The sequence below is a fragment of the Gopherus evgoodei genome, chromosome 7 (genome assembly GCF_007399415.2).
Source record: "Gopherus evgoodei ecotype Sinaloan lineage chromosome 7, rGopEvg1_v1.p, whole genome shotgun sequence".
NCBI classification, from domain to species: Eukaryota; Metazoa; Chordata; order Testudines; family Testudinidae; genus Gopherus; species Gopherus evgoodei.
This window is the reverse complement of record NC_044328.1, coordinates 43167959-44164874: the sequence shown is the minus strand read 5'-3', so window position 1 is coordinate 44164874 and position 996916 is coordinate 43167959. Positions and strand designations below refer to the sequence as shown.

General features: G+C 44.9%; 8 protein-coding genes and 1 long non-coding RNA gene across 20 annotated transcripts; 5 read left to right on the top strand and 4 right to left on the bottom strand.

Annotated features, from left to right (window-relative positions):
• Positions 1-43534: 43534 nt before the first annotated feature.
• On the bottom strand, positions 43535-90556 carry CHST3 (carbohydrate sulfotransferase 3). 2 transcript variants are annotated; one of them, XM_030570502.1, is made up of 3 exons: positions 90495-90556; positions 55818-56108; positions 43535-54583 (listed from the first exon to the last, which is right to left on the bottom strand). In XM_030570502.1, exons 2-3 carry the CDS (start codon positions 55952-55954, stop codon positions 53341-53343), a joined length of 1380 nt encoding a protein of 459 aa, XP_030426362.1. In that variant the 5' UTR covers positions 55955-56108; positions 90495-90556; the 3' UTR covers positions 43535-53340. The 2 variants fall into 2 exon arrangements, with proteins under 2 accessions (XP_030426362.1, XP_030426363.1); XM_030570503.1 differs by lacking the exon at positions 90495-90556 and adding an exon at positions 89617-89686.
• A 51867-nt stretch (positions 90557-142423) lies between these two features.
• Positions 142424-178261, top strand: LOC115654777 (prosaposin-like). 5 transcript variants are annotated; one of them, XM_030569541.1, is made up of 15 exons: positions 142424-142531; positions 157514-157647; positions 159031-159105; positions 159431-159556; positions 160115-160309; positions 161631-161774; positions 162401-162457; positions 163794-163802; positions 166785-166901; positions 168484-168585; positions 168892-169075; positions 169293-169456; positions 173393-173473; positions 174141-174248; positions 174963-178261. In XM_030569541.1, exons 1-15 carry the CDS (start codon positions 142495-142497, stop codon positions 174996-174998), a joined length of 1569 nt encoding a protein of 522 aa, XP_030425401.1. In that variant the 5' UTR covers positions 142424-142494; the 3' UTR covers positions 174999-178261. The 5 variants fall into 5 exon arrangements, with proteins under 5 accessions (XP_030425401.1, XP_030425402.1, XP_030425400.1 ...); XM_030569542.1 differs by having other exon boundaries at positions 142427-142531; positions 157511-157647; positions 163797-163802; XM_030569540.1 differs by having other exon boundaries at positions 142427-142531; positions 157511-157647.
• Positions 178262-178341: 80 nt separating this feature from the next.
• On the top strand, positions 178342-224270 carry LOC115654776 (prosaposin-like). 3 transcript variants are annotated; one of them, XM_030569538.1, is made up of 14 exons: positions 178342-179277; positions 201438-201571; positions 204986-205060; positions 206242-206367; positions 208039-208233; positions 209943-210086; positions 211419-211475; positions 215355-215471; positions 217348-217443; positions 217974-218157; positions 218397-218566; positions 220445-220525; positions 221123-221230; positions 222717-224270. In XM_030569538.1, exons 1-14 carry the CDS (start codon positions 179217-179219, stop codon positions 222750-222752), a joined length of 1584 nt encoding a protein of 527 aa, XP_030425398.1. In that variant the 5' UTR covers positions 178342-179216; the 3' UTR covers positions 222753-224270. The 3 variants fall into 3 exon arrangements, with proteins under 3 accessions (XP_030425398.1, XP_030425397.1, XP_030425399.1); XM_030569537.1 differs by having other exon boundaries at positions 217345-217443; XM_030569539.1 differs by lacking the exon at positions 215355-215471 and having other exon boundaries at positions 217345-217443.
• Positions 224271-238721: 14451 nt separating this feature from the next.
• CDH23 (cadherin related 23) lies at positions 238722-775519 on the bottom strand. Its single transcript, XM_030571362.1, has 69 exons — positions 775420-775519; positions 747991-748062; positions 736337-736414; positions 655454-655596; positions 640732-640779; positions 640066-640158; positions 554068-554262; positions 550712-550840; positions 538865-538943; positions 511059-511171; positions 507376-507564; positions 488463-488612; positions 486056-486214; positions 444054-444118; positions 442296-442533; positions 439784-439889; positions 438774-438901; positions 423029-423101; positions 418246-418362; positions 415970-416082; positions 411914-412021; positions 407913-408102; positions 406045-406190; positions 404921-405140; positions 395483-395635; positions 390581-390694; positions 388940-389088; positions 370233-370293; positions 369100-369248; positions 367552-367687; positions 366510-366898; positions 366310-366411; positions 364442-364444; positions 361669-361818; positions 359775-359903; positions 358580-358708; positions 356364-356591; positions 287788-288009; positions 287568-287687; positions 282807-282987; positions 280278-280411; positions 278685-278894; positions 275733-275840; positions 274166-274268; positions 270818-270943; positions 270421-270624; positions 268552-269010; positions 267240-267356; positions 264668-264892; positions 263904-264073; positions 262864-263001; positions 262417-262536; positions 258013-258190; positions 256808-257019; positions 255689-255883; positions 253539-253649; positions 252736-252865; positions 250280-250543; positions 249423-249584; positions 248622-248878; positions 247202-247299; positions 246372-246492; positions 245519-245598; positions 244887-244927; positions 244398-244458; positions 243568-243697; positions 242888-243010; positions 242249-242362; positions 238722-239961 (listed from the first exon to the last, which is right to left on the bottom strand). Exons 2-69 carry the CDS (start codon positions 748055-748057, stop codon positions 239638-239640), a joined length of 10077 nt encoding a protein of 3358 aa, XP_030427222.1. The 5' UTR covers positions 748058-748062; positions 775420-775519; the 3' UTR covers positions 238722-239637.
• Positions 300610-343289, top strand: VSIR (V-set immunoregulatory receptor). Its single transcript, XM_030571363.1, has 7 exons — positions 300610-300820; positions 315782-316237; positions 317708-317764; positions 322337-322444; positions 332678-332705; positions 336934-337121; positions 338658-343289. The coding sequence occupies exons 1-7, from the start codon at positions 300736-300738 to the stop codon at positions 338693-338695; spliced, it is 960 nt and encodes a 319-aa protein (XP_030427223.1). The 5' UTR covers positions 300610-300735; the 3' UTR covers positions 338696-343289.
• On the top strand, positions 375508-386490 carry C7H10orf105 (chromosome 7 C10orf105 homolog). 3 transcript variants are annotated; one of them, XM_030571366.1, is made up of 2 exons: positions 375508-375527; positions 382786-386490. In XM_030571366.1, the coding sequence occupies exon 2, from the start codon at positions 382791-382793 to the stop codon at positions 383208-383210; it is 420 nt and encodes a 139-aa protein (XP_030427226.1). In that variant the 5' UTR covers positions 375508-375527; positions 382786-382790; the 3' UTR covers positions 383211-386490. The 3 variants fall into 3 exon arrangements, with proteins under 3 accessions (XP_030427226.1, XP_030427225.1, XP_030427224.1); XM_030571365.1 differs by lacking the exon at positions 375508-375527 and adding an exon at positions 375732-376049; XM_030571364.1 differs by lacking the exon at positions 375508-375527 and adding an exon at positions 376659-376728.
• Positions 775520-797641: 22122 nt separating the features above from the next.
• SLC29A3 (solute carrier family 29 member 3) lies at positions 797642-825155 on the bottom strand. The gene is made up of 6 exons (XM_030570107.1): positions 825037-825155; positions 822327-822628; positions 812560-812642; positions 807692-807918; positions 805766-805928; positions 797642-802870 (listed from the first exon to the last, which is right to left on the bottom strand). Coding segments are annotated over exons 1-6 (1455 nt in total). The 5' UTR covers positions 825038-825155; the 3' UTR covers positions 797642-802191.
• Positions 825156-840532: 15377 nt separating this feature from the next.
• On the bottom strand, positions 840533-991302 carry UNC5B (unc-5 netrin receptor B). 3 transcript variants are annotated; one of them, XM_030570332.1, is made up of 17 exons: positions 990859-991302; positions 883631-883852; positions 876610-876753; positions 872201-872304; positions 868286-868466; positions 867066-867233; positions 866199-866363; positions 861590-861622; positions 858792-858986; positions 855844-856233; positions 854949-855036; positions 853630-853798; positions 853004-853237; positions 850257-850406; positions 848834-848998; positions 847530-847708; positions 840533-846099 (listed from the first exon to the last, which is right to left on the bottom strand). In XM_030570332.1, exons 1-17 carry the CDS (start codon positions 990947-990949, stop codon positions 845934-845936), a joined length of 2844 nt encoding a protein of 947 aa, XP_030426192.1. In that variant the 5' UTR covers positions 990950-991302; the 3' UTR covers positions 840533-845933. The 3 variants fall into 3 exon arrangements, with proteins under 3 accessions (XP_030426192.1, XP_030426193.1, XP_030426195.1); XM_030570333.1 differs by having other exon boundaries at positions 866199-866360; XM_030570335.1 differs by lacking the exon at positions 861590-861622.
• Positions 904357-922875, top strand: LOC115655153. Its single transcript, XR_004001340.1, has 3 exons — positions 904357-904369; positions 908774-908776; positions 922702-922875. It is a non-coding gene; the product is annotated as an uncharacterized LOC115655153 (long non-coding RNA).
• Positions 991303-996916: the final 5614 nt, after the last annotated feature.

The window sequence follows — 996916 nt, the reverse complement described above, 5'->3', positions numbered from 1 at the left end:
ATCCTGAGGAGCAAAACAATAAGGCAGGCAGAGGATGGGGCTAGGTTTGCAACGGACAAGCAAAGCAATCAGGTTATGATAGGGTTTTTTTAATCTTGGGGTTGGCTCCCCCCCGCCCATAATTCAGTTCTCATCTTTCTCTCACACTAATTCCCTACTTCAGCCTCCTTCCTCCACACAGAGGAACAGTTCACTTCAGATTGGAACAAGCCTCCAGTTCTTTATCTACTTCCCATTGACTTCAATGAGAGTTGGATCAGAGTAGTTCCTTGCAGGCATCCTGGAAGAACTGGGGCATCAAGAGGGATTTAAACGAGGAGAAGATAGAGCCTTTGTGGACCAGCTCAGGAAAGGCCTGTCAAGCACAGAAGAGTTAGGGAAGAAAGCAGAGAGAGGGTTGTGGAAGAAACTAGCTGTCATAAACATACAGCTAAGGGTAGCATAAAATCCCTCCTTTACCTGTAAAAGATTAAGAAACTCAAATAACCTGGTTGGTACCTGACCAAGAGGACCAATAAGGGAAGAAGATACTTTCAAATATGTGGGGGGAGGTTTCGTTTGCACTCACTTTGTTGTTCTCTCCAGGACAGAGAGGGACCAGGGAAGGAAAAACCATCTCCTAAAACTCTACCCGAAATAAGCATCCAGGATTACAAAAATTATAAGTATTAGCAATGAAATGCGTTAGCTTATCTTTTGTTTTAGCTTGTGACTTTTCCCTATGCTAAGAGGGAGGTTTATTCCTGTTTTTTATAACTTTGAAGTTTTGCCTAGAGGGGAATCCTCTGTGTTTTAAATCTTATTACCCTGTAAAATTACCTTCCATCCTGATTTTACAGAAGTGCTTCTTTTACTGTTTTTTTCTTTATAATAAAGTTCTGTTTTTAAGAACCTGATTGTTTTTTAGTGTCCTAAAGAATCTGGTCTGTGCTCACCTTGTTTACCTATTTGGTTGATATATTATTCTCAAGCCTCCCCAGAAAGGGAGTGAAGGGGTGTGGGGAAATATTTTGGGGAAACAGAACTCCAAGTGGTCCTTTTCCTGAATCTTTGTGTAACTCACTTGGTGGTGGCAGTGATACTGTCCAAGGACAAGGAAGAATTTGTGCCTTGGGGAAGTTTTTAACCTAAGCTGGTAGAAATAAGCTTAGGGGGTCTTTCATGCAGGTCCCCACATCTGTACTCCAGAGTTCAGAGTGGGGAGGGAACTCTGACATTGGCAAACAGGGCAGTGAGGCTGGCATCACTGACAGAATGGAGGGGATGTGGTTTTACAATAAGAAACAAGGGTGGATAAGGAGGAAAGGCCAGAGTTCGGCAGGGCCTTGAAGGCATTTAGTGTTGACAGGGGACTCAGTCCTCTGGAGAGGAGATGGCAGGAGTGGAGAGAGAAATTTACAATAAAGGGGTACAATCCGATCCTGAAGTGGTAAATGTAGGTCTGTGATATTGTTCTGCAGCACAGAAATTATCCCTAAGAGATCCAGGTCCTGTGGCATTCCAGATAAATATAGCCAGTCGCTTGGATAAACAGCTTTCCTCTACACTGCAGTCATTGTGGGCTGATAATTCTAAATATGAATCACTCTACAGAGGCACTCTCTCTCTCCAATTTCTAAGGGCCAAGTTCTGCTCTTACACCTTGTGCAAACCCACTAATCTTGGGCCAAACCCTGGTCACCATTGAGGCAACAGCAAAATTCCCATAGATTACAATGGGGCTAGGATTTGACCCATTATCTTTAAGAAGGCTGCACAAAGTCTAAGTCAGTACAGAATTTGGCTCTTCCTCGTGCTCCCATTTCTCCTCTTTTCTGACCCCATCCTCCTCATTTGTGCTAGAGAAGAGTGGGAGTGGATTGATAAGCCCCTCGGAACAGAAGTTCTTTTGCCACAGAGAAGGGACTATGTGGAAGATGCTTCCTAATTTTATGCCTCAACCCTGTTGTTAGGGGACCCCTTTTAGCCAGAGGGCAGTTTGTTTTCTGGGCTTATGATCTAAGAAGTCTGGAATCAAAAGTCAGCTGGTGAAACTGTGGATCCTGACTTGCTCCTTTCCTTCTGGAAAAGTGATAGGAGGAATGTCTTTCTTTAGGTTCCTGCATTCCCTTACTTGGGCTGCACCTGTATAAAGGGCTGGCAACTGAGCTTGCCCCTCATTCTGTCAGGGGATAGGGTTGACCCTGCATCCTTGATGCAACAGAGTTCACTTCCCTCATTCCCCAAACCACAAGATCCCCATGGGAATTGGGGGAATATATTGGAGGCAAAGGCAAGTTACATGGAGGCCCAGTGCCTCTGCACAAGGTCATAGCCACATATGGCCTCTTGGGAGTTCTGCAGACCTCTTCTGACAATTACTGCTCATGGAGAAGTGAGTTTTACTGCACAGAGGAGGAACCTGAGTATCACAAGAGTCCCTAGGAGTTGGGGGAGGGGAAGGAAGAACAAGAGAAAATGCCAGACACAATACAGGGAGGCTTGTGCTGTCAGGAGAGCTGTAGGAGCATGGCCACCAGGGGGCATAAGGGACCCACCTGCAGCAGAGTTATCACACTCTTGGCAGGTTCAGACTGGGAAGGAGAGTTGAGGGCAGCTCAGGTCTCTGTTTGTCAGTCAAAAATCAAAATCTGGTGTATACCTGGTGGCTAGGCTCAGTGGAGGGTTTTTGTTTGTTTTTTTAAAATACTAAAGATGGAGAATTGGAGGCAATGCCTATGTTAGAACTTCAGAGCAAGTGAAAGCCTTTGAATTCAACTTCCCAAATCTCCTTGTTAGCCACTGAGTGAGCAAGGCACCTCATGCCCTCTCCTCTCCCCACTTTCCCTCTCATCTTTCCCCCATATTCCACGACCCCCCTCCCACACACACACTTTGTAAGTACATGATCTTGGTTCATCATTGACACTCCTGAGCCACCAAGAGCAGGCTTTATAGGAACAGGGTTCCTCCCTCTCTTCACAAAGCCCTTGGGGCAGCATGTTCCCATAGGGGAGGGAGATGGGTTGTGCTTTCTGTAAGCAAGGGTATTTGCATGAGTGGATCGAGCTGTGTCTCAGAGGGGAGTCACTTCTGGTGAGAGCTCCTAGGTATAGCACCATGGCCATTCAGCGAGTGCTCCTCATGGCTAGGGGTCACATCACAGGTACCCTGCCCCTGTTAGCCCACTCTTGGAGGCCCCTTAAGCACTCCATACAGTCTTCCTTCTTCCTCACAGCACTCCATGCTGGGGATGGTTTAATATCAAATAAAGCTCTGACCTTGGAGTCCTGAATCACAAAATTATCCAACCAATCCTCAATAGCATAAAGTCCAAAATCATAATCCTACAGTTCAGAGCTAGCTCCAGTTCTTCAGCCACAACTAGAGCTCTTTCTCCATCAGTCTGCTCCGTCTGAAGCAGCCCTTTCTGGCTAGAGAACTCAGCTGTCTGACCTTGCTTCCTTCTCCTGCATCTTTTAATTCCTGAGCGTCTCTCAACCACACCCTCCCCATAGTTTTCTGCAGCCTTTTATATTTGAATTACCTTATTCAAGGGGGGCTCACAGTGTAATCAAGGTTGGCTTAGCCTCAAGCCTTGGGGCATACCACCCTGCTACAATTGCCAATAACAAATTCATCCTAGAATTTCCCCTGAGTGCAAAAGGGATTTGACATGACCAGGAAAACACCACTACAAATACCTCTATTATCTGTCTGTCTGTCTGTTTAGAGTGATCTATGATTTATGTGAAGGGAGGCTTTTGAAGTAGTCTTAAAAAAAACTGGTGTACAACAAAGTGTCAAGGAGCACTGAAAGCAAAGATTTGACTCTGATTTTTACTGAATAATTGAAAAAAAAACACTATTTTTGAAGCATTTCCGAGCTTTGAATGAGTAGCTTAACATCTTATGCATGACGTAATCATTTCCTGCAAAGATAATAAATACGTTTGTTTTTCCACGCTGTGTTTTTTAACCCATCACCTTTAACAATAGGTTTGTGCTTTACCCTCAACACTCATCTAACATTTCACCCTGCTGTATCTTTCCAGGCTGGGGAAACTGGTTAGGTCATGACATCCTAAGCCTTGGTCAGTAAGGATGACAGGGTTTGGGAAGAAGCTGCAGTTTCTTGACAGTTAACTATTCCCCTTATCCTAATACTCCTGTGCACAAGTGCATAGCACTTGTCATTATGTCCATCCTCCTGGCAGGAACACCAAAGTGTTTACTGTTCAGAATTCTGCTAATGGCTCTCCTGCTCAAGAAGGGCACTTTCAAATTGAGATATGCCAACTCACTGGCTACTTTAAAGACTTTAATCTTAATATTTATATAGCTCCATGCATGGCATGGCACTTTACAGGGCAGATCCTCAGCTGGTTTCAATTGTCATAGCTCCATATGAGAAAGTACACTAGCTAAGAGGATCTGACTTTACATGAAGATATAATCCCTGCCCCACAGAGTTTTCAAATCTAATTCAATTGTATCCCTGTAATCCTATTAACTAAACTCATGGCAGACTTCTCCAACCTGGGAAGACTTATGTAAGCCAATAATCAACTCTCAGAAAGGCAAAAAACATGTGCTTGTGTATTGACAATGCTTTTTTCTTAACCTGCCTTTAAAGTCAATATAATGTAAGTGAAAATAAATAGATCCTTAGAACGCAGAAGGCATTTCTCCAACTAGATAATAAATATTTTTAAGGTAGATCAAATTTTAAACCAAAACTACTCAACAGTGCCCCTTTCAGCACTTGGCAAAGATCAACTTTTGCTGCCTCAAAACAACCTTATGAAACTTGCGTGTTGTAAGTCTGGAGCACAACCAACATGGGAGACGGGGCCAATGTCAAAAAATGAGCCCAAACACAACAGCTGATGTAAAAAAAGAGTCTTTATGAAAGGAATAGGAACCCCAGGTTCTGAGGCAAAGCATCAAATTACAGGCAAATGGTAAAAAACTCAGAATGCAGAAAACAGTGTGGTTGGATTGAAGACTTATGTGCACTCTGCAGGTGTGTTTCCATGCTTTTTCAAATATTGTTGCATACCTCCTTGTTTTGATGTTATTTTTCCTACAGTCAGCAAACAAGACACCTTAAGTAATGGCCAGTCTGCTTCAGAGAGAGATTTGTCTTATTTCAGTGGTCTGTAGTACTGCAAAAATACATTTTTGGACTTCAAGTGAGATCAGCAACAGTCTGAGAGAAATGGGTAGCCATCTATTTTTGACTCATATTTGCTGTGCTCAGAATCCCAGACTGGTCACACCCATAAAATAAAATACAGGGCTCCCTGCTTCCTCTCCCCTCTGCTCCACCTGCTCCTCACTGCACTGATCTGAATCAGAGATAAAGAGCGGGGCAAAGGGAAGGGCTATATCTGGAGCACTCCTGTCCCCTTCCTTGTTGACATTGAGAGCACTGGTGCAACAGGCTGCATAGCACTTCTGCTTCCATGCTGAACTCAGGTGAAAGGAGGAAGAACGTTGTGCCACTCCACTCTCTTCCTCTCTGCTTCAAGCTGTGTGATGCAGACTGCTGTGAGTACATGCGTGTGACATATGCTGGAGTGTGAACCCTATCATAGAATCATAGACTATTAGGGTTAGAAGGGACCTCAGGAGGTCATCTAGTCCAACCCCCTGCTCCAAGCAGGACCATCCCCAGATTTTTACCTCAGTTCCCTTAATGGCCCCCTCAGGGATTGAACTCACAACCCTGGGTTTAGTAGGCCAATGCTCAAACCCCTGAGCTATCCCTCCCCCCCATGAGACCATGAGCTGGCCCCAACCCTTAACTTAACCTGGGACAGTGAACTGGCCCCAGCCTCAACCCTCCTGAGTGATAACCCTGAACACTGGATGGGATCCCCAGCCAGGCCCAATGCTAACACTTGCCCAGGCCCACAAATGGGTGCCAACTCTAACCACAGCCAATGCCCACAAACTGGTTCAAATCCAAGCCTGGAGGCACAAATTGACCCCACCAGCACCCTCGCCTGAGTCCACGAGCGGGATCCAGTCCTAAAAGTCACCTAAGCTAACAATCTGATCCCAATTCTATACCTCACCCTGACTTGCAAATTGGCCCAACCCCTATCTTTGCCTGACCCGACAAGATGGTCTCAATCTTCACCCTACCTTGGGCTTTCACACTAGCTCCAACTTCAGTTCTAGCCAGACCCAGAATCCTGTCCCCACTCTGCGATTAGATCTGGCCCTCAAACTAGCCCAAGCACTAATCCTGCTCCAGGTTCTCAAGACAGCTCCAGTTTAACCATAGCCTGAATTTATGAACTGGCACCAAACCAGTAGAAATGCAAATGATGCCCATGTTGTGAGCTTGATGCTGAAATTGCTGGGTGAGTTTCTGTATATAGCCTGTGATATACAAAAGTTCAGGTTAAATTATTTTAATGGTCTCTTCCGTCTTTATAATCTACAAATCAATGAAAATATCTGACTAGCAATCTAATAAAATACCAAATTCAGCAGCAAGCAGTGTCTGCTTCATTATCTTTACAAGGTTCAGCCCCGGTGATGTATAAACATGCGCACACACGAATACACTGTAATGTATAGTAGGATGGTTACCTCACTTGTGCCCCTTCCCATCCTTGTTTTCATTCTGGTTGCTAAATGCCATATTTTCCTTATCTGCTCATTGTTAGATAAACATATTTCTCTCTATTTCTTTTACACAAATTCCATCTGTAAAATGGGGAAAATGATGCTGAATTCCTTTGTATAGCTCCAGGGCCGGCTCTAGGTTTTTTGCCACCCGAAGTAAAAAACATTTTTGCTGCCCTCCACCCCAGCCCTGGACTCTCTCTCCCCCCACCAGTGCCCTTCCCCACCCACACCCCCTGCCACCCCACCCCAGCCCTGGGCTCCCAGTCTGGCACTGGCAGGGTCAGAGTAAGCAGTGGGGCTCCTGGGCTGTATCTCAGCCCAGGGTCCCTCCATCCAGGGCTCTCCGCCTCCAGGACTGGCCAGGACCCAGGAGGGCAGATCTGGGGGACTGCCCCGGCAGGGGGCTGAGGAGCCGGGGCAGGACAGCCCCAGAGGGAGCGGAGCCCCGGAAAGCGGGATGCAGGCCCTGTGCAGAAGCGCCCCACCCTCTATGGCACCTCTGCTGCTTCTGGCCACCCTGCCACAGTCCCTGGGCGGCTCGGCCCACTTCGCCCAGCCCCAGCTTCAGTGCTCGGGGGCGACCGCCCTGTGGCACCTGCCATGTGCCCTATGGGGCAGCCCTCAGCCCGAGTGTCCCCCTCTCAGAGCCTGCCTGGATCAGCCACAAGGTGCGGGCACTGCTCCCCCGTGGCACAAACCGCAGTGGCCCCAGGGCACCCCCCGCGAATGACATGCTGCTACTGCCAGGGCCAGCTCTGGGCTTTTGCTGTATGAAGCAAGAAATAATAATAATAAAAAAAAAGGTGTCTGGAATGCTGCCCCTGAAAATGTGCTGCCCCAAGCACGTGCTTGGTTTGCTGGTGCCTAGAGCTGGCCCTGTATAGCTCATTGAGATCTACTGGTGAAAAGTGCTCTATGAAAGCTAAGTGTTACTATTATTAATAATTGTTATTATTAACAATGGCAGCATAGTACCTACCTTTTAAAAATGGGGAACAAAGACCACCTGGGGGATTATAGACCCATCATCCTGACTTCGATACCTGAAAAGATACTGGAACAAATTATTAAACAATCAATTTGTAAGCACCTAGAGGATAATAGGGTGATAAGGAATAGTTGACATAGATTTGTCAAGAACAAATCATGCCAAACCAACCTAATTTCCTTCTTTCATAAGGTTACTGGCCTAATGGATATAGGGAATCAGTAGATGTAATATCTTGATTTTAATAAAGCTTTTGACACAGTTGCAGATGACAGTCTCATAAGCAAACTAGGGAAATGAGGTCTAAATGTAGTGACAATAAAGTAGGGGCACAACTAGTTGTAAAACCATACTCAGAGTAGTTGTCAATGATTTTCTGTCAAACTGGAACGATGTATCTTGTGAGATCCCACAGGGCTCTGTCCTGGGTCTAGTACTAGTCAATATTTTCATAAATGACTGGGATAAAGGAGTGGAGAGTATCCTTATAAAATCTATGGATGAAAGCAAGCTGAGTGGGTTGCAAGCACTTCGGAGGACAGGATTAGAATTCAAAATGACCTTGATAAAATGGAGAATTGGTCTGAAATCAGCAAGATGAAATTCAATAATGAGAACTGCAAAGTACTACATTTAGGAAGGAAAAATATGCACAACTACAGAATAGGGAATAACTGGCTACACAGTAGTTCTTCAGAAAAGGATCTGGATCACAAATTGTGTATCAGTCAACAATGTAATGCAATTGTGAAAAAGGCTAATAGGCTGGAATGTATTTACAAAAGTGTTACATGGGAGATACTTGTTCTACTCTACTCAGCACTGGTGAGGCCTCAGCTGGAGCACCATGTCCAGTTTTGGGCACCACACTTTAGGAAAGATGGGGACAAAATGGTGAGAGTTCAGAGGAGAATAAAAATGATAAAAGGTTTAGAAAACTTGACTGACAAGGAAAGGTTTTTATTAAAAAAATGGGTATGTTTAGTTTTGAGAAGACTGAGTGGGGACCTCAGTCTTCAAATATGTTAAGGGCTGTTACAAAGAGGATGATGATCAAATGTTCTTCATTTAGATATTAGGAAAATATTTCTAAATACTGGAATAGGTTACCTAGGGAGATTGTGGAATCCTCATCACTGGAGGGCTTTAAGAACGTTTTGGACAAATACCTGTCAGGGATAGTCTCGAGGTTTATTTGGTCCTGCCTCAGCTCAGGGGAAAAGACTTGATGGCTTCTCAAGGTCCCTTCCAGCCCTATGTTTCTATGATTCTTTTCCTAGTGTTGAAATGAGCTACCACTTTTGTATGGCCTTGTTAATAATGTTCAAGGGATTGGGCTCCCTCACAGCCTGCATCCCTATAATGCCATGTTCTAGGATTGGCTAAGACTGAAACATCACAGTCCTTGCTTGGTGGCCTATAGACCTCACTGCAACAAAAACAAAAGGATCTTCTTTAAATGGACATCATCATTTCCTGTCTCGAAGAAGGAAAGGAAAAAAGCCCACTCACCAGTATAGCGTACAAATGTTTGACCTGTTTCTAGTGATCAATTTGTTAATGAACTGCAATGTCAGGTTCATCAGCACAACAGGGAACTGTATGAAAATCTAGCTATGCATTTTGTGGCATGTAGATTTCTTTGAGAAAATGGAGCAAGGAGTGTGTGTGTGTTTGGGGATGGAGATCAACCAAGTAACGATTAATTTTGTTTGACCAATTGCATTGTGTTTTCTTGGCCTGTTGCTGTGATCACAGATACTGTTTCATACAGCTGTTAGGAGACTATATCATACTTTTGCATGAGAATAGCAAATATAGATCACCATATCTATCTCTGGCATCTGTGCCCATATTCTGCAGGATCGAATCAGGTTAAAGCAGGACAGAAAAGTCTCTGGAAAAAAACAAGTTCAGCCTAGTTTCTGATTGTTCTCTCAAAATCAACACTGCCTATTTTTGCTTTATAAATAAATCCCACTTTTAACAACAAACTTCATTTATTTATTCTTTTTCCAAACAACTCACTTCTCATTTCCATTTTTTCCTGTGACATCAGCCAGAGAGACCTAGTCATAAGCTCATTTCCACATCCCACACTCCTAGGCCAAAATAGTCCTATGTTTGTTGGGTGAGGTTAAGAACAGTACATCTATTTATAGACTGCATGTGTATCTGTGAGAGATCATACAGGGTTGCAGAAATCCCACTGGAAAAGGGATTCTGACACAGAAAAACCCAAGGGGTGAATCAAGCCTCTTCTAAAATATTGAATTAATCTTTGTGTCTAATATGCAGAGAAAAAAATGGCCTGGGTTATTTGTCAACAGGAGGGGCTAGTTTGTCCTCAGTTTTACCACGAGACTACTCTCCCTGTTCCAGTGCTATGGAAAAGGCTTTGTGCAGCAGGATGGACCTAGGAAGGAGCTCACACTGTACGCTCTGTGGCTGGCCTAGACTGCTGAGACAGAAGGGCTCTTAAGAAGTCCCTCCACTCTCCCTGTCTCTCTCCCCCCTTCTCTCCACACTCTATGTGCAAAACACATGTTATAAAATCAAACACCCCTGCCTACCTTGGACCTTCAGCTCCTATTTTCTGTTTCCCCTATATAAAACAGGAGAGCTGATAGCTCTTTTATGGGTATTAGCTTTCCTTGTGCTGTGACTGAGCATCTGAGTTTCAATCCAACCCACTGTTACAAATGTGATGAGTTTTCCAAACTCAGCTGAACCCTGCCTGTGGCCATCTGCATTAGAAACAGAATAGGACTGCCCTCTTTGGTTTATATCCCGATACTATGCTGAATCAAATCAGATGCCTACTAGTCCTTCCCAGTCACCAAAGAAATGCTGGTGTTTCTGAAAAGAGCGGAAAAAGTGAGGAAGTTGAAGATGGAACGAACATGGAGATTGGAGAGGGAAACCCATTTCACTCCAGCAAGAACTGGTTTCTCCATGTCAAGACTGGCATTTGTTGAAGTATCATGCTAAGAAAACCCAGAGGTATAAAACCATGGAGTAGAATTTCCCTCCCATGTATGAGAAGGGCACATCCTCTGTAGGAACATTCCCAGAGCTTACTGCAGCAGCATGTGATTTCACAGAATCATAAAAACATAGGGCTGCAAAGGTACCTTGAGAAATCCTCAAGCCCAGGCCCTGCACTGAGGCAGGACCACATAAACCTAGGTGACCCCTGACTGATGTTTGTCCAACTTGTTGCTAGAAACCTCCAGTGACGGGGATTCTACAACCTCCCCGGAAGCCTAGTTCAGAGCTTAACTACCCTTAGAGTAAGGAAAAACTTCCTAATATCTAACCTAAATTCCCTTGCTGCAGATGAAGCCCAGTACTTATTGTGGCCCTACACTGCATGGTATGGAGGGAAGGAAATAAGTTCAAGGGCCTGCAAAATGTGAATAGGTCATATGTACCCACACGAGTGGTGCTGCTCAACTTGTATACAAGTTGATGAGCCTGCTACAGCTTTGCAAACAGAGACTGGGTCTTTTAGTTCAGGCGGGAGCAGCTCATGCTTTAAGATGGAGAAGGACATAGCATAATGCATGCAGATGGAGAGCACAAAGGAGGGGAACAGGGCCAATGTACTGCGTGTGCACACACACACAATCCTACAGAAGCTCCTTTACCCAAATACTATGATTTTCAGAAGTGCTGATCCCCTGGAGTTGCCATTGACTTCAAATGGAGTTTTGGTGCTTGACATGGCTGAATGTCAGGCCCCATATGATTGGGATACGTAGGGAGGTGAGCTAATTTTGCTTATGGGGTTAAGGACTAGAAGTAGGGTTAAGTGTGGGGGTGAGAAGAAATTCTGACCATGGTTCTACTTAAGGAGTGAAGAACTAGAAGGTATACTAGTTAGCTGATGTTTAAGGGACAGAACCGACCGGGGGGTGCAAGATAATATCAGCTATTAATTATCCTTAAGAAGTAGAAAGCTAGAAGGAGTGTTGGGGGTTGCTTTTCATTAAGGAGTAGAGAAGTGGGATGAGGGAGGACTGGGGTACCTGCTGCACTCTCTTCTCCACATGCGGAAAGTTTCCAATGAGAGCACTCCCCTGTTAAGAGATCTCTTCTCCTCCTTCCCCCTGCCCACAGCATTTCATTCCAGTGAAAACAGGGCATATAATAAAACTGTGCACTTTAAAAAAAAAAAAAAAAAAAAGCAGCCTTACAGATGTCCTTTGTGTGAAAGTGTAATTACAGGATAAATATGGGATGCTGACCAAGAAACATGGCCTGGTGAGTCATGCAGTCTCTTTAAATAGATAAATTTGCCATTCAATTTTGGCATAATCCTGTGTGCTGCAGCCACTAGTCTCTCTTTGGGCCAAAGGTACTATCTCTGGCCCACAGGAGGAAGCAAAAGTCCAGTGAGGTAGGTGTTACTATATAAATAAATGAACTCTAGTTGGGATAATGCACATTTAAAGTGTTTTTGCCTGGGAATGCCTACTTATTCACAAGAGTGAGTGAAGCAGTTTATGCTCCTCTTTTCAGACATTGCTTAGCATGCTCTTTATGTTTCTAAACCAAAAGAAATAGAAAATATAGCTTGGTAGAGCAGTGTAGGTTCCAAGTGTCAACATGCAATGATGGCTCTCCTTCCTAGCATGGGTAGTGGGAAAAGGTGATTTGTCCATGGACTGGATGGGAAACAAAGATACTCCAGCCCAGGTAGACCTTAACTTCTTAACTAGGAACAGTTGGCATTGAAGTTGGGCTAACAGTTTTCTTTCTTGTCACATGGTGTTCAATATCTCTTATTTCTTGTGCCTCCAAGGTCACTTCCTGTATGTGGCAGCCCAAGCAGGATGAGTGTTGGAAATGAAAAGGCTCAGGCTAAACCTCCATCTTCCCCTGGCCTCATGCTGGCACTTGAGTGGAGGTCCTCAGGACTGGATTTGTATTATGGATCTGACATGTCTGATGTTTCAGGCAGATGCTAATAAATAAATTGCTTCTCAAAAGTGTTTATCAAACTGCCTGATATAGAAACCCACCTTGATAATGTTGAGAGGGACCTAGAATTAAACTAGGCCATCCTTCTTAATCAAATGGGAGAGAGGGGGTGGAGGTGCTTCTTTCTCTGAATGCTTATCTCATAGAAGTTTGGTAAAATCTCCCACTTGTCCAGATCAGCCTCTTTTTGAGTTTCTAGTATGTCAAACACAAATTTAATTTAATAATTGGAGGTATCCTATCTCCTAGAACTGGAAGGAATCTTGAAAAGTCAAGAAGTCCAGCCCCCTGCCTTCACTAGCAGGACCAAGTACTAATTTTTGCCCCACATCCCTAAGTGGCCCCCTCAAGGGCTATACTTGTAACCCTGTGTTTAGCAAGCCAATGCTCAAACCACTAAGCTATCCCTCCCCCATCCAAACTCAAACACTTAATTGTAAAAATTCATCATTTAAAAGTTAAAAAACTTTACCACACCTTCAATGAAATAATCATCTTCGGTATTTGCCATGCATCTTTGTATATCATCAGCACACGCAATCACTGTTGTATTTACATACTCCTCCATGCTGTGGTGAATAATATTAAATCCAGCACAAATCCCTATGAACCATGACAGCTCCCTTTTCTGAAGTGATACCATTAATAATCTAGTATAACCGAGTCAATGAGCTGTTTTGACCCATTGTCCAGACAATATTTCTCTATGCCTAGAACAGTCCATGTAGGCACCTTCTAATGTTTTTTTTCCCCTATGTATTTGCATAACTCCTTTATGCACAGTTGTTGCTTTTGGCAGAATGCTTCCCACACATTAATTGCCCTCTGTCTAAAGCAGCTTCTCCTGAACTCTTTTCCTGATCAAGGATTACTTAGCTTTCACCTAAACTGTTTTGGTTATGACCCTGTTCCCCTTTCACACTATTGTTCATCATCCACCTTCCCTATACAGCTCAGAATCTCCTAACTGCTCTTTTCAGTTCCTCTAGTCTAAAAGACAGAAAAGCCGGTTTCCCCCCCCCTAACTTTTCATCATGACTATAACCCCCAAGCTCCTGAATCACCCTATCATCAACTGTACCTTTCAGTTCTCCAATATCCTCCCCTCAATAAGAATCCCCAAACTGTGCACAATATGCCTGTCTTCACCTTTTTCCCCCCCTTTCTGTCCATTTACTAGTATGTATTTGTATTCTGTATTTTTCTATGCACCTAGACAGTTGTCTGGCTGACTTGCTGTTAGCTAGCCCTTCGTCCCTGTGCCTGCTGATCTCCCTACCTTGTACTTACTTTACCTGCATGTGTAGACTAGAGTCCTGGCTCATCTTATTCATTTCAGACCCTTATAGGAAAGGGATTCAAACAATAAATAACATGAGTGAAAGAAATATCGTCCTAGTTTAAAGCCAAGAGGAAACTGGACTTGGATTTGAAAGGAAAGGAAAATGCTAATGTTCTCCAAGCTGCTTGGTCTTGTTAAATCATTTAATAAGGTGGGGTTTTTTTAAATGGCTATTGGTATTTTTCCTGCAGGTGAAGGATCCTTGGAATTTTCTCCAGAACCTGCAGCTGAAGCCAACTTAAACAAGAATAGTCCATTTTATGGCAAACCTAGCAATACCAGGACAGCTCCGGAACAAACCCTGAGTGTCTTAGAGAGAAGGAGGGAGGGAAAAGGCAGGGCATATTTGCTGGTCGAGTGTCAAGTTTGAATTAGACCGGTAAGGGGAAAAACACCAGACAGAAAGGTTACATTTAGGCTGGAACAAGGGTATAAGTGAGCTCCCTTCCGCTAGCAATCGTACACCATCTCTCACAATGGCTTCTGGAAAGGGATGGCACTGGAATAATTGTGAACACCATCACTCCTATTACATAGACTCCAGTTAAGAGACATTAGGACTTGTGCAGCTGCATACAACCCCCTAAATCTTCTACAGCTACATCACAGCCACTGCTCTTATACACACACACACACACACCCTACTCACAGGGCTGATAAAGGGAACATTGTTCTCTAGTTTTGTACTGTCATGTTGAAGGACTGGCTGAAGCACTCATTAATTCTCATTCACCCACCCCAAAATATTTTTTAGATTGCACCTATGCCGACTCCTTCCCCACTGCTAATGCTCATGTACCATCCTACACAACTGCTCCACAAATTGGGACTCCTGTACTATTCTTGACATTTCCCCCAGTGATTCTATACCGTCCTGTACAGCCCCTGCTCTTAAATTAGTCCCTACAGCTCCCCATAACCATTGCTCCTATACCATCATGTATAGCTTCCCCAGTGCTCCTATACCTTTCTGTATAGCTTCCCCACAGTCAGCACTTCTGCATTATTCCTAACAGTAAAAAAAACTAACTTAGACAAATAGTTTCCTTTATTAAGCAAAACATTCTGTGTGTGGAACAGTGAGGTAAATGATATCATGGAGATATACTATTTGCATTCAGATGTTTGGAGAATCTGTGTCCATTGCCTTAACTATCTGCTTCTATCTTACAGCCTAACTAGATGTGTTTCTAACATGTGTTTGTCTCTTTCTGTGCCTGTTGTGGGGCCTGTATACTCTGTCACCCTTTGGGGTCAGGGGGGAGGGCATTCGGGCCCCATAATCGCATCACTAGGGCTGCCTTTAGCTGAAGGCTGCAGGGCCTAGTGACTGGAGTCAAGATAACAGCCCTTTGCCTCAGGGATGCGGGCCTAGTGGCCGGAGGCAATGAGGCTTTGGTGGGCTGCCGCCACAAACAGTTGTGGGCCAGGGTGGAAGAGACCCCAGCCTGTAGTCTGGGCAGAACCATAATCCCTCGAGGGAGATCAGTTCTCTGGTGGGGAAGAATGCAAACTGTCTGCCATCCTATCTCTGAGGGATGGCAGACCAATGCAGGCATCTCAGCCTCAGATGGGGGAACTACCAATCCAGGGGTGGGGTGGCAAGGGATAGGGGAACACGGGCCCATCCAACTCCACCGACTCCCAGCTCAGGGCCCTGACAGTGGTGAATGGGTTCTCTACTGAGTTGATGTGGGTGGGTCCAACCAAAACACAGCAGTTCCTCAGGGGACAATACCTAGTCCCCTGATGGCTACTTCCTACTATGAGAGTCCTAGCATCGTGATTTGGGTGTCAGTGTCTCTGGGCTCAGCAGGCTGCACTGCTCCTGGCAGCTGCAACCTCCCTGGGGCAGCTGCTGACACTTGGGCATCAGTCTGGGGCACAGCCCCTCTGGCTCTTGAAGTCCAGGCTTTCCAGTGCTCCTCAGCTGGACTCAGCAAGGTGCATCCTTCCTCCTCTGCAGTCAGCCCTGACTGGGCTTCTCCCTTTTACACTGCTAGAGAAAAGTTTGCACATTCTCAGCAGGGATAAGGGGGCATAGCGTCCTCTGTTAAAAGTGCTGCCTTAACCCCTTCATCTCGAGTGCAGGGCCTGTATACCCCATCACAGTATCATTAAACCACAACAGATGGCAGGATGGGTGATTTACTTCCCAGCATACACCAACACTTCCATTTCAATCTCTTCTGCACTGTCTGGCATTCCTTGCCGTAGCAATGAATAGATAGCATATAGAGTAATGATTTTCTGAGTGAGACTAAGCCTAACATAAGGGGACAAAAGATTTTCTGGTTTAAGCACAGGCCTAGGAGTCAGGAGATCTGGCATCCTGTGTGACCTTGGACAAGTCACTCAGCCTTTGTTTCATCCTCTTTCGGGTTGATACTGTTCTGCCCTACTGGTGGTATTGTAAGGCTTAATCCATTAGTGTATGTAAAATGCGTGAAGTTCCTCAGCTAGGTTCTGATTCTGCTCCATTGAAGTGACGTAGGGTCAGGCCTATGAAAGGTGCTCTATAAGTGCAAAGTATTTCCTTAACCCTGGATACCACGGTGGACTCTGTCAAATTCTCTGTCGAAGGATGTATCTCACTTTGAGAGCAGCTGTTTTATCATTTTCATGGGTGTTTTTTCTTTTTGCCACAGTCAAAATAAATAGCAAGTGTCCTTAGAAGCACTAATCACACGTTATTATAGAAACTACTCATCTAAACTAAGACCAGCAGTTTGGAGGAGACTAAACATCCGTGTCCCTTCTTCATCCTGGGATCGCTGCCTCTTGCTGTGGCTTTTGTAATTCACCATATGAAAGCAGCCCTCTGTTGCTCCTCTCCAGGTAACAGATATAATCATTGTTGATGTTGGATAGAATCTTCATCCTCCAAACATGTATGCTTGGGCAGGTTGCAGCCAGCCCAGAAAAACAAGCTACTGCTTCTTATTCATGTACATGACAGTGAAGATTGTGTTACTAAATATTATTGCTGCTCAGTACTATAGTCTTAAAATGTCTTAAGCTTTCTTTTAAGGGCGTGGCTACATTTGAAGCTGTAGAGTGCTGGGAGTTAAACCAGCCTTCGGAGACAGCAGCAGGGAAAATGCTACCGTGTGTTTACACTCAGCTGAAAGCGCACTGCTATGGCCACATTAGCAGCTCTTGCAACGCCACAGAGCAGTGCATTGTGGTAGCTACCCCAGCATGCAAGTGGCTGCAGTATGCTTTTCAAATGCAGGAGGTGGGGTGAAGTGTGACAGGGAGTGTGTTGTGTGTATGTGGAGGGAGAGTGGGTGGGTTTTGGGGGCGCTGAGAGCGTGTCAGCATGCTGTCTTGTAAGTTCAGATAGCAGCAGACCTCTCTCCCTCCCCTGCCTTTCTCTCTCTCACTCAAAACAAGCAGCATTCGTCAGTAATGGTTCCTTTGTCCTAGAGCAGATAAGCAGCCAGCTGTCAGAAAGAGCTTTGAAAGGGCATATCTTCATTCCTACAGTGAGTTTAAAACAATGACAAGAGTGGCCACTTGGCTTAAGGGGATTGAGATGTTTCTGGAGGCTGATCACAGTGCAGTAATGCAATACATCATTCACACTGGCATCGCAGTGCTCCAGTGGGGATGCAGCAAACGTTATTCCACTCATGGAGGTGGAGTATCAGCGGTACTGTAGCCATGGAGTCAGAGCGCTCTACATGCCTTGCCAGTGTGGACGGGGAGTGAGCTTCCAACTTCCTTTTAAATTCCTAGTGCAAATCACTAAGCCTGAATTGTAATGAAGGCTATTTTTTTTGGTTTTGACACCTGTTGTATCCCTTTCTAATGCATAAAAGCCATAAGAATGCTGAATAAAGCTTCACTCTATTAGCCATGAGATCAGGCACATACCACTGCTGCTCTCACTATGGGACACTGCCAGCTGGAATTCACTTTTGACGGCTCATTACACATCCATTAGCAACTTCTGTTCTGTTCAGTGAGAATCGACCTTGGAAGCCTTTAGTGATTGTACCACACACTGGCGATTTACCTTTTGATTGCTTCACAGAAAACCCTCAGCTTCTGCTAATCTCTCTCCCTCCCTCCTCCCCCACCCCCCATAATATGCAGAAGCTGCAGTTTCTGTTTCATTCTGAAATAACAAAAGAACACAAGAATGACCATACAGGGTCAGACCAATGGTCCAGCTAGCTCAATATCCTGTCTTTCACCACTGGCCTGTGCCAGATGCTTTGAATGGAATCAATAGAGCAGGGCAATTATCAAATGATTCATTCCCTGTTGTCCAGTCCCAGCATCTGGCATTCAGAGGCCTAGGAAAACAGAGCATGGGGCTGCATCCCTGATTATCTTGACTAACAGCATAGGTTACCTGTGGGGGGACATGCAGTGAGTGTCACATGTCCCACCAGACTTGCTGCTTAGCTTGTATTGAGCATGCTAACATGGACTGAGCATGCTCAGTAACACGGATGCAGTTGGGTACCCTCACTCTGTCCCCCCACTATTGACAGTCATGGGGTGTCACTAGGTAGTCATTGTTAGACATATCCTTCGGGAACTTATAATTTGGTTCAAAAAAGAATTAGATAACTTAGCATTCACAACATCCCCAGCAATGAGTTCCACAGATTGCATGATGTACAATCAAAGAGTACTTCCTTATGTTTGTTTTAACCTGTTGTCTATTAATTTCATTGGGTGATCCCCTGATTCTTGTGTTGTGTGATGTGGTAAATAATTACTTGCTCTACATTATTCATGATTTTATAGACCTCTAGTATATCCCCCCCTTAGTCATCTCTGAATGGTCCGAGTCTTTTTAATCTGTGTTTATATGGAAGTTGTTCCATACCCTTATTTTGTTGCCCTTCTCTGTACTTTTTCCATTTCTAAAATCTCATTTTTGGATGGGATGACCAGAATTGCACACAGTATTCCAGGTGTGGTGTATCAGATTTATATAAAGGCATTATGATATTTACTGTCGTATTATCTATCCCTTTCTTAGGTTCCTAACATTGTTAGCTTTTTTGACTGCTGCTGCACATAGAGTGGATGTTTTCAGATAACTATTCACAAGGACTCAGATCTTTTTCTTGAATGAGAACAGCTAATTTAAATCTTATTTTATATGTATAGTTGCAATTGTTTTCAAATGTGTACTACTTTGCATTTATCAACATTGAATTTCATCTGCCATTTTGTTGACCAGGCACCCAGTTTTGTGAGATCCAGAGGTGAGAGTAAGCCGGTACGGTACGGCGTAGCAGCAAGAGCCAGTACACCGTGCTGGACCGCATCGACTTCTGCGGCAGGGATTTAAAGGGCTCTGTGGGGAGCCCTGAGCTCTTGAAATCCCAGCCCGCAGCCGGGCTGGGGCTGGCATTTAAAGCACTCCTCCAAGCTTCCTACTGTGGCGGAGAGCCCGGAGAAGGCCTTTAAATCCCAGCCCCGGTCTGCTATGGTGGCAGGAAACTTGGAGAAGTCCTTTAAATCCTGGCCCCGGCCCGCAGCCAGCTAGGGCTGGCATTTAAAGGGCCCAGAGCTCCACGGCGGCTGGAGTCTCGGGCCCTTTAGTTCGCCCCGGGGGCTACCAGCCACCTCTGCAGCTAGGAGCCCCCCGGGTGATTTAAAGGTCTTGGGACTCTCAGCCACAGCTGGTGCCCCAGGGCTTTTAAATATTGAGGCCACGCCTCTTCCGGATGGGACCACGCCCCCTCACCCCCCTGACTCCAGCCGTACCTGTAAGTCCTGTGAGTTACTTTCACCCCTGGTGAGATCCCTTTGTAACACTTCACAGTCTATTTTGGACTTAACTATCTTGAGTAATTTTGTATTATCTGCAAACTTTGCTGCCTCTGTGTTTACCCCTTTTTTCCTGATCATTTGTGAATATGGTGAACAGCAGCACAGGACCCAGTACAGATCACTGGGGGGATGCTGCTATTTACCTCTCCATACTGAAAACTGATAATGTATTCCTACCCTTTGCTTCCTGTATTTTAACCAGTTATTGATCCATGAGAAGACCTTCCCTCTCATTCCATGACTGCTTAGTTTGCTTAAGAGCCTTTGGTGAGGGACCTTGTCAAAGGTTTTCTGAAAGTCCAAGTATACTATGCCCATGGGATCACTCTTGTTCACTGTCGTGAAGCAGAGAAACTGCTTGCCAGCACACTAACAGTTAAAGAGAGCCTGTGGGCCCAGCTAGCCCCACCTTATTATATTTGCAGCAATGCCAGATCTGGAGGGGAGAGAAAAGTATGGAGCCTGGCTCAGTATGAAGCTGACTTGTGAAGAGGCATGCGCTAGCTGCCTCCCTACCTGAGGGATGGATCACCAGCCTAGGCAAGGAAGCCACCAGGAAATAAGCAGTGTCTTCCTGGCCAAAGGAGACTGAGAAAGATTCCTAGGAGCACCCGGCCTAAGAGGAACCTGGGTGATAGAAGCGTAGAGACCTTGTAGGGGTTCCAACCCCATCAAACTTATTGCTGCCCAACCTGGAGGAATCTGGGACCGCAGCAGGATGCTACCCAGGGCCCACCAGGGGGCACTACTAGAGACAGCAACTTGGACTATAGTGGCCATGCTCCAAACTGAAGGGACAGCACTAGGAAGTAGCCCAGGGCAGTGGGTATAGACTTGCTGCTGGGAGGTCCCCTACCCTCCCTGCCTTAAAGGCTGAGGTATCTGAAAAAGGGGCTGGAAGTGAAGTACTCCAACCACTAGGTCACCTGGCCTTCTAAGCCTCCAGTTATATCCACATGTTGTTTGGCCCCCTCGAAGAATTAAGAGATTGGTGAGGCATGATTGCCCTTTAAAAAGGGCATGTTGACTCTTCTGCAACAAGTCATGTTCACTTATGTATCTGATAATTATGTTCCTTACTACAGTGTCAACCAATTTGCCTGGTACTGAAGTTAGGCTTACCGGCCTGTAATTGCCAGGATTGCCTATGAAGCCTTTTTTAAAAATTAGCATCACATTAGCTATCCTCTAGTCATCTGTTGCAGAAATGGATTTAAATGATAGGTTACATACCACAGGTATTAGTTCTGCTATTTCATATTGGAATTCCTTCAGAACTCTTGGGTGAATGCCATCTGGTACTGGTGACTTATTACTGTTTAATTTATCAATTTGTTCCCAACATTGTCCTACTGACACCCCAATAGGGGCAGTTCCTTAGATTTGTCAACTAAAAAGAATGGCTCAAGTGTAGGGAAGCTCCCTCATATCCTCTGTAGTGAAGGTCAATGCAAAGAATTAATTTAGGTTCTCCACAATGACCTTCTCAATTGTCCATGGCCCCACTGATTGTTTGGCAGGCTTCCTGCTTCTGATGCACTTAAAACATTTTTTGCTGTTAGTTTGAGTCTTTTGCTAGTTGCTCTTCAAATTCTTTTACACTTGAATTGCCAGAGTTTATGTTCCTTTCTATTTTCTTGAGTTGCCTCTAACTTCCAGTTTTTTAAAGGAAGTGTTTTTACCTCTTATTGTCTGTTTAACTCTATTGTTTACCCATGGTGGCATTTTTTTGCTACTGTAACTTTTTTTTTTTTAAATATTTGGCATATATATTTAATTTGAGTCTCTTTTATGGTGTTGTTAAAATGTTTCCATGCAGCTTACAGGCATTTAACTCTTGTAACAAAGTGACCAATGTTGGTATGATGGGTTCCATGCTTTTTTTTTTTTGGGTGGGGGGGGTAGGGAGCCTGGGTTAGGACACCACCCCTTGCTCCTGCTCTTGAGGCACCAAGGGCCCTGCTAGTGGCCTGGGTAGGTGGTAGAGAAAGGAAGCACTCTGGGTTTGCTCCTCGCTCTGAGCCCCAGCCCCTTTCAATCCCTGCAGGTTTCTTACCCTCATTACCCTCTCTCCTTGAGGCTGCAGCAGGGTCTCACATCCCTCAGTTCTCTGGTCTTTCAATTGTCCATAAGCTCCAGTCCTCTCTCCTTCCTCACTCCACCCTGTCTGCCTGAACCAAGGTGGGGTTTATCAGGTTCCTGACAGGGCCTTAATTGGCTACAGGTGCTCCAATTAACCAGTAGTAACCTTCCCTAGTCTACAGGGAACCATGCCTTATTTAGCCTAGGGTTTATATATCTCCCCTCTCCCACTGCTCCCTGGCTCTGCTGTATCACAGGCTGTTTCTTTTAATTTCTGTTTAACTAGATTCCTCATTTTTGTGCAGTTCCCCTTTTAGATATTAAATGCTACTGTGTTGGGCTTCTTTGATATTCCCCTTCTCCTCCAACACAAGGATGTTAGATTTAATTACATTATGGTCACCAGTACCAAGTGGTTTAGTTATATTCACCTCTTGGACCAGATTCTGTGATTCACTTAGGACTAAATCAAGAATTGCCTCTTCCCTTGTGGGTTCTAGGACTAGCTGCTCCAAGTAGCATCATTAATGGTGTCTAGAAACTTTACCTCCGCATCCTGTCCTGAGGTGACATGCACCCAGTCAATATGGGGATAGTTGAAATCCACCATTATTATGGAGTTTTCTATTTTTATAGCTTCTGTAATCTCTCTGAGCATTTCACAATGGCCATATCCATCCTGGCCAGGTGGTTGGTAGTGTATTTTCTATTGCCACACTCTTATTATTCAAGTATGGAATTTCTATCCATATTGGTGCTATGGTACAGTTTGATGATTTAAGATTTTTACTATATTTGACTCTCTGCTTTCTTTTACATATAGTGCCACTCCCCCGCCAGCATGACCGAAGTTAAACTAAAGTGATGCCACTGATCTGTGTCTCCTGGTCAGCAAAATATTAGGTCTTCCTTTAATAGTGTTACTATTATTTCCAGTGCCCAAAGATCTGATAGGTACCTTGTAGAACACATATTTAGACATGCTCCTTATACCAAAGATCTGACTGTCTCAGATTGGAAATTCCAAGCAAGGGAGAGAACAGAAAGCGAAGGGATTGGACAAGGTTACATAAATATGATCATGCAGTCTGTTGTAACACAAGTTTGTTTTTATACAGCACACATGTTAGGATCTCATTGTGCTTTGCAAACATCAATTTAATGCAAGCTGTAAACAGCCCCTGTGAGATAAGGGAAGTGTCACTCTCTTCAAGTGGTGAAATGACTTGCTCGAAACCACACACCCAGTGGGGAGCAGAGCCAAGAGCAGAACCCAGGTGTCCTGCTACTCTGAGACCTTCCCCATTCTTCCTCCCCAGAAAGCAGTCAAGATTTGAGCCTGCTCATACTGGAAAACAATGGGAGTTTTGCCATTGACTTCAATGTGAGATTACGCCCAAAATGTGTTATTGGATGATAAAAGGAAATTAATTATAGCCCAGAGATGTATTGTTCTCCCTTCAGAAACAGCAGTACATTAGTACATGTATAAATGGAGTAGGGCAGTATCATACTAACACTGGCTAGTCGTAGTGTATACTATACTCAGAAGCTAGATTCCCCCAGGCAGAGAAGGTCACAAGGTTCCTGAGGAGGTCAGTTATACGACTTTAATTATGTCTATAGGGTGAAATTATCATGCCCCTTCTTTGTCCATTTTGCCCCTCCTGCTTAGCCTTTCTCAGCCAGAGTCTGGGGCAGCAAGGACTGTAGGGTCTACTCACCCAATACTCCCTGCTGTGGGCAGGTTCACAGGGACATGGTGGGAGAGGGCAGGGAAATTGGATGGCCTGGCAGTACTTCCTCCTTCCCCCTTCGCCATCTACCAGCCACAGAAGCTGACTTGTCACATGAGGGAATAAGCTGCTCCACAAAAAACAGGGCTATAACTTAGTTCTCCCTGAAAGACAGGTGACTTGGAGAGTCAGAATGCCTTCTCTAGTCTGGGGCCCAAACAGGTCCTGTGTCAGTGCAGCTGTGCACTGCCCCTTACCCAGGACAGGTTGTAAAGCTACAGTCTAGCCCACAAAGACTAACTCCAGAGCCTTCCACTCCGGCAGAAGAAAGATTTTGCCACTCTCCATATTCAATAGGCCGAGAGAGCAGATGCAAATGAAATAAAAATGCAGACCTAGCTCTGTGATAAGGCTCCACTCTGGAATTTAAAAAAATGTTGCCTTTAAGGAACATATATTAGTTTGCAGTCCTTTTGTGATATCATTTATATTATTTAAAAAAAATCTGTTAGTGAGCAACATCCAGATGGGCTGTGGTTTATTATCACAATGTGACTAAAGCACGGGAAAAAATGCATTTAATGGAAAAGCTGCAGCACAGTTCCAGACCACAAGGTGTCACTTTGTAAGAGCTGAAGTGCTGCATTATCAGAAAAGGGGGGTAATGGTATGAAACTCTGTGCTAAATGCTTCCAAAAAGGTGGATGTAAGGAACATGGCCCAGAATTAACGCCTGGTTTGCTATGTCTTGGGGAAATTAGAACAATAGACTCACTTACCAAGCTCCACACTGTAAAAGATTAAAAATAAAGCGTTTTCTGTACTCCAGTGGCTCTCAACCTTTCCAGACTACTCTACCGCTTTCAGGAGCCTGATTTGTCTTGCACACTCCCAAGTTTCATCTCACTTAAAAACTACTTGCTTACAAAAATTAGACATAAAAATACAAAATTGATGCTGCACACTAGTACAGAAAAATTGCTGACTTTCTCATTTTTACCATATAATTATAAAATAAATCAACTGGAATATAAATATTGTATTTACATTTCAGTGTATAGTATATAGAGCAGTATAAACAAGTCATTGTATGAAATTTTAGTTTGTACTGACTTCGCTAGTGCTTTTTACGTAGACTGTTGTAAAACTAGACAAATATCTAGATGAGTAGATTTCTGGGTACCCCCAAGCATACACATACCCCTGGCTGAGAACCATTGCTATATGCTGGTCAGAGTTGCTTTTCACAGTGAAGTTCTATAGCCTGGTGCACAGAGAAGGTTGATCAAGATGTCAGTCGATATGTTTTGCTTTGCTAATTGACCAGAGCTACCAATATAGAAATAGGTCACAGTAACGATTCAAACCACAACAGCCCACAAAAGTGTGTAAGTGTCATTACAGTGTTTGAGGCCATTGCTATAAATACTACGTGTAGTGGCAGCTGTAACAGCACCAAGGATTACAATACTTAATTTATTAAAGGAAGTAGTGTCTGATGCGTAAAGTGCAGGACTGGGAATCAGATGATCTGGGTTTGTTCTTGGGCAAGTCAGTGAGCCTGTCTGTGCCTCAATTTCTTCATGTGTAAGGTTGGGAAAATGATACTTCCCATTTTCAGAAAGGGGTTGTGAGGCTCAGTTCATTAGTATGTGTAAAGTGCTTGAAGGTCTGTGGACAGAAGGAGCTCTGGAAGTGTACACAGTATTGTTGCATTATCACATTTCACAAATGTTAGAGCACCTGCGAGAATTTTCCCTTATTTGAAAAGCAGTTGCAAGTGATGTCTGCAATGTGGACCCCAGGTATGTGTGGGCTCCCTGTGTCTCAGTGTAGAGTAGGCATCTTGGGTGAGACGTGGCTGTGGATGTGCCTACCCCTGCGATTGGGGGCAAAGCAAATCATTCCCTTCATGGAAGGGAGAGTAGCTGACACCATCCATTTCCCCGTGGATGTGGCAGAGGGGGTTAAGGGCAGCAGTGGCTGTAGGGTGACCAGATGTCCCGATTTTATAGGGACAGTCCCGATTTTGGGGTCTTTTTCTTATATAGGCTCCTATTTACCCCCCACCCCCATTCTAATTTTTCATATCTGCTGTCTGGTCACCCTAAGTGGCTGTGAAGTGGCTCTAATGGTACAGCCTGGGATTCCTTCCCCTTTTGTTCCCCATCAGACTCTTCACTGTTTCATGTCTTTGACTCTTAGAACAATAAAGAATATGTCGAAACCTCATGGGTCCAACTGAGTCCCAAATAACTGTGTTTCCTAAATGTACATAAATACACAAGGCCTAGCCACATATATATTGCTGCTCCAACTAGTTTCTAGTGGCTTCTAAAACACAGTCAGCACTCTAGAGGGCTCACAAACTATTTAAAGAGATGCTACCCTGTACCTATACACTACAGTTACATAGCCTGGTCAATGCCACCTCTCACGGAGATGGAGTAATTATGCCGATGGGAGAGCTCCCTCCCATCGGCATAGAGCATCTTCACCAGATGTGCTACAGCAGCACAACTGCGTTGGTGCAGCTGCCCCATTGTAGTGCTTCTAGTGTGGACTAGCCCTCAGTTTCAGGCTACATCTTTAGGGACAGTAGGACACACTGTCAATGTCCAGCATTTTGAACAGGGTGACAAAGCAGCACTTGGCTTTTCAGTAAAGAGCGCCAGTGGAATTGGAATCACTGGCATAGTTAGCAAGTCTTATGGGAAATATCCAAGGGGTGAATTTCACATAATGCCAGCAGTCACATCTTCCACAACTTCAAAGTGAGTTTTCCCCCACTTATGCGGCAGTAGAGTCATAGGATACATTCTTCAGTGGGTATAAAATGCTGCCATTTCTTTTGGTTGGATTTTGTCCTTATTTTGCACAGGTGTAAATGGTGCAAGGCAGTGGCATGTCAGACCCAGAATCTCCACGTTGCAAGAATCATGGCAGAGAGCAGAACTTTGCTTAAGTATTTAGTCTCCAGAAATGTTAGATACGCCTCCATATCAAACTAGACAAGTTACAATTTTATTCTATCCTTGGTTCATCACATGACTGGAATTAGTCCCAACACCCTCGGGAAGATAAGGAAGCTTTAAAAAGGTCTCAGAAGTGATCCACTATTGAATTTGGCTGCACTGTTGAGGAAGGGAGTTGTGTTCTTGACATACATTTTATTAATCCAAGCGCTGATCTGTCTAAGCTGGTTTCCAAGAGAAATTATAGTTCATTTATTTGTCTTGCTGCATCATGTGCAGAGAAGAATTTCCAAGATAGTGATACTGTCTCTTGCAAACACTACATAACCGAAAGTGTTCTCATGATCTACATGTACACAGTCACCCCAACCCAGGAACAAATATATATTACCTTAACATATAACTCTATATAACATCAGAGGGGTAGCCCTGTTAGCCTGGATCTGTAAAAACAGCAAAGATGCCTGTGGCACCTTACAGACTAACAGACATATTGGAGCATGAGCTTTCGTGGGTGAATACCCAATTCGCTGGATGCATGTAGTGGAAATTTCCAGAGGCAGGTATAAATATGCAAGCAGGAATCAAGCTAGAGATAACAAGGTTAGTTCAATCAGGGAAGATGAGGCCCTCTTCTAGCAGTTGAGGTGTAAAAGTATAAATGGACACAAGTCAGCTATTAGGAATGGCAATATACAAAAACCTGTAGGAGAACACTTCAAATCTCCCTGGACACACAATAGCAGATTAAAAGATAACCATTCTGCAGCAAAAAAACTTCAGGACCAGACTTCAAAGAGAAACTGCTGAGCTTCAGTTCATTTGCAAATTTGACACCATCAGCTCAGGATTAAACAAAGACTGTGAATGGCTAGTCAACTACAAAAGCAGTTTCTGCTCCCTTGGTGTTCACACCTCAACTGCTGGAAGAGGGCCTCATCCTCCCTGATTGAACTAACCTCGTAATCTCTAGCCTGATTCTTGCCTGCATATTTATACCTGCCTCTGGAAATTTCCACTACATGCATCTGATGAAGTGGGTGTTCACCCATGAAAGCTCATGCTCCAAAACGTGTGTTAGTCTATAACAGGGGTCAACATTTCAGAAGTGCTGTGCCGAGTCTTCATTTATTCACTCTAATTTAAGGTTTCGTGTGCCAGTCATATATTTTAGCATTTTTAGAAGGTCTCTTTCTACAAGTCTATAATATATAACTAAACTATTGTTGTATGTAAAGTAAATAAGGTTTTTAAAAGGTTTAAGAAGCTTCATTTAAAATTAAATTAAAATGTAGAGCCCCGAGGACCAGTGGCCAAGATCTGGGCAGTGTGGGTGCCACTGAAAATCAGCTTGAGGGCCGCCTTCGGCACGCATGCCATAGGTTGCCTACCCCTGGTCTATAAAGGGCCACAGGACTCTTTGCTTGCTCTGTATAACATATAACTGAGCTGTTTTTGTGGGCCCTAGAGTGCATAGCCACGAAATGATTAGTTCTGCTTCTGGATTTGGAGCTATCCATAGGCTGACCAGAGGTCCCATTTTTAATGGGACAGTCCTGTTTTGGGGGATTTTTTCTTATATGGGCGCCTATTGCCCCCCACCTGCTGTCCTGTTTTTCACTGTTGTTATCTGGTCACGCTAGCTATCCAGAAATCATAGCAAGGAGAACAACTGAACTGTAAAGGCAGCAGCACATGGGGATCCAGCCACACAGCTCTTGGCTGGGCCCTGCATTAGCCATTAAGGTAAGGAAGGGATGTCAGACAAGGAAAGGTCCCCCAAACCCACCTGTCGCAATCTGCTTTCCTAGGCACTTGCGTAACTCAGATTCTGGCTCTGCTTCAGGGTGACCAGACAGCAAGTGTGAAAAATTGGGACAGGGGTGGGGGGTAATAGGAGCCTATATAAGAAAAAGCCCCAAATATCGGGACTGTCCCTATAAAATCGGGACATCTGGTCACCCTACTCTACTTCTGCATCCTCCCTCAGCCCATGTGAAGCGGACAGTACATGTCCCCTAAACCTCACAAAGCCTCTTACAACATCCAGCTCCAGACCAGTGCAGGCTGCTGGAATAGCTGCCTTCCAACAGATTTAAGTTAAAGACTTTGGCCAAGGCAGACTAATTAGGGTTGAATTTCAGCAGAATTCAAAGCTAAATGCTGGTACAGCATGCAAAGCTGACTGAACTCTTCTAAAGGGAGAGAGACCCAGACAGGGAAACACTTCATGACAAATGCAGTTTACAGTTGTGTAAACCAATGATAACGTGATGCAGTTCTCCAATTTACACACACATCTTGAATGCATGTTTCCAGACCACATTGACAGGTGCACGGCCTACACTGAGCAATGCAAAGCACTCCTTCCTCAGCAAACAAAGACGTGCAGCTTGGGTTAATATCAGATTTATATTAATGTTTAATTTAATCTTCCCGTTTGCTTGTTTAACATCATACAAACCAAAATAGCAAAGAATCCTGTGGCACCTTATAGACTAACAGATGTTTTGGAGCATGAGCTTTGACGAAGTGCATCTGATGAAGTGGGTATTCACCCATGAAAGCTCATGTTCCAATACGTCTGTTAGTTTATAAGGTGCGACAGGATTCTTTGCTGCTTTTACAGATCCAGACTAACACGGCTACCCCTCTGATACAAACCAAAATAGGAATTCCTGAGTGAGACACACTAGCATGGAGAAGGCGGGTGTTCTTCAGCCTAAACATCCTTTCCCTCATGTTTACTTCTGGACATAATGCAATAGTAGCAATGGACAAAGAATTAAGGTACTGTATTTATATGTTGAGTATTTGTTACCATTCAACAGCATAATGAGGCACAAGCCTTAAGGCTTAAACCACTGAATCTTCAATGTCAAGAACATCCATAATAGAGGTCATCTGGGCTGTTGGGTGGTTTGTTTAGTCTTTTATGTCAATGGCCTAACTATATTGATCAGCTAAAGCACCTAATCCTTCATCTTCCTGCCCACCACCCATTTCAAATTAGCTGGAAAATACAGGGTCCTTCTCCCTAATCTCCATATGAGGAGAGAGATCTTCAGAATGATCCATTACTTTGAAAAGCAAAGAAGTCAGTGAGCTTTCTGGGAAAGAGGAATTCTAAAGATAGTCACACTTTTTAACTGTTCTAATTGGACTGTTCCCACGCCCAGCTGTAAATGTAATAGTATCGTGTAATTGCCCACGGAAAAAGCCTGTCTTGAGAAGCAAAGGAAATAATTCCCCTTTCTCTTGACTGAAAGTGAAATGGAGTCATGTATTGGAATTCTTAAGTCAGATCCCAGGGAATGTAGTCTTTCTTGGAACAGACCAAAGTGCAGTGAAAGCTCCTAGATATGAAATGTTTCCTCTTTAATAGGGCACAAGTGCTTTAGAACAGCGTTTCTCAGCCTTTCTGATACCAGACAGCAGCCTGCTGCCTTCCTAAATGGTGTAGCTTATCAAAAGATCTATTTAATATAAGCCTGTTTACATGAATGCTAACGTGTCCTCTAGTAAGTTAAAGTTCGCAGCAATGCAAATGGGCCTTTTATAACTTAGTATCAAATAATATGTCGTACCACAGTCCCCCATGAGGTCATCGCTAATATTTGCATCTGCGTTTCATTACTCTAAGCATTCCCAGGTCCCTTTCCTATCCCTACAGCCAAAAAGGAGCTTCACCTCTGCAGTTCTCCGCATGAAAAACAAAACCCAGGTTTCCTGTGTTCGTTGCTTTTGTGACAGACTCTATTGCACATAGAAGATAAAAGGCTAGCCAAGCTGCACTGATGGATAATGTCCGTGATCTATTCCACGCAGAGTAGTCCAACATTGTCTATAAGTCCTACATTGTGTGGTCTGGGTCTGTCATTTTAATTTTACAGGATCAGTCTCTTTTTACACATAGAAGAGGAATTTGGTCTTCAGGCCTTTTCAAAACTGACCCAATTCTGTATCTTGAATATGACCTGGAAGTTCTCCTAGGATGAGAGGATAATTTATTCTCAATACTATTCTAGGTCTCCAATGCTGCTGCCATCAACTCTCAGTCACAAAACACTGCTCCTTTTATTCATCCCAAGTGTCACATGTAGGGCAAGCTTCTTCTCATGTTGAGATTGAGTTATGGAGGTTTTTAAGCAGAGGAGGGGCATTCAGATATGTTTTTCCTTGAATCTACATGCTGTGTTAACATAAAGCATGTGTTTGTGTGTTTCTGGTCTGCTCTTAAGCAGGGGCATCATTTGCTATGGGGTAAGGGGGACAGTGCCCTCCCAACCTTGGACCTCCCTGAATTTTCATAAGTCTCTATGCTCCACTTCTTGCACCCCGCCTTCTTTCCCTCCTCCCCCAACTTTGCAGGACATAATATAATCACATATAACGTTCTATACGCTGACACAACTTTGCGTCCCCCAAGAATTTTTCTGAAATGATGCCCCTGCCCTGAAAGTAAGAATAACAGATACCTTTGAAAGGACCTGGGCTTGTTTAACATTCACCCTCATGCAAATACTCAAGCTGAAAGCAGCCTTTTAGTTACAAAGGTGTGCTTTGATACCAGTCAGCTCTGTGTTTTTGGGGAACCAGGGTGCAGTATTCAGCCTGATTCATGAAAGACACCCCTTCCCTCCCCCAGCCTCTGCTTAAACCAAAACCCATCAGAGGAAAAAACTTGCAGAGAGCAGTGAAGGGTGTTAGGAGACACACCTAGACCCCCTCTTGAAAAAGGTGAAAAAATTAAGACATCTCCATTATCATAGAGAATGAAGAACAGAGACAATTTCCCTGCATGAAACATGGGACAGGGAGCTATCTCAATTTGCATGCAGAATGGAGAACAGAGAACTGCACTGCACTCTGGGACCAGAAAAAGCAGGGAAATACTGCATCATGGGAATCTCTGCTCCAGATGCTAATGAACCTACACCTTCACACACCCAGCTCAGCAGTTATCAGACCAATTCTAGTAATGAATCCTTGATTGATATCCAAAATACTGAAGCAGCCTAGTTGCATTGTGAGCTCCCCGGAAGAAAACACCACCCATAGCCAAGAGTGATCAGCTCCCATTGTCTAGCCTAAAGAAAACCCTTGAGTCATTAGTTTACCCATAAACAAGTCTAGTGTTCTCCCTTGAACCATTGTATTTTCTCTACAAAAATCCCTATTCATCCTCCAGTCAGGGTTCTGATGCTTAGATCCAAACTATGCATCAGTTCCCACTGGGACTCTATTCTCCTGACTGATCGTGTTGGGGGCTCTACCTGTCTCCTGCCCTCATCTACCACCCTGAACTACCACCATCACCTGGGAACCCTGACCAGTTCAAGCTTCAGGGAGCAGCGAGATCCCCTTCTCTTTCTCTCTCTCTCTGTGCTTTCCTTTCTACCCTAGGCATTACCCTTTAATAATGTAGGTTATGTTGGTTTCGCCTCCTTGTGTAGTTATCACTATGATTCAATAAATAACTTTTATGGTTAAGTTGGTTGCTTCTCTCTCTCTTGCTGAACTTTACTCTTTTGTGTTTTTAGCTTCTCCCTTTCACTCTGCAGCAACACTTGTTTTACCCAAGCTAAAGATCCCTGTAGTGCCCATAATACTGTGGGATTTGCTCATCAAATAGGTTACTACCACTACAATTGTGATGTGAGAGTGGGGATAGGGACATGCTGAATCTAGGATGCATAAGGATGTCAGCTTGAAAGTGCTGCTTGACCCAGTCCATGGAGCCCAGGGGCATAAGGAGAGGGAGCTTGAAAGTGCTGCTTCCTCTAGCTCAGTGGGTCCAAAGATATATAAGGGGTCAGCTTGACAGTGCTGATTGACCCGATCCACTCAGACTTGCTCTGTTAATGTATGGGCAGGTGCGTGGGTGGGTGTTCATCCAGTTCTGGGGCTGGAGAAACCCAGCCCTAAGGAACCTAGGTCCTGCAGGATAGCTCCATTGGGAGGGGACTTGCAGAAGGAAGAGGTAGAGCTCCATATGAAAACACAAGTGAGACAAGCAGTACATTGACAGAATTACAGAACACCGCCCTCCCCACCCCAGAAGAGTAACCCAAATAAATGAGCATACCCCAAAGTAATGGGCAAACCTAGTAACAGCTTCTAGGAGAACAATTAATCCTGTGAGCCTAAAATTCACAGGCAGCTTCAGCATCTCTAGCCAGTCCCATCAAGTTGTGCTCAGTCACAGCAAAGGCATAACACCAGCTGTCAAGGCTGAATTCCCACTCTGGCACTTTGAGTGCAGAAGGTAGGGGCCCACAGGGATTTTAAAAATTAATACTGGCCACTCCAGGCTTGTATTAAACTCCCAAGGTTACAGTTTTTCTCTGACCGTGGCTTGGTAAATGCTGCCACCACCCAAGTGCAAAAAACCCTTTGAACCCAGGAAGGGAACTCCTTCCTGTGGGGTGCCCTCAAGCCCTTTCACTTCCCTTTCCTCCTCCCCCAGGGAAGATCTGAGAAGGAAAACAAAGGAAATTAGCTGTTGCTACCAGCTAATCAAACAACATGAACAAACTTCTGAGGACACCAAAAATTCAATTCTGTTCTTAAAAAAGGTAATTTTTATTAAAAATAAAAAAGAAAGAAAATACATCTGGAACTTAGGCTTTTGCTAGATTTTAAAAGAGCAACTCCAAAAATTAAGCACCCAAAATAGCTTTCTTGGGAGTTGTCATAAACAGATAGTTAAGGGTTAATGTCTCTTTTACCTGTAAAGGGTTAACAAACAGGGAAACAAACACCTGACCAGGGGACCAATCAGGAGACAAGATACTTTCAAATCTCGATGGAGGGAAGCCTTTGTTTGTGTTTTTTGGGGTTTGCTTTGTTCTCTCTGGGCTCTGAGATTGACCACATGTACCTACAGGCTCTCTAATCTTCTATTCCAATTTAGTAAGTACAAAAGGTAGAAAGGCAGTTTAGTCTTTTTGATTGTTTTTGCTTTATTTGCAAATGTGTATCTGGCTGGTAGGGGTCTAATGTGTATTTGGCTAAAAGTATTTTAAATTGTATTTCTGCCGGAGGAGGTTTTTTTCTCCAGTTTCTATAAGCTGACAGACCCTGTAATATTCCATCTTGAATTTAGAGTGATTTTCTTTATTCTTTTTTCTTTTATTAAAAGTTTTGCTTTTAAGACCTGTCTGATTTTTCCCCTTGTTGAGGCTCAAGGGAATTGAGTCTGTACTTAACAGGGAAGGAGAAGGGAGGGGGAGAGAAAGGGAGGGGAACCCACCTGATTTCTCTGTGTTGTGATTCAAGGAGTTTGAATCACGGTGATCTCCTAGTGCACCCAGGGTGGGAAAGATCTGGGAGGAAGAAAGGAGAAGGGGGAATCCCTTTGTTTAGATTCACTGAGCTTGAATCTGTATATCTCTCCAGGAGCCCAGGGAGGGAACACCTGGAGGGGAGGAGGGGGAAGGGAAATGGTTTATTCCCCTTTGTTGTAAGACTCAAGGAATTTGAGTCTTGGGGGTCCCCAGGAAGGTTTTGGGGGAGACCAGAGTTTATCAGGCACTCTACTCTAAGTCCTGATTGGTGGCAGCACTACAGGATCTAAGCTGGTAATTAAGCTTAGGGGAATTCATGCTAGTAACCATATTTTGGACGCTAAGGTTCAGAATTGGGAATTATTCTATGACAGGAAGAACACCCAGAAAACACCATCCTAGCCACCATGGATGTAGAGGCTCTCTACACAAACATCCCACACACAGATGGAATACAAGCTGTCAGGAACACTATCCCTGATGATGCCACAGCACAACTGGCTGCTGAGCTCTGTGCCTTTATACTTACACACAACTATTTCAAATTTGATGACAATATATATCTCCAGATCAGTGGCACTGCTATGGGCACCCGCATGGCCCCACAATATGCCAATATCTTCATGGCCGACCTGGAACAACGCTTCCTCAGCTCTCGTCCACTCACACCCCTTCTCTATCTACGCTACATTGATGACATCTTCATCATCTGGACCCATGGGAAGGAGACTCTGGAAAAATTCCACCATGATTTCAACAGCTTCCACCCCACCATCAACCTCAGCCTGGACCAATCTACACGGGAGGTCCACTTTCTTGACACCACGGTGCAAATAAGTGATGGTCACATTAACACCACCCTATATCGAAAACCCACCGACCGCTATGCCTACCTTCATGCCTCCAGCTTCCATCCCGGGCACATCACACGATCCATTGTCTACAGCCAAGCACTGAGGTACAACCGCATCTGCTCTAACCCCTCAGACAGAGACCAACACCTACAAAATCTCCACCAAGCATTCTCAAAACTACAATACCCACATGAGGAAATAAGGAAACAGATCAACAGAGCCAGACGTGTACCCAGAAGCCTCCTACTGCAAGACAAACCCAAGAGAGAAACCAACAGGACTCCACTGGCCATCACATACAGCCCCCAGCTAAAACCCCTCCAACGCATCATCAAGGATCTACAACCCATCCTGGACAATGATCCCACACTTTCACAGGCCTTGGGTGGCAGGCCAATCCTTGCCCACAGACAACCTGCCAACCTGAAACATATTCTCACCAGTAACTGCACACCACACCATAATAACTCTAGCTCAGGAACCAATCCATGCAACAAACCTCGATGCCAACTCTGCCCACATATCTACACCAGCGACACCATCACAGGACCTAACCAGATCAGCCACACCATCACTGGTTCATTCACCTGTACATCCACCAATGTAATATACGCCATCATATGCCAGCAATGCCCCTCTGCTATGTACATCGGCCAAACTGGACAGTCTCTACGGAAAAGGATAAATGGACACAAATCAGACATTAGGAATGGCAATATACAAAAACCTGTAGGAGAGCACTTCAACCTCCCTGGCCACACTATAGCAGACCTTAAGGTGGCCATCCTGCAGCAAAAAAACTTCAGGACCAGACTTCAAAGAGAAACTGCTGAGATTCAGTTCATCTGCAAATTTGACACCATCAGCTCAGGATTGAACAAAGACTGTGAATGGCTTGCCAATTACAGAACCAGTTTCTCCTCTCTTGGTTTTCACACCTCAACTGCTAGAACAGGGCCTCATCCTCCCTGATTGAACTGACCTCGTTATCTCTAGCTTGCTTGCTAGCACACATATATATACCTGCCCCTGGATATTTCCATTACATGCATCTGAGGAAGTGGGTATTCACCCATGAAAGCTCATGCTCCAAAACGTCTGTTAGTCTATAAGGTGCCACAGGATTCTTTGCTGCTTTTACAGATCCAGACTAACACGGCTACCCTCTGATACTATGACAGGAGTTCATCGCAAACAAAAGCATCTGAGGTTAGCACAGAGGAGTCCATTAGCCATAAGAAATAAACAGAAATAGCCCTAATTGCATCTTTCTAAACATTCCTGATCTACTTACACATTTGGAAGTTCCAGATAAGTAGTTCTAGGTATGATATGATGATTTATGATCATACCTGGCTTAAAGCAGCTTACAACATTGGTGCTCTGTGTCTCTGCTCTCCAGAGAACAACCACAGACACAAAGGGAAAGCTTCTTTCACAATTTTAAAAAGTTCTAGCCTTCCCATTGGCTCTTTTGGTCAGGTGCCCTTTTCTTTACCTAAGGGACTTTATTAACTCTTTATAGGTAAAGCAAGCAGAGAACAACCACCAAGAGGGATTTTATAGCTAACTGGATATCCATAAAAGGGAGCTCCCCCCCTCCTTCAATTATCACACCATCCCACAACTGTCAGAGGTCACAAATCACAAGGTGATAGAATAAGTCTAAAAAACTGTAGAACAAACTCAGGGATGGGGGAGGAGAGACACAACAAAGGAAGCCACTGTTTTTTGAAACCTGAGGGGTGTGTGAACATTTGCTACTGTCAAAGGTTGCAAATGCTCTCGATTTGTGAAACTCTCCCTGCAAGTAATGGGTTGTCTGGCTCTGAAACCAATTGTCCTTAATTTATTCCCTGGCTATTATGCAAGGGTCTGGCTGTATTTCTACAATATTAGGAGGTCAGAATTAAACCAAACAAAAAAAACCAGTATCCCACCCCTTGAAAAGAGCCACCTCCAAAGGGCTGGAATGCTGCTCCTTGAGAAGTGCTGCCCCAAGCACATGCTCGGAACGCTGGTGCCTAGATCCAGCCCTGGTTGCACCAGGTGTGCTCAAGCCTGGTCAAGACACAAGGTGCAAAGGTTAAGTGTCTGTTTAATGGTCACTGAAGTTTGTATAGTGCAAATGCTTTGGTCCCATGCATTTACCTGCTTGTCAGCTCAGGACTCTTACCTTAACTCTGCCAGGCTAAGGATAAAGGGTCCTTTTGCTTGATGGCTCCAGCTTCTCCTGCTGACCCCACCAAGTGGTGGAGACCCACAAGGCTCTACAACATCTGGCACATCTACAGTACTTGTCTTGGAGGTGTGTGGTGGGGTTGTCACTGCCAGCAGTGTTGCACCACAGTTCACATATCGTCGGGCCTGTTCTGAACAAGGAGGAGTTTGGTCACCGCTTCTACCTCAGGGTTTGGGAATGTATTCCTCTTCTTTCCATTGCTCTTGAACTGGTATTTACATTTCTGTACTGGGGGTTTCAGGCACCTGTAATCAGGTCTGCTCTAAGTTCAACCCACAAGGGCAATTCTGGTGGCCGGAGTTTGACAGAGAGCAGGAATACCCTGACTATGCCTTGTATGCCTGGAAGAGCTGCCCTGGAATCTTCTGAGGACCAGTAAAACTGGCCTTCCATCTTCTTGCTCTGCAGCTGGAGCGCAGGGGAAAATCGGTGCCTTTGTTGTTATGCGATTTGTTTATACAAATCCTTTACCACTGGAGGATTTAGCCACATTTTTTAGGCATTGTTTGGAGAAGTTATGCTGCCAATTTTTAGTCTTGAGATGTAGAACCCTATTTCTATTCTGGGATCTATATCTGTTTTTTGTCTCTGGGGTGTCCCTCTTTTTTTTTTTTTCATTCTTTGTATGTGATTCATATCCTGTATTTTCTACAAGTATTGTTCTGGGGTTAACAGTGTTTTCCCCCTCATGATAGCTAAAGAGATTTCAAATGACATATTTACAAATTCTTCCCATCCCTGAACACATCTGTGGGATATCCAGCTGAATTCAATGACATTTCCGCTTCCCTAGTAGGATAGTTAAAAACAAAAACTTGAGAAGCAAGCTGTGCTTTGGAATGGCTGCTTGTCTTTTCAGGACAAAGTCAAGGCTGCGTGTGTGAGTGCAGAAGAGTTATTGTGCAAACAAAATAAATAATGAAATCAAACAACAAAAGCAGTTAACTTTAACAATCCAAGACCATGGTACAAGAGATATCTATTTATCTATCCATTGTTACTGCCCTCATCAGAGTGGTATCTGAGCTCTTTCACGATTCTAAAAATAAATATTTCTACAGATTCCAAGACCTAGAGCCTAAATCAACACAGATCAATTCAGGGATATTATGCTGATTGACATCAGCTGAGGAGCTGCTGTAGTCTTCCAGAAGAGTGAGCAGGGGAAGGATGAGCCAGTGACCGGAGCGTTACCTTAGAGTAATGTTTCCCAACCTGTGGCCCATGGGCCACTTGCGGCCCAATCAGCAAACAGCTGTGGCCCATGTGACATACTGAGGGCCATACAGGTAGTATTGGATGCGGCCCACAATGGTAAATAGGTTGATAACCACTTAAGAGTGTAGGAGGTGTGATTTCAGTTCCCTGCTCTTTTACAGACTTCTATGTGATGCTGGCTGAGTCATTTAGCCTCCCAGTGTCCCAGCTCCCCATCTGTAATATTAGAATAATAACAGGGGTATTGTGAGGCTAAATATATTAATGATTGTTCGGTGCTCAGATACTGTGATAATAGAAACAATGTAAGTACCTAAGATAGAAACCTAGACAGACAAGATGTTAACTCTCACACAGTTAAATACAAAGAGAAACCTCTGTCTGTGATATCTTCCAAACCTTCCAGAATAAAGATGAAGTCTTGAATTTATTAAAATCAGTCACATATTGAGAACAGATGCTCCACAACAAATGAGGTGGTCATGGTTAAAAATGGGGAGGAGAAAAATCGAACAGGCATGACAGGATAGCCTTCTATATATTTTGGTTTGCTTTTCCCACCCAGCTCTCCCTGCAGCCCTTCAGTACCTCTTCTAGTCTTCCTGCTTACCCGTTCAATCCCACTTTGCTAAAATACATTTTTGCATCTGAGGAAGTGAGTATTCACCCACGAAAGCTCATGCTCCAAAACATCTGTTAGTCTATAAGGTGCCACAGGATTCTTTGCTGCTTTTACATTTTTGTTTAAACTTCCAGGTCTCACTCAAACCCCCGCTCACTATAGAAGCCCATGCTGTGAGAACACATTGCGTTTCCTTAGAGTGGATATGGAGTATTCAGAAAATATGGGATGTGGAGTGTGTACAAATTTTGTATTTAATGACCCTTTCTCCAGAAATTTGAAACTGAGCTGTTTGCATCTTGGAGTGAAAAACACCATTGAGCAGTGACCTCAAGTGCGAGTCTTACAGCTGCATGGCAGGAAGAGTGGGCAAGGACTGGAAGGAAGGTGCTAAAAATGTAGTTGCTTAAAGACGCCTTGTAGAAAACTGAAATATAGAGAAACAACCCTTCACAATATTGAAATTCATTATTTGTCCCACAGTAGTGCTCAAAGGTCCCACTCAGGACTGGGGCCTCGTTATACTGGGTGTTGTACAAACATGCAATAAAAAACAATCCCTGTCTCAAGAAGTTTGCAATCAAAAGCCAGGAGCCTAGAAAGTTTTATGCCCAGGGCTAATTTAAAGCATGTGAATAGTCTCACTGAAGTCCTTAAAGTGAAGCATGTGTGCAAGCGTTTGCAAGATCAGGGCCTAAATACAGTCAAGAGACAACGAGAGGAGTAGAATACAATGGACGGAGAAAGAGGGGAGACAAAGGTGAGTGCAAGAGGAACATAAGCTTGACTATGTTCTTAGCTAAGCGTGCAAATTGGAGGCATAAACGTTTGTTTTTTATAAGTTAGGTGGAAAAGATATGAATGAATCACTAACTGGCCACCTGCCAAGTCAGCGTCATTAAGCAGTTTACTATAGACAGCATGAAAGAGGGGGTCCTAGGAAGGGCAGTGATTTGGACAGGGTGTTCATATATAGAGCATATTAGATTTTTCTCTTCTTTCATCCGTCAGTGTAAATAGACAGTCTGCTCTTGAAAGTTCAACTTTTCCTGTGGCTTTCGTTAACTAAAGCCTTTGTCACAATTAGCTTCTAAGGAAATATTCACGAAGTCACAAAGAGGGGATTATCTGAGGTGTGGAATAAACAGCAAGAGCCAATGAGCTCTGAAGAAATAAAGGCCAAGAGGTTCAAACCTGGATGCCTAAAACTGCCTCCTAAATCCATGTCTAGTCACCTGACAGGAAGTGTCCTGATTTTCAAAGATATCCAGCACCTGTAGTTCCCAGAGGTTGTTGGAGTTGTTCAGCACCTCTGCTAAAGGGAAGCGTGAGTTTCTTGATTGGCGTGAAAGAAGACACAAGTGGGGGACCTATCTATGGTGTTTCCAGGGCCAGATAGCCAAGAAAGCTCAGCATGAAAATCTAGACTTCATTTAGGTGTCTCATTGGTAGTTGAGCCCTTTAGAAAATCTGACCCTGATTAGATCAGCTCTTCCATTGCATTGTTCTCTCCTCCCCTTCTCTGCTCCTTCTTTCAGTCTCTTGATTTGTTTTGCACTCTGCCCATTTGCTGATCTGTTTTTCACCCTGTTTTTTCATTGGATTAGTTTTCTCTGTCACCTCTCTGCTCCTTTTTTCATAGTTTCTCTAAGGTGAAATGGGACCCTAATAATAACTAAGTGTCAATTAAATTTTCAAATCTGTAATATTGGAGGAGTCTTGATGCTAGACAAACAGAGTTATTAGGTGTATTTTCAAAATGAACCATTAAGGAGCTGATCCTGCAAAACCTTCTCATACAATTATTTCAAGGGGACTTAGTAAGTAAAGATCTGCAGGAGTGGGCCCTAGAAGGCAAAACAGCAGCCAACCAGTCAGTACCTTGCACTCTGGCAGGAACAGCAGCCAACCAGCAAATGCCTTGTGCTCTGGCACACTATTATGCACTTTAATGCCTCTTTAATGTGCTGTGTTTTCATAGATAGGGACCCAGAAAACTCCCGGGACTCTGTGCTGGATCAAGATCAATATCTCCTTGTTGGTATTCCACGACCTGCACAGAAAGCCTCAGCAGCTGTTCCTGGCTTGCAGCTGAGATGGCAAGTTCCAGTTACTTCCAGTCATTCCTTGCAGGTTTCTACTGAAATTTGCATCCTGCTGGTAGATCTTATGGCGGTCAAAGATGCTTTTTTCCATGAGTAGACAGTCTCCCCTGCTCTGAGCAATCTGTGCTATTGAATCACATGGTTTGGTCTGGCATTTTCTAACCTCTAGAGCATCAAAACAAAACGTCCACTCATAGTCACAGTCACTCTAATGTGATATGTGTATGTTAAAGGGATTCTCTTTGATGGGCAGAAAAATGGAGGATGACTGAATGTAATCATTCATGCCTATGACGCTGTATAAATGAGGAGTTCAGTTCTGCTGAAACACGCTGGATTTTCAGCCCTGGAAAATGAAGCTCCCTCTTGGTTCACAGGGGAGCATGAAAGGATCCCTGCGCCTTTCTGCTCATGCTCCTCAGCTGTAACCTGAAAGGATCATCTCTGTGCTTGAGGTAGATCAGCCTGGATAAACTAAAGTAAGGGGAGCTGGCAAATATTTAGTAGTCTCAAATAAAGAGATTTGCGGATACAGACTAACACGGTTGCTACCTCTGAAAAAAGTTGGGTGTTTTTTATTTACCTTCTGGGTTTTGAATTTGTAGTGTGCACTCAGCTCACATTTTCCAGCTTTGTTCTGCAACTGTGAGGAGTTCTCTACTAGGAACTTTGGGGGTTTATTTTCAATGAAAGCTGAGATTTTGACTCATTCACATGGATCCAGAAGGTAGGGCTTTAAGAAAAACACCACATCTTGTGAGACTCTCTATAAAATTGCAAGAGTTGGCAGCCCTGCATTTTTATAACAATCATCTAAAAGTCACCTGACTGCAGCCAAGACCTATCCAGCATCTGAGACTGAGGACACTCAGCTTATTTAGAAAATTGCCCTTGTAAAAATGTTTCAAACTCTGCTGGCAACACTCCATGTGGGCCAGGTTCATTTCTGAAAATCTCAGCCCCCGTGTCTATAACATCTACAATTTCAGCATTCAGAAAATAACATGGAGTTCCCTGGGAGGGATTCAGACTGGCTAGCGGGGAATACAATCAATGCAGGAGCTCTGTCTTACACGAGGGAAAGAGCAGCACGTGAGTGGTTAAAACCCAGGCCCGATTCCCAGTCATGTACTCTCACACTTTTTGGTAATAGTGTTATTCTTGCCCCTTGCTCCTCCTCAGCCTCTTCTCTTGGCTGCTTATGTTAACCCTCCATTACGCAGTCAGCAAAGCCTCTCTCACTAATGGACGTTAATGTGTTTCCTTAACCCCTCAGAGTCAATGGCTTCTCGTTCTCTTTCTGAGGTCCCTTTGCAGTATGGAGGGCTTTGCAGGCAACCCAGTGGAAACCCAACCCCCGTTCTGCTGCCCTGGCTCCATCTTTCAGGCTGCCTGACTGTCGCCAGATGCCCCACTGGTGGCTGTTCCTACTTTTAGATACTGTGTTTCGGGACAAACAGTGGAAGGGATTCAGAGGGACTTTTGGATCAGACTGGACTTGATTAGGGGGCCACAAGGCTGAACTGCTCAAGGATGGGTCTCATTGTTATTAGGAAGGAATGGTGGTCAGCCTTGGCACAGGTGCCAGTGCGGGCTTTGGAAGAATTCCCTGGTCCTTGTTTAAGGTATTGGTTTTATTTGTGGCACTGTTCTGATCTCCTTTCAATGTGGCCTGACCTTTTTAAAAAGCAAGGCAGCCACACTGGGTTTGCTATCTTGGCCTTCCAGCGCTATATGCCCAGTAAGTCCCCTCCCTGCCAACCCCTACACCCTCTCTAGTGGTGCCTGACAGACACAAACATGCATGCACCTGAACAAACCTGAACAAACTCTTTCAAGGAGTGCAGTCATACACAGCCATCCCTTGTCCACCTGTCCCAGTGAATGAGACCTGCTCGTCCTTTCTTCTCCAAGCCATGAGCACTTGGGTAAACCTTGTCCTGCTGAGCTTTTACTACCTGCCTGTTCTCTCAATAAACTGCAGGGCTGCATTTAGCAAGTCTTTTACTAGCTATTAAAAGATTACACCTCCAGAGGATCCATTTACTATTTGGAGCCTGTGTCCAGCCATTTTGAAATGTATACCCTTTACAAGCATTTGTATACAAGCTCCTTAATAGATCTGTGTGAAATTCACAATTGTTGTTTCATAAAGTTTGGCACAAACACTTTCACTGGTGTCTCATTGTGGCTGAATTTTATTGATAATGTTTGTAAAGTGGCTATGTTAGCAATGAAAAGACAGGAACGCATGAATTTTCTCATTCCCTGGACAAAAAAATTACCCTTTCTCTAAAAAAAACTAGTCCATTTCTGTTGTGTTTGCTGTTGCATTTGTGAGATGAGGCCAAAATACTCTGGAGGAAAGAGCTCGTGTTACCCTTTCTGCTGAGCCCTAATTCATTTTGGGAAATCTGCCTGTGACCTTGGTAAACCAACTGCCAAGGCCATAGGCGTTAGCGAAGAACTAACAAACTCATAGTTGGAAAACAAACCAGCTCTCTGTATGTTAGTTTTGTAAGAATGTATTTAGTGTTTAGATTCTATGAAATGCTCGTAGGTTGCTGCATGCATTAATCTCACTTGTAAGTCTGTGATAGAACAACAAATTTAAGTTTTGCTTTATAACTTTGAAAATGTTTGCACTGAACTTGTGAACCCAGGCATGTGAATCATTTCTTCCCCCCTTCCCCACCCATTAAGGAGGCCTATCAAGTTTAAACAGGCCATAAAGATACATAGGATTGGTGAATGGCCCCACCAGACCTTGGAAATGCTACATGCAAAGAAGCTCATCTCATAGGTATGTCTACACTGGAAACATAAGTCGACTTATATTAGGTCGATTTATAGCCACTGCAGTAATTACTGTGGTGATGCACATCCATATTACCCTCCTTGGATCAGTACTGCGAGCCCTCACCAGGAGCGCTTCCATCGATCTAAGAGGGGCAATGTGGGGAATTGAAAGTCTGGTCTCTCAGCTCTGCTGGCAGTTCCCTACCAGCTGTCACATAGGCACCCAGTGGACTGTCCTCCCCACTGCTCCCTATTCCCCGCTGGGAGCTGGGGAGGCTGCACAGGGCTTCTCACCTTCCCATTCTCCACTGGGAGTGGGGAGGAAGCTGCCCAGGGCTTCTCGCCTCCCTGGTCCCTGCTGGGAGTGGGGGGAAGCTGCCTGGGTTTTCTTGCCCCAGGGAGCGGGGTCTAGTTGCCCTGGCTTCTCACCCTCCGGCCCACCCGCTCCCAGCTGGGAGCCAGGCAGCTGTGAAATTGACAAGACAGCTAATGTTCCCAGCTGGGAGTCGGGGGGTGGGACGGTAATACCACCTAGGCTTCTCACCCCTGCTCCCAGCCAGGATCAAGGGCCATTCTCTCCCTGGCTCTCCAGGGGAGCCGGGGGCAGCTGGACTCTTGCTAACCAGATTTCTTGTCTCGCCCCGCTCTTAGGTTGACCTGACTGTGTAATGCACACCAGCCCATAGACTGGAAGGTTACATGTAAAAGATAAAACAGAATCATAAGAAATGTTTTCCTTTCTTTGCTGTTTGAACTTTCACAGGGCCAGAGATGCTAAATTAAGGCAGAGATCCCCAGGGGTTACCCCTGGGTCCACCCTGAAAGACATTTCAAATTGACAGATTACTACATCTGTCATCTTTAGGAGCCATAGAGGGTAATGCATTTAGGCAGAGATCCCCAGGGGTTACCCCTGGGTCCACCCTGAAAGACATTTCAAATTGACAGATTACTACATCTGTCATCTTTAGGAGCCATAGAGGGTAATGCATTTATGTGTATATGCTTGCTTGCTTTAACCTGTAAATAACTGTCTCATTTCTTTTCCCTAGTTAATAAACCTTTAATTAACTTATTAGAGGGTTGGCTACAGGCATTGTCTTTGGTGTGAGAACTAAGATACAAGTTGATCTGGGGTAAGCGACTGGTCTCTTGGAACTGGGAGAAACCTGAATATTTTGTGATTCTTGGTGTAAGTGACCATTTATCAGTTAGTCCATCTTGCCTGGGTGGCAAGGTAGACTGGAGAGCATGAAGGGACTGTCTAACTCTGAAGTAAGATACAGCGATCCAGTTCACATTTGTTCTTGGGCTGGTGAAATTTAATTACAGAACATACCACTAGCTAGGGGTGTCTGCCCTGGTTTTACCTGTCAGCCCTGAGGTCAGCACTCCTGCTCGTGAGCCACTCCAGGCAGTGTGACAAGATTTGCAGCTGAAAGATGCCTAAAGCTAAGGCCCCATGACCCAAAGAAGCCTCTTTTCTTTCCACCCTGGAGCCTGGCAGGACAAAGGGGGCAGTGTCCTCAGACTCTAGCCTGCACAATTTTAGCAGTAAAACACTTGTACCTGAAATCAAGGCAGCAACATCCCAGAACATAGCTATTTCACAAATGACTGGATACTTGGGCAGGACATTTTGGAGCTAAGAGAAACAGCCTCATTAAAAATCCAGAATTAATGGTGTTCCTCCAGCTAGATGCTTGCTGGGGATGGGTAGGTTCCAACACTTCACTGCAGCATCTTCCTACACCAGCTCCAGGGCTGGCTATAGGTATGCAAGACCGTGAGAAAAAGTGAGACTGAACCAGTGGCTGTCTCCATCCCATCATTTACCCAGAATAGCCCGGGCTGCCTTCCTCCCACTGCCTCTGAGCTGCAGTGAGCCTCACCATGGATGCCTGATTATGGGTGAGGAAAAGAAACAGGGTGGAGCCCAATGCTTCTCTGTGGTTTGTTAAGTCCTCTTAGGTTCCTGAAGATGATATTTCCCACATTGATTTTAGCCTTTTCTTTTCCCGTTGATGGGTGGTAACATTCCGCTCTGTATTTCTGATGGATTTGAAACCAACTTTTTTCTCCATCTCTGTGGTATTGGAGATAGCACCAGCCCTTGTGCACACCACTCTGCTACCAAGGTTTGCTAAACAGCGGCTGCACAGCTCTCCTGATTGGAAATGAGCACCTGCAAATTCCATTAGAGCGAATGGAAGTTGAGTGCTCAGCAACACGGGGGTAGGGGAGGGCAATTAGCTCGTTTAAATTCTTGTCAGCACAGTGGTTTCCTTTTTCATCCCCAGATCTTATTTTCCTGAGCGTCTTCCAATGTGTTGACTGAGCGCCGTTGCTGCTGCTACACGGATAAGGAGAGCAAGTCACTGCCCCGGGGGAGCATGTTACACAAAGACTCTTACCAGCTGCTGCATCTGCTGCTGTTAATGTCTACACTTCTCCTGCTGCCAAAAATAACAAGTGAATAAATGCTAGAGAGACAGGAGATGCCTTTTTGGATTCTGCTCCATTGTGTTTTTAATTAAATAAGTCAAGTCAACCATCTTCTAACTGGTTACAAGGTTCACATTCATTTCTGTGCATGGAAGATTCAAACTAGAGTACTGAGTACTCTCCTCAGAGGATGTGTCTGTCAGCACTTCCAGGGGGCTGGCAGACCACAGTGGCTCCGGGAATGTAAAAAACCCTGTGTAACATCACTGCTATGCAGCCAGGCAGGCCTTTAAGCCAAACCCTTAACACAGGGCCAGTAAGAAAATATCTGGACATTAGTTTAGCTGTTAATTTAGTTTTGTAAAAAACTCCTAGGTGGCAGCAGAGAGTTCTCCCCATCCAGATAAATAAACGAGGGATGCTGGACTCCCTTAGGTGCACACTTCCAGCTGCCCAAGGGACCAGTGCATTTCCCTTTGAAGCTTGCCTGATGCCGGGGCCGACCCTCCCTTGCCTCCTGTCCCCTTGGATTTTCCCCGACAATGCGGAGAGCCCCTGCAGCTGAACTTACATCTGCTTTCCTGGAGGCAGGTGCTCTGATTTTAAACTCCTGGGCTGTGTGATGTCAGCCACTGAAGAGGGCCAGATGCCTGAGATTCCTCCCTTTGAGCTGACAAGCAAAGATGGATCAGAGGAGGAAGAAGGGAAGGAAGAAAACAGCTGAAGTAATAAAGCAGCTCTCCATTTTACAGCCTTAGAAGCACAGATGGCAGTTGTGAGCCTTCCTCTCTCTGCCCTGCCGGGGTGACATGCAGCATAGCTGCAAGTCAAAGGCTCCATTCAGACCCTGCTGCCAGCTCCTTCTCTTTCTTCACACTTCTCCCCACCCGAAAGATTAGTGAGTGAAAGGCCCACCCCCACGAACTAGCCTGATAGCTGGAGGTTACTATGCTGCAGTACCACAAGGGAGTTCGGGTTCAGGAGAGCACGACAGGCTGAGTGCATGCACTGCTTTCTTCTAGCACCTAAGCCTGGTCCCTGTCCTATAGGACAGAGAAGGGAGAGAGAATGTGTAGCTCTATCGAACACACCAGAGAAAGAATGTGATGTTAGAAATTTGCCTCATGTCTAATAACTGGAACACAGAGGAATAGTCCTTTTATGTGCCAAGGTCAGAGACTGTCTCTCTCCCCCAGCCTGAAGATACGTTCAGGGAGAGAGAAAAAACCTTTAAATAAACAAATAACTGGTGAATGACTCTCTTGTGCTTGGGAAGGTCAAGTGACTGGCTGAGCAGAGAACTGACTCCCTCTGTCTATCCCAGGGCTATGTACAGAGAAGGTAGCCATCCAGTATGACTCCCAGGAGCTGCTAATGAATTCAGCCCTGCCCTGAGGGACTGCTCCAGCAATGAGACAGAATTCCAGCCTCTAGGCCAAATCCTAGCCTGATTTAAGACCCACTGAAGTCATGTGTGATTGCAAAAGGTGTAAATCATGGCAGGATTTGGCCTTCCATATTTAATCACATATCCCACGTTCATCTACCAAATAACCTCAGCTCTGAGTATTGCAACTTTTCTCTCCATCTCTTGGGATGAGGGGACCTGGTATCAGCTCCCACCTGGGGGCTGGGATTGAAACCCCCATATTAACTTCTTATTATGCACAGGTCTGATTCCAGATGGGCTCCCTAGAGGCAACAGCCATTCTTTTATGCCACTGCGGTATGTACCCTTTCACTTCCTGTGCATTTCTGTGTTTTCCCAGGCCATAAAATTATATCCAAAGCCTTTGTCCTGTCTGGGATTTATTGTGTGTCTCAGGGCTAGGCTACACGAGAATGCTACAGCAGCTGTGCCACTGTAGCATGTCTGGTGAAGATGCTCTCTCGTCAACACGATAAAACCCCCTTTACAAGGGATGGCGCTTAGGTCATTATAAGTTACGTGCAGGGGGTGGCTTATTCACACCCCTGAGCAAGATAACTTCTACCACCATAACACAGTGTCAACAAGCTCGCAGCTTGTGAAATGGGCCATTTGAAAGGCTGTCATTTTAAAAGTGCTACAAAGAGTTTCATGTCCTACACAGCCTGAGTTCGCCAATTTTAGAGATTTTTTTCAACCATGCGTCCCTTAAAAAATTAAAAGGGTATTTTCCTCCTTCCTGTTGCTGTGCAAAGCCCCCTGACTCTCCCAATAACAGGGAACAGTGAACCTAATCTGGTTCAGTTATAGAGTGTGGAGGTGTTACTTGTAACAACAGCAGTTAGCAGTTTCGAGACAGAAGTGTGATTTTTGTTTGTTTCTGGGTGTTAAGAAAAATAGACTTCTCAAAACAACAGCATTTTGTTTGAAATCATATCTGTGCCGCTCTGAGTTTAATTGTTTATCTTTTTTCCATTTCTTGGGATATTTATTGTCTGCCTGGTTTTGGGTGTAGCTCAGACTCCCTGCTAATAAAATATTTCCCCTCTTTTTCATATAATAAATAAATAAATTCCCCTTGCAGTTTACAATATTAAACCCTCCATTCTCTGAACGGTTCCACATGTTGCAGGAAGTGGCAGCCTCTTTCCTGCCGGACTGCAGCCCTTGTAGACAAAAAATAAAAATAAAAATAAACTTTTGAAAAGCACAAACAAAACAAACAATAGCAATAATAACGCCTCACTTCTCAGAACCAAAGTGCTGGTTGGAGCTCCAGGTAAACACACTCTCCCCTACTGACTGCACCAGAATTGTTTCCACTGGGGGCTCCCTGCTGGAGCTGGCAAAGTAAGTTTGATTAAAGAGCAGTATGGATCTGATTCATGGTTATCCTGCACCTTGGTGCTGATCCAAAATCTGTCAAAGTCAGTGGGAGTCTTTCCATTGATTTAAATGGGCCTTGGCTCAGGTTCACTGGGTGGTCATATTGTGTAAACCATTTCTGTTTTGTTTTGGGGACCATTTACGGCCACTTTATACTGATGCAAATGATGACACAAGGTAGAAGTCAACTGGAAATAGGGCCCCTCATGCTGTACCTATAGCTCTTTTTGTCCTGAGTATATTGAAGAAATGCTGCAGTATGCATTAAGGCCCTTATTCTGGAAAGCACCTCTGTTCAGGACAGCTTTTATGCATATGCTTAACATTAAGGTGTGCTTAAAGTTATGCCATGCTTAAGTGCTTTCCTGAATTGAGGCCTAAGTCTGCTCCAAAGGTAAACAAATTATAATATAGGATGAGGCAGTTAGAGGACAGAATGTGAATATTAAAGAAAGAGAGGTCAAAAATTATTGTTTGCACCAGAGGGTCTGTGATCTTGAAGGAGGAGGCTGTTGTATATTTGCCCTTTATAGTTTATATACCTAAAGGTAGTAGTTTAAAATGTGCTCTTCAGTGGGTACAGAGTTTGAGTTTCACAAACAACTCCACACGTGAGTTGCAAAGGTCATACATAGAAAAGCCCCCTTTGAAGCATATATTTGTTAATTTCTTTTCACTTTTCTTTTCACCAGGGGTCCCCAACGCGGTGCCCGTAGGCGCCGGGCATATAAATGCGCTCGCGTCCTGGCAGGCAGTCAAGCATCCGCCGAAATCGGCGGCATTTTGGCAGTAAGGCCTCTCAATGACGCCGCTTGCCACCGACAAGCGACTTCATCAAGAGGCGGCAACACTGAAATGCCGCCGAAATTCGGCAGCATTTTGGCGGATGCTCGACCGCTACAGTCCTTCGTCTGGCGCCTGCAAGACGAAAAGGTTGAGGACCACTTATTTAGACATAAGTAATTCCTTGAAAAACTGTAAAGATAGTTTAGGCCCAAAATTTAGGGATAGAAAAATAAATGTTTTTGTTTTGTTTTGTTTTTACAAAACCTGCTATTAGTCAATCTTTTCATGATTATTTTTAAGCTCAACTGGAAACAGTTTCCACCTTTTTGCATCAACATTCTCTTAGCAATATCTGCAACCCAAACACTGCAGAAAGAATTGTGCTAGTACAAGGGAGCTGAAAAGTCAAACTGCCTGGCATAAGTGCTAGAACTGGGGGTGCTGCTGTACTCACTGGCTTGAAGAGGTTTCCATCATTTACAGTTTGGTTCAATGGCTTTCAGCAGCCCCACTAAAAAAATTGTTCCAGCACCCCTGCCGCCTGGTCTGTTTTCATTGGTTACTTTCTGCATCTCAGTTTGGACAAACTGTATAACAGGAGTAAAATAAATTCATATATTTAAAAAACTATTTCAGTTTAACAATATAAGGTGTTGTTAGTAACCCTGGGAGGGAGATGTGGATTGTTGCTCTTTTTTAAAAAGAGAATGGTGATGGGGTATGTACTCCACACAGGCCCTGAAAGGATTAATGTGGGCCCAAGGGACCAGTTAGGGTACCTGGCTGTACCTGGAGGGAAAGCCAGGCTTAATTGAACAAGAGACTCAGCTGGGCTGGAGCAGGCTGGATTATAAAGCCAGAAGTTTGCTGGAGAAGGGGACTGCAGGGAGACTCTGAGGTTGCTCTCTGGGAGCACAGAGGAGGGGAGATAAAAACCCAAGAGGGAGAATAAGCACCAGGATTCTAACCCTAGAACAAGGGTCAACCCCAGAGGAGTTGTGGGGAAAGGAAGCCTGAGAGAGCTAGGTGGGAAGAAGCCCAGGGAAAACAGCAGCAAGGGGTAGGATGGACCATGCACACCTTGGCTGCTTGTTACAGGGTTTCTGGGCTGGAACCCAGTGGAGAGTGCAGGCCTGGGTTCTCCTATCAACCTCATTGAGAAGTGGCACAGAAGCCCTAGAGAGGAGCTCTGGACAGCTGGATTGGAGATTTATTTTGTTATCCTGGAAGGGGAGGACTATAGTGACGTCGCCAGAGGGCCAAACCGCAAAAACAGAGCCCCTTGAGTCACAGAGAGTCAGAGACAGCAGAGCATGCAGTGAGCAGCGGAAGGGGACACCCGAGTTGGACAGAGCTGTTCCCCAGAGCGACCAGGAAGAGGTGCCACCTAGCTCTCCCTGTGACAGGGACACTGTCAATTTTTTCTTTTTTTTACATGGGTGTAGGTTGGGGGCATATACTTTGTTAAAGTGCACCAAGGCTGAGAATTTCAGCCATTATCCTGCATTTATTTTTGTGTTTCTCTTTCCGTTGCTCAAACGGGTGTGCTCCGGCACAACAATGGCCATAAACAGGATGTGCCTGGATCCCCCTCCTGCATTAGCGTGTCCCCTATGCTGATCACCCATGTCAGCAACAGTTTACTCTGTCTACCTGCTGTCCAGCTCCAGTTTACCAGTGCTCCCAGGCCATGTCCATGGATCCATAGGAGATTAGGGGGACTGCTCCCCTGTCCAGCTGTGCCTGCCCCCACCCTTGTGCATGAGAATTCTGATATTCTCTCATGCTAGGGCATGAGATTAGGAAGTGAATCCAACCATGGATGAAACTGACTGCCTAAAGTACTGATAAATGCACAAAGTAAACACACAGAAAAACAGAGAAATGTCTCTTGCCATCTCTCTAAATTTGAATAATCTGTGACAACAGGAAGTAAAGATACGTTTCAGAGAGAAATTTGCTGTGTTGACAGCATCCCTTTAAATATGATTTAAAACAAAAACCTGATGCTGCCCCTTCAAAAATTACTAAAAAACAAAACAAAACAAAAAAACACACCCAGCTCAGATCTTGTTCCATGTTTCTTCCCTGAGGATGTATTTAAGGGTGAAGGGGACTCAGTGGGTATCTCAGAATAATGATGGGGCTGAAAAGGAGTCTGAAGACCTCTTCTGGAGTAGCCTCTGGGTTGCCCCAGGAAGAGATCAAACTCCAGGAAGCAAAAACCTAACCTAACTGTGGACTGGACAAGGGGCAGCACAGGCTAGGAATTTGTCTGTTGCAATCTGAGACCATCTCTTTCTGTTATGGAAACGATTCCTATTGCCTAATTTTGGATGAGTTCCCACTTGCCTGCATCCCAGTCTCTCTCCTCCCCCCTCTCCTGCCACAAAAAGCTAATTGGTACAAACTACTCCCTTTTGCTTTGGGCAGGAGAATTGCTGGCAGCCTCCAACCAGCACTTCCAAAGATATACAAACAATAGCAAGGACAAAATATAAATACTATTACAGAAACACCCTGCCACCACCAGCCAAGAAAGCTTTCAGTATCGATCTCTAGACCAGCAAATGATCACTGAGGAATCCAGCCTCCATGGTGGTGGAAGACAAAACAACTGATGGCACCTTGGAAGGAGACCAGTTGAATCCCCAGAGACAGAGAGCATTGCTTTCACTTTCTCTAAGTCTCTCTCTCTCTCTCTTAAATAGTGTTTTCATTGTCTCCAGGACATCTCTTAGCTGCGGCTTTGGTGCACTTGATAACAAGCAGCTGAGGTGGAAAATGCTGCACCAGTGCCAGAGATCATGGTGTGGCTGTTTGCTGGTTCTGCTACATGTTTTCCCGATGTCCTGGCATTTTGCTCTTCCAAGAGCATGGTCTGAGGGAGTGTGCTCACCCTTGTAGGACTCAGTCACAAAGTGTCTGACATGAGTCTTTGTCAGCATAAGGCAGAAGCAGTCAGGATGGGAGGAGAGAGTCTCCCAGATCCTCTCACTGGGGATTTACTAAGAGGTTTCTTGGCAACAAACCCCAACCAAGTCCCTTTCTGACAGTTCCGTCAACCCAACCAAATACAGTTTAGCGAAGTCTTTAAGTTTGCCCAAGGCGATATCAGTGCAACCCTTGGCTCCTCTCACCTCCTCGCTCATGCTCGGCGAGATGAGGGATTTTAAAGTGTACGAAGATTTTTAAAACATACAATTCTCTCTTTGGAGGTTTAGTGCAGAAATGTCCTTTGAAAGAAGGGTGGCGCTTGTGCAGAGAAGAAAGCTAAGAGGTGAGGTATGGAAGCTAGTACCTACTGCTTTGGTTCTCCCCACTGCCAGCTTCTGAGCTCCATTTAGTTTCAAAGGGTGGCCACATTATAATCCATCTAGATGAGCCAGAGCTCCTGGCTGTTACTGCATTCCCCCTGCTGTGCACTGGAGATTCAGAAAGCACCTCGCTAGGATGAGGAGCGCATGGCAAACACAAGCCTTATAAACGAGGGTGTGATGCGTGTCAGCAGGGGACAGTGGCCCCTTTCCACTTGCCCCTTTCCTGCTTCCCCAGCTGTTCTTGTGCTCAGGTTTTTCTTTTTTCAGTCTAACCGTATGTTTCCATACAGAAACCCAACAATGAGAGCTCTTACGTGATCCAGAAGGCTCTTCTTTCCTCTAGCAAACTGATGGATCTGTTTGTGAGGGTCTCTTGGTCGCTGGCCAGTTTGTAGCCAAACAGACTCATGGCTGGGCCGCAGACGCTCTGCACCACCCGAGCCAACTTGAAGGGGATGCTGAAGCGCCACTTCTCGAACTGCTCCGAGGAGTTCTTTTGGGTGGAGTAGATGCCATTGCTGTCCTGAGGTGCCTGGGTGTTCTTCTGGATCCATTCCTCCACCTGTGGGGTGAGGCTGATGCCAGCAAACCTGTACATCTCCTTGGCATTTTGGAGGGGTGACCTGGCAATATCCTCATAGCGGATCAGCATGTAGCGGCCCCGCAGCCAGGCTGGCTGTCTCAGGCCAAGTTCAGCCGAGAGGCGGATGCTCTCACAGTTCCCCCGCAGCCTCTGCACCTCATCCTCATTGAGGGGAGCTGCTCCTTCTGAAGCCCATTTCTTCCAGGTTTCATACTTGCCTGAGAAGGCCACAATGCGAGACGCCAGCACTGCCCGGGGGTCCCGCACCAGCTGGATGATCCTCATGTCTAGGCGAGGGTCTTCAACCAAGGGTCGTAAGAACTCCAGCTGCCGAATTCGCACTGTCTTGAGTGCCATGTGATTCTTGTGCAAGCAGGCTTCTGCAGCGAGGGTAATGTTGAGGGGGCCACAGCGGCGGTTCTTGCAGTGGTACTTCTCAAAGACCTTCTTGACAAAAGGGGTGCAAACAGGGTCCTCACACAGGGAGCGGCTTGAGCCCCGCCGGAACATATACGGGGTCAGGTGTTCCTCAGGGAATGGGGTGATGAAGTTCTCCAGGATGTAGAGGTCACAGAGTAACAGCTGCTTCAAGACATCTCGGTAGACGAGGGCCGATCCCACCGCGTTTGCTCCGCCTGGCTCGAATGACACTGTCCTCTCGATGTGCCACAATGGCTCAAAGAGATAGAAAATGTTGCCCTGTTGGTTGAAGAACTCTCCCACAAAGGAGGAACCTGTGCGGGTGGTGGCCATCAGGAGCACATGTCTCCGGGGTCCCTGTGCCACAGTAGGCTCCCTGGTCCCTCCCAGCTGCAAGGTGACATTCTGAAGCCGGCTCTTGAGCTGAGAAAAGGCAGAGTCCAGCTCGCTGAGGGACAAGAGGGACCCATTTTCTGACAGCACTAGGCCAGGGTCTGTGCTGTTGACCTCCATCAGAGGTTGTGGGGCTTGCTTCAGCTTGTCTGATACCCTGCAAATAAAGAGAACAAAACCACAAATGAGGCAGTGGTTAAAAAGGGGGACATTTAGATTTTCACCTCTAAGCACCTGAGTTCATCTTATTTCACCTGAGGCCTAACAAGTTCAGTAGTTTCAATTTACTCCCTTGTGCCCCTCTGTCCATACTGCAAAGCCAACACAGACTGGCACAACTGGCAGTCTCTTCAGGAGAGGTCCAGTTTTGGAGTAGCAGTAAACTGCAGGTGGGGATTAATGGGCAGTGGCGGGGCTGTAAGGGAACCCAGGAGTAGAACAGCAGGACATGCTGCAGGTCAGGACTGAGGTGCTTTTGGCGTAACTGCTTAAGGGACATTTGCACAGAATATGTCCACTCTATTCATCCTTCATTTTCTCAACTGCTAACATTTATCAGCTTTTAAAAAAGAAAAGCCCTAAGGCAGGTCTACACTGGAAACTTACATAGGCATAGCAACATCTCTCCGGGGTGGGAAAAATCCACATCTCTGAGAGAAATAGTTAAGCTGACCTAACCCAATATAGACAGCACTGTGGCCAGAAAAAGTCTTCCGTGGACCTAGCCACTGCCTCTCAGGGAAGTGAATTAACTACAGTGAAGGGAAAACTCTCCTGTCACTATAGTGAGTGTTTGCACTGAAACGCTGCTGCAGCTGCACCAGTGCGGGTGTGCCACAGTAGCACTTTAAGTGTAGACATGGCCTAAATAAAAACCCTCTTCATTCCCTCAGTATGGGCAAGTAGGCAGCTTCAGCTAGACACTTTGGCATCTACTCACTTGTCATAGTCTACCTAGCTATGATCTTCTATGATGCCCATCTCCAGTGTATTTGTCTTGCGCATTCTCAAAGCATGAGACTTACATATTAATCCAACTATGCTGGGGCTCACTGGAGATAACCAGGAAACTAAGGCATAAAAAAATTTGGTTGATTGGGCAGGCTGTTTACTGAAAGTGGGGAAAGAACTGGAAGAACCAGTGCTAAGAACTGCTGAGAACAAGGCCTTTCACTGTAGCCAGTTGTAGTGACTGACTGGGATTGTAATGGAAAGAAGGTGATAGGCATTAATGGGTTTCACAATCCACGAGGGAGAAATGTATCTAGTTGTACATGGTTGGAAGGCTGGCTGCAGAAAGGTGAGGTGAAGGCTACATCAAGAATGAAGAGAAATCATCCCCAATCTCCAATCCCCAATATAGCAAGAGCTTGCTCTCTCTTTTTTCCTACCTCGATATGATATTGTTTTCCTTCTCGATAATGACAAGAGCTACAACAAACACCAGGAGAATGGCATACTTGCTCTTCATTCTCAGGCAGTGCCGCAGGTCCCGGATATCCTGGGGTAAAGCGTGTCCTTTATCCATGGGGAGAGACTGGGGAGTCCAACGTTTTGCCTCAAAGTCTCTCCCCGGCGAAGAAGAATAAAGGAGCACCTTCCCCCGCTCCTTGTGCTCTTCAGCTATCTAGAAGGCATTGTCCAGTTTTAATACTTCTTGATCAGACAGGTGACACCCTTGCCTGCACAGAGAGAGAAAAGGGGAAGTGTTAGTGCTGGGAATGAGAAGATAGGCTGCCTAGAATAAACCAATTTAAGAACTTAACTATCGCAGGGTCAGCATCTTTCATATGGTGGATGCTTTACATAGATTTCAAGAGTTACACAAAATGCTGACCCAGGGAAATCTCCATCGAGATTGACCCCCCACCCAATCAGTGTGATATTTTCTCCAGTATCTGCTCAGAGGCTTTAACAGCACTGCACCACACAAACAGAAAGCACTTTTCCTCCCTCTCACCCGCTGCTGACTCGGACAGTCAATAAAGCATCTCTTTACCCTCTCAGGAATTAAAGAGCGAGAGAGCAGGGCTCTACATCAAGGGCCTGGTCATAATCCCACTGCACTGTAAGAATAGGATTTCAAGTAACACTGATTATAAATGGCAATTCTCAATTTAAATAAAAACTCACTCCTGTCAAGCCCACAAATGCTACCCACTGCAGTCAAAAATAGTCCCTCGCCCCTTCCCAAGGCAGTAAAACATCCCTAATGTGTCTGTCTCTGTTTACAGTAGACTGTGTGCTTCTCAGGACTGCAACTGTGGGCTTAATTTTGGTCTCACACTTGTGTAAATCAGGAGCAATTCCATTGAAATCTCTGACTTCACACCAGTTTCACCCAGTTAATTATCAGGCCAATATGTCATCTTCTGTGTCTTGCAGAGCCGTGAGTGACCAGTCAGTGCTTGTGAATAATGATAACATGTAATACATTTTAGATAGTCAAGAGGGGCACAGGATTCATATTCACTTCTCTAGAATCTTTCCCTGGCATCAAGCCGTCAATTCAAAGATACGGCCTTTAGCTATTAGAGTTCTTGTCCTCACTTTCATCTCTCCTGCCCTGACTGTTTCTCAGTAGTTTTAAATAGAAATAGGACTAGCTGGCTCAGGTGACTGAGGATCACCTGGGGGCAAATTTGGATCAGGTTAGTAATGTCAGAAATCACTGCACCAACACAGCTGCTTAGCTTTTCTGGATAACAACTGGCAGTCTCCCATCAGTGAGCAGGGGGTCTGCATCAAAAACCCACCAACACAACTTGTACTAAGTAGCACCCTTCCAGACAGTCTCAGCATAGGAGTCAAGGATTCTGAATAATTCACTCCCCATAGCCACTCCCTCAGCCCTGAACACAGGCCTTTCAGGTCAGGTTTGCAGGACATTGTCCAACCCATGTGTGACAGCTTGCACTACTGTGACTATGCAGTGCCTCTCGCTATGACACCTTTCCTGAGAAACATCAAGTCCTTCCAGTGCAACTGTAATGCTTGTTCCAGTGGATTTACTTTACTTTTGCAGTTTGGCATTTATCAAATGCAGCCGTAGGGGATCTTCATCTTTTCCCTATAAGGACTGGCCTTTCTCTAAACACAGACCTTAAATGCAAGGGGCCAAATTACCCCCTGCTGTATCTTCACTGAATTTTAGGGATGGATTGGCTGAAGTACTCTACACATCTAAACTGGCTATCAGGAAGTTTAGACTTGAAATTAGACAAACGTTTCTAACCATCAGAGGAGTGAAGTTCTGGAACAGCCTTCCAAGGGGCCAAAAGACAAATCTGGCTTCAAGACTAAGCTTGATAAGTTTATGGAGGGGATGGTATGATGGGATAGCCTAATTTTGGCAATTAATTCGTCTTTGACTACTAGTGGTAAATATGCCCAATGGTCTGTGATGGGATGTTAGATGGGGTGGGATCTGAGTTACTACAGAGAATTCTTTCCTGGGTGTCTGGCTGGTGAGTCTTGCCCACATGCTCAGGGTTTAGCTGATCGCCATATTTGGGGTCGGGAAGGAATTTTCCTCCAGGGTAGACTGGCAGAAACCCTGTTTTTTTTTTGTTTTTTTTTTTTGCCTTCCTCTGCAGCGTGGGGCATGTGTCATTTGCTGGAAGATTCTCTGCACCTTGAAGTCTTTAATCCATGATTTGAGGACTTTAATGGCTCAGACACAGGTTTGATACAGGAGTGGGTAGGTGAGATTCTGTGGCCTGCATTGTGCAGGAGGTCAGACTAGATGAAAAGCATCTCTGGGCCTCAAATCTGGGGAAGCAGAGACAGCATTGCAGTGCACCGATAATGCTACCTGTCACCTGAGGATGACTGTCATACTGCAGTAGAGAGGAAGGTGGGAAGGGGGATTCCCTAGTTATAAGTGAATCAAAAATGTCAGGACTTGATGTTTTGGAAACATACTCCTCCGTTTAGTCCCTGGAGGGAACTGCTCCAACAACCAGGAAAACATCTGCTGCTCTCAACATCTGGAGAGCTGGTGTTAAGGGCCTGTAAACAATTTCCTTCTCCTAGATGAACAAAATTATAACTAACAATGAGAGCAATAAAAATGCAAAGGGCCTCCTTCTCTTTATAACCTCCATCCTGCTTGGGAGGAACAGCTGTTGAGAGCATCCACCAATCTCTGCCCCTCATATCTCCGTTCCCAAAATAAATCTTGTGAGACCCCTTGCTGCACTTCCCCTCTGGCAGAATCCCTCCCCTGCCCCCATCAGAGTCTCAGTTCCCAGAACTGAATACAACCACCTACATTTTACAAGCACAGCTTTCCACCCCACCAACTGTTCAATTGCTGTGCCCTACAGGCTTCCTTGTGAACCACTAATGAAGGGCTGGAGAAGGGGGGCAGGATGACACAAAAGGGGAATCCCAGAATGAAACAGGCAAAGGGAGGCAGCTCTATTCTCCTTCATCCTGCCAATGGACAACAGCCATTGCTCATTCTGATTTGTTGGAACAGTTCCAGATCCAACACATTCTGTGTTCAAGTAAAGGCCCTGTTCGCTTCACACTTGCCTGCCAGGACTAGCCCTGGGAAAGAGAGAGCACCTGAAAGTGCCATCTTTTGACAGGTTTGGTGGAAATGGAATTCCTTTCACATTAGTCACCATTCCAGCCTGATGCTGTTTTATGCTCAGGACCCAGCATGGGGGCAATATATTTTTGGAAAGGAGTTTTACAGATTTCCAGCTATTAAAAGGAAACAATGTGGAGAATCGAAATTTTCTGTTCTATCCTTCTCTCTTGATTTCCTAGAACACAAACAGCATTCTCACTTCCCAAGAAATTTCACCAGTTCTTTGCCTGTTGTATAGACAAGTTCCTTTTGGGGTTTTATTTTTTCTAAGTGATAATTTAAAAATGCTTTTTTGCTAATTTAGAACTCAGTACCTGTACAGGGGTCGTAATTCGTACACATGTCCAAACTGAAACTGCTTTGACTGGAGCTGTGTATGACTTCTCTCTGTTGCCAAGACTTCAGATACCTTTTCTATGGCTTCAGTTCAACAGAACTCTGCCTAGGCTCACCAAGAGGTTTGTGAGATGCAGCAAACTTTTCAGTGAATGCTGGCCCAAGTACTGGTTTAGTAATGAAACCCCCACTCTTGGCAGATTTGGCTTGGGTTTGTGTTTCAGTACAAATGTGTGCACAGCTCCAGTTGTGATTCCAGGCTACAGATCCATATGATCACAAGTATGAAGTTACACGGTAAATGGTTCCTGCTTTGGATTAAAAGAATTTCTTAAAAAGTTATACACAAATGCTGTGGACACAGCATGTTCATCTACTGGGAACAAGGCATACTGTAGGGTAGGCCTAACACATGTGTTTATCTTGCAGGTCATAGCCATGTGCTTAGCAGATTTAAAGGAGACTTTTTCTTAACTAACAGCAGCTTCTTGTTTTGGTGGTATTAATATAAAAATTATAATAGTGTTTTTCCATTTTACTTATGTGGAAGCCATCTAATATTTTCTTATGCCCGAGATTATTCTGTTCCCCAAATGTTCCTAATGGTATTGTCACATTTAAAAAAGGCAAATATCCAGGCAAGCTGTGAACTGTCCAGTCTCTCATATAGCTTAGTCAACTCCCATTTAAGTCAATGGGAGTCTTGCCATTGACATGAATAGCAGTTAAATCTTTGCAGTGCACTGTTGTCCTTCGCTCAGGCCATTTGACAGGGACCAGGAACTTCTCCATATTAATCTTGGCTCTAATAATTATTCCATTTGTTGCCATGGGCAAGTCACTTAATCTTGCTGCCTGTTTTCTCAACTGCAAAATGGGGATAATAATTCTTAACTATTACAAAGGTGAGTTTAGATTGCACTATATTTGTAAACCATTCTGAAGATGAAAGGCACTACATGATGTAAGTGCAAAGTATCCTTATTATGAGAAGGTGAGGAAGGAGTAAAGATAGTCTTGTGATTAAGGCACGGGACTGCAATGCAGGAGATCAAAATTCAGTTCCTTGCTTTCCCACAGATTTCCTATGTGACCTGGGTAAGTCACATAATCACTCTATGCCTCAGTTCATGAGTAAAAGGGGATAATACCTCCCTGTCTTATAATGTAACATCCCAATTCGTTGATGTCTGTGAGGTGCTGCTCAGATACTACAGGGATGAGGGCAATGTAAGTTCCTATATGGATAGTTAAGGGCAATTACCATTTATAGACATGACCCTCCTGCATCAATAAAACAGACTGCTCCTCTCTTTAGAACTGGCACCTTAGGCCTGGTCTACACGGGGAAAGGGATCAACCTAAGATATGCAACTTCAGCTATGAGAATAGCGTCGCTGAAGTCGACGTATCTTAGGTCAAGTTACCTCGTGTCCTCACGGCGCGGGGTCGACCGCTGCCGCTCCCCTGTCGACTCTGCTTCCGCCTCTCACTGCGGTGGCGTACAGGAGTCGACGGCAGAGCAATCAGGGATTGATTTATCATGTCTGTACTAGATGAGATAAATCAATCCCGGATAGATTGATCACTACCCACCCATCTGGCGCACCCTAAGTTACAGGTTTCTTTGCAGTTCCCCGATGTGTTCTTTCAGATTTAATCCACCCTCCTTTTGTCTTTGCTTGTACATTGTCTGTCAGTGTGAATACAGGGCAGTTAGGGTGAGCATCTCAGTCATCAAACCAACCTACAGCAGCCTGGGGCATTTTTTCCTTGGCTTTTGTTTGCATAAAAGTGTTTCGGGGTGTCCGATTTGTTTTTTGCACTCAGTCTCTCTCCATTAGGTGAGAGCAGGAGAGACTCATGAAGAGCACAGCCCAGAAATGTGCATTTGTGTCACTGTCCCTACAAATGCGAATATGAAACTGATACCTGGGAAGATCACACACACTGCTTTGTAGAGACTCTGCTTTGTCCTGCTACACAACTGCACAGACCAGGGAGCCACCTGCAATTATAGTGTCACAAAGACTTTTGTTTTGCTGTTGGACTCTGAAAATCATTTAGTTTCTTTTCTTTTTTTATATATGGGTGTCTGTCTCCACAGTACAAACTGTCTGCCAGCAACACACTTTCAATTTCCCACTAGTTAGAGCACAGCTGCTTCCCCCCTCCCCCCAGCCTATAGATTTCTGTCAGTTTTTCATATTGCGCAGCTATGATGATACACCTCAGTCACAGGAAATGTTTCTATTTGGGTAGTGCCTAAGAGCAAAGGCACTTAGTTTTATGCAGTAGCTTTGGTTGTGGTGGAGGAGGGGTATAGACAAATTAAAATCTCTCAGTACATTTTATTTGATACTGTTTTTCACACAGTATTTTTATTCCCCTTTTCTACTCCATAAACAAATAATTAATAAAATAATTATTGACAGTACATGGAAAAAACATTTGCCCCTCTATGTACTGGGGGTAAACGTCACCTAGATTTATTTATTTATTTAGGCTTGATTCTCCATTGCCCTGTTCACACCAGTGCAGCATAAATGAAAAGTGGATATAAACTGCTGCCAAATTGGAATGGTTGGTATTTTGCATCTACCTATGCACCATGCCTACACAGAGCAACTGAGAATCACACCCTCAGTGTTTAAAACTAAAAGAAATGGAGTAAGTGTGTCAGGGACAAAGAGTGGAACAGTTTGCCTAAGAGAGTCAATCACTAGCCATCTTTAAATAAAAGTTAGATATATTTGTTGGAGAAAATGACACAGAGACTCATAGACTTTAAGATCAGAAGATTCATGATCATCTAGTCTGATCTCCTGCATGTCGCCAGCCACAGAACCTCAGCCAGCCACTCCTGTAATAGACCCACAACCTCTGAGTTACTGAAGTCCTTAAATCATGGTTTAAAGACCTGAAGTTACAGTGAATCCACCATGTACACTTGTTTAAACCTGCAAGTGACCCCGCCCCATGCTACAGAGGAAGGCAAAAAACCTTACATATGTTCTGAGGCAGGGGGTTGCAGCAGATAATAAAAGAAATTCCTTCTGACCATTCCAGTTATGATTCTATGAGGTTCAAATAATTTCATTTCAATTATCTTTTCAAATGAACTATATATTCATTAAAATGGCAAGGAGGCTGGGTTATAATGGTAGCACATTTTCTATAATGAAGACATTTTTCAGTCCGTTTGGATTCTGTAAACTGCTGCAAACTGTTTTTGATAAAACTTGTCTGGAATTTATTCCCAAACCTACAGAAAGTTTATCACTCTCTATTAATCTGATAGAATTTAACAGAGAATTACATCTCTGCTATAAAATTACATAGGATGGTTAAAAAAACCTATGGGAAGGATATTGTTCTTTATTAAAGTCTATATTGCATTATTGATTTTTATGCCTGTTAAATTCTAAAGCCCTTTTCAGTAAGGACTGAACGTGAGCTGAGACAGGGCCAAGACTGGTTTACTTAAAAGCTGAAGGGTCTGGTTGTAAAGACTGAAATTCTGGCGTAAGGCACCTGATTACTAATGCACAGTTATTTCTGCTACAGTTAGTAAGTGAATGATATACTTGCTATTACAGCATCTCAGGAGCTGCGCTCTAGTTATGAGTGCACTTCCATTCTAAATCCTATCTTTCCAATCACCTACAACTTTCTCAGAAATTTATCTTTAGGCTGAAATTGCTAATGGTTAAAGCAGCCTTGTCTGCCTCTTCCCACACCGGACCCAGATTGCCTTTCCCCTCCTGGATGCTACTCTGATTTCCTGGCCCAGCTATAATCAGAACTGCACAATTCCAGCCTCTGCCTCAACCATCAAGCAGAGATAGGGCTGGGAAACTCATTTTCAAACTAAAATAACGGTATTGATTTAAAAAACAAAGAAACGAACAACAAATCAACAACCAGGGTGTTAGCCTTGAGGCCATATTCTGCTAAGCATGACTTTCAATGAGAACCAACTTTTAGCCTTCCAATTAGTCACCCGGCCTGTGACAATGACATAACCAACTCCAGTAGTGAAAAAGTCTGTTGTACAGAACATAAGCAAGGATACAGAGTTCTAATTGCTGTGAAAACCATGGCTCTGACTACTCTGGCTACTGTGCTACTAAGGGTACGTCTACACTACCCGCTGGATCAACGGGTATCGATCGATCTATTGGGGATCAATTTATCGCGTCTAGTGTAAATGCAATAAATCTATTCCCAATCTCTCTACCCTCGACTCATGTACTCCACTGCAGTGAGAGGAGGAAGCAGATGGGAGAGCAGTGGCAGTCGACCCCGCGCCATGAGGACGTGAGGTAAGTCGACGTAAGATACGTCGACTTCAGCTACGCTATTCTTATAGCTGAAGTTGCGCATCTTAGGCCGATCCCCCCCACTAGTGTAGATCAGGCCTAAGATCTCAACCTTAAGGTTGCACTAACAGTTTTGTGCATGCACTTGAAATGAATTCCAGGTGTTCCTGATAGCCTGAGGAAAAGACAAAACAAACCGCGGTGAAATCCACAATGAAGTCAAAACCCACTATTTGGAATCACAAGCATAATGGGTATAATTTCATCTCTAAAATAGGGACTTTTGCACAAGAAAATAAAACCCTTAAGAGGATGTGTCAAACATCATGAACTGTTTATACTGAACACCACAAATGCAATTTTCACCCATATAATATGTGTAGCCTCTCCTTACTAATTATGCTCACACATCTTGTCCTGTACATTGTGTTTTTACTCTCTCTCCCCAGGCTGAGCTTTTGCTGTTGATAACATGACATAGCCTGGCCCTAGAACAAACATCTAGAAAGTAGCACAGAGACATCAAATTCAGTAGTCTCTTTTGGCAACTTGCTTGGCTTTGCACTATCTAGTGTCTCAGAGACAATGTTACACACAATAGCCATGAATACAAAGTCATTTAAAAAGCAAAGAGAGAGACTGAAATGTTAAGTTTCTTATTTCAGATTTTCACTCGTACAACACACTCTGTGTTGCCCTGTGTTCTGCTCTTTATCATAGAAAAATAGAGAGCAAGTTTCCTTGGTGCCCCAGCTCTCTCTCTCACATGCACACACGCCCCCTTTTCAATACTCTCCAGGTTCACTCAAAATATCTAATGAATCAATAAAAATATTGTCCTTCCTTAATCCTAACACGGACCTGGTAAACCTGCAAGAGATCAACCAAAAAGACTAGAAAAGTGTGACAGTCACTCTTTGCTTTGACTACATTGATTTTCAGAGGGAAGTGTTTTGTGTCAGAGAGAGGTGGGGAAAGGCTCAGAGGACAGTGGCTTGTAGATTCAATTGTACACTTGTAGTATGAGAAATTCAGAGATATGATAGCATAAAGATTAAATCCCCACCAGCAGGGGCTGGAGAGAACACTAGAACTGAATGAACATGGAGCCTCAATTTCCCTCTAATGCAGGGAGAGGGGCTAGTTAACATCCCATGTGTCAGGGTTGAAATGAGGACAAATTTAAGGTGAGACAGGTTGTTCATGGTGAGTTTGATTTTAATTAACTCTGGCCTTCTGCTTTGCTTCAGAGAACAGCTCTAAGGATGGAACAAAAAACAAATCAGCAAGAATGTTTTGCTTCTTTCCATTCAGTCTTGCCAGAACATGTCTAACATGGGTAGCATATAAGAAGTCTAACCCAGGTAACATATAAAAAGTGCCATGGCTAGAAGATGAATTCCAAACTCAGGCCTCCTTCTAAATCAGAATGATAAATATCTTACTCAGCTTGGGAAAGCAATAGCTGTGGTTGGCTGGGAAGTTTGCAAGTCAAAAGTGAAGTACTGAGCTCTAGAGAGTAGAGAACATATCATGAGGAAATTAGCTACCCCTCACCTTGCCAAAGCTTTTAAACTGGACTCGCCTCTTTCCCCCCCATCCTTCTGGCCTGGTCTGTTGTTTCAGGACAGGGTTTCACAGAAAAGCAGCCTCTCTGACCTCCGTCTCACCACAGGCCTCCTTTTAAAAGTCATATTTCTGTTTATGAGTTTTACTATGGATCGTTAAAAGTCTGCAGTGGCTCATAAAGCAACATGATCTGCAGTTTAATTTGAGGCTCTGCTTGAGGATGTGCCTCCAAACAGCTTTTCTCCTAGGAAAAAGAGGAAGTCAAGGGCAAGTGACCAGAAAGAACCTTCCCTAGGCCGTTGTTCCTCTGACCATATTTTAAAATATTTGGACACAGAGGAGTGGCAGCTGAACAAAATTCCCAGTTTTGTCAGCAGTTCTGTGTCCAGAAATAGGCAAATTCCAGCACTGACTCTGAGAATCTCACATGTCTTTTTGTTGTACTAGCCAAGGATCCCACAATTCAATAGCTATCCTCTGCTGTGGTCAGAGGAGATTCATTCTCCATGTTCATGCTGCTCTGCTCATGTTGCTCCTCCAATGGCCCTGAGCTATAATTGTTCCTTTCTGGGAGGAGTCTGCACACAGATTCTCCAGTTCCTTTTCACAGCTCCACCAATGTATCACCACCAACATGCTCAGAAGGAGATACTGTATCTCTGCACTCTCCTGATTAACTATGCTTCTCTGTATCACAATCTGACCCTTTTGAAGAGATGCAGATAAAATGCCAGGATACAGCAGCTGCCAGGAGGGACAAAGCTAAGTCTCCGCTAACAATCAAGACAATCTGTGAAGCAAAATAGCAATTGTTGCAAAAGAATGAAGAATTGATTTATCAGGCAGGACTTCAGCAATACAGAATAAAGTCATACAGTGTGTCAATCTAACACATATCCAAGAAGTTATTTACAGAGTCCAGTTTCTATGACTACAAAACCTCATGAAATCTATATCTATAAAAGCAGATTTGAGTGACACGCTTGCAGTTTGTAAAAGCAACAAATTGTTACAGAAAAGGATGTCATAATTAACACATCATGTAGTTCTAAACAGTATTCTACCTGAGGATGAGAAATTCTAGAAATGGGAAAGACCATCTATTTCATCCCTTTCCAAGGCAGGATTTCTCCCTAATGTACTTCTTGTGCTCTGTTCAGTCTAGTTTCAGATGCCCCAAGCAACAAGTATTTCCTAAGGCTATTAATAGTTTCTAATTTCAGTCACTCTGCTGTAGCAAAATATCCCCTCCCACCTCAGAGACACATGGAGTTCAGTGAGGCTTTTTCTGGTTGGTAAAGTGCTTTGGCATCCCTGATATTAAAAGTGCTACATATGTGTGCAGTGTTAGTTTTTATAAAACATCTTCAAATATCTCCAGATTTAGCACTTTTTCTCAAGAGGGAGAGGGCAGATTGGGGGGAAGGAAAGGGAAGGGAAAGATGTGTAGATGAGCAAAGAAACATAAATACACTAAGATACCATATTATATAACTGGTGTGATTTTCTAGTCCTCCTAACTCCCTTAACTCCCAATGATTTGTAATGGGACTTGCACTCCCATTACATGTTTGAAAATCTTCCCTTAACTTCTCTAAATAAAAAAACAAATTGCATTTTTCTTTCTCTGTGTTTTGTTTACACAAAATATTATAAATAAGGTTACACATACAAAATGAATAGAACATGTGGCTTCAATTTCATCTCAAGGTTCTAATGATTTGAGCTTTACCCTTGTGGTTTATATTGTCATCACTTATGAAATAGTGCAACTGGATATAAGTTATTTCCATTATCTAGCAGAGGAAGGACCAAGCCTGTATTATAGTTATTGTTTGACTGTGTCCTGCAGCAGAATGTGAACTAAAAAACTCTACTAGACATTGCATCAGGCCAGAAAACACTTGTACTTGGTCTTAAAGCCAAAAAAATACATTTCTGGCATTGTATATCAGCTGTCACTCACTATATACCCTTTCTGCTGTCAAGGAGAAACAACAGAGAAAGAAAATAATGTAGAGAACAAAGAGCAAAGGGTCAGATGGAGAGGAATGTAAGAAGAGAGTTAAGACTGACTCAGGCCTTGTCTACACTGCCACTTTACGGAGCTGAAACTTTCTCGCTCAGCGGTTTGAACCCCCCAGAGCACTGCAAGTTTCAGAGCTGTAAAGCTCTCTGGCATGACTCCCAGCACTGGTGAGCTACTCCCTTCTTGGGAATTGTTTTTCACCAGCTCTCCCAGAGCTGGTGCTGTGACTACACAGCTACGTTAAAGCGCTGACATTGGTAGTGAATATATACCCTTAGGTAAGGGACAGTGCAAAAGAGCTATTCCTAGAAGACAGCAATATTTTTTTAAGGTCACAAAAAAGGCAACACAAAGACAGATATATTTTGAGCTGCTGCAGAAAGAACAAAGGTTCATTCACCAATTGCAATTCTCCAGAACAACGGAGATTCCTTGTTCTCTACAGAAGAACCTTCAAAGACAGACATGAGGATTTACTGTGTTAGAGGCTTGGTTCACCATGAGTGAAGTCAATGGGAGATTTCCCACTGAACTGAATAGAAAGCATGAGCAGGTCCCTACTCAGTAATGAAGAAGTAAACAGCAAACTGAGGATGGCAAGCAGAACAAAACAAAAACACAGACACTTTCCTCTCAAAATAAAGTCAGTGGTGGAAAGCCCGTTGTAACATAAGAAAATTCATATAATAATCAGTTTGTATTTTAATCAAAAGAAAAAGATTTGCATAGCAAATGAGATTAGAAGTTCTCCCTTCTGGGAGGCAACTTTTCTCAAACCAGATGTGTGATGCCTGGTAAAGTATTTGTTTTCCATTGTGCAAAAGGACTGTCTACTAAATAACTTTGGGGAATGCAAATAACTATTTTTGTGGACATTTTTTCCCCCGGTCCAACAAGTTTCACCCCATCCTTTTCCCATCACTGTTCAGTTTTATGCACAAGGCATAATATCCTGTGTAAGCAGAGCCAAGTAACTTGTCTTTCTACCCAGATCCAAAACCATTCTCTTCTTGTGCTAGTATAAAACCGGCATACTCGACCAAAGTCACTGGTGCAGGTGAAAGGAGAATTGAGCCCTTTGATTCCCAACCCATTCCTTTCTTTCAGTTTCTTTTTAAATAGCTGTCACTTGTGACTGAAAGGCACAAAATCAATCAACGAATCTGTGTCATTATGAACTGATGCTCTAATGCCATGGGAAGTCTGGCTGTTCCAAAGAAAGGAGTAGTGCACACAATGTATTTTGGGAAAATTGCCTGATGGGTATTCTGTAACTACCAGAACTGCACAGATTGTTGTTACTGGGTTTAAAGTTTATATTTACATACAGCCTTTTGAATATCAATTGGCTCAGAGGAAGTTGCTTTCTTATATTATGCTACGAGTAGTGCAAAAACAAACCTGCTATAAATGAAGGATCTGTGTACTGCAATTGTAGTTTTACACATTGCAATGTATGGGAACAATTCCGGATTTTTGCTGTGCATCAGAGCTATAACTGGGTTTATAAAGCAGTCTATTGAGCAGCTCAGTGCATGTCTGCCACTTGGTTTCTGAAATTTTGGTTGCTTTACCTTTGTGGTGACTCGCAGTGAAAGAATCATGCATCAGTTTGTATATTTAAAGCTTTTGTTAGTTTAATTTGTCAGCAAACCATTTAGAGGGAATGTGTGTTTGGGACAGCTGCCTTTTGGTTTACTAGACTCTAAGGTTGCCACCAGTCAGTTTCAGCCAGACAGTAAAACTTTCAATGTTCTGCTCAGTGTCTAAGTGATGACAGAACTTGACAGAATATTTGAGCAACTGAAAAAGGAATAAAATATACAAAACCTCTCTCAATAACCCCTTAACTCTATTTCTGCCCCTAAATTTAGTAAGGCTTAAAAATCTCTTCTGAGCCTCTGATTTCTTTGTTGTGAGAGAAATTTTGTTTTCCCTTCCATTAGGTTATTAAAAATAAAAATAGCTCATTGTGGAATTAAGGAGCCCAATGCAGTCAAGAAGACAGGGCAAAAGTACACTGTGCTTTATTCCTTCTATCTTCTCAGGTAGGGTTAGGTGGGCAGGCCAAAGGGCAGCATGGGGAGCATCACATCAGTTGAGCTGAGCAAATACAAAAGCATTTTTTGCAAATAGTTGCTCAAATAATCAAATTTGCTGTGACTGTGTTTATGGTATTTTTTTGTTTGCTGTGGAGGATATTGCTGAAAATGCATTTATTGGCAGATAATTCACTGTTTTTGTGGGCATTCTAAGTGTATATGGGAGAGTATTTAAATAAAATGAATTTCAAACCCATAATCACAGATATCTGCACCAGAAACTTGATTCTAAGTGTCAAACTCATCCACTCAGGGAACTGAACATTACTATAAATCCTGGTTGCACAGTCAAAACTAATTAACGATGCTTCAACTTCTGATACTCACAGCAAACTCCTTGCAAATAAGGCACAGCCAAAAATTATTCACTGAAATTATTCAGTGAACTATTTCAAATAATGACTATGTTTGGGAAAACTGATGTATTCACAGACAAGTCACAAACTGAAAAGAGGCAACAATAATTAAATTATTTGCTACAAAATATGCACCCAGTCTATCCATCAGGAGGAAGATTATGCTGATACCCCAAGAAAGGAATGAGGAGTCAGGTATTGTGGGAGAGAAAAGTTATGTAGACTATTGCCCCCTCGCTTTAACTGTACAGAGAAATTTGAGATAGTTGATGATCCAGAGAGAACAGGAAGCAGTGCTGTGCCTCAGGACCAATGTTACTTCACTCTAGAATGGAACTGCTGACCCTCTCATTTTCTGTATATGGAGCAGAAGAATTTTTGAAACTGGAGCCATTCCAGACACACATAGAGCTTGTTTTCAGGAAGAAATCTCCACTCTCAATCCCTCAGTTACACAGCTGTCCAAGTGCATTATGGTTTGTGCCATGAAACATCAGATGCCCACCACTTCTGGAGACAGGCTACAAGCTTGGATGGGCCAATGATCTAGTAAAGCAGAGTATATAGTTACTGGTAGCATTGTGTGTGTGTGTGTGTGTGCGTGTGTGTGATGGAGAGCATTGTATACTTTGTGTGCGCTAAATTTCAGAAAACATTAAGTGACAGTTGAGACACTTTCTTCCAGATGAGATATAAAAAGGAAGAGTCATGACTTCTGGTATTCTTTTAGCACCCATGTCATCTCTGCCAGGAGTAGGGATTGTGACACTTATTAAAACTGCTTCTCGGCTCTATGAGCTAAGATGTGAAAAAATTATCTAAGTTACATCTTTGGGGACCATACTGTATATAGCTTATGAATGGTTTATGTATGATTGTGTTCTACTCTATGGGGGAGGGCTACCACAGCTCCTATAGGAATTAAAACTCTGTATGGGGCAGGGGAGCAGTGATTAATGTGAATCATTCTTAGGTTTCACACAGGTGGTTCAAACTGGTCTGTCCAGAGACCAAGAGATAAAGAGCTTTTAGCACAAACAGGCTGTGTTCTTTCTGATCCAGCATGTCACATTAGCCTTTTTGGCCACAGCATTGTATTGGGAGCTCATGTTCAGCTGACTGTCCACCATAACCCCCGAATCTTCTTCAGAATCATTACTTCCCAGGACAGAGTGCCCCATCATGTAAGTATGACTTATAGTCTTTGTTTCTAGATGTACACATTTACATTTAGTCATACTAAAAGCATGTATTTGGTTGACCCCCGCATACCAAGTGGTCTAATTGCTCTGTATCAGTGATCTGTTCTCTTCATTATTTACCATGCCCTTACTTTTTGTGTCATCTGCAAACTTTATCAGTGATGATCTTATGTTTTCTTCCAGATCATTAATACCAATGTTAAATAGCAAAAGGCCAAGAACTGATGCTGTGGCATCTCACTAGAAACATACCCATTAGATGATAATTCCCCATTTGCAATGACATTGTGAGACCAAACAGTTAGCCAGCTTTTACTACACTGTGTGTATGACACGTTAATTTTATCTTTTGAGTTTTTCAGTCAAAATATCCTACAGCACCAAGTCACACCTTACATAAGTCTATTATGTTGACATTATTGCCTATTATCAATCAAATTTGTAACTTCATCAAAAAAAGATCTCAAGATAGTTTGACAAGATCTATTTCCATTAATCCATGTCGACTGGCATTAATTATATTACCATCCTCTAATTTGTTATTGAGTCCCGTATCAGTTTTTCCATTATCTTGCCCAGGATTGATGTCAGACTGACAGGTCTATAATGACCCAGGTCAACACATTTACCCTTTAAAAAATATTAATACAACATTAGCTTTCTTCCCGTCTTCTGGAAATTCCCCAGTGTTCCAAGACTTAATGAAAATCAACATTAACAGTCGAGTGAGCTCCACAGCCACCTCTTTAAAAACTCTTGGATGCAAGTTATCTGGACCTGCTGATTTTTAAAATGTCTAATGTTAGTAGTGGGTGGAGGGATAGTTCAGTGGTTTGAGCACAGGCCTGCTAAACCCAGGGTTGTGCGTTCCATCCTTGAGAGGGCCACTTAGGGAACTGGGGCAAAATCAGTACTTGGTCCTGCTAGTGAAGGGGGCTGGACCTTTCAGGCTCCCTTCCCGTTCTATGAGATAGGTGTATCTCCATATATTTATATTTTATTTAGTCACCGTTTAACATCATTCTGAGACACTAGTGGAATGCAAAGAGTGGTATCGTATAATATGACTACGTCATCACCTATTTCTAGGACACTGAAAACTGTATGTCAAAATATATGAGATGTGAGCCCCAAAGCACCACAAGTCTGCACTGACAGCCACAGCCACAAGGCACCAAGAGGTCAGCCCTCTATTGCCACAGTGATGATCATTCACAGACTGGGCTTTGCTGTTCCTGTGATTGCAGGAGAGAGACAGAAGAGTAACAATTTACTCTCCTGCTCTTCTCCCCTACTCGGCATAGCAAAAATACCTATGTAGATAGTATGCAAAGGGGAGACAAAGGAGAGTGAAATTCTGATTGGGCAACATATGAGTATGTAGTCTGGGGGGAAAAACTGGTGAAAAGAAGATTGTGCTCATTACTGGCATACTGGGGCCTCATTACAGAACAGAGGACCTGGGGACAAGAGAAAAGTCTAGGTACAAGGGACAGATGGTCTTCCTAACAGTCATCCTCAGTAAAGAATGCAAGGCCCAACTCTGTCCCTCCAACTTTTTATTTCCTCTTCTTCAGTACTGGAAGTAAATCCTGAGCATGTGTGCCTGCCTGCCGGCTGGGTGACGAAACAGAATGAAGTCATAAATGGCCCATTGTTAGCTGAAACAGAGAGGGTCTCTGTGCACATTTAACACTTCCCTCTTGGATAAGTTACTCCAGCTGACTTTCAACCTCCTAACTCAGTTTTATCCACAAGACTCAAGTTTTCTGGGTGGAGGAGGATTGTGTTTTCTTGCAAATCAAAGTTAGTTCGTGTTGCTGATGAAGGTTTTGGATTTGGTACTTCAGGAGTGGGGGCGGCAGCCTTGGTAGCTTAATCAGATTGGAGGTGCAATGCAACAGATTTGTGAATCTGTAAAAACCCAGAGGCTGGCTAGTCTGGGATCACAGGAAAAGGAAAATGATGGGCACCCGCATGGCTGTATCTAACCTGATTAAATGCTTCTAACCCAAATCCGTCTGAGAGATATCAAACTGCACCCAAAAGGGGATAATAAATGGGATGAATTGTGCTTTTCTTCTCTTTCAAAGTATAAACTAATCTCAGGGTACCCAATTTCTAAACTATTTTCATCACCTTCCAAGAGGTGTGACTCTACTTCTATTTGTGCCTATATTAAAAATATATGAAAAATTGCTATTATCTGCTTGCACGGAAACGAGAGGCCACCGATATTTTGTTTCTTGCCATTTTTAATACTACCTTGGGCTCACTGGATATCCTGGCAAATGGAAAGATGAACTGATTCCAGCAAACACATTCGTTTATTCACCTTGTATTTGGCCCTGTCACCATTGAGAGCAGAAAGATTTCAAAAGCCCTAGGCAACAAACTACACATGGACTCTGTATTCTGTATTAGCAGATGACAGGAATTTTTCATGTTTTGAAAATAGAAGTAAATGTATATTCACACTACTGGAAGGTAACAGAAATAACTAGCATCATCTACCCCTGTTAAATGCTTCTGCCACATCAACTACACCCTTGGACAGTCTTTGTTTCAACAGCTCAAATATCCAGCCATTGTTAGCTTTCCTCAGCCACATACCATGTTATTCGAGGTGTCTCAGAGCAAACAAAAGGACCGTACACCATTAGAAATAGAAAGAAAACCCCTAACACTAAGTACAGGTGGGTTGGTGAGCTTTCCCCTGCTTGTGATGGTCCTGTGCTTGACCCATCTACTGACTGCTGCTCTCTCCACAGCTAGAGCTGGAAATATTATTCAGTTACGGCCCAGGTTCTTACAATTGACATTGACAAGAAGGTCAAGACTTGATAAATGTACAGATAAAAAGGGGCTAATAAATCCTAGTCAAAGGAATGCCATTCTTACAAGCAAACCTGCAGATAGGGACACACACAGCTATACATCCCCAGGCAAAAAAGGGCAGGCTGGTACAGTGTCATTGTGGAAAATTACTGACACTCGCTACTAAAGATATAACAAAATCATCACAAAAGCCCATGGAATGGGTTACTAGGAGTTGGCGTGAGAAGGGTTACATCAGGCACCAGAACATACGATCTTTCATAGGTCTCTGGGGGTTAGAAAGCTGTCAGCCAGAGTTGACACTGAACATAATACTGATGATAGTAAGAAACAGATGTAACTGGTTTTAGCCACATCTGGGGGGAAAAAAAGAATGTTAGAACGAAACCATTTTTTCCCCCCTAGATCACCTTTTATACCTCCAAATATGTTACAAAGGACACTGGGCATACAGCGATTATACAGGCACAACCAGTGCCCATTATTATGTGCTCAGTGATGGCTCACATGCTGCCTTGAATACTAAAACTAGTTTATGGGACTGATCCTGAGAGGTGCCTAGAGATTCTTAGCTGTGCAGGCCCTTAACAAGAGAGAATTTTGGCCAGGCTGCCCACAAAGACGATGCTTCTACTTTCTGAAAAGTGCTGGGAATTCTTCAGCTTCCACCTGCACAGCAGCTAGAGCCAATGTCTTGAAAAAACGTTTGCCAAACATCTGATCTGAATGACCACACCTCCAATTTGTCCAGATCCCACCCTTACACTTCACTGCAGTGTCTACACTAGGAATAAGTTGAATTCCTGATATGGGAACATGAAGCCAAAAGCCAAAATGGTACCAGCTGAGAATTCCTGCCACCATATTCGGGGAAACTTCCTTCAGAGAGAATGGCATCTGCATGATAGGGCATCTAAGGCTATGTCTACACTGTGTTTTAAAACCCACGGCAGTGAGTTTCAAAGTGCAGATCTACAGACTTGTGTTTGTGGGGCTCACGCTATGGTGCTAAAACTGTGTATACATTCAAGCTTGGGCTAGAGCTTGGCTTCTGAAGCCTGGGCGAGGGGGTTCATAGCTCGAGCTCCAGCCCTAACTCCAATGTCCACTGAATCCACATGGCTGAGAAGAGTTTAGTTTTGCAGACAGGCCTACAGAACTGTTCTGAGCAGCCTACACAGCGTAATGATTTGTAGAGATTCTTTTTTTGTCTGCTTTTTATTTATTTTAAAATAGCTAAGCCATGCCATTCCTAAGCCTGAATAAAAGAGAAGGGTTCTGCAGTTGGGTTTGCAACACGCTCAGGTAAAACCATACTGCAACCGAAACTTGAGGATGGTAGGTGCTGATGGAGCACAAAACCAAGTATCCTGGCAACCAAATCTGTGACAAGAGTAGGCACACGGAATGTATGCATGTTGTACAGTACATGAAAGCCAGCACAGATTACACAAGAAATGAAAAAATACCATCTGAATATACTTGGTGTCAGTGAAACAAAATGGGCAGGGAGTGGCATGATGATGTCTGATTTTGTTACAATCTTATACACAGGTGGAACAATGCACGAAAGAAATGAAGGAATTATACTGGATAACTTCACAATCAAAACCCTGCTGGCTTAGGAGCCAATGAACAACAGAATCATAAGTCATGCTGCAAACAAGACATGACAAGTGTACAATAATTCAAGTATATGCACCAACAAATGCAGCAGGTGACAGTGAAAAGGATACATTCTATGAGCAGGTGCAGGTTAGGATGACATGCCTAACCAGGTGTCTTCAATACACATATTGGCAAAAATTCTACTAGCTGGGAAGGAGTCATGGGCACAGTAGTGGAAGGCATCCAAGCTGATAATGGCAAACAGCTCTTGAATCTCTGTGGCACAAACCCCCCGGAGACAGGAGACAGGCTCTTCCAGCACAAGCGGACTCACAAGCTCACATGGAGATCACCAGACAACGTGACTGTTAACAAGACAAGTATACACGCAGACTAAAAGATGCGCATCTTCTTTGAGAGACATCAGTCAGAAGAGGAGTAGATGTTGCCTCCGATCATTTTATTTTAGTGGCCATGCTACAGTTTAAACTTAATCACGAAGACAGACAAAAGGAGTGTTTACAGCAATAGAGAAGTTCAAGGACAAAGAAATGCAGATCAGATTCCAGACTGAACTTAGCAACCATTCCAGTGGTTTACAGAGCCAGGCTGATTAAAGTCTAGAAGACAGCAGGTCAAACTAAAAGAAAACAATAGATGAGTGGAAAACTCTGAAGGGAAAAAAGGAACAGTGCATGATGAAGGCAGAACAATTAGAGATGGCTGGAAGATACAGAGAAAAGGACAAAGAAATAAAGAAGGGATGCAGGCCAGATAGAAATGCCTGAGTTCAAGAAAAGGCTGCAAAGGCAGAAGCAGCAGAACAGAGGGGAGATTACAAGCAATCCTACAGAATAGTGAAAGACCCCTCAGGAAGAGCCTGACTGTCACAGGTGATCCTCATCAGGGACTCTCACAAACAGATGTTGAAACACATGAAGAACAAGCCAATTAAAAGAACATTTCCATTCCACATTAAACTGTCTAGAGCTGAGGCTTATGTACTAGCTTGAGAGAAATGACAACGCTAAGATGGAAACAGAAGGACCAACAACACCAGTGAAATGTAATCAGCCATCAGAGACCTTAAACAAGGGATAACCTCTTTGGGTTGACAGAATTCAAGCAGAAGTACTAAATGCGGGTGGCAAAATTGTAACTGAGCGGCTAACAAAACTCTGTAAAAAAAAATATGAGTGAAAGAACAAGTGTCACAAGACTGGAAAGATGGTATCATCCTGGCATTGCCAAAAAAGGGTGACATCATCTGTGCGTTAACTATACTGCTATCAATCCCAGGCAAAGTATTGGCTATGGTTATACTGAATAGAAAGAAGGTGGCAGTGGATGGAATACTACGAAAAGAACTGGATGGGTTCTGTCCAGGTAGATCACATTGCGGACAGATGTTCACTCTTTAACAGATCGTTGAAATAGCTACTGCTTGGCAAAATCCCATCTTAATCAACTTTATTGACTTCATGAAAGCATTTGATAATATCCACAGACACATACTGTGGAATACTGCTAGACACCAACAAGCTGATCAACAAAATGAGGAGTACATGATGGAAACAGATGCACAGTAAGAACAGATACAGCCCTGAGTGAGTGGTTCAATATGGGGGCTGGAGTTAGACACGGGTGTGTGTTACCACTAATCCTTTTTGGATTAGCAATAGACAGGGTGATGAAGCAGGCAACAAAAGGTATAACGGACAGTGTAAAATGGCAGGTTTCAGAGTAGCAGCCATGTTAGTCTGTATACGCAAAAAGAACAGGAGTACTTGTGGCACTTTAGAGAATGGGTTAGTGGAGACAAATTACACAAGATTGACTTTGCTGATGTAACCGCTTTTCTAAGTATGACCTGAAAGAGAATGACTGCTCTTACATGGGAGAACAGGACGCAGCAAAAATTGGATTGAAACTAAATGCAAAGAAACCCAAGATTATGTAGGAAATTGGACAACCGATGCAACCGTATACATGGATGGAAAATAAATGAAACAGGTAGAAGTGTGCTGCTCTGTGTGTGTGATGACATTTGAAGGTGGCTGTCATAGATATTCATACAAGATAAGGGAAAGTAAACACCATGTTTGGAAGGATGAAAAAATAGAGGTCTCCACATCAAACTAAAGGTCAGACTATATCATGTGATTATAGTGAGTAGGCTACTGTATAGAGCAGAGACTTGACCAATGACAGTGGCTAATAAAAAGAGATTGGAGGCTGCCTGTGACAGATGGCTGAGGAAGATACTAAACATTTAATGGAAGGACAATAAGAAATGTGAAAATAAAGGAACAGATAGAGCAGGAGATGTTGGACAATATCATCAAAAAAAGAAGACTCAGGTGGCTGGGACATGTACACCCTGTGGAAGATGGGAGATTTGCTAAGCAAGCACTGACTGGATACTCAAAGGAGGAAAAAGAAAGTGAGGAAGGCCAAGGAAGAACTGGCAGAAGAGTGATAGAGGATACTGAATGTACTGGCATCGCCTGGGATGCACCACATTTCAGTAAGAAGTGAAAATGAGTCCCCAGTGCACAGCTGTCCCATCACAGAAGGTGGCAAATGATTTTGTACAACTCAGGAGGGACACAGGACTGCAGGGCATGCCGCAAGTCAAGACTGAGGTGCATTGGCACAGTTGAGCAACAGAGGCTAGAACTGGAACAGTGGCATGTGACAAAGGACTGAGGCCTGTGGAGTGTCCTGGCTGGGAATGGCAGGGCTCCAGGAGAGGATTCTCTGCCTTCTCTCTCCCAGTCATGCATGAATTCACACACCTCACTTACTACTCTGCAGCTGCACACTCACTGTCACATACTCCACCTACCCCAGCTGATGGACCCTGGAACAGCATGGTCTGCTCCTTCAGGGGTCTGGGGCCAACCAGCCCTGCTGGAGTGTCAGACCCCACTTTGAAGGAGTCAGGTGATGCCCATAAATGGCTGAGAGAGTTGAGGAGGAAGGTTGGCCCCTGTGAGAAAGGGGAGCTGAATGAAAGGATCCTGTAATCTGTGCCAGTCAGGGGAATAGTTTTGGTTTGGGTTCCTTTGCTAGTTTTGTGTGTGAATTAATAAACTGTGCCCTGAGGGATGGGCCTGAAAGACACTGGTGTGGTTAATCCTTCCTGGGCTGGGGAAACAGGCCAGCAGCACTACTGACCCTGTCTGTGCAACCATCAGTGTCATCTCACTCGTAACCTCCCCTGTGCTGAGTGTCTCCGGGGGTCAAGGGATGGGAGAAGTACAACAGTAAATAAAAAGTCCCCAAACCAAGTAGAGTTGAAGAAGTTTGGTGAGTTCTCCCTGCTCTTTTGATGGTTCAAAGCAGCACTTTACAGCAAAGCCCATCTGCTGTTCTTCCTACAGCCAGAACAGCAAATGGTTGCACCAATGGTATAATTACAGCCCTGAGGAATTCATTTATTCTTCCCTGAAGCTGTCTGCTGGCACCACCTCATCTAATTGAGCACAATTATATACTAGCATCACTTGCAATTCTCTGTAAGCACAAAATGCACAGCTGGAACTGCTGTCATATAGGGAAAAGGAGGGAAATAAAGGTGTCAAGGAGAAAAGTATGGAATGAGAGACTGGATGGGCCAGCCATCTGCCGAAGTCAGTCAAAGGCAGTTTGCTCATCCATCCATTCCTCCGTGTTGCAGACTATGGGCAGTAATAAATGGGAGACATCACACAGGAATGGAAATAAATGTAAAGTTCAGATTACTAGGGCAAACCAGTGGAAGGTGTGAATAAATGGAATCACATTTCCCCAAATGACTCAATGGTCAGTGAAAGAGCTCCTGGAGTGTGAACTATGAGCCTCTAGGTCCCACCCCGTTCTTTATGGGATTCCTTTATTCATTCATCCTTTCTTTCACCTCCAACCCCTGCTTTTATGACTGTAGTCGGAGACAAATTCAAACTCAATAGAAATGAATGTGTAGCACTAATTACTCCTCTCCAATGCTCTGGTGCAATTCCTTTGAACTTGACTGTGGTACCAGCTGGTTAATGCTGCCGTAGAGTATTAATGTTCTAGAATCAGAGTACTCCAGTGTCAGACAGGGCGAAGGCTCCCCTTGTCTTGGAGTAATGGAATCTGCTTTGGTGTCAGTTGGGCCGAGGATTATCTTAGTATGGGAATACATCTAGCATAAAAAATCTTGAACAGGTTTCTATTTGTTCATTTTGCATAGACTCCGCATCTCCTCTGCTGTGCACTTCTCCATCCTTCCATTCTCCATCTCCACCACTCCTCTCATATACTCTCTCCAGGGATAAGCAGCACTCAGGGGCTAAATAGTCAATGATGTTTTATTGCTTGATTAGTGCAGGGTAGAGATATTTCTTCAAACCACAGCTGAACTGGCTGACTACAGACTACATTAGCCAAATTCAGACCCATGTAAGACAGGGAACTGCAGCCTGCTTGAACCAAGTCTGAATTTCATCCCATCAGTCAAACTGGAACTGCGGCTACAGCTCCTGGAAATATTTACATTATATATAAGTTCAGAGACAGCCTCAAGCGACTGCAAGAGCATAGTTCACTTGACAGGCTCTCCTGATGCCATAAATGGCAAAAAAGCAGACCATTTAATGGATGGATTGACTATTTATAGTTGTGTGGACTGCATGTGATTCATTTCCTGGAACAAAGACCTGAGGCAAGAATACCCTTGAATAGGAGTATACTGGAGGGCTTATTAGGACACATACCCAGTCACAAAGGGAACTGCTGCCCCAACCCAAAGGTCTTGCCTTCAGCATGTAGTTTTTGAGGGGACTCTTCCAGGACTTAGTAGCAGCCAGAGCCAGGCAGAATGCAATAACTCCCACGTAGCTCAATCTTTTTTTCAGCATTCCTCCTATTTTCATGCTTGGGCCTCCACCAAACAGACCACCAGACTGATGTATAGTGCTAAACTGGATGGTTGTTTTGTGCTGTGAGCAAACATTCGCTGAAATCAGCAAACATTTAATTTGTAAGCCTAAATAGGATTTAAACCTTGCACACCAACAGGAAAGTCTTGCACACTAAGCGCATTGCTACTTATTCCCACTTCAGAGAATCATATCGAACAGAATACATAGACTAGGATATTCCTGCCAAGTGGGAGTTGCTTTGTTTCTAATTCCTGGCTGTACATTATAAGTGCTGCAGGTAGCACTGCAATAGTTAAGGCTGGCCAACTCCTTCCACTATAATACTCTGTTTTCAGTTGCTTATAATATATATATATTTCATCTTTTTACTTTATCAGATTAAAAAAATAACAAGAGCTAATGAGGAAAAAACACTGTGAAAATAGTGTGATAAGAAGTGTAGTCTTAGTTGTGGTTTCTAGTGTTACTTTTGTTCACAGTCTGAGGAAAATCTTGTAGCCTACAAGTTGCTTCTAACCTGACTGCCTCTTCAGACTGTATTGTATTAACCACTTTAGTGGTAGTTCAAACTCCTACGCTCGCTTCGGAAACACGACAAATTTTTCCCGCTCCCTTTCTCTAAGTGAAACTTTGATGCTGCCTCTAGACTTTCTCAAGTTATGATGTTACTGATGTAAAAATAAAATAAAGTCTGGGTGGATTGTACAGCTTGTTTTCAAAACACATCCTCAGAAATATCAGCTTGACTTAGGGATTCTAAGCATGTAAATGTGGCGACATGCCCCCAAAATAGGAACACTAGATAGAGACAGTGGTGTGTGTGAATTTATATTCACTTTAAGCCATTCTTACAGTTAGGCAGACAATCTACTCTGTAGCCATCATCTTACCAGGTAAGCTGCAAACAGCCATGCAAAATAGGAAATGCATAACATGAAGCAGCATGAACGTGGGACGAGCGTCGTTTGGTCACAGGATGAAAGCCGTGGGCTGCATTTGACTGACACAACCATTTTGTTTTTTTAAGATGATGGCCAAGCAGAATTTTATTTAAAAATTAAAATCAAAGAGTATGTATGTGAATAAAAGAAAGTTGTCTCACTGTACATTTTTAAAGCTTCCTGAAATAGGACCAGCTCCCATCTAAATTAAGTAGACAGTGTTCCCCTGGAAAGCCTCAGTCAGAGCAGAAAAGTTGGAGCTAGTGAGTGTACAAATAACTGCTGCCCCACTCCTCAGACTGACTTTCAGGGATTTTCAAGGTGACATCCCTGGAAAACTCCCAGGACTCTGTAACTTTAGGTTAAGAGCATTTTCACTCTCTCTCCTACTTGGTTCTGACGCAGTCTCTTGATACAGGGAGAGAAACTGGACGGATTTATATCATCTCTCCTCTGAGCAAAAGAATTCTGGCGTATCTCTGTATAGGCCAGTGCAAGCAAACAAGACACACACACCCATACCACACACCCACAACTTCCAAACATCATTTACAGCATTGATTCCAGTAAGCAAAGAGTCAGAGGATCCAGTCTGAGTAAGTCCTCAGACTCTCAATGACTCCTCTGTTTTGACCCAGCTTTGAGATGAGTTGAACTTGGATCTCCCTAGCTGCCAGCCATCTAGAGGGCTGGATGGTAATATGTATGTATAGGAGAGTAATATAGAGAAGGAGTACATAGGTGGGCATATATGTGGATGGGATGAATTGAGTGGGAATGTACAAGTTGTCTGGATGCTGCCACACAGCAGTGGCCTTGCATAAAGGATGATCAAAGGCAATCTTGTTAGTAGAGATAGAATATCAGGGTTGGAAGGGACCTCAGGAGGTCATCTAGTCCAACTCCCTGCTCAAAGCAGGACCAATCCTCAGACAGACTTTTGCTCTAAATGGACCTCTCAAGGATTGAACTCACAACTCTGGGTTTAGCAGGCCAATGCACAAAACACTAAGCTATCCCCCCTCAATATATGAGTGACAGCATATGTGCACCCAGGGTTGAGAGCACAGCAGATGTCTGATACGGGCAGACTTTTGTCACTTTTAAATTGCTATTAGCAAGCTCAGAAAAAGAAACTGAACCTTTAAAACTCCTTCTTCCCTCCCTATCTTCCCCGCACCAGTCTGACTTCCTCTTTCTATGCTGCTAATTTTCTTAAAGCTTAACAATTCTCGTGAGTTCTAGGTTCTCTGTCATCTGGGGAAGTTCAGGTTTTTTGTTTCTTTCATTGTTTTTGGCTTTGTTTTCAAATAAAAGTAGTTCATGCAAGGCCACAAAAGAGAAGAATGGACCATTGCTTCCTCTTTGTTCTCTGCAGTACTCTGAAGGGCAGAAGCAAACTATTGAGAGAATATTAACTGCTCTACAAGTCACTCATGTTGCAGTCTATTTATTTATACATTTTGTAACGAGATTTTTTTAAAAGCTACTAATTCCTTGATATTGCTTGCCTTGTTCTTCTCATCTGCTCATTTTCCTATCATCCACTACAGGCTAACAGCTGTTTCCCTCTCTTTTAATATTTGTTCCATTATTTTGCTAGGGTAAATATATCAAATATTATTATTTGCATTATGGTAACAGCTAGAGGCCCCTGTTGAGATCAGAGCCCCGCTGTGCTAGAACCATATGTGTACACAACAAAAGACAGTCTATGCCCCACAGACCTTACACGTTGTGTAAGGATAGATGAGACAGGAAGACTACTTTGAATAGGTTTTCCACAGCCCTGGACACTGCAGCAGCCATTGTTAAAAGAAAAATTCAAGTGAGAGAAGAGGGCGTGTTCTGGCTTTTATTTCACAGATGGCTGTTGAGGCCCAGAGAGATTGGGATTTATTCAAAGTCAGGCAGGAAGTCTGGGGCAGAGCTTGGGATCGAATCCTGATCTCCTGAGGCCCAGTCCAATATCCATGTCTTTTCTTCTATCAATGTACAATAATTAGCTGCTTTAAAACTCCATGGTAGCGGTTTTCACATCCTGTACCTTGGTACACGGTCTGTGCAATTGTCAGCAGACAATTTCTGTTGAAACTTAAGATGATTTGAGCAATTAGTTTTTGAGATCCATAACTCAGACAATCAATTTTTAATCCTGTTTTTAAAAATGTCTAACCTTTCTTTTTTTCTGGGCCACATCTTATCTCAGAAATAGCTTCTCCTAGAAACTTCAGATGAAGTTTACTCAGAAGCTTTGGGCAAGGTCTAGTGTGCAGGACCAAATCTGACACAGGGAAAGACATATTTGTCAGCTATTCACTGGCAAAGTAAGGACTGTCAGCATGAGGTGTCAGGCTCCAACAGAATGTAAAGGCCTATCAGTTGACTGGTGCAGACTTCAGCTTTCTTTGTTGTTTTTCAATAAGTTTCTAACCCTTCTCCTTGTGGAGAGAGCCTTCCAAGTGGAAATTCTTTGCTTGGGAGTTCTGTAATGAATTCCTCTGAAACAGCAGAGATGGCCATGGCAGGAGATGAGACACTGGATGGGGTGGGTCAATGCTTTGAGGTGGTACTGAGCATTCTCCCTCTCTCAGGCGCTTGGCTGGCTGGCTGGCCGGTTCTTGGTCACATGCTCAGGGTCTAACTTGATCGCCTTATGTGGGGTCAAAAAGAAATCCACCCCACCCCACCCCCGGTCAGACTGGCAGAGACCTTGGGCTCTTTTCACCAGACTCTGCAGCATGTTACTTGCCAAGATTATCTGGGTATATCTTGATTGTTTCCCTGCCATTTTGAAAGCCTCAGGCACTGATGCACCTTGGTCCACCCTATTCTCTGCCTATGGGACATAATTGTCTATTCTCCTGGTGGCAGTAATACTTTGATCTAATATCAGTTGCTGGGTTAGTGTGTGGCTGCTGAGTGGGGTTGGCGGCCTGTGCTATACAGGAGGTCAGACTAGAGGATCTAATGGTCCTTTCAGGCATTAAACTCTATGATGGTAAAAGAACAGAAAAATTCTGGCTCACTCCTTCTTGTTAGCTATGGTCTTGCCCAGGCTCCTCACTCACTCATTACTGACATCTTCTCCTTCCAGGTGCACCCCATGCCAGGCCAAAGATGACAGGCACCATCAGAGTCTTTATTACCCACCCACTCCTCTCTGATAGCTGCTCTTTTCTTTAGTGGTTATGCTAGCAGTACTACCAGGAGAAACTGTCCACTGCTCTCTCCTACTTCACTACATGAGCAGACCAGCCCCTCCCTTGTCCTTACAAAGACTGCAGACTTCTTAAAGGCCTATGGAAAAAGCTGACAAAAGAACATTACAAGTCCCACTCTCAGCAGCTTTAAATTTGCAGTGGAAATCCCCTCCCAACAGGATTGAAGAAGGTCTTAGAGACATGTCAGGAAAGAAAAATTAAATAGTTTCCTGTCTTGGTTAAGCTCCCAAATCCTATCAACTGCTGTTTGAAGAGAAAGTTGAGATTACCCTGCAGAGAGAAAGAGGGAGCACACATCGCAAGGTTCCTCAGAACTAAAATAATCCAATTATACCTTTCATACCGCAAGAAATGAAGCTCACAAATAAAACCATGAACCAACCATATTCCATAATAGCATCTGACTCTTTGCAGCTTTCCCAGAAAATTGCATGGGCACTCTGTGGCTCACTCCTTAGCCCACCTCCTCCCTTCCTCCTGGAGGTAAAATCCCATTGACTTCAGTGCCTAAGTAAGGACTCCAGAATTTCTCTGGGGGTGTGTGTGTGTAAAGAGAGAGAGAATGCACAAGGGTTATACTTAATTTTAAAATAGATGCCAGTGGTTTTCTTCTTAGCCTGTTTACTCACTGGGGTTCGTGGGAGGTCAAGCTGGGGACTTGCTTATTTATTTTCCTCACTTTGCCCCCCCGTCCTCCTCCAGATCACTCTGGACAGGTTTTCCACTGCCCTGTTAAACTGACTAAGTGTGCTGGGTACAGGAGCATCCACGCAGAAAAGAAAAGCAAGTGAGATGAGCATTTGTAAGAAAAGAGGCTGCATTCTAGCTCCCAACACAGCACAGACTGGGGAAACAGGGAAAAGTGCTGGTAGATGCCAGCAGATCTGTACTGGCATTTTTATAACAATCTTTTTATGTATTTACTTGAAAATATAGCATACAGATGGACTTTCTAGGCCCATTATTTATTATTGTGTCTGCCTTGAAATAGGAACTGATTGCTTTGATAACCAGAATGAGATTTGTTTTTCTATCATGCCTTTTACACTCATGGAATCCCAAAAGGCTTTACTAAGCAATGACTTAGACGTGAGGGACTTCATTAATAACGGTAGTGGTGCCATGACTCTGTAGTTCAGATGGATCACTCTGTGTTCTCTTTCCTCTACAGCAGAAGTACGCCAGTCTGATAAGGTGCTGTGCTATGGCAGGATGCTGGCCCTTTCTCAGTTGATAACAGACCTGGGCTACCAGGGCTCGCACTAACACTCTAAAACAAGCTGTGTAGACAGCGCTGTGAAGTTGCAACTGGGGCTGGAGCTGGGACTCTGAAGACTAAGGAAGGGGATGGGTTTCCAAGCCCTGCCTCCAGCCCAAGACACAAGTTCAAAGTGCTGTCTATATAGCTATTTTTAGAGCACTAGTGCGAGCCCCACTAAGTCTGTCAACCTGGGCTGGCAGGCTTGCTCCAAAATGCCGTGCTGACATACCTAGGGTGCACAGCTGAGATGGGGAACTGTCTCTCCTTTCTTTCTCTAGCAGTTTTGCTTTCTCTAGCAAATCTGTTTGGCTTGTCATCTGCCCCCCGTTTATGGTTGCCTCCACTGGGCTTTTTGCCAAAAAAAGTCTGTTGAAATGAAGCAGAACCCTGTTATAGTTTGCTGGATCTGACTATAAGTGAAATGTGCCTCACTGGATATTTTTGCTGCTTCCAAAAATACTCCCTTGACTCAACCACAGCTAAATGAAGATGGACTTTTCAGGGAACGACATCAACACTAGACAGAGGGCTTGTTCCAGGTCGCATTTTGATAGCTGCTCTCCAATCGTCCATCCTGCTCATGGCTCCGTAAATACCTTCCAACTGGTGTAAAGGAGGCAGCCCTTAGCAGATTGCACTTCGGTTATATCTTCATCAGCATTACCAATTAACTCAAGTTAGCAAACACATTTGTGCATGTCAGCCTGGAAACCACAGATGTTTGTGGTTTATCCTAGAACAAATGTTTGTGTCCTGGAACAAAGGTTTAGGGAGCGTCCAGACTGTTAGCTAATTTAAGCTAACTGATATAATCAACCAATTGGAGTTAAAAATCCTCTGGTGTAGACACACACTATGTTATAACCCTGGTATAAAGTGGAACCAAAAATGTAGTGACCAAGTACTTCACGTTCAGGAAGCTCTGACAAAGAACTGCAATTGTGGAAGAGATCACGTCTCAAATCCACTCCAGAACAAAGGAAACACTAAAACACAGTGTGCCCTACCAGCTCATTATATGCATTGCCCATGTCATTTCATGTTATAACATTACAAGTCCAGGGAATGTAATTATGCCCTCAGAAACCCTTTACTCAGAAGGAATAGGAGTAAGGGGAGCTGGGAAACAATTTTAACAGGAGAAAAATTGATGAGGGAGACTGAGAGTTAAGGGCTTTGGTTTCCCGTGGTTTTACAAATATGAAAAGCTAGACCCTACCTCACCCCTTCAGTGCTCTGGACACAATCAATCTAAGGGTTCTGCAATCAGATAGCTTTTAAGCAGGAGAAATGAAAACCACACAAGTAACAGAGAATGTAACTCCCTGCAACTGTGAGGTCTTTGTGGGGCAGACGGAGCAGCAGGGATGGACTGGGAATGAGATGGCGAGTTGTTTGGGAGTCTTGATGAACATTTCAATTTCTACTCTTCTATCTAGTAGAAAGCAAGGGTAGCAGGAGGCTGCCTCTCCTGACCACCTCTTGGGCCATATACCCCTGAAGAAATAATCCAGGTATGTGATTTCTCTAAAAGGGCATGATACAGGAAATGGTTTGGAAAGGGGAAAGAGCGATTTAGTATATAATTTACTAGTTATTCTGTAGACTACTTAGTAAGAGAGATCATCTTCTGGACCCATCTCTGCTCCCAGCCCAACCAAGAAGGGTTAAGGGGGGCACTGCTACACCATGAGCAGGCCTGAGAACTACTGGCTTACACCCCAGCATATGTGCAGGTAAAGAGGGAATGAGTTGTGCCTGGCTGCTGCTGTTTCTCTATAGCACAAGATATAACGTTGACTGGTGTGTGTACACTCTTCCCGCTCTGTCCCAGAACACATTTAGAACAAATATATGTCTTTGTCTCAGTAAGTTCTTTCTCAAGGATATGTATTCTATGTATTGCTTTCAAACTCTCCCACAACTCAGGTTCCCTCTCTCCCACTCTGGGAAAATGCCCTTCTAGACAATCGCCCAGCTTCTATAGGAATGGAATGTCCTTTTCTATTTCTCATAATCCCCCTGACCCATTCCTGCATTGAGCAAACATAGAAACTGCTGAGCACTGTGCCTGTTCAACAGGCTAATCTGAAACCTGCATTTGCTCCAGTTTTATTGTGTAAACAAAGCAGTATGTTACCCTGATCCCACTATCCAAGCTCCTGCAGATAGGATAGGAAGCAAGAAGCAGTGTTAAGAAACAGAGAATTTCAGCTAGTAAATAAATCTGTTGTTGTGCTCCTGGGGAATTGGAATGAATATCCCAGAATGCAGCTGTGTGCATATAGCACATTTTCAGGAAACATAGTGTCCCCCCAAAGCAACAAGTCAGGTGTGTATGTTACTGACTAACATCATTATCTCTTCATCACCCTGCTCTGGACCCATAAATCACTCCAGTTCCTAGTGGAAAAGGACAAGTAATGCAAAAAGGGACTTAGATCCCTTGGGGAAATGAGGTAAGTCAAGATGAAATCCTGTGGTTTATACATATAGGGATCTATTCTCCCACTGATGAATGAGGGATTTATGTGGATAAGACCTCTGACTAGTAACAGGAATTATCCACAGAAAGCCTCACGTGCTCTGACAGAAGAATACACCTATGTGTCTGTTTCTCCATCTTGGAGTTTGGCTACAGCAATCAGTTAAGTCAACAGGAGTCAGTGCTTCCGATCACCATGGCTGAAGTCTAAAATGGAGGAATTAGCATAATTTGCGGTGGACCTGCCAATGCCAACTCTGCATCAGAACTCTCTGGATGGAACTTTCAGACATGGACTGGTGCTCAGCCCCAGTCTGCACCAGCGAGAAAGAGAAGTAAGTGAGGAGAATTTTCCATAGCTCTGAGCAAGAAAACAGGGTTGACAAGAAAAATGATGCAATTCCAAGATACTTATGAGTAAATCCCCTTTTCTAGAGCCAGACACATTGCTCTTTTTGGACAGAAACTCACAGTTAGAGCTGGACTGTCTGTCCTTAATTTTTAACAAAGTAACCAAAAGAACTACATCAGTGTTTTTCAAACTTTTGTATGGTGACCCCTTTCATACAGCAAACTCATGAGTGCAACCCCCCTTATAAATTAAAAACACTTTTTTTTGTATTTAACACTATTATAAATGCTGGAGGCAAAGCGGGGTTTGGAGGTGGAGGCTGACAGCTTGCAACCCCCCCATGTAATAACCTTGCGACCCCTCTGAGGGGTCACTACCCCCAGTTTGAGAACCCCTGAACTACATTGTGTGGGAGGTTCTTGGGCTAACAAGATCTTCTCTTGTGAAGAACTGCATTCAGATCTAGCTAACTCCAATAGTGAAATGGAAATCCCCAGTGGACATTTGTCTACAAAACCAAGATGTGGTTTAGGGCAGCTTACATTCTATGCCCATGAGAAGTCCAGGAATTATCAGAGGGTGCTGCATGCCCTACCTGAGGTGGATTGTCTGAGGCAGACTGTCAAAGCTGTCTATAGTAGCCAGGACCAGGAAAGATGCAACTAAAGACTGAAGTGAATTGGCAGAGGTGGGTGAGCCCATGGTAGAAACTGAAGAAAGTAAAGAGTTAAGCGGGAAAATACAATGTTTTAGCTATCAATATTAAATAGGAATCGCATCTGCAGCTACCCTAGCTACGATATAGTTACAAAGATCACCAATTTTTCTGCTGAGATTAGGAAGAAATCCCTTCTCCCTCTCCCTGTATAACACTATATGATGCATTAAGGAGGTTTTACACCTTCCTCTAAAGCATCTGCCCATTGCCAAAAAAAGGATATTACACTACTGTAGCTGAATGGACTGCTAGGTTAGTGATCTAGCTGCACTTCCTTGTTCTTCATGTCATGGAAAAAGAAACCATACTTAGCACCGGTCTCTTTGTTTCCACCTACCTGGATGTGTGGATCTTCCTTAATTCCTTAACTGGCCAGATCCTCAGCTGGTGTAACTAGCATAGCTCTGTGCTGACCCAGCATATTTAAGACAAGCATTTTAGCCTGGGCTCTGAACTGCCTTTCACTCCCAGCAATGCTGCTTCATTTTAAATCTGCTGGCAATTTACATTCTGGAAGGAGGTTCCATGAATCATTCCCTAAAACTTCCATCTGAACAGGCCGCGTTGCACAGCACACACACAAGTTTTCCCGGATAGTATCCCAAAGTTGGAAGGACAATTAATGCAATGACTCTTGCCCGGCGCGGGTTGCAACCACTGCTCCTGGCTTTGCAGGAGAGCCTGACCCTCCAAATCGCAGCCTGGCTTTGGGGTGAACGGCTATTTATCTTCTCCTCTTTCTGTTTCATGCAGCTTATTCCTTTTTGCAGCGTGGCCTTTGCAAAGCCAAAATCCGGCTAGTTGCTCCCCGGACCCACCGTGTCTAGCTTGCTCTTGGGCTCTGTCCTCTCCCTTCCTTCTGGCCGTCTGGTCCGTCCCTAGGGGGACGCTAGGAGCACGCGGAGCGCCGCGGGACTTACAGACAGAGCAGGGGCCGCGCGCCCCCCGGATTGCCCCCAGCCGGCGCAGCCCGGCTCTCCCCGGCCCACCGCGCCCGGCCTGTGCTCGCTCTTGTCAAGACCCTTGGGCGTGTCTGGAGGGGGGGTGCAAGGGGCCCAGCCGCGCTCCTCGGGACACGTTTCCTGCCCTGCTCAGGGCGCAGGGTACCGGCTGGGGCTGAGCGCGCCGCGGGCATCAACGCACGGAGGGTCCCCCCGCCCCGCCAAGGAACAAAAGCGGCGGCGCCGGGACCGTGCACGCGACCGGTTGCCTTACCCGGCTCGCTCCTCCGGGGATGGCCGCAGGGAGCTCTGCCCCGCGGGACGGGCTGCGGCCAGGGCACCATCCGCGCTCGCTCCTGCAGCGGCGCAGCGCCTGCTCCGGGGAAAGCGCCGCCGCTCCCCGTGCCAGGCTGGGGTTCGCTGCCCCCGCAGCCGGCGGCCGGGCTCTCGCCCCTGGCAGGCACTGGGCTGGGGACCGGGCGGCTGCAATGGACGGGGGGGTCGGGCCGGTTTCAGAGCAGCCCCCGGGGGCGGAGGGGTGAGCTGGCCTCCCCCCGGCACCGGCACACGCGCCTCACGCCGCCGCCTGCACCCCGGCCGCTCGGAAAGTCGCTGCTGGGCCGGAGGTAGCGGGCGAGCCCGCGACGAGCGGCGCAGGAGAGTTCTCAAGTGAGCCAAAGTCACCAGCGGGTCCCCCTGCGGCGGGCTAGGGGAGGAGACGGGGGAAGGGAGCGCCGCCTGCCCCGCCCCCTCGCCTCGCCGCTCCGCTCCGCTCCGCTCCCCCCCTCCTGGGAGCAGCCCGCTAACAAGGACCCTTCTGTTGGCTTTGTTCGAGACACTCCGCGCAACGCCGCCCTTCGCGTCTCCGCCGCTTGCCGGCTCTCGGGGAGGTCCTGCGCTTGGTGCTTGCCAGGCGGAAAGCTGCGCTCCGCGCTGGCAGAGGTGGCCGAGTGCGCGTCTGGCCAGACAGGCAGGGGGTGCAGTGGCTGCAGGAAAGGAAACGTGGGGGGAGGAGGGGACGACAAGGGGGGTGGGGAGGATGGAGCGAAAGGACAGGACAGACTCCATCTGGGTTATCTCCGCACTTCTGATTTCATTATCCCTCCCCTCTGCAAGCGAGGAAATAATTTAGGAGGAAATCGCACGTCGATGAGAGCCAAATCTCTGAAGTCACTCGGATCGTGACTTCCCACTGTAGCAGAACAGATTTCAAGCTCCTTTTCAATCTGAATATTCCAAGGCCGTTGTCTACCCCATTTGTTGCAATTGTATCAATGGTAATTTTGCGCACAGGTTATGGGTGGGATTTGACGCCCTTCTCTCTGTAGCATGCACAAAGGGAAAGAGGTTACATAGAAGTAAAAGGGGGAAATTGTCGTCTCTCTTTTTTTAAGGAAAGTGCATTTGTGACTAAACAGTTTCCATATTAGTGTGGCTGGGTTTTATTTCGTATTTTCATTATTGTGTATTTTCTGTTGCTCCAGGGCTCTTTTGATTATAGATGATGGACTGAATTGTAGCCCTTCTTGCTCAACTTTTGGCAATTCATGGTAATAATGCTTCCACTGTTTCCATTCCAGAGCAAGAGGATCAGATACAGTACTGTGAAAGTTCTTTTTTTCCAGTGGAGTGCAGGGTGTTAGATCAGCAACTGCTCTTGGAAGAGGACACTTCCTTGCACTCAGGTGTGGTTTTAGTCTAATACCTGGATGGAGCAGATGCAGGATGCAGATCTGAATTTCAGACATCCCGGAGTTGATGGACATTTAGAGACAGAGTTTAGATTCAGGGCCATTTTTAGTTGTTACTGATGTGGTGACCCAAATCCTGTAGTTATTAAAAATATCTTGCATTGTCACATTATACTCCTAGCACTATAAGGTATATTCACCCCATTTATTGAAAGACTTAAGGGGATAACACTAATAGGTATATAACCATGTATGCACAACTTTAATTCCACTTGAGCATTCAGATTACATTATAAACCACAAAGCAGCATTCAGATCACCAGTACCTGTGTGAGATGGAATTTGTTTGTGTGACACTGCAGCAAGTCAGTTATTCTGGAACAGCTGGGTGTATGCCAAAGATTCAGCAAACACATGAGCCTCAGATCCTTGTATTTTTTTGTAAAAACCCTCCAGAGATTGTAAACTTGCTGCCACTCTCCCCTCCTTTTACTGTAAACTCAGTCTGCAAGCTCACAATGAGGTGAGATCCTCACATAAATAAATAAATAAACCACATGGAAAACTGCTCCACCAGGAGGTCAGGAAATTCAATTTATCTCCCTAGCTCCTATTTAAATTGGCTTCTGGCTCCAAATGCAGAAGCTAAGCAAGCTGCTGAAACATATTGTATGGTAATGTTTTTTCTGAAATCGCTGCATCAGTTTCTCACTGTAAATGAGATTGTATGAGACTTTATGTGGGTGTTAATTCATATGCAGCTTTATATGCGTACACTGCTTTGTATATGTTCACAGTTATGCACATGGAATGTGTGTGTATGTGTGAGCATATCTTTTTGGGGGAGGTGTATACATAAACGAGTTTGTAACTGCATATGTATGTGTGCACGAGTAGTATGCAAGTGTGTGTATTTGTGCAAGTGTGTATGTGAATGTGTGGTTTTGGTTTTGGTATATATATATGTGTGATAAATAGCACAGACATGATACATTTTAGTTATCATTCACTTAGGGCTGCATTACCTGCCGTCTGCCCACTAATCTATCTTCCCCAGGACTTATTCTAACATCCAACCCCTTGAACAGTTGCTAATAACTTCTTTTTTTTTTAAATCCATGTGCCACAAGAATGTTCTCTGCTTCCTCCACGCAAAGTACTCCAGCCTGAGGCCTAGGACAGGCTACATTAAGTCCTGAGCCAGTGACAGCTTTTCTGTACATAAAAATGTTGCAGCCCCACAGGGAGAAAGAGAGATTCCCAGCTTACTAATGGGGGTACAGCACTCATTTCTAGCCTTGCAGAGCCACAAAGTATCAGACTTTAAAGCTGCAATGTTTTTCTGTATAAAAAAGGCATTTTTAGATCTTGTTTAACGAGCTCCCTCTGAACCCTGTATGATTGGACCCATGGTAAATAAGGCATCTGGCTTTATAGAGAGAGGGATACAACATATAGTCCCAGTAAAAAATTTAAGCACTCTTTAACATTCCTAAAATATTTTTTCTGTAACACACATGGCATATGCAGAATGCATGTACCTAATAGCGTGGTGCGGAATGAAGGTTTTACTGGCATTCATTTGGGATGAACAGCATAATTTACTAGTGGCTTTGCTACTCCTGGGTAGGGCACCCATCCCAAACTCAGGCTGATAAAATCTATGTTTGTGTGTATGTGTGTTTAATGTAAGCATGTGTGCCTTTAGGAACAGTGTGCACTATGAAGGTGTCTTTAGGTATGTGTTTAGGTTTGTGTGTTTCTACATGGAGGTATACACGGATGTCTGCATAGATGGTTGGTGAGTGCATACATATGAATGTGCGAGTGTGTATATGACAAGCCTCAGCATACTGCGTGTCAGGTTACAGTCTCCACCTATCAGTGCTAGTTGGTTATTAGCAGCTCACTAGCCTTGTCTTCCACAAAAAAGGCTGTTTAATGGATTCAGGTAATGGGGAGCATGTTAGGGAAATGGTTTGTTGTATTAGATGGAAAGCATCAAGATATTTCCACATCCTCTAACAACCACCTGCTTCTTAGCTTGGCTTCTTTACCCTTCCAGTCTACATTACAGCCAGTGCTGTTTTCTTAGACCCTGCCTCTTCATTCATGTCACACCCACCTTGTTGGACCAGTGAACCTACTACTGGTTGTATTATTTTGCTTTCTTCATCTTCAGTTCAAACCAAGGAGCCAAAATGTTCGTATTGAATGACATTGCAGTTAGATATGGTGCACAAATAAAATTCTGGTACTGTAATGGTGTGGTTGGACACTATGCAGTCATCAGAGTCTTGTACAGACTGCTGGTGGGGAGGGTGAGAGAGACGGACTATATCTTTGTACGTTTATATTTAAAGAATGAAAGACATATGTGGTCTGATCTTGTAAGCCTTTTATGTATAGTGTTCCCATTGAAGCAAGTGGGAATTATACAGAAGGCTTGCAGGATTGGGTCTACGTAAATAATGAAATTAGATATATGTTAAAAATGATGGTTATCTGGATTGACTGCACACCATTGGAATTTATATGTGATTTCTAGACATAGTTAAACTTGCAGGATTTTTGAACTTCTCTCTTATTGTTTCCATTGTAACAAGGGGGGTATGTCGTATATGTTGTGGTTAAAGATTCTAATCAAAATATATATTTTTAAATTATTATAAATTTTAAATGAATGCAGAAGGAAGAGGGTCTGTAATTGGCCACGCATGTTATCTGAGAGTGATGGCCTGTGTAGGCTTTTAGTAGACTATCAACAGTAGTAGCAGTATATGTGGGGAGTTGAAGGAGAGCCAAAATCTTTTGGAGCTCAGGTTCTGTAAGGTCAGAATGCGTGCCCTTGCTTTATTTCACTTTTAAATCTGCATGATTCTTGCCAGATTTCAACTCACTTAATATGGAAATACTGAGAGCAAGCCTCTTCTCAATGTATTTTCAGTCACAAAAATAACAATTATCTTCCCATTTATAGAACCCTCCTTCTGAGGATCTTATAGTACTTTACAAACATGTATTAAGTCTAGTAATCCCTCCTGTGACATAACTTCCCCCATTTTACTGATGAGTAAACTGAAGCCCAGGAGGCTTAAGTGATTTTTCCAAAAAGTAGATTAGGGCTAGCACTGAGAAAAGAGCACAGGAGTTTGGATTTCTACTGTCCTATTCTAGCCACTACATCATACTCCTTTCCTAAACTACTCAGCCTTCAAATGAGAACAACAGCTCTCCACTCTGCTGGACAAGCCTTCAGTGTCCCTGACAAAGTGATCATCTTTCAGTTCCTGCAGGAACTCCGTTCTTGGAGTCTGGATTCAAACATAAAATCTCCCCAAAGCCCAGAAAGCAGGTTTACGGGCTTTATTTCCAGGCATCACACCTCCTTATCCCAGCTACGGTCCCTACTACATTCCAAAGCAATGCCCTCCAAGAATTACATCAGAAGAGAGGCAGGGGGAACAAGTTGTTACAGAAACCGGAATGCTTGGGTCTTGTGTGGGAAGGGACCCCAGCTGATTCCAATTATCTAGCTGGAGCTCTGGATACCTGCACTTGGTCCAAGCTGATGATGTGTCTGCAACATCACTCAGTTTTATTTTTAAAAGTGCTGGCTGTTTTTAAATTAACCCTTACCCAACTGGTATTTAATCCTATCCAAGCTACTGCATGAATTTGTCCAGATACAGGAACCTGTATTCCATACCGACTGCATAGGATAGCAGAACAGTTTATATACATCCGAATAGTCCTCACTCTGTACTTTCCTTAAAAGGCTTTTTGATGTTACATGATAGTACAGGGTTAATATACTGCATTTATAAATATTGTATACATAAAAATGCAGTATAGATTAAATTCAGTTCTTTCCTACTTTTTCATTCACTTTAAAGTCATAAGAACGGCCACACTGGGTCAGACCAATGGTCCATCTAGTCCAGTATCCTGTCTCTGACAGTGGTGAATGCCAGAACTTCAGGGTAGTGTACAGAACAGGGCAGTTGGAGTAATCCACCCAGCTTCCCTCCTGGCTTCTGTCACAGAAGTTTATGGTTGTCCTGAGCATGTGGTCACTTCTGGCTTTTATATTTATGGTGGATGGTAGTCTGGCTGTGGAGATAGTCACTTGGAAAAAGTCAGGCCAGATAGCTGGCATTTGGTAAGGAGCTATAGGACCTGTCACTAGTCCAAACTCAGCCCAAATCAGTAGTGACAGCAAATCATTTAGCATTTCATGCTGCTCAGTGGCTTGTTTATAATTAGTTGGTGATCTCCGTTCTTCTGCTAGTGGAGAGCTGTCCATATCACAGCTGTCTGCCTTATTGGCAGTTTCATCAAAGAGCTCAAAAAGTGAATGAAGACAGGAGGGAACTATTTTCTTGTCTTTAGGGGAGTTCTGTCCAGATCCGGAGTGAAGCAGGTTTGAAAACTTGCAGAGTAGGGTCATGCTCCATGGTTGCTCCCTGTAGTATACATTTTGGTGGGTAAATAGAGGATTTCAGAGCTGCCAGTTGAGTACTTTATGTTTTCAAGATATTCACTGCAAATTCATTGAATTTTTTTACTCCGTATCTGCTCCCTTGGTTTGCATCAATGGTTGACAGTTTAACAGCTCATCAGGAACATTGGAAAGCCATGTGACACAGAAGCAAACCCACCATGGCTGTGAGTCAGTCTGTGGGGAAAATTTAGCTAGGCTCAAAATTACATGGTTGAAAACAACCTGATGATTTAGGTGAGTAAAAATAACACTAACCCTGTGTTTCTTGAAAATTAATTTTGTAAGCAAGGTTTGCTTGTGTTTTCCATACACAACAGAATTTTTGGCATTCACACAGAAGGAAGTATAAGACTTATATATCATAGGCTCACAGCAGTTCAGAAGGATGGCTACCACACCAACCAAACATAGACGCATACAAAGTTCAGATGAAACAGTTCAGTGTTCCTCATGATGGACAAATGCAGCAAACATTTCAGAGTGGTGTATCAGAGTTTAGGACATGTTGGTGATGGAAAAAATAACTGGGACTAAATGATACAAATATGTCAATTTTCTTCTGAGTTATAGCCTTTCATAACATGCACTGAAAATTGAAATTCATTAGTGGCTTAACCAAGACATATCAGCTATACTGGATTTTCACAAGTTCAGCAGCAAAGAACTGATTACCACAAATCCATGTGCAAATGACCAGTTAGATACCTAACTCACCATTTGTGTGCATAACTGTGATAGTGGCAGGAACAAACTAGACAAGCACATTTTTGTGCAAAGCCCATGATAGCTATCTTTTGAATGCTGATCAGTTCTCAGTAATATGATGAAGACTTGTCTTTCTGTGTATGGTGTAGAAGCTTATGGATATGGAAATGATAGACATCCAATTTCAGTTCTGGTCAGAATGAAGAAAAAGAAGAACTTAATATGTTTAAGTTTAAAGTGCAGTTCTGCTCTGAAAAGCGACTCATTGAAAGTACCATCATGGGTTCCAGGTTTACTGTCTCTCAATAATTTCCATATCAAATGTTCTCAGTTTGCAATAAAATACATTTCCTTGTCTAATTGCCAACCCTACAAACTCACCCTGGGATCTGAGAATCAAACCGTTTCTTTTCTTCTTATATATCATCACCAGTAATAAAGATTTTGGAGGCCAAATGGTATCTATGTAACCCCATTATCTTTAGATTATACCTTCACAGACAACTGTGCAATCTCTGTTTGCCTTCTTTGGGGCTGCACCGGGGTAACTGTTTATATCTATCACTGGAATTTAGCAGCCAGTTTTGTTGATGATGCAGAAGATGGAACAGAATTCAGTTCACTCCTTCTTAGCTTTCTTTGCTCTGCAGGGCTAACTAAAGGTACTAAAAATGTACATTTGACTCTAGAATCAGCATATGTGACTCTGAATTAACACACAAAGAGCATGTCCAGTAAATAAAGAGATACCATTTTCATTCAGATGTTTTTCAGAGTAAAGTCATGTGTATAATTTGAGGATTCTTCACACGCCACAGGAAGGGTAGTGTATCAGTTGTTGGGGCACCCAGGACTGTGATTCACCTTGTTACCCCTCTATCTCCAATGAGAGTGAGTCTTTCTTGTGGTATCTGGGTGTCATCTCCCTCACACTGCCAGTGCTTTGGCCAGTCAAGCACCCTCTTCTGGGCTTATGCCAGCCCTTTCTTTGCCAGAGAGGTTAACACTAGGTGCATGCCAATCCTTGAGTCCCTTTGAGTTCCCTGTGATATGCAGCCCCTGACATTGACTTCTCAGAACCTCTATACCCAAACATGCAGCATACCCCAGTTCACCAGTTTTACCTTAAATCCCCACTCCTGTAAACCACACGGCACTTGTGAGCACTTAAAATTAAACAAAAGAAGGTTTATTTAAGAAAGAATAAAAATTAATGAGAGAGCAGTGGAAACAAGTGGTTACAATACAAACCAAAAACATAAAACGTGAACCTGGGTCTACAGTTATCAATAGTTATCTTTCCTGCCTATAAAGTAGATCCCCCCCCCCCAAGTTCAATCTGTTGCAGAGCTGGCTGGTTTCTCAGAACAAGGAGTCAAATATTCAGGAAAGCACCCGTTCAACTGGGGGTTTCCTCAGTGAATGCATCCAGAATGCCTTTCCCTATGCTCTGTTATACTGAAAACAGTTTTTTGTGTCTATTCACAGACAGGGAGAACCCCTGCCTTGTAGAGTTTCACTCCTACCTTTAAGTGGTTGGGATTGTTTCACATTTTCTCTGATGGTTTTCCCTTAGCTGTGGCAAGAGTAGACAATAGAATCTTGCATTACCTGTCCAGCTGATTTGGGAGGGGTGGCAATGGACTTTTGCTTGAATGGGTCATCACAGAGGCATATCACATATTAGTGCAGGGGTGGGCAAACTTTTTGGCCCAAGGGCCACATCAGGGTTGTGAAATGGTATGGAGGGCCAGTTAGGGAAGGCTGTGCTCCTCCCCCTAACAGCCTGCCTCCAGCCCCCTATCTGCCCCCTCCCACTTCCTGCCCCGATTGTCCCCCTCAGAACCCCCAACCCATCCAACTCCCCTGCTCCTTGTCCCCTGACTGCCCCCTCCTGGGATCCCTGCCCCTAACCGCCCCCTTGGACCCCACCCCCTATCCAACCCTCCGCTCCCTGTCCCCTGATCGCCCCCTCCCAGGACCCCCTGCCCCTAATCGCCCCCCAGGACCCCGCCCCCTATCCAACCCCCCCTCCCTGTCCTCTGACTGCCCATTCTGGGACCCCCATCCCTAACTGCCTTCCCCTTTGGGACCTCACCAGCTACTCACCCCCCTCCCCAGCCCCTTTCAGAATGTGGCCCTGTGAACATGGGCAGAGGACTCAGGAGGAGCAAGGGTGGAGAGAAGCAATGGGTTCCCCTTCAAAGTGCTGCTTCTCTCCTGCCGGCTGCACGGCTGCCTGGTGCTCCTCCTGACTCCTCTGCCCACGTTCCCCGTGCTCCCATCACTCGCACTGCCCGCCTGCTCCCCTCCCTGTGCAGCGCAGCCCCTCCCACCGCAGGGGGTTCATTGGTGCTGAGCTGCCTGAGTGCCCAACCTGGGTCCCCCTGTTGTTGGGGGGCCCGTGTCAGGGCACCCTGTTTTCACTTGTAAATCTGCCCCTGAACCACGCCACTCAGCTGGACCCAGCCACGCCGCTGTGCTGCTAGCATGACCAGCTGAGGCTGTGGGAGAAGGTGGACAGCAGGGGAGGGGCAGGGGCCAGCCAGGAGCTCAGGGGCCGGGCAGGGCGGTCCTGCGAGCCACAGTTTGCCCACCTCTGTACTAGTGACTAATTTCTACTCCAAGTCCATAAAGCATGCTTTTAATATAAATACATTATTCCTTAAATATTATCCATCCATCCATCTCGCAATGATTATGAGTCTTGAAAAGTTCTGAGCTTTCTATAGATACCTTATGTGTTACTCTTTATGGATAAGTATCTTGTAAGACGTGTTTGGTATAGTGAGTATGCCAGATCTGAGATGAGAGCTGTGTGCAAGGAACAGGGAACCCTTTGCCAAGGGGTCTCTGTTTCATAAATAGTCTTGCAGGGTGAGCTTTTTGGAACTATCCTTTCAGTATAGACAAACTGAGTGCCACTCACTTTACTGTGAGAGGTTCTTTGGGGTGAGACTCTTAAGACTCAGGTCCGGTCTGCTATATGTGGCTATTAAAGATCCCACATCTCTTTTTATGAGAGTAGAAGTTTGTCCAGGTGTTTTTGCCTAAATTGTCTTCTTTCTTTGCTGTTGTGCGTTATACTATTGTCTAATACCTTCCACCCCAGAGATAGCTGCATTTCAGTGGTACTGGATGTTCACCATCCAATATTTCAGACCTGAGTTCCTAAACTTAGGTTTCAGTTGGATCTGTGAATGCTCAAGCCCTGAAAATCAGACCTGTCACTTAAGTACTTCCCTATGGATTTAGGTGCCAAACCTTAGGCCTCGACCTCTGAAAATGTTTGCCATAGTTTGTAAAGCAATTTGGAAATCTTTAAGATGAAATGTATTATAGACAAGAAAGTATTGTTATTAGATTCAGTTTCTTTGCTTTTTTTCTAAAGAAAGTTAGTATCATCCATTTAGTCCTTATGTGTACACAGCTTCCATTGAAGTCACAGCAGTTTTGCATTTAAAAAATCTAACAGATCAGTTGTTATTTTTACTTAGTTTAATATATACTAGTATATTAGAAGGTCTGCCTCATGTATGTATGGCTAAAGTATATATTTTCAAGCTAAATTAAGACGAACAATAGTCATATAGTTAAGGCCCTGGACTGGAGACTTGAGAAATCTGGATTTGGTTCCTAACTATGCCAAAATTTCTGTATGACTTCAGGCAAGTCCCTTAATCTTGCTCAGTTTTACATTGGCAAAATGGTGTTAATCCTCCTTTCTCCTGCCCTTTGTCTGTCTTGTCCATTTAGTTTTGAAGACCGTTGAGGCAGAGCTGTCTCTTGCAGTTTGTCCACTGTGCCTAGCGCAATGGGGCTTTGATCTCAGCTGGGGCTCTAGCTGCTATTATACTACTAATATTATACATTTATTTTTAAATCGCTACTAAATCCTAATACTTGCTGTGGAAATATATTTTTGCCTCAAGGTCCCAGAGACATAGACGAAGTTTTCATCTTGAGGCCAAAAGACCAAAAACATCAAGACACTTGATCACGGCCTTGGATAGGCCAAGAGACTACTTACACTTGATCTTAGCTCATAGATCTTATACTTGATCTTACACTTTGCCCAGACATTTATATTCAGCATATGAAAATACACTTTTCATACATATTCTTAAATACACACTTTAAATGTATGTATTTTCAAATATTTAATGTGTGTGTATATATATAGTCATAGATAGAGCTCTATATATAAGTGCTGGGGTATTAAGTAAAAACCTGGCTAACCCCCATAGGGAGGAAGGCACAGTCAGGCACTATCCCTTTGCTTGATAAAGTTGCCACCCTTTTCCCTCCCCTTCTGCTTGTTAAGGATAGATAAGTGTTGCAGTTGCATAAGAAATGTGGTTGTCTGAAGGTTACCCTTTAAGAGAAGAAGTGTTATCTCCCCCCTCCCGTCCTTTCCCAGCTACATAAATGAGCTCAGGGTCATGGCCTCTTCCTCCCTCCCCTGTGAACTGCTGATTAAGGCAGAGGGGAAAGTAAGCCAGTACGGTCCGGTACTGCGTACTGGCAAGAGCCAGTATACCATGCTGGACCGCATCAACTTCCACGGCGGGGATTGAAAGAGCTTTGGGCTGCCTGCTGCTGTTTGCAGCCCAGAGCCCTTTAAATCCCGGCCGTGGCTCTGGCAGCTGGGCTGGGGCTGGGATTTAAAGGGCTCAGAGCTCCTCGCAGCTGTGGGCAGCCCAAAGCCCTTTGAATCCTGGCCACGGCCGGGATTCAAAGGGCTCTGGGTGGCCCGCAGCCACGGGGAGCTCTAAGCCCTTTAAAACTCAGCTGCAGCCAGGATTTAAAGGGCTCTGGGCTGCCCGCAATGGCGGGGAGCTCTGAGCCCTTTGAATCACTGCTGTGGCTCCTGCGGCCAGGCAGAGCTGGGATTTAAAGGGCTGAAAGCTCCCTGCCGCTGCGGGCAGCCCAGAGCCCTTTAAATCCTGGCCCGCAGCTGGGATTTAAAGGGCTCAGAGCTCCTCGCCGCTGCGGGCAGCCCAGAGCTCTTTGAATCCCGGCCACAGCTCTGGTGGCCGGGCTGGGGCCAGGACTTAAAGGACTCTGGGCTTCCCTCAGCGGCAGGAGCTCTGGGCGCTTTAAATCCCTGCCCCAGCCCCGCAAAGCTTGGGGTTCCCCCTGGTGGCCACAGCCCTGAGCTCTTTAATTTGCCCATGAGCGCTGGAGGGCTCCCAGCCACCTCTGCAGCTGGGAGTCCCTGGTTGATTTAAAGGCTCTGGCTCTCCCAGTCACAGCTGGTTCCCCAGGGCCTTTAAATCTTGAGATGAGGCCATGCCTCCTCAGGACTCCAGCAGTATTGGTAAGTCCTGTAAGTTACTTTCACCCCTGGATTAAGGGAACTTGTGGCTACAATTACTGCAAAGAAATGTATCTTCAAGTTAAACATGTCTGTATAATATGCTTAATACAGTAAACAGGGGCGGGTATAATTATATTCAATATATAGTTATTAATATTCATTATATGAGCATTTATATTACTAAATAAGGGTTTTGGGGGTGTTGTAGTAAATGTGGGTATTTACATATTAACTTAGATAAAAGAACGTGATGTGATTAACTCAGTGCTTACTCAACAACTGGGTCGAGGGAAACAAGTACCGTAATAAAGAAGCCCGTTTACTCAATCCTTGTCTGGGTCATTCTTCTCATCTCTAACAATAAGATGCCAACAATATGGCAAAATTAGAACCAATTTTGAAGCTGCTATGAGATGGTCAATAACTCCTATGCCATCCTTGATCTTTTCTGTCTCTAAGAGCATCAAGAATTCTCCATGAATAGCAAATATTTAAGAACATCAAAAGCGTATACATGCTATAAAAGGACATATATTTGTCCAGAATATCTCAGTAGAATTTTTCCAATCTCATCACCTCCACCACTAACCATACCTTCCTCCACCAGACTTTCTCTGTAGTGGAAGAGTTGTTTTCATATTGTGATTGATAGCATACTGACTCTAACTACCAGGAGGAAGTCATTAATACATTTTCTTAATGATCCAGAAAAGTTGGTTTGGATTATCTCACCAGAGACTAACGGAGAAACCTCTGATCGAAAAGATACTTTTCCAGCTAGTCCAGTCTTCTTCACTTGTCCAGAAGAAGGCAATTGTGGAAGTTTATGTAAGACAGTCGATGTGACTGACTCTATCTGGGGAATTATACAGCTGAGATAAAATCTGAAAATATCATTTTGTTAGGTTGCAGGCCACAATGCCATATTTCATACTTTATTCAGACATGAGCTCAGTTGTTCTTTCCCACATCATATGGTTGTTTTGCCTCATTGGCCAGTGGTAGTCTACTTGCCAGTCTAGTATAAAAATGTAAACTTAAACTTTTACAACAACTCATCAGGACCCTAAAATAGATCCATTATGTCACCACTTTAAAAATGCAAATCTCATGCATGGGCCTAGTCCTGGGGTCCAACAGAGCTATGCTTGGCATAACTGGTGGCAATGATGGTGCGGAACCGGATAGAGATGGCTGGATGCCACCTCTGTTCTCACTTGATCCCTGGAGTTTCTGGGGACCAATTTTTCATGCCCCGCCCCATGCAATTTAAAACAGCCTCGGGGTTGCTCTAAATTCTGCCACCTGATAATGTGCCTCAAGAGGTTATTACACCAGTGGGGAAATGCCAGAGCACAGCAGCACTCCAGCCACCCCTTGCTCCTGGTTGTGTCCCTTACACAGCGATGTGGCTAGAAGTGGGTGTATAATAGGATGGCATGGCCAATGAGCTGGAGACCCTGGGGCTAAGTGATTCCTGATTACAGGACAACCCACCTGGGTTGTATCAGGTGCTCCCAGGGTAAAAGGCAGCAGGAAGGTGCAGAGGAGGGGTGGGTGAGAGAAGCTCAGGAGATACTAACAGGAGAAGGAAGTAAGGCCAGAAGGCTGAACTCTCTAGCTAGAAAGGGTTGGTGATTTCAGGTGGATCAGACTGACAGAGAAGAGCTCTGGATGTGGCTGAAGAACTGGAGCTAGGTATGAACTGATGAACTGTGATTTTGAACTTTATGTTGAGGACTGTTTGGATTATTTTGTGATTTAAGGACTCTGAGGACTTTGTGAACTTTACTTGATATTAAACCAGCCCCCAAAAGAGGTGCTGTGAGCCACACCAGGGACTGTCTGGAGTGCTCAAGGGGCTGGCAAGAGACGGCTAATAGAAGTAAGGTGCCTGTAAAATGAGTTCAGTCTCTGTGGCCGGTTAGTCCATAGCCTCTCTGCAGAGCAGCAGTTATTTCCAGTCCAATTAAAGTTTCTAAATCATCTCACTCTCATGCAGAGACTAAGCATGGAAAACATCTGCTCCAAAGGGGAAACATTTTGGACATTAGGACCTACTGGAATATGGGATAAAAATGGAAATAGTCACAACCACTTCCCTCCACTATAATGTTGCCAAACTGGCCACTGTCAGATTAAATGGCCAAAACTTGCTTGCCTTTATCTGTATTGGGGGGTAGGAGGAGAGGGGAGGAGGGAAGGGGGTTTAAAATTCACTCCTGTGCTGCATGGTCCAACATAAGGTCTATGTACCAGCTACATCTCACAGATGATTTGAGGGACTCAAATGGTGCGTGGGCCTGGTACTGGACTCTGCATAGGGGTGAATTTCACCTGAGGAATAATAATTGCACTTAAATCAGTGGGACCATTTGCCTGAGTACTGTGAGCAGGATTTGTTCCAAAAGTAAGGTGTGTAGCAAGACACTTGAAACATGTCTCTTGAAATATATTTACCGTTTGATCTTATTTTGGCTTGAAATTAGCCAGCGATGTAACATTTTAAATATGAGCCGCTCATATAAAATAGGTCTTTATTTGCCCTGTGGGTATGTAACTGCACAAGGGTGGGGGTGATGTGAGGGTAAACACAAGTCAGATACTCCAAGCAGTGATGAGATTTTGCAAAACTAGAATTTTGTGTTTGCAAAACTCATAAGGGTGTCAGATACGGGTCTCATTTTATCTGGACCCCCTAAAGCTTGGGGAGTGAGGCGGGTAATGACTCTTGTTGACTTCCATCCATCCATCCAGGTGCCTGTCACAGTATCTGAGTGCCTACCAGAAGTTAAAAAATGAGGGCAATAACATTTTGGCATACAATGGTGTTTTGATCCATCTCTAACTCCGAGCTATGTGATTCAGTGACAAGGCAGATAATCATGTGATAAATGGCTCATCCTTGTATGCTGATCATTGGTGACTGCTCCCCTGACTCATTGCTTTGTCCTTCCACACATCAGCACTCTTACTCCTTTCTCCAGGGTTGTGACTCCACTACTGGAGACCCACTTCTTTAGGATCCATTTACTCTTTGGCTAGCCCTGCTGCTTCCAGGGCCAGGCGGTCATCAGACACCACGGAAAGTTGTGGTGTCTTCTGCGCTCTGCAAAAAGCTGCCATTTGTTGCTGAATGCAAGGAAACAATGCCTTGTGATTCTTTACAGTTACGCATTTTAAGCTGCTCTCTTGGCTGGGGTGGTAAAAATAAACATTGTGCCTTAGCTAAGATCTATCAGAGTACAATAGCTGAGAAGTTCCCGTAGCCAGCCTGGCTAGGTGATTGTCTAGGCTGACTCCTGCTGGGACTGCTGTTGCTCCTACATCTCAGAAGATTGACTTCTGATGTGACCAGTATGGAAAGACTGGAGAGCAAGTGTTTCTTCATCATCCTCCACAGTGGCTCCTGCTGGGGGAGAATGGGCAGCAATGGCCTCTGCCCTCGACCCCACCACAGTGCACAGCCCACTTCCTTCAGTGACTGCTACTGCGGGAGGCTGTTCTCTTCTTACAGGCTAAGGCCAGAGCCGGTACACCATTCTCTGGACTAGAACAACCATCTTTAATAATACCTTGCACTTACATAAGTGCTCTTCCTCTAAGGCTCTCCAAGTGCTTTACAGACAATGAATGAAGCCTCACAACACCCCTGTGAGACAGAGAAGTTGTATTATCCCGCAGCTGAGGCTCCAAGGTGTGGTGACTTGTACTGAATTGTGAGCTTGAACTATAGTATTGACATGGCAAGCTATGCAAATGTGAAAAGACAGGGGGAATGCTCAGGTGTATGTCAGAGATAGATACAATTTGCCCAGGAGAGGCTTTACGGGGTGCTTGGTTGGGGACTTATCCCCTATATCCATTTATTACTGTCATCCAGGCCTGATTTGGAGGCAGGTTCTACGCAGTGTGATGCTTTCTCACAGTCAGTTGGTAAATCTAAAATAGCAGCAGCCATGACACCCAATGCCATGTTTTAAACACTAGACTCCTGCTTCCTCCCTGCCCCCAGTAGAAAGATTTCTGATTAGGTTTGGGAACTGCAGTTCCATGCTGAGCATGAAATCAGTCCTGGACAGTTATCAAATAAAATTGTGCTCTGCTGCCTTCTGGTGGCTGATGCAGGCACCAGGAAATGATACGATTTTTGACTTATGATATAAATAAAGTGAAGCTGCCCAGGAGGTTTCAATATCCATCTTCTGGAACTGGGGCTGCCCTTGTTTTGTACACAAGCTTCTTCTCCATTCCTACCTCTGGACATCAGTTCAGAGGCTAACAGAAGAAATTACCCAGAGTGCTTTTGTCCATAATGGATTGGTCACCTAGAACATACTTATTGTATTTAAAAATTAATAAAATCATTCCAGTATGAATATAAAGTGCCTCTCCCGGGCTCTTGCAGTCTTTGCCAAAAGTTAACAGTATAATCTGAACAAGAGTAAAGACCAGCAGCTTCCAACATACCCCTCCCGGTATGCCTGGTTGGTTGGAAGAATCAGCAGGTGGGTTCTTAAGCCAAGCAGAAGTTCAGTGGCTGCTCAGAACACATGCCCATAGCTGTAATAACTCCTCTCTGTGTGTTCCCAGCCCTGTTCCTGCCTTACCTCACTCCAGATAGCCTAGCTCTGGCAGCCAGCCTCTGACTGTGGACTCCAATTCCTGGCTTCTGCTCTGACCACTTAGAATGACTGCCCACATCCTGGTCACTGACATTACCTCTGCTCATTTATAACTGTGACAGTAAATGGATGCACTGTGTTCAGTCTAGCTAGGGTGGGGGCAACCTCCCACATTTCAGGTTGGCTGGAAACAGCATAGCCACATTACCTCCCCTTTACCCCACCATGCTTTCTGAGAGTCATGTTGCACTGAATACCCTGTCAGTATCAACTGTGCCAAAACCAACCCAGTGGAACAATCCAGTCAGGTTTTATATGTGAGGTCCAGGGCCTTGCCCTTAAATAAATCTTGGGCAACTGGAACTTTATTAACCAATGATCTTACATTTAATAGTGTGAGCCCCAAACTGGGATCTTCTCAGGTAACACCCAAACTCCTGAGTTTACTTTACAGGCCAAAACCCGTGGTTGTGAGATTATGCAGCTCAGTTCTGATGTTATGCTTATAAGAAGCACATGGGATCTTTTTTCAGGGGAAAAGACAATAAGCCACATTTATTGAAGATACAACAATTAGCATATGCATTAAATTACACCACACACGTACACACACTGTCCTGCCAGTCGATGTTTTAGTTACCAGTTCAGAGTCCAGATCAATCTAGTGGCCAGCTAGGTTGATCACAGGTAGGGAGGAGCCAGGTTCCATCGGTCATGACACGATGCTCCGGGGAAGTCTTGGCAGGATGAACCGAAAGTTTCATGGCAAGACACCCTGTTTATATAGTGATTTTCCTTCATTGGGACCAATGAGTCTTGCACCATTGTGCTGTAATTAATTGTTGTTTGACAAGTGCTTGTTTTCTTAAATTGTCCTTCTCATCCTTTATCTTGTTCTTTTATTAAGTTCCGCAGGGAGTTATCCTGTGCTGGTTTTGATCACAGCTATTTTGTCCCCATTGATAGGTGCCTGTCTCATTTTTAGAGCTGTCAATCTGCCCTCCTCTGACATTTGAATTGGGGAGTGTTGCAGCTTTCTGGCACCCTTGCATCTGTTTTCAGTTCTTCCCTCATATAGCTGGTTCAGTGATGGCCTTCACGCTTATCTCTAAACACAAATTCCTCATTCAGACACAAAAGAGAATTAATTGACACAGAACATTTTGAACAGGAACATCAAATTGCAATGCAAATAAAACCAATCATGGCATTCTTTTAATGATTTTAAAATGCTAAACCTCCAACAAATTGTTGACCCTCAAAGGTCTGTTACTGCTCTGAAATCAGTCAAGACACAGATTCTGGCTGATGTGTCTCTACCTATTGGCCCATTCCTTTCTGTTATTAAAAAATGGTGGCTGCCAGGATATGATCAAATCATACAAAATACATTTAATACGTGCTACTTTATTATTTTTTATTCTAAATTATATAAAATACAGAAATAAAATCCTACTACTACACTGATTCGTGCCAAACCACTGACTTCCACCCACCTGTCTTCCGTGCCTGTTTCCAGAGGGACCAAGGAACACAAGTGCTCACAACTCTTCCCCCTACTGGGCCTCCACCATTTTGGGATACAGTGCCCAAAGCTAGGTGCTAGCCTGAGGATCCCCAGGACAAGATGCAAAAGCCTTCCATACAAAATGCCCCACTCCTAATCAGGAAGGGGAGCAGTCCTGGCTGTGTGGGGTGCAGTGGGCCATTCTTGAGCTGCACCAGTATTGTGGCCCCTAGACCGGGCTGCCTTGCTGCTGCTAATAGTCTGCAATGACTGAGAACTGGGGATACTACAGAGAGGATTCAGGCTGCATTTTTTTGTTTGTTTATTTTTTACTGTAGAGGCTGGAAAACTGTATCAAAAATACAATCTCTTGAGGCAGCCCTTTCTTCCAAGTGAACTTCCCCTCAGCTGTGTATGTATAGTACTTCATCCAGCCTCATGCAGTCTGGTTTAGTCCCATGACCCTGCTACAGCAAGATTCAAGTTCCTACAGCTTGACCTAGTCTAATATAACTTGTTACAGCCTGTATGCAATATGATATGAACTGGATCAGTATATTCAGCCCTGAGTGCTGGGAGTGAGGCTCACACCATTTCCAGTGAACCCTGCTGGTTGATTTAAGGGCTGGTACTGATGGTCTCCCAAAGGATTTCTCCCTGAAGTGTAGTAGAATCTTGTTTTGACTCCTTCTCTCCTCCCACATGCCCCACAAAATTCACATTTTTCTTGATTCTGAATGTTTCTGTGCTCTGACCCCTTCTCTCTTGATGTTACAAAGGTTCCAAGAGAGAAGTTAAAGCACACAGAATTTGCCTCATCTTTTTTCAATCTTGCTCTTTTTATTTTTAATCCCTAAATCTGAAACCTCCTGGATTCTGGCCATTATTGTCCTTTTGAGCATGTCACCACCTACTCTCTCTTGCTTCATTTTTTCCCATATAAAGTTCAGGAGTCCCTTCCTTATTTCCAAAACTGTTGCTAACACTGCCCATGCCTGAACCTTACTGTGGTTGAACCCTTTTGCAGAGCTTACCTGTGATAAGTGCTGTATGAATGCTTATCAATTAATAGAACGAGGTATGTATAATTGTGACTTCAACTAATCCTACAACACCTTTCTCTCTCTCTCTACATTCTGCCCAAGCATCTCCCCCAAGTACCTTCTTAGTTTCTTCTTTCCTCCTCCAGACCACGTGTTCCCTGTTGCGCTCCAGCTGTGACCATATAGCACTCTGCAATCTAATTTAACTGCATGAATTATGTTGTGTTGCACTGTCTGTGCAGGCCTTTTTTACCTAAGCCCTCTGAGAGCAAGGACATTGTCTAGCACATTTTAGCTATGGCAAAGCATTGCGGACCTTTATCTAGCACGACAAAAATACAGTAATAAAAGTGCCATCTTTGGGTACAAAGGGCTGGACAGGAACTTTCAGTCTGGCAACACTTCCCTGTTTCACTTCCTACTCTTAACTGCAGCAGCCCAGCCAGAAGTTGAAACTAGCAGAAGGATTAATCTCTAGCTGTCTGTAACTTCCTATTGCCGTGTAGTGAATGGCTGCTGTAGGGTAGCTGCTCAGAGCTGCTTCACTCATCAATCCAGCAGCACCTTCACAAGGAAAGAACATCTGGCTTCTAATTTCTCCATGCAAACTCAGGTTTTTGCTACAGTGTAAGTCCTGAGGGTAGAACTGCACCTGTTGGTTTAGGACCTGATCTAAGGTCAACAGGAGCCTTTCACCATACAGTATATTTAGTGGTAGACTTACCTCAGTAGGGAACAACAATACATTAAAGTTTACATTTTAAAACAAACAGAAATACAAAATGATAAATATGTGCAAAGCAGCTGAATTAATGTGGCAGACACCTTAACTTTTGGAATGACTTCACTTTTAACTGCTTGATATTTCAACTTAATGTTGTATTAATGCTAATGTGTTGCATTTAGTTTCTTTGTTTCTTTGCTTAAAGAAACAAGTGGGAGAGTGGTAGGAAAATCAAAATGGATGGCCGAGGAGATACCTGGAGCTTGTAAAATTTCTAAGCTAAATAATGGGCCCAGGTCTAGGGTGACCAGATAGCAACTGTGAAAAAATGGGATGGGGGTGGGGGGTAATAGGCGCCTATATAAGAAAAAGTCCCCCAAACACGGGACTATCCCTATAAAAATGGGACATCTGGTCACCCTATCCAGATCAAAGAATTTACAAGATCCTCCACATTCCACGGTGTGGCTTTTAATTCCTTGATTCTAAGTATCTGCTGAAGGATTCACTGACTTTCCTTCTTCTGGGTTACAAAAAGCCCTTTTTAAATTGTGAATTAAGTGATTCCTGTTTGCATGCACCCATGTTTGGCTACACTCACACTTTACAGCGCTGCAATTGGGGTGAGAAAAAACACCCCCCTGAGCGCTGCAAGATACAGCGCTGTAAAGCGTCAGTGTAATCAGGGCAGCAGCGCTGGGAGCGTGGCTCCCAGCGCTGCACGCTACACCCGTGAGGGATGTGGTTTACATGCAGCGCTGGGAGAGCTCTCTCCCAGCGCTGCCGCTCTGACTACACTCACATTTCAAAGCGCTGCCGCGGCAGCGCTTTGAAATTCCAAATGTAGCCATACCCTTATAAGTCTGTACAGAAGTTTAAGCCAGGAGAAGGAAAACTGTGTAGATGTGGAAATGTAGAAGGTATTCAGGGAAGAATGTAATTACCTAGTTTGGTCAGGACACTTATTATGAAGGGCATTGAAGGCGTTGAAGTACACCCTGCTGGCAGACATCCTGAGAGCCCAGGGCTACCAGGTCCAGATACATGCCCTGATCGTGGGAGCCCTGGGCTTGTGGGACCCCCACAACGAGCCGGTACTGAGAGCGTGCAAAGTTGGTCGATGCTATGCCCAGCTCACAAGACAGCTATACAGAGACATCTACACGGAGCACATCATGGGACACCGTCAATACAGTGTTGAATAATCAAGATCGCCAACTAGGGAAATAACCCACTTCCTTCCCTGACGAGTTAAGGAACACACCCCACCCATGTACTTATTCGTGACACTGATACTGATTTGGCATACCTGAGCCCACTTATCCACTGATACTTTAAAAATTCCCGCACTCCAATCTGGGTCTATGCTGATTATGTGATATGTATGTATCTCACGATCCTGATAACCAATATGTGCAATCCCTCATAACTCAAGCCTGACCCCAGATGTACAGTACCTTCCCTCTTAACTTGTGTATATATAATTTTAAACATTAACTTTAATAAAATTTTATGAATACTGTATGCTCTTCTCTTTGTTTGGTGGCTGTGAAGGGGTTGATTACAAAGGGGTTAATTCCAACAGGAGCACACAGCCCATATAGGAAAGCAGACAAATACCTCTGATAGCCCCCTACTTAACAATACTTAAAAGATAATGTAGAGAACAATGGCTGTGAAGTGTCTCCCCCAACCCCCAGCATTGCATAAACCAGTTTGAGAACGTGAGGTGATACAGGGAGATAAAGGAGTTTGGGAGTGGATATTAGGGGACATACTCCCTAGAGGAGATGGTCAGAGAGGGACATGGACTGTGGGCAAGCTGAATAAACCCCAAAAGGGGGAAGATCTAGATAGACCTGCCTAAGCTTTAGGTCAGACAGATGTGTTTAGACCAGGCTTGCCGATTAATCGTAGTTAACTCACACAATTAACTCAAAAAATTTAATTGTGATTAAAAAATTAATTGTGACTAATTGCACTGTTAAACAACAGAATGCCAATTTAAATTTAATGATCTGGAGGATGGCATGGCAAACCCTCAGCAAGTTTACAGATGACACTAAACTTGGAGGAGTGGTAGATACACTGGAGGGTAGGGATAAGATACAGAGAGACCTAGACAAATTAAAGGATTGGACCAAAAGAAATCTGATTAGGTTCAACAAGGACAAGTATAAAGTCCTGCACTTAGGAAGGAAGAATTCCATGCACTGCTACAGACTAGGGACCGAGTGGCTACGCAGCAGTTCTGCAGAAAAGGACCAAGGGGTTACAGTGGAAAAGAAGCTGGATATGAGTTGACACTGTGCCCTTGTTGCCAAGAAGGATAATGGCATTTTGGGCTGTATAAGTAGGGGCATTGCCAGCAGATCGAGGAACATGACCATTCCTCTCTATTCGACATTGGTGAGACCTCATCTGGAGTACTGTGTCCAGTTTTGGACCCCACACTACAAGAAGGATATGGAAAAATTGGGAAGAGTCCAAAGGAGGGCAACAAAAATGATTATGGGGCTGGAGCATATGACTTATGAGGAGAGGCTGAGGGAACTGCGATTGTTTAGTTTGCTGAAGAGAAGAATGAGGGGGGAATTTGATAGCTGCTTTCAACTACCTGAAAGGGGGTTCCAAAGAGGATAGATCTAGACTGTTCTCAGTGGTATCAGATGACAGAACAAGGAGTAATGGTCTCAAGTTGCAGTGGGGGAGGTTTAGGTTGGATATTAGGAAAAACTTTTTCACTGGAGGATGGTGAAGCACTGGAATGGGTTACCTAGGGAGGTGGTGGAATCTCCTTCCTTAGAGGTTTTTAAGGTCAGGCTTGACGAAGCCCTGGCTGGAATGATTTAGTTGGGGACTGGTCCTGGTTTGAGCAGGGGGTTGGACTAGATGACCTCCTGTGGTCCCTTCCAACCCTGATATTCTATTAAATATTTTGGACGCTTTTCTATAATTTTCATATATATTGTATTCTGTGTTCTAATTGAAATCAAAGTGTATGTTTTGATTACAAATATTTGCACTTTGAAAATGAAAAATAGAATTTTTCAATTCACCTCATACAAGTATTGTAGTGCAATCTCTTTGTTGTAAAAGTGCAATTTACAAATGTAGATTTTTTTCTGTTATATAACAGCTCTCAGAACCAAAACAATGTACAACTGCAGAGCCTACAAGTCCACTCAGTCTTATTTCTTGTTCAGTCAACAGCTAAGACAAACAAGTTTGTTTACATTTACAGGAGATAATGCTGCTCACTTCTTATTTACAATGTCATCAGAAAGTGAGAACAGGCATGTGATAAATGAAGGGAGAGGGGGATAGCTCCCTTTTAATAACAGCCAGCCAGGCAGTTATAAAGTCCTTCTTGGTGGCTCTCCTCTGCTTGCTTTACCTGTAAAGGGTTAAAAAGTCCCCCAGGTAAAGAAAAGGGAGTCAGCACCTGACCAAAAGAGCCAATGGGAAGGCTAGAACTTCTTAAAATGGGGGAAAAAACTTTCCCTTTGTGGCTGTTGTTGTTCTCTGGAGAAAGGGAACAGAGCAGGACAGGGCTGCAGTTATGCTATAAAAAGCTTTAAAACCAGCAATGAAAAAGCATCAAATCATACCTCAACCCTACTTATCTGAAACCCCAAATATGCAAGTAATCAGGGAATGTCCAGAAAAATGCAATTAGGGTTATTCCTTTTATTTCTCATTGGCTTGTGGACTCCTCTGTGCTAACCCTAGGTACTTTTGTTTTGCTTGTAACCTTTAAGATGAACCCCCAAGAAAGCTATTTTGGGTGCTTAATTTTTGGAATTGCTCTTTTAAAATCTAGCAGAAGCCTAAGTTCCAGAATGGGGAATCAGCCTTGACAAGGCATTTTCATGGAACTTTTGTAGCTGGCATTTCAAGGTATTTATGTGCCAGATAGACTAAACATTCGTATGCCCCTTCGTGCTTCGGCCACCATTCCAGAAGACATGCTTCCATGCTGATGACGCTCATTAAAAAAAATAAACATCAATTAAATTTGTGACTGAACTCCTCAGGGAGAATTGTATGTCCCCATCTCTGTTTTACCCGCATTCTGCCATATATTTCATGTTATAGCAGTCTTGGATGATGACCCAGCACAAAGTTGTTAATTTTAAGAATACTTTCACTGCAGATTTGACAACATGCAAAGAAGGTACCAATGTGAGATTTCTAAAGCTAGCTACAGCACTCAACCCAAAGTTTAAGAGTCTGAATTGCCTTCCAAAATCTGATCATGATAGGGTGTGGAAAGTACTTTCAAAAGTCTTAAAAGAAAAGTCTTAAAAGAGAAACTACAGAACCTGAACCACCAAAAAAGACAATCAACCTTCTGCTGGTGACATCTGACTCAGATAATGAAAATGAACATGCGTTGGTCTGCACTGCTTTGGATTGTTATTGAGCAGAACCCATCATCAGCATGGACGCACATCCCCTGGAATTGCGTTTGAAGCATGAATGGACATTGGAATCTTTAGCACATCTGGCACGTAAATATCTTGTGACGTCAGCTACAACAGTGCCATGCCAACGCCTGTTCTCACTTTCAGGTGACATTGTAAACAAATATCAGAGGGGTATCCGTATTCGTCTGTATCCACAGAAACAATGAGGAGTCTGGTGGCACCTTAAAGACTAACAGATTTGTTTGGGCATAAGCTTTGTGGGTAAAAAACCCACTTCTTCAGATGCATGGAGTGAAAATTACAGATTCAGGCATAAATATGTATTGACACATGAAGAGATGAAAGTTACCTTACAAGTGGAGAACCAATGTCAAAGGCCAATTTAGTCAGGATGGATATGGTCCACTCCCAATAATTAATGAGGAGGTGTCAATACCAAGAGAGGGAAAATTGCTTTTGTAGTGAGCCAGCCACTCCCAGTCCCTATTCAAGTCCAGATTGATCGTGTTATGTCTGCAAATTAATTGTAGTTCAGCAGTTTCTCCTTGAAGTCTGTTTTTGAAGTTTTTTTGGTTGAAGTGTGGCTACTTTTAAATCTGTTATTGAGTGTCTAGCAAGACTGAAGTTCTTCTCCTATTGGCTTTTGTATGTTACCATTCCTGATGTCTGATTTCTGTCCATTTATCCTTTTACAGTGAGACTGTTTAGCCAATGTACATGGCAGAGGGGCATTGCTGGCATATGATGGCATATATCACATTGGTAGATGTGCAAGTGAAAGAGCCTCTGATGGTGTGACTGGTGTGGTTGGGTCCTGTGACGGTGTCACTGAATAGATATGGGGACAGAAAAGGCAATGGGGTTTGTTGCAGGGATTGGTTCCTGGGTTAGTGTTTGTGTGGTGTGGTGTGTAGCTGCTGGTGAGTATTTGCTTCAGGTTGGGGGGCTGTCTGTAAGTGAGGATTGGCCTGCCTCCCAAGGCTTGTGAGAGTGGGGGATCATTTTCCAGGATAGATTGTAGATCGTTGATGATGCACTGGAGATGTTTTAGCTGGGGGCTGTAAGTGATGGCCAGTGGTGTTCTGTTTTTCCTTGATGGGCCTGTCCTATAATAGGTGATTTCTGGGTACCCGTCTCGCTGTCAATCTGTTTCCTCACTTCCCCAGGTGGATATTTGTAGTTTCAAAAAAGGCTTGATATAGATCTTGTAGGTGTTTGTCTGAGGGATTGGCCCAAATGCAATTGTATCTTAAGCCTTGGCTATAGTCTAGTAGGTCATGTGATGTGTCCTGGATGGAAGGTGGAGGTATGTAGATAAGTATAGTGGTCAGTAGGTTTCCAGTATAGGGTGGTATTTATGTAACTATCATTTATTTGCACTGTAGTGTCCAGGAAGTGGATCTCGTATGTGGATTGGTCCAGGCTGAGGTTGATGGTGGGGTGAAAATAGTTGAAATCCAAGTGGAATTCTTCAAGGGACTCCTTCCTGTGGGTCCATATGATGAAGATGTCATCAATGTAGCATAAGTAGAGGAGGGGCATTAGGGTGCAAGAGCTGAGGAAGCGTTGTTCTAAGTCAGCAATAAAAATGTTGGCATACTGTGGGGCCATGCAGGTACTCATAGCAGTGCTGCTGACGTGAAGGTATAGGTTGTCCCCAAATCTGAAATGGCTGTGGGTGAGGACAAAGTCACAAAGCTCAGCCATCAGGTGTGCCATGGTACACCAGGGATACTGTTCCTGACAGCTTGTAGTCCATCCTTGTGTGGAATATCGGTGTAAAGGGCTTCTACATCTATGGTGGGCAGGATGGTGTTTTTGGGAAGATCACCAATGCATTGTAGTATATCAGAGGGGTAGCAGTGTTAGTCTGGATCTGCAAAAGCAGCAAAGAGTCCTGTGGCACCTTGTAGACTAACAGACGTATTAGAGCATATGCTTTCGTGGGTGAATACCCACTTCGTCAGACACATGTGAATGCATTGTAGTTTCCTCAGGAAGTTGGTGGTATCCCGAAGATAGCTGGGAGTGCTGATAGCGTAGGGTCTGAGGAGAGAGTCCAAATAGCCAGATAATCCTGCTGTACGAGTGCCAATGCCTGAGATGATGGGGCGTTCAGGATTTCTAGGTTTATGGATCTTGGGTAGCAGATAGAATACCACTGATCGGGGATCTAGGGGTATACCTGTGTAGATTTGTTCCTATGCTGCAGCAGGGAGTTTTTTGAGCAGATGGGGTAGTTTCTTTTGGTACCCTTCAGTGGGATCGGAGGATAGTGGCCTCTGAATATGGTGTTGGAGAGTTGCCTGGCAGCCTCCTGTTCATAATCCGACCTGTTCATTATGACTACAGAACCTCCTTTGTCAGCCCTTTTGATTATAATATCAGAGTTGTTTCTGAGGCTGTGGGTGGTGTTGTGTTCTGTACAGCTGAGGTTATGGGGCAAGTGATGCTGCTTGTTCACAATTTCAGCCTGTGCATGTCTGCAGAAGCACCCTATGCAAAAGTCCAGTCTGTCATTTCGATTATTAGGAAGAGTCCATGCAGATTCTTCTTTTTGTAGTGTTGGTAGGAGGGTTCCTGTAGGTTAGTGCTCTGTTCAGTGGTGTGTTGAAAATATTCCTTGGGTTGGAGATGGCGAAAGTAGGCTTCCAGATCACTGCAGAACTGTATCATGTGTGTGGGGGTGGGGCAGAAGAAGAGTCCCCGAGATGTGGTTGGATAGATTAACAGTATTGTTGGGTGAGTTAAGGGTACCACGGTTGTAGCCTCCTGTGGCACGTAGGAGTTTAGATAGTTTACTGTCCTTTTCCCTCTGTAGAGAAGTAAAGTGTGCATTGTAAATGGCTTGTCTTGTGTTGTAAAGTCCAGCCACATGAAAGTTTGCGTGGAAGATTGAGCTCTCAAAACTGGAGACTCTCATACAAAACTATTCTTGATCTTCTCCTGTTTGCTGTACAGGATGCTGATCAGGTGGTTCCTCGGTTTCTTTGGGAGTGTGTGGTACAGTCTCTCACCATACTCAGTGTAGTATGTCAATTGCAATGGATTTTTTTACCTTCAGTCCATTTGGTATGATGTCCATCTGTTTGCACTTGGAGAGGAAGATGATATCTGTCTGTATCTGTGTGAGTTTTTCCATGAAGTTGATGGATTTCTCTTGGTATTGACACCTCCTCATCAATTATTGGGAGTGGACTTCTGTGACGCTGTACCCCATAATGCTTTATGGGAATATGACATCACTGGAATATGTTTTGTGCTGCCTGTGCCATGTAACATCTCTGTAAAGGTTATGGTTTACTATATCTATTCATCCTATTTGTACACATACATCATTTTGTACTTGAGGTTAAGAATATTGGCTGTATACTTGTGTGAAAGTAGAATGAATTATATAGTAAGAATAGAAAGGATTAAAAAAATGTTGTCTGTACCTTTAAGCAAAGTTGTTGGAATGTTGCAACCAGGTGTCAGGAATACAGACATTAACATAGAACAATTGCACCGTTTAAGGGCAATTGGTGAAGCATTAGCCTTAGATCGATAACAGTTAGTAAGGAAATAGGATATGCATGCTGTGCCCCAGGTGAATTTTACTGTTTTGATTTCTTTGTCCCTTTGTCTAAATTCCCGCTCTTTTATCTGTATAAATAAAACTGTTTGTGCCTTGCATAGCCACTCACATATTCTGAATGTTATTGGCGAAGCGCTGCGCTAATAAACAGAGTGGTCTGACAAATTGTGAGTCCTGATTCTAACTTTGACAATTTGGAGGTTCCACCGAGATGGCAACCGTCTTCACTGGGGCTGTGTGATTCCTGACTGTTTTTGTAGGATGACCGTGGCAGCCGGCACCTGGGCATTTGGCCCAAGCGGTCCCCCACTAGAGCGGAAAGGCGCACAGCCACAGTGAGGTCTACGCCATCGAACCTGTTGGTTCCCACTCTGTTCTGGTAGGGATCCTGGGATCTGACATCAGGAATCTGGTCAGGTAATTATTTCTGTGTTTTGTCCGGACTGAGGACTGTCCTGTGTCTGTGTCTATCTGTCCTCTTGTGGAGTGTTTGAGTCTGGGTGCCGTCTCTGTCTGGGGATTGGCCGACCAAGGGGTTCCTGTCCCCGCTGTCTGAGTGAGTGGAATCTGCACAATCACAGCCGCACCGCACTTTGGGTAAAACCCCTGGTGTGAAAGCAAGGGTGACTGAGGCAATAGTCTGTGGGCTCCTTTTGTGTGTTGCACTGGGCATCGCTCTGATGAACCCGAATTTCCTTCTTGTGTGATTGGTGTGTGAAGTCCTCCTGTATGGGTAACCAGACGTCTAAATTGGGACAGTTCCCTAAATGAACGCCGGCTCATTTTATGTATTTAGGATGGGTCCGGACTCCTGTAAAAAGGGTCCAGACTCCTGTAAATTTCTGGGAAAATGGTCTAGGCTAACTCAGGGGGATCCCAAAACTCAGTGGCCACTGTTAAAATCTTGGAACAAAGACTGAGTGGACGTCTTAAAGGACAAACTCAGCCAACCTAAAACTAAATTGGCTAAAGGAGAGGTTAATTGTTTCATGCAGTGGTGGGAAGAGGCAAATCAAAGGTGGACAAAATCAAAACTCACCTCTCAATTATTCAAATAATAAGTTAAAAGCTTTATTAAAATAATAAGTTAAAAGCTTTATTAAAAGCCTCCTCTCCCACCACCAGACTGAGCGCTCCCCTTTACCCCGTTCTCCAAACCCCAGATCGATCGAACCCCCTTCATACTCCCATCTCATTGTAAAAAGGACAAAAAGCTCCTTGTTCTGCTCCCCTTTGTCTGCCTTAGTGAGGCCTTGGCTACGCTCACACTTTACAGCGCTGCAACTGGGGTGTGAAAAACCATCCCCCTGAGCGCTGCAAGATACAGCGCTGTAAAGCGTCAGTGTAATCAGGGCAGCAGCGCTGCACGCTACACCCATAAGGGATGTGGTTTACATGCAGCGCTGGGAGAGCTCTCTCCCAGCGCTGCCGCTCTGACTACACTCACACTTCACAGCACTGCCGAGGCAGCGCTTTGAAATTCCAAATGTAGCCATACCCTCAGAAACTGATTCGTTAGTGTTCCACTACCAATTCAGCAAGAGGGGGGACTCCTCAACTAGCCCCCACCCTTCCTGGTCCCTTTCCTTGAACATTGCTATTCCAAACAGGTGACTATGATGTAAGAAAGACATGACAGGCACTGAAACCACCATGCCACAGGCACCGTACAAAAGCATAAGGCAACCCAAAGTTCCTACAAAATGAAAATACCCTCCACAAAAAAGCATAAGCTTGAAGCCAGACTGTCGCCTCCGAAGGACCTGTAGTATAATAAGGTAGAAGTGACTCCACCAGCAGTGTTATGGAGGAAAAGAGGACAAACAATAGCGATGACTTTTCTAGCATACTGATACCTTTAGAACATCCTATTGGATTCAAAGAAGCACCCGCTCCCTTTTTCTCAGTACTTTACCACACATTAAAAAGGCACCATGGAAATGTTATCTCCTGGTAGAAGAATAGAAGTGCTTTCAGGCTACTGGCTGAATGATGAGTATGTGGCTCATTACCTCTGAACATTGTCCTTGCTTAAAGATCATAGACAGAGATTACAAATTGGCACACAAACAGATTTAATTATATTAGGCCAATTTCCAAAAAAGCATGAGCTCTGAAAACTAAGTTTCAATGCTGGTCCATTATTGGTAACACGATGCTAACTACAGCCAAATCCAGCAAGATGGGCTGAAAGACCCCTCACTGCAAAGCAAGTGACGCTTATCCAGAAGAGGCCAGCAGAGAAAGAGTGTGACAGATTATTTTTTTTCCTCTCACTGCTGCCACAATGCCTTTTTCCCAACCAAGTTTAACTTTCACATCCATTCCTGAACTTTGGCCCTCCTTCCTCCCCATACTCGATGCCAGTAAGTTGAATCTCCAGCCTTCCAAATATCTGAATTTCTGATCTTAGTTCTCAAGATGGAGGTGACAAGTGAGAGGAGAAATGGCATGGCTGCTCCAGCTATATAAATATGGGAGCTTAATCTAGCGTCAATTCCAGATAGGTACAGAAATGCAGTTTCCGTTCATTTCTTCATGACCAGGAGAGAGCCCTCTCTCTAACACACACCATAAAATATTTTCAAATCTTGGGTGGAGGGAAGCCTTTGTTTTTTGTTTTTGTTCTCTCTGGGTCCTGGACGGGACTAGAAGTGCAACCAGGTTTCTGCCAATCTCCCTGCTACAGTCTCTTATCTATTCAGAATTGTGAGTAAGAAAAAAGGCAGTTATAGTCTTTTAATTTGTTTTCTTATTTGCATGTGTGTACTTGCTGGAAGTAGCTTAAATTGTGTTTCTGCTGGAGAAAGTTTCTTTCTATTGTTTATAAGTTGAAAGACCCTGTAACTTTTTACCATCTCAAGTGCAGAGATAAGCCTTTTACTGTTTTCTTTCTTTCTTTCTTTTTTTTTTTATTAAAGGTTTTGCTTTAAGACCTGCCTGATTTTTTTCTCCAAGTTAAGGCTCAAAGGATCTGAGTCTGTGCCCACCAGGGAACTGGTGGGGAGAAGGGAAAGAGAGCAGGGAGGGAAAGGTAAATTTCCTCTTTGTGTTACATTCATGGAACTTGAATCTGTATTGCCCCTGGGAGAAGAGGGAAGAAAAACCTGCTCTCGGCTTTTATCTGTGTAGCTCTCTCCAGGGAAGAAGGGAGGGGAAGTGGTGATTCAAGGATTTGAATCACAGTGGTCTCCTAGTGTAACCAGGGAGGAAGAAAGGAGGGGGGGAAGGGAAATGGCTTATTCCCCTTTGTTGTGAGACTCAAGGAATCTGGGTTTTGGGGTCCCCAGGGAAGGTTTTGGGGGGACCAGAGGGTATCAGGCCCTAGAAATTCCTGATTGGTGGCAGTGCTACAGAATCTAAGCTGGTAATTAAGCTTAGAGGACTTTATGCTAGTACCCATATCCTGGACGCTAAGGTCCAGATTTGGGAATTATACTATGATACACGCATGGACATGTAACTTGCCCAGGTGACTCTAGAACTCCATCTTGGAACTGGACTTTGCATAGGAGTGAGGAGGGGGTCTCCACCCACAAGAGACAGTCTATTTAAACCCCTGGGAGACCCCTCCATTTTGTCTTCATCTGGCTAAAGAGAGAGCCTCTCAACCCCTCCCCCAACCCCCTCCCCCGGTCCCCCTCCCCAATACTGAAAGAAACTGGAACAAAGGACAGAGACTTCAAGGTATGTGAGTGATTGCTGGACCCAGGCTAAAAGGAGATTAGTCTGTAAAAGGGAGCATTCTGGAACTGGTGAGATTATCTGTATTCAGTTTGATTAGACATAGATTTGCGCATTTTATTTTATTTTGCTTGGTGACTTACTTTGTTCTGTCTGTTACTACTTGGAACCACTTAAATCCTACTTTTTGTATTTAATAAAATCACTTTTTACTTATTGATTAACTCAGAGTACGTATTAATACGTACTAATACGTACCAATACGTATTAATGGGGGAGCAAACAACTGTGCATATCTCTCTATCAGTGTTATAGAGGGCGAACAATTTATGAGTTTACCCTGTATAAGCTTTATAGAGGGTAAAATGGATTTATCTGGGTTTAGACCTCATTAGGAGTTGGGCATCTCAGTGTTAAAGATAGGAACACTTCTGTTAGTTGCTTTCAGATAAATCTGCAGCTTTGGGGTAAATAATTCAGACCCTGGGTCTATGTTGGAGCAGACAGGAGTGTCTGGCTCAGCAAGACAGGGTGCTGGGGCCCTGAGCTGGCAGGGAAGGCAGGGGTAGAAATAGTCTTGGCACATCAAGTGGCAGCTCCCAAGAGGGTTTCTGTGATCCAACCCGTCACAACTACATCTACCCTGACTAAATTGGCCTTCAGCATTGGTTGTCCACTTGTAAGGTAACTCCCTTCTCTTCATGTGCCAATATATATTTATGCCTGTATCTGTAATTTTCATTCTATGCATCTGAAGAAGTGGGTTTTTGCCCATGAAAGCTTATGCCCAAATACATCTGTTAGTCTTCAAGGTGCCACCAGACTCTTCATTGTAAACAAGAAGTGGGAAGTAGTATCTCCTGCAAATGTAAACAAACCTGTTTGTCTGAGCAATTGGCTGAACAAGAAGTAGGACTGAGTGGATTTGCAGGCTCAAAAACGTTACATTGTTATATTTTTGAATGCAGTTTTTTTTGTATATAATTCCACATATGTAAGTTCAACTTTCATAATAAAGAGATTGCACTACAGTACTTGTATTAGGTGAACTGAAGAAAAATTTTTTACAGTGCAAATACTTGTAATAAAAAATAAAGTGAGCAATGCATACTTCGTATTCTGTATTGTAATTGAAATCAATATTTGAAAAAGTAGAAAACATCCAAAAATATTTAAAAATGGTAATTGACTATTGTTTAACAGTGCGATACATTTTTTTAATCGCGCTACAGCCCTAGTTTAGACTGTTTGTATTGAACCCCCTTTTTCTTGTTGTGCATTATTCCTACTTGTAAGACCAAATAATATTTTGTTTGTCTGTTTTTCTGTCATTGGTCATAGCTCCCAAAGACCTGAAGGGCAGCCCAATCTAGTTGGGCCTGCTGAGTAATCATGCTTAATATGGTTAGTACACAGAGTACTCTGGGACGCAGACTGAAGAGGGGAGAACTAGGGTTGCCAGGCATCTGGTTTGGGATCCTGGTGGCTCTGGTCAGCAACAGCGACTGGGCTGATAAGTCCTGTTGGCGCTCCCTGCCTACTCTGGCTCAGTGCAGCTCCTGGAAGTGACCAGCATGTTCCTGCAGCCCCTAGATGGCTGGGAACCATGGCCAATGAGAGCTGCAGGGGTGGCACTTGTGACAGAGCCACCTAGCTGTACCTCCACCTACGGGCCAGACATGCTAGCTGCTTCCAGGAGCAGCACAGAGCCAGGGCAGGCAGAGAGACTGCCTTATCCCCGTAACAGTGCCTTTTGTGGGTCACACAACTGAGAATGAAATTCAGGACAAACTGCTGAGAAATAGGGCAGACACACCCCAAACTAGTGGTTATTCCTCCATAAGATATACCAAACAAGCAACAAAAATAAACTTCTGTCTCACCACACTGGCTAACAAGTCATAAAAGCAGTTTCCTTAGGTGTTCCAGTCCTTGTATTACCCCCAAAACCACTGGATTTAAAGGTAAGTGGTTCTTTACAACCAGTCTCATCAAATAAAAGGTTGTTCTGATCCCAAAGAACCAACTACACACCCAGGTCATAACTATATAACTTAGATCATGGGTAGGCAACCTATAGCACGTGTGCCAAAGGCGGCACGCAAGCTGATTGTCAGTGGCACTCACACTGCCCGGGTCCTGACCACCGGTCTGGGGGGCTCTGCATTTTAATTTAATTTTAAATGAAGCTTCTTAAAACATTTTAAACCTTATTTACTTTACATACAACAATAGTTTAGTTATATATTTTAGACTTATAGAAAGAGCCTTCTAAAAACATTAAAATGTATTACCGGCACGCGAAACCTTAAATTAGAGTGAATAAACGAAGACTCGGCACACGGCTTCTGAAAGGTTGCCGACTGACTTAGATCTTACCCAAAAATCATGCTGATGCCAGTCCTTTAGTATCTAAAATCGAAAGGTTTAATTCATAAAAAGAAAGAAAGGTGAGAGACTGCACCCTCAACTAGAGCCCTCACCCCCTCCTGCATCCCAACCCCCTGTCCCAGGCCCGGTGAAAGTCAGTGAGGGTCGGGGAGAGAGTGACGGAGGGAGAGGGGCTGGGGTAAGTGGGGGTGGAAGTCTCAGAGAAGGGGTGGGGCAGGGGCAGGGTAAGGGTGTTTGGTTTTTTTTTTAATATACATTCTATGGTAGGATAGGTTCAATATGTGTGATCAACATTAACTGTGTCTCTAATGAACCTTACAAATTGTCTCCTAGCTGTACACACTCACGTGTACGCTCTTGAAATAACTCAGCAATAGAGTTTCTGTTCCGTTTTCATTTCTGCTTCTTTAAGGCTGCTGCAGGAAAATAAAGAAGTCACTGCACCACTTTTTCTTCTTTCACAATACACATTCCTCAAACCACAGCTGAGAAGAAAAATCTGAGAAGAAAAATCAGAAACTATGCAAGAACAGAAGGGCAAAGTCAGTGCCTCTTACACAATTTGCTTTTTCTCTGTGACCTTTCCCAGCTGTAGTCTTTTAACACAGAAAATATGAAGAACTGTATTTGTAAAGGTTAGGATAAATCAGTCTGGATAAAATGTCCCTCGATGCCATCTGGGTCAGTGGGCAAAGCTAGAAGAACCAAGATTTTTTTTGATATACTGACTGCATGTGCCCTCAGTTTGTCAAATACACAAATATCTTTTGATTCAGAAGATCTCCTCAGTGGAGTTGTGTGTGACCAGAGACCTGCTCCAGTTGTCGTTACCAACAGTGGAAGTTTTTCTATTTTCTTTAATGGGAGTTGGGCTGGCTGCCAGGAGAACAGTTCAGCAATACACAGTAAATAAGGATATTCTTTCTTGCTTTTCTGTTATGCTCCATTCCTCATATGGGGCAGAAGGGTGCCTAAAACATGGTGTCTATTTCAGTCATACAACTCATATAGTCCTAATGAGGCACATGGCTACTATCTTCAAGTCAAAGTCATAAACTATGAGTGCAGTTGTCTCTAGCACATTATGTCCAAAGCCCTGCAGACAAGGAAGCAAGCACTGCAGGACCCAAATGTTGCAGCAAGGTTCTTAGGTTTGCAACACTCCAGTGTTGGAAGGCAGGCACTGGCTTTAGATAACCCAATACTTAAAAGACAATGCCATTAAAGCATTATGTCAGGCAATGCTGGGCCAAGGTTCTTGCCTTGGGACAGGGGAGGTGGCCTGCAGGCAAGAAAACTGAAACAAATTTCTCACAGAAAAGAAACTCCACATTTTTTCATTGTTCCAGTTTGAACCTGCACCCCCCAACCAAAATGGAATGGCTGGCTGTCCGCAACTCCCCAGGGGCAGCTGAGGCAGTCTCTTAGAATTGGGGGCAACCCAGCTCCAATTGGGCCTCCCAGGGTTTCCAGGACTGCCAGGCTTTCTGCTCCCTGGCAAGGAGCTTGGAAGCTCTGGTGTCCAATCCCTGACCTTGCTGTATAAAGAGTCTGGGTTATCCTAGCTAAAAGGTACCAATTCCATCCTTATTGTCATGCACAAGCACCTATTTGGGGCAACCCAGACTTGCAAATTGGGAACAAATCTGTAATTTGGGAGAACTTGGTCCCTTTTCTAACAGCAAAGCAATGTTATGACCAGCCATCCTGAGCAGAGTAGCTGTACTTAACAACTAAGGCCATGTCTACATCTAAAATTTTGCAGCGCTGGTTGTTACAGCTGTATTAGTACAGCTGTATAGGGCCAGCGCTGCAGAGTGGCCACACTTACAGCAACCAGCGCTGCAAGTGGTGTTAGATGTGGCCACACTGCAGCGCTGTTGGGCGGCTTCAAGGGGGGTTCGGGGAACGCGAGAGCAAACCGGGAAAGGAGACCAGCTTCGCTGCGGTTTGCTCTCGCGTTCCCCGAACCACCCTGCAAACCACAGGGAAGGAGACTTGCTTGCTCGGGGGTTCGGGGAACGAGAGAGCAAACCGGGAAAGGAGACCAGCTTCGCCGCGGTTTGCTCTCGCATTCCCCGAACCACCCTGCAAACCGCAGGGAAGGAGACCTGCTTGCTCGGGGGTTCGGGGAACGAGAGAGCAAACCGGGAAAGGAGACCAGCTTCGCCGCGGTTTGCTCTCGCGTTCCCCGAACCACCCTGCAAACCGCAGGGAAGGAGACCTGCTTGCTCGGGGGTTCGGGGAACGAGAGAGCAAACCGGGAAAGGAGACCAGCTTTGCCGCAGTTTGCTCTCGCGTTCCCCGAACCACCCTGCAAACCGCAGGGAAGGAGACCTGCTTGCTCGGGGGTTCGGGGAACGAGAGAGCAAACCGGGAAAGGAGACCAGCTTCGCCGCGGTTTGCTCTCGCGTTCCCCGAACCACCCTGCAAACCGCAGGGAAGGAGACCTGCTTGCTCGGGGTTCGGGGAACGCGAGAGCAAGCCGGGGAAGGAGACCAGCTTGATTACCAGAGGCTTCCTCAGGTATGCTGGGATACCTGCTTATTCCACGGAGGTCAAGAAAAGCGCTGGTAAGTGTCTATACTTGATTACCAGCGCTGGATCCTCTACACCCGAGACAAAACGGGAGTACGGCCAGCGCTGCAAACAGGGAGTTGCAGCGCTGGTGGTGCCCTGCAGATGTGTACACCTCCTAAGTTGCAGCGCTGTAACTCCCTCACCAGCGCTGCAACTTTCTGATGTAGACAAGCCCTAAGACATTGCTAAGCTAACATATCAGTTTAGTCTGGATTCCCTAGGAATGCCAGAGGTCCCGGAACTATTGGTCACCTTAGAAATACTTTATAAACTCTGCAGGCCTATGTCCATTATGTATACTTTGCTAATGAAGAAGAGTACCATTAGTTTGGAGTTCATCACTATCCCTAATAGAATCCCAGTGGCAGGGTATATTCTGTAATGTTAAAAAATCTCAGGCTCTGCTTGATACACCAAAAGATTGTATTCAAAATGCATTGGATGCCACAGAGATTGCACAAAAGCTAGGCTTTATCCTCTGAAGTTTGTTGGTCTTGCAACAAAGAAAAAGGTACCCTGATATGTATGCTATGAGACTGGCCAATGGTCAGGCAGTAGTGGAAATAGGTGGGCACAAGAATTAAATGTGTTCAGCCTCAGCAGCCAAACATCAGCCAGAAATTATATTCTAGGTTATTTACTTCCTAAACTGAGTTTAACTCTGCGGCAAAGACTTTGGTTTTCGAGGGCTGCAATGATCACTAAGTGGTGGTGAGGGAAGCTTTTTTTTTTTTTTTTTTTTTTTTTTTTAAAAGATCACTAAGTGGTGCGGGGGGAAGGGTTGGTTTACCCCTGGAATAGAGAAGTGGTATTCAGACCTGTCTGTTGAGTTAGCAGCCAACGAAAGGCTAGCTTATTGCCTTAGAGAGCTATTAGGAGAAATTTAGTCCCCATTTCTAGATACACTTGGATACAAAATGTTGAGGTGGCTCAAACAATACCAGACTTCTATTCCACCTAACCCCTCCTCCTCTCCCTATTGGTTATCCTCACCCTAATATGTTATGGGTATGTAGTATTGTCTGGTCTTGCAGCTTTGACAAGTTGTAAAACTATAATTTTATTAGAGATGTATACAAGCTGTAAATTTACTTTTTACTGTCTTTATGAACATTAATCACAAACACAAAATAAATAAAATGGAGTAGGGGGAGGGGAATCTATAAATGTCTGTAGAATCTGATGCATTTAAAACTGGTGAAATATTCCAAGGAACTTTCTGACTGCAATACAGTGTCAGGAGAACCAAATCAGGGAAGAATACACTTGCAGTTTGAGGGTGCCCACTAAATAGGAGAGGCTAAGCCCAATAACATTTGTTTCTATGGAAAAGTGTTTCCCTAAATCGCTCATTAACCCACATCTGCAGATTTGGTAATGACAGGGGATCAAGACTCTGCTCACCTTATCTAATCAAGCATATGGAGAGAGAGAGAGCGCGCAAGCATTTGCCCCTGGACAATACAAGGTACCGACTGGGGGGAGATTTACAGAGTGGATTCAGTGCAAGAAACAGAGGTCAATGACGGAGGGTGCTCTGTTTTCCACTTTTTTGAAATACTGAGCCATTTTTATCTCGCTATAGTTGCATTAACAGTACCTTTGGCTTGATGCATCTAGATTATCAGATAGAAAAATGTGGTGTTTATTGCTATGATTGATATTTGTGATTCTTCAAGTGGCAACTTCTTGTGTTTATCTGTTTCTCTTTTAGGACTTTATCATGCAAAAGGCTTTGTTGGGGTGGGAGCATGGTGTCTGTAGCTGGCAGTTTGACTCTCTACACTTCTCTGCCCCTATATCAGGGATGGACAAATAGAGCTTTCAGGTTTCCTTTCTGATAATCTTTCCTGGTGGTTAATACTCAGTAAATATTAGGTATAAACTAATGGTGAATGATGAGTTTTCTCAGATCTGATTTTTATTTGTATTTATATAACTTAACCATAAATATTCTCTGCACACATTCACTTTTTGGGACAGTTTTTCCATCCTTTATCTCTTCACAGAACATCTTTTAGGAAAGTTACTACAACTATTGAAAAGAAGATCTTAGGATAGTATTGTCTCATCTCATCAGCCATAACACTTGCATTGCTGGCATGAATCTATACTGAGTCAGTATCAAGTCTGATGGTTTTAATATAAGAAGGTACCAGGTACCTCTCTTGGGTCACTGTCAGACTAAATGAAAAAAGACCCCTTTGAATTCTGCCAGCTGAATGCCAACATTGGTTAAATTTTAAATCTACATACTAAGGACTTGGCTTGCAGGATGTATATGACTTTCCTGCTATTGCACGTTCCGTTGCTGTATTTTTAGACATTCTCATATGAAATGCAAACAGAAGGGTATTGAATTATAACTGTCTGTCTGGCTTCCTTATTTGTGGTGCAACCGAGCAACTTTCTTCCTGATTTTAACTTTGTGTTTGCACTGCAGAATTGAAAATTGAAAACCAACCTGATGGCGTGTTTCTGTGTTGCCAATTTAGAGGGAAAACCCCCCAATGTTTTGTGGTGCTACTTGTTTTTAAAATGGATTTCCTTGAAGGTGAAAGCAGATAGACTTATTTGAGCTCTATCCCAATTCCAGAAGAATTTGGGGGTTGAGTTCTCTGGCCTAAAAGGCCAGATTCAGTTGTGACAATCTTGGCTTCTGACAAATCTGTATTTTTAGACTTTCCTACAGAAATGCTGAGCTTGACTTCTCAGATCCTTGAGGCATAGATCATGGCAGTGTGTGTTCTGTCATGTGACACAGTGAAATAATTATCAGCGAGAAAATATGTTAAAGTTTGCGGTGAGTATATAGACTCATCAGTTCTTCCATTTTACTCACGTAGCTTTGCTTCTTTCTGACTCATGTCAGAGTTTTGGTCATTAGAAATCAATTTATTCTCATAGGCTCCAGTGGACATTGTTATCTGGATCAAAGTCTTTGATTTACAATGTTTGAGTATGGTTGGATGGCGTGGCATTGCTTTTCAGAGTAACTTCTGCTTACATCTTTGCTTAACCCTGACCTAATTGACTGCAGATTTCACAACAGTCTAGGAGCCAAAAAGGAATTTGTTTGACCTCCCACTCCTTCATTGGGACCTCTTATTTTTAAAATCTCAGCTCACATGATTAACTTGTCCTATCCCTGAAAACCAGCTCAATTGTCTATACTTGTTTTGTGTTTTTGCTCTTTTGTTTTAGGGATACAGGGGAGTTGTTTAGTATAGACATAGCCTTCAAAATAAAACCAAGAGACTGTACAGCAGCACAGCTGTACCGATGCAGGTGTGTTGCTAAAAGGTCTCCCATGTAGGCACTCTACGCAGACGGGAGAGAGCTCTCCTGCGGGCATAATTAAACCACCCCCAAGGAGTCACAGTAGCTATGTCGGCAGAAGAAGCTCTCCTACTGACATAACACTGTGCCCACTACCACTTATGCTGGCAAAACTATGTCACTCAGGGTTCCCCCTCCCCCCCCGAGCAGCATAAGTTCTACTAACAAAAGTGTTAGTACAGATGTAGGAATTAGGCTCTGTCAGGTCACCTGGTTTGGATAGCAAGTGTGAAAAATAGGGATGGGGGTAGGGGGTAATAGGCACCGATATAAGAGAGAGCCCCAAATACAGTATCTGGACTGTCCCTGTGAAATCAGGACATCTGGTCACCCTAGGTTTGGATCATCCTTTTCATAGCAGAATTTTTTACCCATGGGGAAGCAGAAAGCAAAGGTTTGTGCTGGGGTGGCAAATCAAATGGATGAAGGGAGAGCAGTGTTAGCTTCTGTCCTTTATACAGTCTTGGTAAAGACAATACTGATCGTAGCTTTTTCCAGCAGTGTTGCCAACTCTTTTTGATTTTTATTGTAAATCTTCCAATATTTGTCATGGTATTTTTTGGTAAAGCCTCAGTACCTGGAGTCAGGTGAAAGTCTTTTCTAAACGTAACTTCATTCTCATTATTTTAAAAAGTGAGTTTCTAGCCTAAATGGTCAAGCTTTGAGACACTTGCGACAATGTAACCCCGAAAGACTCACACACCAGAAGGAAAATAAAAACCTAAAATATATTTTTAATTGAGGTAGGAGGCTGTGTCTGACTCTCAATTTTTGAAGGCTGGGGTTAGCAGTACTGATAGTGCAAAACAGTGCTGTGGCAGCTGATACATTGTCAAAAGCTGTAAATGAGGGCAGTGCCAGAGGAGGGCTGTAAAAAGTGACAGCAGCAGTAAGAATAAAAGAATAATAAAAACCTTGGATGTCTGATGCACTTTTACAAGAAGGAGGAGCAACAAAGGGGTGGAGAATATTGGGCTGGTGATTGTGGTTAATCCTCTGCTCTGTCACACAAAAATCCAAGATTCAGGCCATGTCTAGACTACCCGCCGTATCGGCGGGTTAAAATCGATTGCTCGGGGATCGATATATTGCGTCTCATCTAGACGCGATATATCGATCCCCGAGCACGCTTATATCTATTCTGGAACTTCACCAACCCCAATGGAGTTGCGGAATCGACAGGGGGAGCCGCAGACATCGATCCCACGTGGTCAGGACAGCTGAGTAATCCGATCTTTAGATATTTGACTTCAGCTACGTTAGTCACATAGCTGAAGTTGCGTATCTAAGATCGATTTCCCCCTGTAGTGTAGACCAGCCCTCAGTCTCTCATCCACTGGGTAGATAAAGCTGTGCAGATAAAGCAACTGGTTTTTAAAACTGATTTCATTCAAGGTGAAATACATTATTGGACAAATCCCCTGGAGGTTGGGAGTGCCTCAGATAAATTGCTCAGCACTGATCCAGGAGCATTATTAATTAGCTCTGAAGAGAGAACCTTGCAGCCCTACTCATCCAACGAATGACAACAAGGCCTTCAGGAAGAATTAAGTTCTCCTGCATAGAGAACTTTCCACTAGGTTTCCAGCAAAACAAACACATGCCACAGAAAAGGCTTTTAATTTCTCTTTTTGTTTGTTTCTTGCTGCCTTTCAGCTATGAATTCCCGCCCTGCCCCCTCCCCCGCCCCAAGATCAGAACAGTGTAGAGAAAGAAGTACATATACCCCCCCTCCACAACTTGGTCAGATCGTGCAGGCTTTACTCTCTTGAAATTCCCATGGGAATTAATAGGAAAGACTGCAGGACTGACTCTCTTTTTAATTTCATTTGTAAAACTTCTTTTTAAATACAAAAGACACATGTTCTGTTAGCCACAGTGTTCTCTGGGGTACATGTTAATACTCCATTAATACCTTTCTGGGGCGGTTACAAGCTCATTCAGTTTTGGCCCTGTGCCTCAAAACACAGCTGTGGTATACATTAAGGGCCCTTTAATGTACTCCATGTCCTGAGATATTGATTAAGTAATACAGTACTTCTTGCTATTGTTATCTTGCTATTGAACCCTCAGCAAATAATGATGAAAGACCAGGCTAAGCAGATATGTAACTAGCAGACAGCTCCTTTTGAAAGTGAAGGAGCCTTGCTAGACTGCAAAAACAGCCATTTGAAAAAAAATGACCTTTTAAAAAAAAAATAGATTTTATATACAGTTTCAGCTGACATGGCTGTGGTGCTTCTGTTCTTGGAGCCCATCTTGGATACAAAAGACACTGAGATAGCTTAAACCAAGGGCTTATCTACATTTAAAAGTTACATCAGCATAGCAACCTCTCTTAAGGATGTGAAAAAATCCACACTGCTGAGAGATGTAGCTAAACTGACCTGACCCCCCAGTGTAGACAGTGCTAGGTTGATGGAAGAATTCTTCTTTTGACCTAGGTACTGCTTCTTCGAGAGGTGAATTAACTCCAGTGATGAACACCTCATGTCACAAGAGGTAATGCCTACATTTAAAGGAACTGTGCCACTGTGGCATTTTAAGTGTAGACCTAGCCCAAATTACACCGTGTCTACAGAGATAATATGGCTGTAATAGAGGCATGTACTGAAAATCAGCTGTTTGTAGGAGCCTGGAATGCAGCAGTGCTGTTCCATTGTATGTTGGCCACTCCAGAAATTCAGACTGAGCTTCAATCTAACAGTGCTGACTGCTTTAAAAGTTGCTTGCAATGAGGAAAATTAGGCCCGTGCCATCTTCTGCTTTTTAAATGATCTACTGTGAAGGCCTGAAAGCTGGTGGGTTTTAAGGTTATTTTTTCTGCTTATATTTCACCTTAGGAATTTCAAGAATGATAAAGGGGAAGACTTGACAGAGGACTTGGATGACTAAGGGCTTGTCTCCCCTGGCAATTAACAGCGCTGCAACTTTCTGGCTCAGAGGTGTGAAAAAACCACCCTCCTGAGCGCAGCGAGTTGTAGCGCTGTAAAGCACCAGTGTAAACAGGGCTGCAGCGCCGGGAGCAACGCCCCTCGTTGAGGTGGGTTTTTTTAGAACGTTGGGAGAGCTCTTGCCCCGTGCTGCACCGCAACCACACAGGGCACGTTAAAGCACTGCCGCAGCAACGCTTTAGCGTTGCTAGTGTAGCCTAGCACTCAGTATGTACTGGGAGTTACCTTAACTCCTGACTGAAGAGATGGGAGTGCTGACTCCTTCAGGGAAAAGAATTTTTCTTCCAATTGTATGAACAAAACTAAGGATAATCAGTATTAATAAAAATCCCTTCCCTCAATTGCTTAGGCTTCACCTCTTTGGCACTGTGATGTCACAGTACCAGGGTCAGTGCAATCATTTAGGCGACCTAGGCAGTCACCTAGGGCGCTGGAATTTGGGGGGCACCATTTTCTTCGGCAGCAACCGCAGCGGCTGGATCTTCGGCCACCCCGGTCGCCACCGGCATTTAGGCGGAGGGAGCTGGGCCGAGGAGCTCGGGGAGGGCTGCCTGCAGCAAGTAAGGAGGGGAGAGCAGCACGCAGGGGAACTCTCCGCCCCAGCTCACCCCTGCCCCGCCTCCTCCCTGTGCACGCTGTGGCTGCTTCACTTCTCCCACATCCCAGGCTTGCAGCGCCAAGCAGCTTAGGTGCCACAAGCCTGGGAGGCGGGAGAAGTGAAGCAGCCAGGGCGTGTTCATGCGCAGAGCAGAGATGAGCTGAGGCGAGGGGGGCACCTCAGGGTAGGGGCGCAGGGGGTGGGAGGGTGCAAGGTGGAAGTTTCACCTAGGGTGTGAAACATCCTTGCACCAGCCCTGACAGTACCACCACCTGTCCAGTCATCCATAAGATCTCCCAGGATAAACAAATCTAAACTTGTAATGAAAAAAATGCAGTTGTCTTTATAGATCACAAATAGGCAATGACAAGCAGAAACATTTTTTTTTTCCTTTGCAGATCATCTTTAAGGATTGGTTAAGAGCCACTTATTGAGGCTTGTTCTCAAGAATTCTTTTCCTGGCAAACACAATCTGGTTGCTAAAATGCAGGATTCAAAAAAGGGAAAACTTTGTACTACATGCTCCTGAACCTGTCAAGGGTGTATTGGTTCCAGGCTATCTTCCTCTTGCTTATCCAGCAAATGTTTTGAGCTGGAATAGGATTCACCCAGTGCTTTGCTTACACTATTATTACCCTCTAGGTAACATGTAAAACTCAACTATTCTGACATCAGTTGTCAAATCTAAAGTCACTGGAGATGAAAATATTGCTAGTTTGGCATCTTTGCTTTGATATTGTTAACTCATGTTTGAAAGTTCAGTACTAGAATGGTTCTGCATTAATGGTGACCTTTCCAGTTGTTAAATCTTTATTTCTTGTTTGTGCATAATGTTAATTGGGAAGCAGTGTGCTCCAGTGGACAGGGCATTTGGCCCGGAGCTGAGGCCTCCATTCTGTTACAGGCTCTCCCATTGACTAGATACATGAGAGTGGGTAAGCCCCTTCATCTTATCTCTGTTTCCCCACCTGTAAAACGGGGAAATCATACTTTCCTTCTTAGAAAAAGCTTCAAATGCTTCTGAGGCATCAGCTTCTAGTTTTGCAGTTCTTTCATGCTCTCCCCCACTGGCTCAATGCAGTCACCACAGAACACTTAGTTGTTAGCGTTAAAGAAGCCAGTCTCCATTGCATTAAGTGAAGGTGCTTTTTAAAGTGCTTACAGCATAGAGCTTGTTCAGGCAGCCTGCAAAATCTGAGGCTGCAAGGGTCCTTGGATGGGTTCCCAGGGTTTCCAAATTGCTGTGTCATGCATGCTGCATATGCAAATATATGAGATCACCAGGAGGAGTTTGAGGAGGCAGCAAAGACAATTTGTGTGCCCTAGGCAGCACGTGAAGACTCAGCACAGAGCATACTCTCTTTATTTTCTCATGCCAGCTGGGATCTCTCGTATTGGACCTGTCAGTCTAGGTAGGAAATTATGTTAGAAGCTGTGCTGCTGAATTCATCCCATGAGAATGAGTCGTGTTCCAAACTGGGGACTCCCTTGACACTCATCCAGCAGCCTACAGCTGGAAAAAGAGCTTTGGATCAAAACAAGGGTTCTTCCTGTTTTGCTGCAAGGCTTTTGAGCCTGTGAGGTGTTGCACTTGCACCTCCTCTCTAAAGACTAGTTGAGAGTGTTATTTTGCTGCTTATTTGGAAGAGGAAATGTCGTGTGGACAGCGTCCCACCATCTGAAAGTCTGTCCTCAAGTCAGAGAGATCAAAGCATGCCCTTACATTTGAGGGATGTGAAAGAGAGGCCAGGAGGGGGAGAACTCTTTGTGGCTCAAGAGGGTAACTGATGCTTCAGAAGTGGGTTGCTGAACTTGTCCCTGCGAGGACAAGGCCTCAGGCTGTCCTTTGCTGTAGCAGTGACACAGGAAATCACTGTATGGCTAGTTTGATAAATTGGTAAGGGCTCATGTACCATACTTCAGTGATGGGTACAGAGGGCTTGTCTACATCAGAAAGTTGCAGCGCTGGTGAGGGAGTTACAGCGCTGCAACTTTGAAGGTGTACACATCTGCAGGGCACCACCAGCGCTGCAACTCCCTGTTTGCAGCGCTGGCCGTACTCCCGTTTTGTCTCGGGTGTAGAGGATCCAGCGCTGGTGATCCAGCGCTGGTAATCCAATGTAGACAGTTACCAGCGCTTTTCTTGACCTCCGTGGAAGGAGGAAGCCTCTGGTAATCAAGCTGGTTTCCTTTCCCGGTTTGCTCTCTCGGTCCCGGAGCCACCCAGCAAACCGCAGGGAAGGAGACCTGCTTGCTCGGGGTTCCGGGACCGAGAGAGCAAACCGGGAACGCCGCGGTTTGCTCTCTCGGTCCCGGAGCCACCCAGCAAACCGCAGGGAAGGAGACCTGCTTGCTCGGGGTTCCGGGACCGAGAGAGCAAACCGGGAAAGGAAACCAGCTTCGCCGCGGTTTGCTCTCTCGGTCCCGGAACCCCGAGCAAGCAGGTCTCCTTCCCTGCGGTTTGCTGGGTGGCTCCGGGACCGAGAGAGCAAACCGCGGCGTTCCCGGTTTGCTCTCTCGGTCCCGGAACCCCGAGCAAGCAGGTCTCCTTCCCTGCGGTTTGCTGGGTGGCTCCGGGACCGAGAGAGCAAACCGCGGCGTTCCCGGTTTGCTCTCTCGGTCCCGGAACCCCGAGCAAGCAGGTCTCCTTCCCTGCGGTTTGCTGGGTGGCTCCGGGACCGAGAGAGCAAACCGCGGCATTCCCGGTTTGCTCTCTCGGTCCCGGAACCCCGAGCAAGCAGGTCTCCTTCCCTGCGGTTTGCTGGGTGGCTCCGGGACCGAGAGAGCAAACCGCGGCGAAGCTGGTTTCCTTTCCCGGTTTGCTCTCTCGTCCCGGAACCCCCCTTGAAGCCGCCCAACAGCGCTGCAGTGTGGCCACATCTAACACCACTTGCAGCGCTGGTTGCTGTAAGTGTGGCCACTCTGCAGCGCTGGCCCTATACAGCTGTACTAATACAGCTGTAACAACCAGCGCTGCAAAATTTTAGATGTAGACATGGCCAGAGTAATTATCTAGATATCTGCTCCAAAACCTGTGTGTGTTGAGTCAAACCATATAGTCACTTTCATGAAGCATCATCTGACCAATCAACATAATTAAAGAAACTAAAGCACAAGTAGTTCCAAGTTGGAGAATGTCTGAAGAACATACTTTTGATCGGTGTGTGTGTTGTTTGTAAGGCTGGCTGGATACATGTTTGTGATTTTAGGTAACAGATGAGGCAACTTATATCATGGAACCTAATGATTGTTAATATTCCTGTAAGGGTGATAAAGGGACATTGCTAGGCTTTGGAAGACAGTTCTGGTTTTATTTTATTTTAAAATAAATAAAAAATAAAGCAAGTCCAGAATAGCTGCAAGATAGAGAAGGACAACAGCACAGATCTCTCCTGCTGACTTTTTTTTTTTTTTTTAAAAGGAATGCAGGAGGGGAAGAAATTTGCTCAGATTGGCACAGTTCAAAGTCATCTTCACTATCATTAGTTATGTCCTTCTTATTGTTGACCTTGGATTATGAAACTGTGGAACAGCACTGGGTAGCTCTGTCCTGATGTACAATGGGGAACAAAATATTCTTAGATTCCAAAAGCAGCAAGTATAGTAAACACCACATAAGCTTACCATACTGTTGGTTTTGTACCATTTCTCAGGTTGCCTGCTACTTCCTGTGTTCCAAGCACGGTCTTCCTTCAAATTCTTCCCCCAAACCTCTTTTTCTTCCCTGTTCTGTATTAGCTGGGGAAAATGGCTTTGTAACAAATTGCACGTTCAAGGTATTTTAATCAGCAACATCTGTATACCACATTGTGTCCACACACATCAGCTGTCTGCCTTTTAGAAGCATTGGCTGCTAGAGGGCTGTAATGCCAAAGTTGAGGTCTTTTGTTTAGTCCGGCTAAACCCCATGCAATCTGCAATGGTTTTGCCCCTTTGTAGACAAGAATTTACAAGTATGTGATTGCACATGTTCAGTGAGATCTAACTCACATTGCAGAAAGCATCTAAAAGCTCCTGCTCTACTGCAACACCTATTGAATTCCTGATGTCTGTTTCCAGCAACAGGTGAACACAATGGAAGATAATGTGCTTCTTCATTCTTTAACAATTGTAAGAGGAGTTGTATGTGGACACAGCAAAATGTTTTTGTCAAAACCAGAGTTGCTTTGTGGACTTGCTATATCTTGCAAAGACAAGCAAGGCAGCCACCTATTTCTGCAACTGATATCCCTGCAAGGATTTCCTTGATTAGAATAGACACTAGCTGAAGAGAACTTTCACAATGCAAACATATGTAGTGTTGACTTTGTGAGTCTGCTTCAGGGTGGATTGATTTTAAATCAGCAAGTGGAAAGCCTCAATTTAAATTGATTTTGAATCAACTTTTCCATATTAATTTACCCTATTTTCTAAGTAAAGGTGCTTTCTCATTGGTTGATACAAATATTAAAACATGTTGATTAACAAATAGAGCCTTTATATTAGATTTTGTACCTATCTTTTTTATATGTAGGAGGTACACTATAACTATATACATTTATCTAAGCAATTATATAGCTTAATATTTTCAGATTCTTAATTGTACACTTTTAGAAAGTTAGAAAATGGTGAATGATATATTGCTTAAATAGATAACATTTTGCTCATGAATTACTGTCAATCTGCATTAGGATAGTAACTGGAATTTAATTACGCACCACCATATAAAATATATTTTTGTTAAACAAAACAACCTTAAATGTTTTGGACACAAACTTCTTATCAAAACATGTTTCACATTTACAATTGTTTTATTAATCCCACAGTTCCTTTAACTGTAATTGTGAATTAAATTGATTATTTCAGGTCATCCTGGGAAAATGTTCAAATATGCCTAAGTGCAGGTGACTGGTGCTTAAGTTCTTACTCACCTTCGTCTCTTGAAAATGATACTCTCCTAAATTACTTAGGCTGATTTATTGTGCCATATTTATAAAGCTTGACCTCAAAAGTTAGAATCATGGGGAAAACATCTTTATATAGAAAAGCCAACTTTAACTCAAAGGTTTTGATAGAGGCTCATGGAGTCAGCATATTTTTTTGTACTTAAATGTTAGGAGTATAAGAAGTTTGGGCTTTAACATATTTTGGACTAAATTCAGATTTCATTTCAACAGAAAAAATGTAACAATCAAAATAAGATTTAAATAAAAAATGTATTTTTATCCACCCTGGTCTGCACTGTATCCAGACAAAATGAAACATAAATGGGAAATTTACTTTTGTTTGTCCCAAGGGTTAACTCTTGAAGTGTATTTTAAAATCACAACTTAAATAATATTGTTAACCATTTTTCTGCTTATCCTTGAATCAGGAATATCCAGCTAATAATCTAATGCAATGGTGACAAATATTATAATATTTTATTCATATGAAGGGAAAGTTATTGAAAATAAGTTCTTGACTACCAGATATTCTTTTGAGTGTTCAACAGAGGTGCTTAATGACATGGTACATACTTTTATCTCTGCTCATTAGCTGATAACAGTATATTATTGTGGTATGGGCTGGGGGTTTCCATAAATGTGGTTCAGAACCAGAGGTAATTCATCTGAACAAACTGACATATCTTGAAATGATCCTTGTGTCTTCAAATACTATGGAGTCGGGGAGGAAGAGATGGAACAGTTTGTGAGAGTGCAGAACTTTTAGTTTGAGGACATTAGGCATACATGTGTGCTTGTGTTGCTTTTTACTTTATACCTTTTGTTTTAGTTTTGTATACTTAAAACTCACACTGCTTACTCTGAAATTTCAGAGCAAAACACAGCAAAATTCAGCTGATTTGAGCAGGAAAATCCTTGCAGATTTTGCCAACATTTACAATTTGTATTCTATAGTATGTGAGCTCAAAAGATAGGCTCTAGCAAAACAAAACCCTTCAAACACATCCATTTAATACTGTGAATCAAAATAAGACTAACCTAGCTATCCTATTAATCTACAAACCTCCCCATGCAAAAGGCTTCCAAGAGGATCTAAGATGGTATCCATGATGATAAAATGTACATGGCTGATAGTCTAGACAGTAAAGTCTCCCAAGAAAATCAGTGCCTTTGCTTCAGCTACCTGAAAGCTTAGCTAATCTTTCCTCCTTTTTAGATTTTTCCTTAGAAGACTCTAGTCCCCCCACTGGGTTCTGGGATTGGACAAAACCCCCAAATTACTCCCTCTCCTACTCAGATCATGAACCATCACCCTGATTCACCCCACACAAATGGATTCAATCAAATTCCCAAATTGTGTGGGAGCAAACTCTATCAAACCAAGTAACCTAGGAGTGGAAGAACTAGTCAAGCAGAACCACCACCCCTTGACCACTTCTAAAATGAATGCAGCAGTGCTTAGGACACCATCCTATGATCCCACTGCCCTTGCAGGTGGTTGTGGCTCTCAGCTGTCCCTAATCTATGTGAAGCCCCTGCATAAATTGGTTAAATAGGCCAAGTTGTCAGCAATGTGCAGGTAATACACAGCTCTATATCTGATATAAAAGATGTAAATAACACCATTTTCTAATTCTAACATACAGAAAAGATCAGTGCCTGGCTGAGGAGCATGTGGTTGAAATCGAACCCAGACAAGAAAGGATTGATACTTGTGGGGAAAGGGAAGCAGTTTGAAAAACTTGCCTCCTCCATAGCTACTCCTTCAGGCATCTACCTATTCATTGTAATTTCATAGCCTCAGGCTCCTGAATGTGGAGGCCTAAACCCACTCACGTTCACTTACACTGGGCCAGAAGACTTAGAGCTAGCAACAATGATCCACAGTTTTGACCTCCATGCCCAATAACTGCAACTCCCATATCTGAGAATGAAGTCAGACAGCCTGACGAAGCATCAGCTGGTACAGCACCTGCTTGCTTGCTCAGCAACATGAACTGCTGTAAACATGTTGACCTTCTGCCTTGCATAATGGCTTCCCCTGGAACTACAGTACTACCACCTTTAGTGGTTATTTTGTATTGAAAGTAGTCTTTTTTTCCTTCTTAACCCTCTCCCCCTCAATGTGTTTAAATCTCAGGTTAGTTTTGTTTTAAAAAGTTGCAGAGTAAAGGTTGAAAACATAGCTCAGGCTCAAGAATGAGAAGACATATACAACCCATTTTTTTTAAACCTCTATTTTGAAGCCACTGTATTTGGGGATGGAGGTAAAAAAAAGAGGGCTGACATGATTTTGGATTCTGCTATGTTTTTCAAGGGTTCTGTTTAATATTCAGAGCCTCTACAAGATTGTCTGCCTGCCTATACTCTTATGGCAGTTATATGCTACTAACACAGTGAAACTGATGACTAATAGGCTGAGATTTTTAAGGACAAGAGGGAAGCAGAACTTTCAAAGGAGCCAGCCCATGAAAGAGGTAAGAATGAGCATGACCTCTGACTGTTCAGAACCAAATGTTCAGAACCAGAATTGATCTCTGATTTACTTTTCTCATAAGCAGCTCACTACTTGGTCTTGTGCATTTCTGGAACAAAACAACCTCTCCTCTTTGTTTCTTTCTTTCTTCATGGAGTGAAGAGAGAGGCTTATAGTTGTATATTTCTGGAGGAACTTAAGATACCAGCAAGGGTAGCCATATTAGTACACATTGAAACCTATAGTCAAGCATGATCAAGTCCAGTGACCCTGACAAAGAAGTCCTGATGGGTAGTAGTAGTCAAACGTAGAAAACTTCCTCTGAACCTTGCAATTAAAACCAGGGCTGGTTTCTGTCAGTTGACTGGGCTTATGGGGCTGTTTAATTGCAGAGTAGATGATGTGACTGAGCTTTAGGGAGGGTCCCAGAGTTCAGGCTCAGCTTGAGCCCTGATGTTGACACTGTAATTAAATAGCCCCTTAGCCGAGTCAGCTGCACGGGCGAGGTGCTTAGCGCAGCGCAGACACGGCCGGAGAGCCACGCTGGGGATGAACAGCATGTACTGGACCAAGGCCTGTTTTCCAGCTACTCCAGTCCTTCTTCAGGCCTGCTTCCCCGGGGCAGGACTGGCACAAGGGCCGTTGGGTGACGGCCTTGGGCGGCAGAGCAAGCCCGGGTCACGCGGCAGGGGTACCGCTCCTGCGCGGCTCGCTCCAGCCGGCGGCCGTTGCTCGCTGCAGGGCTAGGCGGCAACACGCCGCAGCCGTCCGGGGGCGGGCGCTCGCAGCCAACCTCCTGCAGGCGCCCCCGGGCACGTCCCTGCACAGCGATAACGGGGCGGTGCGGACTGAGCCAACGCCCCTGCCCGCGGCTTGCCCGTCACGTGGTGTCTGATCATCCCCCCCTTACAATCGCCCCACACCGCTCCCTCCTGCGCATGCGCCTTCTCCGCTAACCCACCCCGTCGCCCTTAGGGCAAAATGATTGAGCGTCAGAAGACCCGGAGGAAAGGAGCATGCGCAATGATGAAAAGCCTGCGGGGGGGGTCCGCTGTGGAATGATGAGCGCATGCGTACTGGTGGGCTGGAGGGGGTTTCCGCCCCACCCAGGTTGGGCAGAGCATGCGCAGTGATGGGGGCTCGGGCTGGCCTTATATAGGCTGCGATCAGCTGATCGGCTCCGCATTGCAGAGACGCAGATATGCAGCTGCTGGTTTTGCTGTGTCTGTTGGCTGCTGGTAAGCGGGGCCGGGCCGGGCCGCGCGCTGCTCACGGGGCGGCAGCAGCTGCGGGTAGACTCCGGGCTGGGGCGAACCCGCGTCCCTTGGTGCCCGGGCTGGCCGGGTCGGCGGGGCTCGACCATACGGGTGGAGGGAGCGGGGCGGTTGGATCTAGGGTGGAGGCCGGGCAGCGGCTCCAGCAGCGGGAGCTGCCCGGGGGCAGTGGGGCCGGTGTGTGTGTCTGTATAGGGGGCTGGGTAGAGCGCCCAGGCCTGGTGCCCGAAAGCGCTGGGCGGGGTCCCCTCCCCTCCGCTGAGGTGGGCATGGGAGTTAACCTTCCCGCCGCCGGGAGAGGGGCTCGGAGGTGGGTGATCCAGGCCAAAGTCTGCGCTGTCTCTTGGCTGCCGTGTGTAGTCGGTGCTACACAGAGAGACTAGGTAAATACCGTCCTCAGAGCTTCATCAGACTCAGCAAATACGGCCTGGGTCTTGACCGCGTAAACGCCAGAGATGGGCGCTAACTAATCAGACCTTCCGTGGAGTGAGAGCCGCGACTGGCACAATCAGTATCACCCATCTAACTGTGTGAGTATTGGCCTGAGCTCAGCAGCTCCGGGGGCTAGATGTTGTGTTAAACGACTGATCGCAGCCCTCCCAGTCTGAAGAAAATAGTTGTAACTCTTATAATATCTTTGCTCGTGTTGTTTACAATCAACTCCTTATTTTGTATAGGTGGCCAGGGCAATAGGTTGGTGTATTCTTACTAATTTTGATTTTTCAGATGTCAGTTGAATGCTAACAGTATTGACTCATAAAATTAATACACATTTATGATTTTCAGTACTTCCGGAATAAAACAAGCCTGCCAAATGATCATAACACCTTGAACTCCTTATGTCTAGCGAGCACTAGAATCTTTAGCTTTGTATCTTAAATGTTCAAAGGATTTTTTTGTCTACAAAAACTCTTTGTATCAGGGCACATTCTTCGGAAGATAATGCTGATTCTTGCTGTAAATGACAGCATTGTAAAACACTGTTGGCTGCCAAAACCCTGAAGGAAAAGGAAAAAGCCTTCAAGAGAATGTTGTGGGTGGAGAGTCAGCAGAAAATAAATCTTGCCTGGAGCCTTACTATTACTTTACTAATGACACTGCAGTACTCATCATGATGCAATTTAGTTTGATATTCAGTGCTTCTATAGTGCTACTATGGGTTTAGTATTTTACTTAGTAAATAACTAAATGTTTTGTGCCCCTGCACAGTCTGTATTAATAAAACAAAATATTGGGGGAGTTAACAGACAAGGTGATAAATGAAGAAAGGAATACACAAAATATTTAAGGGGGTTTCTTGCGGTGTAGCGTTCATCACATGACTTTGTAAAGGACCTATCTTAAATCTATCCAAAAAACCTCACAGATCTTGAAAAATTAACTTGATACCTAATTCAAAAACAAATTCTCTAAATAGAGGAGCACTGTCTGGGAACAAAGTGCAGATGAGGAGAGGCCAACCTCCACACCAGTTACTGAAAAATGGGATTGTGCTAAGACTTATAGCAGGATACTGTATCTCATCAGGGATTCAATGCTACTGGCTGAAGGCAGATATACTTGAAGTTTGGAAATCCTACCAACTCTTCTTTTACTGTAAAGGCAAAGAATCCTTCTTTGTTCTTCCACTTGCCAACCCAGGTGCCTGCTAATGTCTGTGTCCATTACTCTGTTCCTCTTGTCAGCCTCTTTGCTGCAGATGGTGATGATGAGGTGTTTCTAGTCTGCCCTGTGGCTTAGGTTTTTTTTTCCTCTCAGTGAATAACTCTGATGCCTCTGTTTGCTACTGTTCATAGCCTGGCAAAGTGTAGATCCACCTCTCATACTTCAACTGGGGTGGGGGAGTGTGTGTGGGGCAGGGCTCTGCCTGGTTCTGCTGCCTCTGCCTGAAACAATTGAGCGCAACAGAGGACTTTTGTTAGACTTGTTTATTCTATAAATACTGTTGGTCTGTGCTTGCTCACATGAGTCTTGCTATGGTCACTATATTTCTTTATGGAAGAATCATGCAGGTTCAAATCAGTTTCCTTACTGTTGAAAATGTTGCAGCATAGTTTGACTTCATGAGCTATTAAAGTCTAGCTTTGTCTGTCATGTCTCAAAGGAATTGTTTGGAAGCTCACTTTAATAATAGATTATTACAGTTGGACAGGACCTCAGGAGATCATCTAGTCCAACCTCCTGCTCAAAGCAGGACCAATCTCCAAATGGCCCCCTCAAGGATTGAACTCACAACCCTATGTTTAGCAGGCTAATGTTCAAACCACTGAGCTATCCCTCTCCCCTGTGGTGGCTGATGAATGTAAGAACTTAAGGCTGTTATTTGTACCCATGCATTCACCACCTTAATTTTAAAGAAGAGACTGTAGAAATAAGCAGGTCTTAAAAATCCTGTTGGATATTACAAAGTAAGTATACTTCTCAGATACAGGTGCCTTTTAAAATATACTTGCTAAAACTGAGTGCCCCACTAATCATTTTGGTCTTTTGTTGTGTAGCTCTGACAGCTGCTGCTTTTCTTCCTCAATCCTTGAGCAATCCCTTTCTGCTCTGTTTTTTGGATGTGGTTGGCAGGTATAATTTGGTGGTATGCAGTAAATGGAGTATGAGGTGGACCTATAGCTGAAAAGAGTCAGAAGACCGAGGCCAAGTCTATATTGGTATAATTATGTTGCTCAGGGCTGTGAAAAATGCACCCTCCTGAGCAATGTACAGTAACTCCTCACTTAACGTTGTAGTTATGTTCCTGAAAAATGCAACTTCAAGTGAAACAATGTTAAATGAATCCAATTTTCCCATAAGATTTAATGTAAATGCAGGGGCTAAGGTTCCAAGGAAATTTTTTGGGGGCAGACAAAAGGCATTATATACTGTACAGTACTGTACTGTGGTGGGGAGGTGCCCTGGCTTACTCCTGGGGCTCAGGGTGCAGAAGGGTGCTCAGGGTGGGGGTGTGGGAGGAGGGAGGAGGTGCAGAGCACTTACTTGGGGCAGCTCTTGTTTGGTGTAGGGGATGTGCATGTGGCTCTGCGCAGTGCGGCACCTTCCCCATGGCTGCAGTTCTGGGAGCTGCCCCTCCACCCCCAGCAGAGCCACCTGGAACGCAGGGGCTTTAGGGGCTGCAGGGCCCTGGTCTGCAGCTCTAATTCCCCTTTCAGAATGTGGCCCTGCAAGCACCGGCTGGAGGACTAAGGAGGAGCAGGGGCAGCCAGTGGTTGGAGAGAGGTGGTGTTTTCCCCGCTGGGGCATCTATGTGCACCCGTGTACTGGCTGGCAGACAAGCATCCATCAAAATGCTGCCAAAAAGTGGCATCATCAAGAGGCAATGCTGCCCAAAAGCGATATTACCAGGAGGCAACGCTGCCGAAATGCTGCTGATTTTTGGTGGCATTTCAGCAGCTATGCCTCTTGAGGTTGCCGCTTCTTGGCGGCATTTCGGCAGATGCTTGTCCACCGGTCATGGTCCTTGGTGACTAGTCATCCAGCGCCCGCCACCTGGAAAAGGTTGGGGACCACTGTCTTCCCCCAGTGCTTCCCCCACCGCTTAGAGGGGGGAGGAGATGGGGAAGAGGAACTTGTGCAATGCTCCCTTGTAAAGTCAGCCAAACGACTTATAAGGGAGTATTGCACAACTTTAAAAGAGCATGTTCCCTAATGTAGCAGCAATGTAACTTCGAAACAATGTTAAGCGGGAGGATGCTAAGTGAGGAGTTGCTGTAGTTATACCGACATAACCCAGGTGTAGTCAGCACTATGTTGAGGGAAAGCTTCTCTAGTTGACATAGGCCTGGTCTATGCTGAGGGGAAGCAGGGTCCGGGGGAGAGAACTGATTTAAGTTATACAACTTCAGCTATGTGAATAACAGCTGAAATCAATGTATTTAGATCTACTCACAGCGGTGTCTTCATTGTAGTAAGTCAGTGGCTGATGCTCTCCCATCAACTCCGCCTGTGCCTCTCACTCTGGTGGAGTACTAGAGTCGATGGGAGAGTGCTCAGCAGGCAATTTATTACATCTAAACTAGATGCCATAAATCGACCCCTGCTGGATCGATTACATTACCCACTGGATCGACAGGCAGCAGACAAGCCCATAGGGAGGTGGATTAACTATGTCTGCATAGTACTGTCTTTATTGAAGTGCTACAGTGCAGCTGAAGTGCTGTATGTCAAGACAAACCCTGAAGAACTGGGAATCTGGGGGCTTGTCTACATCAGAAAGTTGCAGCGCTGGTGAGGGAGTTACAGCGCTGCAACTTTGAAGGTGTACACATCTGCAGGGCACCACCAGCGCTGCAACTCCCTGTTTGCAGCGCTGGCCGTACTCCCGTTTTGTCTCGGGTGTAGAGGATCCAGCGCTGGTGATCCAGCGCTGGTAATCCAATGTAGACAGTTACCAGCGCTTTTCTTGACCTCCGTGGAAGGAGGAAGCCTCTGGTAATCAAGCTGGTTTCCTTTCCCGGTTTGCTCTCTCGGTCCCGGAGCCACCCAGCAAACCGCAGGGAAGGAGACCTGCTTGCTCGGGGTTCCGGGACCGAGAGAGCAAACCGGGAAAGGAGACCAGCTTCGCCGCGGTTTGCTCTCTCGGTCCCGGAGCCAGCCAGCAAACCGCAGGGAAGGAGACCTGCTTGCTCGGGGTTCCGGGACCGAGAGAGCAAACCGGGAACGCCGCGGTTTGCTCTCTCGGTCCCGGAGCCAGCCAGCAAACCGCAGGGAAGGAGACCTGCTTGCTCGGGGTTCCGGGACCGAGAGCAAACCGCGGCGAAGCTGGTTTCCTTTCCCGGTTTGCTCTCTCGGTCCCGGAACCCCGAGCAAGCAGGTCTCCTTCCCTGCGGTTTGCTGGCTGGCTCCGGGACCGAGAGAGCAAACCGCAGCGTTCCCGGTTTGCTCTCTCGGTCCCGGAACCCCGAGCAAGCAGGTCTCCTTCCCTGCGGTTTGCTGGCTGGCTCCGGGACCGAGAGAGCAAACCGCGGCGAAGCTGGTCTCCTTTCCCGGTTTGCTCTCTCGGTCCCGGAACCCCGAGCAAGCAGGTCTCCTTCCCTGCGGTTTGCTGGCTGGCTCCGGGACCGAGAGAGCAAACCGCGGCGAAGCTGGTCTCCTTTCCCGGTTTGCTCTCTCGGTCCCGGAACCCTGAGCAAGCAGGTCTCCTTCCCTGCGGTTTGCTGGGTGGCTCCGGGACCGAGAGAGCAAACCGCGGCGTTCCCGGTTTGCTCTCTCGGTCCCGGAACCCCGAGCAAGCAGGTCTCCTTCCCTGCGGTTTGCTGGGTGGCTCCGGGACCGAGAGAGCAAACCGCGGGGAAGCTGGTTTCCTTTCCCGGTTTGCTCTCTCGTCCCGGAACCCCCCTTGAAGCCGCCCAACAGCGCTGCAGTGTGGCCACATCTAACACCACTTGCAGCGCTGGTTGCTGTAAGTGTGGCCACTCTGCAGCGCTGGCCCTATACAGCTGTACTAATACAGCTGTAACAACCAGCGCTGCAAAATTTTAGATGTAGACATGGCCTGGGTGAGGCTTTTATGTTGCTTTACCTATAAAAGACTTAAGATAAAATGGCAGGTAATGTGGCGTGAAGAAGCTTTAAGAAGTCTAGACCAGATGTCAGCAAACTTTTTGGCCTGAGGGCTATATCTGGGTATGGCAATTGTATGGCAGGCCATGAATGTTCATGAAATTGGGATTGGGGTGCGGGAGGGGGCTTTGGGCTGGTGTGTGTGGGAGGGGAGGATGGCACTGGTTGGAGGTGCAGGCTCTGGGGTGGGGCTGGGGATGAGCGATTTGGGCTGTAGGAGGGTGCTCCAGGCTGGGGCTGAGGGGTTTGGAGGGGGATCAGGGCTGGGGCAGAGGGGATGGCTCCAGCTGGGGGTGCAGGTTCTGGGGTGGGGCTCAGTATGAGGGGTTTGGGGTGCTGGAAGGTGCTCTGGGCTGGGATTGAGGGGTTTGGAGAGCAAGAGGGGGAGCAGGGCTGGAGCAGGAGGCTGGGGCGCAGGAGGGGCTCAGAGGTGCAGGTTCCAGGCAGTGCTTATCTCAAGCAGTACCCTGAAGCAGCGGCATGCCCCCTCTCTGGCTCCTATGCGGAGGTGTGACCAGGCAGCTCTGCGCTGCCCTGCGTGCTTCCCTGTCTGCAGGTGCCACCCCTGCAGCTCCCAGATTGACCAGTGGGAGCACTTGGGGCTGAGGCAGTGTGTGGAGCCCCCTTGCTGCCCCTGCATGTAGGAGCTGCAGGGGGGTCATGCTGCTGCTTCTGGGAGCCATGGAATGCATGTGCAGAGTGGCCCCAGACCCAGCTTGAACTTGGGGACCAGATTAAATCAGCTGGTGGGCTGGATGTGGCCTGCAGGCTGTAGTTTGCCCACCCCTGGTCTAGACATATTGTACTTCCTCTAGTTTTGTATATTACATGAAACTATATCAAATGGCACAAGCGAATCATTTTTGGGAAGAAGGAAAGGGGCAATAGTTGAAGACAACATAATGGGTCTTGAGCATTCTTTTCAATGTAATAATTAGAACCCTACCAAATTCATGGTCCATTTTGGCCAATTTCATGGTCGTGATCATGATTTCAGCTGTCTAAATCTGAAATTTCACATGTTGTAATTGTAGGGGTCCTGACCCCAAAGGGGAGGGGGGGGGAGGAGACAAGGTTATTGTAGGTGTGGGGCACCTGCACCTGAAACTTTTACAATGTAGGAGCCCTTGTAAAGAGAACATCTAAAAGTGGATGACATCAAAAATAAATGAATATATACAAATTAAAAGGATACTATAGATAACTTAAAGGTTAATCTCATTGGGTTTATCCAGCAAGTACTAAAAGCTGTATGATTGTAATGGACAGCACTTTGTCCTCACTTCTCTCCTGGCCTGTCCAGTGCTGGCAACAAACCAAGTGCTATCACAGTGAGGATTTATGTCTCCTGTCATGTGAAAGAGGCTATTATAAAATAGGAACTTGAATAGGGCAACTCTTTTCAGGGCTATAAACTTTAAATTTCTCCCTGCTATCATCCCCAATTAAATAAATCTTAAAAGGAGCAGGAATCTTACTGTTGTGGATTTCCTTCTTGCATTTTATATACTAGTCAATTACAACACTAGACTTGCATAAAGGGAGAAAAATCCTGAAACTGGTAGCTGTAGAAACAGAAGAACAGTGGGCGAAACTTGTAGCTCATAGACCCAGCTTTTGCATTTATATTAGTCAGCAGTAATGCAAGGAACCTACAGGCCTGTATCCTGTAAGACATTGCCTTCAGCAGTTTGCATAAGGCTTGAGGCCTATGAACTTTGACACAGCTAAATGGTGTAATGGCCACTCCTGAGTTTTGGGGAATTGGGAATAGAATGTTTAAGTGGGAAGTTTGTCCATAATGACATCGGGCAACCAGTTGCCAACATCAGCTTTTGGACATCTTAGGATGGGAACATCCTCAGATGTCTTGACTTTGGAAAAGTGCCATGGCAACAAATTGACATGATGAATTCAAATTAATATACCAATCTAAAGGAGAAGGGCACCTCAACATTAATAGGATGAGGAATAAAAATTAAGAAGAGGGGAGAAACCCCCTACTGAATAGGCATTAGACATAGTGATGTCAGCAAAACATATTATAAAAGTTGTATCCCAGCTTATGGGCAGGAGGGGAAGAGAGATGTAGCTCTTGGGAGGTGCCAAGATGATGGCCACTAGTTATGAGGAAGGTAATAACCAACATTTCAGGTGGTTCTGTAAGGAGTGGTATGACCATATAGAATGTACAGAAATTCTGCAGATGGCTATTCTATAGTGTAGAGTTGGGGAATGTGCGTTTGGCTAGATGAAGTAGTCATTGCTACCAACTAAAGCAAGGATCTCAAACTCAGTTTACCTTAGGGCCAGTGCCAGTCCTCAAATCCTCCCAGTGGCCCAGGAAGGTGGTAAAGGAGGGAAGCAGAGGAGGGGTCTGGCATCACACCTTACTCTGAGCCCTTAACCCCTGTCAATCCCTGCGGGTTCTTACCCTCTCCCCCCTTGTGTGGGGTACCTTCAGCCCTTAGATACTGGGGGAGGAAGTCTCCCTCGGCAGCTGGGGCAGGGTTTCCCTTACTTCAGTTCTCTGATTTTTCACATCTCTCAGTACACCTCCACACTCCAGTCCTCTAGCCTTCCTCCTTCTCCCTGTCTGCCTGAAGCAGGGGGGTTTTATTAGGTTCCTGAGAGGGCCTTAATTGACTGCAGGTGCTCCAATTAACTTGTAGCCACCCTCCCTAGTTTACAGGGAACCACACCTTAATTAGCCTTGGGCTTATATATTTACCCTCAAATACTCTACCGCTGCTCCCTGGCTCTCCTGTATCACAAACTTTATACAACTCTTTGCTTGCCAGAGAGTTTTTAGTGTTTCCTGGACACCTGGCAAGGCTTCAGTTTTGTCAGTATGTTGATGTTTGGCCTCAGTGACTGAGTAGTTGAAACCTTCAGGACTGCAGCAAGGTATGCATCAGTTAGTTGCGTGGTATTTTGCCTTGGTTATATTCACTGGGGTGGGGGAGTGAAGCTGACTCTGCCTGGCGACTAGTGATGGTATCTCTGTCCCTCTCCCCCCAGCCAATGGGGGCTGTGGAGGCGGTGTCTGCAGTAGGCAGAGCCACTGCAACCCCTGAGCTAAAGGCTGATTGCTGTGCTAGAGTGAGATTGGAAGAACTATAATAAACCAATGATCTGTGCCCACAAATAACTCATTTGGTTAGTCATCATCCCTGTAGCCGCTATGGGTGACTGGTTCTTTAGTTCATATCTTCATTATTAATCTCGCCTTCCATCCTGTGTTTTCCTATATCTTTGTTCTTTACAACTGAAAGGATACTGTTAGTCAGCTGACTGTCCACCTGCCTCTTCCCCACATGAGCATCTTATTCATATTCTAAAGCTTGTGGCTTCTCCTGATACCTAACTGAGGATTGTTTTTCTGCAGGAAAGTTCTGTGTGCCATGATTGACTTGACTGGCACTTGAGTATAGCCCCTCTTGTGTTGCATTGCATTACTTTGCTGTTGCATTCAGGAGTGAAGAGCAGATACTGAACCAAGTTCACTTTTTTTTAAAGCTACTGGTGGAAAGATGTGTGGAGATGCTTTATTGTGACCTACAGGCTCAATTTGAGTGTTCAAACTATTGGTAAAAGCACTGCAGCAAACTCATCATCTGTGCAACTTCAGATAATGAGCTAAATGTATTTTTGGGTACTTTACCTACCAGTTTTTTACGATCATATTTCCAAGTTTTGGGGATTTTCCAAGCAAATGGGAACTTCCTAAAAAGGAAGTAGTGCTGTCAAATGCATAGGATACACTGAAAACCATATTTTGTATTATTGTAAATCTTCTGTTTTTACTTGCACCATAAAATAATTGGATGGTGTTCCTTTAAAAATCTTATTCCACCTGGGTCCTGCTCACTGTAAGAAGTACAAGACTTGCATCACGCTGTTAGTGTTCTCTGTACCAACCTGGTAACCTGAAAAAAGCATATTATTCCCACTCTTTCTAATCAAAAGATGCTCATTATTTGCATGCTTTGCTGAGAAATAGAGCAGTCCACACTGCTCCCATTTTATGAATCTCTGTCCAATATAGAGCCAAGGAGCAGAAATTTATATTAAAGGTATGCAGCTCAAAACTGATAACAATTAAAATGTGTGGTTAACAAATTTTTGTTTTGTCAAGAGTCTAGTGACCACAAACAACATAGGGACAAAAAGAATAGGACTGATGGTTAACCTTCTTGCAGAAAGAAGTTTGTGAAACAGCTCTGGTGGACTTCTTTCTAGATAAGAACTAAAGTACAACTCAAACACAATTATCCTGGTTTAACAAAAGGTGGCTTTTAAAACCAAACAAATCTGTTAAACCTGTGCAAACCCCTCTGACTTTTTTTTGGTTTAAAGCAGGCTCATTTCACTTTAGTTTAAAAAAAAAATATCTAATTGATATAAGCTAAACCATAGCAAGCCTGGTTTTAAATATAAAAGTCTGCACAGAAGTTTGCACTGACATAACACAACAGGTTTAATACTGCCCCTTATCTAGGACTCTTATTCACTGTATTGCCATCATCCCTGTCTAGTTAAACTGATCCAATACTGCATTTGTGCTTTTCAAAAAACTTCTGAATTCATTACTTCAAATGTTGTTTTAGTAGTATGGACCAGTAGACGGCCTTGTTCGTCTCCTGGCTTCTGCCTGAACTGAGTTTTTCCTGCCATGAAAGGATTCCCAAATACAAGTTGTACTTCAGTTTCATAGGATATGGGGAGCCTTTTAGCAATGTCTGTGGCTGAGGCTTGGTAAATTCAATAATGGTTAGAGCTAACTAAAGTTTAGGGAATCAGGATTGTGAGGTGGGGAGGGGGGAAAGAGAGAGATGAATAAGAACATAAGAATAGCCGTACTGGGTCAGACCAAAGGTCCATCTTCTGACAGTGGCCAAGGCCAGGTGTCCCAGAGGAAATGAACAGAACAGGTAATCTTCGAGTGATCCATTCCCTGTTGCCCATTCCCAGCTTCTGGTAAACAGAGGGTAGGGACACCATTCCTGTGCATCCTGGTTGTTAACTATTGATGGACCTATCCTCCATGAATTTATCTAGTAATAAACTTTATAATATCTCATTAAAATGTAATGCCATTAAACTAACATGCCATCTAATAGTTCCTGAAGCTACTCTAAAGGGTGCTAGTCTCCTTCATACTTCCCTCCTCATATTATCCGCTCAAAACCTACATCCATCATAATGAAGAATTAGTAAAATATCTGTAACCAATATCACTTGTCTTGTCTTGCTCCCTAGCAGCAGTTGCTATACTTTCTCTTATGCTAAGACTCTGACTTTCCCAAAAAACATAGGAACAGCACAAGTAAAGAAGAGGGATGTCATAATTAACCATTCTGTTGCAATATATTCACATCCAGGAGCTGATGCCTCTACCAAAGCAGCTGCCAAATCAAAGGTTTTGCTAAACAAATGGGAGAAAATCTACAGCGAGGCATTTCTATCATCCTATAAGCCACCTGAGATGGACTCCCAAGGAAACTTACACCCAGTAGAAGTATACTGCAGTTTAAATGATTTTTTTTTTCAAGTCAGCCAGTAAAGTTCAATCAGTTTCATTAGACATGTGAATTGGACACAATATGCTAAACCTGACTCTCATAATAAATGAAGGAAGGAAGGTCAGACTATTCATAAAAACATTACAAGGAAAACTAATCAAGTCTGTGTCAAAGAAAAGGCTGTAGCTTTAGCAGTGGGTTGTATCTATTTGAAAAAGTATAATTGGCCCAGATGGGAGCAATCTGGGGCCTGAGTTTTAAGAGCCCATTTGACTAAAAGGCCAATAGAAATTCAACAGGTAGTATTCTGCAAACAAATATACACAGGGGCTTCAGCAACAGCAACTGCAGAGCAAAGTGAGGACAGCTCCCCTAACTAATCAGTGGGCAGAAAAGAACATTCACCTTCTGATATCTCTTCTATAGAAGTCAGTAACTATCCACCAGTGACTCAGAGTAAAGTCCAACCAAAAGCTTAATCCACTCTTATTATTCCCAAATCTCAGCAGTATGAATCTCGTGACCAGTGGAGCAAGCAGTTTCACAAGACTTTCTTAGTAAGTCTTGTGAATATCTTATTGGTCTTAAAGATTCTGATCCAAATGGTCTGCTTATAAGCAAGAGCTTGCATAGTGCTATGAACTGCTGCAGAATCATACTCCTGAACATAAGTTTTTGTTTTTCCAAAAACTTGTTTTTTAGATTTTATGGTTGTAAACATAATCTCCCAAACAGTCACTGGTGTAAAGTTATTTAAAATTGTTTTTGAGTCTGTAGACAGCCTCAAGCTATAGTTGATAGGTGTGAACTGTTCCTCATTCTACTCAGGGGAATGTCCATTCTGAAACCTAATGTAAACATTGCTTTAAAAAAAAATCACAGTTGCGATAACTACAAATTTGTAACTATAATAGCTGACTGATTATATATTAGGTCATTGAGTAGCTGTTAGCTGGATTGGAAATTTAACTTAAAAAAAACAAAAATCCAGCCCACTCCTGTCCTAGCCTCAAGGAGAAGGGAAAGAAGAGTGTCATCCCTTCCTCTTTGCCAAAACCTCAGATGGCCTCTGTGTAGCTACAAAGCCTTCTTGGCCCCAGCCCTGAATGGCTTTTGTACAGTTGTGTGTTTTCAGTGCAAACTGATGTGCAGAAAATCTGGATGTGCAGAAAATCTGGAAGAATTAAAAAAGAAAAAATGAAATCTGTACAAATAAAGGATGATATACAAATTTTTTTTAAAGGTTTTTATTTAGTATAATCTGAAGCTGCTACATAGTTTCTGGTGTTTCACCAGGTGCTGCAGAATTTGGGTTGAGATCACTTTATAGTTCAGGCTGTAGCCAGGGCTATATGTCTCTAGAAGGAGGTGTATGTGAGCACATGCACATAGCTCTGGTCCCTCAGATGAAAATCCTGCTTCTTCTGGGATTAGAGTTTTGTAATCCAGGGCACGTAGGCTAAATGCTTGTATTGCTGTCTACTCTCAAACTGGATGGATTTGGAGAGAGTGGACTTGGTGTGCTGTAATGTTGAGAATTGCCACTGCTCTCTACCAGTGTTTACAGCTGGCTTTTCAGTAAGTACCTTTTTAGTATTCTAATCTGTAGAGTAAAATTGATCAGGAAGACTGTCTCTCTATGGTCTCTCATAACTTTTCCCATGACGGGCCATTGGTAAAGGCAACAGTTCCATTACATCTGTAATACAGATGTTTAACAGATTCAGGTAAAAGATGTCAGCATTCTCTTGGTATTAGATAGCGGAAGCCCTGAAACCATTCTCAAAGAAGGTGTTGCAATGCAGCTCCACAGGCCTAGAGGTGCTGTAAAGTACATGAGATGGAAGTTAGATGTGGTGTGTGAAAATGACTTGTAGTAGGAGCCTTAGCAAATGTTGGGAAAGCTACAGTTCTCACAAGGGGGCACTGTCAATCCACCCAACCTTTTTGGGTTCATTGCCATCAGGATGCGTATTATGCCTTTAGCCTAGCCTGTCTCCTATCTTTCAGTGTCCTGTGAGGGGAAAACACATTGTGAGGAGATACCTCAACATGTTCTTGGATGTTACAGGTAGGGGTGTCCCTTTAAAATGATTAAGCAGTCTGAAATTCCAGATTCTTGATCAGCACTCTGCACTTTTGTAAATACTGGATTAATAATTCCTGATGAAGTCTCTCCAGTACTTCACAACTAACCTCTTAAGAGATCTTGCTCATGAATGAATAGCATGTTTAGCTAGCATTGTGTGCTGTGATGGTGGCTGGGGTTTAACTGAAGAGAACCTTGAAGCTAAAGTATGGCTTTTCCTTAATCTGTTTCGTTCTGTAAAGACTATGCAACTGAGCTAGCGCAAACAAGAGTGTTATGGAGAGGGTGCAGGAGAGAAGGTGGTAGTAACTAGGTGAAAAAGTATTGCAAAATATAATTTACACATCATACTGAAAATAGCAGGCACAGTGACAGGTTTGAGTGTTATCCGTGTTAGTCTGTATCAGCAAAAATCCAGGAGTAGTTGTGGCACCTTGCAGACTAACAAATTTATTTGAGCATAAGCTTTTGTGGGCTAAAACCCACTGCATTGGATGCATGGAGTGGAAAATACGGTAGGAAGATATATATACACATGCACAGAGAACGTGGGAGAAAAAATGAGTGTTTCCATACCAACTGTAAGGAGAGTAATTAAGGTGGACTGTTTAAAAAACACAAAAACAAAAAAAAACCACTTTGTGGTGATAATCAGGATGGCCCATTACCAACAGTTGACAAGCAGGCATGAGTAACAATGGGGGAAGAGGGGGAGCAGGAAGAATTAGCATGTCAGTTTTTACTTTGTATAATGACCAATCCACTCCAGATCTTTATTCAAGCCTAATTTAATGGTGTCTAGTTTGCAAATGAATTCCGGTTCCACAGTTTGTCCTTGGAGTCTGATTTTGGCATTTGCGGGGGGGGGGGAGAGGGGGGAGAATGGGAATCGGGGGTGGGTGGGTTGGATGGTGGTGGGGTCCCAGGGGACCTGTCAGAGGGCAGGGGTTTGGATGGGGTCAGGGCAGTCAGGGCACTGGGCGCAGAGGGGTTGGATAGGGGGTGGGATCCCGGGGGTTGGTTAGGGGCGGTGGTCCTGGAAGGGGGGGTGGATGGGTCAGAGATTCTGAGGGGGGCAGTCGGGGTGGGTAGGGGGTGGGGGCCAGGCTGTTTTGGGGAAGCACAGCCTGCCCTACCAGCCCCTTCATCCAGTTTTACAACCCCAATGTGGCCCTTGGGCCAAAAAGTTTGCCCACCTCTGCCTTAGTATGAAACTAGCTTGTTTGCATTGGTGTCATGGTCTCCTTTATGAGAAGACTATAGATCACACGGGTTAAGTACTGGGGCCGCTTCCCAAATAGTGATACTGCCCCTGACTGGTTCAGTGTTCAAAAGGATCATTTCTATTCCATACCAGTTTTCCAAGTCTAATTTGCTTTGAGGAAAGGTGGGGGAGTAGGGGAAATAAAACAGCCCAGTTGGAGCATTGTGATTCTTCAGAAACCCACACTTTAGAAAGCTCGTTAAAGAAGTGCTTAGTTGATCTGATGGTGCATTAGATTTTCAGAAATATGTATGCATTAGAACTCAGCATGTTTGGAAGTATGGATAGGGACTGGTAGTAAGTGGGAATGGGGGGTGATGTGTATAAACGTGACTACAATCTGCGTAAGTTCCTACCCTAAAATGTAAGGGCATCAATGTCTTAGATCTATTTTAAAAAGCTAATTGAACTTCTCTAGAAGTTCATGTGGAGTAACTGTTTACTTAGGGTCTGAGAGACCTTCAGATGTGCAATTTTGAAAATTTACTTCTCTTCAGCAGCTGTGGCAAGCCCCCTCTTGTGGGAGAGAGACTGCGTGAAGGGTCCTGAGATATGGTGTCAGAATTTGCGGACTGCATCAGAATGTGGAGCTGTGAAACACTGTCAGCAAACTGTCTGGAACAAGCCTTCTGTGGTGAGTGTAATTGAGACTTGTTCCACTCTACCATTCTGCTCATCTGTATTGTCATCTGCTGCTTTACTGTTCCTAAAGTTTGTTTCTGACTTGGAGAAGGAAGGTGCCATTTGAATCCCTCTCTTTTCTAGATGTTCAGGCCATCCAAAAGTTTTTTGCATCAAAGACCTGGCTACAATGTGTTAATTCAGATCTTAAAAAGAAATAGGATTTTCTTATGCAAGCTATGGAGGGAAAGGAAGAACACTCTGCTAACTTCTGCCTGTGTCAGTCCAATCACCATTTTGTAAGGTGGCAAGAGAGGGAAGAATAACCTAGAGACCATCCTGGACAGAGATGGAATGAGCTATGTAAACTTATTCCTTTTATGCTTCCAGGAGTGAATCCTATAAACTTAATGCCTGGTGTCTAACATCCATTATGGCTGCAGAGATCTCATTAAGCCACACTAAATTTGAAGGTGTCACAATGGAAAAATAAATAAAATTGTAATTGTGTATATATGCCTGCAGTGCTTCCTAAAACTTACCATGTACTGCATTTTTCTGTGGAAACTTATATTGTGGCAATGACCTTCATACCCATAATGGTATAATCAGTGCGCCTTCCAAATCTGTGTGCTTGAGAAAACCATGTTAAAAATATACTAACATTTGTAATGCATAAATGTATCAGGAAATGCGTTGGATAGTACAAGACTGGCTAGTTCTACTAGGTAATCTGTTTCCACTTCCTACCCCCTTGTTTTACTCGTTTCGCTACAGACTGGACCAAAAATTGATTGAGTACCATGCCCCAAAGGCAATGTTTTAGCTTGATTTTAAAAAATTGGTTGTGGGAAGATTTGGCTGTATGACCCCCCACTCTTGCTAGTTTTGGACTACAGTTTTTTTGCATCACCCTGATCTTATTTCTATTATTCTCCTTCCTCAATGCAAAATCATATGGTGGCATGCTTTCCAACTAATTCCTAAACAGAGCAGTCAAAAACAATCTCTGGAGCCTTAATGTCTTGAAGGGGAAGGTGGAACAGGAAAGTCCCTCTAAGATAGGCGTATCAAAAGCAAATTTTTCACACAGTCATGTGTGAAAGAGAACATGTTGTATTTTTGATATTTCTTACTGTAGTAGATGTGCTATTGCTTTGCTTTCTTCCACCCACATATGTTGTTTTTGTATCTGACATCTGTCTATCCTAGACACTGGAACTTGACATATTCGAAATGGCCTTGACTTTGGGATCGAACAGGAAGAGAATTGGCCTGTTTTTGGAAGAGAGGAAATAAAGCACAAAAGGCTAGAAAAATGCAATGCACAAGGAAAGCTTAGTATATTTACTAACTTTTAGATCCCTCTGAAGTAACTTTTGTTTGTTTTCCTCAGAAAAGCATCCCATGTGACTTATGTAAAGAGGTTGTAACAGTGGCTGGGAATCTCTTGAAGGACAATAGCACAGAGGTAAGCTTAAAGGCACTATGTGACTTCACTGTAATAGTTGTGATTCCCCAGGGAGGGGGAGTGCTCTCCAAATGGGGCTTAAGGCTTTTAAAAACTAGTGTTGAAAGAAGTATTAGTGAGGTATTAGTGCAGTGAATATCAACACTGGTGGCTCTGGGAAGATCTGGTACTGGAGAGCAAAGACCTGTATCATCACACCCCACCCTACTTCAGAGTTCAAGTGTTTCCAGATTGCGTATAGTTATTATCTGAGAATGAAGAACTGGCACATCTCTGTGCAGCTGCATGCATGAACACAGCCAATAACCCTCCTCTCATCTCATAGGGTGAGATCCGTTCTTATATCGAGAAGATATGTGAGTTCCTTCCTGACCAAGGCCTGGTATCTGAATGCAAGGAGACCGTGGATGCTTACCTACCAGTTGTCATGGACCTGATCAAAGAAGAGTTAGTAAGTTGACTGACTGTAAATTATTTTTGAAAACCTATGCCATGTCTCTTTGTTTTGTTCCTTATAGGGTAAGTGTGGGTGGGTTTAATCCTTTAAGCAGATATGAATGAGATTACTGACTCCCCTAATGTGCAGACCGTTAAGTCATTACAATGAAAGAAAACAAATCTAAGTAGTGGTGTATGTCCAGATCATGTTTTTGTGAAACCTGGTTATCCAAAACTCCCTGTTCTTAAATTTTGTCCTCAATCTCTCATCATTTCACTGCTCCTGATAATATAAATGTTCCCGATGTCCTGAAATGTCTTTGATATAAATTGGGTTAATAAAATAATAGAAATTACAGCCAGAAAAGTTCTATTCACTTGCCTACACAATGTTGCATTATAAATCCAATGGAAATGTTTCCATTTCACGAAGTGCAGATTAGTTTCTTTGTAATCTCTAAACTGAATTCTAAAACCACTTTCTTGCAGTGAATCTTTGCTCAATTTTTGAGATTGAATATGGCATCAGACTAGTGCTTTGTTTTTTCTAATTTTTTTCTCTTATATTCAGGATAATCCTGAAATACTGTGCAGTGCCCTCTGCTTGTGCCAATCCCTTCAGAAGCATCTTGCTGCAATGAAACTTCAGAAACAGCTCCAGTCCAACAAGATACCTGAACTGGACTTCTCAGAACTGGCATCTCCCTTCATGGCTAATGTGCCTCTTCTCCTTTACCCTCAGGACAAGCCCAAGCAAGAGTCTCAGGTAAGGATGCAGCATGTCTCTGGGCCCAGGAGAAGTGAATGTGTGTTCCATTCAAGTTTCACAGTGGCCTTTATAACAGTTTATTGATGATTTGTGTTTTCAGGCAACTTTAGAAGTTTGGAAAGCCAACATGCATTTAACTAAGAGAATGTCACGCTACAAATAAATTGTGTTATCATATGAGAATGAAATTGCCATTTTGCTGGCTATGCAATATTTGTTGTGCTTTATCTTCTGCATTGTTATAGTCTAAGGTAATGATACTGCTTATCATTAGGATTGTCTGACACTTTCCATTATAGGATCCTGCCTTTTAGTTGCTTATAACTTTGCCAAACTTTAACTCTGGGATGAAACTCATCCAGGCCAGGTGTCAGCCTCTGGAAGAATTGTTCTCTTTGAAAACTTCAACCAAAAAAGTCCAGGTGTTTCAGAGAATGGGATGAGGGAAAATGTTTTGACCGCTTTAAAAAAAAAAAAAAAAAAAAAAAAAAAGAACCCCAAACAACTTTGTTTTTCAGTTAGGTTTTAGTACCTCTCCAGGCTTTCAAGCAAAGGCTTAAAATTTGTCAGAGAAGTGCTTTTTTGCTGTTGCAGTAAAACAAACAACAACAGCAAAAACATATCTGGCCAAGTTTTATAAGCCTTTGAAAAATCTTACGTTTGCAAGGCTCAATAGAAACTTGTTAGAGTTTAGCAACTACATTCGCTGAAGATTCTGTCTGTATTGAGCATGCTGCAACCCAGGGCTGCAGGAGCTGAGGAGAACTTTCCCTGCAACTGTTTCTCCTAGTGGCACTAGACCTGAAAGCAAGGAAATTACTGAGACCCCCAAGAAAGAATCTCCCTGCTGATACCTTGTGGAAGAGAAAGTAACCTGAGTCCAATGCTGAGGCAACAAGAACTGCCTTACAGGGAAGGAACAAGATGTGTTGTACAGGGAGTAGACCGAGAGCTGCAGAGGACAGACTGGAAGGGCCTGAGGCAGAATGGCCTGTGACTATCAGAACGTTCCCCTCCAGAGCCAGGAGTCTCAGTATTCCTGAGCTGTCAGCAAATAGCTATGATACCCACTGACAATGTGTATACCTCATCTCCCCTCCAATGGCTGGGGCACACATGGTGAGGGCAACAGACTATTCCTGTCAGTTACTCCATGAGCTCAAGTGTATTAGAACTTATGATTTTATAAAGTACTCTTTAGAAGAAGTGTTAAAGTTTGTATCACAGAAGTGGTAATTGATACCAGCAACACAAGTCTGGCAGATGTTCCCGCATAACAAGTGTTAAGATAGTATTTTCGCCTTTTCTCCCTTTTCAGGGGGCTGGGGACGTGTGCAAAGACTGTGTTCAGCTAGTCACTGATGTTCAGGAAGCTGTAAGGACCAACTCATCTTTTGTGACTTCCTTAATTGCTCATGCCAAGGAGGAGTGTGAACGCTTGGGACCTGCCGCAGCTGATGTGGTAACAAAATAACCTTCTGTTGATTGATTAAGGAAATTGTCCATAGTGGAGACATGAAATGACCTCTGTAAATGTCTGTTTTCAATGGGATTAATATTTGGTAGAAACAAGGTAGATAATGTTAGGTGCGGCTCTTGGATTTAATTTGCTGGCCCAGCACTTACAAACCATAAGCTTTCTGATCCAAAAAAGCTTTCTATTTCCTTCCTCTTCCCAAAATTAAATCCTCACTTTAAGGTGAGTGTCTTAATGTTTTTTGAAAAGCCTGGAGGATTGTGGCAAGTAATCTGAGAGCTAATAGCAGTTACTGAGTGAGGTAACGCTGCAATAGTTTTTAATATATTTTTCTTTCATTAAATAACAAAATGGGCTGATGGGGAACACATGATGTGCACAAGTCAAGACATTTTGTTTGACTGTGTCAAAGTGTCACATTCAAGAAACTGTAAGTACACAAAAATAACCGCATAGCATGTGGCAAAATACTACAGGGGACAAATTAATTGTTGTGGGAAACATTGCTTTGAATTTTCCAAGATGTATGTAATTTCACCGTGATGTGGCATTAACCGTTGCATGTATGGGTAAAATGGTTTTGTTTACTGGTCTGTATTTCTCTCCCACAGTGCAAGGACTACATCTCCCAGTATTCAGACTTGGCTATTCAAATGATGATGCACATGGTAAGATCATGAGACCTCAAATCTCCTCTTGGTATAACTTCTCTGTTTTGTGTAGCTTCCTCTTAACTTTATTCTGGAGAATGGTCATACTCTAAGCCTTAAAGGTCATCAGGACGCCTCCAGATTCATTTTGAAGTGTGTAAACTTCATAGCTGAGGTCTTGAGATCCTTAATCAAGTCATATTAGTATACTTGGCGACAAAAGTCTGAATTCATTCTTTAGCTGTTTCCCTTATGTATCTGTCACAGCCATTCTAAAAATACATAGATATCTTTTGTTCTTGCAGACCTCAGAGTGCATGTAATAAATGGCTTTTAAATCTTCCATTGTGTATACTCTCTCGAACGTGGCTACTTTTTCACCTCTATGCCAAAAATGCTTCTTACAGATACAGAGCTGGTCCGTCCCAGGGACCTGACTTGATAACGCAACTTGGTTGATGGAATGGATGTGTCACATCCCCACGGTAGTAAGCATTGTCAGAAGAGTGGGGTTTCAGATAGCTGAAGTTCTAATGCATCTGCGGTTGGGGTGTATGCAGTGGAGAATAAATTTGTTATTCCATTGATACGGGCATTGTGTACAAAAACACATAAATTTTGTTTGCAACCTCTTACAGAGCACTTTTTCGTCCAGGGATTGCAAAGCACTTTACAGAGACTGGTTAGCACTGTTATCTCTGTTTTAAAAATAGAGGAACTGAGATACTGGGATGTGTCCAAAGTGACATTCACTGGCAAGATAGATCTGTGAATAGAGCCCATGACTGACTTGAACACTTGTTTTAAGCAATAGACATGCTATCTTGCTTTAAATAACCTTACTTAAATTGTGTTCAGCGTGTCTCAAAGGCTTGAACTTGACAGTATATTGTGAGGCTCTTGTTTTGGAATTTGTCAGTTATAAATGACTTTCAGGAGTTAAGGGCACACTTTAATTGGAATAAACATTTAAATTTTCTCTTTTGCATAAAGTTGGCTTCAAATTTTCAATTGTAACTATTGCATCTTGACAGTACTTCAAAACTGGAACATGAACACGTTTAAAATTCTGGTTTGCTCCGAGCAGGTTCACATTTTATCTGGAGGTAATCTTTCACAGGGTGCCTCATCAATGTGATAGCTTAAAAAATGTGCTACGAGCTATTCTGGGGTGAGCAATTAACTAAATGAAGGGTTGTCCTTGCACTGCCTACCTCAGGCATAGAGATTGGGGCACTAGCAAGATTTTTGTAAAAACCATATGCACAGCTCAACTGCTTGAGGTTTTTTCCTTTAATCAAACTGTTTTTCATTTCTTATTTTTCTTTGTGTCTCCAATCTCCTCTATCAACAGCAGGACCAGGTATGTGAGTAAGTTGCCTGTGGTGGTGCCTTGCTTTTCAGCTACAGGGCTGTAGTTCACCTCTTGCTAATTAGTTGTATATGTGGTGTGGCTGCCCTCAGCTTTGACAGATACAAGGGATGTTTGGGGGTGGAGTGAAGAAGAGAGAGGGGAGAGAGATCTCCAATGAATAGGTCATGGTTCCTGCTCCTGACATCAGCTCTTCATTATGATTTCAACCTAATGGTGGAACCACCAGTGGAGCGGATTGCTTTTCCTGGGGTAGAGGTGAAGATGTAGGAAAATTTTGACACTGCCTCTAATCAGTTTCTGGTTTCATTCTTGAGTCCTTGAGCTCTAAGATGAAGTCCGTGCTGTGACTGGTTTTCTTCTAGGTTGACCTTTATAGGTCAGGGCAATAGTTGTAGACAGTCACAGTATGTGAATTGGGAAGAAGATATAGGGGGCCTTCAAATTTCCACTCTTCCAGTGCCTCTTAGTTTCCTGTTTAGGAAAGTCCTGGGGGAGACCTTGTGTCTGTCATGTTTCAATGAAAACATGTTGCATGTATGTGGTGCTGCTGTAGCATTAATACCTTGAAACGCTTATTATAGTGCATGAACTAGGGAACTCAACTAAAGGCAGTGCCTGGCTGACCTGAATCTATGTAGTCTGAAGTGGTGCTCTCTGTCTGAGATATTGCTTCTACCTGTGCATGGAAGTCTTACAGGCGAGGGGCATGATAGATAAAACTGTGTGGCATTGAAGCAGTAAACCTCCATTGTCTGAAGTGGTTTCCCTTGTTAGAGGATGGAGATGGAAAAACACTTCTCCCTTTCTATTACTATTTGATGGTCAGACTGTCCATGTAGTGGGGGAAGAGGGCAGTCTGAGTATGACCACATCTAATCTAGACTGCTTTTTCTGCTAGCCTCTGGTGCTGACAAGAATTTGCCAAAAACCTATTTGGAAACATAATCCTCTAACTTTGTACCCTATGCTGTTGTAAGTGCTGTCTGTTTTCACTGTGGTGGCATGAAGGGTCCTATTTGAACAATTGTTCCCTGTTTCACATGTCTGGCATTAGTGTGTGTGGTTGGGTTTTTTGTTTTTTTTTAAGTTAGTACCACCAGTTTCAAAGGACTTAGGACTTCTAGTTACATCTGTGTGTGTCAAACAGGAAATCAGCTTCTAAAAACTTCCCCTTCTGAAGGGGGAAAGTATTCTGGACATGTTTCTAACACACTTTTATGGCATCATAAAGTGCACTTACAGCTATGAGTGTTCTAGTACTGCAGGTCATAGGGTCCTGGCTTCTACTAAAGTTTAGATAGCACTTCCTCCTGGCCTTTCCCTAATCCTGTATTAACCATACACAGGATGGAGCAAACCGTAGTTAAACCTACCTTGGGAGAAGAGTGGGGCAGGAAGTGTCTTAGTTTAGAGAATAAACTAGCCTAAGAGGCCCAGCCATCCTTCTTCCCCTCTCATCTCACTGCTTCCTTCCCAAACCCTTCACAAACTCTTCTTTCTGGATTGTAGGTTTGTGGGAAATGTCCATGAAGGGAGTGGGTGGGAGAGAATGCAGTCCCTTTTACACAGTAAGCTCTTCAATTCTGGTGTCTATTTATAGCGCATTGCTTGTAGTGGGTAGAACTACAGATGCAGTAGCTCCAGTCTTGCTGACTCCTTTCTTCCCACCCCCCCCAGGTGGTCTGAACACAAATGTCACAATCAGCTAAACTGTGTTCAGTCACTTGGTTACTGTCATGTAGGTGCGAGTTCTTAAGGGAGCACCATCACTTTGAAATTTAGTCAGTCTAAAGAAAAATACTATCCTTTAGTGCTTTGTGAAGAATCAACACAAATGGGATGTTGGTAAGAGTTGTAAAATGCACAAACATAAACAGAAGAAATAATTGTTTTCATCTAATCTTTGTTATAGCAATAGTAAGTGTCCACTATAGTAGTAGTAGGGGAGTGACCTCTCTTTAAATTGTTGGTGTGCCCATTTGAACACCTTTGCTACCCTGTACTGCAGCAAGATTGGAGCAGATAGCTGTAATCCATTCACCATCATTGGGATTGCTGAGCTGAAATAGTGGCACTGTTGCAAAGAACTGTAGAGAATGGCTCTTGTACCGCAGGGCAGGGCTCAATACAAGAGCCTACATTTGCAGATCATGTTTGCTGATGATCAAAAGCTTTTGCTTCTATTTGATTTGCTCCTTCCTCTGTATGATTTGATTAGTAACTTGAGTATCTGCAAGATTTATACTATAAAACCCAAAGCCTTGTGTATAAATAACTGGTTTCTGCCTAGCTTTTTTGTTTTTTTTGCATTTCTTGAAAAATTAGGGAAGTATGGGCTAAGTTACTGCTACTGTAGGGATAGTATATTATAACTGCATGAAAGTGATCTTGTTGGAAGCATCGCTTCATGCCAACACTTTATTTACAGAATTAATCACATAACATGGCATCTAATGAAAGTAACATGCTTTTACAGAAAATAGTTAATTTTGTGGACATCAGTCAGTCTTGAACTTCCCAGCATTTCTTGGATCTTGCACAGACTCCATAGAGTCCAGATAAAATGTGTTCTTCACTCAAACCTTCATAAGATTAAAGGGGGAATAGCAGAATATCCTCTCTACTGTGATCTCATTGGCTACTGAAGAAGATGCATGTCTTTTAAGGGGTTGGTCATTTGCAAATACTTAAGAACTAGCCCTAAATCCCCACTAGTTTCAGATTAAAAATGACTAAACCTGATCAGTTTGTCTTGCCTATAACAGTAATGGCCAAAACTTTTGTTTCCTTCCACAGTAGTTGAATTTGAGAACAATCTTGCACTTTTAGAGCTCCTAATTGTATTACTGCTTTTTGAATTCTGGGCTATCTTTTCCCCCTTTTTATGAAGCCTGTGAGGTTAAATAGAATCTGTGCAGAATCTCTTAAATTCTGTCTTTAGCTGATGTGTGCGGATCCCTCTCTCTCCAGCAACCAAAGGATATCTGTGCCATGGTTGGATTCTGTCCTTCCCTGAAATCTGTGCCCCTCCTGACTCTAGTGCCCGCAAAAGTGATGCATGAAGTGAAGATGGAACCTGTGGAGGAGGTAAGATGGGGCTTTCAACACCACCTGCTGTCTTTTTTGTGAAATTACAAAGGCTACTTGAGCCGGATGATGAAGCAAAGCTATATAGATGTGTGCAGACTTTCAGACTTCCATTTCAGTGCACAGAATAATACGTCTCCTAGCATATTAAGCTATTGATCATCACTGGTTGGAGTTTTAGTTTACAAAGCTGCTTCCTTTTGGAGAGTTGCATTTTGGGGCAGGCACAGAGCAAAGCTGTGAGGTACCATTTTAACTTTTTAGTCAATTATGAATTGTAGTACAGTACTAGGCTATGTCCAGGATGTCTTTCAGTTGCTTATAGCTTGAATTTTGAAAAGCATTTTTTTTCAAGCATTATTAGAAGCACTAGGCCTTATTGAGGGCTAAGCCTTTGATAAAATTGAAGTTTAGCCTGTGTTTGGTGTTAGATGCTTTTGATGTTTATACCTTTTTAAAAAAGGCAGTATTCATACGTGTAACTCAATCAGCTCAATTTATATTTTGTTCAAACTTTCTGAAAATCAATTCCCTGTCACCTTTTGTCTGAAGTGAAGGATAAGAAACTTCAACCCAAAAGAGAAGTCTTTTTTTCAGATAGTTACAATGTACTAGAAATGAGGACTTTGAAAAGAATGTCTTTGACAGTATTCTCTCTGGTACAGGAAACTGGAGGAGGCTTGTGGCTCAAATTGATTTGGTCCTGAAGATCCAAGTGAGCTCTGTAGCTTTTTAAAAGTCAGTGCAGATAATAGAAACAAAGTAATTGGATTGGGGAAAAATCACCTGGATCAGTGTTTCTCAGACTGTGGGTCAGGACCCCAGAGTGGGTTGGGACCCTATTGTAATGGGGTCACCTGAACTGGCTTAGACTTGCTGCCCGGGGTTGAAGCTGAAGCCCGAAGTCCTCAGTCCAGGGTGGCAGGGCTCAGGTTACAGCCCCTGTGCTTGGGGCTGTAGTGTGCTGCCTGCTGTTCCCTCCCCTCCCCTCCCCTCCTCTCCCTCTGCCCCCGCCTCCGTTGAGCAGTGGGGCTCAGGCTTTGTCGGTCCCCCTCCCCCTCAAGGGCAGCGGGGCTTGGACAGGCCCAGGCTTCTGTCTCTTCCCTCTCCTTTCCTCTCCTTCCCCCCCCCCCCCCCCTTGTGTAATTTTTGTTATCAGAAGGGAGTCTTGGTGCAATGAAGTTTTGAGAACCCCTGGCCTAGATACACACATTCCCCTCCCTTTGCAGGTTTCAGTCCACTTCACAAACTTTTCATCCAATATTAAACCGGGCAAGAAGTTACCTTTCTTTTGAAGACCCTTTTGGAACTTACAAATAGACTTTTTTTTTTTTTTTTTTTTAAATTTCAGTTCACCTGTGGCTTTGTCCATACTGACTCATCGTATGCAACTCACTTTCAGCAATTTATCAGTGGTAATTAGTGTTTACTTTGTCATCTCATGAAAATCTAATATAGGAAACAAGCTGTCATGCTGCACCTGAACAAATTTCACATTTGGTTGGTGATAGTCTTTTCTGGATCATTTTTAACTTTATAGATGATTATGGCATTAATATTTTAAATATTACCTTATGCTCAGATGCAGAAAAACCTGGTGCAAACTGAAACATTCTCTATCTGCGATATATGTGAGACAATGGTGAAAGAGGTGACCAACCTGCTGGAGAACAACAGGACAGAGGTGTGGAGTTGGTGCAAAGGACAATTTTTATACTGTGATATTTTGAAATAGAACTTGTACTAAATACTTGCTGGAATGATGTGGCTCCTTGCTTGGAGCATGTACCACTGCAGTTATAGGGGTGTAAGGAGAGTTGGTATGTGGTAACTTGTGTTGCCCTAATAGTACATTCTGGGTTTCTCATGCTCCTGGAACAGTGAGATCTCTGTCCCTCTCCTCAGTGGGATCAAGGGCATAAATGGGTACTACTGGGATTGATTCCATGGGTTCTTCCTTCTCACCACATCTCCCACACTCTCATTCCAGGAGGAAATAGTGTTTGAAATGGAGAAGCTCTGCTCCGTGTTCCCTCAAAGTATCAAAGACCAGTGTAAGGACTTTGTGGAAATTTATGGCAAAGCTGTCATTGACATGTTGTTGGAGGCAACTAGTGCCGAAACTGTATGCATCATGCTGAAATGTTGCACAAGCCGCAAGCCTTCTCCTGAAGGTAAGCACTGGGTAACAACTACTGAGTATTTAAATAATGAGTGTGATCAGATTCCCCTGTAGGGACTCTTTTTTACTATACTGTTTACCTGGACCTTAATTGTTAGCCTCTTGGCTACTTTCCAGTCTAAGAACTAGACCAGCTTCAAGATAAGAGGTTTTCAATATAATCACTCTAACAAAAAATGCTAATAGTCAGTCTGTCTATTTTTGTTTAGTGAGAACTGCTTCAGAGCCATTGCAGGCTGGTGACTTCTGTGACGTGTGCAAGATGGTTGTACATTACTTAGAGAAGCAACTGGAGAAGAATGCTACAGGAGCTGAAATTGAGGCTGCACTTGAAAAAGTCTGTCACTTCCTACCAAAATCTATCAGTGAGGAGGTAAAGTACCTTATGTGGGGAGGGTAAATAGACATAAATGTGATAATTTAGCCATTATGAGGCTAGAGGATCTGAGGGCTAAAATCTATGCTCTGTCACCTATCGGAGTGCTTTTTCTCTACTCTGATCCTTTTCCCTTTAATAGATTATCCTTTCTAAAACCCAGCTGGGACCAAATTCTTGTGCACTGTGCCTGGATATTAATGTCCAAGTCTTCACAGTGACTTTTTCTGTGCTTGAGGTGGCTCACTGCCTCCATCTGTGGCAGGTGATATTTGAAATATTATGGAAGGGCTCATGTGCCACTGACTGCTTTGAAGCTAGTCACAGTACAGCTGAGACTCTGGAGTGTGTTTTGGTTTTAAATTGCCCCAAATTGGCAGCCTGATCCCTGTTGGAATTTCTCTGATGCTTGGTATCAAAGGGTATAAGCTTTCTGGCAGATCAGATGGCAGCACCTTCCTCTGGATATGTGGCAGCCTGCTTTACAATGAGAAAAGAGAGCAGTACAAATTGGATAAAGGTATAAAACCAACTAGCCCAGCAACACAGTAGAAAGGCAGAATCCACATGTTGACTTGTATGAAAATACTGCCAATTGTCATGCTAAAGCAATTAATGATGATCAGTCAATTGCAGTAAGTAGAATGGTTACAGTGAAGCACTTTGTCCCTTCTCTGGAGGATAAAGGAACTGGGAGTTGTCTGCTGTCCCATCCTGGTTAAAAAAAACACCTTATATTGAGATGCAAGTTGCTGGATTGTTTCTCTGTTAGCTTTCTTGGGAAACTTGTAATGACTACAATTTGTGATGCCCCTTATCTGAGGTGGAGGAGTTGGAACAGATCACCTATTAGGCTGCCTCAGCCTTTTGGTACAGTTTAGGGGATTAACAAAGTTGTGTCAGCAGTGTACTGGTTCATGAGTTAGCAAAAGACAATGTGTTAGTACACAGTTTAAGATATCTGATAAACCTTGATTGGATGGCTGAAGAGTGTTAATTGGATATAGTCTTTCATATAGACCCTGTAATGGATTTGGACTGGTAACCTGTGACTAAAAGCAGTTATAAGTTGGTGGTTGTCCAGTGACTCCTGTAAAGTGAGCTGGTAATCAGCTCATGTCACAATTGGCAACCTTGTTGGAATTCTCAGCAGAAATCCTGGACTTAATGGTCATGGAGACTGATCATCTTCTCACCTTTGAAGATGGTATCGGTGCAGTGGAGCTTGCCTTGCTGCTCCCTGGATTACCACCAGATAGGTTTGCTCAATGGTCTGCGGGGAGATGTTGGATGGCATGGGAACTGAGTTACTGCAGAGAATTCCTTCTTGGGTGCTGGCTGGTGACTCTTGCCCACATGCTCAGGGTTTAGCTGATCGCCATATTTGGGGTCGGGAAGGAATTTTCCTCCAGGGCGGATTGGCAGGGGCCCTGGAGGTTTTTTGCCTTCCCCTGCAGCGTGGGGCACGGGTCACTTGCTGGTGGTTTCTCTGCAGCTTGAGGTCTTCAAACCAATTTTGAAGATTTCAATAACTCGATCCTGGGATAGGGGTTGTTATAAAATTGGATGGGTGGGGTTCTGTGGCCTGCCTTGTGCAGGAGGTCAGACTAGATGATCAGATTGGTCCCTTCTGACCTATGAGTCTGTGTTCAACCTGTTGAGTTTCCATTTCAGATACTGGCATAATCTCATCAATCACACTAAAATTTGCTTTAAAAAAGTTGAGCAGACTTTTCTCTCCATAGTGCTGTGATTGTCCTTGGAATACTTTTTGTGCATACTCTTCCTCTCCTCCACCCTTCTCAGTTCTTTCGTGCTTGTGATTGTATTCTAAGCTACTACTCTGAGGTTTAGCTTCAGTGGCAGATCCAATTTGGTGCTCCTTCCAAATAACAGACTGATGGTAAAACGTATTGCATCAGTGAATGCTGTTTGGAGGAGGGGAAGGTGTGTGTTGTAAATTTTTTCAGTAAATCTCTTCACATGTCACAATCTAAGACAACAAATGTTAGTAAAAAAAAAAAAAAAAAGGTTGGGGAGGGGGAAGACTTTAAATTAGACCCTGAAAAAAGACTTCTTAATAGAACGTAAGTACTATGTTAAAATCACAATTAATAAACAAAAATCAAGCAGAAATCAATACACCAACATTGGTGTGTCGAAAATGAGGCCTGATTGGTGGACAGAATAACAAAAGGATGGGCTAGTCCTTAAACAAAAAGTTTTGGGGAAAAAATTGGCTACAAGTGCAAGCCTCACCATCCTGGTTGCCTCCCCCACCATCTTGGACCTCCAGCATTTGTTATTCCAATCCTGAGAGGTTACTTGACCAGTCATAGTGAGGGACCAGATCACATTGCTGCCTCCGCCAACTCTGGCTGAATCATGAACACTACCTGGGATGTGAAACTTTGGCTTTGTCTCAACTACACTGTTTTTTGTCAACAAAAGGCAGCTTACATTGACAAAAACAGTGGCAGTGTACACGCTAAATGCCAGTGTAACTCCCCTGCTATGCCAACATGCTAAAACAACCTCAATGTCAGGCGTAGGGCTTGTGTCTGTATAGTTAAGGCAATGCAGTGTCTGTGTAGACACATGTTCCCTACACTGGCTGTTGGTTATCATTTTTGTCAATTTCACAGTGAGCGGTGAAACCTGACAAGAAGGCCGGGCAGCTAGAGTCCAGCAACCCTCTGCTCCCAGTGGGGAGTCCTGGGGTTGCTGGATCCTGCTCCTAGTGGGGAATGTTCGTTGTTTTGTTAATTTTGTGGCTCTGGAGGGGCAGCCAAGCTCCTGGTAGGGAGCTGCCAGCAGGGCTGAGACCAGGCTCCCACGCTGCTCCTCTTAGGTCGGTGGAAGCACTCCTGGTGAGGACGCATGCTACTGACCTATGGAGGGTAGAGTGTACATGGGCCGCTGCAGTAATGCGGTGACTGTAAATTGACCTAAATAGGTCAACTTGCCTGTGTAATGTAGACATATCCTTTTCTCTTCTCACAGTCCCCACGTATCCTCTTCCTTCCCTGCCTTGTTTCTTCTGTTTCCTCTCTCTCCTTTTTCCTTCTGTCCAATAAGTCTGGCTTTAGGCCTCTAAACAAAAAAGCTAAAATGCAGTGCCCCAAACAGCCTGATGCCGGTGTGAGTTTGTCAGGTCTCAGGGTGACTGATAAGACTGTGCTATATGTGTGTGTCTTTCAGCAGTGAGGTTGAAAGTTAACATCAGAGAGACAAGCTGCATTTTCTTTCTGTTGTTTTCTCTTCTCTTGCTTCATCTTAAAGGAAGTGGGTTGGACTTCAGCAACAACAGCTCCAGCCAATCCCGAGTAATTTCTTCCCTTTTCCTCAAAAGGACAGTTATTGCCATCTTAGTACTGTCTGAATGACAGTTGAACAAGGGGAGATTTCCTTCTATAAACTCTCTCCAGCTGAAGGGAAAAGGAACAACCAGCAATGTTGTTACAATAAAAGCCTTACTTAATACTTTTGCATTTCAAATGCTTTAACCATTTTTCCTTTCCTTTTCTGTAACTTAAAAAGGAATTTACCATGGTACTAAACAGGCTAAAGCAGGGGTTCTCAAACTGGGAGATGGGACCCCTCAGCATTGTGAAGTTCTTACATGAGGGGTGGTCCTGAGCTGTCAGCCTCGATCCCAAACACCGCTTTGCCTCCAGCGTTTATAATGGTGTTTAAATATATTAAAAAGTGCTTTTAATTGATAAGCGGTGGTTGCGCTCAGAGGCTTGATGTGTGAAAGGGGTCACCAGTACAAAAGTTTTAAGAACCACTGAGCTTAAGTCTCTCTATATATCAAACCCAGATCTTGTTTAAGACAATTGAATGTTATAGTGACAGGGTCTTAACACCTTTAGCTCACTTATTCCATCTAAATTAATACAAAATGTCTCAACCATCTACATCTTGTTACAGTGTGTTCAGTTTGTGGATCAGTATGAGCCACTGCTTGTGACGCTCTTGACAGAGATCATGGACCCAACTTTTGTGTGCAGTGTAAGTAGTGCATGCAGCTAACAACTTCTGTGTAGAATAAGCTCTCCAAGGTAGGCACTGGGCTTCAACTTCCCGTGTGTGTGTAAATATATATATTACACACACGGAATGCCTGGCATGCACAGACTCTGCTGTAATACACCTAATAAGTATACCATTAGTAGGGTGCATTGGGCCTTGCAAGACTGTAGTCTCCTGGTCTTAGGCAAGGATGAAGGAGAGCAGGGGGTTTCAGTATCTTCCGTTTGCATAAGTGAAATGATCAGATCTGTGTTTCCAAAATCTAAGTACACGAATTTTACATTTAGTGAATAACTCAGACTCGCTCACTCCATATGAGGTCTCCTGCTTCTGGTAGGATCTTGTGTATTAAGTCGAGACCAGAAAACAGCATAGAAGCTGAAATGGTCTGTCTGAGACCTGGTGTCCTCTCAAGGGGCATCTCAGAAGTCTGTTCATTCAGCCACAGACTGAATTGTCAGTAGCAGTCTGGCACTGCGGGTGTGGAAGCTCCCGGCACTGCCTCTGCTTTGGCTAAATGTTCCAGCCCTTGTTGGCAACAGTCACAGCTGTACAGGAGGGACTGAATCATGGGAGAGGAAGTGAGATCGCTGAATGTAAATGGAAAGACACAACTCACCTTTCTCTCCCCTCTTTCACTACACAGAAACTAGGAGTCTGTGTGTCGACTAAACAGCGTCTCTTAGGATCAGAAGAATGTGTTTGGGGCCCAGGCTACTGGTGTAAGAACATGGAGACTGCAGCTCAGTGCAATGTAAGTTATTAGGGATTTCCTATTCAATATCCACTCTGAGAGGGTTCTGCAAAACTAATACGCAGAAAGTTGAAGAGAAATACAGCCACTTTTGTTAGAATCCCTACAAATACAATGTTCTGGTTTCTGTAACACATCCTTCAAATCCTAAATTCCAGTTTCAGAAAATAAACAAGTGGGTCCCATTAGACCAGAGTGTCCTGGGTTTAATTATAGGCTCTTTCTTACCTGTTGTTGAATTACAGCAGAAATGTGTCTTATCACCTTCCTTTCCCACCCCCAACCCTTCATATGGTACAAAACGAGCCTTGTATTTAGCCATGTATTCCTTTAGCCAAGGAGGATTTAACATGACTCCTTAATGGACGGATTCAACTGGCAACAAAAACAGGTGGGAGGTATTGCTGTTCATTGGTAGGGATGTTTCCTTTGGCGGCGTGCAATCTCTGGGCCCTGATGAGAAAATGACTGAAGAATCAGCAGCTGAAATCTAATTTTAGAGGCCTTTAATGTTTGAGTTCCTGTACCCCCAATCTTTCCTTGTGAAGCCCCCCCACAATTAATTGTATTCAATACAAAAGTCTTTGCCCCTGAAGTCCTGGGTGTTGTGGAGAGGCCCTGAGCTGTTCATGCAAGTTCATGGTGGGGGTGGTTCCATTTAAAGTTAGCAAGCTGTCTTCTGCACTACTTCTACTACCCCTTTCTCTCTCCTAGGCTGTCGAGCACTGCAAACGTCACGTGTGGAACTAGAAGAAATCTTTAATTCTGAAAAAGTCTGCGCAGGGTTTTTGTTTGTTTTTTAAATTGTGGGGTAAGGTTGGTGGAAGATCTGAGTCTTCCTCCACTCCTTGCCTTCTTAACTTCCCAAACCTGAAGCTCCTTTGTCATTCTTTTATAGTAGTGCTGTGGAAGGTTCTGATCTGCAATGTTGACTTAACAGAGGGTATTTCTGATCATACAGTTTAGTTGATTATATGCTAAAAGAGGATGCATTACACTGTGGATTTTGACCAGTAGGGTGGAGTATTTACAGTTCTGGGAGGAGTGGCATACAGTTAAAAGTAAAATGAAGACAAACCCTTGTGTCAGTTCTAAAAAGGATCAGGATAGTGTCTAAAATTTAAATGTGTTTTTTTAGTCACTGGTTGGGAAGACCTCCATATGCTCTTGAGTGCTCTACATAAACATCTGGCAAGAATATTAAATTATACACTAATTGTAAATTTCCTTGTGTAATCTTCAGAGGGAGCTGTTAAGGTAAATAAGTCCACAAATCCCTTGGGCTGGAATCTTCAAAGCTTTATAGTTATGTAAAGAATATGCACCTAGAAAATGTTCAGTAATAAGTGTGTGTAAGGTCTTTGTGTGGGATGGAGCTGCGTTTGTATTGAGTGCATGGCCAAGGTTTAAAGATGTGATCCAGTGTAAACAGATCATTGATTTCTGTAGACTTAGAGCCTGATCCAAACAAGTTGTGGGAGTGGGATGGGCCACCTAAAAGGCTTTATGCAGTGAAAAGTTCAGAAATCCCAGAACATGCCTGGGCAGTGGGTTCTCCTTGGACCTGGCCAGTGCTTCAGACTCTGGGGAATTTCAAATATATCTTATGATCTGTTGTGGGAGGAAGTGAGGGTTAATGTGAGACGACAAAAGCAAAGCTGTGTTCTGTGAAAGTGAGCTCTAGCTAAAAATGTGTGAGGGAAGAAAGAGGAGGGATTGAGGTTAGGTCTCCACACACAAATGCCCTGTGGATGAGCAGTGCTCATGTTTGCTTCCCTGGGTCCATGATGAGGGCCTTGGTGTCTTAAGCTCTCCTCATCTGCTGCCCAGACAGAGGTGTCTGCTCACCTCATGACGTCTGGAAATGGTAATGATCTGGGGCATTGTGGTATCATCACTGTCAAGAGGGGGACTTGCTGGACTACTCGGGAGTGCGTACGTGTCTGCCTCCTTTGTATATCCTCCAAGCTGCCTGATGGTGAAGTGCTGGACCCTATGTGAATGAAAGAACCAATCTGCATGAGCTTGGAGCATCCTAGCCATTTCCTCTGGACCTCATTCTAGAGGCTCCAGTCCAGAGTGTTCCATGCCACAGGCAGTAGGCAAACGTTTAAGGCATAGGTCATCCCACTCTCAATTGAAAGACTCTAAACTACTTCTTTGTTGTTGCTTCTTTTCACCAGCCGTATAGCACCCATATCTATGTACAAAATGGTCCCAGTAAGCTAAATCAGTGGATCTAGCACATTTTGCTAGAGGTAGCATATGAAAGAGGGATGAGAAAAGAGGGCAGTGATTAATCTAAAGTGCAGAAACAGAGTGGAAAGGTTTTATTTCAAAAGGGCACTGATCCTTGTTTTGAGGTTCACCCAGACAGCTGGCGTTGAGAGTGTTTTTTGGTGGTCCAGGACTCCAGAACAGCCACTAGGCTCCCTGGCTTTGCCCAGAGCTGCCACTCACTTTCATCCACCCCTCAATCTGTCAGCATCACCAATGCACCAGGAGAAGCCCTGCAGGACATCCATTAATATACAAAAGTGCTCTTGCCTGCAGAAGATGCGCTGAAAATAATAGGAGACACTTGTACTATAGATCTGTTTCTGGCAGCTCTGTTAGCCTGTAAGGAAAAAAACTTTTGTATTAATGCTGAGCCTACGCAGCAAACCACATCCCTGCCTGGATTCGTGCAACACAGCCTGGATAATCTAATAGTATCATATTAGAGCAGTGGTTCTTTGCACACCAAAGAAATGGGGCCCTTTCTATAGCCTGAGCATTAGAATAATGGGAAAGACATTTCAAGAATGTCAGGGTACATTAAACCCTAGCAAAATATGGTAATACATTCCTTTATTTGTAACGTTTCATGAGCATTTTTTCATATTCATTTCTTTAGAGCACATAAATCCACGGCATACATTCCCTTAGCATGCAGTAAGGAACAGGCAGGCACAGAACACCTCAGCCATCTGTTTTTCTAGAGAATAGACAACTGTCATAAACCATTGGAAAAATCCCACATATGTGGACATTGACTGGCTCCCCAAACACTTTGGCTTTGGACCACACAACTAATTACCAGATTTGAGTGCATAATTCTGAACAGAGTTTGTCAAAAAGAGGCACCTAAAATAAATGTTAAATCTTTCTAGAGAAGAGAAGATGTACAGCTGAGCACACAACTCTCAAAGTAGGCATAACTAGAACTTTGAAAATTCCAATTTCAGCTTATTCAGACAGCTGCCAGTAGGGGTCTGCTTCTGTTAGGGCATTCTTTTGGGGTGGGAGTGTGAAGTGGGGGGCAGTTCTAGCAGCACACTTCAGGAACAAGCAAACTAATGATTTGAATTAACTAAAAACCACTCATTTGCAGCTTTCCTGCAGCTTTACTTTCTCTAGTTGTACATCCTAGTTGACTGAGATCAGTGACTTAATGTATTTTTGTTTGAATCTATATAAACTCCAAAAGTTCTTGTTTATCAAAAAAATGCTGTAAAAATACTAAGCATTTGCAGTTTTTCTCCATGATTGTAGTTTTGTGCAGTGGCTACAGTGGTTTCTGTCTCATCTAGGGTCCCCCCCCCTAGAATTGGGGGGGAGAGATGTTTTCAGGAAACAGTGGGCTCTTCTTAACAGTAGCATCTCTGCCCTAGAATTATAAGAGGTGTGATACTGCAAACTTGCATCTTTTAAATTACATGGCATCCCTTTTATTGTGGCTGGGGGTAACATGCTAGTTTTCTACAGGTGACAAGGTTTTAATTGTCTTGCTTTTTTTGGGAAGCAAATGATTAACGTAGTCACACTTGGCACAAGGTGAATTGGGAGCTCTTCTGTGTAGTGTTTCAATTCTGGTGTTAAGAACCTTTAGTTTCTGTTTCTCCTGGAGAATAGTAGCATTGTCTTACTCTAGACTGGAGGAGAAAAACATGCAGTTGCTTTCTGTAGAACGTTGTCTTGATTTTTGCACTAAAGCTTCTGTAATTAACAATAAAGACTTCCTGAAAACCTGACATCTTTGTGCTTTTTTGCTTTTCTATAGTATAGTAGTTCCTGAAATCTCTTACTGGCTTTGATCTGTTGATGATCCAAACAATTGTGTATGATGTTCATCTGCTGGAAGTTCCCAGGAGGGCCTGAATTTCAAGACCATATGCCTCTAAGGGTTAGATGTCTTGCTAGAGCTCCCTTTGCATGAAGGGAAGTACATGCTGTAGCTTCACATGCAAACTGCTGGAATATTGAACAGCATTGACACTTTTTGATGGGGTTTCTATCCTTGTCGGAAGAAGGATACATATCAACCTATTTGAGTGGTGTCATGGTTTAGAGATCCAAGTTTTCTTGTGACTTTATCTGGAACACAAGGCCTGTGTCCTGGTCAGAGGGATGCTCTTAGTCTCAAACGTTTGAACTGACTGGGTTTTCATAGGTGCTGGAGGGCGGGAATGTCTTTAGTCATCTGGGAAGTAGCACGTTGGCTGCCTCTAAGCATAACATTTCACCACTAAGAATCTGCACCAACAACAAAAATAATATGGAGAGTGACCTATTGGTATGGGATGAGGCTGGGGAGGCTTGTGTGCTGCTGCATTCAGTATGAAATACCCAGTTGGTTTTAGCCACCACACCTCCACACCCCCACTGATTTGCAGGACCCATGACAGGAATAGGACAGTCTCCTTCCACCTGCAGGGAACAGGCCATTGTGCTGAACAGCATCATGGTTTTTCTTCAGCTCTCCCGGGGACGCACTCAGTTCTCACTCCTTCCTCCTCAGCATAATTTTGGTAATTATTACAATGATGTGCAGAGGAATGGGTGTGGCGATGATCTTGTGGGTGTCAGCTCACTCCTTGCTGCCTGTCTCAGGTTGCTCAGTGTTGGAGAGGCACAGCAGAGAGTAAAGCCCTGGAGAAGCTTTAGCTCTGATTCCAGCCACTGAAGGATTTTTAACCCAGAAACAGCATGGGCGGCATGTGGAAGGGCTGGGTGCTGCTAATCGCTCTCTACTTGGCTTCCTACCAAGGTAAGGTCAGGCTGATTTTTCTCTCCTCAAAAGAGAGCACCAAAAATACCTCCCCTCTCTTTGTATCTGCTATTGTCAGCTCTTAGAAAAAAGATGAGTGTTTGCTTTCTGGCCCCTTCCCCAGCCCTCCATATCATGCCCTGAGATACTGAGGATGTGCAGTATTCTATAGCTTCTGTTTGTGGGTTAACCCTGGCCCAGCTAGGAAGTGAGCACAGCACATTTTGCTCTGCATTCTATGGGAAGGATGTGCTTGGTTTGTTCCCAGTGCAGCAGAGCAGGGAGAGTGGCACCTGAGTTCATAGCAGACTTTCCTTGTGGTCTAGATTGCTGCTCAATTTGTCTCATTCTGCAGAGATGGTGTGTACGTAGGAATGTTAGGAGATTCACTTCTGATTGATTCTGTGAGTGGGTAGAACATCATTCAGAGCTGTCTTTGCATTGATCCATGAACGATCTGCTCCTAGGTGTTTTTTTTTTTTTTTTTTTTTAAATGCTGAACCATCAGCTCTGAAGCTTTTCTCCTGGTAAGGTTATGAATACTTGCATATAGGCTAATGCTGCCAAACTTCAGCGGCTGTTTGGGTGAGTTCTCGTTAAGGTTACTATCTCATGTGGCATCTCCAGAACTTCACTGACTATAGAGAAATCTCATAACCATGGCTTTGGATATTGGCTAGTAAAGTCATGGACTGAAAATTAAAGCTGTAACTTACCAGTAAATAGGCTTGGACTATGAGAGAACCCCAAATCCACCATACTCCTTGTAATACTAGGAAACTGATTGTGAGTTATGCTGATCTGAACATGTGATCCCTGCTGCAGCATTAGGGAGATGCAAAGAAACGCCAAATTCCCCAAGGGAATATCGCATCCAGTCCCAAAGCTGGCAATCTGCCTTACTCTGTGTAGGCAGAAATACTGGTTTAAAATGGAGATGAAAATCCTTTCCCAGCCCACCTCCAACTTCCTTGGTCCTGCCTGTCAGATTGCCACCCCCCCAAACAGCACACCCCAGATATCAGGCAATCTGCCAAAAAACTGACCTTTAGAGCAAGACAAATGCCAATAGCACCTCCTCTGGTCTGAGGAACAGGGAATAAAAATATCAAAAGTTGGGTCAGAAGCAGCTAGCAGGGAAATTCAGGAAAGTTTGTCAGCAGCTATCGTGTCAGTGCCTGCAAAGCCAACCACCAGAGCTAGAGTGCTTTTCAGCCTCCTGTGCTAGTCTGGCCAGTGAGGTCATACACACCCTGCCGCCTTGCAACACAACTAAGCAGGATACTCTGAGTCAGGAAGTGAGTTAAGCTAAACCAAATTAAGGCCATTCTAATTCTGAATGAGAGGACATACACACATGTTTAATGCAGTTTAACTAAGCCACTTTAAAATCGCTCCTTTTTAGTTAATTTGGATTACTGTTTTTGGTTGTCCATGTGTACAGTCCCATAAGTTTGCATAGGAAGCTGTTGCACAATAGTTATTGTGCTTAAGAGGTGAATTCAGTCTTGCTCGTGTGTGTGTGTGTGTGTGTGTGTTCGCATGCGTAGACAAGCCTTAGCTGGCACCTTTACAAATGCACAGGTAGATTAGGTTACCTGCATTTACAGCTCTGAGTGCCTACATAAAGAAGATTGGGGAGCTAGGCACTTGGTGCAGTGTAAATGCCAGACATGAAACTAAGGAAAGAGGGAGGTGTTTGATCCCCCTAGAACTCCTTGGGGATTTATCTGTGGTCTTGAGATCACACCTCTATATACTGAGTAAATGCCATACTATGGGGTAGTAGTAGGTCAAACAAGGTATTGGGTAGATCTTATGTTCGGGTACCTGGTGTCAGATCCTAAGCATCAGGTTTGTAACCCAAAGAAATCTCTGAGCTCACAGGTTTATTCAGTACTGTAGGGATTTGCACTGATCAGCCACTTAAGGTAATATAGATAAACCTCAAGTTCTCTGTAGCTTGAGGTCTGAGAGCCTGATCAGCTGCACCCACTCCCCTAGCTCTTGTAGTGGGGATTCAGGCTTACTCTTGTTAAAAAAAAATTCTTTACATTAAATTAATGGAGAGATCCTATCTCCTAGAACTGGAAGGGACCTTGAAAGGTCATAGAGTCCAGCCCCCTGCCTTCACTAGACCAAGTATTGATTTTGCCCCAGATCCCTAAGTGGCCCCCTCAGGGATTGAAATCACAACCCTGGGTTTAGCAGGCCAGTGCTCAAACCAGAGCTATTAAGTGAGAACCTAAATGTCCCATCTCTGCCTCCCAACATCACCCCCATATGGGGCTATTTGGGGATCATTTTTACAACCTATAGTTGGGATAACAGGAAGCATGGCTGTGTGTGTGTGGATTGAGTTGGGATGGTGGCTGTGTAGGGAGTTTATATAGATCCATCTGTGGGGTGTGTTCTGATTATCCATATTCATAGATTCTAAGGCCAGAAGGAACCGCTGAGATCATCTAGTCTGACTTGTGTAACACAGGCCATAGGACTTTTCTCTCCTCCCCCAAATAATTCCTAGAGCAGATCCTTTTTAATTCAAGCTTGATTTAAACGCTTCCTGTGATGGAGAATCCACCACAACCTGCAGTAAGTTGTTCCAAAGATTAATCATCCTCACTGTCAAAAATTTACACCTCATTGGGTCTAGCTTCAACTTCCGGCCATTAGATCATGTTATCTAGTATCCAATATTTGTTCACCATCTAGTTATATATAGACTGTAATTAAGCCACCCTGGAATATCTCTTTGAGAAGCTAAATATATTGAGCTCCTTGAGTCTATAAGACTGAAGATTCTGAACTGCATAAACCACACCACCACCTACACAAGATTGCATCATACATGCCCACAATGCTTTTGCAAGCTGAAGAGATGCGTCCTTGCCTCAAGGAACTTAGTATTATTCAGTCAAAAACAATACCAAACACGGAAGATCAAAAGAGTAGTGTTGAGATCTCCTTAATCAAAACTGCTCTCAAAGCATAATTATATGGATTGATGTAACTGCAGTGGTGTTCCAGGCACCCATGGTGAGTGGAGGAAGCATCTATTCAAGTCAGGTCTACACCACAGACTTCTGCCAGCATAGGCATGTGGGTCAAGGGTATGAAGGTGTGATCCCCAACCATCATAGCTGTGTTGGCAGAAGTTCCTAGTGTAGATGCAGCTATCCTAGCAAAACTGCACCTTTCCCAATGTAGCTTGCTCTGCTCGTGAGCTGAGGTTTTACTAGACCAGTACAAAGCATAGCTTTGCTGGTCTAGCTATGCCCCCGCTAGGGACACTTTGCTAGTATAGACTACTGGCATTCCTATCCTGATGTGGACACTGCCTTAGTCATGTCTGAATGCTACTCTGAGCTCCTGTTTTATTCAGGGAGCTGAATTTTGCCCTGTCTGCACTGATGAAAATAGCTTTGCCTTTTGTCATCCCTCTGAAATGCTTTATTTTGGATCCCTTAGTTTGAGGGTGGTTGTAGGTTGTATTAGTCACCTCAAATCTTTCATAGCAAATACTTTTTTTTTTTTTTTTTTTTTTTTGAAAGGCCAGATCCTTGGCTGATTTAAATTGACTTAGTGTCATTAATTTACTGACGAGAACATGCTGAATCACTGTTAGGACTGATGCAGGATTGTAAAACTGCTTTGGCTACCAAACACTAAGGGCTTGTCTAAGCAACTCTGGAAAGCTAAACTGCTTTAACTACTACTGTGGATGCAGTTATGCCTGCATCAGGAGTGGCAGGAAGCTCCCTAAAAGTGGGGGGTGTCAATGGCACCTGCACTGTGGCCCTGAACTCACATCATGCTACCTCTCCCCTAATCCAAGACCCTGCTCTCTGCCCCCACCTCCTGTCACTCACCCTTACTGCTGGTAAAATGTTAGGCCATCCTCCCTCTCTCCTTCCTTCCCCCTGATCCCATTCCGATGCCCCTGGCCAACATAAAGGTTCTAATACCAGTGTAGCTGTTCCCATATGAGAATAAGCTACACTAGCGTGTGGACGCAGTATGAAGATGACATTAGGACTTGTACCAATATAACTATTTTTGGTTTTTAAAAAAAAAATTACACCAATAAAACTATTGGTTACAGGGTAAGTCTTCCAAGTGCAGACTAGACCTAAGTGTCCTAGGTGTAGGGGAAGGGGAGGAAAAAAGTACCAATGAACCCACAGATTGGTGGGCAGGCCATGTGTTGAGGGGCAATACAAATTTCTGATGGCTGAGCATATTCTCCTCAATAATGTAGCTGATGGATCATGTAGCCTGACAAACTGGGCTGTGCTCCGTTCTTGGTGCAAGACCAATTTGTCCATGTTGGCTAATACCAAGGAGGCAGGGTGCTGCTTAAGGTGTCCCACTTAAATGCACAGTAATATCAGAGTAGGGGTGTGCTCAATTTATTTTAACTAGGGTGAGGAGGCTTGGGTTGCTCACCAATCACATGATTAAATCAGTAATAGCACACACCCAGTTGCTATTAACTACAGTTTCCACTGGATAAAATAGGGTGACCAGATAGCAAGGATGAAAAGTCAGGGTGGGGATGGGGAGTAATAGGCACCTATATAAGACAAAACCCTGAATATCAGGACTGTCCCTATAAAATCTGGACATCTGGTCACCCTAGGATAAAATAAATTACCAACTTGTTCATGGTGCTTTGAGGAGACAGTGGTTAAGGTTTTGTTGGATAATGCTACAGTAATTTCCTACCTCAACAGGCAAGGAGATATCATGGGCCTGACTTTCATAATTACTGAGTACCTATAACTCCACTGGAAGTGAATGGCAGCTATGGAAGATTGGCAAATCTGAAAGTCAGTGCCCAGAAATCTGGGAATGACTAAGAGGGTCAGCTGTCTTCCTAAATCCTCCTTGGCATGTAGTGTTAAATACCAGGGGGAAATGTTGTGAGGACAATTAGGCAAAGGAACAAACTGCCAGTGAAGACTGGACTCTCCACTATTAGAGGAAAGATAGACTTCTGCTAGGCACCATGTATTAGGCCTGGCTACGATAGGAACAGTGGATTAGATCTCCCCACAATATAGAGGGAGGAATGCAATGAAAGGCTTGGTGATCCTGGCGACCCAAATGAGTGGGGGCATGGGGAAGGAATGACTTCAGAGGAGTTTGGACCAATGGCCTAGTTAGTACTTGCTACTTCCTCTTTTTGACTACAGCCTATTGGCTTTATAACAGATCTATAGACAAGGCTTGGAAAATCCATTCACGAGTGGGAACTTTCCCTGGTGAGTGCAGGCCCTGAACTGTAGAACTGACTCACATTTTTTCTTTAAAAAAAAAAAAAAATGTAGGCTTTATGGCTGCACAAAGAACCTTTCCAATGGTAACTTCAGCATTATTTGTACTGGGCTGCTAAGTGGCAGGACCTCCTTGTGCTAAGTGCTATGCACCTAAATAATGGAAAAGTGGTGCCTGACCCTAAGAGCAGTATCTCTTGTTTGTGTGTAATAAAGTTACATGGAGAGACAACAGGGGGTTATGATAAACAGGGAGCATAAGGGAACAGGGAGAGCATTATGAGTAGTGTTATAAGCAGTGGACTTGGCGCACTTAGTATAGCGTCAGTTACGCAGCTACCTTCCCGTGGCTGGTGCAGGACCTAGCCATAGGGGAGAAAGTCCCAACAAATAGAGGTGAGGGGAGGGATAGAGCACTGGAGATTCCATTTTCACAGCCAGAAGGGGCAGAGTAGCAGAGACCTGTGAACTGTCAGGGGCTCTAGGTAAGGAAGTAAGAGTAAAGAGTGTGTGTGTGTGTGTGTGTGGTGTGTGTGTGAGAGAGAGAGAGATCAGTCCTCCTTTCTCGCAGCTTTGAAAAGAAGGGAAATCAAATGCGTCAGTCACCAGCAAAAGGCTGATATGCAAGATGTTAGCTCTTTAGTGGGTGTCAGGATCATCACCCAGGCAGGAGGCTGGATTAATTTGAATCAAAGCAGTTTAAATCAGCAAGCAGGAAACAGGGGCGGCTCTAGGCATTTTGCTGCCCCAAGCACAGCAGACAGGCTGCCTTCGGCGGCTTGCCTACGCAGGGTCCGCTGGTCCCACGGCTTCGGCGGACCTCCCGCAGCCTGGGAGGTCCGCCAAAGCCACGGGACCAGCGGACCCTCCGCAGGCAAGCCTCCGAAGGCAGCCAGCTTGCTGCCCTCAGGGCGACCGGCAGAGCGCCCCCAGTGGCTTGCCGCCCCAAGCACGCCTTGGCAGGAAACCTTGAGTAAAATCAGCAGTTTTAATTGTTTTGCATTCATACTTTCTCATTTTCCTAAAGAAAGGTTGATTCTTGTTGATTTGCCACTAAATATAATCTTTACACAAAATGTGGTGCTACTTTTTGCTAACCACAAGGATACACCATACCTGTAAGCATTTACTTAAGCAATTACATAGTTTTACATAATTTTTAGTTTTCTCTATTATGTGAGAAAATGGTGAATGATACACTTATGTACTAGATTATTAATTTTTACTTGTGATTTCTGTCAAGCTCTATTTGGGTAGAAATTCAAAATCAGTTAAAATGCACAAAACCAGCATTTTAATTTTATTAAAACTATCTTAAATGTGCTGGATACATAAGAAAAAAGTTTATCAAATAAAAACGAGTCCTTGTGGCACCTTAGAGACTAACACATTTATTTGGGCATAAGCTTTCCTAGGCTAGCTTATGCCCAAATAAATTTGTTAGTCTCGAAGGTGCCACAAGGACTCCTTGTTTTTGCTGATACAGACTATCACTCTGAAACATGTTTATCAAATAGTTCACCAAAACAGGTTCAGCATTTAAAATTAACTTATTTACTAGACAAAAGGAATATTATCTGTAGTTAGTGAATTGAACTGATTATTTCTGGTCACTGTCCTTAAAGATTTTAGAATGATCAGATCTCATTCTTTTACCTAATTTTTATTCCTAGACTGGAAGAGGAAAACCAAGCTTTGCTGCTTTTTTCAGCTCCCAGTTGGCATCTTACCATTGAATTAAGTAGTCGCTGAACTGAACTAGTTGAATACAATGAAATGAAGGAATTATTCTCTCTGCACCTACAGAAGAGGCTATTGCTGTCCAAAGCTTGGTTAGCACTTCAACAAACTGATTCCAGGTGCTTAGCCAGTGACTTCCACCAGTTCAGTGGTCTGAATTGCTTTAAAACTTGGTGCCAAACATGTTCTTCTCAGTATTTAGTTTTTGCATTTAGGGGATTTTAACAGATTGTAATAAGTTTAGACTTCAACGTAGGTTGTCATTTTGAATTTAATTTTAAATATTTTTATTTTAAAAAAGTTTAATTTAAATAAATACCCATTTACATAAAAAATCCACTTTTGTTTTTTAAATCAGAGATTTTTATCCACCCTACCTGGCAGGAATCGCAGCACCTTCGTCCTTCCCAGCAGCTGGAATTGGGTTGAGGGGCAGGTTTCTCATCAGGGAAATGTCCCTGAATTTCTATGGCTTGCGATAGGCTAGCATGTGATAGCTTGTTGCCAGGACAAGGCTTTGAAACTAGAACAAAGGCATCCATTTTAGAATGAGACTTGTATAGCTTCCCAAATGTAAGGTGCAATACATCCTGGCTTGTAATGTAGCAACATGAACAATTGCTTCATTGAGATAGTGGGTGTCCAGCACAAAATTCAAAGCCAAGGCTTCAAAAAGGGTATGACACCTACACATCTGAGAGGTAACCCCACTGAGACCAAGGTAAAAATGAGGAAAAGGCCCCACTAGTAATGCCCTGGTGCGAATCCCATCTCCACTACTTCCTCCATCTGCTGGAAGGTGAGGATACTGGCATTTCAGCAATGGTGCTGTCCTTATACCCAGACCAGATTCAATCTTTCATATCCGCCTCTGGCTGCTAGATATCTGATCGATGCAAGACCTCACTCTGTCTATTGTAAGAGACAAGGGGCTCTTAGTTCAGCAGCTACTCTGATCAACTTCGCTTTAGGGTCCATATGAGGTTGTATTTTTTTGTGTGTGGGGATTCTGTATTGCAAGTTCATATACTTTAAGAATCAGTCTAATGACACGTTACCACAGTTGAGCTTGTTGAAATTTCATCACACCTTCGCCACTCCCACCCATAATCAGTAAGAATTTGCATGATTTGGGTCAAACAAAATCAAAGCAGAAGAGTTCTAATACATGAAATGAACATATTGAAGTTTTGCAACATCAATCAATGATTTCTATTTTAAATAGGAGTATATGAGGAGGGTGGTTTGGGGTATAGCATGGACCTCAATTTTCATTTGATAGTGATCACTATTTTTAATGTGAAATAATTCAACAAATCATAAATATATGTATTCAACAAAGTTATAGTTATAATTTTTAACCAAATACCTCATTTTGGAATCATTATAAATGATTACTAATGTTTTTCCCCATTCAAAGTAAGTTGAGTGCCTTAATATATGAGTAATACGGGTTACTACTTGTCATTGCTATTTTCATCTGCAAATGCTAAAACTGATTTTGTCACATCATCATTGCAAGACATCGCACCTCAGCATGCATACAATATAGTGCATGGCAGTTTGGCACTCTTACATTCACAGCTCATAGATTTACAAGGTACATTGCTACTGTATCCCAGCCTGAGAGTCCAGGGGCAGCTAACAGTCCTGGTACAATGTTCCTGCGCTGCTCTGCAGCAGCGTGATGTCTGTTACAGCTCTCTCAGACTGAGGCTTTCATAAACACTAAAGATATTAGGCCATGTTCCAGATAATGGTGCAAGAGTAAGACGAATGTCAGTATCATCTGATAATACTGCTACTCCTACCGGTTTCTCTTTTGCAACCATCACCATTTACTGTATAAGGATGTTGGCTTGATCATGCAAGGTGGCCATATTTTTGATCACTACATCTCACAGGTTTATTTCAGCTGGGGTGTTGTCTGTGTGTGTAAAGTGCTTTAGTGTGTGTTGATAGGGAAACTTCTTGCTTGAATGAGTGCTGTACAAATGATGTCAATCAACTGTTTCTTATTTTCTGTAACTGTCAAGACAACTTTATGTGGAGGCAGCTGTGTACATATCTTCAACTGATGCACTCTGCTTGCCATTGTAGCTCTGCTAGATATTGTGGCATTCTTTGTGCTAAAGTCTTTGTACCTGTCTAAAACAAGGAATACATCATGTGCTGCTAACTTGTGTTCAGCACAGACTCTGAAATTGGTCACAAAGTTCTTGATGATACCATTTGTTAGCCTACGTGCTACACAAAGACAAGGGCGGCTCTAGACATTTCGCCACCCCAAGCACGGCGTCATGCCGCGGGGGGCGCTCTGCTGGTCCCGCAGCTCCGGTCGACCTCCCACAGGTGTGCTTGCGGAGGGTCCACTGGTCCCACGGCTTCGGTGGCGCCGCAGGACCAGTGGACCCTCCACAGGCACACCTGCGGGAGGTCCACCGGAGCCACGGGACCAGCGGACCCTCCACAGGCATGCCTGCGGGAGGTCCACCAGAGCCGCAGGACCAGCGGAGCACCCCCCGAGGCATGCCACCCCAGGCACGCGATTGACGTGCTGGGGGCCTGGAGCCACCTCTGCACAAAGAGGAACCATCCATGACTGTGCAGATGACTTTCTGTGAAGTATCTCTAGTTGATAACTCTGCAGCTGTTTGCCTTGGCAATCCTCATGTCACCAGAGTCAGTGAACACTGTGGCTGGTACAGGAGCCAATGTGTGACCAAATATTTTTGATGTCAACTTATCAAACTACCAGTATTCTTGATGTCAACCAAAATATTCTTGATGTCAAGATGCAGTGCTGTAGGAAGATGAAGTCAGAGATGACAGAACACCATTGCTTGTTTGGTGGGATGGTGCTCTTTTCTTGTCCCTGTCTTTTGAGGTGCCTCTCTACTTTTCAGGATGATATGTAAGTAGACACACTTTCTGTGACATTATATTGTGAGAGTGCTCTCTATCGGCATCAAGTCATGCTTGGAGTTGCTCACATATACTATCGCCAAAGTCCTTATGTTTGATGTTTGTCTTTATTTTCACTGCACTTTATTCTGGTTATCTTTATTCTCAGTCATGTTTTGTGGATCAGGCTGGCAGTTGAATATCCATTTGAAAAACCACTCTTCTATGTTTCTGAAAAAATCAATCACAAGATTTGAAAGATGAAAGTGCATCTCAGTACACTCTACCATATTTCTGTAAAAATATATCACAAAAACAGATTCAACATGCCCATATTATTCTAATCAAATTCTTGTCAAAGCCAAACCAAACACACATGCCGAATGAGGAGTAAACAAGTTGCAAACTGCAAGCAAGTAGTGATAGCTGGCATGGAAAGTAACCAATGAGAAGCATAAAAAGAAAACAAAAGATAAAAACACTGCTGCCTATGTATTTGGTTTATAATCTGTTACTGTCTATAATTATCCAATATTTGAAAATTAATTCTCATGAGTGAATATGTAAGAATTTGTCATAAGCATGCTATGAGAGTATAAGAAAAGTATCTTGTGTCTTGGTTTGGAAGAGGTGGAGGGGAAGACAAGAGAAGGATACTAGCAGGGTATACTGCTAATACAGACCTAACATATATACTTCCTAGCTAATTATGTTCCCTAACAAAATATTAGCATGAAGATTTCATTAAAATATAATTGAAATTCAATGAAATTGCTTTCACCGTCATTTCACTTAAAAATCTTAAGGGGGTTGGTAACTGGCACATATTTCAAAATATTCAGCAGTGACAAGGTGTCAAAAGGCAGTTTCTTAGAATTTATGGTCTTGACATTCAGAATCTACAAAAAGGAAAATGTGTGAATGCTAAAACAAGATATTGTTGAAAAGTTACATTTGGCCACTGGACTGTTTCTTTCTCTCTCTCTCTCTCTCTCTATTCTCATTGCCACTCCCCACCTCTGAGAGCTGGAGGAGGTTTGTGCTACTCCCCAGCCTCCATATTCTTGGACCCTGCTCTGCCGGGAAGTTGCCCCAATGTCTCTGCTGTGTAGCTCAGAGCCTTCCTGTGGGCACTAGATTGACAAGGATCATGTCAGTATCAGTTGCAAGCCATCTTTAAGCCTCTTGCAGAATATTAACTATAACTGGTCAAATTTTTTTGCACAAGATTTTTGTAGAAACCTGCCTTTTCCAATATAACTCTTTTTGTGCAAAAATTGTCAACACTATTGAAATATTTTTGGGGAATTCTTCTATCATTTTACTGCATTCATTCTCAACTTTTTGTTTGCCAACAGGTGCATTTTCTTACCAAAAACTGAGTTTCCAAGTAAAACAGAAATTTTAATTAATTAAATCAATCTCAGAAAATGTCATGGAAAATGGGTCCATTCCATAGCCTGTGAAACAGAAACTTGTTTCTAAAACTTTTCAGAAAAGTTCTCCTATACTTTGACTAGTTCTAACATTAACCAAATTTAAGTGAACAGTCTTGTGTCTTTAACAAACTGAATGGAAGTAACTGCCCCTTCCTGCAGACACTTCCTACTAAGTTTACTCAGGGTTGCCCCTGTGAGTAAGGAATTTCGAGGTCTAGGCCCTCTAACAGGTAGGAAGCACAACAATCAGTGCAGTGTTTGCAGCACAAAGCCCTAAACCATTAGAAGTCATAAAACGTACATAGTATGGGTGAAATTATAGCCCCTTTGAAGTCAGTGGGAGTTTTGCCAGTAACCTCAGTGGAACCAGGATATTACCCTACATATCTTAAAAATAACTCACTCCCACAAAGGCAGACATGGATACTCCATTGAAGTGTAACAAAAGCATGATCTAAGGCCAGATTCTGGCTGCTACTTTACTAGTGCAAAGATGGCTGGAAAAGTGCCCTAGAAGGGCAGGTTGAAGATTCCCCTGATGTGAGTTGCTATAAAGCCACCCCTCAGCTTCCTCCTGACCCCAACCCAAAGCAAAGGGGATGTGATGGTAGAGTGTAGTGCTCTGGTGATACTCAGCTGGCTTAAGGGCCTGTAGAGTTGTTCTAAATAACATTGAGGCTGAACTGGCCCTGGTGACCAAGAGAGCACAAAGGTGGCTTAAATTGCCCTTTGCTCAAACCTCTTCCCCCAGCTGTGCCAAGAGAGGCTCTGACATGGCTAAAGGTCTGTCCCTCCATCTGTAAAATTAATAAATCCTTGGTACTAATGCAGAGCTAGTTGTATTATCTGTTGTGGAACTGTCAAATGGCACAGGTACTTCCAAACAAAATGCAAGAGGAGATCCAGAGGTTAGGGGTCTATGACAAGAGTGAGTGGGTGAGGTTCTGATGGCCTGTGACATGCAGGAGGTCAGACTAGATGATCATGGTGGTCCATTCTGGCCTTAAAGTCTGCGTCTATGACCACAGGACTAGACCTGGGTTATTGTTTCCATCCTAGCTAGAAACCTTGGCTGTTCTAGGCAAAATGAGCCCTACTAAGAATACAAAGTGGGCAGGTGACTGAGTGCATTTTAAAAACATGGACTGCTTAGGTAAGCTAGGGCAGACTTGTGATTAGGCTTTAAGGAGGACAAGCTGATCATGGGACAGACTGCAGCACCCAGCTTGTAGGACTGGCTGGGTTGAAAACAAATGGGCAACAATGATTAGATACTTTGCCCTTCACTTGTATAACTGATGGAGAAAGAGATGAAATAGGGTGTCATCCTTGCAGATCAATATTTTTAACCAGACTGAACAGTGGTACGTACTACTACCTCTTCCAGAGTGAGACCTCAATTAAATTTAAAAAACAAACCATGTCTCCTCTTCTCCCCTCTCCTCCCTCCTGCTGTTTACTTTTTCTTTTCTTCCAGGTGTTCTGAAATCATTAACCTTTTCAAGTTCCTGTATATTTTTTCCCCCCAGCACCAGGGCCCTGGCAGAAAGCTCAGTTGATTACACTTAAATATGCCACTCATCAGAAAAGTGTGTGGGAGGTCTTCTGTGAGAAACCTGAATTGCTAATTCCAGCCTGGAGCCTTAATTCTACCACTGATGCTCCAGTATGAGCTATGATGCAATTCATTCTGATTTAAAATCTGCCAGACGCTGGAGAATAAAAATAGTGAAGAAACAACTTCCAACATGGGTGTTAAAGTTAGGTGCTTACAGGCCTGGTAAGTGGCTTGGGTTTTCAAAGGGGCTCACTGACTACAAATCTGACTTCTATAGGTCTTGTGGGCATTCAGTGCCTCTTAAAAATCAAGTCATAAATATAGATTCCTAAATATGGATTTAGGGCATCTCACTTTAGGCATCCGAAACCTGAACATTTTGGTTAGAATTTCTAGCTTGTGGTTTGTTAATATTATCAGAACTGTTTTAATTGTACTTACAGTAGTGTCTTGAGGCTTCATCTCAGAACCCAGGTCTCATGGTGCTAGGCACTGTTAAAACTGATCCACAGCCAATTTCCACAATGCAGCATTTTGAACATAAACACTGGGAAGGTTTTTAATTGCTATTTGGAAATTTTTCTTTCCCCACCCCACTCTTGACTTTTTCTGTTTGGGGGTTTTGTCTTCTGGTTTGTTTTTGAGACACTAAATAATACATTAAGAGCAGGAGAGAGCTATTTCTAAGGAAACTTTTATATCTTCTTGTGTGTGTGTGTAAAAATTATAGGTGGGATGAATATTTGAACTGGACTGTTGATGTAAGTTTTGCAAATACATTCATATCTCCCAAAAATACCTCTTAGCTTTTACCGTTTTTAGTAGGTTTTAGATATTGAAATATACAACTTGCAAATGTACCATAATTTGCAATTGAAAAGCAAACAGTAAGTCCCAGAAATTGATTTAAAGCTGCAGCTCTAATGCTTCAGTAGGGGAGTGGATAACTAAAATCTTGCAAAGACATAGAACTACTCCACCGAGGACTGGAGCAGATGATCTTTAAGAGACAGGCAATGTTCCTTTAGGAGCCATCCCACCTGATGTGCAACTAAGAGATGGCTGAGGAGTGTAGGGGGAGAGGGAATAATGATGAGGGCTCTTGGCATTGGCGGGGGGTTGGTACTACAAGGAACCGCCCATAGCAGCCTTTCTTTACTCTTGCAGACTAGCCCTGGCTAGTCTTATTGGATTTGAAAACTGTTCTTCCAAATCCTTACAACTTTAAATAATGGTCAGAAATTTGTTTTTGAGGGTTTCTGTCACTTTGCAGCCCTCGGGCAATGACCGATAAATCCATATTTGTATGGAGCCTCTTTGTAACTAGACCAGTGGCTGACTCAAAAAGCTCAGGGCGTATGCTCCCATCTAGGACATCAAGGGAGTCTTGTTGCTAAACCTGTTTTTCTCCTGTAATAGCATGTCAGTATCAGTCAGAGCTCTGGGCTAACACATGTGTGTCTTGCTGAAGCCATTAATTGCAATCTGCACCATCCTGCCCTGGATAGATCCATCCGGGTTTAGTTCAGTGTTGTAACAGCTAATAGGCAGTCCCTGCCAGTCTGCCTACTCCTGTGCATGGTGTTGGATGATGGCTTTTAAAAAATGGTGCACCTGCTACTTACTTGGAAGATTATTTAATGGCCCTGGTGGTGGAGTGTAAAGTAATTGGGTAGACTATTTGAACTACACATACGGCAACCCTTGGGTGCATACCAGCCATTTTAAAGAGAACCAAATAAAATTAGAGCAAGGCTTGAAATTCCTATTGCATGTCCCAGGGCAGGTCTGCAATGCAAATATAGGTGCTCTTAAAATATTATTGCTCAGTAGGGTACCTAACTCAGTACATCTGTCCTCTCTCACCTTGTGTACAGAATTACTCTAGCAACCCTGCTGAGATTGTTTCTTCTGCTCTCTCCCACTCCATGTCACTGGTAGGTTTCTCTTTGAAATATCCAAAAAGCAAAACAGATTGAGAGGTGATGGATCGGAGAGACAAGTGGAGGACACGCATGAAAATCGCAAGACAAGAAGGGGAGCCATGGGGGGATCATGGAAGAGAAGAGGGACATTCAGGAGAGAGAAACAATGGAAGAGGTTGCTGCTCCCTCAGTAAGAGACTGAGGGAGACTTATAGGAGTGAGCAAGAGATGAATTTACAGGCAGTGTCTGTAAATGAAACTCAGGTCCCAAAATGAATCAAACAGGCATTTCTGGCAAATTCCTGGCAACACTGGGGGGAGAGAGGAGGTGATGGCAGAATCTTAATGTTGCTTTACTGTGAAAAGTGACCATATAAAAACATGGCCATCTGACTCAATATATTTGCTATCAGCACACCTAATGCAGAGTGATCTGGACTTTTCTCCTCTTTATGTGTCATCAACAGAATTATTTACTAAGTTCCAGTTACAGGACCAACCTGTGCAAACCAAATGCAGGCAATAGGTTTGCATACGTGTAACTGAGGGTATTACTTGGTCTGCAGACCTTTTAAGTAATAGTGATAGATAAAATGTGAGAGAGAAAAATAACCCAGCTTGACCTTCAGAGCCCAGCATGAGTTGGCAAGACTGACAAACAGGGGGAATATATATATATAATATACATATGCTGCACATATCTTATAAGAAAACTATTGGGAGAGACATGGAGGCCTACGGTACCATTCCTACAGCATTCATTACTTTCAGCATGCTTTAATATTAAGACCTATGGAAGAATATTGTCTTTATTTCACAGCATTTTTGTTTCCAATTCTTGATTGGTCTGAGCCTAGTCTTTCTGAAGGGCTTATGGGGATTGCATCAATAACAGGCAATTCCCCACTTGATACTGAAGTCTCAGGAGCGTAAATGTTTCCCAGGAACAGGCTGATTGCTCTACAGTCACAGAAGAATGTGTTGTGTGCACAGCACAGCTGATTCCCTGAGATCTTTGTGAACAAGCTCACTGGCTTGTACAGCTTTGGATCAAGTTATAGCCAGTTCACAGCATCTGGTACACAACCGGCGATCTCTATAATGTCTTGGTGGGGAAATGAAGCTGTGAGTTGTATGCTGAGAGCCCCTAAAAGCCAAAGGTCACGGAGCAAATAACTCGTGAACAAAAAGAGCTTGTCACCCTGTGCACTGGCTTGGCCATCTTTTGCTGTTGTCACAATTACTAGGAACTTTACTGGAGCAATGGGAATGGCCCACGGGGGCTCCAGGGAAAAAGTTCATTTCACAGGAGTTTAAGATTTTTTTTCATATTTCAGTCATGAGAACAACATAAATCTTTTTCAAACTACACTGTAAACTGAAACCGCCTCTTGGCTTTGGCACCTTTAGTCAACTACTGCTTCATTAGACTTCACAGTAGCCTGGCATCACAATAGAGCCAGCTGGTGAGATTTGGTTGGGAATGTGACATGACCTTCTTAAAGGTCAGTTTACAGTCATTTGCTCAGTGCCATCTGCCTCTTGCTGTCAGACAGACAGAATTTAGCTCACAGCTATACTTACTATTTACTTACTTGTAATGCGGTAGCACCTAGGAGACCCAGCCAGGGACTGAGGCATCATTGTGTTAGGCAATGCACAAACACAGAGCAAAAAGATAGTTCCGGTCCCAACGAGCTTACCTACTAAGTACGAGACACAAGGCACTGAGTGGATACAGCCAGGCAGATGTGGGGAGCCAAAAGAAACAATGAGACATTACTGATCAGCATGATGGGCAGGGGTCTTGGCACATCAGCTGCCTTAACCACTGTCAATGCTTTTGTAGAGATCGCAGCAAAGGAGACAGCCTGGGACTCGCTCTGACCTGAATTCCTGACTCTCTTCTCCTGGCAAGGTGAAGACCTGGGTTCTGCAAAGAGTATTGGAGGCACTTTCCAAATGCTCTGTTACCTCTCTGCTCTGAGTTATCTTTTCAGTCAGTTGCTCATGTTGCTGGTGCCAGTGGAATAACTAAGGAGGCAGGTTAAATGTTGCAGGCCAGATTTATCCTTAATAGAAGCCCATCAGAGTCGGTAGAATGAAATCAGGGTTGAATTTGGCCTTATGAGGGTTATTTACATGACACACTCTTTCAAAATGGCATATGCAATCCCCCATCAGATCAGCACAAGTAGCAGTTAGCGGAAGCTTCAGCAGGCAGTAAAAAGTGAGGCCCAGCCTTGGTTCTAGACTCTGCCAAGTCCATTCCTGAAGACCCAGGAAGCAGTACCGGTTTCACCAAGTCTTCTTCAGGTTAAGATGCGGGGCTGGCTGTGTGCCCAGCCTTCACTCCAATTGCTACACAGCAGATTGGAAAACCGAGGTGGGGCAAATGACATAAACGTGTTCAGGCCTGTAATCTCTTTGCCAGCATTGCCATTGTGACAGGAAATGCTTACTATGGAGAATGAGTCACCAAAGAATGCCTCCTGTTGAGCAAAACACAGGATATGGAAAAGAGCCTGGAGGCCGTTACAGTTCCATGCAATAGCACATTGCAAGGGTCCTAACTAGGCTTGTGAGGTGACACCTTATTGAGGCTTTCAAGGTTCCTTCCCCACCTTGAACTGTAGGGTACAGATGTAGGGACCTGCATGAGAACCTCTAAGCATAATTACCAGCTTAGATCTGGTTTTACTGCCACCACCCAAATCCTTTAAGAGTTATTTCAGAAACTCTGTCTACCTTCCACCCAGACTATCTCCCTCCCAGTAGCCTTGAGAGACTTTTCCACCAAGTTTCTAGTGAACACAGATCCAACCCCCTGGATCTTAAAACAAGGAGAAATTAACCGTTCTCTCTCCTTTCCCCCCACCAATTCCTGGTGAGTGCAGATCCAACCCCCTTGGATCTTAAAACAAGGAAAAATCAATCCGGTTCTTAAAAAGAAGGTTTTTAATTAAAGAAAGGTAAAAATCATCTCTGTAAAATCAGGATGGAAAATAACTTTACAGGGTAATAAGATTCATAGAGCCCAGAGGAACCCCCTCTAACCTTAGGTTCAAAGTTACAGCAAACAGAGCTAAATCCTCTTAGCAAACAGGAGTTTACAAGTGGAGAAAACAAAGATAAAACTAACATGCCTTGCCTGGCTGTTACTTACAAGCTCGAAATATGAGAGACTGATTCAGAAAGATTTGGAGAGCCTGGATTGATGCCTAGACCCTCTTAGTCCCAAGAGCCAACAAGCCCAAAACAAAGATCACGAAACAAAAACCTTCCCCCCACCAAGATTTGAAAGAATCTTGTCCCCTTATTGGTCCTTTGGGTCAGCTGTGAGCCAGGTTACTTGAGCTTCTTAACCCTTTACAGGTAAAAGGATTTTGGTGTCTCTGGCCAGGAGGTATTTTATAGTATTGTACACACGAGGGCTGTTCCCTTCCCTTTATACTTATGACAGAGGCAAAGGACCTGCTGAGTGTAGGGAGTAGAACAGAGGCTTTTCCTTCTGCTCTGAAGATCAATATGGTTTTCTTGTAGGCTATGTTAGCAAGGTAATGGTTTAAACTGGAAAGGTGATCTCTAGAGTATCGGATTTTAATAAATGAGAATAGATTCTGTGGAAAAAAGCAAAAATTACTGCAGGCATTAAAATTGTGGGATTGATTGATTTATCTTTCCTACTACTTGCCTCCTGACTTTCCACTGCCTGTGATACTTATGCACATTGGGTGGATTTAATTAAAGCTAGATGCAGGAAATATGTTTTCTTCACATGGTACCTTTTTCTACGCTTGTTGGATTGTAAACTCTGAGGGCAGGGTCTTTGTCTCCTTCCCATTCTGTAGAGCACTGAGCACCCGTCAGCGCTTAACACAGTAACTACAAGGGGTGAAATTCTGGCCCCAGTGAAATCAATTCTTGGCCATTATGAAGTCAATGGCAAAATTCTCATTGACTTCAATGGGGCCAGGACTTCATGCCATGTTTTAAATTTCTGTCTTATGTGAATGTTGGTGGGACACAGAAGAATCCCCTAGGGATGGTGCTTAACTGGCAGCAATTCTAATGGGGTGAACCAGTGACTACTGCCCATTATCTACATTAAACACCACCTGCTTCCCATAGTTCTCTGTACCCAGGACCTGGTTGTGTTGGCTTGTGATATCAATTTGTTTCCTCTTAGTTTTACTCTTAATCTTCCTTCTGTACTTAATTTTTTGTCTTTGTCTCAACTTGCATTTTTAACTTTCTGACTGGGCCTAAATGAATTGGGCTATTTCTAGGCAGCAGTTAACACTCCCTTTGGCTTTTAAAGTAGATTCAGCATCCAGTCTCTAAGATAGAAAGCTAACCGGCAAACATCACTGGTACTTGGGCAGACAAACTAGTGAGGATGGAGTTGGTACAACTATTACACTTAAATCAGAAGTAACCAGCAGCACATTTTGGTGTGATATTCTAGCCCCATTGAAGTCACTGGGAGTTTTGCCCTTGACTTCAATGGGGCCAGGATTTTTAACTTGGTTCTCCACAGTCCACTTAATCTTGCTTTAGACAGCAATGCCCTTTGAACAGATTATTCAGTGATGTGCAAGGGAGTATCTAGTATGTTTGGCATGCCTGGATTGATCTGGGGAATGGGGACTCGTGCTACAGCCACTGTCACAGTAGGTCAAGAAGACTATCCATTAGATACCTACAAAATCTAGTACCTAAGGATTTGGGTCATTGTCCTGCACTCCTAAAATAAAGGACTAAAACAATAACTAAACTGTCATTCACTCTAGCCTAGAAGATTTATAGCTTGTCATACCCTCCATTTTGGAATAAACTCACAATTCTGTCCCTCCCATTACATCTAATAAAAGAAGGGGTAGTATTGTAGTTGTAATAATAATACCGAGCTCATCTAGAACTCACCTGTATGAATTACTGCTTGTGTCAGGGCTCAGTAACGTGTCAACAGATCTGACCTTCTTCGCTTTCCACAAGGAAATTGCGATGTGGACCAAACCCCAGTAATTGAGCTCTAGCATATATTTGAGTCAAGTGGAATTTTCTCCTTGACTTGTTGTCACTGTTGTGTTTAACATGGAATTTGCAATGTGCCAGTCCCACTCTGGCTTTAGCAAACCTCTTTGTATATTCTGGACTTACTTCCTGTTCTTAGCCAACAGCCTAGGTTGAGTTATAATATTAAAACAGGTCCTAAGTGTTGAGAGAGCCAGGGAAAACAAGATGTGACTAAGAGGAGGATCAAGCTAACTGAGTAGTTTATTTGACAATTATTTATAATACCACCCCAGAAGAGCCAAGAGGCAGGATGGGAGGAGTTTTCTGTCCTCCGTCACCTCCTCTCCTTGGAGTATGGGAGAGTCTTAAATTCCTCAATTTCCTGTAACTTCTGATTTTCCATTTCCTGTTCTTTGTCTGAGGCAGGAGCCTTCTAGATCAAAGCTTATGCTACTGACTTAGTACAGCTGAACTGAGCACTTACATGGTTCTATGCACATGTTCCATACAAATAAAGTATATTAAAAGAACATTTTTAAGGTTGGAAAGGCAATTACTCAAGTTAGGAATTGCCAGATTTGTGATTGCCTACATAACCTTAGTTCTCGCCCCTTCAGTAATGCATTATAAGAGAGTCTTCATGATCAGATAGTATTTTTATCTATAGGAGCCCTGCCTCATTTAGTGCTCAGAGAATGAGGTAGTTCAATATTTTCTTTTATCCTCATTCAATGAATGGCCCCATGTGTTACTTACTGGACACCATCCAGAGTATACACTGAATATGTAATTACTAATTTCTTCATGGGCTTTTCTGTGATGTTTGATCACCATTGTATAGGAATACTTCACAAACATTAATGGATTTATCTTCACAACACTCCTGCAAGCTAGGAGTTACGATTCTCACTTTACAGACTGGGACCTGAGGCACAGTGAGATTAAGGTACAAATTTGCAAAACTGGATGCAGTGAGGTCTTCCTGTGTCAGCAGAAGTCTGAACCAAGAGCTCTGAGAAGGTGATCACCCTGAAGCTTAAAGATGCCTATTTAAATGAATTTTTTTTACAGTTTCATTGCTCATCACTTATGTGAAACTTCCTGCTAATGTGCTTATCCGCAGTCCTGAACTGCTTCCCACTGCAAAACTTGATTTCAAGTCACCCTGAGGGAGTGGAAGTCTTATCTGCAGGGCTGGGTCCAGGCACCAGCGTAGGAAGGAGGTGCTTGGGGTGGCCAATTCAAAGGGGCGGCACGTCTGGGTCCTCGGCGGGAATTTACCGGCAGGTCCCTCATTCCCTCTCTTCCTCTTTGAGCTGCTGCTGAAATGCTGCCAAAGAGGAAGAGAGGGAGGGCCCCTTTCAGACTGCCGCAGAAGGACTGGCGCGATTGAGCTGCTGCCTAAATGCCGCTGCTTTTTTTTGGTCACTTGGGGCGGCAGAAAAGCTGGAGCCAGCCCTGCTTGTCTGGTAGGGTTTGGTTGCTAACGGGCTTTGGATAAACCCTGAAGAGGTTAAAGAGCTGTTTCTAAAGGCAAGAGCTCAAGTTTGTATCTTTTACAATGGCTGAGTTTTGCACACTGCTGTTCGGATGCTATCCACATGCAATGTGCACCCTTTGTCCTGAAATGACCTAGCCCGCGTTGGTTTCATTCCCTCCTTATGAGAAAATGATTAATTGCACAGGAAAATACCAGAGAAACTTCCGTAAGTTTCTCTAGTACTAGTACTCTAGTTAGCTAGTTCAGTGCTGAAATGCATACCAGCCAGGAATGTTAGCCCTTCAATAATAGCGAAAAGTCTTTAATACTATTCCTTTTCAAGGCATCCTTTATCTGAAGGAAGGCACTGGCAGGGAGTCCTGGGAGACTGAGATCTAATGGAGGAACTCTGGGGCTTAAGTTTCTGGAATTTTCTTTCTAAAGTTCACCCAATTTATCTCATTGATGCCTCCAGATTATTTTGGGCTGACTCTTACATGGTTTTTAGCATATTAGAACCAGGGGTTTCTTGTGTGCTGGAGGTATAATTTAATCCAGTAACTGAAGACGGAAACAAATCAGTGTTTGGGATTGGGGAGTTAATAGGACCTACAGAGCTACTTGGGGCAGCCTACATAGTATAGGCTGAATTGCCCTACACTTCCAACTCCTGTGGATAAAATGTAATACAGGTGTCTTAGAATGGAGACATATGGGCAAGGCCTCCATATGGAACAGTGTGTGATAACTCTTCTTCAAAGGTTGAATATCTGAATTGTGCAGTTTGAAAATGGACTCTCTCTCTCTCATTGGCAGCTGTGGCGAGCCCCCTCTCCTGGCAGAAAGAGTGCACAGAGGATCCTGAGAACTGGTGTCAGGATGTGCAGACGGCTTTGCGGTGTGGGGCTGTGGAGCACTGCCAGCAGACTGTTTGGAACAAGCTTCCTGTGGTGAGTGTGTAGTCTGAACAGACTTGTTCTCTTCTGTCAGAGCCCTTGTGTTCTCACGTGCAGCTCTGTAAAGTTCAGGCCCTACTTACAGGAATGAGCTGCCATCTGAATTGCACTTTTCTGTAACTGTTTGTGTCCTCCAAAAATTTTGTATCACGCCTTTCTTTGATACCAATAGGCCTGCACAATGTGAATTAACCAAAAGGAGAGAGGGACTGGCTGACTTCTCTCTTTCAGCCCCTTTGCTCTGGACAGTTCATACCCTTTCTACGACGAGAAGTCATTCTTCCGCTTTACTCTGCGCTGGTTAGGCCTCAACTGGAGTATTGTGTCCAGTTCTGGGCACCGCATTTCAAGAAAGATGTGGTGAAATTGGAGAGGGTCCAGAGAAGAGCAACAAGAATGATTAAAGGTCTTGAGAACATGACCTATGAAGGAAGGCTGAAGGAATTGGGTTTGTTTAGTTTGGAAAAGAGAAGACTGAGAGGGGACATGATAGCAGTTTTCAGGTATCTAAAAGGGTGTCATCAGGAGGAGGGAGAAAACTTGTTCACCTTAGCCTCCAATGATAGAACAAGAAGCAATGGGCTTAAACTGCAGCAAGGGAGATTTAGGTTGGACATTAGGAAAAAGTTCCTAACTGTCAGGGTAGTTAAACACTGGAATAGATTGCCTAGGGAAGTTGTGGAATTTCCATCGCTGGAGATATTTAAGAGTAGGTTAGATAAATGTCTATCAGGGATGGTCTAGACAGTATTTGGTCCTGCCATGAGGGCAGGGGACTGGACTCGATGACCTCTCGAGGTCCCTTCCAGTCCTAGAGTCTATGAGTCTATGAGACAGGCTGCCACCAATCTAACAGACAGCCCTATTTCTTTGATGTTTATAGGAATGAACATGTAACTCTTGCACCTGTTCGAAATAATGCATAATTCCAGAGGTCACATTAGGCCACTGTAAAACTTATGCTGGAGAATTTACAGGCCTTCCAATAAAAATAAAAAGCTTGTGAGTATGTACAGATGCCTATGCATTTTCCCAAGAGTTCCCATGTATGGAACTTTTCTGTAGAAACTGAAGATAATTGTTCGACTAGCCTAGATCTCTCTAACTACACAATTATCGCTGTGTGTACTGGAAAAATTGCAACTTGCTATGGCCAATAACATTTATTGGCTTCTGTGCATATAATGAGTGGGGGTCTGATTCTCAATTGCCCCATCCTTGCACTTGGGGCAGGAACAGAGTGGATGGGTAAGGCGTCTTTTAAGCTACCTGTATGTCCTCCATATTGTGGGGATGTTCAGGGCACTACTCAGTCTCTGGTGTAAGCTGGAATTAGTCTTGGGGCTGCTCTATGTTACACTCTGCTTCCCATGGCTCCTTTTCTCTGCCTTCCAAAGTTCAGATGAAAATCAGTACACTCCAGTCATGCCCCTGGCCTGCACTGACATGCCCCCAAAGTTCCCCTATATTAGGGGCTGGGAGCAGGGCTGGCAAAAAGTCATTAGACCAGTTCTATGTCAGTGAGGACCCTCGTCTGTCAGTCTCATGGCTCCTTTAACGTCTCTTTCTGCCACTAGACTAATGTCGAGAGGCCTTGGTGTAAGTGGGAATTGGGCCCTGTGTACGTCAGCTGGTTAAAGAGAAGGGGAACACCATCTGGCTAAGTGTGGGACACAGGCAACAAGTGTAAAGGTCACTTTGAACTATAAAAACTGGTTTGCAAAGAGTGATGACCCTCCCACACCAGTTGTTCTCTTCCTTAGCCTGGTGTGGGGAAAATCTGCTTTTCTATAACCTTATGACTCATCCCAACCTTGTGTTTAATTCCCTCCTTCCTTTTTCTATGCTGAATATCACATTGCACACCAGTCAGTCAGGCCAAGAGGCAGTTTCTTTTCCACCTCCTTCCTAAATGGGAAATGCACTAAAACCCCCAAACTCTCCTATAGAAGCAGTTATCACTGGCTGGAGGCCTTACCTGGTCACTGCTAGGCTTGTTAACGGTTGATACCGTTTTGGAGGGTTAGCATGCTTCTTTTGAGGTGCACTTTTGTCCTGTGCTCTTTTTAAATAATGAGCATTTTTGATTCAGAGTTTCTCTGTGGGTTATTGCTTTTTTTTTTTTTTTTTGTATTAGTGCCAGAAGTGCAAGCTAGGTTGGTGTATAAAGCCTGCAGGCAGGATCCCTGTTCTGACAGATTTCACAAGGCCCATCAGAGCTGGGCTCCCCCTTGCAGGTGTTAGCTAGTCCAGGGAAGTCATGTGGAGAGGAGTGGCGGTGGTGCAACACCTGGGTGGGGTTTGGCAGTGGTAGAAAGCTGGGGACATGGGGATGGCAGATGAGATGGGGAGTCTGTTATACATTCTGTAAAACTTAAGTGCTTGAAATTTTCTATAACTAAAATGTCTAGGAATTCAAAATGTTTAACAGGATAAGACTCCATCTTTCTGTCTCCTGCAGTCACCTAGGCCCACTCCATGCCACTTGTTTTCTGCCTCTGTTTCATGCTCCCTCTCCTAGCCCCTTCACCAGGTACCTTATATTTCCCCCCTTTCAGTCTTCTGTCCCCTTTCCATGAAGCTCCTCTTCCCTGCCCATACCCCATCTGAGACCGAGAAGTATGGCTCCACGTGCCACCCCCTCTATCTCCAGTCCCAATCTCCCCTTTCTGTGTCTCCACCTCTTTACCCCGCCCAATCTCCTGCCCCTTCTTATTTATTCCTCTCCCCACACCCACTTCTGCCAGCAGCAGGTCAGCGTGCTGTAAAGGGTTTTATATTTATAAATGTTCCATATATAACATTCATCTGTGTATGGAGATAAAACCAGTTCTTGCCATTCCCCCAACTGGACCCCTACTCCAAAGACCCCACTAACAGGCAAAGTAAACATGAGTTTGGAGAGGGGAAGACAAAAAGCTGTTAAGAAAACTTTCTTGGATTAAATAACAGGAATTTTTGGAAGCATGGTAGCTTTAAAACTCCTTTTCTGCCCCCCTCTCCTCAAAAACCTACAAAACAAACCTTCCCAGAAAAATTCTATCCTGGGATGAGCTAGGGCATGTGAGATTTCAGGGGAATGTGTTTTTGGATATTTTTTTTTTTTAGAAATTGGGAGAGCAGAGGTTGGAACTTGGGCTTATGTGAAGCTAGCTTCTTCCTTCATTATATGATAGAGACAAGATATAACGCTGTCCTTGGGAGCCAAAAAATCTTACCACATTATAGGTGAAACTGTGTTATATCAAACTTGTTTTGATCCACTGGAGCGCATAGCCTCAGCCTCCTGGAGCACTGCTTTACCGTGTTGTATCCAAATTTGTGTTATATCAGGTCGTGTTATATTGACGTAGAGGTGCACCAACATGCAGGCCCCTCTCAAGTAACTCTTCTCTTTTCTATCCCCAGAAAACCATCCCTTGCCATATGTGTAAATTGATGGTATCAATGGTTGGGAAGATCTTGCAGGACAATCGCACAGATGTAAGTAGCCTGAAGAACCCAGCAACCTTTTTGGCTTTGGGCACTAGATGCCTTTACAACTATAGTGGTGACCCAGGGAGGGGCAAGGAAGGGGAAGAATATCATGAATGGCTTTTGTTACTCGAGTTTCACAGAGGGAGGGAAAAGGAAAGCAACTGTAAGATCTTCTGTCCGGTGTTTGATCAGGATGGTCACAAAATCTGAGAATGACTTGGAGGTTGGAAGTAGATTAACCTTATTATTACCTACCATGCTAGTCAGGAATTTCCATGCAGACGTTGGTCAAGAGTATCATGTACGTAAAGTCCCCTTTATGCTGTGCTGTCTCTGGCAGTGCAAATGGTTACACTGCAGAGGAAAGGTGCCTAAAAAGGGAATTGGTGTAAGGTGACAATCATGGGATACAGGGAGGGGGGTTGGGCCTCAGCAACTCTAGTAAAGGGGATCCCTTTCCCTGTCTCTCCCGTGGGGAGATTTAGAAGTCCTGCTTACTTCTGATATGCCACTGACTTGCTGTAAAACACTGTCGTTTGAATGTTTTTACATTCTTCCCCTACCCCCTTGGAGCACTCATTTAGCTTTGGGTAGGATGGCGGGTTAGTGCAGTCTCTGAAGAAGCCACAAAGATCTGGTGTGTGATGTGGCAAGGGGATTTTGGAGCAGCTATGTGTCATTCTCTCCTCTTTGTCTTTGATGCAAGTACCATTCCATCTGGTCAGCAGACCATCCATGTAGTCGGGTTTTTTTAGCCTCCTTTCTTATCCCTAGTTGGAATTTGGGTGTTTATGAAACAGAGAGAACAGATAGTGGATCTTCTGGATTGTATTTTATAAGCTAGAGAGCTTGCTTCATATGAAGCCTTTAAATCTATAGGAATTCTGTCTCACAGTGACAGGTCTTGCAAGAAATCTTCCTCTTACCACAGTGTAGTAGGTGCCAACACCAGCATCCTTTCATCCCCCAGAAGATCTGGGATTGTCTGTTTTTAAATTTGAGACTGGAGAAATAAACATATTTCATCCATCCATGCTCCAGAAAGTCTGTCTTCCCCCAGTGTGGAGCTTAAGAATTTGCCCAGATTTTTCATAGTCTCTCCTAAGAATGTGAAGAATGTACACATCTTTTTGCCATGGTGTATGTGAACACAGCCCATAACATTCCCTTCTTCTCTTGTCTCCTAGGAAAGGATCCGTGCTTTCTTGGATAAGTCATGCCAGTACCTTCCTTTCCAGGACTGGTCAATCAAGTGCAAGAAGATGGTGGACACTGGCATGATAATAATCGTAGAGCTGAGCAAACAAGTATTGGTAATTGGTTGTGGGAAAAACAATGGTACAGATTTATGATGTAAAACTACTAGGTTGACTTTCTGCATTTTTTGTCCCTTTTAGGACAATAATAATAAATAATATGGTAATAGGCTTCTGAAACAGCATATAAGCAGATTCCAGTCCAATACATTAATTTCTGTAATAAAAAACCAAAAACTTTAGATAGCTGATGAACAAATTTTTCACGTACCTGCCAAGATTTGAATTCAGGGTCCTATTTGACCTGCAGCAATTGCTGACACCATTAAAACCTAAATTACTTAAGGACTAGAGCCTTAAAAGTTACCTCCAAAGGAAAATAAAACATAGGTTTGCTCCATTTTTGGCTTCTTAAGATGTATAAAGAGGTTCTGAAAAGGTTTTTACAAAACAAAATAACTTCTGCTTGTTTTTAACACTAGAAATATCAGGAGTGTCAAGGCGTTCTTTGATTTTGCAGTCATGTTGGAGGTCTCAGGAATGTAGATGTAGAACTTTCTATGGACCTTAGCTGGAGGGTAAAGGGGGGTGTTGAATTTTCCAAACTTCCTTCTCAAAGTAGTTCTCAGTCATTTAAGATTTTTAACAATCTGAAGAAACTCCCCCTCTCAGTTTATCAGGTTTCATGTCCTCGGTACTTGTGGTCACTATGTTCTCCAGCTACCATGGAGACTTCCAGGGTAGACAACACCAGCATTTCTAATATTAAAAAACAAATTTCCCAAGCCTCTTCATACATCACAATGAAGCAAAAAGGGGCACAAATGCCTCCTTTCCCTCATTGCAAGTTCCCTTTATGTGTTAGAGAGGTCACTTACCATTAGAGCAGGTCACAAAGTTTGGTGATGAAAAATGACCTTCTGTAGGAAATGGACATTTCTGATTTCTTCGACATCTTTAGTTTTTTTCCTCCAGTGAAACAAAAATGTTAATTTACTTTAATTTCAATTAGAAAATTTTCTTTTTTTATTTTCCAGCCTGCCCCACCCCCACAAGCCCCAGACAAAAATCCGTGAAACAAAAAAATTCAATTTTGTTTAGTTAAAAAAAAGCCACCAGAAAATTTAGTAAAATTTCAGATGACATTAATTTTTTGGTTCAAAAATTTTCATAGAAAATACTTGCTATATTTCTATCAGCCCACTGCAAGAGCAACACAGAGACCAGATGTCCTGACTCAAGTGAAAAGTCTTAAGTTAATTTTCCCTCTTTCTCCAGTGTTTATTTCTGCACAACAATTTGATGCCTGCACCAGCCTTTTCCCATTGTATGGTGTTTAAAAATTCATTTCCGTTCATCTTTAAAGCACTTAGCTTGGCTGGCTATATATCTTCTAGTTGTCACTTTTGATACAGAAGAAAGCCAGGGGGCTATATAGGACTGCCCCAGGACTACAAAGAAATAATGAAACAGGTTCCGATGTATGCAAGTGTGTGGGGGGGATTGCTAGGAGAAAATAAACCTTTCCATTCTGTAAACAATTTCCTTGCTGGGTATCTTAGCAACTGTTGCTTTGTTCACTTAAATTTTTGCTGCTCTGACTAAGTAGCAGGGATGGGTGCTGCTTTTTATTTGTATCTATCTCCTCACCCACGGTGCCAGGCTTACTTTGATTAGGACTGTGGATGTCCACGGAGTGATGACTTGGCCTTCCTTTGTTCTTTTTAGTCCAACCCTGACGTAGTATGCCGTGCCATCACCTTGTGCAAATCCATGGAGACTCATGAGGATGCTCTGAAGATTCAGAAGCCACAGCAGTCCACTGAGAAACTTGTGATAGACTTCCCTGAAATGGTGTCTCCCTTCCTTGCTAATGTCCCTCTTCTCCTTTACCCTCAGGACAAAATCCAGCAAGAGGCCTTGGTGAGGATGCAATATGGACAGATTAGCTTCCTCAGTTAATCAGCTGCACACAGAGGAAGCATGCTGTGTTCTTTTTCACTGTCACAATGCTTCTCAATAACACATACCAAACTGATTACACTTGGGAGCACAAATACATGGCTTTAGAATGCAAGAGAGCAGGAAGCCCACTCAGGTTTCAAGTTGCCAATTGGACTTCAGAAACATACTGGGCCAGTTCCTGAGCTGCTGTATATTGGCATAGCCTCACTGAAGGCAGTGGAGCCGCACTGATTGACGCTGGCTGAAATACTGTTCCAATTTTGGTTTAGAATGAACAGCAGCCCTCTGAATTAAAGGGATCTCTTCCCATCCCTTTGCAGTGGCCAGTGGTAGAGTATGAGACTCTCCACAAACAGACTTTAAAATGCACATTAGTGGGTATTTAAAAATAAATAAAATCAACAGCTAAGGTGGTGTCAATAATAGAGAAAATTAGCAACATTGCTGGTCATACAATAATTTGGATTGTTTAAGTAATGTTCTTTTGGGCAGAGATTGTCATTTACTATATGTTTATGCAGGGCCTAGCACAATGGTTGGTTTCTACATGCTGCCACCATACCAATGTTAAACAGTAACAATGTACTGATTAGCAAGTAACAAGTGACAGTTTGATTAGCTATGGGACCATTCCTGGCTTATGCTAATATTTTTTTACTCTTCCTCCTACACTGCTAGAACTTGTACCCTGCTTTCTGTCTCTGACTCTCTTATTCCCTCCCAATGTATAATTACACAGTACCTTTTACTAGCTCTTTTGTGTTGCACGTACCTCAATTTTTTATTATTCTGTTCACTCAAGTGTTATGCTCATTTGTGCTATCTAAAAATGATAGTCAGATACTAATTCTCAGTGCTCCCACTGGAATGAGGTGCAATATGCAGACAGCATGTGAAAGGTAAGATTCCACCCTATGCACAGAATGCTAGATGGAAGTCAGCAGTTTGTTAAAATCAGGAATGTCAGGGCTCAGCTGGCATGCCCCATATGTGCCCAGGCAAGGCAACAGTGGAATTTAAATTGGATAGGAGGGAAGCCTGGGAGAAGAGTCTATGTCTTACCTGAGTCTTCTGAGGGGGCTGTTTCTTGGAGAGAAACATGGGTTGAGCACAGGAGTGGAAGGTAGGAATGCTGAGTTTTAGAGTATGTCTACACTGCCACGTTACAGCGTGGCCATGGCAGTGCTGTGATGTGGGCAGTGTAGTCACGCTTTCCAGTGTAGTCAGAGCTCTCCTGGTGATTTAAAAAAAAAAATAAAATAACCACCCCAAAAGAGGGATGGTAGCTTTATTGCCGGGAGCATGGCTCCTGACGATAAAGCAGTGTCTATACTGGTGCTTTTCATTTGTCGCTCGGGGCATGTTTTTTCACACCCCGAATGACTAAAGTTTTAGCGCTGAAAGTGGCAGTGTAGACACAGCCTTAATGCTCTGACATGGCCTCTCTCTGTTTCCTGGACAAATGACTTAACCTCTCTGCCTTTCTTCACTTGTCAAATGGGATAATACCCACCTCCTTGTAGTGCTGTGAAGATTAGCTATGTTATAAAGAGCGTTGACAACAAAACTGCTGTGAATGCTTCCTCTGTTTGTAGTGAGGACATGGCCATGCACTAGTGGAGCTGCTGTGTGTTTTAATTTTTGGCTCTCCCCTTATCTTTCATCAGGAGGAAGGACATTTGTGTGGAGACTGTGTTCAGCTGGTTGCTGACATTCAGGAAAAAGCAAGAACCGGGCCTTTCTTCACTGAATCCTTAGTTGCTACTGCCAAGCAACTGTGTGAACACTTGGGACCTAACATGGCTGATGGGGTAACAGAATTTTGATTTCACTAAGATAATGGAACTGACTCCAGTAGTGGCCAGGGTGGTACTGAACAGCTGTTTGCTTGATAGAGGCCATGAGTGCTCTGCTCTGGAGTCTGTCTTCAGTCTGCATCCATTCCCATCCTGCTCTTCCATGTGGACAGAATGTGCGTGGCTAGATTTGTCCTTAATGAAAATGCTGAACAATGTCCCTGATGAAACATCTCTAAGGCCTCTGTCCTCTCCTCCTTCAAATCCTTCCTCCACCCATATCTGCCAAGATCCTGACAAGAAGTTAACCAATTAACATTAGCTAGGTTGAGGGCAAAACTGGGGAGATCTGAAAATGATTGGTTTTAAAAAAACTGTGTATACACTGACTGTGTGTTATCCCTCTCCACCATCCTGCCTGCTTGCTTATGTTCATAGATTGGGGCTCTCTGGGATAGAGGCTGTGCCTTCATGTGTAAGGACAGTGCCTTGCACAAGGTGCTACTGAAATACAAATAAATAATAATCCTGTTGAGAGTGATACCATGATACCATTTTATTTACTGAGCCAATTTATCAGACACAAGGCTTTGGGTTCTAAATGGTTAAGGCTGGGATCTTTAAAGGCATCTGAGGGAGCTAGTGCCCAACTTTTTTGGTCCTTAGTAAGAGATCAGTCAGTATTGGTGACTTGACTCCCATAGGCTCTGAAAGGTCTTGGATTCCTCTCCTTCTCCCTCCCCACTCTTAAAACATCGTCATTAGAATTATAGACTATCAGGGATGGAAGGGACCTCAGGAGGTCATCTAGTCCAAGCCCCTGCTCAAAACAGGGCCATTCCCCAGACAGATTTTTACCCCACGTCCCTAAATGGCCCCCTCAAGGATTGAACAATGTTCAAACCACTGAGCTCTCCCTCCCCCCCCATTTCATTGCTCTCCATGGAAAGCATCCAAAATGCTGGATATATTTTAGAGGGGAGTGGCAATTAATTCCAGAGCCAGATGAGGTAACGCTAGGGATTCTTTCAGAAGCTAGGCCCAAAATTGCAACATTACATGCTGAAGTTCAGCACTTCATTTCTGATCCCTCCTCCTTGTCCCCCTGCCCTGTGACTGTGTCTCTTCCACACTGTGCACTTCTGATAAGGTTTGAAAGGTAACACATAGAATAATCCAAAATACTACTCAAATTCAAAATGTACATTGAGGTCATGCTAGCTTCTGTGGGAACCATTGCTTTGAATTTTCCCACACTGTGTAATCTCCTTCCTAATGTGACATTAACAGTTATGTGTGGCAAGAATGGTTTGTTGGTATTTACTGGGATGTCTGTCTCTCCCACAGTGCAAGAGCTATGTTTCTGAATATTCAGAGTTTGCCATCCAGTTTATGATGCACATGGTAAGCTGAATATTATGTTAAATACATCTTCTTTAGATCTTTTCTATTCTTGGTGCTGGTTCTTCATCAGAGCTTGTTCTGGAAAAAGTTACCTTATTACCTTTAAACCTTCAGAATGAACCTTGGGGAATCCTAAGGCAGTGTGAAAACTACATGGTTAATGTCCTATGGATACTTTTAGGCCATGCAGGAATGCTAGTGGATTTTGGAAAGAATAACAGCTGAAAGTTTTTTATTTAGCAGGCTTAAAAAAAAAAAAATCTAGTTTTGCCACGGTCTCAATTCTAGGTAGCTCTGTCATTCTGGGTGCAGAAGGCACCCTCTTGTGTTGTCAGAGTTGCATCTAGTGTGGCTTTTAAATTTCCCCACTCTGTTGACTTCATCTCCTATGTTTTACACACTTTCAGCTCTCTAGGCCAATGGTAGGCACCCTATGGCACGGGTGCTGAAGGCGGCACGCAAGCTGATCTTCAGTGGCACTCACACTGCCCGGGTCCTGGCCACCGGTCCGAGGGGCTCTGCATTTTAATTTAATTTTAAATGAAGCTTCTTAAACATTTAAAAAACCTTATTTACTTTACATACAACAATAGTTTAGTTAGATATTATAGACTTATAGAAATAGACCTTCTAAAAATGTTAAAATGTATTACTGGCATGAGAAACCTTAAATCAGAGTGAATAAATGAAGATTTGGCACACCACTTCTGAAAGGTTGCCAACCCCTGCTCTAGGCAAACAGAGAGTTTCACACATGTACCTGAGTAAGTCCCTCCGAATAGAACAAATGATAAATGCAGCTGCTGTGGCACATCCCCCAAAATACTTCACAGCCTTGGAGGCTTTGAGGCAGCTGAAATCTGAATGTGGGTGATGTGGGTTGGATTGAAAGTTACGGAGAAAAGAAGAGAAACATGTCATGGCAGTGATGGTGAGGCCCTGCCGTCAGCTGCGAGATGAAAATTGTTGTTCAAAGTAACACTTTGCACTTGCACAGCATTTTCATCCAAGATCTCAAAGCACTCTAGAAAGGTGGGTAAGCATTATTATACCCATTGTAGAATTGGGGAAACTGAAGCATAGTGATTGACTTGCCCAGTGTCACTTTGAGTCAGTGGGGAACAGAACCCTACTTTGACTTTCATTCCAGCTCTAACTGCTAGACAGCAATGCTGCCTTTAAAGTAAAGAATGAATGAATGAATGAATAAATATATAATCCAGATTTTAAGTTTACTTGAACATAACCCTTTTCAAATTCAAAGGGATGTTATGAGGTCATTTGGGATTTGTTCTTTCAGTGCCATTTGGGGATGCGGAGACATTATTTTATATAGTAAGAAGAACATTCAAATATTTACATATTTGGTCCAATTAAATGTGGATTGTAACTAGTACTCAGGGGTAATATTTTAAGGTGAGGAAAAGAACACACTGAAAATCTTGGGTTTGCCCTCTGCAGTGCTCAGCTTCTGTCCTGAGTTAGTCTGACTGAGGGATGTCCTGTTTTAATTGCATGAACATTGGCTGTTCGCATGCTGGGAGCTAGTCTGGAATGGACAATGAAACCATTGCTTTACGTTTCTAATAAAGATGACTGGGATACAGGTGGACTGGTGGGGAGAGGTGGCTTCCTTAGCAGGTTCATTTTATTTGTGGAATTTCTATATGGATTTTGACCACTTGATTTATTTCTTCTGCATTTTAATTGTTGTTTCATCTTTTCTTTCAACAACCCTGCTTCTTCACTAGCAGAACAATAACTTATGTGTTAAACTTCCCTGCAGTGGTGCATTTCTTTTCGCTTTTCATCTAAAAGATTCATAGAAATGTAGGGTTGGAAGGGACCTTGAGAGGTCATGAAGTACAGCCTCCTGTGCTGAGACAGGACCAAAAGACTTAGACCATCCTTGACAGGGGTTTGTCCAACCTATTCTCAAACCCTCCAGTGACAGGGATTCCACAACCTCCCTACTCCAGAGCTTAACTCCCTCTTATAGTTGGACAGTTTTTTTCTAATATCTAACCTAAATTGCTCTTGCTGCAAAATAAGCCCGTTACTACTTGTCCTACCTTCAGCAGACAAGGAGAACAATTGATCCCTATTCTGTTTGTAACACCCCTTAACATATCTGAAGACTTATCAGGTCCTCCTCTGTCGTCTTTTCTCAAGACTAAACATGCCCAGTTTTTTAACCTTTCCTCACACATCAGGTTTTCTAAACCTTTTTTCAGTTTTGTTGTTCTCCTCTGGACTCTCACCAACTTGTCCACAGATTTCCGAAAGTGTGGCGCCAAGAATAGGACACAGTACTCCAGAGGAGGCCTCAGCAGTGCTGAGTAGAAGAGGACAGCTACCTACTGTGTCTTACATAGAACACTCCTGTTAATACACCCCAGAATGATATTAGCCTTTTTTGCAACTGCATCACATTGTTGACTCTCATTCAATTTATGATCCACTATAACCTTGGGATCCTCTCCAGCAGCACGACCACCTAGCCAGTTATTCCCCATTTTGTAGTTGTGCATTTGATTTTTCCTTCCTAAGTGTAGTTCAACTCTTGCTAATTAGTTGTAGGTGTGGTGTGACTGCAGTCAGGTTTGACAGATACAAGGGATGTTTGGAGGATTAGGGAGAGATCTCCTATGAGTAGGTCATGGTTCCTGCTCCTGGCACCTACTCCCACTCCCAGCCCAGTTGTCAGTTAAGATTTCAGCCTAACGATGAGAAGGCGAGCTGGGAAGCAGGTGTGAAGGCCTTCCTATGATAAAGGTGAGGACAGGGTAATCTCCCCGCTGGCTCCAATCAGTTCCTTGCTTTAACTCTGAAGTTAAGAAAGGCCCAGACTATAGCTGATTGAAATTTTCTGACTCTTTATTATTATTATTTTTTGGATGAAAAGTGCTGTTTTCCTGAAACGGAAATGTTTTGCTAAAACAGTTCCACTTCGACTTTTCAGTGAAAAATATTTGAAACGAATCAATTTTTTGTTTGGTTTGGAGTTGACATTTTTGTTTCACTTTTGTGTTTGAAAACGCTGACCAGCTCTCCTCTAGGGTAACTTTTGTAGGTCAGAGCAATAATATGGGTAGCATGAGAGTCTGAATTGAGAATTAAAAATGGGGCCTTTTTGTTTCATAACTAGTAATTTCCTGGGAGCCCTTGTGCTTGTTCTGCTCTCACTTACAAAGAAGAAATGAAGAATAACTCCATGGAACTTAATGGGGTTACACTGGGGCAAAACCAGGGTGAGAGTAGCATTATGCATCCGGTGTCTGTCATGGTGCAGCATGGGATCATGGTGCAGTGACATGGTGCTGCTGCTGCAGAATTAATTCTTGAAATGCTTATCCCAGTGTGTGACCCAGTGCTTAGCCATGTAGTCAGAAATTTGGCTACATCTTGGAGGTATTGCTTCTCTCTATGCTCAGTCTATGGAATCTGGGTAACTAGTCTATTATTTATCTGAGATTGCACAAGCTTCTCTATGACAAGGATGTCTTATACTTTGAGAAATAAGGTATTAATTGGGAGAATGCAGCAGGGATTGCACAGCTCTGCTGATGCACTGATGTGGGGTACTGAAAACAGACATTTTGCAAAGCTGCACATAGTACCTAAGAGCTAGCCTTAAATCCAGACTAGCTACAGATCCAGTGTCATCTTGAGGAAAGGAAATCTGATCAGATTGTTGGCCTGGTAACCTACCTTCAACCATCATTTCCTCCAAGAGTGTATAGAAACTACAGTTGCCAGGTGTATTTAAACCTTTATAAGACTGGTTTGGGTTGTCTCCTCCCTCTTTAGGGAATTCTTCATAGAGCCAATATAACCGCATAGAGCTTGTCCTTACTTGATTTGTGTGTCTCTCTCCAGCAACCAAAGGATATTTGTGGCATAGTTCGATTCTGTCCTTCCCTGAAATCTGGCCCCCTCCAGTCTCTGGGACCAGCTAAAGTGATGCATATGTCCAATATGAAGGAGCCTATGGAGGTAAAATGAGTCTTTAGCGCCCTCTACTGTTTTGCTGAAGAAAGAGCAAGGCTTGCGTATTACCCACATGAACTGGAGCAGGGGTTCTCAAGCTGGGGGGTCGTGAACCCTCAGGAGGCTGCGAGGTTATTATGTGGGGGTCACGATCTGTCAGCCTCCTCCCCCAAACCCTGCTTTAACTCCGGCTTTTGTAATAGTGTTAAATATAAAAAAGGTTTGCAGTGTGAAAGGGGTCACCAATACAAAAGGTTGAGAAGCACTAAACTGGAGGAAGGGTCATAGTCAGGCAATAAATACAGACTTCTATGTGTACTGAATCTGGTATAAAGTACCAATCTCACTGTTCTGGAGTTAGATTGCAAAACAGCTTCTCTTTGTAGAGGTGGTATGAAATGCAATACAGAACTAGGGCCTGATCAGGATTAGATCTGATCAAAACTTTCAAATTTTACAAATTTTGATCTTTGATTTGTTTTGCCAAAATGCTTTCACTTAACCCCCCCACACACACACACCTCCTTCCCCAGCTCTAGTCAGGACATCCCTTTCAGTTGCTTCAAACGTTATCTGTGATACACAATTCTACACCATCATCAGAGGAACTAGTCCCTAGTTAGGGCTAATCTCTTGTAAGGTTGAAATTTAGTCTGTCTGCAGTTGTCAGAACCCCAGAAGCACCTTTTTTTTAAATGTACAATGTTCACATGCACATAACTCAGTCAGATCAGCTTATATTTTAGAATCATAGAAAAGTAGGACTGGCAGGAACCTTGAGAAGTCATCTGGCCCAGCCCCCTGCACTGAAGCAGGACCAGGTAGCCTAAAACATCCCTGACATCCCAATGACGGACATTCCAGAGCCTCCTTTGGAATTCTCTTCCGGTACTTAACTATCCTTATAGCTAGAAAGTTTTCCCTAATATCTAACCTAAATCTCCTTTGCTGCAGATTAAGGCCATTACTACTTGTTCTACCCTCAGTGGACATGGAGAACAATTGATCACAGTCCTCTTTGTAACAGCCCTTAACATAATTAAAGACTGTTATCATGTCTCCTGAGCCTTCTCTTCTCTAGATTAAATGTACTCAGGTTTTTTAACCTTTCCTCATACACCAGGTTTTCTAAAGCTTTTATCATTTTTGTTGCTCTCCTCTGAACTCTCACCTATTTGTCCCCATCTTTCTTAAACTGTGGTGTCCAAAACTGGACACAGAACTCCCCCCGAGACCTCATTAGTGCTGAGCAGAGTGGGACAATTACCTCCCATGTCTTACAGATAACACTTCTGTTAACACACCCCGGTGTGCTATTAGCCTTTTTCACAACTGCATCGCATTGTTGAATCATATTCAGTTTGTGATCAACTATCATCCCCAGATCCATTTAAGCTGTATCGCCTACCCAGTTGTTCCCCATTTGTAGTGGTACATTTGATTTTCCCCTCCTATGTGTGGTACACCGGACCCCCGCTAGAATGTGGGTTTTGGATCCATGCACAGTCCCGCATTAACGCAGGAACTGCATTATAGTGGGGACCGCATTACTATGGATTCCAGTGATGATAATTAAATTTGGGATCTATGCGCAGTCCCGCCCTATAACCGAATTCGTGTTATATGGATGCATGTTCTAGCGAGGGTCCACTGTACTTTACACTTGTCTGTTTTGAATTTCATCCTGTTGATGCAAGATTAATTCTCCTATTTATCTTTAGAGAGATTTCAGTGCAAAAGCAGTGTCTTTCAGATCACTGGGGAATACACCATATAGAATTTAATAGGGATGAAAGCAATAAGATTCGCTAGAAATGACTGTATCTCCCACCCCATATCATTGTTGTTTTACGTGAACATTCTGTTGTGCTGTAATAAGCAGGAAAACCTGGGACCAGAAAATAAAACTCCCCTGTGCGGGATGTGTGAGATTGCGGTAAAGGCAGCAGAAAGCCTGCTGAACAACAACATGACAGAGGTATGTGGCCTTTTGTTCAGTGATGCAGAGCTTGCATAGACTATTTATGAGTGCAGCTCCCAGCTTGGAGCATGTCCTGCTGCTGCTAGGGGAGTGCAAATAGGATGACCAGTCAGCAAATGTGAAAAATCTGGACGAGATAAGAAAAAGACCCAAAAATCAGGACTGTTTCTATAAAATCGGGACATATGGTCACCCTAGGTGCAAGAAAGTTGCTATGTAGCCCTGGCAACAGCCCTAATTGTGCCCTGTATTCTTATTTCCATTGTTTAGGGGTTAGGGGGAGAGGGAATTCTGTGAATGGCTAAATGCTGCTTGCAAGCTCCTCCCAAGACTTGGTGTGGGACAGGCCTTGGCTTAGACACTTTTTAGGGTTAGTGGGTGAATCAACACAATAAAACACTTGTCTGCAGCAGAGGGAAGGATAGCACATAAGCTAGATCTCAATCTGCCCCCTACTGAGGTACTATAGAGGATAGATGGCATAGATTTATTCTCTTCTCCTGACACCTGCTGCTTTTGTTTTCCAGGAGCAAATAGTCCATGAAATGGAGAAAGTCTGCTACATGCTACCTCATGGTGTCTTAGGGCAGTGTAAGGACTTTGTGGATTCCTATGGCAAGGCTGTCATCGTCATGTTGTTGGAAGCAACTAATCCCGAAGTTGTATGCATCATGCTGAAATGCTGCCCCAAGAATAGCCCTTCACACACTGGTAAGCTCTGGGTGACCAGTATCCTGTCCAAAGCATGCTTGTTTCCTTGTGAAGAGTCCAATCTATGGATATATATATATATGGCACTAGTGCAGTATTCATCTGAGGCCCCTTGCTGGGGTTGGAGGAAAGGAACCTTTCACTGGTTCCTAGGTCTGAGACTAGAGCACACTAAGCAGCTGAGAACTCTCACTAGAAAGCTGGATATCTAACATTCTAATGTTCTGTGTGTCTCCTAGAGAGAAGTGCTCTGGAGCCGTTACTGGTAAATGCTGGCGAGTTCTGCAATGTGTGTCAGATTGTTGTGACTTATATTGACAACGAGCTGGAGGAGAACGAGACACAGGCTGAAATTGGGACTCTGCTTGTGAAGGGCTGTCATTTACTGCCAAAACCCTTGACAGACCAGGTAACTGCAAGTAGCTGCTGTGGAGATGGAAGATCAGATGTCCCCTACCCAGCTGGCTAAAACATACATCTTGTGCCCCAGTGGCTCTCAACCTTTCCAAACAGCTGTTCCCCTTTCAGGAGTCTGATTTGTCTTGCGTATCCTCTAGTTTCACCTCACTTAAAAACTACTTGCTTACAAAATCAGGCATAAAAATACAGAAGTGTCACAGTGTCACGTCTGTTAGTCTATAAGGTGCCACAGGATTCTTTGCTGCTTTTACAGAAGTGTCACAGCACACTATTACTGAAAAATTGCTCACTGTCTCATTTTTGCCATATAATTATGAAATAAATCAATTGGAATATAAATATTGTACTTTCATTTCAGTGTATAGAATATAGGGCAGTATAAACAAGTCATTGTCTGTATGAAATTTTAGTTTGTACTGACTTTGCTAGTGCCTTTTAGGTAGCCTGTTGTAAAAGTAGGCAAATATCTAGATGAGTTGATGTACCCCCTAGAAGACCTCTTCGTGCCCCCAGGGGTATTTGTACCGCTGGTTGAGAACCACTGTTGTACCCCATCCACAATGCCTGTCACATATCTGCTGCTTCTCCCCTCCTCCTTGATGCTTTACACCTATATATATTAGATTATATTTTCTAAAATCCAACTGGGAACAAATTCACATGCTCCGAGGCTGGGCATTAATATCTGAGTGTTCGCAGTGGCTTCTGTGTTTGAAATGGCTGACTGCCTCCATCTCCAGCAGATGATGTTTGGAGAATCATGAAAAGGTTCATGGGCTGGTGACTCTGCTTTGAAACTGGCCAGTGCAGCTGAGACTCTGGAATGTATATTAGTTCTTAGTCCCTGCTGGGATTTCTCTCCTCTTACTCAGCACCAAATAATATAGACTTTCTTTTTGTTCAAAATAAACTGCATGAGTACAGAGCAAGTTGATCTCTGGCAGATCAGATGGCGGCGCCTGTCCCTGGATATGTGGCAGCCTGTCTCCCACTCAGAATCAGAGCGTAATACAAAATGGACAAATGTATAAAGCCACCTAGTCCAGCATCACAGCAGAACTGTTCTAGAGATAGACTTCTCATGTGCTAACTCAGGTGTACGTCGTCATGCCCCAGAAATGTATCATATACTGTCCTGTATTGGCATCGCACCATATCTGAGCTGTTCAGTCATTTGCAATAACAGTCAGAGAGACGTGTGGAGGAGTTTCAAACCCTTCTCTTGAGGGTTAAAGGAGTTGGTGCCTGTCCCATCCTGAGCTGTCAGCAGTCTAAAAATCCACCTTTATGTAGCAATTCGAGTTTGTGGATCCTTTGGCTGTCTGCTGTCTGGGTAAAAGCTGTCATGGCTGCAATCTTGGTGCCGCACTGTTACGTCTGTGGGGGAAAAGTCATACCGGAACTACAGACTAGCTGCCTAAGAGCATTTGGCTGCCTCAATACTTTGGCACTGCTGCTGAGAGTAACTGACACATTCATAGCATGTGAGTGCAGGGCAGGGCAGAGCCACCTTTTGGCCAGCTCCTGCATAAGATTGCAAGTCTTTGTGTTTCAGCATAAGGTCATAGGAGCTTCCTCCCCTTCTCCTACCTGCCTCACTGCATACAGAGTGTGTGGTGGGGAAGGAGGGGAAGCAATAGCTTGTACATTTCCTGGGCAATTTTCCTGACCTGTAGTAATGCACTGCACATTTCTAAAGGACTGAACTACTCTCCCTAAGCACGTCCTCCCCAATCTCAATGGAAACATGTTCATCTATAAAGCACAAGACAATCTGGGGTTCCCCTGTTTGAATTAGGGTACTTTGTCTTCATCTCGTGGTGGTCTAGCAGAGCATTCAGCGTCATGTCATCTCTTCTTGTTATAGTGTGATGAGATTGTGCTGCAGTATGAACCAGAAGCCCTACGACTCCTGGTACAGATATTGGATCCTTCTTTTGTGTGCACTGTAAGTTGTTCCACTGGCATATGTGATGGAGGAAGTATACTATCAGTTTAGCTGTCCAACTGCATGGTCTCATGAAAGGGTAGCTGTTCATAGACTATTGGGTTTTTTGCCAGGAAAGAAGAAATAGATTTACAGTATTTACCTTTTGCAAAGATTAAACATGCAAATCAATATTCTCTTCCCTGCCTTGTGATTCAAATGCAGGAAATGTAACTGCCATGTAATGCAGTGTGAGGTGCGTGTCCCTGCTTCAAATGGGATCTTCAATATTAGATCCACAAATGTGTAGCCAGCTTAGAAGCTGAAATTGTCTAGAGTCTGAAATTTGGAGTCCCCTCAAGGGGCTTCTCACAAGTCTGTTCATTCAGCTACAGACCCAACTGTCTACAGCAGTCTAGCACTGTGGTGTTGGAAACTCCCAGCACTGCCTCTGCTTTGTCTACACACTCCAACTCCCACTGGAGATAGTCATTGCTGTGCAGGAGGCACAGAATCATGGGGGGAGGTCAGGTCAGGAAGAAGTGAGATCACTGATGTCAATGGTAATCAGGAAAACATAACTGTACCTTTTGTTCTCTCTCTCCTTTCACTGAACAGAAAATAGGAGCTTGTGTATCATCCAAAGAGGATCTCATGGGTGAAGATCCATGTGTGTGGGGCCCAAGCTACTGGTGTAAGAACATGGAGACTGCAACTCAATGCAATGTAAGTCACCAGAGATTCCTCTGGAGGAGAGAGTCTGAGATGCCATTAAATTAATGGGCAACAAACTAAAGTCCTTCAAAAATATTGAACCTGATTCTCCTTTTGCTTATGCTGGCCTAAATGAGGAGTAACTCCATTGAATGAAGTGGATTACCATCATTGTAATGTTGGTGTAAATGAGAGGAGAATCAGGCCACATTTGTGAGAAAGAACTACAAATGCCTGACCTCTGGTTTTTGGGAAAGGGAGGTTTACCTGCAGGGACAGCTCTAGCTTTTTTGCCGCCCCAAGCACGGCAGGCAGGCTGCCTTCGGGAGGCTTGCCTGCAGGAGGTCCGCCGGTCCTGCTGCTTTGGTGTACCCGCTGCCGAATTGCCACTGAAACCGTGGGACCGGCGGACCTCCCGCAGGCAAGCCACCGAAGGCTGCCTGACTGCCGCCCTCACAGAGACCAGCAGGGCACCTCCCATGGCTTGCCGCCCCAGGCGTGCGCTTGGAGTGCTGGTGCCTGGAGCTGCCACTGTTTACCTGGTGGGAATAGAAGCTCGTCAGCTCTTGCTTACCTCTCAGGTCCATTCAGAAGAAGTGTAACATGGCCAGCTTAATTGTAAGTGTTCTAACAGTGGCAAAGAATTAGATGTTCTACTGGAGTGACCATCCTGTGCTGGCAGTGAGATTCACCTAATGGGACTCTTCTGTCTCTAAAACCTGAGGCTTCACTGTTAACAATTCACTAGTGCAATTTTGAACAGCTGACTCTGAGCTGATAGGCTCAGAAGCTGTAACCAGCCTACTCGAATGCTTTTTAACCCCTTGGATGCCAGGAAACTAAAAGTATTTTGGAGAAATCCACAAATGCTAATGCAGAGGAGTTAGATTAGTTTTGACTATGAGACTAAAAATACATCCTAAAGGAATGAGATCAGCTGGGAAGAAGGTTGGTCACATCCATAGATGAAATAGAAGGAGCTAGATTAGCCCACGTCTGGCTTGGTCATTTCCTCTAGAACTTGAACTCTTACCTGTCTAAAGGACAGTCCATAATATAAAGCATTTTAATGACCTGTGACAATTATCTGGCTCTTCCCAGAAAAAAGCAAGGGTGGAGGTTTTATGGAGAAGAAAGTTTTGCCCTGCCCCAACCAGGGTCGGGAGTACTGGGTGAGGTAGCCTGACAAGTTAATGCTGCAGATCCACAAGCCTCTCTTCTTCACTGGCTAGGTAGAAAGTCTCACAGTTACTGAGTACTTGTGTGGTCAAGTCTCTACTCTTTTCCCATGGTCCACTCTCATATTGGATGACTGTTTCAGTCACAGAATGGTTGCTGGTGCATACAGATACCTATATAATCTGCTAATTTAATATCAGTTTGCCCTTAAATCCTGAATGGTGCTGGTGCTCCAAGCTGTTTGTGCAAATTGACGCCGGCTATGTTCTAATATGACAATACAGGCCTCTTTTTCACACCCCCTTCCTCTTTGTCCTAGGCTGTTGAGCACTGCAGACGTCATATATGGTATTAGAAGAAACCTTTCCAGCTGAAAATGTTTGCCATGGTTTTGATTAAGCATCCTGGATTTGTTTGGGTGGGGATGGGTGAGATGTCCAGGTCAGTTCAAGAACTGTCTCTCTCCTCTCCCTTCTGAAGGTCTTGTGCCTTCAGGTTTGTTCGCAGTGCTGCTGCCATTTAGGGAACTCCTCTACAATGCTGACTCAACAAAAGCCTTACAACTGTACCGTTCTTTGTGCATTTGGAGCAGAGGGGTTGTTGGGTGGGGAGTGGTGTAGCGTGGGGTTTGTTGTATTGTGAATTAACCGCCTTGTGTCTAATTGTAAAATAAATAAACCAGAATAGGCTAACTAAACTGAAATTTCATGGTCGGTTGGTTTTGACTTTCCTGCAGTGTTCTTGAGCACTCTGCCCTTACTTCGAGCAAGACAATAAAGGCTCAGATTTTTAAAGCAGTCTGAGAGATTTAGGGATTGCAAGTGAATGTGATCTGGGCCTCTCAATTCCTTGGGTTTATTTAAACATCCCACCCTAAATTTTACTGACTTGTAAGTGAAGAGTAGAACTGCCTTTTTGAAATGTTTCTTGTATAATCCAGAGAAGGAAGGCTTGGTGTTTGACTCCACTCGAAACTAGAAATAAGTTTTTTAAGAGCCAGATCCTCATCTGGTGTAAATTGGTATAGCTCAACTGAAGTCAGTGAACAATGCTGATTTTTACCAGTGGAGGATCTGGTCCTAAGTGCCTTGTCATCGTAGCAAAGAAAAGGGCAATATAAAAGCACAGCTTGTGTGGTAAGAGCTGCAGAAGCTGTCTCAATGTGGACATGTTCGTGTTTTGTTGGGGGTGCTTTTGGGTAGACATCTTAGGAAACTAACTTGATTAAATTTAACTGTAATTCTTACCTTTCCATTACTTTCTCTGGTGGTACAGCCTCGATATTGGGGTTTTTTAAAGTGGAATGAGATACAAAACCATGATGTATAGCTTTTCTGTTGGAATTAGTACAGGATCCGAAAGTACTTCGTGTTCAAAAAGCATAGAAAGATACAAAGCAGCTGCAGTTTTTCACTCCGTGTGATGAAAGTTTGTAGTGGCTACCAAAGCATCTGTTTTTCCCTGTGCATCAGGGGGGAGAACATCCAGCTCTCCTTAGCTGTCCTCATTATCTTTCCCCTAGCATTACTGGCTGCATGACATTCACCCTGATAGCGCAGCCTCATGTCTATTAAACTAGACCCCAGCCCCAATCCTGGTCTCACTGAAGTCAGTGAGGTTTTAAAATGTTCCTCCTTCTTGTGAGGAATGATTGGGCAAGGATGCTCCTTCAAGTCATTCAGAGTCTATTATGGCAAGCTCAGTATAAATACCTATATAGAGCTTATTTGTGAGAGGAGCCATTTTAACTCAGCAGGCAGAACTCTTGATCTTCCCTTCTGCCTGGCTATAGATGTGAGGGGAAAACGTGCAGCTGCTTTCAACAGAACATGGTCTTAATGGTGCATGAAAGCTTCTGTAATTAAAAATAAAGACTTCCTGTAAACCTGACATCTTTGTGCTTTTTCCCTTTGTACATAGTAGTTCTTGAAGTTTGTCACTGGCTTTCATGGGTGGGTGATCCATCCATTATACACCCTTCTGCTGTAAGTCCTCATTATCATCTGAATTTAGATAAAGGTCAGATCATCCCATAAACTCCTAAAGGCTGAATGTGTTTGTTATACAGGTGGCTTGAACATGAAGGGTGTGTGTTCTGCTGCTTGGCAGCAAATCTGCATGGACATAGGGTAGCACTGACCCCAGGGTGTTGCTCCAAAAAGGGTAGACTGTTGAATACATACAGTTGGCCAACAATCCAGTAAAGAAACATTTCTAACTTGGTTAGAGATCAAAACTAACTTTAACTTAACATGGTACCAGTACTTTTGAGTCAGGCGTTGTTCTCAACTTTCTAGAAAAACTGGTTTCATACCAAAGGCTAACTTGACTAGAAGTGATGGCATCTTGGCAATTAGGAAACAAAAAACTCATAACTAATTGCTATCAATCTTTGCAGACAACTTTCCTAACCAAGAAACATCCATACATGGCACACTGGAAAAATGTCCTCCAGGATAGACAAATTATCCCAGAGAAATTGGGTTTGATGTGGAAAAGAGGACCAATAACTGTTTCACTGGTGTCTCACAGCAGTCAAATTAAACATACAGTATATAAAGAGAGAGACTGAATGGGAATAAATGTTGGAGAAACTGTGGTGAAAAAGGAGATTTTGTGCATATATGGTAGACATGTTCAGTCATTAGAAAACATTGGATGCAATTTGTAACCAAATACCATAAATTGTTGGATAGTTATTACCAAATGACCCTTTGGTAATCCTCCTAGGAGTTCCTTGAGGAAATTGTCACACAAAATGAAATAAAGAATTAGTTCCTCATCTGGTAGTAGCTTCTTGATGGAAAAAGGAAAAATAATCCAGCTGTAGAGGAATGGTTAAACATCTGGGAGGTTATTGCTATGGAAAATAATAGCAAAATGGACAAAGGACAAATAAATACATAAATATTTGGTTACCTTTCAGTCAATACTCAAAATAAATTCACCTGATCATTTTTTTTTAAATATTAACATTTGATTGACATGTCTGGTCTTTTAAATGTGTAATCAGAGATTTCACTCAATTTAATAAGATCACAAGAAGTGACACACAACAGGTGTTATAATGATGCTAACTCTGTTAAAGGGTTACATCCTGTCAAATAGAGAGATCTAATGACTATATTCCTGTATAATGATTCTTTAAACCAGAGGTCTCAAACACAATTTACCTTAGGGTCAGTGCCAGTCCTCAAATCCTCCCAGTGGGCCAATAATGTCACTCATGGTGCCCAGAACCCACCCCCAAAACTCTATCCCACCCCAAACTCTGCCCCTCCCACCTAAGGCTCTGGGAGGGAGTTTGGATGGGGGAGGAGGTCTGGGGTGGATAATGGGGTGCAGGCTTTGGGAGAGAGTTTGGGATGGGAGGGGGTATGTGGGAAGGGGAGGGGTGAAGGTTCTGTGAGAGTTTGGGGGTGGGAGGGGATGTGTGGGAAGGGGGTGCAGGCTCTGGGAGGGAGGTTGGAGGCTATGGGAGTGTGGGGAGGGGATGCAGGCCCTGAAAGGGAGTTTGGGGTGGGAGGAGCTATGCAGAAAGGGGGAGCAGACTCTGTGAGGGAGTTTGGGGTGGGAGGGAGTATGTGGGGAGGGGATGCAGGCCCTGAGAGGGAGTTTGACAGGAGTGTGTGGGAAGGGGTGGGGATGCAGGCTCTGGGAGGGAGTTTGGGGGCAGGAAGTGGTGTGTGTAAAGGGAGAGGGGAGTGCAGGCTCTGGAGGGAGTTTGGGGTGGGTGGGGGTATGTGGGAAAGAGGAGGGGGTGCAGGCTCTGGGAGGGGGTCAGGGGGTGCGGCGCTTACCTGGGGATCCAAGGCAGGGCAGGCCGGGGGCCTCCATATGCTGCTGCCCCTAGGCACTGCTACCGCAGCTTCCTATTGGCTGCAGGGGTGCTCGGGATGGGGGCAGCACGTGGAAGCACAGCCCCACCCCAGGGCAGCAGGGAGGGGCTGGCAGCCACTGGAGCGAGCATGCAGGAAGCTGCTCAGCTCCACTGCGCTGCCGGTTGTGGGTGGGGCCCCAGACACGTAGGTTGGGGGAGCACCCAGAGGCAGCAGTGGAGCCAAGGGACAAACCCGGCCCCAAAATCGCTGAAGCCCCGCAGGTCACATTGGGGAGGTTCTCGGGCTGCAGATGGCCCGCGGGCTGGGAGTTTGAGACCTCTGCTCTAAACAGAAACCAAGTGTTGTAATGACTCTCTTTTCAATTCTGATATTTACTTGACAAGGATTTGTAACCCTGTTACTACTTCGTATTTAAATACATAATTAAACAAGCTAAACAGTAGCCCTAGCCTGTTTGCATGGAATTGCATTGTTCTGCTCTAATAAGGCAGCTTGGGATTGCCCTAAAGGAAGCCAGATACTCTGTGTTTTCCCATTGTACTGCCTGTATGCCTGAACCATATTTGCTTGGAACTTCTAGTCATAAGTGTGTAGGCACTAGTGGACTCTCCCGCACCCTTGCCTCCTATAACAGGCACAGATGAGGTTGGCAGATGAAATTCAGTGTTGACAAGTGTCATAACTTTAGTCCCAGATTTGGACCTTAGTGTCCAAAATATGGGGGTTAGCATGAAAACCTCCAAGCTTAGTTACCAGCTTGGACCTGGTACTTGCTGCCACCACCCAAAAAATTAGAGTGTTTTGGGGCACTCTGGTCCCCCTGAAAAACCTTCCCTGGGGACCCCAAGACCCAAATCCCTTGAGTCTCACAACAAAGGGAAATAATCCTTTTTCCCTTCCCCCCTCCAGGTGCTCCTGGAGAGATATACAGACACAAGCTCTGTGAATCCAAACAGAGTGACTCCCCCTCTCCGTTCCCAGTCCTGGAAACAAAAGCACTTTCCTCTTCACCCAGAGGGAATGCAAAATCAGGCTAGCAAATCCAACACACACAGATCTCCCCCTGATTTCTTCCTCCCACCAATTCCCTGGTGAGTGCAGACTCAATTTCCCTGAAGTAAAGAAAAACTCCACCAGGTCTTAAAAGAAAGCTTTATATAAAAAAGAAAGAAAAATACATACAAATGGTCTCTCTGTATTAAGGTGACAAAATACATGGTTAATTGCTTAAAAGAAATATGAATAAACAGCCTTATTCAAAAAGAATACAAATCAAAGCACTCCAGCACTTATATTCATGCAAATACCAAAGAAAAGAAACCATATAACTTACTATCTGATCTCTTTGTCCTTACACTTAGAAACAGAAGATTAGAAAACAGAAGCTACTTCGCCAAAGCTCAGAGAAAGCAGGCAGACAGACAACAAAGACCTCAGACACAAAATTCCCTCCACCCAAAGTTGAAAAAATCCGGTTTCCTAATTGGTCCTCTGGTCAGGTGCTTCAGGTGAAAGAGACATTAACCCTTAGCTATCTGTTTATGACAACAAGTGCAAAGTAATGCATATTGGAAAACATAATCCAGTCTATACATATAGGGTGACCAGACAGCAAGTGTGAAAAATCAGGACGGGGGTGAGGAGTAATAAGAGCCTATAAAAGAAAAAGACCCAAAAATCAGGACTGTCCCTATAAAATCAGGACATCTGGTCACCCTATATACATACCAAATGATGAGATCTAAATTAGCTGTTACCACTGAAGAAAAAAGCTCTTGGAGTCATCATCGGGGCAGCTTCAGGCCCCAGCATGCCAAGCGCGTGCTTGGAGCGGCATGCCACGGGGGGGGTGCTCTGCTGGGCGCCGGGAGGGCGGCAGGCAGGCAGCCTTCGGCGGCATGCCTGCGGAGGGTCCGCTGGTCCCCTGGCTCCGGTGGACTTCCCAGAGGCATGCCTATGGAGGGGGCTGCTGGTCCCACGGCTTCGGTGGAGCTGCGGGACCAGTGGACCCTCCTCCAGCGCTGTCATAAACAGATAGCTAAGGGTTAATGTCTCTTACACCTAGAAAGAAGTTCCTGAAACACCTGACCAGAGGACCAATCAGGAAACCAGACTTTTTCAGGTCTGGGTGGAGGGAAGTTTGTGTGTGAGTCCTTTGTTCTTGGGGCTTCTGTCTGTACTCTCTCGGCTATGAGGGGATTTCTATTTCCTGCTTTCTAATCTTCTGTTTCCAAGTTGTGAGTATAGAGATCATAAAAACAATAGGGGTTATTGTTTTTTTTCTTTTGTATTTACATGTCTATAGTTGCTGGAGTGCTTTGAATTGTATTCTTTTTGAATAAGGCTGTTTATTCAATATTCTTTTAAGCAAATGACCCTATATTTGTCACCTTAATACAGAGAGACCATTTTTATGTACTTTTTCTTTTTTTTATATATATAAAGCTTTCTTTTTAAGACCTGTTGGAGTTTTCTTTAGTGGGGGACTCCAGGGAATTGAGTCTGTGCTCACCAGGGAATTGGTGGGAGGAAGAAGTCAGGGGGAAATCTGTGTGTGTTAGATTTACTAGCCTGACTTTGCATTCCCTCTGGGTGGAGAGGGAAGTGCTTGTGTTTCCAGGACTGGAAATAGAGAGGGTGGACTCCCTCTGTTTAGATTCACGGAGTTTGCTTCTGTGTATCTCTCCAGGAACACCTGGAGGGGGGAAGGGAAAGGTTTATTTTCCTTTGTTGTGAGACTCAAGGGATTTGGGTCTTGGGGTCCCCAGGGAAGGTTTTTTGGGGGACCAGAGTGCCCCAAAACACTCTAATTTTTTGGGTGGTGGCAGCTTTACCAGGTCCAAGCTGGTAACTAAGCTTGGAGGTTTTCATGCTAACCCCCATATTTTGGATGCTAAGGTCCAAATCTGGGACTGGGTTTATGATATGGTGTGCAGCGTTGTGGGAAAGATACAATCCAGAAGCCAGTAGGAATATTATATTTTTCTTTTCTCTGCTAGGGGCTTTTTAGCAGAGAGAAACAGTTTGGTTTTAAAAGGGAACCAGAGAGAATTTTTTTTCTGCTCTCTCTGGCAGTTGTGGCTTGCATATTAAGCAAGAAACCATTAAGAGACTATTAAGGGTCTTTTGTCACACAATAGCACTCCCATTAGGAGGCAAATACCAGCACTATACACATGCAAATAAAGTGGTTTTTCTGATTTACTTTACATTGAAAAAATTAGCTAGAGGAAGAAAGGGAAAAAGGCACTGTTGCTAGGCAGACCCCAGGAGGCAACAGAGAACCTGCAGTTCAGAAGATAAACACCAGAGGGCACCCCAACACAAGAAAACAGGAACCATGCCTAACAAGACAAAAATGGAGGCCGAAGAACTAATCAAAGACGCCGAGCACAGGCGAGAGATGGAAAAAAACAAACAGGAACTAGAAATAAAACAAAAAGAAATGGAGATGAAAGAAAAGGAAGAAAGCATCAAACTGGCAGCCTACAAAAGAGAACAAGCAGCCAAAGAGGCAGCCCACAAAAGAAAACTAGAAGAAGAAGAGGTGGCCCACAGAAGGAAACAAGAAGACGACGACATGGCCCACTGCCGAGAAATGGAAAAACAACAAAAAAAAAAGTACATAAAAATGGTCTCTCTGTATTAAGGTGACAAATACAGAGTCATTTGCTTAAAAGAATATTGAATAAACAGCCTTATTAAAAAAGAATACAATTCAAAGCACTCTAGCAACTATAGACATGTAAATACAAAAGAAAAAAAACAATAACCCCTATTGTTTTTATGATCTCTGTACTCACAACTTGGAAACAGAAGATTATTTCCTGCTTTCTAGAAATCCCCTCATAGCCGAGAGAGTACAGGCAGAAGCCCCAAGAACAAAGGACTCACACACAAACTTCCCTCCACCCAGATCTGAAAAAGTCTGGTTTCCTGATTGGTCCTCTGGTCAGGTGTTTCAGGAACTTCTTTCTAGGTGTAAGAGACATTAACCCTTAGCTATCTGTTTATGACAGGCACGCCTTCGGGAGGTCCACCAGAGCCACGGGACCAGCGACTGGCAGAGCCCCCCCCTGCGGCATGCTTGGGGCAGCGAAATGTCTAGAGGCGTCCCTGGTCATCGTGAATAGTTTTCTGAACAGTCAACAATCAGCCTGAGGCTGTTGTGAAGGCCATATGTATAAATGTTTTTAAAAAAGAATTAAATACATTTATGGAGGATAGGTCCATCAATGGCTATTAGCCAACATGGTCAATGATGCAATCTCATTCTCTAGGGGTAGGCACGGCCAGTGCAAGGATGTTTCAAGCCCTAGGTGAAACTTCCACCTTGTGCCCCTTCCCCTGCCACCCTGAGGCACCCCCTCCCTTGTGGCAGCTCCCCACCCTTCACCCTGAGGCCCTTCCCCTGCAGCTCACCCCCTGCCCTGCCTCCTCCCCAAGCATGCCGTGGCCACTTCACTTCTCCTACCTCCCAGGCTTGCAGCACCAATCAGCTTAGGCACCGCAAACCTGGGAGGCAGGAGAAGTGAAGTGGCTCCGGCATGCTCAGGGAAGAGGCGGGGCAGAAGTGAACTGGGGCACGGCATTATCCAGCGTGCTGCCCCCCTCCTCTTACTTGCTGCAGGAGGCCTTCCCAGCACCCCCTGCCCAGCTCCCTCTGCCTAAATGCCAGCGGCGACCAGGGCAGCCGACGATCAGGCTGCTGTGGTCGCTGCCGAAGAAAATGGTACCCCCCCCCAAATGCCAGTGCCTTAGGCGACTGCCTAGGTTGCCTAAATGGTTGCACTGGCCCTGGGGATAGGGTATGTGTGTCCCTGCCTTCCAGAATTGCTGACTGCCAGAAGCTGGGAGTGGATAACAGGGAATGGATCACTCAATAATTGCCCTGGTCTGCTCATGCCCTATGAGGCATCTAGCACTGGCCACTGTTAGAGGACAGAATATGGGGCTAGATCGACCATTGATCTGCCCCAGTATGGCCATTCTCATGTTTAAAGAAACAGTGCAATGAAGAGATGAGGCTCACAGCCACTGCTTTAAAGGCCTCTATTAGGCTTGGGGAGCAGCGACATGGTCTAAGACAATGACTATGCCCATGGGACAGTAAAGCCAACAGGTGAAAGCTTGAAACATGGAGGTGTTCCATGGCTCTTTTCGTGAGCATTATTTTGGAAAAACAAAGAGTCCTCTCAGCCTCATTTTTCTCCATTTTGGAGAATGAGGGTGCATATTGCTGGTGAGGAGCATCAAGTCCCTGACACTGCAAGACCTAGATATAGATTTGCAACTTGAAAAGATTTTTGTTGTTGTTGTTGTTCCATTTCAAGGAGCTTCTGTGGGCCTGTTTGTGATAGGGAAGGGGCTGTCCTGTCTGCCTCATTACAGTGAAAACCTGCTGTTGGCCATTTCCTCTTGCAGCCTTTAGTCTGCTGACGCAGATTATTCCCCTTGAGTGGTGGCCTCGCTCCCACGTAAGGGCTGAGGTCCCAACAGGTTTATAGTCCGGGCTGTTTTTCGATGGAGAATTGAGGTTTCTGATTAATTTAAATTTTTCACAAAAATATCTGCTTTCCACGGAACAATTAAATTTTTGGCCAAAACCATGGCTGCTGCAGTTCCTTGAGAGGTGTGTTCAGTTATATTGTAGCTGCGTTTTCCTCTACGGGGTGGGGGGACCCTGATTGGAGTAGTTCTCCCATAACGCATCGTGTTGAGGGGCTCCCTTGATGAACTGCATCCCCTCACCAACAGAGGCAATCATGTTTTGTCATAGGAGATGACAAGACATAGTCCAGCTAGGGAGCCCTGCCTCCAGAAGAGGCTAGGATCTTGGAAAGGTTAGTGCTCCAAATCAAAGTAGTTTGCTTTTCAGCCTTAATATTTCTGAATTTGAATTTTTGCTGAAAATTGACCCTGTATGGGGAAGAGGAAGTCTCCATTTTTTTTGACGAGTTCTATTTATACTATAAATGACTTCAGGATCTTGGAGGCTGTAACAAGGGTCAGCTGTGGTTCACACAGCCATCCACATGGCTGAATCTTTCACCTTGGCACCCATGCCAGAAATGTTTAAACTGGATAATAACAGGCCATACCATATGCACCCATCATACATGTCACAAAGAAGCCTTATACAGGTGTTTCCTGTGTGTAGGGGAGTCAAGGGGTAAGAGAAGGAAGCTCTTTAACTAGAAGAGTGACTAGTGCCTCCCAGAGGTCATCTTAAATATGTCACCTCTGGCTTTAGCCAGGACTACCCACTCAAATCACGCTTTGTGGAACAATTTTATTCCAATGCTTAACATAGTATTTTCAGCTTCTCACACTCAGTCCTCCGAATGGCTTTTCCTCCTGACATCCCCACCATCTCTTTTACTGTCTAAGGCCCATCGCTGCTTTATCCATGAGGTGGCTGCAGTATTCACACCCAGCCTTCAGGAGACCATAACTCATGTTTCAATATTACAGTGTCCATTTTTAAAAGGTCTCTAATAAATATGTCTTAGCTCTACAGTGAACACTGAGACTGGAGGCATGTGCATGCTCATGTCATGCAGGAGGTGGTCAGTGCACCCCTAGATGGTTGAATCACATTTGAGGATGGGATTATTGTCCTTGCTGACACACCCAAAGGAGCGCAGCCAGCTGAAGTTCCTAACCTGGAGACAGAGACATGTGGGTGTCAGGCCTGTAAGAGCCTCATCAAGTAATGAGCAGTGCAGGCGACAAGTCTCTGTTTCTGCATTGTCTTCAGTAAAGGAGATGGATGGTGTGGCAAGTTCATAGGTTAGCCTTGGTTTACTTTGCTGGTCAAGTAGGAGAGGGTCAGTTGGGTTGCCTCAGAGCTTTGCGATGATCAGTAGCCTTGCTCTTGTGTGGGAACACTGCTGAAGACATCACTGATGACTCTTCTCTTCCCCAGATGCTGGCTGAGGCTATTTATAATGCTGCACTCTGAGCCAAACAATGAAAGCGCATGTGACCATTTGTGGAGCCTGCCACACACACCCACCCCCCCCCAGAAGGCAGGCTCCACATTATGGAGCGCTACAAAAAGCGGTGGCTCATCACCTCCCAAGGAGGCAGAGAATGAAGGATCAAACTCAGTTGCTCAAACTAGTTGCTATTGGGAGTGATACTAAGGCTCGAGCAACACCTGAAGCAAACAAAGGTTCTGAGGCTAAATGTAATAAGAAAAGCCAAAGAGGAGTTAGAAGAATGGCTAGCCAAAAACTCAAAAGGTAATAACAAAATGTTTAGGTACATCAGAAGCAGGAAGCCTGCTAAACAACCAGTGGGGCCCCTGGACAATTGTGATACAAAAGGAGCACTTAAAGATGATGAAGTCATTATGGAGAAACTAAATGAATTCTTTGCTTCATTCTTCATGGCTGAGGATGGTAGGGAGATTCCCAAACCTGAGCCATCCTTTGTAGGTGACAAATCTGAGGAACTGTCACAGATTGAAGTGTCATTAAAGGAGGTTTTGCAATTAATTGATAAATTTAACAGTAACAAGTCACCAGGACCAGATGGCATTCACCCAAGAGTTCTGAAAGAACTAAAATGTGAAACTGTGGAACTATCAACTATGGTTTGTAACCTGTCCTTTAAATCAGCTTCTGTACCCAATGACTGGAAGATAGTTAATGTAACACCAATATTTAAAAAGGGCTCTAGTGGTGATCCCAGCAATTACTGACTAGTAAGTCTAACATCAGTACCAGGCAAATTAGTTGAAACAATAGTTAAGAATAAAATTGTCAGACACATAGAAGAACATAAATTGTTGGGCAAAAGTCACCATGGTTTCTGTAAAGGAAAATCCTGTCTTACTAATCTATGAGAGTTCTTTGAAGGGAGTCAACAAATATGTGGACAAGGGGGATCCACTGGTCATAGTGTACTCAGATTTCCAGAAAGCCTTTGACAAGGTCCCTCACCAAAGGCTCTCACATAAATTAAGTTGTCATGGGGAACACCACTAGTTACCTCTCTCTCCATTCTGAAAATTTACCACGTATTCCTACCCTTTGTTCCCAGTCTTTTAACCAGTTCTCCATGAAAGGCACTTCCCTCTTACCCCAAGGGTCAGTCCTAGCCCCAATCCTATTCAACTTATTCCTAAATGATCTGGAGAAAGGGGTAAACAGTGAGGTGGCCAAGTTTGCAGATGATACTAAACTGCTCAAGATAGTTAAGACCAAAGCAGACTGAGAAGAACTTAAAAAAGACCTCACAAAACTAATTAATTGGGCAACAAAATGGCAAATGAAATTTAAAGTAATGTGAAGTCGCCAGGTGTGCGAAACCTGCACAAAAAAGAATGGCCTCTACCTAGTGTCCTTGGGCAAGCAGCCCATACTCTGTGGGCATACATGAAGGTGCTGACAAAGTCCACACAGGACACAAAAAAAGCCCAGTAGATGTGTACTCTCCTGAGGGGAAATGCAGTCCCTGAGTGGTCAAAAGGCTGGCTGGAAAATAGGACAATACCCTGAAGAGTGGGTGGCAAGGCCTCTAGGTGTGTACATAGAGAGGAACCCCACTGTGAGGCAAGGAGGAACCCATGAGGCCAGACAGCCAGACCTAGTGATAGCTACCTGTCCTACGTGGACAGAAAACCAAGGCTGATGCCACCTCTGCAACTATGTCCTGAGATGAAGCAGCTAATTGTCCCCAAGCTTGCAGACTCCCCAGTCCTTTTCTAAGGGTTTCACTGTGTTCCTGGCCTTACTTCACTTTATGCAGAGAAACAAAGCACATGCTGTCCCCATGCTTCCCAGGGTGAAAGTTAGTGGGCTCAGCCTCAGTCCCTTTAGGGATAACAATTCATCTCCTGCTTCCTGGCAGGAGGCCCTGTATTAGCGGAGGAGCACTATATGGCAATGCAGAATCAGTGTAAAAGAAAGAGAGGTTGGGCAGCTGTCACCAGTCCATGTCTGTAATCTCTAATAGCTTTTTTGTAAGGGCCCCCACAAATGCTAATTCAGGAGACTTTGGTTAAAAGCGTAGCCTAAAAGGATGAGCACCCATGCAATGCTGGCAATTCCAGGGCTTGGGGTATTGTGTGAGGCAGCTTGGCAAGCTAATGCTGCAGCTGCTTGAAGTCCACCTGCTCAGTGGCTAGCTAGAAAACTATGTCAGTTATTAATACTTGATTATGCACGTTTCTCTTTCATTCTATCAAGTGACAAATTCAGCCACAAAATGGCTAATGCTGCATAAACTTGGACAGCATGTGACTGAGCCTACTGAAAATGGGGCTTTTTCTGGTAAAGGCCATCAACCTTTGATTGCCCATGTTTGGGTTTTCCATGCCACCCCCACAACTACACCCTTGGCCCTCCCACCCCTAGTTCCGGCACCGCTGTTAGGGGCTCTTATAGTGCGCTGGGCGCCAGCTATTAGTCCTGTCCAGGTTGGGCTAGGACTTCCTCTTCTCCTGTAGGGGCCAGGGCACACTCACCTCCAAGAATCTCCTTGTACAGTGACACCTCTCCCCCGTGCCTGGGGCGTGATGCAGACAAGAAATGGAGCAGAAGGTGTGGAGCTTCCTGTGGCCAGGGGGAGGTTCCCGAGATGGGGCTGAGTTGGCCCCAGGAGCAGCTCCTGCAGGAGAAGTCATCCCGTTCCTCCCTGGCGTCACAGGGTTGACAGACGGAGCCCGGTGCCTGGTAGGCGTCCTGGGTGGAGTGCCCCCAGCCCTGCCCCTCCCTGACAGATTTCATGGGCCTGACCTAACCCATACATGAAACGAGGAAGTCTGGGTTCATGTGATTTGGCCATGTAAAGCACTGTCCTGAAGTGAGAGAGTCCAACAGCTCAAGACTGAAGGAAAAAGACAGAAAAGTGTGTGTGTGTGTGGGGGGGGGGAAAGCGGGTATCACACAGGAAGACGTGTTAGCATGTGGTGTGATAGAGAATCTGGCACTGAACAGAGAGCACTTTGGAGGGAGAGGATTCACAGAGCAAATCCCAGCTGAGGGGATTAATGCAACAAAGATTAGTCAATAATCAATTATATAACTATGCTAATGTATAACATGATACTGTGGGGAGGCCAATTTATCATAATTGCACTTTTGTTAAGGTATAAATCAGTCCAAAAGCCAACATGAATCAACCACAGGGCCTTCTTGGTATCACTAAATGCCATCCATTAATCAGCTGGAGAAAGTACTGTTCCCTCCTAGCCTGCCATGGTGGTGCAATCCTTTGGCAGCACTCCCAGTACCAACCAAAATGGAGACTTGGGGTTCAGGATCATAACTCAGACCAAGGTTCCTACATTTGTGTGTCCCTCTGTTCCAATATAGTCTTGTGAAGCACCAGCTGATGCTCATTAAAGGCCTGGTCCTACCCCACTGATGTCAATGAGAGCTTTGCTATTAACTTCAGTGAGCATGAGATTAGGGCACGAAATTAGACCAAGAGGTATCTCTGGATAATGGTATACTTTGGGCTGATTATCTGACATCGTGACTGCAATTGGCTCTCCCAATTGCTCATAGAAAGTCACAATGGATGCCATCTGACTTACTATAAAAGTCTCACTTCTACTTTCTCCTAGACTCTTAGCCTCTGGTCAAGTCACACGTAGAACTAGAAGAAAACCTTCTGACTGTGGATTTTATGAATATTCTGGCAATTTCAAGGTAGATTGCCTACATCAAAGAAGGGAATTATCTCTCCCCTGTCGTCTTCTCAAACATTCCTTTAGCTTAATTGCTGTTGCTGTGCTTGGAAGAGCTGGTCTGCAATGGTGACATAACAAAGCTCTTTTTGATTGGCAATTGAATTAAATGGTGGAGTCTGAGCATGAGCATGATATATCATTATGTAGGGGAAGTGGCAGTGAAATTGAAAAGGGCAAAATGTGTACTGTCTCCCTACTCACCTCTTCAATATGAACAAACAGCCTGGCATCTCATATTTAAAAAAAGGTAATTAAAAAGTTCAAAACTAAGAGGACATTTAAATATTTTCCTTAGGATAACTGGTGATGGTAGAGTGCTTTGCCTTAAACTTGGCAAGACGCTTACACCACAAATACCTTAATTATTAATTGCTTCACATTATAACCAAGATGCAGAGAATCTAAAGACACAGCTAATTCAGAATTAGTTGCTATTGACTGTTGTCTTGTGTATTTGTTTTTCTGGAGAATGTAATTTTCATTTATACAATTTAGCCATATGCAAACTCTTTATTCAGGTTAAGGCACAGCTTTCCTTAGTTTGTTACTTTTTCTATTTAGGTGATATTTACATTACTTTTTATATTGATTGGGACAGAAAATAGTGATTGTGTTCAAAGCAACTGCAGTTTTTTTCTGCACGTAATGCAGGATTGGGCAGAGACTGTATTGGCTGCCTCATGAGGGGTTTGCCTTTGCGGCATGGGGGAAAAGGTATAGAAAACATCCAGTTTTCCTTATCTGTCATCCAGTAACTTTAGTGTTGGTGTATGACATTTGTCTAGAAAGTAAATCTTATAGACTATAAGCTGAAACCTGGTGCCTTAAGCAAGTCAGTTTCACAATTGCCTTCAAAGGGATCCCCGCCCCCATGTCTTTTTTCCTTATGATTGGACAGAATCATACTGAGGGGAGGTTTCAATTTTCCTGCCTTCTTGTTACAGTTTGTGCCAGGGATACCGCACCAGTGACACACAGTGAGGTGCACCTGTGTAGATAAGGTGGATTCAGAACTTATTTGTGAGCTGGTGCACTTTCAAAAATCAGGGCCCTTAAAGATCAGCCATTTCCATTAGCTGCTGCCCAGCTTTAGATACGGGGGCCAGGAAGTGGGGAGGGAGATGCAGTTGCTTTCTACAGTCTCTTGATTTTACAAAACAAAACTTCTCTACCAATAAAAACTTCCTGCAAGTGGGACAAGCTTTGTGCTTCCCTCCCCCCAAGTCATATGCAGTAGTAGTCGAAGTTCTTTCTGGTTTGCATCTACTGTGATCACCATGTTCTTCTGCTAGATGTCCCCATTATGGCCTGACTTCAGCTAAAGCTGAATCTTACCGTGTGTCTTACAGATTAATGTGTTCAGAGATTCTGAAGGTCAAAAAGGACCATTATGATAATTGAGTCTGACCTCCTGCATAACATAGGCCATAGAACTTCACCAGGTGATTCCCAACATCAAAGCCAATGCCATGCTACACCGCTGGCTCCAGTATGTACCATGTGCATGCTACTGCTCAGCAGCATGCCTGCAGGACTGTGGAATAACACTGACTTTTTCCAAGAGATTATATTCCTTTGCTAGAAGTCTGTTAGAAAGGCGCCTCTTTGGGTAGTATTTGTAGGGTTCTGTGGGGGTAGAGATTAAAGTATTCTTGCCACTTCACGTAGGGTTGCAGATAGGGCATTTAGACACTGTAGAAATGTTGAGCAGAGGAACTGAGTGAGGCCACACACTTGTCTGTATTTAATTCACAAGAAAAATTCAGTCACAGTAGTTCTTTGCTGATATATAGCAGTGTATACACAGATGAGTGAGCACTGAGAGCTATGTAAATCCAACACCTTCCCCAGTGAAGTGCCCCTTGGTAGTGAGAAAAACAAGAATGGACAGGTTAACCAAATCCATATTGTATTTCTGGTTCATTTAACAGACCATTCCCAAAACTCTCAACAAGTTACTATTAGAAACGGAACAAACAAACAAACAAACAAACAAAAAAAGTTACACACGAACACTCTACATTCAAAACCCAAGTTAATGTCAGTCTGTTTCTGGTTGACGTCGTATATGATTTGGTAAGCCAGCAAAATGGGGAAATGTCTTCGGTTTGTTTTCTCTTCCTGTAAAGGTGATGACACAGATTAATGCCAAACAGATTCAGACTCCCTTTATAGGCTTCCTGGAATGCCACATCAGCCCCAGAACCTTCTTCCCCCACCCTGGTGTGATGTGCTCCTGTCCCATACACAGCAGGAGGATGCACTGATGCAGCCATTGGTGACTTGAGGAAATATGCAAGTCTTGAGTCTTTGTACCCACTTGGTGCAGGTTTTTTGCAACCCTAAACATTAGCAGTTCATGTCTCTATTCCACAGGGCTTCTCTTCTTCTGTTTTGAAATTTTTAATCTTTCATATTTTTTAAAAAAATAAAAAAATATGAATTTAATGATCAAATGATGTGCGCTTCTAGTAAAGCACAGTCCTGAGAGCCCTCCACCAAGGTAAGGCTCCCCAAGGCTGTTGTATCAAAACAAAACAGCTGGCTATCTCTGTAGGATTAGTTTTTGGGGCTGTGATTAGGCCACTAGGTTCTCGTCTACCCTCTTGCCCCGTGTCTGTTTTTTCTTTTTGCAGTGACTATCTGCTTGGCCACGCTTTCTTGGAATGCTAGACGAGTGATGCCACTTCTAGTCATAACTCTGTGATCTCCAGTGGGCTCTCCACAATCACCTCCCTCATCTTGTGCATGGGGGTGGATTTGGCAGACTCAGTGCGAGTGTTGCGGTCATTATAGCCTCCACAGTCTGTGTTCAGTGTCTCCAGGGACCGACCCAGCACTTTCTGGTCATCCTCCGGCAGGCTGTTGATATCAGAAGTTAGCAGAGTGCCTGTGCTGCCATGCACCACATGGATACCATCTGGGCCTTTGAGCTCTACAGGTTGCTTGTGCCGGAACCGAAGGCTCCCCTGGCTCGGGCTCTGCTCCTCCTCTTCATCCAGGTCATTCTGGATCAGCTGCAAGAAGCCCAAGCACAAATCAACAACATGGGTTCCAATACCTGTGTCTCTTTCCCTCCCCTGCCTCCCTTAGCATAATTGCCGGGTTACCAGTTGTCCCCTTGAAGGCCCTAGACAGCTTTTCCTGAAGCAGGGGTCAGCATGAGGGCAGGTTCCACTAGTTATATTTGTAGGCAGCTTCACAGCAGTGTTTTCTTTGCTTCAACTTAAAGCTGAACTGGAATCTGAGGTAGATCCTACACGGTCTATGAGCATTAACACAAAATCTGTAACTATGAACTCCTCTACTCCTCCTCAGCGGCACCCAGAGGCCTCAGCTGGGACCAGGCTAAGTTGTGCTAGAGGCTGTACAGAAATATAGACTGAGACAGTCCCTGCCCCCAAGGAGCTGCAATGTAAATTATGAAGTAATTATTTTTCATATTACAGTAAGATCATGGAATTGGTTTTTGAGCTGTGTTGGTCTTGGAGCAAAATACTGTGCAGTGGAGAGTGCAAATGGGGTGAGTTCAAGTGGGAGATTTCAACAGTAGATTTTCAGATACTCTTTTCTTCTAACTAGCCTGACAGAGACTCCACTAGTTTTAGAGTATCAGGGCTGGGGGCAGACAGAGGGAGCAAAGGCCAACGAAGGCAGGGGAGGCCAGGAGGAAAGAGCTTTTTGCACAGTCCAGGATTGGGTTGAAGAGAGCTGAGGGGACTTTGGGAATGGAGGAGGCTTAAGTGGGAGGGGTGGGTTTGCCAGCATGACTGAGGATAAGCGAGTGGGATTCTGAGGGAACATAAGTGAAGGGAAATGGTGCTGTGTGTGAATGAGGGTTCAGAGCTGTGGGGAAAGAGATTAAAGGGAGCTAGGAAAGTAAGAACTGGCTCTGAGCTGGGGGTCTGTGAGGAGGAAGAGGAGGAGGCTAACTCTTGTTGTCTCCCACCCTGCCCTGTACTGTAAGGTTTCTCAGATTTTCATTCTGAAAGGGAAAATGTGGTAGAAGAGGGGCCTCTTTTCCTCTCACCTCTCCATCAACTCCCATCCCCCAAACCCTTCCCCATAACCATGTCTCAACTCTTCCACTCTGAAAATCTGCTTAACCTACAATGGTGGAGGGAATGGTGAAGAGATAGAAAAAAGATCTGGAGTGGGCTTTGCTACCTGCAGCCCCATCATTAAGTGGAGGCACTAGCTGCCACTGCCAGGATAGAGGACTCTGGAGATCTGTTGTTGGCGGCCCATACCCCGACTGGGGTGACGGGCATGAGTGAGTGTGGCTAGCTGCCACTGGCCGTGGTTTAGCTGTGAGCACAAAGGAGGAAGGATGGATATTTGACAATATTCTACAGAACAAACACCAGGGATGAGTTGAAGTCTGGCCTGAAGGTGGAAAAAGAGGAGCTGAATGAGAGAGGTGGCCAGCCTGGCAGATGGGAGCACAGGGGGCATAGGAAATGAAATGGCCATGCACTGGGAGGATAAACAAAAATCTGTGATTTGGAGAGACAGTTTGAGATTTTGGCTGGGAGAGTGGGAGGAGATGTGAGATTGGACCCAGAGACAGGTAGGCCCGGGAATCCTTCACAGAGACAGAGCTAGAAACTGAGAAAGTGGAAGATGCTGCCACGATAGAAGGGGACACAATTCTGAGTCACACCAACATGAGTGGGGCCAAGAGGAGGAGAGTGACCAAATGAGATGCTGAATGAGCAGGCAGCAATGTCGGAGAATCAGGAGAACAGAGTGCTGCAGAAATGGAGAGGCTGATCAGCTAACTATTATTATTGGAACGATATATTCTAAAGGCTTGTTCCAAAGAGCAAATGGTCCAAGCAAACAGGATAAAGGGGGAACTGGTGAATGGTGGGATGTCACATTAACTGGGGGATGAAAAGAAGAGTCAGTGTGGACATTTAGAGAGTAAAGAAAGACACTATCTTGCTGTCAGACTCATCCTGGGGGAGACATACTCTGGTGAGTGGCATGCCATCAACTCCACTGTATTCCAGCACCGTTCCATTCTGCACCCTGGTGATGAGATGGCCAGGAATGTGGCTATGGCTAGAATCTCTTTTTGTGCCAAGTCAGAATGTTTTTGAGAGTATGGCCTCCAGTAAAAGGTGGAGGGAGACCCCTCCCCTGTGTCTGGTTAAACCGGCAGCCATGAGCTCACACAGCTTTAGGGGGCAAAAAGGTCACCCAGCAGAGTTTAGAGCAGGTCAAAGGCATGGAAACAGACACCCCATTCCAGAGGGCACAGCAAGCATTTCCTCTCATGTCCATGCACAAGCTTTCTACCTCGGTAACCGAGGACTGGTCCCCCTGACTGGTGGTGGCTTTATGCACCATCCTCTGGGCAAGCAGTTTTTTCAGCCGCATGTAATCGTCCAAGACCACCTTCAAGAGAGAGCCCTGGATGCAGGGGGCAACAGAAGAGATTATACAGGGGCTTCTCCCTGCCAGCCCCAAACTCAAACTACCTCGGTGAGGAATTCCAGGTGTGAACCTAATCCCATCCAAGAGGAACCAGGCAGGTACCTTCCCCTACACAAAAAATGATCTCAAACGAAACTATGTGCTTTCACGCCAATCCAGTGCCATCACATTTTAAACATGGGATTTGCCATAGTGCATTTGCTAAGGCTGTCCCAACAGTTAGATGCCAAGGCTGGTTTTCTGCTCAAAGATTGTGCTGTGTCTAGTTGGGTGAATTTCAGAGCTGTGTTCCTGTTAGGTTCCCAACAGGTTCACACAGCAAAGACTAGTCTGCACTGGCTTGTGTCAGGGCAATATTCTTCTCAGCTGTGGCAAATCTGGAGCTATTTGGAAACCTCACCTTCTCCTGCTCCTTTCATGAAGAAGGACAATGACTAAGATGGCATAGGACCAAAATGTGAACCCTATTAGACAAAAATGGAGGAAGCCAGCTTTACTCACCTTGATGGGCCCTTCCCGCATGATCTGACCTAGTTTGGCAATGTTGTCATATTCCTGGATGGCTGCTCGCAGGTAACGGTCGTCATCGGGTTTGGCAGCAGAGGGCTCTCTTCCAAATGTTCCCTACAACGGACGGGAGTTTCTGAAAACAAAACCTCAGCAAAAATGGGGCAGAACCATGGGTAGCGGATATCAAAGGCTGGGGGAGGCTGTGCCTCTCCAAATAGCCTTGTGTGGTCCACCCACGCTCTGCCCTCAGTCTCCCACCTGTTTCCCACTGGTGCTCTGCGGGGCTGCGGGCCGGCTCTTTCCCCTAGAGCTCTAGACTGTGGCCAGCGAGTCTGGGCGAGTCCGTGCTTGCGCTGCCCACCCGTCCTCCCTGAGCTCTGGGGCTGGGGTCCAGGCCGTGCACTCAGGGACCGGGGATGCTTGGGAGGCCTAGGGGTGTGTGCGCCCTCTGGGCTCTGGTGGGGGAAGAGGGGCGTGGACGGCAGGGGCTTGGGAAGAGGGGCGGGGCCTCGGGAAGAAAGGGCGGGCTGGGCGGGGGTAGCTCTATTGACTACAATGGAATTACTCCTGATTTTTACTGGAATAAGTGAGATGCTAACTCAGTCCATCTGAATCCTGACTGAACTGTCACTTCCCCCATTGAGAGTAAGAATAAGCTGGCAGTATCTCACGTGAGTCCTGGCTGGGCTGTTCCATAGGTCTGTGATTTCACTCAGGTTCTCAGGCAGGTCATCTTCATGCTCTGCCTGTGCTGCTAGCTCCATATTCCTGCAGAAAGGATCTAGCCACACAGGGTTAGCCCTACAGAAACACACAAAGGGCTGAGGTGAATGAAGGGAGACAGTAAGACAGGGCCCGCTATAGCTGCTTCTCTGAAAATAACACATTATTCTACTCTAGGGCTCTATGCATTGCAACCACTCATCTCAAAAACCAGACTCTGACAAGGTCATATCTCCTCCTTTCATCACAAACAAAATATGAATTTGCTTCAATCCTCCATGTGCCTTCAAGCTGTAGTTAAATTAAGAGGCATTTCTGTACGATTAATTCTAAAAGCCTGGATTAGGCATTTAAACAACAACTTCAAGCAAAAACCACCTGGCCCAGACCCCTTTCTGTAAGAATCTATAGGGGATAAACTGTAGAATTGTAACATCTGCCTGCAGGTGATTTTCAAAGTTCTGTTGTGTCTGCAGTTCATCAGTAGGTGCCACTAGTCTGCACTGCTTTGGTGCTGATGGTGCTGGATTAATACGAAGGGTGACTTGCAAGAGAGGTCCAGGTCTAACTAATGTTATGGTGTTTCCTGATACTACCAGGCTGTGGAATCCTAGCTTTCAGTGGCAAGTGGCTACAGAGATGATTTGTGTTGGAAGTGCTAGCAGAAGCCAGTGGTGGTGCTAAAACATTTGTTCTGCCCATGGAATATCAGAGATTCCTCCTGCTGTGTCACGTAGAGTGAACTGTGAAAAGCAAAAAAAAAGTATTGTGAACTCACCCATCAAAGGAATATTTATTTGTGTTTGGCATGTCCATGATGTCCATGAAGCCTCGGTTTCCTGTGGAAGGCAGCAGGTGTAGGTTAGACTGACATTTATATAAGCTAAGTAACAGACAACAGCATGGCACAAATCCACACTTCTATTTGGAGGGAGAGATAGGGAACGGACAGCCCAGCACCCTAGATCTTGAAAGAAACAACTGCAATGTCAATGGGGGAGATATTATGGGGCTGATAATGCAAAGCTCTGGCAACTAAAAAAAATTCTCCCAATGTCATATCTATGCATCTATTACCACTAACAAGGCAAACTCATTTCTAATTTATTGCCCACTAGCAGCCCAAAGTCTCTTTCAGCAGATTCCGGAGTTTCTCCTAACTGCCAATATCTGTATTTCACACTATTTTCCCCATATTTATTAGCCTGCATGTCTTCAAGAAGAATCTCATATTGTTATACAACAAAAAACCCCCAAGGTCTCCCACCTGTTGAGCCGGCCACGATAGCTTTTAATTTCCTTTTGTGTCTGGGGGGAAAAAATGAAAAACAATTAAGTCAATTGAAAGAAAGAGAGAAAAAGAAAGACTTAATGGAGAGATGTGTGAGGAACAATCATGTGAAATGGGACAGCGCTTGCAAATCTCTTCCCACATACAGTCATAGATCACTAGACAGCAAGGAGAAGACCTATGGTTTCAGAACATTCTCAAAAACAATCTATTAGCTCAGGTGGTGCCGCCTTCTCTTGGCTAGAGGTCTAACATTTGTAGTCTCTTGGTATATTATTTCAGTCACTGAAGAACGATCCTTTATGTCAGGACTACTCAAAGGATTGTGATTCTTGGGCTCTTAAGTAATATTTTCAGCATATGTGAGCTAGGAGCCTGAATTCCATTGAAGGACTAGGTGCATTTAAAATTGCATCATTTCATCCTGCAGTACTCAGGATCTTAGATTAGCCATTCTGGTCTATCGTTCCCAGGTTGCATGGGTTACTCATGATGTTCTGTCATTTCAGGTTATTGTTGTCATTTATTCTGCTCTATAATATCCAAAGAGTTAGGTTTATTCATATACTTGCATTGTCCTGCAGTCCCAGGTGCTAAGGGTTACTCACACTGTTCTGTAGTACCAGTTCATGAGGATGAAGAGCATGGCAGCCAGGAAGAGGAGAATAGCCAAGATGATAATTGCCATCTAGAAAAGATAACAAGTTATTTGTAACAGATGTGAGCAATTTTAAACCTGCAGATGGAGAGCAAACAAGCAGGATAGTAATACAAGAGGAAATGTTTCCAAGTTTTAGGCAAGCCTGGGCCCACAGGAAGAAAGTACATATTGTAGAGAAGGGACAGTCCATCACCTGCTAGTGGATACAGTAAAGCAACTTTGGCCTGGTCTACATGGGGGAGGAGGGGGAGGAATCGACCTAAATTATGCAACTTCAGCTACGTGAATAACATAGCTGAAGTCGATGTACTTAGACCTACTCACCGCGGTGTCTTCACTGCGGTGAGTCGACTGCTGCTGCTCCCCCATTGACTATGCCTGTGCTTCTCTCGACGGTGGAGTACAGGAGTTGACGGGAGAGCACTCGAGTGTCGATTTATCGCATCTAGACTAGACATGATAAATCGACTCCTGCTTGATCGATCACTGCCCGCCAATCCGGCGGATAGTGTAGACATACCCTTAGCCTCTAGGTTTAACATGTCCTGCTGTCAACTCACCCCACTCCACTGGGTGACAGTAGATTCCTGGAGAAATAATTCCTTCTGCTACATGTCAGCAGCTGTAAATACCACTTTCCTATTTTTTAAAAAGGCAATTTGGAGGCAATCATGCAAGAGACACTTTCCTTTAGTGTCACCCAGTGGGTAGGCTGGACAGCCATGCCAAGTGATTGTCAGGGAAGTGAAAGGGTTGATGGCACAGGCAGGTAGGGAATCAAAGATACCCCTCTCCTTTACCTGCAGTGCTGAGAGGTCATCTGGGGCCCTGGCAGTAATGGCAGGCTGCACATCCAACACGTTGTAGTTCCTGAAGAGATTCCTCAGCTGCTCCTTATTCTCATCAATCATCTGGATCACTCTAGGAAGAAAGAAAAGAGAGTGGATGTTTGAATAGGGGCTCCTCTCATTTCCTGACCACCAAAATACCTTTTAAAAGTTTAGCCCAGGAGATTCTGAACCCTCCTTCAGATAGCGCAGGGCACAATGGTATTGGGAGGCAGAAGTGCACGTTGCTTTGGGCAGCTTGGATGGTACCAGAAGAGACTTTGCAAATGACTTGATCAGCAAGTTCCTGGCTATGTAGCAAGCTAACCAGATTTCAAGGCTAGCAGATGTTTCTTTAAAATTCAGTATTGGAATGTGATAGCCACTTGTTCTGATGCTGGCAGCAAGCTCTGCTGGTGGAGCTAAGGCAGCAGTCATGAAGAGCTGGGGCAAAGTGGGGTTTGTGCAGGTGTTATTTCATTGTCCTCACTGCTCTAGAGACGGGGACAGGATGCCTAAGTTGGAAACAATGCCTAACATGACTTCACCTTGTTTACACCGACCAGTCATGATCAGACTTGGGTCCACTAATGCATGTTTAAACACAGTAAGATTTCCTTGGGAGGACAAGCCTATCCACACAGAAAGATGCATTAGATCCAGTGTTATTGGCATCAACCTTTCAGTGCATTGAAATGAAGTACACAGATATAAAACTTCCTTATCGATTCCAAAAGCTTGAATGCCCCTCCTCCTGCTTCCTTCCCTCTCCCATCTATGCATACAGAGAGACAGTAGCTTACCGCTCCACATCCAGAATCCTGTTGGTTTCTCTATTCACCACGTGGATCAGCAACTCTGTCTGGGCAGAGTTCACACGGCCCTTTTTGTCCACATGGAACTAAGAGAGAGAAAACAGATGCTGATGATACAGCCACAGGGAACATGTCACCTTCAAGGGCAGCCACCCCAGGTTCTAGCGCACCATAGGGCTTTGTGCGTACTATCAGGCCATGCCCATATCGGTTCTTTCATGGCACAGTTTGTCAGGAATTCAGAGAGGGCTGAAACCCCAGTTCAGAACACATCCCAGAAAAGATCTCACTAATAGGAGACTGTAAGCCAGGGCTTCTTGCAATGCTCTATTAGTCTTTTTAAAGTTTTCATTTTGGGCCCATCTCTGCAATTTGCTCGCCTACTGCTTTGGCCATTCACCTCAGTCAGGAGGTCCTACACCATAACTTAGCAAACTAAGGCCACTTTGGGTTTGAAATAGATGGCTGAGGCCCTCTTCCTTTATTCAACTGTTATGCCTCCTTTCCTGCTCCACAAAGACACAAACTGCTGTCCCAGAAAGGGCTGCTGTCCTTGCCCATGCATGCAGGGGCAGCACAGACATTTGGGTTGAGTAGGAAGCCAGGAGCTGTTGAGTTCTAATCCCATATCTTCCACTGACTCCTTGTGAGAGCTTGGACTAGTCACAACCCCTTTCCATATCAGTTTCTCCATGTGTAAAATGGGGACAATATTACTTACTTCCCATACAGCCATGCTAGGAGACTGAATCAGTCTGTAAGGCACTTTGAAGATGCCCATACTTTATATAACTGCTAAGAATTATTCATATAATAGACCAGCAGAGAAGGGTGGAGGTGGGGGGGGGCTTGGTACCTCTCACATAAGCACTCTTCTCTTTCCAGAACAATGATAAGCTGATATTTTTGTTAGCTCTATCCTGCAGTGTTCCCACTGAGCTGATACACAAATGATCAAGTGTTTCCAGTCTGGCTATATCCCAACATGCTAACTTTCTATACAGAGACATTAGATGTCAAAAGTGCTGCAGAAGATTGGATCCCTCTCTGCTGCCACTAGAGTTCATGATGGTGGGTGGTGGAAGGAACAGGGCACACATTCTGCTCCTGTTTCACGGGAGACCAGTTAAAAATAAAATAAGGGGGGTTCTTGAACCATCAGTGATAGATCAATCACTTTGTGGCTGGATTTCTGTTGTAAGTCATAAAAATGGCCACACGGCGTCAGACCAATGGTCCATCTAGTCCAGTATCCTGTCTTTCGACAGTGACCGGATTCTTCAGAGTGAATGAACAGAACAGGGCAATTTCAAGTGATCCATCCTCTACATCTAGTCCCAGATTCTAAGCAGCGTGAGCCATGTTATGGCACATCAGGGTATGTGCATGGCCCAGGAGCTGTTATTACCTGCACGTCATCTGTGTTGACAATGGCTCCTGTGATGTTGGACAACAGACTGATGAACTCTTCCTCAAACTGCCGCACCTTGTCTGGGATCTCGTTGATGATGATTTTCACCCGCTGGTCATCACGCAAGATGTAGATTCCGACAATGGCAGTGTCATTATGCCCTGCTAGGTCTGAAGCCATGATGTCCACCACAAAATAGCCAGGGTTGTAGGCTGTGAAAAGGTCAAAAGTTCGCAGGATTCCATCCAAGTTACCTTTGGGGAGAGCCAATCAAGAATTAGCCCAATAATTTTAGATGACCATCAGTAAATAAATAGACTCTCAGCTTCCTTTGTGCTGCTTGGGCTGGATGGGGATTTATCCATAGCATATAACCTGGCCCATAACATCATCTCCGGTGTGAACATTATTCCTCTCCTTGTGCCTTGGAGGCTGTTGCCTCCTCACGCAAACCCAGCGCGGGACTGTTGAAGCCATAGAAGAAGAAATGAGAAAAAGAAAAAGATGCTCCCTATCTGTGTGGTGGACAGCTCTGCGTACCCACTCTGAGCCACAGAAACAGTGCATCAATTTCAGCCACTGCTGTGGGAGGATCACACGTGAAACAAAAGAAATCTGAGATGGGAGGTCTGGCTGTAAACATATGGCACCTTTAAACTTCCCCACTCGGACTAGCTAACTGTCATTTCGGTCCCTGGTTATGTGTGGGAGGGAGAGGAATGAGAACCTTTGGATCTCTGTGCTGTCTAGTGAGAACATCTCTGCTTGAGGCTCCTGTGGTGACAAATGGGTACTTACCAATACTGAAGATGCTGCCCACCTCCTCCGAGTCATTGGAGTGCTGCTTGATGTAATGGATCCCCAGGATGTTGTACAAGACCAAGCTATTGTTCCCCACATCAGAGTCCAGTGCCACTACCCTGATCAGCTCTGAACCCACCTTGGCATCCGTCGCAACCCCTTTTGGGGGTGGGGGACAGGAAAGGAAGAGAAGAAAATGGAGTAGGGTATGTAAATGAATCTCGGGCCACACCCCCTGGAGTAAGGAGGTACTGTAAGGAAGAGTTTCCCCTGAAAATGCCAATTGCCATCATGGCAAAGAGGGATCCCTCAACCCTTCCACCCTCCAAATAACCTCTTGCCAAGAAGTTTCCTTATCAGTCCTATAGACAATATGCCCATTTGACCCCTGAACCTGTTCAGTTTTCCTGGCTTTGCCAGTAATCTTTCCCAAAGAGGGAAAGAAGCCAGGGCTATAATGGAGCTGCACAGACAGGCTCCTGTGTCAAACAGTCTTCATCAGCAAGTGAACCTCCCTGGGAAGCTTGCAGCTGACAGTATAATCGCCTGCTGCTGTCCAGGGCTTTGCTGGTAGATTGTAATTGGCTGTGCAGTATGGCAGGTTTTTGGGAATGGAGCTTAGCTTGGTGGGTTAATCCAGGTCCCCTCCACTATCTCCTTGGAGAAGTTTGGATTCCTCCTCTTGTACAGTTTTCCTTGCAATAGTTCTCATCCCAGGCCACAGTAATCTCAGCCCTCACCAGCCCAGGATGCTCAGGACCTGAGCTTGTATCCTTAAATGGCAGCCTCTGTTTTTACCCAGGGAAAACAGTCAACTAACCAGCTGGACATCTTCTCGTAACACCACCCCTTACCTGCTGTGTATTCTGACTTAGAGAATCGGGGAGGCTGATCATTAATATCATCCAGAAAGATCCGGACTTCTTGCAGAGTGGTATCTGTGCTGGGGTCCAAGGCCTGGATTCTGGCTGCCCTGTGACCCCTAGAAGGTGTCCAGTTCCTGTTACTGGAGGCTTTGACAATGATGGAATAATAGGGTTCTGTCTCTCGATCCAGGTCTCGTAGCACCTGCAGCTTCCCCTCCTGGCTTAACTTGAAATTGTTCTCCCTGTTACCAGCTAGGAAGGGTAAATGGAATGCAAGTCAGTCTTACCTGTGCCCTAAAACTTCCCTTTTGGATCTGGTACATAGATGAGGAGCACAGATGGGCACAGAAGTCCAGTTCAGACCATAAACCTGGCCTTTCCCCAGATTGCCCTCCCTTCCCACAGGATTACATTGGGTCCACTCCAGTCAGGCCCAGAAATGGTGTCCAGGTCTCCTTGTCCTCACAGGAAAACATTTCAAAATAATGTTTCTAGTTCCATACATTTACAGATCTTTTACAAACACCCAGTAAAATACATTCCCTTCCCAGCACAGCTCACTGAGTCTGCTTATGAATCCTGATTCTGGTTCTGCTAACACGAAGGAACCCTAAGGTCTAAAACATCACCAGTTCTTAGGAATTCATATGATATTTTAACACATAGCAGGATATAAATGGAACACTCTGGATCCATTTCTGTATCTCCTAGAATTAGCCCTACTGATGCCATGACAATGGCTCCTCGCGTTCTCCTTACTATGCTACCTCACATCCACTTCCCTCTTTGGATAGCCTCTTATGTATGAATAGTCCTCTGCATAAATACCTCTAAACCTGCTAGGAAAAGGCAGATGGGAGGGGTCAACAAGTCCCCCATGAGATGCATACATGAAGGCCACACAACTGATACCACAGCTCTCACCTGGGATGTTCCTGTGTGGCACGGAGGGTGCTAGGAAAGGTCTCACAAGCTGTGTGTGTGTGTGTGTGTTTGTGTCTACTCCATGAATATCAAGCCTATAAAGTGGACGTCTGTCTGTCTCTTTCTCCCACTCGACTTTCTCTGTCCCTTTCTTCTCCTTCCTCCCAGCTGAGCTGGCCTTTCAGTTTAATTGTTTCATTTTCTTTAATTCAACTCATGCGCTGAGTTTCTCATCGTCTGAAAGAGGTTTAAAAACTATCCCCCAAGAAATGTGCTCACCAGAATAGGCTGTCACTGTGTGAAACATCACTGAGTTCACGTAAGGACTCACATCTCCCTGCCAAAGGTTTAAACAGCTGTCAACGTGCACACACATGCCAGTTGCCTTATTATGGCACCCTGCTACAAGCAACTTTCCTGACATTCCCTTTTTTCAGCTCCTAATTAACCCATGAAACAGCAGGATAGTGTTTCTCTGGCTTAGTGATGCAGCTTCATGCCATATGCCTGGTAAGATGTGTTGGGGCCTTGGTATGGAGTGTCACATTGTCAGATGGAATGTGATACTGTGCCACTAGCAACCTGCTCTGTGTGACAGCTGCATTTTTCACAGGGTAAGGAGAGCAGGCACTGCCACTACTACATTTACAGAAGCAAAGTTGTGTTCGTGCCAGGGCAAAGCAATACCTTATGGATTTTATTTTAGGACCATGGATGCCCTCTGCCTCTGCAATAGCTAACATAACAGTACAGCCCCCCCAGGCAGGAAATGGCATCTGTGGGGCCCATCTGAAGAGATCTAGGTAGAAACCTGGACACACATCCTGTAAGTTTCTAAAGGCAGTGAGTTGACATGATTGTCCATCCACCTCGATTTTAAGCCATTTTAAATCACCCTTGGAATAGCAGCAGAGTTGCAAGTTAAGATCAAGGAGTATCTTCAGGGCTGTGTGATGGTCCAAGGGCTAGAATTGCAGCTTTGCTCCCAGCCGAGATTGCGATGCAATAGCAGAGTTTAGGGGTCATAAGGCTGGAATAGCTAGGGGCTGGTGAAGGTCAGGATGTAGGTGCTGGGACAGAGAGGCGTTGATGAAGCTTGCACAGCAGCTGTCATTATGCCTGGCTCTAGGTATTGCGCTCTGTCCTGCACCTTCACCAACACTGAGGCCCGGTCTGCACTAGAAAATTAGGTCAGTTTATCTATGTCGATCGGGGTGGACAAAATCCACACCCCTGAGCAGCCTTGTTAAACCGACCTAAGTCCCCGTGCAGGCAGTGCTAGGTCAACAGAACAATTCTTCCATTGACCTAGCTATTGCCTCTTGGGGAGATGGATTACCTGCGCCGATGGGAGAACCCTTCTATCGGCATAAGTAGCATCCACACTGAAGTGCTGCAGTGGTGCAGCTGTGCCACAATAGCGTTTTAAGTGTGTAAATAAGCCCTTAACTGATCCAAAATTAAAGCAGCAGCACAACATAAACAACCCGCAGAGAACCTAAGAAGGGAAGCAACTCTACCTGCTATGAAGTAATAGACGATGGCATTGGAGCCCTCATCTGCATCCACAGCACCAGTGACATTCCCCACAATGGTACCAGGGCGGGAATGTTCAGGAACAGACAGAGCTTGATACCAAGGGCTACTTCTCTGCCAGCGTGGGCCCAGGGAGAAGAGAAGGAGTGTTACAGGGGAAGGCAGTAGAGTAGTAAGAATAAACAACAATCACAATGTTATAGAGCTCACTCTGACCTCATGGATTGGAGACTTTCTCTCTCTTTGCCTTAAAATGCTAACAATAGACAAATCAGAACAAACTTAATTCAAGTAACACCAAAGGCTTCAGTTAATCCCTAGGGACCGCATTACTCATCACATATACTACACACTGCACCCCCCAGGCACCATAGGGAAGGCTCAGGATTGGCAGCTGGATTGAGACGAGAATTTTTGTTTTTGTGGCTAATGTTCATTTCACTTAGCACATTAACTGTTTGCTGTCTCACTAACTTCAGTGTGTCCTACGTCTACACAGAGATCAAAAACCCATGGCTGCCCTGGACTTGGACTTGCGGGGCTCGGGCTCCGGGAGTGAAAACCACTGTGCAGATGCTCGGGCTTGGGATGGAGCCCAAGCTCTGGGATCCTTGGAGGTGGCGGGTCTTAGAGCTCGGGCTCCAGCCCAATCCTGAATGTCTCTACAACCCGAGCCCAAGTCAGCTGATTCAGGCCAGCCATGGTCTTTTATCCTTGTGTAGACATACTCGGATAGTGCCTTCACCTAGAACTGTCCACTGCAAGGGGACAAGATAGCTCTGCTTACAGGTGGTCTCAGGAAGATGGGCTCATTGTCATCAATGTCATCCAGTGCCACCTGGAGAGGCTGCATGGTCTCATATGCGGGTTGGCCCTGGTCACATGCCACGATGATCAGCTGCAGGAGAAACACACATACAACTTTGGAAACACGCTTGCCTTTTAAGACTTTGCAAAACACTAGCAAATGAGGGGGCCCTACTGCAAGCCAAAAAGTTAGTGTGATGCTGTATGATTGAATATGAACATTTATCATTGATATTATCACTGTTAGACAATTGCAACAACTCTTGTACAAAGTATGTCATGTAAGGTGTCAATGGAAAAGTTATGGTTCACAAAGTATGATTATCCTATTTATATGCATGTATCATTTTTGTATCTGAAGTTATGAATATTGGCTATGTAGTGAAATCATACATGTGTGTTGCATTCCTGGGTAACACCCACCAGGTAAAATTTACATTAAGGCCAGAGAGTAATGTATTGATGGGCCATCAAAGACACTTGGCCCTCACAATGGGCCATAGAAAAGCCTCATTCTGCCCAGATAGATCTTCCAGTGGATGCCTCAGCAAGAATATGGGCAATGGCTACACCCTGTGAGTCATCAAGCCCTATAAGGACATGTGATATGCTCAGGGGACCCTGGACTCCATCTTGAGACAATAAATTTCCAGGCATGTGGTAGAGGATATAAAAGATCCCTGAGATATCTCCATTTTGCCCCTTCCTGCCCTGATTCTGTGGACTATGGACTTACAACTAAAAGGACCATTTTGAACTATGGACTGAGGACCTTCCAATCTTCTGGAAATTACCAGGGAGACTTACAAGTTAGCAGTTTATTCCATCACTGCTACAAACCTGATGTAAGGACTTTGCAACTATTTGTATGCATATGATCTGTTAGCCATTATGAACTCTCGTTTTAAACCTTTAGTTTTAGTTATTAAAAGGATTAGCATTAGCGTGATTGCAGACTAAGATCTGAGTTATATATTGACCCGTCTATGTGGCTGATCTCTTGGGATTAGAAGGACCCTCTATGTGATTAAACTACTTTTCAGTAACCGTCATCATAGAGTCCAGTGTCTGGGTGGTGAGATGAGGGCCGGTGCCTAAGGAGACTGCAGCTTTGGCTTCTTGCTAACCAATGCGGTGAGAGAGAAATTCACTTTTGTTACTGGCTTGGTATAACCTATTGATAGAATAGCCACCACTTTGGGGTGAGTCTGCCCTATTTCTCAGCACTTCGTCCTGAATTTGGCTCTCTCAGCTGTCACCCACTGAGGCACGGGGACAGTTAGGGACTGAGAAAAAGGTGAAGGCTGATAGAAGAGGTTTTTTCTGGGCTAGGTATAGCAAATGAAAGATAACAGTGACCCTATATCTTGGAGCAAACGGCGTGGAATCGGAGAATGTATTAATATCATGTTTCCCTCAGCTGTCAGGCTGGTAAATCTTTTGATACATTTGATAAACTAGGGAGGTTTGTGCTCAGCAGCCTGGGGTGAGCTGTAGACCTAAAATTACCACAAGCTGAAAAATGTACAGCTCCAACATTTAACCCCCTCTCTAAAGGCCTGAATGCGGCATGCGTAACACCCTAAATGTAGCTGGATTGCCAGATGATTTCTTTGGGGGGGAGTTGCAATGGCACACAGCAGCCCAAGGCCACAGTTGGACAGGGACAAGGGTTGGGAGGAATACACCAAAGTGTCAGAGAAACAGTTCATCATCAGGACTTGCAGTTTCTAAGTTACTGCTGCTTGCTATTTTTATTATTTGAGAGGTGAGATTTTAATTGTGAAAGTGGGAAATGCACAGAGAGAGAGCCTAACACAGTGAGATCAACCATTGTGCAGGACTCACCCATACCACTCGGGGGAAGGTTTCCATCCTGACCTGCTAACAACCCCAGCTATTGCAGTCCTGTGTCCACCCACAGATCTGCCAGTGTACCCCTGTCCTTTTCTGCTGCATGACCAGTCCTGAGCCTCCATACAACTCTCCCTCAATGATAATATGGTTCATTCCCTGTGATGCCAGGTCTGAGACAGAGAAGGACAAACTTGGTAACAGTTTTGTGATATGGACAAACAAGCATGTGGACTAAATCCATGTCCCAGCCACCACTCCTTTTCCCAGACTTACATTGTACACTGCTTGCTTCTCTCGGTCGAGCCTCCTTGTTGTCTGGATGAGTCCACTGCTGGAGTCGATGCTGAAGTACTCCCAGTCTTTATTCCCTGCTCCAGTTTTCAATAAATTGTACTGTACAGCTCCATTGAGACCCTCATCCTTGTCTGTGGCATAGACTTCATACACATTGGACCGGAGAGGTATTTCCTATTCACACACATGAGCAGAATATCAATCCATGTACAGGGGGAACACACGCCAATAAATCTCCCAACTCCCCTCTCTACAGACCATGACAAGAAGAGTGGCCTGCAAAGTACTTTATGGGGGCCCTGTCTGTTTCTGTGAACACCCACAAACATTTCAAGAGAGTCCCTGCTATGAACTGTAAGGTGATCCAGGACAAAATGCTGGCTTAAATCACACCAGTACAATTCATGCACATCTCCACTGTACATCTGCACTACCGACAATATCCCTAGCTCTCTCGTCTGTTTGCAATGCTTCTATCTGGTGGCCAAGGCAGTTGTTACAGCTTCAGACATGCAGGAGTATACAGGACAGCTTCCAAAGGAGTCCGGGAACACCAACAAAGGCATCATTTTCTACACCTGAAAAACAGCCTCATTGTCTATCTGGGTTCTGTATGAGCTAAGCAGAGCTTCACGTAGACAATAAACTATTTAAAATGTCAGTGTTCCAGTCCCCAGATTGAAGACCTCATTTATAAATACACTTGGCACACTCTGATCAGTGGTTTGTTTATTTTGCTTGTCTCCTGAAGTTTCAGTTCCCTAAAGCTCCCCTGACAGTTCCCAGTAATTTGCTCTCCTTGAACCCTTCATGAGACCCTCTGGTAGGTACAGGTTCTACAGGGACAGGTTCTAGCAGGCTACAGTGAGATATCTGATCAAAGAGTCAGTCAAAACTAGGATCACAATAGCTAATGGATTGCTCCTTTGGAAATCTGGCTTGTTACATGACATTGCTGTCTAAGTTAGTGGGGACACAGTTGCTTCTCCTGGTTTTGCATCTTCCAGTACAAGCCCCTCTGTTGTCATCTTAATGACACAGTTCCAGTAATCACCAGTTCAGACATCTACACCACTGCACCATGTTAGCAGAGTTTACCTCTTTAATATGCAGGATGGTGCCATTGGGTGGCCGGACAAACACTGGCCGGTTATCATTAATGTCAATGACCTCCACCTGGATCATGGTGGTTCCCCACAGAGGTGGTCTGCCTTTGTCTGTTGCCACCACTGTCAGATTGAACCTCTCATAAGACTGTAGGTGTCTTTGGGATGTGATGAGCCCGGAGTCTTTATCAATCTTGAAGGCCTCTGGGGACAGAAGAGACAAATCTATCACTCTGGGCTCTCTGCAGGAGTATTATAAATTATTGTATGGTATAAACTAGGAACCGGGCTGGGAGAATGAAGTAGTTTAGCCAGCTAAGGGATTCTGGCAGACAGCTGAATACACCATAGTTCACTGGTTGAAAATCATTGGCTGCAGCATCCTCAGTCATATCACCACACTAAATCTGAATCACTGCAGGCTTCAGGACCCTACAACCTTATCCCTGTTCCAGATACATATGCTCTGAAGTGCTGACATCCTAGTGGCATGTTGGCGTTTCAGAGAATCCCTTAAAGCCGCAGAGAGGCTGTGGCTGATCTCACTGAAAGATTTAAAGCTCATAGGTGTTCTCCTGTTATTTTCAGTTCCTCCTCTATTCCACTTGCAGCCCTCTTGATACTGCGGCAAATTGGGGATGAACACACAGGTTTCAGAAAAGTGGGGTTTTCCCTCCCTTTTCTATATACACATGCAGGCTCTGACCTTGTACCTACCACCCCCGAGTGATACTTAATACTCTGGAATCCTCTGTCAGCATCCACCTCAAAAAACAACCTGCCCTCCACCCTTTCCTGGTTTTTATTTATGTAAGATGATGTACAGCGGGCCCACTCCAAGAGCAGGAACTCGGGAAACAGTTTACATTTGTGTAACTAGGAAGTCTGGGAAGGGGAAGCCTTGGGTGTGGTAGACAAGAGAGAATCGGAGCCTGAGCAGAAGTGGAAAGGTCTGCAGGGCTGCACTGCATGACCTCGAAGGGAACAGAATATTCTGTGGTGCAGCCACTGTGTGTGCATATGGCCCCAATGATAACTTCTTAGCATGTGAAATGGGAAAAATGATTTGGTTGTTGTGTTCTCTTAGATCTCTCCAATTTTAATTCTGTGTTTCTGTATTTTCCATCTCTCTCTGGAAACATCCTTTGTGCCTCTCCCACCTCCTAAATGCCTAGTTTTGCTAGTGGGGCCACATACCCACTCCAGGACCCTCGATGCTGTAGGTCACCACTCCATTGTCACCCTCATCGAGGTCCGTGGCTGTCATAGTGATCACAGATGTCCCTGCTGGCTCATTTTCATACATGCTGGTGCTGAACTGTCGCTTGGCAAACTGGGGCCTGAAGTCATTGATGTCCAGAATCGTAATCAACACCTGAAGTGAAAGCAAACTGGTCATGTGGATAAAGGCACATAAAGGGGCAGAGAACCCACAGTGACCCTATCAGACAATAATATCTCCTCTTCCATAATACTTCTATCCTCCTTCTTGCTCTCTATTTCATTTTGTTACACAAAATGCTGACTGACTCTAGAAATAACAATGGCCATTGCCATGTCTCCAAGCACCACTAGGAATTACTTCCCAGACCAGAAAATAACAGTTGGGGATGTTCAAATGCCTGTAGTTATCCTGGGGGACCCAGCCTACCCCTTGATGCCATGGCTCATGAAGCCATACACAGGCAGCCTGGACAGTAGTCAGGAGTTGTTCAGCTACAGGCTGAGCAAGTGCAGGATGGTGGTAGAATGTGCATTTGGCCGTTTAAAGGCTCGCTGGCGCACATTACTGACTCACTCAGACCTCAGCCAAACCAATGTCCCCATTGTTATTGCTGCTTGCCGTGTGCTCCACAATCTCTGTGAGAGTAAAGGGGAGACCTTTATGGTGGAGTGGGAGGCTGAGAGAAAACACCAGGACGCTGATTACACGCAGTCAGACACCAGGGCGATTAGAAGAGCACACCAGGAAGCGTGTGCATTAGAGAAGCTTTGAAAACCAGTTTAATCACTGGCCAGGGTACGGTGTGACTGCTGTGTTTGTTTCTCCTTGATGAAACCCCCACCCCTTGATTGACTCATTTCCTGTAAGCCACACACCCTCCCCCTTTGATCACAGCTTGCTTTCTAAGGAAATAAAGCCACTCTTGTTTAAAAATCATGTATTCTTTATAGTTAATTATAAAAAGAGGGAGAAAACCGACAAGATAGCCCAGGTGGGATTTGGGGAGGAGGATAGGAGGGCAGGAAAAGGCCACTAAAAAAATTTCAAAATAATGACAGCCTTTTGGTTGGGCTGTCCACTGGGGTGGAATGGGCAGGTGCACGGAGCTTCCCCCCACGCGTTCTTAGTCGTCTGGTGGGTGGAGGCGGCTAAGGAACATGGTGAGCGGAGAGGGTGGTTATACAGGGGCTGCAGCAGCACTCTGTGATCCTGCTGCCATTCCTGAAGCTCCACCATACGCTGGAGCATGTCAGTTTGATCACGCAGCAGCCCCAGAGTTGCATCCCGCCACCGCTGATCTTCCTGCCGCCACCTGTCATCATCTCGAGCGTCTCTCCTCTCTTCACGTTCATCCCTCCTCTCCTCACGGTCACTGGCATCTTTCCTGTACTTTGATACCACATTCTTCCATTCATTCAAATAAGCTCTTTCATTGCAGGTCACTTCCATGATTTCTGAGAACATTTCATCTCGTATCTTTCTTTTCCACCGCCTTATCTGAGATAGCCTTCGGGAAGGAGGAGGAAGACTTGAAAAATTTGCAGCTGCAGGAGGGAGGGAAAAAAGGGAGAGAAGCATTTAAAAAGATACATTTTACAGAACAATGGTTATACTCTTTCACTGTGAACAACTCTATTCACCTTACATAGCACATGCTATTTCAGTACAAGGTCGCATTTTGCCTCATAATATTGAGTGCCTGCGGCTTTGGTGTTAGAGATCACACAGACGCAGGTCCGGGCAGCAAAATTCGGCTTGCATGAGGCCATGGTAAGCCATTGTCTTTCGGCTTCTGCAGCCTTCATATATCCAGCGCCCTCCTTTCCCAAATAGCAAGCAAAGCCTGTTGAGTGCTGCTTCTTTCCCGTTAACGTGCAGCACCAGGCCCCTCCCATCCAATTCTCTGGGATGATTGCTTTACCCCTCCCCCCACTGCGTGGCTGGTATCTTGGAAGATCGCTGTTAGCCCACCCCCCCACCACGTGGCTGGTATCATGGAAGATCGCTACTAGCCACTCCCCCATCTACCGCGTGGCTGGGAGCAGGGAATCCCTGTTAGCCAAAAGCAAAAAAGCTCAGCGCCAATAATCCCCTCCTCCTCCCCCTGCTTGGCTAACTGCAGGAAAGGATTTCTTTTAAGTCACAGGCAAACAGCCCAATAGGAATGGCCATCTCTGTCCCCTTAATTAAATTCCTGAATTTCAATCAGATTACCATGAACGATATCACTCTCCTGAGGATAACACAGCGAGATAAAGAACGGATGTTGCTTGAATGCCAGCAAACACCGGGACCATACACAGCGAGGCTTTGTCATGCAATGATACCAGATTACTTGCTAAATACATGGCGTGGTCAAGTGTCCTACCATGGAGGACGGAATAAGGCTGCCTGGCCCAGAAACCTTCTGCAAAGGCACCTCCAGGAGAGCTTCATGGAGATGTCCCTGGAAGATTTCTGCTCCATCCCCAGACATGTTAACAGACTTTTCCAGTAACTGTACTGACCGCAAATGCATCCCAAGTCCTCAGGGCAAATTAATCATTAAAAAACGCTAGCTTTTAAACCATGTTTTACATTTACAAGGTACACTCACCAGAGGTCCCTTCCACAGCTTCATTGTCTGGGATAGTGGCTTGAGAGGGCTGGGAGGGCACTTCTGACAGGCTGAGAAAAAGCTCCTGGCCATTGCGTAGAACGGAGGGCTGTGGGCTCTCTGCAAGCTCATCCTCCTCCTCCCTCTCCTCATCTTCCCCGTCCACAGAATCCTCAGGCACAGCTAAGATTACCCCCAACTCGGAATCCATGGACAGGGGTGGGGTACTGGTGGCGGAGCCCCCTAGAATTGCATGCAGCTCAGTGTAGAAGCGGCACGTCTGCGGCCCTGCCCCGGACCTTCTGTTTGCTTCTTTGGTTTTCTGGTAGGCTTGTCTGAGCTCCTTAACTTTCACATGGCACTGCACTGAGTCCCTGGTGCGGCCTTTCTCCATCATAGCCTTGGAAATTTTTTGAAATGCTTTTTCATTTCATCTTTTGGAACGGAGTTCTGTTAGCACGGAATCCTCTCCCCATATAGCGATCAGATCCAGTACCTCCCGTGCGGTCCATGCTGGAGCTCTTTTTTGATTCTCAGACTGCATAATTACCTGTGCTGGTGAGCTCTGCGTGGTCACCTGTGCTGATTAGCTTGCCATGCTGGGCAAACAGGAAATGAAATTCAACAGTTCGTGGGGCTTTTCCTTTCTACCGGGCCAGTGCATCCGACTCCAGATTGCTGTCCAGAGCGGTCACAATGGTGCACTGTGGGATAGCTCCCGGAGGCCAATACCGTCGAATTGCGGCCACACTAACCCTAATCCAAAGTAGCAATACCGATTTGAGCGCTACTCCCCTCGCCGGGGAGGAGTACAGATATCGATATTAAGAGCCCTTTATAATGAAATAAAGGGCTTCGTTGTGTGGACAGGTGCAGGGTTAATTTGGTTTAACGCTGCTAAATTCGGTATAAACGCGTAGTGTAGACCAGGCCATAGCCACTAAGTTTCTTTTCCACCATGCCTGACTTCCAAGAAGCTGCAGCCTGTAGCATGGTCAGCAGTCCCTTCCATGATCCAAGGTCAGGACTTAGAGAGAGTCTGTGCAATGACTCTAGGCAGCTCTGGCTGTATTCAGTTCTGGGAGCTAGAGATCCCGAGTGAACTACAGGGTCTGTCTGTGTCCAGTAGCCTCAAAAAAAAATCCTCTTTATATTCATTACAGCCGAGATCTGTATCTTACTATACTCACTACATAGCCCAGTGGGATCTGCATTCTGCAGGCTCCTATCTCTTGGCCACACTGTATCTTCTGGGGTTTAAAATAAAGACTGTGGTAAACTTGCAAAGTCATACTACTAGAGATTAGATGTGATACGATCACAGCTGCATCCATTTAGCACAACTGCACTGCTGGGCTTGTCTGGACACTGGCATGTAACCACTTCAAATGCTACATTGTCCCCTTGCAGTATAACATACCAATGACTCTGGCCCAAGGTAACACCAAGAGATCCCATCTTGAACTGCTGGCACTTTCTTGTGGGCGCTTCCTCTTTTATACTGTTTTTTCCCCCCCTCGGGCTTCTGTGCTATTTCCCTCATTCACTTGCTCTCTGATTTTTCTTTTGCCACTTCCTTCTTGGACTCATATGCTCTCTCTCTCTCTCGCTCTCTCCCTTTCTCTCTCTCACACACATACACTCTGCTGCTCTCTTCTCCCATATTCTGTACTCTGCAAAGGCCTTTCTACAGTTCAAAGAATGCACACAAACCCATGGAGTTTTACACCTATGGCATAAAGATGCATCTTAAACCCATCCCAGTGTTGTGGCGTGGTACCTGCACAGAGTTCTCTCGACGGTTACTGGAAATGTCCCCAGGGTTGTCCCTTGCTACAGCAGTCAGCGTGTAGTGATCCTTCTTCTCTCGGTCCAGGGCTGACAGGACATAGATATCACCCTGCAATACGCAGACCTTCAGAAAGCAAGTGGCTGTTTGCATGCCATTTCTGTGGTAAGTTGACTGCTGGTTAATACCAGGTGATTAGTTTAACAGAAATAGAAGAAGGACAGAAGGGAAGGGGAGAATTCCCTTCTTCAGGCTTGACTCCTTTTTCCTAAAAGGGGAGGGGGACTTTAAGAGTTCCTCCTCCCCCCAGTTTCCCAGGATATAATGAGATTTTGACCCCAGAGGGCATTCTGTCAGCAGCAGTTCCCTCCCATTTAAAGTGCTTCTGTCCCATATCCCTGTTGTTAGTGCAGTAAAGCTCCATTCTTCACCTCTTACCGTGTTGGGATTTATCCCAAACTTGCCCTCTCCATCTCCCAGGTTGTACTGGATGAGGGCAAAGCGCCCAGAGTCTGCATCAGTGGCCCTGACCCTCAGGATGACTGTACCCAGTGGGACATCCTCAAAGATTGGCTTCTGCAAGTGCAGAAAGAGGAGGAGGAGAGAGAGGACAGATGAGTGTAGGGTGACCAGATGTCCCGATTTTATAGGATAGTCTCTATTTTTGGGTCTTTTTCTTATATAGGCTCCTATTACCCCCCAGCCCCAGCCCGATTTTTCACATTTGCTGTCTGGTCACCCTAGGAGAGTGAGGGTTTGACCCACCCACACACCACTAAAAGCAGCAAAGCACTCAGAAAAATCAGTGTGTTTGGAGGATGAGTGAATGGCCTCTGCTCTTTTTATGCAGGGGAGGTACTGCTCTGGGGCTTGAGGGTGGGGTCTAAAACACTTTCTGAATTTTAACCATCAGATTCTGCAAATTTTAAGCTTTCATTTAAAATTTTAAGCTTTCATTTAAATGCTATGAACATTTCAACACTTCTGCATGGGAACAACCCCTCCAAAACTGAACTCAATTCAGCACCTATTAATCCTGAGTGCAGAGAAAGAGCCTGAAATAATGGCCCTGAGATAGGTGGGAAATAGAATACACACCTCACTAGGTGCTCACTCTGGAACCTACTGATGACAAGGTAAATATCAACATTATTATCTACCTCACTGCTTACCATTTTAGCAGAAGCATACGGTTAACATTCTGCCAATTGAATCTTAGCTAAACATTTAGGGCCTGATTGTCATTTGCACAAAGACCCCTGAAGAAGTGTCTAATCAGCAGCTTTGCCCTTGGTTTTATTAGTGTTTTGTTCTCCCTTGTGTATGGTTCTCGTGGGATTCTAACTAGCAAGCACTGTGTAGTACACAATATTCTGACCTGCAAACATCCAGCCCGCCACAATGGCCAGGTACGTGCCCCTCCCACTCCGTCGGCCCCCAGCAACACATACACAGTCTGACTGTTAAATCCCATTCACCTGGTAAGACGTTTGGCTGAAGATGGGATTATTGTCATTGATATCCACTATCTGGAGATACACTGGGATCTCAGCTGATCTCCGAGGAGAACCATTGTCTGAGGCCCGGACAGTGAAGTTCAGCCATTGCACCTCTTCATAGTCCACCGTGCTATTTGCAATAACCTTCCCTAGAGAGAGTAGACTCTGAAATGAGAACGCCTCTGAGCCCTTTCACTGCTGGCCTGGCCATACAAGACAGGCCGATAACTGTCATCTCATTTCTATAATGTCCATTATGGAGGGAGGGAGAGGAGGTTCCCATAGTTCTACATATGCATGGATCATGAACACTCTCATAGGATGGGTTCCACTGCTTGAGACAATCACTTCCTCACCGCCACTGAGATCGGGCTCAACAAGGCTGACCAAGACTTTCTGAACAGTGCCGCTGTGGGGGCCAAGGGTGGGGGAGAACAGGGAGAGTTGGTCTAAGAACATGTTAGCGGTTCAATGCTGGTGCTGACAGCTGTAAGGAGACAGCCTTGGTGATTAGTGTCATGCCTTCAGTGATCTCTTGGCATGTGAAATAAGGAACCATTCAATGTGAGTAAGGAGGGCTGTGATCTGGTCCTCTGTGAAATGGGCTGTGTCAGAATTGTACAAAGGTCACCAACAGATTAGTCCTCATCTCAGCATCTGCATTCATCCCCTCCCTGCTGTCCCCTTGATAAGATTTAGAGGGTCACAGGTGAGAAGAGGGACTCCTAAATTCCCCCACCTACCTGCTGAGAGGTCTTCAAGTCGGGCATAGCCTTCAGGTGAAAGGTTCAGCAACTCATAGGTGATCTGTCCATTGGCACCTTTGTCTGGGTCCACCGCAGACAAGGAAATCAGGGTGGTCCCCGGTGTGGCCCCTTCCACGATTCTCTCAGTGAAATAGGTGGCCCCAAAAGGACGGAATCGGGGAGTGTTGTCATTGACATCCAGCATGTTCACTGTCAGCTTAGCTGTGAGGACAAGGGAGGCAGAGATGGGGGGTGAGAGTAGATAGATGGGGACCAGATGAAAAAGAGACAGGATGAAAGAGAAGCAAGTGGAGAATGGGAGAGAGAGAAAGAAAGGAGGGAAGGTAAGTAAGAGGTGTGTCAGATCCTCTGCTGATGGAATTATGCAGCTCCACTAAAGTCAACGGAGCTCAGTTGATTTGAGGACCTGGCCAGAAAGTTTAAGTTTAATATTCATTCCTTCATGGACAGCTCTGGGCTTTTGCAGGAGCTGCTCTACCCACAGCCTGAAGCCCTTGCTTTGCCTGTTTTTGATGCCTAGCTCATTGCTGGGAAAAGGGAAGCGAAGTTCCACCAGCTGCTTCCAGAAATAAGATGGGCCTGACTTATTCAAAGACCCTACAGCAGACTTGAAAAATTCTAGTCATTCACATGCCCCAGGGCAAGTAATTTTCTCTGATAGGAAAGTAAAAGAGGAGTAGTTTTTCATCATCATGATCCTGGAAAAGGCACTTGGGCCTGGGCTGGTAAACTCTTGTAAGAATTTTGCAAGGCTGCCATCACTTATAGCTTTCTCAAAGAGCTGCTGTTAGATAGAACAATGGAGTCTTCCCAGGCCCACTGACAGCAATTGCAGGCCCCAGGGCAGAACAGTCAATGGGTCCCTCAGCATGCACAAGCCATGACCGCGCGGATGTGGTCCGCCTGATATTTGGGTGGTGCTGCACCTGTGCTGGCTGGTAGCCAGCGAGCTGCTGGCTACACTGCTTTTGCTCAGCTGGTAGAGTTGCCAACTGTCTAATTGTGAAAACCCAAAGACCCTACCTGGCCCCTGCCCTGAGGCCACACCCCTGTTCTGCCCCTTCTCCAAGGCCCCGCCTCTGTTCACTCCATCCCTCCTCCCTCTGTTCCTAGCTCTCCCCCACCCTCGTTCACTTTCACTAGGCTGGGGGGGGTTGGGGTGTGGGAGAGGATGCAGGTTCAGGAAGGGAGTTTGGGTGTGGGAGAGAGTGAGGGGTCGAACTCTGGGAGGGAGTTTGGGTGCAGGGTATGGGCTCTGGGATGGGGGTTCAGATGCAAGAGGGGGTGCGGAGTGCAGGCTCTAGGCTGGGGTGCAGGAAGGGGTCAGGAGGTTGGCACTTACCTTGGGTGGCTCCCGAAAGCGACTGGCACGCCCCTCTAGTAGCAGCTACTAGGGTGGGGAGGCCAGAGGGTCTCCGCACGCCGCTGCCTGCAGGCATCGCCCCTGCAGGTCCCATTGGCCACAATTTCTGGTCAATGGGAGCCGCAGAGTCGGCGCTTGTAGCAGGTGTAGCATGCAGAGACCCCCCCACCAGGGGCTGCAGGGACATGCTGTGCTGGCCGTTTCTGGGAGTGGTGCGGAGTGTGGGTGGGCAGGAAGCCTGCCTTAATGACACTGAGCTGCCAGCAGTGGCCAGGGGCCCCCGGGCTCTTTTAAATTGTCCAGGCCCCTGGGCAATTGACCCCTTTGCTGCTTCCCTGTTGGTGAGCCTGAGTCTTCCTACCCAAGAGGTAGTAGGTCATCAAGGCATCCAAGAACTCAGGACCAGTGACCTCAGGAATGGGTGTCACTAGGTGTGGTACATTTAAACAAAATTAAATACCAGTTCAGTCATACTCAAAATCTAAGAAAGCCATGGTTAAGGCAGTGCTAGAATGGATTGGGATATCCAGCCTGAACAATTATAAGCATGTATCTTACCAATAGCAGACCTCCCAGCAGCCTGTAGAAATAGAGATGCAATGAAGCATACCCTCGGATCACAATATACCCTCCTGGCTAACAGCACTTCGCTCACAGTCACAAAAAACCTATTGCTGTTACAGCACATGTGAGCTTTCTTTCGGCATGTGGCCTGCAATATAGCAGGGGGCTGTTTTGTAAGGGAAAAAAGTAGATTTCAAAAATAAACCCACGGGATCAGCAGGAGAAATAACGCAGCTATAAAATGGAGGAAGCACCCTCTGCTATTCCAGGTTTTGGTCCCCCAAATCCTGCTCTCCATCAGATCATTTCCCTCATGCAGCATTTATTGCTTTTCTAGTTCTGGGTCCCTGCTTTGCCCTGACCTGCACACCCGCTTTTACTCTATTCCTGGGATCTCCCTTAGCAGAGGCTGCAATCATGCCAAACTGCAGCATGGTTTGATAATGTGGAAATACAGACATTGGGGGCCTTGCCTGAGAATCCATCATTTCCTTCTGGCATAACCACCAACAGGGTTTGAAGCCAGGTCCTTAGCCAAAAATGCCATAGCCTGAATTGATCTGCGGCCCAACCCGACTCTCACACTGGAACGTGAGCTGTCTGCAGCAGGAGTTCTCTTACCATTTGGCACGCTGACGGAATGGTCAAGAACATCGCTGGCGTTATCATGGACAGAGATGGTGACTTCATACGTGGCCACAAGCTCTCTGTTTAGGGAGGACTTAACCTTCACAGCTCCTGCAAAGCAGAAAAGGAAAGAAAACCACCACTTACATAGATTGCAAACTCTAGCGGCCCTGCCTGATTCCTCTAGGCAGAGGGGCACACAGCACCAACCCCAGGAAGACCTCTATTACCCCACAAGCCTCTCTGCACCTGTGTGGTGGCCTCCTGCCTTTCCCTATGTCATTTATAGATTAAAAGGAAAAAAGTCAACAGGCAAAAATCCAGCTCTTTGCTAAAAGCACACCCAAACCACCCTGTCTCAGGATGGTGCTAAGTAGACATCAGTCTGTTTTAGCAACTGGGTGAGTTTGTGCTGGGGTCAGGAAGTCAATTCTGAACTTTGGAGTCAGCTCTTCAGCTGGTGTCAATTGCGTAGCTCCACTGAAGCCAAAAGAGCAACAGTGCTTCACACTGATGGGGATCTAGCCCTTTATTTCACCCAAAGCCCTTGTCATGGCCGTGGGGGAGAGACGTGCAGGTCTCATCTGCCTTTTTTATGAGTCAGCTTTCCACACCTGAGCTTGCACTACGTCAATCTTGTTGTTCCACAGCACAAGGCCCTGAGTCATGAAGAGACCGGAGGCGTGCGATCTGGGACTGTGGTCTCATCAGCAAGTGAGACGTCCCTTACACCCACCTCTCTATACACCAAAACATGGCAAGCAAGAGATCACTTACCCGAAAGATTCCCCCCACCCACCAGCGAGCCGCTGCTGAGTGGGTGTCTGCGTTCAGTCTGCGAAGGCTAAACAACAGCCAGCTGCGTATGTCAGGGCTGCTCCCTCACAGCGTGAGGCAGCCAAGCACCCAGCCAGTGATGAGAGTGATCATGGTTATGATTGAGATGGAAGGGAGACAATGGATGAAGCGAACAGAGGACTGACTGAGATTGACACACAAACAGAGAGATCAAACCTTCCAGGCTGGGAGCCATAAAGAAAAGAAAAGGCTTAGTTAGTTAGTTCGTTAGTTGGCAGTGCAGTGCTGTCGAAGTGCAGCTGAGAGAGAGGACAAGAAGAGTGAGAAAGACTTAAGAGAAAGGAAGAAAAAGACAGAGAAGGGTGGCAAGAGCAATAAAGGGCTAAAGAAAGACAGAGAGAGAAAGCATGACGGGGGGGTGAGCGAGAGAGAGCAGATAGGGATGGGAAGAAGTAGAAGAGGGAAGAGAGAGGCTCAGCCATACAAACAGTTTCTCTTGCTCTTGTACCTGTTTTAAAATCCACGGCAAATGCTCCTTGCTGACCCAGCACTAGAGCATTGGTGTCATCCTTGGCCAGAATCTCAATGATGTAATACTCTAGCCGGGGGTTGAGATCTCTGTCTATTGCTGTGACCTCGGCGATGATGGTGCCAGGCACTGCGGACTCAAGCACGCTGACCGTCTGGATTGGGTTGATGAACTCTGGCCGATAATCATTGACATCATCAACAAGGATGTTGACGGTGGCGGTGCCAGAGAGAGGAGGCATGCCTGAATCCACAGCCATCACTGTCAGCCTGTAGGTGTCTCTTTCTTCCCTATCTATGGTGATGTTGGCCACTTGGATTACTCCGGAGTTGGCATTGATCAGGAACTTATCCTGAGCTCCACCCTCAATCCGGTAGCTCAACTGCTGGTTGAGGCCACTGTCTGCATCTGTAGCCATTACCTGAAGGACAGAAAAACCTGGGGGGGAGGAAACCCATACTCTGACATTTGAGACTTTTTCATTCCTCTAGGTCATTTTCAGCAAGTGAACCACCAGGCTGGAACAATCCAGTGGTTCATCTAGTCCACCATCCTCTCGCTGCGAGTGGCCAATGTTGGAGGCTGCAAATGAAGCTCTAGTACCTCTGAAACTAGACTACTGTGTAACGCTTTACCACACAGGGAAATTTCCTCCTCCCTAAGCTATGCCCTAAGCATGGGAAGTGACAGCCCTTGCAAGCACACAGATAAAAACCAAGGGACAGCTGCAAGTAAAGCAAATAAAGGCACAGATAAAATCAAACTGGTGTCTGGCTTATTCATCAGGTTTCAGAGGAAAGTGCAGAGGGGAAATCATAGAAATCCCAGCTTGCTGGTGTAATATAAACAAGAAAAAAACCCGGACAACTTTGTAAAGATGATTGGCAAATTCTCCTTACTGGGTCCGACCCATGACATTGAGAAAACTGAGGAACATACAGGTATGTAAAAAGAATAGGAGTACTTGTGGCACCTTGGAGGCTAACAAATTTATTTGAGCATAAGCTTTCATGGGCTACTGCTCACTGTATCAGATGCATAGAATGGAACATACAGTGAGAAGATATATATACATACAGAGAACATGAAAAGGTGGCCACTTCCACCTTTTCACGTTCTCTGTATGTATAAATAACTTCTTACTGTATGTTCCATTCTATGCATCTGATGAAGTGGGCCGTAGCCCACAAAAGCTTATGCTCAAATAAATTTGTTAGCCTCCAAGGTGCCACAAGTACTCCTATTCTTTTTGTGGATACAGACTAACACAGCTGCTACTCTGATACATGTATGTAAACATTTGACATGCAGTACCAGAACTATCTGTACAAATCCACATTAGTCAGATGGCAACAGGAACATCATGTTCTCGGTGTCACTGGAAGTATGGAGAAGTGCCCTACTGTGCACAACCCCATTATGCCAATGGCGACATCAGTGGTCTGGAGTGTGCAATCAGACTGTGCACCATGCAAACACATCACACCTACATTATGAAAAGAGGAAACATGCAATTCTGTGAAAAAAATGAAACTGAGCTTCACTCTGGGTAGGACAGCTCCTTGATGGAGTTGAAGTCTTGTCTCCCATGATTATTACTATGGACAGAGGAGACTTTCTCCCCTCACCTGTAAGCTGTTATGCTACTGGCAGGACACTGCAAACATAGTCCCCAAGTCCCCAAACTCCCTTTATGCAAAATCCCTTCACCCTCACAGACTGAAACCCTGAATCCTCCCAGCCCTGATATCTTCTGTCCTTTTGATGTCCCCACGGCTGGTTTCTCCATCCCAGTCCCCATCTCCATCTCTGTCCCATTTCCTTCCCACACAGTGGTATCAGTCTGACCTGGGGGGCTGTTTTCCTGCAGTTGCACTGTCACCACTGCTGGGTTAAACGATGGCCTGTTGTCATTATCATCCAGTATGGTCACAGTGAGCCTAGCAGTGCTGTTCAGCTTGCCAACATCCTCTGCCACCAGTGTGAGCTCAAGGCGTGGGTTCAGGAAGGCTTCCCTGTCAATCACTCTGCCAGGTTTTACCAAGATGACACCTGGAGGATAGTAAAAGTCAGCCAGAAAAAAACCAACCACCAAGAGGCAACTTCAAGAGAGGGTGCAGACTGGACTCAAGTGCAATCCAACATCTGTGCCTCGGAACTGGCAATGTTACCCAGTAGCTCTCTATTTCAGACAGAGCCGGTTTTGCAGGGCACTTTATAACCAGGGTGTCTGTGGCTAGCTTACCTGTTCTGTTGTTGACAATGAAGAGATCCATTGGCATCCCCAGCAGCTGGTACCTCACCAGTGCATTGATGCCCTGATCACTGTCCAAAGCTAGAACTGGACCATTGAGCACTGTGATGGGAGTTCCTGGGTCAAACAAGAAGTGTTAGCAACTGGTGGGGAGCCCTTCATGGACACCTCCTCTCGCTCCCTCCTCCCCCACAGTGATTTGTGACTGATAGCAACAAATGAATGAGGCAGACAGAGTGAGGCGACATGAGACAGCGAAATAATGACTGTTGCAGCCTTGGCAGACTGACTCAAGAAGCCCATAGGGAGAGGTCTAACACCCTGCTAAAAAACAAACAAACAAAGCCATCAGACCTTTCGAACCGACCACAGTGACTTCAAAGGTACTTCCCAGCATGCTTTGCAGCAGAGTCTTGCTTACTTGATTTGTCCCTGAACTCAGCCTAATATACATGTGTGTGTGTCAGGGCCGGCTCTAGGCACTAGCGCTCCAAGCATGTGCTTGGGGTGGCATTTTCCAAAGGGCAGCACTCCAGCTCCCTTTTTTTTTTTTTTTGCTTGAGGCACAAAAAGCCGGGAGTCGGCCCCTGAGCAGAGGTGAGGTGCAGCAGTGGGGGGCATGGGGAGGGCCACAGGAAGTAACCCTGGGTGGGAGGCAGAGGAACTGCTCCCCGCCCCCAGCTCACCTCTGCTCCACTGCCGCCTGCTCCTCTCAGCGCACCGCCGCTCCACTTCTACCTCCTCCCTCCCAGGGCTTGTCTACATCACAAAGTTGCAGTGCTGGTGAGGGGGTTACAGCGCTGCAACTTAGGAGGTGTACACATCTGCAGGGCATCACCAGCGCTGCAACTCCCTGTTTGCAGCGCTGGCCGTACTCCCGTTTTGTCTCGGGTGTAGAGGATCCAGCGCTGGTGATCCAGCGCTGGTAATCAAGTGTAGACACTTACCAGCGCTTTTCTTGACCTCCGTGGAATAAGCAGGTATCCCAGCATACCTGAGGAAGCGTCTGGTAATCAAGCAGGTCTCCTTCCCCGGTTTGCAGGGGGGTTCGGGGAATGCGAGAGCAAACCGCGGTGAAGCTGGTCTCCTTTCCCGGTTTGCTCTCGCGTTCCCCGAACCCCTGTGCAAGCAGGTCTCCTTCCCTGCGGTTTGCAGGGGGGTTCGGGGAACGCGAGAGCAAACTGCGGCGAAGCTGGTCTCCTTCCCCGGTTTGCTCTCGCGTTCCCTGAACCCCCGTGCAAGCAGGTCTCCTTCCCTGCGGTTTGCAGGGGGTTCGGGGAAAGCGAGAGCAAACCGCGGCGAAGCTGGTCTCCTTCCCCGGTTTGCTCTCGCGTTCCCCGAACCTCCGTGCAACCAGGTCTCCTTCCCTGCGGTTTGCAGGGGGGTTCGGGGAACGCGAGAGCAAACCGCGGCGAAGCTGGTCTACTTCCCCGGTTTGCTCTCGCGTTCCCCGAACCTCCGTGCAAGCAGGTCTCCTTCCCTGCGGTTTGCTCTCGCGTTCCCCGAATCCCCGAGCAAGCAGGTCTCCTTCCCTGCGGTTTGCTCTCACGTTCCCCGAATCCCCGAGCAAGCAAGTCTCCTTCCCTGCGGTTTGCAGGGGGGTTCGGGGAACGCGAGAGCAAACCGCGGCGAAGCTGGTCTCCTTCCCCGGTTTGCTCTCGCGTTCCCCGAACCCCCCTTGAAGCCGCCCAACAGCGCTGCAGTGTGGCCACATCTAACACCACTTGCAGCGCTGGTTGCTGTAAGTGTGGCCACTCTGCAGCGCTGGCCCTATACAGCTGTACTAATACAGCTTTAACAACCAGCGCTGCAAAATTGTAGATGTAGACATACCCCCAGGCTTGCTGCACTAATCAGCTGTTTTGCAGCAAGGTTGGGAGGGATGGGGGAGAAGTGGAGCGGCAGTGGCGCACTGATGGGATCAGGTGGAGCAGAGGTGAGCTGCGGCAGTGGGGGGCGTGGGGAGGGCTGCAGGAAGTAACCCTGGAGGGGGCAGAGGAACTGCTCCCCCCCCCACCAGCTCACCTCCGCCTCCTCCTGCAAGCATGCCGTCGCTCTGCTTCTCATGGGGGAAATGCGCTGCGCCCAGGGGAGGAGGCGGGGCTGAGGATTTGGGGAAGGGGTTGGAATGGGGTGGGGAAGAGGCAGAGTGGGGGCAGGGCTGGGGGGGGCACGGGACAATTTTTTTGCTTGGGGCAGCAAAAAACTTGGAGCCAGCCCTGCTGTGTGTGAGCATGTGTGGCAGGGACATGGATTGGGGCTTGTTGGAGTTTGCTAGCTATTTTGGATGCATGTTAGTCTCAAAGAGTATTTTTGCAAGTGCACTGGTCAGCCCAGTTACCAGTGTACAAGAGCCTTTAAGGAGTTTATGCTCCAAGCCAAACAAAGACACTTGTGATCTCAGAGTGGGAGTTATTTTAAGGGGGAAAAGGGGGAATATTACTACCAACTGGGGGAGCTGAACAAAGTAGTTATCTGATATAAACTGCAGAAGCCAGACATTTTACTATACTACCTCTGAAAGCAAACACTGTTCCAGCAGCGAGGGTTACAGAAGGCTGTTCCCTACACTAATGAAACATAAAGCTGCTCAACTGCCTAACCGTCTATTGTCATGCTTTGCTGAAATATGGCAGCATTTTGTTCTTGTTATGTCAGATTAAACGAGTTCCCGTTTAGTCTGAAATAACAAGAACAAAATGTTGCCATATTTCAGCAAAGCATGACAATAGACGGTTAGGTAGTTCGGCTGTACTAGAGCAATTAGCTTCAGTTAAGAACACGGCAGGCTTTGCACCACAGTCTGTGACTTCAGGACATTGAGTTCATCGGCTAGATAACAGAATAGCACATTTGCCTAATGCCACCTAGATGTATGATTTGTAAAGGGATTATCTTGTTGTGGGACCAGAGCGTTACTTTGGTGGGAAAAATATCCACTTGCATAAAGTGACCCTGACAAAGACCTGGCTGGGATGATTTAGGTGGTTTTGGTTCTGCTCTGAGCAGAGGGTTGGACTAGATGACCTCATGAGGTCTCTTCCATCCCTAATCTTCTGTGATTCTATGACCCAGCTTTCTCTCCATGTTTATCTTCATTGTCCTGTAACAACATCCTAGCCCACATCAATACCCCCTCTGGCTAATCTAAAACGTTTCACTGCTCAGTGACATTGTCGATGTTCAGTTAACAATGTTATATAGGACAGCTCATGAAGGAGGGACTTTTTTCCCTAATGGCTATCCCCTTCATCTAGCTGGAGGTAACTGGGATGGGTTGGGAATCAAAGAAAATTCCTGTAAGTTGAGAATCATGTATTAAAGGGAGTACAAACGCACCTGCTGGAGAGTTCTCCATCACCTCTGCCTCATAAGAGCTCTGAGTGAAAAGTGGCTGGTTATCATTTTCATCTGCTATTGAAATCACCAGCAGGTCAAAATCCTAAGGGTGTATGAATAAAACAAAGAAGAAAAGGGGACAGTGACTATGATATCTGTTCCTCAACTCACTTTCTGCATTAGTGTCTGACACGTACCACCTCATCCAACTCAGCACCATGGAGAACCTAAGCCATGTGCAATCATGGAACTGCATCACCAGAACATACCATAGGATCTGTAATGCCTTTACCCAGGTACCTGGTCTTCATTCCCAATATCATATAGCAATATGAGGTCTGGGACGGCAGGGTAGGGGAATTACACATCCTATGGTATCATTCTGTAAATGCAGTTCCATGGCTGAACATGACCAGTCCAGATTCTGCATTACTATTATACCATGCCATTTGGAATGTAGGCTTTGCACCAGAGAATTTATGCTCTCGCCATGAAAGGGTTTAAACCATACACACAGAGTCTGTGGACTTAAAGAAAATATTGTCTCCTATGTCCTATTTTATTTCAGGCAGTTCAAGAGTTAATAATGGGGAAAGCATGACCTCCCAGCAACCGCCTACACACACTCAACTCTGCAGGCAGCAAACGGATGCCATCCGCAATCCTATCATACCACTCCATTTGATCTGACTTCATTACTGCTGCCATACTGCAGTACTGCGTAACGTCGTCTGCAATGCAAAGACATAGCCTTGCTACCTTCAGACAGATACTCTTTTGTAACAATACATTCCTCCACTTAAACAATAAGAGCAGAATTATACATTGTGCCCTTTTAAGGTAGGCTGGGAGATTGTGAGGTCAATCAGATGGAGGAATGTACTGCTTCCCGAGATGGCAGCAGGCCACTTGCATTTTCCACTCCTTCTATCTAGAAAGGAGAGGGGGCTGGCCCCCCCAGAAGCCTCCACCCTAAAGATACCTTCTACAGGAGAACCTGGACACAAAGGCCATACCACGTCTGTTCTGTTATGACACAACGGTGGGTCCAGTAAACCATGTTACTCAGCCACAATTGCAATACCCCCGGTATATTACAGCACAGAATCCTGGAACTACAGAGCTACATGCTAGTTTATCATCTGCACCATGTTCCAGAATGATGCCCAGGAATTCATAGCACAGAAATGCTGCATCATCTCTTCTAGTAATGTAGCACCTAGTTCTCTCTGGTACTGCCACTCTGCTGTATCTCACTGTATTTCAGAAAGGCCAGGTGAAGTGAGTTGTCGCAGGGACACCATTACTGAAGTAAAGGCTGGGTAAAGGTCTATTAAGAAAATTCTATGCTGCAAGAAAAAATGTTGGCCTGGTTTTCTGACCTAGGCGGGAAATCACAGAGAAATGCGTAGGCTTGGGCCATTTGCCTCTGGAATTCAGAAGTTAATTTGGAGGAGAAGGTTGTCATATAAGTGTTTTCAGTGAATAGTCCACCCATCCCCTGATAACATAAGAAGCCTTTTCCCCTGCTGCTTCAATGGAGAACCGCAGCATTGTCCATAATTACCCGCCTGGCATTGCGCGTGTTCTCAGGATTGTCCTTCACTGTGACAGTCAGTCTGTACTCAGCCACCTGCTCCCTGTCCAAGGGACGGCTTACATAGACAATGCCAGTCTGGTGACAAGAAAGAAAGGAGAAAGATCAAATAGAGATGGGCCTCCCCATGCCAAACTGATGAGAAGAACTAGCTATGGGTGAGGAGCAGAGAACCTGGAGCTCCACAGGCTCAGTACATGGGCCACATTGAGTCTCTAAGAGACTTGCCACATCGTAAGGCCACAGCAGTCAGTGGGACTCTCTGGAGGAATTCTGGCTGACTCAGCTGAAATTCTGCAAGAGGAGTGTACATCAGAGCTGGAGCTGTGTCACCTTTTGAAAAGACAAAATGCACGTTCCCCTTCATATCAGTCCAGCTGTGCTGGCCAGTGTGCACAGATGTTTGGTGTACCATGGCTTCACCATTGCCCCTCTCAGGAGCAGAAATCTACTGCCAGCAGTGGTGCTAGACAATCACACTGTCCTGCACCCTCTAGTGTGACTGGAACAGCAGCAAGAGATGGGGAAAACTGCTCTTTTCTCTGTCTACTCCCTGTTGCACAAGACTAGCTGGAATCTGGCCCATTGTAAATAATGCATATGCAAAAGTGGAACTGTATGTATGTGAATAATAACAAGGTCAACATTTTCATGAAACACTCGACTTTTGGGTCCCAAAAGAGCCTTATTTTCAGAGATACTGAACACTACCATTTGCACTGACTGAAGCTAGAATTGCGGGTGCTCGTTGCCTTGGGAAAACCATGCCTCAAGACCAACAACTGAGGTATCCTGAATGATGCACTGCTTGGAAAATTTGGCCCTAAATAGGGTTGCCAACACTGTATTTCAAAAATAAGGGATTTTCTTCTTAGCACCCCTGATCCACCCCTCCTCTTGATATTATTAATAATGAGCAGTATTCATCTGCATTCGCCAGGGGTATTTCTTGCTGCTTTTTGCAGCACTCAGCAACTCCCAAACTTTTTGTGCAGAGATGAAGAAATAAGGGACTGTTGGCAACTACACAGTAAGTTTCTCTGTGGTCAGGCCTGACCCTGATTGTATGTGTTGTTACTGTTAACGTGGTTGGTACATGCTTTTCTCTCCCCCCTTTGGGCATTTTCATACTGATGTTCTTTTGGGGAATTGTTCTGCAGGGAGGGCAGGGTGTGGTCTAGAGTAGTGGTCCTCAACCAGGGGGATGTGTACCCCTGGGGCACGCAGAGGTCTTCCAGGGGGTACATCCACTCATCCAGATATTTGCCTAGTTTTACAACAGGCACATAAAAAGCACTAGCGAAGTCAGTACAAATGAAGGCCACATCTACACTTACAAGCTCACAGCGGCACAACGGTACTGACACCGGAGAGAGCTCTCCCGTCAAGATAATAAAACCAGCTCAACGAGCGGTGGTTGCTATGTCAGCTGGAGAGTGTCGCCCACTGATATAGCACTGCATACTAGTGCTTATAGCAGGGGTGTGTTTTTTCACACCCCTGAATGACAGAAATTTTGCCAACATAAGTACTAGCGTAGACATGGCCTTACATTTCATACAGACAATGACCTGTTTATACTGTTCTATATACTATATCAGTGGTTCTCAAACCGTGATTTCGTTTTAATGGGGTCACCAGAGCCAGCTTTGGACTCGCTGGGGCCCAGGGCAGAAATCCATAGCCCAAGCCTTGCTGCACAGGACTGAAGCCAAAGTCTGAGTTTTTAAGCAAGGTGAAAACTGGGGTACACGAGGCAAATCAGACTCCTGAAAGGGGTACAGTAATCTGGAAAGGTTGAGAATCACTGATCTAGAGCAACAGTCAGTTCCCTATTTTGGAAGGCATTATTATGTGGTATGTCCCTTAAATATTCTTGTTATAAATAATTAAGAGATGGAGGGCTGTGTCAGAGAGTTGTCTCTCTCCAGCCACAGCATGTGATGACTGGCATGCAGTGCACACTATGCCTGCAATCTGTAACTTGTTAATATTTAAAACATGCCAATTCTTGTGCAGTGCAAAGCAGGAAGCACCAATTTGTTGTGCTCCAGTGCAAATTGGTGCAGATAACGTGCACAGTCCCCTGCACTGAGTGGAAGTCAGCCTCAAGCCTTTGCTCACCAACTCCCTTACTTTAAAGATGTCAAGGTAAAAAAGAAACGGGTGAGAGTATAACCCACACACCTTCTAGGTGTGGTATTCTGTCCCATCTAGTGGCACCAACACTACTTAAAGAGCAATTAATGTGTCTGCTCTACAACCTTAGCTAACAGCCAGTTGGCTTTTAGCTCATGTGATAGAGGCTTATACACTAAGCTCCAGAGGCCCCAGGTTCGATCCCGACAACCGTGGTCTGTCAGAGTTACATGAGCATTTCTGAGGAGAAACTAGAGCAAGTGCCATCATAGGCATGCAAATGAGTTGTTTAGCTGTTCTCTCCCCTCCTAGGCCTCTCAGCTGCTACTGGGAAGGAGTACCTTCCTTGATGTATGAGTAGTGTCACTCTCAGTAATGTAGGATCTGGGTCTCTTGCATACCCCTCTTGCTAATCACTTTTGCCTTGCACTCATACATGCAACATTCAAACCCCGTACTGTGCACAATCAAGTTCTGAATGAACTGCTGGTGTGTCATGTAGCTAACATGTAGGTCTGCATGATTTGGATTGTTACGTGGTTCTCTAGCCAATGCATGGCAGTATCTGCATGTAGAACATATCTGCATCTCTATTCTGTATGCAGTTATGTTTGCACGGCTGCGTGTAGGGCATATGTCACAGCATGTGAGAACACCTGTCATCGTATGTAGCGAATAAAGCTCTCAGCATACTGCATGTTTGTACCCATACACATAGTGTGGGAAGGCCTATACAGTCACATGAGTTGCTATGTGTAGAAGGAATGAGAACAGGATACTTACAGTGCCATTGATGTAAAAGGAGTTTTCTGCATTGCCGGCTGTTATGTTAAAGGTCAGGAGTCCGTTCCGCCCACTGTCGGCATCATGGGCAAGAATGCGGGTCACAAAGCTGGAGGTGGGGGTGTTTTCGCTGAGTGTGAGATTCATTGGCAGGTTGAGGAGCACAGGATCATTATCGTTAATGTCCAAAACGCACACTCCAACCACGACCTGAAATTTGGAGAAGAGGATTCTGGGTAGCAAGGCAAACACCAACTTCATTTCAATGTCTCCTCATGCTTAGAATTCCTGAATGGACTCTCACTCTTCTTCCATATCACATTCAAGCTTTGTGCTTCCTTCCACGTAGCCTCATATGCCAGGAATTTGCTACATGACCTGCCATGATCTCCTCCCTCACCTGCTTCAAGTCACTCCTTAACACACAAGGACAGTGAGAGAAAATGGAATACACAAATAAATAAAATAGAAATCACTCTCTAAATAAAAATCATGGAATTTACAAGGAATGTGCTAACTCCACCACTCAGTCATTGCAGTAGCATATCCCCTTAGCCCTTTCGCTAGTTGGATTGCAAGCTCTTTGGATCAGCGACTTTGCCTGCATACAGACGCTCCACGACTTACGCAAGTGTTCTGTTCCGGAACGCTTTGCGTAAGTCGAATTTTGCATAAGTCGGGAACATACACCCGACAATTATGCAAAAAAAACCAAACCTAAAAAACAAAAAAAAACCCAAAACACCTTACGGAACTTATGGAACTTTTTCTGTAAGAGCAGATTTTCATAAGTCGGGTTTACGTAACCCGGGGAGCGTCTGTATTTATCTATTTTTGCCTAGTACATGGAGGGCATTCAATAAATAATGATAAATCTGCTTCTCATCCATTTCAAAGCATCCATAACTCTGCCCCACCAACATCTCTGCACTTATCTCTTTCAAAACTCTCCTATCCCAGACTCTGTCTAAGTTTCTCTCCTGATAGCTTCCTTCCTCTCCTTCACATACTCCTGGACTGTGGCTGAGGACCCTGGGATTTGGCCTAATGATAAATAATAGAAACAGCAGAGCACCAAAGGCTAAAGGCTTTAGGAATAGAGTAATCAAGTGGTGAGCCTAGCTCTATAAATGTGACCTCCTGAGCCCCGCTTGGGATGGGCCATGTTTCCTATGATGTGGGAAGAGGGGTCTCCTGCAATGCAATAACCAGACTGTTGCCATAATTATGAAGCTACTGGCATGCCCCGAATCACAAGCCTCAACAACCTCTAGTTCACTAACTAGTGGGCTTCCTGTGCTCAATTTCAGTATATGCCAGCACTTTTTTAGGTGACATAGGTTAGAGAAGGAAGAACCTCTTCAAGTTCCAATTTGAGGCCTAATGGAGAAAAAGAAAGGGGTGGTGGTTGTCACCTGACAGGAAAAGAATGGAAAAGGTGAGGGGGCAAGGAGGGAGAGGAGAGAGGATCAGGGATTCCTTTTTCTTCTCTGTCCCCTCACTTTTCCCATTTGGTGTACAAAGCATGCTGGGAGTGAGACATGTCAGGGAGGCCTCACTATCCTAGACTCATGATCTGCCAACAGGACTCACTGTGGAGCTGAGAGGAGGTGTCCCCCTATCCTTGGCAGCAATGGTGAGATTATAGAATGCAATGTTTTCTCGATCTAGCTCGGCATCCTTCCGAACTCGCAGCTCCCCCTCCACCGGAGAGATCACAAATTCTCCTATAAGAGGGAGGGAGAAAAAGGAGGTCAAGATATTTTCCAAAGGAGGTTTGCTAGCACCAAGCAGTGAGGAATGAGGAACTCACATCAGGTTAAAAAGGCAAGACCTTGCATTGGCTTCTTAAGTGGGAGTGGGTAGGGCTCTGGGGCATGTTGCTCCCTTGATTGTCACCAGTGAATTTAGGCTCTGGCCATGAAAGTGTTTCAATAACACATGTAAAGTCAAGTTGGGTCTGTGGAATTAAAGAAAATATTGCCTCCCTTGTCCTATTTTATTTTAGTCAACTAAAATGTTAATAAAGAGGAGAGGGTCACTTCCCAGCAACCTTCTATCCAGACTGAGCTCTGCAGGCAGCCAGCAGACACCATACTCTTTCCCCAAATGGTCACCTTGGGCAGTGGTTACTGCTGTGAATCCCCAGACAGTGAACCTGATTGTGGGAGTGGCTGGGCACTCTGATGTGCTAGGCACCCCCATCCAGGACTTGTGAATATACTGGGGTGAGCAAGAGGTGTAAATACCAGTCTGCTGAACCTTTCATGAATCAAAGCCATTTCTGTGACAATGGCTTAGTTACTGTGTCCTTATGTATAGGACATTTCCAAAGAGATTTCCAGTGGCACAATCATCGCCTCTCAGGGCAAACGTACTGTACCCAGGTTATTTAGGAGACTCTGAAATGCGGGCCAGCTGGCACTTGGGCTGTCCATCCTTCCAGAAACCTGACTTAAGTAACCATGAAAATGATGGTGTAAATCTATTCCCTGATGTTTGTTAGTACATATCACTGCGCACATAGTCTGCCTTGATTAGGAGTCTGTTCTGAGCAACGGCCCAGGACTGGGATACCAGGGGTTCTGTAGTTCTGGTGTGAGGTGTATTGGTAGAACTGTGTATATCGGTGGGAAGTCTGCATAAAGGCAGAATGCAACAGGCCTGGCCAGAGCCTGTTTCCATAAGATTTTTGAAATTCAGTCCCTCTAATGACAAATCAGAAACTCTCCTGTCCTTCTTTAACACCCTAGTGGCTGAATGACAAATGAGCCCAAAGACTGAATGAAATGTTTCTTTCCTCCTTAGATGTGGAGGTATGTGATGTTGGTGCTAGAGACTGAGAGGTGGGGATCTCAGATTGTTGCTCTGCAAAGCACAGCCAGAACTCTTGCATGAGCTCCAGCAGCAAAGTGACTCTCAGACGACTAGAACTGTGTGTTGTACGATGTGGTGAATAGATCCTGCTGTGTGTGTGTACTTCAAAGTGTTATCTTTTTTTTTTCCTTTTAAAACAGCTTCCATGCGCTCCTCTGGGATTTGTCCAAAGCCCCTCCCTAGCTGGTGCCCCTCTTTTTGTTCCCTGGATAAATCCAAGCCCAAGTCCCCAATGAATAGGCAATAACACGTTGAAATGGTTCCTCACAGAGCGGATGCTTCTCGTAACAGGATTTCCTGATGTAGAAACTCCAATTTCTCAGACAAACAAGTTGAGAAGATAGTTTTTGAAATGCTTCTTGAGCTTTCCTAAACCACTGCAGCATTTTCCACTCTCTCTCCAGCTCTCTGAAAGGTTTGTGTTTTAAAAAAAATTATATATAATGAAGTTGCTAGTGTGCGGCTCTCTCTTTCCAAGGCAACAGGGCAATGGGGTCATCTGAACAAGGAGAGGAAAGAAATCATAGATGCTTTTGCCTATTCCACTTGGTCTGGTGTGGCTCTCAAGGAAAAGACATTCTTCTTTACACCCTCCCTCTGCCTGCAGCTGTCCACACAAAGCTGTGATCTGGACCTTCAGCCTGACTCCCTTTATTCAATGATCAGATTGTACAGCTGGACTTTCTATTGGTCTTATACATGGAATTGGGCCTATATCTGAGCATATAGGTGCAGGTTCAGTGGACAAGAGAGAGTGTATATGCAGAGAGGTGTTTGTTAGCAAATAGCTGTGTATACACATGGAGCTGTGTGAGCGGACACAGGGATATACACACATGGGCGTGTGCACCAAGAAGTGTGTATATGCATTTCATTTACTTACAGGCATTTCTACAGCACTTATTACTGAAGTAGCTCAGCACTTCACACGTAATTATAATGTCCCCCTCACAACACCCCTGGGAAGTAGGGAAATGTTATTCATTTATACACTGAGGAAAAGGACACTTGAAGCGACCTGCCTAAGGAAGTCTGAAGCAGAGCCAGGAATTGAATCCAGACAGTTTCTGAGTACCAGTCCTGCCCCTTACCCACAAGACCATCCTTCCTCATCAACCTGTACTTACCTGTTTGTGCATATGTGGGCAAGAGGTAATGCACAGACATGTGTGTTTGATGGGTGTGGGAGCAATCCAAAGGAATCCTAGATATTAGCTTCTGCTTCTCCTCCCCATCCCAACTCACCAAGAGGGTCCCCTCCTATGATGCTGTACTCCACTTGTCCACTAGGCCCTGAGTCCCCATCATGGGCCAGGAAAGTCCACACCCTTGGGCCAGGCTGACCTTCTGTGATGTCAAAGGGTCCCTCATAGGCTCTTGGAAAAGTAGGCTGGTTGTCATTGATATCATTCAGGTTCACCAACACCTGCAGTTAAGACAAGAATGTATACAGTAACAGAGAAACCATGGAGAACAGTGGAAGCAGAGCCCACCTTTTTTCCTCAGTCCCAGCCTGTGGTATCTAATATCCTGGTTAGAAGGTGTGAAGCAGGCACCATGACAGAGGAGTAAGGGAACATTCTTCCCAGATTGTTTTCTTAGACTAAAGTGATGGCATCTCCTTTGTCATCTCACGTTATTAAAAGGCCTCTGTATGTTTGTTTAAAACATTCCAGGGTGTCTAGGTCATATTCAATCTGAAGCATAAGCAACATGCTTCCTGATTTGCTGTTTTCAGAACATACTGACCAAGGAGACAGCAAATTATCTTCCTCTTTCTGGTTTACTGAATTCTCCAAAATTCCGTAGAGTCACTAAGTTTAAAATTAACATGCTGGTTTGACCCTGAGCATGCTGGTCATATTATGGCTGTGTTCTTAGCCAAATTAAATATAGTATGAGGAAAACAAAGTTTGTATGGGTAGGCAAAGAATCTGCGGAGCCCACAGATTTGTGATGTCCCTGAAGCTTTTGCTGTATTAGCAAAGTCCAAGTAAATCACTCTCCTGCTGTCTGATTGGCTCTGCAGCCTGACAGGCTGAGGGAAAAACAGCACCAGCCTCCTTCTGACATATTATTCTGGTACTTTAAAAACAGACACCACCACTCCATTCTAAATGCTGGAGCAAATTAAATAAAAAATCAGATGGTTTTAATGTTTTCTGCAGCACATACAGATACAAAGTTGGACAAACTGACTACTTGAGTTATATTGAAAAATGGATGGGCAATGTGGAGTCCTAGGCCTTACACACAGACAGTAACAATATCAAAAACTCCTCTGACCACAGCAATCATCAGCTTGATGTGGAAGACCAGGTCCCCGTATGAGTTTGCATGCTGCTGTCTTTTTAGTAGTCCGTTGCTTTACTTCTCCTTTATGTATCATACACTCAAGAGTTGTTTCTAGCATTGTGCAAACCTTAAAACCTCCGGAGTTTGGGTGCTTATCCAAAACAAACCGAAAGGTGAAGCATATCACACTATATGAATCTCTTGGTGCTGTGTGTTTCTTTTTCCTGACTAGCTGAGTTATTTTTATTATTCTTATTTACTAATGTTACAGCAGTGTCTATGGGCCTCAGCCAAGATCAGCCCCCATTGTGATAAGTGATATAGCAAGAGGGAGTTTCTGCCATGAGGAGCTTACAGACAAGACTTGCAAAGGATTGCAGAAAGGAAGTATTATTATCCTTGTTTGTTTTTTTTAATTTTTTTTAAACACAGATGGCCAACGCACAGAGAGATTAGGTGGCTTGTCTATGATCACACAGGGAGCCTGTAGGCAGGGCTGGTAGTTGAGCCCAGATTTCCTTAGTCTCAGCCCACTGCCATCACCACAAGCCTGCCCTTCTTACAATCAGGTTTCTTGTGCAAAAGTTCAGGGTAACAAATTTGAGATTCACTTTCTACAAATATTTAGCGAAGAATACACTTAAAATTCACTGTTGGCACAAACCTTCTTGCCAGTAAATTATTCACCAGAATATTCACAAAAAATGAACGCTACAGGTGAGGGTACACAGCTGAAGACAAGAGATTTACAAACTGGAGAGGAATATTTATACTAAGTTGTTCACAGCAGATACTCAGCTCTTGTTAGATACAAAACCTAACAATGTTCTAGCACGTTAAAACAGTATTAGGGAAATGGAAGTCTGGGACGGGATGGCTGGGTTTTCCCATTGCTATTATTTCTTACAGTGATTTATTACTTCTATTGTGGTAGCACTTAGGAGCCATAGTCATGGATCAGGACTGTGCTAGGCTCTGTACAAAGACAAAGCAAAAAGATGGCCTCTGGCCCAAACAGCTTATAATTTAACTACCTATTGAAATATAAACAAACAGATATTCCAACTGCACATGGTGAAAACAGCGATGAGGCCAGTTTAAGAATTATGGCTGAAGGTTCGGGGAGATGTGATATCATTCTGGACACAGAGAGATGTTTCCATTTGACTCCTTGAGTTTTACGTTGCAAAAGAATGTTAGATGGACTATTCCAGTGTCCTCAAACTATGTGGCAGGCCTCCCAAGGGAGGAGTAAGAATGTGTTAAGGGAGGCATGAGCTCTGTGCTTCAAAATTTTTTATTGTTTTACAGAACTCTGGCTTCAGCCCCGGGTGGCTGGGGATTGTGCAGAAGGACTGTGCATATCTGGGAGGCGGGGAACAAGGGGACAGCTGGAGCCCCACCACCCAAGCTTGGGCTTTCCTCTCCCCTCCCAACAATCCTTCACCTGGAGGTGGCGGGGCTCCAGCTGTCAGTCCTCGGGTGGCAGCAGCAGTGTAGAAGTAAGGGTGGCAATGGGGCACTAAGTCTGCTGTGAAAAGCTGTCATAAACAGATAGTAGGAGTTAATAGAATAGAAGTACTTTATCTCTCTTTTGCCTGTAAAGGGTTAACAAGATCAGTGAGCCAGGCTGTCACCTGACCAGAGGACCAATCAGGGGACAGGATACTTTCAAATCTTGAGGGAAGGAAGTTTGTGTGTGTGCTGTTAGTGTTTGGTTGTTGTTCACTCTGGGGGCTCAGAGGGACCAGACGTGCAACCAAGTTTCTCTCCAATCTCCCTGATACAGGTTCTTATAAGTTCAGACTACTGAGTACTAGATAGATAAAGCGAGTTGTGGTTATGTTTGTTTTCTTTATTTGCAAATGTGTATTTGGCTGAAAGGAGTTCAAATTGGTATTTTGCTGAAAAGATTTTAATTTGTACTTGTATATTTAGGCTGGGAGGGTATTCCCAGTGTCTATAGCTGAAAGACCCTGTACCTATTCCATTTTTTAAATTTACAAAGATAATTTTCACTGTTTTTTTTCTCTGTTTAATTAAAAGCTTTTCTTGTTTAAGAACCTGATTTTTTTTTATTCTGGTGAGACCCCCGGGGACTGGGTCTGGATCCACCAGGGAATTGGTGGGGAGAAAGGAGGGAAGGGGGAGAGAGAGGTTATTTTCTCTCTGTGTTAGAATTACTTTCTCTCTCAGAGAGAGTCTGGGAGGGGGAGAGAAAAGGAGGGGGAAAGGTGAATTTTCCTCTGTTTTAAGATTCAAGGAGTTTGAATCACAGTGATCTTCCAGGGTAACCCAGGGAGGGGAAGCCTGGGAGATGGTTTACTTTCCTTGTGTTAAGATCCAGAGGGTCTGGGTCTTGGGGGTCCCCGGGCAAGGTTTTTTTGGGGGACCAGAGTGTACCAGGCACTGGAATTCCTGGTTGGTGGCAGCGCTACAGGTTCTAAGCTGGTAATTGAGCTTAGAGGAATTCATGCTGGTACCCCATCTTTTGGACGCTAAGGTTCAGAGTGGGGAATTATACCATGACAAAAGCGATATTGACGAATATCAATTTAAACATCCCTACTCTTACTTCTGTGCTGCTGCTGGTGCAGCGCTGCCTTCAGAGCTGGGTGCCCAGCCAGCAACCGCTGCTCTCTAGTCTGCCTTCAGAGCTGGGTGGCAGCATATGTACTTCTGGGGGTGGGGTGTAAATGACTACAGACACAAAGAAAGGGAGCACAAACAAATAAGATCTATTCAATTCCAGTAAAGAAACAGTCTCACCATAAGTTGCCCCTTTAAACGCTCACCTTGACAACCATGTCCAATTCTGGTCAATAGGGATATAGCACAAATGGAAATGATCCAGAGAAAGGCAACAAGCAGTTGGAGGCCTGGACAGACTTTCACGTGGAGAGATTAGAAGGAATGGGAATGGCAGGTTTAGAAAGGAGATGAATGAAAAGGTGACTTGATAGAGGTACATAAAGGAACAGATTATGTAGAAAAGCTCAGCCAGGCTCTGCTATTTCTCCTCCCCCAGAACAAGAATAAGAGGACACCCAAAGAAAAGAAAAGGGGCAATTTAAAAAGGATCAAAGGAAATAGTTTTTTTTTCTAAACACAATAATACACAAATGATCAGGTTAATTAGACATGTAAAAAACCACTTCCTTTCATCAAGGAAACACAGCAGCTGTTTACCAGGACACAACAATCCTGCACAACAGCTTAGATCAGGAAGTGATGGAGAATGAAGCTGTTAGTTGAAAAGTCAGGGGGAATTTTGATGGATATAACCAGGGGCTACAAAGTAATACAGGTGGAGGATAATATTAGAAAATGTGGGGTGTTCTGATGACGGGTCAGAAATGGCTCATGTCTCAGCCCATTTATTCAGTGTCAATCTGCTGCTCCCTTTGGGGGTAGGGGGGAATCATCACAATGAACTTGCCCCCTTCCTGTTCACGTCCATATTTTGCAACAACATTGTGGATAATAGCATGCAGCTGCCATATATTGTTGAGCAAGGACTACTAGACAAAATGACTTAATCACCCCAGATGTGTAGAACTATTTGCATTTCATAGAAGGGGGATATGAAACTTCTCAAAGGGGCACTACTGCACAGAATGTTGCAAGTCCCACCCCTCCAGCTTCCCCCAACACCCCTCTCTCTAATGGTTTAGAGTATTGTGAAACAGTGCTCCCATAGCAGCTACATACCGTTGTAGTGGTTGTGAGACGGCGTGATGGGATTGGACACTGGTCTGTGGCAGTGACAACCAAGGTGTAGCGTCCATGGCTGATCTCATAGTCCAGCTCCTTCACAGTGCAGATCTGCCCCTGAAAAGACGCACAAGAGTGGTGGTTGTCTAGTGTGAGGGAAACTAAGCAAACAAACGGGAGAAATAGGGTAACAGCATGAAGAGATGAAGTTACTAACTGTGGTGCTGTTAATGTGAAAGGTGCCCATGACATTCCCCTCTGCGATGGCGTATGCAACTGTGCCGTTGGGCCCTTCATCCCGATCCAGTGCCTTGATGGTAATGAGGGTGGCGTTGAGGGTGGCAGGGCCCTCATCCAGTGTGACTTCATACTGCTGTTGCTGGAACACTGGAGCATTATCATTCTCATCCAGGATAGTTACACGCACTGTGGTAGTGGCCTGCGGGCAAAGAACTAACGCAGTGAGCGTCACATGCTAAAAGAAATATATAAGTCCTAGCTGCAGATCAATGATCTGGCTAGAGTGGGGTTGGTGGTGCCATGATCACAGGGTGGAGAATTCTTCTAGAGATAATAATAGTACATGTGAATTATTGCCAACCAAAAACGATGCTTTTCATATCTGTTGCACTTTTCATCTGAGGATCTCAAAGCACCTTACAAACAATAGATAAGCATTTAACAAATCAGTAAACTGAGGCCCACAGAGGCTAAGTGACATGCCAGTTGTCGTACGGACCTTGCCTAGTTTTGTTTCTTCAACTGTTTTACTATTGTTGGTAGCAACACTGGGAGTTGTACTGGAGACTCGCTGCTGTCTAACCCTGCTCAGAACAGGTCTACAGGACATAGTGGTTAAAAAGGAGGCATTGTTCTGCACCAGAGCTTCTATTGTTGTTACCAGTGATGGCAGCAACAATAGATAGAAAAAAGAGGTCTAATGTTGGCACTGCCAGAGTGAATCAGGGGAAGAGCTGGAAATAGGATGATGGATTTCCAGTCATATGATTTAACCGCTAAACCACACTCGTCCGCTATTTAAGCAGAGTATTCTTAAGACTCTTCCAACTTTTAATAACAGTGCCCAAGTGTCTGGAAATTTTTATTGCACAGTCTTTGAAGTCAGCAAATCACTGTAAGTTCCCCCAGTCACATCTCAATGGTAGATAATAACTGAAGTGCACAAGAACTGTCAGGATAAGAACTGTAAATCCATCAAAGTCTTCTTAATTAGGCCCTTGCCTCTTTTAACAGGAGAAACATTTGACAAATGGCAAATGCACCGTAAGTCACACAGAGATGAATTTCTCTTCTCCCAGTGGCTGGAGATGGACAAGAACATTTCTCAGGCAGGACACTTGGCAGGGTGGCTGACTTCCCCCTATGTCTCAATGGAATGCTCCTATCCTCACCGGCCCTATCTCTGAGCAAGAGCAGAAGGCTGGAGAAACATTTTTATTCTGTCTTGTCACCTGCCACAGGAAATTTCACTCTGTAAGAAAGGCATGAAAGCAGAACGTGCCAATCTCACCCTGGCACAGGTCGATGATAGGGTGGGTGCAGTGACGTTAGCACCCCAGCTGTGCATGTGACACAGGAAAGAGGGTAAATTAAAATGGGACAGTTGTGGGTCCCTCTGACCAGATTTTAGTTGCAAAAAACACTTGACTTTGTGCTAAATCTCTCCCTAATCAGAAGCCTCTTGTCCCTCAGGGAATAGTTTTCACAACAGCTCTGCAAAAATGTTGCAACAAAACCTCAAACCACACAATAGTCAGGTGGTTTCCTCTTTCCATTACAGACTCAAAATACGGGGCAAGTGAGTTGAAGAGTTTCTCTACAGGGTCGTACACTTGATTGGTTATGCACACCGAGCTGGCAGGCAGCGGGAGGGGCAGGAACACAGTCTCTACCCAATAACCTGTTGCAGTTTTACAGGGCACTGCCACTAAACCTACATTTTATTGTTAAGATACCTCAACCTCTCCTTCTCATCTCTTTGTTCTTTCATGAGGTTTATAAACAACTTCCCCTTGACGGTGCCTGTCTTGGGCTGCAGGCAGAGGAGCTCTGTGACTAAGGGCTTGTCTACACTTACTGGAGGATCGATGCTGTGGCGATTGATGCATTGGCGATCGATTTAGCGGGTCTAGTGAAGACTCACTAAATTGACCGCTAATCGCTCTCCCTTGGACTCCTGTTCTCCACCTGATCGAGAAGAGTAAGAGGAGTCGACCGGAGAGCATCTCCCATCGATGTCGCGTAGTGTGGACCCCGTGGTAAATAGATCTAAGCTACATCAATTTGAGTTACGCTATTCACGTAACTCAAATTGTATAGCTTATATCGACTTTCCCCTGTAGTGTAGACAAGGCCTCAGCCAGTCATTACTCTCTTCCTCCAGTGACCCTAATGCTACACAAACACTAACCTTAACCACCAACCCTACTGCCTGCCTTGGTCACTTCTACTCTTGATAGTGCCCATTTGGTGCTGTAGCCAGATAGGCACTGTTTAGATTAACCTAACCCGTTTTGACCAGGAATAGGTAAATGATGTTGCCTGAGCCAGCCATCATGTGGAGGAAGTCACAGTGCAAATCTCCAGCCAGTATTGCTTCTGATCAGAAGCAGCCCCTGCTATTTCAGTCCTGACCCACTACATATCCCCAACTCTCTCAAAGCACCTGGGTCCTGACCTGCACTGTCATTTGCTGACTCATTTCAACCAAATGGGATCAAAGTATGCAAAGTAACTGGAAGGAGTGAGAGACAAGTAGCTCTGATGCCATAGTATTCCTCTGCCTGGAGCCACAAATGACACTGTGTGGAAAACAGACTTTTCTGCTCTTCCAGTTTTCTGACTTGTCACCAAAATCAAAGAGATTCTTCCCACTGATGCCTAGAGCATTCCCTGGCATTTTCGAGTTGACTCATCCCTGGTCTTTTAAAGTTACTGCATTACAGACAGACAGACAAAGGGAGAAATGCCAAGGAATTAAGTGTTATGCTCCACTTTGCTTGGCCAATTAGCTTCGCTAACTTTGTTTGATCCTTGGGCCCAGTTTCTAGGTAACTCCAGCTGATTAGTTTAGTAACAATTTTGACATGAAGCAAGTGGAATTCATCAATTTTGGCTATATTTTACTTTGAGATTTTGAGCTTGTTTGAACCTGCAATTCAGAATGAAACTCAGACAACAGATGGGGAAGTTGCAAACTTAAATGGATCAAAATCAAATGTTTTCTTGACACACTGTGAAGCAAAAGCAGTGAGTGCAAAACTTTCCCTCAGACTGGGAACAAGGTGAAGGCCCTTTTTACTCTACAAAAATGGAAGGATAACTGAGTCAGGGGAAAAACAGCAGGGCCCCTCAGAGACATAACTTTATTTTACTCCAAATACTTAAACAGAAAGAGGACATTAGATTTAAAATAAAATAGTGAAAATGTGACTTGCGTATGCAATGATGTGCAAAAAAGGGAGTTGCCCCAATCTCCACCTTGTAGGATGACACGGGAACTGAAGCCACAGCCTGTAATAATATAGCTTTTATCTGATGGATAAGTCAACATGTTGAATACAAAAATTCTAATAAAAAGTAAGGATTTAGGATGCTCTGTCCTTTGAAGCAGAGATTTGCTCTGCCTGTGTAAGGCTCTTCACAAGGGCACCTCATGATCAGTTTAAAGAAAAAACAAACAAACAAACATTCCAAACATACCAACCAACCCAGCAGATCAGGATCCCAGGCGGAGCTGGAAAGATGGTGCTTCCTGTTATGAGTATTTTTCTATCACTGGGGGATGGTATATAGGAATAATTATTTGCGGGGAGAATTAGGTTATAAAGTGCTGCGCACTGGCACGCAGTGACTGTTCAGCTGTTTTCAGACAGCTAAAGAGAAATATTACAGAACACTTGGAGTGGGAAGTGGGAGAAAAGAAATTGAGCCCCTCTGAACCTCACATCTACACTATATATAATCATAACTCAAGTTATCTACAGTGAAGGGAGGATACTGTATGTGGCTGGACAACTGTATGTGGCTGGATACTGTATGTGGCTGGAAAAGGGGATGTCCAGGGGGTGGGATTTCGTGGGGACTCTGTTCTGAGCAGCGGTGTGGTAAGTGGGCCAGGCCGGGGCCGGGGGCAGTTTGGATATGGGCCAAAGGGTCTTGGGGGCAGTTGGGATGGGGAATGGGGGTGTTGGATAGGGCTTGGGAGTCACAGGGGGCCTGTCAGGGGTAGGGGTGCAGCTAGGGGTTGGGGCAGTCAGGGGATGGAGATTTGGATAGTTGGTGGGGTCCTGGGGGTGATTAGAGGGTGGGGGGGGTCTCTGGAGGGGTTGGTCAAAGGATAAGGAGAAGAGGGGGTAGGATGGGTCAGGGGTTTGGGGAGGCTGTGGGGGGCAGGGGTGTGGAGAGGGGTCAGGGCAGTCAGGGGACAGGGGGGATTGGATGTGTCAGGGGTTCTGGGGGTCCTGTCAGGGGGTGGGGAGCAGTTGGTTAGGCGTGGGAGTCTGTCTGGAGGCAGGAGTGTGGATAAGGGTTGGGACAGTCTCAGAACAGGTAGGGGGTAGGGTCCTAGGGAGGCAGTTACAGTGTGGGGGGTGTCTCAGGAGAGGGCAGTCAGGGGACAAGGAGCAGGGAGGCTTAGATGGGGGTGGGATCCTGGGGGGCAGCTAGGGGCAGGGTCCCAGGCAGGGGCAGCTCTAGGTATTTTGCCACCCCAAGCATGGCAGGTAGGCTGCCTTCGGAGGCTTGCCTGCGGGAGGTCCCCGGTCCCGCGGATTCAGCAGCATGCCTGCGGGAGGTCCGCAGAAACTGTGGGATCAGCGGACCCTCCGCAGGCATGCTGCCAAAGGCAACCTGCCTGCTGCCCTCGCGGCGACCAGCAGAGTGCCTCCCGTGGCTTGCCACCCCAGGCACGCACATGGCGTGCTGGTGCCTGGAGCTGCCCCTGCTCCCAGGAAGGGGCGGTCAGGGGACAAGGAGCGGGGGGGGTTAGGGGTTCTGAGGGCGGCAGTCAGGAGGCAGGAAGTGGGAGGGAGTGGATGGGGGCGGGGTGAGGGCAGGACTCCCTGGGTGCACACCCCAATGAAATGTGCTGCGCACGGCTATGAGTGGGACACTGTTACAAGTAGTGAGGTCGGAGGAGGAGGAAGGGGAGGTTGATTAGTCAAGGTTCATTTACTGTTGCATATATTTTCCCATTCCTGCTTGCCATCTCAAACTATGCACGAGTTAGGCCCATTCTCAGTAGGGTACAAGATTTCTCTCCAGGTAAAACACAAGGGACAGGATTCGTTATATGCCTCCCCACTAGTATCTTGGCACAGTTTCATTCCAAATGCATTTAGAAGCTTGCCTGGCATGGGGGAGGGTCTCTCCTTTACCACTCACCAGTTCAGCATGTCACACAGCCCAGTCATAGCTCCTAAACAGAGCAGGGTGACACCTGCATTATAACATCACCCACAATCACCACTATGGGCCTGCCTTCGGAATAGTGCCATATGATGCATTACAGTGCAATGAGACCACATCAGTATTGCAGTGCTGCACTCAGAGTCTTTGCCCAATGTCTCCTGCCAGCGCCTCCATTGACTTGCATAGTCCAGCTCTCCTGACCCACATTTCAAATTACTCTTTCCTTTTTCTGCCTTCTACCATCCTTTCCTCATGCGTTCTGAGATGCTCTTTCCAAAGAAGGCAAACCATTTTCTCTCATCCTCTGAAGGTTGGTTCTCTTGCAATCTGTACTGAGGTGGAATGGCCTCATTCCAGCGCGCAGCAGGCTAACTCACCCTGTTGGGCTCAGCTAAACTTACCTCTTCCTCCTCAAAGGAAGTGCAGGGGTGTAGCAGGGTGGTCACCTGCTCCGGCCCTGAAGGGCTTGAAATCATTCCTGGGAGAGGGCTGAGGCTGCGAAAGGACTGCTGGTAGGAAAAGCAGCAAACCTTGGCTGGTTGGGGAACCAGCCACAGATGTGGCCATGCCCCAATCAGGGCCCAGCTGGCCCTTATAAGAGGGCAGTGGGCCAGGAGTAAGAAGACACTTCCTCTCTAGCCTTTTGAGAGGGAGGGACCTGGCTGCTGAGCAGGGTACCTAGACTGGAGATAGGCTGGGGAAAAGCCAGAGGAGCTGGGGAGCTCCAGCCTGGAAAACTCCCAGGCTGAAGGCCTTGCTAAAGGCCGAGAAGGTACTGGGGTTGCAGAGGGGCAGCCCAAGGGTAGGCAGAGGCAGCAGGTCCAAACCCCCCTTGCCAGTGATGAGTAGCATTTATCACTGCAGTTTGCTCTAGGGAACGGGGGCTAAGTGATGACTGGCAGTGGCCATAGACTGAGGCGAGGTGGGGATAAAAGGTGGGGGGTTCCTTGGGGAGGGGAGACCCAGATCTGTGAGGGTATGGCCAAGGGGCAGCACCCCAGCCTGAAAGGGGCACCAGGGTCCAGGAGGGACTCAGGCCCAGCGGCAAGTGGGACACTGGCCTGAAGAGGGGGCTCCAGAGGCTGGAAACGCTAATTCCCCGGATGACCAGCAGGAGGCGCGACGGGTGAATCCCGCTGTTACAAGGGGACAGTGCAGGAAGTATAAGAGCAGGGTCCTGCAGCTCCATTGGAGCCAGACCAGGTAAAGAGCCAGATGTCCTTTCAAGGGAATTGAACCTCCAGTGGAGCCCATGACTGGCTGTGGTGGGTGACGACTCCCCTGAGCCAGCCTGGAAGGAAGGCCAGCTGCTACCCCAGAAGACAGAGAGAAAGTGGAGAATGAACTACATGGTGCAAAGACGAGGAGCCAGGCTCCCACGGCTGCAAAGCAGCCCCACCAATGGTAGGAAGGATCCCAGGGAAACGAGGCAATGACTCAGCTGTGTGGGTGTAAGGCAGCGACTCCATGCTTCCCTGTCTACCCTGTGATGGGATCACCCATCACTTCTAGGGCCCTGGGCTGGGACCTGGTGGAGCAAGGTGGGCCTGGGTCTCCCACCCCTGGCCCCACACTTGGGGCTGAATGAGCACTAACCCCTAGACTCTTAGGCCTGAGCCATTGACTGCTATTTGCTTAGCCCTTTCCCAGGAGGCCTTGGCCATTGACTGATTATTTGTGTAGCCTTCAGTTCCCAAGAGCTAGCAACAGTAACAGGCAGTCCAGCTCCAGCAGCAACAGCAGCTCCTCCAACAGCTGGGCAACCAACAGTAACAGCTGATTCGGGAATTGGGGTCCCAGCATCAGGGCCCACTCCAGGCAGCAGCAAAGGAAGCAGGTGCTTGGGGCGGCCAACAGAAAGGGGCAGCAGTCCGTCAGTTGTTGGGGCGGCACATCCTGAAGCAATTAATCACATCCTACCGCCACCAGGAAGGGCATTGGTTCTCTGCCTTCAGCTGGAGATCCTGAGCAAAGCGGTTATCTTAATGGAAAACTGTATGGCCACTGAAAGCCCAGTCTGCCCTTGCTCTCAGAACCCAACCCACAGACTTTGTGGCCAAAAGAGGAACAACCCCCCAAAAAAAGGAACTTCCCAAGCTGTTGGCCGAGATTGAGTGAGAGTCATACCAACAGGATCCCAGGTATTGGTGGTGGTCACCTGGAGCATCAAGGAGGGCCACAGGGTCCACTGATCTAGTGAGGGAAACCCAGATGTCTGGAAGCCCGACCTTCTTGACAAATCCCAGAGACTGGCCTAAGCAATCAGAAATGGGCCAATATTTCACCTGGAGCTACCTCGGCCATCTCTGCCAAGAGTGCACCGTGATGGACTGTGACTTCGGGCAAGTCTGGACCAGGTTGGCTCGTGCTTGGAAACAGTCCTCCAGCAAACTGATGAGCCTTGTGAAAATTGATGAGGTATGGGTCCCCATGCTCGTGGACTTGGGCTGCAGAGACTTGTCCGACAAGACCTCATCACCACCCCAAATCTGCAGTGGGAAGTCATCTGCTTACAAGGTATCTGCGGGGATGTGAAGCTGTACCCCAGTGCCGGGGCCACCGTGACAGTCAACAGTGAGACCAGAACCACGACAGTTGGTCTGGCCTCGAGACTGGCCTACCTGGTCATCCTCGTTGGGGGCTGGACAGGATTTATGAAGATTCTTTGCACTGAGAACCTTGAGCCAGGCAAACTGAAGTCCACATTCAAGTGGGACCTTCTCAAAGAAAGAGGAGAGACATCCAGTAATCCAAACACGGACATTGGGGGAGCCTGGGATGGTAAGCTTGACAGCCCTGACAAGAAGGCAGGCCCTGTTCACCAGTATGGGGAGCCTCTACCAAACTCAAGCACTGACTTTGGCTGAGATCAGTGAGAAGACCTTATGCTGAGTTGGGAGTATGAGCAACTGGCCAGCATAAATGGGAGGGTCATGGAGCCCCAATGAGCAATGCAGTACCCTTAGACTGTGCTAAAAGGGGACTGTCTATACCAAGTGGACCATGACCCGCAGATGCAAGAGTCCCAGACCCAGCTGGTAGTCCCCTGATGCCACAGGCAAACTGTCATGAGCTCATCCTAATGTCCCCGCTGCTGGGCATTTGGGCCACAAAAGGCTGTTGGCCCAAATTTTGGCCTGTTTTTTTTGGCCAGGAATCCATTGGGAAGTCAAAGACTTTTGCAGCTCCTGCCCATAGTGCCACCTTGTCACTCCACAGGGAGCACCGAAAGCTCTGCTTCTCCCACTGCCCATGGTGGGGTTTCCCTTTGAGACGCTCGCCATGGAGGTGGAGGGAATCCTCGAGAGGAGCATGGCCAGTTTCAGGTACATTCTGATGATCCTGGACTATGCTACCTGCTTCCCTGAAGCAATCCCATTCTGTAATACCACAGCCCGAACCATTGCTGTGGAGATATTCAAGGTCTTTGCTTGAGTGGGCCTTCCTTGAGAAATCTTGACAGATCAGGGGATGAACTTCACATGAAAGCTGCTTAAAAAGTCTGCAACCTGTTGGGCATTGAGATGACTTGGATGTCTGTTTATCACTCTCATATGGACAGCTTAGTCGAATGTTCAAATGAACCTTCAAGGGCATGCTTTGGAGATTCTCCCCAAGAGAGCTCCACTACAGGGACCAGCTCATCCCCACTCTGCTACTCGCAATCCAGGGAGTTCCCCAATTTTTAACCAAGCGCTCTTCATTTGAGCTGCTTTATGGGAGGCAGCCGTGGGGAATCCTGAACCTGGCGGGTGAGAACTGGGAGTAGGCACCTTCCCTGTTGCAAGGTCTCCTGCAGTATATTCTCTGACTGTGGGACTGACTTGAGAAGGTGGGGGCCTTGGCATGCAAGAATCTCCACAATGCACAGAAGTCACAGGAGCAGGATTACAACCAGGAAGCTTGGGGAAAGGGCCTTTGAGCCCAGAGATAGGGTTCTCCTGTTGCTCCTCTCTGAAAAGTCAAAACTGCTTGCCTGAGAGCAGGGGCCCTACAATGTTATCCTCCAAGTGGGGCCTGTTAACTACGAAATCTGGGAGCCAGACAAAAGAAAAACTACAGATTTATCATTTGAAACACTGATGTGATCAGGAGGGGTTGCTGATTGCCCAATATGGCCCTGAGCCAGAGTTGGGCCTACAGGCCCCAGTCCTGACAGACTTTGAGGAACTCCAAAATTGGTGACACCCTGATTCCCAAACAAAGGAAGCAAGTCAGGAGTCTATTAAAAGCATTCCCCAAGACCTTTATGGCTTGGCCAGGACAAACCACTCTCGACAGCATGTGATCCTGAGAATGCCGGGGGGGGATCATCTGAGAGAACACTCAGCCCCTGCTGTGGTGAATGTGACAGATGGTGGAGAAAGAGGTCTGAACAATGGTAGAACTGAGGGTGATTGAGAAGTCCCAGAGTGAGTGGCGTAGCTCCAGTATTCTGGTCCCTCAGGTTCTGTTGAGACTTTAGAAGGGTCAATATCCTATCAAAGTTTGATGCATACCCAATGCCCCAAGTCAATGAATTGCTTGACTGGCTCAGGAAATCTTGCTAGGCCCTCACAAAAGGGTACTGGCACATTCCTCTGGATCCAGCCTCCAAGAAGACGACAGCCTTTGCCATCCCAGTGAGACTATACCAATTTACCAGGATGCCCTTCTGGCTCCATGGGGCTCCCTTCACCTTCCAGTAGTTTATGGACCACATTTTATGGCCCCATGGCACCTATGCCACCATCTACTTGGACAACGTGGTCATGTATAGCAGTAACTGGGAGGACCATCTCAACATGTGGCGGCCATCCATCAAGCCTTACACACAGCGGGACTCATGGTGAATCCCAGCAAATGCAAACTAGGCTGGGAGGAGGCCACCTACCTAGGATACATTCTGGAGCATGGTCAAGTCCACCCCTTGTGGATAAAGTCCAGGCCCTTCATACCTATCCACTGCTGCAACCAGAAAAGTTCCTGGGGTTGGCGGGCTATTACTGCTGCTTTGTTCCCAGCTTCTCATTGATCCTAGCCCCCTTGACAGAACTTCTGAAGGACAGCCCTGACAAGTTTGCTGGACAGAACACTGCGCTCAAGCCTTCCAGGCACTTAAAGACCTCCTGTGACAACCCATGCTGTTCAGTACTGACTTCTCTCAAGAGTTTGTCCTTCAAACCAATGCCTAAGAAGTGTCTCTGGGAGCAATCCTCTCCTGAGAAGGGAAGGATAGCACTCCATGTTTTACATCAGTTGGAAGCTGTTTCCACACCAGTGCAACTAATCAGTGATTGAAAAGGAGGCCCTCAATGTCAAGTGGGCTGCAGAAGCCCTGCAATAGAGCCCCCTTTCCTCTAATGACTGATCACTGCATACTGCAAAGGAGACCAAACCATGGTTAATGAGGTGGCCTCTGATCCTCTTACCATATGCTTTTTCAGTTCAACACTGAACTGGTAAAGGTACACAAACACGGATGGATTAAAGAGGGAGGGAGGGTGTGTGTGTGTGTGTGTGTGTGTGTGTGTGTGTGTCTCAGCGAAACCCTTGCAGGAAGCGTGGGGGCGTGGCCAGAAGTATGAGAGCAGGGCCCTGCAGTTATGTTGGAGCCAGACGTCCCTCTCAGGGAGCCAAACCGCCAGCACAGCCCATGATCAGCTGTGGCGAGTGATGACTCCCTGGAGCCAGCTGCTGCCCAGGAGACGGCGAGACCCAGACAGGAAGTGGAGAGTGAGCTGCTTGGTGCAGAGACAAGGAACAAGGTCCCTGATGCTGCGGAACAGGGCCACCAGATGACAGTAAGAAGTAACCCAGGGAAATGAGGCATTGACTCAGCTGTGGTGCTTGGAGACAAGGCAGGGACCCCACACTTCCGCACGAACCCTGTGATGAGATAACCTGTCACTTCCAGGGCCCTGGGGTGGGACTCAGTGAAGCAGGGTGGTCCTGGGTCTCCGTACCTCTGGCCCTCCACTCAGAGCTGGACGAGCACTCACCCTAGGCCTATAGGCCTGAGACTTTGACTGCTTGAATACTCAACCCTTAAGCCCGAGGGACTGATCCACTGACTGTCTGCTCTGCATGTCCCCATCTCTCCTCTGTCCAGGGGACCTGAGCTACCACTTGCTCAGTGACTCAGCTGCAAGCCCGGGTGCTCGAAAGACTAACTCGACATGAGTATCAATTCTCCAGAGCTGCCAAAGGGGACCGTGCCTACCCTGAGACACAGGACCCCTACAGGATCCAATAGTATCTCCTGAGGGGAAAAAAACATGATTATGCTAGGAAAGGGTCACTTACCAGGCAAAATGGTGGACGCTGGATTCTGATCCTGAATGAGCCTGTAGCAAGGCAGCCTGGTTCCCAGCTGCCCCGGAGAGAGATGAGCCCCTCCAGAGGCCAAAGTGGGCAGAGCCAGTGGAGCTTGCACCCCCCCGCAGAGGTAAGGGCACAGGACAAGAAATACAAAAGCCCAACCCCAAAGCTCACTAGAGGCCCAGCCGCTGGAGAAGCCAGATGCCTGTGGCCTAGCTACCGGTGGGGAGACTCCTGCAGTCTGCGAGTGACCCGTGGACTGGCCAGACCAGCCGAGGCCTGATGCCGACCAGACCCTGGAGGAGCTGCCAAGCCTGCCTGTGGCAAGCTACCCAGAGGAGCTGCCAAGCCTGCCGCTTGCCAGGTACCCTGAGGAGCCCATGGTGCTTGATTCTGTGGAGGACACCGTCCAGATGCAGGTACCTCTAGAGCGGGAGGTAGGAAGTAGCCCGGGGCAGCCGATCCTAGTCTGGCTGCAGCACATCCAGAGCTGATGTCAGTGTGTTGCGGTCAGGATCCCCACTGAGGCAGTAGCAGGTCTTCTACTGCTGCTAGGGCCCCGGTCTGGGACACAGTGGAATGGGTGGGCCTGCGTCCCCCCTGCCATCCAATGTGTGGGTGGAAGTCTCCCCCTCTCCCTGGTCCTTCGGAGCTAGGATCTGGGCCTCCTAAACCTATTTATTTGCTCAGCCCCTACTTGAGGGCCTGAGCCCAACTGTTTGCTGCCCTGCCAGGCTAATTCCCCAATTCACCGGACTGAAGAAGTGAGGCGGCCTGGTTCCCAGCCACCCTGCAGGGGGATGAGCCCTGGCCGAACCCCTCTACAGAGCCCCTCACGCAACTTGTGCTTCAATCAACTCAGCTAGAAATTAGGTTCTTTAAAATGTACAGACTTCACTGAAACCTGGATAGTGTTTCTGAGTTGTACTTTCTTGTGAGGAAAAGCATATTTTGAAGTGTCTAACTAGCTACCTCCAAATGTAACAAATCAGCCTCCTGCTACCCTCATCCACTTATTTTAAAACCAGTAACATATAAATGGAAAACAGAATGAAGTGCTGCATTTCACAGAGGCAGAGAGAGAGGGTGAGTGTGTGTGTGGCCACCTAATCTCAGTGCATGTGTTTTGTGTGCCATGGAAGTAGACAAGCTGAATTTAGCAGTCCCACCCAGTCACAGTCCCCTGTTGATTTCAGGAAACCTGCACGGATTGGATCATTGTGTTGAGCAGCACAAAGTTTCTATTCTTCCTCTGACCTCCTGGGGGTGCTCTCAGCTCCTCTCTCAAATTACAGTATGCATTATCTCAGTGAAATTTCCTGTGCATGCAACTCTCTTGCTCCTTCTGTCTCAGGGTTGCTCAGAGTGTGCGTGTAAGACACAGGAGAGAAAAATCCTGGAGAAGGGCTAGCTCCAATTTCAGTGAGTGAAGATGGATGTTTACCACAGTCATGCAATGGACGGCGTGTGGAAGGGCTGGGTGCTGCTCATCGCTCTCTACCTGGCTTTCTACCAAGGTAAAGTCAGATTGGTTTTCCTCTCTCCAAAAAGGACAGGAAAGGAAAACCTAATTTTCTATCCACTGTCTGTATCGACCCTCTTTTTGTTTGATCAGAAGTCAAAGGAATTCCAGTGTAGGTAGATGTGTGTTATTTACTTTCTCATCTTCCTCCCTGTGTTAAGGTTCAAGGGAGATTTCTCAGACTCTTGAGGAAGGGGCTCTCTTCTGGGGATGGCTAAAGAGTGCTGTTTATGAGGGGGTAGGAAGCAGAGCTGTTGTGTTGTGTTTGTTAAATTGTGCTTTCCTGCAACTATCGTCCTCCCTTCTCCTTCACTTCGAACTAATTTGTGCATCAGAACAAAGCCAAGTGATAAACAAAACAACAGCGCTGGTCCCATAAAGGGATATCGAGAATGTGCAGAGATGAAGGGCTAGATTATTTTCTATTTGCTGCTTAACCCCAGCTCTTTTGGAGATGTAAGCACAGCACATTTGCCCTGGGTTCTAGGTGAATAGAGTCTTTCATTATTAACAGAGTGGCAGATAGAGGCAGTTTGTTTGAGTTCAAAGAAGACCATCTTTGTAGTCTATAGAGATGCTCATCTTTGCTGTCATTACAGCGCATGTGTTTGTGTGCGAAGCTGTCACTTCTGCCTGCTTCTCTGGGCATACAGGGCACCAACCAGAGTGGACTTTGCATTGATTTATTAATTGTTTGCTCCCCAGTTTTCAGAAACTGAGCCGTTGAGAGATCACTGTTGGGCTCTGAAGTTTTCCCTACTCCAACAGTTGAGTATTTCCAAGTAAGTTGGATACCAGCCAAGCTGTCAGCCTTCAGCTGCTGCTTTGGTGCCCTCAGCTGGCCTCGAATCAGGGTCACTTATCTCATGCGTGATGTCTCACGGCCTTTGCTGAACACAGAGAAGAGTTTTGTAATTGGGGCTTTTGATGTCTGCAAGTAAAAGTTGCTCAGTGAAAATTAAAGACAGAACAGGTTAACAAATAAAGGGCTACAAGCTGAAAGTGGGGTTCTATAATGATGCCTGAAACTGCAGGGAAATGATTGTGTGGGACATGATGCTCTGATCCTAACACACACTCCCTGCTCTGTTGTTGCCAATGTGACCTAAGGAAAAATCCACCTTGACTCCAAATCTGGCAATCAGCTTAACGCTAGACAGCCACAAATGTTTGTTTCATATAAAGAAGAAAAAAACCTCATGTTCTTTCCTCCCACCCTCCCTCCCCCCGCACACCTCATCACCCATTTACTGGTTACTGGCTGGCAGATTTACTGATGGCTGTGGTGTGTAAAAGGAGAAATCTGCCACAAAATAGGTCTTTTTAGTCAGACAATAATTGGTAAGAACCCCTATGATTTGGGGTGATAACTTGTTGTTTCTGCATGCCACACAACAGAGCCTCCTTGCATCCCTCTCATTCCCCTCTGTAAACACTCTGTGCCTCCCTCTCATCCCCCTCTATTTCAAGGGCTCTCTACATTGCCACTCCTTCTCTTATGCTAGGGACTCTGTGCCCCCCAATTCTCCTCTCCCTGCCATACCAGGGTTCCCAATTTTCCTCCCTATGCCAGGAACTCTGTGTGTATTATTTCCCTCGATACACACACACTCCTATTTCTTTTCTTTCTATCTGGGAAATAAGTCATTCAGAGAGTCAACATTTTTAAACTGTATTGAAAAGAAGGGCAGAGCTGAGATGGCATACTTTTATGCTGGAAGGTGTTAAAAGCTGCCATCAGCTGTTTCTTTGATCTACAGCAGGGATCGGCAACCTTTGGCATGTGGCCCGAAACAGGGTAAGCCCCCTGGCTGGTTTGTTTACCTGCCACGCCCACAGGTTTGGCTGATTGCGGCTCCCACTGGCCACACTTCGCCGCTCCAGGCCAATGGAAACAGTGGAAAGCGGCAGCCAGCACACCCGTTAGCCCGCGCCGCTTCCTGCAGCCCCCACTGGCCTGCAGCAGCGAACCCACGGCCAGTGGGAGCCATGATTGGCCGAACCTGCGGATATGGTAGGTAAACAAACTGGCTCGGCCACCAGGGTGCTTACCCTGGCGAGCCTCATGCCAAAGGTTGCCGATTCCCTGATCTACAGACAAACTGAGAAATGACATTGAGTTGAGTGCAAGACTTCCCTTTGCTCAGCCAATAAAGGCAAAAATCCAGAAACTTCATGCAGCTGGCTGGAAATTGATCAGATACTGGCATACATCAGTAAATGCAAGAGTTGCCATGCTTTTTAGCTCCAAACTATGCCAGTCAGACCAGTGGAGTGCTGGGATGTGGATAAGAGTGTAACATAGAACATGTAGTAGACTGGATTTCAGGAGTAGAGCTGGCAGGTGTCAGAAAGGGCAGGGACACAATCTCTAGCCTCGAGCCTATAACTATTATACATAAGCCCCTTCGTTTTCAGTTTAAACCAATTTTTACCAATAAAATCCCAGGTTTGACTGAAAACAAAGAGACCTAATTATACAGCATACTTCCACTAGGTTGTCTAAGCCCCAGCTCTTCCTCTCTACCTTGTTTTATCAATCTCAATGCTACTGCTCAGGCTCCTCTGCCTGCAGCACCTTGTTGTTTCATACTAACAACAAGGTGCTGCAGGCAGAGGAGTCTGAGCAGTAGCATTGTGAAATCAGAGGTAACTCAGTCAGTCATCACTGATTCCCTCCAGAAACCTTAACCCCAACGTTAAACCCTAACCCTGCTGCCTTCATGGTCATCTCTCCCCTTGGTGCCCATTTGGTACTACATAGGGTTGTCAGCTTTCTAATTGCACAAAACTGAACAGCCTTGCCCCTCCTCCTGCCCCACCCTTACCATGAGGCCCCACCCCCACTCACTCCATCCCCCCTCCCTCCATCGCTTGCTCCTCCCTACACACACACTCACTTTTCACTTGGCTGGGGCAGGGGGTTGTGGTGTGGGAGGAGGTGAGGGCTCCAGCTGAGGGTGCGGGCTCCAGGGTAGGGCCAGAAATTAGGGGTTCAGGAGGGGGCTCCAGGCTAGGGCAAGGGGTTGAGGTGTGGGAGGAGGTGCAGGCTCCAGCTGGGAGTGTAGGCTCTGGGGTGGGCTGAGGATGACAGGTTTGGGGTGCAGGAGGGGGCTCCAGGCTGGGGTCAAGGTGTTTACAGTATGGGAGGGGGCTCCGGGTAGGGACAGGGAGTTGGGGTGCAGGAGGAGGTGCAGGGTGTGGGAGGGAGTTTGAGTGTGAGAGGGCATTCTGACCTGGGGCAGGGGGTTCAGGGTGCTGGCTCCAGCCGGGCAGCGCTTACCTCAGGCGACTTCTGGCTAGTGGCACAGTGGGGCTAAGGCAGCTTCCCTGCATGGTATGCGTTGCCTGTGGCCCACTCCTGCAGCTCCCATTGGCTTTGGTTCCTGGCCAATGGGAACTGCGGAGCTGGCGCCAGGGGCAGCACATGGGAGCATCCCTGATCGCTCCTGCACCTAGTGTCTGGATATGCTGGCTGCTTCTGGGGAGCTGTGCAGAGCCAGGGCAGGCAGGGAGCCAGCCTTAACCCTAATGTGCTGGCAACTGGACTTTAAACGGCCCGGTCAGCACTGCTGACCGGAGCAGCCAGGGTCTCTTTTCGACCAGGTGTTCCGGTCAAAAACTGGATACCCAGCAACCCTAGTGCTGCAGGCAGAGGAATTTCTATAGATGAAATAAAACTGTATTGACTGGGCAAAGATAAAAGAATTTGCCGGAGCCAGCCATGAGTGGTGTGGAAATCTCCAGCCTCACTCCTACTCAGCCAATATTGCTCCTGATTTGAAGCAGCCGAATACTAGTTCAGTCTTCAGGCCCTGCACTCACCAACACTCATGTCAAACCACTTCAGTCCTGGCCTGCAGTTTCATTTGCTGACTCATTTCAACCAAAGGGATTGAAGCATGCAAAGAACCTGGAAGGAGTGCTTAATGACAGACTGAGTTACCATTGAGGGCACAATGCAGCACCAAATGGGCACTGTGTGGAAATCAGACTTTTTCCACGTTCCAGTTTCCTCATTGTCACCAAAAATCAATGGAATTCTCCCCCACTGACACCTAGAATGTTCTCTGACATTTTGGAATTAATTGGACTTTGCTTTTAAAAGTTATCTCATTACAGGCGGACAAGCGCCACTGAGTTGAGTGTTAGACCTCACTTTGCTCAGCCAATAAACTGAGCAGTCTGTACAGTGCCCAGCAAGCTAGGGACCTTTTTCTGATTGGGGCCTCTGGGTGTTAATATAGCACCAGTAATAATGTAACCCTGGTGAAAGAGGGATGGTTGTCCGCCCTTGTGGAAATTGCCAATTGTACCTTCCTCTGGACACATTTATGTGGATATTTAAGCAATCAATGAAAGAAAGATTTTCAAACCTCAACAGAAATTAAAACTAGTCCTTGATTCCAACATAACACTTCTTACCTCTACCTCTAAGGCAGAGGTTCTCAACCTAATTACCGTTGTGGGCTGCATATACAGCTCTCCATGTGTTATGTGGGCACATCCATACAATATATATAATACCTGTATGGCCCTGAGGATGTCACATGGGCTGCAGCTGTGTGCTGATTGGGCCCCAGGTTGAGAACCAAGGTAACTTTTCTGCTGTTCACTTTCTGGGCATGGCCTTTCAGAGCACAAACATCCTGTCTTGGGCTCAGGTTCTTGGGAGGCCCCTGCAAACATTGTTCTTTCAAAGGTGTGTTATGCCAACACTCAGGCCTCCTGCAATTCAGTATTAGTATCACCCTGCCAGGTATTCAGGCATTCTGCACAGAACAGATTAGTGGAAGGGCATGTTGCAGAACATTGGTTAGAACAGGAATGGACCTGGAGTGTCCACCACTCTGTGGGTGAGGATAGGGGGGACAGAGAGACTACCCAGCTGATGGTACCCTTTGCTACTAAAGAGGGTGAAGATAGCACTATACAAGGGGCAAAGAATGGAAGGGAATCCAGGGTAGTGAAGCTCTGCTTATAGTGTCTTGTGTAGATTAAAATGCACTTTACTGTGGGCCTGATCCAAAGCTCACTGAAATCAAGGGGAGGGAGTCTTTGCAATGTCTTCAGTGAGTTTTGGATTAGGCTGTAAGTGAGGGATTCACTTATTTTAGCCATCTAGGATATTGGAGCTAAACATAAGGTCACATTTAAAGTAATATGCTAATTCAAGTTTATTATTATTAATCTTCGGTAGTGCTCATGATGGGCTGGATGCTTTTCAGACAGATGAGAAGAGACAGTCCCTGTCCTGAGGGGATGCCAGTCTAAGGGCTTGTTTGCAGAGCCCTGCAAATCTGCAGATATCTGCGGACCATATCTGCAGATTGCATGCAGATGCAAATTTTGTATCCATGCAGGGCTTTACTCGTTTATACAAACAGTGCACAGCAAGCTCAACTGTAAATCTATCCTGATCCAGCCTGCCACACAGTGAGTGAGTGCCCTTGTGGACTCTGCTGCTGCGCATTAAAACTTTCATAGTGCGCTTTATTCAACTCGTGTTTCAAAGTGGGATAGATTAAAGTGCACAACAGGACTTCCAGTGTGTGGGCAACAGGATTCCCAAAGGCAGTCAGTGCACAGTATGCTAGAACAAGGCAGATTACACCCCATCTTGCTGTGCCTTAATTTCATACAGACAAGCCATAAGAACAGACAGAGCTTTGAGGAAGGGCCAAGAAAGCCAGGGATGTAACCGTATGCTCCGGGTGTCCCTAAACCTCCAACTGCCAGAAGCTGAGACTGGACAACAAGGGATGGATCACTCGAAATTAGCCTGTTCCGTTCCTTCTCTCTGAAGCATCTGGCACTGGCCACTGTCAGAGACAGAATATTAGGCTCAGTGGACCATTGGTCTGATCCAGCCTGGCCGTTCTTATGTTCTAATGGCAAAGGGATCTCTGTCTAGAGCCAGGCAAATAACATTTTTTTTTTGGCAGTTTAAAAATGTCCAAAAAATTTCAGGGTGGACAGAAAATGAAATGAATTGAAAAGTTTTAAAAATGTAATTCAGATGAAATGGAACATTGTGTTTGCCTGAAATGAAACATTTTGTTTCAGTTTAGAGCATTTTAAAATATCTGACATTTTAAAAAATAAAATTACTGGAAATTTTGAAAGAAAAGCTAGTTTCAAACCAAAAATTAAAAAAGGTTTGTTTCAAAATTTTCAAAACAAGACATTTAGATTTTTGGGGATTTTTTTAGGGTTTTTTACATGGATAATTTGGTAAAGCCAACATGAATTCACAAAACATTTTTGTATAACTTAATCTGCACTTTTTGCTGAAAAAATAGAGTTGGTCACAAAATTTTGCCCATCTCCTTTTCTGTCACAAAGTCAATTAGATTCCATCTAGAGCTCATGCGATTTTCTTTGTGAAACCCCAAAAGAAGTAGCACTCATGATTTCTAAATATATCACACACTTGAACATGGTCACGTTTGCTATTGCTCATTAACCTTTCAGCAAGCCATGCCTAGGCAGCACTGTGAGTGAAGGTAACATTTCAGGTGGAAACAATGAGAAAGTTAGTGGTTTCACATGTAGTTTCAGCAGAATTTCACTTTGAATTTTTTTCTTGGAACCCGAGACAAAGCAAAACTAAAAGACAAGGCCACCAGTGACACAGCCCACGGAAAATTCTATGCTAGGCCACAGAGATCATCTTGTGGATTTGGTGTATTTCTGCTGATGAATTTACACAGGAATCTAAGTTTTGGTTGCAGGGTTTCTTCTGAAAGTGGATCGATGCAGTGAAGGAATGGATGGGTAAGGTTCTACGGAGTGCTAAGTGAGGTTCTATGGCCTGCAATGTGCAGGAGGTCAGACTAGGTGATCATGTTGGCCCCTTCTGGTCTTAAAGCCTATGAATCAATAGACATATTAAAAGAATAGATCTACAGTGACCATCTGCACTGTAAAAATGACTAATAGTTGACAATGGTGTCAACAATGGTTCTTCCCTGGCCCTTCCAAGCAATTTTGAAAACAGTTTAGCTGCTAGTGTAGATGGGTCAAACCTATCAACACAATCTCACTTGCTGTAATGATTTGGTCCAATCTACACTGGCAGCTGATCTGTATTCAACACAATTGAGAGGAGGCCAGGAGAGGCACTGTCAAAACAAGATGCTTTTCCTAATGTAGATGCGTCCTAACAGAAGTCTGAATTCCCCACATTTATTTCACTGGGATGAAAACTCTGAAGTCCAGTGATAAATTAAGACAGTCTTGCGACATTCATGAAAATGTACAGCCTGGGTACAAAATGTACCTGCCTACCCTTACCGTCATGATCAGAAGGTGCATAATAGTTTTCCTTCTCCCACTAACAGCAGAGAGAGAGCACCCCTCCTCTCCCTGGCTAGGCAAAGCACTGCTTCCTCGCAGTTCCTCCTCCTGGGCTGGTGGGCTAAGGGATCTCCATCCTCTTTTTAAAATCTCCTTCAACCACTGGTCATGGAGAAGATTATAATGAAAAAACTGATGATGTTTTACTCAATTGTTACAAAAATAAATAAATAAAATATTGTATTTACCCGCCCTGGCAAAGTGAGAATGTTGCTTTACTGATGCTGGGAGAGAAGGGAATAGCAAAGAACAAGGGGGATTGAAAAGGGAAAAGCTTTGGAAGATCTCTCAGAGGGCATAGAAATTCTCAGGGAAATGAGGGGAGAAGCTTTCATTTGTTTAAACAAAATTCTAGATGAAATAAAATTAATTTTATTTTAAGAAATTCAACAGTGATACAAAGTTAATTAAGTGACCTTAGGGTTTTCCTCTGCATTTTGCTTATTTTCTTAAAAACATCCTGCAAATTTAGACCTGAATGGTGAGGAGAAATCATGCCTTCCTTGATGTCCCCAGGATGCTTGCATCATTCTCTTTGCCTTGGCTCACCACAGATTGCAGGAACACGGAACTAGATTACACAACTAATGACACAAAGCTGTGTGTTGGTTGGGGTGAGGCAAAACTATTCGGACCGAAATGCTGGAGGTGAAATGGGATTTGGCTTGGCCTACTATGGTGCTAGTTATCTGCTAAGAGAAGGGCTCCCTGCGAGCGGACAAAAGCAAAGGTCATTTTGTGCCCTTACTTCTAAAACTAGGTCTGAGTAGAGGTTAGTGAAAGCCACAGATCCGCCCCTGCTATGTTTGTGTCAGATCTACCACCTGCACTGATTCCAGTGAAAAGTCCTGATTAGGATGGGGCAGCACAGCACTCTATCAGCTAGGCTTTCTGTGCCATCAAAACCTCCTGAAATCTCTGTGACGCCAATGCCATGTCAAGATATCATAACATGATTTGGTACCACATGATACTTTGATTAAGAAAAATTAGAACAATATAAAATTAACATGGCACACATTAGATGGATTAAAAACTGGCTAACTGATAGGTCTCAAAATGTAATTGCAAACAGAGAATTCACATCGACCAGGTTTGTTTCCAGAGGGGTTTGCAGGATTGATTCTTGACCCTATCCTATTTAATATTTTTATCAATGACCTGGAAGAAAACATAAAACCATCACTGACAAAGTTTGCAGATGACACAAAAATTGGGAGAGTGGTAATGAAAAGGATAGGTCATTGACCCAGAGCAATCTGGATCGCTTGATAAACTGGGTGCAAGCCAACAATGTGTGTTTTAATATGACTAAATGTAAATGTATACATCTAGTAACAAAGAATGCAGGCCATACTTACAGGATAGGGATTCTATCCTGGAAGCAGTGACTCTGAAAATGATTTGTGTGGGGGAGAATCCGATGAACAAGAGATCCCAGTTTTATTTTGTTCCCCAAAGAACTAATGCAATCCTTGGATTCACAAAAAGGGGAAGGGGTAGAGAAGTTATTTTATCTCTAAATTTGACACTGGTGTAACTGCTGTGGGAATACTGTGTCCAGTTGTGGTGCCCACAGTTAAAGGGGAATGTTGATAAACTGAAGAGCCACAAGAATGATTAAATGATTAGAAGACATGCCTCATAGTGATGGACTCAAAAAGCTCAATCTATTTAGTGTAACAAAGAGAAGGTTAAGGGGTAACTTGATTACAGACTATAAGAATCTACATGAGGAATACTATTTAATAATGGGCTCTTCAGTCGAGCAGAAAAAGGTATAATAAGATCCAATGGCTGGAAGTTGAAGCTAGACAAATTCAGACTGGAAATAAGGCATACATTTTTAATGGTGAGAGTAATTAACTTTTGAAACAATTTACCAATGGTTATGGTGGATTCTACATCACTGACAATTTTTAAATCAAGATTGGATGTTTTTCTAAAATATATGTTCTAGGAATTATTTTGGAGAAGTTAAATGGCCTGTGTTATACAGGAGGTCAGACTAGATGATCACAATAGTCTTTTCTGGCCTTGGAATCTATTAATCTATGTCAAGACAATTTAGTTCAGAAGGAGGATGTTTGATAAGTGGTAGGCCACGAAGGTGGGACTAGTTTCTATTTGTAGATTGTTTTATTTGTTCAGTCAACAGGAACTGATTGAAAACAGTAAAATGATTTATCAGAAAAAGTTGAAATTTCCGAATTATTTCCATGTTCTAAAATTAAAAATGGACCAACTTTCCATTTTGTGAAAATTGTCCATGATTTATTTTACTGACTTTTAATCAAAATCTTTACAGAATGCTTTGTTTACTAAAAACTGTGTTTTCTCACTGAAAACGGGGGGGTTTGATAAACAAAAACATTTTAAAATTAAAATTATTTTAATTTAAAAAATTGATTTAAAACATTGAGAAAATAGAACATTTTATAACAAACTTTTTTTTTTTTTTTGTATGAAAAAATTTGAGCTGTCGCTCCTTTGGTGCCTTTTCATTGTCTAATCTGTTCAGTGTGATGGATATAACTGTGGATGTATATGTACTTTCAGGTGCTAGGCTGCGTCCTTTCTGTTTCCATGGGGCCTTTAACTCCTAATGAGGAGGGAAGGCAGGAGAAAAGTCAGGGCAATGAGATGGATGGAGGCAAGCAAGAATTGTTCCATCAGTCACTTAGGATTGTTTGAAATATTAAGGTACCAGATATACACTTATAGGGCGCTATAATAGAGACAAGGGGAGAGTGATGGATGTTTGAATATATATGAATCTTTGATGCCACATGGAAGAGAGAATCATGATAAAAGACTGTTTATCTGTACAGTGTGGATGACATTTGTTAATCAGTTGAACTGTAAAGGGAATTACCCTCATTAGTGAGGCCATGCATCATTTTGGGGAGAGAACACCAATTACAATAGTGTTTCCTAAAGACTACGCCTTGTGTTACTGGTACAGAGAGAATGCAAAGAGTACCAGTGCTACCAGCTGCCATTTTCCCCTCCCCTAGTCTTATCACACAATCCATTAGATAGCTTTAAAGAACTCCCCTTTGAGCTTAGAAAAGAGAAGGAAAATACAGAAAGCCAAACACTGTGAGCGGCGGGTGAACCGCCCCTCGCCTTAGGAGAGGCTAGCCCCACAGCCCCACCCATTCTGCATGAGGCCCCACCCTCCGCGGCAGGAGCCCTGGGCTGGTCCAAGTCCCAGGCCAGCCAGCCGATTCCAGCTGCACCAGCCGGCTGGCCCAAGCAGCCCCAGCCCCAGCCCTAGCCTCTGGCCAGCCTGAGCAGCCCCAGCCCCAATGGCCTGTGGCAGCAGCTGCAGCTAGGGAAGGCTCTGCCTTCCCTGGCCTATTATACCCACTACCCCACGGCAAACACTTCACATATATGGTAACCTCTGCCCCGCACGACTGCTGGCACAGGATCTCTTACCAAATATGTGGGCTGTGTTTATTTTCCACCACTGTAGATGGGTTCCATGAAATCCTGTGGGTGAAGCAAGAGCTGTTTTAAGATGCAGGGTAGGCAAAAGTATGTACTTTCTTTTCAGTGTTTAAAAATATACAAACCAAAAAAAAAACACCCACACAGAAATACTACGTGGACTTCCCTACTTCTCCTCATAGACAAGTGTCAGAAAGTGGGTAGGCAGATCCTAGCAGTGCAGTGACTGTATAGGCAAAAATAGCAAGTTAAACGTGCTCAACAATAGCTCAGACCTAGCCTTGGACTTTATAACTTTTCTTAATCAGTAAGGGAGCATTGGGCAGGGCACTGGGGCAAACATTCACTCCTTAAATTAAAATGCCACAAGATCTATAATAAGTGACAAAGATCTGTAATGTCCACCTAGACAGCAGCTACTGAAAGGTAGGCAGACGAGATGTTGCCTCGTCTGCAGGATGGCACCTCAAACAGTGCAGCACCCCAGTAGTACTGTAATGCAATGTCCATATGAGATATAAGCCCAGCTGCTGGACTCAGCTTCCCAGTCCATAGGTGAGAGCTTCCCACAACAAAGATTGCACCTGTGATCACTGATTCATAGGAGAGAAGGACAGAAAATCCCTGCTAGAAAATCCCCATCCAGTCCATTCCACGTGCTGGCAATGCAGAGTGCTCTGTCACAAGGCTGACTCTTCTAGGTGGAGTGGCCATCCATTTCTCAGCCTCTAGGAACTGCTGTTCAGTGCAAACCCAATCGTGATATTATGGCTTTATCCACTGTGTGCAAAAAGAGAAAGCCATGGCATGAGTCCCTCTGATGTGGGGCCTCACAGTTTGATGGTCCAGCTTTAAAGGGGGAAAATTGATGGGGATGAGCGGCACTCCTCTGATTTTCAGGGGACCTTATTAGGGTGGTAAGAAACACAAAGAATCCCATGGGATGCTTGTCAAAGGTGTTGCAAGTGCAGTTTCCTCCAATAGACTTCTACCTTAGTCCCTGGAGGCCCCTTTTGTACTGAGACCTTATGGAATCAGGATTAAGAACCACTCTTCGATATTTGTACAAAAATATCCAGAGTGCCCTAGGTACTGAGATCAGCACACAGAGACCCACCCAGAAATTTCACTGTATCAGAGCCCCTCTGACTTTATTTCCCTCACTCCTGCATTGTCTGCTGAAATTTAGAAAAAATAATATGAGAATAAAAGTAAATAATACACTTAAATGATTCAGGTGCACCAGGAGGTTCAGAGTCCAACAATGTTCTAAATACAACAAGTAAAGGACAAAAACTGAAAGACTTTAAGGGTATTTTTCACTTCCATTTGTCCAAGATCAATTCTGCTATTTGAGCTGGAGGTCTGGTATTGGCTGAGAAAGTCACATGGCCCTGCATAGATTAACATTAGTTCTGCATTAGAAATTAAGTTCTTGTGAATGTAGGGACCTAGTCTAGAACGTAATTTTCAAATTCTATTTGAACAAGGTTTGTCTGTTTTCTGGGGGGCTAGGCAGTATGTAAACCAAGTGAACTTGAGCCTGTTTCAATCCTGAAAGACTTCTGTGGTATTTTGGAGCAATGTGTTTCATTGGCTCCTGCGAAGTACATCAAATGAAAAACCTCAAGTCAAATAAAGATGGAGCCAACAGAACAACAGGATGTAACTGCAGTGAGAGAACATTTTGTCCTCACAACACCCTCATAGCTGTAACAAATTAAACCCCAGAGACACCTCACCAAGTGGTCCCCCTTTATCAAAAGTTTCAAAAATACAATAAAGAAATTCTTTGTTCTCTCTCTCCAAAGAAATCCTTTTTTCTCTCTCTCCAGTTTTTGAAGAAGTCCCTGGGGATATAGTGCTTCTGGGACAGTGGGCTGGCTGGAGGCTCAGGCAGAACCTAGGTGGGCACAGTTCCAGTCTTCCTCCACACGTTTGCACGTGCACTGCAGTATTGACCTACAGTACCCAGCCTCGCCATGTCAGTCATGGTACCTCACAGATTTGCCAGTTTACCACTAGCTGACCTGTAGCACCCCAGGTATTTCAGTCCTGGGTCCCCACCCAACTTTGCTCATATACCTTAATTCTGACATTCATCACCTTGCAAGCCCCAAAAAGAGCTCTGCTAATATACCTCAGTTTGGAGCTACAAACATTCCTTGCTGTTCCTTTGCTGGGCCTCTACTGAGCACAATTTTCAGTAAACAATGATGAGGGATTTCCAAACTCTGCAGAGAACAACTTCCCCCATTACGGAATTTGAGTGTCAGACAGTGCCACCTCTGCCTTTAGAGAAAATGGAAAACACAAGCAGTCTTGCATAAACAGGGTGAGGTTAAAAAACAGTCTGATCTTGGGGTGGGGGTGAGGACATGAAAAAAAAAGAAATAGTAACAGTTTAACAGGCATTAACAGAGCCCTGATTGGGGGGAAGAAGGAACTGAATATAATGCCAATGATGAGGATTTGTAATTGAATCATAGGCATTGTGAAATGTTCTCATTTGAGAACCATGTACTCCCCCTCCCATCATCCTTCCCTCACAAACACAGAGGCTGCTGATCCACTTTGATCTCTCGCAGCAAATTTTACAGTACTAAGACATCATAGAACTGCATCCCACAGCCCTAGTTCCAGTAAGTGAGTGACCTGCATAACACTACTGCTACCACACAAATCAGAAAGAGGGCAAAAGCTCCGTGCTACATGACAGGAGTAAAAATAGTAACTTGTTATAGTTCAAGTACATTAAGCCTACTGCCTAATGAAAATAAGTCTTATTTTTAAGGTTAAGGTACACTTCCAACATTATTTACATAACATTACATATTTTTTACATATTTTTAACACTTTGGTGTCCACCAAACCTGTTGCCATTGAATGGAAGTTTTGCTAAATGGAAACAGGACTTAGCCCTAAGATCTAAGAGGTTTCTCCTCCTCTTGCTTACTGGGACCCTCTAAAAAATTTAAACTGGATTAATTTATGGCTCCTGTACATTACAAACTGTCCAAATAAAGTGCTGTCTGTTCAAAGTACAGTTTCTTTGAGTGCATCTGAACTCCAGAGTGGACAGGTCAGGTGTCACTATCGTGGTTTTTAAAACATGTATTAAACATGTTGTATTATTACAAGATTTTTGACTCTGCTTGGGTGAAGGAGCAGCAAAATATTTAAGTATCTGACAGGTATTAATTGGATTATCAGAAAGTCACTTGTCTATGAGAAAGAAACCCGCTGGTGTCTTCTGTCTTTGATTTACAGATCTAAATCCTGTGAAAGTAATTTGACATTTACTGATTTAAGATTTCTTATACAATTATGCACCACAAGACATACTGCCTTTTTGTATATTATAGCATAAGTTTACCTTGTCCAATTCACTCTCTCTCTACCTCCCCACCCAAATGTATAAAGGATACATACACACACAGAGAGAAGTGGATAAAGCATTTTAACTTGCAAGCATTAATCTGGGAAAAAACTATCCTAAACAATCAGGCAGGTAATGGAGTAAATAGAATAGAGTTAGCCAGCATTGGAGATACCTTAAGGTTTTAGCTCCTCTTGGTGAAATCTGTCTTGTGAGGTTTTATTTTATTTTAAGAACATCTTTAATAGTTTGCTCCAAAGAGCAGTAGTAGCCTCATGGAATGAAGGAGGCTATAATGTGGAATAGTTTGGTCACTCATATGATTTCAGCACAGTGAAATGACAAAAGATACACAATGAGACCTCAGGTCTAATTCTTTGGGGAAAGAAGATTTGCAAACATTGGTGATGTCCTGTATAGCATGTTTGCCTAACCAAAGGCAATGTTTGCCCAATCTAATGTACTTAAACTAGTGGTTAGAGCACAGGACTGAAACAGGACTCCTGGATTCTAATCTCAAATCAGCTGCAATGACACACTGTGTAACCTTGTGTGAATTGCTTAACTAACCTCTGTGTGTTTCAGTTTACTCATCTGTAAAATGGTTATAGTGCTTATCTACATCACAGGGCAGTTGCAGGTGTTTGTTTTGCAGGTGTTTGTTAAATTATATCTTCAAAGCAGCGCAAAGAGTTGTTATTCTCAAACACTTTGCCATTTATCTTACATTTTAATTGCCTAGAGTTTCTTTTCTCCATGTAGAACAGATAACAGCTTTCAAGATCACCACTCCTTATTCACTCTACGTCTGCCCAGAAGGACAGAATGTTACCTTGACATGCAAGATCTCTGGGCCACTCTCTGCTCGGCATGACTTACTTTACAAAATTTGGTACTTCAGCAGCAACGGAGACCAAAGCTGCTCTGAGAAGCAACATATCCGCAACGTAACCGAAAGGGATCTGCATCATGAGCCAGGGAAGCATCATGGGACACACAGCAATGTCACAGAAAGGTACTTCCATGGAGAACGAGCAAATCACCATGGGCTGGAGACCACCTCAGACCACCATGGGACATTTCATATCATCATGATGAATCTGACTCTGCAGGACAGTGGCAATTACTGCTGTTACGTGGTAGAGACTAAAAAGGAACATGACAGACACAATTACCAGCAAGTGGCTCATGGCTTCATGGAACTCCGCATACAGAAAGGTAGATGTAACTGGGAAACGTGCAGAATGTGTGTGGGAGAGGCCTTTACAAAGAAAAAATAACAGCTAAATTCCTGTGCAACTTCAACTCACACTGAAATCAGTAGAAAGACTCCCACTGACTTTAGTGGGAACTGCACTGGGCCCAAAGTCAATAGATAAAGATGGTGCTGTAGGTCAGAACTGAGGAGCACAGGCTCAGTTTATTTATCGTTCAGGACTGGATGGCCAGAGGGTGCTGTAATCAGAATCAAAGTGCATTTGCAATACTATGTGCGGGCCAAGCCTGGAAGAGCAACAGATGTCATAGGTCTGAGTTAAAGGAAAAAAAGATCATAACTTTTTAAAAAACATAAGCAGCTGGAAAACACTCCCCGCTGCCCCCCCCCAAGCTTAGAAAAACAAAAATTACATAGTTTCATTAATTTTCTTCAATCTCTTTCTGAAAAAAAGTTTACTTTCAGGCCCAAAATGACAGAGAAATATCAAACACTGGTTTTGGATGCAGAAGTTATATTTAGTCCTGGACCAATGACAGTTTGATTGTTCAATATCTTGCAAGCATCAAGAGCCAGAAATTAAAGCTGGATCTTACTGGACAGCTAGAAGGCCTAACATTCCAATGGTAGAAAACATCACTATTTTTAGAATTGCAATAATTGATTTATCATTTCTTTTTGGAGTTAAGAAAAAATTAGTTAACGATTTGCTTTAATTACTGTGATTCCTGGCAACTAAGATAATTTGGGTTTATAAGCACCGTAGAAGTGAGAGTGGTGTAGCATCATAAAAGCAAGTCTCAAACTGTGGTTCATGGAATGCTATGCTGTAAGTATGCAGAGAACTGGCTGGGCACGTGGTGCTCATTCTCTTTATCACTTGCTTAACTGCTTTTAGAGAAAACTAAATATCAATATTACTTTTCCATGCAAAAAATTATTGTCATTGCCACAGGGATGTTACGCAATTGCAAACAGGCAGTTAAGAGATCTGGCTGGTCAAGAATGGGCGCAGGGATCCCAACTGAGAGGAAATCTGGCTGTCACTAGACAATCCCTCCATTAAGATGTGGGCCTCGCGGCATAATCATTGAGAATCCCTGGTACAATTATTTTAACTTGCACTTGTACACATTGTACACAATGTGGCAAATGAGACATTGGTAGCTTTACCACTAGCAATTTGTACTGTCATATCCCAAATGTGTGTCAATAAATCCTATAGACCACATCTTCTCTCTGCACTGTAGGTGGATTAGGTGGAAGGCAGATCAGAAATAGCAGCCATAACTAATTGTCATTGCCATTTTTAAACCCTAGCTGATTTTCTCTCTGTCAAAAAGAAAGACAATTGAAGCAAAGTTAAATGAAATTCCTTGTTTAAATTTTAAGTAGGATTTTCTATCTGACTTATTACTGGATGAGAACTGAATCCCAGGAGATTTAACCAATTCTTCTCTTTAATTCCATAGCCAGAGAAGCATTTCCAAACTGCACATTTCATCCTGGTGCCAGCAAAGACAAAGAAAGTAAGTGTTCTCTATAATGCCCTGCTTATTATCCTGTTTTATGTATTTTCCTAGGCACAGGTGTTCATTTTACACATTTGCATTTCAGACAAAACCTGGACAAAATAATCTAGCTGCAAGAAACAAACTCCAGTTATATCCCTGGGAGGTTTAGTCCTTAGCTTCTACACAGTAATAGCCATTGGGATATTGTGTAATCTGCAGGACAGTTGTGTCCTAGGTTCCTGGAATCTCCTCAAGCTCAGACTCTCCATGCAGACTACAAATAACTCCCACTGAACTCAATGGAAATCACTCATAGCACGTACTGAGAGAATTAGGGTTATGAAACAAAGCATGCTGGGCCAAATTCTCTGCTGTTGTAACTAACTATGTTTCCATTGACTACACCAATCTACATTAGCTGAGCATTTGGCCCTGAGGCTTTATTGTGGTAGTATACAACTGCTGGCTTTCATGGCATGATTTTACACACAGTGCTAACTAACCCTCCAAAGCTATGTCCCAGCATGCACATAAAACCTGGGATAAATTATTTGGCGGCGGTCTTGCTGGTTGTTTCAAAGTCCTGGTGAAGAATTTGGAGAGGGGTCTTCCCAAAACAACAGATAGGACAGCAGTGCTTTCCCCCTTCTCTGTGTTCCTGTCAATATCCCATCATGTCCATTCTATCTCCTGGTCGGCATTCCCTAACCCAACACCTGAAGCCATATCCAGCCATTTGTTTTTACACAGAACTCCCTCATTTATTTCATGGAGATTTCAGTCTGTGGATCAATGGCAGGATCAGGCCCCACATGGCTAGTTGAGTCTAATGTGAAAATGCTGTAGCTATCATACTTTGTGGCCCTCCAGCTATTTTCTGTTTTGCCCCATCCTCCACATCAGTGTATTTTGGAGTGTTTTCTGGATGCTCACTTGTTCACGCATAGTGGTTAGTATTTCTGCAGCACCAGAGATGTGCATGGTGCTTTACAGAGAAATAAAATACAAAGGCCCTTTTCTGAGGAGCTTATGATACAAAAGAGCTGGAACCCGTCTTGGGAGTAACTCATTGTGGTTGACTGGCTGGACTGGTTTACCATCACCCAGTGATCTGTGATTGCTGGTACAGGTCCCAAACTGCGCAAGCCGTGAAAGTAGGAAGTGAGCCATTAGAAAGAGGAATTCTGCAGCGCACTGTTCTGCGAACTGCCCTATGCAGGGCAACCACACAAAAGGCCTGGATGGAGTAAATACGAGAGTCCAGTTCAGGGAAACACAGAACAGAAGTCTGAGATTTAACTGCTACTGCCACAAGCAGAGAATTGAGCAGCGAATTATTTTAGAGAGCCGAAGTGTCAGAGAGAAACCTTTTCCTGTGTGATACCATGAAAACTCTGTTACTATCCTGAGACTGAGTCATCTCTCTTCTGTCACAGAAACTATTTTAATTTGAAAACACACGTATCTAAAGAGGAAATCCAAATCTCACATGAGTGATCAGACCAATACCTCACATTAGTAAATAACCTATTTGTGCACCTAAGTGCCAATTTGAACCCTCAAATGTGGTGTCCTGAAAAGGATGTCCACATTCAAAAATGAGGCCTCTGTGTTAATACAGATGGCTTCCCCCTCGGGTACAAGTTACTTCTCCTGCCAGTTTTAGCCTCATGCCCTAGAACATTGCAGAACTGGTGCTTATGCTAAAGGACACCATCAGACTTTGCAGCAGTGTTTAACACTGGGCAAATTCCAATATCAAGCACCAAAAGGCTAATGGAAGCCAACGGACTGCTTGTTTGAATCTGACTTTAAATCCCACTGTAAGGTGGAATGCATTCAAGCACAGTCCAGCATCCTGCGGGGGGGGCGGAAGCATGAAGTTGGATGCATAGAGCAGTTCCAAAGAAAACTTCACTTACCCCTTGTGCTTTTCAGCCTTTTTTTTTTTCATCCTGTCATGTCATTCTGAGGGTTTAACCACCGTGTGCTTTGCAATTACATCAGTTACAGGCCTGATGCCTTCACTTGTCATCCTTTAGATTGGGAGATAGCAAATCAAAGCCTCTGCTACTTGTCTCTAGTTGCTGTGGAAATGGATATGAAATATCCCATGGCACTTTCCAGAAGAGATGGGGAATAATCACCAATGTGCCCTAGCCAACATTCTCTCTCTCAACAGGGATCTAATGTCTTGTGGGTTTGAGCTGTTGCTGGGCACAAAATAGTTCATCTGTTTGTCTCTGCAGTCACTAAATTCCAGGTATCTAACTTTTTTTTTTTTTTTAAAGATATCTTGAGACTGGAAGATGCTATGTAAAACTAAACTCTATTCTGCAGCACAGCCCCGGCCCCCACCCAGAATTCTTAAATCTGCAAGATGATGCTAATTCTGAACCAAATGCTATAGAAAGAAATCTGGGAAATCATTGTCCTACTGAAAATCTGTTTATATTGAGTTCAAAAGAATCATGCGCTAGTAATACATTTGGCTGCATATTGATTATATCGCCTATCAAAATCCTGTTCTGACCCATTTTAAAATAAACCTGACTTCTCAGGAAGAGGAGTCAGTCAGGGAAGGGTCCCCAGTGACAATATGAGATTCTTTTTTCATTTTTTTAAAGTGAATTAATTTCTAGCCCTCATGATTGTGGAGAAAGGTTTGAAAACATGACCTGTAAAGGCTCAAGAACCAGAATGCTAATAAAAATAACTTCATTTATTATTTTTAAACCACACTCATGATCTTTGAGCCTGACTCATGGTTTTTGAATGCCTGGAGTTGGCAGTACTAAATATATTCTGTGAATTTATAGTACTGCAAACGCCAGGCATTCAAAAACCATGAGTCAAGTCCAAAGATCATCAGCCAAATTCAGACCTAGAGAAAATAGAAAGAAATCTACTGATTTCAGTAAACTTTAACCCTTGCACAAGAGCTGAATATGGTCCATTTAGAATTAAATATATTCTGTACTCTAAATAAGGATAATTTAATCAGAAAGCTCAAAAATATACACCAACTTCATCAAAAATCTCCTTTCTGTCACATTGCCTGAAATCAGTTCTAAATTTGCCAGAACATTCATACCTCTATACTACTCAGGTACATTTAGCCCAGATCCTGGTGTTCACTTGCTCAATATGTTCCTCTTTGTTATAAGATGTTCTCAGCAAGAATGGTCTGCACAGCTTGAAAATGCATTGCTTTCTACATCTTGCAATGCATTGCTTTCTGCAGCTAGCCTCCCACACCTTTGATCATTTGGAATATCACCATCAGCATGATCCTCCCCCCTTCTTCTGAATCTCTGGGCATTCTCAGAGAAGATGCATCAAATCTGTTCTCACTTTTCTGCAGGTCCAATGAATGCCACTGACTGATTCTGAATCATATGCAACTTGCTGGGTCACTAGCCAGTCCTGAAAGGAATCTTTTGCTGAATTAACTCCAAACCTACATCCCAATCTAATTACTTAATATTTTTGCACAATCTCTGCCTATCAATTCTGCAGCTCATATATCTGTCCTGACTTACTCCCATTACATTTGCTGAACTTACAGTAAATTTCATTAAAAAATTACAAAGGCCGGAGATCAAATCTTTAGCTTCTAAAGAAAATCAAGAAAATTCCTTAGCTGGATCTGGGTTATAAAGTTCTTTCCAGTATACAATCAGTTTACTTATTACTGCCCATAACTGTAACTACTGCTAGTGGTCCTGTACCTCTTCTCCATATTAAAAATAGCACCAAGCTATATGACTGAAGAAATTTTTCCACCACAGTATGTTGAAATACAGCTGAATGATGATTTGGCTAGTGAAGACAAAGAGTGATTAATTTTTGTTAGCTGACTGGGGGTCTGATCCCACGCTCATTGAAGTTAATGGGAGTCTTTCCACAGTCTTTCAATGGACTTTGTATCAAGCATCTTATCACTTATTAAATAATTTTCTATTTGTATCTGTAGCACAGCTGGGACTGAACAAAACCTGTATATCTGAGCACCCCTAGAACTTGGAGAAGTTTGGTTTAGGAACCAAATTTCATGGCTTAGACCCAGCTCAATTCTATAGACAGAAGAAATAATGCCACTCGCTACTCCTCCAAAGCAATGTCAAGCCTTCTGTTATAAGTTTGATGGGTTACCCAGGTTTCGTAGGAGTAATGGTAGCATGCTTGCATGAGACTTCTGGGAGCATCAGTATCACAGAATACTTCTGGGGTATCTTGAGAAAACCAGTACATTCTGGAGGATTTCTCAGACAGGAAACAGTAATTTAAATCTTATTTCAGTGCTAAATTCCCTCATTGGCCTGTTTAGTGGGTATTCAGTACAATGTTTTGCACACTGCTTTTTTTTCATTCTTGCTTTGCACTTTATGTATGATGGGAAGCCTGAACCCACAGAACCTTTTCCTATTTGCTCTTGAATGCCTCAGCAGATGCGAGGTTCCTGAGAATTAGAACTAGGGGTTTTTAATTGTTCATTCAGAAGAGAGCCTGACTTTAGGCCATGCAGTTTGAAATAGCTCTCGCTTGCTCACTTAGTTCACCTCTGGCTTCTTTGTTCTGTTTCAGACATCACAGCAGCTGCGCTGGCAACAGGAGCATGCATTGTGGGCATTCTCTGCTTGCCCCTCATCCTGATCCTCATCTACAAGCAGAGACAAGCAGTCAACACCAGGCGTATGTATCAAAATATTCCCATTCCCTCACTCCTTCCCTTCCTCACTTTTATTTCAATCTCTCACTGAAATGATTAGCATTAACTGATGTTGGGATAATGTCTTTGTGGGTTCTCTCTCTTAGTTGGCTATTGCTAGGACCTTTCATGAAGAGGACACGACACTCAGAAAGCCCTAATATCTGCACCAATGCAGGAATAAGTCAGCTCTGTCACTGAGCCTGTCAGGGGTTGAAGTGACGTGCCTGTCAATATTAAAGTGTGCTGTGTGGCTAACTGCCCTCCCTGCCCCCCCCTCCCCAAGTGAAAATGTATCCCATTAGCCACCTGTGTGCATAAACAATCAGGCCCTCTGAAGCCATTTTCATATTGCCCGTAGGAGGCATTCAGGGTTAGAAGAGGCAAAGGCTCATTACCAAGTCCACAGTGATGTACTAAGATGCGGACTGTGAGACACAATGACTTGGGCATCAGGAAGATAATTCTGGTCACCACATTATTAGCAATGGATGTCACTCATCCTAGATCCATATTTATCTCTGTTCCACACAAGCTTTTGTATTCTTACTGCTTCTTACTGTAATTATACATCAGAATGTAAACAGAAGCAAGTTAAAAATGGTGGGAAATCAATAAATCCTGGGGGAGGGGAACACATCCTCACATCTCCCAGTGGTTGCATTTGTGCAAAAGAAATGCTAATTTGCAACTGTGGTTATGGAAAGCTACACATACTGTATGTTAAAGAACTACAGCTCATCAGTTTCAGCTTCCTCTTTTATAGCTCTGTGCTTTGGCCTTCATTATGTAACCCTGTTAAGCATCGTAAAGGCCAGCATTACACATCTGGGTTTTAGCAAGCTATCATATACGAGGAGGAGGCTGTCTAGCCTGGAGAAAACAAGCTAGTTTATACAAATCTCTTGGGGATTAGTGATGGGGTAAGGAACACAGATTGAGGGCAGGGCAGTTTAATAAAACTGTAAATATGCAACAGCATGTTTTAAAGTGTGCCTGGGCGTGGCAGGGTACTTTGATTACATGACACCAATTCTTGGTCACATCAGATCTCTTACACTGTTGCAGCAACATTTGCTGAAATATAATGTTAATTTTTTTAACCCCATAATTTGAGCTTCATTGTGTGACAGAAATAGCTTTTCTATTCTGCTTTTCTTCTACTCAAATGATTGAAAAAATTAGTTACTACTTTCTTTAAAAAAAAAAAAAACACTCCCTATATTCCACATTCTTATGGCAACAAAATCCCAGAGGAATGTCTCCTCCTTCCCACCCCCTCCAGTCCTAGGAGAACATGTAGCTCCAGGGAGGAGCTAGAACCCAGGCAGGGCCTTGCTCAGACTCTTCTAAGGCGATCACTCATTTTAATGAGCGAACAGAAAGAGACACCACCTTCTGTTGTGGTCTGGGCTTAAACTCAGCCCACAAGGCTGAAGCCCTGAGCCCCGAAAGCTGTGTGAGGGGGATGGGGACTTTGAGAAATAGCTTATGAGAGAATTTAAACCCTGGTTGTGGTGACATTTCATCAGTCCTTGGGAAACTGTATAGTCTCTCTGAGCCAGTGGGTAACTATGCAGCTCTGACTACAATAAAATAGAGAAGTGATTTGTGTTGCACAATCTGGTGAAATATAATTAGTGAAATATAGCAGCGAGTTTCAACATCGATTTCTAGCTGAAAGGAGGGGCCTGTGTTGGGGCTTCTGTACCACTATGTCAATAACCCTGGTGTAGCAGGGTGCTGGTGCAAAGGCACCTAATTAGCCCCTGCTCAGCCAGCCCCAATCAGGGGAAATAGATTGGGGCTGGGAAGAAGTCTGATGCCTGGCCTTTAGAACTGGCTGCACCTGTGGGCCTGAGGGTTCAAGGGCTATAAAGGTTGGCTGGCAGCCAGAAGAAGGGGGAAGGTCAGTCTCCAGGCTAAGGGCAGATTCTGTGTAGGAGAGGAGATTGTCAGGCCTGCAAGCTCTGTACATAGTACATCACTGGTGGTGGGAGAACTTGTGTAAATAAAGCCATGGGTGCTGCACAACTAGAAGCCTCTCTGAGCTTTATTGGGGCAGCCAGTGGGCCCCAGGAAGAGGGGCAGGCAGAGGACTTGTTACACCTGAGTACAGGAGTTACTGCCTGCCACATGAAATATTGCCCTGCGCACAACTTGAGGTTGTTTTAAAGTGAATGGAAAAGCAAAAAAGAACATTGAGTTAACAGAGACTGATTTGCTGAATGTCGCAGCTAACCAGGCTGTAGGGAGTGTTCGGTACAGAAGTAAGTTTTATGTATTTCAGTATCTTTTCTCCTGTTTCTGAAAGATCCTGATTCACTAGACATATGCCCCAAATATGCTTTGGTAGATCCTGATTCACTGGACATATGCCCCAAAATGTGACATCAACAAATACCAGAAGTCTGACTGAAATCAATGCCAGCCATACTTGTTATGATGTCACAGAACAATGCATTCTGGAATATATTCATTGAATCAAGAAATATTATTAGGATTTGATAGGGGTGGGATGGAGAAGAAATGAATTTGAAAAGATTAGCTTAAATTTATTTCTTTGCTGAATGCTCTCCCACAACCCTGCTCCATTTGGGACTGAAATCTGAGTTTAACTTGGGTCAGCTTTTGCTTTGCAAGCCACCTTTAAGCAGAGGTCCAGGAGAAACAGTAGGCAGCAATGACAGAACAAACTGACTCAGGGAGGGGTCTTGTGATGAGTATAGCATAAATACTCCTCACAAAAGAAGGCAGTATGAATGCTCATCCACACAGGCCTATGGTTAGCCATGTAGCATACAAAGGCAGAATGCAATGGACATGCATGCATACTGCGGGCTAAAGAGGGGGCAAACATTTCATAACTGGGCCATAGACAAGTGTTGCCACCTTCCCTGTATGCATATTGTCCACAGAACACAGTGCAGTCTCTCAATTGCTCAACATTAGTCAACAGAATTCTCAGGGCCCGATAGCCCATTGCCCTTGTGTTGGTGTATAACAGGCAGAGGGCACCTGGAGCCTTCCCACTCCCACACTATTACAGTCACTGCCATTGGTGGGAATCAGAAGGACTGCTTCTTCTGTGTGCTCCCAGGGAGATGCAGCATCCCAAAGGGAGAACGGGAAGGCAGAAAGGAGCAAGGCCAGGAATGTGCACTCACGGAACTGCGAAAACCAGCTACTACCATCTTGAGGAAATTTGGGGCTGAAAGAATAGTAGCAAGTTAGAGGCTGTACAAAACAAATTAATAAGGAGAATACTCTGCCTCCCAAACAACATTTCAGTGTCTAACTCAGGGCAGGGGTAGGGGAATGTGAATCAACAACAGCAGCTTCCAAAGTCATGTCTGGAGGAACAGTTCAACAAGATAAATTCTCTAAAGTCTCTCTGTGCACCTGTGAGTCTAGAGTAGAAACATGCATCTGCAACTGTCCTTTGAGGGACTGTGGCTCTGCACAGTCCTCCATGCATGGCAGTTTTACTCTAAATGGTAAAACTTAGCTCTTGTTCTCTAGTATGTTCAGTGAGAATTTGTTGTTCAAAATCCTTTTTGTTTTTAATTAACACATAAGGGCACAGATACCAGGGTGACAGGCCCTATGGGATTATATCAGGGTGGGACTATTTACAGTCTGATAGACAATTTTTTTCCAATGGTCTAAAATCCACATGCATATCCAGATTGCTTTGAAATTTGCTATGCTTCATCAGGGTTTTGGGTAGAGTTAGTGTTCAAAGTTTGGGGTCATTTGGGCAAGGGGCTCTAGAAATACAGCTCTTCTTAAAAAAAAAAAAAGGTATCAAGATTTACAGTTGTTACAGCTTGCACACACCTGGAGCTCAAAGTATGGCTCTGATCCTCCCAAAAAGATATCGCCTGTTCAGTTTTGATCTCAGTTTGTGTCCGGTGCCCACTGTCCTGCAATATTTTAAAAGTTATTCAAGGTAAAAGTTGGCTTGACAGTGTGGCTCAAATCAAGTTGAAGAGCCAGAGAAAGTCATTTGAGAATATGCAGCAGGTCTGGTGCTCTGTTGGTGGCTGAAGGTGATGTGCTGTGGCCACTGAACCTGAACTACATTCATGTACTGTGAGGCTGAGTCATGCCTTTGGCAGCATTCTGAGAATATTTTGTTTGGCCCCCAACTTTTCAGTTTGCTAAAAATGTCAAAAAAAAAATTCATTTTGGGTCAGCCTGAAACTAATTTAAAAAAAAATCACACAGCTCTATACACAGGTGACCCACAATCACACCCCTTCACTAGCACCACTTTCTTAAAAAAACCCAAACCAACAGCAACAAAAATTCACTGCCCAAAAACTTAATTAATACAGACTTAAGTTTGACTGGCAATATCTCCTACCCTTGCAACACGTCAAAGTGAAGGTGCATGCCACGGCTACCACACAACCTCAGTGCTGCGCTCCATTAGCTGGCAATGGTTCAGTAAGGGTGGTACCACAATAAATAGATAGAAGGAATGACTCAGGCAGCTCCTGCTAGTGAGTTTCATTGTGGGAATACTCAGAGAAGAGAGCACAGAGGGGTGTGTACACAGCCAAAGCCAAATGTTCTAAAAGCCAAATGAATCATTTGGAATTATCAAGTTTTTTCCACTTCCACCACACTCTTACACAAAACACTCTGAACATACATGACTCCATGCCTGCATGCCTAGGCATGAAAACATTTGCACACAGACCTTCACACATGTGCAGCATATACGTCTGTACCCATACACAGCCAGTTCACACATGCAGTAACTATGCACATACTTGTATGCACAATACCTACTGGAGTTGTATGAACTTGTGCATATATACAAGGGTATTAACAAAGAGTTTTACTGGATGAGGCTCTCCGGAAACCTTTGTTAAAATTCCTTCCCCCCCCATTTAAAGGGAGGAGTGAGATGATTTCACTGTCTGTGAATGAATTCACCATCCCTGCCAGAGGTAACTAATTCCTGAGGCTTATAAAAGTACTTCTGAAGAGTAAGGATTTTGAAATTGGAATACATCAGACTGCACCAAGTATTTTTTTTGTTTTAAATCTGAGAGATTATATCCCCTTGATATCTCATTAGGCTGTTAGTCCCACCTTTATTACCTATATGTTGCTCAGGAGCAGAGTACAAATATTTGTAGTATGTGCATTTAATATAAAGTGTGCTTGTCAAGAGGTGTTGCATTTTCAGTGTGGTCATGAGAAAGGATGTGTGTTTTTTTTTTTAGATGGGAAAACAAACAGATTTCCCTGTCGTGCACCACTATTTTTCGCACGGCCATGCAACCAGGGGACATGAAGTTTACCACAGGCTAAGGACAAATATTTTAGGGTCCCCTTATTAAAATATTACCAGCATGTGTGCAGATAAATGCATGGCCAACCTTAGGGAAAATGGCACTCTGGAAGAATTTGTATTTTGGTGCTATTTCTTTGAGTTTGAGAACAGCAGTGTGGAGTGCAGGGAGCGAGGATCAACTCCTGGCACTGGAGCCTGGCTGAGCTGCACAGGGCAGAGTTTCTGAGCCCGGGGGATCCCCTGGCCATACCCCCCCAAACCACCTAACAGGAGGAGAGTAAGTGCGCAGGCATGGGCAAGGGGACCAGTGTGTGGCCTGCTGGCTCCCCAGGGGCAAGCTCTGCTGCCTGCCCCTTCACGCCAGCCTGGCAACTGTGGGTGGCATTGGCTCCAGTCCCTGGCCTGCCCGCACTCACCCCTGCTCTAGCAACCCAAGCCTGCCAGCTTGTGGCACTTGGAAGGCAGCCCCGTGGCCGTCACCCAACTGTAAAGTCGGCCCTAGGTAAATACATTGTATAACGCATCGTTTCTCAAACGGGGGTCGACAAGAGTACTCCAGGGTGTCTGTGGCCCCTGCTGAACAATTCCTTCCCCTCCCTCCCAGTGCCTCCTGCACACTGGGGAACAGCTGTTCAGTGGCATGCAGGAGGTGCTGGGAAAGAGTGGGAGAAGCGGGGACAGGGTGTGCTCAGGGGAGGGGGTGGAAAGACGTGGGAAAGAGGAGGGGCAGGGGTGGAGTGGTGGCAGGAAGAGGTGGGGTTGGCCCTGGGGCTGAGCAGGGGACTTGAGGGTCTGCAAATAATTGTATATAAAAATGGGGGTCCTCGGGTTGCTAAAGTTTGAGAACTACTGGTATAGAGCATGCACCCAGGCATAAGTGCCGACTCCATGGGTGCTCCGGGGCTGGAGCACCCACGGGGAAAAATTGGTGGGTGCAGCTCCCCGACCCTCCTGCCCCAGCTCATCTCCGCCTCCGCCTCCTCCCCTCAGTGCACCGCATGCCTGCTTTTCCCCCCAACTCCTAACGCTTGCGCCGCAAAACAGCTGTTTCACACAGCAAGAGCTGGGAGGGAAGAGGGGGAACACAGCGTGCTCAGGGATGAGGCACGTCCAGGGCGGGGATTTGGGGAAGGGATCCAATAGGGGCAGGGAGGGGGCGGAGTTGGGGTGGGGAATTTCAGGAAGAGGTTGTAATAGGAGCAGGGAAAGGGTGGTGTCGGGGTGGGGCCAGGGTGGGTGCGAGCACCCACCAGCACTGGGGAAAGTTGGCACCTGTGCACCCAGGTACAAACAAGCCTGCAGTAGCCCAGCTGCAACCTCGTTTCACAGAGTGCTAACTTCAGAAACGGAAGCTCCTCCTTCCCCTTCTATTAAGTTTCAATCCAGGATGGCCCCACTCTTCAGAACTAACAACACAGTAAGCCACAAACATAAGGGCCTCTCATTTCCTTTGAGTTCAAGAAGTGGCAGCTGAACACTGGAGACTAAGATCTGAAGATATCAATGAATAAAAAAAAAAACAAAAAAAACCCCACGAATGTTGTACTGCAGAATATTCCTCCTCTTCTCCCCCTTCTAAGCTGGTTTTATGTCCTGCGGAGTGAAGGGAGGAAGATCAGGACATGAGTTGCCTTCCTCAGAGGGGAAAAATCTGCAAGCCTGGGCAATGCTCCAAGCAGTTTGTTTATTTGTGCCTAAAGTGTGTGCAAGCCCCATTCTGCACACCTCCAACCCACTCTGTATGCAAAGATTCCCCCTTCGCCCCAGTGCAGAAAATCAGGATATTAAATTGGATCCCGGCAAATGTAATCTACCCTTTCATTCTTGGACCTGCATTTCAACCTGTCCCTTCCCATCACTCTCTTTATTCCAGGCTTTCGTTGAGCAGGGTTTCCTTCTAGCCAGATTGATACTTAGCAAAGCATCATGTCTTTCTCAACAAGTGTGGCTCAAATTCTCTTACAAAGCTGGCACTAATCCCAAAGCCAGAAGGGGTCACATGACAGCAATGTGTACACTCCTCTATGCTAGGGCAGGGTAAGGAGGAGTGACAGACGTCTCAGGTCACTCCTGAACATAGATCTTCCCATCAATGGCACTGCTGCAGGGTCATGCTGTTGTGATGGCAGGTGAAAATACGGGCAACAGCTGCATTTTAAATTAACCCACTGGAGTTGGGATTCTTCAGAGATGGGTAAAACAATAGTTAACGCTGATGAATTTTGCATCATGGAATTAGAGCACAAAAAACTTTCAGGGTTAATACTAGGAAATCTGCCTCCCACAGTCCACTCCTACAAGCCTTGCAAAACACTCACTGAATGGAAGATCAGGGCCTGGAATGGAATGGGCAGGATGGGGCCTAGCAGTCAGCCCACTTAAACTGAGAGAGGAGAATGGACCGACAGACTGGAGAAAGGGAAGGATAAGAGCAATGAGAAATGAACAGGGAAGAGGCACAGAAAGCTAGACAAAAAGGAGACATAGCAAGAGAGAGAAACGAGGAGGAGAAACAGAGAAATACTGATTGCTATTATGACAAGGCAGTATAGTTGTTACACTTGATGTATAATGAAATCCACTCCATTTTCATTGCACTAAGAAATTCCATTCATGAAATAATCTGCAGAACAATCAAACATCACTCCTGCTCTATATTTACTGTGGACATTTAACCACATGTAAATGTCATGACAGTCAGGGGTGGCTCTATGTATTTTGCCGCCCCAAGCATGGCAGTCAGCCTGCTTTCGGCAGCATGCCTGCTGGAGGTCTGCTGGTAACGTGGATTTGGTGGCATGGCTACGGGAGGTCCACCTGTCCCATGCCTTCAGCATCCCCACCGCCGAAACCACGAGACCGGCAGACCTCCCGCAGGCAAGCTGCCGAAGGCTCCCTTACTGCCACCCTCACAGTGACCAGCAGGCCACCCCCTGTGGCTTGCCGCCCCAGGTACGTGCTTGGTGCGCTGATGCCTGGAGCCGCCCCGATACCAGTTTACAACAAAGAGCTCCTCTACTCACGGCTTTATGGAAACGAGACCTTTTGTTGGGGCTTTGTCGCAGGGATTGAAAGCAATGTCAAAAAGCAACAGTACATTTGTGACAAAAACCTTCTGAGGGAGCGAATGCTGCTTCAGAAGGCAGCTGTGTGTCAGCAAAGTGAACGTACCTCTCAGTCCCAAAAGAGCTCTCTGCAGAGTTTGTACAGCTTGCCTTGCACACCTACCTGGCCACAATGCGCAGAGCCTATACAGATGTGACACGCAAGGGGCACAGAGCGTGAATTCTCCCATAAAACTGGCAGAGTCGGCCAAGCATCTGCTCTGTTGATGTTACTATGATCTGGAAACTAAACAGTCGTAATAGTCATGGTACTAGTCCTAATATTACTACTATTAATAGGGGTGGTGCTGAAATAACTGATGTTGAAGTCAACTTTATTAACACTAATACTGACATTACTAACATTGGGCCAATTCTGTAGTCCAAGCTCAGACAAATCTCCTGTTGATGCCATGAGCCTGTTGAGAGCATGGCCAAATTGTGAGACTCCATCACCAATAAGCCCTAATGGAAAAACAAATACTGTAAAATGCAATTGCCTTGAAAAGATGGCTCTAATTGGTGCAGTTGAGCACCAATGCTGCTGAATCAGAATTTTCTTTGATTTAGTTTTCCTAAGGAAATCAGCAGCTGTGCTGTGTTTGCACAGAGCATGAACTGCATACACCCACCCTAAGAAATATGAGCACACTACAGAAATCAAATCCAAAACAAAATGCCACAAAGCCCTCCAATGCTTAGAACGTCCATACAAGAATCATGATGGGTCACTCTCCTTATCTGGATGTTTTCCATTAGGACAACCTTGTTACACAGCCCAGAGAAAGTGCTGTGTTCAAAGGTTAACACCAAAGAAACTCAGCGGTTTATACCTGTCTGTGCCTGGATAGCAGAGTTCATGCCTTCTGAAAGGGGCACCAGCAAGCTTTGGAGAAAAGGTTCATGCATTATAAGCCTCTCTTCTCCTCTGAAGTCCTACGTTCAAAACATGATTGAGATCAGAAGCACAATGAGAGCTTGGAGATCTCAGGCTGCTCCACAGCAAGTATCTGTTGCTTTTACAAGTTGACAGGGTTCCTCCTCCTCATGACAATGCAGAGTCAAAATCCAAGAGAGCTCTGCAAGTCATACTCAAGGTCCATTAGTAAAGCTGTAGGAAGATGCAGGAGGAGCTGCAGGTCAGTGTTGTGTCAGTGGGATAAAAAGGCCTGTGCTATGGCTGCTTCCACTTTTATTCATCTTTAAAACATGTTAACGAAGAAGGCAATGAAAGAAGAAAGAGGAGACAGCTCCTGGCAAGCTCCAGAGCACTCAATTTGGTATCCATTTTCCAGATGAATTGGCAGTTTCCGTTCCCCTAGTCCAAACCACCAAATCACAGATTTATGAGAACAGAAAAAGCTGCACAGGAAAACAAAACACAAGCTAATCAGTGAAGAGGAAAGGAAAGGAACTTGAGGACTTAACCGCTTGTGTGCTGAGCTTTGGAGCACCTCATTTCTATTGTATTGCATTGCCTATTGCTTCAGTTTCAGCAATGCATTCTCGTCACCATGGCTAGGGCTGGAATAGGTCCCCACACTTAATCCCTTCACTGCTGATGGAATTTGCCCATGTCCCAGCCTTTTGTGTGTCACATAGAACTCTATATCTGACACCTTACATGAGAACCCTGGGCAACTATCCCAGTTACAAAGCAGAAAGAGCGCTCACCTTTAGGGAGAAACTATGCAGAGGAATTTCTGAATTTGCAGCATTAATATTTTTGCCATGCAATTGACTGTAAATAGCAACAGTTGTTTTTTATTACTATTATAAAATATTTTTTTGTCTTTTCGCAGGTGCTCATGAACTTGTAAGAATGGAAAGGTGAGGAAATCTTAAGTCTCCATTTTCCACTAGCCTGTTCATGCTCCCTTCCCTCCTTGTGACCCTGGAAGTGGCCTGCTTTTCCTCTCCTTCCTCTGATAATGACCTAAACTCTAGCTTGGCAGACTGCCAGTGACTCTGGGCTGTACTTACCTCCTTAGCACAGTGGTAGGGATGATGGAGAATCTACATTTAGATAACTGCCCCACTATCACAAACTTCTACTTCCTCTTCCCAAATGGAAACTACCTACTTCTTTTTTAACCCTGTCATGTGAGAGTCGGAGTCTCCCTGCACTGTGGAGGCTCCCAAATCCCTACTGCTAAGGCTGCAAGGTATCCATTCTATGCCTGTTGTTCCTACTGGTGTCAGATAAAATATACAGAGAAGGAGATGTCAAGGACATGTGTGAGGCCTCCAGGCTCCAGCACAGTACAGTGGCTTGGCTGCTGGACCAAACGGAAGGGAGAAAAGGAACAGCCATGGGAGTGGTAGCGGGAAAGTGATGACAGAGGGGGAGCCACAGAATGTGAACAGCATTAGCAGTAGTGCTGACTCTCACAATTTCATCACGTCTCTGGTGATTTTGGGTGTTGTTTTTTCTTTTTAACCAAGGCTGCCAACTGCTTGCTCAAAATGACCACCGTCTCCTATTGCTGAAGCCAGCAAGATGGCCACCATTTCCCTACAGTCTATCTGCATGTGGCAGCTAGGCTGCTCTTCATAATATTGGCTTCCACCTCCCACTGTTTCTTCCAGTGAGACTGAACTTAAGCCATGCCCACAGGCAAAACCCGCTACCGCTCCGTAGTTAAGGGAGCTGGCCAGGACACAGGGAATATAAGGAGCGGAAGAGACCCTGTGAAAGGTGAATGGGGAAAGTGAGGAGGAGCAGGGCACTGGGGGAGCAGGGAGCAGATTTAGGGGATGCAAGAGGATGCGAGAAGCAGGAGGGAGGCCCTGGAGGTGCAGAGGACAGTGATGGGCATGGGAATGGAGGGGATAGACTCGCAGCTCCCTCAGTCTGGGGGCAGTGGTGGGGAAGGGGAGTCCCATCGAGCAGCCAGGGGAAGGCAAATGTTGCCAAGTCTTGCGGACCGATCTGGAGTCACAGGATTTTGGCACCTGCAGGAGGAGCTCTTTCAGTGACCCCAGAAGCCCCCCAAATCCTGCAGTTTTCAGGGCTGGGCATGTGAGCAGAGCTCTGTGCAAGAGCCTCAGGACTGGGGACATGGATCTGCTCCACCACTGGGACCTGCCTTCAGGTATGTCCTTATAGCAGAGTGAGGGACCTGGGGCAATGGGAGGCAGGGAAGTGGTGCTGCTAGGACCCAGGCAGAGGAGAAACCTAGAGGCAGGGGAGGAGAGCAGCCAGGTGCTGCTGAGTCCCAGCTGGAGAAGTCCTGGGGCAGCAGGAGTCAGGGAAGCATTGCTGCTGGATCACCAATAGGAATTTGATAGCAGTTCCCCTGTCTTAGGGGTAAGGAGTGGGTGAGTGGAGTATACATCTGAGCAGTGGGGATAGGAGTCCATTTGTGTTCATCAAAGGTTGACTTTTCAACCTGAAATAACAACACACACACTGGCAGAGGAATAGAGACAAATTTAAAAAAAAATAATATAAAATATTATTTGATTTTTTTTAAAAAATCATGGTTTTGGGTGTTCTGAATCGAGATTTTTTATCTCTTGTGTTTGGCAATACTGCATTAGGCTGTGGGAAGAAAGAATTACAAGGAACTGGGGTCACAGTGACTAATTAGAGGCATTGTTGACAATAGATATCAGTTGTGTCTTCCTCTTGATCTGTTACTAAGCCAGACTATATTCACCACCTATTACAGAGCATGGTTCACGTCTTGATCTGCAAGAGGAGTAAATACAGTATCCACCCACGCTACCTTTTACTTTAATTCTTGCTTCCTGGCTTTTCATTTTGAACTCTGGTAGTCTGGGGACAGCCTTCTCCACCCCCAATCTCCTACATGCAGAACTCTCTAACTACCCTTCATCTGGCCCTGTGCCAGATTTCTGACTTTTTCATTTTAAAAGTCTCATCAACTTAGCCAGACAGGCCTTGACTAAAAGGCTAAACCTGTTGCCTGCCCTATTGAGCTGTTTCAAGCAGTAACTGAAACTGGCAGGATAAATCAGAAACTGAAATAAGAATGCAAATTAACCTTGGTTTTGTTTATTGACACTGATGGAACCTCAAAGGACATCTGGCCACTTAGGCCTTAAAATAAACAACACATAGTGGAGGAAACGTCCGGAGGAAACATTTAAATGAAAATTTAATACTTATGTAACTCACATACCTCCTGGGTGTGGTGTTCTGTCCTATCTAGTAACACCAGAGCACTTAGAGAGAGAGATAAAATGAGTCTGCTCTACAGCCTTGGCTAATAGTCAGTTGGCTTTTTGCTCATGCGGCAGGGGCTCATGCACTAAACTCCAAAAGTCCCAGGTTCGATCCCACCCGCTGACAATGGGGTCTGTTGATATTGCACTTATTTGGCCTGTAATCCTCTGTAGCTGTCTTGATTGTTAATAAGTGCTGAAATTCAGTCAGCTAATCACAGCACAAGACACCCTAGGGAGCTATATGCTTTCTTTCTTTCTTCCAAAGGGATAGCATCGCATGTGGAAGGAACTGAAAAGCAGTTTAGGGTTGAGGTTGATAGCGGGGGTACTTTTAGCAATCACAAGTGTGATGAAAAGATATTCAAATTGGACCTGATGAAATGTGACATTCCATTTGGTCAGTAACGGCAAGGGAGGCTTAAAATTACTATTTTCCTTCTCGCCTGGTCTGCAAAAGAAAATTAATTTAATTTATTTACAAATTTCTCCCCATATTTCAGTGCTTTATTACACTGTATTTGTAGGGGTTGCTCTGCCCCTCTCTTTCAGGTCTTATAAACTGCCCTCATTTATAATACCAGTAATTGCAAGAACTGCTCAGCTGCATTTCCTGGTTGCTGATGGTGTTCAGGTAGCTTGTGTTAGCATTTTATATTGCCAGAATGAGGCATCAGAGCCCTTATAAATATATTATACCTAATCTAGGGCCCACTAGAGCTCCATGACTGTGATTATGCTGCATGCTATGGTCATTTGGAACTTTTCGTTATCAGCGGAATTAGAATTCATATCCTGGTGCTCCAAAGACTCAGGCTCCCACAACTTGAGCTAAAGAAAAATCTCCTTTACCTGTTAGCAGTGTTGGGTCCATGACAAACATAAAACAGAGTTTCAATTCCAGCCAGCCAGGGTAGGGTATCTCAGGATGTACCTACACTGTAGCGCTGCCTACTAACTAGTGTGGTGTTGCAGGCACTCCCTGCCTCAGTTTCCCTTCTCTCAAGGACACAACTCCACACAGTCCAAAAAGGGGCAAGACAAAATTTTCCTGCTGGGGTTCTAGTTTATTAAATACAAATCAACTTGAAATAAAGTCTTTCCCATTGGTCTCAGGGACATGCTCAGCCTTCCTCTTTAGGGCCTGTATCTCTGGAAGATCCTCTCTGTTAGGAGAGTTTCTTTCTCTATGAGCACCAGCAAACAAGGGGCTAGCAACCCTGTGACATACCTTCCCCCAGCAAAGCCAACCTATACCGAAATGTGGGCTCAACAATGGCTAATGGTTGGTCATGTTCTCCAGCCAGGAGGGTGACCAGATATCCCGATTTTGGGGTCTTTTTCTTATATAGGCTCCTATTACCCGCCACCCCGTCCTGATTTTTTATGAGGCCTAGGTGCTCATTATTCAATTAAATTCCTAAATGGACTAGTTCCCTTTAAATTTGATTATCATGGTAACCTGGGCCCGGACTCCCCTTAAAGGTGCCAGTGACCCCATGACAAGGGTTATACCACTTCTGATTATAATGTTTTTATTGAGATCCTGCCTCCTTCAGAGTCATGGTTTTCCTCCAGCAAGATCCCACGCCTGTGCTTGTATCATATCACAGTTGTTTGCTGTACAAAACAATGGTGGCATTACACGGGAAAAAACAGGTGCTAGGAAGCAAGCCCTAGAAAAACGATAAAGGGCAAACACAAGAGAGACCCACCAGCTTATGTTTAAGTCAGATACATAAGAACTTCCATACTAAGAACAATAAATGCTACTGTTAGAATGGAAGAAAGTCTATAATTCTGGAGTTCTCCATAGGTGAGAGAGAAAGAGGGAAAGCGAGGACTGACACTGTATTTTCTCCTGCAGTAATGCTCAAGGCATTGAAAACCCAGGCTTTGAGGCCGTTCCATCCACAAATACAGAGTCCAGGCCCAAGCCGCAGATGACATACATGGCCAGTCGCCAGCAGTCAGAATCGGGCCGACACCTTCTCTCAGAACCAAACACTCCGCTGTCTCCTCCAGGCACAGGGGATTGTTTCTTCCCAACACTGGGTAAGTGTCCATTTTACAAAACTATTTCCTTGGTTAACCCAAGCTAAAGCTGTCATGACAGAGGTACCGGGCAGACAGCCATTGAAGAAGGACATGAGAAAGGAGAAGAGGCAGAAAGGGAGGGGAGGATCCCTTGTTAAATATTCAGTTTGAATCTAACTTCTCACTTAACACGAAATGTACCATCCTGTGACTTTGGGGAGGGGGAAAAACACTGCATCTCTGCTGTAGTGTCTCATTTTATACCTGCTCGGCCTAATTTTGGTCTCAGTTACACAAGCATAGACATGGAGTGAGTCCACTTAATCCAATGAAGTTATTCCAGATTTACGCTGATGTCAATGAGACCTGAATTTGGCCCACTGACCTTTACTCATAGTTATTTGGCGTCTCAAGAGAAATTGCTGATACAAACCAAAAATAATAAATCTTTGGCCTGGGGGTGGACAGGGAACTTCCCTTCGGGTTAGTTGTCCCGTTGCGGTGTTCTGCAGTGGAGGGATGGGATGGGGGGAGAAAGAGTCTGTGTGTGTGTGTGGGGGGGGGTCTCGAAGTTACTGCCCCATGAAAGAGGGTCCTTTCTGTAAGGAAAGGAAGGGAGAAAGAAAAAGAACAAGAAAAAGAGAAAAAGAGGGGAGGAGAGGGAAGGGATAGCTCAGTGGTTTGTGCATTGGCCTGCTAAACCCAGGGTTGTGAGTTCAATCCCTGAGGGGGCCATTTAGGGATCTGGGGCAAAAATCTGTCTGGGGATTGGCCCTGTTTTGAGCAGGGGGATGGACTAGATGACCTCCTGAGGTCCCCTCCAACCCTAATATTCTATGATCTCAACTTTTGGGGGAAAGAAACACAGCTGTGGCACAATTGGCTCTTTTTGTTTGTCCTGCAGCATGGGGTAATGGTGAGGTTTGCCCTTCATACAGGAATTTTTCTTTCATACAGGGAGTTCTCACCAGCCAGTGAGTCTCTGTAGTGCTTCAGTTCCAGGTGTGGGCTAGCAATATTAAATTGGTGGACACACTTGTCAGTCCATTATCCCTGCCCCTAGAGTATCCTCATATTAATCTCTCAGAGCTGGCCTGACATTTCACTCCCAGTTATTACTAATACGTTAGATGCTGTTACAAGTAGGGAAAGCTAACAACTCAATACCAGCTAGAGAAAAAAATCCTGCCAGTTGCCCTAAGAAATGTTGCCTCCAGGAGATTTAAAATTATGAGCTACAGAACAGTAGGGACGGACCCAAAGCCCAGTGAAGTCAATGGAAGTCTTTCCATTAACTCCAACAATGTGCTTTGGGTCAGGCCCTTAGTTCCCTTTCCCTGCCACCTTTGCACCTGGTGGCATTTGGCTGAATCATTCTGCTTAAGGTGCCTGCAAACGGCAATGTATACCTCCAGCAGCTCGGATCTTCTAGAGACTTGTCTACAGTGGGGAAGAATTTTCTGTTGACATAAAACCACAGCTACAGAGATGCCCAGTGAGCTCTACATCCATAAATAACGTCCAAAAATTAACAGATTTGTCTCTCCTTTTCAGAGCCTGTTCCTGATTCTCCAAGTTCCATGAAAGTATAAAATTGCTGAAGAAGAACAACTTTCACTGAATTTGTTGTCAGCAATACAGAAGCAGCTTTGGCTATTGCTGAAGCAAAGGCTTTACAGGCAAGGCCACTTCTGAGTGGAAAAAATGACGGATACTTTCTCTAGCATTCAATGCTTCCCCTGGCACCTCAAATTCATTGCTGCGCTCATCTTCCTTAGAAATTTTCTCAAGAAAAAAAAACAAGAAAGAAAGAAAAAAGATCACCACAACTGTTGAAACTCTTGCTGGTTTTTCTTTACTGCACAAGGAAGCTTACAATTTAATTACCAAATACATTGCTAAACTCATTGCTGGTGTGCAGTTCCCCACACCATGCTTATTTACAACACTGGCACCTAGAGCAGGTATAAGATGAGGACTTATTAAACTGGAGGGGGAGGCTGAACAAAAAAAGAAGCCTTACAAACTGAACTGGAGTGAGAGAACCACTCTCCACATTCCATATGCCCTGCCCCAGTGGAAATTTGTGAAGAGGAAAACAAGTTCCTCTTCAATGGGTTTAGATTTTTGCTACCTATTTTCTTAGAGATGTATGTGTGTATATATATATTATTTTGTTGCCTGCACTGTTTGAGGTCATTGCATAGAAACTGTATGGTGTGTTTATAACTTGTGTCCCTTTATGAAAAGATGTATGACGGGAAGATTTGTAAGAAAAATGATATCAGCTGCCAGCTACAATATCTAAAGAATAAGGAGTCAGTCAGAAATATAAGTCTGGCATAAGTCATGGAGTTTCGCTCTGGATTCAAATCGAGATCCAGACTTCTCAAAAATCCATGAGAGTGTGGGGAATCACTGCTCTGATTCAGTCCTATTGTAGAGATGGACCTGAGCTGTGCAATTTGGACCTAGATTCAGATTCCAACTTGCCTGAAGTCCAAATGGGTTGGAATCTGGTTTTCCAGTCTGAGCCCATCTCTGTTAGAAATGTGGCAAACATCTCACAGAGAGTCTGAGTCAGAGAGACATGAGGCACACCAGTGTTTTAATTTATTAGCATAGTTTAATCTGTGTTATGTTCCTCTGTTTTCATAGCCATGTTAGAGAATCCACGCCCCCTGTTTGGGAACAACTTTTGAAATGCTTTATCCACATGCAATCATGGGAGAAAACAGTATCTTGTGCCATCACTCAGATACGTTCATCTGGGATTATTTGAGTGACCACAGCAAATATCCATAGGCAGAGCACCTCAGAAAGTCTGCAAGCATTTAGTATTCAGAATTGTCTCCTGTGGGATTGCCAGGAGAACTAACACACCCTGCTCAGTAATACTCTCCAGTTAGAGGCGTGCCCATTAGAACCAACTTGAATTAAAGTAATGTGTGTTCAGCAAAGGTCTCATGGAGCAGGTCAGATGACTATTAGCAGGTCATAAAATGATTTTAAAATCTGCAGTCATGATGCAAACCACGATAACCATTTTCAGATTTGTTACTCTGAGTTCCTTTACATGGCTGAAAAAGGTACAATGTGGAAAGGCTAAGGAGACTTGAGAAAGAGAGAGAACACTATGAAAAAACCCAGTTTTTGTTCAAGGGTCACCTGCCCTGTTTGGTGTAGATGTACAATAGGAATACATGAGTCTCAATGAAACCATAACATATATAACCTTTCTGTAAATGACCCAGCTTTGTGAGAGTTTCAAGCAAGGTACAGACTGGTCATGGAAAGAATATACATTGCCAAGCATGAATGAAGCCCTGACGGCTGCATAGATAAGGGGCAGTCAGCTCTACCCGGGATTCAATCCTCTCCCATCATCTCGCTCATATTCCCTCAGATGGGACGGGCATGTCAGTTATTCTACCACACTTTAATTATGCCAGCTTGGAACTAAGCAACCAAAGAGTCACCATCAGTAGATTGAGGCAGCCCCTCAGCATGAACAAATCCTAGGTGGAGGGGGAGGGGTGGGCAGAAGGGAATGGAAAAAAGTCTTATCCTACTGTGGGAATCACACAAACTATTTTTTAATGTAGCCAAGAAGAGCTTTTGATGCTTTCATCTGAGGCTAGTTTTTCAGCTGGTTCAGAACCCATCCATCTCTATTTAAGAGTCACTCCAGCTGGCAGCTTAGGTCTCAGCCTGCGAGCAGAATATTTCATTTTCGTACTTAAAAAAAAATCATAGGCACTGATGAAAAATAATCAAGATTTTGATGCTTTAAAAAACAACCTCTCCTCCTCCAGCTGTAACTTTTTTTTTAAATGAACCCTTTCCAGGTGATGGATCTGTGATATGCACTACAGGCCCATGGCAAAGGCTGATGGGAGGTGAGAAGGGGCCCATTTGGTTCTTTGTAAAGTTTAGAAACTTCTTTAAACCATGGAGAAAAGACATGCAGCTTGGAACTGAGCTTCCCTCTATACCTCTAATACTATGAGGAAAGTGGAAAAGTAGAGTGGGAACCATCTGTTTAAAAGCATATTTTACATTTTGTTGCCAAGAGCAGCTTTCCTCAGTGTCCTCCAGTCCAGAGGAATGCCAGGGAGACTCCATCTCCCACCTAGACCCTATCTTCCCTGGCACCTAGAACCTATCCTTTCTGCCACCTAGCACAGAGAAGCAGGTAATAGGAGGGAAACTTCTTAGGAGTGTCTGTTTCCTGACACCCTCAGATGCCATCTATAGGCTGGGGTGAAGATGACCAGAGGGAAAACAGAGTTTCAGTATGATCATAATACATAACTTACACAAACCACCACCAAAATACAGAATACAAATAGTATTCCTGAAACGATTCGAAAATCAGCAACATGACTCCTACTGCGTCTAATGTCATGCCCAAATGACTCCCATGTTAGAGTCGCACAGCTATGGCTTACCAGCAGACATTAAAAATAAAAAAAAAAAAATCTAAAAAGTCATGTAGAGAAGAGAATATGCTCCTGGGTAGATTTCCAGCCTACTGACAAGTCTGGAAAAGTTTAGGCCTGAAAGCTACTTGTGATGATTGTGTCATTATTGTGACTCATTGGTTGTCATGGTGTGTGGGCTGGCTCCAGGCCATTAGGAATCCAGCTATTGTGCCAGTTGTGTTTTCTCTCACTTTATGTTAGAAAAGCATCCTGAGATGACCCTGACTAGAACTCGGGTATAGCTGACTACCCTATCTATGCAGCCATCACAGCCCAGCAGTAATCAGAACAACCTGGGATGAGCAAAACGTCTCTTCAACACTCCAAACAGATAACAGGATAATATCTTGCGGCAGAAAATGCTACTTAAGGGTTTGATTAATTTCAGAAAAAAATCTCAGATCATTTAAATAGACTGCAACTATAAGGCCTGTTACTAGGACATCATGGTACACCACAGCAAAAAGATGCTCCTGAACCACATTGTCTCTCTGTGCCTATCTGAGAAGCTGCAGCCTTTCAGAACTTCCGCAGTCCTTCTCTTTGTTAACAGGGTGCTACTTGATGGTACATGGCTAGGGGCAAAATCTGCTAATTCCTTTAGCGGTACTGTACCCCATGTAAAGATGCCCATTGAGGAAACCTGAAAATCTGTGTGAAAGCTGAAATCTTCTACTGATTAGCAAAATTCTCTGCATGATCATCACCAGTCTTGTGGACCCCACAGCATGGGGACATCAGCATGACAAGTGTATACATATCTGATCTGGAGATCTATTTGCTTAATGGGTCCATTCCTGTGTCAGCTGTTAACTGCTTCCCTGCTGAGCAGTGCACTGGATAATTCTGAGAAACAAGACCTTACATGGCTAGAGATTTAAAAAGGAAGCAAATGAGAAGCCATGGGAGTATGGACACCTTGCACAAACCAGCTGTCACTCGTCCCAAAAGTTACAAAATAACCTCCTGGGTTGCAGAAGGTACCCAGCTGTGCGCTCCCACCCACTGATTTGCTCCCACTCAAATTTCAGTTCAAAAGATTTCACTAGCTATCTAAATTCCCAACTCGTCTCCTCGCCATCAAAAATAAAAATCAGATAAAAACTCTCTGGGGGCCTAAGTCCCTTTGGTTCATATGGCCACACAAGCTAGCCCTGTTTCTGTGATGTGACTTCATGCTCCATTTAATAAAGAGCTCAGGATGGGGTTGAGAGGGCCAATTCCCACCTTCCCTGCGGTTCTGCTAATTATTCCAGAACAAGAGACTAGAAGAGCAGAGCATGTGGGAAGCATGCAAAGGCATGATAATGTCTCTGCCTTCAAAAGGAATACATGAGCCTGACGGGAAGAATGCATGACTAAAGAATTGTGTGTCAGATCTGGAATAGTGGCTCTCGATACTGCTTTTTAATTTTAATGTTATTCTTTATTTTAAAAAAACCAAAAAAACACAACCAACCACCTTCTCTTCATGGCCAGCATAAAATGCTCACATTGTCTGTCTCCTGAGACCACTGACAGCAGGGTGGCATGTTCTGAGATTGAAGGGGAATGAAGGGAGTAAAACTAAGAGGACGGTATAGGGGATAATCAACTGCTTCGGGCTATTTGTACATTCTGATTGCTGTGAAATGTTCTCCAGATGTATATGCATTTGTTTATAAAAATACTGATTGATGATACAATAAAGTTTTATTGGAAATATTGTTCTCTTATGTAACAGAAAGGGATTCACAAACAATATATCAAAATCTAGCCAGCTGCAGGGAAGGAGGGGCCAATGACATCAAATATCAGGGGCTATGAAGAGGACGGCGAGGTTATTAACAGCGCTGCGATGATGCTATGTGAGCTGGGCAAGCAGAAGGAAGAATGGAGTGGGAACCAGGAAGAGACAAGCTCCAAGTTGCCAGGGTACAGTGGCCTGCATGGCAAAACCAAAGTTCTTTTGCTGGAATAGTTTTTCTTTATCATCTTATTCCAGAAATGACAAGTCTTTAGCCAAAACTGTACAAGACTGTCCCCCTCGTTCTGTATGGGGTTCTGTCACACACTTGTAGCCTGGTGGAAAACTGTGTTGGGGGTGCTACAAACCATGTTACAACTAGGACAGCAGACTAAGTGGAATAATCTCCTTTTAATGGAACCACCCCTTTCCACACCGCACCACACCTGACATCTATCATAACTTAAAAATCCACTGCCCTGATTCTGCACCAACCGTGCTAAGTGTGTAAGGAGGAGGGCGGAAGAGAAGTGCTGCCATGCTTCCTTTATTCTGTTTCCTCTTTTGTCTTTGAACATGTTTTTGCATTGTGGTTTTCCTGTTTTCAGCCTGCTATGTCTTCTTTGTAGCCCTGACTGGTCTCCGGCCATTTTCCTTTCTGTAATCACTCAGACAAGGAGTGGAGACTTCAGAAAGATGGCACCGACAGTATCCCCTTCTCTCTGTTACACAGGGTCATGGCCTCAGGACTGACCTTATGGGTGGGCAACCGCCCAGGGTGCTGTTGTCAGGGGGATGCCATCCAAATGGCACAAGCTGGCAGGCCTGGGCTGCCGGAGGGGGGGTGAGTGCAGGTGAGCCCAGTGCTGGAGCCCCTGGCCAGCCGGGAAGGGGGCAAGTGATGCTACCTGGAACTGCCAGCCTGTCAGGGAGTCACAGGCAGCATGGTTCATACCTGCAGAGCAAGTGGGCCAGCCTCTGGATCCCCCCTTCCCATGGGCATGGGTGGTGGCTGCATACCCACTCTCCTCCTGCTAGGTGGTCAGGGGGCGTATGATCGGGGGAGCCCCAAGGCTCAAAAACTTCTCCCTGTGCAGCCTGACCAGGTTCTGGAGCCAGGGGCTGGTCCTTGTGCCCTGCACCCCATGTTGCTGTTCTCAAACTCAAAGAAAGGGCACCAAAATACAAGTTTGTCCAGAGCGCCCTTCCCCCCTAAGGCTGGCTCTGCAATATCTCAGTGCTCCACTAAGGAAGACTTCAGCACAATGGCAACAGCAATGTTCTCTTCCTGTGACTGGCAAGGACACAGCCTATTTTAGCAGTAAGGGAGACTAATGAAAGTGGCAACAGCTATGAGCCCTTCCCGCGACTGTTGCTAGGGCACAGGTACCCTGTACTTCTAGCAAAGGGCATTCATTAAGATGGCACCAGCACTGTGCCCCTCCATCTGAGTGGCAATGGAGCATAGATACTAACACCTCACTTTTCCAATGTGGGAAATTACATCAAAGAAAGAGCTTCCCTGTTGTCCCGCATGTCTCCCTAACCCTCCCATGGCAGGGACTTGGTATTACCCCTACTCCCTTCTATGGCATGGTATCGGTTTCCCTTCCCCCTCTGCAATTCCCTCTTTCCCAGTTCCACTTTCTCCTGCTGTGGGTCCCTGCTCCCCCCAGTCTCTGTTTTCCTCTGCCCCAACTCCAGGTCCCTGTTTCCATGTCCACCAACCCACCCACTCCCCAACCCCTGGTTCTTCTTCGAGTGATTGCTCATATCCATTCCAGTTAGGTGTACGCGCCGCGCGTGCACATTCGTCGGAAAACTTTTACCCTAGCAACTCAGTGGGCCGGCAGGTCGCCCCCTAGAGTGGCGCCACCATGGCGCTCCATATATACTCCTGCCGGCCCACCCGCTCCTCAGTTCCTTCTTACCGCCCGTGTCGGTCGTTGGAACAGTGGAGCGCGGCTTAGCTGACCTCCACTTCCCTAGCTACTCGTTTTCTCGTATATAATTATGCAGTTATAACACTTTTATATATACATTTGTATGGTTAGTTTAGTTAGCGGGGTTCAGGAAGTAGCCCCTTCCATGAGCCCAGTGCCGGAGCCATGCATGGCTCACCGGGTTTTAAAAAGGGGCCCGGCTTGCCAGAAGCCGCGGCCGAAGAGAGATCTACATGACTCCTGTTGAAGTGCCTCAGGGAATCACACTTGACAGATAAGTGCCCCATTTGCAAGGCTTTTAAGCCGAGAACAAAAAGGTGCGGGACTTTCACTTACCCCTCCACCTTGGGCGCGGAGCGATGTTCAAGCGGCGGGCAGAAGCGCCTCCTCGGCACCGGACCCCGCCGGTACCACCAAGGCCTTTCGGCACCGACCGTCGCCGGCACCGATGTCGACTCGGCACCGCTCCCTTCTTCCGAGGTCGAGAGAGTCTACGATTCCTGCTGGTGCCTGGCGGCTCCCCGGCACGCGCCGTGGTTGAGCCCCCTGCTCCCGCTACTTCCGTGCCACCTGCATCGCAGCCAGAGAGCTCACCTCAGTTGCGTTATCCGGCACCGTCACCTGCAGAGGCACCGATGACTTCGGCTCCGTCGATTCCAGTCCCCCAGGACCAGGGAATCCGCTGCCTGGCAGCTCCCCGGCTCGCGCCGTGGTAGAGCTTACTGCTCCTGCTGCTTCTGTGCCAGCTGCACCACAGCTAGACAGCTCGTCTAAGATGGCTCGCCCGGCACCGACGACGTCGGCACCGTCGATCCCGGTCCCACGAGGGCCGTAGAATCCGGTGCCTGACGGCTCCCCGGCACGCGCCGTGGTTGAGCGTATTGCTCCTGCTGCTTCCGTGCCAGCGGCACCGCAGCCAGAGAGCTCGTCTACTCGGATCGCCCGGCGCTGACACCTGCTACGACACCGATGACGTCGTCACCGTCGATCCCGGTCCCATAAGGGCCGTAGAATCCGGTGCCTGACGGCTCCCCGGCACGCGCCGTGGTTGAGCGTATTGCTCCTGCTGCTTCCGTGCCAGCGGCACCGCAGCCAGAGAGCTCGTCTAGTCGGATCGCCCGGCGCTGACACCTGCTACGGCACCGATGACGTCGTCACCGTCGATCCCGGTCCCACAAGGGCCGTAGAATCCGGTGCCTGACGGCTCCCCGGCACGCGCCGTGGTTGAGCGTATTGCTCCTGCTGCTTCCGTGCCAGCGGCACCGCAGCCAGAGGGCTCGTCTACGTCGGATCGCCCAGCACCGACACCTGCTGCGGCACCGATGGCGTCGGCACCGTCGATCCCGGTCCCACACGGGCCGTAGAATCCGGTGCCTGACGGCTCCCCGGCACGCGCTGTGGTTGAGCGTATTGCTCCTGCTGCTTCCGTGCCAGCGGCACCGCAGCCAGAGGGCTCGTCTACGTCGGATCGCCCGGCACCGACACCTGCTGCGGCACCGATGGCGTCGGCACCGTCGATCCCGGTCCCACACGGGCCGTAGAATCCGGTGCCTGACGGCTCCCCGGCACGCGCCGTGGTTGAGCGTATTGCTCCTGCTGCTTCCGTGCCAACGGCACCGCAGCCAGAGAGCTCGTCTACGTCGGATCGCCCGGCACCGACACCTGCTGCGGCACCGATGACGTCGGCACCGTCGATCCCGGTCCCGCAAGGGCCGTAGTATCCGGTGCCTGACGGCTCCCTGGCACGCGCCGTGGTCGAGCTAATGCTCCGGCTGCTTCCGTGCCAACGGCACCGCGGTCAGAGAGCTAGTCTAAGTCGGATCGCCCGGCACCGACACCTGCTGCGGCACCGATGACGTCGGCACCGTCGATCCCGGTCCCGCAAGGGCCGTAGAATCCGGTGCCTGACGGCTCCCAGGCACGCGCCGTGGTTGAGCTCCTGTTCCGGCTGCTTCTATCGGCACCGTCGATTCCAGTCCCACAAGGGCTATCGAATCCGGTGCCCGACGGCTCCCCGGCACGCGCCGTGGTTGAGCGTATTACTCCCGCTGCTTCAGTGCTGACGGCACCGCAGCCAGACAGCTTATCTAACTCGGTTCGCCCGGCACCGGCACCTACCGAAGCTCTAATGACCTCGGTACCGTGGATCCCGGCCCCACGAGGGCCGTCGAATCCGGTGCCTGACAGCTCCCCAGTACGCACTGTGGTTGAGCCTGCTGTTCCCTGCACGCCGGAGATGTTACCAACGGCGAGGGCTCTCAGTGCCATGACAGAGTCAGTGCTGCCTGACCCGGGCACCGCCGGTACGGGTAATACAGTCTCTTCAAGGGACTGTCCCCTGTCAGTACAGCAGAGCGGCACCGTCCATGATCACGGTCCCGCAGACACTCCAAGTCCTGTCGGCACGCCGGACACCACTGGCAGTCCCGGTACTGTTTTCCTCGGTACTGGTCACACTCGCTGCACCGGTCGGTATCCCGTTCGCCGACCCGCTATCGGCACCGTTCCGACATCTGGCACCGGGGCAGGTACCTTGACTCCTGTAGCTCTTCTCTGAGCCTCGAGATCTCGGTCGACCTCCCGACACCGTTCTGGTTGCGGGTCTGGATCTCGTTCCAGGTACCGATACGCCTCCCGATGCCGGTCCCCGGTGCCGAGTTGGGCAAGGTCCGAGTGAGTCAGAGACTCGGCCCGTGCCTTCTTTTAGTACCTCCATGGCCATCCGGACACGCATCCGTGTCATCCCATATGCGCAGATTTTATGCTCAGGACCACGATCCTGATATCATGGCCAGCGGGCGCCAGCCCCGAAGCAGAAAGAGCCTTGGCGAATGCAAGGTGTACTCTGCAGGGGCCCTGCGCCTCTGGGTAACAAAGCAACAAGCCTTGCTTAGCTGCGATAATTATAGCACCTGGGTGGAGGAGTTTCTCCCTCGAACCTCCCACCTAGAGTTCGCTGCCGTCTTGGAGGACGGGGGAAAGAATTTACCCTTTGTTGGTAAAGGCATCTTCGCGGCAGAGACAGCCCCAGACTGCGAAGCCTGCTGGACAATAGGGTCCTAATGCGTCTCAGCGTGTATACGCTTGCGACCAAACGCAGGCCTTTATGGCCCCAGCCGCCATACTCTGTGCCTAGCCAGAGGCAGAACTCTGGAAAACGGCAAGGCCAAGGTGGTCGCAGACAAACGTCAGGCCCCCTAAAAAGCCAGAGTCGAGGTCCCTCGCAATTACCACTGGGACCAAAGACGGACCTTCCAAGGTTCGTCGGAGGGCGGTGTACCAGTCGCAGGACGGGGTCCTGATCCCGCTTTCTCCTGGCATGGCCCCAGTTACTTTTAGATCGCTGGGTCCTGCGCACGATGGAGCATAGGTACCACCTTTAAATTGCTCCAGCCCTGTCCCCCTTCAGCGGACGAAAGGGGCTAGGGGTTTTACTCCCGTTATGCCCTAGTTCCCCACTCGAACACAGGTCTCAGACCTCCCTGGTCCTGCATGGACTCAACCGGTTTGGGATAAGGTTAAAGTTCTGCATGGTATCCCTGGGAACCATTATTCCATCCTTGCCTCCTGGGGGCTACTATGCCGCCCTGGATAGGAAGGACGCGTACTTTCGCAATGCCATCTTCCCTCCGCACGGGAGATGCCTCCGCTTTATAGCCAGCGGTGAATACTCCCGGTTTACGGCCATAGTCGCCGCCTACCGTAGCTATGTCGGATATGCGTTTTTCCGTATTGGTACGATTCGCTTATCCGAGGAGACTCTGACGCACAACCCACTCAGCCGTGGGCATCGTCACGGTCTTATTCACAGATCAAGGCCTGATGATTACTATAGAGCAATCCACTCTGGTTCCCACGCAGAGGTTGGGCTTCCTAGGGGCTATCTTGGTCTCCTACCTAGCCGGAGCCTGCTTATCGCAACTGCGGTTTTAGGCGATGGCATCAATCATCTGAGGTCTGAAGGCTTTCCCAACGACCTCAGCTCGTTCTTGTCTCAGTCTCCTGGGTCCATGGTTGCCCGCAAGTTTGTAACCAAGCACGCCAAGCTCCGCCTCCGTCCTCTCCAAGTCCGGCCCACCTCGGCGTACCGCTTGGACAGGGAGCCAATGGTCATGGTAGTCACCGTTCCCTCGAACGCCTTAGGCTCCCTAGAGTGGTGGCTAACCCCCTCCTTGGTGTGGACAGGATGCGGTTTCATCCGCCCCAGCCCTCACTGCCCCTGACGGCGGACGCATCATCTCTCTGCTCGAGTGCTCATGGTCACCTCCGAGCTTAAGGCCTTCGGTCTTCTAGGGAGCTGGCATTCCTCATTAATGCCCCAAAAATCAGAGTAGTCCGCCTGGCATGCCAGGGGTTCCAGCGGCAGCTGCGAGGCCGTTGTATCTCGGTGTTTACAGCCAACACAATGGCCAGGTGCTTCATAAGCATTCAGGGGGGACATAGTCCTCCCCCCTTTTTTGTCAGGAGGCCATCCATTTCCGGGTCTTTTGCATGGCCCGCTCGATGGAGCTGGCGACGTCCTTTCTCCCAGGCGTTCGGAACGTCTTATCTCTTTGACTCAGCAGGTCTTTCCTGTCTTACGAGTCATCACTCTGCCCCATGTGAGGCGTCCCGCTTTCCGGAGGTGGAAATGGTTCCTCACACAGACCTGTTCGCTCACCGCGAGTGCAGGAAATGCCAGATGTTCTGCTCCTTCCAAGGTCTCTCCTCGGAATCGATCTTGGACGCATTCCTGATACCGTGGAACGGCCAACTGCATTATGCCTTCCCGCTGTTCCCACTGGTTCGTTACGTCCTGCTCAAATTCCGCAGGGGCGGAGCGTGCGTCATCATGATCACTCCAGAGTGGTCCAGGCAGCACTGACATACCACGTTGCTCGGCCTGTCAGCCCAGACCTCATCACTCAGGGCAATGACAGGCTTCGTCACTCGGACCTGCAGCCTCTTCGCCTCACGGTGGCTCCTGCGTACCTGAGTTGGGGTGACAGGCAGCCTTCCACCTGGTCAACGTACCGAGCCAGGTGGAAGCGTTTCCTTTACAGCTGCAGTACGCTCGATCTTGCTCCTGCTGAGGTCTCGATCCCCTCTATTTGGCCTGCCTCTGGCCTTCAGCGGCAGGATCTGGCGGTATCATCGCTGAGGATACTCTCAGCAGCCGTCCCTACCTTCCAGCAGGCTAAGATGGACGTTCAGTGTCCCACGCTCTATGGGTTCGAGGTCCCTCAAGGGCTTGGAGCGCTTGCACCCTCGGGTGCGCCGCCCAGCCCCGCCCTGGGGCCTCAACCTAGTCTTGGCCAGACGGGTCTCTGAGATCAGAGCTCTTACGAAGGTTCCACAAAGACAAGGTGCAGTTGTGACCGCACCCGGCTTTCCTCCCTAAGGTGTTTTGGCCTTTCATGTTACCCACAGCTCAACGCAATGGGCATAACCGTTGCACTCCTTGGACATCTGTGGAGTGCTCGCATTATGTTGTGCTGACAGAATCATTTCCTAAGGTGCCCCAGCTCTGCCCCGGTAGCGGGCCAAAGGGAGGGCTTGCTTGTTTTCCTCTCAGAGGATCTCATCTTGGGTGATGGCGGACATCCCCACTTGTTCTGATTTGGCTCATATTTCCCCAAGCCACATCACCGTGCATTCTACCAGGGCTCAGGCTTCATCTGCCGCCTTGCTGGCTCGTGTTTCTACCCACGAGACCTGTCACGAAGCTCCATTGGTCCTCGGTCCTTACCTTTGCTTCGCAGTATGCCCTGGTTCAGCAGTCAAGAGAGGCTGTAGCCTCTGGCTCGGCAGTTTTATTCTGCCACATTTCACTCCGACCCCACCGCCTTTGTAAGGCTTGGGATTCACCTAACTGGAATGGATATGAGCAATCACTCGAAGAAGAAAAGACGGTTACTCACCTTTGTAACTGTTGTTCTTCGAGATGTGTTGCTCATATCCATTCCGCACCCGCCCTCCTTCCCCACTGTCGGAGTAGCCGGCAAGAAGGAACTGAGGAGCGGGTGGGCCGGCAGGAGTATATATGGAGCGCCATGGTGGCGCCACTCTAGGGGGCGACCTGCCGGCCCACTGAGTTGCTAGGGTAAAAGTTTTCCGACGAATGTGCACGCGCGGCGCGTACACCTAACTGGAATGGATATGAGCAACACATCTCGAAGAACAACAGTTACAAAGGTGAGTAACCGTCTTTTCCTGCTCCCTCATCACCACCACTGCCCTACACCTCCACCATCACCTTCGTTCCCCATCCACCTACTTCCCCCTCTCTGAGTCCATGCTTTCTCCTCTGCCCTCAGCTCCACTTCCCCCATACCAGGTTCCTGCTTCCACCAGCCCCAACTATCCCCTAACTCTCTCTAGTCCCCTCTGGATTCCTGCATTCTTTGCCCCAACCCCTTTGGCCTTGTTGATACCTCCTAATCCCCATTCCGCCTGCTTCCCCCTCCAGATTCCTACTTCCCTCCCCACTCCACTCTGAGTAAGAAAGACACTATAGAAAATTAGCATCTACTGCACTTCTGAAGATATACAAGTGCAAAAAACAAACTTTCTGTAAAGAACCCTGCCAACAGTGGCTGAGCTGCACACGCAGATGGAGCGAATCAGGAGATACGGCATAAAGAAATGCACACGTACACTTTAACCATTGCTTGCACACATTCTACTTTCAGCCCATTAGCAGCATAAGCAATGAGCTGGGAAAACTGTGCAAACAAACACAGGCTGCTTCTCCACACAAATAAAAGGAGCAAGCAGATTTTAGAGAACATGAACGCAGACATTAAGTTATGAATACTAGCGCTAAAGCACTAGATGTGATTTGATATCAAAGGTTGCTTTCAGGGCATTTTTACAAAACTAAGTTGTTACTAGGCAATTTTAGGAAATGGAAGCATGGAATAGGATAGAAGTTTGACTCACTGAGATCTGCACTCTGTGATTGTAAGGAAAATCCACCCAGAGAGGGGCAGCAGGGAGCTGCTTACACAGACCACCATCCCCATGGGAACAAACAATGTACTTGCAAATAGAAAGGGGGCAAATGAGAAATAAAGAAGGGGAAAAATTGCTTACCTGCAACAGCTCTAGCTATCCACTATGTCTTGCAGCAATGTTTACTATCCCAGTCCTAGGCCACTACAGGTATGTCTACATTGCATTGTAAACCTGGGCTCAGACTCAGTTTTAGTCCAACCCCCCGACCATCTACACATAAATCATCTGACTCGGAACCACAAGATACTTTACTTTGTTGCCTGAACATGTTTACTGTGTTCCAAGCCAAGATTCTAAACCAGATTTACTGGAGACTTACTGCAAGTTGGCTTCTGAAATTGAAGCTACCGAAATGAAAGGTGAAAGTAGTACAGTTCCACTCACTATTTTATCTCTGACTTGACTAGGAAAGGGTGTAGGGCAGGGGTGGGCAAACGTTTTGGCCCAAGGGCCATATCGGGGTTGTGAAACTGTATGGAGGGCCAGGTAGGGAAGGCTGTGCCTCCCCAAACAGCCTGCCCCCACCCGCATCTGTCCCCTCCCAATTCCTGCCCCCAGACTGCCCCCCTCAGAATCCCCGCCCCATCCAGCCCCCCCCCACTCCTTGTCCTCTGACTGGCTCCTCCCAGGACCCCCTACCCCTAACCGCCCCCGGGAATCCACCCCCCATTCCCTGTCCCCTGACTGCCCCAACCCTGATCCACACCTCTGCTCCCTGACAGGCCCCCCGGGACTCCCATGCCTATCCAACCACCCCCTGCTCCTTGTCCCCTGACTGTCCTGACCCCTATCTATGCCCCACCCCAACCACTCCCCAGGACCCCACCTCCTATCCAACCCCCCCCCACTCCCTGTCCCCTGACTGCCCCGACCCCTATCCACACCCCCACCCCCGACAGACTCCCCCCCAGGACTCCCACACCTATCCAACCCCCCCGTTCCCTGTCCCCTGACTGCCCCCCAGGATCCTCTGCCCCTTATCCAACCCCCCTGCTCCCTACCCCCTTATCATGCTGTTCAGAGCAGCAGGAGCTTGCAGCCTCGCTGCCCGGCCGGAGCCAGCCATGCCACCGCCCTGCCTGGCAGGAGCGGCCGGCCAGAGCGCTGGCAGCGTGGCAAGCTGAGGCTGCAGGGGAGGGGGAACAGCAGAGGAGGGGCTGGGGGCTAGGCTCCCTGGCTGGGAGCTCAAGGGCCGGGCAGGAAGTCCTGTGGGCTGGATGTGGCCCGTGGGCCGTAGTTTCCCCACCTCTGGTGTAGGGGTTGGGCAGAGAATGAAAACTCAAGCAGGCAGATCCTCAGCCTCACAAGAACTTTTTATTTCTATTTTTTAATGTTTTCAGAGAGGTTAAATTAAGGTCACTGCTGTCCCATGCCCTAGGGTCACCAGTCAAAATCATCATCCAATGCTAAACAAAGAGAGGGATGGCTGCTGCCACTATTCTCCTGGGGTGTGTCCTGGGAAGCCCTTACCGTGTGAAATAATTTGTTGTCTCACTTGTCCTTAGCATATCCCCATAGCAACACTGTTTCTGCCAGAACTGTTTTGCTACCTCCATGCACAGCATTCCTCATTATAAATGCTTGCACCAGTGCATTCTGGGACTCCTGAAGCATCTATCCCACAGGGCTCAACATAGTCACTGTGCTTTGGCATCCAGTGCTTTTGGCATCCTGTCCCCTTTGCGAAGAAAGTGCATATTCAGCTGAACTTAAGCTAACAACTTTCTTCCAGACATTGCAACTACTCGATACAACCCTCATTAGTGACTCAGATATTCTGATAATGGGTTTGATAGACAGATAGACTTGTCAAATGCCTGGGATCGACAGCTAGTGTAAATGCAAGTCACTGTGCAAGTGTTGTTGCAAACTCACAATGTTCACGCTTGTTGCAACATTTCCTCCAAAAGTAGAACAGGCTTCTGCACCTCCAAGAGTTTCACAAATACCTGCCAGAGATGATGTGAGAGAGCAGGAGATGGGGCCACAGAAAGAAAGAAGCAAGTTGGTTTTTCTCTGTGGGTTTGAAGGTGTGATCCTGAAGAATACTTGTTTACTAAAGTGTCTAAGTGAAGGAGTTCAGTATAAACATCTAAAAACCAGAGTGGTCAGCCAGAGGAAGAGATACCATGTGACAGAGCCAACTCTTAAGGATCAGGTCTAGGGAAGGAAGGAAAGTGAAAATATTTATAGTAAAATAATATTTTTATTTCCCATTGACAAATATTGGTTTATCAATGTGTCTTACTATGTCCGTTTGATATTGTGGTCTAACAACCTGGGCTCATCTAACGTTTCTTCCACAAGGGGGAAGTATCAGATACACACGCACATACAAATATATAACTTGGCATGCACCACTCAAAAGCTCAGGAGCTGCAAATGGTAAAAGTGGATTTGGGATTTCAAATTTGTCACTGGTAGTATATTTTCTTGATTCCCACAACCTGGCGGCCTCTCTTTTGCAATAAACAAATGGAATTAGTTTTTCTTACAAGCCACCAGTGAGTCCTCTTATGTATGTGCTGGAAATGGACAGGTATGAGAATGACACACAAACATTCTGCAACAATCTGGACACCGGAATGTAAAAATATGACTTGGCATGTAGAATAACCACAGCTGGTGTGTGTTAATCCTTTAGAGAGTGCCACCTGGGTAGGAGTTATGGTAGCTTGGGTAACCTAACGTATATTCATTTGCATCAGGATGATTATTATTCTGCGTGCATTTTAACCACTGTACAAGCACCTGGAGGTAGGGAAATACCCTGTATGTCTAAACTGAAATAAATAAAAGAACACAGTTCTTAACTCTCTTCTGCTGTTGATTCTCACGTTGCTGTAAAAATGGGCCAGCAGCTGCAAACTGCTGTTGTTCCATTCTCACAGCGTATGGTGGTCTCCAGACTTGGAAACTTGCTTCCTACTACCAGGCAGAAATGAGACTGATGAACAAAATGGCCTCAGGATAGTTCTGCTAATAGACCATGGCTGTCAGCTGTTGGGTTACTGATTCTGAGTTATGTCTTGCAGTCTGTGAGGCAGACAAACTATATGTTTTTTAAGACAGTCCAATGCCCACTCCTGTCCCTAGTGGTTCTGCACAGTGGAGACAAGCAAGACAAACAGCTCTGGGTAGATGTAGCCCTGCATGTCTGACAGGGCACAAAGAGTGCTTGTGGAGCAGGATGACCCCTGTAGTGGCTGGCACACTGGGGACTTTGCTTGTGTTTTTAGTACTCACAAGGAGGAGGTAAACAATTCAAGGCTTATTATGGAACCATGCCAGAACAGATTTATAAAAGGTAAAAAGCAGCGACACCAGGACATGCTGGGAGACTGAATGATGACGCTGCAGCTGTGTGCTGACAGTACTCAGTAGATTCGGTTTTGAAAGCTCCACATGAGGAGTAACGTACATGAGGACCTTGGACACGCACAGAGAACTGCTGCTCTGCCTGAGATGAGATGAGCTGAAACTCCCCATTGCAAATACAATGCAGAAAGCATGTACCTTTGTCAAGAGGTTCATCACTGTGCTTCTCCAGAAAGGACACCCAGAGGGCTTTCGGGGTCGCTGAGTCAGATGGCTCACTTGGCAGATCCTGAGCTTGAATACTAATGTCAACTCACTCCCCCCCCCCACACACACACTCCACCCCTTCTCTAATAGTCACACATACATACAGGAAGCGAAAGGCTGTTGTGACTCAGGACTGCGTAGGAGGGAGACCTCATTTTCCTCCAGGCTTGAGTTCTAATATGCATATCACTACTAGTGAGGTGAATCTTTACTGGATGCTTTCATTCCCTGTATATTGACTGCGTAAATCACGGAAATGAAAATAACCACCATGAACTGGGTGCGCTGTGGGCTATTAGGGGTAGTTAGCTATTAGAGATGGAGGAACTATTTACTCTTAAACTTGTATTTACCCACACGGATCAATATTCACAAAATAAGCTCCTGTTTTCAGCCCTGGATACAGATATGCACCCTCTTACCCATACAGTATCTCAGGAGTAATTTTGTGAACAAACAGCACTTCCCAATCAGTTCCAAGTGCATTTCCATACACAATTGTAAGAGCCCCTCCACCGGCACTTACTGAAAGGGATGGGTTGCCCTCATCTTCCACGGTGATAACCAGCCGGTAGAACCTCTGCTGCTCACGGTCTGGAGGGGACGGGCGGGTGGCGATTTCCCCAGTGACTCGATCCATGCGGAAGATGAGATCTTCATTCCCCTGGGTGATGTAGTAGGAAAGGATGCTGTTGAGCCCAACGTCCCTGTCGGTTGCTCGCACCTGAGCCACAGCGGTGCCTCCACCAACATTCTGGAGATCCATGGGGTGGAAAGAGAACGGAAAGAAAGAAAAGTCAGCTTCTGGCATGGACTCATCTGAACAAAAAGGTTCACAGTGAAACAGCTCTCAGCAGTACCCTCCAACACAGTGAATGGGGGAAGGCTCCTCCAGCATTTTCATTATAAATCTCCAGGTACCTAAGCTGTACAGCTCTATGCTAGGTGAAAACTTGACAGAGAGTCGGCTTGAGGGAAATTGGACAATGTCCTCAATATTTTTCCATGGCACCTACCAGGCCTGGAGATCAAAGCTCTCTCGGGGAAGATAGAGCATGAATAGGTGAAGTACAGTTCTCCCTACACCACTCTGCCTATGTGCTTCACCCTCAACTTGCAAGGATTATCTCTAGGGCTGAAATATTAGTTCAGTTACCAGATCAATCCAGGAATGCTGTGGAGGCATGCCAGCTAAGGTGATAATTACTTTACTGCTGCTCGTGATTGTGGTTTTTCCAGTGTAGACACCATTATCTTAGGAAGAGAGACCACGACTACCAGCTCATTTCACACAGGCCTGAAGAGCTGTCAGATGGAAACCACGTTTTGCCACTATCTGTTCAGCTGAGTGTTAAACCACTGAGCTGGCAGGGAAAGGCTTAGTACGTTGTTACAAATCCTCACCTTTGTACAACTCTAACTAAAAAATAACTTTTAAAATGAAATTTCACATGGTGTCATTTCATAACTTGAGCCATTTGCAAAACAAACCAGCCTGTAAGGACAGTGCCCAGGGGCCTGCCCACGCGCGTCCCACTAATACACAGAATGGCTTCAGATGGCTGGAATAGTGCTGAATGCATTTTGCTCTGGCCCATGCTTGCCCTGAAGCTACGTGCAGCTGAACAGATGTTGAGCCTGTTGTCAGCAGGGGGTAACTCTTCTAGGGTAGCTCAAGCCAAACAAAAGGCAAAGCCAAGCAGCTGATTTCCCAGGGCCAGTGGCACAAATGATTTCAGATACAAATTCAATAGAGAAGAGTGTTTGGATAAACTATTACGTTTAATTCAAAGCTATAAATCATATACACCATGCAGATATAACAAAGTGTCACAGGCTACACACACATTATTTGTATGTTATTTTTCATAATCACATTAGGATACCCCTGTTCAGGAAACAAGTTTCCTTTTTCCTGCTTGGTGGTGTTTTATTGCTTAATTACCAGACTTTCAGAGACTGTTTCCCAATAGCAATTCATATTCTGGGGAGGCGGCAATTCTCTTTAATTACATGTGATTTTCTGGAAGTTTCATCAGCCCATTAGGTCATCCAGTTTTTCCTGGCAGTTGTATGATGCCACTTAATGAGCAGAACAATGGGTTCAAAACATCCTCCAAAGAATTTCGTTCCAAATGAAGTTGTTCACATCTCTTGTTCAGAGGAATCAGGAATTGGTGTGCTATTTTCTGGAGGAAATTGTTTGAAAACATGGTCCTTCTTGGCAGATCAGCACAGATTTCATCATACACCGGGACAAGAGTCTGAGAGTCCGATTCCAGGCTAGGGCCAACCTCAGAACGACACCTGAGAGAGGTGAAGAGGGCTGTGGGCCACCTTTTGCCTCCTGGCTCCTATAGGTGGCTAGGTATTGGACAAGCCCCTGTGGTAAGTTAGAGCCACCCCAGAGACTGCTCTATAATTTATGCTGCCCCCAACGGCTCCCTGTGGAGCTGTCCATTAGCGAAGAACAAGAAGAGTGCATTGTGCTTGGGCCATGCCTCCTCTGATATGTACCTATGTTGAGGACTGCAAGAGAGGTAGCAGAGCCATATAGCTAGCCCTATACTACTGAGGAATCCTACTGATACTAACAATATTCCACAGTGAGATGATCCACTGGCTTTATAGCCCCTAGGCTGAATTCCCAGGAAATCATCATACAGCGGGTCCTGTGTGCATGCATGTTTCATTTGGCAGGAAAACTGAGACTCTGTTATGTAAGGCAGCAGAACTGCTTACCTCATTAACACTAACATTGTATCCAAAGGGATTCCCAATGATTGGTGGGTTATCGTTGACATCCAGGATATTAACTCTTAGTGTGTGCTCTTTTCTCCGAGGTGGGACTCCGCTGTCAGATGCCTGGATCTGCAGTGAAGCATAATGGTTACATCTGGGCAGAAGCTGTTCTTTGGTCAAATCTCATTGAAAAAAAGACACCTATAGTGCCACAAAACCAAAAAATATTCCATAAATAGGCACTGCCCAATAGGTCAGATCCAAAATTTAAGTTTTCCATTAGAAGTTTTAACAAAATCAAAGAGCAATAAAAACAGCGTAATCAATTAAAAAGAAACTGAATTTTTAAAATTATATGATTTTAAGAACTTTTCTTCCATTGCACCAACAAATCTTTGCAGCTGTCTCTGTTTAGCATAAAAAAAAAAAGCACTGAAACACCATTTCCCCCCCTTTGATTCCCCTTTTACATGATGGTGCTCCTTAAAATACTTGGAGGACCACCTTGTAAGGCTATCAAATGTGTCTATATATTTTTGTTTGTAATGTACAGCCCTCTCTAACTAGCTCCGGGAAGAGGAACCATGGCTATCACCTGGGGAAAGGATGAGAGAACAAACACGTGACAGATGTCATTTCTTAATGCACTGGAAGGCACTCAGATATTGTGATGATACGCGCATTATAAGAACCCATACAAACTAGAATAGAATGTTAAAATTGCTGCTGTGGTACAATTTTGCACCTCTACCTGGAGCGCCAGCTGTTAAAATGCTGAGCTGTAAATAACTATATAATATTACAAACCAGCCAATTCTGTGACAATCAAAATATATGCTGTATCATCATCTATTCAGCAATGCACAGCATTGTGTGATTACGCTTACATACATACACACACACACAGATGTGCAATACTTCGCATGAAATAAGCAGCACATATAGGGAAACTATTGTATTTTTTGGTGTGGAAAATTTTCCAATGATTAGTATAACCAGCCACAAAAGTACCTGCAGCATCACATGAATGACAGTCAGAAACTACAGTTTCAGGCAGTCAAACTTCATCCACTAAAGGCAACATTTGGACCATCTCGATGGGTAATGAGTTTCTGTATCTTGACTATTTGCCTTGCCCAGTGAATGGTGGATATTGCAGAAAATGCAGCTAAGATGGTGGAAAACTCCAGGTTACCTTTAAGGTGTAGTGATCCAGCAGTTCTCTATCCAATGGCCTTCCCACAAACACCTCTCCATAGGTATTGTTGGTGGTCCGTATCTCAAAGACGGAACCTATATTTCCTGATGTCAGAGAAAAGGCCACCTGCAAGAAGGAAATAAATAATGGGTAAGTGTGGGAAAGTGAGGGGCAGTGAGGTTAGGGAAGGGCGAAGAAAAAGGAGAGAGAAACAGTTATTACAAAGTGACAAATTCTTATGAAACCTGGCTCCTGCTTGCCCTTGTGCTGAAAATCCAACACAACAGTCTCTCTCAGAGTATTTCGTACATTGCTGCTGGTTTCGGGTGGAACCAGAAAGAATTCAGAAAAATAGCTCATAGAAACATTAACCAAACGTCTAGTGCCAATCCAGGTTCCAGTTCAGATGTTGTGAGTGTTCTCAGTTTGAGAAAGTTTTTCTTCTATGTGAATTGATTTGCTCATCTCTGCTCTGTTTGACCAGATGTTCCAGGTTTCTGCATAACTGAGGCTGTCACTGAGGCACACAGACACAGGACCAAATTGATATTATTAGATAATGATCATAATAAATACTATATTTATTAGCAGTTGCACCCAGTGTGTGCTACATGCTTTCCAAACACTAAAGAAAGATGGTCACTCCTTGGAAGACCTCAGTCACAGGAAAGGAACTCTCTGACTTCAGTAGGCTTAGAATGTGGTAAATGTGAAGTAACATCTGAATTCAGCAGTTACTCTGGAAATACACTGCTAAGGATTAGGCCAGGGGTACGCAACCTCTGGCATGGGTGCCGAAGGCGGCACGCAAGCTGATTTTCAGCGGCACTCACACTGCCCGGGTCGTGGACACTAGTCTGGGCGGCTCTGCATTTTAATTTAATTTTAAATGAAGCTTCTTAAACATTTTAAAAAACGTATTTAATTTATATACAACAATATTTTAGTTATATATTATAGACTTATAGAAAGAGACCTTCTAAAAATGTTAAATGTATTACTGGCACCTGAAACCTTAAATTAGAGTGAATAAATGAAGACTCGGCACAGCACTTCTGAAAGGTTGCCGACTCCTCGATTAGGCTGATTAATTTTGAGTAAGAAACTCACTGTAATCTCACAGCATCTAATTAATTCTTCCAACAGATTAAGGAAGTAACAAAGTGGCCAGGGTTTCCTATTTTAATCTGGACAGAAATCCCCTGCTGTCCATTGTGAGGGTAAAAAAATATATTCCACCCCTCCCAGATTTTCAGGCCCACTGTTGCACACGGCAGTTGTCACAGCATCTTGGCTCTGAAGGGAACGCTTAATATGTCCTTCCTCTGACACCCTTCACAGCCACCAAAGCAGCCCTTACCATTAGTGTTTTTGGCACTATCCATCCCACACTAAACAGCAGCCCCATTGCCAAAGATTATGGTGTTCGCATTCATAAGGATCAGAGTTCAGTATCCTGATCTTAAAGACCCAGAGCAGGGAGTAGCTGGAAAGGAGCTTGCTGATGAGGTTCTAGAGAAATCTGGCTTGAGAAACACTAAGGGGGCCTTGTAGGATTGCCATAAAAAGGTTTTGCTCTTTGGGAATATGTGCAAGGTGAGCAGGAAGCAGACCTGCTGAGGTATAAATTAGGAACTCCATCCTCCTCCTTTCTTCATGAAGCTTGTTCCACTGTTGGGCCTGAGTCATTGTCAAAGCATGTATCTGAATTCAGGAGTTCCTATCTGTCAGTCATGTGCTCAGAGCAATAGCTCACAGTGTCTCATAGCTTGAATGGAAATTTTCCCTCATAAATTGGAATAAGCAAAATCTGCCTCCTCCATCCTACTCGCTCACCCATCTTCCTTTCTGTAGGTCCTAGTATAGTTTGTAGCTGCATAAGCATTGGTACCTGCCCGTTGCTTCCTGCATCTGGGTCTCTGGCCAAGACTACAGCAATTCGTCTCCCAATGGCACTGTCCTCTGCTACGCTCACTGCAGAATCAGAGGTGATGTCAAACTGTGGGCTGTTGTCATTCTCATCCAGAACGGTGATTGTTACCTGTTGAACGTGAGTGCAGAGATTAACAAGAGGCTTTATCAGGAGCATGGCTCTTGATAATTTTCCTGAAGGCAAGCGTGCTGGATGGGATAGCCTTTCGGGTGAAACTGAGATATGTGTAGAGTATCTTAAAGATCATAAACTGGCATTCCAGTGTTGCCTTCCAATCCCATTGGATTATATCTCACCAGGTGTGCTGACAATGTCAGAAGAAACACACAGGCCCTGCTGAGTGGCTGGGGATTCCCTTTTCACAATCTTTGGCATGCAGTTAGCGTTAAGTGCATTTGAGAGCTCCTGGAAGGGAGGGACAGATGCACTGACAGCAGGCCCTAAATCCTTCCTCACTTGGTGCTGCTGATGGATCTCAAGCTTGACTCAGTGAGTGGGCTGGTGCAGTTCAGAGACTCACCCGAGAAGGGATTAACAACTGTGATTGATAACATTACTGTTGTTTAATAACATAATATACAGAGATATACCTATCTCATAGAACTGGAAGGGACCTTGAAAGGTCATCAAGTCCAGTCCCCTGCCTTCACTAGCAGGACCAAGTCCTGTCCCTCACAGTTTTTTTTTGGTGTGTGTATGTGTGTGCCCCAGATCCCTAAATGGCCCCTTCAAGACTGAATTCTCAACCCTGGGTTTAACAAGCCAATGCTCAAACCACTGAGCTATTCCTCCCATTAGGGATAAGGATCGGACCCATGATGCTCATTTTACTTTTTGAGTCCAAAGTTTCAAGTGTTGAAAAGCTGCTGTACTAACTCCTCCAAACTTATTGAAGATGTCTAATTCAAACAGGAATTAACTGAGGGAAGTCCTATGGCCTGTGTTATACTGGAGGTCAAATTAGATGATTATGCTGGTCCCTTCTGGCCTTATAACCTATAATGCATGAATCTTCTGCATATGCATGTAAGGTAGACAAGGGAGGGGTGAAGGCTGGTGTGATGGGGGAAGACAGTGTAGCACTTGAGGGAGTCCCCTCCACTCAGCGCTCTCAGTTTTAACTGGCTAATTAGAAATTGTATAGACCCATCCCGGCAAGGGATGCTCCGCTAGTATTGTGCAGGCCCAGGCCTTTGCTGTTAAACTCAAAAGAATTCATAGGCCTTGTCTACACATAAGCTTGCCCTGGTGTATTTTGATTTCATTTACACTGGGAAGGATTTGATATAGACTAAATCGACATAGGCCATTTATAAGCTGGCCTGAGTGTTTACACAGAAGTTTGCATCCATTTAACTAGACTGCTGCAACCTGGGCAAGTTTTGGGTGTGAACAAGCCCAGAGTTTCCTTCCTGGGATGATGGATACATTTCTTCCCAGTTAGAGAGGATGATACTCTGGTCCACACAAGATGGATCCACAACTCTATGGACAGATGGGTTCCATGCCTAAGCTGCAATCTGTGTACCATTCAGCTATGTCAGGTACACAGCAATGCAGAGAGACAGGAGGGATGGATACAGAGAAACTTAATACACAAAGCTCCATAAATAAAATCAGTTGTGATTCAGCATTCATATTTATAAATGTAGCACTAAGACGCAACGGTAGTAGTAACATCAGCACATTGGCAGGAAAGAGAAGTGTTAGATACAGATGTTGCTCAGCAACTCAAAGAGGAGACAAGCATCTACCTCTTCTGTGACTAGTCAGAGGAAACAGTGTCGTCATGTTCAAAATTAAAAAGTTATACGCTATACATAATGGGAGAGAAAGAGAGGAAGAACATTTTTGTTCTTGAGGCTCTATTTATGGGTGCTAACAGTCCCCAGGTGCAGAGCTAGTCAATGTGATCACGTCCTGGAGGAAACCTGTGGGTTTTTTTGAGTTTGGGTGACTGTTATTGTTATAGCTAAAAAGGCAGGAGAGCGGAAAACCCAGTCGGCTCAAGAAGAAAATCTGCAGCTGCTGAAGCAAGCTCCCACTACATAAGGGAGGGTATGTTTCTTGGAAGCTGGCTTACCTTCTTTCCAGACCCTTTAGTAAACTTAGTCCACCTTCCTTGTACACCTACTTGGATGGCCACAGAGGGGTCAGATGCTCAGCTGATAGAAATCAGTAGAGTTTCTGGATTTCAATTCAGCTATGCTGATTTATGCCAGCTGAGAATCTGGCCCCAGATGTGCTTTTTAAAATACTCCATGAAGACTGTGTTGCTGAGTACTCATGAGTTAGGAGACAGCAAAGTTGAGGCTCAAGGGTGGCGGGGGGGAAAGAGTAAAGAGGGTTTGAAGAGCCTCTCCCACCCTCTGCACAGAGGCCAGGATTGATCATAGTCCTTGAATTCACAAAGCATAAGGACTGGGGAACCCTAGTATCAGCAGCAGCGCTAGAAACCTCACAGGAGTGGAAACGAAAGCGCCAAGGCTCTAACTCCCCTTCACCTCAGCCTTGGCGGGTGGAGCTGGGCAGGGGCATTCGGGAGTACATGCTGTACCTGTTAAAGGATACAGTAGATGCTATCACTCTGGGTGGTGCCCAGTTCTCCTGCAGCTGCCCCCTATTCAGGACCAACACAAGTTTTGTACAGCTACCTATGCAGTGACTATCAGAGAGGAAGGCAGACAGGAGGAAGGAAGGGAGGCATTAAACTAGGAACAAACACTCTTACCTTCTGTTGGAGGGAAGCAGAATGGGAAAGAAAAAGAAAAAAATACAGTTAACAGATCTTTCCCATCCCTTTTAAAAACATGGCATGAGCTAAGTGCTTTAGAAAGGTGAGGGAAGGGGAGGTTGGTGGAACCAGAACAGTGCAGGCAGGTGCTGTGCAAACTTCCCCTCCATAGCTTTGCCAGTGCACTTTAATCCATGCCCAGAGCACCAATTGCTATTCCAGCTTGGAGCCTCTCCTGAGCAGGGACTGCCAGGCAGATTGCACTGTGCAAGGTTCCTTTTTGTTGAGCAGCTTTGTGATGTGGAGGCAGGACCCCCGAGGGGAAAGGCAAACACTTCTAACAAAATTCAGATTATTTTATCAGTGTGAACTCCCCCCCACCCAAACACTTTCTGCAAGCCAATCAACATTCTAGGGGTAATTCGCTTCACCCCACCCCTGGCTACTTGCTCCAAAACCTCAATCTTCGGACTACAGAATTAATCCAGAAATTACCACGAGAGAATCTAGAGAGAAAAGGAGCTGACACCCTGACTGCTGGAGGCCAGTATCAATTGCCTGAGCAGACATCATTTTTAAAGCCAACAAATGTACTAAAATTCAAGCTATTGGAGTCCTTGAAAACACAGCATATGATCCTCAAATGATATTCAATGTCTGATTTAAAACAAAAAAAAGAAAATTAGGAGTTAAAATCTCTAGGTCAGATCCTCATAAATCAGCATAACTCCATTACCTTTGCACCAAGGACCTGTGCTGTAGATCCAATCCTTAGCTGACCTTTTGTGCAAGGCGTTGTAGGATATATGACCTACAAGTTGCCTGTAGATCATAAATCTTTGCAGCCCCAAGGACAGTGGGGGTATTCAGGAAGGAGTGTTAACTACACAGTTACACTATCAAATATTTTAGACCCCAAATTTTACCTACCTGAAAACTGTTTTAATCCGGTGAGTAATCGCCTCCAAACTCTAAATAGTTCCTTTTTTGAAAAGCCCAGCACTCTGTTATATAGAAATTAAACCACCACACCCCATGTTTATGTACATGACCCTATACTACGGGGCTCTTGCACTCACTAATTTTCTGGAGGGCTTGGCAAGAGTCCAGTGCTTAGTTTAAGAGTGGGATCAAGACCATATGCCTAGAACCCAACCAAGAGACCTCATGGAGGTTATTCAAGGAAACTTCAGGTTAACAATCACCTCATCATACAATCCATGAGTTAGCAGTTCAGGAGATAGCACTGCAGAGAGCTGCCAGGGAGAGAGAGAGAGGAAGGCATGTGCAAAGAGAAAAGGGATAAAAAAAGGGGGAAACTCTTGGAAGCGTGGTGAGCACCGTGATGGCATGGTGGAGACCCCAATTATGGCGGCGTGGTGGGCATGATGCTGCCATGGCAGAACCCCAAGTCTTAGCACTGTTAGAAGAGGGGCACAACCACAAAATGATTCATGTTTAGCAGAAAATGAACATCTGAAAGTACCTGGGTGGATGCAGACCAGGCACATTGCAGTGGGGATTCACCTGGCCCTTAGGGAAGGAGAGAGGTGAGATTGTGAGTTGCAAAACTATTAGAACACTAGCTCCCCTGGGGAGCTGTAGTTGCAAGCCTCTGAGGAGGCCACTGTAGACTGTTCTCCCAGAAGGGAGCTGCACCCTGGGGAGCTGGATAAAGATTAAGCGGGTCAGAAGTAAGAAACAAAAGGCAACCCTTCAAAAGGAGAGGTGAGTGATGGTTGGCTGGGGAACTCCTTCCCAAACAAGAGAAATAAAAGGATGTTCTCATCATACGTCAGCTCTTGTTTGGCTTGTACCAAGTCTAGGATAAAGGACTACTGCGAAAACAGCTAAAATCCACTCACCACAGTAGAGTCAACCTTTGGTCCCCCATCATCTGCCACTACTGTTAAAGTGTAGAAATCTCCCTTCTCTCGATCCACCTGGCCTTTGACTGTGATGACACCCTACAGGGGACAAACAACCAAGATTGTGAATACCCATGTTGTGCTTACTGCTCAAGCACCTAAAGCCTCGGCCGGATTGGCCATTGTTAGCTACGTACAGTGATTCCATTGATCTTGAACAGGGACAGTGCCTGAGCATTGGTGTTGGGATCAAACTTGTAGGTGATCTGGTTCAGATTGTCAATGGAGCGTGCCAGGACGCGCAGCACCTCTGAGCCTGTGGGGATGTTTTCTGTGATCACTGCCTCATAGGTGAGGTTTGAGAACTGCACAGCCTCATCCAGTTCATTCAACAGGCTGACGTAGACATTGCAGAAACCTTGGTTGTTGGGGGGTGCCTGGTCTGTGGCAGAGACATTAATCAGGTAACTGGTTTTTGTCTCATAGTCCAGGTAGTCGACGGTGGTGATGAGGCCAGTGCTCTCATCAATTTCAAACTTCCCCTCGGAGCCAGACAGGATTTTATAATTCACCAGACCTCCATTCCCTGGGAGAGGAATAAATGATCAGAGTTAGACTGGACTTCACAGAGAAGCAGACAAGACCACAGGACCCCTAACTTTGTCCAGCAGGTCGACTTGCTGAAAGCCTGGGGGGTGCCCCTAATCTATTTAAAATGGAAGAGGTTACAGATATTCTTATATCTAATATGGAGGTCAAGCCCGAGTCCCAGAATGTAATGTTCCATCTTAATTTGAGTTAGCTGAAGCACTTTAAGCCAAGACAGGTTAACCCCACACACAGCACAGCTAGTTTTATCATTTCTTTTACTATTTTAGTGATTTTTCCTCTAAGTTGCCCAAAGGTACTAATGAGATGGTATGACAGACCTCCTCCCTGCCCTGAGAAGGCTTGGGACAAAGCAATGACTAAATGCCCATATATCAATGGACTGGCCTCTGCTGTCTGGAGTAAAAGAACCTCAAATCAGAGGAACTGGACAGGTCAGCTGCAGGCTTGAGCCTCCCTAAGCGCTCTCTGTTATTTCAGGCACTAATCTGCATCCTTTGCACTCCCATACCAAGAGTGGGGAAGGAGAGGCAAGAATTCACTCACACAACCAGAGACAGATGGTGTGATCCCACAAGAGGCTGGGGAGCAGTGGTGGTAGATTTTTGCAGCTCACCACAACCTCCTTACCTGTGTCTCGATCTGTTGCCCGGACAACTGCAACAGAAGTTCCAATCCCTGCAGTCTCTCGCAGCCCTAGACGGTTATACTGCCGTTGGGTAAACACAGGCACCTCATCGTTTACATCTTCCACATACACTATCACCTGGGGGAATCCCCAAAACAAACTATTAGTGTACTGCACACTGTCTGGAATTTGTCCTCAAGAAAACAATGAGAAAGAGGCTTCCCTGGCAGGAGGAGCTGCTCTCTTGCATTTCAAAGACTGGGAGCCTCTCCACAGACCAGTACTATTAGAACATAGATACTCCCTGCTTCAGTGGACACCACTAGGAGAAGTTACAAGTACAAATCATGACATTCCCCCGTGAGTCCATCTCACGTAATTCCAATAAAAAGAAAAAATATACAGCTGGGAAGCTGATAACAGTTATAAAGTGATTGCCCAATTTTGTGGTTTTTTTTGCCAACTTGTCACCACATTTGTGAATTTTGTGAGTTTGCTTTATTTGCTGGGGAGATGGCAACCACTAGTTCAAATCCTTAGCGTTTAGGCCAAAATATCCTTTCTCCACGAATGGTGTGCTGCAGACTGGCTATCTGCCAGCTTGTTCCTGGCGTCCTCTTCCACAGCTGAAAGGTGGTGTTTGTATATAGGCCTCAGTCCTATAATTGCATCCACGTAGGCAGATTCCTGCATCCATACAGAACTCTGCTGAAGTCAGTGGGTCTGCATGCTACAGAGGTTCACCTACACGGATCCGACTGCAGGACTGGGGCGTGGATCATGAAGTTCTTTGAGATCCTTCAAGAAGAATGGAGTTGTACCTATAACAAATATTACTACTACTGACATTTATTTAAATATGTCACTGGCCACACACCTGTATTTTGAGACACATCACAAGTACAGCTGCCTTACAAAGCCACAATGTGAAAATAGCAAAAGGAAGCTAAGTAAGCAAGACTGTATATTCAAAAAGGAGGAGGGAAATTTCCATACCTGGACAAATATTGGGCAAATGTAACCCTACAGTTAACCAGTTTTTCAATATCATGTTGTTTGTACATGTATATTGTGTTCTGAAGTGATTATGTAGCTTCTTTTTTCTAATTTGTAACTAAATAAATTCAGCATAACCCATTTCTAATCCCTTGAAAAAAATTTCCTTTGCTGATGATTCTCTTGCCAATTTTCAGCCTAATTACATTATGAAATAGCACAGAAAAATATCCTCCACCCAAAAGCAGTACCCACAGAATTTCCATCAGTCATTTCTACAGCACTTTGCTGATATTTCCATCTCTGCTGACTCTGCACCGCAATGCGTGGAAATTACCAACACTTGATGAAACCGCTCTAATATTTTGCACTAAAAAAAGTCTCTCAAAGTTTTGTCTGGTTTTACCATTACTCTCTTGTTACTCCAGGTCCAGTCATGAGTGCTTCATCACTTCTGCTGATCCCCCTCATTCACCCAGTGACAACCTTACTCTGATGTAGCTCCTCATTGCTTCTGCTGCACCCCTCTACCTCAACCTCAGTGATGTCCTTACCCTAACAGAGCTCCTCATTGATCCTTGTTCACTGTTGTAGGCTTCCACCTCCAGAACATGGGAGGAATTGTGCTCTCTGTCCAGGTGCCGTAAGCCCCGCATGACCAACCCACTGCTGGGATTGATCCGAAAGTGGTTGTAATTGTTTCCTATCAGTAAACAAACAAAACACAACAAAGTACATATCAATCAGTTTTCCAAGTGGAACAAACATCATGGGATCCCCACACACAGCAAAGAAGAATTGAGGAAAAGTGACTCGGAGGTGATACTTGTGTTGTTAAGTATTGGAATGGGCATACATCCCCTTAACGTTTGTTCATTGCCCTTCATTACCAAGCCTTATCCATACTAAGCACAACTCAGAACTACTTTTAAAGCTGGATTAACTAAGAGTTTAATCCCCATCCACACTACAGAGAAACCATACTAACTAAACCGTTCTCAACAAAACTGTGCTCAGGAGACTTCCTTTCCCTTTGCAGGGCCCAATCAAGGTTCTAAAATGTGGTTGTGAAAAATTAAAAAAAAATAATGTTGTGTGGATGCACATCACATTAATTCCCTAAAGAGGTAGTAATGTGGAATAGGCCGTAATGGGTCACTGTAAATGAAGGTTAATTACACTGGAATAGTGCTTTTTGAGACCTAACTACCACTAATTCATATATCTGGAAGTTTTACATCAACATGCAATTACTTATCCTTACTCCTTTGGATTTATATTAAAACATATGTTGTTAGAATTTAAGTGCATTAACCACATTATTATGCTGTCACTTATCTCAGTGATATAGGTAACAATGTCTATCTGATAGCTATTGAAGGTATCAAAAACCAAAAAATTATGCAACCAGAGTTACCATAGCAGAACCCAAAATTGTCAGGGACTTATCTCTTCTGACCATAAGTATTACAATGAATGGAGGAGAGAATGATGAAATTTAATACATAGGGAAAGGGATGTTTCTGTTAGATGTAGGGCCCGCCAAAGAAGGCCACAAAGTGATGAAATAGTTACATCATGCAAGTTTGCCAGTGTGCTTATCCGGCCAAAAGGTGATAGCAAAACTGCAGTTAACCAAATTACATAGACACACAATTCCCTGTTGCAAAGAGGCACCTAGACTTACCCTTGACAATCCTGTACCACACTCTCCCATTAACACCTTCATCCGCATCTGTGGCTTTCACCTTTGAAAAGAAAAAAAGCCAGTAAAGGCCAGTGATTTTCAGATTGCACCAAAAGCTATCTCCTTCTCCTGCTCTTATGCAAGGCCAAAAGCAATAGTCCGCAGATACACAGGACTGTCTTGTTTCTCCAAATCCTCTGGGTCACAGGGGCACATCTTTAAATATCCCTATTTCCCAATGGGTTCAGAATCAGAGGTGCCTTTCCTATCTGGAAATCTCAGCTCAACTACGGTTTACATGCATGGATAGAGCTTTCTGTTGCTCTGTACTGTGAGTGAGGAAGTGTTGCTCCTTGGTCTTCTCTGCCTATGGCAGAAAGTAAATATATGAAAGTCAATAAGGACAAATGCAAAGTACTCCACTTAGGAAGGAACAATCAGTTGCACACATACAAAATGGGAAATGACTGCCTAGGAAGGAGTAATGCGGAAAGGGATCTGGGGGTCCTAGTGGACCACAAGCTAAATGAGTCAACAGGGTAACACTGTTGCAAAAAAAGCAACCATTCTGGGATGTATTAGCAGGAGTGTGATAAGCAAGACACAAGAAGTAATTCTTCCTCTTTACTCCACACTGATTAGGCCTCAACTGGAGTATTGTGTCCAGTTCTGGGTGCCACATTTCAGGAAGGGTGTGGACAAATTGGAAAAAGTCCAGAGAAGAGCAAAAAAAATGATTAAAGGTCTAGAGAACATGACCTATGAGGGAAGATTTAAAAAATTGGGTTTGTTTAGTCTGGCAAAGAGAAAACAGGGGACATGATAAGTTTTCAAGTACATAAAAGGTTGTTACAAGGAGGAGGGAGAAAAATTGTTCTTAACCTCTGAGGACAGGAAAAGAAGCAATGGACTAAATTGCAGCAAGGGAGGTTTAGGTTGAACATGAACAAAATCTTCTTAACTGTCAGGGTGGTTAAGTAATGGAATAAATAGTATAGGGAAGTTGTAGAATCTTCATCCATTGGAGATTTTGAAGAGCAGGTTGGACAAACACCTGTCAGAGATGGTCTAGATAATACTTAGTCCTGCCATGAATGCAGGAGCCTGGACTAGATGACCTCTCGAGGTCCCTTCCAGTCCTATGATATACATAATTAGCCTAAGCTAATTGGGTACCCCAAGGTTCCAGATGACTGATGTTCATTAACACATTTGTGAATTATCTGGAAAAGGGGGAACATCTACAGATAACACAAAATAATTTAGGTTAGCTAAGACTAGCGAAGATGCCAAAGAACTTCAGAGGGACCTGAAGCATGATGACAGATGAAATTTATTCTTGACACATGCAAGGAAATGCACACTGGAAGAAATAAATTGAATTTCTCCAACACATTGTTCTAATGATTCAGGAAAAAGACCTGGGTGTCACTACAGACAGCTCAATGAAAACCTCTGCTCAATGTGCAATAGCTGCTGTCAAGAAACAGACAGACCGTTAGGGTACACATACACAATAGGATAGAAGATAACACTGCAAATGTTATAATGACATAATATATGTCTATGTATGTCATCACATGGAGTACTGTGTTCAGTTCTGGTCAACCTATCTCTAAAAAGATATAGCAGAAACAGAGCAGGTGCTCAGGTGGGTGACAAAAATGACTATCAGCATAGAATAACTTCCAGACGAAGAGAGACTGGGGATGCTTAGTTTAGACTGGGGATGAATAAGACAGGGAATGATGGAAGTATACAGTAGTGAATGGTATACAAAAGAGTAAATAGGAGCACTCACCTGACCTTTCCCATAATGCAAAATAAAGGTGACAGTCAATTAACTTAAATGGCAGACAATTTAAAACAGATAGAAAGAAATATTATTTACGTAATAGAGCCAATAACCTATGGACTCAAATCATAGAGCTATCATAAAAGCTTCATGTAGATGCTGAGACTATCCACAGTTACATTAGGTGGGATATAGTATATCTATTATACTATATACAGGCAATATAACCCCTTACAATTTAGGGCAAAAACAAACCCTAGTTGAGGGGATTGTGAAGAAATGTCCTTTCTGGTTACTCCATAATTGTCCATCATGGGTTTTTTTGCATCGTGCTTTGAAGCATCTGGTTCTGGCCAATATCAGAGACAAGTTACTGGATTGGATGGATCATAGGAGGATAATTCCTAAGTCCTAGATATACAGTGTTGAATGAAATGTTGCCAAACACTTGGGGAGACTTTACATAATGGGTCCACCTGGTGTTTCTATGGAACACTGCAGGGTTTCCCCTCCCCACGAGCACTTTCCAGGAACCCACCCTCAAACATCCTTCTTGCTCCACCTCTGCTTGACCTTCAGAGCTGTTACTGCAAATCTGCCAACATCACATAGCAGCTTTTAAGCAGGATATTGAGGGGTGGAGGGCATGAGTGTCTAATGCCTCCTACATCAGATGAATCAATTTTTTCTAATTTCCTTTCAAGCAGACAAACAAATCCCTCTCTTTTCCCAATATGCAGAAGAAAAAAAGTGTAAATTGTGGCTATTGCTTTGTAGAATGACTGAGGTGAAAAAAAAGGCATGAATGCACAAGAATTTGGGGAATTTCTCAAACATTTTTCTTGGTCTGTTTTGCCATGTAGGTATAAAAGTTTCATTCTGTCAAGGCTGTATGTTTTGGCTGAAAATGTTACTGAATATCCTGGTTTAACAAAGCAGAAAGGGGATATGCAACAAAATCTCCAAAAATGGCATTACACAAAAGGTTTTATCTTGCCTTGCTGCAAAACAGATGTAAGGCCCAAATCATCAGAAGTAGCCACTGTAATGGGGTGCCGCAATTCATGGGTGTCCAGCTTCAGATGCCTTTGGGCTGGTTTTCAAAGGAGCCTCAATTCTGAATGCTCTCAGAACCTCAAAGTCGGGTCCTAGGTGCCATCAATGGGGCACCCAAAAAAGTGAAGACAGACCAAGTTAGTGGCCACTTTTGCAAATGTTGATGCTACAACCTCAAATCGTCCAGCTTTCCTTCCTGTGTCACACTCAGACCCATGTCTCCTCCTCAGTGCCTGTCCAGTCCATATCCCCCGGACACTCACCTTATAGCTCAACTCAAAGCGCTCCCATTTCCTCTCCTCCATGCTGAGAAATACACGATTGTTAGAGACTTCTAACTGCAAGCACAAAGCTAGTTTTTCTGCTGGCAAAGGGCTGGCCAAAGCACTTCGCTGCCTTCTCAGCTACCCTGGCATGGTCTGATTTTCAAAAACAACTTTAGCTTGGTCTAGGCCAATTTTTACTTACCCATGAGCCCATTTTCTCTGAAAAGGGGACCTATTTCCAAGTGAAAAGTGTGTAAAATATAGCATATTTTGGGGTGACCTGAAACTATTTTTAAATTAGTAATGACATGGGGGAAAAGCTCACATTTCAAGCAGGTTTGACTTTCCTGCCAAGCAAACTATTTAACATGCCTGCGCCATCAGGCTTTGAGTCTGTGAGCTCATTTCCAGGACAGGATTGCATAGGCTTTCTGTTACCATGCCCGGATCTGACAAACCAGAGAAAAAGAGGGCAGTGTGAATCCGAGGTCTATTTCCGCTGGCTGATAATTCCTAAGCATGCCCAGAATGTCTAAGTGGAGGTCCCTTCTCAGAAAAGCTGAACGAAGGAGAGGAGTCAGAAGAGGGCAGCGGTGAGGAAAACCAGAGGAAAGGGAAGAAGAGAAAGATTCTTAGCAGAGTTTAAGGCTGCCTTGGGCCGCCATGCAGTGGGTGTGTGTAACGAGAAAAAGATTTCAGTTTTACAGTGAAGACAAAAAGATGGGATTTTCAAAGCCCATAGAAATTAATAGGAATTGGGCATCCAGATCTCCTAGGCCAAGGTGAAAATCCCACCCAGAAAGATTTCCTCATCCACCTTCTGCACAGGATATTTTTTCACTGCTCATCCCAGGTTATTTAATAAAGCAAGGGCAGGTATGCACTGTGGGGAGATGTGCAAAATGGGTCAGCAGGTAAAAAGAGAGAGCTTTGGCTCTAAAGTGATTGGCTTCCATCTGCATTTGTTAAGCTACTTGTTTTCAATACACTTGTTTGGCTGCACTGCGCAGCTTCTCCCTCTGCTGGAACTTCTGGTGAAGTCGCAATCAGGTGCTTGTGATGCCCCTAAAATGACTGTGAAGCAACCAATCCAGCATTATGGACTTTAAGCAGAGGAATAAGAAGAATGGAAGGTGCACAGGGGGAAATATTTGATTAAACAAAGACAGTCAGATTCAAATATCCTTATTCATGTGGAGTAGTAATTTACTCCTCAAATAGTCACATTGATTTCAACAAAAGCTACTTGTGCAGTAAGTTACTACTCCTGGGGAATGAAGGTGGAACAATCTGGCTCAAATACATTTGATACTTCTCAAAATGTAGGAAAAGCACAAAACCAAAATCCACTTTACTAATGAGAGAGATTCAAAAGTTTTCTATAGTACGAAAATCCTGCTTTAAAGCTGCTAAAAGCAACTTGCCCACAACTATTTGTGACTTTTTCTGCTTGTTTTCCACATTAGAAATGTAGATCTAGTTTTCCCTGTTCTCTCCTGAAAGATTCTGTTGCGGACTGGAGAAGCAGCAGGATTAGGACAACACAAGTAACAACAGACAGAACTGAGCAGCGGAGAGGGGCAGGGCTATTTAGTTAGACTGCTTAAATGTTAAAACCCATTTCATTCAAAAGGGTGGAAACTCTTGGGAGAAAAGCTCTCTTTTGAAAGATACAACGTTCCTTCTTTTGCAGTCAGTCCTGTGGTGAGTGCTCCAGTACAAACTGACATGACAAGATGAGATACTCCTGTTATTTCTAAAGGAGAAAGCAGGGAAAAGCCACCTTTAAAATAAACTATCAGGGTTTCCTTGTCTATCAAAAAGAATACACAAAGAATTTCCCTTTTGCAGGTTACCTTTAAAAGAGAGACCAATAGATACAGGACAGAAGAGTGAGGCTAAAAACAGGTAGTAAAAGGAGAGAGAGTTAAGCGGGAGAAAGAAAAAGCAAAGAAAGATTAGGGAATTATTTGAGAAAAGTAAAATAGAAGAATGAAAGGAGTGGAAGAGTGTGTTTGAGAGAGAAGAAGAGTGCACAAAGGAATGAGGCCTGCTTCAACTCCTCCCCCTCCCCCAGCTGCTGATCCCAAATCGGCTCCCAGAGTAACCTAAAGGCTGGCATTCAGTCAATAGCAGCTAGCCATCAGACTGTACCATTCAAACTTTCTGCAGGGGAAGGTAAACACTGATCAAAGAATTACAATTTAATCCAATATCCCTTCCCTAAAGGGACTACATCCAAACCTCAAACACATACACAATCCTAACAAATGACCGAACGAGTTTGTTGATTCTAAAGTGCAGGAGCTCTGAAGGTTTGGCTGGTTCATTTAAGTTGTTTTGGCTTTGTCTGTTCCTGCTATTCCCATCCTAGCTGCCATCTCTCCCCCCATCCTACCTTACCCCCCCCTTCCCCTCCCCCAAGAAGTAAGGGACTGGAAGAAACAGAGAGCTATGGAAGGGCATGCAGCAACAGGGAAAAGACAGGAGAAGGTAGACACCCTGTGCATCTTGAGTATTAGTCAGAGAGGTACAAAGCCAGGGGACCGGCTGCAGCCTCATGGGATTGTCCTGAAAAGATAACATCAGCTGTAGGAGCACACAAAGGGGGAAATGATCAATCAGTGATCTGCGCTAACTCTGAAGAGCTATCCTGCAGCCTGTGTTATGCAGCATTTCTTGACAGCTTCTACGGGAAAGGTCAGTGCTCTCAGGTCCTTCTAATCTGGACAGCCTATCCCCTCTTCCCACCTTTCAAGTTTGATTGTACAAAGATCTGGAGAAAAGCAAAAGGCTTTAAAGCCGCCAGGGCATGAGGGTGTGAGATGGTCTAGAATGCTGCTAAAATAAGGTGGTCAGTGTCAAAGCTGATCATTCACGATCACTGTCTCTATCTGTTTGCTGGGGTATCCCAACAATGGAGGAGGAAAACAGCTCTGTGAACGTATCACTTACTGATCTGCAGGTAGGGTTTTGGGGCAGTGGTCTGAGTCTGAGGAGATTAGTCAAAAGGAAACATATTTTAAGTGATTATTCTGCACTTTGATTAGGTACTAAGATACTGAGTTTTCTGAAACTTTGTGTTTATTAGTACAAAACTGAGCCACTGAATTTTAGATCCTTCCCCAACAGGTGAAAGTTTTTTTTGGGCAGGTTTTTTTTTTTTGCATATTAAGCAGAGCCGGGAACACATTCCTAGCATTCACCAATTTCAAGATACAATGAGAAGGAAAGAGAAAAGCCCCTTTTCATCAGCGCTGTATCACAAGTGCACAAGCCACTGAAAACGACTTTCGCTCAGCAAATTATCAGAAAAGGTGATGAGAACTTGTGATAAGTACTGCAAAAATGCCCAGACCCACTCCAGACCTGCTATTTGGTGAGATCGAGGAGAGGAACTTTTTGTTCCATTTCTTATTATGTTCCAAAACTATGACTTTTTCACTTTTGTTGTGAACACTTTACAACCTTCATCTGTGTGCTATAATCACTTCATACTATATTTAATCAGATGGGGCAATGTTTTGCATGGTTACTGGCAGTAAGGTGACCAGATGTCCCGATTTTGGGGTCTTTTTCTTATATAGGCTCCTATTACCCGCTACTCCCATCCCGATTTTTTAAACTTGCTGTCTTGCAGACTGATTGTTCTTCAACAGGCCTTTTATTAATGCTGCTGGATTTCACTAGCTAATTGTGCTTGCGGTGGGAGCAATCACAGAATGGCAATTTTGATATGCAGGCAGGGCTTGGGGGAAACGAAGTGGCTAGCATGTTTAAAAATACTGCTGGGAAAATGCTTTGTTAACATATTTACAGAATAACGTATCCAATTAATTTCATGAGATTTAATAAATAAATTAAATTCTAAATTATTTGCCACCTCTAGTTGTGTATGTGGCTGAATTGAATCCCACTTTCATTTCAAATGGATACATGCCAATTTTATATATATCAGGCACAATTTGCTCAGCAGTAGTATAAAACTAATTTCAAATTGCTAGCTGCAGCACTGACCTGAATCTGTCTGTTACCCAGAGCAGCCATTTCCCCTGCACTGAACAGTGAACTGATGAAGGCCTTTGACTTTATGTGGTAGCAAAGTGTCCCGCTTAGTATGTGGTATATGGGGGAGGTTCTCCTTTCTGCTCTGAAAGCCATTAACAAGGGAAGCCCTTCACTCTAGTGGGTACCACACAGCAGATCCCAGCACTAGTTCGGTTTGAAGTCCAGGCTCTGGCAACACCATCTCAGAGAGAGAGAGAGAGAGAAAGGCATGCAACTGGGGAAGGGATGAGAGAGTTGTCAGGTACAAGCAATTAGGGGTGGAAAGGATGAGATATGGAAAGGATCTGCAGAAAGAGAGCAGGAATTTTTCTTCTCAGACCTGAGAGTCTGCTTTAGCTTACCTGTGGATTAGGATGAGCATTCAGCAGGCTTTTGTGGGAGAAGGGAAATCAATACACTGTCTCAGGAAAACAACAGTGGACATTAAATTGGGAGTGGACATTAAAGTGGACGAAAATGGACATAATGGCAATACAGACTGTGCACAAAGTTGTCTGATTTATCAGAGAGATTCCACTCTTCAGTTCAGAGCTCGGAGGCCAAATGCACTCAGTTACAGCAGTGTAAATTTGGAGTAGCTCCATTCAACTCAGTGCAGTGGCAAGGACGCTGGTTGTAACCAAGAGCAGAATATGGCCTACGGCTGCTAGCACAAGTGACTTGTGTTTGCAAATCCCTTAGTGTATTCTCAGCCTGAGGTACTGGATATCAGCCGTGCAGCGCTCTATATTGTCAAGCGCAAGAATTCAAAGCTCTTGAAACAGGTCTCCACAAATGAAATTGGCTTAAAATCTAACACATTTTGGTTTCTTTTTCTTTGCTTTCTGGTTTTTGAACCTCTGTGCTGTACATGGGTTCATGTTTTCAAGCTTGGCTCTGCAACCGTGAAGACTAGGAATTTTCTTTGTTTTTCTTCCTTTTTTTTTTGGAAAGCTGAGATTCTCATGTAATGACTTGAATCCAGGGACTGGGTCCTTAAGAAAAAGTACCAAATATTGCAAGATTTGCAACAGAATCACAACAGCTGGCAAAAATAATCTCTAGTAGTGTTCATGTGAGCCAGAATCCTGTGAATCATGCTGAGAATACCCGTCTGGAAATCAAAATGATTCCCAACTGACTCAGTCAGTGGAAGAAGGAAATGACTCAAAACCTCCCTCACTCCCCTGGATGGCTGGAAATGGAATTGCCACTGAGGCCATGTGAAAAGAGTGTTTGGGTCACTCTCTGGTGAACACTGACAATAATCCTGGTGGTATCCCTAGGGGGCCCTCAGCCCCTTCTCCAATGGAGTTGTGGTAGCACTGCAGTGATGCCAGGGTGAGGGGTGTGAAGTCTGGAAAGTTTGCATTTTTTTTTAAACATGAAAAATCTTTCCACTGAAGGTAGGCAGCTGGAAACCTTCAGAAATACATCTGAACTTTGTGAAGATGATTTCTGACCCTTCACTTTGCCACGTGTTAAATGAAATAATCTGATCTTGTGTAGGTAATTTAGTTCATGTGGTTTTCTTGAAGCTCTCCAGGTGAAGTTTGAGCTGCTTTGGCAACTACAGGAAATATGGTGGCTTTTCCCTACATGTATTGAGGGAAGTTTCTCCATCTAAAGAATTGTGAATAAACCTCTTTCATGAGAACCACTGCCAGAAGGTGCGGGAAGGGCAGAGGCTGAAACAAAAGCAAACTCATATATTACCAACCTGAAAAAAGGCTTCTACTGGTGGGGGGAAAGGACCTTCTCAGAGCTGACATGACATTTAGTAACATAAATGGGCCTAAGAAGTGATCCAGGGGAATGAGATTCTGATACAGTGTCACAGGGGGACTGAATTATAGCTGTGTACATTTAATCTTAAGTCTAGTCACTCACCATATGTTCTTCATCATACTAAATAGATACCGTCAGCCACAAGTATTTTTAGGGACTGGTTGGTTAAGTCACTATTAATGCTGGAATATAATGTGATTGCTTAATGATTGACAGAGAGTGCATGTATGTAAAATGCTGTTGTCTTTTTATTATAATTAATAGATATCCCTTAAAGCTTTATAGACAATTTAAAAAATGGTGGGTTTTTATATTTTCATGTATTTAAAAATGTTATGATTGCATATTGTGCCATTCTAGTACCTAGAGTATTTGCATAGCAAACATTTTGCAGTAGTGATTTAATCTCTGTAGAAATATGCAGCAGAATATTTTTCTAACTCTCAGTGTTAGTGGGGTCAGGATACAGTGCAGTTCACCTGCAGAATGGATTTTCTATTGGATGTAGGGATTAAGCTAAAAGCAAGCATGACTTAGCACACTCACCTTTTCCTGCTTCTCTCACAGAAATAGGGAGTTAGACTGAGTTGTATAGCTCCTCTACAGCCATCTTGATAACTGTCCACCATGACTGTTGCAACAGCATAAGCCTCAAGCTTCTATAGAAACAGCCATTTAAATGTTAGCTTCGTATATAAATCATCAAGGATATATGTGGGAAATCTCGTATATCGTTCTGTGCACGTTGCTTGATTCAGTTTTCGTTTGGATAAATTCATTATATAGTTAAGTCCCTCCACTGATTTTTACACCTGGGAGTTGCCTCTTTAACAATGGCTACCAGCAATTCCACTGAAAACCACCAACTGCAGGCTAACTCTTATCTGTGCGTCAGATGTTGGCCTAGCTATGGTTGCTCTGGCAATGCAAAGCAACAATAATACTGGCTTGTGAAGGATTCCACTAGCATGGGGGATTCCTGAGTGATACCGAGCTGTTGTAGCTGCTCTTGAGCTAACTCCTTTACTGGCCCTCAGTGTAGGAGGCATGGCCGGGGAAATATTTTTATAAGCTGGCTAAGGTGTAAAAATTTTGAAAGAAACTAAGTCATTAGCATGATATGAAAAACAGGGTTCTAAAGACAGAGAGAAAAAGATAGTCTTGTGGCTAAGGCATTGAATGGGATCAGGAGATCTAGGTACAATTCGTTGCTCTGCCACAGATTTCCTGTATGACCTTGGACAAGCCACAGACTCTCTCTGTCCCTCAGTTCCCCATCTGTAAAATGGGGATAACAATACTTCCTTTGTCTGTCTTGCTTACTATAGGCCGGGGGCAGCATTGCCTATTATTAAGTGTGCCAGGCATTTTGCATAAGTCGCTGTCCCTGTTTTCACTTATTTATAACTTTGTCAAACTTCAACCATTTCGGCTGACATTTTCCATGCTGGATGTCTGCCTCAGACTGAATTTGTTAGGAAAATTTCAGCCAAAATGGGTCAGCCATTTCTGGGAATGAGGCTATGGAAAAATACTTTGTTTTGCTCATGTTAAATTCTTGAGACCTTTTCTCTGAAAAACTCTAGCTCCCCTTTGGAGCAAGGACTTGAAATTTCGCAAGAGATGGCCTTTCTGTCAGAGATTGTGCCTTTGCCATCCCCATGAAAATCTGCCTCAATTTGGCCATGTTATAAGCCTTTCAAAAAATATCACAGTAATATCTATGAAACCCATTGGCAAAAGGAGTCCCATCTCCGTCTTCTGCTCGTCCACATATAGGATGACAACCTACTATTGCTATCAATTACTTCAAGTCCATGTGGTTGATTCCATCCCTGATGACAATGCATGTGGGTGTCATTTTGATGCAACATGATGGAATTTCTGTTTTTTCAGTTTGCGTTTTTTTTAAAAACAAGGCCATTATCCATAAAAACTACATTAAAATAACATTACTAAGTTTGCAAAGTCTAGCACTCAAAACCAAGAAAATGCCAGAATTAAGGTTGCCTGTGCAAGTGAGAGTCTTAAATGACATGATTACAAACTATTTTTTCCACTGCAACCCTGCCCCATTCAGTGCACAGGCTAGACAGTCGTCACTTGATGAACTGCTGATTCAAGATTTTGTTTTCTCCTCCTTATTCACTATGTGGCCCCATGTATTATTTACTGTGTTGGGGCTTCTCAGGTGTACTGTAATAAATATAAACCAATTAATAATAATTTAAAAATGTTTACCAGCCCTTATATTTCTTGAAAATCCAAGCAGCTCAGTGATGAAAAGAAATACATCTGAATGTTAAAATGAGTGTTTGAGACTGAGTTCACATAGCTGCATGGTTGTACTAAATGCCTTTAGAATGGTCTTGGTAGCAACATTTTCTGGAGTTTCACTGAAAAAAATCCAAATTTTTTCCCCAATCCCCCAGTTATAGTTGGTGAAAAATTCTGATAAATCGAAAATGTTTTAAAATGTTTTGATGGAAATGTTTCGACCAGCTCTAGTATTCCCTTCCTTACACTTTATTGCTGAGCTTTACATAATGGAGCACCATTGGAATAGCAGCACTAGAGATGTGACATGCTAATTACCCGGGGCAATGGGGGAGGGGTGCATTTTGCTTCACATACCAGTATGTGGCTACATATTCCTTTGAACAGATATTCCTGTTGGGGGCTCTGTTTTATATCTTGTATTTTAGTTCAGTGCACAGAAACTGTATTTAATAGATCTAAATACCACAATAGGGTATTTTTTGTTGCTTGTCCCTGCTGGTGTATTGGAACAAATGGTTCCATAACCTCATGTCACAGGCTTGCATTTCTAGAGAGTCCAAACTCTGGACTGTCAGCCAGGGTAATTCAATTTCTTAAAAATAAAAAGCCAGGTGCTTGTTAGAAGGTGTCCGATTACAAGTGGAATGCAAAGAGGTGCACTTTGCCCATATGATGATGGGCCTCATGGAAACTTCCCCTACTCTCACTTTTACTGGGGCCAGTGGAAGCTTCCTGCATCATGTTTTTAGGTTCATTTTAGTATTGGTGAAAGGTGCTGGGCTGGTAACCTGGCAAACTGAAGTCTTCTCTTTAACCAAGGAACACGTATAAGACATGAATCTCACACACTGGCCCACTGATGTGCCTCAGCCCAGTTCTGGAGGAACCATCCTCTAAGGATAAGAAGGTCATTCCATCTCTAATCCCAAGTAGTCGTTGTCCACCTTGCTGATGGTACCCACATCACAGCTAACTGACACCAGTCATGAGCGTGGTTTTGGTGATGTGCGCATCTCTGTGGACTGAGGCCATCAGTCAATTTTACAACAGCTAGGGAACAGCTTCTAGATGGTAGCTTCTTACAGCTGGTATGGGTACTTCCACCTTTTCATGTTCTCTGTATGTATAAATATCTTCTTATTGTATGTTCCATTCTGTGCATCCAATGAAGTGGGCTGTAGCCCACGAAAGCTTATGCTCAAATAAATTTATTAGTCTCTAAGGTGCCACAAGTACTCCTGTTCTTTTTGCTGATACAGACTAACATGGCTGCTACTCTGAAACCTGACCATCTTATTTCTGTTAATCTTCTGCATTGCAGGAAAGATGAACACAGAGGATGTTGGGAATGAGACCTCTCCAACACCTAGTATCCCTGGATTTCTTGTAACCACCACCAAGTTGGTCCCACTAAGTCCTGTGCCCCCAGGGGAGAAGCCAGACCCTTTGCCTATTATCATTTCACTCATCTGCATCTTTGTCCTCCTGGCTACCTGTCTCATATTCATCACTCTCTGCAAACCAGCAGCACTCGACCAGGCCTGCTATGGGCCACACGAGTGCATGCCCTACCACCCAGAGGATGCCAGTGAACCGCAGTTAAGGTTCTGGAAGCGACTGGGCTCCCTAAGGCGTTCTATAAACAGCTTCAGGCGGACCCAGCCTGTCTCCCAGTGCCATCGGACCTGCTCACGGATGCCACCAGCCACCCAGGATTGGGACTTCATGGAGTCCACTAAAATGTAACAGCTGTTTCTCCACTATTCTGCTGCAAAAACCAACTCACCTCATTGCACAAACACCCCATTCACTGCTGTCAATGAGATCTCAAATCGTCCAATACCACTCTGTGGAGCACAGAGTCAGGACAGAGACCTTGGGAGAGTAGAGTGGCAGCGATTCCCGTACCTACGGAAATCTCTAAAGGAGTCCCACAGCCCACAATGTGAGAGCATGAAGTTTGTAAAGACCGGCTGATGGAACCAGATTACACCAATGTGGTACTGTTTCTTGGGGCCCTACAATCTGGAACTAACCAGCAATGAGTGACATAAGACCAGCAACATCTGCTAGGGAAACCATTTGACAGAAGGCGCCACTAATTCTAAAGCTCCTTGGAAAGTGTCTCCGTGGGGCTAAGGTGTCTATTTCTCCAAGTTTTGGTAGTTTGAAGTTTTCCTCCATCTCTTTTACTATGAAGACCAAGGGGTGCCCACACTGATATTAAAATAGCTGCCCTCTCTTCACAGACAAAAGCATTAGGGTATGTCTACACATAACCCACAACAGTGGCACTGCTGCACCTCTGCAGCTGCATTCCTATAGGTTCAGTGAAGACACTACCTAGAACAACAAGAGGGGCTCTCCCACTAGCGTAAGTACTATGCCTCCCAGAGTGGCAGTAGGTAGGTCGACGGGAGAATTCTCCCATTGACCCAATGCTGTCTAGGGTCAGGGGGTACATCGGTTTAACTGTCACTCAGGGGTATGGATTTTTCACACCCCTGAGCAACATAGTTATACCAACCTAATTTCCTAGTGTAGACTAGGCCTTAGCCATTACAGTTCTTAGTTCATGGAGAATAGAAGCTTTCATAGGTTTTGCCAAAGTTAGATAAAAACCCCAAACGCACCTGTAGGACCATGTACTTCTTCATACGTAAAACAGCTCTCTACGTCAGGTGTGGCACCGTGGCTAAGTGGCTATGTTCAGTTCACTATATATACCCTGAGCCAGTATAGATGAAGGGAAGCAGACCCAGTGCAAGGCACTGTATTGAATTCGCAAGGAGGTGATGGGAGGAAGTGCCTTGCAGGTGTTGTGTTCAGACCAGATCTCCCTTCAAACATTCAGCAATGGCTGATTCAGGAGTGGCACTTGGGCTGCTACCATTTTAAAGTTTGTTCTCTGGGACAAACAGGTCATGGCCTGATGCTGAGCCACAATGTCACATACCCCCACTCCCACCAATGCCACTCTGCAATGCTGTGATACATCACTGCCACCTTGGGTAACAACATAACATGCTGACATTGTGTCAGTCTGGATGTTTTCAAGGAAACAATAATGTGCCTCAATCCTCACTTGCAACATGTGTGCCATTTTAAAAAAAGGACATGCAAGCTGGGCTCCAAAGGGTGCTGTTTGATCTCCCTTTGCGGTGGATGGCCCCTGGGCTTTGTGAGGGAGAAGACAAAGAGAGGAAAAAACTAGTGGGGACACTGGATCCCTCTCTAGATCACAGAGAATAGGGAGCTTATTAACCCCCCTCCCCCCCAAATACACCAAATTAAAACATTTTCTTGAGGGCTCACTTATTTGCACCATCTGCTTTAAGCACTAGCCTTTAATACTAGTAAGAAAAGTGAAATAAATGCTATTCTAAGCATTCCTGCTGGAGGCCTTGAGAATGTCTAACACTGGGGTCTGTGGGATCTTTTGTCTTTTAACCACTAACAATGCCCCTTTCTGGGAAATACTGAGAAATGGAGCTTGAGAATGGATTGAAGAGAATGTGAAATTGTGTTACTTCAGTTTTAATATGTGTTTTGAATATTGCAACTAAAATATTCAGGGTTCCTGTTTCCTGGTCTGAAAGGGACAGGTCCAAAAGACACCCATGGGAAGATTTCACAGATAGCTCAGAAGGTGCTGCTCAGAAGGTGCTGCTTGGCTTCTTTTGAAGAACATTGGGTAAGTCATGTAACATCTGTAACAAATGACTTGGGCAAGACAGCAACAATCTCACTGGCTAACAAACACTGCATCTAAGATGAGTGACCCAGAGTAAAGCTATTACAGAAATGTATTCTCTGAATTGACATGTATTCCTTTTAAGCAGATGTATTCCTTTAAGTTTTTTTATTGTATTTTACATTTTCATGCCTTTATAAGCGTATTCTTTTAGCCGGTTTATTCTGGAACTGGGGCCTCATTATAATTCTGTAATGATTTGGAGTTTGTGCATGGAAAATGTCTTCTCTCAGCTGGCCTATTCCTAAGCAGGTGTGTGCTAAATAAGCTCGACTGCATTCACTCTCTGTACATCATGTAAGGTCTATGTACTCATCTCAGTGATAAAATCCGTAGGTTGTTATATGTTTCTATATAATCATGGACTCCACAAATCTCTACTGAAAAAAACACTTCAATAAATAAGCAGCAGGATCAGATAAACATGCTTGTGAATGCATTAAAAGGGCCTTTGGAGGGTTTCAACCACTGGCAAGTTGGCTGGGCAAGGATGAGTCCCTCATTTCTGCTGCGAAGGACATATGACTGGCACGGTAATCTGCCTTCCTGTTTACAAAGAGGTTCTCTAAAAATAGTATCTTAGGGCCAGGTTTTCCAAAAAACTCCACACCTAACTGCTCCCAGTTAGCTACTTAAATAAAGTGGCCATTTTTCAAGTGCCCAATGCCTAGCAATGGAGCAGTGCTCTTTCCAGCTAGCATCTTGAGAACAATGAGAACTGCTCGGTTCCCATTTAGCTCTAATGGGTTCATGAGACACAATTTAAAACACAGGGAAATATTAAGGGAAAGGAAAATGCATCTTCCTTAACTTACTCAGCTATAAACATTTATTTTAAAGTAAACCCACAAAATTATTTGTTTCCTGGATTTGTTTATATCATCACTCTGACATTTAAACCCAGTTTAATGTATTTCATTTCCCTTTGTTTTGTTTCAGGGAAAACAAGCTTTCCTGGAAGGTCATTAAGGCCTGTTTTATAGGCAAATTCTCTGGGGTTATCACCTTCTTTTCTTTCCAGACTTTCATGTGCATTTCATTTCAGGGAATATTCTAGAAAACATCATACTGTCTTCTGTAGGAAAGCCGTGATACCAGGTTCAGTTTTGTTTCTTAGTTATTATTGCGTTCCTCCACAATATGTTATTATCCAAAAGACAGGCAATCAGAACAGTTTCTGCATAAACACAGGGCAATTGTCAAGCATGTATGTTCCTTCTGTTTAAAAACATCTTTTGATTTGCAAACATATTTTTGTTTCAAATTCATCAAAAGGGGAAGTTTGATTAGGAAAAACAAAATAAAACACACTTTGAAAGTAAAGCATGATCAGTTTATGCTCATCCAGAGCAAATTCAGCAAATGAATTAAATCAAGGTTAAATTAAGAGATTGTGCAGACTACCTGACTTCCCATAGGGGGTCTGAACAGCATCACTACATTACCCCGAAGGAGAAAGTTAATGCTGTGGCTGCTTCTCCAGAAGGGAGAGGGCTGGTTACAAAGATGGGGGGAAAGTCCTTTGCAACCACCAAGGTTCCTTTGTGCTTCCAGAGTGGCACAAAAGAAGCCTGTAGTCTGGCCTACGTGGGAAACTGAGGATTCCCCTTGTGTGGATGAATGCTCAGCCCTGCAAAACTTGCACAGTGAGCTTTATACCACCTGCTCCTCACTTCCTGGTACAGAGGGTGTGGCTAGTGCAGCAAGGGCAGAGATGGAGAACAATGTACTTCAGCAATCCTGGGCCAGCAGAACAGTTCCCAGTCCCTGGAAGTTAGAGGCTGCTCTAACTTCACCAGGGCTGGTTTGTCCCCTAGCCAACCCTAAGATCAGGAGAGGTGGAAAGAAAATGCATTATGAGAGAGCTTCGTGGGTCTTGAGTGCAGCATTATAATTCTGGGCCTTTGCCTGGTAGTGGGAGGTCGAAGAGGAGGGTGCAGGTGTATGTGAACACACACTCGAGAGAGGGACATTTCCACCCTTACCCATAAGAACCTGGGAGTTACAGGTGTCCAAGTACAGACTGCTCACCAGCCCCCATAACTAAGAGTGTTGTCATTATTCCTTCAAGGCAATCAGACATGCTTTGCAATCTCTTCCCTTTTTGTCTGTGGGGAGTAAAGGCTGGAGTCATCCATTTTTTACTGATAATATCTTTTAAAAGTTTGCTTCTGGATGTGGAGCTGAATTGACAGCCTGGAGAGCAGGGTCCCATATGAATTCAGAGATCAGGCACAACACGGGCAGCAACAGAGCCCGGTACTTCTTTCTACACTGCCCTGGCAATGTGACTGGACCCTGATCTAGAGGAATCAGCTCTAGGGTAAAAGAGCAACTTAATCTCCAGGCCTGTTCAATCCTTGGATTCTCCACCTATGTATTTAGATGTATATGCACAGAATAAAAAGGGAACCTACTGTTATGCTTTGAGCACACTGGCATAATTTAAGAACTACCCATATCAGAAATAACACTGCAGCATAGCTAAGGCACAGCAAAGCCAGTCAGCATAACCCAGAACCAGGCACATAAAAAGCTAAAATTCAGACAACCAAGAGCACCATTTGTGGTGATTTTTTTTCCGGTAGGGTCATATGTCCAGTAGGAACTACTCAGACAGAACTTCTTTCACAAATGGCACCCTTGATAAGGGCCATCAGATGATAGTGAGTTTCAGTTACTACCAACCTGGATGGGATTCAACTCGTGACCAACAGGTGAAAGGCTCCACTATTTTTTCCCCAGCAAATCACTTTGCCAGCTCCTTCTCCCTCCACGTGACAGGGACAAAGCCCTGTCACCTCACTGCCCCTTTTCCAGCACTAAGATGCATTCAAGGCATAAGAAGGCCTCACAGAACATACTGCAAAGACTCATTGGGGCCCACTCCAGAAAACATTTGGATTTGAAGTGAGGTTGGAAACCCTCAGAGACTGAGTGAATACATGCATTCATTCCCAACTCATTCAGGCATTCAGCTCTACTGATGGCTAGTTCCAAAGGGGAAACAAAAATAAAAATGAGACTCCAAACTCCTCCCTCTCTTTCTCTCTCTCTGAAGACTTCTATATCCTCTCAGCTTCTTAGCTCACTGGGAGGAGAGAAAAGACACTGCAGCCTCAGCCAGTGTCACAATGAAAGCGGCTCTGTTCTGGGGTACTAGCTGCCTGCTATTGAGGCCTGTCTCCTTTCCCTCCTCACCATGGAAAATGTTACTTTACCCAAGCAGGCTGGAAACTTGCAGAGTGCAGCTCTGCTGCTGCTGTATCCTTAGCCACATATACCAGCTGGGCGGGAAAGAGAAGAGAAGCCAAAGAAAGAGAAAGGAAGAGGCTTTCACAAGCAGAGTTTTTTTCTCAAGAAGTGGGGCGAAGCAGTTTCCTGTTTTTTCTCTTCCCGGGTTCCCTCCCATTCCATGTCTCTGCCCAGCATCCAAAAAATGAATGACTTCACTTGCCCAGCTTCCTCTCTCCCAACCTCTTTCTGGTGTTTTTAGTCCACCAAAGGAGAGGAAGGACTGGCTAGTGAGAGCACAGTATGGAATAATCCTAGACTAGCAGGGAGATGGATCATAGCCAGAGGTGGAAAGACCTGTTAAGTTCTATACATCTGTGTCTTTCCAGTTAACAGTCTGAACGTCGCAAGAGGGAAAGGAGGTGAGATTCCCTTTCACATAGTAACACTCTTCCTTTGGAGCCTGGGGAACAGGAGGGATACATGCCTGAACTATGCTGCTGGAGTCTGGGATGTTCTCAGGTACACTGGCCTCATAACTGCTCTGGAGGAAGATGGGCCGATTGTCGTTGACATCTAGTACAGTGATGTGCACAGTGGCTGTCCCAGTCCGCCTGTTCCCTGTGGGGCCATTGTCTGTGAAGAACAGAAAACACAAGGGGGTCCATCTCACAGACACGAAGCACATAGTTCTCTTGTCAGGTGTCGACTATTTGTGGAGGATTACATTTCTACAAGATGAAAAGCCCTTTCCTCTTCTTACGCCAAGAGGTGAGCCATAAAGGAGGAAGCTCCAATTCTGCCACACCTTCCACAGGGAAACAGACTATGGCATCATAAAAAAATGAACACACACCTATTTTCTACATGGAGTGACCAATTAATCACCCATTGAATAGAAACTGTGAAAAGTAAGAGGCCAACTCTCTTTTCTTCTTCACCTTCTCTGCAATTTCAAAATCCATGCAATTATTTTTCCTTTTTAAGGCAAATGTTCTTTTTTAATTAACCAAAAGAAAAAATAGGAAAACAGTATCAGATGCCCAGCTCTGATGCAGCAGCATAAATCAATATGCATGACAATGCAGGAAACAAAAAGATGGCATGAAAATGAGTTTGGTTTCAAGACTCCAAGGGTTACCATGAGCAATGAGAAATAAGAATTTAACATGCTTTAAAAAACATACCTTAACACTTATCAGTTTTAAATACAGCATACTGGGGGCCAGGAGACAACATGGAAAGACGGACACCCTGATAACTGCCTGAGGATCAGTGCTTATCCTTTGTTATTTCAGAAATGGTCACTAAATATCCAGCTGACTTGTATTATCAAGTGCCAATGTAACCCTACATGGGGTTCTTTGGAGATGGGAGGAGATAGAGGAGTTCCCTCTGCTTCTGTAGCTAGAAGAGGACCAAAATCCATACGAGGGAGATAATATTATCCACAGCTGCAAACACTGGGAACGGCTGGTCTCCTAATATTGTTCCGCCCCCTATATCATCTGCTTTTCATGTGCATTCCAACAGTTTTGTGGTCTATAGAAAATTCCTACCTTGTGATTGATCTCCCCTTCCAAAGAATGCCAAGGCTCCTATAAACTAACACAGCACTGTAAGCCCTTGGTGATCATGGCCAGAAAATAGTTGGCACTGAGTCCCTTTGATCATGCCAGCTGGCTCCACAGTGTCAACTGGCAGTAAGCGAACCAGGTTTTGGCCCGGCACTTCCAGATTGATTTTGTTGCACCATAACTCCATAGTGAATATTTTCATTACAGCAGGATACACAGTAACAAGAGATTGAACTGTTTCCTTACCTGAGGGAGGGCTTTTTTCCCCTCAGATCACAGTTGAGCAGTACAGGGAAAGCCCTGGACTGAATGAACACAAATAAGGAATCCCTCTGCCACCCAGTAAAGGCAGGTCCCTCCACACTGGGGCTGAGATATATTAACAGAAGTGGGATATGAATCATTACTATTAAAACACATCTACTGACATTGATTTACATGGTGCTGGCAGACAGTTCTCTCTCTCTCTCCAATACACCCCAAAGAAGACTTGTATATAACCTAAATTGTTTGCTTAAATAACAGAAACAAAAACTGAGGGAAATCCTTACCTATGGCCTCCAGAACTAGGGTATATGATGCCATAGTTTCTCTGTCGAGATTCACTACTGTTCTGACCACACCATCTCTGAAGCCAACACCGAACTTACCATCCTGATTTCCACCTGCAGAAAGGCAAATGAAAATGTTTCAAAGACAGAGCGAGAAAACAGACACAAGTTAAAAAGTGACTGGAAACCTAACCTAATATTATTGGGAAAACACCACAGTAAAACCAATGAGTGCTTTCTAGTTATGGCTCCAACTAATGGATGACAACATAATTATTACACTGTTTGGCTCTTGAAAGCTGTTGAGAAGACATGTTTTTAAAATCATTATTGCACAACATTGTCTTGTACCTGTTCTGCCAGATCACAAGAAGAAAGCTGTCTCCAGGATACTGGATAAGGTAACGCAACCAAATTATGTCAACTGTATGAAACATAGCACGTTTCCCACAACCCTCATGGCTGCCCAAGGTAATGCAATTAGTTCAATCCCTCACTACTCAGCGCAACACATTGCTACCCAAGTAACAAACCAAATGTCACAATGCTATGGATTAATCAGTGCCAAACCACCACAGCATGACCTGATCTGTGACTCAGTCAGATATACCAGAACAACTCCATATCTGCACTCTTTGGAAGAGGATGGGAGTGTCTTATATGGTAAAGAATGAACAGGCCAGTAACTGCTAAAGTAAATGGCTCCCTTTTCCCCATCCCTCCAACTGCTGGCCGAGGGCCTTTATTAGACAGGTTACAGCTCAGCACAGGTTATAGGGAATGCTGTGCTAAGTTAAAAAAGTCCAAATGGACACTTTCGGCTTCTGAAAATAAGTGGGTCATTTCATACAGTTTTCATAGTGTCCACGGGGAAACACATATGTATTTTTTTCTTGCTGGACCATAAGGGCTGTGGGACAAAACACAGTGCAGCTATAGTAAGAAGAGTGATCATAATGTGATGTTACTGGCAGGGCCGTCCTTAGGATTTATGGTGCCCTAGGCGGGATTATTAAACTGGTGCCCCTGTGCCTGTCTTGCTCTTAGCAACACAAACATAAGTTTACACTACTGGAAAACTTGCCACATGCATTACTAAAAAATTATGTTATTAAAACCAGTTTAATTAAGCACATTGTAATGCTGATGGACTAGCACTAAAGAAGTAGCACTATAGAAAAAATTCTGATTTGACAGAATGATGCAAATAATATAATTTTTAAATTTATCAACATTTTATTGGAAATTTCTATGCAGAGGTATTGAAACAAGGATTTGGTTTTAATTAAAAACAATCTTTCTGGCTTTTTTGGCTGCAAAATCAGTAGTAATGTCATCGCATGACAAAGATAAAGTGAAAGAAAGCAAGACCAATCAAGTGTTCCTGACTCCTTGTAGAGCAGAGATTGTTTTTAATGAGCTTTAGTTTTGAGAAATTCCGTTCTCCTGATGCTCCTATTACAGGAATTGTCAGTAGAATATGAGTGGCAATGTACACATTAGGATATATGTCAACAAGTTTGCTAGTATGAGTAAACTGTACAACGTCCATCATCGATTTTGCATGTGGCAACATTGATGACAGTGTACTCAATTCCTCATACAGTTCAAGTCCATTTAAAATAAAAATGATCGCTGTGCTTCAGGAGGCTCTCCAGATCAGGGGTCCCCAACGTGATGCTCGTGGGTGCCATGGCGCCCGCAGGGGCCTCTCAGTGCACCCACGTACTGGCTGGCGGACGAGCATCCGCCAAAAAACCACCGAAATTCGGCGACGATGCCTCTGGATGACACCGGTTGTCACTGATAAGCATCATCATCCAGAGGCGTCGCCGCTGAAATGCCACTGAATTTCAGCAGCATTTCGGCGGATGCTCATCCACCGCCACAGTGGGGACCACTGCTCTAGGTTCTTGCACTTTGTCATTAGTTGCTCTTGTTTTCCTATTTCATTGAATTTAGTCCTGCTCAGCCCACTACCAACTGAGTGAATGGAACCTCAGGCCGACAGCAGGTTGAGTGGCTCAGCCAGGGTTTCAGCCACCGGCCTGCTCAGCCCACTGCCAGCCTGGGGTTCCTTGGGGGTCCCCAGGCCAGCAGTGGATGCTGAGTGGGGCCGGTGGCCAGGACCCGGGTGGCAATGGGGCAGTAGCCGGAACCCCAGAGCAGTGGCAGGCTGAGCTGCTCAGCCCACTGCCTCATGCCATCAAAAATCAGCTCGTGTGCCACCTTTGGCACATGTGCTGTAGGTTGCTGACCCCTGTTCTATACATTAATAAGGAGAGGAGCATATTACAGTTGTTGGAGGGCTCTATTTAGCAGTAACAGGGCTATAGGAAAGTCAGTCAACGTTTTTTGTTTCTCTGATGAAAACTGGCCCACTCCCTTCCCCATACCAAACTTGTGACAAATAATTGTCAACAACTTAATTTTCTGATTTTGGCTAAGATATTGATTAAAAAAAATATTGAAATTGAATTCAGGATTGTTAGCAAGCATTTTTGGCAAACAAATTTGTTAAATGACAATCTAAATGGTAATGCAGTACTGATTTCATGCTTGGCTCACCCCCCAGCCTGTTGGTCCAACAGCTGCAATAGAGGAGATTTGTGGTCCTGCAGTTTTCCACCTAATCCACCTCTTGGGGTGCAGAGTGGCAGCAGCAGCAGCAGCAAACCCTCAGGTCTGATCACATGCCAATAGATGCCACTGCCAGCCCAATGGACCATGGTGAAGTTAGCACAGCATCTGATCTCAGGGACGGGGCACCCATGGAGCCACAGTAGCTCATCCTGCCCTGTGCAGCTCCCCCCGGATGAGATGGCTCACTGCCAGCCTGGGGGAGAGATGTGCTCCCCAGCTAGGGTGACCAGATCCAGATGTCCTGATTTTATAGGGCCAGTCCCGATATTTGGGGCTCTGTCTTATATAGGTACCAATTACCCGTACCTAGGGTGACCAGACAGCAAATGTGAAAAATCGGGACGGGGGTGGGGGTGAATAGAGCCTATATAAGAAAAAGACCCAAAAATCAGGACTGTCCCTATAAAATCAGGACATCTGGTGACCCTACAGGTGAGTTCCTTCCCAAACCCCTTCCCAGAGATCCCAGCAGCCAATCCCTTCCCTCAGACTGTGCTGCATTTGGCGCTCTCTAGGACCCAGCAGCTCTGCTCTTACATGCTCTACAGCTTCCCATCTGTCCAGGCTCCCGGCAGAGCGGTGCCCCCAGACCTAGTGGTGCCCTAGGCGGCTGCCTGTTCTGCCTATGGCTAAGGATGGCCCTGGTTACTGGTTTCTCTGTGTTTCCCTCTTCATGTCCAAGCCACATGTGCTCACTTTGCAAGTCAAAGTACTGGAAGGGATTATTTTTTTTTAATTGCAGGTGCAGGAAACTCAGCTTGGGATGTGAAGACCAAGTTTTGGGGTTTATTTTTGCCCTTTTTCTTCACTTTCAGTATTAGAAATTCTGCAACTAGAATTCAACTGACTATTTTGGTGATGGTGCACAAGGCAGATTAGAATCCAGTTTGCTCTCCCATCACTCTGTTGGCTCTGCAGTATTAACAGAAATAAAAGCATGTTTGTTTCAGTAACGGGAGCAGATTTGACCTGGAAGGAGGATATAGTATTTTGTATAAGAAGGTGCTATTTTTACAGACATGCTTCCAACCATAAATGCACTTCAAATGAATTGTGCCTTATGATTTAGTCACATATCTCATGGCTACAGTAAGCCAATCCTTTTGCTTTTATGATGCTGAGAGGGAAGATGTGGCAGAAGGAGAACTGAAAAGAGTTCTGGTTCTGATTTCAATCAAAACCATATGAATGAGAATCAGAACGTATAAGAAGAATGCAGAGAAGTAATGCAGGTACAGCACTTCTTTCCCGGCTAAAGGACGAGACTACTCAATAGCTAAAGCTAATATAAAGTTAAACAAATTTGGGGCATCATCATCATTTCTGTACAGAAGAGGGCGATAATGCACAACATTTGGAACCTCTGGAGAAAGCTTTTTGGAAGCGTGAACAACAAACTTTTTGTCTTGTATATCAAAACGACACAGCAAACTCTTCAGAGAGCACCATCTCCAACACCTACAAACACCATAACAACACTGCCATCGAATAGACAAGCGCCACTTCTGCAAACCAAAACATCCTTCTCCATCTCTCCCATACAGAACACATCAGCATATTCACACTCCCTCTAGCTAATCTGTCCCCATGCCATTGCCAGCATTCCCACTACTCCATGGGGGTGGAGCCATCTTAATAAGTAGTAGTCTCAAATGTCTATTTCCCCATCCCTGGGTGTCACTGGAAGTTGTGGCCAGCCGCAGCTCATAGCTCCCCTCCAGAGGGTTTGGTCTACTCAGTGCCAGGAATAGTTGGAGTTATGACAGGAGTATTCCAGAAAAACGGGAGTGGAAAGGGACCTGAATCTAACAGCTATATCAACTGTGCCCTATGAGATAGCAGGCGGCACATTTTCATGTCATCTTCCATGCCTGCCTGAATACAGCTCCCTTGGCAATGCTTCACCTGACCTTCCAAAGGAGACCAACAATTCCTGCTTCAAGCCCTCATGCTCATGTTGTGCAGACACATACAGCTGATTACGCTTTCAGGTTGATGAAGCATAGATAATTCTTAGCCTCAAACAGTTTTTCAGTCATTTGCAAAGCATCATAGGAAAATGTAAGCAAATCAGCCTTGCAAAGCAACAGCAGGATGAAAAGCCCCTTTGGCTGTCTGATTTGCATATGTCTTACCCACAGTGCTTTGCATCATGACTCTGGAACAGGTCTAAGGATGGATTGATGTTCTCCACTGCATAGAGATTAATGGCACAGTCAAGATATATCAGAGATAAGAAGGCATAGGAATATTTGGTACCAGTGATGAAGTAACTGAGCTCAGCATTCAGACCCACATCAGCGTCAGTGCAGTTCAGACGGATCACTTTGAAGTCCCGGCGTATGTTCTCAGGTAGGGAGATGTTGTGGACAGCTGGGAAGAATGTGGGGTTCTCGTCATTCACATCCAGAACTGTAACAGACAGCAGAGGGTCAAGTATGCCCCTTGCCTATGCATCCAGTCTAGTCTGCTGTTCTTAAAAGGCCACTGCCAACTATCAAGCTTTCAAACAGATCCCTTCACTAGTGACTGTTCTGAACTTTCAATTTTTACATTTCCTTTATTGTTATTTATTATTTGTACTGAAGGGTTGCCTAGAGGCGCCACTCAGGATCAGAGCCCCATTATGTTAGGTGTTGTACAAACACAGAATGAAAATACCATTCCTGCCCTGAAAGGCATACAAGAGTTTACAGTACAAGTAGATACTCAATCAGCACAGGACAGGAGATGTTCTGAGGGACAGACATACAGAGACAGTTCCCATTGCTTCCCAGGGGAGGAGGGAAGAGAATCTGGAGCCTACAGGTAGATGGCCTAGCCATCTCCTGGTGCATGGCAGAGAGGGTGCTAGGGCTATAGGTGCAGACAAAGACCCTTCCACACACTAGACTGAAGGAATTCTGGGGTTATTTCTTTTCTCATTTCTTAATTATGTTTATCATAGACTCTAGCGACCACAATGTAATTAAATTTAACATCCCTGTAGGGAGAAAAATGCCGAAGAAACCCACCACCATAGCATTTAACTTTGAAAAGGGGAGCCACACAAAAATGAGGCGGCTAGTTAAATGAAAATTAGAAGGAAGAGTCACAAGGGTGAAATGCCTGCAAGCTACATGCAGATTATTTAAAAACAAGCAAAAATACACCAAACTGTAAGAGGACCAAAAAATTAAAAACTGCCACTGTGGCTAAACAGGAGTGTGAAACAGGCAATTAGAGGTAAAAGGGCATCCTTTAAAAACTGGAAGTGAAGTACTGGTAAGGAAAATAGAAAGGAGCATAAACTCTGGCAAGTCAAGAGTAAAAGTGTAATAAGGCAGGCCAAGAAAGAATTTGAAGAGCAACTATCTAAGGACAACAACAACAACAAACAGCAAGTTTTATTTTTAAATACATTAGCAGCAAGAAGGCTGCTGAACAGTCAGTGGGGCCACTGGATGCTCGAGGTGCTAAGAGAGCACTCAGAGAAGACAAGGTAGTTGAAGAGAAGCTAAACTAATTCTTTGCATTGGTCTTCATTGCAGAGGATATAGGGGAGATTCCCACAGGTGAGCCATTCTTTTTAGGTGACAAATCTGAGGAATTGTTCCATACTGAGGTGTCAACAGAGGTGCTTTTGGAATAAACTGATAAATTAAACAGTAATAAGTCACCAGGACCAGATGGTATTCACCCAAGAGTTTTCAAGGAACTCAGATATGAAATTGAAGAACTACTAAGTGTTGTATGTATCCTATCACTTACATCAGCCTCTGTATCAGATGAATGGAGGGTAGCTAATGTAACACTTATTTTTAAAAGAGGCTCCACAGGCGATCCTGGCAATTTCAGTCTGCTAAGCCTAACTTTAGTACCAGGCAAGTTGGTTGAAACTATAGTAAAGAACAGAATTATCAGATACACAGACAAACAGAATATCCTGGGGAAGAGTCAACACAGCATTTGTAAAGGGAAATCACGCCTCACCAATCTATTAGAATTCTTTGAAGGAGACCACAAGCACGTGGACAAGAGTTATTCAGTGGATATAGTGTACTTGGACTTTTAGAAAGCCTTTAACAGGGTCTTGCACCAAAGGCTTCTAAGGAAAGAAAGCAGTTATGGGATAAGAGGGAAGGTCTTCTCATGGATCAGTAACTAGTTAAGAGATAGGAAAAGACGGTTACTCACCTTTGTAAATGTTGTTTTTCGAGATGTGTTGCTCATATCCATTCCAGTTAGGTGTGTGCGCCGCGTGTGCACATTCGTCGGAAAACTTTTACCCTAGCAACTCAGTGGGCTGGCAGGTCGCCCCCTAGAGTGGCGCCGTCATGGTGCTCGATATATACCCCTGCCGGCCCACCTGCTCCTCAGTTCCTTCTTGCCGGCTACTCCGACAGTGGGGAAGGAGGGCGGGTTTGGAATGGATATGAGCAACACATCTCGAAGAACAACAGTTACAAAGGTGAGTAACCATCTTTTCTTCTTCGAGTGATTGCTCATATCCATTTCAGTTAGGTGAATCCCAAGCCTTACGTAGGCGGTGGGGTCGGAGTGAAATGTGGCAGAATGAAAACTGCTACAGCATCTCTTGACTGTTGAACCAGGGCATACTGCGAAGCAAAGGTATGGACCAAGGACCAATGGAGCTGCGCGACAGATCTCGTGGGTAGGAACATGAGCCAGCAAGGCGGCAGATGAAGCCTGAGCCCTGGTAGAATGCACGGTGATGTGGCTTGGGGAAATATGAGCCAAATCATAACAAGTGCGGATGTACGCCATCACCCAAGATGAGATCCTCTGAGAGGAAAACAAGCAAGCCCTCCCTTTGGTCTGCTACCGTGACAGAGCTGGGGCACCCTACGAAATGGTTCTGTCAGCGCAATATAAATGCGAGCACTCCACAGATGTCCAGGGAGTGCAATGGTTGCGCCCATTGCGTTGAGCTGTGGGTAACATGAAAGGCCGAAACCATCTTAGGGAGGAAAGCCGGGTGCGGTCATAACTGCACCTTGTCTTTGTGAAACCTAGTGTACGGCGGAACCACCATAAGAGCTCTGAGCTCGGAGACCCGTCTGGCCGATGTAACAGCTACGAGGAAAGTTGTCGTCTAAGACAGGTATAGCAGAGGGCCGGTCGCGAACGGCTCGAATGGGGGAGACATAAGTCTGGTTAAAACTAGGTTGAGGTCCCAGGTTGGGGCTGGGCGGCGCACCCGAGGGTGCAAGCGCTCCAAGCCCTTGAGGGACCTCGAACCCATAGAGTGTGAGAACACAGAACGTCCACCTTAGCCTGGCTGGAAGGTAGAGATGGCTGCCGAGTGTACCCTCAACGATGATACCGCCAGGTCCTGCCGCTGAAGGGGGATCGAGACCTCAGTAGGAGCAAGATCGAGCGTATTGCAGCTGTAGAAGAAATGCTTCCACTCGGCCCAGTACGTTGACCAGGTGGAAGGCTTCCTGTCACCCCGGTTCAGTTACGCAGCAGCCACACCGTGAGGCGAAGAGGCTGCAGGTCCGGGTGACGAAGCCTGTCGTTGCCCTGAGTGATGAGGTCTGGGTGGGGTGGCAGGGTAATTGGGTCGGTTATTGACAGGCCGAGCAACGTGGTATATCAGTGCTGCCTGGACCACTCTGGAGTGATCATGATGATGCGCGCTCTGCCCCTGCGGAGTTTGAGCAGGACCTAATGAACCAGTGGGAACAGTGGGAAGGCATAAAGGAGTTGGCCTTTCCACGGCATCAGGAATGCGTCCAAGATCGATCCCGAGGAGAGACCTTGGAAGGAGCAGAACATCTGGCATTTTCTGCTCTCGCGGTGAGTGAACAGGTCTATGTGAGGAAACATCTCCACTTCTGGAAAGCAGAACGCCTCACATTGGGCAGAGTGATCACTCGTAAGACAGGAAAGACCTGCTGAGTCAAAGCGCCAAGACGTTCCGAACGCCTGGGAGAAAGGACGTCACCAGCTCCATCGAGTGGGCCATGCAAAAGTCCAGGAAATGGATGGCCTCCTGACAAAAGGGGGGAGGACCATGTCCCTCCCTGGTTATTTATGAAGCATATGGCCGTTGTGTTGGCTGTAAACACCGAGATACCACGGCCTCGCAGCTGCCGCTGGAACCCCTGGCACGCCAGGCGGACTACTCTCATTTTTGGGGCACTGATGTGGAATGCCAGCTCCCGAGAAGACCAAAGGCCTTAAGCTCGGAGGTGACCATGAGCACTCGAGCAGAGAGATGACACATCCGTCGTCAGGGGCAGTGAGGGCTGGGGCGGATGGAACCGCATCCCTGCCCACACCAGGGAGGGAGTTAGCCACCACTCTAGGGAGCCTAAGGTGCTCGAGGGAACGGTGACTACCATGACCATTGGCTCCCTATCCGGGTGGTACGCCGAGGTGAGCCGGACTTGGAGAGGACGGAGGCGGAGCTTGGCGTGTTTGGTTACAAACTTGCGGGCAGCCATGGACCCAGGAGACTGAGACAAGTACGAGCCGAGGTCGTTGGGAAAGCCTGCAGACCTCGGATGATTGTTGCCATCGCCTAAAACCGCAATTGTGATAAGCAGGCTCCGGCTAGGTAGGAGACCAGGATAGCCCCTAGGAAGTCCAACCTCTGCGTGGGAACCAGAGTGGATTGCTCTATAGTAATCATCAGGCCTAGACCTGTGAATAAGACCGTGACGATGCCCACGTGCTGAGTGGTTTGTGTCTCGGAGTCTCCTCAGATAAGCGAATCGTCCAGATACGGAAAAACGCATATCCGACATCAGCGAAGGTAGGCGGCGACTATGGCTGTAAACCAGAAGTACTGACGGTTGGCTAGAAAGCGGAGGTATCTCCTGTGCGGAGGGAAGATGGCATTGCGAAAGTACGCGTCCTTCATATCGAGGGCGGCATAGTAGCCCCCAGGAGGCAAGGATGGAATAATGGTTCCCAGGGATACCATGCGGAACTTCAACCTTATCCTAAACTGGTTGAGTCCGTGCAGGACTAGGAAGGTCTGAGACCTCCGTTCGAGTGGGGGACTAGGGCATAACGGGAGTAAACCCCCTTGCCCCTTTCGTCAGTCGGCGTCTGCGCCTCTTGTACGAGGAATTGCTCGTGAGAGGGGTCCCTGAAGGGGGACAGGGCTGGAACAAATTAAAGGTGGTACCTATGCTCCACCGTGCGCAGGACCCAGCGATCTGAAATTAACTGGGGCCCGCCAGGAGAAAGCGGGATTGGGATCCTGGCCTGTGACTGGTACACCGCCCTCAGGCGCACCTTGGAAGGTTCGTCTTTGGTCCCAGTGGTAATTGCGAGGGACCTTGACCTTGGCTCTTTAGGGGTCCTGACATTCGTCTGCGACCACCTTGGCCTCGCCGTTTGCCAAAGTCCTGTCTCTGGCTAGGCACAGAGTATGGCAGCTGGGGACAGAAAGGCCTGCGTTTGGTCGCTGGCATATGCATGCTGAGAGAGCGCATTAGGACCCTATTGTCCATCAAGCTTCGCAGCCTGGGTCTGTCTTTGCCGCGAAGAGGCCTTTACCAACAAAGGGTAAATCCTGAATGGCATACTGCAGCTCCGGCCGGAGGTTTGAAACCTGAAGCCATGAGATGCACCTCATGGCGACACCAAAGGCTAGAGTCCTGGCTGCTGAGTCTGCTGCGTCTAACGAGGCCTGGAGGGACACTCTGGGTACCTTTTTCCCCCGTCCTCCAAGACGGCAGCGAACTCTTGGCGGGAGTTTTGAGGGAGAAACTCCATAAACTAAACTACCTTCACCCAGGTGCTACAATTATAGCAGCTAAGCAAGGCTTGTTGCTTTGCTACCCAGAGCTGCAGGGCCTCTGCAGAGTACACCTGGCGGCCAAGCAGGTTCATTTGCCAAGCCTCCTTCGGTTTCTGGGCTGGCGCCCGCTGGCCATGCCAATACCTCGCCTTAACAGACTGAAAGACTAGTGAGCAGAGAGGAGAGCGGACAGACGAGTAGTCGTACCCCTTAGAAGGCCCCATACCGGGTCCTCTACCTCTGGGACCTCCTCCGCCTCAGGTTGTCGGGGGGCGTATCAGAATCGTGGTCCTGAGCATAAGATCTGCGCATGTGGGATGACACGGATGCGTGTCTGGATGGCCATGGAGGTACTAAAAGAAGGCACGGGCAGAGTCTCTGACTCTATCGGACCTTGCCCAACTCGGCACCGGGGACCGGCACCGGGAGGCGTACCGGTACCTGGAACGAGATCCAGACCTGCAACCAGAACGGTGCCGGGAGGTCGACAGAGATCTCGAGGCTCGGGGAGAGGCTACAGGAGTCAAGGTACCTGTCGCGGTGCCGGGAGTCGGAACGGTGCCGATAGCGGGTCGGCGAACGGGATACCGACCAGTGCGGCGAGTGCGACCAGTACCGATGAGGAAAACAGCACCGGGACTGCAAGTGGTGTCGGGTGTGCCGACGGGACCTGGAGTGTCTGTGGGACCGTGATCATGAACGGTGCCGCTCTGCTGTGCTGACAAAGGACGGTCATATGAAGAGACTGTATTACCCGCACCGGCGGTGCCGGGGTCAGGCAGCATTGACTCTGTCATGGCAATGAGATCCCTCGCCGTTGGTAATGTCTCCGGCGTGGAGCGAACAGCAGGCTCAACCACAGTGCATACTGGGGAGCTGTCAGGCACCGGATTCGACGGCCCTCGTGGGACCGGGATCGACGGTACCGAGGTCGTCAGAGCTTCGGTAGGTGTCGGTGCCGGGCGATCCGACTTAGATGAGCTCTCTGGCTGCGGTGCCGTCGGCACGGAAGCAGCAGGAGCAATAAGCTCAACCACGGCGCGTGCTGGGGAGCCGTCAAGCACCGGATTCGACGGCCCTTGTGGGACTGGAATCGACGGTGCCGACATTGTCGGTGCCTCAGAGGTGTCGGTGCCGGGCGATCTGACTTAGACGAGCTCTCTGGCTGCAGTGCAGTTGGCACGGAAGCAGCAGGAGCAGTAAGCTCAACCACGGCGCGTGCCGGGGAGCCGTCAGGCACCGGATTCGACGGCCCTTGTGGGACCGGGATCGACGGTGCCGACGTCGTCGGTGCCTCAGCAGGTGTTGGTGCCGGGCGATCCGACTTAGACGAGCTCTCTGGCTGCGGTGCACTTGGCACAGAAGCAGCGGGAGCAGTAAGCTCTACCACGGCGCGTGCCGGGGAGCTGTCAGGCACTGGATTCAATGGCCCTGGGGGACTGGAATCGACGGTGCCAATGTCATCGGTGCCTCTGCAGGTGTCGGTGCCGGGCAATCCGACTTAGACGAGCTCTCTGGCTGCGATGCAGGTGGCACGGAAGCAGCAGGAGCAGGGGGCTCAACCACGGCGCGTGCCGGGGAGCCGTCAGGCACCAGCAGGAATCGTAGGCTTTCTCGACCTCGGAGGAAGGGAGCGGTGCCGAGTCGACTTCGGTGCCAGCGACGGCCGGTGCCGAAAGGCCTTGGCAGTACCGGCGGGGTCCGGTGCCGAGGAGGCGCTTCTGCCAGCCGCTTGATCATCGCTCGGCGCCAAAGGTGGAGGGGTAAGTGAAAGTCCCGCTCCTTTTTGTTCTCGGCTTAAAAGCCTTGCAAATAGGGCACTTAGCCGTCAAGTGTGATTCCCTGAGGCACTTCAAACAGAAGTCGTGTGGATCTCCCTTCGGCATCGGCTTCTGGCAGGCCGAGCCCATTTTAAAACCCGGTGAGCCGTGCATGGGCTCTGGCACCGGGTTCATGGAAGGGGCTACTTCCTGAACCCCGCTAACTATTACTAAACTAACTATGTTATCAAAGAAAAAACGTATAACTATACAAATATATATATAAAAGGATTATAACTGCATAACTATATACGAGAACTACGAGTAGCTAGGGAAGTGGAGGTCAGCTAAGCCGCGCTCCACTGTTCCAACGACCGACACGGGCGGTGAGAAGGAATTGAGGAGCGGGTGGGCCGGCAGGGGTATATATCGAGCACCATGACGACGCCACTCTAGGGGGCGACCTACCGGCCCACTGAGTTGCTAGGGTAAAAGTTTTCCGACGAATGTGCACGCGCGGCGCACACACCTAACTGGAATGGATATGAGCAATCACTCGAAGAAGAAACAAAGGATATGAATAAATGGACAATTTTCACAATGGAGAGAAGTAAATAGCAGGGTTCCCAAGGATTTGTACTGGGATCATTGCTGTTCAACATATTCATAAATGATCCGAAAAAAGAGGTGGAACAGTGAGGTGGCAAAATTTGCAGATGATATAAAATAACTCAAGATTGTTAAGTCCAAAGCAGATTGTGGAAAGTTACAAAGGGATCTCACAAAACTGGGTCACTGGGAGACAAAACGGAAGATGAAATTTAATGGTGACAAGTGGAAAATAATGCACATTGAAAAACATAATCCCAGCTATACATACAAAATAATGGGATCTAAATTAGCTGTTATCACTCAAGAAAGAGATCTTGTTGCCATTGTGGATGCTCCCTGCAAACATCCACTCAATGTGCGACAGTCAAAAAAGCTAAAACAATGTTAGGAACTAGTAGGAAAGGTATAGATAATAAACATCATAATGCCACTATATAAATCCATGGTACACCCACACCGTAAAAACTGCACACAGTTCTGTTCGCCCTATCTCAAAAAGATATATTAGAATTGACGAAGGTACAAAGATGGGCAATGAAAATTACTAGGAGTAGGAACAACTTCCATGTGAGAAGAGATTAAAAAGATTGGGACTGTTCATTTTAGAGAAGAGAAGTTTAAGGAGGGATATGATACAGGTCTATAAAATCACTTATGATTTGTTATTTACCACCTCACATAATATAAGAACTAGGGGTCACCCAATGAAATTAATAGGCAGCACGTTTAAAACAAACAAAAGGAAGAAGTTCTTCACATAATGCACAGTCCACCTGTGGAACTCATTGCCATAGGATGTTGTGCAGGCCAAAAAAAAAACTGGGTTAAAAAAAGAATTAGATAAGTTCATGGAGCACATGTCCTGCAATGGCAATTAGCCAGGATGATCAGGGATGCAACCCCATGCTCCGGTTATGTCTAAACCTCCAACTGCCAGAAGCTGGAACTGGATGACAGGGGATGGATCAGTCAATACTTGCCCTGTTTTGCTCATTCCTGCTGAAGCACCTGGCACTGGCCACTGTCAGAGACAGGATATGGGGCTAGATGGACTGTTGGTCTGATCCAGTATGGCTGTTCTTAGGCTTATGTATGGCTATTAAGTAAACTCACATGAATTAAAACGCTAGGTTAATTAACAAAAGGTCAGCTCTGAGAACGCAACCCCCAAGCAAAGCAGAAACTCATTCCTCTTCAGGCAAAGAGCCGGGTAAACAGACTGTCCTTGCTGCACACCCTGAAAGGAACAGAAATGCCAGGGCTGTCAGAGCAATGGAAGAAAGAGATCCACAAATCTAGGTTCCCCCCACTCCCACTGACAGTGCCATGCCTTCATTGTCTCAGTGCTCATGTCTGGGCACTGCTAGCATGAGCACCCAGATGATCTCACTTATGAGGAAGATATACACCCAAACCATGTCTGGACAGCAGTAAGAGGATAGCCCGCTCCCGATGTATGGCAGTGGGGATTCTGGGACTAAGGGTATGGAAACAACCAGGTCTAGGAAAGAACGCCAAGTGTTGGCATGAGTGTAACGGCCTTGGGATACCCAGCCCTGCAGTCACCTCTGACTGTCAGGGTGCTGGTGGAGCTCTTGGACGGTACTCCCGCATCACTTGCTACCACCCTGAGGTAATACTCGGAGATCCTCTCCCTGTCCAGCACTGCTGTGGAGTTGATGAGCCCACTGCTGCTGTTGATGAGGAAGTCCATTCGGGGCATGCCCACCTGCATGTGGTAGGTCACCTGCCCATTCAGACCCTCATCCAGGTCTATGGCCACCACCTAGTGAGGATGGAGAGGAGAAGCAAGCATGAGAAACAAACCAACATATTAGAGCCTTTAATGTGTTGCCTTGGTCAAAAAAAAATAAAAATACATAAATTTCAGACCCAGAGAGTGAGAGATTCCATTTCCCACAGACTCCGAGTTAAACACAAAGGGTACTTTGACCGTCACATCTGCTAGTGGTTACAGTACATAGAACCCATGCTGTGACAACACAGGGCTGCATGTGAAATGTACTCCCCTTGAGCTAAAGTATTGGTGTCACATCTGTGGGGAGAGGTTTCAGGAGTGGGAGTTCTTCTACTTAGCTCTTACAGAGAGTGCTTGGCAAACATTACCTAACCCCTACACAGCTCCTGGATGGCCAGTGCTGATGTTTCCTTTCTGCAGATGGGGACATGGAGGTACAGAGACAGCAAGTGACCTGCCCCAAGCCACAGCATGAGTCAGTGACAGAGCCGGGACCTGAGCTGAGAGCACACATCTCTCTCACAGAGAAAGGGGCCAGCGAGAGACAGAGGTTGGATGAGGAGAAAATAACCCCTTTATCACCATCATAATTGCATGTAAATTAACCTGAGCCAGTCTCCTGGCATTTGGTTAGGTCCCTAACATTGCCTGTCTTATGGAGTCTGGGGCTCAGAAATGAACTATCATTTACTGTATCCCCATTTTATACAATGCTGGCTGTTGACTCTGGCCATATTTATCTGGGGGAGGGTACTGACTTCACAGAAGGCTCTCACCAAAATGCAGCAATGCTAATCATACTTAACCCTTCCATAGCACTGGCACTTCCATAGCACTTTTACAAATGATGGTGGTTAATACAGGTTAACACGGCTATACCACCACTGCAAAATACAGGTTGAAACAGAAATGATGAAAGCAGCAGATTCACCTGGAAGATGGAAGAGCCTGCTGGAAGGCCTTCAGGGACCTCAGCAATGAAAGGCAGGTTCTGGAAGGTGGGATCATTGTCATTGAGATCCAGCAAATTCACAAAAACTGTGGCACTACCAGTAGCCCGTAAAGGTGGTCTCCCACCTGCAGAAAAGGCACAACTTTAATCGACAAGCAAGGCTAACGGCAGAAATCTTCCAGAATGAATGCCACTGACAGTTCTACAGGGTCACCTTTCTTTCGGAAGGAAAGTGATGTAGGATGATTCTCCCCTGGCTGGATCTAGCAGAGATACCACTAGGACTAGAATTGGCAGGCAACACACTTCAGATACTGGAACCTCAGGCTGGAAACTAATCATCAGAGCTAGTTAACAGTTTAAAATAATCCGCTGAGAACAGCAGACAAATGTGTATGTGGTTGCAGAACAAAACATATCTATGTTCTTATATGATCCCCATCATACAGCGCAGCTGAAAAATGTGTGCTGGTGTAATTAACACTGGGCAGTAGTAATGTAAACGTGGAAGGAACAGGGTTAAGGCTTACATACAATCTTACTTTGTCATTGCCTGACTTTTGAGTACTTAGCTGTGCAACCAGAATGTTCATTTAACTAAATTTAACAAAACAAACAAACACAAACAGTCCTCATAGGATATTTTCAGAGAAAAAGATTTTTTTTTAAATCACTCAGCAGCCCTTTTCCCCTAAATGAAAACATTATTTAGCTAGATATCACTGGAATGTCATGCCCCATGTGTCCTACAAGTCTTGCAGGAGGGAGCCCCCTCTTCTGCAGACCTTAAGTGCTGTGGCATGCCTGACTTCAGAGCAGTTCCCTGTGCCCCAGGGATCTTACAAGCCTCACAGAAGAGACACCAGCCTGAGGCTGCAGCCCTTGCGATATAGAACACAGAAGCAAGGTTTCCCTCTTGCAAATGACAGCAGCTCCCTTGAATGGCATGCAGCAGCAGAGGTCCCCTCCTGCTGACTTCCTGCAGTCTGCGGAAGAGGAGCTCCTCTCATATCCTTCTCATGGGTACGAGGAGGTTTATAAAAGCCCTGCCGCAAACACATACATAGAATGTTGGGTTGGGGCAAAGGCGTTTAAAATTTCCCTACCTTCTGCTTTGTAGGACCCAGTTAAATTAACCATGTGTGCAAACACCACAGCCTTCGCTAGCTGCACACTCAACACGCTGAGTGAGCGAATCCTTCCGAAACATACTGTACATGCACAAAGTACAATCTGGTCAGAACTCAATGAAAGCAAACCCAGTTTTTACCACAGCGCTCAAAAGCACTTTTCCTCAGTAAGGGCTATTTCCAGGCCAAATTTCACCTCTCTCACCTAATTTGTCTGGGCTGTTAAACAAAATCACAAAAATTGTATTTTTTTTTTTAAATAATTGGGTAAGTGTTTCCTCTCCCTCCCCATTCTTCTCCTCAGAAATGGCTCATCTATTTTGCTCAAAATAAAAAAACAAAAACAAAAAACCCTAAGCTGCTTTCAAGCAGAGAACAGACTTGGAAATTTTAGCTTGATATGTGAAAGTTTCAGAAAAGTACATGCAAGTGAAAACAGAAGGTTAGAAGCAAATGATTATTTAATCTTAGCCACAGCGGTTGCTACCAGTCCTGCTATGTCAAAAACAATTATGCAACATGGTAATTTAAGGGAATTCTATCATGCCACTCCAGTAACTTACACTCTGCTTGATAATGGTATAAAGAGAAAGAGAAAGAAACAGGATGCAAAAATAGATAGATCCTATATTTGGAGCAACAGGAGAGACAAATGGCAAAGACAGACAGTAAGCAAAGAGAAGCAGAATGGAGCAGAATAACTGAGTTGGAGCTTACGGTCAGTGACGGAGATCATGATCTTCCTCATCAGTTCAGCTTCTTGGGGGTTTGGGTTCTCTCTATCTAACATGACCCCCGTGGTCCGGATCTTCCCTGTGGTGCTGTTGAGGCTGTAGAATTTATTCGGTGGCCTGATGCTGTACACAAGGGAGCCATTCTCAGCCAGGTCAGGGTCAACAGCAACCACCTGGAGAGACCAAGTGCAGATGTCAGTCTGCTAAATCAAGGAAACCCTGTTCAGTACAGTGTATCCAGGCAGCCAACTCTCGGATCTGAGATGAAAAACTGAAAAGGAAATTAAAGCAAACCAAAAAGAAATAAAAAATTAACTGCACTAAAGAGCTTGTGTTGCCCCATGGGAAACTTTGAAAATAACCCTCTTTAGGCATCACTCTCTTCTCTCATACATTTTCTGTTTTATTTTCCTCCCTCAGAGTTTTTAATTCCCAAGAACATTTACATAAAAATAAGAACTTTGTTACTTAGGACTTCACTGCTTCTGTTGCTTGTCACCCACCTGATATAGTATTTTGTTGGTGATATTATTATTATTTTTCCAGCAACTAATTGTGATGTCAAATGCATGATGACTTTCAGTGGGGAATAAGCAGCAGGAACAGTGGCGTGCTGAAAAAATACAGATTTTGTTTCATACAAGACATCCATACAGATCAAAAATAATGGAAAGGAAATATGGAACCCCTATTTGGCACCTTCCATCACAGCATTTTACTGAGACTAATCAACGTGCGCAATATCCCTGTGAAGTAGACAAGGATTATTTGCCCACCACTTAAGAGCAGCTTCTCTTTTGGGTGGAAGGTGGGTGCTGTAACAAAGCACAGCAACCCCATACATCAGTTTAGGAGAGTTTGTAGAGAAGAACACGGCATCCAACTCAAACTGCAGGGGGAGTTCAGACAGACAAATTACCCACACAGCAATTTGATATAGACACTGGGGTTAATTTACAAAAAAGTTCCATCAGAGTTAATTGCCACATGGGAGCAGGGTCTTGGTCTTACAGTTCATCTGTGTTGGGATACAGAAGTTGGAGGATTTGCCAACTGGCAACAGTTGATCTTTAGGGGCTAGTCCTGAAACTTCTAAACCCTGAATCTTTCTGCTTAACTCCCCCCATTTTACACAGAAATCATAGCACAAATGGCAGATAACATTGGTATTGCCGTGGCATCTAGTCAATGGCAGAGATTTATTATTTCTACTGTGCCCCAAAACATACCAGGTGCTTTACAATGGTGCACCTAGCACAATAAGGCCCTGTTGGTGCCCATGAGCACAACTGTAATGCACCAAAATACATACTTGAATAGTAATGAAGTGTACTGTAGCACTGTGCTATACTATACAATGTAGGTATTGTAAATTATGGAATGGATAATGGGTGGAATTATAGGCAAAGAGGAAACTGCAACATCATAGCTTTTACCAGTCCTCAAGCTCCATATAAACTGCCACACCCAAATAGACCAATAGTCAACAAGTCCAGTACCCTGTCCCCGAGGATCACCACTGATGGAAGCTTCATAGTAACAAAGAGCACAAGAATATTTTGAGATGAAGGAAGCCCAGCCAGCTCCTGCCCAGTTAATGTCTGTCCATGTGATCTAAGTGTCTGTTCTAACTCCTTCAGGCATGTACTTACAAGTGCAGAGATACAGCAGCAGAGCAAAGGGTTACAAACCAATATGCCACAGAAACCACCACCTCTGTTTGCCTTTATCAGCCACAATGCTTCATTTTAATTACTCAGGAATAAATTATATTTGCTCAGCAGGGAGGGATAGCTCAGTGGTTTGAGCATTGGCCTGCTAAATCAGGGTTGTGAGTTCAATCCTTGAGGGGGCCATTTAGGGAAGTGGGGATTGGTCCTGCTTTGAGCAGGGGGTTGGACTACATGATCTCCTGAGGTCCCTTCCAACCCTAATAATCTGTGATTAAACCCCTCCGCTTTCCCATATCCTGCTGCTGACAGATTCTTCCCAATAAAAACAGATGCAGAAGGAACCACAGCCATGTGTCCAAGTGAACTGTGCACTCAGAAAGCACAGCTTGCTTCCCCCATGGGGAAGGGGAAGCAGATAGCCAGCTATGGTAATGCAGAGTTAATTTCTGCAAGGTGGGCTTGGAATGGAATCCACTCCCCCTCCTGCTCCAAGATTAATGTTTCACTACAGGATTTTTTCCCCCGGTCTTTCCTGTTTGATGATATTGTAGATTCTCTTCACTTTTCCCTCATTTATTTTCTGTTTCACGCCCATCATTTTTCTCCCAGCATGATGGAAAATAATTCTCTCTCCTCCTCTCTTTTATTTTGCTGAAGAGATTTGAAAGACTTTAAATCAATGCCTTTCAAAGAGGTCCTTGAGGGAGGTCACAGGCGAGGCTAGGAAAGCAGAAGTTAGCCAAAAACATTGTTTTAAAGAAACACACACATGCATGCGCAGTGGAAAGACTGCAACATGCTTGGGGTTGGAAGCATGGCTGCAGTTCAAGGACTGTTCTCCAAATGGACTTTCATGCCTATATAATCATATCAGGGCCCAGATGCACAGTGGAAGACACAAAGTTCATGTCCCATGCTGCACATGGATCAGATTCTAGTCTCATGCTGTAGAGAGCCTGTGCTATCTGTAAGGAAACTGCAGTGATTGCTGTAGTCTCAACACGTTAAGCTCTGATCCTGCAAAGACTTAACTTTCTGAACTGGAACAATAGTCCTATTAGCTTCAATGAGATTACCTACAGAACACAAAGCTAAGCACATGTATAAGTCTTGGCAAGATAAGGGCTTTAGATTGCTAAATGAATATTTACTAGAGGAAGCAAGTACGTGGGATAACTCCAGGCTAGATCCTCAGCTGGTGCAGATGGACAAATCCACAAAGAGCAGTGGAGCTACGCTGATTTATCCCAGCTAAGGACCCACTCTTCAATTTTCTTTTTTTAAAATGAGAAGTATCTGCCAGGATGCTGAGATCTTCATAATTTTAAACAGTGCTGGGGTCCCTGAATGGGAGCTGCCATTTCACTGGCACTTTCCAGCAGGAAAGCCAATCAGCTGATACAGTCCATTCTTCTGCAATTGGATCTGCTCATGCAGACCCTCTGACCCACATGGACTCCCACTGACCTCAAGGAGCTTGAGACAAAGCAACTGCTATTTAGTAGATACATGAGGGGAATGGCTGGGGACTTCTGTTCTAAGGTCATACTGATATTTATTAGAAAATGGTACAAAACATTATGGAGACATTTAAACCATTGTTAAATTAACAAGAAAATCCTTTAATAGACAGCAGAATTTGCCTTTAATCAGCCACAGAAGCCTCTAGTCTTGTTCCCATATTCATCTGCTAAACAGCAGTGCAAATGTTCTCAGCAGATATGTAAGGTGGTGGCTGTTTCATTTATTATAGTTTATAACCATTTAACCTTATTGGTGATTTATCCAACCAGATGATGTGGTTATTGCATTTTTTAAATCAAACTGCAGTTTTCCTTTCAACAAAGGCCTGTTAACTCCATGGCTTTAAGCACGAGGATTTCCTGCCTGTATCCCACTTTCTGGCCATGCAAACACCATTGGATTAAAGGAACAGACTTCTTAGAATAACTATTCTCTTCACTGTGCCAAACACAGTGAATGCGGCAAAAATGAATTTTGCACAGTGTGCCAATTCCTGCCTAGGAGAGTGCCACGGTTGGCATGATGGAGGGGACAGGAGATGGCAGGTCAGGATGGAGAGATACATATACAAAGGTGCTGCAGGACTCAGGGTTGGTATAACAGGACTGAGGTACCTTGCCAGCACTGCGAGGCAGAAGCATGCACAGATCTTTGTCTCCAGTTAAAGGCATCAGCTCTTCAATATTACATATGCTAAAAGTCAGTCCAGACAGCACAAAGATTAAAACTAGTTTATTTGTGCTTCTGGATTCAGAGGGTGCATTCTGTTGGCTGTCATGGCACATACCGTTGTGACATCGGAGTCTGGGGGGGTCATTTCCACCAGATTAATGAAGTATGGATCATCCTTCCACATGGGGTAGTTATCGTTAATGTCCAGCAAAGTGATGTTCACCTGCAAAATGATAAGTGTGAATATGGACTTTCCTATCCTGTAACCCGCATGGTATGACCCTAGAGTAGCTGCAAATCTACCTCAGTACTTCTGCTTATTCATGCCAGGCAGGGTTGGGCTTACAACGTCTGACCCTGGTCCCTTCACCTTTCCCTCTGAGCCAGTGTCACAAATGATGTCATTTTAGCAAGATGGATGTCCCTGTGGGTAGCTCCGAAACAATGAGTGTAATTAAAAGGATTTCTTCTTAAAGCCAATTCATTGTCTCTACCGGACGAGAAGGTGCTTCTCACCATGTACCGTTTCAGGAGCACTGTGCTGAGTGCTATGAGAGCCACTTTCCTCTCCATGAACACTGCTGTCTAGAGCCAAATGAAACAGTCACCGCAAATACAGAAATTTGACCAATTCAGCCTTTTCTCCAATTTTTCATTATTTGAAATTATGTGCTGAATAGTCTCAGTCCATATGTTGGGTGGCATGTTCCATATCTGAAATACAAAGAAAGTTGGCTCATTTTGTATGGATCTGTAGGTTGAATGGTGCTGTTTCCTTTCCTTGACTGGACAAGCATAACACTTCAATTCAGGTTTAGAGTGAATCCTTGCGCTGATGAATTCAGAGTGAGTTTTCTATGAATATTCTTCTGCATTCCCTTGAAAATTGCTGTTTCTACAAACACTCCTATCAGTGAACTCACTGAGTAGGACAATGGTTTGGGCATTTTCCATACTGGGACCCCATGTTACAACAGAAGAACATTTCAGAATTCCTAATGCCTAGTCATAAAGGGAGGGTTCTTGTGATTGCTGAGTTAAGAACAACACACTAGCAGATTCATGAAAAATGGACGCTGAAGGCACAGGGAAAGGGAATTTGTTTGAACATTCAAACAAATATTTGCAGGACATTGTTTACACGCTTCCCCAAACTCTTTGTCTTGCCTGGGCTCTGGTCCACATACTCCCTGCTATGGCCCAGAACCAAACAAATCCTACTCACCTTACATGAACGGCCCCACTAAGTCAATGGCACTACTTCCATGAGTAAGGCTAGCAGGATGGAAACCTAAACTGGACCTCCAGATGTTGCAGTTTGAGGGAAGCCAAGGGGAGCTGCCTGATTTCCCATTGCAGGCAGTGCAAAGCAAGATAGCCAGTGTTGGTAGGGGCTATAGCTGGAGTGCCACTGTTCATTACAACTGCCCTATTAGAGTTGTATTGTAGCAAAGTTAACCTTTCTCTATTTGAAAAAGTTTTGGCAGGGCTGAGAGCAGCTGCTACCCTCATAAACGCTAATCAGAGACACTACAAGATGCAGTCTGAGCAATTTCCTTGATCTCTCACTACCCTGGTAAATTATTTACAGAGTTTGAAATTCCCATTAATTTAGTGGCCTGGGGCTGCTGCTTATTGAACAGGGCATTTTACTGTATTTCTGAAAAGTTCTCTTCCCAGCAAGGCACCTGACTCAGGCATTGTGGCAGGATGTAGGGATCACAGGGAAAGAATGTTAGGAAAGGGAGGAAAAAGAAAAGAACATGATCAATAAGTGAAAGAAGCAAGAAGGGAATGAGCGAGAGATAGGCAAGGGGTAAGAGAACATGGATGGTGGGTGCAGAGCAGGGAGCAAAAGAGAAACAGAAAAGGGTACAGAATACAAAGCAGGAAGAGAATGGCACTCTGAAGCGTTAACTATTTTTTTTCCAACGTAAGAAAAAAAGGTGGCTGGGGGTGGGTACACAGGGTCCAGATGGCTCATGAGATTGATGGTGGGATGCAGAGCCTTTCACACACTAGCTCTCCAGTTTAAATCCAGGCCAAGTCAAGAGTGATCAAAATAAAAAGTTTCAGAGGGGAAGAATAAAATAAAACGGGAGGAAGGGTGACAAGAACAGGCCCACCCAGCACTTCAGTTAGTGAAATTACATCTATACATCTATGTGCACATTCTGCTTCCAGCTTCACCTTGGGGCTGTATGGAAAGGTCCCACATCTCTGCTAATCTGTGAGGGAAGGAGGTGATAGCAGAATGTTGCTGCTGAGGAAACCTGAATCAAAGTGTAGTTTAGCTTTGGGAGGGTGACTAGGCTAATTAGCAGGCACACAGCAAAACACTGACAGGTAACCACTTCTATTGAATTTCAAGCCCTGGTTCACGGGGCACATTTTTTTTTTTAAAAAAAGCAAATCCTCCTAAAATCTCCAGTACATTTATCCTTAGTGCCAAATCCCACTCTTGTGGTCCTAACACACACCAGAAAGCAAGCATACATACATACGCTGACTGTAAACAAGCTGTTGACTGTAACAGCTTTAAGAGTTTTAACCAGCTCTTACAAGCTCTCTCCATCATTGTTCATGTGCAAGAGATGGCCTACTAAATGCAGAGTGGGACGTAGGAACCCTATCATGTCTGTCCCAGCATTCAGGGCTCAAATAGCTGTCCCCACCTGCTGGTTGCTTCTACAATATCGTTTCAAAGCTCCAAGAGAGGCTAAGTCAAGATCAGGGTTTTAATATTACCAAGTATTCACCTAAAACAAACCAAAGCAAACCGTGCATGTGTCTATTTAGCTCAAAAGGAGACTAAGGATCAGATCATGCATTTCAGAGAGGTGCATATTCCTTCAGCCACACACAGGAGGAATACAGGTGCCATTCAGTGGTAGGTCAGGAGAATCTCAAGTTTGTGGTCTCCAGGGCTATCCCAGGCACCGTTTTCTATTTAAGGCACAGAAGAGGTTTGTTAGGTGAAGCTCAGATGTGTATTCCCAATGGATATCTCAGAGGATGTGCACATGGGGCCTGCTGATGGTGTGGGTGAATCTCAAGCACAGGTTCTCTAGGGTGGTTTCATAACATCTGAGAAAGAAAAGACCTAGCAGATCAACTACTCCATTACCTAGGGGCAGATGCAGGATTGTTCCCTACAGTACGTTCTCTCTCTTTCATGTCCTTTCCAGTCCCATTTTAAGGCCCCAAGGTTACACTGTTTCCCTTGGGATATTAATCCACAGCCAAACTATTCCCTTTCTCCCAGGTGCTGTTCTATTTCAAGACACTGGAGTGGCATGTCAGCTTATTCTGGGGTGTGCATGCATTCCCTGTGTGGATTTCTGGGGATTGGTAATTGGGTGACCAGACAGCAAGTGTGAAAAATCAGGACGAGGGTGGGGAGTAATAATAGGAGCCTATATGAGAAAGAGATCCCAAAATCGGGATAGTCCCTATAAAATCGAGACATCTAGTTACCCTATGTGTAAAGGTGGTACAGTAGCTGCTAGTTAGCTGGTGTGAATCCCAACATGTGCATTCTCTAGGGATATCACAGGCAATGTTTGCTCTTTAAAGGGCATTAGTGTGGTTTGTTAGGGAACGCCAGGCACGTATGCCCTATGGAGATCCCAGGAGCACTGGGTTTGGGGCTCTTCTTTCCTATTCAAAAGGCGGTGCAGTGGCTGGTGAATCTTAGGTGCGTATTCCAGCTAAATGCAATAGTCAAACTTTAATCAGACACCAAATTCCCACCAAGTTTTCAGGTTCTCTAATTACAAATATTTTTAGGACATATGTTAAAAGTAACTTTTTGTCATTCCAGAAACTGTTCTTTGCCTTTTAATGAATTTATTAGGAGACTGGTCCACTCCCATGAAGCCTCAAAGAGGACACAGCAGCAGACATACCAGCCACCGCAGACACAGCAGGACCGTAACCTGCCTGCCCCAGATTCAACAGGAAACATCAAGTTATCAAGGGGCCACTCCTACCCAGCAAAAGCGAGAACTACCTCAGAGAGTTCTCCCCTTTAGCAGTGCAAAGACTCACAAGCGGATGAACAGATTCAAGAAAGACTGTCATCTTTATATTAGTACCTGCTGCTCATTACATCTCTTGTACTATCAGAGCAAGGAGCAGCTTGGCTGAGACCAAAAGCATTTGAACTCACAGTGGCAATGCCTGTTTTCTGGTTGTGACCCACGCCACCATCCATGGCCCGGACAATGAGTATGTACTCTGATTTGGCCTCCCGGTCCAGCAAAGAGGTTGTGGTAATTTCACCTGCAGAAAGGGGAAATGGAAGAGAAAAGAGATATAGGATAATAGTGATTCCTGGGCACATGGCCAGATGGGATGAGGAGAGTGGCATGAGCATTTGGAAATACTAATGCACAAAGATGTACATAAGCCTGAATGTGTGTCTACAAAGAGAGAGATCATTGAGAAGGGGTGAAAAATTCAGATTTGGAAACATGAACAATTTCTTCCACAAATGATCACATGCAGAGAGAGCCGAGAGACATGGACACTGAAAGAGAAGCAATGTCAATTCCATGATTCTGTTTAAAATAGACAACTTTCATTGTCTAGGGCAATCTTTGTAAATCCTCAGAAAGGTCCACTCTATCCCTTCCCCCGGCAATGCCAGGGTACTTAAGGGAACTGGTACCCTCCCAACCCCGATATGTTTAAGTATTCCTAATAAAGGTCATGTTTTAAGTTTTGTGTGAGGGTATTAGAGTACACGGTCACATCAGTGACACTAGATAAGCCACCAGTCTATATTGGTAATTAGTTATTGGAGCTTGAGATTCCAGCCATGATCTAGGGACAATGTGTCATGGTGACACTAACGATCCTTTTGAAATAGCCGTGGTGAGGCCCAGATCAGTGATGTGGTTGTGTAGCAGTGTGTTCTGTGATGAACACTTGTACAAACAGTTCTTCTCTGCAATGCACTTGTCAGTCTTTTCGCTGCGATTGCAGACTCAGGCTGCGCAAACCTTGTGAATCAGCTTCAGCTCAGTTTGGAAATAATCTGGATGAATTCAGGCTCTGCTTTGTTGCTCTCAAAGTTCAGATATATTAACCTAGATGACAGGTAATCTATGACATCACTGTAATGTTACCTGGCTTGAGCTCAGTGACTTCACAGCCTTTTGAGGACATCACTGTCTCTTAATGAACATGTAGAAAAATAACACAAGAATCTAACGTCTGATATTCCCAAGGTAACAGCAGCTCACAGGAAGGAGCCAAGCCTTAGTTTGATTTGGACAAAATTTTCCACACTGTGGCAGACCACAATGACATTATGTCTATCAGCTCCTCAATCATCTGTAATCGCCTTTCAATACCAAGTCACCTTCCAGCCCATCACTTCTCCCCCTGCTCCATGTTCCAGTTGTTGAAAGGAGCTCAGCATGGAGGACTGTGCTCCACTACGGAAGAGCTTTTATGTGAGGGGCTGTCTGGGGTAGCAATAGAAGGAAGCAGGAGGAGAGGGAAAATTAATCTAGAGAGAAATTTAAAAAGTTAAAAGGTCTTCTTAAAATATATTTGCTTCCAAAGTTTTGTGGCATCCATTAATTCACAGGCTGAAAAAAGTAATCAGTAAAAAAAGTTTTAAATATGAATGTGTCGCAATGATGGATCACTCCTCCTGTCCACAAAATTGCATCTAATTAAGCACACCTTTACAGAGCAGGTTCAGCTAATTTGAATCAGGAGTGTCTCTAGAAAGTGCATACACCTCGAAAGCACTGAGCAAGCAGACACAGTTCTGCAGTATCTTACTTTTTCATCCTTTCTTTACATGCCCCTATGTACCAATGTAGGCTACAATGTGCCGTGATTTGAGGTGAGGATGTGAGTGAAAGGAGTTCTTGGATTGCACTGGATACTCAGATTTTTCCAAGGAGCTTCCTCCCAGCATTGCTAGGTCAGCATCAGCTTAGAACAATGTGGTGCGAGCTTCTTCATAATTGTGGCCAGCTATGTCATCTACACTAATCCCCAAGCAGCCCTGGGAAACAACTCCCTTTCCCTTCTCCTAGACTGAATAACAGAGTAGAATGTTGATTAAAGTTCCCCTTGGACCAGGCCCTTTGTTCTCTAGTCACTCTCTCACTTCCTTCTAGAAAATGACTGTGGATTTGGGCACCACATACTATAGTGGCAGGATGGGTAATTGTGCCTGAAGTCCTGGGACCAGGTGCACTTTATACTCCCTTGGGCTGTGTTTCTCCTACAATAAACACAATGGGGAACATGAGAGAGAAAGATCGTGGGGAGCGGGAGGAATGGAGGGAGGAAAATGACAAGAATATAAGGATGGAAGGAAGAAAGAAAGATGTGAGAGAGGCAGAAAAGGAGAGAATACGAAAGATGCTGGAAGGAGAAAGAGAGGTGGGGGGAAGAGAAAGATCACGTGGGCAGGCTCACCTGAACGAGCATTGATCCGGAAGTGAGAGGAACCTTCGAGGGAGTAGATAATTGACTCTTGACCATATTCTCTGGACCGGTCCAAATCAGTGGCATTTAAAAATAGCACTGTGGCTCCTTGGAAAACACCAGAAATGAGGACTCAGAGATGCATATTTGTTAGCAAACTGATGGACAAGGGCTAGGTCAGAAAGCACAGCACCCCCAAAACGCTTGACCCAGTGGTCACTCCAAACCAGGAAGCACGTTCATATCTATTCCAGGCCTGTTCTTTTAATAGATCTATCGCTTTCTACCCTGCTAACTGGTCCATCCCTCCAAACTGACTGCTGTATTATCAGCAGCTCTAACACCCAATTCAAACTTGGCACTGCGCCTAGGAATCCCAAAGTGAGAGACAATCACTTGGCAGCTCCTAAAGAAAGTACACAGGCCCTCAGGGATTTTAAGTGCCATGTTAGTGGCATTTTAATGTTAATCCAGGGGAAGGAGGTTGCATGAGCCAGCCCCGGTCAGATGTGTAATCACTACCACCACCAGCTCGGTCATGACCAGCAAGCAGTTCATGATGGGTTTGCTACTTACATGCCCCAGGAAAGCTGACAAGGATAAACTCTTTAACAAAAAGGTATTTAATGTTGAAGGGATTTAAGGGCCACAGTGAGTATCTTTGGTTGCATAGCTGGGAGGCTGTTGCTTTCACAAGCAGGGCCGTCCTTAGCCATAGGCAGAACAGGCAGCCGCCTAAGGCACCACTAGGTCTGGGGGCACCGCTCTGCCGAAAGCCCGGACAGACGGGAAGCAGTACAGCATGTAAGAGCAGGGCTTCTGGGTCATAGAGAGCCGAATGCAGCACAGTCTGAGGGAAGGGATTGGCTGCTGGGATCTCTGGGAAGGGGTTGGGGAAGGAACTCACCTGTAGGGTCACCAGATGTCCTGATTTTATAGGGACAGTCCTGATTTTTGGGTCTTATTCTTATATAGGCTCTATTCACCCCCACCCCCGTCCCGATTTTTCACATTTGCTGTCTGGTCACCCTAGGTGCGGGTAATTGGTACCTATATAAGACAGAGCCCCAAATATCGGGACTGGCTCTATAAAATCAGGACATCTGGATCAGGTCACCCTAGCTGGGGAGCACATCTCTCCCCCAGGCTGGCAGCGATCCATCTCATCCGGAGGGAGCTGCACAGGGCAGGATAAGCTGTTGTGGCTCCATGGGTACCCCGTTCCTGAGATCAGATGCTGTGCTAACTTCACCACGGTCCGTTGGGCTGGCAGTGGTGCCTATTGGCATGTGATCAGACCTGAGGGTTTGCTGCTGCTGCTGCCACTCTGCACCCCAAGAAGTGGATTTTGGGGTCCTGCAGTTTTCCACCTATCTCCTCTATTGCAGCTGTTGGACCAGCAGGCTGGGGGGTGAGCCAAGCATGAAAGCAGTACTGCGTTGCCATTTAGATTGTCATTTAACAAATTTGTTTGCCAAAAATGCTTGCTAACAATCCTGAATTCAATTTCAATATATTTTTTTTAAATCAAGATCTTAGCCAAAATCAGAAAATTAAGTTGTTGACAATTATTTGTCACAAGTTTGGTATGAGGAAGGGAGTGGGCCAGTTTTCATCAGAGAAGCAAAAAACGTTGACTGACTTTCCTATAGCCCGGTTAGTGCTAAATAGAGCCCTCCAACAACTGTAATATGCTCCTCTCCTTACTAATGTATAGAACAGGGGTCAGCAACCTAAGGTACACGTGCCAAAGGTGGCACGCGAGCTGATTTTTGATGGCATGAGGCAGTGGGCTGAGCAGCTCAGTCCGCCACTGCTCTGGGGTTCTGGCTACTGCCCCATTGCCCACCTGAGGTCCTGGCCACTGGCCCCACTCAGCACCCACTGCTGACCTGGGGACCCCCAAGGAACCCCAGGCTGGCAGTGAGCTGAGCAGGCAGGTGGCTGAGACCCTGGCTGAGCCACTCAACCTGCTGTCAGCTTGGGGTTCCATTCACTCAGTTGGTAACGGGCTGAGCAGGACTAAATTCAATGAAATAGGAAAACAAGAGCAATTAATGACAAAGTGCAAGAACCTAGAGCAGTAGTCCGCACCGTGGCAGTGGATGAGCATCCGCCGAAATGCTGCTGAAATTCGGCGGCATTTCAGCGATGACGTCTCTGGATGACGCTGCTTATTGGCGACAAGCGGTGTCATCCAGAGGCGTCGTCACCGAATTTCGGTGGTTTTTTGGTGGATGCTCGTCCACCAGCCAGTATGCGGGTGCACTGAGAGGCCCTTGCAGGCGCCATGGCATCCACAAGCATCGCGTTGGGGACCCCTGATCTGGAGAGCCTCCTGAAGCACAGCGATCATTTTGATTTAAATGGACTTGAACTGTATGAAGAATTGAGTACACTGTCATCAATGTTGCCACATGCAAAATCGATGATGGACGTTGTACAGTTTACTCATACCAGCAAACTTGTTGACATATATCCTATTGTGTACATTGCCATTCATATTCTACTGACAATTCCTGTAACAGGAGCATCAGGAGAACGGAATTTCTCAAAACTAAAGCTCATTAAAAACAATCTCTGCTCTACAAGGAATCAGGAACACTTGATTGGTCTTGCTATTCTTTCACTTTGTCTTTGTCATACGATGACATTACTACTGATTTTGCAGCCAAAAAAGCCAGAAAGTTTGTTTTTAATTAAAACCAAATCCTCTGCATAGAAATTTCCAATAAAATGTTGATAAATTATAAAAATTATATTATTTGCATCATTCTGTCAAATCAGAATTTTTTCTATAGTGCTACTTCTTTAGTGCTAGTCCATCAGCATTACAATGTGCTTAATTAAGTTAAACTGGTTTTAATAACATAATTTTTTAGTAATGCACGTGGCAAGTTTTCCAGCAGTGTAAGCTTATGTTTGTGTTGCTAAGAGCAAGACAGGCACAGGGGCACCAGTTTAATAATCCTGCCTAGGGCACCATAAATCCTAAGGATGGCCGTGTTCACAAGTTGCTTTCTCAGTAAGACGAGTGTGTGAACTGTATGGGAAGGTGAAGAGTGGCGGAGCTTGAGCTCCAATTGGATAGAAAGTCATTTTTGCCTTTTACAGGTTTACTCTAGCTCTTCTGATTTTCACTGTATAAGCACAAATAAAGCACATGCTTCACTTGATATTTACCATCTTAGCTATGAACTGAGTGATGCTGCTTCCTAATGCAACTGACTGGTGAAAGCAGAACCCCAATTACTCCCTCGGTACAGTATGCATGGACACACTGTGTAGAAAATTAAGATTGTACCAAGCACAGGTGCTTTGGGAGTTTGTCAGCTTCATGCTACCATGCAGGCAGGAGCAATAATTCTGCATCCAGTATTTGCCAATTATAAGGTTGGAGGCCCGCTAGCATGGTTGAGCATCCAAGAGGAAACATATGGATAGACTGCACCTACCCATGCATTGACCAGCCTAGGATGGCACTGGGAGAAATACAAGCAACTCTTTTTTTCCAACGATGCTGCAATGTATGTCTGTCAATATGTGCCCCCCTACCAGTGTTCCTGAAGGTATTATCACAGATTCTGCTCTAGGCAGGCACAATGCCACCAATTAGCACTTCCTGGATAGCACATCTCCTCTCCCAACCCTTATGCCACCCTACCTATAGGCGCCTTCATTGACTCCTGTATGGATGTAAGTACATAATCTATTTGTGGGTGTAATTTCAAAAGCACTCAGAGTTGGCCTATATCTGCTTCCAGTGAACTCTATGGGAGTTTTACCATTGACTCAAGGTCAATGCAGAGTTAGGCCAACAGGGACTGTCTTTGGACAGTGCTAGCACAATGGGGGGCCTGGTCCTAGACACTACAGCAATACAAATAATAAATAACACCATCACCACAGAGCGCTTGAGACACGTACAGGGTGGAATTTGCAATAGTTTTGTCTGAGTTATATGTAAGGGATGTATTTTAATTTTCAACTTAAAAAAGGGCCCATCACACAAATTCTGGATGGTGAATAATGTTAACAAATATATGTAACCCACTGGTTAGTGTGTGCTGTCTCTCTCCCTTTGTGCCCAATCCAGAGGATGTGAGGATTATAGCTCCAACTGCAGAGGCTGGCTCTTTAGCTCATGCTGTCGAGACCCAGGCTTTCAGCTCTGGAGCTCCCTGGTTCAATCCTCAGTGCCGGCTGAGATGGAGGCTGTCACACATACACTTGGTAATGTGCTCATAAGTGTCAACCCTGAAGGCTGTCATCCATCACTGAGCTACACGCCATCCCAAATCTTACCCACTAGGCAAATGCCAGAGCAAAAAGATACTCTTCATGGCTCAGTGGAAGGTCTAACAGTCTGAATCTGTTGAATCAGCAGGGGAAACAAGACCCAGAACCAATGGCCATGCCTCAGAATGCCCTTCCTTCAACTCCTCACCATCCCTGCCTGATGCTAAAACACCAGTGCGGGTTAAGCTGCTACAACGGTACATGTGAAGAGAGGCAATGTGCATGACTGCACATATCTTGTGTGTGTGCAATGCATTATCTATGTATTGCAATCCTACCATTAGGCAGCTAATTCTCTCTCTCTCTGCAAACTTGCTTCTCATGGGATGCTGACACCCTCTGCCAGGCAGTTGGACTCTTTTGGAATCTAGTGCCACCTCCCCATTGGCCGAGTAGGCAGCCATATAAAATATTACCAGTAAGACACCACAAATGGGAAGCCACATAAAGAGAATGGGAGCACAATTTTCCATACCTGCCATGATGTCCTCCATAACAGTAATGACGTAAGATGGCCGGCTGAATGTGGGTGGATTATCATTTTCATCCTACAGAGAAAATAAGAGACGTTAGAAGACACTGACTTGGAAAAAGACAACAGAATAATGACAAAACTCTGGTGTGACAGGACATGGAAATGTCTACCTCCAACTGACTTGCTGCCTCGTTTGGACCAGAACACTGCTGCTTTAACAGTACAGAAAGGGGGAGGATTGTCTTGTGGTTAAGGAACAAGGCTACAACCAGGAAGATCTGTTCACAGACTTCCATCGCAACTCTGGTCAAGTTATGATACTTTGTCTTTCTGTGCCTTAGTTTTTTGATCCATAGGATGGGACAACAGCATCTCTCTCCTGGGGGTGTTGTGAAGGTTAATTAGCTACAATAGGAAAGTTGTTTGGAGATGAGAGTGCTACGTAAAGGGTAGGCATTGTTATCTGCTAACACTGTCTGGGGTCATGCATACGCTGGGAAAGGAAAGGCACCTTATTTTGTACATTTCTTTTCTACTACATTTTTTCTACTGCTCTCCTAAGAAGCTTGAAAACAAAGGGTTCATCTCTTCTCTGTTTCCAAATTGTGGTCAGCACAAAAGGAGCAGGCAGGCATAAGGGAGCCACTTACGACGCCCTGGTTCTGTGTTGTTTGGGACCTTACGCCAGTCAAACAGAAAGCATTGACATGGCAAAACATAGCACCAGCAATGCTCCTTCCATCCCCAGGTTCTTCATAGCATGAGTAGGGAGTGCATAGCTGGCAAAGGAGCCAGCTTTCCCAGCTTTATGCCTGCAGACAGCCTACCTCCCCACAAGGGAATTTCTGCTTGCCACTTTGGCCTGAGCTGGCCACTTTGACTCAATGGTTCAAAGTGGCTGGAGTGGAAATGAGACTGTGGCAAAAGGTGTCTTTCCCTACTGATTTTTTTAAATAAACACAAACACCAATTCCCTCCACCCATAGGCACTGACTCCATGGGTGTATGGGGACTGGAATACCCACAGAAAAAAAAAACAGTGGGTCCTCAGCACCCATTGGTGGGCCCCGCAATAAGCTCCTCCTTTTCCCTCCCAGCTGTTCAGCTGTGTGCAGGAGGTGCTGGGGGGAGGGGGCGAGTGAGGGCAGGGTATGCTTGGGGAGGAGGCGGAACAGGGTGGGGACGGGACGTTGGGGGGAAGGTTGAACGGAGCAGGGATCGAGCACCCCTGCGGAAATGAGAAAGCCAGCGCCTGTGCCTCCACCACTCACATCCTTCATCTATAGACGTTTCAAATGGAGCAGAAGCCATAGTGGCTTCCTTTCATTAGCTTCTCTGCATGTGCACAAGTACCAGTACAGATGTTAACAGAACTGTATTAATTATCTGCCTCTGCAGAGAAAAGTGGTGGATTCTCTCGTGTTTCGCTACTGATCGAGCTTACAGTTTCTGGGAGGGACAGAGAGGGAAACTGATGTCCGGAATCCAAAGGAGATTCCTTCTCTGATATAAACATTTTTATTAATTAAGTCTGGTGCTATAAACTGCTTTCTTTCTGTTATTCATTAGAGAATGTCTTGTGAGTGCCTCCTCCTTCTCCAGCACACAGTTTTAGAAGGGAGCAAAACGTTACAAGAGCTAAAAACAAATACAAGCAACATCTCCTCCTCCCTCTTCTTCCTCAGAGCTGCACACAAAGATTTTATCATTCAGGATCACACTGGCCAATGACACATGGTCCTGGAAGTCATGTTATCTTTTTATTTTGCACAAAACAAGAATCATCTGATTCCTGATTATAAGGAGGAGGGAAGGACTCACTTTCTTTTACAAAAGTGAAAGTAGTGCTGATGAAAGATGACATTTCTGGGGACGACAAAACCTCTGTCCACAGGACAACCATGGCACAGACAGTGGTAGTGCAGGAAGAACTGGAAGTGCTAATAAATAAATACAACTATGACATTGTTGGCATTACTGAAACTTGGTGGGATAATACACTTGACTGGAATGTTGGTGTGGATGGGTATAGTTTGCTCAGGAAGGATAGACAGGGGAAAAAGGGAGGAGGTGTTGCCTTATATATTAAAAATGTACACACTTGGACTGAGGTGGAGATGGACATAGGAGATGGAAGTGTTGAGAGTCTCTGGGTTAGGCTAAAAGGGGTAAAAAACACAGGTGATGTCGTGCTGGGAGTCTACTACAGGCCACCTAATCAGGTGGAAGAGGTGGATGAGGCTTTTTTCAAACAACTAACAAAATCATCCAAAGCCCAAGATTTGGTGGTGATGGGGGACTTCAACTATCCAGATATATGTTGTGAAAATAACACCGCGGGGCACAGACTATCCAATAAGGTCCTGGACTGCATTGCAGACAACTTTTTATTTCAGAAAGTTGAAAAAGCTACTAGGGGGGAAGCTGTTCTAGACTTGATTTTAACAAATAGAGAGGAACTCGTTGAGAATTTGAAAGTAGAAGGAAGCTTGGGTGAAAGTGATCATGAAATCATAGAGTTTGCAATTCTAAGGAAGGGTAGAAGGGAGTACAGCAAAATAGAGACAGTGGATTTCAGGAAAGCGGATTTTGGTAAGCTCAGGGAGCTGATAGGTAAGGTCCCATGGGAATCAAGACTGAGGGGAAAAACAACTCAGGAGAGTTGGCAGTTTTTCAAAGGGACACTATTAAGGGCCCAAAAGCAAGCTATTCCGATGGTTAGGAAAGATAGAAAACGTGGCAAAAGACCACCTTGGCTTAACCATGAGATCTTGCGTGACCTACAAAATAAAAAGGTGTCATATAAAAAATGGAAACTAGGTCAGATTACAAAGGATGAATATAGGCAAATAACACAGGAATGCAGAGGCAAGATTAGAAAGGCAAAGGCACAAAATGAGCTCAAACTAGCTATGGGAATAAAGGGAAACAAGAAGACTTTTTATCAATACATTAGAAGCAAGAGGAAGACCAAGGACAGGGTAGGCCCACTGCTCAGTGAGGAGGGGGAAACAGTAACGGGAGACTTGGAAATGGCAGAGATGCTTAATGACTTCTTTGTTTCGGTCTTCACTGAGAAGTCTGAAGGAATGTCTAATACAGTGAATGCTTACGGGAAGAGGGTAGGTTTAGAAGATAAAATAAAAAAAGAGCAAGTAAAAAATCACTTAGAAAAGTTGGATGCCTGCAAGTCACCAGGGCCTGATGAAATGCATCCTAGAATACTCAAGGAGTTAATAGAGGAGGTATCTGAGCCTCTAGCTACTATCTTTGGGAAATCATGGGAGACGGGGGAGATTCCAGAAGACTGGAAAAGGGCAAATATAGTGCCCATCTATAAAAAGGGAAATAAAAACAAACCAGGAAACTACAGATCAGTTAGTTTAACTTCTGTGCCAGGGAAGATAATGGAGCAAGTAATTAAAGAAATCATCTGCAAACACTTGGAAGGTGGTAAGGTGATAGGGAATAGCCAGCATGGATTTGTAAAGAACAAATCGTGTCAAACTAATCTGATAGCATTCTTTGATAGGATAACGAGCCTTGTGGATAAGGGAGAAGCTGTGGATGTGATATACCTAGACTTTAGTAAGGCATTTGATACGGTCTTGCATGATATTCTTATAGATAAACTAGGAAAGTACAATTTAGATGGGGCTATTATAAGGCGGGTGCATAACTGGCTGGATAACCGTACTGAGAGAGTAGTTATTAATGGCTCCCAATCCTGCTGGAAAGGTATAACAAGTGGGGTTCCGCAGGGGTCTGTTTTGGGACCGGCTCTGTTCAATATCTTCATCAACAATTTAGATGTTGGCATAGAAAGTACGCTTATTAAGTTTGCAGACGATACCAAACTGGGAGGGATTGCAACTGCTTTGGAGGACAGGGTCAAAATCAAAATGATCTGAACAAATTGGAGAAATGGTCTGATGTAAACAGGATGAAGTTCAATAAAGATAAATGCAAAGTTCTCCACTTAGGAAGGAACAATCAGTTTAACACATACAGAATGGGAAGAGACTGTCTAGGAAGGAGTGTGGCAGAAAGAGATCTAGGGGTCATAGTGGACTACAAGCTTAATATGAGTCAACAGTGTGATACTGTTGCAAAAAAAGCAAATGTGATTCTGGGATGCATTAACAGGTGTGTTGTAAACAAGACACGAGAAGCCATTTGTGAAAGTAGAATGAATTATATTGTGAAAATAGAAAGGATTAAAGAAATGTTGTCTGTATCTTTAAGCAAAGATGTTGGAATGTTGCAACCAGGTGTCAGGAATACGACATTAACATAGAACAATTGCACCGTTTAAGGGCAATTGGTGAAGCATTAGCCTTAGATCGATAACAGTTAGTAAGGAAATAGGATATGCATGCTGTGCCCCAGCTGAATTTTACTGTTTTGCTATCTTTGTCCCTTTGTCTAATTCCCGCTCTTTTATCTGTATAAATAAGACTGTTTGAGCCTTGCATGGGCGCTCACATATTCTGAATGTTATTGGCAGAGCGCTGTGCTAATAAAACAGAGTGGTCTGACAAATTGTGAGTCCTGATTCTAACTTTGACAATTTGGAGGTCCCACCGAGATGGCAACCGTCTTCACTGGGGCTGTGTGATTCCTGACTGTTTTTGTAGGATGACTGTGGCAGCCGGCACCTGGGCATTTGGCCCAAGCGGTCCCCCACTAGAGCGGAAAGGCGCACAGCCACAGTGAGGTCTACGCCATCGAACCTGTTGGTTCCCACTCTGTTCTGGTAGGGATCCCGGGATCTGACATCAGGAATCTGGTCAGGTAATTATTTCTGTGTTTTGTCCGGACTGAGGACTGTCCTGTCTCTGTGTCTATCTGTCCTCTTGTGGAGTGTTTGAGTCTGGGTGCCGTCTCTGTCTGGGGATCGGCCGACCAAGGGGTTCCTGTCCCCGCGGTCTGAGTGAGTGAAATCTGCACAATCGCAGCCGCACCACACCTTGGGTAAAACCCTTAGTGTGAAAGCAAGGGCAATTGAGGCAGTAGCCTGTGGGCTCCTTTTGTGTGTTGCAGCAGGCATCGCTCTGATGAACCTGAATTTCCTTCTTGTGTGATTGGTGTGTGAAAGTCCTCCTGTACTGGTAACCAGACGTCTAAGTCGGGACAGTTCCCTAAATGAATGCCGGCTCATTTTATGTATTTAGGATGGGTCCAGACTCCTGTAAAAAGGGTCAAGACTCCTGTAAATTTCTGGGAAAATGGTCTAGGCTAACTCAGGAGGATCCCAAAACTCAGTGGCCACTGTTAAAATCTTGGAACAAAGACTGAGTGGACGTCTTAAAGGACAAACTCGGCCAACCTAAAACTAAATTGGCTAAAGGAGAGGTTAATTGTTTCATGCAGTGGTGGGAAGAGGCAAATCATAGGTGGACAAAATCAAAACTGGCCTCTCTCACTTATTCAAATAATAAGTTAAAAGCTTTATTAAAAGCCTCCTCTCCCACCACTAGACCGAGCGCTCCTCTTTACCCCGTTCTCCAAACCCCGGATCGATCCAAACCCCTTCATACTCCCATCTCATTGTAAAAAGGACAAAAAGTCCCTTGTTCTGTTCCCCTTTGTTGTCTGCCTCAGAAACTGATTCTTTATAGTGTCCCACTACCAATTCAGCAAGGCTGGGGGCGGGGGGCGCTCCTCAACTAGCCCCCACCCTTCCTGGTCCCTTTCCTTGAACATTTCTTTCAAAATTGTGAAATGACCACAATATCATTCACAAACGGTTCATTGAAAAAAGCAGGATCGGGCCCAGACAAGCAGGCAAGCAACAGAAAAGAAACAGGTTGAAAGCCCTAAGGGAATAGTGTCAGAAGTAAAAAAAAGTAGTAAGTGCAGGCATGAACCCCTGGAACAATACTTAAAAGGGTGAAATCTAAGGTGATAAAGGTGTCATTTTGGAACATAAACAAGTGATTTAAGAAAAGAGAGTGAAAAGTTAACTATAGAGGCTGGAGAGAATTAAGCAGTTAAACTTTGTGGAAAATGTTAAAAAGGACCATGTTAAAGAGAGAGAATTCTTGGTTTCTTTGCAGACATTCTGAAGGGAAAATGGGCCCTTTTCCAGAAGAGTGCCTGTAAATAATCCATATATATATACAGCTATGTAAAAACAAAACAGTGTAAAGGAATGTTAAGGAAAAGAAAATGTGTATGTATCTATGTCTGTGAAAATATGTAAAGTTCTAAGAATCTAAACCAGCACATCTGGTTTGTAAAACTACTGTTTTGTAGGTGTAAGATAAATTGATTTTGTTTTTGTTTTTAATGCCACTAAAAATTCATTTGACTCTTTAATTCAAAGTTGCAAAACTGACAGACCTTTTTGCAAGACACAGGTAATTAGTGTTGTTTGGCTTTGGGATTTAGCATTTAACCCTTAAGGGGTAACTTGATTCTTTACAAAAATTAAAATGTTTTTAAATAAAGACCAAGTCATGGCTGCAATAGGGCAGTCAGAATCAGGAGAATAGGTAGAGATTCTGGAGTCTTTTTGTTTGTTTGGTTTGTTTTTTTTTTGTAACAATAGCAGATAAGAGCTGTAATGACAGAATAAGAAATTAACAGTGACCCTCTGAAGCAACAGCAGAGGTGAGGTGCACAAAACAAAAAGAAGCAATGTTAAAAACACTGAGCCTTAAAATGACTCTGTAATCAGACTGTCACTTTAATAAAAGTACATGAAAACTCTGTAAAAACAAAACAAACAGTTATACCTTATGTAAAAACTAATATGGCTAATGTTTTTGAAAAGTTATAGTATAGAAAGAATGTGCATTTTCCGTAGGATATGTGCAGCGTATATTGTAGAAAGGGATGTAAAAAAAAAAATGCAAATGAAACATGCTGCTGAATTAAAATCCTATTAGGGCTCCAAAAAGAGCCGCAATAGGCTGTGTTTTCTTTTTCAGATCCCTGTGTGTTAAGACAGAGTCTCTGAGCTCTGCTGATGGCTTTGAATCCAAAAGCCTAGCCTGTGTTGATGCAAATTACCTAACTGATAAAGAAAGGTGAGAACTGCCAGCACAAACGAAGCTGCAAATAAAGAACATACCTGGTCAGCAAACAAACTGCCTACATAAAAGGCATGGTATAACAAGATACCTTTAATAAATTTGATGCTAATGTTACTGTTAATATTAAACATTAAAATAACTTTAATGTTAGTGAGTACCCCTGTAACAACTTGTAGTGTGTATGATTTTTGGAAAAATCCTTTAAAGTAATATGGTAATGATGCTTCTCAGCTATTACCTGTGAATAAACTTAAAGCTTAACACAGCAGGGAAAACATTGTTCTGCTATATAAGAGGCAAAACTTGAGGTACACCACCTCATGAATTTAATAACTAAACAGTGAAATAATTTTTGCATAACCCTTAAAATGTAGAAGCCATTAAAACCTGGCCTGCCTATTAAAAAAAAAAAAAAAAAAAAAAAAAAAAAACACAGGAAAATATGGGGGTAATTCCTCTGTTTTGCCTGCAGTCAGGAAGGGTATTTGTAAAAGAATGGAATCTTTAAGCAATAATCAATGCCACCCCAAAAGGGGCAGAAAAATGTTCTTTTTGTCTTTCAGATAATCCAAAGTACTGTATAATGGACTATGTGTATGTGTTAATTCTTGGGGAAAAGTGTTTAAAAAGTGTTAGCAACTTACCAGAAGACAAATGTACATGTAATGTAAGTACTGTGTTTACCAATAATCACATTTACTATTTGCCACAACAACAACAACAAAAGAGTCTCCGCTTACTGTAAGCACTGATTTAGCTGAGTTCTCTATCAACCTTGGCATTAAATGGCAAACAGTTACCAATCATCTGTTAAAAGGTAAAAAGGTAACATGGCTCCTAAAAAAATAAAAACAAAAATGTGGAAAACTGAACTATTCATATTATACACGCAAATGGGGACATGTTAAGAATTGCCACTGCATAAAAGCATAACAGCTTACCATTGGTATAACATTTTCTGGATGGTCTCCCACAACTACTGGCATACTAATGTTACTACCCCTAATTGTTTTTGGTTTTAAATTGTATGTGTTTAATTGAAATGTTTAAAATGTGCTGGTGGATAAAACAAATGTATGTAAAGCTAAAGCCACAGGCCCAAATCACCTCCCAGTATTTTCTATTACGTGGACTAAATAAGAAGTGACACTGGCGATTAATAATCTTAGTGTCAAAAGGGGGATATGTAGGAGCAGGATTTTATAATGTCCCATAAGAATTACAGTGTCCCATAAGAATTACAGTATAATTTGATTTCATCCTGCTAGCCATCTTTTTTAAATACCAGAAAGAAATGACCCCCTGGGACTATAGGATTCTGTTTTCCCATATGCATTACAAATTGGGCCCTCTCTAACTCTTTGTTTTAAGATTTAGGTAGTAAGAGACAGGATTCTCTATTGTGTCTGTGTTAAGTAAATTAGAGAAACATTGAAGGCCTGGGTCTCAATGTAAATTGTCCTAGTTATCAATTGTAAAACTTAGCAAGGTTTAATTTGCAATGTTTTTTTTGTTCAATATAAAATACTACTGTTTGTATTCTCAAATCTATTTGTGTGAATGAGGAATGTATGCATCAGGAAAAGATAAGGTGTGAAGGCCATTGTTACAGCCAGAGTCAAGGGACGGCTGTTAAACTGTCTGGCATCTCAGAGTGGATACATGCTTCGCAGTGTAAGAATGCACAGACCCCAGTGAACCAACCACCACCTCAGGACCACGCAGAGTCAATTTTTTTGACTCCAGAAGAAGACGTAGAGGAACAGCCTGCAATACCTTACAATCTACGCTCTCGTAAGGGTTGCCAGAAGCAGATGACTGCATAAAGCAAGGCCCAAGAAGAAGCAGTAGTGAGCTGAGCGCCTGCTGCCTGGTGGACATAAAACTGTGAGTGCAGTTCCCTCAGTTGAGGTTGTCAGAACCAGAAGGGCCTTGCCTCCAACATGCAGCTCTGGTAGCGCCTGTTCTTCGGCTGCTGGTATCTTAAGGTCTGGGGTGCACACAATGACAATTCTTTTATCCAGCAGCAAGTGTGGATAGCTCAGACCCTTATTATTTCTAAATGCTGGGTCTGCAGCCACATCCCAGCCCACTCTCAAACTGGTGTTCCTGTCCTGGCTATCCCACTCAATTACCCAGACCTCACTGGAGGACCTTGTCTGTTTAACACAATATGGAACAGTAATGACACCTGGGAAGAGGCTATTGGCAGTTCCTTTACCCCACTTGGGGGAGCAATACACCAGGCAAAAAGGCTCCTAAGTAGTTAAATTATGGCAAATAAAACCAGAGAAAGTTTAAGAGCCCTGGCCAAGGAAACAGAGGCGATCGGACAGGTGGCCCTCCAGAACCGTCAGGCATTGGACATAGTGCTCGCGGCCAAAGGAGGGACCTGTGCTCTCACTGGAAAACAATGTTGTATGTTTATACAATACCAATGAGGTAATAGATCGCTATACCACTTAGAACAAATCGCATATCTTCCTCATGAAGAGCTGAGTTCTTTATGGAAGTGGCTAAGTAACCTGTTCAATTTCTCTGGCATAGGAAACTGGTTGTTTCAGGGAGCCCTAACTATCCTGTTCGGAATCTTAGTGATTTTTGTATGCTTTCACTTAATCTACTGTTGTATCCAGAATTGTGTCACCCAGATGGCTGCCCCAAAACAGAGTGCTAATATGATGATTTTGAATATCACTGATGAACAAAGAGATAAGGAACGGTTAATTTGTGGAACCCAGTAATTGTTGGTCATGGCGTGCGCTTGACCAAAAGGAGGGATTGTGAAAGTAGAATGAATTATATTGTGAAAATAGAAAGGATTAAAGAAATGTTGTCTGTATCTTTAAGCAAAGATGTTGGAATGTTGCAACCAGGTGTCAGGAATACGACATTAACATAGAACAATTGCACCGTTTAAGGGCAATTGGTGAAGCATTAGCCTTAGATCGATAACAGTTAGTAAGGAAATAGGATATGCATGCTGTGCCCCAGCTGAATTTTACTGTTTTGCTATCTTTGTCCCTTTGTCTAATTCCCGCTCTTTTATCTGTATAAATAAGACTGTTTGAGCCTTGCATGGGCGCTCACATATTCTGAATGTTATTGGCAGAGCGCTGTGCTAATAAAACAGAGTGGTCTGACAAATTGTGAGTCCTGATTCTAACTTTGACACATTCTTCCGCTTTACTCTGCGCTGGTTAGGCCTCAACTGGAGTATTGTGTCCAGTTGTGGGCACCGCATTTCAAGAAAGATGTGGAGAAACTGGAGAGGGTCCAGAGAAGAGCAACAAGAATGATTAAAGGTCTTGAGAACATGACCTATGAAGGAAGGCTGAAGGAATTGGGTTTGTTTAGTTTGGAAAAGAGAAGACGGAGGGGACATGATAGCAGTTTTCAGGTATCTAAAAGGATGTCATCAGGAGGAGGGAGAAAACTTGTTCACCTTAGCCTCCAATGATAGAACAAGAAGCAATGGGCTTAAACTGCAGCAAGGGAGATTTAGGTTAGACATTAGGAAAAAGTTCCTAACTGTCAGGGTAGTTAAACACTGGAATAGATTGCCTAGGGAAGTTGTGGAATCTCCATCTCTGGAGATATTTAAGAGTTGGTTAGATAAATGCCTTTTAGGGATGGTCTAGACAGTATTTGGTCCTGCCATGAGGGCAGGGGACTGAACTCGATGACCTCTCGAGGTTCCTTCCAGTCCTAGAGTCTATAGCCATGACTGATGCTTTTGCCATTGAACTTGATATATGAGGCCATTTCACATGCCAGTGATGCTCCTTACACTCTAATTAAATTGCCATCCTCTGCTATCTTTGCTGGAAGCAGGTGATCTTTAATCAGCCTTTGCATCACTTCTGTGATGCTCAGTTTTGCACACAGTCCTCCTCGCAGCATGATGAACCTTAATGTGGAAATTCCCTCCGTTTTATACTCTCATTCTTGGAGGGCATGGCTATTGGGAAACCCATCCATCAAAATGTATCAAACTTATTACTGTTGCATTTAGTGTTTAATTATAGGAACTCAGTAACAAGCTTGCATATTGTGAGGCGGGGAGGATGTCTGAACATGGATCGTGAAAGCAAGTGAATAAATGAGAGAATATGGAATAAATTCCCACCAATTCTGGGAAACCTTATTCTGTCATTTTTCACTACTAGGTTTTTTGTACTTTTCTCCAAACTGTCTTGTGGTTGCCACGGTTGGAGACAGCATACTGGCCTAGGCAGCCACTGGTCTGAGCAGTGTGGCAATTCCTACGCTCCTTCAAGAGAAACGATTCACCCAAGCAGGGGAGTAAGAGTCTCACTTTCTGCCCACCACCAACCCTGCTCCCAGGCTCATTATATTTGACTCATTGGCTTCAGAGAAACTGATTTAAAATGTTTCCCCATCACTCCACACCCTCCTTGTCAAAGGCTCTATTTTCTTTCTCAAAGCAAACAGCCAGTGCTAGCAACCTCTCTTAAGGGGAGACTTTGTCAATCACCAACACCTCTTTTATTATATACTTATATATAGTTAGAGTTACTGGCTCACTGCGCAAAACGACGTCCAGAATGTCAGTGATGGAGAGTTAGGCAGAAACTTATTAGTGGTGATATTTCCTGGGATCCTGGCATCACACTTGCTATTAGTTCTAATTCAGCGACTCCCTCTACAAAAGCTTATTGTCCCCTAATGGGAAATCTACAAAGCGAGTTTGACTTCTTTATTAAAAACCAACAAGCAAAGGATGAAAAAAAATTACCTCCCTCCACACTCAGTCACTCTCTTGTTCTGTCTTTTTTTGCTTTAAGTGCCATTGTGAGCCACTTCATCATCATCATCATCTTTTTTTTCAGTCAAGAGAAAATCCCTTTGGTTGAAAGTGGAGAAAGTGACAGCTACTTAAAAATCATCAATGTACAAAATCAGCCAGAAGGAGATGACCTTTTCAAGTGTGGTCTTTAGACAGATGTGATTACACTGTCCATAGAACAGCTAGGGGAGGATGTATTTAGCCACTACTAAATTCCCTTATTTCTCCCTCTTATTCCACCCCATAATATTATAAAAAGAGTTGTGGAGGAGGGAGAAGAGGGGAGAAGAAATCACTCACTTCTTATAGCAATGAGTTCCTCCATCTTCTGGTCCGTGCATTGATGCCACTTACAAGCAAGATCAGATCAAATCACAATAAGACTGAAGGGTTATCAAGTAAACAGACTCCATTGCTGATACCTTCCTTGAGACTTTGTCAAATCACAATATGTTGCAAATCGACAATCGGATCTAATCCTACAGAGCAACATGTATAAGCTAATTCTGCCATCGGCACACACATACCATCTCCGATAAGAACATCTGCATCAGGATGCAGAAGGCAAAGGAAAGCATCTGGTACAATGCAGCAACCCAAACCTTATCCAGCCAAGACAGCTAGCATTTGAAAAATAAACAACTGACTGTGACTGATTCAGTTACTGATAATTTCAGACACTGCAAGTGCTAATGTGCATTTGATATTCATGTCAGACTCTGTGCCATTTGGTTTGAGGCACCTTTAGCTCTTTAAAAATGAGGAAAATGGGGGAAGAAAAAGGAAGAGCCTCTATTATTCCCTTTGAACTTTGCAAAGATGGAAATGAATGAAGACACTCTCCTATCAGGCATCTGATCTCTTCACCCCATTCTGATCCCCATGTTTCACTGCTTTGCAAGCAACTCAGTGGAGGAATCTCCCAAGGCTTCTTGTCAGGTTAGTTGGCATAAGAAGGAGAAAAGGAAGACATCACTCTTACCAGTCAGATCCTGGGGTATTACCAATACCATTTCCATATTAGGTGAATCCATCTGTACTACACTCTGCTGAACTTACACCTTTTGTTTCTGTGTAACACCAAGTGCCCACAGCATGAGTAGTTAAAGTTACAGTAAGATCCAAGATGCTGAGCTGATAACACTTTGGGGAGACATAGTAGTTTCCATGAAAAAGATTCCCAAAGCAATCACCCTCAGGTGCGGAATACACATTACCTAGAAAGACTACACCAGGAATCTAGTGGGCTGAGAACAGACTCCGAGCAGGAACTATGGTCTAACCCCAAGTGATCACAGACTCTAAGTAAACTTGCCCAAGTCTACAGAAACTTTTAGTTTCTCTTTTTGTAAAATATACATAATAATTCATGTTGTTCAGCTATTTGAAGACAGAAAGCACTTTATAACCGCTAAGTATTATCCTTGCGCTCCTAACCACCACCCCATCATGCTTCTGACCCTGCTGTAAGCTCAAGCCCTTTACAATTAGATTTGCATGCCTGGGTTTCAATGGCTTTCACGCAGTGAAAGCAGAGGAGAATAGGTGAATGGGGTCCTGATGATTGACTTCTGTTTGACTGTTTCCATGAGACCTCAGAGAGCAGGTAGGTCTCTCCACTGCATCATCCTCTGTTGCTCAGACGCAGCAAATGTTAGAGACAGACTGAGTTTATTTAGCCACCAGATTTCAACTCTCTCCTCAAAACTACTATAATGTATTGGGCAGTATCTTATAGGCTCATAAGGCTTGGTTTGCAAAGCATCTAAGGGAGTTAGGCACTCTACCTTTCAATGAACTGGGTTCCTAACTCCCTTCGGTACTTTGAAAATCCAACCCGACATTACTAATTTTATTTTTGTAAAGGAACTCTCGGCAAGAATTTTTTCACTCTGCTTGAGGCTCACACCAAAATCAGTTTATGAGCTGCTTCTGCTAGCTCTGCAAGAGAAGATTATGAACAAAAATTATTCCTTAGATGTTCATGTACCTGCTAACATCACTGATGATGCTGGTGTTCATACAGGGCTACTTCTCAATTAGAAACACAAGGGGTGAGGTAAGGTGGGTTTTATTTTAAAAAAACCCAAACCCTATATTTGAGAGGGAAAGGAATGCTATTTCTTTAGGATGCTTTTATGAGGGAATTTCAAATAATGGAGAGAAGAGTGTATGGGCGTGCATATATATTTACATGTTTGCACATATAAATACAATATGTGTACTGTATCGTATGCACACGATATATTACATATATACCCACAGGTGCTGGGTAATTTCGCCCTATGATATAAAGGCAACATCTGGTGTTTACAACAGGAAACTACAGGACAGGACCCTGGAGCATTACTCTGGTTCTGCGACTTATGTAGTCCGTGGGCTTTGGCAGGTCACTTAACTTTTCTGTGTATTATTTTACATAGCCAAAGCATGAGCAGAATGGTACCTATCTATCCCGTAGGGCTTGTAAAGCCCTTTAAGATCCTTGGATGAAAGATGCTATGTAAATGCAAACCAGTATTTACTCCTGGGGGAATTCTGTGCCACTGCACATGTGCGGAATGTATGACCTCTGCAGATTTCTTTGCTTTCCAACAGAAAAATGACTCTCTTATGGGGAAGCAAAGGGAAGCCAAAAGAGTGGTCATGTGACCCTCCCCAGCAGTATTTTTCATGTGCCCAGGGCAGCTGGCAGAGAGGTAAATTACTGTGGGGCAGGAGATGGGACTGGGGAAGACCCAGCTGGTGGCCCCTATCCTGCACCAGGCTCAGCTGCTAGTCCCAGCTGGCCTGGGGAGGATGGAACTTCCTCTTCCCCCACACGGCATCCAGAGCCAGGTCAGACCCACCCCCAGTTTTCTCCCCTGTCTGTAGGAAGCTCTGCAAACTCTCCCAGCCTGCACTCTTCCTGCACCCTTCATGCCTCAGCTGCAAGGGAAGGGATCACTGTACAGGGAGCAACTCCCCTATCTGCCCAACCCCTGTGCATCCAGATCCCCTCATGCTCAGACATTCTTGCTGAGCCTCACCCCCCTTGCACCAGGAACCCTCCCTGACAAGCCCCACTCACTGCACCTGCACCTGGATCCACACCCTACTGAGCCCCAAACAGCTGAACCTGGATTCCCACCCCACTGAGCTCAACTCCCCCAGCATCTGGCCCCCCCAATGAGTCCCCCAAACCAAGAACTCCCTGCTAAGCTGTATCCCCCACACACCCAGACACCTCCCCCGCTGAGCCCCATCCACCTTCACCTGCAGAGTCCCATTACCATTGCACCCAGAACCTCCCAAAAAGCCCCTGTGCATCCAGATCCACCCTGCACACAGACCCTCCCACTGAGCTGCCTGCACCCAGATTGCCCCACACAGAACCCTCTCAACCACGCCTGGATCTCCCCACACTAAGCACCTGCACACTTGGATCCTGCCCACACCTGGTGCATCTGGCATGGAGGGACAGGGCCCTGGGGTGTTTCTGGGGCAGGCCATGTCCTAGCTCTGTGTTAAGGTTGGATGCAGCCTCATCACTGAGTCTGTGTCCTGTGGGGAGCTGCACAGTGATCTCCCACCTCTGTGCAGCCAGTGGCCTGTGCTTCCCAATGCCATGCTGGAGCCTCCACATTTATTTGACAAATAAAATTTGCAGAATTTTTGCAGAATTTTAGAATATTGTACACAGAATTTTTATTTTTTTGGGTGCAGAATGCCCTCAGAAGTACGTATTCTTACTAAAGTAGAAAAACGGCTGGGGCACTGACATCAAGCATGTGGACATACTCATCTGGCAGTGCCCATGCTACTAGCCATTAGTATGCCATGATGAGAATTTCCTGCTTGGGGAGGACTTTGTGGGGAGGGGAAGAGTGCAATGGAAGGCATAGCTGGTACTTACAAACACCTCTATGGTGATGGGAACAGTGCTGTTAAGTGATGGGACACCAGCATCCTTGGCCATCACAGTCAAATAAATAACTCCATTGGAGACTTGCTCATAATCCAGAGGACGAGTCACGCTTATCACTGAAATGGCATAAAGCATTGGAGTAAATGCAGCTGGTATTAGCCCACTTCACAGCTAACACATACACCCAAGCACATGCACGCACACATCAAACAGCAGCAGCAGAAGTCTGTCTGGTACAACTCCTGGAGCAATGCATTTAGATCTTGTCTATTCTAGGAAAATCTGAGTTTTTATTCCTCATCGATATAACTGCACTTGTGCTACCACTGGCAGTAGCTGGTCACATTGCTTACAATGCCAGGGCCCACCATGGGTAGCACTGGTGTAGTTGCTCCAGAGCAGATAACCACAAATGTTTCCAGGGTCAATGCACTCTTAGTAATTCACAGAAGCATTTACTCTGAGTCAGCCTCAGTCACTCAATGGCGGTATAGCCAGCCACTCTTCAGAGCGGGCACCAGCTCCCACCCCTCCCAGTAAAGCAATTGCATTTCTTAGCAGAATTTCCCTGATTAAAGCCAAGATTTTCAAAACTAACAAATTTAGGGGGGAGTTCTCAGTTTTGAACTACAAAATTGAGACACTTTAAAGGGGCCTGATTTGCACCTTTTGGGGGAGGCAGGGACCCAAACTTTCCTGAAAATCAGCCTCCAGTAAAGTGGCCTGAGTTGGGAACCCAATACCCAAAGCACTCAAAATGACTAGTCACTTTTGAAAATCTTGGTTGATTCTTCTCCTGATACCAGGAGTCAGAAGAACAGCACTGAATGCCACGTCCACACACCACCTTCCGTATGCAGCCAATGCTGCAGGCTCTGGCCCATGCCCAAGCAGAAGGGTAACGTATATAACCAAGCCACCACTCCCACCTGAGTGCCACTCGGCCCGTTACTCCTCCCCCTCGTGGCGCACCCTACCAGTGTCCCAACAGCACTCACCTCCATAGCCTTCAGAGACACTAATGTCAAACGAACTTCGGAAGGCTGAAGCTTGCACGATGTTGTAAGTGATCTGGTTATTTGGAGAGGAATCTTCATCAGCTGCCTAGGTTGAAGCAGAAAAAAGCCCCAGTGTTATCATATAAACACAGACGCTGTCTCTGAGAAATGCTGCAGCCTAATAAGCAGAGAAAAGAAGGCAAACAATTTTGGGGAAAAGATGAGAGGAGAAGGGGCTAGGGGAAAATGAACAGTACAGAAGGGAGGCAGCAGTGGCACGGGAATGGAAATCTGTAAATGGATGTTCCTAAGGCTTATATCAGCCTTTGCCCTAGTCTAAATATGGTCATAACTAATTCTAGGTGGTGAGTGTGGGGGTCTGTCACAGATCTGTCTGTGGCAGCGTGCCCCCTTTAGGCTACGTGGAAAGTGCATGCATGTGTCCAATTACTCCATTCTCATCCACACAGCAGGTGCTATGGGGTCTTTTCTGCATGCCAGCGCTCACCTTCAGGCTGGGGCCTCTCATTCCCTCTCTGTGTGCCCAGTGATGCCACCAAACAGCCTCTAGTCAGCAAATGGGGTTAAAAGAAAGGCAAAGTAAAACCTGCAGGCAGCTCCCTCCAGACTTCAGAGGGGCCTGGGAGTATCAGCATCCACTTCAGAGTTCTCTGGGATCCAATGCAAGCCTCAATTCTTTCCCCCTTCAACTCAGGGGTTCTGTACCTTCCTCCTGTGAGGGCAGGGCTCTGCAGCTGCCAGTACTCTCTCCAGGCCTGCCCGGTCTGAGTGGAGTTCCCTCTTTTTAACTCTTCCTCCAGTCCTGGCATGATTTGCAAGTGTGGTGAGAAGGGGCCCCTCCAGCCCAAAGCAACTTCTTAACCCCTTCCATGCTAGGGCAGAGTTTATATACTGCATCACAGGGTCCCTTACATTGTAACAAGCAGAAAGGCTTGGTTTCCTCTTGCTGTTTTCTTCTGGACTACCCTTTTATCCTCATGTTTATGCCAAATAACCTTCCCCCCTCTCACTTATGTGTGCCTTGGATAAGGTGTCCTCCTTTCTTCTGGATTGCTTGCCAGAGTTTATGAGGGCAAGACAGAAACATTCACTAATGATAGACACCACCTTGCTCTGTGAATTGGTGAGCAGCAAGAGATGACAGAGTTTTGAAATCATCATCTCTCTTCACATCCCACCACAGAGAGAAGAGTCACTGTGTCTTAAATGCATCCTCTCCATTCCCTCACACTTATAAAGAATAGACACTTAGATCTAAAATATCTAAGAGATTACCACAATATTCTTACAGTAGTCACACAGCCTGAGTTTACTGAAGACAGATACCAGCTTGAAGAAAACTGCAAAAGGCCTAGTTTATTCTTTACTCAAGGAGACAAGTGGATTCCATCATCTCTTGTTTTACACAGAAAAAGCTTACAATTCGATCAGCAACAAACTGCTCAACTCCCACAGGTAAATGCAATTTCATCAGGAAGGGATCTGATGATAATGCAGATGAGTTTACATTCTGGAGAAAGCTTTGCTAGTGGGTATGGTACACTCCAGGGGTAACTCTGGCGATGATACAGCTGGGATGGGAGATTCTTGTGACTCTCCTCCTCTTTGCTAAGCATGGCTTGTCTACATTTGTGGAGCTTGTCCACCCGTGTACAGCTTGTCATGCCAGTGATGAATTTTGAAGTTGAATAAGCTTGTTTCAAATTTCAAACCTATCAAAATGGAAATTCCACTGCCTTCAGTAATTCTACATTTCCCTTTAACAGTATGTTCCTGTCCTCCTATAGCCCTGCATTTCACAGGAACTCCAGAGCAATGATTATACAGACACTCATAAGGGAAACTCAGCTCTCCCAACCTCTCACACTTTCTTCTCTTTACTTAGCTGAATTTATTAGCATCTTTCCAATCCTGTCACAAAATCCAGAGCGCCTTCAGGGAAGTCCCAATCACTCAGTGTAATAAAGTCTGATACAGTAAGTCTTGCATACATCCAAGGAAGTCAGGGTGGGAAGAGGGGAGGAAAGGGACATGGGGAAAGTCTAGGCAGCTAGAGAAGCAGAGTCAGTTGCATTTCACAATAAGGAGTAATTAAAGCATGCAAAGGAGCAGATGGTCTGCAATTCCTTCTCCTTCTTCCTCCCCACCCCCATATTCCTGACCAGTACCACTCCTGTTTAATTGCATCCATAAAGGGTTTTATTATAGTGGGTAGCTCTCTCCATGGGGCTTCACCACCCAGGCTTCAGACTGCTTTCAAATGGGAGGGGATGACAGAGAGCAATGATGAGTAAAAGAGAAATTAAAAGAGTGAAGAGGAAAAGATGACTTAAAATGCACCTTTATGCTGTTTCTCTCCTCTTCCTGGCCCATTGAGACTTACCCTAGCTGCAGAAATCCTGGATCACAAGACCCCCTAATAATATTGACCATTGTGTATCTGGAGAAAAGGAAGTATAGTAGAAAGTGAATCGGTGCTTCCATTTCTTACCCTGAGACGGACCACCTGAGTGACTGAAGGCTCATTTTCCCGGAGAGCACCCAAATAGGATTCTTTCTGGAAGGTGGGGACATTATCGTTGACATCCAGAATGTTAATCCTCACTCGCCCTGTAGTCTCTTCCCCACCCCCGTCCCTGGCAATCACAGTCAGCGTGTAGCGCTGCGTCATTTCAAAGTCTAACCAGGCGATCAGTGTGATCACACCTGTGTCTTTATCCAGAGAGAACCTGCCAAGCAAAAAGAGAGGGAGAGCAGAGGAGTTACCAAATCAAACTCTCATTTCAGGCAGACAGGAAACAGCAGCCTGAAACAACACCGTAAGAAAGAGGCACAAATGAGAAATTGGAAAAGGTTTGATGCTGTGCGTATCATCTCATAGGTTCCTTCTGATGGTAACATTTCACAGTACTATAGCCTCTTCCAACTGAAGATCTCATTGTACTTTTCAGATACTGATGCACCCAAAGCCTCTGGGTGGTAGGTGTTATTTACCCCATTTTACAGACAGAGCAAATGAGGCACCAGGAAAGTTAAAGCCAAACTCCTGAAGAAACTGAGGCAAGAAGAGGTCAAAGACAAAATTTTCAAATTCTGGCACCCAAATCCACATTTAAACCCTTAAATAAGCAACCTGATTTTCAAAGGGACTGAGCAGCTGCAGCTCCCATTGAAGTCAATGGAATCACACCCAGGATGAATTTTGCCCCTTTTACGCCTTAACGTCAATACCATATTCCTTCCATTGTAGCAAAAGACTCCCAATCACTCACTCATGGCACCAGTGAGTCTCATGTGTAGCTCTAATACCATCATATAAATTGTTGTTAAGTGTATGTGTTGGCCTCAAGTTACATATTTGTGCAGCTAGGTCCTGATTTTGCAAAGCAATTAAGTGTGTTTCTCCTTAAGCACAGGCTTAAGTCTTGTTAATTTAGCAAGCCTGTACGGAGCCCAACAACTCTTGGCTGAACAAGATCCTATCTTTTAAAAAACACCCAGCTCAGATTTAAAGACTCAAAGTGATGGACAATCCACCACATCCCTTAGTAACTTGTTCCAAAAGTTAACTATCCTCACTGTTAAAATTTGCACTTTATTTCCCATTTGAATAGGTTGAGCCATGGATGATGTTACACATTTCTCTGATATACTAAACCTCAATCTAGTACCAGAAAATTTCTCTCTGTGCAGGTACTTATAAACAGCTTGAGTCTTCTCTTTGATAAACTAAATAGACTGAGTTCTGTAAATCTCTCATCTTAAGCTGCGCCTGACAAACCTCAAACCACTCTTGTAGCTTTTTTCTAAACCCTCTCCAATTTTCCACTATCCTTTTTCCAAGTATGGACACCAAAACAGATATAGATCTGGACTGATATGAACTGGCAGAGATGACTTGAACAGTATCCACACTTAGTATAGGGCTGATACCACTGGAGTCAATGGAAGTTTTACTGTTCTCAATAGGAGTAGGATTAAGCCCTCTGGTATGATCCAGCCCTGTCTGTCCCTCAATTTATGAGCACCCAAATCACACGAGAAATTTAAATAGAAAACAAGCCATTTAAAAACTGGAATAGGCCTTCTATTAGGGTCAATTCACCCTCCCTGCAACAGTTTATGGTAGCCTCTCTTTCAAGAAAGACTTCACAGATTAAAGCTACCATTTCAATTTTGTAAATTCATGGCAAGACTGAAAGAGAATTTTAAGGAACTGAAACTATCTGAGAGGTTTTGTTGCACTTACCTGTCAGGATCATCACTGAAAAAATAGCTGACTTTCCCATAACTGCCCACATCATTGTCCGTTGCCTAAAAAGTTTAAGTACAAAAGGAATATTAATAACAAAGATGTTTATGAGAATTTCAACTGAAAAAATAAATTCTGATTACGAAAACATATAAAAATCTATAGGAATCTTAATTCAACCTCTCCTTCACATGGCTGCTGCATTGACCAGATGGTTCCTTGGACATCCCTCTAGGTTACCTATATGCTCCCTGTTCTTTAGGATATCTTGCAGAAAGGGTGCGGGTATGGGGTTGTTACACTCCCCTCTGGAATTCCTCTGAGGGGATAACTATTTAACTCTGCTTTTCTGATCCTCCACCCTGCCATGGTTCCCTATAGCAGGAGCTGCACCCCAAATCCGTTCCAAGTGGATATACAAATCCAGTGTTGCATTCTGCCCCTTCTCCTTACAAGTGAATTAATAGGCTAACACCAGTGCAGATTTTGTCAGCTGACATTTTTCACCTGATAAATCTGAGACTAATGTTTTTGCTTTCCTGAAATGTATTCTGTGTATATCCCTGATTCATAGTCTGCCCTAGATAACAACACTCCATCAAATCCTCTTTACACCATGTCCACAAAACTTTAGCAGTAGGAAACTTTTCATATACTCTATCTTACATACCAAGACAAGCTGGCACAGTAAATAGCACACACAAAAATATATCTGTGAATAATGGGGCATAATAAAAGACATAGAAAACGGAAAATAAAATTAATACGATTATGAAAGACAAGCTGCTTGAACTGTCCATGATACAATCCTGCAGAAAAAAAGCATTACAAAAATCCACACAATAATGAGGGGCAGTTACACTAACATGGGGTGGGAGTGGGGAATGATTCCAGAGAAAATTGCAAAGCCTGATTTGCCAAGAAAAGGAAATAAGACACAAAAGTGTGGCATTTACAGAAAGGAGTCACTGTCCATATAGGGGGGTCAAGCAATCCTCAATTAAAAGTAGGTAACAGGGCATTCCCACATATTGGGTAATTTACTGTCCTCATTTCTCATGTTCAATGGCAACATCCATCGACACCAGTCTCAATCATGTGACGATGCAGAAGTATTGAAACTGAGATTGAGGCACATTTTTATTATTTACTTAGTGTTGACAACGTGCTTGTGGCTGTACAAAACACAGACATGAAGACAGATCCTGCCCCAAAGCTCTTACAGTCCAAACTACAGATACTCTAGGCAACCCAGAGAAAGGAACCATTTAAAGCTTTGATTTTTATGCCAACTCACTTTACGTGGCCTTACAGGGACAAAAGTAGAGGGGAAAATACCAACAGGCAGGTATCACAGCAGATTTCATCATTTTGCATAATCTTATTTACATTTTCTATTCCCTGTTCAAATAACTCTGGTGTTTAAAAGTCACCTAAATGCTAGCTCAAGCACATGAAAACTGGCTTTCACTCACCCTGGATCTTTACAACAGATCTGGCACTCAATGTCTTTTGGGACAAGTCCATTGTCACATTGTTTTATTTTTCCTTGACAGCAAGTGGACTAACTGTGGTTTATCATTCAATACAAATACCTAGCAGAATGTGCTGCAGTATGAAAGAAAGACGCAAAACCTATTCATGCATCTGAAATATGAAATATCCTGCTTTCCCATGCAGGGGCTCTTCTGATGCCTGCTGGAGGACAGAGAAAGCTCCCATAGTTGTAAACTACATGCTCACCCTCCACACTCCCTTCACAATCAACATCTCTCTCCACCACTGAGGAGGATTAGACAGTCAATTAGACAAGTCACCACTGGTCAATGCTAGCTACTCACCCTAGCCCACAATTTCCATGGTGGTTTTTTTTAATCAGAGGAGCCAAAATACCAGTTCTCAGACAAGTAGGAACCCAATTCTGAAAAGTATTTTCCTGGAAAAGAAGGATGGCTCCTGTGGTTAGGGCTTGGGACTCTAGACACCCTATACATAGAAATTCTGTGGCAGATCAAGGAACTGCGAGACTTTGGGCAAATCACTTAGTCTCTCACTGCCTCAGTTCCCCTTCTCTGAAACGATCCTATTAGCACTCCTCTACCTCACCGGAGTGTTGTGAGGATGAATACATCAAACGCACCAAGATACCATTATTATGAGAGCCAAATAAGTATCTAAGATGCACAGATAGAATCCTAACTGGATACTTAAGGGTCCCTTTTTGTTGTAGCAACAGACATGTAATAAGAAACCTTTGCAAAAATTGTCCTACTTCAATACCCCCATAATCACGTTTTCTGTAGCCTTATGTTTCTGAATTATCCAAACAATAGTAGACACCATTCACTGTCAATATTTCATCATAACAATAAAATACAGACTCTGAAAGGGACAGCTTCATGGTCTAAAGGTCAGGTTGGAAAACTCAATCTTGTTACAACAAAAGATTCAAATCATAGTAGGGTCAACTCAGCTTTTTACCCTTCCAGAGTAGCTAAAGTGAGTGACATGCATTTCTGTGCTTCCCCACCCCAAACGAAACCCTAACAATAAAAAAATAAATTAAAAAGACTCATCTCCTCACCCTGGATATTAAGGATCCCAAAGTACTTTTAGTAACAGCAGGGATATGTCCTGTTGCCCTTATTCCAAAGTCTCCTCTTTTCAACTGATGTGCCGAGTGCCCCAGAGGGACGTGCACTGCAATCATGCTCACACATATGGTAGCTTATAAATGCATAAGAAAATATATGGGGACAACATGTAAAATGTCACTGTCAAGTGCCTGCACCGACTACCCCCAATACATTGTTTTTAATTATCTGGGAATATTGACACATTCTTTGAGAGACAGAGAGAGAGAGAGAGAGAGAGAGAGAGAGAGAGAGGGGGACAGGATGGCTGTACGAGACACACACCTGGTCACACACATGAACACAACCTCTTTTAGCGCCTCACAATGTTCTGAAAGGAAAATTATGCAATGTTGCAAATATCTCTTTGTTTAGAAAGGTAAATTTTCTTTATGTAACAAGAAGTTTGCTTAGCACAGAAGGGGAAAGAGGGGTTGAGCGCTGCTACTGTGCTTTTAGCTCCTGGCATAATCTGAGGCCTTTCACCATCAGCAGCCCATCCATGTAAATAATTTGGAGCTGTGATGGGTTTCGCAGGCTGACCAGGGCCAGTGCTTCCATTTAGGCAACCTAGGCAGTTGCCTAGGGTGCCAGGATTTGGGAGGGCGGCATTTTGCCGACCTCAGCGTCAATTCGGCGGCAGGGGGTCCTTCCGCGCTCTGGGTCGGCGGCAGCAATTCTGCGGCAGGTCCTTCACTCACTCCGGGACCTGCCGCCAACGTGCCTCGAAGACCGGGAGCGCGGAAGGACCCCCCCCCCACTGCAGAATTGCCGCCAACGACCGGGAGTGTGGAAGGACCCCCACATAGGGCACCAAAAACCCTGCTACCACTCCTGAGGCTGACCATGGCAAAATAATAACAACCTTCCCAGCAAAATGTGTAAAGCTCAAAGTGTCACTCTGGGTGAGCAAGGCGAGATTTGTGGATGTTTTAAAGTCTTTTCTCTAATGAATATATAAAAAATGTATGAATGGCAGCAAAGGAAAAGGACCAGAAAATTTTATTTTAAAATGAGAAAAGTGGAATAAAAATCCCAAACTATCTTTTTTTTTTAATGTCTTTTCTAAATTGATCCCTTGTCTGGGTTTCTTTGGTTTCAGTGGAACAGGGAAAGGCAGGGGCAGAAACACATTTCATTTCGTAATGCCATCAAAAGGGCTGTATTTTAGGGCTGGGGTGGAATAGAACACTCTCCTGCAACCTTCATGATTTATTTGTCCTTGATTATCCTTGATAGAACAGATGTCCAAGAGTATCACAGAGGGAGGAAACCCCTTTAACTGTGCTTAGCTTGCCTAACAGTAATGGGAGTAGGGAGGAAGAAGAGAGTATGAACAGAGAAAGCATCACAGGCACAGAGAGAGAGAGAGAGAGAGAGAGAGAGAGAAGGAAGAGGAGGAGAAAATGCGAAAACTAACTGGAGAGAAATAATATATTTCTCAAATGTCTTCCCAAAACAGGCAGTGAATTCTCAATGCCTAATGCTAGTTGAGTGACACTCCAGCAGTGCACACCTTTAACACCTGCTAGTACATTTAGCTGAACAGCCTTCTGCCTACTAATGCTGTAATGTTTGATTTATTTATTCTGTACATTACAATTTCATTAAGCAAACCACCCTCTGCCTTCAATTACAGCCAAGTAGCAAGGGAGAATCCCACCAAGAGACCAGTGATTCTGAAAGGGTCTCTCTCTCTCAATCCAGGCTGATATCATGGGGAGGGATAGCTCAGTGGTTTGAGCATTGGCCTGCTAAGCCCAGGGTTATGAGTTCAATCCTTGAGAGAGCGATTTGGGGATTAGTCCTGCTTTGAGCAGGGGGTTGGACAAGATGATTTTCTGAGGTCCCTTCCAACCCTAATAATCTATGATTCTAGGAGGCCTCTTACTACACACAGAGCCTGCCTCTAGAAAGAAGCGTGAATCTTTCAGTTGCACACAGCAAATACTACCTGGGGAACTGTGCAGTCCTGGCTGCTCTGTTTGCAATTGGTGCTGCAGGATGTAGCATTTACACTGAAACTGTGATGGTAAACTCCTCTGAAGTAGGTTCTTCATTGCATTAAGTTCCACTTAGTTGAGACAAGGGAACCTGATCCCTACAGGGGACAGTGTTGCAGTCATTCTCTCCTTCCTTAGTCCAAGTGCTTGTCTCACTTCATTTTCCCATCACAGTGGGGAGTAGCTGACACAAAACATTTATTTCTCTTACATGCACAGCTCCTGCCACAATAAGCAAGGAGAGGTTTCTTACCAAACTACCGGCATATTTTCCCTCCTATGAATGAAAGTCTTAGAGGAGGAGTATGAAGCAACAAAAGGGAAAACTTTGCAGGAATGTCTCTGGTTTTGTTCTAATGCACAGCACTCTTCTTGAAGAGCATATCACAGTGCTGCATCCATATCCCTAATCATTCTGCATTACAGAGGTACCCTGAATGCAGAGGATCAGAGCTTTGTCAGATGGGAAGGAGGACAAACAAAAGTAATTGCTGCTTGACTCTGTTCCTTCTTTCCCTTTTCTTCATTCAACCTCCTATCCCTCTACAGTATTCAGCAGAACTGCTGTTTGGTCTGGCCTGGACTTCCCTGTAAGAAACCCACATACCTATCAATTTGCGACAGCTCAGCTCCCCCCAGCAAACCTTCCAGGTGTTTATCCTCCCCTGCCAGCTGGAAGCTGAGAGGTTGCAATTTCCGGCTGGGGTAATCATCCCGCATGCTCTTTCAGCATCAGGCTTCCGTTTTTCTTGGTTCAGAACTTGGCTTTGAGAAAGGGTTCTCTGAACTTTTGGACCAAATGCATTCCACCCCATTAGGGAGAAGGCTAATGAGCGATCACACAAGAAGCAGAGTCCTCATTTTTGATCCAACCTAATCTTTGCACAGAGAGCTCTCAGGCTGCCCTGAGTTAATGTGGCCAGTACATCTATCCACAGGTGTCCAGATGGCCCTTCAGCCAAATGGTTCTCAGAGCCCCAGCTGTTCACTGAGAAGGAATGGATTTCTGGCTACACCTTTATACAGCACATCAGTGCCCACTTTAGCAGGCTGTTAACAAATGAAACAGTACAAAGTGACAAATGCTGCACATTCCAGGTTCCCTTTATATACTGTTAGTACTATTGTTTTAGTCAAAGATCCCTTCAGTTCTAACTTTGGTTCTTGTTGCTCCTGTCTCTTGCTCTGTTCAGATTAATTTCCTGTCAGTCTCTGGCCTGATCCACACGATTTAACGCTGTACCCGTCCACACTACAAGGCACTTTAAATTGATTTTAAGGGCTCTTAAAATCGATTTCTGTACTCCTCCCCAACGAGAGGAGTAACCCTAAAATCGATATTATTATATCGATTTAGGGTTAGTGTGGACGGAAATCGAAGTTATTGGTCTCATTCTTTTACTGAGCTACCCAGAGTGCACCGCTCCGGAAATCGATGGTAGCCTAGGACCATGGACGCACACCACCGAATTAATGTGCCCTAGTGTGGACGTGTAAAGTCGATTTTATAAAACCAGTTTTAATAATTTCGATTTTATGCTGTAGTGTAGAGGTGGCCTCTCTAACAAATCCACCATGATTGCTAGCTATATTACACAAATGTGGCATTGGGAATGAACAGACCCTGGACCTTCTGCTCCAAAAACACAGGCTTCTGTACCTTGAAGGACAAGAGAATCTCCATGAATTATTATGTTGCTTTCAGTCAGCGTTTATTTAGGCCAAGCTTGTGAATGCCAGGCACACTTGAGACATAGCTGTTACGAAGTGTCTAATAAATAAATATTTTCAAAACAGAAAACAAGTTAAAAATAAAAGCCAAATTCATGTCTATGGTAACAATTTACGCCACTGAAATCGATGGAGTTTCACCAGCATACCATGTGGCCCAGTAGATCTGTTTTTGCTAAACTGGATTAAATGGGAAGGTGATCCAGCCATATTTGTTGTGGGCCCACGGATGGTGAATTCAAGATGAATCAAAGCAGACCTCAGAAATCTGCACGTTGTATAGTTACTGAAAACATCCTTTGTCATGGTGACTCTAAGCACACAGCAGCCATCCAACTAAAAAAGAGATCATCTTTTATGTTAGGCTGTCAAGATCCCTGTTATCACAGGCACAGTCCCCAGTTTTGATAAACACTGCAATTCAGTTTGAGGCACCAACTCTAGTTCCTGGGCGAGGAAGAATATCACTTCTGCTGGTGTTAAGGAAAGGAAAGGAATAGCTCTGAAATTGCACAGGCTCAGCAGAAATCTTAATTATTTCTCCTCTATTTCTGGGGTTAGGTTGGTGGATTTTTACTGCTGTTGACAGTGAAGAAGTAATAGCACTAGGCATAGCACAGGCAAATGGTGGGCAAGCTTCACACACATTGCTCTGATATTACACCTCAATTTTGACATGCAGTACCCCCTATTATTTCTGTCCTGGGCTTTCACATAGCTCTGCCAATGCACATCACTCTGTAGTACTCTAATAGTCCAGCCCTAGGCCTCTCCTGAGCAGAGACTGCCAATCATATACACTTGTACCGTGGATTCATAGGGCCCAATTCTTATCTTACACTGATGTATATCAGGAGTAACTTCACTGAAGTAAATGGAATTACTCTGGTGAAACTGAGATCAGAATCAGATCCCTTCTGGGGTAAACTACACTTTATAACCCATGCCCACATCTATACATTTTTACTGTGCATGTTCAAGTCTTCATGTTAAGTGGCAGTGATTGCTACAGTTGCATGTTTTTTCCCATTTTAATTGTACCTTCTTCCGTTTGCTTATTACTTTCCCAAACTTCTACATATATTACACTGAAATTTTCTAAGAGTGGTCACTGCTCAAAGATAAATCTGCACAAAAACCAGTTACTCTTTATTTAAAAACAAAAAGAGTGAAAAATTATCCTTTACTCATTCTTAACAAAACAATGCCTCTGCTCCCCAGCACATCCAAATCTTGCTGCTAAGTTTTTTGTTTTGTTTTGAAGAGTTCTACAGCTGAAATGACAGGGGTAGAAAGATAAAATTTGGGAAATAAAAGTCAGTGCTAAGCATGAATGCCTTGGAGTGTTTCTGGTGACAACAGGGTTTAAATTCACCACATTAGGATCCAATGAAAACTCACACTTTGCACATATGAAGCAAAATTAGAATGGGATTTTGTCACAACTTGTCAGGTGAACCAACCTAGGCCAAAGTGAGTGAGTGTGTGTGTGTGTGGTGGGGGGGCTAATTTAGCTGCATAATGAAAAGAGACCTTTTAAACACAGTTATATTAGGTACCAAAATGCTTTTAAGGGTGGGATTTTCAAAAGCACTTAATAGGATGTGTGTTCCTGTTAGTTTCAGATGCCTTAGAAAAATCACACTCTTAAAAACATTTTGGTACCAAACATTTTTTTGTTAGTAATAAAACAGCTTGATGCAACTGAATCTTTGCACTATGACGTCTATAGGACAGATACTATCATTGCTATATTATCTGGTATGGGTATATTTTACTGTGAAAAGATCAGACCATTATTATTAAAAAGTCACCATATACACATAGGTATTACTTGTTGTTTTCAACAGACATGACACCAAAACCTATGATCTGAACACTCTTTGACCTTACAGGGTCTGAAAACCTGATTCACTCTAGTTTTCCGCGTGCACATCAATAAGCCAGATTTTTACTATGCCTATCCAGAAAAAGGATTTTCCCTATGTATGCCATGCCAAGGATTTTCAAAGGATATTCACTGTGGGTGCCCATCTTCTTCAAATACTTTTGCTCTCCAGTTGCAATGCTTGGTGTGTTCCCCTCATCCTGCCATGATCTTTAGATGTATTATATTCATTAAGGCATTGCTTTGTGGGGGACTCTTATCAGATGTGCGAGAGTCATCTTGGCAGCTGTTTAGGTGAGAAAATTACAGAACTAAGCTGAACGGCCCTGACACCCAGCTTGCCAATCAAGTGACACTGAGGTCTGATATGAGGGGGCATGAAAGTTTAGATATTAATTTACAAGGTTTCTATATTTACAACTTGCTATGATAAAATCTTTCAAAAAAATAAAGACAATTTCTTCTCCTCAGAGCTTCCCCTCAGGAATTAGGATAATGGAACAGTCCAAAAACTCTTAAAATCAATGAAGGAGGAGGGGTATTTTTTGCCTGTCAGAGCCCAGTGTTTAACCAGCCAGCACTTTGTTTTCTAAACCCCAAGTGCAGCATAAAAGGACAGTAACAGTCAGATAAGAAGGCTTTTCAGAATGCTTGGATTGGCCCATGATGAGGTAATGATTTATAACAGGCTTGACAATGCTACCGAGGGCTGGCATTACCAGCAAAACTAATTCCCTCATTTGGCCCTTTATAATTGCATTTGTAAGTGCTTATTTCAGTGATGGACAATGCTGGGGAAGTGTAATTTTCTTCTGCTGATAAAAAACCAACTAGGGGAAAAAAGAAGGTCAAAAGAAGGTTAGTGTAGTACAAGGTAAGCTGCTCCATGGGGCCACGGCATGTTGCACGTGAACTTTGGCAGCCCCTAGAAGGATCAAAACCACGTTCTGTACAGAGCTTAATTCTGTGATTTTCCAGCATGTAAAACAAAACTACTAACATATCGCACAGAAAAAGTCATTGGCAATTCATGGCTCATTTCCTTCCTTCTGAGAAAAACCCTCTTCCTGCTCCAGCATCTTCCACACTCCTGAGTGGCAGAAATGCAAGGCCAGGTACTAGCTCTGACCCACCCAGCCCACTGGCTCAGAAACAGCTTATGCTACATGTGTCAGCTACTCCAGGACAGTGCTGGCATGTGTTATTGCCATGCTAAAATACTAGCAAGCTCCTGAAGCAAACAACACTTGGCACTTTCAATTGTAATTTTTTCTAATGGAAACAATGAGCCCAATTCTCTTTTTCCTTAATCAAGTTTTCCAGAGTAACTTCAGTGGCATTACTTCTGATTTACAGCAGTGTAAATGAGAGGAGAATCAAGCTCAGTGGATGTTCTGGTGACGACAGGCCCATGTCATGTGATGTGCACGCTCATACATCACACAAAGGCAACCTGGGAAATAATGCAGATTCCTGCTGTGTGACAGGAGACATGAGAAAAGGAAGAACACACACTTTGAACATATTTAATTTTTATGGTTGTCATAATATTTACCTTACAGAACCTTTTAGTGTTAAGGATGAAGTTCCTTAGTGGTTCCTAACCCACAGGGAAGGACATAGATTTAGACTCGCCAGTGGTTCTGATTAGCAAAGCTACCCCAAGGACTGAATAAGAAACCCACATACTCACACTGGAGGACATGCAAAACACACACAGAACCACTTACTCGGTTTACATATCCCTACATGATTCCTGGGCTTCAGCTCTGCCCCTCTTCCCTTGCCCCCCAACACCCGCCCCCCAAACACACACGGCCCTAACAATCTGACACCAGACACAAGCGGAAAAAAAAGCAGAAGATTCTAGGGGATCCACATCAAGAATCAAATGTTTTTATGGCTGTTCATTTCCTGCACAAAATATTCAAATAGGGTCTGCCCAGTGTCACCTGCAAAGGTCAAACTGAAAACATGGGTCTATTGCTGTAGTTTTATCAGCTGTCACTGCTGCAGTGCATTTCTAGAGACCATTTATGTACAACCAAACTCCAGAAGAGTGCCAGAAAGACAAGATCTAAAGAAGCCACAGGAGTAATTCCCTGAACCACACTGCAGTGAATTAATATGCTCATGAGACCGCATGCAGCTACAGTGTATTACATGTGTGTACCGAGAGTTATATTTGTGGATAGAGACTAGCATATTGTGGGTGCTGCCATAATACAAACAAATTTCACATGTATGTGTGTACAAACACACAGAGGCACATCCCCTTCCCTTCTGCGTAGTTTTATCCTAATACATAAATCTCTCTTATACTCTTCCACAGACCACACACACTGTAATACATATATTCAAAAATACCCCCTCACACATTCACACACCCCAGCCGATGCATAAACATTCCCCTCTCAAACATATCTATTTTGCACACGTGTGTGTTCTCGCAACACCTTACACCTGTCACACATGCACATACTTTCTCCCCTCCATTCCTAGGCACCTATCAGCCATACACACCAGCAGGAAGCTTGTGATGGGAATCAGCATGAGAGCAGCTGCTGCTCTAGACCTGCTACAAGACAAAAGGGGAAGCCAAAGCTGTAGAGCAGTTCTGCTCTTGTGCACAAATCTGCAGAAAAGGGCATGTCGTACAATTTGTTCAGGAAACAATAGCAATGTTTGACATGTCATAAGGATTGATGGAGCAGAAATTTACATGGGAGAATGCATTTTTAAACAGCTCCATGGAGCCCTGGTGCTTTGCCAGTAACGGTTTCAACATTCATCATTCACTGAGCCCCACTGAGTAACTCCTTAAACTACATGAGATTAACTCTACTCACAACAGCTCCAGGGAGGCACAAAGAGATGAGGAAGGAAGGAGTTTAAAGATACAGGAGCATTTTCTACAAACAATGGGAGAAGAAGAATGCCTAGACTGTGAGAGCCCTTTAAAATACACCCTCTGAGCTCTGATAGTGCTTCTTGAATGCTCCCTCCACTGCCATGTTCACCGATCATCAATATGGAGGGGCCCTCCCAATTAAAAGGTTAAACTAACACTTAACCCTTATGTGGTCACAATGTGAAGCACTGGATGTTTTCAGAGTACTGCCCAGACATCAGTTCATCTTTGCTGCATCCCTGTGAGGGAGGGAATATCATCCCCATCTTCATTTTATAGCTCAGGGAAGAGGCTCAAGTAATGTGCCCAAGGCCACAGAGTGGGGATTAAAACTCAGGAGTGCCCTATGTTGAATCCACTAGACTATGTGGCTTTCTATTCGCTGCCCCTGACTGACTCTCCTGTGACCAACTCTCCAAAGATATCTACAGGATCTCTTATGGAACGTGTATATTTTTAAAAAAGAACAGGAGTACTTGTGGCACCTTAGAGACTAACAAAGTTATTTGAGCATAAGCTTTCGTGGGCTCCAGCCCACTTCATCGGATGTAGCCCACAAAAGCTTATAATCAAATAAATTTGTTAGTCTCTAAGGTGCCACAAGTACTCCTGTTCTTTTTACGGATACAGACTAACATGGCTGCTACTCTGAAACCTGTATATTCTGAGGTTCTCCAGTGCTCAGAAACATGCTGGCATGGGGGTGGGGTGTGGAACACTGAACATACCTCAGTATAAGACACAAAAATGCAGACAGACACGCGTATGCACAATCCTCTGCTGCAACCAGTGTTGTGTGCATCACTATGTCTACACTGCAATTAAATACCTGTGGCTGGCTTTTGTCAGCTGACTTGGGCTCACGGGGGTCAGGTTGTGTAAAATTGCAGTGTAGACATTTGGGCTCAGGTTGAAGCCTGGGTTCTGGGACCTACCCACGTAGGAATTACAGTCACAGGGGGCACACTGTGCTTGTGAGTACCACTGTGTTTGAGGCATACTGGGCAGACACTTCCTTACAGCTTTGCTGAAGCTCCTGTGATAATTTCATGGATCTAACAGATAATCTATCTGAACCAATCTGCCACAGGGTGAGAGAATTCAGCCTCATTGCTCATTCGGTCTGGGCTCCCCTTTCTGCTCATAGATTTCAGTAGTAACCTAGAGGGAAACCTTCCCCAGCTCACTGTTCCTGGAATGAGATGGGAACTCTTCCCTCTCCCACCCCAAGTTAAACATGGTTTGCAATGGAAATGGATCTTTGAGGTGATTGGCTAGCAAAAGCACAGTGGAAGAATAAATAATTCCCTTTGACTTGGGCCTGGTCCACACTACAGCGTTAAATCGATTTAAACAGCGCTTTAAAGGCACTTTAAATCGATTTTAAGAGCCCTTAAAATCGATTTCTGTACTCCTCCCCAATGAGAGGAGTAACCCTAAAATCGATATTACTATATCGATTTAGGGTTAGTGTGGACGGAAATCGACGTTATTGGTCTCATTCTTTTACTGAGCTACCCAGAGTGCACCGCTCCGGAAATCGATCGTAGCCTAGGATCGTGGACGCACACCACCGAATTAATGTGCCCTTGTGTGGACGCGTAAAATCGATTTTATAAAACCAGTTTTATAAAACCGGTTTTAATAATTTTGATTTTATGCTGTAGTCTAGACGTGGCCTTGGAGGAACATGCTATGGAGTGGATGTGAACCTGTAGGGTCCTGCTACAAGATGGTTCTCATAATTAGAAATGAAAAAAGCCCTGGAGAGGTGGAAGGAGAAAATTCTATCTAGGGAAATAATGTTCCCATTCCTATTGACTCCCCATTATGGGATTGGGGAGAAGGATTACCACAAGCTGGAAGTATGTGCAGTAGGGTAAGGAGTAGAAGAGTGCAAAGAATGGACTAATGGGAGGAAATGGAAGAGGTGGGAGGAGAGGAAGGAAGAGAAGACAGAGAGGATGGGAAGAGTGAGAGAAGAAAGGGCAGGGGATAGAAATGGAAGGGAGTTGCTGCAGGTTTGCAATTTAATCCTAAAAACCATTTTACCAAATCTGGAACACAGCACATACTGTATAATGAAGCCATAAATAAAATAATCTCTTGGAGAGATCTAGTTCAGCAAATCAAATGAAACGTAACCCCTCCCATGCAGTTCCTTGACCAGGTAATTAAAAAAGGGAATGCATGTTTTCCTGAGAGAGACGGTGACCAACCCACCCTTTCCCTTTGTGGTGCACACATCCTTGAGGGAAAGGGTCCAGTTTCAGATGTTACTGCTATTAATAATTGCTGTCAAAGTGCTCAGTGCTGTACAAAGACAGATATCAAGTCAGTATCCATCCTGGAGAGCTTGCAATCTAGCAGAGAGATATGGAGAAGACAGGATGGACTGGGAGACTCAGAGGAATGAATTACTTTCATTCATAGCAGCTCCATCCAATGGAAAAAATCCTGTCCCACCAACTGAATCTCTCGTGTTTGAAAGTATGAGGAGTTTGCTGTCTCTATCTCTGTCACCCCATGGGGCAGAGTCATTGCGGAGTCTAGCTCAGGGAAATGGGGAAGGCTGAACGACAAAAATCAAACCCTAATACCTCTCCCACACTTCTCCTCCACTGCCTTCTCCCTGAGCATAACTCACACAGGCTTCACCCACCAGATGTAACAGTAGCCACCAGACAATGGATATGGATCACATAACCTAGTAGGGGTATGACCTCTTGTAGCCTGACTCATGCCATGCGACACAAGCCGTTGTTATAAAAGAGCATAGGCCTTTGATATGGTGACTTGGTGTCCTTATACCAGCCTTCTGTTCATTTGTCTTTCAGGAACTGCTGGAAGAAAGATGACAGAAAAATACTGAGACTGGAGGATAAGGTTTGGGCATCTTTTTGGGGGGGTGAGGAGCTCCCAACCTTTCCACTTCTGAAATCATCTTGGAGTCTCCCTTCATGTTGACATTATAGAGTCATACACCTCAGAAAATGGTTTATCCTGTTGCATTCTGAGTGCTACTGGAATACTCAAACCAACCAACCAATAATAAATGATACATCATGATCATCATCACAATAAGGTTGGGGTGATGATCACAGCTGCTAGGCAGATGGGGAGAAGGGGCAAGATTACCTGGGGAAAAGATGTCCCAAGAGGAATGAGGCGCATAAAGCCTTAGGTCTATCACCCAGAAATGTAAAGGGTAAAATTTTAGAAAGGGTGTGAGTGACTCAGGAGCCTATGTCCCATTGACAGTCAAAGAAAATCTACTCTTTTGTCACTGCCTTTGGGAAGGCTTGGTTCAAGCTTTGTCCAGGGAGCAAGAGAGAGAGAGAATCTGCATGGAGGAGGAAAAGTATGCACTGTAATATCTGATGCACCCCTGCTGGATATAGGCAACAAATTAATGACACTTGTGGCCTCTCCTGTGCAGCCTGCATTGCAGGAATGACAAATGGCCCTGGCAGGGATGATCTTTACAGAGGTGTGTGTGTATGTCTTTATTCTCCTCCCTGCCTCTCCTCCTAATCAATAGCAATCCTAAGCAATACATATCAACTAAAAATAACCCCACCACACACCCCTGAAAGTCCACAGCTGCTGAGAGTATGGCCATGGTATCTGCTGGAAAAAAGGGGGGATTCTTTTCATGCCACAACTGGAGGCTACAAGGAGTAGAGCTAGCGAGAGAAAGGAATGAGACAGCAGCCACAACAACCCCAGTCGATGAGAGAATGCCATTTAAGATGTCACTCTGCAGGCCAGGCAGGGTTGCCCAGGCAAAAGGAATGAAGCCTGACACTATGGCTGTTAGATGAAGGAGGTCCCAGGTTTGTTTGTTTGTTATTGTTGGGGGGGTTTTATTCTCTTTTTTATTTAAAAACCAGGAAATAAAAATTGATGGGGAGCAAATTGCTTTGGCCAGAAGCTCTCTGCTTAAAAGAGTTGTAGCAAGAAAGCAATTACCTAATGTCAAAAACCTGTCAAAGCATCAGTGTGACCTGCCAGCTTCCTGGTGATGCTCTGTGGGGTGAGCAGCAGCAAAATGGGACCATGAAATGGGAACGAGGTCTGTGTACAATATGCCAAATTGCCTGCCTGGCTGAAAATACTCTAGTCCACCTCTCACAGAGCCTTAATCTTCAACATGGATTGTCGGATCTTAGCCATGAAAAGAAGGTGACAAAAGGAAAATTTCCCCTTGCCCCTTTTGTAGGCTTTTTTAGGAAGTAAATTGGGCAAAGGTGTTGTCTAATATTAACTCAGATGTACAACACAGTTAGCTGTGCTCTATACCACAGCAACTTTGCTCTGTGCCTCAATACTGATCTGAGGAACCATTTTCAGAGATGAAAGAGAAGTTAACTCTCCTCTAAGACTGCCCACAAAGAGGCAATCAGTACCAGTTCCAACAGGAGTTTCATGGTATGGACATTTTTCCACTAGGAACTAGATTTGAGTTGCACACTGACTAGTGAATGACCCATCATCAGGTAGTAATACCTTGCGTTACTGATCAAAGCCAAATTCATGACAGTGACTTAGAAATGAAAGGTTTTAGAAATGAAAAACTCTGAATTCCCATATGAGCCTGCCAAGCCATCCAATCTCACACCACTGGGGAACTTCAAAGCAATATTCAAAAGGTGAAACATTTTACGGGGCAACTTCTGGTCACAACTGATCAGACTCAAACCAACATCTTAGAGTAAAAATGGCTACAGATGTCACCGTTTGTTCCCCAGCCATCCATTTCCCTGATCTTGGCCACAGGTGAACCAGGATCTACTGATGATTAGTTCTTCTATGTCCTGCTACCAGTGTCCAGCATCACTCAAACTTCATCATTGTTTCTACAATGTTAGCGAACAAATGGCTCTCTCTTCCATAAAATATCTGTCGGAAGTTGGTGTCCTAGCAAAGAGCTCTAGTGATATTTACTGAATATTGTACTCCCTGAAAAGCAGCGTACATACTGGTTGTAACACAACTGGATATTTGGAAAGATAGAGACTGAATAGTTAACCGTAGGAATAATCATTTGGATACAAAAACAGATCAATGCCTGGTAGGAATTCCACTTAAACTATTATAAATTCTGCAAATGAAAACTACATCTTCCCCAGTATCACTTTCAGGAACCTCTCTCTTTCTGTGTCATCTAAAGAGTGGAACCTGGGCAGGAGATTATAATCAGGCGCTACCAGAGATGACCTGCTGATCAGAATTAGCCAGCTGGAGCCGTGTAAATGTGATTGGTTGGGGGAAAGAGAGGTGGAGAGGAAAGAAGCAGGGAATCGAGGAGATGGAGGGCTGCTAAGAGCAGGACACTGTGAAAACTTAAAGTGGTTCTTCTGAGAGTGCCGAGTCTGAAAGGATGGGGGTAGAAGGGAGGGGGTTAAAACTAAACTAACAACCCAAGAGAGCTCTTGCTGAGATTGGCAGGGGGGAAAAAGGCCAATCAACCCCCCTGGGAATTACAAAGGCTCTTCCACCTCCTCTCCCAGCTGTTATAAAACACAATCAAGGGAAGCTGTTTTTTCTAACAGCAGACCCCTCAACATCAACCAGCCACTAGAGCAGTTAGTACTGTTATCCATGCAGCAGCCGCCTCGATTTAGCACTGAGTAATTTACTGCAGTCAGGCTGTTAGTGGCTGGAGATTATGGTCTAAAATTTTATTCAGTAGCTATATTGAAGGCAGCCCTTTAGTAAAGAAGTAGACTTTTACTCAGGGGTTCTACATACACTCATTCTCTTCCCCCACTTTTATTTTATTCCCCAAGGTAACACCAATACAATTTAGACATTCGCCTCACCAGGTTTTACTGGAGCTCTGTGATTGGGCCAGGTACAAGTTCTCTGCTAATGATCCGTATTGATTTCATATTCTCTTGTTGTCCACCTAAATGGCAAGCAGCACATCTGATAGATTAAATAACCACACAAGTGCCTGGCTGACATCTCAATCACTCTGTTGTTAGGTCTCTAATGAATTTTACAGGCCAGGAAAATGAAAGAAATTAAGGTCAAAGTCCGATGCAGGAAATATAAATCACCAACAATCTTTGAAATATTCACAAGCACTCATATGTATAATTCTTTGCTTGCCTCTCTCCTCTTTGCCACCATTAGCAACTCCATCTTATCCAGAGAACAGAGCTGATAAAGCACTAAGAATCAGGAGTTCTGTCTTGGCCTGAGGAGTGGGAGGGGCAGCCCATTTTGGAGCAGGAGTGAAATTACAACAAGATCCCACCCAGAGGAGCAGAGACCTAGAACCAGTCCTACTCTGAAGCAGGGTGTGAACAGACCAGATCCTGGTGGGGAGGAATGGAACAGCATGGCCCAATCTTTGTGCACAAGGAATGAAGGTAATTCAGACCAGTATCATCTACAGCTAATAACCCCTCTTTATGTTAAGCAGCATGTAGGTATAATTTTTGTCTACATTAACAAACATTTGCCGCCTGCCGTCAGAGAAGCAGAAAAAGTTATATTATAGCCAGGGCTGTTTCAAGCAAAGCTGAGGGTTCCTACAAAGCAATTCAGTTTCCCTGCACAGACATATGGGAAGAAGCCCAATGGGCAGCCACCCGCCAAGGCAACTGCATAGGGAGTGGAGACAGGGTCAATAGAAAGTATGTTCAGAACTGGAGTGTGCGTTTCTGGAGTAAGTTAGAGACACAGTGGATGGAAGTTTAATGATAAACAGGAAGGGGTGAGGAGGAACTTGTGATTTCACCCAGCTACAGCTAAGGCATTAGGGTGACATCCCCCAATTCTCCCAGAGCCTGAAATTACTACCCACCCAGAGATCTCAGTTGTATATGAGCAGCCTGAACTGCACACCAAGCAGCACTGGAGTATGCACAGTAAGGATCAACTTGACCATAGACATTTCAACCTCTGGGGTGGGGGCAGCAGAAGCTGCAGATTTGACAGCACTGTCTGAACTGGCCCTGACTGTGGGTCAGGTGTACGGAGCAGGCAAGGTCGGGCACAGCCCATTGCACTAGCCGACATGGAGAAACTGCAGAAGCAGCAGAGGAGGCAGTATCAAAATATCTGAAAGAAAGAGAAGGGGAGAGAAGGGTCCCACCTGCCAACACGTTTCAGCGTCATTCATGTCTAGGGTCAGTTTCAGATTTGTTCCCATGATTGGGCACCTCCTCAAAAGGCAGTCTGAGCCTAGTTATTGGACATACCAGCCTGGAACTGATTGATTCAAGGACCTATCTCAGAAGTATAAAGTAGTTTAAAGTAGGTGTAACTTCCACATCGAGGAGCTGGAAGAAGGTGCAAGTTAAAGTAGTCCCTCCCCTGCCCACACACTTTAATGTATCCTTCTTCCGAGCTCCTCAGTGTACACTAATTTAGATTCCCTTACACAACCACAGACTGTGTGTAAGCAGGTCTCAGAAAGTAGGTGATTAAGCATGTGGGGGTTGGGAGTAGTGTCTAAGATCTTGTCTACACTACAGAGTTTTGTCAACAAAAGTTATGTCGACACTCAAAAAGCGCTAATATAAAAAATTGGTGTTGCATGTTCACACTGTCAGCAGAGCATGTCCACATTTGGGGCACTAGCATCGATAGTGTGAGCAGTGCACTGTGAGTACCCATGCCACAGTCCAACTCGACACATTCTGCTGCTAGGTCTTGTGGGAAGGCAGAGCAAATCGTGGCACATCTTGGAACTGGGCTCAATGTCCCATGCTGCATTGCTTTCTGTCCCAGTATTCCACAGGCTTGCTGCATTGTTCAACAGCCCTTCTTTGCTGTGCACACCAGCATCTTTGTGAGAAAGGATGGATCCTGCTCTGCTCTCCTATGTTCTGATAACTGTCATGAAGACATCATGGATGACAGTGCAGTTAATCACAAAGTTCCTAACTGAAGAAGACTCCCAGTTGCCTGACATGCTATGTGATATGGATAGGGGCAACTTTAGATTGCTTTTGGCATTCACAGAACAGCTGCATAGGATAGACAGTTGCTTTTGGGCTTGGGAAACAAGCACTGGTGGGATCATATCGTCATGCAGGTGTGGGATGATGAGCAGTGGCTGCAGAACTTTTGTATGTGGAAAACCACCTCTCTGGAACCGTGTGCGGTGCAAGGACACCAGAACAAGGGCTTCTCTATCAGTAGAGAACCGTGTAGCAATCACTTTGTGGAAGCTGGCAACTCTAGACTGTTACTGGTTGGTAGCAAATCAAGTGCGTATGGCAATAAATCGCATCCTGCTATGAAGGACTGTGACTCTGGGAAATGTGCGTGAAATAGTGGACAGCTTTGCAAATGGATTTCCCTAACAGTGGAGAGGTGATAGATAGCACACATATTCCAATATTGGCACCAGACCACTTTGCGATGGAGTATGTCAATAGGAAGGGGTGCTTCTCCATGATGTTGCAGGCGCTTGTGGAAAACCGTGGGCATTTCAATGACATCAACGCAGGGTGGTCTGGAAAGGTGCATGACACCTGCATCTTCAGGAATGCTGGCCTGTATAGAAAGCTACAAGTGGGGACTTTCTTTCCAAACCAGAAGATTACAGTGAGGGATGTTGAAATGCCCGCAGTGATACCTGGAGTCATGGCATACCCCATATAGCTGTGGCTCATGAAACCTGGACAGCAGTAAGAAGCAGTTCAACAACAGGCTGAGTAGGTGCCGGATGACAGTTGAATGTGCCTTTAGCAGATTAAAGGCATGCTGGCGATGCCTTTATGGCAGGTGAGACCTCAGTGAGGATAATATTTCCATGGTCATAGCCGTGTGCTGTACGTTGTGTAATCTTTGTGAAGCTAAGGGTGAAAGGTTTGCTCTGGGGTGGAGTGATGAGGCAGACTACTTGGCTGATGATTTTGAGCAGCCAGATACCAGGGCTATCAGAGGGGCCCAGAGCAAGGCAATTTGAATCAGGGAGGCTTTGAGGCAACACTTTGAAAATGAGAACCAGTAATGTATATCTCTGTGATTGGTGTTGCAATGTTACATTACATGTAGTTTTACTAGGAAGCAATGGTGACATTTGGGGCCTTACATTCCAGTAAGCAAATGATTAAACTGCCTGTGTATGTATTGGTAGTGCCTGCTATCTCAATTTGTAGGAAACAAATAAAGATGAGTTACCATTCAAAACCTTTGCTTTTATTGCACAAGAAACAAAATACACAAAGATGCTTTGTGGGAAAGGCGGTATCAGGGAAGGGCAGACTTTCACAGCTGTGTGAGGGTCCAGCTATCATTCTGAAAGTTGTCCAAGGGGGTGGTGTGAAGGGGAAACTGAGAAATCCCAGAGAGTGGAAAGAAATGTGTGGGTGGAGTTTTTTGGGGGTGGGAATGGAAAAGAGCTCTGAATATGCTGCAGGGGAGGGCAGGCACAGATATGCTCAATCTGCAGCATCATTAAGGACTTCAGCATCTGCGTTTGCTCCTCTATGACTTTAATCATCTGCTCAGTAGTGTCCTTAGCAAACTCCTGATTTTCTTTTCTGTCCTGCCTTTTGGCTTCCCTCCACTCCTTCCATTCTCTTTTCTCTGCATTGGAGTGCAGTACACCTCCCAGAACATGTATTCTTTGCTCTGACTTGGGCGCTTTCTTATCTGGCAGGGACGCTTGGCCGGGGTGTGTGGGGTGTTCTTGAAGGCCACACCTGCCGAAGCAGAAGGAACCATGCACTGATGCAGGATTGTTAAATTTACGCATAGCATTGAAACATTACAATAAAATACACCTTTTGTAACATAATCACTGTCCCACTGACCCTTGGCAAGCACACATCTCTGCGAACACCCAAAGCATGGCTAGTATTGGGTTGGGGGTATGTTTGCGCTCTACATGAGGAAAAGAGCACTCTGTAAGGGTTGAGGTGCAGCCAACTAAGGAAAAAATTCTAAAATTCTCCCACACTCTTTCACAAGCAGGGGTCATTGTAGCAGGTATCTCACTGCTGAGGATAAGCAGGGAAGTGAGGGTACATCTACTATACACTTGTGAAGTCTGCCCTGGTCGTTATGCTGATCACCTGTGTGCCACTTTGGTCCCACACAAGTGATTGACATGGAAAGTTTCCTACAATGGGCAAAAGAATAAAGCAGCTCTGCCACGGTACCTTTGGCAGAGGATTACTGAGTACCTCCAGGAAACTTTCCTAGAGATCTCTCTGGAGGATTCCTGTGAGATCTCACCATGTATGTACCAATTAGCTACACAGGGAAATGCCCAGCTCACAGAAACACAGCCACCCTTGTACATTTCTATACCTTGAACCCACCTCTGCACTACACAAACCACAGCAACTTACCAGGTGTCTCCTCTCCTGCTTCTTACTCGCCGGAACTGCTGAGACTGGCTAGACACCTCTGGAGTGGTGAACAGTTCCTAGCTGCCTGCCTCACCGGGCGATCCCTCCGGGAGCTCCACGTTGTCATTTAACTCCATCCACTTCTTCATCAATAAAACTTTGTCCTCTGGGTGATGTCCTCTTCCTGCTGCCTCCAGACCCACCAAAGTATCCATGGGGCTCTTGGCAGTGGAGGTGGCAGTATAAGGCATCCAGCTCCTTATACAACTGGCAGGTCTTAGCTTCAACACCAGACTGATGGTTTGTCTCCCTCAACTTATGGTACACCTGCCTTGGTTCCTTTATCTTCGCTCTGCACTGCAGCGTGTCCTGATCATAGCCCTTATCGCACAAGCCTTGAGAAATCTGCCCTTAAGTATCAAAATTCCTACAGCTCAAGTGCAGCTGGGACTGTACAGCCTCCTCTCTCCATATACGGAGCAGATCCAACAGCTCTGCAGTGGTCCAAGCTGGAGGGCATTGCTGCAATAACCTGCTGTGGTCACCTGGGAAGATGCGATGAGACCTCTCCATGCCAAGCAAACAGGAAATGGAATTTCAAAAATTTCTGGGGCTTCTAAGGGGGAAGGGCAGATGGTTGTTTACCTGGCTGCAGGGCAGTGGAGTTCAAACTGCTGAATACAGCGGTCACGATGGGCATTGTGGGATACCTCCTGGAGGCCAATTAAAGTGATGAAATCACATGTGGTGTCTATACCGACACTTTGTTGACAAAAATTTTGCACAAAAAGCCTTATGTCTTTTGTCAGGGTGGTTTTATTTTGTTGCCAAAACAGGGCATTTTTGCCACCAGAAGTCGCATTGCAATGTGTATGCATCTACTGTTTTGTTGACAAAAGCTGCCTTTTGTCAACAAAACTTTGTAGAGTAGACAAGGCCTAAGTTACAGCACCTTTGGCATCACTTCTTGTATCCCTGTATGTGATATATTCCTGGAGATCAGTTTCACAGGCAACTTTTTCACTTGAAGCCAATTAAGTCAGTCTTTCCCTACAAGAGACTAACATCAGGTGCTGTGGAGGAATTCCAGGCTACGTCTTCACTACCCGCCGTATCGGCAGGTAGCAATCGATTTCTCAGGGATCGATATATCGCGTCTCATCTAGATGCGATATATCGATCCCCAAACGAGCTCCTGTCGACTCCGGAACTCCATCAACGCGGATGGCAGTAGCGGAGTCAACAGGGGGAGCTGCAGACGTCGATCCCGCGCTGTGAGGATGGTAGGTAACTCGATCTAAGATACTTCGACTTCAGCTACGTTATTCACGTAGCTGAAGTTGCGTATCTTAGATCGATCCCCTCCCCTAGTGTAGACCAGCCCTCAGATGGGATTTTTGGTCAGGAAAAGGTCTAAATCCCAGGGAAAGAGAGATAGGGTCCCCAAGTACTTTTAATCTTTGGAGGGAAAAGCCTTCTTTCCCAAGTCCAAGTGTTTATCTGAAGGAACTCGTTTAAAACAAAGATATGATTTGCTTTTCCACCTATGGACAAGAGCAGCAGCATCCAGAAACAGAGACACAAAAACTGTGTCTGGGGCTTGGTGGGCCATGGATTAATGACTGAATCTGTTCCCCTCTATGATATTAATGTACTAACTGAACCTGTAGAGATTTGGATTCAAGTTATGACTAGATCTCCAATGTAAATGAGTTTGGTGGGATCAGACCTCTCAGTAGTGGGCACCTGTCCACATCACAAATACACAGCACACTTGGCAGACTGCCTATGGGAGGTCTCATAGCAAAGAGTTCTTGCAGGTCAGAACTAAGATACACTGGCAGAGTGAAGGGAAATCCTGTAAAACACATGCCCTGCATTGTGCCTGCCTCTAAGGAGAGCTGCCTGCCCTTTAAACCAATATAAACACTGCATACGTAATGGCTGTACTGGTATTGTTGTGGTCGTGTGTTGGGGGGGCGATAATCATACAGTAGGCCTAGTGCAGGGCAATGGGACAGATAAATCTGGATGAAGAAAATCTATTGATAGATTATTACTACCATATAGCACTGTTACTTGTATTTGTGAAGCCTGGGTTTTGGTAATTTTTAGCCTACCAACAGCCCAAAACAGAGCAACGCCTCTCCTTCAACAAGAACTCCTTTCAACTCTCGGCTGTTCCCAAACTACCAGCACAGCAAAAAATAATAATGGGGAGCAAACTCCAATGAGTGATTCCTGTTCACTTGTTTGTTTTTTAAAGGATATAATTTGGACAGGTGCAAATGTGTGTTTGTTGGTTTGTTTCATTCCTTTTCCCTTCTCATTTTTTTTCTGCCTATGCACTGTTAAAATGTGTATTTATCCTGACGGCTCCATCAGGACACATGGCGGCTGTGAAGGCTGCAATAAGTGTCTCTCTCTTTAGCGCTTGGGCTGTCATGATTCCTATTCCATCCCATTTCGGTTTTACGGATTGATATTTAGATTAAAGAGATAAACACAACCAAAGAGCACTGGGCCCTGACAGACAGACGAGAACTTCAGATCCGTCAATCATCTTGCTACCTAGTAATTCCTCTTTTTCCCTCTCTCTCTGTCTCCCCCTTCACTTTATTTACCAAGATGAATTGATAAGAATATTTTAAAAGAACAAGGGGCTTGACCAAATAACAATAAAAAAAAATGCATTTAACTTTCCAGACAATTTGGAATCGCTTCTTTGATTACTTAACTATTTACTGTTTCACATGTTTGTGTTTCTCTCTCCTATCGCAGATAAAGAATTCAATTTTCTTTTAAACGGTGGGGAAATTGGAAGAGATTTTGTTCTGTTTAAGCACAGCTGGAGCCTCAGGACTCAGGGGGATTGAGAACAATGAGAGCAATTAAGATGCCAGTGGAGAAGAGAGCAGGGCAGAAAGGATAGAAGAGGTGGTGGGAGGGGGAAGAACAGGACTCAGAGGACATCTGAACAGAACAGCCCCTCCCAACCCATTCCCACACCTCAATTTTTCCTGTTTGCAGCAGAGGACTTAGGCTGCCCTATCCAAGAGGTTTCCACGGGTTCACTCTGACAGGAGAAAAACATGTAAAACCAGTTTACATACCTGAGCTTTTGATGCTACCTGAAAGCTAGTCTATTATATCCATTCCACCCTATCTCCAGTCTGCAAGCACAAATCCTCATCCTTCTCCTCTCTACCCTGTTACAGGTAATCCAGCTACCTTTCATAACACATCAGGATTTTTTTTATCATCCCACATTGGGCTTTAAATTATATGCTATGGTCCTTAACCACACACACCTTCACCCCAGTCCTAGCTACCCCAGGCCTTGCACCTAAAGCACACCCCATCACCCCTGATGGTTAGTCTCCCATGCCCTTACCAATCATGTTCTTCACATCCACACTCCCCAACAATTTCCACTGAATATGAGTAAATTCCTTGTCTACCTATAATACAAAAAGGAACAAGACAAATTCTGTCTTCCAACTCTTAGGCATGATGTTTGGGTCACTATACAGCTGAAGGTGCACTGCCTTATACCTGATCTTTCATCACTCTACATGCCATCATGGTGTCAGGGAATGTTGTGCTACTAGATATAATTACCTATGTGGATAGGAGATGTTGTACCACACTTCAGTCCTAAACAATAAGAAAGCCTCCTAGGTGGTAGGGGAGTCAGAGAATAGGTTCTCTCCCATCCAATTTCCATTCTTCCATACAAATGCCAAAAGAGCACTCATTTCCCTAAAGCAGAGACTTATGATTACAAGCCTTTCTGCACTGAACTTCATTTTTCACCCACCCATTTACGGAGTGAAGTTATTTTTCCATCATACTGCTGATTCTCTCTACTTTCTGTAACTTCTAGAGTCGAATATTCATCTGCAAACTCAAGGAAAGGCAAGCTAACTATCCTCCCAGAGAGTGACCCAGTCACTTCAGTATTCCTAGTGCTCAGGCACTCAGAGATTAAGAGTCTTGAAGCTGTGATGCACCCAAGAGGCAGAAAGAACCTAGTTTCAGGCAAAAAAAAATTTGGTGAACACAAAAAAGGAGTGGAAGTTCCATAGCCTGGAAATAGAGTATGCCAAGCAACTTCCCAAAACGTACTCAATGCAGTGATCTTATCAACAGCACTGGATATGGAGGAACCTAGCTCCCTGATAGCAATGAGCAAGAGAGCCAAGTTTCATTTCAAGCTCAGTGCTGAGTCAACAGCAGCAGAGTATCACACAAGTGGAAGTAGCAAGGAACAGCATCCGGCCCCCTGGTGACAAGATGCTGCAGAGGCACAAGCTGCAGTGAAAAAGGCTGAGGCTGTTCCTTGCTGGAGAGTCAAGCAGGTCCAAGAAAACAAAGACCATATCTCCGGGGTTGTCTCCCAAAGATAAATAAGAACTTCCCTGTCAACGTTTTTCTATTCTAGCCCTTTTGAGTTGGCAGGTCTTGCCCTAGTTTGCTGAACAGGTCCTTTCTCCCCAGCTAAGAATAATAATACATCAAACAAGCAGACCAAATGAGTGACATCCCCTTCTTCTGGGAGAGACCTCTTAGGTCTCTGCAAGTCTCTCCCTATTCTGAGGGGAGGGAGCTTCTTAAATAACCTACCCTTTCCCAGCTTGCTTTGCCAAACTCTTAATCACAGTCCCAGCAGCCCCAGGAACTACAGCTCCCAGAAGGCCCTCAGGAGTGAAGAGAACTCCGGCCCACCACTCTGTGCATGAGAACTGTTGTCTCAGGCCCTGAAGAGAAACAGCCGTGTGGGATTTCTTCCCAAATTCCAACAGCCCTCCTGAAAACACTTCTCCCTCAGTGGTCACATTCTCCATTTCACAGTAATCTTCCACAAAACCATGGAATGGGGTAGTGCTGGCCCCAGAGGCTTCTCTTAAGATCTCAAAGGACCAATACACCACATTATTGTCCTGTGAGACAGGAGCAAACCTTGCTGAGGGGAAAAAACCTAGGGGGAAACAGCACAGTGGAAAAGATCCAATGAAACCCTAGCGACACTCCAGACCACAGGTTCAGCTCAGAAGCAGACAGACTACACCTAGCCCATCTGCTAGGACTTTTACCTGCAGAATGGTATTGTTACGTGTAGTACTTAGCATCCTGTACTATTTCTACCTGCTATAACTCACAACTTCTTGAGATACAATCGCCAGCTCACACCAACCAGAGATTTTCCTTACATGTGTTTTTGGGAGTGATGTTGAACAAAGACAGTAATGGAGATGCATGTGATATCAGAAAGGGAGGTGTGATTTCCCCTTCCCAAATGAAAGGGAGATTTGAACCATCTTAAGAGTGCTAAACCTGATTACAGAAGGCCTCTGGTTTGGAGTGCAGAGTGGCACTGGCAGCAGCCCTGGAAGTGTATGTTTCTGTGTTTGCTTGAGAACAGATGAAACCTTGGATCAGAATCTGGGACGACAGGAGATGGAGTAGCAGCAAAAACATAACAAGAAAAGTCCATTGTATCAAGCCCACTTGCAGGAATAGCTGACATCCAGCAGACATGTTCCCATTTGCTAAACTGTGCCTTATTTACTTTTCAGTCACCAAGCTGAGATTGCTGGACAGAACAAATCCCTGGGGAAGGTATTTACAGGGGTTTAAGACTGCGCTAGCCCCCTGCAGACCTCAGCACCAAGTCACAAAAGCCCCTTATGCAGCTGTCAGGAAGCAAGAACCGATAGCAGACTGACAGCTGATTGAGAAAGTGATTTGCATTTTAAATATGAGTTTATTGATGTCTGGTGCTCTCTTTCCCAGTGTGGGATGACTACATTATTACTTTTTTGTTGACTGGCTTTTACAGCTGGCTGGAAAGAAAAGAAAAAAATTGGACTGGGATCGATTTCCTTGTCCCTGGTGGGAGGCCAAAGGGAGATTGAAGAGGCAGAAGAAAAGTGATGGCCGAAATGGTAAAAGGGAGAGACTTTGTCAACCGAATTAAAGATGCCATAATGAGGGGAGCAAAGAAAGCTTAATTAGTACATTTACTGCGTTAGGATCATTCTAACAAGGCGTCTCCCAACTATATGCAGATATTGGGAGAGGGTTATGTGGCGGGGGGGGGGACTGAGGGGAAAGAAATTAGAGAATATGGGCAGCTGAGCAGGTGTGTATTTCAAGTATGGGGAAACATACACGTATGAGACAGCGAATATGAGTGTGAACATGGAGAAAGGTGTATATGTAAACATGAGTCCAGGTAGCGTCTGAGTGTGGGTACATTCAGACACTGGTATGAGGGAGGGTGTTGCAGATTACATGCCTGCATGCTGGAAGGATGTGGAGCACATTAAAGGGGGGGTCTAAGCAAGGAGTAAAACAAGAAGAGTGAGGTACCCCAAAGCTCTGTACTAGGACCAGACCTGTTTAATGCAGTTATTAATTTAAGCAGTGAGGTAGTAAAAGTTACAGGTAGCACAAAATTATTTAGGTTTCTCCAGATCGGAAGGTGAGGAACTTTCAGAGGAAGCCAGTGTGAATAGGTAGCATAAGGGTAGAGGAAGTTCAATGTTGGCAAATTCAAGGCGATGTGAACTTAAGAGAATACTTTGAACTATTCATACACTTCATTGGCTTCTATTACCTGCAACAACTCAAGAAAGGATCTAGGCGTCATTGTGGACAGCTCAATAAAATGTGCCACTGCTGAATGTGCAGCAGCTGTCAAAAACCAATGGAATGTTGGGATGCAGGAGGAATGGGTCAGAAAATAAATACTGAAAATATTAGAATGCAATTATATGAATCAATACGATACTCTCCCGTGGAACACTAATTTTCCATTCTGGCCACTGTGCTTCAAATGAGATATAACTGAAATAGAATGGTGTCAGTGATAAGTGGGAGAATAATTAGATACATGGAAAACTTTTTCATGAAAAGTGATTTAAAAGCTTGGGACTATTTGGAGACGTATTGAATCTGAAGGGCTATGATGAAGGTATATAAAATAATGAATGGCATAAAGGTGGTTTATCTGGCATTTCTGTTTATCCTTTTTTTGTAATACAAGAGCAAAGCAACAGTTAATTATGCTGAAAGACAGTACATTTAAAACTGAAAAAATGAATGCTTTTTATTGTTTAAATATAAAACATTATTCTAGATTCATAGGTTTTAAGACCAGAAGGGACCATCATGATCATTAAGTCTGACTTCCTGCTTAACACAGGCTCTAGAATGTCATTTATACATCAAGTCCAATAACTAAAACATCTTTTAGAATTAGCCTTTGGAATTCATTGCCACAAGGTATCCTTGAGGCCAAGACCTTAGCAGAATTCAAAAAGTTACCAGACATTTACATGGATAATAAGGACGTCCAGAATTACATTAGTAGAGCCTTGTAGTAAAAAATCCCTAAAAGTTTGGAAAGGTGAGCCCTCATGCTTCGGAACATAAACCAACCTTTAAGTGAAAGGACTAAAAATAAACTTTCCCTAAGGACAGATCATTCCTTAATTATCCTCTGTGAAGTGATTTGCATTTTCCTCTGAAGCATCTGGTTCTGGCCAGTGTCAGAGACAACTTAAAGGACCGGATGGATTACTGGTCTGAATGCTGGTATGATCTGGTACGGCAATTCCTATGTTTCTATACATTAGTTTTCTCTATAGGAACAGTCCAAAACACCACAGTGCATCTATTGTAAAATGTACAGTTTGGGGCCATGACTGTAAGATTCCTGTGTATTGTTTCAAAAAGAGCAGTAACAAACTGAAGTGAAAGCAGCAAAGAATCCTGTGGCACCTTACAGACTAACAGACGTTTTGGAACATGAGCTTTTGTGGGTGAATACGCACTTCGTCAGATGCACCCATGAAAGCTCATGCTCCAAAACGTCTGTTAGTCTATAAGGTGCCACAGGATTCTTTGCTGCTTTTACAGATCCAGACTAACACGGCTACCCCTCTGATAGCAAACTGAGGTGAAGGAGGAGGGGCACTGAAGCTCCTGCTCTGTCACTGTAACACATCTTCTCACTTTTCCAGAGTAATTTCTCTCGACTTGTCGTTATTTTTTGACTAAGAAGAAAACATAGGCTCAGGGTATGGCTACACTTGCACCACGGCAGCGCTTTGAAGTGCGAGTGTGGTCGCAGCGCCAGCTCTGGGAGAGAGCTCTCCCAGTGCTGCATGTACTCCACATCCTCTACGGGTGTAGTTTGCAGCACTGGGAGCCACGCTCCCAGCGCTGCGGCACTGTTTACACTGAGGCTTTACAGCGCTGTATATTGCAGCGCTGTAAAGCGCCAGTGTAGCCATGGCCTGAGTGGGGAATACACAGCAGAGTTCCTGGAGGCTTAAAGAGCAAGTCAGCTGACTTACTCTGGTACCAGCTGATTCAGGCAGCCTAAAGCAACTGATCTGAGCCTAAACAGCCTAAAAAGCCTAGAGAGAGATCCTGGACTCAATGCTATCATATGAAATAATGCTTTCCTGTGGAATCGTTTCTCTGCAGACTATTTAAGGCTAGGCAAATTAAATGCATGTTGAGTTAAAAACAAACTTCATTGGTTCATCTCAGTTTTAAATATTTCAGTTATCAGCATTTTTCAGATAGAGTCAACTGTGCAGATCTTAAGGAAATGAGAGTCTTAATATCACCTCCCTAGACATTAATTCTCATCTCCTATAGGCTTCCTTACATCCATTCCCCATCCCTGTAGGCTTTGCTAATGCTATTGTCAAATCCTAACAAGATGCAAATTAGGCCATTCTGTACATCCCTAACCTTAGAGAGGAAGAGCCTGACTGGTTGCAGCTCCTGGCAACTCCTGACTGACTGAATAGTGATGTCCTACATGAATGCACCAAAGGCAGGTTTGTTATGTGACTAATTATTTTCTACCCAAAGCTCTTCTCATTCATGAAACAAGAGGCACAGGATGGGTGCAGGGAATCTGCACTTACCAGGACTGGAGTTTTATCTGTGTTTCCACATCCTCTGTTCCATGTATAAGAGCCATGGACCAGAGAGGAATGGCCTAGAGTTCTTGACCATACAAAAGGAACAACTGTGGACTTAATGAGAGGGAAGAATAGGAAATCCATTAAAGTAGAAATAGTCACACAGAGGAAGGTTGGTACTCCTATTCACACCAGGGTACTAGTGTTGGGACGGGGTTTGTATACACGAACCCCTTACACCCCACTGTTGCTACCAGTGCAGCTCGAACAATGTTAGCAACAGAGGGAGCACTAATACAGATTGATGACTGGAACTCTAGCCACTGTTTCATCTAGACAGGCTCTGGGACAATACGGTGGTTAAAATGCTAGTGGGTGTGCTACACTAGCACTCCCATCATTGCTCCCACGTGTGGAGCTGAAGCAGTGGTAGCAACAGAGGGAAATTGTCAGGAAAAAGGCTACTGCAAACAGCCTCAGTGACTGAAAGCAGTGGTATAGCAAGGCAATAGTCTAGGCAGCTGAATAGAAGCTCAGCAGTACCAGGGATCAGGATCCCAGCCTCTGAAAGCAGCACTATCCACAGAGCAGGGCACTAGTGGTACGATCCACAGGTTCAGAGCCGAATGGATTAAAACTGCCCAGTTTCTCTTCACACTAAAATTTGGATCTGCAGCTTCAAGGTCAAAAAGATCAGCAATAGGAGTGAAAAAAAAAGAAAAAGAAACTCTGAGGGGCACCATACTCCTGCTATACTGGACTAGTGAGCTGGGCTGGTCTACGTGGAAAACGTATATCAGCATAGCTACATCGCTCCAGGGTGTGAAAAATTCACACCTCTCAGAGATGTAGCTATGCTGACATAAGTCCCGGTGTAGACAGTGCTAGGTTAACGGAAGAATTCTTCTATCAGCCTAGCTACAGCCTCTCAGGGAGGTGGATTAACTACAGCTATGGGAGAACCATTCCCATCGCTGTAGTGTCTACAGTGAAGTGCGACAGTGGGGCTGTTGCAACATATTTTAAGCGTGGACATACACTCAGATCCTCAAACAATGGCAGGAGCGATTTATCAGTGTCCTTCGCTGAGACCTAGACAGCTCTGCGACTTAGCACAACAGTACAGCACTGCAGTCTCATCCGATTGGCAATGGACTGCTGGCTGCTGTTTGAACTCTTGGACTTGGCATCCAGCAGGGCCAGTCTGACAATCCCACACTGTTACCACCCTACTCTGCTCTTTCACATATTTTATTTTTGCTTACATGCAAGAGAAAGAAAAGGGTCAATTGCCCTTAAAGCACCAACCACAGATGCATCCACATAGCTTCTATCTCAGAAACAATACTATCGAGAGAAACACTGGTCCTCTTTATTGCATAGGAGCAAAACCAAGGAGAGTACCTAGGTTATTTCAAAGTTCAGATGGACACATTGCTTCTTTTCCCACACTTTCTACTGCATCCATCTGCTAATCTCTCAGGTCAGATGAGAGCCATATACATGTACCACAAAAGAGACAGCCAAGAAAGCTGTGGAGACACAGAAAGGGCTCTTGCCACTCCTCCTCTCTCTGTAGGAATTGTCTAGATAGTGTAGGTTAATTGAAACAGAGATATGTCCTGTTCTTTTACGACTTCCCCATACCATATCCTCATCTTTGCCAGAAGCTCTAGTTCCCCCTTTCACCACTGAAAAGGGCCTCCTTCAGATAATGCCATCTGGTGGCAAAACTCTTCTCCTCCCCCCCCTCCCCAAATCTTGGATGGGTCAGAAAGGGATCTGTGCTTTACCATTAGATACCTCCAGACACTTTACTCCATAGCTTATCCTAAACAGCCTCTAGTTTCCACCTGTGAAAACCCCTTCACTGCACCTTCTGGAGGTTGCTTCCACAAAAGGCAGAGGGAGGAGCATCAAGGGGCAAGAGCTCAATTCTCATCCAATGCCCGTGTTCACAGTGTCACTTCTCTTCCCATAGGGAGCCCATCAAGGGCTCTGGGATCTTACATTCCACACTACCAAGACTTGTCATTCTGCTCCTCTAAGGGCTGCTGTGCTCCATCATCCACTGATTCTCTCTCTCCTTCCATACACGGAGTGTCCTCTACTATATACAGTACATGAGGTGTGAGGAATTTGCCTTTTGCGCTATAACTTGTGTTCTGTAAGGCTTGGGCTGATATTTGATGGAGTTTTGGATTTCTGGCCATTCAGTTTTACCTACCCCTCTTTCCTCTATTTATTGAGCTATTCCTCTTCAATGGATTTATCCTCCTATCTGGTCTATCTACTGCCTCTCTTTGATGTTACAGCTGCTCATGTCTTGGGAATTTTTTCTAGTCTATCAATTCACCTCCCCACCTCCAGTCTATCCATTCACAGATTCACAGCTGGGAAGGGCAGGGCTTGGAAGATACTCCCCTGCCCGGCTTCTTGCTATACACACGCAGGAGTAAAGAAGGCTGGGAATTGCTTTGAGAGTGGTCACAATACCATTACTCACACGTGCCCTCTTCTGCATTGATGGTTATGAGCCTTGCTGTTGTTTTGAAGAAATTTCAATGATTTGGTCCTGGGACTATATGTAATACCCTGTTTGCAGCCTAAGGGGCATAGACCCACATGCGACTCTGGTCATTGTACAAGCCTATCATCTGGTATTCTCACAGCCTGCACAGCTGGTTTTCACATGACACAGAGCAAGCAGAGGCCAGTAGTTAAGTCTATCTTCCCTTGTCCTTATCTGAGAGGAGGGCTACAACTAGAGAGCTCTCTTCACTGCTTCTGCAGAACCCCCTATATGGAGCAAAACTGTTCCCAAGCTGGTGCTGTCTAGTGCCTGTAACCTGGTGCTCTCACTCATACCACATAAATACCACCCTATACCAGAAACCTACTGACCGCTATACTTATCTACATGCCTCCAGCTTTCATCCAGACCACATCACACGATCCATTGTCTACAGTCAAGCTCTAAGATACGACCGCATTTGCTCCAATCCCTCAGACAGAGACAAACACCGACAAGAACTCTATAGTCATTCTCAAAACTACAATACCCTCCTGCTGAAGTGAAGAAACAGATTGACAGAGCCAGAAGAGTACCCAAAAATCACCTACTACAGGACAGTCCCAACAAAGAAAGTAACAGAATGCCACTAGCCGTCACCTTCAGCCTCCAATTAAAACCTCTCCAGAGCATTATAAAAGGATCTATAACCTATCCTGAAGGATGATCCCTCACTCTCGCAGATCTTGGGAGACAGGCCAGTCCTCGCTTACAGATAGGCCTCAAACCTGAAGCAAATATTCACCAGCAACCACACACCACGCAACAAAAAACACTAACCCAGGATCCTATCCTTGCAACAAAGCCCACTGCCAGCCCTGTCCACAGATCTATTCAAGGGACTCCATTGTAGGACCTAACCACATCAGCCATACCATCAGGGGCTCGTTCACCTGCACATCTACCAATGTGATATATGACATCATGTGCCAGCAATGCCCCTCTGCCATGTACATTGGCCAAACCGGACAGTCTCTATGCAAAAGAATAAATGTACACAAATCAGACTTCAAGAATTATAACATTCAAAAACCAGTTGGAGAACACTTCAATCTCCCGGACACTCAATTACAGACTCAAAAGTTGCAATTCTTCAACAAAAAAACCTTCAAAAAGAGACTCCAATGAGAAACTGCAGAACTGGAATTAATTTGCAAACTGGACATCATCAAATTAGGCTTCAATAAAGACTGGGAGAGGATGGTTCGTTACACAAACTAAAAATTTCCCCATGCTAATTTTCCCCCTATCGTTGCTCATACCTTCTTGTCAACTGTTTGAAACGGGCCATCCTGATTATCACTACAAATGCTTTTTTTTTCTGCTAATAGCCCATCTTAACTGATTAGTCTTGCTAGAGTTGGTATGGCAACTCCCGTTTTTCATGTTCTCTGTATCTATCTATCTGCCTACTGTATTTTCCACTGCATGCATCGGATGCCCAAATAAATTTGTTAGTCTCTAAGGTGCCACAAGTACTCCTCGTTCTTTTTGCTCATACACAGCAGAGTCACCAGGCTCACTCACAACCCCTATTTTAAAGTGCATGCTTCCATCCATCGCGCTGGGACTGTTTCTGCTCTCTCCCACTGCACGTTCCAGCAAGTCTCTCTACCCAGCATACGGACTTCTTTGTCTGTCTGCCCCCAAACTGTGCTCCTTTGTGAAAGGTTGTACACTGGGACAATGAGTTAGACTGAAATGCAGTGCTACATCCAGTGACGAAGGAGCAAAGCAAAGGGTGTAAGCAGAATCAGTTGTCCAGTCCCTAAGCTAGAAGGATTGGTAGGTTCTGTCCTAGCCACCAGCAGATATTGAAGTGGGCTTTTTTTCCCTGAAACAACGGACCATGAAACCTTTTAATAACATAACAGAAAAGGTCAGAGCAGGAATTTGACCCTTCTTGAGCAAGGTGGTCTGGTATAACTTCATGCCTCCAAGAAGCAAGAGTGCTGAGAACAAATACAGTTCCCTAAATCAACGGGGGTCCTTTGACACCCGGGACCAAGTGCTAGGAATTGTTTGGCCAATCTCCCCCTTTGTTTTGTTGCTGGTGTTTGTAAAGTGGTTATTTTCAGGAGTTATGAAGGTGGTAAGGAGGGAAGTTATACAACTAGAAATCATGTGCAAATGATACAGGGCACATCACTATTTCTGCACTGTCGACATTTTCAGCTGTATACTTCTCCCCAGAGGTAGCCTGGAAGGGGAGCCCCCCCCCCCCCCAAAAAAAAAGGGCCACATCTAGTGTAACAAAGGAAGCTAATTTTCTTTTCAAACGAGACCTTTTAAAAAAGATTTTAAAAAAGAATAGAATTTAAAATGGAAAAAGGATGGAGTGGGAAAATGGATGTTGCCGTCTCTCTCACACACACACACGTTCATCATGCAGGTATCCTGAGTAACCATGCCAGGGCAGGTCTCTGTAGTCACATTAACCTCTGAAACCCGCCCCCTCCCCACCTCCCCAGCCTTATTTTCAGAAGGGCTGAGCAGTCTACTTGATGTCAATAAGAGCTCTGGGTGCTCAGAACCTCTAAAGAATACTGGTCTCCAAACTTTTAGTTAGTGAGAAGGATGGATGGGAATAATTGCAGCCCTCAGTGGGGGGAGAACAGAACACTTTGGCTTCTAGTCTCATCTCTCACAACATAGCTCATCACTGCAAATTTTGCCCTTTGTTAAATATTTTAATGCAAAAGTGGTACGGAGATTTTGAGTTTCTCTTTCAAACAAAGCCTCAATTTTTGCAAGTGCAATCTGTTGCTTGCAATAAATAGCACTCATAAATTTACAAAAGTATTGAATGGCCAAGAAGATCCATGAACAAATGTGCAGATGCAAAATTACATGCCCAAAGTAAGGTCCAATTCAAAAATACATTATTATTGTAAATGGCTGAGGCTCAGTCTCCCAAGTTTATAAGAGGCAGCATGGTCCAGGGGATAATTCCCTGATAATGCACTGGGCTCTCTTCCTCACTCTGCCACGTTGTGGCCTTTGTCAGCTCACTTAACCTTTTGTGCCTCCGTTTCCCCATTTGTATAATGAATACTGCTACATTATCTGATTAAAATATAACCGTATATATCATTGTTGCAACCACTGTTATAAATTGCAACAAATCTTGTGCAATGGTTGTCACGTGGGGTGTCTATGAAAAGGTTATGATTTGCTGGTTATGATTATGCTATCTCTATGCATGTATCATTTTTGTATTTGAAGTTATGAATAGTGGCTCTATTCCTGGATTTCAAATGTTTGCTCCTGGGGTAACGCCCATGAAGTAGTTAGCCAGCACATCTTGGAGCAACTATTCAGAGTGGCCTGTCAAAAGGACACTTAACTGACAGTGGACCGTGGGGGAGACCCATCTACACTGAGTGGACTTGTTCTGTACTGTCTGGAATATAGGTAATGGCTTCCTGCAATGACTGAGCAAAATTTGGCATGAACATGCGACTTGCCCATGTGACACCAAACTCCATCTTGTTGCTGTAATTTTCCATAGTAAGAACAATGGGATTGCCTTCCACATGGCAAAAGCTATAAAAGGCCCTGGAAACACCTCCATTTGGTCTTCAATCCTGCTTCTGACCTCTGGAGGAACTTTGCTACAAACTGAAGCTCTGAACAAAGGATTGAATGGCCCATCCAAGCTGTGGATGTATTCCAGAGATTTTACTTAAACCAGCAGTTTATTCCATCACTGCTACAAGCCTGAACCAAGAACTTTGCCATTACTGTATGTAATTGATTCCCTTAACCTATTTTAACTCTCACCTTTCTTTCTTTGAATAAATGTTTAGATTTTAGATACAAAAGGATTAGCATCAGCATGATTTTTGTGTAAGATCTAAGTTATAAATTGACCTGGGTGTGTGGCTGGTCCTTTGGGATCAGAAGAACTGTTTATTTGATGAGACTGGTTGTAAAGAACCACTCATCTTTAAATCCAGTGTTTTTGGTGGTGACATAAGAACTGGAATGCCTGAGAAAACTGCCTTTATGACTTTTTGTTAGCTAGTGTGGTGAAACAGAAGTTTACTTTTGTTGCTGGTTTGGAATATCCTGTGGGGGATTAGCTACCAGTCTTGATGTGTATTTGCCCTATTTCTCAGCAGTTCATCCTGGATTTGGCACTCTTAGTTGTGACCCACACTGAGGCATGGTTACAAATATAAACAATACTTTCATGTTCTATTACAATAGCATCTAAACCCTCAATTAAAATCAGGGCCCCTTTGTACTGGGACCTGTACAAATACATAGTGAGAGAGAATCCCTGACCCAATGAGTTTACAGTCTAAACTGACAAGACAAAGGGCAACAGGGGAAACTGGCACAGAGGTGGAGTGGCTTGTCCAAGGTCACACAGCATGTCAGTGGCTGAGTGTGGAATAGAATCCCTCATTCCTGGGTCCCAGTCCAGTGCCCTCTCCTTGGACCATACCACTTCTCCAACTTTTTAAAAGCACTTTTAAATCTTTGGATGAAAATCACTATATATAATTATTATTGTTGCCCTTCAAGCCAGGCACTATTCATAAGATGGGCCAAATTCAGCCCTATTGTAAGAGGAAGCAACTCTCTTGACTTAAATGGGTTACAGCATGATCCATCAGGGCGGAATTTGGCCCAATATCTCTCCACGCTTAAATATAGCTCCATAAACAAAGGGGTCTCTTGAAGGGAAATTTTTCATGCCCCGAGGGACATGAGTTCCAGCATGTTCCAGGTTCCTGTGCACACTGAGGAGCTGCTTCCAGGAAGCCTGTATTTTCCAGCTGTTCACATGCAGGCAAATCATTCCCTGAATTTATGATACATGTATCATGTGAACAGAATTAAACAGATGGATAGGAGAGGGAAGGGAAGTCAGAGAACATGAACTAGAAGGAGAGTGCAGCACACACAAACAAAATATTAGACCACCGCACAATGTCACAGGGTGACTGGGGAGGAGGTTGGGGGCTCTGCAAAAGCAGCTAGACGTTCACCAAGAACCTTATGTGGAGACGTGTATTTGAACCTGCACATACTCTGTGCAGGGAAGCGATAGCGGAGAGCACAGAGCGGGAGTAAAAGGAGGCTCTGACTCTCTGCTGCTTGCACTTACTGATGATTTATACGGATACCACGGTGTTACCCTGCTGTCAGTGACATTAGAGGTCAAACACTGCAGAAACAATTGGCCATTTGTCATCACAAGTGAAGTCTCTTTTTCCTCTTTCTTTTACATTTTCAGATGTTCAGACCTAGGGAGGATGTCCAGGGAAAGGGGGAATTGCAGTAGGGAACTTGTGCATGTGCACATTTTGATTGGAAGGCTCCATTTTCTTACTGGCTCACTAAGAACTCCTCTTCCCCCACCCCCACCCCCAAATAGCTAAATAAGCCCACGTCCAGACTAACCCGCGGCATCGGCGGGTTAAAATCGATTGCTCGGGGATCGATATATCGCGTCTAGTCTGGATGCGATGTATCGATCCCCGAGCGCGCTTACATCGATTCTGGAACTCCATCAACCCGAACGGAGTTCCGGAATCGACACGGAGAGCCGCGGACATCAATGCCGCGGCGTCTAGACTGGTGAGTACCTCGATTTTAGAAATTCGACTTCAGCTATGTTATTCACGTAGCTGAAGTTGCGTATCTAAAATCGATTTTAATACCCTAGTCTGGATGTGGCCTAACAGTGATGGGAGGTGTGTCAGGCTGGGGACTTGGGAAAGTGGGCTGAAAGCCCAGAATTTCAGGGCAGTTGGGAGTAAACTCTTCCCCTCCTCAGGAAGTAGAGAAAAGTGGTTTTTAATCACTATTTTATCATGCAGAAGATCAGAGATTTCCTGCTCCCCAGACCTCCCCTATTTTGGAGCCGTCCATGTCTCTGCCTGGAACAAGCTTTAGGCGCTGCAGCGCCAGCTGCCATTCTGCCATCTCCAGAAAACGGCTGACACGTGTACGCCAGGGTCCTGGAGACTGCCCTCCACTACTCAAGGCAGGGAATATGCACTCATCAAACAATGAATGCTGCTGTGAACAGAGGAAAAGTTACTATGTTCACTCTTAGAAGCCCATACAGGACACACAGAGCTATTTGAATAAGATGATCACCTCAGAATTTGGGAAGACAGGAGGAGACACAAAGAATTCCTGTTCACATTGATTCTGTAACATGTGGCTTGGTTTCTGTATTAGGTTTGTATCCATCTAGATTTCTGTTATTTCCCTGAAATGTATAAATGTTCTGTTCTCTGTTTTGATGGGATTGAGGACTAATTTTGAAACCATCCCTTTCTGCTCCCTCGACACCCTGAACCAAATCTCCACTGAGCAGGGTTAGATGACTCAGTGGTTTAAATTCTGGTGGCTGATCTACACTGGTGTTTCCGCTCTTGCTACCGGCTGCATTAGTGGTAGTGCAAAGGTGGAGAACGTGAGGGATAATGCTAGTGTAGATAAGGCCTCTGTGACAAAGGGCCAATCCCTCTGAAACCACTGTCCTGGTGCTAGACTGTCTGTGACAGTGTGATAATGCCAATGGGACTATTACCCTCAGTGCAAGACCATCTATGATTGAAGATTAATCTTCCAGAAACTGCTGCTCAGTGCTGATGTAACTGGGATGGAAGGTAATCCTTTTGGAAACTCAGTCCGAGCATCTGACTATCTCTGCTATAGGGTTAATCTCCTGGAGACCATATTTTTCTACTCTCCAGAACATTTGTATAAGTGTTTTTCCTCTACCTTTCAAAGTACAGGGGTGTTTAAGTTTAGAGAAGTTACACCTTTAAACCAGCTGTTTAAAATGTACCCACAAAATCTGTGCATGCATCCATTGCAAATACAAAATATAGGCTCATTTGTGCAAAAGGGCATTTTTCAAACACAAAATGGGGAATAATAGACATAAGTGGCCTTTTGCATGTGTAATCCATTTTATGTACTTTTGGGAGAGGTGTAAGGAATGTGCACTAAATTTAGATGGTCATTTTTAAAATATTGTCCTTAATAATCACCCACTTCAGGTATCCAGGAAACTCTTTGAAAAACTGTAGTTTATCATGATGAAAGGCAGCCCTCCATGAATAAAATGAACCATGCGAGGAGCGTGGGACAGTTGGTGGAACAATCATGTTAAGTGAACACTATTTCTGACACATACAGAGCGCTGCATCTCATATAACAAGAAGCAGTAGTATTTTAAGAGGGTTATTAGAAGTTTGGGATCAGCTGGGAGGACAATCTGGATTTCAACGCTAATTGCATACATTCTGATTTATCACAGAAGATTCAACTCCTGGCATTTAGTGTTTGTTCCAAAATGCTGGCATAGCTGGAAGTTGGAAAAAAGACGCTGTAACAATCTCATTGTTTAGTGTCTGATGGCCTGACTAGCTAAACATCTGTTTGAAATATTAATAACTTTCAGATGGGAACTGCTCAGGGGCTCTGTACAGTTTCACACCATCTGTTTGTAGAGTAAACACACTTACACACCCCAAATCATTTTGTCAGAGCTTTCATTCTCTTATCTCTGTGTGTGTGTGTTGGGGGAGTATGTCTGTCCAGAGGTATGGGGGCTGATGGGAGAGAACATGTATTGGGGAATGGAATGAGGAGAACTAAACACATATGAGAGGATGTTTAACTAAAGCAGCACAGGAGCACCCACCAACCAGAAATACTTCATGAGTTTCCAGTGATGTTATTCTTCCTAAATGGCAATTAACATCTAGTCTAAATAATTTTTAAGACAGAGTTTGTTTTCTGGTTTGTCAGTTTACTCTGTTCCATCAATAATTCCTTCTTATAAGCTAGACAATGCATTTTCTCGCCTTTCTAATTTTCTTGTTCTCCATTTGGTGAAATGAAGCATAGAACCCAGTTCCCCACCTTTTAGTTACTTTTCTGCTCAGGTACGTCTACCCTTCTGGCTGGGGCTCTGATTTCCAGCTTGAGGAGACATACTTGCACTAGCTCACATCAATCTACTGTGCTAAAAATAGAAGGTAGCTGTGACAGCGCAGGGAGTGGGAAGGGCTAGCCACCCCGAAGACGTGCCCATCACACATCCTAGGTATATACATGGGGTGGCTAGCCCCACCCACTTCCCACACTGCTGTGGCTACACTCTTATTTAGCACACTACATTGGTGGGAGCTAGCACAAAATGTCTCCTCAAGCTGGGAATCTCACCCTCAGCTCGAAATGTAGATATATCCTTTGTGCACCAGCACCAGCCCCAGCCAAGATGTCATTCGGAACGTACCTTGCTCTGGCAATGATATTTGTTAGCTAATTCTGGTCTGAAACCCAACAAGAGGGACATGCATATACTTTTTCTCTCAGTCTCTAGCTCCACTTGTTTTGCCTAGGTATTGCACCACACACTGGGGAGCAGGACCCAGGCTCATTTCTGCAACGACGGAGGTGTCAGGGTAGGGATAATGGAAGGCATCTTGCAAATCTCCTGATTTAGCACAGGCTAGGATAGCTGATTCTGTGATAGAGGCCCCTACAGAGCTTTGTAGGGCCACACAATTTCAATTCTACCTCAGCCCTCCTTCCTCCCCCTCCAGCCCTTGATATACCCACCAGGCCCACCTACCCCCACCCTTGCTCTACCAATAGCATGCCCTCAAAGAACCCTTGTGCCTAGGGCATCTATGAAGCTGGCAGGGCTACTCCCTAGGTGGTCCTTGTGCCAGCCAGGCCTACTATGTTTGGGCACAGTTTTTCAGACTGCCTTGTTGTGAATGTGGTACCCACAATAGGGATAATCAATCCTCAGGAATAGCTAGATAAAAGCATCCTTCACTCAGGATGTGACCAGTCCATGACCCATTTGTTCTGATAGCACAATGCACAGAGCTTTCATTTTCATTGGCGGTGCATTCAGTGGGGTCAACGTATCACAGCTTTGAGGACAAGATGTAATAAAATGCATATTGTAACTTAAGAAAATTCAAGGTTGTTTCTACTTACGTGGACCCTCAAGACAGTGATTCCCACTGTGACATTCTCAAACAGGCTGACGTTGTACAGGACTTGGCTGAAAATGGGGCGGTTGTCATTCTCATTGATGAGGTTAATCTTCACACGAGCAAAGCCAACGTGGTCTGGCATGCTCTCGTTTGCAAACAGCTGCGCAGAGACAAGAGGCAAGCAACACAGTTGGAGGCTTCATTTGTGTCTCTTCTTTTAAAGCGAGCAAAGTATCAGTTCTTTCGTGATCTCCTCTGATGCTCTGTTAATACATCAGCATGCCTCTGGTAGGCCATGCACAAACAGTGCTGCTAACTCAACGTTGAACATGATGCTGGAGGGGTTCAAGGCAAATCGCTCCCAATCATTCCAGGCAACCATGTCCATTTACTAGAAGACCTTGGTTATACTAGTCAGAGTCAAATACTCTCCCTCCATTATTTTGTGCACTCTAACTAGCAATGACACCAAACCTCAGTCTTGCAATCCTGAGAATATGTTAAGCTCCACTGTAGGTGAGACCAATGGTAAGAGTTTAGAATCATCAGTCTCGTACCACAGGGTACAGTATTTGTAAGCATATAAGTTGTGGCAACTATCTGTTCTATGAGCACGATAGCACTGCTACTGTCTCCTAGTCAACCTCACCCTTTAAAGACATCCTGAGAGTGATATATCTAAGCTTCAAGCCCCAGGGGTCACAGCATTAGGAGCTGCAACTATTTTACCATCTAACCAGCTAGCTGAATGGGATTGGAGCACTGGAGTTTCTGGTTTATACTTCTCACTGCTCAAGAAAGGCAGGTTTTTATTTATGCTTCCTTACTGGTGTATAAAAGCCCCTCTGCCCGGACTAATAGCAACAGGAGCTGCTGGCATGATCAGGAAGCTGCATTGCCTGCCAGAATTTATAGCTGAACCAGACAGTGGGACGCAGCTCAAGCAGGCGGCTGGAAAGAGTTTTACTGGCTGATAGGTGCATTTAAAACAAAGTTTTACGCTCTATAAAGCTTTTATGGTCCCACAGCGTGAGAGTGGGGTGGGGGAGGAGACACATGTGTTGTTTAAGCTCTAGTAGCTGAGGCTCTAAATTTTGAAAGAAGAGAGAAGACTCAGATCAAATACATTTTTTCTTCCCTTTTTAGGGGGTGGCCAGGTAAATTTAATGCTTTTGTATCCAATAGCTCTAACTAGAGGCAGGAGCAGATTGGTCAGGTACTATTGAAGTTTGCATATGCATCTCTACTAAGGCACTCCATCCCTGAGCTCTGGCAGGTCTGACTGTATAGTCCTAAGCTGCCTCCACAGCCCGGCCACTCCATATCTATGCTGCCAAACAGTATGGTAGGTTTGTGAGATCAACCAATGTCCATTGCCAGCCAGAACGACTGACACAATCAAAATCGTATCACTTAAGTCAGGTGTCAGACATGGCTCCCCAGAGGTGACAGGCAAGGCAGGGGTGTCAAATATACAGTCTATAGGCAGGATCTCATTCTCAGGACCTCTTTGGTTGGCCCACAGATTCCTCTACAACATACAGAGTTGGAAGCTGCTGGAGAATGCTGCTCAAAGAAGGCAGGAAGGCCCTGGAGACAGAGAGGGAGGCGGGAAATTATGCCTGCCTGGGCACAGGCAATGGAGTTCCTCATTCCTCCCTTTCCTCCTCCTCACCCACAGCAACCCTTTGTGGAGCCCCAGTGATCCACTCCCTGTGCTCAGAAGAGCTTCTTTCCACACTCCAATGCTGGCCTCACAGGACCAGGTTCAGGGAAGCAGCTCCTTCTCCACTTCCCCACCTGTTCCAGAGAACAAGACCCGGAGAAAGAATCCCTGCAATGGAGGAGGGGAATCGCCAAAGATGAAGAGAAAACAGAGGTGAGGTAAGAAAAAGAGAAGGGAAAAGGGATAACTCTCCAAGGGTGGAAATAAAAAAAAAGGAGAGCAAGGGGAGAAAATTCCCAAAGGTGGGAGGGCAGTAGGAGAAGAGAGAGGAAGGGGCTATCCAAACGGGGGGATGCAATGAAAGGAGGTGAAGGTCCAAGTGTGTGTATGGGTGAGAGAGAGCATGAATGTGTGAGAAAGAGTGACAGACACACACAAGAGAGATGGGGTGTGTGACTGGTCATGGGAGGATGCTCAGAGGGAGAATTAAAATGTCTTAAATGCTTGTTAAATGCAGTATTTAACTTTGCTGGATGAAGAGGCACATTCTGCAGTTGGACACAACTGCAAAATTACCCTCTTGACAGTGAACTTTTTACTCCAGGCTGACGGTTTCTCACTGAATGAGTCTGCCACTCGTGGGCTAATGCATTATCTTATTGCATAGTGTAGCCTTGGGGCCCTCCCATTTCCAGCCCCTCCTCCCTTTGCCCATTCACTCCATATTTGGGAGAGTTCTTACAGAAAATTCATAGCGAGGAATTGTCTCAAAGTCCAGCGGCACTGCAACTCGAACACGGATGTCTGCCTTTCCCTGGATCGAGGTTGGGGAGATGATGAAGTGATTGGAGTTGTTTCCCACCAGGTAGACCTCAAAAACACTGTTGAATCCCTAAGAACAATATTTCAAAATAATAAAGAGAGGAACATTAACAATGACAAATGCAAAATGTACCTGGGTTACCAACGCAATGCAGGGATAAACAGCCCAGGCTAAATGCATGATAGGCTGAAAGATAATCCAGTGGTGGCAAATCCAATAATATGTATGAATAAAAGGTGAAGAGAAATGAAATCAAGAGACAGGTAGAGAAAAGAGACAGACAGATGAATAGGAAGAGAGGCATGGAGAAGCTAGCCAGAAACAAGGGAGGAGAATGGAAAGACAGAGGAGAAGTCACACGGACAGGGATGTCTATACTATTTCCTCTCTATTTTCCTGTGCCTTTTTGTTCCGTGTTTGTTACGGCAATTTGCACAATGGAGTCCTGGTCCATAACTAGCCCCTTTGGTAATACAAATTAAAAATAATAATATTTCATCAATCCCATTGTATATATGCCGGGTGCAAAATATATGTGGTTGGTATAATCCTAATCTTATTGCACAGTATATAAATGTAAGAAATGAAGCTTGCCATATTTAAAGATACAGGAAGATTCTGTACACATCACACATATTTTACCTACATACACCATGTTATGGTAAGTACAGCAGATGTGCTTCCCCATATGTTTTACCTGTAGTTGGAGACTTGTGCTCCCTTCCAAGGAATACTACTGTTCTCCACTACTCAGCCTCTGCATGACCCGACCAGCCTTCGCCATCTCAGCCTGGATCTGCATTACCAATTCTACCCTTTACTGCCAAGGTGGCAGGATGCTGGGGAAAATACAAGCCTGATGGCAAATGGACAGCACACACTGAAGGGTGCCACCCATATGCCAAGCCACAGACAGTGCATCTCCAGTATGCTGTGCTCACGCTAAACCCATAGATGGCACATGCCACTTGCGTCTCAGGCCCACAGATACCACATGTCCAACATACTACACGTACGCAGAGACCATAGATATCACATGTCCAGACTGATGTCTACATATATCCAGTGCAGAGCCTGCATGCTGAGCCTGAATGCATCCAAAACACAGCCAGCTACATCACTGAGGGGATTAGGGTGACCAGATAGCAAGTGTGAAAAATCAGGACAGAGGGTGGGGGGTAATAGGAGCCTATATAAGAAAAAGCCCCAAATATCAGGACTGTCCCTATAAAATCGGGACATCTGGTCACCCTAGAGGGAATCCTTTAACCTCCAGAAATGCAAATATTGATTCTAAACAGTTATTTCTATAGACAAAGCTTCACTTTCCTAAGGCACAGCTGAAACTGGGGACTCAAGGGCTCCCCTCTCCCCAAGCCTTCTTGAGAGGCAAGCAGGAGCCTTTTCCCAAATACTGACAGTGACACTTCAGGACCTTCCAACCAAGCAGCAAGCTCCTTCCCTTGGTGCAACCCAGCAGAGCACATTACAACAAAGTTCAGAAACTGCCAGAGCCGAATTTCCAATTTTCCCCCAAATGGTCTCTGGCCTGTTAGAAGGAGGGACCAATTAAATGCACGAAGGGGCACTAATAGCAAAAGCTGGCTGAGCGTGACTGCTGAGAGCAGGTGACATGCCAGAAAGTCCCCTCTCTATTTTCCCCTCCCTATACCGAAAAAAAAAAAAAAAAGATATTCCCATGCAGAGGTGGGGAGAGATCTGAATATTCCTGATACTTCTATAGTACCAGAGGTATGCGTGGCACTTCACGGACAAATTAGGACGACAAGATCTCTGCCCCAAAGGAGTCAACAAGCTAAATGAGACTGAAAACTGTTAGACCAGGACAGTTGATGGCAAATGTACACAACAATAAAGAAAACAAGCAGCAGCCTGCTCTTAGAAAAGCTCTGGTTACAGGCTGTAGTACTATACTTGTGAGTGCTCCTACTTTCATGTACACTAGAGATGCTATCATAAAATATAAAGGGAAGGGTAGCAACCTTTATGTTTGCAGTAACATAAAATACCTCCTGGCCAGAGGTACAGAATCACTTACCTGTAAGGGGTTAATCAATTCAATTAACCTAGTTGGCACCTGACCAGAAGGACCAATGGGGAAAGAAGATACTTCAAAATCTGGTGGGGGTGGGGGAAGGTTTTGTTGGTGCTTTTTTTGTTTGGTTCCCTGTCAGGGCAAAGAGAGAGACCAAACATGTAAAGCAACTCCTAACAAGATCCTGAAATGATACATCTAAAATTACAGAAATTGTAAGTAATAGCAAGAAAATGCGTTAGATTACCTTTTGTTTTAGCATAGGGAAAATTCACAAGTTAAGAGGTAATTTTATTCTTGTTTTGTAACTGGGAAGCAGAGTCAGAGGGAATCCTCTGTGTTTTAAATCTTTTTATTTACCCTGTAAAGTTATCTTCCATCTTGATTTTGCAAGTGTGATTCTTTTACTTTTTTTTTTTTTTAAATAAAATTCTCCTTTTAAGAACCTGATTGATTTTCAGTCCCCTAAAAACCAGGGATTTGGTCTGTGCTCACTTTGTAAACCTATTGGTTGGTATATTATTCTCAAGCCCCCACAGGAAAGGGGGTGAAGGAGCTTGGGGGGATATTTGTGGGGGACAGGGCTCAAAGTGGTCCCTCCCTGAATGTTTGTTTAAATCATTTGATGGTGGCAGCAATACCGCCCAAGGACAAGGAAAGAAATTTGTGCCTTGGAGAAATTTTTAACCTAAGCTGGTGAAATACAAGCTGAGGAGGTCTTTCATGAGGGTCCCCACATCTCTATCCCAGAGTTCAGAGTTGGGAGGAACCCTGACAAATGCCTCATTGGAATTTTTTTTTTTTTAATACATAGTCAGGGAGAGGAGATGTGATTTGTGCTGGAGTACAGATTAGTGAAGGATGGTGAGCTGGAAGAAGTAAGAGAATGAGGGAGGCTTTTTTTACTGGTTAGAACAACTGGATGCCACTGGACTTCCTTAGAATGAGGAGGATGAGGTAAAGGCCCCCAAAACTGGGTTTGGCAGAACTGGATTATTTGAAGGAAGTGGGGAGAGTTAGGAGAGTTCATGTATAACCCAAATGGAGGCCAGGCTTTTAGCAAGAACAAAGAAAAGTTATTAACAGCAGACCTCAGACCTTCTTGCTCTGAGGTCTCCTCACTTGAGTTGGAAGCTGCATCTAGAAAAGAGACCAAAGGGTTTTATGATGACTTGCAGACCTCACATCAGGGCCAATTCTACTAATAGGGCTATGCCTACAGCGTCTCTGCCCCTACCTAAGGTGAAGACAACTGTGCAATTACACTGGAGGGGAACAGATACTTCAGAATGAGAAAGACTGCAATGTAACCCAACGGGTAACCGCTCCTTTTCTGTTGGTCTACAAATTTGAAAATGTTTTGAAAGCACATGGAGTTGGATCATCGGGAACTGCCCACTTCTATGGTAGCTATGGTATGTCTACTGTCTGCTGTCAGTTCTCAGTAAAACACATGCATCACTAGTCTCATCCGATGGGCTTGTTGACTCTATTGAGTCCTACGGAGAAATCTGCAATACGCCTCCATTAACTATGATGAGCTTTATATTTGCTACACCGGGGAGGTGACAGAGGCAGGAAGGGAGATGAGGACAAGGAAAGGAGACCAAATCAGACACTAACGCTTGCAGCAGGAGCGACTAGCGTAAAACAACATTTGCTTGGCTTCTGCAGTTTCCTTTGAGCAGGCAGCTTACGAAGAATGTATGGATGTGTCGATACCTTTCTTTCAGCCTTCTAGATACATCATAAAGCAGCAAAAAGGGCACAAGCCCAATTGAAAAAAAAATCATTTGCAGGTTACTTTTAAATAAGAGTACTTATCCTATTTCTACAGCTTCGTGGACAAATGGCGAGGGACTCTTTTTCTGTCCCTCTATTCAATTTTCAATCCTATCTTAATATAGGAACTTAGTGCTTAATATACTTTGCTTGTTTGCCTTTAACCCCTTCAGCATCCCTGGCGCATAGGGCACATACCCAGAAAACTCATACACCACATGTGCCTCCTTGCATACCATTTGTCACATTCTAGCATCTCAATGAATAGACTATGAAGCCTGCCAGGGGCAGACAAGGGATTAATTGACATACTTACTGTGAAACAAACACATTAACAACCACAACTAACTTCTAAATTGTGCTATTTTTAAGAATGGCAGTGCAGATAAGTGAATGCACTGCCAGATGTTTGAAGGTGCTCATGCAGACGCTCATCCCCACATACTGAATGCTGAGTATACACCTATCAACACAGCTTGGACACTCTAGACACACTGGTTCTGAATCCAACCTTTCAGGACAGCTTTTTAGAGGTGGTGGTCAGGAGAGGTGGATGGTTAGTAATGAAGCAGTAAAAGCGGGCACCTGTTTAAGAAGATATATATGTTACATCAGTTTATATTCTCTGCATTACAACATATTCAGTCTTAACACAATTGAATAAACGTCCTTCTTTCAGTTCAGAAAGGGATTACTAACTCAGAGCAACAGCAATGATTTGTCTACTCCAGTCTGACTCATAACAGAGAGCTAGATTTTGATATCCTGCCTTACACTTAGTAGCACCTTATTTCACAGGTGATCCCCTTGCCTTCAGTAGAGCTACATGGGGAGCTGTGTACCACCCAGCATGCACTAGGCTATCCAAATCGGGTTCTCTAATGTTTTTCACAATAGCCCCTCACTTGCACTGAGCACTTAAATAAATAGTTTAATTTGTTCTAAATTATTTATTTATTGGCAATCCTATAGTGCTTAGCAGCACAGCAGCTGAGTGCCTACAAACAAGTCATACCTGAATCTGCAGTGTCCCAAGCTGGAAACTTGGAGAAATCAAGAGGATATAGATCTGCATCCTCCAATTTTCTCTCTAAGCTCTGCAGCTGTCCTTTAAGGTGGAAGCTATGGCAGCCAGGACAGTGTCAAAGAAAGCCCTCTTCCCACACCTAGCTGGAGCCTCTCTCTGGTACCTTGTACCAGTATTATTGTGTGCCAAGGTGTCTTTCATCACTGTAAGATGCTGTGAATTTTCTTGGAACTGAAGAGGAGTGATTTCGTTGGGATGCGAGATAAAGTTGAACATCAAAAGGAACCCCAGCATGTGTGAAAAGGAGCTGGGTGGATTAATTCCCCTCCAGCTGGGAAAGCATATCAGTCTGTTTATATTTGCCATCCCTAATTACCAACCACTCCAATGTCTGAGCCTCCCCACATGAAGTCTTGAGGACTGGAATTCATCTGCCTTTTGGGAAAGTTGCTATAATTTTTCAATTATTTATTTATTTTATTTATTTAAGGTTTCTGCCCCCATGCTGCTTTCCTTGCTCCTAGTTACTGGAGCCTTTGAACCCCCTGCAGATGGCTGAAAGCAAATCCAAATATTCAAATTGTTATCAACTGCCCACCAGAAGGGGTGGGCTTAGACTGGAATACAGCTATCTCCTCCCAATATACACATTACCCTACAGGAAAAGAGGGAGATATGGGAGAAAGATTTTTCTCTATTGTTTTTTTTTTAAAAGATATCTTCCCCCTTCTCCACCCCATCCTACATATGAAGCAAAGTGAGGACATGCGAAACATGGGGAGACAAACAGAAATAAACAGTGTCTCTTTGAACAGTGTAAAGATTCTCTCTCATAAAGGCAGGTTCACAAACGAATCAGCTCTGGCAGACAAAGTTATGTATGCTTTATAAGATCAGTAAAGGATACATGGGCATTAGAAGCATCAATTGTTTGCGACCTGAGTACATGTGGGTTTAGCCCATGTGTCTGGCTTGTAAAGGAATGCTGTTGAAATTGGAGGCTCAACCTTTTTCTGCCGTCTTCCATTCTTTATACTTGATCTGTTTTCAAAGCCCACATAATGCTTTAGTTTTTTTTTCACTCCTGCAATGTAAATGCTTTAATGCTCTTTCTTTAAAGAAAAAAAGAAATCGAGGTCAGCTTATAATCAACTGTAAAATAACGAACCAGCATGAATAGCCAAGCACTTGTGTGTCACCTTATAATAAACAAACCAGCCTGTTTACATTCTGTGGAGGAAACAAATCATTCCAGAAAGAAACAGAGCTCAGAAATAAGCTTATTATTAACAAGAAAAAGCTAGAAAATGCAATTAGTATTTATTTTAATAATGCACTCAATCAGTCTAGTATCTGTGGTAGGTTCTAATGCAAAATTAAGAATTACAATTAGTTTAAACAGTGAAGCACTCCACTCACTATACAGAGCACAGGGTCCTGGGGCTTTCTTGTCCTGCTCAAGGAAGACTATGGCTGTGCCCAATACAAACAAGGAGGCAGGGCCTCAACTTCTGTCTCTGGACCGCTTAATGCAAGACACCAACCATTCATAGAACACAGAGGTCATTCTCAGTATTCCCTTCCCCCCCAGCAAAGAATGTTAAAAAAAAGGCAATAGGATAGGTACAAGTCAGGGAAGTGGCTACAAACAGCTGCCCTCATAGACTTTTCCTCTCACAACCTGGTACCTGAACTCGCCACCTCTGATTGAAACTACCCTATGCCAATAACCAATGAAAAATTGCCCTCAGAAAGTCCGCTCCTCAAATTCCAGGGGGGGGCAGGGGGGAGATGAGCCTTGCTGAGTGTGCAGACAGTGAGAGAACAAGACTCTGATGGACTAATTGGGCAAATGAGTTCCAGTGTCAGACACACCTCCATGGAGAACATCCATCAGCAACTCCCTCCCTCTTACAGCAAGAGGGCCCGACTTGAACACCTCTTCCAACTGCCTCTCTTGCAGCATGGCATGAAGGCAGACAACTCAAACCACTTAGGGCTCTACTAGCCCAGGGAACAATGAATAGGTCTTGTCACTCTGGAGGCCTTGTACCAAATCCAGAGGCGAGTCTAGCTGGGCTTACTCTTTCTTGTGCTCCCCTCAGTGGGTACATTATGCCAACACAGCCTCCCTTAGACCTGTGCAGTGTGGGTACAAGTAAATCTAGAAGTCTAATTGAACACAAGGGGGTCTAAGCTACATGCTGTCTCTGAACATGAGCCTTGGGTTCAAAAGTCTGGGCCTAGTGCACAAGTGATCAAGAATGCAGTGGCCACTTCTAAGGGCTTGTCTACACTGACAATGTTAAGCGCTGCCACTTTTTTTTTCTTTGGTTAGAGCTGCCAGCTCTAAAAAAGCCACCTCCACGAGAGGTGTAGCTACCAGTGCTGGGAGTGTGGCTCCAAGCATTGGTGGACTATCTATACTGGCACTTTACAGCGCTGAAACTTGCAGCGCTCAGGGGGGTGTTTTTTTCACACCCCTGAGCGAGAAAGTTGCAGCACTGTAAAGTGCCAGTGCAGACAAGCCCATAGTGTCTAAAATGTGAGTGTGCTGGGGGGAGGGGGGATGTCTACACGCATCTGTATGGTGCTCATTACTTGCTCAAGAACTTCCTGCCTTCCTAATCTATTGTGCAGAGTGACAGGAAATCAAACTATACATTATTTCTGCTCTTCATCACTCCAATCTCAGCTTCGTTTAATTAAAGCCCAATCAAACACCCAGAGTGACCACACATAGAGTTGAAAAACAAGAAGCCATATTGCCTTGGAAGAGGAGGTGAGAGGGATCTTAGGCAAACAAAGAATGGATTAGAGGACCATTTTAGACCACTTTATTGCATAAGCAGCATTTTATTCTCCAAAACTACTGGCTAGCTATTTTTTTCTTTTGTTCAATAACAAAGCAGAGGTGATTAGCTTATAGAAAGTCCCTGTTGTTCCTAAGAAAGCGAGAAGAAGGAATTCAGATCAGGCACTCAGTCTGTGACACATTGACATGTGCATGTGTGTATACAAGTGTACACAAGTGCTCTGTAGCAGAATAAGAGACTAGTTAATATAACTGTTCCCCCATGAGTCATGGGCAAATTTCTGCTCTAGATAGATCCTGGCTCTAGTATTCCACTCTCTCGGTGCATGGAACTTCCCCTGACAACAGGGTCAGTGCTCAAGAAGGCAGCACAGAAAGTCAGTCGTGCTCCACCATTCCATTTTGATCTGAGAAGGGAATGTTGCTCTGATCTTTTTTGTACAGATTGCCCTTGAACATTGCATGTGTTCAAAATTTGCTTGTAGGAGACAACTCTTGTGCTCCAATTGCTACCTATACCCTGCTTCAGCATCCCAATGCACGCTGAACACATCCTATATGATATCTTGTATTTATCCAGTGCTTTCCCAAAGGATTGAGAAATGATTTACAAACTGATTATTTGCCTGCAAAATGCAGCCACTTCTGGGTAAAATGCAGGAGACTAACAGCACATAGCAACTGCTACGCAAGAATTTAGCGCAAATAAACAAACAAATAAATAAATAATAAAACAACCATCCTGTGTCCAACTGAAATTACTGGGAAATTTAGGGAAGCAGACTAATCAACCACACAAGAATATGGCCAGGACTCAGGAGTCAGCACCCTGTTCTTAGGGAAAACAGTATGGGATCTTTAATTACCATAATCGGGACTCAAGTTTACATTTCCTTCAAAAGACATACACACACATACTGATTCAGTGTAACTCTCAAGTTCTTTCTACACTAACTAAGCTGTCACTTCAGTTCACAGAAGAAAAATTACCAGACCTCTGAAAAAAATGTTTAAGAAAACAGCTCCCCCTCTGCGTGAGAATATTCCTCCCCCTCCTAATATTCAAATCCTGTGGCACTCCTTCAAGGTATATTTAGACCAGAAAGAGTTAACACCAGAAATGTGACTGAATAGCTTCGAGGAATGGCTGCTGGCAACAACCTGGCCTGTTCACTCAGTGTTCATCCAGTAGCCGATGCCAGTACAGCTAAACCCCACCGAAGTGTCTTCTTGAACTAGCCTTCTCCATCAATGATTGCAGTGCATCCACACTGAACTACAGACAGGGCATAGGCGAAGGCACTAAGAGTCCAGGATTGAAAGGAAGAGATGGGGACGAGGGAGGGAGACGGTCTATTGACCTCTGCGTAGCTGGGTGCCAGAGAGAGAGGGGCACAAGCTGGGAAAAGGTGTTAATCTATTTGTCTGATGTCTCTTTCTGGGGAGGCTGGGGGTTGGTGGTGATGCTGTTCCAGAGGTGCTGAATTTTTCAGGGGAGTGTATCATTTAGGTCCCTCTCTTCTTCCCATCACTACCACTCTCTTGTGCTTATGCGGCTTTTTGCGTACACCTACATTTCCCTTGCTCCTCTACCTTCAGCTCTTTTCGCCCTGCATGTGTGTCTTTGCAAAACCCCTTCCCAGTCAGCATCACAGGAGGCAGAGAACGGTCTCTGGAATATCATCACAACCCTTTCCTTTGACAGAAGAGGACATTCCCTCTTCCCCCACAGAAAACGCTCATCCTCCAGAGTAGCACTTCACGGTTTGCTTTTTTAGTTTCCATAGGCATTCCCATGGCTCCCACCATTGTATCACAGTGCCTCTCAGAAATAAACCAGGAGTGGGTGACCAGAGCACATTTTGGTGCCTTTTCAATTTCCCGTCATACTGTACTCTCCCACTTTCCCTCCACTCTCCCTCACTCCCTTCTCTGCCACCATGTCTTATTCAATCCAGTATTTCCACACTCCCCCTCATTTCTCCTCACACTCGCTCTCCTATTTCGAGCTCCTCTCCTTCACTGTCCTTGAATTCTCTTATAGTTTTTCAATAAACATAACAAATGAAGTTCATTCCTTTCCCCTCAGCACCAGAAAGGCATTTGCACATTTTCCCTTCCCAGTCACTGTCCTGACCACAGAGCCCAGTGAGAAGGGAATAGAGGGTACAGTAGGGTAGGGTAGAGGAAGTAGAGACTCTCTCTCCAAAGGCTGGTCAGCCTGAGCCTGAGGTTTGGAAGAAAAACAGTCTGCACTGGCTGATGCCTGTAGTCATCAGGCTGTTGTCAGAGACCAAAAGAATCCACATTTATTTCCAGAGCCCGAAGTTCCCAAAAGGGAATACTCCCCACATTGTGTGTGCATTGGCTTCACCCCGCCTTTCACTTCCTCTCCCCTCACTTTGAGCCCCTTCTAAGCCTTCCAGCTGCTCAACACTCTCACACACACCTTTTTCTGTAGCTTTCTGCCTGCTTCAAGTGCCTCTTTCCACACTCCTGGCCTTTCTCCCCTCCCTGCTTTCCCTCAGTTATCTGCTGAATTCCACACACGCTTGCACAGACAGGATCAATCCGAGGCTGACTCGCCTTCAGCTTATCTCTGCTCCAAATGATTGATTTTCCCTCTTTAAGGGTAATTTGCTGGTGAATTCCATGTATTGCAAAAACCCTGTGAAATCTAATTCAATCCAATTCGCAACTGGCACTTTTGGGAAAGAATACTGGAGAGCTGTCAATTTTCCTTTATAATTATGCACTATGTATATCCTATTTATAGCGTGTCTGTCTATATGCATACATATAGTATATATAAGATTCATACATTACATGCATATATTCATATCCATATACACATAACACAACGGTGTCTGAGGCTACCTTATGCACCGTATATTTTTAGATTCTTATAGTTTTTTAAAAAAACTTTTTATAATGAATATTTTAAAATATTTTAAAATATCAAATCAACATAGATGCAGTGGTTTATGTGCTAGATACATTCTCTCTCTCCCTCTCTCTGCAGTCAACCGTGATCAGTAAATAAAATTAAAGCTAGAATAGAAAAAAGTTTCTCTTTATATCCGATTCCACCTTCTGTTTAGGACATCCTCCATTTTACCTAATGTACTTCTGCAGATACTAGGGTGATGATGACTGTTTAAGAATCTGGACACAATATAATTTGATGAGATGAAGGGTTTACAGCTACATGAGGGATGCTGCAAGTGTCAAACATTGCAACTGGAACACTTTGATGGAACAAAGTTAAGCCAATTTTTGAAAATCCCACCCTATCTGTTTAATAAGAATTTCAGTTACTTCAGTCAGCAAAATCTCCTCAGAAGTCCCCTGAGTTACGACTTCATAAGAAAAACAGTAAGAAAAATGTGTAGTTCAAATAAATGTTGTACAAAATACATGGGGGAAATGGCTAGATATAAAGATTGGGTTATACCTGAAAATTATTATACCCTCAAAGATTAAATGCCTGGCTCCTCCCTTCCCTTCTTTCCTCACATTGGGCTCTGGCCAAATCTTGTTGCTTGTCCCTCTAGCATTTCTAACCCTTATCCTACATCCTCACTGCCAAAGCCATAATTCAGCCCCTCTCATCCACACCACTGAGACTGCCTCATCTCTAGCTTCCCTAATTGTGCATACTCCTTTCTTCAACCTAGCCAGCATTCAGCAGCTAAAATAATCCCCCCTGCCCCCATGGTCTGCCTGGGTCCCTTTCCCATCTCAAGCATTTTTACTTACCTCCCTGTTTCTCCCCACATAAAAGTTTGAGCCCTTTGTCCACACTGTCTCACAGCTCAGCCCTGCCAATCTCTTTGCTCACCCTCTGCACTCTGCCCTTTTGTCTCCTCTGCCCACTCTTTCACACTGCTACCTACACCTGGAACAACATCCCTCTTCCAGTGTGCCAAACATTCTCACTCTTCTTCTTTCAGAGGGGTAGCCATGTTTGTCTGTATCAGCAACACCAACAAGGAGTCCTTGTGGCACCATAGAGACTAACAAATTTATTTGGGCATAAGATCCCATCTTTTATTTTGGGCAACTCCCATCTTTTCATGTGCTGTATATTTACACCAGCCTACCTTTTTTTTTTTTTAACTCCTTGCATCTGATGAAGTGGGTTATAGCCCACGAAAGCTTATGCCCAAATAAATTAGTCTCTACGGTGCCACAAGGACTCTTCGTTGTTTTTACTCTTCTTCTTGAAACCTTCCTCAAAACCGACTTCATCCTTCTTTCCAAAATTGACTCCCATCCCTTTGCTGTGTACTCATCCCCCTTTCTGTTTCCTTACCTCAGTTTTAAAATATCAGAACTTTACATGCTACAAGCCTCTCTTTATTCCATGTATTGTAACACTCATCCCTTTTCCCCTAACCCCCTCCTTTTTCTGTTATCATCACATTTTAGGCTTGCCTAGTTTAGACAAAGTTCTTTGGGGCAGTGATTTTACCTTTCTAATCTCTGTAAAGTGTCACACAAAATGATTATATTAAATAGTAACAATACAGTATTAAAAAGTGTCTTCTTCCTTGTCATCTTCACCAGAGACTAGTGCTGGCTGAATGACTCTGTAAACTAACTGGAACCCGATCCACACAGAGTGATTCCTGGTCTCAGAACTGAAACAAACCTTTCTGTAATAATAAATAATATTAGGCCTAAATCCCCTCTCACTCATACAGGTTTTGTTCTTTTGGTGAGTCAATCCAGCAGTATGTGAAAGGAGAAGCCAACCAAAGGCATATATTTGGTGTATATATGATTACTCTTCTGTAAAGCACCTGGTACAGTCCTGGTGGGAATGACTTCCATTGTTCTTCAGAAAAGGCTCTCAAATCAGCTTTAGAAAACATCTAAGTCTCTAAGGTGCCAAAAAGACTTCTCATTTTTTTTTATATTCAGATAGATCACTCTCCATTTTGCAGATGGAGAAACTGAGTCACAGATGGGAAAATGAGTTAACCTAAATTCACACAGGCCTGACCCAAAGAAAACTGAAGTCAGTGAAAAGACTGGAATTAAATTTAACCGTACTTTGGATCTGGCCCTTAGTGAGCAAGTGAGAAAGTCAAGAATAAAATGCAGGTCTCCTGATGCTTAGGCCCCTGTTCTAACTGCTAGACCACACTGGAAGCTGCATAATGATTTGATGGCTGAACGTGCGCTATCAGTGGAAAAGCAAAAAGGGCCAATTGAATTAAGATAGCGCAGGGGAGTGTTAACACAGGTGGAAACCCCTGGCTAATTACTCCTCCAGAAGAAAAATCAATCATATGGGCAGAGGTTGAGCCATGCTCCTACAGGAATCTCATCAGATGCCAATCTCCTTCCCTCCTTTGCTTTGTACAGTGAAAACAGGCCAACTCAATTAACACCACATGGCTGTACCTGGAATCCATGTCTGAGGTCATTCTTAATTCTCTAACAGATTTTCTTCTCTGATATGCTCTCACACCCAGCTGTTTTCCCTTTGCTCCCAAATTTGGTATAATTTCTTCTGATGCAGAAACAACTCTCTCATTTCACCCATTCAGTTCTTTCTGCACTGGAGGGCGGAGAGAGAAGTGTTATGTTCACCAGGAAGTGACAGTCAGTAAAAACCATTTTACGGCTGAACTTGAAGCAGAATCCATGTAGGTTATTCCTTATATTCGCCCAATTCAGCACTGCCTACACCTGGTGATGCCGCTTTTACTGTTCACATTTTCATGCCACCTCAAACCAACATCTGATTAAGCACAAACACACTTGGCGTTATTGCACACACCAAATGTGTGTGTGCAAAACCTCCTAGCTGTATACAAAAATGGGTACTTAAATTTGCCATCACCCAATCTACATTCACTATTTCTTGTTTGCAGGCAAAAATGTGGGTTGTGAGTGCACAGACAGACGTAGAATCATAGGATTGGAAGGGAGATTCAGAGGTCATCTAGTCCAGCCCCCTGTGCTTGTGGCAGGACTAAGTATTATCTAGACCAGAAGTGGGCAATAATTTTCGCAGGGAGGTCACTCCACAAATGTTGGTAAGTCGTCATGGGCCGCACATTTCTAATATATTCATGGAGGGGGGTGCAGGGTCTGGGAGGCAGTTTGGGTGCACGAGGGGGCTCTGGGCTGGGGACTGGGGTGTAGGAGGGAATGTGGGGTCGAGGAGGTAGTCTGGGTGCAGGAAGAGGTTTTGACCTGGGGCAAGGGGTTGCAGTGTGGGAGGGGGTGCGAGGTGCAGGTTCTGGCTAGGAGGCACTTACCACGCTGCTCCTGGAAGTGGCCAGCTGCTGCTGGCATGTCTCTGCGCTTACAACACTCCTGTTAATACATCCCAGAAAGTTGTTTGCAACACTGTTGACTCATTTAGCTTGTGGTCAACTATGACTCCCAGATCTCTTTCCGCAGTACTCCTTCCTAGGCAGTCATTTCCCATTTTGTATGTGTGCAACTGATTGTTCCTTCCTAAATAGAATATATTGCATTTGTCCTTATTGAATTTCATTCTATTTACTTCAGACCATTTTTCCAGTTTGTCCAGATCATTTTGAATTTTAGTCCTATCCCCCATGTGTAGTTGTGCACATGCAAAGAGGCCACTTGTGAAAATTTTGCTAAGGATCAAGCTTTTTTCAAGCTAAACTGTGCTCATTTTTTTGAGTGATAGATGGATTTTCAATATGGCAATGGGCTGATGCTTTAATGGAGGTGGTTTTGGATTGAAAACATCCACATTTTCTCTTTGTTTGTGTTTTTAGTGCTAATTCAGCAAAGCACTTAAGCACATGCTTAACTTTATGCACATGCTTAAGTCTCTAACTTCAGTAGAATTTAAGCACACACATAGGTGTTTTGTTGAATCAGGACCATAATCATTTTATCAACATTATGTGTGCAAAATCAGTTGGGAGGAGTAATACTAGCAAAATTCCACCAATGACAGAAAGATGTCAACAAACTGCAGGGAATTCCAAGACCAGGAACAAAAAAATCACAAAGGGGCTGGAGACGTGAGGAAAGAATGAAAAAAATCCACCTGTCTATAGTTTGTTTAAAACAACTACTAAGGGACCATCCCTGTAATTATAATGTGGGGTGGATGATGAGGCATAAAATAAGGGGTAGAATTGGTCTAAATATGTTAAAAAAAAATCTTGCCTTGATTTTGTCTGTCTCTATCTATGCTTATTTATTTAGACACTTTCCCCAGTGAGTTGAAGAATTCTCTTTCCATTTCCCTTTGCCTCTCATACGTCATCTCCATGAAGGCCATCGTGCTGAAATAGCTTCTGTCAGATGCATCCTCATTCACCTCAGTGCCTAAAGATCTCTTCCCCTCATGCTCCCTCCATTCCCACTTGAAATCCCCACTGCTAATGATAACATCGGAGACAAGGGAGAGTGGGGCTCTCCTAGGGCTTGTCAATACAATGAGTTCCTGGCAAGCTGGGGTGTGAATCTACCCCGCACTAAACCACTTTGCATTATTTGTCTGTGTGGACCCTGCTGACACACATTAATGGTTTGTTAATGTACTTTGATCTAGTCCTCTTTGAAATGGCTCTGGATGAAAGCACATTAACAAACTGTTAATGCACATCAGCAGGGTCCATCTGGACAGTTAGTGCACAGCAGGCTAGTGTGGAGTGGATTCAAGGCCCTGCTTGCTATGAACTAAATGTTTGTGTTGACAGGCCCTTAGTGGAAACTACTGTCCCTGCCCTTGGCTATGGGATAGGGGTCCTGTAGTTCAGTCATGTCTAGGAGCCATTTGACCAGCTAAAAGAAGAAGGGAACCTCCATTACTCCATCAGAAGCCCCCAAAGGGGACCCATGTGGACATATTCAGGCAGTAAGGAGGAAAATAGAGAAGAAAAAGGGAAATAGAATTAACAGGAAAACAACAAGAAGAGACAGGAGAAAGTCATGATCTGGACCTTAATATTTTGCAAACAATTACATTTAGCTATCTTTATAGCTGTGATAGAATCAACACATGCCAAGAGACTGGGGATAAAATCCTGACCCTGGAAAGTAATGGGAATTTGCTGTTGACTTCAACAGGGCCAGATTTTCACCCTGTAAGACAAAGCTAATGCTCTGAATTCTCAAACTTACGTGTGTTTGTGTATGTGTGGGGGGAATACTCAAAGCCAGCAGGTTCATTGGTACCTTGAAACTACTGTGTTCATGTAAATCAAAACTTTAATATTCTACTTTTAATGCAGAAAAAGGTTTGGGGGTTAGCAGAGTAAACAGACTGTTCATGAAAGATTCTAAAATGAGTCTCATTCCCCCAAGAGGGCTGTTCAGATGAGTAATCTTGCCATTCTGAATGCACGCTCATCATGATAGGCTGTGTAATTTACCCTTTACAGCACTGCAGTTTTGCAGGTTGCAAGCACTTATTTGCGGCCATACTAGAAAGCATGACCTGACCTGACTGTTCCACACAGTCTCCACACCGTTTAAACCCATCTCACTTCCCAGACTGTTGCCCCAATAGATTTTTATAGCACCAACTTCCTGGTTAATCTAATTGCTGCATACGTGCAGGTAATCATGTGAGTGACTACATTTGGAAAATGTGATGAGTGCAGAGACATGTCATGCCATTTCTACACACAGTAACTCCACGGGTTTTATAAAATCAATTATAAGAATCTCAATCTCAATGGAAGAAAAGTTAGGCCAGGCCCAAGTGACAACTGCAACCAATCTGTTTGGGAGTTACAGAAGCTTAAAGAAACTTCATTGCAAACCACAAAACTAGTTTATTTTTTGCTCTCATTACATAAATGGATGCATGAATTCCCCCCTCCCCCGCCTTTTTAAAATTAGTGAGGCTGAAAGACTGGACTGAATTTGCGGAGATGCGTTATACACTCCTATAAACAGAGCTTTGAAGCAGAAACAATGACAGAGCCTTCGCTCTATTGACACAAACAGTCCTACCATAATGTCTGTCAATTAAAGAGCTGCTGACACTTCCTGGAACACCATGACAAATATCAATTTAGAAACAATCCTGACTATCTGTCATTTTATTTGTAATTCTGTTCTTTGTTTGCTAAGGACATTTGCAAGAAAACATGATCCTGTTAGCTGTTTAAGTTCTCAACTGCATGTTTCCCAGCTGTAGTCATAACCCTCTGTTTACGATATACGTCACAAGTAGACTGTTCTGATAAGTGCTTTGTCATAACTGTTTCACACATGAAAACAAATAGTTTGGCAAATTCTTACAAGAACTTGGGAATTTCATTGGGGGAGTGGGAGAGAATCTGTTACTGCCACCAGCAAACACAGTTTTTGTGATAAACAATGGTGGAGTTATATCCTCAGAACAAATTTGAAATCACCATCCTTTTGCCACAAGTGAAAATTTGCTATTTTTACAGAGATATTGTACATTTTAATTAGCCATCTGATTTCCTCCCTCCAATGCTCTAATCTAGTACATTTAATAAATGCGAGGAACAGAATAATTTAAAAAAATAAAGATCCCATTTTCCTGCAAATATTCTTTATACTGTGACAAAAAAAAAGGCAAGAGAAATATAGATACCCTATGCCACAGAAGCAGGATTGTTTATAGATATTTTAGAAAGTTCTCCATGTGGTGCCAGCAGGTTTGTTTTTTTTTCCCTTAGGAGGCATTGTAGACTGTGGCATGGTTGTAGGTTAGGATAGTAGAGAAAAAAAGACATGAATTGCAGGAGTCAAATATGAGGAGTAATTGAAGAGTGTAACCCTAGGGCTGGAAAACCTAATGGAATTCCTAAGTGAAATGGTTCAGTGCTATAATAAATAGAAGGTCCATTAGCAGGAAAGAACAGGCCACAGATGCTGCAGGCAAATGTTACTAGGGGTAACTGCAGCCACTGAACATTGGTAAGAAAATGAGTATCCCAATCCCCCTTCCTGTCAGACCATCAAGTAATCATCATTTAAGATTAAAGGTTTAATAGGTTGGAGGATGGGATACATAGATACCCGCTTGTAGCTGCTTCTGGAATGTCTGTTCAAGTCTGTGATCTCTCTCCTGGATAAAACTGTTTACACAGGGCAAGTGGGATGCAGGAAATGAAACAAAAGTCAGAAGATCTGCACTGATTTCCTTCTAACACTATTCATTTGTTGAAATACTCTGGTTACTGATGAACTTTCTTTGCGCCATATTTATTTTTATTTCACCTTCTTTACAATGGGAACAGAAAGAGGTTTGATAACGGGGTTGGAAGCTTTTCTGTTCATTATCATTTCTAAAAGAGCCTGTGTATTTTGGCTGAAATTCTAACTCTAAATTTTTAAGTAATTTTCTGAGAATCACTTCCTATCTCCATACATCTCCTACAACAGCACCTAGTGGGACTTCTTTTCCCTTTTTCTTCCAACAGAGACTGTACTACTGTCACAAAACTTGTTCCATATTATGGGGCTTAGTCTCTTCCCTGCACTGATACAAAATAGGCCTTTTACTTTTTTTTTTCTTTTTTAATTAAGACCAGATGGACACATGGGGGATGAGTACATATTGCCATAGGAAACACATCTTCAACTTTCACAATTCTTGTTCATTTAAATGTTCAATGATCAGATTGTATTTGTAGATATTTTATGCATAGATAACTGTATGGTGGGGTTCTGGTGACTCAGTTGTGTCTCTTTCCCTCCCTCACAGTTTATGTTACCACCAGAATCCCTCCCTGGAATCTTCTCCATCTATAAGACAGGTTGGAGAAAGGAAGCTATCTGATTACCTGACAGGTGCTCTGAAGTGCACAAGAACTGGTATGTGGTACAACCATATTCATTGGAACTCATCAGTCACATTATCCTTATTTTACAAAAACAAGAGACCTCATGAAAGTGTTTGCACTTCGGGGATTGACAGGCTAGAGTGATGGCTGTAGAAGATACTGAACAATACCCAGGTATGCAGCTATCATGGGTATAACCATGCACATATTAGTGCCCACTTCTCTCTCCACAGTCCATGTATTAATCTAACTATAATGTGCAATATACAGAAACAAAAGGCATCAGAGGTACAAAACAGAGGATTTGTGAAATCACCAGGGGTGCCTGTAGGGTTTATCTGCAGCAAGTGGCTATTGATATTATTCTGATGTCTTACCTCGTCTTTATCCTGCACCTGGATGAAAAGGGGAAGGGCAAAGCCCACCTGGGCCAGCTCTGGGATGCCAACACTGTACTCGGAACTATTGAACTCAGGGGCATTGTCATTTATGTCAATGACAAGGATGTTGAAGGTGGTGATCACTGTAGCATTGGAGGGGGTGCGGTCATCCTTCAGCTCTGTACCCTGCAAGGGAAAATATCAGCATGACCTTTATTTCAAAGAACAAGCATAAGAGAAATGCAGAAGATTGTGGGCCATCGTATAGAAATTGCATACAGGCAGTGCAGTTGACTGCTGTCATTGAGACAAAGTCAATGGCACAGTAATAACCTTCCCTTGTCTTTCACGTCATGGATGCAGCATGATTTGACTGAGGCTTTAAATGTGCATTTGTGGTGCAAGTTTATTGTTCAAAGTGGTAGACTGATAACTATGGCTTTAGTCAGGCATAATGTAGTTAGGAGCTGTGCAAGTTCCCTCACCTCCGAGGTCTGCCAAGGATGGGCACGCTGAATTTTTACCTGCACCACCTCTACTACTCTGGTACCTTTTGCTCTGATTATACTCGTTACTACTGACCTACAAATCTGCCTGTCATCTGGACTGCCACCTTTAGAGATTTGCCTTGTGGGACCAAAACTGTTGTCTCTCATTATGATATTGCACATTGTAATGACACAAACGCATACCAGCATGATGCATATAGGAGATGGTTTTCCTCCACTAGCATTAATGTCAAGATTATTAACATCTTGCAAAATAGCCTGGCAAGACCTGGGTGACACTTCTCAAAACCAGGGTTTTCCCAGGACATCTGAGGGAGGTGGTGACATCAGGTTCATTCCTGGGCCTCTCCTGAACTGAGATTAGCAACAGTGAAAATCATGCTGCGATGTGATGGAGACAAACGTCCATTAGAAAAATAGGACAAGACCAAACTCATTTTACTTGTGACTTAAAATGGGTTTGGCTGCAAATTATTAGACATGAAGGGCCAGTGCACTGGCACTCCATGTCATAAGTTCCCACCAGACATCTTAACTTATACAGGGTTTTTGGGTGCAGGTAGGGGGAGGAGAAGAGAAGGGAGGTGGGTGGCTGGAGGATGAACCTTATCGTCACAGAAATGAGAATGGTGAAGGACATTTGAAAATAGAGTTCTTCCTCTTGTATTTTGTATAATCTAAAAAAACTGAGACCAGGCCACAGGGGGCATGGGGAGGAAAGAGCCCCCTGCAGCTCGGGAGGGCAGGCAGGTGGGGCTGCTAAAGATCACCCTGAGGCTATGATTGTGGAGTTGGTAAAATTCAGCATTTCCACAGATTGGCATTTGGACATATTCTATACACATACACATACACATACACACTTTTTAACCCAAAAATCAACCCCACTCCCTCCCCACTAAGAATCAAGGGAAAGCAGCAGGATTCCAAGGGATGATAACAGTATATTGACCATGTAGAACTCCACAGAAAGACCCTCACCACAGGTCAAGCAGAGTAACTACATGTCATTTTCTGTACCTTACAAAGTGCTGCCCCTACCACAGCAAGGAGGTGAGCTGTACTCTTCCAGTGCAGGCTGCCATCCTCCCAATCAATGACCTCTCTAAGGGCTTGTCTACATCAGAAAGTTGCAGCGCTGGTGAGGGAGTTACAGCGCTGCAACTTTGAAGGTGTACACATCTGCAGGGCATCACCAGCGCTGCAACTCCCTGTTTGCAGCGCTGGCCGTACTCCCGTTTTGTCTCGGGTGTAGAGGATCCAGCGCTGGTGATCCAGCGCTGGTAATCCAATGTAAACACTTACCAGCGCTTTTCTTGACCTCCGTGGAAGGAGGAAGCCTCTGGTAATCAAGCTGATCTCCTTTCCCGGTTTGCTCTCTCGTTCCCGGAACCCCGAGCAAGCAGGTCTCCTTCCCTGCTGTTTGCTGGGTGGCTCCGGGAACGGGAGAGCAAACCGCGGCGAAGCTGGTCTCCTTCCCCGGTTTGCTCTCTCGGTCCCGGAACCCCGAGCAAGCAGGTCTCCTTCCCTGCGGTTTGCTGGGTGGCTCCGGGAACGCGAGAGCAAACCGCGGCGAAGCTGGTCTCCTTCCCCGGTTTGCTCTCTCGGTCCCGGAACCCCGAGCAAGCAGGTCTCCTTCCCTGCTGTTTGCTGGGTGGCTCCGGGAACGGGAGAGCAAACCGTGGCGAAGCTGGTCTCCTTCCCCGGTTTGCTCTCTCGGTCCCGGAACCCCGAGCAAGCAGGTCTCCTTCCCTGCTGTTTGCTGGGTGGCTCCGGGAACGGGAGAGCAAACCGCGGCGAAGCTGGTCTCCTTCCCCGGTTTGCTCTCTCGGTCCCGGAACCCCGAGCAAGCAGGTCTCCTTCCCTGCTGTTTGCTGGGTGGCTCCGGGAACGGGAGAGCAAACCGCGGCGAAGCTGGTCTCCTTCCCCGGTTTGCTCTCTCGGTCCCGGAACTCCGAGCAAGCAGGTCTCCTTCCCTGCGGTTTGCTGGGTGGCTCCGGGAACGCGAGAGCAAACCGCGGCGAAGCTGGTCGCCTTTCCCGGTTTGCTCTCGCGTTCCCGGAACCCCCCTTGAAGCCGCCCAACAGCGCTGCAGTGTGGCCACATCTAACACCACTTGCAGCGCTGGTTGCTGTAAGTGTGGCCACTCTGCAGCGCTGGCCCTATACAGCTGTACTAATACAGCTGTAACAACCAGCGCTGCAAAATTTTAGATGTAGACATGGCCTAACATGCTGATTTTTTCCCATGGCCTAGTTGAATCCACACTTCTAAATGTGTTTCCAAACCACTGGCTGACTTGGTATTGATTTTGATTAAAGGGCTGAAATCAGAGTTGGAGCAGTTCTCTGGGGGGGCCTCATGGTGTCGGAATGTTATGCTTCAATGCATTTTCATGATGAAGCCACTTTTAGCCTTTTCTTTTTAATCCTTGTACCATGCAAAACACACACACACACACACACACACACACACACACACAGCTGAAGGATCTGCTGGACACCAAAAATACAGGTGCCCAGTGAGATGAAAAAAAAAAAAAAGACCCATTTTTGTCATGGCAGCATGTGTCTCTGCCCTTCTAATTCTGTTGCATCTCACAGCCCTGGCTAGCTCCATCAGTACATTCCCCCTTCATTAATCCACAGCACACCTCTCATCCTGCTGCTCAAAGGGGTTGAGGCATGCAGTGTGTATGTGTCTAGCCTCCTCCCACCCCAAGGAGAACCACTGAGCCAGAACAGAGCAGTACATACACTGCAGAAGATAGAAACCACAATAAGAGTACTACCCCAGAGCAGAAGTTCACAGAGCTTTGGAAGGGCTAAATGAGCTAGCAGCAGTCAGGGTGAATCACAGGAAATAGAACATGTTAATTCTAGATCCCACTCCCTCAATCTAGGGATAATGGGGTCTGGCCCTGATGCCAGACAGGGAGTGAGAGAGGTCCTGCACTGGGAAGAGCAGAGGTCTGCCCTGGTGTCAGATAGGGAAAGAGTTGTTCCAGTGTGCTTCTTTACTTGAAATAAGTCAGTATTAAGCAGCGCAGAGCAGCAACACATTCACAGATGATCCTCTGGTTGAAGTGGTTTTCTTCTCCCTTCAGCTATGCTGATCCTTCTTCCCCTACCCCCCAATCTCCTCAAAAGGATATTGCTCTCAGTGTCTCACCTTCACTGTGAGAATAAATCCAGTGCTGTAGAAAGGGTTTTCACGGTCCAGTGGCCCATTTAGGGTTAAAGCTCCACTGATGTAGTCCAGTGCAAAGATGCTGTTGGTGTTACCTGGCAATGAAAAACAGGATGAGCACAAGCAGCCCATATTGCTAAAGACACAGAAACTATGAATTTAACACAGAGAAAAGCCTGATGAGACAAGCCTCTTCTCCCTACATGACTAGATCAGATGCAAAAAGTGATTTTAGAATTCAGAACTGTACTCTGGTTTAAGACCCCCGGCCAGGTAACAGATTATACTAGTATGTGCAGTCTTAAAGCATTATAAATGCATTTTAAAATTAAATGGCTGTAAATCAGTTCCTCCTTAACTTACCTACCCAATATTGAGCTCAAAACTGTGCTTTTCTTGCAAGAGCTGATAGCATCACAAACACTTCAGGCAGTGTAGGAATTTCAAAGAGTTTCTGCTAAAATGTAAATGTACTCATCATTTTTATCTCCACATCTATTCTGTTACTGACTTGGGATCTCAGACAGCATATACAGACCAACACTTTGCAGTTTACCTCTTAGCAAGCATAGAAGTCTGAGCATAAAGAGAGAGCAGCTCCAGTGGGGCAGCTACTCCCATCACATGAAGGTGGGAGGGAAATGGTTGGACAGGGCTGGGGGTGAGCAGAGCCTTAGCTCCATCTCCCCCCCACCCCCATGCACCAGCTGCAGAGCTGAGGTGGTGCAGGGTGGGAAGTATGCTGCACTGGTGCAAAGGGGAAGTGGGGACCCAACTGGGACCTGGCCTGCTCCTGGAACAGGAACACATTTCACGCTGCCCTTGACTCAGGGCTTGTGATACAGTATCTTCATGGTCTAGCCCCACATGGTTTTAGGACAGAGATAAAGCAGCACAATGAAAAGGCAAAATCCAGTTACTGAACTGAATGGGGTTTGGTTTAGACTCCTCCTTTAGCTGAAGCACTGCATTCTCATTTCCTCCACATCCTCTCGACTGAACTCTGCCACTGCCACTGTGTCCCCTGGATGGCAGACTGCCCCTTGTTGGTGTCCCCACTTCCCTCGGGGAGTGGGCTGGACCCTCTCATTTGCTCCCATCTAGTTTGTAGATGCTCTTTGTTCCATGCCTTTAGGTGCTTTTCTACAAGTTTGTAAATCTGGTAACCCTGAAGGTTACATGTGTGACTAGCCACACCTGATGTCATCATCAATGCTTCACTATTTTGCGCTTCATCCAAAAGAGCCTGTCCTGCTCTCATGGCAACCTGGGTCAGTTTTCTCCTTCTTTAAAATAAGACACTGGCAGAAGGTTAATACCATATTGCTGAGAGTCGTACAGCCTACTTGCCGGCAGATATTAATAAACTGAATCTCACGGGACTGGGGCTACCCTCATTATAATCTTATCCCCTTTACCTTAGTCAACTGAGACTAAGAAACCAGTTGTCACTTGGAGCCTTAGATATCTGATGCTTGCCCTGTGTGATATCCACGAAGGAGGCTATTGAATTAATGATCAGGGGCTTGCACGCACACACACCACTTTCCCTGTACTCTTACAGTGTGTAAGAATTCCCGATCCCAAACATCAACATAAAGGAGGAGGAGGGGATTGTTAAATTCCATCCAGCTGCAGGGGAGGGAAGAGGAAAAAAAGACACCCAACTTCTCAGTACTTTTCTATGATAAAAACTATTTGCCAATTTTCTGGAAATGCACTTCAAGAAAATTTGCCATTACAAAAGTATCCTTTCCTTAGCTCTTGACCAACTTGCTCTATTCTGATCCTGTACCTCTGCCTGCCTGACCTAGCCACTTTGATATCACTTTCATCATATTAATATTCCCTTACATTGGGTGATTAATGACCCATTTCTTGCTTCTAGTTACAGCTGTCTTCTCATCTGACTTGGTCGCAGTCTAGCTTTCAATCCTGTCAGACATTTTACCCTCCAGGAGCACCAGGAGTGAAGAGAAACCAGCGTCGTCTTGTTGTCCTGGACCGAGTCCTAACTCTATAATTGTACATTTCTCCTTTATAGTGGAAGGTTTACATTTTCCCTCAATGAAGTGGCCCATTGATTGTTTCAGTGACAGAGTTCACAGCTTAATGAACTGTTAAGGATTTACTTACAAATATTAAATGATGTTCAGTAGCAAATCATAAAAGGTACCAATAGTTTCCACCTTGGACTTTACCTTTATGTGGTGATCACCCAACTTTACAGTCTCTCTTTTTGAGCTTATTCCCAGACCTCTCTAACTAACATCTACTTGTCTATCTTGATTGTCAGTTCCTGGCTACTGCATGGTTGATTAAATCCTCTTTCAGAATTGAGAGAGAGAGAAAACACCCTTGCCCCACATCATTGATCCTACTTAAACTATGACCTACTTAACCCACTAACCTCCTCTTAAGTCAAGCCAGAACTTTGTTACCTAGGCTAGAAATGTTATAATGTTAGGCAAGAAAGATGTGGGAGAAGAAAAAGTTCAGGATCATGAAATATTACAGCACACATTTCAAAACATTTCTAAATTTGTCCTTAGCACTATTGAAATTCTTCTTCGTGCCTTAAAGCACTTCCTATCTAGAGCTATTGAAGTAACACATCACCTTTCTTACTCGATTTCTCTCTCTCTAATGTTTTGGGAGCCTTGGAAATCTTCAAATTTCTCCCTGCTCACCAGGATCAACCAATCATAATCAGAGATAGAAAAGACCTTGTAGTGAGGCGGTGGGATATCCCACAGACCCGCTGTGGGACAAACCTTTCCCAATCCTGCTGTGGGTGGGGCCACTGGGGCCTGCGCCCGCCCCTCAGAAGTCACGGCACAGACCTGGAAGTACAAAAGCTGACCTGCAGAACTCAGTGGGGCCCCAGCCCCCGCAGCGGCCAGAGGTCTGTGGCCCCTGCTCGCTGACGCTCACACCCAGCCGGCTGAGCCTGCCCCGCTCCAGCTACCCCGAGGACTGGCCGGGACCGGCCCGCTCCAGCTACCCCAAGGAGGAGCCGAGCCTACCTTTCGCCAGCTACCCCGAGGAGGACTGGCCGGGACCAGCCCGCTCCAGCTACCCCGAGGACTGGCCGGGACCGGCCCGCTCCAGCTACCCCAAGGAGGAGCCGAGCCTACCTTTCGCCAGCTACCCCGAGGAGGACTGGCCGGGACCAGCCCGCTCCAGCTACCTCGAGGACTGGCCGGGACCGGCCCGCTCCAGCTACCCCAAGGAGGAGCCGAGCCTACCTTTCGCCAGCTACCCCGAGGAGGACTGGCCGGGACCAGCCCGCTCCAGCTATCCTGAGAAGGAGCCGAGCCTACCTTTCGCCAGCTACCCCGAGAAGGAGCCGAGCCTACCTTTCGCCAGCTACCCCGAGGAGGAGCCGAGCCTACCTTTCGCCAGCTACCCCGAGGAGGAGCCGAGCCTACCTTTCGCCAGCTACCCCGAGGAGGAGCCGAGCCTACCTTTCGCCAGCTACCCCGAGGACCGGCTAAGCCCACCTGTGAACACTTACCCCGAGGAGCTGATGGTGGCTGACCCCTCTGCTGACACGACGATGACTCAGGTACTCAATGAGGGGGAGAGTGGAAGTGGCCCGGGAGTAGCCGACCCCAGTCTGGCTGCAACACTGCCAGAGCCAATGTCAGTGTGTTGTGGCTTGGATCCCCACTGACAGCAGTGACTCCCCACCGCTGCTAGGGCCCCGGGCTGGGACGCAGTGGTAGTGGGAGGGCCTGTGTCCCCCCTGCCACCCCTCCAGAGGTGGCAGACTCCTCCTTTCCCTGGCCTGAGGAGGCCAAAACCTACTATTACTGCTCAGCCCTGCCTAAGGGCCTGAGCCTATTAACTTACTGTGTTTGCTGCCCCGCCCTGCCTAACGGCCTGAGCCTATTGACTTACTGTGTTTGCTCCCCGCCCTGACCTAAGGGCCAGGCCTAGAACTGTTACTGCTCAGCCCTGCCTAACGGCCTGAGCCTATTGACTTACTGTGTTTGCTGCCCCGCCCTGACCTCAGGGCCGGGCCTAAAACTGGTATTGCTCAGCCCCGCCTAAGGGCCTGAGCCTATTGACTTACTGTGCTTGCTGCCCAGCCCTGCCTAAGGGCCCGAGCATAGTGACTAACGTTAGTTGTTGCCCCGCCCTGACTAGGGCCCGGGCTTAAGGCTACCAACAGCAAGGCAGTGGGATATCCCCCAGCCCCGCTGCGGGACAAACCGGCTGCGCCCCATCACAGACCTACAGTATTAAGTCATCTTGTCCTTGCCAGAGCCCCCCTCATCTTCACTAGATTCCTATTCATCTCCAAATCTAATCCAAAACTGTCCTCCTGATTTTCAGAGTCTTCACATACTTCAAGCTACCTCTCCAATTCCCTATCCACCAATTCCCTGCACTCTCTAGGCTTCTCCAGTCCGGGCTTCCTCTCCTATTCCTTCTCTAACAGCGGGGTAAGGAGGTGGAGTCAGGCAGGCTCATGTTTTCACTTTGTGCTGCCATCCAAGGAACTCTGTGACCTTCTTCCCCTGGACACAGAATCATTTTCTCTCTTTGAAATTTGATTGTCAGATTTCTTCTCTTTAGCCATGCCTGACTCAAAGTCATTTTGTGATTCCACATTTGAAGAACAGTGTATAAAAATGTATCGTATTGTACTCAACAAGTTTAACTCTCCTAAGATGCCAGCCATTTCCTTGGCTGAATATTGCCCTGATAAATTATATACCAGGGCAGCCTTTGTACATTCTCCTAAAATTACATACAATAAATATATATTTTAATTAAAAAAACACATTTTCCTGCCACTAAATCTGCCAACTGCTGCTATTGCCAACTTCAACCTCATATCAATATGTTCTAGTGGAAATGGGTCAGTGGGGCTTATTCTGAATTTGGCCAGAGCATGAAGGCCCTAACAAAGTCCTACAGTTTGAGCATTGGACCCCTCATTCCAAGAGTCTCCATGAATTTGGCTCACAACCAGAATCTGAGCAAACATAAGGTGATTTTAAAGAAGAAAGGGAACTTAAGGACGAAAATGCTCTCCAGCTGTGCACATCAGAGGTTTTCCTTTAGCTCACTCTCCCAAATATTGTTCAAACTAAAGATATGCATCTGATGTATTTTTGGGAGCCTTTTTGCTTACACAGAGTTGGTTGGCTCTAAAAACAGCCTTGGAGTAGGAAAGACATATCTCCAAATTTGTCATTCAAAGTCTTTTCATAATTTTCTCTATAAAGCCTCTTCAACCATCAATTCATTAGTCCTCTGACCAATGGTCCTCCATGAAGTACTGCACCATAGAACAATGCAAATTCCTGCTTGGTGCTTCTCTTTAGAAACTCTCTCATTAGCTTTACATTTTCAATTCCTTCATCTTTTTCATGGAGGTAAAATAGCCATCTTTACATTTCACTCCCCATTTGCTGTCACTCAGTCTTCCACTCTTTCCACCTCTTCTCGCTATAAAATCTCTCCTTCATCCCTTGTCCTCTACGTTATCTGTCAGTCTTTTGACCCAGTAAAAAGTCCCAGCCTGGGTTAACTGCAGTTTAGCGTGTGGCTGACTGTGCATACTGCAACACAGGCTGATGGCTTTCAATTGGTTTGTCTGCTCCACTGCTCTAACAGCAATTACTTTCACTCCTCTTTCTCCTTTCCCTCTGCGTCTGGAAAGACAAAGAAACCATTCCAAACCACTAGGTCTCTGCATCAGCCCACTCGGAGGCAGAGGGATTCCATGGATGCAACGGAGTCACACAATGTGGAGATGCTGAGGAGCATGGATGGCAGTCTGGCATGTTGCTGCTCAGACTCCAATTGCAAGCTGTTGGACATTCACCCACAGATAAGTCTCCAATGGCCTCTGAAGCAGATAATAACTATCCAATGAAATCCTATGAGTTAGCAAGGGTTTGTCTCTCTATTATATAATGTTGGCAAGTGACTCATCCATATACTGCCATATTCAGATACAGTTGCAGATCTGGTGCCAGTGTTCTTTGCACTGCTTTATGCCACTATCTCAATCTATAATGCCTGACAAAGACGTCTGGAGCCTGTTTCATGGCGCTCTGAACTCTGATCCTGTCTGCTGCTCTCAGTGCTGCCTGCCTGTCCAAAGATCCCCTTAGTTCTTTTGGCCCTGCCTTGCTGCTCAGACCAGTGTTACCTGCCCGTATTATGCTACCTGCACTGTCATGTCCTTCTGACCCTGGTCTTGTCTGACTGATGCTGCTAGTGCTACTCATCCTATCCTGCCTCCTTGACCCAGTCTAATGGATGTGCCAATACAACAAACTGCTGTTCCTCTGATGACTATATTGTTGAAGCAGCACTGTAACACCAGACATGAGAGAGAACACAGTGGATACACAGAATCCTCTCTAGTGTATTTTAAATGGAGCAGATCTACCAAGATAATTCTGTTGCTCGGAGGGTGTAAGATGGAGCAGGCTTTTCATTCTGTGTTATTGCTATCTTAGAGTGCAGAACACAAACCCTTTGTGACCCAGACAGAGAATATCAGCACCTGAAACTCAAACTTCACCTGATACGGAATGATCATATGAATATTTGAAAGCGAAGTGTTCAAAGTGGACTTATCTTCAGGGGGAAATTGTACTGTTCAAAGCCTCCCTCCACAGCCCTCTCTCCTATATTACTCTTAACATTTTGTGCCACAACCGTCACACAGCACATTCACTTGTAAACAAAAATTCCAGTACCATTTAATATACCAGCCAGAGAGCTAGCTTTCCTCTGCTGTATCCCTACTCCCACCAGATAATTAAGTCATCACAATTGGTCTTCAAACACACTCGCTGGCTTGTGCTATGCCAGGGGCTTGTGCTCTCACATGGCTGCACCTAGGAATGAATCAGGAGTGCTGGTCTAGGTCTAACTCTGGACTACACAGAAACAGGAAGAAACAAAACCTGAGAAGGACCAAAACCCCCAGTACCACTAGCACTTTGAAATGAGCCTGACAGCCACCCAGCTGCTTTCCCTGCAAAGTGCCTGGAGAACTCATGACTGTAATAAGAAACTGCTCATTCTGCCTGTGAGCAGAGCATGTATCATAGGCAGGAGCTCTTCTGGCTCAATCAGACTGAGCTGGCAAATTTCAGGAACTGATGGGTCCTTCAGCAAAAGACTGAACGGAATTCTTATACTCCTGGTGGGCAACAGAGATCCTTACCCCTCCTGGGAAGGGCATCTCCCTTTCTTCCTCCTCTACACTGAAACACAAATGAAAACCTGTTGACCTGGAAGAGGTCAGGGGTGGAGCAGAGTACAGCCCAGGAGGGCAGACTGAATGACTCGGAAGGAAGAACACAGCAGTGAGAGGAAACCTAGGGGATCAGTTGAGGTAAGAGGCAAAGAGGAATCATAGCAGGAAAAGATTGAGTGGTCAAAGAGGTTGGAACAAGAATTAAAACGGAGTGTAAGATTTTTTAAAAAAAATATTTTGAAAAAGTGATGGTAAAATAGCTCAGGGTGAAAGGAAGACTCTGAAATATAAAATTGTTACAGAAAATAATATATTGAAATTTGAAAAGTGTAAAATAGGCAAATAGAGACACTGAAAGACAGGGAAGAAAAGATGCATTAAGTTATAGAAGAAAAAGGGAAGTGAATGAACAGAAGAGGCAGACTTCCATAGTAAATAAAACGGTACTAAATCTCTCCATGGGTTCCATGGCAGTCTGTCTGAGGCATGACACAAAATTTCACAAGAAGGCCTTCAAAACCTAGGGTGAGCCCTGCCCACTTTTCCAAAGCCCAGACCATGTGCTAACTTTGAAACATACACTTTTTAACTGCAGTGAGCGTCACAGGAACCAAGTTCAGCTCCCTGCTCTGGCACCGGCTTCCCCATGTGATGTGGAGCAAGTCATTTATTCTCTTTGTGCATCGGTTCCCCATCTGTACAACAAGGAGGATAGTACTTCCCTACCTCACCAGACAGATGTGAGAATAAATACATTAAAAGACTAAAAGGCACACAAATGCAACAGTAATGGGAACCATACAGTACCTTAGAGAGGCAAGGTAGGTGAGGTAATATCTTTTATTGGACCAACTTCTGTTGGTGAAAGAGAAACTTTCAACCTACACAGAACTCTTCTCCAGGTCTATGTAGCTCAAAAGCTTCTCTCTCTCACCAATAGAAGTCGATCCAATAAAAAAATATTACTTCACCAACCTCGTCCCTCTAGTATCCTGGGACCAACACAGCTAAAACACTGCAAACACATAATACTGTAGACAGATATATGCAATCAGCACCATTGCTGCTAAATCCTTCATGTATCATTTTGGTTTTCTTGGTCTATAAGAATTTTTTCAGTAGGGTATGGAAATTTAAAAATACAAGAACAAGGATCAGGTCAATCTGGCTAAAATATAAGTCATCTTTGGGAATTGTCAGTTATAAATCCTATCCGACTCATGAGTTCCTTTCATCAGCTGGGGTGAGGAAAAGTGAGATGAAGAGAAAAGAGCAGGAAGGAAGCCAGATCAGGAGCAGCAGGGCTATATCACAATAGCAAAATTTCAGGTCTCTTCTAGTCTCATTGTGAAGAATGGGTCTTGGTATAGATGCCATTTTGGAGAAACAATGATATAAAGTGGGATTTTATAAGTAAGGACCATGATTCTTAATACCTTCTGCTGACTCTCTCAGTTTAAAGACACTATTTAAAAATACTGGACTGACTCGAGAAAAAGGAGAAAGATATTGAAGTCTCCTCCCCGCCTCCTTTACTATTGGTAGCTCATTACTTTTCAAATTATGCACAAAGAGAAAGATTTGGCTCCTCTCCATCTTCAGTTAAGGACTGTCTCTCAGCCAGCACTGTCCAACCCTCTATGCCTAGGTGAACGCTCCAACAGTCCCCCTGTGAAGGGACATTTGTGACTGAGAGATGCATTGTCAGAATGGTGGAGACTTGCTGAGCCACTGAACTTGGAGTGAATGACTTTCATGAGATGTGAAAGGGGAACCCATCACGCTCCTTGTGGTGGATAATTTATTAATCAAAATGTGCTCTGTCAGGGCTCCTATGCACTGAAATAGATGCTGTTGGATGTGGTTCATAGAGTCGGCAACAGACACAGTTATCATTATATAAATAGTCCATCAGATGCTTTGACCACCTCACTGCTTTTCACCTTGAGTTTTTGCCCCCATGCAATATGGAGACAAGTGCTTCAGGGCAGCTTCTCTTCTGTCTTCATCAACACATCCATAACCCATCAGTAAAGCATTCCTCGGTGTCTGCCCCCACTCAGTTTTGAAGGGAAGATGACATTTCCGAAGGGAAGAGGATTATATTGTGTTCTTTATTTCATAAACTACACCCTCAGGAACAGAGATTATAAATTCATCATCTCCAGTTCTAGAAAAAAAGCATGTCTTCTCCTTGATGTAGAATCAGATTACTGTTGTTTCTAGAAACACTGATTCCTGCCATGGCACTCAAATCTAGATTGTGAATTCTGTAGAACACCCCCCCACACACACGCGCGCGCGCTTCTAGAACCAGCAATTTTGGTACCTTGTCTGAGAGAGAGTTAATTCACCTGTTCTAACACAACAGATCCATAATTTCTAATCTTGTGGTTTCTAAAAAGAATAACCCTTCCTTGCAACAAGCACAGGTAAAATTTACCTTGTGCAGTGTCATAGGTACACACAAGGACCGATTCTATCATCTGATATATGGACACAATTCCAATTAAAGTTAATAGTAGCTGCAGTCATGTATTGGAGAGAAGAATAAAGTCCATAGATTCTAAAGATATTGGATTTCTGAGCTAATCATAGTTGAGGCTATGATTTTGGCATGGAAATTTTTAAGAAAATTTCACAGCAGAGGTGTGGAAGAGAAAACCTATAAGTCACGGAAAGGTCACCAAATAATGTAGTTTTCAGTACCTCAACATATACAAGAGTAGAGTGGGGGTGCTGAAAGGTGAGTCCAGGGGTGCCTAGCACACAAGGTCACAGTACACTCAGGTTTGGCCCTGCCATCACTCCATAGATGGAGACACGCCTGAGTGGCACTGTGACCCCGGTCACGAGGATGCAATTCCACTGACTTTGGAATCCTAATCAAATGCATTTTCCCAGCCATTTCCAAAGCAGTGGGAGCCCAATTTCATGGACTTTATCCAAATTCACGATTTCCATGACCACTATAACCTCTGTGACAAAACTGTAGTCCCAACCCTAGTTTATCATTGTAAGGTGCTGGCTGTTCCCCAGCCCACAAAGGACCTAGGGTCTCTTTCCAGACAGAGTTTTATTTTCCAAATGTAGGAAAAACACAAACAACCCTTCTTAAGCTACAGCTCTCAGGGGATTTTCCCCCTTGCCTCCTGCTTCAGGGCCTGGTGCAGGTTCTTCCTTGTCTTTTTCACTAAACACCACATCCCAGGGCTTTATCCCTGGAGGCCCTTTTTCCTCAGCAGGTTCCCACTGTCTTGCCTCCCAGGGAACTCTCACTAGGAAGCTCCTATTGTTCCGCCCTCCTTATTGACAGCCTGGCTCTTTATAGTTCCATGTGCTTTCACACTCTCTTAATTGGCTAAACTGAGAGCACCTGTTTTTGCACAGGAGCTACTTCTTTTAAACAGACCAGCCACCCTGTGGCAATCATATTCAAGGATTCTGAATCCCAAACCACAATATTCTCTTACAAGCCCATTTTAGGATTCAGAAGATGTCTAGAACTGAAGGTAAATAACCAGCACGGCTTTGGACCCTGGACCTGCTTTGCAATCTTGAGTATCACATTTACACTCTTCCATGCAAAATCTAGAATGCTGGCATCCAAAGTGGATGAAGAAATCTTGAGACTGTTACATAAATTATAATGTCTCACGAGATTTTTTTGCCTTTCCCTGTAGTCACTTTTGCTTTATCTGGAGATAAGTTTGTGAAATTTGTGGTCAACTCTATATGGAGGTATCCACTCTTCCTCCCCAACACGGGTACACATAACAGCACGATAAGTATAGTACAACCACTCAAAGTTGGTACTTCAGGGAGAGATAACAACATAGCAGTCATGGATTGACTACGGCTGTGACATCATTGTTTTGAAACAACACCTTTATGAGTGACATTTCATTAGAGGTATCGTTCAACATAGTAGGCTGACATATCCAAATATGCATCTAAAAGATTTTAAGAATCAAGACCAATAAGTCTTTCTCCTCCTCTATCCTCCATGATTCCATGAACTGAATGCAATGAAAACCTATTGCCGGAAAACTGTACTCATTTGCTCTCTCCAGAAGCCTGAAAGTTCCCTGAGAAATTATCATCATGAACGAACTTACAGAATGCATGGACAAATAAAATATTATCTTTTACAATGGGCTGTTTGTGTCCTCTGCTGGTCGCAGTCACCATGATGTGTGCGACGCTAATATAAGGGATTATGTAAGAGTACACCAGCGTAGTATAAGGAAGTATTAACCAGTTCAAATTTATTTCAACCATATTTTAACAGGAAGAAAAAATTTAATGAGAACTATTCACACCATTTCGTTGTGATACAACACAAGATTCCATTCAGTTCTGTTCTGCTTCCCTCTCAGTACAACACAATTTTCTCTCACTCCCAAAGGATGACATAAATGTTCATTTCACCCTTTTATTTAGCCTCCTGTTTAACTTGCAGAGGGCTTCATCCAAGTAAGGATGCAGAAGGCAAATATAGTCCCAAAGAGAGCATGTTCCTTGTACATTTGGACTTTCATGCGTTTATAGCTTGACTAGAGTTTTTAGCATGAATTTTCACAACACCGCATACAAAAGAAACACACACATTAAACTGCTGGGGGATTTTTATGCAGATTGTTTCTGCACTGGACTTCTGAGGTTCACAAAATATCCCTCATTCCCCACCTCTGGCAGCAAACATACTCATACAGTTGATGGGTTTCACTTCCACATACCCAACAGCTGCTTCCTGCTGACATCAGAAGCCATACAGGGGGCCATTTTACTCAGCATAACCCCCAGATGGCATTTCTACCTTTGTCATTGCTTCTTTGGATACATTTTTAATAAATAAATCCACTTCCTTGCTACCTTTCTGGAAACTCTTCCACTCAAGGCCTGAGTAAAAACATAAGAACTCTTCTATTTTTCCTAGTCCCCTGAAACACAGACAGACATTGCAATCCCACTATGATTCAGTCTTCAATATTTTAAATGTTTCTTCTACATGAGTATTGTTTTTAAATAAAAATAACATAAAAGCCAGAATCCAACATCCCAACTCTCTACTGAAGGATCCAACTTTAAAAATATCAGATGGAATGATGATTATTTCTATTTGGGTCACTGTGTAATTATTATAACTTCATGCAATTTAGACTCAAAATTCTTTAGGGAAGGGAAAAAAACCAAACACTTTAACATAGCTCTCTGCCTTGGCTACTGAAAAAGTGCAGTCTCTCTCCAGTCCAGATTGTTTGCACACACTCCTCTTTTTTGTCACTCAGTGTGTCTCCTTTTCTAAGTTCTTCAATTCCTGGTAAAGTAGTTCTGATATATTCAATAAAAAAGTGTGGAGTACTGCCTGGTATTATTTCCCATTAAACTTGCAATTAGCTGGCCCTATGCCAACATCGAACCCCTTTCTAGATACAGACTTCAGCCCCACTTTTCCCTCTAAAAAAGCCTGTTAGCCCCTTTCACACTCTTTTCAGTCATTTCCCAAACTAATGCTGACTTATAGTTTTAATTACTGAAGCCCATTTGCTGGGGAAGCACTTCACAATGAAAGCAGCTATTACAGAAGCCGTATTTACTATGATTGTTCCTGGATTGATGGCAGGCCAAAGTAAGATGCCAAAGTAACAACACAGCCTGTTGGTTCAGAGCACCAGAGAAACACCCAAGACACCTAGTAAACTAGGGCCAGGGCATCAGCGGCCCCCTCACCCTCACGCTCAGTCACATTCCCTTGCTTTGGCAGTGTGGAAAAACAGCCTTCAATCAATAATTTGGTGTGAGGTGTATTTCTACATATCAGCAGGTCTTCCTTCAAAAAGGTTCTGCTCTGATCACACACATCACATAGGAAGTCCTTTCCTGGCAGGTATAATTTGAGAAGACTTTAACACACTGGTAAGTTGGAGTGATTTGAATATGGGGAAAAAGCCAGCACAATTTAGGCCAACCAACAATGGATATATTAAACTGACAGGTCTTATTTCAGGACATGCTGTCCCTTCTAAAGTCCATTTTAGGAACTGGGGGTGGGGCCGATTTTTAAAGGTATCAAGATACCTAAAGATGCAGATGGGTGCTTAGTGGGATTTACCAAGGGAAGGCTAAACAACCTCCTAATCTGGGGATGAGAGATATTATTTGGCCAAATGACTGAGTTAAAAACCTGCACAACAACTGGAAAATAAGGGGGCTTGAGTTCTATTTGCCTTTGGAGAAAGGTGCTTCATGAGCTACTGCATGATTTTAAAACTATTATTCTTCAATAGTACAAGAAGCAGGGGAAGCACTACTTTCAAGCAATATCCACACTGTTTTTGTATCAATTTAGTTTCTATTTAGTTGGACAAAGACGGCATCATATTTTTTAATTCACACTTCCCTTGGAGTACAACAGCATTAATTAAAAGGAGGGGAATGTTTTTTCCCCCCAAAATTTAGCAAGTTTTATAAAAATCAACTTTTAAAACAATGTTCTAAAGGTTTCACAAAATCTCTAAGCCCCAGCAGCTCCCTACAGCCCTGGGCCTCGTTCTTTTACTGTCTTCTACAAAGGCTCTTCAAGTACAGGGAAAGGCATATTGATTGTCCTTGTGTAATCTCCCTGCTGTCCATCCATCACTGAACCTGAAATTTGTCAATCACATGGAGATTGACACTTTGACATCATTGGTAGCTGCTGCTTTTCCAGAGCCTATGAATCCTTCTGTCTAATTTAACTCTTTGGTGTCCACCCTTACGGTACAAGTCGGTCCTACGTATGTGCATCCAGAGTCCTGCATCTCTATACGATATTAAGATAAAAGTTTTGTGCAGATTTTTTTATTTTAAGATCAACTTGAAAACAAAGTGAAAGGGTTTTTTTCAAGGGAGGAGCAAAAGGGATGGATTAATTAGAAACAGGCAGGGGTGGACTTACTTTCACCTGTGGAGACCTGGGTTCAAAAGTCAAGCCTTGAGTAACCTGTGAAAATGGGATTGATTTGGGTAATTGGAATCAAGCCCCCCTTACAGGCTCTATTTAAAACCAAGTCTCAACTGGGCAAGTTCAATCTTTTTGGTTCCCAACATACCTTCCTCTGCTCCTAAGGCCACCTCCCTCTGACATCACACCACAGGCCTGGATTTCCTCCATTCCACATAACAATAATCAGAGAGATGGGGCACAGTGGTCTTTATTCTCCTGCAACTCCTTCCACTCTTGGAGGGGGGAAGACAGTTGGCTACTCCTTTGATACCTGGAGGGAGACTACCAAACAGGGACACCATTCCAAGCTGTTTTCTGAGTGTATGATAGGTGTCTTCCCAATAGGCCAGCAGAGTTTGACACAGTCCCAATTTCCATTAATGCTTCCCCACCTCCCCCTTCCCCCATCTCTTCTATAATTTCCTAGCAATCACAGAAGGGTGTCAGATACAGCCAATTCGAGGAGGAGAGGTCAAAAACACCTACAACTCCAGAAGACCTCATGAAGTTCTGGAGCAGTTATGGATATCCTAGATGATCTCAGGAGAAGAGAAAATGTATAAAGAGCTGGTAAATGCGATGATGGGAGGGAGGAACTGAAGCATGTAGAGAAGAGAGGGAAATGTTCTTGTGAGATTTCCACCAGTTTGGTTCTGATGCTCCAGTCCAGATCCTAAATGGGGCTATGACTCAGGAGGGAACCCAAATCCGGAATATTAACCTTTTGCAAGGAGTGTCTAGATCCAGACATTGTCACCTGGACCCATCTCTGATTTTAGCAAGCCGGGGGGGGGACGGGACCTGGCTAGCTGAATGGCAGAAGCTGGAGGTTTGAGAGCTGGTTTACTGCATTCTCCGAGTCACTAGGAACATTGATAGTCTGAATTCTGCATATTTATTTCACATCTCTCTGTCAAGGCTGATTCCCCACTCTGGCACTTCGAGTGTAGAAAGTGGGGGCCCACAAGGATTTTAAAAATTAATACTTGCCACTCCAGGCTTGTATTAAACTCCCAAGGTTACAGCTTCTCTGACCTTGGATGGGTAGATGCTGCCACCACGCAAATGCAAAAAAAAACCACAAACCCCAAAACAAAACCCTTTTGAGAACCCAGAAATGCGCACTTGGGAATTCCTTCCTGTGGGGTACCCTCAAGCTCTTTTAGCCCCTCTCCCCTCCAGGGAAGAGCTGAAAAAGAAAACAAAGGAAATAAGCTGTTACCACCAACATATGCAGCAATTAAACAGCATATGCACAAACCTCTTAGGGACACAAAAATCCAATCCTGTTCTTAAAAAGGGTAAATTCCAGAAAATACAACTGCAAGTTAGGCTTTTTGCTAGATCCAAAAAAAAAAAAAAAAAAACCTTACAAAAATTAAGCATCAAAATACCTCTCCTGTGGTTCAGCTTAAAGTTTACAAGCAAAAGAAAAGCACCTGGGGTTACCACCGAGGAATCCACAAGCCAATAAGAAATAAAAGAATTAACCCTAATCATGTCTTCCTAGACCTTCCCTGACTTATTACATATGAGGGGTTTCAGATAAGCAATCTCTAGGTATGATCTCATGGTTCCTCCGTACCTGGCTTAAAGCTTCCTACATCATAGTTCAGCCCGGTTCCTGCTTTGCGTCTCCTCTCTCCCGAGAACAAACAGACAAAGGGAACATTTTTTCCCCAATTTTAAAAAGTTCAAGCCCTCCCATTGGCTCTTTTGGTCAGGTGCCCACTTCTTTCCTTTTACCTGTGGGCTTTTTAACTCTTTCCAGGTAAAACAAGTAGAGAACAGCAACCAAGAAGGATTTTATACCTAACTGTCTGGATGTCCATAAAAGGAAGCTATCCCCCTCTCTTTCATTTATCACACCCTCCATTTTAGAACACAAGCAAAGTTATTCAAAGGGGAAAAGGAGGTTATTAGTTTAGCTTAATAATGTTACAAAGGAGGATGGGGACATTTGGAAAGAATAAAACATACCATGTCACCACAGACCATAGACTGGATCCTCACCTCAACTGTTCTACCAGCACAAAGCTGCCCTAAAGCCCGCTTAACCAGCCAAAGGAAGATCTGATCTGTGTAAAAGGATTCTCAGTGCAGCAAGTGTGTGCCTGGGGCAGGAAGCCAGGCTGGGGGGGGGGGCGGTAGCGTGCCAGTCGCTGTGAGGGTGGGAGTCAGGGAGCCTTCGGTGGCGTTTCTGTGGGAGGTCCACTGGTCCTGCGGCTTTGGCAGCAATTTGGCGGCAGGTATGCCAAAGGCGCGGGACCGGCAGATCACCTGCAGAACCGCCACCAAATCGGCGTTACTGGCTGACCTCCCACAGAAATGCCACCGAAGACTCTTTGACTGCCATGCTTAGGGTGGCAAAAAACAGAGCTGCCCCTGGGTAGTACTGAGCTGCCCTTCCCCCTACTGCCAGTACAGGGGATGTGACTGGGGGAAAGAGCACCTTGGCCAACTCATCCCTGCACCCCAGGAATCCCAGATTGCTGTAACAACTACTTGGGGTCCCTGGCAACCAGTGTAAGTTAGCAGCCTTTAGACAGCTTTCTCATCTGTGATGGGGGACTGGCCCAGCACAGAACAGCCCCAACACAAGGGGAGCACCCACATCCTCCTCAGTTGCTCCAAGTCACAACTCAGGATGCAGGCCCATAAATGAAACATCAAAACCTGATGTTATGCCATTTGAAAAGGGGAAACATGACTGAGTTTTGCATATACCAAACCACAACTGTCCAAGTCCTTCTCCATTGGATATGGATTAGTCCCCAGTGCTGTAGGTTTTTCTCATTACCTGATTTCACAAAATGCTAGTGGTACTTTTATCAGATACACTATTTAGACGTTACCCCCATAATCGCTGGAAGTTATTCTATACGCTTCCCTAATGGAACCAATTTTGTAGTTCTCACCACTTGTAAATACACATAGCATCACACGGCAGGCCAGGAGATGTGGGGAAAGACCCAATTTGAAACAGATTCCCACTGATGAGTAAGTCACTGGATTTGGGTTTTACATATTGGGGGGTGGGTGGGGAAGGATATTAAGTTTGCCTATTGGTGTTCTTTGGTATCTAGTTAATTATGAAAATCCTGCTGTTAAAATGCCATTAAAATCACCATATCTTAGGTGGATTCAGTAGCTGATACTATGAAAACATGCTGCTCTCCAATGACCTGATCCTGCAAAATATTAAACAACCTCCATTCCCACTGACTTCAAGAGGAGTTAAAGTAACGTGTAGAAGGGTTCGGATGGGTTCATCCTTCTCCGGGGCGGCGGGGAACCAGATGGCCTCACTATGTCCATCAGGTTATTTTGGGGGAACTAGCCTGGCCGCAAGGTTTCCCGCCATGGCAACAGTAGAGACCAACAAACAGCTCTATTCCGCAGATCCAGGCCCTAGTTCAGGGCAGGGCAGTCGAGAGTCTTTGGCTCAGGCCCTTAGGCAGAGGCTGAGCAAACAAATGAGTTCAGGAGGCCTAGGCCCTGGCTTCGAAGGGCCTGGGAAGAGGGGGAGACTGCCACCCACATGTTGGGTGGCAGGGGAGACGCAGGCCCACCCACTCCACTGCGTCCCAGCCTGGGGCCCTAACAGCGGCAGACAGCCTGCTGCTGTGTCAGTGGGGATCCTGGCCGCAACACACTGACATCAGTTCTGATATGCTGCAGCCAGATTTGGGTCGGCTGCTCACGAGCTACTTCCTACCTCCCCCTCTAGAGGTACCTGCATCTGGACTGTGTCCTCCACGGAATCAAGCACCATGGGCTCCTCAGGGTACCTGGTGAGTGGCAGGCTTGGCAGACCCTCTGGGTAGCTTGCCACAGGCAGGCTTAACAGCTTCTCCGGGGTCTGGTCGGCATCAGGCCTCGGCTGGTCTGGCCAGTCCACGGGTCACTTGCAGACTGCAGGAGTCTCCCCACCGGTAGCTAGGCCACAGGCATCTGGCTTCTCCAGCGGCTGGGCTTCTAGTGAGCTTTGGGGTTGGGCTTTTGTACTTCCTGTCCTGCACCCTGACCTCTGTGGGTGGGCGCAAGCTCCACTGGCTCTGCCCACTTTGGCGTCCGGCGGGGCTCGTCCCCCTCCGAGGTGGCAGGGAACCAGACCTCCTTGCTACAGTACTCCATATCTAACAAGCGGTGCTCGGCACCATACAATAGGTTCCCAACTAAGGAACTGGTAGCTGAGGTTCTGTTCTGAAACGCAGCTCCTCTTTCCCTCAGCTTCAGTTCTCAGAATTCTGTATAAGTCAGAGTTACATGAAACCAATTTTTTTCAGAGAAATTTCACTATTTCTACAGCAAAAACAGCTTTCTGAGGCAAGATGATTGTTCTCCACTGGCAAAAACTGCCTTTCCTTTCCCAAAAAGACTGTGGGTGAAAATGAAAGTGTTCAGCTTTTTGTTAGAGTCCCAAACCCCAGGATTATTCTCCAGCTATGTCAGTGCTGAGCATTTTCTTACACAGCTCTGCTAACAGTCCCAGTTTCTTATTAGCAAACCAATAGACATTTTTCGTCTCAGTGGTGTCACCTGAGCTACTGTGTCATTCCAGGAGCTGTAGGTTGGGGGAAAAGATGAGGAAGCTCAGAACTGAATGAACAGAGACTGTCAACCAATCCCCAGGTTGAGGGCTGGGGGGGAATTCTTTAGGTGAAAGCTGAGTCCGGTTAGCAGGGTAGTGGGAGAGAGAAGCCAATGTGAAACATTAGGGAAGAAGTACTCAGCTCGTGGTAGGTACTGTGGTGAAGATGTAGAACAGCCTGGAGTCAAACACCAAGAATATAGGGCCAGATCCTCAGCTGGCATATCCTGAATCTCTCACCTTGCCCACCACACAATTCAGGTTACCCCAACAATGAAAGCTCTGGTTCTCACACACTAGTAGCATTTCCCCAAACCATTGGTGGTCACTCTGTGTCTGGGCCATGGGGGGCCCCACTTGTGTGGCCTTGCACAGCCATGCACAGCAGCAGTCACAGGGTGCCTTGTAGTCTGGAACACTGGGGCTGCTTGCTCCCAGGGCCGGCTCCAGCAATTTCACCGCCCTAAGCACAGCGGCACGCCACAGGGGGAGCTCTGCCACTTGCCGCTACCGCGGCTCCAGTGGACCTCCCGCAGGCATGCCTGTGGATGCTCCACTGGAGCCACGGGACCAGCGGACCCTCCGCAGGCACGCCTGTGGCAGGTCCACCGGAGCCGCCTGCCGCCCTCCCGGCAACTGGCAGAGCGCCCCCCGCGGCATGCCACCCCAAGCACGAGCTTGGCGCGCTGTGGCCTGGAGCCAGCCCTGCTTGCCCCCACTTCTCCCCAGGAGGCAGAATGCTGAAAACAGGATGAGGAGGGGAGGAAAAATAGTTAAAATGGTACAATGGGGTTCTGAGAGTTGTAAATGCATCAGCTAATGTCCAGCCAGCTTTAGTTTCTCTCTTTCTAGAGGCTAGTGAGGCTCTGAACACCCAAACACTAGTTTTGCTGCCTTCCCATTACCTGGTGCACCCTGGATGGTTCCAGGAAATCAATCTACCTTAGCCCAGAGAGCTCCCCTAAATGAAAAGTCTTATCTAGAACATGTCATGTTATATAACAAGTCACTTGCTTTGCCTGGAAAATGAAAGATGATGAGGCAGAGTCCTCGGGACAGAGGCTATCTCCATAAATCTGTCACTAAAGGAGTCGTGGATTACTTTGCTGAATTAATGATCTGTCCTTCAAACGGAGCCCTGACCTCAACTGCTGAGTATCACCAACCTGCCAAGGCAGCTAGTGAACTTCGATAAGGGAGAGATTCTGTACAGCAGTGTGAGAAGGCTGGTTGCAGTCTGATTTTTGGATGGCGTTCAGTGTTAACTGGCATGTACCCACACAACCATCATTATTTTCACTACTGCTCCCTACTAAAACCTCTCTCTTGTTCTTTCAGGCTCAGATGTTATTTATTTTCTCTTGGTTTTAGTATCGTTGACCCTGTTTGTGAGGAATCAAGAAAGGTTTTGACTCTGAGTTTGTGCATGTTAATTGCTTGTTAGGAGATAAATAAGTGGACTTAGATCAAGGACAGTTTTTTTCCTAATTGAATTCCACTTACAGTATGCACAGGGATCCCTATTGCCCTGAACAATGTTGGATATAACCAAAATCATCAGCAAAGCTTACACTGCACAGGTGTAGTCCCACATGCAGAATTCCAAGAAATTCTGCATGTGGGCCAGTCTTCTTGCCCCCTCCAAGATTTTTTTCACGATATTGATTCTACGGCCATGACCTCTCTAGGGAAACATGCAGAAAAATGCCCATCATTGCTATCCATGGTTCTGTCGCACTAATGAAAGCCATAGTGTAGATAAGCCTCTGGTGGCTTCTGATATTGCTAGCTCCATACCGGTTAAGTGTAGAGTTTAGAGAAAGTTTTAAAATTTGGATTTTTCCATGAAATTATTCATTAAAATTTGAATTCAAAAAAATTGTCAAAATAGTTATTTTCATGGATAGAAGCATATTAATTGACTCAGGAAAAACAAATTTTAAAAAGGATCTCTCCATTGACGGAAGAAATCTTTAAATTAGTATGTAGCCAAGCCAGCCAGCTAGCTGGAAACAGTGGACTCCTCAGCTATGCCAACCAAGAAAGAAAGGCGTATGGATGAGAACATTGGATTCTGTATGATTTCAGACTTCAATATCTTTGTAACCGAACAGTATGTGATTACACCTTAAGACTTATTTTATATGGTTAATCTTGTAGTTTTATTGTTTTCCTGTCATGAGAACCTTGTGCTCGTAGATAGCTGCATAAATAAGAGCGTCTGCAGTATATCCTGACTAACAATCTAATGCACATCTAACAGAGGTGGGGGGTTGAAATGGACAATGTCAACTTATGATTCAGAATTTTTTTTCAAAAATGTCCTTCCCAGTGATATTAACACCATAACTTATTAAAATAGAAGGAATGATAAACATCCAGTTTATTTGTTGCTGTACTTTCACAGTATGGACAATAAAAACAGACTAAATTAGTAGATAATAGAGATAGTGTTGCCTAGACACTAGCACTAGCAAACTTAGGAGACCTGGCTTCTATTCCCAGCTCTGCCACTAGTCTTCTGGTTGACCTGGGACAGGTCACTTCCCATCCCTGTGCCTTGGTTTCCCCATCTGTCAAGCGGAGATAGTGAGGTTTATCTTCTTTTGTAAAGCACCTTGAGATCTACTGATGAGATGTGCTGTATAAGAGCTAGCTAGCTATTATTATTATTATTATTCATTTTCACTTTTGCTTACAGTCACTTGCTAATTCAATTAACTTCCTGATACCCATATGTAACAGCTTTGCAAAATTATCATGAAAATTTACCTGCCTAGGCACAAAATCTACTCATTGACTTTTACTATAATGATTAAGGATAATGACGAATTAATGATGTTTTATTTGACTGCCAGAAAACTATTCGCCTTGTGTGAGTGGAATTTTGCAAGGATGCATTAACAGACTGTTTCAATGTTTGGAATATAAAACACAAGAAGGTAACATATTACTTCAAAAAAAAATTATTGACATGGAAATTTTAAAGAGATTTGATTCAAAAGAAGTCAGAGTCATTTCTATTCATGCTTATTTTTATAAAATTTAAATGTTGAGCCTAAATTGACTTGCCAGCATGAGTTTAATGAATCATGAATTTAAAGTATCTTTCTCTTAAGTGGAACAGACAGAGGGCTAGTCATCTACAACTCTGATTTTGTAACTGGCTAGAGGAAGCATCCTCTTAACAAGTTACAAGTAACTGTTCAGGCTGTGGCCACATCATAGCTTTTCTGCCATTAAAAGTAATCTTGTGCACCCAGACATACCGTACACTTCCTGACTACATTTGTATTAGTGTATTCTGCAGACATATGGGTAACTATCCCCTAATGCGTCAGCAGGGGATAGAGTGCCCCAGAGACATAAACAAAGGGCACTAACAGCGACACATGGGGCAATGCACTCTGGGGTGTCACAATCTGGCCCATCTCATTCCATAGGCACTGTTAGGAGGTCCACAAATAGAGCATGCTGTGCTAGTAATAGATTCCTGTGAGCTTAGCCTTCGTCTCTGGCATGGATGAAACACTGTTAGCAGATGAGGTTACTAACCAAGCTTCAGTCATGATGTGTTTGTGGACACAAACCACTTCAGTAACTGGTTACAACTCAGTTAAAAGCAGAAGCAGGGAACCTAGAGGTTTTATCCCAGAATACAGTTTTCAGGAAATCTTTGTTTTAAGCCAAAGGCAGAGCGAGGGACTCAGACTGAGGGAGCAACATTCCTTTATCCCATCTCAGGATACAGATTACTGGGATAAAAGACATGCATCTGACGAAGTGGGTATTCACCCACGAAAGCTCATGCTCCAAAACGTCTGTTAGGCTATAAGTTGCCACAGGATTCTTTGCTGCTTTTACAGATTACTGGGAGTCTTCATTGCTTTGTGTTTCAACACAGTACACCTGATACTGCTCTTGTGCTGGGGTAAATGAGGAGCGAAATTAAAGATATGCCACTTGAAACTGGAGTAAATGAGATTAGAATTAGGCCCAACATGCTTCAACTTGCTCTCTGTCCATTCACTTGGTGCTCCATACATACCTTTAAATTCAAATCCTTCTCTTTTACTGGGCACTTAATCTGTCCATGAATGTGCTGCTCCTCAGACCTCAGCAACATTACTGGAAAGTGCTGAGGTTATCAGGAGGGATAACAGATGGACAGTTTCAAAAATATTTTTAAATTCCTGTGTTTTCAGCTTTCCCAAAAAATGCAAAACAGTTTAATCGCTTGTGGCTTTGATGTGTTCTTAATGATTGTCTCCTACAGTAGCTGCCCCTCTCCCCCCACAGCTAGATCCATGGGCAGTGATTAAGTTATTGGCATATTCAAGCAAATCCAAGAGTCTTTCTTTGCGTGTGTCTGACTGTGACTATCAATTCACAACACACACACACACACACACACACACACACACACACACACACACACACACACAGCATTTTTGGTTTCTTCCCACTATATCTTAACTGGATAATGGTTGGACCAGCACAGACGAAGACTGTTACACTAGCCAGGTGACGGGACACATTCCCAAAACAGGTTAATGGCTACTTTGTAAGAAAGGAATAAAACAAAGGTATAAACATAGCATGTGTAAAGCTGAAATTTTGGGATTGTTTGCTTGCTTTTAAAAAAAATCAGCCATGAGATTTTAATAGAGTAGAGAGCCTGATGTGAACATGAGCAAACTTAGCTGACCTGTAAAATGTATATATGCTCATTTGGTTTGCAGATTTGGGCCAGAAGACAGAAAAATATTTCTAATCTAGGCACAGGCTGTTTTGTATAGCAGTTGACAAGCTAAAAGAAAATACCTAAAAGTGAAGTGAAATGAAAAATCACATTTCTTTAAAGCTAAAACTTAGGCTTCCCATATGTCTGTAATACTGTTCTTAGTTCCCTTTCACACCGACTAGAGCCAAACTAGCAATCAACATTACCCAAAAGAGCCATGGTAGTGTGAATGTATTGTTCCATTTACTATAGTACTATAGATTCGTATTTAAACAGTATGACAGGGGAAATATTTAGTTTATATACATTATTCTCACAGAAAAATGACTATATTATTTTATCAACTGCAATTGGTTAATAACAATGTAAAAGCATCCTGACTGGTTAATAATTAAATCACACAGTGTTTTAATATTATGTGGTATTGTTTTTAAAAGGATCGTCCACTTGAGGGGAAGGAGGAGGATAAGCTATTAAGAATTCTTCTATTACATAAACATCAATCGAAATTCAAAGTAAAGAATGGATGTGTGAGAAAACCAGGCCACAACAAAGAACTTGAGATCACTTGGGAACCTCTCAGAGCAAAGAGAACAGGCCAAGCAGAGTTCATGGCTAAAATCTTGTCAGCGTCCAGCCTTTTGGCAAGAAGAGTAACCTGTAGGCTGACAGAATTTACAGAATACTCCCCAAAAGTCAGAGGGATGAGAAAGGCCATGTTCACACCACAAATTTCCCTCAACCCTAAACATTTTTCAAGGCCAATCCATGGCTGTGCCTCAGGGAACTTGATTTTAGAAGCACAAGGCAACCTGTGTGGAAAGAGAGAAATGTTGTTGGAAATTCTGTTCACGCATGATGTAGCTGAGCATAACAAGTTGCCAAAAGCAATGAAAACATGCAGTATCACATAAGGGCTGAGTCTACACTAGATTTATTGGGACGTTTCCCACTGTTCCATTATTACCAGTGCAACTCCTAATGTAGGCAGTAGTACTAACGTAGGCAGGGCATTGGGGATATTACTACCGCATAGTCTAATGCTCCTTAGAGCAGGCCTACAGATCAATGGGTAAAAATGCTTGTGATCACCATTTTTTTTTGTTTACACTTGTGTTCCCCCAGCATTGCCAACACTAGGGGGAAATTTCCCCTAAAAATCTAGTGCATAAAAGGCCGAGGAGGAACCTGCCCCTCTACCCGATATCTCCAGGCCTCACGCTGGCCAATAGGAACAAATTAAAGGGATAGGAGCAGCAAAGCTGTCAATTAGGAGCACAGGCAAAAGCTATAATTTTGCAAGTGGGAAAACCAAGTGTCATTATTAATGGGAATACACATTTATCCCAAGACAAACTCAACAGCCAAGCCAGCGGAGAAATATAAAGGTGATAGCTATATACCGAGCAGCACTCGGAAAATGACATTCCAGAAGATTAGCCTGCAGAATGGATCTTGGGAGAGGAGTAACTGGATAACAGAGCCTTTCACTTCTAGGTCATGGATTTGAATGCAGCACAGGTCAGCAGTTGCAGAAAGTCTTTGCCATCTGAAGGTTGCCTGGTGACCTCTGTGAAATGATTTTGTGGTCCCAATCTAGTTCCCAGTGAATCAGTGTCTACATCACAAAAAACCCACCACTGGGTTTGCTCTGACTGATATCCCTGTGTGACAGGTCAGCATCAATCGGTCAGTTAATACTGTATGTATATCAGAAAAAAATGTTTAAAAGGAATTATACAAATGTACAATCCCAGTATCTTTAAAAGTAGATTGAGCTGGATTTAGACTAAAACTTCCAGACAGGGACAACAAACATGAAAGCCAGGATCAAGCCACCCTCACCCCTTCAGGCTGATTGAGGTGCAGGCAATATCAAAGACATATTTGAATCACTAGGCTTTGAGAAAGAAAACTCTGAAGTAACTCCAGAGTGAGATGTGGAAGGGAGGGTGGGAATTCTGAGCAGATACAGGGTACAATAGTCATTGCATGGAGGACACAGATTGTTACACTTCAGCAAAGAGGAGACCCCTGCTCAAACACGCCATTGCTGAAATGCTGCTGTAACCTAGCCCTGCACTCTGCATAGTTGATATGCCACTGGATTCTGTCCAAACTGCCATTATTAAAAGGCATCACAAAGTATGAAGGCTGGGATCCCAGAGAACAAGTGAGAGGAAGGGCGACATGGGACACCTGAGATGCAAGGCCATGTCCCTCAAATAGAGGCCTGCAAAAGGGGTCAGTGTCAAGCTGAAGAGAAAGGATGTATGTATGGGAAACAGAAGATAATGCTTATTTCCTTGTAACTACCTGCATGGTATCTATCTAGAGGAGCTGTTGCAGGTATCTTATCTCTATGCATCTTAGCCTTGAGCTAGTGGAATCCATGCAGAAAGGAGAATTGCATTCAGGTTTTTTCTGAAGTCAGATTCTATCTTTATTAATCAAGTTTTACTATAACTCAGGTGGTTTTAGATTGCTTGGAAATTTCACACAGATCATTTCAAAGAATCAATTAAAAGGGCATAGACTATGCAAACCTCTCTCACAAGGAGTTGTTTTCTGACCCATTGTCCCAGTGGAGCATGGAAAATGCCTACTGAAAAGGATAAATGGACAAATCAGATATCAGGAATGGAAATATACAAAAACCTGTAGGAGAACACTTCAATCTCCCTGGCCACACAATAGCAGATCTTAAGGTGGTCATCCTGCAGCAAAAAAACTTCAGGACCAGACTTCAAAGAGAAACTGCCGAGCTTCAGTTTATCTGCAAATTTGACACCACCAGCTCAGGATTAAACAAAGGCTGTGAATGGTTTGCCAACTACAAAACAGTTTCTCCTCCCTTGGTTTTCACACTTCAGTTTCTAGAAGAGGGCCTCATCCTCCCTGACTGAACTAATCTCATTATCTCTAGCCTGCTTTTTGCTTGCATATATATACACTTGGCCCTGGAAATTTCCACTACATGCATCCGACGAAGGGGATATTCACCCACGAAAGCTCATGCTGCAAAATGTCTGTTAGTCTATAAGGTGCCACAGGACTCTTTGCTGCTTTTACTGACCAAGGAGAAGAAGAACTGAGGGCATAATATGATGGCAGCCCCAGGAGAAGGAAGAATATGTATGGGGGAGTGAATTACTCTCTCACCCTTTGAGGTGGCACATTCAGGTAGGGTCAAGAGAGACAGGTGTTGGGAGGTGAAAGCCAGCTCTTACACTAGTACTAAATTCATTCAAAAATAGCAAGTAGCCATACCAGCTTGTGCTGTGATCCTACAAAATCTCAAGTTAAGCAGAGTCATGCCGGGCCAGGCCAATACTTTAATGGGAGTTAACTAGGGAACATTTAGGTGTTGCAGAAAATGGTCTCAGTAATTCAGCAGGTAATACATCACATTATTTCCATAACTATATCAATAAAATGACAACTGTATCAATAACAAAATGCTTATGCCTAGCCATCTGCAGACATCCTCTTTGGTGCAGTATAAAATGGAACTCTTCCTTCGTGATGATAATACTTAAACTTTTGTTTTATTCCATCACTCGTAAGTTATGCAGTGATCCTTAACTCATGAAAATAACCATGTACCACACTATCCACCATTACATATATTCTCTCTCTAAAAGCAACACTATCATGGCCAAATGCCTAAGGACTCTCCTAATCCCCTTGCAGACCTGCTACTTTGTTTAAGGTGATCTGCATACAGCCTTGAGCCAGTGGAAACATCCAGAACAGTGAACTGCATTTCAATATGAACTAGACGCATCCAAAGGTGCACAAAGCAAGCAGCGGACAGTCGGTGCTAAGGACATGGAAATGCATATAGCGGTTATGCTGTGTGTACCTTGCATGTTACTAAACTCTGAAAGGTCACAACATAAAACATTGTCAAAAAGTAGGTAAAATAACTATTTCCACTTAAGAGAGTTGAGATGTTACTAACAATGGTTCATGATGTCACTGAAGGCAAAAGATGCTCATCAGAAAACAGAGATTTCAGTTATTCCAGTAGGCTTTGGTAATTAGCAATGTTTGGTATTAAAGAACTGACTACAGACCAATAACATCACAATTAAGTAGTTAGTTTAATACAAATAGTTTTTCAAGTTTGGACAGAGTAGGTGAAAACTCTTTAAAAGGCCAGTTCTTCCCTCACCTCCAACGTACGCCAACCATGGGCTCATGATATGGTCTCCACATGAATTACCTGAGACAATGGTGTATCCAATACCCCTGGGCCGTCCTTTGTCCTGGTCAATTGCCGTTATCATACGCACAGTTGTACCCTAGGAAGGAAAGGAAGATGTCAACGTTCCAGGCCATGTAGACTTCCATTGTATCATTTTCCTGTGTTTTATTGTACTGCAGGTTGTGTAAGACTTCTCACATGCACTAAGGGGATGAGAAGAACAGAGTGTATCACAGAACTTCATGACAAAGCACATATAACTGTTGAACTACATTGCTAATCTGACAACGTGGGTATTCACCCACGAAAGCTCATGCTCCAATATGTCTGTTAGTCTACAAGGTGCCACAGGACTCTTTATTAAAAAAATTACATTAGCAATAATGTTCTAAGTATTTGTAAGAATCAGGAGCTTTCTGCATACAGCTCCACCAAAGCAGCTTATTTCTGTCCTGCAACACCCTTTGCTATTCAAGTCCTGTGCCCCCCACAAAACTCTGCCAAGATACCTTGATCTTGACCTGTAATACCTAAGGCAGAACTAGATCTGTAACACACAAGGTTGTCTGAGCAGATTGAGACAAATCATGTGGTAGTTTTGTGAAGTGAGCAAATGTCCACCAGGGACTATGATGACACCAACAAACTCATTTCACTGTCACTTGCCACCTACCTATAGTAGATTAATTTGAAGCTAGGTCACCAAGGTGAATGTTGCAATTAATGCTTGCGCTGAGAGGGTCACTTAACACTGAGAGCTAAAACAGAGAAATCTCAGCAGAGGGTAAAGGAAGCTGTAGCACATTTAAGGCAAAAAGACTAAGACTATAACAGATACACAGACTGGAGTTTTTAGTTTATAAGGAAACCTTTACACTCTTTAAGTTTAGAAAAAGAACTTCCACTGAGCAATAAACTTCCTCAGCTTGGGGCTTCAGGACTCATATCCCACAAAGCAATCGTTATTCCATCTTACATCTCAATAATGGTCGATACATGGATTCTACCTGCCCATTTGATATTCAGCTTTGATTTCTTTTGGTTTTTGTCTTCAGTGTTCTTTGAATGAGGCTTTCTTGGCAACCACAGATACTGATCAGGGCTGGCCAGCTACCTGATTGACTGGAAGAACTACAAAGATTTGTTACATATTAATCGAAATGTATAGACAGAACGAGAGTCAGAACAAAGCTCAGAACAGGGGTCAGTCTACGGATGGTTGCCTCTGTCAGACAGCCACTTAGACAAGCTCTTTCACATGACCGGCAGTCCCGTGAAAAGCCAAAAGCATGGACAAGCCCAAGAGCCCCAAGTAAACAGTAAATGGACAGAGACTGACCAAGGATTAGTTTTAGTTTTTGAACCAGAAATGTTATTCAGGTACGTGAACTCACTATCTGGCTTCTCAAGCTTTGGCTTCACTTATGAGGCTGCGGTGAGTCCATGCATGGGCACATCGTGCATGCACAACACAGTAATTAATGTAGTGTAAACACATCTATGACTTTAAACTGCTCTGCCTTCATTGGTTTATTGAGAGCGGGAAAAGAGGCATTTATTTCACCCTGAGAGAAAATGTCAACAGTGGCATTTGCATGTCTAATGAGGAAGCGCGACACGCTGGCACTGGCTGCATTCCGCCAATGTCACAATTCATCAGCTGAAGGCCGAAGGTTGGAGTCCTTGAATTTTCACCATTTATTTAACCAACCTTACTGGTTGTTTTTTTCTTTACAACTACAGCTTTTTTTTTTATGAACTGCACTGAATTAAAAAAATCATGCCACTGTGCGTGCATGACAATATGTGTATGTAAGTATGCGTGCAGTGCATATATGTCCATATTTGGGTCCCTATTGGTATAATGATGTACCCCGATGTGGGGTGACTAGGTGTATGCATACTTGCTCCTGTGTATGTGCTTGCATATATGTGTCTGTGCATGCCAGCCTAAGCATGTGCAAATATTTAAGCATGCAAAGAAGCAATACCTGTTAGTGTCTGTGTGTGTGCACAAATCATACAAAGTACACAAGCCAAATAGAGAGGAACCTCACTGACAGTGCAGGAGATGGAAGTGATCCCATAACATCAAAATATGTCATTCAGAAATTAAAAACAGCCTTGAGCTACCTTGGAGAAACCACTGAGAGAACTTCTCCCACAGAAATTCAGACTTTCAGAGCAGCAATCTGTCTGACTCCATGAAGCACAGAGGGACTAAGTGGAGAATATATGGAACTGGCTATAATAAAAGGGAAGTTCTTTGAGCCATGTATATTTCTCTCCTCAACCTTCCATGGCATTTCAATAAACTCCAAGTAAATCTGCACTTTTATTTGATAGCATTAAGCATAACTCCCAGGTCACTGACCTTTGAGCAGCACTCAGCTGCTGGGATCCAGCAGCCATTAGAGAGTCTTTAAATTGCCAGGAGTTATTGTGATTTCCAAATCAGCAAGTACAACTAAAGATGGTATTCACAAGCAGCAGGGAAAAGGGAAACTGAGGCAGGTGGGAGCTGAGAGCTGGGATTTAGAGAGGAGTGGGGAGAAAGCAGAAAAGAGGAAGGGAGAGAGAAAGAGAGCAAGACTTAAATGCACACAATTCAGTGCTCACTTCCTAAATGTGGTACACTTCAATTTACTACTCCCACCAGAGAGGAGCCTCCAGTTGGTCAATGGCAAACTAAAGTGCATCTCCATTCCAAAGACACGGGACACAGCGCTGGCCTATCTGACAGTTCACTCATCGCCTGTCAAAAGAGAAGGAGCAGCTTAGAATGATAAGTGTCACAAGCTGTGCCATATATTTCAAAGGGAAAGCAACAGCTGGGGGAGGAGGGAGCTAGTGATGGCACAGGAATAGTAATGGCCCTGTTTATTTTGGTGCAGGTTTATCCTACAAAAAGCCACCTTCTGTGGCTGCCAAGTGGGATGATCGTGGCCAGAGGCGGAAGCTAAGAGTACTGATGCTGCTGTCAGGGTTTAGGGATTTTCTTTTTAGAAAAACCCACCTGCAAGAGCCATTGGGTAACCCACAAGACAGATGGTATTTTACCATCTGGTCATGAGGATTAAAGGACTGGCAGCACTGGAAACTAGGACTTTGGCTGGCTCTGGAGAGTCTGACACAGGTTTTCATGGAGTTGTTTTCACTATTGTAGGTCAACCCTCTCTACTTCTCCCTACTCCTGTTTACAAGCCCCTCCTTGTGCCCTGCTGAAAAGGATTCACACTTTATCCATGGCAGTGAAACATACAGAACAGTGGATATGATGCCTCACCACCACTGCTCAGACATCCATTTCCTGAAAGCACAGAAAAGACAGCAATTGCCACCTGCTACGCTTCCCTTTATGGCCTACCAGACTGTAACTATCTTTCATGCAGTCCTGTTTATATGATTCTCCCCCAACATCAATGTGACAAGTGGAATGAAATTCCCAGGAGTTTGTAGGTCTCCCACTAATAACCTGATCCAAAAGTCATGAAAGTCTTTCCACTGAATTCAACGTATCAGGTCCTAAATGTCCATCTTCAATTAATTGCTTTGTGTGAAATGAAACATGACAATATAGTCATGACTTGCCCTCATAGCTGAGCACCTGGGTAACAGCCTCAAATGCAGAGCACTTATCCACTATCCCAGAGCAAATTGTGATCTGCAGAAAAGCACTTCTAGAGCCAAGCAGCAGAGGGTTGGAAGGGAGCTTGATCAGTGTGGCCCTAAGAAAGGTCTCTCTCTACACCCTCTATTTTCTTTAGGCATCCTCATATACCAGGCTTTTATTACATATTCTGATGTCCTGAAAAAGCCAAGAAATCCCTCCTACCCAAAATTTTGCCCTAATCCTCCCATGTTTAGTTGGTGAATTTTAGGAATGAGAGACATCTGAAATCATGAAAGCTAATTTCTGATGCCCCAATAGAAACTTAGCACCTATGTTCTGCTGTGTTTTAGGGTGCATGTAGGGGGAGCAGAAATGCAAATTGATGCAATTTCTCCATTTACTGCAAAGATCAAATGGGAAATCAAAAAATATATCTGGGGCCCCATCCAGAAACATCTTCAGTATGTTAATAAATATAAAGGCAATCCATGGTAGCTGTACAGAGTGAAAGTGAAAGTCCTGACAGCTCCATCCTTGTTAGGTGCTCCCTCATACGAAGAAACTAATAGGTAAGTTTCCTCCTCACTTACTCTGTCTCTCTCAACTCCTCTTGGATTGGCAGCTAGTTTCTTCCCTGGCTCTTCTTACAAGACACCCTAACTTTGTCTGTTGGATCATCACAAGATGAAAGCCTATTGTCCAGGAAACTCCAATGGCAGGCAGGCAGTTACCTCCATCTCTAAATCAGAGGTAATTCTGCCACTGTCACCTGTGAGAAGTCCATGTTATTATATACTATATACTAGTGAGGTTCCTAAGCTGAATCATGAAGTTCATGTCTACTGGTGGTAATCATCCATATATCTGTCAGGTAAACTGGTGGCTGCAGCTACTTCTGAAAGCTCCCAATATTCTTACAGGGATTAACAACTCATCTGACTGTCAAGGAGGGGTGAGGCCATAACATAAGGCCCCAAAGTAGAGGGTGTAAAATGGGGACCAGAGTGCTGGAATACAGAATAACCCACTCCCACATGGACGGAAGGGGAAGATTTAAAAAGCAATAATCTGATACAGCCTCATGCTTAAAAACCAGAGAAAGAGAGAATTTTACATTAGCCAAATAAAGTTTGAGGGGCTTGGGGGAGGGTAAATAAATCCTTTTTTAATAAAACCCTGAGCTTTTAATAAAGTGTTCACATCGATGGGCTGGAAATATTCTAAGAAGGAATTAACTGAGAGCTATCGATACTCTGGAGCCAAGAGGGTACTGTTTCTGCATTATTTCTTTAACTTACTGATTTGGGGGTGGAGGGTAGGGAGTCGGGAGGTGACAAAGAATTAAAAGTATTTTAATTCTATTTTAAGGTGGATAAATGCCATGCTGCAATAAGGAACACATTATTCACTCACCCTGGAAAACCCAGTCAGAGACTAAAAATTACTGGGTCTCAGCATCTCTCCCTGTTGCACAGTTTCCTGTCTGGGATGCCAGTGTGGAATGTATTCGGATGTGCCCCAGCTTACCTCTTGCTGGGTGGATTGTTCCCATGTCCCCTCTGGAAAAGAAGCTGACGTTTTCTTGATTTAAAGTTCTTGGACAAGAGTGAGCTGTGGTCTGAACACAAAACTAGGAGCCTGGAAGTCCTGGGTTATCGGACAGAGAGTCCTCTTTATGACTGGGGGTAAATCCCTTTTCTATGCCTCCATTTACCTGTCTGTAAAATGGCCACATACTTACCAACTGACACAGGTTGTGAGGATTAAAATCTGCAGAGCATTTTGAAGAAGAAAAGAACTCTATACCACACATGCTGAGCATTACTGTAACCGTATGTATTCTGTTTTGGTTTGTCCAGGAGCCAGGGGAAATTTGTACTGTCCTCTTTGAGAATACACACTGCATCCAGAAAGAATATGCAGTGCCTAACGGGAAGACAAATGCTTTCCCTCTCTTTGCCTGCTAATGAATTCTAAATGGAGGTGAGGGGAGGAGGAAATTTCTTTCTTCACAGTCTGAATAAGTATATGCAAAATGCTTTTGAATTCTGACACAGTATCCCGAGTTCAGAAAAATAAGAACCACAGCAGCACTCTTCTCCTTTCTTCCTTCTTCTGTCACAGGATTAAGGACTTGAAAGGTGACCCTTAACCCTGTGTCAAGGCAGGAGCCAGTGTGAGGGGGAGGGGATGTGCTTCAGAAAGCTGCTATGGCAAAATCTGAGGCAAAAAAAACCCAAAAACCTATTTCTCACTCTTTATTTCCAGTCAATTCTAGTCAAAGGGCTGATAGGGATCTGTTTTCAGTAATTTGCTGCAGTTTATCCACTCCTTTCACCTTCTATCAGCTCTTCACTGACAGGCCGGCTGACATGCTGTTACTTGAGTGAGGAAATTAAAATTTGATGCAGTAATCCCAAATAAGAAGATTTTATTAGGTAACATATACACTTTAGATTAGTTACTCTTGCCTGATACGTAGATAGAGAATCAGTCATGCTGTGCACCATAGATAAACAGAAAAAGAGAGAGAGAGAAAGAGAGCCAGAGAGGCTGGGGAAACTATCAGAAACCTTCTTCAAACCTTTTATGCACCCCTACGTCTACAATAGCAGAAACAGCTTGTGTATATATTAGCCCAGTGGGCCTGAAGAGGGATGCATATATCAGGTCAGAGTGCATGGTACACAGACCACAGTGTCCAGGTCAAGTTAAAGCCCATTTTGTGGCAGAAGTGAAATAAGCCCAGATGTCTCATCAAAATCCCCAGTGGACTTCTTTTTTCACATAACAAAACCACCACACGGTTTGACTGTTTTTATTCGGCACATCCACAACTGAATACCCAGGGTGTTATAGGTCAGGACGGAGGTGCATTTGGGAGGCTTTCACGGTCCATGTACGCATCATAATAGATTCTGGAGCAGTGATTCTCAACCAATTTACCACTGAGGGCTGCATCCAATACTCTCTGTATTACCCTGAGGATGTCATGTGGGCCACAGCTGTATGCTGGTTGGGTCGTAGGTTGAGAACCACTGTTTGAGACACTATATTGGTGCCTGATTTTATGAGGTTCAAAAGTGACTAAGTAGAAGTAAGTGGCAAGCTATTGTACTGCTACTTTCTTTTAAAAAAAAAAAATTACTTCACTGTTAATCATGATCACTATTCTTGCAAGAGAAAATTCTAGTGGAACCTCTTACTACAGTTTTTCATGATTATATCAGAATTCACTTCACACTAATCTCCTGTTCACATATGCATTGAGACTATTAGGTCACAAAATCTCCAAACCAGACCTACGGGTAGACAGCTTGGAGATCTGAAAGGAAAAGAAAAATAGTCAGGGGTGGTGTAGATAACAACCGCACCAGGCTGGTGCTTTGATGAGCCATTTCTTGCAAAAGTCGCACAGCCAAACTTCAGCATGTGCACAGAGATGTGTTCTTATACTCTTTACAGACTTCAGAAGTTGTTCCCTGAAGGGAAAATACACCTGTCTTCACACTCCATCATTCAGTCAAATACAGATCCCTCTTTGAACTCCCATCTATTGCACACACCCATGTAATGGAGAAAGTGAAGGGGAAATCACTCAATACAAGCTGTACACTCACATATTTTCTATGGAGGATGAGGACATTTTGATGGATCACAATTGCATTTCGTCCAATTTTACTCTTGAATTCTATTATATGCTTTTTCAGATGCAATAAAAGAACAACAGAAATTAAATCTATAAACAAGCTGGAAATCTGATAGATTGTGGCTTAGTAGTTGTGGGTTGATTTCATATTTCACTTTAGACATGGATTTTGTGGTTATTTTATCCAGCCTGAGTACTATACTTTCAGAAAGTAATTATTATGTACGTTAGTGTAAATAAAAACATGAAGGGACCATTTAGCTTCAGTCTTACTATACTGTCATTTAATTTAAGAGAGAGAGTTCTTTAATGGATACAAGGTCACTCCGTGAAGATGATCCAATCTATAATCTTTGATGATAGTGGGGATTTTCATTTCATATCATTCTTTTTTTGCTAACAACACTCTAAGTAGGAACTTTTCTTCTTCACTGTGTATACTGTCTAGTGCTGGGAAAATGCTTAATATAAACAGGACAAGATTTCATGTGAGTGTAATTCATGTATCCTTTTGTATCTATCAGCTGCATCTCCCTTCTTGAATCACTTCTCAGCCTTTTGGCTCAGATCAAATATAAAAGAGCCCTGGGCACCTGGGACCCCCACAACGAGCAGGTGCTGAGAGCGTGCAGAGTCGGTTGGCACTATGCCCGGCTCATGAGACAGCTCATGGTGTCCGACACCATCAAGTGGTCCAGAGATATCTACACGGAGCACATCATGGGACACCATCAGTACTAGGACAAGCAGGACCGGCTCTAGGTTTTTTGACGCCCCAAGCAAAAAAAATTTTGGCTGCCCCCCGTCCCAGACCTGGGTTCCTCCCTGCACCCCCCTGCTGCCCCAGCCCTGGGCTCTCCCCCCACCACAAACCCCCTGCCGCCCCAGTGTTGGGCTTCCCCCTTTCCCCCACACCAGTGCCCTCCCTCAACTCCCCTGCTGCCCCAGCCCTGGGCTCCCCCCTTCCCTCCCATCAGTGCCCCTCACACACACCTCCTGCCGCCTTAGCCCTGGGCTCTCCCCCCGCACCTGCTCCCTCCTTCCACCGCAGCCCTGGGTCACTGGTAACTCGCTCCCAGGGCAGCTCATTCAGCAGGAATTTTGGATGTATATTATAAGACTGTCCTCCATAAATGAGGAAAAGTTGAGGTGCCTTTATTATTCTTTGTTCCACTCTTTCTTTCTATAGGGAATTTGCCAATGCAATATCACAGTCTTCCTTTTAAACAAACAAACAAAAAAGCAATGGCTGTTGAAAATAGCAATTCCAGTCCTAAAAATCACTGGGAAGCATTTCTTTCTCAATTTTATCCTACTTTTTCTACAGTAAGTTACAGTGGATCAGTATATTTGATTTGGGAGAAATGATGTAACAGCTGCCCAAACTGAGCACTCCTGAGTTTTGAGGTGTTCAAATCTGGAAGGCAGGTGCTGGGGGTGTGTGTGCGGTGGGGGGGGGGCTGTGGGCTATGTGAGGGAGCATGGCAGCACATATGCAGCAGCATGTCTGGCGCTGCGCAGAGCCAGACACGCTGGTCTGAGTGGCACGGTAAGGGGGCTGGGGGGTTGGAGAAGGGGTAGGAGGTTCGGGGGGAGCAGTCAAGGGACAGGGAACAGGGGGAGCTGGATGGGACGGAGGTTCGGGGGGGCAGTCAGGGGACAGTCAGCGGTTGGATAGGCATGGGACAGGTAGGGGGTGGGGTTTGGCAGAGGACAGGTAGGGGGTGGGGTCCTAGAGGGGAAGTTCGAGGAGGGTCTCAGGAGCGGGTAGTTCGGGACAAGGAGAAGGGAGGCTTAGATAGGGGCAGGGGTCCCAAGGGGCAGTTAGGGGCAGGGGTCCCGGGAGGGGGAAATTAGGGGACAAGGAGCAGCGGCGCTTAGATAGGGGGTGGGGTACTGGGAGGCAGTAAAGGGCTGGGGTCCCAGGAGGAGGTGATCAGGCGACAGGGAGCAGCGGGGGGTTGGATGGGCTGGGGTTTCTGTGGGGGGCAGTTGGAAGGAGTGGACGATGCCGGGTGGGGCTTCCCTCCCCGTGGAGTGTCCTGCTTTTTGAATGTTAAAATATGGTATCCCTACCATTCACAGCACTTACAGCAGGCTGCCGCATGAGGTCCCCCTCCTTCCTTTCCAGTAAGTAGTGGCCAAGGGAATGCTGGGAAATGTAGTTCTTTCCCTGCTCCAGGGCTGGCTCTACAGGCAGGGAGCTAACCACGGAACTACAGCTCCCAGAGCCCCCTGTTGGTTCTCAGCTCCCATGCTAGATCCCTGCTGCCCCTGCAAATGGGCTGCCCCAAGCAGATGCTTGCTTTGCTGGTGCCTAGAACTGTCCCTGAGGACGAGTAAACGAGATTGCCAGTCAGGAAAATGACCCACTTCCTTCCCTGACAAACCAAGGGATGCACCCCATCTACGTACCTGTTCACTACAGCAATACCAACTTGGACTCTAAATACATTCTCTGGGTGGCATACCCGAGATCACTTATTCACTGATGCTTTAAAAACTCCCACACCCTAATCTGGATCTATGCTGGTTATGTGCTATGTATGTATCTTGTGCACCTTGTAACCAATACTTGTAATCTCTCATAACTCAAGCCTGACCCCAGATGTACAGTACCTTCCTTCTTAACTTTTGTAAACTTGATTTTAAACATTAGCTCTAATAAAAAAAAAAGTCAAATATCTAAAACATCTTCTACTAGGAAAAACTACATCCTACCCTTGCCCAGGAAGACAATCATTAATTTAACAGAGCTTTGCCATCACTAACATCTATGATCCTAGTAGTAGTATTCTGGCACATCACCCCGTCATATATTACATATGAGTTCCTGCTTTTGATGTGTATATTCAATATTATTTACTGATTGCCTAGATGCTCCGATTTATTGTATGTGTGTGTAGGGGGTTGGTTCTACCATGTACAAACAAGGTCATTTTAGTTCTGAATTAATCGTAATTTCCTATTTTCTTTTTCGGGGCGGGGGGAGGGAGCGGGTTTGGAAGAGGCTATTCCACTGTGTGATTTGTGCATACAGGTCTCAGCCCCACTGATTTTGCAATGGTTTATTATTTAGAGTTGCCACCATGTGTCCTAGTATTTCTAGGATTATCCTGTTTTCAAAGGAGTGATTTGAATCTCACAAACACTGCTTCTAAGATCCTCACAACATGGACTACATTCACCCAAACATGTACATTGCATTGCAATGTGCTGACATGACATCATAATGTCATGACATCTGCGTTCGTCCAATCAAACACACTCCTAAAAGATTTTCCACCTTTATATATTCATAAATCCCAAGCCCAGAACAGACCATTGCAATCAGTTAGTCTGATCTCCGATATAACACAGACCATAGACCTTCCCCAAAATAATTCCTACAGCAGATCTTTTAGAAAAACATCCAGTCTTGATTTAAAAATTGTTAGTGATGGAGACTCCACCATAACCCTAGTCAAATTGTTCTAATAGTTAATTGCCCACACTGTTAAAAATTTACACCTTATTTCCAGTCTGATTTATAACTTTTTCTCTGTGCTTTTTCTGATGGCATTAGACAATCCCACCATACGCTCAGGGAATGCTAGAAATGTGTCCATCCTACATTTCCTGCCCAGTGTGCAGGACTACAAGGCCCATCCATACAGACTTGGAAATGTTCTAGTCAGTATGTAGTATTTTGGAAATTCCTCAATATGAGCATACATTGAATGAAGAAGAAATTACTTGGGAGTGGGGGGAGGATTGAAAACATATGTAGATGAATGTAGAACTATGAAAGTGAGGCACATGTGACCCAGGCCTGAGTTGAGGAGAGTGGATCCTGGCACTGGATGAACCTTCTCCAACATCACCAGTCCACCTAAACTTTGATTTGCAGCCATTGATCCTGTTCCAGTAATGAGCCCTTATACAACTTGGACATTGCACTCCTATCCTGCCCTACATTTATTCTAGTCCTTGGTCGTTCTTGAGCATGTTTATGTTAAATTGTGTAGCTGGATGAGATGAATGAATTAAACTGTGCCCTAATCAGGCATTTGAATGCAGGATTCCAGAAGTGGTATGTGAGTGCATGGAAGTCTAGAACATGAAGATTTTAGGACAGAATGTCTTTTTCTAAAAGTGTAGAGAACACATGCTCTGTGGGTAAAATCTTTAAAAGTTATTTTGGAATATAAGTGCCATTGACTCTTAATGGTATTTAGGATACAGAGGTTTTTGAAAATGTTACCATATATCAAGTTACCCTTCCACAGAATGAGCAGATGCCTTGCTATTGTCATAACACCTTTACTAAATCTCAGATCAAAGACTATCTGCCAATTCCCCTATTTTGTTCAGAACAAAAACCTGTGTGATGGTGTTTGCATTTGGACATCACGAAGCTGCAATGAAAATAGTGTTCCTTCCCAGCCCAGATTCAGCACCTGAAAATTGGGACAGAAGAATCAAAGAAACCATCCTGAGAGGAGGAAACCGCAGTACTTGACAGGAGAGGATTATCCATCTCCGGCATTATGATGTCTAGTGTTCTTTATCCCCTTAGTCATATCTCCCTTCTCTTCTCGCTGCAAGAAAAAGAGGCCCTTACCGGAGGTGAGTTCTCATAGATGTTTGTGCTGTAAGGCAGGTTGATGAAGACTGGATCCATGTCTTGCATATCTGTTATGGTGATTGCCAGATTAGCCAAAGTGGACAAGGGCTTACTTTTATCTTGGTCCTTGAAACCCGAAGAGGAAAAAAATCATTTATGACAGGAAGAGAAACACCCAGAACAATAGTTCATCCCACAGAATGGTCAAGTGTTTCATATTTGCACTTACAGAATTCCTGCTATCTCACCTACCATCAGGTTGGGATCTAATAAATACTCCAGGAAATCACTTTTTCTTAAAACTATCTTGTCAAGTTACTGTCTGAAGTACGTACCTCTGAGCTGGAAAATAATATGTTTTTCTCCCCAAGATTTGCCCTTAACAATTTAGTAGACATGTATTTTTCACTGTGTTTTGAGTCTGCTTTTTGTTTAACAAATATTCCAATTCATAGTTTGTTTTCTTACATTGAAATGTCTTAGTTTTAACTATGGCCATATATTTTGTTAACTGCTGCTGCAATGCCAACCGGTGACTAACAAGGGCTCATAACATGGTCATTTATGTGGACTCCATAAATAGCAACCATTGATTTTAAATTTCTACAATTGGAATAATGGGTTAAAAATAAATGCAGAACATTTAGCCATGGGAGAACATACCCTCATGATATTAAAATCACTTGCAAGTAGGTTACATTTTTAGTTTAAAGAAGTCAAAAGTCACCCACTTCTATTATATTTATAAATGAGTTGGGCAAGATTAGTACAACTGCAGCTCTCTTTCTATGTAAGGCAAATTGCTTCCTGTGTTGTAGTGAGGTGAGTGCTTGGAACAAGTATGCAGGAGGTCCTATTATGAAAGCCTTTTAAAGCAACAGCCTTGGAACATTTCAAGCCAGGGGGCTAGAGGGTGATTGGGCTATTGTATGTTTTTCGCTGCTGGAAGTCTGGGTTCAAACATGGCTTAGCTTGCAAAAGAAATAACCTCAATGGTCTCAAGATAGTGAAGTAGGCACCCTTACTACCGAGTCCTCTTACTGCCAACCAGGACTGCCGCAGTATGCGCTCTATTACAGCCGCAGTGCCTGAAATGCCACAGATGTGAACTTCCTAACGACAGTGTCTTGTGAGCAATAGTTGGGACTACATCCATTTGAGCTTTCTCACAGCACTGCCCTGCATCAGGTGAAGTCTGCCGTACTGGGAGCGCTCTTGCACCAGTCCCTCCACAACAGGAGCCCCAAGGCCATGCTAGCTCACGAAGCCATTTGCCAGATAAAGTACTAATGCTGTGTTACATATTCTACCAAAGAGAATCAGCATGGATGTCATATGAAGAGAGATAAATAAGTCTCTTGATACCCAACCATCAGGCACAGTGGTGAAAGGCAAACATTAGAGGTTACTGCACACTTCCACAAATGGTTTTGAACAGCAGCAAGGACTGATTGCCCGGAGATTAATGTTAATTTAAACTGCATTCAACAACACAGCTTGCACATTACCCTCAACACACAGGCCTCAGTGTTTATGGCCTTGCTGGATGCTTGTTTCTGACTCACTCTTTTGCTATGCTGGCATTATCACTACTGGGCTTGAGGATTTTATTTTCTTCAGATAAAAACTTCTACTTTTTTGGTTTTGGTTTTAAGTCTGGTGAAGTTGGCCTGATAATATGGCCTGGTGGCCTGCACAGTGCAGGCAGGCATTACCTAGGCTTCTGAATCTGAACAGGCTCCGCCCCTGCAACCACAGTTCTGTTAAATAGAAGCCCAGATCCCCACCTCAATTTTCCTGTCTATCCCAAACCTTGACCTACACACAGCTCTGCCTGTACAGCTCGAAGCTAATCTACAGCATTGCTGAACTGCAGTTCTGGGCCTCTCCTGAGCGTGCACAGACAATTCTGTTGTAGCACATGTGGTTTTGTAATACGACAAATAGGCACCCAAATTGAGGATGAGATCACTAACTCACTTCGTTTGTGTCTAGATATGGAATGCATGGGCAGTGGCACCTGTCCTTCAGGGGTTGGAAAGTCAAGTCATTAATGAACAGAGTTGTAGGAAGTCACAATGTAATCATAGCATGGCTTTGACATTGAATTGCAATGGTTACTTCATGGCATTGTATCCTCATGACTTGCAGCACCACTGATTGACACATCCCAAGGCAGAGATCACGAGCCAGAATCAGGATGCCTAACTGTAATTATTTACTGTCTCTGCAACTCCATTCCGCTCTCTGCCCTCCTGCCAGCCATGGGTACCTGTGGAGAGGACCCAAGTAGCTCAATCTTCCATACCTGCTAACAGTCCCAGTTTAGCTGAAATGGTCCCAGGTGTTGTCCTGGGGAACTGGTCAATGTCTCTTAACATCTTCTCCCTTGGGACAGGGTACCCACAGCCCTGCTTTCTCAGATAGTGCTGTAGTCTCAACAACATCCCTAGCTCTCCCTCATCAGGGTTCATGTTCTTCCCTTCGCTCCTCTCCAGATTGCAGGCTTCCTGCACTGAGCTCCACACAGTCTCTTTACCTGAGTATTACAGTTATCTGACCAGAACACCTGGTCCCCATTCCCAGCTGCACCGCTGATCCTCTCATGGAACACCTTTCTTTAAAGGGTCATGCCTTGAACCAAGGGTTGGCTGGTCTGGGCCCCACTGCCTTTAAAGGGTATGTCTACACTACAATTAAAAAAACATGGCTGGCTTATGCCAGCTAACTCGGGCAAATGGGCTGTTTAATTGCCACGTAGATGTTCGGGCTCAGGCTGGAGCCCAAGCTTGGGAACCCTCCCTCCTTGCAGGGTCCCAGAGCCCGGGCTCCAGCCCACACCTGAACATTCGCACCACAATTAAGCAGTCACTTGGCCCAAGTCCCATGACATTGGCCAGCCATGGGCATCTAACTGCACTGTAGACATACCCAAAGGGGATAGACCAACGTGATACAGGGTTTCCTGGATTAAGGGAGTTATCTAAGTGCAGGCAAAAGATTCTGAAAGGCACAATTTGGAGATTCAAGTCCCCACATGAGTTGGAAGCCACTAGTTAATTTGTAAAATAATGAATTTATAAGCATAAAATATTTGAAAGAAATGTATGTTTTTAGTGTCATGTACACACTTAAAATATTGGAGGCACTTGGCAGTCAAGCCCATGCCTATGTAGCCACCTAAAATATTCTAAAATAGAATTTTACTGTTGCAATCCACAGGAACCTAGGATTCCAAAGGGAAAGTAGAATTAGGGGAGATAAAACAAGGCAATAATAGATTCTTTCCATTGCAGCTGAAGAGTCTTAAATGTCAAGCAAAAGAATTAAATGAAGCAGATGGCCTGACTCACCGTTGCATTGACCTGGAGCTGGTAGGCCTGAGTGATTTCATAATCCAGCCCTCGTATTACCGACACAATGCCGCGGCCACTGTCAATGGCAAAGAAGCTGGATGGAGGCTGAAAGGAGTAAAGCACACTCCCTCCTGCCCCCTGGTCTGGGTCTGTGGCATTCACTATGAAAATTGGAGTTCCCACTGGTGTGTTCTGGAAATAAAGAAGTGAATACAATAAACAAGCTCTCTGTGTTTTTAGGATGCTTATATGGTATACAGTTGCTCACTTTTATTACAGCATTGAAATAGCTATTCTATAATAGTTCAAATATTATACTAATAATATGCAGTTGTGTCGAGAAGACACTTTCATTCTAAACGCCTATTTTCAGACACTCACGACTTTCCAGAAAAATCACTCTTTTAGCTGAAACTTCTCTTGTTTGTTCTCAGCCCCACATTTATTTCAACATTAAATCACTCCCTTTTTCACCTTCGGCTTTTTAAAAAAAAGCAAAAATAATTGCATTAAATGTAACACTATGGTTGGAATTTTACATGAAATTCAGAGTTATAGTTCCCACAGCAACTGAAACCTGGCCAGATTACATACGTATTAAAGTCTAAATTTTTATAAATGAATAACTAATCTGCATATACACAGCTAAGCATACAAAATCAGCAGCTACAAATACAGTTTGGCATTTCCTATTGTTAATTAGTGGTAGGAGCACAATTATTCATTTTGGGCAGAACTACTGCATTTTGTACACACGCAACTTAGACACACATTCTTGAAAGTGGATCTTTAAAGGCAGAAAAGTTATACAATATGCAGCAATAAAAAATGCTACACATGTGCAAGAGGGCTAATTTAAAGCTACTTTTGTGATCACAGTATCCACCTGAGGTAGGCACGTATACTTATACAGCATTCCTAACTGTGTTAAGAAATGAACAATGGGCAGGATTAATATTGCTCTAACACTTGAAAGGGGACAGCAAAGGTCATAACATAAACAGGCTTATTAGTGGCTGATTATGCCCAGCTTGGATAATATAAATTACTTCTTCAAAACCCTTCTAAAGGCTCCCTATTTTACTGGTTACCTCACTTATGTTAAATCATTCCTTTTCCATCCAAATGGAGGTACTGCAAAATACAAATGACAGCAGATTCCAGGGTTTAATTCTGAACCCGAGTTGATACTGGTCCTTTGTTCAGGTGCAGACTTGCCAGAGCTTTGTAACAAACCTGCCCATTGCCACGTTCCATGTCAAATCTCCTCCTCCAGCCAGGGTTTATGTTCACAAACTACCCAATGAATCAGAGCCAAGTTTCCAGCGACCCTGGTCAAAGTCATATGTTCAGACTGAAAACTTGAGAAATTTTCACATACCAGATTGCACATACCAGTAATTCTGATTTGCCCTAAATCAGGCATAACTCAGAGGTTCAGCTGAACTTTGCTTTAGTTCTGGGTGGGTTCAAAACAACTCAGAAAAAAGAATTTAGGCACGTGAATTCATACCCATCAAAATCTACAAAGTTTCAAATTGACCTGGTCAGTTGAGAGTGGTAATTTAGGACACAACCTGTAACTTACATTTGGGTCTGTGGGCTCTTGTGACATGAACAAGAAACACAATGTCAGTTAGCAAGGTGCTAACACAAATACACCATATCTGCTTTTTTTGGAGGGTCAGGAGGATAGGCACAAAAGGGTAATACAACATTACAGTAAGTATCTTGACACATTAACTTGCCTTAGGCTCAAACAAAATACTAGACTTTTCTGCTAGTCTCACTTCTCTGAAGTGTGAGGAGTTGCAGATAGATTTTTTTTTTTTGCTTTTAATTTATTTACTAAATATCAAAATACTGAAGGTCTTATAAGACATGGCCTGGTTTTCTGGGACCATCCAGGAGTTGTGAAGGGAATCCTGGCTGACTGAATGGTGTTTCATCATAACTGCAATATGAATCAGCCAGATCAACTAGCTTCCTTTGGCCAGAGACCCATCCATCAACGTGAATTTTTGGCTCAGCTATATCTGGAAAGTGCTGTGCCTCTGGAACATATGCTCTGTATCATGGTCCCATGCACTCGGATTTGCAGCTTTCCAGACTCCTTTTGGTACCATACTGGGTTGCTATCTTTCTAATGGCTGGGAAGGAGACCCTGGTCTGTCTCTTCTCCACAAGACTCTGCCCCTGCTCCGCCTCTTCGCCCCAAGACCCTGCCTCTGTCGCTCACAGGGTCTTCACCAACACAGCTGAGGCCACTACAAGCTGTGAGAGCAGTCTGGCCCTGGAGGTAGTGGCTACTGCTGCTGCTGCTCTGCCTCCTTCCTTCCTTCCACTTAGGGTTGCCACCTTTTCCACAGATAAAAAAAAACAGACATCAGGACTTGTAAAATGGCACCCATGCACAGAAGCCAAAACCCAAAACTGTATGGGTGGCAACCCTAGTACCACAGTGTGCAGCAACTCAGTGGAGATCCCATGTCAGCCCCCAACACTGGCACACCTAGACTCCAGATTGATCCCTGAAGGCAAGAATGAGAGTTGCAGAGTAAGAGAAGGAGAAACTGCTGAGTGCAGAGACTGGGAAAAGGGTGGGGAGCAATGATTATTAAGCAGGCACCTTTCACTCACCATCACAACAAGAGCCTCCATTCTAAACCCCACCACCACCAAAACCCTGCTGAACCATCCCTTCTGACAGGGGGAGTCACAGTGCCCCCAATTTCTATTTTGGGAATCTAGTCCCCTTAAATTAGTGCCACATGGGTGTGACGTTATTGATATAATCAGGAACCATATAGAACATGGTTGCAACCAATATCCTGTAGTGGCACCAAATCTTATGTAAAGGGGGTCATATAAGGTGTCTAAGACCAGGTTATGGGTTGCTGGTTATGATTATGATGTCTATATGTATGTATCATTTTGTAGTTGAAGTTATAAGTATTGGCTCTGTACTATCTGTATTTCAAATTTGTGCTGTGTTTCTGGTGGTGTTAGCTCTACCTAGCCTGCTTGATGGCCCATTAAGGACCATCAGCTACACAACTGACCCATGGAGAGAAGGCAGATACGCCTTGTAACTCGGCAAAGTATGCAGGGACTTGCCCAGGTGACTCCAGACTCCATTTTGCTGTAAAGCCTATAAAAGGCTGATGCCTCATCTCCATCTTGTCTTCAATCCTGCTTCTTACCTCTGGAGGAACTTTGCTACAAACTGAAGCTCTGCACAAAGGACTGATGACCCATCCCAGCGGGGAATATTCTCCAGAGACTTAATTTAAACCTGCAGTTTACTCATCACTGCTACAAGCCTGAACTAAGAACTTTGCCATTACTGTATGTAATAGATTCCATTTAACCAATTCTAGCTCTCATCTCTACCTTTTTCCTTTTATGAATAAACCTTTAGATTTTAGATTCTAAAGGATTGGCAACAGCGTGATTTGTGGTTAAGATCTGATGTGTATATTGACCTGTGTCTGGGGCTTGATTCTTTGAAATCGAGAGAACTGTTTTCTTTTATTGGGGTGTTGGTTTTCATAACCATTCATCCCCAGGACGAGTGAGACTGGTGGTGATACTGGGAGACTGGAGTGTCTAAGGAAATTGCGTGTGTGACTTGTGGATAGACAGTGGGGTGAAACCGAAGTCCTTTTTGTCTGGTTGGTTTGGTTTGCCTTAGAGGTGGAAAAACCCCAGCCTTGGGCTGTAACTGCCCTGCTTAAACAATTGGTCCTGAATTGGCACTCTCAGTTGGGTTCCACCAGAACCGCATCATCACAGTGGGAGTCTAGCAGTGTGAGCTGCCTGTTCAAAAATGCCTGACTGCCGTCATCAGATTCCATCAGTTCAATAGTCACATCTGCATCAGCTAGGACTCTAGTATCATACGCTTCCCGAGAACAGTATCCTTACCAGTGTCATTTATAATTCTCATATTATGAGCTTCCAAACAGCAGCACTCCAATACACTAACCCACCGCCTGCCCTTCCCCTTAACAGCATCCTTTCAAAGCCAGCTACCCTTACGATGCAGGATGCCACTGTTAGAGAACGCCTTACAGGCTCCTTCTTTAATTCCTTCTGGTGAGCTGCACAGTATCAGCATTAAGACTCAAACCATTACAAATTAACTATTAATGGGAAGAAAGGAGTCTAAATGCAGGCCTGCTTTAATGAGGTCTGGGGGTATTGTCCCTGGGAATAATAATATTCATAAGGATAAAGCTAGCTTTGATGAATACATTTCCTCTTCTTTTTAAGTGTCTCAAGTCACTCCTTTTAACATGCAAATCTGCTCTGGTCACCAACAATTATTGGGCTGCATGGCTGGCTGTGAAAAAGGAGAGTTTGATTTAGCCGGTATTGTATGTCATACAATAGCCAAAAACAGGCTTTGAAGGGAATTCATTCTCTAGCCCCTAAAGGCAGCACAGTTGCTCCAAAAGAGAAGCTGCACTGAGGATTTGGAGTTACGGGTGTGATAAGTTTTGATTTTGTCAACTAAGGCATCAGCAGACATGAAAAGGAGTTTGGAATCAAGACAGCTATGAAACCTGGATTCTAGCTGGGGATAAAATCAGTTATTCTCCTATCTCAGAAATTCACTGGCCATCTCTCCCCCTTGTACTTGGTCTGTATAGAAAGTTACACTTGAACAGGGCTTCAGAGTTTGTATTTTTATTTTATGTTACCCTCAAGGAAGGGGCCCTGTGCATCTGTGCTAAAGCTATAAATACCTCAAGGAGACATGCAGCTACAGGTAGGAGAGAGGTAAACTGTGCTGGTGAAGTTTTAAGAAGTGAGATATATGATTAAAAGACAAGCAGAATAGCAGAGCTGCATCCTGAAACAGACCAACAATGCTGCTTATTCAGTTTATCTAACTTGCTTCAAGTTGCATTGACATTTATCATCATCACCACGTTACAATGGCGTTGGTGGTGTCAAAATATCCCATTGTACGAACCACCATCACATGATGACTAGAGCTGTGAAAACAACATTTTTCATTCGCTGGCCACTCCAAATTAGGAGGGAATTGTTTCAGGTCAGTCAGAAACAAATTTTTTTATTTTTTCTGATGAACCAAAGAGTGACGCACAATTTTTTTTTGAAACAAAAAAAGCTTCAAATTAAAAAAAAAAAAGAAATTGTAGTAATTTTTGTCACAAAACGTTGTTTCAGTTTGAAATGTTTTGTTTAAAAAATGTTGAAGCAAAACATCTTGGGCTTGTTTGGGTTTTTTTGAATTTGTGTACCACTGAAACAATTCTCTGAATTCAACATGAATTTATGAAATGTTTTGATCAACCCAGTGGACCAATTTTGCCCAGCTTTAATCGTGACTTTGCATCACAATGTCATTCATTACTCAGGCTTCCCAAGTTATTTCAGGTGCCTTTATTGTTCAAACTAGGCAGCATGAAGGATGCAGGATTGTGAAGCCAAAAGGTTGATAATGTTGCAGAAAGTGTGATGGGCCTCAAACCTCTACAAATCTAACTGTCTTGTTGCTAAGGTACAGCCACTCTCCTTGGTATATGACCTCTGTTAGTTTTTACTGTTCAGCATCTGCTTCCTCCATGGGCAGAAAGGAAAGTTACAGTACAAGTGTAGAACCTCGTAATTCACACTATTAACTGTAGAGACAATGCAATTCAATGAATTTTATGAAAGAATAAGAGCAAATCCTTAAAATATCAAGGATGCGGCATCAGACAATAAGCTGAGCTTGACATTTTTAATGCCATTTTAACCATTGATTACACACCAAAGTGCAGGCTAATAAAAACAAGCTTGCTGCAGCATATTTGGTTAAGCAACAAAGCATTAGTAGCACGAAACCTGAGTACTAAGGTGCTGGGTGTGCTATTAAATCTTTGCTAAGATGTAGACAGAGACAGTCACATATTTGATGCAAGTGGTAGAGGTGTGCATAGGTTTTATGATATAGGTAAAATCCTGTTTCCTCCTCTGAACACGTTGATTGGCCCAAAGTTCAGCAGAAACATTAAAGTTCTGCTGCAGAGGACAGATTTTGAAAAATTCTCTCTGGGCACTCTGTGCCCCTGCCGACCATAGAACTGTGCACCACACCAACACAGAGAGGTTTATTGTGAGCAAGGCAGGGGCAACAGAATGGCCAACAGATGCATGACCACATGGACCAACTGACCCAAACACCCTATGGAAAGGGGAGCATATGAGCCATCGCTACTACTTCTGTTGAGATTGTAGAGAAATTATGGAGCATCTCCATTAACAGTCCATAGCCATGACTCTCGGGGATAATTTCATCACCCCATGTTTTGCTGAGAACTCCTGCCCTAAGCCTATTTCCTCAGGCTTGCAAGCAGGTCAAGGATTTCGACCTATACCAGCAAATGTTCCTAGAAAAGTCTCTTCATGTTAGAGTGTGTTGAAGTGAGCAGTTCTAGTGAGACCAAAACAGTTAAGAGGCATAGACTGAGAACATGACGACACTCCACTAAGAAAGGAGATGTTGTCTGCAGCATTTATGCCTGTGCTAGAATTGATCCAGATCTTAGAGGAATTTCCATTAGTATTTCTTAAAATAAACAAAACATGTTAAAAATCCTCTTCCATTCCCTCCCAAGAGCGACAAAGGAACAGGTCACTGGAATATTCCACAGCAAGAGATGGCACCTTATGTCTACAAAGATGCATCACAATGTTTAAACAATGGTGTGATGCATTTGGGTAAACATTCTGGAGTGATTTAGTATTTTTTCATAGCTAGCTGGCTGAAGGCACAAGCCAGGAGTGTGTGTAATTAATAAATCACACAAGATAAGTCATGCTTCTACATTTGAGTGCCTGCCCCATTACAAAACACATTCATGTTTCCCTTGTAACTTTCTGCCTCCTCTGCACTGATTTAAGAGTTGTTTATCTCAAGTCAAAGTAAATGCTAAAAAGTCAAATGCATTCCAAAAATAATTGGATCACTGACCAAGTCTAGACCCTAAAGATGCTCACTGAAAACAGGTGCAATATTTGCCTGCTTCACAAAATTTTAGAAGTGCTGTTCACTCAGTCCATCACTCAGAACTGAAACTTAAAATTATCATCAGATGGAATTGGTGGGAAGCATATGCACCAACATTAAATCCATGTACCATTCCCCCAGATGCAGAATAGAAATAAATATGAAAACCAATTCCTCCAGGCAATTACGAGGTGTAAATGGCAATGTATCCTATGTTTGACCCTCCTCAACAATACCCTAACTCAGGACTTCCACTAAACCACCTGGAGATAAAATGCCTCTTCTATGCTGGAGACCTGATCATTTCTGAACTGAGTCATTGCAAGGGGTTACTGAGTGCTGTGGTATACCAGTGCCTAGATGTCAGGCACAGGTGTGTGTACTGAACACCTAGAAGTAAGTGCAGTAGGCACATCTAGCATTAGGCTCTAGCCCTCCCATAAACACTCAGTCTGGTGAATAACAAAGGGCTGTTTTATTAGGGCTGTCAGAAAAACACTGCAACCACCGTGAGCACAATGACTAAGTTACAAGCAAAAGATGAACCAACAGCTTCGAACTGAGCCCCTCAGGGCAGTCTCTCTGGTCTAATGCGAGCGATGCTCCATCCTGGAGGCAATCTGACACTGGCCTGTCGATCCCTGGCCAGAGTTCAGTTATTTTGTCCATATTGTTTGGAACTGTCTGCACAACCCTCATTTGTTGGCTGTTTCTGAGGATCCACCTGCTATGGCTACAGTTGCCTTCCTTGCCAGGAAAAGATGCCTCCCAGACCAGCTGTCAGCCTTTAAATCCCAGATCCCAAGCTGCCTGGCCTTCTCTCCACAGCCAGCTCCCAGACCCTTGCCTCAAGGAGCAGCAACTCTTGTTCCCACTCAGCCTCCAGTAACCTCCTGAGCCAGAGCTCCCCTGACCTCTAGTGGTACTTCCCTCTTCTGTGCTCTGGAGGTCATGGAGTCCTTTACTGGCTGGATGTTGCACTGGAGGTTAATACTGTGTCTAGTAATGAGCCAGCAGGTTCTTTGCAATATTCTCACCTACATAAGATAGTCACCAAAGAAACATACACCTGCTAGGACCATATCGCAGTACATGGCCCTAAAGGACAGCCTGGAAAGAACAAAAATCATAGTATAGCAGAAAAGGCCCCCAAATCACCACCACAAACTCAAAATTTAGTACAAAGCCCAAAGTTGAACACATCTACAGTAACTCCTCACTTAAAGTCGTCCCAGTTAACATTGTTACGTTGCTAATCAATTAGGGAACATGCTCGTTTAAAGTTGTGTAATGCACCCTCCTAACGTCATTTGGCAGCCGCCTGCTTTGTCCACTGCTTTCAGGAAGAGCAGCCAGGGGTGGATCTAGACATTTCGCTGCCCCAAGCACAGCGGCATGCCGCGGGGGCACTCTGCCGGTCGCCAGTCCCGTGGCTCCGGAGCCGCGGAACCAGTGGACCCTCTGCAGACATGTCGCCGAAGGCTGCCTGCCTGCTGCCCTCTTGGCGACTGGCAGAGCGCCCCCCGAGGCATGCCGCTCCAAGCACGCGCTTTGCATTCTGGGGCCTGGAGCCGCCCCTGAGAGCAGCCCATTGCAGCTAGCTGGTGGGGGCTTGGAACCAGGGTGGACCGGCAACCGCCCAGCAGGCTATCAATTGCCGGCAGCTCAGCTATCCCTCCCGCCACTGCCATGTGCTGCTCCTGCCCTCTGCCTTGGAGCTGCTCCCGGGAGCCTTCTGCTTGCTGTGCAGGGGGATAAGGGAGGGGGCTAATGTCAGGGTGTCTCACTCCCCCCGCTCCTGCACCCCGTTTACCCCTTCTCCATATAGAGCAGGGAGGGGACCCGGATGGAGAGAGAGACAGAGAGCTTGGGGCAGCAGCTGCTGTCTCAACTTCCTGATCCACTTAAAAAAACAATGCACTTAAGAGTGGGTCAGCGTGCATCTCTCTCTCTCCCCCACACACAAGGTTTGTGTGTCTGTCTGCTATGTTGTCTCCCCTCTCTTGTGTTCATGCTGCCTTGTGTGAGATGTTACATTAACAACGTGTTAACCCTTGAGGGCTCAGCCGAGTGCTAGTTCATCATTTAGCAGTAAGGCATTCCCTGGGAAATATCCCTCCCTCTTCTACCCTCTAACTTCACCACCTCCACCAAGCATCACAATCATCATAGCTGCGAACAGTGTTAAATTGTTTGTTTAAAACATATACTGTGTGTATATCTATATAATATATAGTTTTTTGCCTGGTGAAAAAAAATTCCTTGGAACCTACCCCCCCCATTTACATTAATTCTTATGGGGAAATTGGATTCGCTTAACATCGTTTTGCTTAAAGTCGCATTTTTCAGGAACACAACAACGTTAAGAGAGGAGTTACTATATATTGAACATGCCTGAGCCTTAGAATAAAAATATCAAGAGCTTCAGAATAGCTAGAAAATCTACAAGAAAGAGCTATGTGGGCCACTAGAAGATAGTCTTCCACTGAACCTATGGCTAGAACTATTCCACCGTATATGTCAAGTGCTTTTACTACATGAGAGTAAAATCTGCGGTCCAATTGTAATAGACAATTACACCAGTTAGGACAAACTCTCAGCAGAAGGCCTATACATATAGTATTTATACAACTGTGTGTATACAGGAACTGCAGCAACAACGGCTGCAGAGCCAAACTGGGTTCATTCCCCATCTTAATCAACACAAAGAGAAGAATACTGAACTTCCGGTGTCATCTCAACCAAAGCAGCAAAACACTCCACAGCAGAGCCCTGAAGGATCAAAAACTAAATACAGATCAAAGCATGCTCCGTTTGTTTGTCATCAACAACTAACCTCCCAGGCAGCAGAGCACACAATCCACTCCACACTGAAAAATGGTCATGAGACTAGAACCACACCGAAACACATGAATATACGAGTCACTGGGAAGGCCAATCAAAAACTACAAGCTATACTACTACAGATCTCTGAACAGAACTATTACACTAGCATCCTACCTCATTGCAGTGAAATATGCAAAGCAAGGGCAGATTCTTATCAAACACAGCATCAGTGACCATAAACTAGAGCTGGAACTGGGGAGACACACAAACAGTCCAAACCCAGAGAAGAGTGGCGGAGCAATCAATTTGACTCAGGAGAGATTGGGATAGACAGACACTTTCCATTCCAACACAAGAGGGGTACATTGCAAATACAAGGAAAAGATAGTGCTTTAAATGATCAGAAATAAGAGTTTTCAGCAAGAAGCTATAAGGAAAAGCTGTGTCCAGCCGTGAGGGAAAGGGGAGGCCCAGCAGAGATGGCATTACACTATGTAACAGCCTCCCCCTGTACCAGAAATGGACCACAAAGACACATGGACACAGGAGATCAAATCCTAACACAGTGTGAAGCCCCAAGCAGACTGTACCTTCTTCTGGTGGAGCACAGGGTGAGGGGTTTGTCTCTTACACTTCAGAAATACTGATATAGCTTGTGCTGCCAATATTGTTATAATGAACTTAACTGACAGTAGGGAACATGCTCATTTACAATTGAGGAAACAGATAGAGTTTAGGTGACTTGCTCAAGCTCAGATATATAAAATGAAATCCTGCTGGACCCACTCCCATTGACTTCAGTTGGGGCAGGATTTCACTCCTTACGTACGTCCATATCTTGAATGAGCAAACTGAATTTTGTAAGGCATACGGGCACACAGTTATGTCAATATCTGGGATGTGAAAACCCTATACAATATCCTAAACAAAAGGCACCTGCAAACTGACATTCCTTGAAGGTGCTACATATCAAGACCTTTTTAAAATATTTCTGATATGCTCAGGAGACACAGCTACAGTGTTTAATATCTTATTATAAAGCCTCCTATAAAATGCATTAGTAATCAATAGTTGACAGAAACTATTCTGATAAGGTGTAACAATATATAGCAGATTATTACATGTACAAAAGGTATCCTTTCAACATGCATGTGCCATAATATCAGATAGATTACATAATTCAGATTTAATAGATTACCAGATAGATATTGTAAAGATTCCCCTGAAAGTTTTATCCATCATTTTTTACTCTAAACGTAGCTTGATGATCTCTGAGCTGCCCAGAGCAAATTCAAGTGGTTTACATTTTGAAATACCAGCTACAATGAGCCTGCAGATGAACTGGAGGTGATGGGTATGTGGATAGATCATATAAGGGTTTTCTTGACATTTCTGTGCCTATGCAGTGTAATGCGACATGCCATGACTGGAGTGACCCAAGAATGTTGTGAAATGATGCACACGGAACCACTTAGAAGCACAGAAGTTGAAATTGACTCAAAGGCTAATCATAGATCCTGTTACAATGCAACAAAAGCTGAGATACGCATTGAGTTAGCAGATATTGAGTTACAATATTCACTGCCTCTGACTGAATGGCTACCACGATTATGGCTTTGCACAATATGCACAGCCTTCAAAATAAGTCTGAAGACGACCTAGACTTCCTGGAATTGATCTTGTTTTATATGCACCATCCTATCACCTGTCAGAGCTTTCTTTAGTACACACCTTTGATCCATGTTGTGCTTTATTGTATCTGTAAATCATTCCAAGTGGACATCTTTACTGACAGCTAAACTGCACAGTGATCTGGCAAATCTGGAGAAGCCAGTAATGGGACATTTTGATTTATCCAGGACAGCCCTAGCATCATGTGTCCCACAAGAACATGGATCAGGACACAGAAAATTTACTTTTCAGAAAAGGTGGGGGAAAAGTGTGGGGGTGGAATCCAGTTTAGCTCTGCCATGTAAATAATCATAAGGGATTGATTCTACCAACCCAGAAATCAGGCACAACCACCTTCCAAAACAACAGCCCAGAAAACAGAATAATCTAAAATGGACACCAAAATACACCAATAATTCTTCAAAGAGAAAACTGCATATACAAGGAAAATTCAAAGGTCAGTTCTCCCAGGGCATCAGTAAATCTGTTGAGCTAATTTCTCACTCAGTCTAAATACAATTAATTTGGGTCTTTTTCAAGGAATAGTTCCATTTACATTTCTCTATGGACTTGTTTCTCTGCTCCACAACAGACTGTGTTTGTGATCTTGGGCATGTCACATAGCCTCTCTGTGCCTCAGTTCCCCATCTGTAAAATAAGGATAAAACTGAGGATCTACATAATAAGATTTCAGGATTGGCACTCTGAAGACTGAATGTCTGTAGAGTCAGAGCAAAGCGATGGAAACAGCTACAAGCATGATTGAGAACTTTTGTTGTTCAGCATATCACCAGAATCAGTCATCACTGGGATTCGTAGTCTATCACTGTCTGATTTTAAGTTCTCAGCCATTTTGACTTTACAAATTACACATATGCAACAGCAAATGCCATGAAAAGAATCTTTGACATTGTGATATCAGAGGTAACTCAACCAATCACTACCCTTACTCTGCAACTAATTGACATGCAATCATTTCATTGGCTGCATAAGGGAGACTGCACTGATCATAGATTACTTGGCCCAACTGCCACAGTTCTTCAAAACCATCCACACAACAACACAGTCAGCACATACAATAACCCTAAACACACACCGCTCCCCTCATTGCAGCACACCCCTCATTCACCACTCATACCTACCAACACAAATCTCCCAGCACAAGGACCCATATGCAAATCAACATAACCACTCCCAACAACAGAACCAGTGCATGCAATAACCCTAAACATCACTCTGAAGACTATAATGTCAGAGTCAGTGTGAAGCAGTGGAAACATGGTTGAGGTCTCGTTTTTGGGTCAGAATATCACCAGATTCAATCATCACTAGGATTTGCAGTCTGATACTGTCCAATTTTTAAGTTCTCAGCCATTATCAGTCTTTTTTTTATACTCACATAACTTTAAAAACAGTGCAGGCTTTCAGACTGTGAGGTGCTCAGATGTTCTGGTAATCGGGATACCATTCCTAATATACCTTGTCACCTTTAGTGCTGAAACTGAATTCTTCTGTTATGAAAACCTAAAACAAACTAACTGAATGAGGAATCAGAATTTCCTTCCTGATATTCCACCACCCCCAGTTCTGAACATTCTCTGTGCTATGTATTCTGACAACAGACAGGTACTGGGCTAAATCAAGAGACCCTTTCACAATATAAACCTGGCATCAAGAACAGCAAAGAATCCTGTGGCACCTTATAGACTAACAGACGTCTTGGAGCATGAGCTTTCGTGGTTTGCCTTCCTGATATCTGATTTGTGTCCATTTATCCTTTTCCGTACATCGGCCAAACTGGACAATCTCTACGGAAAAGGATAAATGGACACAAATCAGATATTAGGAATGGCAATATACAAAAACCTGTAGGAGAACACTTCAACCTCCCTGGCCATACTATAGCAGATCTTAAGGTGGCCATCCTGCAGCAAAAAAACTTCAAGGACCAGACTTCAAAGAGAAACTGCTGAGCTTTAGTCCATCTGCAAATTTGACACTGTCAGCTCAGGATTAAACAAAGACTGTGAATGGTTTGCCAACTACAAAACCAGTTTCTCCTCCCTTGGTTTTCACTCCTCAACTGCTAGAACAGGGCCTCATCCTCCCTGACTGAACTAACCTCATTATCTCTAGCTTGCTTGCATATATATACCTGCCCCGGGAAATTTCCACTACATGCATCCGACGAAGTGGGTATTCATCCACGAAAGCTCATGCTCCAAAACGTATGTTAATCTATAAGGTGCCACAGGATTCTTTGCTGCTTTTACAGATCCAGACTAACACAGCTACCCCTCTGATACCTGGCATCAAGAGCCCTTCACAAGGCCCAAGACATTTTCAGGGGCAGAGCTCCAACTCTCTATAAAAACCTAAGGTAGATAGAGAGGTACAAATAAAGCCCAGCTAAATGAATAAACATATTAAAGGAACAGATTCACACTATGTTTTTAAGAGCTTTCTAACGAATCAAAACCATTTCACGGGCCACAAGCCATAACACCTATTGTCATCCAACTGGCCTATTGCCAATTGCCCATCTATGTGAAGAGGAGAGAAAGAGAAAATTTGATTTTTCTATAACAGGATCAGTATTTGATACAAATAAAGGTGGAGGAAGAGGAGGTAGACTTTGAAAAGTAGATTTCCCAGTTGCCTCCTTCATTATATGAATGAGATTTTGCTTTAAATTAATTCTTGCAAATTTTGGCCAGCCACTTGAAAACCCTTTAGGGGCATTCTAGCTCTGGGTAGAGATAGAGCTTTGGAACTACCAAACCCATAACCCTGTGAAACATGCACATTTGCGCACACAAAATAGTTTTTCTATGCAAATAGTGTTCATGAAGATGAGGAACAGGCATTTCTGATTTGAAGTAAGTAGAATGTCAGGAAACTATTCTGCAAATTCTGCCACACAGCTCTGCTAATGTTCCAGAATCCTGATCTCAAAGACCCTGTTGCTGTTTGAGTCATGTGCCCCACACAGCTCTGCCATTGTACCACAATCCTGCACTTCAGCACTCTGTATTGCCTAGGGCTTAAATTCTCATGTAATATTTCCTAGAGCTCCCCGCCTCACCCCATTCGGTGCTCTGGGCTTCAGCTATGGGCGGGGGGGGGGGTGTGTTTCAGGGCTACAGTCCCGCAGGAGGCATCAGGGCTTAGGGCTTCTGCCCCACGGGTTTAAAAATATTTATCAGAGCTCTGGTATTGCGCTATTCCAATCCTGGACATTTCCTGAACAAGAACGTACCATTGTGCCTCACAGTGTTGGGGTTTTGACATAATGGCAGGTATCTACTTGTGGCTTGTTGACTAAGAAAACCAAGTTTGTCTCCGCCAGGTCTGCAAAGACTTAAGGCCAGGCATCAACCCTGCCCCACTGAGCCCGAAAGGCAGACCCATATTCTGAAGAGGCATACTTGTACCTCACCTAGTTCCTAGGTAGTATGAGACGCAGGTTCATATAGCAGCTGAAAGGGAGAAGATATTTAATGCCATGTATACACTGCCTGGGAAGGAGAGGGAATTCTGTTCAGGATCAGTCTCCTACTCAGACATGCCATTCCCTTGTGAAGACATCTGCAGCTGGGGTCTGGGGTTTCATTGCTAGCACAACTGTGGGTCGTGTCCGTGACTCCTCTGGTGATTGATGAATGGAGTGAGGGCCTGCATGTGTACCGGGTTGAAAAGTAAATGACAAGGTCACTGGCCAATTGCCTGACTGGGTAAGAGAATGGGCATCTTCCTGTGGTAGAGTCACTGCAGGTGTTTTATTCAGCCTACCATGCCAGCAGGAATCGGATCCAGTAAAATGTGCTTGCCTCACCCACCAGCAACCAGAGGAACTCACAGGACCACCATAGGACCACCCAGGGCAAAGTCACCCAACCATGGAGGAACACAAGCTGGCAAAAATGATTAGGATGCGAATGCACACCCACTGTACCAATGCAAATAATATGTAAAAACAGCAGGCAATCTGGCCAAACAGCTGCCTGAAGGTCAATGAAATTAGAGAAAGTAATAGAAACAGATTGATGGGTGCACACTGACAGGCATTGGGGTTAGGACAACAGGCAGCTTACGAAGCAGGCCTTGCTTTGCTCTTTCCAAAAGCAGGCTTCTGCCCAGTTGAGGCTTTCAGCCAGACAGGTTCCACCATATACTGGATTCCTCTCCCTTCCCAGAGCAATCCCACATATCAGGTGGATAGCTGATCACTCCTCCGATTAAAAACACTCGCTAGGATCTGTCTCTCCTATAAAGGATAACAAATTTCACACTTATTAATATTATATTTCTAAAATAAAAGGGAATTTGCTTCTCTTCCCTATGTCTCTTGGTCCTACTATCCCTTTTCACTTCTTCCTTTTTCTTACCACACTCCCATGGAGCAAAGAGGATAGAGGCAACATAGAACATTTTAAAAGACTCTTTAGGCCTCCCAGTGCTCAACTGGTGGGCTTTCTTGTAGACCCTGCCTCATCTCAGGTCACAAGGCAGGAGGGAGCCTTTTAACCACAGGCCATGTTCCTAGCAGGCACAGTATGAGGTGCAACAGATAACCAATTCAAGTGCTCTGTTGTGACCAGGTACTCCACTCCTGCTGCATCATCAACAGAATCCTACCTACCCACCCCCAGTCATGCCAGACAGAAATTTAAGATGACCAGCTGGAGTGGGGAGAGGGAGAGAGAGAAAGAGAGAGAGAAAGAAAGAGGGGGCAAGGAAAAAACAAAGGAAGCAAAGGTGGGGGAAACAAAGAGAAAATGAGAGAGGGAGGAAGAGGGATTATTAGTTTATTTCTTAAGAGCTCCATGATGCCAAGCATATGCCCCTGGCTGACTGGTGAGATGTTAGAATCCACCCCAGCTCCCAGATTTGCAGATTTTGTTCATTCTGTATCTCCAATTCCCCTGGTCCTGGAGGGCTTAGCAAACAAAAGCAGAGAGAGAGCCTTACTGTGAACTGAATCACCTTTACCCTGAGATCCCTCTCTCTAAACTCCACAGACAGAAAAAATTAGTCCTGATCCGAAGATTCATCTCTCTTCCTTGGTTCTGTCTTGGAGGTCACCTGCCTGCCACAGTGAATCAGCCTCTTGCCTCACGCATTATACAGGTACAGTACACTGAAAATAAGCATGCATGCACACACTCCCCCCACCTTCTCCAAGATTTCCAATCTACTTGTTAAGGATTTTTTTGCATTATTATTATTTCACATGCATTAATAGTAGACCTGGTCAAAGAAATTCAAAATTTCAAAAACAAAATTGATTTAAAAATGGACATATATTTTGGTGACAATTTTGTCCCTTTTTTCATGCCAGCTCTATTTAATATGCATCTCCCATTATCTCTGCTAAGTGACCTCTCTCTTTAAAGAGTGGCACTGGCAAGCAGCCATTACAGAGCAATAATTCAATTGAGGAGCTTCTGAAAACGTAATAAACACAGCTGGAGTATACATGTTAGCAAAAACTCGAGGTTGAATTACAGCCTGGTTAACTGATCGCATCTCAGTGTGCTTTTATTCAAAACATAAACAGTCCAATTCAATGCAAAATGTTAAAGAAACACACACCATAACGAGCAGGCCTTAGCAGGAATTCGACACACGGGAAGCCAGTTTGTTCTGCATCTGGTGTCAGGGAATGCTGCTTATGGTGCACTGGTCAGAGCAATTACTAGAACGCCTGACTGCATGCTGGCAATTAGTCATGGATTACAAGGATATAATGGTCCCCTATGTAGTGAAATATTGTAACATGCACACGACTTCTCACAAGCATTCCGTTGTCGAGGGGGTGGCAAAGAAAAAATTGCTGTAGTATGATAAATGGTCTCCCAAAGCACTTCTCAATACATAAACTGCACATTGCTCTCCCACACACTTCACAGATACCAACAGCAGCAGAATTTAGCAGATAAGCTAGGCAACTAAAGGCAAGATGGGGAGGTTAGTTTGGGTCATAGCTCCAGTATAGTGTGGACAGAACATCCCTCTTCTTTCAATCCTATGCAGCTGCTTCACATCCTCTCCTGGAGGAAAAGGAAGTTATCTTTGTCCCTGATGGCACAACTTTCAGGTGCTTAGCCTGCTGCGCAGTCCTTCATAAACCAAGTTCAATATAGCAGCAATAATCTCTGTCAAGCCACACTATTGTACACAAGGTACATGACACCAAGTAGCTGGTGAGTCTCCACTGCTGGCATCTCGCTGGTTTATTTGTGGGAAAGGCAGTTAAATACTACTCCAAACACCATACCCATCTGCTATTTGTTTGTCTGGCATATTGTAGGGGTAGGACAGGGAGAAGAGGAAAGATGGAAGAGAAAGAAATAAAAAGGTCTCTCTTGTTTATAACTCCTGCTGCTGTCCCTCCTAGGAAGTGACATGATAAGTGGAACCTGTCACTTTCCCACTCTCCACCCTTGGGAGCAACAAAGCTGCATGGAGGTTCACGCACTCCTCTAGAATCTATTTACCTTTTTAAAAGATATCAAGGGCGGGAGGAGCAAAGTAAATCTCTGACAAACAATGCAACTTCAAAGAGGGGCTCTGTTTGACCAAGAATGAAGCAAGTTTGGCAGCCAGGCACAAAACGTGGTGCCTGCCAGTTCTAGCGTTAATGCTTGTGAGGTCAGGGAAAGTAACAGGATCAGTTACAATTCTAAAAGTGAAAAAGAGAGAGTGGGGGAGAGGATGAAGTGAGTTGATGCATTAGCTTTTCAACATCAGAAGGCTTTGGATTCTTCGACCATGGGATGGTGTTCCAAGGAGGAGGAGTGCTAGGCAGAGACGGGCTCCACCTAACGAAGAGAGGGAAGAGCATCTTCGCAAGCAGGCTGGCTAATCTAGTGAGGAGGGCTTTAAACTAAGTTCACTGGGGGAAGGAGACCAAAGCCCTGAGGTAAGTGGGGAAATGAGATACCAGAAGGAAGCACGAGCAGGAGAGTGCAAGAGGGAAGGACTCCTGACTCAGACTGAGAAAGCGGGACAGTGAGTTGTCTTAAGTGCCTATACACAAATGCAAGAAGCCTGGGAAACAAGCAGGGAGAACTGGAAGTCCTGGCACACTCAAGGAACTATGATGTGATTGGAATAGCAGAGACTTGGTGGGATAACTCACATGATGGGAATATTGTCATGGATGGATATAAACTGTTCAGGAAGGACAGACAGGGCAGAAAAGGTGGGGGAGTTGCATTGTATGTAAGAGAGGAGTATGACTGCTCAGAACTCCAGTATGAAACTGCAAAAAAACCTGAGAGTCTCTGGATCAAGTTTAGAAGTGTGAGTAACAAGGGTGATGTCGTGGTGGGAGTCTGCTATAGACCACCAGACCAGGGGGATGAGGCTTTCTTCTGGTAACTAGCAGAAGTTACTAGATTTCAGGCCCTGGTTCTCATGGGAGACTTTAATCACCCTGATATCTGCTGGGAGAGCAATACAGCAATGCACAGACAATCCAGGAAGTTTTTGGAAAGTGTAGGGGACAATTTCCTGGAGCAAGTGCTAGAGGAACCAACTAGGGGCAGAGCTCTTCTTGACCTGCTGCTCATAAACTGGGAAGAATTAGTAGGAGAAGCAAAAGTGGATGGGAACCTGGGAGGCAGTGACCATGAGATGGTCGAGTTCAGGATCCTGATACAAGGAAGAAAGGAGAGCAGCAGAATATGGACCCTGGACTTCAGAAAGCAGACTTTGACTCCCTCAGGCAACTGATAGGCAGGATCCCCTGGGAGAATAACATGAGTGGGAAAGGAGTCCAGGAGAGCTGGTTGTATTTTAAAGGATCCTTATTGAAGTTGCAGGAACAAACCATCCTGATGTGTAGAAAGAATAGTAAATATGGCAGGCGACCAGCTTGGCTTAACAGTGAAATCCTTGTTGATCTTAAACGCAAAAAAGAAGCTTACAAGAAGTGGAAGATTGGACAAATGACCAGGGAGGAGTATACAAATATTGCTCAGGCATGCAGGAGTGAAATCAGGAAGGCCAAATCACACTCAGAGTTGCAGCTAGCAAGAGATGTTAAGAGCAACAAGAAGGGTTTCTTCCGGTATGTTAGCAACAAGAAAGTCAAGGAAGGTGTGGGCCCCTTACTGAATGAGGGAGGCAACCTAGGGACAGAGGATGCAGAAAAAGCTAATGTACTCAATAATTTTTTTGCCTCCGTCTTCATGAACAAAGTCAGCTCCCAGACTGCTGCACTGGGCAGCACAATATGGGGAGGAGGTGACCAGCCCTCTGTGGAGAAAGAAGTGGTTCAGGACTTTTAGAAAAACAGGACAAGCACAAGTCCATGGGGCTGGATGCGCTGCATCCGACAGTGCTAAAGGAGTTGGCAGATGTGATTCCAGAGCCATTGGCCATTATCTTTGAAAACTCATGGTGATCGGGGGGGGGGGGTCCTGGATGACTGGAAAAAGGCTAATGTAGTGCCCATCTTTAAAAAAGGGAAGGAGGAGGATCCAGGGAATTACAGGCCAGTCAGCCTCACCTCAGTCTCTGGAAAAATCATGGAGCAGGTCCTCAAGGAATCAATTCTGAAGCATTTAGAGGAGAGGAAAGTGCTCAGGAACAGTCAGCATGGATTCACCAAGGGCAAGTCATGCCTGACTAATCTAATTGCCTTCTATGAAGAGATAACTGGCTTTGTGGATGAGAAGAAAGCAGCGGATGTATTATTTCTTGACTTTAGCAAAGCTTTTGATACAGTCTCCCACAGTATTCCTGCCAGCAAGTTAAAGAAGTATGGACTGGATGAATGGACTATAAGGTGGACAGAAAGCTGGCTAGATCATCGGGCTCAACAGGTAGCGATCAATGGCTCCATGTCTAGTTGGCAGCTGGTTTCAAGCAGAGTGCCCCAAGTGTCGGTCCTGGGGCTGGTTTTGTTCAATATCTTCATTAATGATCTGGAGGATGGAGTGGACTACACTCTCGGCAAGTTTGCAGATGACACTGAACTGGGAGGAGTGTAGATACGCTGGAGGGTAGGGATAGGATACAAACGGACCTAGACAAATTAGAGGATTGGGCCAAAAGAAATATGATGAGGTTCAACAAGGACAAGTTCAGAATCCTGCACTTAGGAAGGAAGAATCCCATTCACTGTTACAGACTAGGGACCGAATGGCTAGGCAGCATTTCTGCAGAAAAGGACCTAGGGATTACAGTGGACGAGAACCTGGATATGAGTCAACAGTGTGCCCCTGTTGCCAAGGAGGCTAATGGCATTTTGGGCTGTATAGGTAGGGGCACTGCCAGCAGATCGAGGGACATGATCATTACCCTCTATTTGACATTGGTGAGGCCTCATCTGGAGTACTGTGTCCAGTTTTGGGCCCCATACTACAAGAAAGATGTGGAAAAATTGGAAAGAGTCCAGTGGAGGGCAACAAAAATGATTAGGGGACTGGAGCATATGACTTATGAGGAGAGGCTGAGGGAACTAGGATTGTTTAGTCTGCAGAAGAGAAGAATGAGGGGGGATTTGATAGCTGTTTTCAGTTACCTGAAAGGGGGTTCCAAAGAGGATGAATCTAGACTGTTCTCAGGGTAGCAGATGATAGAACAAGGAGTAATGGTCTCAAGGTGCAGTGGGGGAGGTTTAGGTTGGATATTAGGAAAAAAAAATTCACTAGGAGGGTGGTGAAGCACTGGAATGGGTTACCCAGATTCACCCTGTGGGTCAGGAAACAGCCCAGTGACCTTGCCCTCTGGTAGAGGCCACAGTCCAGGTCAATTCCTTCTGTGTTTGATCAGGAGTTGGGAGATTTGGGGGGAACCCGGGCTCGCTCTTTACTCCAGGTTCCAGCCCAGTGCCCTGTGGACTTCAGCTGTCTAGAGTGCCTCCTGGTACAGCTACGTGACAGCTATAAATCCATGGGCTACTTCCCCATGGTCTCCTCCCAACACCATCTTTGTCCTCACCACCGGATCTTCCTCCTGATGTCTGATAACACTTGTACTTCTCAGTCCTCCAGCAGTATGCCTACTCACTCTGAGCTTCTTGCATACCTCTTGCTCCCAGTTCCTCACACACACTTCCTCTGGCTCCCTGGCTCCCTTTGGCCTGACTGGAGTGAGCCCTTTTATAGCATCAGAGGAGCCTTAGAGTCATGTGCTTAACAGCCTCACCTGACTCTTAGCAGGTTAATTGGAGTCAAGTCTTCTCATTAGCGTGGAGCAGCCCCTGCTCTGGTCACTCAGGGAACAGAAAACTGCTTATCCAGTGGCCAATATCTCTCCCTTAGACTACTCTGCTGTTCCCAATTGGCCTGGGTCTATCACACAATATACACTTTAAAAAGTCAATCACAACTAAACGTTTTCATTTTGTCCAAAAGAAATATTTTGATCTATCCCAAAATAATTTTTCCCCAGAATTTTCTGCACTCTGGGCTAGGTGAAAGTGTCCAGATTCTTTTCATTTGAACCAAAGTCTCCACAGATTAAAAGAAAGTTCATTAATTCACTGTCTCTCCCAGTGCCCTCATATTTAGCATATTTGAGGAAGCAAACCCTTTCTGAGATGAAGTCAATAAACAGGTTCCAGCTCCTGAGAAGCTGGAAGGGTGGCTAGGGAAGGACTGTGAGGGTAGCCTGTTCTGAGTTGCTATCATGTCAGCCCTGATTTAGGACATGACAGATGGGAACCCAGGCTGGCCTAATGAGACATTTGAAAGTCAGAAGCAAATGCTGAGAATGTGAAAACCTGTCAGTCACAAAGCTCAGGGCCTCACAGTGGCAATTCATTTGCTCTTTCTTGCCCCTACTATAAGCAAGGCAGTGGATTTTTAGTTTCAGGAAGCTCTATTTGAGAGCTCATTCTGCCTGTCAGAGCAAGCCGCCTGCTCAGATGGGGAAAGGGAACCCTCCTCCCTCCTTCAGCTTCTGCTTCCAGATTTAGGTTTCCAGTCATGTCACAACAACTTTATCTCATTCATGCAATCATGCACAAACCAACCCCCCTTCCTAGGTAGAATGCTGTTCTGAGAGAGAAAAAGATTTGAGAGAGCCTGTCTCTGGCTTCTCTTCTGACCTCATAGACAACCTACCTCAGAGTCAGACGTTGTGTGGCCATAAAAAGTCTGACAAAGAACCTTTGAGTAATACCAGCAGGCGCCAGAGTCAGCTTTGTGGTAAATTCAGTGGCAAGATGGGCTGGGCTAGCAGCATCACATTCTCTCCCTGTTCACCTGGGGTGAAGAACACCTGAAGCTCCCACTGAAATCGAATCATGCCTGGGAAGCAGGTACTATTAACCCAGGGTTTTGGATGCAGAAGACTGACAGAGACAGGAATGTGACTCCCCCAATGAATTAGTGGCAGGGCTGGGAATAGAACCCAGGTCCCTTGACTCCCGATACTGTGCTCTAATCACTCGACAACATTGCTGTCTTCCTCTATCAACAGGTGAAATTTCACTATAGTCCTTCCTCTAATATCATAATTCAATACGAAAAGGCAAGTCTTCAGTAAGATTTCCCGCTACAGACAAAATCGCTTTTAGGACAAACTGCTTCACTGATCCCTGCATTAGGGGTGTGTCATGAACAGCTAGATCCTATTGGTTAGGTAATATTTTATATGCAATGGCTGGTTACATTCATCAACACACACACCTTATGAAAATGGGGTAGAGGAAATGGCTATTGGCTGTAGAGTGGGTAACGTCAATGTATCTGACCAGAATGTAAATGTTGATTTAGGTCACCACTGAAACTACTGCTTATCACTTTACTGTTCGCTCAACTTCCTACAGCCCCCTCCCCCACCCTTTTGTCTCTTCCATTCCCCCCATTGCATGTTGTCATATACCTAGACTGTGAATTCTCCGCAGCAGGAACTGTCTTTATTACTCATTTGTACGGCACCTAGCACATGTGGGGCCATGTTTCTTGATTGGAGCCCCAGATGCTACTCAACACAAATAAAAATTAAAGAATGGACCCATCCCTAGTCACTAGTGGAACAAATTCCAATATTGCCACACAATTCACCAAGAATGGGTGAAGCTCAGGGACTCAAAAAGCAGGGATGTTACAGGTCAGGAATGAAGGACAATTAAAAAACAAACAAACCAGAAGTGGCTTTCTCCAATCACCTGAAATGGACATTTGGCATGTTCTTGAGAGGGAAGGCAGCCAGAACTGGAATTCTAAGCAGTCTGACACGGACTTGAGGTGAGGCAATAATGAGTATCACTTTTAACAGTGTTCTGTCATTATCAATTCATCTGGGTAACCCTTTCTGGATAAGTCCATTAGCTCGTGTTTAATGCTGGCACTCCCATGGAAGCCTATGGGGTGATACTCTGGATTGCAAATGACTTTCATTAAGCAGAGTGTTAATACAATAACGTACAAATGAATCCCTAATGATAGGACACTAGCAGTATTACCTCTACTTGATATTAATTGGGTGACACTTTATTTTAATGGTACATTAATTAATGCAGAATTTCAGCGGAAGTCCACATGACACCTAACATTAATATAAATGAATTCATTATCATCTGTGTTATTACAATAAATGACAAATAAATCTGAAACAGTGGGACCCTTCAAATAATAATCACGAATCATTAGGTCCTACATTCATTTATGCAACATATTGCAAATATATACATAAAATCTAAGGATGTTTGTCTGTGAACACATTTTCCTTTACACACTAGTTTGGTATCTCATTTGCGTTCCCTGAAAAAGTGCTTCTGTACTCCTCCAATAGCAAAGGATATTCCCTCTTTTCTCCCCTCCCACTCCTAAGGATGCAACCACCATTCTTCCTGACTGAGGAGCATTTGGACTCCCTTTGGCGTTCATCCTCAATAAACCCAGAAGGTACTTCTCCCTCTTCACCAAGGATTGCAGACTAAAAGCTTTGCAGAACTCCTGGCACACTTCTGCCTGGGCGAAGAGAGACTGGGACAAGGAATTGAATCCTGGTCTCCTGCACGGCGTGACTCTCAAAGTAGTAACTAAAAAATAGGACCAGGCACTACATTTTATTCACAATGCAAATCCACAAGAAAAAGTCTCCTTCCAGGGGAAGTTCCCATGAGGATTCCCTACCTCCAACTCCTATTTCATGGCCCTCTGACTGCCTTTATTACCCCTCAACACCTGCATTTCTTTTTTTCCAAACAAACTGCAAAGGCCAGACCCTGCTGCTCCTCTGACAGGACCCCAGGGTTCCCCTCCCCAAGCCCCAGCAGCCACCCTAGCTTTGCTGATATGTTCCTGTGTGTAAAGGTACAAGAAGAATTGTCAGATCTGAATGATTGCTATATTCGAAGGTCAGGTGACAAAGCAGTACCTTGATTTATGAAGCCAGAAGGATCCTAAAAGAGCTTTCTAAACAGCAGAAGTGACTAAGGAGTGTAACAAGCAACACTGCAGAAGATGAGTTATGATTTCCATCTCTCTTTCACCAAAGTTTCTGCCAGACCCATAAAAAGTGAAAAAACATCTCCCCCAATAAATTTTATGCTCTGGTAACATAGGCTAAAACTGCCTTTCATCTTAGCGAAGAGCTGTGCAAAGATGTTCCACCGTCATGGGCACAAAATATCTGTTCTACCTCTGATCAGAGAGGGAAAATCTATTTGAAGTTTAGGACTTGTACGTTCTGATAAACCAGTCTGAAGAAAAACCTCTTAAATTGAGAAATCTCTGGAAAACTGAACAGGTACAATTCCAAGATGCTCTAACTAAAACAAAAGTCATACATTGGGTAGAGTCAAAAAACTCAGATACCTGGGGATAGCTTTATTAACAAAGAAGTTATTAATAAAGTTCAGCTCAGGCCTTCTCACCAGGCTTAGCTGCCCCTAAGATGCCTGTCTCAGAAAGGGTCAATCCTAGGCTATTCATTCTCTCTGCTCCTATAGACACATTCCTACCTTTTCCTTATATCCAAACAGAGTAATGAGCCACCTGCCCCAATAGCTCAGCCACATACACATAACCCTGTCCCAGCAGGATCAACATTCAAAACCTACTGACAGCAGTGGGTATTTCAGGTAAACAATTTCACAAACTCTCACATCCACTCCTTGTCAGATTTGTAAATTCCAGATACCCTGACAGACTAGCAGGTGGGTTCTATAAGTTCCTTCTAGCCAGTGGTCTGCATGAGACAGAGCTGGCACCCAATGCACTCCAACTCAATATACCCACCAGTTCTGCCAAGAGCCTTAGCAACCTTTGTTTAAATAAGTGTTACAAAATACATGTTTAATTAATTGCACTGTCTCTAGATGATCTGGGGAAAGGAAGATAGGGCACTGATGAGTAGAGAATAAAAATGAGCATATAGCCAGCGCAAAGGCGGAGGACTTTAATATTCAGAATAATGCAAACAGCAGTACAAAGCAAAGAAAGTGTTCATATAAAGGAGGATTATGGCACTATGAATAGCAATACACACAGTCTAAAAAGGGGTAACTAAAGCGTGGCTCAGGAAGTTCTGCCATGCAGCCCACGGACTTCAGCCTCTCTACTACAACATTACCACCTGTATAGGAGAGTCTCAGTGGACAATCTCCAGATTTATCTGAATAGCGAATATTCAGATCAAAAGAGGGGACTTGAAGATTGATGGGGGCTGCATGTCAGTGCTGAAAATGAACCAGCATGGGAGCAAGGTTTCTTCACAGAGATCCTCAGTGTCCAGCCAAGGTATTTGAGTACAAAATTTCCCCCTTAACATATAGTTCCATACATGATAATGCACTACATACATCTGTGAAGGCCAGAGTCAAAGACCCAAGTAACACCACTGCCAGGCAAGACTGGGCACGGGCTTGTGACACCAGGGACAATAGCAATGAGCTATCAGTCAAAGAGGAGGGTGGCCAGAGGGACTGTGTGGAAGTGGAGCAAAGGGAACCGAGCTGTCTCAGAAGTAGTGAGAGAAAAAGCAACTGAAGAGAGTAAATACAGCTGAGCAGCTAGTCAGAGGGGAGGGGGAATTCATCATCCTAATTGATGTCAACCACATAAATTATGCCTTGGGAAAAGTGACCAGATGAGCCTCAAACTGGGCCAGATTCTGGCCCAACAGAACAAGCAAAATGCAGAGAAATGCCTCAGGCAACCACAGCAGGAACATCGTTTCCTTTTAAATTTGAGTGAGTGATACAACAGCCTGAAAACAAGTGCAGGTAGGTTTTCTTGTCAGACAGCCTAATCTTAACTGCCTCTGGGCAAGTAATCCAGCTGGGACTTTTCCCCTCAGCCTGGTCAGTGCTACTCCCTTCAGGCTGAGACTGACATGTGGAAAGTTCCTTCATGGTAACAAGGTTCTTTGAATGATTCAAACTCTGGCTTTTAACTAGTCTAGGATCTTACCATGAAACCAATTATATACCTCAGATACATCAATGATATTTCCATCCTCTGGACAGACAGCCTAAACTCCTGCACAGATTTCCCCCACAACTTCAACAACCATCACCCATCCATTATATTCTCTCTAGAATACTCAAACACAAACATCAGCTTCCTGGACAGCAGGATCAACTTCAAGAATGAAACCCTACCAACTACTACACACACAGATCACCACACCTACCTTCACAGAGCCCGTATCCACCCCAAACACACCAACAAATCTGCTCTCTACAGCCAGGCATTCACATACCACAGAATATGTTCCAAGGAAAAAGTCCAGGATATACACCTTAACATGCTGAAAACCACCTTCACCAAGCAAGGACACTCCACTAGAGATGTAGATCACATCATGGAACAGGCCACCCAAATATTCCAAGAGAACCTGCTTCAACACAGAAATAAAACCCCTACAACTGCACACTCATAGTTGTTATCTATCACTCCACACTGGAACCAATATGGGGTATCATTAAACAATTACAATCCATACTCAATGGGGACCACATTCTGAAAAATCTTTCCTGAATCCCCTCTTCTGGCATTCAAACAACCCCCAACCTCCCCAAGTTCATCATTAGAAGCAAGTTCCCCACAGACCAGGATACTAAATGCCCTAACAACTACTAAGGGGATGAAAAGACACAATACTACGCTCTTGAATGAACTCACAGGAAAAAATCATAAAAAACAAAAACCACATCACTGTGGGTGAACACTTCACAAAATGATCACTGACCTCTCAGTCCTCCTCAAAGAAAATCTGCACAACACCTTCAAAAGATGAGCCTGGAAGCTTAAATTCACAATTTGGCTAGACACTAAAAATTATGGACTGAATAGAGATATTGGATGTATGGCTTATTACACCAATCTATAACCCAGCCACTAACCACCACTCCCAGGTGTGTTTTTTTCTCCTTTCCTCACTCTGACTGGAGATGTGTTAACTAGCCGCCGCTCCTTAACTACTTATTCTAAAAAATCCATTCCACCTTGTATTTTGCTGTGACACTCGATAGATTTCCCAGACCTGAAGAAGAGCTCTGTGTAAGTTCAAAATTTGTCTCTCTCATCAACAGAAGTTGGTCCAATAAAAGATACCTACCCACTCTGTGTCCAGTAACTTGGGACCAACACAGGCACAACAACACTGCATAAATAGGATCTTACATGCCACCTTAGATATTTGTGTTCGCTTGACCTTATTTCTCTAACATGATTCCTGTTTAAAAGGATTTCCCAGAGGATCCAACACATTGATTTATGCCTATACATTATTGGTAAGTATACAATTCTGTCACAGAGATGATGGATTCTGTGACTTTCGGGGACCTCCGTGATTTCTTCTGGGGCAGGTCTGGAGCAGCTGCCAGCCCCAGTGCTTCCGAAACAGCCAACTGGCAGCCAGCCCCAAGGCCGCCAGAACAGATGGCCAGCAGCCAGCCCTGGGCCCAGCACAGCAGCAGTCCTGGGCCTACCGGAGCAGTTGCTGGGGTTGGATCAGCCTCCCTGTGGATGGAGCAGCAGCAGTCAGCCCCTGTTGCAGTAGCAACAGCAGTGGGGCTGGAACAGCCGCAAGTCCTGGCAGTGCTGTTTGCCATCTCCACCCCCCGTGGTATTTTTAGTAAAAGGGACAGGTCACAGACTTCCGTGAATTTTTGTTTATTGCCCACGACCTGTCCCTGACTTTTATTAAAAATAACTGTGACAGAATTTTAACCTTAATCATTGATTTATGCCTATATGTGAATTTAAGCAGCGATGTTGTGAAATTCTTATATTTCATTTTAAACAATAAAATCCAGACTCAGTAGGGTGTCTATGGCTGTAAATAGGCATTTTTAAGTGTCATCTCTTCTAGCACCTATTTAGGAAATAAGGTGAACACTACTCTTGTTGGATAAGTAATTTAGGTTCTCCTCTTTACCCACATGTGCTCCTGCTGACACCTGTACGTCAAATGTGCATAGGATTCCTCCAGAGAATAATTCATCATTAGAGATAAGGGAAAAAGCAAAAAAACTAGGGCTGTTGATTGATCGCAGTTAACTCACGTGATTAACTCAAAAAAATTAACTGCAATTAAAAAAATGAATCGCGATTAATCACAATAGAATAACAATTGAAATTTATTACATATTTTGGATGTTTTTTCTGCATTTTCAAATATATTGATTTCTACTACAACACAGAATACAAAGTGTACAGTGCTTAACTTTATATTATTTTTATTACAAATATTTGCACTGTAAAAATGATAAACAAAAGAAATAGTATTTTTCAATTCACCTCATACAAGCACTGTAGTGCAATCTCTTTATTGTGAAAGTAGAACTTACAAATGTAGATTTTTTTTTGTTACATAACTGCACTCAAAAACAAAATCATGCAAAACTTTAGAGCCTACAAGTCCACTCAGTCCTACTTCTTGTTCAGTCAATTGCTAAGACAAACAAGTTTGTTTACATCTATGGGAGATACTCTTGACTGCTTCTTACTTACAATGTTACCTGAAAGTGAGAACAGGAGTTCACATGGCATTTCTGTAGCCGGCATTGCGAGGTATTTACATGCCAGATATGCTAAACATTCATCTGTCCCTTCATGCTTTGGCCACCATTCCAGAGGACATGCTTCCATGCTGATGACACTTGTTAAAAAAATAATGCGTTAATTAAATTTGTGACTGAACTCCTTGGGGGAGAATTGTATGTCTCCTGCTCTGTTTTACTTACATTCTGCCATATATTTAATGTTATAGCAGTCTCAGATGATGACCCAGCACATGTTCGTTTTAAGAACACTTTTACAGCAGATTTGACAAAATGCAAAGAAGACATCAATGTGAGATTTCTAAGGATAGCTACAGCACTCGACCCAAGGTTTAAGAATCTGAAGTGCCTTCCAAAATCTGAGAGGGCCGAGATGTGGAGAATGTTTTCAGATGTCTTAAAGAAGCAACACTCCGATGTGGAAACTACAGAACCTGAACCACCAAAAAAGAAAATCAACCTTCTGCTGGTGGCATCTGACTCAGATGATGAAAATGAGCATGCGTCAGTCTACTCTGCTTTGGATCGTTATAGAGCAGAACCCATCATTGGCATGGATGCATGTCCTCTGGTTGAAGCATGAAGGGATATATGAATCTTTAGCACATCTGACATGTAAATATTTTGTGATGCTGACTACAACAATGCCATGCGAATACCAGGTGACATTGTAAAAGAGACATAGGCAGCATTATCTCCTGCAAATTTTAACCAAACTTGTTTGTCTGAGTGATTGGCTGAAGGAGGACTGAGTGGACTTGTAGGTTCTAAAGTTTCACATTGTTTTATTTTTGAATGCTGTTATTTTTTGTACATAATTCTACATTTGTAAGTTCAACTTTCATGATAAACAGACTGCACTACAGCACTTGTATTAGGTTAATTGAAATATAATATTCCTTTTGTTTTTTACAGTGCAAATATTTGTAATAAAAAATAAAGTGAGCACTGTACATTTGATATTCCGTGTTGTAATGGAAATCAATACATTTGAAAATGTAGAAAACATCCAAAAATATTTAAAGAAATGGTATTCTATTATTGTTTAACAGTGCAATTAATCGTGATTCCTTTTTTTAATCACTTCACAGCCCTGCAAAAAGCCCATTGTAGGTTATAAACATAACAAAACCTAGAGGCATAACAATTATAAATAAATCACACCTTCCCCTTCTGCCTTCTCTTCCCTCTCCCACCCTCTCCCTTTCTTTCCTATCACTGTCAAAACTTGTTCTTGATGTCTGATGGCAAAGTTGTGTGTGTGGATGCAACAGTAAAGCCAGCCAAAGTTTATAAAAGCTTAACTTCACCCATTCCTCTCAGTCTTCAAAAGAACACTGCCAAGAGGAGAAAGACAAGATTCCAGACAACCCCCTGTAGTCTGTCCTGTGGTTGGCAGCAGGCACAATTAACTAGCATTAACCAAATTAAGCATATTTCTGGGCATTTACGCTCAAAACAATGTTGAACTGAGCATGTGGTACTGCTCATTCCCACCACAGGCTGTTTCTGAATGAAATAATTTCTTAAAAATGGGAGATGAATGTTAGGTGCTTAAGTCCATACTCAGGGATTTGTATAAGTGGTTTAATTTTTAAAAAGCCCTGAGGCTCACTCACTTCAATGTGAGCTGCTGGGTGCTCAGCCCATTTGATCCTGAATGCAGGAAGTTCCTGTGCCAACCTGATTTCTGGAGGATCTAAGTTTCACAGCCATATGCTTGCCTCATACACCTGCCCCAACTCATAGAAATGTAATGCTGTGCAGTGTCGCCTTCACAGACTGACTGTCCCTCTCACTGCTGCACTGAGAAACAAGTAACCCATTGATGACTGGTGTTGGATCTACAGGTGAACATAGACAACTGATCTTTATAAATATTATATTTTCCATCAGTACTTCCCCTCAGTTCAAGTAAGTGAGTTTTGCTCTAGTCCCTTCACAGAGCATTGGACCGAGTGCCTGCTGTGAAGGGAATGTTATGGGATGGGATGAGGTGTGGAAGAAAAAATAAGGAATGTCATCTGTACTTGGTTTAATAGAGCTAAGAAATGAGTTAAGAGGAAGAGGTCTAGCTCTGGGTGGGTTACAACAGAACATCTCATTCCACCCTCCCTGCCTCTCAGAGCAGCAGAGGAAGAAAGGAAAGAGACACTGCTTATCTTCTACAGCAGGGGTAGGCAACCTGCGGCACACAAACGATTTTTCAGTGGCACTCACACTGCCCAGGTCCTGGCCACTGCTTGGGGGTTGGGGGGGGCTCTGCATTTTAATTTGATTTTAAATGAAGCTTCTTAAACATTTTGAAACCTTATTTACTTTACATACAACAATAGTTTAGTTATATATTATAGACTTATAGAAGAGACCTTTTAAAAAAGGTTAAAATGTATTACTGGCACACAAAACTTTAAATTAGAGTGAATAAATGAAGACTCGGCACACCACTTCTGAAAGGCTGCCGACCCCTGTTCTACAGTAACATTAACAGCTATTTTTCATTATTGATCCAAAGTCCCGGTAGCACCACCATCCAGAAGCTTGGGAGAATTTTAACCTTAGGGACATTTAAGGCTAAAATAAAGCAGCTGCAGCCGCACCAGGAGTGTGGAAAGAGTGTCCAGAAACATCAGACTCACCATGGTTGGATACTGGGGACTTTCCAAGGCTTGAATTTGGTTCGTTAAGTACCGTATATATTCGTTCATTAGCCCGTTTGTTTATAAGCCGACCCCCTAAAATGGATAGGTAAAAACAGCAAAACTGTATGATCCTTTCATAAACCAACCCTATATTTCAGAGGTTGGAAAACTTTGGTTCCTGGCCCACCAGGGTAAGCTGCTGGCGGGTCAGGATGTTTCGTTTACCTGGAGCATCTGTAGGCATGGCATTGGCTGGGAATGGCAACCCGCAGCCACGGGGAGCTGAGGGGCTCATGCCTGCAGACGCTCCAGTTAAACAAAACAACAATGTATTAAATCAGAGATCGGCAACCTTTGGCACGTGGTGGGCTGGGCCGGTTTGTTTACCTGCTGTGTCCACAGGTTCGGCCGATCGCGGCTCCCACTGGCCGCGGTTCTCTGCTACAGGCCAATGGAGGCATCAGGAAGCGGCAGCCCGCACATCCCTCGGCCCAACCTGCCTCCCGCCGCCTCCACTGGCTTGGAGCAGCAAACCGCAGCCAGTGGGAGCCATGACTGGCTGAACCTGCACATGCAGCAGGTAAACAAACTGCCTGGCCTGCCAGGGTACTTACCCTGGTGGGCCGCGGGCCAAAGATTGCAGATCCCTGTATTAGGTATTCATTCAATGATTCCATAGAGCTTAAAAATCATCAAATTTTGGTGTAGATCCATTTATAAGCCGACCCCTGCTCTTTGATGCATCACTTTTTACCAAAATATTCAGCTTATGAATGAGTATATACAGCAACCATGAACAAAACCCTGCCATAGTAGTCAAAATCTTAGTTTATCAGAGGGAACCTGAAAGATAGCATGTAGTGCATGGCTTGCACACACCCAGCAGAAAAACGTTTCTCTTGATTTCATTCTCAACACCCAGCTAACATACCTTAGTTTCTCCTTCCAACCCCCACCATTTCCCTTTCCCTCCCTAGGACGGCTGAGGTGTCTGTGCAGGCTTTCAGTAGTAATGATTCAGGTGAACATGTATTTATTCAGGCTAGCTGTAAGCCAAGACATTGACTAAGATGAGGAAATAAAGATTCTCCTCATCTCTACCCCCATTTATCTCACCTGCCGTGCCCACTTTTCTGTCTGAATGCCAGGCACAAGACACTTAGCACCTACTGTTAAGAAAAAATCTATTACATGCGAGAGAGACACTTCTTCATAAAGCCAGTGACAAGCTGCAAGAAGTAGCCAGTTTCTCTTTCATATTATTCTTTTCCAGGCCACAGCCATGGGCACGAGCTCCTAACCAAACAAACAGCTTGAATTATTCATTTCTCTTTCAGTCCCACCTACAAGATAACTTTCTGTAAAGGCTCATCCCTGACTGAAGATGGTAGACTCTTATAGCTAAAGGCTTCAAACACTCAGCCTCCCCTATACATTACTCTTGGCCTGACAGTTGGACCAGACTTCAGTAATTGTGAACTCTCACACAGCCAGAAACCCTACACTACTCCCTATTCCAATCCATTGACTCCTGCTAGGAGAGGATGGTACTGAAGCAGTCTGTCCCCGCTAAACCTATCGCCTTTCATTCATTATCGAGACGTCGACTCCTGCCTCTGATCAGTCCCTGATGCCTGCTTCCATTGCCCATTCATTAAACTTTCAAGCAAGTACCTCTGTTCTTTCTCCCATGCTGCCTCTCATGCTTGGGACGAGCTCCCCGCAAAAATCTGCAAAGCTACCTCGTTATCCTTCTTCAAAATCTTCCTTAAACTCTCCTTTGCTGTGATACCTCCAGAAACTGGACCACAGTAAGGCTTCTGGAGTGCTGAGACCACTACCTATCACACTGACCAATACTGTCTCCTTGTTTCTTTGCAATCCCCCATCTGTCTGTACCCACCAACTATCTCTTGTCTTATACTCAGATTGTAAGCTCTTTGGGGACAGGGACCTTCTTTTTGTTCTGTGTTTGTACAGTGCCCCTAGCACCATTATGACCTGGTCCTTGACTAGGGCTTGTAGGTGCTACAGCAATACAAATAATAAATCATGAATGCCTGAGCCCGACAGCATTCTTATAAATGTACGCTACTGCGAGAGGCTGAGGCAGTAATACCTACGATCACTTTTGCAGCCAGAGTTCCTATAGCAACACGTTGCTGCGGTGGACGACTACACACCAAATAAGGACTGTCACATAGGTACAGGCTGCCATATTCTCTCATTGTTCTTTGATGTCAGCTGATATCAACCCTCCAAAGCCCTGGCAGCAGCATTAGCTGCCCAGGGCCGCCCAGAGGATTCCGGGGGCCTGGGGCCATCGGCGGCAGGCGGCTCGGGGGACCTCCCACAGGCGTGCCTGCGGAGGGTCCGCTGGTCCCGCGGCTCCGGTGGAGCATCCACAGCCATGCCTGTGGGAGGTCCACCGGAGCCGTGAGACCGGCAAGCGGCAGGGCGCCCCCCGTGCGGCGAAATTCTAGAGCCAGCCCTGTTTGGCGGTGGGGGGCCCTTCCATTCTGGGACCCACCGCCGAAGTGCCTCGAAGACCCGTGGCGGGGGCCCTGCGCTGGTGAATTACCACCGAAGCAGGACCCGCCACCGAAGAGCAGCCCGCTCTTTGGCGGTAATTCGGTGGCGAGGGACCCCTGCCGCAGGTCTTCGGGGCACTTCAACGGCGGGTCCCAGAACAGAAGGGCCCCCCACTGCTGAATTACCGCTGAAGACTGGGTTGCACTTCAGCGGCAGGTCCCGCTTCCGTGGTAATTCGCTAGCGGGGGGTCCTTCCCCCCGGAGCAGAAGGACTCCCCCGCCGGCAAAGACCAGGAGCGGAAGAAGCTCTGGGGCCCGGCCCCGCAAGAGTTTTTCGGGCCCCCTGGAGCAAGTGAAGGATCCTGCTCCACGGGCCCCGAAAACTCTCGCGGGGGCCCCTGTGGAGCCCGGGGCCTGGGGCAATTGCCCCTCTTGCTCCCCCCCCCCGGGCAGCCCTGTAGCTGCCACAGAATTTAATGAGTTCTACTTCTCTTGGGCAACTCCATGGTCTTTCTACAGATCTGCACTTACCATTTGGGTTACACAGAGTTTGGGGTGACAAGGCCATGAGATGGGGAGAAGGGAACCTCAGAAACCACATAGCGCCATGCTCCCAGAAACCCACCTTCACATTTCTTCCCCTAGGAAGCACATTTTCCAATAGTCACCACATAATGTCCCCTCTATGCTCTCCCTTGGAAGCACCTATTCCTTTTTCCTCTCCCCACAGCTCCCTGTAGCTATTGTAGCATACTGTATTATCCCACTCTTCCTAAGCTGATGCCTAGTGAGCAATCAGCTCTGGGAGTGAAGGCTGGAGACTGACTGAGGCCCTGGCAAATGTATGTTGTTACTTATTACAATATAGTTGGTTTAAAATGGGAGCAGCAGAGTCTTTTTAAAAAAATGGGGGCAGAAGCATTTAGCAAGTTATTAAAGGGATTGTTCTTTAAAAGACCAATCAGCTAATTTTGAACTGATTTTGAAGGTGGGCATCAAGCAGTCAGCTGATGACACAGTGAGGCTGGGGTTCTTTTTAAACAGTGCTTAACTTGCAACAGTCACACACCCCCACCTCACCCCACCCCCGTAAAACACACTTGGACACCAGAACATTCCAAGAACTCAGTCTGGACCCTGGGCAAGTATAATTCTGACACCAAGCAGTTAACTGCAGCCAACATCTCAGTCTCCTGAGTTCTAATGTACGGCCAATAGAATCAGTCTGAAACCTCATCATTTCAACCAGATGTGTAGCTGAGGACCACAATAGAGTTCTGATTCATTTTCCAGCCCATGAAAAGCAACCTGCCTGCAGAACAGCACTGAAACCCCCTCTCCTCTCCTCCCCTTCACCACTCCCATTATAGTCTCTGTTTCCCACACTGCAGTGATTGCAGACCCTCTTAGTTCTGCTGATTAGAACTGATGTCATAGTTTGTTCCTGCCACTTCAGTCCCTACCCTCTATTATTAAAGGGTTTTTTAAAGTTTGTTTTTAACAGCTCTTTCAGTTCAGTTGGTGAGTTTATTTTTCCACTTTGGCTCTTTCCTCCACTGTCTTGATTTGCTGATGGATTTCAGTGGCTGCCAGAGTTCAGTAAAACCAGGCTTGCAGAATAGTATTAACTTCTAACCCTGGTGTAAAAATAGCTGTAATAAAGCAGGGTGAATAATATAAGGCTTCACCTAATGTAACTTTGATTAAAAAGTGCTGCCTGCTTCATCGCTTCTCTGTGGTAACTCCAGAGAAGCAACAGGAGTTTGTCCTTTCAGAGCTCTGAAAAGGCTTAAAGGTTTTGGAAATGAAGTCTGATACAAAGCGTGCACATCTTTGGGCTTGTTTTAGGAGGGTTTGAGACCTTGCTTCCAAAGCTTGGTGTACCCTGTACCTCTGTCTGTAGAAACACAACTGTTAACTTAGTGCAGGGCTGAAATAGGTGTTTACATGCTTTAAGAGCATTCTCTACCCTGTGTTGAGAGGCAAAACAGATCCTGTCACAGGCTAGTGCCTGAGTTAAAGATACTCTGCAGAGGAGCAGTAACACAGGGCAATGCTGCAAAATTAGCAGCAGGTGTCCAAAGCAGAGACCAAGACAGAAGAACATTTCCCTGGAAGACCTTCCTTCAGAAACAAAATCTCCAACTATTTAAATCTTCTCCTCTTCGCTCTCCGTATTGCTAAACTGTGGAAAGAACTGTTTTATTACAGGGAGAAGCGGGAGGGAGAAAAGGTTTTAATTTCATGCCTTGCACCAGGTGTCAACTCTGGACACTGTTTGTTATCTGACTTCTGGCCCTATCTCTGCTCCCTGCACTCCTGAGGCAGACTCAGCCAGTTGGCGTTTTAATTTATTCTCTGCTAGGATGGGGATTCTGTTCAAGTGAGGGCTCTCGCTGGTCAGGCGTACCATTTTAATAACAAAATGCCTTCAAGTTTGGAAGTGCAACTTTGTGCCATGTTAGGGAAAATTCTTGTCACTTCTGGAAGGCTGCAAGTTATATGGTACAGAGTACAGGAATGGAAATCCAAAGAATAAAGGAAAACCCACTACCTTATTTCTCCATTTACTTCACTCTCCTCCACTACATTTACCTTGAACTGATGCATCTCAGCAGAGCAGTGGGAGCAGTATAGTAGTCTTTCCATATTCATTCTCTCTCAAGCTTTCAAGTTTCTCACCTGGATTCTAGTACTGGCTCAAAGGGGACCACCCTCTTCTTGGAAACAAAAGGAAGGATACCTCATGAACTCCATATTTATTCAGTCAGTCTTCTTTTGATACCAATACTAGTTAAGAATTCAAATCTGCTGTGCAAGGGCCTGATGCTGAACTCTTCCTGGTCAGTACAGGTACATCTTTTGATTTGGATTAGAAGTGCATTCATCTCCCTGGGCAAATTACTTCCATCAGAAAAGGCCTCTGAAGCCCATGAAACCTGCAACTGTGGCCACCCCACTCTCATACAGGATTTTAGGGACCTAAAAGTGTCAGTACTAATCTCAGTTTTCTTTTATTTTTAAAATTAAGTTTCTAACCCTTTTCCCCTGTATTTGAAGTAAAAACATGAACAGATCACAAAGCTTGAAAGTGTATCAGTATATTTTCCTCATTATCAGAGATTATTCAAATTCCTAACCTCTCTCCAACCACATGCCCACAGCTGGCCTTCCTGTCCGAAAAAGCCAGAGATCCTTCTCATTTTAGAACTCATTTCAGTTTGCAGCTGTTGAGGGGAGTGTTGCCCAGGCAGCTGCAAGCTCCCTCAGACTGCTTGCAGCTAAGTCGGGACCTCTGAGAGGAGCCAGTATGACTTCAAAACACAAAGCATGGTAACTTAATAGCGTGAGAGTCAGCATGTTTAGTGGCTCAAGCCAGGGCCAGTGCAAGGATGTTTCACGCCCTAAGCAAAACTTCCACCTTGCGCCCCCCCCGCCTCCGCCTTCAGCCCCCCCCCCGCAGCAGCTCCCCCCCTCTGCCCTGAGGCACCCTCCTTGCGGCAACTCCCCACACCCCACCCTAGGCACCCTCCCCGCCCAGCTCACCCCTGCTCTGTGCACGAGCACCCAAGCACGCCGTGGCTGCTTCACTTCTCCCGCCTCCCAGGCTTGCGGCACCTAAGCTGATTGGCGCTGCAAGCCTGGGAGGCGGGAGAAGTGAAGCAGCCACAGCGTGCTCGAGGAGGAGATGGGGCAGGGGTGAACTGGAGCGGGGAGTTCCTCTGCATGCCGCTCCCCCCATTACTTGCTGCAGGCAGCCCTCCCCGCGCTCCTCTGCCCCAGCTCCCTCCGCCTAAATGCCGGCGACAACTGGGGTGGCCGAAGATCCAGCCTCCGCGGTCGCTGCCAAGAAAATGGCGCCCCCCAAATTCCAGTGCCCCAGGCGACTGCATAGGTTGCCTAAATGGTTGCACCGGCCCTGGCTAATCCAAGCTCTGATAGAGACTCCCTCTGTGGAGATAGTCAGGTCACAATCTTTCTGCCATTATTTCCCCATCTGTGAAACACAGATAACAATGGTGGGAATGAGATAATTAACACTAGTCCAGCTCCACCAATGCTACCAGAGTGAGAGCTCTATTGTAGAAAAGACACCAGCTAACCCCAGAAGTCCAACCAGCGTGATCTCTGGACTTGCTCTGGGCAAGGTGAGACGACATGATGGTGAAAACACCAGTAGCAGCTTGGAGTCCTTTCTGCACTAGCCTACTGTTGCTATCACAAGTGGAGCTGACCCAGCATGAGCAAGGATGGGATAATGTAGGTCAAAAGCCTAGTGTAGACAGTCACTGAAGGGGTTGATTGATTAACATTTGCAATGTGCTAACATTCTGGAGTGTATCCTCCAAGTGCTCTTCTAGCAACCCACAAAACCACAGCTTGGATAACTGTCCCTGGCGTAACATTTCAAAATGGTGGCAGCAATGCACAGACCACAAGCAGGCAGGTTCCATTCCTTCTGTAATTGGAGGCTGCTGCTGATCAGTCTCTCTCTATATTTTAATATAAAATAAGTCAATTAAGCTTGGGAGTACCCCCAAAGAATCCCAGTCTCAAAGTCTCCAGACAGATCCTGTGCAGAATGGTGTGATCATGGAGGTTAAGAATCTTATGTTTTCAGTATGAACAGGAAAATGGGGAAAGCTTCAATAATAACCTGATTCACAGACCTCTCCAGGGCTCTGTTCCCCATGCAATTCTCTGTTCCTCTTTTACACAGTGGCAAGAGGAGAAAGTGACATGACTGAACTGCACTGTGACTCCAATTGATGGAATATACATTTTTAAACTTTGATTATTTATTTTACTTCTCAAAGTTTGTTCTTTAAACTTCTTCCCACCTTCCACTTCCTTCTTTTGCTACTGTGATTTGTCAACACAGGATTTAGATTTCTGGCAAAGGACTCAGGATGAAAGAAATCAGAGCAAGTAATTGCTGCATGAAAATAATAGCACAGCAATTTATACAGACAAAAATGGGCCATGGAATACCAAGCGACAGCCAACAGTGGGGAATCAATATCTCCCAAGAGGTGGGATTATTAGGGAGAGAAAGGGGCTTGAGAGATCCATAAGTGTCTGATGACCGACTATTTCCAAAAAGCCATCAGCTGAATGATAAGTGCCTTCAGAGCTGTGCCAGAGCCCTTCCTGGGTAAAAGAGGCAGGACAAGGCAGCTGAACTGTGTCACTCACATCTCTAGAAAAAAGAACAGGAGCCACCATCCCTCTCTCCAACATGCCCTTTCCTAAGGCTTTATATTTAATGACTGCCACCATCATGTGTCTGTAACATACTGGAAAAGCTGAGTGGAAAAGCAGCCAGGCCACCGCCACTATTGAACTCTCAATCTCTCACCCTCTGAAAGGATGCCAAGTAATGTCCCACTGTGGGCCTGTAGTAGGTTAGACCTTTCTGGCACCCCCTTGGGGACAAGGTGAGCAGTCCTGCCATCTTGGTGATCCCTCCCCTCACCACAGCATTGGGGTACAGTTGTCTTGGAGTCTGTGGCACAGCCCTCAAGCTGTGCTGCTCAGGGCATCTGCCCCAGTACAGAGGGTAAAGCAGGACAAAAACAAAAATTCAGGATGCCTCTATGGCCCACAAAAGGCAGAGTCCAGGGCTTTTAGAAAAGTAAAAAGAATGGGCTCATCTCCTTTCTGAAAGGCTGCCAAGTGGTTTCCACAGTCAGCAACCCCTTCTTCCAGGGGCTAGGGAGCTCTGGAGCCCTACTCCTCCAGAGTGCCACCCCAAGCTGTGCATGGATCCTCCCTTTTAAGGAATCCAAGTGTGATAAGCCTCACTGGGGTGCTGGATTGGGGCTGATTCCCAGAGAAGCGCTTTAACTCCTTGTTTACTGGGGTAGGCCTCTGCTCCACCACAGGACCTCCAAAGAACAAACTATTTTCCCCAACTTCAAACATCTGCCTGTGAGTTCTATTTGTCTTATCCAGCTAGGCTCTCTTTCTGGCATGCATATTCGGAATCATCCCAGATGTGCACAAAGGAGGCCCTATTGTTGATGATGATGTTGACATTTTATATTTTTTATTTTGTCATTATTAACATACTTGAATATTTCACACAAGTATTAACAAATCTTATTCATAATCTGTGTTTGTTATCTTTGAAAGGACCCATTTATGTTTGGTCAACCTCTTAGAATTATCTGGAGACTTAATTTTGCTTATATTCCAAAAGTGGTAACTGTACATGAGGCACTTATTGCAGGGAGTAGGGACTTTCTATATCCCTACAGAAGAATGAGCATCTTTCCGTATCTCCCCACTTTTCCCCTCAGGTCTTAAACCACATACTGCAGCCACCATAATCCTGATTCAGGAAGACAGCATGGGACTCCTTTCCAAAATTATAAAAAGATGTCTCCCCCCTTCCCCCCCGTTTTTTTTTTGGCCAAAAAGTGGTCATTGGTGCCCTCATAAGGCACTTCCCCCTGTTCTCCATGGATTGTAGTGCCTCCAACTTTTCAGTCTGGCACAAAGATGTTGCAATATACCTTAAAGACAAATAATTACAAGATTGTGCTTTTCCCAATTATCCTGGTGCCACCAGGAACCTAGTATCAAAGAAATAAATGGCCCAGAAGGAGAAGAAAAAGCACCATGAGGAAAAATGTCTTCTTTCAAGGCAGTCCTTCAGGACTGCGGCAGGTGGCATTAAAATGTATCTTTAAAATAAATAGAAAATGTACTGATAATATAGCCTGACTGCTACACCTCTACAGTATTTCCAATGGTCAAAAAGGTTGCCTTGTCTCGTGTCAGGTGCAAAGACCTCAAAGGGGGGCTGAGGTTCAGAGCCTCAGTTGATGAAGTCTGCATAGTTCAAACACTGCAAAGTGTTTGAGGCCATGGTCCCAAAGAGCTGGGAAGACTTAGCAAGGTACATCCCTTTTGCATGGATTTAAGCATCTTGCAGTCAGAGTCGTTTGTCTTACAAAAGGTACTTTGGAAAATTTGACCCAAAGAGCTTTTTCTTTGCATTGAAGAAAATCTTTGTTCAACTTAGCATTAAGTATTTTCATCACAGTTTCTCCTGGGAAAGAAAGTGGCAGGGAGGATGAGGGAGTAGAGAACGTTTTCTAACAGGATGTTCTCTCCACTCAGAAGATTAAACCTGAGACTCTCATATGCTCAGGGCACATCTAGGAGGAAGAACAGTTAAAAATAAAAATCCCAAAGGTTTAGGTAAATGCTCTGCAACCATGCCAGCAGCTGCACTGCATACACACCTGCTTGTACACCATCTAGTGGAAGTGCAAAACAGATAAAATAGCCCCATATTAGGAGGGAAGGGGGAGGAATAGCGCAATACGTGAAATGCCACAAAAAGAGGGGGGAGAGAGGCGCACAGGAGTTTACAGTGGCTTGCCCCAAGAGATGGCAGGGACAAATTGGGTTTTTCAGAGGGAGATATAAGGAGCTGTTATATCTCTGGCTTTGCATCATTTAGTTCATCGGGCCTGACAAGTGTCTAACAAACAAAGCCACAAGCGGTAAGAGTGCGTGCACAAGAGAGAAAACCTTTCGGAGATTTGGAGACACAGCTTCCCCCTTAAGGGGTTTTCCTGTATTTCTGTTGAATTGTTTGGGTTTTTTCCCCCTTAAATATCTACAGAGAAAAAAATCAAACTCTTATAGGAAGAGTCATTTTACAGTTATATGGGTCAAGCAAAGGAAAAGGGAGTGAGCCTTAAATAGGGATTTATTAACCGACCAGACAGAGAGAATGAGAGGCGCATGTGCATGTACGCACCCCTGGGCATTCCTGCAGGTTCGGTTCTTCAAGCACTGGCTGTTGGCAAAATTAGGAAAAAAAAACTAGTCAACAAACTAATGCTGAGAAGGAAAGCTTTCTGGGGAGTGACAGGTGACAGCCCGTTATCTATTGTACCACTACACGTATAGGGGGAAAGAAGGGATGTTGAAACTACCACGACAATGCAAAAATAAAAACCTAGTTGCAAGAGGTAAAGTTAGTACGGGCTTCACTGTCTCCATCTGCTAAGGCACCAAAAATCTCACAAAACAAAATTTTTTTTTCTTGAAACATCATTTTACATTTGCTTAAAAAACAGCAGTAGCCAGCAAACACTGCACTGACTAAGTAAGATTCAAGTGTTATTCTTCTTCTCCCCATCAGTCAGGCTCTGTGAAGGATTAATGCTGTGTGGGGTTTGTTTTGTTTATTACTTCTAATGATTTTCTCATTATCATTTTGCTCTGAAACAAACGACGGTTGTGGGAGAAATCATTTTATTTGGATGACTTTATTAAATTAGAGAGCAAATCTGTGTATATTTCTGGCTCAGGACAAATGTGAACTTCTGGGTGCCAAAATCCATTTTCAGACAAAGCAGCTTCAAGAAGCGCTAGAATCAGAGGTTAAAGTGACCTTCAGTCGCTTGGGAGATGTGTGGAATGGGTCTCAGTTTATCCCACTGGTCATTTAGCCAAATCACCAAAACAAAACCCAGTTCTATCCATTTCCGTGCATAGGAAGCCCAAGACTAAAGAACATAATAGGGGGAAACCAGTGACAACAAAGCCCAGAAAAGGAACTGCTGCCTCCACTGCCCCATAACTCTATATGGGAGATTCAACTGAGTTCATGGCAAAGCTGGAAACAAACATTCTTGTGCAGGCAGCATCCTTCTCACTTAACCGTATCACACGTAAATCCCTATCAGGATTAAGTAAGCTGGGTTTCTTCTGTCTTGGCACAGTTCTACTACTGCACATCTCCCACTGTTTGGAACCCCCTCCAAGTAGTTCCAGAAACATCAGGCAATAGATAACTCTGTGGCAGCACGGCTCCTAGTTCGGCATCCCCATTGCAGCATGCCACCAGATAGGTTCTGACAGAACCCCAGAAGGAAACAAAAGCTGCCTTCCCATGGCACAGCTTCTGAGGGAGAGTGGAAGTCTAAATACTGCTTGTTCTATTGCACAGGCGAATCCCCTCTTAGTGCAGGAAGCTTTATTGGCAATGGGAGAAAAAAATGGTGACGATGTTTTAAATTGTCTGTTTCTGATCCAAGGGTAGGTAACCTAACAAAAGGAAAGCACCAAATAGGAAATTCATATGTGCCATGGTGCATAATTCATGCCCTGCCTAGCTAACTGGATTCTCTCTGCCCTTGTCTACATTAGCAAAATTGGGACCCAAAATTCACTATTAGTTATTATTTATATCACAGTAGCACCTACAGACCCCAGTCAAAAATGGGAACCCATCATGCTGGGCACTGTAAAAAATACCTAATAATCACTGCTTGGAGTCCTAGACCCCTGTAAAAGGCATACACATCCAAGCACAAAGATGTTCCCAACAGCACACAGAGTCAATCATGCCATCACTTGCATGAGACTTGCTTCAAGCAAGGTTAACCTTAGTGTTGTCTACCATCACTGTACATTGCACAATGCCATCCTGGACAGGAATCACTGATCTAATAGCCCCAACAATACAAACAGTCCTTCCACCACCAACCCACAGTGCACTAATCACTACTCAAGTGGCCTGTCTGATCTGCGCTCTGCTGCACTCTACTGCCAGAAGCCACTTACCTGTAACAAAAGCACAGTTTAAGCCATGGAGCTCATTTACATAATTTTGAGATGCCTTAAAACAGCAACAATTACCTCACAGGATTTATCCCCCATTTTTGAGTGTGTGAGCACAAAGCATGATACCTTCAGACGGCTAATAATCAGATCAACCTTAAGTGCAACAGGTTGCCTGTCTGGCTAGGTGTTAAGTTGCTTCACATCTTGCTGCTTCCTCCCTCCACTATGTAAGGACCACCACTAATCCAGCACCCACTGAGTAGGCAAATGAATAAATGTTTCTTCAGGTCTGTGTAATTCTGATTCGTTAATTATAGAAAAAGCACATATGAGAGGTCTCTGGGAATCACAGTGGGAGCTGAGATGCCATTAATGTCATTGTCAGGCCGTGGGAAAAGTCTTCCTCCTACTGCTCTTGAAAAGTCAAGAGTTTTATTTAAATTCTAGTATCAAGTACTTTACCTGGCCATCCTTCATGAACCTGTCAGAAAGCTCTACTAGAGCCTTTGTCACTGTTGGCTAATACCTCTTCCTGTCAATGTCCTCTGGAACTTGTTGAGGAAGAGTAAGGGCACAGAGCTGGACACAGTTTCCATCAATAGCTCCTAGACAATTCAGAGATCCCAGTTATATGAATCCTTCAATTATCTCTTGCCCACCTTGACTGCATGTCCCTGAAACATACTGTATATTATCATTCACACCTGCACGGCACAACCCCTTCCACTGTGGATTTTCCAATCAGTGAGTAACTCAGGATAGCCAATTTCCACAGAGCAACTGCCACATTACCACAAAAAAATGGGGGGAGGAACAAAGCTCATCCTGGTAATGTAGTGCTGTAAAGTCAGGGTTAGCTGACTGGAAAAAAGACTCTTTCCTCATTCTGAAGTTCTGCATTCATTGCTGCTCATCCTCAGTCATCAGAGGAACTCAATGCAACATGTTTGTCATTGTTATCCAAACCCCAAAGTGGCACTCCAGCTAGTGAACTTCACCTTCAGGTACTGCAGATAAAGCAGGCTACTCTTCAGGGGTAGGACGTGTGTGACCATTGAAGCACCGACTCAGTGTGCTGAGTAGCAGAACTGAGGTGCACTCCGCAGAATAACCTCTGCCACTTGGTGGCTGCTTCTCAGAAGGTCAGACAGCAAGGTGTAGGTAGGTGTTCACCCTGGCCTTCAATTTGAGAAAACAACCTGGAAGTAACACTGGGTTACAGGCACTTAGGGGAGTGTCTGAGAGAACCATGGGAATTTGATTTCTTGTCCCACAGTCCTCTTGGGCTCCTAGAAAGCTGTTTAAAATCTCCCACAAGCCACTGCTTATCACAAACTGTACAATACATACTCAGAGAGCAATGCAACTGCAACGATGTAATACGGTTTGAATGTGAGACAGAATCATACCCCAAACAGGATGGCTAATGTGAAGATACTGTACCTATGCTTACATTCTCCTTGATAATGACCTTACAATATAAATACCATGTTTAGGTGAAAAGGGTAAGTTCTCTCAATGATATTCTGTTTTCGGTCTGCAGATTCAGAAAACATCTGCAAAGTCTTGTCCGCTCTAAGTTTCTCTCTACACCAGCGCTTGTTGTCGATAAAACCAGTTCAGCTCCTGATACTCTGAAACCACCTGGTCACATAGATCTGCTCTGCACAGAGATGGAGAACACAGTGCTTCAAGTGCAAAGCTGCCATGTGATGCCCTGTCTACATTAGAGTTCCCAGCATTAGTGCCACCAATGGAGCTGAACTGTAGAGATAATGGAGGGAAATTTGGGGCATAAAAGCTCAGTAGAGTCCTCCCTTCCCCCTAAGCCTCTTCCATGCAACCAGAAGGGATAAAAACTTGTTTTATTAAAAAAAAAATTAGATCCTGGGGAATATAAAAGATTCTTAATTCCACACATTAGGTGTTGCTTCTCTATGCCCAAATAAAGGAAATGTATAAAACATATTAGCCATTTACTCGTGCAAAAGACAGGAGGGAAAAAAATTAAAAAAACAAATTAAATAGCATTTCCCAGCTTCTCTGGTGATTTTATAACAGTTAAAAAGCTGTCTAAAAGGTATTTAGCAGTGTCCCTTTAAACTCTTTCTCCCATATATGGTGTCACTGCAACTATCCAAACTGAACAAACCCTACTGGTGATTAGGAAGAGAATACTGAGGCTGTAAAGCCCTAAAATAAGGTCATCATTGTCTTTCATTGCCGATGTCAGCCGGTTTGTAAAATACACCCCAAGCTGCCTAGTAGCACAATGGAACCCACTTAGATGTACTCTTGTCACAGGAGCAAGCCAGTAACAGAAAAAATTTTCCACACAGAAAATCAAACTGTCCACAGAAACACAGAGAAGTCCTTTAAAATAATACCTGACACAGGAATAAACCTTTTAAACAAATAAATTCCCCCAAGTGTGCCCAAAGGAAAAAAGCAACAGGAAATCAACCCAATAAAAGATCTGTTAAATGAAAGCACTTTCCACATGCCAAACCCAGATATATAACATGAAAGAAGGAAGCCCTCTGAGAGAAACCCCTGCTGGAAAAATGGTTAAGAAAGTATTCTGGGGCAGGATAGTTATCTGTTTAGTGGGATTCTTGATGGTAATTGCAACATTGCCATTTGTGAACTCACAAAGCATACACAAATGGTGTAATTTACACAGTGTCTCCATCCTGTTGAGAGGTCAATAAAACATGCCTGGCCCTTCCCTCACTACCATGGCTGTCTTTCTTCCAACTCATAAACCCAGATATTCGAGCTGTAAAATTCGTAACAAGCAGTAAAAAGGTGGTGGGGAGCAGAGAAATGCTTTTAAAAGATGACCTGTTGTTCTGTTGCACAAAAACTTCAATTCACAGACTGGCCAATTACAACCCCTCGAGGATCCAACAGACCTGCTCTCATCAGGGCTTTTCCATCACATCTTTACGAGTGTCTTTGCAATGCTTGGATTAAAGGGAAAAAAAAAAGTACAAACTCTACTCATTTTACCACAAGGAAACTATTAAAAGTGGCGTACAATTCCCCATGCCTGTTCGTAGAGGGTACTGGTGGGTAACTCTCTCTTTTCTCATCAGCTGTCTCCTCCTGCCTTGGTCTGTTAGTGAGATCTCAGATCATTCTTTGGGACATCTCAATTGATCACTATAGCAGAAAACGTGATATTACAAACAGTGGACCTTGACATGACTGAAGGAATTGGGACAGAGTAAGCAGAAAGAAGAAATCAATATAAATACACCAGTAGCTTAATAATCAATTATGAAGATTCTTCAATAGTTCAATAACTTGGTTTTAGAACACAGAGACAGCAAGAACTTCACCTGTTAAGGGGAAATAAACAGCAATGAGGCAAGAAATGCAGAGTGTGTGTGCCAGTACAGGCCACCAAATGAAAGTTAGGTAAAATCTATTCTTTTATATTTGTTGGGGGGTGTCAGGAGTTTTTAAAAAAGGGAAAGAGAGTGGCCCTGGAATCTTTAAGGGTATGGAGGGGCATGTCAATCTTTTCAGTAAACACTTGGTGCCTTCAAAGGGAAGGTCTTCTATGGTCATCTGCACCTCCGTAGGGAAGCCAGATAGGTGTGACCACAATGCATAACCACCACCATGGAGCTGGATTTGGCTGCTGTGTTGGCTGCATTGAGGGCTGATTGGAGCACTGTTTTGGCTACTAGTTGTCCCTCCTGAGTAATAGCTCAGAACTGGTCATGGTGTGATTCTGGGAGCTGTTCAATAAAGGTGTTAAGCTTTGAATAATTGACAGTCAATCATATTTTGTCATTAATGCTTGATAATTTGCAATTCTAAATTGCAATGTGGAAGAGGAGTAGGCTTTTCTCCTGAAGGGTCCCAGTTGTTTCCAATCCCTATCATAGGGGATGAATTTCATTTGGTACTGGTGACCCCAGGAGTTTACTGTGTCCACAATCGTAGAGTTAGGGTGACAGTGATAAAAAGGGAATTCTCTCTCCCTAGCTGAGACTCAATATTTTTTATCAACCCATTTGCAAGTAGGCATCACCGATACTGGTGTTTGCCATATAGTATTGGCCAGGTCCAGAAGGACCTCATTGATGGAGAGGGCTATTCTGGAGGACGAGGAAGAATGTAATACGTCAAGGAGCTTATGACGGATATCTTTTACCTCCTCCAAGGGTATCTGTGGGGTGTCTGCTACACTCTTAGGCAAGTCTTAGAAAAGCCAAAAATTGTCAGCCAAGGAGGGTGGTGGGGACATCCCTGCCTCATTTGGAGAGGAACAGGTGTTGATTCTAGGTGTCATTTCCTTCTCTAATCCACCCTCCTGTTCCTATGTGAACTTCTCTGGAGGTTCCGGATGCCGTAGCCAAGGGAGAATGTCTCAGGGCTCACTGTGAGCCAGGCTGGAAGCCTGGGCGATATGATGCCCAGGGATTCCCAGTGATGTTGCCTATGGCTGGCTGTACCATGGTGATGGAGAAGCAGGTTGAGAGTATGGATGATGAGCCCCTTGATAACAGGCACACGGGAGCATGGGAGGAGTGGTGTGAAATGACTTCCTTTCACTCACAGTCTAGTCACCACTAGAAAGTGGGAGTGTAGGCAGGATGCTGGAGAAGACACTTGTGTCGGAGAAGACTCGGTACTGAAGCTCCAGTGCCGAGAAGAGGAGACTGGTATTTCAGATATCCTGGAGTTTCTCTTGAGTGCTGGAACTCCAGTGGTGTCGATTGACCCGGTGCCACAGGTATTATGGAGGAGTTGGGGATCTCGCCCGTACCAAACACTCCAGTGCTGGATGACTCTCATTGACAGTGCCAAAAGTACGTGTGTAATGGCAGTTTCTTCTTAATGGTATGCTCCCTGCTCCTGTTCTTGTCCACTGGTCCCATTGGCTCGGTACCTAGTGCCCCTCAGGTCTTTAGGTGCATCAATGGTGCCAGTCGCTCCAGACCTTGTGAGCTATGGGTACTGCGCTTGTACTGTCTCGGTACCAACAGTACTACAATACCAAGCATGCTGGCAATCTTTAGGTTCAGGGACCTCACAGGTCTCTTTTTAGATGTCTTATGAGAGGGTCCATGGATGATTTCTTTGAACCCATAGTTCCTGGGTGTTGACGGATGTGGGGGGAAGATTTGTGCCTCCTGGGTGACTCTGGGTGCAGATACAGAGAAGGCTTAAGGTTGCCTCCATCAGGATGATTTTCTGTCTCAATTCCTTAGAGACCTGGGTTTATAGTTGTTAAAGAGACCACACTTCTGTGGACACATGGCCTTCCCCGAGCCAGCGTATGCAGCAAGAGTGTTCATCTGTCACAGGATGGCCTCCTTACAAGAGAGGCACTTTTGAAGCCCACTGAGCCAGGCACACCCTACTTGGGGGGGTGGTCCCCAATGAAAGTGGGAAAAAAAAATTTTTTTAAGGGAAAATGACACACTAGTCTTTGTTCTTAGCTGTAGCTAGCTTGTAAAATGCTAAGACAAGAAAAAACTAACTAACTAACTTCCTCTAGCCAGGAAAAGTTGAGAAGGAACCGAGGGGGGTGAGCCCGTACATGCTGGTTTAGCCTCGTGGTGGGGCAGAAAGTGGGACTGTGCATGTCCTTGGTGTGGATTTGCAGAGACTGTGGCCTGCATTTACCACTCTTAGAAAGTCAGGCTGGGAGGACCATCCATACAAAAGGTGCCTGCTGGTGGAATCTCTCAGAAAGCAGGTGGGAGAGCTATAGGAGGAGATCGGGCTAGGCTGAGGAGCATCCATGCCCATGAGGAATTTCTCGAGAGTACTCACTTGGAGACAATCCAAGGCTGAGGAAGCTACCATGTACAGAGGATTGCTCTCACACCACTGGGAGAGGAGGATATGGCTCTGTCACAGGGAGGACACTGGCAGCTGGCTACTTCTGGCAGCAGGCAGTGCTCCACTCCTACTTCTAACCCACCCACCATGGTGATGGAAAACCGGTATGCTGTCCTGGCAACGAGCAATGAGAATCACCCCGAAAGGAAGAGGAGGAGGAGCCATGTACCCCCAAGGCTGGGAGGAGGAAATGTAGGGTAGTGGTGGTTGGTGACTCTCTTCTGAGGGGGAAGGAGGCACCCATCGGTCCACCCCTGATATGGCATCCTGGGATGTAATGCTGCCTGCCAGGGGCCTGTATGCGAGAAGTTATGAAGGGCCCTCTGACTACTAGCCCATGCTGCTCATTCATGTGGGCACTAATGATAGTGCGAGGGTATTATCCTCAACAGATCAGAAGTGACTACAGGGCTCTGGGAGTATGGGTGAAGGAGTTCAGAGCACAGGTGGTGTTCTCTTCAGTCCTTACAGTCAAGGGTAGGGGCCCAGGCAGAGACAGATGCATCCTGGAGGTGAATGCCTGGCTGCAAAGATGGTGTCACCAGGAGGGCTTTGGCTTCCTCAATCACCGGATGCTGTTCCAGGAGGAAGGATTGCTAAGCAGAGATGGGGTCCACCTGTCAAGGAAGGGGAAGATCATATTGGATACAAACTGGCTAACCTAGCGAGAAGGGCTTTATGCTAGGTTCTAATATGCCCATAGGTAAGTCAAGAACATGGAAACCTGGGAGAAGGTTTAGAATTTGCAGGGAGCATGGGCTGTTATAGCAGGGATAAAGAAGAGACAAGACAGAACTCGGGGGGGGGGGGAGAAATCAAATCAGTATCTTAGATGTCTGTATACTAATGCAAGAAGTATGGGGAATAAACAGGAAGAACTCAAAATGCTAACACAACTACAACATAGTTGGCATCACAGCGACCTAGTAGGATAATACGCATGATTGGAATATTGTATAGAAGGGTACAGCTTGCTCAGGAAGGACCAGCAGGGAAAGATGGGAGGAGGTGATGCCCTTATATTAAAATGTACACACTTGGACTGAGATTGAGATGGGAATAGGAGACAGACTTGTTGAAAGTATCTGGTAAGGATAAAAGGAATAAAAAACCAAGGGTGATGTCATGGTAGGGGGTCTACTACCAACTACCTGACCAAGAAGAAGAGGCAGATGAGGCTTTTTTAAATAACAAAATCATCCAAAGCACAGGACTTGGTGGTGATAGAGGACTTCAACTATCCAGACATCTGTTGGGAAAATAACACAGCAGGGCACAGATTATCCAGTAAATCCTTGGATTGGAGACAATTTTTTATTTCAGAAGGTGGAGAAAGCTACTAGGGGAGACGCTGTTCAGATTTGATTTGACAAATAGGGAAGAACTGGTTGAGAATTTGAAAGTGGAAGGCAGGTTGGGTGAAATTGATTAACCAGGAGCTCTTCAAACGATCTAAAAATAAATTAAAAAAAAAAGTCCTACAAAAGTGGAAACCTAGGTCAAATTACAAAGGATGAATATAAACAAATAAACAAGTATGTAGGGACAAATTAGAAAGGGCAAAGCAGAAAAACAAGATCAAACTAGCTAGAGACATAAAGGGTAACAAGAAAACATTCTACAAATACTTAAGAAGCAAGAGGAAGACCCAGGACAGGGTAGGCCCATTACCCAATGGGGGTGAGGGGGGAAGAACCAAACAACAGAAAACATGGAAATGGCAGAGGTGCTTAATTACTTCTTTGTTTTGGTTTTCAACTAAGAAGGTTGATGTTGATTGGACATCTACTGTAGTGAAGGCCAGTGAAATGAGGTAGGATCACAAGAGGCTAAAATAGGAAAAGAACAAGTTAAAAATTACTTGGACAAATTAGACGTCTTCAAGTCACCAGGGCCTGATTAAAATGCATCATAGAATACTCAAGGAGCTGACTGAGGAGATATCTGAGCCATTAGTGATTATCTTTGAGAAGTCACAGAAGACGGGAGAGATTCCAGAAGACTGGGAAAGGGCAAATATAGTTCCCATCTATTAAAAACGGAAGTAAGGACAACCCAGGGAATTACAGACCAGTCAGCTTAATTTCTGTACCCGGAAAGATAATGGAGCAATAATTAAGCAATGAATTTGCAAACATCTAGAAGATATAAGGTGATAAGTAACAGTCAGAATGGATTTGTCAAAACCAAATCATGTCAAACCAACCTGATAGCTTCCTTCGAACAGGGTGGGATGGGGGGAAAGTGGTAATGTGGTAGATCTTGACTTTAGTAAAGCTTTAGATACGGTCTCGCTTGACCTTCTCATAAACTAGGGAAAAGCAAACTAGATGGAGCTACTATAAGGTGAGTGCAAAACTGGTTGGAAATCGTCCCCAGAGAGTAGTTACAGGGGTTCACAAAGTCCATGCTGGAAGGCACAATTAGTGGGTCCCACAGGAATTAGTTCTGGGTCTGGTTCTGTTCAACATCTTCATCAATGATTTAGATAATGGCATACAGAGTACACTTATAATGTTGTGGACGATACCAAGCTGGGAGGGTTGCAAGTGCTTTGAGGATAGGATTAAAATTCAAAATGATCTGGACAAACTGGAGAAATGGTCTGAAATACATAGTATGAAATTCATCAGAACAAATGCAAAGATTACTCCATTTAGGAAGGAACAATCAGTTGCACACATACAAAATGGGAAATGACTACCTAGGAAGGAATCTTAAATTGCAGCAACGGAGGTTTAGGTTGGACATTAGGAAAAACTTCCTAATTGTCAGGGTGGTTAAGCACTGGATTAAATTTCCTAGAGAGGTTGTGGAATCTCCATCATTAGAGATTTTAAAGAGCAGGTTAGACAAACACCTGTAGTAAAGGTCTAAATAATAATTCTGCCATGATTGCAGGTGACTGGGCTAGATGACCTCTCGAGGTCCCTTCCAGTTCTATGATTTTATGTGTGGGCTGAACAGACACAGCTACCAAAGTTCTCAGATCAGCAGCACAGGGATACAAGTGCACCTACAGCAGAGCACCCATACGGTCACACATTTCAAAGAAGAAACTACCATTATTTCATCTAGTTCCTCTGTTTTGGCAGGCCCAGCTCACCCATCTGCACACATATGTAGAAATGTTAAAGGTGCTCAGATAATCATCTGCTTTATATACAGCCCTGCAATATCAGTCCTGGAGTTCTCCTGAGCAACTCTCAGTGCAACTGGGATGAACTGTATGTTGTTGTGTAGTACACAGCAGCCACAGAAAAGTCAAATTATTTGTGGCCAAAGCAATATTTGAACCCTGGCTTATCATAGTGAAAGGCTCATACATAATCTATTATCTTTACCAGCTTGGCCCATCCACAACCAAGTTAATTCCCTTAAACTCCATCCATCCCACAAAGAGAGGTGGGAGATTTTCCATTTTTGTGACTGTGCTCTCCAAGGCAATCACGCAAAGTGCAACACCCCATTAGCTCTCCTCTCTCGTATATTTGAAAACAGGGCATCAAACAAAACAAACAACAAAAAAACAAAAAACCAACGAACCAGATGGATCTGTAGCAAATTGAAGATGTGTGATATCTGGTAAAAGAACAGATCAATAAATTAAGGCTGTATTTCTCAACCTTTCCAGACTACTGTACCCCTTTCATGAGTCTGATTTCTCTTGTGTACCCCCAAGTTTTACCCTCATTAAAAAAACTACTTGCTTACAAAATCAGACATAAAATACAAAAAAGTGTCGCACTGTTACAGAAAAATTGCTGACTTTCTCATTTTACCATATAATTATAAAAACAAATCAATTGGAATATAAATACAGTACTTACATTTCAGTGTATAGAAATATAGAGCAGTATAAAACAAGCCACTGTCTGTATGAAATTTTAGTTTGTACTGACTATTCGCTAGTGCTTTTTATGTAGTCTGTGTAAAACTAGGGAAATATCAGATGAGTTGATGTCCCCCTTGGAAGGCTTCTGCGTAGGTACCAATTGTGAGAACCACTGAATTAAGGCATCCTTTCTTCAGATCTTTAGGGCTCTGCATTCTGAAACCACATGCATTTGTCACCAACACAATTTCCATTCAACAGATTCCCACTGGCGTATTAGAAAGCCTGATCATCAGGGCCGGTGCAACCATTTAGGCGAACTTGGCGGTTGCCTAGGCGCCAAGATTTGAGGGCGCCAAAAAAGCGCGCCCCCCCAAAAAATTTTTAAATGGTTTGCAATCGCTGCTGCGGGAGAGGTAGGTAGTCTGAGCTGCCCGCGTCAGCAGCTACCTACAGCCGGCAGCCCGGGGCGCCCCTGGGGTCAGTGCGCAAGCCGCGGCAGCGCCCGGCAGCCCAGGGCGCCACCGGGGTCAGACGCCGGCGCGGCAGCCAGGGGCGCCCCTGGGGTCAGTGCGCAGCCGCGGCAGCCCGGCAGCCCAGGGCGCCACCGGGGTCAGGACGCCGGCGCGGCAGCCCAGGGCGCCCCCGTAGTCGGGGAGCCGCCGCGGCAGCCCGGCAGCCCAGGGCACACCAGGGTCAGCGCGCAGCGGCTGCGGCTGACCCAGGGGAATCCCTGGGCTGCAGGCAGAGGCTCAAGAATCCCTCTCCCTCCCAGAGCAGGGCTCCAGCCTGTGCCATTTTTCTCGTTGCTCAGCGGGGCGCCGGCGGCTGGGCAGAGCTGCGCAGCTCTGCTTAGGGCATGTGGCAGGTGGCCCTGCAACAGCGGCGCAACACCAGGGCTTCTGGAGGAAAGCCGCAGCTACCCCCCTGGCTCAGCCTCCACCTCAGCCCCAGCGAGGGAATGGAGAAGAAAAGAGCCTCAGCAGTGGTCTGGTGGAGCGAGGAAGAAGAGGACCCTAGTGCTCATGCATTGGGCAAGGTAAGCAAGTGCCTCCCCACCAGGTCGGCCTCAGGTGCTGTGCTCCTGCCCCCTTGGTCCTTAGCTGGTCCCTACTCCTGCTCCCCTTGTCCCTGGACGGCTGGATGAGAACAGCAGCCTGCCAGAGCTGAGTTGCCCCAGTGCCCCCAGGCACCCCCTGACCCCCACACCCCCACAGCCCTGACCCCCAGCTCCGAGCCCAGTCCTTCTGAGCTGGAAACCCCACCCTCGACCCCAATCCTCCCACAGCCCTGACCCCCAGCTCCGAGCCTAAGTCCTTCTGAGCTGGAAACCCCCTCGACCCCACACCCCCCACAGCCCTGACCCCCCAGCTCCGAGCCTAGTCCTTCTAGAGCTGGAAAACCCCCTCGACCCTCATCCCCCACAGCCCTTACCCCTAGCTCCGAGCCCAGTCCCTCTGAGCTGGAAACCCCCTCGAACCCTATCCCCCCCCACAAGCCCTGACCCCCAGCTCCAAGCCCACTCCCTCTGAGCTGGAAACCCCCTGACCCCATCCCCCCCACAGCCCTGACCCCCAGCTCTGAGCCCAGCCCCTCTGAGCTGGACACCCCCCTGACCCTATCTCCCCACATCCCTGAGCCTAGCCCCTGTGAGCTGGGCACTCCTGAACCCAGAGCCCAGCTCCCCACCCAGCCGTGGGCAACAACAGCACCACCCCCAGGCAACGACAGCCCATTGGTACCAACTATCACAATCACCCAGCAACTGCCCCTTATGTAATTGCAAATGTATACAGACCATTACAGCTTTTAATGTTTTTAAAATAATGTATTAGTTTATTTCAAATTATTACAATTAATTTGTGAATGTATTTTCACTAGTTAGTTTTTACATTTCCTAATACATGGTACTATAACGTATTGCAAATGTTTTATGGAAGGGGCCCCTGATTTTGCTTTGCCCAAGGCCCCCTGAGTCCTCTGGGTGGCCCTGTCTGAGTTTTAAGCCCTGCTGCTGTGTTTTGCCTACAACAGGCAGGCCTAAGCCTGTGAGTGACCCCCATAGCAGCTGCCTGAAGAAGTGCTTGGGGGAATCATGCAGAAGGAGTGTGATATTTGTTTGAGTTCTCTCCTCATGGAGGCTGTGCTCCACTTGGTGCAGGACAGCAGTCTCAGCAGGACTCTAGGCCCAGCACCTTGCCTCAGTTTGTAGATTTGTAGTGCACCCATCACCGTGCTCAGTCTGGCACCGCTACCCCTCACCAGTGCCCAAGAAGTGGTCAAAAAAGTTGGATGGACTGGTTAGGTTAGTTGTCATGCTGTTGCTTGGCCAGTGTAGAGACCACTGACCGCATAGTATTCCTCTATGATATTCTGTCCTGAGCAAAATTGGCATGTTATGAGGTAGTGCCTGTGAGGGACAGGTATCTGTTTATGTATCCAGCCATCATGTCTTAGGTCTTCTGTGGGGGGAGCTTTTCCATCCTGCTTTCATTGGTGACATCTGTGATGCTCTGGTAGACATCTATGAAGACAATACTCTGACAGGATCATCTGGCAATACATCACGAGTTGATGCAAAGGCTCTTACAAAAGCCATTTCTAGTTTCAAGTTTCTTGTTTCTCTTGTTTTGTGGTATGATATATTGTTTGAGATCAACATAACTAGCAAACAACTTCAGGCAAAAGAATTTGATATATGTGATGCCATTAATCAATTTGGAGAAACCAAGAAGTTTCTTATGGGCCGCAGAAGTGATGCAGCCTTTGAGAAAACATTGGTAGATGCAGGTGAACTTGCGGAGGAGTTGGATGTATCGGCACTTTTTGAACCAGATCCAATCCGTATTAGAAAGAAGAGGAAGCAGTTCACATATGAAGCAGATGACGAACCTATTTATGATCCGAAAGAAAATTCAAAGTGAACTTTTACTTTGCAGTCATTGACACAGCAATACATTCGGCTGAAGAAAGATTCACATTGATGCAGCAATTAGTTCAGTATTGGCTTCATATATGAGGTTTACAGTTTGCAAAATAAAACACCAAAGCAAATTATGGAACATTGCTTGAATCTGGAGAAAGCTTTGCAACATGGTGAATCCAAGATATTGATGCCTTTGACTTGTGCAGTGAATTGCAAGCTATTGCAAGACGTGTCCAAAGGAGTTCATCACCGCAAGATGTATTGACTTCATATGGGAAAATAAGCTGACAGATAGTGTCCCTAACACAGTTATTGCTCTTCGCATCCTCTTGACTCTGCCAGTTTCTGTGGCCAGTGGTGAGCAAAGCTTCTCGAAGCTCAAGTTGATAAAAACATATATGCGAACATCAATGTTGCAACAAAGACTTGTTGGGCTATCTACCTTGTCAACAGAACATGACATTGCTCACAGCATTGACTTGGAGGAACTTGTTTCTAAATTTGCTTGAAACTTAAAGCGCGGAAACATAAATTCTAAATTCTAACATGTTACTCTGTGACCATGTATTGTGTATAATGTATGTGATTTGGTGGGTGGAGGGGGGCGCAAGATAGAGTTTTGTCTAGGCGCAAAATATCCTTGCACCAGCCCTGCTGATCATATCACATCTCCTCCTCCATTGCAATAACCTTTGTTAGAGTCAGGCAAATTTAAAATAAATATCAACATTTCACTAAACTGCCCTTTCCTTTTTCCTGTATTTTCTTCATCATTCTTGCTAATAGCCAGGGTGTGTGTGTACAGACTAGTTCTCCTCAGTCTCATGCTTAAGCCTGAATCATTCAGTGATGTCACAGTCTAGCATTGTGAAAATCATTTGCAGTAATTGCAATGTCACAATCAAAGCACTGGCCCCTGGCTCAGGAGCAGGCTGACTGTTAGGTGCAATAAAACACTAGTAACAATATAACTTTGAGGTGGCAGGGATCTCTCAGTGGTTTGCACATTAGCTTACTAAACCCAGGGTTGTGAGTTCAATACTTGAGAGGGCCACTTAGATCTAGGCAAAATCAGTACTTGGTCCTGCTAGCTAGTGAAGCAAGGGGCTGGATACTCAGTGACCTTTTGAGGTCCCTTCCAGTTCTAGGAGATAAGATAATAATTGGAGATATACCTATCTTATCTTACCTTGCCAATTAGCACCAATTAAAAAAAATTAAAAAAAGAACAAAGGTTCAAGGGAAGTATGGTGAAATGATATCAGTTTGTACAAGTGGTACTAGGGCATTTAAGTCCAAGATTTTTTCCTTTTCCTGGGTACTCTTGCACAGCATGGGAGCAAGGAAGTGACACATTTCCTCTTTCTCTAAAATGTAAGCCTGTTATTGTAAGATGACACTATATCATAACTTCTTATGTATTTGGCAGTTAATGTGGGAGCCGCTACTTATTTCTACAAATGGGGGAATGGGAGGGATTGGTAATGAGCTGTTAAGTGTCACTGAAGATTGAGAGGTTGAATTTCCCCCTGATAGGTAGTGATGGAAAGTTGTCATCACTGCTGGCTATTTGGTGGATGTCAGTGAGGTTCTCAATGGACAAGGGCCCACATAACTAATATCACCATCTAATTGATGCTCTTATAGGCAATCCCCATATGGAGAACACTAATCAGATGGGCACTGAGCCTGAACTAGATGTGGTCCCTCCAGATCAAGGCTGGGACCTTTTGTCACCAGCACCTTCTCTACCTACTGAGTGAGTAGACGAGGGATATAGTCAGCGTCCAGGGCTCTCCGGTCTGGCACCTTCACAATTTTGACACAATTTTTACTTTTATTTTTTCCCTAAATGCATTGAGAACAAACTCCTGATCTGGAATTTGATGAGTTATTGGAGAAAAGGAACAAACAGCCCACCAACTCTGACAAAGTCACTGCATTCACCTTCCTGTAGTTTGTGGACAGGCTGCGCCATGCATCAAAGCTCACAGCTGGCCAGATAGTAATATTTCAACTGCACAGGACATAGCCACAAACACATTTCAGGGCCATGGTGTGGAGAAAAGGATATACACCACAGCTTCCTAATCTGTGGTGGATTCCTATGGTTAATCAAGGCACAGGTTTAGCTAACCACTGAGGCTCTCATAATATTTCACATCGTTTTCATAACACTTCTAGGAATAAAGCAGTGGCATCAGAAATGCAGATTAGGCAAATGACACCATCCAGGAATGATGTCCTATTATTTCTGACGAAGAGGTCTCTCTTGGAGATGGAGTGAGAGTTTGTACACACATATACCCTTTGAAAAACTTGCAGATACCAACTGGCTAACCAAATCTTTTCCTAAAGGAAGCTGTGGATCCAGATGACCAAACGGTTGCTTAAATTGTTAATGTCTGAGTGGTTTGGATTTCCTTCCCATCCACATTCCTCTCCTTCCCCACTTCCATGTGCTTTTGGAGGAATGTGCTCTCAGGATGAACATAGTGAATATCAATGTTGCCCACAAAATAAATGCCAAATAAGGAAAAGATCTTAGTGGATAGGAAGACAGAGAAGCTGAGAGCAGGGATGACTACCTAGGCCAGATCATACCTTTCTAAACCAGGAAGAACTGAGATAAAGTTCGGGGTGTGTGTGGGGGAGGGAAGTAGGGTAAAGAGAGAAACTGAGATTGATGGGAAGTCTTTGAAAGGTTCAATGTATCATGAAAAGTTCTGACTCTACTTAAAGGGTTTTTTTTTGTTTGTTTGTTTTTGTTTTTTTTACAGGTCTTCATTTGTAAACTATGAAAAAAAAAAAGCAGTTTTCATGTTCCACAGGCTACATATCGCTTCATGGCAAATTTGAATCCAAAATACCATTCAAATACCAGAAAAGTAACCACGTTACAACAGCTTTCTTCATAGCTTTTGGACATCTTTGATTTCAGGAACCATTTTCTAACGGATGGGGAATGGTCTGGATAAATACCTTAAACACAGACCCTGTACTTTGCAGGCCTGGGAGTGGATGAAGCAAATTTACTGGATAACACTTCAAGGGAAAATGAGATCCTCTTGATATACCACCGATGTTTCTAACCTAGCTAGAGAATATCTGAAAATACTTCCCACTCATGACATCAACAACTGTTCTGCACAACAAATTGTTTATGCAGCCCTCTGGTGACTGCTTGGTTACTACAGGCATCTCCAGCTCAACAACAAAACATGGTTATACAAGACATATAAAGAGGTGGACTAGTATCTTGCCTGTTAAAACTGCAGTCAAGGTTTATAGGTTTGGGTTACACAGAAAAGTTACGGTAAAGCGAAGTTTTAATATATAACACTGTACTTGCTCCCTCATCAAATGGGAAGAGGGAGACATGGGGTTACCAAGCGGTGATGTCTATAACAGCACCTTAGTTTTGCATTTCTCCTATGACACCATGGCAGAGCCACCTTCAAGCAGTACAGCAAGGTGTCCTGCGTTGAAGATCAGAGGGTAGGCATGGAAGGGAAAAATGTAGACTCATTTTTTATTGATAAACCAGCTTCCAAAGAAATAGAATGTGATACAGCAGGTAGAACCATTTCTTTTACTTCTTATTCGCATCTAAAAGATGCAAAACTAAACAAATGGGGTCTCTGAACAAAGATTCCAACAGTTTTAATATATTATGGTGCATTACAATAAGAAACAATTGACACAAATGGTTTGCTGACATATTTACATCCTTGACATGCCTATATCCAACTAGCCATGCTCAGGAATTAAAACATGACCCTGTGGAGAGAACTGGGAAACTTCTGATTTATTTTTATTTTAAAAAGTGTGACTTGTATCCCCTCTCACCTTTCATTGTTATCTACCAAGCATGAAGAGTTTAAAACAAGACAAGCACGTGGTGCCTGGGGGAAAAAATCAGGTAAGCATAAATGAACTAGAGTATCACAGAATATCCAAGATCATTGCATCAACTTGAAAAAAGTGTTGTGTGTGTCTGTATGGACTAGGGGGATAATTAATGCAAGTCCCTAGGCAGGTAAACAAGTCTGGAGAAGCATCACTTAGCTGGGGGAAATTGCTCAGACTAGCTTTACCTGGTTAGAGAAACTTGGCAAAGGACTGAAAAGCTGTAAAAAGTGACTAGACTGACACAGGACATGGGGTTGCTCTCACCTGATGCAAGAGCTGACACGAGTCTGTGACTACAGAGTCAGACTCTGCAGAAAAGGCCTGAGGTATTTTGAAACCCATGAGGTTCCTATGTGGTATTCGTAGACAGGTATAACCTGGTGAACATGTGTATCAGCTGTTTCTTGTTTTATGATATATTTACTCTGCAATGTTTTTGTTCTGAATAAATGGTATTCTGCTTTGTGGAGGCTGGCTGGTCACTGGTTAACCCTGTCATTGCCCAGGAGAAAACAGGACTACAGTGACTGAACTCAAGTCAGGCCTGCCAAGGTGAACACAGTGAATTAATGGCCTGGATCCCCCTGGTCCGAAGGGAGAGAAACACAGGTTCCCACCCCAAGAAAGTAGGGTGATCAGACAGCAACTGTGAAAAATCGGGATGGGGTGGGGGGTAATAGGCGTCTGTATAAGACAAAGCCCCAAATATCAGGACTGTCCCTATAAAATTGGGATATCTGGTCACCCTACAAGAAAGTGATGGCCAGAGACCTGAGACTTTGGCACGTGCCCTAAAGGAGGCCACAAAGGGGTCAGAGGTGCAGTTACCTCAGTAACTATGACAAGGACCTCACCAGAAAGATAGAATGGGAGCTAGCCAGCAGCCTTCAAAGTATGTAAAAAGGTCAGCTGAGACTCCTGCAGATAGATACAGTAGGAGAACAAAAATGAATGAGAACAAACCAAAGGGATATTTTGGAGACTCGAAGTGACAATGGCCTGGCCATGGCACAAGAAAATATAGAAAATGGATGACCAGAGGGTTTCAAAATCCTTAATACTGTCCCTTAATACTGTCTGCAGGTCTAAAAAGCCAGACCCAAAGATAGTGACTGAGTAATCAGCTATCCCACTATCCAGCTCATGCACCTACATTCAAAAGTTGGCAGGCATGGATCAGCATTCATGTTGCACTCCACATCAGTACCTGGCCTGGGCAAACTAATGATCCAACCAGAAGATCACATTGGGTGATGGATCCTGATCACGTGACACCTGAGGCACACTGTGCATATGCTAAGATGATGATGATTCAAAAGTTTACTGCAAGTTAACTGCACATGCAAATTGTCTATTTTGGTAGATTTATTAATCTCACTGAGCAAGGCAATCGATATTTCAGCTGCACATTATTGAACATTGCTTTTAAAAAATAGCCTTAATGGCCTTTCAACTGAATTTCTGTGATTTTGTGTCAGCTTCTCAAGCTCACTCTTCCTTCTGAAATCAGGGAAATGGCCCAACTGTTACAAAGACCGGGTTTGTCACCAGCAAGTGGAATCCTCTAGAAAGAAAACCTGCAAGAGAGAGATAAGAAGCATCTTCTCCACACATCAGAGTTTAGGGAAGGGACCAACAAATATTAATGAAACACATTTAACTCAGCCTGTTTTGCAATCAATAACACCTAGCAAGGTGCACAATCATACCAAGTGTTTGCATGTCAGTGGGTGGGCTTGGAGGACAGGAATTTTCTGCTAACCCCCTCCTCTGACGTAGTGCAGGTAGCTGTGCAACCTCATTTGCTGCAGCATGTTACTCATCTGCATTAAAGGCAGGCAAGGAGACTACCACATTCATTCTCAACCAGTTATACCCAATAACAGCACCTATCCTAGCCAGTCAGAGTCCATCTTTTTTTTCCAGCCCTTCCAGTCATTTAAAATATAATGCATCTGGCTGATCTAGTCAATATTATGCAGCCTTTCACAGAATGTACGTGGCCTAATGGATGTGTGACCAGCGCTAGGATGTTGCGGGGGGGTGGGTGGGGGGCGCCTCTGGAAATGGTGACAGAGTACAACAGGAGGGTTTAATCATTAACCAATGACACCATCACCAAAAAGAAAACAAAGGAAGATGCAGTGAGAGGAGAAGGGACTAATTCAGAGAGTGTTGTGAAGCTTGTGGCTGCAGAAATGGAGATTACGGTCCAAAGAGTCTATTTACCTTTGTGTGCTTATTACACACAAACCTTTCATTTGTCACTAAACCAGCTTCTCCCAAATTCTGTTCCCTTAAAGATCATCTTTTGTGCAACTAAAAGCTTGAGGTATAGGGACTCAGCATGACCTTGGGGGGACAGGAGAGACTGGAAAATAAGACCCTGGGCAGCATTCTGCAGTTATGAACTGGAGACAGTCACTATACAGGAGAGAACTGTGCTTCCCTCTCCCTAGCTCCTACTCCTCCTTTCCCCCTCTTCTCCAGCTGCCACGCGCTCTTCCATCAGGATTCCCAGGCTGGCGTTTGAGGAGCTTCAATCACTCCTATCGCGCCGACTGCAGGAAGAGAATGACTTTCAGCTCAATTACCCTTCACATTCCAATTCCATAACGCTCCGATGAGGCTTTTTAACCAAAAACAAAAAAAGCATGTCTGCCGCAGCCCAGTCTGAAGCGCAAACGTGCAGAATGGACGTGACTAATAGACTTCGCTGCTTGCCAAGCCTGCTCCCTGGCCTTGAGATATTTGCTTGCCCTCTCTTCTACCCAACTTGCCTCAGTTTCCCCCTTCTCTTCCCCTCCACCCCCTGGCTGTCTTTCCCCACGGGGTGCCCAGAATGCAATCATTTCACTTACACTCCAGCCTTTGCTCCTCCACCTGACCTCAACCCCATCTAGGGAGAACTGGGTTCTAGAAACGCGTGTTAAAGTCATGTCATTGGGGCCAGGAGGAAGCATTATCCCCACTGTATTGGTAACGTGTCTGCTATCGAACAGGACATATATCCCAGAGAGATTTATATCCCCAGCTGGGATGTTTCAAGAATGCTCCCTCCAGCAGGACATGGCCACTCATGCTCTACTGTGCAGACCTTGGCAGAAGGGGTTAGCCAGGAAACCCAACACACCATGGACTCTTCACTCCTTGGCAAAGCTTCAGAAAATTAGGGCACGACTAGGAAATGGATCTGCCATCTTCCAAATGAATGCTAACCCCCTACCGGCAGCTTCAAGTGTCCTTATGAAAATACAAGCCTGAGTAAGGAACAGTACATGACAAGGATTTGTGCCCAGTGTGACAAGCCTTAGGGATGCAAGCTGGTTGAAAAACGTAGAATCTGCAGGGCAGTTAGACATAGATTGTGTTTTTAGGGCCTGATTCAGACCCTACTGAAGTCAAGCCAGTAAGGCACAGCCCAAGGAGATCCTAGAGGCATTGCACTGAAGGCAGGTTCTGCATCTCCAGAGGTTCAGGGATCTCCTGCTAAAGACTGCAGTATATACTCCCCAAAGACGGGGCCAACTCCAATCCCTTGCACTGAGAGCTGAGACTCTCTGTGAGGGGGCCTGCAGTGCTATTGACACTAACCTCCAACAGTCAAGGACTGAGATGGTGTCTGTGCAGGGGCACAAAGGAGGAGGGCAGGTTCCTTCTGCTTCCTCTTTCTCACCTTCCCCCACCCCTCTGCATGCAGACATAATCTGGCCCTGAGCCATCATAATACATTTCTAAATGGTTAGGGGCCACTAAGACCCCGCATAAACTGCAGCATTTCTGATGTTCTGAGATGCAGCTGCAGCAATTTCCTTGATCTCCTATTGCCTTGGGAATTCATTAATTGGGGTAGCAGCCTATTTCACAAAATCACCCTCATCAAATGCATAAAATACACATAGCAAAAGAATAACCACCTGTCCTCCCAGCCTCCCAGCAAACTGCAAACTTGGGGCAGACACTTCACGGACTATAAACTAGCCACTGCACTGGAACAGCTTTATGCTTTAATATTCTCGCTCTCCCTTGACCAATCTTCAGAAATAAGGACTGGCATGCAGCTCTCAGGGTGGGTAACATTGACTCCAGGGAGACATGAGAGCAAATGAGACTCTATAACTGCACATCTGGCCATGTGTCTTTAGCATATATAATAGTTATTTTATGTGTTGGCTCAGTAGTTCCTGCCCCATGTTGGGGTTGGATCTCACAATTACACAGATCAGAATTTTTGTTAGCCATTCAGTTTGTTCACTTATTCCAAGCCATAATATGAAGCAGAGATAGGCTCAAGCTGCAAACTTCTTCTCTGGAGCCACACTGTTCCAAAGTTCAGAGGGGCTTGGATCCTGGGGTTTCATCCTAGACCCATCCCTAACAGAAAGACACAAGTGTTTTCTACTAACACTTTGTCTACTCTGGCAGAGAAACAGGAACTGGAGTCACTAATCTGATACATTTAACAGAATACATTACCAACCCTTATTCTCTTCCTAAATCTGAGAGTCAGTTTAGTGCTCATGGCAGAAGGGGTTATGCATATCAGACATGCATCTGATGAAGTGGGTATTCACCCACGAAAGCTCATGCTCCAAAACGTCTGTTAGTGTATAAGGTGCCACAGGATTCTTTGCTGCTTTTAGTGCTCATGGTAACACTGGCTTAAGCTAGACATAGTAAGTCTAGGTTCGCGCACTATCAATATGGAGTTTGCATGCAAGTATGTACAGGTGGCAAAAATCACTCCTACGCTGACTGAACAGAAGGTGGCCAACTTAATTACACCTCTGCTTCTCCTCCCTAGCTCCCTTGCTTCCCTTACAGTTTGATTTACAACAGCATTTTGAACTATCCTTGCAGTAGGTCCTACAGAGTTCCCACACAGTACAATCCCTCTGCTTCTGTTCCACCTCCAGATGCAGAGCCTTCTTTCTACAGACCATGAAGTGCTGCTCAATGCCATCTGAGAGGAAGGAACAGAAGCACCTGACACAGAAAGGACCAAATACCATTCTGTGATCTGATTGTGCAGGTTAGAGCCAAAAACCCATCACCACCTCAACATGGCATAATGGATGTTTCAATGGCAATAAACTAGGGGCACAGCTCCTCTTCTCTCATCTTCTGTCCATGTCACCAGGACAGATTAATCCTGTCTGCAGTTATTTGGATTGTATTAAAACACAAAGCTTGTGTGCAGGTGCACTTTGTTGGTTTCTTGAGTCTCTCTCGCCTATAGCCATTTGTCCAGATTTTTTTTTTTTTTTGGTGGGAAGCTACCTTTAAAGCCCATTGTGCATTATTACACTAAGATCAAAAAGCCAAAAGGGGGAGAGAGCTGGGGCTGGTGACTGATCCAATAGAATGGGAACCATTGGAGCTGAAAAATAAGAAGACAGGGTCTGACATTTGGAAAGCAAGACAGAGTGGCAGAGACACAGCAGGAGCAAAGAGAAAGGGAAAAAAGAGAACTGAAAAAGCATATTTACAAAGCTCACTTACTGCACATTTGCCCAGTTCTTTTGCTCACAAAGGGGATGGGTCTGAGATCAGCACCACAGCACTGGGGATGATTAAAGAGGTGTGTGCACTGCTGCTCAGCATCCAATTTTCTTGAAACCACAGATGGGGTGACGTGAAAACAGGCCTTCTTGTAGGAAACAAAATACTTGAACTTAGATCAAACCCAGCTTAGGTAAAGGCTGAACAGTCACTTTGGTTTGGTCTGGGCACTAACTGACATTGTCATTTTTATTCAAATTAGTTATAAATAGGAAGAACAGATGAGTTGGGATGGATGTAAAAGTGAACCAGGCCAAGAAGTCCATGGTGAGCTAGATGAGGCATAGGGAATCACAAACTAGAGGAGGCTGCAAGAACTAGGCTGGGGGTGTAGAGCAGATAAGATGAGACTAGGCAAGTGAAATCTAAAGAACTCAGTCTAAAAAATGTTTTCTGCTTCTAAGTCCAGGTTCTGTTTGAGATTTGGTCCAGTTTTCATGTGACACTGAATATCATTACAAGACTACTCATCCTTCAGTGCAGGCAGCAAATTATTCAGCCAAATGAGACGTAAACAAGGCAGGATTGAACTGGGCAGTACATGAAGGACAGAAATGAGTCTTCACGTGCAGCAATAGCTAACAACCAGTCGTGTTCCCTGGTGACTGTGAAATTTGTGAGAGGGCATTTGTGAACATGATCCCTGAGGACAGTTTCACATTTGTGAGACATGGACATACAAGACTGGCATCTCCAAGGCTAAAGGTCAAACATTTTCAAATGTGACTTCTAATTGTAGGTGCTCAACCAGAAAGATCCACAGCCTGATTTTCACCACAACTCTGGTTAATGTCAATTTAAGTTGTGAGGGCTTAGCCCCACTGAAAGTGAGGAAAATGTCTCAAGTCAGGTACCTAAGAATTATGGCACCCTGAAATTATAGGTCCCTTAGAAGCTTTTGGCCTTAACTTCACTGTGTCTCAATTTCCCTGTCTATATAATGGGGATAATATGTACCCACCTCAAAAGACTGTTGTGAAACTCAACTCATTAATATTTGTAAAGAGCTTTGATAGCCTAAGATGGAAGGCACTGTACATATGTGCACAGAATTCATAATTAAAGGGGTAGAACTCTAGATACTGGGAATATTGAAGGGACAAGTAGCAGAAGGTGGAGTGTTTAAAAACAAAATCAATAGTTTAAGTAAAAATGTGTTAAAGAGTGGCAGGCCCAAGCAAATCTAGTTCAAGGTTTGGTTTTCAGGTCAGATCTCCATCTTTTTAGCCAGTCAAATGGGAGCGCCACATAATCATACTTCACCCTGGAAACGATGGGGATCACCTGCTGCTGTGCTGAAACAAATCTCCTTCCCCTTGTAGGTGGGATGTTGATGAAAAGGAGTCATCTTGCTCCTCTTGCCCAAGGAAGATCACCACAACGCAAATCTTAAAAAGGAGATGGGTGCATATTTAAGAGGTGGCGGTGGATCTTCTGTAAAGCATGCCTAATGAGCACTCAAAGCAATCTGATCCCAAATTTGATCTAACAGGTTTCAAGTGTCCTTTACATTCAAAGGTTAAATGTTCAAAACTTGGTACCTAAGTTATGCCTGAAAAATACAGACCCATGACAACCATATATCTGCATGCACACAGACCAGGTACCAATCTCCATACCCAAGTGTCTGTTTAATTCACAGAGTTCTGTGTCAGAGTGTATGCACACGCATATTGTGGCAACCAATCTAGGCTCCAAGCCTGAAAAGATATCCCCAAAGTATCTGTTTCTGTTAGAATAAATCATATAACTGGCAAAAGATAATAATTATTTTTTTTGTAATGTTCTTTGATGATCCACACCATGTAGTTACTCCATGCGAGCTCCCCCTACTGCCTGATTTGCAACAAACCATTAACAAGCAAACGTATTTCCAGAGGGAGCCACACACCTACAGACATAAATGCTGATGCCAATACACAAAAAGAGAAGTAAACAAAGAGGAACCATGTCATTTCTATTCCATTAGAAACTTCAGTGCAAGGAATCACTGTTTACTGATTAGAAAAAAAGGACAACTGGTAGCAAAAGATATTTCATTTTTCAAGCTACTAGGAGCATTTTATAAACTGTGCACAGCAAAAATGTAAAACCAAAACTAATAGCCAACGGCACTTTTCCATTACTTAGTCACTTCTAGACTAAAGAAGTCCTCCTTGGTGCTGTGTGGTCTGCAATATCATGGGCTTGAACTAGCCTGTATTCACTCATGGAAAGTGTCAATAGCACAGGCTATCACCAGGCTCCAAAACTAAGGTCTTAACAAGAATGCTTGTACTTCCAATTGGGCTGAGGGCTGCTGAGAAGCCACCATTGCTAGAAATAAGTGGTGATGCCAAGCTCACAGGTTTCCCATGAATTCAGGTGGGTCTTGAAAAGACAGGCATTGTTTTTCCTGGGAACTAAAAGGAGCTATACTTTGGCTGACTTTTAGTGTTTGTTAACTTCCTATTACTTTCCCCCTGCCTTTGCTTACTGCAACCCACCCCCCTCAGCACAAAAAAGTGCTCAAAGTCATGAGCAATGTCTCAAGAAGATTATGGGGAGACTCAGGCCACGTCCAGACTAGGTATTAAAATCGATTTTAGATACGCAACTTCAGCTACGAAAATAACGTAGCTGAAGTCGAATTTCTAAAATCGAGGTACTCACCAGTCTGGACGGCGCTGCATCGATGTCCGCGGCTCTCCGTGTCGATTCCGGAACTCCGTTCGGATTGATGGAGTTCCGGAATCGATGTAAGCGCGCTTGGGGATTGATACATCGCGTCCAGACTAGACGCGATATATCGATCCCCGAGCTATCGATTTTAACCCGCCGATGCCGCGGGTTAGTCTGGACGAGGGCAAAGACATTGTCACAGCTTTGGAAGCCAATCAGAGGGAGGAATTGGGGCTAGCTTTATGTGCCATGATTAATATGGAGTATATATGTATTGGGGATGAGGGGCTTGGGAAGTGTGTTTATCCTCACTATGCTAATGCTAGATGGATGACTGCCTGCTTATCCAGGTTCAGCTCTCACCTTTCCCCTCTCTCTTTCAGGTGTAAATTGTTGGAAGAATTCTTCTGGGTATAGTTTTTCTTATTCTGCTTTGAAATGATTCCTTTGGCTCTAGGAATCTTATTTTCCCAAGGTGACAGCTTCACTGCAGATGCATAGAATTATCTGCTGCCCCACATACTCCTCTCCCTGACATCCACATCTGCCGTTTTCTCCCCTTTCTACCTTTCTTTGTCCCACTTCGTCCACTCCAAGGGAACCTGTTTGGTTGGAATGGAATCATTTTTTTAATTTTTAGGTTGTTTTTCCCTCCTCTTTTGCTGCAGTATCCCTCCCCACATAGTCAAAGTGTTGTCTCGTGGAAATGACTGTAATCTCCAGCGCACTTTAGACATTACTTCCACGCCATTTGGAGTTTTCCGCCCCAGTAGTTTCTGTTGCATTTCTCATTTCGCTTCTTGGGCACATGTTTTAAAGAGAGTCAGGATCTTGTATATGCCAGCGAACTGGGACAAATGGCAAGACTCCCAGAGGTGGAGAATTTTTACCCTCGGATTCTGAGGAAATAGCTCATTCAGGGAGGGGTAAGTTTCCAGAAAGGTTTTGAAGTTTTTGCCATGATTTATTAGAGCATGTACCACCAAGAGAGACAAGGGGCCGGAAATTCTCATGCTTACCAGGCACTCTACTTTGCCAGAGCTTCTTATACAGACATCAGGATTCAAGTGATGGAGCAGGGATATTTGATAACCTCTGAATCTTGTGAAAGATCCTCCTGCCCTCCAGTATCCATCCCCATCACTAAAACTCCCCCATTTATTCTTTTCTCTGTGTGGCACAATTCACCACATTTTTAATAAACTACTTACCCACTTCAAAGTTTTTGACATTTGGATCCTATTGCAAACTGATTGCGTGCACATGTCTGACAAGAATGGTGCAGAATCCTTTGGGCCAAATTCTGCATTTGTTTACACCTGTGTAACCCCTTTTACTTATGTTCATCTGCCATGGGAGGAGAAATTGAAGGCCAAAGTTAGGATCTGGTCCCAGAACAATAACCTTTCATCTTGGAGCACCTCCATCAACCTGAGGTCAGCAAACCCAAAGCACCTCATGAACTTCTCTTTGCTTATGCTAACAGTGAAATTTGTTTGTTGTGAAAATGGATATTTGCATATATTTAAAATTCAACTCCACAGCCAAATATCACCATTTCAGCCAGCACACACTGCATAACACCTTTCCCAAATAGGGAGGTACATAGGGGACAAGACAGCAACTGTGAAAAATCAGGACAGAGGATGGGGGGGGGTAATAGGCACCTATATAAGACAAAACCACAAATATTGGGACTGTCCCTATAAAATTGGGACACCTGGTCACCCTAGAGGTACGTTAGAGTAAACTCAGCCTGCTGATTTCTGCGTTATTCAGGTTCCGTGCTCCCTATTTACACTTGCTAGATTCTGTTTGCTCTTTTTTTCCAGTGTGTGTGTGTGTGCGCATGTGAGAGCTGGAGAAGTGGGGATAGGATGTGGTCAATACACAGTCTCTCAACAACCTATGAAAGGGACCTTGTCTTGCCTCTACAGGCAGAACTCTGACGTTTACAATTTTTCTAATGTAAAGACAAATTTTAATGTTCAAACAATCAGAGCAGTCAGAAATTGACCAGTCTCCATGGATCCGACACAAGCTGGCAGGGTGAGGGGAGCTATGAATGTCGCTTTTTCTGGGATATTATATTCTATCTAGAGATTACAGATCAAATTAAACCTTCTCTAAGATCTTATCTAGCTGAGAGATGGGTTTTTTACAGATGGACATTACGCTTCCATTTAAGATAACTAAAGGAAAGCATATCCTTCTCACTGCATGCCTCACACTGCCACTTGTTTGCTGTACAAAGTTGGGAAGTAATTAAAGGTTGCTAAGAAATCAAAGAAATTATTATTCCACCAGCTAGGAAGGAGCTTGGTGCCCAAAAAAACCCCCCACAAAGTGAGCCCATTGTGACCAGCTCTGCAAGTGTCTGACAGAAAAGATATAGATCTATCTTGGTTTGCCCACAAATTAACCTATCAGACCTAATAGGAACTGGAATTTAACCCAAGCAAAAATAAATACAAATTATAAACAACACAGCAGCAGTATATAGTATAGAATAAATAAAGCACCAAGGCCTGCAATGATGTAAACAAAATACTCAAATAAATCTAAGCCCCCATGATATGTTTAAAGTTTACATGCATTCTGAATGGATGGGACATGGCAGTGGAAATGTTTAACATTCACTTGCTACAGGGGATTGTTACACTTCTGTGAACTGGGGACATGTCACAATGTAGAGTTCTTGTGAGCACAAGTGGAATCCATCACTGTCCTGTCTTCCTACGTGCGTTCCAGGCAACCAAGAGCGGGATACTTCCATTGGTTTCCAGAAATGGCCAGACTGAAGCAGCACTGCTAGAGGAGGATTTCCAAGTGGGGAAGCACAAAAGCCTGAATGGGTCAGGGAGCTTTAGGCAAGATGTGAAAATATTTTATCGAAACAATAATGCTGGACCAGGGCATGTAATTACATTGTCTGTCTGTCTCACACACAAGCATGCCCAGCAAGTGTACTCAGCAGTGAACTTCTTGCCTCTCGCACACCCAAAGCATGTCAGTACAGTGAGATATACTTTTAGCCATATTTTGTGTGCTCCACCTCCTTTCACAAAGTATAAGCAGGAAATCCTTTCCATGGGCTGTAGCCCAAGTGCAGCAATCACAAAACTAAAACTAACAGACACTTTACAAACCAATAGCATTTTCTAGAGGGTTTGAAGGCACTAAAATCTATATAAACTCCTTGTCCTGACACTGTGGGCACACAGCTCTCACATACAGTCCACACACCTCAGACATAGTAAACTATTCCCCTAAGACTGTAAGTGCTCATTGTAAATCATCTAAAGACAAGGCCTCCTTTAGGCTCACTCTGCCTAACAGAGCTTTAAGGCCAGTCTCTGGATGGCTTGGGCAATTGCCTAGAGTGTAAAAACAGCAGTGTTAGGGGAGTCAGACAACATCAAAAAAGGAGTCAACCATGAATATGAACTACAAAGCAGAGGTTATTATGCCTACCAGACTGTCAGGAAAATTTTAGAAACTAAATCTGTGAGTTGGGAGGGAGCAGTAGTTAGGCTGAAGGACTCTCAATTTGGATTCAAACTGCTGTCAGGGGGAGAGAGTTACTCTTCACTTCGCTACGTGGGCTTTACTCCAGTGTAAGCACACTGGAATTGTTCATGTTTCACCAGCATAAAACTAGCATAAGAGTTCAGCACTCAAGCCCAGGGACTCTAGGGGTGGTGTATGGGGCAGCACAAACTGTTACCCTTAAGGTCCATGTAAGACACTCATATCTAGAGTGTGCACTGGGGATGGGGAGGTCTAGTGGGCTCCAGCATCTTCCTGGAGGATGTTCTATTACCTTCATTTCTGGCCCAACAGGGAAGCTCTGCTGACTGCACTCTTAAAGTTCCCACACAGCAGTACAAGTAGCTTCAATGAGCAAACACCACAGCACTGGCAGCTCACAAATATTTCAGCCTTCATCTGGTCTAGCACCTCCTTCCAATGCTTGCTTGCCCCACGGCCCTCTCACTCTCCAGGACTCGGGGTGCTTTCTGCTTTTGACTCAGCCTTCCAGCCTAGTCAATATATAGTTTTCCCTTCTGGGGTATCAAAGCCCCTCCGGACCAAGTGTCTGCATACCATTCCAAGCAGTCCTCCTTGGCACTTCCTGGTCTGTGCCACTTTCTCAGTGGCTGGTCAAGGAACTCAGGCACACCCACTACTTTGGGTTCTAGTCCTGGGACCTGATCAGAAGCAACCAAGGTCTAAACAGTCTCAAACCTTGCTGCTTTTTCCTACTCTGCCTTCCACAGGCTTTCTTCCCTCAAAATCCTCTGAGAAAACCGTTCCCACAGAGCTAGGATTTCAAGAATTTTGCTCCCCCTTGGGTTTACTCCTATCCTTCTGTCTGTATAAAGAGAGTGACTCTCCTCTCCCAACAGCACCTTTCTGCTGCAAACTTCCTGGCTTTATACAAGCTCAGCCAGCCCTTGCCCATCTGGGCTTCATCATCAATTAACTTTATCAATCAAGCCTGACTTCCCCCCACCCCTCATAGGCGCAGCCTCTAAGGTTAATTGGCCCCTTGTGAACCACCCTAACCTTCAGGGTTGGTGTGGGCTGAACACCTCATCACACGGAACAAGAGCTATTGGCTGATCTCCCTAGATTTCTGCATGTCCAACTCCCAATGGGGTCTAAACCCCAAAAAAATCCATTTTATCCTGTATAAAACTTATTCAGCAGGGGTCAGGCAACCTTTCAGAAATGGTGTGCCAAGTCTTCATTTATTCATTCTAATTTAAGGCTTCGCGTGCCAGTAATAAGTTTTAACATTTTTAGAAGGTCTCTTTTTATAATTCTATAATATATAACTAAACTATTATTGTATGTAAAATATATCAGGTTTTTAAAATGTTTAAGAAGCTTCATTTAAAATTAAATTAAAATGCAGAGCCCCTCAGACCAGTGGCCAGGACTCGAGCAGTGTCAGTGCCACTGAAAATCAGCTCACGTGCCACCTTTGGCACACATGCTCTAGGTTGCCTACCCCTGTTATACAGGGTAAACTCAAATTATTCACCCTATGTAACGCTGATAGAGAGATATGCATAGTTGTTTGCCCCCTCCCAGGTATTAATACATACTCTGGGTTAGTTAATTAATAAATAAAAAGTGATTTTATTAAATACAGAAAGTAGGATTTAAGTGGTTCCAAGTAGTAACAGACAGAACAAAGTGAATTACCAAGTAAAATAAAACAGAACCCGCAAGTCTATGTCTAAGAAAACTGAATATAGATATAACCTCATCAGTTCCAGTAAGTTTCCTTTCACAGACTAGTCTCCTGCTAGCCTGGGTCCAGCAATCACTCACATCCCCTGTAGTTACTGTTCTTTGTTCCAGTTTCTTTCAAGTATCCTTGGGGGTGGAGAGGCTCTCTAGCCAGCTGAAAACCAAATGGAGGAGTCTCCTAGGGGTTTAAGTAGACTGTCTCTTGGGAGTGGAGACCCCCTCCTCTCTCCTATGCAAAGTCCAGCTCCAAGATGGAGTTTTGGAGTCACATGGGCAAGTCACATGTCCATGCATGACTGAGTTTCTTACCAGCCAAGCCACATTCCTGGGATATCTCCAATATGGACTGGCATCTCCAAGTTCATTGTTAGCTTAAGTGGTTCTTGATTGGGCACTTAATCTGCTGGCCAAATGCTTTACTGAGGCTATCAAACAAGTAGACAGCCAGTATTCCTAATTTCAAGTACAAAAATGATACATGCATACAAATAGGAGGAATGAATTCAGTAGATCATAACCTTTGCATAGATATCTTGCATATCGCATGTAGCATGAAACATATTCTAGTTATGTCATATATACATTCATAAGCATATTTCATAAAGCCTTATGTGGGGCAGGTCACAGGTGGATTCTACAAAAACTGTTTTCCAATGACTATTCTTTTGAATGTTTAAACTCATTCTCTCAGGCTATGCTTGCATCCTTCTTTGGTATTCACTTCCCATGGACATTTGTGCCATTGCGTGTTACTGGGATTGGTGTTTGCAGAAAGTGAATTACAAAGTTACAAGAGGAGTAATTGGATAAACAAAAGTTTACATTCACATAAGGCAGAATTTGTGCTGGAAGTGCTTGCATACCAATCCCAGAAACAGAACCATGTGATTTCTGACCAATCACAATTAACCAACACAGTCTGAATAGTGAATATTCCACGGTACTGTTTGTGATCAATCCAGAAAGTTTTAAAAACCTCCATCAGATAATTTTGCATACTAAGTACATTTAAGGACATCTTAATCTGTTTACAGGTATCCTGTGCGGGGGGCTGGGCCAAGGGGAGGAGGATAGATTTGCCAGATAAATTATTCACTGCCAATTATTCATGCAGCTCTAAAAACCACACAGAAGCAAAAGAGTAGGTAGAGAAGGAGGAGGCAAGCAGGAATAAAAAAAAAGAAAAGAGGAAAACGGCCAGCACTGATTACTGACAGTTCTACAAAGTAGCAGGAATCTCTGTCCTATCAGAGCTTTATCATCTCCTTCAATTTAAAGGTTTTTTATTTAAAGAAAAAAATAATCAGAAGTGGCCTGGAGTACGTAAGAGAATCACTAATGTGTCTGAACTAGAAGTTTACACTCATTCCAACTGCTTCATATCCACAGCATCAGGCCTTGTAGCCATTGCAATAGAATTATATGGTCTCCAAAGACTCCAGGGCAGAATCGGCTGGGAAACGGATGCAATTACTAACATGATTACCACTAAAACAAAATAATCATTTTAATTACATCTCGGGCTTTGGCTTTTTTGCTCCCCACCCTCTCCTACCACTATCACATTCCAGGTAAGGCAGTGTGATGACGACCCTTTCCTGCAGGCCCCACTCTGGGCAGCAGCACACCTTTTCACCCAATTTGAGAGAGAGAAAATGCTGCTTCAGCAGCATCAGTGCATTAAAAATGAAAATGGTAACCCCAGGCTTCTGAAGTCTCATTCCTAGAGGCTCTTGCTAGAACAGAAATAACTGCTGTAAATGGCAAGTGATTGCCATTTATTTTATTTGGGAATGTGGTGGCAATACAATCAAAACCACGGTCAGCGGACACAGCACTGACAAGATGGACTGTGGCTGCAGAGGCAGGACTCTGCTTTGCAGAAACTTCCTTTGCCTATGTTTCTATCTATAAAAGCAGGCTAGAGTTTTCCTTTTCTTCCAGCGCTGTCTCATACTGGAGTTTGTTCTTATTTATTTGCTTTGAATGAGACAGATACATTAGATGGTTCAAGTCTGTAAAGAGGTCTGTAGAGCAAAGGGTAGAATAAGACTAGTGAGTTGATAGTGGAAAGACTTGCTGCTTACAAAGCAGAGACTTGTGGGGGTGGGGTGAGTTTACTGAAAACCACATATGTATGCAGAGTCACACCACACATACCCTTGCTTATGCCTGATGCTTTTTAATATGCTAAACTGCTGCAGACAAAAGTCACAGGGCTACAAAGCCAAAGGTGGCAGTTTTGTAAATGATGCCACCCATTTGATGTTTAGAGGAGTTTTCTCATTACCTCCTCACTATACTAACAGGAGGGAAAGGTCAAAGAACCTTAGCCCACAAAATGCCCTTTGGAGTAGATGAGAGATATTTAGATTCTGTAGCCCAGAGGCACTGGCAGCTGAATGGCTCAATCCAGCTGCAGAGAAATTTGGAGATGATTTATTGGTCTCTGCTTCTCTCTCACAGATCAACAGGCAGATGGTTATAGAGGTAGTGGAAGCCTCTTGTGGTGTAAACAAAGCCCTAGTATAAATTAGTATGACCTGTCAAATTATAGGTACTTCTTTTGGGGTGTCATCTCATGGGTGGTTGAGGTACTAAGTGGCAGTCTGGCACCTAAAGCATGACCGGGAAGACAGTCTTATGCCAAAAGATGTAACCTAATAATACACATTACTCTATACATTATCCGATGTGTTAAATATAACAGAATACAGCAGACTCAGACTAGTCTTCAGAAAGATAAAATAATCTAAATCTGCCTCAAAGGAATTTAAAATCCCGAAGCAGATGGGGAACTGAAAGATGCCCACAGTCAAATCAAAATGGAACGTTGAGAACTGACTGTTGCAACGCTAGCCCCACTAGTCCCTAGGACAAGGAGGCACCAACCTATAATGTGTGATCCAATGAGCAGGAAATTAATCTGGGGATTACCTTTTGTAAAACCCCATTCTCTTTTCTGAAACCTGTGGAAATAGCTGATTCAAGCAATGGTTGACAGATGGTTAGTACATGTCTCTCAGTAGCTCCTTGGTTCATCAGCCCCGTTGTCAACCAAGCAAGTTGGCAGACTGAACACAAGGCAAGAATGCTGCAGATGAACATTCTTTGTTGTTGTCACACATGACATCATAATAAACTTATGTGCGCGCACACACACACACACACACACACACACAGAGGCTTGTACCATTAGCAACTTTGAGACACTCGGCCAAAATCTCTAGGAATTTTGATTTGTAGGAGGGGATGGACAAAGGACTGATACCTGCTAAACAACCAGTGGGGCCACTGGACAACTGAGATGCTAAAGGAGCACTCAAGGAAGATAAGGCCATTGTGGAGAAACTAAATGAACTCTTTGCATCAGTCTTCCCCTGGTTGAGGATGTGAGGGATATTCCCAAACCTGAGCCATTCTTTTTAGATGACAAATCTGAGGAAATATCCCAGATTGAGGTGTCATAAGAGGTTTTGTAACAAATTGATAAAATAAACAGTAATTAGTCACCAGGACCAGATGGTATTCACCCAAGAGTTCTGAAGGAACTCAAATGTGAAATTTCTGGGCTACTAACTGCGGTCTGTAACCTACCATTTAAATCAGCCTTGTACCAAAATGACTGAAGGATAGCTAATGTGACACCAATTTTTAAAAAGGGCTTCAGAGGTGACCCTGACAATTACAGGCCAGTAAGCCTGATTTCAGTACTGGGCAAACAACAAAATTGTCAGACACGTAGATGAACATAATTTGTTGGGGAAGAGTCAACATAGTTTTTGTCTCACCTATCTACTAGAATTCTTTGAGGGGGTCAACACATATGTGAACAAGGGGGATCCAGTGGATATAATGTATTTAGATTTTCAGAAAGCCTCTGACAAAGTCCCTCACCAAAGACTCTTAAGCAAAGTAAGCAGTTATGGGATAAGACGGAAAGTTCTCTCATAGATTGGTAACTGGTTAAAAGATAAGAAACAAAGGGTAGGAATAAATGGTCAGTTTTCAGAATGGAGAGAGGTAAATAGTAGTGTCCTCCAAGGGTCTGTACTGGACCCAGTCCTAGTCAACATATTCATAAATGATCTGGAAAAAGGAGTAAAAAGTGAGGTGGCAAAATTTGCAGATGATACAAAACTACAAGGTAGTTAAGTCCCAGGCAGACTGTGAAAAGCTACAAGAGGATTTCTCAAAACTGGATGACTGAGCAAGAAAATGGCAGATGAAATTCAATGTTAATAAATGCAAAGTAATACACATTGGAAAACATAATCCCAACTATACATATAAAATGATGGGGTCTAAATTAGCTGTTACCACTCAAGAAAGAGATCTTGAAGTCATTGTGGGTAGTTCTCTGAAAACATCCACTCAATGTGCAGCAGCAGTCAAAACCAAAAGCAAACAGAATGTTGGGAATCATTAAAAAAGGGATAGGTAATAAGACATACTGCACGCAGATGTGGTCACCCCCATCTCAAAAACGATATATTAGAATTGGAAAAGATTCAGAAAAGAGCAACAAAAATTATTAGGGTTATGGAACAGCTGCTGTATGAGGAGAGATTAATAGGACTGGGACTTTTCAGTTTGGAAAAAAGATGACTACGGGGGGATATGATAGGGGTCTATAAAATCATGACTGGTGTGGAGAAAGTAAACAAGGAAGTGTTATTTTCTCCTCATAACACGAGAACTAGGGGATCACCAAATGAAATTAATAGGTAGCAGGTTTAAAACAAAGAAAATGAAGTATTTTTTCACACAACACATAGTCAACCTGTGGAACTCTTTGCCAGAGGATATTGTGAAGGTCCATCAATGGCTATTAGCCTGGATGGGCAGCAGTGATGTCCCTAGCCTCTGTTTGCCAGAAGATGGGAATGGGTGACAAGAAATGGCTCACTCAATGATTACCTGTTCTGTTCATTCCCTCTGGAGCACCTGACCAAGGGTGAAAGTAAAATTTCTCTCTTACCGGTTCAGTGTCCCCGAGCCAGCCTGCTCACGCCACTCAGGGCTCCAGCAGCAATTTAAAGGGCCCAGGGCTCCGGAGCCCTCGGCCCTTTTAAATCACCAGCCCCAGAGTAGCTGCTCCGTTTGCCCCCTCCCCCCGTCAGCAGCCGGGGGGAGGGAGGGGGAAGGGGCAGGGATGTTAAAGCGCTGATGCGGCAGAGCTTTAAAGGACCTTGCTTAAAGCACTGCAGGAGCAGCACTTTAATAACATTGCTGCAGCTTTTGTGACTCTCCCATTGGCGGCCCTGTTGGGTCTGACAGAGCCACCAATGAGGGGGGCGCAAAAGCAGCAGTGCTTTAAGTGGGGTCCTTTAAAACACTGCCACGGCAACACTTTAAAGTCAGCGGTACAGGCGGCCACTTTTTACTGGTATGCTGTACCGGCCCGTATCGCCTTACTTTCACCCCTGCACCTGACGTTGGCCATTGTTGGAAGACAGAATACTAGGCTAGATGGACCTTTGTTCTGACCCAGTATGGCTGTTCTTATGCTGAAGAAGAAGATGGGAAAACTGCTGCTACAGAAGAGAAAATCCCTGTTAGAAATAACCTCATGGAAGGTTCAGCCAGGAAGGAAACAGTCAATTGACATTTCTGTCATCCAATCAGGACTCTCGATTCCCCACTGAACCAGTTACCTCACCCAGTACCGATGTTATGCATGGAACCTGCAGGACCGAAAACTTAATCCTGTTGATACTGAATACATATGAAGTTAAAAGCCACAAAATCTGGGTGTGCAGAACCACGCTATTTTATAAAGCCAGAAGCTCCCTTCATGAATGTGATACATAACCCAGTGAATAGAGAGGCACCTGCCCCTGAAAGTTATGTGTATGCAGACTGGACTGGAGAGGCATATTCTGTGTCTAGCCTTGTACCATACCTGGACCAGACTCCAAAAATAAGTGTTGGTTCTGTCTGTCTTTTTTAGCTGGTTTTACATAGAATCATTATACCATGTCAGACTGGCAGACCAGACTTATTTTCCTACATGTTATGTACAATGAAGAGATAAATGGCTAGCTTACATTTAACGATACATAAGAGTTTTCTGATTCAGAAACATCCACTATTCCCCACCAGAGTCTGGACAATCCCAAAGCTTGCCTAGATCTCATGCGTGAAACTGGATTTCTGACATTTACTGATGCTCCATGTCTATTTCCAGACAACATAGAGAAAGATCTCAGCATTATACATTTTTTATTTAAAATCCAGATTCTGGGAAAAGTGGAAACAGAAATACAGGGGGGAAGGAAGAGATTATGAAATTTCTCTAAAGTGAGTGCACAGCTGGTGAAAAGACCATACTCAAAGAGTAGTTATCAGTGGTACACTGGGATGATGCACCTAGTGGGATCCCACAGAGGTCAGTCCTGGGGCTGATGGCACTATTCAATATTTTAATTAATGACTTGGATAATGGAGTGGAGAGGATGCTTATAAACTCTGTCCATGATACCAAGTGGGAGGGGTTGCAAGCATTTTGGAGACAAGGTTAGATTTCGAAATGATCTTGATAAATTGGATAATTGGTCTGAATTCAACAAGATGAAATTCAATAAAAACAAGTGAAAAAGTACTACATTTGGGAAGGAAAACTAATGCACAACTACATAAAGGGAATAACCAATTGGTAGTAGTATTGCTGAAAAGGATCTGGGGATTATACAGGATCGCAAACTGAATAGGAGTCAATAATGTGACACAGTTGCCAAAAGGGCTAATATCCTTCCGGGGTGTATTAACAGGAGTGTTGTACATAAAACACAGAAGATAATTGTCCTGCTCTACTTGGCATTAGTGAGATCTCATCAGGAGTACTGTGTCCAATTCTAGGAGTCACAATTTTTGGACAAATTGGAGAGAGTCCAGAGAAGAGCAGCAAACATGATAAAAAGTTTAGAAAACCTGAGCTATGAGGAAAGGTTAAAAAACTGCACATTTAGTCTTGAAAAAAAGAAGACAGAAGGGGGACCTGATAACAGTCTTCAAATATCTTCAGAGCTGTTAAAAAGACGACAATGATCAGTTGTTCTCCATGTCTACTGAAGGTTGGACAAGAAGTAAGGGACTTAATCTGCAGCAAGGAAGATTAAGGTTAGATATTAAGACAGACTTTCCAATTATAAAGGTGGCTGAGCTCTGAAATAGGCTTCATAGGGAGGTTGTGGAATCTCCGTCACTGGAGATTTTTATGAACAAGCTGGACAAGCACTTATCAGGAATAGTCTAGGTTTATTTGGTCCTGCCTCAACACAATGGGCTGGACTTGATGACTTCTCAAGGTCCCTTTCAGCCCTATGTTTTTATGAGTTTATGATTCTTTGTAGTAGGGGCAAGGAAAACAGTGAAAAAATGCATCTTAGAGAACAAACTCTGAAGGTCAGTGTGGCATGCACGTGGGTGCCTAACTAACGTACTACCAACGCTCTGCAGGGTCACAGACACAGGCAAACATGTTTTAGCAAATTGGAAAACCATAAAAGTCTATTATAGCAAATCAAACAGCAGTCAGCACGACAGCCATTAGCCTGAAATGAATACACAGGAACTTAATGAGGTCTGTCAAGGCCAGCTTGGTGAATTAAGTTGCCAATTCTAGCTGGATTCCCCTTTCTTTACAGACTTGAAAGCATCCGTGCTGCCTCATTAGAGTTCGACAAGTGAATTGCAGGCCCTTTTGCCCAGATCAAATGGATAATTGCACTGGAACAGCAAAGTGAGGGGTTTGGGGAGAGACCTCCCTCCTTCCACAAACACATACACCTGCTCTGCTATTCCAAACAGGTGACTATGATGTAAGAAAGACATGACAGGCACTGAAACCACCATGCCACAGGCACCGTACAAAAGCATAAGGCAAAGAGGTGTGATTGCCAGTCCAATAAACAGCGCAACACACGGAGCTTAACGTTAGAGGGTGCATCTGCTTCCCCACTAATCCCACTCACATATTCGCTCACTCACACGCACTTGCAAACTGCACTACACGGCTCATGTCCAAATAATTTACATTCTTGAAACAAATGGGCTTTGTACCTATTCAGAAGCAGTACCTTTAGAGGATGTTTTCTCATGTTCCATTTATTTATGCACATTATTTTTGAATTCTCTATTGCCATCCTTCCCCTGTTACTCCATCTCTTAGCTGGGAGACCACTACTATCTCAAAATAAATACGGGAATAGAACCAGGGAAAACCCTCAATATCTACAAAGTGTGCAAACAGCTAATCTAGGGGAAAATCACATTTGCATTACTGTTAGCCCAGTCTCCCTCTCCAACTTCACAGTCCCATTTGTTCATTTTGCCTGTTCACGTCTGGTCTTAAACCTGGATCACAAGCTCTTTAGGGCAGGGATCATCTCTGACTATTAGTAACCTCACTGTTTATCAAGAGCAATATCTTAGAGGAGTTCCTAATACCCTCCACAGCTGTGTCCCATAGCAACAATGTGTCTACATTCCTTGGAACTACTGTCGTTCCAGTGGAACGTTGGACACTTCAAAGCAGGGGCGGCTCCAGGCACCAGCACATCAAGTGTGTGCTTGGGGTGGCAAGCCACTGGGGGAGCTCTGCCAGTCGCCATGAGGATGGCAGGCAGGCAGCCTTTGGCGGCATGCCTGCGGAGGGTCTGCTGGTCCCGCGGCTTCGGTGGACCCTCCGCAGGTATGCCACTGAAGGCAGCCTGCCTGCCGTGCTTGGGGCGGCAAAATGCCTAGAGCCGCCCCTGCTTCAAAGTAACATACCTAGCATGAAGCAAAGCCACCCTTTTGTGCCAGGGGCCTGATTTTCCAAGGTGAAGAGAACTTACACTTCCCTGTGAAGTCAACGGCAGCTATAGGCATTCAGTACCAGGTGATTGTAGCAGCTAAACAGCACACCCAATTGTCAGCTTTAAAAATGAGACAGTATCATCTCTCTTGCTTGCTCTGTTCTGGCCAGTAGGTGGGCTTGTGACTCCTCTCCCTAAGATTTCCACCTGAACAGGGATGGACTGATAGGCTTTGGAAAATGTAACGTGATACTGTGGTGGGAAGAAGGGCATGTTCTTGCCAACCCAAAGTTCCTACAAAATGAAAATACCCTCCACAAAAAAGCATAAGCTTGAAGCCAGACTGTCGCCTCCCAAGGACGTGTAGTATAATAAGATAGAAGTGACTCCACCAGCAGTGTTATGGAGGAAAAGAGGACAAACAATAGCGATGACTTTTCTAGCATACTGATACCTTTAGAACATCCTATTGGATTCAAAGAAGCACCCGCTCCCTTTTTCTCAGTACTTTACCACACATTAAAAAGGCACCATGGAAATGTTATCTCCTGGTAGAAGAACAGAAGTGCTTTCAGGATACTGGCTGAATGATGAGTATGTGGCTCATTACCTCTGATCAATGTCCTTGCTTAAAGATCATAGACAGAGATTACAAATTGGCACCCAAACAGATTTAATTATATTAGGCCAATTTCCAAAAAAGCATGAGCTCTGAAAACTAAGTTTCAATGCTGGTCCATTATTGGTAACACGATGCTAACTACAGCCAAATCCAGCAAGATGGGCTGAAAGACCCCTCACTGCAAAGCAAGTGACGCTTATCCAGAAGAGGCCAGCAGAGAAAGAGTGTGACAGATTATTTTTTTTCTCTCACTGCTGCCACAATGCCTTTTTCCCAACCAAGTTTAACTTTCACATCCATTCCTGAACTTTGGCCCTCCTTCCTCCCCATACTCGATGCCAGTAAGTTGAATCTCCAGCCTTCCATATATCTGAATTTCTGATCTTAGTTCTCAAGATGGAGGTGACAAGTGAGAGGAGAAATGGCATGGCTGCTCCAGCTATATAAATATGGGAGCTTAATCTAGCATCAATTCCAGATAGGTACAGAAATGCAGTTTCCGTTCATTTCTTCATGACCAGGAGAGAGCCCTCTCTCTAACACACACCATAAAATATTTTAACAGGTTTTTATGGGGTGATGTTGGGAGGGGAAGAAGGAGAGAACATTCTCTTCTAGTCTTACCTGGGTTCCAGGGAGGAGTATATTGCTTCTGTAGATAGGAAAAGAGTTTGAAAGGAGGAGAGCAATAGAAAACAAGGGTCTATGTGTTCAAGGATTTAGATGAAGTCACCTAAAAGCCAATTTCCTCCTCTCCCATATCCTAGAGTGGCCTTGTGGAGATAGGCCATGCAGTTCTAACATGGATTGCTCACTCACTTTGCACACCAATTAAAATACCCTCCCCTTCAGACATATCACCGTACAAAGGATCTGCAGGATGGAGATCCAGTCACTCCTCATTCATTTCAAGAGGTCTGGGCATACAAAGGGAGCAGGGAATGGGTAATACAAGTATTGCTGACTTTTTTTTTTTTTTAAAGTTTACACTCTAAAAAGGAAAAGAAATGCCTCTGACGCACTGTCATTCTCAAAGGGGTGTTTCAGATTATTTTTTTCACATAGAAGCAGACAAAGCAAATGGGAGACAAACTTCAGGCCGATTTATCACAAGCAGCCTAATGAAGGAAACTCACCTACACAGGAGAGGGAAAGTGAAAGATCCAAGCTCCAGCACAGCAGGGAGCCTGTAGCCAGCATATTAACCAAACATTTGTAATCCAATAATTTGTATTTCTCAATTACCAAAGACTGCTCAGTTTCACATACACTGATGCACTCCTTTATCTGCACACAGACGCATGCTCCAGGAATAACAAGGGTCTGCCTGGGGTCAGACAGGGAGAGGGCTCCCCTAGTTTGGGAATAGCAGGGCCCAGCATCAGACAGGGAGAAGGCTCCATCAGTTCATTTCTCCATTTCAAAACTGTTAATCATTTGACTAAGACTAGTACCAGCCATGGTGCAGCTTGTCGGTCTCCATCCTCTCCCTCACTAAATACTGGCTGCTAGACTGTACCCAACAATCCTGAAATCAGCCCCAAATCTCCTGAGTGAGAAAGCTCCTTGATCATTCTCCTTGACTGATTTTACACAACTTTATACAAAGTTAGCAACGATATAGGAGCTATCTTCTTCCTGGCAGCCAGCATGGCCAAGCCACCCTGGAAGTAGCATGACGGTCTTCTCCTGGGGAGAAGAATCTCATCACTACAGAGAGGTCTACAAGGAAACTAAATAGCTGAGAGAGCAGAGCCATTGAGGCAGAGCTTTCCCAGAGTTTGTCACTAATCTAAAAAGGCTTGAGGGAATTTTTACTTCTACACAAAATTACCTCCACGGAGACACCTCTTCCTTTGTCCCCAAAAGAAAGCAGAAGCAAAAACCAGATTCCTATTTTGGGCTGCTTTCAATCTTCACTCTTTCCCAAAGCTTGCTCCTGAGTTAAAACCCCACACGGAGTGTGTGTTACTTTTCTTTGAGCTCACACCTCACTCCTCCACCTGCCTTTTCCCGACAGATATACTCTGCCTCTGGAGTGTTATCACTCCGCTACTACCCATTGGAAACAAATGGCCTAGACTTTCAGGGATTTCATCCTTCACAGAACCCCAACAACAGGACAAGTGGAAGAGACCAAACACCCCAGGAGGCCATCACCATCATCACACAGCTGGACAGAGAGCTATGCTCCTTTTACAATTAACTGAAACCAATGGGCAAGCTCTGCCCATGAAAAGAAGTGTCCAGGGAAAAGGTCTCTCCAGAGGAAATCCAGGCTCTTACCTCTGCAATGCGAACACTGTAGGGCTGATTGTGAAATCTTGGAGCATTGTCATTCACATCTCCCACTTGGATATTCACTGTCCCCTTGATCACCTGTGGCCAGAAGGATAAAAACATACAGATGGCATTAGGCTACTGGGTATTTTATTCACTCTCAAAGGATTTCACAGAACAGACAGATGTAAAATTGAAGATCCAGGCAGGAAGAGACTAAAACTTCAGCAGCTGTCACTCCCCTAGAGCCACAGCTCCTGTACCTCTTTCTCTTTAGATCCCCAACAGCCAAGGTCCAATGGGACTTATGATGCCCCCTGCTGGTAGATGCTGGGACTAAAGTACTTCTCCATTCCCCAGTATCCAGTGCAGCCACTCCACTCCTTACAGCTCCCCTTCTAGGAGATGGTAGCATTGTAACTGCAAGATTTCCTGAGCCAGTGCTTCTCCATTTCTCCCTGCAGCTCCACAGCTTTTATGTAACAGTAAAACAACTTGCATCTGTATTTCTACATCATGGCCTACAGTGCTCTCCTGTTCACTCTCTAATGCCCCTTTCAGGGAGAGGCTGAGATTGAAATGGCTGTGAACTCCTCAACAACCGGTGTTCTCCCGGTCCCACTCCATGCTTCTCTGGTCTCAGATCATGAAATGAAAAAATGTCACACTTACCCCTTGGCTGTCACTGACAGAAAATTCAACTGTGAATTCTGACTTAGTCTGAAATGAAAAGAGAAGAAAAACATATAATTAGAGGTACTGTAGCGTTTATCAGTGGATGGCAGGCTTTGAACTTTAGCCGAGTATTATTACATGCAAAATACTGTCGTGGCCTTGAAGAGAACAGGGAGGGGTCAGAAGCCCACTTACATACATTGTATATGAGTACAACTGCTCAGAAATATTAACCACATGGGGCAGCTCTTCCCCTGTGTCAATAGGTGGCAGGTATTGAAGCAGCCAGCTTGCCAACTGGCAGCCAAGTCCTGTAACCAGAGGCAGGTACTTCATGAAAGCCATACAGATCAAAGAAATCTGCTGTTTAACCTCCTTGGTTGTGCCAACCCCCTCCAGCATTATTCCAGCATATGTTGTGACCCTGGCAACACAGGCTGTTTGCAATGGCAGTGAGGAGGAGTAAGCGAGGGAGAGACAGACCTCCTCTACGACAGGGGTTCCCAAGCTGTAGCCCTTGGACCACTAGTGGTCTGCAGAGAGCTGTCTGTCCTCTTTGGTTCCAGCACAAATATGAGGCGGAGATGAAAAGAAGAGTAAATGCAAACAATATGAGGAGGTTTTATCAAAAAGGACACCACGCTTATCTCACTAAAGTCTGCTAAAATACAGCACTGCTTTCCTAATATTATTCTGACACACTGCAACTGCCGGGATGTTCTGCAACTGGGAATGCCAGGGGAGGTGTCCATGAGACAAGCTCTCTGACAAGAGGTGGTCTGCAGTATACAAAGATTTGAGGCCCCCCATAGGGGAAAGGGCTAGAAAAGTCAAATGCCCCATGCCTCTCAGCATCCCAGTTAATTCAACAGCTTAGTCTAACAAAACTAAATAAATGAAAACCCAGAACCGACCCTGTGATCCTGATTTTAATCCAGAAGGACCCTAAAGAGTCAAGGGGAAGCAAAGTCCCCATTTCTCTGCCTTAGTTTACAGATTAGAGACAAGGGACCTGTGAAGTCTCATCAATTTTCCATAAACTTTTGATTTTCCATACCACTTCTCCCTCCTTATGTACCATCCCCACCCCACTGGCTCCTGGATGTGAGTGCATCAACATCTTCTATACAGGAATACAGAATGTTTTCTCTATGCTGGATCAGGTTATTGGTCTGCCAGCTCTAGTGTCCTGCCTCCAAACAATGGATGGCATCGGATGCTTAAGAAGAAGGTGGGGAGGAACTTTCCTTCCAGACAACCTCTTTTCCACCAGGGACTGTCCCATTTGAGGGCCATAAAATCTTGACAAAGAAATCATGTGGGGCTGTGGAGTGTGACAATAAAATATTACAACAGAGCTATCTGTCACCTGGGTACATCCAGTTTCATTTAACCCAAGTCCCAGCCAGCCATGGAACAATTCCTTTCCTTCGCCGAATCCTCCTTTTATAGCTTCATTGCCCCCTAACCACTACTGCTGTGTGAGTGGAGTGACAAGTGTTCTGGAGGAGTTGCATAGGAAGAATCTGAAAGCAAGTTTGGAATGATTCTATGTGCTACAGACTTGGTTGATTTATTCTTAGTAAGGAAGCTCAGGGATAGCCAGGAGGCTCTGGTTCCTCAAACTGCAACTTAACGTCGCTTACACCAGGATAGCGGTTTACCTTGGAGAGGGTTTCAGGGATGGTTTACCAAAGCATACATTCCCCTCCATGAAGGCTCAGGTAATGCAATCTGAGAAGACCTCAGGGCAATGCCTGCAGCAGTCTAGCAGCCCAAATGCCAAGGACACAGGAGAGAGGATCAGTTTTCCTTGCTGCAAGACTCTCCTACATCAGCTTTTTCATCACTACTTCTTCCACCCTCTCCACCCATAAGTTCAGCCACAGAAAAAAAAAATCTGGGGAATGGGGACCAAGATCAGATTTTGTTGAACATAGAAAAGGATAACCCAGGGAAGAGATGGGACAGACAGACAGACAGACAGACAGGGCTTCCCCCAGCCTAATTTCTGTCCCCACAGCTCATTTCAATCACATCCCTTTTCAGACTTAGTTATTTATTGCATTATTTTGCATCTAATTCTTTCTATTCAGTAAATCTTCTAAAGCTCACTCTGTCTCCCTCTCATTTGTTCTTTTCCCTTTCACCGTTCGTTCCCTTTCTACTGCTATTTATTATATTAGTTTCCCTCTGTCTTTTTGCCCCTCCATCTCATTTTCCTACATTGTGCAAGAATTGATGCATTTCCTTTGCACTCCTCTACCTTGCTTTTTTTATGTGGTTTTCTTCCCACTTTGTAATCTCTCCTCCCTTCTCCCTCTAATGCTCTTTTCCTCTCTCATGCTCCCCACTCCCAGGCTCTGTACTCTCTTCCCACCTTCATCTTCTTATACACTCTCTCCTGCTTACCTCACCAGAAACTCTCTCACACACTTCTGCCCTGCCTATAGAAATCACACAGAGTCCTGCCTGCGACCCCAAAATCTCTCTCTCTCTCTCTCTCTCTCACACACACACGACTTGCCCTCACAATCAAGCCAATACATAAACATTTGCTGATGCCCCCAGGATCAGGTCATATTTGCAGACTCCTCTCCCCTCAAATCCAGTCACACACATACATACATAAAGGCTCGCCCCAACCAGAACTCACGTGGGATTTGTTATAAGGCTAATCTCACAAACACTCCAACTCCTTGGCACAAGCAGCCTCCCCTCCTCCCAGTCTCCACCTCCTCTGCATGCCCTCAGTTTCCCTCCTTGCACACTGATTCTCCTTGTCTTTTCAAGACCCTCATGCACCCCACATCTCCCTGAACTTTCTAGGCTTTCCCCTACAACTTCTCAGTGCCCTTCTGCTTCTCGCATTCCCTCATCTCCTCATAACTCCTGGTCAGCCCTCACTCATAACACGGCAGACATCTTCCCCTGAGGGCACCTTGACTTCAATTTCATTGAAGACAATGGAAGAGGACAGTCATCTTCACTAAGGGCAGCCCTGCTTCCATATGCAAAACTGCAGGGAAATAGTGGCCATCTTGACTAAAGACTGTTTGGTTTCAGGCCTATTGAAAGTAATGGAAGATGGTGACCACTTTGAATACAGGACAATTTGGGAGTTTGATGCCAGTAGTTGTGAGGTCATGGTATCTGAGCAACTCACCAGCATTAGTGGATTTTAGCCTCTTATGCTTCTGTGAGGTAGGGAAGTACTTTCTCGGTTTTATAGATAGGGAACTGAGACATAGGGAAGATTAAGTCCTTTGTTCAAGGTCACACAGGAAACCTGTGGCAGAGCAGGAAGAGGTCCAAAATCTCTTGAGTTCCAGTCCAGTGACTTCATCATATGAACCCATCCTCCCTCTCATCAGAAACAGGGGAAATGCAGCAGCCAAGGGACCAGCAAAGCTCAGCTTTCAAAGACAAGCACCTAAATAGGACATCTTTCCTTTGCATTTAGGCACTCAAATAGGCATTGACTGAGTATGTAAAATGGTCACATATGTATGAGATTATGCCAATTTTAGTATCCAAGTCCCTGATCTTGAGACAAGAAGCCGTGTACACACAGTTGAAGTCACTATGAATAGTGATACCCCATATCTCTTTAAATAAGATCCTAAATGCAGGTTCAGATTTTCTTTAGAAGTGAAAATTGAACCAGAAGTGTAGGCTTAAAAGGGGACAGGCTAAGCATGTAATCTTCTCTGAGTGCTATGCTCTCTGGCAGTTAGTGTTAATTTAATTGTTTATTAACATTACAGTAGATCACGATTGTGAAATCCAGGGTAGGTAATGAGGCAGCACTAACTAGTGACTTCTGCTCCAGACCTTGCCTTGCTGAGGACCTTATAGTCCAGCTTCTGACCCTAGTTTGTCTCTGACTCTGCTATCTGCAACTTGGAACCCAAGCCTGACTTCTTGGTATCCTGACCAGACTCAATCCTGACCCCTCTACTCTTCTCCTGCCTTCAACCTGGTAACTGACCAGTGCACATAGGTCACTCACTGCCTTCTCCTGAACGTTTACTCAGATCAGTGTTGCCCATTCCCAACCCCTTCCAGTCCCTCCAGAGATGACAGAAGTGAAACCCTGGACAACAGGAGCTAAACAGAAGGGACCAGCTCCAAACCAAAACCTCAGGCTCCCCAAGTATCAGAACTACCTGGATGTGTTTGGAAAGAAAAATGTGGATTAATTATTCCCACACAGGGACTATGACTGTCCAATAGACCTATAACCCAGAGGAAAGGTGCCATGTGGATGGATATACACCATGTCTAAACCACAGCTAGAGGCACCATGTACCTATAACCAGGAAAGTCTTTTCAGGGGCTTCATTCAGAGATCCACCTCTCCAGTGGGGACACCAGTCCTCTTTGTGCAAAAACAAAAACAAAAAAAACCAAAAAAAAACCGCATAGGTCACCTTATCCCTGTGTAGTCTATCGTCCATTGACACAGGCGACTATTCGAAACCAGTACTCCCTGCCCCTCATCCCAGAATTGTTAGACCACCTGAAGACTACCAGGATCTTCACTAAACTAGATATTTGAGGGATATACAATCTACTGTGAATAAGACCTCGGGATGAATGGGAAACCACTTTTCATATCCAATATGGGCACTTTGAATACTTAGAAATGGCATTTGGATTAATCAATACCCCACACTGCAAATTTACTAAGTGATGTATTCAGGGACATCCTGGACCAGTATGTCATCATCTACCTTGATGTTTTCTGGGAACCTTGAGCAGCACTGACATCATGTCTGGTCTGTCCTGGAGAGATTATGGAAGAATCATTCGTAAGTCAAACTACAGAAGTCCGCCTTCGACCAGACCACCATTGAATTTTTATGCAACATCATCTCCCCGGAGGGCATTCAAATGGACTGAAGAAGGTGAATGCCATCCACTACTGGACAGCAGAGGTGGACCCTCCAAGGATTTCAGTGCTTCCTGGGCTTTAAGAATTTTTCTAGGCAATTCATCACCAACTTCTCTAAACAAATAGCCCCACTGACTTTCCTCCTTCCTAGAGCCATTCAATTCATGTGGCTGCCTAAGCCCAGCTTGCTTTTGGACCAGTTCAAGACCACCTTCACCATAGCTCTTGATTCTGGTACATCCTGACCCAATGTGCCTTTTACAGTGGAAGCAGACACATCCAACATAGGTCTTGGGGCAGCACTTTCACAGCGATCTGGACCACAGTCAGTTCTGTACTCTTGTGCATTCTACTCTCTAAAACACCCCCACACAGATGGACTATGAAATACTGGACTAGGAGCAAAACCGTATTTGAAGTATGGAGTCATCACTTTGAGGGAGTTCAGCAGCCAGTACAGGTTTTTACAAAGCACAAGTATCTTGAGTACCTTCACAAGGCCCACGCTTTGAACCAGAGGCAGTTAAAATGAGCCTTGTTGTTCTCTCAGTTCAAGTTTACAACTACCTACTGCCTAGGAAACTGAAATGGGAAAGCTAACACTATTAGGAAAGGAGGAATACTACTTGGAAACTGACATTAGCGTGATGATCCTCCCATTTTATGTTGAGGATCTTCCAAAGAAAGTGCTGGTGCTGGCATTCCAGCTTTTTCAGGTGTTTTCTGTAAGTCACTTAAGTTCACAGCCGTAGAGGAGAGTTGCAATTACCACTGGTTTATAAACTAAAAGGTCTAGTATGTGTTCTGATGTTGTGATTGTTGAGCACCCAGCGAGGCAGTCTGCCAAAGGCAAGGCTGGCATAGTGAATTCTGTGCTGAATCTTAACATCTATGTCTGCCCTCTGTGGGAGATGGCTGCCCAGACTGGCAAAGTATTTTACATTTTCCAGTTCTTCTTTGTCAATGTAGATCTTCCTTGCTGGGTCTGATGATTGACCGGGCATCAGCTGGTGGAGAACTTTTGTTTTGCTGATGTTCAGAGTTAGCCCTAGGCTGTTGTAAGCTTCAGAGAAGCAATTAAGGGCTGTTTGAAGATCCTCCTTTGAGTGTGCAACTACAGCACAATTATCTGCGAACTGGAGTTCGGTTAGTGTTGCGAATATTACTTTAGTTCTGGCACGGAGACAAGAAAGGTTGAAGAGGTTGCTGTCAATCCTGTATTGGACACCAATGCCCTGTGGTAGATGGTCTTGGGTTAGTGTTTTCATAGCTGCTAAGAAAATGGAGAAAAGTGTGGGTGCCAGTACACAACCTTGTTTTACACTAGTTTGTATGACAAAGGGCTCAGTGGTAGAGCCATTGCACAGGATGGAAGCAGTCATCTGGTCATGGAGGAGTCTTACAATGGTGATAAATTTGCTTGGGCAGCCAAACTTTGACATGATTTTCCCCAGAGCCTCATGGCTGACAGAATCGAAGGTTTTCGTCAGATCAATAAAGGCCATATATGGCTCCTGGTGTTGTTCTTGACATTTTTCCTGGATGTGCCTGGCTACGAAAATCATGTCGGTTGTGCCTCAGGATGGTCTGAAGCCACACTGGGACTCTGGAAGTACTTCCTCTGCAAGAGGGATCAGGCAACGTCTGTGTCCTCACAGAGGCCAAGATCTTCAGTGTTGAGGACCTGATTATACAGCACCAGTGGAGGTGGAGCAGGTACTGTGTGCACATGGCTGATATACACTTACCAGAACAACTGCTGTATGCCCAACTCACCAAAGGAGAAAGAAAATGGGGAGGCCAAAAGAAACACTTTAAAGACACCCTCAAGATAAACGTCAAGAGATGTGGCATTGACACAACACACTGGGAGACAGCAGACCAGGATAGGAATATCTGGTGAAGACTTGTCAGAGAGGGAACGTCCACTTTTGAGGAAAATCGCCTTGCCCTGGTCGCAGAAAAAATGACAGGAAAGAAAACTGTCACACAACAATCGTGGCCCAACCCTGTTTTCCAACACCACCTGCAATGTCTGCCAATGAGCCTGTGGCTCAAGGACTGGATTCCTCAGTCGCCAAAGGACCCATGAAAAAAAAACCTGTGAAAGATCATCCTCGACCTCAAGTGATCGCTGACTATGACTATTTGGAAAACAAGGAACCTAGTTCTCAGCCTCCCTACCTCCTCAAACAGAGTAATTTTGTCAAAGTCACAATTCAGCAAGACGTACTCTCCCTCATCTGGTCTGCCTCAAAAGAAGACCCTGCTTGCTCAAGGAACACAGTCAATGCCATTAGGGGCTAAGATGCATTGTTCCATGTGGGATAGGAGAACATACTTCAACAAGTGCATATATGTCCCACTCAGGACATCCCTAACTGGAGGTGCTATGGCTGTGCCATGATGCTCCATTGGCAGGTCACTTTGGCTACCTTAATATTTCCCTCATGGTTGCCTGTTTTTAACGATGGCCTCACATGCAGACCAAAGTCCAAGCTTATAATAGACTCCTGTGCAAATACCAAGATGCCATGGACCAAACCCCTCAGCACCTTGAGGCTACTGCCGTATGCAGAGTTTTCATATAACACTGACCATGCCTCTACAGGTCGGAGCCCCTTATTGGCCAATTACAGGTTCCACCCCTGTTTTCACACCAGGCAGTACCAGCAGCCTCCCTGAATCCAGTGGCGACCAATGGGTCCAAAAGATCCATGTCATTCAGGAGGAGCTTAGGAACCATCTAGAAGAGGCAAAGAAGGCTTGCAAGAGGCATGCGGGCCATCAGTGACAAGAAGCTCCAACATTTGCATTAGGCTAGAAGGTATGGCTCCGCACCAAGCAGCTTCACATCAGTTGACCTTTCTGGAAACTGGTCCACCAGTTCCTGGAATATTTCCTGATATGCCAGCAGATCAACTAAAAAACAAGGAGGAGTCTGGTGGCATCTTAAAAACTAACAGATTTATTTGGGCATAAGCATTTGTGGGTAAAAAAAACCTTACTTCTTCAGATGCGTGTAGTGAAAGTTACAGATGCAGGCATTATATAATGACACATGAAGAGAAGGGAGTTACCTGACAAGTGAAGAACCAGTGTTGACAGGGCCCATTCGATCAGGGTGGATGTAGTCCACTCCCAATAATAGATGAGGAGGTGTCGATTCCAGGAGAGGCAAAGCTGCTTTGTAATGAGCCAGCCACTCCCAGTCCCTATTCAAGCACAAATTAATGGTGTTAAATTTGCAAATGAATTTTAGTTTTGCTGTTTCTCTTTGAAGTCTGTTTCTGAAGTTTTTTTGTTCAAGAATAGTTACTTTTAAATCTGTTATAGAATGTCCAAGGAGATTGAAGCGTTCACCTACTGGCTTTTGTACATTACCATTCCTGATGTCCTATTTGTGTCCATTTATACTTTTACATAGGGACTGTCCGGTTTGGCCAATGTACATGGCAGAGGGGCATTGCTGGCACATGGATGGCATATATAACATCAGTAGACGTGATGGTTCGGCTGATGTGGTTGGGTCCTCTGATGGTGTCACTAGAGTAGATATGAGGACAGAGTAGGCAACAAGGTTTGCTACAGGGATTGGTTCCTGGGATTGGTGTTTCTGTGGTGTGGTGTGTAGTTGCTGGTGAGTATTTGCTTCAGGTTGGGGGGTTGCCTGTAAGCGAGGACTGGCTTGCTTCCCAAGGTCTGTGAGAGTGCGGGATCCATTTTCCAGGATAGATTGTAGATCATTGGTAATGCGCTGGAGAGGTTTTAGTTGGGGGCTGTACGTGATGGCTGGTGGTGTTCTGTTATTTTCCCTGTTGTGCCTGTCCTGTAGTAGATGATTTCTGGGTACCCATCTCACTCTGTCAGTCTGTTTCCTCAGCCCCCCAGGTGGCTATTGTAGTTTTAAGAATGCTTGATAAAAAGATCTTGTAGGTTTTTGTCTCTGTCTGAGGGATTGGAGCAAATTCAGTTGTATCTTAGGGCTTGGCTGTAGACAATGGATCATGTGATGTGTCCTGGATGGAAGCTGGAGGCATGCAGGTAAGTATAGAGGTCAGTAGGTTTCCTGTATAGGGTGGTGTTTGTGTGCCCATCACTTTGCTCTGTTGTGTCCAGGAAGTCGATCTCTTGTGTGGACTGGTCCAGGTTGAGGTTGATGGTGGGGGTGGAAATTGTTGAAACCCAGGTGGAATTCTTCAAGGGCCTCCTTTCCGTGGGTCCATGTGATGAAGATGTCATCAATGTAGCACAAGTAGAATAGGGGTGTTAGGGGACAAAAGCCGAGGAAGTGTTGTTTTAAGTCAGCCATAAAAATGTTGGCATACTGTGGGGCCATACGGCCATACCCATAGCAGTGCCACTAACTTCAAGGTATAAGTTGTCCCCAAATCTGAAATGGTTGTGGGTGAGGACAAAATCACCAAGCTCAGCCAACAGGCGTGATGTGGCCTCATCAGGGATACTGTTCCAGCCAGCTTGTAGTACATCCCATGAGTTTCCCACAGTTTTTCCATGGTCCCTGCCAGGAAATTAGACCCTGAATCTGTAAGGATGTCAGAGGGCCAACCTACCCTGGCAAAGATGTCTGTTAGGGCCAGGCACACAGTGTTAGCCCTGGTGTTGCCTAGAGCGACTGCTTCTGGCCATCGGGTAGCAAAGTCCACTAAAGTCAGTACGTACTGCTTTCCTCTGGGCATCCTTTTTGGGAAAGGGCCCAGAATATCCACAGCTACTCGCTGAAATGGGACCTCAATTATGGGGAGTGGCTGGAGAGGGGCCTTGACCTGGTCTTGAGGCTTACCCACTCTTTGGCATACCTCACAAGACCGGACATACTTGGCAACATCCTTGCCCATCCCCTCCCAGTGGAAGGACTTCCCCAACCAGTCCTTGGTTCTGTTCACCCCAGCATGGCCACTGGGATGATCATGGGCTAAGCTTAAGAGCTTCCCCCGGTACTTAGTTGGAACCACCAACTGTTTTTGCGGCTGCCATTCTTCCCGGTGTCCACCAGAAAGAATTTCCTTGTATAAAAGTCCTTGGTCTATAACAAACCGGGATCGATTAGAAGAGCTGAGAGGCGGTGGGGTGCTCCGTGCCGCCGCCCACGCTTTCTGAAGGCTGTCATCTGCTTCCTGCTCAGCCTGGAACTGTTCCCTTGAGGCTGGGGTCACCAGTTCTTCCTCAGACTGTGGACTTGGGCTTGGTCCCTCTGGAAGCGATGTAGGTGATGGGGTTGTTTCTGTTGCTGGTGAACCACTCTCCGCTGGTGCACCTGAGGTTATTTCAGGCTCTGGCGGAGCCTTTTGGGTATGTCTGTCTGTTGCTTCTGCCAGTTTGGGCTCGCTGGCGCCCTCTGGTGTTGAGATTGAAGCTGGGGTTGCACTTGCTGGTGCTGGTTGCTGTTCCAGTTCCGGGCCTGGGACTGGAGATGCTGTGGCTGTTTCAGTGGTAGGCATGGAATCCGGGTCCACTACCTCTGTCTGGGTCTCTGGTAACACAGACAGGGCGTCTGTGGACGGCTCAGGAACAGGAATGGGTCTGGAAGCTTGCCTGGTTTGGCTACGTGTAACCATTCCCACTCTCTTGGCCCGCCTCACCTGGTTGGCCAAGTCTTCCCCCAGTAGCATGGGGATAGGATAATTGTCATAGACTGCAAAAGTCCACATTCCTGACCAGCCTTTGTACTGGAAAGGCAGTTCAGCTGTAGGCAAGTCTACAGCTTGTGACATGAAGGGTAAATTGTAACTTTGGCCTTTGGGTTGATGAATTTGGGGTCTACGAAGGATTGGTGGATAGCTGAGACTTGTGCCCCCGTGTCTCTCCAAGCAGTAACCTTCTTTCCGCCCACTCTCAAATTTTCCCTTCGCTCCAAGGGTATTTGAGAGGCATCTGGGCCTGGGGATCTTTGGTGTGATGGAGGTGTAATGAATTGCACTCGCATGGTGTTCTTGGGACAGTTGGCCTTGATATGTCCCAGTTCATTACACTTAAAGCATCTTCCATCTGATGGGTCACTGGGCCGAGGTGAGTTACTGGAGACTGGTGAGGTGGAAGAGTAGGGTGTTTGTGGCTTTACTTGGGTGGTATGTGGGGTCTTTGGCTGTCCTCGGTTGTAGGGTTTATGGTCTGTGTGCCCCCTGGGGTAATCGTTCCCCTTGACAGTAGCTTTCTTGCTTTCTGCCAGTTCCATCCATTTGGCTCCAATCTCCCCCGCCTCAGCGAGATCTTTGGGTTTTCCATCTTGTATGTACCGTGTGATGTCTTCAGGAACACCATCCAAGAACTGCTCCATTTGTATGAGGAGGTTCAGTTCTTCCAAGGTTTGAATGTTGTTTCCTGTTATCCAGGCCTCATAGTTTTTTGCAATGTAGTAGGCGTGTTTGGGAAATGACACCTCTGGTTTCCACTTTTGGGTTCTGAAACGCCGACGGGCATGATCTGGGGTTATCCCCATTCTGTATCTGGCCTCGGTTTGAAAAAGTTTATAGTCATTCATTTGCTGCTTAGGCATTTCAGCTGCCACCTCTGCTAAAGGTCCACTGAGTTGTGGCCTTAATTCTACCATGTACTGGTCTTCGGGGATGCTGTACCCAAGACAGGCTCTTTCAAAATTTTCCAAGAAGGCCTCGGTGTCATCACCTGCCTTGTAGGTGGGAAATTTCCTGTGCTGTTGAGCAATAATGGGTGATGGGTTGTTAGGATTGGCTGGAGTCTGTTGCTTAGCCTTTTCTAATTCCATGGCCTGTTGGTGGGCTTCCCTCTGGAGTTCTATCTGTCTTCTGTGGGCTGCCTCTTCTTCTGCTTGTTTCCTTCGGTGGGCCACCTCTTCTTCTTCTAGTTTTCTTTTGTGTGCTGCCTCTTTGATTTGTTCTTCTCTTTCTTTCATCTCCATTTGTCGCCTGTGTTCAGCTTCTTTGAATTGCTCTTCGGCCTTAATTTTTGCCTTAGAAGTCATGATTCCTGTTTCTTGTGTTGGGGTGCCCTCTGGTGTTTATCCTCTGAACTGCAGGTTCTCTGTTGCCTCCTGAAGTCTGCCTAGCAACAGTGCCTTTAGCTAATCTTCAATGTCAAGTAAACCTGAAAAACCACTTTATTTGCATTTATATAGTGCTGGTATGACTCTCAATGGGAGTGCTATTGTGTGACAAAAGACCCTTAACAGTCTGGTAAATGGCTTCTTGCTTAACATGCAAGCCACAAACTGCCAGAGAGAGCAGAAAAAAAAATTCTCTCTGGTTCCCTTTTAAAACCAACTGTTCCTCTCTGCTAAAAAGCCCTTAGCAGAGAAAAGAAAAATATAATATTCCTACTGGCTTCTGGATTCTGTCTATATCCCACCCGCTGCTACACCATATCATAACCTTATTCCCAGATTTGGACCTTAGCATCCAAAATATGGGGGTTAGCATGAAAACCTCCAAGCTTAGTCACCAGCTTGGACCTGGTACCTGCTGCCACCACCCAAAAAATTAGAGTGTTTTGGGGCACTCTGGTCCCCCTGAAAAACCTTCCTTGGGGACCCCAAGACCCAAATCCCTTGAGTCTCACAACAAAGGGAAATAATCCTTTTTCCCTTCCCCCCTCCAGGTGCTCCTGGAGAGATACACAGACACAAGCTCTGTGAATCCAAACAGAGTGACTCCCCCTCTCCGTTCCCAGTCCTGGAAACAAAAGCACTTTCCTCTTCACCCAGAGGGAATGCAAAATCAGGCTAGCCAATTCAACACACACCGATCTCCCCTGATTTCTTCCTCCCACCAATTCCCTGGTGAGTACAGACTCAATTTCCCTGAAGTAAAGAAAAACTCCAACAGGTCTTAAAAGAAAGCTCTATATAAAAAAGAAAGAAAAAATACAAATGGTCTCTCTGTATTAAGATGATACAATACAGGGTCAATTGCTTAAAAGAAATATGAATAAACAGCCTTATTCAAAAAGAATACAAATCAAAGCACTCCAGCACTTATATTCATGCAAATACCAAAGAAAAGAAACCATATAACTTACTATCTGATCTCTTGGTCCTTACACTTAGAAACAGAAGATTAGAAAACAGAACTACTTCTCCAAAGCTCAGAGAAAGCAGGCAGCCAGAAAACAAAGACCCCAGACACACAATTCCCTCCACCCAAAGTTGAAAAAATCCGGTTTCCTGATTGGTCCTCTGGTCAGGTGCTCCAGGTGAAAGAGACATTAACCCTTAGCTATCTGTTTATGACAATCCTCATGTAGAATATTGGTGTAAAGGGCTTCTACATCCATGGTGGCCAAGATTATGTTTTCAGGAAGATCACCAATGCATTGTAGTTTCTTCAGGAAGTCGGTGATGTCTTGAAGATAGCTAGGAGTGCTGATAGCGTAGGGTCTGAGGAGAGAATCCAAATAGCCAGATAATCCTGCTGTAAGAGTACCAATGCCTGAGATGATGGGGCCTCCAGGGTTACCAGGTTTATGGATCTTGGGTAGCAGATAGAATACCCCTGTTCGGGGCTCTAGAGGTGTGTCCGTGTAGATTTGTTCCTGTGCTGTAGCTGGAGGTTTCTTGAGCAGATGGTGTAGTTTCTTTTGGTATTCCTCAGTGGGATCAGAGGATAGTGGCCTGTAGAATGTGGTGTTGGAGAGTTGCCTGGCAGCCTCCTGTTAATAATCTGACCTGTTTATTATAACTACAAATATGCCCAAATAAATCTGTTAGTCTTTAAGGTGCCACCAGACTCCTTGTTATTTTTTTGGATACAGACTAACACGGCTACCCCCTGATACAGATCAACTCAGTTACCTTTAAACTGTAGCTTCCCCAGTCTCTCAAAATACACCCAATTTTTTATGTTTCCTTTCTGAAGCCTTTCTTTAATCAAACCACACACTGCCTCCACCAGTTGAAATCCAGAGTAATAAAGAGTACAAAGTACATGCTGTCTTTGATTCCCAGTGGATGCATGGCCACCTACACTATCTGGTGGCTATGGCCCCAAGGAGCACACTTGGGAGCCTGCTTCCCATGTCCATGCCCTTGACCTGCTGGAGAAATTCCACAGGATTAATCTGGACAAGCCTGGACCAGTACCACTCCAAAGGGGGACTTGAAGGGGTAGATGTAAGAACCTGCGGGACTAAAACCTGGGGCCATGTGGGTTCTGAGCTGCTGACACTTCTGCATTGCCATTGGAAGCTTAGGCCGTGTTTCTTCTGGAGAACCCTGTGAAGCTAGGCACTGCAGAAAGTACCAGAATGCAGGGCCTGAGTAGTGGCCCCCCACTGCCCACTGATTGGCTCATGCTGGTATATAAACCACAGCCCAGTCCAGACACACATTTGCAGAACTGGGTATAAACATAGCTCCTAACACTACCATGAGGTCTTGATCAAGGGTTCAGAGTACCAGAAGGGGATGTGTGCCCACCTTGCTATGGAAAGGCTCATTTAGGGCTGGACAAAAACTGTGCATTGAAAGTTTTTCCAACAGAAAATTGTATGTGATGAAAATTCATTTAATTGAAAATCCAGTGTCAGCTGTCTCTGGAAAATTTCAATTGAATGTTTTTTGTTTTTTTTTTTTAAATGAATACCTAAACCTCATAAAGTTACCACACAGGGAGAGCTCACTCCTCACAGGTAGGGCTTTGAGAAGGCTCCTGATCACCCCATACAAGAGGCAGACAGAAAGATGAGCAATAATTTCCATTCTGAGGTTTGGTCAAGATCCTCTCCATTTGCCCCTGCCCTCCAGTTATCAGATGCCTTCCACAGGGAATATTTCTGACAAAAAACACATCAAGGTGTAGCAGCTTGTCTTCTGGCAGCAAATGACATTACCTCTCTGTCCAAGGGCTGCCTGAGCCATACAACTCCAGTCACGCTTTCCACTGCAAAGAACCTGCTGGCCTCCTCCCCGACCACACCAAACACAAGACGGTCGTTGTCTAGGTCCCGGGCAAGCAACTGAGTCACTGATGAGCCTAGAACAACATAAGCGAGAAAAAAGCAAGTAGATGAGAGGAAGAAAGGAAGGAAATGTCAGACTCATGGAACTAATTAGCTTCTTATTGCCAAATTGCATTGTTCATTTTTAGAAAGTCTGTGTTGTGGCCCCATCTCTGCTCACTTTAAAAATTTACCCTCCAAAGATATTTAAGTATGCTGCAATGTGTCAAACAAACAATCCATGCTCTAAGTAGCAAGGGTGGAATTGAGGATGGCTTTACTGCTCTCTTCAGCAGAGCTACCACTGCCATGCTGTGTCCACATTTCCTTAATCTGCACCCCTTGTAGGGAAGGAATTGTTGCATATGGGAAAGTCGAATTAGTTCAGTAAAAGTGGCAACATCCAGCTGTGCCAATCACTAGAAACAGAGATAATCCATGCGCCTTTTTGGGTAAAAATCTGCCAACAACATCCATCCTCAGAGCTGTCAGGCACTTTATTTCATGTTGTTTAAGTTGTTGCTGCTGAGTTTTAGTGCTTATGGAAGTAATAGGAACAACAACAATCACTAGACTCGGACAACTGAACAGCTACTACGCGTGCTTCCTTCACTCAGTTCTGCCAATGCATCCACTCTCATTTCAATCCTAGAGCCCCATTTCACCCATCTGCCAATGTCTCTCTCGGTCTTCACTGGCAACATGCTCTTGCTGCATTTCTGGGCCTTGAGCAGAGACTGCCAACAACACTAAATTGTACTAAATTTCAGGGTGTTTTTTGTGGACAGATACCCACTAGGGATTATGGGGATATCAAACTATTTTTCACTATGCTTGACACAGAATTAGTACCCAAGAAGCTGAACGTGGAGCCCAGGAGGTTAGGCAGCAAAGGTGGCTTTAAACCACTTATGTGTCACTCAGATTCTGGGCTGCCTAAGCACATAGAGTGGCCCCCACAACAAATTACAGCAGTCTTGGGGGCAGTTCTAATTTACAATAGCCTTACATAGGCTGCCCCACAGCTCAGAGCAGTCCAGCATCTCTAACACTCAATGGTAGGGAGACAATTCCTCCCCCACCCGACACACCTCCTCCTTCCATCCCTCCCTTCCTCCCTCCATGCCACCGGCTGCAAGGAAGGCAGCACAAGAACAGTTAACACATTAACAAGCCCACACTAAGACCACCACCACAAAACAAAGGGAGCACATACAATCACTACTCGGGTGCTTCACTAGTCACTGAGGCATAGCATACAGCACGTTGTTTTTATACAGGAGGCTAGAGAGGGATAAATACAAACATCTGTTGGAATGATCATAATGAGAGCAGATCTTCCTAGAGGATTTAGAGCCCAAATTCCTCAGTAATCTGAAGGGAGTTAGGACAGGGCCATCATCAGTTGTCACCAAACCTGCAATTTTTATTACTTTTATCCATTTTTCAGCAATTATCCACTGCCAGAAGCCATCCTTTTCAGCATCTTGAATAGCTTAGCATAGAGTTCAGAGCTTCTGCTCACACCTCTTTGTGCATGTAATGGCAAGTGACCTTTCCTGAGTACATTAATTGAAGATGGACTTTTAATATTATAGTTAAGATTTTAAATGGTCTAACTGCCTGGAGTTGCTGCTGACTTCCTGCTGGTGTTAGGCTCTTCCTGCATTTCTCCTTATCCTACGTATATGTATCCTCCGGTGACATCCTATACCTCAAGTTCACTATTTTTTTTATATTTTATTATTTATTATTTTATAAGGTTATGATATATTTTGTACAAAGTGTGCCTTGCGAGATATCATTTGAAAACTCATACTCTGCTGAACATCACTGACCTGTTAAGATGTGCATAACAATACTGTGTGTAAAGCTATGAGATTTTACTGTATGATTGTTAGTGAAATATGTTATCATTCTGGGTAATACGCACAAACCAATTTATCAGAGACAAAGACACCCTAACACTCCAGCAAGGTGCTAAAGGGCCATGACCTGTTTAATTGGCCATTCACCCACCGGGGTGGGGGATAAACAAAATATTTACATTTCCTCCCAGAAATGCTTCAACCCTCACATACACCGGAGACTGTTTGCCTGTACCCCAGTGGGGGGTAATCCTCGAAGAGGGGAGTGGGATATAAGAATGAGAGACAGTGACTTCCACCTCACCTCTTCCCCTCCACCTCTACTCGTGGCAGATAGATCACTTAAAAGACAGAAGCAGCATCACTAAACTGGGTAAGTGGTCCTGGCCTGGAGGTTTCCCAGCTAATAAAGAAAGCTGTAAGCTTTTGGTGAGAAAAACTCCTTTTTTTGTTTTTAGGGACTAGCTCATGTTTTTATCTTTTTATTTCTTTTATAACCAATTCTGACTTTTATGTCTTATCACCTTATAATCACTTACATTTATTAACTATGGAAAGATAAAATATATCTTATTGTTTTATCTTAACCAATGTGTGTTTTGATTAAAGTGTGTGAGGAACCTCTACTGGATAAACAGAGCTGATGCATAATCATTACCAGTGTTAGAATGACAAACTCTCTATGAGCTTGTACTGTCCAGGGGGCAAGTAAGTAGTACAAGACACACATTTCTGGGAAGTAAGGCTGGAACGGGGGATATGCGGTGGGTGCCCTGTATGTAACTTAGGGATGGCTGGGCATAGCATTCATGTATTCATCTGGGAGTGACTTTACATGCTAGTGGCTGTGAATGAGCAGAGCCCAGTGGGGTTGCTGTTCACCAGAAAAGCTGTGTAAAAGGCATCACAGGCTTGAGAGTTGAGGGGACATGTTTGCATAAGGGCATGTTTGTTAGCCTGAAATAGAATTTTGGGTTTGATACTCTTATGTCCTTACTAAAATGTGTGAACAAAGACTCTGTTGCATTTCCCACAACCATATGGGGCTTTAGTACAATGAAAGGAGATAAAGGAGAGAGTTAAAGTGTTGTTGGGTATAGTGGGAATATAATATACAAGTGTACACTTGAAGACTGCCTTGACTCTTATTTCAAGACAAGTTCAAGCAACCAGTTGATAAGGACAAGGGTGACAGAGAGGGAAGGTATAAGAAACACTACAAGCCAAAGAAAAGCCTGGCCTTGGCCAGTACACAACCTCACTCCCTATCCCTTCCATAAGGTATAAAAGAGGTAGTATTGAAGCCCCCAGACCCTCCAAAACGGAATATGACTATAAGTTGTAAGGAGTGGGACCAACGGCATGCACTATAGGTATAATTATGCCTGCTAAGGAAAGGGAAACTGGGACACTGGGAAAAAGGCTCTACTGGTGTGCAGAGCTATGACTATGCTTGCTTGATTAACCCCAATAAACATTGCAATGCCTGCACTTTGGACTTCTGGTTTTCTGCTTTCTGTCTGCATGATAAGAAACAGGGCAGGGGCAAAGGAAAAGCTCCTAACAGGACACAGCAGTCCACCTTGTACCCTGGGGAATGTCACACCTAATTAACAGCACCACCCACAGGCAGTGCTAGAGTCAGGAACCAGTGCAGACAAACAGGATCAGAAATATTAGCACTGGAACATTTTGGCTCTTTCTTCCTCCTCAGGTACATTGGTAATAACATAATTGTGTTTGTTAGCGAGTAGCAGAGTAACAGAGGTGTTTTTGTTGAATAGAGGGGAGATTTGGGTGGCTTGAGGGAATTCTAGTGCCCAACATGAGAGACAATTAGTTGTGGTTAGAGCCAAATGTTAGCACTACCTGAGCTTCTGCATTGCATCTCCGTCTCATCCTTCGGTACAGTCTGCTGTTCCAGACTTGGTCACCTTCTGAACTGGGAGTCAGACCAAATCATGCAGCGGTTTTGTGATGTGGACAAGTAAGAATTAGACCAGGACTTTATTTTTTCCCCTACAACACATAACCCAGATCTTGTGCAGTGAAAGGCTCATCATGTTGCTTTAATGAGGCATTATCCAAAAGTGCTAACAAGCACTCCACATAATGTACAGATTCATTCACTGGATTCCCTTTATGGCAGTCTCTGTAATCATCAAACAACTCACTTTCTAGGAATAGTTGCCATTAGGCAGCTCAGAACTTTGCCTATCGATATTGTTGATATTGTACAGTACAAACAATATGACCTAAATCCTGCCTTGAGTTCTACTTGTGCAACCCCATACCCAACATTTAAAAACCGATAAAAGAGAATAGGCCTGATTTACCCCTTATTTGCACTAAATGTACACAAGAGTAATTCCACGGAATGCAACGGAGTTCATTTCTCATTTACGCTATTAAATATATATATCCTACCCTCTGTCCCTCTGCCAAAACCCTACCTCACCTTAAAAACAAAATTGTCCAGCACCTGCTCTGTGGTCAAGTAATATTGAAATCTGTGTGTATGCAGGCAACATGGCTGAGAGAGTCATAGATGTTATACATGCACCAGGCATATATGAGTTTACGCTTGCTCCATGAATGTGACATGTATGAAAGTCTGTACATATCTGCCTTTGAGGGCAGAGGTGTGTGACAGAAGGTTGTGTGTGCAATGCACATATAAGTGTGCATGGTTCTACCATCCATAGGAGTTGTGCTCATGTGTGTAGCTGGAGAGTTGCAAACCTTTTTCCTCATGCATTCGAGGCAAGATGCTGAACTAGGAATAAAGAAAAGAAGTTCAGTATGCTTTGTATAAAGCAGTCTTACAAAAAAGAATGGAAGCAAGAGGAAGACAGCTATGACTTTGATTTCATCACTGCAAGAGAGAAAACCTCTGCAGATGCTTGGTAAAGAGAAGGCAAAAACATCAGGAGCAGAAATGAAATGGAATCCAAATGCACGGTATGTTTCTGTATCAAAGTCAGGGAAGCCCTGAGGAATTCCAGCCCTCAGTCAGACCACGTGACATACATAAAGCTCCCTATATTGCCAGAGGCCATTTCTCAGCCAAGGGAAAGCAGAGTTGGGGTTGTAAGCGCAAATGGGAGCTTAGATTCCCCCTCACATTCATGGGAAGAAAGGTCAGGAAGGTTACACCTCAATGGAGGCTGACACTCCAAGCACTGCCTCTGCCCAACGTGCTGAGTTTGCTAATTCTTGCCTGCATGGAAAACTCTCTCCCTTGCATAAGGCATTGCAGAAAGATCTCTGCGTCCTAGTGGGGTTTTAGATGTTGCTTCTCCCCTAAACTGTACCTCTATTTACAACACTGTATAAAGCAGGTACCTGATCCGATATGAGGCTGGTACTCCCTGGCTCACGTCCACTGGCATACTGTACCACCATCAGAAGAGCTGGATTTTATGGCAACGGAGGGGTGAAACTTGGTTTCTAGAGTGGAATTCAGGAAGGCATATGCATAGAGTGACATTAAGGCAAGTAAAGACAAGGAAGGCAGAAAAGGAGAGAACACTGCATTAATATTTTTATGGATCATGACAGCCTCAGAGTAGAGTTAATGGGCCTGACTACCCCCTCAGAAGCTTGTTTGCTTGCAATGGCAAGTGAAGCCAATGGCACTAGTGGGTGTGTATCTAAGGGATAAATCAGAGCCAATAGGGGCACCTACAAGAGTTGAACCTATCTTTCAAATATGAAAGAAAGGTAGCACAAGTGACAGCCAGTGTTTAATCATTCTGGTAACAGTGCACAGCTGGCCAGGGGCACAGTGAGAGGGGCAAAAATTCCTTGGTACGACAGCAAGGCCATTCCTACCTATTCCTGGTACAAATCTAGGCACATAGGTAAGTCTTAGGGCCTGTCTACACTACAAAGTTTGTGTAAGGCAGCTTATGCTGGCCTAACTATGGAGGTGTACATACAGCTGCGCTCCTTCCGCTGCTTTAACTCACCTGCTACCCCAACCTAATAAAATCACCTGGATGAGAGGCATAGAGCTTTTTGCGCCGTAGTTAGAGGGATGCAGTGTCAGTGTAGACACTGCATTGCTTACATCGCCCTAAGTGGCTTCCAGGAGGTGTCCCACAATGCCCACCATGACCACTCTGGTCATAGCCAAGTACACAGGTGAACGCCCCTCCCCCTTTAAAGCCCCAGGATGTTTTAAAATTGCTTTTCCTGTTTGATCAGTGTGGAGAGCAACTGCCCAGCTGACCATGCCAGTTCCACACAGCAAATATGCTCCTGCCTGGAGCACACAGGAGATGGTGGATCTCCTCAGTCCGTGGGTTGGGGAGGCTGTGCAGTCACAGCTCCACTCCAACCGCAGGAACTTTGAGATCTATGGCCAGATCGCTTGAGGCCTGGTGGGGAAGGCTATGACAGGGACACCCAGCAGTGCCACATGAAAATCAAGGGGCTGAGGCAGGTGTACCAGAAGGCAAGAGAGGCAAAGAGATGCTCTGGTGCAGAGCGCAGACATGCTGCATCTACAAGGAGCTACATGCCATCCTCAGAGACAACCCCACTTCTACTGCCAAGAGCCCCCTGGATATTTTGGAGGGGCTCGAGTTGCTAGCCACTGGAGTGAACCCAGCGGATGCTGTGCTAGATGAGAAAGTGCAGGCAGAGGAGGATAGTAGATAGGCAAAAGGGAGATTCAATGGCATGGCAAGCCAGGACTTCTTTGTGAGTCGTGAGCAGTCTAGTCAGTCCCAGCAGCCCAGCTCTGCAGAGTCTGATGCAGGTAAGGAAATCTCTGGTAATATCTCTGCTTCAATACTACAGGGACACATCTGGTCATGTTCTGCTTTTTTAACTGGGCTACAAGAGGTAGTGAAATAACCAACACAGGAACAGTTTCTATCTGCTTCTCTTTGCCTTGTACAGCTAGGTAGAGGGGGCCCCGCAGAAAAGTTTGTTTATGCAGAATGAGATGTCCCGTGACTCCTCCATAGAGATCTCTAGGAAAAATTTTCTGGAGCTAACCTGCAATCCTCTGCCAAAGGTTTCTTGGGAGGGCTGCTTTATTTCTTCCCCTCAGAAGGAAACTTTGCCACACCACTCAGCAATTACTTCAGCAGGGACCATAGCAGCACACAGGGTAGCAGCATACAGTCTCTTTCTGTAGCCACATGCATGCTGGAGCTGGACCTTTGCAGCCTTGGTTAACTTCTGGAGTGAGATATCAGCTGCAAGCAATCACCCCTGCTCCACTGGAAGGAGACTGGATGCAATTCCTTCCATAGCTTGTCATTCTACTTAGTCCTGAAATCCACCAGAAACCCCTGGAGATCAAGAGGAGACACTCCTTGGCCTGCAGGAGCTGAGCATGCTGCCTCCTCAGCATTCGTAGCCCTTGCCACTGGAAGACAAACTCAGATCCCTGCAAAGCATCATGTTTGTGCTAGACTGCCCTCAGGCCTGCATATCTTCAGCAACAGGGAGAGCTTTTTCAGGGGAAATAAAATAGAGAAAAGTTTCAGAGTGGTAGCCCGTCATAGTATCTTTCCCCAATCTGAACCTTAGAGTCCAAAAAATTGCGATACCAGCATGAATTCCTCTAAGCTTAATTACCATCTTAGATTTGATACACTACCACCACCCAAAAATATATATAGTGTTTTGGGGCACTCTGGTCCCCCCAAAAACCTTCCCTGGGGACCCCCAGACCCAAATTCCTTGAGTCTTACAACACAGGGGAATAAACAATTTCCCTCCCTTGCTCTTCCCCTCCAGGTGTTCCCTCCCTGGGCTCCTGGAGAGAGAGACAGATTCAAGCTCCGTGAATCTAAACAAAGGGATTCCCCCTTCTCCCCTCCCTTCTCCTTCCCTGTTAAGTACAGACTCAATTCCCTTGAGCCTCAACAAGGGAAAAAAATCAAACAGGTCTTAAAAACAAAACTTTTAATAAAAAAGAAAGAAAAAAGTAAAATGTACAGGGTCTGTCAGCTTATAGAAACTGGAGAAAAAGCCTCCTCCAGCAGAAATACAATTTAAAATACTTCCAGCAAACTACACATTTGCAAATACAGAAAACAATCAAAAGACTATAATCGCCTTCTCTACTAAATACTCACTATTTTGAATATATAAGAGACTGTAGCAGGGAGATTGGCAAGAAACCTGGTTGCACGTCTAGTCCCTTCCAGGACCCAGAGAGAACAAAGCCAAACCCAAAAAACACAAACAAAGGCTTCCCTCCACCGAGATTTGAAAGTATCTTGTTTCCTTATTGGTCCTCTGGTCAGGTGTCCGGTTCACTGTTTGTTAACCCTTTACAGGTAAAAGAGACATTAACCCATAACTATCTGTTTATGACATAGCCGTGTTAGTTTGTATCAGCAAAAACAACAAGGAGTACTTGTGGGACCTTAGAAACCATCAAATTTTTTTGGGCATAAGCTTTCGTGGGCTAGAACCCACTTTATCAGATGCATGGAGTGGAAAATACAGGAGCAGGTATAAATACATGAAAAGATGCAAGTTACCTTACCAAGTGTGAGGTCAGTCTAACGAGACAATTCAATCGACAGCAGGATACCAAGGGGGGGGGGGAAATAACTTGAGGTGCTAATGAGAGTGACCCATTTCAAACAGTTGACAAGAAGATGGGAGTAACAGTGGGGGAAATTAGTACTGAGGAAATTAAGTTTAGGTTTTGTAATGATCCAACCGCTCCCAGTCTTTATTCAGGCCTAATGTGATGGTGTTCAGTTTGCAAATTAATTCCAGTTCTGCAGTTTCACATTGGAGTCTGTTTTTTAAGTTTTTTTGTTGAACAATTGCCACTTTTAGGTCTGTTATTGAGTGACCAGTGAGACTGAAGTGTTCGCCTACTGTTTTTTGAATATTATGATTCCTGATGTCAGACTTGTGTTCATTTATTCTTTTGCATAGAAACTGTCCAGTTTGGCCAATGTACATGGCAGAGGGGCATTGCTGGCACATATCACATTGGTAGATGTGCAGGTGAAAGAGCCCCTGATGGTGTGGCTGATGTGGTTAGGTCCTATGATGAGTCCCTTGACACCAGGGTTTGTTGTAGGGTTTGGTTCCTGTGCTGGTATTTTTGTTGTGCGATGTGTAGTTACTAGTGAGTAGTTACTTCAGGTTGAGAGGCTGTCTGTAAGCGAGGACTGGCCTGTTCCCCAAGGTCTGTGAGAGTGAGGGACTGTCCTTCAGGGTAGATTGTAGATCCCTGATGATGCGCTGGAGAGGTTTTAGTTGGGGGCTGTAGGTGACAGCTAGTGGTGTTCTGTTACTTACTGGACCTGTCTTGTAGTAGGTAACAGAACACCACTAGCCATCACCTACAGCCCTCAACTAAAACCTCTCCAGTGCATCATCAACAACCTACCCTGAAGGGCAATCCTTCACTCTCACAGACCCTGGGGAACAGGCCAGTCCTCGCTTACAGACAGCCCCCCACCTGAAGCAACTATTTGAAAGCTTACGCCAAAATAGAGAAACACATACAGAGAATTCAAAATTCACACCCTCTTCATCTTTCTAAATGCACTAGAAAACAAAGGGTGTCATTAACAAATAGTTAAGGTTCAAAGTATACCTAATACAGAAAATGCATTACAGTGTCAGTTTCCATAGGAGAATTCTACCTCAAAGACAAACCCTCAAAAGGGAGAGCCTGGAAATGAACAGCTAAGAGGCAGAACCATTTCTACAATGCCAAAGTCCTTCATCAGTCAGCACCATCACACAGCTCACCCAAACTTCACATACTCTCCCAATTATATATACATACATACAGATATACACACACACACACAAATGCACAAAAGTCAAAACAACAAATGACTAGGAGATTATCAGAAATAGATCCCTTGAATAAAAAAAAATGGGATTTTATAAATTCTTAGGTCATTTGTTATTTTGACCTCTGCATATATTTTTGCAAATATTACTAGCAATGTGTGTTAAAATCTGGTATGCTGTATAAATCAGCTGTGGCCAGAATGAGGGATGACAGATGAGAGAGTGGTGGGGAACTTCACTGTTTACTGTCAGACCTTCTCACATTTGGCTCTTTTAAAAGTTATAGAAGTTTTTCTAACAAAGTGTAATATTAGGCCCTAGGTTTGAGCTAGACACCAGTGAGACTAACTCAACCTTAATTCTTTTTTAATCCAACTTTTTGTTAACTCCCCTTTTCCCTTTTTGAGTGAGTGCAAAGAATTTAAATTATTTTGATGTATAAATGCCCCTTGCCAGCCCCAAGAATATAAAATTCTTGAGCCAGAACCTGCCAAATGATCATGTGTGTTTAAAATGTTTTTAGGGTTCTTTTTATTTGACTTTTTGATTTTGAGCCTCTAGGGATCATGTTTCCAACTCTCTCTGCAAACAGGAGGACTAGAAACTTACTTTCAAAGCTGAGCTTCTCAAGTAATCCCAAGACTCCAGAAGTTTGGGCTTTAAGAAAAAACACCAAAAGTAGCGAGATTCTGATAAAATTGTGAGAGTTAGCAAGAGGGGAGCCTGGGTCAGGGCTCTGCAAGAGGGGAGCCTGGGTCAGATAGAACTAATGAGGCCCACCAAGTTAGCTTTCCCCTCCTCCCAACTCTACAGCTGTTTGTGATGGTGGAAGTGTGTCATTTGGCTGGCCACCTTCTGCATGCCGCCACACATCCTGATGTCATGCTACAGGCAGCCTGCCTCCATTTCCCCATTCAAGGGGCTCCTTAAATAAAATTCACATAGTCGATTTTTGTCCAATAACTTCCCTTCATCCCAGGTCTAATTTATTGACCACAAACAAAACTCAGTCCAGGGGCTTCTCTTCTCCCCGAATTTGCTTGTTGCAGCACTCCCCTGCCTTGACACTCCATCCTTTCCTGGTGGGAGTCTTTTTCTACTCCCATAGAGTCTTCTCTCCCTGGCCCTCAGCCTTCTTCAGCCCTCTGGCTCTAGCTCCCAGGGTCCAAACCCTTTTTCTTGGTCAAGGGTTTCCTGCTCAAGCCTCCTGCTCACTGCAGCTGTTCTGCAATCTCTGCGACAGCTTCCTCCGGTTCTCTCTCTGGGCCCCTGTGACACTAAGCACTCCTGTATTCACACCTCACACACTATTGTAATAATCTTTGTATAAAATGTGCTTTGTGAGGTATCATCTGAAACCCCATAACTCACTGGTAAACAATATCATGCTGAAATGTCTGTAGCAACAATGTGTGTAAAGTTACAAAATCCCCGCAGTATAACATGAAAGGCACATGTTCAAACTCCCATAGCACCAATTAAGGCAAAATGGGCCAAGCAGGTCTTAAAGGGATGTGTTCACCTCAAACTTGCATATCAGCTGTAAACAGAGTCCTCAGGCAAGGAAAGGGGGAAGGCCAGAGATAAAGAAAATCTGCATAGCAGCAAACAGGGGAGGGAAAACAGCATGGGACTTCTTTTACTGGGAGACTTCATGCTGCCTTGCTCTCAGCCGGAAAGAATTTTTACCTAGGAGTCACTCTCAAGAGCTTGCATTTCAAAGGGGGAAATGAACTATAAGAGTGAGGGGAAACATCCCAAGTCTTTCTCCCTGTCACTCACTCACTCTCTTTCTGCACCAAAGACACCAAAAGAAATAGCCTTTGGACTTTGTGGAAGAGATCCTGACCTAAAGACTTTGGTCAGCAATGCTGTTGGAAGCATGCGATAAGAACCTTACCTTGAATCAAGTCTAGTTTGTCAAGTTTTAGTCTCAGAAAACATTTCCCTTGTTACCATTTCTGACCTTCTTGCCTATGCTTATACTCACTCACAAACCCATCTGTTTTGTTAATAAACTTGTTTTACTGTTTAATCCAATCCAGTGTGTTTAAGTTAAGTTGTCTGGGTAGCTCCATTTAAGGCAGCAAGTTGTTGTGTATTGTTCGCTTAAAAGGATAATAGACTTCATATCTCTGGACTTTCCAGGAGAGAGCTGGACAATACAGAACACACTTTGGGGGGAAAGGGGGAGGAATCCAGGACTTGGGGAGTGCTGGGGCCACCTTCTAGTAGTAACCAAGGCAGGTGAGAGCCAGAGTGTGACCAGAGCATGGCTGGCAGGCTGCAGTTATACACAGACACTCAGGCGCCTGCATGCTGGTGGCGGTTTGTCAGTAGCAAGGTGTTACAGGGTAGGTGATGATACAGCCCCTCACTGGTCTGGATAATATCCTGGATATCACAGCCCCCTTTCTCCAACTTGCTGCCGTTCTTATAGGGGAAATTACATGATTCCCGCTCACCTGTGACTCCATAGTAACCAAGGTTGGTTAGCCCGAGGCCTCTAGGCCTTCAAGGGGGCAAGGAGCCTGTTACACAGCTATGCTTGTGTTGAAAACAGAGGGGGTTAGACAGCAAAGGAGGAAAAAACTTTATCCATATAAAAGCTTTAAACTAACTCCCCTGCTCACTCCCACCAATGCTCCTGAAGATTTCTGCAGTCTCCATCATTCCTTCGTACCTCACTACCATCCTGCCCCCATCCATGTGCCCCCTCCCCCTGCATTGCCTAGAGCTCCCTCCCTCCCATTCTGAGCTTGGGAAGAATGGCGCCATGCTATGCCCACCACATAACCTCAGTTTTCTGCCCCCCCCAACACGTTTTCTCCTAAGCTCCCCCGCCTCCCCCCCGCCATCCCTGGCCTCATTTCCATGCCCCTTCACAAATTATTACTCGACCACAGTTCCCTCAGGTGTCCTCCCTCCCCCACAATTTTATATTATATGTATTATATATTCTGGAGTCAGGAGCTCACTTCAGATTTATCAAAAAATATTGTTCACACTAACCTGAAAAAACAAGTCTTTATATTTTCTTTAATCTCCAATCAGCCTTTCCAAAAAGTACTAAAAGGCTCTTGCTAGCAAGACCTACAAAAGCAGATTTGAAGTTTCTAGGCCAAGCCACAAAAAAACTTAGAATAGGTTTTAAAGTAAAGTAAGCTCCAGGATCACCTGCAAAGCTGCATAACTCAACTCTGTCTTTTTTTTTTTTTTTAATCAAAATTCCTAGGAAAAAAGTTTACTTGAGGATGAGATGTAACAGTGGAGTAACGTACATCTGTTTGAAAGAAAGGCAGAGATATGAAATATTTCTCATTGCTGATGGAACAAGTAGAAAAAAACCCAAACCACAAAAACCCAATCCCAGCAGTTCTGGTTCATGCCCACAAAAGAGCAAACAAAAGACAATTTTCACTTAGCATCTCATTTTTTAAAGTGTCATCAATGAGTTCAGCACTGAAGAAGGCACAAAGCTAACAACTCCTCCTGCTCCAAGGAGCTTACAGGTCTAAAGACACACACTGAGAAGACAGGACACAACTGCGAAATCCAGAACTAGTGCAGGTTTTTTTCTACCTTTCCAGTTCATAATATCACCCTTGCTGTGGGACCTGTGGGCACCCTTTCTTTTCCCTCTCTCACTTCCCTTGTTGTGCTGTTTATCAGCTGCACTAGCTGTGGCTCTCCACCGCTGGTCCCCAACCAGGGTCCATGTTTTAGATACTTCAGCAGGGGTTGGTAGACCCCAACCTTTGCTGGTCTGTCATTCTGAGCTACCCCATGACAGTTCTGGTAACTTTCCTGTACTGGGCAGCCTGAGAGTGACCATACCAGCAGGCTAGAGAAGTACCTACCAGGTATAGCAAAAGGGATGAGTTACAATAATTCCATAATTGAGCTGGAAAAATCCCAGGTTCAGCAGCAGCTCAGAAGGCCAAGAGCGGAGCAGGATTAGACATTGGGATGGGTGAGAAGACTACCCAGAGTTGGTACAGAGAACCCAGGGCCCATTGATCCCAAGGTGGGCCACAGAGCCAAGATTAGGGATACTACCCCTCCTGGCAACCGGGGGTGCTCCAGAGGGGGCTGCATTTAAAAACCAAATTACAATACCAACTCTGGGTAGTCTTCCCCTTGTAACTCATCCCTTGCTATATCTGGTAGGTACTTCTCTAGCCTGCTGCTATGTTCACTCTCAGGCTGCCCTGTACAGGAAAGTTACCAGCAATGCAAAGTTTGGGACTTTGTAAGCGAGCTCACATGCCAAATAATACACACTGTCCAGACTGAAAAAGTCCTAGTTAACCCTCAAGGCCTGTCAGTTCGGTTACTAGGCATCAGTGCTACTTTTGAGGAGGAAAGATCATCCTGAGAGGCAAGGCAAAGGACAGCCATCCAGGAAACCTAGCTGTTACTGCTGATCATGCCACAGACTTCCAGTCTGGCTATGGGCAAGAAGCGCAACCTCTCTGTGCCCTCATCTGTAATGCAGGGATATTAATATTTCCTTGCTGGACAGAGGCATTGTGAGGCACAATTAATGAATATTTAAGAAAGGGCTCGAGATCATCAGATGATGGTTCCTATATCATTGGAAAATTTTAACATGGATTCGTTACAAGGAGTCGTATTTCCTCTTAGATGGGCTATGCAGGGATTGAACCCAGCTCCATGTGTGCACAGATGGATACTGTGCAGAGCCCACTTTTCAGGGGCTAGAGAGGAAAAGGAACATGACATCTCACCAGTAATGTGCTGGACATTGAGAAGAACAGAGTAGTCTACATGTGTCAACTGTTTTAGCAGAAGGACAAAGGAAACTAGGACAAATAGTCTTTTTGTAGCGCAAAGTTATAGGCTCCATTTGTTTCCCCTCAGGAATCAGACAGGACAGTTAAGTGTCTTGATTTCTCCAGATAATCACAATTTATCTTGTCTTCTTTTGCTTTCCCTCTTTCAATCATGGCTGCTGCTCTCTCACTTTCTTCTTCTTGGATTCTTGAACTTAGACTGACCTCAGGGTATTTTTTTTTCAGGGGATTTTTCGTTTTTCAAGTAGAAAACTCCTGTCTCAATGTCTTGCTTTTATCTCTAAATCTGGGGTTTTCTAGCACAGCAAATACCGATTATCAAGGACCACAAACTGCTGGGCTTGACCTTTCAAAGGTTGTCAAGTTTCCCCCACCCTTCCCCCTGGAAACTAAGAACGTGTTTCAGAGAGGCGTTGCTTGGTAACTCAATGCTTGTATAACTTCCCCTCCCTCCACCTGCATCAGAGCTGCAGAGGAGTGAGAAAAAGATGCTGCTTTGCGTCCAATTGCCTGGAATGGACTTTCAAGCATCACCATTATCCACTTTCCTTTTTTAAAAAATAATGTATTTGAAAGAAGAGATAATGATTCCCTGAGAAGAATAAAGATCCTCAAAATGCAGCAGAGTTTTCAAAAACATTGGACCTCAGAAGCAGGAAAGAACCAGAGGGTACAACATGGAGAATTACACCAGCGAGAGGATCAAGATGCTGGGAACTGGTACAAGAGCTGGGACAGGGCATTGGGCATTGGTATGGAGACTGAGGAGGATGCTGGGAACTGGTACAAGAGGTGGGACAGGGCACTGGTATTGAAGATTTGGGGGGTGGAGGGGAGGATGCTGGGAACCAATACCAAAGATGGGATTTTTAGTTATTTGTTTTAAAAAACAAACTCTCTCAATGAGCCTGTTCCAAAGCTCATTGGAGGCAGTGTAAGACTCTTTACTGACTTCAGTGGGCTTTGGGTCAGGTCTTCTGACTCCAAGTACATTTAATATTTACATTTTAAAATCTCATTTTAAAAAGGTACTTTGTTTCCCTAGCCTTGGCCCCTTCATTGGTCTCACTCCACCTGGCCTTATGACTGAATGTTTTAGCTCATTCTCTGTACAGTTTCTTTACACCACTGTTTCTTGTCATTTATGCCATGGGCAAGCCACAATCTGGAGATAACTCAGCAAAGTTTCAGCTTATGGAAAAGAAGCTTTACTACATAGAACTGAATACTCTCAAGTGGAGGGGTGGGAAAAAAGGAACCAGCACTTCATTCCCAAACTGCATAAAGCTCACTGAGCAAGGGGACAGAAGGCAGAAGCAGCTCTTTGTACAATGGCCTTTGCCCATATTTGCTTTCCAAGGGGGCTGTCGGAGAGCTCTTTAAGACAACAGCTATTAGAGTACTCTGGATAAGCACAAATGTAAGTTCAAGGTACTTCAGATCTTTTTGCAGAGTCTTACACATGACATATATAATAATATCACTATGTGGCCCTCCCCAGCAAAGGCCAATCCTGAGGAGCACTCAGTACATACAGCACCAGGTCTCAGGACTTCATTTTATTACAAAGTATCTTGCTCCAGTAAAAGCTTCCTGTCAAAACAAAGCTAAAAGGGGATGGCATAGTCAGCAAAATTCTCTGCTGGAGATGATCAGCAAGTCAAACAGTGGTGCTGACTTGTCTGCATTTCTTTTTTTAGCACTGGGTAATGAACATCACCACCTAGGGCCTGTGTACTGATGCAGAGCCCCATTGACTTCAGTGGCAATCAAGCCTTGGAATGGCGGCCCTCACTCGAGTGACTCTGATTGCAGGACTGAGGTGTGAGTTATGCATGCTGGGGTCAGGACAAACATCTCAGGTGTTAGGAAATAAGATGATCATTGTAGGGGCGAAGAAGCAATCCCTATTCCACAGGCTGCCCAGTTCATTATAGCATGGAGGCTTCCAATACACCTCCACCCTGGAGAATGAGTTTGCAGGATCTAATCGTTAAAGGCAAATCCTATGTTCCTAATTCTTCACCTGTTCCATTTTCCTTCTATGCTTGCACAATCTACGTAATTCTTTCCCCCCACAAGCACACCTTAAAAAAAATGCTTCCTCCCCTCACCTTTAAAAAAAACTGTTTCTTTGATGTTTTCCCTAAAGATAATTTAATGCCAACATTTCTGCATCACCGGGCAATCCTATGACAGCCAACCTGTGTGCCTATGAGGGATGAAGGGGACAACAATTCTCTGAGGGGGGAAAAATCTGGTTTCCAGCTAAAAGACACAGCAAGCAAGAAATGCTCGCACTATTTGTACATTGATTTATTCTGCTTTTGTCAGGCTCACAGAGATGAATGGCACAGTGCTAGAAGATACAGCTACATGGGGAATGGGAGTTGCCCTTCTAGATGCAAAAAATGTGTCAGGAATATGGGATCAGCACAGCGGGCTCACAAAAAAAACCTATCACCCCAGTATATACACTAGATGGATAGGCAAATGCAACTGAATAAACCAGGTGGTAAAATCTAAGTAAAGGATATTGATATATTTAATAACAAAACCTGACAGTCCCCCATAACATTCTCATAAGCAAAACTTATGTTAAGCATTTCCAGGCTGGATTCCTTATTTACACTATCTCTGTTTAAAAAAATATACCACTGAGGAATTATGTATTCTTTCTTATTTATTCCATCTCCTGTTCTGAGTCCAGGCATCTGAGCAAATGGAAAAATCTCTCCCTTTCTCCCCAAAAAATCTTACTAAAGTTGCCATTTTTTTTTAACTGCATAGATTTGTTCTGTCTCCCAGTCAGCTCCCCCTTTCATAGAATCACAGAAGTTTGTGTTGGAAGGGACCTTGAGAAGTCAGCAAGTCCATCCCCCAGCTCCGAGGCAGGACAGAGTACGCCTAGACCATCCCTGACAGGTGTTTGTCTAACCTGTTTTTAAAAACCTCCAGTGATAGGGATTCCACAACCTCCCTTAGAAAACTATTCCAGAGTTTTGCTACCCTTATATTTAGAAAATATTTCCTAATATCAAATCTAAATCTCCTTTGCTGCAGATTAAGCCCAGGTTCAGTATACATGAAGAACAATGAATCACAGCCCTTTTTATAAACAACCCTTAACATTTTCCTGGTTGTGCAGTAGCAGTTTGTTAATAAACTTTTCCCAATGTCAGCAATGCCCCTCTGCCATGTACATTGGCCAAATCGGACAGTTGCTATGCAAAAGACTAAATGGACACAAATCAGACATCAAGAACTGTAACATTCAAAAACCAGTAGGAGAGCACTTCAATCTCCCTGGACACTCAATAGCAGACTTAAAAGTAGCCATTCTTCAACAAAAAAACTTCAAAAACAGACTCCAATGTGAAACTGCAGAACTGGAATTAATTTGCAAACTTGACACCATCAAATTAGGCCTGAATAAAGACTGGGAGTGGCTGGATCACTATAAAAAGTAATTTTCCCTCTTGATATTCACCAGTTCTTGTCAACTGTTGGGAATAGGCTACATCTACCTTATTTGAATTGGCCTGGTTAGCATCAACCCCCACTTGGTAAGGCAACTCCCATCTTTTCATGTGCTGTACACACACACAGACACACACACACACACACACACACAGACCCCTACCTGCCTACTGTATTTTTCACTCCATGCATCTGTTGAAGTGGCTTTTAGTTCATGAAAGCTTACACCCAAATAAATGTGTTAGTCTCTAAGGTGCCAAAAGGACTTCTTGTTTTTGCTGATACAGACTAACACAGCTACCCCTCTGAAACCATTCCTGCTGAGATTATCAATGATGTGAGTGCACAAATAAGGAAGTAAGAGGTAACATTATTGATTCCAGTTCCACTAGAAACACCCTAGCATGCTGGAGTGAGATGGGGGAGAATATAAATACTTTGCTAAATTGAAAAAGGTTTAAAAAAATTGAAAGACTTATTAGCTTTAAAGACGGCATTGTGAAACTACACCCCATATTCATTTCACAGTAATATTATTATGATATGATTATGGCATAATTATGATGCATTTTGTACAAGATGGGTCACGTAATGGGTCATTGGAAAGTTATGATTTGCTCAATATGATTATCCTATTTGTATTCATATATCATTTTTGTATCTGAAGTTATAAATATTGACTGTGTATCTGTATTTCAAATGTGGGTACACCTGGGTAACACCCACTAGGCAAAGTGCTTCCAGCCTAGCCAGCTGGTGGGGAAGGGTCTATTCAGCGTAATAGTCCATTAGAAAAAATGATAGGAGAGCTTATCCCCCACCTGGTGAGCCTCCCTGAGAATGCTCCAGACTGCCTGTAAGTAATGGCTGCTATGACTCTGCAAGGGCATGTGACTAGACCACATGACTTTGGACTCCATTTTGGGTAACTGTATTTTTCCACAAACTCTGCTGGGAACCTGTTTTTTAAACAAAGAGTTCCCGCCATATGGAAGAGCTATCATCTGTTATTCTTCACTCCTGCAAACTCAACACCTGAAAGAAGCTCCAAAAGAAAAGGACTTGGAATGGAGGTGGGGATCCCAAGCTGCAAAGCAAGTGCAACTTGTGCCTTGAGAATCTGCAAGTCTGCTTGTATCATCAGTCAGGGTGAGAGATTGCTAATTCATATCCAATCTTTCTAGTATTTTAGGCTTAGTCTGAGGTTTTGTTTGTTTACCAAGTAATCTGCTTTGATCGGTTTGCTATCACTTATAATCGCTTAAAATCTACTTTTGTCGTTAATAAACTTGTTTTATGCTTTAATCTAAACCAGTGTGCCTTTGAGTGAAGTCTCTGGGGAAAAATCTCAGCTCTGTGAGCAAAGGTTGTTTCATACCCTTCCCATATTGAGGGGAAGGCAAACTATATATTAATGAGCTTACTTTGTACAGATCTCTGTGCAACGTACGGCACTATAATTCTGGGTTTATATTCCGGGGGGGATGGGGGTGCGTGCCTGAGGAGCTGGGGATTATCTTAGCTATAGCTTCCACAGGCACCAACTTTCCAAAGTGACACAGAATGTTCGACCCCTGGATCTGCCCCAGGTCCCACCCCCACTCCACTCCTTCCCCCAAGGCTCCATCCATGCCCCACCTCCTCCTGCCCCTGCTCCACCCCCACCCCGCCTCTTCCCACCCAGTTCTGCCCCCTCCCCTGAGCGTGCTGCATCCCTCACTCCTCTCCCATCCCTGCAAGTCTCCTGCATGCCGCAAAGCAGCTTACTGTGGTGGGCGGAAGGTGCAGGGAGAGAGGGGAAGGCACTGATTGGCAGGGACCATCAGTGGGCGGGAGGCACTGGGGGGAGGGGAAGGAGCTGATCAGGGGGCTGTTGGTGGGCACCCATCATTTTTGGGCTCAGCACCCATCATTTTTTCCCCATGGGTGCTGCAGCCCCAGAGCACCCACAGAGTCAGCACCTATGATAGCCTCTCTATTGTTGGTTCATTCAGTGGCTGGCCAAAACCTGCATTTAACTGCAGTTGGGTGTGTCCCTGCCTGTGTGAATGCTGGTAGGACTGTAGGACTGGGCGCGGTCTACTGCTTGTCACAGCAGCACAGTGTGAGAGGGAGCCCAGGCTGGTGAGTCAGAGGGCTCAGTGGTACCCCAGTTCCACGGAGCACCCTGCAGGGAACCTGTCACAGGCATGACAAACAATAAGATCAAATTACAGAACAATAAGTAGAGAAAATGAAACACTGTATAAGGACGGTGTCAGTGCCTATTTAACCATCCCCAGATTGATAGAAGTTCCTATGCTAAAAGGCCCCTTTTAAAAAAAAAATCATTTCCTCTCCATACTGCCTGGAAGCCTAATTACCAGCAATGATCACAGAACCATATATTTTACCTTAAAATTAATACATCACATTTGGAATGATATCACACTAATTTATCACAAGATTTATGAAACTTGCACATTTTCTAATGAGATTTATGCAAATATTGCTCAATCCATTGTTTGTGCCATAAAAAGTTCCATCTCAGAAGCTGCACTGTCAAACAATCTCATTCACTTTTATGGATATCCATCCTTGCCCCTTTAGTCTCTTGAAAAGATGATGGATCAAAGGGTGGCTATATTTTAGATCTCTGTATGCACCACAGAATGATCATATAGTTCCAACATTAGCCATCAAAACAAGCATAAAAAATTATATCCTCCTATCAGTGGATGATGGCTCATCTAGCATAAGGTTGGGATCCCTTAATAAAAATAACATTTCAAGGGTCTTCAGGAGAAGATTTTCAACTAATCTGAAGAAAATTAGCTAGCAACCCACTTTTGAGAAGGGCTGGAGAACTATAGAGGTACCAGAGAATTGGAAAAAAACAAATATTTACCTTCTGTAAAGTCTAAAGTCAGTCCCCAGTAAAGTAATAGAATAAATATTATGAGAAAAAGATGTAAACGTATAAAAGAAACATGGGCAATGAGCATCATGGAGTTATAAAGGAAGAAATCACACCGGATAAACTTGATTTTTATGACAGAACTATAAAATGAGTGGAGGAAAGGAATGTACAAGATGTACCATCAGTTGTATTGTCTTACAAAATTAATTCAAAGTAGCTCAGTTATAAGCACTGTTTCAGGGCATGAAAACTCACTGAAGGACATTGTGAGCAGGTGATAGTCCCACTCTGTTCCAGATAAAATCTGCTCATGTTGTATAAAGTCACATGTACTCCCCAGCCTGGGTTAGCTTTACTGGTAACTCAAACAACAACAGGACACAAGCCTCAGCCTAAGCTTCTCCCCAGCTCTAGCAGTTCCTAAGGTTTCTTAATGGCAAATGTGATTTTGAAGGGCATAGACAAGGTGCCATGCCACAAAACGGGGGTGATATAATCTCCGATTCAACTGTAGTTGGACTACTGCATTGGTTTCTGGGCATCTCCAATTGGACAGTGTGCAGTGCTTAATTTGTAATGAAAGAGGTGCCGGGGCTCACGTAATTAGATGCCAGGGTTCAAGCAAGTTTTTTCACTTTCACAACTGAGTGGCAAGCCCAGAGGTGCCGGGCTCAGCCCTGGCAAGCCCCCGCACAAATTAAGCGCTGAGAGTGTGCAGAGAAGAGTATCAAAAGAGATTAGAGGACTGGGCAGGAGCTTTTCTCTCTCTTTTTTTAAATCCGTCAGCTACATAGAGTTTGGCTTCAGTGGGGCCATCTGCTGAAATATCATGGCCATATACAACTATTTGCAAGGTGTTTCCACCAAGAATGAAGAGGATTTAGTCTGGGGAGGGGGAGGAGAGTAACTAGAAGTAAAGGAAAAAATGTGGATGGGCTATTAGCAGAAAGTTCCTCACAGTGAGCTCTATTAAGGTGCTGAAGGGTCTCCAGGAAGCAGTGGACAAAGCCCTATTCACTTGGAACTTTTAAAACTAAATGGGGCAGGGGGACCAACAAAAGAGACAAAACCTAGAGTATACACCATTGGGAATGATCCTGACTGGCTCCACATGCATGGATTAGATGCACAGTCTTTTCCATCTCTAATTTCTATTATGCAGTGAACATTGCAGTGAAGAGGGGATGACAGAGAGAGAAATTACAATCCAGGAATGAAAATCAACATGGAGATTGAAATCCCTTTCTCACACTAAGAGAGTGGAGGTCCCCTCCCCTCCATTTTAAGGCCAGGGGCGGGGAGGGGAACAGAGAAGAAACAGTGGGAAAGAAGGGTTTGCCTGAGGACTGAATGAATATGGAGAGTGAAATCCCTCTGACTTTCAACTCTGAAGTAGATTCTGTGTTTTCCCAAGATGTGACAGCACCCTCTTTATGAAGTAGGTGTTAGGGTGGTGTTGGTAATCCTAGAGCTGACTTAACATGAAAGCAGAAATCCCTATTTACTGTTGGAAATATCAAATCAGAAAACTTGCCTGGCATGGAGTGTCCACCTTGCATTGCTTTTTGGTGAACTCTCCAGACCAGAGACTCAAAAACAAGGGACCTATGGCTGTTTACAGCATGGGTGGGGAGAATCCTGGGACTCTGGATGCTTTTTTGGAGGAAAAGAAATTTAATGAATTTTAGGGCTAATTTGCATTACTTGAGATAGCTTTGGCCAGCTGGCCAAGAGAAGAGGTTCAGAGATCAAATCCTACTCCTGTGAATACAGAAACCCCCTCCTCTGTACATGTGTACATACATATATGTACATGTATTCCTGCACCTACATAAACAGAACCTTATAAACATCCTGCTTAAGTGCTCTATATACACACCCACTCACTCCTCTTGGCAAAGCTACTTGAAGTCTTGACTAACATTTCTGATACAGAGTTTGAACCCTAAATCCAGAGAATATCCTTTTTTAAAATTTAATTTTGCAGATAAAAATGTCCCATCTCCATCCATGGCCATCTCTGAAACTTCAGAGGAGGGAGATTTAAATCATTCCTCCCAGAATATATTGTGTGAGGGGTGCGGGGAATCCCTTCCTGATGCCCTGAAGCATGAGCTCTTCGGAACATGCACTGGAAGTGAGCCCCAGGGCTGTTGAGCCCTGCCCCCTACCATCACAAGCAGCCCCATCATACAACTGAACTCATAAGCTTGTCCATCTCTCTCTTAAAAGTTTTGAAGAAGAATCGGGCTCTGAAGTCATACTACAGAACACCCTGAAACTCATTTACATAGAATTGTATAATAACGGACCCCAGTCTTGTCTTAGATAGGCCTGATACTGTGCCAAAAAAAAAAAAAAAGATGCCCAGCAGTTTTGTAGAGCTTGGAAAACATGGACAACCCCATCACAATCCTAAAGGGCAAGCATTATGGTTGCTTCTGTTAGTGCTATAGAATCATAGAAGATTGGGGTTGGAAGAGACCTGAGGAGGTCATCTAGTTCAGCCCCCTGCTCAAACCAGAACACCAACACCAACTAAATTATCCCAGCCAGGGCTTTGTCAAACTGGGCCTTAACAACCTCCAAGGATGGAAATTCCACCACCTCCGTAGGAAACCCATTCCAGTGCTTTACCACCCTTCTAGTGAAATAGTATTTCCTAATATCCAATCCAGGCCTTCCCCGCTGCAACTTGAGACCATTACTCCTTGTTCTGTCATCTGCCACCACTGAGAACAGCTGAGCTCCATCCTCGTTGGAACCCACCTTCAGGTAGTTGAAGGCTTCTATCAAATCCCCCCTCACTCTTCCCCTCTGCAGACTAAATAAGCCCAGTTCCCTCAGCCTCTCCTCATAAATCATGTGCTCCAGCCCCCTAATCATTTTTGTTGCCTTCCGCTGGACTCTTTCCAGTTTTTCCACATCCTTCTTGTAGTGTGGGGCCCATAACTGGACACAGTACTCCAGATGAGGCCTCACCAAAGCCGAATAGAGGGGAATGATCATGTCCCTGGATCTGCTGGCAATGCTCCTACTTATACAGCCCAAAATGCCGTTAGCCTTCTTGGCAACAAGGGCACACTGCTGACTCATATCCAGCTTCTCATCCACTGTAACCCATAGGTCCTTTTCTGCAGGACTGCTGCTTAGCCAGTCGGTCTCCAGCCAGTAGCGGTGGATGGGATTCTTCCTTCTTAAGTGCAGGACTCTGCACTTGTCCTTGTTGAACCTCATCAGATTTATTTTGGCCCAATCCTCCAATTTGTCTAGGTCATTCTGGATCCTACCCCTACCCTTCGGAGTGGCCGCCCCAAACACCTGCTTGCTAAGCTGGTGCCTGGAGCTGGCCCTGGGACCCAAAGAAAGGCATGAGCACACTCTTGTAGCTACAGCAGAGGATTATAAAGAGGCAGAATAAACTGAGCCCTGAGGCAAGGGCTATCAACTGAACTGGGCATGGCTGACTGTTTGTCCCAAGCTGACGATTGGCGCCTCCAGCATGGTTAGAGAGAATGCAGGGTAGTTCAGTTCAAGGGATTACACAACAAATTTAAAAACGACAAAAGGCTCACAGTGACCATTTGTGGACCAGATCAGTTCTAATCCCTACTGTCCATTCAATGTTGATTGTTAACGCATGCTCCTCCAGGAAAAAAACAAAACACAAACAAAAAACCATGGCTGTTGGTTATGAGTATCCATCTGAAATCAAGGCTTATCTGTAACAGGCAGATGTCATTCTACCCTTGTCATCCTTACTCTCTGGGCTGTCTCTTCCAGTACGTCCTGCAGGCTAGAACTCTGAAACAACACTTGCTGACGTCCCTGGGCTAAAACTTCCTTCCTCTAGTCCTGAACCCAGCCCTCTAGCTGCCTCTGAACTCTAACTCTAAGATTCTCCAGAGACTTCCAGGAAAAACTGCCTCAGACGGGAGTTCTGCAAGCATCCTTCTTGTGCTTGCCCTACTCTTCAAGAAAGGAAGCTCCTTAAACAGGTTTAACTCAGGTCTTTCCTTGTACATGCTGGATACATACTGGTTCCACCCTCCGAAATAATCTGACTGGGGGCTGCAAGGGAGGGTGTAATAGGATAGTCTGCCCCTTTAAGGACTAGGTGGTCCAGGGCTAGCCATCCCTGTTTAATTAGCCATGTCCTGCATACTTATGTTGTGCATAGGATTTAAAAAAGGAGGAGGCCCACCAGTTAGGGGCTGGTTGTGGACAGGGGCGGCTCTAGGTATTTTGCTGTCCCAAGCATGGCAGGCAGGCTGCCTTCGGCGACACGCCTGCGGGAGGTCCACCGAAGCCGCGGACCAGCAGACCCTCCACAGGCATGCCCCCGAAGGCATGCCTGACACCCTCTTGGAGACCAGCAGAACGCCCCCCGTGGCTTGCCGCCCCAGGCACGTGCTTGGTGTGCTGGTGCCTGGAGCCGCCCTTGGTTGTGGAGGAGAGGAGCTGACCTAGATTGTGGCTGGAGAGCTGAGCTACAGGAGTGGAGCTAACTTTTGAGGGCAGCTCCTTGGACACAGGGTGGGATCCAGAGAAGCAATCCTCAAGCCGGTATGCAACAGACTAGACTAACAACATAACTTAACAATTAAGTTAAACCTTGTTGAATTAGTTTTAATACTTTTGGGGTGCATTGTATTAAAAATGTGTAGGTGTTATTGTGGAATTGTATTTACTTGCTCTAGGAGACCGACTATTAACATGGGTGGCAAGTTTGTAGAAATTTTGGTGGTGCCCAGAACCCACCCCCAACTCCGCCCCCACCTGCCTAGGGCTCTGGGAGGGGACTTGGGGGGGAGGTCTGGGGTGCAGATCCTGGGCTGGGGATTAGGGTGCAGGAGAGGTGCAAGGTGCAGGCTTTGGGATGGAGTTTGGGTGCTGGGTGCAGGCTCCAAGCTGGGACAGGGGGTGGGTGTGCAGAAGGGGCTGAGGGATGCAGGCTTTGGGACAGAGTTTGCATGCAGGCTCTGGACTGGGGGCACAGGAAGGGGTGAGGGGTGCAGGCTCTGGGAGGGAGTTTGGGGGTGGGAAGGGGTGTGTGGGAAGGGGGAGGGGGTGCACCCTCTGGGAGGGAGTTGGGATAGGAGGGAGTGCAGGGATGAGGGCTGTGGGGCTGGTGCTGAGGGGTTCATGATGCAGGAGGGGGCTCAGGGCTAGGGCAGAGGGTTGGGGTGTGGGGTGAGGGTTGTGGGGCTGAGGATGTGGGGTTCATGCTGCAGGGGGGCTCAGGGCTGGGGCAGAGGATTAGGGTGCGGGGGGATGAGGGCTCTGGCTGGGGTGAGGGTTTGGGGCATTGGAGAGGCTCAGGGCTAGGGCAGGGTAAGGGCAGCCTGCCTTGGCATTAGTGGAGGGCAGGTACTAGGACCCTGGGGCAGCAGATAGCAGTTCTGCCAGGAATCGCTCTGCTCTGACAGCACGAGCAGGCAGGGGAGAGGCATGCGCTGCTTTTTGTCAGGCAGGGACGCGTCGCGGCCGGGGGGGGGACATGCAGGGGGAGGGGTGGCAGGCGGGGGCTGGGACCTGCTCCAGGCAGGGACGCAGCGAGGGAGGCCCGCAGGGGCCGGGGCCCAATCCAGGCAGGGCTAGGGGAGAGACCCAGCTCCAAATATTGCTGGAGCAGGGCACCTGGCCCTGAATATTCCTGGAGCCTGAGCACCGCAAATGTATATAACCTGCTGCCTATGTTGACTAATACAATTTTTGCAGGGTATTAGAAGCTTCAAAAGGACTTTTTGGAACAATACCCATGAAGAGGATTTCCTACAAAGTACATGGGGGTAAGGAGAATGCAAAATGACCCACTTGTACCTTCAAAAGAGTGGATTCAAAGGGTTTTTCTCCACAGGGTGTCTGTTACCTACTGCTGGAAACTCCAGATCAGCCTCCTACGCCACTCCACCCCAAACCATATAAGCGTGTTCTAAACATGTCGTGAGGGAACTTGTTCTGAGCTGAAGTAGTAACCACAAGAAATCCTCCTGGGTGGAGGTCTGAAGGACTTCTCTGGCAGAATCCATGATAGGGTTGGGGTGATCTCTGGTAAGCTTATTAGCACGCATGTAGGTTCTTGGTTTTAATATCTTTTCTCTATAGTGCTTTTTACCTTCAGAAATAAATGGGCTTGCATAGGAAGTGCTGTGTGGTACTTCTAACTGGTGACAATTACTTGGGTCAGGAGTCTCAGAAGAGAAAGCAAGCCAGTATGCTTCGGCAGCCTGTCTCTGTTGGGAATAACACAGTGAAGGCAAGGAATGGTCCAGCCTGGAAATATCCCAGTCACAAGGGAGCGAGACACAGGTTTCTACCCGAGCAAGACAACAGCTGGGGAGCTGGAGGTCTGAAAGTGGGTACCCTTGCTGGACCACTGAGGGGAAATGCAGGTGCGGTTGCCCTGAACTGTGACATGGTGTTCTGCAAGAGGAACAGGGAACTGAAGAGAAGCCCAGAAGGGGCAGAAGACCATTGTGATTTATATTGTACTTGGACTCCCAGTAGGCAAAAGCCCACAGAGCCTATGCTCTGGTAAGAGTGAGAAGAACTGCGAGTTGAAGCCAGGAGGGGTGCAAGACCTATGTTAACATGGGATTATTGTGGAAAGTGGTGTTTATTTGGGGAATACAAGTATCCCAGAGGAAGACTGAACTTTTAAGTGACTTGGCCAGAGGATGAGGCTATGATAGACCCAGATGATGGTGGCCAACAAGAGGCTGAAGCCAAGGGGAAGACCCAACAATGCCACACCCAGCTACAAGGGGGTGATGACTAGTGAATCACCTCTGTGCATGTGGGACCTTACCCTAGGATGGGACTGTGATAATGAAGGGATTTAGTGGTCCATCAAAACATCCTGACCAATCCAAGGATAACAGCTTGATTCCCTGCTGGAAAGACACTTATGTCCCCTTCAGAGTCCATTACAATATTGCTGACAGTGCTGTGGAGAAATGCTGGGCTTTCCTGAACAGTAAGTACAAGCTTTGCTTGAAAGAAAAAAGTGTCCATCAGACTGACAAGTGGTATTGGATATTGCTGCCATAACAGAACTAGGCCCCCGGAAGGCAGTACCTGCACCTCTGAGCAGGGGTACACCTTCAAGCACCACACAGGACATCATTCCTCGGAGTTTTATTTTGCATAATATCAAACACAGCAGCAACAAAACAGCAGATATAGGCATAGCTATCAAAGCACCAACCCTACTACTGACATACAGGTACAGGAACAGGAGAGCAAGCCCTACCAATCCTTTGGAACACAAATTTCAACCATCACACTCCTCTTCCATCATTCTGCCAAGTCATTTCTTTAATGAGCAGGAGACAAAGCTCCTCTTACCAACAGTTCTTCAAAGGGCAACATAATCAATTATAGATATTTCTCAATAAGGTATTTAGTAGGTGGTGGGTAAGGGAATTGAACAGCTGTCCTCTCCCACTTCAATTAGGAATCCAGGCCAACATAGTTTTTCATCTAATCACCTGTTTTCTTGGCTGGTTCCACATCTAACTTGCCTTTCTACTTACACAGTGAAGTTTCATAAAATGAAATGGAGTGAGGATAAGTGGAGCCCTGAAAGAAGAGGAAGAAATGGTGGCAGCAGGGACCAACTGCTGGACAGTTCCAGGGACAGAGTAGAAGACCAAGAGAAGAGTTTCAGACCTGCTATTACACTTTCCTTCATACAGATCCTCATTCAAGTTTTCTTCTGTTCCACATGGAGTGTGTGGGGTATGGTGGGGTGGGGGCAGACTTCTAAGTCGAAGTTACAAACAATGGAGGGCAAAACACTGGGACAAGACAACACTTGTATAAAATCTTCATTTCCACACAGTCTCCCTGTGGCAGTTACACAGAGCACCAAATTCAATTTTATCATTTGCATAAAGCCGTGCCTAGGATGACTGTAATCTCACTGGGTGAATTATCAGTGAATAGTCCTTGTGAAGAGTACTAGATAGCTCTGGAAACTGACAAAGTCCCGTTTGGTCACAGGACAGGTAGAATGATCTTTCCGACGAACGTGTCCCAACCCTGATCTGAAGTGGGACATGGAAGTGCAGTGTGTGGAACAGCATACCAGCACTTACTGACAGCTCTCCATATTGGCACTGATTAAATCTTGCAGTTCACTCCTGCTCGTACACAACTGAGGGCAGCTCACAACATGCAGCAAATGCACTTCTCACTGTTTCAACTCCAATCCCACTACAGAACCCCTCATACTTCCTTATTTCCTTCCTTGGGGATCTCTGTCCTGGGTCCTAGCATAATGATGTATTAATTGCCAGCCATTTTTCCCTCTCTAAATTAGGTCATGCTATCCATTAAGGATATGCACATCCCATAGTTTCTATATGGTAAACTAATTCTAGAGCTGATGGTGGCTGGCAGAGGTGGGGGTGGCACATATGGAGACAGCACAGGGATATAAGCAGCAGCACCAACAGAAGGAAGGGAAGGTGCAGCAGCAGCAAGAGTAGTGTGAGAAAGTCAGCAGCACCAGCTGGGCCCAGACCCAAAAGTCTAGAGGGGAAGGAAGGAAGGCAGAAGGCTGGAGAGTTGAGAAATGGGTAGGAGGAGGAAGTCAATTGAGTTTGATGTCCTTTGGAGAGTAGGTAGGAGAAAGAAACTAAGGAAGAGGGAACTTATGGGGTGGCCAGACAAAGGCAGAAGAAACACACCAATCCATTGAGAACTGGATTGAGTCCACAGACTAACTTTGCACCCCCAAGCACCGGACAGCAAATGACTTTCATTCACAACCCACCTGTGTCAGAGTTTCCATTTTGAACTAGAGGTTCTCTGAGCTATTCAGTCCCCTAAGTGTTTAAAGGCATGGCTTTGCCAACTATGTCAGAAAGTCATCTTGCAGTGACCAAGTTTTGCATTTGAGAAAACTCATATCAAATAGCAACTGCAAAATGATCATTTCTCAGTAGAATTTCCAAACTGGCTTGGGTTTTGTAGTGGTTGATGTTATTTTGGATTCATTATGCACCAACTTCCAGAAACAAAGATGATTTGTATAAATTATTCAGATTGCCACAAGGCTAGTTGTACAAGGAATCACAGAGATTATTAATAGGCAGAACTGCAATATTTATGAAGGGTTCCAGCTTGAAAGTACAAGGAGGAAACTGGAGAGGTGAGACACAGGTTTTCTAGATTCAGACTGGGAAGACTGTGCTCGTTACGGTAATTGCCAACTAGCAAGTACTCAAGGGAAATAGAGGACATCGGACCCAAAGGCTTCTGATTACAAGATCCTCAAACAAGACTCAAAGTCAGGATCCTCACAGACTGGAGGTAGCAGCTTTACCAGGTGAACCAATGGAGAATATTAATCATTTGCAGGCTTACACTTTGAAATGCTCAGGTAGAAGATGGTGTATTACAAACAAATGATTTAGTCTCAGTGTTCCTGCAAAGTAACTAAGTGATTATCCCTCCTAGAAACTGAGCACAGAACTTTTCAGGGCAGGGACAAACTTTCTATTGTTTAGACAACATGTAGCACACTGCAAGCTGCTGTAACACAAACAAGTACTGGGAATAGAACCCAGGAGACCTAATTCCCAATCCCCCACTCTATCCATTGGCATACTGAACCAGCAGGGCATGGCACACCCGTTCTCCCCACTGGAGGTTACCTCTTTCATATCACAATGCTTTGAGTACTGTGCATTCAATGTGAAATGGACTCTGGAAACAGCAGACTGATCTGGCATCCTCAGGTTCATATAATATTGACCAAGATTTGGCTCTGGTGACCTGAGCTGAAGGAGAAGAAGTGAACTGACCCCTTCTGGAGATGCTTTGGCTGGAGGCAGGGTACAGCTCTTACTACACATGCTCCAAAGCAATGGCTCTCCCAGAAATCTTATGTTTTGCCTGGCAAGAAGATGAAGTGGCCTTAAGGTTCCTAATTCTGTCAGAAGGAAGAAAAGCCACAGTGCTGCAGAGCTTACGTGTAGCCCTGCCTCTCCGCTATGCTACTTTGAACTGCTGAAGAAAAGGGGCATTGGTTTATACACATACACAGAAGATTAGTGCAGACCTAGCAGGTGTCAAGTATCAGAGGGGTAGCCGTGTCAATCTGGATCTGTAAAAGCAGCAAAGAGTCCTGTGGCACCTTATAGACTAACAGACGTCTTGGAGCATGAGCTTTCGGGGGTGAATTTTGCATGCATCCGATGAAGTGGGTATACACCCACAAAAGCTCATGCTCCAAGATGTCTGTTAGTCTATAAGGTGCCACAGGACTCTTTGCCACCTAGCTGGTGGCATTTTCACCCTGCTTGTGTATTCTGTCTATATTGTGATATTCTGCTCCAATACAGGCATGCCCTGGCATTTGTCAGCGTGCCTCAAAAGGGGCTCCATTGGCCAGAAAGCTGTGTGGTGTGTTCCCAACCAGGAGGTTGGTTCTATCCAGTGTGGATGGTGTAGTCTACTATAAGGCATATGGCATAGTGTTAGAAGTACTGTCATTTGGACAAGGTCCCTTTTGCCCACCACTGGTGACTGCTGTTCAACTGGCAGCTACAAATCCCTATTTTAGAGCAAAATTAGCAACAACATCATTAGGCTGGCCAGTATGGGATGGTTTGGTGGCCAGAGTGTACTCTGGTGCAATAGCGAAGTGCACTGGGGGGAAGGAAAAGCTCTCTAAAGAAATCAAGATCATGCTGGTTGGCTGAAGTCAAAAAAGGGTATGGGGTCAATGGCCAGAGCTGTCCTATAAGGTTATGAGTCCTTTACCAAAGGGGATTTTACAAGTAGTGACCATTACTACTGCACGTACACCATCTTTAACAAAAACCACACGTTGCATGTGGATGCTTCTATGCTACTATTGCATGTGGTGTATGGAACTCAGAAACACCTTTAGATATCAATTCTAGCTCTGAAGTGGCCTTGCGCAGAGCAGAAGCTCGTTCCAAGGCTGCTGAGAGGAGATGGCTGCTCACAATGGAAGTCACGTTTCAGGTTTTTTCCAGTGTTTCTCTTTTTCTTCCCCTCTTCAACACAGAGGTGCCAAAAGACAAGGTGGGGAGAGACTTTGCAGATGGCTCATGGTATCTCAGCCACGACTGCTTATCTGTGTCCCTGCCACCGCTCCACGGTAAATTGCTTGTTGATAAATGAGGCTATTTAGGAGCGAGTGACGCCAACATTTATGGTTATTAATGACACAGATGTGGAGAGACATTTAAAAGTGGCCTGGTGTTCTATTGTCCTTTCACATGTGAGTAATGGGGCAGTTCAGTTACAGGACTTTAAAAACCAGCTTGGGGTGTTTAACACCAGAAACAAAATAAACCTGGGGGAAATGAATAGATTACACTGGACTGATGATTCACTAATGAACTGATAAATCCTTCCTCCTTTAGAGTGGGCTGGTCAGAGTTCTGGTCTTCAGCTGACCTCAAGTCCAGGACATTCCACCTTTCAATAACTTTATATTCAAGCCTTCCTCCCACATCCCATAAGAAACCACAATTCCACTCATAAATACAATGCATAAGAGCAGGACAAACACAAGCCCTCTCAAAGCTGACAGACTGGGGAGTTCATCATCACTCTCTCCCACAGTTATATCTAGAAAACCCAATCAAATAAAACAAAAGTCAAGACCTAACAGTTGGCCTGCATTAGAGGAGCAAACCTTCCTGATCTACTAATAACGTGAGGTGTACCATGGAGAGTTGAATTAGCTAAAGCATTGAAAGCTCACACAGGGCTCTTCCATCAGTTTGCATGTGTGAGATGCCAAATGTGGTCAGAAGAACGATGAGCAGGAAATAAAGAGTTTTTGCTGGAAAAGACTCTTACAATAGAACTTCTCAGGTGCTGGTGAGGTGTGGAAACATACAAGTATGCACCAGAAGTCCGCTTCTGAGTTAATGTACCCAGAAGTATTTTATCCATGAAAGAGTATACTACTGCAAACAAACATCTGGATGTCCTTATTACAGTGAATGATTTAAATTCACTGAGTAAATCAAACAGTCAGAAGGGCTATCTTCAAATAGGTTTGGGTTCTTACAAATATATTGTTTGAGTATATTCAATGAGTGGTTTATTAAAAACATATTTCGGTCTATGGATTTCTTGCTAACTATTCATTATGACTATTGGTCTGAGTACTGGCAATTTGCAATTCACATTGCACAATTGGTCACCTAAGGCACATGGGACTGTTTCTGCCCAGGAGTGCCGCCAGCTTTTTTGCCGCCCTAGGCGGCAGAAGGTCCCGCCCCCAAAATGCTGCCCCCGACAGAGACAGCAGAACATCCCACCCCCGAAATGCCATCCCCCCAAATGTTAGTGCCCTAAGCGACCGCCTAGGTCACCTAATGGGTTGTGCTGGCCCTGTTTCTGCCTCTGGATTGAATGATGTCTAAATCCAGAAACAGCTTCCAAGATGGCCATGTGAACACCTATGCAAACATGGGGAGTATTAACAACACTGTCTTTCTGTGAATTTCCTTGAAAACAAAATGTCATTTGCATGAATGTGAATACAAAGTGAGTAAGAGGAGCTGTGAAATACCAAAATGAAGTCACATTGCTGTATTCAGAAGAACATTCATGAACATCTCACTAAAGCATTCACCCAACTCTAGTTCCATCTGTGGTTCCTTACCCAGCATCCCAGCTATACACTTCTGATTTCCCTATCATGTTCTCTCAGTTCTTTGTCTCAACAATCCAACAAACATTTACTGCACAACAGTGGAACAGGAAAGGAAATCAGGAATGCAAACAATAAAGACTCGTAAGAGAAACCTCAAAAACACCAAGAGATTCTCCATGGAAGAACCCCATCAACTCTACAGTAATCAAATTTCCATGTAAGATAATCAATATGCCAGCTCCCTCCAGAAAGTTACACTAGTCCCAAACATCAGGTTTGAAATACCCAATTCCATTGAAACCACAGGTTTTAACCCCAGCAGGACTGACTCAACCCTTCAACTCTCTGAAGCAGATAAACTGTAGTAATGTGCAGAGGACTATGTGTCAGCTCTACCTGGATAGTCACTAAACCCATGGCACCTTTTGTACGTTGTTACTCTGTGCCAGCTGCCCAACTGATTGCCAGGCTTCACTTCAGATGCAGTTGCATTTCAGTAGCAGATGAAGTTATTCCTCTATGGCTTGTAAAGCATTCTAAGTAGATTTTGAAAAACGTTACTATTCTGGAGCAAGCATGTTTTATTTTTCATTTGCTTTTTCATCGTCTTCATCACTGTGGTAAAAGGTGAAGAAAAATTTGTGCATGGACGGGTAAAATTGCATAATATTGCAAACCTGAGGTAGAGATACCTCAGAAATAAAGGGGTTATGCAAGTGAAAGATAGTGGGCAAAATCCTGTCCCATTGACTTCAATAGGTCCAGAATTTTACTTAATATTTATAGGGAGTGTCCCACATCTGCAGGGAAAATTAACTACTTCTTCAGGCACAGCAGAAGCTACTGTAGGGAATACAGGAGAAGCTCTGACAATAGTGGAGCTCACAGCTTTCTAGTCCAGCCCTTAGAAGTAGAAAAATCTGTGCTGTACATCAACAGTTCATTAAAAATAACTGTCAGGGGGTGGACAGAGGGCTTGAAAAGTAGGACAGTGCCCAGTCCCTAGAGACATTAGTGCACGAGCTACTATAGTTTGCAGTTCCATTCTTTATTCCTACTGGAGGGTACAGGTATTACCCAGTCAGGTTCTTCTTCTCACAAAACAGCATGTCTAGGGACATACTCAACAACTCATACTTCACATAAACCTCCATGAACGTGTAGGAATGTGACTCTTATAGAATGAAGAGAAGTAGCAGTTTAAATGTGGGGGGAAATAGGGGCTCTGGAGCAATGGGATTAGTTTAGACCTTTCTCCGCCTGGTTCTCTCTCAGCCCTGTTGAGACAGAGAGGATGGAGTAAAGGAGTCACTACACTCTGGTACCATTTGACTGTAACAATACCGAGGCTTGGTCTACACTACGAACTCCTGTTGGTATAACTATGTCACTCAGGGGTGTGGATTTTCCAAACCTCTGAACAACATAGTTAGACCAACTGGTGTAGACAGCGCTATGTCAATGGGAGAGCTTCTCCTGTTAACACAGCTACCACCTCTCGGGGAGGTGGTGTACCTACACTGATGGGAAAAGCTCTCCTGTCAGAGTAAGTAGCATCTTTACTAAGCGCTGCAGCTACAGCACTGTAAGTGTAGACAGGCCCTAAATATGAAATAAACTAATGCAATGAAATCCTGATCCTGGGAAGAGGTGAGAGACTTCACACCAACGAATGGCCAAGGTGACCTAGAAAAGTCAGACTGATAAGAAGCAAGTCATGCAGCTTCTACTGCACTCAGGTCTGCAGCTCCAACATGTGGCTTTGATTCTATGCATGTCTCTCTCCCCTGTGCTCAACCCAGCCATAGCATAAAAACTGCCTCAGTCAAAAATTTTAAAAACCCAAAGTAAAAAAAAAACAAACCCCCCACATGAAATTCCAGCTGTCTAGTTGTTTGAAGAAGGGGGGGAAGTCATCACACTGGTATCATGGACTGTTCTAAAAAGAGAAATCTATGGAGGGGGAAATGATCCAATAAATCACCATTTTAGACTTTTCTTTCTTCAATTGCTCAGAGTAAAGCTTTTTTCCCCCCTTGAAGCTCTAATTAATTGCTTGTCATTAAGAAAGAGATGGATATTGCCCACTAAATTCAGCATATGCTTGCCAACCACTACTTGTAAACATCAGAGAGGAGAAAATTGCAACACGCAGCAGCCTGTGTACTGATAGCTAGTGTCTCAAGTATTTTTCCATCTCATTCAATACTATCAGCTTCCATAACACCCCTGACTCATGTGTCAAACCAGCTCAGTCCCAGCACCTCATCAGTCTACTGTATCTTGAAATGCCCTTCAGCTAAGCCAATTAGCTCCTAAATGCCAATTCCTTAACACACTATGAACATTGCGCTACATGTACCTTGCCAGCAGAGGTGAGAATCCTGGACTAGGGTCCATATGAACTCCCTGTACTGGCTATGTTCCAGCACTATTCCCAAGAGTAAGAGGTTTAAGATGGGACTTGAATTAATGAGTTCCCCTCTATGACACATGGAGCAGAAAGGAAGGGAAAAATGTATTGAATACAGATTTTAATTCTGAAAACTCATGTATTTGCTGGAAACTGAACCCTTCCTGTGCTATTTAGCCATTCCTGAAGTGAAGAGAAAAATCTAACTAGGTTTGCAGAGTGCAAATCTGTATTTAGTACTTTGTCCTTTCCTACTCAGTGCCCACATTCCTCAAGGAGAAGCTCACCAACTCCAGCCCTAGCTTCTTTCACAATTGCCTATGATGATTTCCAATGCATGAATACCGGCTGTAGTAGTTCATAGAAGGGGTCACTGAAGGGAATATCAATCCAATAGGCATTCTGGAATTTTGCTCAAGTAGTTATCAGTGGTGTTAAAAAAGCCCCAACAATTGGAAGATAGAGTTGAGCTCAGAAGCTGAAGTCTGGTATAAAACCCTGATCTGGGTCTGGCTTCGCTCTGACCCTAGATAAAAATCAGCCAGTGATAAGATGAAGGAACCTAGTAACCATTTTAAGGCTAAAGGTGGAGCCCTAGGACTGTGTAGTATGGGGCCATGGCATTGTCCTGAGACAAGCACTGTCATATAGGAAACATCACACCTGATACAGCTCAGAACATGGCTCAATTCGACCTTGACATTTTCTGCCTCACTCAACCGTCAGTTTCCAACTAGAAGCACAGCTACCTAGTGTCATGCCAAGGAACAACCACACAAATTCTCTCAAATGGACACACTTCTTAGGGAAGGTCAGTTGATTTTCATGTTTTTGCCTCTTCATGTCACAATACTCCACTGGACTGAGTCTTTGTTTGCATGAGGTTCATAGAAATACACGGCTGGAAGAGACCTAGAGAAATTCAAGTCTAGTTCCCTGCACAGGGGCAGGACCAAGTAAACCTAGACCATTCCTAACAGGTGTTTTTCCAACATGTGCTTACAAGCTTTTGGAAGCCTATTCCAGAGCTTAACTACCCCTTGTGACACCTGCATGCCATACTCTGCATCAAATGGCAGGATAAAAGTACCAATAATGAGGTTTTGGAATGTAGTCATGCCACAGGGATTGAAACCAGGCTTATCACATCACAGGTACGCTGGGCCGGTCATGTGTTGAGGTTGGATGATGTAAGAACCTGCAGGACTGAAACCTGGGACCATGGGAGTTCTGTGCTGCTGATGCCACCACATCACCATGGGAGGCTTAAACTGGACTCCCATGAGAGGACCCTATGAGTCTGGGCTTGGCAGGAAGTATAACTCAGCAAGACCTGAATGGTTGGCCCTTGCAGGGCTGATACTAGTACTTAGACTGGGAAGCCATGACGGAAAGCTGTCTGAGCAACACAGACTGCCTGCCTGCATCCACTCCACCCCGTACTCGCAACAGACCCTAGACTCCAACTTCTGACCCTGGTTTGTCCTTGACTTTGCTCTTCAATTTCTGTTTGCAACCTAGTGCCTGACCCTGATCTCCTGGTAATCTGACCTTGCCTGTCTCTCTGTTTGCCCCGTGGACCGTCTTGGACTCTGACCTCCCGGTATCTGACTCAGCGTTACTCCCAACTCCTGCTCTGGCCACTAGGTCTATCTGAACTCATTCCAGTCATGACAGACAACACCAGATCACCATGGCAGTTGCTGTATGGCCATCTGAAAGAGGACACACTGAAACATAATGTGAAACAGTGCAACATTGATGTTGACAGCTGAGGGGAGTCAGCCACAGATAGATCAGGCTGGTGAGAAGTAGTCAACACTGGGATTACCCAGTTCAAGATTAACTGCCTTATGGATCTTGAGGCACAGTGTCAGACTCAGCAGGCACAGATTGCACTCCCTTCCTCGGCATCGAGCTGCCTACGCACTTCAGGTGGGAGGGACCACCACTTGTGCATCAGTCTTTTTAGCCACAACAACCACACTACTCTCCTGGCAGAATACCATCATCAGCTTCATCTTCAGCCACAAAGGACAACCACCACCCTTATGGTTAGAAAGTTTTTCCTAATATCAAATCTAAATGTCCCTTGCTGCAGACCAAGCCCACTATTTCTTGTCCTACCTCCAGTGGACATAGAGAACAATTGATCACAGTCCTCAACATATTTGAAGACTGCTATCAGGTCCCCTTCAGGATTTTATTGCAGGAGGGCAAAATGCACTGGCAGGAGGCTAAATGGCACAGTAAATTAATGCATTAACTTTTCACCTCTGGAGACCTGGGCTTACGATTGTGACTTAAGATCACAAGTGAAACAAACATGGCAGGCTCAGCCTGTCTATAGCTCCTATTGGACTTTTGTTTATATTACTGCTTCATGGCAGGATTGAGGTATATTGGCCTCACTCAATGTAAAAGAAGCTTGCCCATTGCCTGCCTGTACAATGCCTCATTCTAGCCAGTTATCACTCCCTTTTCATCAACATGGAACCACATCCCTTTTCCTCCCTCCCATTAAAGGATAGTCATTTTAGTATGTGGTAACTAAGATATGGAGCACTGCAAAAAGGTGAATGGTGGAAACCTCTTGATTCTGGCCCTTGTCCTTGTGAGAATGAAGAGAGCAGTGCTGCCTTGGCACCTCCCAAATTTTCTCAGATTTGATGTGAAGCCTGAGATTATAACTATCATTATTAAAGACTAGTAATAATCCCTATTAACCAGCAGTGAATGAGAAGGGAATAAAGAAAGGATTTTCTTAGCAGAAAGAACTGCAAGAGATTCATAACTTTCTTAATGCCTGTACAAATAAAACAGATACCCTCACTGCATCTGTTTTGCAATCAGCCTTACTCTTTCCATCTTCAACAGGAAAATGCTTCTATTCCTCTCTTCTTTTTTAGAGAAATTATTCACAAAGGCATTTTTGAAAGAAAAAAAATAGCTTTCTGGTTCAAATACAATTGAATCTTAACTGAAGGAGCCTGGCAGGCTACTAAGCCCATGACTGCCACTAATGCAACATGGTGACCCTCCCAAGAGGAAATCCATTTAGCATCTTATTGACCACACAACAAAGAAAAAGACAAATGTATGGAAATGACTAGTACCTGCAGCAGCATACCTGTGGCTTGGAAGTTTTGAGGACAGATCAAAAGGAAGAGATTGCCACTAGCACTGATTAGAGTGGGGTATAGCGTGAAGTGGTGTACAAAATTCCCTCAGACAGTTATGCATGTCTACCTCAGGACTGCTCTGTCTCAGTCCTGCCACTTCAATTCTGAAAGCCACACAAAGCTCTCCTCCAGTGTTTCAAACCTTAGCCTCTTATTACGAGGAGCTAGGACTTCAAAGGTGAGTGCATCAAAACCTTGCATAAGTTGGCTTCTCTTATATTAAGACAGATTTTCTTGCTTTACAATTATAGTTTTCCCAGTGCACAGGTACACGCCATTATTTCTTCTCTTTAGGGTAGCAACCTCAAGGCAGCCTTCTCACATGCACACACAGCTTGCCGTCTTCCTTCAACCTCCTGGTAGCAGCAATAGGATCCAACGTGTCTCAGAAATGACTGATGAATCAGTAAGTTGTTTTCAAGCAACTCGCGTGCCTAACCAGCATGCAGGATGACAGACCTTGGGAACCGTGGTATTAATACTGGAGATTTATAGTCAAATCTGTCACGGATGGGGAAGTTTTTCCAAAGAACTACTCTGCCTGAAGGTCGCTTTTCCTGGGTACTAAGTGCAAAGAAACTTTCTCATGCACCACTCCCTCAAGCAAAGAGAGCATCAGCATGCTGGAAGAAAGGCAAGGGCATGCTGCCAGCTACCCTGCTCTGCCTTCTGTTGGTGTACATTCTCACAAACTCTGTATTTCCAGGGATGAGACACTGATTTCCACAGGGCATTTGATGCATCAACAGGATGCTCACACATGCTACTATTTATGGGAAACTTTTTTAACCCATTGGGTGCTTGTAGTTATTTGCTGCCTCTGTAATCTCAGTATTTTTGCATTTGTGACTGGCACTGAGATTCCCAAAACCAAGAGAGATTCAATAGAAGCTTAGGCGAATCTTGGAAAGATGTCTTCTCACAGTGAACATCATCCTAAGGGATTCACCATGAAAGGAAACCAAAGGCATGTCTACATTGCCCCTCAGGTCAGACTATGGGGGCACCCATAGCAGTACACACTAACATTCTGGGCTGTAACTCCTCCATGTGAACATTGTGGGCACGAATTAAAACGTTCCTAGTTTGCATTAGTGTGGTCCCCCTCAAACAAGACTACATTAATGCAAAGTCAGTCTCTTTTAGTTTGTGCTCGGTGTCCACATAGGGGACTTACAGCACCTGCTCTGCACACACCCCATAGTCCAAACTGTGCCCCAAATCACACACAGTGGTCTTTTTTCCCTACTTTTCCCATTAGGGGGAGCTCTAGATTAGACAAGATGGCAGCATTTTAATTACTAAGTTGTCTAGACCTGCTCTAAGTAAGGTGTATCAACATGGTAGTTAAAACACACGCAGTGACCTGGAGCTCAGTCTATATTAATATCCTCACTGTTGCTATCATTATTGACTGACTGTAGTGGTGTAAAATTTTAGGGAACAAATCTTGCTGTTGATGCAGCCTGTGGCTGGATTTCTTTTTGCCTTTTTTTTTAAAAAAAAGCTGAATAAATCACACTGTCAATAACTGATCTAGATAAAAGTGTTCAGATTTCATACTTGAGAGCTCGAAGCTGATCACCTGCAGAGGTCAGCACAATCAGCTAAGTGCATTTTAGTAGGTTTTCTTCTTCTAAAAGAATCAGTGTTGGACTCTGCCAGAGTAGACCTCAGACTTGATGGACCTGTGATTTGCTTCGGTAAGGCAAATCCTCTGCTCCTAGACTATGCACACATCTAACTCAAGTTTGACTCAAAGTATTCTCCAGGCAACGTGGTTATACACTTGCACTCAGGACTGAGACCACAGTATGGCACATCTGCTGGTTTTATTCTGGAAAGGAATCGGCCTATGAAATATAAGCTTATAACAAGTCCAGCAGTCAGGGACATGCCTCCATAATTCTAAGCTGCTCTCTGAGCTTCCTAATCATCTCCATAGACCATATCTAGACAAGGAAAAAAGTTGTTTTAAAAGGGTCAGTCAACATATTTTAACTAACATTTCTCACGCAGGTGTAGACATGATTGAACACATTTAAAAACATGTTCTCTGGCTGTGGCCAACCCTAGAGGGAAACTTTAATTTTCATGTGGGTTTAGAGTGTTGCTTTCAAACTATAAATGCCTAAATGGTTTGGAACCTGCCCAGCTGAGAACCTGCCTCTCTCCCTAGACAATATCACATCATTTGTGTTGAACAGTAAAGCAATTAGCCTCATGTTTTCAGAGGCTGTCTTAGGGCAGCAGAGCATAACGTGATAAATCTGCTAAGGGTCAGTCTACTGCTGCTCTTTTCTCCCTGCTGAGGAGAGTTTTAGGTCACCGAGAGAATAATGGCTGGTGAGGAGTAGGTCAAGGTGGTGTCTGGGGGCCTTACAAGGAGTGTGATGGTTGGAGGCAACTGGCAGACTGCTTCTTGGGACCTAGCAACCTACTGCACATTCCAAGGTTAAGTACATGTGACATGCTACCAAGGACCAAGATCGTTGACCACAGCACTCCAGCAAAACCAGTGGGGCCCAAGGGCTAGGATTGCAAAAATAAAGCTACTTTTGGCACAGTGTTTTCCATGAGGGGCTCTTGCCTTTAAAACTCATTCCCCACTTTGGTCCAAAACGGCCTGATTTGGTGATATTCAGGGTACAGGCACACCGCAAAATCCGTCTATTTTCCGGCTTTTGGGGAGGCACAAGTACAAGGAAGTCAATTACAGAAATTCATCAGACAACTCCGTGAACAGCTCTTCTAACCTCAAAGTAAATTTCAAAATGCAATGGCAATGAAAGTATTGCTCACTCCCTGCCCCTAGGACAGCCTCCTTCAGACACAGGAGAATACTGAGAAGCAGTGCAGTGGTTAGAACAAGGTAAATAAACTGTAAAACAATTTACTTGATGCATTTTGACTGTCTCTGTTGGCAAACTGTCTGCAAACAGACTACAAATGTCTCAAACATATTGTCAGAACTATTTGTCAATACTCTCTGAATAATTCTTGACCTGTATCTCTTTGGGGAGCAGTTGATCTCAAAATTTGGTGCCATTCATTCATATGATATGGTCCTGTTCCCTGAGTGGATGAACTGGAGACTGTGATTTCCAGTGCAAATAGTTACGACTATCAATTTGAAATGTGCTTTCCATGAATACCACAGAATATTCCTGGACTGGCCTTGCCAGCATCCTCAGCAGAAAGCAAACACAGATGGGGTGCAGACACTGGCTGAGCTTGTTCACTATACATTCAAAAGACTATTTGTGGACGTGTGTCTGGATCTACAGAATCTGTGCTATTTAATAGCCTGTGTTTCAATGTGCTAGATCTCATGGCTTCAGCACCTCCAAGACAGAGCCTCTGAGGTACAGCACTCTTGTTTCTCCCCAGGAGCTTTGCCAGCAAGTCCAACTGAGATAGGCTCCTGTACAGCTTTTTACCCTTTTCAGGGATCAAGGCACCTCAGAAACTATTTGCAGCGACTCCATGCAGCCTTTTCAAAACAGGATAGGGTTTAACACAGTCAATTGGAATACATCATCGGGAATTCCTCAGGTTATCACAGAGAAGCAAAGGTTAAGATGGAGCCCTGGAATATGGACTCCCTGGAGTCATGATGCCTGAGGGACCATCTTGGTTTCCTTTCTCTGTCTCCGTCCGCTTGTCTTAGGGCTTGTCTACACCAGGAATTTAGATGCACCTATGCCAAGGTCTCAAGGGTGTGAAAAATCCACATCCTTGAAAAAATAGTTATATCAAGCCTAACCCCCAGCTGCGCCACTGTAAACTCTGTAGTGTAGACATACCCGGTGTTCATGTGTGCTCCACCCAGATAAGCTGGGAGCCTCACATTGACAGGTGTCAATTATTCAGTCTTTGGTGTTTCCATTAACTCTGTAGGGTCCCAGTCAGCCCTTAACAATCGAACCATATCACCACACACAATTATATGACAAAGCAGTAAACATGAGGTGCTCTTTACACTCTGTGTGCACAGCAACACCAAGCACTGAGGGAAAACTTAAGGTGCCTACTGGAATCATAAAAATATACCCAAAACTCCCACATCATGTCTGGCCAGTGGCTGCCCTGTTCTTGTCAGAAGATAAAAGCCCAGGCATATGATTTCATGATAGAGATGCCATTGTAAGAAGTTAGAAGGAGAAAAGGAGTCCCTGTAAAAACCACCATCACCTAACATACCCAGGTACAGGCAGGCTCTTTTGTCATCTCCTGTTTTGAACATTTTCCAAACCAGCTTCTCTGCTTTGTTATGGGTCACTAATTTGAGCAGAGGTTGGGGAGGGCAACACAGAATATATAGTGCAGGGTTTCAAAATATTCCTCAAGAACTCCCAGTGAGAAAAGAAGAATAAATCACTTTGCCAAAACTCCCCTTCAGGGCCATTTCCACCTTTCTCCCTATGCTTTTTGCTGAGAACTCTCCCAATTCTTTCTCCATCCTATATGGTTCTTATTGCAGTCGCAGTTTTGGGGAGAAGCTTCCCTGAACCACTTGCAGAGAGCTAACTTTTTAGCTCTATAGTTACAGTGACATCCAGCAGGCTTGTCTGTCCTCATCCCCTTTGCATTAATTTTGTTTTGTCAGGCACTGTTGATTCACAGCTGGCCAGCTCTGTCTCTTAAATGCATCAACATATGAAGTCCTTTTTACAGCTTCCCCCACCCCTCCCGCCTTCCAGCCGTTCTTGCTTCACCTGATCAACTGCTATAATCAATCACTAATTCTTTTCAGATTGAACCAGGCAACAACTGCAGTCTGTAGCAGTTCAGTGAAGTTTCTCCCCACCCTTCCCAAACCTGCCACTGAAGTAAGGTGGAAACGCACGCACACATACACAGAGCAGAGAAAGTTCACACATGGGCACAGAATTGTCTTCATAGAATGAATGGATGCAGAGAGCGAGCAAGTGACAAATGAAAGCATGGCAGTGATGAAGGAAAGGCAGATAAGAGCCAGGGTCTCATTCTCAGATGCTGGGCATGTGATCCGCTCCTTGCCTGAGTTACAGATGAGTTAATTAGCTGTGACATTCATTAGTAGCAGCTCCCAATTACTGAAAATTAATGTTGGTTTTGATAGAGATGTTGGCTAAAGCTCACAGAGGCAAAGGCATTATTGACCTTGTCATTCTATTAAACAACTAGTTAAGTAGCAACACTGGTTTGAGTAGGATGCACACATGCCAACGGCCCTTGCCTGGCCACTCACTGCAAGCCACAGCACAATCGCCTTTCCCTCTATCCAGTCCCTTCTCTAACATTCGCTACTGTGCTGATGTTGCAGTCACTGCTGTTCTATCCATATTTCTGCCAAAGTACCATGTATGAGAGCCATGACTATTCAGCCAGCGCCCTGTCTGTACCACTGGTGACTGTGGAGATCTGCAGCCAGCATCCCATTCAGGTCACCACTGCTGTGATGCCCTGAATCCACTGTCCCACCAGTGTCGCTGTTCTAAAACGATAAGCCAGCTGTAGTGGCAGGGCATGTTAGCAGCTCTCTCAGGTGTTCCAGGAGCACATTTAGCGTGACTTCCTTTTCTTAGGCTCAGAAATTCTAGCATTGCTATGCTATAAGCACTGGGGCTCTCTCACCGCCAGCACATGCACCTTTCTGAGGAACAATGGCAGGAGCAGTAGGAGCCATGAAATAAAAAAAGGAAAGAAAAATAAAAAGAAAAAAGAGTTAGCCAAGCCCAGTTCTATTCTCTGATGCAGGCTCAGAATCCAGCCTGGGATAACTAAGGAAGTAACTGATATATTGAAACACAGAGAAATTATTTGCCAGCACAGAGTTTATCAAAATACCAACGTGTTATTCACACATTAATAATAATAAAGATGTGAAATTGTCAGATAAGAAGTTAATCTCATTCAGAGCACAATTAAAGATGCTATTATCCTGCCATCTGGGGCCACTTCTGCTTTTACAACACAGCGGGTTTAATACATAAAAGGGACGAGAACACGATTGGAGAAGCGGATTGCACAGCCGAGCCCCTTGTAACCATCACTTGTAATCATAACTGCCGCTCTCCAGCCAAGTCAGCAAAATATTTATTTTGTTGTTATTTCTCGAAACAATTCCCACACAGAATCACACTACTAAAGCTATTCAGGAAGAGCATTTAATTACACAGCTAAGAGGATGCTCAGAGTTACTTAAGGAAAGCGTCTCTAAGCAGATGCCTGCTTCAGACAGCAAGGAACGCAAGCTGACCCTCTGTTTAAATGTGGAATTCCAGCTGATGTAGGGGGAGGGGATCTGGTTGGGCTGAAGGCCATTTATGGCTCTCCGTTTGGTTTGGATGACTCAGACATTATCAGTGATAAGAGGCATTGTGGATAACTATGAAAATCATCAAACTACTTGTGCCATTATTAAATCACTGTCTGTATCTAGAGTCATCATAAGTTTCTGAGAACCAGAAAACATTCTTGTTTTTAGAGACACTCTCAGGTCGTCTTTACATCCAGGTGCCCACTGAGAACAGTGGTTTTAGTGTTTGGATACCAAAATAATAAGTATTTTATAGATAAGACCAGGACACCAAGCTCTCTCCTTGTGATTGGTGATGAAACCAACAGAAGCACTGAGCTGGCAGAGTTTGGTGTTCTCAGTTCAGTCTCTAAGAGAGAGTACATGAAAATGCAAACCACAAGGACTAACTTCTGGATGATTTGATTATCTTGGTATTCCCTGTGAAAAGGATGCTGCAAAGTAGAGAAAGAGTCAGACAAATCTTGGGAAGGAAGAGTCCCTTCTAGATCAGGGTTACTGGGACAGTGCCCTTGTTCACAAATCTGTCAAGCAATGGAGAGGAGGGTTAAAGTTTGAGGAAATGGCAACCCTTAGTGTTTTATTGTGCAGTGTCAAAGAGTCCCTAGCAAATTTAATTGATGACCTATCAAGACAGCAATACCACTGCTGTCCCATCCAACACATGTACAACTGTGGAGAATTCTCAAGGAGCTGTGCCTGATTCTATTGCCCCAGTGGCTCTGGACAACTTCTCCTGTGCTGCCAGAGGAAGTGGAACCCAGGAGGAAGGGCTGGAAGATGTGTTCTTGTTCAAGAAACAGTCTCCTCACTTGGCATTGTCCCAGCTAATCTAGGGCTCAAGGGAAAAGTGACTTGGTTAAATTCCCTGGAAAGGGGGACCAATATTATGCTGAGAGTTTATGGAAAGCATCCCCATATTAATATTTAATTACTATTCATACAACAAACAAAGGCAGTGCTTCCTATCTCCGCAAGGATTGGGGGTGTGACATTGCACTCCATATGCTTTATGGAAATATGCTTATGAATATGACATAACTGGAATATGCTTTATGCTAAATACCTCTTGTATGATGTCGGGGCCAGTGCAACCATTTAGGCGACCTGGGCGGTCACCTAGGACACTGGGATTTGGGGGGGCATCATTTTCTTCAGCAGCAACTGCGGCGGCTGGATGTTAAACTGATTGGCACCGCAAACCTGGGAAGCAGGAGAAATGAAGCAGCGACGGTGTGCCTGGGGAGGAGGCAGGGCAGGGGTGAGCTGCTTCACTTCTCCTGCCTCACAGGCTTGCGGCACCAATCAGCTTAGGCGCCGCAAGCCTGGGAGGCGGGAGAAGTGAAGCAGCGACAGTGTGCTCGGGGTGCTCGTGCGCGTAGCAGGGGTAAGCTGGGGAGGGGGGGTGCCTCAGGGCGGAGGGTGGGGAGCTGCCTCAAGGGGGAAGTTTCGCCTAGGGTGTGAAACATCCTTGTACCGGCCCTGTATGTTGTCATTAGAAAGCTCGTATCTACTAAGTGTGTTCATCCTGTTTGGTTGCATGTATTATTTCTATATCTGGAGTTAGGAGAAGAAGATAATATGTTTACATCAGTGATACAAGTTTAAGTGGAGCCCATTAAGGGTGCTCCAGAAACAATCAGTTGTAAATGGCCGTAGTTCCTTGAAATCCTTCCTGTGTACGTTTGGGCCAGCCCATGGGGAATGGAGACTAGGGGCCTTACAGTGACATGTGACCATGTCACCTGATAATGGAATCCATCTCAAATCTGGTACTTTTCCATTTAGAAAGAGGAGTGGGGACTCACAGAGAAAAAGATTCCCGCCTTGTGCCAAAGCTATAAAAGGAGTGGATCAGGACAAAGGTGGCTGCCAGTCATGAGAAACCCCCTGATTATCACCTAAGATGTCTACTGGAACTAACAAGGACTGTACCAGGGGAAAGGATTGGGTCCAGACTAGGAAGATTCTAGTCTGTGAAAGAAGTCTATTAGAACATCTCTGAGGGTGTGTAATGGGGTGACAATTCACCCTGCAGCACCTCCTGCTGGTCATCCAAGGAATTAGCTCACCAGCCTCCAGAGCACCCTCTGCAGGCCAGTATCTCGCCTTGTCGCGTGCCCTCCTGTCCCTCCCAGATGCCGGCGCCCCTTCTCTCTGGGTTCTGCCCCCTGCAGTACCCCACCATCTCACTGGGTCTCCTCCCCCGAGAAACCCTCAAATCTCATGTCCCCACCTCAGTCTTTGGCTACTGCCAGTCACCATCTAGCCCCCTCTCACTGGGATGGACTGCAGTATAATTGCCACTCATCATTGGCATGGAGGGTTTGGACCTGCTGCCTCTGCCTACACTCTTGGGCTTCCCCGTTGCAACCCCAGTACCTTCTCAGCCTTTAACAAGGCCTGCAGCCTAGGGGTTTTCCAGGCCAAAGCTCCCCAGCTCCTCTGGCCTTTCTCCGGCCCTGCTCCACATTACGTACCCTGCTAAGCTCCCAGCAGCCAGGCCCAGCCCTCTCAACCTCCAGGGAGAGAGAGAGCGAGAGAGAGAGAGTCTCTCTTGGTGTCTGGCCCACAGCCCTAATAAGGGCCATCTGGGCCCGCATTAAGCCAGCCACAGCCGTGGTCAGCTACCCACTCAGCTTCCCCAGACATTCTTAATCTCTTACCCTGCTGCAGCCCTCTCCAGGGCTGCTTGCACCATTCCAGGGCCGGAGCGGGGTGATCACCTTGCGACAGGATGAGATATTACATGTAATCAGTTTATAAACGTATTAGGCTTAGACTTTCATGTTTTTGCTTTATTTTGCTTGATGGCTTACTTTGTTCTGTCTGTTATTACTTGAAATCACTTCAATATTACTTTTTATACTTAATAAAATAACTTTTGTTTATTAATAAACCGAGTATGTGATTAATACCTGGGGGAGCAAATAGCTGTCTCTCTCTCTCTCAGCAATATAGAGGGCAGACAATTTATGAGTTTACCCTGTATAAGCTTTATACAGAGTAAAATGGATTTAGTTGGGGTTCAGGCTCCCAGAAAGGCTGAACTCTAGGTGCTGGGAAAGTCCCTGTTAACTGAGAAGCCCCTGGATTGAACGAATCTCAGTTTCAGTGAACTACAGAGAGGCATGGCCCAACCTCTGGGTCTGTGATGGAGCTGACTGGAGCGTCTAATTCAGCAAGACAGGAGTGGAAGGGTGCTTGTTCTGGCAAGAGGGTTGTTCTCAGTGGTATCCCAGCTCACTGAGTGACAGTCTCAAGGGAATTCTCTCTGACCGAACCCATCACATGGTATATTCAGTCTAGTAATCCCATACTCGACATCAAGACAAGATGCAGCATTAAGTATCTTGGCTATCTGAAGTAGTTGTCCCAGTTCAGGGCAACTGCACCTGTATTTCTTCCTTGTGGTCCAACAAAAGGCACCCATGCTAGGCTCACAGATTCTCACTAGTCACATCCCTTGGGCAGAGTCCTGCGGCTCTCCTGCTCCTGATCAGGGTTTTTCCCAGGGTGTACAGTTCCCTGCCTGTATTGCAAGTTCCCCCAGCAAGCCAGACTGCAAAAGCAGGCCTGCTTTGCTTGCTTTTCAGAGGCTATAAATAGCAAAATTGGCCAGAGTTATAAGGTACCACACAGCCCTCTCCAAACAAGCACATTTATTCTTAAAGGTGAAAGTATTACAGAAAAAACATATTAAAAATAATAAAAAGAACCTACACATGCTAATAAGCTCACCAGAGGTCACCCCAATGGCTCTAATAGGAGTCAGTTCTCTCCCACAAAGGAGTTTTTCCTGTGGTTTACAAGTTCATAACAGCATTTAGCTCAGAACGAGCACCTCTATGCATAGGTTAACCTTTCCTTTATACAGCCTGGGTCTTTGATCTGCAGAGACCATGAACAGGTAACCAGCCAGACAATGTTTTTTCCCTCAAGCTGTAGTTTCTAAAGGCTGGGGTTTTGTACAACCTTGGGTGGTACATTTCCATTTACCTCCCCCTACAGATTTCCCAGAAGTCCATTCTTGTCTGGCACATTGTTTCAAATAGTCCCTTGAAGCTCATAAAACTTACCTGGGTTTACAGTGGTCAAGACTCCCCCTTAGAGATCTTACTGACAATTCCACAATAATACATAAAAACTTTGCATTTTTAATACAATGGACTTCCAAGCTACTTAACTTTAATTCAAAAAGGGGTTTCAGGGATTTTGCAGGAAATTGTCATATCTGCCACAATAGTTCCCATGCGGTTTCCCCAAAGTTTTCTCTAATTTGATGGTTTTCTTCTAAAATGCAGCCTGTGCAGATCCCTGTTATTTCAGGCTCATAATGACATTGTTTTATATTGAGCTACCAGTAAAGAGTAAGAAAGATAGAGGACAGTAGCCAGTTATTTTTATTACAGTAGTTTCATGGCTTCAGGGAGGACTGTGCCTTAGACCCCTTTTATTCCCTCTTAAGTACATCACTCATGTGATAGGCCTGGCTGCCTGCACTTCACTCTGGGTGGACCTCAGACTGGATCTCTGGGCGGCAGTGCCTTGGTTCCCAACCATGTGAACGACACAGGCCTAACTTGGTTGCAAGAGTTTCCCTTTGGCAGCCTGTGACAGCATATGTTTGTTACGAAGATGCTGTTTCTGTGCCCCTGCAAAGCATTATTTACTGCTTCCTCAAAGGCTACAAGCATATCGAGCAAAGGGTGGAAACAACAGACAGGCTACTTGCATTGATATTATTTACACCTTTGTAAGTTCCACTCAGCCCAGCCAACTCCATCTCTAGCAAGGGGAAACAGACTGCCCCTGCTCACAACATCTGTATCTCTCTATGTCCACATAAGTTTTGCCAGCCTATCAGTGTTAACACACACTGGGCAGCCTCTCCTAGCTCATCAAAAGCCCCTCCCTTTTCTACCGCGACATGGCCCTGCAGATCTTGAACCTGGGTCCACAGGGTTCCCAGTTGACTGTTGCCTCCCTGCTCCCACCTAGCAGCTTGTTACTAACCAACTGAGCAGGAGAGACCATGAAACCTGAAGTTACATCAGGTAGAGCTTCCCTGGGCCTGACTGGAGGAACACTGTGAACTCAGATTGGTCAGGACTTCCTATTTAAAGCTAAAGAGGCACAGGAAGTTGTCCACACAACTGGGCTATGCCTGGCTGCTACATTGGTCCCTGCCATTTGCCTTGCCCCCATTTCCTGCTCCTGGCCCCTAGTCCTCAAATATGTTTCTGACCCTTGGCTTGAGTCCCTGACTCAGACTGTTACTCCACCCACTGAAGACAGACACCCATGTCTCAGCCCCGATGCACTGTCTATGAGGTGTAGGTCTCCTTTGATCACAGGCTTAGGTATGTCTACATTACAAGCACTACAGCAGCACAGCTACGCCACCGTAGCGTAGACACTCACTACGGCAATGGAAGAGTTTTCCATCACATTAGTAAATCCACCACCTCAGGAGGTGGAAGCTAGATCCATGGAACAATTCTTCTGTCAACACTAGGGCATAGGTCAGCTTAACTATTTTACTCACATCCCTGCCTGATGTATCTAAGTCAACCTACATTTTAGGTGTATATCAGGCCTAAGCCCTGGGAAGAGTAAACTATTCTACCCTTGTTGGCGTCTGTCAGGTAGCTTCTTCCCCATTGGTGACTCAGCCATTGTTATACAAGGGTCCCTCTACACTGCAGTTAAAAACCTGCAGCTAGCTCCATGCCATCTGTCTCGCGCTGAGGCTCATGATAAGGGTCAGTTTAATTACAGTGTAGACCAGGGGTAGGCAACCTATGGCACATGTGCCGAAGGCAGTACGCAAGCTGATTTTCAGTGGCACTCACACTGCCCAGGTCCTGGCCACCGGTCCTGGAGGCTATGCGTTTTAATTTAATTTTAAATGAAGCTTCTTAAACATTTAAAAAACCTTATTTACTTTACATACAACAATAATTTGTTATATATTATAGACGTATAGAAAGAAACCTAAAAACGTTAAAATGTATTACTGGCACGTAAAACCTTAAATTAGAGTGAATAAATGAAAACTCGGCACAGCACTTCTGAAAGGTTGCCGACCCTGGTGTAGACAATCAGGCTCAGGCTGCAGCCTGAGCTCTAGGACCCTCCCATCTCACAAGGACCTAGAGTCCAGACTACAGCCCAAGCCCAAATGTCTACACCTCACTTAAACAGCCCCTTTATCCTGTGACCCGCAAGGCTGAGTCAACTGGCATGGACCAGCTACACGTTTTTAATTGCAATGTAGACATACCCTTAATTGCTTTGAAGGACTATACTTGAGGTTGAGCATTGGCCTGCTAAACCCAGGGTTGTGAGTTCAATCCTTGAGGGGGCCAATTAGGGACCTGGGGCAAAAATCTGTCTGGGGATTGATCCTGCTTTGAGTAGCAGGTTAGACTAGATGACCTCCTGAGGTCCCTTCCAACCCTGATATTCTATTATTATTATCTTTGCCATTTCCTGTGATTTCCCCATCTACGATCTGCTTTGATTTAAACTCCATTTCAAGTAACCCATCAAAACCAAATACATAAAGGCCTGCACAGTCGTAAAAAACAACTTCCCAGTTTGTTACAAGTATCACATAGACTCTAGGCAAGATTAGGGCCCACTGCACTAGGCACCATACAACAGACACATGTAATGAAAGACAGTCCCTGTCATGAAGAGTTTTCCAGTCTATGCAGACAGGAAAGACAAAGGGTGAGAAGGGAAACAGAAGCATAGAGAGATGAAGTCACACAGTAGGTTAATGGCAAAGCTATAGGACTCACCACCTTCCTCATACACAGTGGATATCTGCACGAATGAAGATTTTCCTAACAGAAAGAGTGCGAGATTTTTTGAGGTCTGATTGTCACAAAAAGTACCATAAATTCTGGCACCATTTGATTAGACCAGGCCTAGAACACCTGTCCGCAGTCCAAAGTTTTTAAGAAACACTGAAATTCATACAATCCCCCTGACAGAACAGTGATACCATCTCTTATTTATCAAATCAAGAAACACAAACCAGCAAAAAGTATTTAAGATAAGCCAAATGCTTTTTCTGCAACAGACTAGAATACATTGTCTCTTCTTCCGTTAGGCATAAAGCAAGCTAACATGAGGGGAGGCAAAAGGGGGAAGGTAAAAATCTTAAATACAAAGCACCTATTAAAAAAATTGAGGCAACACCACCACCCTTGCCATCTGCCAGGAGAAACCTCTTCTCACCATTGCTGTCTGCCAGACTGTTGTGAAGTGGCCCATGCTCTGTAGGCCCCTCCCCCCACTCTTTTCTACCCCCTCACAGACAGGACTGTATGTAAATTTGGAAGAGGCATCAGATGTTTAAAGCTATTATCAGAACATCCTATTCCTTCCCCAAAGAAAACTACGACTTTACCAGTTTGGGAGTGTTATTTTTCTTCTCCTCTTCAGCATGGAACATTAATTTATGACTATTTTTCCAATTCCACAGAAGTAAAAAGGTAATAGCTTTTAGACGATTTGCTTTCTGTAACCTGCCTTTCGCAGCTATGTGCCTGACAGGACTGCAGACAATGTCCCAATCATAGGGACAATTTCTCCAGGAAAGCGAAGAAGAATTCATATCTGGCATGGAGATTTTTTCCCCCCTTTTCATGCTAGCAAAACTGCAAGTAAACCGCTGTAAACATTGATAACCAGAAGGACTGTGCTGTCTACATGGGGAATCTCTTGCATAGCTGCATCCTTAAGCAGTTCAGCGGAGTCAAGCTGAGAAATTATGATTATCAGACCTCAAGTCTGACATGCTCTATTGCATGAACCATTTGGACAAACAGAAAATCCAGATGGGTTTCACTGGTGAGTTGAGTCCCCCCAGCTCCTAGGAATTTGCTCTGTATGTTTATGCAACAGCACATCCAAGACTCTGAATGTCATGGTCCTATCAGTTGCAGCTCTGTAAGGGGAATTAAAGAGAGCAACCCTTCTAGGTCTAGGCCTATGGGAGCTGTGCACAATCATCTGCCAATAGAAGTGTCTCTTGCAGACAACACAGGCTGCTTTAATGGGACATTGCTGCGGGAAGACAATTCTAAGCTGACCTTGGTCTTTTCACTGATTAGATCCACACATGCTAGCAGTGGCATAAAGGGGGAAGATCTTGGGCAGCAAGATAGAAAGGAGGTGGTGGGTCAATCACTTCTGTGTTGCGAGCTTACCGTCAGTGACACAGAGCGATTAAAGTCTTGAAAGTCCATGGACTTTGCTAGTTGTCTGGATGGGTGACTTCAACGGAACTATGCCTATTTACACCAGCTGAGGAGCTAGGTCTCAGGGATCTTAGCTACATCGAACTGCCCGAGACTTCATTCAATGTCAGGAACTTTGAAAGAAGGTCTAAATCCCATAATGCATCTCAGTGTACAACCGGACATTTTGTCCTGGTCTTCTATTTCTTCCTAACTAGTTTATTCTCTGAGGCATATGCACTAACAGCCATTAAAGTGTAGCTAAACACATGCTGTTATTACACTGTTAGGCCTAGACCTCATCAAGGTTCATAAGTACATACTTAGCTTTCAAGTCAATATGACTACCCACATGCTTCAAGTTAAGCATATGCCCATATACCCAGCTGAAATCGGGGTCAGGAACATTTGATACTTTTTATGGCTCGCTGCTTACTTTTTTCAGCTATTTGCCTTAGTATCCTGCTGCACTGAATTCCACGTTAAAATTCTGCAAACAGAAGTGCTTATTTGTAACTGTTTAAAATGTGATTAAATTTCATTGCTCTTGTATTATGGTAAAAGGTAAATTCCAGAAAGCAGATTGATTTTCTGTATACCCCTGGTCATTTTATATTTCTCTGCTATACCTATTCCTTCTCCTCTCCTTTCCAAACTCATTAGTCTCTACCTGTATGAAAGCCCCTCCCTTCCAGGGCCTGGATCATTTGTTATCCTCCTCTGGGCCTTTTACATTTCTGCTAGGTCTGTTTTTTTGTTTTTTTTTTTAAATTACCTGACCAAAATTTAACAGTATTCAAGATGAGGCTGTAGCCGATTTATATAATGGCATTATGGCATAATCCATAATATTCTATATCTCCTTGTTCACTCACTACAGGGTGGCTTCACCTGGGACTGCAGATTAGCTCTTTCCCGTCTGGTGCCCCCTTCTTCAGTTTCTCACCCCATGGTGTGTCTTGCTCTCTGAACTCAGGGTGCTCCCTCTTTGTGACTCGGTCCTTTGGCCTGGTCACTGTATGGTTCTCTCCTTCCAGGGAATCAAACTCCCTCCAGCTGTCCAGTTGGCATCTCCAGCAATACTGTGCCACTTCCCAGTGCGTGGCAGAGGAACCGATGTCTGCTCTCTACACTGGATTCCAGACCAGGGACCCTGTAACAAGCCCCCAAGGTCTATGCAGTCCCCTTTCCTTGCTGCTGTTTCCTTTGGCTTCTTCCCACCTTGCCTTCTCAGGCTCTATTTCCCCACAATTTCTCTGGGGTTAACCCTTCTTCCAGGTTTAGGATTCTAGGGCTTGTTCTCCCTGTCAGGTTTTCATCTCCCCACTTCTCTGCTCCCAGAGAGTGACTTCAGCCTCTCCCCCTGCAGCCTCCTTCTGGTGCCAATTTCCTGGCTTTATACTAACCAGCCTGCTCCTGCCCAGCTTGGCTTCATGCTCAGTTAAGCCTGGTTCCTCCTCCAGGTGCAGCCAGGCACCATAATTGGTCTTTCAGGCCCACATTAAACTTCTTCGGGGCCTGTCTGGGGAGCACATCCCATCATATTCCTTTAGCAGAATATTCGTTTTTTTAAAATATATCATATTCAAGTAGTAAACAAACAAGAGAAAAAAAGACTGAATTACCTTCCTAATTGCACACACACAGAAAGACAACCTATACAGTATAATACAGGAAACTCAAAAGAGCAATAATTTGACAGAACAATACAGATGAATGGAATAAAATTGAGTTACTAACCATTAAAGGTCAAGTGTTTGAAATCTTTTCCCCTTGTGTAAAATGCAATATTAATACATCTTTAAGAAATGTATACACAGATTATTCACTTTTTTTTTTTAAACACACAGCTGCTGCAAACTGAGGAGATGTTTTTACTGCATTGTTCACAATTCTCTCAACTTTTTCCCCCAAATGGTTACAGCTAATGCAAAAGCTATCAGTGTGTATGAGTAGTCTGACATGAGGAACCAATTTATTAACTTATACTGTCAATCAAACGTATTTATCTGTTAAATGTAAGAGTATGTTAGTTTTGTATTAAGGTTGCACAGTTAAAACATTAGGAAATGCTGACTAACGCAGCAATATTAGCTTGGGCACATTGCACCTACTGTATTTCCAGGTCGTACAATAACATTGTGAAATGTTCATATACTGTATTAAAAAGTTTACATTTCCCTATTTCTTTAAAACAAGGAAAGGATTAGGCTTTATCATTAGGCTATTTTAAGCACTGAAGGTGGCACAAGCCCTTTAACAGCTATAAGGAATTAAGAATGTAATGTCCACATCTACAGATATGCACTAATCATGTGTGTGGTTTATTTTATGAGTATAAACTCCCAGACAATGAAATTTTGTGGACCTGCTCAGTACAAAACAATTTTAAGTGTTCATAACTGTTCATTTTCACCCAATTATTTTCATACCTGATTATGGCCATTCCCCTCAACAAGGACTAGTAGCATTTCAGTTTTCAAGTTTTAAAGCTCAGCCATCTTTGAGTTGTGTTAAAAGCGGGATCTTTAATTATATATCAAAAACAGCAAGAAGCAGTTTAAAAGGCAACTGAAAGGATTTTACTTAAGCTCCTGAAGAAAAAAACATTTCAATTGAGCACAAACATAAAAAAAATTAATTAAAAGATTAATTTTTAGATGGTTAAGAGTGTGAAAATTGTGTAAAAATTAGTATAATTAAAATTAGTTTGCAGCCTTAATAGTAGTTTTCACAACAGTGCTTGCACTGTAACAAAAAAAATGCACATTTTTGCATTATTTCACTGATAAATTTATAATCTTGTGAATTACTGCATGTCAGCACCACTCTGAACCTTCTATTCCTAGCACTTTTCATTTTCCACACCTGTCATTTCACTGAAATTGCAGTTGAAGAGCAGTGAGGGGAAGGAGGAGTACACAGAGAAGGTTACACTTAGGGCTCTGTGTCTGTCACAGAGGTTGCAGAAGTCATGGATTCTATGACTTTCCGCAACCTCCATGATTTCTGCAGCAGCCAGGGTGGCGGATCCCAGGGCCGCCCAAGCAGCTGGCTCTGAGGCTTGACTGGTGAAGTCAGCAGAGTTTGTAAGGTGTATAAGCCAGTTACTATAAATCAACTTTTTCAATTTTTATTTAAAAAGACAAAATAAATACAAAAATTTCACGGTATAACATGAGAAGTTGTAAGATCTAGCATTCAGAGATCAGGAATGACAAAGATAAAGGTTACTCCAATCTGATATTTGGTCCAGGTTACATATATAGAATATTTTATTTCACTCTTCCTTGTTACATGTAAACATGAATGTATTATTCTGTTAGTAGACTATAAAATAGACAGCATATGCAAAATTGCTGATTTCACAATTTTAAAGATTAATTTTTAGTTGCCTGACTTTTTGAATATTTGATCACAGCCTTAATATTGTGTACACTATAGGGATTGACTTTTTTTGTATTTAATAAAGAACAAGAAGGTAATGCCATCAAGGAACCCTCTAATGATATCAGAAACAATGAGAAAAGAGCTTGTGTCACAAGAACTGAAATGAAATATCCTTGTATTATGCTGTTTTGTAGTATGTTTAGAATATTCACATTTATCATCATTATAGCACTCAAGTGTGCCTGACACTTCACAGAACAAATAAGAGAGCACGGTCCCTGCCCCAAGGAGTTTGCAGTGTAGTTTTAGACAGAACATAATGGTTGAGGGCAATACTGCAATCTAACAACAAATACTAAAGTGGGGATTAAGTTCCTTCTAATTCCCTGCTAAACACTGGATTACTGATAACTTTTTTCAGACATACCTAAAATGCATTTTGTGAAACCATCCAAGCAGATTTCGTATGCAGTCATACCTCAATCTCTCTCACAGTTAGAGACCAGTCTATTCATCTTGAATTACCCTTTGTAAATGCCAAATCAATTCTGCTAAATGCATACACACACACTCAGAGAAATGACACACGTTTGGGGGGTGATGAACATATATACACTTTCAGGCATAACTGGTATCACTTCTCAGGAATGGGAAAGCCATATCCTTTGAATGGGGCACAGCCTGCTCATTTCTGCCATATGGCTCAGCCCCAAGGAGTACCTCAGAACCTGAGGCAGCCAAACTACTTTGCACAAAGGCCTGATCTACATTAGATACTTTATATTCTATAGCGCTATGTAACCCTTCTCTAGGTACCAATGGTAGCCGCCAAGGGCCAGGTTCCATCTCTCTATGGTCCTTTCTACAGTAAATAAAAGCATGGTTCAGGTTCCACCCAGAGCTGCACTCCTATTTCTGGCCACGGCAATTAAAAGGTAACTTCCCCAGGCACTCTTCTAGATGGTTTATTCCTACTTGCAAGCACGCAGGAGGAGTCTAGGAATATTAGAGCTGAGAGAGAAAAAAAACCCACAGTAACCACCTCTATATTTACATACAACCAAAGAGCAAATCCGGGATTTGGGAGGATCACCGATCCTGTAGTCCAGCTTCACCATTCAGCTTCTGGAACTTCAGCTTTCTCAGTCTCACAACAATCCACACTCACCTAAATCCGTACTCACGAATTTAGTTACACTCGATAGTATTCAGAGGGGAGCATTGGGGCTGGCCACAGCTGACTTTTCTTTCCCCTTTTCTTGTGTAGAGGGAGCAGAGAGTTCCATCCCCCTCCACCTAACATCTAGAGCTGCTTGCTTTCCTCATGGCTAAAAGTGGCAAAATCACAGCTTTCCTGATCTATAATTGAAGCTTGCTCTGGTACAGATATAACAGTGGCTAGCCACCAATTGCTGCAACTGGGACAAAATTGTCAGTGCAGCCAAGACGCTGGCAACTGACAACGTTTCAGCCAAACTTGTCATTCTAGACTGGCTGCGGGCAAGGTTAGAGAAGACAGCAGAGGTGGCCTACATTAGGGCTCTCACAATTGTTAGCACTGGTGGAACTGTCCCAGTTACATTGTGTGGAAGTGGAGAAAGAGATAAAGGGAATTTGAACATAGAGATCTTAGTCTCTAGGAATAGAGCAAGGGTCAGGCTAACAAAGTCAGGCTGACACTGACTCTAATAATGCGAGACTTGAAGGCCTAGACCAGTAGAAAGCAAATGGGAACAGACTGTAAGAGTATGTCTATACTACGAAATTAGGTCAATTTAATACAGTATAAGTCGATCTTTTGAAAATCGATTTGATACAGTCGATTGTGTGTGTTCCCGCTTAAGGCCATTAAGTTGGTAGAGTGCGTCCACAGTACCGAGGCTAGCGTTGACTTTCAGAGCGTTGCACTGTGGGTAGCTATCTCACTGTTCCCACAGTCTCCATCGCCCATTGGAATTCTGGGTTGAGCTTCCAATGGCTGATGGGGCAAAAACAATGTCACAGGTGGTTCTGGGTAAATGTCGTCATGCCATCATTCCGTGAAAGCAACGGCAAAAAATCGTTTTTTCCTGGGTTACCCATGCAGACAACATACCACGGCAAGCATGGAGCCCGCTCAGCTCACTGTCACCATACGTTTCCTGGGTGCTGCTGGCAGATGCGATACTGCAGTGCTACACAGCAGCAGCTCCTTGCCTTTGCAAGTTAGCAAAGACAGTTATCAGCTGTACTGTACCATCTGCTGCTGTCTCCTGGTTCCTCCTGGCCGGCCAGCCTCGCTGAGGTCGGTTGGGGGCACCTGGGCAGATATGGGTGCTCCTGGCTGGCTTCAGTGAGGTTGGTCGGGGCCACATGGGCAGACATGGGAGTGACTCCAGGTCAGTTCCTTCTTTAAGTTTAGTCTAATAGAGATTCAGTCCTGCCTGGAATATCAGGCAAGTCTATCAAAGAGGCAAATGGCAGCTCCAGGTCAGAGCCTCAGACATCCTACTTCTATGATGAGCTGCATGCCATTCTAAAGGGTGCCCCTACAACTACTCCACCTCTCCTGGGCTATCTTGGCGGTTATCCCCCCATTTGTGTGATGAATTAATAAAGAATCCATGAATTTGAAACAATGGCTTTATTGCCTCTGCAAGCAGAGATCAAAAGGGGGAGCGGAGCGGAGGGGAGGAGAGCGGAGGGGAGGGCGTTTGGCTTACAGGGAAGTAGAGTGAACCACCATTCTGCACTTGCTCAGCCTATAGTTGAACTGCTCCTTATTACTGTCCAGGCTTCATGAGCCATGGGAGCAAGGGGTAGGCTGGGATAGGTGTGACCACGCAGTGCTGATGACTGGGAGAGCAGGCTAGGCAGAAGCCTCCAGCTGGCATGATATTCCAGGCAGGGCTGGCCCTAACTTTTTTGCTGCCCCAAGCAAAAACCAAGAGTGCCGCCCTGCTGTACCCACCCCATGAGCGCCGTGCTGCCGAAACCCCGCCCCCTTGAGCACCAAGCCCCCGAAGCCCCGCCCCGAGTGCCATGCTGCATGAAGCCCCGCCCCCTCCAAGCTCCGTGCCCCCGTCCCCCCCCTCCGAACGCCGCACTGCCCCAAGCCCCGGTCCCCCTCCGAGTGCCGTGCCAGCCCTCACCCCCCCTGAGCACCACACCGCCCGAAGCCCCGCCCACCAAGTGCCACGCAGCTCAAAGCCATGCCCCCTCCAAGCGCTGCGCTGCGCCCCCGCCCATCTCTGAGCGCCGCACCAGCCCCCGACCCCCTCGTGCCGTGCCAAGCCCCCGCCCTCCCGAGCACCACACTGCCCAAAGCTCAGCCCCCTGAGTGCCACATCGCCCAAGCGCCGCGCTGCCCGAAGCCCCGCCCCCCGAGAGCCCCACAGCCAAAACAAAAAAAAAAACCCTCCAGCGCTGCCCCGACAAACCAAAACAAAAAAACCCCAAAAAACAAACCTCGATCGCCACCCTGCCCCAAGGTGCCGCCCCAAACACGTGCTTGGTCGGCTGGTGCCTGGAGCCGGCTCTGATTCCAGGGCAAGGCAAGGGGATGCTGCTGTGTAGCACTGCAGTACAGCATCTGCCAGCAGCACCTAGGAGACATCCCGTGACAGTGAGCTGAGCGGGCTCCATGCTTGCCGTGGTATGTCTTCTGCACGGGTAATCCAGGAAAAAAGGCAAGAAATGATTTTTTGCCATTGCTTTCATGGGGGGGGGGAAAGGAGGAGGCTGATGACATGTACCCAGAAACACCTGTGACAATTTTTTTTCTCATCAGCCATTGGGAGCACACCCCAGAATTCTAATGGGCAGTGGAGACTGCGGGAACAGTACATAAAACAACTCTGTAAGCCATCTCATCAATCACCCCTCCCTCAGTGAAAGCAACGGCTGAGAATCATTTTGCGCCCCTTTTTCAGCATAGACACCATACCACAGCAAGCATGGAGCCCACTCAGATCGCCGTGGCAGTTACGAGCACTGTAAACACCACACGCATTATCCTACAGTGTATGCAGCACCAGAACCTGCAAAAGCAGGCGAGGAGGCGACGGCAGCATGGTGACGAGAGTGATGAGGACATGGACACAGACTTCTCTCAAAGCATGGGCTCTGGCAATTTGGCCATCCTGGCGGCAATGGGGCTGGTTCATGCTGTGGAATGGCTATTCTGGGCCGGAGAAACAAGCACAGACTGGTGAGACCGCATAGTGTTGCGGGTCTGAAATGATTCCCAGTGGCTGCGAAACTTTTGCATGCAGAAGGGCACTTTCATGGAACTTTGAGACTTGCTTTCCCCTGCCCTGAAGCACAAGGATACCAAAATGAGAGCAGCCCTCACAGTTCACAAGTGAATGGCGATAGCCCTCTGGAAGTTTGCAAGGCCAAACAGCTACTGGTCAGTCAGGAATCAATTCAGAGTGAGCAAATCTACTGTGGGCTACTGTGGATCCAAGTAGTCAACACGATCACTGAGCTGCTGCTATCAAGGGTAGTGACTCTGAGAAATGTGCAGGTCATAGTGGATGGCTTTGCTGCAATGGGATTACCTAACTGTGGTGGGGAGATAGACGGAACCCATATCGCTATCTTGGCACTGGACCACCAAGGCATCTAGTACATAAACCGAAAGGGGTACTTTTCAATGGTGCTGCAAGCACTGGTGGATCACAAGGGATGTTTCACCAACATCAACGTGGGATGGCCAGGAAAGTTACATGACACTCGCATCTTCAGGAACTCTGGTCTGTTTGAACAGCTGGAGAAAGGGATTTACTTTCCAGACCAGAAAATAACCATTGGGGATGTTGAAATACCTATAGTTATCCTTGGGAACCCAGACTACCCCTTGATGCTATGGCTGTTATAACATTTTTTCCCAGATCTGGACCTTAGCGTCCAAAATATGGGTGTTAGCATGAAAACCTCCAAGCTTAGTTACCAGCTTGGACCTGGTAATTGCTGCCACCAGCCAGGAATTATACAGTGCCTAGCTCACTGTGGTCTCCCCAAAACCTTCCCTGGGGGACCCCAAGACTCAGATTCCTTGAGTCTCACAACAAAGGGGAATAAACCATTTCCCTTCCCCCTCCTCCCCTCCAGGTGTTCCCTCCCTGGGTTCCTGGAAAGATATACAGAAGCAAGCTCCGTGAATCTAAACAGAGGGATTCCACTCTCCCTGTTTCAAGTCCTTGAAACACAAGCACCGAGAGAGCTAACCTCTCTTCCCCCCTCACCCAGAGGGTATGCAAAGTCAGGCTTAGTAAATCTAACACAAAGAGATTTTCCCCCTGACTTCTTCCTCCCACCAATTCCCTGGTGAGCTGCAGACTCAATTCCCTGGAGTCCCCACTAAAGAAAAACTCCAACAGGTCTTAAAAAGAAAGCTTTATATAAAAAGAATGAAAAAAGGACATAAAAGGGTCTCTGTAATAAGGTGACAATATACAGGGTCAATTGTTTAAAAGAAAAATGAATAAACAGCCTTATTCCAAAAAACACATGTAAATACAAAAAAAAACCAATATAAACCTATTGTCTTACTATCCTTGTACTTACAGCTTGGAAACAGAAGATTAGAAAGCCTGGAGATTCCTGTGGTCACTCTCAGAGCCGAGAGAAGAACAGACCCAAGACAAAGGGCAAAGAACTCACACCCAAAACTTCCCTCCATCCAGATTTGAAAAAGTCTTGTTTCCTGATTGGTCCTCTGGTCAGGTGTTTCAGGTTACTGTTGTTACCCCTTTACAGGTAAAAGAACATTAACCCTTAGCTATCTGTTTATGACAATGGCTCATGAAGCCATACACAGGCACCCTGGACAGTAGTAAGGAGCAGTTCAACTATAGGCTGAGCAAGTGCAGAATGGTGGTAGAATGTGCATTTGGACATTTAAAAGCAAACTGGCGCAGTTTACTGACTCAGACCTCAGTGAAATTCCCATTGTTATTACTGCTTGCTGTATGCTCCACAATATCTGTGAGAGTAAAGGGGAGACATTTATGGCGGGGTGGGAGGTTGAGGCAAATCACCTGGCCGCTGATTACACACAGCCAGACACCAGGGCAGTTAGAAGAGCGCAGCAGGGTGCACTGTGCATCAGAGAAACTTTGAAAACCAGTTTCATGACCAGTCAGGCTACGGTGTGAAAGTTCTGTTTGTTTCTCCTTGATGAAAACCCACCCCCTTAGTTCACTGTACTTCCCTGTTAGCCAAATGCTCTCCCCTCCCCACTTTGATCACCGCTTGCAGAGGCAATAAAGTCATTTCTGTTTCAAATTCATGCATTCTTTATTAATTCATCACACAAATGGGGGGATAACTGCCAAGGTAGCCCAGGAGGGAGGGAGGGAAGCACCGGATGGGGTGGTGGAGGAGGGGAGGAGTGAAGGACAAGGCCACACTGCACTTCAAAACTTATGTATTGAATGCCAGCTTTCTGTTGCTTGGGCAGTCCTCTGGGGTGGAGTGGTTGAGTGCCCGGAAGCCCCCCCCATCTCATTCTTGGGCCTCTGGGTGAGAAGGCTATGGAACTTGGGAAGGAGGGCGGTTGGTTTCATAGGGGCTGCAGCGGTAGCCTGTGCTCCTGCTGCCCATCCTGCACCTCAGCAATATGCCGGAGAATATCAGTTTGATCCTCCAGTAGCATAAGCATTGCTTCCTGCCTCCTTTCATCATGCTGATGCCACCTATCATCTTGATCCCGCCACCTTTCCTCTTGCTCCTTCCACGTGTCCTTGCATTCATTTTGTGCTTTCCTGCACTCTGATATTTTCTGCCTCCATGCATTCTGCTGGGCTCTTTCAGTGTGGGAGGACTGCATGAGCTCAGAGAACATTTCATCGAGAGTGCGTTTTCTTCACCTTCTAATCTTCACTAGCCTCTGGGATGGAGATGATATTGGGAGCGTTGAAACTTTTGCAGCTGCGGGAGGGGAAAAAGAGAGAGTAGTATTTAAAAAGACACATTTTAGAGAACAATGGGTAGACTCTTTCACTGTGAACCAAGCTGTTAACATTACATACCATGTGTGCTTTCTTTACAAGGTCGCATTTTGCCTCTTATATTGAGGGTCGGCCGGTTTGGTCTGAGAGATCACACACGCAGGGCCGGTGGGCAACAGAATTCGGCTTGCAGGCAGACATGGTAAGCCACAGTCTTTTGGCTTCTTTAATCTTCATAACACGTGGAAATGGTTTCAAACAGCAGCGCCCTCACATCCCATACCAAGCAACCATGGGTTGGCCATTTAAAAGGAGGGGCTGCGGTTTTCGGGTTAACGTGCAGCACAAACTCAACTAAACCCCTCCACCCCACTCTATTGTCTGGGATGATTACTTCACCTCTCCCCCCACCACGTGGCGCATAGCAGGGATGATTTCTGTTCAGCCACAGGCAAACAGCCCAGCAGGAATGGCCATCTCTGAATGTCCCCTTAATAAAATTCCCCTATTTCAACTAGGTGACCATGAATGATATCACTCTCCTGAGGATAACAATGAAAGATAAAGAATGGATGCTGTTTGAATGCCAGCAAACACTGGGACCATATGCTGTCATGTTTTGTTATGCAATGATTCCAGACTATGTGCTGCTGGTCTGGTGTGGTAATGGAGATCGGAATAAGGCTGCCCTCACCAGAAACCTTTTGCAAAGGCTTTGGGAGTATATCCAGGAGAGTTTCATTGAGATGTCCCTGGAGGATTTACGCTCCATCCCCATACACATTAACAGGCTTTTCCAGTAGCTGTACTGGCCTCGAGTGCATCCCAAGTCTTCAGGGCAAATTAATCATTAAACACACTTGCTTTTAAACCATGTGTAATATTTACAAAAGTTACACTCACCAGAGTTCCCTTCTCCGCCTTCTAGGTCTGAGAGTCCGCCTTCGGTGGGTTGGGAGGGTACTAGATCCAGGGTGAAAAACAGTTCCTAGCTGTCGGGGAAAATGGTTTCTCTGCTTGCTTGTTTGCTGTGCATTATATCTTCAACCTCCTCCTCCTCATCTTCCTTGTCCCCAAAATCCACATCCCTGTTGCATGAGAATCCATTGACCGAGTCCACGCACAGGGCTGGGGTAGTTGGGGGCACCCCTTAGAATGGCATGCAGCTCACCATAGAAGCGGCATGTCTGGGGCTCTGACCCGGGGCAGCCATTTGCCTCTCTGGTTCTTTGGTAGACTTGCCTCAGCTCCTTAAGTTTCACGCAGCACTGCTGTGGGTCCCTGTTATAGCCTCTGTCCTTCATGCCCTTGGAGATTTTTTAAATGTTTTGGCATTTTGTCTTTTGGAACGGAGTTCGGATAGCACGGATTCGTCTCCTCATACAGCGATCAGATCCAGTACCTCCCACTCGGTCCATGCTGGAGCTCTTTTGTGATTCTGAAACTCCATGGTCACCTGTGCTGATCAGCTCACCACGCTGGCTAAACAGGAAATTAAATTCAAAAGTTCTCAGGGCTTTTCCTGTCTACCTGGCCAGTGCATCTGAGTTGAGAGTGCTGTCCGGAGAGGTCACAATGGAGCACTCTGGGATAGCTCCCGGAGGCCAATACCCTTGAATTGCATCCACACTATCCCAAATTCGACCCAGCAGGGTCGATTTCAGCACTAATCCCCTCACTGGGGAGGAGTATAGAAATCAATTTTAAGAGCCCTTTAAGTCAACAAAAATGGCTTCATTGTGTGGACGGGTGCAGGGTTAGATCGATCTAACACTGCTAAATTCGACCTAAACTCGTAGTGTAGACCAGGGCTAAGAGACACTGTTTTGACCTTGTGTTAGATAAGAATGGAATGTAGGCTGTGGCAGAAATTAATGAGAAAAGTGAGATGTCAGGAACAAATATGTGTAACAAAATGCAGCTGTTGCTCATTATTGTATGTAATGAAAGGTCTAAAAGCTTGCTTAATTGTTTATCTATCAAACAGAGACCTGCCCGTGTGTACTCTCCCGCGCATATTGCAAGTGCTCAAAATAAACCTACCTCTGGCTTGCTGTTCCAAACTCAGAGTGAGGACTTGTTTTTCTCCCACAATTGTAAACAAGTTACAACTCATTTAGGACCTGTCCACACAACACATTTTAACCATATAATAACTGGGTCCTCTGATCTGCTTGTTTTGTAGTGCAGTTGGGTCCCTTACTGGAGAGTATTTAAATGCAGTATGCAGGTATTTAGCCTCATGGAGGAAGTGCCCTTTGATGTACATGGAAGATGTGTGGTACAGACAGGCTAACCTAGTAGGGAGGGCTTTAAACTAGGTTCGACGGGGACACGTGAGCAAAGCCCACAGGTAAGTGGGGAACAAGACCTGGGAGATGGGTTGGAAACAGGAGGGAGCATGGGCTATAATGGCAGAGAGAAAGGAGGGTCAGGGCAAAGCTGGGAGGCAAGATCAAACCAGTATCTTAGATGCCTATATACAAATGCAAGAAGTATGGGTAATAAGCAGGAAGAACTGGAAGTGCTAATAAATAAATACAACTATGACATTGTTGGCATTACTGAAACTTGGTGGGATAATACACACGACTGGAATGTTGGTGTGGATGGGTATAGTTTGCTCAAGAAGGATAGACAGAGGAAAAAGGGAGGAGGTGTTGCCTTATATATTAAAAATGTACACACTTGGACTGAGGTGGAGATGGACATAGGAGATGGGAGTGTTGAGAGTCTCTGGGTTAGGCTAAAAGGGGTAAAAAACACAGGTGATGTCGTGCTGGGAGTCTACTACAGGCCACCTAATCACGTGGAAGAGGTGGATGAGGCTTTTTTCAAACAACTAACAAAAACATCCAAAGCCCAAGATTTGGTGGTGATGGGGGACTTCAACTATCCAGACATATGTTGGGAAAATAACACCGCGAGGCACAGACTTTCCAATAAGTTCCTGGACTGCATTGCAGACAACTTTTTATTTCAGAAAGTTGAAAAAGCTACTAGGGAGGAAGCTGTTCTAGACTTGATTTTAACAAATAGGGAAGAACTCGTTGAGAATTTGAAAGTAGAAGGAAGCTTGGGTGAAAGCGATCATGAAATAATAGAGTTTGCAATTCTGAGGGCTTGTCTACATCACAAAGTTGCAGCGCTGGTGAGGGGGTTACAGCGCTGCAACTTAGGAGGTGTACACATCTGCAGGGCATCACCAGCGCTGCAACTCCCTGTTTGCAGCGCTGGCCGTACTCCCGTTTTGTCTCGGGTGTAGAGGATCCAGCGCTGGTGATCAAGTGTAGACACTTACCAGCGCTTTTCTTGACCTCCGTGGAATAAGCAGGTATCCCAGCATACCTGAGGAAGCCTCTGGTAATCAAGCTGGTCTCCTTCCCCGGTTTGCTCTCGCGTTCCCCGAACCCCAAGCAAGCAGGTCTCCTTCCCTGCGGTTTGGAGGGTGGTTCGGGGAACGCGAGAGCAAACCGCGGCGAAGCTGGTCTCCTTCCCCAGTTTGCTCTCGCGTTCCCCGAACAAGCAGGTCTCCTTCCCTGCGGTTTGCAGAGTGGTTCGGGGAACGTGAGAGCAAACCGTGGCAAAGCTGGTCTCCTTCCCCGGTTTGCTCTCGCGTTCCCCGAACCCCCCTTGAAGCCGCCCAACAGCGCTGCAGTATGGCCACATCTAACATCACTTGCAGCGCTGGTTGCTGTAAGTGTGGCCACTCTGCAGCGCTGGCCCTATACAGCTGTACTAATACAGCTGTAACAACCAGCGCTGCAAAATTTTAGATGTAGACATACCCTAAGGAAGGGTAGAAGGGAGTACAGCAAAATAGAGACAATGGATTTCAGGAAGGCGGATTTTGGTAAGCTCAGAGAGCTGATAGGTAAGGTCCCATGGGAATCAAGACTGAGGGGAAAAACAACTGAGGAGAGTTGGCAGTTTTTCAAAGGGACGCTATTAAGGGCCCAAAAGCAAGCTATTCTGATGGTTAGGAAAGATAGAAAATGTGGCAAAAGACCACCTTGGCTTAACCACGAGATCTTGCGTGACCTACAAAATAAAAAGGCGTCATATAAAAAATGGAAACTAGGTCAGATTACAAAGGACGAATATAGGCAAATAACACAGGAATGCAGAGGCAAGATTAGAAAGGCAAAGGCACAAAATGAGCTCAAACTAGCTATGGGAATAAAGGGAAACAAGAAGACTTTTTATCAATATATTAGAAGCAAGAGGAAGACCAAAGACAGGGTAGGCCCACTGCTCAGTGAGGAGGGGGAAACAGTAATGGGAGACTTGGAAATGGCAGAGATGCTTAATGACTTCTTTGTTTCGGTCTTCACTGAGAAGTCTGAAGGAATGTCTAATAGTGAATGCTTATGGGAAGAGAGTAGGTTTAGAAGATAAAATAAAAAAAGAGCAAGTAAAAAATCACATAGAAAAGTTAGATGCCTGCAAGTCACCAGGGCCTGATGAAATGCATCCTAGAATACTCAAGGAGTTAATAGAGGAGGTATCTGAGCCTCTAGCTATTATCTTTGGGAAATCATGGGAGACGGGGGAGATTCCAGAAGACTGGAAGGGGGCAAATATAATGCCCATCTATAAAAAGGGAAATAAAAACAACCCAGGAAACTACAGACCAGTTAGTTTAACTTCTGTGCCAGGGAAGATAATGGAGCAGATAATTAAAGAAATCATCTGCAAACACTTGGAAAGTGGTAAGGTGATAGGGAATAGCCAGCATGGATTTGTAAAGAACAAATCGTGTCAAACTAATCTGATAGCATTCTTTGATAGGATAACGAGCCTTGTGGATAAGGGAGAAGCGGTGGATGTGATATACCCTAGACTTTAGTAAGGCATTTGATACGGTTTCGCATGATATTCTTATAGATAAACTAGGAAAGTACAATTTAGATGGGGCTACTATAAGGTGGATGCATAACTGGCTGGATAACCGTACTCAGAGAGTAGTTATTAATGGCTCCCAATCCTGCTGGAAAGGTATAACCAGTGGGGTTCCGCAGGGGTCTGTTTTGGGACCGGCTCTGTTCAATATCTTCATCAACGATTTAGATGTTGGCATAGAAAGTACGCTTATTAAGTTTGCAGATGATACCAAACTGGGAGGGATTGTAACTGCTTTGGAGGACAGGGTCAAAATTCAAAACGATCTGGACAAATTGGAGAAATGGTCTGAGGTAAACAGGATGAAGTTCAATAAAGATAAATGTAAAGTGCTCCACTTAGGAAGGAACAATCAGTTTCACACATACAGAATGGGAGGAGACTGTCTAGGAAGGAGTATGGCAGAAAGAGATCTAGGACCACAAGCTTAATATGAGTCAACAGTGTGATACTGTTGCAAAAAAAGCAAATGTGATTCTGGGATGCATTAACAGGTGTGTTGTAAACAATACACGAGAAGTCATTCTTCCGCTTTACTCTGCGCTGGTTAGGCCTCAACTGGAGTATTGTGTCCAGTTCTGGGCACCGCATTTCAAGAAAGATGTGGAGAAACTGGAGAGGGTCCAGAGAAGAGCAACAAGAATGATTAAAGGTCTTGAGAACATGACCTATGAAGGAAGGCTGAAGGAATTGGGTTTGTTTAGTTTGGAAAAGAGAAGACTGAGAGGGGACATGATAGCAGTTTTCAGGTATCTAAAAGGGTGTCATCAGGAGGAGGGAGAAAGCTTGTTCACCTTAGCCTCCAATGATAGAAGCAGCAGCAATGGGCTTAAACTGCAGCAAGGGAGATTTAGGTTGGACATTAGGAAAAAGTTCCTAACTGTCAGGGTAGTTAAACACTGGAATAGATTGCCTAGGGAAGTTGTGGAATCTCCATCTCTGGAGATATTTAAGAGTAGGTTAGATAAATGTCTATTAGGGATGGTCTAGACAGTATTTGGTCCTGCCATGAGGGCAGGGGACTGGACTCGATGACCTCTCGAGGTCCCTTCCAGTCTATGAGTCTATAATTGTTGTCTATATATTTCCTCATACAAACAAGCATATTTTCTAAAGCCTCTCAATTTTTCTTCTAGTTTAATCAAATTTTGCAAATTCAAAATCATTTTGTGAAATTTTACTAAACATTTCTTTTTAACAAAGCACCCCTTCTCGCACCCCTGCACTCCTCCTAGCAAGTACCAAAGAAACAGTGCAGAGAAGATAGCTTGGCTGACCCACAAATGGGTGATCTTGGTGTGCACCATGCCCACAAATACACACAGTAACAAGAACTGCAGCCAACATAAAAGTTCAGCTTGTCTCAACAGTGAGTTTACAACAGCTTTGCAACCATCCTCTGTGCTTCATTTAATTCACACCTGGTAAGTACCCACTTAGTATCTCATTAACAGTATGGCTGAAGCACTTTCTTTACACTGAGGCTTTTAGCCCTTTTCACACACTTATTAGGCACCATTAGCAACATGCACACATACATACCTTATTCTAAGACTGTGTGTGGGACTGGCAGAGCACTGTCAACTTCCCTCCACACCAATGGAGCTGAAGGCATCCCATTGCAGGATTAGGCCCAGTCATGCAGTTACTACTTATCAGCACTGTACAATTATAAAACAATGTTAGGTCCAACAAGTACCTTCCTTTACTAAACACCTCAGCTGTTCCAGGGAATTCTACCCAGTTCAGCAAGTACCTTGGGGGATACTTTGGCCAGGCCCCTATGTGCATCCTTTGTTCATATTCAAATCCTCTCACTGGCACAGTTCCCATAGCTCTTACAGCCTCATACCCTGCAAGAAGGCCACCCAGTGGAAATGGAAGGGCATGATTTATAGGTGAGAAAAGCTAGGTCCTGGAGTACAAGCTATATCTTTGTCACTGAAGAGTTAAACAAATAATCATTTCCCCTGTTATGTCACTATTATTTCTCCTAAAGCATCTAGTGCATTGGGTGACTGGGAATATTATGAACTGATGTATGCAGCAGGGAACTCATTTCACAAATTTCACTTTACTTTTCATCATTTTGTTTTAGGTGGTGTTAGGAACAGGTAGTTTTGCTTTTCTGCTGACTCTCGGGATATTGGCTGTTTTTCAATATGATATGTGTTAAAACAAAGTAACATAAGAAAATTCAGATAAACGCACCTTTGACTTATAACTCTGTGCTTGTGAAACATCTGGTGCCAGTGGTCAAGTGGCCACATGCCACGTTACTGGGAAAGCCAGCAATGCTGAACAAGTCCCCACAGAAAGTCTAGTGCCTTGACATCTTCCCAGCAAGCAAGAGGTGCTGAGCCAGAGAGTTCATAGAGGTGTGGGCCTTCACATAATTCCAACAAGCTAGTGTGTCTGTTCCAGTGACCTCACAAACACTCTTACTTGGATACAAGCCCAGCTCTCTGAAACTGTTGAGCCAATAACTTTGTGGAGACTTCTGCTTTCCCATCAGATCAGAAATCTAGAGATGCCGAGTCAGGGAGCTCAGAGAGACATGCGCCCTCACATCAGCCCAGCAAGCTATAGATGTTGAAGTAGATACCTCTCAGATATCTGTTCCTCTAAATCTGCCCAGAAAGCTAGAAGTGCTGAACCACTGTCCTCACAGCTCTCTCTCCCTTGAGATCAGCTTAGCACACTCAAGCAGCTTAGCTAGTTTGCTCCTGAAGAGTGCACAGAGGCCTGAGCCTTGATGTGTAAAGCTAGAGGTATTGAGCCAATGTCTCATCATGAATGCAGCAAACTAGGACTGGGGAACATCAGCTGTGTTCATTTTCCCTGCCCAAAAATATATAATGAACTCAGATATCTAGATAGGAGCTGCATTTTGCTGATGCCCCAGTGGCAAGCTCTGTCTCTCCACCTGTCTGAAATACCAGCAGAGTGCTATATTCTCCTGGGCAAATCTCCAAGCAACAGACAGGTTTCTCATCCAGAGCCAAACACAACTGAAGAGATAGCCCCAGTAAGAACAACCAAAATACCATACCTTGGCCTCTTTTCATGTGGAAGTTACCCATGGATAGTCAGATTACACAGTGAAACTCTGGAGTATTCATCTATATTTGCCATTCTAGTATAGCAGTTTCAACCTCAGGTTTTTTTTTTTAAAATTAGGGTTGGAAGGGACCTCAAGAGATCATCTAGTCCAACCCCCTGCTCAAAGCAGGACAATCCCCAAGTGGCATCCTCAAGGATTGAACTCACAATCCTGGGTTTAGCAGGCCAATGCTCAAACCACTAAGCTATCCCTCTCCCCAGGTTTGAACAGGCCCTCCCAACCTGTGAAAGGAGCGTGTAGAACAAGAGCACCTCACAGGTAGCACTGCTTGACCATCCTTCCCATCCTCTGCTCCTATACCAGACCTTGTAGTCTCACACACACACACAAAATACCTTCATCATTCTCACCCTGAAAATGGAACAGTCCTAAAGTATGTTGGTGGAGTCCATCCTGACAGCATAATCAAACAGTTACTACTATTTGAAGATGGCATTATCCCCCCAATTACATTTAAATGCAGCAGCCAAAATGAAGGGAGCTCAGAACCAGACTCAAAAGTATTACCACCTGTCAGGGTTCCTTCCCCACTCTGAAGTCTAGGGTACAGATGTGGAGACCTGCATGAAAGACCTCCTAAACTTATTTATCATCAGCTGAGGTTAAAATTTTCCCAAGGCACAAGTTCCACCTTAAACAGTATGCTGCCACCACCAAGTGATTTAGACAAAGAATCAGGGAAAGAATTACTTGGAGTCCCATTCCCCCAAAATATTCCCCCAAGCCCTGCACCCCCTTTCCTGGGGAAGGCTTAAGAATAATATCCTCACCAGTTGGTACAGGTGAACACAAACCCAAACCCTTGGATCTTAAGAACAATGAGAAATCAATCGGGTTCTTAAAATAATTTTAATTAAAGAAAAAGTAAAAGAATCACCTCTGTAAAATCAGGATGGTAAGTACTTTACAGAATGACAAAAGATTAAAAAACAGAGGATTTCCCCTCTAGGCAAAACTTTAAAGTTACAAAAACAGGGATAAACCTCCCTCTTAGCACAGGGAAAATTCACAAGCTAAAACAAAAGATAATCTAACACATTTCTTTGCTATAGCTTACTATTTCCGCAATACTAGATGCTTAGTCCAGATATGCTTAAAGAGATGTATTTTCCCTGCCCTGGTTCCTTACTGACTCTAAAAAAACAGAACACAAAGACACAAACAAAAACCTTCCCCCACAGATTTGAAAGTATCTTCTCCCGTTATTGATCCTTTTGGTCAGGTGCCAACTAGGTTATCTGAGCTTTTTAACCCTTTACAGGTAAAGGAGGAATTAACCCTTTACGGAGTAAAGGGAGATTTTATGTTACCCTTAGCTGTATGTTTAGGACACTACCATATTCCTTTCCTGAGTTACCTCTTCTATTGGGCATTTGCAAGGCTCCAAAGGATGCAACTTTCCCAGAAATATGTGCAAAGGCAATATAGTTAATTAAAAGGTTGCGCCCTGTTCTGAAATTTGCTAGGAAATCTCAGTTTTCTCAGGTCTGTCCCACATCCTGTAAATCCATCTCGCAGGGCAATTAGAGAGTCATGACTTGATTCTCAGTGATGACATTGTAACCAAGTGAAGACATCATGCATGCCAGTGTATGATGATATTCCAGGATGATGTGAAAACACAAATGTCATATAATCAGGCTGCAGCATCACATGATTATTTTGTCCCAGAAATGTCACACCAGGAGGTGATGTGCCCCATTTTCTTACAGATGCAAACACAGCAGCATCTCCTACCCAATCCTCCCTAATCTCATGCTGAATCTTACACCTAATCAGACAGCTGCACAAATATTTGTCTTGCATCATCATCGAACCAGTTCTCAGTTATACATGCAAAATCAGGGGCCTTGTCCTTCATCAATTCATAGATGGTGATAACCTCATTAGCTACTGACTTTGCATTAAAGGGTATAAGTACGATGAATAAGAAGTTCTGGTTCTCCACAACTTGCCTTCCACAAGGTAAAACCAATGAGATCAGGATTAAACATCTGAGTCCAAATTTATGCCCTATAGTTTTGTCTTCTACTTTGTCTTCCTTGCTTCCCATCACAGGGATTAAGGGGCCTAAGAATCTGCAACCAGTCCCTCCAGCTAGTTCATAGCTCCTGCAACTTCACCCATTTCCAAACAGACCCTCTTCGTCCCGTGCTGCCACTACCCACTTCTTGTTTGCAAGTAAGAAGCCTCTGCCATGAATCTCGGCTGCCAGCCCTGTGGCTGGGTGATTTCCCTCCCTCCCCCTCCTTTCCTCTCTTATAAACCAGCCTCTTGTCATGCACATCATAGAGTACCTAATATTCCTTCACTTCACTCATTTCTCTATTGTCCTTCAATTTCTTCTCTGCTGCCTAACAAATTCAATTGCTTTTGTATTCTTCATATTTGTGTTTTATATTCCCCCTCCAATTCACCCCTCCCCAATTCTGCAATGCATGTGTGTGTTTCTCATTACTTCTGGGTGAAATAACTGACTAGGGGGATCAGTTCACCTGAAAATTGCTCTCTCTGGACTTAAATGAAACAGATGGGCATTGATGGTGTTTTCAGAGAAATTAATCAGCCTGGACTGGCGGCGGTGCCAGGAGCTCCATAGGCCCAATCTAGCCTAATGAATTCCAAGCTCTGTGTCTTAATAGCTCCTGACAAGACTAATTTACTCATGTAAGTGATTAGAGAGGGAATGATCTCTTTAATTGTTGCTTAAGACTCTTTTAGGCTTCACATGAGGGAAGAGGAGGCTGTTAATTTCTAGTCGGATAAGTGACAATACAGAGGGCTTTTTTGGGAGGGAAGAGGTTAACAAAGAAGGGAATAATGCAGATGCTTTGGTGCTTCCTCCCCGCTCCCTCCCCCATCTAGGCTATTCCAAGTCGGGTGCCGTTTGGAAGGGATTTGTCCTGCCAATGGATGACTGAATTCACTGTCCTGATGACAGAGGGTTACCTTTTGAATCAACTGAACGTCTGAGAAAGTATCCATTCAAAGATGCAGCCTACAGTTCGATTTCTGTTGCACGAGTGTAATTATTGGAATATTACTGTATTCTTTAGTAAGTCATTCTTCCGTGAGAGTGTCACAACGTCACAGGTTCAAATCCCCCACACCGTAATTTCATGTCTAGTAGTAACACCTCAACAGTGGAGAAGGGGATACTGCAGCACTGCTATGCTGTCCTTTGCATGCAACATTAAAGCAAGGTCCCTCATGCTCACTGCTGGTAGAATTTAAAGATACCATGACAGTGCTGAGTAAGCAGCTGGGGTAACCATGATCAAAATTCCCACAGGAAATACAGGTTCCAATATCCAAAATGGTGTGTCAACTCTTGCCAAGTATATAATGACAGCTGTGTTTGTCTATAGTCACTACAGACCCTATTCATGTAACTCCTTGCATAGCATTTGGGAGTCCATGAATATAACGTGCACTTTACCATTCACTACCTGGGGGCTGTGCTTCTGACACCCTGGTGAAATATCTGCTGCCAGCTAGCTGTGCCCCAGTCCAGGACATTTATGGTTTCCAGACGACTTTTTTTAATTTGAGAAATGTATGCAGCGGGTGAGAGGGGGGAGAAAACAACCGCTAGACCAGGGAGGACAAAGAAAATTCTGTTGTGTGAAGGATTTTGATATTTGTCTTCATTCCAGTCAGAAACAAAAAACTTGAAATTTTCAAAAAATTCTCCATAAAAAGAAAATAATTTTTTTAAAATTTCTTGTTTTGGAATGATTAAAAAAAATGTCCTTTTGATTTTGCTTTGCAAAACCACGCAAAATACACATTTTGAAGTGAAAAATCATTTCAAAATGAAAAAAAAAAGTTAAAATTTTTCATTTCATTGTTGTCAAGATATCCTGTTTTTACATTAAGAGAAAAAAAAGTGAAAAGTTTTGACAAAACTAGGGCAAAAATCTACACAATTTCATAAACTCTTTCAACTTCTGTAGAACCACATTCTCCATCAGAAAATATTCAAAGTTTTTCAAGTTAGCTCCACCTACCAGCTCCATTTACTCCATGTAGCTGCTTTCTTCATCAGAGGTTTCTCTAGGGTAAATTCAGTAGTGATTCATTTGAAGGGGATAACAAAATTAGAGGGGTAGCAAATACACAGGAAGATAGAAATAATCTGTAAAGTGATCTACAGATATTAGTGCGGCAGTAGAGCCTGCAGATAAAGCACATGCAAATAAGCAAAGTCCTACACAAGGAGCGCAAGAAGAACTGCACAGGTACAAAATAACAGTATATCATCATATTTAGAGGATTTTTTTCTTGTTTCCTTTATACCATCTTCATCTAGCTTTTTCAAAGGGTGTGAAAGGAGATGCCCATTAAAATCCATATTAAGAGGTTGGCCACCATATGAAGCAGTTTGAGATTCACAGCAGACCAAGAATCGCAAAGACCAAATTCTGTTCTATTGCGCTGCATTACAAACCACTGATAAGCACTGCTACCGACAATGCTAACCATCACAACTAGAGCTCACACTCCACCATGGTATTGACTGGTTCAATGGGAGCAGGCAGCTATTGTTTCAGCTAGACCATGTGATGAAGGAAGGAGTGGGGAGTATTGACCTGGTAATGTTACGTGGGAGTTTTACAGGTTTACTGTCTGCATTGGTGCTGGATGGTAGTGGGATGTCAGGGTGTGACTTCACTTGAGGGATGATATGTGAGCACGTAACCTGAGCCCAGGAGTGGGTTGGGGCCAGGTGACACCTTCTGCCAGGGAAACTGGACAAAGACTTGAGGAGGAGCCGGGGGGTGTGGCTGAGAGGAGACTGCTGGAGGGGGTTTCAGTTTGGAGCTGGCTGGGGAAATGAAGAGAGACCCAGCTCCCTACCGCCCCAAGATGGACTTGACTGAGGGGTTCTGTTTTCTGTACCTACATGCTCTGTTTCGGACTGTATTCCTGTCATCTAATAAACCTTCTGTTTTATGGCTGGTTGAAAGTCACGGTGATTTGCAAGAAGGGGGCGGGCAGGTGCAGGGCCCTGACTTCCCCACACTCCGTGACAGACCACAACACCCACAGGACCCATTGCATGCTTTTGTCCAGACAGTCAACAAGTTAAAACTGGTGCTAAAATAAATAGCAGTGATTGGCTAAAAAAGTCAAGTGACCATCTTTACTTGGCTCCTGTAGTCCTCTGAATTTGGGGAAGGATCATCTTAGAGCAGTGGTCTCCAAACTGTGGGGGGCATGAAGGAACTTTGGGGAGGGGAAGTGTGTGGCAGTGCCCAGGCCAGCCCCCCCAGGGTGCAGGGATGAAGCATCATGCCTCCAGCCCTGCTATGCTCCCAAACCTGCTATGCACAGGCCAGCGTCCATTGGGGGCAGGAAGGGAGCACTCCACTCCTAGACCAGCTCTGACTCCAATCCCCTTCAGTGTCCAGTCACACACTACCCCCAGGGCAGCTCTGTCTTGAGTTGCTGAGGAAACCCTGGGGTGTGTGTGTGTGTGCGCGTGCGCACATACACATACACAAACAGATTCTGTTAATGCTAAGTGGGGGTGCAACTGGAAAAGTTTGCGAACCACTGTCTTAGAGCTTCTCAAGCAAGGATGTCCCAGGTCCATAGGCTCTTTAGGGTCTATCCCAGGAGGGCTTTGCCACTGTCCCAGAAAATTTATAAGTGAAGTGCAACACCATAGGCTGCGGGCAAGACTCTGTTTGAGGGGCCTGTCATGGACCTGTGCTATGCCCCATCTTTTAAACAGTCTCTTGAAGCAACCCCTTTAGTGTGGCAGACCTCCCTCTCCTTTCCTCAGCATAGCCCAGGCAGTCTCACCGCCTTGCAGATGAACATTTGGGCTCCAGCACTCGTTTCACACTGTGATTTCTGTCCAGTGAGTCCAGATGAAATAGACTCTTGATAGAGACTTGTACACTCTTCCGTGACTAATGCACCTCTGCAGGTATTTACAGTGACACTCAAGCAGTGTTTTCAAAACAGAGTAGGATTTATTAGACAGCTGGCACACAGCATTGGAAGTCCCTAAGTCAGCACAGAGAAATAAAGGTTAAAGCATAGTCCACTATGGCCGAACCAGCACAAACTACCAGCCAGGTTATAGTGGATCACGTCTTCATCTCTCTCTCTCTCTCCCCGACTCCTTTGTGGCCAGCTTCCTCCAGGAGCCAACTCCTTATTCCCTGCCTGTGTCTCAGTCTTTTGTTCTTGAGCTGGAGTCTCTGCTCAGCTTCCCTGCTGAGAGGTGGGGGGCAAACTGCCTTCCTCTTGCTCAGTGGGTTTTAGGTGTCACTGCTTGATCATTGGGACTTTTCCATTGTCTTTTTGGGATTCTGCATCAATATGGGTCGCTTTCAGCATGTTCCAGACAGTCCCTGAACAGCCCTATTCACTGCAGCCCAGACAGCAAGGTGACACCCTCACTGGCCTCATGTACTGCTCTGCCCCCCAGATTAGAGCTCATACCAGGGCCAGCTCCAGCTTTTTTGCCACCCTAAGCAGAAAAGGAAAAAGAAAAAAAATGATAAAGCCGCGATCGGCAGCACTTCTCTGGCAGCTCTACCATGCTGCTTCATTCTTCAGCAGCAATTCGGCTACCGGTCCTTCCTTGAGAGGGACTGAGGGACCCGCCGCAGAATTGCCGCCGAAGACCTGGACATGCCATCTCTTTCCATTGGCCGCCCCAAGTACCTGCTTCCTGTGCTGGAGCCTGGAGCCAGCCCTGCCTCACACTCATAACTGTGCAAAGTGCAGAGGTAAATGGAGGCACACAGAATTCATAAAAATATTACAGAAAATTCCTACTTCATGACAGGTCCTCAGAACAACTGAATACAAAACTGAGGTCTCTCCGTGAGGTGGTTGGAAGGACCTGATTCTGATGATTCATGCTGTTTTAATCTCTTAGCAGAAGCACGCTTAACTGGGGTCCCCCATAAATTTTGAAAGCCCTGCTGATGCTTCATTAGCTACCAGGTTCCTGCTGCATGGATCTGCAGTGTATAAGTGTGAGGAAGGGTGGAACAGGCAGGCGAGGGAGGCCAGTGTAAATGGGGCTCCGATAAGATCACAGCTATTAGCCTGCAGATGGAGGCCCAGACCCACAGTTGTGCACACACTGGGCTTACAATCAATTCTTTCAGCATTAAAAGCCAGCCACCGGCCCTGATTGAAGAGCACAAGTTTAATGGACTGAGAGCCTGGAAAGAGGCCAAGAAAGGCCCGATCAATTTCTACATTTACTAAAACCGATCACTAGCAAAACAAATAAATAAAATAAAAAGCTACATCTGTCAATCAAAAAATTGCCAATTTTCTCCAAGGGCTCTATACACAAAATCTCGTCTCTACCCAAACTCTCAGCTCTTTTGTGACTGACTTTGGCAGCAGGATTGAGTGGCTGTGTGCACGCATTTGGGAAGGTGGGGGGGAGTTACTACTGTCCAACAAAAGCCTGTCACAGAGTTTACACTTGTTCTATCCTCCCTGACCTAACTAATGTCTCTCTCTTTCTCACTCCTCCAACTCAATTGCTTGTAACTGCTTCTGTGAAAGCTTCTAGGATTTGTTTACTAGCTACAGTGGGAAGCAGGAGAGGCGAGGGAAGTAGGCAACAAGTTACAAGAAGCCCAGGTGAATAATTATTGTATTACCACAGCACCTAGAATCCTTATTCATGAACCAGGCCCCCATTGTGCTAGGTGCTGTACAAACACATTTATTTTACTATACTATCTATGGAAAGCCAGGCAAAATAAGAGACTAAGGAAATCTGAGATCACACATGCAGTTTGAATATTACACAATAGTATTTTAGTATAAAGTGCAACTGGGCTACAACCTATTTCCATGTGCAATTTTCCTCCACAGGCACCTTGGGAAGGGATAGCTCAGTGGTTTGAGCATTGGTCTGCTAAACACAAGGTTCTGAGTTCAATCCTTGAGGAGACCATTTAGGGATCTGGGACAAAAGTACATCTGGGGAATGGTCCTGCTTTGAGCAGGGGGTTGGACTAGATGATCTCCTGAAGTCCCTTCCAACCCTGACATTTTATGATAACTCATCTAGATATTAGTTATGAGCTACAATTTTATTTAAGAGTCTATTTCCATCCCCTAATACATTTAGATAACTCCCATTAATACCCAGGACTCTGATTCTCTGTTGCCCTACATCTAAACTGGTGCAAAGTGGGTCTCAGACCCTACCGTTCTAATCTGGTAACAGTTTACACTTTGCAATGGTGTAAGTGACTAAACATATTGCTAGGCAATGGAGAACTAGGCCTTCAAGCATCAAGAGATCTCTGCTGAGGCTTGGTCTTGCAAAGTGCTGTGCTGAGCTCTCCCTGGGCAACAATGCTACTTTGAGAGTGGAGGGCATTCAGAACTTTTTCAAGATCAGATCCTTGCTTTGGAAGATTTCAGGGCAGAAAGACATCCCCCTCCTCCCTTGTTTGCATATAAAGACACTCCAGCTTCCTTACAGGAGAGAAGGCACACAGGATCTGATGGAGGATGAGCCACATAGTTTGGTATCCTGAATCGATATCTTAATCGAAACACACATCACACATTTCCCAGGTGAATGTTGCATATTTTTCCCAGTTGGGCAACTTCAAACACACTTCATTGCCAGAATGGATGCCTGTTAGCCATTCTGTGCTCCTCCTCCTCCCCCCACCCCCAGTCGCTTTCACACACCCCAAACAGGTCTGGAAACACAATGCAATCTGCTCATTAACATAAGTGAGGCACACTCACCCACGGGGGTATCCTCATTGATCAGCAGGTATGTGTCAAAGAAATAGTTGATGAAGTACGGCAGCCGATTGCTCAGACCTGAAAGGATGAAGAAAAATAAGGTTTTAAATTTATGTTATCCTATTTCATTTGCTTGGAAGGAGGTTGTGGTAGAGGAGTACTCGGAACAAACAGTTGGCAGTGCCCTGGGGTCAGCCCTAACTCTTCATGAGGCCAGCAGCAAGTCACTCAGTCTTCCTGTGCCTTAAATCAACAGACCTTGGGAGACAGGCCAGTCCTCGGTTACAGACAATCCCCAACCTGAAACAAATACTCACCAGCAACTACACACCACACAGCAAAAACACCAACCCAGGAACCAAACTCTGCAACAAACTCCAGTGCCAACTCTGTCTGCATATCTATTCAAGGGACACCATCATAGGACCTAACCACATCAGCCACACCATCAGAGGCTCATTCACCTGCACATCTACTAATGTGATATATGCCATCATGTACCAGCAATGCCCCTCTGCCATGTACACTGGCCAAACCAGACAGTCTTTACACAAATGAATAAATGGACACAGTCAGACATCAGGAATTATATCATTCAAAAAACAGTAGGAGAGTATTTCAGTCTCCCTGGACACTCAATAACAGACCTAAAAGTAGCAATTCAACAACCACAGAACTTCAAAAACAGACTCCAACGTGAAACTGCAGAACTGGAATTAATTTGCAAACTGGACACCAGAACATTAAACCTGAATAAAGACTAGGAGTGGTCATTACAAAATCTAATTTCCCCCACACAAATTTCCCCCTCCTTTTCCTCACACCTTCTTGTTAACTGTTTGAAATTGGCCACTCTCTTTAACACTACAAAAGTGATTTTTCCTCCCTTGGTATCGTACTGTTAATTGAATTGTCTCGTTAGACTGACCTACCACTTGATATGGCAACTCCTATCTTTTCATGTGCTGTGTATTTATACCTGCTGCTGTATTTTCCACTCCATGCTTCTGATGAACTGGGTTCTAGTCCATGAAAGCTTATGCCCAAATAAATGTGTTAGTCTCTAAGGTGCCACAAGAACTCCTCGTTGTTTTCACAGCTTGAGGGCCTCACCTGGTCCCATTCCTCACCCAACTGCCTGTGATAGCAGACAGGGTCACACTGTATGCAGTGTAGCTGTAGCCATGTTGGTCCCAGGATATTAGAGAAGAAAGGTGAGTGAGGTAATATCTTTTACTAAACCAACTTCTGTTGGTGAGAGAGACAAGCTTTCGAGCTTACACTGAGCTCTTCTTCAGGTCTGGGAAATGTACCCCCAGAGTCACAGCTAAATGCAAGGGGAAGCAGATTGTTTAGCCCACCCACCACTTGCCCCCCCTCCCTTAAGGCTTAGCCCTCTTACTTTTAAAAATGATTGCTTGCCCCGCTCCTCCCCACCAGGCTTTTCTGGCAGTCCTGTTGCCATGTATCCAGTTTTAGACTGGAAACTCCAGTAGAAAATGGGACCTGAGTGTCCGGTTAGCAGTGCTGACTGGAAACTAAATGTCCAGTTATAGGAGTAACCACATTAGCCTCTGCTCCTCCCACTCCCAACACTCACCCCAGAGAGCTGGAAGAGGACCTGTCCTGCTGCTGCGCAAAGAGAGAGACAAACAGAGTGGACTAGAACCAGGTAGGTACCCGCTCCTTGTGAGCAGGAGCGGGGTGGGATCCTGTTTAACCCCTCCCCAGCCCTGCTGTGCTTGCAGTTTACCCCTGACCTTGCTCCAGAGACCAACCCTAGCTCCTGCTCCACTGTGATTTTACCCTTGGTCCCTTTTACAATCATTCCCCGGGGGGCCCACAAATATGTTTGACGCCAGGCTCACAAAAAGAGTTAATCTGGCCCTGACCTTACCCACCATGTCTCTCTAGGGTTACATGGTCTCATTCCTGAGAAACAAATAGGACCCATTACTGAAATTGGTTTTCATGGTTCCATGATTGAACCAGAAGCTGCTGAACAAAGTGGGAAGCTTCATTTAACACACAGGGTTTTCAGATATCCCAGTGGGGAGAACTGCAGAGATACTTAAGCCTAATCTACACCTAAAACTTACATTGACCTAGCTACACTGCTCAGGGTTAAAAAAATGTCAATGCCCTGTGAGATGTAATTAGGTCAACCTAACTCCCGCTGTAGGTGCAGCTAAGTCGATGGAAGAATTCTTCCTTAGACCTAGTTGCCACCTCTCAGAGAGGTGGATTTACTATAGCCACAGAGAAAGCCCTTCTGTTGCTGTAGTGTCTACAGTACAGCCACATAGCTACAGCTGTAGTACTGGAGTGTAGACAGACCCTGAGACACCATGCAAAGGAAATTAATGACAGGGGAGGAAGGGTTGGTAGGGACATGAAGTGGGCCAGGAGCCTTTTGATCCAGTTGCATCTCTCCCTTGCCCCAGGGGCTCAGATGAGGATGCAGATTAGATAAAGCACAAACCAGCCCAGAACAAAACAAAGGGAAGAATACCCTAGCAGCCCAAACCTGTCACTGCGCTGCTGCTGACTCAGACCAGATTGATTTAAGAGGGGCACAGAGATAGAGATTCAGAATGCAGCCAGTGACCAGGGCCTTTTTGCAGGGTGAAGGAGGTGGGAGACAGCAATTGATGGCTGATCTGTACTAGAGACACTCTACAGCTGAAGTATCTGTTGGTCCCTGGTGCTCTTGCAACAAACTGCCTGTTACACCAACAGCCACCACAGTCAGTGAGGACTGAACCCTGGATCATAAGCATCCTTTCCCCCCAAAACCAAACAAAATAAACCACCACATCACGGGGCTGTACCATGGAGAACTCTGTTAGCTCTGAGTAGCAGCTATAAAGTCACTAGGGCCAGTCACTAGAGAGAGACAGGATCCTCATTACACTGCTCCTACATGCTCCCAAAATACCTGTGAAACCAGTTATAAGGAAACATTTCTCTCTCCCCAACTAGTATCTTGGTTCTCACCTCAGGTGGCTACCCTAGACCAAGTCTTTCCATTGGCTGATCAGTTGTGATGTCAAGGTTTGTGAGCTTACAACAACGTCCATGAAGTGTTGATAGGAGTAGGAGGTATAAACACTGGGTGCTCTGTGCTGCCATTAGAAGAGGTTGGCTGACTCACACAGATGCTGGTTTTAGCCTGGTGGAGAAGATGGGAAGGAGCAGGGAAGAGTTGCCACTTAACCAGAGAGAAGTACTGGTTTCATTCCACAGCAAAAACTAAAAAGGAAAAGAAACCCAGAAATAAAGGTTCTGGGGAGGACCAGTTCAGTGCAGCTTGAACAAGGTGCACTGATTTCAGTTTCTGAGTTTGGGGATGTTTAATAGCAGTGAACGGTGAATTGCTAACATTGGAGAAAAAGGGCAAAGGGGCAAGTGGAGTGAGAAAAGCTCACAATCATCTGTCTGCAGGAAAGTGATGTTTTGCCAAGCTGCCAAAACCTGTAGGAAGAGAGAACAGGCAGGAAAACAAAAAGCCTCCCCAGCCTTAAGGTGACAAACTTATAACGGGGAAGAAAAATGGGCAAAGAGGAAGATTTAGCACTCGCAGATTGAAGATACAGAGTGGAGAAGGGATTGGGGGCAATAGCTAACATCAACGTCTTACCTCTTTAAATACTGGATTCAAATCCAGGTTGTCACAACACCAGCCAAAACAAGTTTGGTGCTTTCAGTCTATTCCCAAGTGTCTGATACCCCCACACAAGGGAGCCTGACAGACAGCTTGGGAGAGGTTCCCAGCCTAGGGCTGCAGTGAAGTGAAGGGGCAGAGATCTCATAGGTGCTGGAACTAGAGTTTCTGGGGGCGCTGCTGCACCCCCTGGCTTGAAGTAGTTTCCATTATCTACAGCGTTTACAGTTTAGTTCAATGGCTCTCAGCTTCTCTTTTATAAACATTGTTCCAGCACTTCAGAGATCTGTGTTGGAAGCTTTGATGTGCTGGTTCTAGCTGGTGCTTTTGAATGTACTCTTGCCAAAGTGCTAAAATTCACCTCTAGAAATATGGAAACAAAAGCAACCTAAGGAGCATCAAGCATTTAGCATATAGGAATGGAGCTGGGAAACTACGTACTCACTCATCTGGGCTCCCACAGCCATCTTCTGTGTTACTTAGGGCTGGTCCACACTACGGGGGGGAAATCGATCTTAGATACGCAACTTCAGCTATGTGAATAACGTAGCTGAAGTCGAATATCTAAGATCGGATTACTCACCCGTCCTCACCGCGTGGGATCGATGTTCGCGGCTCTCCCTGTCAATTCCGCAACTCCGTTGGGGTTGATGGAGTTCCGGAATCGATATAAGCACGCTCGGGAATCGATATATCGCGTCTAGATGAGACGCGATATATCGATCCCCGAGCAATCAATTTTAACTTGCCGATACGGCGGGTAGTCTGGACGTAGCCTTACTCTTTCCCTAAAATAGAGATAATGCTTTTCCCACGGCTAACAGACAGGAGCATAGGGAGGGTTACATGATCTGTATTTGTGAAGTGCTTTGAGAACTCCAGTGCTAAGCACCTGGAAAAAACAAACACACACAGACAAAATGGTTCATTCAATGCTAATTCCTTTCCTGAGGGTTAGAAGTCAGTGCATACTGATTGGTGTTCCAGGATGGGAGCTTACTAGATGGAAAATAAAATTCCCAGACCAAAAAGATCTTCTCTGTGGCCATGCAATTTTTTTAAATGATAGTTGAAAGTGCTTGCGGATAATCGACCACTAAAGTCTCTGCACGCCCTGCTGGGCAGCAGCTTTCTGAGATCATCTGCCACATACAAAGCAGACCTCTGAGTAACAAGCATTTCATTTCAAGCCTCTAGTGGGCAGTTTTTTCTAAAGACGGAGTGGCCTTGGCTTTGTAGAGGAGATTCGTCTTGATTCGCGTGATGCCTTATTTATATTATACAGTATATTAGAAATCATGATTACAGCTTCTAAACCAGCTGTATCAGGATGTTTGATGTATTTGAGCTGCCAGATCACAGACCATCCATGATCCAGCTACAGTGCTTAGATACCCCAGGGATGGACAGAGCTAGGACGGGGCAAGGAGGTGGGGTTCTGAAGCATGACTTCTCTCTTCTGTGCCTCCCAGTGTAAAGAGCGAGTTGTGTCTCTGATGTGATGGCTGTCCCCAAGAAGATGGACTGTCAAAATTCAGACGGGAAGGAAAAAGAAGTGTAATGGGTGGGGGGGATATCTTTGGGATACAAACAAATGTAGATCAGAGATACAGGGCCTGAAGAACAGGAGTCATCCAGAAACCATTTGGAATCAATTTAAATATATACATATAGACTTGATTCTCAGCTGCTCACAGTAGGCAAGTGCTCAGGAGAAGGCAGCAAAAATGGCTGTAATGCACCTTCCCACTCCCCTAAATCCTGGGGCCAACCAGGAGATAAATAGCCCCCCAGAGCATGTTGGACCCACCTACGGCAGCAGTTCCCAACCAGGGGCCCGAGACCCCTGTAGGGCTGTGAGCAGGTTTCAGGGGGTCTGCCAAGCAGGGCCATCATTAGACATGCTGGGGCCCAGGGTGGAAAGTCGAAGCCCCACCACCAGGGGCTGAAGCCGAAGCCTGACCAAACTTAACTTTGTGGGGCCCTCTGTGGCATGGGCTCCCCGACAACTGCCCTGCTTCCTACCCCATAATGCTGGCCCTGACTTTTATATGCAGAAAAACAGTTGCTGTACCATGGGGTAGGCTGTGGAGTTTTTCTAGCATGTTGGGGGGGGCCTCACAAAGAAAAAGGTTCAGAACCCCGATCTAGAGAACATTCTATGGAGCAGGGATGGCTGGCAGGGACTGCACTCCTGGCCATCCCTTCTCCCTTCCCTGACCATGCCCTTGCCAGTCCCCATTGTGAAAGGAAGCAGGTGTGAGACAGCTATGTAGGCTTTATGCTGCTGAGGGAAATCAGGTCTTTCCCTTTAGGTCAGCTTTAAATCCTCATTGGAGTGGCACAAAGGGGACTTAATCTGGGCCAAGTATGTGGCTTATATTTTTGCTACTATGTCTTAGTGGGGAAACAACAATTACTTTAAGTGTTATCAAAGGGAGACATGACTGATGTTGTTGCTCAGAGAGTCACATACAGCCAAATAAACCCCCATGCTAAGAGTATCCACTCCACCAATTCCTGCACCAATCCCAATTTTCATGGGGTGACGCCGTACACTTTTACAACAGATAATAAGCCACTTGAAACTTATTTGAATCTGATATGACCCGGTACCATTTGCAGCAGGCTCATCAGGGCTGTCTCCAGGCACCAGCGCAGGAAGCAGGTGCTTGGGACAGCCAATGAGAAGGGGCGGCAAGTCCGGGTCTTTGGCGCCGAAGAATGAAGCGGCGCGGTAGAGCTGCAGCCGAAGTGCCGCCAATCGTGGCTTTCCACCCCACCCCTCCTCTTTGCTGCTTGGGGCAGCAAAAAAAGCTGGAGCCAGCCCTGAGGCTCATGACATCAGAGGTGCTGGGACAATTTGTATAGTGGGGGCACTGAGAGCCATTGAACCAAACTGTAAACCCTGTATATAATGGAAACCACTTCAAGCCAGGGAGTGCAGCACCACCTTCAGCACCCCTAGTTCCAGCACCTGTGCCTGACATGACGATACAGAGATCACAACAAGCTTATTCTAGGCAGCAACAGTCGAGCCACCGAGCCTCCAGATACAACAATATACCAGGGAGAAACGGGAGCTGCTTCTCCTATATCCCCAGCATTGACGACACATCAGTGTTCCCAAAAAGCTGGACACTGCCACTCTGATTTTATGGCTACCACATGGTTTAAGTACAGACAAAAATAACTTGTTTGAAAAACTAAGCCTTGGTGTGAAGCTTGGGAGTCTTCTCAAGTTGCCTGGGATATGCATTGTGTTACATTGTTACCTTGCCACTGGGAGTTTTAGAGGGCTGTTGCTGATCTAGTCAACATTTTGTCACTAACCATTTTTGTTCATGTGAGAAACGAGCCAAACTGCTGCTAACATCATCAGCTTAACAGGAAAGAGAAGGATTTCAGGGGTGTCCACAGCAGAGCAGTCTCCTTTTCTTGCTGTGAGGTTTACATGAACCTGTAAATATCTTGGGATTATAAAGCTATTTCACAGTTAAGGAATGGGTGTTATTGCACGGAATATATTAAACAATCAGTTTAATAATCTTCTTGCTGAAGTCTGCTTAAACAGTGAGGAGGAAGTGGTGCCACATGCTGTGGTAATGGTCTCACTCTTGTGCAGCTACTGTTGGCTTCCACTTTACATATTAGCCTTTTGTCTGCTTGTTTTAATTTCCTTTAAGTTTTATTTACTCACCCTGTAATCTGCTGTACAGACAAACAAACATCATAAGGAAGAAACAGTATTTTCCCTTCCACCCACACTCCGTCAGCACAGTGCTTACCTACCACAAGATCATCAGGGATAGATGAGAACTAAAAGCAGTGAAGAGTCCTGTGGCACCTTATAGACTAACAGACGTACTGAAGCATGAGCCTTTGTGGGTGAACACCCGCTTCGTCGGATGCATGTCAGATGAGAACTAGTGGCCCTGTGCCCTACCCTCTTACTGGAAAAGGCTTTTGACTATCTACCCAAGGAAAATGATCATCTGTTGCTAACAAGTGTTGTTACTGGAGAATGATTTCCCTCAGTCCCTTCTCCACTGGGGTTGAAGAGGATTTCCTAGTCTATACGGGACACCACCATTTGTTACACCATTAAAGAAAGGCTTCCTGGCTAGAAGCTCTCAGTTTGGACCAGAAGAAAGAAAGCCAATGCCCCCTCCCTCAACCTCTCCCTTTCCTGCCCAGCTAAGGAACAGCTTGGCATTTCTAGATGTTAAGCAGGCATGCTAATGTTCACTGGGTCTCACACATTCCCCTCTGGGCCTGCTCCAGAGAGGACAGGAGTCTGTTACAGTCCCAGCTCTGGGGCTTAGCACTTTACTTCAGGCTGGAGAGGCTGCTGCTTGTTTCTCTGGAGGTTCCCAGTTATGATTAAGATGATGGTGGTCACAGAAGGAAACCGGCAAAGGGGGCTGAGTATTTTGCTCGGTGGAAACCTGCTTATTGGTCCTTTTAGGAGTGTCTTTTTGTGATGTGAAGGCTTGCCTGCTAGGACAGTTTGTGGGGGCTGAGCACCTCTGGTAATCATGCCACATATTTAAGTCTCCACAAATAGGTGTAAGTGCTTGATTTAGGTACCCACATTTGAGTTTTCCACCACCGCTGGCTTCAGCTAGAAGTCTCTCCCCTCACTTAAATCATCCTCCACTCCCCCCAACTCGCTGCCAAAAGAGCACGGTGGGGGAGCATTACTGGCCTTGAATTTAATTTGTCAGGGGGAGGTGACGGAAGAATCTCCCATATTGTGCTCGCTCCCTTTTGAGACACGTTTCTTACAGTAGTGTTAACAAACCCTGCGGTGCAGGAGCATACAGGTAGATCATGTGGCTGTTGAGGAAGGTAGAAGATGTGATATTCAGAGACTATACACTGAAACGAAAGACAATTCGGTTATCAGTGCCAATGGTCTTGCCGCCCCTCCACCCTAGCAATATTGCTTTACTACTAGATATGTACTACATATTCAGTGATATTAATTTTTGAGAGACACAAAGCTAAAGGGATACCTAGCACACTGATAACAGTTCTAGCACAACTGGCTGGTCCTCTCTTTAGTCTTAATACAGAGAAAGCCCAGTCCCCCTAGGTCTAGGTGTGTGTACCACTGCCCTCTAATGGGCAAAATGGGAGGCTTCCAGACATGCACCTCCAGATTCCTCAAACTGGTTGAGGTAGGGGACCAGCTCCTGTATTTCCTAAGCCGCCTCCTCCACATTGCTTGTCTCATTGCTCCTTCAGCTCTCAGCAGCTTTTAGTGGGCACTCTTTTGAGAATGGAGAGCTAGAATTCATGCTGTGTAGCATCTGAAAGTTTCTAATCCCTTTAATCCTAACTCTAGGAAATCGTGAGGAGAGGAGCTACTAAAATCATGCTGGAGTCGAAGTGTGGGAGAAAAACAAGATAGCAGTCAGAGGGATGTGATCTTATAGTCTGGGTACTTAAGGAGGGCAACCCTGCTGGGGGCACCCTATAGAGGCAGGCTGCAGGATGACAGGTGCACTCAGCCTCAGTTTCCCTTTTTGTCTGTCCACAGAAAGAACAGTCTCCCTGTGTTTGACACAAAGCCTGCTTCTGGCCATAATTTATTAACATAACCAAGTGCAGTAATTCCCTTACGGTAAACCCGCTCTCCAACTCCCACAGTAAGCAGATATAAACATGGCAGGCTTTTCATTCCTCGCTCCAGTGACATAGCCTCCAAATCACCCAGCCAAGAGTCAACAGCAGTATTTTGTTCCCAGGCCCCATACTCCAGGCCTCCCTTTGAGAGTGACCAATCTCATGACTTTTCTACCACTGCCTTCCTGCAATGGGCTCACCGTAATGCTCCACTCCCCAGGCCTCCCTGCCTGAGTCCCCAACCCCTGCTCAGGGAACATCCCTAGGGGACCAAGCCCTTGCGCCTAGGCTCCTCCTGCAGCTACCCACTCAGGTCTTCATCCAGATGGCCCCCCTCCTGCAGTGTTGCATTACCCTGGCCTCCTTGCCTGTCATTTCTGTGCCTGTACCAGGGAGCCATCCTCCAACAACAACCCTCTTGCTTCTGGGCTCGGCTTCCCCTGGCCAAGCTGGATCTTTCTTTTTCACAGGGAGCCACTGCCCAAGCCTGCTGCTTGTCAGGTTCCAGCTTTGGTCAGTTCCAAAGAGCAGCTCTTTTCCAGGACTCATCAGAAATCCTCTCTCGGGTCCCTTGGAGCTTTCTCCCAAGCACCTCTTGACAGCTCTCTGCTGCTCTTCTGTCCTGGGTCACGCCTTCCCTACTCCAGCAGCTCTCACCTACTTCTTCCTGATTCTCTAGGTCTGCAGTCAGACACTTCTCTCCCACCTCGGCCTCTGACTCTCCTGGTCTCCTCTGTCAGAACCCAGGTGCACTCTCTTCAGCCTACTTGGGGGGCAGTCAGGAGGAATCACAAGGGCAGTAGGCCCTGCTCCCTCTTAAAAGGGCCGATCACCCTGTGGCAGGGTGTTACTTTGCTTATTTGTCTCAGTACTTTAGTTTGTTGAATGTTAGTGATGTAAAACTGCTTGCAAGTTTGTTTCACAAAAGATGAAGTCAGTGGGCCAGATCCTCAGGTGCTCTGCATCCAGCCTGAGTTCTGCTGCCAGCACCCTCAGGCTACCAAACGTGTGTGATGTGTCCAAGGAGAACCACTCCAGAGCCCCTGGGTAAAACAGACTGAAACCTATAGGGGAGCTCTCACCACCCTAGCCAAAGTTCCCTCCTTAAGCATGAATGGCCACGTTTAACAGCTCAGCTGATTGCCTGCCAGCAAGAGGCATGATGCAAGACAATGGATGTAAAACACTTAACACCCTCCCACATGCCAGATGACCAAGGATTTAACCTACAGTTCTTTCTAGTGCCACTTAGGGATTAAAGCCCCACCACATGGCCGTGGTTGGCCAGGGCCAGTTGACTCAGGCTCACAGGGCCTAAAAATTGCTGTAGCCTTAGCTCTGGGCCCTTCCACCCTGACAGGATCTCGGAGCTCAGAAGGCCAGCCGCGGGTTTTTTATCCCTGTGTTGATATCTCCTTAGTGGCCCAATGCTGCCCTCTAAGTTTGAAAACTGGTCAGTGGAGGCTGGGACAGACTAGCATGCCATACACTATCTGGGATGGAGTTGGTCCACAGTCCATAAACAGAGAGTAAACACCCACTACCAACATTGGTACAAAAACTGCCCGCCGGAGCAGCCAGCTGGTTTGGCATGTATCTGCAGAGCCCTGCAAATCCGCGGGTATCCACTTTATAGCCACAGACTGTTTTTGTGGATACAAATTTTGTATCTGCTCAGAGCTCTATGCATCTGTAATGTGTGAAAGTCTGCAAGCATTTTGACGCCTCATTCAATACCTTCCAGCAGAACAATATGCAACAAACAAGGTACACACTGCATGTAGTTTCTAAGTAGGTCTTATTTTCATAAGGGAACATATTTCTCTCTCTCAGTCTAACATATCACAGTGTGAAACTGACATAAAACTGCAGGTCCTGATTCTCTTTTAGAACTACAGTGACAGCAAACCCTGTTGGCAGATAAGCATCAACTATCAACAACTGACAGACTCAGTCAGAACTGATCTCCCCCAATATTATAATAATTTTCTTGTGGTAGTGCCTAGGGACCCCAATCACAGAGCCGGGCCCCATCATACTATGCATACAAACACATAAGACAGTCCCAGCCCCACAGCGCTTACATCTATGTACTGCCCAGCCCCCATTTTCTGGAGTGGTGGCTGGTTTCTTCTGTGACTTTTCTTAAAGGCATCTGTGTAACAATAGGTTCAACCACAGTGTAGCTGGCTAGAGAGATCACATACTCAGTAGAAAGATGAAGTCTTTGTGCCCCCAGAGATAAACCCCCAGACATGCAACTGTTAAGCTTTTTAAGTGCTACCACAAAGCTTGAAATAGAAAGATGGGTCAGGGATAAGGAAAGAAGGTTAACTGAACAGAGAGAAACTTTACTTACCCAAACAGACAAGCTCCAAGATCAAGAGGGAGAGCAGAAAGTTGCTGGCAGCAAAGTGACACTTCATGGTTCCTGACAAAGAACAGGAGAGGCAAATTAAATATTTCAAGTCTAGTCAATTTTGTGGATGACATCTTTCCCCCAAAGCACACTTGTGCAGCTAAGATGGGGGGGGCAAAATCCCTTCCCAACATGGGTTACAGCAACGACATTGCAAACACAATTACCACACACCCAGGCAGCATGTGCAAAACGTATTGGCTGAAGGAGATAAACCATGGTCATTCTATTAGAAGATGGGTAATCCCTGAAAGCCTCAGCCTTCACCCCACGCAACAAGTATGGGGAGACAGAGAAATAGTCAGTCCATGAAAAATACCATCTGACAGTTTTTGCTGCCCATCCCACAGTCATCACCAACCTCACCCAAGAAATTGGTTAAAGCTGGCAGTGCCTGGTGATATGTTGTTTGGGCACAGGAAGCAGAAGGGTGCTTCTTGGTGGGCATTCAGATGACAGTGAACAGAGATATCTACAAGCCACAGTAAGTACTGATCAGATCCATAATGCTAAATTACACAGCTTCATGGAGATACAAGAGACCTACATCCAATTATCTTGCCCATAACTCTGGCTATACAGGATTGGACCTTACAGTTTAATATTGCATTAAAAGCAACTGTACGTGTCCCAAGAGAAGAGACTTTTGCTGTTTCCTTTGGGAGATTTCCCCCCCTACAATTGGAGATCTCATGGTTAGGAAAACCTTTCCTGATGCCCAGACAATTTTCGTTTGCTCATTTTAAATTTCATTCCTCCTATTTATAGCCTTTTGGGTTATTCTAAATCACTCCTCTCCCTCTTTGGTTTGAAATTCTTCACTTACAGTCAGTCATCAGGTCTCCCTTCATCATCCCAAACTATATTTGGCTCTTATAACCCTGCTTCATTAGTTATTTCATAATAGTTATTGGAATCTGTCTAGTGTTTACTGAGGTGACAGCAACAAAACCCTGTATTCCAGGGATAGGCTCACTATAGCCAAAGAGAGTGGTTACCACCTTCCTGCTCCAGGTAGTCCAAACCCTGCTTTCTTTACACAATTCCATTGTGATTGACAAGCCATTGCTTTCCAAATTTCTCCTTTCAGTTCACAATCAGCATCTGAATAACATTAGCATTAGGATAAAATACTTTAAATACTGTCTTGATCCAATCAGGGTATGTCTAGAAGTATTAGAGGCAGTAGCCTTATGACTGTATGCCATACAAGTATGTTCTATGGCAGACCTCGTTCCTCCCCCACCTCACAAACCAACGTGCAAATCAGGTGTGGGAATCGAAGGGTTAAAAGTATTGGGTCAGAGTCATCCCTGATTTAATTCTATGAAACCAATGGAGTTGCACCAGGGATGAATTTGTCCCGTTGTAGCTGGAAACCAGGGTCAAATGACTGCTCATGTCACAAATCAAAAGGAGGGCAATGTTTTATTCTTAGTCTCCAGTGGATGTTTGCTCACATCGTAAGAATCATTACACAGTTCAGCATGATCAGCAGTGTCTACTCAGGAGACAGCTCTCCAGACTGGCGCAGCAGGGGGGCTGTATGTCTGGACTGAGATGCACAGGACACGTTGTTAGGAAGGAGAGGGTTGGGGTAGCTGTGAAACGCTGGGGGTCAGGATTAAAGTTGTGTTGCAGTGTGGTATGGGAGCCCAGTATTGGGATAGCAGTGAGTTATCAAGTTGTACTGGCAGAACTGTGTGGGAGACCAGGACTGGAATCACTAAAAATTCACTAGGAATTTAGAAGTACAATGTAGAAAACAGCAGAGAACACATGAGCACACCCAAGCTCTCAAACACCAGCACTGCTGTGAAATAGTTATGAGCTGGAAGAACAATGAATATATTAGCATGCAAATAAGCACTCTAGCACCCCACTTAGCTTCTAGAATTTCCCAGGCTAGTATTAACAGAGCACATGGCTTCTTACAATGAAACCACAGAATTAAAAATGCAAACAGAAATGCTTAGAATGGTCAGACAAGGGGGAGAAAAAAAACTCGAAAACCTCCAAACCACAGAAAATTTGTATTTGAGATCAAAATAAAATTGAATTATATGATTGATAGTAAAATATCTACTGTCCTGGAGACAAGTATACATTATGCAGGTATTATGCACACACAGAGAGTGTGTGTGTGTATGTATATACATTTAAACAGAAAAAAAACAAAAAATGTATATGTAACAATCAAGTGTACTCATTTGTAACCATTCTCATCTCCCATCCCACCTTACCACTCCTTCCTTTACTATGATCCCTTGTTGCATCTTGTCTAGTATCTTACCTCCTGCAAACAATCTGATCAGGCAGACTCAAGACACCATGGAGTCCCACTGATTCAGCATGGGTAAGGATTCTCCTTTGAGGGGCTGGGGGCCTTAGACTGAGTGGTTGGGGATAGGCCTCATGTCCGACTGATCTATCTGTACATCACTGACCACATTTCTGGATGCTGTAAAATTAAGGCCAAGATCCTCAGTTGTTGTAAATCAATATTCCCCACAGTCTTCAACAGAGCTACATCGGCTTAGGCTAATGGGGATCTGGTCCAGTAACTGGAGCTTGACATAAAAGCATGTCTATAGCTACTAAAATGCACTAAACTTCATTTCATGTAACACCTGTTGTACTCAAGGGATAGATTAATAAAGCAGTGGATCCTGGATGAAGTGCTTTGATTGGGGAACTTCCACTTGGACTGCAACCACCACAAACAGGCAGACAGGACCTTACTTTAATGAGTTATCATATAGAGGTGCTCTCTCTCTCCCCCCTCGCTCCAGACCGCATATTCGCATTTGGTTTGCGTCACCTCACCTTATGACAGCTCAATGTATGGGCCAATGAATCTATATTATCACCATCAAGTTATTTGCTGGAGGGGGAATGGAGGGGAGGTGTCACCATCTTGCCAAAATTGACATAACTTGTGCCTTGAGCTGCGAAGGCCCTGAAAGTCTCTGTCCCATTTGAATTCTGGGAAGATTTCCTACACAACAAGACATTGAAGTCAATCCTGCATGTTACAATAACTCACTTAAGCACAAGCCTCACTTCCCAAGGGCTGCTCATGTGCATAAAAGTTAAGCGGGTGCTTATGTGCTCCTTTCTCAATTGCCACCAAGTGCTCAGTGTCTTGCAGGATCAAACCCACTGAGCAACTTCCAGTGCTATTACCCATATATTCAGCCCATCACAGGACAAAACTTCCTCTTCTCCTCAAGCATTCCCTTGCTCTTCCATTCCTAAAGGCCATGCAAGGTGCAAATTGCCCCACTCTCACTAATCCTGTACACCTGAATCCGTTCCCTCAGTATTGCTGCTTTTTCAAACCTGCTGCTGTGACCAAGCAGGTGGTGAACTCACATGGAATCCAACAAGACTTTTAACTCAGCTAGTAGCTTGCACTGGCAGTGGTGGTGGGGGGGCAGAAAGTGATCACAATGCAATAAGAGGGACTTCTGTTGTGGTCCTGCTAAGGGTCAGCCAGGGACAGCTCTACTGTCAGCACCTTCAACCCAGGTTGTAAGCAGCCAGAGTTACGAACATACTAGGGGCTCTCTCTCTCTCGATCGTAGATCAACTTTTATGCTCTGCTCCCTTATCTGTGATGAAAGTTTCCAGGATACTATTCACACACCCTCAGCCAAAGAGCATCCTCCCTTCTCCTTCTCTAAAGGAACATCACAACATAGACCAAAAGAGACTAGAAATAACACAATGAAAATAATCAAGAGATGGTGCACCCAGTAGTAAGGAAGGCTTGGGCACTAACAGTAATTTAAAAATGGAAAGGTACGTTAGCGTTCATTCATTGATTCTCCCATTTCTCATTCACCTGTCCAGCTTGGACTGGAAGCGGAGATTTCCAGCCCACCAGCACAGAACTAAAAGGGTCCAGTTAGTTTGCTAAAGGATTCGTGCTAATCTGAAAAGCCAAAACTTGTGGGGCCCCCTCATTTCTATTAGAAATGGAAGTGCTCCCTGTCAGACAGATGTGTGGAATAGCTCCCCTCCAAGGGAAGTGATGAATACACCATTCTCTGGTTCATAAAACTAGAGCACTCAAGGATATGCTATAGGCAGCAACACTGTGCTTCAGGAAAAAACTGGGATCAATTCTGCCTTTTTTATTTTCTAAAATGTAACCTTTGGAAATCATGAACCTCAGTGGAGGTCTCCAGGGGCGGCTCTAGGGATTTTGCCGCCCCAAGCATGGCAGGCAGGCTGCCTCCGTCAGTTTGCCTGCAGAGGGTCTGCAGGTCCCGCGGCTTCCCGCTTGGCGTGCTGGGGCCTGGAGCTGCCCCTGGAGGTCTCAGATGTGAACTGAGAGTTCTCAGTCTTTAACTGAAGGAACAGGCATGTTGAATCTTAAATAAGCTAGTATTTTTCCCAAATGTTTCAGTCATCTGAGTTATAGATATTAACAAAAGTCTGAAGTGTTCAAATATAAATAAATTCTCTCTCTCAATTCATCAGGTTTCACTTTCATGGTATTTCTTACCAGTTCAGTCCTCATGGAGTCAACCAGGAAAAACAGGCTAGACAAGACCTGCAACAAACCATACCCCACACACCCGTCTTAAGCTGTGTGGCAGGTCCTGCTTGCTAGAGATCTTTTTGCTGGTAAAACACCCCATGCAGTTTGTTTACCGTGTGGATTCCCATAACCCTGGTACACTATAGAGCTTTACACCTACAGCCCTCAGGAGCACTCAGCTCCTGAGACACGCAGGGGAAAACAATCTGCTTCTTCCCATTCCACTTCCTTCCCATGCCTTTTGTACCATCTGCCTGATGGATTAATTAGCCACTTAGTTCTCCTCACCCATCAGTTAGGTGCAGCTCTTCTTAAGTGAGATCTGCTCTGCAGTAATTAATTAGAGCTGCAGTGACCAGAGTGCTGGCTCAGCTGCTATTCCCCAAGCACTCTGTCACAAGCTCCTCTTAGTGCCTTCTACTCCCTCCCTCCTCCCACAACCTACCAGGCTGGACATTACAAGGCTGAGGAAAATCCAAACCCATTTTCTTCCATTGCAGGTCCTCTTTAAAGCATTGCCATTGTGGTGTGACACTTCATAACCAAAGTACGAGTGTCCCTTTCCAGCACGCAGTCAAGTAACCCTAATTCCAGAGCAGCGCATGTTTTGCTGGTACCAGAGAGGATGCTGCTGTGGCCCAAATGGAGACATCAACAAAACATCCCATCCTGCTGCTATCTGCTGCATGAGACTCAAGACGAGAAAACTGTGTTTGTGGTTTTCAACTGGGGCCACCACAAGCCAGAGAGGGTGAAATGTTATTTTCCAGCTTCTCAGAGTGTGTTTCTGAAACAACTGTCAGTGGAAAAACCATTCAAATTATTTAGAAATAAAGACAGTTGACAGCCTCCCTTTTAAATTGAATGATAATCTGAATGTTGTATATTCTAAGTCACTTTTTCATTACATAAGTAATTGCTTGAAATGCCATTTTGATTGTCTTCATTAATATTGCATTTCTCCACACTGGTTTCCAGAGATGGTTTTGTTTTGATATTGTGGATTTAGGAATTTCAAGGGAGAACTTTAAAATTCTGCATTGGAGAGAATAGTTAATTGTGCTTTGTCCCTGAAAGAGATTCTTTGCTAAAAGAATTCACGGTAGAAATATAGTTTTTTGTATATACAAATCTAATAAAGGCTCTGGATGGGTCACCTGAGGGAACTGAACCTGCAACCTCTGCATCTAAAAGCAGGAGGCGCTACTGTTTTAAGTTAAATGACAAGCTCCATTAGCTTAGGGGCAGTAGTAGACTCAAGCTGCTAAGCAATCCAGCCACTAGAGGGTGACACAGACACACCTGCTCAGCATGTTACTTGAAACTTCTGCTCAGATTTTGATGCTCTGACCACTCAATTATGGTGTGCTTGGAAGATGTACAACACACTCCCCAGTGACACCCATTTCGCTACACGTGTTCATCTGTGCTCCCACAGAGACTTTTAGTGAGACAATATTGGCCCTTACTCATAGCCTTTTTCCTATCAGTCGTTCCTAGGTCTGCAGTGGTGACTCTGTGCTGCATATTCCAATAGAGAAAATTTGAGCGTTTTATTGTGACATATGCAGCACCCTGATTACCTTAGCTAGAAGTGGGGGTAGCATTTTAGATAACAGGCCCCAAGCCTGCAGTCAGATCTGCATTAACACAGTGTAGAGCCTCACTGACTTTCTACCCACATAGGCCAGATTGCAGGATTGGGGCTCCAATTAGTAGTAGTAGATCTTCTGGGTTTATGTTCTTGGCTCAGTGCCTACCTAGAAATCACTCACTATAGCTCATCTCTGCCTTTGGTTCAGAAGCCTGTTGTTATGGGGCAGAGAATGCAATGATAAAAATGCTCTTTCAAGGGACTCAGTATTCACTTAGTTATATTGAGTTGCAGTCACCCCAGAAGGCCCATCTCCAGTTCCCCATTCCATGCCCTCACTGTAAATTAATCAAGGTGAAATTGGCAACAAGTGGTGGAGAAGCTGCCAGCGTTTCATCTAGAAGAATTATGGACTTGATGCACCCGCATATGCCACGTCTGGATTTGCTGTTCTGTGTACTGTTATCAGGCTGGGAAGTGGCAGTTTATAGGGCTGTGCACCTGTATTGGTTATTTTAAATGCACTGTTGGGACACTTCTGTGCGAGAGGAGTTGTTATACATACAAAGTACCCTTAATTGCCTTCGTCAGAACAGCAGCAGCTTCTGTATTGCCTGTGCCCTGTTGGCAGCCATGCAGAAACATTTGGGCTGCTGCTGGCATTTTTATAATCCCAAACCTACAATCGCCATCTCCCTTTCCCCCACCTGGTCTTCTCTTTCCCGAACACCACCACAATATTTGTGTCTTTAATTTACAGTGTCAGTCTTTCTGTTTGCTGCATGCTGTTCCAAGAGCATAAAGAAGAAATGAAAGTATAAATCAAAAGTGTCTCCCAAATGGCTTTTGTGTGAGGAACTGCTCAGTAAACAGCCCTTCTCAGTCCTCTTCCCCAAACCGCCTCTCTAGACGTACATCAAGCAATTAGCAAGCCTCCGCCCCATGCCCTTTCCCCCTCCCCCATTCACAGAATAATTGCAGCTGGAAAACGACAGCTGGGGCTACCCACTAATGGTATTTGCTTCCTTTAGAAAAGGCAAAAAAAGATCACTGGCAACCCAATAGGGATCTGTGTGCACGTGTGCATGTGGCATTCATCCACCTGTCAAGGAGGCTTCTTCTGCGGTGGCATTCTGACTGCCACCATTGCAGTGATTTTCCCATCACACCTGGCTCTCTCTCTTCCTTCTGTTCCCAATTATTGAGGAATAAAGGGAGTGGAAAACACGTCCCTCTTCCTAAACCATGGAGACTTCAACATGACGATGGTCTTTAAAATGTAGACAGAAAGACCTCTAAACGGGGAAACACATCAGCAATGACAACAACAAAACATATACAGTGGAATCATGGTATGAATCAGGGATGTTAAAAAAACCACACACATATAGAAACATCAGTAGGCTATGAGAGGAGAACTTCCTTTGTAAAGCTCTGTTATTAGATAGCCACATACAGAACCACGGCATGGGACTCACGGACAGACAAAAGACAACTTTAAATTGGGCTTCCTGACACTTTCTACCCCATATTTAAACATTTAGGGCCAAATTCTGATCTTCCGTATGCGCGTACTATTCTCCTGTCTTCAGTTAGAGATGACAAGCCCTCACTCTGGACCCCAAACTTTGGATCTGCCTTGCTACTCAAGCTTCTCTATAATGGGTTTGAGCCAAAACAATTAACCTAAAACATCTTCAGATTTGGTAGAAGTTTGGATTCAAATCAGATTTCAGTTCTGCACTTCAAGCACCTCTTTCAGACATAAATGAAGGATGTTCCTTGACCTCTAGCAACTCTATGGACATTTGTCTTAGTTAATGTTTGTCCAGAGCTTTGATGATCACTGGGAAATCACCAAGTGCATTAAGACAACTATTTAAGATACTGCCAGAATTAACTACTTAAATCGGCACAGAATTAAATTTGGATCCCAAGTGATCCCATGGCACCTCAGGCCATGTCTACACTACAGACTTATGCCAGCATAGCTTTGTTGGCTAGCACACAAAGACACTCAGGCCTAGCTGAATTGCTATGCTAGCAAAACCCCAGCATAAGCACTCCTATGCCAATAGAAGAGTGCTCCTGTCAGCATAGCTAAACATTGCCTAGGGAAGTGCTGTGGCTATGCCAGCACAACTCCTCTTTCTGTTGGCACAGGCTGCATCAAGGGCCTAGTCTATACCTAAAACCTAGGTGACCTCACTACATCGCTGAAGGCTGTGAACAATTTGATGCTGTGTACACAACTTAGTTAGGTCAACCTAACCCCCACTATAAATGCAGCAAGGTTGACAGAAGAATTCTTCTATCGACCTAGCTGCCAGCCCTCAGAAATGGCTTACCTACACTGACAGAGAGAACCCTTCCATTGATGTAGGATGCTACAGTGACACAGCTGTGGCTTCATAGCTCTGCTGCTGCAGTGTAGACATACTCTATGCCAACATAGTTATGCAGTGTAGACATGGCCTCATACTGAATTTCTATTCAGAGATTTGTGCATAGTAAAGCCATGCAACCATGACCAAGTTCAGCTGGAAATTGTTTTTTTTTATGGTTAGTCTTTCAATTAACCTCATGTTGAATCCTGGTGAGAACATGTGGGACAGAACCTGTCAGCTTTGACAGAACCAAGAAGTGGTTCTACTGAAAGACATCAGTTTCCTCATGTGACCTCTAACTGTGAATGCAAGCTGTGTTCCAAAAGCATCAGCAAATTGCAGCCGGTAAACATTCGCTAGTATTTACAGACTGCAAACACATTTGGATTCAACTTGACAAGAAACTTGTACAAAGTCTGTACAAACCATTCTGCTGCATAAATGCGGGTCGAGCTCCAACCAAGGCCAATTCTATGAACGGAATGTTTTTCCCACCTCTACTATGTGCCTGCCACAGCTCCCTGGTCAGATCCCTGCCCCATTGTACTACTGCATCAGAGCCCCAGCTCTTACACACACAGGTCCCCCACCTCACTTCCTCCAATAACTTGTGGATCTTTTGCAACACAAATGGTTCACTTTTTGTCACAATTTGCTAGTAGCGCCTCCTGCTTGGAATCTACCACTAGTTTCTAGCTGAGTGTTTAAAATAAATACATTTTACAGAAAAGTAAACTAAAGTTTTAAGAAAAATTACATTGGCATGAGCAATACACAAGTCATAATTCCTGAAAATAACAAATTGCAGAGCAGGGTAATCAGAAGTAAATTGATATTGATAAATAAGCTTTTCTTCCTCGCAGTAGGTGGTTTATTTTAATCTAATGAGTTTTAGATTTTCTGAGCTTTCAGATTCCATGATGAAGAGCCATCTGCACTGGAATTACACAGCGCTTTGAAATATTGTAATTTTATGGCTCATTTTGTCAGGACTCTTGAAAATGAGATTTGCTCCCAGTGAAGAATTTTGCCCTCTTTCTCCACCCCCTACCTCCAACCCCATGTGGGGAAAAAAGAAGAAAAAAAAACTTCCCTTGTTAAATAAATACGGGCCAACATATCTGTGGACATTTGGTGGGGGTGCAAGGCACAGGGATGTGAGAGAAGGGAGCATGAATAAGGCCAGTGTGTTTTGGGAGGCAAGAATACAACATTTTTTTTGTGTACGCCACGGCGGAAGTGGAGGTGGGGGAGAGATGCTTAATATAGAGAGACTCTAGTCTCCCGTCTGTGTACCCTTCACCACCACATCTCTCTCTCTTGGATAGCAAGACAAGGCAAGCAATTTCACAGAAGAATTGGGATCCCCTGGTTACCCCATGGGCTGAATAATCAAGATACACCCACTTCTAAAATTATCACAACATGGCTGAGGGCTAGGGAAGCAAAGAGGGAAAGAATAGCTGGTCCAGAGGGTGATACTGCAACAAGTCCCCTCCTGAACTGTACCTGGCAAAATGGAGCCACAGCAATCCACCCTTGAATCTTACAACAAAGCACATCCCCCAAGATCTATATCCAAACAGAGCCAGCACAAGTGGCTATGACAGACAGTCCCATGCGTCATAGGAGAAAAAGCACATTTAAAACCTTCTATGAAATCAACTCCTTCACCTTCCCTCCTGACTAGGATAACCAGATGTCCCATTTTTAAAGGGACAGTCCCATATTAAAGCCCTCCTGCAGGTATCCCAACTTTTTCTTAATAATGGGTAAATTTTCCCATATTTTCTGTCCCCCAAACCCCATCAGTACAGGTGGGTTCTGCTGCTGGCCATATCCCTGCTCATTAGCAATGAGAGGGGAGGAGGTCCAGTGGCAGACAACGCCAGAGGGTGTGCAAGGCTGGTGGCAGGGCAAATCTGCAATGGGCAGGGCCAGCTACTCCCCCTTCTGGTCTGTCAGCGCAGCCTCCGCTGTATGCCGACTCTTGGCCAGCAGGTCCCTGCCCCCGTCTTGTTTCCGGCCACCCCTGGCTGCCCACTGCAAGCTGCACTGGCTGGAGAGTGCAGGCAGGCGCCAGCGGGTTGTGTGCCACCTCTGCTGCCCACCCATTGACCCTTTATGTGCTCCCCCTCTCACTGTCCTCTCTCTGCTTTGCCCCTTCACCCTACCCCTGCCCTGCGGCTCCTCCACATCCCTCCCGGCACAGCACATCCTGCTCCCAGCACTGAGTGGAGAACCAGCCCCTGGTCGGAGCACTCCGCTCACCAACAGCCCGGCTGGCAGGTCCTTCCTTCCCCCACTGTCTGTGGCTGAGCCAGCGCCCCGGGAAAGCTCAAGACCCTCCAGCCTGGGGCAATGGCCAGGAGAAGCCAAGCACTGTGCAAGGCTTTGGCACACTCAGTGCTGGCACGGGGAACCCTCTCCCCCCTTCAGCTAAGGTCTGGAGTGCGCAGGGGGGGGAAGGGGGAAGTGATTTCCAGCCTGTTCATACCCCCATCCTGCAGGTTCCTACAGCAGCCCCCTTGACAGGAGCATAGCACCCTCTTCACCTACTGCCCACCCTGGTTCCTGCCCCCAGGAAACACGGGCTTCTCCATCCTCTAGGCACCCTCCTCTGCTGACCCACCTTTCTGGCCGGGTTTGCTGAAGCCCCTGCAGTCAGGTTCCCTGGACCCTGGTACACAATGCATCCTTAGTGTTTAGGTCTTAGCCCCTTTCTGCCTACACTGTAGCTGGCTGACAAGAGGTGACTGGATTATGTTGGTGGCCAGCAGCAGCCTGAAGGTGTTAGATGCCTTTCCACATTGTGCAGGCAGAAAATGACAAGCTGCTTCGAGCCACGGGGGGTGGTGGGGGAAGAGATGAGTTCTGCAAAGACACAGTCCAGGTCATCCCTCCTCCCCCAGTGGCTGCCGCTCGAAGGGACTCCCTTCCCTTCCACACATGGCCAAAACGCTGCTGCTGGCCACATTCTGGTGTGAACCCTGGCAGAAATCTGGGGAGGGGGCATGTGACCTGGTGTGCCACCCACCCTGCCCCCAGTGGGTTGACTTGGGAAGGTGCGGTGGCAGGTACCAGGAGAGACAGGTTTGTCCCAGGGGCCCAGCCAGGCATGGAGGGGCAGAAAGGGCTGGGTAGGGAGGGTCGGGTCAGTTGGTCACCCCCCACCCCATGTAAGAGAGGTGTATGGGAGCGTGTGTGTGTGTGTGTGTGTGTCACTCCTCCCCATGTGATCCCTAAAGCCTTAAAGATAAGAAGATAAAAAGAAATACTGCGTAGTTGGATTATTTTTATTTAACAGGGGCTCAGTCAATTTAACATAGGTGCCAACTTCGTGGGTACTCCAGAGCTGGAGCACCCACAGGGAAAAATTAATGGTTGCACTCACCGGCAGCCAAGCTCCCCCCCTAGCCTCCTTCTCCGCTGCCACCAGTGCGCCGTGTCCCTGTTCCTTCCCCTCCCTCCCAGTGCTTCCCGCCGCCAAACAGCTGTTTGGCAGCGCTTAGGACTTTCTGGGAGAGAAGCAGGGATGCAGCATGCTCACGGAAAGAGGCAGGGTAGGGTCAGGGCCCTGGGGGAAGGGGGTGGAATGGGGGCAGGGACTTTGGGGAAGGGGTGGAATGGGGGCTGGTCAAGCACCCAAAGGGCAGAGGGGAAGTCAGCACCTATGCAATTTGATGTTAATTTGAACATTTGTACTGCATAGTTCTGACTGATTGCCATTGAACTTACTTGAATTGGAATAATTTTACCCAGTGTCTCATATTCAGCATAGGGAAATATGGTCAGTCTACTCCTGACCAGTGCACTAAAGTGGGCAGGGAGGAAACATACATTTGCACCTTTCCCCTGCCCATCTTGGCAGAAAAGAAAGGGGAAAAGAGGGTGTCCTCAGTATAATCTGCAGTGCATGACCTCCTGCTTCAATGATGGGCATGCAAATTGCTGCAACACTGTACTAACACTGCGAAGCACAGTGTCTGTTCAGAAAGCCATTTTTCCTGTAACACCAAGTTGCCAAATGTAAGATACATCTCCCCTCCCTCCCCACCAATTTTGCACTATTTACAATGGGAGACTGAGGGAGGTAAGAAAGATCCACCTCCTTGCTGTTCTAGGTGGCTGCTAATAGAAATTCATTCAGCCATACTCGGTGGTATTACTGCAATTTATTATTTGTACTGTGGTAGTGCCTAGAGACCTCACTCAGGGGTCTGAGCCGCACTGTGTCAGGCACTGTACATACACACACGGAATGAAAAAAGAGCAACCCTCCTCCAGTATGTGGTGTATTGAGGACAGTGTTGAAATTGTAAGCTATCGCTGTAAGAACGGGGGTGGAGGGCGGTCCTGGTCCTGCTTATAGGCTATAGGGCCCCTGCATAGTCAGTCTGTAAAGAGCCATTCTCATGCAAGGTGGGGTGAGTTGTGCCTCACAGCCTAGGAAGCAGCCAGTTTTCCCTTTCTCTGCTTTCAGGTTCTTCTGCGATTTTGAATCCTAAGAAATAAGTGTGTCATGGTACAACCTTCCAGCAAGAGAATTCCCGTTTTTCATCTCTGTCTGTGTGTGTATGCTGTGAATACAACACAGTACACAGAGGGAAAAGAGATCAATTCCTTGGGTAAAGTCCAAAGTTGCCAGCACAGTGTCTCTGCAGTTGATCTGCTAATTACCATCTAATTCTGCTGTCACTAGCAATCACCCTCCACTTGGGAGGCCTCACTCTTTCTGGAAGGCAAACATTTCCTTCAAGCGATACAGAAGATGAACACACGCATGAAGTCAGCTTGTGCGGTTTGCGTCGGTTTGTGTTTTGAATGGCGGGCGGACTCTACTCAGCAGAGGGGGCTGTGTTTAAAACACACAAACGGGTACTGTGCTGCTGCCATAGAAGGGCAAAGAGCTTCAGGAAAGGCTAGGCACTTGAGGCCTGACCCAAAGGCCGCTGAACTCAATAGGAGACTCTCCAGGCTCTTAGAGCTTAAGCCTGCTCTGATTAAAGTCAATGGGAGTTTCACTATTTACCTCACAGAGAGCAGGATCCAACCTGACCTGAACAGCAGTTTGTAAGGAGGTGGATTCCCCCTCCTGCTCTGAACACTTTAACACACTTCATGTAGTCCAAACTCACCCTTTCCTGGGCTTTGACTTCACTACAGTGTCACACACTTGGTTGCATATGTACATGAAGCTTCTTTGAACACACCAGCGGCTTCTTGCATCCCTCCATTCCCTCTCCCCGTCCCCATAAGCTCCCTGTGGGTCACCCTCCCACCCCTCTCTATTTCAGGGACTTTCTGCAGCCCCTTCCCCCCATCTGTGCCCTCTCATTCACTCCTCTGCCACATCAGAGGCTCTGTCTGCACCATGTCCCTCCCCCATCCATACCACTATCCTTCATGCTCCCCACCACCCATGCCTGGGCTCTGTGTGCACCCACAATTCCCCACAGCGCTTAAAGTATTTTACAAAAGAGGTCAGTATCATCCCCTTTCACAGCTGGGAAAATGGAGGCACAACTGACTCTGATGTCAAGTCCCAGTCCAGTGACCTATCCACTAGGTCACATAGTCTTCAGCCTAAGTTTCCTCCCTATACTTAGCTGTTTCTAGCATTTTCCCTGCAGGACTTCTCTGTTCCAGACCCTACATCCTTTCCTTTTATACCCTGGTGGGACCTCACAAGATCCACCTGCTAGTATGACTCATCAGTAGTTACATTGCACTGTCATGCTGGTTTCAAGCAGCTATCATCAGAATGACTCAAAAAGGAGCCCTGAATGCTCATATATTGGCCTAGAATCTATCACCCTGTGGCAGTGTATTTGTACATACACATGTCCTGCATGGAAGCTTTCCAGGATGGGAAGTTCTGGCTACTCTACATATGAACAAGAGTCACACAATAATTGATTTTGCAACTTTCAAAGACATCCACAGAGGGGACTTGACTCAGAGGCAGCAGCTTCATTTATTATGTACTGAATAAGAATGTCGTCAGTTTCAAATACACACAAGTCAGACCACTAACTGCTCAGGATTGTAGTCTGTGGGTTACTGGCATGAGGAGCAGCACTGGAAGAGCAGCAGGGAGTTGCAGGCCAGGATTGCTGTGCATTGACAGCACAGTGTGAGGTGAATTTGCCTTGCACTTGCCTGGAGCAGTGTTCCTCAATCTCTTTGACATCAGGGGCCAGCTTACTGCCTTCCTAAACTGTCAGGGAGATCTCAGGGACTAGCACCACTCACTGAGAAACACTAGCCTACAGTAGTACATCTTTCTGTTGTTTCAGTCCATCAAACGCTTAACATTTTCCCTCTCCCAACAAAAAGAAAAGCCACCTCTATTTTCTTTAAGCTGTGCTTTCCCCTGTAAATAATTCTGGATGCAAAAGCTAAACATGGCAAATTCAGTAAAAAAAAAAAAAAAAAAAAAAAAAAAAAAAAAAAAAAAAAAAGCTTACTGATTTAAAAGCTGGAAATTCACAAATACCAGAAATCAAGCTATATTTTAAAGCCCTCCCAAATTTCTGTTTCTCCCTGCCCCCAAATGCCCAGACTCGATCTAAAATCCATTTCAGTATCCCTATACGAACCAGACACATGCAGATGGTGCAGTGGGATGAACGCCAAGGATTTAATCATTCTTTTCCATCTCTAACTACTCCAGTTCCAGTTTGTGTGTTTGCATTTGGTGTTTGCAACAAACAACTTGTGTGGCATATTGTCCGTTCCTACAGCTGTGGAGCAGGAGGCTGAAAGGGTAAATCTTAAAAAAGACCCAAAGGGTGCTCCAGAAGCACACGTCACTCTAGGCAGTCTCCGCTGCAAAAGCTTTCAACTCATTTTTCTCTTCATCCAAATCAAGAGAGAGAGTGTCCTTGCTGAGTTTGCACAAAGCTCACTTAACTCTCAGGGAGAGGCACTTCTCTGCTACAGACCTTTCCAAGGCCCACTAACTGTTCAACCTAATGAAACTGACACTTTGCCTGATATAGTAACACTGTGGGCATGCTGTGGCTAATCACTTGCTTGTTGAAACCTTTAAAAAATTAGGGGTAGTAAGAGGAAGGAAAGAAGGGGCTACTTAGAACAGTCAGACCAAAACTGCCGCCTTGTTCGCTCAAAGAAAGATAGATACAAAGTGAAAAACAAAAATACCTACCATGAAACAAACTATTTTACAACTTATTGGATGTTCAGTAGTTAAACAGCCACAACACACCCACTCATGCAAACATTCCCGATCATTTGCTGAGGTCCCACTAAGCTGTCCAGTCATTTTTTCCCCCATGTTTCCTTCCCCATCATTACAATCTACCAAGATTTATATATAAAATAGTCTCTCTTTCCTCTTCAGCCTCATTCCTTCCTCAATTCTTTCATGTATGACACTGGTGAGGTCACAATTCACTTCTCAGAAGCGGTGGTGATGTCAAACCCTCAGACTGGGCTGAGGAATGGGGCAAATCAATGTGGATTAAAGAGAGGACACCTGAAATTTCAGCCTTTGTTGAGATTTGAAGGCTGTTGGTTAGCTTTTCACTACATTCCTGGCTCTGTAGTTCCAATCAAAAGAAAAGCTGTTCTTGTTTCTGCCCCGTCCTTCAGGCTTAAGAGGAGATTTTGATAGTTTTCATGAACGTTAGAGCTTTTGGGAGCTTGCCCAAGATGAGTCTCAGACACTGTGTTATTTCCATTGCAGCCTTGTCTTATCAGCTTTATTGAAATGTCCATGCTGCATGGACATCCACTAAGTAATGCAAACACTACCCTGTTAAGATAAGTTCCTGTCTGCATCCTAAAAACTTGCCCATACAGGTATTGCCCTGGCCTCTTCTTTTGTCATTCAGCATTAAACGCATTCTAAACTATATGCATTTCCTTACCTTTTGGGGGCGAAGCCAGACTTTTAGGCACCTGCTCCCCTACTTGGTGTAAACTTTGCTTGTACCAATCAGAAACGAACACACACAGTTTTTAGGCCCCATCCCCTATGACACTTCTATGATGTCATAGTGGGTACTTTAGGCTGGTCTGTCATGTGCAGGCAGAAGAGGAGAAAGAAAAACGAATTCTGTGTACCTTGTGCACACCCGTAACCGAGCCTGATCACGTTGAAGCCTTTCTCAGCTCACGTGTTTTAAGCAGAGTTTCTACGTTTGCCGGTCGTTATGAGTTGGTTTGTATTCGTAAGTATTGGTTATTACTAAATGCTGCATCTGTGTTTATAAATATTGTTTACTGCATCTTTGTTTATAAATATTGTTTGATAGTAAATACTTTAGCCATTGTATGTTTTAAGCTCCATTAACCCTATTAGCTAATCATATGCTGCTCCCCTACCCCTTGTAACTATCCCCAATAAAACTTTAAATTAATTAATTTTAATTGTGTGCGTGCCTGCAGTTTGCATCGTGACCCATACCCTCCTTGCATCCCTTACCTATACAGTCTATCGCCACGTGCAGCCTGGTAAATAACAGGTCTGCATTTTTCTTTCGCCCCTAAAAGTATGTGGCAATCTACATACCCAAGTCATAACCCCATATAAAATGAGTCCAGTATGAAACTTGGGATAATTTGTGTTTTTTTTAAAAAGAGGGACAGCCTTCTTCACTTCTTCCAGACCCCTGGTCAGGAATTGGGAGAGGATCTGCATCAGATCATCTTACAACACCAGCCTCTTGCTAATCGCTAAGGAAGGAGGGGAAAGGAGAGAATAATAGAGAGAAAAAATGAACACTAAGAGAGAAGTGGTGATGTGGGGAGCGGAGAGAATTACCACTTCCTCAATCCTTTGCTTTAGCTGAGTCCCATCTCTTGTCTGCCCACTGTATCTGTATAGTAGGTCCTTAGAGCAGGAATCTTGACCCTGTATTTGAGAAGCCCCTAGCATGTGTTAGATGCTAAACAAATAAAAATGGGAAAATAAATACAGGAAAGGGGCAATAAGGTTTAATGGGGTTTCACTGAAATAGGTTATTTTTAGAAGCTGTCAATGTCTGGCAAAGGCTCTTGTATCTGTGGAAGAAACTCACCTCCGGTCACCTAAAGAGCACACTGCTAGGGCTGGTCTCATGTACCGTTGTTTTAATGGGTGGCTTTCAGTACTTCTTTGAGGGTGGTCCCCTTTAACAGTAGCTCTGACTCACCACTGCAACACACAGCAGTTCCAGAAATCTGGTACTTCAGATACACCAAGAGAGACACTCGTCACCTAAGTATGTTTCTGTGACAGTTCAGTGACTCTCAGACCCTTGCTTGTGTCCATTAAATCCAGCAAAGACAGTGTAAAGATTAGCCTGGTGTTCAAAGCTCTCCCTCCACACACATACACTCTTCTCTCCCTGCTCTGGAGGAATTAGCCCGCAGCCTCCAATATACCAGGTCTGCGGAAGAGAACAAAATGTCCCAGTGTTCCTGCAGCTCTGTCCACTGGCAAGTTATTGGAAGAAAGAGAGTGGATAGAATAGAAGCTCAATGCAGCTCCTACTAGCTCAACACAGTCAGAGGAGATTCTCTGCCCAGGGACCACGAAGGCTCCCACTTCAAGTCTCAGCTACTGTGATACAGCCCACACACAAAGCAAGTCCAGACCAGCCCTTGGCAAGGCACCATGTTGTTTGTTTTTCCCTACTTGTGCTAGGCTCTGTACAAATGTGTTTGAAGTTAAGCGTAGGCCTATATGCTTGCAAGCCCAGGGCTAAACACACAAAGCAGCATTATTACAGTAGTTGCCACTAGTACAGTGAAGGAAATTTTACAGGAGAGAAATTTCAGTGGCTGTTGTGAACAATTGGGGGTCAGTTTGCCCAACGAGCATAAAAAGGACATGTAATCAGAGAGCAAGCACTACATTTAAAATTCTACAGTGATGATGTCAAGACATATGTTGTGCCTGCACATATACACACATGGCAACAGCAGCAGCAACAGCTGGGACTCTATGTTCTAAAGAAAAAGGCACAGCCCCAGATCAAGCAAATCTTGTATCCTAAACTATTTAAATTTAAAAGGGATCTGCGTTTAAAGTCATCTGCACAGAGGGCAGCCAATACATTTAAGAAACTTGACAAATTAAATCAATTTTAAGATAGAGTTCTCAGTACTCCTTGGAGGCCATGGGAGGGGGCGCCTTGGGAGTTAAAAAAAAATCTCATTGCTTTTATTTTTAAAGCGATATACATGTAGTGTAGTGTAGTGTTGTGAAGCAATCTTGCCCTTTAATGGGATTCCCTTGAGCAGAAAGATGGCAGAATACAATCGGTGCATTGGGTCCCTTGTTAACCAATTGATCACAGCTCTCCCGCAACTCATTTAGGACCAGTAACATGCAGAGGCAAATCCAGCAAGCCCCACAGTTACTCTCAGAGCTGTGTGGGAACTAGAATTTCTATTTCATGGGAAATTCCATGTTTTTGAAATTTGTTTTAATTCCAAATAGGAATGAAACATCAAATTTTGACGTTTCCCCACAAAATGATTTGGAGAGAGGAGGAATCATTGAAAACAAACTATTTCATTACAATAAAAACATTTCATTTCAGTGTTGTCTTTATTATAATAGGTAACAACATTTAAAAAAATGAAAGAGTCATTTCAACTCTCCCCATCCCCTTTTTATGGTTCCAAAATGGAATGTTTTGATATTTTTTTCTAAACAAAATTTCTTCTGAACCAACATATTCCCAAGGGCTGCCTCCCACATGCCCTCTTCTGGCCAAAGGTGACACTGCAGCATCTTGCCTCAATTTCTCACTCACAATCCAACGGTAATTAAAAATCCCCCCTTCTGGGGTTCAATTTACTTAGTCCTTACACTCTTGCCCTCCAGGCCCCCAGCCCCAGTTTAGTGCATCTCCCATGCACTTGAGTCAGGAGACCCACCAGTCCTCCTTCTCAGAACTGGTTTCATTTCTTTTCCTCCATGCAGGAGCTAGTCCTGCTCCCCACAATATACACCTACAGCTGTTTTCTCAGCCCAGCTACAGCTTCCGTCCTCTGTTGAACAACTGGTCCCACTAGCTAGAGTCTCCTTGGCTCCTACTCTGGCCCCTTTTAAGTCCCAACCCCAACATGTGTAGTGGGCAGGGCTAATTAGATAGGGCTGGCTGACCCAAGGCCTCCTGGCCATTAAAGGGGCAGGACACACTGTTACACAGCAGAACATTTTGATTAGATGAATCAGCATTTTCTGATGGAAAAACATTCCATGGGAAAATTTTCAGCCAGCTGTATTTACTCATTACACTATGCTGCCTTCACAGCCTCCTTGTTACTGGGCAACATGTCAGGTGGGATCTGTTGGGAAGGAACAGAGCAGGTGACATCCTCTACCAGAATAATTGAGGAAAAGAGCAGATGACAGGGAGCTATGGGCCCTGATGACATTTCACCCCATTTTGCACTTAGAGTGAAATCTAGGCTGCTCTGTGACACATGATCTCTTGAGCTCTACCTGCAGCACTACTAGAGATGGGGTCCTCCAAACCCCCGCACACCCTAATTTTGAGGAACCCAGATCCAGATTTCCCTCTTCCCCTCACACACAGTTATGGTTCCAGATCAGAAACAGCTGATTCATTTGAGCCAGAAAACTCATGAAATCTGCAGCATCACTAAGTAATGGCGAGGAGTAGCCGCACCACACAAATTGGAGGCAGATGGGAATAAGGGGAGAGACAAGAGGGACATGAGAGAAAGAGAAGGGGATTCTCCCCTCCACTTAACTTGGGACTTCTATGAAGAGTCTGAATCTGTACCTAACTGTAAACTCTTTAGTTACATAAGGAACCCTGCGTTGTGCCAGAGAACCCAAGAGTTACACAGGGAAGTCTCCAGGCACTGCACGTGGTTTGGAGTTCAACTACATTGCCCCTTCTTTATTGTTCAGCACCAGACTCCCAAGGACTCTAGATAGAGCTAATTAATGCAATGGCCTTTAGCCCTCTCAGTATCCACAGAGCTAACTTCTATTCTGCTATTCCTCCCCTCTCTGCCTGCAATAGATCTTCTGAGTTGCTGCTTTTCCCTCACATAGCTCAGTTGTTAATCTAACACAGGCAGTACGTTATTTCATACCTCTTAGTTTGTTTCATCAACCAGGCTACCTCAGCCCATCACCTTCTTTCTTCACACTTATGCAAAATAAAAAAAACTTACACTGTCAAGAATTCTGGTTACTTTTTAATTGAATGTTAATAACTGAACTGTTTGTTTCTCCCCAGCCATGTTTAAAATGGCAATGAAGCCTGGGCTACTAATTAGTTGTATTACGGTAGCACCTAGGACCCCTCAAGATGGACCAGAACCCCATCGTGCTGGGTGTTGTACAACCACAGAGAAAAGAGACAAAGAGCCCCCATGAGTTTACCATCAAAATTAGGCCTGAACTCCCATGAAGCCAAATGGGAGGCTAACACATTTTGACTGGACAGTATGAACAGGGACCAAGTTGTGTTACAAGAGTTTGTCAAAACAATACTCTTGAGACTAGAGGATGCTCTAACAAAAGCGTCTACTGCATCCCCATCCCACTAAGAACAAACCAACCAAATAATGAGAGCCACTGCTCTTATATAATTTGGGGCTATCCACACTGGCCAGTCAAATAGAGATGGTCAGAAAAGGATTGGTTTTCCACTGAAGAACTTCAATGAAAGGTTATTTTTGTTTGGTTTGGTCCATTGGTTTGTTTTTAAATTTAAAAAAAGACAACCTGAAAAACTAATAATTTTTTATTAAAAAAACCCTCATTTGTAAAAAGTTGTGTCAAAAAAGCCATTTTCCATTTCAATATTGTATTTTATTTATTTTAAGATACCCCCAACTCTCATTAGCTAGAAAGCAGTTCTGTCTAATTATTTTTTTTTTAAACTGTTCTTAGGAACCACTGCAGATGAGGCCTAATTCAAACCCTTGCTCCTGTGGTACAGACGCATTCCTGTATATTATACTTCTTTGGAAGTTCAGTCCTGTTCATAGATTCATAGACTCTAGGACTTGAAGGGACCTCGAGAGGTCATCGAGTCCAGTCCCCTGCCCTCATGGCAGGACCAAATACTGTCTAGACCATCCCTGAGAGACATTTATCTAACCTACTCTTAAATATCTCCAGAGATGGAGATTCCACAACCTCCCTAGGCAATTTATTCCAGTGTTTAATTACCCTGACAGTTAGGAACTTTTTCCTAATGTCCAACCTAAATCTCCCTTGCTGCAGTTTAAGCCCATTGCTTCTTCTTCTTTCATTAGAGGCTAAGGCGAACAAGTTTTCTCCCTTCTTCTGATGACACCCTTTTAGATACCTGAAAACTGCTATCATGTCCCCTCTCAGTCTTCTCTTTTCCAAACTAAATAAACCCAATTCCTTCAGCCTTCCTTCATAGGTCATGTTCTCAAGACCTTTAATCATTCTTGTTGCTCTTCTCTGGACCATCTCCAATTTCTCCACATCTTTCTTGAAATGCAGTGCCCAGAACTGGACACAATACTCCAGCTGAGGCCTAACCAGTGCTGAGTAGAGCGGAAGAATGACTTCTTGTGTCTTGTTTACAACACACTTGTTAATGCATCCCAGAATCACGTTTGCTTTTTTTGCAACAGTATCACACTGTTGACTCATATTTAGCTTGTTGTCCACTATGACCCCTAGATCTCTTTCTGCCATACTCCTTCCTAGACAGTCTCTTCCCATTCTGTATGTGTGAAACTGATTGTTCCTTCCTAAGTGGAGCACTTTGCATTTGTCTTTATTGAACTTCATCCGGTTTACCTCAGACCATTTCTCCAATTTGTCCAGATCATTTTGAATTTTGACCCTGTCCTCCAAAGCAGTTGTAATCTGTCCCAGTTTGGTGTCGTCTGCAAACTTAATAAGAATACTTTCTATGCCAACATCTAAGTCGTTGATGAAGATATTGAACAGAGCCAGTCCCAAAACAGACCCCTGCGGAACCCCACTTGTTATACCTTTCCAGCAGGATTGGGAGCCATTAATAACTACTCTCTGAGTATGGTTATCCAGCCAGTTATGCACCCACCTTATAGTAGCCCCATCTAAATTGTATTTGCCTAGTTTATCGATAAGGATATCATGCAAGACCGTATCAAATGCCTTACTAAAGTCTAGGTATACCACATCCACTGCTTCTCCCTCATCCACAAGACTCGTCATCCTACAAAGAAAGCTATCAGATTGGTTTGACACAATTTGTTCTTTTTCTACTATCTGCCTTAACAAGATTGGGGCCTTTCCCTGCTTCCTGCCTGGTATCCAAAATCAAAACCAGGAGTCATTTGGCATTTGATTTGCAAAATCTCGGATGCAAGGAAATTGACATTAATATGACATTTGTCAAAATCAGGACCACCGTGTCATTTCTTCTGTCATCACTATGCATCCTCCCCTTCAGCTTGGTCTCTGTCATCTATTCAAGTGGCAGCCTCTCTCACCTCAATTCTCACTCCAGAAGAAACTTGCACTCCCTACAGCCCGTATCATGGAAGCAAATATATATTTAAAAAACACGATGTTAAGTAATAAGAAATGCAAACCTATACTCCAGCAATCAAAGCACCTGATTTCTTGGCATGCAGAGCCATCCTCACACTGATATTTCCACTAAGTTATTCATGTTCTTTTACTTCCTAAACATCCTTCCACTCACCAATATGTGAGGTAGCACAGGCAGCTTGCTGCAGCCTTAGGAGAGGTGTGTTCGTCCTAGTCTCTGTACCTTTCCTGAAGACTTGCACTAGGCAGGTATTACTGCAACTGGGCATATCAATCACTAGACATGCCACATTCTAGACTGTCCTCTTCCTCATGCACATCCCAGATATGAGAAGGCAAACTGAAGTATTCCACAGCTGAATATTATGCCTGATTCACCAGTCTCTCTGCACCCTGTATAGCCATTTATGATTGTGCAAAGTGGGTGTAAGCCACTCCCAAATCAGAATTTGGTTCCCATACCAGCAGTAGTGTTTTATACCCACACGGCACAGGAAGGATTGAGGGTGGCACTTACCCTGTCTCACTAGGACAGACTTCTATACTTGGCCTTTATCATTATAATGAAAATCCCCAGGAAAAGCTCACCAATTAAAATAAATATCTATAGCTATGTCTTTTGGCATCCAACTAGGGATCTTGAGTCATGGGAAAACGCTGGCCTCTATAGGACCTCAGTTTGAGTGAATCAACTTTCTGATATCTTTCTAAAGGAGAAAAGAAGTTGCCTCATGCAATAGTAACAACAGATTGATTATTCCATTACTGCCATTGCCTCAGGGAAGTACTCCTTCATGTTTTCTTTTCTACACTGCGATTTAAAACTTCTCCAGGTGCTTTAATGGTTTCATCTTTGTCATCATGATCTCAAAGCCAGAAGAAATACTCTTTGACTTGTGATCATTTTGGTCTCTCTGAATTTTTCATGTGATGGTACAGCTATGCTGGGCGCACCTACAAACAATGATATCTCCACTTCAGTAAGACCCTGTGGCACTAAACAGATCTTTCTGGAAACTCTGCTACTGGCAGATTGCACCACATTAAACAGATGACTACGAGCCCTCAGAACTGGAATACCCTCCAAGAGTCTACATACAATGCAGCTTTCAAACTGGTCTCCGTTCAGATATTCTTTCATGGCTGACCTCTTACCAGACTCTGCTTCTCTCTCAAATATTAATTATTAGTAGTAAGTACTTATGTTATGGCAGTGCCCAAAGATTCAGAGGAGGAGCAAGACCCCATTGTACTGCACAAACAGAGATAATCCCTGTCCTGGAGAATTTACAGTCCAAAGATACAAGCAAGCAAAGGATGGAGGATGTGGATACAATATATAAGCAAAACTAAAATCATAGACATTTTGGACTGAAAAGGATTTTGAGAGGTCAGCTAGTCCAGTCCCCTGCTCTGAGACAGGAGCAAGTACATTTAGATCATCCCTGACAGTTGTTTGTCTAACCTGTTCTATAAAAGCTCCAAATAATGGGGATTCCACAGCCTCCCTCGGAAGTCTATTCTGGAACTTAATTATCTTTACAGTTAAAAACTTTTTCCAACTATCTAACATCAATCTACCTCACTGCAGATTAAGCCCATTACTTCTTGTCCTATCTTCAGTGGACACAGAGAATCATCAATCACTGTCTTCTTTAAAAACAGCCCTTAACATATTTGAAAATAGTTATCAGGTTTCCACTCCCCCTGTCCACAGCCTTCTTTTTTCAAGACTAAACATGCCCAGTTCTTTTTAAATCTTTCCTCACAGGTCAGGTTTTCTAAATCTTTTATCATTTTTGCTTCTTTCCTCTGGACTCTCTCCACTTTGTCCATATCTTTCTTAAAGTGTGGCTTCCAGACTGGACACAGTACTCCAGCCGAGGCTTCACCAGTGCCAAATAGAGCAGGACAATTCCTGCCTATCTTATAGGTGACACTTGTTAATACACCCCAGAATGATATTAGCCTTTTTCACAACTGCATCACATTGCTGGCTGATATTCAGTGTGTGATCAGCTATACTGCAGGGCTCCTACCTAGCCACTCATTTCCTGTTTTGTAGTTGTGCATTTGATTTTTTCCTTCTTAGTTACAGTACTTTGTGATTTTCTCTATTGAATTTCATCTCGTTGATTTCAAACCATTTCTCCAATCTGTCAAGCTCATTTTGAATTCTAAGTCTGTCCTCCATAGGACTTGCAACCCTCCCAGTTTGGAGTTATCTGCAAATCTTAAGGATACTCTATATTCCATTAGCCAAGTCATTAATGAAAATATTGACTAGTAGTGGACACAGGACAGACCCATGGGGACCCCACTAGATACATCCTCCCAAACTGACAGTGAATCACTGATAAATACTTTGAATGTGCTCTTTCAATCAGTTATGCAACCGGCTTTTGGTAATTTCCCTAGTTTGCCTATGAGAATGTCATATGGGACTGTGTCAAAAGCCTTCCTAAAAAACAAGATATACCACAACTATGGCTTCCCTCCTATGCAGTAGGCTATTAACTCTATCAAATAAGGAAAGTAGGTTGGTTTGGCATGACTTATTCTTAACAAATCCACATAGGGTAATCAGTAATTGCCAATTAATATTAATTCAAATTCACTTTCCCCACCCAAAAAAGATACTCCAAACGAACAGGAACCATCCAAGGTCCTGACCCTGTCATAAGTTCCATGCAGGCAGAAGGCCACTTCATGGTTCTCATTGCAGAATCAGGACCCAAATGTATACACAATGAGTCTCTCTCTCCTGGTCCTCATCCATCTTCGTTTTAATCTTTGCCCTCCACTGTCTAGCTTAGATTGTCCTCAGGACAGACTTTGCCTTTCAATCATCATGTACCCCGCAGGCACTATAGAAATAATAAATATTAGCCTTTTTGTACAGGAGCAACTGAAACTGCAACTAGTGGTAGGTTAAGCAATAAAACCCACTTATCAAACTATCCTTGCAAAGAACCTTCTCTCCGTATGGCTTACTATTTTTTAAACAGACCCTCTTGCGCGATCTGGCGGTGTTACCCCTTGCTCGCGCTCGAGGAGGAGACGTCCCAGTTTGATATCGCTCCATTAGCATCCACGAACTGGAGAAAGGGATCCGCACGGCTCCCTACGCGCAACGCACGCATGCCAGACACAGACCAGCTTGCAACAGGTACCCACCCTTACAGCCAGCTCAAGCAGCACAGGGTCCCTGGTCTGTACGGGCCTCCCTGTCTGGTGTCTGGCGGCCGAGCCGCCAGCGGTGCAAGTGAACCCCGCCCGCCCGGGCCCGGAGCGGGGGACACGCCGCTCGGCCACCTGGCAGTACAGGGCTCTCCCCTTCCCCCAGCTGGCCGGTTCAGCCTGCTCGAGCTGGGAGCCCAGCGCAGCGGGCGAAGATTTCCCTTGCTCTGGCATGCCAGGAGGTTCGGCTGGAAACCTAGGCGCTGGCTATAGACACCCCGTGTGTGTACAGACAGGCGGTGCCTGTGCTGTGATCCCTCCCCGGAGAGGGGTGTTACTACAGGCAGCCTCTGCAGCGCCAACCTCGTGAATGAACCAGGCACATCTCTGGCACCATAGCAATAACATTCAACTTGTCCTGGGGGTGGTGGGTCCGAGTTTCTTCTGCCCATTACCGAGGAGGACTGCATGTCTAAGCGGGAGGGCGGGGAGGGAGGCCAGGCCCTCTAGCCCCTACCCAAACTCATGCAGCTCCCTGGCATGCCCAGCGCACACCGCGGGATCGATCGTGCCCCTAACGAAAGCTGCGTTTGGAACGTAACTACAAGTTGTCAGAAACTTACAACGAGGGGCCACTGAGGGATGCCCCATCTCGGCATATTGCCAGGGCACCGGGTCACGGGAAGGACCGGGGGTTTAACAGATATTTTTAAATGACCACCGGCACAGAAATTAAATCGGGGCAACCTCGCCGAAAAAGCCCCTTCTCCCTGGGCCATTTGACAGGAAGAATTAAAAAAAAAAAAAAAAGTTTCCTTGCAAAACAGAAGAGAAACGATATGGGGGCGAGGGAGGCAGTGGGGGATAAGTTCGATTTTTGTTTTCACTTTGTATTTAAAATATTGATCTTCCAGGCTGGGCTGGCTGCCTCCCTCCCGCCCACCCCCCACCAAAACACAGCGCAACACAAAGACACGAAATTGTGGGGTGTATCTTCACATAACGGCTGAGGGATGCGATCCAGGGAAACAGGCTGCGAGGTAACAAGTGTTTCTCCCGCCTGCTCCGGACTAGACACGATCACACCGACAGCTAGCGAGCGGAGGATGAGAGAGGCTGTAAAACTTTGCCTTACCTGACGCCCAGGAGCTCACAGCGTCTGGGGACCGCTCGCTCTGTAATGACGCGGGAGGAGGCTCACTCTGCCCCTTCGGAGGCTGCGAGGTTGGAAACTCTTCCCCTCAGTCCCCTCCTCCAGGCTAACGAGTCCCTTGCAAAGGATGGAAAGTTCAGGGCCGGCAGGGAGCCCTTCCCCGCCACTTCCAGCCCGTTTCCATTGCCCACCGACGATAGCGTCTCGGCTGTGCGTACAGAACGTTTACACGGCTCGATTCGGCGCAAGCCAACCCGCGGCAGAGCGATGCCCTCACAGCCCAGCGCACCCTGGAGGAGTCCTGCTGTAGCCCAGCGCCTCGCTGACTGCTCCGTCCGAGGCCATGGCGGCCGCGGGCAACTTTAGCTTCTTTCTCCCACCTTAGGTCCGTTTACACTGCTCCCCTCTGCGAGAGCCGGGGAGCAGAGGAAGGGGGTTCTGCGGGGGTAGTGCCATCAGGGACTCCCGGGGATTCGACCGCACCCCGGCTTTAGAAACAATAGGAATAAACTGAGCCCCTCAGCTGCAAACGAGAGAGGAGGTGGGGGGCGAATGAGTGCAGGCAACACAGCTGCTGCGGCTGATCACTTTGCAAGGCGGCAGCGCCTCATTGCCAGGTAATGAATATTTCAGTGCGCGTTAAACTGCTCTCAGCTGATGTCATGGTGGTTGCTGCTTTGGTGACTCTACAAATCCCCCAGAGAGAAGCCGAGCAGAGCTCAGAAACCAGACTTAGGAGCAGCAGCTGATGCTGTTTGCCAGTGAGTTCCCTGCTTCTCTGATCCTCCCCTTGCCCGGGAAAAAGTCTCCGCTCTCACTCACAGGGCGGCTGCTGCTTTGTACCTGCCCAGGGAGCAGGAATGTAGTTATTTAAATAACGCTGCTCGATGTAAAGCGATCGTCCCTTCTTCGAGCCCCTGCCCAGCCCGCTCACAGGCAGCTGGCAGAGCAAAGCCCTGTGACTAACCCAGGTACCCAAGGGGCAGGTGCGGTTCCCTCCAGAGTCTGGGGTAAAGCCAGAGCATCCCCATCAATGCCACGGGGGCTATTTCGGATTTACAGGGCTGTAAGGGAGAGCAGGCTCTGTCCCAAAGCACCCGGAGATACCTGCCCTTTTTAAAGGGGGCTCAAGAATCCCCCAACACGCTGGGAGAAATCTAGAGACGAGCTGCCGTTGCCTTTCTGCTGGAGTTCAAAGCTCACATTTTTAGCATGGAGGGGAGTTACATTTATGAAATTCAGTCTTGCCTCGCATCCACCTCTATTCTCAGCAGTATCGGCTTCTCTTCGATGTGACCCCCACCCCCTCCAGCTAGAACAGTTAGTCACTCTCCTGTCTGAGGAGTACACGCACAATTTCCCAGGCCTTGGGTTATTTTTTAAGACATAGGCAATGATTTAAAAAACATCAGCTTCTAGAGTCATTTCCTAGGCTCCTTCTCCCTCAGTCATCTGTCTCCATTAAACTAGCATGTTTGAATAGAAATTTGGTTTTTCAATTGTGGAGTCTGGCAAATCTAAAGCATTTTTTTAATAATTAAATTGGCCTCTAGCTGATAGCTCAGCTCAGCATTTAAAACAAACACCAGATAGAAAAGCGCTAGGTTTTGTTAGCAGCATAAACTGCACTGGAAAACAATTGTCTCTAACCACCCCTCCACTCTTCTTCCTATAATTCTAAACTAGGCATTCTGCATGTACATAAAGTTCATCTTGGCCTTTATACTAGTATTTATTTATAAGTCTTTCTACAACCATGATATTAAAAAGCAAATGAAAATGAGCCTAGAATGACTTGGATTATTGGAACAGGCTTGAATCAGAGATGAACATGAAATAGCAGATCTTGGCACATATTGTCATCAGTTAGGATACAGGAGCATGCAGCTGGAATAGTGCAATGTTGCAAGAGTACAGTTCACCTTCTCCTTGCTCTCTGGAGCCTGAGGTTCTGGCTTCTACAGGCAATGCCTCCCCTCTTATTGTTATTTCTATCTTGCCTGTTACTGGCAGTTTGATTTTGGCACCTGACTTCCACTAAGGAAGAGGGCAATTAAATCTTCTCTGCACCTGTTTTGCTCCATGAATGCCACAAAGTAAGTTATTTCCAGTAACTCTCAATACAAGTAATGGAGAGAGATTAAATTTTACATTTAATGACAAGTTACTCCCTTAATGATGATAAATTGCATCCACTAAACATGGCTTGTCTGAGGATTAGCCAAGTATACAGTAAAATCATCTCAATCAATGTGTTTTCTTGCATGTTAGCAGATTGAGGTTACAATGTGATAACAGGATTCAGTCTGCTTGCACATAGGACCAACTTTAATAACATAAGCAAAAGCAACAGGTGTCTAAAAGGAATCAAGCTGGAAGGAGCATTTCTGGATGCAATTAGTGCAGCAATGGACTCATTTGTTTCCCAGGATAAAGTCTCTAATCACTTAGGTGCACTGGGCAACCTTCCCCACTTCACGCTGACAATACACCTCCATCCTAATGCACAACACCTAGGCCTGCTAATAACTCTGTATTGCCTCTATTATGCCAGAATTGAATTCACACACATTGCAGCTCTAGTAACACGCTTCAGTCCTAATCTTTAATGTCCTCACTGCACTAGCCCAGAGTTTCATTTCCGTAGAGACTGCCAACTCTATCCCTTTGACCCCACACTTGGGCCCCGCTGGATGCCAATAGGACCCCACACTTGAGCTCATGAGAGGCTCAAGAATCATGGAAGCAAACCTGGAAGAGCCTAGCCTTTTAGTTACCTTCAGAATAATTCTAACTTTCCTTTCTAAAAATTATGTCCTAATTTTTCAAAAGTCAATAGTGATTCTTGGGAGTCTAGCTTGAAGATGGCGGATTTTCAGAAAGCAATGAGCACCAACCCACTGAAAAGCAGGCCCCTTTAAGGTTACTCAAGTTGAGCACCCAATAAACACTAGTAATTTTGGTAAATCTACATCTGTATTCAGCTTTAGACTGTTACAGAATTCTTCCTGGATGCTTTGTTACTCAAACACTCTCTTCTCCGCCTCCTCCAAGAACATCTTTGGATGAGTGACTCATACTGATTATTGAAGTCAGGGTCTGGTAGCATTGATTAATCCTAGGACTCTCCTGAACATCTGTGGACAATTATATCATTACCAAACTGCGGGGTTTATTGATTTGGAGTGAACAAATAGCTACTGTGGTCTAAACTGATGTTAGTAAATCATTTTGCCTGCGAGCAATTTGAACTGAAGGTGAAAGGTTAGACTACTAGACCCTTCATTTGCTGCACCATGGAGATCCCTTTAATTAAGTATTTTGAATAATTGTGCTTTTCAAAAGCACAAAATAATGGTGCATCTGACTAGATATAATCAAATATTTACTCTGACATCCACAAGCCAGTTTGATTTTGGTAATCTGCATATCATAAAGCCCCCCAAGAATTGTAAATGAAGTAAGAGTTTGCATGACACCAACAACCCTTCAAACAGGTCTGGTATAAAATATCAGAGGTGATTCACTTAGATAATCTGTAACTGTGCAGTCTACCCTCCACAGTGCATGTGTGAAATACCTGCTCCAGTAGGGAAATCACACAAGCCTTTGTTTATAATGGCCTCAGGTTAATCTGCTTCTCTGCTGTGATGCAGCTGTTGGCTCCGCAGGTTCTTGAAGGCTCAGACGCTGTGAGCAGTGTTACTTGTTCAGGGCAAGGAGAAGTGAACGGGAGCCTATATATAACCTTCCTTTCTAGGGCTTCTGAGTCCAGTGTTGTACCTTAGAGCTAGCCACGCTGTAAATCTAATCATCTCTCTGTTACCAGACCTGTTAGACCTTGAATTATGAAACCAGCATTATAAAACATCTCCTCAAGAACAGTTGTCTGCAGCAAGAAAGTTCCTCATTACACCAATGGTAAGGAGTGGTGACAGGGGAGTGGGCAAGACTTCCTGGCTCATCCCATCCAGCTTCTCACCTTCCTCGTGATCCTCCCCTTCAGTGATATCTGTAAAATCATCTAATCTGTTTTAATGGACAAAACAAACACCATTGATCTAGTCCCGATCAGTGGTTTCAGGGTTTAAATACTTTCAGTATCACACTCCGGGAAACTCTACACCTTGGGGAGATGGATTACCTATGCTGATGGGAGAGTCCCTCCCACTGCTGTAGTGAGTAGCTACAATGAAGCACCACTGCGGTGTTTCAAGTGCAGACTAGCCCTAAGAGTGACTATAGGAGCACTGGACAAGCTGAATGGGATGGAGATTACCTTTCCCATATCTAAGAGAGGAGGGGACAAAAGGTGTTCTTTGTATTATTCACCACCCCCTCCGTCAACCCCCATTGTGCTTGGCTTGGAGCACAAACGTAGTGTTGAAGGCAGTTGAATAGCAAATTAGAACCATGCACTGCAGGGAGGAGCAGGTGATTTGTCACAGGGAGAACTACCCATCTTGGATTGGGTAATGTTATGATAGTTAAGCACCATTTAGTGTCTACCAGGTGGAAGACTCCCTTACTCCAGAAGTGACACTGCTGACAAGTGGTCACTCAAAGCCTGCACTAGGATTGAACCAAGAGAGAAGCATCTGCTTGCTCTTTAATATTGGAAGGTGGAGACTTTGCTTGTGAAAGGGGCCAGGCAGGCACAGAACCAGGGAGGAGTTTAATTCACTTGGAATAAAGAGAAATGCCAACTAATAATGAATATAGTGAGGTGCTATTAGGGCTTGCTGAGACTTACTTTAATATACATAAATTGCATGCTGGATTGTGTCTATATCCTGCACCCTTCACATGTTGCTTGTTCTCTTAGGTTAGGAGCTCTTTGGGGCAGGAGTGGTCCAGCCCTTAACATGGGATAACTGCTGCTGGAATATACAAATAAACTGTACAGCTGGATTTCAGTCACATCCATAGAACACAGACAGATAATTAAAATAGAGAACAGCAAGAGACAAAATAATTAAGAAAAAAAAATCCACACAAAGCTATTTGCAGACCAGGCTCAGGATTGGCCATTTGCAGTCATTCTGACTTCACACAGATGATGGCTTACTTAATGACTCGCCATGATAAATTCAGGCCAATGTTTCTATTTAAAGTGCAGCTCTCTTACACTTAAGAATCATTGTCCTATTCCTCTCGTTCATATTCTACAGCACCACAGAACACCATTCACCATATAACCTTGACTGACTTGTTTTAGGTCATATACACACCGGTTTGCAGAGCTGTGGTCTGTAAAAAAAAAAAAAAGACCTGCTGGCTGGCTTAAAGTATCCTCCTAAGTCAATGGTTCCCAGACTTTTTCCTAAGGTGACCCACCACTGCATTTTGTTGTGAGCCACCCAGGAAACAAATCTAAGCTCCTTCAAGGCTTTCCCTCTACACTGGCCCACAACCCATTTAGAAACTTCCCATGACCCACTGGTGGATTGTGACCCACCGTTTGGGAAACACTATCCTAAGGAACTCCACACTACTATGGTATGACTAAATATTGCATTATATGCACACAAGAGCAGAGCCAGGGTTTTTGGCACCCTAGGCGGGGGTCCTTCTGCGCTCCCGGTCGGCGGCAATTCGGCGGGGAGGTCCTTCTGCTCTCCCGGTCATCAGGGCACTTCAGCGGTGCGTCCCGAAGCGAGTGAAGGACCCGCCGCAGAATTGCTGCCGAAGACCCGAAGTGCAGAAGGACCCCCCGCCACTGAATTGCCGCCAAGAGCGGCAAAATGCTGCCCCCCTCAAATCCGGGCACCCTAGACGACCACCTAGGTCACCTAAATGGAAGCGCCGGCCCTGTATGCACAGCTCCTTTACCTTGTTTGTCTGCAACTCTTCTATTCCTAAACAGCCAAACATTGGGACTTTGTTAAAGACTCATTGCTATGTATAAAAGCATATTCAGATCAAATTCATCTCCAGACACCATCACTGCAACCAAGGTGATTGTATGGGCCCAAGTTGAAATAGTTATCCATGGTGCAGATCGCATCATGAACCCTAAATTAAGTCTTCATGCTGTCTGAGTAAAAAGGGAGAGGAATTTTTAGCAGTAGTCTTGCAAATCAGACTGATTTGCTTTGTTGATGTTCATGAGCTCTGGTTTGAAGAAAACAAAGGCATTGTGAATGTTATAATGAAAAAAATGTCCACCAGAATATTTGTGGAGGATGTGCCATCATGGCCGTTTTGAAAAACTCTATTATTGGCATGAGAGAGAGACTGAAATTATGGAATATTTGTAAAAAAAAATTGCAAAAAAAAAAAAGCCACCTGGTCATGTCATTCAAACAGGGAACAGAAACTATACCATGAGACTTAGGTGACCAGTCTTATAGCGCAAACAAGCAAAGCAGCTAGCATGAGCTACAGCCAAGGGCACGGGGGCTATACTGGAACCTTCCAGATGTCTCTAATCTTCTCACCCACCCCATTCTGGACCCTGGTAGCAATGGTCCCAGTAGCTTCCCTTCAGTATGGAGAAGAGCAGCAGCTAATAAGAACCTTCACAGCCTCCTGAAATCACTCAATCAACCCTGAAATTTGAACTCAAAATTTTTTTCTCATTTGCTGTCTAGCGATTGAAGTTGGTTCTCGCCCATTTCATATCACCTCTCTCCTACCTTTGCAACCCTTCACCTGTCCAAACTCATTTTCCCTGACCATGATACTTCTCATCCTTCTTCCTGCCATAACATGTGGAATCATAGTCTGTATTTACCAGGAGGAATGTATTAAAGAAAACAGCTACAAGTACAAACATGCTCCCACCCAGCTTGAGTTCGAGCCTGATCTTCCTTGTTTCCAGACATTCTGTCTGGAATCCTGTGCAGCACACAGACACATGTAATTGCTGAATAACCCTGCAACTACATTTTTCCTTTATTCTCCTTACCTCACTTCTGCCCACTCCTTTCTCTTACTCCAACAATCCCTTGCTCACTTCCCCCAAAATGTTTTTGTACAATCAATAAAAACTATGAAACTAAGGACACCTGTCATGCTTTGCCATTTCCCTGATCCTTTTGCTTATATCGTCTTTCCTCTACCTTTCAAAGGTGTTTGTCTTTTTAGACTATAAACATTTCAGGGACTGTCATCCTATGTGTTTTACTGCACTCAGCACAAAGAGGGTCTTGGTCCTGACTGTATTGCAGTAGTGCCTAAAAGCCCCAAACAACAACACTTCATAAGCAACCCGTTAGTAAAGAAAAGCCATAGGTGAAAATGTATATGAATGAACTATTTGAACAGGAGCAGACAAAAGAGCTAACTCGATCAGTTAATTATTTGCTTTCAATAATTCCACCATCTGTAATCATCATAATCCCTCATTTTGGTGACAAAAAGAGGCCATTGTTCTCAGCAACGTGGAATTAAGCATCATTTCTTGCTTCTACACAAACGGTCAGTTAACCCATCCAGGTTCATCAGAATTATCATTTGAAGACCACACAGGGCACCAGAAAGCTACATCTTCCAATTTGTCAAGATATGCACAGAACTGGCATTACCCAGTAGAAAAGCCGATAGATCAACATCCATAGAAATTCCCAGCATTAATGCTATTCTTCATTCAACTTTAAAATGGGAATAGCATGTAGGTGATGGTGTCTGTAACTGGGTCTTGACTCACCACCACTGGCGCCTCCTGCTAGTTGCTCTTGGAACTGGCTCGTCAGCTGTGGAGGGCCCTCTGCGCGTGGTGTCTCAGCTGTTGTCTGCTCTGCTGATTTGGGAACCACGTTGCTCACCGCCTGGCGGTGTCCGCTTCAGGACACTGCCCTCTGGCAGTGCCCACTACTCCACTCTCACCCCCCTTCTGGGGGGGAGTAACAACAGTGCTTCAGCTTGCAGCTGCCTCAGTAGCCAACCACAACCCCAGTGTCTAGCCTCTCACCTCAGGGGCAAGTTGCAGTCAGTCTCAGCCATACTCCTCCGTGGCCAGGTGCAGTTCAAGGAGGGAGGGGGGGGACCCAGGCTCACCCACTACTCTGGGTCCCGACGTAGAGACCCTCTAGCAGCAGCATCCCTCTGCCTTCCTTCTCTCCCCTCTTGTCTGCTGATCTTCTCTGGGACACTCCCCCTTTGGCCCCATGCACCTTCTCGACCCTTTTTAGCAGGGGCTGCAGCCTGTCAGGTAACTGGGCTGGATCTCTCCTCTGCTCCCCCCAAGCCTGCCCAGCACTGCTCTGTCCAAGGTGCTACCTCTCTCCTGACTAGCAAGGGAGGAAGACAATGGCTCCTGAGGGAAGAGAGTGCCCTCGCCTTTGCTAAGAAGCCTTTATATATAGCCCAGCCCAGCCCTGACTGGTTCTCCACAGGCCTTTGCTGCTTGGCTGCTGCTCTGTGCAGCCTCTCTGGCCTGTTCCAGCCCTTTTTCTCATGGAGTGGGACAGCCACCCCACTACAGTGTCTTTCCCCCACCCCAGCTCCAGCCCCTCACGTCTGGGACAACCCATTTGGTACAGTCAAGTCAGGTTAACTAAATGCTGTGAACGACTTGGCGTTGAACTTGCTTGATTTGATAGTCCATGCAACATATCTGAATGTTATGGTTGACAGTGACCCATTCTTCCTGCGTGAAATGAATTTCTAGGTCAATTTTATGCAGCATTTTAAGACCAGTATTAGAATCATGTTTTTTATTTGGAAAATTATAAATGAATGAGGCAAAGAAGAAGCCTGTGCAAAGTTAAGGGATAGTCCACTCTGGTGATTAAAGGGATGGAATATATATTCCTTATATATAAGCTGATCATTCTGCACTGAAAAAGATCATATTTTTATTCTTTGGGAAAGTAATTATCTTTATAACATTTGAAAGTATCCCTTGTGAAAATCACACATATTTAAACATGATGGAAAGACTAAAGGCTGGGTACACAAAAGACCTTCGTGCTGGGATATCTCTCTATTCTCATGGATCCCATAATTCTTGGCCAGCGATTGGATGGCTTCCATTCTACAGATGGTACAAGCTGCATTGCACTGCTTTAGGGATCCCTCAGAGTCCCTTGCTAACAGGAGCTAGATGTTCTGGAATGTGCCTCATTATCAGTAACAGAGCATGATGTCATGCATCTGGAGGCCTAGAGATGTTAACTGCCTGGGAATAAGCATTTGGACAGGAGCTCTAGGCCCCATGGAATGGGCTTGCAGGTACAGCTCTGAACATTCTGCCGCTGCAGACCCAAAAGCATAACCTTACTCCAAAGACTGAAAAGTGCTTGTCCAAGTAGACAGTGGAGAACATTTGGCTAACTGCAGTTTATCTACATTGAAGAGAAGCTGAAGGAATAATCTTTGTTTACAATCTAATTTAGATTATAATAGCTCTGTTTTAGCAATTTGTCATATTTTTCTGGTTTGCATGGTGCTATTTACATTAGATACATTCATTTCCATAGAGATAAAGAAACTTCCTAGGTTTAAAGGAGTCTATTTCTCATAAACTAACACGAGGAGTTAAATAACATCATGTCCAGCATAATTTTACAACCCCAATCCAAGTAGTTAGAGACTCTTTTCTCTAGCCTCTGAACTAGCTGTTGTAGTAATTTCCTATAAAGGGGAGTGATTCAAAGTCTCAAGTGAGGAAGGAGTTATGGGCAGGGAAAGGCAAGAGTTGGAGTCCAAGTCCCTTTATCTGGATCTGGATGGCAGCAAGCTGGAGCCATTTATTCAGATTAGATTAGATGCCACTTTAGGACAGTCCTAACGTTTCCCTTCTCCCTCTCAGTTTTGAGCCTTACATTGTAAGAGCACTATTTGTTTTTCACCATTTATTTTCAGCATCACCACAGACACAGTAAAAGGTGCCATCTACAGGCTGACTGTAGACACTACAGCCTTTTAGCTCTTCAGTTTCCCAAAAGGAGCTGGTTTCCCCTCTTTTAATAGGCCCTAGTCCTATGAGCTGCCCTGTTAGCTAAGGACACTCACAACCGAAATATCAGAGCATGGGGGCATCTCTTTGTAAGCCATGACTCCATGTGTTTATATAGTGCCTCTCACCATGGAGCTCTAACTCTGACTGGGTTCTCTAAGCACCACAATAATATAAATATTAACTAATAATAAATGTATGTGATGGAATTTGACTAGAAGCATTTCCAGGGGGAGGTTTGTTTAGTCTGCTCAGAGATTGCTTATTATTATTATTTGTGTTGTGGTAGCACCAATCCCATTGTGCTAGGCCCTGTACAAACATAGCAAAGAGATGGTCCCTGTCCCAAAGAGCTCACAGTTGAAGTACTTGTCTGTGCAGTCAGGTGCTAAGTGACTGGAGTAAGCAGCTGGGGGTAGATGGGTTCCAGAGTAGGGCAAAGGACAGCCTAGAATGGAGGGGTGGGTTAGCACACTAGGTTACATACCTTAGGGAACAATCCTGCACTGGCAGAGGCTGGCTGCACAGGACTTCTCTGACTCATTTCTAAAATTGAGGAAGCTGTCCATGAAGCATTCCCTACCACAGAGAGATTAGATTCCACTTCGTATGTTCCTAACATGGGCAATGGAACTGCCCATACTGTACATAGTATGCTTGGCTTTCTGTCATAAACACCAAGAATGTGATTTTTTAGTTCCTAGTTCAGTTTCTCTCTCTGGATGGAAGTGTTATAAAGTCATGATCATTTACTCATCTGATGCCATCCCTCTGTCCTAGATGCGTCAGGCAGAGAGAGAGGGGAAGATCTGCAGTTGGAATGAGCAGCACAGAACTAAGCAGAAGCTGGGCCCCTCTCTTGTTCCATAGACACAGGCCCTTGCCTACACTGAGCACTTTCAGATTTCCCACTACTGCCAGTGGTAAGCTCGAGTGTAGGTAACGTGCTGGTGGCCAATGGCATTTTTGTCACTGTCATTTAGACATGCGCTGAGCAGGGTGAGATGACAGGGTGGTAAAACAGCCAACACTTTGTCTCCACTAGAACTCCCACTGCACTAGAGGGCCCAACCAAGCACAGGGCACCACGGGGGTAGACTGGGTGCATACACATAATGAACAACTCCTGCCCCAAAGAGTTTACAATCCAAATATACAAGCCAGGCCAAGGGTGGGAGAAAGGAAGTATCATTATTGCCATTTTACATGTGAGGAAGTGATGGGCAGCAACATTAAATAACTTTTCCAAGGTCACACAGGGACTTTGGGGTAGAACTGGGAATGGAACCCAGAATCCCAGTCCAGTGTCTTACCTATAAAGCCATTCATGTCTATTTTAGTGGTTCAGCCTTGATGCATGCTCTTGGTATAGGCTGGTTCAATTTTGTTCTTGGCGCCTTGCATTTCCACCTATTTTCACCCTGTCCTAGCTATGTGCACACTTAATTCCCCTTCCTTCTCTTCCTCACAAAACATAAACCGAGCCAGATGCAGCAGAAGTATAGACATGTATAAATTCATAAGACAAGGAAATGCATCTTAAAAATGCCTGCTGTACACAACAGCTGGGTCACGGAGGTCACCTGGCAGCCACAGCATCTATAAAAATGAGGCAGCTCATAAGATGTGGAATTATCCGGTTGGTACCCATGTTTACTTAGCCCATGAAGAGCAGTTGCTGCTGGTAAAGGCAAATATCTACAGATCCAGCTAGTTTATCTCTAAGAGTATGTCTACACAGGGACAAAAGCCCTGCAGCAGGGCCACAGCTGGGCCAGGTCAGCTGAACTGGGCTCGCAGGGCTTAGGCTTCAGGGCTAACATCGCTGTGTAGATGTTCAGGCTTGGGCTGGAATCCAAGCTCTGGGACCTGCACCCTCACAGGTCCCCAGAACTTAGGCTCCAACCTGAGCCAGAATGTCTACACAGCAATTTTTCAGCTCCAGAGCCCAACCCTGACAAGTCTGAATCAGCTGACCTGAACCAGCTGTGTGTAGACATACCCTTTGTGAGTAACTTAGTACAGGAGTACAGTTCTGGGAGCAAGGTTAAAATGGATTGCACTTACACACACAACTGCTCAACTGCTCATGTGATGTGTTTTTCAGAACCATCTTTGCCAGCCCTTAGTGAGAGATGTTTAAAGCAGGGTTTTCTCCCTTACAGCTCATTGTATTCCTTCTTAATCTTGCAATGAAAGCCATAGACGGAGCTTGTGACATTGCTGCAGTTTACAAGGCTGTCCTTGGAAGAAGATTAAATTAACTTTACACCATATCTTCAAACAGAATGGGAAGTTAGGTTTGAATGGGAAAGGCGATGCTGAAAAGCAAAGTGAAAACCATAAACAGGACAGTTGGCCTTTGTATGTGATCTCATGTTTCAAGTTTACTATAATTCTAAAGTCTCTTTTCAAATGAAAACCTTCTGCTTTATATTAAAAACATTTGTCAAAGCAGATATTGTTGCATAATAAAAACTATGCTGTGCAGAACAAATCATGCAGTAGCTACTGGGTATCACTCATCTTTATGAATTCTGGAATCTATGCTAAATCTTGGGGGTGAAGACTTCTTGTATTCATATAAATGTGCTAATTAATAAGCATATAAGTGGACTAGTTCAATTTTGTCCAGATAGATATACACATGCTGGAATTCGTACTTAGCCAACCCCTGTTACATAGTTATATCCTCCCTTCCAATATAGTGTAATAAATTAGAAAACTTCCCTAGCTCAGTTAGTTCTTCCAGTGCAATCCAACAGAGCACAAGCCCATCTTACTGGGAGCTACAGTCCTTCACCATCTGTTTAGAACCTAATTACAAATGCAAAAAAATAATGTGCTTTACAATTGCACCAGTAAAAAGCTGTAAATGATTTAAATGCATGCATATGTTCCCTGCAGAATTCAGCATGCATCTGTGGCTTCTCCTCCTCACGTTAGAGACACAAATCAACAGAAAAGTACCCAAATCTGACTAACAGAATGTCCCTATAATGGTGATTTTTATACCTTTATTTTTTTTTGAATGGTAAATAGGGCTTTTTTGAAGCAATTCATTCGACTGCATTTTCTTCAGTTACATTTTAAAAACTGTTTATCACCATTGTGTAAGTATAGTACAAATCACTTCATAAAACTTGCAAAAGAAAGGCAGGAACAGAGAGTCAGAGGGTCAGCCTGCAGCTGGCTGTCTACATTTCAAAGCACGTTTTTTTCCTACAGAGTGAAATGCTACAAGATACAATGATCCTGTCTGGGTGGGTATGGGATCAGACCAGCTGCCCTGGAATACTCCATCTTTGGGGGCTGATGCAAAGCCTATTCAAGACACTTGAAGTCTATGGAAAGACTCCAATGGGCTTTGGATTAGGCCTTAAACTAGTCTAATTTCAGAGTTGGCACTCCACTTCCAGGTATTGGTGCTCCCTCAGCCCATGTAAGAGACCACTAGCGTTTTAGAACATTGGCTTATGTGCACTTTTATATATGGATGGCGGAAGCAGGTCGCTAATTTGAGGCGTGGCAGTGGGGGAGTGCAACTGCCAAGCAACTATAGCTTAAAAAAAGTGGAACCAAAAAACTGTAAGGCCAATGTTTTAAATAGTCCAAATCAAGTAGGACTGTCCCAGAGGCATGCAATGCCCTTGACTGTAGAGGTCAAGGTAGCAAAGTCTCTAAATGCAGCTACTTATGAGCTGCTGAAGGAAAGTCAGAAAGCAATGACTTGAGAGACACACCTGTAATAAGGAAATCTCTTAACATTCTGATGGAATCAGTGTGGTGATGAAAAACACTGATGCTTCCACCCCCGGGCCTCCCTTCCCATACGAATCAAACTGACAGGAGAGTGGTAATTAGGAGTGAAGTCATACTGGCTGGCCTGTGGACCTAGGTGGAGAGAAATATGCATACACCTCATTAGGAAGCCTGTGACCTTTGCAGATAGGCTTTATGGTTAGGCTGCACAGACAGAACAAAAATTGCCACAGCATGCATAAACCTGCTTGTTTGCCTTATTCTAAAGTCACAGGAATAACTCTGACCAATTGCCCTTCTACTCCATTGCAACAGGCTGGCCCAGTCTCATGGATGTGGAGCCCCAGCTCCTGGAGCCATGCAATTACCTGATATATTTCATGTAAGTTTTAGCTCTCTGGTTGCAGAGAAAATCTTGAACACTATGAGCAGAGTGGGACCTAAGCTACTTCAAAACACAATCTTACTTTTGGGGTGGGGGGGAGGGAGGTGGAACTGATCCGTGACTTGTGAACATTTGAGAGTGGCAGTATGGTGGTAAGGAAATTGTGGGGAGGGGGACAAGGGCATATTATGCTGTAAGTGGGTATGTCTCCTCCACGCCCCACCAGCCCCTCAGCCAACTTTCTTCCCAGTGCAGGTATCCCCCTAGCCTCTTCACTTTTCTGGTAAAAAAGAGTCTTTATTTTTGCCTGGCTGGGCAAAACTGAAAATACAGGCCATTTCCATTTCAGGCTTGTCCTCACCAGAGAAGCTTCAGTTTTATTTGTTTTGTCTTGTATCCTCTGGCCACACTATATACAAGTGCTGTGCAAAACTGGACTATATCAACTGGAAGTTTGGAAGGGTTCACTTGAATCTTTTATTTGGTTTCATTTCACATGGGTTCGCACTCAATTTTGTAAGAATCATTCACTGGTCTTACATCCATTAGTGAAAAAAATCAAAACACTGCAGCGCTTCAGCTGGTTTTGCCTCAAAACTATGTGAAATGACCAACTTTCTCCAGTTGCAGTGTGAAATCATAAATTGACACAGGGTCATGATTCTGAACCCTCGCAAAGAACCAAGGCTGAGCTCACACATGGCAAAGAAACACAACATCTGAATAACATCATATGATTTGGGATAGAGCTGGTCAAAAAAAAAATGCGGAAAGTTTTTCATGAAAAAAATTCAATGGAATTTTAGAAATTTGAAAAATTTCAACCATCTCCAATTTTGTGACAAAAGTTTGCGCAAATCCATTGTGGGCCTGCCATCAGAAGAGGGCAGTGGACAAAAGATTAACCAATGCATGATAAATTCCCCTGTAGGTCTTTATTAAATGACTAATGAAAAGGTATTATTTAGAAAGACATTAGTCTTTGTGGTAGACTTAAATTTACTGGGAATGGCTATGTTAAACATACTGTTGGCTGATGTTTGCAGGGAAAAACAAATAATGGTGGAAAAGACAGTTACCTTTTTCCATAACTAGTGTTCTTTGAGATGTGTTGCTCATGTCCGTTCAATTTAGGTGTGTGTGCTCGCCATATGCACTGGTGCTGGAAGTTTTTCCCTCAGCAGTATCCGTAGGGGACTGGCTCTGGATGCCGCCAAGGATGCCTGCGCTCTAGTTGAGTGGGCTATGATGATCGGTGGTGGAGGGATTCCTGCTAACTCATAGCAGGTCCGAATGCAAGAGGTGATGCAGTTAGAAATCCTTTGTTGGACACTGGGAGACACTTCATCCTATCAGCTGTAGAGATGAAAAGCTGAGTAGACTTAAGGAAAGGTTTTGTTCTAGGTAGAAAGCCAGAGCCCTTCTTATGTCCAAAGCACGAAGGCACCTCTCTTCACTAATCTCATGGGGCTTAGGGCAGAAGACCGGAAGAAAGATGTCCTGGCTCATATGGAAAGTAGACACCACTTCCAAAGAGGCCCATTCAGCCGTGCAACATCCATGCCATGAGATGGAGGGTTGTGAGGTTGGAGTGCAAGAGTCAGCCATGATCCTGTGACAGCAGGTTCAGTCAGTTTGGCAGGGGCCAGGGAGGGATCGCTGACAAGCTTGATAGCATCCCAAACCAGTGCTGGAGAGGCCATGCCAGGGAAATCATGATGACCTACGTCTTGTCTCTCTTGATTTTCGCTAGGACCTTGCTGATGAGAGGAATTGGAGGGAATGCATACATCAGGCTTCCTGCCCATGGCAGGAGGAAGGTGTCAGAGAGGGAGCCCTTGCGCAGACCCTGTCTGGAGCAAAACCTGTGACACTTCCTGTTCTGCCTGGTGGCAAAAAAATTCACTTGGGAAGGATTCCATGTTCAATGCAGAAGTCCCAGAGATGGGGTGCCTCTTGGCAAAGGACTGAGGATTGCGCTCCACCTTGCCTGTTGATGTAGAACATTGAGGCTGTGTTTCGGTGAGGACTCTGACCACTATGGCCAACAGGTGAAGTAGGAAGACCATGCATGCTCTGCACACAGCCCTGAGCTCTTTGACGTTTATGTGTAATGTTGATTCCTCTCAATACCACATACCTTGGGTCTGGAGGGTGCCAAGGTGCACCCCCTTGCCGAGGCATCTGAAACCAACTTGACTGAATGAGTGCTGACAAAGAGAACTCCTTCCAGGACTTTCCTGGGGTTGGTCAACCACCACAGCAAGGTAAAGACCATCGCAGGGATGGTGACGACCTTCTCCAGGTGGTCCCTGGACTGGGAGTAGACCGTCGCCAGCCATTGCTGCAGGGGTCATATCCGGCATGGAGCACTACATATGTATATGCTGCCATGTGACCTAGTAGACATAGGCAAACCCTGGCCATAGTCAGGTGAAATGCAGAGACTTCCGTGATGAGGTCCATCAGTGCCCTGAATCTCTCCAGTGGCAGGAACGCCCAGGCGCAGGTCAAGTTGAGCACCGCTCCGATGAACTCTATCCTCTGTACTAGGGGATTTTTTGTTGTTCACCAACAGGCCAAGGTGATGGCATGTGGCTAGCAGCACTGCGACATCCCCTTGGACCTGGAGTTGCCCTTGACGAGCCAGTTGTAGTACTGGTAGATCTGGATACCCTAATGTCTGAGGTAAGCTGCCATTGCCAACATGCATTTGGGAAATACCTGTGGTGCTGTCACTAGGCCAAATGGAAGGACCACGAACTGACAGTAGTTAGGACCTACCATGAACCGGAGGAAGCATCTGTGTCCCTTGAAGATGGCGATGTGGAAGTATGCATCTTTCAGATTGAGGATGGCATACCAGTCTCCCAGATTGAGGGAAGGGATGATGGAAGCCAGGGAGACCATGCAGAACTTCAGTTTTGCTAAGTAGTGGTTCAAGCCTCACAGGTCTAGTATGGGCTGCAGACTGCCCTTGGCTTTGGGGGCTAAAAAGTATTGGGAATAGAACCTATTGTTCCTGTACTCCACAGGAACTAGCTCCACCACACTCAACTGTAGTAGGTCCTCTGCCTCTTGTACAAGAAGATTCTTGTAAAAGGAGTCCCTGAAGAGGGATAGGGAAGGGGGGGATAAGAAGTAACTGAAGAGTGTAATACTGCACCACTGTATTGAGGACCCATCGGTCCAATGTTATAGATGCCCACACAGGGAGGAAGGAAGAAAGGTGATTGGCAAACAGAGGGAAGGAAGGATCCGGGGAACAATCCAGTAGGTCACCCTCGGGCATACCCTCAAAACGGGTGCTTGCCCATCTGCTTACTGCGGGTTGAGCCTGCCTGGGATGTAGACGGAGATTGGTGGCCATGGAGTTTAATGTCCATCTGTCCGGTGAACAGGGCGTGCCTGTCAAAAGGGAAGTCTTGCATTGACTGCTGAGCCTCTGAGGAAAAAACAGAGAGGAGCAGCCATGAAGCCTCCGCAATGAGACAGCCAATGCCATGGCATGGATGACGGTGTCTGCAGTGTCCAATGCCACCTGGAGAGCTGCTCTGGCTGCAGTCGTGCCCTCATCCAGGATTGCCGGGAACTCCTTCCTAGAAGCCTCAAGAAGGGCGCTCTCAAACTTGGTCATGGCCTGCCACCTATTAAAATCATAGCAGCCTAGTAAGGCCTGATGATTGGCAACCTGCAACTGTAGACTGGAGGATGAATAAACTTTACGCTCAAACAAGTCTAGTCTCCTTGAGTCTTTATTTTTAGGCATAGCCCCCAGTTGACCCTATCTCTCCTTGTGGTTGACTGCCTGTACCACTAAGGAATTGGGAGCAGGGTAGGTATAAAGGTACTCATGGCCCTTGGATGGCACAAAGTACTTGCGCTCCCCCGTCTTGGAGATCAATGCAAGGAGGAGGGGGTTTGCCAAAGGGCATTTGTAATTTTAGCGACCACCTCATGTAGAGACAAATCTACTCTGGTAGGGGCCATGGGGCAGAGAACATAAAAGAGGGAGTCTGTAGGTTCCTCTAACTCCTCAGCCTGGAGGCCAAGGTTGGTGGCAACCCTCTTTAACAGCTCCTCATGCACCTTAGCATCATCCTGGGGCACCAGTGGAGGGGGTCCCAATGGGACCTTATCTAGCAACAAGGAGGAGGAAGCCAGCACCAAGGGGTCCTCCGCAACCCATAGGTGGTCTGGTGGCTTGCTTGCCCACCTATTTCATCCTGCGCCTGCGGACTGCCTGCAGCCAAGGCCTCTTGGGCTGGAGGAGGTGAGATAGGGTGGTAACCAGGTTCTCTGAAGCTCTGGATACTGAGTAGGCAGTCTGAGAGGGCTGAGAGAACCCACATGGTTTCCATGGGTACCACTTTGCTTACCACGGAGTCCAAGACCACAGGCCCACCAACATAGTCTGCACCATAGATGCTGGAGGCTGTCTCACTGCTAGAGAACCTTGCTCTAAACCTGAGCCCAAGCAATCAATCTTCTGCGACCAAGACAGGGCTGATTGATGGCTCTGTGCCGATCGGTACAGGTCGCCCCTCTCGGAATTGGATCTGGCTGACCTCAACCAGCAGCTGGCTCAGGGACTCAGCAACCAGTGGCACTCAGCAGATCCGCGACGACACTGGGTCAGCGATCTACGCCTCACACTTAACATGTGGTACCAAGATGTGGAGCAGGATCGGTAACCAGAGTGGCCTTGACATGGGAAGATGCAGCTGCAGGTGGTGATGCTGCCCCGGGGGATTGGCGACGGTCTGGGGAATGGTACCATCGGTCCCTCGATCTGTCCCTGGAGCAGTACCAGTGCCACAGAGATTCCAGAAACAGACTCTGAAACACCTGCTGGGGGGTGCGTGCCTCCAGAGGTCTGTGCCGGTTACCGGCGAGCCGCACCTCGAGCCTCTCTGCCATGGTCTGAGGTCCAGAGACTGGATGGGGCTGTGAAGTTTCTGCCTGTCATGGTCAGAAGTGTGTCAGCTGTGAGAGGATGACTGTTGGTGGGGACGTTCTCCATGATGGGGAGCGCTGCCGGAAAGTGGAGACTGTGGTGATCCCGACGCAGGTTTACCCTGGGACTGGGACCCTGCAGTGGGCAGAGTGGGCAGCACTGAGAGGGACATAATGTCTTGCGCGGCTTGCAGTGCCTCCGGTGTGGACAGCACTTGGAGCTGAGGAGGACCTCCACCGCTATCCAGGGTAGCGGACAGGGAGTGGGCTAAACTACACTGCTCAACCTGAGCTGGGGCCCCAGATCCCAAAGGGGGTGAAGAGGTGCCCGAGAAAGGGCCTTGCTCCACCCCAGACTTGTCCTTTCCCTTGTGGAAAGCCAGAGACCTTCCTCATCTCGTCTTCCTGGGTGGAGCCACGGAAGGAGACCAGTGGTGGCTTGTAGATGGTACCGGCGGGGCACTGCACACTGAGATCACGGTGCTCAGCGCCGAATCAGAGCGCTGCTACAGCATCGGGGTATGGGCAAATGCCATCAGGCATGCCTTCAAATGAATGTTACGCTCCTCCTGCATCCTAGGCTTGAAGGACTTGCAGATTTTGCACTTATCAATAATGTGACCTTTGCCTAAGCACCATAAACAACTATTATGTGGATTGCTAATGGGCACAGGCCTTTTACAGCGATCGCAGGGTTTAAAGCCTGGGGGCTAGGGCATGCCCCATCCTGAGGGAAAGTCCCTTTTGTCTCTAATTTAACAAATAGGTTGAACTAAACGAGAGGGAAACTATATACAATAATATTTGCAAGACGCAAATGAGTTTGAAAGAATGAGAAGCAACAGCTCTAGCACCAGTTCCATGCACCGTCACTGGAAGGAACTGAGCTTGGAGGGGCATATGCACGCCACTCCAGGGGGCACCAGAGCCGGTCCCATAAGGATACTTCTGAGGGAAATACTTCCAGCACTGGTGGATGTGGCGAGGACACACACCTAAGTTGAATGGACATGAGTAATCACTCGAAGAAGGTGGTAAATTTTCCTCAGTATTTCTGGAGTACTGATCAATCCTAAATTGAAGCAGGATATTTAATTTGCTCACTCATCTTGATTCTGGTAGATTGCAGTGAGAATTTGTAATTCTTGAATTTTAAACCAGGCTTAACAACTTAATTCCACATCAAACATTTATGTATTTTTGTAAGTGCCAAAAAATTATTGTTTAAACAAAATCAAGAACACAACTGTTATTGTTACAATTATTTCCACCAAGGCATCTGTAAGAATGACTTTGGCATTACAGAACATAATTATTCTATATTTGGAACTTATATGCCCCACCTCTCCCCATATCACAGTGGTATTTGAATACCTCCTAATCTTTAAGATACAACACCCCTGGAAGGTAAGGAACTGCTATTGTCCCCATTTTACAGGTGAAGAACTGAGGCACAGAGCAATTAACTGCCTTGGCTCAAGATCACAAGGGAAGTCTGTGGCAGAACAGTAAACAATACTTGGGTCTCCCAAGTCCCAGGCTGGTGCCCTAACCACCACACCATCCTTCCTCTCTTAATATACATAGCTTTGGGTTTTTCTTGGATTCTTCAGCAGAGCTTTCCTATCATTCTGTTAAGAGGGCAATCTTCTTTCTGTAATGCTTTCGACGCTCAGTTATTTGCAGTTTGCTCTTAGAAGCTTGAAAATAATCTCTCTACCACTGCTTGACAAGCATGAATTCCTTTTTCCCATCCCACGGTGTCTAAAGGAACTGAAGTAAACTGCAGCCTTTTGGTTTGTGCTGCCAACGCTGGATTCATTTGGATTGGGAAGGAACCTCTAGTTGGCTATTGCATACTACCTCTAGCCCCCTGACTAATTATTCTTTCTGATAGTGGGAGTCAGGCCTAGCCTGGAATATCTTCAACAACAGTGGTGGTATAAACATGCTTGCTAGGTCATTGCATTACTCTGCAAAGCCAACCTTCTTCAAAGGCACTTTTTGCTTACTATTTCTGTTGCCATCTCTTCAGTTTGATCTCTCCTCTTATACAGCACAGCAGTGCACACAATGAATCACATGGCTTTGCCCATGCTGTATACAGAAAGAATTACATCCCAGTTGTTTTGCAGCAGCATCACAGCACATGCTCAAATTGTCATTGCCTTAAATCTTCTGTGGTGTTGTATTCTGACCAGGATTCTTCCATTTTATATTTCTGTCGGATTCTGTCTCCTACACTGAACCTCTGTTGATTTCCCCTCTCCTCTCATTTATCTAACTCCCTTAGATTAATGATGCCAATAAAGGTAAGAGAAATCCCTCGTTTGCATCACCTTTAAGTTCAGTAAGCACTCTCTCTGCATCTTCCTCCAGGTCATATGAAGGTTTTGCATTATAATGGCTCCAAAACTCTTTTTAAGCTTACCTCACTACTCTTCCCATAATTACTCTGAGCCTCCAAGAATGTTAGCAGTCTGGTCTAATAATCAGATGAGGATGACAGAGTCAGAAGTTGTGGATTCCATTACTCCTTATTGTTCTTTTGCTCCATCAGACATTGCCTTCAAATTCTGTGAGCACAATTTTGATCGCAACAGCCAGGCAAGTGATGTCAGTTGCACTACCCATTAATTGCTGGCATAGAATCAGAGGCCAGGTATAAGCTTCTTATTTTTTCCCCTCCATCTCTCTGTGATATATTGTTGGTGTAATACTTAACATGTCTGTAAGGTTAACCATGATTGTAGAACCTCTCTGTCTTAGAGATCTTTCTATAAAAAGGTGCTATGGAAATGGGAGGTATAAAGGCATTAAAATAAACAAATGGTAGGGGAGGATAAATTGAGAGTGGATACAGGAGAATCACTGTAAGAGAATGCCAAGACTTTACAGAGGTCAATAGTCACATTTCAAAATCTCTCTCAGGACAAAACAATCACAATACTCGGGTTCAAATCAGAGTTCAGTATACATTTGGGCTGTGTGTATGTATATAAGCCCTCGTTCTTGGCTTCTCAACCTCTGGTTCGGTAAAGATATCACCAAATGCGTAACCAGTAATGGGGGAAACCAATCACAAGATGTGGCTGAAAATGCAGTCCGTTGATCAGTCTTGGAAGTGGAAAGCTTGCTTAGACTCTGAATGTGTCAAAGTAAAATTCACGCACCTCAGACTCCAGCATTTACCCAGTACTAAATTAATTTTATTAGTAAGGCTATGAGACAATTAGGATTCCATTTCAAGAGATAACACATGTCCCTTTTTAACTGTGGGCAGAATCAGAATAAGTGCAAAATAGTCAGTTAATGAGCAATCCCTCTCAAGGATCGTGTTCTTTCTTAATACTATGTACCCTACTCACAATTGGCGAGATTTAAAAGAAGGAACATTGAGCAGGCGGCTTTATATTTTAAAAACCCACTGAAAACACTTTTAGACACCCAGAACAAGTATATTAAAGAACTGCAGAACAAACCTTGAGCTGAAGTCCTTTCAGTCTTAAGCATCTGAAATAAATTTTAGCATTAGGAAGAGCACCTTGTTACTGTCACGGAGTTACCGGGCCGATGCTCTGGAACTGCTCTCTAAGAGCCAGTCAGGACTCTGGCGAAGCACGCCACTGTTGCCAGGGCAAGAAGTCTACGTGCCTTCAGCTTCCTGTGTCTGAAATTCAGAGCATTCAGAACCTCTGTTCACCGTGCACTCTCAGCAGCGAGTCCACCTGAGTGGGGTTCCTGGGGAAACCAAAGGGCCCTGCGCCCCAACTCCGCAGTCAGACATGATTCTCAGCCAGCATTGTAAAATGGAAGGTTTATTAGTTAACAGGTACACAGCAGAGAACAGAACCTGTTAGCACAGAAATCAGTGAGTTTTAGCAAAGTTCATCTTGGGGGATCCCTGAGCCAGACAGCCTGGACTCCCCCTCTTCCAGTTCCCCACAGCAGACTGCCATGGACTCTTTTGCCTAGCCTCCAACACGCCCGTTGCTCCTCCTCTGCTCTTTGTCCTGCTTCCTAGACAAAATGTCATCTGGTTGCACCCCTTCCTGGATCTCAGGTGCGAAAGGCACCGACCATCACCTACGTGCAGGCAGCTGGGCAGCCTCACCTGCCTCGAGAGCTTCCGCAGAAGTCACACACCCAAATTCCCACCACCTACACACTGGTGCAGTACAAAGGGAAACTGAGATACACACAGTATTAGTACAGGACAGTCAGACTCACATACCACATAACAAGGAAAAAAAAACATTTAGTCCCGCCCAGAGCTATCAACAGGCAATATTTTAATTATGGCTTTACATTTGCAGACACAAGAGATTGTATTTAGGCATCTACCTGATTTGCAGTTGCAATCAGCTAATTAGAAATGCTAATGCCATTGTTTGTGTCTGTACAACTGACTGAATATATAAAACTGGATGTTGGGTTTAAGTCTCTTTTTAAAATATCTTACCCTGAATGGAGGTTATATACATATATATATATATCCCAACAGAGTTCTATTCCAGGCTCAGTTTTTTTCTGCAGAGAGAATGAAAATTATCCGATACTGCATACAGCTTATGTGATATAGGCAAAAATGTTAGTGGGAAATAGTTACGACCACAAATGTCATCTTTATGCCTTTATCTGTTGAAGTGAATTTGAGTTCGGCTCTCCAGTGATGAGAGACTAGTGCACTACACAACAAAGGCTCCTAATTCTTCACAACATTGCAGAGGTGACAGGCACCAGTACAAACCAAGTTCTATTTTGGTTTAAAACAATATTACACACCCACCTGCGCCTTGGGCTTCTGCAGAATGGCTGTCAGTGGTAGAGGTGCATTTCAACTGTACCACCTGGTCATTTAGCTACCTTTTAGAATCTAAACAAAAATGGAATTTAACATGTATCAGCCTTGGCCAGGCTGTATTATATTTCCACGCAATGAAGGCCAAAGGATTAGTTCCTAGTGCAATGACAGTATTCCTTTCAGTTTTTTAAAGCCTATGCCATGCAAAGTCACATTCTGTAAAGCTTCTCCTTCTGCATCACATGCCCTGTAAATTTTCCACTCATGTCTGGATTTTATGTTTTAAAATTACCTATAAAGCTGAACTGTATGTGTGTTACCAATGATCCCAGACTAAATACTGAAAAAACACTTAGTTCAGTCTCAATAACTGCTGTCAATCATGATAGGTTATATGCTAGCCATGTATTATTCTGTATATAAAGTAATGAAAGCCAGCAATGGGTAGACACTTTGTGAAACTCTCAGCTATCAAAACTGAACTTCAATGTTTAAAACCTTATCATCTACTGTTATTGCCCACACAGACCACAAAAAAGGAAGAGACTCCAGAACACAGGACACTGGCTTCAGCAATTAGGCCAGATTACTTTCCAGTTAATATTCTGTCAAGTGTTAAATAGTATAGTTAAATAGTGAAATATATCTTTCAAGTTTTACTTCTTAACTATCCATACCAAAGCCTGAAAACCTTTAAATAACCATCACAGAAATGGCACTGCATTAGCAGCAGCATGGCATGCAGCCACACCACCCGGACAAAAATCTTATGACTTACCAGCACTAACTCTAGGCAAGTTCTAACTCCCAAGATTATTCATCCCATAGCATCTCTACCATGAGAACTAGTTGTGGTGGCACTTTGACACATGACTGCTGGCACATTAGGAACTCAAAGGAGAGACTAAAATCTAAAAAAGGTTACCAGCTGAGGGTGAGTTTGAAACAGTTATCTAGAAGCAAAAGGCTTGATATTCCTCTTTCAATTCTTTGAGACATCAAATCCCGGGATGGGAAACATTTTCCATGGTTATTTTCCCCAGAGGCATTCAATTGTAATGACAATTTACAAAATTAGGTGGCAGTCAATCTCCTTTTACAGCATATATCCATCCAATTTTAGAGTAAAAATATAATCAGAACTGTATTTAGTTTAATTTGTGCTTCATCTAAATTTCACAGAGAAATTTAAAAAGCCATCCTATTTGGAGACAATCTTTTTGCTTTATAACATCTCCTTATTCTGATAACAGTATAGGCCAAATTTATATAATGCCAGATCACCAGTGTAATCTTTCCCTTCCCTCACAGCCAGTCCATTTGAATTAACTGGGATCTCAATGTTTTTCATACAGTGAATTTAGTAAACATAATAAAGTGCTCCCTCTAATAAATCTTTTTTTTTTAATAAAATTTCCTCCTCTCAACACACACTGTAGAACTTTAAAAAATATCAGCAAAATTTATTATCACTGGATCCTTTTCAGTTTAAGATTAATTGGTCACGATTTGGTAGGTTTGGGGAAAAAAAAAAATTAGTGCCCATTCACTTGAATTTGTGAAAGTTGCCACAACATGAACCAGTTCAAAGATTTAGGTAAAAAGAGCAGCACAGGAAGTTTTTTTTAAAAAAAATAACAATTAAGCTGCTAATCATTCTACTATGCCAGTCACAGAAAAGGGATGTTGTCAAGTCTAGTAAAGCACGAAGTATTACCCAACTCTCCAATAGTATCTGCAGTTAAGAGTGAGGAGATCTAGAACATCCCCCTTTCAATGCTTTGCCCAGTCTAATTTGGTATGACGCAGGCACTGGTGTTTCCACTCCATCCCTAAGGAAACTATTCCACAGTCTGATAGATCTCATTGTTAGGAAGTTATGCCCAATATTCAGAGTTTTTCCTTGTCTCAGAATAAGCGTATACAATCCAAGTATTGTACTTTGCTGTGGTTTCTCCCAAGAATAACACTTCACTGCTCTGTTCCACATCATACACATACAAACAGCATTAAAAGTTATACACTTACCCAATGTCAGCTGTAATAAGCAATCCTAAATAACAAAGCAGTGTTTATGTACATCATATGTGGGAAGTATTCCACAGGGAAACAGATTTCATTTTCAAGGTCCCACAGCATTAATTCAGTAATAAAACAATTACAAATCCTCCAAGAGTGTCCTTTTAAATTGTCCAGCAGAAAATAGTGAGGCTTACTGAAGCATCTGAAAATGTTAGGTCTTGCAATGTTAGGTCCAGCAGAGGTATGAAAGAAGGCAGAATTGTGGGTGGAAGTAAAAGAGCAACATTTGGTGCGCATCCACCTGACCTAATGAGTTGTTCCTGGAGATGAAGCTTTTGCACCATCACGATTGGCATTCTGGACTAACCCCTTTTGGCACAGCCTGTGGGAATTTCCCCACAAATCATAGGGTGTGGGGGGAAGCTTGTTTATTTGTTCGGGTTCTTTTACAAAACTCATTATTAGCTCACCTCTACCATTAGCAGTCACTTGAACCAGTTTAGTCAGCCTTCATGCTTGGGAAGCCAGCAAATAATTAATATAAGACCAAAGCGATAACAGACATGGTGACAGCAATGAATACGGTACATATCAAGCTCCTTTTTGAGCCTAGAGAATCTCTGCAGATGCTTTGTTTCTCCCCATACTAGCTAGGCACTCCTTTTATGAGCTTCTTAAAAGGAGCATTTCACCTAACTTTCAGGTTCAGCAACTAACTCTGCTGCTTTCCCTCAACTTTCCTGCCCACCTGCTTTTCAAGAGCTTGATTTCCGAGTCCCACTACACCTGATCAGGATCAGAGGTTCAGGAATGTAACTTCACAGATTTGAGGAAAGGAGCTGGTTCTTCAGCCAACTGCTGGCGGCCTCAATCTGGTGCTGCCCAAGATGATGGTAACACCCTCACTCTCCCACCTCTCTTCTATATTAGATGGACCAAAAGAATTGAGCAGGCAGATCCCAATGCCAACCCTAATGTCAGGTAAAATGTCATCACCACCCCTGTTGCCTCTGCCAACTCTTTTGGCAAGATCTTGGGGCCATAGATGATAGCTAAGGTACCCAGGTAACCATTGCTGAGTCCTAAGAGTGCAATGAAGACAGCCGGGTAGACATCTTTGTTGAAGATTACCATTTTGATATGAATCCGAGGCTGATAGTTACATAACATGAATAGGGGTAGTGACAAAGTCCTCAGGAGGACCAGAACAGGGAGCAGTTTGCTCTTTGGGCCAGGGGCCTGGATCCAGGCAGTGATTTGCCGTCCACACCAGTCAGCAAAATTGTACAAAAGGAAACTGGTGAAGGGGATGAAGTACTTATTGGTCCATAAGCTCCCCGAGTCCTTATTGACAGATTCTATGCTGGAGGAGATGGAAGGAAATATGATGATAGAGATGAAAAAGACATAGAAAACACAGAAGCCCAGGACAGCAGTCTTCGTCAGGATAGGACGTAGGGGTGGGATATTTTGGACACTGGTCCCTTTGGCTGGAAATGGGCTGTTGGTAATGCCTTGTGACTCATCTGCTCCCTCGAGATAACTGCTAGGCAATACACCAGCTGCGTATGTGCTACCCTTGTTGCTTCTCATGTAGTACCTGAAAGGAGAGAGGAAGGAAAACTATCAACAACCCAATGAAATCAAGAGTGACAGCTGCAATGAGAACAGAAGTTGGCTGTGCAGGAAAATCTGCTGGCACTCAACAAATAAGGAATTCAGTATTTAGCTTATATAGCTTGTACTGCCCACCTCACCAGAAACTGATCCCCTCCCCAGCCCAGAATCCAGAGAGAAACCTTGACAACAGGGAAACGAAGGACAGAAATTCAGTACAAGCTGTGGCAATCCCCACAGTTTCTGTCTGTGGATTCTATTTTAATAAAGGGTTGCACATACAGACTACTTCAATGACCTCAGGATTTAATAGACACACAAAGATCACATTCCTCTTCCTTGCCAAGATCCCACTCCTCACACAATATGGGCCCATGTCAATCATATCATGGGGGAGTGAACAAAATACTTCAGTTTCCTGTGCTCTTCACTGTACAATAAAAGAAGGCTTGAACAAACAAAAAACAGCATCTCCTTGTAGTGAGGAGGCCTCACTCCCCGCCGCGCCTGAGAGGTACAAGCCAGAACAGCCGCGGCAGTGGGCAGGGTCACCCCCACCTGTCCCCACCCCCCGGAAGTCAAGGGGGCGGGACAGGAAGTATAAAAGCCCGGCCCCGGCACTCAGTTGGAGGGAGGCTGCCGGAGAGGACAGACGCTGGTGCCCAAGATCCCGCCGGGCCCAGCCTACCCCGTGCTCAGTACCCGGAGGAGTGCTGGCCTGACTTGCCCCGCGCTCGGTACCCGGAGGCGTACTGGCCCGACCTGCCCCGTGCTCGGTACCCGGAGCAGCTGCCTGAACTTCCCAATGCCCGGCACCCAGAGGAGCTGCCTGAGCTTCCCGACACCCAGCATCTAGAGGAGCTGCCTGAGCCACCCCACACCCGGTACACAGAGGAATGGCCTGGAGTTCCCGATGCGCAGTATCCTGAGGAGCCCATGGTCTGGGACCCACCGGATGGCGCTGGCGGATAGCAGGTACCCAGTGAGGGGGAGATTGGAAGTGGCCTGGGGGCAGCCGACCCCAGTCAGGCTGCAGATTCACCTGAGCCAATGTCAGTGTGTTTCGGTCGGGATCCCCACTGACTGTCAGCGGTGTTAGCCGCTACTAGGGCCCCGGGCTGTGGAGTGGGAGGGCCTGCGTTCCCCCTGCCACCCTTCCCGGGGTGACAGACTCCCCCTCTCCCTGGCCTGAGGAGGTCATTCAGACTGGTTGTTTGCTCAGCCCCTCCTGAAGGGCCTGAGCCCTGAGTCGCTTGCTGCCCCACTCTGAGCCAGGGCCTGGGCTTTATACACCTGAACTGCTTATTGCCCCGCCCTCCCCCAGGGCCGGGGCTTCTAGACTGTTTGTTTGTTGCTCAGCCCTGCAGCAGAGGGTCTGAGCCCCCACCTAACTGTATATTGTTGCTCAGCCCTGCAGCAGAGGGTCTGAGCCCCCACCTAACTGTATATTGTTGCTCAGCCCTGCAGCAGAGGGCCTGAGCTCCCCGCTAACTGTGTATTGTTGCTCAGCCCTGCAGCAGAGGGTCTGAGCCACCAACTAACTGTGTATTGTTGCTCAGCCCTGCAGCAGAGGGCCTGAGCCCCGAATTAACTGTGCATTGTTGCTCAGCCTCGAGACCGGCGGCCAAAGCTCCCAACAGACCGTATATTGCCGCTCAGCCTTGCAGTAGAAGGCCTGAGCTCCTAAGTGACTGTATATTGTTGCTCAGCCCTGAGACAAAGGGCCGGAGCTCCCAACTGACTATATACTGTTGCTCAGCCTTGCAGCAGCAGGCCTGAGCTCCTAATTAACTGTATGTTGTCGCTCTGCCTTGCCGCAGAAGGCCGGAGCCCCCAGGAGACTGTGCATTGTCGCTCAGCCCGGAAGCAAAGGGGCGGGATCCGGGCCGACAGTGTGGTGAGCCGGTGTGGCTCCCCTCTGCCCTCAGGGAGGGTTGAGCCCCAGTCCCACCCTTCTACACTCCTGCTCCCACATGAACCTACCTACATCATCACAAATGCACTCTAACTAGTGCTTTCTATAGAATTTACTCAAATCCCCATGGACTATCCAACTCTCTCCTCCCAACCTGAATGTGTCATAACTAAACAAGAAATGCCTCCGATGCACAGAGATGCCCAGCTATTCACAGGAGGGCTCAACAGACATTTCAAAACCAATCAGGCTTGGATATTCCAGAAGTTTAGGAGTCTAAAATACTGGTATGTCCCACTGGTTACTGCATAAACCAGGGACCTGTTTGGCTATCATCTGTATGTTTCAGGGGTTAATCTGAATAAGAGTCATCTTAACTACTTCTGATTAAGCAGTTCTAGATCTGCTTATGTGGTTTCAGTCATCCCCCTCCCCCTCTTCCCCACAGAGGTAGCTTTTCAGAAACTCAAGACAAGCTGCAAATCCTCCAGTTTCTGTCTGTCTGTGGTTTCTGTCAAATCAGGAAGATCATAAGAAAGAGAACCAGCAAAGGAACTGAACACAAGCAGCAAGACAGCAAAGCCCTCCGAGCAGGGTAGGAGAGAAGGGGGATTCTTGCAACAATCAGACAAGCATATGAGCAAACAACATAAAAGGCAAGACTGCCGAATGGCAGGAGGCAGGAGAAATGGGCATCACATAAGACTATGATTTTCCTGATCCTTTACGCTACACAATGAAAGAGAAAGTAGGTCCCCAGATACCCCATTTGCACTGCTGTTCTTACTGCTGGCTTTTCACACCTCAACATACTACAATTATGTACTTTGTAGCTCTTATTAAGGAGAAAAATACCTCTCTGCCTGCACCTGAGGCATATTCACCACATCAAAAGTCTATATCAGGTGAACCGTGCTTAGGATATTTGCATAGTCAATGGCCTGGTGGCTTGACAGGCTTTACCTGGAGTATTCCAACTTGGGAAGAATCAGGTATACCCCAATGCAGACAATGATGAAGACATCTGCTGTCAGGAAGTAGGCTAAGGCGCTGTCTGTAACATCAGCTGCTGCTGCCAGGTCCACCACCGATGCCACAGCACTGACTGTGCCCCCCATGGCCTGACCTACATGGGGAGAAAAAGCAAAAATTCAGTGTCAAAGAAGCATCTAATAATGCCCAGCTTATACTGGATCAGCCAGGCCCAGACACTTGGGTAGACAGCAGCTTCAAAGTCGAAATAGAGGGTAGGTATTAGAGAGGTGAGGGTAAGAGGCTTGCACCTAGGAATTTCAGAAACGATTTTTAACTGAAATGTATAGGGCAAACTTCAATGTTCTTGGAACAGAGCCACTGGTAGTATTGGCCAGAGCCATACACAGAGCTGGCAAGTGCTGTGCAAGTGCTCGCACACAGCTTACCCAATGCGCCTCAATCCTAACCTATGAACACAGCTTGAATTCCAGTGCCAGGTCTCTCGACACAAGGCAGCCAATCGCTGCAAGCTGCATGGTAGTTTTGGGATGTAGAAAAAAAACCAAATATTTTACTAGCTGAAAACCACTAAACTCATCTCGTCTGACCCAAGCCTCATTGTAGTCTAGGCCTCCAGAGGTGAAAAGTCAGTGCATTAACATGTTGGATCATCTAGTTACCCCAGATACGAGGCTTCAAAGCCAGCAGCCTCAAAAGGGAAAGCCCATCTGCATATTTGGTATTGCCTATACTTCTATGCTGGTCTCAAATCAGCTATTTATTGGATCACAACCCCTGCTCTGTACTAGTTGTGTAGTGAAATGGGAGCCTCGCTTTCCATCCATCCTTCTCCGCCCTCCAGCAAGGATACACAAATACATCGTGGGGGCCAGGTGGGTTTGGTATGCTGAGCCGCAAGGTGGATCTCCTATGCCTAGTTTCAGAGGGCAGAGTATTAGTTACCGGATCAGAAACCCACGCTTGGTTTTCTAAAATTGGGAGTTTGATAGTCTCTCTCTTTTACCTCCCAAAATGCAAATCAAGTTGCCAATACCACATACACATTTTTTACAACAGAACAGCCACATCTGAGACAAGCTAATTTCCCTCACCGGGAAAAAAAAAAATTATTAAAACATTCCTGCCTTGGCCCAAGGAAGTATTTCTGAAGTCACTGTCTTGATTTCTTCCCCCTCATCTCTCTTAACATTCTAAATGCATTGCAAGGTAGGTATCAACAACAGCCAAACCTCCAGGGACCTCATCACTCATGGCTCTCAGCGTGTCCCTCATCAGTTATGGAAATGAGCATAAATGTGGAATATAAAAAGAGAGAGAATGCGAAGTTTAAGATTTCTGGAGATATAAACAAACGTGGAACTGAAGAATGTTCTTTCCCCCTATAGAAAAATCTACTCTGTGGTCCTTTTGTCTCACATTGTTTAGGGAAAATTCACCTACAGGATATGGATACCAAGGATCTGGTATTCTCCTTGTCTCTTCTGAGAGAACAAATACTGTTTTATACAGTGAAGTATGGCAATCTACAAAACATTTACAGAAACTAGAGAGTCAGCTCACATGACTGGCTGCTTTTCTTCCTTGGGAACTTCCCTTTATCTCAGTCTCCATTTTTTTTTTTTTTTTAAATATAAAGGAAAGGTCATGTTACTTCAGCAAACATGCAGCCCTCATTATCACATCTAAATGCAAGATGCAGCAAAACCTCCACCAAGATGGATCATGTGCTACAGAACCGAAAGCATGGGTCACAAAACTAAAACCCATGATTCTAAGCAGTTTCTAAGCTCTCTTGTCAGTCTGTTTCTCAGTGAATGGGTAGTTTTCCATTGAAAAAGTTAATCATTTACTTACTGCCACCGATTCCATTTTGAATATCAGAGAGAGATTAACCTGAAATCAACGCCTGAGAATTCTTCATGGGGAAACAGCTTGTGAGGCCAAAGATGCTGCTGGAGAAGATGGTCGAGGCACTGCTGACTATAACCACGCAAATTATGGTTATGACAAAAAAATGCCATGTCCATGTGGATGTGTCCATTTTCACCAACACAGTGATCACCACGAAGATAGCCAGCATGACAGCCAAGGAGGACAGAATGCGGATGCTGGCAGATACCCTAGAGAAGAAATGCAATGGTTTGGGTTTTTTTCAAAATGAAACACCCCCCATGTGCTGGTAGTACTGACTGTCAAAATGCAGTGTACAAGTGTACAAGTGTGTGGCTGTCACCCTGTACCACTTTTTAGAGCACACACTCAAGATGCCGCACCACAACACGGGATCTTATAATGGAGTTGTTTTGGAAGCCCAAACAACAGCCTAGAAATGCATACTCTGGCTAAGGCAGGCTGCTGATGTGCCAGCCAACTGGGAGATAATACAAGAGCACAAAGGAAGCCAGGTGGCTAGAGAAATAAAGCCAGCGTAGAAGTTGCTATGAACTAATTCCTCTGGGGTGGGAAGGACCAAGAAAAAGGGGGGATATAAAAAGTAATTATTTTTAAAGTGTTTTGATATCAAGTTGATGATTTCCAAATCTTCCATCAGTGCCTGTTCAACTCAATAAGTCTATAACCCAACCAAGCTGTAAATATCCATTTCTAACAGAAACAGGAGATATTGCCCTCAGAAAAGCAACACACAGCAGCAACAAAGTCTGCTTGGGGAATACTGCAGGCTGGGTGAAAGCAATCACATGCTTGTTACTACAAGATAATTAGTTGCCTGAACAGGAAGGTTACTTATTACAGGCACACAAGACTTTATCAGCTCACCTTCAGGGCAGAGGAGGGATGAAGGAAAAATGAAGAAAAAAGGAAAGCTAAGCTAGCAATCAAGATCTAGAGATGAAGTGTTGAAATACATTCCTTTCATCCTCAGATACAAGGTCTCCTGTATTAAACCTTATTCTCCTAGGCAGGTCTCCCAGGGACCACAATATGGTGCATCATGCCTCATAGTTACTCAAACTACAAATACTGTAGTCTGACTGGCCCAGTTTTAGTAGGATGAAGGACTCCTAACAAATATGCCTTGTGTGCATGGAACACCTTTTTGAAAAGCAATTAAAACACGAATAATTATATCTGGTCAAACAGGAGCACTGATATGAATACAAGTGTATTCACGTACCCACAAGGAGTCAGCACTACCTGGTTTTTGTTGTTCTCTCCCAAATGATGTATAAGAAAAAACTTTCATGATCTCATATGTGTTGGTATCCACAGACAGTGCCGTGACTTTAAAACAGCAATAATGGTTAGCTTTCAAAGATGCTGTTATACTGAAGGTGGAGCATATGCTAGCCAGACATGCTGCATAATATTTGAACCACAGGGAACCGATTTGCTTAGAATTCTTCATAATGTTAATCTGCGTCATGAGTATTTATGATGTTGAAAATGTAACATAATAAAACTCTTATTGATTATAGATGCACCAGTCAGAAGAATCTGTGATATGCATGAGATAGATGCTACATTTAAATGTAATGCATTAAATACATAATAGTTTAGTGAAATGGCTACATTAGCAGTCTGAATGATATGCAAGAAAAACAAGAGCTATTTTCTGAAGTTATCCTTTGCTTTCTTTCCCTTTCCCCTGTTTGCCAGCAACATGCAAATACAGGTAACAACTGAGCACCTATTTTAGGAATTTATCACTTGGCTAATAATTACTATGGTATTGGTGAACATTAAAGTACCTACTCACTATGAAGTATATATTGTACACACCACATACTCACCTCCTGCCATTGTGCACTGATATGGCTCATCTTCAGACTAATTTCCATTCTTTCTTCAGTGATTAGAACTCACAGAATAAGGCAGGTAAAAGGGACTGGCACACAGGCAAACACCGTAGGTACAGAAAATAGAACTGTAGTTGCCAGTCAACAGGGAATCAAGACAAGTACAGCGCTATAGTTCCCTCTAAAAGATTTTCTCCTAGTGGGTAGGGAAACCTTTCCCCTGTGTCTCAGATTCTCTTGGCAGAGGGTAAACTGGTCAATGGGAAAAAGGCAGAGCTTCCTGCAGCAGGGAAAGCTTTCCAGAGGTGGGTCTGAATGCAGCACAGAAGTGAGGGTAGCAATCCCACAGCCTCTCTACAACCTCCCCATAACTTCTTTTTGATCAAGACCTCCATGGTTACAACACTGTGAAATTTCATCTGTAAACATCTGCAAATGTGAAATTGACTAATTGACTAATTTTCAAATCCTGCGGCTGTGAAATTGACCAGAATGGACTATGAATTTGGTAGTGTCCTGGTTATAAACTATAATAGCATTCAGAACACAGATTTAGTAAAAACTAAGTGCACGAAAGAACAAGGGCTCTGAGTCAGGCCACGTGGCGGTAAGAAGGATTGGAGAGGCATCAACCCACACAGCCTATTATACTGTTGGGTGCGAGCACAAGTGGATGCACGACACATGTGCGGATCAATGGGCATTGCTAAGAAAACTTTCTGGCTCCGGTGCATGGTGTGCATGCCCACCCCACATTTGGAATACTGTAGTAGGGTGGTCACTTCGCTTCTGCCTGAAGGTGAGGTGAGGTGAGTCACCGGCCTGCAGCGGGTGCTCTGGGCTGGAAAGAGCTAATTCCCAAGACAACCAGCAAGAGATGCCACGCTGGTGAGTCGGCACCCCACCACACGTGGTGAAGAATGTGGGCACACAGTCTGCCCCGATACAAAGGGCAAGGGAGGGATTGTGGGATTACTGCCCAGATCTGAGAGCGAAGAACGTGAAAGTGGTGAAGATGGACTGGTACTGCAGAGCCTGTGTGGCCTGGCTCGCCGAGCAGCAAGCAGAACTGATTCAGCTGCTGTGGGCGAGGGCACATAGATCTCATCGGGGGCCAGGCATCTGGGGCTGGAGGCTGGTGCCAGCCTAAAGATTGTTTCACCTGTGGGCAACTGGGACACTAGCAACAGGAGTGCCCCTACCAGGGACCCCCCCCCGGACAAGGAAGAAACTGAGGGAGCACCTCCTGTGAGGGTAACGGGGGGCCCCCCGAACATGTTGGGCCTGTAAAGAGCCCGGGCACACAAGGAGGGAGTGCCCCTCAGGGGACTTGTCGGACCCAGGCTAGCCCTGAGGGAAGGGTTAAGCCTGAAACAGACAGTGGGAAGGCTGTGGCCAAGGGAAGGCACAAGAGGTGCTTCCAGTGCCACAATGAGGGCCATATAAAAAGGCACTGCCCCCTAAGAGAAAGGGGGAGCGCTGACAAAGGGGCCCAGTCTGAGCCTGACCAGACTGGAGGGACAGGGAAGGCTGGAGGCCCAAACCAGGAACTGTCGGGGGCAGAGAGGCCCCAGACAAACCAGGGAAACCAGACAGGATCCAGGAGGGCTACGGTGGGATCTCAAACAGAGAGGGGAACCTACGTGGGAGCTGAGAGGGCTACGGTGGGGACCCAGACTGTTATAGAGGGAAGCAGGTGGTTCCACATAGTGGAGAGCCTGCAGCAGGAGAGGGATTCCCTGTGAGCCCAGCTGCGAGGGGCATTGGGGCAACAGGCACCCTCCACCCCGCACATTCTTACGGGGGGGGAGTATAGCAGGTGGTCACCCTGCTTCTGCCTGAAGGGGATAAAGCAGCCCTGGAGAAGGCTGCAGCAGGCAAAGCTAGGCTGATTGGGGAAACAGCCACAGCTGGGGTCACATCTCAATCAGGCCACAACTGGCCCTATAAAAGGCTGTGAGCCATAAGCTCAAAAAGGACACTCTCTCTAGCTTCTGAGAGAGAAGGACCTGGCTGCTTGGGAACTGAGACGGGTACCTGTGGTGGAGCAGTGTTGGGGAAGAGCAGAGGGAGCTGGGGAGCTCCAGCCTGATAAAACCCCAGGCTGCAGGCCTTGGTGAAGGCCTATGAAAGGGTACTGGGGCTGCAGAGGGGCAGCCCAGAGACAGGTAAAGGCAGCAGGTCCTAACCCCCCCATATCCATGAGTGGTTTACAAACTGCAGTCCACCCCAGTGAGCGGGGGCTAGATGATGACTGGCAGTAGCCACTGAGGCAAGGTGGGGATAGAGGGTTGGGGGTTCCTCTGGGAAGGGTGACCCAGAGACAGTGGGTTGCTGCTAGGGGCAGAACCCTGAAGTAGAGAGGTAACGGGATCCAGGAGGGACACGGGGACCAGCGGCAGGCAAGCCACTGGCCTGCAGAGGGTTCTCTGGCCTGGAAAGAGCTAATTCCCAAGATGACCAGCAGGAGGTGCCACGCCGGTAATTCGTCACCCCGCCACAAATACATATAGGGACCATCATTCGAAGAAGAATCACTGATTCCAGGGACCTGTACTACGTTATAAACTACAGTAGCATTCAGAACACAGATTTTACAGGGAAATGTAACAAGGAACTTAATACTGTATTTGACCTTTTCCTACAGTGGGCTGTTACTTCTCTGAAAAACTATCATCACACAAGAGAACATATACATGAGTTTGCGCACAGAAATGTTTCTGTGCCTGGTCTAATACCTAAGAGGTGTCTTGAGTGGGCTTTGCTGTGGAGACAGAACAACAGAACAGCAGAGTGAGTCTCTTTCATAAGCAGTTTAGCTAACATTTTTTTCTGGTTAAATGTAGTTCCCCCTTAGATGTTGCAGCTTGACTTCAAGCCCACTGCTGTGCTAGCACTAAAGACTAGAGAAAAGGATGGAGTGATTGGACTGCAGAGGGAGCAAGCAAGCCTGGAAATGGTGGTGCTTAATGCATCCTGGACTGGAGATGTAACTGCACTTACCTGTTGACTAGCACAAAGTTTCCAATCAGGCAAAGCACCGAAGGCACAGTTGAGGCAATGGAAATATAACTTTCAAAGTAGTCCTGCAAAAAGCAACAAAGGCATTTAAAACCAAAATCAGAAACAAATCTAGCTACGCACTACCTCAGAAACCTCCTATACAAGTAGTAGTGAGGAAATCAAGAACACCAAGACAAAGCTCTCAGCTGCCATACCGTCATGTCTGTGGGCCTGCAGACTGAGCTGCAATTTACCAAACTTATTTTTAATGCACTTGTCTTAATCTTCCAGCTAGTTACTGTGTTAGCTACCATAAATAGTATGAGCTACTAAAATATTTACTGCATTAATATCTGTCAAGGTTGAGTCCCCATTCTGGCACTTCGAGTGCAGAAGGTGGAGAAGTATATACAGGAAGTGGAAATGGTTATATAATTCTTTGTTACCAATGTACAGAGATGGTGCCATATTGTGGCCAAGAATTAGAAGGTACTTGGCATATTTTCCCTTTAGCTGAAATGTTCCTTATTTCTGAGACTTTGAACCATAGTCTTTTACTCAATTTCTGTGCATGCTCATTTACTTTCTCCCATAAAGAGTTTCACTGTAAGCAGCAAAGAATCTAATAATCACTGCTTACGATTTCACACAGAGAGTGAGATACAGATACATGAATCTACTACAGCTGCAGTATGAATGAACAGATTCCAAACACAAAGATGTGGGAAGTGGGATGTGGTACAGGAGAGTACAATTAGAAGAAAAATGTAAATTTAATTGTTAAAATTTAGCCTTGTTTGTGGATTTTGTTTTAAAGGGATGCTGTCACCATAACTATCACTCTCATATTCAGCTTTGTGAAAACAAGTCTTTATTAAACTTTTGACCAGTAGAAATGTTTCCACATTTTAGAAAATCCAATTAAAGTAGCTGGATTTCAACACTGTAGAGAAGTGCTCATCTGTTTTACACACACGGTAAAATTTTCTAAGTGGCTTAGGATCTTAAGTACCATTGACTTAGACGTTTTTGAACTTTACTCCACAGCACTAAGGGCCAGATCCTGCTGTTCAAGGCCCTAAAAACCTGATAGTAAAAGAAATTTGATTGCTAACATCCATGCAATAAAGCAGAGTACAAACACTACCAACTACTGTGCACTGAATTCTTCAAATTCTTTCACTTTGAATAATGTAAGGGGTTATTAACATAATTGTTGACTGTGTTAATTTAAAACATAATATGTTATAGCATCATAGATGCTAGAGATAGAAATAGATCTACAGCATTACATGCTCCAAGGACAAGGATGGCACCTCACAGAACATTTGCTAGTACCCTGACCAGCCTAGTATTAAATATCTTCAGGGACGGATCTTCCATGACTTTCCATAGAAGACTATTTTCCAGACTATTACATTTTGCTGTTGGGAAATTACCATCTTCTATGCCCCAGAATTCAGCCTAATATTTTCCTTTTCTAAATGTCATAATTGCTTCTACTCATAACCCCTTAGTCCCTCTTAAATACGCCTTCCCCCAACATTGATGTCTATATTCTTCACGTATCTGTAGATTTTTATTCTGTCCCTCCACTCCTGCCCAGCTTCCTAGTTCAGCTACACTGTATACATTTAGTTCTTACTGTTTCCTGGTTAGGCCCATATACATGTTTCTCTTCTCTGAGCTTCCCTCCGTTTGTCTACATCAGAGCCCAATACAATATTCCAGTCATGGTGTCACCAGAACAGGGGGGTGGGGGAGAGGCTGTCACCTCTCCATTATGTGATGCAATGACTACGTATGCAGCACAAAACAGGCTTTTTCCTCTTCAAAGCAAAATGAGAATGCCAAGCAGCCAGCTGGGCTGATTTCAATCATATTTATAAAAAGAGGGGGGACTTTTCTCCAATCTCCTATACAGTTCACATCAACCCAGAAGGAACTCAATCACCAGCATTCTAAAATCTATGAGAACTGAGGTTTATAATGGAGAGGATGACCAATATTAATTACTGCATCTTCCAACACAATACTGCGATCTCTGCATATGCAGGATGTTATTCAAACAGCATACTGGGTACTTTAAAACAAAACAAGACACCAAAGTAGCAAATTAGTCACTAGCTTCAGCAGACTTTGCTCTGTGCTGCCAAAATGCTTTTGCAAAGTAGTTTTTATTCAGTTACAACCTAAACTTGGCAGCAGAGGCAGCTGGCTCCTGCTGAGCTAGAAAAGCAATTCAGGCCCAGGGTGGCAGCTCAAGGCACTAGAGCGTTACCTGGATCACAGGGCATGAAATTAGCAGCAGCAAGCAGGTTGGAGCCAAGAAGAGTTTGCAGTCATAAACTCATCTTTTGATAGCAGAGTTGTGCTTCTGATGACTCTGCAGGGGTAGCACACTACTCCTACCCCAAAAGCCTGGGTAGTATCAGCTCCAAAGAGGCAACACTGGAAAACCCTGTAGCAAGGGAGTCAACACCACGCCATTTGCCTGACAGGAGGATTCATGCCCCTAGTGATCAGAACTAGACTCCTTTCAAATATGACATACAGAAATGAGCATCCTAATAAAAAAGCAATGATGGTCCTCAGACTAAAGCACAGGACTGGGAGTCAAGGTAACTTGGGTTCTCCCATCTTTGCCCCTGACTTCCTGAGCAAATTAGGTAACTTATCTGTGCTGTAGTCCCTCTACCAGTAAAAAAAAAAAAAAATACTTCCTTCTCTCTCAGGCATGTTGTAAGGCTTAATTTAGGTTTCCACAGTACTCTGAAATCCTCAGATGGAAGTCAGTGTAATTAATTGTATTTTACACTAAATTCCAAACAGAGCCTTTTATCTCTAGTAACAGGCTTGATTCCAGCCCGTAATCTTGGTGCCTTAAAATTCAATGGCCAAAATTTTCTTACCAATGCCCAAATGACAACTACAGAATTGTTAGGTTCTCGTGCTTTTGAAAATCAGCCCATTTGTTTAGATGCCTACATACAAACTTAGCACCCTAACTGTAGGCACCCAAGTTTTGAAAATGTTGGCCCAACCTTGTTTGAATTCAACCCTCCTGCAATCTCCTCTGATGTGGTTGAATGCAGCAGAGAGGAAGGCTTTCCGGGCAAAAATCAAGCCGTTAGCAACTATATTGCAACCATAACACCCTAGTTATTTCTATTTGCTTAAATATCCATAGAAACCTCACCCACATGAATGAGTTAGTAACCCATGAGGTTCTAATAAACCATGACATAGCACTTCACGCTGATCACCAGAGTTTGTTATTTAAGGAGCTTTAGGAACCGAAACAATTACCACACAAGGACTTAAAACCAAAATTAAATTAGTCGAACTGGCAAGAGCTAGATTTCCATGAGAACTAGTTGGAATCTTTTTTGCTATTTTCAAAGCTCAGCTCCACTTCTCAGCACATAGGTTGTAACACCTAAGAGGTTGCTAGCCATCACTTGTGAGTAGCAAACTTGCTCCCATTCCTTATGCACAGGCATCTGCTGAGATGGATTTGCTCAGCCTCTTTGCAACTGGTCCTTCTCTGACACCACATAAATTGCTGCACTATTTCCTGAAGTGCTGCACGGACTAGTGCAAAGTATTCTGGGGTGAATTTGAGGAAAGCCAGTTAAAAATGACTGAACATTAATTTATTTACTTATTGGCATAACTATAGCACTAATCCCACAGTGTCCAAGCACCTATGGGTTCACAATATGAAAGAGAGAAAAATGTTGATATTCTGGCATGAACATGTTAAGTCATTTCACTATAATAGCTGAATAAAACTAAGAAATGGGTTTGCTTTTCCTGGAAATTAAATTTAGATTATAGACTTAAATACTGAAATTAATTTGGATGAAGACATACGAGCTCACTGTCATCACAATTCTCAAAATCAGTGTCATGTTCCACAAGGGCAGAATGTGGAATAAGTCCAAAATTCATTTTTGAATGGACTCAATTTAGATTACATGGTGATGAAGCAGCACAACTTTGTGATGTGAAGGCTTGGAAACCCATCTCTCTACTGCAAAGAAATTATATAAATTGACTTTTTTTCATGTTCTTGTGTATCCCACTGGCATTAAGCATCCCACTGCTTCTGCAGCAAGCTAACTAAAACCTCTGACCCCACAATGTAGGTTATAAATTCTGATATTGGTGCCTTACCAAGGAAGTAAACAAAACCAAACCAGGTTCGTTTCTGCACCAGTGAATACACAGGAGCGAGGAAGGAACTCAATATTTCCTATATGAAGAACAAAGTAAGCACAAAACAAAAAACATGATCTCCAAGCTAAAATAGTGGGCAGTGCCCTTCAGTTAGGAATACTCTGGTCCTTAGAAGTGTTGGGTAACAGTTTTCAGGAAGAAGAAAACATGAGGCCATTCCTCATTCTGACTAATTACTTTCTTTACATTTCCAATTAATTGATACCTATAAAGAAGCCAAAGGTGATTTTACTTCCTCTCTCAGCTTCTCCTTCTATCCTTGCTCTCTATGAGAGCACATAGAGATCCTTACCACAAGAGATCCTTGCATCAGCATCTTCAGGGGGCAAGAAGGCATCAGCAGAGAACTCTATTGAAGAAGCTGTGAATGGCACTGAGCTGACTGCTGGACAAGCAAGTAGCCTGGATCTTAAAAGCGCTGATACAATTTCCCCTTCCCAAAAACACCTAAGCAAGAATGACTGGACTCCCCTTAGGGATATTTAGAGGCCTAGGTAATAAGTTGGTGATTTCAGTCCATTTCCTAGTGGATAGAGGTCCACTTCAGACAAAATGTAACTGTTCTTTCATTGGCAGAGAAATCAAGGGTCAGATGGACATGGTGACTGAATTACCCTCACATCCCGAGAAGCGTGATCCCTTCAAATCAGGGGTACAGATAAGATCTTCTGGGTGGGGCACAGACTTGGGAAAGCTTCTACTGCTCCTGCCTTTGCTATAGCTGGTGTGTGGATAAATAGAGGCTTCAGGCTTGGCAAGATAGCACTTTTCATGAATATTAAATTATTTATAAGAGAGAGAGAGAGAGGGATCATTCCAAATACAACTAAAAAGACACTAGTTAATCAATAGTGCTCTAAGGATGAACCTTGCCTTAAAAGTAGGGAAGAAAATCAAACAGTTTGAGAGAAATCCTAACCCAGTGGTTCGCAACCTTTCCAGACTACTGTACCCCTTGCAGGAATCTGAAGTCCAAGCCCTGCCACCTGGCCCTGAACCATGTAATTTATCTTTGCGGGGGGGGGGCGGCTGTGGCGTGGGACCTCAGGCAGTTGCCCTGTTTGCCACCCTTTAACACCGGTCATGCGCCTGTGACCGCCTTCCCACCAAGGTTTGCAACCTCCAGACTGAGAAACTGATCTAGATGAGTTGACGTACCCTCTGGAAGACCTTTGCATACCCCCAGAAGTACACGTATCCCTGGTTGAGAACCACTGTCTAACCCACCCAAAATGAGAAGTTAGGCAGTAAGGAAGGGTGTGTATCCCAAAATGAACTCGCAAATGTCCAACTGAAAAGCTCTGAACCATGCTACAAATACAGAATACATTTTTTCTCCTTTGGTGAAGTCCTATCATCTACTTTCTGAAATACCTCATCTGCTCAATCCATTTCTCCTCTTTCAAAAGTGATATGAGTGTGCTAGGGCCTAATGTGGCAGCACAATATTAAACTCCGGAGCAAAGGAGGGAAGGTAGACGCAACATATAGCAATATTTTTTTACTTGAAAAGTTAATTACAATTGGCTTGGATAGGAACTCTCATGTGGAATGAAAACTGGCTAAGTGACCATAATCAAAGATTAATAATAACTGGCAATGTGACAAGCTGGGGGGAGGTGTATAGAGTGCCACCTTGGTGATCACATTAGATCAGATCTTTATTTAACATCTTGATTAATGCACTGAAAGACAAGAGTAAACAGCATGTTAATGAAATTCACAGCTAACACCATGTTGGGAGATGTTGCAAATACTACTGAGGAGACAGATTAGAAAGGAGGCTTTAGATTAGAAACACGGGCAGAAGATAACAAAATGGGATTTAATTTGGGCAAAGGCAGGCTAATATATCTGCCAGTTGGTGCCCCATTGTACTAGGTGCTGTATCACCACATAGAAAGCCCCAGCCCCTGCCTCTGAGTTTACACTCCAAGGCCCTGATCCTACAATCTGATTACATAGACATTCCTCGATCTTCCTATGTATCTGGATACTTCTGTGGCCCTCACAACCACTGTAACTAAATGCCTCTCTTTCCCCACACTCCCCTGCTACTAGGCCCTGGTCACAGTGCGGGGAAGGGGAGAAAAGAGAGGGTGTCAATCTAAGGTACGCAACTTCAGCTACGTTATTCAGCTAAGTGAATAATATAGCTGAAGTCAACATACTTAGATCGACTCACTGGGTTGCCTTCACTGCGGTGAGTCGACTGCCGCAGCTCTCCTGTCAACTTTGCTTGCGCCTCTTGCAGCGCTAGAGTACAGGAGTGGATGGGAGAGGGCTTGGGGGTCAATTTATCGCATCTAGACTAGACATGATAAGTCAATCCCCGCTGGATTGATCGCTGCCCGCCGATCCGGTGGGTAGTGTAGACATACCCTAAGAAGCAGGCTTAGGGTGTTTTAAAATGAACAAATGAATGAATGAGGGTACTATTGTGGGAAAATCATGACAGAGATAGGTCTTTTTTGATTCTGAATGCAGGAAGCTTATTCCTGCATAGAATCCCAACGAAGTCAATGGAGCTGTAGCCATATAGATCAGATTGCAGAATCAGGACCTAATTTAAAATGAAGTGCAACAAACAATAAGAGGAAGGGGCTCAGGTGGGCTCAGTCTTCGGTCCTCCCTCCTGGGGTCGTGTGGTAATTTTTGTTGTCAGAGGTGCAATGGAGTTTGAGAACCGCTGGACTAGAGTTAAAAGCCATTGGAATGTTAACCTCGGTGCCCTGGTCAAATTTCAGGCTCAAAGTTATATTCTACCCAACTAAATTCCTTAGAAAGATAATATACACTTCCTGCTCTGAGCTGTTGCACAGAGTTCCCGTGCATTGTTAAATAATTATGTTTCAAACTAGAGGTTGCTACCTTTGAACAGTTAGTGAGGTGATCCATGTATAATTTTTTATATCAGTTTGCTAAATTTAGACAGTGGTTTGTGACCCTTTGGGATGGAAGTCATATAAATCATTACGATTAAAAGACATTAGCATGGAAATGCTAATGGGAGTAGACAGAAATGTGTTTTCTACCTGAAGAAACCAAGGAGCAGCAAAATACATCCAGCCTAAGCGTTCCCAAGCCATAACAAGCTGTACTGCTCAGGTGGGTTATGAAGACTTTCAGATTGTTAGGATTGCTCTGTCTCAGGGAAGCTTCTCTTGTCAACATTGACTTTGGAAAGCAACACAGAAACAGAATTGGAATGAATTCTTTTTAGTGCAAAGAAATGATCTGACTGCAGGTGCTTGTGATGCCAGGTGTGTTTGTGTTCACCCACAGGAGCTTTCAGACCGGAGCATCAGAGTAGCACCTCTTGCAGGGAACTCAAGAATCCAGCAGCAATGAGAAGTGAAGAAACAAGGAATTAAGAAGAAAAATGCAATATAAAACACAAAACCACTTCCTCTAATGGCAAGTTTGCTTTTCAAGGTTTGGACCATGAATCGAAAGGTGACAAGTTTCTCATCTCACATGCCAAAAGCCAGAGGCTTAATGCTGTAGCAGGCACTACATTCACACCTGCCAGCATTTGGAAAAAACCTGTACTGAATCATAAGGTGGCCTACAGAATTGTAAACAACAGGACCTGGAATAGGCTTAGCGTCATAGAAGTTCAGCTATAATTGTCATTTGCAAAGTCCTGCTGTCATGATTCCTTTTGCCTCTAAGGTACATGCTTCATCACTAGGTGCACAGGGGGAAGATGTCGAAAACAGCACAACACCTCTTTAGAGGGCCATGTTAGTACTAATCTTGTCTCCAGCAAAGCAGACAGACACCATGTGCCTTCTGTCTTCCCTATGCATGGTGAAACATCTGATATAACCAAACTGACTATAAAGTGTCTATTCCGAATACGGCCAAAAGCTACATAGTGCAGCAGCAATCCAGCTCCAAACTGCAGCCCAAACAGATGTTAATTTTATCTGATGAAGCTAATATGACGAAGGCCGTCTGGCCTTGGGTTTCTCAAGGTTCCGTGCTTCCACACAACAAGATTTTGCTACACTGAATAGAAACTGTCCAGTACAAAGGAATCCCTTCCTACCCCCCGTCCCTTAGTCAGCGAATCTGAGAGATATACTCCCAACTTTAAGTGCCAGTATTTTGTGGTGATATCTTAATCAGGAATGAGATTGTCACTAGCATTCCTAATTCTTGAATTTAAGAAGAGCAAGAAGTTAACTCCATAATCCACCATGTCTCCTCTCACAACTAAGAATTATTTTTACTTTTTTTGTTACAGTCCACCAGCTGCAAGAGTTTTCATTCCACACACACCTTAACAGAGTGGCCAGAAGGTTTCAAAATCTAAAATAGAAGCTATTTATGAAAATTGGTTTTTGGACAGGAGTGAGCTGTGTGTGTGCGCACACACATTTCCATAAGGCAACCGTCTACAGACGCAGTAACGATTCAGCAGGACCCAAGTACAGCAATAAATATTGGTAGCTGAACATTGCATTATTAGGTCCCGTCTGACTTATGCACCTAACTTTGAACATGGCTATTGCTAAAGTTGTGTCCTCCCATTCTATATTTAATTGTTTCTGTGCTGAACTGTCTTTTGGAAAGCAACATACAGTGAAATTACAGGAGAAGGGAAATGGAAATTCACTTTTAGGGCAAAATAGAGCAATGTAGTGAATAACTCCAGCTCCAACTACAATCACTGCCTATCAGAATTTATGTGAGCTTTTGCACTGAAGCTGAAGCACACAATCAACTCTGTTTAATTAAAACATATTTGTGAATGAAAAGCATAGTGAACAAAGAGCTAAGGCTGAAAGTGTACTTTATTAAATCCAGCTAAAACTCCAAAATAGTATTAGACTCACTTTACAAAAATTCTAACATTAAAAAAAAAAAAAAAGTTAGGTAGTCTGAAAAGGAACAGTTATGAGATCCAGAGTTTTCCAATGTCATATAATCTAACTTCATCTTAAAATTTACAAAAATATATGCAAAAGTCAAAACATATTAAATTTGTAGGCTATAATTGGAGATAGATTCCTTGAATAAGAAATAAGATTTACTTTTAAAGTAGGAGGAGGAATTGTAAGTGAACTTCAGCTAGAAGTTCTAAACATAAAAAGAGGTTTTGAAAGTTGTGTTTATAGCAAATTTTAAAAAAACAAACAAAAAAAACCTCTCTATCCCAAGACATACAATATATAAAACTTCAGAGGGATTTATTTATTTTATTTATTTATTTATTTACAGAAGTGCCAAAGGGATGGAGAGGAAGAAATCAAGTTTATAACAACAATTAGTTTCAACCTTTAATTATAGAGTAGCTATTGCCACTCCTTAGTTCTGAGTGACTAACAGGCCCATTTTAGAGAACACCACTGCAGTTTAAACAATATGAAAACAGAAGTCAGTTGCCTCGATCCCAGTACCTAGTATTCCTGTTAACCACTGCTAAGATTAAAATACAGAGAACCCACACACCTTGGACTTAGTGGCTGATGCAAGCGCCAGCACACTGACATTAAGTGGGAACCCATCATACTCACACGGAGATCAGAGACTCCATGTCCCTTTGGATCCTGCTGATTGGAGCAGTTCTGAAGTTTATATATCCAATATTGTTTTGCTGTGATAAAAAAGTTCCAAGGCAACAGAGAGCCAATACCCAGGATGAAAAAAATAACATAGGCACCATTTAAGTGATCCTTCGGCTTTTGCAGACTGTATCTGTTTCCCACTGGCTCCTCAATCAGAGGCTCTTCTTCTTGGAAAGAGGTATTCACTGGTTTATATGCAGAGTTAGCATTGTGCTGAAATCGGTCATCTTCATCTCCCAAATCAACAGCCACTTCCAGGGGAAAGCAAAGAAAGAGAGAGATTATTATGTATGATAAAAGTAATCATAAATTATATGCCATCTGCATGAAATATCGCTGGAAGCCAAGAAACACAAGACACACATTTCCTGTCAGCTTGTAGAGGAAGATATCCCAGTTTTCTCTCTCAGCCCATAAAGAAAGAGGGGCAGTGTGGTCCAAAAAGAAAGCAGGATGAGACTGGGAATTGGGAACACCTGAGTACTAATCTCAGTTTAGCCAACAATTAATTCACTACTGCCTTGGGCAAAACACTTGATATCTCCGTTCATTCCCCACCCATACAGTGGGGAAATGTACCTCACAGGGACATTGAGAATTAATGGGTTAGTTTGTACACTGCTTTCAAAGAACAGGGATGTTATTCCAAACTCAGGTACTATGACAAAGAGGAGACATGGTGGTCACCGACCATACACAGTGAACAGGAGCTACAATGAAAGCTGGAAACACCATGACTCTGAAGGGTTTAATGTAGAGCGAGATGATGATGGAAACAATGGGACAAAGAACAAGATGAGACACCGAGGGATATGATGCAGTGCATGAGGGGCTACTGGCATGAAGCTCTGCTCACTGGCACAATAGCAGATGGATCCGTTCTAGGGCTAAAGGAAGTCACAAGAAGCACTGGGCCAACGACAATAATCCCAAACAGAAGTATCTAACGAACTGTCATGCAGTCAGACAGATCTACCTGCTGCAGTATGTGGGGCACGTCTGATTGTACAACATCAGTGTGCTTGTTGTAACGGGGGTGGATCCCCAGTAAATAATTAATTGAATGTCAATACTTTAATGCCCATTGTGTTAATGTAGGAGTGGGCAAACTTTCTGGCCTGAGGGCCACATAGGATTTCCGAAATTGTATGGAGGGCCGGTTAGTGGAGGCCTCCCCAAACAGCCAGGCCCCTGCCCGCATCCGACTCCCTCTGCTTCTCGCCCCCGATGGCCCCCCTGGGACTCCTGCCTCATCTACCCCCCCTTCTCCCTGTCCCCTGACAGCCCTTGGAACACCTGCCCCTGACTGCCTTCCACCACTCCATCCAAACCTCCTTCTTGACTGCCTCGCTGGGACCTCTGCCCCCACTGAACCCTCCTGTTTCCCACCCTCTGACTGCCCCAACTCCATCCATACCCCCAGCCCCTGACCACCACCCTGAATGCCCCTGCCCTCTATCCAACCCCCCTGGCTCCCTGCCCCCTTACCGCACTGCCTGGAGCACTGGTGGCGCTACAGCTATGCCACCCAGAGCACCAAGACAGGCAGCCATGCTGCCCGGCTGGAGCCAGTCACACCACCATGCAGCACAGAGCACCGGGTCAGGCCACCGCTCTGTAGCTGCGCTGCCCAGCAAGAGCTCGCAGTCCCGCCCCACAGAGCATTGCACCAGCAGCACAGTGAGCTGAGGCTGCGAGGGAGGGAGAACAACAGGGGAGAGGCTGGAGGCTAGCCTCCCAGGCCAGGAGCTCAGGAGCAGGGCAGGAGGGGCCCGCAGGCTGTGGTTTGCTCACCTCTGCTTTAATGTCAATATTTCCATCATAAACCTTCAGCACACAGAACAGTAACTCAAATATCTTTCATGCCCTACACAAGGCCGCATCAGCCTGTGCCTATCTATCCTTAAACCAAGTTCAAAATGAAATCTGACAGGCCATTTTAAGTGACAGACAACAAAGCAAGTAGCTTAGGGCAAGCCTACACTTAAAATGCTGCATCGGCATTGACGCACCGATGGCTGTAGCACTTTAATGAAGACGCTCCTAGCCGACAGGAGAGCACTCTCCCCTCAGCACAGTTAATCCACCTCCCCAAGTGGCTGTAGTTATGTAGATGGGAGCCGCTCTCCCACCGACACAGAGCTGTCTACACAGGAGGACAGGTTGGTGCTCAGGAGGATGGATTTTTCACACCCCGAGCGATGTCATGACCCCGATGTAAGGCAGTAGTGCAGACCAGCCCTTAGCATCTCAGTTGCCTGGCTGTGGTGCTTTTAAATCCCAAACCCTTCAACAGACCCTCCTCGCCAGTCGCCACAAGGCAAATGGCCCCTAGGAGTGCCTGGGGTGCCCCCCGCCGAGCTCCAGCAACCTTGCGAGGGGCAGGGGCCTGCTCAGCTCGCCCTTGGGGCTCCCCCCCCCAGCAGCTCGACAAACGCTGCGTTCAGCCCTGTCAGCCAAACTTGTGCCCCTCCCCGAGTTTAGCCCGCTACTGCCCAGGGCGCCCGGCAGCCGGGGCCAGCCGCACCGCACCGCACCGGCCCGGCTCGGGCCAGGGGCAGCGCGGGGAGAGGCAGCCGGGCCGGCAGGGAGAGCGGAGCGGGGAGGCGGGGCAGGCTCCCCGGCGGCCCCCCAGAAGCGACCGGCAGCAGCCACTCACTGTTGCCGCTGTGAGGCTCCAGCCGCGCTCGGGGCAGCAACGACTCCGAGCCCGGGCTCTGCAGCGGGGCCTAGCCAGGCAGGGCTCCACCGCGCCGGCTCTACGCCGCAGAGCCCTCCCCCGCCTTGCTTCCTAGGCCCGGCCTCCAGCACCGCCCCGGCCGGGGGCTGGGGCGCTCGGCCCTGCCCGGGGGCGGGTTCGCGGGCTGGCCGGCTCTGGGCTGGCCGGCCTTCCTCGTGCCGTGTCCGGCCCCGCAGGCCCCCCCCGCAGGCAGACAGGACGCAGAGGCGAAGTGGGGGCCACCGGCGCCGAACCCGGGGGAGCCAGCAGGGGCTATGCCCCCCCACTTTTTAACAGGGGCGTAGTTTGGGGGGGGCAGAGGGCAAGGCTTTTTAAAACGGGGGGGAGGGGGCATTGCCCACGGGGTCTGCCGTTGAAAGACAATTCGGATTAAGGTAGATTGTGACTCGATTCAACACAATGCTTATTCCTGAATAACTCCCTGGGTGGACACGCTCATGGCAGGCTGAGCTTTCTGCAGTTTAGCTCAATCTACTGGCTTAAAAGCCCATAGGAACACGGTGTAACCAGCCTGCAATAAGAGCATCCATATGGAGTTATGCGGGAATAGTTATTCCAGGAAAACTATTCCAGAATAACACCATGTGTAACAAGCCTCAGGTGACAAACATCCCTCAGAGTCAGCCTCAAATATGGTCTCTACCTATCCTGTATTTTAATGCTTGTATCTGGTGCCTGACCCCCATAATCCACTGAAGAGCCATTCATAAATATGGGATCATATTTGTTTGCAGAGATTTTACCATGGCGGACACATGCTTTTGTGCCATAAATAAAACACGCTGTGGTGCTGGCCTTTAAAATTAAGTATTGTCCTATGCTATTTAACTGTAATCCTTTATAACCACAGAAAGTAGGTAGATACCTTGGTACTGATCCAATCTTAGGGAATACCCAAAGCATCATCTTGCAGGTGAAATGGGAAACCAGAGTTCTGATTGCTTATGGTCATAAAAAAAGCCTGGGATATTTTGTGCAAAAATAGTGGTGTTCACCTTAATGTCCTGACCAAATTCTAGTGCATGTAATCAGGGCTGGCTCCAGGCACCAGCCGACCAAACACATGCTTGGGGCAGCACCTTGTAAGGGGTGGCCAATCTTCGGGTGGCGGGCTGGTGCAGTGCTCAGGGGAGAGGAGTTGTTTCGGCGACACGGAGCTCAGGAGAGGTTGTTTTGGTGGGGTGAGGCAGCACTGGGGAGGCGTTGTTTTGGCAAAGAAGTGCTTATTTTATTTTCCTTGAGGTGGCAAAAAAGTTAGAGCCAGCCCTGCATATAATTACAGTCTGCCTCTCTGAATATCGTGAAATTTCAGTTAGATAGGGTATTAGTCACTTTCTGTCCCAAACAACTGTGCAGAGTTGCTTATTCATAACTGTTGAAATTCTACATTCCACTGCAGGGTTGTGGACAAACCTAGTGCTAGTTTATACAATGCTCTTCGGAATCGTTCAAGAGGAAAGGCCCTGTAGAAGTGTATAAACATTATTTGTAGAACAAAATTCCCATTTTCTTCTATTACTTTCTTCCCTATTTCCAGTTATTGTTTACTAGTGCTACTTCAGTTTTCTACTTCTTCCTCTTTCAGGGTAAGCATTTTATGTCTTTCAAATTTCACTTGCTATCCACACAGCTGAGAACTACAGAAAGATAATTGTTGACTATAGAACTCTCCCCTGGCTTGTGGAAAAGCATTTTTATTTACTTACTTTAACACCCAGAGGCCTCGTATGCTAAGCACTATACAGACAGCATGAGACAGTCCCCTATCTCAAAGATATTCCACTCTGCAGAGCTGAGCTTGCAAAAATGTGCATATGTTTGCCTTTACTTATTGTGATTACTCTCACACACACCCAATGAAGGATAAGAAAGGAAAACACTTGAAGAAGAATCTTTATTTAAGTTTACTCAATGTGAAACTCTTCTCACTTGGTCCCCATTTCCTGTTTTTAAACTCTCTCAGCTAGTCTCTACTCACTCCTGTTGAGCTAGAGCTGGACATCATGAAGACTTGTTAACAAGGATACTTGTGCATATGCAAGAGTAGTCTCTAGTCATTAAACAGAAGAGCAACAATAAATGGCAAAAAGTGGATAAAGTTTCAAGAATCCAACTAGCAATCAATACAGAAACAATATCGTGACTTAAGTGACCCTGCACTATGAAGAATCAAAGTGAAGTTTGCAAATAACCCACAGGCTGATTTTTTTGGTGAATATTCATGGATACATTTGCAGAAAGGAACATTGTCTCACAAACAAATCAAGAATAGAAAAAAACCCCTAACTAAGTGTATCATCTGTTTTATTTGCTATTAATAAGCTCTAGCAGAAGAATAATTACAAAAATCAGTGTTTTCAAAAAGCCACATTCAGTCTCATTGTCAGACTATGACATACCAAACAATGGTGAGCTGAAAAGGTATTCTCTTCTGTTTTAGGAGTCTGCCCATTATTCACTTCCTTGAACACATAAGAGTGTTAAATTTTTTGGTAAAGTTACTGATTTACCTCTAAGTTAAATTTAAGCCAGACACTTTTAAAGCAATTCTTTGATTTTTGTCAAGCAAATGAGCTGTGTTCCCCAATTATAGATGTGAATGAAGGCTTTACGGTGCCCCTGAGTCCAATGAGAAATGGTGCCAGTATGTGAGGGGAGGGACACTGACTGAAGACCAATTCAAATAAAAAGTGCACAAAATAAAAAAAAGAATGTTATAAAAGCATAATTTATTTTTCTTATTCCTTCTCTCTCCCTCTCCTCTTTTTATAGGGAGCTTTTCACCTTCATCTCTGCAATGCATATTTACCTGAAAAAAATCAATAAATACATCTAAAATCACAAAACTATAACATTGTAACTTGGTAGCTATAACATACCAGGGGCATATTCCAGACTAGTGAGGAGCTGTATGACCCCTACCCTCTAATATGGAATGCCCTTTACAATGCCTTGCTGCTGTAGCCTCCAACCTGGACAGCTCACAAACAGCCTCCCTCATGCAAATCTTTCCCAGCTATGTGTCTGGGTGTGCTACAGCCAGACACACCTGGGCTCTTACCAGCTTTACTTATGTTGCTGGGTGACCTCAATAAACCCCCATCCCAGATCTTCTCACAGAAAGGTATGTCATGTACTGCCAAGCCTGTTTCTGAACAATACAAATATATTACATCCATCATTTCTTAGTTTAAGGGAATAATATGCCAGTGTATTATTTTAAATAGCTATCCAGCCACTTCAAGTTAAACATATTGGATTAGTTAACTTGTTTTACTATATTATCTACAAAGAGAGAGATTTTAAATGAGTATAAGTAATGAGGCATAAAAGTCAGAAATGGTTACAAGAAAAATAAAGATAAAATGCTTACTGGTGCCTACCTTAACAAACTATATTCAATTCAAAGCAACATTTTCTCACTACATACTTTCAGCAGTCATACTGATCAAACTCTTTAGGTCAGGACCTCTCCCCCCCCCCAGACTCCAACAGCTGTTTCCTTTGTCTTTTCAGGTGCAAAGAATGTGATAGACAGGAGGAGGGGCAGGCCTGGGGTGTCTCTCCTTTCTTTTAATAGTCCTGTCCCCCTTTTAAGAAGCATTTCTAGCTGAGAGCAAGGCAGCAGGCAGCCTATGTAGAAGGAAACTCCATGCTGTTTCTTGGCTAAGATGGAATTTTTGCTCTGACCCCTTTCCTGTCAGAGAATGGCCACTTAGCTGGTAATGGTCCATTAGAACGTGTTTACACCTGACTGAGGCATTATCTTGCCATTTGTCTGTGAGAAACTAGCTTGGCCACTCCCCAGATTTATACTTTTAGTCCTGAGCTCAGCTTATGGTTATAACTTTACACATAATGCTGCTATGTGTATTTTGCTGTGTTATTATTGATCAGCAAATTATGAATTTTTAAATGATCCCTCACAAGGCATACCTTATATAAACATGATTACAGTAATGTGTAGGGTGTGAACATAGGGGTATATTCTGGTCACTGTAGCATTATCATATTTATTTTTCTCACTTCATCAGAAAAATAGATTGTGATTTTTATGAGATCACCCATAAAAAAAAAAGGTTGAAAACATTATTTATTATTATTATTAGCTTTTGTTGTAATGCTCAAAAGCCCCAGTCAGGATTCGTGCCCCATTGTGCAAGGTACTGAAAAAACACACAAGAAAAGGTTCCTGCCTCAAAAAGTTTATCTAGGGGGGCAATTTTGCAAAGACATGAATGACTTTGCCCACATGAAGTCAGTGGGACTACTCAGAGCCCTGATTCTTCAAAACTCTTGCACATATGCTTAATTTTATGCATGAGTAGTCCTACTGAAGTTAATGGGACTACACAGGTGAATAATTTTACTAATGTTTGCAATATCGGGCCCAAAGTGATCAGGCACACATCTTATTTGTTCCCTTCTTTTCTGTTTATGTATTAATTTGATCATTTCCTGTATTTTAATCTCTAAAATAATTGTAATCTTTGATTTTTACTGAATTTTTTATGTTAATTTTAGTCCCAGTTTTTCTTATAGTAAACATGACCTTTTTCAGGTTTGGCTTAACCTTTGCCTCATACATATGTGCATAGTTTATAATATATGTTTTAACAGTGGCCTTTTTCTAATTTTTATATCCTAGCCTTTTAAAAATATGAGATTAAAGGCTTGCCCTCCTTTAAAAAAACAAAACAAGACCTATGCCCAAATGCTTCTCTACCTCATTGTTAGCTTCATTTTTTTAAAAATGAATTAATTTAAATACAGACTACTCCCAACCACCATTCCAGCTGTTCATGCTATCCAAACTATGTTAATTTACTGTTCTATCATCCTGTGCATTCCTACTCCCCTGCTGCTCTCCTTCCTACCAGAAGCCTAGACTGAAAGTAAAACTTGCAGCCAATCACATGTAACCTTTACAGTTCTAAAGTGTCTGGTTTTCAGAGGTGCTGGGAACCTACAGCTCTCATTGACTTCACTGTGGGACTTGCAGGTGCTTAGCAGCACTTCTGAAAATCAGATCCATATCCTCCTTGATTTCAATAGAGCTACATCAGTTTGCACCGGCTGAGAATCTGGCTCTATGTCCTCTGGTTCAGGCTTGAGAGGAAAGGAGGGGGAGCAGGGAGAGACTTTGCTTCCTTTCCCTAGTGGCAGGGAGTGTCTCTGTATGGAAACAGGTAAGGATGGGGAGGAACACAGGAATTATCACATTGGATCAGGCCTATTGTCCATCTTGTTCAGTATCCCGTCTCTGCAGGAGCACAGGAGCCTGCACGACTGTCTTGTCTCTAGGTCCAAATGGCTCCTGCCACTTCCTACCTGTCTACAGAGTTTGAAAGTCACCATCCACATCAAAACTGGCAAAGAAACAGCAGATCCCTCCACTGGGACTGCATACATGCAGAAAGATTTGAGAAATTCTGGTACATTTATTTTTTTCAGAGATAAAACAATTACTGCAAAATAGATATGCAAACACCTCAGCTACCCACAGCAGCACTGTGTGCATACCTAAAACAACCCACAGCCTCCTGGAAACAAGTCTGTTGTCCTTAACAGAACTGCACACCTTCTTCATAGCCTCTTAGGGAAATAAATCAGACTGGCTTGGTCATCCAGATGTAAAATTAACCCTGGGCTTTATTTTTTCCCCCAGCAAACAAGAAGGAAACATAGCCACCCCTGAGATACAGTACCAAATGGAATGTACCTAAGACTGAATGACTCTGTATGAGTGTTGTTCTTTCACTGCCTACTTTTCCTCGGGATTTTCATCTGCTTTGACATATCAAACCATGAAAGCACCGGAGGAGCTCTTACAGCCTATCTGGGTCTGTAATCCATCAGCTCAGAAGGATTTGCCTGATATTTCCAAGATGCTATGGTGTATCATGTCAAAAAATCCACTGTTTAAAAAGTGCCTCTGATCAGATTAGCACAAGAGACCATGACAACCTACCAGAGTAAACAATATCATTAGTATTAGGAATAAAATCTGTATTTAACTGAAGCTGTCATAGTCTATCAAGTAAATAGTATCCATGAAAGTGTTTAAAAAGCCAAAAGATGGATGTGTTCAATCAGTAACACAGTTACATGTTGGACCAGAACAGATTTTGCATATTCTTGTGACATGTTTTTTCTACTGCTATTCCCCTAGCCCTATCACTTGCCTTCCCCAGGAGCAATAGCTCCGTGGAATAGGGAGTCTTTCTATTTGCTTCAGTGGACTTTGGATCAGGACCTATATGAGGAGGTCCTGTTGGATTTTCTACCAGACTTGCAAAAATCTATTTTCTTCTGCTCCCCTACTGGAGATGGCAAAAGAAATGAAAAGATACTGAAGGCAATGGCAGAATAAACTTTGCTCAGCTCTAAGCAAACAAGAAAAGGGGAGGGCAGTTAAAGGATTCTTGGGACATAAATACTTTTTTTTTGTTCTGTTTGTACAGCATCTGGTACTATGGGGTCCTGGGAATCCCAGGTGCTACCCCAATGCCAATAAAAAGTAAGATAATAATAATAATGAAGAGAAACTACATTTTGCCAGATGCTGGGAATGGGCGACGGGATGGATTACTTGCTGATTCCTGTTCTGTTCATTACCTCTGAAGCACCTGGCATTGGCCACCATTGGAAGACAGGATACTGGGCTAGATGGACCATTGGTCTGACCCAGTATGGCCAGACTTGTGTTCTTATGTACATTGCTCTGTGATGTGGTATAAAGATTTTACTGGTATTTTTGTAGGATAACCTCCATAACTGCCATGCCATTTGTAATACAGCCAGTCCGAACTCATGCTGGTAAAACCTTTGTATCACACATTTGGCTATTCTATATGTGCTATACATTTCACCAAAAAATGAATAATTTTTGATAAATTGAAATAAGTTTAGTGAGACTTTTTAAAAATCCCTGCTCTTATGCAGGCAGGCACCTTAGCACTCTGCATCTAATTGTCCAGGCTTCTGAGGGAGAGGAAAACAATAACTCACACATTTAAAAACCTATAGACGTGACCTAAAACACTTCTAAACATAAGTGTGCCTTGCTCAGAGGCCTACTGTCCCGGGGATCTCCCCGGGCTAGTACAGTTAGCCTATTGGAAGTCTGGGAATCTCCTCTTTCTAGTAGTGTAAAGCTCTTGCTTTTAGCACTTAAGGCTCATAAAACGTCCAACTTAAACCTGACAATGTTTGAGTTCTGTGTATTGGCTGTGTGGGGCCTAAGAAGGAAACATTTATTTGGGAGGCTATTTTAGTACCAAGTAAAATGAAATTAATAGCCAGCCATTTGAAGCTGCTCAGAAGTTTGGGATTTTACACTAAGCCCTGAGGAAGATGGATTAGTGGGCAGAGGCACAGATGCCAACTTTCATGTGGTACATGAGCACCCCGACTTTCACAATAAGCCAAAAATCAAGCTAATCCCATTTCAAAACAAGGCAAAAACAAGCCAGTCCCTAAGAATCCCAACACTCTATGTGCCTAGATCACCTTGGCGAACAGTCTGGGACTATGGTGGGCCCGCTGCGCACCCCTGACTCTCCACACACCCGTTGTCCCTGCTGGCTGGGAGCCTATCAAAAAAAATAAATAAAAAAGAATCAACAAGCTATAAGTCAAACAAGCAACAAGTCAAAAACTAGCCAACAAGCAACTCACAAGCCAGTGAAGCCAAAACCAAGCCCAATTTCTGAGTTTTTTTTTTTTTTTTTTTTTTGCGGTTTGGCATGTCTGGGCAGAAGGCAGGTGAAATGGTCAAAGGTGCCTGATAAAAAAGTTTAGCACGTGGATATCACCATCATATATATGGTGTAATAGGATTACATGCTCAACTCTGGTGATAATAGCTCTAGCACAGGGTTAAAGTGATTTGGGAATTAGGACAGAATATTGCAAGGGCAATCTTAACCATTAGGCCTGTGCATACAGCCCCCAGTTTTGGGTCTCATCTTGTAGTCCAGAAGCTGAGCTTTCTTTTCCAAAGGTAAGTCCCTGTCCTTTATTGTTGTGAAGAAAAAAAAGCATGAACCACATATAAACTGATGGAGTGATGTCTACCTGAGTTTGCAAACATCTTGAAATAATAGCTCTGAGAAGAATGAACAGCCATGTTCATGCCAATGGGATGTAAAATCAGATGTCCAATTATCATATCAGCATGAAATATTTCACTGCTGAACAAAGCATGTAAGGAAGAAAGAGGAGGATCATATTGTGGAGATCTGCATGAACTATTGAATGATTCATTTTGGTGCAAAGACTGGGTGGCATTTGGGAGAATACCACCAATTTTCCCTCCTCTCTGCATTCCCCAAAATGATCCATAGAGCCATGAAACCAGGAAAGAAAAAAGGAGTCCAGTAAGCTTCCAGGTTCCACCGAGGGAGAGCTAAACCCAAATTGCCCATGGGTGTGTTTGACCCTGTTGAAAGGGAGTCAAGTCTGAAAAGGCCAGCGGAGTAGATGGAACCAAGTTTGTACACCTGCAATCTTCTATGAGCGGTGTCTCATCTTGTCATCCCCAGTCGATGGAGCTTGGTTTGTGGGTGGTGCTCAGAAGACTACCTCTCCTTTTGTTTATCATTTCAAGCCCTGGCACTGGATTCAGAAATGTCATTTGTGCAGCTGAGGAGCACATGTTGAGCAGATTGCATGCATCATGGGCAATTGTCCTATGGAGGGAAGCCTCAGCTGAGCAGGTACTCAGTTAAGCACTTGGGGCTGAAGGAGACTTGCTGGTTGCACTGTAATTCTCCACCTGTGGATGTGGAGAAGGGGGGCCAGGGGCTACCACCTATCATCTGGCAGCTGGAGAGGGTGTCATCAGCTCAACTCCAAGAACAACAGTTCCCAGGAGAGGGCACCCTGATTCCCTGGATCAGGGGTCCACACAGGACTCTCTGTTGGGATGTCAAGATGGAAGCCAGGAGAACCCTCAGCTGGTCTGCTGGGAGGCACCTAATACACAATCCTGCTCGGGAGTGTGGGGGCCGACGTAGCCATTCCCCCCTCTTACCCCCCCCCCCAAAAGGCCCACAGCCCATCTGAAGGCAGGGAATGGTGGGTTGAGGAAAAGGGAGGCACGAGGTATGTGTCTGTTGATCCTTCAACACAGTTAACATGACTTTAGGTCATGTACATGGACACTCTGTCACCTCTCCCAGGTCAGGTATCCATCTAAAAATCACACTGTCCCAAAGCCTTACACAGGCAATGTACAGAACTCAAACAGCATCAGATTTAAGCTGGACATTTTATGAGCCTTAAGTGCTAAAAGCAAGAGGTGTACATTGCTGGAAAGAGGAGATTCCCAGACTTTCAATGGGAAAACTGCACTAGCCCTGGAAGACCCCGGGACATTAGACCTTTAAATCAAGGCACTCTTGTATTTAGAAAAACTGGTTTAGGTCACCATCTGGAGGTTTTAAAATGTATGAGTTATTGTTTTCCTCTCCCCCAGAAGCCTGGACAATTAGACTCATGGTATTAAAGCACCTGCCTGTGTATGAGCAGGTTTCCCGCTCAGCTTTGGACCATCTGGGGTTGTTTGAGTTGATTTAAAAGAAGAAAAAGGGAGCACTGTTCTCAGCGTTTGCCTTTGAGACGACAATGTGCAGCAACTGCCCGATTAGGTAGTAACTGTGATCAATTCATCGCTTATTAGTCATTTTTGTTGTATTTACAATATTTTTTCATAGCCATGTTTTAATTATTACAGTGGCATTTCATCAAGCATATAATAGTGATGGAAAAATAGATGCATTCCCCATTCCTCTAACCTAAACATCAGACTTGCTGTTTCAGATGCTGGCTCCAGGGTGGAGGAGCAATGTTGCCATCTAATGGAAAATTTATGTCATCGCAAGCAGGGCACCCATGCCTTTCCAGATGCCCATTCTGTTTATTCTCATACAGTCCTTTCTATGAAGCATCATAAGATACTGAGAAGAAAAAAAAAGAGAGGAAGTTTACAAGATGCAAGTATGCACTTAAATATTGTTGAAGGCTAGTGACAGTGAGGAGATAGGAGAAGGAGGAAGACCTAGAGAGAGGGAAGGGGGAGTGGGATTTTAAATGAATCACAGGCTAAAGTGAACAGGAAGACTTTGAGGCAAGGCACAAAACAGGTCTCATGGACCTTTCCACAGCATGGAAAGCATGGAAAGAATAAAATGATGCAAATTGAAAACCGTTTTTAAAAATGCATTGCATTTAGTCGCTGTGAAAGGCTTTGGGATCCAGCCTATTTTTCTTTTAAATACTAATAAAAAAAATAGCATAAGGGCTCCAGGTGGTGGCAGTAGCAGTCACCAGACAAACCTTCCACTGTTCTGTTAACAAAATGGATCCTGGCAAGATAGACATGGTAAAGGTAACAGGGGGTAGATAACTTGTTCCCAATTCTCTCTCTCTCTTTGGTGGTTGGTGTCATAAACAGATAGCTAAGGGTTAATGTTCTTTTACCTGGAAAGGAGTAACCTGAAACACCTGATCAGAGGACCAATCAGGAAACAAGACTTTTTCAAATCTGGGTGGAGGGAAGTTTGTGTCTGAGTTCTTTGTTTTTTCTTCTGCCTGTACTCTCTCTCGGCTATGAGAGGATTTCTGTCTCCTGCTCTCTAATCTTCTGTTTCCCAGTTGTAAGTACAGAAAGGACAGTGGTTTATATGTTGTTGTTTTTTTTTGTATTTACATGTGTGTAGTTGCCGGAGTGTTTTGAATTGTATTCTTTTTGAATAAGGCTGTTTATTCATATTTCTTTTAAGCAATTGACCCTGTGTTTGTCACCTTAATACAGAGAGACCATTTTTATGTATTTTTTCTTTCTTTTTATATAAAGCTTTCTTTTTAAGACCTGTTGGAGTTTTTCTTTGGTGGGGAACTCCAGGGAATTGAGTCTGTAGCTCACCAGGGAATTGGTGGGAGGAAGAAGTCAGGGGGAAATCTGTGTGTGTTAGATTTACTAGCCTGACTTTGCATTCCCTCTGGGTGAAGGAGGGGGGTAGGGGGGAGCTTGGCTCTCTCTCGGTGCTTGTGTTTTCCAGGACTGGAAATAAAGAGAGTGGAATCCCTCTGTTTAGATTCACGGAGCTTGCTTCTGTGTATCTCTCCAGGAACCCAGGGAGGGAACACCTGGAAGGGAGAAGGGAAGGGAAATGGTTTATTCCCCTTTGTTGTGAGACTCAAGGAATTTGGGTCTTGGAGTCCCCAGGGAAGGTTTTGGGGGGGACCAGAGTGCCCCAAAACACTCTAATTTTTTGGGTGGTGGCAGCTTTACCAGGTCTAAGCTGGTAACTAAGTTTGGAGGTTTTCATGCTAACCCCCATATTTTGGACGCTAAGGTCCAAATCTGGGAATAGGTTATGACAGTTGGGATCTTTCAAACTGAAAAGTGCACTTCATTTGATGGGGGAAAACACACTTGTTTATGGCCAGTTCACCCAGCACCATCAGTGTGCCCCCTACACACTACCACCCAGACAGAGCACAGATAACACATACACTATTCTTAGCTCAGGTGGGGAGGAAAGCAGAAAGATCCAGCCTCTGATGTACCTGCTTCTTTAGCCAATTAAGGAATCCTCCTCTTCCCAATAACATCCTGGAGAAACATATTGGCATATAAGCCATTTGAAATGATGCCCACTGGACTGGGCACACGTTTTAAAGGGCAAGCAGTTCTGTGAGGATATTATGGGGGATGCTTTTCCTTGGAGTTTCTGCAGCTCACTGTGTTCTCCCCTGGCAAAATATGCAGAAGAATCACTTTCTTCCCCTTCAGAAATGTGACAAGCTTATAGGGAAAGCACTAATTCTGTGTGGAGAGTCAGCTGCCAGGGATGTTGGCCTTGATGTCCTAGTTGCATTTCAGTTCCATTAAATAACTTCTACCTACCTGCACCTTCTCCTTTACCTTCAATCAGATACAGTATTAATCCAATGAGGAGTACTTATGGCACCTTAGAGACTAACAAATTTACTTGAGTATAAGCTTTTGTGGGTTACAGGCCACTTCATTGGATGCATGCAGTGGAAGATACAGTAGGAAGATATATATATATATATATACACACACACACACACAGAGGACATGAAAAAATGGGTGTTGCCCTACTAACTATAATGAGAGTAATCAGTTAAGGTGGCTGTTATCATCAGGAGAAAGAAAACTTATGCTCAAATAAATTTGTTAGTCTCTAATGTGCCACAAGTACTCCTCGTTCTTTTTCTGATACAGACTAACATGGCTACCATTCTGAAAGTATTAATCCACATTATCATAGAAGTGTAGGGCTGGAACATATCTTAAACGGTCATCTAATCCAGCCCCCATGCTGAGGCAGGTTTAAGTATACTTACACCATTCCTGACTTTCCTGTCTAACGTATTCTTAATCTCCAGTGACAGGAATTTCACAACCTCCCTAGGTAATCCTTCCTTCACTTCCTGCCCAAAATTATTTGTAGTGTTGCTCTGCATTGTTGAACAGCTGCCACTTTCCACCTCGGAGGTGGCTGCATTAAGGTGGTTAGTGAAATAGTGAACCAGCATACTGGCCCATGAGCTGTGTTGACACTAGACTTTTTGCAGTAGTTCACCTCCATGCCTCACAGCAAAGTCAGGAGCACTGATGTATTCACTGTTTCTGCATCTGTCTGCATTTTTAAATAAGGTATCATCTAATCCTTCTAAGTGGGGGCTAAATGACCCAGTGGGAAAAGCACTGATGAGCACCAGTGTCTTTACACAAGCACTTCCTCTGATGCCACAACTGGTTGAGCTGAACCTGTGGAAAAATCCCAAGCATCCAAGCCATATAGGCTAATTCTTCCTGAATACAGGCAGCCAAAGCACAAGTTTCAATGTTCTATACAAATAAATTAGGAATAGTTCTCTCTTTAGGTCAAAACTTGGTGGCAAACGAAGAGACTTCCACTCCAAAGTACAGTTCAGCACACTTCCCATAGTCACCTACTTACTCCTCCATGACAGAAAGGCTATGGATAGCAAGGATAGAGCAATAGGGAATAACCACTAAAACCTCCCCTTGGATACACAGGTCCCTTATATACCTTGTGTTAGAGGAGAAGTTGAAAAGGCTGTTGCCAAAAGAGACTATATTCCTATAGAAGAAGCTTACTGGAGTGCTGTGTCTGGGAGTTAGTATGGCATCTTACCTGCTGGTTTGGGATGCAATATTCTCAGGGAGGCACTATCTCCAGCTCAGCTGAAGGCATGTTGTTCAAGAGCAAAATATTCTTTTGCTTTGGGCTGAAATGAAGGTTAGGGTGACCAGACAGCAAATGTGAAAAATTGGGACAGTATGTGGTGAGGGGGGTAATAGGAGCCTATATAAGTAAAAGACCCAAAAATTGGGACTGTCCATATAAAATCGGGACATCTGGTCATCCTAATCAAGGCAGATGATGGGTTTTCTTTAACAGAGAGAATTGTGGGTAAGATGACCTACTTATCAAAGATCAGCCATTCACTCAGGCCATGTCTACATCTAAAATTTTGCAGCGCTGGTTGTTACAGCTGTATTAGTACAGCTGTATAGGGCCAGCGCTGCAGAGTGGCCACACTTACAGCAACCAGCGCTGCAAGTGGTGTTAGATGTGGCCACACTGCAGCGCTGTTGGGCGGCTTCAAGGGGGGTTCGGGGAACGCGAGAGCAAACCGGGGAAGGAGACCAGCTTCGCCGCGGTTTGCTCTCGCGTTCCCTGAACCACCCTGCAAACCGCAGGGAAGGAGACCTGCTTGCTCGGGGGTTCGGGGAACGAGAGAGCAAACCGAGAAAGGAGACCAGCTTCGCTGCGGTTTGCTCTCGCGTTCCCGGAACCACCCAGCAAACCTCAGGGAAGGAGACCTGCTTGCTCGGGGTTCGGGGAACGCGAGAGCAAGCCGGGGAAGGAGACCAGCTTGATTACCAGAGGCTTCCTCAGGTATGCTGGGATACCTGCTTATTCCACGGAGGTCAAGAAAAGCGCTGGTAAGTGTCTATACTTGATTACCAGCGCTGGATCACCAGCGCTGGATCCTCTACACCCGAGACAAAACGGGAGTACGGCCAGCGCTGCAAACAGGGAGTTGCAGCGCTGGTGGTGCCCTGCAGATGTGTACACCTCCTAAGTTGCAGCGCTGTAACTCCCTCACCAGCGCTGCAACTTTCTGATGTAGACAAGCCCTCAGTCAAGAGGGGAGAAGCTGCTCAATTCACAGCTTGTGATGACTAGAGTTGGTTTTCCTGGTTACCAGTTTTCCCTCTTGTAAATATTTGAGAGTTTGAACTATTTTTCCATCCTGATTCAGGACAAAAAGTCAAAAGCTCAAAGGTACTCATAAAACAAAACCCTTCCCCCTCCCCGAACCCCCCATTTCTGGACAATCAAAAGGTTTCATGATAATTTTCAAATGTTTTGTTTTGATTTCAAACTTTTTAACATTTTCAGTCTAATTAGCAGCTTACATTTCAAGGCAAAAATATCTTCAATCCAGAAAATGATTTTTTTTTCATTTTTAAAATGTCAAAAGAAAATGCTTTAACAATTTGAAAACTTTTCTGACATTTTATCAAATCTGACGCTGTTTCAGGTACAGTTTGTTTCAATGAATTGGCATTTTTGATGAAAAATAAACAAAATCCTGACCAGTTCCAGTGCTAACCCCTGCTTTTTAGGTCTTCCTGGGCCATTTCCCTTTTCAGAGGCACTGCTGTGTCCAGCTAGGTCTCTACTGGGAACTAGATGCCTTCAATGTTAAATCTGATGTGCAGTACAGCCTGGGCACGGTTGAGAGTTCAGGGAAACAAAGTGGAAGTGGCTACGGTGAAGTACTGGACCTTGTAAAAGGTACGGGGATCAGGGATGCACCTGGGTGTTGGATGGTTAGTAAGGTGCCCAGGGTCTGGTTATGGTGTGTGATGGCAAGGGGAACACTAGAACCAGAGTTTAGAGAAGTCAGTTTGCCCATCTGTGACAGTGAGGAGATTGATGAAGCCAGCCTCTCAGAGCTTCAGCCACAAGGGAAGGTCAGTGTGGGAGTTGGACTGGTACTGGAGTGGCAGTCTCTCTCCAGCCCATACTGGCCACCCAAGTTAAGTTCCAGTCCAACTCTTCCTTCCCTCTAATAGCTGGAACACCAGTGAGGTCTTCTCCCAGAAGTGACTGACAAGTGCAGATGGGGATGGATAGGAGTGTTGGAAAGCCATTGCCGAGTAGTGGGCTGGAAAGGGCCTGTAGAGATGGCAGGACAAGAGTGCGGGTGGTGAAACCAAGACTAAATTTTCCTAGAAATAAGACTGGCTGGAGCCAAACCCACCTGGAATTGAAACAGAAATAAGGAACAAACCACATTTCATTTTTTATTAGACTAGGAAATATAATTTATTGCATAAAAATTACTTTGTTACAATAGGAATGCTAAACTTTATTTACAGTTCTTAGTTTACAGAATAAAACAGATTTGTGTTTAGAGGATGCTGTGAAACTCATCCCCTGGACATATAAATATGCAAACAGAATGCAGAGCAAGAGAATGGACGCTCTCAACAAGAGAAACAGCTGATTTTTTTCAATGAAACTATGAAATGCCTGCCCAGTATCACAAAGCTGCTATCCTGCTTTGTGTGATCATAACGTAATGCATCTCCAAGGGACAGAGATACACACACATATGACCAAAGGAGAAGGCAGCATGTACAGTACTTGGACACTCTGACCCAGTGATCCGAGTGCCACATACACTATAATCCCATGATCCAAGCGAGACGGAGTCAGAGAAGGGGCCACAACACACACACATCGGAGAGAAGCAAATACCTTCCCTTCCCTTCCCTTCCCACACACACACACAGCTCCCTTGATCAGAAAGACTAAGAAACGCATGCACGCACACACACACACAGTGATCTGAGAGAGAGAAAAGCACATACAGAGACATTCTGGTTCTGTATTCAGAGAGAAGGGGACACAAACACACATTGATCTCCTGACCTCACCCACACACTGATCTGAGAGTGAGACAAACACACTGTGATCCTTCAATGAGAGAGAGAGAAAGAGAGGGTCAGACACACTGACAATCTACACCTATCTTCCAAGAGCAGAGCATTTAGGATAAATTTCATGAATACCACTGAATTTCTAAGAAAATAAACAATGACAGGTTATTTACGGTAGCTTTGAAAATGTTAAAATGTCTGTGTATTAGCTGAGTGCTTTATCACTTCCTACATTACTTCCCATATTTGCTTATTTTGTTCAGATTACAAGCAAAATTTCAACAAATCAGATTATGAAATGGAGTCACACAGACTGGTAGAACTCTCTCTATATTACAGCCATATTCAACTCCCACCAAAATCAACAGGAGTCTATTCACTGACTTTAAGGGGAACTGGATCAGTCCCTCAGTTTCTAGCCAGGTCTACACAACACATTGAAAATCCTGTTGATGTAATAACACAAAGAAATGTCAGATAAGCTTGGAGCTCTCCTCCCAACGCAGTCCCCAGCATTGGGAAATGGGATTGTGATAGGAGGTTAGGTTTGTCAAACTTCCTGAATACCGTGCAGTCACACTGTTTGCTTTAAGAGGTTTTGTTTGTTTTTCAAAAAACAGCCACATAAAAATATTTTCAGCTACATTGGAGCATTTGATCTATCCAAGTAGTCAATTCTGAGTCTTAATGAAACTTTTAAATCATCTAAGATATACATCCAAAACTTTGGATACATATCCAGATCTGTATATTACCTACAGATATATACAGGTTTCCAGGTTTTAGTGACTTTTTGCAATTGAAAAAGGGGAAAGTGAAATTTAATATACATATTTAATGCATATTTTGAGTGTGAAACAAAAGATGTTTCTCTTTGCAAATTACACTAATGACACTGAAATTCACAGCACAAGTGTACACCTAGGAGAAAATGGCTGAAGTGCTGGCAAAGAAACTCTTTATACAAGGACTTCTGAAGAAAACAGATTGTGTTTTCACCATAAAAATGGTCCCTGTATTTAAAAACGAAAAACCCAGAATTGCTTCCATCTGAGTAATCAGGCAAGAAGGTACAGCCGCTCCTACATGTAGGCAAAGCTCCAAGCTCTGAGACTGTCCTTTTCAATCGAGTTTCAAGACTGACTGGAGCTGATTTGTTCTGCCACTGTATGGTACCTCTGTACAATGAATCCATCCATTCCCAATGTGGTTGTTTAAGTAGATGAACAAGTATTGCCAGTGTTCTCCTCTGTGGGTCCCTTTTCCTACTGTCTGCTCTCAATTTGGAAGCATTAGAGATGGAAACAGGCTTCCAAGTACTTGTGTGCCAAGGAATTAAACAACTGGAAGTTTAGATCCTGAGGAAATACCAAACTACCTCATAAGGGCAATGTCTTCTTTTGTTATGCACTGGCTCCCTGAGTTTGTGTTTACTTTTTCTTTAGCTATGTAACTATACCACAGATAGTGGACTGGAGGGAGGAGAATGGGGAAATGCATGATGGGAAGCTCACTGTATTCGACAGTTTTAAATTATTGGCCACAAAGATCTTGTGGTGAGTGCATTGGGCGTTTCAGAGCAGATGCAGTAGCACCACAATATAATGCTGTGTTGTTTGTGTCATGACATGTTTATCCTGGAGGAGAAACTTTTAAGAGGCAGCAACCAGAGTAAAATATTTCCATTTGTGGCTATTCAAAGTACCCTTCAGAATATTTTTCCTTCATTAAAATACCACATCCTGGAGATGAAACGTATGTTGTGTTCATGGATACCTCTTAACTAAAATCAGCTTTGTTATGCAACTAACCATCACTTCATCAGAGCACTTTTAATTTAGGAAAGAAAGGAACTGCTAAGTTCAAAGAGGGAGAACCACTGAGCTCCATGCCTCACCTTTTCTCAATTTCTCCATTACTCCTACTTATATCTGCTTGTGCCAACCTAAATAGTTCATCTTCCCCTCTCTGGTGATTACACCCCTCAAATATGTGTTGATTTATACACCCTTTAGTCAAGTTTGACATATTATGGGCCAGATCCTCAACTGATGTAGCTCCAAGGGAGACAATTTACACCAGCTTGTCTACACATGGAGTTATTCAGGTATAGTTACTGCACTTTAAATTCACACCCTGGTTTAATCCAAATTCATTTTATTAAGCGTAGACAAGTCCCGAGGGGTCGGGTCTTAGTTCTCAATCTTTTCTCAGTCAGTCCCTCCATCAAACGCCTAATCATTTTTATTGCCCTTCTCCTATCTCCTTACAGTTGGATCAATGTATTTCTGGTACTGTTGCACTGAAGACTGCATGCAGTATGCCATAGTGGTAGCACTATGACCTCATGACTCAATGCTGACTGCATATGCCGTTGTGTTGCATTGATAATTTTTGCTAACACACGGTGCTGCAAATGTCTAATTTGCAGGGTTTTCTTATTTCCCCCACCTCACAATTTCATTTAGCATTAGTGCCTGCCAGGTTTCTCTTTCCCAATGAGTTTGTGTTTCAGATCTTTTTCTGCAGATAAAACAGCTGCATTTTCCAATTTTAATCTCATATTGCTATCTTCAGACAGTGTTTCCAATCTCACTGGGTCCCCTTTGTATTAGTTCTCTTTCTTCACTGGTATTTGCAACACATTCTAGTTTTGTATCACCTATGAATTTCATTAACGTGCTGCATGCTCTCTCTGACAGATCACTGACCACTGCACAACCATGCCAAACTCCTCTCTCACTTGCTGCACTACTGTTTATGGTCTCTCGGCTAGTGTTCAGGACAAGCATATTTCAATTAATTTATCAAAGTAAGATTTTGCAAAACATTGTATCAAAAGATGGATTTGATTATGAGGACTTTAAAATGATGTGGTCTTCAAACTAACCTCGATATCCCAGGCCACTGGACCTTGCTTTGTAAAAATAACCCCTTCTCACTCAACACTCCTCCCAGCGGGAACCACTTGTTTAAAGTGCCAAAATATAGATTTAGGAGCCTAACTGTAGGCTTCCATTTTTTACAGTCTTGGCTTATGGATGGTGGCATGTTGCTGTGTGTTAGTCCACAACTGTATCAGCGAGTGTGTGTATTTACATTGTTGATATGAAGGTCTATTTACCCTAACAAGTATCTTTCTTTCCCAAATGTCCTAAAAGAATTTCCCCCTAAAATACAGATCTTAAATACTTTGGGCTCCAAAATCTGACCCACCTTAGAATTGTAATAATCTGATGGAGGCTGTCCTATAGATGCTAACTAGCTTTCAATGAATTCACCACTGTGTGAAAGCACTAACCTTCCCTCCTAAATAACCCACATAAGAGAAGAAAAACCAAAACAAACCAACCGCTACTGTAGCCTCTTGTCCTTCCCTTGCTGGCTGTGCTGGGCGTTTAGTGAGTTTTCTAACAAAGGAAACTCCCAGAGCTGTACTGATTGCATAGGAACTAGGAAAAGGCTCATTACCAGTAATGCTCATCTTTAGTTTTAATCATCTCACATTTGAGGGTGTCTTCTGTGTCTTCTGGGAGAGGCTTCCACACTCCCAACACTGAATACATTTTTCCCAGATATGCAGCTGAAAAAGTGTCCCTTGTTCATTATCATTCCATTGAAACGATGACACTGGTGCTCACAAAAAGAAGCTAATGCTCTGAAGCCACATTCTTCTCTCTGATTCAAACAGAGATGAGATGGGATTGGGAGGGAACGATCCCTGAAAAGAGTGGGGAGAAGGTTGTGAGAGGTTTCAGCTTCTGTAACAATGCTGAGGACTTTAGTTACCATTTGAAGAAAACCATGAAAAGAGCAACAATGTCCCTTTAACCTTGTTACCAGAAATGGGGTTTGTTCTTCTGTGAGCTGGTTGCTTAAATGGCCTCTTTGCATTGTGCTACAGCCATAAGGGAGAGGGCTCAGCTTGTCCTTTCTGTGCCACGTGGGTCTCTAGGCACTTAACCAATCTGACTTCAGCAAGGGTCCAGAGATATGGAAACAAGTGTTCTTGAGTTTTTGTGTGTGTGTTTTCATTACTAATTCTCGCAAGTGTCATACTTTAAATCTCTCTCTCTCTCTCTCTCTCTCACATTCTCATGTAACGCAGACTGATGCTCTTGCTCACACACAAAAGACTTAATGTTTTTGTTTGTTTAAAAAGGACTCATCCAAAGATCTGGATAATAAATTATTTGCGTTTCCTAAGAAACTGGTTTTTTTCCTTTTTTTCCCCTTAATAAGCTGTCTGAAGCATTTGACAGAAGTAAGCAGTTTGGCTAGATTGTACTCAAGTCTTCTAAGCATAAATGCCATTAAAGAAGAACAACAAAGGTGGAGGGGGAGAAGAAAGTCCCCCAAAATGAAACAAAAATAAACCTCAACCCAGACTCTAGAAGCCCTATATTCCTGCATTTTATGGCGGAAGCAGCTGCTCACTTCCACCAATGACTGTCATCATGGTCACCAAAGATGCACTGCTCTTGCGCCGCACTCCGGAAAATGGCCAGGAGGAGGAGAGCCTGTTTAACACTTGGATTGCTTGTAAACGGTGTGGTTGGATCTCTAAGGCGGATAATGACTTGGTGAGGGAGGAGTGGGAGAAGGAGTTTGCCTTTACCCCTTATTGTTAGCTACAGATCAGCAACCCACCAGACACAAAGTAGAAACTGGCCCCGTTCCCACACCAGTTCAGGAAAGGCTGTTCCCTATTTTCTTCCTCCTCCTTCTCTCCCCCCTCCACTCTGTCTCTCTCATCCATTGCCTGAAGACTATTAGCTACTTGAAAGTAACATCAGCAGTCCCCTTCTGTTGCCATGACAACCAGCATCTCGCTCTTGCCCATCTCTTCCAAGGCACTAGCCAGGGTATTGAGATCACCATCGTCTTGGTGCTGGGCTTCCCATAAGTCCAGGATCACCCCAGTTGGGCTGGCTTTGGTGGCAAAGTAGTTCAGATACCTGTGAATGAAGAGAGAGAGAAAGATGTGTCTAACTTTACACATTTACCCTATTGGTATGGTCTGAACGCAGCAGAAAGGGGTGTTGGGAAAGGAGGTCACGGTATTAGACTCTGGAGCAAATCTGGGTAATTCTCTCTGATGTGCACTGGGATGGAAATGCCATAACTGAAATTCAGGGCTCCTCGGGGCATCATCTACATTTCTTATACAGCACTGATGCAGAAAACATTCATGGAAAAGCAAGGCATATTTTATTTTATTAAAATTACAAATGCTCTCTCTACCCTTGCCCCCAAAGTGAGATCCTAAAACAGAACAGCCCAAGAGCCATCAAGGTCCCTGGCCGGAGGCACTTGCTTTGCACAATCATGGCAGAATTTTAAGAATGTTCAGCCAGTCCAGGATCTAACTGGATGCACATGACTCCAGGTTCTATAGTATGAATCGAAGGGGGGAAAGCAGCATTCAAACCCCACAGGGAATATCAACTTCCCCACCCTCCAGGTCTCAAGGCATTGTGGCTGAGAGGAAGGAGCACAGCGTTGGGAATCAGAAACTCGCGAGCTCTAATTCTCCCTCAACTACTGAATCACTGTGTACCGTTATAGAAATTGTTTGACTCTCTGTGCCTCAGCTCCCCATCTGTAAAGCAGGGATAATAGCACAGCCCTACCTCACAAAGGGGTTTCAAGGATAAACTAGTTCCTGAATGTACATTGAGTGCTACACAGTGTTATTTCTGAGTCACCAGTGCTTCATTTTTGTGTCTTCTTTCACATACCATTCCTTCCCTCTCCCTTCCCTTATAAGCCCACTATCATTCTCGATGCTTGCCGGCTTCGTGTCATCAGAGAAACAGCACTGGATTCCCAAAGTGCTATACTTGGGGGCTGCAAAGCCCTGAGATACTTCTGTGTTCTTGGTCAGACACTGTCCTCAAGGCTTGTGCAAGATAATCACTTTCCAAGGTTGCCCTTTGAGACTTAGCAATGCTGTAAGAGCGCCTTCTGGGGGCTGGAGCAAATCCGCTCTCTCAGACTGTTTCTGATAAATGTAAAACAATGGGCACTAAACGCCCAGCACATAATCATGCTGGAGGATTCTCTGCACCTTTAAACCATGATTTGAGGACTTCAATAGCTCAGACATAGGTCAGTGGTTTGTTACAGGAGTGGGTGGGTGGGATTCTGTGGCCTGCGTTGTGCAGGAGGTCGGACTAGACGATCATAATGGTCCCTTCTGATCTAGAAGTCTATGATTCTATTATTCTACACCTGGGTCACACCTGCCCCCACTCTGCCTCAGAGGAGAACGTGTGGAGAGTGCAGAGTAACAAGGAAATACAAAACTCTGTTTTCCCAAATGACAGGTGTGAGGCAGGAAGGTTAGAGCCAAGCATCTAGTGCTATACTGCGAACTGAAACCCACCGATCCATGGAAAGTTTCTGAGCAAGAAGTCTCCAGTCATTTCCTCTTGAATTGGGGGCATCAAGGCTGTTGCAGATTTTCTGCCGGATGGATAGCGGGATCTTGAAGGCATAGGGTCCCAGCTGGGTAGTCACAGCACTGCCATGGTGCGAGCAGAAGGCATCAAAGGAGCTGGCATTCTGGGAGAAAAAACATTTCAGAATGCTTTAAGAAAAAAGATTTCAATGGAAAACTCCTCCCTTATCAGCCTGCGCTACATCCCCCCTTGTCACTTTACCCTGCCCACAATTCAGGGTCTGTGCATTCCTGCCCAAGAGCAGGGATGATTGTGTTTCTTTATGTGGAATTTCAGCAGTGCTTTCAAAAACTATCCAGCAGCAAAGATAACTTGGGATCACAGAGAGACTCAGACAGACCAAAAAAAAAAAAAGATTGGGACAGGGAAAGAGAGATACAAGATGGTAACATTCACTAAAATGCATTCGGCACAGATGTCTAAGAACAGAAACAAAAAGAGAGAGGTGGATAACATGCCACAAAAAATAACAGTGAAGCAGCTAGTTCTTAGTGACATCAAGCTCTTCCCCCGAGGGTCCCTTCAGTGAACCCAGTCGGAAGCAACCTCCAAATATCAGTGCATGTGGCTAAACAATTTGGAGCAGAGCCAGCAGCATCAGAGCACATTATCAGGGCTGCACAAATATTAAAGCCCTGAAATTCCCAGTGACTCTTCCAAATGCACTGGCTACCAAAGCCCAGCCCTTGGCCTCTTCATTCACTCCCATCTTATTGGTTAGCGCACACTTTCACCTGGCTGTGAGAGGGGACAGTGCCAACTGGCATTTTAGTGCCATCCCCAAAACAGACTCTGGGAAACAGAACTCGTACACAGCAGAGGTTATGTGCTATTATTTCATGATCCACAGGTTGAGTGTTCTAGGGGTTGCTCATGTACCAAAAATCAATGTCTCATCGATATTTTCAAAAGCAGGGTAACAAATTCTTAGCCCCTTTGCTGTTACTGCCAGAATCTGCTGGTATCTCAGCAATAGCTGTAACTGGATGATCATTCAATTCAGTGGGCTTTTCTCTGTACCTCTCACTTACACCACACATATCAGCACTCACTCTATTGACATCAACAGAATTACACTGGGGGAAAACTCAGAGCAAAATCAGCCCCGGGAGTTCAGATTAATAACCTCAGAAGAGATATCATCAGACCCTGCTCCTTCCTCTGCTCTCCCAGCTATAACTATGAGTGGGCACGGCCTCCCTGCTCTCTTCCCCTTCTCTTTGCTCACCTCTCCGAGTGTAGCATGCAGCTGGAATATCTGCCCTTCCCCTTCCACCTGCCGGACGCAGATCTTGCAGGTGAGCTCTGTGGAAGCCAGGCTGTATCTCTCCAGGGTGAAGGTGCAGTGCAGGGCCCTCTGGCTGCCACTCCAGATGTGATAAAAGGGGATTTCCTGTACCAGCAGATTAGTTCAGTAGAATGTTACACAAATCTCAACAACCCTTCGTAAATACAGGAAGGGCTTCCTAACTAAAACTCATTGGGTTTTTTCGTATTTGAAATTATTTATTTTTATTATTTAAGTGGTAATTTTTTTAAATGCCTCCCAAAAAGGTTCTAGGTGCCTGACAATTAACTGTACAACCACCATAATAATGACCACACAGCCCTGTAAATACCATATAGATTTGATTTTAAGTCATATTCTAGATTTCCCAGCTTCTACTTTGACTGGCAGGAGATAGGGATCATTCTGTGCTGACAACTGGCAGGGTGGGACACGGAAAGCTGATGGCAGCTGAGTCACTGTCTATGCTGGGACCCTGAGTCAAATATGGTAAGTGAAAATTCCCCTGCTGCCTTCTCCTTCCCTTAGAACAGTGATTCTCAACCTGGAGTAAGTGTACCCCTGGGGGAACACAGAGGTCTTCCAGGGGGTACATCAACTCATCTAAATTTGCCTAGTGTTACAACAGACTATATAAAAACCCCTAGAGAAGTCAGTACAAGCTGTATTTTTATGTCTAATTTTGTAAGCAAGTAGTTTCTAAGTGAGGTGAAACTTGGGGTACACAGGACAAATCAGACTCCTGAAAGGAGTACAGTAGTCTGGAAAGGTTGAGAGCCACTGCCTTAGAAGACAGCCTGAGAGAGCAGAGAGCTGTATCACTCTCTTAGCAGACAATCACGGGTAGATGGGGAAGCCCTAAATCTTGACTAGATAAGCAAGTGAGTAGGCAAGGTGCTGGATTTCTAGATCTCAATAGTATGAACACTACTTACTTATCACAATCGAAGGCATGATCACAGATCTATATCAGGTCACGTAAAGCATAATCCAAACACACTTTAACACCTGGATTGCTGCTGGCATTCAAATATTGATATTATATACACACACACACACAAACACACACAGTACATATACACTGTCATTCATGTGTTATTGCTTAATTATGTATGAGTGAGCATGACACATGGGTCCCTGTGTGACGGGGTGTTCTCTTCTACAAACAGATGGATGAATAATTGCTTCATAGCTGTTGTTTCTATAGGGACCATTTTAGTAAAGTTTCCCTTTTGGGGGCACCTTCGGATCACTCTGCCCTGTCCTTCCCCTTCTCCCCAACCTCTGCACTAGCAGCGAATGTTCCAGTGTACTGCTACACATGAAAATTCCATGTGACTCATATTACCACTTGGCCACCCACCTGGTATTTAGCCAGCAGCTTGCTCTTCCACAGCGAGTGGGGGATATCATGGATGGAGAGGCGTAGGTTGTGATAACTGTCTTTAAAGAGTAGTGGCTTGGGTTCCTCTATCAGGGAGCCACCCAGAGTCTTTTCCAGTTCGAGCACTTCCTATGGGGCAGACAAAGGATGGGAAGCCATGACATCAAAGGTCACTACTATCAGGTGGAGCACATGAGTTTTTTAAGGCAGCGTTATGTCAATGCAGGGTCCACACTGTTCAATGAACTCTGCCAAAAAACTTAACAAAGTCCCAAAACAACAACAACTACATGCAAGTTTAGTATTTTTTGAAGATACTGTATTGACATAAAGGATAGTGATTGGTGCTGCAACACAAGCCAACCAACCAGAGTTGAAATGACAAGAAGAATGACACCAAGTTTAGCCCCAGTCATCAGCAAAACACAGGGAAATTCAAATCCATGGTGTGACATGTCTCTTAAGAATTACAACAGTTGCACAGGTGCAATGATAAAACAAAAGTACAGCATCCTGTACTAAAGCGATATTTTAACATATAACAGAGTAGGCAATGCTTACAGCCCTTGCTGTGCTTCCCACAGGGCCTTCTTCAGGGTAAGTTACAGCCCTTCATCAGGGAAGATCATTTGAAAGTTACTCAGATTCTACAGAACACACTCTAAGCTAGACCCCAATGAATTAACATTTTTTTAAAATGAATTTTTTGCTGATGAAATGTGCCATATTGACAACCCTGGAGAATAAATTCTTCCACTTATCCAAAGAAGAGCTACAACAGTGCAAGCTTCCAGATACTGTCTGGGCAATATAACTAAACCCTGACTCAGAGGATCACCTCGAAGGGGGAGATGGGAATTCAGTTTTCTCCCTCATTCCGTTCTTGGCCTCTCTGCTAAGGAGCTATGATAGTTCATTGTGTGATGTTGACACCTGTTCACCAGAAACTGGACTGAGTCCATCAACTCATTCCATAGAGGCCATCAAACAGACATCAGATGGGAACAACTTTCAGCCACTACCATCCTGATTTGGATTTGAGTAACCTAGATGTGAAAGTCTGTGCATCCTCACAAGTCACCGCGTGGATATTTTAGAATCTGAAAACAGAACGATGCTGGTTGTGATACAAAAGTTAATGAGACAGCACACCACACAGCGAGGCCAGAAACATTGTTTCGGCTTTGGATGTTGGAACCTGCCGTATTTTTCAGGTAATCTGAAGGTCTATATTTCATAAATATGTGCAGGTGGGTAACTTTAACAAGTGTGTGTGTGCCACCAGTGTTAATAGCACTGCTCTGCTTCAACAGCAACCCAAATCACAATAGTTATTTTCAGTTCAAGAGACACCTGCTGGTTTCTAGCATGTTCTTTTTTCATCCTCACTTTAAATTTTATTTTACCAGTGTAAGACAATGTTGTTTTTATAAGAAAAATAAGATCCAATAAGATTGCCAAGCGTGGAACCCCATCTAGAGAGATCACAATAAGGGTAAGAAAGTAACACAGGAAATAAATGGAACAAGCATAAAGGTCCCAAGGCACCCACATTAAGAGTTGATTTATAAGAACTAAGTTTAATATTATTAATTAATTATTATTATTATCATATACCACAGAGAGAGAGACAAGGAATCCTCGAGTAGAAATAGGGAAATGTCTGTAAGCCAGGGACAGTGGGAGCTGTGGTGAACTGAGTATTATCATGGTATTATCAATTTAGGGTTGATTAGCATAGGAAGGAGAGAAAATCTTCCAGCAGTGACAACAACATAAGCCCTTGTGTAATCTCTGCAGAAAGAAGGCACACAATATCGGCTATGAAACACCCTCCATTCCCCTTGATATTTCCTCCAAGGACCATGGAAAATGTTATGGCTGATCTCTGGGGAACACAGTAAACATGCTTATTATTTAACTTTGGTCATTTTTCACAGGGTTGCATCAGGTTGTTTTCTCCCTGGAGCCAGACCTTTCCGAGAGACACCACACAGCATCTTGCGTGCCAGCATGACCACATTTGGAAGCAATGGCAGGAGCAAGCTGAAGCAATTTGTAGCCCAAATACGGAGACTGAGGCAGCTGGAAGAGCAGTATTCGTAAGTAAACTTACATGCACAGCAAGATTGATATTAACCAGTTACTGTGAGTCAGAGTCACAACTGGTGTAAACCACCAGTCAATGGAGCTGTGCTGATTTACACCAGCTGGTGGTCTGGCCCTATATATTTAGAAATTTGCACAAGGACTAACAAACTTGTGGGCTGGTGACCTACTCAAAGCATAGTTCAGGTAACAGATCACTTCATGATTCCAAAGGATTATACCAGCTCTGGATCAAGTGCAGCAGATAAACCTACCTGAAAATCTCTGATGAATATATTGTCTAACGTTAGTGCTGGGCTAACGAAAATGGATTTCTGTCTGTTGTCCATTGGGACTGCCAGGCTCTAAGCTAGTTTGCTTTCCCCTGTCATGGAGCAGAACATGCTCACAGTTAATCAGTGTTTTTCCCTGCAGTCTTAGGATGAGAAAGAGCTGGAGAGTGACAAGACGTTCAGAGTTCAAAAAAGAAACACTTTTATAGCTTAGTGGTTATTCATTATTTGCTCTATGGTGAAACGATCTTATGAATCCACAGGTACTAAAACGGGGCTGGAGATAGAAAAATGTGACAGTGGAGGGTTGCTTACTCATGACCTCAAACTCTCAGGCAGCATTACCTTCAGTGCATCTGGTGTGTCCTCCAGGCAGTATACTTTGAGGCTGTATTCTAATGAGGTGCAGACAGTAGGTGCAAAAATAGCCAGCTGGAGTCTCTTGATGGCTGACCTGGAGTAGGACTCTCCCACAAAAACATAGGTGCCAAGCTGGTCTAGTAAAACATGGCAAAACTTAGGCTCAAGCTGGCAGTAGCAGGGAGTGTTCAGGGTCTCCTCATCCAGGGTCACAACTTCCTAAAGGCAGAGATTAAAAACAAAGGTTCCTGGTCAGCCCTTTTGCTCCAAAGTAATTTGTTTGGCATAGGCACTGAAAACTTTCCACTCATCATTCACCATGGCACTTTCTGTAGTGCTGCAGCAAGCTAGCATGAGAACAGTTGTGAGGTTTCCACACAAACAGCACTCCATCCCTGCAGTAAACTGACAACCAACCCCTTCCCACTTCCACCCCAATTTGAACTCCTATCCTTTCCCTGATAGTGAAGATTCCTCAAAAGGCTATGACTGGAATTGCTGTGACCTGTTCTGCAGCCTGCATTTCCACACATCCTCCAGAGTCTCTGCTAACTGAGGCGGAGCTCTGTGATGACATTTTGTTTCCATTGTATTATTAAAGTGCACATTACCTCCCAGTTTCCTTGGTGGGATTGTGTTTTCAGCTGGAAAATCCAGTCTGAGGAGTTGATGTCCGCACAATGGGGGATGGTGAGAATGACTGGACGACACAAGAGCAACCCAGTGGGTCCACAGGTCACCATGGGACTCAATACTGTCTGCGTGCCTTCTGAAGGTAAGCTAGAGGGGATGAATAAACACATGCAGAAAATATTTAGCCTATGCCAGCCAAGTCATGCACCTGAAGAAAGAAGGCCAGCCTGCACAGTGCTGACATGTGCTGCTCAAAACTGAGGAGAGGGGCAACTTGGCATCCTCTAAACTTAATGGGCCTGATTCCTACACTGTGGGACCAGCAGAGTTACAACCACATGTCATGGAGTGGAGAATCAGCTCTACTGTGGTTAAAGACACTGGGGTTCCTGTGTAGATGACAATGAGCAATTACTGGCAATCGAACTACTGTGTTTGCTACCAGGAGTTCTGCTGGCCTATGGAAATACTGTAGAAGAGCTAGCCAGGGAGCTGTTTGGCAGAGGACACATACTGAACAGTGGCCAGACAAGTGGCCAAAAGATTCCAAGTTTGTAGTGTAGCCATTGCTTCTGGAATCTTCACTGCCTTCATGAGGCGCCCAGGTTCTGCACAGAAATCCCGACAGTGGGTCACAAAACAAATACAAGTGGCAAAAGAACTCATTCTGCACCATATTAGCAAACTGCACAGCAAGACACACTGCTTTCCCTCCTCTTCCCTATGTCGTCAGCAATAGTCTCTGCATCTTTGAGTGCAGAAGTAAAAAACCCATATCCGTTATTTACTAAGCCCCAGAGAAAATGCTTGATGATCTACAAAGCTCAGAGGAAGACATAGTAGCTGACTCAAAGTGCTCACAATCACACATACATAGCAATCCAATTCAGACACAGAATGCACCAGGTGAAATTTACCACAACTAAGCAATGCTTTTTTATTGTTAACGATGGGAAAAATAAATTCTTCTTTGTTTGGCAGCTAGAATTGAGAAGCTTAGTGGAAGCAATGCTTTAAGGACGGATTTGAATGAAGCAAAGGTAGATGCTCACCCCAGAAAGGAAGGAAAGGTGTTCCAGGTGTAAGAGGCACAGTTGAAGAAGCTGTGAAGAGGAGGATAGGAAAAGAGACAGTGGAGTGTGTCTAGGCATGACGCCTGGTCCAAGTAAGAAGCCAGGGAGAGAGTAGCAGGAAATGAAAGCTGAGATGCAGGAGGGAATTCAGATATGCTATCTCCTTCAGGTGGTAGTTACGGTGATGGCAGACTGCAGCACGCTATACGGTACATTCTACTTACAGTGTGTTTTCTGCCTTGTTGATGATCAGGTACATTTCGTAGAACTTCCCCTGTGGGATTGCTCCATGAGGCACCAGCAGACTCACTCCTAGGGGAAAGAAAAAAAAGGAAATAATGAATGAAACCTCACTGAGAACAGCCAGTTTCCTCATGGGTTAATTTCAAATGGTGGGAACACTGTGCAAACTGAACTGGGGGCCTCCCTTGTGTGCAGACAGTGGTGTGAGAGCTTGAAGCCTCCTGCTGTTCTAACCCAAAGCTTTCCAGAATCTGGGACTGCTACTGCAGCTGGAAGTCAGATACCATCGTGTTGAACTGGTTGTATCAGAAGTGGGTACCTTCAGAGGCAGCTGGGTAAGGCATGTGAGCTGTCCGTTGGCAAGTGCAGTGAAATGATCATGTGTTGGGTTTATTTCAGCTACTGGCACAGATGTTTTCACCAATGTGATTTGAAAGCAGCCACCCTTGAATTTGTGGCAGGGCCTAAGAGACTTTCTAGCCTGCTAAGATGGAAATCACGCCAGACTCCGTGCAGTCAGGCAGCATTCAGAGACAGGATAATCCTTAGCACAAGAAGCGCGGTGCTTGTTTTCCACCAATGCTCTCCAACAGGTTACAACTGGAGTAGCAAAAATACAAAATGATGGTCACCTCACGATGGTGACTGATTCCCATCCACTCTATCTTAGGGAGATATACAGGCCGGCAGCATAATGGGGATGTCATTATAGAAAGGAATATTTGGATGCATCTTCCATTCCTAATCAGCACCACACTGTCTTCAAACCCAGAGGCCAACATCACCAGGCCTCACTACTCAACCATAAGTTAGCTGACGTCAGAGAGCAACTGGGACAGCAGCAACCACAGCTGCACCTCCCACTCTGGCTCTTACCTGTATCCGGGATAGTGAGCCTTCCTCCCAAGCAGCCAAATGTGCCAGTGGCACTGTTCCCATGCTCCCGGGGCAGGGTGAGGAGATGCTGAGAGCCCATGGCCTTGTTCCTTATGTTCATAAAGTGATTGTCCCTGGCAATGTCCCCTGGGTAGGTGCCCGTGGGCACTGCCCCAAGCAGGTCTGCCCCGTCATTCAGCCTGGGGGAGGAGGATGCTGTCGAGGAGTTGTACACTTTGATCTTTAGGTTTGGGAGTGGGTCAAGCAAGGGGGAGTTGGTCATTGGGATCTTGTCAGAGGAGTCCTGCAGGGCATACATTGGACCACGATATACACCGGCACTGGCTGTGAGGTCAGGCTGCATGGAAGGGTGCAACAACTGGGGATGGTCTGCAAGACGAACAAAGATGAAAAAGGCAAAAACTTTAGTAACTTGTGAATTTAAACATAAATCAAAAGAGACTTACATGGAAACCTAGCCTCAGTGAAATAATGGGCTCAGGATGTGTAAGACATGTCCCTGGGAGAAGCAGGTTATAAAGCAAGAGACTGGAGCATGGACTTTGAACACATCTGTCTCCCTTTTATCAATTACTTGAAAGGAAACTGCCTGGACTGAGAATCAGGATCAAAACTCCCTTAAGAATGAAGGAGAAGCTGCATCATAGTGTATGTACAGAAAGTTGAACAAAAATCTGAAAGTAGTTTGACTCTCCTGCAACTCTCACAAAGGAGTCGGTACTTCATTCTGTGCTGAATAGCTGAAATGCTTTGTGTTCTTTATACTTTCTACCAGTTCTCTTTCCTTATTAGTGGTATTCCTGCTGTGCCTAGAGGCCCAGGTCAAGATCAAGGCCTTACTGTGCTAGGTACTGTATAAACATGAGGTCATTATCTTGCTTGATTTGTTTCCTTATTTTTAGGCTCAAAAATAAAATGACCCTGTGAGCAGAGCTGGGTGAAGATTGGTAATTCCATTTTGCAGAGGATTTCAATACTTTGAAATTTGTTTTTTTCCCCCCAATTCAGAATTAAATGCCCAAATTTCAAAGTCCTCCATGAAAAGGCAAGTGCTGGGGTCCAGACACAGAGACAGAACTGGTGGGGCTGCCCCAGAACCGTGGACCCAGAAAGCCCTGGCATCACCGACTCTGGGGCAGTCCATCTTGCTGGCTGCCCTGGGGCTGCAGGTGGGGCTGGTGAGCTGGCAAGAAATCAGGCAGGTTTCAAAGACTACCTGGTTTCTGGAGGAACTTCATAGAAATTAAGTGTTCCATGGAGATGGTTCTGATTTTGACAAATCAGCACATTCCAGTGAAAAACTGTTTTGTCAGAATTTTTGCAACCAGCTCTACCTGCGAACTCACTTGTTACTTCAGTTCTCAGCCTATGGGAACATGGAGACCTGACCCACCCTCTGTCTCCATTGAGAATTAATAGGCAGGAATCAAATGGAATCTGATCTGCCAGGTCAGTGTGCAGGGCAGACAGAAATCCCTCTCCTATCGGTACTGTTGTATTTATGGCCGAAGAGGTGAATGGAAGAAAAAAATGCTTCCAACAGCTCAGAGCCAACGGACCTACTGCCTATTTAAGATAGAAATTCTGATCTGATTTTTTATTTTAAACAAGTTTTTGGGGCAATTTAATGTCAATGAAAGGTGCTAGATCAGGGGTGGGCAAACTACGGCCACAGGGCCGCAACTGGCCCTTCAGATGTATTAATCTGGCCCTTTTGCTCCCACCAGGGAGCAGGGTCCGGGGCTTGCCCCCCTCCAGCGTTCCAGTTGGGGGCTTGCCCCACTCCGTGTGTGCTGTGGCTCTGCACAGCTCCTGGAAGTAGCGGCATGTCCCTCCTCCAGTTCCTACATGTAGGGGCAGCCAGGGGGCTCCACATACTGCCCCCATCCCAAGCACCACCCCCGCAGCTCCCATTGGAACCATGTCCAATGGGAGCTGCAGGGGCAGCACCTGCAGATGGGGCAGTGCGCTGAGCTGCCTGGCTGCTCCTCCGTGTAGGAGCTGGAGGAGGACATGCTGCTGCTTCTGGGAGCTGCTTGAGGTAAGCACTGCCTGGAGCCTGCACCCCTGACGCCCTCCCGCACCCCAACCCCCTCCCCCAACCCTGATCCCCCTCCAGCTCTCCAAACCCCTTGGTCCCAGACCAGAGCATCCTCCTGCACCCCAAACCTTCATCTCCAGTCCTACCTCAGAGCCCATACCCCACCCAGAGCTATCACCCCCCTGTACCCCAACACCCTGCCCCAGCCCAGAACCCCCTTCCACAACCTGAACTCCTCATTTCTGGCGGCACCCCAGAGCCCGCACCCCCAGCCAGAGCCCTCACCCCGTCCCGCACTCCAACCCCTCATTTCTTGACCATTCATGACCCGACATACAATTTCCAAACCCAGATGTGGCCCTTGGGCCAAAAAGTTTGACCACTCGTGCCAGATTGATAAGCACGAAGTCTGAAGTCCTCTGTTTGCCCACAGAGCTGGTACAGTGCAGGAAGTGTAAATGCAAGCTTCCCTGCAGTGCCCTGTGGAGTAATTTGGTCTCTGGAAGTCACTGCAGAGAAAGTGCCAATTCATTTCAGTGGCAGTGGTGGCTTTGGTAAAGCAGGCAGTTGAACCTCTTTTGTTTTCTGAAGAACACACACAAAACAAACTTCTGTATGCAAAGGGTTCTGGCATCATGAATTCTTTAGTAGTGGAGTGCTGACTGTGGTTCTCACACACAGAAAGGCAATGGAAAGATGAGGAGAACTTCAACTCACCTCTCCCAGTAGGATAAAAAATGAACTCCTCTCAATGTGGCCTATTCATCCCCTGAGTCTGAGCCCCTTTATTTTGGTTTCACCTTCCTCCCTCAGCCTTCTTCCTCTGGGGGATCAAAGATACTGCTGGACATGATATAAAGGAGCAGACCAGCTGATTTCTTCTTACCGTGCCTGGAGGTCTTGAAGTTGACTGGGTGAAAGCCTCCAGTCAGAGCAGCTGAGGAGTCTGTGATGTCAGTGTCAAAATCCCGGCAGCTGCGCCGGTATACAACCACTCCGATGGCCATCAGGATGACGACGAAAACAAAGATGGCCACAACGAGGCCGGCGTACAGGGCCACATCCCCCGTGGTTTCCAACACTAGGAGAGAGAAACGAGAAAATGGAAACTAAGGAAACAGGCGCTTTGCACTAATCTGCCATCAGAACTATGCCACCCACAGCTGGATCCCTGCATGACCAACCCAATGTCTTTGCACAAAAGACGCCACTATTTCTAGGATTAACCTAAGCTTTCGGCAAATGCTGGGCGGGGGAGGCTGGGCTAGCACAACAAGGTAACAAATGGGTTCAAAGTGCAGCGTGTGTGTGTGGGTGTGGGAGTGTGTGTGTGAGAGAGACACAGAGACACAACCACACACAGTATGACTTTTGATCTAGGCTCCCCAGCCCCCCAGTCCAGGGAGAAGGAAGAAATCTGCCTTGAAAGAAGACACGCATGTACATGGAAGAGATGGCAATGAGCTAATAGGATAGTGCATGGAGAGATGCCATAAAGCGATCACTGGGCATTCTTCTGTCTGCTCCCATCTCAAACCAGTAGATGTGGCAGCTCAGAGAAGGAAAGGACCAACTGCTCCAGAACGGCTGCTCTGGTGATTTGGTGAGCTGCTCCTGCAGGGAGGGACACGTAAGCCAATATGTGTCACGTTAGCCTGGGAATGTCCAATGTTAGGATTGAGGAAGCTTGAACCAGGTCCATGAATCTCTGCCTCTGTCACTGACTGCTGTTAAAATCCCTGCCTCCCGTCCTTTCATTCTTCAATAGCAAACTAACACCTACGTTATCGAGGGTATTTTCTCCTTTGATTTCACATGAGCTCTGATTACACCACTCTGCCAAGGGAAGGAATTCTAACTCAAGGATCCTGCAGCATCAATGTCTTGCCTCCTGCATATTTTAGTGTCAAAGACAGAATCTGCACCCACCATTGACTGGTGTCAAGTGCGTGGAGTCAGGCCATATTAGAGAATCAGATGCTGTTGTTTCTGAGACATACACATGTGTCTTATCTGAACATTGCCTCCAGGAAAATTACTCCAGACACATCAAACTGCTTGGCCTGAACACTCATGCTCTATTGCTCTATTTTACCCCCTTTTCTTTTCTTTTCTTCTCCTAATTTCCAGGTGCTTCAGATTATGTTTAGTTTAGCTTCATGGTTTCTAACGTGTACAGGGCCAGGGCCAGGTATATGGATCAGAACCAAGGCCTGTTTGTTATGATTACTTTTTATTTCTGGGGTGTGTGTGTGTCCGTCCATCCGTCCGTCCTCAGAGGAATTCCTTTTGCAGGGGTAGGTGTATCACAGAAACATTTCAATTTGATGGTAGGGGAATAGCTGGAAACGTACACTCACAAAGAACCTGAAAGGCCCACAGTGTTTCCCAACTGAAAAATCTTCATGGAACACAAGTATTTCAGAGCTATTATGTACTCCAAAACTCTTCTAAACTGTGGGAAGAATCCAATTTTTAAAGTGTTCTTCTTTACATGTGTTAAATTCACTGTCTTCAAGAAATGTTGATCCATGTTTTATGTTCTGCACCTTTTGAAGGCAGTGTTGCCAAAGCTCATGAGTTCATCATTGGTCTCATTATAATTATTGTTCTCCTTAAAGCCCCAGCTCCTGGAGTCAAGTGGATATGTGATGATTTCATCCTTCATTCTTAAAGAAAAAATAAGTTTCTAGCTCTTGTGGCTGCGGAAAAAGCTTCAAAATGTGACCCACTGCACCCCAAAGGCTCAGAAAGCAGAAAGCAAATAAAAAGAACACCAAATCTATTATTTTTACATGATCTCATGATTTTAAAGCCAGTATCATGATTTTTGAACATTTGTGATTGGCAATACCGAGAAGGAGCACATACTATCAAACCTTATAATGCTGACATGCCTGGGCATGTAGTGACACAAAAGGGAAGAAAATAAAACAGCCACATTAGTTTCTGTTCTGCTGAAATCCTGGGAGAGAAAAACTATTGGTCATATGGAAAAAGACAAAACTGGCAAAGAAAGAAGTTTGCAGTGTTGTTGTTGTCATGTTGGCCCCAAGGATACGAGACAGACAAGGTAGGTGAGGGAATATCTTTTACTGGACCAACTTTTGTTGGTGGAGGGTAAAGCTTTTGAGCTACACAGAGCTCTTCCTCGGGAAAGAAGTGTTATTTCCTAAGTTGCTCTGGGTGCATTAACAACAACAGGGCTAGGAAACGAACAAACTGCTGGCACTGGTTTTAATTCAGGGCGGGGGAATAAAAGCACTTGTTCTGAAGCAAACCAAACCAAACCAAAAATTCCAACTTTTTTTTATATGTATACAAACAAATTCTGTTCTCATTCATTTTGGAATAACTTCATGGACTTTGGTTACTTTGGATATATTCTGTTGTAACTGAGAATAAAGTTTAGCCCATGTAAATAGAGAAACTGATGCGTAGAATATAAGTTAAATTTAGGTCTCTCAAGCATGATGGAGTAACTGTCCCTTTAACATCTGCTAACCCTTTGTGGTGTATTTCAGCTCTCTCCTCCCTTGCTCACTGGAGCAACTCCATAGAGAAGCCCTTAGAGATGGAGCTTTCTAGTTCCAGGCTGACACCAGAGGTGCCAATGACCAAACAAAAGAAAAAACAAAGTAATGTATCACAATGAAATAAAGTGGCCATGAAATGAGGACTTACAGTGACTTTTGGGTTCGGTTAGAACTCTTTTATCTGTTAGGAAAAACAAAGTTAAAAACAAAAGGTGAAAATGATGATGGTGATGATGCTAATGGAAGGAAACAAACACAGTCATCAGCCCCAGCACACCAAGGGGAAGGGTCCCATGAGACATAAAAACCAGCGAATGGTTTCGAGAGAACAAGGAGTCTTAGGCTCTTTGGAGCTCTGTGAAGCCATGCAGAAGCCTTGCCTGTGTGGTAGTTTTAGGGAAGCAGGCTTGTGACCACTCTCCCACCCTGCAAGCCTGGCTGGCTTTGCTGCCCATCCAAAGGAGCCAAAGTTGCACAAGCAGAACGGCAAATTTTGATCTACATTTCCAATAAGCTGCAGGAAACTGAGAGCACAATGACCCCTTCCCATTGAATCGTTTACTTTAAAGGGACAAGTGGGGAGACAGCTTCCCAAGCTGCTCCACCCTCTGCTCACCTGAGGTTTTCGGGGAGCAGAATCTGCTTCTCTTCTGCCCAACTTCCTGGTCTGACAATGAAATTCATTCACCTCCCAAGGGGGTCAACAAAGCCCCAGGCACTTCAGGCTCCAATGACAAAGTGGTGCCCAGTTCTCAGGGCCAGCCTCTGCCTCTTTTAGAAGTGGTGGAGAGTGAGAGGGGTTTCCCTAGGCTCAGTCGAGCCCTGAGAAAGCCCCACTGAATTTCAGTGCTATTTTAATGAGTCCAGTGCAACAGGGAGAACCATTGTTCTGTTAAAACCAGTGGTTCCCACCCACTGGTTGTTCTTTCAGCTGGCACTCCCTTGTGATGGACTAAGAAATGTGTGCCCCTGTTCTCTGCCCATCTCCCCACTTACTAACGCAGTTATGCCACCTCTCCTTCTCTTTCCATTCCTCCTCTTCTCTCCCATCTCCGTTCTCTCTCTCATCCCACTTTCTTCCTCTGTTTGCTTTCTACTCTAATTCTTCTGCTTGTTCTCTTAGGTTGTTTTTTATTCCCAGTGTACCCCTTTCTCTCACTCATCAGATGGCTACTCGTTCCTGGCAGCACAGAGGAGCCTCCATGTGAACTTTTAGGGCTTCGTTGAATACTGTGTGTGCAGGAGAGAGAAGCTTGGTTGCCAGGCTACTGTCTGAGCCTCTACACATAAGCTTGTCTCGTGGAATCTGCATGAGGGACCACCAAAGGAGCATATGGGAGGGAGGAGCAATTTGCAGGACATTTGCAATGGGAAGGATTTGGGTTCTTGAAACCTCTCTCCCCTACACACCCTCCCACTTCGCTTCTGTCCTTCCCTCCTCTCCCACACTGGGCTTGTGCCCACCACCCAGTGCCTCATCAGTGGTTGAAACATAAAAGCATTGTCCTGTTACATGTTAGGCTTTGTCAAAATTATCTTGTGTCTGGTTTGCTGATTATCAAAGCTATTAGCCTTATGTAATAATAGCTTTCTCCCTCCTGGCCCATCCTCCCATTTGACTCCAGCTTGGACTGAAGCCTTGAGATACAAGATGGGCCAGCACAACAGTTTCAATGGCTGTGGACGGCAATGGCCACTATCACGCTGGCCCTGTGTCAGGAGAAAGGGCTTTGTCCAGATCCAAGGCTGGCAAGTAATCGCACAGATTTACATGGAACCCACTAGATACTTTTCCTTCATGTCTGGACGTCCAAGTCTGATCCAGGATGGAAGCCCCTTTGTAAGGTCACTCCTTTGGTTTTGGTCTAAAGCATGAAGTCCTCAGCATGGGAACAATTATTTGTAGCTGTTGATATAAAACAACCCTCCCCGCTCCTTTCCACTCCCTGCAGGTTCGCTGCTGCAGGAAGCCCCTGTCTCAATACTCCACTATTTCCTTTTTCTCTGTGAGGTGCTTTCTGCCTGCTAAGTGTTAACAGCCAGCACCAGGTTGGCACCACATGTAGCTTGATTCTGCCTGCGAGCTGGACCCAACCTCTTCTGTCACGATGCCTTAATTTTTCCAACCATGAGCTTCTACCAGGCCCAGAAGGCACTGGCTTGCAAGATGTTTCTTTGAAACCAGTTCTGTGGTTCAACCCGCCCCCTCCCTCCTCCTTGCTCACTGCCAACATGGATCGACATGATGAGTTTATTTAAGATGACATGAAGGCAGCCATACAGCGAGGAAGGGGTTATGATGCACTCCTAACTTATTCTTTAAAGCAGATTACAGCACAGAGGGCATTCAGGGTTATACTAAGCAAACGAGCTGCAAGGCACCAGGGCAGATATTGCTATAGAACAAGCAAGTGGCAGCACTGGCACTATTCCTGGCTGTTAAGCAGACTAAGAAGGAGACTTTAATACTTTCTGAAGCAGGTTCTTCTTGTAGCACCGCCCTATGTTTGTAACTGGGATCATTCCATGGCTGCTAGTCAGGAATGACACTAAGGAATGAGGTGAGTCCAAGGAATTTCAAATTAAGGTTAAGGAATTCCACCTGGATTGCCCCATGAAATGTATCACACTCATTTCCACTCAGACCTAGAATAGAGTTGGTATTTCAGAATATTTACTAGATCTATTTAGATCCCAAATGGGGAATGGGAAACATCCAAGCCCTTCTCCACCCCATCTGAATTCTAGAGGAGAAGGTTTAAAGCAGAGATGTTTTAAAGACTTCAGGTTTTTGGCTTTATGCCAAGCTCTGGGACATAGACTTTATAATAACAATTGATTTAAAGAAAAAAAAACAAAACAATTAAAATCTTTTCTCGCTGGGGATTTAGGCCATAAATAAAATGAGTTTGCTGGGTCTCATCAGGACACAAACATTGCACAGAGCCTGATCCAGTACTGAGCACATGCAACCTTAATGCAGTCCAAAGAGAGATGCGGATGCTCAGCACTCTGCACTTTGTGGGACTGGATCAGCACTGGGAGTGAGTGACAATTTCTGCTGGAACAAGAGGCAGGTTCAGGATGGGAACACCCTGGAAGTCTGCCACGACTTGTCACGTCAGTGAAGTACAGTGATCAGAGGCGAAATAAGCCTCTCGTCACTGCCGAATGGTCCTCTTTTCTGTGGCACTAAATGGAACTTTCCTCCTGTGAGGAGTCAAGCTGCATATTCAACCCTTCCCAGACCTGCGGTTGACAGGCAACACTCAGTCTGCTCAGGAGAGGCCAGTGTTTAAACACTTGTACCTCAAGAGGTGGCGTGTGGGCGTGCAGAGTGGAAAAATACACAGAGGAGTCACTAGGGAAATTTAGGACTATAACTACCCCTGAAGAGGCATATTTAAAAGAAGTGGTTGGCCCTCTGTTCCCCTCCCTTCATCCCTCCTACCACAGTTTCCTTTCCTTTGGCAACATACATGGAGCACACATGCTTTTTTAAAGGTTAATGGACTTGGTAGTGATAGAAATTGATCATGCATGGTCCAGGAACGTGCATGGGCCAGGAACCTGCTGTGCACATTCACTCTCTTTGGTGCAGCCAGTGACCTCCACCCTGCCATAGAAAGGTCACCTGGGCCAGGGATGACAAATGTTTTGCTTTCTTTTAGCAGCTCATTCCTAGATCCTTCCATAGCAGGGAGCACACTGCCAAGTGTTCTGAATGATAATGAGTACCATGAGCTTTAGGGTGTCAACTAGATTTGAAGCCAGGTGCCACAGATAAGAGGCTGGTGCTTCACCCAGTGACCCATGCAGTCAACTTCCATCAACCTTTTGGAGCGGTAATCAACTGCCCACCCTTAAAATGTCTAACCTTCAGGTTTGCAAGTAGATTAGCAAGGCTCCGACTGGGCTAAGAGGGGGCTGTACCAGAATTCTACGCTAGCATCACTGACAGGTGGGAAGTCCAGTAATGGTGCTTAAGAATATATCCCACATCCACCTAAATGGGCATGAATAACCTTTATTTCCTATAGTTAAAGGGCTTTGTGCATCTTGCTGTCACTGCCTCTCCAAGTCGGCTGTGTGCTGTACATCACTGCAACCAGAATCGGCTTGGATATCCAGTCTGGAATTTCCCTATGGCTGTCCGATGTGAAAAGCTTATGACATCGACAATACTGTCAGACAGGCTGACAGCAACCCTGGTCTATAATGTCACTTGCAGTAAAAGGAGCTCTAAAGTGGGTTTGGGTTTCTGGGGCCACCTGGAATGAGCTGTGGGGGCAATCCCTGGGAAGAGATGATCTTGAGCTGGAGTTCTGTGCCCATCTGGAATGGGAGACCAGGTATAGTGCCTGCTGCCTAGACCAGTGGTTCTCAAACTTTTCTATTGGTGACCCCTTTCAATAGCAAGCCTCTGAGTGCAATCCCCCCCCACACACACTTATAAATTAAAACTACTTTTTTGTATATTTAACACCATTATAAATGCTGGAGGCAAAGTGGAGCTTGGGGTGCAGGTTGACAGCTTGAGACCCCCCCCCCATGTAATAACCTCGCGACCCCCTGAGGGGTCCTGATCCCCAGTTTGAGAACTCCTGGCCTAGACAAAGGCAGAACAAACCCTTCAGCTTGCAATGCCTTCCCTTTTAATAAAACCCTTTTAGCATGTTTTTGTTGTTTTTTTTTCCTGGTTATCCCTTTCCTCCCTCTCCCTCACTCCTATGCTGTCCCCACACTGGCTCACTCACTTTGCATGCACAGTCCATCGGTGCAGTTTTTGGAGTCCAGCAACACTCCACTGCAGTCCTTGCCTCCGTTTTTTGGGGATGGGGCAGTGCATTCCCGGCTCCTCCAGTGGGTGCACTCCGTGCTGCAGGCTGACCACTTGCTCCACTCTGTCCAGGCTCCATCTACTGCGTTCCAGGAAAAACACAGCCATACACAGAGAGAAAACAATTCATTGAAGGCTTAGAGGAAGGAGCAGAGAAATTAGAATCAGTATTGTATATACAGCAGTCACTTGGCTTCTCTAATCCTAACAGATAACAATCAAAAGAAACCGTACGAAGAGGCAGCTGCTGCACAACCTCTGAACTGGGAGGCTAAGCCATTGCAGAAATGCAGATCTCAACTGGCTTTAGCAGCCCAAACAGCTGCGAACTTGAAGGTCATCTCACTGGCGGCTTGTTCTCTAGATGATAGGGCAGGCAAAGGGCTTCGGCAGATCATTTGGGAGAAGGGTGATCTAGAAAAAGAGACAGCTGCACCAGCCTAGGTACTTGAGGGAGTCCTTATGGAGGTCATTGTATGTCAAGCCCCATCCTGCAGTGGCCTGGGGAATGTAAGGTGCAAGGCTGCTCTCACATCTAGGACCTTCAGTTTTCACAGCCCACAATGAGAGTTTTCAACAGGGAAAAGTCACTTCATACTAGCTGGAAGGAGGCTGCTCTGAGACACACGCCCCTTGACCTCCTGCAGATCCCCCTCCACAACACACAGCATCTCCACAAGGCCCTGGGCAGCGCTAGAAATAGTGCTGAACTGGACAATCCAAAGAGGGGAGCACACGCCCGTGATTACAGTTGGCCTCAGCCTCTGGCATGAATTGCCCTTACCTGGGCACATTGTGGTACAGGCGATTTTCTGGAAGGGTTGACCCTCACAGAAAGAACCACCATTGAGAGGTGCTGGGTTGGTGCAGGTCCGAGTGCGCTTCTGCCAGCCACGGCCACAGCGGTTGTTGCATTGAGACCATTCTGACCAGGTGGACCAGCCACCATTCACTGTGTACAGAGAAGGAAACAGGAATAAACATGCTGCTTAAAAACTCAGAGCCCAGGAGTAACATCATACTCATGTCCCAGCACCAGTCTACCCACTTTTGTCCTCTCCAACCCTGGCAGTCACTACAGCCATCAGGGAAAGCTGCTGGTGGAGTGAACACTACAGTTCCATGGACCCACCTGGAGGGGTCACTAAAAAGGTGAGGGCTGTACCTACTCTTTTCCAGCTCCCTAGACTGATCCACACCAGCCAGTCACCAGGCTCCTTTATTCTGACACCCCCACATTCACAACACTCCAACAAATAAAGATGCGCCTTCTAAGTGAGCACCTCCCAACTCCAGCTGCTTGAAAAACCCTGAACATTTTTGAAATGTTCCTGTTTTCTCACCTCACTGGAGCTGCACTGATTTACCCCAGCTCTGCTGGCCTAGGAGTTTTAACTTTACAAATATTTTTGACTTGGAGAGCTTTTCAGTGGGACAGAGCAGGAAACGGCCACTATTTTGCTCCAGAAATTGAATGGAGACAGATTGCTTAGACTTTTATCCTTTCATTTGGGTTCACTGTGGCTCACACCCTCTGAGTTTTGCTTTGCGTTTCTCATATGTGAAACTCAAAGCAAAACTCAGCCAAATCCAGCATTTCTTCTGGTTTCCTTGCAAAACTTGTTTAGGTTTGCTCAAATGATGCAGCCCAGCTTCATTTGAAGCACAATGTATATATTTCAGTGAAGTAGCCAAGTTCGTCTTAAAACTAGCAACCAGGCAAGGCTTTTTTTTTTTCCCCCCCTAGTTTCAGGTTTGCTTTCAGAAGCCTAAGAATAAACTTTAGTACTGGTATAAGCTGATGGAGAGTCTCCTTCAGCTCAAGATGTCTGTGTTTCTGACACTGAATGGCATGAGTTCTACGCCTCACATCAGGCATGTGCATTAGCTGATAACTCTGGTACTTCTACAGATTAAGCCACAGACAATCATATTAGGCTCTGCTGGGCTTGTGGACACATACTATGGCTAATCCCTGCTTTCCTAAGAAGAAAGGGTCAGTACCATAGACGATGACAGTGGCTGTGGTGCTCCGGCGCTTAGCCACAATGTTCTTGGCCACGCAGGTATAGTTGGCGGTGTCTGAAAGCCTGGCCTGCTTGATTATGAGGTTATGATCTATGGTTATCAGGAAGTTGGTGTCTCGGGTGGTGTCAATAACATCCTCGTTCCTCAGCCACTCCACCTAGAAAGGCAGAAAAAAAAGAGGAGAAAGAAAGAAAGGAAAGGAAAGACAGAGAAGAATACAAGAGATGACAGGGTTGGTAAAGTTATTAAAAGAAAACAGAGGAAGGAGAAAAAAAGAGAAAGAGAACCAGAGGCAATTAGACATCATCATGAGAAGGCAAGATTACAGAGTTAAACATCCAGCGCCCATTGTCACTACCAGATATCGCCTTGCTAAATCTCTGAGAACACAACTCAAAATCCATCATTGCACACCCAGGAAAAGAAATGATAAATAGCTAGGTGAGTGAGTGAGAAGGTGGCCTCATTGCACAGGATGAGAGATGGGGAAGGTGTACTAAAGGAGATGTGAAGCCTGCTGACTCTTTCCTGAGCTACTGTGCTCTCCTAGCACACAATGAATGCTGGTAACTGGGTGCAGGGATGAAGAGATAATTAACATGGGATGTGGCTAATGGGAGTGGGGGTAAGAGCTAGGAAAGAAACTCGAATGCCATATGGTCCCCACCACAATGCCGGCTTACAAATGGTGTAAGCAGGGTGTAAACCAGATCAGGGTCCAGTTGCTTTAATTATACAGGAAGAACCCTGCACTGGGGTGGTAAGGAAAACTACAGAGTAGAAGGCATTTTGATTGACACACAGAAGGAGAAGAGCAGGAATAGGACTCAAAGAAGAGGGGGAAATGGGCTCTGAAGTTGAAGCTAGACAAATTCAGACAGGAAATAAGATCTACATTGTTAATAGTGAGGGTAATTAACCACTGGACCCATTTACCAGGGGGCATGGTGGATTCTCCATCACTGATCATCTTTACATCAAGATTGGATGTTTGCCTAAAAGATCTAATCTAGGAGTTATTTTGAGGAAGTTCTATGGCCTGTGCTATACAGGAGGTCAGACCAGATGATCACAATGGTCCCTTCTGCCCTTGGAATCTATGAATCAGAACTAGGAGTGAGCAAGGTATAGCCCTATGAGGCGTGATGTCATCATGAGGCTCCTCAGTGAGTCCATTGCTGGGACTGTGCGTTCATGGTGGTCACACTCTGAGCAGGAGTTGGCACATCTCCCTGTACTCAGATGTCCTGCCAATCAGCAGAAGGGAGGTGCTCTGTGAGATGCAGCAACCAGGTCCTGCTAACCACAGGTGCCTTTGCTTGCTTTGCCCTTAGCTTTGTCTGCTTTAGCATTTGCAGGGCCATGTCTAGGCAGCCGGCCCTCTAGTTGGCTCTTCCCCACACTGTCAGAGTTTGGGGTAATATAGCCTCCTTTGGTGGGGACAACTGAGTGCACACCACATATCCCACTCGAGTTGTAGTGTTGCTGATTTGTTTCTGCTGTGCACTAGTGCAGGCTACTTGGGAGGGGTATGTGCAAATTGTGTCTGACGGAGTGTGTGCACGTGTGTGTGGCTTTCTCTGAGAAAATTAGTATATGTAGAGAGAGCTCAGAGAGTGTTAGTTATTAACTGTTTGTATTACAGTAGCACCTAGAGGCTGCTACAAGAAATTGGAACTCCACTGTGCCAGGCACTGTACAAACACATAGTGAGACTCTGGTCCCTGCCCTGAAGATCCTACAATTTAAGTTGACAAAACAGCACTGGAGGGAAACGGTAGGCACAGAGAGATACAATGACATGCCCATGGCCATACATCAGGTCACTAGCACAGTGCTGAAGCCAAGAATCAGGAATAGAACCCAAGTCCCCGGCCAGTGCTCTCCCTACTGAAGAACACTGCCTCTCTAATGTGTGTTTGTATTTCTGTGTCAGTCCGTGTGCAGGGGCTTGTTAAAGTACATGCGGGTGGGAAAGAGAAAGAAAAAAAATTAAGATTTGAAATAACCTTTGCTGGGGCTTTTAGGTGTTGCTTATTTAGACATTATCAAAAAAGTTGCAACCGTCAACAAATTCCATACAAGAATGAGGCTTGCGCTGCCTGGAGATATGCTGACAGCATGAGGCATGTGAGTTTTGTTTATCAATCAAAACCAAAAACGGGGGGTTTGTTTACCAATCAAGAACTGTTCTCATCTCCCCTACAAGCTGGGCTGGCACGAGCCTAGTTTGTCCATCTAATTGCTTTTTCTATGAGAGATGACAGGTCAGAAACTTCTCTCACACAGAGCACACTCACGGTGATGCTAATGGTACTGCACTGAATTATTGGAGCACGGAGGAAAGGCGACTGGCCTTGGGGGAAGGCCCTGCCTTGGAAGGAGAGTTCATGAACTTTTCTTCCAAGGCCTCATGCGCTCATTTTTACCCATAGCGTTTAAACAAATCATTCTGCGCTTCCTTTTCTTCCCGATCACTCCCGCAAGGGGTTAATGGCAGATGAGCACGTACAGGAGGGAGGCATGGGCTGAACAGGTGTTGCGGTTAAGTGTGTTATTAGATGTCAGAATAACAGATCCACTGCCCAAAATAAACAGTTTTGCTGAATAATGGAAGCTGATGGCCTACATGAGGCCATCCATCATGGCCCCAATCCATCTGCAAAGATGTACCCAATCTATTTCATATGCTCTCTCCCTTGTTCCTTACTGGAACTTAACTGGCACACTGCTGAGGTGTTAGCAAGGCATTGCAAGGGACAACGGGAAAGATGCAAGTGCTGTGGGCTGACCAGAGTTTGCGGGAGGCTGCGTCCCCGAAGGTGGCTTGGAAATAGCTTGCGCTGTTTTATTAATGGATCACGATGGTGAATGTAGCAGGCTGGCTAGCAATTATTCACCTTCATGATCAGGCCTCACTGAAGCCACAACTGTGTCCAGCTGAGGGAGGCAGGGAGGGCAGGTGGGAGGGGTTGGTTACCAGTAAATTCCCATAGCCTCTGATTAAAGATAAACAAAAACCACAGCAGTAATGGGGGCAGGGCAGTAAAGTCTATAACTGAAAGCTGCGTCTCCTAAAACTGGCAAAATACAAGCTATGCTAGGAGCCTTGTAAAAGCTATTCCAGCATCCGCCTCCAGCAGGTGGAAAGATATTTCCAGCAGTTACAGGTGCTCTCAGAAACAAATCAGCAGCTCCCGCAAACCTAAGAGGGTGGAGTCTCTCCAGACTAACACCCACCAGGACAGCCATAAACAGAGACTGCAGGTCGGAGAGGAAATATGCTTAGCATTCCTTCCTTCCCACTGGACTGCAGGAGTGTTTTCATGAGTCAGCCTGTATGGAGGGGAAGGGGGGGTTGGCAGCTGGGCAGTGAAATGGTGTCACTCCTGCTGGGGCAGGGAAGTCGGCTTTATTGGGCCAGTCTAGCACATTACATCCCTGGGGGGGCTACAGCCAACCAAGGGCAGGCAGTGTTCCCTAGGGTCTTCTGCCAAGGGAGGGCAGCTCTAGTCATCTGTGGATCCCTCTGCTGATCTGACCATACCTCATCTCCTGGCAGTGCTGCCCATTTTGGGGATGCTGCTGCTCGACTGAAGGCCCCGAGTGGACTGGAGACGGTGCAGCCTCCCCTGTCGTAATCCCTTGCTAGGAAGAGGATTTTGCACTGCTGAGGGTTGTCTGCCAGGGTCAGTGTCAATGGAAAATCTGGTCTATTTGGGCAAAGATGCTGGGGGGAGATAACTGTTCTAAAATGTATGAGCACTCAGGTGAGTAGAGTTTTTCCCGTGGGAGTAAAATATGTCCCCAGCATGCTGGCACGTTCTACCTGGTGTAGCCTCTCAGGCCAGCTCTGCTGTTGGGAGGTGTGAGAGAGAGAGCATGGCTTACCTCTGCTGTTGGGACCCCCTCCGGGGGGCGGCACTGCAGTAACACCTCATGTTCCAGTGGAACCTCTTTCCCTAGAGGCTCCTGGTCAAAGTTCTTCCTCAGGTCTGGGAAAGAAAAATGAGCCCCAAGTGTTATCAGCCAGTGACAGGAATGGAGCAACCCACAAAACCTTGGGGGTACCGTATATGGACAGAGGAGCCTGCAGCGAGATAAAATCTATCTGGAGTTTACTGTAACATAGCCTGCTGACCAGCCCACTCAGAATTTCCAGGGATTTCCTGTCTACCACCTCCACCCTTCTTTCCTGGTAACACTACTTCCTGCCCCACCCACCCAGCTGGGCCCTTTGCACCCCAGTTTATCCTTGCCAATGTAAGAACTGTTGTTTCCCAGTTGCTTGCTTGTCTTCTGGATGGAATCATATTCTAGCAGAAAGAGGCCAAGTCTGCCAAAGGATGTCTCAGAACAAGAGCTGACATCCACTTGCCCATGGATAAAACATGATTTTGAGTGCTCTCCCATTCCTGAAATGGGATTCACTCTCCTTCCCTTAGATGAACTGTTCAGAGCAGACAGAAGCGGGGATGTGCTGGTCCGCTATTGCCAGAGTGGCATGTTCCTGCCGAGAAACTTCACATTCTTTCATCAAAATCAATCCAAAATGAAGTCTTGTGTTTCTGAAAGGGGACCACTGAAGTACGGGCCTGCTGCTTTGCTGCCAGGGCTGGCTCCAGGGTTTTTGCCACCCCAAGTGGCAGGAAAAAAAAAAAGCCGTGATTACGATTGGCTGCAGCTCCACCACGCCGCTTGCTTCTTCGGCAGCAATTTGGTGGCAAGTCCTTCGCTTCGAGAGGGACCCAACGGACCCACCGCTGAATTGTCACTGCAGAGCCCAACATGCCGCCCCTGCCCCTTGGCCATCCCAAGCACCTGCTTGCTGAGCTGGTGCCTGGAGCCGGCCCAGTTTGCTGCACTAGTGAAAGAGGGATTGAGCATCTGGCAGTGCATGTTGGAGCAGGTGAATTCACAGGGGTGATGTCCCATTCTGAGCTGGAACTCATGCTGTCTATTAGGTAGCACTATGCATTTCAAGGAAATCCATGGGCCAGATTCTCAAAAGAGCTCACTCCCCAAAAGCTCTGTCTGAGCACCTAAATGAGACAATGTTTTTAGAAAGGCTCTGCTTCCAGTTAGGTCCCTAAATGAAGTGGTCAGATTTTCAAAAAGGCCCATCTCCCAGTAACTCCCAAGATCTGGGCACTTTTGAAAATCTGGCACTGTGCCTTTGTCAGCCATAAATTGCATTTATTTTATTCTAAGTGAATTATACATAAATATTGTATGTGTTTACATTTGGAATTACAGAATATGCAATGACATAGTAGGTCAGATAGGATCTAATATGAAAGTGGTCATATATTACAGTGCTGTGTACTGTAAGTAGCATGCTATCCATGGGCCAAATTCTACCATCATTACAGTAAGCAGCACCTTACTTCAGGAATAATCCCACTGAAGCCATTGGCACCAGTTGCATAGTAAGGAATCACTCATTGTGAATATAATGACAGTAGAACTGGGCCTTATGTATATAGAACACATATGTCCTTATTCATGATCACATGGGATGTTAAAAGAAAGAGGAGAAGCAGTCCAATACACCACCACGTGAAGGCATGCTGTACATTCATGGGCTACACTCAGCAGAGAAAAAAGGAGCAACGGATACTAGTCTTACCCTTCCTCACTAGATGGCGCTGCAATCCATAGGAATTGCTTCCAACAAACATTGCTCCAGCTCGAGCTAAGTGTGATTGGTCACCAACTTTTTTTGTGATCCCCACTCCCACTCTTTTATGGGGTGTGTGACATGCAGGGCTGGTGCAACCATTTAGGCAAACTAGGCGGCCGCCTAGGGCACCCAGTGATTGGGGGCGCCTAAAAGTCCCCTCAGGTAAGGAGGTGGAGTGGAGGTGAGCGGGGGGGGGGGGGGGAGGAAGAGGGAAGGAGGGGTGCCCGCAGTAACAGGGGTGGGGCGCACAGGGGAATAGCTCCCCGCCCCAGCTTACCTCCACTCTGCCTCCTCCGCTGAGCACACAGCCCAGCTCTAAGTCTCCTCCAATCAGCGCCGCAAGCCTGGGCGAGGAGGAGAATTAGAGCAGCGCTAGCGTGCTCAGTGGAGGAGGCAACGCCGAGGTGAGCTGGATGGGGGAAAACCCAGGCAGCGTTAGCTTCCATGGGGGGAGTCTCCCCAGGCAGGGTTAGCCGCCATGGCAGGGGGGAGGTCTCCCCAGGCAGAGTTAGCTGCCACGGGGGGATGGGGGACAGTATCCCCGGGTGGGGTTAGCTGCCGTGGGGGGACAGGGGGAGTCTCCCCGGGCAGGGTTAGTTGCCATGGGGGGACGGGGTGGACAGGGATTAGCTGTCGTGGTGGGGGCTCCCCAGGTGGGAGGCTGAGTTAGCTGCCGTGGGGGGGTGGGGTTAGCTGGGTGGGGGGTGCAAGGTGGAAGTTTCGCCTAGGGCGCGAAACTTCCTTGCACTGGCCCTGGTGACAAGCGCAGGCTGACTGCCACAGGGCTACTTTGGGAAACACAGAGGTCCATTAGCAAATGTCACCGAGCTGGGAACCATTTCGGAAAGGAGACAAGAGAAGGCTTTTCATGTAGCCTCAAAGCAGGCAAGTTAAAAAAAAAAAATGCTGTGTGTTCCTAAGAAACGGACAGCTTTTTTTTTTACTAGCTGTGGCCTTACTGTCAACTGAGAGCAGGAAGCATCACTTTGTGTCAAAACTGCCTTGAAGGCTGAGAACATTTCAGTTGCTGCAGCAGGGGAAAAGCAACTGTTACAGATAAAACAGCATAACAGTTTCCACCCTAAATAGCCCTGCTTTCAGTCCTTCCGAGGCGATGCTGCAGGTGCACACAAAGCTAACGCAGCTGCCTCATGGAAAGGTACAAAGGGGCTACTGTACCCTTTGTAAGGTGTGTAAGAGGGAGGCCCACTAAGACTGGGCTAAACTTAAAACTTAGGTTGACGTCACTATGGCACTCAGCAGGTGAGATAGCCAAATCCTCAAGTGGAGCAGTTATGCTGACCTAACCCGTAGCATAGCTGCGGCTAGGTCAGTGGAAGAATTCTTCCCTCAACCTAGCTACCAGTGCGCGAAAAGGTGGTGTGCCTACTATAGCAACGGAAAACCCCTTTCATTGGTATAGGCTGTGTCTACATTATGGGGCTATGCTGGCAGATGTACGGTGCTATCCAGGGCTTTGGAGCGGAGCCCGGAGCTGGAGTGCGGAGCAGTTCTGGAGCAGTGAAGCTGCAGGTTTTCGCCTGGAGCTGGAGCACAGCTCCAAAGTCCTGGCTATAAATATGCCATTATAGTTCTCATAGTATAGATATGGTCTAAGACGCACCTAGGAGCTCTGCAGAAGGGGAAGGTGCATATTGCCTTGCTCAGCTGTGTAGCTAGTGCATGCATATGGGGAAGGGGGCTCCCTCGTGCAAGCTGTACACAGTGCAACTCTAACATATTCTTAAAGTAGGTTTCCATATGGACTCTCAATATTCAGCATGATGCTTCTATAGGGAAGCATCTTTAATCACAGAACAACTTCTCTATTGGCAGAACTGAAATTTCCACACTGCAATGCACTGTTTCCCCAGCTCTCCCCTTGTCAAGAGAATCACCTTTTACATCCTTTGGGTGGCAGAACAGCCCAGTAGTAGAGTCCTCCCACCCTAAGAAGGCATGAGCTAGTCACTTGGTAAAGGAAACAACACAGGAGGACAAGCTGGGATGTAGGATTTAAAGTTGCTGAATCAGGCAAATCACCTCTGTGGCTGAGGTGCTAACTTGTCAGGTTGCTAAAAATAATGAAGCACCATGTAAGTGCTGAGCATGTTGAAAGTGCTATACAACCATTAACTAGTTTATTACCACAACAGCCTAGTGAGATAGGTAAGTTTATCCCCATTTACAGGTGCGAACACTGAGGTACAGAGAGGGTACATGACGTACCCAAGGTCACACCTTGAGCCAATGCTAGAGCTGAGAACAGATCTCAGGAGTTCCCAGCCCTAATCCTGTAACCACTAGACGGCACTGACCCTATCCACTAAGTCCAGCAGGGTGGTGTAATGGGGGAATGGGGCTCTGCCACACTGAGTGAACCCCACTGGCTCATTAAATGGGAGCATCTACCTCAGTGGTTATCCTGGGTAAGCCTACTTATGGTGACAGGCAGTGGGAAAGAAGGAGTCATGGAACTATATTGGGAGGAAAATCCCCTCTAGGGCAGATGAAAAGGATTTCCCAGGCAGGGTGTGGGGACAGGCTAGCAAGAAGGAGCACGTGACAGAGATAAGGAGAGGGGCTGTGATGAATGATAAGTGTGCATGACACCTACATGCTATCCGGACGTAGGCCCTTCGGCTTTTCGTGGTCCCAGCAGAGCTCCATGCCACACACTGACACCAGTAATCTTCTAAACCAAAGAGCTCCTCCACCTGATGTCGCGATACCTCGATCTGGACCTCCCGCACCAGCATCCCTGGAAAGAGAGACAACAAAAGAGAGGGTTAAGGAGGCCAGAATGCTGAACCCTTATGAAATAAGCTGCATATGGAAGTATACTGTGTGTGTGCATGTGTGTACTCATGACTGACCGAAGGGGAGGAAAATGATGGTCCTGCAGCTCGAAAAAGGAACTTGAGAGAGGGATGGATTTGATGAGAGACACAACCCTTTCTTCATGAGACAGTCATCTCCTTTCTTCCTCTGCAACCACTTCTTCTCTTGCCCCATCTTCTTTTTAAGGGCTTGACCCAGATTCTGATCCACGCCAGGATCCCCTCCACCCACATACAATGTTTTAAAGATGACAACATGTTTCTGGATATGCTGGTGGTTCTGCTGCATTGCCATTTAAGGGGGGGGGTAAAAAAAATCTCATCACAAAAACAAGGAAGCTGAATATCCTGAGTTCTTATCACCACCATACCCTATTAAAACTGAAACATTTAAAAATATCGCATTTGCTTTTTACCACTGATTCTTGCTTGTTTACTTTTTACATTTCGCCCAGGTGAGGCAATGAAAGTAAAGTACTCAATTTCACTTTTGTTTCTAGCCAGGTTCTTGTCAGGTTCCCTTCCTGGGTTTTATGCACTACCACAATGCTGAAAAGTTTGGGTTCCAAAACAAGGCAGGGGAATGTTTAAATCGAAACAAAAAATCTTTTTCCATTGGAATTTGTTTTTTTAAATCTACACACATTTCTGTTGCGTTCACTTTAGGCTCCATTAAATCTTGTTTCTACATAGACTAAATGTTGTGTCAAAATCAGCCTGACAATGTCCTTTTAAAGTGCCTGTCTGCAGCTGACAAGGGCGCTTGGACATATTAAAGCTCCGATGATGCACATGGTGCCACTGCACCCAGCAGAGAGGCCCTGAAGGCAAAAAATGGTTTGGAAATAAATCACGTGACTGCTCATATTTGTTAGTGAAGTGAGGTGGCAAGAACAGTATGTCAGCCCCTCGCAGTCTGAGAGAGAGAGAAGTGGCCACTGAGAGGAGATGAAAGAGGGAGGTGAGGGCTCTGTCTCTTAAGCTGAGAAACACAATCTAGCTGAATTGAACAGGGTCATGGCAAGTGGTCAAGTGGGTCAACTTCTGAGACTATTTCTGGTCACAGAAACATGTCTTAGCTAGTTGGACTGTGTTTAGTCATCCCAGGGTGTGATAGCTTATATGAGGAGTCGCTATCAGAACTCGGTCATGTTTAAAATAAATCCCTAGTTACTATCTGTATAGACTAAGGAATCTGTTTTATTGCCTCAACAATACCAGGCACTGATACCTTAGCCTTTCTGGTTTTTTTGTACAAACCTAGTCACAGCTACATCACATTAAAAAATACAGAAAAGGTGTTATTTTAGTAGGTGTCCCACCCATGGAGAAACATATAGAACATTCTCGTCCTCATATCTATTGTTGAATGAATTCCTATTTTTCACAAAATATTCCATACATGTATCCCTCTCTAAGGCCATGTCTACATTAGCAAGCTTACAGTGGCACAGCTGTACCAATACCAGTACAGCTGTGCCACTGTAAGATCACTCCTGTAGCCACTCTGTGCCGATGGGAGATATTATTGCATCTCTCTCTCCAAGGTAACCACTCACCTTCTGAACTAAAGACTCTGCACATTTCCACTTGAGAAAATGAAGCCCCTTTTTTACCTGCAGAGCACAGAAGAATCACTGGAGACAACAAACTTCTCTATTTTCTGTGGTATGTAAAGTTACAACTCTGAACAAAGATCCATGACGGAATTATAAACCCCAGAAAGCACTGCGAGCTAGTCACAGATATAAAACACATAGTTACTACATAATTTGCTGCTCTAAATGTTGAGTACAGCTCCATGCACTGTTACCTTTATTAGAAGGTTTAGTTTGTTACCACACCCTGGCTCATATAAGGTGCCCATCTCCCTAGCTTCACTAAACTCCTTTGCATTTCCCCTGGGCTCCACCACCTCTGAATCACACCTGACATTTGGCTCCTTTAGCTGGTATGAGGGTCACACAGCTGGGATTACAGCAGTATGCAGCATCTAGCCTCCTGGGAATGTAAAGCTTCCTCCCATCCTGAATTCATTTGATATTCATACTGGTAATTTAGATACTAATTAAATAAATTTACACATTTCATATGGACTTTTGTGGAAGTTCAACAGTGCAGCACACATTTCTTTAATGGACACTTTAATTATAGTTATACGTTCATTCTAGATAGAAAAACTGAACATCGCAAACAAGAACAAAAACTAACTACTCAGGAATGAACACTTTTCCTTCCTACAATCACTCATCACTTATTATAGAACAACTCTACTTCATCCCCACACTCCTTCTCCTGGTAATCCCCAGCTGGGGGAGATAGCTGCCCTGCATGAATCCAGAAAGAGAGGGGTTAAATGAGATGTCTGACTTGTGATGTACCTCCCTTCAAAGCAGCCACCAATCCCAAAATTGGCACAACTATCCTAATTTTTATGGGTCTGACCTGCAACTTGTAAACACGGCATGCAAGATAAGTAAGGAATTTTGAGTGCTTTTATTAGGAAATCTAGGCCCAGATTTTTAAAGGTATTTGCGTATTCCTGCACTCAGCATTGTAATGCTTAACTGATTTAGGAGCCTAAATCTCATTTTCAAAAGTGATTTACACCTTTAGGTATCCTAATCCCATTGCTTATCAATGGAATTTTGGCTCCTAAGTGCCTAAAATCACTTTTGAAAATGAGGTTTAGGCTCCTAAATCAAGTATTAGAGGGGTAGCTGTGTTAGTCTGGATCTGTAAAAGCAGCAAAGAGTCCTGTGGCACCTTATAGACTAACAGATGTTTTGGAGCATGAGCTTTCGTGGGTGAATACCCACTTTGTCAGATGTTAGTCTATAAGGTGCCACAGGATTCTTTGCTGCTCCTAAATCAGTTAGGCATTACAATGCTGAGTGCAGCAATGCCTCAATATTTTTTAAAATCTGGGACATAGTGAATAAGGTGTTACTGGAAGGCATATTCAAATTCACTAGAATGGAAAGTGACTGGGGAATCCTGTAGGAAGAGTGTAAGTAGGGAATAGCAGACTGCAAATCCTCAGGAAAAGAAAAATGCAAGTAACAGGAAAAGTGGCTTCATGAGGAACTGCTCAAATATCTCAGGTTTCAAAAAACAGTCTTCCCTTTATAGAGCAGTTTTGGAAAGGGAATCAAGCAAGAACTCACAGAACGGAGTGACCTCCCAGTTAAAACTAGATGGTGATGATATGAGGATGATGGAACAGGAAAACACTGACACAATTAAGAAGCTCTTCATAACAGGCAGGTGAATGAATACTTATAAATGTGAACATGCACAAATCAGCTGACCCAGATGTCATGTACCACTGACATTTGATTTTGAAAACTAATGGAAACTTTGGAGGTACTGATTGCCTGGAGATAAGAAACTATAATGCTGATACTTTAAAAAAGCAAAGAAGAGTGAGCCTGGTAATTACTGTGCTGTTAGTAAAATACTGGTAAAAATACTGGGGTGGGAAGGGAAATCACTGTCTTGGGGCTAGTGGGATCATGAACAATAGACATTATTAATAGATTTTAAGGCCAGAAGGGACCATTGTGGTCATCTAGTCTGATCCCCTGCACAACACACGCCAAAGAACCCCGAACTATAACTTCTGCATCAACCTCATAACTTCTGTTTGACTAGAGCATATCTTTCAAAGATATTCCATCTTGATTTAAAGACTCTAAGTGACGAACAATTCACCACACCCATGGGCTTATACAGAGCCATAACTTATAAGAGAAATTTGATTGTTGTTGTTTTTTTCAGGACATTGTTACAAAATTAGTGATGAAAAGAGGGGTAGATGTAAAATATTTAAATTTTAGCAAACCATTTCATTACGTCACACCAATGATTCAACCAGTCCATTATCCTGTCTCTGACAGTGACCAGAACCATGAGGGTTTCAGAAGAAAGTGCAAGAAATCCTGTAATGGACAATTATGGAATAATATGCCCATAAGACACACTCTTCCTAGTCCAGGCAGCTACTGGTTGATTTATGCTCTGAGCATGAGAGAGTTGATATCACTTATACACATTTTAAGTTCTACCTATGAACATTCTCACTATCCATTAAAGACCTAATGATCTAATTGTTTTTTGAATCTGACTAAGCTCTTGGCCTCTGATACCCTTCGCCAATGAGTCCTGCAGATTGATCATGTGTTGTGTATTTTCTTTTTATCAGTTTTAAATGCCCTTCAATTTCATTAAATGTCTGCTCATTCCTGGATTACGAGAAAGATAAATGCCAGTGCCTGACTTACCTTCTTTAGACCCACCAGTATTTTGTATACTCTCCTTTCTCGTTCGTTTTCTCTCTAAACAAAAATCTTGATCTTTCCAATCTCTCATCCAATTTTTTTTCCTGCTTGAAATCATTTTCATTGCCAGCCTCTGAACCCCTTTGTATTTCTGCTTTACCTTGTTTGATATAGGGTTGGCAAAACTGAACAGAGTATTCCAGGTGAGGCTGATACCAAGGATTTATATAATGGCATTATAAAAGCCTCAATATTCTTTTCTATCCTACTCTCTAAGCATCCTGTTTGCTTTTTTGGTTGCCATTGCACACGGAACAAAGCTTTTCAATGAGCTGACCCCTAGCTCTTTTTCCTGTGTGATTCCATTTAATTTAGAACTCAGCAAAATTGTGTGAGTAATTCACGTTGTTGCTTCCAACGAGTCTTTGTCAACAGTGAATTTCATCTGACATTATGCCATCCATTCACCCAGCTTTGTTAGGTCCTTCTGAAGTTCCTCAGAGCTCTCTAGATTGACTATCACAAATAAAGTTGTGTCATCTGCGAAGTTTGCCACCTACTTGTTCAGCCTGTTCCAGACCATTAGTGAATATGTTCAATTAGAGAGGAAGGAATGTCTGGTGGTTAGAGCATTAGGCTGGGACTTGGAAGACCAGGGTTCAATTCCCTGCTCTGCCACAGACTTTCTGGGACTTTAGGTAAGTCCCTTAGTATCTCACTTCCCCATCTATCAAATGGGGTTAATAGCACTTCCCTACTTTAGGGGATAAACATATGAAAGACTGTGTGGTGCTCAGTGACCATAGAAATGGGGTGATACAAGTACCCAGGACAGACCTTAAATAGAGCTGGACAAAGAAAGATGAACCATTTGTAATACATTTTTGCTGAGAATTTTGCACCACTTTTCTATCAGAAAAGCATTTTGCCAAAGGCTAAAATTTTCAAAAGAGACTACGGGAGTTAGGCACCTAAATCCCATTGAAACTGAATGGGTATTGCAGGTCTTCCTGAGGCTCCTTGAAAAACCCCAACAAAAATCTTCCAACCTTCTCTGATCAAACAGAACAGGTCCAAGTATGGATCCTTGGGGCATGCCACTGTTCACCTTTTGCCGTGCTAAAAACTGACCATTTATTCCTGCTCTTGGTTTTCTGTCTCAGCCACTTTCTAATCCTTGTCAGTACTTTATGCCTTACCCCGACTATTTAGTTTTCTCAACCACCTCCTGTGAAGTGCTTTCTGAAAGTCCAACTAAATTATATCTAATAGCTCTCCTTTATCAGCACTGTTTTGTAGCTTGGAGAGGAACAATTTTCATCTAAAAAAGCCATGCTGGTATGATTCCTCCCACAAGGGTATTGAACTTAATTACATTGTGGTCACTATTATTAAGTGGCTCAACTATAGCTACTTCTTGACTGAACTCCTGTGGGTTACATACGACTAAGTTGGGAACATTGTCTCCTTTTGTGTTCTCTAGAACTAGCTGTTCCAAGAAGCAACTGTTTTAACAGGTTGATAAACTGCTTCTCAGTGGGGTACCGCAAGGGAGTTTGATAGGTCCAGTCTTATTTAATATCCTTATCGACAAAGTTGGAGGGACAGCTCTTCTACTGAAAGTCATAGATAATACAAAATTGAGAGGAGCTGTGAATAGCAGTGAGGACACAGAAATCACATAACAGTGACCTGGACAGTTTGGACACGTGGACAGGAGATGATCAAATGAATTGGCAAAATACAAGCTAATATATCTGGGGGAAAATAATCTCAAACACAGATATACAATGGGAGGAAGAAAACTAGAAAGTGTTAAATTCTGAGACAGACTTCTGGAGAACAGTGTACAACAAATTAGCCATGAGCTTGCAGGAGGATCTGGCAGCAGAAAAGATCTGTTCAACTTTGGGTGGCACGTGCGGACACTTCACAGCACAGAGAAGAATGATCAAACTCCTGTTCTCTTTGGCTCTGGTGTGAATGCTTCTCCAATATTGCATTCACATATGGACACTTCAGTCTCAGACTTTACTAAAGCCTAACAAAAATCTTCAGTGGCCTGAAAGAAAATTAGACAAAGTCAAATGCACATAGCTTGACCAAACAAGGCGTACTAGGGAGGCATTATATCAGTCTACAAATGTATGGATGGGGTAGGCAAGAAGAAGGGAAAGGAAATTCATTCTTACGTGGTGGGAAGGTCTTCCTTGAACCTGCAAAATCTGACTGTGGAACAAGAGAAGGGGCTTACAAAACACTTTTAAAGGAGACCCATCCTGTCAGGGGATGCTGAAAGGCGCCGGTAATACTGTTCCTCATCCAAAGTGGAAAGGGATCCAGTTATTCCTCCTTTTCAAGCATGCCTGCACAGTAATGTGCTTTAAATACCACTGTGTTGCACACTACGGAGCCTTAAAAATGAAGTGGCAGAGGAGAGAGAAAGTCAGCAAAGAAAGAGAAGGGGGGGGCTGAGGAACGGGGTAAAAAGAGAGTTGGGTCTGCAATGGTTTCTTACCAGTCACCTCATCCAGGCTCTCCTTAGTGAGATGGTCATTCTGATTGACCCACTCGCCATTGCACTTGAAGTAAATCTGAGTGGCTGGGTTGGCTCTGCAGATCAGCTCCACAGGTTTGTTCTTTACAATATATGCATCTTGTGGCTCCAGTAGGAAATGGGGGAGGGTCTCTGCAGGGGCTGACGGGAAGGAATCTGGAAGCACATCACCGTACTCAATTCCTGAAAGGAAAGAAGAGTCAGGAAAACAGTTACTCCTACAGAGCATGCCCCACAAATGCTTCCACTAGCGTAACCAGAGTCTAAACCAATTTCAGCTCTTTATTTAAGAATTATCAGACACATGCATGCACACAATATGTTGGGGAAGAGTCAACACGCCTTTTGTAAAGGGAAATCATGCCTCACCAATCTAGTTAAACTCTTTAAAGGTGTCAACAAGCATGTGGATAAGGCAAGGGTGATCCTGTGGACTTTCGGAAAGTCTTTGATAAGGTTCCACACCAAAGGCTCTTAAGCAAAGTAAGCAGTCATAGGCTAAGAGGGACGGTCCTCTCATGGATCAGTAACAAGTTAAAAGATAGGAAACAAAGGGTAGGAATATATTGTCATTTTTCACAATGTGAGGGGCAAATCGTGGGATCCCCCAAGGATCTGTAGTAGGATCAGTGCTATTCAACATATTTATAAATGATCTGGAAAAATAGGCAAACAGCAAGGTGACAAAGTTTGCAGATGATACAAAATTACTTAAGATAGTTAAGCCCAAAACAGACTGGGAAGAGTTACAAAAGGATCTCACAAAAGTAGGCGACTGGGCAAGAAAATGGCAGATAAAATTCAATGTTGATAAATACAAAGTAATGCATATTGGAAAACATAATCTCAACTATACACACAAAATGATGAGGTCTAAATTAGCTGTTTCCACTCATGAAAGATTTTGGAGTCATTGTGGATAGTTCTCTGAAAACATCCACTCATTGTGCAGCAGCAGTAAAACAAAACAAACAAAAAACACTAACCGAATGATAGGAACCATTAGGACATGGATCGATAATAAGACAGAAAATATCATAATGCCACTATATAAATCCATGGTATGCCCACATCTTGAATACCACATGTAGTTCTCGTCACCCCATCTCAAAAAAGGGTTTATTAGAACTGGAAAATATACAGAGAAGGGCAACGAAAATGATTAGGGGTTTGGATCAGCTTCCATATGAGAAGAGATTAAAAAGACTGGGACACTTTGGCTTAGAAAAAAGATGACTAAGGGATGTTATGATGGAGGTCTATAAAATCCGAATGGTTTGGCACAAATGAATAAGGAAGTGTTATTTGCCCCTCCACATAACAAAAGAACCAAGGGTCACCCAAGGAAATTAATAGGCAACAGGTTTAAAACAAACATAAGGAATTACTTCTTCACATAATGCACAGTCAACCTGTGGAATTCATTGCCAGGGGATGTTATGAAGCCAAAACTATAAGTGGTTTTAAAAAAGAGTTCAATAAGTTCATAGTGGCTATTAGCCAAGATGGTCAGGGATGCAACCCCATGATCTGGGTGCCTCTGACTACCAGAAGTGAAAACGAGAGATGGATCACTTGATAACTGCCCTCTTCTGTTCATTCCCTCTGAAGTATCTGGCACCAATCACTGTCAGAACACAGTGGGCTAGATGGACTATTAGTCTGACCCAGTGTGGCCGTTCTTATGTAAAATATCACAGCCAACTACTTCGCTACCACTACTTCCACTCCACACAAGTTTGCCATATCCTCTTAGAAGCCCGAAAATGATTATTTTCTTCCGGATTTTGTCCTTCCCCTGTTTATCCCTCATGCTTGTCTGCTCTGTGGCAGCCTTTTCCTTCCTTCTCTCTCAGACACCTTCACCTGCAATGATGTGAGTGGGGAAGTGCTCGTTTTCACTGCTGACAACAAGGGCAGCTCTCGGTAATGTCCAATGTGTCACATACAAATGGCAGAAACAGAATCCAACAGTGGCCAGCCTACTAGCCTTGAGACAACAAAGGAGACCCAAGTTTGGGTGCCTCACTGCTGGACCAGTTCAAGGCTGTGAGCCCTAAAGAGGGCCAGTGCCTGTAGAGGAAGGAAGCCCTTTTAATCACTCTACAGTGATGTCCTCTGGCTAATACACAGAGGGGCATTTACCGGCTCAGGAGCCGTTGTATATATTGACCTGGGACCCTGGGAGCAAGGCTGCTACAATGTGGGACCTTAAGGAAAGAGATGGGGAATATCTCTCGGGTTATGAAAGAGACTGGAGGCCCTCAGAGAAGAAAAAACAAATATTAAGAATCCAGAGAACATTTGTCACTAGATTATAAATTAAATGTACTTCTGACATGTTCTGTGCTCCAACAGAAGCCTGCTCTTTCACCCTTCATTGGAGCCATGAGCAACATATGACTCAGCCAAGTGCCTCTGACCCATAGCCATGCTGTTCTAACCAGACCCAGAGCATCCATAGTGTGTCACTGGCACCCTAGCACTCTAAAGTCACACTAATCCTGCAATTCCCGCTGGGTGGAGGCACTTGCAATAGGGAAAACACACAATAAATCCAGGAGTTGGGGCGGGCACTTCATGTCAGAGTTACTTCATCATTGCCCAAACAGCAAGGTGAACGCACTATCAGGACACGAGGCACTTGAGGCTACTCTGAAGTGGGGTGCTTGGAGGATGTACCTACAAGTCATGGATCAGAACCAAAGGGGTTAAAGAAAATCAAGCCACTGAAATGGAAAGGAGGCTGTTCACGCTATCTTCCTCCCAGTCTCCTGCTCCATGTCAGCTCTTTTCACAGGTTCCCTTCTGTGAGAATGAGCAGAGGGTCTGGCACTGCCCCAGGGCCTCCGATCCCACAGCCTAAAGGAATGCATTGGTATGATCCAAACAAAACCCCAGCAGGCCTTGCATTGGGAAAGCTGACCATGACCGCAACATAAATCACACAGACCTGTCTTCTCAGGTTTTAGGCGCAGCTCTTTTTTGGATTCCAGTGGTCCCTACAGCAGCCAACTGTCCCACTTCTTTTGCATAACACTCACATTCCACTACCCCTGCCCATGCCCTGCTCATCCCTCTCAGAAGATTATACACTCCAACACAGAGATCACAATATTTCATGAATGATCAACAACAGAGGTTTTGCAGCAGCTGCAAATATAATCCAAAGTACCAGTGACTTTTTTTTCCATGACTAAAACCATTGAATTGGTAATGGACTTGGACACCACATTAACAATCTCCCTGGCACATAAACGTGACCACTTCCATTCCAGCCAGGCCATTTGCTTTAGGAATTAAGAGCTATAAAGAAAGCAAGATCCTAGAGCACTTGAGAGTGGAGCAAGGATTTAACAATAGTCTCCTCTCTAGAAACCGGAGTTCAAGTATGCCATTTTGGTCACAAGTGTAGTGAGTTTGTCAGGTTTGATCTTAGACAATATTTATACACATATACCAAAAGCTGACACAAAGGGACAATTGGTAGATCATGTTCAGGCAAGGCCAAGTAGTGACACAGAACAGAGGTGATGTAGGTGAGCACTGAGCTACCACAGCAGAGCGGTATGCGCCCAGGAAACAACACAGGACGGAGTGGGTCGGGCTTGAGATGCTTGAGCAGAGTTGCCTGCATGCCCTACGTCCCGCTCTGACGAATGCTGTCCACTTCATCACCTTCATGAGCCCTAAAATGTAAACTAAGAATCACTAAACCCCTTGCATTCACAAATCACAAAATCAGGCCCTTTAAAAATCATGATTTTTTTAAAATTTGAAGATTGTTTTATTTGACTTTTTGGTTTCAGGGCCTTTAGGTAACTCTCAGGTCAAGTTTTCAGGCTTTTCTCTGCAACTCTGATGGCTATAAGTTTATCCTTTTTCAACTGGGAAGTGGAAGTGGAGATTTTCAGCTCCAGGCACTAGGGCTTCACAGTAAATGTTGCCAGATTGGTGATAAAATCTTGAGAGCTGGCAATGCTGAAGTGAGCCCACTCCCTAGCCACCCATAGCAAAAAGCTATGGTATAAAAGAGGACCACAGAACATTGGAAGTGTTATATAGGAAGTAAAAACAAAACAAAAGGCAAGCAGACCAAGAAAGCAAAATGACCAAGTTGCCCCCTGAGTGAAAAGCAGTGAGTGAAGAAACACACGAGGTCAGTCATTTAAAATCCATTTAGGAAAATTGACTTTCCATTTCCATTTTAACACAACACTAAGGGAGAACAGTAAGAAATTTGTCATAATCCATTAACTGCTCTTTTGAAAATAATGAATTAAACTCCAGGCTAGCTTCTCTCTCTCTTTTGGGCTCTTCCCTTCTCTGCTGCTGCCACCAGCCATTCCCTCTCTGATTTCATTTGCAGGTCTGTAATTTTCTCAGCACCTTACCAATTGCACTGGGACACAGAATAATTAGGATGTACAATGGCCTCCTGAAGAGCTATTGTGAGCTGCTGCCCAACTCAAACACCAGGCTATCGGCTGGCGCTCCAAGCCATCACAGGGTAGGAGAGGAAGAAACGGGCAAGAGAGCATTATGTTTTTGTGAAGAACTGAACACAGCGCACTGAACATTCAAATACTTGAGGATTGAAGGATTTTTTTTTTCACAGAAAGATTGGAAGTTTCTCTTAAAAAATATAGCTCTGGAGAGAGATTGCTGCATATCACATCTAAGAGGGGAAATGGCTAACAGGAGGAGCTGGCTTCTTATTCCCTCTGCCCATGGGGCTGCTCTGATTGCCTCCTTTCGTTTGGTTACAGTGCAATGGCTGTGGGCTTCTGGGAGAACAATATACACTTACGCCCAGTCCCAGATTTAATGAATAAGTGTCCTTCAGTGTAGATCCCACAGATAAACAGTGGGGAGTGGTGACTAAAGAACAAGCATTTTCACAGCTTTCTGTTTTGGCCTTTAAGAAGAAGACATTAGTACAAAGCTCAGCAGGATACCGAGAGGACAACCAGCACAGGGGGTGACATAAGCATCCCATCAGTTACAAAGATAAGGAGCAAGGGGGTCAGGAGAGCCTATCAGAACTGGGGGAAACAGGTATGGGAAGACTCACAGTCAAAACTGCTGACCATGATAATATTGCAGGTGAAGTTCTCAATGGAGTGCCTGGATTTTACTGCTGGACTGGACATTAGACCGAGGCAGGCAACTTATGGCACACATGCCGAAGGCAGCACACAAGCTGATTTTCAGTGGCATCCACGCTGCCTGGGTCCAGGCCACCGGTCCAGAGGGCTCTGCATTTTAATTTAATTTTAAATGAAGCTTCTTAAACATTTTCAAAACTTGACTTTACTTGACATATAACAATAGTTTAGTTATATGTTACAGACTTACAGAAAGAGACCTTCTAAAAACATTCAAATGGATTACTGGCACGCAAAACTTTAAATCGGAGCGAATAAATGAAGACTCGGCACAGCACTTCTGAAAGGTTGCCGACCCATGCATTAGACCCCACAGTCTTTTGCGAACAACACCATACACAATTGATAGGCATAGCAAGGTTCTGGCCAACTATGGAGCACAAAGGATAGGAGCAAGACCAAAATGGCTTCTGCCCTCAGTGAGTAGAGACCAGATGATACAGATGGACAGAAAAGAGCAGTACAGGAGAAGCCTTCACCTTTCGTCAGGAAAACATCATCTTATTCCTCACATCACTGAAATGCTGCTACCTCTGAGCAAAACAACTATTACACAGCAACACAACACAACAGCAGATCCCATTAGAGTTGAAATTTTAGCCGAGACACCAAGGCTAAAACTGTTCATATTGCAAAAAGTATCACTCAAATTTTTGAAGTGCATTACAGCAACAGAAACCAGGTGAAATGGAACATACACTTCACCTAAGACACATGCTTCAAGGTAAAAAAAATAAAATGACCATGTTACAAACCATTTACTTGACTATAATCACCCTCCCTAGTCACCATATTAAATGCTCTCCAGACCAGGTACTGCTGGAAACACACAGTTACTGGTTTACAGAGAAAAGCAGCTCTGTGAGCCTGGCTTTGAGTATAAAATTCATTAGGCACTGTACATCCTCACAATCTGACCATGAGACTTTGTGGGGTGGAATCCTTAACAGCTGAAGTGGAAGTCAAGACCTCTATTTTACCTCACATCTGAAAACCACAGCACATCTAGTGCCATGCTGTGGTATTGATTCAGCACCATCCCAGAGGGAGGAACATCACTTTCTGGCTGAATCGCCAACACTATCTACTGCAGAACCTGCATGTTTCTTGGAGATCTCCCATCTAGGCACTGGCCTGACCACATTCTGTGTCTCTAACCTGGCCTGATGAGACTCATGGAAAAAGATAATATGACTATAAGCAACAGGGTGGGTAGATGGATTAGCACAGTGCCAGAGAGGCTTCTACCCTGCATTTGGCTGAGCATTGCTGATTCAGAGGAATGGTCAGGTGCAGCACTGCAGAGACCTTTGCAAAGCAGCAGGTAAGAGCAGCTAATACAAAGAGATGGTAAGTGCCAGCTTACTCATGACTGAATTCCCAGTAACTCCTGGGTGCTTCCAGTATGTGCTATAAATCAAACATATTCTTAACCACATGCACATGCGTAAAAAGCCAATGCATGCTGCAAAAATGCCATTACGTATCACTGTCACCACACCTGAATTTAGGAGCCTTTGTCACTGATGAGTTCACACAAGGCTCTCCCAGACCTAAGTGTTCAGCCTCCATTGCCTCTAGTTATTTCTTCCTCCTATACCTCTGGGGTGGCAGTACATTGGCTGCTGTAGCATTACATCATGTACTTAAACGGACACCTTTCATAGACACTACGAGCTCCTGGATCACAGGGAGTCTCACCTGTCTTACCCATTGTTCAATCACCAGGCTTTTTGGCAAAATAATGTAACCTCTTTGATTCCACAAATCTAGATTTTCTGGCAAAAGAGGCTGAGTAGTAAGGGTATCTCTTTCCAGCATCAGACAATGAAATGTGAAAACCTCTCTTAAAATAATATTTTGCATTCCGATAGCACTTTCCTACCAGGATTCCAAACTGTCTTACTAAAAATTAACGAAGTGTCTATCTCTGCAATGATAACTTCTTGTTATCCCCCCTTACACAGATGGGGAAATTGAGGAGCACAATGGGAGAGTGACTTGGCCATGGTGTCAGAGCAGTTGGCTTGTGGACAGGGAGAAGTAGAAAACCCAGATCTCCAGATTCCCTGTCTTCTCTCCTAACTCATCTATGCTCAAGGAAGTGGTAGCTCCCAGGATGGATGCACTGACTGTTCACTCATAGCGACCTAACGTGTAATGAATTTGGTATTCTCAATAAAGTCTCTACAGGACAGCTGCTGGTATCTCAATTCATCCCCATTAGCAGGGGCGGCTCCAGGTATTTTGCCGCCCCAAGCACGGCAGGCAGGCTGCCTTTGGCGGCTTGCCTGTGGGAGGTCCCCAGTCCCGCAGATTTGGTGGCACGCCTGTGGGAGGTCCGCCGAAGCCGCAGGACCAGCGGACCCTCCGCAGGCATGTTGCTGAAGGCAACCTGCCTGCTGCCCTTGGGGTGACCAGCAGAGCACCCCCCGTGGCTTGCCATCCCAGGCACGTACTTGGCGTGCTGGTGCCTGGAGCCGCCCCTGCTCACTAGCAGCCACTTCCTAGAAGTAAGAGACTGGAGTGACTGGGTGTGTTACAGGTCAGGAATGAGGTGCACTGGTGGAGCTGGACCAACACTGGACCAGCTAGGGAATGGAAAAGGAGAGTGAAGGTCAAGCGGAGGCGTACTGTAAGAGCATTGTGGGAGAAGCTTGCACAGCACCTGAGTGGTTCTACTCACAGCATTTCCTGTCTCTCATTTTCCTGAGACCCAACATTCATCCAAACTAAAAAAGTAATCCCAGTGCCCCACCATAATGGCTCGCGGCATATATCGTGGATATGCTCCACCTCCTTCCTGTACAGCAGAAATGCAGATACACACATAAATATTGATTGCGACGTGCTCTGCGACATTCTCTGCTTCCCCCACATCTGCCTGCGGAAAAAGCCATTTATGCTCTTTGCCTGAGCTGCAGGCCGTTTTTATGACTTTGTTTTACAACTCTAATGCCAGGATCATTTATAAAGTAGGTTTGTATATACCGAATGTAAACATTAGAAATCCATTAGTCTCTTAAAGTGCGTCTGGCAGAGTTCTCCCCCACCCTAGCCCTCCCGGTAATCTCCAGTCCTCTCCCAGGCATGGCTGAAGGGAATTTCAAAGGATTACAAGTACTTAAAGATATATTATCCCTGGCCAGAGTTGTAATGCAGGCCTGAAGCTACCGATTAAGTTTCTCTCTGCTGCATGTGCGCCAGTTAGTTTTTTATTTCACTTTTTTTTTTTCAAGTCAGATTTAAAACCCTATGCCATGGGCTAACAGCACTGCAATTTACAAGCTGTACTAGCATGAACTTCCTCCAAGCAGGGCACTGATTTGCAGAAGGAAAAGGACCTTCGCCTTCTGGTTTACAACATTCTTTCCTCATGACCTTACATATAGCATCACCTCCCACCCAAAATTCATGGGAGTATTCTGATGCTTACCACCTGCCCCATGTCATATAAACCCAGCTCAAACGGTGACCAGAGAGGCATGAATTGACTTCAAGTGCAGTGGGGCTGTGACATCACAACTTGGAGACTTTTCATCTTCACATAGAGACATAGTGTCATGACAGGATGCTGCTACATCACATCACCATATGCCAAGGCAACACCTCAAATGCAAACATCACTGTGTTCTGTTGTGGCACTGCCATGTGATTGCTTTGTCCCAGAACCCAGGCTAGGTAAGACGGCAGGCACTCTTCCATACTACAGAATAACATGCAAATCCTTTTGGTATGCGTGAGAGGACTCATCATTAACCAAAACAAAATCCAGACATTTTCCCTACCGCAGTAGACACTTTGCTTCTCTGTTGATTATAATTGGGGTTTTGGGTCAGAGAGGATTTTTGTGTGTGTGTGTGGGGGGAGGGGGAATTACTGATGAGTCATGGCAAAAGTGGATACAAAAACACGCAGATTTGACTCATCCTTGATTATCTACAAAATGATCTCTACTATCCCTGCCCAGGAGCAGAACACAGACAGCCCATCAGCCCCCAGCATGGGGTTCAGCAGCAAGAAGAGCCCACAAAACCAGAAAGTCAGATTCTGTGACTCCTGGGACCTCCTGTGACAACACCACAGTCCTACTTACAGTCAGAATGCATGTTCCCCTTTCTAATGTACGTATGGAATTCCAATAGGGCCTAATGCACAAGTCCACAATATTGAGGTGTAAGAAATATGTCCTTCATGAAGCTCCACCTAGAGGCAGCATTTTCCCAAAGGCTCCTCACCCCAGTTACACAGCACAAGGAGGGAATCTGAGGCCTGGTCCACACTACAGCGTTAAATCGATTTAAACAGCGTTAAATCGATTTAACGCTATACCCATCCACACTACAAGGCACTTTAAATCGATTTTAAGGGCTCTTAAAATCGATTTCTGTACTCCTCCCCAACGAGAAGAGTAACCCTAAAATCGATATTACTATATCGATTTAGGATTAGTGTGGACGGAAATCGAAGTTATTGGTCTCATTCTTTTACTGAGCTACCCAGAGTGCACCGCTCCGGAAATCGATGGTAGCCTAGGACCATGGACGCACACCACCGAATTAATGTGCCCTAGTGTGGACGCGTAAAATCAATTTTATAAAAAGAGTTTTATAAAACCGGTTTTAATAATTTCAATTTTATGCTGTAGTGTAGACGTGGCCTGAGTGACGTGCCCAGTCGTAGACAGCTGGCAGCTCAGCTGCGATTAGAACACAGGACCATCTCTATCCTTGTCTTTTGTTCTAATCATTTGATCACATGATTTCCTAAATCCCCTTTCATTTCCGTGAACCAGCCCGTAGCTATATTGCTGAGGTGGCCAGCCTTCCTTTGTTTCTGTGAGGGGAAAAGGAGAGGCTCCTGATGTTGGGGATGTGGACAGCAGCATATTATCTCACAACCCTCTTTCTTATCCATGCTAGTCTTATATGGAATAACCTGCCCCATGGAAATACCAGTGAATTCCAAGCAACTATTGTCACCAGGCAGCATGGAGAAAGAGGCAAAAGATTCCTGCATGTCCAGCCCCCATCCAGATCCAATCCTGGTATCTGCTGAGGACAGGACAATGGGAAAGCAACCAAATTCTCTACTCCTTATACAAAGCTTGTGCACATCATTCATGTGAAGGGGCAAAGAGCCGTTTCCCCCCAAGTATCACCGGCACCCAGAGTCTGGCAATGCTCACCCTTCAGCTACATTCCCTCACCCCTCCCGGCCTGTTCTCTCATACATTTGGTTCATTTACATAAATACCTGCACAGCACTAAACCCAGCAAACTAACTCTTCACCAGAGACCACCCCAGAGTGAGGGACACTAGCAGCCATGACATCAGCAAAGCACAGCTCTGCTGACATGTCTGTACCTGCTTACACCAGGGCTGAGCTTTGCCCTAAGAGACTGCTCCTCTCTTTCCTCTGAAAATGAACAAGGTAAGAGAAAATAAACCATCAGCCCAGCTCCCAGGTAGACAGCTCCCTCTCTCTCTCCATTTCAGCTGTTGCTTGCAGCCAGTAGTAAAGAGATAGAATACACAAAGTGGCAGCTCAAACCAGGCGTCCTGCCCTTGTAATGTGCCTCTTATTTCTCTACGATTTAAAGTGAGCGAGGGAGGGGGCCAGGGAAGAGAAGAAAGAAATAACTACTAGCAATCTTTAATACCATCAAGCAGCGGAATGCTCCAGCCCCTAGTCAGCCCACAATTCAGGGGAAGGAAAAGCGGGTGTTATTAACCTCCACCCTCCTTCTTTCATTGCCACAAATCTAATAGGTTGTCCCTGCCTGAGCAGGGACGTGAGGCTTCCAGTCATTTCATTGCAGCACCAAAAGATGTGAAACAACAAGCCTCAGCTGGGAGTGGATTCTTTGGACCATGCTTTCCCACAGTTAATGGATGGGCTGTTACCACCGACAGCATGGTCCTGGTTAAAGTTTAATGGTTCTTTCCTCAGGATGGGGTGGCTGTGGTCCTCAGAGCCTCTTCTGGAGCACTGACTCCTCATTTTTCCCTACCTGATCTCCTTTCATTGCCACTCAGGTCATCCCTACCATTCAGATCAAGGAAACTCCTTCGTCATTAAGCAGTGGGAGCCTTCCTGACAGAGCTGAGCAAGCTTCTTAGGTAGAATCTGAACCTCTACAGATATGAGGAAGAAGTCAAAGCAAGGCCCCATGCACAGCGGCACAAAGCACTGGACCTCAGGGGCCTCCCTTCTGTTTCATACCTTGCCCTACATGTTCCAGGTTTCTTATCCATGGGGAACACTATTCATTTGGTGGAGGGTTCCAGCTCATGTGTATATTTCCCTGTGGCCATATTGAGAATTAGTCTAGGTTTTAAAGGCTTTTAAATCCTGTTTGGTTTTACATTTGAGTTGAAAGAGCTAAAATCCTTTAAAAAAGTGAATATCAAAATGGATAACGTCTGCCACTGGCTCAGATTTCAAACCTGAGCAGGTTTCAAACCTGAGAATTTGCCCCAGTAGTGGGGATGGCTGGGAGAATCCTATGTAGGCCAGGGAGAGCCGTGGGGACTGGGCTCAGAAATGCAGCCCTAATGAGCAGCACAGGATCTGAGTGGCATATTCACATAGGACTGGTCTGTTGAAACCAGTCCTCACAGTGCTCCCTGGCTCCCATCCCTTTCCCCTCCTCTAGCAGTGCACACAGGCCATAAAGCTGCCCTAATGCCACCTCCTTCCAGCAACGGGGTATGGCTGAAAGGGACTGGATTCCAGTGATGCCCAGACTGTGTAACAGCCCCTTGGAAGCCATTGCAGACGGTCAACTTTAGCAGCCCTGATTTACACCAGATGTCAAAGTGATTCCTATGAGCCCCGCTATTGGGGAAGTACTTTAGGCTATCTTTCCCATCCCTGCCTGCCCAGCTGTGCCAAGCACAGCTCTGCTGCATCTGTGGATGTGGCCCAAACTTTGTGGATGAAAGAGAAGAAAGCCGTAACTAAAGAAAGGACCCCGCAGCTTGACAGAGCACATTTGCTTCTTCGGCCGGTTGCAAAAGTTGGTGTTTCAGTGAGCTATGGCACGGGGAAGAATGGGAGTTTGGGATGGCAGGGGGATGGGTATTTTGTTGGGAAGAAGGAAGAGTACCATGCTGGGCACATTTATCATAAGCAATCAAAACAGCCTTTCATACCCCCTCCTGACACTTGCTAATTCCCTGGCCACCCACTTGCATGGGAAATCTCTTACATTCTCTCCACGGGGAAAAAATCCATTTAGTATTGGGGGGGGAGTGGCGGGCAGGTGCACACACACAAAACAGCTCCTTTCCTTTTACATCAGCTTCATTGTGGACGAATAGATTGATGATCCTGGCTCTTCTTAATATAAAAAGGGAAACACTAAGAGCATTAATTTAAAAAAAACAAAACACCTGTTAAATGGAAGCTGACTGGTATGGGAAAAGCAGGGTTACTTGCAATAGAGAAGCACCCTCTTCCTGGTACAGGCAGATTCCCCTAGGAGAAGTTATCTATAGCTCCTTTACATCAGGGATCTCAAACACAAGGCCTGCGGGCTGCATGCGGCCTGCAGACTTATTTGCTGTGGTCCACCAAGTTTCCCACACCCCCCTCCCCCCAAGTTATTTCCTGCGGCTACCAAGCTCCCTTCACCTGCCGCCTCCCCTTCCCCCCCCAGCGCACCGCATCCCCGCTCCTCTGCCTACCTCCAGGCGCTGTTTGGTGGTGCTTAGCGTTTTCCAAGAGGGAGGAGGAAGGGCGGGGAGCCACGCACTCGGAGGAGGAGGCGGGGCAGGGACGGGATTTGGGGAAGGGGTTGGAAAGGGGGGGGGCAGGGATGGGAAGAGGCGGGGCATGGGAAAGGCCTAATGGAAGGGTGGGGGTGGGAGTCGGGACAGCGGGGGTGGGGGGTGTAAGTCATGCGACCTTCGGGCCAATGTATTAGCCCTCATGTGGCCCTCCTGGTCATTTGAGTTTGAGACCCCTGCTTTACCTGATCTGCCACTTCCACCTGGCACAGCAGGAAGTCGTCACTTCCCCAGCCTTTCAAGACAGGTCAAATAAAAAGGAGGTGTTAGCAGGAAAAGGGAGCGTAAAAGGGCAGAGAGGATTACAGAGGGAACAGACTGCTTGGAACGGGAACAAGGACCCAGCCACAGATGCAGGCAGAGAAGCCACAGAATTATAGAAATGTAGGGCTGGAAGAGACCTCAAAAGTCCAGCCTCTTGTGCTGAAGCAGGGTATAGTAAACAGAAACCTCCAGTGGAGGGGATTCCACAACCTGCCTTGGAAACCAAGATTACTGGGAGTGGAGGGAAAAGGGCAGCTGGAGAATAAGAGTGTCCATTGTTCTCTTTGCCTTTACTTCCCCCGCTGGAATCCAGAGCAAAGCTCAGTTTGCTGCTGGGCAGCCAGGGGTTCCAAGAAAGGGTACTTAGCAGAATGTGGAAGCAGAGTCAGGGATAGAGCCTTTCCCTCTGCTTGGAGGCAGAAAGGTGGGGGTGAGGGTAGAGGGGGCATTCTTCTAAATGATGGCTGAAGAAGCTGGTGAAGAATGAGAGAGAGTGATGCCTGGGAAAGACTCTCTCTGTCCATGTCTGAACTGCTGTGGGTTCCTGACTCCCTCTTTTCCATCTCTAGAGAAGAAATGTTTGCTGTGAACACAGGTCCAAATTCATCCCTGCTGTAATTACACTGAAGTCAAAGGTGTTACACCAGGGATAAATCTAGCCCCCAAAGTCCAGCAATACAAGGCAACGAATGTGGCTATTACCTCGGGCTCATCAGGCAAATGTGTTGCTCTCTGCATTGTTAAGAAACAAAACCAAAAACAAAACTGGATCGCAATTTTGATTAAGGTTTAAACCTTTTGCCATTTAATCAGCTTCATATTACTCCTAGTATTGCACTAATAGCACTGGCAAGATCCAAGCAGAAAAGCCAGCACTGTGCCTCCTCCTTCCCAGTAATGCCAACACACCTCCATCTGGATATGTAATATCCCTGCTATTCCAACCTTCTGGCCTCCCGAGGCCAGGCTGCCAGTCACATCAAACTACATGCTCGTCTTTTAAATAAACATCTGCCACACAGAGACCAGCAAATTCACATGCACCTTTTAGCTACACTGAAACCCAGGCCTATGGAACGGAGCAGACTGAGGGCTTGTCTACATCAGAAAGTTGCAGCGCTGGTGAGGGAGTTACAGCGCTGCAACTTTGAAGGTGTACACATCTGCAGGGCACCACCAGCGCTGCAACTCCCTGTTTGCAGCGCTGGCCGTACTCCCGTTTTGTCTCGGGTGTAGAGGATCCAGCGCTGGTGATCCAGCGCTGGTAATCCAATGTAGACAGTTACCAGCGCTTTTCTTGACCTCCGTGGAAGGAGGAAGCCTCTGGTAATCAAGCTGGTTTCCTTTCCCGGTTTGCTCTCTCGGTCCCGGAGCCACCCAGCAAACCGCAGGGAAGGAGACCTGCTTGCTCGGGGTTCCGGGACCGAGAGAGCAAACCGGGAAAGGAGACCAGCTTCGCCGCGGTTTGCTCTCGCATTCCCGGAGCCACCCAGCAAACCGCAGGGAAGGAGACCTGCTTGCTCGTGGTTCCGGGACCGAGAGAGCAAACCGGGAACGCCGCGGTTTGCTCTCTCGGTCCCGGAGCCACCCAGCAAACCGCAGGGAAGGAGACCTGCTTGCTCGGGGTTCCGGGACCGAGAGAGCAAACCGCGGCGAAGCTAGTTTCCTTTCCCGGTTTGCTCTCTCGGTCCCGGAACCCCGAGCAAGCAGGTCTCCTTCCCTGCGGTTTGCTGGCTGGCTCCGGGACCGAGAGAGCAAACCGCGGCGTTCCCGGTTTGCTCTCTCGGTCCCAGAACCCCGAGCAAGCAGGTCTCCTTCCCTGCGGTTTGCTGGGTGGCTCCGGGACCGAGAGAGCAAACCGCGGCGTTCCCGGTTTGCTCTCTCGGTCCCGGAACCCCGAGCAAGCAGGTCTCCTTCCCTGCGGTTTGCTGGCTGGCTCCGGGACCGAGAGAGCAAACCGCGGCGTTACCGGTTTGCTCTCTCGGTCCCGGAACCCCGAGCAAGCAGGTCTCCTTCCCTGCGGTTTGCTGGCTGGCTCCGGGACCGAGAGAGCAAACCGCGGCGAAGCTGGTTTCCTTTCCCGGTTTGCTCTCTCGTCCCGGAACCCCCCTTGAAGCCGCCCAACAGCGCTGCAGTGTGGCCACATCTAACACCACTTGCAGCGCTGGTTGCTGTAAGTGTGGCCACTCTGCAGCGCTGGCCCTATACAGCTGTACTAATACAGCTGTAACAACCAGCGCTGCAAAATTTTAGATGTAGACATGGCCTGAAAGTTAACACTGGGTGTCTCCTGCCCCTTGTCAAACTATGGTCCCCCCAGAAGTACTGGGAGTTTTTAAGATCCTATCTATACTGTTTCAAATCTATGGGGGGACCTGGTTACAACACAGTAGCTCCAACCATGATCAAAATATGCATTGGTCTTGCACTATAGAGGGGAAGAACTGTAGTTTAACAGTGTTCCTTAACCCTGCGAAAACTCCACCACAATAGGTCATTTTACAAGCCATTCAGGTCCTAAACATTTGTGGAAGTAAAGAGAGATGGAAAACATGGCAGCACAGGGTAGGCGTGGTTACCCACAAGAAATGTGATGTTTTCTGAATCCAGGCACCTAGGATGTTTTCAAGGTGAAACATACAAGCACCTCTCTCTCTCTTGCTTTCTCCAAGTTTTTTTAATGCTATTAGCAGGTAAAAAATATTTATAATAAACTTGACAAAGGGAGGGAGTTTCAAAAGGGCCTAAGTGACATAGAAACACAAGTCCCATTGATTCTCAATGATAATTTTTCTACCAAGTCATTTAGATATTTAAAAACATAAGATACTCCAAATTCTGCTCTCAGTTACAACTTGTGTATACCTCACTAATTTCCAGTGTTGCAGATGTAACTGAGAACACATTATGGCCCTTAGAATGGAAGGAGAGAGAGACATTCTCTTATGGCACAAACATACACACACACAATCACACACATACACAAGGGAGAAAGATACATACACTTACGTAAGAATGAGAACGATTCTCCTACATATCCATGCAGTAGATTTACTATACCGTTCACACAGGCAACAAAACTTGAACAAACAAACCAATAATATTTGAGAGTATAGTGCACTGACTCTGATCACACTACTTCCTGCACACATTTACAGTGTGGAGGAGGGTTTCCTCTGTCTCAGGCTGCGATCTTTAAAGAGGACATTGTTCTTCTGATGTCAGTGACTTTCAGTGGGAACCAGGTGCCTAACTCCCTCAATCCCTTTTAAAATGTCCCAGCCCTAAGAAACAACTGAGATACTCTACACCAGGGATAGGCAACCTATGGCACAGGTGCCGAAGGCGGCACGTGAGCTGATTTTCAGTGGCACTCACGCTGCCTGGGTCCTGGCCACTGGTCCGGAGGGCTCTGCATTTAATTTAATTTTAAATGAATCTTCTTAAATATTTTAAAAACCTTATTTACCTTACATACAACAGTTTAGTTATATATTATAGACTTATAGAAAGAGATCTTCTAAGAACGTTAAAATGTATTACTGGCTCACAAAATCTTAAATTAGAGTGAATGAACGAAGACTTGGCCCGCCACTTCTGAAAGGCTGCCGACCCCTGCTCTATACTACAGTCTTCCACCTATGTATGCAGTTACATTTGTTCCAAATGAGTGCACACCTCTAAGTGAGTATTATAGAGGGTGCAAGTGTTACCCCCTGGTCAGTGTGTGTTACGCATTCTCCTCTGTTCCCGATCTGCAGAGGATGACAGTCAGTTACAGTGCAAGACACAGAGCCTGGCTCTTCAGCTCAAACAGTGGCGACTCATTCTTTCAGGTCTGGAGGTCCCTGGTTCAGTGTGTCAGTGGCCATCATACAAGGCAGCACAGGATCAAGTCCAAGCCCTTTGCTATTAGCTACCATTGGGACACAGGCATAATGTGAAAGGCTTTCTAAAAGGAAAGAGCCACAGGATTTTAAATGATCCCTTTGACCCTCCCCGCCAAATAATATTTTGTCAGGTTGAATTTAGCACTGGTTCTTCATGTGTACAAAGTGCTTTGGGATCTTGATGAAAGGTACTATATAAATGTCAATCATTATAAACCAAAGTTATCCAGCATGTAGGAAAAAGGATGCATTTCAAAACACATACATTTGGTGCTACAACACCTAATTTTTTATTTAGCGGGGCAGGAGCGGGGAAAGAAGTACTTTGAAGGCTGCTTTTTTCAAGCTATGAGTACATGATGTTTCCAGGCATGACACCGACTTGAAGTAGTTACAGAAAGTGCAGCTAGAAAGAAGAAAATGCCCTTCCCTTCCTTGTTTGGACAAAGATTTCCAACTAAATCCTGACTTTAATTACAACAAATCTTTTACCAGCAAAAATCAGCATAAGGAATCAATCAAAAGGCTGCATTCAGCACCTTATGCTGCAAAAAAGTTTCTTCTTGTGTCTGTCCTGAAATAAGGCACCACCGCTAATCATCATAGCTGACAAGACAATAAAGTAAAGGGAGAGTGCTCTTGTCTCATGTCCTCCTTCAAGAGCAAAACAATTATAGTCTCCCTGACCAGGACGTAACAACATATAAGACTTAAGGATGCTCTGCTTTGCAAACACTCCCTACAACTCCAAATGATTTCCTTTCCCCAAGTTTGCAAATAGTGCAATAATTTAACCTCCCTTCCATTTCAGGTTTATTATTTTGTGAAGGGGTAGTAGGTTTAAAAAACAAAAAAAAAGGAAGAGTGTCATCACCTCCTTTTCTGAAAGGAAAACAGAACACACACAAGCTATTGAGCTGGGACTGAAGATTACAAAGGTCCTCTCTGTATTGCCGGCAGTTTTGATTGTTTTGCCCTACACTGTGTTTTTGCTTTGCTAGTACCAGCAGGTCAAGGCCTCCTTCCCCCTTCGCCTGCCATCAGCCTATTCAACCCCACAGGACAATTCCCTCAGCAAGGGGCACTGATAAAAGGGGAGGGGCCGGGTTTTGTCCTGTCATGGGACATTTTTGAGGAGAGGGGAGGAGAAAGGCCAAAATAAAGGAAAGAAAAGAAGGGGATGGCAGGGAGTGAGGGAAGAAGAAAAGGCTTCAGAACGTGACACATATCAATAGACACCGCTCAGCACTTTCTGCTACATTTGGCAATTTGGGGGCTTTTTCCGAGTGGCAACAAAAGGCCGTCTGGCTTCTGTAAACAAAGTCCTTTTTACCTCGCTGACCTCACTCGAGCAAGCAACCCTCAAAAGCTCTAGATGGGCAGCATGGAAGAGTATGGGAGCCAAAAAACCCCACATACCCCACCAATTTCCCCTGTATTTCTGCCCCACCCGATGAGCATCATGTCTACTCCGTGAGTCAATTCAGAGACACACCACATGACCTCCAAAGCAGAAGGGAACATTACTGCAAGCCTGCAGTAATGTGCAAGGAGCTCCGGCTGATGGCTTGATAAGCAGCAAGTGGTGATTGAGGCTTTGTCTACACTGGACCTTGTCTTCAGGGGTGTGAAAGAACACCCTCCCCCGCCAAAGATAAATGTTTTACTGGTGTGAACAGCGCTTTGGGGGGGGGGGAGGGAAGGAGAGCTTTCCTGCCAAAGCTACTGCCACTTGTTGGGGATGGAAGGTTTTTGCCGGTGGGAGAGCTCTCTCCTGCCAACGAACAGCAGCTACACTGCACACCTTTTAGTGGCACAGCTGTGGTGGCACGGCTGTGTTGCTAAAAGGTGCATAGTGTAGACAGTCTGAGAAATGTTTCACTGCACCGGTTTATACAATTCACTAAACTTCCTTATTTGGTGGTAACCAAAGTGAGAAACTGATTTCACACAGAGCCAGGCGTAGTGTTAGCAGGCTTCTCTGTATTGCTCTGTCCAGGAGCCTTAATGTCGACCAATGGCCCCCAATGCTACACCAGCCCTGGTCCTCCGCACAACTCTGCTAATGCTGCTCAATCTGTGACAGGCAGGCAGTATATGGACAGACATATTTTGGAATATGCATATATAGCTATGGCCAGGCACCTTGCCACTTAGAGGCTAATGAGAAACCAGATTAGGGTAAATGCAAATGCATACCAGCCAACACAGAGCTAATATAGTCGTTCAACATGGGACCTACCTATGGAAGAGCACTATGTCATAGATGGACGGGGACAGCCATAACTAACAAAGCAGACATAACATGGGTTATACACAAGCCCCCATCCTGTCCATCCCTGCAATGTCAGAGAGCTGCACAGCAATCATGGTTAGCACATGGCAGCCACAAACAGGCCAACACAGAACCATTCTGGACAGTGGTGGATTAGCCACTGAGCCAACGGGGCCCATACCCAGGAGCCCCAGCCAATTGGGGGACCCATAAAAATGGGCGCCCCGGTGCCTGACCTGCTTCATCTGCCTAGTGATCCTGCTGGAGAGCAGGTCGGGGCATGGGGGCTTGCCCTACTCTGCCTGCCCAGCACTCCTGCCGGGGAGTGGGAGCTTGCCCTGATCTGCCTGCCCAGAGCTTCTGCTGAGGAATGGGGTTGGAGTACAGGGACTTGCCCTGATCTGCCTGCCCGGCGCTTCTGCCAGGGAGTGGGGAAAGCCCCCACACTGTGACCCTGCTACCCAGCAGGAGTGCTGGGGAGAAGGGTGGAAACTGCAGGAGGAAGGGGTGGGGAGGGACCCCCACTTGCTTCGGCCCAGGGCCCCATAAATCCCTAATCCACCTCTGATTCTGCTTTTCCTGCACCATGGCTTGCTTACTGCTATCCAAAACCCATGTGCGCAGGAGGTCATAGGCGCCAACTTTTCCTGGTGCTATCCCCCACCCCCGCCCCCATTCAAACCCCTTCCCCAAAGTCTATGCCTCAACTCTTCCCCCTCCCTGCCCCTATTGGACCCCTTCCCCAAATCCCCACCCCACCTTTTCCCAGAGCACACCCCCCTCCCTCTCAGCCCTTGCCACCACGAAACAGCTAGTGCTGGGAGCCAGGGGGAGAAGCGGGGACGTGGCGCGCTCAGAGAAGGAGGCGAGGCGGAGGTGAGCTGGGGCGGTGCACTGCTGGTGGGTGCAGAGCACTTACCAATTTTTCCCCGTGGGTGCTTCAGCCCCAGAGTACCCACAGTGTCAGCGCCTATGCAGGAGGTATCATTTTCTCTCACCTGCGTATCAGCACCCTGAACATATTCATATGGGAGCTTGCTTATCTACTGTAAGGTGACCAGATGTACCAATTTTACAGGGACAGTCCAGATTTTTGAGTCTTTTTCTTATATAGGCTTCTATTACCCCCCAAGCCCTGTCCTGATTTTTCACACTTGCTGTCTGGTCACCCTAATCTACTGATGCTGGAGCCTTAGAGTGCGCCAACACTATACCACACTCTGACTGCTCCTTGTGCAAAACACTGCACTCTTAGCCACACATTCTCTCTCGCTCTTTGCCCAGTTTGCCATGGACATTCTTCCAGTCAGTTTCACACCCACTGCCCTATTTCTCATGGCCATTGCATCCATCAGATTGCTATTACTGGTCAGGGACATGGTGTGCAATAAGATACTCCACCCTTTACTTGATGTGTGCTGCTTTGCTATATGTGGATCCATAGGAGGCAATCGCAGGCAAGGGACACTACCTCTTTCTCAAGCATTTTGCTGCTGTCTTGTTGCCAGAAATTACTGCATCCAAAAGGATGACCAGGGAGTGGAATTTTGAGACAAAAGTGGCTGCATGCTGACTGTATGAGACAGAAAACCACAGCCTAGAGAATGAGTAAACTGAATCCGAGAGACTGAGGGAGAGAGGCACGGACATCTCCTTTAGCCTGGAAAATGACTTCTCTCTCTCTCTCTCTCTGACAGTAGGTGAAATGTTGGCACACAGCATATTTGATGAGATGCATGTCACACATTTTAATCTGATGGACTTGATCCGGATTACTTGCAACATCTGTTCCTCAGTGACTTATGTGGAGATGTTTGCTGCCAGCTCTCTCAACTTGTAAAAGATTGACAACCTCCAACAATGAGAGTCTTTCGTTGGGGGTGGCATTTTGGGGGAGGGTCTGAAGGGAAATCAGATTAAACAAAGAAAACAATGGACTGATTCAGAAAACAACTTCCCCACACCTGTGGGCTTGTTGTCCCACAGTTCACGGCAATTGTCTCCCCTCACACACAAACGGGAAAGCGTTAAAATCCTCCCTCCTGCAATTGTTATCCATCAAAACATTTGGGAGATTATGGGAGCATTAGTGGGTGAGAAACCCAGTGTCCATCCCCCACTTCCTCTCTTCCCCTCTCCAACTGCACCACAAGCAGGCATACAGACACACAGTGAGAACAGGAACATCGTCTAAGGATTAAGCACATGGCCAGGAGTCAGGAAATCTATGGCCAAATCTGCTAAATCTCCTATGTGGCCTTGTAAAAGCAATAAAGAGTCCTGTGGCACCTTATAGACTAACAGATGTTTTGGAGCATGAGCTTTCATGGGTGAACATCCACTTCGTCAGATGCATGTGGCCTTGGACACTTAACTGCCGTGCCTCAGTTTCCCCAGATGTACCATAACAATATTTCTTACAGTACCCAGTGAGGCAGTGGCTAAATTCATTCATTGTTGTAAAGCACTTGAGATTCTCACACAGAATTCCCACAGAAATGGTCGGTATTATTATATCTTATCTCACTTGTGTGTGATCACAGAGACCAGATGCACCTTGCTCTCAAAGCCCTCTGTACCAGTTAACAGGGCTACTATTTCTTTAAAGCCAGACTTCCAGTGCTGTTTCATTGGTTTTATTTTAGAAAGCACCTCAAGGCACGTGTGGAAAGTCTGGACCAGTCTGGCTCTCTGGCTTTCTAGCCCTTATTTATCTTTCCCCACTATCTAGGGTGACCAGATAGCAAGTTGTAAAAAATCGGGACAGGGGTTGGGGGTAATTGGTGCCTATATATAAGAAAAAGCCCCCAAAATTGGGACTGTCCCTATAAAATTGGGACATCTGATGACCCTATCACTGTCCTCCTTCTTGCCTCAGGGGAAACAAACACTCATTTAAGGATTAGCACTGCAAAAACAACACATTTTACATTCCCTCTCCCTGTCCAAGCAAGACTATTGTTACCAGAGGAGAGAGGAGAGAGATTCCTCCTCCTCCTAGCCAATGTATCAACTGGTTATGCTGTCTCCATTCTGTGCATGAGATGAATGAACTGTTGGGGGAGAGGAAGCAGCAAAACCCATCGGTTATACCAGGCTAGAATTAACCTTGCAGGACAGAGACCAGTCTCTGGATCTGAGAAACGAGAGACACTGTCCCTTCTTCCTCCCATGACCCCCAGGTACAGTTTAATAGTTGAGATGAGTGATTAAAAATTTGAGTAAGGGATGAAAAAACAATACTCCTGTTTAATGCTATAAGAAGGCCCTGCAACACAAATTTTGGCTTCAGATTTCCCCAAAGCCTGGGTTGCTGTTGGGCTCTTGAGTTTTGATTTGGCCCATATAAGAGCTAGAGCCCAGATCCTAAACTGTTGTTAGGCACTCAACTCATATTGAGAGATAGACACCTAAACGTCTTTGAGGACTGGAGCCTTAGGAGCCAGCTGTTAAGATCAGAGCCAGATGTGAACTTCCCCATAGTGGGATGATGTTTACATCTGAGGCTCTGGTTCTGGACCATCTCAGCACTCATGTTTTCACCTTTACAGTGCTTTACAAACAGTAACTAATTAATGAAGCATCCCCCCCATATCTCTTACCTAGCTCACAGGGATGTTGTGAGGCTTAATTAGTAAGAACGTGCTTTGAAATCCTCAGATGAAAGGTCTTATAGAATTGCACAGTGTTCTTATTAGATGATACCACTCAGAATGCTCCCTGCCCTGTGATGCCACCGTAGTCTAGTCCCTGGGGGACTGGTTGTTTCAGAATTTCCACTACCAAGATTTCCTGGTTTTAGATGGAGAGCTAAAGAGGAGGGAATAGGGAAAGGGTAGCAGCTTTTGGGAGTGCCTCAGCTGTTCTCCCTCCCTGTGCTGGGCTCCAGAACATCCTTGCCCTTCCTTTGCTATTTCTGTACTATATCACATGATGCAACTGATCTAGTTTACCTGCAGGGCTTTGAAAATGAAGTAAACACATAGAACACCCTCATGTCATGCCTCCATCATCAATATGAGAGAACAACAAAAGGACACTCTCTTGGACCTTGTGACTCAGAGCATCCTCAAGGCATGGGGGTTCTAGCAGACAACAAAGCAAGCACAGTCAGTGGCATTAAGTACGGACAGCAAGTCCCCTGAGTCTGCTACATGAAACCTTATAGAGTCATAGATTCCAAGGCCAGAAAGGATCATTGTGATCATCTAGTCTGACCCCTTGCATAGCACAGGCCAGAGAATTTCTCTCATGCTCTCTCTCTGCCTCACAATCGGGACACGTTCATTTCTTCTGTGAACAAGTGAAATTGCTGGGATTTGAACTACGTTCTTCTCCAGTCTTCAGGATTTTGTGGGGTGAAGGTACATGTGTGGACAGGAAAGAGTCCTTTCACTCCATGGACCAGGGCACTGCCAAATTGTGAGGCACCGAAGGTTGCAGAGCAAGCAGTGACATAGCCTCTCACGGGTCTGGATTGCACCCCGGATACATGCAAACATACTTCTCTGTGTGTCAGGTTTCACTATTTCAGGATCTTCAATTACTGAGCTTGGTTTTATGGAACTATTATATTTGTAATTATTCCATTAGTTTCCATTCTTTTAGATCTGGTTGCCCTCAGCTGTTCTCTCCTTGAGCTGACTATAAGTGGCAAGGGAAATCTTGCCCCTAACAGGTAGTGTTTTATAACCCACAAGCAGGCAGAGCAGTATATATTCTAACACTGATTACTTTTCTTTCTGAGGAATCACAAGTCTCTGCTGGCAAATGAGGCAGATGTCCAGGAACTCTCACTTGCAGACACAGAGAAGGAAAAAGGGGATGGAAAAGAGGATGCAAGAGAATGGAATTGCAGGTCGTTAAAGTAATTGGTATGGGGAAGTGAGCTAGTTAACATCTTGTATTGCATTGATCCAGTGGGACAAATAGAAAATTTCTGTGCTGTTAAGTCCTTAGCCATACATACCTACAATATCAGCCTGGTAAAATTCTACTCATCCACTTACCAGAACCATTTTTTTTCTTCATTAACATCAATATCATGTTGTATGGGAAAAAAGGTGGATTTTGTCCCTAGGCTGGCAAATTCTCATGACTATTTTGTAAGGCTGATTTTATACATACAGACACAGAGAGAGAAAATTCATAATGATGTGGCATGGTAAAAAGGTCTTACCAGCAGGAGTTTGGGATGGTCACATTACTCGTACGTGGCAAAGTTACAGGTGAGTTCTGCAGGTCTCCCAAGTATGTATAATTAAAACTTTCATACATATTGCACCACCATGAACAATGTATGTCACGTGCTGTAGTAAAACCTCTTACCAATGAGTTAGAGAGTTATTACACATTACTCGGACTATTTTTGTATCCCTCTGCCTATGAATCCAACTGCTTTGGTTACCAGGAGTCCAACTGTGCATCTCAGAGAGGAATTAAAATTAAAAGTAATGCCTGTAAAATGTTTCCAAAAAGTAGACTAAAAGAGAGCTTTTCCATGTATGCTATGACTTGGACAACTAATGCCTCTAGACTTCCCAGGATTTGAAGTGAATGCTGGATCCCATCTCGATATTGGGAGTCTCCCCTTCCCAACAGTATGAAGCAGCTTTTTCTAGCTGTGCAGGACTGTAAGGTATTGGTCCATAAATGAATCATGGTGCAGGAATGAATCCTGATGGTCCTTGGCCTTGATGGTCATTCTAGGGAGAAGGTGGCACATTTGGTGGGGTGGGGCAAAGGACAGGGAGCTGGTCAGGTTTTGGGATGTCAGAGAAGTTCTGGGGGAAGATGGATTAATGGGCAGAAGGCAGGAGAGGTGCTCAAAGAGTGCATGATAAAATCTATTTATTACATAGCTCTCCAGTTTATCACCTGGATATCAGCTCCACATTGGTGCTGAATATATATTTATATGTAATAATCAGAGACATGTATGCAAGATGCTGGTCTGACAATCTCCACATTATACCATGCTGCCTTAACTAAACAAGCAGGGAGTCAGCAGCAGCCTAAGTCTCTCTCCTTTTGGTTTCTCTGTCTGTGTATGTCTGTATAAGGCATGTAGTTATTTTGGATACCTGCAGTGTCAGCACCTGAGTCAGCTAAACTAATTCCTCCTTCAGTGCCCATTTCCAATGCTACTTCGATGCTCAATTGATTCCTTAAAGTCTCCATAAGGCAAGAATCTTCTATTTGTCCAGAGCAGAATTCTGTGGGGATCTCTCCACTTTATATAGTCTGCATCATAACCCCAGCTCAGGGATTGCTTTTCTAGCTCGTTACCCCTTTGTACAGCAAACTGCAGACTCTTCCTCAAGGCTGGCTTTGCAATTTGCAGGGCTCCAAGCAAGACCAGAGCTTTAAGATGCCAGGGGAAATAAGGGCCTGGAAATTGTCTCCCTCTGTGGTCCCACTACCCTGAGGTTCAGGGAGAGTGTGTAGGGAGTTGCCTCACTCTGGTCTAGTGGCCAGAGTAGTCTGTGAGCTGTGCTGGGCAGGATCATGGTGCCATCCAATAGGGAAGCCTCAGTTGATTGCTTATGGGTAAGGCCATACCTGCAAACTAAGAAATCTTACTTGGCAAAGTTAAGGGTCTGTGACTGCATCAAACTTCCAGGACATGGCTACATGGCTGTTTGCGAGCAATGTGCTTGACCCTACTCACTGAGGACAAGGAGCTGCAAAAGGCTGATGCAAGTTGGAAACAGTCGATGAAACAGAGAGACAGAGGATATAATGGGGCCTTGTCACCACCCTCCCGGGAGAGCTGCTGTTACCTTCTCCTCGTTGTTTGCAGTTTGCTGATGTAATCCCTCGTCCTCATTAACTCAGTGCTGAGTACATTAAACTCTGCTTCTAAGTGAGGAGTGGGAGCGCATGGAGGACTGACAGTGCAACAGGGTAAACAAATGTGTCTGTGTGACAAGGAAAAAAAGGAATGTGATTACCAGTGGGGGATGTGAGACTGCATCTGAAGGAAAGAGCTGCGAGGGAGAGAATCTGGGGAGGACAAACAGATCCCCGGGGATGAGATGTTAGAGAAGGAAGGACAGTTGGAAAATATTTATACCTTACATCTCAGCTACAGACTGAAATTGTGAGTAAGAAACCTAGAGGCATGGTGCATGTCTACCCATCTATGTATTTATACAAGGCTCCTATCCCCTTGGCATCTGACATCTCATGCTGGTACATACTATATAAGTGCCAATCAAATTCCCAATGCTCACGAGACCACCATAGTGACAGCTAGGTCAGAGAGTGGCGGTTCAGTGGAGAATGGACCAGGAATGCATTCCCCGGGACAGTTCTCTCTCTCTCAAGGGCACGTAGGCTTTGTAATGGGGTTCAGTAGAGAAGGAGAGGAGGAAATAAGTACTGAGAGGAAGGAAATCAGAGACAGTATGATCTGGGTGTATTAGGGAGGTAATAAGATGACTTAGTTATTTCAATTGCAACAAAGAAATGGTGCACTATACATTAAAGGCCAGATTCTGATCTCAGTTACAGTGGTGCAAATGCAGAGTAATGCTCCCGATTGCAGTACCGTTACTAGGCCTATAGACCTATAACTGAAATCATAATCTGCTCCTAAAATTGAAAAGGCCAGTCATACAATGTATTGCTCTACATAGTTGCATTGTTGCCAAGTCTCAGTGTATTTGGAGTCAAGTATCAGAGGGGTAGCCGTGTTAGTCTGTATCCACAAAAACAAGGAGGAGTCCGGTGGCACCTTAAAGACTAACAGATTTATTTGGGCATAAGCTTTCGTCGGTAAAAAACACTTCTTCGGATGCAGGAAGGACTGAAGAAGTGGTTTTTGACATCTGAAGAAGTGGGTTTTTTACCCATGAAAGCTTATGCCCAAATAAATCTGTTAGTCTTTAATGTATTGGTGTTTTCCCTGATGCACCAACTTCCGCTGTCATCTTATCACATGGGAATCCTCACTGTCACTTAACATCCCTCCCCACACACATAAACCCCCCCCCCAAGTTTCTAGCCCTGGCTGAAAGCACCCTAAAGACTCAAAAACCAGCAGGGAAATAAAGAGAACCCCTACATTTATTTTTTTTTAAATTCTCATGGATTTCTGGGGACTGACTCATGACTTTTGGCTGCCTGGATGTGGCTACACTGCATTTCTTTCTGTAGAAAGGATCAGTTTGTATGGAGCCACATTTTCTGCTGTTTTAATGTTAGCATGTATGAACGTGCACCAAGAGAGAAGAGTGTGTCTCAAGCCACTGAGCTAGGAGCCAATGACCCACTGATCCGGCAAAGGGAGAGGGGGGTTCATTTCTCTAGTTCAGCTCACAGCCAAACCTGAATTTTCTAAGGGTTTTGCACAGAGCCCTGTGCAGGGCGCTACCCTGCCCAGGGGGAGCACCAGCAAAATCTTGGATAATCTGTGTCATCCGCACTCGGTTCTGGGAGCAATGATTGGGCAGTCTCTGCTCAGGGGCTGCTAGTGTGGTCAGATCTTGCTTAGTCATGTATAGTTGCAGGAAGCTTGTTGTGCAGCCCCCTTTCCTCCTGAGCACCCATGCAAGGGCAGATCACAACCTAGCCCTAAAACACAACTAAGAAGGAACCCACTACATCAGGGGTGGGCAAACTTTTTGGCCTGAGGGCCACATCGAGGAATAGAAATTGTATGGCAGACCATGAATGCTCACAAAATTGGGGTTGGGGTACAGGAGGGGGTGAGGGCTCTGGTTGGGGGTGTGGACACTGGCGTGGGGCTAGGGATAAGGAGTTTGGGGTGTAGGAGGGTGCTCTGGGCTGGAACCGAGTTAGTCTGGAGGGGAACCAGGGCTGAGGCAGGGGTACAGGAAGGGGTGCAAGTTGCGGCTGGGGGTGCAGGCTCTTGGATGGGGCTGGAGATGAGAGGTTTGGTGTACAGGATAGCACTCCATGCTGGCATCGAGGGGTTTGGAGAGCGGGAGGGGGATCGGTTTGGGGCATGGGGAGTGACTCAAGTGGTGCAGGCTCCCAGCGGTGCTTATCTCAAGTGGCTCCCAGAAGCAGTGGCATGTCCCTTCTCCGGCTCCAATGTGTGAAGCAGCCTCCGACCCGCGGAGCGGGGCCATGCTCAGGCTTCTGGGAGCCGTGTGGTGTGGCCCCCGACCTGGCTCCCCAGCGGGAGCTCGCTGGCCAGCTTAAAACTGCTGGCGGGTCAGGATGGAGTTTGCCCACTCCTGCCCTATATCAACATACCACACTGTACCTTTGCTCTCAGACTGCCAGAGACCCAGGGAACATCGGTGGAGTGAGGTCTTATGCCTTGAAGCAGGGCATGACCCTCTTGTGTATCCCTCCAAGCCCCCAAAGGGACAGGTATTTCAAACACAACTAGGCAGACAGCTAGGCACCTCCGAGGCTGTGTGACACACCAATTGTACCAGGAAGCCAAACAGATTTAAACCTCTTTATCTGTCTAGATTGATTTGCAGGGGTGAGGGGAGCAGGAGGTAAAATTCAGTGCTTAGGAAATAGAAGATTAGTAACACTAGGCAGAGACAGTCCGAATGCAGAAGGTTTAATGCACACAGTGCTGCCAACATACCTCAGCCCTGTCCTGCAGCACTCCTTACCCTGGCAGCTCTTAGTCTGCACAGACCAAAGCATATCTGCAAGGTCGAATTGTCTGTAAAGCCTTGAGAGCTGTAGACGAACAGTGCTATACAAATACAAGACGGCTACAATTATTAGTTTTAATTGTCACCTGCAGCTTCCCTCTACTCACAGCACTCTGCCAGCACATCTCCCTCTTTGCCAACAACAGCCCTGGCTAGTCAAGTCTTAGGCCTCCAACCCAGCTCTGGCAGTGCTGGTCTACAACACTCTCCGTCATAGCACTTGGACCCCCTCAGCATTACCAATGCCCCTCCAGCCTGCCCCAAAATATAATGCAGTTTGCATTGCTACTCCTTTGATTGTGTGCCTACTAAATACAGTAAAAAGCAGCTGGCGTGTTGTAGAAGTTGATTCTAGCCATAGCATGAACAGTTCTGCATAACACACTTGGTATTGTGGTCTCACCCACTGTTACACTAAGTGTGCTTTCCAAAAATATCATTTTTCCCTCCCCCCTAAGGTTAGCTCATGCAAAACAATGGACAACATTTTTTATTCTACATAATCTTTTATTTAATAACTAATTTTAGAAAAACACTTAACCTTTTCCCAGAAGGATTTCTGTCTGAGTAACAGGCTCATTTTCCTCCACCAATTGCACTTTTCCTGGAGTTTCATAGTCCCTTTTATGTCCCTTTCTGTCAAACTTGGAATCACTTGCTAGGGTGAAATCCCTCTGCGTCTGACCTAGTCTTCTATTTTCTTTAAGCAAGGAGGCACACAGTGTGTCTCATGATTATGGGGGGTCTGGGCAGGGCGAGTGCAAGGATGTTTCACGCCCTAGGCGAAACTTCCACCTTGCACCTAACCCCCGAGCCCTGTGGCAGCTCCCCACCCTGAAGCAGCTCCCCGCAGCCCAGGGAGCAGCAGCTCCCCACCCCAGCTCACCTCTGCTCCACCTCCTCCCCGAGCATGCCGTCACCGCTCCACTCCTCCCGCCTCCCAGGCTTGCAGCACCAATCAGCTGTTTGGCGACGCAAGCCTGGGAGGAAGAGAAGCAGAGCGGGGCGGCGTGCTCAGGGGAGGAGGTGGAGCAGAGGTGAGCTGAGGCGCGGAGCGGTTCCCCTGCATGCCGCACCCCCCATTACTTATGCAGGCAGCCCTCCCCACACCTCCACGCCCCAGGTCCCTCCGCCTAAATGCCAATGATGATTGGGGCGGCCAAAGGTCCAGCTGCCATGGTCACCGCCGAAGGACCCAAAATGCCGCCTCTCAAATGCTAGTGCCCTAGGCGACTGCCTAGGTCACCTAATGGGTTGCACCGGCCCTGGCCTGGGAGATCCTGTTTCCCAAGGTGTATCACCTTGCAACTTGTTTTGCCGAAACATTTTGGTGATCCTCCTTTCTCTTCCTTTGGCTAGAGCCCATTTAAACTCCTGCATTAAACAGGTGACACCAGCCACCCAGTGGGTTCATCAGCTGGTTCCTGAAGAACCTCACTTACATGGGCCTCCTCTTGAGGATGATGTCAGTCACATCTCTCCATTTCCTCATGGTGTCTTGACACAGCCACCGCTGCACTATGAGAAAGCTCCAACCTGAGGGTCTCTCTTAAGAAACACCTCCCCTCCCAATTCCTTCAATGTCACAACCTTGCAGCTTCCTCCCCTGCCAGGTGGGGAATTATGTCACCAGCCCCTCATTGCCAAGAGACCTGGTTTCTATTCCCAGCTCTGTCACTGACTCCCTTTCAGTGACTGCAAGACATTCCACTTCTCCAGTATCACAATTATTATAATACTTGCTCTCCTTGGCAAAGTGCTTTGAGATCATGAGGTGAAAGCATTATATAAGTGCTAAGTATCAACTGTTGTAGTTGTACTACTTGATTCCAAGGGTGAAATCCTGGCCCCACTGGAGTCAATGGCAAAACTTCCATTGGATTTCAATAGGGCCAGGATTTCACACAAGATTCACGGGCAACAAGGGCCTCCAGCTAAACTGAACCTGTGAACACTTCCCTAGGATTAGGCATGGGCTGGCTGAGCCTCTCCCTTTGACCGACTGGCCAAAAACCGAGTGTGCTCTCACACATTTTTCACACATGAATTGTCTCCAACTTCTGAGACCTGTTAGCAGATCCCTTCCTCTCCCCTCCCTCCTTCCCTCCCTGCAGTAGATGACTGCTGTAATTACAGAGCATTCCTTCCAGACTCCGGTAATGAGGGGGTGCTTTAAGCCAGCAGTAATTATACAGTTTTAAAATAAGCAGATTCTTCTCCAAGCAAAATTAAAACTCTGCAGATGAACTCCCTTGCTGTGCACCTTTATTAAATGGGGTTGGACACCGAGAGAAAAGGAGAGGGATGTCTATACAAAGAAAGAGAAAAAAAGTTTGGCAACCAAATAGGGAGGGGCTGGCGCTCAGAAGTGCTAGCTGAATAGCCTCTTGTTTTATTGGGTTGAGTTCTTTCCCCCACTGGTCCCTTTCACTTTAAGAGTTCAGCGCTGAGCTAAGGTGGGGTCTAGCTAACTGTTTGCTGCAATCTCTGTCTCTCCTACTGTCACACTTTACCAGTCCATGTCCTTCCCCTGACCCAGCTTCAGCTGCCCGATGCTCTTTTGCAAAAATAGCCCCTACAGTGATTCACCCACTTCTTCTTGCCTCCCTGTCTCCTCTTCTCCATCTTCCACATTCAATGTCACAGTTGGATTGGCAGGGTTCAGGATTTCTTCCTAAGTAACTGCCTCCAGCATATGTCACTTTCGCCCTGTTAATGAGAAGAACCAATAACACTGCCCTGACCCCAACATTCTGCTCCTTTGCCTTGGGCCTGCACTTTCCTCTTTATGCTCTCCACCCGCTTCCTCCTGGCCTCCGCACAACTTTGCTGGCTGAACCTCTGCCAGGCACCTCAGGGCACAGTAAGTACAATGCTCTACACTTTGGGAGGAATTCTGCTTCCTCCTGTACTTTCTCCCAAGGTGCTGCACATCTGGAGGTAGAGGATAGAAGTAAGGTTAATAAAGGCATTTGATGGGGGAAATTATTTTTCTACAGGAAATTGTCATAGAGTTTAAGACCAGAAAAGACCACACACAGGATCATCTTGTCTGACCTATGTGTCTCAGGCCACCAGTACCACCCAGCAAGTGCACAGTAAACCTACCAAAGTATTACAACCCACAGGAGAGCGACTTCTTGTGTGTTAGTAAGTATTTCTATAGCACAGTAAATGCACATGATGTTCATCTCCTTGATGCTTCAAAAAAATTAATAAGACAGCCTCTGCCCTGAGCAGCTTAAAATCTAACACTGTCAAGATAAAGCACAAAACAAAAACCACTGCACTGCTAGTGCTCTATCTGCAATGGTCAGGCCACACGAAGTCTCCTGCTTCTTTGACTGGCTGAATCAGAGCTTTGTTATTGCTTCTGGAAGAAGAGTTACAGCAGCGATCATTCACCTTTGGATTCCTGGATGCAAATCCTGCCTCAGGACACACATAAAATTGTTTGGTGGTCTTCCAGAAGAGTTAACAAACATCAGCTTCTTAATGAAGAAGGATGGTTTTGTGGTTAAAGCCATGGGAAAGGGACTCAGGAGATCCGGGTTCAATTAATGGCTCCGGTATGGACCTCCTGTGTGATTTTGGGCGTTGTTCCATCTGTGAAAGAGGATTCACTCTTCCTCTTCCCCACCTTTCTCCTGTCATCTATAGAGCGTAAACACTTTGGGAAGGGACTGCCTCTTGCTATGTTTCTACAGCACAATCAGAGCCCGCTTTCAGCTGCGACGTAGGCGCCACTGTTATAAGAATTTCTTCACACAGCGCACAGTCAATTTGTGGAACTCCTTGCCTGAGGAGGTTGTGAAGGCTAGGACTATAACAGCATTTAAAAGAGAACTGGATACATTCATGGAGGTTAAGTCCATAAATGGCTATTAGCCAGGATGGGTAAGGAATGGTGTCCCTAGCCTCTGTTTGTCAGAGGATGGAGATGGATGGCAGGAGAGAGATCACTTGATCATTGCCTGTTAGCTTCACTCCCTCTGGGGCACCTGGCATTGGCCACTGTCGGTAGACAGGATACTGGGCTAGATGGACCTTTGGTCTGACCCGGCACAGCCGTTCTTATGTTCTTAAGAATATCATAAACCATTGCAAAATTTGACATCAGTGCCATTTTGTGTGGAAGAAACCTGGACCAAGAACAGCCCAGCGTGACAGGCAACGGTAAAGTGCACAAGCAAAGGTAGGAGTGGGTCCCAGGACTGGACAAACTGAAGATGCTGTGGGGTGGCGAGGCGGGGAGTTGTGTGCATGGGAAGCTGGCCAGGAATATGCCAGCACTAGCCAATGTTGTTATTCTCTCACTTTTATGAGTCCTATGTTCACTCTAAAATATAAAACTAAAATAAAATAGGTGAACAGTGTCTGCTGAAACTGACCTTGCGTTGCTCTCCTAGGCAGGAAGAATGAGGACAAACAGCCTGAAAGTCTCTGTGTTAATGAATGGTGTATATTGATTAGGTATCATCCACCATGCCCTTCCCTCTCACCTTCCCCCTCCCACCTCCAGTCATTAGCTATTAGCCACTCTAGCAAGGGATCTAACTACTCATCCTGACACCAATGGGGATGCGCCACCCCCACCTACCTGGCAATTTCCATTCGGGCTCCAGTCTGGTCACACCATCCTCTTTAAACAACACTCCATGTCTTCGGGGAGCACTACAGAAGTGGGGCAGTCCAGATTCATTTTATTTTTATATTTTAAAGGTTTGAGCTGGGACCATCCATCATGCTGGAGCTGTGGTTCAATATACACCACTGACAGACTTACAACATGGTACACTTTGGCTCATTAACCTCTGGCGAGGTCCATAAACTTTCAGCTGCAGCAGGAATCACAAGTTGGCTACCATGAGAAGGGAGCTCACCATTCACCATGTGCACTATATATGCCATGCACTGATCACATGGGTCAGGTATAGCAAGGAGCCTTGGCCGAACAGTTCAGAGAAATCTGCTCCAGAACAAAAAGTTTAGCACACATGCACACGCACACACGCGCGCACACACGCACACACACACGCGACCAAACCCAGCGAGGTGCTGAGCTCCTGCAATTCTCCTGGAAATCAACTGGAGTTGCAGGTGCCCAGGTCCTCTCAAGGCTTAGCCCAATGGGGATGCTCTAGGGCGTTTTCAGCTGCTCAAGGATTCCGCTGGCACACATTACAACAGATATGGGACTTGCTAATAGACTTGTCCTAGAAATTCCCTTACTCTCATTGCAAAAAAATGGCATTCAAGCTCCTCAGCATATTCTGGGGCCCTCTTCTAACATGACACTCTGGGTTCTGAGCGGACATGAGCTTTAGCTTCCCAAAAGCATCCATGGCCAGTTCCTTAGGAGGGATCGTGACAAGAATTTGAACAGCATCTCAGGACTCAGACATTTTGAGGGTTCTGATGTATCTAACACTAACTCCTCCTAAGATGAACGGAACCACCTGGAATTTACTTCTGCTTCGAAATCTCTGTGATTGGCTTTATGGCCTTTCAGCACGGCCCAAGTGAGAAGTCAGGTTACCTAAAAAAACACTGCCTTTTGGGGTAACCCTTTACCAACACTGGGTCTGCAGCTTCTTGTTCTGGGGCTTCCAAACCACAATGAAGGACAATATCAAGAATATGACTAAAATGATTAATCCATATGTTCTCCAAATGGGACATAGGGGGAGGGGGAGAAAGATTCTCAGTGACAACCTTCCAGTTCCATCTTCTGCATATAATCCAAAAGCTTCCAATACACAAGTCAAAACCTCAACCATGAAAAAGGGAACAACTCTCAACAGCCACAAATACAAGTTGTCTCCCAAAAGGATAGAAATCAGGAAAACCAACCCTCAATGAGGACAAAAACGAGATATTGCCAGAGCCTTGCCCCATTCAGAGTCAGAAGACCACCTGTCTCTTATGTATTAGGTCTTAGTATTTATAGAGCTACTAGTACTATTCTTTGGTTTATCTTTATGATTATGATAATCAAAGGGGAAACCGACAGAGAAGTGTAAACAAATGAGATTTGTCATGGTATGAACCTACTCATTTTTCAATACATAAATTTATAACGCATTTCAAGCAGATAGGTGCAAATTGTTCCCTATTTCTGGTTTTAACAGGGCACATCCATGAGGCTTGTGAATCTCCATAAATACCAAGGGAAGAGAGACTAAAAATAATATGTAGCAAATCCATATTATACTCTGCTACTGTGTTAGAGTATTTTGCCCTATTTTACACATTTCCTTTAGGGAGGCAGTTATGTTTGAAAACTATCTCAAAATTTCATTGAGCGCTGGTTCTTATTATGGACAAAGAAACTTCTCTTTGTGCTGTTTTAATTCCATTATCATTTTACTCGTGTATATTTTGTTCTGTTTATTGAACCCCAACATTATTTTAATGGATATAATAATTATATGGGCTTTACGCCATATACAAAAATCCAGCAGAGACTAATGCAGTAATATTCTGTTTTCTTCACATGCATCACTAGTATTGTGAAATGAATGACAGTTTTAAAACAAAAAAGAGAAGAAGAAAGTTAATGTCAGAAAGTCCAAAGTATTATTATTAATTATCATCTAACATACAGAAAATTAAGCACAATATGAAATCTCATTGAAATAAGTGATTCAGACAAAAGGAATAGGTTTCTTTTTAAAAGAGCAACACCTTTTAAAATACTACGTGGGAAATAAAGGAACCATTTTGCACACACAAAGTGGCCTCACATTAATGGAAATCACACACATATTTAAAAATTTTAATCCCCAAACATTCTTTCCTGGGTGCTGGCTGGCACATGCTCCCGGTTTAGCCGATCGCCATATTTGGGGTCGGGAAGGAATTTTCCTCCAGGGCAGATTGGCAGAGGCCCTGGAGGTTTTTTGCCTTCCTCTGCAGCAGGGGGCACAGGTCACTTGATAGAAGATTCTCTGCAGCTTGAGGTCTTCAAACCACAATTTGAGGACTTCAATAACTCAGACATAGGTTAAGGGTTTGTTACAGGAGTGGGTGGGTGAGATTCTGTGGCCTGCATTGTGCAGGAGGTCAGACTAGATGATCATAATGGTCCCTTCTGACCTTAAAGTCTATTGAGTCTATGAGTTGAGTTTATAATTTAAAGCAATTATTTTGCAATGCATTGTCTTAACATGGAAATCAGGCAGCAATCATGTTTTGTTTAAGGCATGTAAGGTGACTTAAAAAGCTGTAATCAATGCTTTTAAACCACCTGAGATAAAAATGGTCCATGTGTAAAGGAGATGGACACCATATTGTAGATCTCGCTACAAGTTGAGGCAGATCTCAACTGAAAAACTAGGGAGACCAAAGTTAGCAACACTTCTCAATGCAGCTTCCTGCCTTACCCACAGCTTCAAGACTTGGCAGGGTTCTGCATCCCGCTGAAAGTGGCTCAGGATCCAAATGGTGAGGGATCAGATTGCAAAAGATGGGCTTTACCCTATCCAATATCAAATAAAGCCAATGACACAGAGAAACGAGGGGCAACCTGGAACTCATAATTCAAAGCTCTCCAAGCTCTAGAATCCCACTGGGTTCCCACTGGTTCAACTGCTACCTCTATAAACGATTTACCACTAGCCCGCTCCCTTTTAAATGCCCTTTCCACCCCACTTGTGCAGCCAACCAGTGCTGTGCTAGAGAAGTTTTACATTTCCTTTCTTTTCATTTGTAGCACACAAACATATAGATTGTACTGTTAACACACACTGATATACAGTGGCTGACCAAGCCTAAAGATCTACCTTGTCACTACCCTACAAAGTGATCTAAGGGTATGGCTACACTTGAAATTTCAAAGCACTGCCGTGGCAGCGCTGCGGGAGTGCTGCCACGGCAGTGCTTTGAAGTGTGAGTGTGGTCGGGGCGCCAGCGCTGGGAGAGAGCTCTCCCAGCGCTGCACGTAAACCACATCCCTTACGGGTGCAGCTTGCAGTGCTGGGAGCCGTGCTCCCAGCGCTGCGGCACTGATTACACTGAGGCTTCACAGCACTGTATCTTGCAGCGCTTGGGGGGGTGTTTTTTCACACCCGTGAGCGCAAAAGTTGCAGCGCTGTAAAGTGCCAGTGCAGCCAAGCCCTAAGCAAGCAAACCCTTCCCCTACTCCCTATGCAGAGCCCTATTGACTACAAGTGTGATTTGGTGCAGGTGTAAGGCTCTGCCTAAACAGATCCCTTTTTCAGTAATGGGGCTCAAATCTCTACCTCTCTTCCTCACTCTGCTCATTTGCATGACATTTAGCATGTACCAATAGCCAGAGAGGACGCTGCTGCTGGACAGTACAATACACAGACACTGAGTAATTGCTCTCTTTACCACACAAGCTTTGCAGTTCTGTCACCCCCTCTGATACAAGACTACTTGCTCTACCTCAGCTTCCAATCACAGGAATCAGCCCCATTCAAATCACTTTTTTTTTTACAAAACTCTTGCAGAGCTTGTCTGTTAGCTCCCCAGGGACAGCATTACGCTAAGGAGGAGGAGGAGGATCATTCATATTTAGAAAGTGAGGATCAGGCACAATCTGCATTTGAGTGTTCAGAAATCAATACCTCTCTGAAACAATTTTGAGAGAGACAGGAGGCAGAAAAACTGTGTGCTCCATACCATATACAGCATGGATAACTTTAAAAGTGCGCATTTTCTCTAGCCCAAAGGTGGGAACAATAAAGAAAGGCAATCTTTGCTCTTTGCCATCTGATCAACATCTTACTTACCTCCTTCCCAGGGTGACCAGACAGCAAATGTGAAAAAATTGGGACAGGAAATAGGCGGTAAAAGGAGCCTATATAAGAAAAAGACCCCAAAATTGGGACTGTCCCTATAAAATCAGGACATCTACCTACCTACCTACCCCCTGCTGAACAAATAAGGTGCGAGTACTAACTTTGGGGTGAGTGATTTTGTATGGCTTTTTGCATGTTTCTTTCTCTTTCAGTTTATTTCAGTTATTTTCAGTTACTGGGTCAGCTGATCATCTTTGATCAGCCCTGTGATCAGCCTAGCCCGTGTGATTAATGAAGGGGTAAGGCTGACCTCGGAGGGAAGGCCTTAAAAGCTAAAAGCTAACAGACCAAGAGTTTGTAAGAGGCAGTTGTAATATAATCACTATGGTTAGGAAGGGCTGCGTCACCTGTGTGGCAACCCTGCTCCTGTCCCCTCCACTTGCGCCTGTATCCAGACAGACAATCTAACCATGTATGCCTCTACCCAGATCCTAGTGTGGATTTGCAGAGACTGTGGCCTGCCTTTCCCGCTGGGGGGACCATCCAGTGTGAAAGGTGCATGCTGGTGGAATCTCTCAGGAACCAGGTGGGAGAGCTACAGGAGGCAGTGGCTAGGCTGAGGAGCATCCGTGCCCACAAGTATTCATATGGAGTCATTCAAGGCTAAGGAAGCTATCCAGTTACAGAGGATTGCTATTACAACACTGGGGGAGGAGGATATGGCTCTGTCACAGGGAGGACACTGGCAGCTGGTCACTTCTGGCAGCAGGCAGTACTCCACCCTAACTCCCAACCCACCACCATGGAGATGGAAAACCAAAATGCTGCCCTGGCAATGAGTGATAAGAAATCACCCCAAAAGGTGGAGGAGGAGAAGCCATGTACCCCCAAGGCTGGGAGGATCACAGCCATGACTCCAAGGAGGAAACGTAGTTGGTGACTCTCTTCTGAGGGGGACAGAAGCACCCATCTGTCGCTCTGACATGGCATCCTGGGAGGTACTCACCTGCCAGGGGCCTGTATCCAAGACATTATGCAGGGATTGTTGAGGATCATCCGGCCCTCTGACTACTACCCCATGCTACTCATCCACGTGGGCACTAAAGATACTGCAAGGTATGACCCTCTGCAGATCAGAAGTGACGACAGGGTTCTGGGAGTATAGGTGAAGGAGTTGGGGATGCAGATGGTGTTCTCTTCCATCCTTCTGGTCAAGGGTAGGGGCCCAGGCAAAGACAGATCCATCTTGGAGGTGAATGCCTAGCTGTAAAGATGGTGTCACCGGGAGGACTTTGGCTTCCTTGGACTACGGGATGCTGTTCCAGGAGGAAGGACTGCTAAACAGAGATGGGCCCCACCTATCGAGGAAGGGGAAGAGCTTATTTGGATACAGACTGGCTAACCTAGTGAGTGGGGCTTTAAAACTAAATTTGAAGGGGGCAAGAGACAAAATCCCACAGGTAAGTCAAGATCATGGAGACCTGGGAGAAGGTTCAGAATTTGCAGGGAGCATGGGCTGTTACAGCAGGGATAAAGGAGTGACAAGACAGAACTGGGGGTTGGAAATCAAATCAGTATCTTAGGGCTTGTCTACATCAGAAAGTTGCAGCGCTGGTGAGGGAGTTACAGCGCTGCAACTTAGGAGGTGTACACATCTGCAGGGCACCACCAGCGCTGCAACTCCCTGTTTGCAGCGCTGGCCGTACTCCCGTTTTATCTCGGGTGTAGAGGATCCAGCGCTGGTGATCCAGCGCTGGTAATCAAGTATAGACACTTACCAGCGCTTTTCTTGACCTCCATGGAATAAGCAGGTATCCCAGCATACCTGAGGAAGCCTCTGGTAATCAAACTGGTCTCCTTCCCCAGCTTGCTCTCGCGTTCCCCGAACCCCGAGCAAGCAGGTCTCCTTCCCTGAGGTTTGCTGGGTGGTTCCGGGAACGCGAGAGCAAACCGCGGCGAAGCTGGTCTCCTTTCCCGGTTTGCTCTCTCGTTCCCCGAACCCCCGAGCAAGCAGGTCTCCTTCCCTGCGGTTTGCAGGGTGGTTCGGGGAACGCGAGAGCAAACCGGGAAAGGAGACCAGCTTCGCCGCGGTTTGCTCTCACGTTCCCCGAACCACCCTGCAAACCGCAGGGAAGGAGACCTGCTTGCTCGGGGGTTCGGGGAACGAGAGAGCAAACCGGGAAAGGAGACCAGCTTCGCCGCGGTTTGCTCTCGCGTTCCCCGAACCACCCTGCAAACCGCAGGGAAGGAGACCTGCTTGCTCGGGGAACGAGAGAGCAAACCGGGAAAGGAGACCAGCTTCGCCGCGGTTTGCTCTCGCGTTCCCCGAACAAGCAGGTCTCCTTCCCTGCGGTTTGCAGGGTGGTTCGGGGAACGCGAGAGCAAACCGCGGCGAAGCTGGTCTCCTTTCCCGGTTTGCTCTCGCTGTTCCCCGAACCCCCCTTGAAGCCGCCCAACAGCGCTGCAGTGTGGCCACATCTAACACCACTTGCAGCGCTGGTTGCTGTAAGTGTGGCCACTCTGCAGCGCTGGCCCTATACAGCTGTACTAATACAGCTGTAACAACCAGCGCTGCAAAATTTTAGATGTAGACATGGCCTTAGATGTCTGTACACTAATGCAAGAAGTAAGGAGAATAAAGCAGGAAGAACTCAAAATACTAGTAAATAAACACAACTACGACACAGTTGGCATCACAGAAATCTGGTGGGACAATACGCATGATTGGAATATTGGTATAGAAGGATATAGCTTGCTCAGGAAGGACTGACAGGGAAAAAAGGGAGGTGGTGATGCCTTATATATTAAAAATGTACACACTTGGACTGAGATTGAGATGGAAATGGAAATAGGAGACAGACTTGTTGAAAGTCTCTGGGTAAAGATAAAAGGGGTAAAAAACAAGGGTGATGTCATGGTAGGGGTTTACTACAGACCACCTAACCAGGAAGAAGAGGTGGATGAGGCTTTTTTTAAACAGCTAACAAGACCATCCAAAGCACAGGACTTGATGGTGATGGGGAACTTCAATGACCTAGACATCTGTTGGGGGAAAAAACACAGCAGGGCACAGATTACCCAATAAATCAGCGGTGGGCAAACTTTTTGGCCTGAGAGCCACATCTGGGTATAAAAATTATTTGGTGGGCCATGAATGCTCACGAAATTGGGGATTTGGGTGTGGGAGGGGGTGAAGTCTCCAGCTGGCCATGTGGGCTCTGGGGTGGGGCCAGAAATGAGGAGTTCAGAGTATGGGAGGAGGCCCCAGGCTAGGGAGGGGGGCAGGGCAGAGCAGGTGCGGATGGGGTGAGGTGGGTGGGTGGGCAATATACAAAAACCCGTAGGAGAACACTTCAATCTCCCTGGACACACAATAGCAGATTTAAATGTAGCCATCCTGCAGCAAAAAAACTTCAGGACCAGACTTCAAAAGAGAAACTGATGAGCTTCAATTCATTTGCAAAATTTGACACCATCAGCTCAGGATTAAACAAAGACTGTGAATGGCTTGCCAACTACAAAAGCAGTTTCTCCTCCTTTGGTGTTCACACCTCAACTGCTAGAAGAGGGCCTCATCCTCCCTGCTTGAACTAACCTCATTATCTCTATTCTTGCCTGCATATTTATACCTGCCTCTGGAAATTTCCACTACATGCATCTGATAAAAGCCTATGCTCCAATACGTCTGTTAGTCTATAACAGGGATAGGCTACCTATGGCACATGTGCCGAAGGCGGCATGTGAGCTGATTTTCAGTGGCACTCACACTGCCCGGGTCCTGGCCACCGGTCCGGGAGGCTCTGCATTTTAATTTAATTTTAAATGAAGCTTCTTAAACATTTTAAAAACCTTATTTACTTTACATACAACAATAGTTTAGTTAGATATTATGGACTTATAGAAAGAGACCTAAAAACGTTAAAATGTATTACTGGCACACAAAACTTTAAATGAGAGTGAATAAATGAAGACTCAGCATAGCACTTCTGAAAGGTTGCCAACCCCTGGTCTATAAGGTGCCACAGGACTCTGTCGCTTTTTACAGATCCAGACTAACACAGCTACTCCTCTGATACTTAGCAGGACTAGTGTAAGCAAGACACGAGATCTGCTCTATTCTGCTCTGATTAAACCTGAACTGGAGTATTGCGTCCAGTTCTGGGTGCCACATTTCAGGAAGAATGTGGACAAACTGGAGAGAGTCCAGAGAAGAGCAAAAAAAAAGAAAAGATTAAAGGTCTAGAAAACATGACCTATGAGGGAAGATTGAAAAAACTGGGTTTGTTTAGTCTGGAAAAGAGAAGACTGAAGGGGGACATGATAACACTTTTTATCTACATAAAAGGTTGTTACAAGGAGGAGGGAGAAAATTGTTTTTCTTAACCTCTGAGGATAAGACAAGAAGCAATGGGCTTAAATAGCAGCAATGGAGGTTTAGGTTGGACATTAGGAAAAACTTCTTAACTGTCAGGGTCATTAGTTACTGGAATAAATTATGTAGGGAGGTTGTGGAATCTCCATCATTGGAGATTTTTAAGAGCAGGTTAGACAAACACCTGCCAGGGATTATCTAGATAATATTTAGTCCTGCCATGAGGCAGGGACTGGACTAGATGACCTCTCAAGGTCCCTTCCAGTCCTATGATTCTAGAACATGTTATAAGTGACCTGGTCCATAAAATCCCTGCATGGCTCCGATAGTTTCTTATCTATGGAGAGTATTCCAGAAATGTAACAAAAACCATTTTAATTTGATACGCTGGTGATGAAATTCTCCGTCCCAATACACTCAGACCTTCTCAGTCTCCTTTTTCTACCTCTTGTGATCTTTGCTGTCACCAGAACTTCTTGATAGAAATATCTTCTTGTAGCTCAGTGCAGCCCGTCCATTATAGCATAAATATACATCTAAATAGCACCAGCGGGGAATAAAAGCTATCAGTAAATCACAGCACTTCCCACATTTCTACTAGGAACTATATTGATAACATGAACAACTGTACTGATAGCAAAAGCCTTATCCCTGGTGCTGTTCTGCAGCTCATCTCTCTGGTGTGGTATAGACAGAACATGTGGCAATAGGCAGCGTGATACACTTCACTCCACTCCACCATTGCTTGAGATTTATACAGCCACTCCTAAAATGTGGAAATAAAACACACACACTAGCCAGGGTCATTCCCTTGCCTGCTACGGAAAACATTACAGCTAGAGATTGGCAAACAACTAGTTTTAATATTGTCCTATAAACAAAACTAGATCTGGTGCCCAAAATTAATCTACTAGCAGATAAGACATCAGCAGAGATAAGTGTACAAGTCCCTTAATCTCTCAGAGAGAAACATCATAGCTAGAGCAGGTTGAAAAAATGCCAATTTTTTTTTGCAGGAAACTTGAAACTTCTTTTTTAAAAAACTGCAGTTTTTGTTTATTTTTTGTTAAGAAACTAAAAATTAAAGCTGAAAATATTTAGATTTCCATTGTCAGCTTTCTGTGGTCTGTTTTCTTCCCTCTTCTCCTCTTTTTCCAATGGCAAAATGGAAAGGGAAAAAAAAAAAAGCGTAAAAATGGAGGTGGTGGAATGGAGGAAAGGGGAGAAGAAAGAGAAAAAGGTTTAAAAAAACCTCTAATACCCCCAAAATATTTCAAAATGTTGGTTTTTGAAAACCAAAAGACTTTTCAGTTTCTTTTTCCTCCTACTTCAGTTTTTCATTAAAAAAACATTTAAAAAGAAACAAATATATAGACATATCTACAAATATTTTTGAACAGCTAATGGCAGCGATGTTGCAGTGCATTGAAGGGTAAATCCCATGTATTTGAGAAACAAATTTATTCCAATCTAAGGACCCAATCCTAGAAATATTTACAAATGACAGTAGTCCCACTGAGCTCAATGCCCTAAATAAAGTAGTTGGGGCACATATCTTGGCACTAGCGTATCCTTTCAGGTTTCTTAGAAACATCATAAAAATTGTGGAAAAAAACCCCACCCTAAGTAAATATGCTTCTCAACCATCCCAGGGACACCAGGAACTTTTGAACAAAACTAAAATTTCACAGTGACTATAAGGAAACAAATTAAAAATTGCTAACAATTTCCTGTGCATGCATCCAAGATGGCTGCCACTGCTATTGATGAAGGGGAGACAGCAGCCATAGAGTATGAAGGTTCTCGACTATATGGAACACTATTGACTTTGGGGTTGAAAACCCAGCTGCACAATGACATCCTCGGCTTTTGGATATTTTGTATATGCAAATATTAAAGGTAAAAGGTAATAATTGGAGATATACCATTCTCCTAGAACTGGAAGGGACCTCCAAAGGTCATTGAGTCCAGCCCCCTGCCTTCACTAGCAGGACCAAGTACTGATTTTGCCCCAGATCCTTAAGTGGCCCCCTCAAGGATTGAACTCATAACCCTGGGTTTAGCAGGCCATTGCTCAAACCACTGAGTTATCCCTCCCCCCTATTATAATTACTTATATTGCAATTGCTCCTACGAGCCCCAGTCATAGACCAGGGCTCCATTGTGCTAGGTGCTGTACAAACACACAGCAAAAAGATGGTTCCTGCCCCAAAGAGTTTACACGGTATGGATACAGTCACTATGCAACTCTGGGCATTTTGTCCCACTGTCAGTCACTTATTCCACCTGTGCAGAGAACAATTTTCCAAATATAAACCTCACCTCCAGTCAATATTATATCCACCTTGCTTGTGTACATAAAAGCAATTTTAGGGCATTTTCAGAAGTATTTATTAGTTTAATTCTTTCCTTCTCCTTTAAGTCCTGCACGTTTGGTACACGGGAACCTCACCTGGCTTTACAGGATATATAAGATATACACAGAGTAGTTTAAGACTTTTGTTCTCAAGGAGTCTTAAGCGATTTGGGTGTCTAATACCCTTTGAAAATCCCAGCCTAAAAACTCTTGAACACCTTTGTAAAATAGCTCTTCTGTCACATCTGTGGGCTATATGGCATGTGAGGTGCTATGAGAACTGCTTTGGGAGGAACCATAGTGCACTTGTGGCATTTTCAGCTACAAGTAACAGGACTATCTCAAAGTCAGACTTTCTGCCACCCCACAATTCCATACGTGCTCGTGAGTTTGTTATAAATGACTCATTATCTCTGTTGCTCTATAACTCTGTCTGGCGATATAAAACATAAGAGTGATGTGCCCTTTAGTTACACTTTGCATTGCACTCTCTGCTTGTGGGCTCCGTGACTTCTCCCCCTCTGAGTGTAGATACTTCATTACAACAGACCCCCTAACTGCACCTGCTGCTGAAAGCTCATTCCTTAAGGTTACTGATGTTATTGTTTGTTGGCCAGACAGGGAAGGGGGAGAGGGGGTGAGAAAAACAAAAAAATATTGAAAGAAAGGAAATCTATACTGAAAACAAAGTCCTTTCCCTCCACTTCCATTCCCATTGATTGAGAGCCAGTCTTAAAGCGGGCTGTTAATTCTCACCATTGGTGGGAAGCCTTTCCATTCACAGTTAGCTCCTCACGCTCTGTGCCTGCAGCCTGTTGGTTTCCTTTGGGAGTTTCCTTGAATTGTTCAGGTTTGTGTCTTGCAGCCAGGCGCAGCTGGCTCCCTCCCTCCCACCCACCCAGCCCCGCAGTCGCAGTAGGAGCAGCTGGGCGATATGTGGCATCTATGCTTTCACCGTGTATTATTAACATTTACAAACAGGAGTTGGCTCCAGGCACTTCTTGTGCCACTGGATTACTTCCTAATCAGAGCTATAAGAGACTCTCTCCCTGCATGCATGCCTGGCCTTTATTGTTTTGGAAACAGGGAGCCGGTAAGTTTTAACTGGTGATTTTCCAAACGATTAGTCCTCCGTTCCCAGCTCTGGAGCACAGATCAAAACCTGCTACCAAAGAAACACTGTTTTAAAAAATATATATTCAAAACACAGATCCAGCGGCCAGACTTAATGCCATTTCTTTCCTAGTTTCACTATTGGGAATTTCCACTTTGTGGTAGGTTTATGTTACTATTGGGGGGGGGGGGGTTTCTAAAGTAAAAACAATTCTCTCCCATAGTCTCTTTCTCAGTATTCCCTAGGTTCACACAACCTCATTGCAGAAACCTGCTTCCCCTCCCTCCACTCAGTTTTCTCAAACATACATTCCATCATTTTGCAAAATGCACTGTCACTTTTGCAAAATGCTGTAGTTGATTCTGCCAAAAGGTGAAATGGCAAAGAGCACCTCCCTGGGGTGGAATGTGGTGGCAGCACTCCAAGATTCCTGGGAGAAATTAACTGAGTGCTAACAAGGCAGTTAGCATCCCCACAGGAAAGAGAGACACTGAGTCAAAAGAAACATGCCAATAAGCTATGTTAAGAGCAGGGGCACCCTCAGAGCCCAACACCAAGTGAGCAGCATCTCCACACCCTGTAATTCTGAGATTGGGCCAATGGCTGCTCAGAGGTATGGGAGAACATAATTCAGTGTGACTGACACTCCCTGCACAGGGTGGGTCCAAGCCCAGGACAGCAGCAAGAGGGCTATAAATGAGGACTGCGGTGCTTTGGCAGAGCTGTGCATCAGAAGTTTGCACAGCACCTGCCTGTCTCTAACTAGAGCTACTAGTCCCTCCCTGTCCATGAGTGCCAAATTCAAGTCCCACAAAACAGAATTGACACGGAAAAGAAAGAAAACAGGTTGCTGATGAAGATCCAGATCATGTGGGTACCTGATATAGCCACAGGGACTTGGATTCCTTAGGCAATGTTCACAATTGCGTATGCTACACCTCAGCATTCAAACTACAACTGAAAATGCTTGGGTTTTGGCCTCCGCTCAAAACAGAGTAAAAGCATGCGAGCCCCTGTTGAAATTGCGTGGCTTTGCCATGCGTTAGTGTTGACACTGTTAGCACCACAAGACCCACACAGGCCTCTGAAGACCTGATGGGCAATAGCAGCAAGCTATCTGCACCTCATCTTTAAAAAATCACTCAAGCTTGGTACTGCTTACACCCGATGCCCCTCCCCCACCACGTTCCACTCAAGAATAAATGCCTTTATCAGATGGAACACACTGTACATGAAACTGCAGCGACTATAGGTAATGAAGCTTTTAGCACATAATGCCTGCTAGGCCCAAGCCACTTTGCAGGCAGTCATTATGGAGGATGGCACTCCTGAGAATGAGCAAGAGCCGGAAATACATACTCTGGCTCTTACCCATATCAATACAAAGAGTAAATCTTGTCATACAACAGCTCCCATTTGTGCACCAAAGCTACCCAGTACCCTCCATTTCCCTGAGAACATCTTTCATTTTCATGACGTTTGGTGGTATCCAGGGCGCTAAAGACATGAACGACTATGACCTACATGAGTAGTACTGTGCCACCACACAACCGTGGCAGGGAATCCCAATGTTGTTAGGGGAGAGCCCATTGAGACAAATTACCTATACAACTATTGCTGGTTCATATGATACTATGCAGCAGCATGCAAATTCACATCAACCTCCAGAAACTTGTGACATGTATGCGTGCATGCATAAATTGACTAAGGACCATTCTATCATTTCCCCAGGGCTTTGGAGCTGTGCTTCGGCTCCGCTCCAGCTCCAGGCAAAAACCTGCAGCTCCACTGCTCTGGAGCTGCTCCTGCTCCAGCTCCAGCTCCAGGCTCTGCCCCAAAGCCCTGCTCTTAATTGCTCTAGGAACATTGGAGCCCTTCCTTCTCTTCTCTCTGTGTTAATGAGGAATCTTACCTGCTAGGCAAAAAGAGGAGAAAGTGAAATAAAAGTTTGATACAAACAATCCAGAAACTTTAATCACTTTATTATTAGAAATATACAGCATTCACTTAGCACCGTTCAGTTTGTTACTGACAGAGTTCATCTCAAGTGAGAACTCTGGATCTAATTACTCTTGATCTCCACTAAAGTATGGATCCACATCTAAGCTTTGGGCCAGATCTGCATCAGCAGCTGAGAGGCGCTCAGCACAGCCGGGCAGGAGGATGCAAAGGTCGCTTTAAGATCTCGCTCATGCTCCCCCAGGGCCGGTGCAAGGAAGTTTCGCGCCCTAGGCGAAACTTCCACCTTGTACCCCCCACCCAGCTAACTCAGCCCCCCACCCGGGGAGCCCCCCCGCAGCAGATACTTCCCCCCCCCCACGACAGCTAATCCCTCTCCACCCCGTCCCCTCACGTCTCCTCCACGGTCGAAGCTGCCCTAATTCTCCTCCTCGACCAGGCATGCGGCGCTGATTGGAGGAGACTTAGAGCTGGGCTGTGTGCTCAGCAGAGGAGGCAGACCGGAGGTGAGCTGGGGCGGGAAGCTGTTCCCCTGTGCACCCTCCACCCCCGTTACTGCGGGCACCCCTCCCCGCGCGCCCCCCACCCAGCTCACCTCCACTCCACCTCCTCACCTGAGGGGACTTTTAGGCGCCCCCAATCACTAGGCGTCCTAGGTGGCCGCCTAGTTTGTCTAAATGGTTGCACTGGCCCTGTGCTCCCCCACTCTTGGGGCCATTTGGATGTTGGTACAGTCCTCCGTATTAATTACAGCAACCCCCAAGCTGTGGAGTTGTCATCCATAGACCCTGCTTCTCTGCCTCCCACCCACCAGTTGGAAGCTCATTTAAGACTAGTAATATCTTTGAGTGTATCACTTGTCAGGGAGCCCTCATAAGACACACCTATCCCGCTACACACACTGCTTCTGAACGTGCCATCTCAACAACACAGCTGAATGTTCACCAGCCCCAGAGTCTGAGTCCAAAGGTGACATGATAACCCTTGCATCTTCCGAGTAGCCTGGGATTAGTAATATTGTCATTTTGCTAGAACTGCTGCCAGTTGAAATAGAGTCAAGCATTTGGCAACAGACTAAAGATAAAGAGGCTAGGGGAAAACATGTGTATGTCTTATAAGCAACAGAGACTGAACCTACTGTAACCAAAACAAAAAGGAAGCAAGATGCTAGTTACATCAGGTTCTAGCTCCTGACAACTACATCAAAAACCTTACATTACTGGCACAGGTATCCCCATGCAAAGGAAAGAAAGAAAGCTTCCAGGCTGCTTTCTCCCACAGTTACTGTACGTTGCATCAGTATCAGTATCTCCCCAAAGGGACCTTCCTATACTGCCAAAGCCCTGAGGTCTGATCCGGGGAATTTTCCAAGGGTGCTATGTCTACTTTCAAAAAATCAAAGCTGACTCACAGACTGGAGAAAGATGGAGGTGCTGCAGGTCATGACTGTTGTGAACCAGCAGAGATTTGCTAAAACCCTGGGCTGGAATGGCTTTATTCAAAACAGAGGGGCATTAGCATAGCTGTACTGCCCCCATCATCCCCACACAACTGGAAGAGCAGAGTATGCTGCGAGCCAGTGCGGAGAGATGCAATTTCCAGTGCATCGATGTGGCAGCAGCTTGTGTGGTGCCTAATCTACATATTCCAGCCTCTCCTTGTGCCCTCAGCCCCTAACTTCCAAGTACATTAGAATGCACCCGAAGTATTTCAGGAAAGAGAAAGGACGGAGGACGCACAATTCTGAACCGCAGGGGCTGTCAGCACAGGAAAAGAAGCAGGAGGCAATAGTGAACAGCCTTAAATAAGGCCATGCAACAGGTAACTAGGGTCATGAAATGACCTCTGTTCTGGCGGGCACTGAGGCCTGCCAGAGAGTGTTCTTCATGCAGAGCTGCGAGGCAGCAGAGGCTACTCATCGGTTCTCCCCCAGAGAGAAGGATGTGCTGCCTCCATGCGAAGGAACAGAGAGGGGCAAGGGGCTTCAGTGACTGTTACACTGGTTTGGTTCATTTTTATTTAACTGGGATTTTAAGTAATAATTAGCATGTTTATGTTGCTTTAGAACTTCAAAGCCTGGTGAGAATGCTAACTAATTTACAGTCAAGGCTGAAAAAAGGCAAGTAATCCACCTCCAACCAGGCCCAGCCTAGCACTTGCAGTCCAAATGTTCAGCAAGGACCAGTATGACTCTGGTTTCTATTTCCCCCCACCCCCCATCAATTCCAATGAATGTGTCACCACAACAACAGGTCACAGATACTAGACTATGACATCAGTGAAGCAGTCAAGGAGCAAACTAATTAGTAAGGACAGCACTAGTCAGCTGTGGTCGGAAAGGAAGTACTGAACACAGGGCACTTTATATTCCATGTCTGGGCAAAATAGTTTTGCCATTTGAAGTTTTCCAGGGAATTACTCTCCACCACTTTAATCCCTGCATCTGCCCATTTAGCAAATTATGCCTCTCATCTGTCCTCTTTGGTATTTCTTCTCCTCATCTGTCTGTTCAGGTTGCTTAAGAGAGTCAAAATGAAAACTGGTAAGCATCCCAGAATGAGGAGGAAGAAGGAATCTAATGACAAACTCATGTTGACACATGAGCCATGATTACTGCTCTTACTCCTGACAGTTCATTCTATGTCCTTCCCATCAGCACTTAATAATAATTTACAAATCAGGATGGGAGGAGGTGCGTTGGTGATGGAGAGTAGAAGGAGATGCTTTGTTTTCCCATAACGCATCATGACAGGTACTTGGCAAAACTCTCCATTGAATGTACAGAAAGAAAGACACACACACACGAATATAACCACAACTGAACAACCTTATTGGTATTGTTGACTTGCCACCAACGTCTAGGGCAGGGGTAGTCAATAGGTGGAGTGTGGGCCAAATCTGGCCTGCCGGACAGTTTTGAATGGACCCTGAAATCTTTGTATTTCCTTATTTATCTTTATTATTATTTTGACCAAGAAATTTGGTCCTTAACAAAAAATAATTGACTACTCCTGTACTAGGGTATATCTACACTGCAATCAGAGGTGTGGCTGCAGCACCTGTAGACATATCTGAGCTTGCTTTGATCTAGCTAGCTTGAACAATAACAGTGAAGCTGCGCAGCACGGATTACGTAGCAGCAGCGTGATTACATAACAGTGTCCACAGTGGGCTTGTACAGTCCTGCTGCCCCTCATGCTGCCATGGTTTCACTACTATTGTTATTCAAAGCGAGCTCAGGTGACTGCAGCACCCTTAGACAGACAACTTTAACTGCAGTGTAATCATACCCTAGTTACTCTCCTGACTCTTCTGGTGATTTGTCCTGTTGGGTATCTTGGATAAAAGAGTTGGAACTGGTAAACTTCCAGCAATGCCCAACACTAGATTCCCATGCTCAGAACACACACAATCATTTTACCTTTCAGAGTGCAAGTCCCCCGTCATGGGAAGATTCAGGACTCAGGGCTTGTCTACATCAGAAAGTTGCAGCGCTGGTGAGGGAGTTACAGCGCTGCAACTTAGGAGGTGTACACATCTGCAGGGCACCACCAGCGCTGCAACTCCCTGTTTGCAGCGCTGGCCGTACTCCTGTTTTGTCTCGGGTGTAGAGGATCCAGCGCTGGTGATCCAGCGCTGGTAATCAAGTATAGACACTTACCAGCGCTTTTCTTGACCTCCGTGGAATAAGCAGGTATCCCAGCATACCTGAGGAAGCCTCTGGTAATCAAACTGGTCTCCTTCCCCAGCTTGCTCTCGCGTTCCCCGAACCCCGAGCAAGCAGGTCTCCTTCCCTACGGTTTGCAGGGTGGTTCGGGGAACGCGAGAGCAAACCGCGGCGAAGCTGGTCTCCTTTCCCGGTTTGCTCTCTCGTTCCCCGAACCCCCGAGCAAGCAGGTCTCCTTCCCTGCGGTTTGCAGGGTGGTTCGGGGAACGCGAGAGCAAACCGCGGCGAAGCTGGTCTCCTTTCCCGGTTTGCTCTCGCGTTCCCCGAACCCCCCTTGAAGCCGCCCAACAGTGCTGCAGTGTGGCCACATCTAACACCACTTGCAGCGCTGGTTGCTGTAAGTGTGGCCACTCTGCAGCGCTGGCCCTATACAGCTGTACTAATACAGCTGTAACAACCAGCGCTGCAAAATTTTAGATGTAGACATGGCCTCAGAGTATGGCTACAATCGAAACTTCAAAGCGCTGCCACGGCAGTGCTTTGAAGTGCGAGTGTGGTCGCAGCGCCAGCGCTGGGAGAGAGCTCTCCCAGTGCTGCGCGTACTTCCACCTCCTCATGGGGATTAGCTTGCAGTGCTGGGAGACGCGCTCCCAGCGCTGCAGCAGTTTACACTTGCGCTTTACAGTAAGCGCTGTATCTTGCAGTGCTCAGGGGGGTGTTTTTTCACATCACTGAGCGAGAAAGTTGCAGCGCTGTAAAGCGCCAGTGTAGCCAAGGCCTCAGCTACTAACATTGTCTATGTCCCAGGCAGCATTGTGATTTTTTGTGGTTATAGTGTATGGCTGTCCTCAGTCAAGGCTCCTGGAGTTTATGTCCTAATAAAATAGATTTGCTTATTTTGTACACTTCTGTGGATAGCCTGAGAAATGGTATGAGGCCCAAAGGCGTGAATGAGCCACTAATTACTAATCAATAGATGTAGTCCTCATAAAACCTTTGGTCTGGTGCCTTTTGGACCTGGAGAAGAAGTGCTACCATAATGACTGGGTTAGTGGCAGGAAGACTGTATAAATGGAAATAATTACAACAAACCAGCAAGAATGCTAACGACCACCTTCTGAGATCTGTCGAGGTTCGGTGTGTGTATGTCCAAGTTCAGCTAGCTGTCCAGACAACCAGAACAGAACCATAGGTACCTAAGGGTTGATTTCTCCCACATTTTGCTCCATCAACGTCTGTCATGTCCACCTGCTAATCACAGTAGTATTGCTCATCTGGCCCATAAAGGTACTTTCCCCATTCCTCATCCTCCCTTGGTTTACTCTGCTAGTTCCAGAAGCAGATCGAAAATCCATTCCAGGAAGTCATCAAAATTCAGTCCACAATTTCACTTAGGGGTCCCCATTTGAAAAGCAAAACCATAGTTACTGATAGACCATGAAGCCCTCCTTGTCTGATGCAGTTTCTCTGGGAATGGCAAGAACCTGAACTGGATTTCATTAGCTACTACGAGATTGGGATTTCTGTGCCCATCTGGAATGGAACCTGTGTGCCACCTTAAGGAGGAAACCTGCCCTCTCAGAGCGGAGTCTAGATATTGTGCTTGGGACATGCTGAGCTGGATTTCTACGACAGCAGACAAGAGCAATGGCTGTCATTTTCCAGTGGACATTAGCCATTAAGATTTAAATGCAAGGCGATTTGCCAATCTGAATCTGCCTCATCAGAAACAAGCATCTCTGTGACAATGAAATAATGGGTGACTGGCAGTTCATGTAATCTAGTGTTAGTCTGTGACAGGAAGGGGGCCTGACATCTCTGAATTTCATCTCAGAGATTCTGCAGTGGAGAAGCCAGCTGAGAAGGCAAGAAACCCAGCAATGCTAAACTGAGTCTGGAAAGTTAACTAATTGCCTGCCGCAGCAGAGCGAGTAAATACATTGGCCTTTCACTTCTAGGGACCAGAGTTGAAATCTGGTTTAGTTCAGAAAGGCTTCGGTCAACACAGAGATCTCTGTACCTATTTGTCTACGTTATACCACCACCTTACAGAATTTGCACACAACTCAGCTAAGGAAATCTGTGTCAAAGCTGTGTGCTCCCACTAATTGGGATAGGATAGCCAGAAACTATTGCGATGATTGCTCAGGGTAAGTCTATACTGCAATAGAACACCCGTGGCTAGTCTGGCTAGTCAGTTGACTCAGGCTGATGAGGCTCAGGCTGCTTGGCTATAACATTGCAAGATGTTTGGACTCAGGATGGAGCCCAGGCTCTGGGACACCAAATGTCTACACTGCAATTGTATAGCCCCAACCACAGCCCGTGCCAGCAGACCTGGGCCAGCTGTGAGTATTTTACTGCAGAGTAGACATAGCCTCAGAAATTCTCCAACAGACACAGAGTAACCTCAATTATCTGACTAGAACTGGGGACATGAAGTTTATCTACATAATTAAAGATTTGTCTAAATGGGTTTAGTGGAGCCAAGTGCCTACTGAGTTTAGAAAAACCCGGCAGAAGAAAGGCAGCTGAATTTACATATTCCTCAGGGAAAAGCCTTTTTGCTGCGGCGTTCACAAACTGCAGGTTTAAATGCTTACGGACTTTAGTGAACAAAGTTTTCCATAGAATGATATCAAATCTTGGGGGTCAAATGTGACCTTCAGATAACAGACTGTCTAATCAAGGTTCAGATTATCGAGGTTCCATTGTACACAAAGCTTCCAGGTTTCTATGCTTCCTATCACCTTTGTAGTCCAAAACAAATACATACACAAAAAAAGCTAAATGCAGAGGAGCCAGACAGGAAGTGAAAATCTCTGTTACAGAGCACATGATACACTGAGTGAGCTATGTAAATCATGTAGGAGAGTTCATTCCTAGTACCCTAGAGGGGAAGGAAAACTGAACAATTAAGATACAAGAGTAGAAGGATTTTTTATAGCTATATTATCCTCCCCCAACCCCTCTCCACGGCTGTCATGGGGAACTCCATATCCAAGCGGGTTCAGATCACCAGCTAATTTGATTGGCTTTAGAACCTGGCTCTGCTATCGGAACCAATGCTAATACCAAGCTTCTGCCTTCAAAACTGGATTGCTCTTTGCTTTGGAGATGGGCAGGGAGTCTCTGGCCACTGCCCTTCTCTATTCAGTACCACAGGTGCACCGGAGGATATTGGCCTGGCCCTACAGCTGTGAATCGTAAGAACTTAGAGAAAGGCATGTCAGGGCAGGCAAACTGCAACCAAGTTACAGCCATACAGTCATTCGGGTGGGGACAGGCAGGTGTCACCCACAACAGCGGGGAGAGCTGAGCAAATGGCAGGAAAGGTGTTGCTTAGTGAGAAGTCAGGGAAGAACTGAACAGAATGCATGGGTGTCCTTGAAGGCAGCAGTGAAGACAGCACCTGAAAAGGGCTGTAAATCCTAAAGCCAACACTTTCAGACGTGCCTAGTGATTCTGGGCATCTCAGGTTTTGGGAACCCAACCTGATATGTTTTGAGCCTGATTCCCAGGGAGGTTAAGAACTCACAGCTCTCACTAACTTCAGTGGGAGATGGGCATGCTCAGCACTTCTGAGAACTGAAGTATCTCAAGCCAAGCACCCAAGTGAGCAGTCTCTTCTTGAAGGTTCGACCAAAAAAATTCAGAGGCAGGAAGTGTCCTGGTGACAGCATGCTCAGCCTTAATGAGGGTGGAGGACCAAATCCCGTACACTGCACGACTGCAACCCCCTGAGCTGACAAAGGAATGGCACAAATGGGCTCTTATGTGCTGCCTAGTGTAACTCTCCTTAGTCAAAAGGAGGGCGGTCATGATGTGCGTACTCCCAGGGTGGAGCTGTAAGAAGCAATGAAAGGAGGAGAGGGAAGGAGAGGGTGTGTGGAATCCTCAGGGCCTTGACAGAAGCACAGTGGGCCTCTGAAGAATGAAAAATACCCTCCCTCACTATGATTTAGGTCCTCTTTAATATTAAATAGACAATAAATATTCTCTTCTTTGCTATGCTACTGCCAAGAGAGTGATCTCAGGCCTGTGAGATGCTGATTAACAGGACACTGAGGCAAATCTGCACAAATTACACAGGACAGGAAAGCACCAGCTCTCAGGAAAAGACGGGCTGGAATTGCTTAAGAAACATAGGGAAGGAGGTTCTGTATTCTAAAACAAGTGGATATGTGTGCATGTTAAAAGTGAATAGGTACAAGTGAGCTACCAGTACGTGTGTGTGTGTGTGTGTGCGCGCGCAAACTTCTGTACGGGGGGGTGCCACCAAAGAGTGGGTGTTCATACCTCCATGTGTGTACATACATACTTCTCTCTCTGTGCAGATGCACACAGTTGTGTGTGTGTCTGTGTGCATGTATGCAATCAAATACATGTGCCCACATGTGTTTAAAATAAAGGCCTAGAGGTGTAAAGGAACAGATCATATTCCAGGAAAATGCATTGCAGTGTGGATTCTGCCAGTCCACTGGGGCCCATTATACTAACAGTGTGTCCATTCAGCCTGATATATAAATTACTAATGTAAATTAATGGATAATTGAAGCCCTTTAGTTCTAAATATTTAAATTATTTAACAGGCAATTAAAGGAGGGAGAGGGAGGGGACAAAAGAGAGAGACTAACTCCATAAAGTAGAAAAGGCTAACGGGCACAAAAACCAGCTGACAATCATTTATTAAAGGGATATTGTCACCTTAATGTTGTTTTCCCCAGTTTCAGCCAGAGCATCTTTTAAGCAACATGTTCTGAAATATATATGTGTATATATTTATTAATTGTTAAAAGGCTTTTTCCCTTTTTTGCTGATCTTTATAAGGGTGTTTTCAGCATGGAAAAAATGACTAATTAGCTAGGTATACAGAGGAACAGTGAAACTGACTAAAAATTATTACAAGTAGTCCCTAAGATTACTATAACTGAAAGCAATTAGCCAATATTTATAGTAACCTTAGGGACTACTTGTAATCATTGTAGGTACAATATTTTCAGACAGAAATATGATTTTTTTTCAAGTTGATGGTGTCTCCTTTAATATATCCATCTCTCTCTCTCTCTCTCATTCAGCTTCCTATTTATTCCCATAAACAATAAATCAAAATACTTGGGCCACAGATCCTATTTAAAATGATCTAAAGTGCTATTCTTCTCACTCACTCTGTCTCCAGGGCTGTCTTATTTCTCCGTCTCTCAGTGCTCAATCTAAATATATTGCATATGGTAAGGGTTGCAAGCACAATTAATTATCCTATTTACCTACCTGTCTTTGATGTCACTGAAGCATTTCAGGTAAAAGGGTTCTGTGCTCAATATCATATATACTTATTCATAATTGCATAAGCACAAAATATGCTGTATATCAAGAACACCAAAATATGTTCCTAATGCATTTGATAGAGCTTTCCTTACCCACAGGGAAGGAGAATCCTATCCAGAAGTATTATAGGTGTGTGTTTAATAGTCCACAGTTCCTACATGACAGCCAGAATCAGGTTATCTAAGCGTTCAACTTATATAGGAAACGTGCTTCATTCCCAACCACCTCAAGACATTCCCACCATTTCTCTGATGGCTGAAAGAGATAACAGAAAATGCCCAGTGGCCGACTGAGAAAAGGTATCATATGGGAGAAAACCTTTAACAAAAGAAGTGTGTAGGGTGTTGAGGGGTAGGGGAGAGGTGAAATGCCCCAAGACAATAGTGAATAATTTCAAATTATATCCTGAACTTGTCCCTTGCATGAGAACAGGGTTATAAAAGCCTTTTTTGATTTTGTTTGTAGTCCAAAACAAATACATGCACAAAAAACACTAAATGCGGAGGAGCCAGACAGGAAGTGAAAAACATCTGGGAAACATCTGGCCGTTGTTATGTTGCAAGCCTACAGTGGCTGGATTCTCGGGATACCTGGTGCCATGTCTCAGAAATAATGAAAGACTAAATAGGTCTGTTGCCTCTTGTCCCTTCTTCCCTAAACTCGCACCCCTACCCTTTTGATTCTGAAGGGCATTATATGTATGGGGCTCTCGCTGTGGATGGGGTCTGGTTCAATCCATCTCATCGGATACATAATGCAGCAATTCCTAAACATCTCAGGATTAGATCAGGTCTCTCCTTCTCTCTGCAGCCTGCACACCCCCCTCCCCATCCCTCTCTTTGCTTAGTTAAATGGGTTAGTCCATTGGACTATAAATACATACACACCTGGTATAAACATTTACATACACACACCAGGACAGAGAGAGCTGTGTAGCAGTAACATCTCTTTTTGTAGCATCTGTATTGCCAAACCAGTGAGTGACAATAGATCTGAGTCTAAAATAACTTATCATGATTACAGCCCACAGGAGAGTGAGCTGAAGGATTCATGGTATATCTCCGGCAGCCAGACTGACCCTATGGAATAACGGAAGGTGCACAGTGTATTTCAAACAATTGCAACAGCTTTGCTATGGCCCAGCAGAGGCAGCAAGGGGACTAATGACACACTGCATTGGCAGCAGCTGTGACAGCCCTGCTATAGCATGGTACTGAGATGGAGGGATCAGGGACACATCACATGCTAACCAGGAAAGCTCTTCTACAGCCTCTGGAGACAGAAGGAGGGGAAAATGGTCCACTATGGTTTACCAAACCCTACCGCTATGGGCTAATCCTTGATGAGCAACACAGCAGAACCTGCACATTCAGCTTTTTCCACTTTCCCAACACCTCCTGAGGTGAGGCACACAAGGTTCAGAGCTCAAAAGCAAGCGGAGGAGGGTGGGGGAAATCAGTCTCCCCCAGTCGTACAGCACCTCTAAGTCTCTGAGCTTCCTGGAGCTCTCTCCTCCTCCAAGGACATATGCCATCCCCAGCAAAACTGACATTTGGGAGCTCCACACGTTGCCCTGATATTCAAATCACCTTTCACTGCCCCTGCTTCCTTCTATGGAGGATTGAAAGGATCCTGCCCAGAAGGTATGGGGACTGTGGGTATTTTCTTTCTTAATCTCAATGCCCATTTTACGTAACTTTAGACACATGATCAGTGAAGCTGCTTTGGAAGGTGTTTAGAGCAAGTCATGGTTCTCACATTTGCTGTTAGCATCTGTGCTTTCTAAGCAGGGAGAGGAGGTTCCGACTCATCCTATAAAAAGTCCCAGGATTAGTGGTTTGTATTTTCTAACAGTGAGGATTAAAGACAGCTCCCTGATTTTACAGCCAAAGCTTTGCTGGACCAAACAGGTGTCAAAGTGATAGACACACTCCAGGATTGGTGTCCTGTTGTTCGTTTGTTAATGCCGTTCATATGTATGCCGGCAGTGCTAGTTTGAGTTTCTGTGTGCAACGCTCAGCACGTCACTATCACATGCAAACTCTCAGGAGCTACAATACAAGTGAGGTCAATCCTATACCATTCAGGACTGAGGATCCTCAGAGTACTACAGTTGACACCCCATGGAATATGGTGACTGAGGCCATGTCTACATCTAAAATTTTGCAGCGCTGGTTGTTACAGCTGTATTAGTACAGCTGTATAGGGCCAGCGCTGCAGAGTGGCCACACTTACAGCAACCAGCGCTGCAAGTGGTGTTAGATGTGGCCACACTGCAGCGCTGTTGGGCGGCTTCAAGGGGGGTTCCGGGACCGAGAGAGCAAACCGGGAAAGGAAACCAGCTTCGCCGCGGTTTGCTCTCTCGGTCCCGGAGCCAGCCAGCAAACCGCAGGGAAGGAGACCTGCTTGCTCGGGTTTCCGGGACCGAGAGAGCAAACCGGGAACGCCGCGGTTTGCTCTCTCGGTCCCGGAGCCAGCCAGCAAACCGCAGGGAAGGAGACCTGCTTGCTCGGGGTTCCGGGACCGAGAGAGCAAACCGGGAACGCCGCGGTTTGCTCTCTCGGTCCCGGAGCCAGCCAGCAAACCGCAGGGAAGGAGACCTGCTTGCTCGGGTTTCCGGGACCGAGAGAGCAAACCGGGAACGCCGCGGTTTGCTCTCTCGGTCCCGGAGCCAGCCAGCAAACCGCAGGGAAGGAGACCTGCTTGCGCGGGGTTCCGGGACCGAGAGAGCAAACCGGGAACGCCGTGGTTTGCTCTCTCGGTCCCGGAGCCAGCCAGCAAACCGCAGGGAAGGAGACCTGCTTGCTCGGGGTTCCGGGACCGAGAGAGCAAACCGCGGCGAAGCTGGTTTCCTTTCCCGGTTTGCTCTCTCGGTCCCGGAACCCCGAGCAAGCAGGTCTCCTTCCCTGCGGTTTGCTGGCTGGCTCCGGGACCGAGAGAGCAAACCGCGGCGTTCCCGGTTTGCTCTCTCGGTCCCGGAACCCCGAGCAAGCAGGTCTCCTTCCCTGCGGTTTGCTGGCTGGCTCCGGGACCGAGAGAGCAAACCGGGAAAGGAAACCAGCTTGATTACCAGAGGCTTCCTCCTTCCACGGAGGTCAAGAAAAGCGCTGGTAACTGTCTACATTGGATTACCAGCGCTGGATCACCAGCGCTGGATCCTCTACACCCGAGACAAAACGGGAGTACGGCCAGCGCTGCAAACAGGGAGTTGCAGCGCTGGTGGTGCCCTGCAGATGTGTACACCTTCAAAGTTGCAGCGCTGTAACTCCCTCACCAGCGCTGCAACTTTCTGATGTAGACAAGCCCTGAGTTGCACACCATCCTCTGGATGATAGATTAAACCAAGGTCCCTTCAGATGAGCTCTCAGATGGTTGCTGTGAGGTGCAGAGCGATAACCCCAGAGTCCCACCCAACATTCCTTCTCTTAATGAACCAGCTTCTAGAGTTCAAGGCTGTACACAAAAACTATTGTCAAGTGCATAATGGCTGCAGCATTGGTCCACCATCACTGTACTAACTCCCCAGATCTAACTCATTGCTCTGTAAAGCACTTTGGTATCCCACAAGTACAGCAGGTGCTACAAAGAAGGAAACAACATTGTATTTGCTTGAGTCACTACAAGCAGGGCTGACAGCTTGCCTGTACTAGAGTGGCTCTCTCCCATCCATCCTCTGAAACACTCTAGTTTGGAGGGCAAGTAGGACCTAGGCTCTGCCTCAAGAGAACCAGGAGAGAAAGTGAAGGGAAAGATTAGAGCTGAGAGGAGAAGGAGGAAGGCGAGAAAAAACCCTGAAGGTAAAAACAGGGAGGGGAGGGGGGAAAAAAATCACAAAAAAGAGAAGAGTTGTTTTGGGAGGAAACCGAACGGAAACACTTTAAGGTAAGAATTATGGATTAGTGTTGGGGGGAGGGACCACACCCAGGGGCAATGTAAGTTAATTTAACATAGAAAGTTTACTTTACACCAGATTTTGAACCCAGGATTTAAATGGTGGTTGGGCTGTGGCTGGGAACCCTCCTCACCAAAAAAAGCTCCCCAAAATAGCCTTTAGCTGTACAGAGGCACAACTCCCTCTCTACTAGTAATATTAAAAGAACAAGAGTATTTGTGGCACCTTAGAGACTAACCTGTATGTATAAATATCTCCTGTCTGTGTGTTCCATTCTGTGCATCTGAAGAAGTGAGCTGTAGCTCACGAAAGCTCATGCTGAAATAAATTTGTTAGTCTCTAAGTACTCTTAGCCACAAGTACTCTTGTTCTTTTTGCGGATACAGACTAACACGGCTGCTATTCTGAAACTAGTAATATTAAAGTAGCACCTAGAGGTCCCTTCCCAGATTAGAGCTCCATTGTGTCAGGCACTTTCACAGCTCTCTGCCCCCAAAACATTTCAGTCTAAACAGACAAGCCAGACCAAGGGTGGGAAGGAAAAGTGTGGCCCAGGGAGGTGAAGTGATTTGCCCAAGGTCACCCAGCAGGTCCAAGGGCAGAGCAGGAAACACAAGGACATAGCTATTGCTGTACTGGATCAGCATCCAATCCCTTTCTGAATCTTTTTGAACTGTGCTACGTTAGTAAATCCAGGCCTTATAGCATCCAGTATAATGCCCATTCCAGTGGGTTATGTGCTTCCCCTCCCCCCACCCCCTTCCCAAACCCAATAACCCTTTCATGCTATTAAATCATATTTTCTTTTTCAGAGAAATCTGACAAGTCAAATTCAACCCTGGCACCAGGAGGTAAAACAGCACTGAAGAAGTTACATGTGCTTGACACCACAGCTACATTTGGCTAGACAAGCAGGCAGACTGTCTCTTGAAGACATTTGAACACATACAGCAGGAGGGCAAATAGACTATTTCAATTAAGAAAAAGAGCAGAAAGTCTTTGGATTCTGGCAGGCTGTTTGGAATGGCTCTATTTCAGCAGTAAACGGTTAAGAATCCTTCATCACCCTCAACACGTATGCAATTCATGCATCCCCTGACCAATGCAAAATCCCAGCCCCCACCCCCCTCCGAAATCCACACTGAGGCAAGTACAACATTTAGAAGGGCAGGATCCAGAGTCACTTCAAATGGGTATGAATTCACAGAGCCCCCAACAATCAGGACCAGATGGTGAGATAAACTGACTACCAAGAAACAGCTTATGGTGAGATTTCTTCACACAGCCACTCCTTTACTCAGCAGTGCTGTCCTAGGGAGTCTCTCAAGAACTACCGAGAAGTGCCATGCTAGAGCACCACCTGAGGGAGCAGAAAAGGGGAACAGGGACCCCACACACACACATACTTTCTATCTTCTTTGAAATGCTGTGAGATCACAGAACAACAGACAGTGTGATGGGAAGCACCTTTCCTACATTGCTCAGCTTAATTCGGAGGCTTGTTTATGACAACTGGAAGTCAGAATATAGTTTGCCAGGATGTGCTCCAGGCCTGTGGCCCAGTAGTGGGAACACAGACTGGCTGCTGCCTTTGGGTTCCACAGCCTGGAGATAATTCTGTACAACCTCACCCAGAAACTTGCCACCTTTGCAAAAACTGGTTTCATTTTCACGTCTAATATGAGCCCCTTGGTGGCCAGACTGGATCCCACATCAATGGCCACCAGACCTCCTGATAACTTAGCATCAAGGCTGCATTTCAGTTAAAAGCACAGATCAATGGATTAAAGATAGAGGCTTCCCCACAATTAAGCTCCTAGTTAAATAAACCCCCCACCCTACCTATGGGAAGCCACATGCAGTCTGGAGTTCATTGGATTCAGCAGGGAGCATGACTTAAGGCAAGTAACAGCATCTTTATCTGCTGTTCGTGCCTGTCCTTTTGTACAATTTGCAATGCCAGACAAGGCAGTTTTCCTTTTCCTCGCTCCTTCATGGACTCAGTCTTACATGACAACATAGAAGCCACTAATAAAGTGTTAGTCAAAGCTTGAGACAGTGTCTGATGTAATGGAGTCATGTTGATGATAAAGATGTAAAGCTGAGGGTTTCAAAGAGCCTATGGGAGTTAGGTGCCCAGTTCCCACTGAATTTCGATGGGAACAGGACGTCTAACTTCCTCAGCCTCCTTTGAAAATCCCAGCTAAATAGGTTTGAAAAAAGTGAAAAGCAAAGCTGACTACAGAAAACAATGCAATAGTAGTGACACATGCTGTTTCTTTTAACTCTATTGTACAAAGCTTTTAAATTTATCAGGGCTCACGACTCTTTCAATACACAATGAAATAGTCTCCAAGGGAAGTGGTGGAAGCCCATGGGACATTTAAAACAAAAACTGGACAAAACAATAGAAATAATCCTAGAGCAGGGCCTAGATGATCTAATAGGTTTTTTCCATCTCTACTTTCTCACTCCTTTCCTTCTTTTCTTGTTTTAACATGGCTTTGTAATTGCTGATAAGTACAGTCACTTGAGTGAGAGGAGTTTGGTTTTTCAGTATGTGGCCTGTAACCAATCATCGAGGTGTTTGCAACCAGGGAAGAAAATCAGGGGCACAAGTGACAAAAACTATTGCATGGATGGAGTTCTTATTTGTAGTCTAAATTACCCATCTTAATGGACAGATTGTCTGCCAGACACTTCTGCTCCTAGTTCCAACTGTGTTGATTGTCTCCCCCTCTCATTCATAATTGCATTTCATCCCTTTGCCAAGAGCAACTGCTTACATGAGAAAGTAACATCAGGAAAGTATTTATGTATTTTTAGAGATCGATAAGAATTTTTGGAAAAAAAGAACAAACACAGTAATTTCTTCATATTCCATTTACTCTCTCCCTCCCCTCTGTTTGTTCTGGTTCTCTTTCGCCCTTTGCCCCAGCACATGCTTTCCTGCTGCCTGGTCCCACTTCTCATCTCAGCTGCTCCTCTTTCCTCCATCATCATGGCACATCCTTCAAGGTTCAAGGACATCAATCTACAGTATGTCTGTCTATTAATAAAAACAAGCCTTTCTGCCTAAAGCAGCATGCTGGCATAGCAACAGGTGAACGTGTTAACTAGCTTGGACTCAGCTGAACATGAAAACTGCAAGCTTGAGACCAGAGTTAGGGTTGAGAGTCTGGTGGGAATAGGAGCTGGAAGCAGCCTCATAAGCAAAGGCAGTGAAAGTAAAGCCTAATGATTTGTTTTGACTGAGTTAAGGGATGCAACCGTACAAGCTTGAGATGCCTAGCTGAGAGAGAAGGGAGGACAGGTGTCAGTGCTGTATTCTTAGAACCCACAGAGAGAGAGCATTAAGAAAAGAAAATGACTGTCCCATTGTGGGAGGGGGAGTTTGCTGAGGTAGCACACTTGAACAAGTGCTACCAGGAAACTGCTTCTTGCATAATCGAGTCCTCTGCAATGTCTCTCCTTTATTTCTCATGCTGCAGGTTTATTGTTTAGACATAAAAGCAGCAAAGAATCCTGTGGCGCCTTATAGACTAACAGACGTTTTGGAGCATGAGCTTTCGTGGGTGAATACCCACTTCGTCTGACGAAGTGGGTATTCACCCACGAAAGCTCATGCTCCAAAACGTCTGTTAGTCTATAGGGTGCCACAGGATTTTTTGCTGCTTTTACAGATCCAGACTAACACGGCTACCCCTCTGATACTGTTTAGACATAGAAAGCCGAGGGGGAGAGAGGGAAAGGAAGAAGAAAAAGAAATGAGGGGGAAGGTCCTTGAGCCCAGCTCCATAGCCCAAGCCCTGTGAGCCCAAGTCAGCTGACACAGGCCAGCAGGGATGTTTAACTGCAGCGTAGACATACCCTCACACTGTGAGGCAGCAGGCGGCTTCCAATGCAACTAGTGCTGTTGCACAGACTAACTGGCAGGTCAAGCTGCAGCTCTGGCGGGGTCAATACCTGTGCCTGGGGGGCATCTGACCCAGGCCCTGCCCAGTTTGGCAAAAGATGGTGGAAATCTTGCAAGAACAGTTGACTTCATGAGATTTTCTCCATTCAAAATGGAAACAACGTGTGAGACCAACTGATCTCAAAGAGATTTCCACCATTTGGGGTCAAAAATCTCTTGAGCACAATTCAAACTTGAAGTCTGGTCTAAATCTAGAGCCAGATTCTGCCACTCTTACTAATGCTGGGTAGCAGCTTACTCCATTAGTGGTGTCAGTGGAGATACCTGTAAAGCAAGGTGCCACTCATTATGGCCCCGTTAATAGCGGGGGTGCTGAAAGCCAACCCCCTTAGCCTGTCCGTCCCCCCCTCCCCCCAAGCTGAGGCCGGGAGCAGGGCTGTGTCTCCAGGAGAGGGGGACCCAGACAGAGGTAAGGGGGCAGAGGACAGGGTGGCCACAGGATCGGCAGTGGAGTCCTGGGCACAGGGCCAGAAGCACGTGTGTGGGGCCAGGCACAGGACCGGCAGCCAGGACCCCACATGTAGGGCCAAGAGTAGAGCCTCGTGTAAAACCTGAGGGTGCTGCAACACCTCCCGTACCTAGTCCTCTCCCTTAAGACATGGATTCCACCTGACAGCCCTGGCCTTTTGCTTCACAACTTCCTTGATGCTAGCAACTTCCACCAGTAGGGGGGCACTGGGAGATCCTGAGATGGTACCACATCTTGGCTTTCCCACACATTAGTAAGTGGGCCACACACACTCGCTCACTCCTACAGTGCCCTCTGTCACAAGCTCTTCCTTCTCATTGGTTTTATCATGTCATTTATTTATTTATTTGAATTGTCCCTAATTCCCACCTCAGCAAGCAATAAGCAGCAGTGTTAAGTTATTTGTAATTAACTTAATGAGGCGGTACAGTGCCAGAATTTTGTACCCTTGCTTTGCCTCTCCCCACCCCACACACACACACACAGGAAAGCAAATGAAGGCTGCCTGTTGTAATTACCTGCAAGACTGTAAATGCAAACAGGCTCAGAAATCAGGTTCCATTAACATTCCATCTTCCTCTCCTCTCCCTTTCCTATCTCTACTCCTCTATCCCTCCCCCCTCCACACACACACACTCTTCCCAACTCACTATAGTTACAAAAAGCTAATTTAATTTCAGATTTTATTATCCTTAACCTAACACAAGGATTAAAAGCTTTATTAAGAAAGCCATCACTGTGCAGTCTGAGGAGATGGCAGCCACAGAAAATTCTGAAGCAGCCCTGAAAAGAGCAGCTGTGGACAGAAGACGCTTTAAAGATGCACGCTCTGTGGATGCATAAGGTACACAGGCAGCCCTTACGTGCAGGGCCCACTACATGTGTTTCTTTAGCAGAAACAAACAGGAGTGAGAACTGTGAGTCCTGAGAGAACATTTATCCCAAAGTGAGATAACTCAGTATTGCTCAGCGCTCTGCCTGGCTCTGGCTTGATACTAGCATGGGGAGTGCCTTGCACCGCTCAGCAGCAATTCCTCAGGGCAATAAGGATGCAGCACTGAAGAGAGACCGATCCAGCCACTGAAACCAAGCTTGTAGGCAGATGAAAGAGTTTCACTTTCATTTCAAGTCTCACCCTGCGAGGAGGCAAGTCTTCACTTCATGCTGGTGTCTGCATTTGGAGGGTGCTGTCCCAGTGCCTGAAGATGTGCAAGCCCCAGAGGACAAGCGCAAAGAGGGGCCAGTCATACGTGTGGTATGGGGAAGTAAGCTGGGGAAATGACTGAAGCACTCCTTAGAATTCATACCCAGAGATGGGGAGAGGGGGAAGAGGGAGGTAACAGTCCTCTGTCTCCTCAGATAATTGGGGGCTGGAGGTGTGAATTCAGGACCCATGTGAATGGGATCTGAGTCCTCCTCTCTCATTTACTACAGGCTCAAACCAAGCACCTCGCCTTCTTCAGGAGACAAGGGGTACCTAAGCCCTCAGCTGAGAAGAGTGAGAGGCGCTGCTAAAAGAAACATTTACAGCCTTCCAAGAAGGAGCCCGCTGACAGCTTAATGACCTTTTTGTTTTCCAAACAGTGGTTTTATATTTATGACCTGAAAGGGAAAGATGCAAGGAGGCAGACAATCACAAGGCTATCAGGCCTTCTGTTTCTGACCTACTGCCATCTCGTCCTCTTCCAAGCAGCTCCGGGAAGTCATAAAAAATTATTTTATTTCAACTTTTTTTTTCCAAAACTTTTTTTTTTTTGGTGGCCATTTCTTTTTAATGTTTGCCCCAAGGAAATGCATCAAACATTAATGCTGAGAAGTTTCAAAGAAACCACACTGGAAACGAGAGCATGCGTGCATTCCAGACCCTCCCCAATGCATACTGGAGGAGATCTCCCTTTCATTGTATCTCAGAGTCCTTATTTGATGGTTGATTGGCTAAAAAAAAGTGAGTTGGGAGGAGGGTTACTGATGAGTGAGGCTAACATGAAGGCTCGGATGCTGGGTTTGGTGCTACAAAGGAAGATAACCTCTTTAAAAAACTACAAACAAAATCAATAGAGTTATTTTTGGTCTCAAGCATGCAACAAAATTGCATGTGGGTTCTCACAATAGCCACCCACCTCTTTATACTGCCAGACAGGAGACCTTGGAAAAAATGCTCTGACCCTCACTCAAGTCCTCTCACATTTTCAAAAGAACTCAGCTCCCAATTAGGTACCAAATTACTTGATCAGATTTTCCTAAGTGTTCTGCTCTCAACAGGTCACAATGGGGGCTGAGTATCTGGAAATGTGGCCTTTAGCATGGAAGTGTAGGTATATGGGACTGTATGTGTATCCCAGAATATAGTATTACCCTCAGAGGGTCTTCCCCCAGGGAATAGGTGGGATGCTCCCTCTTATCTTCACTGAAGCACTGTGTTCCCAATACCACATGAACATGGCAAGCAACATGTGTAGGAAGCACTGCTTTGTCATAACAATAGTGTAACTGCAGTGATTTATGTAAAAAATATATCTAGAGCAATTTGGTATTTTGTGAAGTACCCAAAGATGTTGAATAAAGCAGTGCAGCAGGTTAAGAGACATCTTCAGATTTTTTCTCATTAAATGTTGTGGAGATAAATATTTATTGATATAAAATATCTAATATTAACCAGTATTAAAGGAATGCCTATGGAAGACTCGGCGTTGCTCTGTGGCAGAGGAGGGCATATAAATTGTTTCATGGAAGCTGCCATCTCCCATGGGAACAGATTAACTAGGATGAGAGAACCTTCTTTTTAGCTTAGTTTATGCCACAGACAGATGGGTCCAGGAGCTGGAGAGAGACAGTCTGTCCAACACCTATTACCTCCTCAAAGAACCAGTGTTTCTATAAAGAGCTTCCCTCCTTATCTGTGGACAAACACACTACTGCCAAACCCAAGCATTCAAAAATAAGACTGGCTTACCTGTAATGAATAGGGCCCAACCAAATTCACTGCCATGAGAAATGCATCACAGACCACGAAATCTGGTCTCTTCCTCTGAAATCTAGTCCTTTGTGTGCTTTTACCCTACACTATACAGATTTCACAGGGGAAACCAGCATTTCTCAAATTGGGACCCAAAAGGGAGTTGCAGGGGGGTCACGGTACTACCACCCTTGCTCCTGTGTTGCCTTCAGAGCTGGGTGGCCAGAGAGCAGTAGCTGGTGGCCAGGTGCCCAGCTCTGAAGGCAGCACCCCACCAGCACAGATGTAAGGGTGGCGATACCATCCCATGCCACCCTTACTTCTGCACTGCTGCCTTCAGAGCTGCGTGGCTGGAGAGTGGAGGCTGCTGACTGAGGGCCCAGTTCTACAGGCAGCAGTGGAGAAGTAGGGGTGGCAGTACCATAGCAGGCCATCTTCACTTCTGCACTGCTGCTGGCGGTGGAGCTGCCTTCAGCACTGGGCTCCCAGCCAGCAGCCACTGCTCTCCACCTGCCCAGTTCTGAAGACACCACCACTGCCAGCAACAGCACAGAAGTAAGGATAGCAGTAATGCAACCCCCTCACCAATAACCTTGCAACGCCCTGCTCACCACCACACACAACTTCTTTTTGGGTCAGGATCCCTACAATTACAACACTGTGAAATTTCAGACAAATAGCTGAAATCATGAAATTTATGATTTTTTTAAATTGTATGACCGTAAAATTGACCAAATTGGACCACGAATTTAGTAGGGTCCTACTAATGGGGGTTGTTTTGTTTTTGGTTTTTTTTTTTTTTTTTTTGCAAAGAATACATTTTGGGTTCCCTTTATTTGTTTTCTGGCATTTGAGCCTCTAAGGATCACATTTTCAAGCTCTTCTTCACAATGATAAGAGCCTGAAACTTACTTTTCTTAAATGAAAGCTGAGATCACCTGACTCCTGGAGCTAGGGCTTTAAGGAAAACACCACATATTGCAAGACTCATGATCATAGAGTATCAGGGTTGGAAGGGACCTTGGGAGGTCATCTAGTCCAACCCCCTGCTCAAAGCAGGACCAATCCCCAGACAGATTTTTTGCCCCAGATCCCTAAGTGGCCCCCTCAAGGACTGAACTCACAACCGTCGGTTTAGCAGGCTCAAACCATTGAGCTATCCCTCCCCGCAGCATGAATTAATGAGAGTTGTAGACAAGACTCAGACACACATACACAAAGGGATCCAAGCTGAATTTCTTCCTCCTCCCACAGCAGGAATGGGGAGCACTGTTCACTCCCTGAATGGGGGAGCACCTCACCACACTCCAGCAACCTCATGAGGCTGATGTCAGAAAGAGAGTTCAGTTTCCAGATGGAGCAGCACCCCACTTGCAGAGAATGTATATAAAGAAGTGAGACTTGGAGGTGAGGAGAATTTCTGGGAGTTCAGAGGGGGTATGGAGAATACCACCGAGAGGAAAAATAATATAAACAAACACTGGAACGTTATACTAGTTACAAATTCTGTTAGAGTGGAAGAAAATAACTCTTTGGCTTCTTCCCAGAGCTCAGATCTTACCACAATTGTGAAAGAACTGTGAGCTGAAAAAGTGTTCCAGTTATCAGCATGCAAATGAGCAGAGCAAGCTTCTTCCTTTGCTGCTGAATTCCCTAGTAGAGCAGAGAGAGAGGACACCTGGATTTTAAACAGAGTAGTAGAAATATCAGGTCAGATGCCCAAACGTGATAGGTATTTTTGCCCAGCTAAGGGCTCATCCATCTGGTATAGCAATTTGTCCTATAGCTGGTGAAACCCAGACTCTAAGGTCTGGAGCAGAAAACATACAGAATGCTGACAGTCTACAAGACTAAACAGCCATGTGGCAATGCCAGGGAGCTGCATTACAACATACCCATAACTCAGGCCAATGTGTGAGGGTCTTGTGGCTTCATATGGTTAGCATGCAATGGCATTGCATGCTGACCCTAAGATGCAATCTTGTACCACTGCACTTCAGTGTCACCAGGCTCAGAATAAAAACAGGGCACTTTAAACTGTCCTGCAAGGTAGGTGACAGAAATTTATGGTCAGGGTAAAAAGGATAGGAAGCAGGCAAAACAAAACACTAGATAGTTTTCTGTTTTCCTCTGGAGAGGGATGAGAGAAACACTAAAGCTCCAAACGGCTTGCATCTCCCTTGGTTTGGCTTCAAGAAAACATAATTTTGCAAGATGCCAACCCTCAGACTGTAGGTTTCACTGCATCTCCTCTGTTCTTTCTGGATCCAAGTGGTGATGATTAACTAATGCAATGACCACAGACAGACTCTCTCTTCTCTACTTCCCACTACTATGTACAGGCCATCTCATTCCTCCCTTTTTCTTTCCCAAGTTGCACGCCAGGAGGAATACACTCACCCTCCAGCCCTGGGTTTGCCTGCTCTCAACCTGGTAGGTAGGGATCAAACTCCTTTGCCAAATGCGGAGAATTCTAACAGCTGCCTTTCATTAAGGCTTTGGTTTCCTCACTTCCATCTGTGGAAGGAGTTGCTCAGCAGGGAGAGCTGGACAGCATAGTTTTCCTTCACTTTGATTTCATCTCATTATTCATTTGGCTTGGTGGTGATGGCTGTCAGCCTTTTCACTCCCAAAATCACATTTGGCCACCTGGTATCTCATAGCCATCCCTGTCCTTTTGCTAGCAGGAAATAGCTCCAGTCAAGCTCTTCCTCCTGGATTCATTTTATTTTTTGGTTTTCCTCCCATTGCCTCTAACAAAACCAGTCAGCAAAAATACCCTTTTTACCAGGGCTAACAATTTCCTCAGCACAATGGTGGCATTAAGCAATAGCCAAGTGGGGTTTTGTTTTGCTGGAGCGAACAGAGCAGACAGGCTGGGGGACGGAGACTACTGCTGTGGTCTGAAGAATGCCTTCCCTTCTCTCTATCTGTTGCCTGGGGCTCTCATACCAGGGTGTCTGCAGATAATCAGGGAGCGGATTTGAAACCCAGGCGCCAGACAGGATCCTTATCTCCTTGTAAAGAGGAATGTTGGATCAGAGAAACTAGTACAACATTTTCAGAGAGGGGGGAAAACACACACACACACACACACACACACACACACACACACACACACACACACACACACACACACACACACGAGGGGGGAGGAAGAGAGCTGCCTTTCAGTAGAAGAAGGCAAGAGGCTCCAGGCTTTTATACATGGGAAAGTTTACTGGCATAACTATAGCTGTGTAATTATACCAGCATAACATCCCTCCCCCACCCCGTTTCCAATTTAGCTGCGTACTGCTTCTAAAGCTGCATAAGCTAGAAGGAGGCACTCTTGATTCTGGAATAAGGTGTCCACAGAAGGAGTTTTACCAGTATAACAACTATAGAAGTATAATTATACTGGTATAATTATTCTGCTACATTTTCCTATGTAGTCAAGCCCTCAGTCGCTGAAGCTGGCCAGGGCACAAGAGGAAGGAAATGTGGGGATACCAGCCCAGTGCCTAGTGTACCAACATGACGGAAAAGTTTAATTCTTCGGGAAAAGAAGGGGCAACATCTGGCTCCTTTTTTTTTTTTTTGTTGGTAGCATTTAGCTAGAGAGCGTGGGGTGACAGTTTAGGGTGCACAGATTTCCAGCTCAGACTTCAGACTAGCGTTTTCCTCAGCTCCTCCCCAAAAAAATGTGCTCTGAGGAAACATGGGGGAGTGGCACTTAGACTTGACTTAGCATGCTATATTTCTTGCTTACTTTATAAAGGCTTGGTTTAACACTCAGGGAATAAAAAGAGTTCAAAGAGGTTAGGGTTATTGGAGTCATCATGGCAGCAGACACCACTGAACAGAGGTTAACTCCTTCACCACTGGACGGAGGATGTATTGACCCCATAGAAAGTTTTTAGTAGAAGAACAGCCATTAGCATATCCTGGATGCATTTGGCAGCGCAGAGGGGCTTGTGCTGCACTTGGATCCCAAGCCGGACAATCTGTGTTGCTCCAGTGGCTCAAAGGGGCCATAATATCTGACCACCAAGTTTACCCCTTGGGTAGGGAAAATGTAGGGGTCCAAGCCTGGGGAGACAGGGCATGGGCAAGTGCCACTGTGCTCCAGCTGCTCCTGACTGACAGAACATCCCTAGGAGCTATTGACATCTGGCACAAGCTCGAGCTGCCTCATAGCTGATCTAATGTATGCTAGGAACTGGACGGACGTAAAGCCCGCCTATACAACACAGTGCATACAGTGCAGTGGTGAAATAAAGCCTGCACCTCTTTGTTCCTTTAATGAGCATAGTTCAGCCAGGGGTCCTGAATATTGAGAAAATCCATCCCTCACTATACAAATGCCTCTGTGTGTGCACACACAGGTTCTGTCCAGGATAGTAACTCTCCTCCTGAAATCCTGTTCGAAACCATTGATCCCTCTTTTCTCCCCACACACCCTAAAAATGGAGAGAGTTCAAAAGTGTTCCAGCTAGGGGCTGGCTGCCTCTCAGCCACCTCTGAGCCTCAGCTGAGGTCACCCTCTTACATAATAAATAAATAGAATGAATATTATTTTGAAACAGCATCACTCATGTAGACTCCTACAAAATGTCTGTCAGGGCCCAAGAGTGATTTAAAGAGAGAAAGCAATTGAGTGGGTTGGGTGAGGACGTTTCCAGCACATGGGACAGACCCCTAGGAGTGACAGGAGTCAGAGAATAGACTCAGAAGTGGAGCAAGCTGGCAGGGGAGTAGGTGGATCTGAGGTCAGACATAGAGCTGAACAAATCCACAGACATTTTTACAAGCCAGTGCAAGTCCAATGACTGTGGAGCAGGAGGCAGAGTACTTTGGACACACACACAAGACACAGAGACTCAAAACCAGCAAGAGGAACTCCCAAATGTCTGACTGATGATGTAGTTAAAGACTCTGGGGAGAGTGAAGATACAAACAATTTCTTGGAGCCTGACCTCGTCTTAACCTCCATTCTGTCCAATCCTTCTGGTGCAAATACTCTCAGCCACATTTTAACAAACTTGAAAACTCTAAGCGATTACTCTTGTAATTAGAAACTTAGACTATTACCCCTGTTTGCCAGAACTCATCAGTCCAGCACAGACAGTAAATTCATGCCAGTGATAAATTCATTTCCAGCACTGTGCATGGCCGTTTAAATATGCTGCACCCATTAGCAGTATCTGCGCTTTGTCCCAATCTGTAGCAACAACTGGCTGCTTAATCTTTGCAAGGGATTGTATAGAAATGCTGGATGGTTTCATGTGCATCTATCTACAAAGTGCTCTATTTATGCTAGCAGTCCTCAAGGAATTTGCATCCAATTAAAAGGGGCATTTAAAAAAATAATAGGGGGCTGATGAAGTTTGGAAGCAATAGGCATCAACCATATGCCTCAAATATGCACAGTACAGTTGGTGCCTAGGTAATGCATCTGCAGGTAGGAGCTCGTCTAATTAACCAACAGAAGAAAGAGTCTAATTTAAAACAAAGCTCTGACTTTATTTATGTGCTGACAGTAGCAGTGATTTTCCCTCCAGCAGGATGCGAAAGCAAACGCCAATCCATGTTCTCAAAACAAACTGCCATGGGCTTCCTTTAGTTTTATATTTCAGCAAGGGTTCTCTAGTTCACCTTCAAAAAAAATAAAAGTTAACAGCAGACCTGCAGCTTCCCACTCGCATTACAGAGAGGGGCAAAAGCAGCTTCTCTGCTTTTGCAGCTCAGCCCACTTGAAAGGTCACCCCAATGCCACAGAGATTTGATCACTTTATTAAAAACCCACAGCAAGTAAACTACTTGTAACGTTCTCCCTCACACTGGGGAGGGAGGGAAAAATGCCTTTTATAACCTGTCCTTAAGAAAATCCCCTCGCTGTCATTACTGGGGCTGATTAAAAAAGCTCTGCTCTGTCCAGCCCTCTTATCCGACCAGTCACCTGCAAGAAGGGAAAGAAGTGGTTCTCATTAGAGGCCCCAATGGTGGCAGAAGTTGGGGCTGGTTCAGCAGCTTTCAATCATCTGGTACAGGGGTGGCTGCAGGCATTAGCGCACCATGTGTGGCTGGGGCGGCAAGCCGTGGGGGGTGCCCTGCCGGTCGCTGAGAGGGTGGAAAGCAGGCAGCTTTCAGCAGCGCACCTGCAGGAGGTCCACCGGTCCCACCGAAGATGCGGGACCGGCGGATCTCCCGCAGGCAAGCCGCCGAATCTGCATTACCGGCAGACCTCCCACAGGTGTGCCGCCAAAAGCCACCTGACTGCCGTGCTTGGTATCTGATCAGGTATCTTAGAGTATCTCACCCAAACATAAATTGGTTTTTGATCGTTTCCATTTCTTCCCATTCTTTGTGTTAAGGGGCATCTAAAAGCATATAAAAACCAAGAGCCTGAGGGGAGATAACAGGGACACAGTGGTTTTATTTCTGTACCTTTATTTATTAAAGTGCTTTGGATACAGATTGACTTTCTTTGCTCTGTATTTATTATTGTTTCACCCATATTGAAATGGTAGCTACAGGCACTTTAATTAAGGAAATGAAGTTTGTTTTGTTTCACCGTAGCTGCCTTGGCATCCAATGCTATTTTGTATCTTCTCGTAGGAATACTCAGTAAATCACAACAGATATCCCCTACCCCTCCTATACCGACAGGGCACTCGGTCATGTGGCAGTCTGATATGTGCCATGACTCCCATGAGATACTCTTTTAGTTCTCTTGGGGCATTGTTTCTTATTGTTACAGGCAGTGGTTGTGTTCAGATCTTTTATTAAACACACAGCTAGATATCTTAGGAAATATTTTATTATCTTCTCCCAAATTTGGTCTGCCTTGCCCACTTAAAACCCAATCCAAAGCCCACTCAAGTCTATGGTAAGACTCCCTTTAACAGCAGTGGGCTTTGGCCAGCCCTTTACATTGCAAGCTCTTTGTGGCTCTCTCATAATTTGTGTTTTGTTTGTGTGGTGCCTAACATAAAGGGGTCCCTACCTGGGTTGGGGCCTTTAGACGCTACCTTAATATTACTAATAGCTTACATTTTTTATGGTGCCTTCATCTCAAAAGAATCCCCAAGAGCTGGGTGCTAGGGGCAGTATACACAAAAGTGCTGCTGGTGGTGGTGGGAGGCAGTCTGTCAAAATTCTAGCTATCAAAGCTAGCCACCCCTTGCTTGTGAAAAGTGACTTGGGATCTTTAAAATGGTCACTATCGATCAGAACTTCAGTTTTACAACTCTGAAAGGGGGACACCTCCAGCAGTACTGAGTGCTCCCATGCACCAAACCAGGACAGTAGTTCAACATTTACATGCAAGAATCCCACCTGCTGATTCATCACCTCCAATTCCTGCAGCTTACAGGGGTTCCCTTCAAAGCCTCCTAGCAAAGAACTCAATCCACTGCAACCACTCCCATCTTGAGAGATCTCATGTGATCACACCAAGATCCTTCTGTCTAACTGCAACCACAGCAAAGACGGTCATATTATGTGTAATTCCAGGCTTACCTGGAGAGACTGTAGGTGTACCGTAGCCAGGATGTGAGTGCGTACAAGTTAGAAACTGCTAGTGATATCCCGGAATTAAGAAGGGCTATTTTCCCACTCCCTCTACACAACAGAAATACAGCAACGATGCAAATGGCTGTGCAGTCAGGATTTTCCTCTCTCTCTACACCAGTACAAGGAAATCTAATAACTGGAAGTACAGTTCAAGAGAAGGAGGGAGGCAAGCCAGGCCTACTGTTCCATCACCACAGTGTCCTGCCACGTGAAAAGCCCCAGTTTGGAGGAACTTCAGAACCCTCCTTATCTGAGCCAGATGCTCAAAGTGTGTCAGGGACAATGCTACAGTGAAGAGAATGGGAAGCCTAGGGAGGCATGGCATAGCTGGGATCAGGAGAGCTGGAACACATTTGCACAGGGGAATTCTCCCTCCTCTCTTGCTGTACTCTCTCTTTTGTAGTGATATGGCTTCCTTTGAGGTACTGCTATTAGAGCCCTCCATGCAAAGCTGTAAGGGGACAGAGTTCTCAGCTCGACAGCAACACAAGGCCATTCAAATTTGAGGTTTTATAGCCCTAGTCTTGATGTGGAGGAGGAAGGGGGGAAAACAAGCTGTTGGAAATCACTGCTTCCTGTCCACAAACCTACATGGCCCTTACTACAGGTTAACGCCCAGTGCTCCTGCTCAAGAAACTCCCTGCACCCTTTCTAGGCCAACATATTTCAGCTCTGCCAGCTCCAAAACTAAACAATGGAAGAAACATCTACAAAAGTTCTGCCCATTCATTACACTGGTTTCTCAACACCACAACCTTCTGCTTTGCTCACAAAACACATAAAGAATTCTCCATGACCCATGCAGGCTTCACCAGCTGCCAGCAAAACCCTTTCCACCTGGCCCAACTTACTTACTCCTGCTCTTCACTTTCCCAGCTGGAGTTTAATGCATATGTATGTAAAACCACAATGTCTCTCAGCACTGCCCTTTTCAATTATCTTCACTAACAGGCACAGTGACGCCTCTGTCCATGAAGGCAAAACTTCCATCCTTATGCTGTGGGTGTTTAATTGTCACAGGCTAACACTGATACATGTTTAGAGGTGTCTACTGTAATAACATCATGCAAGCACACACACATATATCCTAGCTCCCCTCTGCCAAAAAAAGACTATGCAATCAATTTATGAACATTTAAAATCAGAGTAAAACACCATAAACCTTTAAGTAAAGTGTCATCTAGAATGTATATTTACATTTGTGATGCTCCTTATCTGAGGAACAAAAGTATAGTATGTTCAGATAGTTGTAGAGAGAAAAACCTACTAAACTAACTCCACAAAAGGGCTGGATATAGATTCTGTGGCAGAGGACCTATCAGATACTATATCCACAACACACTTCAGCAGAGCCAAAATGTTCAGCGTGTAAATAAGATGCATTTATAAGTTCTACTGATTGAATTTATTGAATCTTAAAAAAACAAATCTGAGAAATGTCAACTGAGTGGGCCTGGAGACTAGAGACCCCTCCAGGCTAGTAGTTGGGCTTAATGGTGGGGCAGCTTTCACTGTTACTGTCCATGCAGTGCCTATTTTTAGTGGTAAGATAGAGGATTTAAGGCTCCAAGGCTGTCAACCTCTCATCTTCCACCAATGCAAAGTTCATACAGTTGTTAAAAAGGTAAATAGGTTGTTTTCCTGTTGCACAGAGAGTGGAGGAGAGGAAGATGGCAGACTTGTGCTCCCATTTCACTAATTTCTTCACCTCTGGCTGTCTGGCCCTCTCCCCACATCTGGACTTCAGTAGCCAGCTGTCTGATTTCACTGGCCTCTCTTCCCCTTTGGCACACCCAGCCAGTGAGGCTACCTCATCCACACCAGAGCCATGGTACAGTAAGGATCTTCTAAGGCTGTGTCTACACAGGGAAGATTTTTTGGCATAACTTAATGTGTGAATTTAAGCAGATATGATATGAACACACCACCCACCCCATGAAGATAGACATTTTTACACCAGAAAATAAATGTTTTTCAAGTTAGTTTATGTCTCTTGCGAAGGAGTTCAAGTTAAGCCACAAAAACCCCATTCTTATACAGGAAAATGTCTACACACGGTGAGGGTAATGCCTGTATACAGCATCTGTATAATTGGAAACGTTTTCCCATGTGGACAAGGCCTAAAAGATGTCTGGCTTGCTCACACCCTTACTGCAGTGACACTCTGATCCTGGCTTTTTTTGCTGCTGTTCCACTGGGCTGTTATGTCTCCCAAAAAACAGTCAGCCAGCTATGTCAGCCAGCTACGAGGACTTCGGTTTATTTTCTTGCTCTGATTAAGACAGTTAAGCCAGTGAGAGGGCCCTTGCTTGCAAGCTACATCCCTCCTTGCTGCGTTCTTGGGTCTGGTTTCCAACCAACTCTCACTGCAATTGCTTCCAAACGATGAGACTCTTGTTTTGAACTCTGTATCCAGAACGTTCCAGGTTTTAAAGGTGCAGTAACCACAGTTCTTAGCGCTTCGCATACCACTCTCCTCCCTCGTCATTTTTAAATTATAGGTTTAAACTTTTGGTTGGACGGGCATGTCAGGAAGAATAGTTGTCACTTGCTTCTCCAGTTCAGATTCATTTTCTATAGTAACATTTGCATCTTTAGATTCATTTTCTGCATTTATATTGACATTGATACCATCATCAGGCCAATGAAAAGGAGAACAATTTTCTTTCATCGTAATTACATGGTAAGCATCCATTGAAATTCCTCTTCTATTTTCTGAGCCTTCAGTAACAATACACTTCTTCATTATAGCTCCATTTAACTCAGCCAGGCATGTCACTGATCTCAATACCTTTCTTACAACACCTTTCTAACCTCTTCCCCCCACACTTTTCTCCTCTCTTGTAATTAAAAATTAATACCCTTTGTTCTAGATAAAAATCTCTGAGGCTTATGTTGTGGGTTCCTTGCTCTCTGCTGTTTTTCATCTAGTTTTTTTGCTATGTCTGGTCCAAGCAAATTGAATCTGGTTCGTAACTGATGTTTAAGAAATAACTCTGCTGGAGTTTTCTGTGTAGTGGTCTGTAGTGCTGACTTATACAATAAAACACAGTCTGCAATATAGCTTTGGCGGGTTCTACCCTTGTTTTTCCTCTAATGACTCTAAGTGTCTACACAAAGCATTCTGTTAACCCATACGATGCTGAATAAGAAGTAGATGATCTAGTGTGTTTTACTACATTCTTCTTGAGGAAAATCTGAAATCCCTCTGAAACCATCTGAACTGTTATTCCAAACTATTTCTTCAGACAAATCATGTGCAGCAGACATAGTTGGTACCAGAAGTGTGTGTGATATGAAAACTGCCATACTGGATCAGAGTAGTGGGTCCATCCAGTCCTTGTCCTGTTTCCAAAGGTGGCCAGAAGCAGATGCTCTAGGGGAGATGCAAGAAACTCAGCAGTAGACAGTTATGAAATAATCTGCTCCCAAGAAAAGTTTCCTCCAATCCCCAACAGAGGTTGACACATGTACCACTTCTGGTCACCTTGTTGTAACTACCATTAAACACATTTACTAATTCTTTTCTACCAAAATCAGTACGTACTCTACCAAAATCAGCACGTGTTCTTTGCCGAGGCTTAGTGGCAGACTTACACAGATTACATGGAACGGTTTGTGACACACATCAGTGATGACTAGATAGTTCACATTACTTAATTTCTCCTTCAATATCTTGATCTAAGTTTCACCACCAAAAATAACTTCTAGCCAACCCTTTTTCTTTCCAGTATGCCTGGGGAATAGTCATATAATTCAAACAGCATCTTATCGTTAAAGCTTTCGGGTATCACCACTCTTGCACCCCATTGTAAACAACTGTTCTCTGAACATTCAGTTTTTCCTAGAAGAGCAAAGATAAAATTTCTCATTCATTATATGATTTCACCAGCCACAAAGAGTATATTGCAGTCTTTAAACAGGAAATTCCTTATTTTCTATTACTTATTCTTTTGCAGTAATGGGAAGATCCTCTAAGAAAGAGATACTACTATATAATGATTCTGTTTCTAGCTGGGTCTCTACTTTTAGTGACAATTGGGTTAATGAATCATTGTTTTCAAGTTGCACTGAACACTTATACTCCACACTGTACCGATATGCTACTGAAATTAAAGCCCTCCTCTGAATCCTGGCTACCACCCGAGACAGAATACTTGCTTTGGGCCTACTATATTTTCCAAAAGCTTTTGATCAATTAACAGGGTAAATTTCTTTCTAAATAAATGTTCTTTAAATGCAATTACTTCAAAAATAACATCTAGTGCCCCTCTTCATTTGAGTGAATTCTTTCCAGCTTTCATTAATGCAAATGCTATCGGTTTCCTGTTCCACTTTTGCATATGTTGGAAATTATAGTTCCTATTCTACTGGAAAAGTACTGCATGCTAACAGGCAGGGAAGCTCTGGACTAAAGATTACCAAAAACATCACAAGTACTCTGTTTTGCTGTTGCTTCCCCAAAAGTCTTATTTTACTTGTTGGTTCAAACCCATTTTGCATTGTTCTATAAAAAATAAGATGTTGAGTTTACTAATGCAGACAATTTCAGTATAAATCCTCCAGAATAGTTTAACATAGCCAAAAATGACCTCAACTCTGAAACATTATGAACTACAGTCACATTCTCAGAAGCTTCTGGGTTTTTTTTGTTTTTCTTTTAAGGGATATAGCCCCTCTACAGCATCTGTGCTATACCCTAAATAATCAACTTGCTTCTGGAAGAAAGCACACTTTATTTCCTTACTTCTAAATGCATATTTTTGTGGCCTTTTTAGAACCTCTTCAAGGTTTCTCAAGTGTTCTTAATGTCATATCAATAAACAACATGGTTCAAAGATTGAGGAACTTGATCCATTGTTCTTTGAAATATGGCTGGGCCCTAGCTACACTGCCTGAAAGACTTTCGCATCTGACTAACCCTTTGGTGTGGGTTCACTATAAGATTTTTTAAGACTCTGGCTTTACTGCCATCTGTCAATATGCTTGAGATAGGTTAAGTTTTATGAACTTGATCTCTTCTGCCAATTTATCATAATTAATTGCTTTGTATGGTAGCACTAGGGACGAACCAAGATCAAGGACCCACTGCTATAGACACTGTACAAAACAAAATAGTAGACAATTCTGCCCTCAAGATTTTACCATCTAAACCAAATAAATCATGCGGTTTTGGAACGGGATACTGATCTGCCCCGATCCAGGGATTTAGAATGCCTTTCTAGTACCCACACCTACTTGCACTTCCATCAGTAGTAGAAACACACAATCAGTGTAACCCATTCACTGAATTATATGTAAAATTTTCCCATGGTTCTCTCATCCTAATTGCCTTTTTACATAGCCTCACAAACCATAAGGCACAAGATGAGCCTTCCGTAGTTTTGGAATGGCAATGTAATGTGCAGTTTCTTTATTACAGCTTTTACAACAGATTCACATTTTTCTCTTAATTTCTTTACTAGATCTAAAATGTGTGTATTGGGCGCCAATTCAGATTAATCTTGTGAAGTCAATTTCTGCTAATTAGTGAAGGACCACTTGCCTCTGTAACAATTAATGGTATAAAACAAAAAACAAATATCATTGTATTTTACAGTCACCTGGAAGGCATTCTACAGTATTCATCTCACCTTGACTATAGTTTTTAAATATAGCTTCAGTTCTTAGTTTAATATTAGCAAATTTTGGCTTGTGCATTTCTTTAGAAATTACAACTATTCCAGCACCTGTATCAATATCCATCCTTCTATTTACATTATTTATATTTACATTAACCCAATATGGAACATTAGCATCTCATTGATCCTGTACCACAAACAATTCTCACAAGTGGTATAAATCACAACTCATCTCATTATGCACAGGCACAGTTTTTGCCTTCAGAGTCCCATAGCTGGTGTGATATATTCACAGATGCAAAAATACACAGGAATTCGTTTAATTCTTGTTCCCGTATAAGTTGGATATTCTCTTATCACAGAGCCTGTACTTTAGCTTATTGAAAAATCATTGCTCTGGATGATGATACCCAAAGAATAGAAAAATAGATCCCTCCAGCTTGCTGATGTCTTCCTGGGGGCCTTGCCAATGGGCTTCCTTCCTTTATGTCAGTGATTCTCAAACAGGGGTACACATACACCGGGAGTACATAGAGGTCTTCCCAGGGGTACATCCACTCATTTAGATATTTGCCTAGTTTTACCATAGGCCACATAAAACGCACCAGTGAAGGCAGTACAAACTAAAATTTCATACAGACAATGACTTGTTTATATTGTTTTATATGCTATACACTGAAATGTACGTACAATATTTATATCCCAATTGATTTATTTTATAACTATATGGTAAAAATGAGACAGTAAGCAATTTTTCAGTAATAGTGTGCTGTGGCCCTTTTGTATTTTTATGTCAGATTTTGTAAGCAGGTAGTTTTTAAGTGAGGTGAAACTTGGGGGTGTGCAAGACAAATCAGACTCCTAAAAGGGTACAATAGTCTGGAAAGGTTGAGAGGCACTGCTTTATGGAATGTGTAAGGGCTCTCTTGAACTGCAATACATTTCTCAGGGACTTCACCACCAAAGCAATATTCACCATGGCTTCTAGGTTCAGTTTCTTTCTGTGAACAACACTCAACAGCCTCTCTTTTAGTTCTGGACTCTGGTCCCAGATACAGAACCACTCCTGAAGGTTTCTAGTAGAATTAGGTGGTTACCAAGATGACAGGTATGAACAGCCTTCTGGGACTAGCCAGGAAAATCAGATATTTTCCCTATCCCTTTGTTTTTTTAAATGAAAGATCTCTCGCAGTTAGGAAATTTGCTTGGAGAACTTACTGTTCCTCACTTAGAGAAATCTATACATATTTCAGGGCTGCAATTACCTCTTTTTCAACCAGAGTTGGGATAATGGATGTTTTTATGTGACTATCTCCTCCTATGTTTTTGGCATAAAAACCCTACAACAGCTTTTGTGGGGAAAAACCAACTTGCTTTTTCATAAAAGTAGAGACCCTCTATTTCCCACACACACACGTAGTCACTTTTACCATTATTTTACTTTCTTTTTCTTCTTCTTCTTTAATGCTGCATCTCAGATCAGCTTGCTGTTTCCAAAAAGGACTCCGTCTTTGCCATCTATTTTTCTTATGTCTCTCAAAAACCAACCCACCCACCCACGCCCTTAAATTAGCTACAAGGATTTTAACTGGATCAGAACAAGAAAATAAATAAATAAAATAAAGGAACAGCAAAAAACTCAAGAAAGGAGCAGCAGTGTCCTTGTTCATAAGCTACTTCCAGCCCCAATACTAGAGTTCAGTCCCCAAACAATTCCAGCTGGAACTGCTTTTTACTGACTGCTCTCTTTGACTTCTGCCAGCTCAGGAAGTACCAGCACCTAAGGGCCAGTGCCCACACACCCTTAGCACAGGTCTTAGAGCTCCACAGCCTGGAACTGAGTGACCCCACTGCACAGTGTATGATCCCAATCAAGGTCATCCAGTTTAATTTATATGGAAAACTCTCTCTCCTTTAAGAAAAAAAACATTTTCCAGCTTAGTCCTCAGGTACCTCCTTGGAAGTGGGCTCCCACTCAGAAATGGGTTTTCAGTTCCCCACTCAGCTGTGGCACCTGTCACCAGGACTCTTTAAAGAAGATTCTGCAGCCATGCAAAAATCCTGGGACACATTCCAGTCTCTGGACAAGTGACTTAGCAGTTCAATGAAAACCCACTTGAAAAAGGCAGATAAGCATCAGGAATCAGGAAAGAGAAGATAAATATAACTTTTAAAAAAGTCTTGGAGAAGAGGTAGCAGCCAGGTAAGAGACCATGGAGAGAAGCATGGAGAGAAGCAAGCAGTCTGAGTAGGCAGGCACTAGGGGAAGGGGAGAAACTGGATTACTTTGCTCTTCATCATTTAAAGGAGTGAGGGTCATGGTCCGGCATTCACATCGCACTTCCCTTCGGTACCCAGCCCGGGACAGGGAAACGAATGATCCGACCAGCGGACCAAATACAGTGATGAATCCTAGTCACGTGCCACTGAGGCATGCTGCACATATGCTAAGAAGATTTAAAGGAGTGCAGTAATGTACAGACAATGGAGATCTTAATATATAGCAAAAAGTCTGATCAATCAAGTTTAAAAAGTAAACACCCAGGGATAATAATGCTTGGATCACTTTGCAACCAGCAGGGCAATTGTTTCTCTCTCTTACTGAACTTCACTCAATTATCACATCACTCAGCAGATTGTACTAGAAGCAGGATAGCAGCCAACATATTATACGTATATTTTTTGTAAAGCCAGAAAACAGCTGTCCTTGCATTTCTGTGAAAAGGCTTCCTGCTGGCCCCTTCTAAGTGGATGACAAGGGGACCCCAAAAAGACTATGCCCCTCAATAATGCTGTGAGCTAATGTAAACTCCATTAACAGAGTTAGAGTGTAATAAGGACCTTCTTTCATGGTATAAAAAGTGTTAATATTACCAGCGATATTACAAGAAGATATGATCTATATGACTACACATCCCTTCAAACTTCCCTGATCCTTGTGCACTGTGCCCCAGAATGCCTACAGCCCCCAGACATTCTCCAGGGAAATATGAGATGAACAGCTGGAGACCTGGAGTGAAATTTTAGCCTTTGGGAATACTGCCATTGATTCAATAGTGCCAGGATTTCATCCTTGGTTTCCATGGCTGCTTCCTAGCATCTCTTGGTCCCTCCAGTCCCTGATTAGCAAGGGATCCACACACACCTTTGCTGCAGTCTCTTTTTGTATGACTCCACAGAGACTTTTAAATAAATGCTGCTTTAGTAGCTACATTCAGCACACACTCCTTAAATGTACAGCAGGTTGAAACTTTATTGTCAGAACATTGTTTTGAGGAAAAATGGCTTTTTGACCAAAACAATTTTCTTTTTTTTCTTTTTTTTTTTGGCAGAAAATGTTTCATTGTGGTTGAAGTTTTAGTCTTTTTTAAAAGATCTTAAAGTTTTCAGTTTTGGTTTTCAATTGAAAAAGTGAAAATGATTCACAAGAAATTTTGAAAAATCAAACCACCCAAAATGTTTAAAAACAATACCCTGAAATAACCACACAAAGCACATGTACAAATGGCGAGGTTAAAGGAGTGTATATTTCAAAGACATATGAGTAGAGTAAATAGAAGGAATGTACCTGTTCCTCCAGGAAGTCCACTTTAGGATAGTTTATTCATGGTTCCCCACCACCAACTGTTACTCCCTTTTTTTTTTAAGCCTAGGAAGTTAAATACAAGCAATTATGTGCCTGTGATATAAAGGCTACACAGTTAATGTTGTAAAGAATCAGGATAATGCAGAGTTGTTTTTATTCCTGTTTTCCTTAAGGGTCCAATTTTGCAACCTTCACTCACTGTCAGTAGCACTTATTCACACAAGTAGTGCCATTTACATTCAGTGGGACCTTTGCATGGGAAAATGCTACTCAACATATTAAGTTGCATAATTAGGGCCCAATTCTGCAACCTGTTATTTCATTGGGGCTAAAGGCATAATTCAATGCACACAAACCATACAGTGTAGCTAAACTGTAGGAACCATAACTATTTCCATTTCCTCCATTTTTTGTTTTAACTCTACAACTTAAGCCTCGTAGGCACATATTTTGCATTCTCTCTCTAAACACACACACACACACTTGCTCTAAGTGAAAATCATAGACATTTCTAGATCACTTTCTAAAGGAATAAGATAGACATAGGCAGAATGAGATGGACAGGCTGGCAGTAAAACTCTTCAACTGAGTCAGCTAAGTGATCTTTGCTATTGCATGAAAGGGTCATTAACAGTCAGGCTGGAGCTGCTGCATTCCCTTACAGCTAGTACATAAATACTAATGAAAACCCATCCAATAAGTCATGTGTGTATGGAGACAGAGAGAAAGTGAGGCAATAAGTGAGTGCTGAACAGAAAATCTGCTCTGTAAGTAGAACTCCAGCATGCTTTGTTTTTGCAAGTGAATCAAAGGCCACTGAAAATAAGTGCCTGATCCAATACTCACTGAAGTGAAGGGCACCCTAGCCTGTCCATTGACTTCTGTGGGCTTTAGACTGAGCCATAAATCACTCCCCTTTAGGGCTGCCAACTTTCTAATAGCAGAAAACTGAACATCCTTGCCCCATCCCTCTTCTGAGGCCCCACCTTGTCCCGCCCCTTTTTCTGAGGTCCCACCCCACTCATTCCATCTCCCCTCCCTCCATCACTCACTCTGCCTCACCTTTGCTCAATCACTCATTTTCACGGGGCTGGGGCAGGGGGTTGGGGTGAGGGCTCGGGGTTGGGGTGCGGGCTCTGGGGTAGGGCTGGGGATGAGGGGTTTGGGGTGTAGAAGAGGGCTCAGGGGTGGGGCTGAGGGATTTGGAGTGTGGGAAAGGGTTCTGGGCTGGGGAAGGATGTTGGGGTGTGGCCGGGGGTGACAGCTCCAGCTTGGGGTGTAGGGCCCGGGGTGAGGCCGGAGATGAGGGGCTTGAGTGCAGGAAGGGGCTCAGGGGTGGGACTGAGGGATTTGGAGTGTGAGAAAGGGCTCTGGGCAGGGTGCTGGGGTGGGGGCGAGGGCTCTGGCTGGGGGTGCAGACTCTGCAGTGGGCCAGGGATAAGGGGTTTGGGGTTCAGGCGGGTGCTCCAGGCTGGGGAGTGGGGCCGAGGGGCTGAGAGTGTGGGAGAGGAAACCAGGCTCAGGCAGGGGTTTAGAGTGTGGGAGGGGACTCAGGGCTGGGGCATGGGGGTTGGGGAGCGGGAGAGAATGCAGGAGGGGGTGCAGGATCCAGGAGTGAGTTTGGGTGCAGGAGGAGGTTCCAGGCTGAGGCAGGGAATTAGGGCACAGGATGGGGTTCAGGGTGCAGGCTCCAGGACTATGGGTGTGGAAGGGGGCTCAGAGCTGGGGCACGAGGTTGGCGTGTGGGAGGGAGTTCAGGGTGCGGGTTCTGGGCAGCACCACCTCAGGTGGCTCCAGAAAGTGGCCAGCATGTCCCTCTGATTCCTAGTCGCAGGGGGAGCCAAGGGGCTCCACGTGCTGCTCCCGTCCACAGGCATCACCCCTGCAGCTCCCATTGGCTGCAGTTCCTGGCCAATGGGAGCTGCGGAGCCAGTGCTCGGAGTGGCACAGCAGGAGCAGGGGCAGGGGCAGTGTGCAGAGCCCCCGCTGGCCACCCCTGCGCTTAGGAGCCAGCGGGATATGCCAGCTGCTTCCAGGAGCTGTGCTGAGCAAGACATTCTACAACCAGACTTTTAGCAGCCTGAGCCACCAGGGTCCCTTTTCGACCAGGAGTTCTGGTTGAAAACTGTATGCCTGGCAACCCTACTCCCCTTCAAGTTAGCAGTCTGAGGACAACTCAGCAAAGTGAGCCTCAGAGTATTCCTTCTGGCTATGGAAGGGAGGTGATCCACTCAAGGTCTGCCAGAGAAGGTGCAGGACACCACTTAAAAATCATGAGTAGCTGCCTGGAAGATTTTATCTAGGCTGAAAATGAAAACTGGGCCACCTGCCTTGGTTTTCTTGCAAACCCACCAGTGAACAGCAAAAGAAACGGATGATTTGTTTACTAGGCCTGCAGTTTTGCTCAATCTCCCCTTTAGCTTGCACTGTTGCAATTGAAGAAGCATGCACATGGCTAAATCCAGGATTCAAAAAAATTGTGACAATCATAATTTTTTGATGGATGACCAAGTCTGAGATCAGCCTCGTCCTTGGATAAATCACCTCAAAATATTTCTCCCAGACTGCTTCACTAGGCATTTGCCACCTGGTCTAACCCAGCTCTAAGTTAAGTACTAGTTCTATGTCTGCTCTGCAGCGTCCACCAGAGGAGCAAAAACGTGTGTGCAGTTGTCCTACTGGAGACACACCACTAATGTCCGATGCCAGTATTCTTACTGGGGTTTAACATTACATTAGACACTCCCTCTCCTGATCAGAGACAGTTGAGTGAATTGTCCCAGGGGGCAACTGGAGTAGGAGGGTGAGCTAAATGTTGTGACATCCCTTCAGTAAAATCCCACGTTCTTTAATAATGATAACAGAAGGCTTTGTTTCAAACTGGTGCATGAAAGGAGGAATCTGACTGGCTAATACCACGCAAGTATCCAGGATAGCTACCCAGGATTTCTATTATAGTGTAATAAGAACAATTTTATAAATGCTTCAAGAAAACACACATATTCTCTCTTTCTCTCTCTCTCTCTCTCTCTCTCTCTCACACACACACACACACACACACACACACACACACACACACACACACACACACACAAAGAGGGGGAAAGGTCTTAAGGGTCAGCATGTTACCTTAGCTTGCTAAGCTGCAATTAAAGGCATCACTTAAGACAGACAAACAAAGCTGGTGCTTATCGAAGTTACACAGTGTGTAGCCTAATGCCGCCAGCTGGTGGCAGTCTCAGCCTAGCCTGTAAACACAAGGATTTTCATCCACAACCTATGAGAGCTGACACCAGCTCCATGAGTTCTAACTATGGGCTTGTCTACCCTTGCAGCTGTGCCACTGTAACGCTTAGTGAAGACGCTATCAATGCCGACAGGAAAGCTTTTCCCTTCGCTGTAGGTCCTCCACCTCCCTGAGAGGCGGTAGCTACGTTGATGGGAGAAGACACTCCCGTCGACATAGTGCTGTCTATGCTGGGAGTTCTGTCGCTGTAAGTGGATCGCTCAGGGTTGTGGATATTCTGACAACCTAGCTATACTGACATAAGTTTGTAGTGTAGACCAGTGTCAAGACCCAAATTCAGCACCAGCCATTTCCAAACTCTTATTGACTGCCATTTTCATTTTACTCAGAGACACTTCAGAGATGGGCTTTTAAGAGGGTGGAGACTATTCACACAGGATTCCTCAGCAGAAAAAGGAAACATCCAAAATCGTGGAATTTGAGGAGAGGTTCACTGGGCAGTCGCTTATATGCCACACACTGACAAATGCTATATAAAAAACCTAAGATAGAGAAAGAACTAGGAATTTCCTTCTAGAGACCAGAGTTCAGACCTGACTTGTGTTAAAAGGTCAGAGAAATCCAATAATGCCTAGTTCCTATTTGCTCCATGAAAATACACTACACAATTCAGCACAGCCTGCGCTCCAAAGAAAACCAAGACTGAAACTGCAAGGCTCTAGGACTGGAACGCCATGGGTGTTACAGGCCAGGACTGAGGCGCACCGACAGAGAGCGGGAAGCTCACGCATTGCTTACTTGGGCTATATTTGGTTCCAGGCAGTGCAAATGGTTCCTTGTTTTCATAAACATTGAAACAAAAGCTGGAACACACGAACATACAAAACAGCAACACTTACTATGTGGTCAGTTAATGCTCATCTCTGAACTTAAACTACGGTAAAAACCAACAGGCCAGGGAAGGAGTTCAATGGGGGCTGTAAACCATGTAACAGTGTGATCACCCAGGGTACGTCTACACCACCTACCGGATCGGCGGGTAGTGATCGATCTATCGGACAGGGCCACCCAGAGGATTCAGCGGGCCTGGGGTCTTCAGTGGTGGGAGGCCCCCGACGCCGAATTGCTGCCGAAGACCCGGCACTTCGGCGGCGGGTCCCGGAGCAGAAGAACCCCCCATTGCCAAATTGCTGCTGAAGACCCAGAGCAGAAGAAGCTCCGGGGGCCCAGGCCCCACGAGAGTTTTCTGGGGCCCTCGAAGCGAGTGAAGGACCCCGCTCCAGGGGCCCTGAAAAACTCTCGTGGGGGCCCCGCAAGGACCTGGGGCAAATTGCCCCACTTGCCCCCCCCCCCGGGCGGCCCTGCTATCGAGGATCGATTTATCACATGTAGTGTATCTTAGATCGATCCCCCCTTCCCCACAGTATAGACCAGGCCTCAAAGGCATATTGGGAAGAATCTGCCAGCAGAGCAGCCCCACTGCTGTCCCCCGAATCCATCAGAACACTCAATCTACTGTAAGATTATGCAACTTCTGGGGGGAACAGCAGATGGTGGGTTTGTTCTAATGGCCCTAAGCCCATCACTTACACTAACTGTTCTTGACATAATGCATGGGAGTCAGACTATTCTGACCTTTGGTTCAGAATGGGGAGGCAGGAGGAGGAGCTGTCAGGGATTTTTTGGAAAATAAAAAACAAACAAAACAAAACGAGAAAAGACAGTTAACTCTAGCTTTGCTTAAATCCCTCCCCATCTCACTCTCATCTTCCCCACCCCCTGCTATCATCATGAACAGTAATTCTGGCAGCATATTAAAAGCTATTTCAATCCCAGTGAAGCAGGGACCAAGAACAGACTCTTTCTCCCAAAACGTGTAAAATTCCAGGAAAGAGCTCCATAAAATAATGGCAGGCACAGGCCTTCAGCCTAGAATCTCTCTCACCAGACCTCCAATAAAAGGACAAAGTTCTAACAGAAAACAGCTACAAACACACACTGTCCAGTCATCTCCAAGTTTCTAATGGGATTTCAGCAGCCCTGAAAAGCAAACATCAGGCACAGAACTGAGGGGAACAACAAAGAGTCTGGTGGCACCTCAAAGGCTAACAGATTTATTTGGGCATAAGCTTTTGTGGGTAAAAAACCAAAGAAGTGAGGATTCTTACCCACGAAAGCTTATGCCCAAATAAATCTGTTAGTCTTCAAGATGCCACCAGACTCCTTGTTGCTTTTGTGGATACAGACTAACATGGCTACCCCCATACAGAACTAACGGGGTCTCCGACCTCATGTTCACTCATATAGTTAGAGACCTTAAAGTCCTCTCTCTGGCTGAAGGCAGGGAAGAAGTGACAATATGCAGCAAGGTCAGAGGCTTAAAGAGAGCCCTTAGTCTCTTCCTAACTAACCTCTCACTGCCCCAGCTCGCTATCTATTTAATGGCCATTTCAAGTTGTTACTTTGTACTATCTGGTTTCAAGATGTTTTCCCAAGAGGGCCCCTGAAGCAAGATAAAATGTGCAATTCCTGATGCAAGTATCCCAGACACCTCACAGCAGTAACAAGACAGCTTGTTTGTAACGGATTTAGGTTTAGTATTCTTCAGACCAACAGTATAGGACACTGCTCCCTGGCTTAATTTTAAGATTGAAAAGAGAAGTCCTCTAGGTGAGCCCTGTTGAGAATCGGGTGAGGGGACCAAACTCAAGGGAGGAAATACTGAAGGCAGGGCCTACGCAGAATGATTATGCAGCCACATAATTGCTGCATAAATTGTGCTGGGAGAGTCTAAGCGTTCATTTAAAGAGAAGTCTCTAGCCCTCATGTTTGCAGGGGGAAAAAGCCTTCAAAATATGACCCAAAATGCAAAACGCTGCAGCACTGTCTGAAGGGAGTTAAAAATAAATCAGCCAAATTAGAAACTATGTTTTGTGTTGTATTCACAGTCCTTACTGTTTATTTAGGGTAAACAGAGGGTGGAGGAAATGACTGAAAGTGGCTTGTATCTGGGCTGGGTAGTGGCCTGTGTGAAAAGACCTGGTGGCCTCAGGCCAGGTCCCAGTGGACAGAATGTCCACATTACAGGAACCACCACCATAATTGGCACTAATTAGCAGCCTAATTGCCAGTCTCTGCAGAGGACTGCCTACCTCCTTGCCCCTAGAGGTTGTCCCTTCAGGTCAGAGTGGGGAAGTTTGCCCTAACATTTGCCTGTGCTGTACCCACTCTGTGGATAAACAGAGGGCTTTGCTCTGCAATTTTATGGATAAACCACTCTTTAGTTGGCTGAAGGACAGTCTGTTCTCTAAGCCAATGAAAATATAGCAAATCAATGATGCAGCAAAACATAGCCTGTCAAAAATACAACAGAGTTCACTGTTTTGCTAACAGTTGTCCCACACAATGGGTAAGTCTCCATGGGGTATAAGAAATAAAGTCCTGGGACAGAACAATACCAGAGGTTGAGTGTCTCCTGTGGAGACAATAGAAGTCTCTTGGCACCATCTCAATGTTTTTTTTGATTACCTGTATTTCAAAGCTATTATAATCTATTACACAATCAAACCATGAGAAAAATGACATCTCTTTAACAAGTCTGGGAATTTGGCTCATTTGCTGCTTGGCCAAGACAGTAAGTTAAATGAAAAGAATTGTATCGGAATAGAAATTAACCCAGAGGCGGAAAAAGCAGGAGCAGATTTCTACCCTCTTGGCTCCCACACCTCCAGAGTACCTAATGGAGCGTCTCCAGGAGACATGAGTCCAGCTGGACCAAGAGAAGCTGGTACTGAGAGAAAAGCATGTGTCAGGAAGAGGAAGAGAGAATTCAAGGTGGTCAAGTTGGATGTCAAAAAGATGTTTCCATCCTCTCCCTTTCCTCAGCATCTTCCAAATTCCATGCAGTGTTCCAAGGTCCCCTTTCCAGCCTTTTGCTTGCTTTAAGTCTCCTCCTTATTGAAGTCCCCATCATTTCACCAAAGGATTAGGTAGGACTCCACAAATGCATCTCTGTCTCAGTCAGAGTAGTTGTTCAGTAAAGCAAGGATCCTCCCCGCCAAGGACTGAATGTGCTGCCTTTATAATGTTCCCAACCAATACCAATGCTGACATTTGACCGAGTGGGATATGGCACATACACTCATATATATTAGCTAAGTTAAAAAGTTGTAAGGCTGACCAACTCTCATGGTTTCAGGCATCAGCTGACAGCATCTTGAGTTACAAATGAATTTACCCAGCCCACTCCCCATGGAGTACACTATCTGGCAGTGCTTTATACAGGTTTTTTAAGCTGTACTAAGTAGTATCCAGTCTAACCTATTGCCAGAGGAAAATATACCAAACCAAATGAATCTGTTCCTATGTGGCAAGGCTATTTTAGTGCCTTGGTTGTCAGCCAACAGGATGAGAAGCAAAGCCCAGCTCTAGGTTTTGAGGGGCTCTGGGGAAGTTTTCACGGACAGCCCTATCCAGCAGCCTCCCCATTTATATCCGGGTCCTCTTGCCTTCATGGACTCATGGAACCCTCACTGGCCACCTCCTGCCAGCTGAAACTATCACCTGTTTGAGAGATCCATGTCCTCTGAGGAACCAACCATTAGATGGGTTGGGAAACCAGAAGGTGGAAGTGAAGTTCAGCTTTTGAAGCAGGAGTTGGGGAAGGACAGTTAGGGAGGTCAGTCTCTGCTACTGCCCATTGGTAAAGGAATCAGGTGGGACGACAACCATGTTATCCAGGACAGCACTCTGGCTGGCATGTCCAGGTAAGCACAGTGCCCCTGGAAGACCTGAGAACTCCAAGGCTAGCCACTTGGGTTGCATAGACCAGTGGACAACAAAATGCTAAAATGTGTAATACAAAGTCAGCGGTGGAGGGGAGCCCAGGCAGCAGCAGCAGCTGTTCTCTGCTGCTGGTGGGTTCCTTCCTCTACCAGGGATCTGAAACAATGGCAGCAGCTGCACCTTAAGCAAAGTCACATACCTTTAATGGGAAAAGATACAACTTTAAGAGTAGCCCAATGCCTACAACACACACAAGGAAATACTAGTCAATGGGCCAAATCCTGCAGTTCTCACTTCAGAAGATCTCCCAGAAAACTCTGTGGAAGTTTTGCCTGTGTAACAGCTGCATGATTTGGCCCAATATATTCATGTAACCAACATAAAGTAGCCAAGTCGACCGGGAAAGTGTTGGATGGTGTTGGTGTGTGTTTGTTTGGCTAAATCATGTACATGTGTTTATCAACTGGAGCAATTATGTACATTTCCAAATACACACATACCTGTGCAGAAGGCAGAGCTCTCTCCTTCTGATATCTGCATACTAACCCTCTAGCTACCAACATGAATGTCCATTAACAGCTGATGGATGCTGCTAACAGGTTTTGCCCACAGTATTGCTTCCTAAAAAAGAGAAAGCCCTCCCCGTTTCAGCACTCTGCATCTGTCTGTGCATTATGCTAAAGGGTCTCTGGCTCTTCTCTTTTGGTGGCCTCCAAGTGAGAGAAAGGGAGCTCACCCCAGAGGCAGATGGGTGTAATAAGCATTAAACTTCTCAAAATGAGATTTTCCACGCTCTTTCAAAGGAAAACAATCCCTTCGCTTTGGAGCTCAGTGCATGTGTGTGAGGAAGGGGAATTGGGGAAAAGAAAGGTCAGTCAAAGGACCCTTAAAGAAATCACACTAGTGAGACCCCCTGGGAGCATCAGCAATGCTGGAATCTGGTTTTTGTTTCTGGATCGATGAAGATTTTGTAATGATTAGGAAGACAATCCATCCCTTCTGCGGGCTGCAGTTACAGCCCCCACTTCCAGCTGGGGGAGAGCTCCCTCCACTGCAGACAGGTCTCTGTTTTAGAAAATAAATGGGAACAAAAACGCAGGCAGGGGAATCTCCCTGTGAGTTCTTGCACTGGAGGGTGGGGCTCGCTGGCTGCAGGGAACAGGGGTAATTTCCTTTATATTACATTTTAGCTGAAGATGCCATGATTCTAAAACAGCACCCCCACACCAACTCTCATTCTACTGCATTGAAAAGAAAATGGAAACACGTCTGAGTGGTTAGGATTCATTAATTATATGTCTCTCTTTTTTGTGAATAACTCATGGGCTACATCAGACCAGACTTAGAGGGAGAGCGACTGAGAAAGAAGCTTTACAATCTGTGGCATTGTTATTCACTAACAAAAGGACCCCTACTTGTCCACAGAGAGGGAGAGTGTAGATGCTCAGTCAAATGGTCTTTCAATGCTTACAGATTCAGATGCATTGGAACCCTTCCAAGTCTACCTACTGTATAACCGGATACACGTTCTTTAGATGGCCTTCCATTCACTCTTCCTCACTTTCCGAGTCCCACCTCCTCATCAGATTTTGCTCTTTTCTGTCTGTACTTTTAACATGCAGCAATAAACTAAGCTGAGGGGGAAAGAGGACAGAATGGAAGGAAGAAGTAGATCCAAAATGTTTGCCTTTGCAGTCTCATGGCTATGTGAACTGAGCCCCACATTTCAATGACAATAAATGCTTCCCCGCCAGCTCACTGGAAATATTTCATCTGCAGAAACAGAGCTCCAGGAAAAAGCATGGTCTTGTGGTTAAGGCACAGAACTAGCACTCCGGAAACTTGGGTTCTATTTCTGGCTCCATCACAGGCTTCCTACATGACTCTAAAGAAGCTATTTGACCTCTGTTTTCTCTAGCTGTAAAATGGGAATGATCATATTTACCACAGGGGGTTGTTTCTGAGGTTGGTAAAGTGTTCGGAGAGCCTCAGGTGGAAAGTGCCATCCAAGAACAAAGTATAATCCAGGCCTCCAGGTGTAGCCACAGACATTCACACACATGCACAGGGATGTGGACATGAATCTCACACACACTTCAGGCAGTTTCAAGGATTTCTCACAGGGCCTTTGTGAACAGATATTCCCTCTCTTTTCTCCCACAAAACCACATTAATATTCAAATGATGGCACTGAGCAAGGTCAGCAATTTATTATCTCCTCTCCTGTTATGTTCCAGGGTCAAAGGGTATGTCTACACTATGAGGCTATTCCGATTTTACAGAAACCGGTTTTTTTAAAACAGATTGTATAAAGTCAAGTGCACGCAGCCACACTAAGCACATTAATTCGGCAGTGTGCGTCCATGTACCAAGGCTAGCATCGATTTCCGGAGCATTGCACTGTGGGTAGCTATCCCATAGTTCCCACAGTCTCCCCCGCCCATTGGAATTCTGAGTTGAGATCGCAGTGCCTGATGGGGCAAAAAACATTGTCATGGGTGGTTCTGGGTACAGCCTCACCCCTCCCTCCGTGAAAGCAGCGGCAGACAACCGTTTCGCGCCTTTTTTTCTGGGTGAACTGTGCAGACGCCATACCACGGCAAGCATGGAGCCTGCTCAGCTCAAGACAGCAGTCACAGACGTTGTAAACACCTCGCGCATTCTCGTGCAGTCTATGCTGAAGCAGGACCTGCAAAACCAGGCGAGGAGGCGGCGGCTACGATATAAACGAGTAGTGTAGACCAGGCCTAAAAAGGTGATTATAGGCCTACAGAAGAGTCTTTAGCAAGGAGGCTGTGGAATAACATGGAAGCATTGCCAAAGGAGTTACAGTGACCGACTAGGAGCAAAGAGGGTGGGAGCCCTGCAGGGCAGGCTGGTATGAGAAACAGAGCTCACAGGCCATTTAAGTGACCTACTGAGAGGGTGTAGGTCCCACAGGGCAGGATGGGAGGGGAAACAAAACACACAGCAAATAAAATCTGCCCTTTCCTCACAGGCTCCCTCCAAATGCTGCTCGTCTCTTGCCTTGATCATTGTAGCGGTCTCCTCAGAGTCTATCTAAAATCCCACTGTTAAAGGCACCTTTTTCTTCCTGTTTGAAATTCTCTGTTGAATCTGACGCTGTAGGAGACAGGAAAGCAAACTCCTCATTTTCACCTGCAAGGCTCTGTGTCCTCTTGTCCTCACCTATAGCTCTGCCCCATCCCCTCTCCCTTCACCTACACTCTTCCCAGTCCTCTAGCCATACTCCTCCACTTGTCTCCTCCTCTTACTCTTGGCTGCTTTCCTTCTTAGATGTTGCCCTCGACACTCCCTATGTCCTTACTTGCCAAACACCCCCTTTCTCCTCCTTAAAACACAGCTCGCTCCTCAGTCAGTCAGTCAGTCAGTCAGTCAATCTCCTCTCCCTTCTTACCACTGGCCATTCCATCCCCTGAAGAGCTGTCCTCCTTATCTTATTTATAGTCTAAGCCCTCCAGAGTAGGGAGCAAATCTTTATACAAGTTTGTAGCGTGTCTTGTATATTTACAGCCTTATCTGTTTTCTCATAAACAACAATAGGGCGCTAAAGAGACCTAATGGAAGAGGTGCAGGGCCTGAAGGACTTTCTGGAACAAGAAACAAACAACATAGGAAGTTTGAGTGACCTCGTGTGAGGAGATGTAGGTCCTAAAGGACAGAATGGAATGAATTACAAGAGCAAATTACAGGGAGCACCTAGTATTAGGGCTGTCAGTTGTGCATGATAGGCTGGAATGGGGAAGGAAGCACACACAGATTAAGTGACCCACTGAAGGGTGTGAGCCATGTGGGACATCCTGAAGCAGGTCCTGCATTAAATACTTAGTTTAGATTCCTTCTCCTTTTTAAGTTGGGCCCTACCAAATTCACGGCCATGAAAAACGCGTCAGATCGTGAAATCTGGTCTTTTGTGTGCTTTTATCCTATACTATACAGATTTCACATGGGAGACCAGCATTTCTTAAACTGGGGGTTCTGACCCAAAAGGGAGTTGCAGGGGGGGTTTCAAGGCTATTTTAAGGGGATCGCAGTATTGCCACCCTTACTTCTGTGCTGCCTTCAGAGCTGGGCAGCCAAATAGCAGCAGTTGTTGGCTGGGCACCCAGCTCTGAAGGCAGCGCCGCGCCAGCACCAGTGCAGAAGTAAGGGTGGCGATACCATCCCATGCCGCCTTTAATTCTGCGCTGCTGCCTTCAGAGCGGGGCAGCCGGAGAGTGGCAGCTGCTGACTAAGGGTCCAACTTTGCAGGCAGCAGTACAGAAGTAAGGGTGTCAATACCATACCAGGCCGTCCTTACTTCTACACTGTTGCTGGTGGTGGCTCTGCTTTCAGAACTGGGCTCCAGGCAGCAGGCACTGCTCCCCAGCTGCCCAGCTCTGAAGGCAGCACTGCCAGCAGCAGTAGCACAGAAATAAGGGTAGCAATACCGCTATCCCCCCAATAAACTTGTTACACATCCGCACACACACACACACAAACTCCTTTTTGGATCAAGACCCCTACAATTACAACACCGTGAAATTTCAGATTTAAACAACTGACATAGTGAAATTTACAATTTTTAAAATCGTATGACCGTGAAATGGACCAAAATGGACTGTGAATTTGGTAGGGCCCTATTTTTTTTGCATAGCCCTTCCCAGTTGAATTCTTGTTTGACCTGTGGGGTTTGTGCTGGGTCTTTCCTTTTCTAAATCAGCAGACTCAACAGAGCAGGCAAATCCTCAGTGTCTAAGAGTTCATGCCCTATTTCCCCACCTCCTCCATTCGTACTGACACCGAGGTGTATAGCATAGGGCCAGGGAGAGAGAGTGTCCACGTGCAGCCTGCCATGGCCTATTTCACGGCCAGCCAAGCTTCCCCGTGAGCCAAATGAACTGTACTGCCATGACCAGAGCAGTACAGAAGACCCTATCAAGTGGGCCCCAACTTAGCAGACACACAAAGGGGAAAAAGAAGTGGCTTCTGGCAACTGCCACTGTGTGACACACAATAGCTGTGCTGCTTGCACCTAGTCTGGCACTTTAAAGGGGGAATTGGTTTCAGAGCCAGGGAAGGCTGCTTTCCCCTGCCACTGTGTAGGGCACAGTATTGCCAACCACAAGCATTCCAAAGCCATGAGTCAGGCCCCCTCAAAGTCATGAGATTTGAAAAATAATATATTTTGGGTTCTTCTTATTTGCTTTCCATTTTCCGAACCTTTTGGACATCATGTTTTCTAGCTTTTCTCCACAACTATGAGGGCTAGAAACTTACTTCAAAACAAAACAAACAAATGAGGAGATTTTCATGCAATAACAACAGGAGCTAGGGCTTTAAGATAGATACCAAATACCTTCATTTTCATGATATAACATTTCTTATGGCAACAGACAAGGCTTTTATTCTTCAGCCAGGCATGTACTGACTCTTTTCTAGGTCCAACAGCACCTGCCATGTTAGGGATCATTTTATGTCTACACTGCAAAAATAGATAACAATTGTTCTTTGCTGTGTAGTGTTAAGTGGACTGCAGATACATTTTGGTGCAGCGGCATGCAGATCATGTGGTGTGTATACCAATCCATCTATCTTTATAGCAGCAGTGCTACTATCCAAAGCCCACTGAATCAGTGGAAAGACTCACTAGCTTTTATGGACTATGGATAAGGTGATCATAGAGAAGAGCTCTGGTTCAGGGAGAAGACAGCGCACTGACTTTCCTTCTCTCTGGAGTGCTCATACAGGAATGATGCTTGGTGAGAAGGGGGATCTAGAGCTCTACTGAGAAATATGCCCCACTGGTGAAAAATAAAAATCACAATCCACTTCAGTCACAGGCCTACACACAGCTGGGGCATAGCAGACCCATTCAAAGGAAATACATAACAGCCTCCTTCATTCAGGAAGAAATCCTATTTTGCGTCCTAGGCTCTCGTTCCTCAAGCTCAAAGGACTAGAAATGCTGTGGAAACAGCAAATAAAATCCTGGACCCACTGACTTCATCAAGGCCAAGATTTCACTCAGCATCAGCAGCTTCTCTGTGGTGTGGAAGGGAGTCCAATAGTTCAGTCAATAGCACCATCTACTCTGGTCAAGTAAACAGCATAATGGGAAGGCGTCCCAGCCAGTCTTTCTTAGCTGGAAAGATAATTGGGCTATGCCATGGGATGAAGAGTTACTGCACTTTATTTGTTTAAAAAAAAAAAGTACTTAATTTCATGTACACCAATTTCTAAAGTAGATGAAATTTTCCAAATTTTGACTTTGCAATGAAAGTTTGATTAAAAATGGGATGAATTTTACAGAAAAAAAGTCATTCTACTTTCTGGTAAGCACAGAACTGGGCAACATTTTCTGAATTTCAAAATTGGGATGAAGTTTGAGATTTTGACAAAAAAGGATGAATTCCACACAAAATTTTCCCCCATTTTTCAACCTGCTCCAATAATTTCTAGTTGTTCTTTCCCCAAGTCCTTCCCTTTTCTCACACAAACAAAAAGATTATTTCTAAACATAGCTACAATGGGAAAGGAAGGATTAATTTCACTCAACAGCAGTTATCATATTTAAAGAAATAGACATGGTCTTTCCTTAAGCCTTTAGTACCACCTTTAATTATTAGAACCTAAGGGATTTTAGAAGACCAATGCCTGCTGTTTGCCTATATTGAGTGACATGCAGAAAGTAATCACAATGCACTTAGCCAACTTCACTTATTTGCACTGAGCCCCTTTCTAGTTCTCAAGCACTAGCACAACAGAGCTATTGTGTCTGGATTCCCAACACTGCAGCAAAGTAACAAAACTCTACCTTACTCCAGATTGAAAGGAACAAGGCTTTAAAAAGATTACACAAAACCGACATAAGTTTACCTGAAAGTGTTCACATTTGCATTAGGGGCTATGAAACCCTTTGACACAAATCCTAAATGTTAGACATAAATGGCATCCCTAGAATCCAACCTTTTGCTCACAGCAGATTCCAGGATGGGAGCTCAAAAGAAGACAGGCATCACCAGGAATAACTATATGAAGGGTTTAACGTGTGCTGTGGGTGAAAATATAACAGAGACTGGGGAAGGCATGGGAACAGAATCTGGTTCCACCACAGCCAAGGCTTTTCGAGGATCAGTAATCCTAGTTGCCATCACTCACTTCCACAGTCTCTCTTTTTCACCCTTGTTTAAATAAGAATACATTTAACACTCAGTTGGGAAAGAAGGAGTTACCCCTGCTTTTTCTCTCCAACAGGTACTGTGTGTGTCTACATCTGCTTCTCTTCCCAAGCAGCCAGCAGAGGGGAGTCAGTTCAATCACAATGGAGCCTAGAAAGGCCCTCAGGGGAAAACAACCTTTTTTGGGATACATAAAACAGGTTTTCATTAACAATCAGATCAGGGGAACAGCTCAGCCTTAAACTGGGAAAACAAACCAAGATCAAGGTCACCAAGCAGGTCCAGGGTAGTCGTTCTCCAGCTTTCTCTGTAGCAATCCTAAATCCTGGGCAAAGTGACTTTGAGGTGGTGTTCTCCTCTGATGGAATGTCCAATCCCAACATCAGCTACTGCACTTGGACTCCTCTTTACTTCAACCCTCCCCATCCACAGCGGAAAGCTTTACCAGAGTCAAACTCTACTGCTTATTCTTTAATGCACGTGCACATGCACACCCCTCTCTTCATCAGTGGAGAAATAAGTATCTCTGTCATGGAAGAGATAAAGAGTTACAGTGAGATTACTGCAGCGAGATCCCACAAAGTGAGAATTATTTCCAGGCCATGCATCATTATCAACATCACAGCTTCTTGGATAAATCATTTATATAAGACTGGGAGAAGGCAAGCGAGGGGGAGGGGGTCGAGGTCCTTGCATGTGGGCTGGTGATCAGGAGTGTGCTATTGTGTGCAAGATGCATGTGAATGAGTGTCAGCATATTGGGGAGGGAAGGAGGGAGTGTGCAGACAGTAACAGAGTGGTGTTTGCTGAACTGCACTGAATTAAACCCACATTGCTAAAGAGATGCTAATACGCACTCTTTGTTGCAGGGGAGAAATGTGCAAGTTTCCACTGACTCTGCTGCTGTTATGTAGAAAGGAAGGAAAGAGGCAAACAAAAGAGAGAAAGATGAAAAACAAAAGAGGAAAGACAAGACCTGGGGCGGGGGTTGGGGTGAGAAGTGGGAATAGATTTGTAATTTATGCCTCCACTTCAGCAAATGTTTTCACTAACATTAGCATTGCTAAAGCTGAAAGGGCACAAGCGAATAAGAAACAGCAGGAACCTGTGGCTTTACGGCACTAACATCTGCTGTAATGAACTCCTCGCAGACTCCGTTACAGCCCCTTCCATCATCACCTCAGTGCTCTCCACTTCCTGCCTGCTCTCCAGACACACTGCCAGCAAAACCAGGAACCCAAATATTAGCCATGTGGGCGCCCTTTTAGTGACGGCATCGAGCCACTCAGCCAGGCCTGTGTGTCTTTTGAAAGAACAGAAGAACGAAAGGAAAAAAAAAAAGTCGCTCAGAATGTGGAGCTCCCATTTACCTACAGGGATCACACTGCATGCTGTGTTATGCCTTGACCAGCTCATGTCAAAATACACCGCAAAGGGGGAAGTCATGGAACTAGTGACTTTAAAGTGTCATTACAATCACAAAAGGAACTAAAAAAAAGAGACCTCCTTACTCAGTACAGATCTGCTCCCTGGAGTGAGCCAGTCAATGAGCTCTCTTTCCTGACAAACGTTTATTTCTGTTAGCATCACACAGCTAGTGCCGCAAAGGGAAAGAGACCTGGATTCCAGTCTGGTCTGTACAGCATCAGCTGCACGGCCCTTCAGGGTCTAACTGTAGAATCTGTCTCTTGTGTTACCACCAGTCACGCAGGACACAGCTTGACTTTTCAGGCTGTGTTTGCAGGGTTGCTGGTTAGAAAAATCTTTAGATTTGCAAGCAGAGAAAATGGCACCTGAAGACCCAAACACAGAACCCCACGGTGTCATCTTCCCAGATTCACTGTTCTTAATAGAAACATTTAGTATAATTAGACAGCAAGAGGGGACCTACTTTTTATTTTAGGAAGGGGACCCAGTCCAAGAATAAGGGGGGGGAATATAGACAACATAGGAGAACTTCAAACACTGCTGATTGTAGCCAAGCGGGTCTCTTTCCTATGCAATGTCTGGCTTCACTGACTGGTCAATCTAATGTCTCTCTCCCTTTGCCATACAGTTGCAATGACATCACTTGGGAGGAATTCCACTGGGATTCACATAAATAGCATGTAGAATTCCATAGGCATCCACTTTCCAATTAGTTTGGGATAATGGTGCTAGCTTATTTTGTTACTGCGCTGTCTTCCCAATAGTTTGCCTGGGGCCTACTATGAAAGGGCCAAACTGAAAACCACAGATCCTCAATTAAGGCTCTCTAGCTCAAGGATCCAGAGGTGCCCCTGGCTGTGTATTTGGGGCTATGGTGCCTGAAGAAGCCTACACCTTAGTGTACCCATATCAGCTAGGCAAGGGCCTGCAATCCTGGCTGGGGACAAGAACTTTCCTTCTCTTTCCTGTTACCTTTTCTGTATATTAATGGGCAAGAGACCCAGGGTAAGACCCCTTCAAGAAGTGATGAAAGTGCAAAACTGATGGCACTGGGGAAAACCTAGCATGGTGCAGGCAGCACTGTGAAACTTTCATCATACAGCTCCACTCATGCATCTCAATCCTGACCTGACGACACCTCCTACTACTGCTATTTTAATCCTAGGCTCCCAGAGATTCCATCTCTATCAAGCAGGATAAATACCAGTGTATCTATTTTTTTAAAGCCATCTGCGTGTTAGCCCATATCTTAGTCAAACAGAAGCGATGGTGTTACCTTGCAATAAACAATCAGAGGTTCATGCTGTTTCTGATACAGCATGGTAGTCAATGTCACAACATCACACTCCATTTTTTCACAGCCACTACACAACCCACATAGAGTTGGCACTGAAGTGTGGGAGAAGAAAGAGGGAGAGGGAAATGTACCCTAGAGAGCTTGTGATCCTTGTTCCAAGTTGTACATGCCAATTCTAATAAAAATCAAATGCACAACAAAATCAGCTCCATGTCTGAGAATGGCAATGAATTCCCATCACGCAAACCTTCTGATCAGGGTGGTAGTAACATTTTCTGGAGCAACAAAGAAAACTCAAAGGAACGAATGCTCCTACCGTTTCTCCACTGAAAGCTCTTGAAAGATAAATAAAACCTTAAACATCACTTCCCTCTTTAACAGAAAATACAGCACAATAAAAACTATTAAAGTTCTCTTCCATTAAAAAGGAGAGAATAAATCTCTCCCGTCAGGCCTCATATTCAGCTTTTCCCCACCGTTTTTCATTCCTTTTCTTCCTTTAATTATACTTTAATTCTGAATTTAGTGCTCACAAAACTAGAGGATAGACAAAGCAGGACAGGAACTGTACGACCTTCCCATACATATAGATCTAATCCAGTGCTTTTCTTTCTACACCTGCACTCAGCCTGCTATTCCAGTCTTGGGCACCCACACAGTTCTGCCACCCTGTTTCAATCCTGACCTGCAGAACCCCATTCTAATCCCCATCCTGAGCCCTGCAGCTCTCACAATGCACCTAAACCCTGACCTGCAGCACCCTTGCTAATCCAGTTCCCCTGGCCTCTGTTCAACTTTGCCAAGACACTGAAATCCTGACTTGCACCACCACTATTATATTTCAGTAGATTGAGTCTCCCTGAAGCACACCGTGCTAACTGTGCCAAAATATTTGTGTAGTTTTTTTCCTTGTCTTTGTATCCCCTAAATGGACAAACATTCCCTATTATGGGTCAAGCTTGCAAACAACCAACTCATTTTCACTTATGCTGACCCAGGACTGAAATCTAATGTCAGTCTCTAGAAGCAAAGGTGCAGTGCATTAAAACTAGTCCGTCCCCACAACCCTTATTTCCCCTCTCCCCCACCCCATTTTAAACAGTACCTTTGTAAAAGATACATCTTCCTCAGTGAAGCAAGCTGGGGGGTTAAATCTTCTACTTGAGAAACACGCTCAAAATTCCTACTCATCTTTAATTACCCTTTAAAATGAAGGCTTGGTTCATTTTCCTGTAAGATCACATTGTCAAAAAATGCTTTTAACAAGATGAGGACAAATCTGCACAACATCCAGTTCTGGTGACACACACCTACCACATTCCATAGCCATCCTCTTTCTTCACAATATGGGAGGAAAATGACCAGCTATGTTAGTTAGTTAGGCTTTAAAGTTTCAACAAAGATTACAAGCTGTCTGCCTGTCACAGGCTGACAGACCACTCCAAAGGTCTGACATTTAAAGTTATGGTCTCTTCCAAACTCCACAGCCATCAAACTTTATAGAGCCTCACTTCTGCGATCTAAAACTGAAGACATCTTTTTATATCTGCACTTAAAGGGAAAACACTCACACCTTTATTTTCCTATTGCTGAAGGGTGACAAAGGATAAATGGTGCAGAATCAAGAGATAAAGGCATCAAAAGTGAATTCATTCTGGGCAGCATGCAGCTGAATTTTATCATAGGAATCAGGGATGGGGGTAGGGAGCAGGATACATGCTCCTTAGTTATTTGGGGGGAGGGGGAAAATCACAAACACACACAAACAACTTGAAGGGCTGACTTTAAATGACTCATGATCACCAGATTTGTTTGCTCTTAGGAAATTTTGGGAGCTGTTAGACAAGGCTTAGGTAACTTAGTCTGACCATAGCAGCCTGATTTACAAAATTAAGATCAAGTATGAGAAGAACTTGATTCAATTCCATGTTTGAATCAATAAGAAATCAGAGTCCATAATTAAAAGGTAATTCTAGAGTTCAGTGGTTGCAATGATTATTACCTTGGCCTTTTTTTACTCCCACAGTAAGAAGCCCCTATGCCCATCATTCAAACTGCACCCCTAGTTCTCTGGATTATTGAATAGAATTAAATTGTAAGCAGAGATGTAATTTCCCCTGCCAACAAAACAAAACATCAGTAAGAATCAAATGAATCACAAAGTTGGAGTTAATAGCAGGGACAGCTTGCAAGTCACTCACTCAGCTGAGCTTCCTTGTCTGCCTTCCTCTCCCTCATCCCTGGCCTCCAAATCATCATTTTCAAAGGAATGCACCTTTGTTATTAATATTAATTCAAAACAGGCCCACTCTCTCCATTCAGTGTCTCTATATTGTGCGGGGGCCCAATCCCATGCTCCTTGCACACCCAAGTTTCCCACTGAGTTCAGTGGGTGTTTTGGGTGCACAAAGAATGCAGAATTGAGGCTTTAATTTGGAATATCTGCTCTATTGCTTTACTTTTCTTTAATTTGTAGTACAGCACATTCGTAAACATACTTTGAATGTTCTTAAGCCAGTGCTCCTATTTCACATTCCTGAAACCTTTTAAACAATGTTCTCCATTCAATACTGAACCTTCCCCCTATCATTAACTGCAACTTCAAAATACATCTTTAAATACCAGACTCTGGACAAATTATAATTAGCCAAGATCAAATTATAAGTGTTGCAACTTTTTAGAACTGTATCAAACACTGCACTAGAAAAGAAAGGCACTCAGCCTATGAGACTAGCAAAACATTAGCTGCTGTACAGGGAAGCAACCATTGCCAATTATAAATATTTAACCAGACATAAATTGTTACCAATATAGTCTTTGCATATCTGTGTCCTTCAATTTAGCCTTACATTTCAAAATTGTCTGACATACAAAAAATACCATCTGTTGTTCTAAATCTCTGTCAAAAAGCAGGTCTCAGACAGACAGAACAGCTTAAAGATGGACCAGTGCTCTCACAGTAGATCATGCATGGGCCTGAGAGAATCCCTTATCCTCTGGACCAGTAACCTAGAGTCTGTTACACATTTCTACAGCACATGATACACAAGGATTAAGAAGTACAAAAATATGTGGTGTGCCTACCTAATTAGATAGTGTACTGTCTCCTTCCCTTCCACCACAGAAAGGTCTCTTTAAAATACACACAGAACATAACATACACAGTCATCAGCAATAGGACACGCAAAAATGTCAATGATCCACTGGAAGAGGATTTTGACTCATGCTCCTGACACCAGAGGGTCAAAACTCCTACACTGTTTCTTACTGCAAAAGTAATCTGACTACCTGAAAGGTCCAAACTCTGGTCCCCTCTTTCCCCTGGAATTTGAGGCCTTCAGCAGTAAAACTAATACTGCTCATTCATTCTCCAACTCCTTTCTAGTTTCATCTGAAGATATTTATTTTCTCCCTTGCCTAGACCTCTTAATTCTTCCCACTGTAATTGATTATTTACCATAGACGAAAGCCTCCGAGGTTGTGTAGTTCATACGAAAGATATTATACAAACAAGGGCCTTTGAGTAAGGTCTTATTGCTGCATTAGACATGGAACTAATCCTGAAGTAAGATGCTACTCAGCAAAAGTAAGGGGTGGCAGAGTCAGCTACTGAAGTTGAACTGTATTTCTGCAAACGTGAGCATGCTCCTATTTCCCTTGCATGAGACCCATTTTACAACCTGTGCTCACCGTGGATCGCCTCAAGGGCTTTAGTGAGACTATTGTCAACCGAGGCAAAGGTGGAGGAACAGGGGGGGTTGGAACTGCACTGGCAGGCCCTATTCCCACTTCTCCACTCACGGTCTTACAAGTAACTGAGGGGCTGAGCAAACATTTTTTAAAGCCCCTTTTAGAGGTATTTAATGGTGTCATTCTTTCTCTGTGCCACCATTTAACATCCATGTCCAATTTGCCTTCCTCTTCTACTAACAGTTTCCAACTCCATAAAAACAACAATGAAAGAAAAAAACCCACCTCTCAAATGCTACACTCCGAATCCAAAGTAACCTCCTGCCTGGGGCTATCCTGATCCCTTGTGTGAAGCATTTTCACTTGTGCAAAATTAATCAACGAGGTAACCAAAAGCAGGGAAGAGTTAGTGAATAACCCTCTTCCCCTCTCTGGGCGGACTGAAATAGCTGGGTTTCTTCCAGCTCCCCCTAAATCACTAGTTAGGGAGCAGTGGGAAACCAGCCCGGTGCAGATGTGGAATAATTTGCTCCAGTTTCTTCTCCAGATAGAATGGGAACGTTTCTCGGTTTTCAATGACTGAAAAACGGCTCAGCCTCGGAAGCCGCCACGGGGCCAGCAAAGCGGCGATTTTCCTGACGGCGAGCCTGTTATTAAAGCCCAGCTCGCATTCCCGCCGCCGCCGCCGAACAGCGCGGACCTAGCCAGCGGCAGAAGGGAACAAACGTGCGCTCCGAAAACCAGAAGCCGAGAGCGAGGGCAAACTCTGGAGGGCTCCGGGGGTCAGCCTCCCCTGTGGGCGCGGAGCCCAGCCCGACCCCCGCGGAGACAGGAGGCCGGCGGTGGCCGCGCGCAGAGGCGCCGCGGTTCGTTCATACCAACATCTTGTTGATTCGGTTCCTTACCTGCTCCGCAGCGCCCGAAGTTGCAGTGCAGCATCAGAGCCAGGAGCAGCACCCGGGGCGCGGAGACGGCCCGGCTCCGAGCTGAAGGCATCGCTCCCCGGCTCAGCTTCTGTGCCCGTCCCCTCGGGGCTGGCTCCCAGGCTCCTTCTCCTCGGCTGCCTGCTTCGCCCAGAGCTCCCCAGCTCCCCGGCACTTCCCCAGCACGGGATCGCCTCCTCCTGACGCGCTTGGGGGACGCGGGTCTCGGCAAGGCGAGGGAGGCGAGCCCGGGGAAGGGTCCCGCCCCTGCCGCTGGATCCCGCCGGTGCCAGGCTGGGCAGCTCCCCTCCCAAGTTGGGTGCCAAGGAGAGCGTGTCAGAGGAGCGGCCGCTGGGTGCGCATCACTGCAGGCTCCTCCTGCCGCCGCCTCCCTGCCCGGGCGCTGCGCCTAGCACGGCCCTTGCATCCTGCCCCCAGCCCGGCTCCTGCCACACTGCCAAGGTGGCCCGCACGCCGGAGCCCAGGCGCAGGGGGGCGGCGGGGGGCCACGAGGGGGAGCCGACAGCCGCAGGAGCGGCGTGGGCAGGGCGCAGGGGGGCGGCAGGGAGTTCGCAACGGCCCACGCCACTCCGGCAGCAACGCGCAGCGGAAAACCCGGCTGGCTGGATTCACAGTGAAAGCCGGAGCTGGAGCCGCTCGGCACTTCCCTCCACTCGGAACCTCTTCGCCCGTCAATTTCTTTTCTGCCTCCCCCTTTGCGCTTTCCTCAGCGGCCCACATCGTGTCCCCCCCTTCCCCTCAGCTCGCTCTCAGCTTCATACATTATTACATGCAATGAGCTTCCAGCGTGACTCCCTCCTACACTGTGGCTCTAGCTAGACCAGGGGTTGGCAACCTTTCAGAAGTGCTCTGCAGAGTCTTCATTTATTCACTCTCATTTAAGGTTTCACATGCCAGTAATACATTTTAATGTTTTCAGAAGGTCTCTTTCTACAAGTCTATAATATCTAACTAAACTATTGTTGTATGTAAAGTAAATAAGGTTTTTTAAAATGTTTAAGAAGCTTCATTTAAAATTAAATTAAAATGCAGAGCCTCCTAGAACCCTGGCCATGCCCTAGGCAGTGTGAGTGCCACTGAAAATCAGCTCCCCTGCTGCCTTTGACATGCGTGCCATAGGTTGCCTACCCCTGAACATACCTCCTCCCTTGTGCTTGGATTTGGTGGTGGTTACTGGGCTGGGAGGGATAGATGTAAACATATTCCAGTGCTGCTCTTTCCTCGGATGTTCCAGGAGGAGCCGACAGAACAGCACACCTGAAAAACCCTTAAGAACACTTCTACTTCTCTCTTCCTTTATCCTCCTATCAGTCACTTAAGGTGTCCCTCCTGCATTCTGTGATGTTTTCCAATGCTTCCTGCCCCCTTCCTTTTCTTTAGTCAATACTTCATTTTCCATTTGATTTTTTTCCTAATTAAAAAATCAGTCCAGCTGTTTCCAAAACAATCCTCAGTTCCCACTGGCCTTTGCCTCCAGCTGCTTTCACGTGCACTGTATCTATGGAGTATGGGGGGAAAGGGGGTTGTAATGGGTGAGTACAGCACCCCTACCTGACATAAATTCTCTGTCTAGGGGAGGAGACGTCCAACTGAGAGAAGGAGAAACACGGGAGGAAACGTTGGGGGAGGCTGGGGAAGCGAACGTTGTCTGTCAATTTTAGGTGCCCTTCCTATGGTCCGGAACAAATTTCCCTTGAAATTAAATGTAGGAGCAGAAGGAAGAAGAACCTGAAACGACTGGCCTTCATGGTCTCCCTCTCTTTTCTTGTAGGTCTGATGAGCCCAGGGAACAAGCTGCAAGGTGTTTTAGATTTAAAACTTTAAAAAAGAAAAGTCACTGGGTTTTCAAAGTATTAGGAGGCACTCTTAGCTTGCCTGATTTATTTTTATTTTATTTTAGTTGGTCTGCAACAGATGAAAGTAAAATAGATTATCAGTGTTAGGGGGGAGAAATCTATTGCAGAGAAATTCTAGCCCTCTTTGCCCCCTCCTCCCCCCAAATCTGAAAAGGATAAAAAAAAAGGACAGTTAGGGTGAACTGATGGGCTGCTTGCGCTCTGCTGATGGTGCCCAGAGTGGAAGTATTGCCTTTTGTGAAGGGGATTTGGGGGGGAGGGAGGTAGCAGCATTGGCCGGAATAAGCATCCACACCGTGCTGTTCTGAACCTTCCTTAGAAGCTTCCCAGTTATCTGTCACGTTTAATTCTTCCAGTTCCCTGGGCAGAGAGAGTGTAGCAGGTCTGGTGCTTTTCCTACTGTTTATTGCTTAGGGGGAAAGGGATCTGGCTCTCTATCCAAGCAAAACCTCTTTTGTTCGATTAAAAGGGGGCGGTGGAAGGGACGCTTCTTTCGTTTGTCTCACTTTGGCATCTATTTCTCTTTCGTAACTTTCCTGAACTGGAATACAAGGAGACTCGTGAGCAAGTTCCCTTTCCTCCCCTCCCTTACCTACTACCATCTCTCTGAGCGACACGCAAAGTAGGGGGCCGGCGAAAGGACAGGAGTTGGCCTGATTCTTCAATTTCCAGCATAGTCGTACGTGGCAAGAGAATCAGGGCCACTCCTTATACATTTCCCGCACAGCCTGGCCCGCCTCCCGCTCCTCCAGATTAGATAGCCGCGTTTCCCTTTGGCCTGGACAATTCTACGGGGCAGGGAAGGTGCCTGAGTTATCAGCGATCTGATGCCTGCCCTTGATGTCGTTCTAGTGCAGAATGAAGTGATTGCGCTGGCGCCACGCAGGGCGGGTGAGGACAGAAAAAGCTCGGCAATTACTTGCAACTTGTACAGTTTCATTCACATCCACCGACCCAGACCAATGGGTTCTCTAGAGCCAGCACAAGTGCCTGCGCCAGATCAGATCCGGGGAAGTTTAGCAGAAAGGGAGAGTGTAAAAATACAACCCACGCAAGCAATCATTGGGGGAAGAGAAACAATAACTACATTTATCATCCTAATACCTGACTCTCCTTCCCCTGCTCCTCCCCTCAATGCAATGCCACACTTGCTCGGAACATATTTTCTCCCAAAACTTTTTGAAGAGTTACAACAGAGGGGCACTCCTACGGCAGGCAGCAATTACAGCGAACAGTTCGGGGCGGGGGGGGGGGCCAGGACAGGTTTCATTCCTTTGTCTGGGTATTGGGAGGGAGGACGCGACAAGCGATGTACCTGGTTCTTTTCTTGTATTCACTTTTGAAAGTACTCCACAGAACCGCGCAGACTGGGCTTGCCAGCCGGAAACTAAGGGGAAAGATCTGACCGGTCAAACTTTCCAAGGAGAAGCGGAGCACTCCGCCGCATGTTGTGGGTGTGCCTTTTTCTCAAATCAGAAACCTTCCCGGTGGTTTAATACAGTCCATGCATTTTTGCCCTGATTTCGAAATAAATAATAATAATTCATAATAATCTCGACATATTTATTGCGGAGACACGTTTTCCCCCATTGTTTTGAACTTCTCCCCCTATTCATCCCTTCCAAATTGTTAAACCAACTAACTTGGTTCCGTGTGTTTCACTGACTCTGGCAGTATCCTTACAACATGCCATCGGGACTGTGAAGTGGGTCAGGTTTTTAAATGCTGTGTGAGAAGAGGCAGCTATTCCCTCACACACACACACATACACACAAACACGCAGACAAGTCGGGTGGACGCCCTTCATAATTTGATGCGGTGTGAAAAGCTAATGGGGTATTACTGCGGACCTTACTGAAGGGGTGATTTAGCGTCAGCTAACAATAATGACAAGTTTTGTCTTGTAATTTTAAAGTCAAATGAAGAGAAAGCAGCTCTCAGTTTTTTCCTGACAGTTATTAATGAAACAGAAAACAATGATGGACCTCGATGATCAGTGGAGCGTTTGGTGCCAGCAGTTCTGTTGTTTCTCTGCGCTGCACCATTTCAGGTTGGGCTGGTCTCAGCTAAAAAACATGGCAGTTGTTTATTTAAGTAAGAACCTCAAAAACAGTAAGAACAGCTTGGTTAAAAACTCCCCTCCCTACCGCTGTCCTGCAATTATAAAATATCAGCACCAGGGGGAGCTCTGCAACTTTAACCACTTCAGTGTATTCTCCTGCTAGAGGGGAAGTCGCTGCTGTAAGGCTCCCATCCAGCCCTAGATATGTTGTGTATGGTTTCTCCGGGAAGAGACAGTAGGTGTCTTTTTTTGGTGTGGCCCTTAGGCATCATTCTACCAAAGAAGATCAAACAGCACAACCAGCTTTCGAATAGGCACCTACGAAAGTGTCAATGTCAGTTTCTCAGGAGATAAATGAAAAAGTCCAGCCAAACTTCAGTCTGAATGCACTCATTTGACTTTAACAATGGTGAATTGTTAATGCAGCACCTTCGCACCTGTCAGTTTGGGACAGGTAAAACTCAAGATTATCTTTGCACCCACAAGATCTTTTAAGATTTACTTCAGCTGGGACAGAGAGCACCCTGGAGTTGGGAGATGCTTTTCCTGTTGAACATTTATTTATTGTGCCTACAAAAGTGCTTACCAAGGGGGAAAACACTTAGAGAATAACATTTTAACACATTAAGACAATGTGTGGCTCTTGGGGTAAATTTGTTGCCTGTTTGTTGTGTGTTTGCCCTCCTCCTGCTTGACTGAAGTTTACAGTGTGGTCTTTGTGCTTAGCCTAGCCAAGGTCTGCTCCCTAATCCCTTTAAAATCCTTGACAAGGGGCAGGACTGTCTCAGGGAGAACAGAGATTTAAAAAGCCAGCTCCTCAGCTACCAGAGATAGCAAGCAGGGAGCAGCAACAGGGGAGTTTCGTGAGGGAGCTTGAGAGCCAGATACACCTAATAAACATTCTTTAAACTTAGGCAAATAAAAAAACCCAAACAACAAAAACCCCTTCAAAAGTAAAAATAATGCAGGCAGAAGTCTGGCAGTGGGAGGGAACTGGGGCTATCTAGTTTATTGCACTGACTGCAGCATATGATTGCCAACCTTGTGGGGAGAGGGCATATGTGTGCATTGGGTGCAAGCAACTCATGGCCATCAGACACCAACTATGGACTTTTGAGACCAGAGTACCTGAACTTGTAGAGCTAAGGGAGATGGACAGTTACATGAGTGAGACTTTCTGGGACACAGTAGAGTGGTCCGACCCCCAGCCTGCCAGCCACTTTGCTGAGGAGTATGAAAGTCTCAGGGAAGGAGAACATCAAGCTGGAGTGGAGGAAATGATCCCATGGTTCCTCCTAGATGATGTCATGGTATCCTCTCACATTAAGGGTACCTCTCTGTGGGAGGGGAACCCAATTATTAGGAATATAGTTTGTGATTATATATATTATCAGGAATATAGTTGTTGATGACAGGCAGAACCACATGGTAAATTGTTTTCTGGGTCTGAAGGTTATGGACCTTTCAAGACATCTAGATAGATATGTGCAGTGTTGGGGAGGAGCCAGAGGAGGTGGTACATGGAGGTACCAATAATATAAGGAAAGGTAGGAGAGAGTAAAGTAAAGTAAAGAATGTAAAGAACAAATCGTGTCAAACTAATCTGATAACATTCTTTGATAGGATAACGAGCCTTGTGGATAAGGGAGAAGCGGTGGATGTGATATACCTAGACTTTAGTAAGGCATTTGATACAGTCTCGCATGATATTCTTATAGATAAACTAGAAAAGTACAATTTAGATGGGGCTACTATAAGGTGGGTGCATAACTGGCTGGATAACCGTACTCAGAGAGTAGTTATTAATGGCTCCCAATCCTGCTGGAAAGGTATAACAAGTGGGGTTCCGCAGGGGTCTGTTTTGGAACCGGCTCTGTTCAATATCTTCATCAACGATTTAGATGTTGGCATAGAAAGTACGCTTATTAAGTTTGCGGACGATACCAAACTGGGAGGGATTGCAACTGCTTTGGAGGACAGGGTCAAAATTCAAAATGATCTGGACAAATTGGAGAAATGGTCTGAGGTAAACAGGATGAAGTTCAATAAAGATAAATGCAAAGTGCTCCACTTAGGAAGGAACAATCAGTTTCACACATAC

What these genes read in the sequence shown, in the direction of transcription:
- CHST3 (XM_030570502.1), bottom strand. Translation starts at nt 55,954, where the DNA reads ATGGATAAAGGACACGCTTTACCCCAGGATATCCGGGACCTGCGGCAC. An exon ending in GAAAACAATATCATATCGAG is followed by an intron (nt 54,584 to 55,817) that starts GTAGGAAAAAAG and finishes CTTTATTTGCAG; the next exon opens with GGTATCAGACAAGCTGAAGC.
- LOC115654777 (XM_030569540.1), top strand. Translation starts at nt 142,495, where the DNA reads ATGCAGCTGCTGGTTTTGCTGTGTCTGTTGGCTGCTG. An exon ending in CCGCAAGCCTTCTCCTGAAG is followed by an intron (nt 169,076 to 169,292) that starts GTAAGCACTGGG and finishes ATTTTTGTTTAG; the next exon opens with TGAGAACTGCTTCAGAGCCA. An exon ending in CAAAATCTATCAGTGAGGAG is followed by an intron (nt 169,457 to 173,392) that starts GTAAAGTACCTT and finishes ATCTTGTTACAG; the next exon opens with TGTGTTCAGTTTGTGGATCA.
- LOC115654776 (XM_030569537.1), top strand. Translation starts at nt 179,217, where the DNA reads ATGGGCGGCATGTGGAAGGGCTGGGTGCTGCTAATCGCTCTCTACTTG. An exon ending in GACCTAACATGGCTGATGGG is followed by an intron (nt 210,087 to 211,418) that starts GTAACAGAATTT and finishes TCTCTCCCACAG; the next exon opens with TGCAAGAGCTATGTTTCTGA. An exon ending in GAATAGCCCTTCACACACTG is followed by an intron (nt 218,158 to 218,396) that starts GTAAGCTCTGGG and finishes TGTGTCTCCTAG; the next exon opens with AGAGAAGTGCTCTGGAGCCG.
- VSIR (XM_030571363.1), top strand. Translation starts at nt 300,736, where the DNA reads ATGGATGTTTACCACAGTCATGCAATGGACGGCGTGTGGAAGGGCTGG. An exon ending in CTACCTGGCTTTCTACCAAG is followed by an intron (nt 300,821 to 315,781) that starts GTAAAGTCAGAT and finishes TTCTCCATGTAG; the next exon opens with AACAGATAACAGCTTTCAAG. An exon ending in TGCCAGCAAAGACAAAGAAA is followed by an intron (nt 317,765 to 322,336) that starts GTAAGTGTTCTC and finishes GTTCTGTTTCAG; the next exon opens with ACATCACAGCAGCTGCGCTG.
- C7H10orf105 (XM_030571364.1), top strand. Translation starts at nt 376,698, where the DNA reads ATGCCCAGACCCACTCCAGACCTGCTATTTG. An exon ending in CACTCCAGACCTGCTATTTG is followed by an intron (nt 376,729 to 382,785) that starts GTGAGATCGAGG and finishes TCTGCATTGCAG; the next exon opens with GAAAGATGAACACAGAGGAT.
- CDH23 (XM_030571362.1), bottom strand. Translation starts at nt 748,057, where the DNA reads ATGAAGTGTCACTTTGCTGCCAGCAACTTTCTGCTCTCCCTCTTGATC. An exon ending in GGCAACAGATCGAGACACAG is followed by an intron (nt 366,899 to 367,551) that starts GTAAGGAGGTTG and finishes TTCCTCTCCCAG; the next exon opens with GGAATGGAGGTCTGGTGAAT. An exon ending in AGAAGCAAGCAGTGTACAAT is followed by an intron (nt 253,650 to 255,688) that starts GTAAGTCTGGGA and finishes TTTCTCCTGCAG; the next exon opens with CTGATCATCGTGGCATGTGA.
- SLC29A3 (XM_030570107.1), bottom strand. An exon ending in AACTTTGTGCTAGTCAACAG is followed by an intron (nt 807,919 to 812,559) that starts GTAAGTGCAGTT and finishes TTTCTTCTCTAG; the next exon opens with GGTATCTGCCAGCATCCGCA. An exon ending in CCCAAGTTGGAATACTCCAG is followed by an intron (nt 802,871 to 805,765) that starts GTAAAGCCTGTC and finishes CTCTCCTTTCAG; the next exon opens with GTACTACATGAGAAGCAACA.
- UNC5B (XM_030570332.1), bottom strand. Translation starts at nt 990,949, where the DNA reads ATGCCTTCAGCTCGGAGCCGGGCCGTCTCCGCGCCCCGGGTGCTGCTC. An exon ending in GCTCACTATCCCGGATACAG is followed by an intron (nt 855,037 to 855,843) that starts GTAAGAGCCAGA and finishes TCTTTCCCCTAG; the next exon opens with GAGTGAGTCTGCTGGTGCCT. An exon ending in CAGAAACTTTCCATGGATCG is followed by an intron (nt 846,100 to 847,529) that starts GTGGGTTTCAGT and finishes CTTCATTCACAG; the next exon opens with GTATCTGAACTACTTTGCCA.